This window comes from Lissotriton helveticus, chromosome 2_2 (assembly GCF_964261635.1).
Source record: "Lissotriton helveticus chromosome 2_2, aLisHel1.1, whole genome shotgun sequence".
In the NCBI taxonomy this organism is placed as follows: Eukaryota; Metazoa; Chordata; class Amphibia; order Caudata; family Salamandridae; genus Lissotriton; species Lissotriton helveticus.
Window position 1 is genome coordinate 289,512,939 of NC_136060.1, and position 988,682 is coordinate 290,501,620.

At 45.7% G+C, this 988,682-nt stretch overlaps 3 protein-coding genes and 1 pseudogene across 5 annotated transcripts; 2 read left to right on the plus strand and 2 right to left on the minus strand.

Annotated features, from left to right (window-relative positions):
- The first annotated feature begins 23,954 nt into the window (after positions 1-23,954).
- FAM184B (family with sequence similarity 184 member B) lies at positions 23,955-643,331 on the plus strand. 3 transcript variants are annotated; one of them, XM_078678422.1, is made up of 18 exons: positions 23,955-24,257; positions 120,387-121,157; positions 177,143-177,278; positions 177,363-177,508; positions 196,583-196,789; positions 200,860-200,970; positions 208,482-208,622; positions 209,867-209,943; positions 220,485-220,605; positions 228,643-228,855; positions 228,966-229,119; positions 268,497-268,613; positions 291,349-291,529; positions 369,685-369,831; positions 402,986-403,103; positions 440,418-440,519; positions 590,404-590,606; positions 642,833-643,331. In XM_078678422.1, the coding sequence occupies exons 1-18, from the start codon at positions 24,129-24,131 to the stop codon at positions 642,921-642,923; spliced, it is 3,165 nt and encodes a 1,054-aa protein (XP_078534548.1). In that variant the 5' UTR covers positions 23,955-24,128; the 3' UTR covers positions 642,924-643,331. The 3 variants fall into 3 exon arrangements, with proteins under 3 accessions (XP_078534548.1, XP_078534547.1, XP_078534549.1); XM_078678421.1 differs by having other exon boundaries at positions 23,956-24,257; positions 220,482-220,605; XM_078678423.1 differs by lacking the exon at positions 369,685-369,831 and having other exon boundaries at positions 23,956-24,257; positions 220,482-220,605.
- On the minus strand, positions 238,925-240,312 carry LOC144821413 (Y-box-binding protein 3-like; annotated as a pseudogene).
- Positions 643,332-865,844: 222,513 nt separating the features above from the next.
- On the plus strand, positions 865,845-978,753 carry MED28 (mediator complex subunit 28). Its single transcript, XM_078678424.1, has 4 exons — positions 865,845-866,050; positions 895,105-895,171; positions 954,850-954,962; positions 978,352-978,753. The coding sequence occupies exons 1-4, from the start codon at positions 865,904-865,906 to the stop codon at positions 978,547-978,549; spliced, it is 525 nt and encodes a 174-aa protein (XP_078534550.1). The 5' UTR covers positions 865,845-865,903; the 3' UTR covers positions 978,550-978,753.
- On the minus strand, positions 866,852-872,516 carry LOC144821949 (uncharacterized). Its single transcript, XM_078679092.1, is given in 4 exon segments — positions 866,852-866,875; positions 868,305-868,568; positions 870,455-872,341; positions 872,343-872,516. Coding segments are annotated over 4 exon segments (2,313 nt in total). The 5' UTR covers positions 872,481-872,516.
- Positions 978,754-988,682: the final 9,929 nt, after the last annotated feature.

A 988,682-nucleotide genomic window follows, 5' to 3' on the forward strand; every position in this document is an offset into this window, starting at 1 on the left:
ATGATGTCTTTGCGTGTGGAGGTGAAGGAAGGCAGTCGGATGCTCTGTGTGCGTCCTGTAAGGAAGGAGGTGATCCGCTTGAGGGCGTCTTGCTGTATGCCTATGTTGTGGAATCAGTTCAGGAGGGTGTTGTGGAAGACTGTGTTGAATGCCGCAGAGAGGTCGAGGAGGATCAAAGCCACTGTTTCTTCATGGTCCAGGAGTGTTCTGGTGTTGTATGTGACAGTAATCAGCACAGTCTCAGTGCTGTGTTTGGCACGGAATCCTAATTAAGAGGTGTCCAGTAGGTGGTTTTGTTCCAAGAATTCGGTGAACTGCTGGTGATGGCTTTCTCAAGATCTTTGGACGGGGAGGGGAGCAGAGAGATCAGCCGATAATTGTTTTAATCGTCGTGGTCGGCAGAGGCTTTCGTTAGGAGGGGTATGATGTCTGCGTCTCCGTGAAGGTTGCCGTGGAGATGGAGGTGTTGAGGATGCTGGTGAGTTGAGTACTGATTGGGTTCGTTGTGAGATTGTAGAGGTGGTGGAGGCAGGGATCAGCTGACACCCCAGCGTGGATGGAAGACATAATAGTTGAGGTGGTCAGGGTGTTGAGCGATGATCAGGTGGTGATGTCTTGGCTGGTGTTATTATTATTATTATTGGGATACTTACATAGCGCACAGCTACCTCCAACGGAAGTGTCCCGGCGCGTTTCCCTGAAAGAAGAAAAACTTAAACTGCAGAAAGCAAAGAGACAGAGCTACAGAACAGTTACTACAATCGAAACAGCCAGGTTTTTAAAGCTTTCCTAAAGAAAGGTTCCTTTTCCATCCCTCTGAGTTTTGCAGGCATAGAATTCCACACTCCGGGAGCACGTACCGAGAAGGCCCGGCCACCCATGCGGCTTTTAAAGAATCTGGGAATCTTCAGAAGGTTTTGACTATTTGATCTCAAGGTTCTGGTCTGCAAGTATCTCTGGATCCTGACTCTGAGATACTTAGGACCAGTGTAATGCAGGGCTCTGTGTACCAGTACCATAGATTTAAACAACACTCTTTTCTTCACCGGCAACCAGTGAAGACTCTCCAAATGGCGAGGTATACTGTGTCGTACAGGGATGTTTCTGATAACTCTGTCTGCTGCATTCTGGATAAGCTGAAGTCTAGCGATCAGGTACTCGGGAGCACCAATCAAGAGACTGTTGGCATAATCCAGACGCGAAGTAATAGTGGCATGTACCACCGCTTGACGGCAGAAAGTGTAGAAATCTACGTAACGTTTTAAGTTTCCAGAAACAGCTTAATGATAACTGCGCCACATGGTCCTTTCCTGACATTTCTATGTCCATTTTGAAGCCTAGATTGCGCACTGATATAACAGGTATAGGGGGAGGGTTGAGCGCGGTAGGCCACCACTGAGCCGAGTGCAATGGAAATTTGTTGTTAAAGAAGAGGACCTCCGTTTTTTCAGTATTTAGCCTCAAGCAATTGTCTGACATCCGAGCCACGATGTTTGACATACACTCCTTGAAACAACTCAAATCCCCACCGTCAATTTCCTTAAAGGAAAATAACAGTTGGGTGTCGTCAGCATAGTTGACCAATCTCATCCCACACTTTTCAACTATTGAGGTTAACGGGGTAAGATAAACATTGAAAAGAGTCGGGCTCAGAGAGGAGCCCTGGGGGACTCCACACGATAGCCATTTTGTTGTTGAGGTAAAAGGGTGGAGAGTCACTTGCTGAGAGCTCCCCTCCAAAAAGGTCCGGAATCAGGAGAGAACCGAAACAGAGGCCCCTAGACTTTCTAACCTGTACAGAAGGATCTTGTGGGACACTGTGTCAAATGCTGCGGAGAGGTCTAACAACACAAGCATAGTACAGTGTCCCTGATCCACAGATTCCCGCAGTGTCTCTGAAACTTCCAGCAGTGCAGTTTCAGTACTGAAACCCGTTCTGAAACCTGACTGCGAGTCATGTAACAGATTATTGAATTCTAAAAAGTAAGCAAGCTGCCGCTGCACTTCTTTTTCCAGGATTTTCGCAGGGGCCGAGAGGAGCGAGATGGGTCGATAATTTTTCAAAACCAAAGGGTCTGCGTTTTCTTTTTTTAGAATAGGTCTCACCAAGGCTTTTTTCCAGTCAACAGGGTAGATGCCGGACCCCAGTGACTGGTTCCAGATTAAATTACGAGCTGGATTTTAGTACTGAGGCCATGGTCCTATAGAACCTTGCCGGCAAGGAGTCTTCATGGGACCCAGATTTAACCTGTGTTAGATCAGCCAATGAGCATTGTACATCAAATGGCTTAAAACAGGACCATCTTTGTGCACTACCCACCGTGGGAGAAAGAAAGTCAGCATCTTTAGGTGGAGGAAAAGCAGCATAAATATCTAAAACAAATTCGTGAAAGAAGGTCGCAAGACTATCACACAAGGTTTTTGAGGGAGGAATCATGCTCTTTGATGCCTAGGGATTAGTGAAACTTTCCACTATCCTGAAAATTTCTTTCACGGAATTGTTGGACGCCTTAATCTGATTGGAATAATACTCTTTCATACTGATAAGTTTTCTCCGATGAAACATTCTGAGAGAGTTTCTATAGATGAACTTGGCTTCAGGCGTATAACCCCGTCGCCAGGCTCTCTCCAACTTTTTGCAGGCGCTCTTCAATTTTTGGAGCTCCTCTGTGAACCAAGGGGCAGAGGGGGTTTTTCTAACCGAGGTCCTTATTCCAATAGGGGCCAGCTTATCCAAGATGGCCGCTATAGATGCTTCAAATTTATTAAGATTGAGTAGGGAATCTCCGGTAGGCACAAAAGGGGAATTTTCCCACTCTCTACAGAAGTTGGCAAGGGTGATATTTCTCCAATTTCTGGCCTTTTTTGTAACGGGCAACCCTTCCTTTATCTTAGAGCCCCTGCCGATACTAAAAGCAATCAAAAAATGATCGGACCAGGTTACCTGCTGATTAAAGTCAATTGTTAAGGTCTGATCATTTGAAAAAACGAGATCTAGCATATGGCCACCTATGTGTGTGGCTGCTAGGATCTTCTGATGGAGATTGAGGCCCTTAAGCGTGTCAATAAGTTTTATGACCAGCGGGTCGTCCAATACATCCGCATGCAAATTAAAATCCCCCAAGACAGTAAACGAAGAATATCTGGGTATCAAGCTGCTAATATATTCGTAAATCTCCACTAAATATCTAATCGAAGTAGAGGGGGGTCTATAAATAAGTATGCCTGGCATTATGGGGAAATGAGTACAGGAGATGTTGAAGGCTAAGGCCTCAATGGGGCCCAAGTTCTCCAATTGTTTATAGGAAATTTCCCACTTGTCACGAATTAAAATAGCCAGGCCACCCCCTAGCCTATTATTGGGGCGGTTAACAGCTATTAATCTATATCCCGCCGGTACAGCAAGGGCAATATCCGGCAAGGAGCTATCTCTTAACCAGGTTTCCGTGAGAACCACCATATCCCAGCCTTCATTCTGAATACTGAGCCAGATATCTCCAGAGTGTCTGGGGAGCGACCTACAGTTTACATAACAAGCCCTGATCCGTTCCCCTAGTTCTGGAATATATTGGGGACCCTTTAGGTCTATATCAATATTTTCTTGTACTGGCATAGAACTTTGGCTAAAATCACAGTGTTTGCACTCCCTCCCCCATGTTTCTCCCACCCTCTCCCCTTCCCTAGTTCTATCCGGGTTTACCTTATTAATCTCCCCACATGTAGGGGGACAGAGGGCATAGAGTTCATCTCTAGACCATCTTATTGCAGGTGTAGAAGCAGAACCGGCAGCATGGCTAGCGCTAGCCGCGAAACAGGCGCGGACGGGCGCAGAGCCATCGCTGCGCGCTTGTGTAGCCATGTAAAAATAGGCAGGCTCGTCTGAACACTAGTCCTCTAACCCCCCAAGAGGGTGCCCAAAACGGGGAAGAGGATCTGCAAACCGCCCTGCAAGCAGCGTTCATAGAGCAAATGGCGGCAAGAGTCAAAGGCGAGCAATAAGGCGGCAATATAGGAATAAAATACACAGTTCAAAAACAGTAAAATATTAAGATAAGGTTAAGACTTTAAAATCGGAAAAGCCGAGTTCTGTTACAGCCAGTCTATCTTCAAACAAACAGCGTTTACCACTTCCGGGTTCCGTGTTTACTGTTTGGAAGTTGAATTTGTTGTAGATGTTGGTGATCTTGCTGTGGAAGTAGTCTGAGAGGGTGTCGCAGAGTTCTTGGGAGGGGTGGATGGTGTTCTGTGTGGCTTCGTGTTGGAGAATTCTTTGACTATTTTGAACAGTTCCTTTGTGTGGTTGGCTGCAGAGTTGATGCGGGTGGTGATGGTTGCTTTCTAGGCTTCTTTGATGTGCTGGTGATGGTTGCTCAGGGCTGTTCTGTGAGTAGCTCTGTGGGGGGTTCCTAGTGGCTCATCATCGTTTCACCAGTTGGTGGCAGATGCACTTGGTGGTCCTGAGTTCTGGGGTGTACCAGCTGGCAGGTTTGGGGATCTTATTGGATTTCGTAGGTTTCAGTGGGGTGACTTTTTTGGCGAAGTTCTGAACGGCCTGATTGAGGTATGTTGCGGCCTCATGGTATGGAGGTGGGTTTGTCCTGTTAATGTGTGAATGTCCGTCCTGTAATGGTATTAAATCGCTTCTCGTAATGGCCTTTTTAGGGCTATGATATGCCCTTTCAACTTAGCTAGTTTTTCATCAATAAACCCAGGGCTGTGTTATGCCACTGACACAGTCCTTCAGTGCATGGATCCTGTAATCTCCCCCGGTCTATTTATTTACAGGACAACCACACTTCCCAGGCCTTTTTTTCCCAATTTCCGATCGATAAACGGAGCAATATTTATCTATGAAACCTCTTATTTCTTGGAAAGTCAAACACATTGGTTACGTTAAAGTATCATCACCAAACATCAAGCTTTGACCTGGCTATTTCTAGGACTTTCGCCGGAGAGCTCATATATATCTTTGAGCTTCTCTTATCACTCGCCAACTTGTGAAGGACCTACATATCTACCTCGTTCGAGCCTTGAAAGAAGTTGCGGATGTAATGAAACACATGTCGGTTGTTGGCTCTTTATTTTCACCCAAAGACTGTACTGATTCGCATGTTCAATAATGTTATGATTAATGTATAACCATTGACAATACGTGCACTTTTATATGCTAATGTGTGTGAACTATATAATATATGTCTACTCATGTGCAAAACAGTTTTCCTGTGATTTGAGCTACCTATGTTGTTCACAAGAATGAAGAAAAAAAAATAGATACTATACCCGGAGTGCCGAGGTACAGCTGTCTGAGGGGGTAAGGCAAGGGCCAAAGCAGTCATCTTCGTCCTCTTCTTTTGCAGCATGGCTCTTCAGTCCTTCTTCTTGTCGAGTTGTATCTGGTTTCTAGGTTCAGGGCTGCCTCCTAAATAGTGTGTTTAGGGGGCGTTTTAGGGGTCTTGAGGTAGTAACCAACGGGCTATTGTCCTTAGGGTGCTCACCTCAAGTGGGGGGTGGGCACCATCCCTATCCTTGACTATAGGTTGCCTGCGATCTGCAAGACAGCGGGCACTGAATAGTGGGCTTCACCTCGCCTCCCCCATCTGAGGGGTGGGGTTGGCAGAGGTGCGCACACCTACTGGGCTGTCCTGTTTTTTCCCGTCAGTCTTGGGCGAGACAGGAAGGGGGCCTGCTTCTTATAGCAGGAGAGGCTGGGGTCGCTTTGTAATGGCAGCAAGACCTTTGAAGCTCACCTGCCACAGATGGCTCTTCCTGACCTGGGGGACGTGTGAACGCCTCCACCTAGGAAAAGCTTTGTTTCAGGGCTCAGGGAGCGAAGGCTCCCACCCCAGGGGTCCAGAAACTTGTCTTGTGGTGGTAGGCTGGTGGTCACCAGTCAGAAACCCACCAGAGGCAGGTTTGATTCAGGGGTCCCCTCTAGAAGGGACCCCTGAGTTCAGGGAATAATAAATCTGACACTGGGAACAGTTCATGTTTATTATTCTGAGATGTCTGATACCAAACATCCCAGGATTCTGTAAAGCCATTTATAGTGTTAGGAAACTTGTAAGGACCAGTTTCCAGGCCATATACTCAGGCTGGTTTACTGAGCATTTATAATATCTAAGAATGGCTTTAGATGTTATAGGGGCCTGACAGCTCATGACATAGGCCCTCATGTGAGACATAGGGCACCCTAATTTAAGGGTGACTTACCTAGGCCTCATGCGGGCTGGCAGGGACGTATGCCTTGTCGAGTCTTCACTTTTAATTGCACCAAACACGCAGGCTGCAATGGCAGTGGTGCATGTTTGTGGTGAGAGGTCGCTGAGGATGGCATAATACATGCTGTAGCCCTCAGATTTCCCAGGCTACCATGCCCGTGGTTCCTTAGGTAGGCCAGAGTTGTGCCAATTGTGGAAACAGTGGTAAAGTTTAGGGAAAGAACACAGGCATTGGCAACCTGGTTGGCAGGGACCCAGGGCACACACAGTTAAACTCAACAGGTATCAGGAAAAAAGGTTAGGGACAACCATGCAGAAAGGGCACTTTCGTAATATAGGTTTAGCAGTAAAGCATACAAATTATAGCTATAAAGAACTCTGTAAAGTTCTCTGTAAAATTCAGCATAGATTCCCTTAATAAGAATGTAAGTAAGTAGTAAGTCGTACATTTTATTGTTTGATCAATTAAAACCTTAACAATATGGAAGACATTTAGAAAGTTCACTTTACATCAATAAGAAACTCATAGGGGAGGAGCCAAGATGGCGACCTGAACGGACGTGTGGTCGCTCGGCTCCGCCGGCCCTGAAGACCCGCGCTCCTATCCTGCCTGTAATCCTGGGGTTTCTTTCGCCCGACATGCGCGGGACACGAAGTCGATCCTGACGGTGTCCCTCTGGCCTCTCAGCCCTCCCGGAGTCGCGAGCTCTGGGGAGATCGTTTCTGCCCCGGACCTCCGCCCGCTCCCTGCAGCCTGCCGGACCTCGCAAATCTCAAGGGGAGGCTCTGTTGCTGTGGCTGCCTGTGCTGGGGGAGTGCTTCCGCCCGTCTACAGTCTTGCCTATGCCCTGTGCTCATTGACCTGCCGAGCTCACACGGAGCAGCTCCGGCACGGATATGTGAGGGCTTGCATGGGTTCCTTTGTTTGTGGCCGCCATGATGCCGGTCGGCTTTCTTCCTAGCTGCGCTGATGGCCGGTAAGATCGAGCTGCCCTGACTGCCCGCCGCACCATCGGATGCCCCTCGCTTATGCAGCGCACAGGAGGGGACGTAAAGTGTTGTGGGGCAAACATCCACTTCCCTGTCGGAAACTGTGAACCCCGTTTTCCCCCCCTCCCAGCACTCCGTGGACTGCTGCTAAGATGGCGATGCCTGATCACCAACGGGGTGGAAATGGCGCTGGGACCTCTTCCTGGGGTGGCATGTGTTCATTGGTACGGGGGACCGTGTTTGAGCCCTCCACTGAGATTGGAGAGCCTCGAGTATCACGGCCGGACTGCACCTACAGGGAGGTGTTGAATATCCTGGATGAGGTGCGGTCGGAGATACTGCGTGCCTCGGCGGTGCTGTTTGAGAAACTTGATGCGTTTCTCCCTGCTGTGAGCCGAACGCGAGGGGTTCACTCTCAACAGGACTCAGGTCTGACTTGGTTACAACTTGCCAGCCCCTCGCTACCTCCTGTTGCTACTGTATCACCCGATATAACCGCTACTGGGGCTTCTGCAGACTTGTTGCCGCTCATTCACGCTGCTGTTGCTACAGTGTTTCCCCTTTGTTCTTCGATTGGCTGTCTGCCTCGTGAACCAGCCTGGCTGTGCAGTGCATCGCTAGCTTGTTCTCCTGCCCTTGCCCCTGCTCCCTCCTTGACTGGTTCCATCTCGTCGTTCAGCGACTTTTGCCATTTATGCGCTCTGGGAGTACATTTTGTTGTTGGACTACTATCTGCGGGGGACGACCGGAGTTCCCTCGGCGATGGTGCGCTTTCCTTATCCTCGAGGCGGCCATGTTTCCTCGTCAAGACGGATTGCAGCGGACTGCCAAGATGGTTGGGTGACAAAGTGCCTCCTAGATCGGGCCAAGGCTAGCCGATCCTCTGATTGCATTCCTGTACGGACTGGTGGAGGCCAGGACAGACTTGATATGTGTGTGGTACACAGGGTATTACTTACTATCTTTCCCCAATGAGGATGTCTCGGGTGCAGTTCTCTGGTAATTGATGCTGGGGTGTGGGATGCTTAGTGAGCCGGGGGTGTCCGAGCGTGTACATTTGATGCGGGAGGAGCGGGTTCCTGGTTGTGTCACCGTCTTACCGGGTGGGGATCGGGGCTAGATTGTGATACGTATTGGCTACATGATTTGTATTTACGATGTAGATTGTTTCCCCCCGTCTGTCTCTATTATAGCTAGTGGTTGTTTTGCTCTCCAATTAAGGCATCCTTTGGGTGTTGCGACCTTTGTCATTGACACAAGCTGCATTATACACTGGCTACCCTGATTAATTGCTCGCTATCGCCTCCGCCACGTTTTTCTTTGTTTCCTGTTTGCTGGTCCTGAAACTTATGGTGACGTGGGGGTTATTTGTACAGGGTAGCGTCCATCTTGCTCTCCTCTGTCTGCACTCTCATTACGGCGGCCATTTTGTCCCTTTGTCCTGCCTGGGGAGGGCGTTTGCTGGGCCTCATAGTATAGTGGTCGCTCGCGACCGGATTAGAGATCGTGGTCTTCGGGGCTTCACTCTGGTTGTCCTGGCTGTTCTGTTTCTGACTGTGCCACCTCTCTGGTGAATGTAGAGGTCGTAGCTCCCCATATCTGTTCTGCTACTGTTGTTCATCCTGGTGAATTCGCACGTGGGGTGGAACTGGGTTTATCCTATTACCGCCCATATGGACGGGGTGATCATTTCAGTACTGACTCGGGGTCCGGGGCACATCTGTTTCAATATTTCATTTGCTGGTGTATTTTTCGATTTTATTGCTTCAATTGGGGCAGGGGGCTATACATGGCTGGGGGACCGTGAGTTTGTTAATATTAGGGCTCCTCCTCCCTCGTTTCCCTTTCCTTTTCGGGAGTGATAGACTGGCTTGTTCTTCTCTTCCTCCCGATGCTTCAAGTGTGATGGTTTTCTTTTCTTATCTTTTCTTCTTTCTTTTCTATTCTTCCTCTGTATTTCGGGTTTCTTTACTGGGCGACAGGCACTTTGCCGGGGGGGGGGTAGGCCGTAGCCTCCGGATTGTTGTAGGGTGGGGGGGTAGGTTTAATTTCTCTTTTAGTTTCTATGGGCCTTATTTTTCTAATTTCTGCGCTTTCTTGTTCTGGTTTCAGTTCTGGGTCTGCCCTGAAGGTTAGTAGGTAGTGGGTGGCGCTGAGGGTAGTGCGTAACTGTGGACTGCAACTCCTATTGTTGGGTGTGTTACTGCCATCTCGACGTGGTGTTCTTCATATTGTTGTTCTAATTAATGCTGCCTGCTCATGTTTGTGTACTTACTGTCTGGACTCAGTTCTCCTTGATTTCATTCTTCATTGTTATATTTCTTTATAATTTTAAAATTTAACCTTCAATTCTCCTTTTCCTTGGCGACATGACTCCATTTTGTGTCACGGCTACTAATTGTTGCTATCATACCTGATGCCGTTGTGGAATAACGTTGCTCGCACCTGTGCTTAAAGTTTTGTGGCCGGCCTGATGGTTGTAGGCCCGTATTTGTTCCTTTTTGTGCACAATAAAGGTTTTATAAAAAAAAAAAAAAAAAAAAAGAAACTCATAAAATATCATACATGGTTAATTAAAATTATTAGTCGAGATTCTTGTCCATTTGCACTGCCAGAGTTCCAACCCTGTTACCAATCTGGATGTTTTCCTTTTTTTCAAACCTTATCACCTTCGGAGTCGCTTTTTTTTTAAATCAGTCTTAAGGGCCTGGTCAAAGACTTTAAGGAATTTAATCAATTTACAGTTAAATTGTGGGTCAGATGGGTTTAGGCCCGCTATTATTGCAACTCTGCAGAACCTGATGCCTCTGGCGTTAAAAGTTTGTCTAAGTAAGGTGGCTCGTGCATTGTAGAGTTTTTTGCATATACAGATTTTATGGATAAAATCCTCTTTATGATAACCAAAGAGTCAACATGATTTTGGCCCTGTGTGCACCCAGGTAGGCTGATCCGCTGTTAACGGTAACTTTCCAAAAGGTATTGCCATTAATTGTGTCTTCAGGTAAATTGAGAATGTCGTATTCAAGTAAGGAACTGGTGCAAGTAACTTATAATTATTAATCACCATCCAAGCGTGCAACCGTAACCTGAAGAAATTTTTATAGGACAGTAATGAGTGAATTTTTGCAGTTTTGTTTATTGCTTGTTTGAAGGACTGGTATGGCAGATTTTGTTCCACAACTCGGTTGTACAGGTTATTAACAAGGATGTGTAAAGATATTGATTGTATGGTGATTTTCTGGCCTCGTCTACTTCAGAATTCAAGACGAAACTGTGCCGGAGAAGCTGACCGTTGTATCTGGAAAACGTTTTAATAAGTAGAGACTATTAGTTGGTTTAAAAGCTCTGAGTCTTTGCCATGAAAAGCGGTATTGGTGTACGTTAGTGTTGGAAGGATTTTCGCCGCCATCACAGCTAGCAGAGGTTTATATGATGGACCATTCAGCTTTTTTGCCAGTTGACTGAGTGTAAATGTGAGAGCACTGGTTATCTGTGTCATGTATGTTTTTTGCTCTAAATGATGTTATGTATTGTCTATATAGAGTCCCAAGTATTTATAGCTTTTTACTTCCTCTAACTTGTTGCCATTGAGCCAGATGTTCCGATTGCTTCTCCGGTGATTGCCAATCAACATTGTTTTGGTTTTTGATATGTTTATTTCTAATTTGTTAGTTGAGATATAGTCTGACATTTCATTTAAAACTCTTTGAAGACCGATCTTAGTTAGACTCATTAACACCACATCATCGGCGTACGAAAGATGTGCGAGTAATAGCTTACCTTTTTTGCGGCGGATTTGAATTAATACAATCTATTAGTAAAATTAATAAAATCAATCTGCAAGATCAGACATGAACAAATTGAAAAGGTGTGGGGTCAATACGCAACCTTGTTTGAGGCTTTTAGTCGTAATCAGCTTTCTTGATAGTCTGGTGCCATCTCCTATCTTGATTCTAATCCATGTATTGGAGTAGAATTGCAATATGACTTGTAGTAACCTCTCTGGGACGTTCCAGGCTCGCAGTTGTTTCCAAAGGAGGTGACGGTCTACACTATCAAACGCTGGCTTTAGGTCTATAAAGCAGAGGTGTAGTTGTTGTTTGCTCCGTTTGCTGAGTGTTAGAGCTAAGATGTTCGAAATCGTCCCTATACCTTGCCTGAAAACGTGTTTGGTTAACTGGAATAAGATTGAGATGGTTTGACCATTCCTTCAGGTCTTCCAAAATAAGTGAGGCATGATATTTGGCTTCGACATCTAAAAGGGCGATTAGCCTGTATTCCGATGGATTTGCTCTATTTCCTCCTTTAAAAATAGGTGTCAATATCGAGCCTTGCGAATTAGGTGGAATGCAATTTAGCTGCTCTATTTCTTTAAATAGCTTGAATAAATGCTCGCTCCAGAAGGATGGATCATTCTTAAAGATGGCTTTTGGGATGCCATTAGGTCCTGGAACACTGTCTCCTCTAAATTTCTGAATTATGCGTATAACTCCATCAGCTGACATGGAGGACTGGTTTGTCTTTGCATTGGGGGAACTGCTGCCATTTTTACCCTGCAATTTGATTTTTTTCTCCATTGACTTAGCGCCAGAGTCCTTTTTTACTATTATGTAGCTCGTACTGACCTCGCCTGAGTTGCTTGTATCACTGACCCCTTGTGTGGTGATTTCCGATATGTTTTTTTCCTCCACTAATTTCTGGGTGTTCAATGCTGGCTTGTCAGGAATGACGATTTCTGTGAACTTTGTAGTTAGAAATTTAGCCCACTCGTGTTTTTGTATGTTTGATGTATGTATGTTTGTATGTATGTATGTATGTTTGATGATAGCATGTTCACTGGCCTATGCAATTTATTTATTATTTCCCAGAATGTATTTGAGTTGGTTTTCTTAGCACTACAAAGTAATTCAGCCCAAAATTTATCATTGTTGATTCTCTTTTCTTCCCATAATTTTTTTTATACGTTTTCCTCAGCTGACGTGCATTGTCCCAGGCTGCTTGGTCGAGGAATGTTATTTTTAGCCTCCTAATGGCTTTTTTGAGTTCGCATTTCAAGGCTCTCAGCCCTATCATTGTTTTTGGTTAATTTCGTTTTTTGATTTTTTTTTATAACAGTTTTATTACAGAAAAAACAGCAGCAGCAAAGACAGTACTCAAGCAGTTTAGCAGTTGATACATACATTCAAGTACGAGTAAAGTGTGCATCATCTTTCACAAGCATCATCAATTACATCATACAATATAATGGTCAGTATAGAGGGTTGCATTTGTGTCCACTAGTCTGAGAGTCACCTCTTCTGCACATGTTTTGTCGTCACTGGGAATTATGTTGTCACGTCTGTGTCCGCTCCCTCCAGAATTGTGTTTCTCTCTCGTCTCAGTTCCACCGTGGGGGAGATGCAAATATCCCCCCTATATTTATTCCAACGCCCCCACTTTTGATCCCATTTTTCAGGGCAGCCAATACCTTTATACACAGTTTTCTCCACTACCATAGCATGGTCCATGTCCTTAGCCCAATCCCGCAACCGTGGTAAAGAATCCACCCCCCACTTCTGGGCAATATTTCTCTTTGCTATGCTCCATCCCACGGCGGCCCATGATTGTTCGGTTTGGGTGAGGTCAGTTGCCTCCCGGATGTTAAGGAGGCATAGGCGGGGAGTTGGATGTATGGATTTATCACAAGATCTAGTCATTTGTCAGGCAACGTCTACCCAGTAGCGCTGTATGTGGGGGCATTCCCATATAATGTGTATGAAAGTACCTAATTGATTGCAGTGTCGAAGACAGTTTATGTCTGGTCTCCTGCCCAGTCTAAATAGCAGCTTAGCATCAAAATATACACAGATTAGGCGGAGTTGCATTGGGATGGCCACTTCGCGGGGGAAGCTAGCATATCAAGCCAGTCCTCATCAGTGATAGTACCCAAACCCGTCTCCCAATTGGCACGCAATTTCAGCATTGGATCGGGCTGGTTGTTGATGAGCTTCTTGTATGTTAGGGAGACAGCTTCGCTGTCCATTGGGTCCAGCAACACCCTGTCCTCCAAGGGAGAGGATTCTTTGAGGGAGGTGTCTGTAGGAAGGGCGCAGTCTGTTGCATGGCTAATCTGGAGATACCGGAAGTGTTCTGAAGGTGCCAGCTGATATTTAAGTTGTGTGAGAAGTTGGCCTGATATGTGATGTCCACTATTCTAGTGGGCACCCTGTATCAGTCCAAACAACCCTTATGGTGCTGGTTGTAAAGTCAACCTTATAGACCAGCTATCCTAGTGTTAGCATGGACAAAGCAGTCTTAGGCTAAACTCAAGAGGGCATGTGAAGCCAGCTGTTTTACCATATGCAATCCCTTTAATACCAAATGAAAGGACACCACACAGGTTGTATATCAAAATATATATGTATTTATTTCTAACACAATCCTCTGAACTCTTTATGAGGTCAGAGGCACCAGCACATAACAAGATTCTTAATTAAAAATATATTAAGTTGCTCAAAATATGGTAATGCCCTAAGGGCACTTCGAACCATATACTAAAATAGTGGTATTAGAACCACGTCACGAACAAAGGACAGGCCTAGGGCCTGGAGAATCGCTGGGGCTACGCTGTACTGCCAAAGGATAGGGAGCAGGAGGCCAACGGGATGCGCGTGCAGTGTCTTTACACGCATGCAAGTTACCATAGAGTTAGAATGGGAACCAAAGAAATGGAAATTAGTTCTTTTAGGACACTTCCGGATGGACTAGGGAAAAGCTATTTCAAACTAGGACACTAGGATAGTCAATACCCACAGGAGTACCGAAATACTCGCGTTACCTCACCCACAGGAAGCGGGTGCATAGGTGTCAAAGTGTGTCGGGTTTCGTCGCTGATTCCTATGGAGCCTTGGAGAAAGATGCTGCAGGCGACCAAGAGAGAAGTGTCCGGTTGGATCCAAGGGCGGATCGAGGATGAAGAGTACCTGAAAGCAGAGGGGACAGAGTCTGGGTCACTAGCCAGTGACCAGGATGGAACCAGAAAGGAACCAGGCGATGTCGCGAAGCAATCAGGTGATTTAGTGAAGCTTGTCTCTGCAGCCACGTGGACCAGGAGGTGTTGACGACGACCAGGCGCTGGATACGGACTGTCCCACGAAGGCTCTCGCTGTCGGCGGTGTCGGCTTCAGGATTGGAGTCAACAAGCCTTGGCAAAGGCAACCCACGCAGGAATCGGAGATGGCTTCTTAATCAGACCAGCAAGGTCTGATGGGCTGCTCCTTTTCAGGGGAGCAAGGGCCAGTCTGGAGCAACCAGACCAGCGTTGTAAATCAAAGGTTTTGTCGTCACAGAGACCACTAGTCACCGGGCAAGTGACCGGACAGACGTGTCAAGCAGGAAAATGCAGAAGGGCCCCACGCAGAACTCGTGGAGGGTGGAGGGCTGATCTTTGGTGCAGTTGGTGCTCGGGGCTGGGGCTTCTCAATCCCCAATGCACAACTTCGAGGGTGCCTCAGAAGTTGCACGGAAAGCAATTCGCTTACTTTCCAAGATGGCCGGTCCCCTGTCTCTCGTTGCCTCCACGGGTCTCAGCTCTGCTGTGACTTTGGATCGGGCTGTTGGAAGTCTGGAAGTCCGGGTCTTGTCAGGCTCTGTCCTCGGGCTCCGGCAGGAGCGTCGACAAAGCAAACCGCTGATCGCTTCATGGTGCCTGCTTGTGCAGGGTGGTCACTCCTTGACCACAAGGGAGATTCTTCAGTCGTCTTCTTGCAAAGTAGATCGTCAAAGGTTCAGATTTTTGTATCAGAGTTTCAGTCAGGATAAATCTAAAGTCTTGGGACTCAGCTCCTACCTATATACCAAATTTAGGGGCTGGATTACCTGCTAGGTCCCTCCTATGGGTGGGACCCAGGAAGGGGGTGGTTACACCCCTTTCCCTTTGTCCAGTTTCGCGCCAGAGCTGGGGCTGGAGTGCCCCAGCACCGGTTTGAACTGGACTATGCATGGGACACCTTGTGTGCCCCAGGCAGTGTCTCATTTCATTCAGCCCTCCCTGCCCCAATACACTACGGCCTGTCTGGGGTGGTGCTAGCAAGACAGGAAACCTATTGTCCAAACCTCCCTCGCTGGAAGGACTTCCAGCAGCAGGAGGTCAGACTTGTGTCTGTGGCAGCAGCATCCATTTTGTGATGCTGAGGCTCTGTTTAACTTTAACCGTGATTAGTAGGAACAACATGTCTTCTCCCTCTAGAAGGGTGGAATGCTACCCCCGTCGCCAGAACTGGCGAGGGGGTAGTATTCCAAAGCGTATGACACCTTACACGACATGTTTTGATAAAGCCAAACCAAAGTTAGCATTTAACCGCGAGGTTCATAATGCACTTAAGAGTATATGGTATGGCTATATCCTAGAACAGCTATAAGGACATGGTTCCGAAAGCTGCAGACAGGCCCAGCTCATGCTAGAGCACCATCTCACATAAAACCAAGCACTCTGCCTTCAGGATTGTTCCCCGATATATAATTTATCAGATAAAACTCTGACAAGCGCAGAGATGAGTATCTTGGAAAAAGGTTTAACTTTCGTTCCAGCCAAACACACAAATTTTGTGAAATTAAAGACTGAAGCAATCGAATTTTGCCGAAAAATCAAGCTTAAAACATTTTTTGCCAATACAACATTTGATCAACCAATGGAAACAACAGGTCTAAGGAGGAAATCAACCTTTTGTCCTCCTTCAAATAAAATCCCAAAAGAGGTAATTACCTTTGAGAAAACTATACTCTCTGCCATCACAAACATGGAAAAGAAAAAGAAATGGGTAAAATATATTATTTCTAAACCTGAAAGAGATGCTCTCGAAAGCCTCAAGAATGACCCCACCGTTGTGATCAAACAGGCAGACAAGGGGGATCAATATTCATTTGGGACACTGGTAAATACATCACCGAAGTAATGAAACAACTAAATGACGAAAGTTGCTACAGAAAAGTCCAAAAAGATCCAACGACAGAACTAAAAAATCAACTAAATGCAATCTTGGAAAAAGGACATACAGATGGACTACTTGGAAAAAGAGAATTTGAATATCTCCAATGTAAACACCCGAGGATTCCACTGTTTTATATCCTTCCAAAAATCCACAAGGATGAATCAGCCCCACCCGGAAGACCGATAGTGTCGGGCTGTGAATCATTACTTGAGCCTATTTCTAAATTTGGGGATTATTTCTTGAAACCGTTCCTCCCCCAAGTTAAATCCTACTTACGGGACACCACAGATTTTATCAATAAGCTTGAATCGATTGATTTTAATGAAAATTCACATTATCTAGTTTCACTAGATGTGATTTCATTATATACCCAAATACCGCAAACTGAAGGCCTAGAGGTGATCGCAACATTTCTGGAAAGCAGAGACAGACCGGTTAGAATACCAACAGATTTTATCATGGAATTGGCATCATTTGCCTTGAGAAAAAACTACTTTAACTTTAATGGAGAATTTTTCTTCCAAACGGGAGGAGTAGCAATGGGCTGCCCCTTTGCCCCGGAATTGGCTATATTATTTATGTCCAAATATGAAGACAAGTTCATATACCAAGACAATCCTTATGCACAATTTATTTCACACTGGAGTCGTTACATAGACGACGTCTTCTTCGTCTGGACAGGGGGAGAAGATGAACTATTACAGTTTCATGATTGGATTAACAACCGCACTCATGAAATTAAATTCAGCCTCAATTTCTCTAAGCAAAAAATGGCATTTCTAGATGTAGAGGTCTATCCATCAGACGGAAAACTGGTGACAACATTATATAAAAAACAGACCGACCGGAACAAAGTGCTCCATTTTGGAAGCAATCACCCCGTAAATCTAAAAGAAAATCTGCCATTTGGACAGTATTTGAGAATCAAAAGGAATTGTCATTTCAGAGATGAATATGAGATTCATGCCAATCGTTTGACAGAAAATCTGCTAGAACGGGGATACCCTAAAAAACTCCTGAGGCGCTCTGTGAAGAGAGCGTGGTGGACGCCTAGAGAGAAACTGCTAAAGAAAAAAGAAAAAACTCCACTGGAAAGAGTTGTTTGTGTTTCAACTTACTGCCCCAACTCCAATCTTTTGAAGAAAGTGATGAATCAAAATTGGCATCTCGTCCAAAATCTGGATGACCCACTGAAAAACAAACCTTTATTTGCTTTTAAAAAAGATCAGAGCATCGCGAACCATCTGGTCCGTGCAGCTATCCCCAAAAAGAAACACGCGTCAGTAAGATCTATGTTGGGCTTACCTCCAGTCCACGGCCACCACAAATGTGGCACCTGTGTGTGCTGTCCCACTACGGAAGAAGGAACAATATTCAAGCACAAACAAACCTTTTGGAAACACGAAGCTTTCACAAACTGTAAATCACGTTACGTGATATATGGGATTAGATGCCGTGCAACATGGTATATATCGGCAAAACAAATCAAGAAGTAAGAAGACGAATTACCCAGCATAAATCACAAATCAAAAACAATGTACAGACAGCACCTTTAGTCAATCACTGGAAAACAAAAAAACACACAGAATCTGACATTAAATGGACAATAATTTCGAAAATCGAACAAGATCCTCGTGGAGGAGATATGGAAGAAAAACTTGCAAGAAGAGAAGCCATGCTGATTATAAAATTCAATACAGCAGTTGATGGCCTCAACGAAATTTCTGAATTATACAGGCTGTCTTAGCTACTCCAATAAGAAGAAAGTGTCCCTGGTTTTATTACAACATCTCACACTTAATAATGCAACTATACAGTGCACGATAAACAATCAACAACTTTAAATGCAGCAGGAACGGGGCCCCAGTTCCGCTGTAACAGTTCTTTAAATGGTACTAATCACGTAGATTTTTGATAAAATCATTTCGGCATAGAGCATGTATAGACGGACGGGAGGAATAACGTAGGAACTACAATTCCCAGGCGAGAAGGAATCAAGGAAGCGTCGCCGCGTATTGACGTCAGAAACGTCTGGAACATCAAAATACCGGAAATCCGTGAACGCAAACTATAGCGTGACAATCGGAAAGTAGAGGACGCGAACGCCGAAGCAAATGGTAAGTGAAACCTCGGTTTCCTACTGATTTGATTTAAAAACGGCAGCGCTACCACAGCAGGACATGAGACACTAAGAACTCGTTCTATCTCCTCAGATACAAAGCTCGAAATACTGAAGTAAAAGACATACAGCAAAGGCGTGTAAAAGAATATAATAATCTCGATGCGCAACAAGTAAGTCCTCTCAATGAATTTCCTATAACGACCTGAACAATGAAAACAACTGTAACTGATGCCCCTTTCACTCTTTTGACACTCTAGGATCAAAACATAATACATTCCACCACAGGAAGTAAAAACCAACCTATAGTGTAAGTATGAGAAAGGAATAATTGGTTGTCTAGCGACGTGTAGAGTACCCAGGGCTCGACAAATCCACTCGCCCGCTCGCATTTGCGAGGGAGAATTGATGAGGACGAGCTATTTTTAGGTCATACTCGCCCTTTCTGGCGAGTAGGAAGACAAACTAACTTTTTTCCTCTGTCTTTGAAAACGGAGCAAAAGTGACAAGATAACCAGATTTAAAGGTATTTTTATTGCTCACAAAGGGAATAAGCAATAAAGATGCCTTTAAATCTCATTAACTTGTCACTTTTGCTCCGTTTTCAGAGACGGAGGTCAAGTAAGTTGCAGTTGGGTCGAGTGGATTTTCCAAGGTACTAGACCTGCAGGACTAGTACTATTTTTTGGATTTTTCGAGCCCTGCAGTACCTATATAAGAAAGTTGTCGTAATCTGGTTGTGAGTTAAGACTGGCAAACTTAGGTTATTTTCCTTTTGATTATTTCAGAGCCCCTTTCCCTCGATTGACATAAGGCAGAGGTCAGAGATACCCGCTTTCAGACACATGCGTTAACAGCACACTCCCAGCAGTCAAATTAAAACACCCTCCCTGTCTTTTTCAGATATGTGGTCCTGATGAGAACACCCCCTAATAAGGGTGTTCGAAACGCGTAGACCAGCCCGTCATGCAGCCTTAGGAACTTTTACAAAGTGTTAAACGCTCTAAAATCAAAAGTTATCCCAAGGTTGCCTCCAAGTTTAAAGCATATTTCTTTGTATAAATGATGAAAAATGTATATTGTGTAAATAGGATGTGTGTGAGACTCTAGTGAGTCTGGATGAATGTTTGTTTGGAAGGTGTGCAAGGATAGAATAAATGTTTATTTTTGATTGCTGTAATTTTTGTAGATTGTATTGAAGGAGTAAATAACAAGAAATGTATATAAATGTGGTGATGTCATGAAAATAATGAAAATGTGTTTTTGAAAAACAAAAAACAAAAATATAAAGATTTATATCAGACAGAAAAAGAAGTCTTGCAAATATGGTGTTTTGTTTCATTATGTTAGTTTAGTCATCCCTGAGTAAAATTGCAGTACTGGTAACTGTTTTGTGATATAGCTTCAGGATTGTTAAGGCCTGCCATAGGAGTGACTTATAGGTGTATATGTGTCTAGATATAAGGTTAGATATAGGTATACTATATCTAAACAAGGGGTGATTACACGACCTTGCCCCAGCTGAGTGATCAGCCAGTTGTGTCAGTTTGGATGGCCAGCCAGGGGTGGCAAAAGATATGGTGCATCCCCTGGTAGGCCTTGTATGCACCTATGCCCTGGGTACCAGGTCCATCATCCCCTTTTGTATCGCTTTGTTCGCCCTAAGTGTGGCAGGGTATGCTCAGACATGAGTCCCTTGTTCACTTGGCCACTGGATTCAAGATAGCCTGGCTGATGAGGATTATGAATCCGAAACCGGTCTCAGGATGCTTGTTTCCGGTCCAGGGAAGACATGGCTTGGCAGTTCGGGCTGGACTGTTCCCATGAGGCACAGGGTCAGACTGATTTGCATATAGCCATGTCTGAACTGGGGTGGCTGAGTGAACTAAAGAATGGTGATGGATTAAACCCAGATCAGTTGACTGGGGGTGAGTGTTTGATTTGTTCAAACGCTCCGTCCATCATCCCCTTTTGTATCGCTTTGTTCGCCCTAAGTGTGGCAGGGTATGCTCAGACGTGAGTCCCTTGTTCACTTGGCCACTGGATTCAAGATAGCCTGGCTGATGAGGATTATGAATCCGAAACCGGTCCCAGGATGCTTGTTTCCGGTCCAGGGAAGACATGGCTTGGCAGTTCGGGCTGGACTGTTCCCATGAGGCACAGGGTCAGACTGATTTGCATATAGCCATGTCTGAACTGGGGTGGCTGAGTGAACTAAAGAATGGTGATGGATTAAACCCAGATCAGTTGACTGGGGGTGAGTGTTTGATTTGTTCAAACGCTCCGTCCATCATCCCCTTTTGTATCGCTCAATAGCATCGCACCCACATCTGTAAGTGTCATGCGTTGGAGGCCCGGTGGGGCATACACTGAAATAACATTAGGAATTCTGCCCTCCCAAATGCCAGTACAAGCTGAATAGCTGCCCTGTGGATCAGTCCACGTGTCTTGTATCATGTAGGGACAAGCCTTACGAAGAGGATTATCACCCCCATGGACCCTGACGAAAAACCAGTGTGTGTGACCATACAATAACTCTTCCTATCCAGGGCCTTGCAGGAGTTACCTATTAGGTGGGAACAAGACCATATCTAGCCCCTGACGGTGAATATATGGTAACACTATTCCCCGCTTAATTTAGTCTCCTAACCCATTAAGGTTCCATGTCATGAGTCTAAGTCTTAGACCTCTCGCCATAAGAGTCTGATAGTAGTTTGCTGGAGTTCACACAGTGTACCTGGTGAGTGAGACCGTCAGCGACGATCCCCCATGCCACTACGATTATGATCAAACTCCCTGTGGCTTCATGGGGTGTGAAATCAACGAGCTGAGCGTGAATACTGATCAGAATGCACAGATATAAGATGCAATTGTTAACAAAGCTGTAAATGTGTAAGTAGGTGCTTCGTCCTGCTGCAAAGTGTCTTCCAATAGCTGCTCCCAACCAACGTGAACTCAAGAACCACAAACTCCCTCCCTCCATGCCTCCATGCTCAGCGGGAATAAAATCGCCAGCCACCCCCAACATGCCGTGTGCCTGTCGCCCACCCATGAACAATTTCAGGGAACGCGGGTAACCCCACTCCCGGTATGCATAAGGTTATATGGCATTTCATCGCTCCCCGGCCCTATACAACCCTAAAACATTGAGTTACACACACAGATGCCCATATCGACCCTCGAGAAGTGCCCTGCAGCATCCACCTCACCAATAACAGTGTAATAACAGTTTTGTTTTTTTGATTGTTAGTCTGGTGTTGTTTACTCGGCAAGATCCACAAGTGGATCCCCAACGAAACAAGAAGAACGGTCACCCAGGCCCTCGTCAGCAGCAGGTTGGACTACGGAAACGCCCTCAACGCAGGAGCCTCAGCCAAACTCCTGAAATGACATCAACGCATTCAGAACGCCTCGGCTCGCCTGATATTCAACATCCATCGCTGCAGCCACATCACACCCCACCTGAGGACCTGCACTGGCTTTGCGTCAACAAGAGGATAACCTTCAAGCTCCTCACCCACGCACACAAGGCACTCCACAACACCGGACCAGTGTACCTCAACAGAAGACTAAGCTTCTACACCCCCACCCACCAGCTTCGCTCCGCCAACCTCGCCCTCGTCACAGTCCCCTGCATCCGAAGAGCAACCTCCGGCGGCAGATTATGCTCCCACCTTGCCGCCAAGACATGGAACACCCCCACCATCCACCTACGGCAGACCCAAGACCTGCTTTTTGAGCAGTAGCATCATTCTTCCCACCCCATTGACCGTGACCCTCACGGTTAAGTAGTGCGTATTACAAATGCTATGATTGATTGATTGAATGTTGTAAGATCCGAAGTGCATTTTACCCAAGCTTGTATTTTGTTTGGGGCCTCAAATTCACTATCCATTATCAACCTTTTTAATTAAGTCTGGAGTGCTTCTATCGTTTCGTTTGACCATTTTAAGCGTTTTAGGTCAGTTGTGTAGCTGCTTCCTTCTATTGTAAGGTTTGCCTGATGTTTGGCTAGTTTTAAGCTGAAATGTATATGCTGGTAAGTATGGTCACTCCTGGTTGTGTACTCTATGTAAAAATGAGAGAGTAATGGCATCAATGCTAATGAGATGGCTGTATAGTCCAGTTTTGATTGTGTCTTTCCTCCATGGAATGTGTGTTTTGGTGGGAAGTCATCCGTTGTTCTACCGTTTATTACTCTCAATCCTAGAAACTCTAGAGCATTTACCAGACGTTGAACTACGGGGTCCGGAAATGATCTCTTTAGCTGGTATTGTAGTGGAACACTCCAGTGTATATTGTCAGCTACTAGCTTCTCATCTTCGTCCGGGGTGTATATTAAATAAGAATTAAAGTCCCATGTCAGTATCATAAGAATGGGAAATGGGGGTTCCGGGGTACAGAGAAAAGTGTGTCCTTTTATAGGACTTTGAACAATGATGTTCATACATTACGACTCAAATACATGGTTCTCAGGCTATGTACCAACGGGGAACAAGCAAGAAGAAACATTGTATGCCAGATTACATTTGAAGATCATGCCATAGTACTATAACACTGGATTTTCAGTCTCATGATTTATTCAAAAGCATTATAGTTGATACATTTTACAATGATAGCCTGGGACCTTTGGGATGTCCTTGTTTATGTAGAATGTGGTGAGAAGTATCTGGGAACGGATTCACTGTTTATTAGTGTAAAGATTGCGTTTCTTTATCTAGAACAAAAACAACAGCATGCTTGTGTGTTTCGACATCATTTCAAGATGGACAGAGTGAACACAGTCTATGTTAGAGTAAGCTGACTTTCTAATGTATTTAGAGTAAACAGAAGAAATAAACAGCTCTCACAGCAGCGTCGGGGTGGGTACTGCGGGCACTGGGTAGGCGTCGCTTGAGATTTTGCTTTGGTCCATGTGGAAGCGGAGAAGGGAAGGGGCCGGGAAGGTCTGGAATGGGCACCAACTCTTACTGTACACTTATTGTAATTAAGTAATCATTTATGGGGTTTGTATTCACTTAACTCATGCCACTCGTGCAGCAAGGTACGTTGGCCCAGCAGATGGTGTGCACGCACCGTCTTAAATAATGGGACAAAACATAAACAAATAATCCTATGAACCGTCCCATCGAAACTCGAATTTTTGCTTTTTAAGACGTAACTTCTTCAAGATTTGGGTTGGCAATTTTGTAATATTGTCGTCGGGTGCACGAGGTGTCAAATATAAGATATCACTAATTTCAGAGAAAGTTATAAGTCCTTGAGGTTATTTACTACCTGTTAAAATAAATCACGTCTTTTCCTTTGACATGGGCACCCAGCGCCAAACTCCATAACTCCCGAAGAAAAATGTATTGACAGCTTTCGCCAGAGACAGGATATTTACATCGGTGGCAGAGAGCAACTGGGAAACGCGCACAGAAACAGCAGGCCGAATGAGGGTCTTATAATCAGGAATGTGACTCAACAATGCCTTCTTGAAAGCGCCGTGTAACAACGTGCCCCGCATACAGTAATGCGGTGGGTGCTCCCAGGAATTCGCAGCACGCAGGCCATCGGAGGCATATCTTCTGTCAGAGAGCGGACCAAAAAAACACACCACGAAGCCTCGCGCACGCTTCGCCCTGTCCGGGCTGCTTTGATGAAGGGTCTGGAGATCTGCAGCGCCGGAGCGAGGGGCGTCAGACGGCGGCTGCTAAGAGGAGCGAGCCTGTGCGCGAGACCTGCGCCGCCGCCTCCGCTCGCCCGCCACTGGGCGAGAAGCCTTCCAGCAGCTGCCAGCCCGCGGAGGACAGGGCAGGAGCCGGACTGCAAACCACCTCGGAAAATAGAATGGCTTCGGGCAAGGTGCACCCGCCCGCGACCTGCAACGGATCGAAAACCGAGCACCCGGACCCCGCCGAGGAATACGGCCAAGAAATACATACGAAAATGTGCAAAAAGATCGCCCAGCTCACCAAGGTAAGAAGAATGGGGCGGGGTCACCTCTGCGCATTTATAGATTGGACATGAGGAGCGGCAGTGTAGGGTCCGGTCGAAAGGTAAACACTGCATGTGAGCTGTGACTGTGACTGGTGGCACAGGTCGCACCCCCGGACCCTGCACTGCACGAGCCGTACAGGACGCGCCTGTGAAAGAAAGCAGCAATCTGCCTTTGCTGCTGCACCGCACAGGCCCCTCACTCGTCACCCTGCCCACCAAATTCCCTCAGCACTGAGGTCTGCACAGGGTGGTAAATATAGAAACCTCTTCCTCCCCGGAAGCTCTTCCCATCGCCGCGCTGCCTATTGCAACCCTTCGTTTCTTTCATGTGTTCAATCAGGGTTCCTGCATTATTGCACCTCGTATATCAACAGGACAGATATAACTAGTTCGTTTAATTTGTAGTACCTTTGCTGATGAACAAGGAGCATGTATAGAGACTGTCTGAGAACAGTTAACTTTTCAGCGCTATGCATGCAGTGCAGGCTGCAGCAACTGGTCTGCAAAGCAAGTACTGCAAAGATCCTTTCTCCATGTGCAGGACAAGGAGCATAGCATTACAGTCCCCGTTCCTTTCATTGGCTGAATAAACATAACAAGCCCCGCCCCTTGTGTAGAATGCGAGTTGGCTTGCAATATCAGGAGCACAGCAGGCGCAGGCTGGGCTAGGAATACGTTGGGTGCAGCTGCAAACTGCTTGAGATGGAGCAAAAACAGAGCACTCACTCTCTGACCAGCGTAGCTAGCACCGTCTCTACTGATAATGCAGAGTAGCTGCAGGCTTCACAATCAAAAACAGGATTCCGGCCGCCGGCTACTTTAATCTTCATTATTTTATGTCTAAATCTCCCTGGTCACAGCCATTTATAAATTGAGGTGCTGAGGCCTCACCCACAAGACAGGCAAGCCTCCCTTTGTCCTTCATTTTTTCTTATACTTTTGGGAACTTTATAGGTGACCGCTCCCCATCTGGCTACCATCAAGTGTCTTTCTCGTGAAGTGTCAACCTGAAAAATACTAAGCAAGATCACTGTGGTTGTGTAATGTGTTGGAGATTGGGAAGGTGGAAATGCAAGGCCATTACTAAGAAGATTTTGAGTTAAGATGATCACCAGTGAGTGATCTGACCATTCACTCCCCATCCACTTTTCTTACAAAAATCATTACAAATTGAGATAATGAATACTCAAGTAGTCAACAAGATTTGAAACACAGCGAGCACCAGCGATGAGGACATAGCCATAAAAAATGTGGCAACCGCTATGAGTTTATCCCAACAGCTGCTCATGTTGAAGTAAACAGAGCACACAAAAAGCACGCCAAACTGTGCTTTGGAACTGTGCCCAGTAAGTCAGCTTATCTCGGTTGACCTCCTGTTTCAGGGACATGGCAGAGGCGCACCTGCCTCTTTGTACGCAATGGACATACTGAATCAAATCCACTGGCACCAAGATGCATCAGTCAGCGTTTTGCTTCACCTCGAGTTCTCATAGGTTACAAACAGGGAATTACTTTATAAAAAAAGCTATTTGTGCCAAATGACTGGAAGCATTACAGTGAACGTTTACTGTGTGAAGCAGCCTTCTCAAGGAGAAGAGGGATCTGGATAAAAAGCAAGGAGGAGAGTGCCCTGTTCTGAATGGAACACAGAAGAAAATAGAACTTAATCGTAGTCCTTTACTAAGGAGTACCTTGAATACATGATTACATTTGATATCGCACACAAATCATCCCATCTGGTGTGTCTCGGCGCACCATCAGTACAGAAAGGCGAAAACCAAATCTAATACAATGCCGTTTTTAGTGCTTTTCTAAATTTATTATAGGCAGGTCATGTTTTAAAAATATGGTAATTCGTTCTAGAGGGTGGGGCCAAACAGGAGAAGGACCTTCCACCGCATCTAGATCGTCAAATACGAGGGGCTGACATTAACTCACTGAAGCGCAGATTCATAGCAGGATTTGAGCCTCTGACATAGATACCCAGGACCTTTGCCAAGCTGGGCTTTGTTGGTTAAAAGAAGAACAATTGATGGACAGAATGCTGCCAATGTCAAACATTCACCCCAGTACAGAGATCTGGGCATAAATCCATCGTTTTTTGCCCCCCCACGCCTTTCCAGTTCAGACCCAGCTGTATGCAAATCAGCCATGATCACTGTTTCCCTTGGGAGCAGTCCAGCCCGAACAGCCAGGCAGGTCCTCCCTAGATTGGTAACAATTATCCTGGGACTGGTTTGTGGCGTCACCCCTTATCAGCTGGGCTAGCTTGATTCCAGTGGCATGGAGAGCCCTGGACCCAAGTCTGGGCATACCCATCCCACTATGGGTGACAAATGCAAAAAGAGCAATTGATGGACAGAATGCTGCACAATGTCAAACATTCACCCCAGTACAGAGACCTGTGCCTAAATCCATTGTTTTTTTGCTCCCTTTGTCTTTCCAGTTCAGACCCAGCCATATGCAAATCAGTCTTGACCCTGTTCCCCATGGAAACAGTCCAGCCTAAACTGGCAGGCCATATCCTCGCTGGACTGGAAACAAGCATCCTGGGACCGGTTTCGGGGTGTCACCCCTCATCACTCAGGCTAGCTTGACTCTAGTGTCATGGAGATCACAGGCCGGACGTCTGGGCATACCCATCCGACTCGGGGTGACAAATGCAAAAAGAATAATTGATGGACAGAATGCTGTACAATGTCAAACATTCACCCCAGTACAGAGATCTGGGCCTAAATACTTAGTTTTTTTGCCCCGTGCCTTTCCAGTTCAGCCCCAGCTATATGATTTGTTCTGCATTCTGTTCATCATTGTGTGTCTCTTGCTTTATAGGTTAAGCAGCACATTTTGAATTTCATCCTCTTCTTCTCTGGCAACCAGAGAAGAGATTTTAAAAGGGGAGCGGAAGCAAATCATCTGTGTTGCTGTGTTTTGCACGACCTACAGTTCGACAATAATGACTCATTGGCAGAAGCCAATAGCGCTTTGCCCGAATACAGCCAGCTTACAACAAGAGCCTGTATCAAGGTCTTCTTGGCAGATAAGGGAAGAAATGGTAATGCCTCCTTAAGTAAACGTAGCATGTGGAAGCAAGTGTCTGTGGTGGCTAGAATTTGGTCTTTCATTTTAAGTTCCCGATCTATCTTGACACCTCGACTTTTTATTACCTTTCTTGGGATGGGGCCTTGCCTGACTCAGGTGACCACCACTCTGGATACGACATGATTTGGGCCTTCCCCAACAGAATTATCTGTTTTCTCTGGGTTCATCTGGAGGAAGTTGTCTGACATCTCCCTGACAATCACCTTCACACTAGCCGAAAAGCAATACTTTGCTTTGTCGAGATCTTCATCTGAGGACAAGCATAATTGAGTGTCATCCGCATATGATATGCTATCAAACTTATATGCTCTGATGACTTTGGCAATGGGTGTCACATAAAACATGCAGTAGGGTTCTAGCATGACCTTTGAGGGACTCCTTTACCGACCACCTGGGCTTGGCTTTGAAAGCTCCCAGCGAGACACCCTACATTCTATCCATCAAGAGGTCCTGGAACCAAGCCAGTGTAGAGTCGTCAATCCTGACTTCTTGAAGTCTTTGTAGTAACTTAGTATCGGATACTGCATCAAATGCTGTGGCTAAGTCTAAGAGCATGAGCATAGCAGGTGTACCAAAGTCCAGCGAGCACCTAATGATGTCAGTCACTGCCACCAAAGCTGCTTCTCTGCTATGCTTTGCTCCAAAACCTGATTGAGAATGATCCAACATTTTATTACTTCAAGGTAATCAGTCAGTTGTTTTTTTAATGAGGCCTTCAAGCAGCTTGCCCAAACATGGGTGTAATGAGATGGGTCTGTAGTTTGAAAGAATAGAAGGATCTAAATTGCTGTTCTTTTGGATGGGTATGATCTGCACCCTTTTCCAGGCTAAGGGGATTTTTCCTGATACGATAGATAAGTTGAATAATGCGCTTACTGCAGTAGCGATTAGGCTGGCCACAAGAGCGACAATCCTAGGCGAACAGCACTGGATTTTGCCCTTTCAAGCCCATGTTGCACTTGCTCCAGAGTGAGGGTTTTGAAATTATCCATCTTATAACCACTAGAGCGTAGTAGGGGCGTTGATTAAATCTTCAGTGGAGTGGTTTGACTTTTTGTGACATTTTGATAGATCAACTTGATCTTATCTTCAAAGTAATCATCTTTATTGAGAAAGAACTACTTGAGATAGAGTTGCTGCCACGAAAGGGCAACATGTACCCCGTCCTGTATGGGACCCTTCACCGGTCCTGCCTCTTGTTAGCCAGGAACAGCTACATATTCCTTATGTATTCTGTGCTGCTTGTCTGAAGGGACCCCTGACAAGCCTGGAGATTTGTAGCAAGTGTGTGGTCAGGTAGCTAATGGAGCAAAGGGATTGCAGTTTGCTGAGCTAAAGAAGCCCAGGAAGATTGTGTAGGAGGAGGGACACAGCCATTACATCGACCGTGTTGTTACATCGCAATACCATTACAACGCAAGTCGTTACAACGACTTGCTGTAGGGGGTGCTCTAAGCTAAGGAATAGTATAATTTACTATTCCAAAACCTTCCCTACTGTTGCACACACTGGAGTTGGAATAGTAAATTATACTATTCCAACATCCTGCGCCCCCTACAGCAAGTCATTGTAACGACTTGCATTGTAATGGTACTGCGATGTAACAACGTGATCATTGTAACAACCGCATTGTAATCACATGCATTGTAAACGTATGCAATGTACAGGTATATATTCGTAGGAGGATCCTCTGCCAGGATGTTGTAGAACAGTGTTGAAAAATGAGGTCCAAAAGCCTGCTTCGCCAAGCAGTGCTGTATATGAATGATTTTTTTGCATTTTTGGAGTAGTGTACCACTGTGTAGTCATAGTCCTTAGTCTGTTGTTAAAAAGGGAGCTATATCAGAGTTTCTCTGGTTGCAGAAGTGACTACTGCAGCCTACATATGTAATGCTCACTAGGACTCCCGTCGTTCTGGGTGCACTCTAAAAAGGTGTTACGTAATATGTGGGGAGGTAATACAGTCTGATTAATGAGAAAGTATGATGTAACGCGAGAGTGTGTGAGTATATGCTGAGGAATAAAGAAGTGTTTAACTACAGCTCCCATGTGGCATTATTCATCTGCATGCTTCTGGGCTGAGGAAGATGCTGCAACTGACGAGGAGTAGGAGATACACAGCTGCTCTCCCTGAGAGTTTACAACGGTACAGCAAACTGCTCATGCATGCCACGTGTGCCTCAAATTGATGCAAAGCAATCTGCAACTGGGACATGTGGAGTCAAAGCCCTGCTCCAGTCCATACAAGGCCAAAGAAAAAGTGAAGGCCTGTGGAGGAGAACATTCAAAACACCTGCCATAACCGCCGGTGAAGCGGTCGACGGAAACTCTGTGCTATTCCTCGAATACAGAGAAATTGCTCAGACAAAGCAGAAAGATTACAACAGTAACAACCAGGTACGAGAAGCAGTGAATTTACTCACATCAAAAAACATTCTATGACCTCCGATCGAGCATGGTGACTCAAGCTAAAACACAAGGGTTTTACTTGCAGAAGTTGTAGGTGTTGGTGTGTGTTGGACCTGTCATCTTAGAGTGGTTTTCCCCAACTTTGTGCCTTCTTACCTCCACGTTTTACTGTATCTTTTTTCTTGGCATTCGGACTCTGAGCACTTTACCACTGCTGATCAGTTCTAAAGTGCATGTGCTTCTCCCCTAAACATGTAGACATTGATGTATACCTGATTTTCATATTTAGTTTACCTGTAAGTACCTTGTAAAGTGGTACACCATGTGCCCAGGGTCTGTAAACTAAATGCTACTAGTGGGCCTGCAGTGCTGGGTGTGCCACCCACAAAAGTAGCCTTTCAAAACTGTCTCAGGCCTGCCATTGCTCGCTGCCGCCTAGACTTGGCATTTAAAACCATTTGCCAAGCCTTAAACTTCCTAAGTCATCCCTAAGGTAGGCCCTTAGTTATCCTAACGACAGTGTACTGTTAACTAAAAGTCAGGACATGTACTTTTAAGTTTTACATATCTTGGCAGTGACAAATAGTTAAATTAGTTTTTTACTGCTGTGCGGCCTACTTCTTCTATCGGCTACCATTGTGGATTCCTTACAACATATTTGAAGCTATAATTTCTGATTGGAAAGGAGCAGCAACCTCATGTTTAATATCTTCAGAGTAGTGGTAATAAATCATTTTAATGGTAAAGGTGGATTTGACATTATATTTTTTGAAATTACCTTTTAAATAGAGGGCATTTCTCAACCTTTAACTTTGCTCTGTGTGCCAGCAGCCTGTACAATGCAGATCTGGACTGAGTGACAGCTTCAATTTGTGTATTCCCTCTAGATAGCCACAACACAGGAAGGGCTGGATGTGACAGGGGATTCTTCTGCATTCATATGCATACTGATAGCCTTCCTGGTCAGGAAGGGTGAGAGGTGGCTCACACTTACATCTTAATAGGTTGTGTCCTGCCCTCATAGCTGATTTACCCCCTACTGGTAGTCTGGAGCCAGAGCCTGGTTGAAAGGGAACCTTGTGCACTTCAGGGAACTCCTTTGAAGACAACCCCCCTATATCAAAGGTACTTTTGGGAATAAGTTCCAGGGCTATAGGTGATTGCTTACAAAACCGAACGGATTGCTTCAAAAACCGCACAATTGTCACCAGTGCGCTGGTCGTAACCAACGTATTGCCCTTAGACACAGAGGCAGGGCCTACCCAACCACAGCAGTTCCACAGCCTCCGCGGCTCGATGACGGTGCTCTGCGCAACTCAATAACTACACATTGCCTTCACTTCAGTGAAGCTCTACAACGACACAGTGACCCGACAGCGTGGAAAAGACAGCTGCATCGTGCCCTTGATGTCGACGCTTACGCCATCCAAGATACTTTTCATCATACCCTGTGTAGGTTCTGTAGCTGGTCCGCCCTCCATTGCGTTGGGCCTAAACTTTGAATTTCCACTGGTTTCTCACAACCTCAAGTAACCTTTTGACCGCTAGTAATTTCTAAGCACTCTTTTCACATTTAATACAAAAAAAAAATCATAACTCGACTTCTACGTATTGGATTTTTGTTGATTTGGTCTTGTTTTAATCAGACACATATTCTCTATTTTTCTAAACCTATGTGGAGTCTTTTTGTGGTGTTTTCATTGAGGTATTGTAATTTAAGTGTTACACAAATACTTTACACATTGCCTCTTTAGTTAAGCTGACTGCTCTGTTCTAAGCAACCAGAGGGTGAGCAGAGGTTAATTAAGGGTGTGTATCTGTTTTACCCTAACTAGGGGTTTGGTCCCTACTTGGACAGGGTGCAAATGCCTGCGAACTAAAGACCCCATTTGTAATAGTGTGCATGGCGGAAGCTGTCTGAACAGCACATTCTCTCAATGGCGCGAGAAGGCAGTATGAAATACAACGCAGCTGTGCTCCTGAAAATGGCACTGCCTTTCGACACTTCTAAAAAGCAGAACATTGTTTCTAGATGGGCTACGTGGATAGATATGTTCAATGACTTCGTAGATGCGCTAGTGGAACAAGATGACAAAAAGATCATCAACTTTTTGACAAATCTTGCTGGTGATGGAGTGAAGAAAATGCTAAAGGAGGTCTCTTAGACTGATGTAAAATCATACCAAATGGTAAAAGTAGTGTTGTAGGCCAAGTTCAATCCAATGCTGAATGTGGACTATGAAATATACATTTTCAACCAAGCACGACAACAGGCTCGATGAGTGTGTTGAAAGTCTTGATGCACTCATTAAACATTGCAAGTTCTGCTACTTCGCTGACAAAGAAGTCATGCGCCTCAGAGCCTGCCTTTCAGATTTGTTTATAAGTTGCATGCTGAAAGAAATACACAGTTTAGAGAAAACGCTGATGGCTATGATATTGGACGGACGAGCAGACAGACAAGCTGCTGACATGGAAGCAGGAACAGCACACAGTGAATCAGCATTGACTGTGAAACGCAAGGAGAAGCATAATAAAGAAACACAAAAGTTGACATCTTCAAGGAAAACAAAATGATGCCTCCGATGTGGGTTTTTGTTTCCTCATGAAAGTAAATGTCCAGCCATAGGACAGGTCTGCCATGGTTGTGAGAAATAGAATTTTTTTTAACTGTGTACCGAACTAAAGAAAAATAGATTGTGTCACGACTGCAAGACAAGATAGTCTCCAGAAGCATTCTCGCCCCGCCCCTAAAATGAAAAAGCAACATCAGCTTTGGCTAGTAGAAACTAAGCAAGATCAATTACTATACACATTTTTTTTTTAACTGTGTGTCGAACTAAAGAAAAATAGATTGTGTCACGACAGCAAGACAAGATAGTCTCCAGAAGCATTCTCGGCCAGCCCCTAAAATGAAAAAGCAACATCAGCTTTGGCTAGTAGAAACTAAGCAAGATCAATTACTATACAAAGGTTCTTCACCGTCACCATCGATCATGAGCGAAGATGGGTGTTCGCTGATGATGTCTACCAAAGAATGGCAAGCACATGTGGGGTTAGCTACCTATAAAGAACATCACAGCTCAAAGAAAGTTCACCAAACAAAGCGACAAACTTCTTTTGGACACTGTCCCAAAGTCATATTGAAAGGGAATGATCCTCCAATAACTTTCTTTATAGACAGTGGTGTGTCAAATAATGTCATGCCTGTGGAAAAGTTCAACAGCCTATCCCCTTTGCCTCACTTCACTCCATCAGGCACAAAAGTATATACCTAGGCCATTTCTGAGCCAATGCAGAGTCAAAGATCATTCACAGCGACAATGGGACACAAAAAGACATAGGTGCAAGCCACCATTCATGTTCTACAAGGGACTTCTTAGATGGCCTGTTTGCTCAGTTTTGCCACCCCTGCTGACATGGGGTTGATATCCCTCAACTGCAACATCTGTGCTCAATATGAGATCACATTCCTCGTTCTGCTCCATGGCCTGGAAAAACTAAAGAAAACTAAAGTACAGCTTTAGGTCAATGCAGGCATTCACCCTGTAGCTCGGCGGCACTGTAGAATTTCTTTTTATCTACAAGAAGCTGTAGAGAAAGAGTCGGATGCATATGGAATGCTACACAGGCCCAGCCCAATGCCCTGGGTCTCAACCATACTAGTAGCACCAAAGAAAGACAGCAGCAGAGCAGTGTGCATTTGCGTTGATGTGTGCCAAGCAAACAAAGCCATCAAGAGAGAGAGAGAGACACCCTGGTCCACATGATCATGCAATTTAACATAGCCAAAGTGTTTTCCTGTCTCAATCTGAATAAAGGATAGCATCAACTTGAGTCGGTAAGAAAACAGCAGGTACATTACAACCTTTTCGACTCAGGTTGGTTTTTACAAATTAAAGAGATTGAGTTTTTAAGTATGCTGCTAAGATATTTGAGGAGGGTATTCACTGAGTAATCCAACTGGTTTCACATGCTTTCAATTACAGTGATAACATACTAGTTTTAGGAGAACACAGAAAGAACATGATAAAGCCCTTACCCAGTTAGACCAGTTACTCACCGAAGCAGGTCTCACTTTGAACGCCGCAAAGTGTGAATTTCACAAAACCAAACCCAAGTTTTTTGGAAACATATTCTCTGAAGCAGGAATGACTCCAGACCCAAACAAGGTGCAAGCACTGTCTTTCACTTGCCTACCCAAGGATGTTACTATGCTATGATCCTTGCTAGGCATGGCCAGTTATTGCTCAAGATGCAGTGCTACTTTGCTACACTGAGTGCCCCATTGAGAGACCTGAGAAAGTTAAATGTACCATTTCAGTGGTCTCTGGAGTGCGACCAGAGTTTCAAAGACATTAAATATGCAATTGAAAATGCAATTCAAATGGCCTACTTTGACCCCAAGTTACATACTGAAATAATGGTTGATGCAAGCCTGGTAGAGCTAGGGGCATTCCTTGCCAACACAATGGCAATTCGAAATGCTCAGAGACACATTGGGGCCTATGTGATTCGAAGCCTGTCTAAAACAGAACGTGCCTGCTCTCAGCTGGAGAAGGAGAGTCTGGCTGTGGTGTGGGCCTGGGAAAATTTTCATGTATTCATCTACCAAAAATGATTCACTGTCCTCACGACCACCAGATGGTGTTTACAATTTTTGGAAACCCAAAGGCTAAGATGCACCGTCTCATCGAAAGACTGCAAGAGTACAACTAGTAGATCATGCACCAACAAGGGAAGGATCAAAACCTGGCAGATTACTTTTTATGAGTGCCACTGTCTCGTCACAGTTTGACCTCAAAGACAACTGGGATTTTTCTCAACTTTATTATGGGATCCAGCACACCAGTGGCTCTGTATCCGGGACAAATTATTGCTGCCACCAATGCAGATAAAGACATGACCGTAACTTATTACCACTCAATTATGTGGGAGAAGTATCCGGCGCCTTGCCGATGATGTTTAATTCAAAAGGTCAAAAATATACAGGGTGAGTTAGTAGTCACCCAAAAGGTTGTCATATTGTGAGGCTATAGAATCATCATACCTGGAAGCCTAAGACAGAGGGTCATGGAGCTGGCCCATGAAGGACACTGTGGTATCGTAGCCACCCAAAGAGCCTTAAGCGATCGAGTGTGGTTACCTCAGCTAGATGAGCGGGAGCTGAAGGCATGACACATTTGCAGTTGTCTGTCCCCTAAGGTGACACAGCACACAGTGACAATGTCTGACCTTCCTGCCCATGCTTGGCAGAGGATTGCTGTTTACTTTTTTGTTGCATTTTGGAAATGGACACCATATTGTGTTAGTCATAGATGAATATTCACGTTTTCTTTTGGTGGAAGACTTATCTTCGACAACCCATGACAAAGTCATAGAACGGCTTGATGACATCTGTGCAACCTGAGGTGTCCCTGAAATACTCTTGTCTCATAATGGCCTGCCCTATAACAGCAAAGAATTCAAAGAATTTCTTGTGCAACTCAACGACAAACACCAAAAGAGCACATCCCCTCTGACCCCAAGCCACTGGTGTAGTTGTACGATTCATAGGCACCCTCAAGAGATTCATTCAGTTAGTGTCCATGGAGGAAAGCAATCTGAATCAAGCCATGTGACAGGCCCTCCGAGTCAATCGATCAACTCCTCACTCCACAACTGGTGAGAGTTCAGCAACCTTGATATTTGGGAGAACCATCAGAACAAAACAAACTCAATGGAGTCTGGATCGATCAGTGAATACTGACAAGGTTTGGGGCACCAACGCGAAATGGAAAATGAGACTGAAAACGTATGCAGATCAGCGTCGCCCTGCCCAGGATACAGTCTCTTACAAAGGAGACTGGGTACAGGTGAAGCAGAGACAAATATGTAAATATACTTTTTGCTGCTGATCCTTTACAGGTTGTGGTGATCAAAGGACACATGGTGATAACACATCGTCCTGGACAATCTATCACTCGGGATGCGTCAAATTTTAAACACTTACTGCAACACTTGTCAAGTTCTGAAACCATGTGTAAGATGACCCTGCTAGCAGGTCAGGCTGATGCTTCTGGGCCTATGTCATCGTTGTCCGATCAGAGTGACCCTCGATCACCTCGGATCACCAGAGCCAGCAGACAAGTTCGAGCACCTCGCCGACTAATCAAAGAAATTAGATTTTATTGGTGTCTGCCACTTTCATTTAGCAAAGGGAGAGATGTAGCAAATAGATGTTAGATGTACTAGGACCCTTACAGTTCTGGGCAGACTCTAAAGAGGAAATATGTAATATGTGAAGAGGTGTTAGGGTGTGGTTTATGAGAAAGCATGATGTAATGCGCAGTGTGTGAGTGTATGCTGAGGAATAGTGAAGTAATGAACTACAGCTCCTATGTGGCATTATTCATCTGCATGCTCCTGGGGTGGGGAAGACGCTACAACTACTAGACATCCATCACAAGATTGCTGCCGTCTTGGAGTTTAGTGGTACCTGTGATCATTGCATGTGCCCTCAGGTCACCAGCATGTTGGGAACAGGAGAGGGACCACAATTCTCCCTTTACCAGGAGGGTTGGCTCTACTAACCTAGGCCATGAGTTCAGGAGCATGTGACTCACCCCATGTTAAGGATACAAAATGCCCTGGTAACTCTTTCAAACAAGAGACTCTCCCCCAGATTACACTGACAGAAGTTGAGCCCTGGAACACACTACTACTTTCCTGCCCAGATCTTACCCGCTTCGCACATTCAAAACAGTCACATGTAGCTCAACATTCATTTAGTGATAGCATAAGGACTGAAATGCATTGATGATATCAAAGTCACTGGAGGTACGTCCAGCAGTGGCCGGCACAGTTATTTATCTAATTATACCTATTCCGTCATCTGTCGTCTTCCCTACACTCTCATCAAGTCTCACCGCACTTACCTGTGCCAGCCGCTGCTGCTTACATCACTAGAATGATAACTGCAATCAATAGTGGCTCACTCACTTGCTCAACAAATATGAATCCCTTCCTGATCAAATGCCAGCCGCTGCTGCTTACATCACTAGAATGATAACTGCAATCAATAGTGGCTCACTCACTTGCTCAACAAATATGAATCCCTTCCTGATCAAATGCATCGCCTGAGCAAATAATACTAAAACAATGAACCTGTACCAAAAGCACATACCAGATGACATATGCAGGAAGGAGGCCCTCATCCCACAATCACCTGACTACTTTTGATTATAAAGTACTGTATGAACAATACTCATAGGGTTACTTTGTTATTGAGATTACTATTAATGTTATATTTTGTAGTATGCATGAATAGAATGTATTTTACCTATACGCTTTCTGACCCTTTTTACGTGTTTTAGTTTGCGTTGTAACTATTGCCCTTATAAAACCTAAGTAATCTTTGTGGCGAGTTACAATAATTTTTTATTTGGGTTTATGTAAGCTCTGTGTGTCACCATCTGACTACTGGATAGTGCTAGAATAAAGGAGCCAGAGCTGATTGAAAGAAAAATGAGAACATATTTAGTGCTTTAAGGAGAGGAAAGCATTGGTAAATATCCAGGGCCTAATTATGAATTTGGCGGTCCGAGGTCCGCCAAACTCACAGTGGGGTAGCGGTGGTGGTCTGGCCACTGCTGCACCGGCGGTCCGACCGCTGGATTACAACTTGGACAGTCGGACCACCATCGCACCGCCGAGATCCCTGGTTGCAGCGTGGCAGTCTGAGGGGCGCAATATGCTTCCTAGTGCCCTGCGGCACGGGTAGGCATATTACGACTTCCTTCACCACCAACAATCTCATGGAGTTTATCACTCCATAAAGCTGCTGGCAATGAGGAAAGATAAGGGGCCCCACAGGGCTCCCTCTTGGCCATGTGTGAAGGAGTGCATGCAGGGAGACGAATGTTGTACCCCCTCCATGTGCATGCACCCAATTCCTGCATGGCATGGACTTCACATTCTAGGCTGTGCAGCAACGTGAACTGGCAGTCCTGCGTTGGTGCAGTTTAAGGCACAAGCTCATATATAAGCCTGAAACTGCACCGGCGTGGATCCCCCACACCCCCCGTCCACCAGACCACAATAATGCTCGTAATCTGGCAGGCTGGCGACAGCAATGTTTGGCGGTGTGGGAGCGGGGTGGTGGCGTGGCACCCATCTCCCACAACACCAACCTCGTAATCAGGCCCTCCGTGTTCTTCATTCACTACCTTTGATTCAAAATTCTTTAATGTAAAGAATGTTAAAAAGCTCAGATTTCAAGAGCTTATTTAGGCGGAGCTGATTGACTTCTGCTGTGAAGGTGAGGTCTATTAGAACCTAGGACCAAGAATCTCCAGTGATCTGCTTCCTAGTCTGTTATGTCTGTGGATGATAAAAAGTTTTAAAGCTGATGCTCAGCGTCACTGAGAGCCAATTGAGTGCTTTCGAGGCAGGTCTTGCATAGTCACGGCCTTGAACGCGGAGGCAGGATTTGACTGCCTGCTATAGTAGCTTTTGCAGTCTTCAAGCTTTTTTTGTAGTACCGTGCATACCGTGTTACAGCCACATTGACATATTGTCTGCCGATATTAAACTAAAAATATGTCTTAAGCAGAAAATATTTGCTATACTCCTGTTGCAGATTTTAAAACTGCCTTTGACTGGATTGCCGGGCACCATTGTGACACAGATTAAGTATTTGGGATATTCCCTTGTTATTCCTGAGAGCCATTCAGCTTTTGTGTCAAGATACTTGGGTGTGACTTACGTTTTGTTAATAAGTCTGCATTGTCTAAAGGGAGCAGAACTACCACATGATGTAAACAAGAGTATGTTCTGGACACATTTAAATGTTTATGTGGGGGATCAAGGGTAAGCGGTAGATCTTATCCGGTGAAACGTGCGGGTCAGCACACACAAATTCTGCAAACGGCACCATATTGTTAGATAAAGCAAGTGTAGAGTGGGCTTTCAATTTGCTATGTCCATTTGGAACATATTGTAAACAAAAGTCATTGGTGGTTGACGTTGTAAAAGCAAATGACATTTTTAAAAAGCTTTTTATTTTTCACAGCAGCAATGCAGTACAGAAACCATGCATATATTATTGCAGTAAAGTATGACATTACAGTACAAAAAAGCACAATCAACACCTTTAAATCACATATCTGCAGCATAATTATGTTAAGATCTAAGCCCCACTTGTAGGGCACTTTGTCACGCTTGTTACTCCGAGTCAGAATCCCCATCATCTTGTTCGGGTGGCGGGTCACCTATATCCCCCCTGAATTTGTTCCAGGCCCCCCAGATTTTACTCCACTTGTTGGGGCATCCCCGATTAATAAACACCGTTCTCTCAGCCACCATGGCCGCATCCATGTCCCTCCTGCAGGTAGTAAGTGTTGGCGCCTCCACCGCCCCCATTTCTGGGCTGAATTCCGTTTAGTGACCATGATTCCCAGCGTAGCCCAGCTCTGAGCCTGACGGGTTAGGTCATTAGGTTCCCATATATTTAGCAAACAGCTTCTGGGCTCCGGTATTAATTATACTCCCTCCGATTGTGACATTATCCTCATCACCCGTGTCCAGTATTCCTTTATTTTGGGACATTCCCATATGGTGTGGAAAAAGGTACCTTCCTCTCCGCAGCCACGCAGATAGAAAGGGTGTGGTGCTCTGCCTATTCTGTGTAGGGTGTGTCTGGTATAGTACGATCGATGTAAAATTCTGAGCTGCACCAGTCTGAGCCGTGAGGGTATGCCCACCTCCCGTGGAGAAGCCAGCGCTTCCTGCCATTCCGTGTCGTCAAACTCGCCCATATCATGAGACCATTTATCTCGCAGGGATCCTGTTGGGTCCGGCAGATTGTTTATCAGTTTGCGATATGTGAGTGAGGTGGCTTTCTTCTGCATGTATTCTGTAAGCAACCTATCTTCCATGGGGGATGCCTCCGGGACTGCAGTACCGGGCTGCAGTGCTGACATTAAGGCGTGTCTAATCTGAATGTACCGAAACTTCTCCGAAGATGCCAGTTCATATTGCTGTTGGAGGCGCTCAAATGGAATTATTTTGCCATCATGCCACATGTCACCCACCGTAGATATACCAATGTCATCCCAGTTGTCAAAGCCCTCACTGTTTCTAAGTCTACCCAAGCATTTTATGTCCCACAACGGCGTAAGCTGGGTCAGAACTCTGCGCCATCCAGGTTTGGCCTGGGCGGCATGCCAGATGGCCACGGTGTGTCTCAGAGGTCCAATGAGTGTTTGAGTCTGTTTTTTGTCATAAAGGGGGGAAAGCATACCTTTCATACCCAATATTTGACTGTCCGCCTTAAATGCTGGGTCTGACTGCGGGGCATGCAGCCATTGGTGGATTACCTTGAGTTGCGCCGCCCAATAATAAAGTTGAATGTTCGGGAGCTCCATCATACCAGCCGCGCACCAACTTGGATTGCGCGATACGTGCCGGTTTGTTGCCCCATATAAGGCTGGAGACCTGTGCCGCTATTGTCCGAAAGTAATTGGGTGGCACCTGGAACGGCGTATTCTCCAGTACATATAAAAAGCGAGGTAGGGACATCATCTTGAAAAGCGCTGCTCTTCCTAGCAAAGTCAGCGGCAGGGTACCCCAGTGGCGCACATCTCTTTTGAGGCAGTCTAATGGTGGTTACAGATTCCGTTTAAAGAATTCCGCTGAGTCAATAGTAACATATATGCCCAGATATTTAAATGCGCCCTCCGAAATCCGGAGTGGGCACTTCGCGGGAAGCCGCGGCGGGGGGCCATGCAACACATACATTACTGATTTAGACCAGTTTATAGTATATACAGACGCCCTTCCGAAAATCGTACAGATATTAAGAAGGGTCAGAATGGAACGTTTTGGAGAGGACAGATACAGCAACACGTCATCGGCATACAAGGAGACACTGTCCTCCCAGCTATCTGTCCACCTGAGTCCTCGTATCATTGGCTCCCACTGTATCCATGCCGCCAGTGGTTCCAGCACCATAGCAAAGAGCAGCGGTGACAGGGGGCAGCCATGGCATGTGCCGCATGCCAGAGGAAAGTCTTCAGACATGTGGCCATTAGTAGTGACATGAGCCATTGGCTTGGTATATAGCAGCCTTACCCATGCAATGAACTTCGGCCCAAAGCCCAGGTGATGGAGTACTGCGAACAGAAAGGAACATTTAACCATGTCGAATGCCATTTGTGCATCCAATAACAGCACCACCGCCGGCTCTCGCAGACATCCCGCACGAACTCCATGCAGACGTCTCAGATTGAGGGCCGTATTCCTGCCTGGCATAAAAAACCAGACTGGTCTGGATGTATGATTGTCGGTAAATGGGGTGTTAGCCTAGTCGCCAATAGTTTTGCGAGGATCTTAGCCTCTGCATTGAGTAATGATATAGGGCGGTAGGAGGTACATCTATCAGCTGGTTTACCCGGTTTCAGTATAGTCACTATGGTGGCTATGCGCTGATCCAGCGGGAGTTCACCTACTTTTAAGCTGTCAGTCAACATATTTAGCAAATGAGGGGCGATGGTCCCGGCTATTTTCTTGTAAAGTTCGATGGGTATGCCGTTGGGCCCCACGGCTTTACCCGACTGCAGCATCCCGATTGCCGCCTGTAGCTCTTCCACCGTGAGGTCCGCCTCAAGTTCATTCGCTGCCTCAGGGGTTAGCCTAGGCATATCCAGATCTTTCACATAAGTCAGCGCCTCCTCGAGTGTCATGTCAGAGGCTGACGAGTAAACCGTCTGAAAATGGCGTGCCAGTGTGCGCACAATAATTTGCGGGTCAGTCGTAGCCTGTCCCTCCTCTGAACTAAGCTGCTCTATCCATCTGGCACCCCTGCCCATTCTGTCTAGCCAGGCCTGTAATTTTCTGGCTTTTTCACCGACGTCATATATTTGTATATATTCGCCATCCCTGGACACGTGTTTCGGGGTTTTACCCCTCATCAGCAGGGATAGGCCGTGTACTGGGGTTGCCGATGGCTGCCAATATCTGCCAGGTATAGTACCACTCATGCGCGTAGGTGTGGGATCCCAGGCTCGTCAGCCCGCTGCTCAAGGGAGCTTTAAAGTTACAAATGGGGGTGGGGTCGCACACTACTCACACACCGGCGGTGTCGCCCCTAAGGACTCTGGTCAATGTAGTAAAGTGTTCGCGATGCATCATCTTTCGATCTTCTGCTATCTTCGCTGTCTTCGCCATCCCTGGACATGTGTAAAGGTATGCGTTGTAAAAGTATGCGTTGTAACGTCATACATCCAGTCAGTTTCATGCCCACCGTAGATTATGGCAGCGAGACATTTTCTGGCAAACTAAATAAATGGTTTATCTTAGTCCAATGAAATATTTTTAGATTACTTTTCCAGCTAGCTGTAAATCTCAAGTGAGGTTTGAGTTTTATATCATTAATCTAACTCTTGTAACGGATTCTCATTTACTGTGCATCTGGTTTAGCGTGAACCATAACCATTTACATTATCGAACACTTCTTTATTAATTTTAAATAAACAACAAAAAATATACATGTCTATGTAACATAGCATTTAAAGCGACGCCATACTTGTGTAATACAGTTTGAATAAAAGAAACTACCTACTCCCTTAGTGCTATCTGTCTTAAAACATTTTATTATAAATCGTGTTTACACTGGAAACGGTTGTATTGAAAATGATGCAGTGCCATCTGTTCTCTTTAAAAAAAGAACAATTCAAGACCACAATCAGATGCCAGATGTATATGCATTCTGCATCATGGGATGGGTAGAAAGAATTGAAGCATATATTGCATACACATACACTAAGATAAGGCATAAGACAGACAATCATTTGAATAAAAGGGACCTTGTATACTAATGCCTTTGCTGAAATCCCCAACTGGTCCCACACTCACAGGTGGCACGATTGGCACTATGACGACCCAGGACTACCGCCTGCACTTCTTCCGGGCACACTGCACGAGTGCAGGCCCAGCAGATGAAACTGGACTCAAAGACGGTGTTGCCAGCCTGAACACAGCCTACAGAGAGCGAGGGTTTAGGCCCACTGCATAGCTGGATGATCCTGCGTGGACTGATCCACTCCATCTGGAAAATTGAGAACTAAAAACAGAGGCACTTATTTCTGGGGCGATATAACTGCACCTGAACCATATCACTCTAAATCCTTATACTCCATAGAAGGGAGTTCCAGACCCCAGGCGAGAACATAGCCTGGCTTAAGGGAGAAGGGTGCAGTGTATACCCAATAGAGGTGCAGCACTTCTTGATCGTGCCAAGGACTCTAAATTGTATCTTGGTATTATAGTGTCTAGTATTCCATTCTAGTGGGCATTGAAGTACTTCTCCATCCTGAAAGGAAAAGCATTGGGTTGGACATTAATTTAGTGTATTGTTTTGTGATTGGTGCGCTCTGTGCTGGAGTTACCCCACACTTCCTCCCTGATAGGCCTGTGACTGCTCACCGTCACAATCACTGGGAGACAAGTGATGAATGGAATGCAATTGCCCTAGTTTTCAGAGCCATAGTAGGATGGACCCTATGACATGAGAGGCAAAGGCTATTGGTTGCAGTCCAAAAGACCTTTTGAACTGTCTCCCAGGGCACTAGGTGATGTGCTGTATATCCAGCTTAACTTATTCAAAATTTCTTTATATATTAATAAATGGATGGCTTCTCCTTCGTTTGAGAAAATGGCTTTTTATTACCAATGTTTGACTTCACATCAGTTAATTTTCTTACGAAATGCCATGGTCCTTTCTTCAATTACAATCTTTATCTTTCACCATTTCATTCCCAATGCATTTCGGCATATTGTATGCCTTCATCAGGGGAAAATCTGTAAGGTAAATGACGTTTGTTCAAATGTTTGAAAATGATCCCTAGAAGTTTACCTCCACCCTCCCATAAAGCGCTGCGGCACTTACAACTGTACTTTATGTTGTGTCTCGGGCTGTGCAACTGTGTATGTGTTCTGTCCTCTTCATAGTAGTGCTGCCCTCCTTATTGTAATGTGTGTCCTCGTCAATGTCAATCCCTTTGGAGTTATTAAAGTGGCCAGATTGCTATCACGATGTGTGTAACTGATTGGCTCGCGTGTGTGTGCCTACGGGCATGTGAAGGTTAATAAACCGAATGTTGTTTATGGCTATGTGCTCCCTTCAGGTGCTATATCAGGTTACGCCTGGTTCATATCCTTTACGGTGTGTGAAGCGCTTATGAGTCCTACCGTGAAATCGGCATACTGCCGGATTAACTAATTAGTTTGCGTGTGTTTGCCTACAGCGTATTAGCGTTAGGAGGCAAAGGGCCACAATTGTAGTGGTTGCTGCCCAAAAGCCCAAAAGCTCCTTTGCCTTGTGAGAAATGGTGGCAAGCAGTGTGAGATCCTTAAAAAGTCAATTCCACCAAAAAGCTTCAAACACAGCTTGCTCATATTGGGACCTGCACATTACTATGGCAGATGCAAGGTTAGTTTGGGTAAATTAAATTGAGTACGCCTGTCCCTAGATCAGTTGAAGGATCTGCGTTTGTATAGACCATGGAGTGCTCCCAAGAATAAGTACATGCCCTTGTGAGTTTGCTAAACGTCCAGTTAGAGAAACTGGAGGTGAGGGATGAAAAACCGTGGCAGATTCAAGGAAAAATATTACAATAGGAACACGAGTAGGCACTGATGGGTGACAGGGTCGATAACATAAGTATTTGTTATGTTATGTTATGTTATGTTAATAACACTTTTATAGCGCACAGCTGCCCCAGCCAAGGGGCGTCCCGGCGCTTCTGAAAGAGTACCCAAACACAACACAGCCAAAGAGACGCACAGATCTGGAACCTAAGGACTATGAGGGAACAAATACGTTTTAAGAGCCCTCCTGAATTTCAGCAACTCATCAATTTCGCGAATGTAAGACGGAAGAGAGTTCCACAGTTTTGCAGCCTGGACCCGGAAGGAGCGACCTCCCGCTCTACATAATCTGAACCGTGGAACCACAACCAGGTTTTGGCCCAAAGATCTCAAGGGACGCGAGGGCACATAAGGCCTCAGAAGATTATCGAGAATCTGGGGAGAGGCCAGCTTGATGATCTTGAAAGCAAGGCACAAGGTATTAAAATGGATCCTTTGTGCCATAGGCAGCCAGTGAAGAGAGCGGATGGTACTCTCAGCAGAGCAGAACCTCGGTAGCCCCACCAGGGTTCTGGCTGCAGCGTTGCATCCGAGCGATTTCAGCCTGGTTGGCCCCCAGCAGTAGTGAACTGGCATAATCAAGCCTAGATAGAATAGATGCTTGTATAACCAACTGCCTAGTTGAAGCATCAAAGAATCTCAGGATAGGTCTCAGCCCTTGTAGGATGCCAAAACAAGTGGCCGCTACTCTTTCTGTGTGGCCGCAAAAACTGAGGGCAGGATCTAACCAAACCCCCAAGTTTTTGACCTCTGAGACTGGAATAGAAGTTACACCCAGCTCAGGGGGCCACCACATGTCACCCCAGAGATCCGTTCGCTTACCCACTATCAGGACCTCCGTTTTTTAGCGTTGAGCTGGAGACAGTTGGAATTCATCCAGCTAGCTACTGCCAAAAGTCCATCCCGAAATCTGGGGGCGTCAAGGTCGGGGTCCCCACTCAAGGCGACCGCCAGCTGCGTGTCGTCAGCATAGGAGACCATAGTCATACCCCACTGCTTGACGACAGCAGCCAGCGGCCTCACATAAAGATTGAATAATGTGGGGCTCAGTGATGAACCCTGCGGCACACCCAGCTCCAAGGGATAGAATTTGGACGCAAACGGCGGGGTGGCAACCTTGAAGGACCTATCAGCAAGGAAGGAATGGAACCACTCGAGTGCGGTGCCCTCAACACCCGCTTCTCTAAGGCGTTGGAGTAGGATTCCGTGCGAGACCGTGTCAAACGCGGCACTAAGGTCGAGTAAAATCAGTGCCGCAGTCTGACCAGAGTCGAGCACGGAACGAAGATGTTCCGTCATTGAGAGCAAGTCTGTTTCCGTGCTGTGACCAGCACGGAACCCATTCTGGGAAGAATCCAGAATGCACGCCCTCGCCAGATGTTCGGACAGCACCCCTTTCACGTGGGCCTCCACAATTTTGGCGGCCCAGGGAAGGAGAGAGATAGGGCGATAGCTCTCAAATTTAAGAGGGTCCAGAGTCGCCTTTTTGAGAATAGGTGTCACAACAGCCTGTTTCCACTTTACAGGGACATCACCCGAGGCTAGAGAAAGATTGATGAGATGACACACTGGAGGGAGACAGACAGCAGCGGACTCTCTAAACTGGGCAGGCCTCAAGGGATCATCTGGCGAGCCCGATTTAATTTTAAAGGCCAGCTTGTGGAATGTCTCCATCGACAGACTAGGTAGTGAAGACAAAGCTACCCTAGTAGCTAGTGTCAAACTAGAAGGCTCCACTACCTGCTTGACGATAGGAAAAGCACGATAAATAGCTTGGACCTTTTCCTTAAAAAAAGCAGCCAGATTTTCACAGTGATCCACAGAGCAGATTTCTGCCACAGTGGCTTTTTTGGCCGTCAGGTCCTTAAGGACTTTAAAAATTAGCTTAGACGGATTGAGACTATTTCTAAATTCCTGGGAGTAGTAGGCTGCACGAGCTCTACACACCGCTCTGTGATAGGATTTAATTTTAGAGAAATACACAAGTTTTTTATCAGCCTCATAGCATTTCCGCCAGTCCCTTTCTGCCTGTTTGCAAGCTTTTTTTAACAGCGCCAGGGAACTGTCGTACCAGGGGCTGGGTTCTCTGGGACGACATTTAGTCCCGGCAGCGGGGATCAGAGCATCTAAAGCGCGAGAAACCCAATCGCAAAATGCGTCGTACCCAGATTCGACACTAAGATAAGAGCCTAGTGGGTTGACCTCCAAGAGATGATGAAAGTCCTCCAATTTGAGTTTCTTCCAGTGGCGTTTAAACACTACTCTATCCAGGGGCTTAAAAGGATGCTCTTTAGTCGCAAGAAAAATTTTCAGTAAGAAATGATCAGTTCAAGCCACTGGACTGGGCCTGGCTACCTTGGCCCCAGATAAGTTAGTAAAAAAAGGATCAAGAATGTGGCCCCCCACGTGAGTGGGGAAGGTAACCCATTGTTTAAGCTGAAGGGCCTCCAAATCAGCCAGGATACCACTGTATAGCACATTTTCCCCCAGAGGTCTCTTGGCACTGAATAACAGATGCTCATAGTTACCCAACTCAATGGTACTCATTTTATCAACCTCAGATGGATGAAAGGTTGAGTGGACCTGCTGGGATTTGAACCTGTGACCATGAGATCGAACACAGGCCCTTGCAATGGACGCGTTAGTCCACTAAGCCACCAGACCTGGCTCCAGGCTCACTCTGCCCCTTACAATACATTTTTCGCAGGCACTCTCTGGGCCTAATTCAAAAAGGTAAACTTGCACTTTAGTGTACGTTTACGATTGTTTGCTAATCACAATCACAAAGTTATTTACGAGGTGTATCTTTATGGGTGCGGAGTCTCCACACATAAAGTTAGGGCCGCACTCGTAAATTGCTTTGTGAAAAGCAAACAATCAAAGCGTAAACTTCCATGTAAGTTTACCTGAAACAGATCCTCTGTGTTTATACCCCAGATTTGCTTTCCAGTGTTTCTTCAAGGGAATCACTGCCACCGATTTCTAGGGTACTATTATCACTGACTCCGGAAGGTATTCCCTTAGATGGGTTAAGTGTAGCCGAGACCCTGAACTTGCAGTTTACCTCTTCTGAAATCTAAAGCTTAAGCAGTGATGAAAGGAAGTTTGAGAAGGGGAAACTGAGATTAGCTGACCAGTAGCAAGAGGAAAGGAGGAGTGTGAGACAGGAAGAATGGGCTCACGAGGAGAGAAAAGGGGCACCAGAGGAGCAGAAAATTAAAAGGCAGGGAATGGTTTGTGAACTTTGAGTTAAGTTGTAGAGTGAAGGCTATGTATGATCTGCTTAAGGCAGTCTCATATATGAATGGCTTGCTCTTAGAAGTACAGTAGTCGTTTTGAGAATGTATGTGGCTGAGCAGATCAAGTATGAGGGAATGAAGAAAGCTCAGATCAGACGGTTCAGGCTGAAGCCAGCTCAGACATTTAAAGAAAGTAAGAGAGCAATGGTGTTCAGTATGAAATATGCATTAACAATGTGTTGTGTGTTTAGGATGAGGGGTTAAATGGATGCCAGCCAAGGAATTTCATGCCTATGATCATAGTGCAACTTGAGGAGGGCTCTATCCACACTTATGCAATACCTCCCAGACTTGACAGATCAGGATTCACAGAAATTTCTAGTTTTAGTTGATATGTGTTTAGCTAACAGGGTTGACAAAGGATTGATGCACTGTGACTCCAAGTCAGAGGGAGAGAAGAACTCTCAACAGACTGGTTCCAAACCAGACCATAAGGTTGAGGGCACTGCCCAAGTGTCCAAAGAAGGACAAGAGCAGAAAGGGGATTGCGTTCTGAATCAGGAACACAAGGAGAAGGGAGGAAAGGAAGATTCTTCCAAGCCCAGAGTGATTACATGTAGGTGTCACGAGGAAGGGCAATACAAGAGAAACTGTCAGGTGCAAGACCCATAACCAGCTGTACCCATGATAGCGAGTGAGATGAGTGGGTGAAGGGACCCAAGAGGGCCATGAGGGCCATGTTGCACACAAATAAGGGGCAATGCACATTTGGGAATAGAACCCAGATACCCTAAAGGACATACATCCAAATACTTGGGGGTTTGTTTTGGAAGCTAGTATCGGTTAGCAGAAGGGTCTTGCCCTGAGAGATTCAGGAGCTTACAGAACTATGGTTGATTAAAAATCTGCACATTCACTTTGGTGATTGGCAATGTTTGTCGTGCATAAAGGTAAATTTTAGTTTGTTAGAGAATGGCGGTTTGAGGGCACTCTGATTTTGGAGTTACCCCTGAGGAAGGGCATATGCTTCCCAAAATGCATTGGGTCCAACAACTAAATTACGCTATAAGGAGGGGTGAATCCCCAAGTGTTGTTCAGAGAGGCATGGATAGGCTTTTGTTGAATATGGATTACAATATTTGAATCATGTATGGACATAAAGTGATTATGAATTGAGATCTTGAAGCAATAAAATGGATTTAAATGGAGAAGAAACTTATGGAATTAATTTATTAGTGAAATTATCTTTTGTCTGTGCACTCTGTGCTGGGACCTGAGGAGGCTCCATTATCACTTCCACATAATGTGCGCGCATGGATTAAAATAGGGTTTCACACCTCAACAATCTAACATTTCGAACTTGCTACGAACTTTGAGAAATATGGTGTGCATTCTATCACCTTTGAAGTATTCCCTGGTTTAGTACCAGGACCAGGACCTTACATGGCTTGGACCAGAGTACAGGCTTCACCCGAGTCTCAGGAAGAGACTGGAGCAATCCCATATTATCCTGGACCTGGGCAAGGTAGTAAATGGATCAGGACAGACTCTGAGAAGGCACTGGCTATGTTGTCCATCGTCCCTGCTCCAGACGAAGAGGAGGATGAGACACCAGAATTAGACCAGGCGTTGTTGGGGTCTGGGTCACTACCAGAACTGCAGGGAATATTAGCTGCTGGAGGAAATACCCAGAAGAAATTCCACGAGGCTCAAGTTGAGTGCACTATGCATGTTGGACTTCAGAAGGAAGTCCAGGAACAAGGAAGAGGTCGGCAGCCTTAATGTTGGCTGGGACGGTGAACTACTTTACACAGAGCCCGAAACCTGAGCCAGGTGCTAGTGCATATGAATGTCCCGTTGTCTCTGGCCTATGAAGTGTCCTTGGCATAACACTTGGGCATTACACCCAGGATATGTTGGACTATCTATTGTACTGGCCAGTGAAGTGCAGGGTCACAGAGAGATTATGCAAAAAAGGTCTCATTTGCCAGTTAAGTGGTGAGTTTGGAGGTAAGACCAAGCCACCTTTAGTGCCTTTGCCAATTGTAGATGTTATATTTGAGCGGGTGAGAATAGACATTGTGGTTCCATTTGATCTCCCCCTGCACCAGACAGGTATGACCTTGTTTGTGGTGGACACCAGGTATTCAAAGGTGGTACCCCCGAGGACCACAACTTCAAACTTAGTACCTAGGTATCGTCTAGGGATGTTTTTTTATTGACCACAGAACCAACTTTATCTCCTCATACATTAGAGAAATGTAGGGGAAAGTTAATGTGACCTACTACTTCCCCATGGCTTATCAACCACAAACAAACAGGTTTGTGGAAAAGTTCAGTAAGACCCATAAGAGGATGATGGGAACGATGCCCTAGAAATTCAGACGGAAAAGGGAGCTTCCCTGCCATGTCCCTTGTACAGTGACAGTTACTGTTCACAGAAAGGTGTAGTTATTAGGGTTTTCAAACTTCCTCTTGTGAACTGACTACATGGCCCTGTTCCCTTCTTCAGCAGAAGGGTGGTAAGGAAGCTCGAGTCACTTCAGAAGGATGTGATGGACTATGTGATTGGTCTCAGGAAGTTGATGGTGCAATACACAAGCCAGTCAAAGAAAAAACTTCAGGAAAGCCAGGAGCCGATGGAGGAGTTGTATGACCAGAAAATGACACTGGCTTTATACCAGGTTGGTCAGGAGGTGTTAGTGCTGAAGCCCATGTGTCCAGAGCTTTTAAGGATATGTGATGTGGGGAGAGGAGTTGGCCTAACGGCTAGGGCGGTCGACCTCAAATCTGCGGAACTGGGTTCGAGTCTCAGCAATAAAGCTGACCATCCAGTGATTCTGGGCAAATTACTTAATCTCCCGTGCCTAACAAAAATGATTGTGTTTTCATGTAATGCAACTGGTGCTATGTAATGCGCTCTGATACCTGATTCGGGTCAAGTTTGCGCTATATAAAACTCTGCAAAATAACAAAAAAATAAATAAATACAAGTAGTGCAATAGCTTTCTGATATGAGCTACTGGTGGGGACAGGTGCCACAAGAAAACCCTACAGGGTGTTCCACGTGAACCAGTTTAAGCCTTGCCTCTGGAGAGATTACAAAGCAAACATCACATTTATGGTAGAGGAAGCTAATGAAGACAGTGGTCCTCTTCCTGACTTACTGCATAGCAACATGAAGTATGAATATGTGGAAAGGGTACTGCTTGGAGAGGTGTCTACTGAGATAGAAATGTCTATGCTTGATATACAGCTGTGTTACTCTACCCTGAGTGCCCGACGGTGGATTCCATAAGAATCAAGAAAACCGCTTGTCCAAGGCTTAATCATCAGTTGTCTTGACTATGGAAATGTTCTGGTAGCCTCAATTAACGAAGAGCTGGTCACCAGATTCCAAGTTCTGCAGAACATAGTTGGCGCCCAGTCTGAAAGCTCTCCACTGGCTCCCAATTAGGAAACTGATCCGTTTTAAGATCAGCTGTCTGGTACACAAGACCTTGTATAAAAATGGGCCGAGTTACCTGGCCAAAAAACTGAACTGGTATCTCTACCACAGAAATCTTAGGTCTGGAACTAAACATATTTTCACTCCATTCAGGGTGTGTACCGCCAGGCACGTGGCTGATCATTTTCTCATCTAGCCCCCTGCTTTTGGAACGAACTCCCATTGCAGCTCCGCACAATTTCAGATCATAAACAGTTCTGAAAAAAGCTTAAAACCTGGCTATTCAGACAGGCTATCCTCCTCTTTTCAGCTGTTCTATCTTCACCTTCACCAGCATTCGTTACAGCGCTTCGAGAGCCCTCCGGGTGATATGTTCGCTCAATAAAACCCTATGACTATGACTATGACAGTGTGTTGTTTTCCTGATTTCTGTTTTTTAGCCATGCCATTTTGCTAATCTAGCATGCGCACAGAGGTCTAGACCTCGCCCTTAACATGACTAAGTGTTAAACTTGTCTTGTGACCTGGAGTAGCACACCAAGTGTTCCCTCATTGAGTGGCATGAGACTACTGTCCCTATTGCAAGCTTAGCACATAAAGTGGTGGCGGCAGTGTGTTATGTTTTGGGAATCCATAGTTATGTTGAGACCTTTTTATCCGTGTCACTGGAGCAGGGGCCTAAGGACCTCTCATGTAAACCCAAGCAGTGAAGTCCTGAGTGTATTCTGTGCATATTTGCGTATATAGTGAGCGTTGTACATGCATGGTTTGTATGAGTGAGCTAGAGTAGTTAAAGCCTGTATGATCCATTTTGCATATCCGAACCCTGACCTTTGCACAAGATGAGGTGAGATTGTTTTCCCAGACAGCGGAAGTGTATTGCTGACATTCTTGAAACTCAAATGAAGAGATCTAGACAATGAACTAAGGGCTGAGGAGAGAAGGCTCCTTTATAAATTTAATTAGGCCTTTTTATAGCAAGGAGCTACTGGTTGGTCTTCCTGAGTACTTCCATTCGGTAGATAGTAGAAGAGAGGGCTGAGCCTTTCTCTCTGTTTGGCAAAGGTGAACAACCCTTTAGGTGACCCCTGCCCTCTTATCTTTCCTTGATTACTCCTTCCATTGGCCGATGACTGCCAGATTCAGAAACCTCACACCTCTGTGTTCCTTTGTCGCGTGTTCTCCAGGCGCCCATTGTGTTCTGGCTGATGTTTCTAAGGTCTCGTTACTCTTCCACCATTTCCCAGCTCACCGTTGTGTCTTTTCCCTGATTTGGTATGCCTGGTTTCATACGTATTTTCCCTCCGTTCCTGCGCTCAGCTGTCCATCCCATCCCATCCGCCTTACCTGTGTATAGAATTTATACCTGAGCAATATCAGTAGAAAAAAGTCGATTGGATTCGCTCATTTATTAATAATTTATGGGAAAAACTAATTATTCCCATGTTTGGGCATTCATTTACTGCCCGAATAGGCTCACTGTGGTCTAAATGTAGATGAACTTAATCTGTCTGTATTTTAAGCCACCGTTCAGCATATGGTTAAAACATTTTTTTTTTCACATAGCACTATTAGTCACTTTTTGCTTTATGTCTGTATAGAGCCATCGATGTATGCATCTTTACTGGGAAGCTTTCACAATGATGGATGCATCTCTCATCCCCTATTTTTAGGTCGAGCATTCGGGACCTCTTGTATATACCTAAGTATATACTTTAGTATATATACTTTAGTATATACTTATATGTGTATGTACTTTGTGGGCTCTGGAGATCAGCCCCAGGACGTGTCTGCTTCCGCTTAGGGACTTTTTTCTGTTCAACTGTCTTGATAGAAAACGACCAGCATACGTCACTAAAATACCATAATTGCTTTCTGCTGAGGGACTTTCTTTTTTTACATTTTTCTGGCAACTGCCTCTGTTTAACTTTCAGTAAAATACCAGAATCCCTTTAGCATTTCTAGTTTACAGTGTGAAAACACTCAGCCCAAATCCCACGTCATATTTCTTGCAACAGACTAGCCACGTTACTCACGTCGAAGCGCACGGTGCACTAAATCTGTCCAGATATACAAGCAGAGCTAGCAAAGACAGTGGTGGAGACACGATGGCGACAGCAGGTGCTCACGTTACTGCAGCCAAGGAAACTAATCACCTGTCTGCTGGCCTCTGCTCTCAGGCTCCCTCCTAGGTATGCATGCCAGTTTTATAGTCTTCTTTAATTTAGACTTTTGTCTAGACAAGCAGTCGCGTTAGATGCGTTCTTTTAACCATGATACCTCGTGGAACTTCTCCACAAATACCTAGATAATTACAGTGAAACGATAGTTTCTGAGAAACGCTGAATGTTAGAAAAAATATTTTTCTAACATTTTTGTGTGGATCACACATGGTTGTCCCTGCTTCAACAAGAGCAGTTGACAGAACACAACAGTGTTTTCTATGAGCCAAGATCATTTTTGGTTGTGTTTGTATAAAACAAAGCGACAAATAAATGTAGCTGAGTCGGTTGCTACTTTAAAGAACGAAAGGCCACATACAAGAAAGACTGTTCGGTTTATTCACCACATGTTTTATCATTTCAGTCGGTGTTCCTTGATAGCCTGTGTTGTATCTGTTCTGCAAACTATTTCCTTTATCCCATTAAAATGTCAGCGCTCCGGCGTTAAGGCCTCGTTCAAAGGTTGGTATTAAATTTAGATGCAATCCCGAGCTATTCATAAATGTTCTGGTCAAACATGCTTAAACTTTATAAGATAAAAAGAGGCAAACGTTGCAGAATATGGTGCTTTAAATATAGATTTCGCTGGTTTTGTCCCATTTAAAAGTGAAAAACTTGGAACAGAAGGTGATTTCCTCACACAGGCCCCAATTTCAAGATAAAAGTAATAGGGTAAGGTATTTACCACACATGGTAAATACCATTATCACACAACTCGTAATACTGATTGATCCCTGTGGAGACGAGTTTCCACAAGGACCTTTTGCAGTGCACTTACAATACACCACGGTAATGCAATTTACCATGTGAGGTAAATACCTCACCCCAATGCAGTCAACTTGTAGTCGGGGCTATTATGTTGTAAACACCATACTGTGTAACCTGATCTGGTAGAGAGGATCTCTATTTTGTACTACTATATCTGTCGTTTAATGATGCCTAACAGAAATCAGCAGTGAAAATTACTGATAGCATTCCTCGTGCTGCAAGAATTTGTTTGAGTATTTCATGTCGTATTTGTGGACGTTTAATAAAAAATGCCACTTACGGCAATTCGGGTTCTATATGTCCGAAGTACAATTGGACTAGTAAGTTAATTGTGAGCATTTGGATGCCTACACAGGTAAATCACTGGACTTTCTGTACCTCAGCATCATCTGGAAAATTCAGAATGTAACAGAACCAGGAAGCAGTATATACATCTCCTGTATAACAACAATCAGAGAGGTGGATAAAGTTAAAACGTGATGCATGGCAGATAGAGGGCAGATGTGTCCAAATAAGTGCATTCTTGGCTTGAGAGTTGTGTTGGTGGGCCCTTAGTAGGGTATGCTATGCCTATGTTGGTTTTTCTCATCATCTACGTTTGACTAAAAGATTTTAACTTGTTATTTTTTTTACAATCGAGAATTTAAGCCCTGATTTAGATCTTGGCAGGACTCCCGTCATCCCTCTGTGGCTGCAGTTACAAGTACTTCGTCGAGCTGACGGAGTCCCGCCCGCTGTATTTAGATGTGGGCTGGTTGAACCGCTGCCCGCATCAACAGACTGTTTACTGTTGCATAAGCGGTGCACCTCCGGCGGCGCGGCAGACTCCTCTGCTGGCTAACAGTACTCCGTCACCGTCAGACTGACAGGTTTTTGCTGTGTCTATTTAGATTTCCCTCTTGTGGTGGCATTGTCCTAGCAGTATATTCCTGATGTAGTGAGTCCCAGGTGGAGTGGAGACTGGTAAGTACTACTTATTCATTTTTCAGTTAGCATATATGTTGTGTTTGATTACAAAATATATGTAGGTAGTTATACCACATATAGTACATATAGCATAGCACACAAACAACACACATACACTATTGAATGTACAACCACAGCACCACAGCACAACACCCCCAACCACCACAACAAACAAATATTTTTTGAAGTGTCAATACAGGTGTGTTCATTTTACCATGATACGGTGCAATATGAACACCACTGTATTACACATATGAAACAAATTGCATTGTTAAAATACACAAGGCCAAAGCAAATGGTAACCACGATTCATAGTAATACAAGTGAAACAGAAGCTTATCTTAGATCCCGGCGACAACGGAGATGATTAGCACCGTGGTCAAGTAGTAGCAGCAAAGGAAAGACCTGGACAATGGGGTACAAGACGGAAACGGAAAACAGAAAAATTGTAGGTTTCTACCTCATTTCCTTCGTTTCTGGTAACTCAAGGTTGGAGGTATCCCCACCACAGTTTCCTTGATGAAAAGACACATCTACATTGGCCTTGCTGTAATATTGGCTAGGCTCCCTCCGACAGCCGCATTTGCCTATGACGCCGTCGACGTCGGAGGAAAATTCTGGCTGGGAGATGCTGGCACTCAGAAGGACTATCATCCATAGACCTACAAACATCTAAATAGAGCGAACGGGCTGCCAAGTAGTGGGACGGTAAAACTGTTGTAAAAGTTAAGGCGGGACTAGATATGGCAAGATCAAAATCAGGTCCACAGTTTCCTCGACAGAAAGGCACATTGTGAGTGGCCCAGCTGTAATCTTGACTGGACTCCCTCCAACAGCCATTTTTGCCTGTGGTGCTGTCGACGCGGGAGGAAAATTCTGGCGGAGACGGAGGCACTTGGACGGACTATGGTCCAAAGACCCGCCAACATCTAAATAGAGCAGGCAGACCGCCAAGTAGCCAGACGGTGAAACCGCCAGAAAATTGACGGCAGGATTTAGACCTGCCAATATCTAAATCAGGCCCTTAGACAAGTGCACACCTAATGCAAATCAGTATTGAACCTGTTCCTGATAGGAACAATGTATCCCAAACTTTGGTCGTCCCTCTACCCTTCGGCATACTGTTTTTTAGTTGGGAAATTTATGAATCACCTCCCGCCGAATCTCAATGACTAAGCTACGCCCCTGCGTGCAACGTATTTCTGGAATCCTAATTTGGTAACACCGGATCTAAACTCAAAGGGAACTGAACATGGCCCTTACACTGTTGCCATTGTTGATGAGACTGCAGACACACCAAGCTGAAGAGTGTTAATACCTTCTTGGTTGGGCCATGTTTAAATAATGATGGATACGTAGTAGTGTCACCGTATCCATTTGGAATAATGAGCGTTGATGGAACATTCATCATAGCCTTATTAATGAAGTGAGAGTCAGCTCAGAAATTGTAATAATGTAAGTTAAGAGACAGAAGTCCTGATTTAGATATGATGGTAGTGGAAATGCCTTTTAATTTGAAGGAAAATTCTCTGCTTGATTTAGCTCTTCTTTCGAGAATTGGAGGATTTTTAATATAATTCAGCATTAAGTTGGAACTAAGATTCCCAAACGATATTTCTTGAGTAGGTGTCACATTTCTAAAGTAAGCAACACTCACAGAAAACGTTTTTGTGGTGCGGGTGTCTCCCATTGGGACACAATGTTAGATAAGCAAATAATTTACAAACAAATATTAAAAATGGAAAGTGACAAAAGTTGCAAAACAGACTTTAGTATAAAGAAATTATCCAAACACAAATAAAACAGACATAGTTTAAAAAGTAAAGGAGATGAGTCGATCAAAGTATCTATATAACGTAAACTGAACACTTTTAGAAATTGCAAGTTTCAAAAAGTTGTGTTGTAGCAGCAAGTCTCTTATGAAACTCACCTAGGCAGTACATTTTCCGGCAACTGGTGAATAACAAATATTTACGGACTGAGGTTTGCTGATATTGTTTAGACTCAGAGTGATTAAAGGACTTCCCAGAAATGTTTTTTTTTGCCCCTAAATAGGACTTTTAAGCAGCAGTTCTGCTAGGACAACATAGCAGATCACGTTGCTCCAATTATGTCTATTAGAGCCCAATTTTCTTTGCACTGGAAGACTCCCATTCTTCCCAAGCTCTAATATCTGGCTATGAGACTGTTTTGTTCTGGTGGCCTGAAGAGCACCATTAATTCATCTATCATCCATGTGTGTATTCATTTGGTGAAAATGGCCTAAAATATTAGGCAGACCCTTCTGCTGCAGCACTTATGGTCTAGAATACCAACATTTTACTTTTACCTAAAGATTCAACATAGTTTGCTTTTAAGCAGCTCTTTGAGTAAGAATTGTACTTTTGTATTTTTCCTCTGACAGCCACCTGTCCTTTTTTTAAATTTTTTTTAATTCTTTTTATTAACAGCTTAAGAACCATTGGTGGTCATCACATTTGAACAATACAGTTAGTACAGTGCACCGTAAAGACACAGAGTCTACATTTACCATCATTATCAGAGTGACTACTTCGGCTTATGTAAAAACAACTTACAATATTGCCTCCTCGTCTGTTTGCCTGGGTTGAGGGGGCTCACAGATATTGCCCCTGTACTCTTTCCAACTAGACCACACCGCCTCCCACTTCTTAGGGCATCCCCTAGCTATGTACACAGTCTTTTCTTGGAGCATGCACCAGTCCATGTCCTTTATCCACTCACTGATCTTCGGAGGCGCAACTGCCCCCCACAGCCTCGCAATGTTCCGCTTCGTCACTGTTTGCCCCAACGTGACCCATAACCTCCCTTTCGCTGTTAGATCGGTGGGTTCCCACACATTTAATAGGCATCTCTTGGCCTCCAGTCATAGCTTAACCCCCCACACTTCTTGCATGCAACGGAGCACTCGCTTCCAGTAGGTCTGCAACCATGGGCATTCCCACACTATGTGGAGGAAGTTTCCCACCTCCCCGCATCCCCTCCTGCAGAGACTCTCCTCACTGCGTCCCATTAGCTTCAACCTTGTGCATGAGATGTAAGCCCGATGTAGTATCTTGAGCTGGATGAGTCGCAACCTGGACGATATGGCCACCTCCTTATGGGAGGCTAGTGCACTCCTCCACTCCTCCGCGTCAATCTCTAAGCCGTCAGCCTCCCACTTCCATTTTAGGGCCAAGAGCGGGTCTGGAGAGTTGTTTATACGTTTTTTATATGTGAGGGAAATCGCATGCTCCGGAAGGTGACCATCCAGCAGCCTATCCTCCAGAGGGAGGCTTTTAGGAGTGTGGTCCCTCGTGGAATGTTCTTCTGAAGGGAGTGCCTGTAAATGGAAATGTAAATGGAAATGTAAATGGAAATGTAAATGTCATGGTACTTATAGAGCGCACTGTCACCAGACGGTCATCTTGCGGTGTCGCCTATTCGGCTTCCTGGCGCTGATACTCATACCGCTGTGGAACCCCTCTTGGCTTTCCCTGTGAAGTGTCCACTCCTGGGCACCCCCAGGGTGAAGCCAGGCATCCTTAGCGCTGTTGGGGCCGGTGTGGAGGCTAAGCAAGCTATTGCCCAGAGTTGCAGCGTGGGGCCCGTGATTAGAATAGGCACCGAGGCGAGAATTAACAGGTCCGAGGAAATTGAGCCCGAGACCCCGCCGAGGCGGGAATCGAACCCTGGTCCCTGGCCAGAACTCTGCATCAGGGTCTGCCGCTCTAACTGCAGGTATCGAAAATATTCCGTCTGCGCGAGTTCGTGTGTGTTTTGGAGTGAGGCAAAGGACTTGACCCCATCTGAACCCCATAGGTCTCCAACTTGGGAGATACCATTTAGGTCCCAGTTTCGGAACCCCTTGGTGCGGCCCAGATTGCCGAGATTCTCATAGACCCAAAGTGGAGTGGCCAATGTCAGAGTGTTAAACCATCCCAGTTTTCTCTGAACAATGTGCCACAGTTGAACCGAATGCTGAATTGGCCCCGTGAGCATGCATTTACCGGATTTTGAGTAAAACGCCTCCTCAAAGTTCCCACCGGGAAGGAGCCACCTGTCCATGCCATATCCCGGGTCATTGCCGTCACAGTACGTGCCTTGGTTAATGGCCGAGAGGTGTGCAGCCCAGTACTACTTACGGATATCCGGGAGTGCTATCCCCCCGTCGAACCATCCCAGTGTTAATTTCTGTAGGGATATTCTGGGTGTACCGGACCAGAGGAGGTTTCTCTGTGCGGCTTCCACAGCTGCAAAATATGACTGCGGGACCAGGTCGGGGTAGTTTTCTAGGGCGTAGAGGAAACGAGGCAGCGCTGCCATCTGTCTTCTTTTGTTAGTGGGGCGGTTTCCTACTCCACCTACTCATTTATTCTGTCCGGAGGTAAGTCAAACTACTTGACATTTCCTCGTTCCTTCCTCACTTTCATTTCATGTGACTGATTAGCCATTTCACCCTATTTTTTTTACAGAAGTTCGTCCTTTTGCCTACTTTCCAGGAGCTCTTACCTCTAATGCCAGAGTAAGGAACACGTTTTGTATTCGTTATCCTCTCCTCCCATCTTCCTTTTTTTCCTAACTTGACCTCCGATTTATTCTTTCTCACAGTTGGCGCTCCTCCAGCTCTGAGTCCTACACATTCCCCTCCTACTCACTAGGAGCATAAGCAACCCCTAATTTAATTTTTTCTAAATAATTGTATTATTTTCTTTTGTGTGTTTTCCATTATTAACTTAGACTATTATGCTCTACCTCCCATTCTCCTTGTCCTAATGATGACCTCTGGCTGACATGTGGCCGAAACGTCATCAATCACAGACTCTATATAGACTTTAATGTTGCCACCATTTTAAAAATCATCAAAGAAGTCAAGAGTCTTTCAATGTTTTCTTTGTTCTGATGGACATTTCACTTGTCACTTGAGCACCTGTGCACAATTGCAAGCACATTACTTCACGTCACCATTGTTGTTTTTATTTTGAATTTTTTTAAATACATTATTTGGAGCAGAATAGTTTTCCTAGGATTGGTGTATACAATTATCCTCTGTTTTGTGTAGGAAATGGAAAGTATGCTACAAAGAATGAAAAAAAACTTTGAAAATAATGTAGAGAGTTTTTGCATCCACACAATTATTTAACTTCTCACAAATAACACTAGAGTGAGCCATTGTGCTGTACTGTTGTTTTTTTAATGATTGGCATTGGGTGCTTTATCACAAGCCTTTTCTGGGCCTGGGCGCAATAGTCAGCCATGCACCTTCTTGTGAAATTCTAGTGTACAGAAGGGAGCTGTGCAATCATTTGTAGGTCTCGCCTGAGCCAGCGCATGCGCTGCTCTGGCGAGACATTTAATAACTGGGTTTCAAAAGTGCTAGCCAGAGGCCTTTTCCGGCCACCAGCTTGCTGTTACGCGCACAAGTGCACGCGACGTGCACAGCTGCCATCTGGTTTTCTGTAATGGCTCATTAAGCCTTACAGTGCATGCGTGAATCCCCTGCCCCCCCACTCCCTCCTCGTCAGCTTTATTGTTTTCACTTTCGCGCCACGCGTGAATCCCCTGCCCCCTCCCTTCTCCCACTCTCTCCTCGTCAACTTCATTGCTTTCACTTTCGCGCCGCGCGGGCGTGTCACTTTCCCGGAAGGTAGCCGCTGCCGTGCTGTGTGGGTTAAGCATCCTTTGCATTGTTTACACACACGCCGCCGCTGTGCGTGAGCTGCCGGGGGTTCAGAGGACCAGCATGGAAGCAGTGGCAGATGGCAGCGAGCTGCTTCCGCCCAGCTAAGTCTGGAATTCATATCCTTTTTATAGTTTTGAATTTGTGTTTCAATGTTCTCGTAAACCCATGCATTCCATTTGCCTTAGTTACTTTAAAAAAAATGTTTTATTTGAGTCACTTGTACTGAGAGCTCGCAGACTTTCTTGTGCCATGCTGTAGTGTCATTATTCTGTCCTCGTTGCTCTTTTTTCACTCTTCACTCCACACAGTAGAGCACTTGCTGCCTGCCTCATGGAAAACAATACTTTCATCCCACATGAAATTAGGCCCTGACAGCAAAGCACCTGAGGCAGTCCTGTGTGTGCTCGTTATGAGGTTCACCCTCAAGAACACACAACATGCCCCTATTCAGACACAACGCACGAAATGCGCCTATTTGTGCACCACCTGCGAGCTACTTTTATTTGGAAACATGTGAGGCGCCCCTTTTTGGACACTACGAGGAGGAAGTCCTTTTTCAACACAACATGCTCCTTTTTTACCAAAACGTGCCAGGATCTCGAATTCACACAAAATGCACGAGGTACTCCTAGTTGAACAAACATGAGATGCTCCTAACACCCCCCAAACTTAACCCCCGCCCCTCCAAAACAATCCACATGAGGTGTTCCCATTTGTACACACCAACTCAGGTGCTCTTTGGACAAAGATGAGTTTCTGTTTGAACTCCGCGCATGTTGTACTTCTTTTTGAACACAACATGAACACGACTCCTCTATTCACATAGAACCACACACCGTTCTCCTAATTGCACACAGCTCCCCAGGTGCTCCTTTTTAGATACATTTTAACATTTTATGGAGTGTTCTTTTTGTTCACAGGTCATGGTGTGGTGGTGAGCCTCAGCAAGGCCTACCAGTGTAAGGGATTCACCCTTCTCTGCACAGAGTCCTCACACCAATAGGAAGAAGTTGGCACAGAAACTGGAATAGAAAAGACAGTTTATTAAACCTAATGAGGTGGAACTACATTCACACAACACCTTTCGGTAGTGTATGAGGTAGCACACTGACTGGAAGGAGCTTGTTCCTTTTATACCCACACAGGGGCTCAAATGAGGGTGGTACGAGTACAGAATGCTGGTTTCATTACATACAAGGTCATACAGAGAGTTTGCTGGCAACAAGTGGGAGGGGCTGACAGTTAGCTAATTCTGGTGGACACATCCTGACAGTTACAAGTTGGGGACAGCTGTAAGCTCAACTGAGCATGTGCAAAGCAGAAGAGGCTAAATATATCTCGTCTCTAGGCAGATTTCAAGAGCAGTTGACAGGAAGGTAGGACAGAGCACATGGCGAGCACATGGCAAACAAAATGGCTGCCAGAAATACAAAATGGATTCCACACAGCGGACAAGATAGTCTCTAAATACAAGATGTCTTCTGCTAATGCTTAACCTAATCGCTGCTAAATTACAACAATGGTGTACTCATTTTTTAACAAAGCACATGAGGTGCTTCTATTTGGACACAGCTCCTAAGGCGCTTCTATTTGTACACAGATCATGAGGCACCCCTGTTTGCACACAGATGATGAGGCGCCCCCGTTTGCACACAGCTGGTATGGTGCTTTTATTTGCATACAGCTCCTAAGGTGCTCCTATTCAGACACGGCTCATGCAGTGCTTCTATTTGTACAAAGCTCTTGAATTGATTCTATTTGTATACAGCTCCTAAGGTGCACCTATTTGTACACAGCTAGTGAGGTTCCCCTATTTGCACAAGGCTTACGAGGTGCTTCTATTTGTGCACAGCTCCTAAAGTGCTCCTATTTGCACACCACTGATAAGGTGCTTTTATTTGTATACCGCTCTTAAAGTAGTCGTATTTGTACACTGCTGCGGTGGTGCTTCTGTTTGTAAACAGTTGGTGAGGTGCTTCTGGTTGTACATCGCTGGTGAGTTGCTCCTGTTTGTACGCAGCTCCTAAGGTGTTCCTATTTGTACACAGCTGAGAAGACATTGTTCATTGACATTCCTTCAGACTGCACATGTACCTGCCAAACTTGTGGATGAGTATGTAGCTCACTAAGAAGCCTGGTGAATACCTGCAATTACAGAGAATTTACTGACGAGTTTATTTTTTTTTAAACATAGTTTATTGATTTTCTAAACTTACATTCCAACACATATCATGTATCATTTATACACAGTATTCCTATTGTCATTTGAGAATTTACTGACGAGTTGATTAGAGATCAGTTAATTGGAAACACGAACAGCAAAAAAGTACAAGAAAGATTATTGTCAAGAGAAGACCCAGGCCTTGAAAGGTAGTAAAAACTGCTCAAAGCATAGAGCAACATAACAATTGATGGACAGAATGCAGAACAATGTCATATATTCACCCCAGAACAGAGATCCGGGCCTAAATCCATCTATTTTTGCTCACCATGTCATTCCAGTTTGGAACCAGCCATATGCAAATCAGTCTTGACCCTGCGCCCAATGGGAACAGTCCAGCCTGAACTGCCAGGCCAGGTCCTCCCTGGACTGGAAACAAGCATCCTAGGACCGGTTTCGGGCTTTCTGCCCTCATCAGCCAGGATAGCTTGACTCCAGTGGCATGGAGAGCACGGGCATACCCGTCCCACTCGGGTGACAAATGCAAAATAACAATTGATCAACAGAATGCAGAAAAATGTCATACATTTGCGTAGCAAGTCAAGTCAAGTTTAATTTTGTATAGCGCACTACTCACCCAGAGAATCTCAAGGCGCTTGAGGGAGTGGGGGAACTTTACTTATCGAATATCCAAGTTTTAAGTTGTTTTCTGAAGGAGAGGTGGTTCTGTGTAAGGCGGAGGTGGGTGGGGAGAGAATTCCAGGTCTTGGCCGCTAAGTAGGAGAAGGATCTTCCCCCCATGGTGGATCTTTGGATGCGTGGGATTGCGGCGAGGGCTTGATTGGACGATCGTAGTTGGCTGGTGGGGGTGTAAAAGGACAGGCGCGTGTTGAGGTATTCGGGTCCTAGGTTGTAGAGGGCTTTGGAGGAGGCGGAACGTTATTCTCTTGTTGACGGGGAGCCAGTGGAGGTCTTTCAGGTGACCGGAAATGTGAGCTTGGCGGGGGATGTCTAGGATGAGTCTGGCTGAGGCGTTTTGGATGCGTTGGAGTTTTTTCTGTAGTTTGGCTGTGGTTCCGGCGTAAAGGGTGTTTCCGTAGTCCAGACGGCTTGTAACCAATGCATGGGTGATCGTCTTTCTTGTTTCGGTGGGGATCCAACGGAAGATTTTTTTGAGCATACGTAGGATGTTGAAGCATGATGATGAGACTTAATTTTCAAACAACAGTGGTCCCCAAGAATATGTAGAATCAGGTTTTCAAAATAAAACATAGTCCACAATGGGAGCTACATTGGCCACTGTCCAGCCGGACAGGGTATTTTATTTTCTTACAATGGAAAAAATATAACGGAATACGAAAACAGGCACAATCCTGTACCGTGTTGGGAACAAACAGGGAAGGGGAATTTTAGGCAAGAAGGAGCATTATTGGCCACTTGTAATTCAGTAGAGGTTGTAAGTAATGCCAAACAAGTGCTAGACACAGCATAAATCAAACATAGTAGTTGGGCTGTGAAAACACTTCAAACAAGTCGACGTTTCGATCCCGTATGCTCAATAATGTGGGATCATCATCAGGACTAACAATACATACATTTGCTTGCCTGGTATATACATTTTAACACACAACCGCCCATGTGGGTCGGTGGGGTTCAGGGAATAGTTAGTATAGGAATAGACACCTGGATTTAAGTGTCTGCTGTTTAAAATTACAGGTTGTCACATTTGCTCCGCCTCGTTTTCAGTCGGAAAATTGCTTGAGGGGAGAATGGCCTACGAGGTCCAGTGGTGGCTCAAACGAGTCTTGGGAGTGTGGATCCTCCGTGGTGTATGTTATCCCTGGGTGCTCTGCCCGATCGCAGTCACTCAAAACAGGAGACACTTAAATCCAGGTGTCTATTCCTATACTAACTATTCCCTGAACCCCACCGACCCACATGGGCGGTTGTGTGTTAAAATGTATATACTAAATTACAAGTGGCCAATAATGCTCCTTCTTGCCTAAAATTCCCCTTCCCTGTCCCATTGTGGACTATGTTTTATTTTGAAAACCTGATTCTACATATTCTTGGGGACCACTGTTGTTTGAAAATTATAGCTACCCACGGTCCCTGGATAACCGAATGGGTTCCCTTGTTGTTTAAAACAGCATGATGATGAGACGGCGTTGACTTGTCTGGTCATCGAGAGGGAGGAGTCCAGGATGAAGCCCAGGTTACGTGCGTGGTCCGTTGTTATGGGTGCGGTTCCCAGGGCCGGTGGCCACCATGAGTCGTCCCAGGCGGAGGGGGATGATCCTAAGATGAGGACTTCCGTTTTGTCCGAGTTCAGCTTTAAACGGCTGTTCTTCATCCACTCGGCTACTTCTTTCATCCCTTCGTGTAGGTTGGTTTTGGCGGTGTTTGGGTCTTTGGTGAGGGAGAGGATCAGCTGGGTGTCATCTGTGTAGGAGATAATGTTGAGGTTGTGTTGGCGCGCGATGGATGCGAGGGGACTCATGTATACGTTGAAGAGGGTGGGGCTGAGTGAAGAAGCAGCCATTTACATTAAAGAGGTGTGTTTTTCCAGTAAGAGTTAGAGAGTTGATGTGGGTAGTACGAATGTATCTATATGAACGGCAAGGGGTAAACACAAAGAGCTGAGGAACGGACGAATGAGAAAAAGTAGTGAGTGTATATTAAGGGTTTCTAGTGTTTTAGGCGTGGAAGCAAAAAACAACCAAGGATTGCTAAGAGCTGTCCAGCTTGGAGCAGGGTCTGTTTCAGGTGTGTTTAAAGGTATATGTGCAAGAGTGGTATGGAAGACAACAATGTGGTACTTGTTATGGTTATTGTCAGTGTAGGAAATGTGTCTTTTCTGCAGGTTCACCCTAGATTTTTCACCTTTTGCTGGACCCTATATTTGTTCTGGCTGTATAACTCTGCACTGAACCCCTGCTAACCAGGGGTAAAGTGCTTTTGCTCCCCCTTTCAACATCGTGAAATTGGCATACTTCTAATTGGCATATTTAACTTACCTATAATTCCCTAGTCTTTGGTACAAAGTGTACCCAAGACATGTAAATTAAATGTCACTAGTAGACTGGAGCACCCATTGTGCAGCACAAACATGACTGCAGGCCTACAATTTGTATCCTGGCTGTTGCAGTTTCACCTGCAAAGCTGACCTCTCAAAATAACTCCTTTTGTGAGTTCAAAACCTTCCTCATAAATATTTATTACTCACCCCTATTTAGGTCCTATTGCCCATGAGGCAGGGTGCTTGGTATGTAAAACTAGGCATGAAGGAATTTAATGATAAACATGTCCTGGCAGTGAAAAAGCCAAAAAAGCAATTTTCACTGTATCAAAGCTGGCTGTTCCACAAAAACACTGGGTCACATTATTACATTTAATATTCCTAATTTTGGTTAGTTATCAGCTAGAAAAATAATGAAACAGCTGTTTAAATGGCTATTAAACATCAAATTCAAGGAGTTTTGATAACTAGTAAGGAAAGTTTTAGAAAGTTACCTTTTCCTTGCCTAAAGTCTCTGGAGGCCCATTTGCATCTGCTTTCCTACTTCTTCCAGCAATAATTAGCATTGGAATAGGTGTGAGTGGGTGCGAAATGCCTTACAGGAGCAAACAATAGGCTGACTTGAATGGGAAGAGATGATCCCTCTCAACCTGACAGAATATGCAGTGTGTGCTGTGAGCCTCCCTTTTGAAATTATAGATTCAATTCCTGCTTGAATATTAAATACTTGACAAGTCTGCTGGGGCGTTACACATCAAACTTTGGGCACCCCCAAGGAACAAGAACATTCTTGTGAATCCATTGTCTGGTTGCTGGAAAACCCTACTTTGTTCTACCAGACTTCTGTCTCTGAGTTTATTGGGGGTACAGTGACTGTTCCAAAGTAAATTTTAGTGTTAGATGTAGGAAGACACAAGGATCACCACCGTACACTCCCCACACACACCCCCACCCTCAGAACCCACGTTCATTGTGGCCAAAGACATCCGCTATCTTGAAAATGCTATAACTTGGTAGGGTAGGTCCTGGGAACCTTTAATACATTGGTCAGGGCATGCCGTGGAGTAATTTTCGCCCACTAGCTTGTGCCAGACATAAATAATTTGCCATCTCCTGGCACCTATTTCAGAACACTGATGGACCTGTGGTAGATCAGAAAAGAACTGAACCTGCTGATCAAGACTTTGAGGAATGGGCCTGATGTCCCTCTTGTACCAGGGACAAAGAAGTGGACTCCAAGGGGGTCATAAGGCTGACCCCCTGCTCAGGGATACAATAAGCTACAAGAGGCTTTTCCTGCAACTGCCCAGCTGATCAGTATAATCTTGTGGTGGATTGGGACTTAAAGGACTGTAATCAGAAAGTACAATCTTTGATCATCACAAACTTGCAAACTTGGTTGCTATATCTGACCTGCGCTCCGACGAGGCCATTCTCAAAGTGGGCATACGTCTCAGTCTCCTGTGATCATTGGCTTTCATGGGCTGTTTGTGCTTCTTGGTGCTATTTCTCCTTGAAAATTTCAAAAGTGTATATCTCTGGTTACTTTTATTGGATTTTTTAAATTTTGATTTCATTTTGTTTAGCGAATGTTACATGGATTTTTCTTATCCGGTTTGGGATTTTTTATTGTGTTACTTTTCGACTTTAGTACTGTTTTAGCACTGCATTAATACACATTGCTTTATGTTAAGCCTGTCTGCAATGTAACATAGCCACCACTGGGTGGAGCTTAGGTTAATTTAGTGACTTTAATGGTTCATCCTGACATGAGTTGTGATTATTCCTTGAGTATAATAGTCACCCCCCATCCAAAATAATAATATAGTGTCTTACAGTGAGCGTAGAGGAGACAATTCACGATAACGAATGTGTTGGCTATTCAAGGTAGAGTTAATAATGCTCTCTGTTGCTCAATTGGAATCAATGGAGTGGATGTAAGGATTATGGCTGATTTTTGGTCTCCTTATACCTTGATTGGGGTGGAGGAACAGGCAAAGTTACAAGGTCTAACGGAAAACTAAAATCAAGATGTTTGAAAACTATTGAGGTGATTGGCAAATTTGATGCTGAACTCAGCTTCAAGAACCCTGTGACCTGTGGGGTGGAGTATGTGGCCATGGTTCTTGCTTGGGGTGGGGTGAACAAAGGGGATTGACTAGTGTCTTGATCCCAAACATCCAGGGCAATTCTAGTTTGTGACTAGAGTCTAAAGTTTGTGCAATGTTGATAATGCACAAGTAGAGAGCTGTCCAGACGTATTGAACAATACGTTGGGTATGCTTTGCCACAAGATCAGTTAAAAAAACTGTCTGAAACTTGTGCACATAATGTGCGCAAGGAGGTGGTAATTAAAAAGATTGGAAGCTCAGAGTGATTGGCACTGGTGGTGCTGGAATGCAGCTGAAATGGGCAATTATGATATATGGGTGGATCGTCATCCCTTGCCAAATATCTCAACAATTCTGCTATTGGGTCACTAGATAGAACTGCACAAATAATGCTGACAGTTGATATCCCTTATTGCTCATGAAGGGGGTTCCAAATTTAAAAGGATGCTGTTTGGGTTAGCATCAGCATCTTTCAGAGTGCCATGTATACTCTATTGAAACATGTTGATAGAGTTGCATACTTGCAGGAGGATGTGTTTGTATTCAGGGCTACTTGAGCACAGCAGAACACTTGCAAGTGTTTTGAACATTTTGAGGGCTCAAGGCTTCACGCTAAAGAGCGAGAAATGCAAAATTGCTCAAGAAGTAGTTGATTACTTGGGGGATCACATTTCTAGCAAGGTTGTTGAACTGAAAGAGAGCTTAACAATAGCATTTAGGAACTGCTAAATAAGGAACAAGTAAGGCTATTCCTTGGTCTTGCTAAGTTCTGTGCAAAGTTTGTACCTCATTTTGTGGAAAAGACAGCACCACTGAGGCTCTTGAAGAAAAAGAATGAGTGTTTCTGTTGGTTGGATAAATGTAAATCTCCTTTCAAATGTGTGAACCAGAAGGTTGCTGAATCTGCACCCCTAAAAATGTTTGCTACAAGCAAAAAATGGATTTTGGTGACAGATGCCAGTAATGTAGGGTGATACTCTAGGATTGTGAAGTGCGTGAGGAAGTAGTGGCAATTGATTCAATGGCTTTTCGACAGTCACTCATCCTGTCTCTGACCTAGGGGCATTGGTATTCAGGTTGGGATTGAAAAATGGCAATACAGGTTCAGAAGTTCTATTACAAAATGGGATATGTACCTGGAGAAACTTAACTAATGTTTTCTTACGATGAAGCCTATGAACATGATGGAAGGAGAGGGAATAGAAGCTGCTATTGGTGAGAGGATGGAGCATGATACAAAGGGGGGGGGTTCAACTAAATGTGTGTGGTTTTGAATATGACTTTGGAAAAGGAAGAGTAGTTAAAAGGCATAGAAGATCATTAAGTTTTGTCAAAGTTCGTGAAGTAGATTCAAGATTGGTGGCCCAATCAGAAGAAGTTGAGTTCTGAAGATGGTGCTTGCTATAACAAGGCATGGTAGATCACAAAATAGTGGAAGGTGGAATTGTACATAGACATGGTTTGCTAGTTGTATTATCTGGAATGAGTAAGGGGTTGCTGGATTTGCACGAGGGACATGTAGGTGTTAGTGTGATAAAAATAAAGTTACTTGAGTATATTTAGTGGCTGGGGATGAGGAACAGGGTGGAACGCCAAATGAGGGTTGCATTTTTTGTGTAGGCAGTGACAAGTCACAGGTTACCCATCCATTTCTTGTTAAACCCATGCCAGTGTGGTTGTGGAGTAAATTATCATTGGATGTGGGTTTCTGAGTGAAGGGCCAAAGTTTACCATTGTCATGATTCATTATTTCACCAAATGGCCTAAGTTGAGGTTTGTCACGTCTTGTAGAGTAATTGAATTTGTGTCTGGTATTTTTAATCGTGAGTGCATCCCTGATGAAAGAAAATTAATATAATGTTAATATATATTTAAATAAACACACACACACACAAATATATATATATATATATATATATATATATATATATATATATATATATATATATATTCACTGAAAAAAACATAGGTTTCACACCAGTTATAGTTAGGAATTAGCATTTAAAAAACCTATTAAATTCACTGAAAAAAACATAGGTTTTACACCATTTATAGTTAGCTGGAAGTTTTACTCGCATAAAACCATTGAAATTCCCACGTTATAGTTAGTTGGACTCACTATAACTTGCGCGTGCAATGCACTGCTGATGACGTCACATATTACATCACTCATGACATGGTCAGTGACATCACTCATGACATCACTGATGACACCATCCAGTGAATGTGTGTCTTTCTGAAAAATAAATATTAGTGAGTAATGTTTAAATATTTAAATATATGTATTAGTGTTTCACTTTGTGTATAAGTGGCTGCATGGGTTGGTGAGTAGCTACATGTGTATGTATATGGGTTATTAGATGTTTTTTTTAATATCAGTATGAGTGTCTATATGGTTTGGTGAGGGTGTTACTTAGCACATAGATGCATGAATGACTGACTCTCTGTATGTGTTTTGAAGACAGCATATGTGTAGGACTGTATGGGTGGATGAGTGTGTATATGTGTGTGTTAGTGAGTGAATGACTGTCTCACTAGTGTCTTTATCAGTAACTACATATGTTTTAATCTAGTATATGTGAATATTGATGTATATAAGTGAGTATATGTGAGAGTGAGGGATTGTAAGAGTTCCTGTTTAAATAAGTATGTTTTTCTATAAGTGAATATTTAACAGAGTAAATATGTGTATGTTTTCTTAGAAGTAAGGTGGTAGTGTGTGTATAGCTGTATATGCAAATAAATGGATGTTCAATAGTTTATTTGCATGTGTGAGTATGTGTGTGAGTAACTTTTGGGTGCCTGTCGTTGTGTAACAGGATATATAGGTGTATCACTATATATGATGAGTGAGTATATGTATGAGTGACTACACAGAACTGTTGGTGAATGAGTGGATGTGTATATAGATGGTGGAATTACTGAATTGGTTGTTGTAACTGGTATGGGTATCTCCATTTTTTTGAAAATTTTAGTTTCTATTTTTGAATATGTGTTTCAAAGGTTACATTACAGTGAAAGGAGGTCTGTCACTCTGTCACAAGGATGGTGTCATGAGTGATGTCATGAGTGATGTCACTGACCATGTCATGAGTGATGTAATATGTGACGTCATCAGCAGTGCATTTCACGCGCAAGTTATAGTGAGTCCAACTAGCTATAACGTGGGAATTTCAATGGTTTTATGCGAGTAAAACTTCCAGGTAACTATAACTGGTGTAAAACTTATGGTTTTTTCAGTGAATTTAATAGGTTTTTTAAATGCTAATTCCTAACTATAACTGGTGTGAAACCTATGGTTTTTTCAGTGAATTTCAATGGTTTTTTATTAGCAAATCTTTATAGGTATGAAAAGTAATACATTTTAAAACGAATTTTATATTGTATAATTGTATCAATTTATTTTTATTTTATTTTTTTAACTTGGGGCGCGCCCTGGGGCGCGTACCGGGGAGCGTCCCGTTAGCGCTATTCCCGCGAACGAAAACAACATTGTGACGTTTCGCGTAGACGCGTGATGCGTCATATGACGCACAGTGTAATCGCACCCGGAAGCACGCGTGCGCATACGATCGCGGTCCGCACTGGGGCGCGTACCGGGGAGCGTCCCGTTAGCGCTATTCCCGCGAACGAAAACAACATCGTGACGTATCGCGTAGACGCGTGATGCGTCATATGACGCACAGCGTAATCGCAACCGAAAGCACGCGATCGCATACGATCGCAGAATGTTTTGACGCGCTTACGCTACGCACCCGCGGGCGCGCCCCGGAGCACGACTACGGGCGCGCCCCGGGGCGCGTAGCGTAAGCGCGTCGGGTCATGTGACCAGAAAATAACACTTTCTATTGGTGCAGAACAGTTTTGGTTTCCAAATGAGTAAAGCCTGGGTCTTGTGATCTGAAAATAACACTTCTGATTGGTTCAGGACAGTTTTTTCCAAATGAGTAAAGCCTGGGTCTTGTGACCTGACAATAACACTTCTGATTGGTTCAGGACAGTTTTTTTTCCCAAATGATGAAAAACCCCACCTTTCTTCCTTATTCTGACTTTGTCCTTTGACTGAGGAAGACCTGTTTCATCTACAGAGACAATTCTTTTGTACTTTGAAATGGCTACTGTAGCAGCAACAGCTGGAGCATCTGCACCACCATCACCACCACCACCATCATCAAGAGGACCACCACAACAATACATTGGTGGTGAAGAAGAGGAGGAGGAGGAAGAGGAGGAGGAGGAGGGGAGAAGATGGCTGCCTGAACAAAATACCCCATACAAGCCAAAAGAACACATTGTATGGGAGTTTTTTTCACTCCCAGAGGGAAAGAAAAAAGTGAATGCGGCCAAGGTAACTTGCCTAATCTGTGGTGAACAACTCTCAAGGGGCAATCCAGACAAAAAATATTTGGTAATAATACCATGATTAGGCATATGACCCGGAAGCACCCTAACAACTATTCTCGGGCAGAGATCAGGGAACTGGCCAGTCACCTCCCCCAGTGTTCAAGGACCAGCTCCAAAAGAAAGGAACCCGCTCAATCGGGACCAGAAACATCGGAGACGATGCCTTGTATTCAGCAACGATTTGCTGATTTCAGAATCACATGCATTCAATGTGGCAAGCTCATCGCCTATGGTGAAAAGAGCGTAAAGCTCATCGTCCTTGCTGGTGACAATCACAATTGCCCCCAAAAAAAGTAATTTTTTCCGTTTTTTGTTTTTTGCTCCTGTTGAGCCATTTACAATTCCCTGTTTTTTGTTTCTCCCCATAAAAAATAAAAAAAAATATAAAACTGTTTTGAAAAGCCAAAAAAAGTACAAAATGTTCAAAAAAACATTAAAAAATATATAAAACAACAAAAAGAAGAAAAAAAAACAGTTCTTTTTAGAACTACCTTTCATTTATAAAAATAAACCTATATTTTTAATGAATCTCTGTCAATTTTTTTTTCTTAGGGTACGCGTACCGGGGTGCGTCCCCCCAAAAAATAGAAAAAAAAAATGTAATGAAGGAGTTAGCATGAGGGAAGAACACAAAGAGAGTAATGTTAAGAGAAAGAGAGCTACAGGATGAACACAGAGGGATTGTTTATTACATAGTAAAAAACAGAGAATGTGTAATAGGGTGAAAGTGAGAAAAGTAAAATGAATAAGGGAGCGAAAGAAGGGAAGAGAGAGGAAGAAGACTAAAGTAGAGATAGTGGGAGAATGTGAGTGGGTGTTGAAAGTAAAAGGAAGGACAGTAAAGAATGGGGAATGAGGGGTAGTGACTAGTACCAAATTGATTATAATGTAAAGTCAGACTTTAGTATACTGTGCAACTTTTTTATGTTACATAGTAATTTTGCTCATAGATACTTCCTTTCTCCCACTATATTATCTCCAATGTGTATTTGACATCTCTTTTTCATCTCCTGCCTCCATGTTCTTTCTGCTTTCCTGACAGACTATAGTATAGATTCCATATACCACAATAACTTCTGTAACAACATGACTCTGCATTGGTACCTACATGTTGGTACTTAAGTCACCCACACAACACAACAATTCCATTCAGAGCTACCCTACCTCTAAGCACTTTAAGTTATCATTTTACTGTTTCACTGAGTTTCCCCATGTGTGTGGGGGGGGGAGGAGTGTGTGGAGGATGGTGGGGTGTGTCTGTGAGGTGTGAGTGTGTATGTGTCTGGGGGGTGAGGTGTATAGGTGTATGTAGGTGTATGGAGTATGTGGGTGTGGGTGGGGGTGTGGGTGTGTAAGGTGTGTGTGCGGGTGTGTGGGGTGTTTGAGTGTAGGTGGAAATGTGGGTGTGTGAGGTGTGTGTGGGGGGTGTGTGGGTGTGGGGGGTATGTGTGTAAGATATGTGTGTATGTGTGGGATGTGTGGGTGTGTCTGTGAGGTGTGTGTGTATGTGTGGGGGGCGGAGGTGTGTCTGTGGGATGTGTGGGGTGTGTCTGTGAGGTATCTGTGTGTGCGTGTGTGTGTGTGTTGGGGGTTGGTGAGGTGTGTGTATGAGTGTGGGTGTGTGGAATGTGTGTGTGTGGGTGTGGATGTGTAAGGTGTCGCTGTGGGGGTGTGGGGTGTTTAGGTGTGGGTGGAGGTGTGCGTGTGTGAGGTGTGTGTGGGGAGTGTGTGGGTGTGGGGGTGTGGGGTTGTGTGCGTGTGGGTGTGTGTGGGACGTACTTGTAGGTACCTAAAACAGCCACACAACCCAAAAGCTCTTTTGAACCCAAAAGCTGTTTTCAGAGCTACCCTACCTGTAATCACTCAAAATGATTATTTTACACTATTATTTTAACTATTTTTCACCAAAGTACGCTCCCCGGTGCGCGTACCGGGCGCTCCCCCCGCGAAAAACGAACATATATATTTTTTTTTTTTACCCGAGGAACCCTTTTATGGCCCCCACATCAAACCTAGGGGGTCAGGGGGGGTCTACCCTGCCCCCTTTTGGTTATTTCCCCCTTTGTTTTTTGCCACCTCTTTTGTCTCGATCCTACCGAGACACAAGATGGCGGCCGCTGCGGACTGTTTCGAATGTTTACAGACACCCGAGAGCCAATCAGCTTTCCGTGCGCAAGTCGCGTGGCGCGCCCGGAGCGCTCCCCGGTGCGCTCCCCGGTGCGCGTACCGGGGCGCGGCTATAGATATATAAATTTTTTTGAACCTAAATTACTCAAAATCCTCTGGCGCACATATCTTGAGACATAGCAAAGGCACATCGGGCTACCAGTCCCTACAATTTTGCCAAGTTTGGTGAAAATCCATTCAGCCGTTCGAGCTAAAAGTGCGACCGACCGCCCTATGGAAATTAACATGGGGAAAACACGTTCTGGGACCCCCCTTTTATCTCGGCCCCCGCTTGACGAATCCCCCCCAAACTTTCAGGGAAGGAGCGGAGAGCCGCGAGGCATAGTTGCTGAAAAACTCAGGCAGATTCCTCAACAGGCGCCAAAGTTATTCCCAATAGAATGTTGCGATTTCCCTATGGAAATCAATCCTAACTATGGTCGCCAGTAGGTAATATATATATATATATATATATATATATGTATACATATATATATATATATATATATATCCACAACACGAAAAAGCGGCGTGCTTCTGCCGCTTGCACGGCGGGCGCTTGACAGGATCGCCGATCCTTTAAGTAAGTCAAATACTGGTATTATCCTTTGTGAAGAAACCAGAGTCGAGGCCCAACTATATTCTCAGTGCTCAAGGTTTATTTGGCAGAAAGATTCAACAGCCCCAACGCGTTTCGAGGTACGCCTACCTCTTGGTCACGGGTGGAGTAACATCACTTCGCCATTCTTTTAAAGTAAACAACGAGATGCATTCCGTCATGCATCACGTGCACACATAGAAAATGAAGAGATACTACGATTAGGCTACAAAGTAACAATAAATTCGCCTTCACTATAGTTTTTGCTGATTGCATCTTTCTCAACAAAATAAAATAAACAGTATGCATCTTGGCTTTTCAGCTACAGATACAGGCAACTATTTACATCGTGTATCACATTTATCAACATTAACTAATAAATGTCAGAAAATACATAAATGCCTGTTATATATCAGCTTTCTCGAAAATCTCTGCCCAAGTGGGCTTTTAACCTTCCAAGTACTGTTCATAATGTCGAGTTTAAATTCAAATCCTGCCCCAGTGGGCGTGAAGTCCTTCCCCTGAAACAAAAGACGAAACAATCCTATTTTAGCCTGTGTACTCCCATCCATCACTATGCAAATAAATCCACAAGTGCTATTAAAAAATCACATTTCTTTAAAAGTTTTACACATTCTTACAGAGACGCGACAACAAGTAATTAGTTCTTTCAAATTGCACCAGTTACTCATAAAGGTGTACTGCTAGTTCTTCTCCAAGGTTGTGCCCAATCGGTTGGATGGTATTATATTTAATTATATACTTGGATTCTAGTTTTCGTAATTCTAGCCATCTGTTCCCACCTCTCTCTTTATTTTCAACGCAGTCTAGCACCGTAAATGTCAGCAGATTGGGGTTTTGATTGTGTACTGCCGCAAAGTGCCTTGCTACAGGGTATTGGTGGTTCAAGTTTTTTATGGCTCTTAAATGTTCTAATACTCTGAGTTTAGCCTGTTTTGTGGTGCACCCAATGTAAAATTTGTCACATGGACAATGTAATGCATATATAGCATGGTCAGTCGTGCAACTAAGGTGTTTGGTGATCTTGTGTGCCTCTTGATCTTTAGAAATCTTTATTGACTTACAATTTCTGCTGGTCTTGCATGCTTTGCACCGTTTACAAGGAAAAAATCCTTGTATAGCATCTGCTTTGGGACGTTCTCTGATTAATGTAGTGCTCAGGGTGTCCTTCAGTGATTTTGCCTTCATGTAAGTCAATGACGGTGTCTCGTGTATGGCCTCACATAGATCTTTATCCAATTTAAGGATATCCCAAAACTTCCGTAAACTCCGTCTCACTTCCCAGGACTGACTGTCATACCGGGTTATGAATCGGATTTTATCATCCATAGGACGTTCTTTAGGGATCAGAAGTTCTTCTCTCTCTTTTTGATCTACCTTTATTTCTGCCTGTTTGATGATTACATTGGAATATCCCCTTTCACGAAATCTTGCTATCATGAGTTCTTTTTCCTTTTCATAGTGCAGCTCTGTGCTGCAATTTCGTTTGGCCCTGGTCAACTCTCCCAGAGGTATGCTTCTTATAAGTGTAACAGGGTGACAACTTTCAGCGTGTAGGAGACTATTCCCCGCTGTTTTTTTGCGGAATAAGGAGCTTGTTAGAACTCCATCCTTTACCACAAGGTTGACATCCAAAAATTCCAACTGTGTCTTACTCATGTGGCTCGTGAATTTAAGATTAAGACCATTATTATTGATGATCATTTCAAATTCATGAGCTTGTTCACGGGTGCCCTTCCAGACACAGAAGATGTCATCTATATAACGCAGCCAGAGGACGGCGTGGGTACTAAAGTGGGAGATGTTACTCACCACTTGCTCCTCCCACCAGCCCATGAAAAGACCAGCAAAGCTGGGGGCAAAGCAAGTACCCATCGCCGTCCCCCGTATCTGTCTGTACATTTTTTTATCAAATATGAAAAAATTATTTTCAAGACATATCTGCATCATACACAATATCATGTTAGTGTGGCTCCAGTGGGAAATAGACCGTTCCTTTAGAAAGTGTCTGCATGCCTCTAACCCCAAATTTTGGGGAATGCTCGTATACAAACTGACAACATCAAAACTGATCATCCAATAATCAGGATTCCATGTAAAGTTGTTAATTTTTCTGAGGAAGTCAGATGTATCCTTGATATAAGACGGTAGGGACTGGACTAACGGTTGTAAAAAGTGATCGATGTACCTAGAAGTTTTTTCTAGTAAACTACCCACTGAGGAGACAATCGGTCTCCCAGGTGGTTTCCCAAAATCCTTATGTAACTTGGGCAGTAGGTACAGTGCTGGCACCATGGGGTATTTACACAACAGGTATTTATACTCCTCATCTTCAATGATACCACTAACTTTCCATTCAACCAGTTTATCAAAAAACATTTGCTTCATATTGTTATATTCTTGTCTTGTGGTCAAAACATAGTTCTCTTGATCATTAAGTTGCCTGTACCCTTCTTCCAAATACATCTCAACCGGCCACAGTACAACGTTACCACCTTTGTCGCTGTTCCTGATAATTACATCGGTCCAGCTCTCCATCTCTTTCAGTGCTAGGAATTGGTTATTGGTGAGATTGAGTTTAAGTTTAGGTCTTCTTTTTTCAATTTTACGCATTTCATCTAACACCCCTTGTTCAAAACTATCAATGTAGATATTGGCAATGTTAGGTACAAATATCGACTTAGGTCTAAACCCGCTAGCACTACACATATCAACCCTTTCTGATTCCATCAGATTAAGCAGAGGATCTATATTCACATTTTCACAACCTGCTAGTTCTTGAAAGGCCTGTAGTGTTTCTGCATCATTCGGGGTTAACACACTAGGTTTCTTAACAGTATTGTCCTTTTTCAGTCTAATTTTACTCGCAAACCACTTTTTTAATTTAAGCTTGCGAGTAAACTTGAACAAGTCAATACGTGAGTTAGTGAAATTAAATCTTGAGGTGGGACAAAATGACAGACCACGTGATAATACTTGCATCTGAGCAGCCGTTAATGTACGTTTAGAAAGATTTACCACTGTTTTCTTCATCATTTCTTCGCAATCTTTCCTCTGGTGCGCGTTCCCACTGGGCTGGCCACCTCGTGTGAGCTTCCTCCTCTGTTGACCTTGCTTCCTCCTCTGCCGCCTCTTCCACGATTCCTTGGGGGCGTGCCCATCTGGCGACCTTGTACCATTAGAGCAAATTCCTTTAAAATTCGGTCTTTTGGTTGGACCGACTCTAGCTGCTCCGAGGTGTCGCTTTCTTCAGATTCACTTTCACGTATCACCAGGGTTCTTTCAACTTGTACTACCCCAGTTTGATCAGCCCCACCTGGGCTTTTGGTGGCTCGCTTCGATTTCCCTTTCGTGTTGGCAGAGTCTCTTAAGGCATCAAACTTCTTGGCAAAGGTCAAAATCTGACCTTTTTTGTAGTCAACCTCATCACGAATGAATTTCCTTTGCTTTTTTTCTTTTATTTCCTGTTCGGTTTTTTCCAAGCGCTTATTGATTTTGGCCATCTCAGTTGCAAAGTCAGTTTCTGTACATATTTCTTTTAACTTGCTAGTTATACTTTCAATCTCTTCATTCAATTTGCCACATTCCTTTTCTGCGTCTGTTATCAGCATTTTCAGCATATTAATGGAGCAGTTATGATTGTTTTCCATCCAATCATTAATTAGAGCAGGGTCCGGTTTCTGAAAAGTGGGTACAATAAAGATACGTAGTCCACGGGGAATGCGGTTACATTCTATGTACTTTGTGAGAGCTGCCGCATCCCACCACTTTGAAAGTTCACGTTTTAATGCTTTCCCCAGCGCATCCCAGAGTTTTTTACTTTCATCCACTATTATAACAGATGGTGCACTTTCCTTCGCAGTATCTCCCTTGCTGGTCCCAGCATGGGAAAACAATTTCTCTGCCGCGTCTCTCCTCCTGCTGTTTCTCAGCTCCGCCATTCTCACCTATACAGCGTGCCCCCCGGCGTGCCGCTGTGAGCACTGAAAAACTATCCGTCTTGCCTGATGCAGAGCCCCGGCGTGTTCTCCCGGCTACTGCGTCTGCCTGTACTGGATATAACTCACAGGTGGACTCGAGGAGTTTTGAAAAAAATGTCACTCTTTTCTTCCAGCTCCCTTAACCAGTGTCCACAAGCTGCGGTAATGCAACAATCTTACCGCATTTTTTTATGCAATTCCAGTCTTCGGCAAAATAGTTTCAGGTGGGCAGAAGCATTTAAATTTAAACACAACACGAAAAAGCGGCGTGCTTCTGCCGCTTGCACGGCGGGCGCTTGACAGGATCGCCGATCCTTTAAGTAAGTCAAATACTGGTATTATCCTTTGTGAAGAAACCAGAGTCGAGGCCCAACTATATTCTCAGTGCTCAAGGTTTATTTGGCAGAAAGATTCAACAGCCCCAACGCGTTTCGAGGTACGCCTACCTCTTGGTCACGGGTGGAGTAACATCACTTCGCCATTCTTTTAAAGTAAACAACGAGATGCATTCCGTCATGCATCACGTGCACACATAGAAAATGAAGAGATACTACGATTAGGCTACAAAGTAACAATAAATTCGCCTTCACTATAGTTTTTGCTGATTGCATCTTTCTCAACAAAATAAAATAAACAGTATGCATCTTGGCTTTTCAGCTACAGATACAGGCAACTATTTACATCGTGTATCACATTTATCAACATTAACTAATAAATGTCAGAAAATACATAAATGCCTGTTATATATCAGCTTTCTCGAAAATCTCTTTCGAGAAAGCTGATATATAACAGGCATTTATGTATTTTCAAAACTCCTCGAGTCCACCTGTGAGTTATATCCAGTACAGGCAGACGCAGTAGCCGGGAGAACACGCCGGGGCTCTGCATCAGGCAAGACGGATAGTTTTTCAGTGCTCACAGCGGCACGCCGGGGGGCACGCTGTATAGGTGAGAATGGCGGAGCTGAGAAACAGCAGGAGGAGAGACGCGGCAGAGAAATTGTTTTCCCATGCTGGGACCAGCAAGGGAGATACTGCGAAGGAAAGTGCACCATCTGTTATAATAGTGGATGAAAGTAAAAAACTCTGGGATGCGCTGGGGAAAGCATTAAAACGTGAAAGTGGTGGGATGCGGCAGCTCTCACAAAGTACATAGAATGTAACCGCATTCCCCGTGGACTACGTATCTTTATTGTACCCACTTTTCAGAAACCGGACCCTGCTCTAATTAATGATTGGATGGAAAACAATCATAACTGCTCCATTAATATGCTGAAAATGCTGATAACAGACGCAGAAAAGGAATGTGGCAAATTGAATGAAGAGATTGAAAGTATAACTAGCAAGTTAAAAGAAATATGTACAGAAACTGACTTTGCAACTGAGATGGCCAAAATCAATAAGCGCTTGGAAAAAACCGAACAGGAAATAAAAGAAAAAAAGCAAAGGAAATTCATTTGTGATGAGGTTGACTACAAAAAAGGTCAGATTTTGACCTTTGCCAAGAAGTTTGATGCCTTAAGAGACTCTGCCAACACGAAAGGGAAATCGAAGCGAGCCACCAAAAGCCCAGGTGGGGCTGATCAAACTGGGGTAGTACAAGTTGAAAGAACCCTGGTGATACGTGAAAGTGAATCTGAAGAAAGCGACACCTCGGAGCAGCTAGAGTCGGTCCAACCAAAAGACCGAATTTTAAAGGAATTTGCTCTAATGGTACAAGGTCGCCAGATGGGCACGCCCCCAAGGAATCGTTGGAAGAGGCGGCAGAGGAGGAAGCAAGGTCAACAGAGGAGGAAGCTCACACGAGGTGGCCAGCCCAGTGGGAACGCGCACCAGAGGAAAGATTGCGAAGAAATGATGAAGAAAACAGTGGTAAATCTTTCTAAACGTACATTAACGGCTGCTCAGATGCAAGTATTATCACGTGGTCTGTCATTTTGTCCCACCTCAAGATTTAATTTCACTAACTCACGTATTGACTTGTTCAAGTTTACTCGCAAGCTTAAATTAAAAAAGTGGTTTGCGAGTAAAATTAGACTGAAAAAGGACAATACTGTTAAGAAACCTAGTGTGTTAACCCCGAATGATGCAGAAACACTACAGGCCTTTCAAGAACTAGCAGGTTGTGAAAATGTGAATATAGATCCTCTGCTTAATCTGATGGAATCAGAAAGGGTTGATATGTGTAGTGCTAGCGGGTTTAGACCTAAGTCGATATTTGTACCTAACATTGCCAATATCTACATTGATAGTTTTGAACAAGGGGTGTTAGATGAAATGCGTAAAATTGAAAAAAGAAGACCTAAACTTAAACTCAATCTCACCAATAACCAATTCCTAGCACTGAAAGAGATGGAGAGCTGGACCGATGTAATTATCAGGAACAGCGACAAAGGTGGTAACGTTGTACTGTGGCCGGTTGAGATGTATTTGGAAGAAGGGTACAGGCAACTTAATGATCAAGAGAACTATGTTTTGACCACAAGACAAGAATATAACAATATGAAGCAAATGTTTTTTGATAAACTGGTTGAATGGAAAGTTAGTGGTATCATTGAAGATGAGGAGTATAAATACCTGTTGTGTAAATACCCCATGGTGCCAGCACTGTACCTACTGCCCAAGTTACATAAGGATTTTGGGAAACCACCTGGGAGACCGATTGTCTCCTCAGTGGGTAGTTTACTAGAAAAAACTTCTAGGTACATCGATCACTTTTTACAACCGTTAGTCCAGTCCCTACCGTCTTATATCAAGGATACATCTGACTTCCTCAGAAAAATTAACAACTTTACATGGAATCCTGATTATTGGATGATCAGTTTTGATGTTGTCAGTTTGTATACGAGCATTCCCCAAAATTTGGGGTTAGAGGCATGCAGACACTTTCTAAAGGAACGGTCTATTTCCCACTGGAGCCACACTAACATGATATTGTGTATGATGCAGATATGTCTTGAAAATAATTTTTTCATATTTGATAAAAAAATGTACAGACAGATACGGGGGACGGCGATGGGTACTTGCTTTGCCCCCAGCTTTGCTGGTCTTTTCATGGGCTGGTGGGAGGAGCAAGTGGTGAGTAACATCTCCCACTTTAGTACCCACGCCGTCCTCTGGCTGCGTTATATAGATGACATCTTCTGTGTCTGGAAGGGCACCCGTGAACAAGCTCATGAATTTGAAATGATCATCAATAATAATGGTCTTAATCTTAAATTCACGAGCCACATGAGTAAGACACAGTTGGAATTTTTGGATGTCAACCTTGTGGTAAAGGATGGAGTTCTAACAAGCTCCTTATTCCGCAAAAAAACAGCGGGGAATAGTCTCCTACACGCTGAAAGTTGTCACCCTGTTACACTTATAAGAAGCATACCTCTGGGAGAGTTGACCAGGGCCAAACGAAATTGCAGCACAGAGCTGCACTATGAAAAGGAAAAAGAACTCATGATAGCAAGATTTCGTGAAAGGGGATATTCCAATGTAATCATCAAACAGGCAGAAATAAAGGTAGATCAAAAAGAGAGAGAAGAACTTCTGATCCCTAAAGAACGTCCTATGGATGATAAAATCCGATTCATAACCCGGTATGACAGTCAGTCCTGGGAAGTGAGACGGAGTTTACGGAAGTTTTGGGATATCCTTAAATTGGATAAAGATCTATGTGAGGCCATACACGAGACACCGTCATTGACTTACATGAAGGCAAAATCACTGAAGTTTACCCTGAGCACTACATTAATCAGAGAACGTCCCAAAGCAGATGCTATACAAGGATTTTTTCCTTGTAAACGGTGCAAAGCATGCAAGACCAGCAGAAATTGTAAGTCAATAAAGATTTCTAAAGATCAAGAGGCACACAAGATCACCAAACACCTTAGTTGCACGACTGACCATGCTATATATGCATTACATTGTCCATGTGACAAATTTTACATTGGGTGCACCACAAAACAGGCTAAACTCAGAGTATTAGAACATTTAAGAGCCATAAAAAACTTGAACCACCAATACCCTGTAGCAAGGCACTTTGCGGCAGTACACAATCAAAACCCCAATCTGCTGACATTTACGGTGCTAGACTGCGTTGAAAATAAAGAGAGAGGTGGGAACAGATGGCTAGAATTACGAAAACTAGAATCCAAGTATATAATTAAATATAATACCATCCAACCGATTGGGCACAACCTTGGAGAAGAACTAGCAGTACACCTTTATGAGTAACTGGTGCAATTTGAAAGAACTAATTACTTGTTGTCGCGTCTCTGTAAGAATGTGTAAAACTTTTAAAGAAATGTGATTTTTTAATAGCACTTGTGGATTTATTTGCATAGTGATGGATGGGAGTACACAGGCTAAAATAGGATTGTTTCGTCTTTTGTTTCAGGGGAAGGACTTCACGCCCACTGGGGCAGGATTTGAATTTAAACTCGACATTATGAACAGTACTTGGAAGGTTAAAAGCCCACTTGGGCAGAGATTTTCGAGAAAGCTGATATATAACAGGCATTTATGTATTTTTTGACATTTATTAGTTAATGTTGATAAATGTGATACACGATGTAAATAGTTGCCTGTATCTGTAGCTGAAAAGCCAAGATGCATACTGTTTATTTTATTTTGTTGAGAAAGATGCAATCAGCAAAAACTATAGTGAAGGCGAATTTATTGTTACTTTGTAGCCTAATCGTAGTATCTCTTCATTTTCTATGTGTGCACGTGATGCATGACGGAATGCATCTCGTTGTTTACTTTAAAAGAATGGCGAAGTGATGTTACTCCACCCGTGACCAAGAGGTAGGCGTACCTCGAAACGCGTTGGGGCTGTTGAATCTTTCTGCCAAATAAACCTTGAGCACTGAGAATATAGTTGGGCCTCGACTCTGGTTTCTTCACAAAGGATAATACCAGTATTTGACATATATATATATATATATATATATATATATATATATATATATATATATATATATATATATATATATATATACCCAAGACCGTCTACTCCCGCAACTTCCAACCCCACGCAGCGGTGGCGAAGAAGGAGGCACAGACCCCATAGGACGTCAGGCAAGATGTTTTTTTATTATTCAACCTCACACACGACGCGTTTCGAGCACAAAGCCCTTGTTCACGTGTAGTTTCAGTCATATGCCATTGTTACTTTATATCTGAAAAGACCACCCCCTTCACCCTCACAGGTCACATGGCCATAATCATAGAAGACAGACTACATGGCAGTTTACATTGTAGAGCCTCGAGTGCATACATTATTGCATTCCAAAAAACATGCGCATAAAACATATAGATAGATCATAAATATGTGCAGTTTTGAAATAAAAACTGAAGAATATCTTCCTTCTGAATGTATTAATATAATTGGATAAATCCTCTGAATGCATCCAATAGTAGTCATAATTGATCGATAAAATTATCTCATAGGATAAATCCAATATCTGACCATGTGGTAAACTGTATATGTGCAAAAACATTTTTTCCAAAAAAGATCCATTAATCCTTGTGCAAATAGGTGTAAATTGTGCAAAAAGGCAAATGAAAGTGCAATATAAGGCATATGTATAAATAGATCAGATAAAGTACAGTTTTAGTGCAAACATTTAAAAGCTATTATATTGATAACAGTAAAATCTCCTAAAAAGGACAGAATACATTAAAAGACATATAAAAAGCATTTGTTTGTATTAAATTTTTTTTTCATTATACTAAAATCAAATCTTGGGAGAGAGGGAAAGATTTACGGGATTTGATATATTTACAAATACAGTGAAGACTTTTTTGTACAGAATAATATGAATAACGCCATCATATTCATAAAAAGTTATGCATGTCTTCCGTATTATTCAACCCGTTGGGCCATTTACTATCGAACTCTAAAATGATTCTAGTTTCTAGTTGCCTGAGTTGCCGTTCCCTATTGCCTCCTCTTCTAAATTTGGGGATGGCATTGATGACCTAAAAGGAAAGGCAATTTATATCATTTGTATGAGTTCTTTTAAAATGTCGTGCCACAGGGTATGCCGGATCACTGTGAAGAATGGCCCTAATATGCTGTAAAATTCTGACGTGCACCTGCAGCTTCGTGCTACCAATGTAGTTAAGGCTGCAGGTGCACGTCAGAACATACACAGCATATTCGGTATTGTAATTGTAGTTGCCTTGGATAGGAATAGATGTTTCACTAAAAGGGGTGGAATAATGAGTTATGTTGCGGCCAAACTTGCATGCCCTACAGGTCACACATTTTCTGAATCCCTTTGTAGGTTGTAACCATGAGGCTGCCTTTCTTGTTTCTGGAAAAGCCTTATCTAGAGTGGTACCCATAGTTTTCCCCTTTCTGAATGTAATTATGGGGGTTTCCGCCAGTTTATCTCGGAAAACATTATCTGTGAGTACTATTGGCCAATGTTTATTAATGATGGATCTTATTCTACGTTCCTCCTTGCAATAGGTTGTGATCAGTCTGGGGTATCCGTGTTTTTCGATCTTATAGGAGATTCTGTCCCCTCCTCATCAGTATTGTAATTCTCAAGGAGGCTTCTCCTAGGCCTTGTGTTAGCCTTGGTTATAGCATCTCCGATGATTTTATCAGAATACCCTCTAGCTTGTAATCTGTTCACCAGATCAGTCTGAGACCTATTGAAATCAACCTCACTGCTGAATATGAATTTAAGTCTAAGGATTTCTCCATATGGTATGCTAGCAATGAGGAGTTTAGGGTGGGAACTAGTGGTGTGTAGTGTAGTATTACCAGAAGTTGGTTTTCTGTATAGCGTACTTTCTATTTTTTCGTCACTTATGTACAGCCTTACATCTAAGAAATCAATCTGTGTTTTGTGGATATACGAAGTGAATTTCAGATTTAAGGAATTGTTGTTAATTTCTTCTATGAAGCGAAGAGCTTCATTCTCACTCCCTCTCCACAGCAAAAAAACATATGTCACTACATGGGATTCAAAGAGCGCCTGATGGGTGGTCTTGAGGACCTGCTCCTCCCACCAGCCAACATGCAAACATGCATAGCTTGGGGAGAAGCAGGCCCCCATTGCCACACCCCTTACTTGTCTAAAAATGTCAAAAAGAAAAAAAATATTATTCAGGCACCAAGTGATAAGCTCAAGAATCACCTTGTTGTGTACATAGAATTCACTTGACCTGGTATCCCAAAAATGTTTTACAGCTCTCACTCCTTGTATGTGATCTATACTCGTATATAGAGATTCTATATCGAGAGTGATTAAATATAGATCATCTGTCCATGTCAAATCCTCAACTTTCTTGAGGAAATCTCTGGTATCTTTTACATAACTTGGCAAATCTTTTACCAAGTTTTGCGAAAAGAAATATTTGTATTGGCCAACTTTTTCTCCTAAGCTGTTTATCACTGATATAATTGGCCCACCGCAACGGGAAAAAACATTTTTGTGTAATTTAGGGATTAGGTATAACACAGGTCATACCGGGAATTCATTGTACATACACTTGTATTCCTCATTAGAAATAAGGCCTTGTCTTTTCCATTGTGCCAGATGTTTGTGGAGTATTGTTTTAGCTTTCTCATATTCTCTAGTATTAGACTTTGTATAACAGCTTTCCTCATTGAGCTGTCTCTGTGCTTCTAAGATATAATCTTTCTTTGGCCACAGTACCAAATTGTCCCCCTTATCACCAAGTTTTTTCACCAAATTATTATATGCTCTTTTTTTGAAAAACACATTTCCCTGCTTTCTGTTCTTGTTTACAGTGTAGTTTAATTTTTTCAAATCATTGGTGATCATATCGTGAAATATATCGATAGCATCCTTTGGCATGATAGGTACAAAACAAGATTTAGATTTAAAGGGACTGATCCCAGCTCCTTTTTGTATATGATTTATTTTTTTTAATCTTTCTTGAGTGACCATATCAATGTCCACTTGTGATGTTTGCAAATCGGTTTCTTCATTAAGTTCGTGCAACAGAAGTAAATTAGGAATATCTGAGGCTGCCAACATCGGGTTCATTTCTTCATCCTGCCCCACATTTGTATTGTTTTTTTTTCTTTGCAATATTTGAGAGCAAAGAGTTTCTTTAACTTTAATTTTCTGATGTAACAATATACATCAATACTTGTGCGTGCATAATTAAAATCATCTCCTGGACAGAAGTTAAGGCCCAGCGCTAGCAGCTGTTATTCTGCTTTTGTAAGTACCACTGTAGAGAGATTTACAACACTATTATGTTTTAGCACTGTTTTTTCTGTTGCCATTGCAGTTTCTTTTTCATGTTTTTGTTTGCGCCTTTTGCGTTGGTCGCGTTTTCTTTTGGTCCTGCGCTGTCTATTGGCCTCTTTTGTCTGAACCGAAGTGTCTGCAGTCTCTCCTCGACCAAAAAATCAAGCTCTTGTCCCACATTTAATTTTGTTTTTCTTGTATGGGGTTGATCTAATTCCATGCTTGATTCACTACTTAGTGACACTGTTTCCACACTGGAACAATCTTCATTGCCATCTGCATGCACGCTTGCCCCAGCCACATTGCTTTTGATTTTTTCGCTGTATTTTTGTCTCTTTGCTGAATCATACTTGCGTGAAAAAGTAAAAATCTGGCCATTCTCGTAGTCCGCCAAATCACGGGCGAACTTGTTGGCTTTTCTAAATTTCATTTTTTCTTCATGTTTTTTCAGTCTCTCTTGCATGGCCTCTTTTAATTTCCTGATTTGTTCGGATGTTTCCAACTTATCCAATTCGCTGTTAATTTCATCAATTTCTTTAAGTATCTCTAGGCGATCGATATTGACATACTTAATCAGAATGTTGAATAAGCTCACAGAGGCGGCCAATTTGCTCTCCCCCCTTTCGCGCAACATATGCGGGTTGGGTTTATCAAAGCTTGGCGGCAAAAGGATTCGCAACCCCCTTGGCACTCTTCCCATTTTAGCATATTTGGAGAGCGACCTATGCTCCCACCATTTCGTTATTTCCAACTTTCGTTTCTTTTTCAAGTTTTTCAAAAGTGTTTTGGCATCTGTGTCTTTATCATTTCCCGTATTAGGTATATGTGCAGGGTTTCTTGAGGTGCTTGGCAGATTGCCAAACATCTCCTCTGCCGCCATTTCCCTCTCTCTCATCTCTGTTGCAGACGTAGTGGGTTGTTTAAATATTTAAGTCTTTCTGCCCGCAAAACTCAGTTGTTTTCAGCTGCAATAATGCCACGTTCCTGATTCTCCTCTCCTAAGAATTTTATCATGAACTCACTCACCGGTGTCCGACGCTTTCCCTCAAGCCCTCCGACCCGGTTGATCGCGTCCTAGAACCGGTGTTTGTTTTGTCTTAGGTGAAATGTAGGTGGCAGCTACCAATCCTCCGCCACGGATCCTCTTGCACTTCCGGTTAAGGGCTGCCGCCAGCTTGCGAGGAGGGGGTCTGGAACAGAGGTAACCGTCCTCCATAACAATATCCAAGGCAGTCTGCTCCCGCAACTTCCAACAGCACACAGCGGAGGCGAAGAAGGAGGCACAGACCCCACAGGACGTCAGGCAAGATTTTTTTTTATTGTTCAACCTCACACACAACGCGTTTCGAGCACAAAGCCCTTGTTCACGTGTAGTTTTAGTCATACGCCATTGCTATTTTATATCTGATGTGACCACCCCCTTCACCCTCACAGGTCACATGGCTATAATCATGGAAGACAGACTACATGGCAGTTTACATTGTAGAGCCTTGAGTGCATACATTATTGCATTCCAAAAAACGCGCGCATAAACTACATGGATAAATCATAAATATGTGCAAAATTTAGCTAGCTTGTTTTGAAATAAAAACTGACGAATATATCTTCCTTCTGAATGTATATGAAACCGGTCTGCCTTTAATCTCCGAATAAACAGCCATTTGCAATCCCTGCTGTGTCCTTTGTTCTTCTGCCGATGGTGAGAAGTGTTGGAGTTTATATTATGCGCGCTGCCTATGGTGCGCACGAAGGACCCTCTCAGTAAGAAGCGGTCACAGAGACATGGGAACATTTTCTGAAGGTAGTCGAGGCATCGAATCATCTGTGACCCACCATTCTACCTACAAAGCACCAGGAAGCTGCTGTGGTACAGCGGGTCAAGAACGCTTGACGGGACGCTGTCACTGGATTCTGCGCCCCCAATCCAGGTGCTTGTGAGGTTGATGGTTGAGAGAAGGGGACAAAGGGCTTGTGACAATATCAGCTCTCTCCCACACGCACTGGACATCCACACGCTGCATTGTGGGACTGGTAGTCCTTGTCATTGGCGCAGCGTGGAGAAGAATCCAGCGCAGGTGTGCCTCATTCCACTGGGAAAGAGGGGCCGTAACTTAAGAAGTCGAAGTGAGAGAACGCATTGTTTGGACTACTGGCTCTGAAGAAAGCTGTTGCTGAAACCGGTCTGCCTTTAATCTCCGAATAAACAGCCATTTGCAATACCTGCTGTGTCCTTTGTTCTTCTGCCGATGGTGAGAAGTGTTGGAGTTTATATATATATATATATATATATATATATATATATATATTACCTACTGGCGGTCGCCAGTAGGTATATATAGTTAGGATTTTTTCTCTATGGGTTTTTTGAAAATTCTATGTCTAATAACTTTGGCGTTTGTGGACGGAATTGGCTGAAATTTTCAGGAAAATGGCACATTTTGTTTCTGAGCAGCCCTTGAAAATTTGGGGGGGGTTCGTCAAGGGGGGGCCGAGAAAAAAGGGGGGTCCCAAAACGTGTTTTTAACATTGAGTTTTCCATAGGGCGGTTGGCCTCACTTTTAGCCCGAACGGCTGAATGGATTTGCACGAAACTTGGCAAAATTGTAGGGACTGGTAGCCCGATGTGCCTTTTGTAGGTCTCAATATATGTGCTCCAGTGGATTTTGAGAAATTAACGTTTAAAAAAAGATATATATCTGTAACAGCGGACCGGGCAGCGTCCTAGGACGCGTACTTTTCGCGCAACGGAGCTTTGTGAAGCGAAGCTGATTGGTTCTCCGGCGTCTGTCAACATTCCAAACAGTCCGTAGCGGCCGCCATCTTGTCTCTCGGTAGGATCGAGAGACAAGAGGAGGCCAAAGCGAAGGGGCAAATGACCATAAGGGGGAATAGTAGATCCTCGCTGACCCCCTAGGTTTGATGTGGAGGTTTTAAAAGGGCCCCGCGGGGCAAAAAAAAATAATAATAATAATAATCGAACACCTGAATGGATTTGCACGAAACTTGGCAAAATATTAGGGACTGGTAGCCCGATGTGCCTTTGCTAGGTCTCAATATATGTGCTCCAGTGGATTTTGAGAAATTAACGTTCAAAAAAAGATATATATCTGTAACAGCGCTCCGCTTCGCGTACTTTTCGCGTTACGGAGCTTTGCGAAGCTGATTGGTTCTCCGGCGTCTGTCAACATTCCAAACAGTCCGTAGCGGCCGCCATCTTGTCTCTCGGTAGGATTGAGAGACAAGAGGAGGCCAAAGCGAAGGGGGAAATGACCATAAGGGGGCATAGTAGATCCTTCCTGACCTCTTAGGTTTGATGTACCATTTTGCCAAGTTTGGTGTAATTCCGTTCAGCCATTCAGGCTGTAGACGTATGTAAATGTCCTATGGAAAATTGCATGGGGAAAACACATTTGAAAGTGTTGAAATTTAGAACCAATTAAAATGTTACTTTGGTTTTGTATTTGTGTGTGATGAAAGTTAATTGGTTATGTATATATGTCAAATGAGAGGAAACCACAGCCATTTTGTGATACTACTGTCTGAGGTACATTTGTGAGGAATTTTTGGTGGTGAATTTCTGGTGTTTGATTTACACAGTACTAACACTTCTGCTACTTTTAAAAAGGTGAGTTGTTAATTTGTAAGGGGAACTATGTTGTACACTTGAAGATAATTTGAAAAATGTTTTCTGTTATTTATTTGCAGTCCTTCTGTTATACTAAATACTTGATGAAGTTAGTTTTATATTATGTATTACTAAAAACGATAAATGAAAGTGATTATTTTTTTCTGCAATTTACAGCAAGCAATTTCAAAATAAAATGGCTCACAATGAAGAGACCGTGGCAATTTCTTTTGAATTGTCCACTACATTGATTGAAATTGAGAGCACCAATAATGAAATATTGTCACAAGGAGGACATGACTTGTATGATTCCATTAGATTGATTGAAATGGACAGCACCAAGAATGAAATATTGTCACAAGGAGATGACTTGAATGATTCCACTACATTGATTGAAATTGAGAGCACCAATAATGAAATATTGTCACAAGGAGGAGATGGCTTGTATGATTCCATTAGATTGATTGAAATGGACAGGACCAATAATGAAATATTGTCACAAGGAGGAGATGACTTGAATGATTCCACTACATTGATTGAAATTGAGAGCACCAATAATGAAATATTGTCACGAGGAGATGACTTGAATGATTCCACTACATTGATTGAAATGGACAGCACCAATAATGAAATATTGTCAGAAGGAGGAGATGACTTGAATGATTTTTTTGATCAATCTCTTGATGGCGAATTTATCGAGTGTTTGGAGACCATAGAGTTACAAGAATCATCATTGCAGACTTTTAATGAGGAGATTCCAGATGAGATGATTGAAGAGGAAATTACTGATGAGGACATGTTACTAGTTGTTTCAAATTTAGAAAATTTTGAAGAATAAATTTATATTTAGAAATCAAAAATTGTTTGAGACATTATTTATTTTTATTTTTAATTTATGAGGTTGTAGCGAAGTGATTGTAGTATAAAATGAGACTTATAGTATAGAGTGCAACATTTTTATGTTACATGGTAAGTTTACTCATATTTACTTCCCTTCTGCCACTATATTATCTCCAATGTGTATTTGACATGTCTTCTTCATCTCCGGCCTCCTTTCTCTCACTGTGTGTCTCCGATGCATCTTATCGCTGGTATTTTGTGTAATTACAGAAGAGAGTAAAATAAAATAGTTCGGAACGTGAAAAGGGGGCAAAGTAGAGTACTCCTCACCCCCTAGGCCTTTTTAGGCGGTCCCAAAAGGATCAGTTTCTGCTTTCCTGAGAGATTATGGTATGAGTTCCATATACCACAATAACTTGCATTACAACATGCAAGATATCTATCTCCTATTACCAACTTTTGGAGATATTCGCGCTAAGCGCGAATATCTCCAAAAAGTAACACCTGCCCTGAGCAGTTCTTAGCCATGTTATCCAATGGGAGGTGGATAACATGGCTAAGAGTATTAGCTCGGTAATGCATGAATATCGCTGAGTTTTTAGCGATATTCATGCATTGCGGCCGTTTATTATCGCATTTGCGATAAACCTTGATAATAGTAAGGTTTATCTTCGATAATTTCTGACGATGCTTAGTGGTAAAAAATTGGTTGGTAAGCATCGTTAGCGATAAATATCGCTTAACTTTGGTAATATGCCCCAACGTCTGTTAACGTTCGATTCGAAGGAAATGAGGAAGTGTTGAAAAACATTGTCTGCGCCATCTTGCCTTTTTTGAAATGCCACACTTTTGTCGTGCACGGCAGCCATTTTAGATGTCTTGACCAGACCCACTCTCTGCACGCTGTCGATTCGTAGCATGGCTCCTCACCCTCGCAAGCTTCTTCCCCAGGCACTGGTCACCCCCGCTCTCTGTCTTATGCATGGGCAATAAACCTCCCCCCATCTGCGCTGCTCTTCCCTGAGAATCACACTGTGCCCGCCCGACACCTCCCTTTCGCCCTATTCACTACCGCACCCTGTGACACTCCTCTTCCTCTGTGTCCGATTGTCCAGGCTATCAGCTAGCCCTGCAGATGTAGTTTATGGCCCCAGCTGTAAAGAATCACCCCTCTTCAAAGGAGTTATAGTAGATCAAGGCCCACACCCGATGAGATCCGTCACACCACACGTGTTCCTACTATCTGAAAACTATCCTGTATTGTGATTGGGGAGGGGACCGAGCCTGAAGCGGAAGATTCCAGGAATGACTCTTTGTACATCAAAGTTTTTACAATTATGTGTCACATAAAAAATATATAGCACTCCAACAAAGTAGTAGGAATATAAAACTTTAATAACATATAAATATATACAACAAAACAAAAACAGTAAAAACATTTAAACAACGAAGAGACCGTGGCAATTTATTTTGAATTATCCAATAGATTTATTGAAATTGACAGCACCAATAATGAAATATTCTTGTCAGTAGCGGTCTGTTGTGCGAATAGTTCCAAGGCAGCAGAACGCGCTGAAATCTGGATGTCACGAAGGTGATGTCTAGCAAGTTGCCGCCCAGCAAATAACGGCGTGGGGCGCCGCGGGGGTGAGTGAGTCCAGTAGGCACCACAGCTATTCTTACCGGCATTGCAGAATTACTGCTGGGGACAATGCCTGTGCTGGAGCAGGGTCACAGCAGAAACAAAAAGGATTCTGTTGAAGATGTTGTTGGTTTTCAATTTGAAAACAGTTCTGGTGTCAACTGCTATGCTAATGTAGTGGTTAATGTTTTGTTTTCTCTAGAAAATGTAAAAGAGGGGGAGGCAGTCCAAAGTTCCGTTAAAAGGGCAAAGGAAAGGATCGGTGGTTTGAACTATCAGTCAAAAAGGGGAGGGGGTGCAACAATTTTTCCTACCGGGTCACACTGTGCTTTCACCGGAAGTGAGGTCTGCAGGATTCTAGTAATTCAAAGTGAGGCTGGCGCCGACGTCCCGCGGATACAGTTTCGTCACTCCACGGGTGATCATGGCAGTCATTCCCCATCGGGGGTGGGAGACTCCCGCGGCTCCTCTAGAATCTTCATGGTCGTGGAGGACTACGGTGGTGGAGTCAACCAGTGACCGGGCCATTTCTTTATGCTGGGCCCGCTCTTGCCAGGTCGACCGCCATTTTGAGAGTTCGGTAGCTACTGGCGATCGCGGGGTCAAATGAACGGACGGGCTCCACCCTGCCGGGCGAGACGTTGCAGCATGGCCACAGTGGAAGAACTCTTTTCCGGGCGCCTGGACCGCTGAGGGTGCAGCTGGGAAGCCTACACTGGGGAGGCGGGAGAGGCCTGTTCGCACCGTCTCTCCCTCCCAGTGCACCCCACGGCGTCTCGCTTGAGATTTGTTATGGCCGGACCAGGCGATGAGGACGAGGGGGGGGTCGGAGGCATGTGCAAGACATCCCCCCCCAGTGTTGTCGCAGCCATTATAAAAGAAAGAAGTGTCCCGTCCGTCTTCGGGCCGGGCTTCCGGTGGATGTCGGCCGGACGCCCCTGGCTCTGGCCCCATGAACGGGTTTCTTGGTTTATCGGCTGCAGCCGGATTCCGTCGGCCTCGGCCCCCCGACCGTTGGTGGCCGGACCGGAAGAGCATGTGGCGGGACTACCTGCAACTCTCAAGGGCCACCGCGGCCGGACTGGGAGAGAGAGGGGAGGGTCGAGGAGACATTCCCCCCCCCCTGCAACTGTTCAGCGTTGTAAAGGCAATCCCCTGGCCGGGTCCCGTTGGTCTCGGCCTCTCCTCCGGCTACACCCTACGTTAGGATCTCCTGGCCGAGGCGTGGCAGCAGGACCTGCCTTATATGGGCTGCTCCCGGCTGGGCGTAGCCGGAACCCTGCCCCACCTTGGAAGTTTCCAGAGTGGGGGCGGATGTTCTACTGACTTGCATTTTCCCTAGTCTATCGATTTTTTTGGCGTGGCAGGCGGTGGGACAGCGAGGGGTGATTTGGTTTCTCTTACTGTTTTTCTGGTCTCTCACCACTGGCATATTTTAACGTTTTCTTGTTTCTAGGACATTAATAGGTTTTATCATTACGTTATGTTATCGTTTCTTTGTTCGTTGTTTAATAAAAGTTCATGTTCATCAGTGGCCTACTGATTTTCGTTTTCCTATTCTTTTCTTTCCAGGTTGTTTCATGCTAAAGTTTCTGTTAACAGGATACAGTGATCACTTCGTTATTATTGCATATGTCCTTTTCACTAGGGGTGCTCTCTGGTCGGGCCAGATGACGTATGTCTAGTAAATGGTCCGGGTGAAACAGGTGCATCAATCAGTGGGGATAGGCATGATAGATTACAACGGGGGAGAAAGGTCCGCATTACGTACCCTTTCACTACTTGCAAAGATTTTCCTACGTTTATTTGCAAACAGGGAATACCTCCAAAAAGAACTAATTCCCAAACAGTCAATGTTCGGACAATCAATCAATCAATGAGGAATGAAATAGGTACGACGTGTTAAAGGCTTGCGTTACCTACCCTTCACTATCTGCAAAGGGAGAGAGAATATTCCTATTCTTCCTCGTTTGCAGGTAGAGAAGATCCTTAAGAGAATTAACATCGAACAATTCAATGCTCGATTGAAACAATCAACAAGGGGTACTGTGAACACAAATGAACGCCGCTTATGTACATACGCATTGCTATTTTCAACAGGTTGTTCCTAATGTTTCTATTTTAGCGAGGTCAAAAAGAGATCCCATTAGTGGCCTACTGATTTTGCTCGATTCCTTTTGTTTTTTTACACGATTTTTCGCTATCTGCAAAGACTAAACAGAGTATTGCGACTCTGTGCTTGTTTGTAAATAGAGAATGAACCAAAGAGAACAATCAATCAAATGGAGAGAGAAGCAGGCACGACGGATTACAAAGGGGGAAAGGGCTGCGTTAACTACCCTTCACTATCTGCAAAGAGAGAGTACTCCTAATAGAAATGAGGGGTGGGGGGCAGCAATCAAAGCAGATCAGTGTGCATAAACACGAAAAAAAAAATTCTTACCACGTACTTGACATTCGACAGCTTATGATATTTGCTATTAAAAAACCATTGAAATTCACTGAAAAAACCATAGGTTATAGACCATATATAGTTAGGAATTAGCATTTACAAAACCTTGAAAATTCACTGAAAAAACCATAGGTTATAGACCATATATAGTTAGGAATTAGCATTTAAAAAACCTTATTTTACTCACACAAAACCATTGAAATTCCATATATAGTTAGTTGCACTAACTATATATTGCGCACCCGCAATCCACTGCTGATGATGTCACATATTACATCATTCATGACATGGTCAGTGACATCACTGATGACATCACTGATGACATCTCAAATGACATCACTGATGACATCTCATTTGACATCAATGACCACATCACTGATGATATCATTCATGTGACAATACAATGCATCTCCTCACATTTTAATATAACCTCTGTTTCACCCAGTGTTAAAAACAGAGTATAATTTTTGAAACCATTGACACACCAATACTAGTTACTACATACGTACTCACTGATTCCTACGTCTACACACACATTCACTCATTCACCCATACAATCATTCATACATACAATCACTCATGTTTACAACACAATCATATGCACTCATACACCTATACAGACACTCACACTCTGCCACTCATCCATGGAGTTACTCACACACCTAGTCAGTCCTGTAAAGAATCAATCACACTTCCATTTTCTACTCTATACAGTTAAACATAGAGCACCTTACGTTTTCAACCATATACTAACACATACTTACTCTCTTATACAATCATTGATACAAGTACACATTGATCTGTACAGAGTCACACACCTCCCATCCAGCCACACACACACTCAGTCTCCCATGCAAATACTTGGGCAATCAATCAATAACCCATATAGTTACTCATATAGCTACTGATCAACACATGCAGCAGTTTACAGAACAACAGACATAATGATGCACAAATTAAGACAGTTTAGTCACTAACCCATGCACTCAGTGAGACACATTTAATCACTCACTCATACATTCAGTCATGCACCTACTAAATCCTTCGTCCAGACACTTATACATCCACTCATTCTTCAATATGTAAGACATATTTTAACTTTACAGAAACATAGTCACTGGATGTTGTCATCAGTGATGTCACTGACCATGTCATGAATGATGTAATATGTGACATCATCAGCAGTGGATTGCGGGTGCGCAATATATAGTTAGTGCAACTAACTATATATGGAATTTCAATGGTTTTGTGTGAGTAAAATAAGGTTTTTTAAATGCTAATTCCTAACTATATATGGTCTATAACCTATGGTTTTTTCAGTGAATTTTCAAGGTTTTGTAAATGCTAATTCCTAACTATATATGGTCTATAACCTATGGTTTTTTCAGTGAATATATATATATATAGAGAGAGAGAGAGAGAGGGAGAATGTGACATGAATGATGATACATATTTATGCATATTTATTTTACTTTAGATTAATGCTTTATAAATATTTTCAATATAGAACTATAAAAACATCTACTAATTTACACACACACACACATATACATACAAACACACACACACACACATACATATATGCATACATAATACAAAATAGTAAAAGATTAGAGCACCAAAAAAACACACTTGCTAAAAATAATATAAACATAAGAAATTTAAAAATATAAAAACAAACAATAATAAATATAGAAAAATAAAGAAATAATAATGTAAATTCTATTTTTCCAATATTAGAAAAACGATTGGACTCCTGAATGATTTGATATAATATTCCCACTGCAGTTTAAGCATCAGTTGGGAACGTGGTGGACTTCAAAGGGGTTACAGTTACTATTCCCTCTGCTGTCTCGGCAACAGTAGGGAATGTGTTGAATTTCGGAGGGTTGAGGTATACTGTTCTCACTCCAGTCCAAGCAACAGTAGAGAAAGGCTTGGACTTTGGAGGGATTACATTTATTATTCTCACTCCAATCTAAGGATCAGTAGGGAAAGTGTTGGACTTTGGAGGGGATACATTTAATATTCCCACTTCGGTCTAAGCAACAGTAAGGAAAGTGTTAGACTGAACTGGTAATAGTAAATCTAACCCCTCAGAATTCAAAGCAACAGTAGTGAAAGTGTTGGACTTCAGAGGGGTTACATTTACTATTCCCACTCCATTCTAAGCAACTATAGAAAAAGTTGTGGAATATGGAGGAATTAGATTTACTATTCCCATTCCTGTCTAATCAACAGTAGGGAAAGTGTTCGACTTCAAAAGCATTACATATATGAATTACCTATTTAGTAAACAATTTTAAACACAGTAGCGACTGGTGTAAGGGAAATATGGTGCAGCAGTGTGGGAGAATAGCGTGGGGCAGCAGGAGAGGGCTGAAATTATTTTTTTTTATTACCTGCCCGTCTTCTGCTCTCCGTTTTTTTTCTCTGGGCACAGGCTGAAGCTCTCAACTTCTCCTGCGGCCAATCCTGAGGCTCCTCTCACCATGAGAGCAGTGTGGGGATTGGGCGGAGCTGGCTTGTTTTGCACTCCATAGGGAGCTGGGAGCCTTTGCCTGCTGTTCTCTCCACCGAGCAACACAGCACATTAATAAATTACATATAAATATCAATTAATATAACTTATTATATATTTATTTTCTTCCCAACCAACTCACCAAAAACAAATTCAGTATTAAAAAGTACATGTTTATTGTATACATACAATCCCAGCTACCCACAGCTGAAGTGTAATTTAAATAAATTAGTATTAACATTTTTATATAATTAACAATCAAATAATTCATTAACATTTAAAAACAAATTGCTAATAATTTGTTTATTATTTAACTTACCATCCCACACCACTACAAACCCAACAACCACTACTAAAATGTAACTTAGTATTACTAATAATAAAAATTTAATTAAAATTACATTTTAATTTCAAAATACAATATAACACTTAAAACATGTACATAACAAATAATCAACTCAAAATTAATTAAAATACAAAACAAATTAATATGGAAATATATATATTTCTCATTTAAATACATCACAACCTAATCCCTTACAAACCCACTCTAAATTACTAATTACAATAAACAAAATTGCAAAATATACTTTATTAAAAAGAAAATTAATGGAAACTGGTTCTTTATGTGATATATCAAAAAGTTGATATACGGCGTATAGAGCCCAGGGGTTCCCCTATGAGTGGACAGGGGTTTGCTATGGAATCCCAAAGTGCTCTATTAGGGGTAGTGTGGTCAAGCCGCCTTAAGCTTAACAAAAAAGTAGTTCAAGACATTTGCAAATACACACAAGGATTAATAAATGACACACACAACTCCAGAAGGAGATCCGCACTAACTTATAAAAATACCAAGTACCTTTTAATATGTTTAAAGCATCAGAGACAAATCAATCAGGTAAGTACGTTTTTAAATGTATATTCTTTTCACTTTAAAAAGTAAACAATTTCTGAGTTCTGCAATTTTATCCTGTGGAAGGAAGAACAAGTTCTGCAAACAGGTACAGTACATCGATTTACAAGCAATAATCTCCTGATTGATTGGTTGTAGTGGTGGCTTCAGGTGTCCGTTTTTGGCGGTTTCGGAGGCCCCAGAGTCTTCTCTTTCTGGAGAATTTTTAGAACAGGTCCGCTCTTCACAGGAGGTCTTGGGTCGTTTTAGAAGGCAGGCAGTCCTCCCAAGTTTCTCGAGTCACAGCTGCAGGATGAGTTGACTTTGAGGCTGTTTTCAATGAGGGATGCAGACATTCCAGCACGGTAGGTACTAGCAGTGGCATAACAAAGGCCCCCGCGGTACAGGGGGGACCCCTGAGCTCCAGGGGGCCCCCTCAGCATTGTACCCTGGCCTCAGCGCTCCGGAGTTAGTCCGGAGGGGAGCACCTCCATGTACATTGAAGGGGGTCCCCTCAAGTTTTGTTACGCCACTGTGTACTATCTCAGGTGCTTCTTCTTTCTTTTTGGCTTTTGTAGCTCTTTGGTGTCCTCTCTCTTCTTAGGTGATCTAGGTCTGCTTCTCTAGTGCCAGGGACTCCCGTAAATACTGAATTTAAGGGCGTTAGGGGAGTGTAGAGTAGTAGCCAAAGGGCTACTGACCCTTGGTATCACTACACCCCCTACACAATCACTTCCTGTGGGTAGCGGGCATAACCCTGTTACAGAATTCCTAAGTATGCCATTACAAAGATGGCTACTTCTGAAAAACCGTGTTCACCTCACCTCACCTTAGGGGTGGTACTAGCCTGGAGGTGGCATGCCTACCTGACTAGCTAATTTTCCACTTTAAAAAGTAGACAGTTTCTAAGTTCTGCAATGTTATCCTGTAGAAGGAAGAACAAGTTCTGCAAACAGGTACAGTATATTGACTTAACAGGACGAATCGCCTCATTTTTCCGCCTGTCCAGGTGCCAAGGGGGCTCCGGACAGGGGGATTGGCATCCTCTCCTGTGAGGGAAGCCAAATTCGCATTCCAAAGGTGGCAGCTTCTTTGAAGCTCGCCGGCCCAAGGAGGCTAATCAGCAGGTCATCCTGTTGGAGGGGGTGTTTCACCCTCTCCCCAGTCTGGCTTTTGTTCTGGATCTTCTGAATGCAAAGGCTCTCACCCTAGGACAGGGGTCTCCAAACTTCGGCCCGCTGCAAGATTTTATCTGGCCCGCAGACTTTAATACGCCGCTGGTCTCTTTGGCTTTATACTGATTGATTACTATAAGCTTTATTCCTAACTTCAAGAACAGTGGAAATAGCTGGCTGCTTTACCAGTTTTAGCCACAAGATGTCAGAATAGGACAAAGATAGAAAAATAGAAATCTCCCTAGAATAATACACTTTTTGTTTTGCCCTAATTTTATATTCAATATAGAGGGCTTGAGAGGTGCGAGCGACATGTTTGTTGAATTTGCGGGAGCGGAGGTGCAATCCATTTCCAGAAACTGAACGGTAGGTTGGTAATTCCCTTTTAAACTACTGCTGACATTATAGTGCGCTGCCCTATCTTGTATTGGGTCCGGCTGCTTTGGAAAACTTTACTTGTCCCAAAATTGCTCTTAGGTTGCATCTAGAAACTAGGGACCAGATGTAGGTAATAGCACATTACCGAATGGTAAATACAGAATTTTACCGATTCGGTATTTACAATTCGGTAATTGCTATGTAGGCAAATAATTCGGTAAAAATACCGAATCTGTAATATTCGGTAATTACCGATTCGGTAATTAGCAAATCGGTATTTGCCATTGATTCCTATGGTCCTTGAAGCCTATAGGATTCAATAGCAAATACCGATTCGGCAATTTATTTATTTATTTATTTATTATGCATCTTATAACGCGCAAACTAAAACCCGAAGGTGTCAAGGCGCCTAATAAAAAGATCAGAATTTACAAGGGGAACAGGGTGTCACTTTGACACCCTGTTGCACCCCTGTTTCTGGCTTGTGTACCATGTGACACACATACATGCCCTTAGGGCATGTCTCTGTGCCACATGGCACAGGTGTACATGCACAGATGTGCATGTACACTGGAATTCGTTATTTACCATGGAATAGTATTCCATGGTAAATAACGATTTGGTAAGGGCCTGTGGCACTACATCTTGATTTACAGAATCGGTATATTTACCGATTCGGTATTTTACCGATTCTGTAAATGTACCGATTCTGTAAATTTACCGAATCGGTAAATATACCGATTCTGTAAATAAAATGCCCCCTACATGCCAATTCCCAAATACCGGTCGGTAACGGCCGAAATCGGCCGTTACCGACCGGTAATTGGCGACCTACATCTGGGCCTAGGCCTAAAGCTTTTTGGTGACAGTAAGAAGTTTTTAAAGTGGGCAAATGCAGTGAGCCAGCACGAAGGAAGGAAAGAGAAATGCAAATAAGGAACGAACAAAGGAAAGTTAAAAAGAAGCAGGATAGAACATAAGTACAAAACAAAGAATATAAGGACGTTAAGAAGGATGGATGGAAGGGGTAAAAGTGAGGGAGAAGGAAGGAAATACAAAAATACGTTTGGAAAGAAGGATAGCTAGAAGAAAAGTAGGAAGGAATAAAAATAGAATAGAGAAATAAGGAAAAAAGAAAAATTGAATTAAATAATGGAAAGAGAAAATCAAAAACAGATGGAAGGGTGTTGGAAGGAAAGAATAGAAAGGAATATTAATGAATGGAAGGATAATAAAAAGAAGGATAAAAAAAGGGGCGAAGGAAGGACAGGAGGATGGTAAGAAGAAAGGAAGGGACAAAAGAGAATAGGAGAACGACAAGAAGAATGGCAAAAAGGAGTAAAGATTGAAAATATAAAAGAAAATTAAACAGGAATATAAAGGCAGCTAGATGTTGAAAGAAGCACAAATGAAAAGAATGGGCAGAAGGAAAGAATGCATTGAGAATAGAAAAGAAGGAAAGAAAGAAAAATAGATAATAGGAGACCGATGGAGAAAAAAAGGGGAACACCTGGTAAATGTGCCATTTTTTCACCCCTCGAATATTTGTAAAAGATACGATGCGCCCCTCATACAGAAAAGTCTGAAAACCCTTGCCCGAGGAGGTCAGAACAGCATCTCGGGTGGAAGGATGGCTAAATCCAGTCAGCAAGTACACCAGAGGCTGGGAGGTTTTCAGGGGGCACCTCTAAGGTGCCCTCTGGGTGCATGTATTGGTAAATTCCACACTGGCATAAGTGTGGTTTACCACTGCGAGATCTTTGATACCAAACATCCCTATTATCAGTGAAGCTATCATGTAGCTGTGGAACTCGTTTTCACCAGTTTCTATGACATGTTTTAAAATGGCTTCCCTGGTCACTTGCACTGGCAGTAATCGGGCTGACAGGCACAGGGACATATCTGCTCATAGAGGTATGCCCTCACATGTAATATTCAGCACCATGCCTTAAGGCTGTTAGGCCTGCTGTAGTGGAGTTTTAGAAATATTACATGCAATGGTAGGTGACAAGGCACACAAGAATGTGTGACCTGTCATGTTTTCAGTTTTGTCTGCACGAAGGCACGGAGCCTGCAGTGGGAGTCTAGCATGTGCTTGGTTGGGGTTCCTTAGGGTGGCACAATTTGTGCTGCTGCTCTAAAGGACCATCTTTAGTACCTTAGGCCCTAGGTACCAGGGGTACCATTTACTAGATGATTGACAGAGGGTGCTAAAGGTTTTGCCAATTGAGTAAACAATTGTACATTTTTAGGGAAAGAACACTGGTACTGGAGACCTGGTTAGCAGGAACCCTGTACACTTCAGTCAAAGGTGCAGGCAAAAAGTGGGGGGAGGGAGGTGCTGCAACAAGTAATCTGCTTCCTACAAAAATGAATAACAATTGTACCAACAATACACATAATATTAATATATTAATTATTAAAACGTTATATTTTTAACAATTATATGACTATGTTACTGAAAATGATATTTAAACAACGATATTCTTGAAAACAATATTATTTATAAAGAAAAGGTATTCTTGAGAACAGAATTCTTTACCAAGATAATTTTGGCTCACGATATTGTTTTGCGATATTTTTGTTTTCTGATATTTTTAACTCAATATTTTGTCCAAACACCCTGCTGCCGGTTGCCTCACCAGACCGGTGAGGTCTTATAAGAGTGGAGATTATGTTGTGCCCGTAAAACACTATTTGATCATACTACACAACCAGGCAGATAAACAAAAATGCTATGTTGCTGGAGGTGAACTACTCTCTTCGGGATGCACAAACTAGAAAACTTGCTCAGCAAAATCAGGACGTTGGAAGATTATTAATCTCTGGCCGTAGTGGTAGCTCCCAACATTACCAAACAGTGGATTCGTCCTAGGATAGGTAGTCTTTAAACAGTTATAGGAAAAAAAAGAAGTGAACCAAAAGAAAAATATATTACCAATTTTCAAGAGTAAGGATCTCCTTTCAAGTTTTACCGGCACAGTGACAGAACACCGAGAAGTCCTTAGACATAAGGAACAGAAATGTCTACAGAAAATGCTCTCCTTATTAAGGCCCATGAAGAAGAACCCAGAGCCTTGGTGGAAAGCTCCTATTATGCTGTCCTATTTTTCAGGGTTACATGCAGGAAGCCAGTACACATCAGTCAAAGGTGCATGAAATACCAGGCATAAAGTGGGGGGGGGGGCCGGAAGGGGGTTGCAACAAGTATCCAGCTTCCTACAGAAATGAATAACAATTATACTAACAATACACTTAGGATTAATATATTAATTGTTAAAAGTACAACTTGATATTTTGACTGCAGGGTTTGCCAAGCCAATCTCTGTGGGGCACGGAAACCTCCATCCAAACTACATAAACACAGATTATGCTAGTTGTTAGAAATGGGGGTCTCGAGTTAACAATGGTTTGCATCTTTGTCCAAGTAGGCACCCTTCCTAGTCAGGGTAAGGGGGATACACTTCTAAAATAACCCCTGCCCAAGCAGACAGGCTTATCTCAGAGGCAGTGTGTAAATCATTTCTGATCACATATAGTAATACAGTGAAAATACGACAAATGGACACCACACCAGTTTAGAAACATAAATAATCTTTATCGAAACCAAACAAGACCAAAACAACAAAAATCCACAATACAGTAATAAAATTATGACTTTCAAATGGTAGAAATAGTTCAGTTCAAAGCAAATTGCAGATGCGACACTTTTAACACAAAGAACCTTGGATGCGTCATGCACTCAAACAAAAAGGGTCGCAGGGAAGGTGAGGCGTCGGTTCCTTACACTCAGGTAAGTTGATGCGTTCATTCCTTGCTCCAGGGTAGGTAATGCGTCGGTTCCTTACAGCTTCGCGGGGAATGTGATGCATCTGTTCCTTACCGGAGAGGAGGTAATGCTTCGGTTTCTTACTGCGTGAGAATGTGATGTGTCGGTTTCTTACTGCATCCCCCAACGATGCGACAGACTTGGCACCTCGATGCGATGCGACGATCCGTGATGATGCGTGGGTTCTTGCAGCCGCACAACAGGCCTTGCGTCGGACTTCAGAGATCGGTGCACTCGATGCGGCGATTTCTTGAGCCACGGGCAGGAGCTCCGACAATTTCTTCGGCGATGCGTCGAAACAGGTGTGGATGCGTCATGCTTATCGGAGTTGCGTTACTTTTCCCAGCTCCCAGTTGCAAACAATCTTCATAGGTCCAAAGCAACAGCTGGCACCTCTTAGTAGGTCAGAACTACCAGCAGGGAAGTTCAGGGGGGCTGGTGGTGAAGTCTTTGTGTCCCTGAGACTTCAGAACAGGAGGCAAGCTCAGTTTCAAGCCCGTGGAGATCTTCCTCAAGCAGGGGACATAGCAAACAGCTAAATCCTTTCTCCGTTCTTTGGCCGCAGGCAGCCACTGCAGGCCAACTCCAGACAACAAACAACACAGGGGTAGAATTCCTCTTTAGCTTCTCTGGCTCTTCTCCTTGGCAAAGGTTCCTCTTGATTCCCAGAAGTGATCTTTGAAGTCTTTTCTATCCCTGAGGCTTCCAACAGGAGGCAAGCTCTACTTCAAGCCCTTGGAGAAAACTCTGACAGCAGGATGATGACAGCACAGTCCAGTCCTTTCCCTACCCAAGACAGAAGCAACCACTGCAGGCCAACCCCAACAGCACACAGCACAGGGGCAGTACTCCTCCAGCTTTCCCAGTCATTCTTCCTTGCAGGTTTCTTAGTTCAGCAGTGATCTTAAAGTCTGGGGTCTGGGCCCCTCTTTTTGTACAGTAAATCTCTTTGTTCTACACTGCACCCTGCCCGCAGGGGTACCTTGGGCCAACCTTAAGGGTGACTAACATGCAGTAGCGACCCGTGGTGGGAGTGCTGCAGGGCGCTGACGTGGGGTAGGGTGGGGTGGGGGGGTAGGAAAATGCAGAATACGGCCGCACAGAGGTAAGTACACAAACAAATAAATAAAACGAACTTTGTTGCGCGAGCTGCATCGCCTAATGTGATGCAGCGCGCGAAACGGAATTAGTTTTATTTATTTGTTTGTGTACTTACCTCTGTGTGGCCATATTCCGCAGTTTACTACCCCCCTCCCCCGCCCCACGTCAGCACTCACCAGCACTCCCACCATGGGCCGCTACTGCTAACATGTAATAAAAGGGAAGGTTAAGGCCTGGCAAGTGGGTGCACTTGCCAAGTCGACATAGCAGTACTAGACTGCACACAGGCTCCGCAATACCAGGCCTGAGTTACATTTACAGGCTGTTTATGTGGGTGGCGCAATCAGTGCTGCAGGCCCACTAGTAGCATTTGATTTACAGGCCCTATGCACACACAGTGCACTGTACTAGGGAATGGCTAGTAAATCAAATCAGCCAGTTATGGAAACACCAATCCGTACATACAATTTACAGGGAGAGCATATGCACTTTAGCACTGATCAGCAGTGGTGGAGTGTCCAGAGCCATAAAAACAACAAAAACCGGTCAGAAACAGAAGGCCACAAAGCAAAATGTCTGGGGATAAACCCGCTGAAACAGCCAGGTCTAAAAAAAAAAACAGGTCTAACACTAGTACTCAAGCAAAAGAGGACAGAATTGTTCAGAGGTATGTTTACTCAGTAAGGCTGTCTTTAATGAGGCCCAATAGCATTGCGGTTAATGTAGCTATTGCATTTATCATTTCCTTTTCCAATCTTCATTCAGCAGAAGATGCTGATCAAGTTTCAATGAGGGCATCTCTCATTTACACAGTTAATGTTTCTCTTGATCACCTGATAGCATGATGTTTCACTTTCAGGGCAACATTACCTTGATAATTAGTGCTGAATTTGAATGTTGCAGAACAGTTCACATAGTCATATACCCAAGTACCTGTTCCAGCAAAGGGGTGACCCCTTGGTGCAGTCCATTAACCCCCACCAAATTATATTTCTTAGGATGGATACTTCTACTCGCAGACTCCTGTCCTTTAGAATACCCGCAGGAGCCAGACTGGATCTGGAAGATTTAAAACACAATTGCTCCCACTCCAGAAGCCATGCTTGAATTTGTCCCACCCCAAAAGTTACAAATGGAGTTGCATAAAAGTGCCGCCCCTTCACGCTGACGTCAATTTAGTTTTTTCCATTTCTTCATACGCTCATCCAGAGTTTGCTCACACCTTTTTCTCTTTGATTGACAGGATTTTCTGTAACATTTTTCCGAAAACAAGTGCGCTATGTAACATGTTCCTCTAACACCTACAGAAGGGAACATCAAACCTTGTCTGGACTGTCACAAGCAAACGTCTATGATAGACTCGCACAAGGTATGCGTCAATTGTTTATTTTAGGGGGTACGACTTCAAGTTGTGCAAACTGTGCCCTAATGAATCTAAAGGCGTTCCGTAAAGATGAAGCGAACCTGTATGTTGCCGAACTCTGTAAGAAATCACGAAAGTGCTTCTCACGGGCAAGGTTGCATACCTGCTTCCGCTCCTGTTGCAGGTCCTCTTTCTGGTCCAGGTCTTTCAGTAAATCAAAGCAGAAGCACAAGAAGACTATGCAGATTTTGGCCTTATTCCATCACTCTCCTCCAGCAAAGGTGTGAGGACGTCAAAGTGCTCTCTGTCTCACTCTTGGTCCCCCGCCAAGGAGTCGATTCTGCAGCCAATCCTGATTCATCTCATCAGCGTCTTCGCAACAGATTTAGGCCTTTAAGGAGGCCTTGTTGTATATTTTTGGCACACTTCTAGCACCATCTGAGGCACCTTTCCAAGAATTCCGTGCGAGGCTCCACTAGGGCTACAGACACACTCAACTTATCTGCCCAGCTCAATTCAGTGACCTTTACCTGCTTCCGCAACCTGAGGATACTTCGAAAAATCTTTAAGTGGCTACCAGAGAACACCATGAAGACAGTCAGGTAGGTACTCATAACCAGCAAACTGTAAACTGGACTATGGAAGCAACCTCTATGCTGGAATAACCAAGCAGCTCCTAAACAGACTCCAAAATATCCAGAACACACCAGCAAGGCTTGTCCTCAACCTACCCCGCTGCTTCCATAACACACCTCACCTCAGAGAACTATATTGGCTCCAAAACACAAACACACAGATTTCAAACTCCTCAGGCACTTATACAAAGCACTAAACAACATCAGCTCTGTATTCGTAAACCAACGCGTACACTTCCATCAACCCTCCAAAAATCTCCGCTCAGCAGGACGCTAACTTGTACATACCCCGCACACACAGCAGAAGAGCAGGAAGCCACACGTTCATATTCGTGTCTCCTAAAGCCCGGAACGTCCTCCTGTTGTACATCAGAGCCTCCCCATTGCTTCTCGAGTTTCGCAAGAAGCTTAAGACCTGGATTTCTGAATAACTTTCAGATAGTCAATCGCCTACAACCCTGCTGAGAGTCTGGATACCCTCACAGGTGATTAGTGCGCTATACAAATCCACATAACATAACATCCAACAGGTGGTATCTTCATATTGTTCTACAGGGCTATTCCTACCATTACTTTCCAACCTGCCACGTTTTCTGCCTACATCAGAGCGGTTTCTGAGGAGTAACTATCCAGCTTTCTGCAAGAAGTGCATGCTAATTTGGCTAAAAGAGCCGTAGAAACGGTTCAGTCATCATAAATAGGCACTAGCTTTTACTCCTGCTAAATCCTACTGCCAAAGAAGGATGGAGACCTTCGTCCTAATTTAGATCTCTGTCCTCGGAACACATTCCTGTGGAAGGACAACTTTATCATGCTGACATTGGCCCGCGTTATGTCTGTCCTGCATCCAGTTGACAAGACAGTGGTGTTGGACCTGTAGGATACCCATTTTCATGTACCCATACTGCAGATCCACAGATGCTACTTGCATTTCAGGGTAGGCCAGGAATATTTCCAGTTTGCTGTGCTCACCTTCGGCCTCACTAGCGCCCTTCAGGTGTTATATAAAGTGATAAAGTTGTTGCAGCACACCTTTGGAGATCAGAAATTCCAGTTTTCCCCTACCTCAATGAGTGGCTGTTGAAGTCAAGCTTGGCATTGTCAGTTGTAAACCCCATCCAGACTATGGCGAGCCTCTGTACATCGTTGGGGTTCACTATCAACATGCCAATTTTAATGGAGCTGGTCTGGACACAGTGCAGTTTTGGGCCTTCTAACCAACACAGTGAGTTCAAGACATTTGGGCTATATATATATCCCAGTGTTTGAACCACAGTCCTGGGTATCAGTCAGAGCTCTGAGTCTTCTTTGCCTATTGGCCTCCTCCTTCCTGCTCATTGACTATGCCTTGTGGCACACATGCAGACTCTGCAGAGAAACCTGAATTCCCAAAGGGCTCAGCACAAGAAGATCCTGTTGGATTTTATCCAGGTTTTGGAGAGGACTGCAGTAGTTCTGCAGTGGCAGCTGCTTGACTACAGTTGGATCAGCGGCAGACCTCTCTCCCTGCCACACTGAGAACTGACATTGGTGGCAGACGTGTCACTGCTGGGCAGGTGAGTTCATCTGGTGTAGATTAGAGTACTCTTGTCACTGGCAGATAACCGACTCCACATCTCCATGTTGGAGTTGCAGGCCATTCACTTGGCACTGAAAGGCTTCCTACCATCCATCAAAGGGAGGCTTGTTCAGGTTCTCTAGGACAACATCTTCACCTCCATGTGGTATTGCAACAAGAAGGGCTTTGTGGGGTCTTGGGACCTGTGCCTAGAGGCTCATCGTCTCTGGTGCTGGGTGGAGCATCAGTAGAGAGAAAATTTACCCACACCTCCATTCATTTAAGATCGAAAAGACGATCAAGAAAGACCAAATTAATTATGTCTCTCAAGGCAATGACTTTTGCCTATTTTATTTTTGTTTTCATAGAAAAAAGTTCATCGATACTTATTGGGGCCACATCAGAACCACACTATCAATTTCACAGAAAATCGTTTTGATTTGAAAATCATTACAAAACACAATATGTTATATATCATACAAACAATCTCCGCTAAGATTAGTGATAAAATTACACACACATAACACAATACATCAATATTGAAACATTCACGATTATAAACATGTCACAAAAAAGTTGTTAACCATCTATACATTCGAATTCGACTTTTTTTTGGATTTAAATTCGAACAATTTGAAAACAAGTTTCGAACACCCAATAGGTTGCTAGTCCAAATATCTAGGTGTTACGCAATCTAATTATGATTCAAATCTCATAATGCCGACGCGTTTCGAGTTCGGGTTATGTGAATTCCCAACTCTCATCAGGGCAGGATGAATCTTGTCTTCAACAACAATCTCTCTTTGGGGCCAGGAAATGCATCTGGCTTTAAATTATTCTCATACGCGGTGGTTGGAAGGAGTCCTAAGACTCCAGCACCGGAGAAGCTCCGCAGCAGGAGTCAGACTTAATCTGAACAGCGCGTGATTTCGAGTACAGCGACGCAGCGCTTGACATTCAATGGTGCTCCTTTCACGGGCGATTTGTTTGTGAGCCGCAAACAAATCGCCCGTGAAAGGAGCACCATTGAATGTCAAGCGCTGCGTCGCTGTACTCGAAATCACGCGCTGTTCAGATTAAGTCTGACTCCTGCTGCGGAGCTTCTCCGGTGCTGGAGTCTTAAGACTCCTTCCAACCATCGCGTATGAGAATAATTTAAAGCCAGATGCATTTCCTGGCCCCAAAGAGAGATTGTTGTTGAAGACAAGATTCATCCTGCCCTGATGAGAGTTGGGAATTCACATAACCCGAACTCGAAACGCGTCGGCATTATGAGATTTGAATCATAATTAGATTGCGTAACACCTAGATATTTGGACTAGCAACCTATTGGGTGTTAGAAACTTGTTTTCAAATTGTTCGAATTTAAATCCCCAAAAAAAGTCGAATTCGAATGTATAGATGGTTAACAACTTTTTTGTGACATTTTTATAATCGTGAATGTTTCAATATTGATGTATTGTGTTATGTGTGTGTAATTTTATCACTAATCTTAGCGGAGATTGTTTGTATGATATATAACATATTGTGTTTTGTAATGATTTTCAAATCAAAACGATTTTCTGTGAAATTGATAGTGTGGTTCTGATGTGGCCCCAATAAGTATCGATGAACTTTTTTCTATGAAAACAAAAATAAAATAGGCAAAAGTAATTGCCTTGAGAGACATAATTAATTTGGTCTTTCTTGATCGTCTTTTCGATCTTAAATGAATGGAGGTGTGGGTAAATTTTCTCTCTACTGACTTTGGGTCCTACCTCCCTCCTTCCCCTTTTGGACCAAACCCCTCCTATTTTTTGTATATCGGGTGGAGCATCAGGGCGTTTCCCTAGTCATGAACCACGTGGTGGGATCTTTCAACACTAGGGAAGACAAACTCAGCTGCCTGCACCTGGCGTATCACGAATAGTGGTGGCACAAAACGCCTTCCAGTGGTGAGGAGTACCCTGGCTAGATCTTTTCGCCATTGTCAAGGAAGTGCAGTGTGAAACAGTTTGTGCACTGGAGCTTCCAGGAAGGCTCTCTCTAAGAGATGCATTCCGTTTAGAGTGGAGCATGGGACTCCTATATGCCTTTCTAATCTGGCTAAATTGACGGATGTCTTGTTGTTTGTTTTGTCTCTGGCCCAGAAAGAACTTACTGTTGGCACCATTAAAGAATATTTGTCCATCCTTTCTGCCTTTATGCGCTTGTCGGACCAGCCGTCCTAGTTTAAATCACCTGTTCTGCTGAGGTTTATGAAAGGTTTAACATATGTTTCCCTCAAACCCTTTGTAATTCTACAATGGGATCTCAATTTGTTCGTCACTTTTCTCATGTACACTTCCTTCGGGCTGAATCACAGCTGTTGACTACTTCTCCTGACTCTGAAGACTATATTCCTTGTCATTATACCTTCAGCTCGTTGCATGAGTGACCTCCAAGTTTTATTGGCATAGCCGTGTTATATCACATTTTTTCCCAGATAAACTGGTTTTGATGACCAGAGTCGCCTTTGTGCCAAAAGTTGTGCTGCTTTGTTACCTTGGGTAATCCATGACCCTGTAAAACAGGATGTTCCCTTGAGTGTGGATAGATGAAGTGAGCCAAAGGGTCAAGAGAAAATAATTACAAATTACAAATTAAGTCAAGAATTCTTACAATTTATTGAGAATACAAAAAGTATTTTTTTAAAACGAAGAGTGGACCAGAAGGATCCCACTCCACACAACTAAAACCATAAAAAAGTTTTTACATTCAATATTGGCCAGCAAGATTGAAACACAAAAGACAGAAAGGACTGTAAGACATAGAATAATGCAATACTGATTGTATATTCGGACCCGTTTGTAAACACCTAAGCTATGTACACCATAATTTTGTCTATCAGCAAAAGATGTCGAAATCATGAATTATACTTGGTGTAGCGTCGACGCGTTTCGGTGGTATTCCAAAGTTCTATCCACCTTTATCAAGACAATGTTTTGATTTCTGTCAGGGTTCAGGGGTCAATATAATTGCCCTAGAAAAATAAACATACAATAAATTCCGATGCATATCAAGTAATTTATGATCGTTATTATTAACGGTTTTATCTCTTTAGCCTGTAAAACATAAAACATGGCAATACATTTATATAAACCCACTCCAAAATATCATGGTGGTATTGTAACTGATGTTTTTTTCAATACATCATACAAGTAGGTATTATTATTATTATTATTAAAAAAGTTTATAGAGCGCGTAGTCCCCCTGAGGTATCCCAGCGCTGAAAATCCCTACATCTGTGGTTCCGGGGGCGAAAAAAGGGGGGGGGAGGACAACAGATTCAGGAAGAACAAAGGTAGCGTTTAAGGGAACAGGTGAGCTTTCAACCGTTTCCTAAAGCGTAAATAGCTAGGTTCTGTTCTCAAGTCTCGGGGGAGAGCATTCCAGAGGCGAGCGGTGTGGACCGAGAAGCGTCTTCCACCCGAGCGAGCTTTCTTGAATCTAGGAAGGGTGATAAAGGACTCCTTGTCCGATCGAAGAGATCTTGGGGCTTTGTATGGTCTTATAAATTTCCTAAGAATCGGGGGGCCAAGATTCTGCAGTAGTTTATGCGCCAGGCATAAAGCTTTGAATATTACTCGTTCCCTCACTGGAAGCCAGTAAAGGAGCTTCAGTGCAGGTTTGGCTGAGGCTCTGGCAGGGGTATTAGTAAGGATTCGGGCGGCCGCATTTTGGATTCTCTGTAATTTATTCAGAGTTGCTTCGGGCGCGCCCAGGTAGATAGCGTTGCTATAGTCGAGCCTGGAAAGTATAAGGCCTTGGATGAGAAGTCTCTGCGAAGTACGGGGAAGTAGGTGCAGGATCTTTCTCATTGATTTCAGTAGCCCGAAACAAGTACCGGCTACTTTTTTTGCTTGGGTAGTGAGTGAGAGGTCGGTTTCGATCCATACACCCAGGCTTTTTACTTCCTGTTTTGGGTCAGGGGGGGACCCAGACAGGGTGGCCAGATGTTCTGAGGGAGGGTGAGTCCTTTCTGACCCAGCAGGAGAATATCCGTCTTTGAACCATTCAGTTTTAAGGCTGAGCTATTCATCCACCCTTGTATCTGCGTCAAGCAGTTGAATAAGTCCGCAGGTTGTTGGCTAGGGTGGGAAAGGGAGACCACTAATTGAGTGTCATCCGCATAACTGACGATGCTCACTCCGAACAGGGTCACAACCTCCTCCAATGGGGACATGTAGATGTTAAACAATGTGGGGCTCAGGGAGGAGCCCTGAGGCACCCCACATTGGAGGGGTGTTTCGGAGGAGCAGGTGTTGTTCTCCCAAACCTGAAAGGATCGTTGGGCCAGAAAGGAGGAGAGCCAAGATAGAGCCGTGCCCTCCACTCCTACCCTCTTGAGCCGCTTGATCAGAAGGTGGTGGTTGACGGTGTCGAAGGCCGCACTCAGGTCGAGGAGGATCACTGCCACTGATCCCCCTTCGTCTAAGACTGCTCTGGCCTCCTCCACCGCCGCCAGGAGGGCGATGTCGGTGCCCTGCCCTGGGCGAAACCCTGTCTGCGAGTTTTTTAACAGGTTATTAGATTCAAGAAACTGAGAGAGTTTCTTGTTCACCAGTTTCTCTGCAATCTTGCTGGTCCCGGGGAGAAGGGATATTGGTCGATAGTTGGCCAATTCCGCCGGGTCCAAGGAAGGTTTCTTTTAAAAGCGCTTTAACAACTGCCGCTTTCCAACTAAGGGGAACGACTCCTTGTTGTAATGACGCATTTATCAGGTGGGTGAGGGGGGGGATGATGATGGAGGCTACTTCCTTGAGGGTTCGTAGCGGGGCGGGGTCCCTAGGAGATCCGCTTTTGATGACTTTTAGCGTATCCTCAACTTCTTTGATGGTTATTTGCCCCCAGGAGGATAGGCGGGGGGAGATCGGAGTGTCGGGGGGGGTCGTCACTCTCTCCCAGGTTGGTAGAAGGGATGGAGTCGAGGATTTTTTGAATCTTTGTTTGGAAAAAGCTGGCTAGTTGATGACATTTTTCCTGGTCTGCTTTGGGGTCAGGGGGTTGTTCGGGCCGGGATCAGGGACCTTAAAAAGTTCTTTCAGGATGGTGAAAGTTTCTTTGCTAGAGCAAGCGGCCCTTTCAATTCTTTCCTGAAAGAATAGGCTATTTGCCTTGCCAATGGAGGATTGGTATCTTGCTAGGGAGATCAGGTAAGCATCCTTGTTGGAATTGGACTTTTCCTTCCTCCAGGAACGTTCAGCTCTTTTACAGTCCTGCCGTAGCGACTTGAGCTCAGGTGTATACCACGGGGCCGGAGGTATCCGTTTGGTATGTTTAAGGATGGCGGTTTTAGGAAGAAGTGTATCCAGAGAGGATGTGATCCAGGAGTTATACTGTTTATCGGCCGTCGTTGGGTCGGGGGAAAACGTAGGGATCGAGTTAGCGAGGACGGTGGCCCATTCAGATGGTAGGAGTTTGTGCCAACGTCTGTCAGTGACTTTAATTTTCGCGGATTGGTGGATAACAGTAGGAGACTCCCATGAGATGGGGATTAAAAAGTGATCGGTCCATGGCAGTGGCAAAGGAGGCTTGGTGGTAATGTCGACGACATTGGTGAGGACGGGATCTAAAAGGTGTCCCTTCTCGTGGGTGGGCTCCTTATTAACCAATCGCATGTTAAGTGACAGGAGGTCAAGAAGCAGGTCGGAGGCATTCCGGTCGGTGGGATCTGTAAAATGGAGGTTAAGATCACCAACGACAAGAAAGTTGGACACAGAGGAGGCTATTTGAGAAACCATTTCGGTGACCGCACTGGGGAATTTCCCAAGGGGGCCCGGAGGACGATGGATTAGTAATCCCGAAAGGGAGTGCGCCGGGGAGGTTTGGAGGGAAAAATGGCAGCTTTCAGAGTCTGCAATGTTGGCGTCATTAGTTTTACAAGTGAGATGTTGCCGGTAGATTATAGCCAGCCCGCCTCCTCTTCCTCTGGGTCTGTGAAGAGTAAGGATGAGGTAGCCTGGGGGAAGGGCGGTGACGATGTCCGAATCCGAATCCGTACTGTCGAAGAGCCATGTTTCTGTGAGAAACAATACGTCTATGCCTTGATCTTGGATCAGCACATTGATTTCTAGTGCGTGCTTGGGGAGGGAGCGACAGTTGAGGAGACCCAGCTGCAATTGCCAGTTGGCTGCAGTCTGAATGACTGGGTTACAGCGCTTGCAGTTAGAGAAGGGTTTACCTTCTTCGTGAATGTAACAACATCCTTGGTTTTTTTCCGGTCGGAGATTCAGGAGCGCATCTGCTGAGTACGAGAAACGGATGAGGGGTGAATCCGGCAGAGTCCCAGGGCCTGCCTTAGGCGCGCCCGCTGCGCCCGTCCGCTGCGCGTACGTGAGATACACATATTTAAGAAGGCGAAGGGGGCGTGGCCTCGAGCGAGTGGGCGTGGCCACAGGACCGGCTCACTCGCTGCTGGCGGCAAATCTGGGCGATCCCTGTGCAGCAATTAGCTCTGCTGCGTGGGTCCAAAGAGAGGCAGTTCAGCCCAACAACGATCGATCAAGTGAGGGAAGGGAGGGTAAGTGACACAGTATAAAACACACAGGTTTGTAAATCAACAAGTTTTCAGGTTTTAAAAAAGCGCTCCCGGCTGTGCCTCAGGAGTAGAGATCTGACCAGAGCTCGTGAGCTGCTCTGCTTATGAAGGCGAAGGGGGCGTGGCTCACTCGCTGCTGGCGGCAAATCTGGGCGTTCCCTGTGCAGCAATTAGCTCTGCTGCGTGGGTCCAAAGAGAGGCAGTTCAGCCCAACAACGATCGATCAAGTGAGGGAAGGGAGGGTAAGTGACACAGTATAAAACACACAAGTTTGTAAATCAACAAGTTTTCAGGTTTTAAAAAAGCGCTCCCGGCTGTGCCTCAGGAGTGGAGATCTGACCAGAGCTCGTGAGCTGCTCTGCTTATGAAGGCAAAGGGGGCGTGGCCTCGAGCGAGTGGGCGTATGCCTCAGGAGTAGTATACAGTCACTGTTGAACAGATTATGGTTCTTCTTACAAATTTATACCAAGGGAATTAACAGTTATAATACATGTCTTTATGCAGGATCAATTGTTTACCCTACTTTCACAGAGATAGAAAATTCAGTTCGTTAACCATTTATTAGTTTCTTTATATCACTCTCTTTGAGGAAAACCTGTTCTTATTTGAGTGGAAATTAACAAATACTATGCATCATCCAAAAGGATGAAAAGCTGAAAGGCTTTTGAAATATACAAAATTGATACCATGTCTAACCATCTGTAAATTATTTCCTGCCTCTTTCTTCGAAGATAAACTATTATCTTAAGGGTATAGGTTACCAGATTTTATGAGGGAGAAAGACAATGCTTTTAAGAAATGCAACTGGTTTTTTATAGTAGATATCCATATGAGACCGTATACCAGATTAAGAAAGCCGGACAATTTAGTCTATTTTAAAGTGTTTATATAAAGTGAAAGATAAGTTTACCTGGGAGTCCGTGTTGGGAAGATATTTTCAGATTCTATGTTATTCGGTATTTGTGTAGAAATTGTTAAAACCGCAAAACAAGTTGAAGCTGCCTATAGAGTGCTCCTGTGGATCGAAAAAGGATATAGGATAATCATAAGGGGGGGGGGAGAACTGTGCTCTTTTTTAATTAAGAAGATGTAATATCCCAGGCGGTTAGCTAGACATGATTCGTGACAACTGGACCTACCTGATAATATAAGCTTTTGCGCATGGAGTATGGGCTATCCAGAATTGTTATGCTCCATGTTGTTTTGCTTCTTTTCTTTCTAATATTAAAACCCAGAGGCGCCGAAGTCTTGTCCTAGCAGTGTCAGCGTTAGTTTTGCTAAACAGTAGATGAAAGAAAAAGGGGAGATGCAGATATGGCAGATAAGGGCATTGCTTTTAACCTCATGGTGTTACATACTGCCCAAGTGTTGACTTGGCTTACCTATTTATCTGCAAAGGACTGCTCGCTTCTCTGTTTATATATAGCCTTAAGGTAGCAGAACCAGAGGCATACACTTCATGTCCTCCTGTTTAGTGATTCTTTTCCTAGTAAAAAAGTAAGAGGAGAGGTCAGCGGTTGGATCTAACTTTGTCTTATTTGATAAAGTATCCCTCTGGATTCCTATTTGTCTAGTAGCGCTTACCTGGTGTATCACGTAGGACTGCCTGCTTCTCTGGTTCCACGAGAAATGCCAGAGAGAAAGAAGCGGCGTGTTTAAATACTAAGCTCGCATGTGGTTGGTCAAAAATTAAACCAATCAGGTCCATGCTATTGGGAGCCACGAAATTTGCATATCCGGGCTTACCTTGCTTTGTCCTGATTGGCTAGTTCTGTGTTGGTGTAATCCAATGGGTTAGCGGCATCGCTCTATCTGTATCTAGAACCCAAGGGAAGTAAACGTGGCTTTGTATTATCGGCAATGGTGCTGAATAGCAATGTATAATTCACAGAAGAGGAATGTTTGGGTCAACGTCGCCACGTTATTAGTTGTAGACATTTTTTCAAATCCTCGAGTGTAATTAAAATTCAAGAGGATGTTAAGCGAGGGATTAAAATAGTCCCAGTATGCCAATATGGGCAAGAGAGATGACTATTAACTAAATCTATCGTAAGGGTACTGCCGGATGGTGATGTCTTTTTGGTGATATCTAACTATTCTGCGGCTGGTGTCTAGTTTTTTTAAATTAAAGAATGCGTCGAGTTCTTGTGCCAATCTGGAGGATCAGCTGAACCTTAAACTGCCAGTGTTGGTATGATATATTGGTTATTTGTGTTAAGGAAGAAGTGTCTGTTGTTATTGTATGACTCATAAGGGGCTTGTTGTTATCATCTGGGTTGCTCCCAATGTTTTTTGCTCTGCCTCACCCCCCTCAAAAGAGGAGAGAGTTCATCAGCTGGACCCTAAAAGAGCCTGAACTTTTACGTTGATCGCACCAAAAACCATCAGGTGAAAAATCAATTTATGTGGGATTTTCGGGGGCAAAGAAAGGCAAAGCACCGCATAGTCTTCTGCATTAAGGTCTGCTATGTACTGGCCAGGAAGCAGCCTCCAGGACCATTCTCCAGGGGCACAGCTGCTACCACTGCATTTGCACTTGGAGTGTTCTGTATTTCTGTCAGGCCGTGACATGGGCATCAGTGCACATGTTCACACTTCTGCCTTTACAGCCAAACCTGATGATGTGGGAATTTTGGCCATTTGGTCCTGCAAGACTTATTGGTCTTAGTCATTCCACAGACTCAAAACGTGGGGAGGTACTGCTCTCGCATCCATTCTAAAGGAAAGATTCCGTGGTAAGAAGTATCCATTGGAAGGACAAGTTACTTACCTTCAATAACACTCTTTCCGGTGTATAATCTATCTAACCACAGATTCCTCGCTGTACTCCAACCTACCTGTTCTGTGGTATGGTCTCTTTTCCTTCCTAAATCAACCTAAAACGTTCCAATTTAGGAATCTGCACACTGGAGCTTATGATTATTGTTGAGATCCATGTTGATAAGCACAGACAGTCAAGAAAGAAACTGACGGCGCGCAGGGTGGCGCTTATATGCGGATCTGTTCATCACTTCAGGGGCAGTAAGAAGTCAACGCAGAGCCACATGGCGCCTCCTACTGGCATGCTGGAGCAGTGCTGTTTTAAACCGTCAAGATCCCCTCTGGCGCCTGGTGATTTTCTTAAGGTGAAGAATCTGCAGTTAAATCCACTAGAAAGAGAGAAAAGTGTTAATCTTTTTTCTATGCAATGACAATGCAAAATAACAACACATTTCCTTTCCCTATCCATAGTTGGTTTCGCCGCCAGCCTATAAATTAAGCATTTTAGTGTATAGTAAAGCTTTACTATGCCATAGTCACCATAACCAGACTAAAACATACGTGTGTTATAAGAGAAGACAGTCATGCAAAAGATAAAACCATACTACTTCGGGTAGACATTTAAATTATTGATTTAACATTATCTGAGCATCACAAGGACAACAGGAAGGGAAATGTAAAAGATAAATACCTTTTTCCAGGGGTACAGGTTTAAAGAAAAAACGTTTGTCTTAAATTGGATGAACTGCATAGGATACTTTATGATTTGGGCCAACATCACCTTTAGAGCACTAGTACTGTCACAACAAGTTTAATGTAACATAGTGTATTAAGGTTTACCAAAAATGAGAATATCACATTACTACATCCTAAAGTGAACCCTAAGACCAAACAGCTCCCAGGTTAGCAAACTTCCCATATTGAAAATGAAAAACACTAAGGACAAACTGCAAGATTGTATGACACATCACTTAGGAATGATTTGCATGACTGCCTCTCAGCTTTCAAAATAATCCTTGCTCCAGTATGGCTTCCCCATATAGCCTGCTCATGTTAAAACCTCCTTGCACCATTAAGCGGTTGGCCAACTCCTTAGTCGCATAATTGCATGCAGTACTGTGGCCGACTAGGCACTGACAACACCAGCCTCCCAAAACAAAATGGTGGCAATTTTCTTCGAATCATAGGCTCAGCACCCAAGGTGCAATGGTGGAATTCTGTTTAATGGGACTATATGGCAGTCTTTCTTATGTTTCTTCTTTGATTAAAGCTGTGTAGTGGCCTCAGTGTAACAGGTCTGTCAGCTAAATAACATAGATACATATTTAATAGTAATGCGTGTGATAACTAGAGCATATTCCTATGAGAACAGAATCGTTTTAGCAAAAAACAGGATGTTGGTCTCTATACCTATGAAAATAGAATATTGACATACAATGCATAGTACATACCTGCAACAGTTTTTTTCTCTAAGTGATGGGAAACTGTGTTTAAAACTGATTTAATTAAGTGTCGAAAACCAATTACAGAGGATATAACAGTACAAATTTGTTTATTTGACAGGTAATTTACTCATTGAATATGAAGAACGATGAACTTGAGGCCAGTATCCATGCCATCAAAGATTCTCATAAGGACGAGATTGATCACATTGTCACTGAGACAAAGGAAAAGATTAATCAATATAAAATGAAAGAACAAGAAGAATTGGATCTCAAGCAGCGCCTCCAGGCGCTAGAAGAGGCCATGGAGCTACACAAGAAGTTGAGGGAAGAAGCCATCGCCGATTTGGCCTTGTACAAGAAGGAAGTGGAAGAGCGGGATCAAAGAACTGAGATAGAACATGCTGAAAAAATAATTTGCCTTTCTAAGGAGATGTTAGATATGAAGACGGACTTTGAAAAACAACTCCAACTAATGAACCAAGAAGCAGACAACCTCAGGAAAGAATGCACAGCCTATAAAAAAGAGAGCTTGGACAGAAAAGAGAAATTAAACGAACAGCACAGCCTGGAGCTGCAGTCCTTGCTTAGCGAAATGAAAAGCCTTAAGACAGAGAACCAAAAAATAAGCGAAGAATGTGTGCAGAAAACTATGAAATTACAGGCTAACTGTGAAAAAGAGAAAGAAGCATTGAAAAAGGTTCTGCAACAGTCCGTAACAGAGACACTGAAACAGTGGCAACAAAGGGAACTAGAGCAAAGGAAAAGTTTTCAGGCTCAAGAAGCAGCTCTGCAGCAGCAAGTAAAGAAGCTGGAACTTGATATTGAAGCGAAAAGCCAGAAGATTTGTGAATTAAAGAAGCACTCTCATAAAATGAAAGACAGGATACAGGTAAAAGCTATTGATAATACTATTTTGTTTAACTTCATTATAAAATATTCAGCTTGTTAAAGCAATAAAATGTCACTTGCACAGAATTTTAACACCTGTGAATATTTGTGGAATTATATATTTGTTATTTTAGCTAAGAGCAATATCTAATCGATATGGAATATTAGGTTTATTTCACACATTCCAAAATCTGACTGAATGTGTCATCCACTTTTGTTCCTGTAATTGTAATTGTATTTATATTGCACATGCTACCCCTGACGAGGAGGTGAAGCACTTTTCGGCGAGTAGCAAGCTACTTTGGAACCCAGAGGATTAGTGGTGGATTAGTATAGGGAAATACAACATGTTAACTGTGAGTCTGTTAATTTGATTGAATAGAATAAAGGAGGGATGGAGGAGGTAAGAGTCTAGATAGGGTTATTTGGGAGCTCCTGTAAGACAGATGTGGTTTGGGATGAGTCAGGTGTTGCTGACACGTCACTCTTTACAAAGCAAATCTTGGTTACCAGTAATTTTATTTTTTTAATGTGCAAACATTCTTTTTCTCTGATAGTTACAAAAAATGTATATTCAAGCCAGAAGCACACAAGTTACACCTTTCTTTTGTGTGGGAAGTTCCTTTGAGTTGTGCACAATATCATATCTTTAATATTAAATTCATTTTTTTATCATCACCCCATCAAATTCCCTCTCTCTCAGTCCCAATACTGTTTTGTCCCCCTGTCCATAGAGCATGTGCAACAAATTGGGTCTAGACTTCCAAGTACACAGTCTAAGAGAAAACATCTGCCCTAAACATTTATTCCACCTTTCTATAGGATGCATCACCTTAAATTACCTTAGACATGTCATTTCTCTGAATTCGAAAGTCTTGTGCTCAGTCAGATTGCCAGAAATGTGTCACCTCAGTCATTAATCATGTGGTTCAGGTTTAACATGGAAGGCCACTCGCAAGCAATATGAGGATGGAGCCCCCTTTATTAATAAGCTAAAATGCCTTTGGTTAGATCGAGCATTCAAGCCCTCTTGTACATACTGTAGTATATACTTCTCCTGGGCTTAAAGCCATTTTCCCTGCTGTTCATTTGTTTGTTTCAGTGTCCTCTAAACATTCTTGCTTGCTAGTGGTCAGTCCTGACTCTTTGTCCCTCCTTTTTCTCTTTTGTTCCTCCCACAGAGCATGTTTACGCTTTGGTTCTGTATCTGTTTAGGGGACATTTCTTTTCTTGGTTTTCTGCTCCTTTTACGGCATTCCTGAGTTCGGTACCCATAGATGCTTGTTTTGATTCTGCACGCCAGCATAGGAAGGCCCTCCTTCGCACAGCTGTTCCTCTCCTCGGGGGTGACAGTCGCACAAATGAAGTTGAGGCATGCAGCAGCACCTTGGGGGTCTTATACTATGTTTGGGAGACCCCTCCAAGTAACATATTATCAAAATACCATCGGTAGGGGGGTTCGCTGGGCGTGATCTCTTTGTTCTTCGATCTACTGCATCAGCTTACAACCACGCCCCCAAGGCATGCAATACTCTTGAACCTCAAAAGAAGGGTGTTTCACATTGCTGTTGTTCAGGTAATCCAGATTACAGGTGATGATGGACGGAACTGCGGAAGTGTTTTTTTGGATGGAGAAGAGGAGGTGTCATTTTTATCACACTAATAACTCAGCATCTACCAGTGAAGTGTTAATATGAGCTAGACTAGGAGATCCATAACCATGCACTAGCTGAATGGTGAACCCTGGTGGCAGATACTTCTCACTACTAGGGTCACTACATGGCTTTTCTCTTGCTCTTCTGAGTACATATGCATCTGATGTAGCCCCTGTAATATTATTAAACTGAGCTTAGGCTTAGCCATTACTGACTAAACACTGCTAATATGTGGGGGGGACTTTACTTGCATGACTATAAGGTGACACATCATTTCCACTTTTGCCGGAAGTGCCTAGCACCAGGCTGGTGAAAGACTTCTCCACTTAGAGGTATCTGGAGAGGTGCACACATCTACATTAGTAAATACTCATATTACTCTCCCATTGCATTTTGTTTGTACTATAATTGACATGCTTCATATAGCCACACATCTAACTGGGTGGACTACTAGCTTATTTACTACCTGAGCAAGATTTGTGCCAGACCCCTCACCCCATTATATAATGTGATAGCAAACTAACCTACTGACATAAAGGCTACTACTAAACATGCTTAAAGACTGAGTGGTGAGGGATACAATAAAAAAAGCTATAACAAGCTTTTGTTCAGAGAACATGGGATCGGATTGCATAGTACTGTGGGAAACGTTAAAAGTGATACTGGAAGGTATGTGTATTAAAATGGTATGTTGGTCAGGCCAGTAGACAATAGATAATTAACATCACTTCATACAGATTAAAGAAACATGAAAAATGCATGACATTGGAAGCCTCTCAAGACAATGATCTACTGGCACTCAAAGAAAAATATGTTTAGTGCAGGAACTGTTATATGGTCTCTATTATCGAGAATACCAAGGCCATTTATATGCACCGCCCCTAGGAGACATACAAGGCTTCCTGGAGAGAGCAGTTTTGCCATCACTTCCCTCTGCAGTAGTGTGTAGTTAGAGGCCCATTCTCCCCTTTCTAGCATCTAAGCAGGGAAGTCCATGAAGGTATTGATTAGTCTACCATGGCTTTTGGATCTGGCCCTCTCTGTAGGGTCACCCCCAAATATTTTGCCTTCACCCCTCCAGTTTCCTGAAAGCGTTTTTGTTTGTCCTAGGACTCTGCCGACTTTACCACTGATAACCAATGCTAAAGTGCTTGTGCTCAATCCATGAAACATAGTTAAACTGGCTTACATCCTATTGGCACATTTAATTTACTTGTACGTCCCGAGTAAAGTGATAATACATGTGCCCTGGCCTGTGTAAATGAAATGCTGCTAGTGGACCTGCAGCACGTATTGTGCCATCCACTTAAGTAACGCTTTTAAACATGTCTTATGTCTGCCATTGCAACCTGTCTGCAGCTTTAAACTGGCAATTTGACTTGGCTAAATAAACCTTGTGTCAGGCATAACCCCTCCTTTTTAATACATAGAAGTCACCCCTAAGGTAGGCTATAAACACCACATAGAGGAGGATGCAGTGTGTTTGTTAGGTCTCGGCAACGAGAACTATTGTCGCCATGTAAGCTGGCAAGGGAGTACAGAGCGGTGCACGAGCCGACCAGGGTCTGTGGACGCGCACACACGCAGGCAGGCAGGCACACACCAGACAGACACAGACAGACACATGCACGCACACACACACACACACACACACACACACACACACCCTCCCTCTCTGCCCACTCCCTCTCTGCCGCCCCCCCTCTACCCCCACTCACCGGGCTCTTTCCCTCTGCAGCGGGTCAGTCACGGCAGCAGGCAGGCTCGGTGTCTTCTCCGGCGATCTTCAGCTGATGTGCACGCTCACGCTGCGTCTCCTGCGCGCCCACCACGCTGTTTCGCGCCCGTTGATCCTCAGCTTGTGATTACTACTCCTTCTAACCCGGAATCTAAATTACTATTTCTTGGTTCTCTAACTCCACTCTGTTGATTCATAACAAACTGATATTCAGCACATTTCACAGTCTCGCTTTTGCTTCTCATAAATACAATAAGATTATTTTAAGCAATGTCTACCCTTCTTTTGGTTCTGTGCCTATTATGCTTCGGACTATAGAGTTTTAGAAAGTGTGGTGGAAGATTCCATGATATCAGCGGCGTGTACAGTGCAGAGTGAGTGTGCAGAGTGCAGAGTAGTGAGTGCAGAGTAGTGAGTGCAGAGTAGTGAGTGCAGAGTAGTGAGTGCAGAGTAGTGAGTGCAGAGTGAGTGTGCAGAGTGAGTGTGCAGAGTGAGTGTGCAGAGTGAGTGTGCAGAGAGAGTGTGCAGAGAGAGTGTGCAGAGAGAGTGTGCAGAGAGAGTGTGCAGAGAGAGTGAGTACAGAGTAGTGAGTGCAGAGTGAGTGTGCAGAGTAGTGAGTGCAGAGTAGTGAGTGCAGAGTAGTGAGTGCGCAGAGTAGTGAGTGCAGAGTAGTGAGTGCAGAGTAGTGAGTGCAGAGTAGTGAGTGCAGAGTAGTGAGTGCAGAGTAGTGAGTGCAGAGTAGTGAGTGCAGAGTGAGTGTGCAGAGTAGTGAGTGCAGAGTAGTGAGTGCAGAGTAGTGAGTGCAGAGTAGTGAGTGCAGAGGAGTGAGTGCAGAGGAGTGAGTGCAGAGGAGTGAGTGCGCAGAGTAGTGAGTGCGCAGAGTAGTGAGTGCAGAGTAGTGAGTGCAGAGTAGTGAGTGCAGAGTAGTGAGTAGTGAGTGCAGAGTAGTGAGTAGTGAGTGCAGAGTAGTGAGTGCAGAGTAGTGAGTAGTGAGTGCAGAGTAGTGAGTAGTGAGTGCAGAGTAGTGAGTAGTGAGTGCAGAGTAGTGAGTGCAGAGTAGTGATTAGTGAGTGCAGAGTAGTGAGTAGTGAGTGCAGAGTAGTGAGTGCAGAGTAGTGAGTGCAGAGTAGTGAGTGCAGAGTAGTGAGTAGTGAGTGCAGAGTAGTGAGTAGTGAGTGCAGAGTAGTGAGTGCAGAGTAGTGAGTAGTGAGTGCAGAGTAGTGAGTAGTGAGTGCAGAGTAGTGAGTGCAGAGTAGTGAGTGCAGAGTAGTGAGTGCAGAGTAGTGAGTGCAGAGTAGTGAGTAGTGAGTGCAGAGTAGTGAGTGCAGAGTAGTGAGTGCAGAGTAGTGAGTGCAGAGTAGTGAGTAGTGAGTGCAGAGTAGTGAGTAGTGAGTGCAGAGTAGTGAGTGCAGAGTAGTGAGTAGTGAGTGCAGAGTAGTGAGTAGTGAGTGCAGAGTAGTGAGTAGTGAGTGCAGAGTAGTGAGTGCAGAGTAGTGATTAGTGAGTGCAGAGTAGTGAGTAGTGAGTGCAGAGTAGTGAGTGCAGAGTAGTGAGTGCAGAGTAGTGAGTGCAGAGTAGTGAGTAGTGAGTGCAGAGTAGTGAGTAGTGAGTGCAGAGTAGTGAGTAGTGAGTGCAGAGTAGTGAGTAGTGAGTGCAGAGTAGTGAGTGCAGAGTAGTGAGTGCAGAGTAGTGAGTGCAGAGTAGTGAGTAGTGAGTGCAGAGTAGTGAGTGCAGAGTAGTGAGTGCAGAGTAGTGAGTGCAGAGTAGTGAGTAGTGAGTGCAGAGTAGTGAGTAGTGAGTAGTGAGTGCAGAGTAGTGAGTGCAGAGTAGTGAGTAGTGAGTGCAGAGTAGTGAGTAGTGAGTGCAGAGTAGTGAGTGCAGAGTGCAGAGTAGTGAGTGCAGAGTAGTGAGTGCAGAGTAGTGAGTGCAGAGTGCAGAGTAGTGAGTGCAGAGTGCAGAGTAGTGAGTGCAGAGTGCAGTGCAGGTATGTGCAGTGCAGGTGAGTGCAGTGCAGTGCAGGTGAGTGCAGTGCAGGTGAGTGCAGTACAGGTGAGTGCAGTGCAGTGCAGGTGAGTGAAGTGCAGTGCAGGTGAGTGCAGTGCAGGTGAGTGCAGTGCAGGTGAGTGCAGTGCAGTGGAGTGCAGTGCAGGTGAGTGCAGTGCAGGTGAGTGCAGTGCAGGTGAGTGCAGTGCAGTGCAGTGCAGGTGAGTGCAGTGCAGTGCAGGTGAGTGCAGTGCAGTGCAGTGCAGGTGAGTGCAGTGCAGGTGAGTGCAGTGCAGTGCAATGCAGGTGAGTGCAGTGCAGGTGAGTGCAGTGCAGTGCAGGTGAGTGCAGTGCGGTGCAGTGCGGTGCAGTGCAGGTGAGTGCAGGTGAGTGCAGTGCAGGTGAGTGCAGTGCAGTGCAGGTGAGTGCAGTGCAGGTGAGTGCAGTGCAGGTGAGTGCAGTGCAGGTGAGTGCAGTGCAGTGCAGGTGAGTGCAGTGCAGGTGAGTGCAGTGCAGTGCAGGTGAGTGCAGTGCAGTGCACGTGAGTGCAGTGCAGGTGAGTGCAGTGCAGTGCAGGTGAGTGCAGTGCAGTGCAGGTGAGTGCAGTGCAGTGCAGGTGAGTGCAGTGCAGTGCAGGTGAGTGCAGGTGAGTGCAGTGCAGGTGAGTGCAGTGCAGGTGAGTGCAGTGCAGGTGAGTGCAGTGCAGGTGAGTGCAGTGCAGGTGAGTGCAGTGCAGGTGAGTGCAGTGCAGTGCAGGTGAGTGCAGTGCAGTGCAGGTGAGTGCAGTGCAGGTGAGTGCAGTGCAGGTGAGTGGAGTGCAGGTGAGTGCAGTGCAGGTGAGTGCAGTGCAGTGCAGGTGAGTGCAGTGCAGGTGAGTGCAGTGCAGGTGAGTGCAGTGCAGTGCAGGTGAGTGCAGTGCAGGTGAGTGCAGTGCAGTGGAGTGCAGTGCAGGTGAGTGCAGTGCAGGTGAGTGCAGTGCAGGTGAGTGCAGTGCAGGTGAGTGCAGTGCAGTGCAGTGCAGGTGAGTGCAGTGCAGTGCAGTGCAGGTGAGTGCAGTGCAGTGCAGGTGAGTGCAGTGCAGTGCAGGTGAGTGCAGTGCAGTGGAGTACAGTGCAGGTGAGTGCAGTGCAGGTGAGTGCAGTGCAGTGCAGGTGAGTGCAGTGCAGGTGAGTGCAGTGCAGTGCAGGTGAGTGTAGTGCAGTGCAGTTCAGGTGAGTGCAGTGCAGGTGAGTGCAGTGCAGTGCAGGTGAGTGCAGTGCAGGTGAGTGCAGTGCAGTGCAGGTGAGTGCAGTGCAGGTGAGTGCAGTGCAGTGCAGGTGAGTGCAGTGCAGGTGAGTACAGTGCAGGTGAGTGCAGTGCGTGCAGTGCAGGTGAGTGCAGTGCAGTGCAGGTGAGTGCAGTGCAGTGCAGGTGAGTGCAGTGGAGTGCAGGTGAGTGCAGTGCAGGTGAGTGCAGTGCAGTGGAGTGCAGGTGAGTGCAGTGCAGTGCAGGTGAGTGCAGTGCAGTGGCATGCAGGTGAGTGCAGTGCAGGTGAGTGCTGTGCAGTGGCGTGCAGGTGAGTGCAGTGCAGGTGAGTGCAGTGCAGGTGAGTGCAGGTGAGTGCAGTGCAGGTGAGTGCAGTGCAGGTGAGTGCAGTGCAGTGCAGGTGAGTGCAGTGCAGGTGAGTGCAGTGCAGGTGAGTGCAGTGCAGGTGAGTGCAGTGCAGTGCAGGTGAGTGCAGTGCAGGTGAGTGCAGTGCAGTGCATGTGAATGCAGTGCAGTGCAGGTGAGTGCAGGTGAGTGCAGTGCAGTGCAGTGCAGGTGAGTGCAGTGCAGTGCAGGTGAGTGCAGTGCAGTGCAGGTGAGTGCAGTGCAGTGCAGGTGAGTGCAGGTGAGTGCAGTGCAGGTGAGTGCAGTGCAGGTGAGTGCAGTGCAGTGCCGGTGAGTGCAGTGCAGGTGAGTGCAGTTGAGTGCAGTGCAGTGCAGGTGAGTGCAGTGCAGTGCAGGTGAGTGCAGTTGAGTGCAGAGTGGTGTGTATTGACAATGTAAATGACAATGCCATTTATTTATGATTTAAAGAAAAAAAAAAGAAATGTCATGAGCAATGCCAATAGCTCTACCTTTAATGATGCCGAGACCATTGCATTGTAAATGCTTGTTTTTGACTACTGCAAGGCCCACCTTTCCCATGGGATAACATTGGGCTACCTTATTACATTTAATGAAAACAACCTTTGATTGGGAACATGTTGAAATGCCATGTTTGGTCTCCGAAGAATTGTCATTTAAAATCCCCTTTAATGGCAAATTAGCAGTTTTGAAAATGTAACTTTTAGAAAGTTGCCATTTTCTTGTCCTAACCACTTGGTGCCTTCAACCTGTGACCTGGGTCACATGACTAGGTGTAGCTGGCAGTTGACATTTATGTACTCCTCCCAGAAAGTGAGACAAAGGGGACTAGGTGTTGGTAGGATAGGGCATCTTGCCAGGATGGGAGGGGCAGAGCTATTGTCTGCCTCACTTACATTTCAAAGGGGCTGTCTCAAGTACACAAACAAAGAACATGACACCAGTGTTTTGTATCCCTAGACCTATTGGAGCCTGGGCAGGGGAGGAAGGAAATTTGCAGAACCAGATGAAGGGGGAAGTCTACACGTTTTCTCTCTTCAAAGGCCGGCAGGGGAGGTTCCTCCATGTGGGCGGAGGAGAGTCGCCCCACTGCTTTCTTGCAGTGCGTGAAGCAGAAACATAAAATGGTAAAACTACCATTTCATGTTTCTACTTCTCACACTGCAAGAAAGCAGAAGTATTTGGTGGGGCCAGGCGAGTCGGGAGGAGAGGCTTGGGCAATGTTGCGAGTCCTTACTGTGTCGTCGGCTCTGTGGGACCGATCAAACCAGTCATGCACACTCTCCCTTTTCTCCATGTAGGCTGCATGGAGAAAATGTCCTCCCCATAGGCGTCTGGCTGGGCGCCATCCCCACCAATCACAATGCTGCCATTGCAGCTTTGTTATTGTATTAGGGGAAGGGAGGGAGGCTGCCTGATTCCTGTTCAGCAGCAGAGCAGGAAAACAGGACCCGGCCAGGAGCTGCGACAGCGCGGGACCCGGGAAGGTAAGATTCTTTTTAAAATTGTATTTACTCCTCTCCCCTCGCGAACCCCCCACCCGTCCTCCTCTCGCGAGTCATGCCGGCCGCCATTAAAGGCCAGCACCAAGTATAATTATTCGACCCTCAGACCAACTCTTCAGTACGCTCCTTGATCTGTAGAAGAATTCAGAAAGACTGCCATGTACTTAGAGGACTGCCCTCCTGCTACTAGAGGTCTGCCCCGCTGCTTGAGGCCTGCCTTGCTGCTTGAAAGAGAGGGGACCCTCTCCTTGTTCCCAGTAAGATCTGACTGACTCCAAAGGTCAGTTGGCTGACCTCTTGTCCGGAGCTACAGGTACACAACAAGCTCCAGAGGCCTTCCTGCTCAGTTGACCTGGCACAACTGGACCTGCCTGAACGTGCAACTGGATCCCAGGTCCTAAACTATTGGCTGCCACCAGAGTGCATGCCACAGGAAGAAAAGAAGAAATCCTGATGTTTTGGGCGCTTTGCGATCATCAATGGGCTTGTTCGTTCCCAGATTCTGATGTCCCTGATGACCGGCAATGTGAAGCTTTAGTGTGAGGAGTGAATCCAACTCCTCACACTACAGCGACCATCAATGACGACTGACAGCACAACAACTGCACTTCGCGCTACAGCATCGACAGCCCGTAGTTACTGTGAACGCTAAGCTCCAGCAACAACCATCTGCAACGCTAATTAAAATTAGGTAGGCTGTCATAGAGGGTGGTTTTGGGTGGCTGATATGGAAAATGACTTCATGGAAGTCCAGTTCCAAAGGGTTGTGAGATGGATAGTAACTCTGGTAACAGCAAAAACTGTGTGACTAAAGCTCTGACCCTTTTAGTGTTTGGGAAAGAGCTCTGGGTAACCTTGCTGACTAGAAGAAGCCCTCCGACACATTTCACATTTGCTAGATGTAGCCAAGAGATGCTGGGACCGCTGTTTAAAGAAGGAAAAACTGGTGTAGGCTTTTGCTCCAGAGCGGCCTCTGTAGTGCGTTCCCCGATTTTATTTAATTGTGAATGGATCTATCCAGAATCATTGGTCCTCACGGGGGGTTACTCATGTTGGACAACTCTCTGAAGCAGGGAAACATGCATATTGCAGAAATGTAGGCTCAAATACATAATTGCAGCTGGTCATTTCCTAACATTCAACCGATTAACACATGAGATTAATATATAATGGGGCCCAGACGAGGAGGAAGAAGAAGGGTGAATAATTAGTTGAGGTTTACAGGAAGGGTAAACTAGAAGGATGATAGGATCTACACACAGTTAACTTAATTTGCTGTGAACGTATTATGTGATTTCATTGTGTTGAGAAATTACCTGATTTATGCCTTGCGATGTACTGCCACTTTATTATTGATTTAATAAAAACAAATTAAAAAAAATAATATATATATATATATAATGGGACCGTGAAATGTTTGATACTTAGAATTCTCTGCCTGGAAAGATGTTACACAGTATTGGTGGCAGACATGCTCTACATCTCTATCGATACAGAACCATGGATTTACGTTTTCTTACCAGCTTTTTGCCATATATGGTGTTGTAGATGTAGGGAAAGCTTCTTCAGAATCCACTGTGGCCAGTTGGATTACCTTCTGGATAGTTGTACTTCCAACTGCTCGTTCTGAGAGAGTCAGTCTCTTGATTCTAATACTTCTTATTTCATCAAAGTCAAGTCGAGGGCATTTTTCACACGTGTTCCTGGCACAGAGGTATTCAGGATAGGCTAAATTGGTATTTCTTCTGTTCTCTTGTTGAGGAACCCGCCCTAAGGTGACCTTTATCTTCGAGACAGGACAAAGTAAATGACCCAGATCATGTGTGTAGTGAAACCTTACTATAGATGACTTTGCGTCACTGGCTATTATGTGTGTGTCCTTATATTGTATTGTATTGTAATTACATTTATATAGTGCTTAATACCCCTGACGAGGCATCAAATCGCTTTTTCGGCGAGTAGCACGTTACTTCTGAACCCATAAATGATTAGTGGTGAATTAGTATAGTGAAAATATGAAAGTAATTTGAGTGGTGGATATGTTAGTGAGTTATTTGGATTGAGAAGGATAGTGAAGGGATAGAGAAGGGAAAAACGTTAGCATTTATATAGCGCTTGCTACCCTATATATGTATATATGCTCTATGGGGTTAGAAGCTCAAACTGTGCCAGTGATTATTACGAATCTTATTAAGACGAAGTTGAAACTGTTACAACACCCTGCTTCTGTGGCAGTGTTTCAAGGATCACTCTAGCAAGTCTCAACATTTCTGCTTGAGGGCCTGTTTCATTACACAATAGTATTCCAAGTGGGCTAAGGCTTCCTGCTGTCATTTTAGTACTAGTTTGCATTAATGATGTGTTCGATCACAAACAATTTCAACCATTCCTTAAATAATTGAAAAGTTAATACTTTCACAAAAATATCCATATATTTGTTTTAAGTCTGAAGCAGTCCACTTAAAAGATTGCAGAATAATAGGGTGGTTCGGGGATATTTTAATTAATCTCAAAACAAGTTTAAATAGTAAATCCTTCCTTTGGCATCTGATAAGGCTTTCTAGATTTGTCAGATTCTGCTTCTTGAGCTCCACTGCCTGCTTTGATACATCCTTAGTTGTCTGTAATCTGCGAGTTTGCTCCGCCAGGCAGGACTCTATACCCAGGTCATAATATCAAATAAAGGGTGTTGCTCTGTAAGACCGAACAGTCACCTTGAGGTCAGTGTCACTATCTTTCCAGTCGACTGTTATGGTTGGCGGTATGGCTCGAAATATGTCCCAAAGACTTGGTACATTCCCTCTCACACTTCCATCCAGCTGATTTGAAATTCAAAAAATTCAACACAAGGTAAATATTTTTATTAAGTGCAAATCCAATTGTTCTTCCAAGTTCCTACATCTTTATCCAGAGCGTTAAATGAGCGTAAAGGTTCAGCCTGGCGAGTGAAGTGTTCAGGTCCTGTGGTCCTCGTTGCCATGTGTCCGAAGCATGTTGAAACACATGGGTGCAGGTTTATTAACATTCCACACAAGGCTACGCAGAAACCAAAATGCCTGCGCTGCACGAGAGGGCGTAAGCAGGACACACTCATGCCTACTAAGATATGGCACAGTTGCTCTCTTCCTAGTCGCAGGGACACAAGTAGGCTGCCAAGTGCCTCCAGTATATCTATGCACTAAATGGCACAGGCGTGGGCTTGATGTCAAGCATAGGTTTTGTACTGGAAGGCTATCCTATACTCCGACATATTTTAAAAACATTTTCAATTTGTATGTGTGCTGTACAATGTCGCACACGTGCAAACTTTGAAATCTTTTTGGAGAAAAAAAGCTTCACGTTTTTCTCCTTCTTCGTGGCTTATTTAAAAAGGCATATATTTTGGTGCAAATCCTTGTCTACAAATATTAATAGATGAGGCACTTTGCTTCAAAAACCATTGGAGCCCGGTCGGGAGCTCCGTGCTGCTCCACGCAAAAAATGTCCTAATACTCTGTAATTAGCAGGATCCATGCAGGAATCGTGCACACAGACTCATCCGAGTGACAGCATGCTGCAATAAGGGTCACGTATCTCTCTCTACAGAATTTTTCGCTTCCTCTCTCCGTTGCACATCGGGCTGACTGGCTGCCTGATTTGAGGGATTTTCACCCAGACCAACGCCAAACATTGTGAGCAGAGCTGCCGCCTTCCGCCACCTCTGCCTATCTACGCATTACCCTGAGGATCGCGCATAGGGGGGCATGCCAAAAAAAACATTGGACCTACCTGCTCCGTTCGAAAAGTCCGCCACTGCCTGGTCCCAGACTTCAAACGCACGCCGGCCGGTAGGAGGCGGCATCTGAAGCAAACAGGAACTGCCGGAGGGCAGTGCAGAGAATAGCCGTCTTCTTCCGGGGGAAAGGAGGAGGCGACATCGCAGAGAGAAGCGAAAGCGGTGAGAGCAGAGGGAATACAGAAAGACCAGAGCCTTATGCGGGGGTGAAAGGCTGCAAAATCGATTTGAAGGGCCGGGCCAAAGTATCACAGACAGCGGACACAGAGAAGAAGAGCCCCGGGGGTCCTGTAGACCAGTACATGAACCGGGTAAGCCGGGGACAAGGTTGGAAGGTGGAGGGAGGTGTGGGGACAGAAGACGAAGGGAGTAAGGTTGTAAAGCTTGGCCCCCAGACACAAAGCATACAGCAACAGGCTATCTGTTTTAGGTCTGACGAAAAGGAGGGGGAGACAGCTCTTGGGGGGACAGGAAAACCGGCAGAGCCAGGTCTGTCCCCAGATTCTAAGGGGAGATCCACTTACTGCCTAAGAAATAGGCAGTTCTTTAAAACAAACCAGCCTCCAACCACTAAACATCCTGTTGCCCCCCGAAGCACAAAAAGAAAACCCAAGAAACCGCCTAAGGTGCAAGCAAATGCAAATGCAAGAAAAACTCGGGGGGTACAGCAGATGTGCGGGAGGGGAAAGACTGTGCGAAGATCAAAATAACTCCCTCCTTAAGATCTTTCTTTAAATTACAAGAGATTCACAACCAAAATTATCTGGTCCTGAGCAGAAGAGGCTGGGAGGCCCCCCTATCACAGCGCATACTTTACCCAAACCCCCAACAGTCCTAACTATGCTAGCAACGGGGAAAGCAGACGCAATCAGCCAAGCCCAACGCCCAGATCAAATCGAGACTACTACCCCAACCCCAACCTTAACCCAAACTTTAAATCAGACGAAAACATCCACTGATATACTCCTAGAAAAAATGCTAGAAGAAATCAGGTCGAGATCTCAGAAGGAAACCAAAGCAAGATCCAGGAGGCATGTGAGAGTAACAGCAGTAGAGGCAGAAGTGGTCTCACTAAGCAGAAGAGTGGAGTCCAATCAGAAAGAAATTAGAACGCTGAGAGAAACAGGTAATACTATCACCGATAAGCTTGAAACGTTGGAAAACCACTCCAGACGAAGTAACTTCAGAGTCTTAAATGTATCGGAAGGCAGGGAAGGTACAGACATAAAGAAATTCATTGTCTCACTTCTGGAGGAATTCTTTCCATGGAGCAAAGGTATGGTCTAGAAGAAGACATTCAGAGGGTACACAGAGACCCATTTAGAAAAAGTAAGGAAAGGAAAAATCCGAGGAAAATATTGGTAAATTTTCGAACATATTCTCTCAAAGAAAGACTCCTAAGTGAAGCTTTAAAAACTGGATCATATAATAAAGATGACTGGTCCTTCAGGATATGCTCTGATATATCAAAAGCAACACAAGATAGGCAGTGGGAGTTGGGGTAGATAATGCCTGAGTTGAAAGCACTTGGTGCTACAGTCCAGATGAAATTCCCGGCCTCCCTCTGGATCATGTGGAGGAATAAAATGCATAATATCAGGGACCCCAAAGAAGTAGAATCTTTTCTAGAACAGCTACGCGACCGGACGCAGAAATAAACATCACTGGATAATTGCGCCAGAGTATTTTTAGTTTAAAATAACCAAGGCACGGAGCTCAAAGAGGGCTATCAATAAAGCCCAGAGAAGAAAAAGGGAGGTTTCTCCAGGGTAGGGGGGACTTTTTAATTTAACTTGTACACTACGGAAAAAAAAAAAGAGACAGAAAACCATCATGCACGGGAGATGGGAGCAAGTTAGGGAAAAAAAGCAGAAATATGTCCTCATCAACACACAGAGTATAAAAAAGAAGGGGAGCTCAGAGGCCGGCAAAAAGAAAAAAATGAAAAAAGATAAAACACATGTGGAAATAACCTCCTGGAATGTAAACGGATTAAGAACCAAGAGTAGGAGAAGGAGAATACTAGAATACTTAAAAACAATAGACAGCGAAATTATAATCCCCCAGGAAACAAATCTGCTAAAAAAGGAGTGGGAAGACATTATGAAAAAATTACATTGGGTAGATTCGTATATCTGCACAGACCAGGAGTGTGTTGTTAAGGGAGTTGCCATCCTCTTTAAAAAGTCTTTAAAAGTGAAAGTGGAAGCAATAGAAACAGACCCAAAGGGGAGCTGGGCACTGGCCAAAGTGAGGATATGCAACAATGTCCTAACAGTGGTAGGTTATTACGGTCCAAACACGGACGACCCAGTCCCCTTACAAACTCTCTATTCGCAATTGCTCTCAGTGTCGACATCCATTATTCTGGGCGGAGACTTCAATATTATACTCGATTCAAAAAGGTACCGTCTACCCAGTAGAAGACAAACAAGCCTACCAAAAATGAGAGACTGGTTAGGGGTGTACAAGAGGGATCTGTGCTTAGTGGACATTTGGAAAGAAAAGGGTGATAAACAAAACAATTTCACTTTCAAAAATAAAAAACTCGGAATTCAATCAAGAATAGACTTCTTCCTCGTAGATCAAGGGCTAGTCGAAAAAACAGTAAAAGTAGAACATATTCCTGCCCATCTCTCAGATCACTCGGCGGTCCTGATCACCTTGAAAATAAAGGTTGGCATGGAAGGTACAGGATGGACCATGGATCGCACAATCCTCCTAGACCCCCAGATTGCTGAGCAGCTCAAAGAACAGACCGAGTTTTTTTTTGAGGATAATAAGGACGGCCCCCCAATACAGACAACCTGGGATGCATATAAAGCGGTGATTAGGGGGAATATTCTCAGCCTAGCGGCACATAAATCAAAGGGAATAAGAGAAGCGATCCAAAAATTGGAAGATAAGATCATAAATCTCGACCTTCAAATAGCTGCGACAACATCTCCTTCTCGCAAAGAGCAACTGGAGGCAGATAGATCGAGTCAAAAAGAAAGTATAGTAGAAATCTTGGGAAATAAAGCTAGAGAAAAATGGGAAGCTAGCAAACTTGCCCACTACGAATATGGGGAGGGCTGTGGCAAGATGCTTGCATGGAAAGTCAAGACAGCTCAAGCCAGGAACAAAGTCGCTTGTATTGACCCTCGAAACCCAGCTGAGAATGGATCAGAAGAAGCTGTAATAAAACAAGAATTTCTCGCTTTCTTCTCAGATCTCTACGAGGAAGATTGTAAACCCGAAATTAGGAGAAATAAAGCATTTCTTAGGGGCCCTAAACCTTCCAACCATGACACCAGAATTGAGAGAGGAATTAAATACAGAAATTACAACTCAGGAAGTGGAAGAAGTATTAAAAAACCTCAAGAGAGGCAAAGCAGCTGGCCCGGACGCTTTGCCAGCCTAATTCTACGCAAAATTAAGGGAGTCACTGGTTTCTCCTTTAACAACTCTGATGAATAAAATCTTCTTGGAAAGAGGTGACCTCCCAGATTCATGGAACGAAGCCACAATTTCTATCCTACTAAAACAAGGTAAAAGCCCTAAAAAATGCGAATCATACCGCCCAATCTCCATCTTGAACTGTGATTACAAGATCTTTACAGAGATTATGGCTAAGAGACTGGGGAAAATAGCAGGGCTGCTAATAAACAGCAACTAAAAGGGATTCATACCCGGAAGACAAATACAAGATCTAACACAAGAACTGTTTGGCGCCATAGATATAGCCACCTACGAGAAACTTCCTCCATCAATAATTACCATCGACGCAGCCAAAGCGTTTGATAGAGTCAACTGGGTATACCTGAATGAAGTACTGAAGAAATGTAATCTGGGTACAAATATCCTGAATATGGTGGCAAAAATGTATACTTCCCCTAGAGCACAAATCTTAATTAATGGCAACCTCACCACAAACATCCAGATAAAGAGAGGAACGAGGCAGGGATGCCCCCTCTCCCCATTGCTTTTCAATTTCTATATTGAACCAATGGCAGAGTGTCTAAGAAAAGATCCATCAATATCCCCCTTCTCCTTCCAAGACTGGACCAAGAAGATAGCTCTGTATGCAGACGATCTGATGATCTTCACAGATAACCTAAGTAGGTCCCTAACAAAAATAGAAGAGACCCTGAACAGATTTGGGAGAATCTCTGGCTACCAAATCAATCAAGCCAAAACGGAAACTATGAGCTGGAATGATAACACTACCAGCCCCTACAATAAGGATAAGATATCTAGGTATAGACCTGGTTAAAGAATTAGACAAAGTAACACAAATCAACATCCAAAGAATTGAAAAGGAAGTCAAGAAGCTATTGAAAGTGTGGGGAGGTCTACCTCTGACTCTATTAGGCAAATCCAATATAATAAAAATGGTAATTATACCGAAATTTACCTTCACTTTTGGTGCCATCCCTTTGGAGGCATAAGATGTACTTTAAATATCCCCTATTACAGTGATTTAGCCCCAATATGGGACTCCCCAGGCACTACCGAGTGTCTCAAAGATAAACTAGCACTCCCGTTAAAAATAGCAGGAATAACAGAGTGGGGACAACTCCTATCTCGGAACAACATAACGGATTGGGAGACTCTATCTTCAATAACAAATGCCTCCATAGCAACATTTAAATACTACCAGCTCTCAAGTTGGGCGAGATCCCTAAAAGAAGTTAGAGCGGGAAACATAACTCTGGAAAAAGAGATGCTGAAAAAGGACGCTTTAAGTAAAGAAATCTCGTATTGGTACTGGGCCTTGATCCTAGCAGGGGAGGAAGAATTCTAGATAACTGAGAGAGTATGGGGGAAAGATCTGCCGACGCTGGATTTAAAAAACCAATGGCAAGTATCTATGAGCAAATGCTGGACAATTGTAACATCGGCTGCCCTAAAGAGAAACCATTTATTTACTTCTCACAGAGCTTACTGGACCCCGAAAAAGTTGTCAAAATTCACTGGGGCAGCAGTGAAGGCTTGTCCGAAATGTGGACTGGAAAAGGCTGATGACCTCCACATGTTTCGGCAGTGCCCCCTTCTCAAGGGCTTCTGGAATGATGTGGGTAAGACACTAGATGGGGTGCTAGGAAGACATCTAAATGTAAGTATGGACCTAATTATTTTTGGGGTAATGAGTCCAAGTGTCCCAGAAAAACTTACTAAATTACAGGATAATCTACTCTTCTTATTAATATTATTAGCTAGGAGAGAGATCTGTGTGAAATGGGTAAGTCCAGTCTCCCCGATACACAGTGAGTGGCTGACTTCAATATTAAGAATATACAAACTGGATAGAAGAAAAGCATCTAGTAAAAAGTTTAAATGCTGGGAGATCTGGGAAAACTACCAGCTAGGACTAACCTAGACTTTCTTGGAGGATAAACAACATGGGCAATGTCTCAATGGTGGGGCCGGAACAGATCCGTCATGTACAGTCCAATGATTATGTGTGAGCAATGAAAAGTCAGGAGAAGGCCTGCATGAGTAGCCAGAATGGCTAGCTCCCCCTCACTCGCTAAATCCTTCAACAGAGTAATGGAAAGAAGGGGACCCTCCTTTCTTCAAAGCAACACAGGGGTACTGTCCAGATCTGTTCGTTCAGATTACATGACAGTGAAGGTAAAGAATAAAGAGAGAATGGGGCCCCGACAACTCCTTACTAACAATATTGCACAAATGAGGACAAAAAAACCAAAAAAAAACATTGGAGATAACATGGGAATACTGATGTACCAAACTGAACTCAGATAAGACGGACATCCTCATTCTGGGACCATCTCCCTCCGGCTGGGACGACTCCTGGTGGCCCCCTGCACTGGGCTCTACTCCCAAGCCAACATACCACGCAAGTAACCTGGGCTTCATCCTGGACTCCTCCCTCTCGATGACCAGACAAGTTAACACCGTATCGTCATCATGCTTCAACACCCTGCGCATGCTCCGAAATATCTTCCGATGGATCCCCACTGAAACCAGGAAGACGGTCACCCAGGCACTCGTCACCAGCCGGCTGGACTACGGGAACACCCTCTACGCCGGAACCACAACCAAACTGCAAAAAAGACTCCAACGCATCCAGAACGCCTCCGCCCGACTCATCCTGGACATCCCCCGACACAGCCACATCTACGGCCACCTGAGAGACCTGCACTGGCTCCCCGTCAGCAATCAGCAAGAGGATCATGTTCAGACTCCTCACCCACGCACACAAGGCCCTCCACGACCTGGGCCCCAAGTACCTCAACGACCGCCTGACCTTCTACACGCCCACCCGCCAGCTATGGTCGACCAACCACGCCCTCGCCACGGTTCCCCGCATCTGCCGAGCCACCGCCGGTGGAAGATCCTTCTCCTACCTGGCAGCCAAGACATGGAACTCCCTCCCCATCCACCTCCGGCTAACCCAGGACCATCTTTCCTTCAGGAAGCAACTCAAGACCTGGTTCTTTGAGCAGTGACGGCCCCCCGTCCCCCAGCGCCTTGAGACCCTTTCGGGTGAGTAGTGCGCTATACAAATGCCATGATTGATTGATTGATTGATACCACTGTCAGAACGCCCTCTTGATGCAGAGCAACATACATTAGCGAAAATTGCTATTCACATTACTTTTAGACAACATTCAACACAAAAAAAAACTTCTGTTGGAAAGTCAACAGTTTATTAAGACTTTGAGCCAGTTTATGGTACTTTTTATGACTTTGAACTAGCAAAAGCCTTGCTAAATCTGCCCCACGTTCTTTCTGCGTCAATAGCTTCCATATTGTGCTTGTTTCGGTAGCACATATTTTAATATTATTTTTTCTTTTTAATTGAGTTATTAGTAAGGTGTCGTTACACTCATCATTTGAGGTAGTCACTCTACTGGTGCTCCGAATGTACAGGAGTGAGGTTTTCAAAGCCATGCTTTGGACAGGATAACTGCCCCATCAGTCTTTCCTTCCTTTGTTTTTAATAGTATCCTCCTGAACCTTACACTGTGTCTCATTCAGGGGTGTGGCGGTGGACGCAACTTTGCACAACATCCACGGGACCTTCTGTTCTTATAGGTATGGATAAGTCATTCTCTTTACGTGCTTGCGCCGTGGATGGTTACTGCACTTCTGGTTCCACCATCCCTATGCATATCCCTTACAAAGCGTTTTCAGGGTTTGTGTTTATAATGTCAGTTTGAGCAACAATTGAGTGATTTTTTGTTGTTGTTTTTGTCCGCGCCAATTTTCATGTTACTTATTTACTTTATTGATTTTTTGTGTTTGGACACGTTATGAAGAGCAGGCGATTGCTTCCTAGTCCATCTGTATGTAATCGTTTCAGGCTAGCCTTTGCTAAAATGTTTATTCTTTTCTGATCACTTTGCCTGGCGGACTGCACAAGGATTTTTTCCTGCTTGCCACTGCTTTTCTGGTCTGTCTATTGCCATATATTCTCAGTGTGAGGGAACATCCCCATAGTCTATGTGTCGGTTGTCATCCTATTCTCTACATTTGAGCCTGCAGAACCCTGCGGTTCTTTAGGTCTCGCGTCTAGCGAAAGACCTATTGTTGCCGACTTGCCGGGAATGTTGGACAGGGGATGGGCACGTGCTTTCCCTCGGCGATTTCACCTCGTGGGCGCGCTCGCCCAGCCCGGCGCCGTGCACATCTCCTGTTCAACATTCACTGCAAGTCAGCTTCTCGCAATCACGTGCACATACACAGCCACACTAATGCATGCACACACACAGACACACACACACACGCATGCACACACACACGCGCAGGCACGCACACACACACGCAGGCACACAGACACACGCAGCAACACACATACGCGCAGGCACACAAACACACGCGCAGGCACACACACACACGCGCAGGCACGCACACACACACGCAGGCAGGCATACAGACACATGCGCAGGCACACACACACGCGCAGGCATACACACACACACGCGCGCGGAGGGAGGGTGGAGTCTGCATCCATGGATGCACGGGCCCCCGCGGGGCCTCCCTCTCACCTGCTTCCGATAGCCGCTCCTCACCGCTACTGTTGGGGACAGTCATTTCTGGAGCGCCGGGTCCTCGGCTCCCGATGGGTGGGCGGGCGGGGGCTAGGCGGCCAGGGACAGGCTGACAACTTCCAGCCTGCTAACATTCTGCTGCGGGAGCGGCACTGTGGTGTACGGGCGGGGCAGGACGGCGGCTGCGCCGGATTCGTAGCCCCTGGCCTTCGGCCGCCTCCGGGCCTCTGCCCTGCTAGCACGCCATTGGCTCAGCGCCCCTCAGTACTGGCTCATCCCCGCGCTGCTGGTCTCCGTGCAGCTCTCCCTCAGGCCGTCAAAGAACGCAGTATCCCATGGATGGTCTAGCCTCTGGGGCAGTTCTCGCCACTGAGGGGTCACTGTGGCTGCCAGTACCAGGACCCAACCCATGGGAGCCAATGCCAGGCCAAGAACCACAGAGGCCGTCACCATGGGTTGATCACGGCCCTGAATGCTGGGCAAGAGTGGTATTGAAAGGACAAGATCACACATCTCGAGGGAACGAGCCTGAGACCGATTCTGTCCAGTAGGCTCAGGAAAAAATAGTCCTGTGGTCACAGCTTTAACGTAGAGTTGGGTCAGATTCTAGTCACCCACAGCTGAGAGGTTGCTGTGATCGCAACATCTCGTGTGAAAGGGTGGTACCTGTGCCACAGCTCAAAAAATGGTCTAAGGACAACCTGACCACTCCTATTTGGATGACAATGTGTATTTTAAGCCAGGGAGAGGTGTGGCGCAGCGGTCAAAGCGACTGACTCGCGGTTCGGTCCCAGGCGCCGGCGGCAGCTCAGCACGAAGTGACTCTAGGCAACCGCTCACTTAATCTGCTTGACGGCCCCCAGCGCCTTGAAATCCTTAATGGTTAATATGCTCCCGCTTTACAAATATGAATTATTATTAATTCACACTGTTGGGTGATGAAGGCTAGGAACTATCATCAAATTATTGGGGTCACCTCATCACCACTGGACCAGGGAGAAGGAAGGGACAGAGAACGTCTGGCTGAGGGCTCTCCTGGAATGTTGACCTCTGTAATGGGAGTCAGAGAAAGAACGTAGAATACACACGAGTCAACAAAAGCCCATGGAGGGGTGAGGTTTTCCTTGTAGGTCCTTACAGGGGTTTGGTCTCTGCGATGCGATGTCACAGGCGATGCTGTTTCCACAAACCTCAATGAAAGTACACAAAACAGAAGCTTTCTAGCTAGTAGGTACCTGTGCGGATGGATTCACTGATGCAGCTCTGATATTGGGGTTGGGTAATGAGGCGCACAGAGTCTGGCTGAGGCTTGACGTCTGCCTGGTTGGTCCAGGTTGGAATAACCCTCAGTGATGCGACTCTGCGGTGTGATACTTGCTCGACGAGGCTTGGCGAGTCCCTTAGGATGCTGTCTGCTTAGGATGTGTCCTCGGTGTTACACACCTGAGGTTTGGGGCTCGTCTGACAAGGTCATGGGTTGCATGACTCCTCACTGATGGACGTCTGAGGTCTGAGTCTTGCTCGGTGAAGCTCCCTCTCCGAGGACCTACAGAAGGGCTGTCACCGCCCCCAAAGCCCCATTCGGAGTCCGCAGCTCTGAGGGAAGCCGTTCTCTTGTTGAAGGTCGGCGAGAGCCGATGGAAGGCCTGACGTCTGCCTGGCAGGTGCCGGTGGGAATTTGGGCGAGTGGTGAAACCTAATTTCGCAAGGAACTTTGTCTTCCTCCACAGCCGGAAGATGTTCAATTAATACATGTTCTTGGCAATGCGACCTTAGAAGAGGTTCGAGGCTCAGAGAGTTCACACCGGTGATGTTAGGCTGGCAGGCACTGGTCTCAATATGGCCGCTCCAATGCTGCCTTGCAGGTAGGTGGCTGTGCTGTGTTCAAGAGGAGGCCCCTTTATAGCAGGAAGCCGTTGGGGAAATTCCTCTTCACAGGAAAGTCTCGCTACAACTCCCCTCCAGGAAGGCATCACCTAGTAGCACAGTGTAACTCTCTGCCTCAACTCCGGTGATCATTAACACCACCTCTCATTAATCCCTTGCTCAGGCCGTGTCCAGACTTCATAATTAGCAGCTGGCGCTAATGATTAACACGTGTTATACTTTTTGTCACCTCGGCTGAACACCTCCAGCCCATGTAGCAGAGGGCGGGAAGTGGTGCTCATGTAGGAGGTCCAGGACGTCGATAAAGGGCACTGGGGTACGGTGACCCAGCATGGTACCTACCTACAATGTCCGCTGCTCTGAATTTCTGGCGCCCATTTTTTGTGGGCACATGGGGTGGAGGGGGCCAAGTTCGGAGTAACATCATTTTGGAGTATCTAGGCCGCTGAACTAATTATGTCTCTAGGTGTTCGTAATGCCAAGGTGCTGCTATAAATTTAGAACGACGCAGTGCGCACGCGTGCATAAACGTGTGTATTCGAAATTATAGGTCGCATATTAGCATCCCTGCAAGGTCACTGACTTTTTCTTGGATAATCCTCAACTCTCACTGTTTTATTTTGTCATCAGCCCTCGGTGCTACTCCCTTTGCTGCTCCGCCCGTCTGCAAACATTACGTCCCACTTAACATACGTTTCATTCGTCAGGAGCCTTTATTTACGAAAAGACCGATTTTAAACCAGGGTTCACACCTGACACCATCTCGAGCTGTGCTCAGGCTCAAGGAAACACTAACGTCCGACTGTCCGACACTGGTGAGCCCGCTCTAGCTGCACCCGGGCACCCATTGTCGCAGTTGCCCTGGTACTCTGCAGTTAAACTAAGAGCTCAATTAAAACTAGAGCTTACCCAGTCTATTGAGGATGTTTCCATGTGCAATGTATGCAGGGCACAAGTCCTAAAACAAGCATTGGAAATGCAATAGGTCTCAGATTTATTTGAGTTTGAGCTAATGGCATTGTAAATGGCAATGTCTTTTCACCATGTGTTATGGAGTGTATGCATGTGGTGTGTAGTGCAATTATGTGAGTTGGATTTGAATTGTAGCAATGGTGGCATGCTGCGCTTCAGATGAATATGTTTAAAATTAAAGTGTGCCATACTGCGATTGCTACAATAGTTAATTGTGGATGCGTTAACAATTGATGTGTGCACTGATGGCTGGTGGTGTGTGTGCCTGTAGAAATTGTGCACTGACGGCTGGTGGTGTGTGTGCCTGGTGGAAGCGTGCACTGCCGGCTGGTGGTGTGTGTGCCTGGTGAAAGTGTGCACTGACGGCTGGTGGTGTGTGTGTGCCTGGTGAAAGTGTGCACTGATGACTGGTGGTGTGTGTGTGTGTTTGGTGAAAGCGTGCACTGACATCTGGTGGTGTGTGCCTTGTGGAAGCCTGCAGTGATGGCTGGTGGTGTTTGTACCCGGTGAAAGCGTGCACTGACGGCTGGTGGTGTTTGTGCCCGGTGAAAGCGTGCACTGATGGCTGGTGGTGTTTGTGCCCGGTGAAAGCGTGCACTGACGGCTGGTGGTGTGTGTGTGTGGTTGTGTGTGTGGGTGAGTGTGTGGTGGTGAGTGTGTGGTGGTGAGTGTGTGGTGGTGAGTGTGCGGTGGTGAGTGTGCGGTGGTGAGAGTGTGGTGGTGAGAGTGTGGTGTGAGAATGTGTGTGGTGGTGTGGTGTGTGTGTGGTGTGTGTGTGTGTGGTCTTATGTGTGTGGTCTTATGTGTGTGGTCTTATGTGTGTGGTCTTAGGTGTGTGGTCTTAGGTGTGTGGTCTTAGGTGTGTGGTCTTATGTGTGTGGTCTTATGTGTGTGTGTGTGGAGGACTTAGTTTGAGTTTTCGTACCCTGCACACTCACACACTGCTCACCCTACACACTCACACAATGTTCACCCTGCACACTCACACACTGCTCACCCTGCACACTCACACACTGCTCACCCTGCACACTCACACACTGTTCACCCTGCACACTCACACAATGTTCACCCTGCACACTCACACAGTGTTCAACCTGCACACTCTCACAATGTTCACCCTGCACACTCACACACTGCTCACCCTACACACACACACTGCTCACCCTACACGCTCACACACTGTTAACCCTGCATACTCACACACTGCTCACCCTGCACACTCACACACTGCTCACCCTGCACGCTCACACACTGCTCACCCTACACACTCACACACTGCTCACCCTACACACTCACACACTGCTCACTCTACGTAATGCAAAAAGACCTAGCTCTGCCCTTTGGCCTGTGTTGTAATCGTACAGTAGGTTGTGAGTAGTTAGGCTTGATTGTTTGGGGCGTCCCCTCCTTGCTGCTCCCCTCTATCTATCTATCTATCTATCTATCTATCTATCTATCTATCTATCTATCTATCTATATATCGCCCTCCCTCACTCTATCTATCGCCCTCCCTCACTCACTCTTCTATCTATCTATCTATCGCCCTCCCTCACTCTATCTATCGTCCTCCCTCTATCTATCAATTGCCCGCCCTCTATCTATCTATCTATCGAGCTCCCTCTCTCTATCTATCACCCTCCCTCGCTCTATCGCCCTCCCTCACTCTATCTATCGCACTCCCTCCCTCTATCTATCACCCTCCCTCTATCTATCTATCGCCCTCCCTCTATCTATCGCATCACCACAGCATCACTCAGGACCACCACAGCATCACTATGCGCTACCAGAGTATCACTGAACGCCACAGCATTACTCGTCGCCACCACAACATCACTCAGCGCCACCACAGCATCAATCTGTGCAACCATTCAACAACAACTGGTTCAAATATGTTCTCTCAAGGTTTCAAGCTTCATTTCAAATGTCACAAAAAGATGTTAATATTTCACTTCTGTTCTTGTATTTTCGTCACAATAAAATACACTGAACATAATCTTCACAAAAGTTATTTACAAAAGTTGAAGCCATTATGAATTACAATAACTTTATTTAAGTATTAAATATTTTAAAAAATTAAAGCCATTGTTATTTGTAATATCAATACATCTAATTCAAGTAAATACAACACATATTGCATTTCAAATGCTATAGGTGTCACATTTGCAAAAGTTAAAACTATTGGAATTGTAAATGACAACGCTATTAATTTAGCTATTTTCAAAACCAACACATAAATACAAAATTTGTCATTTACACTACCAATAGCTCAAACTTTCCTAATGCGAGACCTATTGCATTGCAAATGCGTGTTTTAGGTTGTATTGTATTTACATTTCTCCTTGTGCAAATTCTTTTCTTGTGGACAGTGAGTCTCAGGTCACTCTGATCCTGTTGACTGCCGTTAACTCGTGCTTATTTGCCTTTGTTTTCATGCTTAGTGACACTTCTCACCTCTTCTGGAACCGGAAATGTCTTGAACACTTTTATATTTATGATATATAAAAATGAAGGAAAGACTGGAAAGGAAATATTTTAATTTATATTTGTTATCTGTGTTATCCATGTAAGTGCATGCTGAGTAACCATCCTTAACAACCGTGCCCCATTGTGCTCAGAGAACCATCACTCGTGGCCTGGGGGTTCTTACTCTAAAGTTCAAGTCTCGCGATGGACCTGTGACTACTTAAAGGCCTGTTGAATCACATGGTGTTTTCAAGCATCCATTAAGTAAGTGAAGAGATAAATAATTGTTCTGCTTCTGCTTTGGCCTCAAGATCAGTTCACTCATAGGTTTCCTGTGCATCTGCTTCTGTGTTTTGCCCTCTGTACTTCACTGGGCATCACTCTTTTTGAACCTTGTTTTTTTTTGGTGCTCCGCACAGGTGGGCCCCCTCCAGGATGGGATAGGTAACGCGGGCAGTCTGGAAATAGCCGAAGGGCCGGTAGCCGAGTTCTAGCTGTGGTCTACTTTTTCAGGCATCCCGGGGGCTGTCTGTGTGGTTAGGATGCCGCCAGCGGCCCAGGGTGCCTGAGTGAACTTTCTAGAAGCAGGTGGGCGCAGGTATCACTCCCTTTCTCTCGCTGGACCGCCCATTTATGTATGCTGATTGAGCAGGAGCCGGGGGCCTGAGCAGAAGTGGTCTCGCTTGCATTCATGTGTGGCTCAGCAGTGTGAACTAATCTGTGGAATTTTTTTATCTAAGTGAAGTTAATAAAACATGCCCCCACCTCCACCCCCTTTCTTTTCATAAAACTTCGATGAAGCAGTGTTTCGCAGAAAGGCAAAATGCAAATGTGGGCCACTTTTTTTAGTGTGCCCGGGCCGATTTTTGATCCCAATCCAACCCTGGGTCCCTCCGAACCCTTCCTGATGAAGAGCTGCTTCCCTGACTGTTTTTGAGCCAACTTATGTTTCCCGATTGTCTTCTTGTTTACCCTCCCGCTTTCATAGTGTTCTGTCCTCCCTGATCCCCTTGGGTTAGAAGTTCATGACGGTATTTTGAGCGGGCTTGCTTTCCGTTTTTTAAAGGTTTTTTTCCTCATTGATGGTGGGGGCCTGATTTAGTGGTCTTCTGTGCTCCCACCATCTCCATTGACAATCAATGCTTCTGTGATCAATAACGTCGCCCTGGTGGGGCTCCTCCACATAATGAGAGGCCTTTGAGAAATAACAGCAGGATAAAGATCAGGCAATACCCCAACAGTTCCCACCCTTACCAGCCCCTCCCTTTTATTCACTCTTTTAGTGTGCGCCAAACGTCCCCCAACCCTGGTAGACACCTACCCCAGAAGACGTCCAATGCATGGGTATGGTCTGACAAAGCCATAAGCCGCAGCAATCGAAGATATTTCGGGCATGTCGGTTAGCTAAGCTCTATGGAAAGCTGTGCTATATATGGGGCCCACAGTTCCTGGAGCTCTGGTTTGTGGGTAGTGGACAAAGTTGTGTTTTCCATACCTAGAATGCCCCATAGTTTATGGAGCCAGTCCTTGTGGGCCAAAACCTTGTCTGTGCCCCAGTGTAAGAGCTATCACTGTAGCACTGCACCAAGTACTAGTCTAGTGTGTCAACTGGATTTCAGGGGAAAGTGCTGGGGGGTTGGGTAGCCCCAGCACTATGTAGGCCGGGAAAAGCAGGAGTTGAGTGACAAGATTCGTGTCTATGTCCATCAGAACTGCATCCCAACAGGGAGTCAGCTTCGGACAAGTCCAAAGCAAGTGGAGGAGTGTGCCCTGTGTGCCACAGTCTATCCAATAGTCTTTACTGCGAGTGGGATTGACTCAGTGCAGCCTGGTGGGTGCGTGGTACCAGTTAACTACCTTGGTAGCAGTTTCCACGCTTGATGTGTAATGGGCAGTGTGGCATGTTCTGAAATAGATATGCCCCCATTCTTTGCGTGGTAGCTGTCTCCCCAGTCCCTTTTCCAACCGTCTCTGGTGCAGAGCCTTCTCCTCAGTGTGTGATTGAATCAGGATGTATAACAGTGATGATACGCTTGTATCTCTCTATGAGGATGAGTGATTTTTCAAAATGGGTAAGTATCCTCTGTGCCTCCCCCTGTACATCAGGGTGAGCAACCCAGTGCCCATTCTGCAGATAATAGAGGCGTTTCTTTTCAGGAATGTCATAGTCTGATTTGAGTTGTTCGAAAGGGATAGGTCCGTCAGTGTCAAAGAAGTGTCCAATGGAACTGCAGCCAGCCTGCTGCCACACTTTGAAGGGCATGGGATGATGGCCTGGCATCCAGATTTCCCACTATGGGCCTGAGCGGCGAGGGGGAAATGGTCAGCCCACTCCTGATGGTTCCTCAGTCCTACACCCCAAGGTAGCTCTGGTGATCATGGAATAGTATAGACCTCCACACTCTGTGATCCACTGCTTCCAAGGGATTTTCTAGAGGTGTTCCCTGGCTACAGTGTGTTCCGTAAACCACCAAGGTTTCTCCGATTTTAGCCAACTCCATTCCATCAGGAAGTGGAGTTGTGCTGCTTGCTAGATCTGTTTGCAATGCATACGCAGGTGTTTGTCGTCCCATACAAAGTGGTTAGGTTCTGCCTGAAAGGTTTTGAGCATGCCCACCAGGGGAGTGAGAGCCTAGAATAAAAATAGGACCCTAGGGAGTATTGTAATTTTTAGTACCGCTATTCTTCCCAGACAGAAAAGGGGGTAATGTCTCCACTGAACGAGATCAGTCTTGATTTGGCGCAGGAGCTTGATAGTTGTAGAGCACCATATAGGGGATTTTAGGATTAATCAGTGCTTCTAGGTATGTTATTGAGGAAGCATCCCATGTGAAAGGGTACTGGCCAACTAGCGTCTCCTGTGCAGGGAAAATGATCGATAAATTGAGTGCCTGTGACTTCTGCTGGTTAATGCAAATACCAGAAACCTTCCCAAACCAGTCCAGTTCGTCCATGAAGCCCGACAGTGACTGTAGAGGGTCTACTAGCGCTACAAGGATGTCATCTGCATAAAGACTGATAGTGTGCATGTCCTTACGAACGGAACCCCTGCAAATCGAGGATCGTCTCTAACTCATTGGATCAGGGGCTCCATGTACAGGGCAAGAAAAAGGGGGGACAGTGGGCAACTCTGGCGAGTCCCTCGGTGTATGTGGAAGGTGGCAGACATTAGCCCATTGATCCGAACATCCACTCTACGTTGCTATAGCTGCTGAGAATCCACTTGCGGAACCTGGTGCCAAAGTCGATGTGGTTTTGGGGGGACTCCAGATAGGACCAATGCACTCTGTCAAAGGCCTTCTCAGCATCTATGGCTAAGAAAATCACCTCTCACTGTGAGCGCTACACCTCAACCATCAGGTGTAGGATTCGTTTAGTATTGTCCCCACATTGGTGGAAAGAAATAAACCCGGACTGGTCTAGATCCACCAGTTCCGACATAAGAGGGCCCAGTCTTTCTGCTAGGTTACCTGTGAAGAGTTTAGCATTTTTTTTAAAGAGATGGGCGAGAAGAGTCACAACTGCGCTTGTCCGGCCCAGGTTTGGGGATAACAGTGATCAAGGCCTTTAGCATGGAGTAGGAAAGATTCCCCTGTCTGAGAAGGAATAAAAAAGTCTAGTGAGGATCAGTGCAAGGATTGGCAGAAGGTTTTTAAAAAAAAGAGCAATGAAGACATCTAGGCTGGGGGACTTGAAGGGTTTTAGGCAGCTATCTCTGATATCACCTACTGAATGCGAATGGGCAAGTCTAATGAGGCAGAATGATGTGGGCTCAGTCGGGAATGTTGGCTCCACCCTCTCCCCCCTGGTGCTTAGCCCGAAGCTAATGGGCGCCCAATCTACCACATTTGCCCCCTGTATAAAAATGAGTTTGAGGTGCAGATTCGCGTACTCTGCCCTGTCGAGGCGACGGAAATTGAATTTTGCTGCCTCGATCTTTCGCCAGACCCTCAATGCCCCCTTCCTCTTAGGAATAGCCTCCATTTCGTGCACCTGACCCTCCAATTCCTTCTGCTTGTTCCTGCGGGGTTGATTGTCAGCAGCTGATGTTGCAAATAGTTCCCTCCTGGCCACCGCCTTCAGTGTTTCCCATGGTGTAGCTATGGAGGTAGGGGCGGTGTCATTGATCTCTAAGAAGGTATGATAGTCTGTGTGAATCTTTGAATTGTAGCCTGCTGGTGTAGTAGACTAACCCATAACCTCCAAGGACTGGCCCACCGCTGGGGTTCATCAACCTTTAAAGTGAGTGTAAGGGCAGAATAGAGAGAAAAAGATCTAGGTTCGATCCCAGTATCCTTGACTACGGCCTGATGTAGGGCTAATGTCCCTAAAAAAATAATCAATTCTAGCATACGTTTTTAGATTAGTAGGTATAGCCCAGTGTCTGCGGATGTGCTGCCCTCCATAGGTCTCCCGTCCCTACCTGCCGTAGCCATCTCACACCTCTCTCAGAAAGGACCCCGGTCTGCTCATATCGTTGGCCAAGCGTTCCCACTTATTGTTCAGCACCAAGTTAAGGCTGCCCTGATTAACAGTGCACGGCAGGGAAAGCGTTGGATAGCCTAGGAGTAAACATTACTATTCCCACTCCAGAGGCTGCAACAGTAGGGAAAGCGTTGCATAGCGTAGGGGTAAAAATTACTATTCCATCTTCAGAGGGTGCAACAGTAGGGAAAGCGTTGGATAGCGTAGGGGTAAAAATTACTATTCCCACTCCAGTGAGTGCAACAGTAGGGAAAGCGTTGGATTGCGTAGGGGTAAAAATTACTATTCCCACTACAGAGGGTGCAATAGGAGGGAAAGCGCGTAGGGGTTACATTGACATACTTATCAATTACATAATTTTGTATACAATTTTTTTTAAAAATATTTATTTACAAAAATATATTACTAAATACCAATTATTTATAATTAATATTTACTTAAATAACAAAAAATTACTTCCCACACTACTCCTCCTTTAACACACAACACACTACACATACAAAAAAAACACAACTAATCTAAATATCAATTAATCAATTAATAACAATTAATATTAATAACTTGATGTAATTATAAATTCACTAATTGACAAATATTAATTACCAATTAATAATTAATGACCAATTAATAATCAATTAACAAGAAATAATTGACAATAAGAATAAACAATATTTATTAATACATTATTTATAATTGATATTATGAAATAATTTAAAAAAACGAATAACCAATTAATTAATTAACGATTAATTAATAGTAAATACCAATAAATAAAGACAATCTCTTTAATTAATTTAATTTAATTGTTTGACACCCTATTCCCCTATACACACAACCCACTACACATAAATAAATCACATAAATAATTTAATTATCAATTAATCACTTAATAAAAAGTAATCACCAATTAATGATTATTTAACAATAACAAAATAAAAAATATTAATACATTAATTCTAATTAATTTAATTAATAAAAAATAATCACCAATTAATAATGAATAAACAATAACAAATAAAAAATATTAATACATTAATTCTATTTAATTTAATTAACTAATTAATACAAATTACCAATTACTAATTAATTAACAATTAATTAATAATCAATAATAATGAAAAAACATAATATTCGAAGATTAGGGATAAGAAGTAACTACATAGGGGAATGATAACAATGTACAATGTATTTAGCCCAGATTTATACAAAAAGCCAAAGCCTATTTGCCCTTAGATCTACTACCCAGATCTAAAAGGAGCTCATCTGCCGCTTGGACTGATCTAATATTCATCATCTTATTGTTATACATGACTTTTAGAGAAGCTGGAAACATCAATTGAGCAGTTGCCCCCAGCTTCCTGAATGCTTCCAATCGTTTCCCGAACTCCCACTGCTTCTCTAATGTAACTCTGGATAAGTCCGACCTAATAAGAAAAGTGAAACCCTTGCCAGGTAGGGACTTTTGCTTCAGAGCTAGGTTTAAGATCTGTCCTTTAAGGGCATATGTGTGAAAATTAACAAGGATCTTGCGTGGTTTGGTCCTCTGTGGGTTATGTCTAAATGGGTCCCTATGGACTCTCTGGATATCGGTTGCCAGCTCGTCCAAAGACTTATCCAAACATAATGTTTCCTTCAACAGATTCACGACATATTTCTTGATATCAGCACCTTCCGATCCTTCCGGAATATTAAGGATGCGGATGTTCCCCCTTCTGGCGTTGTTTTCCAACAATTCCATCCTATCTAACAGGGCCGAGTCCTCCTTCTTAAGGCTATTAATGTCCTCCTCTGCTTTATCTAAGTGGAGGGACATAGCAGCCAATGATTCTTCCAGAACCCCCGTCCTAGATGACAACCCATCGATCTTACTATCAAGGGATTCGCAGTAACTCCTAATTTCCAACTGGATAGCAGTTACTTCTTATCCCTAATCTTAGAATATAAGTAAGTAATACGAAGGGATTGATGATCTGAGAGAAAAGAAAAAAAAAAAAAGGGAAAATAGAAATTTTCCATTAAAACATAAAAATTCCAATATAGGTAAGAAAATATACAATTTATCCATAGAATACACAGCTCAATTTTTTTTTACTTACATTATTATTATTTTTTTTTTCTTCCTCTTTCTTAGGTTCATTCACATTTGGGAGGGAGTGATAGGGAAAACTTCTTACTTATTAAGGTTCACAGGAAGGGTGGGGTAGCGGGAGCCTGAGGTAGGGGTGCCATCAACTGGACTTGATCCGGTTAGATACACCGAGGGTTCTCCATGGGTGGGAGGGGGGAGGCTCCACGGGTTTAGGGTGGGGGAAAAAATATATGTAAAATTCCTCATTTGACGAACTTTAGCAACTATGGTAAGCTTCTGGTGCTTACATATCGAAATGCCACTCTCTTCATCGTATGGGCGGTATTGTGTCGCTTCCGGTATCAAATTAGGATGGTGTGGGATTTGGGATAAGGGCTATGGCTAGATTAAAGATACTGTCTTGGAATGTTAATGGCCTCCGTACTAAGTCTAGGGCCAGAACGCTGTTACAGTATCTTCGAGATTCAGATGCACATGTTATTTAATTACAAGAGACCCATTTGATCCAAGCTGAGATTGATGTTTTGCTGAAGGCGAATAAATGGATCAATTTTGCAATATCAACATCGCAGTCTCTGACCTCTAGAGGAGTTTCTCTCCTGTTTAAGAAGCGACTTAGGGTTAGAGTTTTGGATTCGATGGTGGATCCATTAGGAAGATGGGTTATTGCCTCTTTGTTGATTTTGGGTGCTCAACTGACTATTGTTGGGTACTACGGACCCAATCAAGATGACCCATCATCCTTGGAAGGCATATTCTCGCATCTCTTGTCGTTTCCTGAGCCAGTGATATTTGCTGGTGATTTTAATATTGTCTTAGACCCACTCCTAGACAAATCACATAATAACAGATCCCGGATACCATCTAAATCAAGGTCTTATCTGTTGGATGCTATGAAGCAATATGGCTATGTGGACATTTGGAGGTTAAGAGCAGGGCAACAGCAGGGTATCTCCTTTAGAAATTATAGATATCATCACCAGTCCAGGATTGATTTTATATTAATTAATCAGAGATTGCTAGAGCATGTTAAAGATATCCAATATCTCCCGCAGCATTTATCAGATCATTCTGCAGTCTTGTTGGATCTCACGATCACTTCCTTTACTCCGATTAGGTCTTGGTTATTTGACCGTACCCTCCTATCTGACCCTGAGGATGTTACCTTTCTAAAGACTGAGGTGGCCTTTTTTCTAGAAACAAGCATAGGCTCATCTGGCATGGCAGTAGTATGGGACTCTTTGAAGGCATTCTTGAGAGGCCTTATAACTGGTAAAATGTCCTATAGGAGGCGGGTGTACAGGGAGGCTGTGGCTTCAGTAGAGGCAAATATAGTTAGGACTCAGTTGGACATCGATGCCAGCTCTGCCTCTGCCTCTGTGGAGGTTGATCAAACTCCCTTGCGGGGCAGGCTACTTACTTTAAAGGCTCAACTAGCTTCGATACTCAATCAACGAGTACAAGAAAGGTGGGATGCCAGTAAAATTGCACATTTTGAATATAGGGAGGGAGCTGGGAAGTTACTGGCGTGGAAAGCAAAAACGGATCAAGTCCGTAACAACATAGACTTGATCAAGGTTAATGGGCTCCCTCTTTTGTTAGACGTCGATATTAGGTCAGCCTTTAGGGACTTTTACCAATCCATTTATTTAGAGGACAAGAGGCCTGAATTAGGTAACATCAAGAACTGGCTTAGTAAAATAACCCTCCCGAGTCTCTCAGAAGATCAAAGTGCTATGTTGGAAAGTAGAATCACTGAGGATGAAGTGAGGGAAGCTATTCGGTCTGCTAGGAAGGGGAAGGCATCAGGGCCGGATGGTCTCCCGGCTGAACTATATAAAGTTTTGGAACAGGAGTTTGTCCCCTTTCTAGAAACTTTGTTTAATGAGATCTTACTGAATGGTATGCGACCTCCAGTTTCATGGGATAACGCTTCCATAACAGTAATTTTAAAACCTGGGAAGTCGTCATCTGCTTGTGCCTCATATCGACCTATTTCGATATTAAATGGGGATAATAAGATATTCTCTTCAATCTTGGCTAAGAGATTGGCGCTGGTCGCTCCTTCCATCTTACATAGTGATCAGAAAGCGTTTGTCAAGGGAAGGCAGCTCTATGAGTTAACTTTTGATCTAGTTGGAGCAATAGATCTTGCAGTATTACATTCTCTCCCACTGGCGGTGCTCACGTTGGATGCCGCTAAGGCCTTCGACAGGGTCAATTGGCTATACCTGTCGGAGGCCTTGGCCAAGTTCGGCGTGGGCGAGAAGTTTCGACAGGCCATTTGCCTTCTCTACCAAAATCCTAGTGCCTCTGTCTTGGTCAATGGTGCATTATCGGATTCTTTTACCATCACCAGGGGAACGCGGCAGGGTTGCCCGCTCTCTCCACTCCTGTTTGACTTGTGTGCTGAACCTTTCGCCCAGACTTTGAGGGATAACTTTGACATCAAGATGTTCGCACACAGGGGGTGGGAGAGAAAGGTGGCACTCTATGCCGATGATATTCTCATTTACACCTCTGACCCATCGTCGGCCCTTCCTGAAATATTTAAGTTGGCTTCAGAATTCGGGGAGGTGTCTGGGTATGAAATTAATACACTAAAGACCGAAATGCTGATTTGGAACATCGACCGGAGCTCTTTATGCTGTAGCATTCGGCCGGGTAAAGGACTGAGGTATTTGGGACTGGATATTGTAACCGATTTAGATCAGATCGCTTCTATAAACTTCTCAAAAGTGGCAAAGGAATGCCGTAAGCTGCTTCAATCATGGGCTCATTTGCCACTTTCTTTACTGGGTAGAGTTAACCTTGTCAAAATGTCCATTTTGCCAAAAATTTCATTTTTGTTTAATACTATCCCGCTATATTTTGATACTTCCCTTATTAAAAAACTTCAATCTGTTATTAGTATCTTTATTTGGAACAAACGTCTCCCAAGAATTTCCTGGAAGAAACTCAGGAGACGTAGGGAAAAGGGAGGTCTTGCTGCCCCCGATCTTCAGGCTTACGCCTGGGCTTTTCAGCTATCTCACGCCAGGGTGTTATTAAAAAAACCAGCAGGTTATGGAGTAGGGTCCCTTTATCTAATGTTGCTGAAGGCAGAAGGTGTGGCTCAGTCCGGATTTCTTTTTAAATTTGGGGATCCCAAGTTCTTTAAAAAAGTAAAACTAAAAATTTTGCGAGGTATGGCTAGAACTTGGGCCCAGATAGTTAAGGCAATCAAATGAGGCTATTATGGCAGTAGAACACCTCTTTGGGACCTCCCAGTTGGCCCTTCCTGGCAAGATGACGCCCTTGCAATACCAATAAGAGAGGCAGGATTGGAGGTCTGGGGCGAATTATTCCATGAAGGCAATCTGCTCCCCTGGGACAGTTTAAGCAATAGAATTGGCTCGAATTTCTCCAGGCTTAAATACTTGCAAATTTCCAGCTGGTTTCGTGCATATATTCTGCTCAGAATCAGCGGAGAAATAAACCCCCTTTGGGAGCATATAGTTATCTTGTAACACTATTAGTTGATAAACCTCCAATTAAAAAGGAGATCTCAGTCTGGTATAATTTAATTCTGGAAGAAATAGACGGTGAATTCATACTGCCGGATACACTTTGGTCCCCGTTTCTGCTCAACGTTAACTTGCAAGACCTTTGGAGCACGTCATGTAGAATGATGTGGGACATTGTGAAACCTGCATGGCTTCGTAGGAACCATCTATTTACCATTCATCGAGCTTACTATTCACCACTTAGGTTGTCAAAATTTTCATCTGGAAGTACAGTGGCTTGTGCGAGATGTGGGCAATTGTCCGCTTCGGACACTCATATGTTTTTCGACTGCCCTCATCTGTCTCTTTTTTGGAAATGATATAAGCAGCTGTCTTTCTGCATCGGTTGGCTCCAATATTGCCCTGAGTCTTGTATCAGTAATTTTTGGTCTTGTGGAAGGAGTTCCCCCTTCTGAGAGGAAGTTCATTTTTCACTCTATTTTGCTTGCTAGGAGGGAGATATGCAAGAAATGGAAATACCCTTCTCCCCCCTACTATCACTGACTGGTATAATGCCACCTTGCAGGTCTCTAAATTGGACATGGCCATAGCATGTAACCCAGAGAAAACATCCTTCTGGCGTTTGTTGAGATGGGATCATTGAGTATCTGTTTTTTTTTTTTTTTCCCCAGGTCCAATGATTAAGCCACTAAGCCCAGAAATATGGCAAAGCTGTATATAAATGCTTACACCAACATTCTGGCTGTACTACGGTTACCTCTGTATGGCTCTTATCCCGGTGATCGTTGTGGTTGAGGCTTAGTTGCTGAGGGACTAGGTTCAGGTTCCACTATTGTCCACTATTGTCCCCTCCAGTTGATGTAACTGTGGCAGCACAAAGCTTTTTAAACTCAACAGATTGCTTGTTTAGAACGTGGGTGGCAAATGAGGACAAAAAAAACCAAAATCATAATATTTAATTAATTATAATTAAATTACTTCTCACTCTATTCCCCTATAAAACCTCAACCCGCTCTGATACTAAAGCGCAAAATGTAAACAAAATTACTAATTTCTAAACATTTATTTTAAAATGTATAAAAATACATTAAAAAACATGTTCAACAAACAAACATATAAAATACATATTAAAATACATAACACTAAACAAAATTTCGATATTAGTAACATCGATATATTTGATATCAATATTACTTACTTCGATATTAAAAACATCGATATTACTTACCTTAAAGTCGATATTCTGTCCATCGATATTATTGCACGTCGATATTCTGTACCATCGAAATTAAAACATCGATATTATTGTATGTCGATATTTTAATTTCGATATTTTGGCTAATCACCCCTAAGATGGGGGTCATTGTACTCTGCCTTCAATGCCCTGGAACAGATGCCCCAAATCCCCACACCATGCCGCAGGTGGCCAGGAAAGCATGCCGCATCATCATCTAGAGTCACTGCTCCGGCGCCAGATGGGGCCCACATTTAGCTGCTGTCAGGACGGTCTATGTCTTCTGCCAAGCTATCAATTACTGCTTGTCTCTCCAGGGCTGTAGTCTTGGGACACAGGTGGAGGCCACAGGCGACCCCTGACCCAATGCCATTGGAACAATCGTCTCTCCCAAGATATGCAAGCCTGTGGGAGAGCATCCTCCTGGACATTCAGGAGTTGGCAGGCTCCTGGTTTGATTATGAGTTGGTGTAAGGCATCATCCCAGCAGAAGCTGAAGCAAAATGGGTGACCCCAGCTATATGAGACTACTTTACTTCTGAGGAACTCTGTAACTGGACGAAAAGATCTGAGTTTACTGAAGCATCACAGCCGAAAGGTCTTGGTACAGTGCTAGCTGGTGACCTCAGAACTGTGTGGGGCGGGCAGCTCTTTCCTTGCGGAGAGTCGTTTCTTTCAGCTGGAAGTCATGTAAATTTGCAAGAATGTCTGGCAGGCTACTCCCACTGGCGCCAGTGCACCCAACTCTATGTACCCTGCCCAACTGTATGCTAGTATTTTCCTAGGGCTCCAGTATGTGAAGGAAGAGGGCCCTCGCATAGGCTGTTACATCCAAACCCTCTGCCCTGTCTGTGACCCCGCGGATGAGGGTATTATCCCTACAGGAATGATTCTCTAGGTCCTTGTCGTGCGCCTGTAATGTCGCCTACTGCTCTTGCAGCTGCAGGACTTCTTGTTGCATATGTTCGACTTCCACACCCTGCAACGTCTCATTGTCTTCGATCACGGAGACCCTATTGCCCACCTCTGCCAGGTCAGGCTTGACATCTTTGAGGTCCTGGTGAAGTTTGCATTTCACAGAGTGGATGCTCTCCCATAATGGAGCAAACATCACCTCAATAAATGTTCTCATTAGTGGCGCCTCCTCGGCTTTGTCGTTTGGGACTGCTGATGGCTGCTGTGGTCATGAGCCAGGGCCCTGGAGGTACACTTAATCAAGTCTTACACTGAACGGTCTTTCTCCCCATGCTGCTGCCATGCCAATGGGCCAGTCCCAGGGCCCCATATGTGAGGATCAGGCTGTGGTAGTGCTGAACATAGTTGCGGGCCACCAAAGCAAACTGTTAATGCCCCGCAATGCATATCCTGTAATTCCAGTGGGACCCCGCCTCTGCAGCACCAGCAGGCAGGGGAGACTAAGTGCCAGCTGGGTTCTTATTTTAGGGCACCTCTCAGGACAAGTCCCCGCCCAGGCAGCAGTGGAGCCAGTCCATGGCACTCTCACCAAAATGCTGTTTCTGTCGAATAGAGTCCTTTTTTTTGCTATTTACTCACTTTTAGGGAGTTTCCCCATGTTTGTGGTGTCCCTTTTTATGTTTTCAGTTGTTTGCAGGACCAGGCCCCATCAAGCACTCAGGCGTCTTTATTACTTTAGCCTAGTTGTTCTGAGGTTGGAGTTGCGTCTCTTTGTATTGGGCATCATTGTTGGTTCTCTCTATACTTCCATTCCCTTACAGTCTATGAACATTATCTTTTGTAATTACATTATCTTTTGTTTTTTGTTTTCTCTCTCTGGTGTTATTTTTTTCTTGCATTTGTGCCTAGCCATCAGCTTTTTGGTCATATGCTTTTTTCTTGGGACTGTGTAGCTATCACATGACAGCTTCACCTTTACAGGTGTTTTTCCTGGTGCCCAATGCTCTGTTTGTAGGTCCCTTTTGCTTTCCCAATTGGTAGGTATGCAATGCTTCTTTCGGGATTTAAGGGGTGTTACTCCCTTTCTGGGGATACTACAATGGGAGTACCCTTCATTTTTCAAGCCTTCAGGTTCTCTCCAGTATAGTGCACAGAGGGTTTTTCTGTCTTGGCCTAGTTCCCTATAAAGTTCTGGGTTGCTATCATCAAACAATGCCATCTCTTGTTTCTCTCTACTTTTCAGATTTGTTTTTAGGCTGGTCTTACTCTCCGATTTTACTTCATTACGAGCAAAGTGAGTTCATGCTTTGTGTAATTGTGTGGCTTCCGTTGCTATTGTTCTCTAGTTGGGTTGGTCCGGAGCTACTTGGGTACATATTCCTTGTGTTAGAACTGGGATGAGGAAGAAGGATGAGGAGGCAATGCTCCAGTCACTTGCTGGCAACCTTCATTACTCCATGTTTTCCTCTTCAGAAGTCCTAAATATCCTCCGTCCCTGCTTCTGTACTGTTCCCTATCACAGAGATTAGAATGTATCAAGAAGAGAGTTGTGCATTGATGTCTTTCGTTTTATAGCAGCAGGATGTGGACAAACCAAACATTGGTGCGCACTTAACAAAAATATTTAGGCAATCTTGTCTTATGGTTGAGATGATGTAAATTGGCTAAGAACGGTAGTGTACTGTATACTTACCCCTTGCCTTACCCGAGGGCCCCCATATTGCCCAAGTTTGAAGGTGGCTTCCTGCAAAGACCACTGGCAAGGGGGAAAATGTCTACCAGCCCCTTTCACCTTGCCCCATGGGAAATAAGTCACAGAGGTAGATTGGTAGCTGACCCTTCCATCAGTGCACCTCAGCAAGTTGCATCACCAATCAACCCAAGAAAAGACAATGACTGATAGAAAAGTCATTATGTTACTTTATACTACTTATTGTAATTAATATTTCATTGATGTGTGTATGCATACCATATCCAAAGACCAAATTGTTTGGGCTGAAAAACCTGGTTGGGAAATAAACTAATCACACAACCAGATTAGTTGTCAATTGGACCTTTATGATAAGAGATATATATTTTTATTTTTTTATTTTTATAAACTTTTATTGCCATTCAAAAAGTACATGCACTTCTCTGGCACAGTAAATAAAGACATCTTGCATTACATCATCGTCAGTTTGTCTCACATAATGAACATTTACATCATTAACACTGTGGAGGCTAATCAGCCCATTGGTGACACTTTACTTTACTTTACTTTGTGCATTTATTGAGCGCAAGCGAATCATCCCCGAGGGGATCTCTCGGTGCTAAGGGGAAGATATATAGGGCGGGACCGCCTAAAACAACCATGCCTTTAAATGTTTCTTGAACCGAGGTAGCTTGCTGCAGGCCCTGATGTTTACTGGCCAGTGTCTAGGCGCCAGGTGACAGAAGGCTCTACCACCCCTTCTTACTCTCTGTATTTTCTGAGTACACAGAAGGTTGGCATTACTAGATCTTAATTGCTGTGCCGGTTGACACCACCAGTTTATTCATGAGGTACACAGGTCCTTTCCCCTGTAGTAATTTAAAAGCCACACAGAGCATCTTAAAGATAGCTCGTTTCCTCACCGGGAGCCAGTGTAACTGGTTCAACAGGGGGGCCAATGGAGTCTGTGCCGGCTTCTTTAAGGCAAGGCGGGCTGCAGTGTTCTGCACTACCTGTAGACGCGTTAGTAGGTACTCCCGGGCACCCACCAACAGCGAGTTACCGTAGTCCAGTCGACTCACCAAGAGTGACTGGATAAGGGTTTTCCTCACTGCCAAAGGGATCCAGGGAACAATTTTCCTGAGCATCCTCATTGTGCCGAAGCACGTGCCGGACACCATCTTGACCTGTTCCTCCATAGATAGTTCATCATCAATCCTAACACCCAAATTCTTAGCCCAACTCCTGGGTGACGGGGGCTCACCCAACTCGGGTGGCCACCAATCAGGGGACCAGATTGTCTCAGCCTTTCCGAAAAGCAGAATTTCGGTTTTTGAGGAATTAAGTTGTAGGAAATTCCTCTTCATCCAGGCGGCAATACTGGACATGCAGCTTCTAAATTTCCATTGGGTTGACATAATGTCTTCCTCAATGGGGACGATTAGCTGCATATCGTCCGCATAGGAGATGGTCTCAAACCCATGGCCTCTGATGATATCAGCCATGGGTGTCACATAGGCATTGAACAAAGTCGGGCTCAGTACTGAGCCCTGCGGGACACCCTTATCCATCCCTATTGTCTGTGATACGAATGTCCCCAACTGGATACTCTGAGTGCGTCCCAATAAAAAGGTCTGGATCCACTCGAGAGCTTTACCCCTCACCCCAATCCCCCTCAATCTGTCTAGCATCAGCCGATGTGAGATGGTGTCAAATGCTGCTGACAGATCGAGTAGGACGAGGATCACTGGACTCCCTCCGTCTAGTGTCATCCTAATGGTATGCGTTACTTCCAGTAGTGCAGCTTCAGGGCTGTGAGATGCACGGAATACAGACTGAGAGGGATCCAGGAGGTGATTTTGTTCCAAATAATAGGACAGTTGTTGGTTCACTAGGGTCTCCAGGACCTTTGCACTACAGGGGAGGAGCAAATAGGCCTGTAGTTCTGCAGCTCAGACGGATCAGCCGTCACCTTCTTTAAGAGTGGCTTGACCCGCGCTCTTTTCCACTCATTTGGAAATATGGCTGTCTCCAGCGAGATGTTATACATTTTAGAGAGTGCGTCTGCTATGATCGACTATTGACATCCCTGCCGGTGGTACAGGGTCAGATGGCGAAATCCGACTTTACACGACTTAGCAGGGCTACTACTTGCTCACTAGTTATAGCGGCAAAGGAGTCCAACCTGCAGGAGGAACCCTCTTCCAGCAGGGGTTCCTTAGGAGCGTCTCCCTCTCCTTGTTCCACCCTAACCGTCTCAAAGGACTGAAAAATCAGGTCAATCTTGTTAGTAAAGTGCCTGGCTAGGTCCTCACATAGTTCCTGTGTGTGGGGGGGTGTCGTGTTGTTCACCTTCGGGTTTGTAAATTCCTTCAGTATCCTATAGAGTTCCATGGAAGAACTTTTGGCCCCGCTAATGCGTGCACCCAGGTGTGTCCTTCTTGCTGTGTTGCAGCTATTTAGGTAGTCTCTATGTGATTTCCGGTATAGCAATTCATCTTGCTCCCTCTTTGACTTCCTCCATCTCCTCTCCAGAGCTCTGCTCTTAGACTTTTCCTTCCTAAGAGTGTCCGAGTACCAGTGGGCCGGAGCTGCCCTCTTCTGGGTACTGACCCTTTTCAGTGGAGCTATTGTGTCTAAGGCTACATGAATTGCTCCCTCCAATTTTTCCCCGGCCACATTAGGGTCCACATCCAAATTAAGCAGGGGATCCTCATAAGCTTGGCCAAAGGCGGAGGCGGTTACTCTCAACCAAGGTCTCCGAAGTCTCCTCTGAGCTTGTCCACGCTGTACTGGATGGGTAGACAGCACTGAGAAACTCAGTGCCATATGGTCAGTCCAACCAAGTACCTGCGGTGTCTCAGTAGCCAGATCCGATATGTTGGAAAAGATGGCATCCAAAGTGTGGCCTGCACTGTGGGTGGGGCCGATAGTTCTCAAATATAGCCCAAGAGATTCCATTATAGCAATCAAGCTGACTGAGTCCGAATTGGAGGGTATCTCTAAATGATGTTTAAAATCCCCTAACAATAGAAACTTTTTAGCATTCATAACATGGGGTGCCAGACTATCTAGTAGTGAGATGCCAAACTCCTTGTTACTGCCCCCAGGCGGGTGGTATACCAATGCTCCTGTCCACTCTATGGCCAAGTTGCACTCTACTCTAAAAATAAGGAGCTCCATAACGACCGAGAAGATTCTATCCATCGTCCTAATGTATTAAGGGAGCCGCGTGGCGATACCTAATCCTCCTCCTCGTCTCCCAGGCCTATCCAATCTGCTGACTGCATAGTCGTCCAGGAAGGCTACTGCTAGGATGGGTGTGTGAGTATAAAAGGGGGAGGCCCTTAAAACTCAGGACCTGGGTCCGTGGGTCAGTACATAAGAGGTTGGTCTGAGTTTTCAAATATAATATACATAAACAATTCAAAATAGAGCCACGGTCACCATTAGATTTGAAACCAGTCAAAAGAATATCAAATTATTCATTTCATTCATCATGGCATTTTATTCATTTATAGCCAAGGTTATGAATAGCGATTTAAAGTAGATACATGTAATTGTAACATCATTACATTTAATATTCGAAATAGGTGCTCTCTGTGAAAAGGGAAGGGTAAGTGAATGAGTGAAGGGGACAGGGTAAAGGTGTTGTGACATAATTTTTACATCCAGATTAAAATGAAAAACCTCTACAGTCAAATTAATGGGCAAAGGTTCCCAATTTCACATCACACATAGATAATGAGAATACATCTCTTATTTGGATCCTATGGTGTGTCAAGAAAAGAGGCGTATTTCTACGTTTCGACCCCTGATACGCAAGAAGGGCAATTCACAGCCTCATGTTGGGGTCTTCATCAGGAAGAGAATGGAGAGCCTATAAGGTAATATGAATAAACAAATCAGAATTTTTTGGAGGGTGAGCAGGCGTGGTGACGTTATTCATGGTAGTGATGTGGATGGTTACCTACATCAGCAAACGGTCATCGTATGTACCGTCCGCAGGGGGGCTTCCAAAAGCTCCGATGGATACTGAAATACAATAAAATAGGTGCCATCAGGGCCCTGAACTGTGCTAGATTAAGGAATAACCGGGGGTAGCGAGTAACAGGACTTACTTTACGTGCTGGTAGTCACACAGCCAATGGGCACAGGTAGGTCTGTCCTCGAAAGATATATTTATCTGTGGAGAGAGGGGAGGCTGCATTTAACATACTTTGCCGTCTGGGTCGGTAAGGGTTAAAGAATGTGGCCGATTGCGGTTAAGGAGCAATTTTCTCACGTTTTTACCTTACAGGAGTGAGCTCAACGTCGCCCTGTTGCTCCATCGGCGTACTGTATCAAAATGCGATCGCGGTGCCGGTTTATTTTACTGTAACGAAAAGGGGAACTATATTTAGTATCCTCATGTACATTGGACAGACACAGCAAAAAGCCAAGAATCGCATTTTCCAGCATTGTAGCCGGATTCGCTGCACCACTCCAGGGGCCCCTTTGGTAGAGCATTTCACCGAAAAAACTCAGAAGGGTCTCCCACGTGTAAGTCATTCTATTCGCCACGGGATCCTGCTGTGGGGGTGGCAGCATTCCCTGACGGCTGGCGGCGTTCTGGCACGGATGGGCGCAGACGGGCTTGCCTCTGGCGCGCCCGCTGCGCGACCGCCCGGGAGCCGAAATTTATGGCAGTGACGTGTTGGCGAGATTAACAACTAGACCGCCGAGCGCTTGCTCAATTCTGGCAGGAAAGCGAAGAAAGTCTATTCTCTCCACTCAAACAATCACCTAAAGTGATTGCGGTGGACCGGAGAGTGTCCTGGATAACCCCGCAAAGTTAAAAAACACACAATAATACAGTATGCGATGCAGGTTAAATTACAAGCGTTGCAGTTAAAAAAACAATTTAAGTTTTGGTGCTTAAGTGCTGCCCCCAAAACATTCCTCCATGAGCGCGCCCGCCCGGGAGCCGAACTTTATGGCAGTGGCGTGTTGGCGAGATTAACAACTAGACCGCCGACCGCCTGCTCAATTTTGGCAGGAAAAGCGAAGAAAGACTACTCTCTCCACTCAAACAATCACCTAAAGTGGGGAAACGTCTGGCGCTGTGGGATAAGGAATGTTTTAATTTTATAGTCCAACACCTTCCCTACTGTTACGGGGACTGGTGTTGGAATATAAAATTAAAAAATTCCGAAATCCGCGCCCTCCAACGCAAGTCGTTGTAACGACTTGCGTTGTAAAACCTGCGATGTCAAGTACCGCGATCTAAAAGATCGCCTTGTACTGACATACATCCCCTAAAGTGATTGCGGTGGACCGGAGAGTGTCCTGGATAGCCCCGCAAAGTAAAAAAACACACAATGATACAGTATGCGATGCAGGTTAAATTACAAGCGTAGCAGTTAAAAAAACAATTTAGGTTTCGGTGCTTAAGTGCTGCCCCCAATACCTTCCTCCATACGTTTATAGACTTACAACTCAATTGAATAAAGAGAGATTCCTATCAAAATAAAACCCGCCTGCTAATCCCATGTGGTGGCCTCTATAGTCTACACTGGGCGTGATTATCTTATCAGGGGACTTCTGCCAAAGGTCTGTTGCCGTGTATCATGTCTGGCGTCGAGTTTGCACCCTTACTAGGGCTATCTATGCCAGATGTGGCTGTTGATTTTGTGGTCATGTAGCTTTGATAGAGCCCCCAAATGTTTTTGGGCCGGCTCCGAGGTGTGAGTAATCCACTATAAAGTTCTGTCTGTGTATTGCAGTATACCATATCTCTGGACCAACACGCCATTGTGGGAGTCGAGCTGCGGGCCCAGTTAGTCCCTACTCTGCACCTAGCTAGTAGTAACCCTATATCCACTAAACGTCTCACTGACTTTGGCAAGTTTTTAGACTATCCTATCAACGCTAACAGGGGGTCTGGGGCCAATGTCATGGATGTAACGTCTCCCAGAGCTTTAAATATCAGTTCCCAGAAATGTGCAATTCCTGGACACAGCCAGGCTAAGTGAAAAAACCCTGCCTGACTCACTCTACAGCGTTCGCATTCAGCTGTTTCCAGCAGTCTGTATCTATGCAGTCGTTTCGGGGTGTAGTAGACCCTGTTTAGGAATTTAAAGTGTATTAATCTGTGACGCCCATTTAAGGGGATTCACTTCGTGTTTTCACAGCAGTATTTCCACATATCATTGTCTAGGGCCTCCCCCAAGTCTGCCTGCCATTCTAATCTGGCTTTGGTGTATTGATTTTTCCAGTAGTCTTGCATGATTTTGTATATACTGGACACTATTTTAACAGTTGTGTCTGACTTTATTATCTATATGAGAGCAGTCACGTCAGGCGGCTCTGCTAGGTCGTTTCCGAGCATGTCTTTCAGTGCAATTCTCATCCAATGATAATGGATTCTTGTGAGCATTGTGCTCTGCTATTCTCCCATTTAGACATCTGTCCACTCTCTTACTGTGCCATCCAGAAACATATCCCCTATTGTTTTAATGTTCACAGATTCTAGCGCCTGAGTAACTCCTTTTTCACCGCATAGCGGTAACCAGTGGCACCATGCTAATGGCGTCAGTGGGGAGTACAGTATGGCTCCCGCCTGTAGTTTAAGTAGATGCTGCCAGGCATGTGCCACTGCATTTAGGAAGTCTACTACCCTATGGGTAGGGGGTTGGAACAGGAGAGCTGGCAATGGGACAGAGCGACTACCATCTTTTCAATTTGTATATGGGGTGGCCCTGGAATCTCGTGTATACAGTAGTGGGCGTGAGAACTTTGTGCTGCCCTGTAGTACAAGTCTGAGTCTGGAGCGCCTAGGCCGCCCATACTGTAAGGTAGTGTAGGTACGTTACAGCGGACCCTTGCATGCTTTCCAGCCCATGCCTAATTAACTAGTAGTGATGTGATTGGTTTAATAAAAGATTTCGGGAGGACCATTGGGATATTTGTTAACAAGAACAGGAATCGAGGTAGTATGACCATCTTCATGAGTGGCACTCACCCCGCAAGTGATAAGGGCAGACAATTACATCGTACTATGTCTTCTTCTAGCTTACTTACTGCCCTCCCATAGTTTTCCTGAAAGACCACTTCCGAGTCAGTATGTATCTTCACTCCCAAGTATCGAACTGGCTCGGTTGTCCATTGTAAGGGGTATTCAGGTTCAAAGGGCTGTGCTGCTGGGGTGAGCAGGAATATAATGGATTTAGGCCAATTAACCTTAAGTCCCGACAGCTCTCAATATTTGACCACCTCCTGGAGTACAGGCAACAGGTTTTTCTTCTGGATCCCTAATATATAGTAGCCTATCATATGCATACGTAGATATGATCAAATTATAACCCGGAAAGCGAATTCCTTTCTGACTATGATATACGCACAGAGCGCAGGCTAGTGGCTCAGCGACCAAAATATGTAATAACGGCGATAGTGGGCATTCCTGAATGGTGCCTCTAGATATCTTGATGGGGGCAGTGACCTGGTCCCCAAGTCTGATTCTAGCTGTGGGTGAGTTATATACGACTCCTATAATCTGTAAGAACATTTCACCCAGTCCCATCAGTAGCAGCACTTGCTTCATAAATGCCCATTCCACTGAATAAAATGTTTTTACCATATCCAAAAAGACTGTTACCTCTTTTGTTTCCTGCCTCGTGTGTTGTATAGCCACAAATACTGTTATCAAATTGTATGTCAGGTTACGCCCCGGGACAAAGCCGGCTTGTTCTGGCGCTTCCAGCTTCGGGATCAATGGAGCCAATCGGTTTGCTAATATTTTGCTATATATTTTAGTATCTACATTAACAAGGAGAGCGGGTGGTATGAGGAGCACTCAGCTGGGGTTTTTTCAGGTTTCAATATGGTCACTATCAGGGCTTCCCTCATCAAGGGGGGCATCCGTCCGTCTTAACTCATTTCCTCAAATAGAGTTATTAAATGCGATGTTAGTTGGTCCGTAAACTCTTTGTAGAAAGAGACAGTCAACCCATCTATACCTGGAGCACTCCTTGTCCTCATGCCCGCTAACGCTGTCTTAATTTTGTCTGCATCTAGTGGTCTCATTAGATATTTGCTGTATGCGTCCGTTAACCATGGTAGCTTAATATACTCCAGGTAGTCCTGGATTTCTGAGTCGCCTGCTACTGCCTTAGTACTGTATAGCATTGAGTAATATTGTCTAAATCTATTGACTATCCCAGTCGGGTCTGTGAGCATCTCTCCTTCCTCCGAGTGTATTTCTGTCACTCCTGTCCTTTCTCTTCTGTTCTTTAATAGAGAGGCAAGAACCGTGCCTGGTCTTTCTCCCTCGCCATAAATACGGGCAATAGCATATTTCCCTAAGTGTTTGACTTCTGCATCTGCCGTGTCATGGTAGTCCTGTAACACTAGTTCGAGTTCCTCCTCAGCACTGCTATCTGCTGTGAGATCGCATTCTAGCCCTTTCAGTCAGACTTCAAAGTCTGCTAGCCGCTTTCTGAGTGCACAAAGGACCCCTGAGTATTTGGCCAAAGCAGTCCCTCGTATGTACACCTTAAATGTTCAACGATGATCTTAAGAAATCGAAGAAACTCTGTCGCTCCCTCGAGAAGGCCTGGAAAAAAGACCCAAACACCAGCACCAGGGACGCCTTCAAAAACGCCACCCGCATACACCGCCAACTAATCCGGTCTGCCAAGAAAGCCGCATTCAAAGACCGACTAGATAACAACGCCCACAACAGCAAGTAATTATTCAACATCGTCAAAGAATTTACCAACCCATCAGCCAACTCCAACGACATCACCCCCTCCCAAGCCCTCTGCGACTCCCTAGCTTCCTTCTTCCACAACAAAATCGCAGACATCCACAACAGCTTCGACAACCGACCCGGAGACCAACCCACCCAACCTTCTGCAGGACCTTCACCCCCGTGAACATCCTTAACGACTGGAACCCAATCTCCACTGAGGACACCATCCGCCTGATGAACTCCATCCACTCAGGATCCCCAACTGACCCATGCCCTCACCACATCTTCAACAAAGCAGACTCCATCATAGCACCACACCTCCGAGATGTCATCAACTGCTCCCTCAACTCCGCCACCTTCCCGGAAGGCTGGAAACACGCCGAACTCAGCGCCCTTCTGAAAAAACCCACAGCTGACCCCACAGAACTCAAAAACTACCGCCCCATCTCGCTTCTTCCATTCCCGGCCAAAGTCATCGAGAAAGCTGTCAACAACCAGCTCGCCACCTTCCTCGAAACCAACAAATCCCTCGACTCCTCACAGTCCGGCTTCCGAGCCAAACACAGCACTGAGACCGCACTTATCGCAGCAACAGACGACATTCGAACTCTACTGGACAATGGAGACACAGTCGCCCTCATCCTCCTCGACCTCTCCGCTGCCTTCGACACAGTCTGTCATAGCACCCTTCTACAGCGCCTCAGAAACGTCGGAATCCAAGGAAAAGCACTGGAATGGATCACCTCGTTCCTCACCGGAAGAACCCAGAGTCCGCCATTCAAGTCAGAGGCCTCTGAAGTCATCTGCGGCGTGCCACAAGGATCATCTCTCAGCCCCACCCACTTCAACGTATACATGAGCCCCCTTGCGGCCATCGCTCGCCAACATAATCTCAACATCATCTCCTACGCTGACGACACTCAACTGATCCTCTCACTCACCAAAGACCCTAACACCGCCAAAACCAACTTACACGAAGGAATGAAAGAAGTAGCCGAGTGGATGAAGCACAGCCGTCTGAAACTGAACTCAGACAAAACAGAAGTCCTCATCTTAGGCACCTCCCCCTCTGCCTGGGATAACTCTTGGTGGCCAGAGGCCCTTGGAAAAGCACCCATCCCGACGGACCACGCACGGAACCTGGGCGTCATCCTAGACTCCTCACTCTCGATGACCAGACAAGTCAACGCCGTTTCATCATCTTGCTTCAACATTCTTCGCATGCTCAAAAAAACATTCCGCTGGATCCCCACCGAAACTAGAAAAACGGTCACCCACGCACTGGTCACGAGCCGCCTGGACTACGGAAACACCCTATACGCCGGTACCACCGCAAAACTCCAGAAAAAACTCCAACGCATCCAGAACGCTTCAGCCAGGCTCATACTAGACATCCCGCGTAAAGAACACATCTCTGGTCACCTGAAAAACCTTCACTGGCTCCCCGTAAATAAGAGGATTACTTTCCGCCTCCTAACCCACGCACACAAAGCACTCTACGAACTTGGACCCGAATGCCTCAACACACGACTGTCCTTCTACACCCCCTCCCGTCAGCTTCGATCCTCCAAACAAGCCCTTGCCACTGTACCTCGCATCAACAAAACCACCATGGGAGGTAGATCCTTCTCCTACCTGGCAGCTAAAACCTGGAACTCACTTCCCACTCACCTTCGCCTTACTCAGAACCACCTAGCATTCAGAAAGCAACTTAAAACTTGGATATTCGACAAGTAATTCCCCACCTTTCCTCAAGCGCCTTGAGACCCTATGGGTATGTAGCGCGCTATATAAATCTCTTGACTTGACTTGACTGACTTGACTAAATGTGACCCATACTGTCGTAAATGTATCTACCGAGCCTATGTTTGTGTCAAAGAAACAGTCTATGTCTTCCGCTATTTCTGTCTTAAAGACTGTGTCAAGCAGCGAGTAAGGTGGGAACCTCCAGGTAAAAAGATGAATTCTCTTTAGTGGGCAATCTACAACTAGTTGTATTGGTGAATGGTCTGAGAAAGTACGTGGGTGGATCTCAGAAGCTCGGTTCCAGCTGTATAGCTCCCTTGAGGAGAGCCAATAATCAATTCTGGTGTGTAAGTCATGATATGCTGAGTAATGGATGTACCCCCCCCATGCAATCGCGCTCTCCATACATCACATAAATCTAACTGTACTGTTGCGTTTAGGATAACTCTGGCAGCAGCTGAGGGACGTCGAGCCGGGCCTCCTGATCTGTCATGGCTCGGGTCCATCTCACAGTTAAAATCTCCCCCTCCAAAGCTCAGATTGGGCCCTATATACGCTCATTCTATCCACCAGGTCGAGATAGAACCGTGGGTTATCATAATTTGGCCCGTATATATTCACTATAACTAAGTCCAGCCCCTTCCCATGGCACCTAGAAATGACAAATCTGCCCTCCGGATCGGTATCCAGCGCTTCCAGTGTCATCACCGATTTTGGGCTCACCCATGTTATAACTCCCCGATGCATGTGAAGTGAATCCTGCTGTGTGTATTTTGTCCTGTAAACACCTGTTTGTCAGCATTTTACTGTTAGTAGGCAGATGCGACTCCTGCAGGAGCGCGATATCTATCCCATGTCGATTGAGATAAGTAAATACTTTCCGCAGTTTCCTATAGTCGTTGAGACCACGAACATTCTATGCTAACCTTTTCACAGTACTGGAATGGAACTGCATTATTATTAGTATGGTTCATCAAACTAGCGTTATTTGCAAGATGTGTATTAACATCAAGCTCTCCATGCATGTTTTAAGCCATCTTACAATAAAGTCTGCCAATATATTGAAACTCTGGACCCTCCCACCCTCCAACGCTGTGCTCACCCCAACTTTGCACAGTTGAGTTCCCCTCCCCTTTTCCAAGTATACATTAATTGGATCACATACATCTATGTCCATGAATAAGCCGTTCTGGCATTCCGCCGTGTTGTGTGTCACACTCGTGGGTGGATGTTGCCCTCTCACCCTTAACTAATCTCTTATAGACTAGTCGTCTGCTGTGTGCCATCTCGCTGATCTCGTACATCTGGCTTTCGTATTTAATGTTATGTCTATGGTGTGTCTTTCCTGAGGGGTATGGTTGGTAGGGCTGTAAGGCCGTGCTCTGAGTTCTCTAACGTACCCTCCTTATATTCAGTGAAAACCTGCGCGCTCTACCCTGAGAGGACTCTAAGTTCCCCCAGCTCTGCAGATTGAGAGTCGTGTATATGTTCCCCAACAAAGAAGTCTCAAACCTTAGCAGCCATTGTGCGCAGTGTCCAACTTAATCTTGCTCATCCAGACTTCCTCCATGTTCGCCTTTGCCAGCGTCTGAGTCCTCACTTCTAACATTGTTTTTTGACCAATCTTTGAGGGCTTTCTGAAACAACTTGGGGTCAGTGAATATCCTAGACTTTCCTTGCGTATCCACTCTGAGGTGTGTTGGGTAAAGCATTGCATAGTTCAGGTTCTGTTCCCTCAGCTGCCTCTTCAGGGGCGCAAATTGTTTTCTTGCTTCTTGTACTCGCAGCGGGAAGTCGGGAAATAGTGTGATTGTGGAACCTTCATGCTGGAGACTTTGCTTCTCTCTAGCAACCTTCAGCACTGCGTCTCGGTCCCTATAGTTCAACAATGTGGCTATTATGGGTCGTGTTAGGGCTCCCGGTGGTGGTCTTAGGTCAAGTGATCAATGGGCGCGCTCCACCAAAAACATTGGGGAGAAAGACTCCCAGCCTAGCAGCGACACCAGTAGTTCTTCCACATATATTCCAATGTTTGCCATGCTGGCGGATTCCGGAAGGCCTGTGATTCGTATGTTGCTCCTCTGTGATCGAGCCTCCAAATCTTCTGTCTTATCCAGTAGTGTACACAGCAGCTTCCCCATCTGCCTTTGCTCCGAGTCCATCTCTGTTTGGGCTTCTTCTACTTCCGCCAGCCTCCTCTCCGTCAGGTCGATCAGCTCAGCCTGCTTGTCTAGTCACTCCCTCATACAATCCATCCCGTATGCTAATGAATCTATTATGATATTGATGGTGGTCAGTCTCTTCTGTACGGCTGCTAGCATAGTACGTATATCTTCGTCCGCTGGCTCTGCCATTTCTATTCGTGCCGCCGCTGCTTGGTCTGGTTCCGAGTCTCTCAACCTCTGTCTCTGCTGTTCAAAGTTGATTTTGGGCTGGGTTTTGTCCACCTTGCCCATGTTGGCTGCTTCTTTTCGTGCCTAGAGGCGTGCTCGTCCAGTACGTCTGGACGCACGCTGCCCTTGTGGGCCTCCGGCGTGGTGCCTGTTGCTTTCACTCTGCCGATTACTGCCACGCGGGTTCAGTCGGTGTCTAGCGATTCTGTGGTTTCCACCTCGTGCAGTATACCTTTGCCCCAAGTGCTGCTGCGCTGTGCGTTACGCTTTGCCAGGCAGGCAGTGATATCTCTCTTCTGTCGTGAAGTTCTAGGTGCTAAGTCAGGCGTGTTTCGAGTGTTCTCCTTGCACCCCTTTTATTTCATTGCCATACTGGCGCTTATGAGCCTTCTGATTTAGCTGCGATCTGGGGGTAGGGGTTTTTATACCTTATTGGTCCACCCACAGCATATTTTGTGGTACTTGTGCCTCTCTGATTGCTTGTGGTGTCGTAAAGGCAGGTTCCTGGTGTTGTTATCAGGTGTCCAGGCACCAATGCTGCTTCCTCTGGGCGTCTGGAGCTCAGCGCGGCCTAGGCCATGAAGTTTAGCCGCTTCTTCCTGCATGCGCCATATGCCGCCGGCATCACTCTCTTCCCGCAGCGCGCTCCCTCACCAGGATCGCTGCTTCCTGCGGTAGCAACAGCTCTCACTGCTACAGATCTCGTCCAGGTACAGGCAGGCACACGCAGTTCCCAGTGCTGTTTTAAGCTGCCTCGATGTTCCTGCACGGCTGAAGGTGCGTACCTCCGCCCCGCCAGGCCCGGCTGTGTTTCTCGCGCCTTCTCTGTCTGCTCTCCTGGCTCCTCGGGCCGCGCTGGGTTTGGGAGACTGCGCGCTCTTCTCTTGCAGTCTGCAGCTCTATACCAGCGGTTTCCTTTCCAGCAGTCGCCCACGGGGCTCCCCAGTCCGCGTCCGCTTGTCGCAGGGAGCGCTGCTCGCCTCAGGGCCTCCGCTGCATCAGCAGGCCGGTCCGGGCCTCATCCGCAGCTCCCGGTAGCCGCTCCGCCACTCAATCACGGGGGCAGCGAGCAGCTCTCTCAATAGTGCGTATGATCTTCGCAGCAGCTTCCTTGTCCAGCAGTCTCCCGCAGGACTCTCCAGCCCGTAACCACCCATTGCAGGGAACGCTGCTCACCTCATGGCTTCCGCTGCGTCAGCAGGCCGGAACGGGGCATCCTTCGCAGCAACCGGTAGCTGCTCTCCCACTCAACCACTGAGGTCAGCAAGCAGTTCTCACATAAGAGCATCCGATCCTCTTTCTCAGGGCGTGTTATGCAAACAAATGATGGATGGAATGCTGAATAAATCATACATTCACCCCCAGTCAAGAGATCAGGGTTAAATCCGTCGTTCTTTTGCTCACCATGCCACCCCAGTTTAGACCCAGCCATATGCCAATCAGTCTTGACCCTGTGCCTCATGAGCAAAAGGACGATGGATTTAACCCAGATCTCTTGACTGGGGTTGAATGTATGATTTATTCAGCATTCCGCCCATCATTTGTTTGCATAGCACGTTTCAACCTAAGTGGGATGGGTATACCCAGACATGAGTCCCTTGCTCACTGTGCCACTGGATTCAAGCTAGCCTGGCTGATGAAGGGTAATACCCAGAAACCGGTCCCAGCATGCTTGTTTCCGGTCCAGGGAGGACCTGGCTTGGCAGTTCGGTCTGGACTGTTCTCATGAGGCACAGGGTCAAGACTGATTTGCATATGGCGGGTCTAAACTGGGGTGGCCTGGAGAACAAAAGAACAATGGATTTAACCCAGATCTCTTGACTGGGGGCTCAATGTATGATTTATTCAGGATTCGGTCCATCATTGTTTTCCGTAGCACTTTTCACCCTAAGTGGGATGGGCATACCCAGACATGGGTCCCTTGCTCACTGTGCCACTGGATTCAAGCTAGCTTGGCTGAAGAAGGGCAATACCCAGAAACCAGTCCCAGGATGCTTGTTTCCGGTCCAGGGAGGACCTGGCTTGGCAGTTCGGTCTGGACTGTCCCCATGAGGCACAGGGTCAAGACTGAATTGCATATGGTTGGGTCTAAACTGGGGTGGCATGGTGAGCAAAAGAACAATGAATTTAACCCAGATCTCTTGACTGGGTGCTCAATGTATCATATATTCAGGATTCAGTCCATCATTGGTTTGCGTAGCACATTTCACCCTAAGTGGGATGGGCATACCCAGACATGGGTGCCTTGCTCACTGTGCCACTGGATTCAAGCTTGCCTGGCTGATGAAGGGTAATACCCAGAAACCAGTCCCAGGATGCTTGTTTCCGGTCCAGGGAGGACCTGGCTTGGCAGTTGAATGAATGAATGAATGAAAGGGTTTTTGTATAGCGCAACGTTCACTCCAGGGTGCATCTTGGCGCTTTTTGGACATCAGGAGAAGGATTGACAGAGGAAAGGATCATATTAGCGACAGTATTAGATGATCTGGAGTACCAAAGATCCAAGTTTGGAGAAGCTTCCTAAAAGTGAGTTTGTTGTGGGTGTCCCTTAATTGAGTAGGCAGGGTGTTCCAGGCCTTTGTACCAAGTGCTGCCAAGGATTTGCCTCCCCGGGTTTTCATTTTGAAGTTGGGGATGGTGAGTAAATTTTCTGATGTGGACCGCAAGGTTTGTTTGGTTTTGTAGGGCCTAATTTTGCCTCTCAGGTATTGAGGGCTAGTTTGGTTTATGACTTTATAAGTGATGGTTAGGACTTTGAACAAGATCCTTTTTTTGTGGATTGGCAGCCAGTGGAGAATCTCAAGTGCTTCGGCTGAGGGAGAGCGCTTGGGGAGCCCAAGAACCAGCCTTGCGGCAGAGTTCTGGACTACTTGCAGTCTTTTTACCACCGTCTTTTTTGTTCCTGCATACAGACTGTTGCAGTAGTCCAAGCGTGACAGGACCAGAGCCACTGCCACGGTCTTCCTAGCGTGCAGAGGGAAGACTTAGGGTGAAAAGTGCTACGCAAACCAATGATGGACCGAATCCTGAATAAATCATACATTGAGCCCCCAGTCAAGAGATCTGGGTTAAATCCATCGTTCTTTTGTTCTCCAGGCCACCCCAGTTTAGACCCGCCATATGCAAATCAGTCTTGCCTGGTGCCTCATGGGAACAGTCCAGACCAAACTGCCAAGCCAGGTCCTCGTTAGGTAATGCACTAGAGGATTCCTTTCTCATTGGCATAATATATGAAATACTAAAATGTCTAATTGTAATCCCCCTTCAAAGAATACATCGAAGTGTTGTTTTTTTGTTTTGTTTTATCTTGAAACTGAGTTAGCCCCTACAAGAAATATTGCCTTTTGCTTGTCCTAACTTTAAAAAACTGTGAGTATACCTGATCTCCACATGGATTACTGTTTGCAACTTAAAAAAAATAATAATAAAAACAGCAACGGAATGTCGTTCAAAATTATATGAACGGTTTTACATTTAATAGTTACAAAAGAATTATGAGCCTGTTAATTTCCACTTAACATTCCAGTAAAGCGTGTGATCTTTCTGAAAAGTAAAAAAAAAAAAATACGTTAACCAAAAGGGAAAAATGATCATGTCTGGCTTTTTAACAGGAACTGGAAACACAGCTGAGGGAGTCGAGGCATGATGTCCTGGAGTCAAATGGTGCCTGGAAGAAAACTGAGGAAGAGCTGACTGTGGCAAAGGAGCGACTCATGATGCAAGAACATGAGATACAAAGTAAAACAGGTAGTGAGCTCAACATACATCACATTGAGTAATTCAAAACGCAGATGGCGCTAACATCAGTCTCCACTGTCTTAACTCTTACAGAGCAGGTGAAAACTGTGTTAAACTCACAAAATGAAGCTGCCAGCGAAGTGGTTGATCTGAAGAACCAGATATCTCAGCTGCAGAACGCTTCCACTAAACATAGTCAAGGGAAAAAGGCCACTGAGGACTCACTCATGCTCAAACAGGTACCCTTGGGAGAGCAAGGATAATAACAAGATGTATGCATGGTGGGGAGAGTAATTGCTTCTGAAATAGAAAGTGGAATTAGGATTTAGAAATGAATTATATTTCCCAGTGCAATTTATGTAATTACTATAATACTGCGCTTTTACTTCGAACGTTCTGCAATGTCTTTTACTTTTATTAATCAGATTAAAACCATCAGAATGTCTCACTAAAACAAACCATTGTGCACTGTGCTCCCTACTCCTCAGGTGTTTATCTCATGTTCCCCCAGTACCCATTCTAGGTGTCAATTTTACTTCAATGTACCCTTACTTTGACCCATTCCTTTGACATTTTATTTTCAGTAGGACCTTCACTTGGACCTACCGTGGCTTTGATGGGGTTATGCCTGCAGTAACAACAGTAAATCAGCACTGTCAGAGTAAAAGCATGTCATAGTGAGTGCACCTTGTCAAAGTTATGGTGTGTCAAGGTGCCATTAGTGAAATAAGGGTGTACCAGGGTAAAGTTGTGAATACTTTTGATGCACCCTCTATATTTGGTTAATCAATATTGTGGTTTCCTCCTGTGCTGCATGACGGAATGGCCTTTAGGGTAATCTGGCAGTGGCCAAGGCGCTGGTCTGAAAGGTCAGAATGGGGCAGTTATTTGCCTGTTTGTGGCTTGTTTTATGGTCTATTGGAATGGGATTTACTATTAATTTACCTGATCTTAAAACAAACATTGCCTGCAGCATTCATAAACTCATGTCGTGTTCCGTACCTTCCAAAACACTTATACATTATGTCTTTACAAGTTCAAAACTGCCGCAGTTTGTTACAAGATTAAAATATGGTTCTTGCCCAATTAGGTGTTATCAAGGCAAGGCTTGAGAGTAAATATTAGGTATGCCCTTTCCTGAGTGATTAACCTTTCTACCATCAATAGATCTTTAATAAGTTAGAACTACAAATTGAACAAAACCGGATTAGTATCCAAGAAGTAAGGAAACATACCATGAGTGGCGTCATTCTTCTTAAATTTCCAGCATTCTTATTTAATGTCCAGTTTGGTAAATGACACAGTAAATTCAAGTGTCTCGACCGAAGAACCTAGGCATCTTGGTATTGTGAAAAAATGATTAACCAATGAAAAAAGGATAGATTTCAGAAAGATAATATGTGTCTATTGAAGAGCTTATGGTCTCTATGTGAGGCAAAGCGCCCAGTTTTCGGCAAACACCAGTATTCAACCTTGAACAGCAGGCAAGGTTTGAGCGCTTCTCAGTTATCTAACCTTGCTGAAAACTCTGCTCATTTTTCCATTGCAGTCCTCCTTTCAGTATCAAATTGACCTGTATAAACTATAGCTTTCATTATTTTTATAGAGGATAGCCTCGCTATGCAAAATGCTCTGAAACTCATGAGGATGTCACAAGCCAAACCAAAATTTGTTGTTGCGGCAAACCTCTTCTTTGGTGGTGATACACATATAACTACAAATTTGATTATGGTCCTATTATGTGGACATCCAGAGGAAATCAGCTTTGATGTCATAGATGGGCTGCATTTTCACTTATCCTAGGCGCCACATAGTTTAGTAGTCAGTATCCCTTTATTAACTGGAAGGAAAATGTTATTTTTTTATGTCATGATTTTTCGAGGAGGAATGTTTCCTGTCAGCTCAAGCAAAGGTTACACAGACCTTGTTCTCCATTACTCAACCTCAAAAGAATGTTATTGCAGAATTACCTCTCTCCTGTCATACCTTTGCAGGTGTTTCTGATGGAAAATCACCAAATGAGGTTCCACCACATAAGGAATTTGATTGTGCTATTAATCTGGATCTTGGACCATAATTCATCATGGAAGAATTTACACCTTACCAGTCCAAGGAGACTCAGAAATAAAGAAGAACATCCAAGACAACCTAGCCAGTGGCTTCAGTAGATATTCAGTCTTACCTGTGGAAGCTCTAGTGTTTTTGTCCCTAAACCTGATGATGAACTTATGGACAAGTAAAAAGTCAAGACCGTTTTACAATGAGGAAGAGCTACACCAGCAACCAAGATGGCCGCGTAAGCTCCCGGCTCCGCCGACCTCTGCCAGCAGCTCGAATATCATGCCTTTAATCCTGAACTCACGCCAGACTCCCGTGTTCGTGAAGTTTTTCTGCTTCTAACAGTGCAATCCCGAGTTTTCTACCTTATCGGCTGACGACGATACGCCGTGTTTCCATTCTCGGCCTAACAACATGTGGAAGCCGGGGACTCGATTTCTAGCCTACCCGGGTCGGAATTGATCAACATCGGCCACGAGACCTGGACTGAGCCCGGTCTCCCGAAGTGTGCCGTGAATTGTTGATTTTTGGTGACGACCCTGTTGGCGGACTACACCGTGGACACACCAGCGTGCCACACCGGCTGCAGTGGTCCGGGTCTGGTGCCCGGAGACCTTGCCACCCTCTCGGGGTCGACGGGCTGGGGCCCTTGCCAACGGCGAAGTTGTATACTGCACGACGAGGAGCGCCCACTGCTCGACATCGGATTTGCGTGGTCTGTTACCCCGGAATAGCCGGCCTCCGGGGTTCAAGTCCGGCTCTATCACCTATTGAGAGGGGATGGGGCGGACGGAAGGCGCGCCATTGCTGCAGGCCGTCATGGCCGCCATTGGGGCGCTCCATTCGCACACTATTGCTGTGTTCCGGACACTGATTGTGAAAGTGGACGGTATCCTGGGACCGGAGGATGATTCTTCGTTCAGTTCCCAGCTAGCTACGGTACCAGCGGTGCATTGCACGCCTGAGATCGAAGTCCCCGTGCAGATCCCATATTTAATGAGCCTTGGCGGTTCCCAATTAACAACAAGCCAGCCCGTGCTTATCGCTAGCGTCTCCTGCCCGATTCTGTCTGCAGACGCCTACTACGTCTATAGCCGGTCTTCTGTGCTGTGACAAGTTCCTCAGTGACTGTTGGAGATACTCGCTGTTCTTGGACACCTTTCCTTGTTCGATTGGTGGACTTTGTGAACTTTTATCCTGTTTTCGATCCTGCAGCACCGACATGAACTTTTGTGAACGCTTTGCCTTTTCCATCGAGATGGCGGCTCGAGTGAGAAAGACTCTTATGAAAGACCGTACTGGCCAGGGCTGAACTTGATCGCTTGGGCTTGATACAATAGCTTTATGCAAAGTTGGGGTTGTGCTTATACTGTGACGGGAGTCGGGTGGTTTTTCACTAAACTCCCCCGACTGGTTTGTATATTTTACTGCATATTGGTTTTACTACGTCTCGGGATGGTCGCTATTGACGGCGGGGTACGGGAGACCGGGAGTGTGCTTGCTTTCTCCTCCTCCACTTTATCTTTTTCCCTTCCTTTAGGGTAGTTAGGGTAGTTCTTGGGCGACAGGCACGCTGCTAGTGGGGTTAGGCCGTAGCCATTGCAGGGGTGCAGGGTGGGGGGTTAGGGGAGGGTTTTTTTATTTTACCTTTGTTTTGTTTTTTTCTATGGCCCCTTTGCTTTTTCCTTTTTCCTTTCTACGAGAGGTGGGCTGTTTATTCTCCCGGATCCTTTATTGTCCGGGTGTCCAAACTGGCTTTAATTATCCTGTATTATTGAGGACGGGGTCTCACGGGTGGGATGGTTTTGGATCGTACGATAGACTGTCTATTCCCCTATCTCCAATATACGTAATCGCGATACGCTCTGTGTTTCTTATATTGATATTTTGTCTGTATTACTCCCCCGCCTGTCCCTGCTCCGCATTTTACTGTCTGACACCTGATATTTGTACTGCCTCCTCTTGTCTTACTGTTAAATAAAAAAATATATATATATAAAAAAAAGACCGTTTTACAATGACCTGTATCTAATCCTTCATCCACTGCAAAAGGTGCCATATTGCCTTGAAATGATTTTGACACACAGGCATTACATCCAGTCACATTCTCTACCCTTGGCGTATGTGAGGTTGAGCAACATTACGCAATCTTCGATCGTGAGAGCTGTTGGGTGTTCGAAATGCCTTTTTTCATTGGAAAACGATCATTACCCCAGTCCAAAAAGCTGATCAATAAGTCTATTCTAACTGAACGAGGACATTGATAACGCACCTGCAGAGGAGAGAAAACAAGACACTTGCAAAACATTTTATGAAACGTAACATGTGCACTAATGCCTAGTTACAGTTTAGGCCAACATTAGATTCAAAACAGATTCCAAATGAATATAGTTAACATGAATGATTGCAGAATGAAGCTTTCACGATGAATACTTTTTTTTATAACAGCTAATTATATGCGTGGCTTTGTTTATAAAGTGTTGGGCACTTAAATTACACTGATACCCCGTGGAAACCTGTGCGGGTCACAGCTTACCATGGATACCTCTGAGGATAGAAAATGGGCCTCAGAGTTTTTAGTTCATGTATGTTTGTGAGTATCCTTTCCAGCAAACTTGTCCTATGAGCTAGGGGAACAACCTTGCACTTTGGGAGCCAAAGGTAGCATAGGGGCAACTACAGACGGGGGCTTAATGGTTGAGATTGTCTTTGATCCTTGGTGAGAGTGACTGGGCTGCTTCTACCTGTGAAACTACTTTTTTGTAGTTGAAGAAGGCCTTAGCACGGAGATGGCTGTGACCTGCCTGCAATAAAAACAGTCGACCAGTTACAAGCGATAATTTCTGCTACCTGCTCCTTTGATACATTTACCCTATGCTTGAGGATTGGAACTGTACTTTGAATCAATAAAGGCTGCACTGTTGCAGAGAAATCCCAGAAACCAGACAGAACTGGACATTTTTATATCGACCTGAACAGGAGTTGTGAGGAGCTCTCCTACACCTTGAACCTGTTGACTGCGGTCTGAAGAGCCAGTAGTCTAGAAATTGAAGTTTAAGAACTTTTTTTCTCATGAAAAACAAATAATGCAAGTTCATCACATTCGTGTTTTTAGCCTGCTCTGATTTTTTTGTTAGTATGAAGTTTAAGGCTACTGAGGCTCATTCTCAGCCACCACTTCCAGCCTTACGCTGCTGATAATTTCCCAAAAGTTTCTAAGTTCAAAGCAAAAATTTGCCGGGATGGACCTCCAAGCTGTAGCCCATCAGTTGGCTAAAATGTTGTCTAGATCCCAGCGCCTAAAATAGTTTTTTCACTTTCCCATTACTTACGAAGACAATTTTAGTTTTTGCTACAATTTCTTATCCGTGCGTCCCATTTTCCTAATTTTTGTGATTTTGCACTTAAAAAATGTTTCTCTTTGTACCTAGTGTAGTTCTAAAATGTACATAGCGAACCTCTAGATCGCTATGTCTGTGCCAGTTTTTCTCATTGTTCTTATTTCACTTAGAACTTTTAAGTTGTTACTTTTTTTGAGTAGAAACTTAAATATATATAGTGACTGGTATACTAAATAGTTGTAAATCTGCGTCCGTAGAAGCACTCCTTGAAGGTGCAAATTACTGCTTTTTGAAATTCATACAGATTAGCAGTAGTATGCTTGGAAAGCTGTGCAGGTTTCAGGCTTTCGAGCATACTACTGTCATTCAAACACCTAAAAGGTGATGGGATGAATGCTTGCAAATAGTCTGATTAGTGGCAATTGTTTAGGTATCATTCCACTGTAGACAGAGGTCCGCCTAATGGAAATCAGTTCTGACCCTGTTCCTCATGAAACAAACCATCCCGAGCCTTGGCCATCTCACCCCTCAACCTTGCAGCCCCTGCTTTTTTAGTTGGTAACTTTGAGATTCACACCTACCAACCCCCGAATCTCACTGGCAAAACCCCCCTGGATTTGGGACGCTTAAATCTTAAACAAGGAACAAGAGAGCATGTTTCGTATATTAACCTACTGAGAGTTAAAAACAAATTGGACTCAAGAGATGGTGGCAGATACTTTTTACAGTGGATTAAGAGACAAGCTAATCGATGAACTATTGCTAGCAGCTAACTGATTCACAGATTGTGATGCACTTATAGACCTTACCCTTTAGGCAGAAGCCCAGCTAAAGGCACATAGAATTGAAAAAATAACCTATTTCGAACAAAGGGTTACCTTACAACTTGTGAACCCAATACAGGAAAAACAGACTAATGAAGAGCCTATGCAGGTTCATTTCTGTGGTAGGACTTTTAAGTGTTGAAGAAAGTTCTTGACGAATAAATGAGAAACTTTGTTTAAACTGTGATGACAACACGAATTTGGTCAGAAATGTATTTTCCTGCAGGGAAACTAAACAGGATCTATCTGAAGAGCAACACCTTGCAAGCTTGCCTTATCAAAAAGTGTTTGCTGCTAAAAAGTCATATTTCCATATTTCCTTATTCATCACTACACTCAATAGCCCTCTGCAAAGGAATGCATTGATTGATTGTGGAGCTTCTGATAATTTTATTGACAAAGACTTTTGTGAAACACAACACACATCAGACAACCTTGTGAGAAGCAATATTAGAAAATGATTGCATTCCTATAATGTCAGGAGATGTTCAGTTCAAAACCGAGACACTATTATTGACCATGGAAAATGGAGATGTAAAGCCTGTTACCTGGGATTTGATCTCTTCATATAGTGCTGGTATTAGAGTAACTATTCCAACTCCAAACTTCACCACAATCAAGAAATTGCTGGATTTTCGGGGAAAGTCTAATTTAATATTCTCACTCCAAACGTAATCACATTAGAGAAGGTGTTGGACTTTGAGGGGGTTCGAATTTACTTCTCCAGCTCCAAACTTAACCATTTAGGGAAAGTGTTGGACTTTAAGGTTGCACATTTACTATTCTCACTTCATACCTAACAACGTTAGGGAAAGTGCTATATTTTTTAGATTTCAAAATTAACTACTACCACGAAGTCATAAAAGACATTACGTTAACAAGGTGTAAATTGTATTCATCTTAAAATGAAATTTAGCTGTTGGCTTTTCAGCAAGGATTGCATGGATCATTTTTTCAGTCGCCCCCTTCCGTTACTACATCCTGTCACTGAGCAATATTTCATGTTTATCTTAAACTGCTGTTTTGTGGAGGGGTTGGTGTTCACTGCAACCCCCCGTTCCCTACGTTCCCTAGTAGTTACACTGCTTTCTGTATCCCTTGCATGTGTTTTTTTCTCCATTCATTTTCTTCCTCCATCCTAGTCTCCCTACTCCATGTTTTGTGGGGGGGAGGGGTGGTTGGGGTCACCCCCAACCTCTGTCCTTTCTCCTATTTATACAATTAGTTTATTTTCCTCTTCTATGTTCTTTCTTTTTTTTTAGAGTGGATCCCTTTCTATACTGTTATGTTGTTTCTTAAGCTTTTCCGAATCCTACTCACTCTCTCTACTCTATCTTTGTCTCCTTATGTCTGTTTCCCACTTCAATTGTTTTCCTTAGCTGGGATTTAGTCTGGGGTCTACAATATATATATTTAGGAGCACCATTCTGGCAGTGTCTAGCGGAGCATTCAAGGAAGCAGTCACCTACCTTCAGGTTCAGGTTTTAAAGTCTTTATTTCGATTGTTAAAAGAATCATAAAAGACAATTTTACAAGCAATAATTAATTAACATTTAAATACACATACATTAAAAGGGAATTAAGCATTAAAAATGAATTAAACAGTTTGTAGACAATCCTGAGTTAAGTTCCCTAAGACAAATTTCCCCAAATAAAATGGGATTACAAGTAAATAAATTCATGCTATCCAGATTTAAGCTACTGTTTTGTCCTGAGTATCCACGCCCAACCCAAATATTTGGCAATACACACTGTGATAATTTCCAGTGTGTTAGTTTTTAATACATGGATAGCCTCTTCTGATTTTCTTATGGGCAGTCTCTGAAAGAGTGGTTTTAGCCATTTGGTCCTTGGTGCATGGTATTTGGGGCAAGCAAACAGAAAATGGCCCTCTGTTTCTTTCTGGCCTGGGCACCATTTGCATTGATCCGTGATGCTAGAGGACCAATTTTTCGTGAAGGTATTCAACGGCAAAGTGCCCACCCGAAACTGGTGGAAGAGTTTCCTGTCTAAGGATTTAGAGACCGTATCCCAGTAAAGTTCACGTATGGGGTCCAACTTAAAACAAAGAAACCTACCAGTAAGACTAGTAGAGCAGGAGGCATTTATTCTGTTCAGGCGAAGCGTGGACCAGTACAATTCTTTAAATGCCTGTTTGGTTGGAAAAATACTAACTGCTGGGGAAGACCAAAGGTGCTCTAAGCCCATGTCCGTCAAGATCGATTTGACAGTTCGGAACCAGGGAATTTTTTCCGATCCACTGATTGCCCTTACTTCTACTACCCCGTTTGCAAATAAGGTAAGGTCGGGCGAGGTCCATAGACGCCTCCAGAAGGCAACCAGTCTGAATCTAGCCAGCTCGTTAATTGGAGGGCATCCCAAATCCAAACAAAGGGGGATTGAGGGGGACGACTGTGGCAAACCAACCAAGTTGCGGAGAAACTTACACTGTATTTTAAACAGGCCCTGCAAATCCATATGACCCCACAGATCCGCGCCATATAGAATTGCAGGGTTAATTTTGGCATCGTAGATTTTGAGGGCTGGTGTGACCCGCTTGGTAATAGATTTCCTTTGCTCACTCAGTAAACAGCCGGTAAGTCGTGCAAGTTTAAGATGTTGGGCGTCAACTTGTGTTTTCCATTTCAAGCGACTATCTAGCATAACCCCCAAGTATGTCATGTTCTCAACTTGGTCCAGCTTGACCCCTCCCATACTAACTGTACTCCGGACAGTGCGGTTCTTACTTAAGACCATAAATTTGGTTTTCCCAACATTCACCTTGAGGTCGCTGATGACACAGAACTCCTCAAAGCGGTCCAGGGCCCGCTGTAGGCCGCTGCGTGTTCTGGAGAGGAGTAAGGTGTCATCAGCAAAGATGAGCATTGGGAATCGCTGTCCTGCCAGCATGGGAGCATCAGTTGGGGTCGATTCGAAGAATTTTACAACTTGGTCAATAAACAATAGGAAGAGAGTAGGGGCCAAAACACAGCCCTGGCGGACACCACGGGTGACTGGGAAGAGTTCTGTCACCTGGCCCTGGGCGCCCCATCTTACCCTTGCAAAGTTGTCCTTATGCATTTTAATTATCATGTCAAGCAATTCGGTTGGCATCCCTAGAATCTTCAGGACTCCCCACATTTTCTCCCTCGGTACAAGATCGAATGCGGACTTCAGATCAATGAACGCAGCAAAGATGGTACCGCCGCCAAGCAGCACCACCTTCCAGTAGATCAAACAAAATCTGAACACCTGGTCGATGGTGCTGGTTCCTGATCTGAAGCCCGCCTGCATTGGGGATAGGATGTCCTCCATCTCAATCCATCCTTGGACCCTGCCCAGGACCATGCGAGCGATAAGTTTTTGTATAGAGTCAATAAGACTAATCGGGCGGTAATTACCCGGACTAGACCTATTGCCCTTTTTATAAATCGGCAGGATCTCCGCCCCCTTCCAAGATTTGGGTATGCCTGCGCCTGCAGCAATGGAGTTTGCCACCATGGCAATATATGGTATCCACAGGGCAGGGTTAGCTTTGAAGAGGTCAGCGGGTATAAGATCCATACCTGGCGCTTTCCCTCGCGTGGTACAGTGTAATGCAAGCTCGACCTCACCTTCTGTAAAAGTGATGATCTCGCTTTGGGTAGTGGGGTGGGGAATCTTTCCAATTGTGCTGGATGGCATAGGGTTAACAGCACGGAACTGGGTTGCATAGAAGGTCACCCATTCATTGGGGGGCACATGGTTTGTGGGGATACGACCGTCCGGATCCTTCCCCCACTTAACTATCTCCCAAAATTTGATGGGATTGCTGGACATGGAGGCTACCAACAGGTCGGACCAGTATTTATCCTCCCACTCCCTTTTAGCCTCCCCTTGTGCTTTCCTATAGGATGACCTGGCGGCTTTCACCAAGCTAGCATTCCGAGACTTAACAGCTTTAACTAGGGCAGTATGTGCTTCCCTGCATTTTTTATTGTACCATTTGTGGGGGCGAGTGGGTACCAGGTTATTTCCCTGTCGGCGAGGTTGAGAGAGCAGAATTTTTAGATCCTTAAAACAGCGATTATGGAGATTTAAGATATGGTCAGCTGCTCTGGTTTTGTCCCCCAACTCAGCGTGAGTCAGCATTTCATTAAGAGTAATGTTAACCACACTAGTTATCTTGTTTCTCAATAGCTCGTCCCCCTCAATTTTGGACCATTTTACCCTCTTCCTATCATTTGTTAAGTAGGTGTCCCCCGTCTGTGAGATACCAGGTTCCTCTAATCTTACTAGACCTGGCACCTTTAATTGCAGAGTCAGGGGATTGTGGTCACTTTCAGGGCGGGGAGTTACCTCCATGTCCAGCATCAGAGGCCAATCTGCTACTTTTAGCAGAATGTAATCGATGCGGCTTCTTCTTAGCCCGTTGTCAAAGGTGCAGCTGGCTCCCTGGTCTGATTTAGTTCGGCCATTACAGGCCCTAAAGCCACTATTAAGACAAAAGGCCGTCCAATTTACCGCAGCCTCTGTGGCAGGTACTGATTTTACAGACGTCAGCTCAGGTATGCCCCATACTGTGTCCTCCACGGAGCCCCAACAGTCCCCAGGGTCTAGTAGGGGTTCAAAGCAACAATTTAGGTCCCCAGCAAGCAAGATGACATTGGAACAATCGAGGGCTGCCAGAGCAGATTCTAGTACCTCCAACAATGGTGGCGTGCGGCCACCTGGCAGGCCTCGTGCATATATATTTAACAATATCAGGTCCTGGTGGCCAGTCCTTCCCAATCTAACAATCAGGAGGTCCGGGTTAGGTACACTTATCTCCGTGATACAATAGCCCAGGGATTGTCGCACCCAGATCAGTAACCCCCCGCAGGCTCGCCCTTTGGTATTCCCAGTAGCACTTTGGGTGGCTGCTTTATAAAAATTTACATAACCCTGCTTATAAACTGGGTCCACAGCCCAGGTTTCCTGGAGTAGTATGACATCGTATTTATCCATGAACTCAAGCCAATCACTAGAGTGGACGCGGTTTTTAATCCCAGCAATGTTCCAGGACGCTATGGCAAGAGTTTCCGATGTGGGTACGATAAAAGAGGCCACCACCGCGGAGACTCCAGGCGAATCCTGTCCTGTCCCAGCTTCCAGCCCATTTTCTGACCCCCCCGTGAGGCTATGTTCAACCAACAGCAAAGAGATTCCCCCTTCCCTTAAAGGTGGTGTATTTTTCCCTGATGAAGGTGGGACCCTTTTCCCCTCCTCTACCATGACTGTAAGTTGGATAGGCGCCTGGCCCTGCCTCTTACCACCTACCCCAGGGTCGGCATTTTCTACAGTCACCTACCTTGCCTGAGGAGACCAGCAGCACGAGTGGTACGCAGTGGGAGCAAAAGACCGCGCACACCAGGCACGCCACCGCCGCTCCGGGACTACAGATCCCGGCAGCCTTTGCGGCGGAGGCGCGTTCCCTGACGCGTCACCAACGCGCCAGGAGGGGCTGTTAAAATCAGGAAGCCCTCGGTGAAGCGGGGGGAGCACCATTCTGGCAGTGTCTAGCGGAGCATTCAAGGAAGCAGTCACCTACCTTGCCTGAGGAGACCAGCAGCACGAGTGGTACGCAGTGGGAGCAAAAGACCGCGCACAACAGGCACGCCACCGCCGCTCCGGGACTACAGATCCCGGCAGCCTTTGCGGCGGAGGCGCGTTCCCTGACGCGTCACCAACGCGCCAGGAGGGGCTGTTAAAATCAGGAAGCCCTCGGTGAAGCGGGGGGAGCACCATTCTGGCAGTGTCTAGCGGAGCATTCAAGGAAGCAGTCACCTACCTTGCCTGAGGAGACCAGCAGAACGAGTGGTACGCAGTGGGAGCAAAAGACCGCGCACACCAGGCACGCCACCGCCGCTCCGGGACTACAGATGCCGGCAGCCTTTGCGGCGGAGGCGCGTTCCCTGACGCGTCACCAACGCGCCAGGAGGGGCTGTTAAAATCAGGAAGCCCTCGGTGAAGCGGGGGGAGCACCATTCTGGCAGTGTCTAGCGGAGCATTCAAGGAAGCAGTCACCTACCTTGCCTGAGGAGACCAGCAGCACGAGTGGTACGCAGTGGGAGCAAAAGACCGCGCACACCAGGCACGCCACCGCCGCTCCGGGACTACAGATCCCGGCAGCCTTTGCGGCGGAGGCGCGTTCCCTGACGCGTCACCAACGCGCCAGGAGGGGCTGTTAAAATCAGGAAGCCCTCAGCTACGCGGGACGCGAGTGGGACGCCCGGGGCTAAGCCCGGGGCTAAGCCCGGGCAAAGGGCGGGCCCTCTGAGGCCCTCCGAGGCACGGAAAGGCCAGGAAAGGCTATCTCCCGGAAAACAATCGTGTGGAATTAAGGTACTGTTTCCGGCTTGTTACTTGGCACTTAATATATTACAGATGACACTTATTAACTATTACTTCTTAGCCGGTCTAAACCTATAGTATTTCTTGCTACGATCAGCTATTGACCTGGTCTATCACTAACACTAGTTTTGATTGTGTGACCCTTCAGAGTAAGAGTCTAAAGAATGGGGAAAAAATTGGTACCACCCCCTATTGAGACCGTGAATACTCTTGATTCATATCTTGTCCAAGTGGTGAGCAGTATTAATAGCAAACGAAGGCAATCCTTGGGCCTAAGCCAATCACCTGTGTTGCTTGCTGAAAGCCCACCTACAAGTACTGCAAGTACAGCCATGTCCGATTCCCTGATAGGAAGTGTACAGCATAACCCAGCTGATTCTGACTCTAATCCTTTAGCCAACCACATGGAGGCCACCACTGTCTCTGATTCCGCCATGGATAGAGAAGATCTTATCGATCTATCTGACAATGTCATCACTGAAACAAGCATTCAGATAGAAGCCATAGAAGAGGACCTCCAGCTCCAGCCGCCACCTATTCGTGCTGTTAGAGCATGTAGGAAACAAACAGCAAAACGAGGGGGGAAACAATTGGGAAGGAAGAAGCCTGCCACCCCTCCTTCCAGGCGGTTGGGCAAACATGTAGATTCCGAGGCCGATCTTGAGTCCAAGTGCATTATCGATGATGACCTCTTCAACAGGTTCCAAGATATGATAGATATTAAAATTAAGACCATTATTAAACCTCTGATCGGGAAAGTGGACAAATTAACTGCCGAAGTCAGGAAGCTGGGGGGGGGTTCATAGTAACTTGACTAAGGAGCTAGAGAATTTATCTTCCCTCGTCGCGGATCTAATATCCACGGATGAGGAGGCCCCTTCTACCGATAGTAACTTACAGCCCACTCAACAAGGGTTGTTACCCCTACCCTCACCATTAACATTAACTGTCCTGGATCAGAATGGCGTAACTGGGGACCCTCATACCACCTCCACTGTTGCAACAGTGGTAAGTCATCAAGAGGACAGCCCAGTTCAATTTATCGTGGAAGCCTCACCGGTAGTCTTGGTGCTGGCTAATGTTCCAGCTCTGCCAAAAGACAAAACAGAGTCAAATCACTGTCTTAAAGATAAAGCCATACATTGGCTCTCGAATAATATGTACATGGCGCAAGAAGGGCTTGATAAATTGGCAGGAGACATAGTTTCGACTAGGAGGGTACCCTGGATTGGCAGCAAGCCGAAAAAGTTCCAAGGCGATTGCGTTATTCTAAATTTCACAAACGCCGAGGTCCTTCCTGAAATCTTGAGCAATGTTTTCCCACCTCAGCGGCGCAATGGCTCTATAGTCCCATTAACTCTTAGATTTTTCTATAACGAGCCTCAACCCGCTACCTTACGTAAAACCAATAGGCAGAATAAGTATAGTAACAACAGTAGCTGGGGAGGGGCCATGGGCTTGTGATATGCAAATGACCGGTTCCTGCCTGCAGTACAGCGAGAGTTAGGAAGACCCATTTACTCGCATGAGCAAAATATTCAGCCGGTTCACCCGTATGGGATGGGAACTAACGGGTGGGGGCCTGGTGCACCGGGGTATGATCACAGTGCACGGGGTATCAGGCCAACACGGTGGCAGAGAATGGACCCTTCTTTGATTCATCCAATTACTCCACACCCCCTGTGGAATTTAGCTCATAACGGTCAGGCTCAGTTAGCTACCCCATCTGCTTGGGGCTTTACTACAGGTAATAGGTTTGGCCCCCTATCCGACCTTAATACTTGCGACTGACTTGAACCAGGAATTGACCAAAATAATGTGGGTTCGATCAATTTAAATTCTCGCAGCGATGGTTCAAGTATTGATGATCTCCCTAGTTTTCCTATGCCTAACGTAGCCACTAAGCCCCAACCATCTACTACTCTAGGTCAGCAAACAATCTCATCTGGGGGCGAGACTGGCCTTAATCAGGGTTTGGGTGGAGAGGGCATACAGCGCTGCTGTCAAGCGAAAATTACCGAGGCTTCACTATCGCAAGCAACAGCGGTTGGAGACTCAGAGAGTGGTAGTAAGTTATGGACTAGTAGGGAGTCATGTAAGATTATAAGCTGGAATGTGGCAGGTTTAAACACCAAACGCAAGGACCCTGTATGGTGGAGCTTTATCTCAAAGCACCACATTATTGCCCTACAAGAAACTTGGGACACATCTAGTAATATCTGGTGGGACGGATATACTAGCTTTATAAGACCTGCTGTCCCAAGCAGAACGGGTAGGGCCAGAGGTGGGTTGGCGCTTCTATTCGCCTTGGACTTAAAAGGAAGTTATAGGCAGATTAGGTCCGAATCTGACAATATACTGATTGTCGAAAGGGTCATTAATAAAACCAGTAGGACCTTATATGTTAACTTCTATAACTCTGGGAACAGCGTATATGACGGTCGTAATATTGCCAGTTTGGATAGTATTTTAAATTCAGTCCTACAGAATATCTCTTTTGCATCTGAGTTAATTTTACTAGGTGATTTTAATATACACTTATGCAATTTAGCCTGTAAGGGAAGAGGAGTCAGCGAAGATGATAATGCTGCCCCAGTAGTGCCTCATTTCGAACACTCAGTAGAGGGTCAGGAGCTTGAAGACCTACTTGCAAACTTTAACCTCTATGAACCCAATTTTGGTCTGAGAACGCCAACCTTCACCGGCAGCCACCATGGGTCTGTGATAGATTATATCTTTGTTTCTCTTGGCATCCTAACTCTGACTGCCGCATATAGTACGGTAGCAACCCACTTCAGTGATCATAATCCAGTACTACTTGAAGTGGTGTGGGGCAGCCAGATGGGCGCATCACCATCAATTGTAAAACCAGCCCATTCCTTGAGGACTACAGATCAAGACAGAAGAGTTAAATGGGCGAACGTGATCCCGGAAAATTTCTACAAAAAATGCTTCCCTAAGATCAAAACCCAGGTTGAGCTCTGTCAGAACCCTGACACCCAAGGGAGCCTCATGGTATCAGCCTACGAGGAAATATGTGTCCAGGTTTCTAACGAACTTTTAGCTAAACCCTTTCAGGGAGCTCAGGGTCACAAGCGATGGTTTGATTCTGCATGCTCGAAGGCCCACAGAGATTTGTTGGTGGCTCTAAAAATTGTTCCGAGAGTAAAAGAGGAAATTGCGAGGCTAAGGAAAATTTATAAGTCTGCCGTAAAGAACCGCAAAGAATCCATTAAACGCGAAACATGGGATAACCTCCTCTCGGCGGCGGTGTTGAAGGATAGCAGGAGATTCTGGGAACTTATTAAGCAGCCCCTTTTCTCGGAGGACAGCAATTTACCAATGGATTGTGTGATTACTGAAGAAAAATGGTTGTCTTTCTTCAAAAATTTATATGGGGGTGACACAGTTGATGAGTATATTGACAGGGGTTTATTGCCCAACGGGCCTGTACATCCTATTGTCTTTAACCCCCAAGAAGTAGAAGAGGCACTTGCGGAAACCACTAAACACAAGGCACCTGGCCCCGACGGAGTTCCGGCCGACTTTTTTATGTTTTCACCTAAAATGTGGTCGAGGGTGTTGTCCAACGTGTTTAATGCAGTTAACGGTAATACAGCTCCTGCATCATGGACTACATCTACCATCGTTCCCATTTATAAAAATAAAGGGCAGCGGGATGACCCAGCATTCTACAGGCCCATATCCCTTTTGGACTCAACCGTAAAGATTCTGGGGAGAGTCCTTTTATCAAGATTGAGGGAGAATGTTGAGGGGTGCGGTGGGTTGTGTGAACTGCAATATGGTTTCAGAGAGAGTAAAGGTACAATTGAGCAATGCATTAATTTGTATCTACTCATCTCTAAGTACACGATGGCTAAGGAGGGTTCAGTGTATTTGGCATTTATGGACCTCTCCTCGGCCTTCGACCTCGTTAATAGGTCCAAACTATGGTCGACCCTCCTGGATTTGGGTATCGATGAAGCCCTGGTTATGTTTATGGCCACACTGCACCAGGAGCTTTTTGCAGCCGTTCGAGTTTCCAACAATGGCAGGCGTACCCCTTTATTTAAATCCTTGAAAGGGGTAAGGCAGGGTTGCAACTTGGCCCCCACGCTTTTTACCATCTATATTAACGGCCTGGGGGCTCACCTGCGAGGCCTGGGCACGGACGTCCCACGTGCAGGAGATGCCCACATCCCGGCACTCCTGTACGCGGATGACGCCGTGTTGATCGCCCGCACGGGTATTGGGCTACAGGTTCTTCTTAACTCCTTTGGCTCTTTTATGGAAAATCTGGACCTTAAGGTCAACGCGTCCAAATCGCACACAATGGTTATGGGCCGAGAGCGTACGAAGAGAAGACATAAATCATTCTTCTGTAGTGGGATCCCTGTTTCGGAGGTAACCACATTCCCTTATCTGGGAGTTTTGTTCGACCAAAAAGGCACCTGGGGTCCACAGATAAGTGCAAAGAGGCTGGCAGTCACTAGATCTGCTTCTGTACTTTTGGGTTTTGCTGGCAAGTTGGGGGCCAGGCCCATGCAAGCGATGCTGAAGATCTATAAGAGTAAACCTGTTGCCATTGCCTCATACGGATCTCCTCTGTGGGGGTATGTAAATCTTGACCCCATTCAGAGGGCAGAAAACAGATTCATAAGATCTCTCCTTTCTGTGCCCCAGTCAACCCCAACTTATTCTATCCATAAGGAGGTTGGCTTGCCATATTTGTCGGACTCACTGAGTGTAGCACCTTTGATCATGTGGTTGAAAATGTGGTTAAACGTCGATCTTCCACTGAATCACAAAATTTTGAGGGACGTCCAATCAATGGATAATTATAGTAAAATCCCATGGCTGGCCTATTTAAGTAAATCATTTAAAGACTTGGGTCGCCCAGAACTGTTCCTCTGTCCAGAGAATATTAGGGCTCAGGATATAGCCTTTATAAAAAAGGCATTCAAAGAAGGGAAGGAAGCTTGCCGTGAGGTAGTTGAGCTGCAGAAACCAGCAGTTAGGGCTCACTATCTATTGGTTAGCGTTCTTTATTTGGCACCTTATCTCCGCTTTGTAACAATCCCTTACCATAGGTTTTTATTAACTAAACTTAGGTTCAATCTTATTCATTTTCACCTAGGCTCTTTTAAGGGATGGCAGAAGCCAGAACTAGCCGCCCCTTGCAGTTGCGACAATTTCTCCGTGCAGGATACAATGCACTTTGTCATGTTTTGTAGTCTATATCATGAGCAGAGGAAAAAAATATTTGCTCCCCTTACTTAAAGAAGCAGGGTTCACACAGGTGCGCCCGGCGCTGCTCTATTTACAGCTCATGACTAACCCACGCACAACGTTTAGTCTAGCAAATTTTTTAGTCGCGGCTTCGAGGGCGAAAGCTGTTGGCCAATCTCCGATCTAAAAGATTTTTTATCTTAATGAGATTATGTGTATTGTTTTAAATATAAATGTATCTTTTTTAAATTGTGTAAATAGTATTTATAATGTATACCGAGTATGATGTTTTTTAGATGTTAGGAAACTTAATTATGCTTCTTATGTCATGTTTTAATTGCTTTTGTTTCTTTGTATGACTTTGAATAAGTCGAATAAAGATATTCTGACTGACTGACTGATATATTTCTTCCAAAAACGGTCATTTAGCAGTTAATTTTTTCATATATATCTGTTTATTTCTATTATTTTTACCAAAGTGAATTTATTTTAATTTGCTTTTTCCATTAAGAGTTTTCCATTATGTAAATTCTAAAGAATTTGGGTCTCCTGTTTTACTTTTCTATGCATTTACATACTACACCTGTAAATAACTTGGAAATAAAAACAGAACAAAATGTATCCCTATGAGCTGCCTTTCATTGCAAGTTAGGAGTGCTGGAGAAACACTGTGAAAGCCTATCCGCCAAGATAGCATCACATATGTGGATTACCTCTAAATGATTGCATGTTTCCTGCAATCTTACCTGCACCATCCAGTGTGCTTGAATGGTAGGCAGTTGATTGTGCTTCCTAATTAAAACCGTCCTGTTGCAAGGGGCAGGCATCCACAGCATGGGACAAAGCACTGACTTTCAAAACGAGATGGCTTTTTTGGTTCCAGATTTTGTAACAAAGGAACTGTATGACTTAAGTCTTGTGAATACATTTATTTTGAGTTATCACCATCTAGTGATCTTACTTTCTTCAACAGGAACCATGGCGCTAGACAAAAGACTTCTCCAGGTATAGGCCAAAGTCCCAAAATGCAGTACTGTGATCTTTCAAGGTTTGCGTTTGAGCAGATGTTCCATGCTAAATGAGAGTTCGAATTTTCAGAAGAATGTTTCATATTCCTGTTTTATAGATTTGCTTGAATTATTCGGACTCTCGTCTTGGGTTGTGCGATTTAAATAAATTTGCCATTTCAATACGCTAGCTCCAGACTACCTACAATCATCCTTGAACCTTCTGAGTGGCGGCTGTACACCAGATCACGCCTAGGTGATCATGTTTACAAGGGTAACAGAATATATATTTTTCGTTTGTTTTCTCTCGCCCCATGCATTTAGCCTGCCTCTTGATCTCCTAGCTGCATTTGAAGTTGTTTAGCCAGAGATGCAACTCATGGACGTGACCTGTGTAGCTTCTCCTCCCCGCTCTCTGGGTTGCCTGTAGTAAACAGTTTCGCCCTTGCATTTCTAAATACTTGCATCTCAATGTATTACAGTGTTTGGAAGAACATGCTCTAGAAAAAGAAGAAATGAACCTGCGCCATGAAGAAGAGCTCTGTAAAATCAAACGCCAGTCAGATGAGGAGAAAATGCGTCTGAAGGAACAACTGGTGAAGGGCTTGGAAGAACTAGTGAAGAAACATACAGTAGAGATCAAATCCGTGCAAGCATCCATGGAAGCTGAAAGGAGAAAACTGCAGAAGGTGGGGGTGATATTATGTTACTAGGAAACTGTGCTATACACCTTTATCTATGATATTGTAATTTAATTTACTCTGCGCTATGCGATTGGTGCCCTCAGGGGCCCTCCTCGCCTAGTGGATCGAGACAACTCCCAAAAGTTGTCCCCTGCGAATCATGTGGAAGGAGGTAGTGGGAGAGTAGAGATGGTAAATGGAAGGCGCAAAAGCCATTCATCTGTTGTCCATCAAAGCTCACTGCGCTCCCTGCCAGGATCAGTAAATGATAGAATAAGGCAGGTTGTATGAATAAAGCTCAATATTAATTCTAATAATAATCTTAAATCTGATACTTTGACGCTTTTGTACTATGTGTTCTAGAGGGTCAAATAAACATTAAAAACATGTGCTGTACTGTGATTACTGAACACATGTAATGCGTTTTAAATCCAGCATCAGGGTTTCCAATTCTGGTGCAGTAGAATACCGTCACAGTGAGTTTTTTTTAACCTTTTTTCTCGCAACTATCTCTTTGCAAGATTGAATTCCAGCTCTAATGATTTCCAGAAGGCTGTTTTTACTGTGTTTACTGTCTTTCTGTAAGGTGTTGCATGCCACCTTGTGGTAGCCTCAGTTCTTTGGGTAGGTGAGAATAGGCAGTCCGGCTGGCGGAGAGACAGTCTTGCAGTCTGTGAAATCATATGGTCTGCTCATGTGATACTTCATCCACTGTGCAGAGATGCAGTAGGTAAGGCTTGAGCAATTAATCCTCCCGTATCCACAGAGACCTGGCTTGCTGCAGGCTTGGGAGGTCTTAGGCGTCTGACCAGCAGGACAATACTGTCCTCACCAAATGTAAGTTAAAGATACAAATTAAATTATTAAACAAACATCAAGTAAGCCTTAGGCCCTCATACAAACTGGCCCAGTTCCCTGTGCTCTAAATACACATAAAATAAAATCTGCACTTAGGTGTTTGGAATTTATCATGTACGATAATTATCAGTTATATATTTTGCAGGTAAAGTGGGGCATAGTATGTTAAGTTCGGTTCTGACTGTACCAAAATAAACCGGTACTATCATTTTCAGGGCATTTTGCGTATGCTAAAAATTCAGTAGGTCAAACCTTCAAATATATCCCCTGGATTCGAATTTTTTTACACCCACTATGTACCGAGTGTGATAAAATCAGCATAACTCATTATTGCGATATGAGTGGAGCTTTGAACACTGATTAGTTATTTATGAGCCTGTGATGTCTGCTGCTCTGCAGATAATTGATGTTAAAAACAAAGAGAAAACTGTAACAGTATTTAGGGATGTAAAGCCAACAATAGTAAACAAGATCCAGAAGGAGAAATTATGAGAGAATTTTCTCACACTCACAAAAGGCAGTGGGAGGGCTTCTCGCAAATAAGCGAAACCACTGCATTAGTATTTAGTCAGTACTGACCGTGCTCCTCTTGGGGACAGTCCATCCTGGGTTGCCAGACTGATTTTGACCTTGTTCAATCTCGTCAGTTATGTATAGATTGGATCCTGTGGCACAGTAAACAGGGAACCCAAATCTGAGCACACTATTCGCCAAGTAGGACGTTACAGCAGACACCCAAAAGAGGATGGGGCAATGTTTCCAAAAAGTCTGAACCGCTGGCAATTGCGCGGGTTGGCATTTCAACCCTTCGTTTTTCATCCACTGTTCATTGTAGACAGAGGTCAATCTTATGCAAATCAGTACTTACCAGACTTCTAATTGGAACAGTCCACTCTAGACTGTCTGAATTTTCTGTCTTTGGTGAGAAAAATTGTATACAAAACATACCTTTTGCCTACACTTCCAAATGTGCATAATGTACACATGAGCAGCATACACTATATGTACATATATGTAGTAAATGTGGAAGTCAGCTATATTTTCTGGGTGTATAGATTGTGCTTTCTAAGAATTCATTCTGATTCGTCCCATAAAAAGCTTCATTAGCTGTCTTCCTTGCATTCTGCTAAACAAGATCCAGGCATGCTGAGATTCACGAAAGAGGCTTAACCGTGCCATCATGTTGAATGAAACCATGTATCTTAACTTAGAGACATTAAAACCGAGCCTGAAAACAGTAAGGGCATGATTGCCCGACTTAGATTTTGATGACAATGGAAAATCATCAAATCTCTGAAATAAAATGCTACTTCCATAGGAGAATGCACTGGCTCAGTTTCCTTCTCGGAGATGACCATTTGAATTTTATTATGCATGATTAATTAAAACCGTTGCATACATTAAAACTTGTTTAAAATATCTGTTCATATGTAATTAAAATACTATTGTATTGTCCACATATTTGAATTCCATTACTCGTTAAAAAAGGAGAGATAAGAAGTTAGAGGAGGGCGGATACCACTGTTATTTGACCTCTTCCAGTGTGCCATATAGTCTTTTCCCGGTGGGTCGCAATGTTGTTATTTAGAGGGCCTTGCCCATTGAAGGGATTCTCATCATAGTCATTGCCTTAATTCTTAATTTCCATCGGCAACTCGCGACGCTTTGTTAGGAAAACCCCAACCAAATGGTTGTGATGTAGGTCAGAACAGAGGCCTCCTTTTCCTTTTTTTTTATTTTTGAATCACCTGTTGCGATTTTAGGTTTGGTGAAAATGGGAAGAGATTTTTAGAATGTAGGCTCCGTAAGGGAGTCTTCTCCCACTCGCTCTGGTTAATGAGTGTTACCGTTTGGCAAGGCTTCTGTGGTTGAATGTTCCAAGGGCAACATACGTAGAGATTCCAGTCGCTTGGCTGTTATGTCGAAAAACTTTTTTAGTCGACAATTGAGCTGCACTTTCTCTGAGTTGAAACACAGGAAAGCCGCTTGTCTACGGGTCCTTACTCCCTTCTGGTTGAAGACTGGTTTTAAAAGATTTATTCTTATGTCTCTTAGGTTATTGCAGGTGCAGATAACATGTAGTAAGTCCTCCAGTCCGCAGCCACAGAGGCGACAAGGCTGGTCACCTCCTTTTCTCTCCCAGGGGGGAAGAAACTGATTAATTGCGCCAATCCCCAGGCGAAGTTTTAAGAATGTTTCCTTTGTAGTAGTTTTTATTCAAATTTTCAAATAAGATTGGGGTTTTAAAGCTTTGTACGTATTCAGTACTACCCATCCGTGTGATCGTTTGGATAGCGTATTTTTTTCTTCTACAACTGACAGTTGTCGACATACCTTTGTTACTGTTTTTTTAAATACTGCATGTGACACTGAGATGATCCAGAGGTCTGACAGTCCTAAGTACTTAATTGAGTCCTGCAAGTACTCTCTAGCTGGTGATTTTGCTGGACGGGAGAGCTCAACCCAAATATGGCTGTTCAGGGAACCTTCTGCTGATTCTTTTATTTTATGCCAGCATTTTGCGTATGCTCCCCTTCTTTCGATTGATTGTTTTTGTACTCCAAACTCCAGACGAATTTGGGTCGGGGATGCATACCGTGGGATGTGAAAAATGGATCGATATGCATTAGTTATTGTATTGTCCACTACTGTTGCGTCTTTGCCCTTCATTGCTGAGCTACTGTATGTAATCGTCGGGTGAAGTTTTGCTTGCAGGACTTTTATTAAGGGATCGAGTGTTAGGTCCGGTAGTTGCTTCTTTAGAGGTTTTATGGCCAGATACACCTCTATCCCTTTCCTCCGCACGGATTCAATCTGTAATTTAAATCAGTTGTTTTGATCTAATCTTGAAGATGAGCGTATGGTGAAGGAAATTCTCCAGATTAACCATTTTACTCGAAATTTGGAGGATTTTCTAGTAAGCTCAAACTGTAAATCAGGACAGAGGAGTCTTTTCAGTTTTTAAGGCCACTTTATTGGCACTATAATTATGAATATTTGATTTGTGAGGTTCTTTACAAAATGTTGATAACACAATGATTAAATATGGCATTTTATTTTTCATAATGGCTGTACACTCTCCACTGCACAAGGGTTTTAGGCAGATCAATGCATTAATTAAATGGTTTATGTAATTCAACAAGTTCACAGTTTTCAAACGTGTGTAAAGATTACTGTCTTTTCATCAACTAATGATTTGTATTCTTATTTTAATCTAGGACATTCAATTGCAACTAGAAGAATTCAAGAAACAGTCAGAGAATGAAATACAGCAGCATGAAAAAGAGAGGGAAATGCTCAAAGGGAAACTTAAAGATTCGCTGTTAGAGGTACATATTTGCTTATAGTGATGTATAAAGGGTGTTCTGCTTTTAATGCGTGCTTACCAGTTTTCCTGGACTTTGCATTTACATGTTTTCACTTTTTCCCTGACAGCAGAACTATCCACAGGTCCACCATGGTGAAGGCTGTTCTGGCGGCCATAACACACCAGAAATATCATTAGACAGGCTTGCTCATTTAAAATAGATGGCCGCCACCCTTTCCAGGAATGTCCATTCTGTGAAACAGCACCTTTTAAACTACACTGCAAAAGCCATACAATGCCCCATGCAAAGGGACACAATAAAACGTATCAGAGAGATTTTACATGTGGGTGCAAGAAATATATCCTCACTTTGTGGTTGCATCTCTCGCATCCACATTTGTGAAAGTCATTTCATGAGTCTGCCATGGCAGGTTGACCTCCCACCTCAGAAATGTTTCCCTGGGACGCCTCAAGCTGTGTCAGTGTGGGAGTGTTCCCTCTTCTCTAGCTGTTATTTGGAAATATGACACATTGTCCTCTATAAGTGTGACATAGGTCTCTGTCACTCAGAGATTTTGTTGGGCTGCTCATAAAACTTTATAAGGGGTCCTTTTGGCTTCACTTAGATGATGGTGACTAAGTAATTTCTGAAAAAAACAGATGAAACTTCACCCCTTGGAGAAGGCGGTGATCATGATGGCAGAGCTGGCCCTGGCTCAGACATGTGACATGGAGAACTCTGAACACTTTAGGCCGGCCATTCTACCATTCCCAACGGCATCCTTTCTGTGCTAGACTGCTATGAAAGCCATTAGTCTTTTATTTTCTAAGAAAAAAAACTTGAATATGAAAATATATTTACAAGAGCGCCATGGTTGGTGGTTGTGCCATCTCTCCTTTTTTTACCGATGGAGCTCCTGCCCTGGTGAAGATTTAAATACTGTCACCCCAGTCCTTTTAGAGCCAGGCGACCAAACGTTAATGCTCAAGTTTGATGGAATGCCTCCTTTAAAATGTATATGGGCTCTTTCGCCTCTTAACTTTTTGTATGTGTGTGTTGCCATTCACCAAAATCTTATCATTAGATATATCATTTCTCTAATGCACGACTGGCACATCAGGTATTTTTTATTTGTTAGTATTTCAGTGGTGTCATTTCAGCAAGTTACTAAGTCATGGAAAAATGCGTGAAATGTTTCCTTTCAAGCTTGGTGGGATGGAATTTGATACAACCATAGATTAGATAGGGCTTACGTTCACCCAATCACACTTGCTATTAAACGAGACATATTGTGGTTGCCTATTACTAATTTCCTAAATGCCTCTGCTCAAACCTTACCCTTACATAATCCTTGCAATGAAGAAGTATCCAAACCCCCTTGAATTCAATGGTTATTATCTTTTGTCTAATCTGTTTTATCTTCTGGTTAAAGAATAAGTTAATACTGTAGGAATTATTATAATATAATTGTTATGTTTTAATTATAAGACCAGTCATACCATTTGATATCACCCCCTCTCTCTCCCTTCTCCTTTTCTCACCCCTATATGAAATATTTGTATTATATTATAGTTATATACTGTATTTTTATTTGTTGTACTATCTTTATCTTTACATCACATAAATTCTCTTTTAAAACTTAAAATATTTCAGTGGTGAAGTTTGCGTATATATTGCAGATATCTCAACATTTGAGGTACAGATAGCTAAAACCCTTTTTTCTGCTTGAGGAAGAACGAATTATGGAAAATCTGTAATATTTGATGCATAAGTATATCAATTCTCATAATTACAAATTGCATACTGTGATAACACTTGTTCATTCTGCATAGGTATTGGGGAAATACGGTGCACATCTTCTTACTAACTCCATTTTGAGTCAATCTTGATGTACAGCTGTCTGGAAAGTTTTTTCTACCTGTACGTTTGGTGTATATCATATTCTTGATATAAACAGAAGCCATAACCCAGCGTCCTACTGACATATTGGCAACTTGTCTTAAAGACAGAGGGACATATTTACAAAAACTTTGCTCAGGGCAGCCTTCCAAGTCAAGTTCAAGTTCAAGTTCAAAAAGCTTTATTCGAAGTGTAAAACCAATTCATAAAAGCATACAACAATCACAATTGTTAAAATTCATCATAAGTACACATTACAAAATAAGAAATCAATAATTGGGTTTAATCTAATTGAGTTCTTAGGACTTGACACAGGGTATTCAATAAAAACTTATAAATTAAAATTAATGGTTCGTGAATTAATTCATCAAAAAGGCCACAGTTATTCTTGATATAAACAGAATCCATAACCCAGCGTCCTACTGACATATTGGCAACTTGTCTTAAAGACAGAGGGACATATTTACAAAAACTTTGCTCAGGGCAGGCTTCCAAGTCATTTTGCTGCGCTACCCTATGCCAATTAGAAAGGGCAGGAATGCATCATATTTACAAGATACAATGCATTCCTGTCCTTTCAGCCAGCGCTGTTGCACAATTAATAGCTGTGTGCCAATGCAGGCACCCTTGCACCATGGTTCAAGCATGTCTGTGTTATTGGTATGATTGTTTTTTTGCAGCAAGAGATACATTCCTGCACAAAAACAATCACTAGAGGCGCTTTCCGCAGCACACATGGAAAGAGGAAAAAACAAGGTGAAATGTAAACATTTCCCCTCGTTATGCCTGCTCTAGGAAGGCACAAGGTTTTGGTGCTGCCCCAGGTTTACGAGATATTGCAACTCTGGAGCAGTATCTAAGTCCATGGGTGTGGCGTAGGAACACCCACATCAACATGCATGGAACACCTCTTGGTCGCAGTGTAAGGCAAGGCAGCAACTTGTGCTGCTTTGCCTTACTCCATATCTACTAGCCCATGCAAAGCCATGCAAGGTGGGTTTATGTGGCCTTGTAGATATGGCTAAGCCCTGTGCGCCACCAGACTGTCACAAAAAGTGACGTTCCGTTAGCCTACAGGACTTGTAAATAAGTCCCAAAAGTTTTAATGAGCCAAAATTATTTAATCACATATTAGTTATGCAAAACACACAAAAGCATCATTTATCCATTTTTTAAATAGGAACTACTACTTCTCCACGTATTTGGACCTGAATTTCAGACCAATAAGATCTGCATTCGGTTTACATCTACATTTGAGTGAACATTTGCGAAGTTATGGAATTTACAAGCATTTAAAAGTGTACTTCTGATGCATGGGAATGGTTTCAGTTTTCCTGTAGTATTTCTGAATAACTTTTGTGAATTCTACTTACCTCCATGTTTAGCCATTTCACCGGCATAATTGTATATTCTGTACAATTATGCTTACAAGAATAGTTTCAGTAATTTGCACAACTCTTTATTTTTTTATATGAAGAAAGCTTCCCCTTGATAAAACCTCTGCTCCCTCACCCCCACCAATTGTGGGGACATTCCCAGCCCTTCAGACCCTGAAAGAACATTTACTCCTTCCCTTTTCCAGAGTGCAAAGCGATGTGGAACCAGTTTTTAAACCCGTAAACTGACATGTTACACATGAGAGCAGATGTGCCCCTATGAAATATATCCCCTGTTAGAAATGGGGGTCTCTCGTTGGGAATGGTTAGCACCTTTGCCCAAGTAGAGACCTTTTTTCCTAGTCAGGGTAAGGGGGATACACTTCTAAAATAACCCCTGCTCACCCCCTTAGTAGCTTGGCATGAGCAGACAGGCTTATCTTAGGCATTGTGTAAAGCAGTTGTGCAAACATACAGTAACACAGTGAAAACACTACAAAAAATAAGTAATCCTTGTCTAAACCAAACAAGACCAACTCAACAAAAATCCAATATACAGTTATCAAGATGTGACTTTTGAAAAAGGTAAATACTGTTCTGTCCATAACAAGCTATAGATGCTACACTTTTAAAACAAAGTACCTTGGATGCGTCAAATTCATAAACAAAAACAGCTGCAGGGAAGGTGATGCGTCAGTTCCTTATGCACAGGGAAGGTGATGCGTTGGTACCTTACGCACAGGGAAGTTGATGCGTCGGTTCCTTACTCAAGGAAAGGTGATGCATTGGTTCCTTACTTCGGCCCCGGCTTTGCTGTAGACTTGGTGCATTGGTGCGATCCATGTGGATTTGGAGACGCGTTGGTCCTTGATGGGGCGGCAGCAGCGCTGGGCTGATCTCTCCAGCTGCGGTCCCCCGATGTGCAGGTTCTTGCAGTCCACAGCAGGTCCGGCGTGGGAATCGGTAAGGTGAGCACGAGACTCGGTATGCAGCAATTTCTCCAGCCGCAGGGAGGCGCTGCGTCTGTTTCTTCAGCGCCATGTTGGCGATGCTTGGGAATTCATCCCGCTCTGCGGTGTTGCATCGAAAACTGGTGCAGATGTGTCATGCTTCTTTAGTTGCTTCTCTTTTCCCAGCTTCTAGCAGCAGGAACAACCTCCAGAGGCCACAGGCACAGGTATCTCTTGGCAGGTTAGAACTCAGAGTAAGAAAGTTTAGGGGAGTTGGTGGTTAAGTCTTTGTGTCCCTGAGACTACAGAACAGGAGGCAAGCTCTACTTCAAGCCCTTGGAGTTCTTCTTCAAGCAGGATACACAGCACACAGCAAAGTATTTGTCTTCTCCTTGGCAGAAACAGCCACTCCAGGCCAACCCCAGACAGCACACAGCAAACTTCCTCTTCAGCTTTCCCAGCTTTTCTCCTTGGCAGAGTTTCCTCTTGAGTCCAGATGTATTCTAAAGTTCTGGGCCATGGCCCCAATATTTATATCCCATTTCTCTTTGTTTCCTTGTGGCAGAGAGGCTCTGTGCTCAGTCTAAAACAGTTCTGTCCTCTCTGGTCCAGATTCCTGCCAGGGGTTGGAGACAGCATTGTGTAAAGCAGACCAGGCCCATATAGGTGTAAGGAAATCTTCCCCCCTACTTTAAATGCAGTCCAGGTCTATTCAGCCCAGCCCTGACTCATCCAGGAAAGGCAGGACACAGCTCAACCCCCCAGTGGTTGTCTACAGTGAATACACATTCCCAGCCCCTGTCGCTCCAAAGCCAGACAGTCAATCTACAAACCAGCAGAGGCACACAGGATGGCTAAGCAAAAAAATACCCACTTTCTAAAAGTGGTATTTTCAAACACAATATAAAAATCATCTTTACTGAAAGGTGCATTTTTATATTCTGAATTCAGGTATACTAAACTCCATCTTTCAATCTGGTCCCAATGGAAAGTTATACTTATAAGATGTTATAAATAAACTCCCATTCTATCCTATGGGACAGATAGCCTTTCAATAGTGAAAAACGAAATACACTGTATTTCACTATCAAGACATGTCACACACATCAGTCCATGTCCTACCTTTCACATACATTGCACCCTACCCACAGGGGTACCTAGGGCCTACCTTAAGGGTGACTCACATGCAATAAAAGGGAAGGTGAGGGCTTGGCAAATGGTTGCACTTGCCAGGTGGACATGGCAGTAGAGACTGCGCACAGACACTACAGTGGCAGGTCTGAGACCGCTTTGAAAGGCAGCTTGTGTGGCTGGCACATTCACTGCTGCAGGCCCACTAGAAGCATTTGACTTAAACGCCCTATGTACACACAGTGCACTGTCCTAGAGAATTAGTAGTAAGTCTAACAAGCCAATCATGGAAACACCTATCCATAATAACAATGTACAGAGGGAGCACTTGCACTTTGGCACTGATCAGCAGTGGCAAAGTGCCCAAAGCATCTAGACCAGCAAAACCGAAATTCAGCACACAGCAAGAATACAGGAGGCAGAGGGAAAAAGACAGGGGGAACCATGGCAAGGATTCAAAGTTTAACACCCCCATGTACTGTACTATACATGGGGGTAATGTTGCATTTGAGTAAATTGATTTACAGGTGCAAATTTACCTGATTAAAGTTGCTCATTTTAATCAAGCCACTTGTGCCACTACCTTGAACTTAGTGTGCAAATGGCTTTGGGAAGGAAACCCTTTCTGTAGGTGTGTCATTTTCTGCAGATTCAGAAAAATCTACGCATGGGAGTCGGCATACTGCCCGGCCTACCTCCTTCGCACTTTCACCGTGGTTCGCCACATGCACAATGGAAATCTTCAAAGCACATTAAACTAATTTTATTCATTGTTTTTTTCCCCACCAGGATAGCATTTTCTCTTACAAATTTTAAATGCTCATGCTAAACTTTTATTATAGCCAACTTTATTGCATTAATGGATTGGAAACACCATTTAAAACGTTTGTCAGTAACCATAAAGTTACATTTTTTGTTTTCCTTTCCTTCCAAATGGAATCCTATGTCCCACCCTTGGGACACCATGCGCTCCCCATTCCTAAACTTAGAACTGAGGAGTACTGCTGTCCTAGGTTGTTCCTTCGGAATTCCTGGCCTGATATAGAGTTTGGTAGAAGGGTTACCCAGTCAGACATGCAGTGGATACACTGTCTTCCTTATCACAAGTGCAATGTATACGAAGGCACTTATAATTAAGTGGACGGGATATTCTCTGATATACACTACTTTTTTTGTGACTGAGTAACCCATCTGCCAAACTCTAAATCAGGCCCTAAGTTCCATCTTAGGGTGTAAATGTCGGTAGAACATAATTTTATGAATTGGAATCTAGAGATTATGTTAGATGATGCCTTTTTGTGCAGGAAGGTATGTATTACATATGTTAGAATAAAAATTAGGTTTTTCTATAAGTTAGCATTTGTGGCGCCATTTTGTGTACCGGCGCCAATTTGTATTATGATCTAAACAAATTCTCTGGCATTTCTCTGAAAGGGCCTTCTCTAGGTTATGCTTCTTTGGAACTGAAATTCGTTACACTAATGAATGCACTGTTCTTATTAGCGAATACCTTGCCTCTGGATGTAAGCCCTCTTCCACTTGTCTAGTGGCGGGCACAGGCAGGAATGACCTTGACTGGTAGATAATGTGTGCCCGGCTTCAGAACTGAAATTTACTCCTTTGTAATTTACTGTCCAGCTGTCTTCCTCTGAAAAATTCCATGGTGGGCATGTTTTCATTGATTCTGAAATGTACATAATGTATTGTTATGCTTGATGAATTTACACTCTCTCTGCAGCACTCTTGGCGACTGGGCAGACAGGGCTCCGCTCTGAGCGAACTTTGAATAAACTATTATTGGTTTGTATTCTCTACTGTCTGATCGACTCTTCATTTTGTAGAAGGCAGGGAGGTGATCATGAGTGACCCGAATCGGGCCACGTCCTTCACATGCTTAAAAAAGGGCCATTTGTCTCTTCCACTTGGTAGAAATCGTCCTTGATATTCATTTATGTGGATTGTATATTTCCAGGCAGCATATGGTCTAACATGCTATCCTTTACAGGTGAGAGCAGTGTCAAGTTAATGTTATACAGCAATCAGTGTTGACAGCTGCTCCTGTGATTACTTTCCTCGCTTTCTTGGCTGTTGAAACATAGCCCACCTGTCAGCTCTTGTATTCCCTGCTAGCTGGTGAATGTCTTAATTTCTGTGTCCATTTGGTAATCTGTTGCAGGTTACCAGACTCGAAGAAAATCTCAAACAAAAGCAAAGCACTGCTGGACACAAAGAAATGTCACAGTCACATTCCAAAAAATCCCGAGACAGGCTGCAACAAGATTTGGATCGAGCCCGCTGCAGAATTTTAGAGCTGCAAGTAAGCATCATTTTTGTTCAACTAAAATCTTCCTGTTTTGTGTCACTTATTCCGCTGCCATTCCCAGCATTTAGCTAATATGAATATATAAGGTGTACACACCAAAGGCTCGCAGGACGAATGTGCTACTTACCAGTGGCGGCTCCTCCGCTAAGCTGGAGTAGCGTAACCCCACTATTTCAACTGCAAGCTGAATACACAAAATAAAATAAAGTTCCATCTAACCTGGCTTGCAGTTGAAGCCAGGTGAGGTTACGGCCGGGCAGGGCTCCTGTGACGTCGATGGACGAGGAGTGGTGGCTGCACCTTAAGTGCGCATGAAGGTGTGGCTGGCCATCTCAGGCCAGCCAAACCGTCATGCACACTTTGCATGTTCTCCACAGGCTGTATTGTACAGCCTGGGTGGAAAAGATGCACAGCCTCCCAGTCCCTCTCTGAGCATGAACCACGGCACTCGGACCAACCACAATACTGCTGTAGTGCAGCATCGTGATTGGCTAGGGAATTCTGGGCGGCTGTGTGCTTCCTGCTGTGGAGAAGAGGACGGAGGAGAGGTGGCAGCCGGAAGTCTTCAGATAAGTGCTTTTAATTCTTTTTTCTATCCCCTCCAACCCCCTCCGGTAACAGCCGCTACTGCTACTTACACAAACAGCGATTTGTAAAACACACATTTTTACTATTCACAAAGTAAATTTCGCACTCGTAAAAGGACTTACTCAGACAAAGATTTTTATGTGAATTAATCTACTCCTAGGAGTGGGTGTTTCAAGGCAGGAATATCTTGAACGTTTTTACCCTGACAAACATAACCCTTAATAGACATTATCAAACTTCTCGGACGCATTTCCACCATGAAAGAATTTGGAAATAGAAGCCGGTCAAAGGGCAAAATGAAATGTGTTCCTGTTATGGAAAGGTGAAGGGAACATCCACAAAAGTTTTGGAAGGTGATAGTAAAAATTGGACAGCATGTACAATTGTGCCACGCAGAAGCTCCTCTACATGTGTGAAAAAGCAATTCTCAAAAGTTTTTCAGGACTATGTCCTCAAGTGAATAAGTTGTTGGGCTGCTTCAGATATTCAGAAATGCCAGTGAATATTTACTTTCTAATGTTCATCATACATACCAATATCAGATTACAGTTTATTTTCTTATCTATTTTCTTACTCAAATGCAGCATGCACAATAACGAGAAATATACTGCAGTTAAAAATGTCTCATTAATTTTTGATGTCTCTAAAAGGATCAACTTCAGAGAGAAAGAGAGAAACTCAAGGAACACTTAACATCTACAAGTGCCAGGAAGGAAGAGAAAGCAAGGTAATCCAAGAATAATAATTTCTATGTAGAAGCTCCTTAACCACCTTTGTTTATTCTAGTTGTGGGTGCATTGAAGCTGCATTTAGCATGAGGCATTCTTCCCTTCTTGCGAGAGCGGTTGATACATCCTTGTCAAACTTTCTCTTAGAGACCCAGACATTTTGTCTTAACCTTTGGTGTTTGTATGAACTAGGATGCAGGGCCCATTGTAAGCAAATATAGTACAGGAATGCAGTTTACCCTAACTGGTTCATAAAGGTTCTCGTTAAAAACCTAGGAGTTTGCTTTAAGCTGTTGTAAAAATGTCCACTTGCCGAAGATTTCTGTATCTTGCACAAAACACTGCACTGCCACAGACTGTCCTAGAAAAAACTCAAACACAAGCTCAGACTGCACATAAGGAACCAAATGCCCATTTCTTTATTAGGCATATTCCCCTTCACACAGGCATAGTCTCCTCAGCTATAAGAACGTGTTTTTGCCTTGATTTTATGTGTATTTGTAGCTTTACTTTTATCACTCCTCTCCTTGTTTTCTGTTTTGTTGTAAGTCTCCTCTTTGAGATGGCTAGGGTTTGTCAGCTCCAGGTGGGTTTCCACCAATTTTACTAACCATATCATTTATGGTACCTTGCATAACTGTGTAGTTTTCTTTACTTTTGTTTTCCTTTCGTTCCTCCTTAATACCGCTGGTGTGGGAACCTTCTGTAGAGCGCCCAATATGTCTCGTGGCTGTGCTTCAATCTATATCATTGAATTTTTCATTGTTGGGTAAGAGAGTAGGGACCCCTTTAGGCGTTCTCACAGTTACACTCCAGGTCGTCCATCAGTCTTGTGTTCCCTCTCCATCCTTCCAGTGTTTTGGCTGGTCACTGGCTCCGAAGAGGCATCTGCATCTTCTGTGTACCCTTTGCCTGAAGGAAACGTTTCTCTGAGAGTATATGTGCCCACTTCCTGCCTGACCCTGACATGGCAGTGTCTCTAGCAGTGGGAGCAGGTATACAGATGTTGTGCCGAATCATTCTTGTTGACGGCCTGCTCTGCAGCGCCTAATTAAACAGAGCTGCAGTTGTAGGTGGCATAATGCCCATTGGCTAGGTGGGAAGGGCACACGTATGGAGCTGACTTTGAAATAGTAATATTGCAAGTTGCATCACATTCGGGACAGAATTCTGGCAAATTGATGAGCTGGTCCTTTATCTCTTTTTTATTTCCTTTGCAAAAGGTACATATCTACTACCTGCTCCTGTAAATATAGCATTATAGGAGAATACAGTGTCTGTTTCAGTCAAGCTGCTCTTTAGACCCATAACAAGAACAGATTATTTTATAACATACTCCACTCACTTCCAGTGCCACACCTGGCTTCGTATTGTGCACCTTTCAATTCGGTAGAATTTCTGTTCCCTTGATATTCTACCCATTATGTGACTCTGCACTATTTTCATAATTTATTTCTCCTAGCTGTATCCACCAGTGCATTCATTCTGTGCCTTCTTAATGTTTCTTCACTACTAAAAAGAGGTGCTACCAGGTAATCCACTGGCATAACAAAAGTTGAGGGAGGTCCCCCAGCAAAATACATGGAGGAGCGCCAAACACCCCAGACGTAGTCAAAATCTCTCAGGCCAGTGGCCCGCCACCCTAGCACAGTGCCGGAAGGAGCTCGCTGGAGCTCGGGGGTCTCACCGCACTACAGGGGCTGTCGGGGGCTAATGTTACGCCACTGAGCTCATCATCAAGCGCATTGGATTGGATCCTTATCCTATACCACTGTAATGCAAAGATTTTCCTTTCTCTAATCTAACAAGGCCTGCACTCAATGCATCTGTGTCCCAGAGAAAATATAATTTATATCGGTTACTAAACAATTACATGTAAGTTACAAGGGTATTGTAAGTTACAAAGCAGTTTCATGGTCACATAGATGAAGACTGCAGCAGCATGCCTTTACTAGATTCACAGAACGCTAATATGATTTACCATATACTTTTTATGGTTGTATTGTATTGTAGCACCCAAATACTGCTTCCATCCCTTTGTGTGTTGCTGAAGCACATTCGTGGACTGGTAGCAATCTACACCAGAGTGTTGTATTTATTGTGACCCTATGTGGGCAGCATTTCAGTGTTGTGTGTGAGTGACCGCAGAGGTGTTCTTATCTTGGCTTGGAGCGCAGTGCCTAGCAGTGTGATGAGAGGAAGTATGGGAGATAGGCACACTAATTATAATTATAGTTAGGACAAAAACATTTAGGCACCTGCACGGCAGCGACCCACTCTGAGGGGACAGTCGGGTGCCTTTTGAGTGTACACCAAAAAAATGGAATTTAATTATAATAAAAAAAATGGAATTTAATTATCGAAGGCCCAGTAATACACATGACAACATTGAAAACACAGAGATGCTGTCAGTTGATTAAAATTATACCAAGTGGACAAGAATGGTTGCTGATGACATGAGCAGTAGCGATGCTCCTTTTTATCAATAGCAAAAATTCTGCCCTCTGTTATGTAAATGCACCTCATGAGCAAAGACATAAGTGAAATCAAGGTTGGCAACCTGCACACAAACTTCAGATTTTTTTCAAACGATTTCACCTAGGACGTGTAGGCCGTAGGAGGACAGTATACCCTTCTCCTGCTCTGGAAGGCAAGCAAAGGTAGGCAAGCCCTAGTCGGTCAAGGCTCAGACCATAGTCAGACTGCCACACTGCACATGCAAGGGTGAAAGACGAAGTGATTTATAGGGTGTTGACATGACAGCACAAGAACAAATCAACTCGCCCCATACTGTGATTCTGATTTTACCCCTTTGGGCGAGGCAAATACCTTTTCTTAGATCCCATGGGCCTTTGTGCTTTCTGATTTTATATGAGGATGCATACTACCGCCCTTTTTAGAATGTACTCCCAGACAATTTTCACTTTCATTATCATTATGGAATAAAATATTTCTGGGTAAAAAAGAGACAATATGGTGAAGAAGACGTACTATGCGTCCATTGTTTCGACTAAGACATGAGGGGCAATCCTCTTACACTATTCCGAATGAGCTCAAGGTTAGCAAACGCTCACACACAAGTTATCTCAGTCCATTGCCAGGTCTACACTATAGATGGGAAGAGGAGACTGGTCAGGGATGAGCAACAGGCGATGAGGGGTACCGGGAAGCTTAGGGTGAGTGAAAGGTACGGCATGTGACCTAGTGTCACTTGTACACTCAGGGCCTCATTTATGGGTTTTTTACCATAGAGCAGCACAGCAGGCCTTGCTGCTGAACTGCCCTATAGCAAAAGAAAAGGGTATTCCTGTACTTTTTCCCCTGGGCCGGCGCACAATGGCCTGCCGTGCGCCAACGCAGGCTCCTTTGCACCTTGGTGCAAGGGAGCCTGCTTTCTGGGGATGATTCTTTTTGTGCAGGAAGGGAAACCTTTCTGCACAAAAACAAGCAGAAGAAGCTTTTTCCTCTTTCTATGCGTGCTGCAGAATGCAGCATACATAGAAAGAGGAAAAACAAGGAGAAATAAAGATATTTCTTCTCGTTTTTGGTGCTGACTAGGACTTACAATTTCTCGTAAATCTAGGGCAGTGTCAAAAAGCCATGGATGATGATGGGAACGCCAGCACCAACACACATGCAATACCTCTTTCACACAGTTTTCTGTGTGAAAGGGGCACATATTTATAAGGACATGAAAAGCCACGTAATGTGGCTTTACGTGGCCCTATAAATATGCCAGTGACACATTGCACCACCGGAACGTCAAAAAAGTGACAACCCAGCAGGGCCGGTTATGAGGCCCTGAACATTTCATTAAAAATGAGGGTAAGGAATTAGGGGAGCAAGTCCCTTACACCATAATGGGTAGGGACTATGAAGACAACAGCAAGCACACAAATAAGTCTGTAATTTAAAAAAAAAATGGATGCTCATTTTCCTTCAAGCCGCTGAAACTCAGCAAGGTCCCAATCATTGTGAACCATGCCACTCAGTGTAGATTATGTGGAAGGAATTGGTATTGTGCGCACTTTGCTGTTTAACCCCACTTCAAGTCTATTGGTGCCAGAAACCAGTCTTAGAGTTCTAGAATTAAAAAACTGTTGCTGTGCACACTTTACTTCTTTTCCTAATCCCTTAAATGGTGCTGAAACCGCGATTTTTAAATATGGAGTTAAAACGGTCCCTGAGGACACTTTTATATGTCATATTTAATTCAATAGTGTCAAAACAGGACATAGAGTTAGAAAATTGTTGCTGATGCAATTTGGCGTGTTACATTAATTTCAGGGGTCAATGATGATGCCATGATGTTAGCAATGGTTCTAATTCAAGCACAGAACCCTGTTTGCATCCAAGGGAAAATCGAATTTACGCTATGTTGTTATCACTTAGATGTTACAACAAATATTGCCAACCATTTTGGCCTCAAAATCAAGTGATTGTTAATTTTTTAGGTCTCTTGTGTTTGGACGGGAATGTCCTTGGATGGCTTAGGAGAGTGCTGCTGTGTCCTTAGTTGGTGATATGGCAAGTCACAGTAGAGTCACTGTAGGTTTTTGATTTTCCCTCAGTGATCATGGCAATCACATGTGCTCTACCTTTCACGTGGACTCTGACCCCATAGTGTGTCTGAGTTGTAATGTGCGAGGATGCGACCAGATGTAATGAGGGTGTACCTTGCTCTTGTTCTTGTTGGCATCCGTTTGATGAAAAACGACAGTCAGAGGGATAGAAACTTATTTTATTAGGGCTTCTAAACAGACCCAAATCTTTCCACTACTCTATTTTGTTAGAGTTCCAAGTTGTCTTCCCTCAATTAGATGCTCATTCTCTTTGGATGTTAATTGATAGGACGATGGTTTTATTGTATACCTTGCAGAACTGCACGTTCTTTACACCAGAGTGGCAAGTTTTATTGAAATGTCTACGTTTGCCTTAGAACTACAGGAATCAATGATCCCAGCTTGGGTATTGTTTATGCTAACATTTTTCCCATCTACTATCTTGTATCTTGTCTGTGGCAGACCTCATATTATGTAATATATCTTTATTTATTTACTTGAGTTTTATATAGCGCTGGCTCGACCCGGAGTTATCAGAGCGCTTTACATGAGGAAAGTTACATAGGTTACAAGTACGTCATTCATTTAGGGAACTTTGCCGCAATTGGGTGTTTAATGTATTTGATTCTCCATCTGCTTTTTCTTAGGGAGTTCCGGTGGAATCTGTTCCCTAGTTTACTTTGTCATGGGGTGACTATTTTTATTTATTCTTGGTTTTGTCAGACTTTTTCCTTATCGCTTTTGAAAAAATCGGAGCCCCTTCTTTAGAGAGACTTGGACTCGGCGACGGCTGCTTTCAATAGAAGATGATGGGGCAGTGGGGGGATTGATGGGGGATAATATTTAAAAAAAGGACTTCGGTAATGCTGCAACAGTCCAGCTTCTTGCTCAAGCGCAGTCCAGCTCCCAGACTCCCTGCCCAATTCCGATGCTGTCTCATGCTGTTACCCAGCATGAGATCAGCGCCTGGATTGTTCTGAGCGGGCTGGTTTAACACTCGCTCAGGCACAGAGAGTCTGTGGCTGTTCATCACCTTGCTGTTCAACACAGCTTGGTTGGAGAAATGTAACTGTGCATGTCGGTTTGGCCATCCTAAGACGGCCGGCCAAACCAACATGCTCACTTACAGTGCCCACTACTCCTCCTCCCTGCAACCGTCCCTATAGGATGGTCACAGCCTGCCCTAGAATCTGGCCACTTGGCGTAGCCAGGGAAAAATAAAATGATAATAAATTGTTTTATTATCAATTTATTTTTCATCTACTGGTTTTTAGCAGTGGGGCGACGCTCCTCTGCCATTATGAAGGAGCAGCGGCTGCTCAAACTCCTGTTTATAAGAGGAGTGTTCTACTCTCACTGCCTTTATTATCTTAACTTTGAGCCTGGGGATGCTTTCTACACCCCTCCGTTAAAACAGGCTCCACAGATAAAATTCATAGGCACTGCTACAACTTGAGGCTTTGTTATTTTCCCTCTATTACCCATAAAACAACACCTCCCCCTCCACTCTGGGAATACACACTGCATTACAACCAAAGCCAGCAAGAAGTACACAGTAGAAAGGGTGAGCTTTGCATTTCTAATACTCCTGTGCAAGCACACCTTAACTTGGCAACCTAGGTAGCATCTCCTGTAAAAGGGAGATCTGAACCTTCATTTTGGTAGTTTTAGAAATGGGGGTCTCTTGTTGGCAATGGTTTGCACCTTTGCCCAAGTAGGGACCTTTCTTCCTAGTCAGGATAAGGGGTTAAATTTCTAAAAGAACCCCTGCTCACCCCCTTGGTAGCTTGGCACGAGCAGACAGGCTTATCTTAGAGGCAGTGGGTAAAGCATGTCTGAACACATACAGTAATTCAGTGAAAACACTACAAATGGACACCACACCAGTTTAGAAAAATAAGTAATCTTTATCTAAACCAAACAAGACCAAACGACAAACATCCACAATACAGAAATCCAAACATGACTTTTAAAAGGCAAAAATAGTTCTGTTCAAAGCAAATTGCAGATGCAACACTTTTCACACAAAGTACCTTGGATGTGTTGCGCACACAAACAAAAACTGTCACAGGGAAGGTGATGCGTTGGTTCCTTACGTTAAGGGAATGTGATGCGTCAGTTCCTTACTTCAGGGAAGGTGGTGCATCGGTGCCTTACTGTCACGCAGGGGCAGTGATGGGTCGGTTCCTTACTGAAGGGGAGGTGATGCGTCGGTTTCTTACTGTGCGGGGAGGTGATACATCAGTTTCTTACTGTGACCCCGATAATCTTGCTGGCATGGCACCCATATGCAATGCTTGAGGATCGGGGATGCATTGGTTCTCGATGCAGTGGTGGGCACGGCGCTTGCGTTGGTTACTTCAGCCGTGGTCCCACGATGCGTTGGTTCTTGTACCAGTACAGCAGGGCCTGCATCGGAATCGGTGCGGTGATCTCGGCCTTCGTAGATCGGTGCACTTGATGCGGTATACGGCAATTTCTCGAGCTGCGGGCAGGCGCTGCGGCAATTTCTTCAGCGACGCATCAGAAACAGGTGCGAATGCGTTGTACTTCTCGAAGTTGCGTTACTTTTCCAGCTCCCAGTGGCCAACAGCCTCCAGAGGTCCAAAACAGCAGCAGGCACCTCTTAGCAGGTGAGAACTCCCAGCAAGGAAGTTCAGGGGAGCTGGTGGTGAAGTTTTTGTGTTCCTGAGACTTCAGAACAGGAAGCAAGCTCTATTTCAAGCCCTTGGCGATCTTCTTCAAGTAGGGGACACAGTACACAGCAAAGTCTTAGTCCTTTCCTTGGCAGAAGTAGCCACTGCAAGCCAACCCCAGAAAGCAAACAGCAAAGGGGGCAGTACTCTTCCTCAGTTTCTCCAGCTCTTCTCCTTGGCAAAGGTTTCTCTTGATTCCCAGAATGAGCTAAAAGTCTGGGGTCTAGGCCCCACTTTTTATAGCACAAATTCCTTTGTTCTCTGGTGGCAGAGAAGGTGTTTGCCCAGCCAAAACCAGCTCTGTCCTCTCTGGTGCAGCTTCCCGGCAGGAGGGGGAGACAGCATTGTTTAAGGCAAACCATGCCTATTTAGGTGCAAGGAAATCTCCTCCCCCCTACTCTAAATGCAGACCAGGTCTTTTCAGTCCAGCCTTGACTCATTCAGGAAAGGCAGGACACACATCAACCCCCCGGTGGCTTCCTGAGAGTATTCACATTTTCAGCCCCTGTCATTCCAAAGCCAGACAGCCAATCCACAAACCAACAGAGACACACAGGATAGCTAAGCAAGAAAATAGCCACGTTCTAAAAGTGGAATTTTCAAACACCCAGTATAAAAATCATCTTTCCTAAAAGATGCCTTTTTATATTCTAAGTTCAGGCATAATAAACTCCAGCTTTTGATCTTGCCCCAATGGAAAGTTATATTCATAATATGTTAGGTATAAACTCCCTTTCTATCCTATGGGACAGAAACCCTTTCAATAGTGAAAAACGAAATACACTGTATTTCACTATCAGGGCATCTCACACACCTCAGTACGTGTCCTACCTTTCACATACACTACACCCTGCCCATGGATATACCTTGGGCCTACCCTAGGGGTGGCCCACATGTAATAAAAGGGAAGGTTAGGGGCTTGGAAGTGGGTGCACTTGCCAGGTTGACATTGTAGTACTAGACTGCACACAGACACTGCAGTGGCAGGTCTGAGTTTCATTTACAGGCTATTCATGTGGGTGGCACAATCAGTGCCCACTAGCAGCATTTGATTTACAGGCCCTGGGAACACACATTGCACTGTACTAGGGACTTACCAGTAAATCAGATATGCCAATCATTCAATCACCAATCCATAAATACAATTTACAGGGACAGCATATGCACTTTAGCACTGATCAGCAGTGGTGAAGTGCCCAGACTCATAAAACCAACAAAAACAGATCAGAAATAGGAGGCCCAAAAGCAAAAAGCATAGGGATAAACCAGCTGGAAAAACTAGGTCTAACAGGTAGACTTCTCACCATTTCCATAATTGTAGCCAAAGACATTCAATCGAGAAGTGGCTTGGCTGAACCAGCTGTGTCTGCACAGCTTCTAGAGGCACGTTCTGGCAGAATATCATAAGTGATCCTGCTCTCACTCACAATTAAGTCTTTTATCAAAATAGTGTTAACACACCAGGGACCATATTACACAAGTGCCCCGGGAGCGCAACAACCGTTTGCACCCGCTTTCTATGCACCTGGGGCCCTTTGGTATTACAGAAGGTTCCGCAGATGCTTTAGCGGACCCTTTTGTAATACAGATAGCACTGGCACTTGCAGCACCAGCGCTATTAGAGCGCATGTGCTCATTTGCATTGGGACGGGCGCCATGCAAATGAAGGAATCCCTTTACCTCTGTGCCCACGCTGTATTACCGACGTAGGCACAGAGGCAAACATGCCTTTAGAAGGCACGCTGAAAGTGGGCCACAAATAGGTTGGGCACTTTGAATGTGCCTTCTAAATGCAGCCCTCTAAAGAATAAAAGGGGGTCCCATGGACCCCCCCAGACATTCCCATGCAGGCAGATGCAGTCACTAACTGTACCCACCTGCAAGGGAATCTCTAATCCCTTTTAAAAGTACAGGCAGGTTGCTGCTTGCACAGAGCAACACGGAGCAGCTTTTAAAGTTGCTGGAAAGTGTGCCCAGGGGCCGTATTACACAAGCACCCCTGGGGCGCAACCGGCATTTGTCTTCAGTAACTTCTTCTTGATAGGATGCACTTTCCATGTTTGCACCTGGCGCACCTGCTTTAAGTGTTCCCTATTTGTAATACGGGCCATGCCCCCATGCAAATGAGTGAACGCCCTCTAATGATAGCGCTGGCGCTGTATGTGTGCCAGCGCTATCTGTATTACAAAAGAGGCTGCACAAGCATCTGCAACCTTTTCTGTAATACCAAAGTGCCCAGGGGGTGCACAAGTCAGGAGAAAATGCCCTTTGCGCCCCCGGAGCACATGGGTAATACAGCCCGTGGGCTTATATTTTGTTATGCAGGGTCTGGCAATCTTAGGGACAGAAGCTGTAAGTAGCTTCAGTCTTTCCATTCGGTCTCTCCTGGCACATGCAAATACTTAATTCAGTGCTAAGCCTAATTTTGTGTTTTTCTCTGCAGTGACATTGTCCATAGAATTGCCCGGCAAATTGTGAATATGTGTGGAAATATTCCGCGTGCAATTTCCAGCATGGAATTATGACATAAATATGCAAGCAACATTGATCTCCTCCTAATTGGTCGCATCTGGCTTGTCAGTGTTCTTTCAGCATGAAAATGATCTTGCAGTGCTGAGAAAAAAAAATCTTTTAACTAGTAAAGGAAACAGAAACTGGGCAGTGGATTGTCTGAGTCTCCATGCAGCCCCTAGCAATGACACGTAAGCCTTGAGTTGGCCAAATAGCATGGTGTCTACATGGGATATCAGGTTACTATTGTCTTTGCTAATTATCATGATAAGTGGAAAGTGTGTTGGGAAGGAGACCCTTTTACAAATTAAAAAATGCACAAAATGTTTGAAGGTGAAACAAAATGTCCATGGCTATTATTAATAGTTTGGCCTACTCAGTAGGCTTGATGAATGTAGCCCCTCTGTAAAAGTTTGTAAATGATGAATTGATGTCTACTTGTTTAATTAAAGATATATGTTTTTTGGTACTGCATTTGTGTACAGATTTTAGACATTCACTTGGTGTATATGTGTAACCAATGTATTTGTTTTGCTTGAGGAATAACATATCATTCAACTAGGCAGGTAATGGTCTCTCTTCCCAGTTCTATCAGTGACTTGGTCGAGGCTTTGTAGACCTGAAGGCTGGCTGAGCAAGATACATCTAGCTGCTTGTGGGGTCAGGTTCCTACATGTCATTTATGCTAGGAAGTTGAACCACCTGATGTCTATGAGATCTCTCTGTGCTACTTGAGTAATCTACATCACAACAGTTCTCTTTCTTAAGAAGTGAGTGCAAATGTGCACCGAAAAAGGACGACCAGCAACCCCTACCCCTGGAGAAGAAAGAGATGGACATGAAAGCCTTACAGGAGGACTGGAAGAAACAAAGACATGATTTACAGTCTCAGGTATAGTCACAGTATATGCGCCCCATTGTATTGTCCTGTAGACCCGTCTTAAGGTGTTTGTTGTGAGAATCATCTGACCAGCTGAGTTCTTCCATGCTGATGATTCACCTTCACAAATGTATTTATTTCCACTGATCATTGTGGATTGAAACTTGCTTTTCTCTTGCTCAGAGATTACAAACTCTGGTGCCATTGCTCTGCTTCTTCTTCCTTGGTCTCTTCCTTGTTTCAGGTAGTGCTGCATATGTCACAATACGCCAAGTTCAAACAATATCACAGCTAGAGCGCCTTTTCCTAAGTACTTCCTCTGAGAAAGTGACTTTTTTAGCAGATGCCTGAAAATCCCTAACCTGCTCCGAGTGCAGAAGCAAGGAGCCTTGCCCAATTGGACTTATCAGCAGAACCTGTTCAGTAGTTCGGTGTAATGAGTTGTTCCCATGTGGAAAGTGGAAAGTGGGTGGTCGGTGGTGATGGTCGATGGGATGCTGAGAAGTCCAGTGGGTTAGGGATCAAAGTGGCTGTATATGGTTGCTAACTTGTGAAAGTCGTCTGTGAGGGAGTTGCAGAGTTCTTGTGAGGATGGGATCGAGTTTTCAGTGGCAGACAGGGATGTGAACTCTTTCACGATTGTCAAGAGTTCCTTGGTTTGGTTGGTGCTGGTCTCGATCCGGCATGTAAGTGCATCTTCCTGAAATGCCCAACAGAGTCAGCAGAACAAAGACAGCTCTATTCATGCTATGCAGGCCCTACGCCCTTCAGAGATATCAGCAAGGTGACTATTTAGGCCAGCCACCGACATTCTACACGCTCTATACTTTTTATGCTTCTTAAAGCGATGCACAGTTTAGCCAAGTGGTCCTAAAAATACATTTGCTTAAGTTACAACCTTTTTTCGTCTCCTGTCTTTCCCCTTTTTTATCTCAAAATCTTCCTGCAGGCTGGGAATAGGAGAGAACATAGAGTAGTATTATTTCATTTTCAAATCTTTATTTCGATCGATTGATCATAAAAGATATACAATTTATCTCACATTCATTAAAACCCCAAATTAATTTTTCTAAAAAGCATTAGTAGTTAAATTCAACTTTAAGAACAGTTCTAGTTAATCGAAGGCTAAAAAAGTAATCAGGGCACCCCGCCTCCATTTACCGATCTAGTATGAACATACCACATTGCAGTTAGAAATTTAGCCATGAAAAAACAATCAAAGGGGATAGGTCAGTTTTTAAAATTCTGTATGCGGGTAGTAGTGTTCTGAATCCCAGGTTTTTGAGAACAGGAACAAGCCAGTGTTTTCTGCTTTTTCTATAGGCTCCGCATACGAATACTACATGAACCTCATTCTCCTCAGACTGGGCACATACCGGGCATGTCCCTTTTCCTGACTCGCCTGTCCATGATTTTGTAAAGGACCTAAGGGGGAGAGTCCCGTACCTCCACTGTAGGAATAACTTTCTTGTAAGGGGCGGTGTTATATCATTCAAGACAACTTCCAGATTATAGGAGTCCTTGTTTTTAATAAACTGTGATGTTAAGGATCCCTCCTGAGTGCCCTCCAGCGCCCGTGCAAGCATGTGGTCATAATATGCTCTGGACAGCGTTTTCCTTGAGATTCTGCTACAGGCATTTTCCGGGTCTGACCACAGTTCTGGCATTCTAAGAGTTTCGCAGATCCTCTTGATGTAGATTAGCCAGGGCAGATTAGCTGTATTAGATAGTGAAAGAAATTCCTGGAGCTCGGTTCTATAGATGGTGAGATCTTGGCTACTCCAGAGGCGACGCCAAAAAGTTAATGGTTTGAGGCCGAGCTCCTCAGTAATGGGCCTGATGCCCAGGTCCAGTCTTAGAGGTAGTAATGGCGTGCCTGGCGGGAGAGCTATCAGCTGCCTTAGAAATTTGTTTTCTGTGATTTGGAGGCATTGTAATTGTAAGTGGCCCCAGAGCTCGCCCCCGTAAGTGACTGCCCCCCTTGCTTGGGCTTTGTAAATCTGCAATGCAGAGCCTGGCGGGCGGTAGAATGATTTACTGGCCATTTGTAAGGTGCCCCCCTCCTTCTGGGATAGTTTCATGTTGGCTTTTGTTTGATGTGCCCCCATGTCAAATGTTGATTCAATGTCATCCCCAGGTACTCAAATGTATGCACCCTTTCCAGGCTTGTCGAACCCAGCTTAGGATTGGGGCGATTGGAGGGCAAGGGGTTTAGGATCATAAACTTTGTTTTCTGGGGGTTTACCTCGAGACCCCTTACTACACAAAAGTCCAGAAAGCCATCTAACACTCGCTGGATGCCCATTGGCGATCTGGACAGCAGCAGGGTGTCGTCCACAAACATTATTGCGGGCACCCTGCTGCCGCACAGTTTCGGGGCGTCGATGTTGGCTATCCTTGTCAGGTGCTCGATCACCCCGTTCACAAAGAGGCAGAACCGGGTCGGTGCGAGCACACAGCCCTGCCTCACCCCCCTGTGAACCGGGAATCTTTCAGTTAGATTTCCGTTTCTTCCGCACCTGACGCGAGCGAAATTATTATGATGTAGTTTCATCAGGACTGCCAGAATGTCCTGTGGGACGCCCATCTCTGCCATGACCCTCCACAGTTTTTGTCTGGGGACCAGGTCGAAGGCGGCACGCAAGTCCACGAAAACCGTGTACAGCGTGCCGCCCTCGACCAATGCAGTCCTCCAGTACATGAGATTCAATCTAAATATCTGGTCCACCGTGGAGACCCCCCTCCTGAATCCCGCCTGATACGGGCTCAGGGTGTCCATTTCCTCAAGCCAGTTCTGGAGGCGGTCCAGCATCAGCCTACCGAAACGTTTCTGAGAAACGTCGATAAGGCTGATGGGACGATAGTTGGCTGGAAGCAGAGGGGATCCCTTTTTAAATATTGGGACCACCTCTGCTCTCAGCCAAGTATCGGGGACCTCCATTCCACCCAGAACCGCATTAAACACCAGCATGAGATAGGGAGCCCATATCCCTGGCTCCTGCTTGTATAGATCGCCAGGTACCCCATCGAGGCCAGGAGCTTTACCCAATGCCAGCCCTCCAATAGCTGCCCGAACTTCTTTTTCGGTGAAAGGTTCGGCGGCCAGTGCATTCGGCAGGGTGAAGGGGATGTGTCCCAGAGCCTCGTCCTCAGGTGCATATAGAGTTTCGAAGTGGTTTTGCCATACGCTCGGGGCGATGTTAGGTTCGATTGCCGAGGGAAGGCCTTCCGAACCATGGTTGACTATGCGCCAAAATTTGCGGGAGTCTCTGGTTGCTAATGCACCCGTGAGTTTCTCCCAATAGTCTTGGTCCCATTCCACCTTGGCGTTTACCAGGAGTTTCTTGTATGCCCCTCTCCTGGCATGAATTTCCTCCTTGTTTCGGCCCGCCTTAACGGCGAGCAGAAGGTTTCGTTTGGCGTTTCGGCATGTGGCATTGTACCAGGTCTTTTTGTGTTTACTATTAGCTCTGGGTGTTCCCTTGAAAAAAAGCTCTGATTCCAAAGTATTGATTAGAGCTTCATGTATTTGCCCAAGCTGTTTTCTATTTTCTCCATTGCTGGGTTCATCCCCGAGGGCAAAGGCCTTTTCCAGCACTGGGATTATTTTAGCATAAAGGCTCGGAAACTTATTGCCGCTTATGAGCAAATTTCCCCACTTCACTCTCCTTCGGTTATTCTCAAGGAGTAGCCCTGATTTTGCCCTTTGTTCTTCCCTTCCGATATTAACATTGCCTAACACGGCATATTCTAGCTCCCAAGGCATTATGGTCACTGTCCATTCTATCTATTACCTTAAAATCAATGACTCGTGCCCAGGATGACAATTGGACTAGGACATAGTCCAATCGAGATTCGCTTCCTACCTTGTTATAGGTGCATTTACTTGGATTGTCTGATTTGGTTCGCCCATTGCACGCTCTGAGGCCATAGTTGAGTGTAAGGGCGGTTATCTGTAGGGCAAGGGGTGTCCATGCCCTAGGTGAGGGTGACCCCGGAGCCGGTACCAGCCATCTTGAATCCTCCTCTAAGGAGGGTCCATCAAGTAAGCCAGGCAGTGGCTCGTAGTGGGAGTTCAAGTCCCCTCCAACCAAGTAATGGGACTCCCTTGGCATTTGGCTCAAAAAGGTGGAAAGTTCCTCGATCGTAATAGATTCCCTTGTTGTAGGTACTGGTCTCGAATAAACATTTATTATTACCATTTTAAAGGAATTTGGCCATTCCAACAGGACCGCCAGTATATCGTCCGAGTCCACAGTTAAGGAGCTGGCCTTGCAGCCTAAATGGGAAGCTACCCAAATAGCCAGTCCCCCAGATGGTCGACCTCTGCCACCCCATTTTGCAGGTTTTGAGAATACTGCAAAACCCTGGCAAGTGTACTCCTCTCTGGCCCAGGTTTCATGGAACAGGCAGATATCTTTTAAATTAATGAAGGAGACCCACTCATTGCAGTCCAGTTTGTTAGCCAGGCCGGCGACATTCCATGAGATCAGGGTTAGTGGGGGTGGTATTATGGATCGTTGGAGAGTATTGTTCATCTGATCTAATGCCAAATTTGCCATAGGGTGGTCTGGTGCTTCCCCCTCGCCTGTCTCAGCAATCATATTGCCGTCGGTCCGGGCTTCTGAAGGATCTGCTCGGTGTTGTGGGTATACGGGGTCCATCGGTGTGGGTGGATTTTCCCACGGCAGCATAGTGTGTCTGGGGCTATTGTCTCCCTCCTCACTGACCTCCATGGGCTCTGCTTGGGATTGCTCTATAATATTCATTCTGGATTGTCAATCGACTGTCTCAAGGCTACCGTACCTATTAAAGGTAGGCAGGTAGAGTGGCTGGTAATTGCGGTATAGCCTGGGGACTTCTCTCACTTCTCCCCTCCATCTGCTCCCCCTCCTGTTAGGGAATTCCCAGCCTTCTTCTTCATCATATGCGGATGGAAATTCGTACGCCCTTCCCCATGTTATGCTACAGGTCCCTCCTGCCTCTATTTTTGAACTCCCATTCCCCCCCCCATTTCCTGGTCGTGTCCCCATCTCTGTTCATCAATTGCATATGTGCTTAAGGGATAGAAGAATGACAAGGGAAGGGGCTGAATGATGTTCTCTTGTTCGTGATGGGGCCAGCTACAGATGTATGGGGCTCTCGTGGGATCTCGAAAGCTGACCACAACACAGTCCCCGCCAATCGTTTTCCTCGTGTTGCCTACCCAGGTGAGCCTTCTCACCGTTAGAATATCACTAGTTTTACCAGGCGGCAGAGGTCTATGTTTCGATAGCCAATCAATGACCTTGTTTTTGAGGGAGGGCATCGACTCAGTGGTAGTAGGTTTTAGTTCAGGTACCCCCGCAAGGATTAGTGTGTAGGGGGACGCCTCTGGTGGTAAGTTCACAGTTCTATGTATGTTGTTTTTCCTATTGCCTAGAGGTTGCTGGTCATTCTGTGGATTTTTTGGGGGGTTGGGATTATTATTTTTAGATTGGATAGTTGTATCTGATACAGATGGTGGGGGCGATTGAGTATGAGTTGGCTGGCTAATTGATTTTCCGTTAGGCACGGACTGGGGAGTCTTAATTTCGCTAGGTTTTTGTTTCAAATGTTGCCTAGTCGATGTGCCTTTTTCCTTTATGGTATTTGCAGTTGTTGTTCGCTCCTGGGAATTGTTCGGGATTGATAGTGGCTCCCCTTTAGCTCTCTTTGTTTCTAATTTTTGTCTATCTGCCAGCTGGACTGTGGACTTTTCAATATTGACCAGCCTGGCTTCGATTTTGATCAGGCGGGCTTCTAAGGGACTTAAAAGAGATCTCATAAGTGCGCCTATGTCAGCGAGTGTGATATCCTCAGAGGAAGATTGCAGTGTGATATTATTAAAATTAGATGATTGGTCTAGATGGACAATATCAGTGGCTGCTATCTCTGATCTATCCTCGCATGTGTTTCCCGTGTTGGTGTCCCCCAGCCTTGCTGTATTCCTAGCAGGATTCGGTTTTGGGGTTTTTGCATTTCTCCCTCCCTTGGTTCCCTTGATAGACTCTACTTTCTTCTTTTTTTGGATGGCTCCTTCCTTTGCCCCCCTTATGAAGCTTGGGACATTCTCAACAGTAGGAATTAAAACCGGATCAGGGCAAGGGGTTGGGATTGTGGCTTGTAGTGTTTGGCCCGTTGGAAGGGTCAGCAAACTCATGTCATCAAGGTCGGAATTTGCGATTGAGTGATTGGCCTCCAAAGCCCCATTATTAGAGTCATTGGCCATAGGCCCTCCCTCTGGTGTTTTGGCCAGGGCCAGGGCCAGTGGGCCTATCGATGATCTCCATACCCAATCAATTTCTTGAGAAATTCGTCTTTCAAGCCCTTCAATTTCCTCTATCAGGAGAGATCCCGCTTTAACAAAGTATTTATCAAGTGTCCCTTTAGCTTCTCCTGCCGCAGCCAATGTCGATTTGCTCCTTGTTTCCCTGGTACACATTTTGGATCCCGTGTACTGAAAATGGCAATGTAGGAATCAATCAATCAATCAATCAGTGACACTTATAAAGCGCGCTACCTACCCGAAGGGTCTCAAGGCGCTGGGGGGGGGGGTGCCGCTACTGCTCGAACAGCCAGGTCTTCAGCTTCTTCCTGAAGGAGAGGTGGTCTTGGGTCAGGCGCAGGTCGGTCGGGAGGGAGTTCCAGGTCTTGGCGGCCAGGTAGGAGAAGGACCTTCCTCCTGATGTCGCTCTTCGGATGCGGGGGACGGCGGCGAGGGCGTGGTTGGCTGATCGGAGGTGGCGTTTGGGAGCGTAGAAGTTGACTCGGCTGTTGAGGTAGCTCGGGCCTTGGTCGTGTAGGGCTTTGTGTGCGTGGGTGAGGAGGCGGAACGTGATTCTTTTGTTGACGGGGAGCCAGTGAAGGTCTCTCAGATGTCCGGAGATGTGGCTGGTTCGTGGGAGGTCGAGGATGAGTCTGGCTGAGGCGTTCTGGATCCGCTGGAGTCTCTTCTGGAGCTTGGCGGTGGTCCCGGCGTAGAGGGCGTTGCCGTAGTCCAGCCGGCTGGTGACGAGGGCCTGGGTGACGGTCTTCCTGGTCTCGGTGGGGATCCACCAGAAGATCTTCCGTAGCATGCGTAGGATGTTGAAGCACGCCGAGGAGACGTTGTTGACTTGCCTCCAAAGGGAGTGGCGCGGTCCCGGTCTCTGCCGTCCTCGAACGGCCTCAAACGGCCCGCCCTTTGCCCGGGCTTAGCACCGCGCTTGGCCCCGCGCGCGTCCCGCGTGCGCGGGAGCTACTTCCTGTTTATAGCGGGAGGGGGCGGGAAGAGGACCAGCCGCGAGGAGTGGGTGAGGAAATGAAGTGGTGATTAGAAGGTAGGATTATGCAGCCCAAGAAGTTCGTCGTCCCTCTCTCAGCAGCGAACGCCGAGGTCCCTGTCCGCAGCTCTTTTTAGTCCAGGCGGGAGGGGGCGGGAAGAGGACCAGCTGCGGCGAGTCAAGAGACGCAACGCCCGCTGGTCCTCGCAGTCCCGCAAGGGCGGAGGGCGTCTCCAGCAGCTCCTCTCGTAGGCGGTGGTTCCCCAGTAACGGGGGCCGCGAGGAGTGGGTGAGGAAATGAAGTGGTGATTAGAAGGTAGGATTATGCAGCCCAAGAAGTTCATCGTCCCTCTCTCAGCAGTAGTATTAAGTTACTGTAGAAGTATTGCACCCCGATTAACAAGTTTCTTTCAAAATGGCAGCTTTTCACCTTTACCATTCTTACTCCTTAGCAAGATGTTTACCTTCTGGTTTTCCTAAAGGCTTGTCAAATGTGTCAAATCAATGTGTCTTGCTTAAGAAGTTAGATGAGGAGATCTAGTAATTTAGCCTGTTGGTGTATGATATTACTGGCCATTTACATCCTCAAATGTTGATCTTATTGTGTATGAGAAGAGCAGGTGGAACATTAAAGGGGCAATGGTTGGTCTTGTTTAAAAACTGCCATGTGTTATGGTTACATTTCTGCAGTGTTGTGTTGTTGAGTTTCTTTCCCAGATGTTGTGCAGTGAATACTTACAAGTGTAAATTCCAATTTTATTTGTAGATTGCTCAGTTGAAGCAGGCTTTGGAACAGCAGAGCAGTAGGTCCAAAGAAGCACTGAGGGAATTAACCGTACAGACCAACAAGGAAAAAGAAAAGCTTTTCCAGGATCTCCAAGAAAGCATCAAGCAAAGTCAAACTGTGAAAGTTCAGCTAGAAGCCACTCATCAGCGAGCCCTGAAGAATCTGGAAAAAAGCAAAAGACAGGAAATAAAGGTACATCAGATGGGGCATACCTTTCGGGTTACTTTCTAATGTAGTGGCAATAGTTCAGCTTGTCAGAAAAATAACAGGTTCTCTTTTCTTGTTATTGTTCATCATTGCAGGAGATGGAAGAACGGGCCAAAAAAGAGCGAGCTGAAAGCTTGAGACACCAGAACCAGTCTCACAGACTAGAAATGCAGACACTGGAAGAGAAGGCGAACAACGAACTGCAGGCTGAACGGGATCGTGTACTAAAGCAGCAAACAGCACATTTAGGTATGGATTTTTGTCTTTGATAAGACTTTTAGTTCTCTTTGTGCTTCTTAGGGCGTCATCCTTCATTTTCAAAAACTGGTAACAATAATAGTAGACATGTGGATGACTATTAACTGGGTTTCAAGTACTCATCCATGTCGTTGGCGAATAAATGTTTTCTAATACTGCCTAGGTGATCACTAAAGTATTAAGTGGCTAGAACGTGTGGCATAGGAAATTATTTAGCGCACCTCCGAATAAAACACCATAGAACATGAGGTCCACTTGGGAGATTTTGACAATGCCCCTTGGCTATTTAGGTAGCTCTTTATCTTTGCTGTGCACTGATAAACTTATTGTAGCTGATTCAGTTCTACAGGCCTTTTTTTGTAGAAAAACTCAAGAAAGCTTATTTGGAAACACACATGCAGTCTTCAGCAGCCGAGTCCCCAGTGGCAACTGACCCTTCTCTGTTTAAACCATGTTGATTCCAGAACTCTCAGAAAACATTCAAGAGAAGTGACCTACAAGATGTAATATATTTGTCTGCTCCATTAAAAGACATGTTTATTGTCTGTTGTTGTCAAATGTGGTGAAGCCTCCAGGAAGCTGGAACTACTACCACAATAAGAAAACAAGGCTTGAAAAGTCTTCTTGTTGATAGCAGGGGGAAAATCTTCTGATCGAGAAGTCATCAGTCCGTAAAGGCTGCTTATCATCTCTGCCTTTCTGGGAAGGGTAAACTTCAGTTATCTGTACACTCTTTATAGGAGTACATCAATCACAAGGGAAGTGGATTTCGCAAGTGCGGGTCTGATTCTCCATGTAGCTCCTAGAAATGACATGTTAGCCTTGTGTTTGCCAAATAACTCGGTGTCTACTTGGTATATCAGGTTACTAACAAGGTGTCAATTATCTTTGCTAATTATCATGATGAGTTGACAGTGGGTTGAGAAGGAGACGGCCTATTACTTCCACCTGGATGACCCGACAGACACTAACTCCACAGACCTCCTCGAACCAATGGACAACGCCAGCCTCAAACAATCGTTCACAGACCCATACACAAAGAAGGACACACGCTGTACCCCATCTTCAGTAACAGAATCAGATACAGCCACACCAGGGAACTGACCTGGTCAGACTAATCCATCTTACACTTCACCATCGCCGAACCTACCCGCACCACCCCCAACCATCACAGCGCCTCCTTCCACAGCTGGATGAAGGTCACTCAGTGCCAATGGACCAAAGCCCTCACCATCGTCCAACCCAACGTTACCACAGACCCGAACCAGGCAGTAGAGAACTTCAACACCTGGATCACCAGTGCCGCCGACCAAGTCACACCCACCAAACCTGCCAGAATGCACAGATCCAACAAACGGGCCAGCTGGTACAACCCAGAACTCAGCTCAAATAAACAGATGTAAACAACTGGAAAGAAAGTGGTGAACCAGCTAGATCAACACGAATTGAGCCACCTACAAATCGGCCCTCCACAACTGCCATTAACAGCTCAAAGCCACGAAGATGGATGCACTTACATGCCGGATCGAGACCAGCACCAACCAAACCAAGGAACTCTTGACAATCGTGAAAGAGTTCACATCCCTGTCTGCCACTGAAAACTCGATCCCATCTTCACAAGAACTCTGTAATTCCCTCACAGACGACTTTGACAAGTTAGCAACCATATACAGCCACTTTGATCCCTAACCCACTGGACTTCTCAGCATCCCCTCGACCATCACCACCGACCATCCACTTTCCACATGGGAACAACTCATTACACCGAACACAAATACCCTTATGAGCTCTATCCACTCTGGAGCACCCACCGACCCCTACCCACCCCGACTTTTCACCCTGGTAAGAGATGAGATCAGCCACCAGCTCAACACCATCGTCAACACCTCCATCACCACAGCTGCCTTTCAGGAGAACTGGAAACATGCAAAGGTCTGTCCCCTCCTCAAAAAACCATCAGCAAACCCTAGCGAACTCCAGAACTATCATACCATCTCACTGCTCGTGCTTCCTGGCAAAGTCCTGGAGAAGGCTGTCAACCTCCAACTCACCGAACACTTAGAAAGAAACAACCATGCTGGACCCTTCACAAACAGGATTCAGAGTCAATCATAGCAAAGAAACTGCACTGATCGCAGCAACAGATGACATCTATACCTTTTCGACAGAGGAGAATCAGCCGCCCTGATCCTGCTCAACCTCTCTGCAGCCTTCAACACCGTCTCCCACGGTTCACTCATCACTCGACTATGATAGATCGGCATTACAGACAACACGCTCAAATGGATTGCTTCCTTTCCCACTGGGCGCACCCAGAGAATAAGTCTCCTTCCTTTCACCTCTCAACTGAAGCACACCATCTTCAGCGTACCTGAAGGCTCTTCCCTCAGTCCAACCGTCTTCAACATCTACATTACACCACTTGCGGACATCCTCAGAGCCCATGACATCAACATAGTCTCCTACACTTCTAATCCTCTTGCTTTCAGCACTCTATGCAGGCACCACCACCAAAATCTTGAGGAGACTCTAAACGATCCAGAACGCAGCAGCCAGACTCATCCTCAACCTGCCAAAGTGGACCCACATCACCCCGCACCTGAAGGACCTCCAGAAAATATGTCCATTCAAGCTCCTGACACATGCCTTAAGGTTCAAGGTGAAATTAAGTAGCTATTGACCTCATGTTAGAAGCAGAACATTGGGACGGGATGGGATGCCCACTGAAATCTACGCTGTGATCCCTGTTGAAGATGGACATATGTATATGTTTATGTCCACAGAAATGGATGTACTTTTTACAGGACTTTTGAGTGACCATATCAGCAAACTGAGTGCAGACTGACTACAAACGTTCAGGAGCACTCAACATTTCCTTAGGCCGGCTGTGGTCTAAATTGCTTTTTTACACACTAGGGGTTGTATTACAATACTAAAGGGCATGGTAGTAGCATGTGCAAGGTGCATCCACTTTGTGAACGCGTAGTGCAGACTAAGACAATATTCTGTATGATAAAAAAGTGCTGTCCATAGTCCAGGCACATACTCTTGCCTGTACAGGGGATGAGATCTGTTTGCAGTTGGGTGCAGTATGTGAGAGCTTACAGGGGGATGTTTGAGGGTTTACCCTCAAAGGATGCCCTTAGGGGGCATCTTCTACGTGGTGCAGTCAGTGCACATCCCATTAGCCTGTTTGCCCTGCCCCGCATCCATAATACAAGGTGGCTGCAGGGGCAAAGGTGAACATTTCTCTGAGATTACGTGGATGCACACTTTACAGAGAGATCCCCACGACCATCTACAGTTCCTAATACAGAATTAGGCTATGGTGCAAAAGATGGAAATACATGCCTGTTGCTCCCTGAGGCACTTTGTAATACTGCTCGTGGAGAAGTGTGGCTCAATGGTTAGAGCGGCAGACTCTGATGCAGAGGTCTGGCCCGTGACCAGGGTTCGATTCCCGCCTCGGCGGGTCTTGGGCTCAATTTCCCCGGACCTGATAATTCTCGCCTCGGTGCCTAGTCTAATCATGGGTCCCACTCTGTGACTCTGGGCAATAGCTTGCTTAATCTCCACAACGGCCCCAGCAGCGCTGTGGATGCCTGGCTTCACCTTGAGGGTGCCCAGGAGTGGACATTTCACAGGAAAGCCAGGATGGGTTCCGCAGCGGTATGAATACAGCGCTACGAGGCCTCCGGGTAGAAGTGCGCTATATAAAATACAAACATTTACATTTACATTTACATTTACTGCTCCAGATGCCTTTCTGTGTGTGATCATGGCATATTTCAGTAATGTTCTGTCTCTTTCAGCTTTCTTTTAACCCTTTCGGTCCTCATAACGGAATGGTTCTGTCATGAGCACCAGTGCTCCTGTGCTCATGACGGAACCATTCTGTCATGTGCACAGGCGCACTAAATCCCTCTGCTGCAAACAGCAGGAGGATTTCCTTTTTTCTTCTGGGGCCCCAGGAGGTGGGGAAGAGCTTCCCCAACCTCCTGAGGCCCGTTTCAGGATTTCAGTGTAAAGACGATCTCGTGCATGGCACGCTGTCTTCATTACATTGAAAACGACACTGAAACTTAGTTTTGGTTTTAGTGTTTCAGTGCTCATGGAGCTATCTCAGTCCCCCGAGCACTGAAACACTTGGGAGAGGTATCGTTGGAAAGGGTAGAATGTCCCCTTTCCAATGGTACCCTTCCCTATTGGATCCCTGTTTGGGGATCTCCCCAGGAGGGCGATCCCCAAGCAGGGATCCACCCACTAGCCACCAGGGAGGGGGGAGCGGCCCCTTGGGAAAGGGCCTTTGCTCCCCCCATAAAATATTGCCACAGACAGTCTTTCTGCCCCCCTGGGGGGCAGATGGGGCAGTAGCCCCCAATCTGCCCACCATGGGGAGCAGAAAGCACCCTAGTAGACGCCAGGGATCATTTAGGCCCGGGATGGGGGCTGCCCAGATTGGGCATCCTAATGCACCCCCAGAGAAGGAAAAATACTTTCTGCCCCCCCCAGGAGGCACATGGGGGCAGAAAGCCCACTAGGCACTAGGGATTTGTTTTTATATATATACGTAGGGGTGAGCGCTGCCCAACCCACCTAAAAAAGAAATGCTACAGTATTTCTGCCCTCCCCCCGGGAGGCAGAAGGGGCAATAGCCCCTTATCTGCCCCCTAGGGGGGGGTGGGGGAGCAGAAAGCCAACTAGACACCAGGGATTTTTGTTCCCAAAGTTCGGGGTGGGGCTGCCCAGGACTGGGTATGCCAATGCCCCCCCCCAAAAAAAATGCCACAGTCTTTCTGCCCCCCCAGGAGGCAGATGGGGGCATAAGCCACTGATCTTGCCCCCGAGGGAGGGGGGGACAGAGCCCACTAGGCGTCAGCGATTATGCTGCCATTTTTATATGTAGGGGTGGGGGCTACCCAAAAGGGGCATCCCAATGTCCCCACCCCCCCAAAAAATAGCCACAGTCTTTCTCCCCCCCTTGGGGGCATATCGTGTCAATATCCCCCGATTCCCCCCTCCCCATGGTGGCAGAAAGCCCACTTAGCACTGATTGTTTTTTCGGAATGAGGCTACCTGTGGATTTTGGGTCCTAGTGCAGCTGGCACCCATGGAAACCTAGCAAACCTATACATTTTTTAAAACTAGACACCCAGGGGAATCCAGGATTGGGTAACTTGTGTGGCTCTAACTAGGCTCTGTTAACTAGAATCCCTTGCAAACGTCAAACTTTGTGGGGGGGAAAAACACATTTCCCTCAAATTTCTGTTCTCGAATGTTCTGGAACCTGCACAGATCCACAGACTTCCACCCACCAGGTGCATGCTTTTTTAACAAGATCACCAATTTGCACATGTGCAGGCTTAACCATTTTGATTGAATCAAAAGTAGTTTTCCTTTTGGCTATTTTCCCTCTCTACAACCCTCGAGCATCCTCACATGACACATTAACACACCCCTTCCTCCATCTCATCCATCCACAGATTAAACCATTGTGTGGCCTTCTACCTCTGAACTATGACTTTTTAGTTATAGTGTGTGTAGACAACCTATCCTATAACTAACTAACCTCTCTTGTAAGAATTTATTCCAGTCATGTCAATTGCCCTTTAAAGTACAATCAAACTGTTCTACCATACTGTTAGACCTGGCACCATTGGCATGGGTTTCTCCTGTATTTGTGCCTTTTGTCTCCTGTGTTTTTGCTGTGTGTTGGACTTCGTTTAGCTGGTTTAAACGCTTTGGGCACTTCACTGCTGTCCAGTGCCAAAGTGCAAGTTCTCCCTTTGTAAATTGTCGTTAAGGATTGGTGGTTCCATGATTGGCATATCTGATTTACTAGTCAGACCCTATTACAGTGCACTGTGTGTGTCCAGTGCCTGTAAATCAAATAATGCTAGTGGACTGCAGCACTGATTGTGCCACCCACGTAAGCAGCCTGTAAATGTAAACTCTGGCCTGCCATTGCAGAGCGTTTGTGCAGTCTGGTACTGCCATGTTGACTTGGCAAGCGCACACACTTGCCTGTCCCTAAACCTTCCCCGTGGGCAGGGTGCATTGTATGTGAAAGGTAAGACATGGCCTGATGTGTGTGGCATGTCTTGATAGTGAAATACTGCAAATTTCGTTTTTCACTACTGCAAGGCTACCTGCTCCCATAGGACAGAATGGGGAGTTTGTTTATAATATCTTATAAAAATAACTGCCCCTGGGAACAAGGTAGAAAAATAAAGTTTGATATGCCTGAACTCAGAATGTTAAATGCATTTTTAGTGAGGGTGATTTTTACATTCTGTGTTTGAGAATACCACTTTTAGAAAGTAGTTATTTTCGTGCTTAGCCATCCAGGCTGACTCTGCTTGGTTTGCATATTGCATGTCTGGCTTTGCAGTGTCAGGGGCTGGGGAACTCCAGAGAGGCTGATGAGTCAGGGCTGGGCTGAATAGGCCTGGTCTGCATTTGGAGTGGTGGGAGGAGTAGCACCAGCACCTGAATAGGGATGTGCCTGGCTTCCACAATGAGGTATGTCTGGAGCCTGGCCTCACACTGACAATGGAGGTTGTTGTGCACTTGCAAAGTGCCCCACTGAACTGGTTTTGGTTGGTTACAGACACTCTCTGCCTTCAGAGAACAAAGGATTTTGGGGTATAAAAAGAGTGGCCCAGACCCCAGACTTTTAGATCACTTCTGGGTAATCAAGAGGAACCTTGCCATGAATGCCATCATTAAACCCCTGCTAAAAAAAAACAACTTGGATCCCACAGAACGCAAAAATTATAGGCCTATTGCTTGCCTTCCTTTCCCTGCAAAAATTGTGGAGAAAATAATGAATATTCAATTTCCCAATTCATTGATCATAATAATCTTTTGGATTCCACTCGGGTTTAGGAAGGGTCATGGGACGGAGACAGCCCTCATTAAGGCGGTGGACGAAAATAGGATGATATTAGATCAAGGTGGTGCGGCGGTCCTTGTTCTATTGGATTTGTCCGCGGCCTTTGACACGGTCGATCATTCCATTCTAATCGACCGTGTCTCGCCCATGGGCATAGGACATAAGGCTAAAGTGCTACTAACCTCCTTCCTCGCCAATCGTACTCAATCGGTTAAACTGGGCGAATCCTTTTCACCAACGTTTTCTCTTCCATGTGGGGTGTCACAAGGATCCTCCATCCGTCCAACCTTATTTAATATCTACGTGTCGGACCTGGCCAGGATCATTAAAAAGCTAGGGATGAGAATAACATCATATGCCGACGACACCCAACTGGTGTTGGCAGTACATAATGATGGATTACAAGTGGCAGCCAGCTTTCAGGAGGAAATGTTAGCCATCAGCTCCTGGATGGCACGAAACTGCCTAAGGTTAAACTCGGATAAAACTGAGGTTATGACCTTTGGCAGATTAACCCCTGGCTGGCCCCCTACGTGGTGGCCAACCGAGTTAGGACCTCCACCTCAACCAGTCAATAAAGTCAGAAACCTTGGGGTTATGTTCGATGACAAGCTCTCGTTCACTCACCATGCGAATGCAGTTGTATCCGCTTCCTTTAACACTCTTAGAATGGTAAGGATTTTGCTCCCTTTCCTTCCCCCGAGTGTGGGAAAGACTCTCATGTGTAGGCTGGTTATGGCAAAAATCGATTATTTTAATGGCCTCTTTCTGAATGCTCAGGAGAGAGTCTTAAATAAGCTACAACTAGTGCAAAACGCAGCAGCAAGAATGCTTTCTGGTACGCCTAAATTTAAATCCATTTCCCCAGTTATTCGCCAACTACACTGGCTACCAATCAGAAGCCAAACAAAATGTAAGGCTTTATGTATAACATATAAAGCAATCAATAACTCTGGTCCAGAGTTCCTTAAAAAGGCACTCTGTCCATATATTCCCACCAGAACCCTTCGCTCCTCCTCTGCACGCTGCTTAACCATCCCACGTACAAAGAAATCATCTTGGGGAGACAGAGCATTCATAGTTGCCACCGCCAAATTGTGGAATACTCTTCCACTACATATCAATGCCAGCCCATCCCTCATGACATTCAGGAAGTCGGTAAAAACATGGCTGTTCAACCAGTAAGCACTCCCTTCAATCCTATGTTCCTCTATCTTTCAGCGCCGAGACACCTCCGGGTAGTTGTGCGCTATAAACATTTCATAAATAAATAAATAAATAAATAAGGAGAAGAGCCGGAGAAGCTAAGGACAAATACTGCCCCTGTGCTGTTTGCTGTCTGGGGTTGACCTGCAGTGGCTACTTGCTGCCAAGGAAAGGAGAAAAGGGCTTTGCTGTTTGCTGTGTCCCCTGCTTGAGGAAGATCTCCAAGGGCTTGAAACTGAGCTTGCCTCCTGTTCTGAAGTCTCAGGGACACAAAGACTTCACCACCAGCTCCCCTGAACTTCCTTGCTGGGAGTTTTGATCTGCAAAGAGGTTGCTGATGTTGTTTTGGACCTCTAGAGACTGTTTTCCGCTGGGAGCTGGAAGAATCCACGCATCATCCTCTCTAGTGTTGCCCGACTTGAAATGTAGCACCAACTGATCTCTTCTCCTTTCTTCACATACATTACTAAATGTATATGTGGCTGCTAATTTCCTCAGCACTGTTATGTATTCTTCAACTAACTCATCTTTCCTCTTAACTCTTACCAAAGTACTATCTTTTTAAGAACGTACTTAACCTAGGTAAATAATGTAGATCAATTTGTTTATAGAAATTTCGAATTCATTTAAACCAGTTGCTTCACCTGTGCTTAAATCAGGTAAATCTTCCAAAACGACTTGACCTTCAGCACCAAAACAGTGTAAGATTAACGTAATTTGGGCCACACACACATGAATGATTTCACAAGCATTGGCAATGCCAATAGGTCTTGCTGTAAAGGAATGTTGTATGCTAATGTGAAGCATTACATGGGTATTTGTGCGTAAGCAAAGAACTGCAGAATAATATTGCTGTGGTTTAACAGGTCAAGTGAACGTTGCACTTTCAAGGGACAATTTCTAAGGTTAATGACTGCCCTCCTCACTTCGATGCTGCTGCCAGAGAAAGACAAACACCATAAATGATCTGCTTATCTATAACACTTTAATAGTTTTACAGTGTTATGTGTGTGCCTCTGAAAGTTCAAACTCAGCTAGCTGGATAAGTAAATAAAATGATAACAGCTGCATGGAGGGCTAGCACTGTTTTTTCTGGGGACACACAACTTCTGCCCAATCAAACGTACTTCTGACTCCAGTTTTTGCTCATATAATTTTCTGGCGACAGATGCGCTATAAAGCGAGACCATAAAAACACCTTTCTCCATGTATTTCAACCAAGACACAGGGTGTTATAGTAATATTGGTGATAGTGTTATATTCTGCTTTTTAGTTAGTGACCATCAACAACACGCATACTTAACTGCAAAATCACTAGTAACGCAAAATCTAAAAATGTCAGAGAGACTTGGTTGAAACAGGCAAAAGAACCGAATGGAAAGAATAACGAAATATACAGATTTTGCTTTTGTGAACTGCAAAACGTGACGACGATTTTCCCTAAGTATTGTGAATACCTTACATGTCCTCTAATGATCCTTCCAGGTGTGCGCATCACTGATAAACAATTCTATATCAAAAGTAATCTGTATCCATTATGTTGAACTTGATTCTGCAAAGAACCAGTCGTTGAGTAAAGCTGAAACCGATTAACATGGAAGCGTCTATTTTGGAACACACACAGAGTGTTCAACAAAACACCTCTAGATGGCAGTACATGCGCACAAACGTATCCGTGTTCAATGAGTACATACCGATGTTTAATTTCCCTTTGTTTCCGGTTGAATTTACGACACCTGGATGGATGGTGGAGGTGTCCTGGGGAGCCGGACCTCACTCAGTCTTGCTCTCCCCGCTGGCCACCACTGCAGCAGCAGGGCTCTCCGCTGGTGTGGATTCGGCCACCTTGCCCTCTTTGCCATCTTGGGGTTGAGAGTTCTGCGGGTTGGCGCGGCGCCGATAGTTGTAGGGGCGCCTGTTGTACCCGCGTCAGGTTTGGGGCTGGTGCTGCTGCTGCTGGTCAGAGACTGCAATGTTCTCACCCTGGTTCTCCTTGTTGTCACCGTCCCCTGCCACAGGCGGTGGTCTCGGGCGCGGGGGTCCTCTGCGGTACCGTGGCCTGTAGTTGGGCTGGCGTCCTGGCTGCGGGTTCTGGTTTGGCCCTAATTCGCCACCGCCTTCCTTGATCTTCCCTTCTCCGCCCTGTGCGCCGGAGTGCTGGCCGGGGCCCTGCGGGCGGCGGTTGAAGCCGCGCTGGACGTAATAGGGCGGGAAGCGCCGCTGCCTGAACTGCGGGCGCCGCTGCTGCCCCTGCCCCCGGGGGTTCTCGCCGTCGCCAGCCTGGTGCGGTGGGAGGCCGCCAATGTCACCGGCCCGGAGGGCGCCCCTGTCCAGGGAAGTCGCTACGCTGCCAACCGACGGCCCTACCGCCGAGGCTACTACAACAACCGCTGCCACCGCCCTCCTCCTCTTCCTCCTCCTCCCCGTTTCGAGGAGGTCCGCGGCGGCGGTTGTTGTAGTAGCCTCGGCGGTAGCGCCGTCGGTCGGCAGCGTAGCGGCTTCCCTGGACAGGGGCGCCCTCCGGGCCGGTGACATTGGCGGCCTCAGCTCCCTTCTCTCCGGCGACCACATCAAACTCCACTGTCTCGCCATCTCCTACGCTGCGAAGATACTTCCGGGGATTGTTCTTCTTGATTGCGGTCTGGTGTACAAAGACGTCTTCCTTGGTGTCATTTCGGTTGATAAAGCCGTAGCCGTTTCTCACGTTAAACCATTTGACAGTGCCCAGGACTTTGGTTGCCAGCACTTTCTGGTCCGGGGCGGTGGTGGCTGGCTCAGTGGTGGTGGTGGTGGGGCTGGGGGTCATGTCTTCCTGTGGGGCTGGTGCTGCTGCTGCTGGGGGGGCCGGGCTCTTCTCTCCCACCTCGCTCATGGCTGCTAATGGTTCCGGGGGGCCTGCTTCTCTTGGCTCTGGTTGCTGTGCCCCCTGCGGCTCCTTGGCGCGCCCCTCCCCTTGGCCTGGCACCCTGGTGGTACAGGTGGTACTGGTGCAGGATGGTGGGTGCTGGGGAGGCGGGGGGTGGGAGGCCGTTGATGGTAACCTGAGGGTCTCAGTAGGTTTCTTACTTCGTCCTTGGCTCCTCTTTCGGTCTTTCGGTAAACAGAGGAATGAAACATCCAGCAAATTTGAAAGGAAAAATAAAATCATGATGGCACCAGGAAATGAACCACCAAAGATTTGAAATGCAAAGCTAACATCCGAAGCAAAATTCTAAAAGTGAGGAAGAAACACAACTGCTTTATAATCTGAGTGAAGAAACTCAAAGGGGAATCAACAGCTGACGAGACCGCGGAGAGGCTCATTTGCGTGAACTGGGCAGGGGAAGGCATGAATGAAATAATGTGACACCTACCCACCCGGCGCAAAGAGAAGTGCAAGGTTTGCCACAACCCGTTCCATTTTCACTTTTTTTATTTAATTCAGGGTTTCTTGTAATACCAAATTTTCTACTTAAAAATGCGAGAGGTAAAAGCACACTTTTAGAGAATCAGCTCATCTGGTGCTAAATCCCCAGGTGTGGCCTTTTTTTGTGTAAAAGGGGAAGCTTATTTTTGTAAAATTTTGCGCCGCATCTCCGGGGCTCTGTTTACTGCAAGTTCACCATGGCAACTTTTTTTGTGTAAATGAAAAACGTGAAACTGAAAATGGGTGTAATCTCGTGCAGTCCACTTCGCAAGCAATAAACACCAATTGAACTTAAAAAAAAAAAAAAAAAAGAGTTCATACCGATTTGGAAGCAAACTGTGCGTTTCAGCAATCAAAGCTCGAACGCTCCACGGCCATTAAATATGGGAAACAGTGGCGTCACTAGGGGGGTGCGGGAGGTGCGGACCGCACCGGGTGACACCGTCACATGGGGTGACACCTTGAGCCTCTCGAAGGCTTCGAAGACCTCTGTATTGGAAGTTGTATAATCTATAGTTTTTCTTTTTTTAATACACGCTGTGCAGCAAACAAAACCCCTCCTACAAAAGCCTTTGTTTATTGTGTACATCAGATGTCCTTCCCTGCCGATCTTCCTGTGTAGCTGCAGAGAGGATGGAAAGTGAATCTGAACCCTTCCTCTCCTGAAGCAGAACGAAGCAGTCCCTTCAGCCGCAGCTCCCACAATCCCCCGCGCAGGAGGGACTACCGTACTGTAGGAGAGACAATATCATCTGCGGGGGTAGTGGCAGCAAGGAAGCAATGGAGAAGCAGACAGAGTGGCGGCAGACAGGTAAATAATAAACCGATGAGTAATTCGAGGAAAGAAGGAGAAATTAAAAGCGGTTGTTGTAAAGTGACAGAATGTCTGATGAAATGATCACCCTCTGGTGGAATTAAGGGGAAATACTTTCTATCCTCTATAAAAAAAAAAGGCACAAAAGTACAGTTTTTGTAAACAAAACAACTTGAAAATCGTCGGACGCCACACTACACCACCTACTCCTCCAACACTACCATCCAGTAAACACATTAGGAGAAATCTTTTTCAAAGTCCTTTTATGACATCGCCTGACATCACTCTGACAATGGCCACAACGAAGAAGCCAAGAGCTTCAGGACCTGGGGCTGCATTCTGTAGTCAGCACAGGCCCGGCTCCAGGAATTTTTAATTGGGTGGGCCAAGGACGCATTTGGGTGGGCCACTGCGGACTCGATTTGTCGCATATATGTCTAGGCAGGCCTGCTTCAGGGCCCTCCTTTACCTCTTCTTAGTCTTACAAAGCCCAGTAAAACTCACTCTTTTCCAAATCTCTTTTTAATGTTATCACTCATTTCAAATCTTTATTTCGGCTTTACGCCATAAAAGAACAATTTAAGCATTACAATTCAATAAAAATAATGAGATTCAATTAAAATATTAAACACATTCTATATAACTGTGCAACACATGTTGAAAGACACTTGGAGCATGACAATAAAATCATATGAGACTGGAGGACACCTCAGTAATTCTAGAAGCAAATTCAGTTAAGTGGTGCTATTGGAAGCAAATTCAAGTCCATAATTCAAGTCCATAAATAAAGGAAACTCGGTTACAGCTGATGGCCCATTTTTTTCCTGCGGTAGCAAATAGAAAGTAAAAATCTACTAACACTAAATGTTATCTGTTGCGAAGTGTTTGTAGTTAAAATTCTCAGAGCCTGAGGGCAGGACCTCAAGCCTAATAGTAGGCATATTGGTTTGATCCATCTTTTTCTTTCTTGACCATACAAGGGACAGAAGAAAAGAATATGCTGCTCATTCTCTATTTGATTATCTTTCACAAAATGAGCAAACTTCGTCCAATGCCTCGGAAGATGGATCACGGTTCCTTGCCCAACGAGCCAAAGTTGATTTTATTAAAAGATTACCATATCTGAACTTTAAAAATAATGTTTTGGCAAGTGGAGGCTCTATTTCGTCCATAAAGGTCTCATAAAAGGGTTCATCCTTAAAATTTAGAAATTTTGAAACTAATGAGCCACTAGTTATGGTATTTACAGTCATATTTGCTACATAGGACCAAAAGGCTCTTTTCAGGACTAATTTGGGGTTAGATGGTAACAGCTCAGGGTTCTCCCAAAAATGTTTCAGACCTATGTTATTAAACCAAGTACTAACATGTCTAAGCCATGGGATTTTTTTCTGGCTGTCCAGCGCCATGATCTCTATCAGCCCTTCTCTATATGCTTGAAGTTCAGGGACATGCCACAATCTTACCCAAAGCATAAGCGGTCTAATAAGAACATGATGGTCTGTTCTTTTAAAATTAAGGTCCAATTGCAGAGGTACTAATGGTGTTCCTCTCGGAACCCTTACCAAGCTTCGCATGAAATTATTATCTTGGACGCTGAAGGTCTCCTTGGACCCAGACCCCCATAGTTCTGCACCGTAAAGCACTGATGATTGAACTTTGAATTTAAAAAGTTCCATTACTGGAAACACCGCTTTACTAGTGCTTAAGCTTTGCTCTCTAAGTATTGGTTTGACATTCTGAGCAAATAGCAGTTTGCTTTTTTCCAATTGTGCTTTCCAGGTGAAGTTGGAATCTAGTGTCACCCCTAGATATGAAAAATGAGGAACTGATTCCAACTTTATTCCTTTTAAAGTTAGACAACCCTTGTCTGGTTTGGTTGGGTTTAGGGCCATGTATTTAGTTTTCTTTACATTAATCTCTAGCCCCTTTTGACTACAATAATCGTTAAAAGTATTCAATAAAATCTGCAAGCCATTTTTTGTTTGGGATATCAGAATAGTATCGTCAGCAAATAATAGAGATGCTACCCTTTCGCCGTTCAATTTAGGTGCGTCATTTTTGCATCTTTCTAAGTATGAGGGAATATCGTTCACGAAAATGGAATAAAGCGTGGGGGCCAGGACGCATCCTTGGCGAACTCCACGTTCAATTGGAATTTTTCGTGATAATTCGCCATTTGGACCCCATCTGATTCTTGCAAAGTTCCCTTCATGTAATTTTATAATCTGGGCTACTATATTGTTTGGCATGCCCGCTGCACTCAGCGTTTTCCACAGAAGATCACGTGGCACCAAGTCGAATGCTGCCCTTAAGTCAACAAAGGCAACATATAGATGGGCCTTTTTTATCTTTACGTACTTCCAATAGAGGCAGCAGAATCTAAAGCACTGATCTATAGTGCTGACTTTTGTTCTAAACCCGGCTTGAAATTTGGTAAAAATAAATTTTCATCCAACCAATTACTCACTCGTACTAAGATATGGCGTGAGTAAATTTTCTGAAGGATGTCCATTAAGCTTATTGGGCGATAGTTACAGGGATCCTTCCTGTCTCCTTTTTTATATATTAAAACAATTTCAGCTCCCTTCCAACTTTCAGGAAATTCTAAGCTATATGATAATTTATTGCATAGATAATTGATATAGGGTGCCCATATTTTTGAGTCATGCTTGTAAAGATCCCCAGGGATTTTGTCCAAACCTGGAGCTTTCCCAGTTTTTACTTGGCTTATAGCCAGCTCTGTTTCCCCCAAGGTAAAAACAAGCGGATCTGCTGGAGTTTCGTAACTTACTGTGTCGGATGCTATGTGAGGATCATCATATTTCCTATACAAGTTAGTAAAATGGGTTACCCAAGTTTGCTCATCTAGAAAGGTGTCCTTAACCACCCTTCCTACATTATTCCCATTTGCTACCAACCTCCAAAAAGCTACAGTATCGCGTGATCTTGCGGCTAACAACAATTCGCCCATTTCTATTCCTCCCACGCAATTTTTGATGTCCTTTGGACAGATTTGTAGTTATTTCTAGCTTTTTGTACATCCAATTGCGACTTGGATTTGATCGCAATTAACAGTTCCCTCTTGGACTCTCTACAGGATCTGTCATACCAAGGCTTACTGTGAGACAGATTCTGGGTCTTCTGCTGGGTTTTTTTAGGCATTTTTGTTACCAATGATTTTAATTTAAGAAAGAACTCCTGATGTATAGTCAAAAAGTGGGTTTTTACTTCCTCCTCGGGAGTTAAACTTAAGTATGAAGCAAAGGTCCCAGCAAAAAGTGAGTATATTTCGCTAAGAATATCACTATGATCCAAAATAAATGGCCATTTTAGCGATCTCCTGTTGTTACTAATATGGATCTCATTACTGTCACCAACACCTTCCTCAGATGAGAGTGGTAAAAAAGGATCACTAAATAGTGCAACATCTAAGGTCAAATTTAAGGGAAAATGATCGCTTTCAGCCCTCTCCATTATTTCGAGATCTATAAGATACGACCAAAGGGGGATTGGAACTATCACAAAATCCAAATTACTCTTATAGGTGTTCCTGCTAAAGGTTGGTTTTTTTAAGATGTCAGACGGTAACCGACAGTTACAAGCCCTAAGGAAGTGCTCTGTGCATAGATTGATCAGCTGGAGAGCCAAAGTGGAACATTTGACCGATTTAATATTCCCGAGGAAGGGGATTTTATTTGCCTGATCTTCTTCCTCAAAAATCTCACTTAGGCCCGAAACAGGCTCATAGTTACAATTCAGATCCCCAGCCAAAATAACAAAATCCTCCCTAGGATCCAGCCCTCTCAAAAAACAATCCAGCTTAGAAACAGTTAGAGATTCCTTTGAAGAGGAGGTTGGCCTATTGTAGATATTTATTAGGAATAGTTTATTCCCATTGGAGGTTGTTATTTTTAATACTAGGATATCTACAGAATTCACGTCTATCACCTCAATATTAACCTTTAGATTGATTTTTACCCAAATCAAGAGACCCCCCGACGACCTTCCACTTCTAGAGGGGGTTGCCCCAATACCATAGGTCTTATAGCCTACCCTGTGGGGAGTATCAACTGCCCATGTTTCCTGGAGTAAGCAAAAATCAAAAGATTCTATAAAAGTAGCCCACTCGGGATCCCTCAAATTGCTAGCAACCCCGGCTATATTCCAGCAAACCAGGTTAACCGGCACCCCAAGTACAGAGGGCATGGCAATATTGACCCTTGGCGTCTTATCACCAGTGTGTGTCACCAATTGGGTTGCCGAGGATATTCCCTCAGAAGGTGAGTAGCTTAAAATGCGTGTTGGTTCTACCTGTTCTTCAGGAATATTTATGTTACAAATTACAGTTCTAACCGGAGATCGGGATACTAGAGTTGACAATGAATTATGCTCATTTACAGCTCCCAGAACAGTGGGATTCCTTATGTCTCTTCCCTCATCCCCCCCGTTCGGGAAACTTCAATCGCAGTTATCAAGGCCACTGAAAACATCAAATCGATTTGATGTTTCAAGTGGTGTGAAGGGTTTTAGATGGTCCATCCTTCTGTTTTGAAAACTTTGATTTCTAACTGGAACATAGTTCCATCCCAAGGGGTCTGGGGCTGTCACAGGGCAAGGGGCATAATACGTACTTCTCATACTCTGTTGGATCGGAGGATACTGGACATATTGATTACTCCCAACATTCTGTACAAGAGGGTAATTGGGTGGCTGAGTTTGGGTTATACAGTGTGAAGGGGGATACTGAGATGGAAACACCACTGACCTTGGATAAAAATACGTTAGGGGTCTTGGAATTATAGTGTTATTAGAACTCCCTATCTGCCAGTTCAATATAAAATGTACCGCATTGGGATCCCTGAAATTCACAACCACCACGTCACCATCGATGTCTTTGGTTCTGCCCCCCAACCATTCAAGGCGACGGACATGAACTATTTCCCCATTGATATGATTTGCGATTGGCCTATGCATTCTCAGCCAATGCGTTATCTTATTTTTTAATTGAAAAAAACCCTCCCTCTTATTTTGTTCAAGGACCGGCACACCTGTTAGAACTACCACGTAGGGTACTGCCTCTGGTGGAAGTTCGGGCAACGGAACCCTTTTTGGTTTCCCCCAGGTGTGTCTAGTTTCCCTCGCCTCCCTTGTTGGATTTGTCAAAACTGGATTAGATGTATTACCAATACTTTTAGATGTATTATCACTAGTTTTGTTTGTGACATTACCCAACAGTTGATCAGCAGTTTTTAATTGAAGTGGTCTGGGGGATACATGGTGATGTACAATAGCTGATACTGTATTCCCCATAGATTTAGAGGCAGATATAATTGAGGAAGGGATAGGAACAATACAAGGGGAAGTAGATGGAGGTGGTTGGACTGTAGATGACAAGATTTGTGGTGCGTTGTTAGATGCTTGACTGGCTACATTGATAACACTTTTATGGCCTACAAGATCTTTTTTGACCAATGCATTCTCGATTGTAGACAGTCTACACTCCACTTCCATTAACCTCTCCAAAATAGATGCAGAGTAAGATTTAATCAGGTTCTCGATATCAAGTAGGGACACAGGACCCTTGTTCTCAATATGAACATCATCAATCACACTAGTGTCCATACTGTCCTCCTTATCTGCAGATGTATTAGGTAGGGCTGAGGATGTAGATATGGTGTGGATCCCCTCTAAATCTGATTGTGCAACACAGGGATTCTTAACAACCATAGCCAATTTTTTGCCAAAGTCAGAGCAGCTCAATTTAGGTTGCAACGGATCCCACCTTTTTCGCCGTTTTTTGTTCGGCGGCGGACCATAAATTTTCCCCGTAAGTGGCAATTTTTTGGCCTTATTACGGGCTGCATGCAATTGTGACAGAACATCTCCCTTTGGTGTCGTTAAACTACTTGCGATTGGTGTTACAGGCAGGCCAATCGTGTCCGACCTGGATACGGTATCTGGTGAAAGTACAGCCATATTTACTTCCGGGAGTAGACTATCCAATATAAGAATCGGCTCATTGGCTATTATACCAGTAACAGTGTCAAGAGGTCCAATCACGGGAGTTAAAGGTAGTGAAACAGACCCATTCTTTATGCTTTCCACGGAACGGCGGCGATCTGCCCGCCGCTCCGCCAGGACAATCTCCCTAGCAATATCAGGTGATGATTTCGGAAAGTAATTATCCAAAGTCCCATTAAGCAACAAACCCTGTTTATCCTGCATGGGTTGCTCAATGTTAATGGTGGCCATCTATAGGTAATAGGGAGAAGTTGGCAAAGTAATTGGCGGTGGTGTTACAAAAATTTCAGAAACAGTCAATACCTGCAGACAAATGGATATGCCCAGTCCGGTCTCCTCGGTTCTCGGAGGGTCTCAGAGGGTCCGCGCCTTAGTCCGGGCTTCGTCCCGGGATCCGTCCCGCACACGCGTCCCGCTGACGCGTTATGCTTCCTGGTCTTATGCCGGGGATTAATGAGGGGGCGGAGACGCGGGAAGAGTCGGCAGGTGTGCTGGATGGCTCACGCACAGCCTGGTGGGCCTCGCAGTCCCGTCCTCCTGTAACAGCAGTAGGTCTCTCTCCCGCACGGCTTGTGATATCGGGGCTCCAAACAGCTGGCAGCAACACAACGTCCAGGACTCCAATGCGAGCGGCATTATCACTCACAAAAAGTGTTTTTTCTATGTAATGTTCCTTTGATGGGAAGAGGAGGTCTCTGAGGTGGGAGTATCAGGCAAGTGACACTTCTCGGGCTCCCTCTGTGCGAGTCTTCATTACTACCTCCGCCTGACCACGGACTCTTCAACGCACTCCCTTACAAGCTTGATTAGCCACTATTCCTCTACAGTGCACCTTATCTCACAGATGACCTTGGGCCCGCCCCATGTCAGGCACCATCTCCCGGTAAAAACTTTAGTAAAATCACCTTCATACTTACCTGTTGTGAAAAAAAAAAATCACCTTCATACTTAAAACATTGAATAGAGCAATAAATATAATTAGCACGCACTTTAAAGTATGTTCCACAGTGGCCCTTATGGCGCGACTGCTAATTAAATAAACAAAAACAGAAAGGCCATGACAGCGCTGATGCAAACGTCTTTTTTGGCGCTGCACCAAAAACCTCTTCATAAATACCTTTACTACCACCTTCCAACAGTGTACCTCATCTATCCATGCCCCCCCCTATTGACCTCTTCCTCGGATTCCCTCACTGCCACACGCCACAAGTGCCCCTCATCTCCCCATAGCCCCTCCTATTTATGACCTCCTCCTCCCCCAGTGCCCCTCGTCTCTCTGTAGCCCCTACCCCTCATGACCTCCTCATCAGACTCCCACAATACCACCATCCACCGGTGCCCCTCATCTCTCCCTAGCTCCCCCTCAACCCCATGACCTCCTCTTCGGATTCCCTCACTGCCACCCTCCACCAGCGCCCCTCCTCTCTCTGTAGCCCATCCCCCTCATGACCTCCTCCTCAGACTCCCTCACTACCACCCTCTACCAGTGCCCCTCATCTCTCCCTAGCTTCCCCCTCCACCCCATGACCTCTTCCTCTGATTCCCTCACTGTCATCCTCCAACAGTGCCCCTCATCGCTCCATAGCCCCTCCCACTACCTCCTCCTCGGATTCCCTCACTGGCACCCTCCACCAGCGCCCCTCATGTTTACGTATCCCCTCTCTCATATGCATTTATTTGTTGTATAACGCTGCTCATATCAATGTAGTGTGTGTCAGTACTTTACACCACGCACACACTTACAGAGACAATGAATCATGCAAGTATGTAAATCAGTCTACAGTGAATGTCACATAAGCCAATGAGGATTACAAGGTATAGGTATCATAGGTCATCCATTCTGGTGGGTAGTATATTTTAAGAGGGTTTGGTCTGGGGAAACACAACCTTAGGATTTAAAGAGTATTCCATGGGGGTCAGCTTTACTGATAAAAATGTATATCTGCCCAAACATACTCATTTTAGCAACATTAGAATAATGAAAAGACTAGGGAAGTTCTAACTATATCACAAAACAAAAAAAAGCGAAGTTCTAATTATACCATTCATGTTTGTTTGTAGCTCTTTGGTGGCAGTTCATTGTTCACTGCCTTTTGTTAGGATTGTAACTTCTGAAGTAACACAAGGATCTCTGTGACAAAGGCAGTAACCCACTGAGCTATCCACATAAAATACAGTGTGTCTGCATTTAAAAAAATACTAACAGAAACACGATTGCTCTAAAGCAGGATCATTAATCACCAACTTTATCTGGGCATTTTGTATTGTTTTATTGTTGACCAGCATCGGCTAGGATGAAATGATAAAAACTGTTTAAATGAAGCACATACGAAGTATGTGTCCTGCTGGGCCTGTGCAGATTTTAAAAAGAATTTTTTTTGTAACACATTCTCTTACCTACTCCATTAGTCATACTTTGTGTCACAGCCTTATGTGATAAGCAGCTGCAGGGGTCAGGGGGTGACTAGGAATAAACAGACCACTTTTCCCCTGCGCTGCATAGAAAAAGAAATATCAACGCAGCAGGACAGTGGACAAAGGTTACCGTTGTCAAAGAAAGGATTTGTCCCCTTTCACCATGCAGAGATGAAGGGGTAAAAAAACTAAACAAAGCCTCCTTAACATGTAAATGGTCTTTTAAAGACCTGTTAAGTACTTTGGTGCGGCTGCGATAATCTTAAACTGTCTGTGTGTGTGTGCGCCCGGGAAGCTGTCTCCCCGGGCTGACACACACGACCTGTGCGTTGCACGCCTGCCTTCAAGCCCTCACTGCGAGGGCCAAGGCTCCTGTTTGGGTGGGCCAGGCTCATCTTTGGGTGGGCCGGGCCCACCCGGCCCACCCGCTAGAACCGGGCCTGAGTCAGCACCTGGGCCTAGGTATAGTTGGACTTAGGTGAATGGCCATTGAATGTCGTGGGTGCGGGGAATTCCGAAATCCAGACATGCCAAAACTTACCTCAATGTCGTGCCTACAATCCGATGAGTAAAACATGTTAAACCCTAATTTGTTGAAGCATTTTGGGCCCAGGTCAAGACGCCTCCTAACGCATCAACATAGAATTACAGTCAATTAAGTAAAGAGCCCATTCAATAACTGAGTTCTACATCAGTGGAATAATTAAAGAGTTTTATTACACAAAGTTGAAAGTAAGACAATTCAAAGTCAACGCCACAAAGACTCTCAGTTAATAAGGCAATACGGTTGAATGCAAAATTGAAGTCCCAAGAGAGCAGCAAAATTAAGAGGAAAACGGACAACATCCCCAGTAGAACAAGAAAGTCTCTGGCATACAACCAAAATCAAGAGTTTTTATATATTATTTTTGCCCATGCAATCAACAGAGCTGCAGAAATACTGTGCTGTGATCAAATGTATCATTTCATTAGAAGAGAGAAGGAGAGAACATAATTTCCCATAAACAAAATATTTTATAAAGTAAGAGAACAGAGAATACAAAGCAGGGCTGACTTTCCCACTATACCTCATTTTCGTGAGTAAACTGGGGGGAGGTATACGGTGATCCTTGGGGTAATATGCAATGAGTTTGGGTTCCTGTCTTGCTTCTTTACGACAAAGTTGCTAACAGCTTTTTGTTTTATTTTAACTACTCCAAATCGAAGGAAACAATAAGAACACAGGAATGAGTTCAAAAATACTTCTCTATGGGGTACAAGATAATAGGGGACCACTGGAAGTAATAGTGTTGGATACCATTGGTTCCTCAGGCCCTAAGACACTCTTTTATTCCATTTGCATAGTGAAGCTGTTTACTCCCTTTGGCTCTTGACTGTCCAAGGGTAGCGATTGAGAGTAATCATGAACACCCCCAGAAGACGGTTTGGGACATCGAAATAGTATGCCATAATAGTCACTTTCAAACACAACAACTGGTGGTCAGACCTATGCCCTCTAAAGCACAAGGGGCCTCATTTAAAGAAGTGTGGTATGGAATTAAATCCCCCCCAAAATGCCACTTTGACTCCTCCGCCCCACTCCCCCAATAAACAACTTCTGTTGCATGGATGTCTGAGATTGCAAAGTTTCCTGCAAAGTGATATTGGGATGTGGGCCGCTACAGGCAGGGTGAAAAGAGGAGCCCTCGGGGAACAGGAAATAATAAATGGAGGAGGCGAAGGAATGATGAAGACAGTGACTGGGAGCCATCAGGAGCAGACTCGAGGAAACACAGAATGGGAGTTGGTGGTTATGGGTGGGCTGGTGAGCCATGATGAAAAAAAGGCGAATAAAGCACAGTGGGAGACCGGGCAGGGTGGAGCCGCAGACCAGCGAGAACCTCGGAGCAGGAAGATTGAATGCACAGCAATACCTACAGAGAGTAAAGGGAGATGCCTGTGTGTTAAACATGTTCGAGCAGAGAAAGAGGTGGATGTTGTCAAAGATGGAAGCTGTCATTTGCCTCTGTCTATATTTGTTTGGAGATCCCACCTCAAGCCTAAGAGAGCCATATGTATGAAGCAAATTCACATTCGCAAAGGCCGAAATTCGCAATTAGCAAAATGATATGTATGAAGTAAAATCTGTTGCAAAATAAGGAATCGCAAAATTTGGGATTCCTTATTTTGCAATTGCATTTAAGGAATCGCAAATTTTGCGATTCCTTAAATGCAATGTATGAAGCCAAAAAAATTTGCAAAATGCCCTTAAGGATTCGCAAATTACCACCAACTTCTAGTGGGTAGTAAGTTGCTATTTCCTTGAAAAATGCACATTTCAGCATTTTTCAAAGTGCCATGTGACGCAGATATGTATGTGCGCCACATGTGCACCCATGCATATTTCAGGGGTGCAACCAGGTGTCCTTTGGACACCCCTGCACCCTTGAAATTATTCTCAATTTGCGATTTTCAAATTGCGAATCGCAAAATTGAGAATACCTTTCAAATCATTCCTATGGGCCTCCTGGCCCATAGAAATGAATGGGAAAGTATTCCTTAATTGCGATTCGCAATTTGATAATCGCAATTAAGGAATACTAAGAATTCGCAAAAAAAAGCGAATTTGTACATACATACTAATTTGCGATTCTGAAATAGCGATTTCTTAAAAATCGCTATTTCAGAATCGCAAATCGGTACCTTCATACATATAGCCCTGAATGTCTTGAGGGTCCTGGTGGTGGGCCAACTTATGGAGTGGTTCGCTTTTACGAGCTCAGTTACGCCCTAACTACCTGTTGTGTCCGTGTAATGTGATTTATATTCAGATTTTTCTCTTTCTAGACATTTCTCTTTTAGAAGATAAACTTTTTGTGTTCTAACATTATTTGTTTTATTTCATATGACAAGACAGTGCAGACACGCCACATCATGTTCCCAGCCTTCTGCTGTTGCTGTTTCCTCTTTATTGTGCAGTGCTTGCAGTAACACAAACCGCTTGTTCTCAGAATCAACATTTTCATCTGTTGCGTTCATTACACTGCGTTAACATATCTTTCGTGGTGAATCACAATTCCAAATATATTGACTTTTACTTAGGAGTCCAAGCAGTGAGGGTGCTCTTAACATGCTTGATTGGGAGAAAGATGTGAGCCAAGGAAGAAGGGAAGCGTGCAAACATGCAGACAGGCAAGGGGGACACATTCAGTAGCTATAGACCCGAAGATAGGTCTGGGAAGAAATGACAAGCGACTAGAGCTAAGTATATATGTTTCGAGAGTGACAGTAAAAAGAAACCATCAAAACGTTTCAGAGAGCAAGTTTGCAACATATACACAAAAATAGTAATGCATGCATGCTCGCTTTTTTAACTTTGGAAACTTTTTTTACGCCCTGGCACTTTTAAATCTCATCAGCCACCACTGAGGCACGCGCTGCTGTCCAGCCAATTACAAAGCTAATGAAAGTGGGCATTCAAAATCAGGGCCTCACCAGCACAGTGCAGCAGCCCAGAGCTCAAACCCAACTGAAATGAATTAATAAAAAAATGTACGCAATATCACGGGGCAACATAGCAATGGTGGTTTGCCGGATACGTTTACCTTCTATGAAAGGTGTTGAGTTTCTGGACTTTTTTTCTTCTTTGTGCCATGCCATGCTTTGTGCTAGAGCGTTAATTGGCACTGGCGGACTCAGAGGAGGTCCATCATGGGATAAGTCGTGAGGGGGTGACACCATGAGTTACCGCACTGGATGACACCAACCCTAGTGACGCCACTGATGGGAAAGAACACGGACAAGCGTTTCTCAGCTCTCCCTCATTCCAAAAGCAAAGTGAATAAATCGGTACAATACAACATTGAACAGTCAACAAAACAACCTCACCTAGTTTGTATTTACAGCATTGATTACGTAAAGAAATAAGGGGCCACATAACCCCATAAAAGCATACAACAGGGCATTTTTCTTTTACTCTCGCCTTTCCTCTCAAATATTAGAACACGTTGTGAACACACAAGGTTTCTGCAGTTCCTCTTGCTCTTCTTCTACCATCGAAGCAATATTATTCTGACTGCGTGTGAACCCCTAAAGAGGCGACTCTACAATGAACAAATCCAAACGTCTTCTCCTGTCAGTGAACCAACTTTCTCTAAATTCCTTTAGGGGAAACCTGTTGCAAAGTTCTTATTGTACTGATACGAATGTAACTGGCCATATGTGCCAGAGAATGCACTATGCTGCTTTAATTCGACCCCTATTTTAGACACTGCAAACTCACATAGAATTGGGCCCCATGTGAACAGATTTACATGCTGCCCGTTAAAGGCTCTGATGATGGCTCAACTCCTCACAGTTTCAAGTTGTATGCTCTACAGATGAGCTTGGATATCACAGCCTGAATGAGAATCAAACCTGACATATTCAAGAGTGTAGTATGTTAGATCGACTACCTGGTTACATTAGATAACTGTCCCTGTAACCAAGTGTCACAACAGAGCACTAAGCACGTAGTGCTATTTTGTAAACTCAATCAATCAATCATTTGTAGAGTGCGCTACTCACCTCTGTGAGGGTCTCAGGACGCTAAGGGGGGGCTGGAGGGTGCTGCTACTGCTCGAACAGCCAGGTCTTGAGAGTCTCCTGAAGTTCAGCAGGTTCTGTGTCTGTCACAGCTGGATGGGGAGGGTGTCCCATGTCTTAGAGATGAGGTGGAAGAATGATCTGCCACCTGTGGTCATTCGGTGGATGCGTTGAACGGTGGCGAAGGTGAGGTCAGCGGATCCGAGCTGGCGGTTGGGAGTGTAGAAGGTGAGTCGTTTGTTGAGGTATGTTGGTCCGGGGTCATGGAGTGCTTTGTGAGCGTGGGTGACAAGCTTGAAAGTGATCCTCTTGTTGACAGGGAGCCAGTGCAGTTCTCTCAGGTGGGCAGTGATGTGGGTGTGGCGGGGGATGTTGAGGACGAGGCGTGTGGAGGCGTTCTGTATGCGTTGAAGTCTTTTCTGGAGTTTGGCCATGGTTCCGGCATAGAGAGCGTTGCCGTAGTCCAGCCTGCTGCTGACGAGGGCCTGTGTGACCGCCCTTCTGGTTCCGGTGGGGATCCATATGTAGATCTTGCGAAGCATGCGGAGGATGTTGAAGCAGGAGGAGGAGATGGCGTTGACTTGCTGGGTCATTGATAGTGATGAGTCCAGGATGAACCCCAGGTTGCGTGCGTGCGTGGTCGGTGGGTGTTGGTGCAGCACCTAGCTTGGCCAGCAACCAGGAGTCGACCCAGGCGGAGGGGCTGGAGCAGAGGATGAGGAGCTCCGTCTTGTCTGAATTCAGTTTCAGGTGACTGTTCTTCAACCTTTTGGCGACAGCCTTCATCCCTTCGTGGAAGTTGGTTTTGGAGGTAGCGGGTTCCTTAGTGAGGGAGAGGATCAGCGGGGTGTCGTAGGTGAGGTCAGCGGAGCGGAGCTGGTGGTTGGGAGTGTAGAAGGTGAGTCGTTTGTTGAGGTATATTGGTCCGGGGTCATGGAGTGCTTTGTGAGCGTGGGTGACAAGCTTGAAAGTGATCCTCTTGTTGACAGGGAGCTACTGCAGTTCTCTCAGGTGGGTGGTGATATGGGTGTGGCGGGGGATGTTGAGGACGAGGCGTGTGGAGGCGCTCTGTATGCGTTGAAGTCTTTTCTGGAGTTTGGCCATGGTTCCGGCATAGAGGGCGTTGCCGTAGTCCAGCCTGCTGCTGACGAGGGCCTGTGTGATCGTCCTTCTGGTTCCGGTGGGGATCCATCTGTAGATCTTGCAAAGCATGCGGAGGATGTTGAAGCAGGAGGAGGAGATGGTGTTGACTTGCTGGGTAGTGATGAGTCCAGGATGAACCCCAGGTTGCGTGCGTGCGTGGTCGGTGGGTGTTGGTGCAGCTCCTAGCTTTGCCAGCCACCAGGAGTCGACCCAGGCGGAGGGGCTGGAGCAGAGAATGAGGACCTCCGTCTTGTCCGAGTTCAGTTTCAGGTGACTGTTCTTCATCCTTTTGGCGACAGCCTTCATCCCTTCGTGGAAGTTGGTTTTGGAGGTAGCGGGGTCCTTAGTGAGGGAGAGGATCAGCTGGGTGTCGTCGGCGTATGAGACGATGTTGAGGTCGTGCGATCGGATGATGTTGGCGAGCGGTGTAATGTAGACATTAAAAAGGGTCGGGCTGAGGGATGATCTTTGGGGTACGCCGCAGGTGATCTTGGTGGCTTCGGATCAGAATGGAGGGAGGCAGAATCTCTGGGTTCTGCTGGTGAGGAAGGAGGTGATCCAGTCCTGGGCTTTGTCTCAGATCCCTGCGTTGTGAAGGCGTGTGCGTAGGGTGTGGTGGCAGACGGTGTCGCAGGTAGCCAAGAGGTCTAGGAGGATGAGGGCCGCGGTTTCGCCGTTGTCCAGCAGGGTCCTGATGTCATCGGTGACGTCAATGAGGGCAGTTTTGTTGCTGTGGTTGCTGAGGAATCCGTATTGGGATGAGTACAGGGTATTGTTCTCTTCGTGCAAGCGGGTCAGTTGCTTGTTGACGATCTTCTCGATGACTTTCACCGGGAACAGGAGCAGGGAGATGGGCCGGAAGTTCTTGAGGTCCTTTGGGTCTGCCTTGGGTTTCTTGAGTAGGGCGTTGATCTCGGCATGTTTCCAGCTCTCCGGGAAGGTGGCGCTCTCAAAGGAGCTGTTGAAAATCTTCTGGAGTTGGGGTGCGATGTATATAGAACTAAGGAAAAGCTATACTGTTCCTGTGATAAAGCCTTTAAACTTCAAACAATGCCGCCCGCATATTTGTTTCTGCAAACCTTAACTTCTTTGGATATATGCTGCTCTTTGTCAATTATTTTGTGGGCAGCGATCTTTGTGTGAAAGAAGTTTTAATCATGTACAATTCTGTATATAATAATGGCGTTTTTAGATGGCATATTTTCAATTCATATTTGTATGTCTGTATTTTTCTATTATATAATTGTCTAATGTTTTTTATTGTATGTCATGATTTTTTATATAGTCATTTATGATTGATGTATCTGTTCTTAACATATACATATATATATTAATGCTCTAATTTTTGTTATGCGTTTATGGTTTCATTTGAAATCGAATAAAGCTTACTAATGAATGAATGAATGACTCCTGGCTGACTTTTTTTCTACAAAACAATATTGAACCCATGTAGGAGGATGCAGTTATGTCATGCTGTCACATCATACTTAAAAGAAATTAACAGATGTTTTTATTTCAAATACGGATTTAGCTTTCGAGCGGGGCAGGGGGGGAAGTTGGAGAACAACACACATACACATTCATCCATTTGTACAGTTGTACCTGTGTGGTAAATAAATAAATAATACCCTATTTTTGACTAGACTTATAGCATAACAGATAGCTCAATAAAATAAGAGTCAAGATTCGAGGTAGTAGGAGTTTCTGCAGGTTTATTACAGCATAAGGACAGGATCAGGACAACCTGCATGGGAATAGGACAATAAGGCCCGGCAGCTGCCGGGGCTGGGTCTGGGATGAGCGCGCTAACATTCAATAACAAAACATTGGCTTATATACATAGCGCAAACACATAGCATTACATTGCAGTAGACGTAGCAGTGGGTGGAGCAGAAGGCGTGACGCGTAGCAGTCGCGAGAGATAACAGTAAAAAGAGGTGTAACTGGGAGTATACATAGACATGTGATGCAAACGTAACAGAATATGTCATGAATGGGCGGAAACTTTGGAGGGGGCTACCTAAGGAGCCGGGACCTCTAACCTAATGGTGCGAAAACTGGCAATGACGTGTTACTAGGAGAAGCTGGGGGCTATGAACTCTGTGCTAGGAGCAGAGACTAGAGTCTGAAGGGTCGGAGCGACATGTACCTAGACCCTATCTGGTATCTGATGTTTAGGGAACATGTTGATATAAACTAGAAGTAATGAGGGGAAAAGCTAACTTGATTCTAAGACTGGACCATGCATTATTCTACATGTAGTGCGTGATGAAGAATATTAAATGACCATTAAATACAGTATTTCTCTAACATGGAGACGAGAAGGCTAGACAATGACGGAAACTATTGATGCAGTTCAGTAGCTTAGGAATGCAGAAGAGGAGGACTGAACTGATAACTGGAACTATAACATACTTTTGGCAGACTCAGAGGCAGAACCAAGCTGCACTGGGCACTGTGAGGCAGGAAGTAAGTGAAGGGTCGAGGATACAGGTGGGGGCTGTATCGCTCCTCAGCGAGGCTTTCAGGAGACAGGAGCTGAATCCAGGATCCGGGCCCTTTTGAGGCCTGGAAACGGGGACTTTATAATGGAATAACGTGCACACTGAGAAACGTGGCAACATTACTTTACATAGGCCTAATATTCGTAGTATTCACGAGGACTGGAAACTAACATACTAGAGGTGGACACAACTGGAATTGCGTCATTAATCAGGCATGGGGGATAACATATGCATATTGGTCATGCACACATAACATATGATGGATGAAGCGTAGGGACACAGAACATGGCAAAATTTACTTTTCCACATTCCCTCCTTGTCACTACGTTTCCATCAGGAAACATCAATTTTCATGATACCATCTATCATTTCATACAGTACCATTTGCTCGTCTCGAATTGTCTTGGAACGGGATTTAGAACGGGGCTTGGGACTAGGAATACAAGAGGTAGCACACATGCTGCAAATCGCAGGGCCACATTGTATACAGAGGCAGCAGCTAAATATGATCGCTACTGCAATACCTAGAAAGGACAGGACTTTCCATCCCCATGCGGAAATTACATTCCAGAACCAACCGGACCATGTCCAGGTGCCTGGATCTTGGTGTAACAGATGGGCAATCTTATGGAGTCTGGTTATAGCTGAATAAACAGACGGCGCGTTATTTGGAATGAAAATGCAACAACTGGATCCGAGGACTCTACAGGCCCCGCCCCTATCGGCCAGTATGACGTCAAGGACGAGACGATTCTGGAGCACAACAATTCTCATAAAGGATTGCTCTTCGGTTAAGTTACCTAGAGCAGAGGCAGTCTCATCTACTACTGCTTCAAGGGTTCTTGTTAACCTACGGATTAGCTTACTGTTTACAACTGTGCCTAAATAAGGGAACACACCTTTATCAATATCAATGAATTGCTCTGCAGCAGTTTCAGTATAATCGACAATCGGGAGATTTCTCTTGTGTCTGGTATGTACTAGGAAGGAATTCCTATGATAGTCAGGTGGGGCTAGGAAAACAGGTGGCAGTAGGAAGGCAATGTAACAGGTTCCCTCCCAATCGAGGGGCAGACGGACATATGCGGTTTGACCACAAATAAAATAAGAATGACGTGAAGCTTTGAAAATAGATTTCCCACTGTCACTATACTTGATAACAGTAGTACATTCACTATGACCTATGTGTACAGAACCATAACTACGGACACATAATTCGCCTTTGACTGGTAGTACTGAAATAGCAGGTAAGTCTGGAGTAGTATCAGACTGAACATTCAGGACCATGAAATTCGACGAATAATTACCTAAATTATATACTTCATTTTCTAGATCTAAACCTGTTCTGTGGGGGAGACCTTGCTTGTCTGGAAAACATGTACTGTTAAGAAAAGACATATCTGTTGAGGATGACGTTAACGTGGACCATGCTCCACACGAACCATTGTGTGAGAATGGATAAGGAAAAAGTGGCAGAACTCCTTTCGGTGTCTGGAAAGGGGGGAGTCGACCACACACCCAACAATTAGTGGCATTGCTGGTCTGGTGTGAATAATGTAACATACGGATAAATGTGTTGTTGCGCATAGCGAGGCGGTATGAATATTCGTGAGGAGGCAGATCACTAAACGTGTGCTCTACTGTAGCATTAGCAGACATATTTGCATGAGGAACTGGAAAACACAGGAAAAGTGCGTAGCTGGTGCAGGAAATCATTATGCTGAGAAATAATATGAAACTCAGAAAAACGATACATTGAAGTGAACTTCGACTGACTCTCTCACTATGGGGGTCTATTTTATACATGTCAGAAACAATTTAACCGTTTCACCTAGGGGAGGACTTATACAATCAAACTGACTGACTTATTTTACTAGACCTTAATTTGAGCTTATACTCCTGTTGCGGAGTTTTCTCTAACAAGGGAGGGGTTGTAATAATGTCTTGTGCGGGACAGTCCTTAAGAGCAATATTTTGGCAGTCTTTCGAATCCTGGAAAATGTTTTTAGACGCTGGTTTCAATCCTTTGAAAAGTTTTACATGAGAAAGGTGGACCCACCCCTTCCTGCCTTCCAACTTGACGGCAGTTCGGGTGGTCAAGAGGACCTGACGTGGCTCCTTCCAACGTGGTTCCAGCGGACTTGATCTGTCAAAATTTCTGATCATCACAAGGGAGCCTGGAACGATCTCGTGCGGTGCCACCTCGGTATTGTCTGGAAATGCGGCGGCAACCTGTGAACGACATGAGTTGAGGGCAGACATCAAGGAAGCTAGGTAATCTGTCAGCATATTACATGAAACATCGGTAATACTTCGGGGTCTAGGAGTACCCCACATGTTAGGGGGGCGGCCGAATACGACCTCGTACGGGGACAGACCTGATCTGGAATGTGCGACCATGCGCATATAAAACAAAGCGACTGGCAGAGCTATTAACCAGTCCACACCTTTGTCCTTACAGACTTTTGCAATGCGGATTTTCAGAGTCTGATTATGCCTTTCGACTAGTCCAGCTGCTTCAGGATGGCGTACACAATGAAACTTCCACTGGTACCCTAACAACAGGGAAACGTGCTTCATTAACTCTGAGGAGAATGGCTGACCGTTATCAGAATATACGACTCTAGGGAGTCCGTATCTAGGGAAAAATTCACGAACCAACTGCTTGGCAGTGGTCGCGGCTGTGTAATCTGGGACTGGATATGCTTCTGTCCACCTGGACAAAGCGCATACTACTACAAGGACATACTTGAAACCTCGACATCGCTCCATCTGAATATAATCCATCTGGAGGACCTCAAAAGGGTGGTCAGGGGGCTGGAAACCACCTTGTTCCACCGGGACACTTTTACCTGGATTAAACTGACAACATATCATACAGGTACGGACTTTCTGCTTGGCTGCAGCTCGTAAATGCTTGTTGAACCAAATGTTCTGGATACTGTCTAACATAGCTTTTTCTCCTAAATGTGCTGGACTATGTGCGGTATTGATAATGACTTGAACCATAGAATCGGGGAGAAACCATGTGGCTCTACCCTTCGTTAACCATCCTTGATCTGTCTGGACCCCTCCTTGTTCAGACCATTTCTTGATTTCATCGGGGGTAGCATGTAACTGTATATCTATGACATCTTGTGTAGGGTCCTTAACTGTCATGCATGTAATCGGATCTGGAGTATGTGTCAGATTAACTGGAATGTCTGGAGTCTGTGCTGTAAGCTTGGCTGTGCGGTCTGCTAGATCATTACCTTGGGAAATAATGTCAGTGACTTTCGTATGTGCTTTGCATTTCATGATAGCAATAGATGTCGGTAAATGTATGGCATCTAACAGGGCTTGAATAAGGAGACCATGCTGAATCTTGGTTCCATGAGAAGTCATGAAACCTCTCTCCTGCCAGAGCACTCCGAAGTCGTGTACAACTCCGAATGCGTAACGTGAATCTGTGTAAACATTAACTTTCAGGTTCTTGGCATGTATACAGGCTTGTGTCAGAGCGACTAGCTCTGCTGCTTGAGCGGACAGGGTGTCAATACGGTGTGTCTTGATAACTTCAGTGTCAGTAGTCACTGCATACGCGGCGACTAGTTCTCCTGTACTAGTTCTCATACATGAACCATCTACATAAAGTGTCAGGTCGGGATCTGATAACGGAATATCTGTCAGGTCTTGTCTTGGCTTTGTCGTAATGTTAACTACTTCCACACAGTCATGTGGGTCTGGATTTGAATTAACTGATGGTAACAGTGTAGCGGGATTCAGAACGTTGCAGCGTCTGATTTCTATGTGTGGCTGGAACAGTGTCAATTCATAACCTGTTAAACGTGCAATTGTCAAGTGCTGAGTTTGTGTTCGGTTTAAAAGAACTTCTACTGAATGTGGAACTTGTACTGTCAGGGAGTGTCCTAAAACTATGGAATCACTTTGTCTGATAGCTAGTGCTGTGGCTGCAACTGACTTGAGGCACGCAGGCAACGCCTGGGCGACTGGATCTAATGTGCTCGAAAAATAAGCACAGGGCTTGTATTGTCCTGCTTGATCTTGTGTGAGAACAGATAATGCTGTACCTTCCCGTTCAGTAACGAAAAGTGTAAAAGGCTTACTGTAGTTCGGTGTAGCTAGAACTGGAGCTTGACATAGGGCTTTCTTTAACTCGTTAAAACTAAGTGTATGGTCAGATGTCCAAGGGAGGACAGTCGATACGGCTGCCTCCTGTGTCGTTAACTGTATCAGTGGCTTGGCTAGAAATGCATACTGGGGAATCCATTGTCTACAATAAGAAGTAAGGCCGATAAAGGCACGTACCTCCTTCTGGGTTCTGGGCTGGGGAAGACTCGCTATTAACTGGATACGGTCTGGTGTCAACTGCCTACCCCTCTTGGACAGCAAGTGTCCTAAGTATACCACTTGCTGGACACAGAATTGAAGCTTCGAAGGTGACACCTTGTGCCCCATCTCGGCTAGAAAATACAGAACTGTAAGCGACGCTCGCTCGCAAGCACGTTCAGAACGGGCTGTGATCAGTAGATCATCGACATACTGGAGCAGGGCAGTGTCAGTTGGCATGTGAATGTTGTCTAGTTGTCTCTTGAGTGCTTGACTGTAAATACTAGGACTTTCTGTGAAACCTTGAGGAGCGCGTGTGAACATATAGCTCCTTCCATTTAAACAGAATCCGAAAAGAAACTGGCTGTCTGGATGAATTGGAACACTGAAAAATGCATTCTTAAGGTCTATGACAGTGAAGAACATGGCTTCGGAATCAATGGCTGTTAACAGGGAAGAAATATCTGGGACAACTGGGTACTGAGGAATAATACATTTATTAAGCTCTCGTAAATCAATCACTAATCGATATACTGGGGGTGCATTCGGATCAGTACGTTTCATGACTGGAATGATCGGAGAATTACATACATTGGAGTCAGTTTCTACAACTACTCCTTGAGCCATGAGCTCGTCAATAATTTTGGATAAGGCTGCTACAGCCTCAAGTGGCAATCTGTACTGCCTGATTCGTGGTAACACTACACCTGGTTTGAGAGTCACACGATGGGGTGTGATTTGCATGTAACCTACGTCAGTTGGACCTTGCGCCCATAAATGCTGTGGAACATTAGACAATCTTGAATCAAAATCTCGTAACACATAGTGACCCTTAAAGTCACGTAGGAACAGACGTATTCCCTCTGGGGAACAGCAAATAACTGCACCTAACTCTTTCAGTGTCTTAATACCTAATAGATTTTCTGGACATGACTTAGTAAGTAACAGATCAGTAGTACGGGACAATGGACCTACTTCTAGAGTAACTGGCTTAGATATTTCATTAACTATTGGCTTTCCTGAAAATCCAAGGGAAACATTTCTTGAGCCTGAGAGCGGAGCCCCTGGAACTTCGGCGTGACTTATTGTGGTCCTACTTGCCCCTGTATCGATCAAAAACTTTCTGTCTTTCCCTAATACTTGACTGTGAACATAGGGACCTTCTTGGTCTACAGGTATCTCGATGAGAGGCAAGCCTACCTCCCTCTCTAGGCTGTTTCATGAATATGACTGATACTCTGGATACTCGGACTGTGCATACTGGTACATCTGTGATGTAACATGCTGTGTTGCAGCAATGGGCTGCGGTACTGTAACTGTCTGTGGTGCATTCTGTGACTGAGGAGTCTGTGAAACTTGTTCTTGTCTCGGCGGACGTGGTCTTTCTTTAGTCTTACCAGTAGCTATGTTGTGTTTCAGAACTGCACACTCGTTTATAAAATGACCTGGCTGTTTACAATAATTGCAGTTCCCTTTAACGGGAGCTGCAGGATGACTGGCTTGATTGGCTTGATTTGGACCCCTCTTCTGACTGTCTTGAGGAACAGATTGTGCAACTAGCACTTTCATTTTCGTGTCTTTCATACGTTTTCTCTCGTGTTCTTGCTCTTCCCTGATTCTATTCTGGTGGTACTGGAGCATCTGGAGCATCTGGGACGGAGTATTAGCTTGCCAGGTGCTTTCGACTTTCAAAACTCGATTTTTAATTTGTGGACTTGAATTCTCGACTAATTTGGTGACGAAAAGATGAGGGTATGACTCACTACTTGTCTTGAGACCACTGTTGATACTGAAACATTTTTCAAATCTAGAATAAAAATCACTAATATCCTCGTCTTGTTTCTGTTTACAGGCTGAGATTGCATCCCAGTCTTCTTTCCTAGTTGTCAATAATCTGGGTAAAACTTGAATCAATAATTCTGGTAATTCTTTACATTTATCTCCAAGACCGGTACCTGGTACTCGTGCCTTGTCTTCAGCTTCTAGAGCTGCCCAATCGATCTTTTTCTCTCCCACCTCCCATTCTTTTTCCTTTAACTTTTCATACACCCCTGCGGGTAACAGGACCTTTAACATTTTAATGATATCTGGGTAAGTGTATTCTCCCATACGGAGCATGTCCTTTAATTCTCTATGGAACCCTGCTGGATCTTTGTCATGACAGGGAATTAATTTCTTCATTTCAAGAAGTTCCATCTTTGAAATCGGAGTGTATACAAACACTCGTTGCATTACGCCACCCGCCCCTTGGACTGGGTGGACTTCTCGTAACGGATTCTGTCTGTCTATGTAGAATGATTTACTTTCTGGGGGTGAGACATGAACAAAATGCGGGTTCAGGAACGTTCTATACTTGTGACGCTGTTCTAGAATGACACTTATTAAATCGGTACCTAGACCTCTCCATCTATACTGGAGTAACTCGTTCAGGATATCGTGCAACGGGCCTGGATCAGAATGTTGACCCTCATACAGAGTAATGAGGTGCTGGATCATATACATACCCACCAGTCGTTGCTCGGCTGGGGGCAGTTTCAGAAACATTTGTGCCACTATTTCGTCTGGAAAAGTGGTAGAATCAGTAATCCATCGGACTGCTGATCGGGCTAGTTCTTGTTCATGCATAGTACTTAGTTCACTGTAACCGACTCGTGATTTCAGAATGTGATCGGTAGCTTGAAATACTTGTTCTAGGGAACTTTGTTCTGGTGCTGGATGATGAAAAACAGACTTGGGTTCTAGACGTAAATGGCGATCTGGAAACCTGGATTTTCCTACATACGCTATTCTGGCGGGATTCTCGTTCTCTTCCTCTTCAGGATCAGAGATACTTTCTTTCTCGCTTACTTGTGCTGCTTTACGCTGTTCGTGTAACCTTATTATTTCTTTACGAATCTTCTTGTACATACTCTCCATGGCACTGACGGTCTTGTGCTTACCCTCGGCTATATTATCACTCCACCTTGTCAGGATTCTCATTTCGGCGGGATCTTTAGACGGGTAATCTTGTTCTCTTATTAAACAATTGATCAGGAACTTTAATATCATGAGCTGAATCTCGGCTTTCCTTTGAGACATAATTTCGCCAATACTTTCTGGATCATCCCCTGTACGGATGAAACGATATATTCTGTCTAGATCTTCTTTCATATTCGGTAAGGTGACTAGATACTCGGTCACCCTCCTTACACGTACGGAATATAAAACCATATTATACTCGCCTGGGACTGCGTCATAGACACATTCGTTAAGGGCTTGTCTGATTTCTGTGACAGACTTATTACTTTTAGGAGTACGCTGTGATGCTTGAGCATGTAATTCGAGTGCTGATAAACGCTTGTGTGGCGGCGGGGTTTGAGGAAGACCTCCCCCTGCGGCCCCTAGACTAGAATCGTCGACTGAGGCTCTACGTCCTGGCAGAGTGGGAAATGGAACTGTAGGCTGGACCGGGGGTACCGTAACAGGTACTCCGGTGTCTGGAGGAGCATGAATTACCTGGTTTACAGGGACTGGCGGAGCGCGGACAGGATTTGCATATTCGGGGACTGTGTCGTCCAGATAGGACGAAATAAAAATATCAGCTGCGGTCGGTTTGTGACGTAGCTTGGTCGGAATTAATGGTGGCGGGAAATTACTGGATGCCTCTGGGGTCGCTTTTGGCACTCCTTCGGCAAGAAGAGGATACATACCCTTAATAAGGGCATGCCTCTGTCTGTCTGACTGTTCGGCTTTGACTTGTTCACCTATCTCGATTAATTCTCTTTCTTGGGCTCGTTCTTGGGATTCTCTACTTAACTCTGACTTTCTGACTTCCTTTTCCGTTCTTTTATGAGCTTCCTTGCGCCATAACTCGATGGCATCTTTCTGTGACTGTCTGGCTTTCTTTTTCCATAATGCTTCTTCTACTCGCATGATACATTCGGCATCCCATGTACCCGATACGGGCCATCTATACTTTTCTTCTAACTGTTTGGTATACTCTACCCATAAATCTAGATACATTATGGCGCTTATGCCATGTTTCTGATACATAAAATGACCTGGACTGTCCCTAGGCGGGACAGGAACTGCTTCCTCTAACAGACCCTTTCTAGTTTTTAACTGACGTAACTTGGAAAATATAGGCATGACTGAACTGTAATCTGGACAAAATACAATACACAATAAAAACACGAAATCACATCACACTCATACCACCACATTAAAATACATGAAGAACATTTATAAATAACAGTTCGAACAGAATATTACCTGGAATACTGAGAACAGAAATAGAACAGGTTTTCTCGAGAACGGAACAGACTAGAGTTACTGGATGCACTGCTGTAACAGTACGGAACATACCGGTCCCATAAAGGAACGCATCAAGACCCGTATCCACCTAGGTGAACACTTCGTTTGTGAGTCTGGGTACCACCAACCCACGGACCAGGAGTCAATTTAGATTGGTCCTGTCTAGATACTACCCCAGCAATGGTACTCACCGGGCAGCACGGAACGGAAGGCCTCGGACGGGACTGGACTACGACGGACTTCGGACTTCGGACTTCAGTTACGGGTGGGCCTCCGGATACCTCGGACCTTGGACTCTCGGCTTGGGCTCTGGTCGGGACTCGCCGCGTTCCTCCACCGTCTCGTTTGGATGCTGGACCGCCTCCTCCGTCTCCTCCGTGGGCCTGAGGGATACTTGGAGCAGAAATATCTGCCAGTGCACGGTATGGTTCCGTCACGACTGCAGAGGGTCAGGGGGTCGGCGTGGCTTCACCGACGCGTGGGGAAAGGGCAAGTCCCTATTCGGGCGCCATTATGTGGTAAATAAATAAATAATACCCTATTTTTGACTAGACTTATAGCATAACAGATAGCTCAATAAAATAAGAGTCAAGATTCGAGGTAGTAGGAGTTTCTGCAGGTTTATTACAGCATAAGGACAGGATCAGGACAACCTGCATGGGAATAGGACAATAAGGCCCGGCAGCTGCCGGGGCTGGGTCTGGGATGAGCGCGCTAACATTCAATAACAAAACATTGACTTATATACATAGCGCAAACACATAGCATTACATTGCAGTAGACGTAGCAGTGGGTGGAGCAGAAGGCGTGACGCGTAGCAGTCGCGAGAGATAACAGTAAAAAGAGGTGTAACTGGGAGTATACATAGACATGTGATGCAAACGTAACAGAATATGTCATGAATGGGCGGAAACTTTGGAGGGGGCTACCTAAGGAGCCGGGACCTCTAACCTAATGGTGCGAAAACTGGCAATGACGTGTTACTAGGAGAAGCTGGGGGCTATGAACTCTGTGCTAGGAGCAGAGACTAGAGTCTGAAGGGTCGGAGCGACATGTACCTAGACCCTATCTGGTATCTGATGTTTAGGGAACATGTTGATATAAACTAGAAGTCATGAGGGGAAAAGCTAACTTGATTCTAAGACTGGACCATGCATTATTCTACATGTAGTGCGTGATGAAGAATATTAAATGACCATTAAATACAGTATTTCTCTAACATGGAGACGAGAAGGCTAGACAATGACGGAAACTATTGATGCAGTTCAGTAGCTTAGGAATGCAGAAGAGGAGGACTGAACTGATAACTGGAACTATAACATACTTTTGGCAGACTCAGAGGCAGAACCAAGCTGCACTGGGCACTGTGAGGCAGGAAGTAAGTGAAGGGTCGAGGATACAGGTGGGGGCTGTATCGCTCCTCAGCGAGGCTTTCAGGAGACAGGAGCTGAATCCAGGATCCGGGCCCTTTTGAGGCCTGGAAACGGGGACTTTATAATGGAATAACGTGCACACTGAGAAACGTGGCAACATTACTTTACATAGGCCTAATATTCGTAGTATTCACGAGGACTGGAAACTAACATACTAGAGGTGGACACAACTGGAATTGCGTCATTAATCAGGCATGGGGGATAACATATGCATATTGGTCATGCACACATAACATATGATGGATGAAGCGTAGGGACACAGAACATGGCAAAATTTACTTTTCCACACCTGGACGTAAGTACTCACAGTAACCGACCTTTTCCCTTTCCTTTTTGTTTGCAGATTCCCTTCGGGCAGAGCTATCAGAGCATCAGATTTCCTGTAGCAACCAAAGAAAGCAAATTGAGGAGCTGCTGAATGAGCTGAAACATCTGAAGGGACTGAGGAAACATCAGGCAAGTTTCTTATCTGCAACACCTGCTACAAAACTGTAGCGTGTATATTACCCATAATGTGCTAAAACACTTCTTCCTCAATACCTTTATGCTGTCCATCTTGCTCAGTCAGCCCTTTGTGCTATTATCCTCTTTTATGGTCAACTGGTTTTACTTTCATTTACTTTCATTAACCACCAGGTGGCAGTAAAGCACCACTCAACGCCTGACACCGACCAGCGCTTTAAAATGATGTCTCTCATTACAACGTTGGTCGGGATGGAGGAGCTATCGAAGACAATGTGAAAAGTGTGAAAAGACTGCCTTACAGACACTTATTATACCTTTCTTCCTCTATTACCGACAACCTAATACAAGCCAGTCCCTATAACGTCTTCGTACCCTAAATAATAATTTCACTTTGGCCTAGTGCCCTCCCCTCTTCACGACCGACGATGCTTACTTCAGCCTACCGGTGCAGCTTAAAATAACTAGGGGTGGGCGTAGTTCGCGAAGTAGCGCTACGCCTAGCTACGCGAAGTGCACTTCGCACTACGCGAGCTACGCGTAGCACTTCACAAACTGCAAAGTAGCATGTTCGCACTGTGCAAGATGTCGTTTTCAATGATTGCACAGTGCGGACAAGCATCCGGCACTGTGCAATCATTGAAAATGGCATCTTGCACAGTGCGAGCTGTACTTTTCTGCCGCTTGAGTAGATTTTTACTCGAGCTGCAGCTTTCTCAACGCAGACTGGTAGTTTCTCATCACGAGCATGCGCGGCCACTCGCAATGAGAAACCTGACCTCCCCGCTTTGAGAATTCCGCCAGGAGGTTTATTTTCCAAGCTCACGATCGCGAACAAGGAAAAAGTCTTGCGAGGATGTCATTTTGCTTTCTCGCGGTCACCAACTTGACGTTGAGGACCGCGAGAAAGCAAAAAATGACCGCTACGCTACGCTACTCTACGCTACGCATGTTTGCACTGTGCTACATGCAGTTAGCGTAGTGCCAAGTTGCGCAAACTTCACAAACTACGCAAGCGTAGCGTAGTTCTTTGCCCAGGGTTAAAAATAACCCCTACCAGTCTTTAAGCTCGCTGTAACCTGAATACGGTGAACAGTGTCTAAAGAAAGGGGCACAGCCATCATGAAAGTGAAACAACCATATGAGGCACATTCACCCCCCCAAAAAAAAGGTTCCGTAACGCAGTCCCCTTTAAAAAGTTAAAGCGAACTGTGTTGACAAAATAAAGAAGCATTGACGATTTAGTTAAAGCAGACTTCGCCTGCAAATTAAATAAATAACGGAGCGCAGCTGCTATAGTTGAAGCTGACAATGCTTGCAAATTAAATAGAGAAGGGCGGCCGCTATAGTTAAAGAGGACCGCGCTTGCAAATTAAAATTGAATAAATAAAGAAGCACGGTTGATATAGTTAAAGCAGACCGCACTGGCAAATTAAATAAATAAAGAAGCGCAGCCGCTATACCTAATGCAGAACGGCTTCCATTTGTAAAAAAAATACAAAAGTGTGCGGCTTGCTGGGTTCTAGCGAAGCATGTCGTTTGTCAAATTGGGGAAAATCATTAAAGAAAATAGTGTTCACCGATTAGATAAAGCAGACCGTCTAACAACACAAGTAAAAAGTCTAGTCCTTATGGGAGGTTACAAGTGCAGATGAGGCAGTACCAAGGAGGGACTAATAAGCCTATTTATAAATCAAAAGCAACGATTTAGAAAGACAATAACAAGAGCCAGTTCGAAAAGATGGGCAGAATATGAGCAGAGCTTCAAGTCCACACCCGAATACAGCATGCCTCACAGAGCAGCACATGCGCTGCCCAGGCTCGACCTAAAAAAAGTTTCGAAAAGATAGTGGATGTGCTATCCAGCTGGGACCTAAAAAATTGCCGGCCGCAAGTGCTCAAGGCCAGTTATGCATCACTAAACTAGGGTCCGTGTTGTCCTTTATCTGAGCATACGGCCCAGAGCCCAAGGACATTACATCAATTGGCAATACATTAATTGGCAGCGATTGTGTCAATATTGACAATTGAAAATCAGTGTGTAGAGGGGATTTAAATCTTGTTGTGTCAGACTGCTTTTTTATATAAAAAGCACAATTTCCTTTGAGTTTTTTCTGTCAACTATAAATAGTCCTATCTAGCATAACTTCATATAAAACTGTTTGTAACTGGACAACTGGAATTTCTAGCATAGCAATAAAACGAAAAGTATAGGCACTTATAAACTACACAGCGAGCTGGCAGCTGCGGCCGGAAGCGCTACAGTCCTTTGACTCTTGGTGAGGTTGATCAAAGCTGACCTCAGGGGGAGAGCTTGTTAATAAAATAAGCAAATACCATTCGGTGTGCCGCATCCTTTGTCCAAAAGAATTAAAAAATCGGACCTGGACCCGGTCCCTATGCAGAGCACCGGCTGTGGAGCGCCCTATGAGCAAAGGGTCACTTTGGAGAAGAAGATATATATATATACATTTAACGCGGCAGAATAGACGATATTACCGGATGTTGTCACGATACTCCTTGTCTTTCAAGAACTGGTCGGTTGAAAGCAGCGGTCTCCTCAAAATTCTTTCTGACAGCCAGTTTATCTTCAAGGCTTTTGGAGTAAATATCGCAGCTCGGAAACGGCCTTTTCTTCTCAAAATTCGCAGTGAACCTACTTAGACCTTAGAGAGCCTGGGAGTGGGAAGTCATTTCGCCGTCCCAGTGATGAAAGCACAAGTGGCAGAGGGTGTAATTTGGGAATTCCTGTTGTTAGCCTCGGGCACATTTATCACGGCGCCTCCAGATGGCACCCACCAGGCAGTTGCAAGCACCGTTTTTGCTCGCTGTCACACACTGGCCTTCGGGTGCCTTCCAGGTTGCAACTGCAGGCTGCAAACAATAAATAAGCAAATACTCAAACAGATATATAAGTAGATAAATACTACTATATTAACCAGCACACTGCTGTTATTACTAATACAAATCTGAAATAAACCTACTTTTTCAAAACCACGAGAAAAGTGCAACACCATTTACAGCCTCCCTTTACTTCCTCATTAAAGGATGTGTTTATTTCTAGGTTGCTGGCTTGCATTGGTCACAGTCGTGGTTTGTTATGTTCTTGCTTCTTGTGTCGCCTTGAAGCAAAATGTATCACTTCTTATTAATTCAGTTAGAAAAGGTTACATTTAATGTGTTCACGTTCATTTTTATGTGGTTGCAGAAAGTCAAAATTTGGTAAACAATAGTTTACCACGAATCCTTTTTCCCGCAGGGAATTACAACGCAGTCGTTCCAACGCATACCATTACTCCGCAAGTCGGAACAACGACTTGCGGAGGGGGAGAAGGTGTTGGATTTAAAATCCAACACCTTCCCTACTGTTGCACATACTGGAGTTGGAATAGTAAATTATACTATTCCAACATCCAGCGCCCCTCTCTCCCCCGAGCAAGTAATTGCTACGATTTGCGTTGTAACGACCACATTGTAATTCCCTGTGGGGAACAAGCATGTGGAAAGAAATGGCATATCCCTATTTTTTTACTGCTAATGGGGAGTGTTTTTTCCATGTGAATTTTGTTTCTGTTATGTACTGCATTTTAATAAACAGTTTTTGTAAATAAATGAATTAGCATAACACCTGAATGACATTTTTCGAGCTGAATATTGTAAACAAGTGTGACCTCTAGAGCTGGGTGAAACAAGGTCTATCTGCCTAGCGGAAGAGCGGCAGATTGATGATCCATTCCTGTTGAGGCAATCGGGCCTACAAGAGGGACAATGGAGATGCCAAAGAGCCATGGCTCTGAGGCATGGAAGGAAATTGGACCCTATGCTGGTGTTTGAACTGTAAAATACATCAAATAATCAGGTTTCAGTGGGCCCTGACGGCCTCTGGGCCCCTAAGGCCTCTTGGTTCCGGTTGTATGCCATCCGCTGCACCAATGGAAGCTATGCCCCTGAAGATGGAGGAAAAGAATTTAAGAAGAAGGTTCTGAGCCTGTTTTGAAGGTTTTACATCTTAGAAAACTAAATGATATTTTTTTTTTGGAATGGATGTGCGAAGTTGCGTAGTTCTTTCTCAAACCTCACGTAATCCTTGCAAATACCAGGCTTACTACCCGTAGGTGGTAACGTTATCTGCACGTGTGTTATCACAAACGAATCAGGACTTTAGAACCTCTTTAAAGTTCTTTCAAGCAACAAAGATCACCAACAATCACAAGTAACTCAGTGAGAACACTGTGGCAAGTAAACAATAGCACTCCTTCTCACTGACACTGAAATCATTACACTATCACCTGGTCCGCACCCGGACTACTGTTGGGACGCTCTTTCTCTCCCACCAAATGCATGCGTTGGAGACCCAAAACTCTTCAGCAAAACACACAACACTCCTCTCATGTTCTGTGCTCATGTGGCAGAGCCCTGTTTCTGACCGCGTTGCATCCCAACAAAAATGGAAACAAATGCGTTGCCGTTCTAGAAACCTGGCTGTTTAAAGTACTAGGCCATCTACAAAACATGCTAATTTCCAAACCCTCCTCACTTTCACCAGAAAGAACTTAGCGGTAATTGATGTTGGAGGGCTGCACCTTATAAGTCACTAAAATGATCTGGCAATGGACGAGCAAATTATAGGGCACGGTTGACTAAAATATGCAGCAAGGAAAAGACGAATCATGCAGAATATGCAGCACATTCAGTGCTCTTTTCATTTTGTAATGCATTAATACTCCCCAGTGAAATGTTTCTACCAAGCTACTAGCAACAATTTAACACCTAAAAACAGCATTCACCAGCTGAAAAGTGAATCGATAATCTTTGAAAATTATTTGCCATTGCATTGAACCTTGTGTGGCATCCTTTTAGTAATTTTGATTCGTCTGAGTGAGAAAGCATTATTGGCCTTTCTTGAAATTTGCGAATTTTGCAGCAGACAGTGGTTTAGGTGGCAAGTTTGGTAAATCCATAACCATGCAGAAAATATCACAGCCTCAGAAAAACATAATTCCACCCTTTCCACTTATAAATGCCTTCATTTTCAAACTGGAATCCTGATATAGGATGCATATTCTTGGGTATCAATAACACTTACAATTTATGCATGAGCCAAGTAAAACTTCAGCTTGTGGAGTGTGCAACATGAACAGCTAACATTGATGTGGCGTAACTTAGCAGGCAGGATACAGGGTAGTTTGCAGTCCTCCCGCTCCGGTTTGTGCCTCTGTGGCACCATCTGAGAAACAAGGAAAACAAGAAATACGCATTCTGTAACTGCCAGTTATAGCCTAGAAACAGACCCCTCTCTGCCCCCTCCCTCTCCCCACTGAATGCTCATTGTGGATACCGGCTATCTCGCTCTCCTGTTGGCGGAGGAAAGCAGCAGCAGGGGTCTCCCCAGTTCCCCACGTCACTGAGCTGAAAACTACTCCAGTTGAAAAGTGCAGATACGTACTCTTTAAGAATGCTATTCTTTTGCTGGGAAGTGCTGGTACTAAAGTCATGCACTTTTGTTGAAGTGCTTTACTCTCCTAATAAAATGATTACAGCCCTGGGGAGAAAGTCGGTAGCATTCCACTTTGAGTGTTGCACTCTTGCTGAGATGTGCAGACACCTTCCCTTTAAAAGTTCTGTTCTTCTGCTTATAAGTCCTGCTACATTCCGCCTAAAACTTTGCGCTTCCGTTGTTGAAGATGGTGCATACAAGGACTGGAAGATAGAAATAGGAGGGACAGCATTCGATTTGTTGCTATTCCTGAGAAAATGGAGGTAGATGGGGTGATCGCGTTCCTTACTCACTTCATGCTAGAATTTACAAAACTAACCTTTAACATGTCTTTGGAGTGCCAGAGAACGGACATATCCTGATAAGGGATCATAAGATAAACTCAGCAGAGGAAACAATTGACTGTTTCTTGTATCATGAACAAAAACACCAGGTTGGAGAGGAGGAGCTTCGCGAGCATCCGAGATGACCGCGTGAGCACAGAGCTCCCGAGACCCTCGCCGCCCTTCGCATATATCCTGGAAAATATCCTGATTTCGATTATGGGCCTTTGAAGACTAACCTTGGCTGACACTTCCATTCTTCCAAAAATTAAATGTTGACTTTGGGAACCGCAGCTGCATCGATTTGAACTTTTCGGCCCGCCCGAGGAAGAGACCCGGGGCTATGTTGGTTAGGAAGTCGTGAAGTAGTTGAACAACAACGGCTAGAGGGGTTCTATTTCTGGCAGCCCCTCTTTCTACTTTCGGTTTCGCTTGCGGAGTTTGGGCCTTAGCTGATCGAGAGGCGGGTCGATACACCCCGGATCCGACTTGGCTCTGCTTCCCCCTTGTGCCTACGTCTGCAAGTGTCTCGTGTCGAACTGAGTCGGCATTTACGCCACTTTGTCACACTTTTGGAATCTGTGGCCTCGTTTCCTTCGGCCATTTTCACCAGGTCTCGAGGGCCCCTCCGGGGCACTTTTTCCAACATGGCCACCGTACCCGACACTGAGAAGCGGAAAACCAAGGCGCCTCTCCGGGGGGGACCGACTCAGACCAACGTTATGGACCGTTACACTCAGCCTAAGGGGTCCCCGAGTGGTACCAGCCGCACCCCTGCAGATCAAACGGTTGACCCGGCTGTTCCTTCTGGAGTGTCCCTTCAAGATGTTATGAGTGCCATCGCCAGCATGAAGGCCTCCATGAGTCAGCAATATGATGCCCTTGCTCTAAAGATTGACACAGTGGCCGTCGATATCACTTTGATCAGAGCCGACCTGGCGAAGACCAATGAAAGGGTCAAATCGTTGGATTTAAAGACCTCTAGCCTTACTACTGATGTCTCAGACAAACAGACCGAAGTCGGTAATCTGCGCTCTTCCAACGACCTTATGGCTCGTCGACTCGAGGATTTCGAAAATAGGTCCAGACGCAATAAGGTGCGCATTATTGGTGTCCCTGAGACCCCCGGAAACTCTGCAACTGATCTCCTTGTGGAGGACCTTGTTTTGAACCATCTTGCCCCCACTGGACTCAGCACATTTTTTGCTGTTGAACGAGCCCACCGTGTTCCGGGCGGGAAGCCTAAGACGGGTGCCCCACCGAGACCCATCATTGCTAGGCTTTTTCACTTCAGGGACAGAGATGCTATCCTACAGGCATCGCGAATGGGTGGCCCCGTCAAGTTTGACAATGCCTCAGTGCACTTCTATCCGGACTTTACCCAGCTTGTTCAGAGGCAGAGGATGGGGTTTCAGGGAGTGAAGCGACGATTGCGAGATCTGGGCCTCAAATATGCCATGCTGTTCCCGACGAGGCTTCGTGTCGAATACGAGGACCGGACATTTTTCTTCGACCGCCCAGAAAATGTCGGTGACTGGCTGGACTCTTGGCCCAAAAGGGATGATCGAACTGGGCACCCCGGTGGCGCCGAGGGTGGGGTGCTGGACCAAGAGTGACACTGTGGTTCCCGTTGTCTGAACACTTCAATTGTCTCGCAGCTGAGTTTTATGATTCTCGCCTTACAATGTTTTCTTGGTGATTGACCCGAGGGTGGCGGGGGGGGAAGGGGACTCTTTCCTCCTCTGGGTGTCTTTGTGTAGATTAGTTTAAATGTCAGGGGACAGGCACACTGCAAGTTGGGGTGGCTTTTGAGTCGTACGCAGGGGTGCAGGGTGGGGGGTGTTGTAACGGGTACCAGTTGGGGGGTGGTGGGGGGGTGTTTGTGTGTTCACTGTTTTTTACAAGGCAATGTATTGTTTTTTCTTTTGACTCGATCTTGTTGTCCGGTGTGGGATGGACTCTACATCTCTCGGGATGGGGGGTAGTGGGTTGCGGCTCTTGTCTTGGAATGTCAATGGACTGGGAGATAAGATAAAGCGGAGGGTTGTGCTGCAGTTCCTGCGACGTCTTTCCCCTGATGTCATGCTTTTGCAAGAAACACATTTAATTGGAAATGTGTGTCACGCCATGAATAGACGAGGATATCGTCTCGTGGCACACTCCGGGTTCACCTCTGGTTCTAGGGGTGTGGGTGTTCTCATTCGGTCCTCTCTCCCTTTGGAGATAGACGAGGTAATCCTCGATGATAGAGGGCGCTATGCCGCTCTTACTGGAAGGTGGGAGGGGGAGACACTCTCTCTGATCTCAGTATACGTTCCCCCGGGTCTGCAGGCTTCCACCTTCGCTGACATCGGGCGGTTGATGTTGGGACTCCCGGACGGTCTCCTGATCATGGGTGGTGACTTTAATTCGGTTATCTCCGGCACTTTAGATCGCCACCCCCCCAGGGATTTAGCTCAGTCCCAGTCATGGCTGAGTGGGTTTTTGGACACCTTTGGTCTGATAGACTGTTGGAGACTGATGCATCCTGTTCAGTCACAGTATACTTTTTACTCCGGGGCCCATGGGAGTCTTTCCAGGCTTGATTACGTGTTGATGCCAGCAGCCCTATCCTCCTCGATTAGAGAAATCAGACACCTTCCCCGGGGCATTTCGGACCATTCCCCCCTGTGGCTTTGCATGGAAACTCGGGTGGGTAGTGAGGGACGAGTGGCTCCCATAAATCCCTGGTATTTCCGGAATCCCAAAATCGGTTCTGAGCTGATAAAATCCACCGACCATTATTTTCTTGAAAATGTGGGGTCTGTGTCCTCATCAGTGTCATTGTGGGAGGCTTTCAAAACTGTTATACGTGGCCGCTCTTTGTCGCTAATTGCTGGTGCTAAGAAAGCTATATGTGAGGAATTGGTTCGTCTTGAGACAGACATAGCTGCTCTGGAGAGTGACCTTGAGGTGGGTGTTACTCGCACTAAACTCCATTCCCTCAATCTGAAACAGATGGATTATAGGGCCCTGGTTACTGATGCTGCCAAAGTAATAAACAGGGAGCAACAGGGCAGACTGTATGATGTGGGAGACAAGGCTGGTAAATTGATTGCATGGCTTGACAAGAAAGAAAGAGCGAATCGGGTTGTCCCTGTGATCGTGAGGCCGGATGGAAGGAGTGTGACTGACCCAGCTGTGATTGTAGAATGCTTTGTTGATCATTTCCGAGGGGTTTATTCTTCGGTCTGTGGCAGGGATGAGGAGGACTCCCGTTTGTTACTGCGGGACATTGCACTGCCCTGCCTGTCCAAAGCTGATAGAGACCTTGTGGATGCACCACTTTCTGCTGACGAGGTTGCTGTTGCCATTCGTTCTCTTCGTCCTGGTAAGGCTATGGGTCCCAACGGACTGCCTGTCGAACTGTACAAATTGTGACCTGACAAAATGGCGCCCTATCTTAGGGATATGTTCCTGGAGTCGTTGGACTCTGGGTCCCTCCCTCGTGATCAGCGGCTTGCTACAATCGTTGTCATCCATAAGGAGGGGAAGCCGCGGGACTGTTGCGCTTCCTATAGACCCATTTCGCTCTTGAATGCTGAACCCAAAATTTTAGCCAAATTGTTAGCTAATCGGTTGATCAGGGTCATCGGCGACTTGATCCACCCGGATCAATCCGGTTTCATCCCGCATCGCAATACTGCGCTTAATCTCCGGCGTTTACACGGCGTACTTGCGAGGGCGGAGTCTCTCAGAGAGCCAGACATTTTGGCTTCCTTAGACGCCACCATGGCCTTTGATACAATCGAATGGCCATACCTCTGGGCGGCTCTTACGAAATTCGGATTCGGCCCTGTATTTATTGAATGGGTGAAACTTTTATATGAGAAGCCCTTGGCTCAGGTTGTAGTTAACGGCAGAGCGTCTATTTCTTTTACCCTTGGGCGAGGCACGCGGCAGGGCTGCCCGTTGTCTCCCCTGCTTTTTGCCCTCGCTCTGGAGACGCTGGCTGCCTGGCTTCGTTGGGAGCCTTCTATAAAAGGTATCCGGTGGACACCTGATTTGGAGGATCGCATTTCGCTGTACGCGGATGATATTCTGTTGTACCTAACGTCCCCTCAAAAATCTCTCAACGTCCTTTTTGATGTTCTTACTTCTTTTGGCAAGAACTCAGGTCTCATCATCAATTGGAAGAAATCCTGTGTCTATGTACTTTCGGGGGGTCTCCCTTCACTGCCTCATCGATTCCCTATTCAGATTTCGGAGACGGGTTTTAAATATTTAGGGATTTACATATCCCTGGACCCCGCTGTCCGTTACGACCGCAATCTGCTCCCTCCACTTCAGAGGCTGAAACTTGATGTAGCACGATGGCGTCGGCTACCACTGTCGCCGCTTGGGCGAGCCGCCCTTTTCAAAATGAGGTCCCTGCCGCGCTTTTTGTACGCGCTCCAGAACTCCTTTGACGTCATTCCTTCTAGTTATTTTCGTGAAGTGGAACATCTGCAGGGACGGTTGATTTGGGATGGGCGTGCACGCATTGCCCTCTCTAAGCTCACGCTCCCTTGGTATGATGGAGGCATAGCGCTTCCGGATATCAAGCGTTATTATTGGGCCTCCCAGCTGAGTGCGATTAACCATGCGACTTACGCGCCCGGTTTTAACCCGGCATTTGAGCTGGATAAACTTTTGCTGCCGGGTGGGGACTACAACAGAGCTCTTTATTCTAAGGTGATTGGCAGGAAGCTGACTGGTCCCACTAAGATTGCTGTGCGAGTTTGGCACGATGCAAATGCGGCTTTGGGATGGAGGGACAGGCTGACCTGAGCAACTCCGTTGTACGCCTCTGAAAGTTTGGGATGTTTGTGGAAAACGAAAGGCTTTGATAAATGGGACATGCTTGGCATTAGCAGGGTGGGAGACCTTTGGTCCAGGGGGACCGTTATGGACTTTGAAGCCTTGAGGACAGAGTATGAGCTTGATGACAAGGAATTCTTCAGATATGTACAGGTCCGGCATGCTTTGAGTTCGGTTTTTGCCGCGGGCACTGATATCCCCGAATCTTCTCCCCTCGAGGATCGTATACTGGATGGTCACATGCCTGACAGTACGATCTCACTAATATATAAAAAGTTGATCAATAACCGGGCCGATATGCTTGTACGTCTCAGGGAGGTCTGGGTTGGAGACGGCTTGGAGCTGGATGACGAGGATTGGCAGTCTGCCTTGTCCTCTCCCAAGGAGGTGGCTATACCTGCCCGTCTTCGGCTTGTCCAGCTTAAGATCCTACACCGTGTATATGTCACTGGTCCGCGTTTGATTGAGATGGGCTTTTCTCAGGATGGGTTGTGTAAGCGTGGATGTGGTGTGACTGGTACCTTCATCCATATTATATGGGAATGTCCGGTGGTGACTGCGTTTTGGGCCCGCGTTCATACAGTTATGGAAAGGGTCACTGGGGTGCCCTTACTGCCTGAGGCCAGGCGTTGCCTGTTGAATGTGTGGGAACCGAATGACTATAATGCTGCACAGACCCAATGGGCGACTCTGGGGAACATTATAGCCAAGAGAGACATCGCACAGCTGTGGGGTTCCCAGCGGTCACCCAGGGTGTCGGTATGGAAGGAAAATATGGATTGGTGCATGTTTAGAGAGAAGACAGTTTATTTGGCTAGGGGTAGACCTAGAAAATGGAGCAAGGTCTGGTCCCTATCGAGGGAGCATATGTACTCCCCCTCATGATTTAAATTCGGATGTTCCCCTGTCCCCCTGAGTGACATTCCATGTACTTGATTTCAAATATGATTACTGTATTGCTTCACTGCTGACCTCTCCCGCCTCTTGTTATAATTGTTTGATTCCTAATGACTCACATGGAGATCCATGCCGTAGGACACATGATTGTAAATATGATTACTATTGCCTTGTTTTGTGTTGTTGTTTTATAAAAAAAAAAAATAAAAAAAAATAAATAAATAAAAAAAAAAAAAAACACCAGGTTGTACGCGCAGCCATCAAACAGGCCATTCCTAAAAAAGTGAACAAATAACGCATTGATGCATATCACACAGGATTTCTTGTTCGAAACCATCTGAATCTGAATAATTTTCTGGCCCTCCTACAACGATTGAGAAACTGGGACATCCATTTCGGACTAAGTGAACTGCCAACTATGATGATCACAATCAATGAAAAATCAAAGGAATTTGACAAACCAGGACTCCTTAGAAAGATTCATTGGTTCCCTCAATTCTTTAGCCATGGGCACCTCTCAGGCCGGTTAGCCATGCCTGTCTTCTTAAGCCCCTGTTGAACAATCACTTATTGATCCACATCTAGAAGAGAGGGACATATTGGAAGAAGTCACACACCATTGGATATCAACCAGACCCTAAAGCCAAATCAAGATAACCTCCCAGGTACTCATAGTACAGGCTGCAGCTGGCCCTTTCACTACCACTATTATCCGCAAGAGGGGCAGCTGGTGCACTGTGAGTACTATATGGCTGAACTGAAGCTGATTTTTATGTTTCGGAATTCTTCTGCTTTGTTATTTTCTCGGGTTTTGCAGTTATGTTGTCATTGGAAGTGGACACGCAGAGGGAGTTAATCCATTGGAGTGCCCAAAAAATTCTTAATATGGCCTTTATACACCTTTTCTTACTCATCAGCCATGCAACAAGTTGAGGATTCGGGACAGAGGGACTGAGTGTTGCCTTATAGCCTGGGGATATGTCACAACCTGCCTGAGACATAAGCAGTCAGGGCTCTGCACCACTGTACCAGAGTTTTCTTTTCTCAAGGCCCATGATAATATGTAACAGATGGGTTTGCTAACTTCACGGCCCAGCACCAACCTGGTAAAGTAGTTTTGGTGTGTGGACTGTTTAGAGCTGCTGATTGGATCGTTTGTTATTCTTCTATGTTCCCCCTTTCCTTACCCTCATTTCCGAACTCCAGCTTCTTACCCTAAGAGATAGCATACATGACTCTGCGTCCACACATTTTTACTCACCTTATCGCGCTATCTGCTGTACACTCACTCATCTGCCACCTCTGTACGGGAATAGGTTACACATTGGTATGCTCCCATGCACGTGCGATTAGACCCAGTACTTTCACTTGGCCAAAAATGCCCTATTTCCAAAACAATAACCCTAGAATCTTAAAGGTCTCATAATCAATTGAGTTTGTGGTCTTAAGGTCTATCTATGACAACAGCGCAGTCTAAAACTTTCTTAATCCTTTCATTGAACGAAATTGGCCTAACTCACTTTATTAAAAGAAAGAAGGTATTCACTGCTCTGGGGACTAGACATCCAGATACAGGTCTACTTCAGGGAATGTATATCTCTCCTGAAGAATGTGCTAAGTTGAAACGTGACTGGATGTTTAGGGTGCATCAGCATCCGAAATGATGACGGGGCAGATCCAATGGCCACTTTGTGTCAGTTAAACTCAAACTACAAGACCTAACACTTGTATTGGGCTCTGTCGATGCCCCTGTCGGTGATAAAGGTGACTTTCTATGTGGATCCCCAATGAATCCAGGAAAACGGTCACCCATGCTCTCGTCAGCAGCAGACTCAACGAGGGCAATGCACTCTACGCCGGCACCACCCAGAAACTACCCCAAAAACCTGGAGACTGTTCAGAATGCCTCCACCAGACTCATTTTAAACATCCCATGCCGCAACCACATCAACGGCCACTTGAGAGACCTTCACTGGCAACCTGTCAACAAGAGAATCGCCTTCAAGCTTGTCACTCCCTGCCTCTGTACCTCAGGCAATCACCATAGCTGTCGCAATTCAGGAAACTCCTCAAGACCTGGCTCTTCTACTGATCTGCAGTCTCAGCTCGCCCACCACCCAGCGGCTTGAGATCCTCAAAAGTGATTAGTCACCCTTTACAAGATTCTGATTGATTGATTGATTGATTGGCATATTCATGGTCCTTCATGCCATAGGGAAGACAGAGGTTGTGCTGGTGAATAATTAGGATCTATTCCTAGACCCTTTTTAAATAGCTCATTGTGGGAAGGGTTGTTGGTTGATTAAGGTGTGAGCCCTGGTCAAGCAACAGCCACAATCCCATGCAATGTGAACCACAAAAAGTCACTAAATTAATCTGTGCTCAACGCTGGGTAGCTTGGCACAAAAAGCAGTCAGGCTTAACTTAGATGCAATTGCAAAATATTTGTGCAGCACACAAACAGTAATAAAATGAAAATACAGCACAAGGAAAATCCAACACCAAATTAGAATAATATTCAATTTTAATAAATTATTTGACACCAGCACGAAAATAATCTAATCAGTAGAACGAGCGTTATTATTTTTTTAGTTTTCAGTAAAAACTAGCACCTAAAAGATCAAAGCACCAAACGTGGACATCTAGTCACACACAACCAAGTCAAAGTCAAATAATATGGTCAACCACGATGCAGTGCGGTTCGGATACAAGATGTGGATTGGCCCGTCAGCGCTTACCTTCGGACTTAGAAGACATTTTGAGAAAATGTGTTCTGAGAAAGTAACGTTCAGCTGGGCAAGTGTTCAGGAGGTGTCCGAAAAGGGAATGTTGTCATCAGGAAGCCTTGGGTCGAAGCTGCGATCAAGATCTTTGCGTTCAGACTTTTTTGGAAGCCAATATCTGCAGCGGGATGAGGCACAGGGCTGTAGCTAAAGACAATTCCACTAGGCCGGATACCCCAGCTGATCAGAATTTGCGGCTACGGAGCAGTTTTCGGCTAAATATGATCTAAGTCCTCAGATTTGGGAATTGATGATCTGGGCACCTTTAGCACCACAACCAAGGTTCCAGGACTGGCGGGACACCACTTCGGGTTCAGGAATCACGCAGGGTGTGGGTTCAAGATGGTGGGAGCCTTTTGTGTCTCTGTGGCTCTGAGCAGGGCCAGCAACCTAGCCCTTAAAGTCGCCCTGCTAGTCCTGGGATCAGGTGAAGATGCGGGACTTAACATCAGGACTCGCATCTGAGGGTACAAGGTAGGCTCTAGGCTGCAAAAGCAGTCCATCAAGGTACAGCATAGCAGTCTTGCAGAGTGCATAGCAGCAGACAGTCCTTTCAGAATCATTCCGCATTTCCAGGAGGGAACTAAAGAGTGGGTCTGAAGGTCCTGTTTTTATATTCTGGTGCCCTTACTCTGGAAGGCGGTAGAAGCTTCTAGAAAGGTTCTTTGAAGTGCATAGAATTTCCTGCTTTCCTGCCCTGGCTCCTAGCTGGCAGCAGTGACAGTGTGGAGGTGTTAGGTCCTTTGTGTGAAGGCAGAGCACACCCTATTCAGTTGCAAGTGGGGCTGTCATCAGCTCCTCTTCCCATCCTGCCAGCAGATGGCCTATTCAGGCACACTTAATACCTCTAATGTGTGACTGTCTTGGAGGAATTCACAAAGTCTAACTATCATATACTCCTAGTCATGTGACCCAAGACTGAAGGCACAAAGGTCTAAGGACAAGAAAATGCCAACTTTCTAAAAGTGGTATTGTCAAAATTGTAATTACAGCTCTGACCTTGCCATTAAAGAGGATTTTTATTACAATTTTATAGATACCAAACATGAACTGGAAACTTGATCCTAATAAAATGTTAGCTCTTATTAACTGTAATAGGCCAGCATAGTGTTATCCTATGGGACAGGTAGGCTTCATAGAAGTGATAAATGAATTAAGGAGTTTTTCACTACAAGGACATGTAAAACTTAAATGCACGTGTCCAAACTTTTAAGTGCAATGCACCCTTTCCTATGGACTACTTAGGCCCTACCTTAGGGGTGACATATGCATTAAGAGGGAGTTCATGGCTTGGCAAGGGAGTTATATTGCCAGGTCGAATTGGCAGTTTAAAACTGCAATCAGGATGCAATAGCAGGCCCGGTACACGTTTTAAAGGCCTACTTCAGTAGGTGACACAATAAGTGCTGCAGGTCCACTAGTAGCATTTAATTTACAGGCCCTGGGTATATGGTATACCACTCTAAAAGGTACTTACAAATAAATTAAGTATGCCAGTCGGGTTAAGACAATCAAACTAAGTTTAGGGGAGTGAGCACAAGCACTAGGCAGACTGGATGCATGACGATTCAGGACAGGCACTCCGTACAAAATGTAATAATTTATATGAAATGAAGGCTTGATTAATTTGGCCCAGATACTTTCTGCAGCTAGGAAAGCCTATTTGAGAGGGAAATTAATTAGGGATGCAGCATGAGCTGAAAAGATGAGTAAGACGTCCCAGTTTCATTTGAAGGGTTAGGTTTCCAGACTATACAGGTAGTATAATATGGCACTGCACTCATTTATTTTAAGATCAGCACTTAAGGCGACATATGATGTTAAAGATGACCTACATACATCTAAAGTAGAATTAGGGCCTGATTACGGGTTTGGCGGTCATCCACCGTCCACTGTAGGACCGACAAACCTGTGGTGTGACCACCCACCAGATCAAGAGTTAAATTCTGGTCTGGCGGGCGGTGTTTCAACGGTCTGACTGCGGCTGTCTGCAAGGCTCATAGAAGAGACTATAATGCAGACCACCACAGTCAGACCGCTGTGTGCACCTTCTTGTACGGCGTGTCATACTTGCCACACCGTGCAGGAAGTGGGGGTCCAAATACAAAGGGGCACTACATGTGCCTTCGGCATGCACCCCCCTGGACCAAATCTGTCAGGGGGCCTGTTGCGGTCCCTTTATTGCCTTTCTCCCACCCTTATCATTGCGGGATCACCCCCTTGAAAAGGGTGACGAAAATGAAACTCATAATATTATCTGTGGTGCCAGCAGTGGCACCGCCAGCATATTACAGCCGGTTGCAGACCGCTGGCCCTGCAGGATACTTGATCCCGGCAGTGCTGGCGGTATCGTGGCAGCCCTGCTGTGTGATGGTGGTCGGAGGTTGGACCACCATCCCAGGTTCGGCGGTCCTATGGACTGCCGAACTCTTAATAAAGCCCTTAGTCTTAAATACTGACTAACCTGATAGCAATCACTAATGGATTTCCTGTTGTAAGGTAAATTCCAAAGATGACCATAGGTAGTCAGGAGGTATAGTTCATGTAGAAGGTTTATTGGTTGGTTCAGTAGTATGTTACAGGTTTCATAGAGGCCTTAAGGAGGTCCCACCAGGAGCAGCATGGTTGCTGCTCAGCCCACTGGTTTATCCCATCCTCATCGCCAAAATGCTGTAAGGTAAATTCCAAAGATGACCAGAGGTAGCCAGGAGGTATATTTCATGTAGAAGGTTTATTGGCTGGTCCAGTAGTATTTTACAGGTTTCATAGAGGTCTTAAGGAGGTCCCACCAGGAGCAGCATGGTTGCTGCTCAGCCCTCTCTCTAACTGTCACACTGCACACACAAGCAGGCACACCCAACATTTCACTCTCTTTCTCATCAGGCATTCTAACATTCCACGCAGTCATCACATTCATTCTGGCTGAGCAGCTAAGGAGGAGATGCACTTGTAAACCTCAAGGTATAACATTTGCCTTCTTTTTCCACAACCTATAACTGATCACACCGAAATGACAGAGGTAAAAGCGGGGTTGATCTCAACTGCCACATCCCAAACCCCTGGCAAAAGAGAGGCTGTATGCAAAAAGATTGAGGACAAAAGTATCGGTGACTAAAATATTAAGACCTTATTAAGGACAAGCATATTGCGATGATAAGTTTATATGCAGGTTCACTTATATATGGTCACCCTTTTAGTGGAGTTTATGTGCAGGTACGGACAATGCGCATGTTTTTGTTTTCAGCATTTGTAAATTGATGGATGTCAGATTAGCCTTACTGTAATCAAAGGGGCCATCTTATAGCCCTGTCTGCCATACTACTGATAACTGTCTAATGCCACTGTGGAAGAGGGTATAATAATTATAATAAAAAAGGGAATGACCCAAAATGTCCAAGGGACCGGGTGTCAGCAAATGTGAAAAATTAAGAATCCCTTGGATTGCTAAATATCACAATCATTCATACATACTTCATTCAAACTTTCCTAATATTCCCATACACCAATGCAATGGTTAACTTCTAAGTTAAATTCACGGAACATATTGTCAGTATTGATCTATGTGATTCTGAGTTTAAAGATGAAGATTCCCATGAATTAACATGCCGATGTGTTAAATGTTACACTACGGGTCTTTAGTCTCTTCTCTGGTTTCATATACTGTGTAAAAAAATGTTTGTGTTAATTTAGCATTCGGATTGATTTTAATGTTTTTAACTGATATATGATATTAATAAATTTACACTTTGTGATAACAGCAATTTCAGGTCCTCTTATGGTTGAAAGGTGTTTTGTATTGCTAACCATTGCAGAAGGAACTGTGGAAGAGGGTGCCATCAGTTGCGTCTCATAAAGTTGCTGTCATGAGCAGTAAGCTTTTTAGGTCTCGGCAACGAGAACTATTGTCACCGAGTAAGCTCGCAAGGGAGTACAGAGCGGTGCACGAGCCGACCAGGGGCTGTGGACGCGCACCTTCAAAGGCAGGCAGGCAGGCACACACCAGACACACACAGACAGACACACGCACGCACACACACACACACACACCCTCCCTCTCTGCCCACTCCCTCTCTGCCGCCCCCCCCCCTCTACCCCCACTCACCGGGCTCTTTCCCTCTGCAGCGGGTCAGTCACGGCAGCAGGCAGGCTCGGTGTCTTCTTCGGCGATCTTCAGCTGATGTGCACGCTCACGCTGCGTCTCCTGCGCGCCCACCACGCTGTTTCGCGCCCGTTGATCCTCAGCTTGTGATTACTACTCCTTCTAACCCGGATTCTAAATTACTATTTCTTGGTTCTCTAACTCCACTCTGTTGATTCGTAACAAACTGATATTCAGCACATTTCACAGTCTCGCTTTTGCTTCTCATAAATACAATAAGATTATTTTAAGCAATGTCTACCCTTCTTTTGGTTCTGTGCCTATTATGCTTCGGACTATAGAGTTTTAGAAAGTGTGGTGGAAGATTCCATGATATCAGTGGTGTGCACAGTGCAAAGTGAGTGTGCAGAGTACAGAGTAGTGAGTGCAGAGTAGTGAGTGCAGAGTAGTGAGTGCAGTGTAGTGAGTGCAGAGTAGTGAGTGCAGAGTAGTGAGTGCAGAGTAGTGAGTGCAGAGTGTGAGTGCAGAGTGTGAGTGCAGAGTAGTGAGTGCAGAGTAGTGAGTGCAGAGTGAGTGGGCAGAGAGAGTGTGCAGAGTAGTGAGTGCAGAGTGAGTGTGCTGAGTAGTGAGTGCAGAGGAGTGAGTGCAGAGGAGTGAGTGCGCAGAGTAGTGAGTGCGCAGAGTAGTGAGTGCGCAGAGTAGTGAGTGCGCAGAGTAGTGGGTGCAGAGTAGTGAGTGCTGAGTAGTGAGTAGTGAGTGCAGAGTAGTGAGTAGTGAGTGCAGAGTAGTGAGTGCAGAGTAGTGAGTGCAGAGTAGTGAGTGCGCAGAGTAGTGAGTGCAGAGTAGTGAGTGCAGAGTAGTGAGTGCAGAGTAGTGAGTGCAGAGTAGTGAGTAGTGAGTGCAGAGTAGTGAGTAGTGAGTGCAGAGTAGTGAGTAGTGAGTGCAGAGTGCAGAGTAGTGAGTGCAGAGTAGTGAGTGCAGAGTAGTGAGTGCAGAGTAGTGAGTGCAGAGTAGTGAGTGCAGAGTAGTGAGTGCAGAGTGCAGAGTAGTGAGTGCAGAGTAGTGAGTAGTGAGTGCAGAGTAGTGAGTAGTGAGTAGTGAGTAGTGAGTGCAGAGTAGTGAGTAGTGAGTGCAGAGTAGTGAGTAGTGAGTGCAGAGTAGTGAGTGCAGAGTAGTGAGTAGTGAGTGCAGAGTGCAGAGTAGTGAGTGCAGAGTAGTGAGTGCAGAGTAGTGAGTGCAGAGTAGTGAGTGCAGAGTAGTGAGTGCAGAGTGCAGAGTAGTGAGTGCAGAGTAGTGAGTGCAGAGTGCAGAGTAGTGAGTGCAGAGTAGTGAGTGCAGAGTAGTGAGTGCAGAGTAGTGAGTGCAGAGTGCAGTGCAGGTATGTGCAGTGCAGTGCAGGTGAGTGCAGTGCAGTGCAGGTGAGTGCAGTGCAGTGCAGGTGAGTGCAGTGCAGGTGAGTGCAGTGCAGGTGAGTCCAATGCAGTGCAGGTGAGTGCAGTGCAGTGCAGGTGAGTGCAGTGCAGGTGAGTGCAGTGCAGGTGAGTGCAGTGCAGGTGAGTCCGATGCAGTGCAGGTGAGTGCAGTGCAGTGCAGGTGAGTGCAGTGCAGGTGAGTGCAGTGGAGTGCAGTGCAGTGCAGGTCAGAGCAGTGCAGTGCAGGTGAGTGCAGTGCAGGTGAGTGCAGTGCAGTGCAGGTGAGTGCAGTGCAGTGCAGTGGAGTGCAGGCGAGTGCAGTGCAGGTGAGTGCAGTGCAGTGGTGTGCATGCGAGTGCAGTGCAGGTGAGTGCAGTGCAGTGCAGTGGAGTGCAGGTGAGTGCAGTGCAGGTGAGTGCAGTGCAGGTGAGTGCAGTGCAGGTCAGTGCAGGTGAGTGCAGTGCAGGTGAGTGCAGTGCAGGTGAGTGCAGTGCAGGTGAGTGCAGTGCAGTGCCGGTGAGTGCAGTGCAGGTGAGTGCAGTGCAGTGCAGGTGAGTGCAGTGCAGTGCAGGTGAGTGCAGTGCAGGTGAGTGCAGTGTAGGTGAGTGCAGTGTAGGTGAGTGCAGTGCAGGTGAGTGCAGTGCAGGTGTGTGCAGTGCAGGTGAGTGCAGTGCAGGTGAGTGCAGTGCAGGTGAGTGCAGTGCAGTGCAGGTGAGTGTAGTGCAGTGCAGGTGAGTGCAGTGCAGGTGAGTGCAGTGCAGTGCAGGGGAGTGCAGTGCAGGTGAGTGCAGTGCAGGTGAGTGCAGTGCAGGTGAGTGCAGTGCAGGTGAGTGCAGTGCGTGCAGTGCAGGTGAGTGCAGTGCAGGTGAGTGCAGTGCGTGCAGTGCAGGTGAGTGCAGTGCAGTGCAGGTGAGTGCAGTGCAGGTGAGTGCAGTGCAGTGCTGTGCAGGTGAGTGCAGTGCAGTGCAGGTGAGTGCAGTGCAGGTGAGTGCAGTGCAGTGCAGTGCAGGTGAGTGCAGTGCAGGTGAGTGCAGTGCAGGCGAGTGCAGTGCAGGTGAGTGCAGTGCAGTGCAGGTGAGTGCAGTGCAGTGCAAGTGAGTGCAGTGCAGGTGCAGTGCAGTGCAGGTGAGTGCAGTGCAGTGCAGGTGAGTGCAGTGCAGGTGAGTGCAGTGCAGTGCAGTGCAGGTGAGTGCAGTGCAGGTGAGTGCAGTGCAGGTGAGTGCAGTGCAGTGCAGGTGAGTGCAGTGCAGGTGAGTGCAGGGCAGGGCAGTGCAGTGCAGGGCAGGGCAGTGCAGGTGAGTGCAGTGCAGGTGAGTGCAGTGCAGGTGAGTGCAGTGCAGTGCAGGTGAGTGCAGGTGAGTGCAGTGCAGGTGAGTGCAGTGCAGGTGAGTGCAGTGCAGGTGAGTGCAGTGCAGGTGAGTGCAGTTGAGTGCAGTGCAGTGCAGGTGAGTGCAGTTGAGTGCAGTGCAGGTGAGTGCAGTGCAGTGCTGGTGAGTGCAGTGCAGTGCAGGTGAGTGCAGTGCAGGTGAGTGCAGTGCAGGTGAGTGCAGTGCAGTGCAGATGAGTGCAGTGCAGTGCAGGTGAGTGCAGTGCAGTGCAGGTGAGTGCAGTGCAGGTGAGTGCAGTGCAGGTGAGTGCAGTGCAGTTGAGTGCAGTGCAGGTGAGTGCAGTTGAGTGCAGTGCAGTGCAGGTGAGTGCAGTTGAGTGCAGTGCAGTGCAGGTGAGTGCAGTTGAGTGCAGTGCAGGTGAGTGCAGTGCAGTGCTGGTGAGTGCAGTGCAGTGCAGGTGAGTGCAGTGCAGTGCAGGTGAGTGCAGTGCAGGTGAGTGCAGTGCAGGTGAGTGCAGTGCAGGTGAGTGCAGTGCAGGTCAGTGCAGTGCAGGTGAGTGCAGTGCAGTGCAGGTGAGTGCAGTGCAGGTGAGTGCAGTGCAGTGCAGGTGAGTGCAGTGCAGGCGAGTGCAGTGCGTGCAGTGCAGGTGAGTGCAGTGCAGTGCAAGTGAGTGCAGTGCAGGTCAGTGCAGTGCAGTGCAGTGCAGGTGAGTGCAGTGCAGTGCAGTGCAGGTGAGTGCAGTGCAGGTGAGTGCAGGTGAGTGCAGTGCAGTGCAGGTGAGTGCAGTGCAGGTGAGTGCAGTGCAGTGCAGGTGAGTGCAGTGCAGGTGAGTGCAGTGCAGGTGAGTGCAGTGCAGGTGAGTGCAGTGCAGGTGAGTCCAGTGCAGGTGAGTCCAGTGCAGGTGAGTGCAGTGCAGGTGAGTGCAGTGCAGTGCAGGTGAGTGCAGTGCAGGTGAGTGCAGTGCAGGTGAGTGCAGTGCAGGTGAGTGCAGTGCAGTGCAGGTGAGTGCAGTGCAGGTGAGTGCAGTGAAGGTGAGTGCAGTGCAGTGCAGGTGAGTGCAGTGCAGGTGAGTGCAGTGCAGGTGAGTGCAGTTGAGTGCAGTGCAGTGCAGGTGAGTGCAGTTGAGTGCAGTGCAGGTGAGTGCAGTGCTGGTGAGTGCAGTTGAGTGCAGTGCAGGTGAGTGCAGTTGAGTGCAGAGTGGTGTGTATTGACAATGTAAATGACAATGCCATTTATTTATGATTTAAAGAAAAAAAAATGTCATGAGCAATGCCAATAGCTCTACCTTTAATGATGCCGAGACCATTGCATTGTAAATGCTTGTTTTGTTTGGTGTCACGTTTAAAATCTTTGGGTGATCGAGCCCCAGATAGTTGACCGATCCTATGGAAAGGACAGTGTGTATCTTCTTAACTGTTGAAACGTTACAGCCAATCACACTGGTGTATCTCTGGTGTCTCATTGACTTATAGTATTGTCGGTTGCATTTGGATGCAATGTTATTCTAGTTATATTTTGTAGACAGTAATGATAAAATGTGTTTTTTCTTAGGAAGAAAGCAACCAAGGCCAGACAATATCACTTCTTGATGAACTGAATAATTGCCAGAATGAAATTTCTGTACTCAAAAAGGAGAATTCGCTCCTTAAAAATTCAGCAGAACTGCTTAGTGCAGAGATAGAAATACAGAAGCAAGAGGCTGCAAAATTTCACGAAAAGGAAGAGCGCCACAGAAGGTTTGCTTTCATTTACTACTGCCTGCACGCCTGAATCGAGGATGTAAAATGATTTTTATTATAAGTGAAAATTCACCACCATCTTCTATTGAAGGTCGAGGACCACAATTTATATACTTTTAAGGCCTACTGTGTGTGCTTGCAGAAGTAGTTAGTACTGCTTAAGTCAGTTTGTTACATGTGCTCATACTAGTTTGTCTCTTATACCTAGATGTTCCCTTCTGTTGCAGTTGCAGTGTTTTTTATTTTTTCTCAAGCATGTAGTGACTATAAATGGTCTTATTTATAGAAGAAATGTGAAAGAGATTAATCCGCTGATACGTATAAATAAAACATAAGATTATAGTATATTTATAATATTACATACATCATAGTAAATAAGATTATTTACAAGTCATTGGAAAGGTCTGGAAGTCTCTAATGCTTATTGAGCAGAGTTGAGAAGATAGGGGCTGAAGCAGGGGAAGGTGGCACAGAGGAGAATAATAATTCCAGCACTGGGAGGGAGTAGTCGGAGATTGGAAGCAAAGGGTTAAGGTGAAATAGCAATGAGATGTTACAGGGGAGACTAATAAGGTGCTTACATAGGGTCGAGACAATGAGGGGATACAATGGTCCTGCCAGAGGGTCAAGGCGAAGTGGGTGAATATTTCAACAATTGTCTCTGGAGTTCCTGCCACTTTAAACATATATATTTCCAACTCCGCTAATTTCTATGTATCTACATGTCCTACAACCGCTTTTAAAGCCACTTCATATGCTACCTCACGATCACATGGGTCTCTTGAATTATAACAACTGCAGTATGTCTCCTACTTAAATATGACCATGTTTTGCTTCTTGACAATCTAATTGATGACCTTGACATTTGGTGAAATTAGAAGACACATTATAAGATGGAAGCATGCTTCTCCCAATCCATCCCTTTCTCATCTTTATCATTGGAGAGTCAAGACCCACTGCGAAGTAAAAGAAAATTGTGAATGGTAAACCTGCAACCGCATGTAAAAATATTTGCATGGTAAACATTCAAGGTCAGAATAGGAAGCTATCATTTAGTGTTATCTTTCTTTCACTTTGTGCCAATACGTCGGCACCATTTGAATAATTTATTTATTTTCTTTCACATATGTTTGTTAGCTGTAAACGGCCTTTTCCCTCCATCAGGCAAACTGCCAATTTTTTGCCCATTTTGAGTTACTTTTTTGTGTGACTTCCTCAATTCAGTGAATGAGGTATCTCTTCCTTAATTGGTTTGTTATGCCCTCTTTTATAATTCAGCGGTACACTTGATTTTAAATGTATTAATGTACATCACAAACTTCCATTTACTCCCCCCTCTTGCTCCAGGCGTGATCCATTTGCTGTCAATTACCCTTATCTCCTTCTTTATTCCTATCCTATAACTTCATCCTGAGCGATTCACGTTTGGTATTTGCCTGACGGACCTATTTTCTTTACATTAATGTAGATGTTTGTGAAAGTTTTAAATCATTGTCCATCACCAAACTTTAGATGCAAGTGTCTTTTGGGTGAAGAATCAGTGTCCTGTCCATTGAGATAATATATATTTATTCTGCATACCTGAGCAGACATTGAAAATAGACCTTTAAATATGATGACAGGTGCTGTGCTTGAAAAAAAAAGAGTCCCTCCCCCTCTCCCTACGGAGCACATGGTATATACTTGCACAAAATAACATTTGTTTTTAAACCGTCTGATAACAGATTGGTATGTTAGTGATTGCAGATATTGTAAAATCTCAAACCTTATATATTGTACGATATGGTATGATTTCCAAGAAGATTTGCAGTGGTTTGAGATTCAATTTCTATTGGTGGCAAAGCAAATAATTATGAGGCATGTGCATGATGGTCACACATGATTAAAGTGCTTTTACAATAAGATTTTGAGAACAGTTGATCTCTTGGTTGTCCTTGCTATATTCAGAAGTCATCTCCCCAACCTGGCCATTCTACAGGAACTCAAGACAGAGGACCTTGTCCCGGCTCATCCTAGCACTGACCTTTGATTGCTAGAACATTTTTTTAAACCCAATTTAGCTCATGTGGGACAACAGTGGCGTAAATCCCTGTGACTTCCGGCAGATTATGTACTGTTTTGTAATCTACCCACAAATGTTTGAGGTAATTGAGCAATTTGGTATGGCTTCGGGCAGTGGCTCTTATCCTTTTGACTTCTGTGGACCCCCATTTAATCATTACTAGCATTTGGGGGACCTCCACTGAATCAATATTGGAATCTGGGGATCCTCAGTGAGTCATTACTGAAAGCCGGTGACCTCGGCCTAAGCATTTTCGATGATTTGAACTGAAAACAAATACAAAAATATTCAGACACAAACATTCATGAAACAAATAGACACATGATGAAATATTCTATGTAATTCACAAACAAATATAAAAAAAATGAAAATCGCAATTTCAATGGGAAGGTTCGGAATTTTCTAAATCAATTTGAGGCCATCCATTGTCCTGCCATATTCTGTTTGATGCATTTGCAGTGCTCCAACGAATCAATCGGTGGGTGCTAACTTAATTTTTAATCTACATTTTCAAATTCCTGCACATTTACAGAACGTTTTAAAAATGTCTACTTCACATTTTGCTTTTTTATTTATATACACTTTATTAATCTGTTAAAAATATTTTCTTTACTAAGCAGTCACAGTCCCCCAGTGGTCCCCTGATCACAGGTTAAGAAACATGGCCTATGTCTTCCCCCTTAACTGGTCTAAATCAGTTTTGTAGTCCGTTCCCTGCAAATATGTATTCAAATTTATTGATGTCTGTTGAGATGTGCTTTAGCATGTTTCAGAAACCTAGGCATTTAGACATAATTACACCATTATTAATAATCTTGAGCTGCTTGTTTTGGTTCTGATTCCGGATATCTTCGTTGGATCAGATTATGGTTGCTAAAATTATTTTGATCCCGAGAGCGCTACATGTTTTGCAGTGAGTGCCTAAGTGGAGTCTGGCAGCTTGTACAGCTGGATTCATCACTTGTGTATCTACAGTTCTTTGTTTGAATTGTTATTTCTTATTTTAGATTCCCTTAAAACCCGATGAATTAACAGTTACCAACTTTAGAACTTTTTAAAGCGTATCACAGTTGGAATACATCGTCCCATGGCTATCAGACAACGCTATCAGAAAAGGCAAGGCCAAGCCAAGAGCGTAGGAGTTTTTGGTAGTCCACCAGCCTCTGTTTTCTAACCCTACTTTCTATACCATTTTAAAGGGTAGATTCCTTACCCACACATCTATATACAGCACCCTTTATGGGCCAACATGACCAGATATCCTCAGCATCATTCTATGTATAGATCTCAGTTTGTCTTGTAGAGCAACAGATACTGCGTAGTCCAGGCTCCTGAGGAACTAATACTGTGGGTCATCTAGTCATTTGATTCTAAAGGCAGATGTATAATCTAGATAATTTACTGAGGTTATTTGATGTCTGTAAGAGGAACAAACACCTAATTTCTTGACTTATCACAGTATCTCAGCTTGAGTTACAAAAGAATGTCCCGCCTTTTTTAGGAACTAGGAGGCACATGCATCAACCAAAATACTGGTCGCAAACAGGCCGATTTGCAGAATCGGCCCCTTTGCGACCGGTATTTTGGCATTTGGGATGCGTCAACCCAAATGCAAATTCGCTAAATAGGTAATCGCAAAATTTGCGATGAACTAAATTGTGCATGCATTTAGGGAATCGCCAACTGCGATTCCTTATTTGGGATGCAACAAGCCTTTCCTAAATGCGACTTCACATTTAGGAAATGCTAATTACCATCAACCACAAGTTGATCGTAATTTGCAAAACTTTGACAAAAGCACAAAAGTGAATTTTTTAAAGTGCAATGTGGCGCACACACATGGCCTTGGCTCATGTGTGTGCGCCACATGTGCACACATGCCAATTTCTGGGGTGCATCAGAGTGGCCTTTTGGCCCCCTTGCACCCTTGAAATTGCATGCGCAATTTGCTAGTTCCTATTTGGTACTCGCAAATTGTGCATACAATTCCCATTCATTACTATGGGCCTCTAAGCCCATAGGAATGAATAGGAAGCTATTCCTTAATTGCAAATCACAATTTGCTATTCACAATTAAGGAATATGTAGGAATCGCTAATATTTTTGTGAAACCTACATGCATAGGCAATTGCGATTCCATAATTGCGATTCCTTAATAATCGCAATTAAGAAATCACAATTGCCTATCTAGGGGCATGTGCCCCTAGAAATGCACCTACTAAGTGCGCATTACTGAGTCTGGGTGAAGTGGGTATATCCATCATCAAATTGTGTAAGGTGTGTGCCTGTAGGAAAGGGCCCCTTTGTGACATGGTCACCCCCACTTTTTGCGTGGTATTTAATGCAATTGTGACTGGAAGTGCACTGGGTTCCTGCTATCCAGGTCCCCCGTGCCAGGTCCCTTTCCCAAAACTGTCCAATTGTTTCCACAACTGGCAATACCTTTGGCACGGCCGTAAGTTCCTAGTAAATGGTACCCCCGTTACCGAGGGCATGGGTGCCAAAGAGGGTACCTAAGGGTTGCAGCATGTATTGTGCCACCCTAAGGGACCCGCTACCTAACTCATGTATGCTGCAGGCCTTGATGCAGACAAAAGCGAAAACAAAACATTCCACACAGCCCTGTGTGCCATGCCTACAGACACTAGAAACAACTGGGGTTGGCTCTAATCAGTAAGTCTGAGCCTAGTAATCAGAACAACAGAGCAAGGGTGCCAATACTGATAGTCTATTTTAAGACACTAATTCTCTACCAAAAGAAGACTCCTGATCAAAATTGGGAAATGCTATTCAATAGCTATTTTTATTTTACAAAAAAGTTTTTATGCAAGTATATTTATTTTGACTTTCAAATTTATACTGTCAGTGCACAATACAATTTATATACAGAATGAAAAATGAAAAGTGAGGACACAAAACAGGGCAATAAAAATCACCAGGCATTCATGGGTCAATCATATCACAGTCATACAAAAACATTCATACATGCTATAATACTCAAAACTGCATATAGGATAAACCAATAGGCTGAGTGCTAGGTCTGCTGGATTAATCAAGGAAATTTTACAGAAATCATCAAATACATTCATGTATTTTCGATTAAATCCACTCAGTTTTGAAACCTTTTTAGGTTTAAAGTATTTTATTCAGCACAACATACTAGGACAAACACACAACCCAAAAGCGTCATAATAAGGCAGACAAAGCCCCATCTCCAGCGAAGAATTGGCAGGTGTAGTTCGCATGGGCTAGTCCATCACGGTGATACATGGTGTGCGCCCTCGTAGCATGAAATGACGTGTTATAGCAAACCCCCCCAAAACTCCCAACATCCCAACTCCCCGTAACCAGCCCCCCTACCCCTCACCCCCCGTCCAGTGCACATCCCCTAGCCAAAGTGTACATCAAAGTTACATCCTACAGGGAAAATGAGCCCCTCAACAATTCACTGGGCAGGCGCTACCGGGCTCGTGAGCCGCAAAAGGCGGAGCTACTTGGGACAGGTAAGCTCCTTAAATTTCGTGAGCAATAAGGAATGAAATGGTTGCCAAAGCTCATGAAATTGCTATATATCAAGTCAAGTCAAAAAGCTTTATTTCGATAAAATTTCATTATCATAAAAGCAAGTTTAAAAAGAATTGATAGTTGATAAAATTAGTAAAACATATCCAGTTAATAAGAACAAATGTAACATTTGCTAAAATTAATATAGTTTAAGAAAGAATTAAACAAAGTTTTTAAGCTTTCTGGCTCGAATAGCCCAAGCCCAGAATAGAAATTTGGCTAGGGCACAGACATAGGGTACATGACTGTCCGAAACAAGTATCCTAATTGCCACATCGTGGCTCCTGGTTCCCAGTTGCCGGCACAGATTCTTCAGCCAAACCCTTCTTGGATTGGCATATTCGCTACAGACAAATAGGAAGTGGGCCAATGTCTCTGGATGGGCTAGGCATGAAGGACACAGGTCGGTTTTGTAAGGACAGGAATTCCATGTTTTAGTAAAAGTGTTCAATGGCAAGGTACCCGTTCTGAATTTAAAATACAAAGACCGGGCAAACGGTTTCCCGATTATATCTAAATAGGGTTCTCGCATGGGAATGTCTTTAAACTTCAGGAAATCCTCAGTAAGCCTGCCAATGGATGTGCTAGAATGCCTTTGGGAACAGATCCAATCCCGATAAAGATTTTTAAGTACTTGTTTTGGTGGAGAAGATCTACTTGACCAAAAGTCCAAAAGGCCCAAGTTCAACAGTAAAGATTTCATGTCTGTTAACCATTTGACTCTGGCCCAATGTGGTGACGCCATTATTTCCTCCAGGCCTCTGGCGTAGGCACTAAGTTCCTCTACCCGCCAAATGCGGGCCCATAACAAAAGAGGGCGAAATTTCGCAATTTCGCCAATCTGGGTACAGCCAAAGTCCATAAATAAAGGTAAAAGTGGGGTACTTTGAGGGAGGGACATTATTTGTCTGCAGAAATTATTCTCAGATTTTTGAAGAGCTACTGAAGATGCAAAGCCCCAGAGTTCGGCTCCGTAGAGTGCAGAGCTGACACCCTTGGCGGCATAGATCTCTAGGACTGTTCCTATTGGTTTCAACGAACTGGAACGTTGCTCCCTCAATAGGGCACCTGTGATCCTTTTATGATTTAGCAGCATCTTGTCTAAATGAGGAGTCCAATCCATTTTGTCTGAAATGCGTATCCCTAAGTAGTCAAATACTTTCACCCTTTCCAGGGTCTCAGTGTTTAAGATAGGGGGACGCACTTGCTGTTTGGGGGGGTTAAGAACAAGGTATTTTGTTTTATTGGTGTTTATAACCAGGCCCCGATCAGTACAAAAGGATTGGAAATTATCCAAGAGTTTCTGTAGTCCCATAGGTGTTTTGGAGATTAGGAGCGTGTCGTCCGCAAAGAGAAGGGTCGGTACACGAACCCCCGCCAGGGATGGTTCGTCAGATGGAAATTTCAGTAAATGCTCAACCACCCCATTGATGTACAAGGAGAAAAGGGTGGGAGCCAGAACACATCCCTGGCGGACCCCTCTCTCAACCGGAATACAGCCCGTTTTCTCCCCTCCAGAACCCCACCTGATTTGGGCAAAGCTGTCCTGATGGAGCCTAACTAGTAGGGATAGTAGATACTGTGGAAGCCCCATATTGGCCAGGACCCTCCATAGCAAGTCCCGGGGGACAAGGTCAAAGGCAGTCTTTAGGTCGATAAAGGCGAGATAAAGACTGCCCTTGCCTATCACTACCACCTTCCAGTAGATCATCATAAGCCTAAAGGCCTGCTCTATCGTACCAGTGCCTACTCTAAAACCGGCCTGGAAGTCGGTAAGTATTTTATTTTCATCTACCCAGTTAAGTATCCTGAGTAGAATAACTTTACCAACAACTTTTTGGCTTACATCTAGCAAGCTGATCGGCCTATAATTGGACGGGTCATCCCTTGGGCCTTTCTTATGGATGGGAACTACCTCTGCCCCCTTCCATGACGCAGGAATGGGGGCACCCCTACAAATGGCTAGAAGGAGGGAGTGGATTGATTTGCCCCAAGTGGTAACATCAGATTTTAACAGGTCCCCCGGGATGCCATCAGGTCCTGCAGCTTTCTGTGGAATGATGGAATTAATAGCATATTCTACTTCCTTCTGTGTGAATTCAGGATCACTGGGGAGAAGAATATAATTAATATAAGGGGAGGATTGGGCAGACCCTCTCCCGTTCAAATCATTATGGCAGGAATAAAGTTTAGCAAAATGGGCCTCCCATACCTGCCCCGAAATATTGCAGGTTATAAGATCGGAATCCGGTCTATTTCGTGCCCTTATGGCGTCCCAAAAGGATTTGGAGTCTTTTTTCAAACTGGCTTCCTTAAGGGTTAGCCAGTAAGCATCCTCCCACTCCCTTTTAGCAACCTGCAAGGCCTTTTTATGGTCTCTTCTAGCAATTTGGATTAGTGGAGGGGACTTCCCTTTAACTGCCTCTATTAGGCGGGATTTGGCCTTCCTGCACGTTGCCGAATACCAATCGTGTTTGCCTTTAGCTTTTGGTAAAGAATTTTGTTTCCCTGGGGGCAATTGGAACCAAAAAAGGTCCCCTATGATTTTTACAGCAGTTTCAAATGTAGCGGTGGCCATGTCTGCTGCTATAGTTAGGTCAATCGAGCCAATTTCGGCTTGCATGACCTTAGCCACTTCATCTATTGCTGATAGTTTATCGACATTACACATGATCTTACTCCACTTTAGGCGCCTGCCACAAGTGGCAACAGTAGTCCCCTGTTGGCGGCTCAAAGGGACTGGCGATACTTCGGTGGGCCAAGGATTTTTTAAAGATAGAGAGAGTGGGTTGTGGTCGCTCTCTATGGTATTGGTGATAACCATGTCGTCAACATGGCTCCAGAGGCCCCTGTCCAGCAGAATATAGTCGATCCGTGTGCATTGACCAACTCTGTTAAATGTCGGAGCACCCTGCAGGTCCGATCGAGTGCGACCGTTGGCAGCTCTTAAGCCAAACTCCAATGTGAGTGCATTTAGGTGGATTGCACTGCGAGTCCAGCGTTTGATGGGGGGGATAGAGAGGGTAGGAATACCCCATCTACTGTCCTCCTCTCCTAGGTCTGATACTCCTTCTAGGGGAAGTGGTTCATATGTACAATTAAAATCCCCTGCTACTAAGATATGCCCAGGTCCACTCTGCTCTCCTAGCTGTGCCTCGAGCTCCAGCATTGTAGGTGAAATACACCCGTTTTTGGTTCCCCTAATATATACATTATAGAGGTCAAGAATCATGCTTCCCCGTAAGCCCAATAGTGAGACACCAAGAATATCCGGGGTTCTTGGCTTCTTGGTGATTATCCTACAATTTAGGAGGATACTTATCCAAATAATAAGCCCCCCCGATGGCCGCCCCTTCCCTACCTTGGATTTTACTGCTGGAGTAAAAATAGTGACAAACCCCACCCGATGTAATGGTTCAATGGCCCATGTCTCTTGAAATATACAAATTGTATGGGCATCGACCAAGGCATTCCACTCTGGGAGGCCTAACTTCCTTGAAATCCCGGCAAGGTTCCAACTAAGGATCTTTATCTTGCCCTGTGCTGGGTTTCCATCTTGGATCACAGTGCCTTGGTGGTTACATAGATCACCGCTGTCCCTAGTTGATATGGGTGATAGCACCTCTAAGTTAATAGGGAAAGATGTCTCCGGCACAGGATCCTTCATACTGATGTTAACACTAGGGAGGTTAGCATCTAATCCTCCCTTAGGGAAAAGTCAATCAACCTCATCCAGAACACAGAACCTATTTGGGTGGGCAAACTGTGTATAGGAAGGGTTGGAAGACAGAGATGGAGACGGATCCTGCCATGGCTGTTGCCATTGCTGATTAGTAAATAGTGGCTGAGGAGGTTGTTGCCACTGCTGAGTGGGTTGGAAAAGAGGAGGAGGTAAGGGGTGGAAGGGTTGTTGCCACTGAAAACCAGCATGATGTGGGACAAAAGATGGAAAATTGGGCGGTTGTTGCCAATGGTTAGAGGCATATTGAGGGGGACATGCAGGCCCTTGATTACTTGGTCGGTGGAAGTTGGGTCTTGTCGAGTTGGGGAGGAAGTAAGATAGGGGGAGTGGTTTAATCTGGGTGGCTGGGCCGCTGTTAGGGGCACTACAAATAAAAGTCGCAGCCCCCACATCCCTAAAGTTGACAGCAGCTGCTTCTGTGTGCTTTTGTTTTGCTGAGACTTCCCTCGTCTACTCATTGCCTGTTGCCTGTTGCTCCGGGAAGCCAAGGAGACAGGCTGCTGCATATCTTCACGTCGGAGGCTGCTTGACAGGGGCTGGGACTGCGAGACCCAGGGTTCAGCGCGTGGAGACCTGAGCGCACCTGGAGTCTCTTCCCGCCCCTGCTCCGCCTCAGTTGGTTGCCTGCTTCATTCTGATTGGCTACTAGCACTATTACAGCTCGCGGCCCCCGCTTCGCGGGCGCCGCTCGCAGCTGCTTCTGTGTGCTTTTGTTTTGCTGAGACTTCCCTCGTCTACTCATTGCCTGTTGCCTGTTGCTCCGGGAAGCCAAGGAGACAGGCTGCTGCATATCTTCACGTCGGAGGCTGCTTGACAGGGGCTGGGACTGCGAGACCCAGGGTTCAGCGCGTGGAGACCTGAGCGCACCTGGAGTCTCTTCCCGCCCCTGCTACGCCTCAGTTGGTTGCCTGCTTCATTCTGATTGGCTACTAGCACTATTACAGCTCGCGGCCCCCGCTTCGCGGGCGCCGCTCGCAGCTGCTTCTGTGTGCTTTTGTTTTGCTGAGACTTCCCTCGTCTACTCATTGCCTGTTGCCTGTTGCTCCGGGAAGCCAAGGAGACAGGCTGCTGCATATCTTCACGTCGGAGGCTGCTTGACAGGGGCTGGGACTGCGAGACCCAGGGTTCAGCGCGTGGAGACCTGAGCGCACCTGGAGTCTCTTCCCGCCCCTGCTCCGCCTCAGTTGGTTGCCTGCTTCATTCTGATTGGCTACTAGCACTATTACAGCTCGCGGCCCCCGCTTCGCGGGCGCCGCTCGCAGCTGCTTCTGTGTGCTTTTGTTTTGCTGAGACTTCCCTCGTCTACTCATTGCCTGTTGCCTGTTGCTCCGGGAAGCCAAGGAGACAGGCTGCTGCATATCTTCACGTCGGAGGCTGCTTGACAGGGGCTGGGACTGCGAGACCCAGGGTTCAGCGCGTGGAGACCTGAGCGCACCTGGAGTCTCTTCCCGCCCCTGCTCCGCCTCAGTTGGTTGCCTGCTTCATTCTGATTGGCTACTAGCACTATTACAGCTCGCGGCCCCCGCTTCGCGGGCGCCGCTCGCAGCTGCTTCTGTGTGCTTTTGTTTTGCTGAGACTTCCCTCGTCTACTCATTGCCTGTTGCCTGTTGCTCCGGGAAGCCAAGGAGACAGGCTGCTGCATATCTTCACGTCGGAGGCTGCTTGACAGGGGCTGGGACTGCGAGACCCAGGGTTCAAGGCGTGGAGACCTGAGCGCACCTGGAGTCTCTTCCCGCCCCTGCTCCGCCTCAGTTGGTTGCCTGCTTCATTCTGATTGGCTACTAGCACTATTACAGCTCGCGGCCCCCGCTTCGCGGGCGCCGCTCGCAGCTGCTTCTGTGTGCTTTTGTTTTGCTGAGACTTCCCTCGTCTACTCATTGCCTGTTGCCTGTTGCTCCGGGAAGCCAAGGAGACAGGCTGCTGCATATCTTCACGTCGGAGGCTGCTTGACAGGGGCTGGGACTGCGAGACCCAGGGTTCAGCGCGTGGAGACCTGAGCGCACCTGGAGTCTCTTCCCGCCCCTGCTCCGCCTCAGTTGGTTGCCTGCTTCATTCTGATTGGCTACTAGCACTATTACAGCTCGCGGCCCCCGCTTCGCGGGCGCCGCTCGCAGCTGCTTCTGTGTGCTTTTGTTTTGCTGAGACTTCCCTCGTCTACTCATTGCCTGTTGCCTGTTGCTCCGGGAAGCCAAGGAGACAGGCTGCTGCATATCTTCACGTCGGAGGCTGCTTGACAGGGGCTGGGACTGCGAGACCCAGGGTTCAGCGCGTGGAGACCTGAGCGCACCTGGAGTCTCTTCCCGCCCCTGCTCCGCCTCAGTTGGTTGCCTGCTTCATTCTGATTGGCTACTAGCACTATTACAGCTCGCGGCCCCCGCTTCGCGGGCGCCGCTCGCAGCTGCTTCTGTGTGCTTTTGTTTTGCTGAGACTTCCCTCGTCTACTCATTGCCTGTTGCCTGTTGCTCCGGGAAGCCAAGGAGACAGGCTGCTGCATATCTTCACGTCGGAGGCTGCTTGACAGGGGCTGGGACTGCGAGACCCAGGGTTCAGCGCGTGGAGACCTGAGCGCACCTGGAGTCTCTTCCCGCCCCCTGCTCCTCCTATTTATGACACACCCTCCACGCTAAGCGGGACGCGTGCGGGACGCCGGGCGAAGCCCGGGCAAAGGGCGGGCCGTCTGTGGCCGTCCGGGGACGACCGAGGACGGGACGGGCCACTCCACTAACACCGGCTCACGTAAAGTAAGGTTTACCTATACCCGATCAAATCACCAAAGTTCGTCCTGCCTACTAATTACACGAGAAATTAAGCTTGAAAATAACACCACTCGTGTGAAAGGAAATGGGGCTTAAAAAATTACGTTCACGGACCATTTTCATGAAACGTATGGGCACAGAGGATGCTGTACGGAAAACAAAAGATACATCGGTCAAACAAGGTCGCATACTGCGGACCCCTGCCATCAGTGAATATTTTTCTGGACTCTCAACTAAGGAAGACACTGACAAAATTATCATAGATCCAGAAGCTGCAGATATCTTCGAAGTACCTGTAGGGCCTGAAACTCATTTTGAAATAACACCTGGACCCAACTTGAATCTTCATCTCAGTAATGTGGTCCCTGACATTAAGCAAAAATCTATCAATTCCTTCAATAAATCAGAACTCCGTGATCAAGAAGAGTTTCATCTTGTATCGTCTACTCCTAAAAATAATACTGGAAATAAATGTCAATTACAAGAACTCTGGGCTAATAAATCAAATATATCAGAAAAACCATCAGAGCCCAAAATATCTAATAGTTTTCCTCAGTTACTAAACCCATCGGAACCTCTCCCACTTGAATCATCTGTTGACCCATTTAATATAAAAACTAACTATTCAGCCAACATTGTTACACCTATGTCAAAAGCCCTTTTTACACTGCAAGAGATACTTGAGTCAGTGCTCTCCTTTTTGGGAAACATATTAGAAAACTCGGACCAAACCTTGGACGTTCAAATTGGGATCCTTAAGCATCTAGTGGAGGAAAAAAAGAGAAGAAAAACATCTGAAATGAAAAACAAACATCCGGAATACAATAATGATTTGCTAAAGAATAATAATATAAGGAATTGTAACATTGAAAAGGAGACACAAAAACATGATTGTGGTACTCAGACATTAAATGCAACAAAACGAAAAAAAGGAAAGTCGGAAAATCAACTTGAAACATCAATAATCTCTTTAAAAAAATTATTCATGGAAAAACCTCCAAGTAAAAAGGAATATCCAATTTTCAAAAAAACGATCAAATCTAAAAGATTAAACAACGATCTTTTGATTGAAAATACTCAAGAAATTAATCTCAATAGTACGTCTGAGAATAAAAAAGGCGGGAAATCCTGTAGTGAGATAGAATTTGAGCAAGTACAAAGAAAAAAAAAGAGGAGAAAGCCATTAAGACGTTTCCATAAAAGAAACAATCGCAAGTTGAGATTTCAAAAGTCCACATTAGTCAATGAAATACAAGAAGTACAAGAAACTGAACCTGAAAAATCAGGATTGATGGAGAATACGGAAACCAGTAATAAAAAAAAGGAAGAGAAATTGCAGCCACTAGACCCGGTTGCAAAAGAATTTTATCCATACAACCTCTTTGAAAAATTAGTACACCATGACATTTGTGAAAGAAACTATGAAGGAAAATACAATTATGGAGCAGAAACACGATACTTCAAAACAATACAACTTGAAGAACTTTTTCCAACGGACTTGGTACCGCTCAACAGAAGTAGGGTCGTTAATCTCCTCCACTATATGAAGCCATTAGAAAGTTTAACTAGCAGTGAAATCGATCTAGTAACTTTCCCGCAAAGAGATAATACAAAAAAAGCTATAGTATCGTTTTGGTCATATGTTATCCCTGAGATCATACTCAAAGAAAAAGAGACATTGCATAAACATGGGTATGACGTTATCCCAGTCATGAACCTTAAGGAAGATAGAAACCATACAGGGTACGATGAGCAAATACGATCAATTTCTAATTCCCAATATGAAAATCAGTTTAGACACACTGATTTGGCAGGAGAGTCGATTTCAGGAACTAATCACACTGGGAAAGACTTTCTACAAATAAAAATAAAAGTGGAAAATGGAGAAAGGGCAGTATGGCACCATGACTCTAAGGGAAGAGATTTTAGTGAAAGTATAAAGTCCTGGTCACGGGTATCAGGGAACTGTAACAGTAAGAGATTCTCTACAAGTCTTGGGCAATTTGTTTAACAACGGCCTAAAAATAACATCGTGGAATATGGCGGGGGAAGATTCGATCAAACTAAAGGAGGCCATAAGTAATCATCCAGACATCTTGTTGCTACAAGAAACCTGGGCAACTGACTCATTTTCTCTGAAAAACTATTATGTCTATGTCACCCCTGCCATACCCACAAATCGGGGCCATGCAAAAGGTGGTTTGGCCACTCTACTGTCAGAGGAATATTTGTGGGGCCAAGAAGTTATTCAAACTAAATCATACCACCTGCAATGTATAAAGGTCACATTAAAAATACATAATATGGCAACCGAAAAGGCAATCTTGCTCTTCAACGTATATGCCCCTCCTGGTCAGAATGAAGATCTAACGTTTGTGGAGATAATGGAAACTATTGCGCAGATAGTAGAGGACCAATTACATGTTCCATACATAATAGCAGGTGACTTGAATGGCAAAATTTCTAATCTTGAAATTAGAAAATGGGCTGAATTATATAAAGAGGAATCTGTTGAATTTTCAGCCCCTCAATTCCCTAAAGGTTCGAAATCCGATAAAAGAGGAAAAATACTATTATCAATATTGCCAACTTTAAATGGTGCAATCTTGAATGGCAATTTGGAAGGCGATATCCCTGCATCTTTCACTAGACGGGGTCATGGAAGTCCATCCATTATAGACTACATCATCTGTAGTATGAATCTACTGGAGACTGTTACCCACCTACAAGTAAAGCTAAGTCAAGAGAGCGACCTTCCGCTGATGAATTTAACTACGGAATGGAACCCTCAAACTGCACTTGATCGGCAGTTAATTTTTCATAAAAGTTCTGTCTTGATAAATGGAGATCAGAGAAGAATTTTCTGGAGCTCTAAAATTCTGGACAGAATATCGACATTGATTGAGCACACTGATCTCCTAACAACTACTTTGTCGGAGGATCCAATAGAGAATTTTGAACACTTGATTAATGAGCTTAGGAATTTTCTATTGGACAAATTACATCATGCTCCCTCAGGAGTCAACAGGTGGAAAAATCAAAATTTCAATAAAAACAACCAAAATTCCATTACGAAGAAAAATCTGAACAAACTCATTCGTGTCCATTATATGAATGCCTCTATATCTACTGAGAAAGAAATTAATAAACTAAAAAACAAACTCAGGAGAGAGAAGCTAAGAAATAAAAAAGATATTCAAGACCGCAATTGGATTGACATTCAAGTAGCAGCAAAAGACTCTAATCAACGCAAATATTGGTCCCTCATAGCAAAATTAACAGGGACGAAAAAGAAACTTCAACCAATACCTGTCCCCCCAAAGGAGTGGGAAACTTATCTCACTGATTTGTACAAAGTAAACCTGACTATAGCAGACGGGAAAAATTGGGAAAAAAGTAAAAGTAAAGCTAAAGTCGACTTACAATCTCTTAGAGTTACGGCTATTTCAGTGGAAAGGACAATCAAAAAAGCAAGAAAAACAGGTGCCTCTGGCCCAGATCAGATCCCTATAAAGATTTATCAAACAAATCCAAGGGAATGGGGTAAATCGCTATCTGATCTATTTAATTTTATCCTCAAGATCGGACAAATACCTAAATCCTGGCAGGGGAGTACGATTATCCCAATATATAAAAAGGGGAGCAAGACAACTGCCGGAAACTATAGACAAATTGCGCTAATGGACGCTGCGGGTAAAATCTTTGCAGCAGAAGTACTACAAAGACTAAAGGACTAGGCTTTTTCACTGGACAAAATTCCAATGTTTCAAGCTGGCTTTAGGCCAAAACATTCGGTTACAGATAACATTGCTGTTATCCAAACAATATTAGATAAATATGTAACAGAAAAATCACAGTCGGTATACGCAGTGTTCATTGATTACTCGACTGCGTTCGACCGTGTCGATCGACCAACCTTATGGCATAAACTCAGGGAACTTGGAATTTCAGAACAACTACTGCAAACCATCGTGAATCTCCATACCAATACCTGGTGTCAGGTACAAATGGGGGGAGAAAAGGGCCTAACAAAAAGGATACAAACAGCCAATGGTCTAAAGCAGGGGTGCTTACTGGCACCATTATTATTTTCCTTATATCTCAGCGACCTGCCTGAACGGTTACAGCAGGGCCTATGTTTATCACCTAAAATTGCTAAGCAAAGCATACAAGTACTAATGTATGCTGACGACATAGTAATGCTTGACTTAACCCCTTTCGGTTTACAAAACTCTCTGGATATACTCCACGCATATTCAAAATCAAACTTTTTAACCCCGAATTTAAGCAAAACACAAATTGTGGTTTTTTCAAAGAAGAAACTTAGAAACAAATACAGTTGGAATTTAGGTGGAAGAAAAGTAGAAGTAGTGAACGAGTATCCGTATCTTGGCAGGATACTATCAAAGAACATCTCTAATGCAAAACATATTGAAAATCTAATGAGGAAATCTGATGTTCACACTGAGGCCCTTTTAAGACTCTACCGTTCCACTGGAAGTCGGCACTTCTCTTCTCTAATTAAAATTTATAAAGTAAAAATTCCACCTGTACTATCATATGCAACAGAGTATATCCCGATAAAACAGTGGACCTATATGGACCGCAAAGAGGGGAAAATCTTAAGAAAAATAATGAAGGTCTCTGATTCTGTACCTGTTCAGGCATTACGTTTGGAGTTCTCGATTACAAGTTCTTTCGCCACAGCAGTAGCTAATGTAATCAGGTGGAGCTACAATCTACTCAAAGCAAAGGAGGGCACATTAAGACACCTACTGAAAAAGGAAGTCTTCAATAGTGAAACAAGAAACCAGACCTTCTTAAACAATATGAAAATTATATTCCAAATGGCAGAAATCACCACGGATATTCTATGCAGTTGGTCAGCAGCTCAATTGAAACTGTTTCTAAGATGTTACACCCCGAAACTAAGCTATAAATTAGACTATGACCACTGCAAAAAACTGAAAACATATAAATCCTTCGTGGACTCTTTGGAATATAAGCAAATCCAACCATACATCAGGTATTCCCTGACCTATGGTGTAAGGAGGACAATCACTATGTTAAGACTGGGTATCCTACCAGTATCAACTTACACAGCAAGGTGGTCGCCAGGAAGATCACTCCTATGCCCCCTGTGTGAAGGGGGAGATCAAGATATTGAGCACTTGCTGTTTGCGTGTCCCAACATAAATGTAACTACTGCACGCATTAGATATCTTGCCCCGATCTATCAAACTTGTAGAATTGTCAAAGTGAGTGAACTATTGCAGTTATGTAAATATCCGTCAAATGAATTTGTTTGCCATAACTTCTTTAAGTTTTTAAAATCTTTTTTACCATTGTATTGATTATATGCGAAATTTATCTTTTCTCTTTTTGTAAATTGTATATTTGTGGTCCTCTATAGAGTACCAATACAAATAAAATCTTTTTGACTTTTGACAGTAATTACATCCCCTGATATTGTTTTCTTACTCCTACCCACCCAATCGCCTCTACGCACAGTAAGAATTTCCCCACTCATACTACTGGGTAATGGTCTATGTATTTGAAGCCACTGGGCACATTTATTTCTAAGCTCTACATAAGTCTCTCTAACTCCTTCCTTCAGTGGGGGGACAGCAGTCAGCACAACCACAAAAGGGGAAACTTCTGGTGGCAGACTAATAGACTTAAAACGAGTCTGCCTTGGCTTAGGGGCTTCAGAATTATTAGTAGCATGGGGGGCTGGGATATTCGTGGGTTTCCCTTTAGGGTCCGAGACTTGGGAAGTGATAGATTTTAATCCAGCAGCTGGTTGCTGGGCGGATAAAGAGTTGCTCACTGCTTTTGGTGGTGGTTGAGCAAGATTTTTCACAGAGTGGAGATGATGTGTTGCTGATTGTTCTTTAGATGGCGGAAGGTTTTTCGCTTCGTCGGCTGTAGACTTGGTGACCTTAGTTGGTGGTTGGGGATTAGGTGGTGATTCTCTATACCCTTGTTGCTGATTAGACCCAGACTCATTGATCTTATTGGGCCATTTAGTATTAATGAGAGATGTTAATCTGTCCAGTTTAGAGATCAAGGGTTTGATTTGGGCCACTATTGTAGTTTCAAGGTCATGCTTGAGGTCCGTGACCATATTTTCGACCCAGCATGGAATGCCAGGCGTTGTGTGTGGAATGGGTGTCACCAAATTATGGTTGCTAGCTTTAGTTTTGGTCTTCTCTTTAGATTTAGACTTAGACTCCTTGGTTTTGGGCTTAGCTACTACTTTTGAAGGAATAAAAGTAACCCTTCCCCTGGGGTCACTGGGCACATAAGCGGTCGACTTGGCAGTTAACCCATCCAGACCCGGCTCCGTCTCTCCAGGTGTCCGACAGGCTTCTAGGTCTGGGGTCGCCTCCAGATCCACAAAGGACGGGTCCGACTCTGAGCAGGTAACCGACAAGTCGACGGCACTCGGTACTGTAACAGTGCCCATAGTGGTTAAGGGCAAGGGCGAGGAGCAATTGTTCGAAGCTTGCTGAGAGGGTGAATGCGCATTTACAAGGGAGCCCAAGGAAGAGCGCTTGGCCTCCATGAGGTCGAGAGAGACTCTTTTCTCTAGGAGTACAATGCTCTTGTCAATTGTCTCTGTTACCCGTGAGATAAAGAGGTCAATGGGGCCAGTCACTTGAGCTACCTCTGCAGCTTTTTTGGTGCAGCTTCTTGTTTTGTGTCGCATGGTTGTCGCTAGTGATGAACAAACTATACCAAGTGTCAGATGGCTATGGCCTCAAGGAAGGCTGAGTAGCAACGGCCTACCTGGTTGATGGTCTCAGGGCAATGAGACAGGGATTCAGGGCCTGGGCCGTCCTCTGCCGTCCTTGAACGGCCTTAAACGGCCCGCTCTTTGCCCGGTCTTCGCCCCGGTGGCCGCCCCGCGCGCGTCCCGCGTGCGCGTTAGAGCTGCACAAAGTTTATAGGAGGAGCAGGTGAGGTGGAAGGGGCGGGAAGAGGACCAGCTGCGGCCGATCAGCGCCGCGCTGCACGCTGGTCCTCGCAGTCCCGCCTCGAGGAGAAGGGTTGATATTCACTCTCTGAAGTCGCGTTGGTGCTCCTGTGCACTCCGCAGTGGCCTTGGGCAGATTGGTCAAACAAAGAGTCTTGCCTTCGAGCGGCGCCCGCGAAGCGGGGGCCGCGAGGCGTGGAGGTTTTTTGCAGGCGCTGGAAACAGGGATGAAAGGCTGAGCAACAGGCAGGCAGCACTCACGACGTCCCAAAGGCAGAACCCACACTCCTGACACACCGCTTGATCTTTATCGGTGGAAGGGGCGGGAAGAGGACCAGCTGCGGCCGATCAGCGCCGCGCTGCACGCTGGTCCTCGCAGTCCCGCCTCGAGGAGAAGGGTTGATATTCACTCTCTGAAGTCGCGTTGGTGCTCCTGTGCACTCCGCAGTGGCCTTGGGCAGATTGGTCAAACAAAGAGTCTTGCCTTCGAGCGGCGCCCGCGAAGCGGGGGCCGCGAGGCGTGGAGGTTTTTTGCAGGCGCTGGAAACAGGGATGAAAGGCTGAGCAACAGGCAGGCAGCACTCACGACGTCCCAAAGGCAGAACCCACACTCCTGACACACCGCTTGATCTTTATCGGTGGAAGGGGCGGGAAGAGGACCAGCTGCGGCCGATCAGCGCCGCGCTGCACGCTGGTCCTCGCAGTCCCGCCTCGAGGAGAAGGGTTGATATTCACTCTCTGAAGTCGCGTTGGTGCTCCTGTGCACTCCGCAGTGGCCTTGGGCAGATTGGTCAAACAAAGAGTCTTGCCTTCGAGCGGCGCCCGCGAAGCGGGGGCCGCGAGGCGTGGAGGTTTTTTGCAGGCGCTGGAAACAGGGATGAAAGGCTGAGCAACAGGCAGGCAGCACTCACGACGTTCCAAAGGCAGAACCCACACTCCTGACACACCGCTTGATCTTTATCGGTGGAAGGGGCGGGAAGAGGACCAGCTGCGGCCGATCAGCGCCGCGCTGCACGCTGGTCCTCGCAGTCCCGCCTCGAGGAGAAGGGTTGATATTCACTCTCTGAAGTCGCGTTGGTGCTCCTGTGCACTCCGCAGTGGCCTTGGGCAGATTGGTCAAACAAAGAGTCTTGCCTTCGAGCGGCGCCCGCGAAGCGGGGGCCGCGAGGCGTGGAGGTTTTTTGCAGGCGCTGGAAACAGGGATGAAAGGCTGAGCAACAGGCAGGCAGCACTCACGACGTCCCAAAGGCAGAACCCACACTCCTGACACACCGCTTGATCTTTATCGGTGGAAGGGGCGGGAAGAGGACCAGCTGCGGCCGATCAGCGCCGCGCTGCACGCTGGTCCTCGCAGTCCCGCCTCGAGGAGAAGGGTTGATATTCACTCTCTGAAGTCGCGTTGGTGCTCCTGTGCACTCCGCAGTGGCCTTGGGCAGATTGGTCAAACAAAGAGTCTTGCCTTCGAGCGGCGCCCGCGAAGCGGGGGCCGCGAGGCGTGGAGGTTTTTTGCAGGCGCTGGAAACAGGGATGAAAGGCTGAGCAACAGGCAGGCAGCACTCACGACGTCCCAAAGGCAGAACCCACACTCCTGACACACCGCTTGATCTTTATCGGTGGAAGGGGCGGGAAGAGGACCAGCTGCGGCCGATCAGCGCCGCGCTGCACGCTGGTCCTCGCAGTCCCGCCTCGAGGAGAAGGGTTGATATTCACTCTCTGAAGTCGCGTTGGTGCTCCTGTGCACTCCGCAGTGGCCTTGGGCAGATTGGTCAAACAAAGAGTCTTGCCTTCGAGCGGCGCCCGCGAAGCGGGGGCCGCGAGGCGTGGAGGTTTTTTGCAGGCGCTGGAAACAGGGATGAAAGGCTGAGCAACAGGCAGGCAGCACTCACGACGTCCCAAAGGCAGAACCCCGCCACTGTGAGCGATAATTTCTCCATGCCCAATACATGCCATAGCCTATGGAGCCAACCTGCGATGGAGGGTGTCGTGGCGGTGTGCCAGTGTATCAGGATGTTTTGAACTGCCGACCCCAGTGCTATAGCTATCTGCCTGCCTCTACGGGATCTGAGGGGGTACATCAGTCCATTCGGGAGCCCCAGCAGGGTGTAAGCGGGAAAGCGCGGTAATTCAATGCCAAAATGAGAGTCAATTTCATCTAGCACTTCCTTCCAATAGGGGTCCAGTAATGGGCAGTCCCATAGAATGTGTGTGAGTGTACCCCGGTGTCCGCACCCTCGCCAACATGTGTCCTCCTTGCTGCGATCAAACTCGTGAACCCGCTCTGGTGTGTAGTACCAATAGGTGGAGATCTTGGTGAATGTGTCAGTGAGACCCATATGGTACGCCGAGTGCCTCGCTCTTTAGGATATGTGCTCCCAGTCCTTAGGGCTCAGTGTCCTTCCCAGCTCCCGTTCCCAGCGTTCTCTCCCGGGGTGATAAAGGTGCGTCGAGGGCGGTTGCAGTAGCTTATAGAGATCCGTGATCAATTTTGAGTCCGACGTCCGTGACATCAACCACTTTTCGTATCGAAGGAAAAACCTGTCGGCCGTCCCTCTCACCTGCGGCTGAAGGGCCCAATGGCGAGCTTGCATATAGCGGTGTCTCTCGGTCTCCGGGAGTGAGAACTCCTGGCGAAACTGTGGGAAGGGGACGACCCCTTCAGGACCATACAAGTGACACAGAGCACTACACCCCGCTTGTCTCCAACTTGCGAACGCTCCCCTCTCCATTCCCGGGGTAAAATCTGGATTGTCCACCAACGGGGTGAGCGGCGACGGGAACGTGGTGAGGCCATACGTAATGTTAGTGGCATCCCACACCCGTAGGGGCACTCTTGTGATAAAGGAGGCGTATAAGTTCTTAGGCCGGTGAGATCGGTGCAGAAATGGGATTTCTTGCAAGGGTCTCCCCGCCACCGCCTGGTCCTGGAAGAGCCAGTGTTTATCGGACTCCCACCAACTCCACTCCACAAGGTAACGCAACTGCGCTGCTTGGAAGTACTTTTGGAAGTCAGGTATTCCCAAACCTCCCGCCTCAGGGGCCAGGAGCGAGAGGGCTCTGCGCATTCTGGGCTTCTTCCCCTGCCAGACAAAGCGCGAGACGTCCGCCTGTAGTTGCGGAATCCACCCGACCGGCGGTTGGAGTGGTAGGGCCCGAAACAAGTAAAGCACCTGGGGCAGGACCGTCATTTTGATGGCGGCTATCCTGCCCACCCAGGAGAAGGTGCCGCGGTTCCACCGGCACAATTCCTCCCTAACCTTGGCACCCAGGGCCAAGTAGTTGGCCGACACCATAGCCGGTAGAGTGGGAGCAATCTGGATCCCCAGATAGGGTACCGCCCCTGACGACCAAAGCATGGGGAACCGGTGTTGCAAATAAGTCCGAGTAGTCGGTTCGAGGGAAATATCTAAAGCCACCGACTTTCCCATGTTCATCTTGAACCCCGCGACTGCGCCAAAGGAGTCCAGCTCCTCTATGCAGGCCGGCAGGGCCGTCCGGGGCTTGTCAATCGAGAAGATGACATCGTCAGCATAAAGGCTTATAGCATGTGTGAAACCCCCCATCTTTACTCCTGTCACAGCCTGATTATCGCGTACTTGCTGGGCGAACGGCTCCATGTAGAGAGCAAAGAGCAGGGGCGAGAGTGGGCATCCCTGCCTAGTACCTCGTTCGATGTCAAAGGCCTCAGAGGTATACCCATTAACGCGAACCACTGCGGTCGGCCGCTTGTAGCAGTTAAAAATCATGGAGCGGAACTTATCGCCTATGCCTGCCTTCACCAGAACTCGTTCCAGATAAGGCCAGTGCACCCGGTCAAACGCCTTTTCCGCGTCAACCGCCAGCATCATTCGTTCTCCCGGTATCCGGGAGGCCTTCTCCAGCAGGTGGACAATCGGTTTCGTATTGTCAACCGTCTGCCTCCCCGGGACAAAACCAGCCTGGTCAGGATCCATGAGACCGGGCAAGTGAGGGGCCAATCGTGCGGCCAGGATCCCCGTGTACAACTTCAAATCAATATTCAGAAGAGATATCGGCCGGTAAGAACCACAATGTCTCGGGTCCTTCCCAGGCTTAGGGATGACTGTGACCGAAGCGCGTAGAAGATCAGGCGGAATGGCTCCCGGTTTCGCAAATGAGTTGAAGAGGCGAGTAAGGACAGGGGCCAGTGTCTTGCAAAACGTTTTGTAGTAGAGCGCGGTGTAGCCATCCGGACCTGGCGCTTTGCCATGCTTAAGCCTGGCAATGGCAGAGATCACCTCCTCTATCCTGATGTCTCGATCTAAGTATTCCGCTTGCAGGGGCGCCAGGGAGGGCAGGGTGACCGAATCCAAGTAGGCTGACATGGCCGTTGCATCCAGTGGCTCACAAGTATAAAGATCCGCGTAAAACCTGCGGAAGATGGCTGCAATGTGAGCGTCCTCCGTCTTCACCGCCCACGCCGGGCCAGAGATCTCCTTCATAAGTTGGCTCTGGCGTGTTACCCGGTGCCTGTTAGCCAGCAATTTGCCACAACGGTCCCCCCCTGTGTAAAAGGTATGGCGCAGCCGGAGTGCAGCATACTCCGCCCTATCCAGGTCCAGGGCTGCCAGGAGCTTTCTCGCTTCCTTGAGCTGCCGCCAAATCCTGGGGGCTCCTGTCCTACGATGTATCTGCTCAAGCTCGCGAACCCTATCCGTGAGTTCAGCCCTCTTGGCCTGTCGTTCCTTATTGTCGGCAGAGGAGATCGCCTGAAATTCTCCTCGGAGGACTGCTTTCAGGGCCGCCCACTGCGTGGCCCAGCTAGTGTCGGAGTTGTAATTATGGGTCAGATATTCCCGGATCGCGCCCTCGACGCGGACCACCACCTCCTTCCTATGCAGCAATGTGTCGCGGAGGCGCCATGTCCTGGGAGGGAGGACCGTCGGAGGCAAACACAACGTGGCCTCGACCGGGGCATGATCTGATAGAGATAGCACCCCTATTTCCGACCCCGAGGCCAGCGCCTGCACCGAAGACGTGACCAAAAGGTGGTCTAGCCTCGCGTACGTCTTAAGTGCGTGGGAATAGTATGAATAGTGCCTGTCAGTAGGGTGCAGACGTCGCCAGAGATCAAGGAGGTCCACTTCTGCTAACAGAGCCTTACAGTCGGTGGAGAATTCCCCGACCTGCGGGGAGCGCTGCGCCGACCTGTCCATTGTTGAATCAAAGACCATGTTAAAATCTCCCCCGAGGATGATATGTCTGTCCTGCGAGGCAGTAATGTCCTCGACCGCTGACTGCAGGAAACGATCCTGCCGTTCATTAGGGCTATACAGGGACCCGATCGTAAAAGTAAGGCCCCCAATCTTGAACCGGTATGCCAACAGTCTACCTTTCTGTTCTGCAAACTTGTGGAGGATTTCCCCCTTGAAGTGTCTTGCCACCAGTATCGCCACCCCGGCCGTTTTAGTGGTGCAAGAGGAAAAGAACTGTGACGGGAATTTATGAGAGCGCAGCCTATGTGTGTCCTGTGGCAGTAGATGTGTCTCCTGGAGTAGACATATGTCCGCTCGGGTATTCTCCAGGAGAGAAAGCACTGCCCGTCGCTTAACAGGGTTGTTCAAACCCCGGACATTCAGGGTCACGACCGTACAATTGTCAGGGGGCATACGAAAGGATGTGATGGAAGGCATGAGGACCCCGCACTCGTAGGGCGGAGTCTGCAAGGGTCCTGCACTCTGCTAGAGGCAGCAGAGCAAAGAATAAAGTGTAGGTGTGTGTGCAGCATCCCCATCTGGGTAAACTAAGATGTATGCAGAATGCCAGAATGCCTAGGAGCCGCACCGTGCACTGGACGACCCACCCCAACCCCCAGGTCCCCCTCCCCTCCCAATCCTACCCAACTCCCCGTCCCCCCCGCCCTTCCGCCCTCCGCCCCAACTCCCCAACTGTCCCCAGCCCCGACCCGCAACTGGGGCTGTCCCAACTTCCCCACCCCCGCCCTCATGGTTCCCCAAACGACCCCAAGAACCCATTGTCCCAGTCCGGTCCTCAGCGGACAAGCCTGTGGAAAGTCACAAAAGTGGACGTCCGGCCACTACGCACCCACCCGCCTCCCTCCCTCCCCCGGACCCCCAAACCTGCATTACAGTTGGAGCGATGTCGATCTTCCCCCGGAGTTCTTTCAAGCCGTTAACGCAACGTCACTAGCCGCAGTGTCTGTGGCCGCTCCTCGCACTGCGCTGTCCATGTCCGCTCGGATAGTAGGCGAGTCCGGTCGTGTCGAGGAAGTCGAAGACCGCCGATCAGGGACCGGCTGCCAGCCGTCTCTAGTGATGCGTCGACGGCGCGGGGTGGGTGCCCCGTCGTCCGTCGCAGTGATTCCCAGCACTCCGCAAGTATCCTGAAGGGAACGTAGCTGATGCAAAGTCCCATTCCAACGGAAGATGAGGCGGAAGGGATTGCCCCACGAATACTGAGTGCCATGTTCCCGTAGGAAGTCAGTTGCTACTTTGAAGGCCTTGCGTTTCTGCAATGTAGTCGCCGATAGATCCTGATAAAGAGCCACCCGATGACCCCTAAATTCCAGGGATGGCCGCTTCCGTGCCTCGCGGAGGATCCTTTCCTTCAGAGGATATTCCGGCAGGAAGGCTAGGATATCGGGAGGAAGCGCCGACGACCGGCGCTGTAGGCCCACTCTATGTGCTCTGTCGATCCGGATGGGGAAGTCCGCCGATTCTCCCAACACCTCTCTGAACAGATCCCTCAGGTATCCAGCCACGTCCTCCCCCTCCTCTCTGGAAGGAACTCCCCGGACCCGGATGTTGTTTCTCCGGGACCGGTTCTCAAGGTCCTCGGCATGGGCCTGAAGGTCAAGATGCTGGTCCCGCAGCCGTACCACCTCCTGCTGCAACTGTGTGATCTCCTCGTCCCTGGCGTGGCCAGCCTCCTCCACGGTGTTCACCCTCTCACCGAGGCCATCGACCTCCCTCCTTATTTCTCGAACTTCTCCAGCCACCTCCTGCTTCAAAGTCTGAAAATCCTCCCGCAGAGAGCTGAAAAGGGACTCCAGAAAGGATCTGGTGACCGGTGGCTCCCCTCCGCTCGCCCCCTGGGAGCTGCTCGGCTGGCCCAGAGATTGCTGTCCCCGATCCTGCCTCACCGTGCTCCTGCTCAACATGTCCGGCAGAGTACGCTCTCCCCTTTTGGTCCCCTTGTTGTTGGCCATTCTGCACGTGGGAGCGCACTCTTGGGTGGTCCGTGGCGCCGCTGGACAATGCGATCACTCGCCCCACATCTAAGGCACCAACAGACCGGTCCGTACCGCTCCCCGGGACACCCAGCCACGTGTTCAGCGGCCTGCTCCCCACCAAGTTCCGGCCGTGTCCTTTGCTGGTTCAAGAGCCGCAGGGTCCGCAGGCACGTGGAGCACAAGAAATGTCAGCCTCAGCACGGGACGGCCCCCGGTCCCGGAGCACTCCCTCCACTACGATGCTCTCCCCTTCATCTGGCGCGATCCCCAGGAGGCTCCTTGGTAGCTCAAGCCGAGCGCAATCAGTGCGTTCCTACCTCTGGTGGTGATCGCGAAAGGGGGGGCGATCCCCGCCCCACTTCCCCAGCCAAACTCCGAAATTGCAGGCCGCAGCCGCGACGTCGCGTAAGTTTCCATGCCGGTAGGCGTCTAGGTTCACAGTTGCCCAACCGGGCCGCACACTCCGCCGCCCGGGCCACGGACGATCAGGGGGGCAGAGCTGCAATCCCCTCTCGGTTCCACCAGCAGCCTCCGACGGTCGAGGGCGTCTCCAAGCCTCCCCGGCCTCCCGGGCACCCACTGAGCAGGGCACTCGTCTCCAATACTTCCCTCCCTGCGATGCAGGTCGCCTCTGAATCAGGCCCCACTTCCCGGGACCCGCCAGATCTCCAGGCCAGGCCCGAGCAATCCACCTCCACACTCGGTACAGTCACGCAGGGGGGCCAGTGCGGTCTTCACTGCGTATGTGACCCGCTTCCGCACCCCCCCTAAGTCCTGGAAAGCACTCGCCAAGCAGGCCGCTCTAAATTAGGGCTCCCAGGCCCAATGACGTGGGACGCCAACACGGCGGGCAGGATCAGGTCCAGTGGAAGGGTGCAGAATGCGACTGTCCGTGTGAGCTCAGGAGGTTCGTCCGCTCCAAACCTTCCTCGGGGCGAGGCCAGGGGCACAGGCCGCAGCCGCGGCGTCGCGTGATTCTGCCCTTTCAGCGGCGGCCCAGTATGCAGCTGACTCCCGAAGGCCTTCTCCTCCCCGCCGGGGCCACTCGCTCCCACCGGGATGAAAGTCGACTCCTCCCCAGCACCTCCAGTGGAGCGAGGCAGATCGGGGGTTTCTCCCAGCGCCGCCTGGGTCCGGCGCGTGGGCCGCGACCCCGGCCCAATGTAACGCCCGGTCCCGGGCCCGCACCCCTTGCACCTCGGCACCTCCGTTTCCAGGGATCAGCCGGTCGGGCCCCTCGGGGACATCCGCGGGATCGGGGACGTGCTACTCCCGTCTCCGGGCAAGCGCCACAAATGCAGGACACCCACTAGGCTCAGCCACCGCCGCGGGGCAAGCTTGACTCCACCACCGGCCCGCGTCCAAGGCCGCCTCCGCACCCGACACTGCTCCCGAAGCTCTCCAATCGCGGCCCCAAGCTTCCGTATCTCTCGAGACCGAGACACAGGGGTCCCCCTCACCCTCCGCTGCCGATTGGTAGCAACGTGGGGGGAGATCAGCGAAGTTTCAGCGGCTTAGGGGCCCAGGCTCAGAGGAGATCACGGTGAATGCGACCACTCACTCCGCCATCTTGGCCACGCCCCGTGAAACCTTTTTAAACAAAAGTGTGGTTGTGTAATTACTATTGTTAGACCTGTCTGGCCTTTTGCGTAGCACTCCTACTAATTATTTATTTTGTCCCCTTTTTGCCCCTCATATCCTTTTTATCTTTTTGTGTTCACTGGATTTTTATGGTGTTGTCCTGGGGGATAGATGCTCTTTCGCCCTCATAGTTTTTTTTACCTGAGGCCTAGTTACCCCTTTTCTGACTAGAAAGGTTGGGCCATGTAAAATGGTGGCTAGTAACTGTCACAACTGCCAACTCAGGGACTGGGCCAATAGGATAGAATAGGAGGCATCCAGAACCTTCTGGCTAGTTCTGGACCTTGGGAGCTAAGGGTATAAATAGAACACCCGTAGGGCGACCATTTTGTCTTGTCAGTGAGGAGCAGCTGGAGTATAGGCTAAGGGTCTGGAAGGGGTAGGGCCTTCATAGGGTGGACTACTTTTCAAGGGTTGCCCCCTTACAGGGATCACCACCCCCACTCCTGTAGACCTGACCCAGTTAGTTCTGTCCTGCTGACCCTGGACAGGGAGACACCTCAAATTGGGTGTAGGGACTGTCCCCCAGCTAGCGGTGAAGCTTAGGGGATCCCAGCTGAGGAGGGCGAGAAGGGAGAAGCCAACCCCCCCCTTCCCCTTGTCCAGTATGAAGAGTTAGATCGATATTTGCAGGAGATAGAGGTCTGGGGCCCAAGAGCGTGAGACTTTACCCCTGACCCACTCCTCCTCTGTGTCGGTAGTGCCATTGGCTGACTATGTAAAATCTGGACCTTTCACCCGCATTAGGAAGTGCAGCAGGAGTTTACCCCTTCTCACCTGTGGAGCCCGAAGTAAGGAGAGTCGGGGCTTCGGTGGGTGTTCCGATAGACCTAAATCCATTGTGGACGGGCCAGGCGCTGCCGTGAAAGTGAAGTGGAGCGGAGCATAGGGCTGATCGAGACTGTGGCAGCGCGCTTCTGCGCAGACTCTCGGCGGCGATCACTTTCCTGTCAGGAGGGGCCTAGGACCAAGCAGGCCCAGAGGTGAGCCACTCCTAGTGCCGACGAGTGGAGCAGCCTCTGCTTCAGGGCCGCTACTCTCCCGCGCCTGCGCAGTAGCGCCGCGGGTGAGAGGATCGTCAGAGGCGGCCGGAGGCGGGAACGGAGTCAAGCGCTGAGGTTAGACCTAGCACGACCTCACTTCAGGGCCGACGCGAGTACAAACTTTGAACAGGCCCCGAGGCAAGAGCTGCTGGGGACCGAAGGAGGCCCCTGAAGAGAGTTGAACCCTGGGGCTGGAGCTGGGAACTGAGAAAGGCTCTAACAGCCGTCCCAAGTAAGGAGGAAAGGGGGAACTGTTGCGTGTCTAGGCTTTCCTTCAATTCGCCTAGCCAGTGACTAGAGACACCGATAATCGGTGCAGGAGATCGGTTCTGGCATCTAAAGGAATTCTTTTGCAGAACCATAATGAGGCCGAGATAGGGTGTGGCTCTTCAGTCTAACTGGGAAACTGACTCCTGGTTGTGGGTTGCCTGTGTCAGAAAACCCAACCGGGGATGCATGTCAGAGAATCTCTCTGTACGAAGTTGAAGTGCTAAGAGGCTACAGAACTGAAGGGATCAACTGGGGAAAATTTCTGTTCATACCGTGCAACTGCCTGTTTAGAATGCCTAGGATTTCTTAGGGAATTGAAAAGCTTAACTTGCTTAATCTACTGCTCACTCAGTATTTACTGTGTATTACTGTTAATATTCTGGTGGGTAAAGAAGTGTGCAGTTCAGATGACAGTTGATGGAGGAAGTAAAAACATATCTGTGTAATGTGATTTCAACTGCATAAAATAAGAGGAGTATAAGGAGAAATGATAGAGTAAGAAAGATAAAAGTGAACCTAATATATTTTTATAAATCAGTCCATATTTTTCCAAAAAAAAGAATATTGGTGTAGTGTCATTTTTTTGTGTGGACGTGCATTAAATTACTACAGGGTGGTGTGCAACCTTTACACTTGTGCTTCTAGGAATAGATGGTCTTACCCTAGGCCAGGCTACCCTAGGTGACCTGACAACTCTAGGTCCAACATATTGGTGTCTAGCGGTGGGATGTGAACTGTGGTTGCGACTACTCTGCAGTAACTAAGTGTAATCCACTGACCTACACCAGGAGTTTTCTCCTGGCGGATTTCCTAATTACTACTTTTGCTTTTTTCCAAATTTATTCCTGGTGGTGGGGTGGAGGTAGATTCAGGTTGCCCTTGTAACACTATTCTTTTTGTGTGCTTGTCCTTGAATTGCCTTTAGCAAAATGGAATTTGCACTGGAAGAACTGGACACTTATTCTGTGGCCCAGCTAAAAGACGTCTGTCAACAAATGGGAGTGTTCTTTAAGCGTGGTGCCAAGAAGGGGGAACTCCAGACCAGTTTTAGGGCTTGGGTGGAAGCGCGCAGAGAAGGGAAGGAGGAGGATGAGGGGATAGACCGGGACACGGTCATAGAGGTAGAGGGATTATTCCATCCTGAGATGGGAAACCTACTTCCAGGACCAATGACCTACTCAAGGGGGGGCAGTAGTGTCTCCGGAGGAAGCTTGACCGAAGCTGAACTAACAGACAGGAGGGAAAAAAGGAAGCTGAAGTGGGAGTTAGCCAGGTTAGAACAGGGGAGGGAGGAACAGAGGATGACTCATGAGCTTAGACTAAAAGAGCTAGAACTCAAGGCTCTACAGTTAGGACTCGCCAACTCTCCAAATGGTGGCAGCGAAATCAACGAACCAACCAGGGAGTCCAGGCCCTACCTGCCTAAGGATATAGTTGCCAGCTATAGTCAGGGGGATGACATAGCCAAGTGGCTGGCTGCCTATGACGTCTCCTTAAGAGCCCATGGGATCCAGGAGAAACACTGGGGGGGTGGGTTGTACAAGTACATGCCTCCTACTGGTCGGGACACCTTGTTAGCCTTAGAACCGAAGGAGCAGACCAACTACCCCACCATGAAGTTAGCATTGATTAGAAAGTTTGGGCTAACCCCGGAAAAGTATCGCCAAAAGTTCAGGGGGAGCCACAAGTTAAGCACCCAGAACTGGGTGGATTTCCTGGATTATGCGAGGAAGGCATTGGAGGGCTGGGTACAGGGCAGTGAGGTGAAGGATTATGAGGGGTTGTATGATCTTTTTCTTAAAGAGCATCTACTCGAGAAATGTTTTCCCGAGCTGCGCCAGCACCTGGTGGACAGCCAGCTGACCAACCCCCGGAAGCTTGCAGAGGAGGCGGACATTTGGGCAAGTACCCGGGTGTCCTCAAAGGGGACTGGAGGGGATTCCCAAAAGGCCGGACAGGGCGGCCCTCAGAAGAAGGAGGGGGGAGATAAAAAGCGGGAGTTCTCTAAAGGTCCCCAAAACAGTTACCAGGGAAAGGGAACAGGTTTCACCCCTAAGGCTAACCCGCCCAGAAACCCTCATCCTGGCCAAAGCCAGTAGCCAAGGGTTGTCCACTGCTTCGAGTGTGGTGGTGTTGGACATTATAAGGGAGATGTCAGATGCCCAAAGAGACCACCCCCTCCCACCGGAGGCAAAGCCCTGGGAGTAGCTAGTGTAGCGCTCGGGGAGGAGTTGCCCTTAGATAAGGGGGGTGAGTGGGCGGGTGTCACCTTAGTGTCCCTGGGAGAACGGGAGATGGTTCATAAGATTCAGGTGCCCCCAAATACTACCAAGTATGGGCAGTGGATCACCATCAATGGCCAGAGAGGGGAGGCTCTGAGAGATACAGGAGCCAGTATGACTATGGTGAGAAGTCATCTGGTGTCTCCAGAGCAGGTGATTCCCAATGTACTCCACCCCGCCGCGATGGCTGACGGCAGAATGGGCCACTACCCTGTGGCCGAGGTTCCCTTTGAGTGGAAAGGGGTTGCAGGTTCACTTCGAGTTGCCGTAAGCCCTGCCGTGCCAGTTGATTGTCTGCTGGGGAATGACATGGAGCACAATGCTTGGAGAGAGGTGGAATACCGGACGCATTCAGAGATGCTAGGTACACCTGACTGGGCCTGTGTAAGCACAAGGTCTGCGACTGCCCGGAGAGGGAGTTTGCCTGGGTTGGAGCCTGGAACAATGGCCCAACCCGCTGCCAAAAAGGGACAGACCTGAAGACAGGAGAAGCCTGCTTCGGCTTCCACACGCCATGTGACAGATCGGCCACCTGCGGTAGTGGACCAGGAGTCTGTGGAGGGGAAAGTAGTTTCTATGGAGGACCTGCCCATCCCTACTGAGTGGCATGTGGAGGGAGGGCCTACCAGAGAAGAGTTCTGTAAGGGCCAGAAGGAGTGCCCTACCCTTGAGGGACTGAGGCGACAGGCTGAAGCCCAGGCAGCACGGGACGTTGCGGGACACTACCACATTTACTGGGAGTACGGACTCCTCTACAGTGAACCCAAGGTGCCCTTACCTGGTTCATCAAGGGCCTTGGTAGTCCCGCAACGGTACCGAGCCTTTCTGCTGGAATTGGCTCATGAAATTCCCTTGGCAGGACACTTAGGTCAGGACAAGACCTTTGCTCGGCTTGTCCCCCACTTTTACTGGCCTCAGATGAAAGTGGCGTCTAACACCTACTGTCGGACGTGTGTAACCTGCCAAGCCAGTGGGAAAACAGGGGTGAAGCTGAAAGCTCCCCTGGAACCACTTCCTGTCGTTAGCACCCCCTTTGAAAGGGTGGGCATCGACATTGTGGGGCCATTGGATCCACCGACAACAGCTGGTCACAGGTTTATCCTGGTTCTGGTGGATCATGCCACCCGGTACCCAGAGGCAATTCCTCTGAGGACTGTCACTGCACCTGTGGTGGCTAGGGCCCTGATGGGGATCTTTACCCGAGTGGGTTTCCCCAAAGAAGTTGTGTCCGAAAGGGGGACCAACTTTATGTCAGCGTACATGCGGGCAATGTGGAAGGAGTGTGGAGTGACCTACCGGTTCACCACTCCCTATCACCCCCAGTCAAATGGACTGGTAGAAAGGTTCAACAAGACCTTGAAGGGCATGATCAGAAGTCTGCCTGAAAGCCTGCGGAGGAAATGGGACGTCCTCCTACCCTGTTTGCTATTTTCCTACAGGGAAGTGCCACAGAAGGGAGTGGGCTTCAGCCCCTTTGAGCTTCTGTATGGGCACCCTGTACGTGGTCCTCTCAGCCTGGTGAAGGATGGATGGGAAAAGTCTCCCAGGAAACCCCCCCAGGATGTGGTGAGCTACATGCTGGCCTTCAAGAGCCAAATGGCGAAGTTGTGGAAGCAAGCTTCTGACAACTTGGAGGCCAGCCAAGCAGTAATGAAGGAGTGGTATGACCACAACGCTCACCCGGTGGAGTTGGAGCCTGGCCAGAAAGTGTGGGTGATGGAGCCTGGAGAGCTAAGTGCCCTCCAGGATCGCTGGACAGGCCCCTTTGAGGTGTTAGAAAAGAAGGGTAAGGCCACCTACCTGGTGGACCTTAAGACCCCTCGACAGCCCCTACGGGTGCTACATGCTAACCGACTCAAACCCCACCATGAGAGGCCCGAGGTCATCTTAATGACGGTGACTGATGGAGGAGAGGAAGCGGAAAGCGAACAGCGAACCTCTCCCAGACTTGTTCTCGTCTCAGGAAAAGGATGGGTCGGTGGAGGGAGTGATTCTCTCCCCATCCATAACTCCTGAACAGCGGGAGGACTGCCGCCTGATACTGGAGCAGTACTCTACGTTGTTCTCCCTTGTCCCGGGAAGGACCCACCTGTGTACCCATGATGTGGACACAGGAGACAGCCCACCAGTGAAGTCAAAGACCTACCGGCTGTCAGACAAGGTGAAGGCTAGCATCCATGGAGAGGTTACCAAGATGCTGGAGCTAGGAGTTATAGAACCTTCCAGCAGCCCCTGGTCCAGTCGGGTGGTTCTAGTGCCAAAAGCAGCTCCACCAGGCACCACTCCAGAACTGAGGTTCTGTGTGCATTACCGGGGACTGAACTCAGTTACCAAAACTGATGCTCATCCGATCCCTAGGGCGGATGAATTAATTGACCGGCTGGAAGCTGCCCAATATCTAAGTACCTTTGACCTCACTTCGGGGTACTGGCCGATCTCCCTGACAGATGGAGCAAAGGAAAGGTCAGGCTTCTCCACGCCTGAGGGACACTTCCAATTTTGTATGATGCCCTTTGGGCTCAAGAACGCCCCTGCCACATTTCAGCGTCTGGTGAACCAGGTCCTCTCCGGAATGGAGGGTTTCTCCGCTGCCTACCTGGATGACATTGCTGTCTTCAGCAGCAGTTGGGAGGACCATTTGCAACATTTGCAAGCAGTTCTCCAGGCCCTGAAACAAGCTGGCTTGACAATCAAGGCCAGCAAATGTCAGATTGGGCAGGGGTCGGTTGTGTACCTTGGACACTTGGTGGGTAGGGGAACAGTGCAGCCCCTCCAGGCAAAGATTGAGGCAATCATGGCCTGGGAACCCCCCAAGACCCAGACTGAGGTCCGAGCTTTCCTGGGCCTCACAGGTTACTACCGTCGCTTTGTGAAGGGGTATGGCACTATTGTAGCGCCCCTCACAGAGCTTACCTCAAAGAAACAACCTCGACGGGTGGTTTGGACAGAGGCTTGTCAGCAAGCCTTTGAAAAATTGAAGCAGGCAATGTGTGCAGCACCGGTCCTGAGGGCCCCAGACTTCTATAAGGAGTTCATTGTCCAGACAGATGCATCAGAACATGGCTTTGGGGCAGTGTTATCGCAACTTAATGAAGAGGGTCTGGATCAGCCTGTAGTTTTCCTATCCAGGAGGCTGCTTCCCCGGGAACAGAAGTGGAGTGCAATTGAGAGGGAAGCTTTTGCGGTGGTGTGGGCTCTGAAGAAGTTGCGGCCATACCTGTTTGGCTCGCACTTCCTGGTTCAGACTGACCACCGACCCCATCGTTGGCTGATGCAAATGAAGGGGGAAAACCCCAAGTTGTTGAGATGGTCCAGCTCCCTACAGGGAATGGACTTTCGGGTGGAACATCGGCCTGGGGTGGACCACGCCAATGCAGACGGTCTCTCTAGGTATTTCCGCCTTAGTGATGAGGACTCCCAAGGGGTTGGGTAGCTCTCCCCACTTTCAGCTGGGGGGGACGCGTGTTAGACCTGTCTGGCCTTTTGCGTAGCCCTCCTACTAATTATTTATTTTGTCCCCTTTTTGCCCCTCATATCCTTTTTATCTTTTTGTGTTCACTGGATTTTTATGGGGTTGTCCTGGGGGATAGATGCTCTTTCGCCCTCATAGTTTTTTTACCTGAGGCCTAGTTACCCCTTTTCTGACTAGAAAGGTTGGGCCATGTAAAATGGTGGCTAGTAACTATCACAACTGCCAACTCAGGGACTGGGCCCATAGGATAGAATAGGAAGCATCCAGAACCTTCTGGCTAGTTCTGGACCTTGGGAGCTAAGGGTATAAATAGAACACCTGTAGGGCGACCATTTTGTCTTGTCAGTGAGGAGCAGCTGGAGTATAGGCTAAGGGTCTGGAAGGGGTAGGGCCTTCATAGGGTGGACTACTTTTCAAGGGTTGCCCCCTTACAGGGATCACTACCCCCACTCCTGTAGACCTGACCCAGTTAGTTCTGTCCTGCTGACCCTGGACAGGGAGACACCTCAAATTGGGTGTAGGGACTGTCCCCCAGCTAGCGGTGAAGCTTAGGGGATCCCAGCTGAGGAGGGCGAGAAGGGAGAAGCCAACCCCCCCCTCTTCCCCTTGTCCAGTATGAAGAGTTAGATCGATATTTGCAGGAGATAGAGGTCTGGGGCCCAAGAGCGTGAGACTTTACCCCTAACCCACTCCTCCTCTGTGTCGGTGGTGCCATTGGCTGACTATGTAAAATCGGGACCTTTCACCCGCATTAGGAAGTGCAGCAGGAGTTTACCCCTTCTCACCTGTGCAGCCCGAAGTAAGGAGAGTCGGGGCTTCGGTGGGTGTTCCGATAGACCTAAATCCATTGTGGACGGGCCAGGCGCTGCCGTGAAGGTGAAGTGGAGCGGAGCATAGGGCTGATCGAGACTGTGGCAGCGCGCTTCTGCGCAGACTCTCGGCGGCGATCACTTTCCTGTCAGGAGGGGCCTAGAACCAAGCAGGCCCAGAGGTGAGCCACTCCCAGTGCCGACGAGTGGAGCAGCCTCCGCTTCAGGGCCGCTACTCTCCCGCGCCTGCGCAGTAGCGCCGCCGGTGAGAGGATCGTCAGAGGCGGCCGGAGGCGGGAACGGAGTCAAGCGCTGAGGTTAGACCTAGCGCGACCTCACTTCAGGGCCGACGCGAGTACAAACTTTGAACAGGCCCCGAGGCAAGAGCTGCTGGGGACCGAAGGAGACCCCTGAAGAGAGTTGAACCCTGGGGCTGGAGCTGGGAACTGAGAAAGGCCCTAACAGCCGTCCCAAGTAAGGAGGAAAGGGGGAACTGTTGCGTTTCTAGGCTTTCCTTCAATTCGCCTAGCCAGTGACTAGAGACACCGATAATCGGTGCAGGAGATCGGTTCTGGCATCTAAAGGAATTCTTTTGCAGAACTATAATGAGGCCGAGATAGGGTGTGGCTCTTCAGTCTAACTGGGAAACTGACTCCTGGTTGTGGGTGGCCTGTGTCAGAAAACCCAACCGGGGATGCATGTCAGAGAATCTCTCTGTACGAAGTTGAAGTGCTAAGAGGCTACAGAACTGAAGGGATCAACTGGGGAAAATTTCTGTTCATACCGTGCAACTGCCTGTTTAGAATGCCTAGGATTTCTTAGGGAATTGAAAAGCTTAACTTGCTTAATCTACTGCTCACTCAGTATTTACTGTGTATTACTGTTAATATTCTGGTGGGTAAAGAAGTGTGCAGTTCAGATGACAGTTGATGAAGGAAGTAAAAACATATCTGTGTAATGTGATTTCAACTGCATAAAATAAGAGGAGTATAAGGAGAAATGATAGAGTAAGAAAGATAAAAGTGAACCTAATATATTTTTATAAATCAGTCCATATTTTTCCCCCCAAAAAATATTGGTGTAGTGTCATTTTTTTTGTGTGGACGTGCATTAAATTACTACAGGGTGGTGTGCAACCTTTACACTTGTTCTTCTAGGAATTGATGGTCTTACCCTAGGCCAGGCTACCCTAGGTGACCTGACAACTCTAGGTCCAACAACTATCAACTAGTGTAGAGAAAAATTAAACACTAGGACAACACGAACAGGGCAGACACTAGAGGAAAGAAGGGGCCTACGCGTTTCGAATCCCTATGGTTCAAGCAGGGATTCTCCTCAGGGCCAAATACACTCTGGAAAAGAAAGAAAAGGCAAATGTACTCGATTTTTTTCAAAACAGAACACTCAAGGGCCCTACAACACTCAGTATCACCTCTGCTTTCCTAAAAAAGAATATATCCGGTGGAACAAGTCAAAGAGGATGGAAGTCACCTGTTAGCATAAATCAGACAAGACACAAAAAGAGAAACAAGAATTGTGTGTAAGCTTCTATTATTATACTAAATATGAAGGGGCGGAATGAATTACTTGAAAAGTACCTCTGAATTCTATATTGGCGCGTCCTGAAACATGAGAGGAACTGAACGTGGCTGACCTATAATGCAATATATTTCGTTAGTCTCCAGTTGATGAAGCCATTCGGTTTTTAAAAAAAAAGTGTTTGGGAAGGGTGTCTTACCAGAGGGCTCTGGCGCCACGTCTTGTACCGGAAACCTTGTTGTTTAGCGAATGCGGTCACTTTGTGTGCAGCGTATTAATCATGACCTTTACAAAGAAGAATTGAGAATTCGTTAGTGGCAAGTCTGACGGGCTAATCAGTGTCAGTTACCACTGTTTTAAGCTAATCGGGGCCTACTGGGGCGGCGAGCCAATTTGTTCTCATTTATATCTTGAAGCGCTCGGGTCGGCACTGCACGTTGCTGACCTACAATGCAATAAACTTCGTTAGTTTCAAGAGGATGTCGCGGGCAGGCTTCAGTTTTGAAGGCGTCAAGGAAGGTATCTTACCGAAGGGCTCTGGAGCAGCGTCTTTTACCGGAGCCTTGTTGCTTTGCAGATGCGGTCACTCTCTGTACAGGGGATTAGTCATTACCTCTACAAAGAAGGATTAAAAGATACATGAGTGGCTGGTCTAATCGGCTATTACGTGTCAGTTCCCACTGTTTTCAACTAATCGGGGCTTACCGGAGCGGTGTGTTAATTTCTTCTCGTCTGTATCCTGAGGCGTTCGAAATGCCAATAATCTTAAAAAAATTATTGGTCAAAATTGGCACTTAATAAAAAACTTGGACGAAAGTTTATATGCGCCACCCCTGTTTGCTTTCAAGAAAGAGAACAGCATTGCAAATCTTGTAGTAAGAGCAGCAATTAAAAAAGAAGAACAACCGTCGCTTAGACGAATGATGGGATTAGCTCCAATACAAGGACATCACAAGTGCGGAACGTGTTTGTGCTGCGACCTGACTATAGAGGGATCATTATTCCAACATCAGGGTATCTCATGGAAACATGAGAAATTCAGCAACTGTAAGTCAAAATTTGTAGTATATGGTGTTCTATGCCCATGTGGACTCCTATACATTGGGAAGACAAACCAAGAAGTCCGTCAGAGAATTTCCCAACACAAATCAAGAATAAAAAATAAAGTTGAAACTGCACCACTGGTTAATTATTGGATTCGACTCAAGCATCAAATAGATGACCTCAAATGGACCGTCATCTCTCGTGTTGAAAAAGATCCACTAGGTGGCGATTTGGACCAAAAACGGGAAGCATATCTAATTGTGAAGTTCGATACGGCGGTAAGGGGCCTTAATGAATTATCAGAAATATATAAGCTTTAAGATTGGACCAAGGTTCCAATTCTGTAAACCATAGACGCCTGTTTAATATCTAGCATTGACTAAAATATTCCCACATCAGCTTCTAAATACGTTTTCCGATTTTTTTTCGTGGCAGTATAACTTTTTCAGTTCCTCCGACTCTTTTGCACTGCGTCAAATCTCTGTTGTGCACCAAGCGCATGTGCAACGAATTAGTGTCTCACTTTAAATGAAGGACCTGTCCCACAACTGATACGCTCCGCGCATGCGCGAAGGATCACTGCCGATTCGAACGCCTCAGGATACAGACAAGAAGAAATTAACTCGCCGCTCCGGTAAGCCCCGATTAGTTGAAAACAGTGGGAACTGACACGTAATAGCCGATTAGACTTGCCACTCATGAATCTTTTAATACTTCTTTGTAGAGGTGATGACTAATCCCCTGTACAGAGAGTGACCGCATCCGCAAAGCAACAAGGCTCCGGTAAAAGACGCTGCTCCAGAGCCCTTCGGTAAGATACCTTCCTTGACGCCTTCAAAACCGAAGCCTGCCCGCGCCATCCTCTTGAAACTAACAAAGTTTATTGCGTTGTAGGTCAGCAACGTGCAGTGCCGACCCGAACGCTTCAAGATATAAATGAGAAAAAATTGACTCGCCGCCCCGGTAAGCCCCGATTAGCTTAAACAGTGGTAACTGACACGGATTAGCCCGTCAGACTCGCCACTAACGAATTCTCAATTCTTCTTTGTAAAGGTCATGATTAATACGCTGCACACAAAGTGACCGCATTCGCTAAACAACAAGGTTTCCGGTACAAGACGTGGCGCCAGAGCCCTCTGGTAAGACACCCTTCCCAAACACTTTTTTTTTAAAAAACGAAACCGAATGGCTTTATCAACTGGAGACTAACGAAATATATTGCATTATAGGTCAGCCACGTTCAGTTCCTCTCACGTTTCAGGACGCGCCAATATAGAATTCAGAGGTACTTTTCAAGTAATTCATTCCGCCCCTTCATATTTAGTATAATAATAGAAGCCTACACAAAATTCTTGTTTCTCTTTTTGTGTCTTGTCTGATTTATGCTAACAGGTGACTTCCATCCTCTTTGACTTGTTCCACCGGATATATTCTTTTTTAGGTAAGCAGAGGTGATACTGAGTGTTGTAGCGCCCTTGAGTGTTCTGTTTTGAAAAAAATCGAGTACATTTGCCTTTTCTTTCTTTTCCAGAGTGTATTTGGCCCTGAGGAGAATCCCTGCTTGAACCATAGGGATTCGAAACACGTAGGCCCCTTTTTTCCTCTAGTGTCTGCCCTCTTCGGGTTGTCCTAGTGTTTAATTTTTCTCTACACTAGTTGATAGTAATTACACAACCACACTTTTGTTTAAAAAGGTTTCACAACTGAGTGGATTTAATCGAAAATACATGAATGTATTTGATGATTTCTTTAAAATTTCCTTGATTAATCCAGCAGACCTAGCACTCAGCCTATTGGTTTATCCTATATGCAATTTTGAGTATTATAACATATATGAATGTTTTTGTATGACTGTGATATGATTGACCCATGAATGCCTGGTGATTTTTATTACCCTGTTTTGTGTCCTCACTTTTCATTTTTCATTCTGTATATAAATTGCATTGTGCACTGACAGTATAAAGTTGAAAGCCAAAATAAATATACTTGCATAAAAACTTTTTTTGTAAAATAAAAATAGCTATTGAATAGCATTTCCCAATTTAGATCAGGAGTCTTCTTTTGGTAGGGGAATTAGTGTCTTAAAATAGACTTTCAGTAATGGCACCCTTGCTCTGTTGTTCTGATGCCTACAGACACAGCATATATGTAAGTCACCCCCACAGCAGGCTTTACAGCCCTAAGGCAGGGTTCACTGTATTGCATGTGTGGACATACTTGCTTGTTCAGAAATGCCCTGTGCTGGTCAGTTCAGTTACAGTTATAGGAAACAAGGGAACCAGAAGGTAGTACACTAGGGACCTTGGGCATTTAGCTTATTACAAAAAAACAGTGGACCCTAGTAGTTTGGGTGATCAGGGTAAGAATAGACACAAACTGGAATAGTATTTATGTCCTTTGTCCAGCCGGACAGGAATTTATTTGGCGATGCACACAATCAGAAAGTGATGTCAAGGGGGCACAGTGTAGAAGGTGGGTGAGAGTGTTGGTAGAGTCAGTCTACAGACACTCTCACCCACCTTCTACACTGGCTTAACAACAACAGTGGAGGGTTGAAATACACGCTCTCCATTAGTAAAGACTCAATACCATTCCTTGATCTGGAAATTAAGCACACAGATGGCCGTCTGACCACTAGTCTCCATCGTAAACCCACTGAGCGTAATACTCTGTTAACTTACAACAGCCATCATCCCCGTGCCCTGAGAGACTCCCTCCCTTACTCCCAGTTCCTACGTATCCGAAGGAATTGTTACTTTAAGGAAGATTATTTTATTGAGGCTAAAATTCTCAGTGATGAACTCAGAAACAGAGGGTACCCGAAACAATTGGTACGCCACTCTCTTAAAAGAGCTTGGTACTGCCACCGTGACGTCTTGTTATAACCCAAGCCCAAAAAGAACCAAGACAGACTCATATGTGTGACTACCTTCTCACCAGCTTCAAACTCTATAAGGAAAAGCATACTGAAACACTGGCCAGTACTGAATGCAGGGGAACTACAATTAGAACGCCCAATGTTTGCTTTCAAACGGGCCAAAAATATCAAAGATCATCTGGTACGAGCATCCCTCCCACAACCTACATCCAAAGTTACGCTAAATGATGAATGGGGACTACCCACACTTACTGGCCACATGAAATGTGGCAACTGTGTAGCCTGTGATTCAACTATTGAAGGTAAAACCTTCTCATTCAGCTCAATCAAGTTTGAAAGAAAACATTTTACCAATTGTAATTCATCAAATGTGGTGTATGCGATCTTTTGCCCATGCATGAAAATATATATAGGTCATACCACTCAGAAAATAAAGCTTCGCATTGGGCTACACCGGAGCAGAATAAAATGCAACACGGAAAACGCCCCCTTGGTGGAACATTTTGTGGAAAAGGCACACAATGAAAGAGACTTGACTTGGACAATTATTACTCAGATCAAACCACCACCTGTGTGGTGCAGATGTGTCACAACTACTTTCAAGGAGGAGCTTCATTGGATACTAAGGACCAACAGTATATGTATGGGCCTCAACCGCCTTGAGGATTGGACAACCCTCCTCTAACTGAAGGTGCAAACATCCCCACGATATGCCTGGTTAAAAATCACTGTGTCAAAGAAAAATTACTGTGCCAAAGAAATGTTCTGTCTCTGTCCTTGGATAGAAAATATTTTCTCAAATGTGATCATCTGTTTCTCCTCTTGATATTTTGAATGTACATTGTTTTTAAGTCTTGATTTTCACTTATATCACCACCACTACCACTTCACCACCTTTCATTCTCCACTCCAAGATGGCCACCATGTCCTAGTTAACCTTTGAACCGCTTAGCTAAGCGTTAGTCCTTCCTTTATTGTTATTTTTAATCGCATGCCCCATGCTATCTCATTCTCCACTCCAAGATGGCCACCACGTACTAATTGCATGACTGCCATTCCAATATGGCCACCACACAGTCAGCGCTAGTCCCTTCTTTATTTTTCCAGACCACATGTCTTTTTAGCCGGCTCCTATAGAACAGCCCTACAGCGATCCCCGCCAGAGATGCCGCGTCCTGCGATTCTGCAACTGGCACAACTGTAAGTACACTCCCTCTAACCCGCTTAACCTTACCCCAGCCCCGGTAAACAGACATAATATCGATTCCAAAATATCGACCGGACATAATATCGATGTAAAAATATAGACTAGACAAAATATCGACCAGACATAATATAGACTACAAAAATATCGAGTTATATCGATATTAATAGCCAAAATATCGAATCAAAAATATAGACTAGACATAATATCGACTAGATAGAATATAGACAAAAAAAAAATCGAAAATAAGGTACGTTTTTAATAATTTGTAATAATTGTGTAATATAAATCTGTAGCGGGTTGTGGGTTTATAGGGGAATAGGGTGGGAAGTAATTTAAATATAATTAATTAATTATGTAAATGAATAATAATTGTTAATTAATTATGAATTGGTAATTAATTAAAATATATTTGGTAATTAATAATAAGTGATTAATTGATAAATAATTAATTTTTAGTAAATTATTTTCTGTAGCGGGTTGTGGGTTTATAGGGGAATAGGATGGGAAGTAATTTAATTATAATTAATTAATTATGCAAATTAATAATAATTTTTTAATAATAATTAATTGGTAATTAATTAAAATATAATTGGTAATTAATAATAATTGATTAATTGATAAATAATTCATTTTTAGTAAATAATTTTCTGTAGTGGGTTTTGGGTTTATAGGGGAATAGGGTGGGAAGTAATTTAATTATAATTAATTAATTATGGAAATTTATAATAATTGTTAAATAATTATTAATTGGTAATTAATTAAAATATAATTGGTAATTAATTATAAATATTTAATTGATAAATAATTAATATTTAGTAAATTATTTTCTGTAGTGGGTTGTGAGTTTTTTAGGGGATAGGGTGGGAAGTAATGTAATAATAATTAATTAATTATGTAAATTAATTAAAATTGTTAATTAATTAATAATTGTCCATTAAATACAATTTAATTGGTAAATAAAAGTAATTGGTATAGGAAATTAAATTTACTTGGTAATAATATTTATATTATTTATATTTATTTATGAAGTTTTTACTTTTTCTACTGTTGCACTCACTGGAGTGTAAATAGTAATTTTTACCCCTACGCTATCCAACGCTTTCCCTACTGTTGCACTCTTTGAAGTGGGAATAGTAATTTTTACCCCTACGCTATCCAACGCTTTCCCTACTGTTGCACCCACTGGAGTGGGAATAGTAATTTTAACCCCTACGCTATCCAACGCTTTCCCTACTGTTGCACCCACTGTAGTGGGAATAGTAATCTTTACCCCTACGCTATCCAGCGCTTTCCCTACTGTTGCACCCACTGGAGTGGGAATAGTAATTGTAACCCCTATGCTCTCCAGCGCTTTCCCTACTGTACACCCACTGGAGTGGGAATAGTAATTTTAACCCCTACGCTATCCAGCGCTTACTCTACTGTTGCACCCACTGGAGTGGGGATAGTAATTTTAACCCCTACGCTATCCAGCGCTTTCCCTACTGTTGCACCCACTGGAGTGGGAATAGTAATTTTTACCCCTACGCTATCCAGCGCTTTTCCTACTGTTGCACCCACTGGAGTGGGAATAGTAATTTTAACCCCTACGCTATCCAGCGCTTTCCCTACTGTTGCACCCACTGGAGTGGGAATAGTAATTTTAACCCCTACGCTATCCAGCGCTTTCCCTACTGTTGCACCCACTGGAGTGGGAATAGTAATTTTAACCCCTACGCTATCCAACGCTTTCCCTACTGTTGCACCCACTGGAGTGGGAATATTAATTTTTACCCCTAGGCTATCCAGCGCTTTCCCTACTGTTGCACCCACTGGAGTGGGAATAGTAATTTTTACCCCTACGCTATCCAACGCTTTCCCTACTGTTGCTCCCACTGGAGTGGGAATAGTAATTGTTACCCCTATGCTATCCAACGCTTTCCCTACTGTTGCACTCTTTGGAGTTGGAATAGTAATTTTTACCCCTACGCTATCCAGCGCTTTCCCTACTGTTGCACCCACTGGAGTGGGAATAGTAATTTTAACCCCTACGCTATCCAGCCCTTTCCCTACTGTTGCACCCACTGGAGTGGGAATAGTAATTTTAATCCCTACGCTATCCAACGCTTTCCCTACTGTTGTACCCACTGGAGTGGGAATAGTAATGTTTACCCCTATGCTATCCAGCGCTTTCCCTACTGTTGCACCCACTGCAGTGGGAATAGTAATTTTTACCCCTACGCTATCCAACGCTTTCCCTACTGTTGCACCCACTGGAGTGGGAATAGTAATTTTTACCCCTATGCTATCCAACGCTTTCCCTACTGTTGCACCCACTGGAGTGGGAATAGTAAATTTTACCCCTACGCTATCCAATGCTTTTGCTACTGTTTAACTCACTAGAGTTGTTAAAATAAATGTTAACCATATGCTACGGTAAAAATATTATATATGTTTATTTAATAATATGTTTTTATATATATATATATATATATTATTTTTGTTATACATTTTTTTTAATTTACATTAATTATTTATTAATATTACATTTATTTAATAATGTTAACTAAGTTTATATTAAATATATTTATTATTATATTAGTTTTAACTTAATTTAAAGACATTTAAAAAAACGATATTTTGACAGTCGATATTTTTGAGTCGATATTTTAGTACTTACCTGTTTGAAGATAGCCAGTCGATATTTTGTCCCTCGATATTTTATCCTCGATATTATTGTATCTCGCTATTTTTGTGGTCGATATAATGTCAGTGATCCCTCAGCCCCACTGTCACACATTTTTGACTGAGCCCATGCTTCCTTTCCCCAGCGAGCCGTGTTCTGGACGGTCTAATTGACTCAAAAGCGGGATAATTGGAAATACACGCTATCATTGGTAACTATTCTAGGCTCATTTTTCTAACGTTCAATTTACCGTGACTGCACAATACTTATCCAGGCCTCCTTCTCCATAGGTCCAAATCGATCCACTTCTCTCGACCTGTACTACTTCCCCGCCTGAGGATCTGTCTTGGTAATACCCTTCTCCTCTATTATCACTGCGCCGTTTACACAAACTTGCTCACTGTAGAGATAATTGTCCACGCCTTAAGGACTAGCCTTGATATTAACTTTCTCCCCGAATGCCACCGCGCCGTTCACACAATACTGCTCACTGTATAGACAATTGTACACCTGGTTAGGATCTGCTGTGATAATACCTTCATATGTCACCATGCCGGTTACATAAAACTGCTCCCTGTATAGACAACCCTGTATCCAACACTGTTTAGTCATCCTTAATGCACCAGTCACTCTGGACCCTCTCACTTCTATTCTGGATACTGTCTCGTACTGCGCCATATGCAACATTTTGTTTTTTTAATCGCCCCTTCTCTGAACTGGTTCCCATTTGGAACTCGGGCTTTTTAATTCCAACACCATTTCGCACTGCGCCGTCACTTCTCCTTCCTTTTTCGCCGTCTGCGCCGAACTCACTGCACCGATGTTTAAGTGCACAGTTTGACATCGTTGCTCCAGCACTAAGCATGCTGTCAAAGAACGGTCCTTGATGTGCGAATAGTAAAATGCACCACTGTGTGTTTTTTGTTTTAAACATGCCTGGCCACGTAATTACATTGTGTTTTTTTCCCTTTTCTCCCTCATTTTTTCCCACTAACGTCATTTGTATGTAGCATGAAAGGCAATTGTTTATAATTCCAAGACAAACATGATTTATATATTTGTCCTGAAGATGATGCCATTTATCTTGTTTTTCAGCATCGAATCGTCGTCGACACAATAGGATCATATGCACTGAATATGCTTGTGAATACTATGTACAATGGTCACTCAAACTACAATCAAATCTGTTCACTGATTATAAGTATACAGACCGATTTGCTCGTTCTTGACTATACTTGTTGTTTTGTCTTGTTCACTGTGGGTAACGGGCTGTGCCCCCTTGACATTACTTTCTGATTGTGTGCATCGCCAAATAAATTCCTGTCCGGCTGGACAAAGGACATAAATACTATTCCAGTTTGTGTCTATTCTTACCCTGATCCCCCAAACTACTAGGGTCCACTGTTTTTTGGACAGTTCAGTTACAGCCATTAAAAGTCACCAGGGAAGCCATTTTAAGTACATTATTATTATTAATATTAGGAAGCTTATAAAGCGCAATGGTTACTCCAACCGGAGTGCCCCCGCGCTAGGACGAAATCGATCCCAGCAACCCTCCCAAGCTGCCCGCCAACAAACGCGGACATCCACACCAGATGGCACCTTACTACTTTGGCCCTCCCGGTGGGTGACGGAAGAGCCAGGTTTTCAATTTTTGCGGCAAAGAGACTCTGACTCAGCTGTCCTCAAATCCACTGGGAGCTCATTCCATGCCTTAGCTGCCAAGAAACCAAAGGATCTTCCACCTATCTGCGCCTTCCGCACCCTGGGCACAACCAGACTAGCACTGCCCAATGAACTCAGATTGCGAGCAGGCTGATGGACTGTCAGGAGAGGCCGTAGAAAGCGCACCCCTCTTCCCCCAAGGATCCTGTAACTCAGACATAAGGCCTTAAAGGTAACTGTGGCCCGGATAGGGAGCCAATGCAGTTCCTTCAAAGCTTCTCCCACCAAAGCCCTCCTTGGGACATTCAGAATAAGCCGGGTTGTGGCATTATGGACCTTCTGCAAGATGTTAAGATTTTTTGCAGTCACCCCTAGATACCAGACATTGCAATAATCAAGGCGAGACATGACCAACGCCTGTACAATAGTTCTTTTAGCAGCCAGGGGGACAAGGTCCAAGATCTTACGTAGCATCTTCAAAATGTCAAAACAAGTCCCAGCCACACACGATATATGCGAGGAGGCGAGATTTTCGTCGAACCACACTCCCAAATTTTTCACCTTGGCTTTGGGCACTGGACTGGTTCCCAGTGCTTCAGGCCACCAATGCTGCGACCAGAGAGAGGGCTGTTTTCCAACCACCATCACCTCTGTCTTTCCTGCATTTAACTGGAGACAACATAGTCTCATCCAGTGCATAAGTTCCCCCAGGCAGGTTCTAAAATTGGCAGCCCTTCCAGATACCTTCTGTTCCAGGGTCACGACTAGCTGAGTGTCATCAGCATATGACACCAGCTGAATTCCATGCTTCAGAACAATATCTGCAAGTGGGCGCATATAAATATTGAACAAGGTTGGACTGAGAGCCGAACCCTGCGACACACCCTGGTTTAAAGGACAGACTCTGGAGCTGAAAGAATGTTGCAGGACCTGAAAGGATCTATTTTCCAGAAAATTCTTCAACCAAATCCACGTGACACCTCCGACCCCGACTTCCCGTAACCTCTCAAGTAGGAGGCCGTGAGACACTGTGTCGAACGCGGCGCTTAGGTCCAGCAGAATCAAGTCCGTGGTCTGACCTTCATCAGCCGCAGCCCTCAACACTTCGTTTGCCAGTAGGAGAGCGGACTCCGTACTGTGCATAGGCCTAAAGCCTGACTGGGTATCGTGAAGAACCCCCCTCTCTTCCAAAAACTTCGAGAGATAGTCATTCAGAAGTTTCTCTGCAATTTTAGCTACATAGGGAAGTAGAGAAATGGGTCTTAAATTTTCAGGAAGAGCGGGGTCCAATGAGGGTTTCTTCAGCAGAGGGACCACCATTGCATGTTTCCAGTTGCTGGGCACCTGCCCCGTGCTAAAGGACAGGTTCAATAGCGAGATGAAAACAGGAGCAATAATTTTCTTTCCTAGTTGCAGAAATTTTGGAGGGACCAGATCCAGAGGTGACCCAGATTTCACCACCTCCATCAGCCTGAGAACATCGTCATCCACCAGAGGACAGAGGGCAAAGTTATCCTCAGACCATGGAGTCTCCAAACCAGGCGTGTGGGCGTGTCTCCTACTACTTTGTTATGTTATGTTATGTTATGTTATGTTATGTTAAAACGGGTCTTTTATAGCGCACGGCTACTCCTAGGAGTGTCCCGGCGCTTTAACAAAAACCCGAGAAAAGAGACCGGGGCAAATGCAGGGCAAGAAACAAAGGAAATTACTGGGTAAAAAGCCATGTCTTCAGCTCCTTCCTGTAACCTTTAGCCATGCTTTTAGATTGGTAACCTGTAACCTTTAGCCATGCTTTTAGATTGATTTGTTTAGTTGGATCATCATCCAAAAATTAAATATCTCCACACAATGAATTGTAATGAAATGAACGATTACTGGAAATGAACTAATGTACACCACATTACATATATGTAGATTGTTCATCACATATATATAGGAGATAATCATGACTGCTTTTTAAATGATAATTGAATAACAAAAAATAAAAATATATATTTTTGTACCATGCATCTTGTTTAGATACATTCCTCATTTTTTGATGTCAGTTCGTGTCCACTTATGAATCTTGTTCCTAATTATTTGTCCTTTCAATTGATTCAGCTCCTTCCTAAAAACCAGTAAATTACTGATTACTGACTTTCTGGAAAGGTGGCATAAATCTTAGCAATCTTATTGGTAAAATAGTCGGCAACCCTATTGCAATAGTCCATAGAGGCAGGTAGCGCAGCTGTCACCCATTCCAGAGAGGATAGTTGTTTAACTACCTGAAAGATGGTCTTCATGGAGTCTTTTGCTAGTTCAATTTGCCCAGTGTAATATTCCCTGCGCACTCTCCTGATCTGGCGATGGTAAAGCTTCAAAGCCTCTAGATATTTCTGTCCATTCTCATTCCTATAGCTCTTCCTCCATTGGAGCTCAAGGTGCTTACAGCTGGATTTCATTTGCGCCAAGTCTCCAGAAAACCCCTTCGCAGAGGCAGAAGTACGCCCACTTTTACATTGTTTTAGCTCTATCAGGGAGTCCACAGCCACCACCATCCAACTAGATATTAAATTGTCAGCACTCTGGATATTGTCCCCAACCTCAGGAGGTCCGCCCGCCAGTGCTTCTTCAAAGGCATCCTGAGTTAATGCCGCCAATTTCCGGACTAATGTCGGTTTGGAGCAGCTACCCTGGAGGGCCTGACCTGGCACCAATAAACTAAAAGGCAGTAAGTAGTGGTCTGACCAGGCAACAGGAACTGGCAGTGCAGCAACTGTCCCTGCACAGTTAGTGAAAATGTTGTCTAATGTATGACATTTGTTATATGTGGAAGTATGGACCAGTTGGATCAGGCCCAAGGCCTGAAGGCCTGCTAAAAACTCAGCCGTTTCTTTAGAGCTTTCTTTTTCCAAATGCAAATTAAAATCCCCTAATAGGAGACAGTTCGAGTAGCAGAGGACATGTGGAGGAAGTGTTTCCAAAATTTCATGAATAAAAGGCTCTCCCCGGACCAAGGGAGTCTATAAATAAGTAGGCCAGACACAGATCTAGAGCTAGTGATATTTCAGACAAAAACAGCAGCTTTGCAGCTAAAAATCACGAGTTCCTCCAAATTAAGCTGAAGATCTCTCCTGAAAATAGTAGCAATGCCGCCCCCTTCTGGCCAGCCCTTGTCCAAACTCAGAGTCACATAGCCATCAGTTATGGCCTCCAAAATATCAGGGGCGGACGTCTCGTTAAGCCAGGTTTCAACCAAGAGTAGTATTGCTGGTTCATGGTCAATAAGAAGATCGCGGATTTCTATCCTATGTTTACTGAGCGATCTACATTTCAAAGTGAGACAATATAGAGGGGTGCAGGTTGTTCTTGGCACTTCCCTTTTACCTCTTGCTTCTGCGTGAGGTGTTATACGGAAGTCACAATGCTCACAGTCACTTTGCCCACCCAGCGCCCGCAGGGAGTGTAAGCAGACAATATCCCCTACTCGTCTGAAGGCCAGCAATTCCTCCGCAGTAAACACTTTCCTGACCTTCATGGGAGAGGCAGGGGTCCTGGCCCCTAGCGCCGTCCAGGCTCTGACAGGCGCAGACAGACTTGCCTTAGGCGCGCCAGCCGCACGCCCGCTGCGCACTTCCCCTGCGCGCCTGCTTGAGCATGCGTTTTAATAGCGAGAGCACTGGGAGCACTAGACCGCTCCACCCGCGCCAAGCTCAGCCCCGTAAGTGAGAAATGCGAAGGCAGCCAAATGTGGTACAGCGCAACGCCCTCTGCTACAATTGTCATATGAAGTGGCGGAACAGGGCAGAAGTACCTACTGAAGAGAGCAACCACCCACTGTTGACTTCTCTCCCCTTCCCCGCCAGTTGCACAAAAAGCAGGTAAAAACCAGAGACAACTGCACAATTTAAAATAATAAAAACAGTACGGCGTCACTTATGAAACCAACTGAAGTACAGTGAAAAAGTAGGTGAAGTGACAGCAACAGAAGCCGCATTAACGTAGCGGTAGCGAGGGCAGTTCAGGACTCATAATATGTCCCATGTGCTGAAACCAAAAAATGTTTTGTATCGAACATCTTGTATTAATGAACCCACACTGATTCCAGTGACAGATTTAATAATACATGCACCCAGAGGGCACCTTGAAGGTGCCCCCTAAAAACATGCCAACTACTAGTGTGGTGGATGACTGGTCTTGACCAGGCTGTCGCCTAAGACGAGTTTCTGACCCCCAGGCTTGAGGGCCAATGCTCCTGCGCATTCGCGACACATGCGCATTATGGTACATGAGGCTTGCGGGGTGCCGCGTCCCACGCGACGGCATATACGTGCTGGGGCACGCTGGGTGCGCGACTCCTGCAAAAAAAATGTATGTTCTAAAATGATATGTGTGTGTCTTTAATATACATATTAGGGGAAGAGATTATCTAAGATATTCATAAAATAATATATTTGTACTTATAATGAACTTATATTATTTTTAAATATATTTTCGCAAAGTTGCACAGGTGCGTGCTTCATGAGCGCAGAGTGCACGGATCCCATGTGACCTAAAAAAAAAAAAGATTTAATTGGTTCATTACATTTCCCACTGTAACTATTGCAGGACCCCCCCCCCCCATTTTAATCATTCTTGTTGGAGCATCTTTAGAGACATCTCTTTTCCTATAAGAACCTTTTTTGCTTGTTTTATTTTGTGTTTTTCTAAAAATATGGCATCTGGACAGCAGCAGCAGCAGGAGGAAGTATCTTCTGAAGAAGAATTCTTGCAGGAGGCACCACGTCCACAGAGGCCGGAATCTGTCATGTGGAAATTCTTCACTTTTCCACCTGGAGAGAAGAAAGTAATTGCGAGAAAGGTGACGTGCAAAATTTGTGACCGAGACCTGTCAAGAGGCAGTGAAAAAAAAACCTCTTGTGGCACTGCTTCTATGTACAAGCATCTCCGTATCACACATCCTCTCAATCTTGCTTGGGAGGAAATGAGGCGAGCTGCTTTGAACCCCTCACCTGCTGTGGCAAGTCCACCAAGCAGCCACTCAGTTGTGGGGTTCCTCAGGGCTCTGCCCTGAGCCTCACACTCTTTAATGCCAACATGAGGCCTTTAGCGGAGATAGTCTATCCCTTTGGCGTGCGTATTGTCACCTATGCTGACAACATTCAGTTGGTGGTCTCATTGGACCACACTGAGAGGTCGTCCAGTACACTGGGCCCCTGTCTAGAGGCAGTGGCCAAATGGATGGAATCCTCCTGCCTCAGATTAAATGGGGAGAAGACAGAGATCATGCTACTGGGCAACCCTGCCCGACCACTCTGGTTTCCATCTGGCCCACGTGTCTAGGTCCTCCTTCCCCCCCAAACCGCAGATAAAGAGCCTGGGAGTTTGGCTCGACAAATCGATAGACTTCACTTTCCAGGCCACTAAAACTGCATCCACCTGTTTTGGGCTAATGAGAATGCTCCGGAAAGTGCTCCCTTTACTTCCGTTCCAGGCGAGGAGAGTCATGGTTCAGGCCTTGATACTCTCCCGCCTGGACTACGGCAATGCTCTGTATCTAGGAGCCCCGGTGGCAGCGATCAATAAACTCCAGGTCACTCAAAACTGTGTGGCCCAACTACTTTTTAACATTCCACGCTGGCAGTCGGCCAAACAGGCCCTAAAGAAGCTACATTGGCTCCCTGTGGCTGCAAGGGTACACTTCAAGGCTATGTGCCTGTCGTGATCGCAAGCGGCGCAAGAACATGCAAAACGCCACTAACCTGAAACGGATGACCAGCGGAGACGATGGCAGCAGATAGTTCCCCTAACTCCCCCTGACACACTTCCCTGCAATGAATAAACTCACTGCTTGAACCTGTGCCAAAGGGAAAAAAGGGAGAGGGAAAAGGAAAAGGAGGGTGGCGGAACTCTCTGTACTTCCAGCCGGGTCTGGTCAGATGCACAGCTAGATCGTGGTGGCACTGGATATACTGCAGAACAGGACGACAAGGAATATGAACATAAAATACTATTCTTTCAATTGTTGGCCCTTCCGCCCCGTATATCCCCCTGACTCACCAGAACAGACAACAGCGAAAGAAGCGGCTCTCAATCTAGAGTTCAAGTTCGAGGCAACAGTCAAAAGGAAAACAATCGTAACTCAGTAAGACTCAAAAGAAAATGACCCAGCCTGCAGACTCAGAAAGCCCAAATAAGTACTGGGAAGTAACAGAAATGAGTCTACCAATTGCAGCATTGGAGACAAGAGGCAAGGTTCTGGGTTCGAGCACTGATACAAACAAACAAAAATAAACAGTGCGGTATTAATAGCAGAGTTTTTCTTCTGCCGAAGAATTCCACCTTGAAAAAATCATATAGTTTCACAAAGGCTTAACAGGAATTAACGAAGGAGGTGAGCCCACTCTCCTTCTGGTACTTGCAATTTTCCGGAACACAGGATTTCCTCAGGAAGAGCAAAAAGAAGCCAAAAACGCCGATGGATGTCCACTGACCTCCCAGGCTCTTGATCGGCGCTGGGATCACACAGCATAATCTGACCTCGCAGGATCTTGATCAGCGCTGGGATGACACGGCATTTTCTCTGACCTCGCAGGCTCTTGATCGGCGCTGGAACGACTTCGTGGGAACTAACGAGAATACCATCCAACATAGACGGCGAGAATCCTGATTGTCAAGCACCTTCCCCATGTTGGGGAGGAGCTTAAATACGGAACACTGATCTCCCTGCACGCATGCGCCCCGTTGCCTTCTGGGACACGTAGTGTTTCCAACCTTTTCTCTTGTAGGTGAAAGGAATCAATGCACAACGTATATTCCGCAAGCTGGTGATCGTGACAGTACCCACTCTCGAGGACCGCCGACCCGGCGGGCGACCAGGCCTACCCGGATGCTCCTCATGAAAACGAGCAACCAAGTCAGGGCAATGGAGATGGTCCACGGGTTCCCATGTTCTGTCCTCAGGACCAAACCCTTCCCAGTCCACTAAGTACTGAAGCCTGCCTCGCACCATGAGAGAGTCCAAAACCGCCCTGACCACGAATTCTTCCTGACCGTCCACCTCCACCGCCGGAGGCTTCTCCTGCAGCCTCATGCCCGGCGGACAGGGTTGAAGCAGGGATACATGAAACACAGGGTGTATCTTCCATGACACTGGCAGGGACAGCCTCATTGCGACAGGGTTGATAACTTCACTGATACCATACGGCCCTACATACTTAGGCTTAAGTTTGCTAACCCCTTTGAGGTGTAGGTTACGAGTGGAGAGCCACACTTTGTCCCCGGATGTATGACATTACAACGCATGCTTTTACATCGCATGCCTTTACAACGCTGTTTTTACAACGCATGCCTTTACAACGCATAGTGCTTTTGGGTGCTGGATAGTGAATAGTTTAATTTACTATTCCAACTCCAGTCCCCATGGATAGTAGGGAAGGTGTTGGATAGTAAATTAAACCTATTCCCTATCCTAGAGCGCCCCCCAGCGCAATGCGTTGTAATGGTTTGCATTGTAAAAGTTGCATCGTAAAGGCACTGCGTGGTAAAAGTTGCGTTGTAAAGGATGTTCCCCTTTGTCCCCCACCTTATACTCGGGTTCAGGGGTTCTTTTCCTATCAGCAAAGTGCTTCTGGGAAGTCTGTGCAGAAATTAAGCTACGCTGTGCATCCAACATGATAGCTCGGAACGCTAGGAACCAGGGATTCAGCAGGCCACTCAAAAGGAAGGATGTTCGGATGGAATCCATAGAGGCAAAAAAAAGGTGAACACCCCAGGGTGGTATGAACAGCGTTATTATAGGCGAATTCCGCCAACCACAAAAGAGTAGTCCATTCAGTGGTATTCTGTAAGGTAAAACAACGGAGGTATTGTTCGAGTGTTTGATAGAGGCGTTCTGTCTTACCATCCGTTTGCGGATGGTAGCTGGATGAGAGCCGTGCATCAATTTGTAGGATTGCGCAAAGAGCCTTCCAAAAACGTGATGTAAACTGTGTACCTCTATCCGTTATCAAAACGCTAGGTAAACCATGGGCTCTTACAATATGCTGCAGGAATATTTTGGCCAACTCGGAGGAGGAAGGTAGGCCAGGCAATGATATGAAATGCCCCATTTTCGTAAGATGATCGACTACCACCAATACGACTGTCTGCTGTGCACAAGGAGGCATTTCCACTATAAAATCCATAGACAAAGTATGCCACGGCCGAGGAGGTATGGGTAATATGCGAAGTAATCCCGATGGTTTGGTATGTACTGTTTTACCTTGTGCACAAATCGCACAGGACTTCACATACTCCTTCACGTCTGCACGTATTGTTGGCCACCAAAATGAACGTTCCGCGTTTGCAGTGGTCTTATAGATGCCCATATGCCCGCTCAGCACGGAATCATGAGCCCATCTAAGTACTTGTTGCTGTAAATCCTTCTGCGGCACGTACAATGCATGGAAATGATAAGCCAGATCTTCTTTCTCGCATCGATTTTCTGGTTCTTCCTGAATCCAGGACTGAACGTCCATGTCGGATAAGGCGATTTTCACATCTTCAAGAAAATCTAGCGAGGTGATCAACGCTACAGACTTCCCCTTATGCCCCATTTCTGTGAGAATGAGAGGTGATTCGGGTGGTACGATTCTTTCTTCCTCTTCTCCCAGCCGGGAGAGGGCGTCTGCTTTTCCGTTGCGGGATCCAGGACGATATCTGATCACGAAGTCAAAATCAGAAAAGAAGAGGGTCCACCTCAGTTGCCGGGGAGTCAAGGCCTTCGCTGTTTTTAGGAACAGTAAGTTCCTATGATCAGAATATATCTCCACTGTGTGCAGGGCCCCTAGAAGATAGTGTCGCCACTCCTCACAAGCTCTCTTTATGGCGAGCAATTCTTTGTCGCTTATGGTATAGTTAACCTCACAGGGAGTGAGCTTCCTGGAATAGTAGGCTACCGGGTGCAGCTGCCCGGTTGTGGGATGACGTTGTGACAATATCCCTCCAAGGGCATACTGAGAAGCATCGGTTTCAAGGATGAAAGGTAATTTAGGGTCCGGATGTCTTAGTATGGGAGCCCGAGTAAACCTCTCCTTCAGGTGTTGAAAAGACCATTCGGCTTCTTCCCCCCATTGGAAAGGAGTGTTCTTCCGTAAGAGAGCAGTGATGGGATGAATGATTTTTGAAAAGTCTTGGATAAATCGACGATAATAATTGGCGAATCCAAGGAAGTTTTGCACAGATTTGACGTTCTGTGGAGTTTTCCAGGTGATGATTGCATTCACCTTACTCATGTCCATTCGAAAACCCTGGGCGTTGATAACGTAACCCAAAAAGGCAACTTCCTGGACATGAAAGAGACATTTCTCCAACTTGGCATAAAAAGAGTGTTGTTGTAACTTTCCCAGCACGTTCTTTACATGGGTGATGTGTTCCGGCAGTGTCGTTGAATATATCAATATGTCATCGATGTAGACAACACAAAATGTCTCCAAACAACCCCTCAGCACCTCGTCCATGAAGAACTGGAAGGGGGCGGGGGCGTTACAGAGACCAAATGGCATCACCCGGTATTCAAAGAGGCCGAATTTGGTCCTGAACGCCGTCTTCCATTCATCACCTTTTTGTACTCGCACTAGATGGTAAGCTCCACGTAGATCGAGCTTCGTGAAGTAACAAGCACCTTTTAGTTGGTCCGGCAATACTGGAATCAAAGGAAGAGGGTAACGATTTTTTATGGTGGCTTTGTTTATTGCCCTGTAGTCAATGCATGTCCTCAACTCGTCGCAATCCTTTTTCGGAATAAAGAAGAGGGGAGAGGATGCAGGGGAAGTAGAGTGTCTGATGAATCCTGTGGCTAAATTGTCTTCGATGTAGGTCTTTAAGTATTGTGTCTCCTTCTCAGTCAATGCATATACCCTACTACAAGGGAAGTCTGCTCCTGGTATCAAATCGATGCGGCAGTCATATACCCTATGGGGGGGTAGCTGGGTGGCTTGTTGTTTACTGAACAGTGCCTGATATTCCTGGTACTCTGTGGGTATGACTGTGGCGCAGCAGAAATGGTCCGAAGTGCAAGCATTCGCTAGGTACGTAGCGGGTGACGGTTCCATAGTTGTTGACAAGGACATGTTGTTGTGGCAATGTTCTCTGCAATACTCCGAGTTCATTTTCACGGTGGGGGAGGACCAACTAACCAAGGGATCATGTAAAGTAAGCCAAGGCATTCCCAAGATAAGGCGGAACTGGGGTGCATCGATTAAGTCAAATTGAATGTGTTCTTGGTGTTCCTTGACATATTTCATCAACAATGGACGTGTGTGATACACTACAGGTCCTGAAGACAGAACTGACCCATCCACAGCCTTTACGGTTTCAGGTGTCTTCTTCTTGTCACACGGTATTCCCATTCGCCTGGCAAAGTCCTGGTCGATGTAATTTCCTGTGGCCCCTGAGTCCAGGAGGGCGTCGACCTGTAGGTTATCATGGGACGTGACCCAGAGACCAACACCGATATTCATGTGAGCGACTGCAGGATGAAGAGTGTTAGCAAGAACAGGGGAGACCAATTTACCGGGGCGTTCCAAAGCAGAGATCTCCTTCTGATTCGGAACTGCTAGTTTTCCGACGGTTCTTCGGTGGTCATTGTGGCCTGTCAGCGAGGGAAGGAGGATTTCCCTGGAACGTGATTACGGGCTCGGCATTCTTTAATGAAATGTCCCCCTTTACCGCAATATAAACAGAGCTTAAGCCTTCGCCTTTTTTCCTTCTCTTCCATGGTAAGGGGTCCCCGTATACCGCCGATCTGCATCGGTTCAGGCCCTTCTGGAGTTTTAGGGGTCGCTTCCATTCCTGTTCGCACTCTAGGATAGAAGAATCTGTTTTCCCCTTTGTTTCGATCCCCTCTTCTTTCTAATAATCGATGGTCCAGCTGCACTGTCAAGTCTATGAGCTCTTCACAGGTAGAAGGCAGTTGGACCACTTGAGCGAGCACATCCTTTAGCTCCCCTCGTAGTCCCTGATAGAATATGGAGATCCTTTTCTCGGTAGGCCAATCTGTTTCCACTATCAAGCGATTGAAATTGGTGATATAAGACAACAGGTCTTGAGATCCTTGTCGCAAGGTTAACAATTCACGATCAAGTGTCATCATGTGGTACTTCCTGTCAAACAATTTTCTCAATTCTAGACAAAAGTTGGGGAAATGGTGCAATACAAGATCATTTCTTTCTAGTAAAGGGATAGGTGAAAGGAATCAATGCACAACGTATATTCCGCAAGCTGGTGATCGCGACAGTGCCTTGTTCATAAAGCCATTCATCGAACAGGCCCAGCTATAATGCACCCCCAAGCCATTCCCTACCTTCCCCCTAGAGCTCTTCGCTCCAGCTCGCTGCATTTAGCTACCACGACCAAAATAAATAAAGCTCGCTGGGGCGGCCGCTCATTCTCGCACATTGCTGCGAGAACATGGCACTCCCTTCCTCTTGCCCTTAGAGAGAACAACAACCGGATGGCATTCATAAGAGCTTTAAAAACTCACTTGTTCAGAAGAGCGTGTTAACCAGCCCAGTATATCACCTTGGAATTCAGTTAAAGCGCTGCGAGGCCTCCGGGTAGTCCATGCGCGATACAAATATAATTTTTCATTTCATTTTCATTTTATTTCATTTCATTTCATATGGAGCGTCCTCTGGAACACCTGCAATGGACATTAGGCCAGAATTTGCCTTTCTCGAGCAACATTAGCGTTAATGTAATTTCCTCCTGAGGCGGAAGCCAGGAGGCTGTGTTGTTTTGTTTATTTTAATTTACAGCTTGCCTTATTTGCATTTTAATATTCTTGCACTACCTTTACCTGATAATCGGCATCATTTTAACTATTGTAACGCTGACTGCTTATAGGCTGATAGCAGCGCCACTACCGTTCCATCTGGTCCACAGCTGATTGAAAGCGTGGTACCCTTTGATTCATTCCTGTGCCCCTCGGATACCCGGACTTGCATCAGCCGACTCAGGGCTGAGACAGCGGTGTCCCGGGCAGGTCGTCCCGGCCCCATCTTTGTGTGGGGAAGCGTCACCACGCACCCTGACGGAAACTATAAAAGGGAGGGGCATGTCTCCGCGACCAGGACGCGGCCATGGCTATACATCCGGCCGAGTCTGCTATACTCTCCTCACTCAGGTATGACAGGAGCACTCTCCTTAATTTAAGGCCACAAAACTGTGGTTTCTTTCAAAACATCCCCTCTGACCTTACTACTCGCACTTTCCCGTGCATTCCCTGTAAACCTGACCAGGCAGATAGCACTTCTGTGACTCTCATCTCTCCTCAAACTACCTTTCAATGCCCTCTATCCTGTCGTAAAAATACTACCATCAAGGCAGGTCTTATTAACTGCCGCTCTCTTATTAAACACTCGTTGGACATAGCTCAATCCCTCTCGGATAATAATTGGGACATTCTTTTTTTAACAGAGACTTGGTTAGGGGACGAAACAAATCCCGCCTTGTCTGTGGCTATCCCACCTGAGTATCACATTCTTTGTGCTAATAGACAAACTCCTACACATGGTGGAGGTGTTGCCATTGTTTATAGATCCTCTTGGACTGTCTCCTCCTTTCCTTATACACAAATAGAAGCCATAGAAGCTCTCCCTTTTTGCATTCAACTTGCTGCTAATTCTACTTTCACAGGTCTACTAGTTTACCGCCCCCCAAATCTAAAACCGCCTTCCTCCCGGACTTCCTGGATTATGTTCTCCAGGCTAGCTCTCGTTATGCTAATTTCACCTTACTTGGTGATTTTAATCTCCATGTGGAAGACGTATTCGATCCAATGGAGTAGTGTGGCTCACTGGTTAGAGGCAGTAGACCCGAGAGCAGAAGTCGGCCCGGGACCAGGGTTCGATTCCCGACGCGGCAGGGTCGTGGACCAGGGTCAGCGGACTCGATAATTCTCGCTTCGGTGCTTACTCTAATCAGGGGTTCCACTCGGCAACTCTGGGCATTAGCTTGCCTCATCTCCACAACGGCCCCACCAATTCCGGGGATGCCTGGCTCCACCTTGGGGACTCCCAGCAGGGACCAACCCACAGGGAAAGCCAGGACGGGTTCCCCAGAGTTATACAGCGCCGGGACGCCCCGTTGCTGGGGCAGCTGTGCGCTTTACAAGTATACTACATTTACATTTACATTTACATTTACATTCATTTTCTTAACACGCTCTCTGCTGGTGGATTAAATCTTTTGATCTCTTGTCCCACGCATAAAGCGGGTCATACCCTTGACCTTATATGTTCTAATCATACCGGTCTTATCACTGAGGATCCTTATCCCGTGATTTGGTCCGACCACTATCTTATTCCCTTTTCTATTTTGTTACCCCAGCAAGTAAGACCTCAGGTTTTAGCTAAAACTATGGGACGTAACTGGAGTAAGATCACTCCAGAAAGCCTAAGAGTGCAATTGGCATCGTCGACCCCCAGGGAGGCCACCGACCTAGATTCTAGGCTGATTAATTTTAATGGCTGGATCACCTCGGCTATAGATTCAATTGCCCCAATCAGGCCGATTGAAACATACCGCTCTGTCCCCTCTTAAAATGTAAGTCTGCCTGTAAATATCTGGAGAGACGCTGGAGACTAACATACTCCACAGATAGTAAATTGGAATACAAATCTGCTCTGAAAAATTATAGGAAAAAGATCTTAGATCACAAAAGAGCTCATTTAGAGGAGAAAATTAACAATGCCCAAGGCTCTGCTAGGGAAATTTTTAATACTGTCAGATCCTGCACCAATCCCTCAGCCCTCACACGACAGTCCCAGGTATCACAATCACTTTGCAACCGTTGATCGGACTTTTTTGAGGAAAAAATAGCCATCCTTTACGATTCTTTTCCCTGCAAAAATCACAATGACACTGCTGATAACCTCATAGTCCATCCACAATCCCGCCCTGTTCCCTCTCAGATTTTCTCAGAGTTCGCTAAGACCCCCTTGATCATTCACTTGCTGAACTTTCTAGCTGCAGATCTGGTTCGCCAACTGACCCCTGGCCGGCCAAACAATATAATGCCCTTGCCCCAATACTCAATCCAGCCTTGAATAGTATTTGGAATGACTCATTGAGTACTGGCGTCTTTCCGGACTCGTGGAAACACGCGCGTATTATCCCTATCCTGAAAAAGGCTGACGCTGATCCAAATGAGCCAGCCAACTACAGGCCCATTTCTTTGTTGCCTGCACCCGCCAAGGTACTAGAAAAACTGGTACAACAGCAGCTGGCGAACTTCTTGGAAGTTCAAGGGTCACTCCATAATTCACAACATGGATTTAGACAGGGCCACAGTACGGAATCGGCTCTGATTGAGATGGCGGACGCTGTTCAATGGAAATTAGATACAGGGGCGAGGGCGGTGTTGGTGCTGCTGGATTTATCAGCAGCATTCGACACCGTCTCTCACTCTGTTCTCCTCAACCGTCTCCACTCGATAGGTATCCAAGGCCAGGCCTTGAAATGGGTGTCATCCTTCTTGTCCAATCGCACCCAGGCAATGTTTACTCCCCCTTTCACGTCAGACAGCCGTCCGCTCAAGTATGGAGTCCCTCAGGGCTCTTCCTTGAGTCCCCTTCTTTTTATGGTTTATTTTTCCCCCCTGGCCGAGCTAATCGCCCAGTTGGGAATTAAAGCCACCTCATACGCGGATGACATCCAACTGCTTTTCTCATATGAAGTCATCTCAGACTCTACATTTGACCCATTAAAAGACTGCTTGCGTCAAGTCGCATGTTGGATGGATAACAACTGTCTCCGACTTAATGCGGGAAAGACAGAGGTCCTTTTTTCCACCAATCATCCCCTCTGGATTCCAACCTGTGGTGGCCACATGATTTAAGCCCACCCCCAAAGAATCTGTAAAGAATCTCGGAGTCAGGAGGGACTCTGCTCTCTCTTTTCACACTCAAGTCCAAACGGTATCTGCCGCTTGTTTTTCTAAAATAAGGATGGTTAAAAAACTCATTAACTTCCTAACCAGTAATACAAGGAAAACAATAGTCCAAGCATTAATCACATCGCACTTGGATTATGCCAATGGCCTGTATGCTGGACTTGCCGCAGGCCTCTGCCATCGGCTTCAAATCGTACAGAATGCCGCAGTCCGACTAGTGTGCGGGATTTCTCTTCGAGAACACATTTCCCCTCATCGCCGCTCTCTCCATTGGCTTCCAATACAGAAACGGGCTGAATTTAAGGCACTTATACTGGCTCATAGGGCAATTAAAGGGAAGGGCTCTGCATATCTCTCTACTTGCCTCCGCCCCTACAAAAATATCAGATTTCTGCGATCAGGCTCCAAAAACCTCCTTACTATCCCGAGATTTAAAAAGATGCGATCAGGAGGAAAAACCTTCCAAATCTGCTCTGCATCCCTTTGGAATAAACTGCCGCAGTCTATTCGCTCAATTCAGGAAGAACTCCCCTTTCGTAGGGCTTTGAAAACCCACCTCTTTTGCTAAATCCTTATGTAGTTAGAATTATTTCATCCGCTGGAGCGCCGAGACACCCCGTTGGGGTAGCTGCGCGCTATAAAAAAAAAAGTGTAAGAAACATATGCTTTAGTGAGTAGTCGGTAGATGCAGTTAGTGCTGCGCAAGGCAACCATCGTTATTACATTTTTTTTGTTTGTTTTTGGAATGACAAGTATTTCCAAAAGTTTCCTGTTTAATTCGTTCTTATTTTTGTATATTTTTTTAAAAAAACACCAAAAAGATATACAAAATTGAAAAAAGAAAAAAAAAAAGTTCTTATCAGAACTACCTTATATGGTTAAAGAAAGAACTATAATTGCAAGGTAATGTGTGAAAGATTGGTTGAATATATGTATACAGCATGATTGACTGAAAGTATGCATTAGTAGTGTATGGTGAATTGATAGGTGAAGATTAATGAGGAAGTACTGCAGCGTGACACTGCAAACTCTTTAGCTGCACTGCACTGTGGCACTTCCGAAGCACAGGGATGTGACATATGTACATGAATATGTTGCAATTTTGTGCTTCCCTCTGCACTGCTGCACAAACTGCAGCCATCCGGTGACACAGGCACCCTTGCACCATGGTGCAAGGATGTCTGTGTCGTGCGGAGATTGTTTTTGTGCAGGGAGGGACTCCTTCCTGCACAAAAACAATCAGTAAAGGCATATTCCTCTTTTAATGTATGCTGTGGAATGCAGCATGCATTGAAAGAGGAAAAAATGAGGAGAAATTAAAACAATTCTCCTCATTGCACCTTGCTACATCAACTCTAGGATGTCGCTAGGATTTACGATTTCTCACAAATCTGGAGATGTGTCTTGTTCTATGGGTGTTGCGTGGGAACACCCACAGCAACACCGATGGAACACCCCATCAATGCAAAGTTCTGTGTATGAAGGGGTCGTATTTACAAGGAGAGGAAAAACCACGCAGGGTGGCTTTTCCTCTCCTTGTAAATATGAAGGAGTGCCTGGCGCCATTACTACGTTACAAAAAGTGACGTACAGGTGGCGCAGGGTGCTTGTAAATCTGCCCCATAAGTGCTTAGGTATTGGCAGACTGATACAATTAGAACATAGTGCTGGATGGGTGATTGAAGAATTGCATGAGACTGACAGGAGGTATTCTACACTGCATGGGTACTACTTCAGTATTTAATGGAGTGGACCAAAAGTATGTATCTGCTTAGAGAATTGTGGGGATTATGCACAGAATATTTTATTCGTACTTGTGTTGGTGCCTAGGTATCTTTATAAGAATACCACTAGTAACTGGAATGATTGATGACAGTGTGCAAACAGAGTCAACACTTAACTTATAAGTGCATTACGTGTTGGTGGAGTGATAGGCTAAGTAGATAGTGGTAGATAAGTGATTAAAGAAGTGCATGGGACAGACTGGACGATTCCTACACTGCATGAGTACTAACTGGGTATTTAGAAGAGTGTATCAATAGTATGTAGCTAGTTATAGGTCTGCTTGGATAGTGCACACAATATTATAGCTGTACTTGTGTTAGTAGCTAGGCCATTCCATAAGTTCATGACTATTAACTAGAATAATTACAGTATTACAAACAGAGTGTATAGGTATTGGTGGAGTAATAGGATACGTAGATAGTGCTGGATGGGTGATTGGAGAAATGCATGGGACAGACAGGAGGATTCCTACACTGCATAGGTACTAACTGGGTATTTAGAAGAGTGTGTCAATATTATGTAGCTGGTTAGAGGTGTTCATGCATAGTGTACAAAATTTTTTACCTGCACTTGTGTAAGTGACTACGCCATTCCTCAAGTATACGACTAATAACTGGTGTAATTTCAGAGGTGCAAAGAAAGTGCGTGCTGATTTTATAAGTGCTTAGGTATTGGTGGAGTGATAGGATACGTAGATAGTGCTGGATGGGTGAATGGAGAAGTGCATGGAACAAACAGAAGGATTCATAGACTGCATAGTTACTAACTGGGTACTTAGAAGAGCTTACAATAGTATGTAGCTGGTTAGAGGTCTGCATCCATAGTGTACAAAATATTGTACCTGCACTTGTGTTAGTGGCTAGGCCATTCCTTACGTATATGACTAATAACTGGAGTCATTTCAGTGCTGCAAAGAGAGTGCATACTAAATGTATTAGTGCTTAGGTATTGGCAGAGTGATAGGATACGTAGATAGTGCTGGATGGTTGAATGGAGAGGTGCATGGGACAGACAGAAGGATTCCTAGACTGCATAGGTACTGAGTATTTAAAAGACTTAGGGCCATATGTATGAAGAAGTAGATTTGCGAATCTGAATTTGCGATTTTTACCGAATTGCAAAATCTGAATCGCAAATCGCCATGTATCAACACAATCTCAAATATTTAGCGATTCGTTCATAATCGCTAAATATTTGCGTGAAAGCCAATAGCGATTCCTTAACCTCGAAAAATCGCAAAACAGCGAGTTTGCATCGAGAAAATCGCTATTTTGCGATTTTATATCGGGAAAAATCGCTAAATTGCGATTTTCTGGAAACATCCAATCGCAATCCTGATGCTTTTTGATGACATCACCATCCAGGAAGTGACTGATTACCCATGGGGCAACAGCATTTATTGTGAGAGAGTGTGAGAGTGTTGTTTGCTATTCCGGAGCCATGGCTGAAAGTGGGAATAAGGATGTGCCTGCAACCCAGCAGGAGAAGCAAGAAGGGGAAGCAGCCAGGAAGAGAAAGCTGAAGTTCTCTGAGGCAGAACTTGAAACCCTCATCACAGAGATGGTGCCAAACCATGACATTTTATTTGGGAGGAGCTCACACAAGGTGCCTGAAGCAAGAAAGAGATGCATCTGGGAAGGCATACAAGCTAAAGTAAATGCCCTTGGAGTAACACACAGGAGTGTTGAAGTTTTGTGCAAGCGCTGGTACGACCTGCGCCAGCGCTCTAAAGAAAAATTGGCTGCCAGGCTGGAGCAGTCCCAGCTCACCGGTGGGGGAACCTCCAATGTCTCTGATTCAACACCGCTTGAAGAACTGGTAGAGGGCACACTGCCTCCACAGAGCGTTGCGGGCGTGTCCGTGCTAGACAGCTCAGACCAACCAGCTGCAAGACCAGGTAAGAAGCATGCCTTCCCCCCCTAAACCACCCCCAGCAACCCCATGCAGCGACCTAGGGATAAGGGGAACCACATGTCACGCTAGAGCAAGTACACAGGCAGTCACAGCAATGCATTGTGGGAGATGTAGTCACAATAGTCAGTAATGTTGGAAGTAGCATCCATCTCATGCAATTTTCACATGTGCAGGTCAGGAAAGGTGAATGACAGAAGTAAAGTAAGGGAAAACTGTGAAATATTTTATTTCCACATCATATGACAGCAAATAAAATTAATGTGTGCTGTTCTATCCACAGCACCTGCAACTAAAAAGGCCACAGGCAGTGCAAGTGACACCGGACCCCAAGCCTCTGGAGAAGCTAGCCAGGGCCAGGACACAGATGGGGAGGACAGTCCTTTCATTCCACCACAGGGGCACAGAAGGAGGATCGTGAGGCCATTGAGAATCATGGAGGAAGAGGATGAGGACAACAATGAGATAGTGCAGTCTGATGCACCAGTTTCCCAGCAGCAGGAGTCAAGACCACAGGTCACAGGCAGGCGTAGACCCCGCATGGGCTTCAGCTCCATTGAGCATCATGATGAATCTGTTTTTGCTGGGCTGGAAATGCATATGCTCCAAGTACACCGCCTACAAGCAAAGCATATGAAGCCAATTCAGCGAGAGATTAGGGCAGGGGACAGGGGAATGCGCGAAGAAATCAGGGGTGCTGTGCAGGAGCTAACTGCCGAGTTGCGTGCAGAACGCGCAGCCAGGCGCAAAGAGATGGCCCGCATGGACCACTACACGCGCGCAATAAACCGGCTGGCCTCATCTACCAATATGCTGGCAAGGCGTACCATAGAGACCCAGCGTGAGTTCTCTCGCGGCATTCAGGATATCGCCACTGTTGTAGTGCAGTCCACTTCTGCCCTGGATGAACTGCGTGCCCTGCGTACCGCTGGTCCAGGAGTGCTGACCCCCAGTGAGGAGGACTCCCAGTCAGTGCGGAGCTCCAACACCCCACCACCCACTGTTGAGAGGCGCCGTAGTGGCAGGAGCAACAGGCCTGCCACACACCAATAGGATCTGCTGTCAAATGACAATTACTTACAGGGGAAAAATAGGGCCATCAACAGTGTTGACTTTGCTGTCATTACACTCAAATAGTTGCACTGTGATTTCAACATGTGCATTGCATTGGGAGTGTTTAATTTTGAATATTTGGATGTGTGACATTGTTGCTATAGCAAATAAAACACATTAGCAAAGATTTAAGTTTTCATTGTCTTATTATTACTCACCTAGAAGTAGTTGCGCATGATCTCATCACGCCTCTGTCGCCCAGCTGCAGCAACAGCTACGCCAGCTTCCATGTGTACAGGTCCAGGTCCCTCCACGTCGGAGGATTCTGAGTCACTCAACTCCATTGGTGTCCCTTTCCTGGTTGCGATGTTGTGCAGCATGGAACAAGCTACAACAATTTTGCAGCACGTTTCAGGGCTGTATTGGAGAGCTCCTCCACTTTTATGGATGCATCTGAATCTGCTCTTCAATATGCCAAAGGTTCTCTCGATGGCGCCTCTTGTTGAAATGTGTGCCCGGTTGTAGCGCCACTCCCCAGCAGTGGCAGGATTTAGGTAGGGTGTCAGGATGAAATCCCGGACTGCATAAGCACTGTCCCCTGTGGGTGGAAATGATAACGGTCAGTCACTGTAATGCACATGGTAGTTAGTGGAAATGTGGCCTATGTTTGTGTGCTTTTACCTAGTAGGTATCCCTCTCCAAAGTCACCTCTTGAGAGTCTACGGTATAGCCCACTGTGACGGAAGATAAATGCGTCATGTGTGCTTCCCGGATACTTAGCCACTATGTCTGTGATGATGTTTTTGGCATCACACACCATCTGTATGTTAAGTGAGTGGTAGCATTTCCTGTTCCTGAAAACATACTCTACGTTTGAGGGGGGTGAAATGGCAACATGTGTCCCATCTATACATCCTATGACGTGGGGGAATTGGGCAATGTTGGAAAAGTCCTGCTTGGTCTGTGCTAGTTCCTGTGGGGTGCTGGGGAAGTGTATGTGGTGTTGCATCCTATGTGTCATGGCGTCGAGGAACGCATGGAAGAAGTGCGACAGGGCACTTTGTGACACCCCTCCTGCTGTGGCTATGACCCCCTGAAAACTACAGGCCAGCAGGTGTAGTGAACACAGGACCTGGATGTGTGTGGGTATGGCTTGTGTCCTGCGGGTGGGGTGTTCTAGGTAGGGTCTGAGTTCCTCTATTAAATCAAGTATGCTCTCTTCCTCCAGTCTGTAATGGGTGTAGATGTCCTCCTCAGTGCGCTGGAAGATGGTGGTGCGCAAACGGAATATCCTCTCCTGCCGTCTCCTCCTCTGCGCCACAGCTCTCAGTCTTCGCCTCCTCACTATCATGTAGAGCCCAGACATTGTGGAAAAGAGTGTGTTGCCTTCTGGGCTTCATTTTATACTTTGCACCTGGTTACCACCTGCTCCCACTTGATGGTAATTGCGATTCCTTAAAATGCGATTTTCATTGAATCGCTATTTGCGAATGGTTGATACATATCATTGCGAATTCTTAATTGCGATTTCCAGATTAGCGAATTTCGCTAACCGGTTTAAGCGCAAATTTGGAATTCGCTATGGAATTCGCTGTTTAGCACTATCGTAAAGTTTGGAACTCGCTAAATAGCGATTCCTTGTTTTGCGTGCATTTTCGCCTTCATACATTGGGATTAGCGATTTTTCTGTCGCAAATGCAATTTTTACCGATTCGTAGCGTTTGCGACAGAAAAATAGCTTCATACATATGGCCCTGTATCAATGCTATGTAGCTGATTAGAGGTCTGCATGCATAGTGCACAGAATATTGTAGCTGTGCTAGTTTTACTGTCTAGGTCATTCCTTAGGTACATGACTAGTAACTAGAATAATGTCAGTGCTGCAAAGAGAGTACATGTTGAATTTATAAGTGCTTAGGTATTGCAGAGTAATAGGATACGTAGATAGTGCTGGATGAGTGATTGGAGAAGTGCATGGGACAGACAGGAGGATTCCTATGTTGCAAGGGTAGTACTTTACTAAGTAGCTGGTTAGAGGTTTATATATATAGTGCACAGCTGAATGTAGTTGTGCATTAATAGTGTTTGGATTACTTAATCTTACCTTGACAGTAGTACATATCGAAAAATGCTAAACATTTTTTTCAGTTATTAGAAGTGCTTAGGTATTGGTGGAGTAATATGATAAGTAGCTGTCAGGATCGTCAGTAGCCCAAGAATATATACATTAGCCACTAACCTTGTACTTGCGACCAGCGGAGACGATGTCTGAAGATAGGCCCCCCAATTCCTCCTAGACACGACCCCCAACAAAGGAGTCAGTACACCCTCTGCGTAGACTCGTGCCCCGGGAAAAAGGGAAGTGGATAAAATAAACAACTAGCTGTAGTTTCTGTAGTACCCTCAAGGTCTGGTCAAAAGAACTGCTAGGTACCAGGAAGGACCTCCACACTGTATAAGTGGATGACAAAGTAAAAGATATAACAGCTATTCTCTTCTGAACATCTATAACTAAGCACCCAACGTTTTTCTCATCCCTTACCAGAAAGTCATACAGCCAGACAAGGTATTTCCTGTCCCTTGTGTCCCAAAAACTAAAATATAAAAATAACAAGGGAATAGCAATCCAACTCAAATAGTTCTGTAGTTGGTACGGTGTATACCAAAAAATGCGCAGTCTGTACTTGCTGCTTGACAATATATATAGTCACAATGTCACCACTAGATTAAACACACCCAGGAAGTGTCTTTATCCAAGTGCGATAGCGTTGTTTAAAAAGGCACAACGCTAATATCCAAGAACCATTCTTTTGGTGATTGTGAGCACCGGAACGATAACCAAATCAACTGGAGCAACAGTGTTCCACTCCGAGTGAGAATCGTACACGGGAACTGCTGCCAAAGGTCACCAACTGAATTCCGTAAACAAGGCAGCTCCCCCTTAATTATTGCTAGAAAGGAAATCACACAGAGCGCTTCTTAACATCAGACGCGTTCGAGAGCAATAACCTTCTCACTCCGCCAAATGGGATGTGAACGCGAAACAGCGCGTTTACATTACACCGCGGCTATCAGTTCTAAACTAAACACAGGTGCCAGACGAACGCGGAGGAGGCGAGCCCGCACTCCTTCCTCTGTAAAACCTGGTTTGAGATTCCGGCTCAGAAACGAACAAATGTCCAGAACAACAAGGCTTCAATCTTCAATCTTCAAGCTGAAATCCGGCGGGGAACACCATCCGCCATTCCCACAGAAACAGGTTGATTGGCAAGCACCTCCCCTTCGTAAAGGAAGTGCTTTTGTAAGTTCCGCCCTGAGCCTCCGGGTGACATATCCCTAGGCATGCTGGTCAAAGTAGTTTTCCAGTAGTTTACCCTCATCTTATGTCGAACAGGAGAACAACTGTAACTATGACAATGGTAAGGTTGTAACCCCCTGGACATCGAAATCGCTACAGTAGCTAGTGCTGGATGGATGATTGGAGAAATGCATGGGACAGACAGGAGGATTCCTACGCTGCATTTAGAAGAGCGTATCAATAGTATGTCGCTGGTTAAAGGTCTGCATGCATAGTGTACAATATATTGTACCTGCACTTGTATTAGTGGCTAGGCCATTCTTTAAGTATATGACTAATAACTGCAGTAATTTCAGTGCTGCAAAGAGAGTGCATGCTCAATTTATAAGTGCTTAGGTATTAGTGAAGTGATAGGATACGTAGATAGTGCTGGATGGAGAATGGAGAACTGCATGGCACAGACAGAAGGATTCCAACACTGCATAGGTATTAACTGGGTATTTAGAAGAGCGTATTAATAGTATGTAGCTTGTTAGAGATCTGCATGCATAGTGTACAAAACATTGTACCTGTGCTTGGGTTAATGGCTAGGCCATTCCTTAAGTATATGACTAATAACTGGAGTAATTTCAGTGCTGCAAAGAGAGTGCATGCTAAATGTATAAGTGCTTAGGTATTGGCAGAGAGATAGGATACATACATAGTGCTGAATGGGTGAATGGACAAGTGCATGGGACAGACAGAAGGATTCCTAGACTGCATAGGTACTAACTGAGTATTTAAAAGATTGTATCAATGCTATATAGCTGATTAGAGGTCTGCATGCATAGTGCACAGAATATTGTAGCTGTACTAGTATTGGCGTGTCTATGGTTTCGAGAATGGTAGTCTGTATTTTAGGGTGTGAGGAGGTGCATCAGATGATCACGTGGATGATGTAATCAGTGATGTCATTTGAGATGTCATCAGTGATGTCATGAGTGATGTCACTGACCATGTCATGAGTAATGTAATATGTGACATCATCAGCAGTGCATTGCGGGGGCACAAGTTATAGTTAGCACAACTAACTATCATGGCCGAATTTCTCTTGTTTTGAACGAGTGAAATGTCCCACTAACTATAACGTCCATGAAACCTGTGGTTTTTTCATTGAATTTCTGAGCTTTTTTAAATGCTAATTTCTAACTATAATGTCTGAAACTTGTGTTTTTTTCAGTGAATTTTATATATATGTATTTAGTCTCCTCTCACTCTTACAAGGAAGGAATCAGCAATCAGGTTGTAGTTTGGAAGTGTTTAATCTGCAAAGGACGTGATCCACGTGTTTCGGCTCGTCCGAACCTTGATAACGATACAAGACGTCATTGTAGCATCCTTATTTAAATGTGCAAATGCCTCTAGTTGCCAACATTAACAAAGGACTACATATTACTTTAATACAAAAAGCTGGCGGCCATATTGGCCTGGTCACGATATAAAAATTCAGGAATTGATACAATAAAGAAAAGAAAACAATTGTTAATATGCACACAATATCATTTCAGCATATCTTGCCCTGTGACCGCCATACCTGTATGTTCGTCAACGTGACTTATTCATAATAAACATACTTAGGATTGCAAACATCAACATAAACAATGGAATACACATTACTTTAAAGTGAAAGGCTATCAACCATATTAATCTGGGCATGTTGCGTATTATAATGGTTCTTACACGAAAGAAAAGAAAAAAGGGGTGTTAATATACACACACTATCCTCAAATAAAGATCAAGCGATTATAGTTCCATTCCATTCACAGCTCATTTGAGATGTCATGAGTGATGTAACTGACCATGTCATGAATGATGTAATGTCTGAGGTCATTAGCAGTAAATTGCGGGGACCTAATTTATAGTTAGCTCAGGTAACTATATCTGCAGAATTTCACTGGTTGTGTATGAGTGAAATCTGACTCTAACTATACCGTCCCTGTAATCTTTGTTTTTTTCAGCAAATGTCTAGTTTTTTTTTAACATTAAGTAAGATGCATATCACAATTGATGGTGGGGGGTTGGAAGCAGGGCCTGGCATTGTGCTGCCCCCACCCAAGCTTGCTGCTCCTGCCTTCCCTCCTCCTAGCCATCCATTGTCCAAGTCCATGTCCCTGCTCCCTTATTACAGCCCTGTGTGGCCGTTGTTCTGCCACTGGGCTTCCTGCCTTCTCTGAACAGGTTGCTTGCTTCCACATCCATCTCCTCCCTATCCTCTGTTGTCTGAATCCATGGACTAGCCTCCTCCCTCCTGCCATGCATGGTCTGATTTGCTGCCACTGCCCTCCATTTAGCATGATTTACCAGTCCACTCCTCCTGCCCTCCATTGCCCAATTCTATGCTTAGCCTCTGTGCTTAGCTTGTTGCCCCTATTCTCCTTCCCCCTGCCCTCCGATGTCTGTGTGCATGCCCCTCCTCCATCCTTTTTGCCCACCATGTTCCATGGACCTGCCTTTCCTATCTACTCTGAGTGTTCTGTTGAGCTGCCACTCCCCTCCCACCTGCCTGGCATTGTCAGATGACTGTAACCTGTCCCTGCTCCTCCACCCTGCCTGTCCACATTCCAGGCCCCTATCCCCTTCCTTCTGTCCTCCATGGTCCATTTTACTGCCACATCCTTCTTGCTGCTCCTGCCCTGCCCCCTTGCCCCTAGCCCTCTGTTTCCATGTGCGGAGCCCTATTCCCTCCCTCCTGGCTTGTCTATTCCATTGTAATGCCCCTGATCCGTCCCTCCTGCCTTTATGGTCCGTTATGCTGCAGCTTTCTCTCCTGTCTGTCCATTATGGTCAGCTAGCTACCACGGTCTCTTTCCCCTCTGTTCTCTGTTATCCATGTGCATGGCCCTGTCCCCTCCCTATTGCTTTCTATGGATTTATTGTGCTGCACTCCCGTCCCGCATACCCTGTGTGGTGTATTGTGCTGCTGCAAACCCTGATGCCTGCCCTGTAGGGTCAGTTTGGTGCACCTCTCCATGTCCCTCTTGTCCTCTGTTATCCGAGTCCATGACCCTACCCCAATTCCTCCTGCCTTCCATAATCCAATCTACCATACTTGCTAACATTTTTAACTTGGTAAGAACGAGATTTTGAAAAAAAACTGGGATATTGATTTTCCCCTTTGACTTACATTGACAAAGAGGAGATTGTAGACAGGAGACAGATCAAATAAAGCCCATTTGGGCTTAAAATCATTGGACGTTTCCTGGCTGAATCGGGTCTGTTGGCATGTATGGTTGTACTACCACTGCCTCTTCCTTCTGCCCACAATGGTCTATTATATTGCCACAGCCTCTCTTGCCAGTCCTGTATTGTTGGTTTGTTGCCCCTGTCCCCCTTTCCATTGCCCTCCATAGTCTGTTGTGCTGCCACTGCCCTTGCTGCCTGCCCAGTGTGGTCAAATTATTGCCTCTGCACCCTCCTACCTGCCATCAATTTTCAGAGTCCGTGCCCCTGGCCTCTGCTGCTCAACAATATCCTAATGAACAACTGGATTGCAAACATTCTATATTTATTACAAAAGTGTGGAATGCCTGACGTCATCTTGATGTAATCAAAACTGTAATACCTAGAGAATTTTTTTTAGAAATTACATATATGAGAGGGTCTTATTTGCATCAAAATTATAGTTAGTGCTCTAAAAAACTAAAATGAGAACATATTTTCTGAGTTTTCAAACAGCGACAAAGCACTTTTAAATTATTTGTTATCGTTATGTTTTTTTATCCAGTTGACCACATGATTACATTTTGCACTTAGGGGAAAGGATGTGGTGTTACTTCCAGAGCTGCAGACTTTGCAACTGGGGAACCAGGTTGGAGTTTCTGCTTCAGGTCGACATTCTGTGATTCTGGTCAAATCCCTTAATCTCCCCATGTCTACAACCAAATGAATTTGTTTTTGTGTGATGTAATTATTGCTCATGTAAAGCACTCCAATACCTGACAAGTCTGCACTATATAAAACTGCAAAAACACAAAAAAATAAGTGTTTTGCCCACTTCTGTCATTGGGCTACATGTGGGCTACATCTGGGTGATATTTGTGCTACATTTGGGCTCTTTTGTCTCGGGTGGCCATCTTGGGAGATTTATTTGTTATGAAGTTTCCTAATGTCCTAATTGACTGCAGTCTCCTCAGTAGGAAATGCTTTCAGTTTTTTACTTTGATTCCATCAAGAAGGTATTCAGATATGTCAAACATTTGCCATAAATTCTGAATGTTAGCACTCCTGTTGCTCATTAGATCACTGTAGTAAAGTTATTGCTCACCACGGAAGTCTGCTGCTGGTATTAAAAGTGCATGTTTCAGCCAGCATGTCAGAATTTTTTAATGAAATAGAAGAGGATTTGAGAAGTCACTCAAAATTTGCCCTCATTTTTCTTTCTTCAGCACTAATCATAATTTCTAGGGCAAAATGAACCCCCTCATTGTGTTCCTTTTTAAATTAAATGTTCTAAGTGTTACCTGTTTATTCCAATCAAGATGGCTTCAGGTGTGCAATACGTTTGTCATAAGTAGGACAGTAAGCACTCTAGTTGTTCTTAAGAACACTCTGGGACATTCTGTCATTGGGCTATACGTGGGCTACATCTGGATGATATTTGTGCTACATTTGGGCTCTTTTGTCTCTGGTGGCCATCTTGGGAGACTTATTTGTTATGAAGTTTCCTAATTTCTTCATTTACTGTAGTCTCCTCAGTAGGAAATACTTTCAGTTTTTTACTTTGGTTCCATCAAGAAAGCATTCAGATGAGTCACACATTTGCCATAAATTCTGAATGTTAGCACTCTGGTTGCTCCTTAGATCACTGTAGTAAAGCTACTGCTCACCAGGGAAGGCTGCTGCTGGTATTCAAAGTGCATGTTTCAGTCTGCATGTCAGAATATTTTAATGAAATAGAAGAGGTTTTGAGAAGTCAAAATGTGCCCTAATTCTTCTTTCTGCAGCACTAATCATAATTTCTATGGCAAAATGAACCCCCTAATTTTGTTCCTTTTCAAATTAAATGTTTTAAGAGTTACCACTTTATTACAATCAAGATGGCTTCAGGTGTGCAATACGTTTGTCATAAGTATGACTGTTAGCGCTCTAGTTGTTCTTTAGAACATTCTGGGAAGCTGCAGTAGAACACAAATTAATCAACTGACAATCTCTGCCCTTGTTGGATGTACATGTTTTACTGAGAATGTCAGACTTCATTCTCACATGACTGAGAAAGATAATGTGAATTTACAGAAAATATGCTCTCAATATGGCTTATATACCCTTCCAAACCTCTGTGGGAAAAGCATGAGAAAATAGTTTTCTCTCAAACTAGATTCATGATATCCCAGCAGAAGGCTTTTTCACATGGTAAAATCACCTTAGAACACACCACAATTCCTAAAATGAGTATGGTACCATCAACAAATGATTTATAATGTAACTAAAGTCTTCAAACCTTCTATTAACTGCAATGCTGTTTAATGAGGTGCTATCATGTATATTGGTCCTAAGATGGCTGCCAACACTTCTTGGATGAAGTGCTGACAGCCAATCAGATCTCACGATGAGATGTGTGGTTAGGCTCCGCCCAGATATATATATTTCTTTTTCCATTAATATTTTAAAAACTACTGAACGGATTTACACCATTTAACAAAAAGGGCTCTTTCTCTACCAAGGGCTACCTTTTTGCCAAATTTGGTGTAATTCCGTTCAGCAGTTCGGGCTGTAGCTGTGTCTAAAGTTTCCCATGGAAAATTGCATGGGAAAAACATGTTTTGGGACCTCCCCTTTTTTCTCGACCCCCCTTGACGAATCACCCCGAAACTTTCAAGATAGAAGCTGACCGGAGCGGGCCATAAGTTTTCAAAATTTTGCGAAGATTTGTCAATCGGTGCCAATGTTATTGGGAATAGAATGTTGCGATTTTCCTATGGTAACTAGGTCCTAACTATAACTACCTACTGGCGACCGCCAGTAGGTAGTAGTGAAAGCACCCCAGGGATACTTTCACTTGTCTACTTCGCATACACAAATACCTTGAGTGTCTCCTGCTCCTAAGGGCTGCCACGATCAGCCATCCTTTATTGGCCCTCTTTCCATTGCATCCATTGCTCATTGATTTATAATGTCAGGGGGTCCATGGGTTGTACTGTATGTTGGCCTAATCACCAGGCTCACAGCAGTTGGGGACACTGTGATCACCACGGTTGGGTGGAATTTTCTCCCGGAATGACTCTCCTCTAGGATACTTATCTCTAGGTCTCACTGAGGGTCTGACAACAACATCTTTAGAGGCGGCTTGGGTGGGGGGACAAAAATACCAAAATAGCTCCCACTATTTCAGGCCTGTGTCGATGTGTCAGTGTTCACTCCTCCACATGGCCATCGCCACTACACAGTCATTCTTTGTTTGAGTCCTCTCTTCAACAGGGGGCTGCAAGAGTTTTGCCTCTGAAAACTTCCCCCCTCTAGTCTTCTGCACATCTCAGTTAGGGCCCCTCTCTTCTGGGGTAAACCTTTTTCTTTTATTTGCCATCTCTGTGGAGCGCCACCTAGGGAGCTCCACCCAGTCATCGTACCCCCTCATGACTCCACCAACATTAAATCAGAACCCTGGGGTGACTCTGAAAATGCAGGCCGACTTCATGGGAGGCACACCCCTCAGCCACAGTCATGGGCAGCACCAATGGCGCTCCTCTCTCAGTAGGCCCCACTGGGTACTCGCAGGCCCATAGTCAGTCGGTGCTTTTCCTCCACCATGCTAAAGGGCAGGAAAACTTTGGTATTTGTTCCAGAAATGCTTACAGGTCTGCCTTGAGGGCATGTACCCAGCACCTGTCACCCACTGCTCTGTCCCCTCTGCTAGGTCTGAGGTGCATACCGCTCATCATGTCGCAAAATTCAGCAGCATAGTCCTCGCATGAACCTCCGCCAACAGCCGGAGCCGCTTACATCTAATGCCCTATCACACATGTAGACTTATAGCTGAGGCCTCCAAAAATTTACTGGAGGCAGCAATCACTCTAATGGTTTTCATTCAGAGCTCCATTCCGCGGATGATGCCTGATTATTTGTTAAGGAGAGCAAGCACATTCAATATGTGTCCTTCCTCCAACTTTGACAGCCAGCCATGCCCCCTATGTCCTCCCCTTTTTAAAATCAAAATATATGTAACACACTTACCCTAAACCTAAAACAACTTTTTACCCTAAACCCTAATAAACCATGTACACCTAGCCTATTTCAGCCTTTACCATCTCATATTTGATTATACCTCCACTTATCCAGCCCCTGGGCCCTAAAACCATCCTGTGTGCTTCAGTGGGAGTTTACAAATGTACATATAAGTTATTTTTTGAGGGTATATACTATATATATAAACCATCGCTTTTAAATCCAAATTAAAATGAATTTGATCTATTTCCTAATCCGAAATTATAGATCTGGAGAAATGATAAAGAGAAATTATTTATCCAAATGAAACCGTGCACACCCATTTATAACTGTGAAAATGCTTACGTGTATATGTACTGAAAGCATGTATAGGTACATCTTATCCAGGAGTACTCGTGACATTTTTTGAGAATTCTAGGCATATTATAAATTAATTCAATACGTAGGAGCAAAGCCACAGATGTAATTCTTTTTAATTGGATCCTTTGTTAGTGTTTATGTATAGTGCCCACCATTTCAAAGTCCAGCATTAAAAAATGCAAGCGTTGACCAAAAGACTCAGTATTAAGTAAAAAACAAACATCGATGAATGACTAGTGGCGTGAGTTAATATGTGTTAATTGCATTTTAAATGCGTACTGGAATGTAAACTTGATTTACGAAGTAGGGTACTCATGTTTTGATTACTTTCTGTCCATAACTATCATCTACAATAGCCCTAACAAATGATGTTAAACAATATTTATTTTCTACGGAGTTTTTCTAGAGGGCTGTGCGTCGCCTTGGTCACATTATGAAAATTCAATAGGAGTCAATATGGAATATGGAATAGTTCTGTTCTCTAGATTTTTCTGTAAAGAAAGTAGCTGGGCTCTGCTCTCAGGCTTGACTTCCGAGCATTCCCCAGATGAGGAACCAACACCCTGAGTCACTTATAGGTGTGTTGTCTAATTAACATTGCCATTGCCAAATGCAGGATCCTGTTGGGCGTGTAATGGGGCCTTCTTGTAGGTATTAATGCACTTGTGAACAGAGTAGAGGACTTTGCACTTGTTTCTTGTGGTCACATGCAGAGATTGTAGCAATTTTAGGACTGACTTTATAAAGAGGTTAAACATATTGTAGCAGTTTTTACAAACGTTTGATATTTTTCGTTTTATTGAAAGGTTACTCGAGGAAGATCTCAAAACGAAGCAAAAAATTGAATTGGAATCTTTGCGACATGATCACCGGAAGGAAATGCAAACCATGGTGTCCGAGTTCAGTAGTTCTCAAGCACATCTTCAAGCAAAGATAGTCTCCTTAGAAAATGAGTAAGTAATGCTAGTTTAACCTCATCTAAATACACATTAAAATTATGGACTACTCGTATCGACACATAAGGAAACTTCTTTTGCCAAAATGGTACCCCTTAAAACTATCAAAGCTACATAAAGTCAAACATTTAAAAAATGAAATAGTAACTGCCTAACACTTCATGAAACAAAATCACTTCAAATTTAGAATCTGAAAATCTTTATTGTTTCAGGTAACACTAGCCAGCGCAATTCTTCCAGCAATTTCTTTAGTAGAATCTTAGCAGGGATAGGCAGGGTAAAGTTTGATTGCGCAAGAGACCTGCACCCCACTAAGCCCTGACGTGCCTCTTCTTCCCCTTGATCATACACACCTGTCGAGGGCGCATACAAAATTTCTTTCCTGCTTGGCAGAACGTCACCTTCAACCAGTGGGTGTTGGATTTGATCTAACATGGTTATTGCCTGGAGCACATTTCCACGTCCCCCACTATTACACCTCGCAAACACAGACTCTCCCCAGAACACAAAAGTCTACTCAGGGAAGAGGTCCAAGCACTCCTTCTCAAAGACTCATTAAACCCGTCCCTCACCATCAACAGGGCACAGGAGTATAGTGGGGGGTCTCCCTTTAAAGGAGGGTTTTCCTCACCCATCAGAGGTGGCATGCTTCATCACTGGGAATCCTCTTCGCACCATGAAGCCCAGTCATGGTGTGGGCTACGACCCCCTCTCTGCGAGGGACGAGCTCAGGGATGTTTTAGTTCTCAGAGGGGTTATTACTAAAGCCCAACGTGAGAAAGCAAGGTGTAGTGAGAGGTGCAGTGCTAGTAGTGGAGTGGGTTAAAACTAACTACAAGGTTTACCACATTGCTATATTCTGGCTGCCTAATGCTAAGATTAAAAACAACAAAAGGAAGGAAGTACAAATAGAACCATTAGATCAAATTGTACTGAATTAGATCGAGATGTTTCGGTCTTTGACCTAGAGAGTCTCAGCCTTCTTCCGGATCTCATATCAGCTACTGCTGTGTGGGTGGTGTCCAAACCATGAACCAAATAGAAAACAAAGTTGACAGTAACGGAAAGTTTGTCTATTTTCATGAAATTATAGTATAATAAGAGAGCTTCAGGATCTCATATGGCATTGACCGATGGCTATATTTGAAGGTGAAAGAGCATTTAAAGAAGCTGCGCTAAGCAGATAATAATCTAACCAAACCAGAGTGGGGGGAAGATGTAATGGCCCATAACTGGTGTATAATGAAGAACCAAATATTAGTTACAAAATACAATATAATGTTATGTTATGTTATGTTATGTTATATTTCTTTTTGTATAGCGCGCGGCGACTCAAAAAGAGTATCCCGGCGCTTTAACAGCGAGACCTACGGCAGAATAACATAACACGGCAATAAAACAGAGAAAAAAATACAATAAAAAAGGGAAAGAAAGGCCTATAGAGTAAACAGCCAAGTCTTTAGACCCTTCCTAAAAGCCAACAGGCTGGTAGCGCCCCGGAGTGTCAGTGGCAAAGAGTTCCACAGCTGAGGAGCCCGCAGTCCAAAGGAGCGACCTCCGATACGAGCTCTTTCCACGCGAGGCACCACAGCCAGGAACTGTGACTCCGATCTGAGCGCCCGGGCTGGATGGTAAAAGGACAGTCTCCTTTGGAGGTACTTTGCGCCTCCAGAGTGAAGGGCCTTATAGGCCAAAGTTAACGTCTTGAAAATAATACGCTTGCGGATAGGCAGCCAGTGTAGGGCCTGCAAGAGGCCCGCCACACTTGCTCGCCTATTTAAGCCATAGATGGCTTTTGCCGCAGCGTTCTGCGTCACCTGGAGGCGCTGTAGCAGATACTCCGGCAGGCCCAGGTAGAGGACGTTGGCATAGTCCAGCCTGGACCCGATCAGAGCCTGCACAGTCAGTTTCCGGTGTTCTTCCGACAAAAGGGGCAGAAACTTCCTTAGTACCTTAAGGAGACCGAAACAAGTGCCCGTCACTCCCAGAATCTGGGCTCTCATCGTCAAGCCCTTGTCCATCTTGACCCCCAGATTCTTGGCAACTAAAGATGGGGAGGAAGGTGGAAACATGTTGATAGGCCACCAGCCATGCCAGTCAGGGTCCGACGCACACCCAAAGAAGAGCACCTCAGACTTCTCAGAATTGCACTTGAGGCCATTCAAATGAAACCATCTGAAAACAGCCCCAAGGCAATCCCGGATGCTCTCCCCGTTAAAATCTCCTCCCCTCTCGCAGGAGAAGAGGAGCTGTGTGTCGTCGGCATAGGACACGATCCGGGCCCCAAAAGACTCCGCCAGTGCCGCCAAAGGGGTCATAAAGATGTTAAAAAGGGTAGGGCTCAAAATAGAGCCCTGAGGGACCCCAACACCCAGTGGCGGCATCACAGCAGAGTCCGGGGGGGCCCAGACCGTTTGTCGGCGGTCGGCTAGAAATGATGAGAACCAGCTGAACACCGTCCCCCTGAGGCCTATCTCGTGAAGTCTAGAGAGAAGGCGATCATGGGGGACGGTGTCAAAAGCCGCCGACAAGTCCAACATGACCAGCATGGCCTTGCCTCGCGAGTCCAGAACTCCTTTGATGTCTTCCGACACCTCCAGGAGTGCTGTCTCAGTGCTGAGATTAGGGCGGAAGCCCGATTGGGAGGCATGCAAAAGCTCATGCGATTCCAAGAAATTGGAGAGCACCGTATGAATGTGCTTCTCCAAAATTTTCATCAGGGCAGGCAAGAGAGAGATTGGTCTATAATTGACCAACGCCTCGGGATTGAGCCCCGGCTTCTTCAGCAGGGGGATCACCATAGCCTGTTTCCACACTGGTGGGACCAGACCCTGGCTTAGTGATAGATTTAAAAGAGGGTTGACCAGAGGATTTAGAACTTCCGCCATTCTAGATAAAAACTTCGCCGGGCAGGGATCCAGGGGCGAACCAGATTTAAGCGCGCCCATGAGTCCTAACGACGCAGCGGCTGGAAGAAGGGGGAAGACTGCCAGCGATGGGCCTGGTGAGACTGCCAGATGCGGGTTCTCCTCTATGCAGGTTACACCAGCAGGCACCGCCAGATGGAAAGAGTCCTGGATAAGCTTTATCTTGCCAGTAAAAACCTTAGCAAGATCCGCGGCCCAGGACTTTAGAGGCATATCGTGGGAGACATTCGAGCGAGGAGCTGTAAATTCTCTCATAATGGAAAAGATTTCCTTGCAGGAGTTAGAGGCAGCCTCTATTCTCCCAGCAAGGTAAACCCTTTTCCCAAGACGAATGTCCCGCTGATATGCTTTAACCGCCGTCTTGTAAAGCAGTTTTGCCTCAGGATCATATTGGGCACGCCAGACTCTTTCCGCCACCCTGCAAGACTGTCGGGCGGTCGCCAGTGCCGCCGTGAACCACGGGGCCGAAACCCGTTTCGATGTCGAACGGGGGGCCATCACTGGGGCAAAATCGTTAAGTCTGTCCAGTAACCAGCCCTGCAGCACTTCCAAGTTCTTCTCAAGGTCCCCTGTAAAGGGGCACGGGTGATCTAGCGCCGCCTGCGCGAGCATTGCCGGAGTTACAGAATGATAAGCCCGGTGGGCGCGACGCTGTTGCAGAGAGCCAGTGTTGACAAGTCTCATAGTGCCTTTGACCAGAAATTTGGCCAGCCTATGGTCCGACCAGAGCACCGGAATTATCTCCTTAACCTCAAGAGGGGAGGTCGAAAAAACCTGATCCAGGGTATGCCCCTTCACATGGGTGGGTCCCACAAGAAACGGAGTCAGGCCCAAGGGGGCGGTGGCCTCCAAGAATTTGATGGTATCCGAATCTGATGGGTCATCCATGTGGAAGTTGAAGTCTCCAGCGACAATACACTGATCTGCTTTCAGAACCAGCCCTGATAGGACGGACTCAAAATCTTCAAAGAAGGTACCCGAAGGGCCAGGTGGTCTATAAACCAACAGACCCTTGAAGGATTGGTGAGGTGCCAAGGTGATGGAAAAGGCCAGGGACTCAGAGCCACGGATGTCGTCAACCGGCAGAATGGAACAAGCCACACTTTCCTGCACCACCAAGGCCACTCCTCCGCCCCTGCCCTTGAGTCTGTCCTGCCTATAGATGTTGTAGCCAGAAGGAATAGCAGCTGCCACATCAGGGTTGGAGAATTCCCCCAACCATGTCTCAGTTAACATGAGACAGAGGGGCTTTTCCAGGTCTAAGAGGTCATGGATATCCTGCGCATGCCTAGCCAGAGATCTGGTGTTAAGCAGCATGCAGGGATGGCCAACATGCTCGATCAGTTTGTTAGGGGAAAGGAACACGGTACAACTCGGGCGCCAACCGCATCCAGGGCAACAACACTTACCCCTAAACCGACCGGGGAAAACGGTACGGCATTCCCCCAGAGGAGGTGGGGAAGGGCGAAGTGAGCGCAGCTCACGTGGTGTATAACGGAGCAAGGAAGGCCCAGGAACGGAGACGGACGATGGTGGAGCCCAGCCTGCCGCCCCGCCCGCTTCCGGGACGCAGACGGGCGCAGACGGGCTGGACTCTGGCGTGACTCCGGCGGTGATCCGGCGCATCCGCTGCGCGTGACCGCTGCGCGTAAGCATGACTCCCTAATAAGCAGTCCGTCGCCTGCGCCACTAGACCGCACCGCCCGCGCCCCTCACCCAATATGGCCGCCACAGAAGCACTGGGCTCCTACAGCCAGCCCACAGGAGACCGGGACCCGCAAAACGCTTATAGGAAGTTGGTGCAGGCAAATATCCTTTCCTGCGAGTTGTGAGATCCCTTGTTAGAGTGAGTAATCACCATGGAGTAAATCCAATTTGCAACAGTGGGGGCCCTTCACAAAGGAAGCATTATAGTTAAAGACGATTTGAGCATGTGTGGAAACCATAGCGATTCCCGCACAGAAGCGTTAAGTACCCCAGGGCACCGGGGGAGATGTAATCACTCAGATAAAATCAGCTGAGTAGCACAGAAAGTAATACTACGGAGATACCCCTGGAGCCACATATCGCAGTGTCGGGGATGAAGCACCGTAAGGTTGGGGTGGTGGAAATACCCATTGCGGAAGAGAATTGCCAAATATGGAATTGAAAATGATAATAAAACAAAAATACCCGATTAACACTTGTGAAACATACGTAAGATATTGTGTGTAGTCCAACCCGCATAGGAATGTGGCAAGACATACGTGAGTTATTGTGTGTCGTGGGGACTGGACATAGACTGGAGGCAAACAAGTCCAGACCATGAGTGTGGTCATAGAAAACAATCAATTAAAACTTACCACTGAGATCAGGGTGGAAAGCATCTGCGCACTGCTGGGAGGACAGGAAAATTGGTGTACACTGTAACCTGCTTGCCTTGAATACTGCGGATAGAAAGCTGTGTCATCGCTATTTCCAGAAAATGAGGCAATGTAATTCAAGCCCCGTAATCAAAGGGACTGTTAGCGATACGCCTCACAAGGACGACCACTCACCTGTGCAAAGATGTAACTGCAAATGAATCAGAGGAATATCTATCTGATTATAGATTAATGAGAAAGGGTGGGTGATGGTACTGGCGGAAGGACTCAAACTTAGCGAAGCTGCGAACGAATGTCAGCAATATCGTTGTCAATATAGTTCATTGAAAATCCTAAAAAGGTCTTTATGACTGCTCATTGAAAACTCAATGTAACTGTCTTTTAACAAGGCTACAACGGGAATAAATAGTAAATGTATCTGATATGCATAGGTGTATCGCAAGATTGATGGGGCAGTATTTACAAATGACTTTTCAGGGTGTGCAATCGGCAAGCAGTAATGAGGGCTTATGATCAGGATCTGTAGTGAATCTGTAGTGAATGCATGCAGACATAAGACATAAGACATAGTATGGTTCAGTGATGCACTTCCGTAAGCAATGTTATACACTAATGTGAGTGTCGATGTACATTTATCCAGAGACAAGAAGGTATCGATGTAAAACAGTCCAGGGCCATGTACGTAAGGTACATAATGCAAGTGATAGTCAAGGTATGTCATCATTGAGTCCATTTTCCATTGTCCCCATTCTAAACACCCACCTCTGTTCAGCCTTTAATAAAATTCTGTTGAGGTTTGGTGTGGACGTGTCACATTAGGTTTACCAAGGGCAGTCCAACTTAGTGCATTTGCACTGTGGTTTTTCTCCAAGAAATGTCTCATTAATTTATTAGTTTGTTTCTTTCACCTGATGGTGCTTTTGTGTTCCAGCATCCTGATTTTGACTTTCCGCGTGGTCATGCCCTCGCAGGTCTCTAAAATCTCCTCAGGCCCCCTTTGTGTGTATACACAGGAATATAATCACTGTACTTTCTGATCCCCCAAAAAGAAGGTTCCCTCTGACCAATTCTGGACTGCAGGCCGCTAAATGAATATATCCTTTGAAAGCATTTTCACATGGATACTGTTCAGGATGTCATCCCACTGCTACAACAAAGGGTCTTCATGGCCGCTCTCGACCTGAAGGACGCTTATTTCCACATTTCAATCCACCTGGTACATTGCAGTTATCTCAGGCGTTTAGTCAGTGGAAAGCATTTGCAGTTAAAGGTGTTCAATTCAGAGTCATCACAGCATCTTGGGGGTTCACCAAGTGCCTTGTGTGGTGGCAGCTCATTTGTGCAGACAGTGTGTCCATCTCTTCCCTTATCTGGACGACTGGCTCATCAAGAGTGCCACCTGTGGAAAACTGCTTCAAGCAAACACATCATGATAAACCTCCTTCACCTGCTAGGATTTACAATTAACGCTACAAAATCCCACCACCAACATCAACCTTCTTGAATCGGGGTACTAAATTAGCTGAATTCTATGGGTGGGGAAAGATGTTATTAGCTACAACTCCATTCAGTATTTTTCAGAGTACTATAGCCCACAATTGAGAATCTTCCCGGAAGAGATCAATAAGTACTAAATTCAGACCTGGTGCTTTGTACGTTTTCATACCGGTCAATTTCCTTTCTACTTCCGGTATTAAAACATTGAGTGTGACATAGTTTTCACACTGTTCCTCACTCAATGTTGGTAGATCGCATACACCATTACTATCATCCTTATATAGGTCACTGAAGTATTTCCCCCATACTTTCGGACCTATTTGTACTCTTGCTTGGTTACAGTACTTCTCTGTAGATCGGTAACAATTTCTCAGAACCTTTTGGTGTCATTGCAGAAGTGCTTTCTCTCACCTCTGCCCACAGTGCATTCTGTGCTGCCAGTTTCTTTGTTTTTAGCAAATGTTTGTACTTTTGCCTACAGGTTTGGAAGATCAGTTCACTATGTATATTATGATGGCACTGTGTTAAAGCCTGCAAAGCATTCCACTTCATATTATAGCATTTGGTGTCATACCAACTACAGCAATTGTGACGGTTTGGCTCAACCTTTTTGGGTAGTATTGTCTGTGACCTTAGCAATTCCAGTTTTTTTTAATAATTAATAAAGGGGGTGCGGCCATTCGTCCAACCTAACTGTTGGTTTATAAGGAATGATGAGAAGCACTCCCCTTTATTATTCACTTTTGGTAGACGAATAACTGGCTTGGGATAGATAAATCGTAATCTTCCACCATTACCTCTTTGATGGCAATGTTGTCTGATAGATGTGTATTGAAATCTCCACATACCAGTTTTAGGTGCTTATCTCATCTGCCCTTCATTAGTGCAGCTGTCATATTCCTCTACGATGAGTTTAACATATTCAGCAAAATTTCCCCACACCGCTCGTACTTCAGGTGACTACCCAGGTGGTATATATACATTCAGAATATCAACAACAGGGACTTCTTTGCTAACATTAGTGAGCCTCATATGCAGCACATTAGGTGAGAGATATTTTTACCCAATTGTTTTTCGCCTGCTGAATGCCCCTTTTTGCAGGTTTACTGATTTCCATTTCCTTAAACCAGTTTACACTGTTTTATGACAGGGCCCATGTTTCCTAGAAACTGCATGCCACATAGTTATTCATGAACTTTAACCAATACCCATCTTCCGATTTGCCAGTCAACCCAGCAATCTTCCATGCTAAAATGTCTTAAAACCCTCATTGGCACAACTTGTCTCTTTTTCCTGGGTCCTTTGCGCTGCCTGGCAATTGTTGGTGGCTTGATGATCAGTCAGTCTGATCATTGGTTGTTCTTCTGCTCTACCTACTAGGGTTGCAGCTAGCCATGTCCACTCTTCAGCTCCGGGCTTGCCTCTCACTTTTCCAGTATCAAGTAATTTATTTGTCCTTGAGTGATTGTTTCCGATGATGCAAAGATTGTCAAAACTAATCTCATTGGTACCCAAACAGTTGCTTATTTTGATGCTCCACAATGGGCAAGAGTCACTTGATTTCAGCAACTTAGCAACTTCCCTCAGTGGCCAATTGCACAGTGGTGAATCATTATCCTAGTTATTTGTTGGTGACATGAAAGGTCATCTACTATCATGTGGAATTTATCCTGATAGTTTACAACTAACTTACTTGTTTGCTGTTGCAAACTCCACTTACGTTGTTTTAAATTTACTTGACCTACACATACCGAATTGATTGACCAGAGTTTCTCTTTTTATGTCTTGTGATGCCTCTTCCCTTAACTCTGGCACTGTATAGAAAAGAGCTATTTCACTGGATCTATTCCAGGGGGTTATGGAACCTGCATCTGAAAATTGGTCAATTAATTCCAGGGAACAGGTATCTGTGCTTGGATCACTTGTCCCCATCTTCCCCACACTAGATTCGCTGGTTGTATTGTTAATCTTAACTTCTTTTCCTGCCATGAAAAAGTGGGAGGCTAATAGTTTTAGCGATTGCATTGCCCCAGCCATACACAAGAGCCCAGAGCGCAGCTTCTTCATCAGCGACGTCTATTCTTCTACCTCTTATTTCTGGCAGTTTCTGCTGAAGGCGTGGATCCGGATCGGCACCAGTTGACCTCATTACACCTCCACTGGCACCTCTTCCTCCGGCACCATTACCGCATTTGACGCCAGTCGGCACCCCAGCTGGTGTCGACCCTCGCCTCCATACTGATGTGGACCTGGAGCCAGACCGGCGTCACCCGATACCAGACCCGGTGCCAAGAGAGGTTTTTGTGCTCCTGTTCACTCCTGGGGTCCCTTTTCAGCCAGATTGGCACCCAGAGGATGAGCAGGAGGGCTGGGAGGGGTCAGGTGACCCTTTCGCTGATCAGATGGGATCTGAGCAGGACTGGAAAGAGGAACTGGGGGATGCCAGTGGTCTTGACACCTCCCCTGACTTTGGCATGTTTTCTCCTCCTTCCGTGGCTACGGAGGAGGGAGCGCCATACTCAGTGGTGTTGCGTAGGGTGGCCGAGGGTCTGAACATCGAACTTCCTACGGTGGGGGTCGGGACTAACCTCCTGACAGAGGTGCTTCAACTGGCTGCAAGCTCTTCGGGCCCGTGCTGCAGTTTAATGAGGCCCGCACTGATGTCCTTTTGGGCACATGGTCCAGGTCCAACAAGGGGGCTCCCGTGGACAGGATGATCGCCCGACGTCACCCCCCGGCTCCGGACGACCCAACTTTTCTCTCCCAACACCCCACCCCGGAGAGCTTGGTGGTTCAAGCCTCCACTTCCAAGAGCGCTTTCCCAATCGCTCCACCGGAAAGGGAATCTAAGAATCTGGACCATCTGGGAAGGAAGATTTTTCTCTTCTGCCAGCTTAGGGCTGCTGTCAGTAAACAGCACATGTCTCTTGGGCCATCACTACGTGTGGGATACGGTTGCCCAAGTGCTGCATCAGTGTCCGGAGGAGGCCCGGACAGTGCTCTCTCAGGCTATCGCCACCGGGAAGGTTGCAGCAAAATTTGCCATCCGTTGTGGGCTGGACACCGCCGACTCTCTGGGCAGGACCATTTCAACCTCAGTAGCGCTTTGTCGCTATGCCTGGATGAGATCGCCTGGCTTTTCGTCCAGAACACCTTGAAGGACATGCCCTTTGATGGCTGTCGCCTTTTTGGCGACAAAGCAGACAACGCTCTAGAGCGTTTCAAGGACTTGCGGTCAATGGTCAAGTCCTTGGGCCACTCCACCCGTCCGGCGCAGTTTGCTTTTCGCCCCTTTCGTGGCTACGGAAGGGGTGCCCCAGTACGTCCCACCCATAGCCACAGGCCGCCGCAAGTTACCCAACCTTCGTGCGTCCAGGGATGTGGGAACAACCGTCGTGGTTCCGTGGGCCAGTGGACAGGCCAGTCCACCAGCCCCCCCCCCCCTCTGCAGCAGCCTCCAAACCTTCCTAGTCCGACATTTCAGGCCCCTCAAACATCAGTGGGAGGCAGGATTCGCCATCACCTCCTCCACTGGCGCACCATCACGTTGGACAAGTGGGTTGTGCAGACAGTCCGAAGGGGCTACTCCCTCCCCTTCAAGGCTACCCCTCCAGCTATGCTACCTCAATACCACTACATGACGGAGGATCACTTGGCACTTCTCCAGCTGGAAGTTACGGCTCTTTTGGCCGAGGGAGCCATCAAGCTTGTTCATATCCCAGAAGTAGATCATGGTTGCTAGTCCCACTACTTTCTGGTCCCCAAGAAGGACAAGGGCCAGCGCCCTATCTTGGATCTCAGGAACGTCAACTGCTGACGCTTGCTCAGGTCTTGTCTGCCCCCGACCCGGAAGACTGAATGGTAGGGCTGGACTTGCAGGACGCTTATTTCCACATCCCCGTCCTGCCGGCCCACCAGCGTTACCTGCGGTCCACTGTAGGCCATGAGCACTTTCAGTTTACTGTGCTTCCCTTTGGACGTACCAGCACCCCTCCGGTGTTCATGAAACTGATGGCGGTGGTCGCAGCTCATCTGCGCAGATCAGGGGTTTCAGTCTTCCCCTATCTCGACGACTGGCTGTTGAAGACGGGATCGTCCCAGGCAGTCATCTTCCACCTCCAGACTACGGCCAACCTCCTGCATTCACTGGGGTTCTCTATCAATGTGCCGTAGTCACACCTGATTCCCCCTCAGAAGCTTCTCTTCATTGGAGCGGGTCTGGACACCACACGGTTTCGGGTCCATCCTCCCCAACAGTGAGTCCGGGAGTTCCAGGCTATGATTCCGATCTCTCAGCCTCTTTCCCGGGTTACAGTCAGATTGACCCTGAGGCCTCCTGCATCCTGTTGGTCGATCATGCCAGGTGGCATATGCGGGCTCTGCAGTGGGACCTGAAGTTCCAGTGGGCGCAGCATCAGGGGAATCTGTCCAATTGCGTCCAGACCTCGGGGGGCACTGCACGACAATTGCTGTGAAGGCTCACGAACCAGGATTGGGTCAACGGCAGATCCCTCTCCCTTCCCCAACCAGAACACACAGTGGGGACAGACGCGTCCCTTCTGGGATGTGGCGGCCACATGGGAGAGGCAGAGATCAGAGGCCTCTGGTCTCCGGCGCAGTCCGAGCTCCACATCAACCTTGTGGAGATTCTGGCGATTCATCTTGCACTAAAAGCATTCCTTTCCTCTGTCCGGGGACAAGTAGTGCAGGTGTTCACCGACAACACCACCGCCATGTGGTACTGCAACAAACAGGGTGGGTTGGGGACGTGGACCCTATGTCAGGAGGCTCTCCGTTTCTGGACATGGCTGGAACATCAGGGCATATCCCTGGTGGACAAACTCAGCCACAGGTGCATGATGGATCACGAATGGCGTCTTCACTCAGAGGTGGTGCAAGTTCTCTTTCATCAGTGGGGAGAGCCTTGGTTAGATCTATTCGCCCCTGAAGAGAATGCGCAATGTCAGCAATTCTGCGTGTTAGAATTTCCAAGGCAGCACTCGCTCAGCGACGCTTTTCGGTGCGAGTGGAGTCGCAGTCTGCTGTACACCTTTCCACCTATACCACTTCTGCCCAGAGTGCTGAAGAAGATCAGGCGCGACCAGGCCCAAGTCATTCTTGTGGCTCCGGATTGGGCAGAGTCTGGTATCACAAGCTGCTCAACATGGCCATTGATCCTCTGATTCGATTGCCTCTTCGGGAGGATCTTCTGTCGCAGCAGCAGGGGACGGTCCTCCACCCGGACCTGTCCATCCTCTACCTCCTTGCATGGAGATTGAGCGGCGACAGTAGACATCATTTGACCTGCCTCCCAAAGTCTGTGATGTAATCTTGGCAGCCAGGCGTCCCTCCACTAAGACGGTATACGCCTGTCGGCGGAACAAATTTGTGGCATGGTGCACAGCAAATGCTGTGGATCCCCTCTCTGCTCCTCTTTCTGAGGTCCTCTTGTTCCTCCTTTCTATGGCCCAGCAGTGCTGTGCTCTGGGCACTTCAAGGGCTATCTCTCTGCCATTTCTGCCTTCCTTCGGCTTCCATATCAGCCTTCTCTTTTCAAGTCCCCAGTTGTAAATCGGTTTCTGAAAGGCATAACTCACCTCTTTCCTCCTATTCCTTTCGTTATGCCTCAGTGGGACTTGAATCTCATTTTAACCTATTTAATGTGCGCTCCCTTTGAGCCGCTTCACAACTGTCCTTTAAGTCTTCTCAACATGAGCCCGAGGCAAACTGTTTTTAAGTTGTGCCGCCTTTCCCCAAAGTATTTTATGCTTGATAGCATTACCCTTTGAATCTCTGAATCCATTCAGTCGCCAGTAGCATAAGTTTTCATAAAAAGACTGGACACAATGATACGAATCATACACTATAAGTGTGAGGAGTTCACAATCCATATTTTCTAGTGCCAGAATCAATCCTTTCAGTGTAGCCAGTTGTGCAGTGCAATCCCCTAAGGACTGTGTGAAGGTTTTTTGAGGATGGAACTTTCCATCCATCATGACACCATGTATCATGGTGCATGACGCTGAGTATTGGTGCTTGTCTGTAGCAGGCTGGGCTGAACCATCAGAGTATATGATACGTTTGTATTGATCAAAAGGCAAAATGTTGCTGGGCTTGGGGTATTCATGTTGATACTGGAGAAATTCTTGGGTTTGTCAAGTAGGGTCAAAAACATAGTCTACGTCAGTGGCAGTCAAAGTAGTGGTCCATTGTTTCCATCTAGGATGTAAGGCTTTTGTGTTATAAACGCTGGCTTTTGTGACAGCCTCTAGGTCTGGAGTGTTTCCCCTGAGCCAGTGGTCTTTCCTTAATGACAGCCATCTGAACAGCAGTTAGTATTTCTTCTTTCGATGCAAAACACATTTCTGCATTGGAATATAGATTCAATTTATATCCAATCGGCACTGTGTGACCTTCATTGAATGCGACATATGTGAAACCAATGGCACCTGCATTAATATGGATGACCCAATTTGTTTTTTTGACACGTGTGTAAATGTCTTAATGCAAGCATGTCAGTCTGTAGTGCTCTGAGTATTTGTGTATGTTCTGATGTCCAATGTGTGTTGTAAAAATCAGGGCGAATGTAATAGTCCTAGAGTTTATTTTATGCCTGATGCATGATCTGGTATGTAAGTTCCTCCAAAGTTAAAGAATCCTAACAAGGATTGAAATCTTTTCAGTGTGTTTGGTGGTTGCAGGAAAGCACATTTCTCTAGGAAATGTGGCGCCAGGCTTTTACTCTCGTTTGATAACTCGTATCCCAAACGCAGAAACGCAGTTTTTTTATTTTTTGTAATAAAATTTTTAGCCATGTTCAGAAAATCCCTATACAGGGGCAGATTCTGATCGGAAAGCATACTGAACGACTCGGTCCGCAATGCCTACCGGAGGACTTGGATAGGGAGAGTCCGACCGAATGAGTACGATGCATTTGAATGTATCCGGATACGATTCGGTCGGGCTCCGATTGACTACAATGGGAGCCTGTGTTCACATGCTCGCATTGACAAAAGGGGGTTGGGGATAATCGTGCACCATGTGGCAGGCACTCCTTGGTGCCTGCCACACTGTGCATAGTTGGGTAAAGGGGACCCATGGGCACCCCCAGGATCCCTATTCGGAAGGACCCCGGGTGAAGGGGCCCCCAAAGACTGCTTCTGGAAGCCTTATTGATCCGGGCAAACCGAATCGGAAAGGCTGTCTGATTCGTTCATCATACTTGCGCGCTTGGAAAACCTACTCCATAGAGATGTACAAATAGGCTTCGGAGGGCTCTATCTGTCCGAATGCCTTCCGGAAGCGATTCAGTCAGCTCTAAGGCTATCCAGGCATCGTACTTGGTTGGTCGGAACTGTGAACGATTCAGTCGTAAACAAGGGCTCCGGATCAGTTTAGGCAAACCTGAACCCGATTCGGAGCCCTTCTGACCGAGATCGGAATCGATCCTACAATGTGATCTACTCTGGCTAAGTGTGTATTTAACTCATCATCATTAGATATATGTCATCCACATAGGACAATTTTTCTACATCAGTATTTTGTAGAATTTATGATACTCAGGCCGCAAACAGTCCTGGACTATTCTTATACCCTTGAGGGAGTCTACAAAAGCGACGTGTAGAGCTGAGCATAGAAAATGCTGTCAGATTTCTGCTTTCAGGTGCTGTTTTGGCAGAAAAGACTGTTGGAGATATCTAATGTTATTTTTTATTTTTTACAGACAGTGTTGTTCATTAGAGCCATACTGTGAATTTTGTATTGCAAATGTATGTGTATGACTGTTTAAATGTCTCTAATCTAAGACTGTGTGCTAGGAATTATGGGAGTTTTATATAGCGCAAACTAGACCTGAGAAATCGGGTATAAGAGCGCGTTACATAGCACCAGTTTCGTTACACAAAGACACATTCATTTTTCTTAGGCATGGGGAGATGAAGTGATTTGCCCAGAATCACAGGATGTTGAGCGTCATATCCGAGACTCAAGCCCAGTTCCCCAGCTTCGACGTTGACCGCTCTAGCCGTAAGACTACATCCTCTCCCCAGAGAGGATTGGTACAGGAAATAAGGGAGTATTCATAGGAGATACACAGGGTTCTACTATTCCCTGAAAGTCTGTGAGGGGATTCCTTCTGGATGATTGCATCAAAAACAAATCAGTTTGAAGCAGTGTTTCCCCACACAGGACACCACTATAAACAAAGGATGCTCCCCATATGCTTGGCACTTGGAATGATTCCCATCATAGACAGCTGTGTCTCTTGGGGAACAGGTTTTACTGCAATATATACCATAGCAGGGAGCACCATCACTTCAATTAGCCTTCACTGTTGTTTCAGATCTTTCCAACATCTCCCAGTACTGAAACACATGTCCAAGTCTGGGGTGGCTTGGAAGGAGGCCGCTATCTTGAAACCTGGCAAGCTTCAGTCAGGTGGGGGTTAATTTTCAACTTGTTCCAGGCAATTTTACACCTGTTCTGGATAATATTGCATATGCAATGACATTTACACCAATGATCATTTCACAAATGATATTTGCACCAATTAATCAATACAAACATGACATTTATTACAAGTCAATCTGCAAATGGTGCAAATCTGTTGCCCATCTGTACTGCACCACTGCAAAATTGTTCAGAACTGGTGCTGTGATTCGGTCCATGGTTCTCTCCACAACTACTCTATCACTACTCCTGCCAATTCAGCTTCTCTTATCTATTACAATTAGATCCCTCTCTTCCTCTTCTAAAGGGTGTTTTCCCAGTTTGGCTTGTGTGTTAATTAGCACACGCTTAATGGTGACACATTGCAATATATACCATAGCAGGGAGCACCATCTCCCTGTTAGTACGTTAGCCATGGGATGTGCTAACTATTCCATCTTGGGCGATCTGAACCTACATTTTGATATTCCAACCAACCCGACGGTATGCAGTCTTCTTGCTGACTTAGAGGCTCTCCAGCTCTCCCAGCAGGTATCTCAGCCCACCCATGTAGGGGGACATATTTTGGACCCCTTCTTCACCAACTTGGTTGAGACTAAGGTTATGTCCATCTCCCCTCTAGGGTGGACAGATCATTTTCTGGTGATCATCCAATGCCCTCTGCCTGAGACCCCCCCACTCCTTTGGTTAGAAGGGTCTCTAGGCGGCATTGGAATAAACTTAGGTTGGATGACCTACATCGTCTCCTAGCGGTAGAGCCGCTGGGCGCATTGAATGATGTGGAAATGGGCTATGATCACTTTTGCACTTGGATTTCCAAGGCATTGGACTCTCTGATTCCCATTGTTTCAAGTAAAGTCAGCACCAGAGAGTTGAGTCCCTGGTATGATAGTGCACGACGTGCCTTGAAGGGTACTTGTAGACGGGCGGAAAGAGCATGGCGGAAGTCTTATGGGGCTGATTTGAAAGCCGCATATGTTGCCTCCGTCAAGATCTACCACCGGGCCATTTGTCGAGCCCGTACGGCATTCTACGCCGCTGAATTTCGTAACAGCTTAAACCCGTCCAAGACCATATTCAAGGCCGTGAAAGATCTCTTGGCGAAGAGGACTTCCCCTGTGGCTGTGGGGTCTATCTCCCACTGTGAGTCCCTGGCCTCTTTCTTCTTGGGAAAGGTCCAGGCTATCTACCGGGCCTTCCCTAGTACGGGGACTGACCTGGGAGTCCTGGATGGGGCTTTAAGTCACCTAACCCTGCATTCTTTTCCCCCACTACTTCTGGAGGGGTTTAACAAACTTGCTTCGCAGGTTAAATCTGGCTCTCCGTTGGATCCAGTAAGACCCGCTCTTTTCAGAGAACGGGCCTTTTTGGGACGCTCTGTAGTATGTTCCCTAGTTAATCTCTCACTGGACTCAGGTGTGGTTCCAACTAAATGGAAGCAGGCGGTGGTTTCTCCAATCATCAAGAAGCCTATGTTGGACCCCTCGAAACCTGAAAGTTACCGCCCCATTTCATTGTTACCCTGGCCGGCGAAGATAGCGGAGGCCCATGTCAACCTGGCCCTGTCAGAACATCTTGTCCGGACTAATGTCCTGGACCCCACGCAGAATGGTTTCCGTGGTGGGCACAGCACGGAAACTACCCTCCTTGTGATGGTAGAGCATCTACGAGCGGTGTTGGATGCTGGTCAGACGGCGGCGCTGGTACTATTAGACCTCAGCGCCGCCTTTGACACGGTCTCCCACAGCATTCTATTGCACCGGCTAGAGGAGATCGGCGTTGGGGGTCAGGCGTTGCAGTGGTTCCGCTCCTTTCTCGACAATCGTTCTTTCTGTGTGGCCATCCCTCCCTTCAAGTCCAAATTCCAGCCGCTGACCATGGGGGTTCCGCAGGGATCCTCGCTGAGTCCCACGTTATTCAATCTGTACGTGAGACCGCTGGCTGAGGTCGCTAGGCAGTGGGGCCTGACTTTGGTCTCATATGCCGACAACACTCAGCTGGCGGTTACTCTCAGCGGTGGCCAGCTGGTTGACGGCGAACTGTCTCCAGCTTAATGCCACCAAGACAGAGATTATGATTGTCGGTAAGAGAGTGGAACTATGGGGTGACCAATGGTGGCCGTCAGAGTTGGGACCGACTCCGACTCCAGTGTCGGAACTAAAAAATCTGGGAGTTTGGTTGGATGCTGGTCTCACTTTCGTCGGCCATACCAAAAAAACAGCAGCTTGCTGTTTTGGCCTCCTTCGGGGTTTAAGACCTGTCCTTAAATTTTTCGATGCCCCAACCAGGCAGCTGGTGATTCAGGCCACTGTCATCTCTCGCCTGGATTACGCCAGCTCCCTCCTGGTGGGGGCCAATCTGGCAGAAATTACCCGCCTACAACGGGTACAAAATGCTGCGGCTAGAGCGATAGTCGGCCTGCCCAGATTCTGCCCTGTTTCAAATGTTCTTCGCTCCTTGCATTGGCTTCCAGTGAGGAAGCGAATCCATTTTAAGGTCCTTTGTTTGACCTTTAAAATTTTGAAGGGAATAGGTCCCCAGATCATGTCTAACTTCCGGTCTTTTTATGTTCCCACACGCGCTCTGCGTTCCCAGGGCCAGGCTCTCGCCGTGGTCCCTAGATTCAGGCTATGTCGTGCTGGTGGACGTTCTTTCGGTGTTAAAGCTGCAACCTTCTGGAATTCCCTCCCGGTTGAAATTCGCCTGCTGGAGGATCTTATGCTCTTTCGGAAAGCCATTAAAACATTCTTGTTTTAGTTATTCTTTTTAGCTGTTTGCTCTGTTCTGTTCCCTGTTATGCTATGTCTTACCTTGCAATTGCGCCAGGACGCTCCTTCGCTGGAGCAGCTGTGCGCACAACAAATACCGATAACATAACATAACATAACATGCCCTGGAGATCAGAACTCTTCTGCTCGATTCCAACAGAGATTTGGCTTCTATCATGGAACTTGGCTTAAAGAGGACTCTGCTCCAGATATTAACTTAGCTGCTCCCTCAATCTATCATATAAGTATCATACAAGTAAAATAACCATTTAGGATGTTTGGTGTTGCAGTTATTTATACACTGTCTCTTGTCTTCCAGTGGGCATTAGAGCAACTGCTCAATACTGACTTTTTGCTTCGTACTCTCTCCCCTACCTCCAACTGGTCAACTAAAGTCCTGTTAGTTTATAGACAACTGGGTCCCACGAAAATGTTTATCTCCTCTCTACAATATTTTCTTCACGTCGCCCATTTGGACACAATGTTGTTGTTCTTGGTGACTTTAGTCTTTATGATGATGACAGGAATGATAAGACTGTTAGAATTACTCAATGATTTCACCAGTTTTAATCTCTTTCAATTAGTTCTGGGGCCATATATTTGGATGGATCCATACTCATTCTAGCATGGTGCAATCTCTCTTTATTAGAGAGCACTTGTCTTCACTGTTCATACAGTAAGTCTTACCAAAGCTAGTGCCATTCGAACAACAAAACTACTGTACCATCCATGTTTCACGCGCAATGTCTCCAAACTAGTCTCTCAGCTTGACATGAAGTGCCCTATTCTACATAAATATTTAAATGCCTCTTTTGCTCTATTTAATGATTGGGTTACCTCATCCTTAGTCCCTTGATATCTGTCGCCTCCTTTGGTCCCTTGGAACACTGAACAACTTTCCCTAAAAAGAAGGTGTAAAAATGATTAAAGACTTTGACACCGCAGAATATAAACAATCGTACGAACTTGAACTAAAAGGCTACAAAAAGTGAATCCACACTGCTCAGACAAGGTACTATCACGAACACATCTCTACCACTAAGAAGCCTGTCAAAGAAATCTTTACGATTTTCAATTCCTTAGTTCATCTTGAAGCAAGTTCTACATCGGCGGTCACTACACAAAAACTTTTCTCTGATTTATCAGATGTTTTTCAGAAGAAGGTCTTTCATTTTCCAAGCTTTTTCTGTGCTTAAAATCGCACATCTGATCCATTCAGTCAACATATTATCATGTCTGAGCTCACTCATTTCCTGTGCCTCATCTCTTGATCCTTGTCCAGACAAGGTTATGAAAGTGTGTGCTTCCTCTGTGGTCCCAGTTATAAGATGAGTCTGCAATGCTTACATGTCTCCTGGCAAGATTCCTGTTCTGTCGAAAGCAGCTCTTATTTTTCCACTATTAAAAAAACCTCACTTGATCCTACAGTGCTGCCCAGTTATCACCCAATATCTTTACTACCTATAATGGCTAACATTACGGAAGACTGCACTTATACACAATTGTAAAAACACATAGGGGCCTATTTACAATCTCACTGCGCCGACGGTGCATCACATTTATTCACATACTAGCCGCACACTGGGCTTCTCCATATTTACAAGGCCATGTAAAGTCACTCTGTGTGACTTTTCATGGCCTTGTAATATATGTTTCCCTTTCACGCATAACTCTGGGTGAAAGGGGCGTTCCATGGGTGTTGCTGTGGGTGTTCCCACGCAACATCCATGGAATTTAACGCATTCCTAGATTTACACCATTCTTCAAACCAGGGAATGCGTCAGAATCCTACGGTTCCCCAGGGGGAGGCATAAGGAGGTGCAACGAGGAGAAATACTTTTATTTCTCCACGTTATTTCCTCTTTCTAAACTGTTGAATTCTGCAGCATGCATAGAAAGAGGAAAATACCTTTAATTATTGTGCAGGCACCCTTGCAAATGACGCAAGGGTGTCTGCGCTGGTGCATGGCTGCTGTTTGTGCTCCAGTGCAAGGGTAGAAGGGCAGGAATGCGTCATATCTTGTAGATATGGCGTATTCCTTCCCTTTTATATCTGAAAGAGACACGTTAGTGATAGATTAGGTGGCGTTTTTCGGCTCCGCATCCGTCGCTGGTGTCGTAGTTGCCGAGATGACCTCACGGAGACTACTTAGGCACCACCCATGCGCACTGACATCATTTCTTTCTTTTTCCGCGCCAGCAAGCGCAGATCAGGATTGAGCACGTACCTGAGTCACTTTTTGACTACTCTTTTGAGACTTTTTGTCTCCCCCCCCCTTGCTCTCCTGGTGCACGTAGGGATGCCTGGATTTAAGTCCTGCGGGGCCTGCCATAGCAATATGTTGGTGGTGTACCCCCACAATGTTTGCCTCTACTGCCTGGAGACTGATCACAAATCCCAGGCCTGCCGGGATTGTCGAGCCATGGCCCGAAGGCCTTGAGGGAGCTGCGCTGGAAACTGCTGGAGGCCTGGTATTCGTCCCACCGCCGCTCCGGATCCAGGGACCGTTCCCGGGACTGCACGCGGGGCCATAATCGTCTTCGCCCTCGGATTTCGGTAAGCTTGTCCGGTAAGCTCCCTGTCCAAACGTTATATAACATTTTTCTCCTCTTCTTATGTGCCTGCTAGATCCCTTTGTCCCAGCTCATTACACTTAGTAAATACATCTAAATTCACCAAGCTGTACACAGGTGGGCGAGCTTTCTTTGTATTGACTACTCCTGCCTGGAAATATCTTCCACCTGCCATTCACCAGAACCCAATCTCTTGAATTTCTGCAAGAAGTTAAAGACCCATGTATTTTTGCTTTCAGCAGTGCACCTCTTTCACTCTCTAGCATCAGGCCACTCTATGGGTATTTGCTTGTTGTATACATTCAAAATCAAATCACAATGCAGAACACGTATGTTGTGGAAAACAGAAAATACCTCCGACGTTGTGTACTCACACACCAGGTCTGTCTGTCCCTCTTCCATTTCTAGTTCTGAAAACTGCTCTGCACTGTTGTGACAGGACATAGCCATACAGAGTAAAAGACCGAAAACTGCAAAGAATGCTAACCCTTCTCCCAGGATAATGCTAGCAGGGCTAGATCCGGACTTGAAGTTAATTCTTTCTGGCCTGCACCATTATCATCATTTCAAAGTTATTTTTGTATGCATATGAGTTATGTTTCAAATGCCAGCGGTGACTCGGTGGCCTAACTCAGGCCGTCCTCCCTGGATGCTATCATACCCTATTCCTAAGGTAGCCAGTGGGGAATCAGTCATTAGGTTTCGCCTACCTAGTACACCTTGCAGTTAACGGGGGCTTGATTTAAATGGTGCAGCAGGTGTAGGAGCACTGGGACCCAATGCTCTGAGGATTCTACTAAACACAGAATATTGCAAAACTTTACTAATAAATAGACAGTCACAAGTGCGGTTATCTAGCAGGCACTAGGGTCGTAATTACAATGGTGCAGCAGGTGCAGTGATACCGGGACCAAAAGTACTAGGCACACCACTAAACACCTAATTTAGCTATATTTTACTACTAAACAGGCAGTCACAAGTGCAGTTACCTTGCATGCACTAGGGTCATGATTTCAATAGTGCAGCAGGTGTAGTGGCACTGGGACTTATAACAAATGCTTTGCAGAAAATACAGTATTTGTTACAACATACAAACTTAAAAGTGCATAGCACAATAATTGAAAATGTTGTAGTGTACTGTTTAAATAAAGAAAAATTGGAAACCATATGTATCATGAAGTCAATGACAATGCAAGTACAAATATTTACTATATGCTCATTATTCTTTCAGAGTTTATGTTCATGTTTAAGTTTTTTCTGAGTAATAAAAAAATGTGCAGTGCAAAATAAAAATAAAAACTTCATAAAAGTAATCTGTAATTAAAAAAACGTGCCCATCTTAATTAAATAATAATCTCACTTTCACTGTGTTTCTTTCACTTATATTGCACAAATGCTCATTTGAAAAATTGAAAGTTAATGTTCATTTGTTTATCTTAACAATGGACAGTAACCAAACAACACCTTTTCTTTTTTTGTCATAGTTTATTACATTTTTCCCAATAACAAATACAGGGTACAATCACAATGTGTGCTATTACCAGATACAGTTTCAAACTCAGTGGCAATTGTCCCATTTGCTTATTAAACTCTGTTTTATCCCTGAACCATATGTCAAAAAACAATTCCGTTCGGGCATGTACCACACAATCAAATCCACACCTGCAGTCATCCAAATGATTTACAGTCTAAACCCAGATAATATTCACAGTGTCATATGAAATAACCATTAGAAAACTTTAATTAAAAACAATATTTTCTTTCATTTACTTTTTTTTAATTTTGTGCAAAAAGCTTTACATACATAAAAAATAACCCACTCTACATGAGTTTAAGCGACCACAATATCCTGACATAAAATTCTAATATTCATCATAGTAACAATATAGAATAACAATTAAAGCTCATAAGAAATGTTAAAGTAAAAAAAACAGCTAGATATAAAGCAGAAAGATTTAGGTGTGCAAGAAGTAAAGACAAAAGAGGGTAAGCAAATTAAAAAAAAGAATGTGTGGTACATGCCCAAAGGGAATTGTTTTTGACATATAGTCTTATTTAGCCCTGTCCCTTTGTGGCGAGGGGTTGTTCTCTATATGGTTTCATATCTCTGAACTACCCCCTCCCTTACCCCCCACCCCCCTTTATTCCAACGAATAATGAACCAAAAAATTAAGTGTAAAATAAAACCAGGTACTCAATCGGGGGTCATGAGCTGAGTAATATTGTGAACGTTTGCACAGAAGGGGGGGAGGGTGCTCTGAGGCCACTGGGCCTCCCGGGGTATACCAGGAGTGTCATGAGTGACTATTCAAAATTGGAAGAGGTGCAACGCTCGTGTTCTTGATGGACCGATTATTAGAAGTAATCCCTTCATGAGATAATTAGTTATGGACACCCATGCATATTCAAAGTTTTTAAAATCGTCTCTGAAAATCTCGCTCATCCATGCCATAGTGATTGCTTGCCATAGAGGGGCGTGCCACTGAGTCCAGATTGGAGCCTCGAGTTTCTTCTAGGCAGCCGCGACTGTAATCTTTGCTGCCCCTAAGCATAACCATAGAATGCCTTTATCTGCCTTTGTTTGGTTTTTCAGGGAGTCTGATCTAAGTCCCTGTAGAGCAAAGTCTAGTGTGTCTGGTATTGGATACCCCGGGATTTCTTTAATTTGAGCTAGAATTTCTGACCAGACCAGGCAAATGGACTGCCAGCTCCACCATATGTGACAGAAGTTGCCAAATAGCCCACAACCCCTCCAGCACAGGTCTGATGTATTTGGAAAGCATTTTTTCAGTTTCATAGGATATAAGTATCAGTTATATAGTATTTTGTAGTGTGCCTCTCGGAGGCTTATTGAGTGATTGTGTTTCTGAATGTACCTCCAGAGTATGTGCCAGTCTCCCTCTGAGATGCTGTGGTCCAGGGTCCATTCCCAAAAGGCAACATGACAGGGTGGTTGTGAGGGTAGTGTGCGTAGTAGCACATCGTACAGAAAGGAGATAATGCCCTTAATGCCTTTGGACTTCTTCATGAAGCTCTCTAGTGGGGTGAGCTCTCTGGTAGTTGCCTCTCTAGTGTCTGGTTGTAGTGCCCAGTGTCGTAATTGTTGGTAGTGAAAAAACTCCTCCTTCGTAAGATTGAAATCTCACCGGCAGTGCTCAAAGGTGAGTATGTCTGTATTATGGAAGAGATGCGACAGAATCAGACAGCCTCCCTCGCCCCAGGCATCAAATGGTCCGAGTGCAGTCCCGGGGGTACGCAGAGTTGTAATGAATCGTAGTAAAGTGGGAGGGTTAGGTCGTCCAAGTTGTCTTCTAGAGGACTTCATCCCACACCCTCAGGACAGTTCTTATTGGTGTGCTAAGGTAAGCGTTGGGAGGGCGATCAGCTTTTAGTTTCCACAATATGTCCCAGATGACTCTTCCCGTTATTGCCCTGTCCATATGTAGCCAGTGCTTGTCTGACTCCCTCTGGGACCACTCTATGATGACCTAAGTTGTGCCGCCTTGTAATATAAATTAAAGTCTGGGAGACCCAGCCCACCCTCTGATATGGGGCGCTGGAGTAGTTTGAATGGGAAGCTAGCCCTCCTGTTTTGCCAAATAAATGCATTGAGGGTAAACTTGAGTATCTTCAAATAACCGGTCTCAAGTTCAATGAGCAGGCTTTAGAACAGGTGAAGGAATCTAGGCAGCACTACCATTTTGATTGCATGGATTCTGCCTAGCCTGGACAGGTATAGTGGTACCCATCTCTTTAAATCAGAATTCAGTGTTTCCAATAGGGGTGGATAATTAGCCTGGAATAATTGTGAGAGCTTGGGAGTCAAGTGAATGCCGAGATAGGTTATGCCTTTCATAGCCCATTGGTTGGGTGTTATGTGGATGAGAGTTTCCATCTCTCCCTCTAAGAGGGTTAAGTTTAGAAGGAAGGACTTTGATAAGTTTATACGGAAGCCCGCCACACCCCTCAAATAGCCTCAGTTCGGTTTGCAAGGCGTTCAGTGAGTTTTGTGGATCTGTCTTAAGAAGCAGGATATTGTCTGCAAATAGTGATACTTTGTCTTCTTCTGCCCCAAAAGTTATCCCATTGACCACTTGATTGGCTGTTATTGCTGCTGCTAGGGGTTCAATGCTCAGAGCAAAGAGAAGGAGTGAAAGTGGGCATCCCTGTCTTGTGCCTCTTTCCAGTCAAAAAGGTTCTGCACTTTCACCATTTACCAAGACACTCAAGCTGGGCGAAGCATAATTTGCTTGGATCATTGTGATATAAAAGCCCAATTTACGTGGCCAAACGCTTAAATTCTTTTTTTATGTGGTTGCTTTCTCTATGAGATGGAGGACTCTTCTTACATTGTCGTGGGTCTGTCGCCCCTTAATGAAACCCAATTGGTTTGGGTGAATTAACTCAGTCATTAGTCTTCCAGACGGGAGGCCAGTATCTTTGTGTTTAACTTGGCGTCCAGGTTGAGGGGGGCTATGGGGTGGTAGGGGGTAAATAGAGTCGGATCTTTCCCTGCTTTGGGGATAACTGTAGTAAGTCCTTCGCTCATTGACGTTGTGACCTTCCCTATTTTGGCAATGTGGTAATACAGTGCAGTCAGGTGCAGTATCAATTGCACACTGAATATTTTGTAAAAGCGTGCCGTCAGCCCGTCTGGGTCTGCGGATTTAAAACGTTTTAGAGAGCCAATGGCTAGCCTTACCTCCTCCTCACTTATGGGTTCCTTCAGCCTTTCATTTTGTTCGGGAGGTAATTTTGGCAGATCTATTTTGTCGAGGTATTCTGATTGGGATTGTGGGTCTGTGGGCTCAGCTGTGTAACAAAATGTGTAAAATTTTCCAAAGATGTCCGCCTTTCGGTGTTCTGACTTTTCTAGGTCGCCTGTGGGGCTGTGTATGTGGCCAATGTACTCTTTTTCCCTTTTTACTCTGAGTTGACACGCCAAATTCACACCCACCTCGTTGCCCTGTGTGTATGATACTTGATTTAGTTGTAAAAGTTTCAACTCGGCCCTGTTAGCATTGATTGTGTTTAGTTTTGCCTTGGCTGCAGTTACTTTGCGCTGAAGGCTTAGGATGGGAGCTGTTTTGTGCGCCTGCTTGAGAGTGTGAAGCTCTGTTTCTAGGGATCGGCGATCAGTAGTCCGCTGTCTATATATTTCTGCCTTTGCTGCAATACAGTGACCCCTCAGTACTGCTTTTAAGGCGTCCCAATTGTTAGAGGGTGTCGTCTCTTGGGGGTCATTCAATCGAAAGAATTCTCTTATGGTATTGCGGAGGTCGTCTCTCTCTAGTCTGTCCCGCAGTAGCGCCTGGGGAGAGAACCAGTGTGTATATTTTGGGGTGGGGGTCTCTCCATTCAAGAGAAGTGGCCTCCGGTGTGTGGTCTGAAATGATGATAGGATGAATGATTGCGGTGCGAACTACGCTTGCTACTGTCGGGCTCATAAAATATAGTCTAGTCTTGAGTATGTGCGATGTATGTTTGAAGAAAATGTGTAGTCCCTATCCGTTGGGTGAGTCTCTCTCCAGATGTCCACTAAGCCTAGTTCCTGTATTGTGTGTTTCACCGCCTTCAGGAAGCTACTTGTTTGGGCTCCATGGGGTGTGCGCTATCCATCCTCGAGTGCCTCGTGAGATTGAAATTCCCCATGATGAGTATCTCCCCTTCGGCAAAGCCTCCCAACAGTATCAGTGCCTTTGTTATGAAGGCCAGCTGGTTAGAATTTGGGGCTTAGATCGCTGCCATTGTGCACATTTTCCCCCTTAAGCAGCCCTTCACCATTACTGCTCTTCCCTTGTTATCTGTCTGGTACCCTTCAGGTTGAAATTTCAGTGTTGACTGGAACAGCAGTGCAACCCAATTGTGCTTGGTGGGACTGGATTATTGATATATAATGGGGTAGTTTTGTATGTCTTAATCTATGGTCCTCTGTGCTTCTTGTAAGCGGACTATATTGTATTGACCATCTAATAAATATTTCCAAACATTATGGAGTTTGGCCGGAGCGTTCAACCCTCTTACATTCCATGCTAAGGCCTGGACTAACATTTCCCCAAATGGGGCTGAACCCCGCCTGTTCTGATCCTATGGTTCTTTCTCATCATGATCCCCCGAACCTGGTCCACCTGATCATGTGGCATGGGAGGTCCGTGGTGCCTTCCTGTAATTGTCATGTATTTTAGTTGCTTATGGGTGTCTGAGCATCGTGGATTGTCGGACTGGCAAACACTTTGTGCACCATATCTCGCTTCCCGGCACTGACAGGTCTTGGGGATTGAAAAATGTCTGAGCACCTATTAGTCGACTTTTCATTGTTTCCGCTGCTGTTTGGGTGGTCTCTGGGTGAGCCAAGTAGAACTGTCTTCGCTTCTCCCCGATCTCGTTCTCGACATTTCCTAACCTGTTTCTTGTCCACTCGCCGGTGTCTCCAAACCTAAAATTGTCCTGGCTTCACTAGCTCTTTGCAGTGAAGACTTTTATTGTGGTAGTCAAAGGCCAATCCAATGGGAAATGTCCATCCATAACGTATGTTTTCCAGGCACAGCTTATCTGTAACTGGACGGAACTGTTGCCTGCGCGCCAGCGTCGCTGGTGCAATGTCTTGGAATAGTGTGGAGTAGGCACCTTGGAAGGCCACTTTGTTGACTTTCGTTGCTGCTTGTCGGATGGCATCTTTCATTTTAAAGGAGTTTAGCTTGGCTCGTATGTCCAGTGGCCGTTGGTTGACTCCTGTTGGTGGCTTCCCCACTCTGTGCACTCAATCTATCTTCATTTTAGCTGAACTGAGGCCCAGGGTTTCGCTGAACAGGCCCACTATAAATGTTTCTAAGTCAGGCCCTTCCACACCTTCTTCTAGATTTCGGATTCAGATGTTATCCTTTCTGGACCTCTTTTTCCAAGTATTCAGTTTTGATTATGGCTGCTTGCAATTGCATCTTGAGAGTTTGGGTCGAGTTCTTCAGCTGGTTGGAATCCTGCTCAATTTCCTGCACTTTGGTTTCCAGATCTACCAGCCTGCTCCCACCCGAATCTACGTCCTGCCTCAAGGCTATCAATTGTTCATTGAGATCAGTTTTAAGAGTGTCCAGAGAAGTGAACAGATCTGTTTTCAGCTCTTCCCAGAGTTCCTTTTTAATGTCGCGTAAGGAGGCTAGGAAGTCTTCTTTTGTGAGCCCCATGGTGTTGTCTCCTCTTGTTGATTGGGGGTTACTATTAACTTCTGTAGGGCCAAAGTAGTTGGATACTCTATTGTTTTGTTCTTTCTTTGGCGGCATAGGGAAAGACTCTGCCCTCCCCGCCGATGTCAGGGAGGGGCTCTGCTTGTAGGCCCTTATCAGTATCTGTTTTGGGAGAAGTTTGGATGGGGGTGCTCGTTGTTATACTCCAGCTCTTTTCAGGGTAATTAGGTCCTGTTTACGGGCTTCAGCGTTATAGTTTGGCAGTGTTGGGTCTCTCCTGTGACTCTTGAGTGATTACCTTGCAGTGGGGAGACATAGACCGGTTAAACAGGATTCTTGAGACATTCGGCAGGCCTCCATCTTATGGTCAGGCAACAGTGCTCATTTTGGGATTTCTCTCCTCATCATGGCTGGCAAATCCCACTCTAGCACCAGCAAAATATGTGAACCCCCCTGCGGCCCGGTCATCATTTGTAGTTTTCTACAGCTCTGTTTGTTTTATACGTGCCTATCGCGTACTCGCGGTCCCGTCTGTGGATTTCTGCCTTCGTCATCAGTGTTTGAGCCTGACTCTTGGGAGAAGCTATGCGCCCGCCCCACTTGGCGGGCAGCGCACTAAGCCCGCTTGGACTCACTGGCCCCACCCGCCGGAGTTACGGAGTCCTCGGATGCTCCATCCTTTCCTACGGTAGGTGACTTGCTGTGGTCGCGTGGAGCTTTCTAGTGCAGGCGCACGCTTCGAGGCGAGTGGTGTCATATTTCCTCCCCCTTTTAGCAATGGGGATAAGTCTGTGTTGGTCCGTTATTTCACATCACTGCAGTTAGTTGTCTCTTCGCCAGGGCCCGTCCTCCACATTCCCGTAGGCCCCGGCCGCAACCATGCACATCGCGGTGCTGTTCGGTCTTGAGGATGGCAGGAGATATTAAGTGTGACACCCGGTGTTCTGTCCTTCCCTTATTATGGAGGTTTGGAAGTTGCTAGCGGCAGTTTCCCTGCTTTTTATGTCTCACTTAAGCCAACGCATTCGCTGCTTTGCGAGACATTTAGTAAGTGGGTTTTTAAAGTGCTACCACCCACTTTTGCTAGCCTCTTGCTTGCGGTTACACGTGCGTGCACGCGCGCAGCTGCCATCTGGATTTCTGTTATGGCTCAATAAGCCTTACAGCGCACAAGTCACTTTTACTATCCCCTCCCTTCTCCCCCTCCCTCCTTGTTAACTTTCAGTTTCGCTTGTTGTTCAGTCTCCCTGTCCTTCCCCCTCACACCCACTACCCTCTTATCTCTTGTACTTTCCATTCTTCTCTCGCTGTCCCACCTCCGTAGCTCGCGCTTTTCATCCCCTCTCTGACTCACTTACGACAGGCTCATGCGTCTCCCCGGCCTTCCCCCTCACACACACTACTCTCTTATCTCTTGTACTTTCCATTCTTCTCTCGCTGTCTCGCCTCCGTAGCTCGCACTTTCCATCCCCTCTTCCTCTCACATCCGACAGGCCCGTGCGCCGGGACCGGAAGCCTCTTCCTTGTACTCCCAGGTTTCTCTTCCTTCCTACCCTGTTTGACCATAGTAATTCTATCCGCAGTTTCTAAAATCATTTTCTCGCTTTTTCAATTCTCATTCTTTTGCCCTCTGTCTTTAATGCAGTTGACCATTAATTGCCTCGGAGACGCAATTTCCTGCGCTCACAGCGGGGCTCCGTCACCCACCTGCACATGTTCCTCCCGCCCCCTCTCATTGGGATCCGGTAGTGGTGCACTGTGCGCAGAAAATGAGCATTATGCACACGCTGTGCGCATCCCCTCATGAGTGAATGGCTGCATCGGGGGCCTCGGGGAGCAGCTGGGCGAGCTCCGAAGGACTGAGGTAACAAGTTAACTATGGGGGAACGAGGGACATCTTAAGGATTTTGGGGGCCCTGGGCCACACATATTATAGGGGACCCTGTTCTGAACAGCTTTACATTTTGAATACCATTTCAGTACTTATATGTACACTTTGGACAAGTCACTAACAGTGCACAGTCACACTGGTCCAAATTTTAAATGTGTTTTCTATATTATAACACAGCAGCAGCTCATTATTATTACTGATAATAATCTTTGTGACACCCTCCCTCATATGTGAGGCCCTGATTTGATCTAAAAGAAGCTTTTTCATGGATATTGCATGAAATATCAACACAACATTTCTCTGCAAAATGCCTGAAATAGGCTCTCACAGACCTCTCACATTGAAAATAAATTAAAGGAAAAAGGTATTTAAAATAATCTGTTTAAGAACTATTCACGGTCATCAGAGCAAGACTCAGGGCTTTAAGTGGGATAAAAAACTGGGGAGGTCTCTGAGAGGGGCGGGTCAATGTAATTAAGGGCATGGCTTAAAAACAGGCATGCTAAAAATCTGTGCTTAGCATAGTGTGCCACACGACTTGTATTTGGCTGTTTCTGTCTTTGCATCCAGATATTTGATACAACAAGTAACATCATACCTACAACACGTCAGGGCTATTGGCTTTGTCAAGTGGTAGTTGCATAAGAGAAATAAGCAGCATCTATGGCTTGTATATAATGAAAAAGCTTCCACTTAAAGCCCAGGTAACACCACCACAATGTTGCTGCTCCTGAGTTTCGAGAAGGGAAATCCAGAGAGTAAATTACTCTCTTTAAAGTATTCCCCTACAACGCTCACCTGGCCTGGCGTTATGGAGTAACTTCTCCTCTAGTGAGAAGTGAGCACTTGCACATCGATGTGCCTGCAGTCCAGAAACAAGCATTGGCATAGCCAATAGGTCTCGCCTTTGGGACCTTATAAGTGTTTAGTCATCTAGCACAATATCCTTGCTGCAACAACATCAAGTGTTGCATGGTTAAACATTTATAAGGTCCCAAAGGCGAGATCTATTGGCTATGCCAATTCTTGTTCTTCTGGTGACAATGGAGCCAATGCAGATCACGTCCATTCGGCCATCTTGGCTGTCCATGCCCCAAACAACACCTTTTCATCTAGTTTTCATAATCGTATTTTTTTTATTTGCAAAAACAGTGCTTACACTGTACTTGTATGTTTTTTCATCCACTCATAACCTATTCTCCCCGAAGCTGCACCACTTGCAAGTCTACTTATCTGGGCAAAGTTTTTTTATCCATGTCCGACACCATTTATCTAATCTCCCCACTTTATAATACCACTAGTAACAGCACACTATATTTCCATTTTGTACATAAACAAGTCATAACATTAACAGACTTTCTGTAACGTATATTGTACAACTACTCAGCAAGCTACAACTTACAACAAAAAAAGCTTATTCTTAATCACATAGGCGAAACCTTATATATTTACTAATCCTTGTTTTAGCTCTTGGCACTGTTTCCAGGTGCTCCTAGAGACCACAGGGACTGCACCTCCCAGTGCAGGTTCAGTACTGAGTACCCAGACCTGCTCTGGGCTCTGCAAGAGGGAGGGTCCTTTAATCAGTGAGGACCCTAAGCAATTTAATGATACCTACAATGTTCATTACTGAGGTAAATACGAAGGAAACTGTGTGCAGTTCCCTTACCACAGCTTGTGTCTGATGACCATGCGTTTTTTTCACTGCGGTGGATTTTTCAGCTACTTATAACTCAAAATCAGGTTGCTCCATGTCAGTTATATGACAAATAAATATATTTGAGAAGAGTTAATCATGAGCCAGTTGGTATTTAAGATGAATTCACTTGAACAAGTGCAATGATATATAACCAGTAGATTATAATTCCTATTTGTAAAGCGCTTCTGAGCTGAGCTACCGCCAGCGACAGGGATCGAACTGTGAACCCCGTACTGCGGAATAAGTCGCTCTGTCCGCTGCACCACACCTTTCCGTAAATTGTTTGCAGTGCTTTTTTAGTCACTCTGTTGTATGTTTGCCATTGTGCTATATTTTCTTTCAAAGTGAATGGACAAGAGCAACATCTGTTGGCCCCGTTCCTAAATGTAGCAGCAACAAAAATAAATACTGCAACGGAAATTATGACATTTGCATCATAAGATTATCGTTATGCAACCTTTACGTATACAAAAGATTGTTTGTATGGGGATCGAAATTCAAAGTTTGCCAACATTTATCGGAGTGCCTAAACAAAAAGGCAAAATATGCAATACTATAGTCATGAGTTAAAGAGGGGATCTGACGGGTGGAAGGAATAGAAGAAGGATGGTTACCGGGGTATCCAGGATATAGTAGCGTTGGGCCACAATTGTTAGCGGGATAGAACGTTGATATCTGGGAAATGACTGAAGAGTGAAGTATCATGCAAATTAGTAAACAAGTGACATTGGGGGAAGACATGGAATCTAATTGATGTGTTTTTTATTCATAGAAAACCCCTGACGAAGGGCTAGAGAATGGGCCCGAAATGCATTGGGTAATTTAAGAACAATGGGGCATATTACCAACCAATAGAGATAATTTTTGTCTCTAACTTGTTTAGAGACAAAAATTATCGCCGCACATCGGCGATTTTTATCGCAGATAAACCTTGCTATTAGCAAGGTTTATCGCAAATGCGATAAAAAACGGCCGCAATGCATGAATATCGCTGAAAAGTCAGCGATATTCATGCATTATCGAGCAAATGCTCTTAGCCATGTTATCCACCTCCCATTGGTTAACATGGCTAAGAACTGCTCAGGGCAGGTGATAGCTTTTGGAGATATTCGCGCTTAGCGCGAATATCTCCAAAAGTTGGTAATAGGACATAGCGATGTTAGCGACTGTTTCCAGTCGCTAACATCTTGGCACGCCCACTTTGCATGTCATTAGTGATAAATATCACTGACATGCAAAGCGGGGCCCAAGATGGTCGCTATCTCCTATTAGCTGTCGCTAACTGGTGTTAGCGACAGCTTGGTAATAGGGAGATAATTTTATCTCCGCTTTCTTGGCTTTTAAAGCCAAAAAAGCGGAGATAAACCTCCTTGATAATATGCCCCAATGATCGTGGATTAACTTCATGTACACAGTCGTGGTGCAGGATAAGGCCCGGATGGTCATTTCTGTAACTTCAAGAGTTGCGTGAACACATGAACGTTTCTCTAGTGACATGTGATAATAACGAACATGATGAAAAGTTGGATTACGTTGGAGAGAAAAAAGAGGAAAATAAATATAAATAAGAAATAAAGAACCTGTGGTATTTGTTACATACAACCAACAATTTGTTGTGCATCCGTAGTGGGGTGGAGGTCCACTCCATCTTTTTGTGTTATATTTGTATGACACAGCAGTTCAATATTCTTTGTCTCTACATAGGGAAGTTGCTATAAGGGCTGCATGCTACACTGCTGTAGTTGAATGTAAATATTGTGCTTTCCAGCTGTAATGAATGCATATACTTTTGACTCCATACAGAATTAAGGAAATGGAAGAGAAGCCACGAAAGCGGGAGGCCAGACCAGAAGACCTGCAGCTCATTGGTCGCTTGCAGGAGAAATTAAGTGAGCGCGATCAAGTTATCAAACGGCTCACGGTAAGCGCTTCCTTGTTGACGTAAATGTTATTAATTTAGTGCATAAATAGGGTTTACAATTTAGTCGGCAGGTAAAGAGTTGATCACATTTCTTCGCATTTATTATCTACTTTGATGTACCCTCAAACATTATTAGATTCAACAAAGTAGTACATTTTGGGCCAGATGTAGGTCGGTCGGTAACGGCCGAAAATCGGTATTTTCGGCCGTTACCGACCGGTATTGCAGAAATGACATGTAGGGGCATGTGTTACTGAATCGGTAAATATACCGATCGGTAAATTTACCGATCGGTATTTTTACCGATTCTGTAAATTTGAGATGTAGGTGGGACTCTTCAGAGTCTCACAAGCCTTACAGAATCGGTATTTTACCATCAAATAAATTTGATGGTAAAATACCGATTCCGGTGTGCATGCACATGTATGCATGCACATGTGTGCATGCACACCTATGCCATATGACAGGCAGACCTGCCCTTAGGGCAGGTATGCCTGCCACATGGCACCCGAGCCTCTTTTGGGGGTGCCAGAGGGTGTCAAAGTGACACCCCCTGCACCCTTGTGAAATTCGGTATTTACCGATTCGGTAAATACCGAATCGGTAATGCCCATTCATTCCTATGGGCTTCAAAGCCCATAGGAATGAATGGGCATTACCGGTCGGTATTTACCGAATCGGTAAATACAGATTTTTACCGATTCGGTAAAAAAACATCTGGATTGTCCTACATGTCCCCCCTTCATATTTACCGATTCTTAATTACCGAATCGGTAAAATTCGGTAATTAAGATTCGGTAAATACATCCTACCTACATCTGGCCCTTTATGCTTTATGTGGGTTTCCCAGAGTATTTTCTAAATATTTTCAGAAGGTCACCTCCAAATATTTTGTCTTCACCAATCCTGATTTGCTGAATTCGTTTTTGTTGGCTTTAGCACTCTGTGAACTTCACCACTGCTAACCAGTGATAAAGGGTTTGTGCTCGGTCCTTAAAACTTGATAAAATTGGCCTATACCCAATTGGCACATTTAATTTACTTTAAGTCCCTCGTGTATGGTACTACATATACCTATGGCCTGTAAATTAAAGGCTAATAGTGGGCAGCAGCACTCATTGTGCCACCCACTGAAGTAGCCATTTAAAACATCTCAGGCCTATCACTGCAGCCTATGCGTGCAGTCTTAAAACAGCCATGTCAACCTGGCAAAATTTACTTTTTGCCAGGCGTAAAACTTCCTTTTTTATAATACTTATAAGTCACCCAATGTTTGCTCATAGAGCAGGGTGCATTGTACTTAATAAGTAAGACATCTGTGTTTTAAGTTTTAAGTCGTAGTGGAAAAACTCATAAAGTCGTTTTTCACTGTTGCTAGGCCTATCACTCTCAATGCCTAATACTGGGTTACCTTATTATATTAAATAAGTGATGACTTTAGATTGGGAGCTGGTAGATATGCGATGTTTAATACTGAAATGAATTCTAATTTGAAACCCTCTTTAATGGTGAAGTTGGATTTTAAGTTACATTTCTGAAATACCACTTTTATTAAGTTGGCATTTCCTTGTCCTGACCATTTGTCCCTTCTGACAGTGTCCTTGCTCACATGACTGTGAATAGCTCTGATGTTAGGGGTTTGTGTATTCCTCCTAGACAGTGCCACAAAGGGAACAAGGTGTGGCCGGGAAGGGCCATCCTGCTGGGATGGCTGGTGGTAGAGCTGCGTCCTGCCCCACTTACACTTCAAAGGGCTTGCCTCCAGTGCACACAAAGGACCCTTACCCCAGACTTTTGTCACCCCAGTCTTCTTGGAGCCTTGACAAAAGAATGGGAGAACTTTCCAAATATAGTTGTAGGGGTGAGACAGGGTGGCCCCCCCACACAAGGGCTGGCAAAAGGTATAATTATTGGACTTCCAGATCCTCTCTTCAGTACGCTCCTGGACCTGTGGACAAGGGTCAGTTGGCTGACCTGTCTAAGCTATAGGAACACATCAAGCTCCAGAGGCCTCCGTGCAACTGCCCAGCTAATCTGCGGCACTGTACCTGCGACTGGACTCGCCTGAGCCCTGCAGGCCTCTGCTGGAGTGAGTTGCTGATCCTCAGGAGGTGCATCCACAGGTCATGATCCCTTGGCTGGCATGAATTGAGTTGATCCTGAGAAACGTGGTGTGATGCAGACGTTTTAGTCTACTTGTGATTGCAAACGGGCCCTTTCACGCTGAGACTCTGATGCCTGTGATGACTGCCCGCCATTGCGAAGCTCCAAGGATCCCGACTCTTTGTGCTACAGCAGCCGCTAGGGACAACCGGCAACATGAGATCTGTCCTTTGCACTACAGTAATAACAGCTCGATGTGACCACCAGCATGAAGATCCAGCGACGCCCATACTTGTTGCCTAACTGGCTCTTCGCACTACAGCGACAAGTCTGTCACCCGGCCTGCTCTTCATGTGATAGCGATGATCATCCACGATGCTGCGCCAGCTTCTTGCGGTCTCCTCCATTATGAACAGAACTCATCGCACTGGACTTTGAGAAGCTAACTTTTTCAGCAGGACTACCCTTGTCCCACACTTCATTTCAGTTGGCCTAAACTTGTGACTTTCTCCTGGTCTAGCATGACCAGATGACCTAAACCTTTGAAATTCAATATCTCTGGTTCTACTGATTTGATTTTGGTTGTTTTGATATCATGTTATTTATTAAAATTGACTCTATTTTTCAAAATTCGATTGGGGATTTTTCTCGAGTTATGTTTTCACTTTATTACTGTTTGTGTGTGGTATAAATACTTTACACTTTGCTTCTAATTCCTGCTTTTCTGCCAAGCTTCCAGAGGGGCCAGGACCAGATAATCTAGTGACTTTTGTGATTCACCCTGACAACGATTATGATTTTTGCCTGAGAGGGGCTTCCATCCCCCTCAACCAATAACACAATTTCTTACAGGTATCCTTTGCCTGGTGATTAACTTGAATACTGTCATAAATTAGAATTTTGGGGCTGTTAAGGCAATGCATGGTTCTGGTGGCGGATGTATGTTGAAACGCTATACATCCTAAACCAAAATATGATAAACGTTTAGGTCAGTTTTTATTTTCTCATGTTTGACCTGCTACAAAAGACTTTCTGTAATATTGAATCCTAAAATCCCATAACCACCTCATGTGGCTATCCTTCCCTGAAACTTAAAAACAACCATATTACCACTCAACACTAATGCTCCCTGAGCCCCAAAAGCCCCTAACTTTAGCTTAGTACTTCCGATATCTAAATACTGAAAACCTCTTCAAAGTCCCTCTCCCCTTCCTCTCCTCACAGTATATCCCCTGCCTACTTTAACAGCAGGATGCCTCCTTGCCAATGCTCCAAGCACACTTACCATTGCCATGTAAGGCACCTAATTTTTCGATTTTCTTTTAGCCACAACTTTTTTATTCTATTTTTTCAAAATACATTTTTAACTCAATTTTTTTAGCCTACTTTTTCCTACAACAATTTTACTGCAAATCTCTCACAGTGGTGCCGTGCAGACTTTTTGCCAGGAGGCTTTAACAGTCCCCTCGCCACACTTGGGTGAGTGCAGTCCTGGCATGCACCTTGCCTTTTGGGAACGCATAACAGCTTCAAGTTACTGGTAAATAAGACAGTGAAAAGGCTGTCAGTCGTAGAGGACAAAGAAACGCTCAGGGAAAGGGCCCATGGATGGTGCGTGCTGCAGAGTTATACGAGATCCCTCCCGCAAAACTATCTAGGGGTCGGTTTCAATAGGAAAACAAAGGAAAAATATTTACGGTCCCGAATGGGTATCCTTCCAGTCTTGACGCACCTTCCACCATGGAAGCGATTATCGGAATCAACTAAGTGCTGTCTATGCGGGAAAGCAGAAGAGAGAATCATTCATCTACTATGCACCTGTCGAGAATTGGATCCTGAACGACAACTGCTTCTGAAATCTATCTTTAACAAAAGGAGGATAAGATCCTGCTGACAAGCAGTGAAGGCATGCCTTGGAGGAGGAGATATACAGCTGGTAAAGCCAGTGCGTAAAATTCATGGGGATGGCAGAGGAAAACATGAAGATATCTGGCGCATAATAAGCAGCTTTTCGAACGAAGGCTCGCCATTACCCCCTCATGGGTCCTCCCCGTCCCAGTCCTAACAACGTGAGGCAGTCCTGCCTCCACCCAGCCAATCACAACGCCAGTATTTCCTTAGTACATAAGCCCCGCCCACCTACCGCCATGCCTGTTTTTTTTCTGCTCCGACGGCTGTCGGAACGCTGGTGCTCCCGGTTCCGGTCCCTGGATCCTGTTTCCTTTGGTGGCGGTTCCGTGAGTTTTTCTTGTGTGTTTCCTGATTATGTTGTGTTTCTTGTAAATGCTCGGCTCGGCCGCTCCGGTTTCCGGTCGGCCGGGCTCCTGTTCTGGGGTCAGGTACGCTCCCCGGTCATGTGCAGGGCTGGGGCGGGGAGTTTTGGTGGTGTCCTGGCCTCGGGTCGTTCCGGCGCTGCTGCACTATCGCAGCGTCCGGCCCCCGCGGCCATTCTCTTTTGACCTGTGGCTGTGGGTGGAGACATCAGGGCTGCCCTCTTTTATTTTCATTCTTCAAACTCACCTTTGCGTGATTGGTTGATTGGGGGCAGTATTTATTGGAGGTTGCTGGGCACTTCCGTTTGTTGTGGTGATTTCCTGTTTGGTTGCTTCTGGGATTTTGTCACCATGAGTGAGGGGGCTTCTTCTCCTGTGCCGGCTAAGGCTGTTTCCAAGCAGCATAATGTTCAGGATCTACAGGAGGACGACGTCTTGCAGATTTCTAAAGCTGATTTGCGTGACTTGATTGATTCTGCGGTCCAGTCTGCGCTGCTTGAGCCTGCGGCTAAGCGGGCTAAGGATGATGAGGATGAACTGGACAATTCCCCTAAGGGAAAGTACATCCAGGGCAAGGTTTTTTCGGACTTGCTGGTGCATATTCGAGAGATGCTTGGGTTTGACCCTAAAACCCTGTCTGAAGATGGGTTTTACGCACAGTATAGTTCCTCTGTGGTGGATGACCTCCCCTTCCATGATGTCCTGAAGGATATCCTCACAAAAGAGTGGCTGGAGGTGGATAAGCAGGGTATTCCGCGATTCCTGGGGAAGCGATATCGCCTGGCGGACTTTGATTCCCAGTTTCCTGCGATTCCGAAGGTTAATTCTCTTTTGTCTTCTATGGCTTCCTCCTCTTCCTCTTTATCTTCGGAGGAGGCTTCCCTGTCTGACCCGGTGGAGCGTAAGGTGGAATCTGCACTCAAGCGTTCTTACGCCGCTTCTCACTTTGGGGTGCGTGCTAGCACTTATGTGGCTTATGCGTCACAGGTCCTGCTCAAGGATTTCGAGAGGCTGTTTGACTGTCTTCAGGATCATGGGGGCCCTACTCCTGTGTTGGCTCAAATGGAGGTTTTGGCGCAATTCCTGTCAGATGTCACTTTTGATTCCTTGTGGGCTTTCTCCTCGGCTGCTGGAGCGGCGGTGGCTGGGAGGAGGTCTCTGTGGACAAAGCCATGGCGTCTTGATGCTGCTCATTTATTTATTTTTTATTTATTGTTTGCTATTTTTAAAGCGCGCAAATACCCATACAGGTGTCTCGGCGCTGGTGATCACAGAACTCCCTACACTTTGACGGAATGGTTAGGCAGAAGAAAAAAGCCATGTCTTGAGGCTTTTTCGGAATTTAAGGAGCGTGGGGGCGGTTTTGATATGGAGTGGGAGGGTGTTCCACAATTTAGCAGTGGCTGTAGTGAAACACCTGTCTCCCCAAGTGGCCTTTTTTGTCCGAGGGACATACAGCATGAAAGCTGTAGAGGATCGAAGGGTTCTGCGTTGCTCCAATGGACGAAGAGCTTCTTTTAGGAACTTAGGCCCTGAGTTGTTAAGGGTCTTGTAGGCTATGCAAAGAGCCTTAAATTTTATTCGGCTCCTGATTGGGAGCCAATGGAGCTCTTTGATGTGATGGGAGACAGATGTGAATTTGGAAATAGAAAGTAAGGTTCTGGCCGCCGCGTTTTGCACAGTCTGGAGTTTGTTGAGGACTCCTTCCTGAGCATTAAGAAACAGAGAGTTACAATAATCCGTTCTTGAAAACACTAAAGTACTGATGAGTGTTTTGCCGGCTGACTGTGGTAGGTAAGGGAGGAGTTTCTTGATTTTTTTGAGGGTGTAGAAGGCAGATGATACAACGGCATTGGCGTGATGGTGGAAAGTCAGTTTATTATCAAAGGTGACCCCCAGGTTGCGGACCTTAACCACCGGTTGGGGGGGAGATCCCAACTCCGGTGGCCACCATTGTGGGGACCATGTTGGTCTCAAGCTCCCGAATGTCATCACCTCCGTTTTATCGGAGTTAAGTTTGAGGCAGTTTGATGACATCCAGGAGCCTATTGCCTTCATTCCCTCCTGGAAGTTGGCTGCCACGCTAGCTCCATTATTGTACACCGATAGTACTAGTTGCGTGTCGTCGGCGTTCGTGGTAAGGGCAATACCATAGGATTTTATCACCCTCGCTAAGTCCGATACATAGATATTAAAAAGCGTCGGACTTAGCGAGGAGCCCTGTGGAACGCCGCAGGGAAGTGAAAAGGTCTGGGAGGTGAAGTTACCCATTTTGACAGTCTGTGGACGATTGGCGAGGAACGAAGCAATCAGATCTTTAGCTGTTCCTCCTATTCCCAGAGCTGCGACACGGTCGATCAGGGTGATATGATCGACCGTGTCAAATGCAGCGGAGAGATCTAGGAGTATCAAGACGGCCGATCCTCCCTTGTCCATGGTTGTTCTGATTTCGTCTGCGGCTTTCAATAGTGCTGTCTCTGTCCCGTGTCCCTGCCTAAAACCGAACTGTGTGTCATCGAGCAAATTGTTGTTGTTGATGAATTTTGATAGTTGCATGTTCATGGACTTTTCAAAAATCTTTGCTGGAAATGGGAGACAGGCGATGGGTCTATAGCTTGCTGGGATAAGAGGGTCTAGCGTTGGTTTTTTCAGCAATGGCTTTATGATCGCCTCTTTCCAGACTGAGGGATATATACCTGTTGCGAACATAGCATTGCATATGGTGGACAACGGAGGGGAAATTGCTTCCGGAGTGCGGTTGAGAATGGAAGGGGGACATGGGTCAAGAGGGGAGCCGGATTTAGTGCTGGCTACCAGACGTTGAATGTGATCCTGGTCCACGGAGTTGAAAGATAATAAGGTTGGCTGAGTGCTCATAAGAAGAGGACTCGAAGATGGTAGGGGGGCCGAGTGAGAGAAAGTCTGGAAGATGGAGCTGACTTTTTCCTCAAAGAAGCTGGCCAAGGCATCTGCCAGTGATTGAGAGCCTTCTAAGGGCGGCATAGGGGGGTTGGATAGAGTATTAACTACCCTGAATAGTTCTCCTGACGAGTTCTTTGCCTGATTGATTTGAGTGATAAAATAATGGCTTTTCTCAGTGGTTATCGCTCTTTTATAGATGGAGAGGGCATTTTTATAGTTGGATTTGTCTGTAGGGCTGTAGTTGCGACGCCATTGTCTTTCGAGGTTCCTGCAGTATTGTTTCTGCATGCGTAGGGCCTCAGTGAACCATGGGGCTGAAGGTATTTTTCTGTTCCGATTTGATGATTTAAGTGGGGCTAGCTTGTCGCAGGCCGTATCTAGGCTTGTCAGGTAGTTTGAGGATGCTTTAGTGGGGTCATGCTCATTGGGGGTATGATTATCCTGCATCATCTCTGCTAATTGGGTTATGTTAATGTTTTTCCAGTCTCTGTATGTTGAACGAGCTGGTGCAGTGAAGCTCGGTTTAGTGGAGTTTGTTTGCACTGTGAAACAAATAGCTGAGTGGTCTGTCCAGATTAGTGGAATTATTTGGGTGATATTTAGAAGAGGACTGTTAGTAAATATACCGTCCAATGTGTGACCTGCCTGATGAGTAGGGGAGTTGATAAGTTGCATTAGGCCTGCAGCTGAAAGGTCTGCAAGAAGCTGCGTGGTATCGTGGTTATTTGAAGTCTCAAGGTGAAAATTGAAGTCACCTAGTAGCGTAAAATGAGGGGCGTCGGCAACTGCTTCAATTATACTACCTATGTTTGCTAAAAACTTGGCTCTTGACCCTGGAGGGCGATAAATCAGCATTCCCTTGAAGGATGATTTTGCTGATAGGCCTAGAGTAAAGATGAGAGACTCATATTCTGGGCATGTATATGGTTTAGTCGTGAGTTTGAAGCGGCTTTTGTAAATTATGGCGATGCCGCCACCTCTTTTTATTGGTCTGTCTAATCTACAAACATTGTAGTTGATTGGAGTGGCTTCTGCAAAGTCGGGTCCTGAGGCGTCATCGCCCCATGTCTCGGTGACGAACAGTAGGTCCAGATTGTGCGCGTCGATCAGATCAGCGATTTCTATTTTGTGCTTGGGGAGGGATCTGGCATTTATTAACGCTGCTTGAATTAATGGTAGGTTATTTGTTGAAGGTTTCTCGGTGCATTTGTTGCAAGTAGGACATAAGAGTGGGCCTAGGATGTGATTAGAGTAGCTTAAGTGCGGGGGTGTATGTGGTTGGACCGCTAGATGCCTCAGTTTTAGTAGTTCGTCGGTGGAATAGGTTAATCTCACCGTGTAAGTAGAAGGCCGTGGTGCTGGAGTTACAGGGGGGGTGGCCGTTGGCCCGTCCTCGGCGCGGACGAGCGCAGACGAGCTTGCCTTATGCGCGCCTTCGGCGCGCATTCGTCGCGCCCGCTGCGCTCGTCCGCTGCGCTTCCGATTGCAGCACATGTTTATGGTTACGAGGATGGCATAGGAAGTGGGTGTGGTCGCGGTCTGCTGCAAGTATAATTCAAATCAGGTGGGAATTAGCAGTTCTAAAAGCAAGTAATACAATTTTAAAAAGTGCGTGCTAACTCCCGGCTTTCCGCCTCAGGAGTGGAGTTCTTTGAACGCGCGTTCGTAGTCAGCGCGCGCTCAAGTAGTGCTAATGGGCGTGGTTATGCAAGTGGGCGTGTCCGCTGCTGGGAGGCGGCGTTGCCCTGGCAACAGTATGCCGTGTCAGCCCTGGATCGGCTGAGCGGTCTGCTGCAAGTATATTTCAAATCAGGTGGGAATTAGCAGTTCTAAAAGCAAGTAATACAATTTTAAAAAGTGCGTGCTAACTCCCGGCTTTCCGCCTCAGGAGTGGAGTTCTTTGAACGCGCGTTCGTAGTCAGCGCGCGCTCAAGTAGTGCTAGTGGGCGTGGTCACGCAAGTGGGCGTGTCCGCTGCTGGGAGGCGGCGTTGCCCTGGCAACAGTATGCCGTGTCAGCCCTGGATCGGCTGAGCGGTCTGCTGCAAGTATAATTCAAATCAGGTGGGAATTAGCAGTTCTAAAAGCAAGTAATACAATTTTAAAAAGTGCGTGCTAACTCCCGGCTTTCCGCCTCAGGAGTGGAGTTCTTTGAAGTCTTTGGTCCATAAACTGCCTTTTGAGGGTCCTCGTCTCTTTGGGGATGCCTTGAATTCGATGGTGCAGCGCTTTGCGGAGGAGAAGAAGTTGTTGAAGCCTTTTCAGCCTGCTCCTAAGAAAAGGTATTTTTTCCAGAAGCAGGGGTTTCAGGGGGTTTTGTCCTCTCAGCCCTTTCGTGGTCGGGCCCGTGGTCGGGGGGCCGCGTTCCATTATAAATCCCGGCCTCAGCAGCAACAGCAGCAGCAGCTGCCACAGCCTCCCTCTGGTGCTGGACAAAAGTGACTATGCCGCTGTGGGGGCTCGTCTCCATTTGTTTCTGGACCGTTGGTCAGCTCTGATCTCCGATCAATGGGTCTTGGATATCATCAGGTGGGGTTACCGGATTCCCTTCCAAGGCCCTCCCCCTCTGGATTGTGTTCTGGTTACCCCATTGTCAAGAGACCCCGTGCGGCGGTCTGCCATGTTGTCCGGCGTCGCCATGTTGTTCCAGAAAGGGGCGGGGGTGCCGGTTCCAGTGGAGGAAGTGGGCCTGGGGTTCTATTCCCGTCTGTTTCTGGTTCCAAAGCCCGATGGTTCCTTCCGCCCCATTTTGAATCTCCGTTCCCTGAACAAGTTGGTGAGGTTGGATCATTTTCGCATGGTCACGTTGCAGTCCGTCATTCCCCTCATCCAGGAGGGAGATTTTTTGGCTTCCCTGGACTTGGAGGACGCCTATTTTCACATTCTGGTCCATCCTGCCAGTCAGCGGTTCCTGAGGTTTGTGGTCCAGGGGATGCATTACCAGTTTCGGGTTCTGCCGTTCGGCCTCTCCACTGCTCCCAGGACTTTAACCAAGGTATTGGCTCCTGCTGTGGGGGTTTTGCAACATCAGGGTTTCTCCGTGTTTCCCTATATTGATGATTGTTTGGTCTCTGCTTCCTCTTTCCCTCGATTCAAAAAGGGGGGCGGTGATGGTCAGAGTATCTGAATTAAGCAGAACACTCCTACCCAGTCAAAAGATCAGGGCTTGATCCATCACCGTTTTTTAGCTCACTGCACCATCCCAGTTCAGAACCTGGCTACATGCAAATTAGTCTGACCCTGGCCCAGTGCATCATGGGAACAGGGCAGACCAAACTACCAAGTCAATTCTTTACTGGAAAGGAAACAAGCTTCCGGGGACCGGTTTCTGGCATTACAGCCGTCTTCGGCCCGGCTTGCTTGAATCCTGATGGTGCAGTGAGCAAGGGACTCACATCTGAGCATACCCTTCCACACTTGTGGTGGCTAAAACGATTCAAAAAGGGGGGTGGTGATCGACAGAGTATCTGAATTAAGCAGAACACTCCCACCCAGTCAAAAGATCAGGGCTTGATCCATCACCGTTTTTTAGCTCACTGCACCATCCCAGTTCAGAACCTGGCTACATGCAAATTAGTCTGACCCTGGCCCAGTGCATCATGGGAACAGGGCAGACCAAACTACCAAGCCAATTCTTTACTGGAAAGGAAACAAGCTTCCGGGGACCGGTTTCTGGCATTACAGCCGTCTTCGGCCCGGCTTGCTTGAATACTGATGGTGCAGTGAGCAAGGGACTCACATCTGAGCATACCCTTCCACACTTGTGGTGGCTAAAACGATTCAAAAAGGGGGTGGTGATGGACAGAGTATCTGAATTAAGCAGAACACTCCCACCCAGTCAAAAGATCAGGGCTTGATCCATCACCGTTTTTTTAGCTCACTGCACCATCCCAGTTCAGAACCTGGCTACATGCAAATTAGTCTGACCCTGGCCCAGTGCATCATGGGAACAGGGCAGACCGAACTACCAAGCCAATTCTTTACTGGAAAGGAAACAAGCTTCCGGGGACCGGTTTCTGGCATTACAGCCGTCTTCGGCCCGGCTTGCTTGAATCCTGATGGTGCAGTGAGCAAGGGACTCACATCTGAGCATACCCTTCCACACTTGTGGTGGCTAAAACGATTCAAAAAGGGGGGTGGTGATGGACAGAGTATCTGAATTAAGCAGAACACTCCCACCCAGTCAAAAGATCAGGGCTTGATCCATCCCCGTTTTTTAGCTCACTGCACCATCCCAGTTCAGAACCTGGCTACATGCAAATTAGTCTGACCCTGGCCCAGTGCATCATGGGAACAGGGCAGACCAAACTACCAAGCCAATTCTTTACTGGAAAGGAAACAAGCTTCCGGGGACCGGTTTCTGGCATTACAGCCGTCTTTGGCCCGGCTTGCTTGAATCCTGATGGTGCAGTGAGCAAGGGACTCACATCTGAGCATACCCTTCCACACTTTCCCTCAGGCTCTTCTGGCGGTGGAGGCTACGTTGTCCCTGTTCCGGGAGCTGGGGTTCAAGGTGAATTTGGCCAAGTCTCATCTGGATCCTGTTCAGAGACTTCAGTTCATCGGGGGTCTGTTCGACACCCCTCTGGGGGCGGTGTTTCTCCCTCCTGTTCGGATCCTTTCCTTACAGACTCTGCTGCGGGATCTGTTGAGTCGTCCCTCTGCCCCTGCTCGTGTTTGGTTGCGGGTCCAGGGGGTGACTCATCTGTTGGCTCGGTGGGACCCCTCCCGGGCGGATTACGAGACTCTGATTCCTCTCTCTCCTGCTCTGGTTCGGGACTTGGATTGGTGGCTTTGCACTCCCAACCTGGAGAAGGGGATGCGGTTTTGTCTTCCTCCTTCCCTTTTGTTGACGACGGATGCCAGTCTCTGGGGTTGGGGGGCCTCTTTGGGGTCCTTGGAAGCCAAGGGTCGGTGGTCTTGGGGGGACAGCACCCGTTCCTCGAACTGGCGGGAGTTGGCGGCTGTCTGGGAGGCGGTGCAGTTCTTTCGGGTTCCTCTCCTTGGGGCGAATCTGTTGGTTCGTACCGACAACCAGGTGGCTCGTTGTTACTTGACCCGATCAGGGGGGACCAGGTGCGTGTCTCTGAACATGTTGGCCTCCATGATTTGTGCTTGGGCGGAATCTCATCTGTTGGCCTTGAGGGCGGTGTACATTCCGGGACGGTTGAATTTTCATGCGGACGCTTTGAGCCGCGACCTTCCATCTTCTGTTCTGTACCATCTCTCTCTTCCTCTGTTCCTGTCCCTTTGCCTTCGGTTCGGGACTCCTTGGATCGATCTTTTTGCGTCCCCTCACAACTCTCTCCTGCCCCGGTTTTGTTCGGAGGTGCTGTGTCCTCAGGCTTGGGCGGTGGATGCTCTTTCGATTCCCTGGCCTTCGGGCCTTCTGTATGCATTCCCTCCCATTCCCCTCCTCCCGAGGGTGCTGCAGAAGATTCGGATGGAGAAGGTTTCGGTCCTGTTGATTGCTCCTTTCTGGCCTCGCCGCATTTGGTTTCCTCTCCTGCTGAAGCTGGCGAAGGGTCAGTTTGTCCGGCTTCCTTTGTGTCCATCTCCTCTTCAGTTTCCACTCCTGTCTCTGCCTTGTCTTCGTCGTTTGCAGCTGACGGCTTGGCTCTTGAGCGGTTGACTTTGGAGTCTTTGGGTTGTTCATCGGTGGTGGCTCGTGACATCCAGTTGTCTCGCCGCCCTTCGACCCTTAAGTGCTATGTGCGCCATTGGGGTTCTTTTGTTTCTTGGTGTTCTTCTCATGGGGTGGATCCTGTACTGGGGGTTCCTACTTCTGTGTTGGAGTTTCTCCGGGATGGTTTTTTGAAAGGCCTTTCCCCTTCCACGTTGTCTGCTCAGTGGGCGGCGGTTCGTGCTTGTCGGGGTCCTGGGGCCTCCTTGGAGGGTGTTGCTCCTTTGGTTAGTCGGCTTCTTCGGAGCTTTCGGCTTCGTCGGCCGGTTTCTCCTGTTTTCATTCCTTCTTGGGATTTGCCTACTGTTTTGCGTGGTCTGCAGTTGCCCCCTTTTGAGCCTTTGATGGAGGCGGATTTGTTGTGGCTGTCCGCTAAGGTGGCTTTCCTGTTGGCCATTACCTCCGCTCGCAGGTTGGGTGAGTTGGGTGCCTTACTCGTTTCGTTTCCCTATTTGCAGTTCCTCCCGGATCGGGTTGTTTTGCGGCTTGATCCGGCTTTTCTGCCTAAGGTTTCTTCGAGTTTTCATTCGCAGCAGAAGGTGATTCTTCCTGATTTGCCTGCTGAGGGGGATTCCCTTGTTCCCCCTTCTTTGGATGTTCGCAGGGCTCTCCAGATTTACGTCCAACGTTCTCTGGGGTTCCGGAGTTCTCCTGCCCTATTTGTCTCCTGTGGGGGTGTGGCTAAGGGGAAGAAGGTTTCCACTTCCACGATCAGTCGGTGGGTCCGTTTGGCGGTCTGTCAATCTTACAAATCTTTGGATTTGCCTCCTCCGTCTCATGTACAGGGTCGGTCGACGCGTTCTGTGTCTGCTTCCTGGGCTGAGGCGGCGGGGGTCTCTATCCAGGGGATTTGTAGGGCGGCCACCTGGCAGTCTCATCACACATTTGTGCGACGTTATCGGCTTGATGTTTTACATGCCTCTGCTGACAGTTTTTCTGTTGGCGTATTGAACGCTGTTGTTCATTGATCTTTTATTGATTAAAGTTTTGTACTCTGCATGGATCCCTGGTGTCCTGCGTGTTTTCTTTATTGGTTCTCTGTTTGTGAGTTCCTCACGTTGTTAGGACTGGGACGGGGAGGACCCATGAGGGGGTAATGTCTTATTACTTACCGGTAATCCTCATTACCCCGATTAGGGTCCTCCCCGTCCCAGTCCTCTTCCCTCCCACCCTCCCGCTGTGTTTGTGTCGGAGTCTTGTTGATAACAGGCAGGCGGGGCTTATGTACTAAGGAAATACTGGCGTTGTGATTGGCTGGGTGGAGGCAGGACTGCCTCACGTTGTTAGGACTTGGACGGGGAGGACCCTAATCGGGGTAATGAGGATTACCGGTAAGAAATAAGACATTTCCCGGAACCGGCCCCCTCTAACAGAAAACGCACTACTCAAAAAGTTGCGTTTAATGCATGGTAGTCTTCCTTATTAATAGATCAAAAAAACAACTTCCCATCAAGTACTGGGCATCAGGCACTTTATGGAACTTCGGTACTTATTCCACCATAACTCCAACGACGAGGCAGACACATCAAGTCAAAACTTTTTAATAAAAAAATAAAATAAAAATCGTTTTAGTTATTTTAGAATATATGCAATCCAATGGTAACTTTTTCTTCACACACAATGCACTAGGCATTTTACGAGACTGTTAAAACCAGGAAATCAAGGACTGCTTAATGCATATTGAATGAACAGATATTTCGCAGAAGTACTACACAAATTAATTAGAATGGAATACGTTGCGTGGATAACATAAATTGTACCATAACCTTTTACTGTTGGAAACTAATCACAATGAAACTGTAGTTTTATTTTTATGAATTATGTTGTTGAGCGAACATTGTAAAGGTTTTAATTAACTTATACAATAAATAAATTACTTACTTACCTGCCTCTCGCGGCATCTGGATTCTTCAACCTTGAACAATGAACAAAAAAAACAATGAGATAAAGTGCACCCAGAAGAGAGTAATTTTGTATTGGTTAAGAATATCTCCAGAATGGCCATCCATCATTTTTTATTTTTCGTGCAGTCTGATGTCGTAGGACCATCAGAGCCTTACCCCTCCTTAAAATAGGATTTCTAGCTTGGGAGAGAGTACCTCTCAGTGAATGTTATTGCAAAATGTCTGCGGTGACACACTTGAAGCAATTTATGGGTTGTCATTTGTCTCAATGTTGTACCTTATTTGAGCATCTCTTTAGTAAACAGTAAGTAGAACATGTCAGTGGATTCTGGAGAATGTGGAGTAGTTAGAGGGCTAGGCTGTATAGAAAGGAAGGAGTTGACTGCATCGAACAATTTATTGCTAAAGTTTGTTACCATAGGATGTTTTTATGCCCAATTATTGTACTATGTTTATTTAATCGAGGAGTGGATCAGTTGCGTATATTTATGTATTTATCTACTCTGGCGTGACCTTCTTTGAGTATTTCTTGCTCCTTCTACAGCTCTAAGTGTTTGCTTTGATTTGCTTCAAGAGTTTAAGTTGTAAGATTTACCAGGGAAACTTTTATTTGCATTTTTGGGATCTTTGTGTAAGTAACCTCGTAGCATTCAGTATCAAAGGCTTCCACCAGTTCTAATGTAGAAAATAGGGCAGAATGAGAATCTTAGCTGGTGAGGGCTCATTAGGCCACTAACATTTTGGGAAAGCAAGCATCACAACCTTAGGTTAGTACAGGTTAGTGTTGATATTAAGGATGGATACAAATATGGATGGAGGTATCCAAAATAAGCATACTCTATTCACCCTCCACAGGAAGAGAAAATGACAAGCTAACGCTGCAGAGCATGATCGCAGGAGTACCGCCTGCCCGTTTATTCTGTCTGTTTTACAGCTTGATGTTGTGTCCATTAGGAACCAAGATAGGTATTAAGAAACACTAATTGGCAGACGGATCAATGTATTTGGATAGAACACAAGCAGCTCTTGTTTTCGGCGCTTGTGTGTTTTGAGCTTTTTTAATACAAAGTGTGTATGTTAATGTGGGTTAATTTTTATGAAATTTCACATAATTATACGCAAAAGCAAATTACACAAATTCCCACACCTCTATCTTTAACACATTCATAAAGAGTTAAAGAAATAGCAGATGTACCAATTGTCTGGCAAACAAATTTTTTTTGGTGCAGGGCCGGGCTTTAAACCAGCTCTGGAGCCTACTGAATACCAGGGGCCACATTTATGAGGCCTTGCGTCAGTTTTGCGCTTCCGATGCGTCACTTTTTGTGACGCATCGGCGGCGTAAAACATGCCTCCTGTTGCACACTACTTCCAAAGTGACGCATCTAAGCAGATGCATCACTTTGTAAACCCCTGCGCTACATTATACCTGCGTTAGGTATAATGTATGCAGAGGGGGCGTTCCCCCACAAAAAGCCTCGTAATAGTGACGCAGTGAAATCCATGAGATTTCACTGCGTCACTTTTAGGACGCTGTTGCGTCAAAAACTTGCGCCTGCCTCACAGCAGGCGTAAGACTGACGCAAGCCCTTTCACATGGGGCTTTCCCCATGTGAAAGGACGCATTGCTGGAGTTGCGTCAATTTTGTGACACACCCCAGCTATGCGTCACTTTTGCGCTTACAGATACGTCAGAAATACTGACGTATCTGTAACTCCTTGCGACATGATGCGTCATACTGTAAATATGACGCATCATTGGTGTCGCAAGGAGGACGCAGTGAAAAGTGACGCATCGCTGTTTTCACGCAGCGATGCGTCACTTTTCATAAATGAGGCCTCAGGACTCCCGCTCTCACCGCTGTGACATCAGCCAAGACTGATTAATCCCTGTAATATTAAGAAAGATACTAGAGGTTGGAATTCCATTTTTAAAAAGGAATTCAGAGCCAGCGAGCACCATAGTAACTGGTCGATGCTTAAACGCTGCCCCAGCTAGCCAAACAAGCTATATGCTTTCACACACCTCTCTTACTGGCTATATCCACTAATGTGGTGGTAACTGCTAAGGTATCACACTTTGTTGACAGAAGTGGTTGTAAAATGAAGTCTTCATGAGAAAGATGCATCAAAGTCACAGAGGGTGGCAACAAAATATGCATAAGTATCTTAATATTAAACTTAACTCAGGGAATTTTCTCTGAGAAAGTAGATCTTCTTGGCTGACGTTATTGCCTGCCAGACTGCACATCTTCCTGTCATGTTTTAAACATTTCTGTCCTGCCTATCATCATTGGACACACCTCTGTCATATCTGTTGTAAGAACTTGTGGTATTATTTGATGGGGTCAAGTACTCACCTCAAGCAATAACCATAACCCTTGTCAGGGTGAACCCTCAAAGTTACTAAATTACCATGAGGTGAACCCCCGGTAGCTGTGGCACAGAGCAAACAGACTTACCGTAGAGGCAGTGGTTTAAATATCTATGCATCACCAAAACAATTAAGAAAATCACAAAAACTCACAAAAGGAAACTAAAGTTATGTTTTTCTAATCAACAAATATTATGTGCTACTCACTGTCATCTAGTTTGTTTTTTAAATTTTTTTTTTATTTGTTTTTATTGCAGAATTATAGACAATCTTCAAGGTCAAACGACCAGTCATCCTCTCACAACTCGAGGCCCCATATTGTGGTAAAATAGTACATGGCCATTCAGCCCACATCCCGGAGGCTGGGCGGCGCCCCAACAATTTCCATCAGGTTGTTCCTCCCATTGGCCGTGAGGACATCCGGTCAACAGCACAATCATGTATCTGCTTTTATTGCCTAACAAAACTCCCCCCCCCCCTCCCCGCCGCCGACTCTTCCGGCACTTCACGTAAGGCTACGCCTGGGTCCCCAGTATCCACCCCGTCAGGTCTACACTGGTTCTCTATTATAGCTGTCGTCCGATTGCATCTAATATCATCCATTCCCCACCTACCCCTCTGTGTCTCCCTACCACCGACTGCTGGTGATCTGGTGGGTTCCCCTGTTATGGATGCCCCCTTTGATGTGTCTGCAGTGTCCCAGTATCTATCCCCCCCCCCCACCCTCCCCTGCTGCCATTGATGTGAGTGGTATTTGTGGGTCCCAAAAAGATGTCAAATTGCTCATCGGGGTCAAGCTTCGGCCTTCCTAGCCTCATGGAACCGCCCCGCCCAGGCTTCCCTCCTCTTCATCCCTGGTCAAATAGTCGTTCAGGTCCTGCACAATCATTTCCCACGCTCTCGCAAGCTCTAGGCTCTTCTCATTACCGGTCCGCGTAGCCTGCCGCATTCTAATCACACTCTCACATTGGGACCATTTTCGCAGCTCATTCGACCATCTACGAACAGACGGGCCCTCCCTGGACTTCCAGTGCCAGGTAATCTCCCTTTGCGCTAGAATAAGTCCTAGGTCAATAAACTTGCTCGTATTTTTGGTCTTCGCTGTGTGTGGGAACCATAGCAATATGCACGCAGCCATATCAAAGTCCACCGCCCTTTCCGTGACCGCATTCAAGAGCTCTCCCACCTCCGCCCAGTATGTCCCCAACCGCGGGCAATCCCACAGCATGTGGTCTAACTCGACTGCAGGCACTAAGCATCTCGGACACGCTGCATTCTGCACCTGAAAGTGCCGTCTGATTTTCCCTGGTGTCAGGTATGCTCTATGCAATATGAAGAAATGTACCTGTTGGAAGCGGGTGTTCCTACAACCCTTCCATGTCCTCTTCCAAATATGGCCCCAAACCGGATCCGGTATGGGCTTACCTATGCTGTCCTCCCATTTTCCCTTCAGCTCGGCCAACGGTGCAAGACCCTCGTTCAGCATTCTCGAATGGAGGCAGGTCACCGCCTTTACCGTACCCGCAGCCATCACGACGTACTGGCAGGCCATAGTCGTATCTGGTTCGCCCAGTCCCCCCTGCCAGTGTTTTTGTATCGCCGTTGTCACTGCGGCATGCAAGAGGTAGCTCCCATCCGCAAGCCCAAACTGGTCCTGCAGCACCCGATAGGGAACCAATACCCCGTCAGCATAGAGATCTCCCACCATCTGCAATCCCAGGTCTTCCCATTCCGCCAACGGAGACCAATCTCCTCCATGAGGCAGTGCCGTCAGCATTCCTATGGGGATCTCCAGAGCGTATGGGCGGGCAGATCCCGCTCTCCTCAGGCTCCTAAGCCAACACGACCTGAGGGTTTTCTCTTCAATCGTGAGATCGCCCAATCGCAGCTTCTGCTGCATCACAATGTAGGACAGGATGTGCCGCTGAATACCTTTCCCCCGTCCCTCGTTCGGGCCCCTGAATTCCCTCGCGACGTTCTGCGTCAAGATCTGGAGCTGTGCCGCTAGGTAGTACAGCTCAAAATCGGGGACCGCCATCCCCCCCTCAAGCTTGGGTCTATGCAAAGTCTGCAGCGCCACTCTGCGTCTTCCGTGGCCCCAAAGGAAGGCAACTACCATCGATCGCAACTCTCTGAAAATCCTCAGAGGGATCCATACCGGTAAGGTGCGGAAATAATAAAGCAACCGCGGCAGTGCCACCATTTTCAGCAGCGCTACCCTGCCCTGCACCGACAAGGGGAGAGAGGCCCAGAAAGTCATACAGCCCCGCAACCCCCTTATGCAACGGCCTATGTTTCCCTCCAGTAGGTCAGCAACCTCATGATAAACCCGGACCCCCAGGTAGGTGAAACAGGAGCCCTCCCAGATCACATCTATTGTCAGAGGGGGATACGACACGTTCCCCTTCAGCGGGAAAATGCAGGTTTTACTCCAGTTCACCCTAAGGCCCGACAACCTGCCAAACCGGGAGAGCATTTCCGTCGCCCCATCGAGGGCGCCTTCCGTGTCCTCCAAGTAGAGCAGCAGATCATCCGCATACAGCGAGATGTGATGGATTCCCTCATTGCTCCATACTCCTGGGTACAGTACTCCAGTCCGCGCCTGCGCCGCCAATGGTTCCATCGCCAAAGCGAACAGGAGAGGGGACAGCGAGCAGCCCTGCCTCGTCCCTCTGCGCACCGGATACGCGGGCGAGATTGCCTGTCCCAGTCTGACCCTGGCCGTTGCATCAGCATAGAGGAGCCTCGTCCAGCGGCCAAAGCCCTCCCCCAGGCCAAACTTCTCCAGGACCTTATCAAGATATAGCCATTCTAGGCTATCAAAGGCTTTCTCTATATCCACTGATAACACTGCGGGTCTATTGTCCAGGGCTTGGGCGGCATCCAGTATACGGATCAGGCGGCGGATATTGAGGGACGTATTCCTGGTGGGGATGAACCCCGCTTGGTCCTCATGGACCAATGTGGTCATGTGTGGCAGCAATCTAGTCGCCAGAATACGGCTTAAGATCTTGTAATCAACTGTCAGCATGGACAGGGGCCTATATGAAGCCACTTCTGTGGCATCCTTCCCTGGTTTCAACAACGGCACCACTAAGGCTTCCCTCATTGAGTGGGGGAGGCGTCCCAAGGTCTGGGCTTCTGAATAAACCACCAAGAGTATTGGAGCCAAAATATCTATGAATTTCGCATAAAATTCCACCGGTAGGCCGTCCACCCTCGGCGTCTTATTCCTAGCCATCTGTTTAATGGCCACCCGAATTTCCGACAGAGTTATCGGGCCGCCCAAATCCTTCGCAGTCTCATCATCTAACGTCGGGAGCCGAGCAGCCTCCAGGTATTCATCTATCCTAGCTCCATCTCCCCCCAACTGGCTCTCATACAGAGTCGTATAGTAGGATTGGAAGTGATTCAAGACCGCAGACTGGGTATAGACCACTTCCCCTGTCCTCGTTTTAATGCTCATGATCGGGTTGCCTTTAGGTTCTGGGTTGGCAAGTTTGGCAAGTAGCGTGCCCACCTTATCCCTCTCCCCGTGCACTTTGGTAAGATACAACTTGTAATCATAGCATCTCAGTCTTTCCGTTTCCTTTGCCACTACTTCTTTCGCCTCCAGCAGCCTGTCCTGTAATTCCGGTCGCTCTGGCCTGCGCCGCTCTAGGTCCCGTAGCGCACTTTCTGCTTTTTCCAGATCTGCCACTACCGTCGTTCTGACAGTCGAAAATCTACCCATACATACTCCTCTCACCACCACCTTCATCGCATCCCATTCCACCGATCTCGCGGTGGTCGTACCCTCATTCACCTCAAAATACTGCTCGATGCCCTGCTGGACCGAGGAGGTTAACACTGGATCCTCTAATGTGTCAGGGCGCAACCTCCATGTCGGTACTGCAGATCTCACCCGCTGCCATCGTACTGTCATCATTAAGGGGTTGTGGTCAGAGACTGTCATCTAGTTGCACTTTACTGGTACTGAGGCGCAAGTTAAGGCCAACTGTTATGGAGTGCATCTCAGATACAAAAACCAGGATTAGCCCTGGTTGAATGTTTTCTTTCAGACTTATGGCATGATTTAGATATCAGCAGACAGGTTACTCCATCACAACGGGGACGGATATCCTGTCCGCCAAAATCTAAATCTATTAATATCCTATGGGATTTAGATTTCGGCAGATGGGATATCTGTCCGCGTTGTGACAGAGTAACCCATACGCCGCTATCTAAATCAGGCCCTTAGGGGCTGATTCACAAAACTAATCTGAGACAAAATCCTAAACTTACTACTTTTGGTATTCACAGAAGGCATTTAGTAGTAGTAAAGTTAGGATTTTGTCTTAAGTTAAACTTAAGTTAAACTTAAGTTTGTCTTAAGTTTTGGTTTTAAGACAAAATCGTAATTTAAGACAAAATCCAAATTTATGACAAAATCCTAATTTCCTCGTTGTTGGGTAGACACTGGACAACATCTTGGTTAAGTTGTTGGTTTTAGGAGGGACAGCTCCAAACAGAAAAAATTTGAATTTTGCTCCCAAAGAAGGTCCCTCACCGGCCAGATACTTTTGGTGCCTTTGCCGGATGAAGAGTTCTACCTTCTGAGTCTGAGTTAGCCACGTTTTTTGGAGCTTGCTTCTTCCAGCTTGGCAAAGTTGTACGGTGAATCTGGAAAGGGTTCCACGAGGCTGGTTACCTTCTCTGTGAGGTCCAATTGAATTGGATTTTCTGCTGAGCACAAGAAGCAGAGCAAGTCCAGTATTTTAGGCTCATTTGAGGTCACACACAACAGGTCTAGTTGTCTTCTGTGATGCCACAGGTCCAGAAAATGTTCAAAGGTGAGTACTGTGGGTGCCACATTGATGTCTGGCACCAGCCTGTTGGAGGGAATAAATCATGGCCCTGGCCAAGCAGTAACCGCAGGTGTATGATGTTACAACGCATACTTTTACAACGCAACATCCTTTACAACGCATTCCATTACAACTCATGCCATTACAACGAATTGGCTTAAACTACCTATACAACGCATTCCATTACAACGCATAATACCTTTACAACGCATACCAGTACAACGCATACCATTTCATTGCATATATGGTAAGAATTGGATAGTATAGGGGTACAAATTACTATTCTAACTCCAGGGGGTGGCACAGTAGTGTAAGTGTTGGATAGTGTATGGGTAAAAATTACTATTCTAACTCCAGGGGGTGCAACAGTAGGGTAAGTGTTGGATAATGTAGGGGTAAAAATTACTATTCTAACTCCAGGGGGTGCAACAGTAGGGTAAGTTTTGGAAAGTGTAAGGGTACTATGGGTTGTGATGGTATGCGTTGTAATGGTATGCGTTGTAATGACTGCGTTGTAATGACATGCGTTGTAATGTAATGCGTTGTAGTGTCATGCGATGTAATGGTTGCGTTGTAATGGCATGCGATGTAATGGATCTTGCGTTGTAAAAGTTTTGTTGTAATGGTAGTGCATTGTAAAAGTTGCGTTGTAAAGGTTGTTTCCCGTAACCGCAATCTTAGTCCGGGTAAGGCACAGGTACACCCTGAATTAACCTGTGCTCACCCTCTGGAAGCTTGGCACATAGCATTCAGGCTTCACTTTAGAAGCAATGTGTAAAGTATTTACGCAACACTTCACACTGTAAAACTGTGAAAACACCACACAAAAAGATTTCACAAGTTAGAAAAATAGATCTTAATTTCATAAATAAAACGAGCAAAACTACACAAATCCAATTAGTAGAACCATAGTTATGAATTTTTAAAGAATAAACTGTAAAATAGTGCTTTAAAGCATACATCGCCATCCGGAGATATCTGGTCGCACTGAACCAGGTCCAATCCAAATGTTCAAGCTGACCTCAATGGAGTGTGGGTCGAATACAATCCCTGAGTTCGAGGCATGTGGGCTGCTGAATTCATATCTATGATTCAGAAAAGGGGGTGGTGATGAACAGAGTGCCTGAATTAAGCAGACCACTCTTACCCAGTCCAAAGATCAGGGCTTGATCCATCACCGTTTTTTAGCTCACTGCACCATCCCAGCTCAGAACTTGGCTATATGCAAATTAGTCTGTTCCTGTCCCAGTGCATGATGGGAACAGGGCAAACCAAACTACCAAGCCAATTCTTGTACTGGGAAGGAAACAAGCTTCCTGATCTTTGGACTGGGTAAGAGTGGTCTGCTTAATTCAGACACTCTGTTCATCACCACCCCCTTTTCTGTATCGTTTTTGGCCACTATAGGTGTGGCAGGGTATACTCAGACATGAGTCCCTTTCTCACTGCTCCATCAGGATTCAAGCAAGCCGGGCCGAAGAGGCTGAAATGCCAGAAACCGGTCCCCGGTAGCTTGTCTCCTTTCTGGTGAAGAATTGGCTTGGTAGTTTGGTCTGCCCTGTTCCCATGATGCACCGGGCCAGGGACAGACTAATTTGCATATAGCCAGGTTCTGAGCTGGGATGGGGCAGTGAGATAAATAACGGTGATGGATCAAGCCCTGATCTTTGGACTGGGTAAGAGTGGTCTGCTTAATTCAGACACTCTGTTCATCACCACCCCCTTTTCTGTATCGTTTTTGGCCACTATAGGTGTGGCAGGGTATACTCAGACATGAGTCCCTTTCTCACTGCTCCATCAGGATTCAAGCAAGCCGGGCCGAAGAGGCTGAAATGCCAGAAACCGGTCCCCGGTAGCTTGTCTCCTTTCTGGTGAAGAATTGGCTTGGTAGTTTGGTCTGCCCTGTTCCCATGATGCACTGGGCCAGGGACAGACTAATTTGCATATAGCCAGGTTCTGAGCTGGGATGGGGCAGTGAGATAAATAACGGTGATGGATCAAGCCCTGATCTTTGGACTGGGTAAGAGTGGTCTGCTTAATTCAGACACTCTGTTCATCACCACCCCCTTTTCTGTATCGTTTTTGGCCACTATAGGTGTGGCAGGGTATACTCAGACATGAGTCCCTTTCTCACTGCTCCATCAGGATTCAAGCAAGCCGGGCCGAAGAGGCTGAAATGCCAGAAACCGGTCCCCGGTAGCTTGTCTCCTTTCTGGTGAAGAATTGGCTTGGTAGTTTGGTCTGCCCTGTTCCCATGATGCACTGGGCCAGGGACAGACTAATTTGCATATAGCCAGGTTCTGAGCTGGGATGGGGCAGTGAGATAAATAACGGTGATGGATCAAGCCCTGATCTTTGGACTGGGTAAGAGTGGTCTGCTTAATTCAGACACTCTGTTCATCACCACCCCCTTTTCTGTATCATTTTTGGCCACTATAGGTGTGGCAGGGTATACTCAGACATGAGTCCCTTTCTCACTGCTCCATCAGGATTCAAGCAAGCCGGGCCGAAGAGGCTGAAATGCCAGAAACCGGTCCCCGGTAGCTTGTCTCCTTTCTGGTGAAGAATTGGCTTGGTAGTTTGGTCTGCCCTGTTCCCATGATGCACTGGGCCAGGGACAGACTAATTTGCATATAGCCAGGTTCTGAGCTGGGATGGGGCAGTGAGATAAATAACGGTGATGGATCAAGCACTGATCTTTGGACTGGGTAAGAGTGGTCTGCTTAATTCAGACACTCTGTTCATCACCACCCCCTTTTCTGTATCGTTTTTGGCCACTATAGGTGTGGCAGGGTATACTCAGACATGAGTCCCTTTCTCACTGCTCCATCAGGATTCAAGCAAGCCGGGCCGAAGAGGCTGAAATGCCAGAAACCGGTCCCCGGTAGCTTGTCTCCTTTCTGGTGAAGAATTGGCTTGGTAGTTTGGTCTGCCCTGTTCCCATGATGCACTGGGCCAGGGACAGACTAATTTGCATATAGCCAGGTTCTGAGCTGGGATGGGGCAGTAAGATAAATAACGGTGATGGATCAAGCCCTGATCTTTGGACTGGGTAAGAGTGGTCTGCTTAATTCAGACACTCTGTTCATCACCACCCCCTTTTCTGTATAGTTTTTGGCCACTATAGGTGTGGCAGGGTATACTCAGACATGAGTCCCTTACTCACTGCTCCATCAGGATTCAAGCAAGCCGGGCCGAAGAGGCTGAAATGCCAGAAACCGGTCCCCGGTAGCTTGTCTCCTTTCTGGTGAAGAATTGGCTTGGTAGTTTGGTCTGCCCTGTTCCCATGATGCACTGGGCCAGGGACAGACTAATTTGCATATAGCCAGGTTCTGAGCTGGGATGGGGCAGTGAGATAAATAACGGTGATGGATCAAGCCCTGATCTTTGGACTGGGTAAGAGTGGTCTGCTTAATTCAGACACTCTGTTCATCACCACCCCCTTTTCTGTATCGTTTTTGGCCACTATAGGTGTGGCAGGGTATACTCAGACATGAGTCCCTTTCTCACTGCTCCATCAGGATTCAAGCAAGCCGGGCCGAAGAGGCTGAAATGCCAGAAACCGGTCCCCGGTAGCTTGTCTCCTTTCTGGTGAAGAATTGGCTTGGTAGTTTGGTCTGCCCTGTTCCCATGATGCACTGGGCCAGGGACAGACTAATTTGCATATAGCCAGGTTCTGAGCTGGGATGGGGCAGTGAGATAAATAACGGTGATGGATCAAGCCCTGATCTTTGGACTGGGTAAGAGTGGTCTGCTTAATTCAGACACTCTGTTCATCACCACCCCCTTTTCTGTATCGTTTTTGGCCACTATAGGTGTGGCAGGGTATACTCAGACATGAGTCCCTTACTCACTGCTCCATCAGGATTCAAGCAAGCCGGGCCGAAGAGGCTGAAATGCCAGAAACCGGTCCCCGGTAGCTTGTCTCCTTTCTGGTGAAGAATTGGCTTGGTAGTTTGGTCTGCCCTGTTCCCATGATGCACTGGGCCAGGGACAGACTAATTTGCATATAGCCAGGTTCTGAGCTGGGATGGGGCAGTGAGATAAATAACAGTGATGGATCAAGCCCTGATCTTTGGACTGGGTAAGAGTGGTCTGCTTAATTCAGACACTCTGTTCATCACCACCCCCTTTTCTGTATCGTTTTTGGCCACTATAGGTGTGGCAGGGTATACTCAGACATGAGTCCCTTTCTCACTGCTCCATCAGGATTCAAGCAAGCCGGGCCGAAGAGGCTGAAATGCCAGAAACCGGTCCCCGGTAGCTTGTCTCCTTTCTGGTGAAGAATTGGCTTGGTAGTTTGGTCTGCCCTGTTCCCATGATGCACTGGGCCAGGGACAGACTAATTTGCATATAGCCAGGTTCTGAGCTGGGATGGGGCAGTGAGATAAATAACGGTGATGGATCAAGCCCTGATCTTTGGACTGGGTAAGAGTGGTCTGCTTAATTCAGACACTCTGTTCATCACCACCCCCTTTTCTGAATTCATATCTATAGCATAGATCGCCGCCTAGTGTTGGGTCCGGATGATTGCACATTGTTGTCCTGGAAGAGTCTTCGAAGTATCACAAGATAGGTGGCTCCTCCCCTGGACTACAGTGCGCATGGGCATCGACTCAATCCTCAGATTGTTTTTTTCCGCCATTGGGTTCGGATGTAATTTCGTTATCTCCAGTTCGAAATCAACATAGACTTTTCGAGGCCAGAAGGCCTTTTTCGAACCGTCGGTATTGTTTGCGTTCGGTCCTCGGTTCAGTTCCAACTCTGTTCGAGTCGGATATCCAGGGAGTCGTGTGACTCTTCGGTGATCGAGGCCCAGTCGACGCAGCAAGACTTTCGATGGCATGGAACGGAGTCCGTTCAAGAACTGTCCCATGTGTGGATCGAAGTATCCCCACATTGACGTCCATCCAGTGTGCAACAAGTGCCTGTCGCCGGACCACGACGAGGCCAGCTGTATGGCCTGTTCCAGGTTTCGTTCGAAGAAAATGATTCCGCTTCGGCGCGTGGCGCGCCTCGAGGCTCGGCCCCGGCACCGGTGGACATCTTCGACGACGAAGAAGCAGACGGACAACAGGTTCAGATGCAGATTTCACCTCCAACGGTGGACATCGAATACGACTACGAAGCGGATGTCGAAGGCCAAGACGTAGAAGTCGTCGACGAGGTAGGAGACGACGATGAGGCCTATGGGGCCATGGAAGATAGCTCGGAGGAAGAGCTATGCCCCGTTCGAACAATTACAAAGGCTCAGGTCGAGGGATCGCCACACGGCCTTACCCAAGACCTTATATCAGAAACCACGGCCCTGCCTTCCGGCCCGGCCACGGACACTTCGGCAGAGCCGCCATTGTCGAAAACGAAACCGAAACTGAAACCATTGGTGCCGACAAAACCAAAAATGGTCGAGGCGCCATCGAAACCGAAGACGTCTGCTCCCCCATCGACGCCATCGTCTTCCGAGGTGTCGGGGCAATCGAAGCCGAAGAAAGCTGTCGACACGGTCAAGGTGCCGAAAGTGGTCAAGGTCGTCGAGCCGAAAACAAAAAAGGCCGTTGACTTGGAGTCAAGCAAGGCCGTCGAGCCGAAGTCCAAAAAGGCCGTCGAGCCGAAGTCAGGCAAGGGCGTCGAGCCGAAGACCGGGACCCCGACGTCAGTAGTCAAGGCCGCCGATCCGAGACCGTCGGCGTCGACGTCTGCGGCCAAGGACACAGATTGTAGCGCCCCTAAGGAGGATGCTCCTACGCCTCGATCAGAGAAGCCAAAGTCATCGACGCTCGGGTCTTCCGCTGGGGGTGGACCGAGGTCAACTGTCGGGTCGACGAAACCGGCCGCTTCCTTTACGAAGCAGGTCTCGGACTCCCTCAAGCGAATTAGGGACAAAGCTTCAGCGTCGGAACCGAAAATACCTTCCGCCCCGAAGCAAGCTGTCCCGACGCCAAAGACTTCGACGCCGATCCTCTTCACGTTGCCGCCGAAGGTGGCGCCGAAGGCCTTCGCACCACGCTCGGTGCCCAAGGACTCTGTGGTGTCGAAGCCGACTCACCCGGCTGGGAGTTTGAAGCATCTGCCACCCTTACTAGAAGAGCAGTCAGAGCATTTCATCGATGCCGACACCGGGAAGCTTACGCTTTATAAAAGGAAAATCACGGCATCGCAGCCTTTGGAGTCATACACCATTCCTCTAAAGCGCAAAAGGCCTGCTCCAGAATCACCGGTCTTGGTCGAACCTATAGTTCCTCAGACTCCAAGAATTGCAACACCCTCACCCACTTACTCTGATGGAGAGGATGCAGGGGATCAGGACGAGGAATTCAATTTTCATGCCACCACAGAGCCTGATGAACACCAGGACTTATGGGTAGGGGCAGGGGACCAAGGGGATCAGCACACCGTCCATGACCCTCAGGTGTACAACGTCAAGACCTCTCCCACTGAGGATTCTGCGGCATTTAATGCCTTAATTGAGAGGGCAGCTAAAAACCACGACGTGGAAATGCATGCTGACGCTGTGGAGGTGGACTTCCTCTTTGACACTTTCTCAACTGCTGAAAAGACTGTAAAGACTCTTCCTATGCGGAAGGGGGTCCTTAAGCATGCTGCGGACATTTTTAAGGAACTCACTCGGTCAAGGGTATTCAACCCTAGAATTGAGAAAAAATACAGACCGGCACCTGGCGATCCTACCTACATCAAGGGCCAGTTGCCATTGGACTCTTTGGTGGTTTCTAATGCCCGCAAAAGGGCGAATTCGCAGACCACCGGTGAAGCTCCTCCCCCAGACAAAGAATCTAAAGTGCTGGAGGCATCGGGAAAGAGAGTAGCAGCTCAGACGGCCAATATCTGGCGTATCTCTAACACGCAGGCCCTCTTGGCTAGATACGACAGGGCACACTACGACACACCAGAGACCCTGTTGCAGCATCTACCAGATCAATATAAAGAGGCTGGGGAGATGCTTATCCAGGAAGGGAAGCTCATCTCGAACGCTTCCATCAAATGTGCACTAGATGTTGCGGACACTGCTGCCAGGGCGATTAACACCAGTGTGATGCTGAGACGTCAGGCATGGCTTAGGATCTCCGGGTTTAAGCCGGAAATACAAACTACCATCCTTAACCAGCCGGTAAACCCTGACAGATTATTTGGTCCTGAGGTGGATACCACCCTGGAAAAAATAAAGAAAGATACCGAGACTGCCAAGTCCATGGGGGCACTCCAGTCCCAGCAGTTTCGGGGGAGCACTTTTCGTCGCTCAGGCAATAGAGGTGTTTCCAGGGGCCAAATGTCACAGCAAACACAATTCAACAAAGGTGAGGCGCAATCCTCTTACACGAAGCAGAGTAGAGGAGGATACCGCGGCAACAGCACCAAGGGCAGAGGCAGGTGCAACAACAACTCCTGTTCCTCCGCCACCAACAAACAGTGACTCCCTGTCACTGCCCCCCGACCATCCAACACCTGTCGGGGGGAGACTCCAGCAGTTCCTGCCAGTCTGGAACTCCATCACCACAGACAGGTGGGTCAGGAAACTTATCCAATTCGGCTATTGTTTGGAGCTAACATCCACTCCACCCAACATACCACCAAGACACCGTCCTATGTCCACAGAGCATTTGCACTTATTGCAGCAGGAGGTTCTTGTCAAAGCAAAAAGGCGCAATAGAGCTCGTGCCAGTGGAGGAAGAAGGCACAGGGGTGTAGTCCCTGTACTTCTTAATCCCAAAGAAGGACGGTCCCTCAGACCTATTCTGGACCTAAGGCCCCTAAACCAGTAAATTCTCTCAGAACACTTCCACATGCTAACACTGCAGCAGCAGGGAGACTTCCTCGCAACCTTGGATCTCAAGGATGCTTACTTTCACATCCCACTCCATCCATCCCACAGGAAATACCTCAGGTTCACCATTCAGAATCGGCATTACCAATTCAAGGTCCTTCCTTTCGGGGTGACCACAGCCCCCAGAGTGTTCACGAAATGTCTGGTGACTGTGGCGGCGCACCTCAGGAGACAAAACATCCATGTCTATCCTTATCTGGACGACTAGCTGGTTCAGGCAAAGTCAGCCCAGCAGTGCGCCGCCGATATGTCCCACACCATTCACCTTCTTCACGGTCTGGGCTTCTCACTGAACTACCCGAAGTCGCACCTTCAGCCAGCCCATGTGCGGCAGTATCTGGGCGCGACGATAGATACTCTGGCAGCCACGGCTCAGCCAAATTCAGTGAGGATCGACAACATCCAGTCGCATCCAGTCGCTAATCCAAAAGTTCAGACTGCAACACTCACTTCCAGCGAGAGTGTTCATGCAGTTGATAGGCATGATGGCCTCCTGCATCTTCATAGTCCCTCACGCAAGGTTGCATATGCGTCAGCTCCAAGAATGCTTGGCACATCAGTGGACTCAGGCTCAAGGACAGTTGAATGACCTAGTGTTGGTGACCGGTCGGGCATACAAGTCTCTGCATTGGTGGACTCCACACAACCTTTGCAAGGGCCGACCGTTCCAAGAGCCTGTGCCACAGATTATCCTGACGACGGACGCATCTCTCCAGGGATGGGGTGCTCATGTGCTCCATTACACGGTGCAGGGACTATAGACGACGCAGCAAAAGAAGATGCACATCAACTACCTAGAACTGATGGCAATCTTCATGGCACTCAAGTCCTTCAAAGTACATCTGTACAACAAAGTCGTGTTGATCCGGACGGACAACATGACGGCCATGTACTACATCCAAAAGCAGGGAGGTACACACTCTCCACAGTTGTCTCATCTGGCTCAGAGCATGTGGAAGTGGGCCATTCAGAGGAACATCTTCCTCATGGCGGAACACCTCCCGGGCAAGGACAATCAGATGGCGGATCTGCTCAGCAGGTACAGCCACCAGATGCACGAGTGGGAGTTACATCCATCAGTACTCCACCCGTACTTCCAGCGGTGGGGTCATCCGGAGATACACCTGTTTGCCACAAGGGAAAACGCAAAAGGCCAAAGCTTTGCCGCCAGGTTCCCTCGACCACAGTCGCAGGTCAATGCGATATGGATGAACTGGTCAGGCAGATTTGCGTACGCTTTTCCCCCAGCACCTCTCATACCGCTGGTGACACTCATCCTGGTTGCTCCAACGTGGGCACGCCAACCATGGTACACCACGTTTCTAGAACTCTCCGTGGTACCGCATCAAAGGCTGCGCCTCACATCCAGGCTCTTGACGCAGAACCATGGCGACATTCAGCACCCAGATCCGCAACAGCTCAATCTGGCGATCTGGCTCCTAAGGGTCTTAGAATTTGGCTACCTTGATTTGCCTCCTGAATGCATGGACATCATCCGGGAGGCAAGAAAGCCCACTACCAGAGCTTGCTATGCAGCGAAATGGAAGCGGTTTGTCATTTACTGTACAGAACACAACATCAACCCGCTAGATGCATCCATTCCTAATATCATCTGCTATTTGTTACATCTTTACAAATGCAATCTGGCATATGCTTCCACACTTATCCGCCATAGCGGCTTATCTCCAGAACAGGCAGCATCTCTCTGTTTTCAGGGTGCCTGCCATCAAAGCCTTCCTAGAAGGGCTGAAGTGGGTCATCCCTCCCAGGACCCCGCCAGCTCCTGTGTGGAACCTCAACGTGGTCCTCACCAGGTTGATGGGCCCACCTTTTGAGCCTCTCCATTCCTGTGAGATTCAGTTCTTAACATGGAAAGTGGCTTTTCTCATTGCCATTACATCTCTACGACGTGTTAGTGAGCTACAGGCGTTCACTGTACAAGAGCCATTTATTCAAATTCATTCCAATGGGTGGTGCTGCGCACTAACCCTAAATTCCTACCTAAGGTGGTTTCGCAGTTTCATGTCAATCAAACCATCGAACTGCCCGCATTCTTTCAGAACCATGAGACAGTGGCAGAAAGAATGCTACACACTCTTGATGTCAAAAGAGCGTTGATGTACTACATCGATAGGACCAAGGACTTTAGAAAGACACAACAGCTCTTTGTTGCCTTCTCAGCCCAGCACAAAGGCAACCCCATTTCCAAAGCAGGGATCGCCAGGTGGATCGTTAAGTGTATTCAGATCTGCTATCACAAGGCTAAGCGCACTTTAACGGTCCCCCCCAGAGCCCACTCCACCCGCAAGTTGGGGGCCTCCATGGCGTTCCTGGGTAATATTCCTTTGGAGGATATTTGTAGAGCAGCCACATGGTCTACACCACATACATTTACTAAACATTACTGTGTAGATGTGCACTCCAAACAGCAGGCAGCTGTAGGACAGGCTGTTCTTAAAACACTTTTTCAGACTTCTGCAGCTGGCACAGGCGGCCGCCGTTAATGGAGGGACTGCTATGTATTCTATGCTATAGATATGAATTCAGCAGCCCACATGCCTCGAACTGAATATGCTACTTACCAGTATGCATCTGTTCTTGGCATGTAGGGCTGCTGACATTCATATCGCCCGCCCTCCTCCCCGGCGCCTGTAGCGGCTGCAGACTTTCTTGCATTTACTCTTAGGCATGGCCATCGCTTACACTATTACACTCCATCTTTGCCACAATGGCTAAAAACAATCTGAGGATGGAGTCGATGTCCATGCGCACTGTAGTCCAGGGGAGGAGCCACCTATCTCGTGATACTTCGAAGACTCTTCCAGGACAACAATGTGCAATCATCCGGACCCAACACTAGGCGGCGATCTATGCTATAGATATGAATGTCAGCAGCCCTACATGCCAAAAACAGATGCATACTGGTAAGTAGCATATTCATTAGCCCCGCTGAAGGTTTAACTTCTCGAGTTTTGTGGTTCGCAGGGACGAAGTTCGCTGGGAGCAAGGAGAGCTTTGCTGGTGATGGGCGGCATGGCGTGAAGAGCAAGCCAGGCGTCGCATACGAACAGGCTGTAGCCTTCAGGTGGTGATCCATGCCAGCGGACGGTATTTGCTGTACAGAGCGACAAACTTGTGGTGGCTGGCGCTGATTCTCTGTGCAATCGGTGCAGTTATGGAGCTAACAGGCCCGTTCGTGAAGAGCTCAAAAGCTTGACTTTAAGAGCTTGAGAACCACACCAAGGGTCCGGGGTCCTGAGAGGTGCCTCTTGGGAGTCAGCAACCCATGAAAGACGGGTCCAGGAGCAGTGGGAGCCTGTTATGTCTCAGCCCTTCCACCAGCACAACAGTCCTTCTTCCTGGCAAGAGTATCCACAGATCCAGAGCTGTAACAAAATTGTGTTGTCAGAGGTCTAGTATTTATACCCAGTTGTGCTTTTGAAGTAGGGGAGACTTCAAAGGCATGCCAGGAGGGTATGCAACCCTTTGCGTGGGGATAGGACACAGCCTATTCAGATGTAAGTGAGGCTGGGTCCAGCTCCTTCCCCCACATCTTGCCACGATGTCCCATCAGGTTACACCTAAGCTCCCTTTCTAGGGAGAATGCAAAAAGTCCAACTGTCATCCACCTCAGACATGTGATCAGAGACAGGCAGCAGACACCAAATAGCTAAATTAAGGGAATGCTAACTTTCTAAAAGGGGCTTTTTCAGAATTGTAAATCAAAATCCGACATCACCATAAGTTAGGACTTTGAATCAGGATTCCAGGGACACCAGACTCAGGTGTTTTATCTCTTCCCAAATAATAATTGCACTTATTAAATGTAATAAGGTAATCCCAATGTTATCGTATGGGAGAGATAGGCCTTGCAGTAGTGACACACAACTTTGGGAGTTTCTCAATACCACAACATGTAAAACTTAAACGCACATGTCCTGCCTTTTAAATACATTGCACCCTGTCCTCTGGGTTGTCCAGGGCCTACCTTAGGGGTGACATATATTCAAAAGGTTGGGGCCTGGCAAAAGGGTTATTTTGCCAGATCAACATGACAATGTAAACCCCGAGACATGGTTAAGGGGCTACTTAAATGGGTGGCACAATCAATGCTGCAGGCCCGTTAGTGCAAAAACAACAGTTGAGGGACAGAATGCAGAACAATGGCATACATTCACCCCAGTACAGAGATCTGGGCCTAAATCCATCTTTTTTTTGCTCACCATGCCATTCCAGTTTGAACCTAGCCATATGCAAATCAGTCTTGACCCTGTGCCCCATGGGAACAGTCCGGCCCGAACTGCCAAGCCAGGTCCTCCCTGGACTGGAAACAAGCATCCTATGACTGGTTTCAGTCTTTCAGCCCTCATCATCCAGGATAGCTTGATTCCAGTGGAATGGAGAGCCCAGGCCTCACGTCTGAGCATAGCCGTCCCACTCGGGGTGACAAATGCAAAAACAACAGTTGATGGACAGAATGCAGAACAATGTCATACATTCACCCCAGTACAGAGATCTGGAAACTCCACCGTTAGTAGCATTTAATTTATAGGCCCTGGGCACATATGGTACTTGAGACTTATAAGTAAATTAAATATCCCATTGGGTATGAGCCAATATTACCATCTTTGGAGGAGAGAGTATATGCATTTTAGCACTGGTTAACAGTGGTAGAGTGTCCAGAGTCCTAAGGCTAACAAAAACGAGGTCAGAAAGAGTGGAGGTGGAAGGCAAACATTTTGGAGGTGACCTTGCAGAGAGGGCCGTTTTCCAAAAGTACACTATGCCGTAATTTGCTGAATAAAAGTTCTCTACAGAACCTTACTATTTTAAATAGGTCTTCCAGGTGACTTTGCCAGTCTCTGAGTTACTCATCTAAGGTAAATGGAAAGTCCTGCTCCATCAATTCTAGCTTTGGACTCACCAAATCAGTATGTGTTACTACTTTCAGTGTGTTAGATAGGATCTCAAAATGTCTTCTCAAAGTTTCAACACATATTTTGAACCGTGACGAGACAGTACTCATTGTGAGCTCCAAATACCTAAGGTCTAATCTTGCAGTAGGTTCTCAAACATTTAGCATGAGTAGCTACTAAAAGAGATTTCAGTTTTGCTAGTTGAATCTCGCCTTTTCCTCTCAATAATGTTTTTATAATTTAATCTAGCACTCACCAAATTCTTATGCTCCTCAGATTTAACTATAGAAATCATCCTGTGTTGGCATTGCTGCACTTTTTTACATATTTTTGTAACTGTTTAGAGAAATAAAAACTTTTATAATATTTTCATATTCCCTAAGCATAAGGTCTGAATCTGGTATTTCAGTTGTAGAATAATGGTAAGTATGTCTAAAGTATTGGTTAAAATTCCTCCTATCCTTAGTAGACCCTCGAATCGTGTTGCTGCACCCAGGGGTGGCTCCTCCATTTGAGCAGAGGAGTGTCACACCACTAAAATGCCTCCAAAAATGCCCCCGAGATGAAAAATAAAATGGTAATGAAGGTGGGGCCGGGGTGGGGGGAATTCGGCAGATGACCACGAGGGAAAATGTAAAAAAAGAATTCATTTTCCCTCGTCATCTGAGGAACCCACCCCGCTCGTACCTGCACAGGCCGTGGCTGCTCGGGAGTGCCGAGAGAGGCCGCTACCCCCAATCCTGCCACTTCTTTCATGCTGATTAACAGCATGAGAGCAGCGCCAGGATTGGTTAAGTAGGTTAACTGGGGCCCTGGACATGAAAGCATGAAAGAAGAGGACTGGAGCAAGGACAATGTGACTTTTTATTTATTTTGCTTTTTTTTAAATTTTATTTTACACACCTGCCGCCTTACACTGTCATTGTTGCCAGCCATCACTGGCTGCATCAGTTCTTACCTTTTAACTGAGAACCTTAAAATTATTTTAGATTGTTAAATTATGAACCAGTGTTTAAAATGAGTCTTAACACAATCCATCCTACTAGTCTTTTGGTGAGGATTACAGGTTAGATGCACAGTGAATCTGATAGAAAATCTACCACCTATAACATTTACATCATAATTCAAAAGTAAAGTGGTAATTTTGCTCTTCAAATCTCATCTCTCTGGATGTGTTGACAAATCTCATGTTGAATTACCAGAAGTATTCTTCATCATTTGATAGCCCTAGCCCTAAGGTGTGTCATCATCAAGCGCAATGATAATTCAAGCTTATAATTATGCTCACTTTCCAGTTTGTTCATTTTAATAGTTTGGAAATGTTGTGTTCTAAGCTCAAGGCAATTGTAACTGTGTCTGTCAGCTTTGGAGATGCTAATTAAAAACATCTGAACCCACTGAAATCAAATTCTCAATATTCAAATATCCAGTGAAATTCCATCAATATATTTCGCTTTTTAGCATATCTTTGTGGGGCAGCCTCTTCCTCTCTTTGTGGCCGTAATAAGTAATATTATATATCCCTATTTAAGTGCAATCTTCCATAACCAATTTTCCTGAAAATAAATTCGAGTTAGGTGCCGGCTCCTAGCCGGAAACAGGGACAGGAGTTAGCGCGTGCATCATTCTCAGCGGATCACTAACTGTGTACCCCTCCCCCCCCAGTCCTAGTGTAACATAAGCATCCGTGGTGCGGGGGAGCCCCTGAGCTTCAGGGGGTCCCCTGAGCAAAAGTGGTAAGTGGTGGGCTGGGGAGGCAGGCCCCCTCTGTGTACTTGCGGGGGGCGGGCTTCCAGTTTCGTTACGCCACAGCCCCCAAGGTGTTTATTGCTCACAGCATGATAGAAGCGAGAGACAAGGGGACTGGAGTTTCTTAAGTCCTGAAACTCAGGTTTTTTGTGGACCTCTTCTATTTTACACCGGAATCCCCGCGCCTACTTAGCTACAATTGGGAGAAATGGCATCAGGTGCAACATCTGGTGGACTGTATGTCTCCCACAAGTAATAGTAACAGGATCAATAGTGTGGTGCTCACTAGAGGAGGTAGAAAAGAGGCCACGGCTGGCTGGAGGAAAACAATCTATGTATACCAAAATTTCATTTTTTTATGTCTTCTTTAACTTGGTTCTTTTCTTGAATTCTTTCATCATATTTATTGTCTGAAGTTGTATGACTTGTTTTCTTTATGCTCATCCACTTCACAAAAAGTATTCTATGTACACTTTGCGGTGCATAACATATTCTCTTCTCCAGTGCTATTCTTCTAAGATCTCTAAATAGGACACTTCTTTTTGTATTGGTTTGGGTCTTTTGAAAATGTCTCATTTTTATATTAAACTCAGTCCCTTGATATTAATACAAATAAAATATCTAAAATATATTTACTTTTTTGAAAGACAATATTGATCAAACTGGTAATAAATGTGACTCAACCTCAACTGTTTGTGTTTTTAGGAGGAACGAAAACTTCAGCATACAGTTCCAAGTGGTGAAGCACACCGCAACCGATCTTATTCTTTCAACCCTAACCAGGGAAACCTGACTCCAACCATGAAGGTAGGCCATCACTCTCCAAAACGATTTGTCTGTTCAACTCAAATCAGTTCCTAACTATGAATCACTAACTATCAATTTCTATCTTTGTGAATACCAAGTTGTCCGAATAGAAACAAAAGGTATCTACTATGATAGTTCAATTTTATACCACCACAAGTTCGTGCAGATGCAAGGCAGAAATGGCACCAGACTAATTTATAAAAACGTATTCCCCGCTTATATGAAGGTCTTCTGTGTCTAAATGCTGGAGTTGATGGGGAAGGACAGTTTCATCGATACAGCCAGCCCATTAAACCAATAAGTGACATCACTCCACATTAGAGTTTGTGCAGTGCGGACTGTCACCTGGATCATGTAGACCGTAACAGTACACATGTAAGAATTCTCCTGGAGGCCATGCTGTGAATGTTAATTTGCATCTCTCCATGCGTGTTGGTTTTGGAATTGTCTGAATTTCGGCCAGTTGAGATCTTCAACAAAATCTCTATCTGAGCCCAAATCAGTGGGAACATTGACAATATCTCAGGTAAACATTGCCTGAGTTAAATCTCTTATTTACAGGTTTTATGTCGACATAAATAAGGCTTACTTTGATTCATGTAATCCATTGCATGCCATTCTTACTCTGGTGATTTACGTGTGTCTTCATCAGCATAGATTGGAGATGTTTATCATTGTTATGTGACAGTAAAGAAATGCCTTTATGAAGTTTAGGAAAAAACTCTTGCATCTGTATGAAAGATAATGAACTTTTGAGATTGAGATGTGTTTACTAGTCAAGTGTGGTGTGTTACACAGCAGATAGCTACAATGGGTACAACTTGAAAATTCAAATGGAAATAGTATTATGCTATTCTTCATAGGAACATGTGATATGACATCAGCTAGTGTACAATGGGCATCTTTGTCATCTTGGAACTGGTAGTGGTGATTGTTACTGCCAGAATCTGAGTGTGCTAACTGGTTACCGGCAGTTATGAATGTTCCACAGGTAAATGGCAATGGTGTCTGGTTAATGTAACAGAGGATGATCAGCGACGTGTATCAGAAGGACTTGGGAGGGGTTTCCTTGCCACCTTTCAGGTATTACATGGATGAACATTGAGTATGTTAGATTAGTGGAAGGGAAGGGCTTAGAACAGTGATCACTGCCCCCAGCTTTTATCCTAACTATGCCCACCAGGAAACCCCTATGTCTGTGACTGGCATGAGAGGGCAGCTGGGGGAATAGTGGTAGAGGCTACAATGCCCCTTCTAGTTTTACTTCTGTCAACCCAACGAGAACCCCAAGGTAAGAGTTTGTACATAGATCTCAAATAACTCAGCTGGCTTACAAGCCTTCCTCATCATGCCCACAGCCCTAGCACAATGTGGCTTGGATCAGAAGAAACAGGAAGGGATGGGGAGAGACATCACTGCGTCCATCTATTTATCCTGCTTTTCCGCCTTCTGACCAGCACAGGTGGTCCAAGGGAGGCTATAGGTTTCCTACTGTGTTACAAGATTGTTTGCAGAGTGTGAAACAGAGGGCTAGCGTATATATAGTGTCCATAAGATTACTGAGGTTGGTGATTACTGGCAGTTTGAAACCAAAAACCTCTATGCATATCAAATATACCCACATCAAACAAACCCAGGGAAATAAGTATGTGCATCCCAGAGTTCAGCTAACATTTTTCTGAAATGGTGAGGCCTAACAGAAAAATCTGGTTCATGGAAATTTGATAGAAGAATATGCAGGATTGAATTTCAGCATTTTCTCTTGGCTACCGTTCAGTGGAAATGTGGCCTCGCTAGCGGATGTATGACACTACAACGCATGCTTTTACCACGCATGCTGTTATGACGCAGTTTTTACAACCCATGCTGTTACAACGCATAGCGCTTTGGGGTGCTGGATAGTGAATAGTTTAATTTACTATTCCAACTCAAGTCCCTGTAGATAGTAGGGAAGGTGTTGGATAGTAAATTAAATCTATTCCCTATCCTAGAGCGCCCCCCCATCGCAATGCGTTGTAATGACATGCGTTGTAATGGTTGCGTCGTAAAGGCACTGCGTGGTAAAAGTTGCGTTGTAAAGGTTGTTTCCCCTCGCTAGCCATGGATGCATTCTTTAAGATGTGCAGAAAATGTAAGGTCAATTTTGTTTCTACAAGGTCACAACACATATATGCAACTATGCATGTCATATATAGTACCAATTGGAAAATACAAAGGAATATGTGATTCGCCCTGTACCGCTGGTGGCAACTGGAACCTTCAGCGGATTTCTATTACTTATGACTTGTTAGAGTGATTAAGAATGTGTCTAACGTGTGGAGTTTGTATTAAAAACTTTGGGTTGTCAAGTATAAATAACTTTATTTGTACTCTTTGGATGTACACTATTACCTTTCATATCTAATCTGTTCTACGACTCGGTATAAACCAGTAGTTCTTCAGGATCATCATTTTGGTCATTATTTGTTTTTGCCAAGGCAAATGTAATCTATGGGGAATTTTGTGAATATCAATCTCTCTGTCAGAAAATAGGAGCAAGGAAAGTCTATCACACATTATTAGATTTCATAGGATGTGCTGATGTGCTGATGTTGAAAATGTATGATTAGTGAGGTTTTCCTTTGGTACAGGGGTTAATATCTGCAAAGAAAGAAGCTTTTCTGGTAAACTTTTTCTGAAAATGTTGGCAGGTTTAGTGTCCTTGGGAGGCACATTTAAAATCATCACTCTTCTCTGACCCCTTTGTGGACTGGTCTTTGCCACAGCCATGCTTCTGTGGGATGGAAGATGGAGGAAAATATCCTTTTTCTGAACATTTTTAAAACTGCCATACACTGCACATCCTTTTGACCAATAGTTCATGGAAAGTGAGTACTTCTACTCACTCATAGATTCTTAAGTGTGAGCAGTTGTTGAAAAATATTATATTTTTCGCTAAGGTTCAGGGGTTGATGTATGTTATGAGCGACAAGTAAAACATATCAGCAGTTCTGCTCAACTTTCTTTTTAAAATGCGTGCATACAGTGCATCCATTACAGAGTCTGTGAACCACCCAAACCTATTGAAAATCTATATATTCTTGGTACCCTTAAATTAGAAAAGACCAGGAAATAACTTTATGGTTTGGCCTTTGACAAGGCCATGCTTCTGTGTAAGAGAGACTGACTGGAAGTATCATTTGTTGGGAACATTGGAAACCTTTTTATTTTCTTCGTATTTTTGACACAGTCTTATGGCCAGCTAAGTAAAGTGAGCTGTTCTGCCACCTACCAGTCGATGTGGAAAATAAATGTTTTTTGATATGTATCTCTTTGTCCAGAAGTGATCTGATGCCTCCTGACAGTTGAGCCATACCAACTTTTCTACTTCACCTGCTTTGTGAAAACGGCAGTTTGAACTGCATCTGGTTTAGCGTGTGAACTTAATGCACATCGCACATGGATAGTATATCTACCATTAGGAGACACAAGGAAACACATATGCAAATTGTCATTTGTCACAGGCATGCTTATGTGTGAGGGAGGCTGAAGTGAAATGTCATGTTTTGGAGGTTATGTAAAGATTTGGGAAACGTGTTTTGCACAATGCTTACAAGGTGACCAATCAGAGTGAGACTGTTCTTGCCCCAATTGTTACTTTTCTTAGGATATAGATGGTGAAAATACAAACATGACTTCAATGTTTGCCTATAGCGCAGGAGTTGATATCCACTATTAAGCTCCATACCAGTACTTCCACTTGGACTTCACTGTGTACAAATCAAACCGAATGCAAACTTTCGATATGCGTCATATCGTCCACTATAGAGATCCAGAAAATCCCGTATGTGAGTTGTTCTTTGTTCCTGCAAAGCAGCGGCTGAAGTAAAACATATTTTAGGATATTGATGAAAACAGGCAATCTTTGCTCCTAACCAGCCAGTCGAAGGAGGCAATAGATATGTACAATGTTCAAATTTTTAACATATTTCATTTTGATATGTGCCATTAATGTGTCCAGAGATAAAAAGGGAAATGATATTCCATGAAAACCATTTAGATTTTTGCATTTTGCCAGCTATTCTGTTACTGTGAGGCAGGTCTTCTTATCTTGCTAGATTGCTTATGGTGTGAAGTAAAGGAAAGTACATTGAGGTGTTAAGTTTCCTTATGGTCCAACCATAGATATCTGGGATCCAAGGACAGAAGCCACAAACCATGCTGAAGAAAAAATGTCTTCTATTTATGAACAAGTGCACAAAGTTTAAATGACTGCATATTCTATGTGATTTCTAAGCCAGGCAATTAATCGGGATGAGAGAGATCAGCCAGCCACTGAGATTACTTGTGGAGTGCGGATGATAAATATACATCATTTTGGTATGCTTCCGTACCATTCAGGGGTTGGCATCGCCAACAAATAAGAGAGTACCCAAAATAGCATTTATGCTTGAAAAATCGTACATCACGTCTATGTTTGAGTTTGTGTGTGTGAGCACCCCAACCCCATTGAGAACAAATGCTTCTCTCGTAGGGGATATCCATTTATAGTCATAAGCGATGAATAGTCCCGCCCATGTGCGGGGTCCCCGGAGCAGGGGTTATATATATATATATATATATATATATATATATATATATATATATATATATACAGCCCCTTCTCACAATTCAACCGAGCGCATCTGGCAGCTGCAGCACACGAGGGGACACAGCGAGGGCCGACTTCATTTCTACGGCGCCATGACCCACCCGACTCACCTGGAGCCTGCACTGCACAGATTGGACTTCCACTCCTCCACACCACCAGCCCGGGATACCATGATGGGGCATGCTGGGAATTGGAGTTCGTCGACAATGCACACGGACTCTAATTGGTGCGCAGACTGCGTTAGGAGGAGGGACTTTAGTGCCAGCAATTATTTTAAACAGGATGAGAGTAGAAGGGATGTGTTCTTAACAGCTGACGGCGCTGAAGAAGGCACAACCGCCGAAATGCATTCGCCAGAGCTGGGACGTTAATGAAATAAAGCTGTGTCCACAAGAGAAGACGCCACGCGACTGAGCCGGCTTGATCTACTATTTCAAATTCGTGTTATATTGGGCTATCTGACCCAAGTTTTTGTACTTGATGACATTGAAGAAACTGCCATTTACCAAAGAGAAGAATAATTTTTTTAAATAACACTGTCTCCAAACTGGATGGAAGATTATATCTCTTGCAGTATGAAGATGAGTTCACTTTATTTGCCCTGAAGAAGTCCGTGGAGGACGAAACGCGTTGGCTACACGTGTGAAGAATCAAATAAATATTGAACTCCCAAAAAGCTTCTCAAGACTCTGCTACTGAATTGATTTTGCATTCTTTTGATTTATAAACTAAAATTGTGATTACATAGATTCTTACTATACTATTTTGTGTGCTGGATCAATTTTGAAAAAGTTGTATGTTAGAACAAAAAAGTTTTCTGTTCTGGGAGATCTAGGGAAAAGAATCTCCGATCCGTGGCACCATATAAAAACGAGGCAATATATAGGATAGGTGCAATTGTGCTTAGAACCCCTTTTGCCATTGTTCTGCTCTCAAAGCTGTGTCCAACCTGCTTTCCCCTCACGGCCTCTGTTCTTTTTCTTTGAAAAGGATTCTTGCTATATTTTCTGAGCTTGCCAGCAGCTCAGTTCTGATGGCCATGCAGCACCAAGCGACACGAAGTTTAACTGGCATACCGCTGCTTGCAGCTTTTTCACAACCAGGGAACTGGTATCTTCGTTGACCGCCATGATCGTCCGGAAGAGAATGAGAGGACAGAGGTATTTGACTTCGAGAGGGTGTTTTGTCTCGCATTTGACAGCCCCTTCTCACAATTCAACCGAGCGCATCTGGCAGCTGCAGCACACGAGGGGACACAGCGAGGGCCGACTTCATTTCTACGGCGCCATGACCCACCCGACTCACCTGGAGCCTGCACTGCACAGATTGGACTTCCACTCCGCCACACCACCAGCTCGGGATACCATGATGGGGCATGCTGGGAATTGGAGTTCGTCGACAATGCACACGGACTCTAATTGGTGCGCAGACTGCGTTAGGAGGAGGGACTTTAGTGCCGGCAATTATTTTAAACAGGATGAGAGTAGAAGGGATGTGTTCTTAACAGCTGACGGCGCTGAAGAAGGCACAACCGCCGAAATGCATTCGCCAGAGCTGGGACGTTAATGAAATAAAGCTGTGTCCAACCTGCTTTCCCCTCACGGCCTCTGTTCTTTTTCTTTGAAAAGGATTCTTGCTATATATATATATATATATATATATATATATATATATATATATATACATATTTATATCAAAGGAAAGATTCACTTCACCACGGAAATAACCGGAGGGACACATACAGGGAGCCACGAAGAAAGCACTTTATTGCAGCACCGGAGGCATGACACGTTTCGGGAAGAGTCCCTTTATCAAATGCCAAACACCGACTGCTGCCACCTGTAGCTTATCTGTGATCCATCTTGCTGCCATTGGTGGAAGCCCAGCTGAGCCAAATGATTTCCTGAACGCCTGGACGCTGCCTCGTTGAAGACTTTGTTTCCCAGCACACACCATCTTGGCTGCCAGGTAAGTGTTTTCATTTAGGCTCATTGAAACCCCAAATGGAGTGCTGGTAATCTGACTAAGCTTGTGTAAGTGCAGTTTAAAATGAATTCAGCAATATTCAAAGTCCATAGCGGTCTGGAGACACAGCTGCAATGATGCCGGTCCCTCCGTGAAGTCACGGACTGCGTTTGCAGCAACACCGAAATGTTCCTTGGTTGCGGGGGCTAGAGCTGTTCCAATACCTTGGATCACACAAAAAGCTGCAGAGCAAATACCCTTGAGCTCCGGCCACAAAGCGAGACGGGTCCCCCAATCACGTCCAAGGTATGGCGCGAAAATATCAAAGGAAAGATTCACTTCACCATGGAAAGAACCAGAGGGAAACAAGCAGGGAGCCACGAAGAAAGCACTTTATTAAAGCACCGGAGGCATAACGCGTGTATATATATATATATATATATATATATATATTACCTACTGGCGGTCGCCAGTAGGTATATATAGTTAGGATTTTTTCCCTATGGGATTTTTGAAAATCCTATGTCTAATAACTTTGGCGTTTGTGGACGGAATTGGCTGAAATTTTCAGGAAAATGGCACATTTTGTTTCTGAGCAGCCCCTGAAAATTTTGGGGGGGTTCGTCAAGGGGGGGCCGAGAAAAAAGGGGGGTCCCAAAACGCGTTTTTCCCATGTTAATTTCCATAGGGCGGTTGGCCTCACTTTTAGCCCGAACGGCTGAATGGATTTGCACGAAACTTGGCAAAATTGTAGGGACTGGTAGCCCGATGTGCCTTTTGTAGGTCTCAATATATGTGCTCCAGTGGATTTTGAGAAATTAACGTTTAAAAAAAGATATATATCTGTAACAGCGGACCTGGCAGCGTCCCAGGACGCGTACTTTTCGCGCAACGGAGCTTTGTGAAGCGAAGCTGATTGGTTCTCCGGCGTCTGTCAACATTCCAAAAAGTCCGTAGCGGCCGCCATCTTGTCTCTCGGTAGGATCGAGAGACAAGAGGAGGTCAAAACAAAGGGGGAAATAACTATAAGGGGGCATAGTAGATCCTCGCTGACCCCCTAGGTTTGATGTGGAGGTTTTAAAAGGGCCCCGCGGGGCAAAAAAAAATAATAATAATAATAATCGAACGGCTGAATGGATTTGCACGAAACTTGGCAAAATATTAGGGACTGGTAGCCCGATGTGCCTTTGCTAGGTCTCAATATATGTGCTCCAGTGGATTTTGAGAAATTAACGTTCAAAAAAAGATATATATCTGTAACAGCGCTTCGCTTCGCGTAACGGAGGTTTGCGAAGCTGATTGGTCATTCTGTCACTGGGCTATAGTTGGGCTACATCTGGCTGATATTTGGGCTACATTTGTTTTTTTGTGTGTCTGGCGGCCATCTTTGGGCTACATTGGGCTACATTTGGGCTCCAACATATATATAGGCCAATGTAGCCCAATATATATTTTTCAAAGTTAATTTTCGTAAAAACCACTGGAGCATATATCTTGAGACATAGCAAAGGCACATCGGGCTACCAGTCCCTACAATTTTGCCAAGTTTCGTGGAAATCCATTCAGCCGTTCGAGCTAAAAGTGAGTCCAACCGCCCTATGGAAATGAAGGAAATGAATGGGTAATTTGTAATTAGCAAATAGCTCATCGCAAACTAGGAATGGTAAAGAATCGCTATTTATTCCTTAAAGTTCGCTATTTAGGAAATGCAAAAAACTTTGATGATACATATGGCGGTTCATCTCTAACAAGATAAGAAGCATAGGGATACATTTATGATGACTGGCGCATCACCAGGGATGTGTTAGTCATTCTGTGCCGCTGTTCCGTCACCTATGGTGTGCTGCATTTACAATGCGGCGCATCATGGGGCAAAAACAGCACAGATGCGTGATGTATCTGTGCCGTAAAGGTGGCGCATTGCTGGAGTTGTATCGCAAGTGTGATGAAGCTCCAGCAAGGGTCGGGGGTGCCCCTGTCGCAGGGTTTCTGTTCTCACACAGAACTGTGGACAGAGGATTGGAACCTCGGCGAATTAGGGTGTCCCAAAACTCACGTTAGTAATCAAAAACTCCTTAGCAAGCTAGGTACAGTGTCACATTGGATATAACAAACTCTCAATGTTTAGACAATCCAGAATATGAACTTATAGTACCTCAGGATACGTGGAACTCATGAACAGTCGGTCGTTATATATTTCTTAGAAACCAGAACATGGAGTTAAGAAGAACACATGTGTATTTGAAATGTTTATTTACTAATTCCGTCTTCTCAGGCGTAGTATCTTAGATAATACAAGTACACATATTATCAGTAGCAAAATTACCAGCATAGTTACTAGTACATAAAAAGCGAATGGTGATAGTATGTTAACATGCTGTAAATGAATAAGAGTTAGCAACACTTATAAGCAGCCGCGGGCCGTGGAGGGAGTTACGGTGGGGCAGGGAGGCGGGGAGGGGGAGGGGCAAGGTAGAGAGGGCTCCACCCTGCTTCTCCCCCTCCCCGCCTCCCTGCCTCACCGTAACTCCCTCCACGGCCCGCGGCTGCTTATATCTCACCCTCCCTAATACACATATTATATTATTTGCTAAGAAGGTCTCTTTGTGTTGGTTTAGGGCGTGCCCATACTTTAGTGTCTTAGATTTGAAGGAATCACATCAGCATACACCAGCTCTCTCTTCATGTGAACCGCATCAACTGTTGTGTATGTGTGTTCGGCAAAGCAATATAAAACCCGCCTCATGCCCAGAATTGGCAGAAGTTGCACTTATGTTATGAGTATGAAGTCGTGGAGATCACACCTCATAACAATTCTGTATCGTGTTGTTCTTGAAACTTTAGCACTCGCTGTACAGATATAGTTTAACAAGCAAAGCAGATAGTAGAGCAATAACATATTATTCTCATGTAAACCACGATGAACTACTAGGTGGAAAGCTAAAGCAACAACTAAGTGTCGTGTGCAGAAGTTGCAAAAAAGGAAAAATGGCGTTTAAACCGGTAATGAGCCCATGCTAACTTAACACGGTGTAAAGATATCCAGGACCTAGATGACACCTCCCCATGATCCGGAAACGAACTGAATAAGATAATAGAAGTGCCATCTCATGAGAGCAGATTGCAAGTTTATATGTGGACGGTCCGCAAGGTAAAGCATTAAAAACTAGGAAAATTTAATGCTAAAGAAAAATAAAACAGCCAAGTACTTTATCGAGTCTTAAGCCAATAGGCAAGGTAAATAATAAAAACTTGACAAATAAGTCAATGAATTGTCAATGAAATGCTAGTACTCAGCATATCAAACATGAAAAAGGTCTATGACATAACTGTGTATGCAAAATAAGCTGCAACAGCCTCCAATAGGAAGTCACCGTCTTCATCCGAAAACAGTTCAGCCATCCAATTTAAAAGCGGAAAAGAACATACGTGCTCTCCCAGCACCGGATCCTCTATCACCATCAGAGGACAGCTCGGTGGGTTTTCAAGAAAGCTCTGTTCCAAGAAAGACTGTGCTGCCGCCAGTAAATTCCAGGGACCAAGTAGTCCATGCCACAGCCATAATCCTTTCGCCAGGACAAACCAACTCGTGAGTAATGATAGGAGTCATCAGCTGATTAAAGTCGACGTCAGGAGAAACCGGTCCGCAGAGACACAAATTAATGGCCCAATCGAAATCACAGGTCAGGCAGTGAAATACAGGCTGGACACAGGTGAAGTAGGAGAATCGAAAAGATAATCCATATGCCGTGCTTAATATCGCCAACGGCATTGTGCCATAATATTCTAGCATGCGATTGCGGAACAGTGTCAGCAGCTGCAGGGTGGGAGGTTGCATAGGAGGGACATCCATATTTAAAAATGTAAAAAAGCACAAGAGCGTCCGCTGGTAATGCAAGTAAAAATGCCAATCCACGAACCAGAGTGGAGAAAATAGAATGAAAGGAAGCAGGGATGACTCCAAAGATTTTCTCAAATGAAGTCACGAGACCACTGGTAACAACTTTAAAAAAGTGCGCCAGGGCCTTTGTGGAGGATGCGTTAAAGATAGTCCGAACCATCTTGCTGAAATTGAAAGGCAAATCTGAATTGAAAAGGGTGTGCACCTCTGTACGGGTGTTCGCTATGTGAAGCACGAAAGTTTCACGGGCCGAACTCAAGGCCACCTCTCTCTGAGACAAAAGAGCTCTTATTCTTGCCATGCCGTTGAAATCTGTCCCAAGGTTGGTATTTGTGGCCAGATTGAAAACTCCCTATGTTCATGTGTGGGAGGAAATAGAACATTTCTGCAGCAAATAACCCGTTCACTTACTGTTACGATAAAAGGAATACTTTTAATTAACTCAGAACAATCTTCATTATTGAGCATCAAATAACTACCATTTTCCAACAACTTGAACGTGGGGATGATAGCAGGAACTGGCGTGCCTTGCAACACGCAAGCCATATTTGGTCGGTGTTTGTTGCATGAACCGTGTAACTGTATGTGCCTACACATTAGTGAATGATCTGGCGTCTCAGTGCATTCCTCTCCATTCAGATAAACTTCTTGATCATCTTTGAAACATCTGTATGTGTATGGAAGCGACCAGACCTCATGAAGAAAAGCACTACCTAAAGGTTCATAACGACCTATTGGTATATATTTCATACAATTTGAAAACTTATATAAAGCAAAAGGCAGCGTTATTAAACCGTGGATAAGGCACGTTGCCAAAAAACCCGCAATCCTCTGCTGATGATGTCACTGAGCATGTCATGAATGATGTAATATGTGACATCATCAGCAGTGGATTACGGGTAATAGTATCTCTAGTTTACTCCCCTATAGCTGTCTTTCTTTTAACATAAGTGTCTGTTTCCTTCCCTTATACTACATTTTACAGCTACAGATATTAGCTGTTAAAAAACCAATGAAATTCACTGAAAAAACCATAGGTTATAGACCATATATAGTTAGGAATTAGCATTTACAAAACCTTGAAAATTCACTGAAAAAACCATAGGTTATAGACCATATATAGTTAGGAATTAGCATTTAGAAAACCTTATTTTACTCACACAAAACCATTGAAATTCCATATATAGTTAGTTGCACTAACTATATATCGCGCACCCGCAATCCACTGCTGATGATGTCACATATTACATCATTCATGACATGGTCAGTGACATCACTGATGACATCACTGATGACATCTCAAATGACATCACTGATGACATCACTGATGACATCTCAAATGACATCACTGATGACATCATGACACACCAATACCAGTTACTACATAAGCACTCACTGATTCCTACGTCTACACACACATTCACTCATTCACCCATACAATCACTCATACATACAGTCACTTATTATTACAACACTATCATATGCACTCATACACCTATGCAGACAGTCACACACTGCCACTCATCCATGGAGTTACTCACACACCAAGCCAGTCCTGTAAAGAATCAATCACACTTCCATTTCTTCATCTATACAGTTAAACACAGAACACCATACTTCAGTGACATCACTGATGACATCACTAATGACATCTGAAATGACATCACTGATGACATCATGACACACCAATACCAGTTACTACATACACACCCACTGATTCGTACGTCTACACACACATTCATTCATTCACCCATACAATTACTCATACATACAGTCACTTATTATTAGAACACTATCATATGCACTCATACACCTAGTCAGTCCTGTGAAGAATCAATCACACTTCGATTTCCTCATCTATAGTTAAACACAGAACACCATACTTTTCACACATATACTAACACATACTTACTCTCTTATACAATCACTGATACAAGTACACATTGATATGCACAGAGTCACACACCTCCCAGCCAGCCACACACACACTCAGTCTTCCATACATCCAGTCATTCTTCAATATGTAAAACGTATTTAAACTTTACAAAAACACACAGACACTAGATGATGTCATCAGTGATGTCATTTGAGATGTCATCAGTGATGTCATCAGTGATGTCACTGACCATGTCATGAATGATGTAATATGTGACATCATCAGCAGTGGATTGCGGGTGCGCGATATATAGTTAGTGCAACTAACTATATATGGAATTTCAATGGTTTTGTGTGAGTAAAATAAGGTTTTCTAAATGCTAATTCCTAACTATATATGGTCTATAACCTATGGTTTTTTCAGTGAATTTTCAAGGTTTTGTAAATGCTAATTCCTAACTATATATGGTCTATAACCTATGGTTTTTTCAGTGAATATATATATATATATATATACATATATATATACACATCTCTTCTTAAGGTAGAATTTTCACTTTTTTTCAGGAAGGCCTGCAAATACACTTAGAAAGATAGAGACAGATTTGCTGCCTATTTACCTATTATTATTAGTCGGATTTGTATTGCGCATGGCTGCACCAGCGACGGGGTGTCCCAGCGACACCAAAGACCGGAGACATGAGCCCAGGAGTAAAACTGCGGTGTTAAACAGAGAGAACAGGGAAAAGCCAAGTCTTTATGGCTTTTCGACAAGACAAGTGATTCTAAATTGCTCTAATGGGAGTAGGGAGCGAGTTCCAGAGTTTTGCCGCCAAACAGCAAAACGAACGACCACCAGCTCTGGCTTTCCGGACTTGAGGAATACAGACCAACGCTTGGTCAGCGGATCTCAAAGGGCACCGTGGCACATAAAACTCTAACAAGTTGGACAACCCCAAAGGTGCCCGGAGAGTCAAGATCTAGTGCGACACGCAAAGAGCCTTAAACTCAATGCGCTTTTCAAAAGGCAACCAATGAAGTTTAGGGAGTACATGAGTAACTGAGCAAGATTTCAGAAGTGCCACTAGAATACGAGTCGCTGCATTCTGTATCCTCTGCAAGCGCTTAATGCTGGCCTTATTAGCGCCCAAGTAGAGGGAATTACCATAGTCCAGTCTGGACAGAATTGACGCCTGGACAATGTTTTGTCACACCTTGGGAGGGAAAAAACCCAGCAACGGTTTCAAGCCTCGCAAAAGCCCGAAACAAACCCCGGCCACAGCTTTAGATTGAGTGTCGAAAGTCAGGCTGTTATCGAACTACACGCCCAGGTTCTTCACAGCCTCCTTGGGCAGGTAGGCGGGTTCAAGAGGATACGGCCAACACTGCTCGGACCATAACTCCCGATCCTTCCCAAACAATAGGATCTCTGACTTAGTAGCGTTCAACTGTAAGCGGTTTACCACCATCCAGTCAGAGACGACTAAAGGGTCCTCTTTAAACTTGTCCAATTTGATACAGCATTTCTTGGAGAAGGCGATCACCAATTGGGTGTCGTCGGCATATGACACCAATGACAACCCCCTACCTTTTGCTACCGCAGCCAGGGGTCTAACATAGATGTTGAACAATAAAGAGCTCAGCACTGAGCCCAGCAGCACCCCCCTGATGCAGAGCGAACTCCTGTGAATGAAAAGGTGGCACAGAGACTTGGAAAGACCTCCCCTCCAAGAAAGACCGAATCCTGTCTAAGGCCGCATCACTGATACCGATTTCCTGGAGGCATTTTAAAAGTATCGCGTAGGAAACGGTATCAAACGCGGCACTTAAGTCCAAAAGGACCAAGGCCGCTGAGTCACCAACATCCAAGCTACCCCGGGTGGCTTCCGTCACTACTAGCAAAGCGGACTTGGTGCTGTGATGCTCTTGAAAACCGTGCTGTGACGGGTCCAGGATGACATTCTGCTTGATAAACTTGGACAGATTGGAATTGACGTGCGATTCCACCAGCTTCACCAAAAAAGGCAGCTGGGAAATAGGATGATAATTGCCTGGCTCAGCATGATCCAGGGAAGGTTTTGTTAGCAGTGGAATAACTTTAGCGTGTTTCCACGCCCCAGGTACGGATGCTGAGGACAGAGACAGGTGAACCAGGTTGATATTCAAGGGAGAGATAAAAGAGTGGAACTGATGAAAATGTGTAGGTGTCAAAGGGTCAGCCGTCGAGCCCGATTTGATTTTTCAAACAAAGGGACTCGAATTCCATGGGTGACAGGGGAGGAAAAGATTACAGGCTGTTTCCCACTGTAGGGACAATAACCCCCGGTACCTCCACCTCAGTAGGCAGGGCCACCATAGGCAGACCAAGGTATATCTTCTCTACTTTATTCACAAAGTACAGCGCTAGCTCATTACACTGGTGGTTCGAGGAGATAGGGGAAGACCCAGAAGCGCCCGCGCTCTTCATACCCTTAAGCAGGGAGAAGATCGTCTTAGCGGGGTTAGTTCTAGCCAGGATTTTATTGGCCACGTACTCCGCTCGTGCTCTCCGAATAAGCTTATGGTACTGCTTAACGGCCGCCCGATATTCAATCTTTGCTGTCGCGTCATACAGGCATCTCCAGACACGCTCAAGCTGCTTGCAGCCCTTTTTGGCTATGGTTAACGAATCATTGAACCAAGGGTTGGATGGCCCATGACTCTTCCCCCCCAGTTTAGCCGGGATGCAGCTGTCCAAGCCTAGCGTCAGCCATTCGTAAAAATGCGAGTTTGCCAGCTCCACGTCCTAGGCTACAATGGCCAGATTCTTCACTTTGAAGAGAAAAAAGTGTCCAGAATAAAGTAATTTTAAGATAATTTTAGTGCAAGACAGTATAAATATCCCTCACAAACCCCTTTTTATTATAGAGATGAAGGCAGCAGGATAAAGTAGTCTCATAGGCTGCAATTATATGTCTAAAAAAGTGCTGTATGTCGTTACAACAAATTCCGTTGCAACGCATGCCTTTACAACGCATGCGTTACAACAGAATGCTTTTTGTTCGCATAACCTTTTGCACGAAAATTCCTTTACCACGCATAGATTTACACAGATGTTCGTTGTAAATGTATGCATGTTAAAGGCATACTCGTGCTAAAGGTTATATCCCCCCAATCCTTCTTATTTTTACCCCTGCCCTTAACCCTCAATCTTTTTAATTTTTATTAATTTTAAATTCCCATTACCTCTCCATGTCGTCTCTGAGTCCTGTTCTTCATCTTCCCTTTTTGATGTCGGATGTCGTAAAGAGGAAGCGGAAGTTTCTTTCTGTTTCCTCTCTAACGACGCTGATTCCCTCCACTTCACTTCAAATCAGGTGTGTTTTTTTCTTTTGGTGTGGGGGGGGGGGGAGACCACCCCAGCCCCCCTTTTTAGTCCCTCGCTTTTTGTTTAATTTTTGGGGGGAGACCCCCCAAGCCCACTTTTTCAAATTTTCGCCTTAACCATACATGCCTTTACTACGTATTTCGTAGTAAAGGTATGCGTGGTAAAGGCTTTCGTGGTAACCACGCATGCGTGGTAAAGGTTTGCGTGGAAACGGCCACGTTGCAGTGGCCGTTTCCCCTAAAAAAGTCACTGTGCCTTTAAGAATCCAGATACGGCCCGTATCCCATCATTCACAGCAGGTGGCAGTTACTTCAGTTCCTATTGTCAGACTCCTGCTGACAGGACCCTAGAACATTGAGCTCAACCAAATTTGTTTTTTTTTTTCAAAATTCTTAACGGAATTTGAATGTAAACAGTTCTGCTCAACTTTTTTTTATCTCTCCCTGACAGGAATTACAGAGAATTTGACAGAAAAATGCCATGTCTTTTTGAAAGTGCCCTGCCTGTGGGAGAAATGAGGCCAAGACAGATCCACATGGTTTGAGTATACTATATGCCTTACAGAAGGCCACATTCCTGAGTCTTGCCAGCATTACAGGAACTCTTCTAGGTATACCCTGAGAGACCATGAGAAGATTTGCCTTCATGGAACAGAGGAAGGCTACAATCTCAGTCTGTAGGTGGGACCTCAGGGCATGTAGAGGGTCAGACCTCTACCAGGTCTCTGTTTCCAACCTCTAGTAGACATGCCAAGAAGAAAACAGCGCTAAAACGTAATTGGTCCCGGTCGACGTCAAGGACCTGTTCGCCGTCTATTCAATGCACGATGTTGAGCAAGCGCCGAAGATCAGCATCGAGGCCAGGTCTATCGAGGTCATCCATTGCTTTGTCGACCCGCAGGCCCCTTTCGATGTTGTGGTGTCCATTGAGGTCGCCGTCGAGAACTCTTTTAAAGTCGTCAAGGCTACAGGTGGCTAGGAAATAGAGAAGGCTCATTTACCCCTCACCAGACTTGCAGTATTCGAGAACGTTTTCTCCATCTTCTGTTCTTCATCCAGCTTCTCCACCACCTTCTCCTCCTTTGCCACCACCACGATCTCTTCCACCACAGGTACCAGTGACACCATAGAGATCACGATCTAAATTGCGCCACCATTCTAGGCACCATCATCGTAGCTGACAACATAATTCAGCTTTTTCTAGACGCTCTCATCATCGTCGTCATCATCACTCACACTGTTGGGCAAGATCATCCACGTCTACTGGACTTATTTACCAACAATGTCTGACTGTCCACCTCCACGTATTTCACTGGTGTATGATTTCACCACATTCCAAGAAGTCCTTGTGAGAAAAGCGATGAGGCTTAATTTTCCTTTGTCGATTCCAACACCAATGACATCGATAATTTTCGAGACCCTGCAACAGAGATCAGTAACTAGACCCATGTTAGCGCTGGTGCCAGATTTCTTTAACCGGCTATGGAGCTTTGGAGCTTTTTATAACAACAGCCTTTTTTTTTGATCAAATGTCTCTTTATTGAGTTCCACAAAGCAATACCATACATACAGTAAACGAGAAGAACAAAGCTGCAGCACCCCCCCCCCCGGATGCAACGCACATTCGAACCTGCCACCTGTGAAACGAGGGGTTGCCAGGAGTCCATGCATGCTCGTATGGTGTTAGACAAACCTCGTCTTGACCTTTGGAACTCCTTTCCACCCAACCCCCCCCGGAACCCCACCCATCCCAACATTCCCCAACCGTGCTCGACCCTCGTCCCCACCAACCCTCCCCCCGCCCTTCCCACTCGGTGTGTTCCATGTAGCGCCCAGAGGTGTCCATACGGGGTGCAGCCTAACCCTTGCGGCCTCCTTTGGTTTTCTCGTCGCGGAATCCCTCCGCCAGTTTCAGAACCCTGAGATACTTCGGGCATGTGAGTTCCGTGAATTCTTGGGAGAGCAGGGAGATGAGTGGCTGCCACACCTCTCTAAATGATTCCGATGTCTGTGTTAATGAGGCCTGTATCCTCTCCATCCCCATGATGTACCACAGTCTATATAACCACCCCGTGTGAGTGGGTTTCCTTGTAGTTCCCCAGAGCGACAGGATGTGTTGGTTCGCCGCCCCCATAGCCAACCCCATCTGTTTACCCCTAATGGATTTGAGCGGGAACGTCAATCTGTTGGGGAGCCCCAGTATCGCATAAGCAGGGAAGCGAGGAATGTCGGTGTCAAAGTGGGTGTCGATGTCCTTAAGCACTGCCTCCCAAAATTCCCGCACCGCGGTACACTCCCTTAGAATGTGTATCATGGTTCCCGTCTGTCCACACCCTCTCCAGCAATTGGGGTCTTTGCTCGGGTTCCCGCGGTGCAGTCGTTCCGGGGTTAAGTGCCAATAATAGGCGATCTTCACCGCCTCCTCTTTGCTAGCCGTGTTTCTAGCCGTGTGGTGAGCCCGGTAATATATGTCCTGCCATTCCCTGTCAGAGAGGGCGCGCCCCAGCTCCCTCTCCCACCTCTTCTGTCCGGCAGACCTCTCCGTGGGGGGAGGCGGGGACAGCATGAGGTATAGTTCCGTAATGGACCGTGAGTCCGATGTTTTGGTCATAATCCACCTCTCAAATGGGGTGAGTGGGCGGCTGGCCAGAGGCGCCACGTCCGCGTGGGTCAGCCAATGCCGAAGTTGGAAGTACTGGTAGCGGAGCGGCTTGTCAAGTGTGTAGTCCGCCGTCACTATGTCCCACGTCAGAAAGCCCTCTGTATCAAACAGGTGGCCCGCAGAGCGGCACTCAGATTGTCGCCATTGGGGGAACGAGCCTGGAGACCTGCCTGGGGGAAACGCCGGGTTATCTAACAGGGGCGTCATGGGGGAGGGGAAAGTCGTCAGGCCCCTCGGAACCGCGGTTGCGTCCCACACCTGTAGGAGAGTTTTGGTAATAGGGGATTTCTTGAGGTACGCTGGTCTATCCGGTCGTGCCAAAAAGGGGACCTTCCATAGGGGCAGGCCCGCCATGGCCCTGTCCTGAAATAACCAGTGCTTTTCTGAAGACGGCCTAGACCACTCCAGCAGGTATCTGAGCTGCGCCGCCTGAAAATAGCGCCGCAAGTCTGGGACGCCCAGGCCCCCCTCTGCCGTAACCCTCGTGACCAAGTCGCGTCTCATCCTGGACCTCTTGTTAGCCCACACATATTGGTTTAGGACGTCTTGCAGTTTCTTCAGCATCCCCAATGGGGGAGTGACCGGGATGGTCTGGAATAGGTACAGGATCTTGGGCAGAAGGGACATTTTGATGGCGGCCACTCGTCCCAGCCACGAAAGCGGCTGCTGTTTCCACCGTGCGATGTCGCCCTGGGCACGGGACAGGAGCTTGGTGTAGTTAAGTTCGACCGTCTGGGCAGTCGCTGGCGTCAAGTCTATCCCCAGGTACTGTATTGTGGTGCTTACCTCCAGACCCCCTATGTGCAGCGACTCTCTGTTAGCCGGCCGGGTGTTGCTACCCAGCGGGAGGACCACGGACTTTTGTACATTCATTTTGAAGCCCGACACCGCTCCAAACGCCTCCATTTCCGCCAGGAAGGCCAGTAAAGCGACCCTCGGACTATCCACCGCCACAAGAATGTCGTCCGCGTATAGGCTCATCGTTTGTTCCACCCCCCCAAACTTGATCCCCGTGATGGAGCGATTGTCCCGAACTCGCTGGGCAAAGGGCTCAATGTAGAGAGCGAACAGGAGCGGCGAGAGTGGGCAGCCCTGCCGCGTGCCCCGCTGAATGTCGAAGGGCTTAGAGCTCACCCCATTGACTTTGATCATCGCCCTCGGTGACGTATAACAGCCCGCCACCCATGAGCGGAAACGGGGGCCCACCCCGAATTTTGTCAGCGTATGGTCCAAGAAACTCCATTCCACCCTGTCGAACGCTTTCTCGGCGTCAACCGACAGCAGTGCTGCATCAGAGGCATTGAAGTTAGCCTTGTCTATGACATGCATGATGCGTTTAGTGTTGTCCGCGCACTGCCGGGAGGGGACGAAGCCCGCCTGGTCCGGTTCGATGATGCCTGGCAGGCAAGGGCCCAGACGGGAGGCCAGGACGCCCGTGAAGAGCCTGAGGTGGAGATTGAGGAGCGATATCGGCCGATATGCTGCACATCGCGAGTGGTCCTTGCCCGGCTTCGGCAGGACTATGACTTCGGCCTCCAGCATCTCCTTTGGGATCGAGCCCGGGCCCCCAAACAAGTTAAAAAGTTTCGTGAGGACCGGCGCCAAGAGAGGGCAAAAGGCCTTGTAAAAGCCCGCGGAGAAGCCGTCTGGGTCCGGGGCCTTCAGGGGTTTCAGTCGGGCTATGGCCGCTATAACCTCCTCCAGGCGGATAGGGGCATCTAACGCCTTGGCGTTCGTGTCGTTGAGAGCCGTGACATCCACGGTCTCCAGGTAGGCCCTCCCCTCCTCCCCCCTCAGGTCCGGGTCAGCAGCATAAAGCTTAGCGTAGAAGGCCCGAAACGCCTCCGCGATGCGGTCGTCTTCTCGAACCTCCTCGCCCCCGTCTCCGCGTATAACGGGGATTTGGGAGCAAACAGTCTTGGCCTTAAGCTTACTAGCCAACAAGCGGCCAGTCCTGTCCCCCCCCACATAGTACGTGTGGCGGAGACGGAGCGCCGCATATTCCGCCCTGTCCAGGTCCAGACCCGCCAGTTGTGCCCTGGCAGCTTTCAATTTGCGCCATATCCGGGGCGCGCCTGTCCGGCAGTGAACCCGCTCTAGCTCTAACACCTGCGTCTCCAGCTCCTGGCTCCAGTCCATGCGCTCCTTGTTGTCTGCCGCCGCAATCGCTATGATGTCGCCCCTAACGACCGCCTTGAGTGCCCCCCACAGTGTCGCCTGGGCTACCTCTCCCGTGTCGTTCAGTTCCAGGTATCCGGCGATGGTTCGTGACAGACGCTGTACCACCCCCTCGCGGGAGAGCAGGCTTTCCCGGAGTCGCCACTTGCCCCTATGTGGAGGCGTGCGCGGGACTGTCAGTTGAAGGACCACCGCCTCGTGGTCTGAAAGCGCTGCAGGTGTGATGTCAATGTCTTGAATCATGGGGATCATTTCTGTGGAGCCCAGAAAGTGGTCTATCCTAGCATAGGTGTGGTGCACATGCGAGTAAAAAGGGTATCCCGGGGCGGTATGATGCCTCTCCCGCCAGACGTCGACCAGCCCCCTGTCTCTCAGCAACTGCCTCCCCGACTCCGAAAGTGCCCCTGTGTCCCCGAACCTCTTCCCGGATCCTATCCACTTCGTTGTCCATGACCAAGTTTATGTCCCCTCCCACCAGAACAAGCCTCATATCTCCCAACAGCGCTTCGGACAGCGCCCCCTTCAAAAAGGCCTCCTGTTTAGTGTTAGGTGCGTAGATAGAGCCCAGTGTGAAGGAAGATGTGCCTATATGGATCGTGTGCGCCAGGAGTCTGCCTCTAATCTCGGCTACCTTGTCCCCCACCCGTCCCCTAAAATGCTTGGCCACTAGAATAGCCACTCCTGCTTTTTTCTCTGTAGTCGTGGAATAGAATTGGTGGGGAAAGGCTCTCGCTTTCATGCGGTGCCAATCTTTTGCTAAGAGGTGTGTCTCCTGTAATACACAAAGTTCCGCCCCGGATCTTTCGAGGAACGAAAGAACAGCCCTCCTTTTGATAGGGTTGTTAAGCCCCTTTACATTAAGGGAGAGGATACGGATGCTGTCAACTGTCATGAGTGTGTGAGCGCCCCGCATGCCTTAGTGTGGGCCCTGAGCCACCTCCCCTTAGGACGCCTGGCCAAAGTCCGTATTGAACACACCGAGTTCCCCCCCCCTACCCCTGCCCTGGCCCCAACTCCCCCCCAACAGTCGCCCCCCTCCCCCCTCCACCCCCCAACTGGTGAACATAGTCCCAGGCCAATCATTTGAAAGTCTAGGCCCGTGGTAAATGAGTCAAAGTAAGGGTGTGTGGCAATGGCGGCTCTCGGCCCCCCGACCCGTCCCGACCAGGAGTCAAACTTAGCTGATGTCGATCGTCGCTGCAGTCATCTCACGAGTCGGCACCAGTGTCTTTGGATACCACTTGGATCGCCGCTGCCTGTTCCTGGGCTACTGTGTCGGGAGTAGGCTTAAGTGACTTTTTCTGCTGCTTGCCCCGTCGCACTTTCTGCCAGCCGTCCCCCGTCATCCGAGGGGAGCCAGATGCAGTCCCCGAAGGCCGTCCCTCTCCCACGTCGTCCCGTTGCGGTTCCCCATATGGGATGTCTATGACTGCGCAGGTGTCCCGTAGGGAGCGCAGTTGGTGCAGGGTGCCGTTCCACTTGAAAATGAGACAGAAAGGGTGCCCCCAGGTGTAGGGCACCCCCTCCTTGCGTAGGAAAGTTGTGGCAGCCCTAAATGACCTCCGCTTCTGCAGGGTAATCGTCGACAGGTCCTGGAAAAGTTCCACATTGTGGTCCTGGAAACGAAGGGGCTGTTTGAGACGTGCCGCCTTCAGTATGCGCTCCTTAAGGGGATAGTCCGGCAGGAAGGCCAAGATATCCGGGGGGGGGCCCTGTGTCCGCCGGGCCAAGCCCACTCGGTGGGCCCTGTCGATGCGGATCTCAAAGTTATCATCTTGGCCCAGTACCATCCGGAAGAGCGCTTGTAGGTACCCAGCCACGTCCTCGCCCTCCGCTTTGGGTGGCACGTTCCGGACTCGAATGTTATTTCGTCTGGAGCTGTTCTCCAAGTCCTCCGTGTGGGCCTGGAGGTCTGTCTGTTGGTCGTGGAGTCGGACAATCTCCTGCCGGAGGAATTCTATTTCTTCGCTCCTGGCTTGGCCCGAAAGCTCGTTGGCGGCCACTCTCTCCCCCAGATCGTCGACATCGCGCCTGAGTTCTTTGTATTCCCCGGTCATTTCCTGCCGGAAGGTCTGGATGTCCTCCTTAAGGGAGGTGAAGAGGGCCTCCGTGAAAGCCTTGGTCGCCGGGGCCTCGCCTTCTGTGTGGTCCTTCCCCCCGGGGGGAGGTACCGGGGCCGGCTTGTCTGGTGTTTTGTCGCCCTTGGAGGAACCCTTGACCAGCATGTCAGATATGTTGCGATTCCCTTTGCGGTTGTTGGACGCCATAATGTTCCCGGTCCCTGTTGGGGCCGCAGCCGAGCCGTATTCCCCTGCTGGGCCGCAGACTTCTTCGGCGTGTCTGGGCCGGTGAGTGGATGGGCAGCCTTTGTACACTCAGCGCCTCTGGTCCTCTCCGTGGTTGCCGCTGTATTCTCCGTGCCTCGGCCGGGGGCCCTCGCGATGCAGCCCCCTCTGACGTGTATCGCTGGCTATGGCGCCCGCGGCCACCCCCAGGAGCCCGCTGGATCTCTCTGGCCTCCACCTCCCAAGGCCTCCGTCCCTGCGACGCACAGCCTCCCCTGGGCTGTCCTTGAGGCCCCGCTGTGGCCCGGCTTATCCTCTCGTGCGTCCCGGTCAGGTCTCCGTGCCTCACTTCCCAGGCAGCAGGGCCCCCTGCGCCTCCAGCCAGGCCAATAATACCACACCCTGCCTAGTCTCAGGTCCCGGGCGGCCCAGCCCGCGGCCCCCTCACTTTCTTCTTCTTCGGGGAGCTTCTGTCCCCCTGACAACCCCACCAGAGCGCCCGGGCCCCACCTCCTGCCGGTCCTTACAGCCCTCCACCCGGGCCAAGGTAGTTCATATGTGCGGTGGGGGGGAGGGGGGTTGGGGGTCCACTCCCCCGGCCCTGCTCCAGCTCTCCTGCAGGCCGCTGCTCTGGTCTCCGGTGCTCCTCACCTGGCAGCTCGCTAGTCGCTCGGGCCGACCAAGAGACCAGGCCGCGCCCGCCGCGACTAGGCCCAAGCTGGGGCCTCGAGTAGTGTTAGGAAGCCGGCGGGCCCGGCACACTGCAATCCGCCGCGGGTCCGCCCGGCTCTTCTTTAGCCGCAGCCGAGGCCTGCCCTCTGGCCTCCGCAATCGCTGCCTTTGTCCCCGATCCCTCCTCTCCGGGGTCAGGAGCGCCGCGGGAGTCCTCCCCGGGGCCCCGTGTACACAGGCCCCGGCTCTATCTTCGCGCCATTTTGCCGCGGCGGACCGCCTCTGCTCCGCGGCGCCTCCCGCCTTCACCGGGCGCCGTACCCGGCCCCTGCAGCACTGCGGTGATTGCCGACCCTCTCCGCTGACGGTGGCTGGCTCGGTAGGCGCGACGGTCCGCGAAATTCTCTGTCGGGGGAACGGGTGTCGGGAGCCACCGCGGATCACGTCCTACCGAACCGCCATCTTAGCCACACCCCCCACAACAGCCTTTTTTAAGACAACAACTGCCAGGCTCCCCAAAAATATCATCCTCCAGAGCATTATCCAGCTTTCCTCCGCACAGATCCTACACCACTTTCTATGATCATTGTGGCAGCAAAGAAACAACATGCCACTACTCCTTCTCCTATGGTAACTTCTTACTAGGAAAGCCAGAAGTGGGACTCTGTGGGCCAGAAGATGTGTGAAACGGCAGCAACTACCATTAAAACAGGTAGCTCTACTGCCTTAGTAGGCAGATTCGACAGGTTCTGCCTGTGTTCTGAAGCGAAACAAGCCTCGTAGCCTGAAGCTCAACAGTAAGGTTAGTCAGAATCCCAGTTGTGGTCTGCACCACGTTTTCCACTATTCTCGACAGACGTCTATACTACGACTATTAAAAATTGGTTCCCAAAATGGGGTAAGACCTTTGGCAAAATCCTCAAACTGTTGTAAGGAGGTGTCAGTCTGATCAGTGCTATCAGTATCAAAACTCCTAATACTTCGGTTGGATTCTATCTCTCTTTTAACTAGTTGATGTGTCTTATGATAATCAGATCGGGCAATATAAACTGGGGGGTACAAGAATACAAGAATGAGAGGTAACACCGTCCTGCCCATCCCCGGGGAAGTCATAAACCAATTTGTTGAACATCTACCTATGGACAAAAGGGAAGACTTCATGGAGATCCTAAACAAGGGTTTAATGCTCTTGAATCAAGTGATCAGTGCTGCAGCAGACTCCTCTCAATTAGCTGCTAATGAATACTGCCACAGAGTAGCTCTAAGATGACACTCATGGCTATTCCTTTTATCCCTAAAACCAGAGTCACAACATAGAATTTTGAATCTGCCTTTTTCTGGAACAACTCTTTTCAGGGCCCATGCTGATGAAGAGATGGCAAGAATGACGGCAGAAATGGAAACTCTCAAAGCAGTCAGCCTAGAGAGACCCAGGGAGCAGAGAAAATGTTTCCGGCCATACCAATGCTGTTTCTCTTCCCAGAGAGGCCAGTTCTCTCAATGGTATCAGGGCCGCAAGGAAAGCAGTGCAAAGCAACAGCACGGCGTCCCTATCAATTTTACCAATGATTCAGCCTAGAGGGAGGTGTACCCAACAGTCTACCCATGGGTAGCAAGCAGCCTTCTGGGTCGAAGCCTTGAATTATTACTTTTCCCTGTTCTGTTCATTTCTACGGTTGGGGGAAGCATACAACATTACTTGGCTGAGTGGCAAAACATAACGCAAAACGCCTGGGTGCTGAATATTGTTCGCAATGGATATTGTCTTCTGTTCATCAGTCCTACACCGACCATACCTCCAAAGCCATCCAACTACCAACTCCCAAGGTTACGAGCAGAGGTCAACATCCTTTTTCAGAAATTGGCGGTGGAACCGGTGCCTCTCCAACAGTGAGGAACAGGCATTTATCCCAGGTACTTTCTTGTCAAGAAGAAAGACAGAAACAAATTCAGACCCATTCTCGGCCTTAAAATAGCCAACAAGTGGATCCAGCTAGAAAAGTTCTGGATGCTGGTATTAAAACCAAATTTATCCCCAATTGCACCAGGGGGATTGGCTCTGCTCTATCGACCTACAAGATGCATACTTTCTCATTCCCATCGCCAAAAGCAAGTTCTTGAGGTTTGTGGTGGGTCATGATCATTACCAATACCAAGTCCTTCCCTTTGGTCTGAAGTCAGCACCCGGATCATTGTCCAAGTGCATGGCAGTGGTGGCTGCCCATCTCCGGAGATACAGGATATCCGTCTACCCATACCTCGACAACTGGCTAATCAAGGTGTCCACATCTCAAGAAGCGCAGCTTCATTACAACTGGACTTGCTCTCTCCTACAGAGGCTGGACCTTCAGATCAATCACAGCAAGTTCATCTCTACCCCAGTTCAAACCTTACATTATCTGGAAGCCTCCATCAACACTGTAAGCCCAAAAGTCTTTTGGAGGAGAAATGCTTATCGATCCTCCTGAAATGTTAGGCTCTCATGAAAGCTTCCCACCCAACAGTAAGGACAGTATATTTTCCTTCTCGTATCGATGGCTTCCTGCATCTTTTTCACACTGAATGCTCGTCTCCACATGAGGCCTCTACAGGAATGTCTCGAAGACCAGTGGGACCAACTGACAGGCAACTGAGAAGACAGGATACAACTTTCCTTTCATGCAAAGCTGTCCCTCAAATTGTGGTATTCTCCAACCAATCTCCTCCAAGGCACTCCCTTTTATCAGGATTTCCCCCCTCAAACCATAGTCACAGATGCTTCATGGCTGGGTTGGGGAGCCAACATGGATCACCTCCAGATCCAAAGAAAGTGATTGTAGAAGGAATCAACGTACCATATCAATCTCCTCGAGCTTCGTGCTGTCCATCTGGCAATCAAAGCCTTTTACCTGTTATTCACCTCCCGCTCCCTGCTTGTTCAGACGGATAACACTACAACCATGGTCTACCTCAACAAGCAGGGAGGGACAAGTTCCAGGCTCCTGTCTCACAAGTCCCAGACTATCTGGAAATGGCTTCTAGCCAGGGGACTTTTTATCACAGCTACGCCCCTGTCAGGTGTCCAAAATGAACAATAATACTCACTCACCAGACTCCTGCAATAAAACCACGAGTGGGCTCACAATTTTCAACGATGGGGAACTCCGGCAATCGACAGCAAATGCCAAAGCTTTGCATCACAGTTCTTCCAGACAGGGACTCGGCGGAACGCCATATAGATTGACAAGTCCGGCAGATTTCTCTATGGTTTTCTGTCGATTCCCCTGATCCCGGCAGTTCTCATCAAGTTAGCGCAGTCCTTGATGAAGAGGATCTTCATAGCTTCGGAGTGGTCACATCATTGGTGGTTTACAGACCTCCTTCACCGGTCTATCCGTTCACATCTGAGGATGCCATGCAGACCAGACGTGCTGATAAAATTCGGAGGCCAGATAGTTCAACCCAATCTCTCCTCTTTAAATTTGCAGCATGGCTCCTGAGTTAGTGCAATATGGACATAGAAATTTGTCTCGGGACTGCATGGAGGTCCTTAAAGAAGATATGCGGCTTCTTCACGTTTCGCATATGTCTTCAAATGGATTCTGCATATGGTGTTCATCCAAGAACAAGGACCCACTTACCAGGAAGATGTTATTCTTCCATACTTACTCCATTTGCAAAATCAGGTTTACAATTTTCTTCAATTAAAGTTCACATGGCAGCTCTGACTGCCTACAGGAAATGTCCTTCACAAACCTCTTTTTTCAGAATCCCACACTGAAGGAACCAAATATTATACTAACGGACCATACTCACCAATAGTCTATATACCTTATTCATAAATAAGAATTCAGTCGGCAATGGAGAAGGTTCAATCGTTTATTCAGCAAATACAAGCCCTGACAGGGGAGCCTCAGTCTACACGACCCTCAGAGGTGTGCAGAGGAGACTGACTACATCTCAATGGTACAAAGCATATATACGTTTCACACACCCCACAATGTCACCTTACTAGGAAAGATACAACTTGTCAGTGAGCCAGCAGGAAGACCCATATAAGGTACAATTGATTGCTAGTAGCTGGTCCTAAGCTATTCCGGGGGCAGGTCAGTAAGGCGCCTCCCTTTCTATCTATAGCTCGGGGAGTGAAGGAACGGGTCTGCTAGAATGTGCGCATCCCACAAGAAGGGCAGGTGTGACCTTGGGTTTCCCTGAGCTACACACTAGTAAGTGGAGCAGACAGCTAAGCCAGCCATCGTGGTTTCGTGCAGAAAGCTTAATCACGTGGTTTCAGGGAAACCGTACTTGCACACAGGGAAACGAAACAAGATAGCTCCGGTCATATCAATAGATTTCAGCGATACAAAAGTGAATCATTTCTTACTACAATAATATAACAAAATGATACAATGCTAACTGTCAGGTGCCCCACAAGTCTTACCTTTGCTTGTGACGCAATTCCGCAGAGACGACAAGAGCACCCGTCCCTGTTCTCACCTGACCCTCGTGGAAGGCAATACCCAGCAGGGATGAGATGGACGCAGGGATGGGAGCCAGGGTGTAGGGTTAAAGGGTAGCGTGGAGCTGGTGGGGCGTCCCGGTGTCAACTGGAAACCAAGAAAGAGATAGATCAGAAAATGAGTCAGACCCGAAAAGGAACCACCCCCCACATACACACACAGACCTTGTAACCCTCTGAGGACTCACCAATGCTCCGGGTGGACGGAAGGTCCCCCAACGGGTTCAGCTCTAGATATGAATAGCGCAGGTAAGGCGCTCCTGCGCGTTATATCCAAGTCCAAACAAAAAGAAGGCGCTCCTGCGCGTTTCACCCAAGCTAAAACAAAAAGAGAGCGCTCCTGCGCGGGTAGCTGACAACTGTAAGTAGTCACTCAACCTGTGGCATCCCCTATAAGGAACCCAATCCTGTTGGCTGAGCTGTTTCCCATTTAGCGCTCCTGCGCGGTGGGAAACTGAAAAGTACAAACACAAAACAATACTCAAGTCCAAAAAACACCCTCAAGGCGCTCCTGCGCGTCAAGGGTTACAGTAACAAAAACAGGCACTTTCCTGGATCCCCCAGGAGAAGGAACAAGCAAGCGCTCCTGAGAGGCGCAGACGTGAGGCAGAGTTGCGCTCCAGCGCGGCTTGACTCCGTGGTGGCAGACGAGTCTCAGGAAGCGCTCTTACTCGTGTGGCTGACGTGACAGCCGAGCAGCGCTCCAGCGCTCCAGCGCGGCTCGTCTCTGTACAAGGCAGGCAGGTCTCAGCAAGCGGGATCCCCAGCAAGGAATCCGAAGCACCGAGCCGGCGGGAAACGCGATGTTTAAGCTTTTCCCCCGGAAGTGCTTCTGTGCTCCCAGGCCGCTGCCCGGGACTAGACAGGGGACTCTACTTCCGGCCGGAAGTGAGTATTCCGGCTTCCGTGTGTGTATGCGGGGATGGCCGGCAGCGGCATCGCCGCGAACCGTGACACTAACATGCGATTATATGGTTATATTGTATATATTAGGCCAATAATATGCATTTATCGAATTTATATCCCATCAGACGGCCCTTTTGGCCTACTATAGCCAATAAAACTAGATTCATTCTACAAATACTATCTCATCGATCTGCATAGGATCTGAAACCTCCTTCTGAATCATCTGTTTTTCGACTTTGGCCTGACGAGAAAAGTTCAAAGCAGATGTTATCCTGGCTGCACAGAAAGAACAGCAAGCCGGGCCACAATGGAGACACAGGCAGCAAGTAAATATGACTCCAAAGGCTCCAGCAAGCACCATGAATATTTTCCAACCCCAGGTAGCTAAGAGACCCCAGAACCATCCACTAAGGGACCAAGTACCATTGTCGACATGGGCTTCACTAGCTGAATTGCTAGATGTATGGTTGGGGCTGAATCAGGAATGAAAACACAACAAGAGCTGCCGATCACGCGGCAAGCTCCTCCCCTATCGGCGAGGATGATGTCAAGAACCATTCGATTCTGAAGCGAAACAAGCCTCGTAGCCTGAAGCTCAACAGTAAGGTTAGTCAGAATCCCAGTTGTGATCTGCACCACGTTTTCCACTATTCTCGACAGACGTCTTATACTACGACTATTAAAAATTGGTCCCCAAAATGGGGTATGACCTTTGGCAAAATCCTCAAACTGTTGTAAGGAGGTGTCAGTCTGATCAGTGCTATCAGTATCAAAACTCCTAATACTTCGGTTAGATTCTATCTCTCTTTTAACTAGTTGATGTGTCTTATGGTAATCAGATGGGGCAATATAAACTGGGGGGTACAAGAATACATGAATAAGAGGTAACACCGTCCTGCCCATCCCCGGGGAAGCCATGTATATGCGTTTTCCCCACATACAAAATATACATTAGGGGGAGTGATCACGGGGGGAGTGCTATATGTCTGCAGGATGTAGGTATAATTACACTTACTGCTCCCTACCTTAACGTGACCTCGCCCCTGGATGCAAAAAGGGGAAGTAGTGTTTATAATGGGAATTGGCAAGGCTTTGTCATTTGTGACGTTCCGTTCTTTGAAATGTTGAAAATACATGGTAGAGTTGAAAAGCTCAAAATCCTGCATTTCCTCTTGTAACCAAGTAGCATTTTTATATTCAGGATATACATTCATACAAGCATTTGGATCCAAAGACCCCTCTCCTCCATTTCCTTCGGCATCAAATCCTTGGTGCTGCTCTATGTACTTCAGAATGGCCTCATAATCTTTTTCGGTATATATTTTAGGGTTAGATACATAATGGGAATTCATCAGTGACAATAATTGGAACCAGGCTTCACAGCTAGCTAAGTGGGACAAGGGTAAGGAAATAAACAATTCATGGTGATGCATTACTGACGGGAGTAACCCACAAACCCAACAATTCGTTCTATTGGTCGTACTATGGGTCTGATGCAACATATCAATAAAGAATTTTTTTGCGTATGTTTCTCTGTGCCAAGCCTTATGTGGAGGTAAGGAATAAAAGAGGTGTTCCTCTGGAGCAGGGGTAGTTCCTAGCAGTTTTTGTACAGGGGGCTGAAATTCTAAATACACACGTCAAAATTACTGTGATTATGACAATAAAAGCAACGAATGCCACCTTCACTCTGGTAGGCCATCCGGAAAATGATTGCATGTTATCAATGTACCGTCGAGGGGCAAGTGGTCGTTCATCCTCCATTACAAATCGAGCAAAAGGAAATAAGCTCTCTATAAGTCCAAAATTTAACTCGGTCCCTCTCTAAAAGTCCAAATCTAATCTTTGTATTCACAAAGCACACACACCACCAGAGGGTTTCTTCTTCCCACTAAGGGATCTTCTCCCTGTGTCCGTTTAGAGCCTCACAGGTAGACTCCTATCGTTCATCAAAAAGAAACAATTTTTATATCCCAGTAGTACGACCGCGGCCCTTAACTCAGTCTTTCTTTCTGAACAGAGCTATTTAGCACAATGTTCCAAGCTCTCAACTGGTTCAGTCCAGTGTCTCGCTCAGTACCCCAGTAATTATATCCGATGTTCCTCAACTCAAGTCTTCGTCTAGCTCCTACCTTTGGAAGCTGGGGTACAGCGCTGTTTTCGGAGCCGCAGGTCGTATTTACAACGACCAGGTCGCTGCTGGTCAGAAAACAATTCTGCTGCAAGGGCATCCGATACATTCGGAACCTGTGATGCCCTGGAAACAACAGCCTCCGCTGGTCGAGCTGTCGCCCTTTCAACGGTGGGCAACACCTCACTTGGCTGCCCTTTTTCCTGGGCGTCTGAAAAGGGCACAAAGCTTTGAATCAGCTCTCATTCCTGGCTCGGAATTCCTTTGTGGTTTTGTAAATCAAAGGGCAAAGGCAGCGGCAGGCGTTTCAGATGGCTGATGTGAATCCAATGCTTTCTTCCATGCACCTTCACTGTCGTCCTCGTTGCCAAGATGATTAGGTAGAGGTCCGACCACCTTGGCTCCAAACTCGATTTCCGTTGGTAATTCTTCATCAGGACCCACTGGCCCGGGTCCAGACGATGTTTAGGACCCTCCGGTAGTAGCTGCAATGTGTCCGATACCTGTTGATGAATAGAACGCAGATCTTTAGTCAAGGCATACAAGTAGTCTGTCATCAAAGGGTAATCAATATCCCTAAAGGATCATGGTCTGGGGACTCCCCACACATTGGCGGGGCGGCCAAAGATCACTTCATAGGGTGACAAACCGGTTCTGGTGTGAGTAGTCGTCCTTAGGGACAGCAATGCTAATGGGAGTGCATCGGGCCACTTCAATCCAGTACTTGCACAGATCTTAGCCATTTTCAATTTAAAAGTGCCATTATACTTTTCAACCAGACCAGCCGACTGGGGATGTCTGGCGGCATGAAACTTTTGTTTTATCTGCAAGCCATCACAGACACTTTGAACTAGCAAAGCATTAAAATGAGGCCCATTGTCGGACCAGATAATCCGAGGTAAACAATACCGGGGGAAATATTCTTTAATCAGGCTTTGGCAGTTGCAACTGCAGTAGCTTCTTTGGTGGGGTAGGCTTCAACCCATTTACTAAAAGCACAGACCACCACCAATACTTATTTCAAATTATTCACTCTGTCCATTTGAATGTAATCAATTTGTATTACATCGAAAGGCAGAGATGGTGGTGCAAAGTTCCCGCTCAAAACAGATTCTCTACCCCAGGATCGTGACGTAAACACACAGGGCAATATTTTACTATATGTGCTGCAGTCTTGGGAATGTTTGGGTTGTTCCATACCGGGTCCAACACGGCACAAATACCTTGCGCACCTATGTGGGCTGGACCATGGGCCATAGTCACTACAGCATATACCAATGCATTAGGAAGTAACCATCGCTGTTTCTCAGATCGATCTATCCAACATTCATTTTTGTCTAATTTTCCTACTTCCTGTTCCCATCTCTGTACTTCATCTATAGTTGCATCCTTCTGTAGTTCTCTCACGCTTTCAATAGTATTATCAAACAAGGATGTTTATGCCACCCACCGGGTCGAAGTGCTAAGAAACATGGGAGTCATTCTAGTTTGAGCTGTTTCTTTCGCTAACGAATCAGCAAAAGCATTTCCCTTTCCAGTAGAATCAATGACTTTCTTATGGGCGCTGCACTTAATGATGGCCACTTTCTCTGGTAGTGTCAAAGCAAATAACAATCGATCAATTAAAGGACCATGTTGAATTTTCTGGCCATGTGTGGTAAAGAAACCCCTCTCCCTCCACAGCCTCCCAAAGCTATGGGCCACGCCAAAGGCGTACTGACTGTCTGTAAACATATTCACCCTCAGCCCTTCGCTCAACTCGCATGCTCTTAACAGGGCTATCAGTTCAGCTGCCTGAGCAGAGTGATGAGAAATCCTTGCGGTTTCCACCACCGTCTTTAATGTCGTGACAGCAAATGCAGCTGTCGCAGTACCATCTGGTAACTTAAAACAAGAACCATCTACATACAGCTCTCCTTGGGGTTCTAGTAAAGGAGTGTCAGTAAGATCTACGCGCCCTTTTGTTTCCTCCTCAGTTCTAAATATACAATCATGGACATCGTCCTTTCCATCATTCGAAGGGAGAGGCAATAATGTGGCTGGATTCAAAGTAGCACATCTTTTAATTGTGATATGGGGTGCAAACAAGGTTTACTCATACCCCGTTAATCGAGCACTCGTAAGGTGCTGAGTCTTGGTTCTATTCAAAAGAATATCCACAGCATGCGGTACCATGACTGTGAGGTCCGCGTTCAGGACTATTCCTTCCGATTGTCGGATGGCCACCGCTACTGCAGCAGTGGCCCTTAGACAACTCGGGAGGGCTCATGCAACAATATCCAGGACTGATGAAAAGTATGCACAGGGTCTTTGCTTTCCACCAAAACCCTGTGTTAACACTGAAAGCAAACAACCGTCCACCTCGTGCACATAAAGTGAAAAAGGCTTCCGGTAATCCGGAGTACCCAAGACAGGTGCAGAACAAAGAGCAGACTTTAAAGAATCAAAGGCTTCTTGACATTCATCCGTCCAGGGTAGGGGTTCAAGCACATCTTTGGTAGTCAAGTACAACAAGGGTTTAGGGAGGAGTGAATAGTTAGGGATCCACTGGCGACAGTAAGAGGTTATGCCAAGAAAAGCACAAACATCACGTTGAGTACGAGGTACAGACATGTTAGTTATCACAGATATTCGTTCTGGAGTCAGTCGTCTCCCCGCTTTCGACAGTAATGCTCTTGAATCAAGTGATCAGTGCTGCAGCAGACTCCTCTCAATTAGCTGCTCATGAATACTGCCACAGAGTAGCTCTAAGATGACACTCATGGCTATTCCTTTTATCCCTAAAACCAGAGTCACAACACAGAATTTTGAATCTGCCTTTTTCTAGAACAACTCTTTTCAGGGCCCATGCTGATGAAGAGAAGGCAAGAATGACGGCAGAAATGGAAACTCTCAAAGCAGTCAGCCTAGAGAGACCCAGGGAGCAGAGAAAATGTTTCCGGCCATAACAATGCTGTTTCTCTTCCCAGAGAGGCCAGTTCTCTCAATGGTATCAGGGCCGCAAGGAAAGCAGTGCAAAGCAACAGCACGGCGTCCCTATCAATTTTACCAATGATTCAGCCTAGAGGGAGGTGTACCCAACAGTCTACCCATGGGTAGCAAGCAGCCTTCTGGGTCGAAGCCTTGAATTATTACTTTTCCCTGTTCTGTTCATTTCTACGGTTGGGGGAAGCATACAACATTACTTGGCTGAGTGGCAAAACATAACGCAAAACGCCTGGGTGCTGAATATTGTTCGCAATGGATATTGTCTTCTGTTCATCAGTCCTCCTCCGACCATACCTCCAAAGCCATCCAACTACCAACTCCCAAGGTTACGAGCAGAGGTCAACATCCTTTTTCAGAAATTGGCGGTGGAACCGGTGCCTCTCCAACAGTGAGGAACAGGCATTTATCCCAGGTACTTTCTTGTCAAGAAGAAAGACAGAAACAAATTCAGACCCATTCTCGGCCTTAAAATAGCCAACAAGTGGATCCAGCTAGAAAAGTTCTGGATGCTGGTATTAAAACCAAATTTATCCCCAATTGCACCAGGGGGATTGGCTCTGCTCTATCGACCTACAAGATGCATACTTTCTCATTCCCATCGCCAAAAGCAAGTTCTTGAGGTTTGTGGTGGGTCAGGATCATTACCAATACCAAGTCCTTCCCTTTGGTCTGAAGTCAGCACCCAGATCATTGTCCAAGTGCATGGCAGTGGTGGCTGCCCATCTCCGGAGATACAGGATATCCGTCTACCCATACCTAGACAACTGGCTAATCAAGGTGTCCCCATCTCAAGAAGCGCAGCTTCATTACAACTGGACTTGCTCTCTCCTACAGAGGCTGGACCTTCAGATCAATCACAGCAAGTTCATCTCTACCCCAGTTCAAACCTTACATTATCTGGAAGCCTCCATCAACACTGTAAGCCCAAAAGTCTTTTGGAGGAGAAATGCTTATCGATCCTCCTGAAATGTTAGGCTCTCATGAAAGCTTCCCACCCAACAGTAAGGACAGTATATTTTCCTTCTTGTATCGATGGCTTCCTGCATCTTTTTCACACTGAATGCTCGTCTCCACATGAGGCCTCTACAGGAATGTCTCGAAGACCAGTGGGACCAACTGACAGGCAACTGAGAAGACAGGATACAACTTTCCTTTCATGCAAAGCTGTCCCTCAAATTGTGGTATTCTCCAACCAATCTCCTCCAAGGCACTCCCTTTTATCAGGATTTCCCCCCTCAAACCATAGTCACAGATGCTTCATGGCTGGGTTGGGGAGCCAACATGGATCACCTTCAGATCCAAAGAAAGTGATTGTAGAAGGAATCAACGTACCATATCAATCTCCTCGAGCTTCGTGCTGTCCATCTGGCAATCAAAGCCTTTTACCTGTTGTTCACCTCCCGCTCCCTGCTTGTTCAGACGGATAACACTACAACCATGGTCTACCTCAACAAGCAGGGAGGGACAAGTTCCAGGCTCCTGTCTCACAAGTCCCAGACTATCTGGAAATGGCTTCTAGCCAGGGGACTTTTTATCACAGCTACGCCCCTGTCAGGTGTCCAAAATGAACAATAATACTCACTCACCAGACTCCTGCAATAAAACCACGAGTGGGTTCACAATTTTCAGCGATGGGGAACTCCGGCAATCGACAGCAAATGCCAAAGCTTTGCATCACAGTTCTTCCAGACAGGGACTCGGCGGAACGCCATATAGATTGACAAGTCCGGCAGATTTCTCTATGGTTTTCTGTCGATTCCCCTGATCCCGGCAGTTCTCATCAAGTTAGCGCAGTCCTTGATGAAGAGGATCTTCATAGCTTCGGAGTGGTCACATCATTGGTGGTTTACAGACCTCCTTCACCGGTCTATCCGTTCACATCTGAGGATGCCATGCAGACCAGACGTGCTGATAAAATTCGGAGGCCAGATAGTTCAACCCAATCTCTCCTCTTTAAATTTGCAGCATGGCTCCTGAGTTAGTGCAATATGGACATAGAAATTTGTCTCGGGACTGCATGGAGGTCCTTAAAGAAGATATGCGGCTTCTTCACGTTTCGCATATGTCTTCAAATGGATTCTGCATATGGTGTTCATCCAAGAACAAGGACCCACTTACCAGGAAGATGTTATTCTTCCATACTTACTCCATTTGCAAAATCAGGTTTACAATTTTCTTCAATTAAAGTTCACATGGCAGCTCTGACTGCCTACAGGAAATGTCCTTCACAAACCTCTTTTTTCAGAATCCCACACTGAAGGAACCAAATATTATACTAACGGACCATACTCACCAATAGTCTATATACCTTATTCATAAATAAGAATTCAGTCGGCAATGGAGAAGGTTCAATCGTTTATTCAGCAAATACAAGCCCTCACAGGGGAGCCTCAGTCTACACGACCCTCGACGGTGTGCAGAGGAGACTGACAACATCTCAATGGTACAAAGCATATATACGTTTCACACACCCCACAATGTCACCTTACTAGGAAAGATACAACTTGTCAGTGAGCCAGCAGGAAGACCCATATAAGGTACAATTGATTGCTAGTAGCTGGTCCTAAGCTATTCTCGGGGCAGGTCAGTAAGGCGCCTCCCTTGCTCAGATTGATCTATCCAACATTCATTTTTGTCTACTTTTCCTACTTCCTGTTCCCATCTCTGTACTTCATCTATAGTTGCATCCTTCTGTAGTTCTCTCACGCTTTCAATAGTATTATCAAACAAGGATGTTTATGCCACCCACCGGGTCGAAGTGCTAAGAAACATGGGAGTCATTCTAGTTTGAGCTGTTTCTTTCGCTACCGAATCAGCAAAAGCATTTCCCTTTCCAGTAGAATCAATGACTTTCTTATGGGCGCTGCACTTAATGATGGCCACTTTCTCTGGTAGTGTCAAAGCAAATAACAATCGATCAATTAAAGGACCATGTTGAATTTTCTGGCCATGTGTGGTAAAGAAACCGCTCTCCCTCCACAGCCTCCCAAAGCTATGGGCCACGCCAAAGGCGTACTGGCTGTCTGTAAAAATATTCACCCTCAGCCCTTCGCTCAACTCGCATGCTCTTAACAGGGCTATCAGTTCAGCTGCCTGAGCAGAGTGATGAGAAATCCTTGCGGTTTCCACCACCGTCTTTAATGTCGTGACAGCAAATGCAGCTGTCGCAGTACCATCTGGTAACTTAAAACAAGAACCATCTACATACAGCTCTCCTTGGGGTTCTAGTAAAGGGGTGTCAGTAAGATCTACGCGCCCTTTTGTTTCCTCCTCAGTTCTAAATATACAATCATGGACATCGTCCTTTCCATCATTCGAAGGGAGAGGCAATAATGTGGCTGGATTCAAAAGTAGCACATCTTTTAATTGTGATATGGGGTGCAAACAAGGTTAACTCATACCCCGTTAATCGAGCACTTGTAAGGTGCTGAGTCTTGGTTCTATTCAAAAGAATATCCACAGCATGCGGTACCATGACTGTGAGGTCCGTGTTCAGGACTATTCCTTCCGATTGTCGGATGGCCACCGCTACTGCAGCAGTGGCCCTTAAACAACTCGGGAGGCCTCATGCAACACTATCCAGGACTGATGAAAAGTATGCACAGGGTCTTTGCTTTCCACCAAAACCCTGTGTTAACACTGAAAGCAAACAACCGTCCACCTCGTGCACATAAAGTGAAAAAGGCTTCCGGTAATCCGGAGTACCCAAGACAGGTGCAGAACAAAGAGCAGACTTTAAAGAATCAAAGGCTTCTTGACATTCATCCGTCCAAGGTAGGGGTTCAAGCACATCTTTGGTAGTCAAGTACAACAAGGGTTTAGAGAGGAGTGAATAGTTAGGGATCCACTGGCGACAGTAAGAGGTTATGCCAAGAAAAGCACGAACATCACGTTGAGTACGAGGTACAGACATGTTAGTTATCACAGATATTCGTTCTGGAGTCAATCGTCTCCCCGCTTTCGACAGTAAGTGGCCAAGGTAGGCCACTTCCTGTCGACAATATTGAAATTTAGAAAGGGACACTTTGTTTCCTTTAATAGCAAAATGTGTCAACAATTTAACCGTGGCTTCCCTACAGCCTTCCTCTGTATCGGAGGCTACCAAAATATCATCCACATACTGGATGATCGTATTTCCTGCTGGCAAGATTAATTCATCAAGAACTGCTTTCAAGGCTTGGCTATATATGCTAGGACTCTCTGTATAGCCTTGAGGTGCGCGTTTAAATCTAAAGCTTCGGCCAGCTAATGAGAATCCAAAGATATGTCTACTATCAGGGTGAATTGGGATGCTAAAGAAAGCAGTCTTTAGATCAATTACTGAAAAGTATTTAGCCGTAGGGGGAATCATTGTTAAAATTGCAGTAATATCTGGTACCACTGGGTATTGTGGGACCACTATTTTGTTGATCTCCGGGAGGTCAATTACAAAACGATATGTATTCTTATAATCCGGGGCACCATCAATCGGTGTCTTCTTCAAAATCGGTAAAATCGGACTGTTACAAACGTTAGCAGCTGTCTCTTCTACTACTCCCCTTTGAATGAGGTCATGAATAATGTGCAACAAGGCCTGTTCAACTTCTGGTGAAATTTTATACTGAGGAATGCGGGGCAGCTGGGCATTAGGTTTCAAGGTTATTGACACGGGAGCTATTCTTAACAGACCGACATCAGTGTCCCCTGTAGCCCACAGTGTCTGGGGAATTGTAGAGAACTCAGGGGGGAGGTTCTCATTTTTAGCAAAATATTGGGCTTCTTTTAAGGGTGGTTTTTGCATAGTCAAGTAGACACCATAAGGGGAACAATAAATCAGTGCATTTAACTTTTTCAAAATGTCCAAACCCAAAAGATTTTCACCACAATTTGAAGTTAAAAGAAAAGGCGTATGCATGGAAATGGGGAATATAGTAAAAGGCAGGGGTTTCGAAACGGGGCTTACCACCGGCATTCTAGAGAATCCTACTGATAAGTTATTTTGGCCAGACAGAGCAGCCCCTGGGACCAGTGTATGGGCAACTGAGCTATTCATTGCCCCAGTATCCACTAACATTTTTCCTGATGTTCCCAACAGTTCCCCTTTTACATAAGGTCCCTCCTGGTCAACTGGTACTGTAATATGGCCCCCGCTATGTCCATGGCTGTCTCATGCATAATCCTGTCCGTCATACCCATCATCCCTATAAGTCTCGTTGTAGTACTGTCTGTTCTGGGGATCGTCAAAATAATTCTTTCGAGAACCCTCATGTTGCATTTCCGCTCTTCGCATACTATTTCGGTCGATATTGCCTCGACCCCTTCCCCGTCCTCTGTTAGGACCATTCCTTGCTAACAACAGAGGGCAATCCACCCTCCAGTGTCCTTCCTGTTTACAATAGGAACATTGACGTATGCCAATGTTCGGGGGACCTCCTCTACCTCGTCCCGCTACTGCACCCGTCTGAAACGAGCCACGCACTCCCCGTCCTGCACTTTGTCCTCTACTGACTTGCTGCAACAGTACTCTAGTTTTCAAGTCCTTAGTCTTCTTTTCTGACTTTTCTTTGCTTTCATTTTCTCGATGTTCATAATATTGTGCCATGTTGAGAATTACGGACGGAGCAGCCGTAGTCCATGTGCTCTCAGCCGTTTGGAGACGAGACATAACTTCTGGGAGCAAATTTGTAACAAACCTGTTCACAAGCAACCGTACCCCACCTTCTGTGGATAGATCCTGTCCACTAAAATCTATGAAGACCTTTTCAAATCTAGTAAAGAAATCTGACACACTTTCATCTTTCTTCTGTTTGCAGGCTGTTAATTTGTCCAAATCACCTTTTCTAGGAGGGAGGAGAGTCTTCATATATGTAATAATTTTATCTGGTACTGTTAATACTTCGTCTCTAGGTTCCTCTCCAGACTTTCGCCCCTCATCCCAATTTTTTAATTCGGGAACATGGTCTGTGTTATGTATCTGTCTCTAGATGTCTACCGGGATCAAGAGACCAAAAAATAACTCAATATCAGGTATTGTCATGATAGCAGAATTGGCGGCCTTAGCTAATTCCATATAGTGGGCAGTAGGATTTTTACGGGGGTCGGGGAGCTGAGGTTTTAGAGTAAGGACCTCGCTTCATTTCCAAGGGGTGTAAACCCATTGTTCCAGAAGCCTAGCGTCCACACGAGCCCTAGTTACTACATTATTAGCATCCCTTACTTCAGGTACTTCGGGATAGAAGAGGGGATACAACTCTCTCATGGGGTGCTGTGCTCCCCAATCGGCACACTTCCGGTGCATTCACTCCCGATCATGCAAAAGAGTTGCTACATTGTGATATACCTCATCAGCCTGTAATTGGAATTTATGAGCTTGATCCCTTATATCACGCAGTATTTGAGGAGGGAGTCCCTCCTTAAAACACTGTTCCCATAGTGAAATTAGTCTGATCGCCATGCTCTCTAAATCCAGCTGTTGTGCAACTGGTTCAAAATCTTTCATGGTACTCCAAATGTCTTCCAAGGTGTAGATAGCGTTCCACATACACTGGGATGCCTGAACTACTATGGCCCTCCTTTCTTCCGTACCCAACAGCGACCGAGTATAGACTCGCTGATCACTCAAGTCAGATCTAGGTCGCTTGGGCGTGGTATCCAGGCAAACCGTATATCGGGGATCTATAGCAGTCTGAGTCGGAGGGTAGAGAAATACAGGGTGCGAAGGGGAGGGGACAGCCGCGTCCGGCTGTAAGGATATCAAGGGTGAGGTAGTCTGTCGAAGAGTGGGAGGGGGAAGCAAGGCACTCCGTACTGATCCATCAGCAGGGGCCGTGGCGACCGTTCCTGCCGGTGCTCCAATGGCCGATGCTTCTCCCAGTTGGTCAGTTCGTACCAAAGGCACGGCTGGGTATAAGCCCTGTGGAGCATAAGGGGGAGGTGGTCGGGCTTCCAATAAGTCTTCCAACTCGTCTCCAGTATCTGGTCGAGCCACATAACTTTTGTCTGTTTCTAAACAGAACTGCCTATCCATCTGTACAATGTTCTCTTCCACCTTCCCTTTATCGTAAGCTAGGTCCTTCTGTGTGACTGTCTGTCCTGATTTGAGCTTTCCCAACTTCTCTTCTCTAATCCGTCGTCGTTTTGCCTCCTTTAACCATAGGTTCAAGGAATCAAACATCGATTGGCGGCTTTTCTTCATAAACAATTTATTTTGTATGTAATTAAATTTTTTCTCATATAATGACCCCGTTAGAGGCCATTGCAAATCAGAATTATCTTTCGTATACTTATGCCAAAGCGTATTAAATAAAATTGGTTTCAGACCATGTTTGACATACATATCAAAACTTGGACTGCCTTCGTGAGGGGCAGGCTGTCTTTCTTCGAGCCGTGTGCCTCGCCGACAGCAGCACCCAAAACATATTTTACTAAAACAAGGCATTATAATAATCACAAATTCTATTCACAAACTTCAAAACCCATTCACATTCGGATGCGTCCTTCTCATCACTCACTCTCTCGTATTCTTCCAATCGTCACAATAAAGTGCCGCAAAACAGTGCAAGGCAATGACTCCTCTGTATTTGTTCTATGCAAATGACGTCTTCAAAAACGAACAGAGCCCGTCGACTCTTGTTCGGGGAATCGATTCAAAAGAATTCCGGACCACCAAAATTCAACAACAGAAAGAAACAGTCTCTAGACTGTTCTGAGATCACCTGGTAGGCGAACCACGAACCCTCTTACAGGCCGTCCCATGGTCCTGTTCTGGTTGGGCCGGGCGTCTGGGCATGTAGCTCCAGAACCCTAGCTTACCCAGTTGCTCCCAGGGCTTTCCCGAAGAGGATTCGGCCGAGCGAGTAACTTCGTACACCGCTAAGGCACCAGATGTGGTCTCAAGTTTTCACCAAACAAGTCCGTGAGGTATCTACCCGCACAGCCACTTCGCTGTAACGTCAGACCCCCAAATTCCCTTGTGGTCCGGCTTCCCCGGCCACCATCAAAAGCAGTTAACCGCTACCAAGGAAACACTTCATCCAAGTGTTCCTCATCCAATTCAATCAAAAGTCACTCACCTGGTGCACTCAGGTCGATTGCGAATTCTCCACTGCCGACACCTAAACAGACCGGTACAGTCTGTTCTTCTCTCGGGTTAAGCCCGTAGGACTCCGGCGTAGGGTCTTCAGCAGCTGGGAGGGATACTGGGCTCGAGAGTGGAGTTGCTTGTTTTTGTACCACAAACGGGTGTTTCAAATCAGGATCCTCTTTCCGTCCACCCACTCGGCCAGAACTCCTCCTTGTCCCTTCACTCCTGCTTACAGGAGGGGACGACCCTATCGCGGAGTCCCGGCGGAAGTGCCAACTGAAGGAACCAAATATTATACTAACGGACCATACTCACCAATAGTCCATATACCTTATTCACAAATAAGAATTCAGTCGGCAATGGAGAAGGTTCAATCGTTTATTTAGCAAATACAAGCCCTGACAGGGGAGCCTCAGTCTACAAGACCCTCAGAGGTGCGCAGAGGAGACTGACTACATCTCAATGGTACAAAGCATATATACGTTTCACACACCCCACAATGTCACCTTACTAGGAAAGATACAACTTGTCAGTGAGCCAGCAGGAAGACCCATATAAGGTACAATTGATTGCTAGTAGCTGGTCCTAAGCTATTCCGGGGGCAGGTCAGTAAGGCGCCTCCCTTTCTATCTGTAGCTCGGGGAGTGAAGGAACGGGGTCTGCTAGAATGTGCGCATCCCACAAGAAGGGCAGGTGTGACCATGGGTTTCCCTGAGCTACACATTAGCAAGTGGAGCAGACAGCTAAGCCAGCCATCGTGGTTTCGTGCAGAAAGCTTAATCACGTGGTTTCAGGGAAACCGTACTTGCACACAGGGAAACGAAACAAGATGGCTCCGGTCATATCAATAGGTTTCAGTGATACAAAAGTGAATCATTTCTTACTACAATAATATAACAAAATCATACAATGCTAACGTGCGATTATATGGTTATATTGTATATATTAGGCCAATAATATGCATTTATCGAATTTATATTCCATCATGTCAACAAGGATTTCCTAGAGGACTTGAAGAAAGTTTTTCCTCCCATCAGACGTTCTTCTCCTCCATGGGAGCTTAATGTAGCTCTTTCATGCCTTATGTAGGATCCATATGAACCCATTCACAATGCATCTCTCAAGCACTTGTTTCGGAAAAATGCTTTCCTTGTGGCGATAACATTGGTCCTCAGGGTTAGTGAGATCCAAACTCTCTGTTCTCATGAACCATATACTGTGTTCCATTTGAGCAAAGTGTTATGAAAACTCACCCAAAGTTCCTCCCTAAAGTGGTATCAGACTTCCAAATCAACCTATCTGCCTACATTCTGCTAGAATCCCTCTTCTCCAGCGGAAAGAACCCTTCATTCCCTGGATGTAATAGGAGTTCTAAAATGTTATTGAGATAAACAATGGCCATCTTCCAAACAAATCAAATATTTATCAATTATGTCCTGGTCCGTACAGGGTTAAGCTACTTCCAAACAATCAGTTTCGCAATGGATAAGATTTTGCATTTTATTATGCTACCAAAAATCTAATAAGAGTCTTCCAGCTAAACCTAAGGCACACTCCACTAGGGGGAAGGCAGCTACAACTGCTTTAATGTGCAATATTCCCATTCAAGAAATCTGTGAAGCAGCTATCTGCAAATCAGTTCATACATTCACCAAACACTAATGCCTAGATTCTGATGCAAGAGCAGATGCTCAAGTAGGGCAGGCTTCCCGCAGAAATCTCTTTGCTTGGCTTATCTGCAATAACCTGGACTACTCCACCGCGTTATCTGGGGATGAGCTTGCAACTCTATTCAGCGCTTATGACTATAAATGGAAATCCCCTACGAGAGAAGGAATTGTTTCCTACCTGTAACTCCTTTTTTCTCGTAGGGGTGGACTGAACAGAGGAATTTCCTTATTCCATTTCTCTTCATGTAAGCCATCAAAAATAACCGAAGTAACTGTCACCTGATTAGCATGATGGGATACTGGTGGTATCCGGATTCTTAAAGGCACAGTGATGTCATTTGAGATGTCATCAGTGATGTCATCAGTGATGTCACTGACCATGTCATGAATGATGTAATATGTGACATCATCAGCAGTGGATTGCGGGTGCGCGATATATAGTTAGTACAACTAACTATATATGGAATTTCAATGGTTTTGTGTGAGTAAAATAAGGTTTTTTAAATGCTAATTCCTAACTATATATGGTCTATAACCTATGGTTTTTTCAGTGAATTTTCAAGGTTTTGTAAATGCTAATTCCTAACTATATATGGTCTATAACCTATGGTTTTTTCAGTGAATTTCATTGGTTTTTTAAAAGCTAATATCTACAGAAGTAAAATGTATTCTTCTTTAAATCCAAAAATATATTTTATATGTTTATTAATAATTTTTTTTAAATATTTTTTTGGTTTCGCTCCCGGTCCGCTAACCGGGAAGCTTCCAGTTAGCTCAATTCGATTCCGCGATCCCGTCCGCGAACCGGTAACAAATCAACATAGTGACGGTATTGCGTTGCCGCGTAATGCGTCTTATGACGTACTGCGTTAGCGCACCCGGAAGTGCCCCGGGGCGCGGACCGAGGCGCGAAACGCAACTCCCCGGAAGCGATCCGCGGCGCGAAAGCGCGACGTATCGCGTTGCCGCGAAATGCGTCTTGTGACGTACTGCGTTAGCGCACCCGGAAGTGTCCCTGGGCGCGGACCGAGGCGTGAAGCGCAGCGAACCGGAAGCTAACCGGGGAGCGTTCCGCAGCGCGTAACATGAAAGTTAGAGTCATGTGACTTGTTAATAAAGCTTTTCATTGGTTCATTTCACTTTTAGTTTCATAATTATGGAAGGCTAGGTCAGGTGACCTAAAAATAACACTTTTCATTGGTTGAGAAGTATTGTTTTTTCCAAATGATGAAAACCCCTCCTTCTTTCCTCACTCTGACTTTCATCATTGTGAGAGGAAGACCTTTATTAATACTTGAGAAATGACTTCAGTACTTGCTTCAGCTGGTGCACCCCCACCACCACCTCCACTTCCTCATGGGAAGAGAGGACCACCTCCCCAGGTGATCACCAACACAGAGGAGGAAGAGGAAGAACTAGAGGAAGAGGAGAGAGAAGAACCACAGTTCTTGGAAGAGGGGCCCTGGGTTTCCCATAGGAAAGCCAGTTTCATCTGGCAGTTTTATTCAATCCCTCCAGGGCAAAAGAAAGTGAATGCGAGGTATGTCACCTGCCTCATCTGCAAAGAGAAATTATCAAGAGGGACTGATAAAAAGTATAGCTATGGGAACTATACCATGCATAGGCACATGACCAGGAAGCATCCACTTAATTACAGCCGGGCGGAAATACGGGATATGGAACAAAACCCAACAGCAACTCCTGTGGCCAGGTCAACATCGTCAATATCATTGACACCAGCAGAGGCACGGGAAACTGTGCCAAACATCCAAGAGAATTTTGGGCACATGAAACATACTTGTATGCACTGTGGTGCGTTGATATCATGTGGTAACATGAGTATTAATGCCATCAACCTGGCTTATGACAATCATAATTGCCCTAACCGCCCCCAGTAATTTTTTTTTGCTCCTGTTGAGCCCTTTTCAACGCCTGTTTTTTGTTGTCCCCCCCCCCCCAAAAAAACCAAAAAAAATATAAAATCGTTCAAAAAATACAAAAAAAACAAAAAATGTTCAAAAAATACAAAAAAAATATAAAACAACAAAAATATAAAAAAAAAAGTTCTTTTCAGAACTACCTTCCCTTTCCAAAAAAATTGCTAGAATGTTTAGCACTCTGGCAAGCTCTATTTCTTTTGGTTCGCTTCCGGTTTAGCTTCCCGGTACGCGTACCGGGAGCTAACCAAAAAAAAAACTTTTTTAAAAAAAAGAGTAAGTATAAGGAAAGTAAACAGAGAGTGATGTTTCAAGAAAGACAGCTATAGGGAGTAAAGAAGAGATACTATTTAATAGATCTATTTACCAAAGAACAGACAGAAGATGGTATAATTGTGAAAAACAAAATAGATAACGAAGTGAAAGAAAAACAAGCATTGGCATAGCCAATAGGTATCGACTTTTGGACCTTCTAAGTCTTTAGTTATGCAGCATAATATCCTTGGTGCAGCAACATCAACTGTTGCATGGCTAAACACGTATAAGGTCCCAAAGGCGAGACCTATTGTCTATGCCAATGCTTGTTTCTTAAGTAGAATTGCAATACGTATGGCTCTTCCATGTAAAAAAATCTTATCTTGTGCTCTAAAGATTGCTAAAGTCTCGACAGAGAACAGGCTAGATTGTAAGTAGGGTAAATTGCGCTTGGTGATCTGTTTGAGGGAGCGTCTGCTTTGCCTGGTGTCTTTGGAGAGCAATTTTGATTGTTATACTGGACAATATAGCCCTAATGTAAATAACATAGGGGCATATTATCAACATAGGCAATAAAATTTTTGCAGCTTTTATCGGCAGAAATGTGTCGCTAAAGCTGCTTTTGCGGCAGAAAACTGCCGCTAAAGCCGCTTTTGCACCAGTTTTCTGCCAATAAAAAGAGCAATAATTTTATTGGCTGCATTCATAATATGCCCCTTAGTGTGCTTCAACTACACAGAGAAAGCATTATGAACAAATAGTGATACAGTGATCAGTCAAAGACACTAAGAGTAATAGAGACGGAGTGAGTGAACAAGAGTGAGGAACTATGAGAAGAGAGGGACTGAGAAAAAAAGTGGAAGGAGTTGAGTAAGTAGGTAATAGAGAAAGGAATGAGGGAAGTAGCAAAGGCAGGAAACTGAGGATTAAAGAAATGAAGCAGTGGAACTAATAGTAGTTCAATGTGATAGAAATGTAACGAAAAGAGTACAAAATACTTACCTTATAATTGTCGTTAAATTCCTCACTTTTTATTTTTATACTTTCAATCTGTGAAAGAGAGAACAAACATTTGAAAAATATAAAAACATGTATTAAAAAATTACAAAAGACAAGGGCAAAGATTGAAGGACAAACAGTTTTTCAATAACTTTGACACTTACAGAAGCTACACAGTCCTAAAGATATACATTTTAAACTAACACTATCTTGATGCAGATGAAGTGAGGCCTATCTTAAAACATGGTGCATCTTTTGCATTGCTGTTGTCTCAGAAAAGTGTCGCAAGACACTAAAATTTAAAATAATTGCTTCAGGATGCCAATAAGATGTCTACTATCCAGAGTTTTGTTTCAGGTGAGGCCTACTCAGGGTTGCAGATGAAATTTCGAGTTGTTGAAGAGAATAGAGGACATAATACATGTGAAGGTCTACCAATGAAGTGAGTCATGTCCACTGCAATCTTCAACAAAGTCCAAACCTCCTATGTTTCCCTGGACAGACCTAAACATGATCTGCACAATGTGATTCGTAATGATAGGAAACACACATGATGTAATTGAAATACATGCAATTTATTTTGCTCATTTCACAATCACGTCACTTGTGTTTCCTTTGCTTATTTATCTCATTGTGCAGATGTAGTCTAGCATATCAAAGAATACGCAGAAGTGCAGCACTGCATGCAACAACTTTGACACTTACAGAAGCCTCACCTTCTCCATGCCTCCTACACAGTTCTACATATACATCATAAATGCAAACAGTACAGAATTAATTATACATCTTAAATGGTTTATTTTTGCTGTTCTCAGAATGTATCAAAATTCACTAAAAACAGTGACTTGAAGGTATTCATCATGTAACAGCGGGGAAAAAAAAACACAATCAAAATGATTGTGTTTAAAAAACCCATACAACATCAGAAATTAAAATTCAGAACTCCTTAAAGTTAACTTACTTTCCATGACGTCCAAGGATGTCCTATGAACAGCTTACACTCTTTTGTGCTGTTATTACTTTCAGCCCGCCACTTTCTGAAAGAAAACCTCCATCGTTTTTAAAAACACGTTACATGCAATAAATGACTTCTTGCTCTGTACCACTATTTTCCACAAGGCCAAATCTAGTCAGAGATATTTATAACTCTTGGATTTCTTGTAAGCCAATCCCATCATTTGGCATTTCCGCAACTTTCACAATTAAAATGTTGAAGATCATTTTCACAATCCTGGAATAGTAATATCTTCCCCTTCTTGCTCAGTCATGTTCTACATTTCCTATGACACTGATACTGCTTAATATGAAGCAGACTTACACTACCTCTATGAGTAGTACAATTATTTAATTCTCTACATCACTTTTAATCTCAAAGCAATGTAAAACAGTAGACAGCATTGCAGACTTACATTCCCTCTACTCCATGTTTTGATTGGCTGCTTCAATTAGCTTATGAAAAGAAACAGTTTTTCTGAACTCATTCAAAGTGCACATATATCTCCATGATGTCCAATCCTATGATTAGAAGTTATGTCTCTGAACTACACTTATCCTCAAGGCCAAATTGTGTAGGAGCCATTAGAACTTCTTGAAATTCCACAGAGCACATCCCGAGATTATTTCCCTAAAATTTTGGTTTTAAAAACACCAGGTAAGAGTTTTTAAGGTCATACGGCAATTTTTTTTTGAAAATTAAAACAGAATCATTGCAGAATGACCAGCCATTTCTAGACTTTAAATAAGCTGTGTAATGTCCTGATGATATTGAAGGGCCGTCATGATATATAATTGCTGTAGTTACAAAAGTCCTTCCTGATATTGACAACTGCGAAGCTACAAATTTTTTTATTAAAGTTGTCAATTTTGTTCCATCAGGCCTACATCGTTGGAACATTAAAATGACGTACTGGCCATATGTTCGTATAAATAATGTGGACATCATTTCAGATTTACATTGGCTACACTCCATGTTGTGATTAGCAGCTTTTACTAGCTTATTAAAGGAGACTGATTTACTGTCTGGCAAAGTTAAATATATAAATCTTTCTGAGTCTACACTAGTAGTACTTGATACCATACAGTTCTCGCAGTCATGCTGCCATTGATAAGAAAGCCCAAACAGCTGATCTACATCTACACCTTCAGCATGTAATACATCAAGCATATACATTAAAAACTCCTGACAATCTTGCTGAATATTTTGAGAGAATTGTGTTTGGCCTGAACATCTATCTAACAGATTTCTAATTTCAGACACACTTTCTATGTTTCTTCTATCAGTGGTACATTTCTCTAACACAGAATTTAACAAACTGCAAAATCTTTGATCAGAATTGACCACAATCTCTTCTTTTACATTTTTTAGAGAAAACAAAACATTAATTACTACATTAGCATAGCAGTTGACACCAGAACTGTTTTCAAACTGAAAACCAACAACATCTTCAACAGAATCCTCTTTGTTTCTGCTTGTAATTTTAGGTTCATCGACTTTTCGTCTTTTTGCTACAACCTCCCCAGTATTGGTCACATTTCTTCGTTTCCGGCCTACCACACGTTTCTCAAACAAAGGATACTGAGGCAAATGTGGCGCATACTCTCTTCTTAACCTATTGTATTCCTTAACACAATCTAGATCCGCACAAATGTTTGTGACATCACACTCAATCAAGTACAATCCCGATAAAGTTCTAACTCGTGACAATGCCACGTATGCCATACCCTCCTTGAACACAGAACTGCCAATATTCACCAATGCACAGTCTACACTTAAACCTTGCGATTTATGGATTGTCACCGCATATGCCAAGCAAACAGGAAACTGCTTACGGCGAACATATAAGTCTTTCACAAGCAAAAATCTAGCAGAGCAACGACCAATTAGCTGTACTTCCTCAATGCCATCAAATTTAATTTTTAAAAATTCAATTCCATCTCTATTTCTGTATTTTACAAAATCAACAACATTACCCATTGACCCATTTACCAGACCTCTTTCAACATGTAAATTCCTTCTTAAAATTATACGGCAGTTCAAGCACACATTCAGAGTCTTTTCAAAACCTGCAGTTTTAGATATAGTCTTCTCTAATGAATCCAATTTTGTTTTCAGATTCTCAGACAAAATAATTGTTGATCCCATATGCTCTACTCTGTCAATAGCTTCCAGTTTCACAATCTCTTGCTTTTCTAAATTCAACATTTTGTTGTTGAATTTGGCACATTCTGCAAGAGTTGGCATCAAACATATTCCAGATTTCTTATCAGTAATTTTCTGAAAAATATTCTCAGGCACAACATCTTGTTCTGGATACAAATTTGACAGTAATCGTGCATGTAAAGCTTCTTTCCCATGCTCGGTCACTTTTCCAATTCTAACATCTTGTAGAATAGTCTTGTAAACTTCATCCTTCGCCTGACGCATATTTTCATGCAGTTCAGCATAATTGAAGTTTAACCATATATTGACGTTGCCAATGCTGCCTAGGCACTTCCTAGTATCTTCATGCGTGAGCATTTTGAACACAGGTTGCCCTTTCACTGGTGTCAGCTGTAGAACATCTCCGAAAACAATGATGTGTTTGCCACCAAATAACACATCATACTCTGTTTTGAGAACTTCTTGCATCCTCAAATGCACAAAGGCAAGCATGACATTGGAAACCATGCTTACTTCGTCAATGATAAGAAGTTTCATTTTCCTCAAGATTCTTGAAACTTCAAAACAAGCATCTCCAGATAGCTTGTGATATTCTAATTTGTTGTCATGCTCCACTGGCAGCATCAGTAAACGATGTAAAGTAATCCCTTTAATATTATGTGCTGCCAGTCCAGTTGGAGCAGTGACAACACAAGACAGCGATGACTCTGTCCTTTCCTGCAAATAGCATGAAATTGCTTTAATGAGGAAACTTTTTCCAGTTCCCGCTTCTCCACTCACGTACAGTCGGACAGGCTTCAACGACGTACATGAGCACTCTTTCTTATCATGACTTAATCCATGATCAATTTGCATGGTAACTTCGTCATATATTTTCCTCAGCTCAACGTTGAGTTGCCTTTCCAACTCTTCTAAGTTAACCGCATCCTCTTGAGCATGTGCCATGGCTCTTTCCACTTCATTCATAGCAGTGGCAGCTTCATTTTCAATAAGAGGTCCTCCTAGTGGATCCTGACTCAATGAAGCAGAACTCTGACTGTCCTGAGAACTGTCTCTGGCAATCTCGGCTGCAATCGTTGCTTCCTGCTCAATTTCCGCATTCAACATTTCTACATATTTGGGAAAAGCAGGACATTCTATGGTCTCCTTGGCGGCATTGAAAGAGTCTTCGTAACAGAGGAAATCTCCAAGCAGTTCCTCTTCTGCACGCCAAGGCTTGAAAAGTTGCAAAAGTGCTAAATAGAAAAACTCCTTTTTTTCAGGAGATTCGCCACTCAATTTTCGATGGTTTATCAAGTGGCATTTTCTTTGCTTGACCAGACATCCCTCACTTCCTATTACAGCATACACTCCTTTCTCAGTATCTTCTTTGATGTTCCTCTTGAACATGTAATTTTGCAGAACCTCATACAGACAAACATTCTCTAGGTGACTGCTTCGATTTGGATAATATGTATCCAACATGTTTGTCTTCAAAATGTCGGTACTGTTTGGCTCCTTTTCCGCCAAATACTCAATTTCCCGCACAGGTTTGAGAACTCGATTACGCGTTGCAGCAAGACCAAGACTCGCCCAAACGATACTCCTGGACTTGGCATAGAGACTTGCTGAAGACAACCGGTCAGAACATTCGTACGCTCCGATTTCTCGATGCGACAACATCTTCAGACTGAAACTGTACAACTTCTTGCTGAGGCTCTTTTCATGGGAAATGTCCTCCCACATATCCTTCAATTCTGTCTTCTCTTTTTTGGTGATGTAAGACGTCACATACCGAGCCACAGCCATACAGTTATCAGCCACAAACTGTATATCCATGTTAGCATTCCACATGGACAAAATCACCGGGTTGTAGTCGTTGATGTACTTGGACTCTTCGTTCCTCTTCAAATTGTATGTGTTTTTAGGTGATTTCTTCATCACATTGTGTCGCAGCGAAGACATCAAACTGTTTACTCTTCCTTTAGAAATCACCGGTCGTGGAAAGCCGAAACGACATTTGGTGTAGAACTTGTCTTTGTTTCGGAATTTACGTCGGCAGTACTTTCCACATCGATGGCTTTGGAAACGCAGAACTTTTTCTCTTAGGCTTTTCTTCTCCTTTGCGTTTGGAACAGCACACGTAGAATACTGTTGGATGAAACTCATCACTGAGTCTTCTGGATCCGTTCCAAATTTAGGTGCATCCTTGATCCACAGCAACATATGTATATGAGGAGCACCTCTTGCTTGGTACTCCTTTCTCCAGAAGAAATCCAACACCTCTCCAAGAGGTGGATTCTTCTTATTCATGATGAAAGACATCATAGCTTCAAATCTATGATTGAAGTACCTACATACATTGACTGGATCCAAAGAGCACAGTTCTCCGGGTGTCTTGAATTCGATGTTTTCTACGTTAGCATTTGCCTCTCGTAGAAATTCAAGTAAGTCTTCCCAGCCATACTCGGCACAGCTCAGAGTGAGAAACCATGTGGGAGTACCTAAGTTCCTCAGCATACATTTTAAATCACCATGACGACGGTACCAGTACTCATTAGTACCACGCTGACACGCCATGAGATTAATCAGGTGAGAATCCAAAATACTATCTTGGACATTCACTTTATCCATAAAGTCACTTGCAGAGATGTTTTGCATGTGTATACCACTTTTCAAGATGTGGTTCACTGCATATGACAGTCCAGACAGATCGCTTTCAAACAGGAGATGAAACAAATAGGGAATGCATTGTCGAAACCTAGCATCTCCTGCATACAATCGCAAAGTCCGGTATTCAGAAGCAGGAATTTGATGAGGTCGCTCATCATATCTTCCTCCCTGACCTGTTGGAAAAAGCTGTGGGAAACACCGAGCTTCCAAACTTTCCTCCCAAACACTAATGGGACTCCCTTTGGCTTGTTTCATTTGAAACAACTCAATAGCATTCCCCATGACTTCCTTCGAATACAAAGGATGAACACTATAATGTTCATATATTTCCTCACTAGTAGAGGGTTCTACTTTCTCAATTTGACCAGCACACAAATCGCTATCCTCTTCCTCACTTACTTCCTCTTCTGCAACATATACATTCTTATAGTATTTATTATTTTTTTTCAAATACAATGTTGCCTTTTTAACTTTCCTAACATCTACTAAATCTTGCCATATTTTCTTATTCTTTGTCGGAACCCCATTAACTAAGATAACCAGAGGTTCCTCTTCCACTTTTTCTACTCCAATTGTGTTAATGTTTTTCTTGAAATCTAGAGGCAAATAAACAACTCTTCCCTTTAATCCTCTCTGTAAATCTGATGGAGGCAATTTCCCTGTCTTTGGCTCCATTCTTACAATAGCCTGAAAGGGATGGATACTTTGAATCAAAATAGATTCATAAGTATTTAAGTCCTTCAATTCAGAAGGAATCTCAACCAATTCCAGATTATTATGAACTGCTCTAGCAGGCATCTGGTTTTGTTTTAATTTGTTACAACAATAAGTACACACACGTTGATCCAATCCCAAATCAAAACAATTTTCTACCATCAAGTATGTTGCAAAATCCTTTCATTCACTATTATTTTCCCTTTCACTTTTTGCATATAAATCCACTAACTTAGTCTGATTCTTATAATAAGTGCGTCTACAACACACACAAGTGAAATTAGGCCTCTCACTTGATTTCATGTCAAACGTCGCAATTTCCCTCTGGAAATTATCTGTACTGGAAACATGTACACTATCTTCCAAATGACCCTCTACTTCTTGCTCAATTTCAACATTCTCCTCTTTACTTCCAAAGTAACAAAACTCAATTTCTTCACATATATTCTTCACATCTATTTCAGAACCATGCAAAAGAGCAGCGCATAATTGTTTCAGCATAATTGCTGGACTCTTAGCATAATACAACAGTCTAACTAACTTCCTCACTTTGTTATGATGCACTGCTAGCATCCTGAAGTGATGAAAAACACTCTGGCATACTCTCCTGGAAAGACAAGCCAGTGAATGACCATGCAAACCTGTCACTTCTCTTACTCTGCGAGGATCTAATTCTTGCAACAACCTCATTTTCTGCTTCAAACTTTTTTTGTTAAATGACCGTACAAAATCACAAAGCAAATTGATGGAATCCTGTCGCACACTGCAAATACTACTACACTTCCAGGTGTACACAGGACCCTTAGCACGTCTTCCTAAAACCTCATTACCTAACAACTCTTCTGCCTCTGTTGTCACAAGTTTTTCTTTTTCAACTGGACAACCATCTTTCACTTCATAAGCACGACCACTGATGTCAACTGCATGCACCAAATCATTATCCTGGAAATAACTCTCTTCATTAAAAAATGCCTCACAGCTTGAACTATGTATCCATTCTCCAGAAAAAACTTCACAAAAATTACTACGATTAACTATTCTCTTCCATCTACTATTTCTTTTGAAATCAAAAATTGCCTTGTTTAGCTTCCTAATTCTATTGATTATCAAAATAAATAACTTACGTTTAATTTCAAATGCCTGATCAATAACTTTCTCAACTTTTTTTTTTCTCTTATAAAAAACTAGTTTCTGTTGACCTTTCTTAATATTTTTTAACAAATTGCCAATTATCCTGTTACGGAACATTCGTTTACGAATCTCCCTAAACTGTTGTTTCCTTCTACTATCATGCACAGATTTATCTCTTGCTCTAGCAGTAACATTTTCATTTGTCCTTTTCTTTCCATTTGATTTACTTCTCGTGTTATGGATTGAAACATTTTCTGTAGTAATATTTTTTTTATTACAAATATTTCTTATGAAATATTTAGAGCTCTTACCCGGTGCTTTCTTCGTGGCTTGAGAAATCTTTTTGTTAGAGGACTGCTGCGTTTTTTTTTTCTCCTGCTGTCTTTGACGTTTTGCAGCCTTTATCTGTCTTAGTACTGTAGGCATATTGAAATCTTGAAATGATCTGCAGTTGAATCTGAGGAAAAATATAATAAAAAATGTTAATAAACATTATTATCAAACAGTAAATCAGTAATAGTGATCAAAAACATAACACACTACTTGACATTTTAATTTGAAGATTTTTTAGTCATTGCCATTTTTACAATACAGAAATACCAGAAAAGAAATGACATTTATATTTATGTTACCTATGCTATTTTATATGTGAATCTGATCTAATTTTATGAGCATATTTTAATATTTTATTGAAGACACTACACATAACCTGTTTTTGAAGGTGTCTTTATTTTTAAATTAAACGGTTTACCTTTTTACTTTTTATTGATTATAAATTTTAAAAATAAATGTTTATAATTCCAAAGGCTCAAGCAGGTCAGCTTCCCATCCTATATCATATAATTCGGACAAATCTGCATCCTCATCACGCTCTTCTTCATCCTCAGGATTTAAATCATCCAAGGGATCAACATCCACTGATGTTTCAATTACGAGTTCAATGATGAGGTCAAAATCAACTGATTGCTGATTGTCGCTCATGTTGATGTTGTCTTTATCTTTAAAGAAAGATAACAACAATGAGATGTTGCAGAGTAAGAAACAAATCTCAGAGATTATAATAGTAAAATTGTTTAACAAGATTAACATTTTGCAGCTATTATTTAGCCATGTCCAGCAATGCTGAGCAGGTGAAGCCTATGTCTAATTTTTCACTGAACAGGACTCATCTCTTCTTAACCTTGGATAAGCCTCAACGACTCTGTGTCCCCTGCACATACTCAAATGTTAAAGTGCAGATTTATATTAAATGGCACATCCCCAGGCATGCACCAGTTAGTGTGCACCACTGCTTTACCACCCATGGTGTGCCGCATTTACAATCAGATAGGAGAAAGCTGCGTCAAAACCCTGCGCCTGATTGAAGCTGGCATAGGTCTTGACGCAGCATTGTGCAGATGGGACACCCCTGAGCCTTGCTGGAGCTGCATCGCACTTGCGATACAACTCCAGCAATGCACCACCTTTACGGCACAGATGCGTCACGCATCTGTGCCGTTTTTGCCCCATGCTGCGCCACATTGTAAATGCAGCACAACATGGGTGGCGGAACAGTGGCGCAGGATGACTGTCACATCCCTGGTGATGCGCCAGTCATCATAAATCTATCCCTAAGCTTCTTATCTTGTTACAGATGAACTGCCATATGTATCATCAAAATATTTTACATTTTCTAAATAGCGAATTTTAAGGAATAAATAGCGATTCTTTACCATTCCTAATTTGCGATGAGCAAATTGCTAATTGCAAGTTACCCATTCATTTCCATGGCCTAGGAGGCTAATATGAATGAAGGTTTAATTTGCGATTAGCAATTTGCTCATCACAAAGTAGGAATTTTTCCAAGGGTGCAGGGGTGTCTCAAGAACACCTGCTGCACCCCTGAAAAACAAATTTAGGGGCATATGGCACACATACATGCCTTAAGGGCATGTGTTGGCGTCATATGGCACCTTTTCTTTTTTTGAAAAAAAGCTTTTTGAAAAGAATTCACAAATTACCACTAATTTACCACAATAGTTTCCAAATCCTTAATGTCATTTTTTACATAGTTTTTGTTTGATACATTGCATTTAAGTAGTCACAAAATTTACAAATGCTTCAGTGCAATCGCAAAATAAGGAATAGCAAATTTTGCTACTCCTTATTTTGCATCAAAGTTGTTTGATACATACCATTTGTCTAATTAACATTCGCAAAGGCCGAAATTCATAGAATTTTGATCTTTGCAAATGCTAATTAGCTTGATACATATGGCCCCAAGTGAGGCCTGTCTTGCGACATGGTGCATCTTTTGCATTACTGCTGATTGGGTTTTATGTGGTACGTTTTTTTTTTACACTATGACATATCTGCCTAAATGCATCAATTTTTAATGTTGTCACCTCATAGCAAATATTATGCACCACCGCTGCATCATAAAAGTGACGCACAGTGGCAGAAAAAAGGCATACACCTATCATAAATCTATCCCTAGCATTTTAAATGATTAATCCAGGATGACAATAAAGTGTGTCCTATCCAGAGGTTTGTTTAAGGTGAGGCCTACTCAGGATTGCAGATTAAAGTTACGCTTGATGAAGAATACAGAGGAGATAATACATATAAAGGACTACCAATGAAGTAAGTAATGTGCACTTTATTGCGCCAGTCATCATAAATGTATCCCTAAGCTTCTTATCTTGTTACAGATGAACCACCATATGTATCATCAAACTATTTTGCATTTCCTAAATAGCAAATTTTAAGGAATAAATAACAATTCTTTACTATTCCTAATTTGCAATGAGCAAATTGCTAATTGCAAATTACCCATTCATTTCCATAGGCTAGGAGGCTCATAGGAATTAATGTTGCAATTTGTGATTAGCAATTAGCTCATCACAAAATAGGATTTTTTTCAAGCGTGCAGGGGTATCTCAAGAACACCCTGCTGCACCCCTGAAAAAGAAATTTGGGAGCACATGGCACACCTACATGCCCTAATGGCATGTATGGGCGTCATATGGGACCTTTTTTTTTTTTTTTAAAAAATGCTTTTTGAAAAGAATTCGCAAATTACCACAAACTAGAAGTTGGTGGTAGTTTCCAAATCCTTAATATCATTTTTTACATATTTTTTTTTTTGATACATTGCATTTAAGGAATCACAAATTTTGAATTATTGACATTTTAAGTAATTTCCACATGTGCAGTGTTTTCAAAATATAATTTGAAAATCGTTTTTGGGGAAAAGTAATGGTTTGCAAATTTATGACAAGAACATAATGGTGTATGCTTCTCTATAAGGCATTTCAGTATCTCTAATGTCATTTTTCCCATATTACATTATAAGACCTTTCCCCATGAAGCACATTCCTTGTAAATATGCTCCCACCTGTGCATTGCAAATTTAGATTTTGACTGTTTCAGACACATAGCCATGTTGAAAGTGACCCAAAAAAAATTGCAAACGTTTTAAAATAACACATTCATGTGTCTTAAGGACATTTTAAGTCATTTCCCCATGGACAATGTTTTCTAAGTGGCACAAAAGAGGTATACACCTATCATAAATCTGTCCCTAGCATTTTAAATGATTAATTCAGGATGACAATAAGATGTGGCCTATCCAGAGGTTTGTTTAAGGTGAGGCCTACTCAGGATTGCAGATTAAAGTTACGCTTGATGAAGAATACAGAAGAGATAATTTATTGTAAAGGCCTACCAATGAAGTAAGTGATTTCTACTTCATTGCGCCAGTCATCATAAATGTATCCGTAAGCTTCTTATCTTGTTAGACATCAACCGCCATATGTATCATATAACTATTTTGCATTTCCAAAAAAGCGAATTTTAAGGAATAAATAGCGATTCTTTACCATTCCAAATTTGCTTTGAGAAAATTGCTAATTGCAAATTACCCATTCATTTCCATGGGCTAGGAGGCTCATATAAATGAAGGTGCAATTTGCGATTAACAATTTGCTCATCACAAATTAGGAATTTATTCCAAAGGTGCAGGGGTGTCTCAAGAACACCCTGCTGCAACCCTGACAAAGAAATTTGGGGGCATATGGCGCACATACATTTTAACAACATTCCTTTACCTCAACAACGATTTTCAAATCATAACTTCAAAACACTACACATGGGAAAATTACTTAAATTGTCCTTAAGACACATAAAAGCGTTTTTTGATTGGCTTTCCTGCATGGTAGGGTCACTTTTAACATGGCTATGTAACACAAACATTCAAAATCAAAATTTTCCATGCACAGGTGGGAGCATATTTACAAGCAATTTGCGCCACAAAGAAAGGTCTTACATTAAAATGGGAAAAATAACATCAGGGACAGTCAATTGCCTTATAAAGAACCATACACCATTATGTCCTTCTCATGAATTTAAAAACAATTCCTTTTTCCCAAAAACGATTTTCAAATCATAATTTCAAAACACTGCACATGAGAAAATGACTTAAAATGTCATTGAAACACATGAAAGCGTTTTTTGATTGGCTTTCCTGCATGGTTGGGTCACTTTTATCATGGCTATGTAACACAAACATTCAAAATTAAAATTTTCATGCACATGTAAGAGCATATTTACAAGCAATTTGCGCCACAGAGAAAGGTCTTACACTAAAATGAGAAAAATAACATCAGGAACAGTCAATTGCCTTATAAAGAACCATACACCATTATGTCCTTGTCATGATTTTATAAACAATTCCTTTTCCCCAAAAACGATTTTAAAATCATAATTTCTAAACACTGCACATGGGAAAATGACTTAAAATGTCATTAAAACACATGAAAGCGTTTTTTGATTGCTTTCGCAGCATGGTTTAGTCACTTTTAACATGGCTATTTAACACAAACATTCAAAATCTAAATTTTCCATGCACATGTGAGAGCATATTTACAAGCAATTTGCGCCACAGAGAAAGGTCTTACACTAAAATGAGAAAAATAACATCAGGGACAGTCAATTGCCTTATAAAGAACCATACACCATTATATCCCTGTCATGAATTTAAAAACAATTCCTTTTCCACAAAAACGATTTTCAAATCATAATTTCTAAACACTGCACATCAGAAAATGACTTAAAATGTCATTAAAACACATGAAATCATTTTTTGATTGGCTTTCCAGCATGGTTGCGTCACTTTTAACATGGCTATGTAGCACAAACATTCAAAATCAAAATTTTCCATGCACATGTGAGAGCATATTTACAAGCAATTTGCGCCACATAAATCATAATTTTCTCATTAAAGCACACTATTCTCTATCTAAAGTAAAGAAATATTTTCTCACCTTAGCAAATACTTTGAGTTTGAAAACAGTCTCAGAAACACACCAATTTGTCTTCAGCAGAGCAAAAGGTATGCACTCCAGAGTCTGCAGCTATCAAAAGCACAGAAATGCTGTAATTCTTCACACATATTTCTCATGTCACCCAATCAAAACTCTTCCCTCATTTTTTTTCAAATGAAAACCCTTCCCCCTCTGCCCTTTCTGCCTATTTTCCATAGCAACCACCTCTTGGAGAAACTCTGGTGTTTGCAAGTTCACACAACAATGTTGCAATTGAACTCTGAACTCTCAGTGCACCTGCATATCCAGTGCTTTCTTTCATTTAATGATTTTTTATTGACCACTCAAAATACATCTTTCAAACAACACATCTGTACACCCTAACTTTCTGTTTTCATCAATCAAAATCCACCAATCACTGTTACTGCTTCATAAACACAGAAACTCCACAGTTTTTTTCATTTCAAACTCTCATTTTTTCAACTGCCATTTCATTGCCACACTTCATCTGACTGCAGGAGAACCTTCTCTCACCATGTTTTCTGTCTGGATTGTTGGTCATAGTTATATTCACTGGGCTCAAAGGTACGTTGAAAGCAGGAATTTACCTAACCTCAATTTACAAGATGTGGAAATTAAGTGGTTTGGCCACAGAGGATTAAAATGTCACCAATTGATACCATTGGTGAAAACCTTTATGCATTTGCCAAAACCTGACCTGTTAATTGTGCACTGTGGAGGTAATGACTTGGGCACTTTGACTGGTGTAGGTCTGGAAATGCTTTTAAAGGACACCTTTGAGCAATTAATGGCACTTTTTCCTCAGACTGCCTTGGTATATTCAAATATATGCCAAAGACAGAAATGGAGGTGGTCAAACCAATTTTGTCCACAAATTGAGAAGTCGAGGAAGCATGTAAACAAATCTGTTTCAGCTTACATGAGAGACCATGGAATGGGCTCCCTGTACAACAATAACTTGCGTTACTACATGCAAGATATCTACAGAGGAGATGGAGTTCACTTCTCAGATGAGGGCAACAGAATTTTCACTCTGAATTTAAAAATGTGCATTGGTACCTACTTATAAGTACCTAAATGTACCATAAACCCAAAAGCTCTTCTCAGAGCTACCCTACATCTGATCACTCACAATTATTATTTAACTCTAACATTTTTCACTAATTTTCAACAAAGTACGCTCCCGGGGGCGCTACCCGGTACGCGAACCGGGAGCTAACCTCGCGAAATTTTTAAAAAAAATGTTTTTTTTTCGCACATATAAACCTCCTCAGCCACCCTCAGAAAACCTAGGGGGTCAAGATAAGTCTACCGTGCCCCCTTCTACCCATTCTGAACATTATTTGCCCTCCATCTTGTATCTTAATTCGACCGAAACACAAAATGGTGGACTCCCGGAACGCTTAAGGTACGCGAACCGGGGCGCTCAACGGTTCGCGTACCGGGTCGCTCCCTGGGAAGCGCACCATCAAAAAAGGTGGGAAAGTAGTTCACAGAAAAGCCACTTGAGACAATTTCACCAAATATAGATTAGCTCATACTACATACCAATCCCTACCATTTTCACAAATTTGATTGGAATTCCATTTAGCCATTTAGCCTGTAGACCTCTCTAAATACCGTGAGGTAAATTACTTCACAAAACACATCTGAAATGTTGGAATTGACAACCAATTAAAATGTTACTTTCATTTTCTACTTTTTTTATCTGACATTTGATTGGTTATGTACCCGAATATATATAAAGGAAGAGAAGGAAACACAGCCATTTTGACTACTACTTCCTGGTGTACATTTCAATAGGATTTTCATTAATAACTTCAACTTCTTTTTAAAGGTAAGTTGTTATTTTTAAAACTGAAGTATATTGTGCACTTTAAGTTAATATGGCAAACTTTTTCTGTTAGTTATATACTATCCCTCTGTAGTACTTATAAATTTAGATACACTTTTTTATATTCCTACTTCCACTCTGATACTATACACTGCCCAAAGATAAATTCTCTGTTAAAAACTACCTATCTAAAATTAATCCCAACAGTGCCCTACCTCTACTAATATATATTTTTTTTATGCAAATTTCAGGGAAAATGGAAAGTGAACAAAACATTTCATTTGAAATTGTCCTTCCAGAGTCCAACACAGAAATCATTGATCCAAATGAGATTGAATTTATGGATGAAACTTGGGACCAAGAACTACTGCAATGTGTACAAGCAGTAGATAACCTCCTTGCAAATGAGGACATTTTACAACCTCAGAGACTACAATCTATATTCCATGATTATTATGAAATTTCTGACAATGAAATGTTAGAAAGTTTAATAAATTATGAAACACAATAAAAAAAGCTTAAAAAATTAAAAAAAATAAAAAATAATCAACAAAACCAACAATCAATTAACATACAGCATTTGAAAAGTCTATCATTTATTTTTCATTGTGGTACGCTCCCCAGAACGCTTCCCGGTTCGCGTACCGGGCGCTAACCAGGAAAAAAAACAAAAAAAATTTTTTTTTTTTTTTGCTTCGCGGGGCCCCTTTAAAACCTCCACATTAAACCTAGGGGGTCAGCGAGGATCTACTATGCCCCCTTATAGTTATTTCCCCCTTTGTTTTGGCCTCCTCTTGTCTCTCGATCCTACCGAGAGACAAGATGGCGGCCGCTCCGGACTGTTTAGAATGTTGACAGACACCGGAAAGCCAATCAGCTTCGCTACGCGAAGTTCCGATACGCTTAAGGTCCGCGAACCGGGGCGCTGCCTGGTCCGCGCTTACAGATATATATCTTTTTTTAAACGTTAATTTCTCAAAATCCACTGGAGCACATATATTGAGACCTACAAAAGGCACATCGGGCTACCAGTCCCTACAATTTTGCCAAGTTTCGTGCAAATCCATTCAGCCGTTCGGGCTAAAAGTGAGGCTAACCGCCCTATGGAAAACTCAATGTTAAAAACACGTTTTGGGACCCCCCTTTTTTCTCGGCCCCCCCTGGACGAACCCCCCCCAAATTTTCAGGGGCTGCTCAGAAACAAAATGTTCCATTTTCCTGAAAATTTCAGCCAATTCCGTCCACAAACGCCAAAGTTATTAGACATAGAATTTTCAAAAATCCCATAGGGAAAAAATCCTAACTATATATACCTACTGGCGACCGCCAGTAGGTAATATATATATATATATATATATATATATATCCAACTTTGTTCCTCAGATGCCATCGACATATATCATGAAAGGGTAGCAGAAGACATCAAACAACTCTACCATAAGCTTAATCACAAACCAAAGAGATCCAGCTACAACAATACACAATATGTCAAGCTGATGACCAAATTAAACAAAAACACGGAGGTCATTATAAAACCTGCAGATAAAGGCAGAAATATAGTCCTTTGGCCAAAGGAAGACTACCTCAGAGAAGCCCACCGGCAACTATCAGACACAGCATGCTACAAACTAACAAACAATAAGGAATACAAGGCAGCTATTGAGACGCTTAGAAAACATCTCCATCAAAGCAAACAAGATGGCATGATTTCAAAAGATGAATTAGATTTTTTGTGGAGTGAATACCCAACCATACCCTCCATATACTATGTCCCAAAGACACATAAAGACACAAGTCCAATTCCGGGCAGTCCAATAATATCGGCTATCAACAATGCAGGTGAACATCTATCACAATATGTTGATTTCTACTTACAAGATCTAGTAAAGGAATTGCCGACGTACGTTAAGGACACTGGTGCTTTTTTGAACAAGATTAAAAATATCCAATGGGAAGAAAACATGAAACTGATAACATTGGACATAGAATCACTATATACATGCATTAGTCATGATGTGGGACTTACAGCAACCAAACACTTCCATAACAATAAACCGTTGGAGAGTTATGAACACAACAAAACGATAATCAACAGTATTGAATGGTGCCTAAATTACAATTACTTTATGTTTGGGACTCAAATGTACAAACAACAGAGGAGGGTGGCGATGGGATCATGCTTCTCCCCCAGCTATGCCTGTTGGATAGTTGGCTGGTGGGAGGAGACCCTAAAGAAAAAACATCAAGAACAATACGAAATGCATGTCAGGTTGTGGCTGAGATTTATTGATGATGTTTTTATTGTCTGGCATGGTAATTTATACAGTGCTAAAAATGTTGTTATTGATCTTAATGACAACCAGGTCAACCTCAAATTCACTTCACATATAAGTGACAAGGAGGTAGAATTCTTAGATGTCAAGGTTTACGTAGACAATGAAACAATCAAAACCACCCTACATAGAAAAGCCACAGCAGGCAACTCCACACTGCACGCAACCAGTGCCCACCCAAAGCATCTAATAGAAAGCATCCCCTACGCTGAGCTTCTAAGAATAAAACGCATATGCAGCACAACTGAACAACAAGAAATCTGCATGAGGGAGGCACTAGAAAGGTTTTGCAGGAGAGGCTATACTACATCTACTCTCAACAAAGCTCTCAATAAGGTCACAACAAGAACTAGAGAATCCCTACTAGATCCCCCACCTGTTAACAGTGACTCTGACAATGAAACCGACGAGGATGAAGAAGTTAGTAGTACACCCAGACTCATCCTCACATTCAACAACCAGCATCGCCAAATGTGATCAATCATCAACAAAAATTGGCCGATTGTTCTGTCAGATGCAGTCATGGCCCCTGAAGTGCCCAATATTCCAACTATTACATACCGTAGAGGCACTTCGATGAGGTCTCAGATAGTGCGCAGTAACCCTGAAAACATCAAAACCAGTAAAAGTACCGGGTTACAGCGTAGAGAGGGTGTCTACAAAAGCACATCGTGTAGGGCCTGCAAATTTGGTGATACTACTACTAAATACAAAAGCCCCTTCAGTCCACATGAATCCAAAATGCAAGGGTATTTTAACTGCAAAAACGAGTTTGCCGTGTATGTCCTGACATGCACTTGTGGCCGCAGATACGTAGGCAGCACCAAACTACAAGTGCATGTCAGGATACTCCAACACCTCCGGGCAACAACGATACGGCTTACCCGGTGGCCAGACATTTTAAAGCTGTTCACAACAACGATCTGAAACACTTGGAATACTTTGTTATTGCGGCTGTCCCTGAATATCCTAGGGGAGGCAACCGTGAAAAATCACTTAGACAACTGGAATCCAAGTTTATTTTAGAACTAGACAGCAAACACCCTAAAGGATTGAACAACATGGAGGACCTACACAATTTTCTCTAGAATACAGTACCTTCTGCCTAAAACTCAACTGCACAAATGTTTAGACTATCTATCAATGCATCCAAACTGAAATCTTACTGTTTTCTCTAGCCCCCCCAAATAACCTGTTTTTTAATGATTTTAATATATACATTGCATTTTTAATGTATATATCTTTTAACACATGCTTTTTCCCCTCTCAAGTCCTTTTGCACATTTAGTAATTTTGCACATTCACATTGCACTATTTCTTGAAACTCAATAGGCAGCTACTATAAACATTATGCCTGACATACTTATCTGCACATTTGCACAGTCCAACATTGCCAGATTGCACTTTTGGTTAGAACGTTATCCACATCGATAGCGACTCAGGGAAATTCATATTTAGGAATTGATTGCGCAATGCTGTAAATCATCTATAAGTACTGTAATTATCGCATATTTTAATATTTATGATTGACATAATAATCAGTATTTATACAGATATTAATGCCTATATTTATATTTATTGTAGTGCTTTTATATTCGTGTCTATATTTATACATGAATATAATATATAAATGCTATAATTGCAATATGATACATTTCTAGGTACTTCTATTTAACAGTATAAACTTGCATTAAAGCAGATGAATTTTAATGAACAATACCATATGCAACAATTCATGTAAATGTATTTAGACAATATGGATAATGCGATACCTTGCCAGCAGATTTAATAGCAAATGCATTCAAGCCATTGAATATTTCTTTCATGTTTAATTGTCACGTGATGGGGGTGGAAGCATCACACAAAAAACAGAATATAAAAATGGAAAACGGACTGCGTTTCCGCTAAGTGATCAAGAATACATCGTTATTCGAAACGCGTCTGACCGTGAGCTGTTAATAAATCAAGACCTGCTCCTACCACAAATCTTTGGTGTCTGTGTCCCGTTTCTCCAAGCATTTCCCTCTGGTCTTTGTTTGAGATACTGGAAATCATCGTTGGATATATATATATATATATATACACGAGTATACGTGAACAAGGATATTCGTTACCCGAAATGCGTCATGCCGAGTGAGAGGAGGGATAATAAACCTACCTGAGAAGCTCTACATTGCCTGGTGGTCCGTTATTTCTGTGTTGCCGTCCTGGAGAAACAGAAAGTATCTGTATATATATATATATATATCGTCACAATGTGATCCAGCAGATCTTGAGAGCGCTCACCAGTGTGTGCTCAGCCCAGGGGTCGGATCCTGACCCAATAATCACTTTTTTCATACAAAAGGAACGGCACAACCAGATAGTTTTTTGAAGCCTTTTAATCAGCGCTTCACCCCACCTGGTGGGGTGAAGCGCTGATTAAAAGGCTTCAAAAAACTATCTGGTTGTGCCGCTTCTTTTGTATGAAAAAAATATATATATATTTATCTGCTAGATGGGTTAAGCAATCCCTTGCTGGTGCCCCCGCGGACATATCTCCTGGCAATGTTGGAGGAGGTGTGATTGGGGATATGGGAGACGTGGCCGCTGGCTGGAGGAAGAACTCGGAGCATGCAATTTTGACCCCATTACCGGATGACGACAAGAACAGTGCATTCTGGAACTTGGAGGCGCCATTTGTGCAAGGCGCGCCAGAACTAAGTCAGGTGTTGGAACATACTCACCTGGGGGGCAGCAGCTCATTAGTTAAGAGAGAGGGCGGGATATTTAAATCGAGCTGTGACGCCCTGCTCTCACACAAACACGCAAGCGGCGCTGACGAGGCGGGATGCCGAAATGCATACGCCGCAAGAACGTTGTGCCTGTTCACCTCTGCAAGAGTGGCTAAATAAAGTCTCCCTATCTAATCCTCAAGTGGGTCTCGCTTCTTTCGTGTGGAGAAGGTGTTGGACATATATATATATATATATATATACATATATATATATATATATAGATAGATAGATAGATAGATAGATAGATAGATAGATAGATAGATAGATAGATAGATAGATAGATAGATAGATAGATAGATAGATAGATATATTAACTACTGGCGGTTGCCAGTAGGTAGTTATAGTTAGGACCTATTTTCCATAGGAAATCCGCAACATTCTATTTGGAATAACTTTGGCGCCGATTGACGAATCTTCGTGAAATTTTGAAAACTGGCTTGGGGCTCCAGTCCGCTCCTATCCTGAAAGTTTGGGGGTGGTTTGTCAAGCAGGGGTGAGAAAAAAATTGGGGTCCCACAATGCGTTTTCCCCATGCAATTTTCCATAGGAACCTTTAGCGGCAGCTACAGCCCGAACTGCTGAACGGAATTACACCAAATTTGGCAAAGAGGTAGTCCTTGGTTCAGACTCGTGCCTTTTTGTTAAATGGTGTAAATCTGTTCAGTAGTTGCTGAGAGAATCAAAAGTAAAATCACATATATATCTATGGGCGCGGTGGATCCGCGCACCCTGTGTGCACCCTGCGCGCACCCTCCCGATCACGAGCTGCATGCTAGTTGGCGGTCAACCCTCCAAACCAGGATGTAAAATCACATGTATATCTATGGGCGCGGTGGATCCGCGCACCCTGCGTGCACCCTGCGCGCACCCTCCCGATCACGAGCTGCATGCTAGTTGGCTGTCAAAACTCCAAACCAGGATGTGTTGGCAGCCATTTTGTGGCTCGGTAGAACCAAGGCACAAGAAATCAGTGCAACAAGTGCGCAAAATGTAAAAAGCGGGCAGGGTAGAAACCCTAGACCTGCTTACGGGGTTCCACCAGGAACGTTAAACGTCAAAATCCGTGCAGGGTGCGCGGATCCTGACGTGAAGAAAAAAAAAACGACCTACGGGCTCCCGCGCTTTTTTAATAATTAGCCCCCGGGGTGGCCAAATCCCGGGGCAAAAATATTTAATGTAATGGGGGGCCTAAAGGAGCCCCCCAGTCCCGGGGACCACCACAACTCGGGGCTTTTATAAAAAATGTGTGGGGGCATCATAGCCCTCCACAGCCACGGGGACCGCCACCCCCTGGGGATACAAAATAGATGGGTGGGGGACTCAAAGGCCCCCCCCCAACTCTGGGGATCGCCACCCCGGGTCTTCACTAGTAAACGGGTGGGGGGGCTCAAAGGCCCCCCAAGCCCCGGGAACCACCACCCCCGGGGCTTTGTACATTGTGGGAGGGGGCCGTGCGGCCCCCTTCCTGGAGCCCTCGCGGGCCCTGGGGTCCGCCACCCCCCAGGGCCGGCTCCTGCAGAGTCCCGGGGTGCCCACCCCCAGGACACTGCTGTTTGCCATGCCAGGGTGGGAGCCTCATGGCCCCCGCCCTGTCATATCAAACTGTGGTTTGGATTTTGAAAGATAGAGCAGGTTTCCCTGCTCTCTCTTTCAGAATGCAAATCCGATTGCTTTTCCACACTGGGAGCTGCATGTCATGCCAGGGTCGTCGGATCATTGAACTGCAGTGCTTAATTTGTGCCGGTGCTTGCCGATAATTAGTACCGGCCCTTATTTCCCAGGGCCGGGTCTACATGTGATATCAGCTCACTAAGGTCACACTGTCTCTCGGCGAAGAGCTGATATCGCATGTAAATCCATTCCTGCCTGGGTTCAGTGTTGCCTGATTGGGATTGGGGCGTAAGATATTTTCATTTGGAGGCACATGGATGGCACCCACCCACTGCCAGAAACTGAGCGGCGGAAGTCTCTGCCTCAGCATAACAGCAATAATAGTAGCTACCAATGACTGATTGAAAATAGATTTTAAGCCCACCCCGTTCCTCCTTGAATTGTCAAGTGTTGCCTCCCGAGTTGGACCAATGCAGAGCAGTGTACCCACATTTCACTCCCCCATTCAGTAGCACCAACCATTCTCTTCTCGGCAGTCTCTGAAGCCTCAGTGGTCCTAGGCAGTGCCGTATTTGTTCTGTAATCACACGGGCAGTACTAATAAAATCTCGCCTGCGTAGGCGAGATTTTATGATTTTAGGTGACTTCACCTTGCGGGCTTTAAGCCCTGCCCCTCTTTTCCATTGGCTGGCGTCACCGTTTAGGGTAAATGGTGGCCAGCCATTGCAAAAGAGCGTCCTGTGACGTACACTTTTCTCTTTGTAGTCTGTCCCACTTGGACGGACTTCCCCGACTTACTGCTGGCGTAAAAGGTTTGTTATCTTCTAAAAACCTAAAAACATGAGTTGGACTCCAGTGGAAGCAGAGAAGGAAACCTGCAAGACAAAAATGAAACATAAGTATGTGTGCTATGTGGAAGAGGTAAAGAAAGCTAGTTCAGATGAAAGGACCAAAGCGAAAATGGAAGAGAGGGGGAGTGGGTGGAAGGAATAAGGTGAGGGAGAGTCAAAATAAGAGAGTGAGGAGGAGACAGAGCATCGGCCTATTGCACGCAACCCATAGTGTTTACCCTTCGTCACCCGTTTGTCTAGGACGCAGCGGTCTGCGAGAAAGAGTGTGGTTTAGGAAGTCTTTAAAATTAAATACATGAAGCCAGAGATTATGGGCCATATTATGAAGGAAGGGCTATAACATTATTGCCTCTTTAGCGGCAGGAAACTGCCGCTAAAGCAGCGATAAAGGATTGATAAATATGCCCTTGTGAATTCCCTTAGAAGCTCAGGTTTTGGTGTGAACCTGGGATTCTATGGGAATTCACAAGGGCATATTATCAACCCCTTATCGTCGCTTTAGCGGCAGTTTCCTGTCGCTAAAGTGGTGAGAATATTATCGCCGTTCTTTGATAATATATTCCTACATTATTAGCTACGGGAAAATTGCTTGCATGCACCTGTGCACCCCAACCCCTTCCCCCGCACTGAGCTCAATTGTAGGTCTTGCACACCAAAGCTTTACTGCTCACCTGCCACCACTGGTGTGTCCCACGACGTGTTGGTGCAAGCTCGGAGTCCGGGGTACGTTTGTTTGGTAGACCAGGTCTTCACAATGGAACAGTGTCTTGATATTGCCATGAAAGGTGTTAGATTGCTCAGGGATTCATTGCGGGGAGAGCTCCCGCTCAGCCCGTCTTGAGCCAGTCAATGGAATTTCTGTAAAGAGAGAAATAATTTTAGGGTAGAAACGTCTGTAGGTAAATTAAGGTTTATTTCAAGCTTGATAGAAAATAGGAGTTGAGTGTATCCTTCGTTTTTGAAGTACGATCAACAAACTGTTAGTGGTAATCGTGGTTCAAGAAGGAGTTGGAGTGCATGTGAATACACAAGGTTAAATAATAATATGTTATGGCAAGGTTTACATACGAAGGAATAGAGCGCATGCTAGAACCATAATGTTCACGTGTAATGCAGTGGCGAGAGCCTGTGTGTATGTACACTTACTAAGGAGCTCACTGCAGTGTCCTAAAGGCCAACGCCCCGTGTCTGTAGGGCAGCGCTGCCCGTTGGCTCAGGTCTACAGTATGGTCCAGCAGGTCCTTAAAATGAGACCGATGTGACTGAATGAGGTCAAAGATCCCACCATTACGGACGGCAACATCACTTTTTCGCACGTGCGCACTCAGGGTGATGCACCCCACTCCTCCCACAGAACCGCCCTCAACAGGTGTCTGTAGGGCAGCGCTGCCCGTAGGCCCAGGCCTACCTTATGGTAAAGCTGGTCTTTAAAATGAGACAGAGATGTGACTGAATGAGGTCAAAGATCACATCATAACACATGGCAATGTCGCTTATTCGCACTTGCGTAGTCTGGCTGATGCATCCCACCCCTCTCGCAGCACCCCGCTGAAGAGGTGTCTGTAGGGCAGCGCTGCCTGCTGGCTCAGGCCTACCTTATGGTACAGCTGGTCTTTAAACTACTGCCTTCAATCTGCACTGCGGACAGCAGTGTTCATAACTTGAATTCAGCTTTGGTTCAACACTACGGACAGCATTGAATTCAGCCTTGATTTAAAATTGGTCTTTAAAATAGTGCACCCTCAAGTTTAGTGATCTGAAAGATAGTATAGAATTAGTAATTGCAGAGTACATACAAATGCATACGCATAATTTTCTGTTTCGCCTCTGCGCACCCATGCTGCTGCACCCCATCAACTCCCACTGCAAGGAGGTGTCTGTTCTCTCTTTTGCTCCCTGGGTGCTGTACCCCATCCACTCCCACTGCCCAGCGGTGACTTCCCATTCTTGCGCACCCAGACTGCTGCACCCAATCCACTCCCACTGCTCGAAGGTCAGTGCCCGTTCATTCGCACCCAGACTGCTGCACCCAATCCACTCCCACTGCCCGGAGGTGAGTTCCCATTCCTGCGTACCCAGACTGCTGCACCCCATCCACTCCTACTGCCCGGAGGTGACTTTCTCGCAGTCTGGCTTCCGGGCCAACCACAGCACCGAGACCGCCCTGATCGCAGCTACCGATGACATCCGAGCCCTGCTCGACAACAGAGAAACAGCGGCCCTCATCCTCCTGGACCTCTCCGCGGCCTTCGACACTGTCTGCCACCGTACCCTAGTACAGCGCCTCAGCAACGTCGGAATCCAGGAGAAGGCACTGGAGTGGATCACCTCCTTCCTCGCCGGAAGGACACAGAGAGTCCGCCTCCCCCCGTTCAGATCGGAGGCCACCGAAGTCATCTGCGGCGTTCCTCAAGGCTCCTCGCTCAGCCCAACACTCTTCAACGTCTACATGAGCCCCCTCGCAGCCATCGCACGCCAGCACAACCTGAACATCATCTCCTACGCCGACGACACCCAGCTGATCCTCTCCCTCACTAACGACCCCGCCACCGCCAGAGCCAACCTGCACGAAGGGATGACAGACGTAGCCAAATGGATGTCGAACAGCCGCCTGAAACTGAACTCGGACAAGACGGAAGTCCTCATCCTGCGATCCCCTCCCTCCGCCTGGGACGACTCCTGGTGGCCCCCCGCCCTGGGCAGCGCACCCAAACCAACAGACCACGCACGCAACCTGGGCTTCATCCTGGACTCCTCCCTCTCCATGACCAGACAAGTCAACGTCGTCTCCTCGTCGTGCTTCAACATCCTGCGCATGCTACGTAAGATCTTCCGATGGATCCCCACTGAGACCAGGAAGACGGTCACCCAGGCCCTCGTCACCAGCCGTCTGGACTACGGCAACTCCCTCTACGCCGGAACCACCGCCAAACTCCAGAAGAGACTCCAGCGGATCCAGAACACCTCAGCACGACTCATCCTGGACATCCCCCGCCGCAGCCACATCTCCGGACACCTGAGAGACCTGCACTGGCTCCCGGTCAACAAGAGAATCACCTTCCGGCTCCTCACCCACGCACACAAAGCCCTACACAACCAAGGACCAGGATACCTCAACAGCCGCCTCAACTTCTACGCTCCCAAACGCCAGCTTCGATCGACCAGCCACGCCCTCGCCGCCGTTCCCCGCATCCGAAGAGCCACCACAGGAGGACGGTCCTTCTCCTACCTGGCCGCCAAGACTTGGAACTCCCTTCCGACCCACCTCCGCCTGACCCAGGACCACCTCGCCTTCAGGAAGCAGCTCAAGACCTGGCTGTTCGAGCAGTAGCGGACCCCCTCCCCCCAGCGCCTTGAGACCCTCCGGGTGAGTAGTGCGCTATATAAATGCTCTGATTGATTGATTGATTCATTGACTGTCCATTCCTGCGCACCCACAGTGCTGCACCCCATCCACTCCCACTGCCTAAAGGTGTTTGCCTATGCACTCAGGCTGCTGCACACTATCCACTCCCACCGCCCAGAGGTGACTTCTCGCTGCTGCGGAAAGAAGCTTCTCTCCTCACCTTGCGCACCGTCGTATGTCAAATAGGGTCCACCACGTGCCGAAGCAACGTTTTCAGGCATTATCAGGATGACCACGCATCATCACAGGTTCTACAGTCGTTGAGCTTTGGTGGTGTTGGGGGGGGGGGACGCCAATTCGTGAAACACAGCCTGTTAGATAAAAAGCAAGTTAAGGTTGTGCGTCATGCGTTCATCAAAGTAGAGAGGAAGAGAGAAAGAGTGAGAGAGTGACACTGAAGAGAACCTTCGCAGCTCACCTTCTGTCACTGGTGTGTCTCCCAGCACGTGCAGGGACATAGTGCACCCTAAAGCTCCACATCTGAAAGATAGTAGAGAATTAGTATTTGTAGGAAAGTCCAGTATGCAGGAATGAAAAGACAGAGACGGTAATTCTCTTGATGTGGATTGATCCTCAGAACACGTCTTGTATGCAGCAAGTATAAAGCAAGAATGACTGAACCCCCGTTAATTTCAACATCCCAACCTTCTCACATTTAAAACATAACACTCCCAAAAGTGACGTAAGGCAGCCACGAGCTGTGAGAGGAATGTCACGCTCGTGTCTGCATGATTCGATGCTCCCAACACACCTTACGTCCTTAAAAACAAGCATTTGCAATGCAATAGGTCTTCCAATTTTTAAAGTTTGAGCTATTGGCATTGCTAAATAATGCAAGACCAATAGCTCAAACTTTAATAATTCTAGACCTATTGCATTGCAAATGCTTGTTCTATGAAAGAGTTCAACTGAAAGTGATATTGCAAAAACCATTATCTAGGACACAGATTCTTTAACAGAAATAACACAAAGGAAGATATTACGACTGGTAATTGCCACTATCTTAATCTGGACTATAATAACACCACCCTCTCACACCCCCCCACTCCCACCCTCCATTAAAAACACAACCACCTGCACGGTCCCAACTATTTTAATGGGCTTCGATTTACCAACAATTACTAAAATATTCTATTGTTTGTAACTAGTTACTGGCCTCGAATCTGAGTGAGATGCTTGTTAAACGTAGTATTCTCATGTTCATTCATACCTGCCCTGCCAAGTGAGGACTAGAATACTTTACGTCCCCATCGCTCCCCCACATCCTCCCAAGGCGATCGGTGCCTTATGACTCAGATGCATTACCTGTGATATTAGGCACTTAAACGTTCATGTGACCAGCGGTAGGCAGCACTGCTACTTAGCCACCCTGGTGCGAGTATCCTGGGCACCTCGCTCTGAATTATTGCATGCTTGCTCTACCTGTGTCCCAGTACGAACCAATGCACTCAAACCCGATTCCCCCAAGTGAGTCAAAGTTATAATCTATAAATGATTTCTGTGCACACAGAGGAACAAGCACCCTGGGATATCTGTGCAGTGCTAAATGCACAATAGGGTACCTCCTTGCTGCGCTCATCACTCACATCCTTCATGCCTTGCAAGAACCCATTAACACCTCTTCTAGTTTAAACGTGTAGAAGAGTAACCTGCCTGCCCCGGAACTGCAATATGCTCGCTTGTTGGGGGCCAGCATTGGAAAAGGGTACCCTACACAGAGGAGGAGATCCCTCCTGCGCTATCAGGAAGGCTTGGGTGTGGGAGGCGGTGCCGGGGCCACTCTGACCCACGACATCAGCTCTAACAGTACGGAAATGCTTGCACTGTCCATAAGGACACCTCATGCCTCACCCGAGGGCTGAGCGTCCCTCACCTATGTCCCCGATGATAATATATTTGAAAAGGTACGTGTAAGCCATAGTACCGCCGCCCACTGGCTGGGACTGCGGAACGCTTTCCTTGTGTCTGCCTCAGGGCAGGGGGGTCGTGATCCTTACTTCAATCTCTACGCGCAGATACGGGGGAGGGGCCAGGCCAGTCCCGAGCAGTGGTGGAACCAGTGGTGGGTGTGCACTACAGAGGCGTGGGTGGGAGGGACCGCAGCAGCGAGGCGAACGTGGGGTGCTGCGCGTGCTAGCCGGGAAACAGCCATTACAACCCCGTCATAACCACGCATGACAGTCGCATCAAAGCCATTGCCACGCATGCCTTTATCACGCATGCTTTTACTATGAGTATGCATTTATTATGCATCATAAAGGCATAAGCGTGGTAATGGCTTTGTGGTGTCGGTCACATGCGGTTATGACCGCGTTGAAATGGCAGTGGATTAAGTGATTTAAAATAGTGTAAGGGGATTAGTGTGACAAAGTCACAAGTCAAAGTTGGAGGCCAACAATAAAAGGGGGTGTGTGGCAGAAAAATAGGCTTGACGAACTTGAAGCTAATGAGAGTATCGAGGTCTTGGAAACGAGGCTGCGCATGCGTAGACACAAAAAATGGTGAAGAAAAAACCCGGAAACTAAGGGTAGCGGAGGTGTGGCCATGACACGGAGGAGAGCACCAGGAACTGCGGGGTATGTCACTGTGACGGATAAGTGGTAGGAGAATCACCATGAGAGTAGTGTACGGGTGACAGAGTGCATGATTGCTGCATAAACTGAAATGTTGGCACGGAGAAGAAAAGCTGCCCTGAGTGAAAGTTAGTAACCATGAAGTGGTATGCATGGTTAGTGTAAGCATAGTAATGGAAGTTTGAAAGTGTCCGGATGCATGTGTGATGAAATGGTAGGCGTGGTAATGGGATGCTTGGTAGTGAGTCATGCATGGTAGTGGATGCGTGGTAAAGGCATGCGTGATGAACGCGTGCGTTGTTATATCATACATTTGTGCTAGCCACCGTCGGGAATGGGCGTTACAAAGGCGGGACATGCGCCCGCCCTTGCCCAATCGCGTGATTTTTTTTTTTTAAAACACGTGATAGCCAATGCCTGACGGCGAAAGCTGATCACACGCACAAGCGTGTGGTCAGCTTTAAAAACCCCATACAAAATGGCTCTCGCTGTGCGAGTAGTGCTGTGCACTGCAACGCAGGCGTGAACCCTAAATAAGCAGAGGAAGGAAAGGTTGTCAAAATAGGATGGTACATTAAAGGATACAAATTATGAAAAAATAAATACTCAACTACTTTGCTACAGATGTGGGACCGACAGACATTTGGCCAACTCTAAAAACTGTCCTGCTATTGGAAAAAAAAATCTAAATGCAATATGACAGGGTATATATGACTGCGTACGCCTAAATCGCTGCGTCGCCTTTCTGTATCCAGGCTGCTGCACCCCATCCACTCCCGCCGCCCAGAGGTATCTGCCTGCCTCTGCACACCCAGGCCTCACTGCTCACCTTTTCGCAGACAGGGCACCCTCCACATCATGTAGCCCCGCTCTGCAACCAAGAAGTCTCACATTTGGTGCTGAGTCTTGATATCTCCATGGCAAAGGACATACTCGTGCACCCATCATCATCGCAGGATGCTCACCCGCTCAGTCCTTCCGGTGCTACTAACTCAGTGACCACTGAGGCCACGCACGTGGCGGTAGGCCCGCCTGTTGCATGGCTCAGGCCTACACTGCGGTCGAACAGGGCTCACAATACATGAGGTGTCCGGACCACCGGGACGGGTCATCACCGCAGGCTGCATACCCGCTCAGCACTTACAATGCCCCTACCTCAGTGGTCCGAAATTCACCGTTCCGTGGCTGTGTGCCTGTGCGGGCCGCAGTGCAGCCACTTCGAGTAACTCTAAAATGGCATCGAGCACATGTGCCCGGTCTTTTTTACTGGGAGGGTCATGTGTCCCGTGACGCCTGGGCTGTATGGGTGTGGTGTGTGGTGTATACCAGCAGTGAGGGAGTGGCTGTGGCGTACTGACAACTAGACCTGTGACCTGCAGATCACTACAATGAAAATCTGGCCCATGCAGCGTTGTTGTCCTTTCCTGTAAGCGTAAGCGGGCTGGCGTGGCATATGCTAGTACTGCGTGTGGCTGTGAAGAATGACTCCGGAGCTATAGGCGTGGCTCCGTCGTGAGGTATATGAGGAATCCTTGACCCTACATTAATCCATAGTTCCACACATGAAAGATGGTGGACATGACGCATTCCTGTGGATATAAATGTTTATTGCACATTCACTGGAGTGTTGTAGCTGTAGCAATACAGAGCCGTAGAAAGTTCAGGTTGCAGTTTTTGACACATGGAGGGCAGTTAATTAGAGCGAAGCTCGTGGTCGGAGTTAAACTGCGGCAACATATGTACTTATGTGGTCCGTCGGCTAGACTGCTGAACTTGGTGCTGGAAACCAGGGTTCGAGCCTCGGGTCGCGTCCACATCCTGTGATTGTGGGCAAATCATGTAATCTCCGCGTGCCTGAATGTGTAATGTAAATACAGTGCTCATGTAAAGCGGTGCCATACTTTTGGATCGAGTTTGCGCTATATAAATAGGCAACAACAAGAAAAACTCCGGCAATCCCCACTCACTTATAAATGTACTATACACTTTGCTTGCAGTACTCTAATGGTCCAGTCTCTATGTTCGTACTTGTAGAATGAGCGAGAAAAAGTTACATAACCAAAGTTTTTCTTACTGCAAGAGGTAACATGGTTGCATACGCTGTCAACTGCACAATGTAATGTGGTAGGGCCCAGGGGCAGCATCTTGCAAACATAATGAACACACGGACACAGATAGATAGTTGAACTGGGTACGCGCACGTGCACTTGACTCCTTTTTATTACTAGGGTCACATGTCCAGTGATGTCTGTGCTGGCTGCATGTGGGGTGAGTGTAAGCCAGCCCTCCGGGAATAGTTGGTGATGGTAATAAGTACAACAGTAATCATCTGATCATACACAGAGATTCAATCATAAAGGGTCTATGACACGTGCTGCAGTAAGGTAGGGACACTACATGTGAAATAATACACAAAAGATTCTATTGTAAAGGGTCCATGACTTGTGGTGCACTGAGGTAGGGGCAGCAGATCTGAAATCATACACAAACAATTCTATCATAAAGGGTCTATGAGTTGTGGTGCACTGAGGTACGGGCATCAGAAGCATTCACTCAGTACCCAAGTACTTATGCATTGAGCCAGGCCTTAGCACATGGACTGCTTCAAACGCCTATCCACTATGCATGCAATCCTCTAACCACCTACACACTTGTCTTTCACACCTTCAATTCCCTAGTCAGTATACATGCACTTCCAGCAAACACACTGACACTCCCCTTACACTCCTGTACTGAACCTTTCAGCACCATGTACTAATCCATTCACTGCACCAAATCCCAACCACTTATAAATTCACCCAGGCACTCTACTTGCAGTACTCAAATCATTCAGTCAGTACCCAAGTACTTATCCAGTGACCCTGACAAAAAAACAATATTTCAGTTTCAATATTTTAAAAAACATTTTTATTTCCATTTTATTAAAAATATATAATGTAATTTACAAAATGAAATATGTACAAATAAACAGTTAAAAACTGTAGAAAGTCAGTATGAAATACATATAACTATTATTACATTTAAAAATTATCATTTAAAAAACCTTTGAAATTCACTGAAAAAACCATAGGTTTCAAACATGTTATAGTTAGGAATTATCATTTAAAAAAACTTAGAAATTCACTGAAAAAACCATAGGTTTCAGGGCTGTTCTAGTTAGCTGGACATTTTAATCATACAAAACCATTGAAATTCCTCTGTTATAGTTAGTTCTACTAACTATAACTCGCAGGCCCACAATCCACTGCTGATGATGTCACATATTACATCAGTCATGACATGGTCAGTGACATCACTGATGACATCTCAAATGACATCACTGATGACATCACTGATGACATCATCAGCGTGACAATCAGATACAACTCATCATACACTAGTATAAGCTTTCATCACTCACTGTAAAATACAGAGTACCATATTTGAAACCATTGACACACCAATACAAGTTTCTAAAAACTCACTCCGTGATTGCTAGATCTACACAGATATCTAATCACTTACCTATAGATTTAGTCATACATGCTGACAAAGATTAACACAACATTATCAAATATACTTATACACCTATATCGACATTACACAACAGAACACATCCTATTCACTTATGCAGTCATTCTACTCACTTATGCAAACAATTGATCATACTTACATTTAGTAAGTTACACACTTATACAAACACCACTTCATGTATTCATATAGATAGTAACTCATACTTAGTGTCTTATACAATCACTATTACAAGTATACAGTTATCCATACAGTCACTCATACAATCACTGAGTCTTATGTATACTTATTTATATACAACAACTGTCACATACACTGCCTTTCATTTTTCTACTTTGTTGGACATGTACCATTGAGAGATATATTTGCTCATCACCACACCCATAAAGACATTCACTCACCCAAACAACTTTTTCCACATGCAGTCTTAACCTCATATACCTACTGAATCAACTATTCACACATCTTTAGACAGTCACACACCCCCCACCCAGCCACACACACATTCACTCTCCCATTCAAATACTCAGTTAACTAATCAATAACTAATATGGACTTTCACGTAGCTAGTATCCAACTGATGCAGCAGTTTACACAACAACAGACAGAGTGATATAGATATTCACACAGTGTAATCACTATCCCATATATTTAGTGAGACACTTTAAGTTAGTCACTTAAACAGTCAATCACACTGCTGCTACATCCTCCATCCAGACATGGTGGATTAGTGTAGCTCACTGGTTAGAGGCGGCAGACCCGGGAGTAGAAGTCGACCCGGGACCAGGGTTCAATTCCCGACGCGGCAGGGTCGTGGGCTTGGGTCAGCGGACTCGATAATTCTCGCTTCGGTGCTTACTCTAATCAGGAGTTCCACTCAGCAACTCTGGGCATTAGCTTGCCTAATCTCCACAACGGCCCCATCAATTCCGGGGATGCCTGGCTCCACCTTGGGGACTCCCAGCAGGGACCATCCCACAGGGAAAGCCAGGACAGGTTCCCCAGAGTTATACAGCGCCAGGAAACCTACGGACGGGTAGCAGTGCGCTTTACAAGCTCAAATACATTCACATTCACATTCACACTTATGCATCCACTCATTCTTCAATGCAGATTGCTATATATATAATACATATTTAAATATCAAAGCAAACCACATTCACTGGATGATGTCATCAGTGATGTCATTTGAGAAGTCATCAGTGATGTCACTGACCATGTCATGAATGATGTAATATGTGACATCATCAGCAGGGGATTGTGGGCACGTGAGTTATAGTTAGTAGAACTAACTATAACAGAGGAATTTCAATGGTTTTGTACAAGTGAAATGTTCAGCTAACTATAACAGCCCTGAAACCTATGGTTTTTTCAGTGATATATATATATATTCACTGAAAAAACCATAGGTTATAGACCATATATAGTTAGGAATTAGCATTTACAAAACCTTGAAAATTCACTGAAAAAACCATAGGTTATAGACCATATATAGTTAGGAATTAGCATTTACAAAACCTTATTTAACTCACACAAAACCATTGAAATTCGCATATATAGTTAGTTGTACTAACTATATATCACGCACCCGCAATCCACTGCTGATCATGTCACATATTACAACATTCATGACATGGTCAGTAACTAAACTGTCTTAATTTGTGCATCATTGTGTCTGTTGTTCTGTAATCTGCTGCATGTGTTGATCATTAGCTATATGAGTACCTATATGGGTTATTGATTGGTTGCCCAAGTATTTGTATGGGAGACTGAGTGTGTGTTAGTACATATTGGCAGAAAACTGCCGCTAAAGCCGCTTTTGCGGCAGAAAACTGCAGCTAAAGCCGCTTTTGCGGCAGTTTTCTGCCAATAAAAGCAGCGATAATTTTATGTGCTTGAACTACAGGGAGAAAGCATAATGAACAAGTAGTGAAAGAGTGATCAGTCAGAGACAGTGAGAGTAATAGAACAGGAGTGAGGAACTATGAGAACAGAGGGACTGAGAAAAGGAGTGGAAGGAGTAGAGTAAGTAAGTAATAGAGAAAGGAATGAGGGAAATAGCAAAAGCAGGAAACTGAGGGTTAAAGAAATGAAGCAGTGGAACTAATAGAAGTTAAATGTGATAGAAATGTAACGAAAAGAGTACAAAACATTTACCTTATAATTGTCGTTAACTTAGTCACTTGTTATTTTTATACTTTCAATCTGTGAAAGAACAAAAATTTGAAAAATATTAAAACATGTATTTAAAAATTAGAAAAGACAAGGGAAAAGATTGACAATCATCCAATTTTACAAAGAAATAAAGTTAGAGATAAACATGCAGAAAAAAAAGAGAAAGAAACGGTGATAGACAGTCAGACACAAAAATAAATTGAAATAGAGTAAATTACTAAGAGAAAAAAAAGAAGTTACTTTCAGTGACAGAAAAGAAGGATAGAAGAGAAAACTAAATTGAAGTTGTGTAAGCTACTAAAAGAAAGTGAGTAAGGTAAACTATATAAGGAAAGGGTGAATAAGGAAAAGAGAGTGAGGGAGAGAGGAGACAGAGGAAGTGAAGGAAAGAGTGTCAGATACAGACTGAGTGAGGCATCTACACAATGTGATTCATAATGTTAGGAAACACAGGTAATGTAATTGAAAAACTTTCATTTTTTTTTGCTCATTCCACAATCACATCACCTGTGTTTCCTTTGCTTAGGTATCTGATTGTGCAGATGTAGTCTAGCATATGAAAGACTACGCAGAAGGTGAGCACTGTATGCAACAACTTTGACACTTACAGAAGCCTCTGCTTCTCCATGCCCCCTACACAGTCCTAAATATATACATTTTAAACTGACGGTATCTTGTTGCAGATGAAGTGAGGCCTATCTTGCAACATGGTGCATCTTTTGCACTGCTGCTGTGTCACAAAAGTGACGCAACGGCGGCGCAAAAGAGGCGCACGGCCATCATAAAACTGCCCCTAACATTTTAAATGTTTGTTTCAGGATGCCGATAAGGTGTGGCCTATCCAGATATTTGTTTGAGGTGAGGCCTACTCAGAGTTACAGATTAAATTTAGGCTTGTTGAAGAGTACAGAGGAGATAATACATGTGCAGGCCTACCAACGAAGTGAGTCATGTCCACTGCACTCTTGAACAAAGGCCAGACCTCCTTTGTCTCCCTGGACAGGCCTAAACCTCATCTGCACAATGTGATTCGTAATGTTAGGAAACACAGGTGATATAATTGAAAAACGTGCAAATATTTTTGCTCATTTAACAATCACATCACCTGTATTTCCTCAGCTTAGGTATCTCATTGTACTGATGTAGTCTAGCATATCCAAGAGTACGCAGAAGGTGAGGACTGTATGCAACAGAGCAATGTACATTACTCACCTCCCTTGACACTTACAGAAGCCTCAGTTTCTCCATGCCTCCTACACAGTTCTAAATGTATATCATAAATACAAAAAGTACAGAATTAATTATACATGTTAAATGGTTTATTTTTGCTGTTCTCAGAATATATCAGATTTCACTAAAAACAGTGACTTGAAGGTATTCATCATATAACAGCGGGGAAAAAAACCCACAATCAAAATGATTGTGTTTAAAAAACCCATATAACATAACCAATCAGAAATCAGAACTCCTCAAAAGTAACTTACTTTCCATGACGTCGAAGGATGTCCTATGAACAGCTTATACTCTGTTGTGCTGTTATTATTTTCAGCCCGCCACTTTCTGAAAGAAAAGCTCCATCGTTTTGACAAATATGTTACATACAATAAATGACTTCTCGCTCTCTACCGCACTTCTCCTCATGGCCAAATCGTGTAAGAGCCATTTATAACTCTTGGAATTCTTCTAAGCAAATCCCGTCATTTTCTTTTTCCGCAACTTTCAGAAAGAAAACGTTCAAGATCACTTTCACAATCCTGTACTAGTAATATCTCACCCTTCTTGCTCACTCATGTTCCACATTTCCTATGACACTGATACTGCTTACTATGAAGCAGACTTACACTACCTCTATGACTACTACAATTATTTAATTCTCTACATTACTTTTAATCACAAAGCAATTTAAAACAGTACATAAAATTATATCAACTCCTAGAATCATTATAGGCCAGTTACCTACCCTAAATTCTTTCTTCTGAAAACAGAAAGTAAGAATATTTTTAAATAAAAAGGCAACATTGTTTCATAGTGAAATGTGAATTATTTCCGGAACATCAGCTTTTTTTACATTTTGAATAAGATGTGTAATAAGTGGATGTTGTCAAAGGACCATCATGTCATATAATAGCTGCAGTTAGAAATGTTCTTCCTAAAATGAACGACTGTGTAGCCACAACATTTGTAATTAAAGTTGAAAACTTACTTTCATCAGGTTTATATAGTTGGAATTTTAAAATGACATTATAACCAAAAGTTTGTTCAAAATATGTCGACAGCATTGCAGACTTACATTACCTCTACTCCATGTTTTGATTGGCTGCTTGAATTAGCTTATTAAAAGAAACAGTTTTTCTGAACTCATTCAAAGTGCAGTTATTTTTCCATGACGTCAAGTGTTATGGTAAGAACACCGTTTGCTTTGGGGAATACTCTGTTGTCCTTTAACTAATCCGTGCCCACCACTTTCTGTAAGAAAACCTTCTTTTTTTTCAGGAACTACTTAAAACTCAAAAATAACTTTTTACTCTGTACTACACTTATCCTCAAGGCCAAATAGTGTAGGAGCCATTAGAACCTCTTGAAATTCCTCAGAGCAAATCCCGAGATTCTTTCCCTAAAATTTTGGTTGTAAAAACACCAGGTAAGAATTTTTAAGGTCAAAAGGCAATTTTTTTTTTAAAGTTAAAACAGAATCATTGCAGAATGACCAGCCGTTTCTAGACTTCAAATAAGCTGTGTAATGTCCTGATGTTGTTGAAGGACTGTCATGATATATAATTGCTGCAGTTGCAAAAGTCCTTCCTGATATTGACAACTGCGAAGCCACAACATTTTTAATTAAAGTTGTCAATTTTGTTCCATCAGGCCTACATCGTTGGAACATTAAAATGACATACTGGCCATATGTTCGTATAAATAATGTGGACAACATTTCAGACTTACATTGGCTACACTCCATGTTGTGATCGGCAGCTTTTACTAGCTTATTAAAGGACACTGATTTACTGTCTGGCAAAGTTAAATATATAAATCTTTCTGAGTCTACACTAGTAGTACTTGATACCCTACAGTTCTCGCAGTCATGCTGCCATTGATAAGAAAGGCCAAACAGGTGATCTACATCTACACCTTCATCTTGCAATACATCAAGTATATACATTAAAAACTCCTGACAATCTTGCTGAATATTTTGAGAGAATTGCGTTTGACCTGAACATTTGTCTAACAGATTTCGAATTTCAGACACACTTTCTATTTTTGTTCTATCAGTGCTACATTTCTCTAACACAGAATTGAACAGACTGCAAAATCTTTGATCCGAATTGAGCACAATCTCTTCTTTTAAAGTTTCTAGAGAAAAGACAACATTAACCACAACATTAGCATAGCAGTTGACACCAGAACTATTTTCAAATTGAAAACCAACAACATCTTCAACAGAATCCATTTTTTTTCTGCTTATAATTTTGGGTTCATCGACTTTTCGTCTTTTTGCTACAACCTCCCTACTATCAGTCACATTTCTTCGTTTCCGGCCTACCACCCGTTTCTCAAACAAAGGATATTGAGGCAAATGTGGCGCATACTCTCTTCTTAACCTATTGTATTCCTTAACACAATCTAGATCCGCACAAATGTTTGTGACATCACACTCAATCAAGTACAATCCCGATTAAAGTTCTGACTCGTGGCAATGCCACATATGCCATACCTTCCTTGAACACAGAACTGCCAATATTCACCAATGCACTGTCTACACTTAAACCTTGCGATTTATGGATTGTCACCGCATATGCCAAGTAAACAGGAAACTGCTTACGGCGAACATATAAGTCTTTTACAAGCAAAAACCTAGCAGAGCAACGACCAATTAGCTGTACTTCCTCAATGCCATCAAATTTAATTTTTAAAAATTCAATTCCATCTCTATTTCTGTATTTCTCAAAATCAACAACATTACCCATTGATCCATTTACCAGACCTCTTTCAACATGTAAATTCCTTCTTAAAATTATACGGCAATTTAAGCACACATTCAGAGTCTTTTCAAAACCAGCAGTTTTAGATATAGTCTTCTCTAATGAATCCAATTTTGATTTCAAATTCTCAGACAAAATAATTGTTGCTCCCATATGCTCTATTCTGTCAATAGCTTCCAGTTTCACAATCTCTTGGTTTTCTAAATTCAACATTTTGTTGTTGAAGATGGCACATTCTGCAAGAGTTGGCATCAAACATATTCCAGATTTCTTCTCAGTAATTTTCCGAAAAATATTCTCAGGCACAACGTCTTCTTCTGGATACAAATTTGATAGTAATCGTGCATGTAAAGCTTCTTTCCCATGCTCGGTCACTTTTCCGATTCTAACATCTTGTAGAATATTCTTATGATCTTCATCCTTCGCTTGACGCATATTTTCACGCAGTTCAGCATAATTGAAGTTTAACCATATATTAACGTTACCAGTGCTCCCTAGGCACTTCCTGGTATCTTCATGCGTGAGCATTTTGAACACAGGTTGTCCTTTCACTGGTGTCAGCTGCAGAAGATCACCGAAAACAATGATGTGTTTGCCACCAAATAACACATCATACTCTGTTTTGAGAACTTCTTGCATTCTCAAATGCACAAAGGCAAGCATGACATTTGAAACCATGCTTACTTTGTCAATGATAAGAAGTTTCATTTTCCTCAAGACTCTTGAAACTTCACAACAAGCATCTCCAGATAACTTGTGGTATTGTAATTTGTTATCATGCTCCACTGGCAGCATCAGTAGACGATGCAAAGCAATACCTTTAATGTTATGTGCTGCCAGTCCAGTTGGAGCGGTGACAACACAAGGCAGCGATGACTCAGTCCTTTTCTGCAAATAACATGAAATTGCTTTAATGAGGAAACTTTTTCCAGTTCCCGCTTCTCCACTCACGTACAGTCGGACAGGCTTCAACGACGTACATGAGCACTCTTTCTTCTCATGACTTAATCCATGATCTATTTGGTTGGTAACTTCGTCATATATTTTCCTCTGCTCAACGTTGAGTTGTCTTTCCAAGTCTTCTAAGTTAACCGCATCCTCCTGAGCATGTGCCATGGCTCTTTCCACTACAATCATGGCAGTGGCAGCTTCATTTTCGATAACTGGTCCTCCTAGGGGATCCTGACTCAATGAAACAGAACTCTGACTGTCCTGAGAACTGTCTCTAGCAATCTCGTCTGCAATCGTTGCTTCCTGCTCGATTTCCGCATTCAACATTTCTAGATATTTGGGAAAAACAGGACATTCTATGGTCTCCTTGGCGGCATTGAAAGAATCTTCGTAACAGACGAAATCTCCAAGCAGTTCCTCTTCTGCACGCCAAGGCTTGAAAAGTTGCAAAAGTGCTAAATAGAAAAACTCTTTTCTTTCAGGAGATTCGCCACTCAATTTTCGATGGTTTACCAAGTGGCATTTTCTTTGCTTGACCAGACATCCCTCACTTCCAATTACAGCATACACTCCTTTATCAATATCTTCTTTGATGTTCCTCTTGAATATGTAATTTTGTAGAACCTCATACAGACAAACATTCTCGAGGTGACTGCTTCTATTTGGATAATATGTATCCAACATGTTGGTCTTCAAAATATCTGTACTGTTTGGCTTCTTTTCCGCCAAATACTCAATTTCCCGTACAGGTTTCAGAACTCGATTACGCGTTGCAGCAAGACCAAGACTCGCCCAAATGATACTCCTGGATTTGGCATAGAGACTTGCTGAAGACAACCGGTCAGAACATTCGTAAGCTCCGATTTCTCGATGCAACAACATCTTCAGACTGAAACTGTACAACTTCTTACTGAGGCTCTTTTCATGGGAAATGTCCTCCCACATATCCTTCAATTTTGTCTTTTCTTTTTTGGTGATGTAAGATGTCACATACCGAGCCACAGCCATACAGTTATCAGCCACAAACTGTATATCCATGTTAGCATTCCACATGGACAAAATCACTGGGTTGTAGTCGTTGATGTACTTGGACTCTTCGTTCCTTTTCAAATTGTTGGTATTTTTGGGTGATTTCTTCATCACATTATGTCGCAGCGAAGACATCAAACTGTTCACTCTTCCTTTAGAAATCACCGGTCGTGGAAAAGCGAAACGACATTTTGTGTAGAACTTGTCCTTGTTTCTGAAGTTACGACGACAGTACTTTCCACAACGATGGCTTTGGAAGCGTAAAACTTGTTCTCTTTTAGGCTTTTGTCTTCCTTTGCCTTTGGAACAGCACATGTAGAATACTGTTCTATGAAACTCATCACTAAGTCATCCGGATCTGTTCCAAATTTCGGTGCATCTTTGATCCACAGCAGCATATGTATATGAGGAGCACCTCTTGCTTGGTACTCCTTTCTCCAGAAGAAATCCAACACCTCTCCAAGAGGTGGATTTTTCTTGTTCATGATGAAAGACATCATAGCTTCAAATCTATGATTGAAGTACCTGCGTACATTCACTGGATCCAAAGAGCACAGTTCTCCGGGTGTCTTGAATTCGATATTTTCAATGTTTCCATTTGCCTCTCGTAGAAATTCAAGTAAGTCTTCCCAGCCATACTCTGCACAGCTGAGAGTGAGGAACCATGTGGGAGTTCCTAAGTTCCTCAGCATACATTTTAAATCACCATGACGACGGTACCAGTACTCATTAGTACCACGCTGGCACGCCATGAGATTAATCAGGTGAGAATCCAAAATACTGTCTTGCACATTGACTTTATCCATAAAGTCCCTTGCCGAGATATTTTGCATCTGTACACCACTTTTCAAGATGTGGTTCACTGCATATGACAGTCCAGACAGATCGCTTTCAAACAGTAGATGAAACAAATAGGGAATGCATTGACGAAACCTAGGATCTTCTGCATACAATCGTAAAGTCCGGTATTCAGAAGCAGGAATTTGATCAGGTCGCTCATCATATCTTCCTCCTTGACCTGTTGGAAATAGCTGTGGGAAACACCGAGCTTCCAAGCTTTCCTCCCAAACACTAATGGGACTTCCTTTGGCTTGTTTCATTTGAAACAACTCAATAGCATTCCCCATGACTTCCTTGGAATGCAAAGGATGAACACTATAATGTTCATATATTTCTTCATTTTTAGAGGCTTCTACTTTCTCAATTTGACCAGCACACAAATCGCTATGCTCTTCTTCACTTACTTCCTCTTCTGCAACATATACATTCTTGTAGTATTTATTGTTTTTCTTCAAATACAATGTTGCCTTTTTGACTTACCTAACATCCACTAAATCTTGCCAGATTTTCTTACTCTTTGTCGGAACCCCATTAACTAAGATAACCAGAGGTTCCTCTTCCACTTTCTCTACTCCAATTGTATTAATGTTTTTCTTCAAATCTAAAGGCAAATAAACAACTCTTCCCTTTAATCCTCTCTGTAAATCTGATGGAGGCAATTTCCCTGTCTTTGGCTCCATTCGTACAATAGCCTGAAAGGGATGGACACTTTGAATCAAAATAGATTCATAAGTATTTAAATCCTTCAATTCAGAAGGAATCTCAACCAATTCCAGATTATCCTGAACCGCTCTAGCAGGCATCTGGTTTTGATTTAATTTGTTACAACAATAAGTACACACACGTTGATCCGATCTCAAATCAAAACAATTTTCTACTATCAAGTATGTTGCAAAATCCTTCCATTCACTATTATTTTCCCTTTCACTTTTTGCATATAAATCCACTAACTTAGTCTGATTCTTATAATAAGTGCGTCGACAACACACACAAGTGAAATTAGGCCTCTCACTTGATTTCACCTGAAACGTGGCAATTTCCTTCTGAAAATTATCTGTACTGGAAACCTGTACACTCTCTTCCACATTACCTTCTTCTTCTGGGTCAATTTCAAAATTCTTCTCTTTACTTGCAAAGTAACAAAACTCAATTTCTTCACAAATATTCTTCACATCTACTTCAGAACCATGCAAAAGAGCAGTGCATAATTGTTTAAGCATAATTGCTGGACTCTTAGCACAATACAACATTCTAACTAATTTCCTCACTTTATTATGATGCACTGCTAGCATCCTGAAATGATGAAAAACACTCTGGCATACTCTCGTGGAAAGACAAGCCAGTGAATGACCATGCAAACCTGTCACTTCTCTCACTCTGCAAGGATCTAATTCTTGCAACAACTTCATTTTCTGTTTTAAAGTTTTCTTATTAAATGTCCGTACAAAATCACAAAGCAAATTGATGGAATCCTGTCGCACACTGCAAATACTACTACACTTCCAGGTGTACACTGGTCCCTTAGGACGTCTTCCTAAAACCTCATTACCTAACACCTCTTCTGCCTCTGTTGACACAAGTTTTTCTTTTTCAACCGGACAACCATCTTTCACCTCATATGCTCGACCACTGGTGTCAACTGCATGCACCAAATCATTATCCTGGAAATAACTCTCCTCATTAAAAAATGCCTCACAACTTGAACTATACATCCATTCTCCTGAAAAAACTTCACAAAAATTACTACGATTTACTGTTCTCTTCCATCTACTATTTGTTTTGAAATCATAAATTACCTTGTTTAGTTTCCTAATTCTATTGATTATCAAAATAAATAACTTTCGCTTAATTTCGAATGCCTGATCAATAATTTTCTCAATGTTTCTCTTTCTCTTATAAAAAGCCACTTTTTGTTGACATTTCTTAACATTTTTTTAACAAATTGCCAATTATCCTGTTGCGAAACATTCGTCTACGAATGTCCCTAAACTGATTTTTCCTTCTACTACCATGCACAGAGTTATCTCCTGCTCTAGCAGTAACATTTTTGATTGGCCTTTCCTTTCCGTTTAAATTGGCTCTCTTTTTCTGGACTAAAACATGTTCTGTACTGATATTTTTTTTTCTGCAAATATTTCTTATGAATGATTTTGTTGTCTTACCCGGAGGTTTCTTGGTGACTTGACGACTTTTTATTGTAGAGGACTGCTGCAAGCATGTAGTAAGCTGCTGTCTTTGACATTTTGTAGCCTTTCGGCTTCTTTGCTTCGATGGCATACTGTATTTTTTAAATGATCTGCAGTTGAATCTGTGGTAAAATATAATAAAAAATGTTATTAACCACTATTACCAAACAGTAAATCAATAACAGTCGTCAAAAAATTAACACACTACTTGTCAATTTTACATACAATAATTTTTAGTGCACTGGCAAATTTAGTACTCACAAATAGTAACAAAGAAATAGAATGCTTCTACATTTGACCTTTGCTCTTTTATATGTGAATCTGAACTAATTTTTATCAGCATATTTCCCTATTTTATTAAAGACACTTCACACAAGCTGTTTTTGAAGATGTGTTTAATTTTAAATGAAACGGTTAACATGGTTACTTTTCATTTCCAGTAACTTTTAAAAATAACTGTTTATAGTTCCATAGGCTCGAGCAGGTCAGCTTCCCACCCTATGTCATACAATTCTGACAAATCGGCATCCTCACCATGTTCCTCATCATCCTCAGGATTTAAATCATCCAAGGGATCTACTTCCACTGATGTTTCAATCACAATTTCAATGATAATATCGAGATCAACAGATTGCTCATTATCACTCATGCTTGATGTTGTCGTTATCTTTAAAGAAAGAGAACAACAATGAGATGTTGCAGAGTAAGAGACAAATCTCAGAGACTATAATTGTAAAATTGTTTAACAAGAGTAACATTTTGCAGATATTATTTAACCATGTCCAGCGATGCTGAGGAGGTGAGGCCTATGTCCAATTTTTCAGTGAACAGGACTCATCTCTTCTTAACCTTGGATAAGCCTCACCAACACTGTGTCCCCTGCTAATACTTAAATTTAAAGGAGAAGATTTATGTTAACTGGCGCATCCCCAGGGATGCACCAGTTAACGTGCGCCACTGCTCTGCCACCCATGATGTGCCGCATTTACAATGCAGACAACCATTGAGCAAAAACAGAACAGATGCGTCACGCATCTGTTCCACAAAAACGGCGCATTGCAGGAATCACGTCGTAAGCGCGACATATCTACTGCAATGCACAGGGGCAAGCCACACATTGCATGGTGCATCACTCCTTATGCCTGTTTCAAACTGGCGTAAGGATTTGATTCAGCAATTGCATAAATGTGACTCAGTGAAATCTTCTTAATTTTACTGTGTTAGTTTTACAGGGCTTTCATGCAAATGACTGCCCACCCTACAACAAAACGCTCACATGAAATCTGACGCAGGTTTCATGTGGCACAGGACTTTACAGCATGACACATCTGCCTAGATGCATCAAGTTGTAAATATGTCGCAACATAGCAAATCTTTGCACCGCCGCTGCGTCACAAAAGTGACGCACAGCGGCGCAAGAGAGGCACACGGCTATCATAAATCTGTCCCTAACATTTTAAATGATTGATTCAGGATGACGATAAGGTGTGGCCTATCCAGAGGTTTGTTTGAGGTGAGGCCTACTCAGGGTTGCAGATGAAATTTAGGCTTGTTGAAGAGTACAGAGGAGATAATACATGTGCAGGCCTACCAATGAAGTGAATCATGTCCACTGCACTCTTGAACAAAGGTCAGACCTCTTCTGTGTCCGTGGACAGGCCTAAACCTCATCTACACAATGTGATTCGTAATGTTAGGAAACACAGGTGATGTAATTGAAAAATTTGGAATTTATTTTCCTCATTTCACAATCACATCACCTGTGTTTCCTTTGCTTAGGTATATCATTGTGCAGATGGAGTCTAGCATATCAAAGAGTACGCAGAAGTTGAGCACTGTATGCAACAATTTTGACATTTACAGAAGATTCAGCTTCTCCATGCCCCCTACACAGTCCTAAATGTTTACAGTTTAAACTGACGGTATCTTGTTGGAGATGAAGTAAGGCCTATCTTGCAACATGGTGCATCTTTTGCATCACTGCTGCATCACAAAAGTGACGCAACAGCGGCGCAAAAGAGCCGCACGGCCATCATAAATCTGCCCCTAACATTTTAAATGATTGATTCAGGATGACGATAAGGTGTGGACTATCCAGAGGTTTGTTTGAGGTGAGGCCTACTCAGGGTTGCAGATGAAATTTAGGCTTGTTGAAGAGTACAGAGGAGATAATACATGTGCAGGCCTACCAATGAAGTGAGTCATGTCCACTTCACTCTTGAACAAAGGCCAGACCTCTTCTGTCTCCCTGGACAGGCCTAAACCTCAACTGCACAATGTGAGCTTGTGCAGTCTTTGGTGTGAGCTTGTGCAGTCTTTGGTTGCCTGGAGCCCCGCTGTGGATTTGGACCTGCGTGGGGAGAGACTTGGAGCAGCAGGAGGACGGGACTGCGAGGTCCGGCAGGCTGTGCGTGACCCACCGAGCACACCTGCCGCCTCTTCCCGTGTCTCCGCCCTCTGCCCTGTGCCTGCGTTTTAAAACTCCTCGCGGCCCCCGCTCCGCGGGAGCCGCTCGTTCAGGAGTTAGTGAGCTTGTGCAGTCTTTGGTTGCCTGGAGCCCCGCTGTGGATTTGGACCTGCGTGGGGAGAGACTTGGAGCAGCAGGAGGACGGGACTGCGAGGTCCGGCAGGCTGTGTGCGACCCACCGAGCACACCTGCCGCCTCTTCCCGTGTCTCCGCCCTCTGCCCTGTGCCTGCGTTTTAAAACTCCTCGTGGCCCCCGCTCCGCGGGTGCCGCTCGTTCAGGAGTTAGTGAGCTTGTGCAGTCTTTGGTTGCCTGGAGCCCCGCTGTGGATTTGGACCTGCGTGGGGAGAGACTTGGAGCAGCAGGAGGACGGGACTGCGAGGTCCGGCAGGCTGTGCGTGACCCACCGAGCACACCTGCCGCCTCTTCCCGTGTCTCCGCCCTCTGCCCTGTGCCTGCGTTTTAAAACTCCTCGTGGCCCCCGCTCCGCGGGTGCCGCTCGTTCAGGAGTTAGTGAGCTTGTGCAGTCTTTGGTTGCCTGGAGCCCCGCTGTGGATTTGGACCTGCGTGGGGAGAGACTTGGAGCAGCAGGAGGACGGGACTGCGAGGTCCGGCAGGCTGTGCGTGACCCACCGAGCACACCTGCCGCCTCTTCCCGTGTCTCCGCCCTCTGCCCTGTGCCTGCGTTTTAAAACTCCTCGCGGCCCCCGCTCCGCGGGAGCCGCTCGTTCAGGAGTTAGTGAGCTTGTGCAGTCTTTGGTTGCCTGGAGCCCCGCTGTGGATTTGGACCTGCGTGGGGAGAGACTTGGAGCAGCAGGAGGACGGGACTGCGAGGTCCGGCAGGCTGTGCGTGACCCACCGAGCACACCTGCCGCCTCTTCCCGTGTCTCCGCCCTCTGCCCTGTGCCTGCGTTTTAAAACTCCTCGCGGCCCCCGCTCCGCGGGTGCCGCTCGTTCAGGAGTTAGTGAGCTTGTGCAGTCTTTGGTTGCCTGGAGCCCCGCTGTGGATTTGGACCTGCGTGGGGAGAGACTTGGAGCAGCAGGAGGACGGGACTGCGAGGTCCGGCAGGCTGTGCGTGACCCACCGAGCACACCTGCCGCCTCTTCCCGTGTCTCCGCCCCCTCCTTTCTCAGAATACTTAAGATCCGGTGCATGCACGCGTTAGCGGGACGCGTGTGCGGGACATATCCCGGGACAAAGCCCGGACTAAGGGCGGACCCTCTGAGACCCTCAGAGACACGAGGAGACCGGTCCGGCCATACTTCTTTGTTTCCAGGTACTGACTGTTTTTATATCTAATTTTCTATTATCACCACCAACTGTCACACCAACCGACCCCTCTTATTTATATATGGCAACTGTTAATGTTGAGCTGCATGTGCAGGACAAACAGGGTTTGCTGCTTAATGGGACCTTGGACAGTTATTTCTCCAAATCATCGCCTGATATTGCTAGGGAGATTGTGCTGGCGGAGCGGCGGGCAGACCGCCGCCGCTCAGTGGAAAGTATGAAGAATGGGTCTACTTTATCATCCTTATCTCCCGTGATCGGACCTCCTGCCAATGCTGCTGGGACACTAGTAAACGAGTCGATCCCTCTACTAGATAGTATACTCCCGGATGTAAATACGGCTGTTCTTTCACCTGAAACCGTATCTAGAGCGGATATGATTGACCTGTCCGCATCATCGATTGGAAGTAGCCTAACGACATTAAAGGGAGACGCCTTGTCACAATTGCATGCAGCCCGAATTAAGGCAAAAAAATTACCATCTACGGGGCAAATTTATGGCCCCCCGCCGAACAAAAAGCGACGGAAAAGGAGGGATCCGTTGCAACCCAAATTGAGTTGCTCTGACTTTGGTAAAAAATTGTCCACAGTTGTCAAGAATCCCTGTGTTGCTCAATCTGACTCTGAGGGGATTCATATCATTTCTGCATCCCCAGTCCTACTGAATATGTCTGCAGACAAAGAGGTCAATATGGAGACTAGTGCGAGAGATGATGTTCACACCGAGAATAAGGGTCCTGTGTCCCTACAGGACATTGAGAACTTCATCAGATCATACTCTGCATCTATCTTGGAGAGGTTAATGGAGGTGGAGTGTAGATTGTCAAAAATTGAGAATGCATTGCCTAAAAAAGATCTTGTAGGCCATAAAGGTTTTAATTATGCAGACAGTCAAGCATTTAATTGTGCACCACAAGTTTTGTCATCTGTTGTTCAATCTCCTCCCCCTATTTTACCTCATATTGTTCCTACCCCTCCCTCAATTTTATCTGTACCGAAAACCTTGGGGAACACAGTAACAGCTATTGCTCAGCACCATGTTGCCTCCAGACCATCTCAAGAAAAAACTGGTGACCAAATGCTGGGCATCATTGCTAGTAAAACCTGTGTTAAAACACCTAAAAGTTCTGGCAACATAACTAATTCAGCTTTGACAGACTTAACAAGGGAGGTGAGGGAAACTAGACGCACCTGGGGGAAACCAAAAAGGGTTCCTTTGCCTGAACTTCCACCAGAGGCATTACCCTATGTGGTAGTCCTAACAGGTGTGCCGGCCCTTGAACAAAATAAGAGGGAGGGCTTTTTCCAACTAAAAAACAAGATAACGCACTGGTTGAGAACACACATCTATTGCAAATCATATCAATGGGGATATAGTTCATGTTCGACGCCTTGAATGGTTGGGGGGCAGAACTAAAGATATCGAAGGTGACGTAGTGGTCGTTAATTTCAGGGATCCAAACGCGGTCCATTATATACTGAATTGGCAGATGGGCAGCTCTAATAGTACTATAATCCCAAGACCTCTAACGTACTTTTATCCAAGGTCAGTGGTGTTTCCATCTCAGTTTCCCCCTATACAGGGATCAACTCAAACTCAGCCACTTAATTATTCAATTGTACAGAATGTTGGGAGTAGTCAATATGCTCAGTACCCCCCGATTTATCAGGGTACGAGAAATATGCCTTGTGCCCCTTGCCCTGTAACAGTCCCAGACCCCTGGGGATGGAACTCTGTCCCAGTTAGACATCAAAACTTTCATAACTTTCAAGACAGAAGGATGGACCATCTAAAACCCTTCACGCCTCTTGAAACGTCAAATCGTTTTGATATTTTCAGTGGCCTTGATAGTTGCGATTGAAGTTTTTTGAGGGGGGGGATGAGGGAGGGGACACAGGGAACCACACTGATATAGGGGTTGTAACTGAGAGTAATCTATTGCCAACTGTTCTATCTCGACCTTTGGGAAAAAACGCAATATGCAACGATAATATCCCTGAAGAACAGGTAGAACCTACTCGTACTTTAAGACATTTACCTTCTGAGGGAACATCCTCGGGAATCCAACAAGTGGCATATACTGGTGTTGAGATGCCAAGGGTTAATACCGTTATGTCTTCTGAACTGGGGACTTCGGTTAAACTTGTCAGTTGGAATGTAGCTGGGGTTGCTGGCAAATTGAGGGATCCTGACTGGGCTGCATATATGGAATCCTTTGATTTTTGCTTACTTCAGGAAACCTGGGCAGTTGACACTCCCCATAGGGTGGGCTACAAGACTTTTGGTATTGGAGCAATCCCATCCAGAAGTGGTAGGCCGTCCGGGGGTCTTCTGATCTGGACAAAGATCAATCTAAGGGTTAATATTGAGGTGATAGACACTAATTCTGTAGATATCCTAGCATTAAAAATAACAACCTCCAATGGGAATAAATTATTCCTAATGAATATCTATAATAGGCCGACACCGTCAACAAAGGAATCTCCGACTGTCCTTAAGTTGGATTGCTTTTTGAGGGGGTTGGATCCTGGGGAGGATTTTGTCATCTTGGCTGGAGATCTGAATTGTAACTATGAACCTGTGTTGGGCATAAGTGAGATTTTCGAGGAGGAAGATCAGGCAAATAAAATCCCACTCCTCGGGAGCAGCAAATCGGTGAAATGTTCCATTCTGGCTCTTCAACTGAACAAATTATGTACAGAGCATCACCTTAGGGCCTGTAACGGTCGGTTACCGTCTGACACCATAAAAAAACCAACCTTTAGTAGGAATACATATGGGAGCAACTTGGATTTTGTAATAGTCTCAATCCCTCTTTGGTTGTATCTCATAGATCTTGAAATAATGGAGAGGGCAGAAAGTGATCACTTTCCACTAAATTTGTCACTAAATGCTGCATTATTTAGCGATCCTTCTCCAACACCCTCCCTTGATGGGAGTGTTGGGGATGGTAATGACATTCATATTAGTAACAATAGGAGAACGCTAAAATGGCCATTTATTTTGGATCATGGTGATATCTTGAGCGAAATATACTCACTTTTTGCAGGGACTTTTGCTACATATCTAAGTTTAACTCCCGAGGAGGAAGCAATAACTCCTTTTCTGACTATACACCAGGAGTTTTTTCAAAAAATAAAACTACTGGTAACTAAAATGCCTAAAAAACCCCAGCAGAAGACTCAGAACCTGTCTCACAGCAAGCCTTGGTATGACAGATCCTGTAGAGAGTCTAAGAGGGAACTGTTAATTGCTATTAAATCCAAGTCCCAACAGGATGTCAAAAAAGCTAGAAGTAACTACAAAACTGCCCAAAGGACATCAAAAATTGCGTGGGAGGAAGAAAAGTGGGCGGAGTTGCTGTCAGCTGCAAGATCACATGACACTGTAGTCTTCTGGAAGCTGATAGCAAATGGGAACAAGGTAGGAAGGGTGGTTAAAGACACTTTCCTAGACGAGGAAACCTGGGTAACCCATTTTACCAATTTGTACAGGAAATATGACGACCCTTATACAGCATCCACTGCAGTAAGTCCTGAATTCCCGGTAGACCCGTTGGTCTTTACCTTGGGGGAAACAGAGCTGGCCATAAGCCAAGTAAAAACTGGGAAAGCCCCAGGTTTGGACAAAATCCCCGGGGATCTTTACAAGCATGACTTGAAAATATGGGCACCATATATCAATTATCTATGCAACAAATTATCTCAAACCTTAGAATTTCCTGAAAGTTGGAAAGGAGCTGAAATTGTTTTAATTTTTAAAAAAGGAGACAGGAAGGATCCCTGTAATTATCGTCCAATAAGCTTAATGGACATCCTTCAGAAAATCTACTCACGCCATATTTTATTACGAGTGAGTAACTGGTTGGATGAAAATTCATTTTTGTCTAAATTTCAAGCCGGGTTCAGAACTAAAGTCAGCACTATAGATCAATGCTTTAGATTCTGCTGCCTCTACTGGAAGTACGTAATGATAAAGAAGGCCCACTTATATGTTGCCTTTGTTGATTTAAGGGCAGCATTCGATCTGGTGCCACGTGATCTTCTGTGGAAGACGCTGAGTGCAGCGGGTATGCCAAACAATATAGTAGCTCAAATTATAAAATTACATCATGGGAACTTTGCGAGAATTAGATGGGGACAAAATGGCGAATTATCACGGAAAATTCCTATCGAACGTGGAGTTCGCCAGGGATGCGTTTTGGCCCCCACTCTCTTTTCTATTTTCGTGAACGATATTCCCTCTTACTTAGACAAATGTAAAAATGACGCACCTAAATTGAATGGCGAAAGGGTAGCATCTCTATTGTTTGCTGATGATACCATTCTGATATCCCAAACAAAAAACGGCTTGCAGATTTTACTGAATACTTTTAACGATTACTGTTGTCAAAAGGGGCTAGAGATTAATGTAAAGAAAACAAAATATATGGCCCTTAATCCAACCAAACCAGACAAGGGTTGCCTAACTTTAAAAGGGATAAAGTTGGAATCAGTGCCTCACTTTTCTTACTTAGGGGTGACGCTTGACTGCAACTTTACCTGGAAAGCACAATTGGAAAAAAGCAAATTGTTATTTGCTCAGAAAGTTAAACCAATACTCAGAGAGCAAAGCTTAAGTACCAGTAAAGCGGTGCGTCCCGTTATGGAACTCTTTAAATTTAAGGTTCAATCATCAGTGCTATATGGTGCTGAACTATGGGGGCCGGGCTCCAAGGAGACCTTTAGTATTCACGATAACAACTTTATGCGAAGCTTGGTTAGGGTTCCGAGAGGAACCCCATTAGTACCTCTGCAATTGGACCTTGACCTTAAAAGAACAGACCATCACGTTCTTATTAGACCGCTTATGCTCTGGGTAAGATTGTGGCACGTTTCTGAGCTTCAAGCATACAGAGAAGGGCTGATAGAGATCATGGGGTTGGATAGTAACAAAAAAATCCCATGGCTTACACATGTTAGGACTTGGCTTAACCTTATAGGCCTGAAACATTTTTGGGAGCATCCCGAGCTGTTACCATCTAATCCCAAATTAGTCCTGAAAAAAGCATTTTGGTACTATGTAGCAAACATGACTGTAAATGTTAGTACTAGTGGTTCTTTAGTTTCAAAATTTTTACGTTTTAAGGACGAACCCTTTTATGAGTCCTTCATGGACGAAATAGAGCCCCCACTTGCCAAGACACTATTTCTAAAGTTTAGATATGGAAATCTCTTATTAAAATCAACTTTGGCACGTTGGGCAAGGAACCGTGATCCATCGGCTGAGGTATTGGATGAAGCCTGCTCATTTTGTGAAAACGACCAAATTGAGAATGAGCAGCACATTCTTTTCTTCTGTCCTATCTACGCCCACGAAAGGAAAAGATGGATTAAACCGATATGCCTTCTATTAGGCTTGAGGTCCTGCAATCAGGCTCTGAGAATTTTGACTACTAACACTTCACAACAGATAATATTTAGTGTCAGTAGATTTCTACTTTCTATTTGCTACCGTAGGAAAAAAATGGGCCTTCAGCTGTGAACCGAATTTCTATTAATTTGGTTTTAATTTATGGAATTGAATTTGTTCATTTTTAGCTTTATTAACACTGCAACCATTGAATTTGCTTATCGAATTATTGAGGTGTCCTCCTGTCTCATATCGTTTTTACTGTCATGCTCCAAGTACTTTCCAACATGTGTTGCACAGTTATATAGAATGTATTTTATCTTTTTAGAGACCGTCATTTATTTTTACTAAAATGTAATGTTTAAACTGTTCTTTTATGGCGTAATGCCGAAATAAAGATTTGAAATTGAATTGATTCATAATGTTAGGAAACACAGGTGATGTAATTGAAAAATGTGGAATTTCTTTTCCTCATTTCACAATCACATCACCTGTGTTTCCTATGCTTAGGTATCTCATTGTGCAGATGGAAACTAACATATCAAAGACTACGCAGAAGTTGAGCACTGTATGCAACAATTTTGACATTTACTGAAGATTCAGCTTCTCCATGCCCCCTACACAGTCCTAAATGTTTACAGTTTAAACTGACGGTATCTTGTTGGAGATGAAGTGAGGCCTGTCTTGCAACATGGTGCATCTTTTGCATCACTGCTGCATCACAAAAGTGATGCAACAGCGGCACAAAAGAGGCGCACGGCCATCATAAATCTGCCCCTAACATTTTAAATGATTGATTCAGGATGACGATAAGGTGTGGCCTATCCAGAGGTTTGTTTGAGGTGAGGCCTACTCAGGGTTGCAGATGAAATTTAGGCTTGTTGAAGAGTACAGAGGAGATAATACATGTGCAGGCCTACCAATGAAGTGAGTCATGTCCACTGCACTCTTGAACAAAGGCCAGACCTCCTCTATCTCCCTGGACAGGCCTAAACCTCATCTGCACAATGTGATTCGTAATGTTAGGAAACACAGGTGATGTAATTGAAAAACGTGCAAATATTTATGCTCAATTCACAATCACATCACCTGTGTTTCCTCAGCTTAGTTATCTCATTGAGCAGATTTAGTCTAGCATATCCAAGAGTACGCAGGGGATGAGGACTGTATGCAACAGAGCAATGTACATTACTCACCTCCTTACTGAAGCCTCAGTTTAATATTTCTCAGTTCAATATTTATTTAAAGAAGCAGACACCAATATGACCTTCTCATAAATGTGAAAAGCGTTTAAAAAAAAAAAAAAAACGATTTTCTAGTCATAATTTGAAAACACAACACAGGTCCTATGTAGAAGCACACCCTATCAGTACTTAAATTAGCCAAGCACACATGGGGGCGTATTTACAAGGACCTTGCACCACGGGGAAATAACTTAAATTAAAATGGGGAAAATAACATCAAAGGGACTCAAAGGCCTTTTAAATATGCCCCAAGCAGCCTATGAAACTCTAGCAGTACATATCAAGAAACTTAAATGACTTCAATAAACGTTTTTAAACACATCAAGTAAAGCAGTTATTCAACTACATTCAAGGGGAAGTGACTTAAAATGCCCTAACACACATGAAAGCGTATTTTGAAGGCCCTTGCACCATTTTTCCATCACTTTTAACATGGCTATGTAACTCAAAGAAACAAAATCTAAATTTGCCAAGCACACATGGGGGCGTATTTACAAGGACCTTGCACCACGGGGAAATGACTTAAATTAAAATGGGGAAAATAACATCAAAGGGACTCAAAGGCCTTGTAAATATGCTCCAAGCAGCCTATGAAACTTTAGCAGTACATATCAAGAAACTTAAATTACTTCAATAAACGTTTTTAAACACATGAAGTAAAGCAGTTATTCAACTACATTCAAGGGGAAGTGACTTAAAATGCCCTAACACACATGAAAGCGTATTTTGAAGGCCCTTGCACCATTTTTCCATCACTTTTAACATGGCTATGTAATTCAAAGAAACAAAATCTAAATTTGCCACGCACACATGGGGGCGTATTTACAAGGACCTTGCACCACGGGGAAATGACTTAAATTAAAATCGGGAAAATAACATCAAAGGGACTCAAAGGCCTTGTAAATATGCCCCAAGCAGCCTATGAAACTCTAGCAGTACATATCAAGAAACTTAAATGACTTCAATAAACGTTTTTAAACACATCAAGTAAAGCAGTTATTCAACTACATTCAAAGGGAAGTGACTTAAAATGCCCTAACACACATGAAAGCGTATTTTGAAGGCCCTTGCACCATTTTTCCATCACTTTTAACATGGCTATGTAACTCAAAGAAACAAAATCTAAATTTGCCAAGCACACATGGGGACGTATTTACAAAGACCTTGCACCACGGGGAAATGTCTTAAATTAAAATGGGAAAAATAACATCAAAGGGACTCAAAGGCCTTGTAAATATGCCCCAAAGCAACCTATGAAACAAAGCAACATTTTAAATACACAACTTTCTTCATATTTTCTCCCTAAAGCATACTATTCTCTATCTACATTAAATGAATCTTTTCTCACCTTAGCAAATACTTTTTGAGTTTCAAAACAGTCTCAGACACACACAAATTTGTCTTCAGCAGAGCAAAAGGTATGCACTCCAGAGGCTGCAACCAACAATGGCACAGAAATGCTGTAATTCATCACACATATCTCTCATGTCACCCAATCAAAACTCTTCCCTCACTTTTTTCAAATCAACACCCTTCCCCCTTCTGCCCTTTCTGCCTTTTTTCCATAGCAACCACCTCCTGAAAGACCTCTCATGTTTGCAAGTTCACACAACAATGTTTCATTTGAACTCTGAACTCTCAGTACACCTGCGTATCCAGTGCAATCTTTCATAAAATGATTTTTTTCTTGACCATCAAATTACATCTTTCAAAGAACTCATCCATGCACCCTAACTTTCTGTTTTCAGCAATCAAAATCCACCAATCACTGCTACTGATTAATTACCACAGAAACTCCACATTTTTTTTCATTACATACTCCTACTGTTCCAACTGCCAGTTCATTCCCACACTTCATCTGACTGCAGCAGAACCTCCTCTCACCATGTTTTCTGTCTGGATTATTGGACATAGTTACATCCACTGGGCTCAAAGGTATGCTGATAACAGAAATTTACACAACCTCAATTTACAAAATGTGGAAATCAACTGGATTGGCCACAGAGGATTAAGATGTCACCAATTGATACCATTGGTGAAAACCTTTTTGCATTTGCCAAAACCTGACCTGTTAATTGTGCACTGTGGAGGAAATGACTTGGGCACTTTGACTGGGGTAGGTCTGGAAATGCTTTTAAAAGACACCTTTGACCAATTGATGGCACTTTTTCCTCAAACTGCCTTGGTATATTCAAATATATGCCAAAGACAGAAATGGAGGTGGTCCAACCAATTTTGTCCACAAATTGAGAAATCGAGGAAGCATGTAAATAAGTCTGTTTCAGCTTACATGAGAGACCATGGAATGGGCTCCATCTACAACAATAACTTGCGTTACTACATGCAAGATATCTACAGAGCAGATGGAGTTCACTTCTCAGATGAAGGGAACAGAATTTTCATCCTGAATTTAAGACTGTGCATTGGTACCTACTTGTAGGTACCTAAATCAGCCACAGGACCCAAAAGCTCTTTTCAGAGCTACCCTACATCTGATCACTCACAATTATTATTTTACTCTAACTTTTTTCACTAATTTTCACCAAAGTACGCTCCCCGGAGCGCTACCCGGTACGCGCACCAGACGCTAACCGTGCGGAAAATTTGAAAAAAAATGTTTTTTTCCGCACATATGGGCCTCCTCAGCCACCCTCAGAAAACCTAGGGGGTCAGGATACGTCTACCGTGCCCCCTTCTACCCATTCTCAACATTATTTGCCCTCCATCTTGTAACTCAATTCTACCGAAACACAAAATGGAGGACTCCCGTAACGCTGCCGGTTCGCGTACCGGGGCGCGCACCGGGAAGCGCTCGCTCAAAAAAGGTGGGAAAGTAATATACAGAAAAACCACTGGAGACACTTTCACCAAATATAGATTAGCTCATACTACATACCAATCCCTACCATTTTCACAAATTTGGTTGGAATTCCATTTAGCCATTTAGCCTGTAGACCTCTCTAAATACCCTGAGGTAAATTACTTCACAAAACACATCTGAATTGTTGGAATTGACAACCAATTAAAATGTTACTTTCATTTTCTACTTTTTTTACCTGACATTTGATTGGTTATGTACCTGAATATATATAAAGAAAGAGAGAGAAACACAGCCATTTTGACTACTACTTCCTGAAGTACATTGCAAGAGCATTTTCACTGACAACTTAAACTTGTTTTTAAAAGGTAAGATGTTATTTTGTAAATTTGAAAGGAGAACTATGTCATGCACTTTAAATTAATTTGGGAAAACATTTTTAGATAGTTATATACTGTCCCTCTGTAAGAGTTAGACATTGAGAAAGGCTTGTTTATTATAATTATGGATTGATTTAGGTTTCTGTGGTATAATTATGAATTTACTTAGGCTTCTTCACAGGCACTTTTTAATAGTACTACTTCACGCCTGAAACCATACAGTGCCCATAGATTACTTCTCTGTTATAAACTCACAAGTACCTGTCTGAACTTAAACCCAACAGTGCCCTATCTCTACTGATATATTTATTTTTTATGCAAATTACAGCAAGAAAATGGAAGGAGAGCAGAATATTTCCTTCAAAATTGTTCTGGAGAACAACACAGAAAAAGATATTGAGGACAATTATGACTCAGATTTCATGGATGAATCACGGGACCATGAATTAGTTCAATGTGTAAATGCAGTAGATTCGCTGATTGAAAATGAGGACATTTCCGACAATGTGTTGTTAAATGTTCTGTTAAATTTGGAAAAAGAATCACAAAAATAAATTTATATTTAATAAAAAAAAGCAACAAAAAAAACAACAAAATGAACAATCAATAAACATACAATATTTAAAAAGTCTATCATTCTTTTTTCCTTATAGTACGCTCCCCAGACCGCTTCCCGGTGCGCGTACCGGGCGCTCCCCACGCAAAAAAAACTAATTTAAAAAAAAAAAAAAAATCCCCCGCGGGGCCCTTTTAAAGCCTCCACATCAAACCTAGGGGGTCAGGGAGGATCTGCTATGCCCCCTTATGGTCATTTACCCCTTTGTTTTGGCCTCCTCTTGTCTCTCGATCCTACCGAGAGACAAGATGGCGGCCGCTCCGGACTGTTTAGAATGTTGACAGACACCGGAGAGCCAATCAGCTTCGCTTCGCGAAGTTCCGTTACGCGTCAGGTACGCGAACCGGGGCGCTGCCCGGAGCGCGCTTACAGATATATATATTTTTTTGAACGTTAATTTCTCAAAATCCACTGGAGCACATATATTGAGACCTAGCAAAGGCACATCGGGCTACCAGTCCCTACAATTTTGCCAAGTTTCGTGGAAATCCATTCAGCCGTTCGAGCTAAAAGTGAGTCCAACCGCCCTATGGAAAATTGCATGGGAAAAACACGTTTTGGGACCCCCCTTTTTTCTCGGCCCCCCCTTGACGAAACCCCCCCCAAATTTTCAGGGGCTGCTCAGAAACAAAATGTTCAATTTTCATGAACATTTCAGCCAATTCCGTCCTCAAACGCCAAAGTTATTCAACATAGAATTTTCAAAAATCCCATAGAGAAAAAATCCTAACTATATATACCTACTGGCGACCGCCAGTAGGTAATATATATATATATTATATATATATATTCTGATTTGCCTCATTAACGCCAGGTACACGCCAAAGATCTCCAGAACACGGACCAGTTTAGTGCTCAAACTTTTATTTAAAGCAGAGTATGCAGCATGACGTGTATATATATATATATATATATATTTATATATATATTTATATATATATATATATATATATATATATTACCAGGTAGTTATAGTTAGGACCTATTTTCCATAGGAAACCCGCAACATTCTATTTGGAATGACTTTGGCGCCGGTTGACGAATCTTCGCGAAATTTTTAAACTTGGTGGGGCGTTCAGGTCCGCTCCTATCCTGAAAGTCTTGGGGTGATTCGTCAAGCGGGGGCTGAGAAAAAAGGGGGGTCCCAAAACTTGTTTTCCCCTTGCAATTTTCCATAGGTACCGTTCATCGCGGTTACAGCCCGAACGGATTGAGACCAAATTTGGCAAAGTTGTAGTCCTCGGTTCCGACTCATGCCTTTTGCTTATATGGTTTAAATTTGTTCAGTAGTTCCTGAGAAAATGACAATTAAAAGTACATATATATCTATGGCCTCGGTTGATGCGTGTATCTTGTGCGGACTATAAGCGCACCGTCCCGATCACGCGCTGAATGCTGATTGGCTATCAAGTGGTTGTCAACATTTGAAACCAGGAAGTGTTGGCAGCCATTTTGTGCCTCAGTAGAAGCGAGGAACAAGTGTTCAAAATGTATAACGTGGGCAGGTAAGAAATATTTTGTCCCTCTAGACATGCTGTGGGATCCCACAAGGACCCCTAGGGACCCCCAAAACTTTTTTTTTTAAACAGATAAACGTGCGCTGGGTGCTCCTGCCTCAAGAAATGCCTCGCCCGAAATACTGGCGCCTTCGGTGACTGGGCACCGCTGAAAACAACAGGTTATGCGGTGAGGTGGTTCTGGCACACACATCATCTTTTGCTATGAGGTCGCCCCCAACCCCGTGGTGATGTCTGATTTTATTCACATCCTTGCTGCCAGGTATTTGCCTTTGCCCCAGTGTCATCCTTTGATTTCAAAGTCCGACTCAGCTAAAAAACTGTTTGGTGACTTTTACCTACTATCAGCAACTGGCTAATGTGTGGCATTATGGGACTGGTAGTTCCGAGGGGTGTTGCACTAGCTCGAAATTTAACATCGATTTCTTTACACAGTCGATGTAGGAACATGTGACCCCGTAAGGTTAACCAGTATTATCTTATCTTGGCACAAAAATGTATGGCCGTGTGGCCGGCAATCGTATCAACTATTGCAATTATGTGCAGCTGAGGGCAAAGGACGCAATGAACGGAAGTAACATTATCAGCTCTTGGGAGCCTGCTGGGACTTAGAGGCCTGATATTCTGGACTGTTAATTCCGGTCAAAAAAAGCAGCACGGATCTTCTTATACATTTTAAGTTTACAGACTTTACAGGATTATAGTTTGGCTGCTGATTTTATTTGACTATAACATTCCCACTGTGACGTAACCCTTTGCATAAGTGTTATTCAATCTGTCTGCTCCATTATGACAGTTTACCAGTCATGTGCACATATTTCGTGATTTCATCATTCAGTTATGTTGGACCTGGTATGTATCAGACCTTTAGCTGTATTGCACAGTTACACACACATGCATTTGTTGGGCTATGGGACAATTGGTTATACCAGAATGTGTTTTCTATTTCCATAGCTAGGTCCAGTGGGATGGGCTATATAACGTTCTTAATTAATGGCGCCAAACTAGATTGAGAAAGGCCTCTGTGTAGGCTGAAACGTTTCTTGTACCTGGGATTGGGGGCGACATGATTGAATAAAGTGATGCCGTTTCCTGAAGCCACCTGTGCCTTCTTCCGTGGAGTTCTTCTTTGTGGGAGCTGGATGTTCTGTATATATATATATATATATATATATATATATATATATATATATATATATATTACCTACTGGCGGTCGCCAGTAGGTATATATAGTTAGGATTTTTTCTCTATGGGATTTTTGAAAATTCTATGTCTAATAACTTTGGCGTTTGTGGACGGAATTGGCTGAAATTTTCAGGAAAATGGCACATTTTGTTTCTGAGCAGCCCTTGAAAATTTGGGGGGCACAACGTCCAGATTTCTGGCGTGGGGCGTCGCGGGGGGTGGGTCATCAGTAGCAAACTGTTGTGCGAATAGTTCCAAGGCAGCAGAACGATGGCACCAAGGTGATGTCCAGTAAGTTGCCGCACTGGTTTTGGTATCCTACAATGCTGCTCCGAATAACGGCGTGGGGCGCCCCGGGCGAGGCGGCGTGAACGGGCCTCTCCAGGTGGAGTCTCGTCTGTTGTAGTGGGGCGCCCCTTTACCGTTTCAGTTGCCATTCCGTCCGCTTTTGGTCCACTGTGTCAAAAGCCGCAATTTAGCTGAGTTGCGCCCACTCTTGCGGTGCAGCGATAGGCGGCTGCCACAGGACTCTCAAAATGGCGGCAGGCTCTTTCCTTTTTGGGCCTGGTCCACTGAAATGGCCCTGGGACACCTTGGAAATCGGACGCTTGTCTGCTAGGTCTTGGACCCCATTCTCGAAAGCGTCCCCTCCGCCTTGAGGATTCATCAAAAGTTTTGGGGGCCCCCGACTCCTGCAGGCTTCTGGTGGGGAGCGGCTGCCATGATTGCTCGCGGAATGACCACGACGGAGCCACGAGATGGTGGTGCTCTCATGCTGACGCCAGCTTCAGTCTGAAACATCCAGAAACAAGGTGGGGCTTTCATCGTTTGGGAAAAAAAAAAAGTTTTCATCCAATGAAAAGTGTTGTTTTTAGGTCATATGATCAAGCCTTCCATCATTAGGAAACCAAAAGTAAAATGAACCAATGAAAAGTTTTATAAACAAGTCACATGACCTGTTATGCGGCATAGGGTATAAAATGCGGAGAAAATACGTTGGCACGAGGGTCAGTAGCGGACCGATGTGCGAATAGGCCGAAGGCAACACAACGCGCCAAGATCCGGATGGCACCGAGGTGGTGTCCAGCAAGTTGCAGCACTGGTGTGGCCATCCTACAATGCTGAAAGTCGGCGTGGGGCGCCCCGTTGGCCTGTGAGTTCGCGTCAGTAGCGGACCGATGTGCGAATAGGCCGAAGGCAGCACAACGCGCCAAGATCCGGATGGCACCGAGGTGGTGTCTAGTAAGTTGCCGCACTGGTGTGGCCATCCTACAATGTTGAAAGTCGGCGTGGGGCGCCCCGTTGGCCTGTGAGATGGCGTCAGTAGCGGACCGATGTGCGAATGGGGCCAAAGGCAGTGCAACAATATTTTCTGAATAGAAGACACCACAAGGCGCTGAGATGCCAAGATCCGGATGGTACCGAGGTGGTGTCTAGCAAGTTGTGGCACTGGTGTGGCCATCCTACAATGGTAAAATTCGGCCTGGGGCGCCCTGTTGGCCTGTGAGATGGTGTCAGTAGCGGACCGATGTGCGAATGGGGCCAAAGGCAGCGCAACAATATTTTCTGTATGGAAGATACCACTAGGCGTTGAGATGCCAAGATCCGGACGGCACCGAGGTGATGTCTAGCAAGTTGCTGTACTGGTGTGGTCATCCGACAATGCTGAAACTCGGCGTGGGGCGCCCCATTAGCCTGTGAGATGGCGTCAGTAGCGGACCGATGTGCGAATGGGGCAAAGGCAGCGCAAGAATATTTTCTGAAGAGAAGACACCACAAGGCGCTGAGATTCGGTTACCACCGAGGTGATGTCTAGCAAGTTGCCGCACTGGTGTGGCCATCCTACAATACTGCTCCGAATAACGGCGTGGGGTGCCCGAAGGGGGGGGGGGGGAGGCGGCGTGAACGGGCCTTCCTAGGTGGAGGCTCGTCTGCTGTAGTGGGGCGCCCCTTTACCGTTTCAGTTGCCATTCAGCTGAGTTTCGGCTGCTCTTGATGCTACAGCGACAGGCGGCTGCAACAGGACTCTCAAAATGGCGGCCTGTTCTTTGGATTTGGGCCTGGTCCACTAAAATGGCCCTGGGACACCTTAGAACTCGGACGCTCAATTTTTTTTTCCTTTCCTGTACATGCAAAAAAAGGTAAATGCCCGGTACGTTACACGCTTCATCTGCCACGATGAACTCTCCAGAGGAACCGAAAAAAAATATAGTTATGGTAACTATACCATGCATCGTCATATGGAGAGGTGGCACCAATTAATTATAGTGCTGCATAAAAGAGAGATTTTGAGGAGAACCCCTGACCTGCCAGTACATTCATCAAAGAAGTGGCACTGACAGCATCAGAGGCAAGGGAAACGGTCCCAAATATTTAGAAGAACTTTGGAAAGATTAAAATGACATGTTTAGATTGTGGCAAATTAATTTCATGTGGACAGATGAGTGTTACTCTAATAAATACAGCATATGAACATCATCATAGTCGATGGTTGGTAGAGACATTTTGACTATATCCTGGACCTGCCCGTCCTCGCCCAAAATGGCGCCGGAATAAATGGGACTCGTAACTCCTTGTTGTGTACTGGTTGCAGAACCTTGAAATCACGAGATACGTATGCAGTTTTGAAGCACATGGCGGGCGGGGACGAGAATTGATTGAATATTTCGACATCCCTATTGATATTAAGTTCTGATGTGTTATTGATTACTGTACTATTGAAAGTTCGAATTAACGTCACCCATGGTACTTGCCCGCAAATGTATATCTAGATAATTTTATTGTAACTGGCCCTGTCGTATTTTAATTATAAAATGTACGTCCACCAATTCCGCAACTGTTAGACACCTTAGTTCTTGCAACCTAATGGCCCGCCCGTTACGTTCCTCTACAGTGTAAATGTCTACTCATCATATACGATTACAGTTTGCTCCGTGGCCGGCCCACGTGGTTATAGGCTCGTATTTGTATAATGAAATTTTCACAATAAAGGTTTTTAAAAGAAAACATGGTAGTAGTATATACATTGGTAAAGTTTTTAATAATAGTCACTGTTTTAGAATCATTAAAAGGCAAGTGAAATAAAGCAGACCAATTACATGAAGGGTAAAAGGTATAATACGCAGGAACGCAGTAAAGATAAATGGTCAAGGGCTGTTGTGTTTTCTACTCCTGCAACATAAAGTGATCGATAAGAATCTCATATTCAGGCGTATCGGCGACTAAGACAGCAGGTCGACCCTCTTTTGCTCAACGGCTCCGTCATGGGACGAAGAAACGCTCTTTTTCTCGAAAAAAGAATATATTTTACTTGCAGGACAGTTGTAAATTTTCCGGGAAAGTACATTAGCCTGGAACATTATAACATATATTTAAGAAAAAATAATGTTCGGAAGTAATAAAAAGCGTAATTTTTAGGTCATATGACCAAGCCTTTCATCATTAGAATAAGAAAAGTAAAATGAACCAATGAAAAGTTTTATTAACAAGTCACATGACTTGTTATGCTTACGTTACGCGCTGCGCGTCGCGCCCCGGATGACTTCCGGATGCGCTATTGCGGCGCGTCATATGACGCATTACGCGACAACGCAGGTCCAGAATATAGTCAAAATGTCTCCACCAACCAGCGGTCGGAACACAACCCCTTTCAGCAGGCTAAATAGTTCTGTTAAATGACAACAGAAGGGACAGGCAACAAGAATCATCAGTCAAAGAGGGGAGGGCTAGTTCTTCTCTACCGGGTTACATTGGGGCGCTACCGGAACTGATCGAATTGGTAGTCTACAGTGTTTCTGGATGTTTCAGACTGAAGCTGGGGTTAGCATGAGAGCACCACCATTTCGTAGCTCCGTCGTGGCCATTCCGCAACCAATCATGGCAGCCGCTCTTTATCGTTATTTTGGGCGGGGTGGGTGGCGGAGCCGAGCTGTTTTGCAGCCATCATTGTGTGGAGTTCAGTTCATCTCACTAGTTTCGTATTTGTCATGAGGGGTTGTTCCTAATGTTTCTATTTTAGCGAGGTCAAAAAGAGATCCCATTAGTGGCCTACTGATTTTGCTCGATTCCTTTTCTTTTTTTTTACACGATTTTTCGTTATCTGCAAAGACTAAACAGAGTATTGCGACTCTGTGTTTGTTTGTAAATAGAGAATGAACCAAAGAGAACCAATTCTAAAACAGTAAATGCTTGGATAACAATCAATCAAATGGAGAGAGAAGCAGGCACGACGTATTACAACGGGGGCAAAGGCCTGCGTTAACTACCTTTCACTATCTGCAAAGAGAGAGTACTCCTAATAGAAATGAGGGGGGGGGGGGCACCATTCAAAGCAGATCAGTGTGCATAAACACGAAAATGTTTTCACTTACCACGTACTTGACATTCGACAGCTTATGATATTTGCTATTAAAAAACCATTGAAATTCACTGAAAAAAACCATAGGTTATAGACCATATATAGTTAGGAATTAGCATTTACAAAACCTTGAAAATTCACTGAAAAAACCATAGGTTATACACTATATATAGTTAGGAATTAGCATTTACAAAACCTTGAAAATTCACTGAAAAAACCATAGGTTATAGACCATATATAGTTAGGAATTAGCATTTAAAAAACCTTATTTTACTCACACAAAACCATTGAAATTCCATATATGGTTAGTTGCACTAACTATATATCGCGCACCCGCAATCCACTGCTGATGATGTCACATATTACATCATTCATGACATGGTCAGTGACATCACTGATGACATCACTGATGACATCTCAAATGACATCACTGATGACATCTCATTTGACATCAATGACCATATCACTGATGATAACATTCATGTGACAATACAATGCATCTCCTCACATTTTAATATAACCTTTGTTACACCCAGTGTTAAATACAGAGTATAATTTTTTAAACCATTCACACACCAATACTAGTTACTACATACGCAGTCACTGATTCCTACGTCTACACACACATTCACTTATTCACCCATACAATCATTCATACATACAATCACTCATCTTTACAACACTATCATATGCACTCATACACCTATACAGATACTCACACTCTGCCACTCATCCATGGAGTTACTCACACACCTAGTCACTCCTGTAAAGAATCAATCACACTTCCATTTTTTAATCTATACAGTTAAACATAGAGCACCTTACATTTTCAAACATATACTAACACATACTTACTCTCTTATACAATCATTGATACAAGTACACATTGATCTGCACAGAGTCACACACCTCCCAGCCAGCCACACACACACTCAGTCTCCCATACAAATACTTGAGCAATCAATCAATAACCCATATAGTTACTCATATAGCTACTGATCAACACATGCAGCAGTTTACAGAACAACAGACATAATGATGCACAAATTAAGACAGTTTAGTCACTAACCCATGCACTCAGTGAGACACATTTAATCACTCACTCATACAGTCAGTCACGCACCTACTAAATCCTTCATCCAGACACTTCTACATCTACTCATTCTTCAATATGTAAAACATATTTAAACTTTACAGAAACACACAGTCACTGGATGATGTCATCAGTGATGTCATCAGTGATGTCATTTGAGATGTCATCAGTGATGTCATCAGTGATGTCACTGACCATGTCATGAATGATGTAATATGTGACATCATCAGCAGTGGATTGCGGGTGCGCGATATATAGTTAGTGCAACTAACTATATATGGAATTTCAATGGTTTTGTGTGAGTAAAATAAGGTTTTTTAAATGCTAATTCCTAACTATATATGGTCTATAACCTATGGTTTTTTCAGTGAATATATATATATATATATATATTACCAGGTAGTTATAGTTAGGACCTATTTTCCATAGGAAACCCGCAACATTCTGTTTGGAATGACTTTGGCGCCGGTTGACGAATCTTCACGAAATTTTCAAACTTGGTGGGGCGTTCAGGTCCGCTCCTATCCTGAAAGTCTTGGGGTGATTCGTCAAGCGGGGGCTGAGAAAAAAGGGGGGTCCCAAAACTTGTTTTCCCCATGCAATTTTACATAGGTACCGTTCATCGTGGTTACAGCCCGAACGGATTTACACCAAATTTGGCAAAGTTGTGGTCCTCGGTTCCGACTCATGCCTTTTGCTTATATGGTGTAAATTTGTTCAGTAGTTCCTGAGAAAATGACAATTAAAAGTACATATATATCTATGGCCTCGGTGGATGCGCGTATCTTGCGCGGACTATAAGCGCACCGTCCCGATCACGCGCTGAATGCTGATTGGCTGTGTTAGACCTGTCTGCTTCTGAGAGTCCCCTCACACTATGATTTATTTTGTTCCCCCGTGCCTCCTAAAATTTGTCGCTTTTTCTTTGTCTACCAGGACCTTTTTGTGTGTTGTCCCATGGGGCTAGATGCTCTCTGATGCCCAGTTGCTCACCAAGTTCCTGGCACCTATGTACAAGGCGCCTGACGGAACCAGTGGCATAACCAACCGGGGTTGTCAACCCTAAAATGGTGGACACCATTGTCCCCTATGAGAGTGACTCCCATTGGAGCCCCTCTGACCTCTGACCCTTTGAAGGTTTTGGCACACTTTGTGTAACCTGCAAACCTGACAGGAATCCCCTCAGGAGTTACAAGTACACAAAATGGCTGCCTTAGGAAGCCCAGTACGGTGGCTCCTAATGACCAAAAAGATACCTTGAAAGGGCCATGTCATTGATATAGCCAGGGAAGGTTCTAGAACCTTCTGGCTCGTGCTGGCATCCTAGGGCACGGGCTATAAAAGGCCCAGTCCCTGGCGGCCATAAAAAAGAGAATGATCAAAGAACACCAGAAGAAGAGGACTTGACCCCAGATTGACACCTGCCCTATTAACCCCCTGAGGCAGCTGATAGCGCAGGCAGAAGAGCAGCAGAGGTTGCTGGCGTGGACCCTGACTGGCGTTCCAGTCAGAAGTGTGAGCAGTGACCTCTAGCCTTCAGCGCCTGGTCAGCGAGTGCCCAATTGCCCCTCAGAGACTTTGGCCATAGTTAGAGCCTCCCTGCCCCCCAGTGGTGAGATCGCAACTGCAACTCTTAAAAGTGCCACCTTCAACTTAAGTGCCTCCTGGCGGGCGTTCGGACGTCTCCGAATCCACCGCCGTCAACGTGCTGTTTGTGGATAGAAGGTGAGGTGCTGCGCTGGGGTGGGGAAAGGCTGGCCTTCATTTGGGCGAGATTACTGTCTCTGCCCTGCCCGAGTGACTTGGGAGCTGGTGTGTGGGCGGGAACCCACCCCGTGAGTGAGCTCGGAGGGAGGATCGCGGAGCCCCTAGAACCCCCCTTTGCCCTTGGGAGAAGTGCCATACTGACTGGAGCGCTTACCGGCGCCGCCGAAGTGAGGTGGGCCGTCTCTACCCCTGAAGTTGCCGCGTTGTTGTGGAACTGTGATGCGGTCTCATTTTGAACTGTGCGCGCAGGTGTTTTGGCCCCTCCGGCAGCCCGTTCGACGGTCCCAAGACTCGTTAACTGGAGCCGCCTTCGGAAACTCCGCCTGCGCTGACAGAAGCGCACAGACTCCTCCGGCAGCAGTAGCATTGAACCGGCTGGCCGCGGAGTGTAATTGCCGTAGTCATTGTATGCCTTTATCTTCCAGATATACGCGCAATGAGTTGTGAGTGCAACTAAGGGATTATCACGCGTATCTTGTGCCAGAGAGCCCGAACCCGTGAACACTTCAAAAACTGTAAGAGCACGCATTCCGCATTGAATGACAAACGTAATGTGTTTACCCTGAAAGTGATTAATTGGTGGCAGCGATACCAGAATGACCCTGTGATATTTATGTGAAACGATCAGTATCTAACCTGCTAGGAAACTGTCCAGTCATTGCTGATATTTATTCCAGTCATTGCTGATATTTATTCCAGTCATTGCTGATATTTATTCAAGTCATTGCTGATATTTATTCCAGTCGTTGCTGATATTTATTCCAGTCATTGCTGATATTTATTCCAGTCATTGCTGATATTTATTCTAATGTATTGAATCCTGATATTTATCCAGTATATTTATTTATTAGAGTCCAACTATTTATTCCTGAGAAACCAGTACACAGCTAATCAAACCCATGTAAGAAATGTGAATGTGATTACCTAAGTGAACTTCCTTCAAACCCAGAGAACTTTTACATAAACGAAACGTATTTTTCTATAACAGTGGTGTGGTGTCCTTCTTTTTGTGTGGTGTGCAGGGAGTTATTATTTGGTCATAGCCGGCTTAACACAACAGCCTTCTACCGCCTTGTCACTCAAGCCAAGCTACCCCCCTTTGTGCTGGGCTTGCCTATCGCAGGTCCAACATAAAATTGGTGCTCAGCGGGTGGGATTGCGAGCCGTGCTTGTTTTGAACCACATAATAATTCAGTGTGCATCACAGGTACACACCCGGAGTTTTCTCCTAGCGGCCCTCAAATTCAACGTTTTGCTTTTTCCAAATTCTTTCCTGGAGGTGGGTGGAAGTGACCCTCAAAGTTCTTATCCTGGTCACCTACTTCGGGGTGGTGGTCCACACTTTTCACTGACAAGATGGAATTCGAAATGTCAGAGCTGGAGACCTATACTGTGGCCCAGCTCAAGGATTTCTGTCAGGAGAGGGGAGTGTTTGTCAGGCGAGGGGCCAAAAGAGAGGAGCTCCGTACTAGTCTGCGAGCATGGGTGGAAGCACACACGGAGGGAACGGTGGAAGAGGAGGAATCGGACAGAGGTACTGTCATTGATAGGACTGCGGAATGTCCCCCAGGGGTGGGTGAGATGTCAATCAGCCCCATGGCAACCTCGCGGGAGGGCAGCAGTGTGTCATCGAGAGGGTTGTCAGAAACCGAGTTAGCTGACAGGAGAGAGGAAAGACTGTTAATGTGGGAAATAGCAAAAATGGAGTTGGAAGAACGGAGGGAGGGGAGGAGGTTGGAACATGAGTCCAAGCTGGAGATGGAAAGGAAAAGGATGGAACACGAGTTCAAGCTACGAGAACTCGAGTTCCAGGCCTCTAACATCACTCCGAAGGGTGTCGAGTCAAAGGAATTTGCCAGGGAGCCCAGGCCCCATTTACCCAAGGACGTAGTTGCCAGTTATACCGCTGGAGACGACATAGCCAATTGGCTGGCAGCCTATGAGGTCTCCTTAAGAGCCCATGGGATCCATGAGAAGCATTGGGGTGGTGGATTATACTGGTACATGCCTCCGACAGGTAGGGATGCCCTATTGGCCCTAGACCAGGAGGAACAGGTTAATTACCCCGCCATGAAGGTGGCGCTCATCAGGAAGTTTGGGTTGACCCCGAGAAATACCGGCAAAGGTTTAGGGTCAGCCACAAGCTGAGCTCACAAAATTGGGTTGACTTCCTGGATTTTGCCAAGAAAGCCCTGGAAGGGTGGGTCCAAGGTAGTGAGGTGGAGGACTATCAAGGGTTGTATGACTTAATCCTCAAGGAGCATCTACTCGAGAAATGTCTTCCCGAGCTGAGGCAACACCTGGTAGACAGCAAACTTACTTGCCCCCGTAAGCTTGCTGAGGAGGCGGACATTTGGGCGAGTACCCGAGTGTCCACGAAGGGGACTGGAGGAGATTCTCAGAAGTCCGGACAGGGCGCTCCCCAGAGGAAAGAGGGGGGAGATAATAAGAAAGAGTTCTCCAAAGGTTCCCAAAATAACTTCAAGGGGAAAAACACCTTTTCCAACTCTAAGGCTAACCCGCAGAAGAACCCTAACCCTGGCCAGAGTCAGCAGCCAAGGGTTGTCCATTGCTTTGAGTGCGGTGGTATTGGACATTACAAAGGAGACCCGAAATGCCCAAAGAGATCACCCCCTCCCACTGGAGGAAAGGCCCCGGGAGTCGCTAGTGTAGCGCTCGGGGAGGAGATGTCCTTAAGTAAGGGAAGGGAGTAGGCGGGAGTCACTTTAGTGTCCCTGGGTGATCGGGAGATGGTTCCAAAGATCCAGGTGCCCGCGAATACTACCAAGTATGGGCAGTGGATCACCATCAATGGCCATAGAGGGGAAGCTCTGAGAGATATAGTAGCCAGTATGACTATGGTAAGGAGTCATCTGGTGTCCTCGGAGCAGGTGATGCCAGGCGTACTTCATCCAGCCGCAATGGCTGACGGCAGAATGGGTCACTATCCTGTGGCCGAGGTTCCCTTTGAGTGGGGAGGGGTTGCAGGTCCACTTCGAGTCGCCGTAAGCCCCGCCGTGCCAGTCGATTGTTTGCTGGGCAATGATATGGAGTACAATGCTTGGAAGGAGGTGGAATACCGGACTCATTCTGAGATGCTGGGTACACCTGATTGGGCCTGTGTGAGTACCAGGTCGGCGACTGCTCGAGAGGAGAAGTCGCAGGGGTCGGAGTCTGGAACAATGGCCCGCCCCGTAGCTGCTGATGAGGGAGCATGTCGAGGACAGGAGGAGCCTGCCTCGACGTCCGTGCCCCGTGAGGCGGATAGGCCACCTGCGGAGGTGGACCTGGAGTCCACGGAGGAGGACATGGTTCCGTTGGAGAACTTACCTATCCCCGCTGATTGGCGAGTGGCGGGAGGTCCGTCCAGGGAGGAACTGAGCAAGGGACAAAGGGAATGTCCCTCCCTCGAGGGTCTGAGGCAACAGGCTGAAGCCCAAGCAGCGGGTAACGAGTCTGGGAACTATCATGTTTACTGGGAGGATGGCCTTCTCTACAGTGAACCCAGGGCGCCAGTGCACGGATTGTCACGGGCCCTGGTAGTCCCACAGTGTTACCGAGCCTTCCTGTTAGAGTTGGCTCATGAGATTCCCTTGGCAGGACACTTGGGTCAGGACAAGACCTTTGCCAGGCTTGTCCCCCACTTTTATTGGCCTTGAATGAGGGTGGCGTCCGACGCATACTGTCGGTCGTGTGTGTCATGCCAAGCCAGTGGGAAAACAGGGATGAAGCTGAAAGCTCCCCTGGAACCACTTCCCATCGTTGGCACCCCCTTTGAAAGGGTGGGCATCGACATTGCTGGGCCCCTAGATCCACCGACAACCTCCGGTCACAGGTTTATCCTGGTACTGGTGGATCATGCCACAAGGTATCCAGAGGCAATTCCTCTGAGAACCATCACTGCACCGGTGGTGGCAAAGGCCCTGATGGGGATCTTTACCCGAGTGGGTTTCCCCAAGGAAGTTGTGTCTGATAGGGGGACCAACTTCATGTCAGCATACATGCGGGCAATGTGGAAGGAGTGTGGAGTGACCTACCGGTTCACCACTCCTTTTCACCCACAGGCCAATGGCCTTGTGGAAAGATTCAACAAGACGTTGAAGGGTATGATCAGAAGTTTACCCGAAAGCCTGCGGAGGAAATGGGACGTCCTCCTATCCTGTTTACTTTTTTCTTACAGGGAAGTGCCGCAGAAGGGAGTGGGCTTCAGCCCCTTCGAGCTTTTGTACGGGCACCCTGTACGTGGACCTCTCAGCCTGGTGAGGGACTCCTGGGAAAAGTCTCCCCGGAAAGTTCCCCAGGATGTGGTGAGCTACATGCTGGCCTTCCGGAGCCAAATGGCTAAGTTGTGGAAGCAAGCTTCTGACAACTTGGAAGCCAGCCAGGCAGTGATGAAAGCGTGGTACGACCACAACGCTCACCCAGTGGAGCTGGAGCCTGGACAGAAGGTGAGGGTGATGGAGCCGGGAGAGCTGAGCGCTCTTCAGGACCGTTGGACAGGCCCCTATGAGGTATTGGAAAAGATGGGCAAGTCTACCTACCTGGTGGACGTCAAGACCCCACGGCATCCCCATAGGGTGCTGCATGCCAATCGCCTCAAGCCCCACTATGAGAGGCCCGAAGTCATGTTAATCATGGTGACTGATGGATCGGAGGAAGAGGACACTGAGCCTCTCCCCGACCTGTTTGCGTCTCAAGAGAAGGATGGGTCAGTGGGGAAAGTGAAACTCTCACCATCCCTAACTCTGGAGCAGCAGGAGGAATGTCGCCAGGTCTTGGGGTCACCGGTGACAGCCCACCTGTGAAGTCTAAGTCTTACCGGCTGTCGGACAAGGTGAAGGCCAGCATCCGAAGCGAAGTAGCTAAGATGCTGGAGCTCGGAGTCATTGAACCTTCGAATAGCCCTTGGTCTAGCCCGGTGGTTTTAGTTCCCAAAGCTGCACCACCTGGCACCACGCCAGAATTGCGATTCTGCGTGGACTATCGAGGACTCAATTCGGTCACGAAGACCGATGCTCATCCGATCCCTCGGGCGGATGAACTAATTGACCGGTTGGGAGCTGCCCAATATCTGAGTACCATTGACCTCACAGCAGGGTACTGGCAGATTCCCATGACTGATGGAGCAAAGGAAAGGTCAGCCTTCTCCACACCTGATGGACACTGCCAGTTCTGTGTGATGCCCTTTGGGCTCAAGAACGCTCCTGCAACATTCCAGCGACTGGTGAACACGATCCTCACTGGGAAGGAATCCTTCTCTGCTGCTTACCTGGACGACATTGCCGTCTTCAGTAGCAGGTGGGAGGATCACTTGCAGCACCTGCAAGACGTTCTCCAGGCCCTGGAACAAGCTGGTCTGACGATCAAGGCCAGCAAGTGTCAGATTGGGCAGGGGTCGGTGGTGTACTTAGGTCACTTGGTGGGCCGGGGAACGGTGCAACCCCTTCAGGCAAAGATTGAGGCAATCGTGGCCTGGGAACCCCCCAAGACCCAGACTGAGGTCCGAGCCTTCCTGGGCCTCACAGGTTACTACAGACGGTTCGTGAAGGGGTATGGCACTATCGTGGCTCCCCTTACTGAACTCACGGCCAAGAAGCAACCCTGGAGAGTCATCTGGACCGAGGCTTGCCAACGAGCCTTCGACACCCTGAAACAAGCATTGTGCAACGCTCCAATTTTGAAGGCTCCAGATTTCTCAAAGGAATTCATTGTCCAGACAGACGCATCCGACATTGGCATTGGGGCGGTGCTATCGCAACTCAATGAAGAGGGTCTGGATCAACCCGTGGTCTTCCTGTCACGGAGACTACTTCCCCGGGAACAGAGATGGAGTACCATTGAGCGGGAAGCCTTTGCGGTGGTCTGGGCACTGAAGAAGCTGCGACCATACCTGTTTGGTTCGCACTTCCTGGTTCAGACAGACCACCGACCCCTTCGTTGGCTCATGCAGATGAAGGGGGAAAACCCAAAACTGTTGAGGTGGTCTATCTCCCTACAGGGAATGGACTTTCGGGTGGAACATTGGCCCGGAGCTGACCACGCCAATGCAGACGGTCTCTCCAGGTATTTCCGCCTTAGTGTTAGCTCTCCCCACTTTCAGCTGGGGGGGACGCGTGTTAGACCTGTCTGCTTCTGAGAGTCCCCTCACACTATGATTTATTTTGTTCCCCCGTGCCTCCTAAAATTTGTCGCTTTTTCTTTGTCTACCAGTACCTTTTTGTGTGTTGTCCCATGGGGCTAGATGCTCTTTGATGCCCAGTTGCTCACCAAGTTCCTGGCACCTATGTACAAGTGTAGCGGTTCTCCGGGGTGTGGGAGCCGGTAGCGTGCACTCAGTGAAGTTCAGACTATGTAGTACCTGCAGCTCGCCACTAGAGGGAGCCTGGCGGTTGCGGAACTACAATCCCCAGAAGCCCCGTAGCCGAGGAGGCGAAAGTATGGCAACAAAAGCCTTCCGCGGTCAACGGCTCAGGGCTTGTCAATCAGGACTGTGAGAGTGTTCGGACGTAGCCTTGTTTGTTTCCTGCACTTCGGATTTGGTACTTAGTCTTCCCCACGCAGCGGGAGCTGCTACTTTGATGTTACGTTTCCAGAAACGCGAGTCCCCGCAGGCAGTAAGACGGGTGGCCTCGCGTTGTGTTTGAGTGGCGTTTTTGAGACCCGCGCAGGAACGCGTTGTCGTCTCCGTCACTGTGTACTTTTCCTTGGGATCTTTTTGTGTTCCTGGCGTGCCGGTACCGGTACGCACTTATCCAGACTCCTTGCTGATTTTGTTTTTCCTTTTTTGCCTTCCTTGCTGATTTTGCCTACCTGGGAGACTCCTGTTGATTTATGTTGTATTTTCTCCGACAATCTGAAAACCGCCGAGGAGGCGGGTACCTGTACCCCGGATTCTAATGTTCGTGAGTGGCTGCAAATTGAAGGGATAAGACACGCCTGTTCAACACCACAGTTAGTACTCGCCACAGTTGTTCATATGTATGACTATTCCAACTGTAGAGGGCTGGGCGTCTAATTGTTCGTTCTTGTTCTTCCCTCACCTGCAGAATCCCATCGCGGGTGCTACCAGACTGGCGAGGGAGTGGGTAGACGGCATTCTACGTCCTTTCGGAAGCCCCACAGAACATCCTTTTGTTATTTTCTCCACTTCCCTTTTCCCCGGGGGGCACAACGTACATAGCTGTGTTTTTCTTCACACTGTGTGTGGTGCGTCCTGGAGAGGAGGGGGGATATTAGTCTCTTCATCGCTCCTGCTGACATCTCTCAGAGGTTAGTGGTTTCTTGCCATTGACGTCGTGACAACAAGGCGCCTGACGGAACCAGTGGCATAACCAACTGGGGTTGTCAACCCTAAAATGGTGGACACCATTGTCCCCTATGAGAGTGACTCCCATTGGAGCCCCTCTGACCTCTGACCCTTTGAAGGTTTTGCCGCACTTTGTGTAACCTGCAAACCTGACAGGAATCCCCTCAGGAGTTACAAGTACACAAAATGGCTGCCTTAGGAAGCCCAGTACGGTGGCTCCTAATGACCAAAAAGATACCTTGAAAGGGCCATGTCATTGATATAGCCAGGGAAGGTTCTAGAACCTTCTGGCTCGTGCTAGCATCCTAGGGCACGGGCTATAAAAGGCCCAGTCGATGGCGGCCATAAAAAAACAGAATGATCAAAGAACACCAGAAGAAGAGGACTTGACCCCAGATTGACACCTGCCCTGTTAACCCCCTGAGGCAGCTGATAGCGCAGGCAGAAGAGCAGCAGAGGTTGCTGGCGTGGACCCTGACTGGCGTTCCAGTCAGAAGCGTGAGCAGTGACCTCTAGCCTTCAGCGCCTGGTCAGCGAGTGCCCAATTGCCCCTCAGAGACTTTGGCCATAGTTAGAGCCTCCCCGCCCCCCAGTGGTGAGATCGCAACTGCAACTCTTAAAAGTGCCACCTTCAACTTAAGTGCCTCCTGGCGGGCGTTCGGACGTCTCCGAACCCACCGCCGTCGACGCGCTGTTTGTGGATAGAAGGTGAGGTGCTGCGCTGGGGCAGGGAAAGGCTGGCCTTCATTTGGGCGAGATTACTGTCTCTGCCCTGCCCGAGTGACTTGGGAGCTGGTGTGTGGGCGGGAACCCCCCCCCGTGAGTGAGCTCGGAGGGAGGATCGCGGAGCCCCTGGAACCCCCCTTCGCCCTTGGGAGAAGTGCCATACTGACTGGAGCGCTTACCGGCGCCGCCAAAGTGAGGTGGGCCGTCTCTACCCCTGAAGTTGCCGCGTTGTTGTGGAACTGTGATGCGGTCTCATTTTCAACTGTGCGCGCAGGTGTTTTGGCCCCTCCGGCAGCCCGTTAGACGGTCCCAAGACTCGTGAACTGGAGCCGCCTTCGGAAACCCCGCCTGCGCTGACAGAAGCGCACAGACTCCTCCGGCAGCAGTAGCATTGAACCGGCTGGCCGCGGAGTGTAATTGCCTTAGTCATTTTATGCCTTTATCTTCCAGATATACGCGCAATGAGTTGTGAGTGCAACTAAGGGATTATCACGCGTATCTTGTGCCAGAGAGCCCGAACCCGTGAACACTTCAAAAACTGTAAGAGCACGCATTCCGCATTGAATGACAAACGTAATGTGTTTACCCTGAAAGTGATTAATTGGTGGCAGCGATACCAGAATGACCTGTGATATTTATGTGAAACGATCAGTATCTAACCTGCTAGGAAACTGTCCAGTCATTGCTGATATTTATTCCAGTCATTGCTGATATTTATTCCAGTCATTGCTGATATTTATTCCAGTCATTGCTGATATTTATTCCAGTCATTGCTGATATTTATTCTAATGTATTGAATCCTGATATTTATCCAGTATATTTATTTATTAGAGTCCAACTATTTATTCCTGAGAAACCAGTACACAGCTAATGAAACCCATGTAAGAAATGTGAATGTGATTACCTAAGTGAACTTCCTTCAAACCCAGAGAACTTTTACATAAACGAAACGTATTTTTCTATAACAGTGGTGTGGTGTCCTTTTTTTTTTGTGGTGTGCAGGGAGTTATTATTTGGTCATAGCCGGCTTAACACAACAGCCTTCTACCGCCTTGTCACTCAAGCCAAGCTACCCCCCTTTGTGCTGGGCTTGCCTATCGCAGGTCCAACAGGCTGTCAAGTGGTTGTCAACATTTGAAACCAGGAAGTGTTGCCAGCCATTTTGTGCCTCAGTAGAAGCGAGGATCTAGAAATTAGTGGAACAAGTGTTCAAAATGTATAACGTGGGCAGGTAAGAAATATTTTGTCCCTCTAGACATGCTGAGGGATCCCACAAGGACCCCTAGGGACCCCAAAATGTTTTTTTTTTTAAACAGATAAACGTGCGCTGGGTGCATGGATCCTCCGTAAAAAAAATAAAAACGAAGCACGGGCTCCTGTGCTTGTTTAAAAATTAGCTATCTGGGAAAGCAAATCCTGTGGTCTAAAATATTGCATTTGAAGCGGGGGCAGAGAAAAAAGGGGGGTCCCAAAACGTGTTTTCCCCATCCAATTTTCCATAGGAACCGTTCATTGCGACTACAGCCCTAACGGCTGAACGGAATTACACCAAATTTGGCAAAGAGGTAGTCCTCGGTTCAGACTCGTACCTTTTGCTTAAATGGTGTAAATTCTTTCAGTAGTTTCTGAGGAAATTACAAGTAAAAGTACATATATATCTATGGCTTCGGTGGATGCGCGCATCTTGTGCGAACTATAAGCGCACCGTCCCGATCACGCTCTGAATGCTAATTGGCTCTCAAGTGGTTGTTAACATTTGAAACCAGAAAGTGTTGGCAGCCATTTTGTGCGTTGGTAGAAGCGAGGTTGAAGAAGTCAGTAGAAAATATAATAAAAATATTGGCGGGGGCTCGCTGGAGCCTCCGCAGTCCCGAGGCTTCCGTTATGTTGAGAGGGGGGTACAGTAGGCTGTGGAAATAGGTACCGGGGGTATTTGTTAAAAAAATATTAGCGGGAGTTCGCTGGGGCCCCCACAGACCTGGGGCTTCAATCATGTTGGGAGGGGGGTGCAGTAGGCTGTGGAAATTATATCAGAAAAACAACAATGCGGCGTATTGCGGCTTTTCGTTAATATAATGTTTATAAGGCAGTGTTCACTTTTTTTACGGATAGAGTCACTTTGTTACAGGAAATTTATTAATATGTGGGAGGGCGTGTTCTGTATGTGTGTGTGTAACAAATGTAACATTTATTTGGCTGAGGTGTTCCAACATTAAGCTTAATGTTCATTGGGTGCGAACCGTCGAAAGAAGAAGTGTTTTCTGCAATTCACTTCGGATCCGGAGAGTAGCAAGGACCTCTAATTGGCTTACATGTTATAAGGAGGACCTTCCTGAGCTTTCTGTTGGTTGGTTGCGAACTATTGAAAGTAGAAGTGTTGCCAGCCATTCACTTCCTCTCCGCGAAGTAGGACGGACATCTGATTGGCTGACGTACTCTAAGGAGGAGTTTCTACAGCTTAATGTTGATTGGTTGTGAACTATTGAAAGTAGAAGTGTTGGCAGACATTCACTTCCGCTCTGTGGAGTAGGAGGGACATCTGATTTGCTGACGTGTTCCAAAGAGGACTTTCCCAAGCTTAATGTTGATTGGCTGTAAACCGTTGAAAGTAGAAGTGTTGTCAGCAATTCCTTCTCTCTTTGCGGAGTATTAGGGACATTTCATTGGGTTACGTGTTCCAAGCGGGACCTTACGAAGCTTCATTTTAATTGGCAGTGAAGCATTAAAAGTAGAAGTGTTAGCAGTCATTCCTTCCTCCTCTGCGGAACAACGTGGACATTTTATTGGCTAAAGTGTTTCGAGCACAAGTTTGCTCCTTATTGGGTGGGAACGATTCACTGTTGTCAGTCATTTTGTGATGCACTTCCAAAGGAGTATGGGAAAAGAAAGTAGTAGAGGGGAAGGTAGGAACACTATTAACTCTGTACAGTGGTCAAAAGGTGGTGGACAGGAGTTGTGAAGGTAAAAATTGTTGTTATATGTTTTAAGGGCCATTTATATAATTTTCGTGGGGTGTACAAATCACGACAAAAAAATGACAGTGTCTTGCGGTGTTTTTTTTATCAAGTTTGCGGGTGGGATACTTCCCAGGAGCACTATTTACTTATAATGTGGTGTTTACTTTTCTGATGGGGAGGTGTGGCTGCGCAGCAAAAATTTCAGTCTAGGTTTGAAACAGTTTTTATTTAGCAATTACAAATAAACTTTCTTCAGAAAGTGACGCTGTATATATGAAAGGGGTGACAAATAAAAATGGAATTTCATAAAATATCAGTTAAGCGTGGCCATACCCTCCTTATTTCTGCTATAGTTTGTAAAAGTGTTGCCCCATATTCTTGATAATGTAAGAGGGCATCAATTACTTTTAGATAGAGTAGAATAGAAGTGCTACAACAAACACTCCCGCACTACATTATCTGAGGTCAGGAGAACAAGTAAAACGCAGTTAAATACAAGTGTCTTCATATTACATAGAAATGCATGCATTATTATTTTTCAAATTGTATTTTGTAGAATTCAGGAACGTTCTATCCTAGTGCTTAGAGGTCGCAAACTGTTCCGCTAACAAATCACATACTCACTTAAGAATATATAGGATAGTACTATTATAATATACAGTACTGGTCCTATATATTCTATAGGGAGAAGGTGAATAGGAACCGCAACTGAGAAGAATAGAAATTAGAAAATAACATTCAGAAATGTAGGGTTTATCAAATATTTAAAGCAACAAAGCATGTACGAAAGCTATATATTTTTATTCAGCAATTTCGTAAAATATGCTCACTGAAAAAAATATCTGATCAAGTACCTTCTAATGTTTCGTAAGCTGTATTACAGATGGCGCCGAAAAATCTCCTATTCCTCTTCTGTAACAATAGGACAATCTATTACAATATAACGAATGATACCATTGTTACAGTAAAAAGAAAAGGAAAATAAAGTTATCTATAGAACAGAAGATCCATAACGAAATACTTTCGAGCGGTAATTATTTTCTGAGTTTCTTTTCTCCGGGACGTCGAAAAGTATGATTTTCTTGGCGACGGGTCATAAACTCCTCTGAGATCATTATGAGTGAGAAAATTGTAATATACATATCCACAGTGTATGATCAAAAGGGGGGAACAGACTAAAAACCAGAAGCTGGTGACGTTGCTTATGTATCTTTACTCTTTGTGCCGACGGCTCATGAACTCCACTGAGATCAGCATAACTGTTAATATTATCATATACATATTAACAGTATATGATCCCTAGGGGAAAACACACTAACAACTGGAAGGTGGTGACGTTGATTGTAAATGTATCGGGTTTGCGCTGACGGATCACCAACACCTCTGAAGCGAAGTACAGTGTCAATATAATAATATAAAAGTCACAATGTATAAGCTGAAAGGAGCCAGAAAAGGAGCAATGTTTGTTGTAATCTATCTGTTTCTGAAAACAAGCTGCTGACGTTACAAAGAAAAAGGGAAAAACATGCAATAACACTTTTTTTCTAGATATAAATGTTTAAATATTGACAAATAGCCAAAAATTATAACTATCTACTATGCCATAATGGAACAACTTACAACTCCGGAATATGTTTTGTTGACGCAAAACAAGAATCCAATGCTAAAAAAGGGAACCTGCATCACAGATTGGCGACGCAGAAATAACTCGCAAAATCTAATCACACACTTAGGGGCCTATTATAATTGCGGTTTTCCCGCATCCTCCCGGCCGGCGAAAGCCACCGCCGGCCCGGAGGATGCGGGAAACCGCCGCAGAGCCTAGAAAGACCCACCGCCATATTAGGATGGCTGGTGGGTCTAGCATTCAGTCCGCAGCTTTTCCGCCGCGGTCGCCTTCCGACCGCGGCAGAAAAGCTTTAACATGGCTGGCGGTGTCTATCAGACACCAAATAACACACTACATAGAAGAGGGTCCGAGGGCTAGTTTAACGACTCCATACTAAATACGTGCCCCCAACAATAACCTAATTTACACAAAAGAAGTATCTAGGAGTCAAACATAAACTCTAATCACAAACAACTACTGACGTGACACAAAAGAGGGGGTGTAAGCTAAATTAATACTATATCACCATATTCACGTGAGGCACATACCCAAGGTGAGAATTTTCCCATCAGTTGTCTATCTGTTCCGCCACTGTTACATCATATGGGTTCTCCTTACCCAGGAGTTAGTGCAAGCACAGTCACACAAATAGCAAGAAAGGACTGTGAGAGTAAGAAGACCCTTGCTTTTTTACCAGTGAACGGTATTAATGTAGTATGACAACTTAAAAAAGCAGTGCAAGTGAGTGATTAGTGAGGAGATAAAATTAGGTGAGACTGAGTAGAAGTAGAACCTTTAATGTTTTCTCTCAGCTCCCCAATCCTAAAAACAATAGTGAAGTGACAGATTTAACAGAATATCTGCTCAGCGAGTGGTCGACATGTTTCTGCATAAAAGGAAAATTGCCTATGCATTCATCAGGACCTAGTTGTTGCTACTGCTGTAAAAATAGTGAGAATAAAAAGGAATCATATCACCTGATTGTCAGGTTCAGATGCTCCACCACAGTCTACAAAATATAATCACGACTTCTATCAGACACCGCCAGCCATATTAGGATGGTGTAAAATGTATGCTTTTCCGCGGCTGCTTTTCCGCCGTGGAAAAGCATACGGACCTTCACTTCGGGGCCCATTGCGGGCCCCATGGGTGAAGGGGGGCTGAGGGGTGCACATGGGGGGTACCTATGGTACCCCCCTGCATTTGCGTGAACAAAGCAGCAGGCACCGCGCGGTGCCTGCCGCTTTGTGCACGCAAATGCCGTGCATGCATTTTTAACATTACGGCGGGTGCAGCTTGAAGCTGCCCCCCCCGCAATGTTAAAGATAGAGGATGTGACCGCCACCCTGGCGGTCACATCCTAATCTGCACGGAGGGAACGCCACAGCCCATACGGACGTTCCCTCCTACTCTGGGTCGCGGACGGACTCAAGTCCGTCCGCGATCCTAATCTACCCCTAGGTGTGGTTTATATCGTTTTTGGTTGTTTAGTAGTCTATGGAAGGAAGATGCTGCTCCGACTATTTAGATGTCATGTCTTACAGTTTACACGTGCTCACGTTTTAACTGTTTTGCTTGTGCACGTGTTGGGAAAAGTTACAAACTGTGAAGCTGTAAAGGTTTCGATTTCCATAGTAACACGTATAAGGTCCTTATTATATGTTGAAGAGTTTAAAAAGTGTTACCCGGTAAACTGTGTCCTTTGCATTCTCATGATTAAAAACATCTAAAGAGAAGAAAAAAAAAATATTGTTTACAATAGAAGAAAAAAAGCGTGCTAATATTTGTCATCATTATGCTGTTAAATTAAAAAAATGCCAGCATTTGTAAAGCTACCCCCGGAATGGTGTCCCGGCGCTTGGGGCATTGGGAAGATTAACCACATGGGTGCGGCGGTTATTTTTGCGCTGTACGGCTTTTTTCTAAAAGCCGCGTTACATGACGAGCTGAGCTAGTCATGAGCATGCGAACGGCGCAACTCATGACGAGCTCAGCTCGTCATGAGCACGGAAGTGGTTAAGCAAGGTCTTACCTACAGTGAGATAGTGGTGGGCTAAGATGCTGATGTACTTTGGAATCGAACTGTGAACGCTGCTGCTCGAAGTCAGGTATTATAGTTGCTGCACCATACTTTTACCCCACTTATATGTTAATTACTGCTAATTAAGTTGAAAACAATCTTAAATTATAATTAGGGCTCCTTGTTTTATGTTTTTACTGATTGATTTTTACAGATAAATACAGACAGAAAAGTATTTATTTTCCTCTCTGTATTTATTTTAAAGTGTGGATAAATACGGAAATTGGGTTATATTTTGAGCGATTGTAAATGCTGTCAATGATGAGTACTAGGCCAATAGGTCTGTCATTCTAAAAGTAAAAGGGTAAAAACAATAAAAGACTTTTAGTAAAGAGCCTTAAAGAGCAATATATATGCTCGTATAAAAAAACTTGCACATTTTAATATAAAGGTTGTGTATAGTTTTTTTCTTCTATCAAAAGGGAGGGAAGAGGATTCGAAGTCCATTCAGTTCCCCTAGTTCGATACTGAATTAATCAAAAATTGGAATGGACACTAGTGTCTACTTAACCATGGACCAGGAGCAGAGTCAGCACAGGGACTGAAAGCCGGTCCACGTGGCAAAGACCGCGTCTAGCGACTCTTCACTCCTGCTGACGCTTTCAAGAAAACCTATCAAGGTGACAAAATAAGAAACGCTATATTAGCTAAATAGGACCCAACACAAGTTGTGTGAGTACCTTTTTTGTTTGTTGTTTGTTCTTATTTTCCTGACGAAAGCTCTTCAGACCCGGCTGGGCCAAAAGAGCTGAAACATGTTGACGCATCCATATATACATAGATATATGGTAATCTAGTTACTCGATTACATTCATATATCGAATTTTTTAATACAGTGTCAACCTTTTTCATTAAAATCTTTTTGGTGACACACTGTTTTTAAATAAAACCCTCATTTCTTTTTCCTATTATTTCTGGACACTTCTACCTGAACCAGAGGTAGCCTCGGGTGAGGCAGGCATACCGCACGTTATTTGACAACCCTATGACTATGCCATGACACCTGACGGGGCGGAAAAAAGATATACCGCATCGATTGAACCAGGTTGTCTATGAGGGTTGTCAAAGCTTAACCAATGGTTAAGTAGACACAGGTTGTGTATAGTTTATCATAAGTGAAAACGGTCAGTCTTTCAGCCATAAGTGCATATTTATCAGTAAAATAAATGTGGAAATATACTAATTTCAGATTCATTTTTTTACAAAACCCGAAATATATATGGGTAAACACAGATACAATTATTTAAAAAAATATGGATAAATACAGATGGAAATGTCCCAAAAATAAATACCATAAAACCAGGAGGTATAATTATAAGTTATAAAACACTACTGTTAAGTTTGTTTTTACTATAAAAAGTATACACTTGTTTTTAAAATTTACTAAAAAAACACTATAGGTTATAGGAAGATTGTAGTTAGGTACTGACATTTAAAAAACCTTTGAAATTCACAGAAAAACCATAGGTTTCAGGCAGGTTATAGTTAGGAATTATCATTTTAACCCGACGTCACGGTGGGCGAGTGCGTCGGACGGCCGGGAGCTGTCCGAACTGCGCACGCGGGGGAATTCCGCCCGCATTCAAAGGGTTAAAAGACCCAAGAAATTCACTGAAAAAACCATAGGTTTCAGGGGTTTTATAATTAGCTGGACATTTCACTCATACAAAACCATTGAAATTCCTCCGTTATAGTTAGTTGTACTAACTGTAACTCTTGCGCCCGCAATCCACTGGTGATTGCGGGCGCGAGAGTTACAGTTAGTACAACTAACTATGAATTTCAATGGTTTTGTATGAGTGAAATGTCCAGCTAACTATAACACCCCTGAAAACTATATTCATATATACATATACAACTACTCGCACGTTGACAGGTCTATTCAGTGCTTATGACTATAATGGAAATACCCCTACAAGAGAAAGGAAGTTACAGGCAAGAAACAATTCCATACATTGTATCCCCCACAAGACCCAAGAGAATCAACATATTTGACCACCATCCATATCAAAATGTTTTTGCTGTAGGGATACACTAGAAATACCTACTTCTTTCACTTCCCTAAACAATAAAAACAATTTACAATATCTTCAAGCTGTATTGCACAAACAATCAGGACAAGTGAAATATGCTTCCCAACAATAGAATGTTGTGTATACAATTGGGAAATGTATTGGTTAATTTACTGAATCACAGAAATATCACAAGTGCCTGTGACAATCCCTGCAAAGACATACACATATTTATTATTGCCAGACACCGGGCGTTCAGGACAATATTTTCTTGTTTAGCATCCTAAAATGAATAACTGTTTGAAAAATGCAAACAAATGTTCAGCAAATTTCTGAAAAAATAGGAAAATCTTCAAATTTTATTTCAGCTTGTTAACAGATATTCATGTGGAATACGCACTTAGTTCTGAATGTAATGGAGCAGAATTAAAAGAGGTTTAATGCATACATGGGGAAATATGATTGAACAACTTAATAGCGATATTTTTAATCATCTGGGCCAGAGCGTTGAGCATTACCGAACATATTATAACCTTTGACCAAGGTTGGAGGCCCTGCTAGCTGCAGCTTTCTCGGCCTAGCGACCCATTAAAAGTTTAGCTTCATTGTATGTCCATCTTTAAAAAATCCATATCCTTCCATGAAAATATTTTGTTGATATAGTTTGCTTTCTCAGCCTCGTGGTGTAAACTATGTGCCTGATTATGTGTTGAAGGGCTATGTATTGCCCCTAATAAATAATACCAAGGGGTACGTTATTTATCCGGTGCAATAAACACACCGATTATGAGTTTTTGGGGAATAATGTGGATTTTGATATTTACTGCACGAAAATCTGCAAGATATGGTTATTATCAGTTGTTTTCCCCTGTTTAATTTCGGCAGGTTTGACCTGCTAAAATTCATTGAGGGTTGAGTTATTTAACGCATTTGGTAAATATTGGATGTGTTAAATAGCTACACAATTGTAATTCCTATCCTAGTGTAAGCAGGGGTTGGCATGGGTTGGCATATTATGAGCATCTCGTAATCAGGCCCATAGCGTTGCAGGCCTCAGTTCACAGTGGCTTAGATCGTACATAGGTTTAATATATAAATGAAGCCTTTCACTACACTGGTTGTCAAATAGGATGTACCTGGTTGTATGAATGAGACATTTGTAATGTAATGTAATGTAATGATGTCTTGTAAAGCGCATGAATCACCCCACATGGGGTATCTCCGTGCTGTAGACCGCTGGGGAACCCGTCCTGGCTTTCCCTGTGAGATGGTCCCTACTGGGTATCTCCAAGGTGAAACCAGGCATCCCCGGCGTATGTGGGGGGCCGTTGTGGAGATGAGGCAAGCTAATGCCCAGAGTTGCCGAGTGTGATCCCTGGTTAGAGTAGGCACCGAGGCGAGAATTATCGAGTCCGCTTACCCTGGTCCACGACCCTGCCGCGTCGGGAATTGAACCCTGGTCCCGGGCCGTCCTCTGCTTCCGGGTCTGCTGCCTCTAACCAGTGAGCCACACCACTGTCTATTGTGGCACAGCAAGGAAGCACAGGTGAGCAAAAGTTTAATGATGGAATAAAATGTTCCTACAACCAGCGCAGAAGCCTGACAAGGATACTGACTCAAAAATAACCTGAATTAAGGACGTGATAAAAGGACTCCATAAACCTTGTCAGCAACTTCTCCTCTCAAGATCTGCCAGTCAATGACCACAATGGATTCTCGTTGAAGACAGCATTACCAGAGAACACAGGTTTTATGTTTGAAGTCGATAATGAGACCCTGTGACGTTGATGAAATACATACTTGTCTAGTGGTAGACTCAGCACGTGAAAAGAGGGCTGTGCAGGATAGGATCTTTAGGGACCTCACAGGGACGCCAGAAAGGGACCTTGTTGTGATGGCTTCAAGACTGGGGCCACACCAACTGTCCTCTCCCCATTCCTTTATGGTGTCCATTAATTGGGATGCTGTCTCTTTGTGCTAATGACATGTGGTCCTCGGGCTAACAAGTACCTTACATTCATTTGTTCACTTGGCCCATAAATGGATAATTTCCCATCTTAAGGACTGTAAATGTGTCCACGCTACTTTGATGCTATACTGGTGCATCTAAGGGAGGCACAACTGCACCAGTTCATAGTCAGAAGGTGCTGATCACTGTAGGTGAAAATCATATAGGGAAAGCACCAACAACACACTAGATTATAGACAGCTCAATTCATCTAATAGAACTGTGATCATATAGTGATCAGTGTTGAATCAGATTGTGCAACAGAAACATCAACGTCAGAGAAAGTTCCAACCTCGAGCAAAGTGCCATGTTCTTTATGCATCCCTAAGGCAAGACAGTACGTCAATGTATTGTACAACTTTGTTGTCACAGTTTGCAGTAAAACATGACCCTTGCTGAGGCATTAACTACTCTGCACACTACTGAAAAGTCTAAAGCATGAGCAACTCAGCAGCAGATTTTTCTTTGGGTTAAGAACTTGGGGTGTAGCCTGTCCAATACAGAGGCAATAACCCTTTTATTAGTAGTAACACAGCATCAATGTTGTTTTACTGGGTCATTGAAGGCAGTGTCTCACCCTGTGACAGTTTACCTTATGCTGTAAAGTGTTATTGTACAGTAGTGTACACCAGGATATGCATCTGACACCTCCACCCAAGAGCTCCTCGAGCCCAGTGCATAACACCTTAGCTGACTGCACTCCCATGCGGTGAGCATGCACTAGCATTATAGGTGCTCTAGTTTTGACCTGTAAAGACAGTATGCTATCTATCAGCCTGAAAGTAGAAAACATACCAGAAGGTAACAGTTCCTGCCGAATTTTCATTGCACTTATTGCTATGGGTTGTACAGATACAACAGAGTTAGTAAGGGGACTTGTTCTTACTTGTCTTCGCATTATACAGGTCTATTCTGAGGACGTTTGTGGCCTTTGCATTATGGCAGTTACTTTTTAGTTTAAGAAGAATTGTATTGATGCAAGAGAAAAGAGCAGTCAATTATCAATATATCATAGCTACTATATAATTGTTAGCAAAAAATTGTACAATAAACATAAGGGGTATAAGAAATCTAAACAGAAACAGCAGATAGAAAAAATGATAAGAAAAATATATACATTTACATAGGATATTACTCATGGAGGTTTAGTGTACCCTTTGGTTTCACGTTTTTGTCCTGATGAAGACCCCGGTGTAAGGTGCCAACCACGCCTACAGCTGTAGTTTTGGGGTCGAAACGTCGACGGCTACTTTTTTATACATCAGTTTGACGCCACCCCTAATTTGGATATTGAATACCAGCGTCATACACATGATTTTTGATGAACATTTGAAATTATTCATTCCCTTTTGGCTCAGGGCTCTGAAGCCAATGTATTTTGTATATTAATCGTGAAATATCTTGTTGTCACATTAACTATCCCTTTGCACAATCTTTTTCTTTCATCACGTCATTTTTTCTTCTTTTTCCATTGGGCACTATGATGAGTGTTTTGCCATTACTGTTTTCTAACGGATTGTGGATTTAGCTCATTGTGATTGACTAGCAATGTGCTCTGGAGAAAATATATATGTTTTATGCTATTGTGATTAAACATGATGTGTTTATTACGGTTCACTGGGACCCCTTTTTGTATACTACTTGACACCCCGGTCCCTAGTGACTTTGTTGGGTAAACCCCCCTACATTTACTACTACTTACTACCCTAGTCTATAGCTATAGCAAACCCCATACCACCAAGCACAATAGGAAAGAGTGGAAGTATCTTTCCATGCGCTGGTAATTTATTGAAAGGCAACTGCAAGGAGCAGGTCAATGATATGGAAGTTTTGAGGATGTGAATTCCAATCATCAGAAAGACTATGTATTGTATTGCGTATTTGTATAGCGCGAACTGTCACCCAAAGGGTATCCTGGCGCTTTGACTTATCCTAACCAACGCAAAACACAGCACTACACTGCCCTGGGGAATAGATGGAACTTCAAGCCTTTCTTAATTGAGGAAAATTCCCCCGTGCTCCTTAGAGTCACCCGAAGAGAATTCCAAAGTTTGGCCGCAGTGTATCCAAAGGAACAGCCTCCCATCCGTATCCTCCGGATCTTAGGGACTGTGACCAGATATGCCGATGAAGATCGCAGGGGTCTGGAGGTCGAGTACCAGGAAAAAAGCTCTTGTAGCGGGACAGGCCCCTGATCATGGAGGGCCCTAAACACTATACTCAACGCTGTAAAACAAATGCGCTGGTGGACAGGTAACCAGTGGAGGTCCTTAAGCGCAAGGGATGAAGAAGCCGAATGCAGTCGAGAAAGGGCCAGTTTAGCTGCCATATTCTGGATGCTCTGCAATTTTCCGATCAAAATACCAGGGGCACCCAGGAGCAGGGCGTTGCAGTAGTCGAGCCTACTGAGAATAATACTACGCACTACTTCTGGTCTAGCTTGAGCCGTAAGCATAGGGAGAATCTTACGTAGAATGCGGAGCAGCATCATACATGTAGCAACAGTTTTGTTCACAAAAACATTCAGCTGCAAATTTGGTCCAAACATAACGCCCAAAATACGAGCGGAATCTGCTGCCGCAACTGTACCCTGGAAAGCAGTGGGCCAAAAATCTGCCGGCAAAGGCCGAGGAATGCGATCCATAGAAGAGTGCAACACCTCAGTTTTTGAGCCATTAAACTGAGAGTGTTGATGTGCAGCCAGTTCGCAGTGGCTGTCATGCAACGGTGAAAGGTCTCCTGGGACACAGCCTCTCTACCTTCCAAGGAAAAAATAAGCTGTGTATCGTCGGCATAGTTAATAACCGAGATACCAAATGATTTAATCAGCTTAGCTAAGGGGCGGAGGTAGAGATTAAATAGAATGGGACTGATGGCCGACACCTGAAGTACCCCTTGCCCCACTCTTTTTGTGCCAGATCTAAAAGGTGGTAGAGCCACTACTTGATGTCAATCCTGAAGATAGGAGACCAGCCAGTCTCTAGCCAGACCAGCCACCCCGGCTTCCTCCAATCTGCTGATGAGAATGGCGTGGCTGTCGACACGCGAACGAAGATCATCCAGGATAACCACTAGCGCAGATTCGGTGCATGGGCAGGCCTGAAACTGAACTGGGCCACGTCCAGCCATGTGTTAATTTCCAAAAGGCTGGACAGATGTTTAGTGACCCACCTTTCCAGAATCTTGATAGGAAATGGAAGCAGCGAGATTGGCCCGTAGTTCCCCAAACAAGAGGGGTCCAATGTTGCCTTCTTCAGGAGGGGAGAGACCACGGCAAGTTTCCAGCTATCTGGAATCGTAGCAGTGCTGAGGGATTGGCAGCAGATGGAAAACAGAGGCGAAAAGAGTTCCTCTTGAAACACCTTCCACAATCTATGGGGCAGCGGGTCCATAGGAGGTCCGGAGGACACACCGTTTGCCAATTGGCAGAACTCCTCATAGAGGGGGAGGGGAAAACTGTCAAGCCGTGCCTGTTCCATCACAACCTCGGGGGTCCCAGAGATGGACAAAGGGGCCATACCCATCTGGAACTGGGGGCAGGGGGAAGCTAAATCAGAGAGCCCACTCAAGATGGTGGCAATCTTGTCCTCAAAGGCCGCTGCCACGGAGTCGCATAGGGACTGAGAGGCCGGAATGCAATTAGCCACACTGGCCTATGGCAGTTACAAAACCAGAAAAAGGGAATGCCAAGTGATCGCGTAACTAGAAAGCAAATATCTTAAGCTTGGTATTAGTTTCAGCTCAGGCAGTTGCAGTACAGGAGCGGGGACAAGACAAAAGCCAAGGAGATGTGTTTAGCATATTATGATAATGAATGACTGTTTGCTTGTTAACCACAGAACTGAGAGCTCTTAGTGTAAAGGTAGGCCACGCAGATCATGTCATCTCGCTCTGCTCTGCTGACATGTTGGTTTATTTGAGTCGCTACAAGTGGGCATCCATGTAATCTATAGTTCAGCATTAAGCTGCCTTTCGCATGCGTCACTGAGCTCTTCCAGTGTATAGCAGCTGTCTTTCAATTGCAGAAAACAGCTTTCTACAGTAGGTAATCTCAGGAATGTATTTAATCCTGTCCTCGCTCCTTTACAAATTCTACAACAGGCATTTTGTTATTGTGCTTGCTTTAATCTGGGAAATGGCACAGAGGCAGGAGCTAATGCGTCAGTACAATAGGGACAATGATTTAGAATGTCATAGTTGACCCGTTTAATAACAAACAAAATGCACCAGATTTTGAAGAAATTGAAAAACCTCTGTGAGTTTGTGTGCATTGCATATGGGGCATGAAAGTGAGATGCTGCGTTAACAGCAGTGCCTGTGCACTCCTGCCTTAGCAAAGGATGACCACCAGGGGGCTATTGCTTACGAGCTAGAGACAAAATGGCATAGCGGTAGAAGCGTTCTGGTAAGGAGACACCTTGTGGTATACCTTGTGCCACTTCTTCATACTTGTTAGCATTGCCTTCTTCTCTGTCTATATCATATTGGAATGCTGACATGTCATAGTAAATATGTAAATGTAAATGTGGGATACTTGTAAAGCGCACTGTTACTCTACCCGAGTGTCCTGGCGCTGTAGACCGCTGGGGAACCCGTCCTGGTTTTCCCTGTGAGATGGTCCCTTTCCGGGTATCTCCAGGGTGAAACCAGGCATCCCCGGCGTCTGTGGGGGGCCGTTGTAGAGATGAGGCAAGCTTAATGCCCAGAGTTGCCGAGTGTGTTCCCTGGTTAGAGTAGGCACCGAGGCGAGAATTATCGAGTCCGTTGACCCTGGTCCAAGAGCCTGCCACGTCGGGAATTGAACCCTGGTCCCGGGCCGTTCTCTGCTTACAGGTCTGCCGCCCCTAACCAGTGAGCCACACCTCTCCACTAGTAGCCTGCATGTAATAGCTTGGACTTGAAGTTGAGTGTCAGTTGACACTTCAGCCATTCCTTTTGAATGGGATCTTTTTTTATGAATAAACCTGCAACTTCAACCCAGCGTGTCTAAACAGTATTCTTCAAAAATACTACACTGGCCTAGTAGGCAGACCTTGAGAAGATCTCAACACAGCGATATGGTAGTCATCAATAAATGCGCAAACTGAGACATCTAGACTGTGGACCTGTTGCGAGTTTCTACAACCATTATAGTTAATGAGGAGGTTTGATTATTACTTTGTTTCTACAAAAGTAAGATTTGTACTGTCTTTGTCTCTCTTTCGCGCTAGTTGATAGAAGGCACTTGTGTCAATTTGGATATACATCGACTCTGAGGCGATTTATGGGAACTGTTGCAAGTGTCAGGGTTATGATTTGCCAATTCTCGGTTGTGAATTTAATATAGGGTTGATTATGCCCTTCCAACCAAGGTCGTTTGTTTACGGTTAAACGCAACTTACAGCTCGAGCTCCTACCTGCCGGTAGATTTCGCTGGTGCATTACTTCGGAGCATTCGATTTCAGCTCTGTTCCCAGTGATTCAATTTCTACGAGCTCTTGTTCGACTCTGGCATTCATCAATCGTGACGTTCATCATTACGCTACTGACACGCAGCGTTCCTGAGGCTTCTATGTTCAGCTATTCATCACGCATTGTCTGTTTCCTGGCAGCGGTTGCGTCGTCACAGTCCGTAGCAACGAGTCTTCACGGAAGGTTCTGTTTGTTTTCCTATCTTTGAATTACGCGCTAATGCGCACAGCTATTCAGCGCATATTATTCATTGTATAATTTTCATCTATTTCTTTGCGCTGACAAACACAGCAATCTTCTGTTTAAGTGTGTCATATTTGCCTGATCTGACAAGCACAGCTTATTCCTGCTATTTACAATTACGCATGGCATATTTGCTTGCGCTGACATGCACAGCTTATTCCTGCTATTTACAGTTACGCACTAATGCGAACAGCTTTCGCCCAAGCATTCATTTGATTGGTTCCTTACAGTTTTATTGGAAGGTCAAATAAGTAAGCGGTCACCTGTTCATCTACATTTGTTTGCGCTGATGCGCACAGCTTTCCATCACACTAATATTCATTTGTTTGGATTGCACTGACACGCACAGTATTGTTTGTTTTGCGTGTCATATTTAAGCGCTGATACGCACAGCTATTTATTACACAGATATTGGAAGGCCAAATGATTTATTGCTCACCTGTCCAGTTACCTTTTCTTGCGCTGACACGCACAGCTTAATTTTGTTTTGGTGTGTCAATTTATTTTGGAGAAATTCGGCATACACTTATTAAGCACAGCTAATTTGATGGTCTTTTAGTGTGTGTCAAAACAATTGTAAGAAATGTAATATTATATTGTATGGTGATTTACACACTTTCTTATTTGAATTTCGTAATTCTCACAATTCTTATAGTCATAATTGATTTAGTGTTGCATGTTTAATTTCTCTTCAAACAGTATTGTATTTATTTAAAAATAGAATATGCTAAATGTTACAGCAGCAAAACATTTTTTGTCCAGCCCTGGAGAACCACCTATAAAATGGCAAAAGTGGAAGAATGTATTTGAAAGATATGCAAGAGTTTGTGGATCTTCTCTCAGCTCTTGAGAGGAAAAGTTCTTTAGTATTGAATTGTCTAGGCTCAGAGGGTCAAGGTGTATTTGACCATCTTCCGGATTTATCTCCAGTGGAAGCAAGAGATTTAAATTATTATTAAATCTGGATTTAAAAACTTAACAAGCACTATTTGCCAAAGATTAGTACCATCTCAGAGAGGTACCATTTTGCTAAAAGAACTCAGAGGAATGAAGAGTCTGTAGAAGGGTTTGTGACTGATTTAAGAAAACTTGCTTCCTCCTGCAAGTTTGAGAACTTAACTGAGGAACGCATCCGCTACCAATTTATGTTTGGCTACAACATAGAGAAAGTAAGAGAAGAACTTTGGTTGCGAGATGAGCCAAATTTGGATGAGGTTCTTCCTGTTGCAAAAAACATTGAGCATTCTATAAAGTGTGTAGGTGTAATAAAAAAAGAATGTGACAAGGATGTCATGATACAAGTTGTTAGAGATAAAAATCAAATCGTAAGGGATAAAAATCCAAAGTGGATTGAAAATTAAAAGAGTAAACCTGTCATCAACAAAGAATTACCTAAAGGGCGAGCTGTAGAATATAAATGTTTTAGATTTGGTAGAGTTGGTCATCTCGCCATTGATAAAAGATGTACTGCATTGTGTCAAACCTGTAGTAAGTGTAAAAAGAAAGGTCATTTTTCTATAGCATGCAGGAATAGATCAGAGCCTAGAGTTAAAAGGGTTGAAGTGTTTGAAATTGATAGTCCTGAAGTAATTTCTGACGACTTTGAATGTGTACAAATTGTGATACAAGTTCAGAAATCAGTTGGTAAAAAGTCCTGTCCCTTCGATAATATTACTGTTGAAGTGGAAACCACACGTGTTTTATTTGACTCTTGGGCAAAAATCACAATGGTTTCTAATGAATTCTCTCTGTCAAAATTAAAGGACAAGATTGTTCCCATGAAACCAGGCATAACACCATTAGCTTATGGGGGTGCACCAATGAAGGAATGAATGAATGAATCACCATTTCTAAAGCGCATGGTTACCCGGAGGTGTCTCACTGCTAGCAGCGGTGCAATCACAGACTCCGGGCAGAGTTAAGGAAACAAGTAGGTTTTTATGTGTCTTCAAAAGATAAGATAGTTTGGCTCAAGGCGGATGTGGAGGGGGAGGCGGTTCCATAGTTTGGCAGCATTATACGAAAAAAGACGCCCTCCACTTCATGTTTTTCGGATTTTTGGTATTGTGGCCAGTTGTTTGTTGTACGACCTCAAGGCCCTATTAGGACGGTAGGGCACAATGATGGAACGAATAATGGGCGATCCCTTGCCTGATAGTGCTTTATGTGCGATGCGCAAAGCCTTAAACTGGATCCTCTCCTGAATAGGAAGCCAGTGTAAAGTAGCAAGGGGTGGCCTAGCCGATAGGCGATTAGAAATGTTCAGGAGAAGGCGTGCTGTGCAGTTTGGCACGATCTGTAGTATTTTGATGGTAAAGGATGGGGCTCCTAAATAGAGTGCACTGGCATAGTCAAGCCGTGAAAGAATCAGCGCTTGAACCAACAGTCTTCTGGCGGGGAAGGGCAGCAGAGAAAAGATTTTATGTATCATCCTCAAAATCCCAAAACAGCTAGCTGCCGCCTTCCTTGCTTGCACCTTGAAGTCAAGATTGCGGTCCAGCCAAACACCTAAGCTCTTAATCTGTTCATATGGGGAAGGAACTAGACCAAGAAAACTGGCCAACATGAACCTATGTTCAGAGTGGCAGAGTTACCAAGGAGCATCAACTCCATCTTTGCTCAATTGAGTTTAAGATTTGAGCTTTCCATCCAAATTGATACCTTTTCAAGGCATAAGGCTAAACCAGGCCCTGTACTAAGTAGCTGGTTGAAAGAGACAACCAGCTAAGTATCATCGGCATAGGTAACAATCTGTACTCCAAAAGGTAGTACTACTTCTGCCAGGAAACTCATATATATATTAAATAGAGTAGGGCTGAGGGAAGATCCCTGAGGATCCCCACATCTAAGAGGCATTCATTTTGAGATGATTTCATTTTCAAAGATTTCAAAGGATCTGTCCTCCAAAAAGGATTGCAACCACTTCAGCGCTGTCCCGGCTACTCCCACATTCCTGAGTCTTTGAATCAGCAGTTGATGGTTAACTGTATCGAAGGCTGCGCTGATATCTAAGAGAATGATAGCAGCACAGCCTCCACCATCTAAGATTTTCCTTGATTCCTCTATGACTGCCAAAAGAGCATTCTCTGTACCCCGCTGCTTACTCTCCAGAAAAGCAGAGAGAGAGCAGAATTCACATGCTTCTCTGCTATTTGGCTGATACCAGGCAAAAATGAAATGGGGAGGTAATTCGCTAACACCTCAGGGTCCAAATTAGATCAATCTACATGGTTATTTTATTGGACTAATCGAATATAAAAACAGACTTGTGTCAGGGAAAATCTATGTATGCAAAAAGGGTGATAGCATCATCAGTTGGCTTCATCAGGGTGACGTGGGTGTGTTCCTTCATCCTAATTCTGATCCTCCTATTCAGTTTAAGGATAGAGTGTGTACAGTGGAGACATTTGTGAACAATGACTTCTTGAAAGATCTTAAAAATCTTAAATTATTTCCTGAGGTCTTCAAACATGAATTCAGGAGTTATCAACATAAAATTTAACTAAAGAATGATGCTGTTCCAGTATGTTCCAGTATGTTGTAAGGTAAGAAATTTACCTCTTTCAGTCAAAGACGATATGAGAAAAGAGATTGCCAAACTTAAGAGTTGCAGTATAATGGAAGAGGTTGAGTGTACAGAATGGTTGGCCCCAGTAGTAGCTGCCAGGAAGCCCAATGGAGATTTGTGCCTTTGCATCGACTTACGGCAATTAAATGAATGTGTGATTGTGGATAGATATCCCCTTCCAAATATTACTGAGGTGTTGGTTCTTCTAGGTGGAGCCAAGGTTTTTAGTACTATCGATATTACATTGGCGTACCATCAGATTGAATTAGAAGAGTGGTGTAGGGACTATACAGCATTTATAACACCTTTTGGTACTTTTAGGTTCATTTGAATGCCTTTTGGCTTAGTTCCAGCTTCATCTGTATTCCAACGTGCTATGGAGAATGTTGTTAAAGAACTTGTTGGGGTTTGTATTTATCAAGATGACATTCTCCTTTTTGGCAATAATGTGGATGAATATGATGCTCGGTTAAGACATGTTTTAAAAAAATTGTTTAGATCTAACTCGATAAATCATCTCGGGACAACATAACAGGCGATGGAGTTAAGCCCAAGAGTGATCTGGTTGAAACTATCAATAATATAAGCTCTCCTACCAACAAAGATGAATTAATAACATTCTTGGGCATGGTGGAGTACTATGCTAAATTTGTTAAGAATTTTGCCAATCTAACTACAAATATGAGGTGTCTACTACGGAAGGGAGTGAATTTTGTTTGGACTAGGCTGTGTGAGAAGGAATTTACTTACATTAAAGAAAGTTTGAGTCTTGCTCCTTCTCTTCAGAGCTTTGACCCCAAAATCAAGCCTATTTTCACTACCAATGCCAGTCAAAAAAGTTTGGTTGCATTTCTTCAACAGAATAGTCCCTCTGGTATGCAAACCATTATGTTTGTGTCTCGCAGCTTAAGAGATGCTGAAACCCGCTATTCAGTGGTGGAAAGAGAATCTCTTGCAGTATTCAAGGCTATCAAGAAGTTAAAGAAATTTTTGTGGGGAGTCGAGTTTGAAGTTCGGACGGATCATAAACCTCTAGTTGAGATCTTTAACAAGAAAGGTATTGATTTAATTTCTAGTAGAATCACTAAATGGGTCATTGGGTTGCAAGAGTATCGTTTTTCACTGAGGTACATTCCTGGCATTGATAATGGTGTTGCTGATGTGCTTTCGTGACTTATTCCCAAAGAAACTCTGGTAGAAGATGAGATGGATGTGGATAATGAATGGGTGTGTGTTAGACAACAGCATCATCTCTGAAGAAAGATGGCGTGAGGAGTTGGCTACACTTAATGAAGTAATATCTTTTATACATAAAGGTTGGTCTGGTGTTAAGGCTGGATCTGACTTCATAAAACCCTTTTGGCTTCTACGTGGTGAATTATCTGTTGAGAATGGGTTGTTATTTCGAAGCACAAGGTTGATTCCACCTAGTAATCTCAGAAGGGAATTGGTGGACTTGGCTCATGTAACTCATGGGGGCATTACAAAGACCAAGGAAAGATTGCACATGTCATATTGGTGGCCTGGAATGGACAAGCTGGGGGAGCGCATGGTGCGAGATTGCATTCCTTGTACCATGTGTGATAGATCTACATGTCTCCAGGTGCAACCCATGATTGTAAGAAGACGTCTTTCACTTCCTTGGCAAGTCATGGCGTTGGACATTTTAGGTCTGGTGCACAGTGGTGGTTTACAAATGTTTGTGTTGGTCATTGTTGATATTTGTTCTAGATGGCCTGAGGTTTTCTTAACTTTTTTTTTAAAACAGATTTTTATTAACTTTTCTTCAGTCATCTTACAATCATACAGTTCAATTTGGACCATCACTGTAATAGGCCTATCTTCAGAATGCAAATCAACGGTACTCAAAATCCAGTATCTCTACCTGACTCCCCCTCCCGCCTCCCCCTCTACCCCCACGCCCCCTTGTCAGTGTACCCTCCTCTGTTCCCCCATTGAAATGGCATAAACCCCTTGCGCTCCGGTACCCAACTCCCTTCCGAGGGTATGTGCGACCACCTCCAAATCGGGAATCCAGTGGCCCCAACTAAATGTACAGGCGTGCTCCATGCCTCCATGCCAGGTTCGCCTCTCCTCTCAGCCTAAAAAGCAGTAACCGTCCCTTGGGGTGAGGTTCTAGGTTCTAGTTGGCTCCATCTCCAGTGTGTTCCCCAGTATCCCCCACCCTAGTCGCTAGTCCCTGACTCGCTGGCGCATTCCCCCCATCCCCTTCATCTGCCTCTGCTGTAGACTGAAGTTCTACTACCAACGCGCCCCACACCCTGGCCGCGTCTAGCGCCTTGTCATTGGAGGTGCGTCTGGCTAATTGTAGTCTGAGCGTCCGTTCGCTACTCGCCCATTGTTGGAAACTCCCTCGCCATCTCAGGAAGCTGGGTCCCACTCTTGACTTCCAGTGCATGGTGAGCTCCCTTTTGGCCATAATCAACCCCAGATCGAAAAATGTACTTGTGATTTTTGTGGCGGTGTGTGTGGGAACCAAAGTAAAAGGCAAGTCCCCATTCCTACTTCAATCTGACGCTCTGTTACCCTGTTCAGACATGCGACGACATCGGTCCAATATGTACCCAGCCCCGCTCAAGACCAAAACATATGACCAAAATCAGCACCCTCCGTATTACATCGGGGACACATTGAGTGAGTACACCCAAAAACTTGTTGAATTTTGACCGGCGTCAGATAAGCCCTGTGTAGCGTGAAATATTGAACCAATTGAAACCGGACATTGCGCGTGCCCTTCCAGTGCCATCGGGTTCAGTCGCCAAGTGGGGACCGCCTGCCGCTGTCGCGACCAGAGGACCGTGATCAAGCAAGGGTTATGATCCGAGGTGGTTCTCGCCAGATATTCGCTGTGATGTGTAAGTTCCTGGGCTCCAGGTGTGCAAAGAACAGTGTCGAGGCGCACATGAAGGTCGTGGGGTGCGGAATAGAACGAATAATCCCTATCTGCGGGATGGTGTGTCCACCAGGCGTCTATGAGGCCACATTCCTCCTGCCAATCCCGCCGCGCCTTAGCTACTCTGCGCACCACTGATTGTGCCAGCGGAGGATGAGATTGGTCTAACTCCACGTCCACCACCGAATTGAAGTCCCCCCCATGCACACTGTGCCCACCAATAAGGACGCCAACCTCCCTGAGAGTCTCGAGAAGAACGCAGCCTGATCGGAATTCGGAACATAAACACTGTAAAGCGTAACATCTCGGCCGTCCAGTCGTCCCAACACAGCCACAAACCTTCCTTCCGAGTCTATCACAGTAGTCATGGGCTGAAAGGGAACCCCAGCGCGCACCCAGATCAAGGTCCCCCTGGCATAAGCAGAATAAGTGGTATAAAAGAGTTGCCCCCTCCATCTCCGCTGCAGCGCCTGCCCTTCTACCTGTCTGAGGTTTTCTTTACATCCATGATTGACTCGGCACATGTCATTAAGTGTCTCGAAGAATTATTTTTCAGGAAAGGTATGCCTGAAACTATTTTACAGACAATGGGGTACAACTGTTTTCAAAAGAGATGGAGGATTTTCTATCTGCGAGAGGTATAATTCACAAAACATGTTCTCTTTATCATCCCGAATCAAATGGAATGGGGAATAAGAGATTCAATAAAGTGCTTAAAGAGACAATTGTTTTAGCAAAGTCATTGTCACTAGAATGGAAAGGAGAAGTGCTTAAGAAAGTTGAAGAGTATAGGATGACTCCCCATGGTACTACTGGTAAAACTCCTTTTCTGTTGTTTCGTGGTAGAGTGCCTAATACTTGTCTTGAACATACATGGGTCAATAAATATGAACTATCCAGGGGCAAAGAATATGTTTGTGTTGGAAGCAATGTGCAATAGAAGGAAGAGTTAAAAGCTGCTGAACGTAAAATTACTTTGACACTGGAAAGACTGTGAAGGAAGTGGTGGTGAAAGTTGGAGTTTGGGTCATGATCAAACACTCTGGTCTCATTGGCTGTTCTTCTAAGTTCATGAAACCTCTTAAGGTCATTAAAGTTGTTTGTAATGCCGTTAAGACGCAAGCCCATCGCATTTGGAATCTTAACAGAGGCAAATTTGATACTCATGAACATTCTTTGTTGAAAATGGATGAAAACACCAGCGTAGCGGAAAATGTTAGACGATCATCCAGGATGGTCAAGCGCCGTGGATACCTTGATGATTATGTATGATTTGTTTTGGTGCTTATATTATGAAAGGATGAAATGAAATGAAAAATTACACTTGTATAGCGCGTAACTACCCGGAGGCCTCGCAGCGCTTTAGACTGATTACTGTGGCGGGCTACCGGGTAAGTCAACACGCTTTTGCAAACAAATCAGTTTTTAGAGCTTTCCTGAATGACATTCGGTTGTTATTCTCTCTCAGGGCTAGAGGGAGGGAATTCCAGAGCCTCGCAGCCGTGTGGGAAAAGGAGCGGCCGCCCCATCGAGCTTTATTGATTTTGATTGTGGTTGCCAAATGCAGTGTACCCGAGCGGAGAGCTCTAGATGGTGCGTAAGGCACCACTAAAGGAAACAGAACGGCCGGGCCAGTTTGGTGGAAAGATTTGTGCAAAATGCACATGGCCTTAAACTGCACTCTGGCAGCCACTGGGAGCCAATGGAGTTCTTTTAGTGCATTCCTCGCTGACTGCCAGCGAGGAATGTTGAACAGTAGTCGGGCGGCGCAGTTTTGCGTGACTTGGAGCCTATTGGTCACTGCCGCCGGGTCTCCTAAATATAGGGCATTTCCATAATCCAGGCGGGAGAGTATCAGGGCCTGCACCATGACCCTTCTCGCCTGGAATGGAAGCAAAGGGAGCACTTTGCGGAGCATGTTCATTAGCCCAACACATATGGAGGCGGTTTTAGTGGCTTGGACCGAGAAGTCCAGCGCTTTATCAAGCCAGGTTCCCAGGCTCTTTATCTGAGGTTTGGGGGGAGGGGGTGTGCCGAGACATGTGGGCCAGATGGAGGCCAGGGTGGTCAAGGAGGGGTTGCCCAATAACATAATCTCGGTCTTCTCCTCATTGAGTTTGAGGTGGGAAGATTGCATCCACTTAGCAACAGTCTCTAGACAAGGGCCCAGGGTGTTAGACGACCCCTCGGTGTGGTCCAAGGAGACCACCAATTGGGTGTCATCGGCGTAGGTGACAATACGCACACCAAAAGGGTGGACTATCTTCTCTAGAGGTTTCATATAAACATTAAAAAGGGTGGGGCTTAGGGGGGAGCCCTGGGGGACCCCACAGCTAAGTGGATGCTTGGAAGATACTACCTCGCCCTCAAACACCTGGAAGAATCGCTCGTCCAGGAAGGAGGTCAGCCATGCCAGGGCCGCGCCCGACACACCCATGCCCTTCAAACGATGTAATAGTGTGCCATTGGTTAACTGTGTCGAACGCGGCACTGAGGTCGAGAAGTATGATGGCTGTTTTTCCTCCCCGGTCCAGTATAGCTCTCGCTGCTTCCGTCACTGCCAAAAGGGCAGTTTCAGTGCAGTGCTGAGGGCGGAACCCTGTCTGAGAGACACGTAGCAGATTATTAGATTCTAAATAATCTACTAAGATATTGTTGACGTGCCTCTCCAGCAGTTTGCTCATCCAAGGACGCAGAGAGATGGGGCGAAAATTGGTCAAGTTGTTCTGGTCCAGGTTCGGCTTTTTCAGCAGAGCCCTGACCATCGCACACTTCCAAGGAGCTGGAACGGAGTTGGAGGTGATAGAGGCATTGAGGACATCCAAGATGAACGGGCGGATGGTATCAATAACCTTAACTAGAGTCTGTGGGGGAGCCGGGTCATTAGGAGATCCCGAGGTGACTTTAGGGATCAATCTGTCTAATGTGCTGGAGTCAAAAAATGGAAGAATGTGCAGTGAACAGGAAATGGGCAGGTCAGAATCTGTTGTGGAGGTGAAACCCGTATCGTCACTGCCTGTAGAAAATAGGGAGTAAATGGCCTGAATCTTCTGAGAGAAGAAAGTGGCTAAGTTGTTACAACGGGCCTGTGCGCCGTCCGATGACAGAAGTTCCGAGGGAGGGGAAATTAGGGATTTCGCTATTCTAAAGATTTCCTTGGGGGAGTTCGCAGCGAGATTGATTTTGGTTCCGTAGAACTCGACTTGTGCAGATTTTACTTCATTTTTGTAGAGCTTTATTGCGGCTCTATACTCTGTTTTCTTCGATTGAGAACGTTCTTTTCTCCAGGCTCTCTCCGATTTGCGGCAGGCTTGTTTCAAAATTCTAAGGGCGGGAGAATACCAGGGAGCGACTTTAGATCTTTTTATCACTTGCAAAGAACCCTTCGGGAGAACTTGATCAAGGGTGCTAGAGATCCAATTGTCAAAATTGACAGCGGCTGTGTTGAGATTAATCGTCTTCCGAGGTGGCTGTTCGATAAGGGCCTGTTCCCATTTGGGGAGCGGAAGAGAGCCCCATTTCCTGCCCCAATGTTTATTGTGGATTTGTGAGGTGGGAGGAGTGCTTATGGACCATGCATGTAAAAGGTATTAAAAAATGGTCGGTCCAGGGCAGTGGTATAGGTACCTCAACCATTAGACTGTCTAGGTTACTATAGACGAGATCTAAGAGGTGTCCCTTAGTATGTGTCGAATGAAAGCCTTTTTGGGACAGGTCAATGGCCTGGAGGTTTGAACGGAGGCTATTGGCTGCTGCATCAAGCGAATCATCTAAGTGCAGATTTAGGTCACCCAGCAAAGTAAAATTTGCCGAGGTGAGCACTAGATTAGCAGCTATGTGTAATATATTATTTGCTAAAGTTTGTATATAGTTAATGAAGGAAGGGAGGAGTGTGGTATACCTTGCGCCACTTCTTCATACTTGTTAGCATTGCCTTCTTCTCTGTCTATGTCATATTGGAATGCTGACATGTCATAGTAGCCTGCGTGTAATTGCTTGGACTTGAAGTTGAGTGTCAGTTGATACTTCAGCCTTTCCTGTTGGATGGGATCTTTCTTTATGAATAAACCTGCAACTTCAACCCAGCGTGTCTCGAGAATTCTTCAAACTTGCTGGTGGAAGATCATATTGCATTACTCAACTCGAGCAGAGTTGCTGATAACTACGTTTTGGGGACAAATTAACATTGAGGATTAGCTTCAATAGTAACCTTTTGTTTGAGAAGAAGTTCTGATTTCTATTTATGATGGTGACGACTTATTTTATGACAAATAAATGTAGGGTGAGTACCAAGACCCCCCCTTAATAGTACAGTTGTCATTCAGATTCGGGCACAAACTGTAGTTTGCACCTCAACTGAAATAACATGTACTGTTGGAAAACGTCACCTACACAGGAATAACATAGCGCAGGGGCTGTAGTAAAAGGCCTGGAACGGGACTACACATCTGTTGGAGTTGCTGCGCAAAAACAGATTAAAAAAGGTATGTGCAAATTGGAAAATGCTGCTAATACTGTTGCAATTCCGCACCAGAATTACCTTACTGTTGAGATAAGTGATTCCTGGTGTGGACTTCCAGTTGTTGTTTCCTGCAGTATTCATAATGAGGGCTTAAAATGGGAACCAAAAGAGTGAGGATTTTAGGAGCCTGCCTGTGAACTGCATGTTCTCAGTCAAAGCCTCTGCACATTATATTTACCTCTCCTGTAGAGCATAACGTTAAAAAAAAGTTTAATGGTGTTTTAGGGAACCTAGTAATATTTATTGCTCATTTAAGTACTTGTTATGCTGAGTCAGGTAAGATTATTTCCTTGTCCACCTTTTTTTTAGGAATGCTTTAATAATCTCTGCTCTTCTTTATGACAGAAAAAGAAAATGGACGAAGCACCTATCCGAGTTGTCAGTGTTCCAAACTTGGTATCTTACGAAAAGAGTTTAGCCAACTGTGAAGTCATTCAGAAAAAAAACATCCGACAAATAGTGAAATCGCCCAGCTTAGACCCAAGCCCAAGCCGTGGACGCCCTTGTGAACAGCCGTTGAAGCCTATCGACTCCAGGCCTATAACCAGGTATACAGTCAGACATCGCAGTGTTACTCAGCCACATACAATGCAGATATCTCAATTGTTCTTTCACTTATTAGCCAAATTGCATTTTTATCTGCATGCATCTAGTTTAGTTGTAAACTATGTCTATATCACGGTACTGCCATCTAGTCTGGTGTCTTTCATGATTTCACCTGTAGGCTCACCTACAAACCTTCCTGATATATTTCCACTCTGCTCTTAAGCCCATTCTAACCTCACTCCGACTCCATACTGTTTCCACACTAATGCTTCACCATCTTCTCACTTTTGCTTATCTACTTCTCTTAAGCAGCCACCTGTATTTTTTCCCAAACACCGCTTATTGTCAAATCGTCCTTCTAGCCCATCAGGATTCTCCTACTTTGGCTGTCTAGTGACACCTCCCAAGAACTGGTTTGCTGCCCATAATCATTTTATGGTATGGTTGACAGTGTAGCTGTCGTCAGAAAATTATGTGAGCATCACTAGAGAGGGGCTTTGTCTCCTCCCTCATTTTGGGAGCCGGGGGTACATGTTTTGATTGGAGAGAAGTTGTATGCTTCCACACAAAAAGGTTTTTCCTCCAGGCAGCTATGATGATTTTGTTCATTTATGTAGATGCCTATGCTTGAACTTTGAGGAATGCAAAAAGAACAATTGTTGGACAGAATGCAGAACAATGTCATACATTCACCCCAGTACAGAGATCTGGGCCTTAATCCATCGTTTTTTGCTCCCCATGCCATTCCAGTTTGAACCCAGCCATATGCAAATCAGTCTTGACCCTGCACCCAATGGGAACAAAAACAGTACAGCCCGAACTGGAAACAAGCATCCTAGGACCGGTTTCTAGGTTTCACCCTCATCAGCCAGGATAGCTTGACTCCAGTGAATTGACGGGCTCTCACATGACAATGGAATTTTATTAAAGTGTCTTAGATAACAAGATAGTTTATGTCGTTTTTCTCTGGCAGCAACACAGATGCGAGAAGGGCAGTAATTACCCAACATGATGTTTAGTTCTGGCTTGACAGTGCTACTTTCACCTGACCTTTTAACCTCCTATTATTCTACAGTACTTTGCTTCCACACAAATAGATATCTATTCCCGTGCTTTTTATTTGTAAATGTCTCACATTACCAATCAACATACTTTTTAAGCCAGACCTTTTAGCAATGCCAATGCTTGTCTACTCAGCTTGTTCTCTTACTTCTAGTTTTCCACTCTACCATCCAATGTACTAAATCTTCTACTGGGTTGTGGCCACTCTACTCTCAATCCTTTGCCATTTAACACCCATTAATTGATTCTTGTGTCACTCTTGCCTCCACCCTATTCCTTTGTCCTTACAATTGACTGTTATCCAGTTATCTTTGAAAACATCCCCACTTCTGTCTTCTCTCACTACTTCTTTTACACCTGCCATTGCTGCACTTCCATCTCCTACTGTTTTTTGCTCACCTCACCAGTTCTCCCTCCGGCATTCCGTTCTCTTTAGCTGAGCCACATATGCTTTGATTTGCAGTCGTACCTGACTCTTCGCACTGACTCTTTCCTATCATGTTTTCTCCACGTATGTTTTATTTTACAACATTTTTCTGTAATAGCCGCAGAGGCATGATATAGGAAGGTGAGCAATGAAGACGAGTGCAGTACAGGTTTGAGGAATATCAGAGAGGGAATTAAATCACTTGTGGGAAAAACATAATGGAGAAGGATAAAATGTTCCACCATCATACAGTGGATCTTTGTTTTGAGGGAAATCCGTCTAGCTACTCCTGGATAGCATGAAGCAGTAGAGGGACAATGGAAAGCTAATCATGAAACGATGTGTTTTGTAACTGCTGCAGAGACATCACGTTGAATGAAAAGAGTTGCAGCATTCCTGGGAGAAATGTCAAGGATGAGGGAAAGAGGTTTAACATCCATGAGACAGAAGTGATGGAAATAAGAAAGATGCACAGATGCTTCTTGTTGAGAAGTGATCGAGGAGGGACAGAGTTGGAGTATTGCTTGGATTACTTAAGGGAAGACAAAGCACCTTTATGGAGGAACAAAGCCTGCAAATAAAGAGAGTGACAGTGGCACCATGGAAAGGGGTAGCCATGAAAGAAAAACAAAACAATGTGGCCACCTGGGATGGACTTGAGGGAAGATATACAGCACGCACAGACATGAGAGAAGAGGGGATAAAGGAAGCTCCTGTGGGAAGTAAATGAAGGTGTAAAGTTGGAACTAGTCATCTGAGTCATATGAGACAGCAGGGAAGGATTTGCAGCTAATACAAATGTGTGACGAGGAAGAGTTCTGCCTGCAGCCGTGGTGCAAGTGAAAGAGGAGACGCAGCTACCCACAGGGAATAGAAGGGAATTCAATCAATTAACAATTGTTAAGCGTACAGCTGTTTTAGCAGATGCGGCCGGTGCTCTAAGCAGACACAGAGATCCTATCGCATTATCTAAGTGCCAAAGCTGCATCAAGCAGCCAGGCTTTTAGTTTTTTTTTTTAAATAGTCAATGACTCAGACCAGCGCAGTTTAGGTGGCAGACCGTTACATAGCTTGGCTGAATTTTTTTTTTATTTTTTTTTGTAAAACCTTTATTGATGTAACAGTATACACCGCTATTCAGCCGAACATCCCGAGGGCACGGCAGCACGTAAGAACATAATATTATGGTATACATCGATCACATTCCGGATGAGTGAGGTTTAATTTTATGTTAAGCAGGATGACACTAAGAACGCAATAAGCTCCAATATAACACAAAGGAATATGGGGACCAGGTGCCGAACCACAAGCCATAGCTACAAAGTGGGCGGGCCAAATAAGAAGTCCTGCAGGATCAAGACGATAACAAGGAAGGCATAGGTGCCGCGTCAAAAAGTCAGGATATACAGGCATACAATTACTATGAGTACCGGCGAGTCGCCCGCCCAGGTCTACCCACAATGCAAAAACAGCTCAGACACAAATTACGACAAAGCAATGAAGACTCAAAAATCAATACAATAAACCGATCCCCAATACAGAAAAAGGGAAAAGTAAAAGGAAAACCAAAAAAGTGAAGAAAAAGGCCATAGAAACAAAGAAGGGAGAAATAAAACCCCTCCCCCAACCCCCCACCCTGCACCTCTGCAAATGGCTACGGCCTACCCCCCATAGCAGCGTGCCTGTCGCCCAGTACCTAAACCCGAAATATAGAAGAAAGAAGAAATATGGAAAGGAGAAAAAGTAGAAAGAAAGAACCCCACTCGGTGAGGGAAATCGGAGGAGGGCAGATGTCTACGGACTCCCGGTCTCCTTCCCCCATTGTAGCCAACCCCGCCCCGGACTTCGTCAGGTCAATAAAACAATCCCGGTAAACACAGTGTCACAATAAGAGACCCAAATAAAATCTCAACCCTGGCCCCTACGATCAAATTCACTGAAGTCGTCAATTAAGAAAAACCCTTTCCACAAAGGACCGCAAAAGTCTGCCGAACAGGCGTATACAGATGAGAAAAGAACGGCAGGTCCCAATGTAGATGGCTGGTACCAATGTTGCTCCTCCCTGCCTCCGAAGCCAGGCTGCACCCCATCCGCCATCTTGAAAGAACGACAGGGGAGGAGAGTCGACATGGTCCGAAACAGCAACCTACAGAAAATAGAAGGTTCCAAAATGGGGACGACATGTAAATGTTCCGAGGGGTACACAATCGGGGGTTCCAACGGTTCCATATGGCGATCAGGCACAACACTGTCAGGTAGATACACTACAATAGGGGTAAACCCTGCTTCCAGCGCCGGGTCAAAACATGTCTCCGAAACGTCTATTGAAAGGCGGGCTGGCTGCCGGGTCGCGGGCGTCGAGTCAGGATCCAGTCTCAGGCCTGTGAGTCCATCCAATGCAGACAACAAACTGCTAGTCCGGACATCAATAGCCCCCTTAAGTGCCATGAGTGCATCCAGCACCGTTCGCAGTGACGGGCCAATGCGAGCCTGCTCCGCTAGACGCCTTTCGTTCTCCAACATGATGGTCTCCACGGAGAGGAGCCCTCCCCGGGGCAAAATTAGGCGGAGCAGGAGTAAGCCATGAGGGTCTGATGGTTAGCGAGCTGTAACACGCAGCAGGGCATCGACCCGGGGGATTCGGCGATGTAAGTGCCGGACCCCCGGTCAGGGACCCCCGAGACACAGAACCATGCGTCACTCGTCACCTCACCTATGCAGGGCACCAGGCAGCTGATGTTAGCAGAGCAAACAAAAAAAAAAATTCCGAGTGTCACGGAGACCGGACCCAAACACATTCAGCAGTCCGTTGTTATGCAACTCGGACCCGGCAGAGCCAGCACTCGAGACCCCGGCTTCCCTGGTGGGTCAGGCCTCAATGGGACCATCGACGTATCTCCGCTCCACAAAGGCGGAGAAACTCCGGGATTGCACCACTGGAATGCGGATCGGATCGCACACACGAATCCGGTGCGGGCAAGCAGGATGGGCAACAGGATAATAAAACGAAGGCCGGAGGGCAGCGGAGCCGGGAGACTATGCGGCCATCTCGGTTGGTGTCGTAGCTCCTCCCCCCTTGGCTGAATTTTTTTGATATTTATGGATATTTGTAAAGCGCGAACTTTCGCTCCGAAAGGAGCATCTTGGCGCTGAGCATGCGTGTAAGAGATACATGGTGAAAATCTAGATAGCTGCCAGTACAGAGGTGTCTGATTGTTGATACACCCATGTCTTCAAGAGTTTCCTGAAGAGACTCTCCTTTTCAATTAGTCTGAGGTTAACGGGCAAGTTGTTCCACGCCCTTGCTGCCAGGACGGTGAAAGTTTTCCCACCCCTAGTTTTATACTTGAACCTCGGGATCGTGATGAGATTGGTACCTGAGGATCTCAGACATCTTGTGGGGTTGTAGTACGAAAAACGATTAACAAGGTAGTGGGGCCCAGTATTTTTCGTGGATTTAAACACGGTCAGTAAAAGTTTGAAAAGGATTCTTTTATGGAGTGGCAGCCAGTGGAGGGAGTTTAGTGCTGCTGAGGCTGATGACCTTCTAGGGAGTTTCAGTACCAATCTGGCAGCCGCGTGTTGTATACTTTGTAACTTCCTAAGAGTGGACTTCTTCACACCAGCCATTAAACCATTGCAGTAGTCGAGTCGGGAGAGTATTAAAGCTACCGCGACCGATTTTCTAGCTGCAATGGGGAGGAATTCGAAGAATTTCTTTAGGGATTTAATAAGTCCGAAGCAGCGCCCAGCAGTGATCCTGACGTGGTCATCGAAAGAGAGGGATGAATCAAATTGCACGCCTAGGTTCCGAGCGGAAGCCACTGCACTGGGTGGGGCCTCTGATCCTTTGGGTCACCATTCTTTCGGGCAAAAAGATAGATCCTTACCCAGTGGTATAATTTCGGTCTTCGCACTGTTGCACCTCAAGTGGTTTTTGTTCAACCACTGGAATACATCAGTGAGACAGTTCCGAAATCGCAAGTCTGCGTCCGTACACTTTTTATCGATGGTGACGACAAGTTGGGTGTCGTCGGCGTATGACGTGACGAGGATCCCATGAGACTCTATCACAGCGAGGAGGGGAGCCATATAGATGTTAAAGAAAAGTGGGCTTAGTATGGACCCCTGAGGAACTCCTGATGTAATGGGTTTTTCGCTGGATAGGTAGGGACCCAATGACACAGTTTGGGACCTGTTAGACAGGATAGATTTTACCCATGTCAACACTGTGTCTGTCACACCAATCTCTCGCATTCTATTAATCAGAATGACATGAGAGATAGTGTCGAACGCTGCTGTTAGGTCAAGCAGGATGAGGACGGCTTGCCTTCCCTCATCCTGCAGGAACTTGATGGAATTGGATAGTTCTATCAAAGCTGTTTCGGTGGAGTGGCCGGAGCGAAACCCCGACTGTTGAGGATGCAGGAGGTTGTGAGTTTCTACAAATGTTTTTAACTCTCCGTGCACTAGCTGTTCCGTGATTTTACCTAGAACAGGTAGTAGTGAAATAGGGCGCATGTTGGTAAGATCAGTTGGAGATTTGTTCTGCTTCTTCATCAGGGGCTTTACAATAGCCTTTTTCCAGTTGCTAGGCACTATCCCTGAAAGAAGAGATTCATTGATGATGGCATTGATGCTGGGATTCACTACCTCAATTAGATGGTGTAAGATGCTAGGAGGACAGGAGTTAGTTGGGGCTCCTGATTTGCAGGCCAGAATTGCACTGCGTGTTAGCTGGAGGGAAACAGGTTTAAAGCTGCAGAGAGGGTGATAGTTATCAGTTACCTCATGAAGAGTGATCGAGGGGGGGGGGGGGGTCTCTCTGAATATTAACAATTTTATCCACAAAGAAATCTGCGATTTGATTACACAGAATTTCGGACGGTGGGATTTCGGGCATGAGAGTTTTGGGGTGGGTAAAAGACTTGACTATTGAGAAGACAGTTTTTTGTTTTTGATGAGCTTCATCTATAGCCTTAGTAAAATAATCCTTTTTAGCCGCTTTTATACTGGAGAGGTATATTTTCCTCTGCTGAACATAGAGTGTTCTTGAGGCCTCATCATAAATTTTTCTCCACTTCCTTTCCAGTATTCGGCAAAGGAGATGGCTGTCGGTTAAAGTCTGAGTGAACCAGGGTGCATTTAGCTTTCTTTTGTGGCATTTCGCATGGTGGCCATTGGGGTCGGAATTTTCCGAGACGATTTGGTCCATCCAGGCATGGAAATTGCGGGAATCCACTTCAACATCCCCAACTAGTTTGGGGGCCTGGTCTAGAGGTTGGGCAGCCAGCTTAATACGGTCAGTCACTTTTCTCCAGTTGACTGTGAAGGAGGGGTAGGAACGCTTAATGCTGGATAAGGCGTGGGCTTGTATCCTGATGTCAAATGGAATGAGACAATGATCAGTCCAAATTTGAGAAATCGGAGGGGACATGGTCATGGTTGTAAGATTAGAACAAATGCCATCAAGAGTATGGCCTGCACGATGGGTAGGAGCGGTAACAAGTTGGGATAGTCCGAAAATGTTTAACGAGTGTTGGAAGCAGATGGTGTGGGGATCGGCACACGATTCTAAATGTATATTCATATCCCCTAATAAAGTAAAGTTGGGATAATGTAGCATAAGTGCCCCGAGAACATCATCTAAGGAGTCCAGGAAAGAAGTGGCATTGCCAGGAGGGCGGTATATCAGTCCCCCCGAGAAGGAGGTAGAGGCATTAATTTTAATCGAGAAGCCTATGCCCTCGCTTCCTTTAAGGTGGCCTAAGTCAAATGTGTGGCAAAGGAAGATTTTCTTAATAGCAAGTGCTACCCCACCCCCACGCCCAACGGGTCTGTCCCGCCTGAAGATGGTGAAGTCTGAAGGGAGGGCAGTTGCCAGATCAGGATTAGATGAATCATTAAGCCAAGTTTCAGTAATAAAAAGAGCATCCAAATCGTGACATAATATTAAATCATGTATATCTTGGCAGGGGCAGGATAAGGACCTGGCATTAATGAGACCTCCTTTAAAATTATTAGGATTACCCTTTGGTGGGGACGACGTTTCATGTGCTTCAAAAGCTGTCACAGGGGGCATCCATTTGCAATGTGGGCATGAGAAGGGGCCCCAGAGGAGATCGATAGTGGGGCAGCCCTTACAATGATCACCCGTTTCAGAGCGTAATGCAAGTAAATCATTGCTGTCATACCTGATGATAGGAGGTTTATGGGCAGCATGCCCTGTGCCCGGCGCCGTCCTGGCGCGGACGGGCCCATCCGGCGCGCCCGCTGCGCCAGCTGGCCGGCCTACACATGATATAGGGAGAAAAGAGGGTGGGAGGACGGCGCGACTAGAGCGCTCTCCCCGCCTCACTAAAGATGGCGCCCACCGCCGCCGAGTGTCGGCTAAAAAGTGGCTGGGCCGAGTGAGGGAGATCAATAGATGGTCAGAGTGTCAGTGTGCCTGAAACTTCATTCCCGTTATTTCTAAAAAGCCCCCAGGATAAAAGCGAAACAGTTATTAAAAAAACGCTCCAAGTGCAAATCACAATTAATAAAACAGGTAGCAAGGTTGACACCACGTTAAAATCACATGCAGCTCGCAGCCCCAGTTCCCCTCACCAGGGAGAGCTTCTGTAAGGCACCGAGCGCGATATAAGGATCGGTTAAATAATCTAAGAGGGCGGGAGGACGGCGCGACTAGAGCGCTCTCCCCGCCTCACTAAAGATGGCGCCCACCGCCGCCGAGTGTCGGCTAAAAAGCGGCTGGGACGAGTGAGGGAGATCAATAGATGGTCAGAGTGTCAGTGTGCCTGAAACTTCATTCCCGTTATTTCTAAAAAGCCCCCAGGATAAAAGCGAAACAGTTATTAAAAAAACGCTCCAAGTGCAAATCACAATTAATAAAACAGGTAGCAAGGTTGACACCACGTTAAAATCACATGCAGCTCGCAGCCCCAGTCCCCTCACCAGGGAGAGCTTCTGTAAGGCACCGAGCGCGATATAAGGATCGGTTAAATAATCTAAGAGGGCGGGAGGACGGCGCGACTAGAGCGCTCTCCCCGCCTCACTAAAGATGGCGCCCACCGCCGCCGAGTGTCGGCTAAAAAGCGGCTGGGCCGAGTGAGGGAGATCAATAGATGGTCAGAGTGTCAGTGTGCCTGAAACTTCATTCCCGTTATTTCTAAAAAGCCCCAGGGATAAAAGCGAAACAGTTATTAAAAAAACGCTCCAAGTGCAAATCACAATTAATAAAACAGGTAGCAAGGTTGACACCACGTTAAAATCACATGCAGCTCAACGGACAATTATCTTCACCTTTACTAATTTCTAGGGGTACCCGTCAAGGATGTCCCTGCTCTCCTTTACTTTTTGCTTTTTACATTGATCCCTTAATTACTCGTTTTTTTTCGGAAACCTATATTAAACCCATACATCTAGCCAATACTAACTACCGAGTCCTTGCTTATGCCGATGACATCGTGATCACTACTGCAGATGTCCAAACAGCCTTACCCATTATTGATCAGATTGCTAAACAGTTCGGGTTCTTCTCGGGCTACAAACTTAATTTGGAAAAGACTCAAGTTTTGTGCTCCGGAGAAAACCCACCAGCTAATATCCCCACTACTTTAGAAGTTACTTATTTAGGAATTAAAATTTCGCTACCTATAGAAAAGATTCCAGAGCGTAACTTAAACCCTATTATCACCCAAATTAACACTTTATTACAGCGTCTTGATCTTCTACGGTTGTCCCTTAAAAATGCTGGTTTTACCGAAGGTTTTATACTTATTTCGCCCAATTCCTCTGGATTTCCAACTACATTCCTTCAGAAGTTTAGAAAGAACCACATTTCGCTTCCTTTGGGGCTATAAACGCCATAGAAAAGCTGCAAAAAAAAATGATTCTTAGTAAGGAATGTGGTGGTTGGAACGTACCGTATTTTCTTTTTTATTATTTTTCTGCTGTCCTACAATACATTGGTCCTCTCATTTTGGATGAAAGAATTGAACTTGCAGAATGCCAGACCCCATCAATTTACCAAATGATTTTGGGCGAGAAAGTTAAGGGTAGTTTTTTTTAGAATAGTAGAACCCAGTTATCACAAAAAAACTAAATATAAGACTTTGAAATCTGCTTTTGGAGTCTGGCAGAAAATTCAAAAACATATTAAATTAGCGAAATTAAATTTCTACACTCCTCTTATATCAATGGAGCTATTTCCAGAAGTTTTTTATGATCTAACTATGTATAGGTGGCAGCAGAAAGGAATAAAGCACCTGGGTGATTTATTTTGTAATGGGCAAATGATTTCGTTTCAGGATTTAATGACCAATTTTTCTGTGGGAAGAAATGATTTTTTTAAATACCTACAACTTCGTAGCTTCTTACAGGGCCATCTCGCTATTCCACCGATTAAAAATTCTTTATTAGAGCTTTTACAAAGAAAACCTCGGATAGGTGCTATATATTCAAGCCTAATGCAGGAATTTGGTGATGATTTAGGTCAATGTCAGACTAAATGGGCCAACAGTCTAGGCATAGTAGATGTTGATATTTTATTGTCAATAAGAATGGCTGCAGAATGTCTTATAACTGGGATGATGAAATCTCAACACTTCATGTGTATTCACAACCTTTATTATACTCCTAAAAAAGTAGTTAAATGGAGTACGTCGGCAGGTACGAATTGTAGCCGATGTGGATTGTATGCAGCTGATGAATTGCATATGTTTTTTTTCTGTCCTAAATTATCATCGCTGTTTCAACAAATTGAAACTTTTTTGTCTATTATTTTGAAATGTAATATAAAGGTAACTATTGAATTAGTATTGCTTGGTATAGATCACACTACTACTCGGCCTAGACCAATCTCTTATTTTCTTTTTCTATGTATGGCCGCAATTAGATCTTGTATCACCAAAGAATGGATTAGTCAGGATCCCCCCACGTTCTTTATGTGGAAGGAAAAATTACTTTTTATGTTTAATATGGAATCTGCTATCTATAAGCTCAAGGGGGTAAAAAAAAGAATCATGGGGGAAAAAATATGGGCACCAATTGCCGAGTGGATTTGATTTAATTTTATGTACTCTATAGTTGCTATTCTAATCTGTTTTCTGCTAAAATCTTGTCATATAACTTGCTCTTCTTTTCTCTTTTTTGATGACATTCTGCTTTTTTTTCCTTGTGTTTTTTGTGTGTTGTTTATTATAATGCTTTGCTGTATTTCCTTGCAATAAAACAATAAAACTTTAAAAAAAAAAAAAAAAATCACATGCAGCTCGCAGCCCCAGTTCCCCTCACCAGGGAGAGCTTCTGTAAGGCCTGTAAGAACTGTGAATGAGCTTCCTCCCAGACCTCGCCTTTTCAGTAAATATATATATATTCACTGAAGAAACAAAAAAGGTTACAGGGGCATTATAGTTAGGAAATAGAATAAAAAAATAATAATTAGAAATTCACTTGAAAAAACAAAGGTTACAGGGACGTTATAGTTGGGCTCAGGTTTCACCCGTACAAAACCAGTGAAATTCAACAATTCTAGTTAGCTGACTTAACTATAACTCAAGCCCCCACAATCACCTTCAGCCACGCCACCGGACTCCACTGGACCGACCACAGCTGCATCCACTTCAGCTTCAAAAGATCCAGAACCCACCACCACCCGCAACAGGGACCTCACAGGAATTGGAGCAAGATCACCGCAGACCAGCTCACCACCTCCCTCAGCCAGAGCCCACCCGCCAACACAACGGACCCCAACGAAGCAGCCCGCAACTTCACACAGTGGCTGACCGCCTGCGCCGACGACCTCGCGCCTCTAAAGAACCCTCCCAGCAGACCCAGAAGCAAGAAGGCATCCTGGTTCACCGACGACCTCAAGGACTCCAAGAAGACCTGCCGCACCCTCGAGAAAGCCTGGCTCCTCGACTGGACCACCAACAACATGACCGCCCTCAAACACGCTACCCGCAAGCACCACCAGCTCATCCGCACCACCAAGAAGAAATCCCTGAAGGAACGACTGGGCAACAACGCCCACGACAGCAAAGAGCTCTTCTCTATCGTCAAGGAGTTCTCCAACCCCAGCACCTGCACCAACGACATCACTCCGTCACAAGACCTCTGCGACTCCCTCGCCTCGTTCTTCCACCGCAAGATCGCCGACATCCACAACAGCTTCGGCGCCCCACCCACGCACCCAACCGTCGAACCAACGCCCCCCACCGCCACCCTTCACACCTGGACCACGGTGACCACCGAAGACACAGCCCGCACGATGAACACCATCCACTCCGGATCACCAACCGACCCCTGCCCACACCACGTCTTCAACAAGGCCGACTCCACCATCGCACCCCAATTCCGGAACATCATCAACGCCTCCTTCAACACCGCCACCTTCCCGGAGAGCTGGATGCACGCCGAGATTAGCGCCCTCCTGAAGAAACCTACAGCGGACCCCACCGATCTCAAAAACTTCCGCCCCATCTCGCTCCTCCCTTTTCCTACTAAAGTCATCGAGAAGATCGTCAACAGACAGCTGACCGCCTTCCTCGAGACGAACGGATCCCTCGACCCCTCGCAGTCCGGCTTCAGAGCCAACCACAGCACCGAGACCGCCCTCATTGCAGCCACCGACGACATCCGGACCCTGCTCGACAAGGGGGAAACAGTGGCCCTCATCCTCCTGGACCTCTCCGCTGCGTTCGACATGGTCTGCCACCGCACCCTAGTCCAGCGCCTCAGCAACACAGACACCAGTCTTTTGTCCCTTTCTTTAATCATGTCATCCAATCTCAAGTGAGTAACATCAGCAATTAATTATGGGACTGGTAGTGGCGCTTTGGTTCTCCTCCAAAATTTGAACGCGCTGTTTGTGAGTGCGCCCTGCACCTTGGGTGAACTGTGGACAACAATATATGCGGCCGACCCGGCCGAGGGTGCACCGCCGCGGACAGTTTGGCGGTTCCGCTGCTGGTCCTTGGATCGGCGCTTGGGGACAATCTGGCGTTATTTTGAAAGGAGGAGTAACAGGAAAGGCTCACTTTGATTGTTAATTTATTTTCCTGAATGTGCGCCACCAGCCCACTGGGGTATTATTTTGAACAGACTACCAGTCCCATAATTCATTGCTGATGTTACTCACTTGAGATTGGATGCATGATTAAAGAAAGGGACAAAAGACTGGTGTCTGTGTGGTTGGCGTCCATTTGGGAGCAGAAAAGCCTTTGATAAAGGGAGGATTCCTGAAACGCGTCAGGCTCTGCTGATGCAAGTGGCGCTTTGGTTCTCCTCCAAAAGTTGAATGCGCTGTGTGTGAGTGCGCCCTGCACCTTGGGTGAACTGTGGACAACAATATATGCGGCCGACCCGGCCGAGAGTGCACCGCCGCGGACAGTTTGGCGGTTCCGCTGCTGGTCCTTGGATCGGCGCTTGGGGACAATCTGGCGTTATTTTAAAAGGAGTAGTAACAGGAAAGGCTCACTTTGATTGTTAATTTATTTTCCTGAATGTGCGCCACCAGCCCACTGGGGTATTATTTTGAACAGACTACCAGTCCCATAATTCATTGCTGATGTTACTCACTTGAGATTGGATGACATGATTAAAGAAAGGGACAAAAGACTGGTGTCTGTGTGGTTGGCGTCCATTTGGGAGCAGAAAAGCCTTTGATAAAGGGAGGATTCCTGAAACGGGTCAGGCTCTGCTGATGCAAGTGGCGCTTTGGTTCTCCTCCAAAATTTGAACGTGCTGTTTGCGAGTGCGCCCTGCACCTTGGGTGAACTGTGGACAACAATATATGCGGCCGACCCGGCCGAGGCTGCACCGCCGCGGACAGTTTGGCGGTTCCGCTGCTGGTCCTTGGATCGGCGCTTGGGGACAATCTGGCGTTATTTTGAAAGGAGGAGTAACAGGAAAGGCTCACTTTGATTGTTAATTTATTTTCCTGAATGTGCGCCACCAGCCCACTGGGGTATTATTTTGAACAGACTACCAGTCCCATAATTCATTGCTGATGTTACTCACTTGAGATTGGATGACATGATTAAAGAAAGGGACAAAAGACTGGTGTCTGTGTGGTTGGCGTCCATTTGGGAGCAGAAAAGCCTTTGATAAAGGGAGGATTCCTGAAACGCGTCAGGCTCTGCTGATGCAAGTGGCGCTTTGGTTCTCCTCCAAAATTTGAACGCGCTGTTTGTGAGTGCGCCCTGCACCTTGGGTGAACTGTGGACAACAATATATATATATATATATATATATATATATATATATTACCTACTGGCGGTCGCCAGTAGGTATATATAGTTAGGATTCTTTTGAATAGGGATTTCTGAAAATTCTATGTTGAATAACTTTGGCGTTGATGGACGGAATTGGCTAAAATTTGCAGGAAAATGGCACATTTTGTTTCTGAGCGTCGCTTGAAAGTTTAGGGGCGTTTCGTCAAGCGGGGGCCGAGAAAAAAGGGGGGTCCCAAAACGTGTTTTTAACATTGAGATTTCCATAGGGCGGTTGGATTCACTTTTAGCTCGAATGGCTGAATGGATTTCTATGAAACTTGGCAAAATTGTAGAGACTGTTTGCCCGATGTGCCTTTGCTAGGTCTCAAGATATGTGCTCCAGTGGATTTTGATAAATTAACGTTCAAAAAAATATATATATCTGTGACAGCGTCCCGGTTAGCGCCCCGGTCCGCGTACCTGACGCGTAACGGAACTTTGCGAGGAGAAGCGGATTGGCTCTCCGATGACTGTCAACATTCTAAACAGTCCGGTGCGGCCGCCATCTTGTCTCTCGGTAGGATCGAGAGACAAGAGGTGGAAATTAACGAAGGGGGAAATGAATAAAAGAGGGCAAGGTAGACCCCTCCTGACCCCCTAGGATTGATGTGGGGCCTATTGAAGGGCCCCGCGGGGCAAAAAAAAAAAAAAAAATGTTTTCGATTTTTCCCGGTGGAATCGCTACCCGGTACGCGAACCGGGTAGCTTACCGGTAGCGTAACGGGAGTCTGCCATCTTGCGTTACGGTCTAATTTGGACACAAGATGGATGCTAAACAATGCTGGGATTGTGTAAAAGGGGGCAAGGGAGACATATCCTGACCCCCTAGGTTTTGTGAGGGTGGATGAGGAGACCCATATATGTCCCAAAAAAAAGAATTTCAAATTTTTGCGCGGTTAGCGTCCGGTGCGCGAACCGGGTAGCGCTCCGGAAAGCGTAAATCGGGAAAATTAGTAAAAAAAAGTTACATTTTAAATTTATTTAGAGTGATCATAGTTAGGGTAGCTCTGAAAAGAGCTTTTGGGTCTGTGGTAGATTTAGGTACTTATAAGTAGGTACCAATACATAGTCTTAAATTCAGGATGAAAATTCTGTTCCCCTCATCTGAGAAGTGCACTCCATCTCCTCTGTAGATATCTTGCATGTAGTAACGCAAGTTATTTGTGTAGATGGAGCCCATTCCATGGTCTCTCATGTAAGCTGACCAGACTTATTTACATGCTTCCTCGATTTCTCAATTTGTGGACAAAATTGCTTGGACCACCTCCATTTCTGTCTTTGGCATATATTTGAATATACCAAGGCAGTTTGAGGAAAAAGTGCCATCAATTGTTCAAAGGTGTCCTTTAAAAGCATTTCCAGACCTACCCCAGTCAAAGTGCCCAAATCATTTCCTCCACAGTGCACAATTAACAGGTCAGGGTGTGGCAAATGCAAAAAGGTTTTCACCAATGGTATCAATTGGTGACATCTCAATCCTCTGTGGCCAATCCAGTTGATTTCCACATTTTGTAAATTGAGGTTGTGTAAATTTCTGTTATCAGCATACCTTTGAGCCCAGTGGATGTAACTATGTCCAATAATCCAGACAGAAAACATGGTGAGAGGAGGTTCTGCTGCAGTCAGATGAAGTGTGGGAATGAAATGGCAGTTGAAACAGTAGGAGTTTGTAATGAAAAAAACTGTGGAGTTTCAGTGCTAATGATTCAGTAGCAGTGATTGGTGGATTTTTATTACTGAAAACAGAAAGTTAGGGTGCATGGATGAGTTTTTTGAAAGATGAAATTTGAATGGTTAAGAAAAAATCATTTTAAGAAACAATGCACTGGATACGCAGGTGTACTGAGAGTTCAGAGTTCAATTGAAACATTGTTGTGTGAACTTGTAAACATGAGAGGTCTTTCAGGAGGTAGTTGCTATGGAAAAAAGGCAGAAAGGGTAGAGGGGGGAAGGGTGTTGATTTGAAAAAAGTGAGGGAAGAGTTTTGATTGGGTGACATGAGAGATATGTGTGATGAATTACAGCATTTCTGTGCCTTTCTTGGTTGCAGCCTCTGGAGTGCATACCCTTTGCTCTGCTAAAGAAAAATTGGTGTGTGTCTGAGACTGTTTTGAAACTCAAAAAGTATTTGCTAAGGTGAGAAAAGATTCATTTAATTTAGATAGAGACTAGTATGCTTAAGGGAAAAAATTAGGAAGAAATTTGTGTATTTAAAATGTTGCTTTGTGTCAAGTGTTTTAGAAATAGATTTTGTTTCTTTCAGAAATTGTAATTGGAGATAATGTGAAGTATTAGTACTGACAGGGTGTGCTTGTACATTGGAGCTGTGCTGTGTTTTCAAATTATGACTTGAAAATCATTTTTGAGGAAAAGGAATGCTTTTTAAATTTATGACAAGGAAATAATGGTGTCTGCTTCTTTAAACAAATATTTCACTTGCCCCATGATTTAGGGAGAATAATTTGCTTACTTGATGTGTTTAAAAACGTTTCTTGAAGACATTTAGGTTTCTTGATATGTACTGCTAGAGTTTCATAGCCAGCATGGGGCATATTTAGAAGGACTTTGAGCCACTTTCACGTTATTTTCCCCATATTAAAAGTGACGTGCAAGTGGTGCAAGGGCCTTGTAAATACACTCTCATGTTTGAGTCACTTTCATGTTATTTTCCCTATGTTAAAAGTGACGCAAAAGTGGTGCAAGGGCCTTGTAAAATATGCCCTCATGTGTGTTAGGGCATTTTAAGTCACTTCACCATGAATCTGGGTGAATAATTTGCTTACTTGATGTGTTTAAGAACGTTTCTTGAAATCATTTAGGTTTCTTGATTTGTACTGCTAGAGTTTCATAGCCTGCTTGGGGCATATTTACAAGGCCTTTGAGTCACTTTGACGTCATTTTCCCCATGTTAATAGTGACGCAAAAGTGGTGCAAGGGCCTTGTAAATACGCCCCATGTGTGTTAGGGCATTTTAAGTCACTTACCCCATGATTTAGGGAGAATAATTTGCTTACTTGATGTGTTTAAAAACGTTTCTTGAAGTCATTTAGGTTTCTTGATATGTACTGCTAGAGTTTCATAGCCAGCATGGGCCATATGTACAAGGCCTTTGAGCCACGTTCACGTTATTTTCACCATGTTAAAAGTGACGCAAAAGTGGTGCAAGGGCCTTGTAAATACGCCCCCATGTGTGTTAGGGCATTTTAAGTCACTTACCCCATAATTTAGGGAGAATAATTTGCTTACTTGATGTGTTTAAAAATGTTTCTTGAAGTCATTTAGGTTTCTTGATATGTACTGCTAGAGTTTCATAGCCAGCATGGGCCATATTTACAAGGCCTTTGAGCCACGTTCACGTTATTTTCCCCATGTTAAAAGTGACGCAAAAGTGGTGCAAGGGCCTTGTAAAATATGCCCTCATGTGTGTTAGGGCATTTAAAGTCACTTCACCATGAATCTGGGTGAATAATGTGCTTACTTGATGTGTTTAAGAACGTTTCTTGAAGTCATTTAGGTTTCTTGATATGTACTGCTAGAGTTTCATAGCCTGCTTAGGGCATATTTACAAGGCCTTTGAGTCACTTTGACGTCATTTTCCCCATGTTAATAGTGACGCAAAAGTGGTGCTAGGGCCTTGTAAATACGCCCCCATATGTGTTAGGTCATTTTAAGTCACTTACCCCATGATTTAGGGAGAATAATTTGCTTATTTGATGTGTTTAAAAACGTTTCTTGAAGTCATTTAGGTTACTTGATATGTACTGCTAGAGTTTCATAGTCAGCATGGGCCATATTTACAAGGCCTTTGCGCCACGTTCACGTTATTTTCCCCATGTTAAAAGTGACGCAAAAGTGGTGCAAGGGCCTTGTAAATACGCCCTCATACCTCAACTAGTGTGTTAATTGTTTGCCTACTGTTATTGGTTTACTGTTTGGAAATAGTGGTTAATACCTTTTTTTTACAAATATTTACCACAGATTCAACTGAAGATCTTTTGAAAAATTCAAAAATGCCCTCAAGGCAAAGAAAAATAAAAGAAGCAGAGCGACTTACACCCCGCCTTGGTAAACCTTTGCAGCAGTCCTCTACAATAAAAACTTGTCAAGTCACCAGAAAAACTCCGGGTAAGACAACAAAATCTTTTTTAAGAAACATTTGCAGACGAAAAAGTATCAGTACAGAACATGTTTTAGTCCAGAAGAAGAGAGCCAATTTAAATGGGAAGGAAAGGCCACTCAAAAATGTTACTGCTAGAGCAGGAGATAACTCTGTGCATGGTAGTAGAAGGAAAAATCTGTTTAGGGACATTCGTAGACGAATGTTCCGCAACAGGATAATTGGCAATTTGTTAAAAAATATTAAGAAAGGTCAACAGAAAGTGGCTTTTTATAAAAAATGTAGAGAAAACTATTGATCAGGCTTTCGAAATTAAGCGAAAGTTATTTATTTTGATAATCAATAGAATTAGGAAACTAATCAAGGCAATTTATGATTTCAAATCAAATAGTAGATGGAAGAGAACAGTTAATCGTAGTAATTTTTGTGAAGTTTTTTCAGGAGAATGGATGCATAGTTCAAGTTGTGAGGCATTTTTTAATGAGGAGAGTTATTTCCAGGATAATGATTTGGTGCATGCAGTTGACACCAGTGGTCGAGCATATGAGGTGAAAGATGGTTGTCCGGTTGAAAAAGAAAAACTTGTGTCAACAGAGGCAGAAGAGGTGGTAGGTAATGAAGTTTTAGGAAGACGTCCTAAGGGACCAGTGTACACCTGGAAGTGTAGTAGTATTTGCAGTGTGCGACGGGATTCCATCAATTTGCTTTGTGATTTTGTACGGACATTTAATAAGAAAAGTTTAAAACAGAAAATGAAGTTGTTGCAAGAATTAGATCCTTGCAGAGTGAGAGAAGTGACAGGTTTGCATGGTCATTCACTGGCTTGTCTTTCCAGGAGAGTATGCCAGAGTGTTTTTCATCATTTCAGGATGCTAGCAGTGCATCATAATAAAGTGAGGAAATTAGTTAGAATGTTGTATTATGCTAAGAGTCCAGCAATTATGCTTAAACAATTATGCTCTGCTCTTTTGCGTGGTTCTGAAGTAGATGTGAAGAATATTTGTGAAGAAATTGAGTTTTGTTACTTTACTAGTAAAGAGAACATTGTTGAAATTGACCCAGTAGAAGAAGGTAATGTGGAAGAGAGTGTACAGATTTCCAGTACAGATAAGTTTCTCAAGGAAATTTCCACGTTTACGGTGAAATCAAGTGAGAGGCCTAATTTCACTTGTGTGTGTTGTCGACTGACTTATTATAAGAATCAGACTAAGTTAGTGGATTTATATGCAAAAAGTGAAATGGAAAACAATAGTGAATGGAAGGATTTTGCAACATACTTGATGGTAGAAAATTGTTTTGATTTGGGATCAGATCAACGTATGTGTACTTATTGTTTTAACAAATTAAATCAAAACCTGATGCCTGCTAGAGCAGTTCATAATAATCTGGAATTGGTTGACATTCCTTCTGAAATGAAGGATTTAAATACTTATGAATCTATTTTGATTCAAAGTGTCCATCCTTTTCAGGCTATTGTTAGAATGGAGCCTAAGACAGGGAAATTGCCTCCTTCGGATTTACAGAGAGGATTAAAGGGAAGAGTTGTTTATTTACCTCTAGATTTGAAGAAAAATATTGATACAATTGGTGTAGACAAAGTGGAAGAGGAACCTCTGGTTATCCTAGTTAATGGGGTTCCGACAAAGAGTAAGAAAATCTGGCAAGATTTAGTGGATGTTAGGAAAGTCAAAAAGGCAACGTTGTATTTGATGAAAAACAATGAGTATTACAAGAATGTATGTGTTGCAGAAGACGAACTAAGTGAAGAAGAGGACAGCGATTTGTGTGCTGGACAAATAGAGAAAGTAGATGCCTCTAAAAATGAAGAAATATATGAACATTATAGTGTTCATCCTTTGCATTCTAAAGAAGTCATGGGGGATGCTATTGAGTTGTTTCAAATGAAACAAGCCAAAGGAAGTCCCATTAGTGTTTGGGAGGAAAGTTTGGAAGCTCGTTTTTTCCCACAGTTATTTCCAACAGGTCGAGGAGGAAGATATGATGAGCGACCTGATCAAATTCCTGCTTCTGAATACCGGACTTTACGATAGTATGCAGAAGATCCTAGGTTTCGTCAATGCATTCCCTATTTGTTTCATCTACTGTATGAAAGTGATCTGTCTGGACTGTCTTATGCAGTGAACCACATCCTGAAAAGTGGTGTACAGCTGCAAAATATCTCGGCAAGGGACTTTATGGATAAAGTCAATGTGCAAGACAGTATTTTGGATTCTCACCTGATTAGACTCATGGCATGTCAGCGTGGTACTAATGAGTATTGGTACCGTCGACATGGTGACTTAAAATGTATGCTGAGGAACTTAGGAACTCCCACATGGTTCCTCACTCTCAGCTGTGCCGAGTATGGCTGGGAAGACTTACTTGAATTTCTACGAGAGGCAAATGGAAACATTGAAAATATCGAATTCAAGACCCCCGGAGAACTGTGCTCTTTGGATCCAGTCAATGTATGCAGGTACTTCAATCATAGATTTGAAGCTATGATGTCTTTCATTACGAACAAGAAAAATCCACCTCTTGGAGAGGTGTTGGATTTCTTCTGGAGAAAGGAGTATCAAGCAAGAGGTGCTCCTCATATACATATGCTGCTATGGATCAAAGATGCACCCAAATTTGGAACAGATCCGGATGACTTAGTGATGAGTTTCATAGAACAGTATTCTACATGTGCTGTTCCAAACACAAACGAAGACAAAAGTTTAAGAGAACAAGTTTTACGTTTTCAAAACCATCGTTGTGGAAAGTACTGTCGTCGTAAATTCAGAAACAAGAATAAGTTCTATACAAAATGTCGTTTTGGTTTTCCACGATCGGTGATATCTAAAGGAAGAGTGAACAATTTGATGTCTTCGCTGCGACATAATGTGATGAGGAAATCACCCAAAAATACATACAATTTAAAAAGAACCGAAGAGTCCAAGTACATCAACGACTACAACCCAGTGATTTTGTCCATGTGGAATGCTAACATGGATATACAGTTTGTGGCTGACAACTGTATGGCTGTGGCTCGGTATGTGACGTCTTATATCACAAAAAAAGAAAAGACAGAACTAAAGGATATGTGGGATGACATTTCACATGAAAAGAGCCTCAGTAAGAAGTTGTACAGTTTCAGTCTAAAGATGTTGTCGCATCGAGAAATCGGAGCATACGAATGTTCTGATCGGTTATCTTCAGCAAGTCTCTATGCCAAATCTAGGAGTATAATTTGGGTGAGTCTTGGACTTGCTGCAACACGTAATCGAGTTCTGAAACCTGTACAGGAGATTGAGTATTTGGCGGAGAAGGAGCCAAACAGTACAGATATTTTGAAGACCAACATGTTGGATACATATTATTCAAATAGAAGCAGTCACCTCGAGAATCTTTGTCTGTATGAGGTTCTACAAAATTACATATTCAAGAGGAACATCAAAGAAGATATTGATAAAGGAGTGTATGCTGTAATTGGAAGTGAGGGATGTCTGGTCAAGCAAAGAAAATGGCAATTGGTAAATCATCGAAAATTGAGTTGCGAATCTCCTGAAAGAAAAGAGTTTTTCTATTTAGCTCTTTTGCAACTTTTCAAGCCTTAGCGTGCAGAAGAGGAACTGCTTGGAGATTTCCTCTGTTATGAAGATTCTTTCAATGCAGCCAAGGAGACCATAGAATGTCCTGTTTTTCTAAAATATCTAGAAATGTTGAATGCAGAAATCGAGCAGGAAGCAGCAATTGCAGCCGAGATTGCTAGGGATAGTTCTCAGGACAGTCAGAGTTCCACTTCATTGAGTCAGGATCCACTAGGAGGACCAGTTATCGAAAATGAAGCTGCCACTGCCATGATTGAAGTGTAAAGAGCCATGGCACATGCTCAGGAGGATGCGGTTAACTTAGAAGATTTGGAAAGACAACTCAACGTTGAGCAGAGGAAAATATATGACGAAGTTACCAACCAAATTGATCATGGATTAAGTCATGAGAAGAAAGAGTGCTCATGTACGTCGTTGAAGCCTGTCCGACTGTACGTGAGTGGAGAAGCAGGAACTGGAAAAAGTTTCCCCATTAAAGCAATTTCATGTTATTTGCAGAAAAGGACTGAGTCATCGCTGTCTTGTGTTGTCACCGCTCCAACTGGACTGGCAGCACATAACATTAAAGGTATTACTTTGCATCGTCTACTGATGCTGCCAGTGGTGCATGATAACAAATTACAATACCACAAGTTATCTGGAGATGCTTGTTGTGAAGTTTCAAGAGTCTTGAGGAAAATGAAACTTCTTATTATTGACGAAGTAAGCATGGTTTCCAATGCCATGCTTCTTTTGTGCATTTGAGAATGCAAGAAGTTCTTAAAACAGAGTATGATGTGTTATTTGGTGGCAAACACATCATTGTTTTCGGTGATCTTCTGCAGCTGACACCAGTGCAAGGACAACCAGTGTTTAAACTACTTACACATGAAGATACCAGGAAGTGCCTAGGGAGCATTGGCAACGTTAATATATGGTTAAACTTCAATTATGCTGAACTGCGTGAAAATATGCGTCAAGCGAAGGATGAAGATTATAAGAATATTCTACAAGATGTTAGAATCGGAAAAGTGACCGAGCATGGGAAAGAAGCTTTACATGCACGATTACTGTCAAATTTGTATCCAGAAGAAGACGTTCTGCCAGAGAATATTTTTCGGAAAATTACTGAGAAGAAATCTGGAATATGTTTGATGCCAACTCTTGCAGAATGTGCCATCTTCAACAACAAAATGTTGAATTTAGAAAACCAAGAGATTGTGAAACTGGAAGCTATTGACAGAATAGAGCATATGGGAGCAACAATTATTTTGTCTGAGAATTTGAAATCTAAATTGGATTCATTAGAGAAGACTATATCTAAAACAGCTGGTTTTGAAAAGACTCTGAATGTGTGCTTAAATTGACGTATCATTTTGAGAAGGAATTTACATGTTGAAAGAGGTCTGGTAAATGGATCAATGGGTAATGTTGTTGATTTTGAGAAATACAGAAATAGAGATGGAATTGAATTTTTAAAAATTAAATTTGATGGCATTGAGGAAGTACAGCTAATTGGTCGTTGCTCTGCTAGGTTTTTGCATGTAAAAGACTTATATGTTCGCCGTAAGCAGTTTCCTGTTTGCTTGGCATATGCGGTGACAATCCATAAATCGCAAGGTTTAAGTGTAGACAGTGCATTGGTGAATATTGGCAGTTCTGTGTTCAAGGAGGGTATGGCATATGTGGCATTGTCACGAGTCAGAACTTTATCGGGATTGTACTTGATTGAGTGTGATGTCACAAACATTTGTGCGGATCTAGATTGTGTTAAGGAATACAATAGGTTAAGAAGAGAGTATGCGCCACATTTGCCTCAATATCCTTTGTTTGAGAAACGTGTTGTAGGCCGGAAACGAAGAAATATGACCAATAGTAGGGAGGTTGTAGCAAAAAGACGAAAAGTCGATGAACCCGAAATTATAAGCAGAAAGAAAATGGATTCTGTTGAAGATGTTGTTGGTTTTCAATTTGAAAATAGTTCTGGTGTCAACTGCTATGCTAATGTAGTGGTTAATGTTGTCTTTTCTCTAGAAACTTTAAAAGAACAGATTGTGATCAATTCGGATCAAAGTTTTTGCTGTTTGTTGAGTTCTGTGTTAGAGAAATGTAGCACTGATAGAACAAAAATAGAAAGTGTGTCTGAAATTCGAAATCTGTTAGACAAATGTTCAGGTCAAACGCAATTCTCTCAAAATATTCAGCAAGATTGTCAGGAGTTTTTAATGTATATGCTTGATGTATTGCAAGATGAAGGTGTAGATGTAGATCATCTGTTTGGCCTTTCTTATCAATGGCAACATGACTGCGAGAACTGTAGGGTATCAAGTACTACTAGTGTAGACTCAGAAAGATTTATATATTTAACTTTGCCAGACAGTAAATCAGTGTCCTTTAATAAGCTAGTAAAAGCAGCCGATCAAAACATGGAGTGTAGCCAATGTAAGTCTGCAATGCTGTCCACATTATTTATACGAAGATATGGCCAGTATGTCATTTTAATGTTCCAACGATGTAGGCCTGATGGAACAAAATTGACAACTTTAATAAAAAATTTTGTGGCTTCGCAGTTGTCAATATCAGGAAGGACTTTTGTAACTGCAGCAATTATATATCATGACGGTCCTTCAACAACATCAGGACATTACACAGCTTATTTGAAGTCTGGAAACGGCTGGTCATTCTGCAATGATTCTGTTTTAACTTTCAAAAAAAGATTGCCTTTTGACCTTAAAAATTCTTACCTGGTGTTTTTACAACCAAAATTTTAGGGAAGGAATCTCGGGATTTGCTCTGAGGAATTTCAAGAGGTTCTAATGGCTCCTACACTATTTGGCCTTGAGGATAAGTGTAGTACAGAGTGAAAAGTTATTTTTGAGTTTTAAGTAGTTCCTGAAAAAAAAGAAGGTTTTCTTACAGAAAGTGGTGGGCATGGATTAGTTAAAGGACAACAGAGTATTTCCCAAAGCAAACGGTGTTCTTACCATAACACTTGACGTCATGGAAAAATAACTGCACTTTGAATGATTTCAGAAAAACTGTTTCTTTTAATAAGCTAATTCAAGCAGCCAATCAAAACATGGAGTAGAGGTAATGTAAGTCTGCAATGCTGTCCACATTATTTGTACAAACTTTTGGTTATAATGTCATTTTAAAATTCCAACTATATAAACCTGATGAAAGTAAGTTTTCAACTTTAATTACAAATGGTGTGGCTACACAGTCGTTGATTTTAGGAAGAACATTTGTAACTGCAGCTATTATATGACATGATGGTCCTTTGACAACATCCGCTTATTACACAGCTTATTTAAAATGTAAAAAAAGCTGGTGTTTCGGAAATGATTCCCATTTGACTATGAAACAATGTTGTCTTTTGACTTAAAATATTCTTACTTTGTGTTTTCAGAAGAGAGAATTTAGGGTAGGTAACTGGCCTATAATGATTCTAGGAGTTGATATAATTTTATGTACTGTTTTAAATTGCTTTGTGATTAACAGTGATCAAGAGAATTAAATAATTGTAGTAGTCATAGAGGTAGTGTAAGTGTGCCTCATAGTAAGCAGTATCAGTGTCATAGGAAATGTGGAACATGAGTGAGCAAGAAGGGTGAGATATTACTAGTACAGGATTGTGAAAGTGATCTTGGACGTTTTCTTTCTGAAAGTTGTGGAAAAAGAAAATGACGGGATTTGCTTAGAAGAATTCCAAGAGTTATAAATGGCTCTTACACTATTTGGCCTTGAGGAGAAGTGCGGTAGAGAGCGAGAAGTCATTTATTGTATGTAACATATTTGTCAAAACGATGGAGCTTTTTTTTCAGAAAGTGGCGGGCAGAAAATAATAACAGCACAACAGAGTATAAGCTGTTCATAGGACATCCTTCGACGTCATGGAAAGTAAGTTACTTTTGAGGATTTCTGATTTCTGATTGGTTATGTTATATGCGTTTTTTAAACACAATCATTTTGATTGTGTTTTTTTTTTCCCCGCTGTTATATGATGAATACCTTCAACTCACTGTTTTTAGTGACATTTGATATATTCTGAGAACAGCAAAAATAAACCATTTAACATGTATAATTAATTCTGTACTTTGTATTGTGAATTTTAATTTGTACTCGTCTTGTCTCATACTCACTCGTCTTTTACTACCTTCTATCAATCCTCTTTACATACTCACATTGCCTTTTGTTTTATTCTCTTTCACCCTTGTTCTCTAACTCCACTTATCTTTCAACCTTTGTTTCCCTATTCCAACTCTGCTTTTTTCTTTTCTCCCTTGCACCTTTTTCCAGCTTTTAGACCCTCTGCTTCGCTTGTCTTTTCCATCTTTCCTCCCTTTGTTTTCTAAATTAAATATTTTTGGGTTCTCCTTTTTTGGTGCAATCAGTTAGTATAACTCACCCTCACTCATTTATCTTTCTTTGTTGCCTCACTCAGTCTGTATCTGACACTCTTTCCTTCACTTCCTCTGTCTCCTCTCTCCCTCACTCTCTTTTCCTTATTCACCCTTTCCTTATATAGTTTACCTTACTCACTTTCTTTTATTAGCTTACACAACTTCAATTTAGTTTTCTCTTCTATCCTTCTTTTCTGTCACTGAAAGTATCTTTCTTTTTTTCTCTTAGTAATTTACTCTATTACAATTTCTTTTTGTCTCTGTCTGTCTATCACCGTTTCTTTCTCTTTCTTTCTGCATGTTTATCTCTAACTTTATTTCTTTGTAAAATTGGATGATTTTCAATCTTTTCCCTTGTCTTTTCTAATTTTTAAATACATGTTTTAATATTTTTCAAATTTTTGTTCTTTCTTTCACAGATTGAAAGTATAAAAATAACAAGTGACTAAGTTAACGACAATTATAAGGTAAGTGTTTTGTACTCTTTCCGTTACATCTCTATCACATTTAACTTCTATTAGTTCCACTGCTTCATTTCTTTAACCCTCAGTTTCCTGCCTTTGCTACTTCCCTCATTCCTTTTTCTATTACTTACTTACTCTACTCCTTCCACTCCTTTTCTCAGTCCCTCTGTTCTCATAGTTCCTCACTCCTGTTCACTCACTCCGTCTCTATTACTCTCACTGTCTCTGAGTCATCACTCTTTCACTACGTGTTCATTATGCTTTCTCCCTGTAGTTCAAGCACACTATGTTATTTACATTTCTTTGCTGTTTCAATTATTCCTTTTCTGTCACTTCTTCTTTTCTGCTTTCTGTTTTTTCTCTCTGTTATTCCACATGTTTTAACCTTAGTCACTGTCATACATCTTGTTTTATTCCTATTTACTTTCGCTCACTGTTTTCTTAACACTTTCCCTCAGGGTTGTTCTTTTAGTCAGGTTCTATCCCTACCTCTCATTCCACATCCTTTACTGTTTTTCTTCTTAATTTGAACATTCACTCACATTCTCTAAGAAACTTGTTTATTATTCTTCTACTCTCCTTTTTTTCTTTCACTTCCTTATCTATTTTGTTTTTCTCAATTATACCCTCTTACATCTTTTCTTTGGTAAATAGATCTATTAAACAGTATCTCTGTGTTACTCCCTCTAGCTGTCTTTCTTTTAACATTACTCTCTGTTTCCTTCCCTTATACTCACTCTTCCTTTTTAAAAAAAAAAAATGTTATGTTTCGCTTCCGGTTCGCGTACCGGTGCGCGAACCGGGAAGCGAATCAAAAGAAATAGAGGTTGCCAGAGTGCTAAACATTCTAGCAATTTTTTATAAATGGGAGGTAGTTCTGAAAAGAACTTTTTTTTTATTGTTTTTGTTGTTTTATATTTTTTTTATTATTTTTCTGAACATTTTTTTTACTTTTTTTGTATTTTTTGAACGGTTTTATATTTTTTTTGTTTTTTTGGGGGGGAAACGAAAATCATTCATTATAAAGGGCTCAACAGGAGCAACAAAAAAAAAGATAATTTACTTTCTGGGGCGTTTTGTACATTTATGATTTTCAAAAGCTCTGTTGATTAGATTTATGCTTCTCTCCCCATAGCAAATTAATTTGCCGCAAAAAATGCAGACTTGCTTCAGGTCCCCGAAGTTCATCTGGATGTTTGGGACCGTCTCCCTCGCCTCTGGTCCCGTCACTGCCTGTTCAGTTGATGTACTGGCCACAGGAGGGGGGTTTTCCTGCAGGTCCCGTACCTGCGCAGCACTATAATTTATAGGGTGCCACCTCTTCATGTGACGATGCATGGTGTAATTCCCAAAGCTGTACTTTTTATCAGTCCCTCTGGACAGAACTTTGTCACAGATCAGACATGTGACGTAGCGGGCATTTACTTTTTTTTGGCCCCGGGGAAATGTGTAGAATTGCCAGATATAATTATCCATCACATGGGACCTCCTTGGCTCTTCAGGCAAAAACTGCCTCCTCTCTTGCTCCTCTTCCTCTTCTTCCTCTTCTTCCTCCTCTTGATTAAGGATGACCTGAGGAGGTGGTCCATCCTTTTTTGGTGGTGGTGGTGGTGGTGGATTGGCTCCAGCAGCTGCAGCTACAACACTTGCCATTTTAGAAAACATGGAAAGTAGGTCTTCCTCTCACAAAGATGAAAGCCAGAGTGAGGAAAAAAGTTGGGGCTTTCATCATTTGTGAAAAAAAAATGTAATGAACCAATGAAAAGTGTTATTTTCACGTCACATGACCTGTTACGCTTACGTTACGCGTCCCGTTCCGCGCCCGGTTCGCTTCCGGGGTGTTGCGTTTCACGCCTCGGGACGCGGACCGAAGCGCTTCCGGGTGCGCTAACGCGGTGCATCATAAGACGCATTACGCGGCAACGCGATACGTCGCGCTTACGCGACGCGTCACGATGTTGTGTTCGATCGCGGGAGTTGCGCTAACGGAACGTTTCCCGGTGCGCGGATCGGGTCGCGGCACCAAATTGAGCTAACGGGAAGCTACCCAGTGCGCGGACCGGTAGCGAAACAAAAAAAATAATTAAAAAAAAATTAAAGACATAAAAAAATTAAATTAGATACATATAAAATATATTTTTCCTTTAAAAGAAGAAAATATTTTACACCATTTGATATTTGCTATTAAAAAACCATTGAAATTCACTGAAAAAACCATAGGTTATAGACTATATATAGTTAGGAATTAGCATTTACAAAACCTAGAAAATTCACTGCAAAAAACATAGGTTATAGACCATATATAGTTAGGAATTAGCATTATCAAAACCTTATTTTACTCACACAAAACCATTGAAATTCGCATATATAGTTAGTTGCACTAACTATATATCGCGCACCCGCAATCCACTGCTGATGATGTCACATATTACATCATTCATGACATGGTCAGTGACATCACTGATGACATCACTGATGACATCTCAAATGACATCACTGATGACATCACTGATGACATCTCTTTTGACATCAATGATCACATCACTGATGATATCATTCATGTGATAATACAATGCATCTCCTCACACTCTAATATAACCTCTGTTACACCCAGTGTTAAATACAGAGTATAATTTTTGAAACCATTGACACACCAATACTAGTTACTACATACGCACTCACTGATCCCTACGTCTACACACACATTCACTCATTCACCCATACAATCATTCATACATACAATCACTCATCTTTACAACACTATCATATGCACTCATACACCTATACAGACACTCACACTCTGCCACTCATCCATGGAGTTACTCACACACCTAGTCAGTCCTGTAAAGAATCAATCACACTTACATTTTCTCATCTATACAGTTAAACATAGAACACCTTACATTTTCAAACATATACTAACACATGCTTACTCTCTTACACAATCACTGATACAAGTACACATTGATCTGCACAGAGTCACACACCTCTCAGCCAGCCACACACACACTCAGTCTCCCATACAAATACTTGGGCAACCAATCAATAACCCATATAGCCACTCATATAGCTACTGATCAACACATGCAGCAGCTTGCACAACAACAGACATACTGATGCACACTTTCAGACAGTTTAGTCACTAACCCATGCATTCAGTAAGACACATTTAATCACTCACTCATACAGTCAATCACGCACCTACTAAAACCTTCATTCAGACACTTATACATCCACTCATTCTTCAATATATAAAACATATTTAAACTTTACAGAAACACACAGTCACTGGATGATGTCATCAGTGATGTCATTTGAGATGTCATTAGTGATGTCATCAGTGATGTCACTGACCATGTCATGAATGATGTAATATGTGACATCATCAGCAGTGGATTGCGGGTGCGCGATATATAGTTAGTGCAACTAACTATATATGCGAATTTCAATGGTTTTGTGTGAGTAAAATAAGGTTTTGATAATGCTAATTCCTAACTATATATGGTCTATAACCTATGTTTTTTTCAGTGAATATATATATATATAAAAATAGTGATTATATATATATGCACACACACACACATATTACCTACTGGCGGTCGCCAGTAGGTAGTTATAGTTAGGACCTATTTTCCATAGGAAATGCGGAACATTCTATTTGCCGTAACTTTGGCGTCGGTTGACGAATCTTCACGAAATTTTCAAAACTCGTGGGCCGCTCCGCGGGTGATTCGTCAAGCGCGGGCTGAGAAAAAAGGGGGGTCCCAAAACGTGTTTTCCCCATGCAATTTTTGATAGGACCCTTTAATCGCAGCTACAGCCCGAACTGTTGAACGGAATTACACCACATTTGGCAAAGAGGTAGTCCTTTGTTCACACTCGTGCCTTTTGGTTAAATGGTGTAAATTTGTTCAGTAGTTTTTTAGATATTAAAGGAAAATAATACATATATTTTCTGGGCGCAGCCTAATGACACATCTCATCATGAGATCTGATGGGCTGTCAGCACTTCACCAAGAAGTGTTGGCAGCCATCTTGGGACCAATATACATAATAGTACCTCATTAAAAAGAATTGCAGTTAATATAAGGTTTTAAGACTTTAGTTACATTATAAATCATTTGTTGATGGTACCATACTCATTTTAGGATTTGTGGTGTGTTCTAAGGTGATTTTACCATGTGAAAAAGCCTTCTGCTGGGATATCATGAATCATGTTTGAGAGGAAACTATTTTCTCATGCTTTTCCCACAGAGGTTTGGAAGGTTATTGTTGTAAAGTAAACTCCAAACGCAGTAAAAGATAAGTACTTGTCTTTATTCTGTCACCCACTCTCCAAGACTGCCAGATGGCAGTCAACATTCTAAGGTAGACTTCAGTGGAGCATACCATCAGGAAGGGGCAGGGGGGAGAGCAGGAATGTACCACAGTAAATATACATAAGGTGTGGGTAGATTAAAACACATCTCCCAATGCACCATTATACATATACATTTTAATATAAGCAGATTACAACACACCTCCCTTCGATACAGAAGGAACAGAAGAACAGAAGAAGGGAAAGAAGGAAGGAAAGTAGGAAGAAAGGAACGAATGAAAAGAGAGAAAGGGTACAGGTGGAAGGAAAGGGGAAAAACAAAGAGCATCCCTGGCAGGATGCCGGTAAGGGTAGAAAAAGTAGGGATAGACGACAGATGCAACAAGTAATACCATGTTAAAGCTAACAGTGAACACGCAAAAACAATATGAATGCATCTTGAATATAATCCCTAGAAGACACAAAGCTAAATACATACTGTTTGAAGAAAAGAACGTTCCTAAACTCCTGAATGCAGGCAATATCTTGTCATAGTTATCCTCAGTTGTACCTATGTCCAGGCTTGCACTACTGACGGGTTATACTGTTGGGTGAAACTCCAACGTATTTTAGCAGAGATTACTAGGCTGGACTTACTGCAGGATTCTTTTAAAGGGAAAAGAGTGTACATATTGCCCATGTTCCCTGACGGAAGAATGACTACTCGCCGACCTCGCAACAGCGGGTTAGGCCTTCATCTTTACCACGCCCCCTCAAGTGTATGGGCTCCCCAGCATAGCTACTTAGCGATACCTTGTGTTTATAAACATTAAAATTGGAACAACTAAGTAGATCGTACATCATACGTAGTTCCACTCTACTGCTGGGATTGTGGGTACGCCTTGCAGGCTGGTCCCTGGAGAACGTGGACGGGGCAGCTATAAGGGAAGGAAGGAAAGAAAGGAACCCCTTTATCTTAAATGGAAGGGGCAAATGTACAAAAGCTAGAGGTGCGGAGCACCCAGAGGCAGGGGTCCCTATCACTCTAACCCCGAAGGAAAGAGGGGGGGGGGGTGGGAGGGTGAAAATCACTACCCAGGGTGGAGCTAACTAAAAGTGGCCCACCCAATTACTCTGAGAACAAGGAGAACAAAACTGGCTGTATAAGAATCACTGGGTACAATGCACCTTCAATAGGAATCCGGATGTCACTCGTTGTACGATCTCACTGCAACCTAGAACTGTGATGTACTGAAAGGTCACCACAACCCACATAGGTGTAAAATGTCACAAACTGTACGGTATTACAGCATAATAGAACAGTACTGTACCAAAGGCTTCGGATGGGATGTATGATGTTACAACGCATACTTTTACCACGCATACCATTACAACGCGGTTTTTACCACGCATACCATTACAACGCATATCGCTTTGGGGTGCTGGATAGTGAATAGTTTAATTTACTATTCCAACTCCAGTCCCCGTGGACACTAGGGAAGGTTATTGGATAGTAAATTAACATATTCCCTATCCTAGAGCGCCCCCCAGTGCAATGCGTTGTAATGGTATGCGTGGTAAAAACCGCGTTGTAATGGTAGTGCGTGGTAAAAAATGCGTGGTAAAGGTTGTATACCCTTCGGATGTCACAAGTTGTACGATATCACTGCAATGAGGGAGACTTTCCTATACTCAGATGTGAAAAAGTCAAATGGCAGGGCAATGTATAGGATAACTTTACTATGGTCTTTACTTTAAGGTATATAAACGCACCTAGGTGAGAAGGAACAATGTGCACTGATGGTCTATACGAGTCTTAAAGCAACATAACAAGAGGGTAGGTTAGACTGGGATGTGTCAAGGAAAGGGAAATAACTCAGGATGCAGGAGCAATTCAGTAAAGATAACACCTGTTAAATGACTTAAAGTTGAATGCCTATATGTCCAATTGATAATCTTGTATGAAAGACTAATACCATCGTAGTAAAAAGATACAACATGAAATGGTGTGTGAATCACCGTGAATGATGCCGTGACTCACTGGCGAGGGTCAAAGTTCAATGGAGGATTATTATATGTTAAACAAGCACTAGCAAACATAGAGAAGGTGTGTGTATGCCTCGTGAGGCACACACAGAAAAAAATTAGAATAGCAAATGTCCCGACTGAAAAAAATATACGTGGGCAATAGGTGTAGCTTCCCAAAAGGGATGTAGCAGTGAGAGAGGAACTTCGGACGTTGGAACACAATTACAGCAGTCTTACTTGTGTCCTAGAAAACGATGGCTTGTAGAGGTGGACAGCTCTGCTCCGCAGCCAATCGATAAATCCCAGGAACGCTTCTCTGCAGGCTGAAGACTTGGAGGGACGTCCTGTGAGGGGAGCGCTCACTGAAGAGAATGTCGGTACCACGGTAGCGCGGGAAACCCAACAGACTGCTTGATTTAGGCAACTGTCCCCAGGAAGAGGCGATCACAGTATGACAGAGCTGCTGACAGGGACCGGAAGGTAGGACCGGTTCTGAAGCGGCTGGAGCGCCGGGAAACTGACGAGTAGTGCACTGAAGAGACTTGACAAGCACCGCTCTGACGACTGGAACCCTTGTTGATTGATGAGCTGTCCCCTGGAGGAATTGACGATCACTGCTGGAGCACTGGGAACTTGATAAGGGGCACGCTGATGAGAACCGATGACAAGAAACTCTGACGTTTGACGACAGCACCCTGTGAGGAAATGACGAGCGGCGTACCGCACCAAGGATTGCAATGAGCCGTGCTGAGGGAACAGATAACGTTGTCCAAAGAGTCACTCTGAGGCACTATTGACAACGTCAACATATTTATTATTATTTCTTTGTGGTAAATCACGCAGCCACAGATGTACACACACTTCCTTTGGCTCTTGAGTAACGGAAAGTAGATTCCCACGTTCTCACCATAGCCCTCACCATCCGCCTGAATTGGCTCGTTTATCACCGAATTACTAATCACCCTGGACAATTCACGGCGTTGTAAGCAGTGAGGACCAGCCGGAGGTTGCGATGGACAAGGCACTAAGGCACAGCAGTGGCAGCACACAGGAGCTGACGTCTGGAGCAGGGTATGCCTCAGGTACGGGAACGGCACCCGATACCGCACTATGGATTTCTCCTTGATAGCTCCACCATGCGATACGGAGTCATCAAAGGACCACACAATGCAAAGCTATACCAGCACCGGACAGAGACTCACTCTTCACACCACAGGGCTGCTGCTCACTATTCACGCCAACTAAGTTTAATCAGGCCAAGCTGCACTGCGGGCACAGATGCGGGACTGTTCACTCTCCACTTCGGACTCTGAATTTTAAGCAGCAGGTCATGCGACTTACGGACAAAAGTAGGGCACTACCAATGCTGTTCCAGACAGGAGGACGACACTGGGCATCAATATGCCAACTCACTCCCTGAGGCAAAGTCGAGTAGTAATCCACGCTTTCACCATCGCCTGAATTAGCACGTTTTTCACGGAAGAACTTTTCACCAATGACTGTACATCTGTCACTTCTTCCACGCCAGAATGAATTCTTCTTCACAGTTTCACCATGAACTCGCAGAAAATGGAGAGAGCACTGAAAGGGGAAGTGACAGCTTGGCCCCCTGCGCCAGGTTCTTCACCTCGTCGCCAGTGTTGTAAAGTAAACTCCAAACGCAGTAAAAGATAAGTACTTGTCTTTATTCTGTCACCCACTCTCCAAGACTGCCAGATGGCAGTCAACATTCTAAGGTAGACTTCAGTGGAGCATACCATCAGGAAGGGGCAGGGGGGAGAGCAGGAATGTACCACAGTAAAAATACATAAGGTGTGGGTAGATTAAAACACTTCTCCCAATGCACCATTATACATATGCATTTTAATATAAGCAGATTACAACAGTTATCTATAAGCTAAACTGAGAGCATATTTTCTGTAAATTCACATTATCTTTCTCAGTCATGTGAGAATGAAGTCTGACATTCTCAGTAAAACATGTACATCAAACAAGGGCAGAGACTGTCAGTTGATTCCTTTGTGTTCTACTGCAGCTTCCCAGAGTGTTCTAAAGAACAACTAGAATGCTCACAGCCTTATGACTTATGACAAAAGTATAGCACACCTGAAGCCATCTTGATTGGAATAAAGTGGTAACTCTTAAAACATTTAATTTAAAAAGGAACAAAATGAGGGGGTTCATTTTGCCATAGAAAGTATGATTAGTGCTGCAGAAAGAAAAATTAGGGCACATTTTGAGTGACTTCTCAAATCCTCTTCTATTTCATTAAAAAAACTCTGACATTCAGACTGAAACATGTACTTTTAATACCAGCAGCAGACTTCCCTGGTGAGCAGTAGCTTCACTTCAGTGATCTAATGAGCAACTAGAGTGAATGCCCTCTTGATGGAACCAAAGTAAACAAGCATTGAAAATGCAATAGGTCTCGCCCTCGTTTAAGTTAAAGCAATTCTTTTTGTAATTAGGTGGCTTTTTAGCTTTACTTTTATTAGTGTTTTTCAAACTTTCATGAACATAACATGCATATGTATGCATATATGTATATGTGTGCATTTATATTTGTATTATTATAGATATGTTTATATATGTATGTATATATATATACTCATACATATATATAAATGAATATATATTCATATATATATATATGTGCATATGTGCGCGTGTAGAGAGAGGTAGAGAGGCTAGAGGTGTAGAGGTAGAGGTGTAGAGGTAGAGTTAGAGAGGTAGAGAGTGGGAGTGGGTAATATAGAGTAGAGAGTGAGTAGTAGAGAGAGTAGCAGAGAGTGAGTAGTAGAGAGCGAGTAGTAGAGAGTGAGTAGAGTGAGTAGTAGAGTGAGTAGTAGAGAGTAGTAGAGAGTGAGTAGTAGAGAGTGAGTAGTAGAGTGAGTAGTAGAGCGTGAGTAGTAGAGAGTGAGTAGCAGAGAGAGAGAAGTAGAGAGTGAGTAGTAGAGAGAGTAGTAGATAGTCATAGAGAGTGAGTAGAAGAGTGAGTAGTCTAGTGAGTAGTAGTGAGTAGTAGAGAATGAGTAGTAGAGAGAGTAGAGAGTGATTAGTTGAGTGAGTAGTAGAGAGTGAGTAGTAGAGAGTAGTAGAGAGTGAGTAGAGAGAGAGAGTAGTAGAGTGAGTAGTAGAGAGTGAGTAGTAGAGAGAGAGTAGTAGGGAGTAGTAGAGAGTAGTGAAGTGAGTAGTAGAGAGTGAGTAGTAGAGAGAGTAGTAGAGTAGTAGAGAGTGAGTAGTAGAGAGTAGTAGAGAGCATGTAGTAGAGAGTGAGTAGTGGAGAGTGAGTAGTAGAGAGTAGTAGAGAGTGAGTAGTAGAGAGTGAGTAGTCGAAAGTGAGTAGTAGAAAGTGAATAATAGAGAGTGAGTAGTAGAGAGAGAGTGGTAGAGGTTGAGTAGAGTGAGTAGTAGAGAGTGAGTGGTAGAGGGTAGTAGAGAGTAGTAGAGTGAGTAGTAGAGAGTGAGTAGTAGAGAGTAGTCGAAAGTGAGTAGTAGAGAGTAGCCAGGCAGTGTCAGTCAGTGCCAGTCAGTCAGTCAGTGTCAGTCAACCAGTGTCAGTCAGTCAGGGTCAGTGAGTCAGTGTCAGTCAGTCAGTCAGTGTCAGTAAGTCCATCAGTATCAGTCAGTCAGTCAGTGTCAGTTAGAGAGAGCAGCTCTGCTGACCTGGTTCTCTGGCTCTAAAGCAGAGAGTAGTAGACAGTGAGTAGTAGAGAGTAGTAGAGTAGTAGAGAGTAGCCAGGCAGTGTCAGTCAGTCAGTCAGTGTCAGTCAATCAGTGTCAGTCAGTCAGTGTCAGTCAACCAGTGTCAGTCAGTCAGGGTCAGTGAGTCAGTGTCAGTCAGTCAGTCAGTGTCAGTCAGTCCATCAGTATCAGTCAGTCAGTCAGTGTCAGCTAGAGAGAGCAGCTCTGCTGACCTGGTTCTCTGGCTCTAAAGCAGCTCTGCTGACCTGGTTCTCTGGCTCTAAAGCAGCTCTGCTGACCTGGTTCTCTCCTTCAGTCAGTGTCAGTAAGTCAGTGTCAGTCAATCAGTGTCAATCAGTCAGTCAGTGTCAGTCAGTCAGTGTCAGTTAGAACATCTCTGCTGACCTGGTTCTCTGGCTCTAAAGCAGCTCTGCTGACCTAGTACTTAGGCTATAGAGCAGCTCTGCTGATCTGATTCTCTGGCTCTACAACAGATCTGCTGACCTGGTTATATGGCTCTAGAGCAGCTCTGCTGACCTGGTTCTTTGGCTCTAGAGCAGCTCTGCTGACCTGGTTCTCTGGCTCTAAAGCAGCTCTGCTGACCCGGTTCTATGGCTCTAAAGCAGTTCTGCTGACATGGTTCTCTGGCTCTAGAGCAGCTCTGCTGACCTGGTTCTCTCCCGTAGAGCAGCTCTGCTGACCTGGTTCTCTCCCTCTAATGCAGCTCTACTGACCTGGTTTCTCTGGCTCTACAACAGATCTGCTGACCTGGTTCTATGGCTCTAGAGCGGCTCTGCTGACCTGGTTCTTTGGCTCTAGAGCAGCTCTGCTGACCTGGTTCTCTGACTCTAAAGTAGCTCTGCTGATCTGGTTCTATGGCTCTAAAGCAGCTCTGCTGACTAGGTTCGCTGGCTCTAGAGTAGCTCTGCTGACCTGGTTCTCTGGCTCTAGAGCTGCTCTGCTGGCCTGGTTCTCTGGCTCTAAAGCAGCTCTGCTGACTAGGTTCTCTGGCTCTAGAGTAGCTCTGCTGACCTGGTTCTCTGGCTCTAGAGCTGCTCTGCTGGCCTGGTTCTCTGGCTCTACAGCAGCTCTGCTGACCTGGTTCTCTCCCTCTAAAGCAGCTCAGCTGACCTGGTTTGTCTGCTCTACAGCAGCTCTGCTGGCCTGGTTCTCTGGCTGCAGAGTAGCTCTGCTGGCCTAGTTCTTAGGCTCTAGAGTAGCTCTGCTGACCTGGTTCTCTGGCTCTACAACAGCTCTGCTGACCTGGTTCTCTGGCTCTAAAGCAGCTCTGCTGACCCAGTTTTATGGCTGTACAGCAGTTCTGCTGACCTGGTTCTCTGGCTCTAGAACAGCTCTGCTGACCTGGTCCCTTGGCTCTAAAGCAGCTCTGCTGACCTGGTTCTCTCCGTCTAAAGCAGCTCTGCTGACCTGGTTCGATGGCTCTAAAGCAGCTCTGCTGACCTGGTTCTCTGGCTCTGGCGCAGCTCTGATGACCTGGTTCTCTGGCTCTAAAGCAGCTCTGCTGACCTGGTTCTCTCCCTCTAAATCAGCTATGCTGACCTGGTTCTCTGCCTCTCGATCAGCTCTGCTGACCTGGTTCTCTCCCTCTAAAGCAGCTCTGCTGACCTGGTTCTATGGCTCTAAAGCAGCTCTGCTGACCTGGTTCTCTGGCTCTAGCGCAGCTCTGATGACCTGGTTCTCTGGCTCTAAAGCAGCTCTGCTGACCTGGTGCTCTCCCTCTAAATCAGCTATGCTGACCTGGTTCTCTGGCTCTAAAGCAGCTGTACTGACCTGGTTCTCTCCCTCTAAAGCAGCCCTGTTGACCTGGTTTTCTGCCTCTAGAGCAGCTCTGCTGACCTGGTTCTCTGGCTCTAGAGCAGCTCTGCTGACCTGGTTCTCTGGCTCTAAAGCAGCTCTGCCAACCTGGTTCTCTCCCTCTAAAGAGCTCTGCTGACCTGGTTCTCTGTCTCTAAAGCAGTTCTGCTGACCTGGTTCTCTCCCTCTAAAGCAGCTCTGCTGACCTGGTTTCTCTGGCTCTACAGCAGCTCTGCTGACCTGGTTCTTGACCTCTAGAGCAGCTCTGCTGACCCTGGCTCTAGAGCAGCTCTGCTGACCTGGGTCTCTGGTTCTAGAGCAGCTCTGTTGGCCTGCTTCTTAGGCTCTAGAGCAGCTCTGCTGACCTGGTTCTCTGGCTCTATAAGTGCTTATAAAGTATCCTGCTGTCAACTACTAGCACTCTAAGAACCCAGTCACTGCCTATGCACTTGCAGAATGACTCAGGCATTGAGACAAGCAGTGGTACAGTCAAATGTGCCCAACATATGCGGTCCCTTAACCCCTTGCAGACTACTGAGTCACTCCTGCAAAAGTCCAGGTAATAGTCATGTGTGTCTGGAATCACACTGTGAGTCTGTGTCCAATCCTACAATCATCCTGACAGAAGTGTGTCCTTATCTAATCCCTCTGCTGAAACATAAGTCCTTATAAACTTATCCTGCTGTCAACTACTAGCACTCTAGGAACCTATTCACTGTCTATGCGCTTGCAGAATGACTCAGGCATTGAGACAAGCAGTGATACAGTCGAATGTGCACAATATATGCGGTCCCTTAACTCCATGCAGTCTACTGAGTCAGTCCTGCAAAAGTCCAGGTAATAGTCATGCTTGTCTGGAATCACACTGTGTCTATGTCCACTCCTACAATCATCCTGACAGAAGCATGTCCTTATCTAATCACTCTGCTGAAACATAAGTCCTTATAAACTTATCCTGATGTCAACTACTAGCACTCTAGGAACCTTTTCACTATCTATGCACTTGCAGAATGACACAGGCATTGAGACAAGCAGTGGTACAGTCAAATGTGCACAATATATGCGGTCCCTTAACCCCTTGCAGTCTACTGAGTCACTCCTGCAAAAGTCCAGGTAATAGTCATGCTTGTCTGGAATCACACTGTGAGTCTGTATCCACTCCTGCAATCATCCTGACAGGAGTATGTCCTTATCTAAGCACTCTGCTGAAACATAAGTCCTTATAAACTTATCCTGCTGTCAACTACTAGCACTCTAGGAACCTATTTACTGTCTATGCACTTGCAGAATGAATCAGGCATTGAGACAAGCTGTGTTACAGTCAAATGTGCACAATGTATGCTGTCCCTTAAACCCTTGCAGACTACTGAGTCAGTCCTGCAAAAGTCCAGGTAATAGTCATGCTTGTCTGGAATCACACTGTGAGTCTGTGTCCACTCCTACAATTATCCTGACAGATGCATGTCCTTATCTAATCACTCTGCTGAAACATAAGCGCTTATAAACTTATCCTGATGTCAACTACTACCACTCTAGAAACCCAGTCACTGTCTAAGCACTTGCAGAATGACTCAGGCATTGAGACAAGTAGTGGTGAGTCAAATGTGCACAATGTATGCGGTCCCTTAACCCATTGCAGACTACTGAGTCAGTCCTGCAAAAGTCCAGGTAATAGTCATGCTTGTCTGGAATCACACTGTGAGTCTGTGTCCACTCCTGCAATCATCCTGACAGAAGCATGTCCTTATCTAATCATTCTGCTGAAACATAAGCACCCCTAAACTTATGCTGCTGTCAACTACTAGCACTCTAGGAACCCAGTCACTATCTATGCACTTGCAGAATGACTCAGGCATTGAGACAGTACCTAAGCACTTATAAATTAACTGAGCACTCTGCAGGACTGTCATCATTCTAGTAACTAGAGATGTTCTTATAGAATGACCTAGCCACCAACACAAGTACACGTACAATATTCTGTGCATAATCCCTACAAACCTCTAAGCAGATACATACTATTGGTACACTCCACTAAATACTGATGTAGTACTCAGGCAGCCTAGGATACCTCCTGTCAGTCTCATGCAGTTCGTCAATCAGCCATCCAGCACTATGTTCTTATTGTATCACTCTGCCAATACCCAAGCACTTACTGGGCAGATTTACAAGCCCCCTGTGCCACCAGTACGTCACTTTTTGTAACATAGTGATGGCGCTGGGGACTCCTCCATATTTACAAGGAGAGGAAAAGCCACCCAGCGTGGCTTTTCCTCTCCTTGAAAATACGATCCATTCAAACGCAGCACTTTGCGTTGAAGGGGCGTTCCATGGGTGTTGCTGTGTCTGTTCCTACACAACACCCATGGAATAACACATCTCAAGACTTATGACAAATTGTAAATCTGTAGATACGTGTGAATGGTGCGCCACCCTAGAGGTTGTGTAGCGAGGCATAACAAGGAGAAATGTTTTAATTTCTCCTTGTTTTTCCTCTTTCAATGCTTACTGAATTCCACAGCACACATTAAATGAGGAAAATGCCTTTAGTGATTGTTTTTGTGCAGGAAGTAGTCCCTTCCTGCACAAAAACAATCTCCCCACGACACAGATATCCTTGCACCATGGTGCAAGGGTGCCTGCGTCACTGCATGGCTGCAGTTTGTGTGCTAGTGCAGAGGGGGCACAAAGTTGCGATATATTCATGTAAATATGTCACATCCCTATGCTTTATAAGTGCCACAGCGCGGTGCAGCTAAAGGGCTTGCAGTGTCACGCTGCAGCACTTCCTCATAGATCTGCCCCTATAAATTCACCATACAGTACTAATGCATTCTTTCAGTCAATCATGCTCTACACATACATTCAACAAAACTTTCAGACATTACCATGCAATTATAGTTCTTTTTTTAAACCAGATAAGGTAGTTCTGAACTTTTTTTTCCTTCTGTTTTTTGTTTTCTATTTTTTTTGTAGTTTTTTAACAATTTTGTACTTTTTTTGGTATTTTTTAAAAATTGAACAAAAAAGGAACTAAGTAAACAGTTAGCATTTGGAATTCAACATCATTCCAAAAACAAAAAAATAAAAAAAATTGTATTTGTGGTTCCTTTGAGCTGCACAAATATCGTCCACTGACTGTTCACCATAACAGATGATGGTTTTGCACTTAGTGCAGTGCTGCTGCAGAAAAGCAAATTCTGTCCGAATGTCTACTGGTGGTGCTGAAGTGGAGGTGCTAGCAATGCCTGGTGGTGAATTCTTTAGTGCACGCCTCATTTCTTCTCGTGCCAGATTCCTCGGGTGAATGGTCCGCAGATGTTTATACATACTCGCTGTTCCACAGGAGTATTTCTTGTCACTGCCTTGCGACAGGGACCCTGTCACACAGCAAGCATGTGACTTTTCTTGCGTTGACCTTTTTTTCTCCGGCAGGAAAGGTGAAAAATGTCCATAACACTGATTCAGGCCTCTGCTTGGGTGGATCTTCCTCCAAGATATCTTCATCTGAAGAATGATGAGGAGCTTGTGAACCAGATGCCATTTCTCCAATGCAATTTTTTAAAAACACCAAAAAAAATCCAAAACCAGCTCTGGAAGAAGAAGAGATGTCTCTCATCAACTGCTCAAAACAGAATAATTAAAATGGGTGGGGTCCTTCAATAGTTACAGTGGGAAATGTTATGAACCAATCAAATCTTTTTTTTGAGGTCACATGGGATCCGCAGACTGTGCTCACGAAGCGCGCAGCTGACGCGACTTCGCGAAAATATATTTAAAAATAATATGTTTATTACAAATAGAAATATATTATTTTTATGAATACCTTAGATAATCTTTAGTCCTAATATATTCATTAAAGACAAGTACATGTCAGTTTAGAACATAAAAGAATTCACGGGAGTCGCCCACCCTGTGCGCCCCCGTACGTATATGTCAGGTGGGGCCCACCACCGCGCAAGCGTCGCGTACCGTAATACGCATGTGTCTCGAATGCACGGGAGCAGGAGTCACGGACTGGTCGCATACCGGTCACGCACACCGTGTAACATTGTATGTATATGACGTAACTGAAAGAAAACACGCACTCATCCGTCACCATACGCGGCTCCTTCACGACTTTTCCAAAATGGCAACAGGAATATGCGGACCCACTGCGGTAGGTACGCTTTGGGTGCGCAACTCCCCAAAAATTTTGAAAAGAAAATTATATCAATATATTAAAATACAAAAAAAATGTAAAATGATTTTCTTTTTTTGTGCAATTTTCAGAAAAATATATAATGTTGTTTAATAAATAAAATATTTATTAAAAAACTGTAGAAATTCAGTACAAAAAAATAGGTATAACTACTATTGCACTTGAAAAATAGCATTTAAAAAACCTTTGAAATTCATTGAAAAAACCATATGCTTCAGAGACGTTACAGTTAGAAATTAGCATTTAAAAAACCTTTGAAATTCACTGAAAAAAACATAAGTTTCAGAGACGTTATAGTTAGGAATTAGCATTTAAAAAACCTTTGAAATTCACTGAAAAAAACCATAGGTTTCATGAGTGTTATAGTTAGCTGGGCATTTCACTCGTACAAGACCATAGAAATTCCTCCGTTATAGTTAGTTGTGCTAACTATAACTCGCTCGCCCACAATGTACTGCTGATGATGTCACATATTACATCATTCATGACATTGTCAGTGACATCACTGATGACATCTCAAATGACATCACTGATGACATCACTGATGACATCATCCAGTGAAGGTGGTTTTGTTTGAAATGTAAATATCTATATATATATATATATATATATATATATATATATATATACCAATCTGTATTGAAGATTGAGTGGATATATGACTGTCTGCATGGAGGATTTAGTAGCTGTCTGACCGTTTGTTTAAGTGAGTAATTAATTGTGTCTCACTAAATATATGGGTTAGTAACCAAACTATGTGAATGTGTGTATCAATGTCTCTGTTGTTGTATAACCTGCTGCATCAATTGGTCACTAACTACATGGGTGTCTATATTAGTTATTGATTAGTTGCCTGAGTATGTGTAAGGGAGACTGAGTGTATCTGTGGATGGGTGGGGGAGTTGTAACTCTGTCAATAGATGTGTGAGTGATTCATTGTCTAGGCATATGAGCACCATTACCTCTAGGCGGCGCGCGCGCGCACACCTCCCCCCAAGTCAGCGCGCACCACGTAGCGTGGAGCGCGCACACAGGACGTCGCTTGAGAGTCGCACCGCTCGCCGCTTTTAAAACGCGAGCGGAGCGAACATGAGCACTTTTCCAGTGGTGGCGGTGGAGCGGGCGTGAGGATTGCAGTTAAGGAGGCGGGGGCTGGTGGGGATTATGGCGCTTGCGGCTGTGTGGGAGCGGGGCAGACTGTGGCCTTTTGTTTAAATATTGCTGTTAATCGGAGCCCCTGCACAGGCTCCGATTAACAGCAATACTTAAACAAAATTCCAGAGTCTTCCCCGCGCTTTACTAACAAAAGCGTAGACACTTTCCAAACACAGCGTGTGCTCCGATTAACAGCAATATTTAAACAAAAGGCCACAGCCGCTGGGGAACGAGCGGAACAGAAGGCAAGAGGGCATAAAGCGGCACAAAAAACGAGTGGGACACAGATAGAGGACAGAAAGGCACAAAAAAACGAGAGGGACACAGACAGAGGACAGAAAGGCACAAAAAAACGAGTGGGACACAGACAGAGGACAGAAAGGCACAACAAAACGAGTGGGGCACAGACAGAGGACAGAAAGGCACAAAAAACGAGTGGGACACAGAAAGAGGACATAAAGGCACAAAAAACGAGAGGGACAGAGGGCAGAAAGGCACAAAAAACGAGTGGGACAGAGGACATAAAGGCACAAAAAACAAGTGGGACAGAGGACATAAAGGCACAAAAAACGATTGGGACAGAGGGCAGAAAGACTGGGACAGAGGGCAGAAAGGCACAAAAAACGAGTGGGACAGAGAGCATAAAAGCACAAAAAATGAGTGGCACAGAGGGCAGAAGGGTACAAAAACGTGTGAAACAGAGGGCAAAAGTGCACAAAAACTAGTGGAACACAGGGCAGAAGGGCACAAAAAATGAGGGGAAAACAAAGTGGAACAGATGGCTTCAAAGGCACAAAAAACGAGTGGCACAGAGGGCAGAAGGGCACAAAAACGAGTGAAACAGAGGGCAGAAGGGCACAAAAACTAGTGGAACAGAGGGCAGAAGGGCACAAAAAACGAGGGGAAAACAAAGTGGAACAGAGGGCTTCAAAGGCACAAAAAACGAGTGGCACAGAGGGCAGAAGGGCACAAAAACGAATGGAACAGAGGGCAGAAGGGCACAAAAACGAGTGGGACAGAGGGCAGAAAGGCACAAAAAAACGAGTGGAACAGATGGCAGAAGGGCACAGAAAACGAGGGGGAAACAAAGTGGAACAGAGGGCTGAAAGGCACAAAAAACGAGTGGCACAGAGGGCAGAAGGGCACAAAAACGAGTGAAACAGAGGGCAGAAGGGCACAAAAACTAGTGGAACAGAGGGAAGAAGGGCACAAAAAACGAGGGGAAAACAAAGTGGAACAGAGGGCTTCAAAGGCACAAAAAACGAGTGGCACAGAGGGCAGAAGGGCACAAAAAAGAGTGGAACAGAGGGCAGAAGGGCACAAAAAACGAGTGGAACAGATGGCAGGAGGGCACAGAAAACAAGTGGCACAGATGGCAGACGGTCACAAAAAACTAATGGCATAGAGGCAGAATAGAGAAATATAGGGACAGCTAAGAACAGAAGGCAGAACGGGCAGAGAGGCCCGGGTGCAGTGAGGGAAACAGAAGGGAAAACTGGGCAGAGACACGGGCAGCGAGGAGTACAGAAGGAAAGACCGTGCAGAGAGAGCACGGGGAAAGCGAGGGGAACAGACGGAAGAAAACGGGGCATGGACCACGTACAGGCAGCGGGGAAGACAGACAACAGCAGTCAGAGACACAACAATGAAAATACAGACAATACAATAAATTTGCAAACTGCCCTTAAGACCCTTATTGTGGCTCTGTATGTGTGAAAATGCATCATCTTTTCCCTTTTCCCTTTTGATCGTTAGAAGTAAATTTACTGAGAAAAACAAGGGTACCGCTAACTGGTTAAAACAAAAACCTGGTTTTAAAAAATTTACTAAATGTAAGGCATGCCAACATGGCATGGACAGGACCGACTTTAATTCATTTTTAACAAAACTGTTACCATCAGAGGTTTTATGACCTGCAAGAGCAACTTTGTTGTGTATCTGTTACAATGTTCATGCCCAAAGTTATATATAGGTAGTACCACTCTACCTGTCCATCAACGAATCCTTCAACACAGGCGAGCGATTGTCAATCAAGACAGAACGTATCCGATTGCGAGGCAGTTTGAGTCCCATCATCAAAGCAATCCTGCGAGCCTGCAATATACCTGTATGGCAGAAGTCCCCAAGAGAAAGAGAGGGGGGGACAGGGAAAGGGAACTCCGGAAGTTAGAGACATATTTTATTCTGGAATTTATTTGCAAGGAACCGCATGGGCTCATGTCTGTCTTGAAAAATACAAAGAATATGATGAAGAGTTGAGATTAGGAGAATCTGCACCCGTAACCATGAATTGATTATGTTTTTAAGTAAGGAAACATTTTCTTTTAACAGTGATAGTATTTTTTGATATATGTAAGAATTGGACCAATGTTACTAAGACAGTTCTTGCAATCTAGTAATTATTATGCATCTATACTTTATGATGAAAATTATTTTGCACTGAAATGAAACGGAACTTAAAAAGTGTAAAGAATGGAAATGTTTACTTAGGGGAAAAAAAGGTATCTAGTTTACATAAGGACTTGCACTTTATTTATGTACTGTATTTGAAATTGTTTACATTGAAATGAGTGAAATGTTTACATTGAGAAATTATCATTGTTTACATAAACACAAGCACTTTTTTATGTGGCAAAGGTGATTTAAGATGTCTGTGAATCCTTTCTTAATTGACATGAATTTATTATCGGTATTTAGACTGAGGAAAATGTTATCGATTTGTTTTTTCGTTTCATAATGAACTGTTCTTTGAATTTTAAATAATGAAGGATGCATTTTATGAAATAGTATTGCTGCACTGGCACCTTGAATTTTGTAAGAACCAATAATGAATGGAAACAGGCACTTGCCGCCTTATTCGCAAAATATCCGAAGATTGTGAACTCTCCAAAGCACTTGCACTTTATTTATAGAATGGACAGGCACTGCAATTTGTGTCTATTCTAAAGTATAAAATTGAGGAAGTAATATTCCCAATTAATATATAGGGTTAAGGATTTTAATTAATTCTAACCAGATTAGTGCAAAGAGAAGTACTATAAATTAAGTTTGGTTGTGGTAAAAAAGTATTGTGATTGCTGTGAAGTAACACATTTAAATATGGCCGCCACACTCCATGAGATTGTGATTCACTTGTAAACACTGTGTCCATTGTCGATTTCCACTATCACTGAAATGTATTTTAACGTGAAAAAAATGGTGGTCAAACATCGTGAACAAGGGAGCTTGACTCCCGAAACTCGTTGATGTGAGCTTGTTATTTTTATAAATAAACTGAGGACTTTTAATCCTACCTTGGAGTGCCGGATGGTTGTCTGTTTCCCCTTTGATAATCTTATATTCAATATATATATATATATATATATATATATATATATATATATATATATATATATATATATATTGATATTGATATTGATATATATATATATTGATATACATATATATCAATATTGTTTTTACCACACAATGCATTTGTTGTTCGATTGAGTGGGGATATATTAGTTGTTACTGTTTTAATAACGTATAAAAACTTTACAAAAGTGTCTAGATTTAGGGGAAAGTGTTTTTATTCTTTTGTATTTTTTAAAAAAACATTACAGAGTACCATATTACTATCTCAAACCTATTTAGGTAGTACTGCGGTATCTATGGAAAAACAGATAGGACAAACAACACTGTACAATACGCCACTTAACTCAAGTAGCACTTTACAACATGCCAATGTACACTACGCTAATGCACTGTCCTCCACTGCACTCTACACCACTACACTCTACAACTTCACTCTAGGCCTCTGCACTGCACACCACTGCACTGTGCAGCGCTCTGCACCATTGCTCTCTACTCTAGGCCACCGCATTCTACATCTCTCCACTCTACTCTGCAACATTCTGCTCTAGGCCACTGCACTCTTAAGTGATTCCACTGTACACCATGCCGCTCCACACCACGCCACTCTATCCCACTCCACTTAGCACAATGCCACTCTAATGTACGCCGCTCTACTCTACTCTACTGTACTCTACGCCACTGTACTCCACTCCATTGTACGCCAATCCCCTCTATGTCACTCCACACCACTTCATTCCACTCTACTCTATTCTACTCTACTCTAAGCTACTCTATGTCACTGTACTCTATGCCATTCCAAGCTACTCATCATTGTACGCCACTTTACACCACTGTATGCCACTCTACACCATGCCACTGCACTCTCTCTATGCCACTCCAAGGAACTCTTCTTTGCTCTACTCTATGCCACTGTATTCCACCGTATGCTACTGAACTCTACACCACATCCCTGTACTCTGACCCACTGCACACTATGCCACTATATTCTACGCCACTCTGCGTGACCCCACTTCACTCTATGCCACTGTACGCCTCTCTACTCTACACCACTGTATTGTACGCCACTCTGCACCACTCAACTCCACTCCTCTCTACTCTATTTTACTCTTGCCACACTGTACTCTACTCTGCACCACTCTACTCTAACCCATTTCCTCTCTACGCCAATCTACTGTACGCCACTCTACTCCACTGTGCTCTTCCTCACTTCACTCTTTCCCATTTCACTCTACGCCACTCTACTCTACGCCACCCTAACCTACCTCTCCACACACTACTCCACTTCACTCTACATCACTCTACTGTATGCCACTCTACTCCACGCACGGTACTCTATGCCACTGTACTGTACGCCACTCAAAGCCACTGTACTCCACTCCATTCGGTGCCACTCTATTCCACTGCACTGTACAACACTGCTCTCTAATCTGCACCACTGCACACCACACCACTCAACTGTATGCCACTCTAGTGTAACCCACTTAGCTGTATCTCGCTTTACTCTTCTCTGCACAACTTGTCACTATACTCTACTCTGCACCACTCCACTGTATGCAGCTACCGTCTATGCCACTCTACTGTACACCACTCTACCCCACTACACAACTTCATTGTACCTCATTTCACTCTACTCTACTCCACTCTATTGTATGCCACTATACTCTTCGCCACTCTACTCTACCCCACATCACTCTAACCTACCTCACTCTACTGTCTACTGTATGCCACTCTACTGTACGCCACAATACTGTACCCCACTTCCCTGTAGACCAGTTGACTCTACCCACTTCACCATAGCTGCCAAGGTTTCAGATTGCTATGTGTGACATTTTTATCATTTCACTGCAATTATGTGTGACATTTAAATGACTATGAGTGACACGTTCTCACGATCAAAATCAAGCAACGGAGATGAGCAAACAAATAAATATCAGAAATTACACCCATTGGAGCAACGAGACAGTCCAAGAAGACTTTAAAACTGCAGCAAAGCACCAGCAATGGCAGGGCACTTAGATGGGAATGTGTGAGGCGATCTGCTTCTAAGCACCTCATGCCACTGACCCCCAGGACTTCCAGCCCTCCCTGAGTTCTGGGGCACGCCGTCCGCACTATCATTCCTTTCACACTCCTAAGAGGACACGCATGCTGTAGGCACAGAGAGCAGGTGCAGCTCGTGCTTTTGGTGTAAATGTGCGAGGGGTTCTGCTTCTAAGCACGTCATGGCACTGACCCCTGGCATCTCCAGCCCTTCCTGAGTTCGGAGGCGCTCCCTCTGTCCTATTATGCCTCTCACACTCTTAAGGGCACACCGAGGCTAGACACACATATAGAACTCATGTAGGGTCATGCTACATGTGTGAATGTGTGTGCCGCTCTGCCTCTTAAATACACCACTGCCAACCGGGAACTCTAGCCCTCCTTGTGTTCTGAGGCGCTATCTCTGCCATAGTGTGCTGCAGGCATAGAGAGCACGTGACAGATGAGCGGCCTAAATTTCAAATTAAGAGATGAGCTGTCTACAATTCAAATTAAGAGATGAGCTGACTAAATTTAAAATTAAGAGATGAGCTGACTAAATTTAAAATTAAGAGTGCTGACTTGTGGACTATGCCACACACAGGCTTCTGATTTGGCAAGAAGTAGTACTACGGCACTGAGGCATACATGTCAATGACAGCCGGTAGCATTATTAAACAAATTAGCCCCCGGCGCTCCGCTCACGGACACCAAAAATAATTATATCACTGGCGTAGCCCAAGTAAAACAATTTAGTAAATGCTGTGTGGCTTATGTCACGAGGATGCAGGCTCTCTCCACTCCGGGACTCCAAAAAGTACTGTATAACTTACACTGCAGCCATATTACTTTAACAATATAGAAAGTGAGCCTGGGGCACCAGTTGAGACTTGTGTAAATGCTGAGCTGAATTACGCTCATTTCCATGCTCCTGAGTGATGGCTCGAGTGTGGGTCACGTGACGTGAGAATGGCGCAGTGTGAGGAAGTTTCTAAAAAGAGATCTCTAAAGATCCTCGGGCATGGCAGGAGTAGAGCCTGAGGAGGAGGGGTTGGGGGGGTTTACCGTGTCGCCTGAGGGAACAGCATGTTTTGTGCTCACCGTGTCGGTGTTCACAGGGCGGGCCAGAGATGAGTGACATCTCGAGTCCGGACTCTGAAGCCCTGTGTCTTTTCAAGGCAACAGGTGGGATCGGGTGGGCAAGCACTGGCATGAGAGAGACTGTCTCGTAAGCAGCCTGCACTTTCAGATTGCCCCGCCGCTTCCTGTTCCTCCGGACGTGACGGCACTCTACTGCCGCACATCCGAATTTAATCCCGGCCCCCTGGTGTCAACTGCAGTATTCTACTCAGAGGGCAGCTCGGCCCCCCTGCAGTGTATGATGATGAGTCTGACTCGGAGTAGCCGCGCGCCGCGCACTGGCGCCGCAATTGTGCATTCTTGGCAGGCAGCCTCTCCTGGCATAGAGTGCAGAGAGAGAAACAGTTTAGGAAGACGAAGTAGGCGCACCTCGAAACAGCAGAGAGAGCCCGGGCACAGCCTGGCGCCGCTGGTGGCAAAATGCGTGACAATGCATTTCAGTGCGGTGATGCGGATCACCGCACTGAAATGCGTGAGCGTCACACCTGTTGCGTGACGCTTGGCAGGACTGCTTCACTCTACACCACTCTACTGTACCCCACTTCACTGTACTCTATTTCAGGCACCACCACTCTACTGTATGCCACACTACTCTACTGCACTTCACTCTGCCACAATTCATTTTACTCCACTATACTCAAACTCACTTAAGTGTCTCCCATTTCACTTTAGCCACTTCACTGTACGCCACTCTACTCTATGCCACTATACTCTACCCTACTTCACTCCATGCCACTCTTCTCTCAATCAGTCTACTCTGCCCTGCTTCATTCTGCCAAATTTCAATCTACCCCAATTTACTCTAAGCCACCCTACTCCCGTCTACTCTACCTCACTTCACTCTATGCTACACTGCTCTATGCTACTCTACTCTACCCCACTTAACTGTATGCCACTTCACTCTACACCACTGTACTCAATGCCACTCTTCTGTTTGCCACTCAGCTCCACTCAACGCCACTCCACACCACTTTGCTCCACTGCACTGTATGCTACTGTACTGTACACCACTCTTTCTAGTCTGCACAACTCTATGCTATTACACTGTTCACCACTCTACTTTACACACCTGCACTCTACACTACTGCACTTTGCGCAACTCTACTCTGCAACACTGTTCTGTATGCCACTGCACTCTGTGCCTTTGCACTCTACTCTACGTCACTGCACTCTATGCCACTCTACTCTACTTTACACCACTCTACCCTAGGCCACTGTATTCTGCATCACTGTGCTGTACACCGCTGTACTCTATGCCACGGCACTTTACGGCACTCTACTCTAGTCTGCACCACTCCACTACACTGGATTATACCCAGTGCACTATACGCCTCACTGCAGCACTATACTGTATGCTACGGCACTCTACATAACTGTACTCAATGCCACGGTCTTCTACACCACTCTGTTCTATACTACTTTACTATACGCCACTCTCCTCCACTCTTCTGCATTCTACTCTACTCCACTCGACTCAATGCCACTGAACTCTACGCCCCTCCACAAGAAAGTATTGAGAAGTACCGCAGTATTATTCAAGTGCAAAAAAAGTATTTATATATCAATGAATTTATACCAAAATAAACAATTTTATGATTAGAAACCAATGTTTTCAAACAATACCAATATAGAAATTCAATTAAAAACCAAAGGCTGAAGATAAATTATAGTTAGGAAATCTTATTTATTATTTGTTTAGAAAACCAACTTAAATACACAAACCTTACAAAGGAGAGAGTTTTACTTTGTATTGTGTAATGCCACAACCAAAACCTTCTGCAACTCACGCACCTTCGTACAGACTGTTGTAAACTCACTAGACTACTGAGTTGACGTCTTTAGGGCTGCAGTAACTTTAGAAGTGTAGTCTGTGTATCTTCCTAAACCCATCCTTGAATTTTCCTTAGCTTCTCCCATTTAGTAGCAAGTATTCATCACAAAAAGCTCCTGGCAAACCATTGTTACTCTGTGAGGTAAAGATATTACCCCTGGCCGGTTTTCGGGGCTGGTTTTAGCAGCCACCTCAGCATGAGGGAAGTGTGATTCTGAGCTGTGTTCTCTGCAGCATCACAGTGAATGTTGTCAAAGGAATTTCTTGAAAACAACAGATGCAAACATCCTTCTTACGCCCCTGAAAAGTTGTTCACAGTATCAATATAAGGTCCTTTCTATTAATAGTTTTAACATGTACCATCTGTTGTTTTTCTTCACTTTCCAGGCCTCCAGTTAATGTTGTTGCTAAGCCTAGTGAAGACCAGGCACAAGAAACAAAGCGTCCTGAATGGTTTACGAAATACTTTTCATTCTAAGAATGATCGCTTCTGTACCTGCTTGGATGATGAAACATAAGAAAAATTTATGTTTGGAAGCTCTAAATGTTTCTCGATTGAAAAAGGACGTGTTCTTTAAATGAAATAATTAAATTATATGCCTTTTATAAAGGCAAAGCGGTCCTAATTTTTGCACTTCTACAGCCTTGGTATGCTACATTTGTATCTCAGGAATATATTTTAATCAGAATATCATGTGACGAATGAAAGTGAAGAATTCATTTAAGCAACACAGCAGTTATAGTTTGCAGTATCCTTTCATGTAATAATTTCTTTTGCTGAACAATATAATCATTGCACAGAACTGTGCTAATGTGGAATGTGTTTCGAGTTCATCTGATGCTGTAGCTAAAATTGCTTTACTGATGGATATTGTAATAAAATTGTTTAAAGGACTGAATTCCATTAATATTCTTGTACTTTAATTTCAAATTAATTGGCTGTTGGAGATTAGAAAGTACAGTTACTTGATGAATTATTTCTGTGATCTCTGTGGAAGCTTCTCTGGGCAAGACTGAGTGGATGTTACCTTACTGAGGTGCAAATAATTTCACAGGCCACAAATGATACAAATTATTCAAAGGACAACCACAGAAGAAAACTTCCTTTGATAATTGTTAAAGAAATGTTTTCCCCTAATTCCCAATTTTTGACCCCCCCCCCCTCCAGAGGGCTGCCGTCAGGATACACATTGACAGTGTGCCACCCTTTTTATGGCGCCTCCTAAGGGCAAGTATGCCTCTGCACTCGCGTTTGTAACACAGTGCGGGTGCAGAGGTAAAGTAATTCCCTCATTTGCATCGGGACACATCCCCAAGCAAATGAGGGAATGCCCTCTGAAGACAGCACTGGCACACATGTAGAAGGGGCCGCACAAGCATCTGCGCCCTCTTCTGTATTCCATAGTGCCTCCAGGGAGCGAAGATCTGGTCACACATCTGTTCCGCCCCTGGGGCACTATGTCATAGATGCATCAATGTAAAATCCGCTCGCAAAGGGGCAGATTCTCAGAATCTACCCCTTTGCGACCGGTATTTTTGCATTTGGGATGCATCATCCCAAATGCAAAAATCGCAAATTAAGAAATCGCAAAATTGCGATTACTTGCATTTAAGGAATCTCAAATTGAGACTCCTTAAATGCAATGCATTAAAGTTTAAAAAATAGCGATTTTGCTAATAGGGATCGCAAATTACCATGAAGTTGAACTTCATGGTAATTTGCAAAAACTTTGAAAAATGCACTAAAGTGCATTTTTCAAAGTTTCATGGTGCACACACACATGCCCTAAGGGCATGTGTGTGCGCAACATATGCGCACAGATCAATTTCAGGGGTGCAACAGGGTGTCCTTTGGACACCCCTGCATTCTCAATTTGCGATTCGCTAATTGCGATTCGCAAATTGAGAATGTCTTCCAATTCATTCCTATGGGCCTCTAGGCCCATAGGAATGAATGGGGAGATATTCCTTAATTGCGACTCGCAATTAAGGAATTTTAGGAAATCGCTATTTTGTAAGTGATTTCTTCATGCATTGCATTTTGCTATTCCTTAATAGCGAATCGTTATTTTTCGCTATTAAGGAATTGCAAAATGGGTTCTTGATGCATCTGAGGTATGTGTAATACGGCCCATGTTATCTGTTTTTACTGGTGGAGAGTAGGCCACTTACAGGAGTGTGGATGCTGGCAAGTGGTTATCATGAGAAAGGGACCATAGGTGCTTTCAGGGCAGGATCAAGTCAGCCCCTCCAGCTCCAAAAGCAGCCCTTTCCGTTGCACTCCTTTGGGAAATGACACAATTATTGAGTACTCAGCTCAAACCCGAAGGGCAGTTGCTGACATAATGGATGCCTAAATACTAGAGATCTCTCCTGTAGTTTTCATTGACACTGAGGTGTTTAAACAGAATATCGGGAACACATATATCATGGAACAAAATATTGTGTCAAGAATATTGAGGACTAAAATATCCTGAAGGTAAGTTACTATAGGTAAGCAAAGTTTTTTCTATATATAACTCCACATCTACGTACCTTGACGATATATTAATGTGTACTCTTTTCTCTTTCCCTCTCTCTGTCAGATATTGCACCTGAATTGGATATGAATTGCTGCAGGCATGGTTTTTTATACCCCAGAGTTTTAATGGATTGACAATGTTAGGTCAGAAACCAAGTAAAAAATGGGGGGCATATTATCAAGGACCGGTGTTAAAATGATCGCAGTTTTATCGGCAGGAAACTGCCGACAAAACGGCGATAATGGGCTTGATAATACGCCCTAATTCCCATAGAAGCCCATGTTAACATCAGAACATGGGCTTCTATGGGAATTAACAAGGGCGTATTATCAAGCCCATTATCGCCGTTTTATCAGCAGTTTCCTGCCACACACATAGAAGGAGCCGCACAAGCATCTGCGCCCTCTTCTGTAATTCCATAGTGCCTCCAGGGTGCGAAGATCTGGTGCACACATCTGTTCCGCCCCTGGGGCACTATGGCATAGATGCATCAAGGTAAAATCCGCTCGCAAAGGGGCAGATTCTCAGAATCTACCCCTTTGCGACCGGTATTTTTGCATTTGGGATGCATCATCCCAAATGCAAAAATCGCAAATTAAGAAATCGCAAAATTGCGATTACTTGCATTTAAGGAATCTCAAATTGTGAAGTGGCAAGCCTAGACGGGGAGGAAGGAAGGCCGCATGTGAATCTATGAAAGTTATCAATACTGGAGAACCACATTGTACAGGTAAGTAACGGGTTTTTTCTCCAGTATTGAATCTTTCATAGATTCACATGCTTGTATCAGAGTAGTTAGCAGTGTTCTTTGTTAAATCATTGCGACTAGGCAAAGACCTTCGTATGCACAGAGAATGAAACATAGCATTTAGGAAACATATATAAACATATATATCTATAAGCATCACTAAATCCAGATACATAACTAGAAACATGTGAAACCATGAAATCAAATGAACAAAGTAAAACAGGTAAAAGATATAAATAACCTGTACCTCAAGTTAACAAATGTCTCAGGACCGCTTGCCGCACTGCTGCATCCGTTTTCCATCCTGAATCCAGGCAATAATCCTTGGTGAACGTATGCACGTTAGACCATGTTGCCGGTCTACATATGTCTGTAAGCGATACTCCAGCAAAGAGGGCAGTAGAGGCTGCCATCTTCCTTGTGGAGTGTGCAGAGACCTTTGCAGACAGGGGTTTTCCAGCTTTATTATGGAAGAAGACAATTGCAAAAGAGACCCAACGTGGGAGACTGTTTCTGGAAAGGGCTTGACCTTTCCTTGGAGAAGCAAAAGACACAAAGAGTTGGTCCGATTTCCTGAAAGTCTTTGTTCTATGGATGTAGAATTTGATACAACGTTTTACATCCAAAGAATGCAACGCTCTTTCGGCAGAAGTTGTAGGATTTCCAAAGTGTGTTAAGAGCACGACCGGCTCATTTAAGTGAAAAGACATTGGAACCTTTGGTATAATGTCAGGGTTTGTTCTCAACACTACCTTGTCCTGGTTGAATTGTAGAAAAAGTGCAGCCTCCGTGAAAGCCTGAATCTCACTGATTCTTCTAGCCGGAGCGAGGGCCAGTAAGAGAGCCGTTTTCCATGAAACGTATTTTCAATCAGCTTTGTGGATCGGCACAAAAGGCGATTTCATCAATTGAGATAGGACTGTGTTTAATTCTTATGGAACTGCTGGACGTTTCAGTGGTGGAAATACTCTGAAAAGGCCCTTCATAAACTCTTTAATAATTCGCAGTGACCACAGCGAACGTTCAACTGCCTTTCTGCGAAACCTAGAAATTGCAGCTAGGTGTACCTTGACAGATGAATGAGCCAACTTTGACTTTGCTAAATGCAGTAGGTATGGCAAAATTTGCTCTGGGGTCGAGAGTAAAGGATGCATGTCCTTTTCCCCTCACCAGTAGCAAAATCTTTTCCATTTTGCAGCGTATACCCTATTAGTGGAAGAAGCTCTGACCGCTAAAGGATGGAGTTGCAATCTGGAGCGATGTCTAGATTTGTAAATTCATAGTTGTGAGGTTCCAAGCTGATAAACTCAGAGATTTTAGCTGAGGATTAACAATCTGGCAGTTGTCCATGGACAGCAGGTTTGGCCATGGTTGAAAGAGAATGTGTGGAGAGATGGTGCGCAGGAGAAGCTCTGGGAACCAAAACTGTCTCGGCCATGCCGGACCAATGAGAATTAGATGACATGGTTTTTTCTTCATTTTGTTCAGATGAGGGGAAATGGCAGGAAAACATATGCAAACATTCCTGTCCACTGCATCTGCAGAGTGATTTCTCAAGAGTTGGCCTGAGGAAACCTGCTGGCGAACTTTTCTTGTTGCTCACTCTCGCAAAGATATCCAGATTTGGAGTGCCCCATAGCCTGAAAACTTGCCACAGCTGCTTCCAATCTAATTCCTATATGTGACATTGTGCATTGGTTCTGATCAAAGAATACGCCCACTCATTGTCCACACATGGGACATGCTCTATCTGCAACGTTATCTTGTGCTAGACTAATCATCTCCAAATTTCTTGGGCTTGGTCCGATAATGTGAGAGACCTGGTGCCCCCTTGTTTGGCTAGATTGAACATCGTTGTGGTGTTGTCTGTTCTCACCAGAACAGAGGAGCCATGGATTCTCGAAAGGAACGCCTGAAGACCTAGATAAACAGTCTTCAGCTCCAAGAGAATGATGTGTAATTGCTTTTCTTGAATGGACCATTTTCCGTGGATTTGCAACTCCTGAAGATGTGCTCCCCAACCATCCGTTGAGGCATTCGTGGTCATTATATAACGGCTGTGCCACCTGGAACAATAGGCCTGGAGAGATAGTGCAGTCCTTTTCCCACCACGACAGTGCCTGTTTCATTGCCTGAGAAATAAGGATGATGTCTTTGTAGGAGCCCTGCGCCTGAATCCACAGTTTGTCTAACTGCTCCTGAAGAGGCCTCATTTGGAGCTGACAATTTGGAATTACTGAACTTCGTGATGACCGCATCCCCAGTAAAGATTTGAACATTCTTACAGAAGTGGACTCTCTTGTGCGCAGGAGGGATGCTAAGAGCATTATTCTTTGCTTGCGTTCTGGAGTGGGAAACACCGTCATCAATCTGGTGTCCAGTACTGCTCCGAGAAAAATAGGTTTCTGACTTGGAATCAGGCATGACTTCTCCTCGTTGAGTTGCAAGCCTAGAGATGTGTACTGTCTTTGACAAGCCTGTGTAGACTCTCTTGCCGAGTGGAACGAATGCCCTTTCACCAGCCAGTCGTCCAGTCAGGGATAAACCAGATGGCCCTGCCTCCTCAGAAATGCTGCCACCGTAGCCATACATTTTGTGAAGACCCTGGGAGCTGAGCGAAGGTTGAAGGGCAGAACCTTGAACTGGTAGTGATCCCCAGCCACCTCGCACCTCAGGAATTGGCGATGTTTTGCCTGAAAAGGAATGTGGAAGTATGCGTCGAGGAGATCGAGGGACGCTAAAAAATCTCCCCTGTTCAACAACAGGAGAATGTCCTGCATGAACAACATTCTGAATTATTGTTTTCTGATGTATTTGTTCAGCTGTCTAAGGTCCATGACCTGTCTCCATTTCCCACACGTTTTCTTTATGAGGAAGAAATTGGAGAAAAAAAATGTCCTCGTTGACTGAGAGGAACTTTTTCTATTGCCCTGTTTTGCAGCAAGGTCGAGATTACCTGCTTTAGTATAGGAAGATGGTGATGTATTTTGCTTGAGGGCTGATTCCGAGGAGGCTTGTGAACAAATTCCAGGCTGTGGCCCAAACGGATGATGTCTAGTACCCATTTGTCCTTTGTAATGGCTTGCCATTGACTCAGAAAAGGAGAAAGATGATGGGACTGCAGAGGCTGAAGTCGAGATGACTGCAGAGGCTGAAGTCGAGATGAGGTGGCTGGTGGAAGTGAAACGTAACTGTCGTCTAGATGGGTCTTTCAATTTTCCTTATGCCAAAGACTTACATCTAGCTGGGTGTTGGCTGTATGAGACACTGGAAGTCCGAAAATGCTGCTGCTGTTGCTGTCCTCCATATTGTGGTCTGTACGATTGTTGGGAATACTGCTGAAATCTGCAGGACTGATAGGACGATCTTTGCTGGAACTGACCTCGTCCTCCTCCCCCCAGAAGAGGACTGATAACGTCTTAGTTGCAACGTGCCCAAAGAATGTGCCGGCTCAGTATCCTTTTTGATACCTCGAGTTTCTTCGTCAATGTGTTTCCCAAACAGGTTTTCCCCGTCGAAGGGCATGTCTAACACTTTTAATTGTACTTCAGTCACTTTCATCTAAAGAATTCTAAGCTTTGGTTCAATAATTTCTTCTAGAGGTACCAACATTGTATTAAGACTGCACTGTAAAGCAAGAGCAATCTAAAATAATCTTTGTTGTATGGAAGCTATCTCTAGCAAGATATACCAAATATTCTGCGATCCCTCTTTTGTTCAGTCACAAATGCTGAGCAAGAATGCTTGCCATATTTTCCTTACAACAGTGGGCATCATTTACAATATTTTGTCGCACAACAGACCAGCAAGCCTTCCTGCTACACTGCAGTGAATTTTTAAAAAAGGGCAGGAATGCGCGATATTGTCAAGATTCAGTGCATTCCTGTTGTTCTCCTCTCAACTGACATAGAAACCGCAGCTGTGCGCCAACACAGACATCCTTGCATCATGTTGCAAGGGTGCGCGCGTTGCGTTGCTGATTGTTTTTGTGCAGGAAGGGACACCTTCCTATACATAAACGATCATTAATGGCATTTTCCTCTTTCGATGCGTGCTGCAGAAAATAAAAGTAATAATCATCATTGCACAACTCCTACTCCTAGGATTCTGATCTATTCCCAGCATAGTAAATCTGGTAATTTGTCAGGTACCACAGATGTTGTGTGGGAACACCTATAGCAACACCCATGGACACCCCTTTTAAGCAAAGTAATGCTTGAAAGGAGCCCATATTTACAAGGTCATGAAAAGTCACGCTTGGTGACTTTACATTGCGCTGCTGGTGTGTCAAAAAAAGACACACACCAGCGGTGCAATTGGCTTTTAAATGAGGCCCTGCGTATGTGATGTAATATTCTGTCAAGTCTGGCCTGATTCAGAAGTCAGTGGGATTGAGAGTCTACACTTTGGAAATAAATATATGTACACTAATGTGGTTACAATTATGAGTTGCACAGCATAAAGGTGCGATGAATTTCTACCAGGAGAAACTGTTTTCCAGAGTTAAATCTGTGCACAGACGTGCAATTATGGGTTTTTTCGGGGTCCCACAGTATTGGATTTATTTTTTGCAAATTCCGAACAAGGATTATTTGTACATGGACTTTCCTTGTGGTGATTTAAGCTAGTAATACCACTCTGAAAAATTGCACATGAGAGAACATGCCTGTCTTCAGGAAATTACATTTCATGGCCTGTTCATAAACTGCCTTTTATAGTAGGTTTAGAAATATTACAGATGTACTACTCACATACAACAAAATGCTATTCACCAAACCACCTGCAAGAGGTCTCCACCTCCGCCTCTTATCTTTTCTGTGTGGAGATCTCCACTGCGACTGTAGAAGTCTCTGGACACGTATGTATAGTTTTTTGTAGTAAATGTGGGAGGGGCAGAAGGGTAGAGGCTGGAAGATGAGAAGAGCATATGGCTACATTGGTAGGGTTTAGGAGAAACATGTAATAATCTACAGAAACTAAGCCCATTCCTAGTCACAACCTGCACTTCTAAAACTGATACAGCCAAAAAGGTCCCAAAACTATTGTAAGACCAGAAGTATGTCCAGCACTGCATGTGATGAACCATTAGTACTGCAACTCCCTCACATAGAAAATAATGGAAGAATGGACTTAAAAAAGAACCCTATACGAAATAATGTCAAAATAAACTAATGTATTGAGACTTTAAAAAAATACATAGAAATATATTTTAATGTTAAAAAAAGACCAATAAAAAAAATCATTTTTTTGTCAAATATTTTAATAAACATATTGACATTTAAAAATAAAGGTAACTATTGTTATTAAATAATTAAATTAATGTTAATTATTACACAGCTTTTAATATACTATAAATATAAGCATTTTACCTTAGGTGTTTTTTTTTTTTAAATAGATCTTACAAATAAATTCAATTATATTTACATAAACTAAATTTTTAATTCACATTTAAATGAATAGCTCTGTATAATTGTACTTTGTTCTACACTTAAAATAAATGTATAAAATTAATTTACATAAATATTTAATACCAAAATATTGTTACTATTTTTTTAAAGTTTTATAAACTTTTTAAATTCTCCCTATACTTCACCATGGGGAGATCTACCTGTAAAAAGTTATTAGTAGCAACTTTACACTTCTAAAGTGGGGATGGAGACAAGTAAGCCTACACTTTGATGCATAGTTACACTCAGAAATGGTGAATAGTCCAAAGTAGTAAACTTACTACAAAATGCAAGTGTTTTAATTTACTCATATGTAAATTTACCTTTGTGAATTTGCCCCATAAAGTTTAGTTTACATATTTATGAAGTGTGATATGAGTGCATTCACTGGGGTAGTTGTGAGGAACGAGAGGTTTTAAGTTTCATGAAAATATACTTATTAATTCTGAAGTTAGACTAGGCCAAAGACAAGGCACCAGTATAGAAAAAGCTTTCTCCTGGTAGGAGGATGTATGCAGTTGCACTTGTAAATTTGCTGGTGCAGAGGCAAGAGATGCCGTTTGAAGAATATTTCATAATGGGGCCATGTCCATGCAGACATGTTCCACTAAACACCATGTTTTGAGATTGATTCTGTTATGAATGTGTAGTTCATGAAATATTGGATTAGCTTTAGTAAAAACAAGTTCCCAACACTACTAATCTTAATGCTTGCTTTTGCATTGTTTGAAGGCTTTTTAGACAATATTTGGATATATTGAAGTTCAGTCAATTACAGTAATCCTCTCTGGATTCTACTATTGCCACTGCCGCTGATCTTCTGCTTCTGCTGCGAGTATGGGAAAAAATGTTCTGAGTTTAAGCATGTACAGTGTGCAGGAGGAAACAACGGCTGGGCCTCAGGTGCTCATTTTGAGCCTGGCATCTTGTTTGATACTCAGGATTTTTAAAATTAGACCAAGGGGCTCATTACGATGCTATGCGGAAAGCCTCTGCCGGACACCGACTCGGCATCGATACCGACTGACTTGCGGTATGATTATGATGCGACTGACCACTGTTCGGTCGGAGTCCCATTGTTCCCTATGGGAGCTCATGTATCGCCCAACAAGAGGTCATAAAACAGGCTCCTATGGGGAAATGGGGTGTTTATGAAAAACCCTGCACCCTGTCGCAGGCACCCTATGGTGCCTGCCACACAGCACAGGGTTTTACAGGGGGGGTCCCTTAGGTACCCCTTCAACCATCAACCGTAGGCCACGAGGCCAAGGGGGCCCTGCCAGGTCCCCCAAAGCCACTTTCCTACAGCCTTTCTTTGTCTGGCAGGCTGACGCGGAAAGGCTGTTGGAAATTGACATTGTAATCCAGAGGGTGGAAACTCTGTCCATAGGGAGTGTATGGTGCGGTTCCAATCAACACGAATACTCCGTGAGCCGCTCAGAAACAATTCAGAATGACTGCGTGGTTATACAATCTGACCACAAACATTGTAGCCAGACGGTCGAAATGTAAACCGAATGAGTCAGTCGGAAGGGATCAGATGCGGTCAAGGAGATTCCAACTGTCAGGCGGGAGGCTTTCTGCCTGACATCGTAATGAGCCCCCTAAGTGTGGAAGGATGAGGGCGAAAGTGTAGAAGTCCAAACATAGTGGCCTTTTTCCATTAATATATGTGTTTCCATCATGATTTTCAGTGTGTCATTAATATAATTCTTCCCATTGCATCCACGATCTTTTAAGTATCAGGCTTGGTATTTATTGGTCACCTTAAGGGAAAATATTAATTGGGCGTCATCTGTGTATGTGTAGAAATTACATCCAGAGTATCAAATTGCGCAAGAGGTAGAATATAGCCATTAAACATATAGTGGAAATAATGTATCCCTTGGACCACTGCTGTTTAGGGGATATGAAGGGGATATAAAATTGTAAAAAAAACACTCTGAGACCTAAGCCTAGAAATCGATATATCACGGTAAACAGTTATGAAATCTTCTACACACTTGGGATCAAATGAGATCTGTCAGAGCTAGGAAGTACTGATCCCAAGAAGAATTACAATTCACCATTAAGTACGACTGGCTATGTCTTAGTGAGAGGATAAAAGGAAAGATCCTGAAGGACAAGGGTTCCTATCAGGGGGAGATATCCTTCAGGACAAGAACCCTCACTCACCATTTGGTGACATGTTTCATTGTTTGGGTTCCCTCCTCACACCGAGGTGTGAGCTACGGCTCCCCTAGGAGAGAAGCTGAGGTGTTTTCTTTGAGAATGAGCGTGAAAAGAGGGTGAGTGAGGGGCAGAGTGCACAAAAGTGTGAAAGGTGTGAAATAAAAATGTGTCTGTGTCCACTGAAAATCTATTAAGTGGTCACAGCGACATGTTAAAATGCAAGACAGGTAGGGAGTCAACAGATATATCCTAGTGCATTAGGTCAATACCCTAGTACATTAGGTCAACATGTTTCTGCCACCAGGCATTTGTCAGGCCCTAAATATCCAGTCACTCTCCAATAAGGTGATAAAAGTGGAATTATGCAAGCCACCACTGGAACTGCATGACCCGATGTTCAACGTTCCTCTTCTTTTCAGAGGGAACGTGAAACTGTTGAGAAAAGGTCATGTTAATGTTATCAGACCTCTTTAACGTCATTACAGACCATAAAACACTTGTGCTTCATATATACATACGTATTGGTGCTTACCTATTGTGCAAAAAAGTCACATGCACTCTCCATGCTCTTGGACCATCTTGTGCCCAGCTGGAAGTGCACAGAACATACATTTAATAAGAATCAGGTATATATCTACCTTTGTATACAACAGATATGGCAACTAGTGCAGTCCGTAACAAGGGATCAATCAAGAGGTATCAGCACGGCCATGAGGTTAGGTTAGGCTATGCAGATATAATAGCGTAGACGCCCTCTTTACAAAGCCCCATTCCGTAAGTCCTCTGTATAGCATACTAGATCTACAGTGTCCCAGGAAACGTGCTACATGTCAATCAACCCTTAAGGACCTCACCTCACGGAAACTCACGGCCCATCCACAGAGAGGAGTGTGTGGGTGTGCCTCAACACCCTTCTCTGGTACAAGGACCAATGTAAGTGGTCCCAGTACAGGTGTCGCATATCGGAGAAAACGGTAGGAGGGGTGCCTGAAGTAGCTAAATAGCTCTGTGTCTACACAGTACCAGTGGTGCCACGCTGTCACCAGGTGGGGAGTAACACCCTGTGTGGCGAACCAGAAGAACAAAAGTGCAAATCCTCTGTAGGACTAGAACAAAATGCAAGGAGGAAATAACCTTCACCAGGTAGGTCGCCCCCTCTCCGCCTTTGTGTCCCTCCCCCAGTTGCCGCTGCTGAGGCCCTCCACCACCCGCAGGCTGCCACCTGCGCCTCATCCCTGGTGGCCAGTGGTAGGCCGTAGGGTTGTTCATCTTCCGCTTTATTGTTTTTTTGTATTGCCTGTATTTCATTGTTGTGTATGTGACAGCTGTTGGTCTGTCTTCCCCCGCTGCCTGTTTGTGGTCCGTGCCCGTTTTCCTCCCTCTGTTCCTCTCGCTGTCCCCGTGTCTCTCAGCCCGGTTTTTCCTTGTCTACCCCTCGCTGCCCCGTGTCTCTGCCCGGTTATTCCTTCTCTACCCTTGCTGCCCCTGTGTCTCTGCCCGGTTTTTCCCTCTCTACCCGTCGCTGCCCCCGTGTCTCTGCCCGGTTTTTCCTTCTTGCCCCTTGCTGCCCCCGTGTCTCTCAGCCCGGTTTTCCCTTCTGTTCCCCTTGCTGCCCCGTGCCTCTCTGCCCGTTTTTGCCTTCTGTTTCTCAGCTGGTCCTGTATTCTTGTGCCCTTTTTGCCTTCCGTGCCACTCGTTTTTCTGTGTATTTCTGTGCCCTCTTGCCTTCTGTGACACTCATTTTTCCTGTATTTCTGTGCCCTTTTTTGCCTTCTGTGCCACTCGTTTTCCCTGTATTTCTGTGCCCTCTTGCCTTCTGTGACACTCGTTTTTCCTGTATTTCTGTGCCCTTTTTGCCTTCTGTGCCACTCATTTTGCAACGTATTTCTGTGCCCTCTTGCCTTCTGTGACACTCGTTGTCTTTTGTTTTTTGTGCCCTCCTCACGCAAACACGCCGCCGAGCTCTGGGACCTGCACAAGACAACGTCCCCGGACGTCGCCTTCCTTACAAAGACCTGGTTGAACGACTCCTCCGCACCCGACATCGCCATAGTCATCCCGGATGGCTACAAGATCACCCGCAGAGACCGCACCGACTGAGTCGGAGGAGGAATCGCCATCGTCCACAAGAACAGCATCTGGGTCTCTAATAGCACTGATGACGCGCTCAGCACCGCCAAACACATGCACTTCCAGATCCACACAGACCCTAACTCCACCCTCAGAGGCACCCTCGTCTACCGACCCCCAGGACCCCGTCCCCAGTTCAGCGACTCCATCGCCATCTTCATCAGCATGCACGCCCTGACCTCCACCGACTACATCCTCCTCGGAGACCTGAACTTTCACCTTGAGAACAACAACGACAACAACTCCACAACCCTTATCGATTACCTCGCCAACCTCGAACTGAAGCAACTCGTCACAATGCCCACCCACCTCGCCGGCTGCACGCTCAACCCCGTCTTCTCCTCAAGTCCGCACGTCTCCATCAGCCACACTAACAAACTCCTCTGGACCGACCACCGCTGCATCCACTTCACCTTCCAGAAACCCACCACACTCCACCGCACCCAACAGATCCCCTGCCGCTGCTGGAGCAAAATCACAGAAGACCAACTACATGCAAACCTCGCTCTCGGCCCACCCACCGAACCCTCCAACACCTACAATGCTGCCCACAGCCTCAGATGGTAGACCCTCGGCCCGTTGAAGAAACCCCCCCACAGAGACATCAGCAAGAGGGCCAGCTGGTTCACCTCAGAACTCCTTACCTCCAAGCAAGCCTCCACAAGGACTCCATCCGCAACCACCACCACCTCATCAGGGCAGCCAAGAGGACCTCCTTCAAAGACCGCACACAATAGCAAGGAGCTCTTTAACATCATGAAGGAACTCTCCAACCCCAGCTCCAACACCAACGGCATCCCACCATCGCAAGCCCTGTGCGACTTCCCCGCCACCTTCTTCCACCACAAGATAGCAGACATCCACGACAGCTTCAACACCCAGACAGCACCAACAGACAAGTACACAACAGACCCTCGACCACGACCCCCTGCTAGGCTGGGCCAGCATCAGCCGCGGACGGTAGTGGGAGTACCGGTTGGGCGGTGACGTGGGGAGGGGGAGGGGCAGGGTGGGGGGTAGTAATGTATGGATTACGGACTTTAAAAGGTAAGTAAACATAAAAATAAATACAACAAATTTCATTGCACACACTGCATCAATCACATTTGGTGATGCAGTGTGTGCAACAAAATTTGTTTTATTTATTTTTATGTTTACTTACCAGAGAGCTGGAAACACGCCGAGATCAACGCCCTACTCAAAAAACCTAATGCAGGGGGAGGGGCGTGGCCTGCAGCCGACTAAAATGGCCGCAGCCTAGAAGAGCTCCGCGGGAGGCGCAGATACCCCTGACGATCCGATATAAAATCCGGATAATTATCCTGCCTTGAGGGCAACTGAATAGAGCAAGGACAACGGGAAATCGAACCATCTCATTCTCGGGCGTGTGCGGCCATCGGAAGGCCGGGGCGATCCTGTGAGGAGCCTGCCCGCGCAACTGCAGCCGAGGACTCACCTACGCTGTGGGCTTGGAGGAAGCAAGCGACTGGCGGCCTGGTGGGAGCGTCGGACCGGGCCGACTGTTGGCGGTGGCGTCTGTGCTCAGCGCCCATCAAGAGCTGCACCGGCTCCCCCTGGGCCCCCCCCCGCCCCCGCTCGTATCAATATTCTGCTGAGGGACGTCCGAGGTGCTGACTCCCATGCGGTCCGCAGCGCGGCCCGCCCCGAGATACCTGTAAGGGGGGGCAGCCGATCACCCAACTGCTGCTGTGACCAACGGTGAGCCGGCGCATATCCGAGGGTGAGAGAGGCTGCATTCGGGAGCGGACCGCTGGCAAGGGGAGCAACAAACGGAGGAGAAAGGGAGAAAACGCCAGCCTGGTGGAGGAAAGGCCCAGGGGGCCCTGTGTGGATTTGACTCTCCTAACAATTCTAAGCCCTATCCCCAGGCACTCCATCTCAGGACAGTACAGCTCACTTTGGTCTCGTGGGGCAGGCATTGGCTTTCATTTGAGCCTGGGGCAAGCAGTAACTTTCGGGGCAGCATTGGGCCACTAAAAGGGACAGAGAAGCAAGAAAAGACAAAACATAGGGGGTGCAGAGACTTAGCCCCCCCCCCCCCCCGGTGGGACCTGACCAAATCTGCTCCAGGCGCCCATGACTCACTGCAATCTTTGCACAGAATTTTACTTCTAAGTACCCCCTAACTGTCCATAAATCCTGAGTGGCAGACGGCAACCCCCTGACTGGCCACTGAAGACCACGTACTTCTTGTGGGAAAACCGACAAGCAGCGCGTGGATGAAAGCGATCCCGCGGCAGGCGGCGGCGATTACCGACTGGTGCAAGGGTCTCCGTATCAAAATGGGGGGCAGGGGCCCACGCACAACCACTCAAAGGCAAACTAGACAAATACGCCTATGCCAAGGACTTTCCTCCTCTACCGGACTGCAAAGGACCGCAGGACACTGTCCCGGAAGGAGAAGGGGCAAACAAAATGGCGCTAGACAAGATTATGGCTGCTCTTACTAATGTGCAGACAACGGTGGGCACTATCTCCACTGACGTATCCTTCCTACGGGCTGACTCAGAAAATGACTGCAAGGGTCACGGAGGTGGAACAAGTCACAAAAACGCTCTCCCCTGGACACAGCCACTTTGGTTAAAAAAGTTAGCCACTTGGAGGCTGAAAACAAAATCATGGCGGCAAAGCTTGACGATGAGGCTGGAGAGCTGGGTGCCGCCTGGTACGCTGTGCGCCTAGAAAGGGCCCACAGGGTGCCAGGCGGAAAACCCGTCTGGGGCGCCCCCGAGACCTGTCGTGGCCCGAATTTTTTATTTCAGCAACAGGGATGTTATATTGCATACGGCGAGAGTGGCCCCACCGATTCGCATTCTGAACTCAGTGATTTCCTTCTTTCCGGACTACATTGCTGCAGTTACGAAACATCGCAGAAGCTGCCTTGAGGTTAAAAAGGAACTCGGGAACAGGGAACTTCCTTACTCCATGGTGTTTCCTGCGAAGCTGCGAGTGGTGGCGGATGGCAAGACTTGGTTTTTCGAAACACTGGAAGAGGCCCATGACTGGCTTGAGGGGTGCAGACGTGTAGATGGATCCAGACGATCCGAGAGGCGCCAGCAGCAGCCACGAATGGAAGAGGACCCCAAGGAACATAGACAGGAGCAGGATGATGACAACGCGCAAAGGTCGGAGGTTGAAGAGTGAGAAAGGGAATTTGGCACACGTGTAATTGGCCTAACTTTATAAGGCATGTTTGTGGCTTGACCATAGAGAAGTATGGGACACGCCGCCAGTTGTTCCCTTATTGCCGTGACCGTCTTACCCTGAATAAGGGGTGGGCTGGGGCCTGAGGCGATAGGACTTGCCGCTTTTGCCACAACGCGATTCAGGTGTTAATTGGTCTTCAAGGAGGGGGTGGACTGCGACTTTCACGGACTCTTCACCCCAGAATCGCAGGTACTGTTATTGGGATTGGGTATTGAGCGCTCTGCAATGTTAGGGTGGCAGGTAGTTTTAAATCCGTCTAGCAGGGAGGCAAGGAGGTGGGAGGAGGGAAGGGAAATGTTACTCTGGTTATGTTTTTTTATGTTTGCGCACACCACACAGGCACTCACAAATAGCCCTGTTCCGGGCCCAGGTCAGCAACGGCATGATCCAGGTACATCCGTCATACAAATTTCACCCTCAAATAGTATTGACCATGCATGACCCGTAGACAGCTGACTGATGGCAATCCCACAATAAGCAGGTAGCTCCCCTATCGTTAATTACGAGGAACGCCCACGGCTTAGTCGACAAAATTAAAAGTTGTCTGGTCCTGCAATGTCTTAAAAAATGTTCCCAGACGGTAGCACTACTGCAGGAAACACATCTCACTGGTAGCGCCTGAAGGGCACTGGATCGATGGGGGTTCAAGATGGTGGCCCATTCGGAGTTCTCCTTGGGTTCTAGAGGCGCAGGTATCCTAGTTCGCAAACAATCACCACCTAATACTTAGAACAAAGACAGACACTAGTGGCCGCTTTGCGGCTATTGTGGGTGAATGGGAAGGGCATCCTATATAGTTTCTGTTTACATTCCCCCAGCCCTACATGCAGTCACACTCCCCGCCTCAGTGACTTCCTGCTTGATCTCCCGGAAGGGGAACTGCTGATCGGGGTGACTTTAATGCCACGGTGGATGGGACCTTGGACCGGCATCCTGCAAGGGGACAACCGTGGGGGGTGGGGGGTGAATGGGGGAGTCACGTTTAGGGAGCTTCATAGAAGCGTTGGGGCTCACTGACATATGGCGGCACCTACATCCCTCGGCGGGACAGTTCACTTTTCATTCCGGGGCTCACAATAGTTTATCCAGAATAGACTACTTCCTTGCATCCCGAGATAGCCTGAGGCATGTGGAACACATAGTTATCAGGCCCAGAGGCATTTATGACCACTCCCCGATACTCTTAACATAAACATATCCTCATAGGGTACGACATTGACTGTTTCTCATATTTCCTGGTTACATGCGGGTCCTCAAGATTATGAAAGCCATGGTCACCACAACACAACACTACTTCCAAGACAATGTCTCATCGGTCCATTCCCCAGCACCCTTTGGGAGGCCTATAAGACCGTGGCTTCCATTGCAGGTCATAGATGAGAAAAACAACAGGAACTCAATACCATAGAATCAGAATTGCAAAGCGCCGAAACCCGGCACTCCCGTAACCCAACCCCTGACACTGCCCACTGCTTGCTACTCAAACAACAGCAATGTACGGAATATCTCAAGGAGATGACAAAACTAAAACTCACGGCTACGCGACATAAGATATATGAGTCCGGTGATAAAGCCAGGAAACTTTTGGCGTGGCTTGATAAAAAGGAGCGTGACAAGAAAGGGATAGTGCTGCTTAGAATGGGAGATGACTCGATACTGACTAACCTGCGTGCAATAGTAAGCATGAGGGCGCAACACTTTCAACAAGTTTACGCTTCGCTGTCGAAGATGTCCGTAGAAGAGGCGCTGACCTCTATCAAAGATATTCCAATGCCCAAACTCACACCGGAGATGGCCCTTGAGCTGGAGGCAGACCTTACGGTCGACGAGCTACAGGTGGCGATTGGGTCCTTACAATCCGGGAAGGCGGTAGGGCCTAATGGCATACCTGTAGAACTTTATAAAAGAATGGCGGGGACGGTCGCCCCGCACCTGCTCAACATGTATCGTGACAGTCTACAAACAGGCGAGCTCCCGCTGGATCAGCGACTGGCCACTGTGGTGACGATCCTAAAACCAGGGAAACCCCCGGAGGAGTGTACCTCCTATCGCCCCATATCCTTAATTAATGCAGATGCCAAAATATTGGCAAAACTCCAGGCAATTAGACTGCACCCGATCCTCACAACCCTGATACACCCGGACCAGTCTGGGTTCATGCCAAACAGAAATACAGCGCTGAACCTGAGGCCTCTGCACGGAGTGATAGCCCGTATACCGTATCTCCAAGAGCCAGCTGTCTCATTATATGCAGACGATGTATTATTATACCTGGCCTCCCCTAGACGGTCTATTTTGGTACTACTAAATATTTTTAACCTCTTTGGTCGGGCATCGGGATACACCATAAATTGGTCCAAATCCGTACTGTTCGTCCTCCAAGGCCCACCACCTCAACTTCCACGGGGCTGCCCGCTACAGATTGCGGCGGAAGCCTTTAAATATCTGGGCATTTATATCACCGCGGATCCGGGCGAATTTGAAAGGAAAAATCTCATGTCCCCCCTGGAGCGTTTGAAAAGGGATGTGACCCATTGGAGCGAGCTGCCATTGACGCTGCTGGGGAAAGCTGCGCTTTTCAAAATGATGGCGCTCCCTAGATTCCTGTATGTACTCGAAAATACCCCTTTTCCAGTGCCACCTGCCTACTTCAGGAAGATAATTTACAACAAGGGGTGGTGATGGACAGAGTCTCTGAATTAAGCAGAGTACTCTCACCCAGTCAAGAGATCAGGGCTAGATCCAACACCGTTTTTTAGCTCATTGCACCATCCCAGTTTCAGAACCTGGCTGTATGCAAATTAGTCTGTCCCTGGCCCAGTGCATCATGGGAACAGGGCAGACCAGACTACAAAAGCCAATTCTTACACTGGGAAGGAAATCAAGCTTCCGGGTACCGGTTTCTGCCATTTCAGGCGTCTTCGGCCCGGCTTGCTTGAATCCTGATGGTGCAATGAGCAAGGGACTCACATCTGAGTATACCCTTCCACGCTTAGGGTGGACAAAATAATTTACAACAAGGGGTGGTGATGGACAGAGTCTCTGAATTAAGCAGAGTACTCTCACCCAGTCAAGAGATCAGGGCTAGATCCAACACCGTTTTTTAGCACATTGCACCATCCCAGTTTCAGAACCTGTCTGTATGCAAATTAGTCTGTCCCTGGCCCAGTGCATCATGGGAACAGGGCAGACCAGACTACAAAAGCCAATTCTTACACTGGGAAGGAAATCAAGCTTCCGGGGACCGGTTTCTGCCATTTCAGGCGTCTTCGGCCCGGCTTGCTTGAATCCTGATGGTGCAATGAGCAAGGGACTCACATCTGAGTATACCCTTCCACGCTTAGGGTGGACAAAATAATTTACAACAAGGGGTGGTGATGGACAGAGTCTCTGAATTAAGCAGAGTACTCTCACCCAGTCAAGAGATCAGGGCTAGATCCAACACCGTTTTTTAGCTCATTGCACCATCCCAGTTTCAGAACCTGGCTGTATGCAAATTAGTCTGTCCCTGGCCCAGTGCATCATGGGAACAGGGCAGACCAGACTACAAAAGCCAATTCTTACACTGGGAAGGAAATCAAGCTTCCGGGGACCGGTTTCTGCCATTTCAGGCGTCTTCGGCCCGGCTTGCTTGAATCCTGATGGTGCAATGAGCAAGGGACTCACATCTGAGTATACCCTTCCACGCTTAGGGTGGACAAAATAATTTACAACAAGGGGTGGTGATGGACAGAGTCTCTGAATTAAGCAGAGTACTCTCACCCAGTCAAGAGATCAGGGCTAGATCCAACACCGTTTTTTAGCTCATTGCACCATCCCAGTTTCAGAACCTGGCTGTATGCAAATTAGTCTGTCCCTGGCCCAGTGCATCATGGGAACAGGGCAGACCAGACTACAAAAGCCAATTCTTACACTGGGAAGGAAATCAAGCTTCCGGGGACCGGTTTCTGCCATTTCAGGCGTCTTTGGCCCGGCTTGCTTGAATCCTGATGGTGCAATGAGCAAGGGACTCACATCTGAGTATACCCTTCCACGCTTAGGGTGGACAAAATAATTTACAACAAGGGGTGGTGATGGACAGAGTCTCTGAATTAAGCAGAGTACTCTCACCCAGTCAAGAGATCAGGGCTAGATCCAACACCGTTTTTTAGCTCATTGCACCATCCCAGTTTCAGAACCTGGCTGTATGCAAATTAGTCTGTCCCTGGCCCAGTGCATCATGGGAACAGGGCAGACCAGACTACAAAAGCCAATTCTTACACTGGGAAGGAAATCAAGCTTTCGGGGACCGGTTTCTGCCATTTCAGGCGTCTTCGGCACGGCTTGCTTGAATCCTGATGGTGCATCACCACCCCCCTTTTTGAAATTATTTTGGCCACCATGAGTGTGGAAGGGTATGCTCAGACATGAGTCCTTTGCTCACTGCACCATCAGGATTCAAGCAAGCCGGGCCGAAGACGGCTGTAATGCCGGAAACCGGTCCCCGGAAGCTTGTTTCCTTTCCAGTGAAGAATTGGCTTGGTAGTTTGGTCTACCCTGTTCCCATGACACTGGGCCAGGGACAGACTAATTTGCATATAGCCAGGTTCTGAATTGGGATGGTGCAGTGAGCTAAAAAACGGTGATGGATCAAGCCCTGATCTGTTGACTGGGTAGGAGTGTTCTGATTTACTCAGATACTCTGTCCATCACCACCCCCCTTTTTGAAATTATTTTGGCCACCATTAGCGTGGAAGGGTATGCTCAGACATGAGTCCCTTGCTCACTGCACCATCAGGATTCAAGCAAGCCGGGCCGAAGACGGCTGTAATGCCAGAAACCGGTCCCCGGAAGCTTGTTTCCTTTCCAGTGAAGAATTGGCTTGGTAGTTTGGTCTACCCTGTTCCCATGATGCACTGGGCCAGGGACAGACTAATTTGCATATAGCCAGGTTCTGAATTGGGATGGTGCAGTGAGCTAAAAAACGGTGATGGATCAAGCCCTGATCTGTTGACTGGGTAGGAGTGTTCTGATTTACTCAGATACTCTGTCCATCACCACCCCCCTTTTTGAAATTATTTTGGCCACCAGTAGTGTGGAAGGGTATGCTCAGACATGAGTCCCTTGCTCACTGCACCATCAGGATTCAAGCAAGCCGGGCCGAAGACGGCTGTAATGCCAGAAACCGGTCCCCGGAAGCTTGTTTCCTTTCCAGTGAAGAATTGGCTTGGTAGTTTGGTCTACCCTGTTCCCATGATGCACTGGGCCAGGGACAGACTAATTTGCATATAGCCAGGTTCTGAATTGGGATGGTGCAGTGAGCTAAAAAACGGTGATGGATCAAGCCCTGATCTGTTGACTGGGTAGGAGTGTTCTGATTTACTCAGATACTCTGTCCATCACCACCCCCCTTTTTGAAATTATTTTGGCCACCATTAGTGTGGAAGGGTATGCTCAGACATGAGTCCCTTGCTCACTGCACCATCAGGATTCAAGCAAGCCGGGCCGAAGACGGCTGTAATGCCAGAAACCGGTCCCCGGAAGCTTGTTTCCTTTCCAGTGAAGAATTGGCTTGGTAGTTTGGTCTACCCTGTTCCCATGATGCACTGGGCCAGGGACAGACTAATTTGCATATAGCCAGGTTCTGAATTGGGATGGTGCAGTGAGCTAAAAAACGGTGATGGATCAAGCCCTGATCTGTTGACTGGGTAGGAGTGTTCTGATTTACTCAGATACTCTGTCCATCACCACCCCCCTTTTTGAAATTATTTTGGCCACCAGTAGTGTGGAAGGGTATGCTCAGACATGAGTCCCTTGCTCACTGCACCATCAGGATTCAAGCAAGCCGGGCCGAAGACGGCTGTAATGCCAGAAACCGGTCCCCTGAGCTTGTTTCCTTTCCAGTGAAGAATTGGCTTGATAGTTTGGTCTACCCTGTTCCCATGATGCACTGGGCCAGGGACAGACTAATTTGCATATAGCCAGGTTCTGAATTGGGATGGTGCAGTGAGCTAAAAAACGGTGATGGATCAAGCCCTGATCTGTTGACTGGGTAGGAGTGTTCTGATTTACTCAGATACTCTGTCCATCACCACCCCCCTTTTTGAAATTATTTTGGCCACCATTAGTGTGGAAGGGTATGCTCAGACATGAGTCCCTTGCTCACTGCACCATCAGGATTCAAGCAAGCCGGGCCGAAGACGGCTGTAATGCCAGAAACCGGTCCCCGGAAGCTTGTTTCCTTTCCAGTGAAGAATTGGCTTGGTAGTTTGGTCTACCCTGTTCCCATGATGCACTGGGCCAGGGACAGACTAATTTGCATATAGCCAGGTTCTGAATTGGGATGGTGCAGTGAGCTAAAAAACGGTGATGGATCAAGCCCTGATCTGTTGACTGGGTAGGAGTGTTCTGATTTACTCAGATACTCTGTCCATCACCACCCCCCTTTTTGAAAATATTTTGGCCACCATGAGTGTGGAAGGGTATGCTCAGACATGAGTCCCTTGCTCACTGCACCATCAGGATTCAAGCAAGCCGGGCCGAAGACGGCTGTAATGTCAGAAACCGGTCCCCGGAAGCTTGTTTCCTTTCCAGTGAAGAATTGGCTTGGTAGTTTGGTCTACCCTGTTCCCATGATGCACTGGGCCAGGGACAGACTAATTTGCATATAGCCAGGTTCTGAATTGGGATGGTGCAGTGAGCTAAAAAACGGTGATGGATCAAGCCCTGATCTGTTGACTGGGTAGGAGTGTTCTGATTTACTCAGATACTCTGTCCATCACCACCCCCCTTTTTGAAATTATTTTGGCCACCATGAGTGTGGAAGGGTATGCTCAGACATGAGTCCCTTGCTCACTGCACCATCAGGATTCAAGCAAGCCGGGCCGAAGACGGCTGTAATGCCAGAAACCGGTCCCCGGAAGCTTGTTTCCTTTCCAGTGAAGAATTGGCTTGGTAGTTTGGTCTACCCTGTTCCCATGATGCACTGGGCCAGGGACAGACTAATTTGCATATAGCCAGGTTCTGAATTGGGATGGTGCAGTGAGCTAAAAAACGGTGATGGATCAAGCCCTGATCTGTTGACTGGGTAGGAGTGTTCTGATTTACTCAGATACTCTGTCCATCACCACCCCCCTTTTTGAAATTACTTCAGGAAGATAGCGGCTCAGGTCTCCGGGTTGTTATGGGGGAATAAACCTGCACGCATAGCACAACGCATATTGGTAATGGGGTGGTATGATGGCGGCATTGCACTCCCAGACATACGGTTATACTACTGGGCGGCCCAGTTGAAGGTAATTAACCAATGGATACACGCTCCACAGATGGACCCCGCGTTCAAGACAGATAGGCACGGACTGGGGGTTGAGGGCCTGATGTCTGCACTTTATAACAAAAAACGAGCCTCAGCTATTATCAGTTCCACAACACAGACGGTCACCATATGGGATGAGGCGCACACCAAATTAGGATGGAGGGGAACAATAACCCAACTTACCCCACTGTGGGACACACAACAACTGGGCAGTCTTAAGAATTGCAAGGGGTTTGCTAAGTGGGACGCAATTCGTATCTCCACGGTGGGTGACCTGTAGCACAAAGGGGAGGTGATTACATTTGAGCATCTCCAATCGCAGTATGACATGGCGCCCTCTGAAATCTTCAGATACATGCAGATAAAACACGGGCTGCGTGCGGACCTACCATCCGGCACTGAGGTCCCAGAGACCACCCCCCTAGAGGACAGGCTGCTGACGGATTGCATGCATAAGCGGGCGACCTCCCTTACCTACCGGAAATTAGTAAATAATATTCCTGACCCACACGTAGCACTCAGAGACAGATGGTCCTTGGACGTGGGCGAATTCGAGGATTCCGAGTGGCAGGAGGCGCTGGCGTCCCCGCGGGAAGTGGGAATACCCTCGAGACTCAAGCTTGTACAGCTCAAAATCCTACACAGAGTATACTACACTAGGCATACAATTCATAAAATAGGGAAGATATCGTACCCATATTGCCTGCGACGCTGTGGGGAGGAGGGCACGTTCTATCATACCGTGTGGCAATGTCCAAAGATCATGGAATACTGGATGAAAGTCATGAGGACCATATCGCAGGCGGTTGAGGCGTCATTAACACCAGAGCCCAGGAGATGTTTACTAAATGTGTGGGAGGCGAATGATCTCACTCGCCAGGCACAGGTGTGGGTCACACTAGGTATAATATTACCGAAGCGCAATATTGCACAAAAATGGGGAGCGGAAGAACCCCCAACACTCACTGCGTGGTGCGGGGATTTCGATGCGGCTACGGTAACCGAGAAGACAGTGTTTATCAACCGGGGGTGTCATCAAAAGTGGGGCAGGATCTGGGGGGCATGGAATAAATTTAGGGGATACATCTGTGAACCTCCATGGGTACGGGTGGAGAGGGATTCTGATGATGGAAGTGACGGGGTGTTGTGATTTCAATAACTGGAATACTGCCACGTGGACTGAGCTATGTGAAATTAATATGCAGATTGCTAAGAACCTACTGTTGTCTGGATTTAGTACTTATACTTACTGTGCCTTGACTATATTTACAATAAAAAGAATTACAAAAATAAAAAACCTAAGGCAGACCCAAGAGACCTCAAGAACTTCCGGCCCATCTCTCTGCTCCCCTTCCCGGCCAAGGTCATCGAGAAAATCTTCAACAGACAGCTAGCCCGATACCTCGAAGAAAACAATCCTGGACTCTTCCCAGTCAGGGTTCCGCAGCAACCACAGCACCGAGACTGCCCTCATCGCTGCCACCGACGACATCAGGACCCTGCTGGACAACGGTGAGATTGCAGCACTCATCCTCCTAGACCTCTCCGCCGCCTTCGACACCGTCTGCCACCGCACTGTACGGGCACGCCTCCACGCCGCAGTGATCCGAGACAAGGCTCTGGAATGGACCACCTCCTTCCTCTCCGGCAGAACCCAGAGGGTCCGAATCCCCCCATTCCGTTCCAAAGCCTCCGAGATCATCTGTGGCGTACCCCCGGGATCCTACCTCAGCCCGACACTGTTCAACATTTACATGGCCCCGCTCGCACACGTCGCCCGACAGCACGACCTCAACATAATCTCCTACGGCGACGACACTCAACTAATCCTCTCCCTCACCAAGGACCCCATCACCGCCAAAGCCAACCTCCATGAAGGAATGAAGGCCGTCACCGACTGGATGAAGTTCAGCGGTCTGAAGCTGAACTCGGACAAGATGGAGGTCCTTATCCTCGGCTCCTACCCTTCAGCCTGGGACGACTCCTGGTGGTCGACGGCACTGGGGGCAGCCCCGACCCCCACCGACCACGCACGTAACCTGGGAATCATCCTCGACTCAACGCTCTCAATGCCCAAGCAAGTCAACGCCGTCTCCTCCTCCTGCTTCAACACCCTCCGCATTCTCCGCAAGATCTACAGATGGATCCGGACAGATACAAGAAAGACAGTCACCCAGGCCCTCGTCGGCAGCAGACTCGACTACGGAAACGCCCTCTACACGGGAGCCCCGACCAAGCTCATCAAACGACTACAACGCTTCCAAAACGCCTCGGCAGGACTGATCCTCAACGTACCACGACACGGCCACATCACCCCCCACTTGAGAAACCTGCACTGGCTCCCCATCAACAAGAGGATATCCTTCCAGCTCCTCATCCACGCACACAAAGCACTCTACAAGACCGGCCCAGCCTACCTCAGTAGACTGCTCTCCTTCCACATCCCCAACCGCCAGCTATGCTCCGCCGACCTCTCACTCGCCACCCTCCCGCGCATCCGAAGAACAACCACCGGTGGGAGATCCTTCTCCCACCTCGCCGCCAAGACATGGAACACCCTCCCACTGAGCCTACGACAGACCCAATACCTGCTGACCTTCAGGAGGATACTCAAGATCTGGCTGTTCGATCAGTAGCGCACCCCCCCCCACTTCCCCAGCGCCTTGAGACCCTCGCGGGTATGTAGTGCCCTTTACAAATGATTGATTGATCAAGCATCGAGGACCCTGGACGGCGGTCCTGCTTTGACTGCAATCAGCTATCATATGTGGTGCTTGCTAGAAGAGGTGAGACACAATGTCAGTGCTCATTCCCTGCTGGAGGCTGAAAAAACGGGGGGAGGAGGGGCGCTCACGAAATGAAGGGTGTCCGTGTCACCCGCGAGTCTGTGGGGGGCGGAATGAGACACACAGTCGGTGCTCATCCCCGCTTCAAGCTGAAACGGGGGAAAAGAGAGGTAGGGCTCTCCCAAAATGGAGCATACTCATGCCCCCGCGAGTGTGTGTGGGCGGGGGACGGCAGTGAGTATGGCTGCATGCATTATGGTGTGTGTGTGTTGTCTCTTGAGATTTGTGAGTTTTCCCCAGTCATCTGCATGACTCAGCAAGGCCACGGGGTTTGTCTTCAAAATTCTGGCTGTCTGTAAGATTGATTGGATCATGTCATCATTGAATAAGAGTCTTGCTGCATCTGCCATGTCTGAGAAGGGTAGTTAGATGGTTTTAGACTTGAAACAAGTGTCAATCTGATCACTATTAACTCAATCCTCAGCCAGGTGGCTGCGCTTAGATCATCTACTCACTTGGGATCAAATGGGATCTGTCAGAGCCAGGAAGTACTGATCCCTAGAAGAATTACAATTCACAATTAAGTACGACTGTCTAAGTCTGTTTCAAAATAAGCTTTATTCGATTTTGTCAAGGAAAATCATAAAAGCGTACAAGTACAATTTATGCACAAGAATTAAAAGACAATTTTTTTTTTTTTTTTTTTTTTAAACTCGCTTGAGCAAAGTTACGAAATAGTTAAAACATTTCTCTAAAATTTAAAATCTACGAGCAATCATTGGACAAAGGGCCTCGTATTCCACTGGTCAATATTGACGTGTACTACTTAACACATTGAATTTCTAAATTTCATCACTGAATTCAAAAAGCAAGAAACAGCAAAGATAACATCCACATCTTCTAAAAGCAATAATTTCAAATATGCAGATTTACATGTTCTTGTCCCCCAGCGCTTAAGTAGGGGTAGAAGGAATAGTTTCCTGGGGCTAGTATACAGATTACAAAAGAACATGATGTGAATATTGCTTTGTGTTGAATGGTCGTCACATGGACATATTAATTTCAGCGAGGTCCAATCATTCTGTTTCGGTAGAGTGACCATGCGGAAGAAAATCCCTAGGCGCAGCCTAGTCAGAAGCATGCGAGGATAGGGTGCTATTTCGATCCCAAGATAAGATTGTAAGCCTTCAGTAGGGGTAATTTGCTGATAACTTAGGATTGTACCTTTAAGTTTCTCTATGTCCCATCTTGCACTTTCCAGGTGTGTAATTAGTGATTTTTTAAGGGCCGGCCTAGTCATGCTTTGTAAAGTCTCTGGGTCATCGTAAAATTCAGGGTGTCCAATGTTAGAAAACATCGTTTGTACATGTCGCAGCCATTTGACTTTTGCTGCACCATCAAGAACCATGCAGTCTTTAATGAGGTTTCTATTCAATTTACACTCCTCTGTAGTCCAAATCTTGTGCCAAAGCAAACAGGGTGATATTTTTATGATGTCGCTAAGGTATTTAACACCAGTCTCAATGTGAGTCATAAAAGTCGACGTAGTTTTTGACACGCCCAGTAGGTGACAAATGAAAATGTTCTCACAAGTTTGTAAAGAGGACACATTCTCAAAGCCCCAGAGACCTGCGCCATATGTAGCCGTGGCTATGCACTTTGCCCGGTAGATCTGTATCATTTCTCGAATGGGTTTACCCCCAATTTTGCCTGCAAAGGTTCGTAGAGCCCCTATGGCACGACTGAAAGCGAGTTTCCTGGCTGACACTGCATGTTTCCACCTTCCCCACCTATCAAACACAATGCCCAGGTAGCAAAATGTGTCTGTTATGGCAATCTTTTGCTGGTCCAGAAATATTGAGCATGGGGGTCTATTGGTCTTTTGGGAGCAGGACATGGAGAAAGTTTTCGAAATGTTCACCTTCAAGTTTCTTTTACCCATATAAGATGAGAATTCGTTTACTGCTCTCTGCAAGCCTACTTTTGTCCTTGACATGATTGCCGCGTCGTCGGTGTATAAAAGAATGGGTACGGGCCTACCATTGACAGCCGGATAATCGCTTGACAGAGTTAATAGACTCTCAGCAATAGAATTTATATAAAATGTAAAAAGCAAGGGCAGAAGTATGCAGCCTTGCCTCACTCCTCTATTTATGGCAAATTTTTGTGAACATTCCCCCTGAGTCCCAAACCTTACTCTAGCCCCTGCGTCTCTGTATAATTCCTTAATGAATGTGAGAATAGTTGAATCCACCCCAATGTCCTCCAACGTCGACCAGAGCAGCACGTGGTCCACGCAGTCGAATGCGGAGCTGAGGTCGACAAAGGTTACAAATAGGTCCCCTTTTTTAGCCTGCGTGTACTTAGAGACTAATAGGGACAAATTTAGACATTGCTCAAGTGTCCCTAGTCCCTTTCGGAACCCATATTGGAACTCCGAGATAACCTTTTTCTCTTCTTCCCAGTGTTGTATATTCTTGAGAAGTATCCTTCCTGCGACTTTCATAAGTCCGTCCAATAGCGATATTGGACGGTAACAAGCAGGGTCGTCCCTATTCCCTTTTTTAAATATGGGGACTACAATCGCGTCCGACCAGGTGGTAATGAACCCGCATTTATTTCCCATATTCAATACGTTTGTAAGCAAAGGAACCCAAAAATGCGGCTCTGATTTATAAACATCCACTGGGGTGTAATCAGGGCCGGGGGCTTTGCCTGAGGCACTTTCCCTAAGGGCATCTTCAACTTCTAAGGTAGTAAATACCAGTTCAATCGGGTAAGGGGGTGCTGGGGAGACAGTTAGCCGATTATCCTGTGTTATACTATCTGCAGATGAAACCGCCCTACATGGGTTCGGGGCGTTCCCCTGGGTATTATTAGAATAAAGGTTACCGTAATGTTCTGCCCAGAGCTCACCCGTTATAGCTACTTCCACTGAGTTATCTCTATCTCTTAAATTATAGACAGATCTTATAACTTTCCAAAAGGCATTGCTATCCTTGTTCCTAGCGGCTTCCCCCAAAGCTTCCCAGGCCTCCTTCTTCAGTGTCGCCCTCCGCTGTTTGATAGCCAGCTTATATTCTTGTCTCGCCTGACGGATTTGGACCCTATTTTTTGGGTCAGCGGACAGAGCTTTCTTTAAATTTTTCAATGTAAATGTACATCTAGAGTCAAACCACCCACGGGTATGCCTCCCATTATCCTTATAGTTCCTAGTAAGTGCATTTTTTATGTGACGCTGTATGTTAGAAAATGCAGCCATAATGCTCTTTGGATCAGTATCTTCCTCTAAGCAGGCAAGAATGTCCGTGGAACAAGAGGATAGGAGGTTTTGAAAGAAGGATGTTGGGTTCATTTTCTCCCATTTAATTACATACCCGTTAGTCTTAGTTAGGGTAACCTCATATGGGTATGAAACCCTGCTAAGTTCATTTGCTTTGTCCACCTGCAGTTTTACCCCGAAGGTGATGGGGTAATGATCGCTCATAGGGTCATCCCCAATTTCCCAGTAGGTTATAAAATCAGGATGAGTTGGTGATATCAACGCAAAATCAATTGTGGTTTTACAACCTCTTCCATTATACGTTGGGGCAAAGGGAACCGGGGGAGAGCTTGCCTGGTTGATAAAAGTGAGGTCAAAGGTAAATATAACGTTTTTAAGGAGAGACCCCATGTTGGTGTGGGAGAAGTGCAAGGGACCATCCTCCCCGAGATCTGACAGGCCGCACAAACCTAGCTCACAAGACGGGCAGATGGTACAATTGAAGTCACCCACCCACAACATTACATGATCCCCTGTACCTTGTTCTCTCAGTTTGTGGATATGATGCATCATAATGTTCATATTTGATTCCACTTCACTAATTGGCAAGTTATTATAGAAGTTCACAAGAACCACCCTTTGCGAAGTGCCCCATTTAAATGATATAATTTGGAAATACTGACTGGAGTGGAAATTGCAAACTTTTACATCCCCTACATTCGAGATGTATGTGCACAAGCCCCCTTTGTTGCGACCCTGGGCTGATGGCACAGCAGGAGAGTGAAAGGTTCGATAGCCCAACAAGTGGGCTTCCTCTGTAAGCCAAGTTTCTTGAAGACACAGGATGCCATACTTCTGCACAATCTCCAGCCAAGGTTTGTGGGTGATTTTACTACCAAGGCCTGCTACATTCCAGGAAAGAAGAGAGTGCATTGGGTTTCTATGTCCCTGTGGATGAGGCCCTCCATTCCCCTTTATGCCTTTCAGATCTTGCGAGTGTGCAGGCTCTACCTGTCGTGTAACCTGGGCAGTGAGATAGTGCTGTTCAGGGGGGGTTTAAGTCTAGCCCAATGTGACCTGGAACTTGGGATCTAGGCATTGATTTTTCACTCGAGTCAGTCTCCATTGGGGGATTATGGGCATTGGTAAGGATTAGAGCAACACTCATTCCCAGTCAATCCACCTGATCCAGACACTCAAACCTATTCATAGTGGGCGCTCCTTCCCACCAGTTGTTAATGGGTTGCCAACCATCCCCGTGTCCTTTCCATCTGCGATTGTGAACTATTGACCAAGCCCCAGGTGGCTCGACAACCTGTTTTGGAGGATAGAAAAAAGTAAGGGGTCTGATGACAATGGATTGATCAATATCACCTGAACCCCATGAACTGATATATTGGGCTGTGTGGGGGTCTGCAAATGAAACCACTATGCAGTCGCCAGGGATGGATTTATGTGTAGGACCCACCCATGGCACTCTCCTAACCATTAGAACCCTACTCCTAAGAGCGTTAGGAAGCTGCCTATTGACATTAAGCCAGTGAATCACCTTATTCTTTAGGGACCACTGGGTCTCCATGGAATGTGGGTCAAGTGCTGGTACACCAGCCAGTACAACGACATAGGGTCCGGCGTCAGGAGGGAGATCAATATAACCCCCACGAAAGTTCTGGCGACCATGGTGCTGATTGGCTATGCGTGCAGTAGGTGGCATGTTAATCTTATTGGGCTTGTGGGCAACCTTAGGGACTGGTTTGGGTAAAGTCACGTTCTCAGGGCCTTTTGTCACTGGTATTGAGAGTTTTGGTATGAAGGGATCTAGAACATTTGGCTTAGACCGGGGTTTGGGTATTGGGGTAGGTTTAGGTAGGGGTGGAGGCAAGACAAGGGGCACCATTGCAGGGGCAGGGGGACTAACGTCAGTCACTGGAGCCGGATGGATACCATCATCACCATCCTGGGGAGTACCTTCAGCAATACGAGGAAAACTTGCTTCCAGTTGCTTTAGGCTAAAAGTGGCCAGGGAGACTAAGGTCTTATCCATCTCTGAGAGATTGTTCTCGATACGTGAAAGTCTGAGTTCCAAAGGCGACAGTAACTGTTTTAATGTGACCCAAACTGTTTTAAGAAAATCTTCGTCATCACTCCCCTTGTCTCTGTCCCTCCCTGGCTCACTTTGCCCTCCCTCTATAAGTTTCTCGTCGTGTGTGGAAAAAGGCCCTAAAGTAGGGTCAGGGACTACGTTAAGATTGCTGTGTTCATTGCCCCCCCCTATTAGGTGGCTATCCAAATTTGGCGCTTCTATGATCTCCCCCGTGGTGGGTAGTGTTCGCCTATTATTAAAGAACTGCAACCTTGCGATTTTAGCTTTCTTGCGAGCGTAGGCAGACCTCGCGTAGCTTTTGTTTTTTAGAATTGGCCCATCTTTATTTTTATTTTTCGCTGCGGGGGGAGGAGCGTCGGGTTTGTCAGGCAAAATAATGGCAGTGGGCACGATTCCCTCGGGAGTTTTAGGGGGCACAGCAGTTGGAATGGGTATAGGCTCTAGTGGTAGAGAAAGGGGAACATGGTGAACATCAGCATGAATTAACAGTGAGGGTGGGCAAGAAGCATGTTGTGGTGATACAGCAGACGCAATTTTCCCCAGAGAAGATTTTTTGGAATGGGCAAAGGTCTGTGAAAGCCTACGTGCCGCGTCAAGCTCTAATGACACCCTCTTCTGCATTTTAGTGATTTCAACGTCAATTGCCAAGTTAGTCTTCACAATAAAATCATCCAATGTCCCGCTGGGCTTACTCAGCCCCATGGCAGTTTTACTGCGACTACCCCGAGTGTTCATAATAAGTATGAATCACAGTACCAACAATGTACTTAATGATAACAGTAGGCAGGCCAGCAAACACGAACCAAGGAGGGTGGGCCAGGCCAGTCCTCTTTGTCCTCGAACGGCCTCAAACGGCCCGCTCTTAGCCCGGTCTTTGCCCCGGGCTGCGTCCCGCGCTGCGGGAGTATCAATCCTAAATATAGTGGACGTAGAGGGCGTTGGGCGGGCCAACAGGGAGAGCGGACCGGAAGCTCTCAGCCGGTCACGCAGGGACTCCTGGGCAATGGAGTCCCTGCAACGCTCGCAGCCCTGCTGCAACCGCTTACCCACGTCCTGCGCAGTTCCTCCTCCCTGCAGCAGCCAGAATCCAGCCCCACACACAGGCGGCGAGGTTCCTTAGGGCAAGGTGAAGTGTCCGTGAAGAAAGCGCCTCCAGGTAAAAGCGCTGTAAAAACAATTTGGTATCCCAAGGAAGGAGTGGGTTCAGGGGTTTAAGAAGCCTCCAGCGGGCGGTGGGCGGGCCAACAGGGAGAGCGGACCGGAAGCTCTCAGCCGGTCACGCAGGGACTCCTGGGCAATGGAGTCCCTGCAACGCTCGCAGCCCTGCTGCAACCGCTTACCCACGTCCTGCGCAGTTCCTCCTCCCTGCAGCAGCCAGAATCCAGCCCCACACACAGGCGGCGAGGTTCCTTAGGGCAAGGTGAAGTGTCCGTGAAGAAAGCGCCTCCAGGTAAAAGCGTAATGAGAGTCTAGCGCTGTTTGGTGAGTACCACGGCACCTGTCACAAGATCACTGCGAAACACTTGATTACTGCAGCTATTAGAGCACTGCTCTGACTTCACTGGTACCAGCAGCGGACAGGAAAGGGTCCAGACTGGGCATGTCATAAGGGGCGTGTCTTGCCGAGTCTAAGTCTTAGTGAGAGGAATAAGGAAAAATACTGAAGGGCGAGTGTTCTTATCGGGGGGATATCCCTCAGCACAAAAACCCTCACTCGCCATTAGGTGACATGCTTCATTATTTGGGTTCCCTCCTCACACTGCGGTGTGGGCTACGACTCCCCTAGGGGAGGAGCTTAGGTGTTTTCTCTGAGGATGAGCCTGAAAAGAGGGTGAGTGAGGGACAGAGTGCATAAAAGTGTGATATAAAAATGTCTGTCTGAGTCCACTGAAAATGTATTAAGTGGTCACAGCGACCTGGTAAAAATGCAAGTCAGGTAGTGATTCACCAGATATACCCTAGTACATGAAGTCAACATGTTTCTGCCACATGCATTCATCAGGCCCTAAATATCCAGTCACTCTGCAAAAAGGTGATAAAAGCGAAATTATACAAGCCACTACTCGAACTGTGTGACCCGATGTTCAACGTCCCTCTTCTTTACAGAGGGGAATGTGAAACTGTTGAGAAAAGGTCATGTTAATGTTGTGAGACCTCTTTAACATCATTACAGACCATAAAACACCCATGCTTAATGCTTCTGTTGTATACATAGGTAGATATATACCTGATTCTTATTACACTTATGTTGTGTGCACTTACAGCTGGGCACCACAAGATGGTCCAAGACCATGGAGAGTGCACATGACTTTTGTGCACAATAGGTAAGCACCAATACATATGTATGTATGAAGCACATGAGTTTTATGGTCTGTAATGATGTTAAAGAGGTCTGATTACATTAACATGACTTTTTCTCAACAGTTTCCGGTTCACCTCTGAAAAGAAGAGGGACGTTGAACATCGGGCCACGTAGTTCCAGTGGTGGCTTGCATAATTCCACTTTTGTCACCTTTTTGCAGAGTGACTGGATATTTAGGCCTGGCAAATGCCTGGTAGCAGATACATGTTGACCTAATGTACTAGCTTATATCTGTTGAATCCCTACCCGTCTTGCATTTTAACCATGTCGATGTGACCACTTAATACATTTTCAGTGGACTCGGACAGACATTTTTTATATCACACCTTTCACACTTTTATGCACTCTGCCCCTCACTCACCCTCGTTTCACGCTCATCCTCAGAGAAAACACCTCAGCTCCTCCCCTGGGGGAATCCTAGCCCACACTTCGGTGTGAAGGGGGAACCCAAATAATGAAGCATGTCACCAATGGCGAGTGAGGGTTCTTGTCATGAGGGATATCTCCCCCTGATAGGAACACTTGTCCTTCAATATCTTACCTGTTTTCCTCTCACCAAGACTTAGGCAGTCGTACTTAATGGTGAATTGTAAACATTTATGAAATGCTTCTGATAAATCAAATGAATTAAGGCACTTTATTTTTGCAGTGGGCAGCTATGGGAGGTCATCAAGAACTGACACCAGGGTGGGTTCAATACTTCTGTTTGGGCAGAAGCTCACTTGTGAGTCATCAAATGAAATATGTTCATCAAGAAAGATTGATAATGCTTAGCTTATCAACTCTCTAGGAGTCGTGGTATAGCTTGTAGAAGTGTAATGGGTTTGTTGTCTGGATTCAAATTGGGATTTAGGATATGCTTGATAATTCCCTGTTTTGGTCTGTCTTGGAATATGCCAGAACTAAAGGAGCAAACGTAAAGATGAACTTTCTAAATTTAGGTTTTTTCATATACAGAATTTTAAAATACAGGAAATATGAAGTGCCAGATTTACAAGCCCCTTGCGCCACTTTTGCGTCACTTTTAACATGGGAAAAGTGACGCAAAAGTGTCATTGTAAAAGTGCAGATGGTCTGTCTCACTTGAGAGCGATACCATTTCAGAAAGCCGACTGTTCTCTTCTTTCCCTTCCTCTCCCCTCCTCCCCCCACATTCCCTGCCGAACTTGTTATTGTCCCTAAGAATGTTGAGGCGACGATGCCTCAGTGAATAGCTAGTTGTTCATTAGGAATGCAGCGTTTGACGACTTATTTTATCCCGCATGAGAAAATAAAGAGTTCAATGCGCACATACCTGGCTCCTTTTCTTTGTACGTTGTAACACCGTTTTGGCGATGAGTGACGGGATCGAAATTCCTGTGTGCTGAGCCTTCTCCTGTTCCTGATGGTCTTGTGTGGAAACCTTGTGGTGAATTCTGGGTCACAACTTGTGTGCTATCCATTGGAGTCAATCTGTGCACATTCCTAGCCTCCAGTGTACTGTCGTCGGTTGAATGGTGATCGGTGCACACTTCCTGCCAGAACACTGAGGGGCCGCCTTGCTGCCTTCGACCTCCTGAATGCTCGTTTTATTACACCGATCCAGCCAATCCACTCTGCTCCCTTTTGAGACACAACATTTAGTCAATGCCCCTTGGAAGTTGTAGCGTCCAGCTACAAATAACCACAGACACCGTTGCTTATACTCAAGACCTTTATTCTATGCTTCTTACTCACACGCTGTCCCTACTCTAACTGGCCCTTCCTGTCCTGTCCCCACCTCTTCCCCTCTGCCCACCTAGCTCCGCCCACCCCAGCTACTGGACTGCTAACTTTGTTACATCTCCCCTTTTCTTAATAAAGTAACAAATGAAATAGAGATTAGTCCATCTCTGCGATCAGTCTTTTGGGAGGTCGCACGTGACGGCGGGGTCTCGCTGGTGTGGACACAGCGACTTCAGTTGAGGGTTCCTCTACAGATGGATGTCCTGTGTCGGGTGCGACAGATTCAGGGTTGTCCCAGCTTTCAGGTGTAGGGACCGCAGTTGTACTTTCACGGACTTCAGGGGAGCACTTCTTGAAGTGGGAAGCGTTGCGGGTGACTCTCCGTGTTTCTGATTCCGCTGTCACCATAGTGCCCTTTTGTTGGGTAATTGTCAGAGGCTCATCCTTGAAACGACAATCAGTCTTTTGGCGTTGTTCCTGTCTGACAACGACTCTGTCGCCTTCCCTCAAGGAGGGGGACCGGGCTCTTCGTTTGTAGTCCGCATACTCTTTCATTTTGTCTTTGCGGTGCCGATCTGTTATGGCCATTTCTCTGTGTTGTTGATCCGACAGAGGCTTTCTCAGTGCGCCGTCCCATGTGGGGATCCGATTCCTCATTGTCCTCCCGAGCATGAGAGTCGCAGGGCATTGGCCCGTTGTGGAGTGGGGAGTGGTCCTGTAGGCACTAAGGACCTCGTTCAGTGCTGACTGAAGATCTTTCTTCTCGGCCGTGGCTTGCTGGAATGTTCTCTTAATGGTGGACATGAATCTTTCCACAGTGCCGTTGGCCTGGGGCCAGAGTGGCGTGACTTTGCGATGTTGAAAGTCCATGTGTTTCGCGAAGTCGCTAAATTCATGACTATTGAATGGGGGCCCGTTGTCCGTCTTGTCCGACTTGGGGTGTCCCTGGGGACACCCCAAGTCGCGAAGACTTCTTCAAGTACCTTGAGGGTGCAAGCGGCACTGGTGGATGATATGAACTGGGCCACTGGGAACCTGGAGTATTCATCCAGGATGACGACTACATACTTCCCGGATTGCAGGGGGCCATAAAAGTCCATGGCAACTTCTTGCCATACCCCATCGGGCAATGGGGTCATCTGTAGAGGTGCAGGTGGGTTACTGTGGCTGGTCAGTTGACATGGGTGGCAGTCTTTCAACGTGTCTTCAACCATCTGGTCGAGGGCTGGGAACCAGACACGTTCTCTCAGTGCTCTTTTGGTGGAGACGACTCCTCGATGGCCTTCGTGGGCCAAGTCGATTACTCCTTGTCTCAGTGTCGCTGGTATAACTAGTCTGTGATCTCTGAGGAGGAGGTTGTCACCGGTTACAGAGAGTTCGTCGGAGACATGTCGGAAGGCTTGGAGTTCTTTCTTGACAGCAGGGCTTTCCTCTTCCTCCTGTGGGTGGTACCTCCATCTGTTGGTTCGGGTACGCTTTATCACTGCTTGTAGGATGTTGTCTTGATTGGTCGCTTCCCGAATGGCGTGCATGGGGATGGCTGGTGGACGAGCATGATTAGCCACAAAGTGAATGTATTCTTCTGCAATGGAGGGCGCAGTCTCTGATGAGTCTCGGGGGTGGCGGGACATATAGTCAGCTGGATTCTCATCCTTCCCCGGTTTGTGAATGATCGAGAACGTGTACTCTTGCAGCCGCAAGCCCCATCTTTCGATCCTGGGGGGCATCTTGCACTTGGGATTCCCATAGATCGTGACAAGTGCCTGATGGTCGGTTATGAGTGTGAAGTGTTTCCCGTATATGAAGATGTGGAAGTGTTCGCACGCCCACATGACGGCCAGGCTCTCCTTCTCCGGTTGGGAGTATCGTTTCTCAGGGTCCGTCAGGCTCCGACTGGCATAGGCGATGATCCTCCTCTGATCCGACTCATGGTCGTACTGTGCCAGGAGGGCCCCTAAGCCCACAGGGCTTGCGTCCACAGTGATTTCCGTTTTCCTCTTGGGATTGAAATAGGAGAGGCACTTGGCTGATTCCACGGCGCGTTTGATGTCCTTGAAGGCACGCTCACACTCCGGGGTCCACACAAATTGCGCACCAGCTTTCGTGAGGAGCCTCAGTGGGTGACTTACGGTGGCGTAATCACGAATGTAGCGGGCGCAGTAGCTTGCCATCCCAAGAAAGGAACGCAGGTCGTTGACGTCCGCCGGACTCTTGGTGTTGTTGAGCGTGGCGATCTTGTCCGGGTCTGGTTTCATGCCACTCGCCGAGAAGATGTGTCCGAAGAATTTCAGGGTCGACTGATGAAATTCGCATTTGTCCTTGTTGAGGGTTAACCCAGCTTCCATCAGAGCGAGGCAGACACGATCGAGGGCGGTGTCATGCTCCTGCGTGTCCGAACCGTAGACCAAGATATCATCGCTGTAATTAAGGGCGTTAGGGATGTGGTGGATGACGAGACGTATGGCCTCCTGGAAGATCTCGGCGGCTGATGAAACGCCAAAACTGAGACGTTTGTAGTGGAATAGACCAAGATGGGTGGCAAACGTCGTGATGGGGCGAGAGCTGTCGTCCAGCTCGAGCTGATGGTAGCCCTTGTTCAGGTCCAGTTTAGAGAACACGGTTGCCCCGTTGAGCGCCGTGATCATGTCGCTCAGGAGTGGGCCTGGGTGTCTCTCCCTCTCAATAGCCGTGTTCGGCAGACGCATGTCCACACAGAGACGGACTTTGTTTTGGGACCCTTTCTTGGGGACGATAACCACCGGGGACACCCAGGGAGTGGGGCCCGCAGTGCGCTCAATGATGTCGGCGTCCAGAAGTTCCTGCAGTTCACATTCAACTGCGGATTGCAAGTGAAATGGCACTCTTCGCGGGTGTTGAGCCACTGGTTTGATTTGCTCGTTGATATGCAGATGGATTTGACGGCCTTTCAGTTTTCCCAAAATAATTTACAACAAGGAGTGGTGATGGACAGAGTCTCTGAATTAAGCAGAGTACTCTCACCCAGTCAAGAGATCAGGGCTAGATCCAACACCGTTTTTTAGCTCATTGCACCATCCCAGTTTCAGAACCTGGCTGTATGCAAATTAGTCTGTCCCTGGCCCAGTGCATCATGGGAACAGGGCAGACCAGACTACAAAAGCCAATTCTTACACTGGGAAGGAAACAAGCTTCCGGGGACCGGTTTCTGCCAAACCTCGGAAGAGGGAAGGGAATTTTCCAGCGCAGTCCGAAATGTCATGGACGTTGAAGAGGATGTGCACCAACTGAAGACGTTCAGCCGTGGGGAGGCTCAGCAGACAGTCAGCCTCAGGTCCTTTAATTACATGGATAACTGCTGGGGTGGAGAGCTTGCCATGCGTGAGGGTGGTGTCAAACTTGCCCAAGCATTGGAGAGGTTTCTTCGCCATCCAGGTGTAGACGCGGACGGGCGCGAAATGCAAACGTGGTTTGGGGTCCATTCGGTCATGTTCGGCAACTGATATGTAGTTGAGCGATGCTCCGCTGTCCATCATGAACTTGGCGGCATGGTTGCCCACTTTGATGTTGAGGCGTGGATAACGTTTGAACTGATCATGGTCAGCAAAGTTGACATATTCGGTGGTGTATGACGAATGCCTGGATGAGGATGATCTTGAGTCTCTTGACGGAGAACGACGATCCCACCTGGAGCATCGAGAGTCGTGGCTGGAGTGTGAGGACGTGGGAGATCTAGGAGGCTCTTCTTGAACCGCTCTGATGTGATGACGCTTGGCCTCCGATCGTGGGGGCCGCTGCGACCCATCCTGTCTGTCACTGTCGTTGCGTTTTTCTTTGTGGTAATCCCCACACATGGCCTCAAAGTGGTTGGACCGTCCACATTTTCTGCACCGTTGGCCCATGGCAGGGCAGGAGTCGATGTGAGGGTAGTCGTATCCACACCTGAAGCATCGCCTCGTGCGTTCAGGTCGGCGATCTCTCCTTTCAGATACTTTCCTCCGGTAGTTCGGGCGTCGCCTGGGCGAGTACTTGGAGCGCCGCGATCTGTCTCGCGGGTGACGTCTTCCACTGTCGCGCCGATTCTGTCGTCCCTGCCGTCTTTCAGTGACACGGTTGGCGTGTTCACGGCTGGTACTGGGTCCTGTTTCAATTTCTGCCGCGTTTTCTTCAGCTTGATCGTACAGTCGGGAGTTCTCTTCGATCTCTGCTAGTTCCTGTGGTTTTCTTAGTAGCCGCCGTCTCAGCGATTCCGAGTGACACCCAGTGATTATTTGAGATTTGATGGCTGCATCCGGCGAGAAGTTGGTAAAGTCACAATGTTGGGACTGCCGCCGCAGTCGATGTATGAAGGAGCTCAGTGGTTCTTCCTTTCCCTGGCGCTGCTGGTGGAACTTGTGTCTCTCATAGTCGACATTTCTCTTATGCAGAAAACGGTTATTTAGAACGGTTCTTACTTTATCATAGGTGTCACCATCTGTGGCTGGGATCTCTCGTACGATCTTGCTTATTTCACGCCCCCCTAGATTGCGAAGGGCTATGATCTTGTCTTTGTCTGGTTCAATTTTGGACCCCTCAATGTAGTCCTCAAAGTCCTCTAGCCATTCTTGCCATTTCAGGCCCATGCTGCTTCCTGTTGTGACTGACAGTGGCTCCGGGGCTCGCAGGTGGGTGCCTCCCTTGACTTCCTTGTGTGCGGGAGGGTTGGACATCTTGGCGGTGGGTTTTGGCGCCCGCGTCTGCTTCTTGCGTCAGTGACTGGTGTATGTTTCCAAGGTTTGTCTTTTGTCCTCTTGTAGCTATCAATGCTTGTTTGTTTACGCTTGGTCTTTTGCCAGTGCTTGTTTTGCTTTCTATCACCAATGCTTGTTTCCTTCTGCTTAATGCCTGACTTCAAGATGATACAAGAAAGTGAGCGACCCAGCTTACCCTTGAGGGCTTGGGTAGTTTAATGAAAAGGTAAGAGTGCCTTCAAGGGAATTCGTTTTGAACAGTTTCTTAGTTGATAGTCTGATTTGTGGAGAATCAACAAATTATCCTCTTGGAAAATAAATTCAGCTTAATATAATAGAACTTTAGACAAACATGACTACATATAGACCAAACAAACGCACAAACCAGGTGTATAGAAAATAGAAGTTTATAAAACAATTTAAAAGTGACTCATATGATATACAGGAAACAAAAAATAGGACTGGTGGTTGATACTAAATTTATGTACAAACAACTCAGCAGAACCTATGAACGCCTATCCCAAAGGTATACTGAAAAAACAAACAGGATAAGGCGGAAGTCGACGTTTCGGTCTCCTACAAGCTACTTTGCGAGACCATCTTCAGGACTGATGATATTTTCAATCTGTATATTAAAATGTAATCTGAAACAGAAATATTTTCGATTACAAATCTTTACTGATTATTCTAAGTCATCACACCTTGGTATATGCAGACATAAACAACGTATGGACACCTATTTCTAAAACACATGTTTACAAAAAACATATTTACAAAAAACACACATATATTTACAACCTATTTGATCTACAAACGGAGTTTGTTTGTTTCTATCAATTTTGACAGTTTAAATCCAAACAATGCTAACTGATCGCATTTACACAATATGTTAGCTCATGCTATTCATTCTGTTATATAACTATGTTGTCACTATGGCGAACATTTGATGAAGAAAGCATGTCTAATTCGTGCACTTTTCACAGATAAGGGATTATGCTGCATCTAGCGGCCACAATGATGTTTCAAACCGTCAGCAAGAGAGGTGACAATCGCCCTAAGCTCAACCACCCTTAGTAGTGGAAAAAAGTGACTTACAGCAATAATTGTGTCTATAGCGTGTGAGTTTCAGCAGAGACACGTCGCGTTGTGTGACTCAAACTATAGGTACTTCCGGATGTTTACTGATCCACATCGATCTACATAGATATAGAAATACCTAATTATTAATATGCTGGGGATCTCTGTCGGTGCATATTAAACCAAATAACAAGTTGAGTTACCTTAATTTTTGGATTAGTGACGCGGGGGTGTAATTCCGCTCACAGTTGTGGCCAGAGTTGAACAGCGACTATGCCAAAAGCAATCTGTATAATGATACAGAAAAACAAATGTAGGTACGGTAATTGCGACTAGCCCGCAATGCGTTAGAAATTTACCACGCTTACCTAAAAACGAGGGCGGTTATGTTAATTATTTCCGCAAGACCTCAACCGGGTATTTGGTATGAAGGTAACACTAGCCAGTGTTGGTCCGCAGTTAAGCCCAAAACACTCTGTATAGTAATACAGAAACCTGGTCAGTCAAGGGCATGGCATTGGGAATGAACCACAACAATAATCAAGATTTAGGCGCTTACCAAAGAAAAGGGCTGTAGTATCTGCGGAGCACAAGTTTACACGGTATTTTCAAATCGGCTCGAACAGAAACTAGAAGGCAAGGCTCAGTATTAAAAGTGAAATTAAGTTGGATCTTAAATAACAGAGGTCGCTCTCATTTATGCGCTTAGCTTACCAGTTATCTTTGTTGCGAACGTCACAGTGCGGGGGTCTTGGCTATCAAATAGGCATAAACACCTCCTGCCGATAACGCGGTGTTTATAAATGGTCGTTTGGAAATCGAAATGGGACTGTGTTTGTGAGCGCCATCTTTGAGTGGGTTCGGTAACTGTGAGGCGGCCACAGTAAAATACCAGTCTCCTACTTTCAACCTTAACAGGGCACCTTACTCTATTTTGGCCGAAATGAAACATCATCATGGCATAGATTATATTTTATGGCATCTCCTATGTAAAAAACATACAGTTTGCAATTTTTTCATTTATAAACTATCCAACTTCCAAAATGGAAACATCATCATGACACAGATTGCAATAGATGCATCTTCATCTCATACTATAAATGCATTTAAGAACCAGACATCTATAAAGATTCATAGCGTTTCAGTCCTTAATTCTTTAAACAGTTGTAAGGACCTTACTTAAAGTCCACACGCTTGTCAAAGAGATCTTATTAAGTTACACAGCATTTGCAGGTTAAAGACAGACAGTTCCAGTAAAGCTGTTATTATAAAATTGCCAGTACAACTACTCAAACCAGCATTTGCTATATATGTACATTTACAGTTGGGTACAAGAGATGGCAATTGGTAACAACGAGAATTACAGTTTCCTGAATCACCAGGTCCTTATGTTAGACATGCCAACGCATGCCATTCAGTGGCAGAGTTGAGTCCTCTACTGACGGTATCTGTCAAACAGATGAGTTTACCTTCCCTCAAAGACAGAACCTTATCGACATTATTTTGTCTTTTATTGGGTTTAATAACCTCCAACACCCACCAGGTCATTTCTGTTTCTTTATGACCAGCTTGTAGGTAATGTTCAACGAGAGGCGCATTCTCCTTTTTGCACCTAATTCTCGATTGGTGCTGGAGAATACGTTTTTTGATGGGTTGGATTGTTTTACCCAGATAGTGCAACAGGCAAGGGCATTGAATACAGTATACAACGTTAGCTGTATTACAGTTTGAAAAAGTTTTTGACTGAAAGGCTACACCATTAATTTTGCAGTTCTTAACAGTTTTAGTAGTGGCACACGCCACACAATTGTTACACTTATGATGGCCGACAAGTGGAACAATTTGCCTCATGTTATCTACTGTATCAGTCAATGCGGTGTTATCATAAGCATGTATTAGCCTGTCCCTAAGGTTTGTTCCTCTTTTAAAAGCAAAAAGAGGCTTAGTTTCTAATTCAGGTACAGATTGGAGCAGGCTCCAGTGTTTGTTCACTATCTTCTTAATTGCATTCGAATGCGTCCCAAAAGTGGTGACGCATACGATGTTAGACTTATTCTGGCGTTTGTTTACAGTTAGTAGGGCCTCTCGGTCATTGTACCAGGCCCTCTTCATTGCTCTACGCAACAATCTAGAGGGATAGCCACGGGACTGCAATTTTTCTTTTAATTTCCTCGCTTCACAAAAATAATCATCCTTAAAGGTGCAATTTCTTCGCAATCGAAGAAATTGCCCGAATGGCAAACCATCTTTTAATGCTTGTGGATGATGGCTGGTATAGCGAAGGAGAGTGTTCCTTGCTGTCTTCTTGGTGTATAAAGTGGTATATAATTGATTGTTTGTGTCTATTTTGATCGTGATGTCTAAAAAAGGCATCTCGCTGGAGTTCTGTTCCATGGTAAATTGTAAATTGGCGTTTCTAGAGTTGAGCCAAAGATGAAATTCATTCAACTGTTCAGACGTCCCATGCCATACCATACCATGAGAACGTCGTCAATATAACGAAGCCACTTTCGAATATTAGTAGAGAAAGGGTTGTTGGGATGCCAGATGTGTTCATCCTCAAAACATGCCACGTAAATATTCGCAATATCTGGGGCAAAAATGGCCCCCATGGCTACTCCTTTCTGTTGCTGAAAGAAGGAATTTTCAAACATGAAAAAATTTTCACAAAGTGGTATTCTTACACATTCCACAATAAAGGACGTGGGTACTGCATGTGGTCTTGGTCTTGATTCCAAAAACGTCGTAAGGATATTAAGAGCTTCAGTTTGAGGGATATTAGTATATAAACTCTCTATATCCATAGAGACTAATATGTCAACCGAGCAATCAAAATCAAATTTTTCAATCTCATTGATGACTGCAGTCGTGTCCCTAATGTAGGAAGTTCGATCAACAGCAATAGGTGTCACATTTGCAAAAGTTATAACTATTGGCATTGTAAATGACAAAGCTATTAATTTTGCTATTTTCAAAAACAAAACATAAATAAAAAAATTGTCATTTACAATACCAATAGCTCAAACTTTCCTAATGCGAGACCTATTGCATTGCAAATGCTTGTTTAAATTGCTTCTGCTTAATGCCTGACTTCAAGATGGCCGCCTGTATTCTGCACAGGGAGGATGTCCTAGAGGTCGCCTGACTCAAAGATGGCCGCCGCCCCTGAAATCCCAGCTTGCATGGGACTATCACTTTGCTCATTCAGACCCCGGCCTGCTCACTCAGGACTCACCGGCCGCCGGTCCCAGGAACATCAGCACTTCTCCCGGTCTCCGCGCTGATCCACAGGTGAGGTAGAAGCGAGTTCCCGCTTCGCGGCGCTAGGGGCCGCTTCCGTGCAGCCACAGCGTGTCAAAATACACGCATCAGGCGGGAGATGTTCCGGATGCTCCGGTTCCACCGCGCTCGACAGCGCCTGCCGCCAAATCCTCTGGGGGCGATGTCCTTCACTCGCGGCACTCTTTTCCGCTTCTTGGGCGCTGGGCAGAGTCGGGGTGAGCTCCCGACCTCTGTTCTGACTGCGTGTGCCGGGATGCGTGCATTCGGCAATGTCGCGTTTTGGCGCGAAATGCTCCGACTTCTCGAGCGCTCCAACGCTCGTTACTGCGGCTCCCTTTCTTCTCCCTCGAGGCCTCTAAAGGGACAGGGTCACCGGCTGCCAGCTTCTCTCCGCGGCAGCTCCGTACAGCGGCGGTTTCTTCTTCTTGGCGCCGCCTTCCTTCAGCAGCGGAGCTCGTTCCTCGACACTGCGGGACAGGGGGTCGGACGGAGGGTCTCACGAGGTGCTGTGGCTTGTGGGGTCTTGCTCATCCCACCCTCGTCGCCAGTTGTAGCGTCCAGCTACAAATAACCACAGACACCGTTGCTTATACTCAAGACCTTTATTCTATGCTTCTTACTCACACGCTGTCCCTACTCTAACTGCCCCTTCCTGTCCTGTCCCCACCTCTTCCCCTCTGCCCACCTAGCTCCGCCCACCCCAGCTACTGGACTGCTAACTTCGTTACAGAAGTTATCAGCAGTGTGGTTACGAGGTTGTTGCACAGGATCCTCTGCCTCAATTTTGATGACTAGAATTCTCAAACTTTACCCGCCTTTGAAACCTCGTTCTGTATAAAGCCATTTTGGCTCCTTTGAGGGTATTGTTGTGTGTCTAATGCTGATCGATAGTAGAAATCGTGACTGCTTTTACCATTTTTGTCGCCAACAGTAAAGCAGTTATCAATAACAATGGTTAGTCATTTGTACCACATATTGTTTATATACTTATCCTGACTCTCTCAATCTTTAATTCCTTGTTATACATTCTGAAATACAAGTGAACCACCCCAAAGATATCAGAAATGTAAAGGGGAACCACCTCTCCTATAGTCGAAATCGAAGGAAGAATTTAAAATTACATTATTGCGATGGATGCCACCACAAAAATGACAGTTGATAGAAGCAAGGGAATCCTTCCACACTGTCTAAGTTCAGAAGGTCAAGGAATATTTAGGAATTTACCTAAAGCAAAACCACCAAAAGGAGAAAATGATAATGAAGAGGCCCTTGTACGATCAGAAAACTATTTCAAACTCACCATCAGCATCAAACTGGAAAGATATCAGTGCAATAAGTGCATTCAAGAAAGGCTATAACGTAACCCACGTCTGGATGAAGCCGCCAACTCGGCCAAAGCAATAGAGAATTTTTTGCCCTGGGTGAAGAAGGTTACTGGCGAGAGATCGCAAAAGAAAAATGTAAAAGTTTGTGCAGAGAGTAAACCGGCAAAAGCAGATAGCTAGAAAAACAAAAGAATAGAAATGAAGGTCAGCTCTTGTTGCTGTGGAAGAATCTTCCATATATCATCATTTAAGGAATGCCCTGCTCTTAATAGGAACTGCAACCTGTGTGGTAAAAAAGCCAGTTTCTAAAGTGTGGGGAAAATAAACGACTTACTAACTCACACGTCGCACGAGTGTCAGAGGAAAAAATCCTACCATGTTTGCTAAAGGATGAACAATAAAATGAAACGAGCAACGTGGGACCTAAAGTCAATGCAGTGGGTAATAATGAGCATAACAAGTTAGATAAACCCTTTATGCATACACTTGAAGAAATGGGTAAGGAACTTATGAAGGCAGACTTTGGGTCTTCCTATATCATTATAAGCAAGAAAGAATTTGAGAGGTTTTCCATTCATCTGATACACATAAATGGAACCAGATATCAAGGCTGTGTCATTTGATGGAAGAATTATTGATTTTACAGGATACTTAATTGTGCAAACCAATTTAAAGGTGGAACAGCAGTGATAAAAAATCTACGTGACAAACAAGAGTGTGTTTGTGCTTGAATGAAAGGATCAGCGATGATTGAAAATTGTTGTGAACCCATCCCTGCCAGATACGGAACTTTCTGTGGCGGCCTTAGGCATGTGCAAGCTGTGCACCTGCACAGGGCCACCAAATCCCAGGGGTCTCCACGCAATATATATCCTTAATATAATAATCCTCTGGGGATGGATACATATTTGCGTGGCGGCCCCTGGAAGGGATTTGGTGGACTCCGGCTCTGTTCTACTTCCTAACACCCTGACCCCCCCCTCCTGAGCTCCGGGGGGCTCCGCCCCACCCGGACCACCTCTCCCGAGGCCCCCTACCTACGCTCCCTGCCCAGGGCCGCCATGAGCCTAGAGCCGCCCCTGTGAGCACGTTGTATCCCAAGGTGTTCAATAGTGGACAAGGGAAACAGAGGGAATTTGTTCATTTCATTAAGCTCAAGCAAGCTGTTACACTGGTAAGGGAGAAGCTAAGAGGGGTACTCGTGTATGCTTGGAAAGAATACAATGCGTTTGGAAAACTTACAATGTGACAACATTTCTGAGGAAACTGAATCCTCTGAATGGGTATACCCTCTAATGCTGACCAAGAAAAGCAACGATGGATTACATGTATGTGTCTATTTAAGAGCCCCGAATGACTCAATGATAATAGACACACACCCCTTGCCTAAAATAAATGATATGACCATACTTATCGATGTAGCATCCATTTTTACTACACTTGGCCTCCTTCAAGAATACTACCAAATACCATTGGTAGAAGAGTCAAAACACTTAACTATTTTTATAACTCCATTCAGATTATTCAGACATAAAAAGAAACCATTTAGACTTGCGTCAGAGCCTGAGATCTTCAAGGGAATTATGGGAGACATGCATCTAGCCTTTTTCTGTTCCCAAAGCGGCCGATTCGTAAAATTGGCTGGTTTGGGAATGGAAAAAGGCCTTTTCAGATGCATGTACATTATGTCATTCACAATTCAGGTAATCGGAATATTTTGAGATTACCTAAATTGTGAATGCATTTAGGGGATCACAATTTGTGAATCCTTATTTACCGATGCATGTATCCTTTCCTAAATGTGAAATGCTAATTACTATCAACTTGAAGTTGATGGTAATTTGTGCATGCTTTGAAAAATGCATTTTTCAAAGTGCCATGTAGTGCACACATGACTTTAGGGCATGTGTGTGCTTCACAGGTGCACACTTACCTTTTTTTGAGGGGTGCATCAGGGTGGCCTTAGGCCCCCGGGCACCCTTGGATTTGCATTCACAATTTGCGATTACCAATTTGCTAATCGCAATTTGAGAATGCATTACCATTTATTCCTATGGGCCTGTAGGCCCATAGGAATGAATAGAGTCACATTAGCTAATAGCGATTCGCAATTTCCAAATCGCTATTAGCTAATGTTGAGGAATCGCAAATTTTATTACGATTCCCACATGCATAGGCATTTGCGATTACCAAATAGCAATTCCTTAAAAATCGCTAATTGGTAATCGCAAATGAGGAATTTGATGCATGTGCCCCTATGTTCTATATATTCAAGGACTTAGAAAATAAGGTTAAGTGTTTCCAAGATTACATTTTAGTTTTACCAATAATAATAAAGAGCAACTAGAAGTGTTTAATAAGGTCTACGATAGTTTGGAAACCAAAGGATTAGTTCTGACACCAGAAAAATGCAGATTGTTTAAAGAGCACAGTGACTATTTAGGGCACACCATCTTGGCTAATGGGGTGGTTCCCAAGGAATCACTTGTATGAACAGTCAGAGAAACACCATCGCCAGATGACAAAGACAACGTGTTGTCTTTTATGGACCGGTGTGAATACTACTCAAACTTCTTCACTTTGGAAATTACTAACTCCAAAATGTTGGTCCCCCCCCCCCCCCCGGGTTCTGTAAGCCCCCCTTTGGGGGCTTAATAGTTGAGGAAAATGGACTTCCCAGGCAGGCCCGTGGGGAGAGGATGTGGCCGGGGATTAATCATCTTTGGCTCCCTCAGCTCCAGAAAGGTAGAGGGTACCAACCCAAGGCAGCACCCTGAACCCACGGTATGGTTGTGACAGTCAGTACGAATCATCAAAAAAGTTTCCCCTTTGGGTGAACTTACACAATAGTCAACACTTATATCCACATCATTCCATACACCATTAGTTAGAGCAGCAAATCAGGAGCAAAATGATAATGACAATAATGCTAAACTATTAAAAAGTGTACGATTTATTACAATACTTATTAAAAAACATAATATACAATGTTATATCCCTAAAAATCAAATACAATTATGCACACAATATTACATCCAGTGGGAAAAATAATAAGGAAAATGATTCCAATTAAAATGAGATGAATACATTAGCCAAAGAATTTAATCACACTCCAAATCCTATGCTAATATTGTAATTGGAGTAGTTGTATTCCAAAGACTTAATGTGTCACAGCTCAGAAGCATCAACGCGTTTCGGTTTGGCACTTGTTTTTAAAGCCAACACCTTCTTCAGGATTAAAAATTCAACTCCCACAACTCATATACAATATCTTCAGGCGGGTCAGACCGAGACCTCAGACCTTCACACTTGTCCACGATACCACATAATGGTTATCTATTTGTGATTTGAGGATCCTATAGATTAGGCATAAATTTAAAAACAAAGTGTTGAAAAGGTATCTTTCCCAGTTGCCTGAGAGTTTCTCCCGTTAATGTGTAGCCAGATACGCTACAGATAGTCATTCATCGACATCAGCAATGCTCGTCGTTATTTTTAAAAAGAAACACACAAAGGCCGGTTGCCGTCCCCATGTACAGCTAGACTGCCTGCAGTCTGCTTCTTATACGAGGATCATTTACAACAAGGGGTGGTGATGGACAGAGTCTCTGAATTAAGCAGAGTACTCTCACCCAGTCAAGAGATCAGGGCTAGATCCAACACCGTTTTTTAGCTCATTGCACCATCCCAGTTTCAGAACCTGGCTGTATGCAAATTAGTCTGTCCCTGGCCCAGTGCATCATGGGAACAGGGCAGACCAGACTACAAAAGCCAATTCTTACACTGGGAAGGAAACAAGCTTCCGGGGACCGGTTTCTGGCATTTCAGCCGTCTTCGGCCCGGCTTGCTTGAATCCTGATGGTGCAATGAGCAAGGGACTCACATCTGAGCATACCCTTCCACGCTTAGGGTGGACAAAATTATTTACAACAAGGGGTGGTGATGGACAGAGTCTCTGAATTAAGCAGAGTACTCTCACCCAGTCAAGAGATCAGGGCTAGATCCAACACCGTTTTTTAGCTCATTGCACCATCCCAGTTTCAGAACCTGGCTGTATGCAAATTAGTCTGTCCCTGGCCCAGTGCATCATGGGAACAGGGCAGACCAGACTACAAAAGCCAATTCTTACACTGGGAAGGAAACAAGCTTCCGGGGACCGGTTTCTGGCATTTCAGCCGTCTTCGGCCCGGCTTGCTTGAATCCTGATGGTGCAATGAGCAAGGGACTCACATCTGAGCATACCCTTCCACGCTTAGGGTGGACAAAATTATTTACAACAAGGGGTGGTGATGGACAGAGTCTCTGAATTAAGCAGAGTACTCTCACCCAGTCAAGAGATCAGGGCTAGATCCAACACCGTTTTTTAGCTCATTGCACCATCCCAGTTTCAGAACCTGGCTGTATGCAAATTAGTCTGTCCCTGGCCCAGTGCATCATGGGAACAGGGCAGACCAGACTACAAAAGCCAATTCTTACACTGGGAAGGAAACAAGCTTCCGGGGACCGGTTTCTGGCATTTCAGCCGTCTTCGGCCCGGCTTGCTTGAATCCTGATGGTGCAATGAGCAAGGGACTCACATCTGAGCATACCCTTCCACGCTTAGGGTGGACAAAATTATTTACAACAAGGGGTGGTGATGGACAGAGTCTCTGAATTAAGCAGAGTACTCTCACCCAGTCAAGAGATCAGGGCTAGATCCAACACCGTTTTTTAGCTCATTGCACCATCCCAGTTTCAGAACCTGGCTGTATGCAAATTAGTCTGTCCCTGGCCCAGTGCATCATGGGAACAGGGCAGACCAGACTACAAAAGCCAATTCTTACACTGGGAAGGAAACAAGCTTCCGGGGACCGGTTTCTGGCATTTCAGCCGTCTTCGGCCCGGCTTGCTTGAATCCTGATGGTGCAATGAGCAAGGGACTCACATCTGAGCATACCCTTCCACGCTTAGGGTGGACAAAATTATTTACAACAAGGGGTGGTGATGGACAGAGTCTCTGAATTAAGCAGAGTACTCTCACCCAGTCAAGAGATCAGGGCTAGATCCAACACCGTTTTTTAGCTCATTGCACCATCCCAGTTTCAGAACCTGGCTGTATGCAAATTAGTCTGTCCCTGGCCCAGTGCATCATGGGAACAGGGCAGACCAGACTACAAAAGCCAATTCTTACACTGGGAAGGAAACAAGCTTCCGGGGACCGGTTTCTGGCATTTCAGCCGTCTTCGGCCCGGCTTGCTTGAATCCTGATGGTGCAATGAGCAAGGGACTCACATCTGAGCATACCCTTCCACGCTTAGGGTGGACAAAATTATTTACAACAAGGGGTGGTGATGGACAGAGTCTCTGAATTAAGCAGAGTACTCTCACCCAGTCAAGAGATCAGGGCTAGATCCAACACCGTTTTTTAGCTCATTGCACCATCCCAGTTTCAGAACCTGGCTGTATGCAAATTAGTCTGTCCCTGGCCCAGTGCATCATGGGAACAGGGCAGACCAGACTACAAAAGCCAATTCTTACACTGGGAAGGAAACAAGCTTCCGGGGACCGGTTTCTGGCATTTCAGCCGTCTTCGGCCCGGCTTGCTTGAATCCTGATGGTGCAATGAGCAAGGGACTCACATCTGAGCATACCCTTCCACGCTTAGGGTGGACAAAATTATTTACAACAAGGGGTGGTGATGGACAGAGTCTCTGAATTAAGCAGAGTACTCTCACCCAGTCAAGAGATCAGGGCTAGATCCAACACCGTTTTTTAGCTCATTGCACCATCCCAGTTTCAGAACCTGGCTGTATGCAAATTAGTCTGTCCCTGGCCCAGTGCATCATGGGAACAGGGCAGACCAGACTACAAAAGCCAATTCTTACACTGGGAAGGAAACAAGCTTCCGGGGACCGGTTTCTGGCATTTCAGCCGTCTTCGGCCCGGCTTGCTTGAATCCTGATGGTGCAATGAGCAAGGGACTCACATCTGAGCATACCCTTCCACGCTTAGGGTGGACAAAATTATTTACAACAAGGGGTGGTGATGGACAGAGTCTCTGAATTAAGCAGAGTACTCTCACCCAGTCAAGAGATCAGGGCTAGATCCAACACCGTTTTTTAGCTCATTGCACCATCCCAGTTTCAGAACCTGGCTGTATGCAAATTAGTCTGTCCCTGGCCCAGTGCATCATGGGAACAGGGCAGACCAGACTACAAAAGCCAATTCTTACACTGGGAAGGAAACAAGCTTCCGGGGACCGGTTTCTGGCATTTCAGCCGTCTTCGGCCCGGCTTGCTTGAATCCTGATGGTGCAATGAGCAAGGGACTCACATCTGAGCATACCCTTCCACGCTTAGGGTGGACAAAATTATTTACAACAAGGGGTGGTGATGGACAGAGTCTCTGAATTAAGCAGAGTACTCTCACCCAGTCAAGAGATCAGGGCTAGATCCAACACCGTTTTTTAGCTCATTGCACCATCCCAGTTTCAGAACCTGGCTGTATGCAAATTAGTCTGTCCCTGGCCCAGTGCATCATGGGAACAGGGCAGACCAGACTACAAAAGCCAATTCTTACACTGGGAAGGAAACAAGCTTCCGGGGACCGGTTTCTGGCATTTCAGCCGTCTTCGGCCCGGCTTGCTTGAATCCTGATGGTGCAATGAGCAAGGGACTCACATCTGAGCATACCCTTCCACGCTTAGGGTGGACAAAATTATTTACAACAAGGGGTGGTGATGGACAGAGTCTCTGAATTAAGCAGAGTACTCTCACCCAGTCAAGAGATCAGGGCTAGATCCAACACCGTTTTTTAGCTCATTGCACCATCCCAGTTTCAGAACCTGGCTGTATGCAAATTAGTCTGTCCCTGGCCCAGTGCATCATGGGAACAGGGCAGACCAGACTACAAAAGCCAATTCTTACACTGGGAAGGAAACAAGCTTCCGGGGACCGGTTTCTGGCATTTCAGCCGTCTTCGGCCCGGCTTGCTTGAATCCTGATGGTGCAATGAGCAAGGGACTCACATCTGAGCATACCCTTCCACGCTTAGGGTGGACAAAATTATTTACAACAAGGGGTGGTGATGGACGGAAGCTTGTTTCCTTCCCAGTGTAAGAATTGGCTTTTGTAGTCTGGTCTGCGCTGTTCCCATGATGCACTGGGCCAGGGACAGACTAATTTGCATACAGCCGGGTTCTGAAACTGGGATGGTGCAATGAGCTAAAAAACGGTGTTGGATCTAGCCCTGATCTCTTGACTGGGTGAGAGTATTCTGCTTAATTCAGAGACTCTGTCCCTCACCACCCCTTTTTGTAAATATTTTTGTCCACCCTAAGCGTGGAAGGGCATACTCAGACATGAGTCCCTTGCTCATTGCACCATCAGGATTCAAGCAAGCCGGGCCGAAGACGGCTGTAATGCCAGAAACCGGTCCCCGGAAGCTTGTTTCCTTCCCAGTGTAAGAATTGGCTTTTGTAGTCTGGTCTGCCCTGTTCCCATGATGCACTGGGCCAGGGACAGACTAATTTGCATACAGCCGGGTTCTGAAACTGGGATGGTGCAATGAGCTAAAAAACGGTGTTGGATCTAGCCCTGATCTCTTGACTGGGTGAGAGTATTCTGCTTAATTCAGAGACTCTGTCCCTCACCACCCCTTTTTGTAAATATTTTTGTCCACCCTAAGCGTGGAAGGGCATACTCAGACATGAGTCCCTTGCTCATTGCACCATCAGGATTCAAGCAAGCCGGGCCGAAGACGGCTGTAATGCCAGAAACCGGTCCCCGGAAGCTTGTTTCCTTCCCAGTGTAAGAATTGGCTTTTGTAGTCTGGTCTGCCCTGTTCCCATGATGCACTGGGCCAGGGACAGACTAATTTGCATACAGCCGGGTTCTGAAACTGGGATGGTGCAATGAGCTAAAAAACGGTGTTGGATCTAGCCCTGATCTCTTGACTGGGTGAGAGTATTCTGCTTAATTCAGAGACTCTGTCCCTCACCACCCCTTTTTGTAAATATTTTTGTCCACCCTAAGCGTGGAAGGGCATACTCAGACATGAGTCCCTTGCTCATTGCACCATCAGGATTCAAGCAAGCCGGGCCGAAGACGGCTGTAATGCCAGAAACCGGTCCCCGGAAGCTTGTTTCCTTCCCAGTGTAAGAATTGGCTTTTGTAGTCTGGTCTGCCCTGTTCCCATGATGCACTGGGCCAGGGACAGACTAATTTGCATACAGCCGGGTTCTGAAACTGGGATGGTGCAATGAGCTAAAAAACGGTGTTGGATCTAGCCCTGATCTCTTGACTGGGTGAGAGTATTCTGCTTAATTCAGAGACTCTGTCCCTCACCACCCCTTTTTGTAAATATTTTTGTCCACCCTAAGCGTGGAAGGGCATACTCAGACATGAGTCCCTTGCTCATTGCACCATCAGGATTCAAGCAAGCCGGGCCGAAGACGGCTGTAATGCCAGAAACCGGTCCCCGGAAGCTTGTTTCCTTCCCAGTGTAAGAATTGGCTTTTGTAGTCTGGTCTGCCCTGTTCCCATGATGCACTGGGCCAGGGACAGACTAATTTGCATACAGCCGGGTTCTGAAACTGGGATGGTGCAATGAGCTAAAAAACGGTGTTGGATCTAGCCCTGATCTCTTGACTGGGTGAGAGTATTCTGCTTAATTCAGAGACTCTGTCTCTCACCACCCCTTTTTGTAAATATTTTTGTCCACCCTAAGCGTGGAAGGGCATACTCAGACATGAGTCCCTTGCTCATTGCACCATCAGGATTCAAGCAAGCCGGGCCGAAGACGGCTGTAATGCCAGAAACCGGTCCCCGGAAGCTTGTTTCCTTCCCAGTGTAAGAATTGGCTTTTGTAGTCTGGTCTGCCCTGTTCCCATGATGCACTGGGCCAGGGACAGACTAATTTGCATACAGCCGGGTTCTGAAACTGGGATGGTGCAATGAGCTAAAAAACGGTGTTGGATCTAGCCCTGATCTCTTGACTGGGTGAGAGTATTCTGCTTAATTCAGAGACTCTGTCCCTCACCACCCCTTTTTGTAAATATTTTTGTCCACCCTAAGCGTGGAAGGGCATACTCAGACATGAGTCCCTTGCTCATTGCACCATCAGGATTCAAGCAAGCCGGGCCGAAGACGGCTGTAATGCCAGAAACCGGTCCCCGGAAGCTTGTTTCCTTCCCAGTGTAAGAATTGGCTTTTGTAGTCTGGTCTGCCCTGTTCCCATGATGCACTGGGCCAGGGACAGACTAATTTGCATACAGCCGGGTTCTGAAACTGGGATGGTGCAATGAGCTAAAAAACGGTGTTGGATCTAGCCCTGATCTCTTGACTGGGTGAGAGTATTCTGCTTAATTCAGAGACTCTGTCCCTCACCACCCCTTTTTGTAAATATCTTATACGAGGATCGGCACAACACGGGTCCTGGGCTTCTCACCGTCAAACTCTCAGGCAACTGGGAAAGATACCTTTTCATCACTTCGTTTTTAAATTTATGCCTAATCTATAGGATCCTCAAATCACAAATAGATAACCATTATGTGATATCGTGGACAAGTGTGAAGGTCTGAGGTCTTGGTCTGACCCACCTGAAGATATTGTATATGAGTTGTGGGAATTGAATTTTTAATCCTGAAGAAGGTGTTGGCTTTATAAACAAGTGCCAAACCGAAACGCGTCGATGCTTCTGAGCTGTGACACATTAAGTCTTTGGAATACAACAACTCCAATTACAATAGTAGCATAGGATTTGGAGTGCGATTAAATTCTTTGGCTAATGTATTTATCTCATTTTAATTGGAATCATTTTCCTTATTATTTTTCCCACTGGATGTAATATTGTGTGTATAATTGCATTTGATTTTTAGGGCTATAACATTGTATATTATGTTTTTAAATATATATTGTAATAAATCACACACTTTTTAATAGTTTAGCATTATTGTCATTATCATTTTGCTCCTGATTTGCTGCTCTAACTATTGGTGTATGGAATGATGTGGATATAAGTGTTGACTATTGTGTAAGTTCACCCAAAGGGGAAACTTTTTTGACAATTTGTCCTCTGGTACCCTACCCCTTTGGATTTTGGGTCCGTCTCTTTTGTTAGAGACATTGTGACAGTCAGTACCCAAGGCAGGATGGCTGCGGGCCGGAAGAGGATTCTCTTGCCCCCCTACTGGGTTTGGGGTAAAGAGTGGAGACCAGCCCAGCATGAAGCCCCACCCAAAGGGCGCTGAGCTGGAACACAAGCCTGGGAGAGCTCTGAGAAGCCCTCAGCAGATGTCTGGGCCTGGTCTCAAATGTCCAGCACCACCCAGTAGGTACTGTCGGCATTCCCAGCGCAAGGTTTACCATTCTCCTAAGAATGAGCGGGGCTTGGCAAAGTGGAAGTGTTAGGCCCGAGGAGCACTCTACCTCCTTCTCCGACGAGGAGCAAGGCCTTGGTTGCGCCCTCATTCAGAGCTCCGGCAGGACCCAGGCTCCATGCGCCGGCCCTCCCAGCAACCAAGCGCACATTGGGGGTAAATGGGCTCCGCAGTCACGGACAGTGTGGCCTGGCTGTGATAGGTTCAGACCAGATTCTGGTCAATCTGGCATCGTTGTGCCTATATGGCTACTGTAGGTTGCTTGGTTGGAAGCACCTCATCGTGGCCTCGGGCAGGGCTTCTGAGTTGTAGAGTGGAAAGGACGGGGCTCTGCAGGGTCAAGGAGCCGGCAGGCCTGAGTCTGCAAGCCCACCGAGGCCCTGGGTTCCCTTCCCCGGCCCACAGTGTCGTAAAGGGGATGCTGCCCATGTGTGGCTAGGTTCCTATGATCTGAACGGGGCCCTGGGGCCCCCACTGGACACAGGCTGGGCGCCTCCGTTCGTGGCTCTGCCCTCTAACCTGCTGAGTCGCAAAGGGCACAGGACAGGGGTCCCACTGGCCAGGGGAGGCTTCCCTTGGCTGGGTTCAGAAACACGGAATGGGAGGTCCTGGGGTGGCAGCCCCCGTCCTGCGGACTGTCACATGTCCAAATGCCTGGGATGGGGTCCTGTGGGCCCAGGGAGGCTTCTCCTCCGTGGCCAGGTTCAGAAGCGCCAGACGGGCCCTGGAGCAGACGCTCCCGTCCTGGGCTCCGTCCTCTACTGGCCTCGAAAATTCATAAAAATGTAACTAGACCTGCAGGTCGAGGAACTTGTAATGGTATATTGCTTAAAAAAATATTCCATAGTTAGAAGACGTTAAAGATGAAAAGGGAGACTTAAATGGAAGGGTTTTTTTCAACTCAATTTCAACATTTATTTTATCTTAACTGTTATGGGAAAACCTTGACCGATCCACACATATAACCCCTAGCTGAATTGAGAATGTTGTCTACTTTTCAGAATTGTATATCTTTCTGGGGATCCGCCATGGATTTCACACCCAATTCTACCACTTACTGGAAGGAGGTTTAACACACAGAAAATGTGGAAAAATATGCTACGTCCAAGTAAAATGCTGAAACTGTGTTGAAAAATGTGTTGTTCTGATTCAAGTCTGGCTGTTCTTGAAAGCTGGGAAGATGGAAATTTTAGCACCACAAACCCAGAAGCTTTCTTCTGCACCAGCTGTTTCCCCAAAACACCCAAATTTAGCTGTATTTTGATTTATTTATCTGTCCCATTTTGGGGAATCCACAAACCCTGTGTACCTTTAGAATTCCCAGAATGTTGGAAAAAAAGGATGCAAATTTGGCAGCGATACCTTATGTGGACAAAACGTTATGGGGGCCTAAGCGTGAACAACCCCAAATAGCCATAAAAAGGCTTAGCATAGGGTAGGGAAAAAGTCAGCAGCAAAGGGGTTAACGAGCTTTACCCATGCAGAAATAAAACAAACAACATATTATTTTGTTGTCTCCCTCCCGTTAATATAATAACCCTAGGGACACACCAAATTTTACTCATGGATTGCACACGTCTATGCAGAGAAATCTTGGAGAATATGCATGTAGTGCGAAAAAACCCTAATTTTTGTTCTCTGTTGAAGTAGGGAAGCAATGCTTTGTATCTATTCAGAAAGCTTGTATATGATGCAAAACACTGCTGAAATTGGTTAAGACGATCAAAACACATGTACCATAAATGGGGTTGTAGGCAGGTGGGACAGCACCACCTCACCCCTCAACTGAGCTTTCTGGCCCATCCAAGGCCCATTTGCAGTATTTCATGTTTGTTTAAAACTTACGCACTCTACCTAATCGTTCTACTTGTATCAGAACAGGCAATGATCTGGGCTGCATACATTTCTTCAGTAGATAAGTGTAAACCCGGGGTATCCTTTTCCACTCTCACTAAAACAAGACAGATTGCAAGGTCCAATCAAAAGGTAATTAAGAGTTAAAGACAATGAAATTACTGAAACAAGCTGAAAATAATTTTGTTTCCCACAAAAGCAAATAAATATGTGCTATCAGGGCACATATCTTAACCTCTTGGCTGCTAGGTCTGCCCCTCCCCCCCTTCTCCCCAGTGCTGAGCCCTTTTTTGGCTATTTGAGGTAGTGCGCAGTATTGGTCTATAACTTTTTTTCCATATTAGGTTTTTACACCAAATATGTGTCCTTTTTCCTAAAATCCTGGGAATTCTGAAGGTAACCAGGGTTTGTGGATTCCCCTGAAGGGGACCAAGAAAATAGGCAAAACATAGCAAAATGTGTCGTTTTTTTTAGAAAAATAGGGGAAAAAGTGCTCCAGATAAAAGGAGCAACAACAAGAGGTTTGCTGTACTAAAGTCACCACCTTCCCAACTTTCAAGAAAATGCAGAGCTGAATCAAAAAATCTAATTTTGTATTACAGTTTTGGCATTTTTCAAAGAAGTAGCCAATTTTTCCTAACTTTTGTGCTCTCAACCCACTTCTATTTGTGGTAGATACCTAATTGAAACCCATGTGTGATCCTGGAAAGCTATAGATTTCGAAAAGTAGACAAAATTTCAAAATAACCAAGTGGTCATATGTCTAGATCCCTCAACGTTTTCTCAAGGAAAATAACTGTTGAAATAAAGAAATATTGAAAATGAGTAGGAAAGAATGGCCATTTGTTATGACATTTTCATATGTAACTTGTTGTCATGATGGCTATTTACAAAAACAATATCCTATTACATCCGTTAGTCCCTTCTCGTTGCAGGGATATGTAGGGTTTGTAGATTCTCCAAGAAACTAAGGCACCCAAAGTCAACAACTGAGCTGCACCGTACAAAGGTTTTTCATTGAGTACTGAGTGTAGACTAATTCATATGGTGAAATAGGTAGAGTGGGCCAGATGAAGTCTAATCACCTACACCTGCAGTCAATTGACACCACCTGCAAGACCTGCAATACAAACTATATAAAAGCAGCACACAAACAAGGCCAAAGTTTGTCCACATAGAGTTCCTGCATGCCTGCTCTGTGCCTCACTTAAAAAATGCTACACCAGCACTACTATGGGACTCATGATTGCAAAACGTAATATTGCCCGGAGGTGGGGGGCAACGGAACCACCATCCCTAGTTTTGTGGGAAAGAGATATGGACTGGTGCATGATTGTAGAGGTGGAGGTCTACAAAAACAGAGGATGCCCTTGGAAATGGGAGCGGGTATGGGGGAAATGGAACGCGGACAGAGGCAATCTATGTAACCCCCCTTTGCTCGTGGTGATTTTCGAGGTGGGTCGACAGTCATTGGGGAGGTTCGCGTTGAGTAAATGTGAATTGTTGTACTGTCTGAGCTTATCTGTAGATTTAACAATTGCAATCAAGTGCTATGTACCAGCTGTTTGTAGCTATAATCAATAAACCAGAGAAGGAAGAAAATGTATACTGAGGAGGAGACCACCATGATCTTGGATTTTATTGTGAGGCACCACAAACGCCTCCATGCTTTACCCCTTACAGCACCAGTGGCACAGAGAAGGCAGTACTATGGCAGCATTTAGCCACTGCAGTCACAGCATTGGGGGACGTTCTCCTCACTGTCAATGACATAAAGAAGAAGTGGCAGGATGAGAAGAGGCATGTGAAGAAGTATGCCAGGATTGAGGTGGCCAGAGTTCTCCCTGGTATACAAACCAGACCCCTACTCCAACTCACCCCACCGGAAGAGGATGTCCCCCAAACCATATACCCCCACATGCTCCATGGGCTGCCTGTGAGTGATGTCCACAATGTGGTGCCAGGTAAATGTGATGACAAGAACATTAATATGAAATGTCTGTCTTCATTGCACCACAATTGTGAATATGGTAGTTGTCCCAAATATGTGTAAAAAGCATAGTGAGTCACTGCAAGTCCTATGATCCTTTGTGATGGAATTGGCAAATTCCATTCCCACTACCAGCCCCACTACCACTGGCAAAAAGCAATAGACAAAGTGCCCTTCTACTTAGCCAGCTTCTGCCAGGGCAGTTAAGAGCGGTGGGGCAGGAATTGACAAAAAATGGAATAGGGGGGGAGGAAAAGAATCAAATCTACTTACCTTGCGCTCGCCGTATAGTAGAGCCCAAAGTAAGTGGTTTCCATTCTTTTATAATTTTATTTTCCCTATTCCGTCATCTGTCGAATTCCCACCCCCTTACTACCATGCCCCCCACACCGACTCACTGCCCCACTGCTCCAACCTGCACTGGCTGTAGCTGCACTTAGCATTACTGTTAGCATGTAGATGCAGTGAGGACATTTCTGACAAGTTGCACATGTACGTTTTTGGTTTGCTGACTTTTCTCTGTTCTCGTCAATTGACACATTCAGCCAGAGCACAGTCATCCACTGTAGCAGAGGTCCCTGCATCTGCTGGGAGGAAACAGCATCATCCACAACAATCCATACCACCATCAAAAACTGGTAAGTTAAAGTGGTGAGGAAAGGGTCTAAAAGCCTACATTGTTAGCAGACAGCACATGGACATATTAAATGTATTCCATCAACAGTGCCATAACTGTGAACTGAACTCTGAAATCAAGTGCATCACATGTGGCAACTGAAATGTTAACTATTAGCACATATATTTTTGTAGGCCCAAAGATGTCGTCCAGGATTCCAATACCCACAGTGACATCTGCTACAAGGTTGGCTGTGACATCTGGCCAGGAACCACACACTGGGCAGATGCGGGACCTTGGTAAGTAAACCCAAGAATGATGTACCTGGATGCTCATGCTTATAAAATGTGGATTTAATGTCCGCAATATGCAGTATGTGTTCAACATCACTGTTGTCCCTCATCTCAAATGCCCAGATATGGCATTTTAGAGCATACCATATCACATCATGATGGCTAATGAAAGAATGACACTAAATATATGACGTGAGTGCAGTATGTACTAATAGACTATATTGTGTCATATGAAGTGGGGTAGCCACAACTGGATTGTATGAAAACTCTCAAGGAAAATCCCAGGGCACAAAATGTATGGAAATTGATGTGGATGAGGGTCGCACTGATGCCTGTTAGGTTGTGTTGTTTTGGGAGGGATGTATGGCCTGCTAAGGTGAATGTTGAGGAAGTGAGATATATATATCTGGTGACTGAACTGCAAAATGCAAATCCAGAGTAGGAGGCAACCATCCAAACTTCTACACTTTACCACAATATGTGATCCTAGTGAAACGTTGAATTCAGTTGCATCCTCTTCAACCATATTCTCATATATAAGTGACAGGATAATATGTGAGGTTAGGATGTGTTCTGTACAAGACATCATCCATTGACAGCTAAGCACTACCATGATGTCGTACATCTATAATGGGAACAGAGGTCACACAAAGATTGAACATAACAAATCTGTGATCTCCCAGTCCTAAATGGGTGTTGTGACTTCTTGGGGAGGGAAGGACAATGTACCACAAAATTTACCTGACTATTGGACATCTCACATGTTAACTCTCAAATGCAATTATATGATCTGCTGTGCAAATGTGAAACTGGTGTGCATGATGATGTACACTCCTTTGGATTTGTCAACAGACCACATCATACTCATGAGGCAAGATGGGCCTAACAATGAAGGTGTAAACAAAGGTAGGTAGAGGCATTCACCATAATTATCCCCTTCCTTCAAATATCAGTTACCTTCTCATACACATGTGTCTATTAATGTGATATCTCGTTTATTTCCGTGCTGTGTGGAGGTAACAGCTGGCAACTACAGCGGGTGACTAGGGGCCCACATAAAAGGTTCAGGAGGTAAAGAAGCGGCACACTGGCCAGAAATAGCATATCAATGGTCTATGACAATGACATGTACATGTTAACTCATTGATATTATTAGCCTGTTTACTTGAATATGGACATGTATGCTGGCAGGATACCATCAGTGCTACAGACAACACCATCCCAGGGATACAAGACATCCTGGCTGCAGCAGTGAAACCCACTCGTATATGTCCATCAGGTAAGACTGCAATAACGTATTTCCCCATTATGGATTTCAAAATCATTCCAAAGCTCCAAATCCCCTCTGCATAGCATCTGTAGTTGGTATGTAAAAAGTTATATACACACTATTTCAATGTTGTGCGTGTCACGTGTTCCTGTTAGCATATTAGTCATGCAGACCAATAAGTATGGTGTCACTACCTTCTCAAGCTGCTGGATTGGGACCACATCTTCAGATAAACCTATAAGGAGCCAGGTTTAGCAGTTGACATCAGGGGAGATCGCAAAGTAACACAGAGCTGTGGATGGAGCTGGTGAGTTTGCTGGTGCATTGTACATCTCCATTCAATACCTCAGTGCTATGGTGTGAGCTGTCAAGTGCAGGTGTACCCAAACCAGGTCACGTGCATCATCCGTTGATGCAAAGTAAAGTAGAATCAATCCTTGTGTTGCACCACATCATATAATAGGTCAATTACGTATCCTGTTGCAACCTCTGTCTTCCAGGTGATGAGGATGATGAGGACAATGGACCTTCCATCAGTGGGGGGCGACGGACAATGGAAGGGGAGAACCCACCACTCTTGCAAGCAGCCATTTCAGCTGCCAGTACTGCGCAAAAGGAGGAGGAGGAGGAAGTACCAGAGGAGGCTAATGAACTGGAGGATGACGGAGACTATATGGCCATTCTCACAGAGGATGCGGAGTCAAATGCCCTGACCAGAACATTGGTACACTGCCCAAAATGTGTAAGGCCACCCCCCTCCGCCCAGCAAAGTGCTTATGATCCAAAGCCCATGATTGCCTGTCCTCAGCATAGCACTAACCAGCCACAGCTCTCACACACCCCAACACAGACGTGGGCGAGTGGAGCCATGTAGATATCGAACAGCATAGGGCTAGAGAGAATCCTTGCGGGACACCGCAGATGATCTCGGTGGTCTTGGAGCGGAAGGGTGGGAAGCGGACGCTCTGTGTTCTGCCGGAGAGGAAGGATGTGGTCCAGGTCAGGGCCTCCTCTTGGATTCCGGTGTCATGGAGGCACGCTGTTAGGGTGCGGTGGTAGACCGTGTCAAAGAGGTCCAGGAGGTTGAGGGTGGCTGTTTCTTCTTTGTCCATTAGGGTCCTGATGTCGTCAGTGGCGGCGATGAGGGCGGTTTCGGTGCTGTGGTTGCTGCAGAAGCCTGACTTGGATGGGTCCAGGATGTCAGGAATTGAGGCAGCGGAAGCGCCTACTTCGTGCAACCTATTTTGGAACTACAACACCCAGAAGGCCTTCTGGGGGAGGAGCCTGCCTACATCAATCACGTGGCAACACTGAAATGTAAATGTAAATTGATACTTGTATAGCGCACTACTCACCCGCAAGGGTCTCAAGGCGCTTGTACGAATACCGCTGTGGCACCCATCCTGGCTTTCCCTGTGAGGTGTCCACTCCTGGGCACTCCCAAGATGGAGGCCAGGCATCCTTAGCGTTGTGGGGGCCGTTGTGGAGATTAAGCAAGCTATTGCCCAGAGTTGCAGAGTGGGACTCCATGATTGGAATAGGCACCGAGGCGAGAATTATCAGGTCCGTGGAATTTTGAGGCCAAGACCCGCCGAGGCGAGGAATTGAACCCTGGTCCCGGGCTAGACCTCTGCATCAGGGTCCGCCGCTCTAACCATTGAGCCACACTTCTCCTTCAACTGAAGTATTGTACGTGATTCTTGATGCTACCGGCGTATCCGAGGCAGCCAGGTTCCTTGGTTGTCCCGAGTCCCTATTCTGGATAATTTGCGAAGGCTCGGCTGAGCCGTGGATTTTCTGCGTCTCACTCTCTGTGAGGACGCCACCTGTATTCGCCCGCTCGCGGCTGCGGCGGGCTAGCTTGAAGTTCCGCTCGGCTGAGCGCAAATCATCGTGAGTCCTCGCGTCTCACTTTCTGTGAGGACGCGACTTGTGCCACCTTATTTGCCCGCTCACGGCTGCGGCGGGCTGTTCCTGAGGTTCTGCTCGGCTGAGCGCAAACATTTTCCTTTGCTTCGCCCGCTCGCGGCTGCGGCGGGCTATTCCTGGATCCTGCGCCCCGTAGTGTGGGCTCTTACCTGTTTTTTCCTATTCCTCTTTTTCCCTCGAGACTGTGATTATCCACCCATCCTGGTTTTCGCCTTGCCTGGAGATCTAATGAAGTGCTGACTTCGGATAGGGTAGTGTTTCATTTATTTTCCTTATCAAGTACTTTGTGCTTTCAGTTGTTGCTCTAGAGACTGTACTCTTTGGAAGGAGACCCTAAACATTGCTACACCCATTAAGAGAAAGGATTCAGTGCACTAGGTATTTAGGATCACGAACTTTGTTTTCTCTACAAGACCTATTTTTGTTCTATTTTTGTTGTGGGACTACTCGGGGAGTGGATGTAAGTATGAGTGTAAGAGGCATCCTTATGTTCATGTACGCTGAGTATTGAGGTCTGGTATTGATGAATGGGTCTTGTGTTTTCAGGAGGTGTGATTTCTTTATCCATGAGAGAGGAATCTTATTGGAGCATTTTTTTCGGAACTACCCTTTGGGGAGAATCCTATCAGGTATTAGTTGGAATCAAGTGAGACCATACTGAGAGTAGTTAGGATTACTGTACGTTATTAATGTTATGCTTTTTTGTTGCAGGTAATCCCTTTCCACCGCTGACCCTTCCCTTCCTTCCCTCACATGATCGCCTCTATGCTCTGTGTACTGTTGTTAGTCAGAGTTTAAGGATGTCAGGAGGTGGACCCCCTTGAGCATCACCCTGATCCCGAGGAAACTGGAGTACGTGACAGAACGTGACACAGGATGTTGTTGTCTTCGAGGTATCGGGTTAGTTGTCTGTTGACAATTTTCTCTATGACTTTCGCTGGGAACGAGAGCAGGGAGATGGACCGGAAGTTCTTGAGGTCTTTGGGGTCCGCCTTGGGTTTCTTCAGTAAGGCGTTGATCTCGGCGTGCTTCCAGCTTTCCGGAAAGGTTGCTGTCTCGAAGGAGCGGTTGATCATTTTCCGGAGATGGGGGGGGGGGGGCGATGGCTGTGCTGGAGTTGTTGAAAATGTGATGTGGGCATGGGTCAGATGGGGATCTGGAGTGGATGGAGTTCATGGTCTTAATGGTGTCTTCGTCGCTGACGTTGGACCAGGCGGTCAGGCAGATCATGCGCATGGTGATCGCAGGGTTGGTGGGCTCGGCAGTACAATGCATCCCAGGCATTCTCTCCACCATCTGAAGTGCGTACCACCCCTAGTGCGGTGCAGGTATTCCCTAAGCAACAATCTCCTGTCCACAGACTACCACCTACCACCTCCCACCCTCCCCATGCTGGTGTACCTGAAGGTCGTATCCATTGCCGTCCCATGGAGAGGGGGCAGAGGGGGCTAGCAAATGGCCAGTGGGAGGAGGAGTTATTCCAACAGCAGGCTCGTGTGAGGCAGGGCATTCGTGCCATAGGGGTTACTTCGTCAGACATGTCCGAGGTACTGCAGAACATGTGCCAAATCCCTCAGGTGGTGGACAGACAGACCCAGTTGTTGGACAGAATGGATAGACTTTGGCAAGACATGTCCAAGAAGATGAATGAAATTATATCCATCCATAGGGAAGAGAGGGCAATACACCATGCCTTGGCCATGAAGATGATGGAGGGTATGCTGAAAATCATCCAAAGTATCACTTAAATGTCAATGCAGGGAAGGGAGCCATCACATCTACCTGTAGCACATCACATCCACACACCTGTCCCACAAACTGCACAGGCTTGCTGCAAGAGTTCACAACGACCAACACCCCCTGTCCAGGCACTCCCCCATCTGCACATCCACCACCACCCCCTGTTTAGGCACTTCCCACAACTGTACAGACACAATCCGTCCCTGTACAGGCCCTTCCCCCTGTACAGGCAGATGCACCACACCAACCTGCACCTCAGCAACAACACAAACGCACTTACTCAGTGTGATTATCACCACCAAATTTGTGATAAATGCCCTCACAAGTCAAGACTAAGTTGCATATTATGTACGGATGGCCAATTGTTTACCATTGTAGAGGCCTCGAGATGTGAGGATGAATGTGTGTGAGTGACACATGTACAAGTGTAACCCCATCAGGGCAGAGGAAATAACTACTCCTGAGGTATATGTCCATACTTTGAACACAACATTTACAATGAAGTTAAGATAGAGAAAGTTTGATTCTAAATATAAGTTTATGTAAATGATACGGATGGAGAAAAAAAAGAAGCAAAAATCAGTCCGTTTAGAAGGGATAACGGAAAGCAAATAACGTTCTTTGAACAGAATGGACTAGGGGACTCGGAGGGGGTTGTGCACCATAAATAAAACACAACAGGAAGTGTTTGAGAACCAGTCTGCATGAAGGTGCAAAGTAAATGTCCAAAAGAAAGCCATAGCCCAACAAGTCATCTGTTTTACTGGTCATCCTCAATCTCAACAGTGTTCAGGACCAGGCACCACACAGGGTTGGAACATATGAGGAGTACAGGGGGGAACATTGGGGGTGGTTTGGGAGGGACATTTGGCAAGGACAGACAACATGGCTGCACCCAAGGAAGTGACACTGGCAGTGAGAGTGGCTATCGAGCTTAGAAGTTCCTCTCGCAACATAAGCACCTCATCACAGAGCTGTTGTATGATGCAAGAGGACATGTCTAGCAGACCCTCACATGCCCCCATCAATTCCTGGGATACAGCGACAGGAATCTCTATTTAGGGAGGGGTTTGGGTTGGACATGAAGAGTGTGGTGTTTAGGGGTCAGAGCCTATGTTAGGGTCTTCCTGGCAGCCACTTGGAGGGATACTAGTAGCAGGGGGTGCAGATTGGAGGCCCCTAGAGTCAGGGAGGGGCTGATGGCAGGCCCAGGTTGTGGTGTGACCTGCCCCGGGGACACCTCGCCAAATGAAAGGTGTGAATTGTCAGGGGGAGCGTTGATCTTCTCGCCACCCCCGGCCAGAGGTGTTCAGTTCTTCACCCCCCCTATAATATCCTCAGCCTCCACCTGGTCTGTGGCACTTGAGGTGTTGTCTTACTCTGTCAGGTTGGGCACATTTCCCCTGCCTTCTGATTTTTAAGGTCCCTCCTCCTCCTCTTTGGTTGTGGAGAGAGGTCATGGCTGCTGGTGCCCCAACAATGTCCTGCTCTGGCCCGGGTCCTGGTCCTCTTGGCCAACTGGGCACACTGAAATGGAAGACCAATCATAATGTATTGGTTGTACACATTAGAACGATACACATATCTACATGAAGCAAGTGCAGACTTTATTCTTCTCTGATCGCACTATACAAATATAAGTGACTTGGGGCCAGATGTAGGTAGGCTTTTACCGGTCGGCAACGGCCGAAATCGGCCGTTACCGACCGGTAATAGCCTTTTCCTATGTAGGTGTCATATTTACCGATTCGGTAACTAACAAATCGGTATTTACCGAATCATCATTTACCGATTCGGTAGTTACCGAATCGGTAAATGAGATGTAGGAAGCACTTTAAAGAGTGCTTTTGTGCTTTAAGGATTCGTTATTTACCACCAACTATTGGTTGGTGGTAAATAAGGAATTCCTGTATAAATGCAAATATGTGCATTTACACCTGTGCCATGTGACAGACATACATGCCCTTAGGGCATGCATGTGTGCCACATGTGCACACAAGCACTAATCAGGGGTGCAGCAGGGTGTCAAAGTGACACCCTGCCACCCTTGACTTTTTCCCAATTTTCCCGAGTCGGTAATTACCAATTCGGTAAATACCGAATCTTACTGATTCTGTATTTGTTACCGAATTATTATCTACATTGCAATTACCGATTCGAAAATACCAAATCGGTAAAATTCGGTATTTTCGAATCGGTAATTTACAATTACCTACATCTAGCCCTGGGAGCCTAAAGTATGAGTACATTAACTGTAATATCCTGATTTCACTCACACATTGACATCCTACTTGAATTTTGATGGCTTTTACTTCTGTACTGACCTACCCTCACCTTTTGCATGCTTATAAACTGTGTTTCCTGTCATTGCTACATAGGCATCTTCCAATTCCAGTCTACAAAAGGAGATCGGAGACAGTCTGATGGTATTGGAATGATCCTGTGATATGGGTTCTCTGCACTCTTACACTTTCTAACAAATGGCATCTGCTGTGTAGCAATGTATGAGACAACACAAATGCAGACTTGTGTGTACTTATTAAAATAGGAGCTGGGATATTAGCTTTGTTAAGTGGTGAGTCTAACATTATAATATTCCCTCACAACAGAAGACAATCTAGTGCCACATTTTGCCTTCAAAGATTGCTCAGGTAGTGCCGTACCCTCGTGAACAGTTGTGGCGAGTCGTTACAGCTACCTTGACTGGACAAATGACAAACGAGCTACTGTTGGAAAGATGTGTGTATGTGGACCCCCTTAGAGAAGTTGGTATTGCAAGGTTCTCAAAGTCTGTCTTAACTCCATGGCACATGATGATATGTCTTAATCAGAACCCAGGCTCACAAAAGGCAATACAGCTTACAGCACCCTAAGGCCTCTCATCCACACACTGGACAGTGTCTGTACCATTCCTCACCCAATGCACAGAACAGTAATAAGGCCCTTGGTTCACTGGTAATGGTGCTGCCAGTGCAATTTTATATTCAAGTGCACGTGTGTGTGTCACAGCCACCGCTCCCAGAATACACTCGGCTCAGTGCATTCTAAGTGCTACAGTGAGCCTTTGGCTTTATAATGACTGCATTATGTCAAACAGAGAACCCAGTAGCTGTACACCTGATAACTCTTTTGTGTCAGGAAAAAAAAGTTTTTCTTGTATAATCCTCACCCACCAGGATTACCCCTTGGTGGGCATGCTTCATCATAAGGTCCATCCCAATCTGCTGCAGATCGGGCGTGCTGCGCCATACGAGGGAGCACTTATTGGTCTTGATTTGATAATAAAGAAGGTGTTTATAAAATGGGGAGTGGATGATAGTGCCGTGTTATGGTGTAGTTTAGAAATGCCTGGCTTGTAGGTATATGTATTTTATTTCTGCCTCTAGTTGGTATGATTAAAAAATAGGGGGTAATTAGGAAGAGGAGGTTATAATGTACCTACGATCCTATGGGTAAACATGTTTTGAGCCGTGCCCCTATGGCTCTTCTTTAGGGCCACGGGAAACTAATTCCTTGGTACCTCTCCTGTATGTTTTTCACAGAAAACATGCTATTTGCCTGCCATGGCACATTGTAAAAAATACATACCTATACCAAGATGCGTTCCCCGGGGCAAAGTCCACAGTAGGTGTACACAGCGAGGGTTTGTCTAGATGCGAGTGTGACAACAGGCCACCCACTCCCCGGAGGAACCATGATGCACGAGTAATGCATGCTAAGTAAAGAAAAATACCATTTATATTTTATATTTTTCACAATGTGGCATGGCATGCAAACAGCGTTCGTTAGGCGGCCCAACATTCTGGCTTCGCGTGAGCAAGGCGTCCTGTTCTCTCATCACATCCTAATCAGCTAATCCGAACAGCTGTTTTCCTCTTGGAATTCTGGTCTCCACCATAACTCGCATTGTCGTATGTTCTTGGAATGACACATATCTAATATTAAAATGTATTAAAAAAATATATTGAACGTTTAATGAGATTTATTGTCTATATGTTTTTATACATATTGTTTTGAATCACATGGCTCCTTAGCAACTGTGAGCTTTTTTCTATTTATGGTTAGAGACTCTGCCTGACTAATATATCAGGCAAGTTATTTCTTTGTTCAGTTATTGTTTCCTGGAGGTGCTTGCAGGGTTGGAGCAACATGAGCAGACTATGCCCTGAAGTCTGTAGAGTCTGGCTTTGAGTGGACCTGATGCCCTGCGATCCCTCTGGAGCAAGGGTAGATCTTTGGAGGCCTCCTATCTTGGCACCACCCCTCTCCCTCGGGCCATTCACTGACTTGGAAGGCTCAGTGATCATAAGACTCAAGTCCCGAGCTCGTCATTGCGCTGCAGTAGGATAACCAAGGTTTTCCCAGGTCCAAGATTTGATCATTTTTCACAGTAATGGAAGTATCACGGAGGGGCGCAGAATGCCCAGCAGGCGGCGCTCACCAACAGAGAGAACACTGAACCCCAGGTGCTACAGGAAAGAGACTAAATACGGGCTAAAAAACAGATGCCAGCCCTGTGGGGCCGTTCCCTGACCCCGGAAAGATCAGCCGGGACAGATGGCCCCAAAAAGAAAGAACTGCACTGTCTGAGCAAATCTGAGATGTCTGGTCATCATGGACTGAGGCTTCTAAGTTTACTGGCACCCACATGAGCGGGGAACTGTAGGGTTTTAAGGACTTGCCATCCTAGGCGCTAGATGAGTATTTGTTCCCGTCACCAAGGGTGACTTTGTTCATAGCTGAGAGGGAGGCCTCCATTGTATCGAAGCCTTTCGGAGAAATCTGGGGGTGCTGTTGGAACTGCTGCATGCCAGGAAGGAAATGTCGAGCTTGGGCATGAGGCCTGAGGAAATGGAGTCCTATTGGTCTGGTGATTGGAGTACGTCCCCTTAGACATTGGCTGCGGGACGTGGGTGCATTGGGAGCATACTCTTCACACCGATATATATTTTATTCTTGTTGGTTTTTTTTCTTTCACCGCCCCCTCATCAGACCACCCTGCCCCTGGGCAGTGGCCAGCCAACCCTTTCCTGGGGAGTCAGCTAGCAGAGTGGGGCCTAGTTTTCTCTGAGGTGTTTTGGCAAGCCTGGCTATTCTGTGTTCCCATGGACTCATCATTGATACCTGGACTTGGTGTGGATATCTGATCGACATGGTCCACAATAACCCTGAGTTCCTAGAAATAAGTATAACATTTGAAGCCCCTACTATTGTTTGTGTTTTTTTCTGTTCTAGAAAAGGGGAAAGGGGTGTTGCTGTTTGTCTTCGCTATCATTGCTATGCTACCGGGGTTAGGCCGTTGTTATTATTTATTGTTTCCTGTCTTCCTCTATTGAGGGGGGCCTACTTTACTGTGGATTTTGGTTTTGTGAATGCGAGAAGGCACTACATGCTGGGGTTGTTGAACTGGCCCCTGTTGCACTGGGTTCCCTATCTGTGGCTAGTGCTGCCACAAGTTCGCCCAATTGTTAGACTCCTGCTGTGGCTGTGAGGCAACCGTTGAACTTCCCTGCGGCTGAGTGTAGGGTTTGTTCTGATTACCCCGTGCTTGGTTGTGAGGAGGGATGTTAGAGAAGGTTTGTGGTGGCTGGCCTTGGTTCACTGTCCTCTGCTGCTTCTGTAGCTTCTGACCCCACCTGTGGAAATAGTAGCACTCTCCAGGGTCTGGTTGCAACCAGCCCTCCTGGCCTCCACTACCATAATTTGGTCATGTTTCTGGATTGCCTGTCTGGTACCCTCTTAAGTTTTGCAGCCATCGCTGCCCCCTCGAGGGCAGTGTTTTTCAACTCGTGTTCAACAAGTTTTGCTGTGTCTCTTTAGGCCTGCTCCTGTATCTCTATATCCTTCTTTTGCTTCTTTTTGTGGTAGGAGAGTATGTGAGCTTGTATGTCCTGCCAGCTATGCTGCCCAGCCTGCTTTGTATCTCGGTGGGTAACCTTTTCGTAAGAATATTGTCGAAAAATAGGACTTCTGGGTTCGTATCAGTCAATGGCTGTCCAGGTTTTGTCCCGATCTCTCTTTCATTCTATGCAGGAAATCCTTTCTACTTTCCTCTGGCTTCATGGTTTCTGCCATAAGCCCTCCTACATCTGGGCGGCCAGGGAATAATTCCCTAAGGGCAGTCCAGATCTGGTGGAGGTGAGTATTCAATGTGGCCCTGTCATGCTGGCATGTTATCGTGATTGCTGGAATGCAAGCTTGGGCAAACACCGTGTTCATCTGTTCCCTAATTGCACTGCTTAGCAGACTCTTAATATCTCCTATCACTAGTATAACACCTGCGGTGTTCTTCTCGAAGCATGTGATATACTACCCTGCTCAATCCAGCAATGACAGTGACTTGATTCTCAATCCCTCTTCATCCAGCTGGCACATATACAATCCCGGCCGCGCCCTTCTGTAGCAACGGGCATGCGCTCACACTAGGTGACCCTATGGGCCGACCCACAACATAATGTTCCCATCTCCCAAGGCATCACTGCATGTAGAGGAAATCCCACTTAGGGTTTCCTCCATCCTGTCTGATGCAGTCCTATGCTACTTGCCATGTCCTCTGGCTCAAACAATCCTTCCCTTGGCCGAGGCTTGTCATAGTGGTCCCTCTCCTCAGTATAATTGGCTAAAAGGTCACAAAAATGGTGCACAAAGATCTTGCCTTTCTTCTTAACTATCTTGTCCCCTGGGGTTTGCCTATCTTTGTTGTGCACCCGTGAGGAGCGATGCATATCCACGTCGTTGCTCCCCTTGTGTGCGCACACTGGTGCCATCTTGTTTTTTCTGCGTCACGGGTGAGTATGTACCAGGCTACCCTGTTCCTTTATCTCTTGGTCAGCCCCTGACCCTATGCCTGAACGATGTGGCTCTGAGCCTGCTAAGAGCCTTTCATCGACCTCTGACTCTTCCATGTGGGGCATCCTGTACCTGGCTTTACTTCCCCCATAAGGAGAGAATGCTGCCTGGTAGCTTTGCTCTAATTCCCTGTTCCGTGCCCTTTCTCTCTCTAGCCTCCATTTGTGCCTCTCTACCTTGGGCCGTCTAGCCTGTTCCCTTTGCTCAGAGCTGCGTGCTGCCTTAGTTAGCACTGCTTCACCCTCAGATTCAGTTTCCACACTCTCCTCGGCTCCATGGGTAAACCCGGTGGCCCCACACTCGCTGACTGGGACTTGGGGGAATGGGCCTCCCTTCATCTCCTGAGCTCGCTGTGCCACTGTGGAGGACTGCCACAAATTTCCCTGACACACTTTTGCACCTGCCTGACCAAGTGGGAATGCGTATTTTACCCACCTTTGAGGTGTGGTGTGTCGAGTGTGGTGGATGGGGAGTCAAGCTTTTGGGGACTTTGCCTAGAAATTAGGGTTGTGCTTGAGGAGTCTGGGCTTGCTTACTTTTAGATTTCTCGGGCTTGAACCTGACTGATCTTCTTCCGGTGGGGGGGTTCCTTGGCTCCTGCTACTATTGGGTTAGAATATCCTAATGCAGGGTGAGCGGTGCAAGCAAGTCCATCCCTGCATATGGTGGGGGGAGGTGCAGATGCCTTGCTTGCTATTGGTATCATGGGGTTATCGGGTTGAACCTCTGCAAAGATGGCCTACAATTCTAACACTGCCTCCCTCTTGTCTCTTTTCTGACCTGTATTTTTGTTTTTTATATGTGTTTTAGTGTACTCAATTTTGTTCATGTCAAATGTTCCCTCCTTAGGCCAGGAAAATGTGTGTGTCTTTGTGTGTAAATGCCACTCTTGGCAAAAATGATGAGTCTTTTTTTACATGTTTGGGGAATCTAGTCTCCATGGGCTTTAGGGGAGAATCTATTACAATTTTAGTAATTTGGATAGTACAATTCAATTGACGTTGAAGTGACCTAATTTGGTGTATCAAATAATTGGGGCAATTCATATGTGGTGCACTCTTACAAATTACGTACTATGAGCTGAGTGCTTACACTTTTTACATCAACACAGTTCGAACGAGCATTTCAATAACACAAGATATGACTGCATGTGCAGTATTGTAACACAGGGTGAATATGCAATATATTAAAATAAAACGTACACAAGTTTGAAAGAGTGTTAATCTCATTTCATTGTAGGGGTGCATCATAATCACATGTTGAGCGCACCCGGTTTATTGTATTAACGTGAAGTGTTAGAATTGTGAAATGTATTAAAATGAATACGTAGCGTATTTTAGGCCACTGACAAGTAGCACGGAGAATCAACGCAGAAAATAAATGTAATTAGCCGAAAACATTAACATGCAGAACTCTGACGATTATACATGAATTAGGTGTGCTATTAATCATGCTAGTATCATAAGTCTGTATTAGTTGAACTTGCATTAATATTATGTGAACTGTAAAGCCTTCATGATGCATTCTTGTGTTACCTAAAATTCGTAGGCCTGTAATGTAAGTCTCTGAAAACTCTTGTTTTAGAATTAACAGTTGGATTTCATGTGTGCTGCGGAAGACGTTCCTTCTCACATTTTGTGTTGCAGGTGAAGAAGTGCTCTTGTTAGATAGAATAATGTCTTTCTTTTATTAGCTAGGCAAGGAGAGAAGAAATTACAATTGTGTGGCTTGAGTCGATAAAGGAAAGTCGTTGTGTTTCACACAGGAGAAGGCCTAAGAACCAAGGACAAATTGTAGCAAGGAAGGTACATCGTCAACATCATGGGAAAATACCTTCAGGACATTACCCAGAGTGGATGGCGTGATTCGAAGTGCACCATGGGAGTGCTACCTGTGAATAACTGGTTGTTGGAATTAGGGATAGTGCCTCATTTCTTTCTTGCCACTAGGGAGAGAGAATTGTAGAACAAGCTCATTCTTGTGCTGGTAGCTTTATGCTACTTGACCCATTGATCATGGACAGACTTCTTAGGAAAACTCCATGGGCTGACACCTTTTAATCTTCTGAAATGCTTAAATAGGGATGTCACCTTAGTGTTAGAGTAGGGATAGATTTAATGCTTTTTACTCACCAACCATCAATGCAGGGAAATTTGGACTGATGCTTCCTGATTTTGTGTTTTTTACTTCTTGAATTAATTGTGCTTTTTATGCTGCACTGCCTAAATTGGATGTGCTGGTTTGGCTTCTTGCTAATACCTTTGTATTTCTATAACCTCGTGTTGCGATGTCTTCATGTCCAATTATTTTTGGCTTTGCAATACATGAACTAACCTATTGTTGTTGCCTGTGAACTATTATGTATCTAAAAGGATTACTGGACAATTGATTGTTTCTTAACAATTTTTCTCCGCTTTACACTTTCATGCTGCAAAAGGGAACCATGAATGTGACTCTAGAACAGGTCTAGAACTTATGGGCCCGGCCCTTTCAACTTCAAATTGTCACATAATACAGTTTTCAAAGATAATCAATGCTACATCAGCACATGCAATAATACATATCAATAACTGTCGGCAAAACAAATAACTTTGTCAAAAAACGTAGTTGTTCATTGCAATTTATCCTCAAGCAAGATAAGACTAGCGTGTAACATGTTCCTAAGTAAGCTGGATAGTCTGCTACAATCTGCTCCTAGACAAAGGTGGTAATCATAGACACTGTTTTAGTAATAACTCTGAAATCACCGGCCCCTCTTGGCCACACACAAGTTATGCCCAGTTTCCTGGGTCCATGTTTTCCCTAAAGTCTGAATTACACCCTTTGTAATACCCAGGGGTCAAGTGTACACTCTGTGTCACGTCAAGAGGTCCAAGCGACCTGCACCTTCAACACTCCTTTCATTTACTAACTGTGTTAGGAAACCTGAGTAGCACTGAGAAAGCCTTGAGCTAAAAAGCTATGAGGGATAGCTGTATTACAAAAATAGACTCCTGGGAGCTATAAAGAGCTATATAAATATTCACCTTTTCTAGCGTGCTGACTCGAAAAAAGATTACTTCCACAGGATCGCGTCCAAGGCTGCCCTGTGTTTGAAACAGTTGGGACATATAAAATAGGAAATATGTCAGAACCCGTCAGTGGCAGGGCGTTCAGGTAATCTTTTTACGCTTCTCCCTAGTTTGTCACACGCAAAATGCTTATAGACTATGTTAGGTTCAGATGTAGTCTCTTATCCTCTGTGACGGCTGCTTCAGGATGGACCTCTACCTCGGGTTCAGCAGAACTTCCAATCAATTGCGATGTCTGCCCACCTTTCTCGTTGCACAACATGAATCTGTCTGGGCAGGGTCACATTCCTTCAGCTGCTGTCAGATATGAGGTCCCAATCCTCCTAGGGTGGCTTGCCAAAATGTTACTTAAGTTAGAATTACCTTGAAAAAACAGAAGACTAGAGCTGTGACAAAACCTGAAGAGTTTGTTTAATTAAATAGTTTGGCCCGGACAACAGGCATTGTTCTGAGAACTGTCTCAATTCCCATTTGCAACGAGTATCCTTACTGCCACAGATAAATCTGGTACTGAGTTTTTAGAATTAATCTACCACTTACACCAGTTGGTTTTAGCACCTCCAGAAATGTTAGCTTCAAAGCACAAATACCTATCAAAGTATCTGAATATTGAAACTAAGACTTCTGAAGTTGAGCCATAAAGCTGCGTCAAGGCACCAACCACTTTAAGGTCCATTGATACACCATGCACGCACAATACACAAGACTTTCATACTCCCCGCCACGGGCTTTATCCAACAGATCAGTGCACTTACATCAACATACCACTGCCATTAAAGGGCCCATCACAGTCATAAGCCACAGAATAGAATCCCCGTTTATCCTCCACTAAGAACATTACCAAATGCATGCCTAGTGAACCTTTACTAATGGCTCCTAAGACAGCCACATGAAGATCAGGAAGACATGTCATACATGGGTCTTTAGCCCACTCACTGTGGTAAATCCAACACCTTCCAGTTTGTGGATGAATGTTGGAGGTGTCTGAGTATGACTCTGAGGCTCCATTCCTCGAACTGAGTGAGCATAAATACATTAGAAACTAAGGCAAACATGCTGTTGAAGAATACTGCTGAAGTTCCCTAAAGAGAACGTCACAAACTATGAATAACTGTAGTTTTGTGACACACAGGCTAGTCCGTCGGAACATAGCATATATCCCATCCACCGTTATGTGCAGTGTTGCGACTTTAAGGCACTTGTCATACAGCAAACGGAACATCTACTAAGTTCTGACGGAGGATGAACATGGCAAGAAGGACAAGCATGATAGCCATACGTGTAGCGTTTGGCGCAGAGTTCTCTATAATGGTATGCATTTTTGGTAAAACTTACTATCACCCAAGAGGCTGTCACCAATGCAAGAGCAGTCACGGGTGATCCATGGTATGACCTAGTTGAAGAGCCAAGAGTTCAGCTTTGCACAGAATGCACTATTTTGAGATATGGCGCATATATGTAGAGGCAGGTCATTCCGCCCTTTTGGAGCCAATTAGCAGAAGTCTATTCTCATTGCTCTGGTGCTGCCTATGCTGAGCAAAGGTGTCTGGAAGGTTCCTGAAAATTAAGGCGGTATTAAGGTATGCTGGACCAGAGCTGTGTAAGACTCTGAATGTGTGTTTCAGGAGTTGGAAAACAGCTGTGGATTGGGAGTCACTGAAGCTGTTTCAGGTGCCGTGTGTGTGCGTGTTGGGATGTTGAGGGAGGAGGCTGTCTGCTGCGTTATGTATGGTTTTAAGTCATTTGCTTAGTTGAGTGAGAGAGTAATTCAGTGTTGGGGTGAGTGCTACAGCAATGAGTTTGAATCCATAGGTGAAGATGAAGTGATGGCATGTGCATCGATACTAAATTTACTATCTGCCTTCTACCTTTGCAATATCCCTGTGAAAGCACACCTACTCCGAGCTTTTTTTTACCCATTCATATCTGTGTCCTCATCATAGTTCTGACTCCTGACTAATCCTGTATACTTGCCAAGTGAACCTATATTAACACCTTCTGTGCCTAGCTACTTAAAGCTCAAGAAAATATGTCTTTCACGCACCTTTAGTGCACTCACTGTGCTAAAGCCAACTACTTACAGTTTGTGTATGCAAGTTTGGGGTGTTCGAGTAAGCCTTTTGAAGCCTCATTCCTCTAACTGAGTGAGCATATCTACCATTGAAACAAAAGCAAACATGCTGGGGTACACAGACTAAGTAATAAGCCAAACAAATGTCCTGTGGGACTCATTCACCAACACTAGTACTTTTGCTTTGAAAGTGTGAAAACTCAATAACTAGCTTGCATCATAGCCAATGTTATTGAAAAAGGGTACATGACACAATATATTGCATTATGATTGTTTTCACATCTTGAGTATAAGGAAAATATACATTTCCTAATATATCCAAATTAGTACAGATGACTCAGTGCTCAGTCAGTGAACCAGTATTTACACAACAACATAGAGCAAGACACTGAACAGATCCCAAGGTTACATATGTTTTATATAAAACAAACATAAGCGGATATCCTGTCTGTTCATATACGGTTTCTCCTGGCAAAACATAACAAGTTTTGAAAGCAACTTTGGGAGGGGCTTTTGACGATTCAATCTGTAATTAGTCTTCGGGTCTCATCAGAACAAAGGTTTTTTGGCTAAACTTCCCTAGAAACCGTGGAATCTTGGGACCTACAAAAATGCATCCTGTAAGCAATGCATGCAAGAATACTTCAAGACAGAGTCCACAGTGTATACTGGGCTGCTCCGTTAGTCAGACAGTTCTGTTGGGGGAACCAATTATTCAGGAGAAAGTGGACACACCTACAAATACAAGAGTTTTCTTAGACAAAGCCAACAATGCAGAACGGGCCGCTCAGTTCCTTAGACGGTCGCGTAGAGGTAAATGGATTACTCAGGAAGTCCATTTGCATTGTGTCATGCCGCCACACGGGGGGTCCCAAAACGTGTAATACCCATGCAATTTCCCATAGGGATTTTAGACACAACTACAGCCCAACCGTTGAACAAAATTACACCAAATTTGTCCGAAAGCCAAATCTTGGTCCAGAAAGATCTTTTTTTGTGATCTGTTGTAAATCCGTTCAGTAGTTTTTAAGTAATTAAAAAAATGGTTTATATATATCTAGGGATGCGGAGGGTCCGTTGATCCGACAGATCTAAAACAGATCTAAATGGCTGCCACCACTTAAACCAGGAAGTGGTGGCAAGCATCTTGGGACTCGGCCCCAATTCCAAGAAGAATATAAAAACAAAACACAAGGGGGCAGGATAGGAATACCCAGAACCCCTAGGCATAGTCGAGGGTCCTTTTTGGCCCTCATTGGTGCCGGTCAATGGCCAAAAGATGAATCGGGGAGGGTGTGCTTGTGCCGGCCATTGGCAAACACATGCACCAAAGGGATTAACAGTGGTTTTCATTTCCTTTCTTCCTGTTGTGGGGCCATTCCTAACTTGCAGCACAAGATAAAGACTAAATTAAACACAAAATGAATACAAAGAATGTTGCATCCTGACCAATGGGTTAAATAAAGAACATTCCATGCTATGGATCTTTCTGCATAATTCTCATGATAAGAGTGTGTGTGCAGATGGGCATATTTACCAGCATTGCTCCTCCTGCAGGAATGAGGTATAGCCTTGAAGATACTGGTTTGAATCCCAGCATGGACCCGTCAGCATGTCAGTTTTATGAGACTTATAAAATCAGTATCACTGAGCTTAGTAATGGGTATATTAGCTTATTATTTTGCAACAAAGTGGCAAAATATAGGAAGCACTACATAAAAATGTTAATATATATTTGAAAACACAGCGAGCCTGATTTAGAGTTAAGCAGACAGATCGTCTTTCCTCTGTCATGATGGAATTGATACGCCCGTCAGGCCGGTGGGTAACAGTGTGCTGTATTTAGGTTTTTGGCTGATGGACTGGCGTTTGTCATGACAGACAAAGAACTATTGGCTTCAGTCCTCCATCGCCGGTTCCTCATCAGACAGCCCTTTGTCAATGTTGGTATAGTAGACATTCTTCTGCCATATTTAAAGTTGTCTCTTGCAAAGGACAGCAATGGTGGACGTGGTTTCAGACAGCAGATGCGTCCATCAATGTTGAAGGATGCGTCCTTCAACATACATCTACTCAAAATGAACTCAACATCTGCAGCTACTGCTACAAAAGACACACCTCAGTCCACACATACCAGTTACCCATGACAACATACGGGGTAACTGGTAACATAAGAGATCCTGTGTGACAATATCCAAACATGGCTGGTCAAACTAAATCCAGACACTCAGAAAATGAGAAAAGGGCTTTTTCCAGACTCGATCAGATCCCAAACTAGGAACCGCCACCGATGGGACCCTAACTGCCTTTCATTAAGAAAAGAGCATAATGTCCTAAAAAACTCTCAAGGTAAGGGACTACTCTTGAAAACTAGGAGTAACCCCTGTATCCTAAAAAAGAGATCAGGAGAATTTGTTTATGGTCTAAACAAAAGCCAAAGACTCAAGAGGGTGCAAGTATGGCTGAAACATGTTGACCAGTTTCATTGCCTTTTTAGGTCTCGCCTAGTGTTGCAGCACGAATGTGCTGCCATCGTTTTGCGAGGCATGCTGTATACACTTAGTGTGGAAACTCCATTTAAGCTCCGCCCACTCTCCACCCATGTTTTGGATTCGCTTAAATTGTAAATGCTGCCTTCTGATTGGTTTTTAGCTTGTTAGTCTCTCCTCCTGACGGCCATGTTCAGATTTGTATTCTTCCAGGGCTATCAGCCCCTTTACTTTAAAAACAATTTTGTTGCTGTGACTCACCCCCTTCCCTTTCACGAGACATGACTTCAGGGCCACCTGCACCCACCCCACACTCCCGTTCCTGCCTTTTTGCCCGTCCGCACTCCAGTTTTAAATGCAATAGGACTAGCGTGAATGCAAGTTCTAGTGCATTGCAAAGGCTTGTTTTTAAAGTAGTCCCTCCAAATGTCAGCAGCAGTTGCCTGTTTGTGGGTGGCAGCGTGCGTCACTTCCGCCTCGCTCGAGCCTCCCTGGAGCCCAAACCTTCCTTTCAATAAACATTTTCCAGCAGCTGCTCTTGTAAACATTTTATATGCGCGATGCCGTACATAGTATGCATGCGCGCCAAAAGTCGGGGGAAAACAGGAAGTGTTGTCCTACTATGTGCTGTGTTCATATTGAGTGCGCAGCTTTCGCTTTCAATGCTGCCTGGACACTCTTGCCATTCACGCTCGTTAATCGCTATGTTGGGGCGGCATGCTGCGGGACACAGGCACTGGTTGCTCCTCCTAGCAGTGCTGGGGCTCTGGAGGGGGGGCTACTGGTGCTCATATAAGGGGCGGTGGCAGGGACTCAATCGCCGATGCACCTGGCTCAGGAATCGACATATTTTGCAAGCTGTGGATTTCAATGACAGCCACGCCCAAAACCGCGAACTCAAGCACTGCAGATAACAAGCCCGGAGGACGGGGTATGACATCCCATAGAATGCAAGGAGGACGGCAGGTAAAGCGTGGAGGTGCCTTCTGAACAAGGGCTGTTCGGCATGTGCACTACAGTGTATTAATTAACTTGTGTTTTGCAAGAGCCAGCCAGCACGTGATGTGGACTGCAGCTCAAGACTAGTCCGTGGGAACGAATTACCTTACTAAGATGGCCCCAAGCATAACACCCACCGGAAGCCAGCTGAGTAGTTCCTTTCCAGGTAGTATATTCACCAGCGAAGGCTGAGAGGCACAGTTCAAAGGGATGTGTCTGTATTTTCAGGCATTTATCTATATACTATTCAGAAATGTTTGTAAAGCATATTACGGCCCCTCAAAATGAGTGGATTTGTAAATAATATCTCAGTGCCATCTCTTGTTACCAGATTTGCAGTTCTATTTAAATGCACGTATAATGGGCTTGTGCTTCTTTTTGTCTGATCAGAGTCTAAAAAGATAGATATTCATTCTAGTCTGTTCTTTATGTTTATTGTTCTATGCTTGGCATTCATGGAAGCATCCTTTAGGATTCCATGTTCCATGTGTTTGTAACGTTGTTGAGAGTGTACCTTCAAACATGATTATGTTTGAAGATGCATCTCTCGTGGTGCGGTTTTCCAGTTAAAATCACAGCTGTTGGATTGCCATTCAGCAGTTGGACTTACTGGAGAACAGCAGCACTCCCGTGTTATTCTGAATTGAAGATTAAATCTTTTACTTGGAATATCTCCTGTTTTTGCCTTCTTCTTCATTTGGATTACAAGTTCCAAATTTTTTTTTTTTTTTTTTGAAGACCTTTATTTGCATCAATAGGATAAACATGCGTGGGCCTACAACCAATCCGGCCGGCCACAAGTCAAAGATGATCAAAAGTCAAAATAAGTGACACAAGGCCAGCTGGCAGGCAGGCAAACATATTTAAACAATACCAAGAATGGGAAAAGCGACATTAACGGCCCAATATCAGGATCAATGAGGTCCACTTTATAATAAGGGGACAAGGCTCTAGGCAGACTCATAAATACGGGAAAAACCAGTAAACAGGAATACACCCATGCCAGAACGGGAAGAGGGGGGGGAGGAGGATGTAAAGACACGAGTCGATCGTAGCACAAAACAAACGCAAAATATAGTGGATCAGCATACAAGTACTACCAGCATCTCATGCCCCCCACCCAATAACACGATAACAAAGGCAAGGGGAGCGGATAGACTGTACGAACGGAACCTATTTTTCTCCATACGAGCCTGGGAAAAAGGGGGGGGAGAGAGGGGGGGGAAGGGGAGGGGGGAGGGAAAGGGGAAAAAATAGGGGGGGAAACAGAGGGGAGGAAACCAAAAAGGGCAAGAACAGGGGAAAGGAAAGAAGGAGGAACAAAGGAAAAATTTAAAAGGAGAAACACAATCGTGCAAGAAGGGCGCCACCCCTGCCAGGCATCCCGCGGCTAATAGTACAGAAGAAAGTGGAGAGCTGGCGAGGAGAAGGGTATGGCAGTCACGACGGAGCATCGAAACTGATAAAAGTGGCATAGCAACAGACCCCAACCCACTCATGCCAGAGAAGCGAGGACAGAAGCGGCACCACTATAAAGGGATAGAAAAGGGCCATAGAACCAAAAGAAAACATCTGAAAGACCCCGCCCACCCGTCCCACCCCGCACCCCTGCAGAAGGCTACGGCCTACCCTCCAAACAGCGTGCCTGTCGCCCTAATCCGAAACCCGAAATATAGTAAAGAAAGAAAGTAGTAGAAGGAGACAAAAAGAGGAGGAAAGGGAGTATGAAACAAAAATAAAATGTGAGGGAGGAGCCAGAGGATATGAGCAAACACATTCGGCGGCGGCCCTCCCCCGACCAACAAATGAATAAGTATCAAATCAGTACTGCACCTTCACATACAGCAAAAACCGGCAGGGAGGGGGAGGAGGGGGAATTTTTAACGTTTCACAGTGTCGGGAATACAAGCATCAGTGCAACGGGCAGGTAAACCAGCAAACTATCATGTTGTGCAATTTACCCCCAACCCTTCCTAACCACGAAACCAACCCAATAAAGGATAATATGGAGCGGACCACCCAGCACAGAAGAATCGTAATGTTGACCAGCGTTACGGCAGTGATGTAGGTTAGGGAGAGCCACCATACGGAGGGAATACAAAAAGTCAATAAAGCAAGTCAATTGTAGCAGCAACGACAGGGCAGGCAAAAGCAAGCCGGAGTCCAGGTGAGCAGTTCGACAATACAAGGGTACCCCTCCAGGACAAAAGTTCGAATCCATCGAAGCGGGAGCAAACAGCGGCCCACCATAATTCCCAGTTGTCCGGGAAGGAGCGGATCTCCGCGTCGCGTGGAAATCCTCGAAGTCCGGGCGGTGAGAAAGCAGAGGCTCGAAAGCCACCGGCCCATCAAGCGGCCGAAGAACAACAGCAGCAACTCCTGACGAAGCAGAGGGGGGCGAAGCAACGGAGGCATCAGGACGATAGGGGCGCATGAAAGAGCGGCGACCCAAAATGGCGGCGGGCCGCATGGGGTCGGTAGAAGCACCGGGGGCCAAGACAGCGTACAAGGACATCAAGGCGTCCAGGACATCTCCGGGCGTGGGCGCTCAAGTACACACCCAGGCCTCCGCACAATCCGGCCAGCAATAAGCATCGGTGCAGAGCGGATCACCCCCCACGTTGTTGGTAGCCATCTTGTGAGTTTCGCCGCCCCACACTCCACCGTGGGCCCCCGAACAGTTCCCAAATGTAGGACTTTACAGACCTTCGGAGGCTCCCAACAACGGCCTCACCGGCACAGAACGGGCAGGAGCTCGATGGGGGGGGGGCCCCTTCCGAACAGTGGCAGGCCCCACAGGCGAGAGCCAGGCGCGGGGTCCAGGGCTGCCGGACAGGACAAAGGCGAAGGGACCCCTTCACACATTCAGCCCCACACACATCTCGTCCCCCTCCAGCCGCACGGTCCATAAATCGGGCCGGTTCAGGATCTCCGGGGCATGCACACAGCGGTTCCCATCAGTGGTTCACTCTCGCGGCCGGGGCCAGCAATCTCCGCACCGCCGGTCGGGTCCCACAGGCGAGGTCCCGGTCTCGAGCGCCCGGAGGCCCCAATCTCACCAAGGGCACAGCTGCGGACCCACAGCACGCAGGAGCCTCCGGACCAGACGGTGAGTAAGAGTGGGTCTTTAAATTCCAAAATCTGTAGTGAAGTATCGTCGCAGTACAGGATATATTGCAGGATAGTCGAGGTTGGCCGGAGGGCCGACGGAGCCGAGCTAAAAGGCGGCCATTACGCTCTCGAGCTAGGCTCCTCCCCAAGTTACAAATTTTGATACTTTACATTTGGCAACGGGATTTATTAAAAATTTCAGCATTTCACCAACCTCTTACAACTTCTACAATAAAGGATTCGACTTACTAGAGGTTTAAAATTGTTTCTGCTGCCCAGCTTTATCTTTCAACGTTAAAGGATTCTTCACATTCTTCAACGAGCTGAATATGAGCAGGATTTCTGAAGTTAAAGGATTGCAGGTATTTTCATGAATTCTTCAGATTGAAGAGCTACGATATTTGAGAGTGCGAGCGCAATACGTGATGACGTCATCACGCAACGTCGGGAGCCATATTGGAAGCATTTGAAGATATTTAAAAGGTTTGCACTCCAGTCTTTGTGCAATTCACCAGCACGCACGCATCACTGTTTATTTCAATAAAACGTAAGGCTTTACACACGCTGCGCATATCTTTTAACAGCGCTCACGCAGCATTCGAGATTTGAAGTTTGTAACAGAAGGATTTTAAAACCTGCTCTCATCGCGAGCTTAAAAAATATACATTCGGCATCTAGTTCAATGGTATGTACTTTGAGTATTTAAACTTGAGATATTTGAAGGAGCACAAGGAATATCTATTTACAAAAATATATATATATTTATTTAACAATTCAAAGGAAAATATATTTTATTATATTTTACATTTCAATTTGAATATATATATTTAACATGGCAAACAATCAACAAATTGTACATTTAAACCACTTTCTTCCTGTAAATGGCAAACCTGTTGAACAATGGAAGATATGGTTTCGCAGCTTTGGTAATCATTTGGTTGCCATTGACGCAGAGGAATATTCTGCTAAAAGAAAATTGGCTTTACTCTATAAACATCTAGGAAGTGCTGGCCACAGATTTTTGATAACTTGCCAACAACAATACCTCCACCTGGGAGTGGAGAAGGATGGAACGTTTATACTGATGCTATTCAAAGACTAAACATAACAATTTTAGAGCAACCAAATGTCATGCTTGAACGTTTCAACTTTAAAAAAGAAAACAAAATCCTGAAGAAACTGTAGAAGATTTTATTTCAGTTCTTAGAAACATGTCAGAATGTAATTTTTGAGCTTTTTTAGACATGTATATTAGGGATCAATTTGTGTATGGATGTTATCATAAAAAAATACAGGAGCGTTTTTTGAGCTGCAGAGATCCCACTCTATCTGAGGTTATTGATATGGCAAAGAGCATCGAGAGAAGCATTATTTCATCAAAGTGTATTGCAAATAAAAATGATTTACAGGTTAATTTGGTTCAAAATGAAATGTTTGTTAATGCTGTGTCTTTTAAAAATAGATTTAGCAAACATTTACAAAGGAAATCTACCACTTTTTGTTTCAGATGTAGTTCTAGATCACATCTTAGTAATAGCCCAATTTGCATTGCTTTGGAAAAAAAATGTACAAATTGTCACAAAATAGGGCATTTTAGCACTGTTTGTAGAGGTAAACGCACTGTTCATGTTAGTTTAATTGCAGCACACAAACTTGGTGATCAAGATATTAATGTTTCATCCCTTGATGTTGCTCCACTTGAATCATCATTACATAATCTCAATATTAATACCATAGAGTTATCCTCAAATAAGCTTGAAAAAAGGGACATTTTAGCTATTGATTCTTGTGAAAGTATTTCTGTCAATGAACGTGCAATAGAACCAACATGCATAGTTTTGATTGATGATAAAACAGTTGATATGATGGCTGACTCAGGTGCTCCAGTCACCATCATTTCTGACAGCCTGTTTGATAATATATGGTCTTCTTCCACTACTCTTTCTAAAGTTGACATTATTCCTAAAGCGTATGGGGGAAAAGACATAGACATGCTTGGATTTTTCATGTCAAATATTTCTTCTCTCGGTAAGAACACTTAGACCAAAGTATATGTGGCAAAAAAAGGTAAAAACATATTAGGCTGGCAGGCTCTTGCAAAAATGGGTTTGAAACTTGTTCCTACTTCAAAGAATCCTGTGCAAGTTAATGATTTTGAAATATCGTCAATTTCTGACGATAACAATTCATTGGTTAATGACATTATTAAGCAATTCCTAGAACATCTAAATAAACCTAAACCAGGTGCCATACCTGTCACACATAAACTAAGATCTACTCCCCTTAGTCCAAGAAACGATCTTAAGAAGTTATTGGACAAAATGGTTTCAGAAAATATAATTGAATCTACTGATTCTTCACAATGGGTTAGTCCTATTGTAATCAGAAAAAAAAAAAACCAGCATTCGCCTCTGTGCGGATCTTCGCTCCCTCAATCAAAACATCCTCATTGATTGTCACCCTCTTCCTAAAATTCAAGATCTTTTAACTGGTATTGATGGTTCAACATTTTTCACCTTGCTTGACTTGCGCAGTGCATATCACCAGATTCCTCTTTCTTCTCAATCTACAAGCTTGGCAACCTTCATTACCCCTTTTGGAGCCTATAAATATATATATATATATATATATTTTTTAATTCTTTTTATTGTTGCATCAAAAAGCATCATTATTGCAGAAAATCAGCAGTCGGCAGGGCGTCAACATTCCGCCTCTGTCCGTAAGTGTCGCAACTTTTGTTCCATAAGTATCAGAGTAAAATGCAAGGTATCAACGAGAACATAATAAAACATCCCCCAAAGCAGCAGCATACACTCCCAACCCCCCTACACCCCCTCAGACCCACCCTACCTCCCCCTTGAAAGGCCTCCTCTCTCTCTCTCACATAGTCTAGTCAGTCAGCATTCGTGTGGCCCTTGCGAGAATTTCAGGCAAATCTACTGCGTAATAAAACCCTCCTGTCCTTCAACACTTCTCCATATCGGCTTCACTCCAGACCATGGTATTGTCTCCATTTTGCCCACACTCTCCGGAACTTCTTAGGGCACCCTCTAGCTTTGTACGTTACTCTCTCTGCGGCCATATACAAGTCCAGGCCCCTCCTCCACTCCTCTATATCTGGTGTTTCGGCCGCCCCCCAGTATTTTGCAATATCCCTCTTTACCACCACCAATGCAAGGACCAAGAAGATTAGCAGAGGGCGTGCCAAGTCCACCTCAGTTGTCATACCTAGCAGGGCCAGCCTAGGGTCGCGCGTTAGAGCCACTCCCAGAACCTCACTCAGCTCCGCGAATATGTGATCCCAATATGTTTGTATGGCGTCGCATGCCCATAGCGTGTGGAAAAAATCACCACTCTGGTGGCGACACCTAAGGCACGTCGAATCTGGTATCCTTCCCATTTTAAGAAGCCGCACTTTATCAAAATAGGTTCTGTGGAGCACGTTCATTTGGATTAGGCGTAGCCTCGATTTAATCGCCACCTCACGGGGGTGCATGAAGACCATCTCCCAATACAGATCTTCCATACCTCCCACGTCTGCCTCCCACTTACTCCGTAATCCTTGCAAGTCGCCTAACATGTTGTTAGTAAGTGTTTTATATCTGAGGGATACCGCCCGTCCCAATATCTGCTCCTGAAGCAACCTACCCTCCAGTGGAGTGTACTCTGGAATATCTGTGAGTGTGATGTTTTGCGCCCTCCATGCATGTCTCAACTGTGCATATTTGTAGAACTGAGTGTTGTGCAGACCAAATTCATTCTTGAGCATCTGGAAGGACTTCAGTTCCCCTCTTGCAATCACATCACCAATTGTTGAGATACCTATATCGTCCCACCTCCCGAAGCCACGCAATTTACTGAGTTCCCCCAGCCATTTACAGTGCCATAACGGCGTCTGCCGGGTGGGCCTCTTGTCCCATCCCATTCGCACCGTGGCCTTTTTCCATGCTGTTAATGTGATCACTGTGGCCGGTAGAAGCGACGGCCCCATCGTCCCTCCGTATAGATAGTATAATAGGTTTTTGGTGGACAACTTAGCCCTCTCTAGAGCGTATGTGGGGTGATCCGATGCCGCATGCAACCACTCATTAATCGTTGCAAGGTGTTCCGCCCAGTAATACGCCTCCAGGTTAGGAAGGGAGATCCCTCCACTATATTGGTGACGCTGCAGCGTTGTAAAGCCACCCTCGGCTGTTTCCCTAACCACAGGAAGGCCCTAAGGTCCGCATGGATTTTATTCATCGTTTTTGCTGGCAGTGGATAATACTCGTTCTGTAGCGCATACAGAAACTTCGGTAGGAGAATCATTTTGTATATCGCCGCTCGTCCCAGTAGGGTGAGCGGGAGCTGTCGCCATCTGTTCATCTCTGTCGAGGCACAGTCCATGACTCGGGCAATATTCCTGCTGAAGGATAATCCCCTGTCTAGAGCGATGAATATTCCCAGATATTGAAAGCCTTCCTTGGTATGTATGAGTTGCCCCGGTAGGCATTCCCCCCCCGCTCCAGACCTTGCGGGTCGTAGAGGACTGATTTGTGCCAGTTCACGGTATGGCCTGCCCTAGCGCCATAGCCATCTAGCTCCTTGAACAATTCCGGGATCGTTGTGTCTGGCTCGGTTACAAACAATAACACGTCGTCGGCGTATAGGGATATTTTCTCCTGCGCCGAGTCGATATCGCCCCGCGAGAAACCCCTAATCCCATGATTGTTTCTGACCTTGATCGCTAGAATTTCAATAGTGAGTGTGAATAAAAGGGGGGATAGCGGGCAGCCCTGGCGGGTGCCCCTGCCGATTAGAAATTCGCGGGATAACCGTCCGTTAACCCGAACACGCGCCCTCGGTGCCGAGTACAGGAGCCGGACCCATGTCTGGTACTTAGGGCCGAACCCATACCTCTGTAGCGACGCCATAAGGAAAGGCCAGTGCACCGCGTCGAAGGCCTTCTCCGCATCTAGGGAGAGGAACCAGTGGGGCTCACTTCTTCCCTTGACCTCCTGTAGCCAGTTATGCGTGCGACGGAGGTTCAACTTGGTCGCCCTGTCCGGGAGGAATCCTGACTGGTCCATATGTATGAGGTCCGTTATTACCGACCGCAGTCTTTTAGCTAAAATGGTGGCTAGGATCTTGGTCTCCATGTTGAGGTGGGAGATGGGGCGGTAGGAGGCACATTCGTCCTTCGGTTTGCCCTCCTTTATAAATCGGGACAATATTGGCCAAGGCGAGGTCTGGCGGAAAGCTCTCCGTCTGGCACGCCTCCAAGAACAGGGTTTTTAGATGACGCTGCAGTAGATCCGCAGCCCGTTTGAAAAACTCAGCTGGAAAGCCATTCGGCCCAGGGGTCTTCCCTGGTTTCAGCGAGGCTATGGCATCAGATATTTCCTCAAGAGTCACCTCCGCCTCTAGAGCCGCGCTAGCCTCGGGGGACAGAGTCGGTATCTCCATGTCCCCCATATACTGCAGCGCGTCCTCCTCCGTACCCAAGTCCCTGGCTCTATAGAAGCTTTCAGGTTCAGGTTTTAATGTCTTTATTTCGATGATAAAATCATAAAAGACAGTTTTGACAAAACATTTAAAAACAGTTTCAAAATCTCCACATTTTACGAAATCTTATAAAAAGTAGTTGTGTCTAAGTGTTAACAACAAATATACAGTAGATCTACAATCCACAGTTAAAAAGTTATTAAACCATTGTTAAAGAGAAACAAGACATTAAATATGACAAATCTTAAAAAAAAAATTAGATTAGCATTTGCTACCGAGCACTATACAGTTTACACATTTTTTTAATCATGTGGCAATTAAATTCCTTCTAGCTCTGATTGCCCATGCCCAACCTAAATATTTGGCCAAGCATATCACGGTAAAATCAGATGTGTTTGTTTTTAAAGCCCATATTGCGTCCGAGGATTTTTTACAATGCATGCGTTTGAAGATGGGTTTTAGCCATTTTGAACGAGGTTCTCTATATTGAGGACAGGCGAACAAGAAATGGCCCTCGGTTTCCTTGCATCCGGGGCAACGACTGCAAAGATTAGTAGAGTTATTGCCCCAAGATGAAGTAAAGGAATTAAGGGGTAATGAGCCCACCCGAAATTGATGGTACAATTTTTTGTCCATTGGCCTGGAGATAAGATCCCAGTATGTCTCACGGGCCGGATCCAATTTAAAGCTTAAAAAACGCCCCGTCAGATTTTCAGAACTAGAGGCGTGTACCAGAGAAAGGCGAGTTGAGGCCCAAAATAAACCCTTAAATTCCTTTTTCGAGGGGAAGTTGTTAGTGCCTGGCGCGACCCACAGATGACTCAGGCCCATGTCACACAAGCTCTTTTTCACCGAGCGAAGCCAGGGGATTCGCTCAGAACCCCCAATAGCCTTCACCTCGGTTAGCTCCTTTGCAAAAAGGGCCAAATCCTCCGAGGTCCATAAGCGCCTCCAAGTGGACACTACTCTGTATCTTGCCATGTCCGTTATTGGAAGGCAACCCATGTCATGGCAAAGAGGGATCTGTGGAGTTGATTGGGGCAGCCCCACCAGGTTGCGAAGAAACCTACACTGAATTCTGTACAAGCTCGAGAGGTCCATGAAGCCCCATAACTCTGCTCCATAGAGTGTCGCAGCATTAATTTTAACGTCATAGATTTGTAAGGCGGGGGCAACCCTTTTGGTGATGGATTTTTTTTGCTCACGCAAGAGACAACCGGTCAGTTGGGCCAGTTTTAACTGTTGGGTCTCTATTTGTGGTTTCCAGGACAATCGGCAATCCAGAGTGACCCCCAGGTACGTCATCATGTCAACTTGTTCCAGGTTAACCCTGTTTAGTTGTACACTACTGCGTATTGGTTTTTTCCTGGAGAAAACCATAAACTTAGTTTTCCCCACATTTATCTGGAGGTCATTTTGGTTGCAATATTCCTCAAAGTGATTTAAAGCCCTCTGTAAACCACCCCTCGTCTTTGATAAGAGGAGGGTGTCGTCAGCAAAGATCAACATTGGGAATTTAGTCCCCGCCAGGGACGGTGCATCAGTGTTGATAGAACCAAAGAATTTCACTACCTGATCTATAAAGAGTAGGAATAGGGTGGGAGCGAGAACGCACCCCTGGCGGACTCCTCGTGAAACTGGAAATGAGTCCGTGAATTGCCCTTGTGCCCCCCATCTTACCCTAGCAAAGTTGTCTTCGTGTAATCTAATGATCATTTCCACTAATTCCCGCGGCATTCCCAGGTCCCTTAATACCTGCCATAACTTTCCCCTCGGCACCAAATCAAATGCTGATTTCAGATCTATGAAAGCAGCGAAGATGGTGCCACCGCCAAGTGTGACTACCTTCCAAAAGATCATACAGAACCTCAAGACCTGGTCAATGGTACTTGTACCAGATCTAAAGCCCGCCTGTAATGGGGACAGTATTCCTTTGAGTTCCATCCACCCATGAACCCTCGCCAAGATCATACGAGCAAAAACTTTCTGGAAGCAGTCAATTAGGCTAATCGGGCGATAGTTCCCTGGGTTAGATCTATCTCCCTTTTTATGTATGGGGAGGATCTCCGCCCCCTTCCATGTCTTAGGGATGCGGGCACCTCTCGCTATGGTGTTAGCTATGCTTGTTAAATAGGGTACCCAAAGGCCTATATTGGCTTTGAATAGGTCTACTGGGATTTGATCCAACCCAGGTGCTTTCCCCCTCTTTGTTAACCCTAATGCAAGCTCCGTTTCTGCTTCAGTAAAAGACATGGTCGTATTGCCAGAGGGTATTGCCGGCAGCAGGGTCGATCTGGACATGGGGTCAACAACTACTGGGCAGAATTGGGTGGAATAATGTTTTATCCAGTCTTCCGGGGAAACATGGTTGGACGGAGTACGGAACTCACCATCCTTTCCACATTTAACAATATCCCAGAATTTAATCTGGTTATTAGATTTACTAGCGTCCAGAAGGTCTGCCCAAAAAACATCTTCCCATTCCTTCTTTGCCTCCCATTGAACTCTTTTATACCTTTGCCTGGCAACTTTTACTGCGCTCAAGTCTCTAGATTTAACTTTCTCTATAAGATAGCTATGGGCCTCTCTGCACTCTCTGTTGTACCATTTAGCTCTTGGTGCATTCAGGTGCCCAGTGTTAGACTTACATGGTTTTGATAGGATAATTTTAAGCTCGGAGAAACATTTATCATGTATGCCCATCATTTTATCAAGTTCGCCCTGCCCCCTCTCAACAACAACAGACCTCAGATTATTTAGAGCATTCGTCACCACGTTTTCAATGTTGGCCTGTATCGTTACATCATTTGATATAATTGACCATTTCAGTCTCCTCCGGTCATTTGATATGGTTACAACCCCAAGCCCCCTCGGATCTGGTTCCCCTAATCTTATCAGGTCATACATTTTGAATTTCAGGGACAAGGGGTTATGGTCACTTTCTGGGCGCATTACAATTTCCATATCATCAATTACGCTCCAATATTCTATTTTTATAAATATGTAATCAATACGACTCTTCCTCACACCATTGTCAAAAGTGGGGTTGGCTCCAATGTCTGATTTGGTGCGACCGTTCACGGCCCTTAATCCCCAAGTGAGGCAAAAAGCTGTCCAATTCAGAGCAGCCTCCGTTGCTTTGACTGGAATTTTATTGGAAAGTTCAGGGATTTTCCACGTGGCATCTTCTTCAAACCCCCAATTATCCTCCGGCAGATACAATGGCTCAATTGTGCAGTTGATGTCACCTGCTAACATAATAAATGTGCCTTTATTCCAGCCCGTTAGTAAAGTGTCTAGGGCACCTATCAACTTGGGGCATCGTCCGCCAGGGAGACCTCTAGAATATATGTTGATAATGAGCATATCCTGCCCCCCTGCTTTGCTCAACCTTATAGCCAGTATATCAGGGTTATCCACATACAATTCAGAAACTGAAAAACACCAGGCCTGTTTTACCCATATGGTTAGTCCTCCTGACGCACGCCCTTTTATACCTTTAATTGCTGGTTTAAAAAAGTTTATAAATCCAGCCATGTAAAAAGGAGCTGTAGCCCAAGTTTCCTGCAAAAGCACAACCTCGTATTTGCCTATAAACTCCAACCAGTCCTCAGATACCAAGCGGGTCTTGGCTCCAGCAACATTCCAAGACACCATATGTGAAGTTAATAAATCTATCTCTGCATGGTTGTTGCTGACAGAGAGAGGGGATTGGAGACTCGGTAGGCAGGCATCTGTTAATCTGATTACGTCTATGTTGGAATTGGCAGCATTTACCCCCCCAAGCCCCCTCTGCATTCTGATTTTATTATGGGGCAAGGACAGCAGTTCCTTTGCTGGATCTGAGGTAGGGGTGAATGAAATGTGCACACCTTCACCTTCCACTATAGCTAAGTTTGGTGACTGGGTCGGTGCACATAGTCAGTCAACCCATTCTAGGTCTGACAGTGCCTCAAAATGGTTATAGAGGGGAGGGTAAAATGGAGAGTGGTGAGTTGTGGGCTCTCGGTGCCTCCCCCCTTTGACTTTCCATTGGATTGGGCCCATAGGATTATTTGAAACTGTGTGGGGGTAGAAGTAACCACGGTGTAGGGTCTGGACATCACCCAAGCGAGCAAATCTAGGTTTCCTTTGGATTCTATCCACTACCCAGGGGTCTCTGAATGAAATTAAAATACAGTCCCCTTCCAGATCTTTTTCGCCCTTCCCTACCCAATCCACTCTCCTTACATAGAGGACTTCGGTAGGGGATGACGGGGGGAGTGGGCGATGTTTGTTCAACCAGAATAAGACCTTATTCCGCAAGTCCCCTTGAGATTCTTTAGTACCCTCTCTTAGGGGGGCCACTCCTGTTAGTACGATGGTATATTGTGACGCTTCCGGAGGTAGGTTAACCCTAGGGGGATGTCGTGTATTTCTATTATATGTCCTCTTGTTTCTGTCTGGATAAGGGGTTTTACTGTCCCTACCCATTGTAGGTGTATGTGCTGGGGTGTTATTTGGTTGATTTGATACACCATTCGCTAGATGTTTTTTCCCCTGAGCATTATTAGCTGCCACTAGATGTTTAGCCTTGGGTGTATCTTTAGTATGGACTCGGCTCACAGTAGTCGATGTGGCAGATGTTGTATTTGCCCCTGTTAATGGTTTCTTATTTATATTAGTAGTTGGTGTCCCTGCGGGGATGGTTGTAGTCATCCCCCCTTTTTGGTTAGCTCCCCCTGTGGGATTAGGGCCCCTTGACTTGATGTCGGAGGCTGTTAAATTTTGCAAGAAGTCCATATTAATATTAACCGCTGCTTCCAGGACATCTATTTTAGCGGACATAATCTTGGTACTTTCTAAGACCGGAAGCAATAGGGTTTTAAACATTGCTTCCATCTTTGCCAGCAAGACGTCGTCACTGCTAAGACATGTTGGACAAGGGTTAGAAGACCCGGAATGGGCCAATGATGGACAGTACACTATTGGGGGTGCTTGGGTAGTCTGGGGGTGAGAGGAACTGTTAACATGATCTATTTTGAGTTGTTTTTGTACCTTGTCTTCCTGTGGGCTTGAAACATGTTTTCTTTTTCGTGAAACCTGGTTGGTGATTGATGATAGCTGAACGGGAGTACTGGGTACAGTGGGAACGTTTGATTGTGAGGTTCCAGGCGAACTACACTTGTCGTCCTCAATAAATTGGCTATCCACCTCTATACTAGTCAGGTTATTATCGGAGTTCAGTTCCATGATTTCATTAGTCGTGGGTGTTCTGGCTTCGACCCCATCCACATGGACTATTACATTGGAGTCTGATGTAGAAATACAATTAAATGCTGCATTAGTTAGGGGGCTTTTAACACGGGCCAAGGCACCTATTGAGGAGCGTTTCCCAGTGACTAAGTCCAGGGACAATCTGTGCTCAACCAGTTCAATTTCTTTTTCTAATATTCCTGAGGCTCTAGTGATAAAGGCATCTAGGGGGCCTGAAACAACACCCTCTGAGGTTTTGATATGCACTAGACGCTGTTTGCCAGATCTTAGGGCCATAATTAGGGGCTGGTGTTAGGGCCTCAAGATGTTAATACGTGTGGTATTATGTATGGCAAAATATAAGGATATGAAATGAACCAGGACTCTAGGCCCAACCCAACCTCGTCCGACGCCGGACGGCCATAGACGGTCCCGCCCTTGTCCCGGGCTTCTTCCGGCGCCCTCCCGCGCGCTCCCGCGCAGCGGGGATGATGCTTCCCTTTTATTGCTGTGAGATTGGTCGCGAGGGGCGGAGCCGGCAGGGAGAGCAGCCCAGGTGGACACGGGCGCGCGGGGACTCCTGGAGCTTGGAGTCCACCGCTTTCACGCTCGCAGCCCTGCCGGTCGCAGAAGGACAAAACCCCTCCCAAAGTGCAAATGACCGCTACTAGCCGCGAAGCGGGACCCGCGAAGCGGGTCCGGCAAGGCGTAGCGGCAGAAGCGGCAGAAGCGGCAGAAGCAGGCAGGCAACGACAGGCTCCCTCAGCACCCTCCTCGGTGCTATGCTCCGCTGGTCCGTCGATATGTGGCAAATAATGGCAAGGAATCCACTGGTTGCAGGGCAGGACGCCGCTTTAGCCTTCCGGGTGGGGGCGGAGCCGGCAGGGAGAGCAGCCCAGGTGGACACGGGCGCGCGGGGACTCCTGGAGCTTGGAGTCCACCGCTTTGACGCTCGCAGCCCTGCCGGTCGCAGAAGGACAAAACCCCTCCCAAAGTGCAAATGACCGCTACTAGCCGCGAAGCGGGACCCGCGAAGCGGGTCCGGCAAGGCGTAGCGGCAGAAGCGGCAGAAGCAGGCAGGCAACGACAGGCTCCCTCAGCACCCTCCTCGGTGCTATGCTCCGCTGGTCCGTCGATATGTGGCAAATAATGGCAAGGAATCCACTGGTTGCAGGGCAGGACGCCGCTTTAGCCTTCCGGGTGGGGGCGGAGCCGGCAGGGAGAGCAGCCCAGGTGGACACGGGCGTGCGGGGACTCCTGGAGCTTGGAGTCCACCGCTTTCACGCTCGCAGCCCTGCCGGTCGCAGAAGGACAAAACCCCTCCAAAGTGCAAATGACCGCTACTAGCCGCGAAGCGGCAGAAGCGGCAGAAGCAGGCAGGCAACGACAGGCTCCCTCAGCACCCTCCTCGGTGCTATGCTCCGCTGGTCCGTCGATATGTGGCAAATAATGGCAAGGAATCCACTGGTTGCAGGGCAGGACGCCGCTTTAGCCTTCCGGGTGGGGGCGGAGCCGGCAGGGAGAGCAGCCCAGGTGGACACGGGCGCGCGGGGACTCCTGGAGCTTGGAGTCCACCGCTTTCACGCTCGCAGCCCTGCCGGTCGCAGAAGGACAAAACCCCTCCCAAAGTGCAAATGACCGCTACTAGCCGCGAAGCGGGACCCGCGAAGCGGGTCCGGCAAGGCGTAGCGGCAGAAGCGGCAGAAGCAGGCAGGCAACGACAGGCTCCCTCAGCACCCTCCTCGGTGCTATGCTCCGCTGGTCCGTCGATATGTGGCAAATAATGGCAAGGAATCCACTGGTTGCAGGGCAGGACGCCGCTTTAGCCTTCCGGGTGGGGGCGGAGCCGGCAGGGAGAGCAGCCCAGGTGGACACGGGCGTGCGGGGACTCCTGGAGCTTGGAGTCCACCGCTTTCACGCTCGCAGCCCTGCCGGTCGCAGAAGGACAAAACCCCTCCAAAGTGCAAATGACCGCTACTAGCCGCGAAGCGGCAGAAGCGGCAGAAGCAGGCAGGCAACGACAGGCTCCCTCAGCACCCTCCTCGGTGCTATGCTCCGCTGGTCCGTCGATATGTGGCAAATAATGGCAAGGAATCCACTGGTTGCAGGGCAGGACGCCGCTTTAGCCTTCCGGGTGGGGGCGGAGCCGGCAGGGAGAGCAGCCCAGGTGGACACGGGCGCGCGGGGACTCCTGGAGCTTGGAGTCCACCGCTTTCACGCTCGCAGCCCTGCCGGTCGCAGAAGGACAAAACCCCTCCCAAAGTGCAAATGACCGCTACTAGCCGCGAAGCGGGACCCGCGAAGCGGGTCCGGCAAGGCGTAGCGGCAGAAGCGGCAGAAGCAGGCAGGCAACGACAGGCTCCCTCAGCACCCTCCTCGGTGCTATGCTGCGCTGGTCCGTCGATATGTGGCAAATAATGGCAAGGAATCCACTGGTTGCAGGGCAGGACGCCGCTTTAGCCTTCCGGGTGGGGGCGGAGCCGGCAGGGAGAGCAGCCCAGGTGGACACGGGCGCGCGGGGACTCCTGGAGCTTGGAGTCCACCGCTTTCACGCTCGCAGCCCTGCCGGTCGCAGAAGGACAAACCCCTCCCAAAGTGCAAATGACCGCTACTAGCCGCGAGCGGGTCCGGCAAGGCGTAGCGGCAGAAGCGGCAGAAGCAGGCAGGCAACGACAGGCTCCCTCAGCACCCTCCTCGGTGCTATGCTCCGCTGGTCCGTCGATATGTGGCAAATAATGGCAAGGAATCCATATGTATGAGGTCCGTTATTACCGACCGCAGTCTTTTAGCTAAAATGGTGGCTAGGATCTTGGTCTCCATGTTGAGGTGGGAGATGGGGCGGTAGGAGGCACATTCGTCCTTCGGTTTGCCCTCCTTTATAAATCGGGACAATATTGGCCAAGGCGAGGTCTGGCGGCAAGCTCTCCGTCTGGCACGCCTCCAAGAACAGGGTTTTTAGATGACGCTGCAGTAGATCCGCAGCCCGTTTGAAAAACTCAGCTGGAAAGCCATTCGGCCCAGGGGTCTTCCCTGGTTTCAGCGAGGCTATGGCATCAGATATTTCCTCAAGAGTCACCTCCGCCTCTAGAGCCGCGCTAGCCTCGGGGGACAGAGTCGGTATCTCCATGTCCCCCATATACTGCAGCGCGTCCTCCTCCGTACCCAAGTCCCTGGCTCTATAGAAGCTTTCATAGTAGGCCGCAAAGGCGTCCGCTATAGCCTCGTCTGTGTGTACTTGTCTGCCGTCGGTCAATGTGATCCGATCCACCCACCTCGCCGCCCTTTCCTTGCGTCCAAGCCATGCTAGGAGTCTGCCGGACTTGTCACCCACGTCGTACAACCGGTGCAGGGTTGCCAATGCCTGAGTACGCGCCTCATCTGTGACCAGCTCCCTGAGCTGTCTTTGCTCATCCAATAGTTTTCGCAGGAGTACCTCCTCCTTCTGTCTCTGATAGTCCGTCTCCAGGGCTAGGATAGACGTCTCCATACTAGCTACCTCAGCCTGTTGCATTCGCCGCCTCTCTCCCAACCTGCTCTGTATTCGGTCCCTCAGGACCGGCTTCATCGCCTCCCAGAAGGTGATCCCTGAATCTACCGTACCCTTATTTTCGGCCACATAAACCTTAATGTCAGCTCTGATGCCCCGTCGTATTTCCAGTGTTTGGAGGTCCCATGCCGCTAGGCGCCATTCTGTCTTCCTCTCTCCTCCTCCCCTCCCCAACTGTGCATACAACGGAGAGTGATCTGACAGTCCTCTCGCTTTGTATTCCGCCCTGTCACTCGATGTAAGGTTTTGCCTGAACATGAATATATAATCTAGTCTTGAAAAGACCCTGTGAGCCCCGGAGTAGTAGGAGTATGCCTCTTGGGTGGGGTGGAGCCATCTCCAGACATCAGTGAGTCCAATGGCATCCATCTGCCGTGCTAAGGCCGTGCATGTCCCCTGAGTACGTAGTGTCCCTGACCGGTCTCTTGCTTCGCACATAACATCGTTAAAATCCCCTCCCACTATTTGTATCGTATCTGCTGTATCCATGAGTATGGTGGTGATCCCTTTGAGGGTGCATGCCTGTAGCTTTGGGGGGGCATATACCGAGATAATCGTGTATCTACGCCTCTTCCAGGTCCCTTGTATGCCTGCGTAGGTCCCCTGTGTGTCCAGCCAGGTACGGGTGACAGTGAATGGTGCAGTTTTCTTTACGAGGATCGCCACCCCCCTGGAGTCTGTAGTGTACCCAGCATGGGCTAGCACAGCATAACGGCCTCTAGCTATAAACGTGCACTTATTGCCGTGAAGGTGAGTTTCCTGTAAAAGAATGATATCTGGCGTCACCCTCTTGAGGTAGGCGTTCACTAAGCCCCTCTTGATCTTTGACCCTAACCCATTCACATTCCACGTTAAGACGGTGACCCCCGTGTCACCCACTTGCAGGGCGTCTAGTGTACCCGCCATCGTGTAGTACGACAGTTATTCCAGGTGGGTCTCTGTAGTGGAAGTGTTACAAAGCGTGGCACGGTGTGATGCTGCTGCTCCTCAACTGTCCCTCCCCTCCTCCCCTCCTCCCCTCAACCCTCCAGAACCCCAACTTGAGAGAATTCGAAAACCTTCCCCCCCTCCAGCCCCCTCCCCACCTCCCTCCGCTTCCAGTCGCATCCCAACATGGGACCAAACTATCCACGGGAGAAGGCCTGTCGCCCTCCCACATTGCCCACCCATCACAAACCAAAGAACTGTATAAGCAACCCGAACAACATTTAAGGGCGTGTCAACTTGCGTGCTCCCATTGGCCGAACGGCGATCTCACTAGTCCCTGAGCCTCATCGGTCATGAGTGCGAGTCCTGTGTGTCCATAGTGGGCCCCTGGCCCGACGAGTCCTGCTCTAGGTTGTGAATTTCTTTGACCAACGGGTGAACTGAGTCTCCAACGCCATCGTCCTCCTCACCACCAGAGGCGCGTCCCTCTGACTCATCCCCCTCTTCTCCCTCTGAGCGGATACCATTTCGTAAGCAGCTGAACCTGGAGCCCGCAACCGAGCCGTGTCCCGGCGATGTCGATCTGCCTCGCCTCCTGCCACTGGTGCCGCGGGTTTGGTAAGGCGTTGCCGGCGTTTGTTTCCTCATCCTCCCGGGTTTCCTTCGCTGCGGTTTGGGAAGCTCCCAACGTGGCCCCTCCCGCACTGACCTGTCCATTGCTTCCCGTCCGGCTGCCTCTCTGCTATCTGGACGTTCTTCGAGCCATTGCCACGCATCCTCCGGATGCGAGAAGAAAATAGACTTGTCCTTATAGATCACCTTGAGTTTTGCAGGAAAAAGGAGCATGTATGTAATGTTCATGGATCTCAGTTTTGCCTTTACAGAATCAAAGGAGCGGCGCTGTTTCGATACTTCCTGACTGTAATCCGGGAAGATCATTATAGTTGTATTCTCCATCCGGATCTCTCCCAACTTCCTGGCTTCCTGTAGGATTAGATCCCTGTCAGCATAGTTCAAGAATCGCGCTATAACTGGTCGCGGCCTTGCGCCCTCCGGCGGTTTGGCTAGGAGAGCCCTGTGTGCCCTCTCAATAATGAAGCACGTGGAGAACTGCGCAGCCGGAAAAGCAGTCGTCAGCCAGGCGTGGAGGAAGGAGGCCATGTCCCTCCCCTCAATTCCTTCCCTAAAACCCACAAAGCGAAGGTTGTTGCGCCTCGATCTATTTTCCGCATCGTCCACCTTCCATTGTAGGTGACGGTGCGAGGCCTGCAGCTCCGCCATGTCTTTCTTCAGGGCCGTGATCGAAGCATCGTGTTCAGTAACTCTCGTTTCGGCTTCTGCCACCCTGTCAGTCAGGTTCCGAAAGTCCTGTCGCATCAGTGTTATTTCGGAGCCCACCTCTCCAATCTTTACCTCCAGTGCCGCCCGGGATTCCTGAATGTCACTCCTTGATGCCTGGATGGCTGCCAGTAGCATCGCAGTTTCGGACAGCGGACCGGACATCGCCCGCTGCTGCTCCGCGGCATGTTTTGGCGCCGCAAAGTTGTCCATGGGGCCCTTCTTCGTGGGTTTAGGCACCGGGTCTCTCTTCCCCATGACTGTCTTCACCCCGGGAAGAATCCCGCTCTGGGTTACTCGCCAGCAACTTCCGATACTCCCAAAGCGTGGGTTAGGCCAACCCGGTGGTGATAGTTACAATCCGTTTCGCAGCACCCAGAGCCGCAGTTTTGTGGAAAGGGATGTCCCTCGTGTCCACCTCCCAGCAGGGTACACCTCGTGCCCCCCCCAGTAATGCGACCTCACACCCTGATCTCCACACCGTCGGAGCCTTGGCGGATGTCCCCCCGTGCTCCGCCGCGATTTCCCCACGTAATCACTGGCTTCCCCGGGACTCCAGCATTTGATCGTCCCACTGTTCCTGCGGGCGTCACCCAGGGCGAGGCCTGTGTGCCAGGAATGTTCCGTCATCAGATGGGCACGGGAGGGAGGGCAAGGCCGGCAGCGCCAGAGGGCGAAGGCTGCGGCCTTCCCCCGCCGTATCACACTGATGCTGTGAGGCTCACCCGGCGAACTCCATGTGCCCTTACTAGATCTGGGCGGCTGTGTGCGTTCCGGGCACCCACGCTGTTCTGTCCCCGGCGGTTACTATCTCCGCCTGCGGGCCACACTCTCACTCCTCCACTGCCCGCCTCCTCCGTCTCCTCTCCTCACCGTTGCCCGGAGGTGTCAGCAAAGTGTATCATCCGCTCGTCCCTGCGGAGAGGACAGTCCGGGCACCGCGCCGATACAGGGGGGCCGGGCCTCAGCAGTAACTCGCTCACTCTTCGAGCCTCCCCAAGCACCGCCACTCCAGATGGCACTGCGGGCCCGGTAGTATCACCACTCGCTGGGGTTTCCTGGTTCTGGCTGAGCGGGTCCCCCGGGCACAGTCGCCGCATCCAGTGCAGCTCACCATTGGTAGCGTGCCGGGGGGAGCCGGCGCAATGCGGGCAAGGCCTGAGCACTACCGCACAGTGTTTCTTCAGTGCGCCCCCGGCATTCCAGCACGTCCCCCCGCACTGACCGTCTCTGTTGCCGCCTCGCAGGTGCAGCCTCCCCAGGCTATCGTGAGCACCTCTGCAGCCTCTGGTTCGCGGTCCCAGGTGTTCACCGCTTCTGGCTACAGGCGACACCACCGCTACTCCGGTCCTCTGCACCGCCGTTTCCCCGTCCCACCGCAGTGCGGAGGCGGCCGTCAATCGCCACCTCCACCGATCACCGGGCGTAGAGTCCACCGGCCGCCATCTTGGTAAAGGCGGCCGGGCTGCTGTGTAGTCTCCGGACCCCCTCCGGGTACCTCAATCGCGGTCGCCCTGTATCATCGGGTGTGCCCGAGCAAGGCAGTGTCTCAGTGCTCGGATTCCTGGTTCTGCAAGGGCCGCGGATTCGTCCTTCTGCGCCTCCGCCTCAGCAGTGGGTCGCGGTCGCCATCTTGACCCACAGGGTGCTGCAGAGTCGGCTGCTGCTCTTCCAACTTTCGGGCAGTTCCAGCTCGGGTCCGCAGTCTCGGAGTATTCCCCAGCTCTCAGGAAGTCTTGGGGTTGTGTGGATTAAGTTCGTGGTACTCGGGGTTATCTGTATCGTCGGATTTTAGTGCCGTTCGGCCGGAGCTCCGGCAATGCACGTCCTAGTCGGCCATGCTGTTGGGCACGCCCCTCGAGCCTATAAATATTTAAGGTTACCATTCGGGTTAGCCTCAGCGGCCAGTGTTTTAAAAAAAATTTATGGATTCTTTACTCAAAAACATCAAATGTGTGCAGGCTTATCAAGACGATGTTTTAATTTTCTCGAAAACTAAGCATGAACATGTTAAAACACTTAAGGCAGTTCTCTCACGCTTTAGAGATGCAGGAATTAGCCTAGGGCAAGACAAATGCAAGTTTTTCAAGTCAGAAGTATATTACTAGGTCACTCCATTTCTTCAAAAGGTATCAAGCCAAAATGTACACTTACTCAGGCCATCTCAAATGTTCAAGTACCTATGGATAAGGATGCCTTAAAATCTTTTTTGGGTATGACTGAATATTATTCCAGGTTCATTCAGGGTTACTCACAAATTGTTCAGCCCTTACGTGACCTTCTAAAGAAAAATGTGAAATTTGTATGGTCTACTGATTTGGATAATTATTTCAATCTAATCAAGAAATCAATCCTTGATTCGCCAGCTTTGTCTTCTTTTACTCCTGGTGTAAAATGCACTATTTCTGTGGACGCAAGTCAATTGGGTTTGGGTGCTGTTTTATGTCAATGGTTTGGTACAAAAGAAAAAACTACAGGTTTTGCATCAAGATCTCTCTCTTCTGCTGAGAAGAATTATAGTACCATTGAGAGGGAGGCACTGGCATGCTCATGGGCTGTCGAAAAATGTAAGAGTTACATGTGGGGTTCACATTTCATTTTGTTGCGTGATCACAAACCACTACTACATTTACTCAACGGTAATGGGACAGGGAAAGCCTTGGCAAAATTGGTACGCATACTTTCCAGGCTACATGAGTTCAATTTCACTATTCATCACATTTCAGGTGGGCTCAACGTCAGAGCAGACTGTCTGTCTAGACTTCCCTTAAAAGAAAATTCTACTGACACAAAATGTGATGAAGTTGTGTGTGTTGTAGCATCAATTAATGATTCTATGTCTGTTTTTCCTTTCTTGTCTCAATCTAATTTGCTTAAAATATATGAGAATGATCAGATTTTACAAGCAGTCAGAAACATGATTATTTCTCGGTGGCCAAAAGAGCGTTCATTACCTGCTTCACTAAAATCATATGCCCAGGTCCCAGAAGATCTTTCTATTGTTAACAATGTTTTAATGCGTGGGGATCAATGTATTTTTCCTTTTTCAATTCCCATTAGGTTTGTTGAATCTGCACATGAAGGACATCTAGGTAAAGGAGCTACCTCAAGGAAACTTAAAGAACACTTTTGGTGGCCTGCTTTAGATAAGGGTGTCACTCTCTGGGTAGATCAATGAGATACTTGTTTACTCTCGGATAAACATTGGAAGATCAACAAACCACCTCTTCATTCTGTACCTGTACCTGAAGAAGCATGGTTCAAGATTGCAATTGATTTTGCAGGCCCATTTGAACTCCTTTCAAACAGTGAATGTTATATCCTTGCACTCATTGACTATCATTCAAGTCAAAAGATCTTTATTCGGAATAAAAAACATCCATAAAAGTACAAACAAAAAACATATCAAAAGCATTCAATTCAATAATGACAATTGGAGAATAATACAAGAAAGAACGAGCACAATCGAATCAAAATCGAATCAAAATCTATTACAATAATAATAATTTCACAACTATACCAAATTTGTCCTTCCCCAATAATAGAATTAAAAGAAATTGTTAAAAAACACAATTTTAAAACCTTTCTTAAAAAAAGACAGACATCACATTATTATAATATTATCTAATTACACATAAATACTAAGGATAAAAATGGTAAATTTAAAAAATTTCTTTATCATAAAAGTGCAGAATAGAAAGTGCAGTGTGCTATGGTTAAACATCAATATTAAGGGTGGCTCTCGATCTAACAGCAGCTTTGAGAAAACAGCTCATCCTAAAAATAACTTCGTCTGATCCCAATACCAGAAAAGACCGGAGTGCCAATTTAAAATTAGTCAGTTCATTTTTCTTGCAATAGGGCATTAAATAATGTACAGTAAATTTTTTATAAAAACCACAGAAGAACAGGAAATGCATGAGACTTTGTTTCATGTAAGGGTTACAGGGGCAATTTAAAGTTTCAAGATGTTTATTATATCCCAGAGGGAAGTTCAGTAAATTAACTATACTCCCCTCTCGGAAACGAAACAATAAACCCCTTACCCATCTACCAAGATGCAAACGCAAATATCTGTACGGTAGGCCAGGTTTTTTAATGTGTGGTTCAGAATAGGCCATATATTTTACAACCGAGCATTTGATCTGATTCTTTCTGTCCCGCTCTTCACTATATAAATCATACAATGCCCTTAAGATAATGGTCTTATGGGAGCGATTTATTAGGTGCGGTGATGTGAACAAGGAAGCCAAACCCACGCTTGCGAGGCACTCTTTTACTGATTTCAGCCATGGAATATGGTGTCCCCTGTCGCATTTTAGACAATCCAAAATAATGTCACGGGTCAATGTAGCAGCCGTATTGTTCCATAACTTTATCCAGAACAATGCTGGTCTTGATCTCACAAAATCCTCTATGTAGGCAATATTTAATTCATTATGACATACATAGGTTGGAGAACAGATGACCCCCCCCAATACCTTACGACAGAATCTATTTTCTTCTGTTTGAATGGAGGAACACTTAGTGTAGCCCCAAACCTCAGCGCCGTAAGTGCCGGTTGGCATGCATTGGGTTTGGTATATCTTCACCAGGGGGGTTATCACATCAGCTTGGGTGGGCTGCCTCAAAGAGGTTACACAATTGATGGCCTTGCCCAGCTTATTCCTGGCATAAGAAACATGGGCATGCCACGTACCACTATTTGAGAATAAGAGCCCTAAATAGGGAAAAGTGTTGGTACTTTTTAAAACATTTGACCCTGAAATAATCTGGGGAATTTTGTGACTTTTTGGCCCACAGCTCATAATCAGTGATTTTTTAAAATTGGTTGTTAAGCCTAAATCGGCCATAAAAAGGACAAACCCTGAAATTAAAATACGCAGTGCCTTCGGAGTACGGCCCATCAGGACCGCATCATCTGCGTAAAGAAGGGTGGGTATTGGGGCTCCGTTAATGTAGGGCACATCACTAGTTAGGGTGCTCAAAGTGCCGCTTAGTTTATTAATATACAAAATAAAAAGGAGAGGGGCCAGCACACACCCTTGTCTCACCCCCCTACCAATATTAATATCGTTGGAAACTTCACCCATTTGATTCACACGTACACAGGCTTTAAGATCACGGTGTAAAAAAGCTAAAAAATGTACCAGATGGTCATCCAAACCATATTCGAGAAGGGTAGACCAAAGCCGGGAGCGATTAACAAAATCAAAAGCCGAGCTCAGATCCATAAAACCAAAATATAAAGGGGATTTCTTTGCAATGTTATATTTTCCCATGATCAAATTCAGATTCAAGCATTGTTCCACCGTTCCGACACTACTGCGGAACCCAAACTGGCTAGGATGTAGGATGTTGTTCTCATCTGTCCATGTTCTTATCCTTTTAAATAAGATCCGTCCCAAAACTTTTAAGGTGTTATCTATTAAAGAAATTGGGCGATAACACCCAGGATCCAGCCTATCGCCCTTTTTAAAAATGGGAACAATAATGCTACGTGACCATGTTTCCGGAATCTCTCCTTCAGTTAAATTATTGAAAACATTGCATAGCAAAGGAGCCCAAAACTCTAGTTCACATTTTAATTGGTCTATGGAGAGCCCATCAGATCCGGGTGCTTTGTTCCCGGCGCTTTCTAAAATTGCATCAAAAACCTCAAGCGTGGAAATAGACATTGGGTGTGGAGGGGGTAGCAACAAAGGAGTATTATCTGGTGTTGCGTAACTTTTACCAAAGTGCGCAACCCAGATCGGGCCGGTGATGTTACAGTTAATTTCCGTCAAATTTGAGCCGATAGATCTTATTTCCTTTACCTCCTTCCAAAACCCAGTGGTATCTTTTAGGTCAGCAGATCGTGCCAGGGAATCCCAGTGGGTTTTCAATAAATCGTTTGATCTGGTACGTAAAGCGAGCTTATACTCTGCTCTAAGCAGCCTTACCCACAGTGTGTCCCTTGGTTCAGCTTTTAGGGCAGCTCTAAGCATCCTATTCGCTTTTGAGCATGGGGCATCGAACCACCTAGGCCTTTCCTCAGCCTTACTAGAGGCTGGTCTAGAAATTTCACCTTTAATTACGTTGCAGAGTTCAGAAAACGCTTTAACCACATTTATCCCTTGGTCCTCTGTGGTAAGACAATCTTTAATCAAAGATGGATATTTCTTACATACTTCAGCCAGGATTCCCTTATTGTCTGCACCCTTCCAGATTACCCTCAACTTGTCTGTCGAGACTTCCAGACCCCTTGCGCCTATTTCGCGTTTTGGACACTTACCCTTCGGTATTGATAAATGGATGGCAATTGGGTAATGATCGCTGTAAATTTCACACACTACTTCTGCCCTTATTAATGCCTTTGCAATGGCATGGGAAACAAAAACATAATCAATCGTCGTGCCACCCCCATGACCAATAAAGGTGGGGAATGGGGATGCATGGTTTTCCATACCTGCATACTCCATGCAATTAACAAGTTCATTAGAAGAGAGAAAATCTAACAGTTCTATACCTCTTTTACATGGGGGATTTCTTGAATGTACATGTGCGTTAAAATCTCCCCCTAAACATATGCCATCAAATTTTCCATACACTTGTCCATCCATGATTACATTAATAAAATCAAATAAGGAAGTAAAATTAGGATTAGGTTGGGACAGAAAATCATTGTTATAGAAATTGATTAAACACAGTTTTATCCTCTGGGTATACGAAAGTGCCATGAAACTAGGACAATTTGTTTGTAGTTCGTCAATTTTCACTTCAGCAGTAATTTTTATCCAAATGGACAATCCACCACTTGGGCGACCAACCAGAGGGGCCAAAGCAGTCCTATTATGGCAACTATACCCCTCAAACAATAAGTCCTCAACACACCAAGTTTCTTGGAACATCATTATGTCATAACAATTGACGCAATCCCTCCATGAAGGAATTCCCATTTTGGACTTCAGGCCCGCAATGTTCCAACTAAGAATTGTTAGATTATTATTTTTATTATTCCTCAAACATGCACCCTGGTTGGTGCTTGGGGCGGTTTTAGGTATAACAACGCTTTGTTGAACGCTTAATAAACTAGATGGAGAAATCTCCAATGTTAGCAGGGTCCCCTCTAGGGGTGATTCCTCTGACTGTGCTGCCTCAGAACACACAAGAAGTGGTTTAGTGGTTTCAGTGGGCAGTCAGTCCAAAGAGTCCAGATCCTGGAATATTCCAAACCTATTCTGTAACGGAAAAACTGGTGGCGGTTGCATCAACTTGTTGGGAGGACGGTAGAAATATTTTAAGGGAAGTGGGGTCACCACAGTAGACGGGCCATAGCGGCCAGGATTAATGTTCAGCAGATATTTCGCTGTACCCGGATTTCTAAAATTAATTACAATGCAGTCCCCATTGATGGTTTTATAAAGAGGACCGACCCAGGTTACTCGCCTTGTGGTTATGATTTCTTTTGCTATATCATAACCCACCCCCTTATGCTTTGTTAGCCAATCTATACACTTGTTGTGAAGTTGAACCCATGATTCTCCTTGACCTTCCTTAAGCGGTGGGATTCCAGCCAGAACTAGAACATAAGGACAAGCCTCAGGTGGAAGATGTAGGGCCGGGCCTTGATGTTTGATAGGCCTATTGTCCTCATGCATATTCTTTTTGTCGTGCTGGTTGTGATTAACAGGACCCTTCTGGGCTAAGGTGGTCTGCTTCGCTACATTACTCTTTCGAATAGAATTAGTTAATGGTCCGCTTGCATCGTTAGCGGGAACAGAGGATTTAGTCGAAGCAACATATCCATGTGTAGGGTTACATGGGGGTAAGGGGGTGTTGGTTTGACAAGCAGACGAGTTGCTGCCTGTGGTGCCCTTATTTTTAGATGCCTTTGGTGTATCTGACTGTATTGGATTAATTACAGCTTGTTGTTCCACTGTCCTTGTATTGCCATGGTCACCTGAAATAAGGACATGGGTAGTAGTTTCAAGGTCTTTTAGCAATCGTTCTACTCTCATTTTGTCCAAGTTTGCTATACCTTTTCTCTTAGCATCCTCGTTTTTAATTATGTTCTCCAATTTGTCAAGTCTTTTAAAAATATTATTAAATTGTTTGATCATTTGACCTTCCAAATTTTTAAAAATTGTATCGACAACAGTCTCAATAAGGTTCCCCTCTGACTTGGAATAATGACTGGATTTGTCAATTCCGTGGAGGGGCTCAGTCTGGGTGGAGATAGATATATTATTTGACACCTCGTTATTTATAACGACCATATCACCCAGATGCAGTTGATCCTGTATGGGTACTGTATGCTGGACCAACTTTTGTCTCTTCCCCTTGTTCCACATACTTTGTGGGGTTGGTTGGTTAACAGTCCTTAGTGGCTGCTTCCGTTTGTTGTAGGTTATTTTTGCAGGGCCCCTCTTTCTCTTGGCTGCAACTTTATCAGTTACCTTATTTCCGGCCTCTGTCGGTGTTTTTACTGAGGCATGGCCAGGGGTCACTTCTGGTGCTATATATGTTACAGTGTCATCATCGTCTAGGACAATTGGTACTTCTGTATCGGGATGTGAGGATTTTACAACAATTATTTCAGGAGTTATATGGGTATTGCCATTACCATTGAGACTGGCAGTGGCATGTAATAAATTAATACTCGTCGGGCCCATTGAAAATCTCCTTTCAGTCTCAACTATCTCGTTGAACGCAGTATCTATTAATGTCTCAAACGATGTTAGCAGTATTACAGGGGACTCTGCGTCCTGAATCAGGATATCAACATTATCACTTGTGGCGGTGCAATCGGCCATTATGGACAGCTTATTAGGTAACTAACCTTATTGACAATGTTGGTGGGGTGGCCCGCCCGACCACTGTTGACCTCTGAGGGCCTCAGAGGGCCCGCCCTTTGCCCGGGCTTCGCCCCGGGCGTCCCGCTCGCGTCCCGCTCTGCCGGGGTTGCTGCGCTTTATGCTCCCCGTTGGCGCTCTCTGTGCGCAAGCCGCGTCGCTCTGACGCGCCGCCGCGAGGCCTGCCGGGATTTGTGGTCTCCCGGAGCGGCGGCGCGGAGTCCGGTACCTCTGGACTCTTGGCGGTGGCGGCGGTGTCTCCTGCGGCTCTCAATCACCCCCAATGTGACTCTCGGCGGTGGCGGCAAGGGTGAGTAGGTTTCCCCCCGCTCTGCCGGGGTTGCTGCGCTTTATGCTCCCCGTTGGCGCTCTCTGTGCGCAAGCCGCGTCGCTCTGACGCGCCGCCGCGAGGCCTGCCGGGATTTGTGGTCTCCCGGAGCGGCGGCGCGGAGTCCGGTACCTCTGGACTCTTGGCGGTGGCGGCGGTGTCTCCTGCGGCTCTCAATCACCCCCAATGTGACTCTCGGCGGTGGCGGCAAGGGTGAGTAGGTTTCCCCCCGCTCTGCCGGGGTTGCTGCGCTTTATGCTCCCCGTTGGCGCTCTCTGTGCGCAAGCCGCGTCGCTCTGACGCGCCGCCGCGAGGCCTGCCGGGATTTGTGGTCTCCCGGAGCGGCGGCGCGGAGTCCGGTACCTCTGGACTCTTGGCGGTGGCGGCGGTGTCTCCTGCGGCTCTCAATCACCCCCAATGTGACTCTCGGCGGTGGCGGCAAGGGTGAGTAGGTTTCATTCAAAATGGCTTGACTTTGATTTTTGTGATTCGCCTAGTTCATTTGCTGTCATAAAATTCCTTAATAGAGTTTTTCAATCAGAAGGATCTCCAAAGGAAATTGTCACAGACAATGGGTCACATTTCTGTTCAACGACCATGCAAGATTATTTAAAAAAATCTCATGATATAGATATTAAATATCTCAAAGTAGCTCTCTATTTACCATCTTCCAATGGTCTTTGGCATGCAATTTCCCTGTTGAGTTCTTTTTGAGAAACAAAATGTAGTCAAACTTAGTCACACCTTACTCTACGACAGGGATTTCTCCCTTCAGACTTCTTAAAAAGAGAAATCCTAATGGAATTATTTGCCCAAATTGGATAAAGGTTCTAAAGAAAGATAATTCATCTTGTGTGGCTTGTCAAGACAAACTCATTCTTAAGAAAAATTTATTGATCAAACAGAATGTTCCCCAAAAATATTTTGGCGCATCTTCTACGTCAATCATGAAGGATTTTCAAATTGGTTATTGGGTGCTATTTAAAAATCCTAATAAGTTAGAAAAGGGGCTCTCAAAATTTTCTTTGCCCATTCAAGTTGTCAAAACTTCTAAAGGTTCACTTTTCCTGGAAAAAAGGGTGGTGGAGTAAGAGAGCAGTTGTCAAAATTTCAAATGAACAAGCTAAGAGAATACTTATGTACAAGACTATGTCAAATGACAATGATTGTTCACATTTCCCTTTAGGTTCTGCATTTGACAACGCTTCAATCCCTGTGTTACATTCTTCTTCTTGTTTCATCTATTTCTTCACAAGCTTCACCTGTGAGTCAACCGATTATATCTTCACCAAACACAAATTGTGAATCACATAAACCTTATCGCAAGTGTTCAATCCCTGTAAGGTTCAAAGATTATTATATGTCTTAACAATACTTTTGATTTTTTAGCCTTTATTTAATTTTATAGGAAGAGAGATGATGTAAAGAGGTTTATTTACCTTTTATTCATTCTAGTCTGTTCTTTTTGTTTATTGTTCTATGCTTGGCATTCATGGAAGCATCCTTTAGGATTCCATGTTCCATGTGTTTGTAACGTTGTTGAGAGTGTATCTTCAAACATGATTATGTTTGAAGATGCATCTCTCGTGGTGCAGTTTTCCAGTGAAAATCACAGTTGTTGGATTGCCATTCAGCAGTTGGACTTACTGGAGAACAGCAGCACTCCCATGTTATTCTGAATTGAATTGATACTTTACATTTGGCAACGGGATTTATTGAAAATTTCAGCATTTCGCCAACCTCTTACAACTTCTACAATTAAGAATTCGACTTATTAGAGGTTTAAAATTGTTTCTGCTGCCCAGCTTTATCTTTCAACGTTAAAGGATTCTTCACATTCTTCAACGAGCCGAATACGAGCAGGATTTCGGAAGTTAAAGGATTTCAGGTATTTTCATGAATTCTTCAGATTGAAGAGCTACGATATTTGAGAGTGCGAGCGCAATACGTGATGACGTCATCACGCAACGTCGGGAGCCATATTGGAAGCATTTGAAGATATTTAAAAGGTTTGCACTCCAGTCTTTGTGCAATTCACCAGCACGCACGTATCACTGTTTATTTCAATAAAACAGAAGGATTTACACACGCTGCGCATATCTTTTAACAGCGCTCACGCAGCATTCGAGATTTGAAGTTTGTAACAGAAGGATTTTAAAATCTGCCCTCATCGCGAGCTTAAAAAATATACATTCGGCATCTACTTCAATGGTATGTACTTTAAGTATTTAAAATTGAGATATTTGAAGGAGCACAAGGAATATCTATTTTAAAAAAATATATATATATTTATTTGACAATTCAAAGGAAAATATATTTTATCTAATTTACATTTCAATTTGAATATATATATTTAACATGGCAAACAATCAACAAATTGTTCATTTAAACCACTTTCTTCCTGTAAATGGCAAACCTGTTGAACCATGGATGATATGGTTTCGCAGCTTTGGTAATCATTTGGTTGCCATTGACGCAGAGGAATATTCTGCTAAAAGAAAATTGGCTTTACTCTATAAACATCTAGGAAGTGCTGGCCACAGATTTTTGATAACTTGCCAACAACAATACCTCCACCTGGGAGTGGAGAAGGATGGAACGTTTATACTGATGCTATTCAAAGACTAAACAAAATAATTTTAGAGCAACCAAATGTCATGCTTGAACGTTTCAACTTTAAAAAAAGAAAACAAAATCCTGATGAAACTGTAGAAGATCTTAGTTCAGTTCTTAGAAACATGTCAGAATGTAATTGTGGAGCTTTTTTAGACATGTATATTAGGGATCAATTTGTGTATGGATGTTATCATAAAAAAATACAGGAGGGGGCATGGTCAAGATAGCGACGGAGTAGGACGTGTGCTAGTGTCCCTTCGGCGCCACGCTAGTCTCAGCTTTGAGTAGCATCCTCCTGGGGCACCGTTTCCACGCGCGGCAGTGTCACCTGCGGTCGCGCTGCCACGGACGTCCTGCCGGTGGCCTTGGTTTTTGTTCCCGGTGCCTGGGAAGCGAAGATCGGAGACGCGGCCTTCCCGCAGGCCCGCAACCGAGGCGAACCCTGGACAAGCTCTGGGGACGGTGGAGCCTACGCCTGCACCCGCTGCTGTGCCCGTACGGACCCCGACTGGGGCTTGGAGGGAGCGGTCACCAGAATTGTGGCAGCTGTGGGGAGGCCGCCTACAGGAGGAGTGACCACTGCTCCGGCGGCTGAGCGGGAGCGGAGTGGTGAGCTACGGGAGACAGGGGCTTTGAAGACTATCCGGAGCGGAAGGTGGCCTGGCTGAGTGCGGTTGCTCCTCGCTGGCTATGTCCGCCGCTGCCCTGCCGGCTGTGAAGACCCGCCCTGGGGCGCTGGATCGCTCTCTGGGGCACTGATTTCAGGCTGGGATCTGGAGTCGCTCTGGGGCCTTTGCTATCTGGCCCGGAGACAGATCTCCCCGAGACCCTGAAACTTTGAGGCCTACCTGGGAGTCGGGAGCCTGTTGAAGGCTGGCTGCCACTTGGAGAACCTTCGCAGTGCTGACTCTTGCCGCCCGGGCCCCCCCCTGGACTGTGCTGCCTGGTCGCGTGGTGGCGGACGCGGCGTGGGGCCCTAAATACAACGGCGATCTTGCGGCCTGCCTGCCGGGGTGATTCACTAAGCCCTGTTCCCCGGGGGGGTGTGGATTGCACTGGTGTGTGGTGGTCGGGGAGCCTGCTGCCCGGCTCCCCTGGACTGAGGCTTGAGAGTCATTGGCGCCCACTGCTGCCTGCCTTTGGGGGTGGCCCTGCCCCGGGGGGCTGACTGGAGACCGCTTGAGGGGTTTTCGGCAGTGGGTTTGGCGCCTCGGTCGTGCCCTGTGGAGCGGCGGAGACGGCCTCCGGCGTGCTAGGCCTGCCCCTGGTGAAGTGCACGGCCACGCGCAGTGGTTGGACCCCGGTTGCCTCCTGGACTAGTTGCGCAGTGCCTGTTGAGAGAACTCGTTGAGGGGTGCCGCCTGGCTTGGAGTGCTGCGCGGGATCGGCTTCTGGTGGAGCCCTGGAGCTGGTGCCCGGTGGAGGAATCTGCAGGGGGCCTCGCGCCTGGACAGGCACGGATCAATCTAGTGGTGAGACCTGAGCACTGGAGGAGGCTGGACGAAGTGTGGTGTGGCGCGCTTCAAGGGGCGGGCACTACGACGAGCCTTCGGGGTCCTACTGGATTTCTGGAGAGTAGATCTGAAGGGTAGTGCGGCCGCGCTGACCTGACCCCCTGGATACATGGTTACTACCGGAGTGGAATAGGGGAAAGTCGGCCCTGCATGGTGTGGATTGTCCGAGAGGGGTGCACCATACCTGACGCCTTGGCTGGAGCTTGCCCACAGATCTTGGCATGATGGCTAACAGGCCCCGTAAGGAAAAACCAGGCAAAGAGGGCGTCCCGAAGGGGTCGCAGTTGGCGGCGTCACCGGGTACCAGTGCTTCCCCCAGGCAGAACGATGAAGATGTGCCCGCTACCAAGGCCTTTATGTTGGAGCTCTTCTCTGCCATCAAGGAGGACACCTCGGAGCTCCGCTCCCAACTCGCTTCGGATCTCAGAGAGGTGAGGAGAGATGTGGATGGCATTGGCGAGCGGGTGGCAACGCTGGAGGAGCATGATCTAGGGCTGGCGGGGGATGTGCACCAGCTCCAGCAGGACGTGCTTAGGCTCACAGAGCAGAATCTGGACCTCCAGGCCCATGCGGAGGACTTAGAGAACGGGTCACGCCAAAACAATATCCGTATTCGTGCTGTGCCCTGGGACGGTGAGGCGGGAGACCTGCAGGGCTATGTGGAAGCCCTCTTCTTGCAGATTCTGGGAGAAGCCGACGTTAGCGAGATCCGGATGGACAGAGTCCATAGAGTGGGGCTGCCGAGAGGTGCGAGTGCTCCGCCTCCTGACATCTTGGTATGTGTGCACGACTTTCAGCTTAAGGAGCGCATTCTTCGGAAGGCGAGGGGTATTACCGCCTTGCAGTTTCGGGATCATCACCCCCAACTCTTCCAAGATCTGGCGGCGTCCAGTCTGCAGAAGAGGCACGACTTTAAACCGGTGACGACCTTCCTGCGTGACCGCAATGTGGCGTATTCCTGGGGCCATCCCTTCCGCCTCATCTTCAGATGGCAGAATAGATTGGTCCAGCTTCGGTCCCTGCAGGCTGCCAAGGACCTTCTTGGAATGGACGAAGATGCCCCTTCTCCGAGTGCCGGGCGTTCGCCGGCACGACGCAGGTGGCGCTTTTCCTCCTGGCAAAGGGTGGGGCTGTCCACAGTGCAGAACAGGCTGGACCCTGCGGCTAGCCTGCAGGAGAGAAGTGGGGCAGTGGCCTCTGTGGTGAGCGTGACTACGGCACCACCGCAGGACAGCTCGTCTGCTGCTTGACTCCGGAGGGAAGATTGATCGGCGTCGGAGGGACTCCCCTCCACCCCCTTCACTCAGGTACCGAGGGTAAATATGTACTTTTTGGGAAGACGCCCCGGTCCGGTGAGCGTATGGGGCACTAACTGTTACATCAGTCCCTGCTCCCTGAGGGTCCTAACGACAGCCCTCACTGTGGAACTATTTCGTTTTCTGATTTTTTCTGTTTGTTTTCTTTTTGGGGCTTTTCAGTTACGGGTCGGGAAGGTACTCCTGTTGAGGCTCCCGCGTCCTGGGGCTGGGGGGTGGAGGGGGGGATCGACTGGGGGGTTTCCTTTTCTCCTTGTTGCCGCTCACTGTTCTACTGGTTCTAGAGCAGAACTCACTCTTCTTGGGGGGAGGAGGGGTTCACGGGGGGTTGTTGGGGGTATTGGGAGGGCTGGGATTGGGGTGGGAGGTGGTGGTGACCGGGCTATGAGGTTCAATGCAACTTTTAGTCTATGGAATGCTGTATGTATGTACTCTGCTTGTTCTGACCTGGGCCCGGTGGCTCTATGTGCTGGGTGGCCCCTTGGGGTCCCTTACTGGGGGGTGCTGACGCAGACTATCCTGGGGCGGCTCCGGGTGGAGGGGGCGGAGGGATCCTTTGACATTGTGCATGTAGCGAGGGGGGAGTCACTATCTTGTAATGCCTCCTAGTATTGGCATGTGGAATGTGAAGGGCTTGAACTCTCCGCAAAAGCGCCAAAAGGTTTGGAAGTATCTGAATGATAACCAGCTCGATGTGGTGGGTCTCCAGGAGACTCACCTGGCACGCAGAGATGAGCTCCGCCTCAAACATAAGAATTTCCCCCTTATTTACAGATCATCTGCTTCCACAAAACACAGGGGAGTGGCCCTTCTCTTCCGTTCATCCCTTCATTTTCAGCCTATGGGGGTGCTCAGCGATAAGAATGGCAGTTGGTTGATGGTTAAGGGTCTGGTGTGTGGTAGATTGTGCACTTTTGTGGTGCTGTATGCCCCAAATGCAGGACAAAATGGGTTTCTCCAAGGCCTGCTGCGGAGAGTGGAAGATTTTGTTGCAGGAGTCCTGTTCCTGATGGGGGACTTCAATCTGGTGTGGAATAGGGAAATGGATAGCTCTCATCATCAGAGGTCTACTACTGGCTTGTTCTCCTCTGAGACCCAGCGGCTGCTAGGTGATTTGGGGTTGGTCGATAGCTGGTGCTCCATGCACCCACAATCTCGGGATTACACCTTCTTTTCCCATTTCCACTACTCATATTCACATCTGGACCACATTTTCTTGAGTCAAGCCCTCAGAGGAGATGTCCGCGACTCCAGTATATTCCCGCTCTCTGTTTCTGATCACAGCTTGCTGGTGCTCGGGCTACAATGGTCTGCACAGGGTGTCGGGCAACGCAAGTGGTACTTTCCGGCCTCACTTGTACGGGATGAACCCTCGTGCAGAGAGCTACGGAAGGCCATCCGGGACTTTTTTACACTCAATCCCGTGTCTAACACGTCAATTTTCACCACCTGGGATGCCTTTAAGGCATCCCTGAGGGGCACCTGTTTGGCCCTCAATGCTCACCTCAACAAGTTGCGGTGGAAAGAACGTGAGGAGCTCGAGGAGGAACTCGCTGCTTTAGAACAAGCACATAAACTGAACCCTTCCAGATTGACCCTTCGCCCACTGACTGCAGTAAGGGGGAAGCTTAGGGCCCATTACAACAACAGAGCGGAGTTTACCCTGCTTCGGCTACGGCACCTCTCCTACTCCCAGGGGAACAAGGTGGGGAGGCACCTGGCTCGGCTGCTTCGGGATAAGAGGGAAAAGGACTACATAGGAGTTATCCGGGATGCGACAGGGACTCTGCAGCATCGGGATGAGACCAAAGCTCATCCATTTGGTTGCTTCTATGCCGCACTTTATGCAGGGGAGGCCTTAGACTCTAGGGCCCAGCGGGATTATTTAGGAGATCTTCCCTTGCCTCAAGTCTCTAAGGAATGGAACGAATTACTGACTGCCCCTGTCACCAGGGCGGAAGTGCTAGATGGCATCAAAGCGTTGAAACTCCATAAGGCTCCTGGGCCAGATGGCTATACCGCTCTTTTCTATAAGATCAGAGCGAATTACAATAGCCCCCGCTCTAGAGTAGCAGTAAATGGCCACTTATCAGAGTTTTTTTCGCACTCCCAGGGCACCAGACAGGGCTGCCCTCTCTCCCCCCTGCTTTTCGCTTTAAGTATTGAACCATTGGCACTGGCGGTGCGGGAGCATGAGGAGATACGAGGTCTCCCCTTTTCTGGGGAACAACACAGAATTACACTTTTTGCCGATGCCGTTCTGTTGTCTGTTATGGATCCGGCTCACTCTCTCCCACACATCCAAGGGGTGCTACTGCGCTTTAAGGAAGTGGCCGGTTTCAAGGTGAATTACGATAAATCGTATGTTCTCAATCTAACACTTTCCTCGGCGGGCGGAAGTGGACAGAGTACGGCCACTTACGCCACTGCCATGGGCCTCCCACTCCATCCTGTACCTAGGGGTCCGGCTGACACCCTCGATAGGGAAATTATACTCTGCAAATTTGCCCCAGTTGCTGGCGCAAACTCGTGCGGACTTGGACCGCTGGAAACCAAAGTATATCTCGTGGCTGGGCAGAATTCACGCGCTAAAAATGGTCCTCCTGCCCAAGTTTTTATATCTTTTCCAGGCACTCCCTATACCGATGGATGTGGACTTCTTCCGGTGCCTCAAGACCCAGATGCTTCGCTTTATCTGGCAAGGGGGTCGGGCGCGGTTCTCCTTTGCTACTCTGCGTCGGCCGCGGAAGGAGGGACGAGTGGGCCTCCCCGAAATGCACTTATACTACAAAGCCGCGCAGCTACGAGTTTTGGGTGAGTAGTCCCAGCAATTCTCGGAAAAACATTGGCTGCATATGGACAGGAGTGTAGCGGGGAGATCAATCTGGGATCTGGCGTGGAAGCCTAAGAAGGACAGGCCCAAGAACGCGTACATCAGTACCTCCACCGGCACCACCCTGAAGGTTTGGGACACAGTGTCTAGTGATGAACGCTGGACTACGTTCCCATCCCCCTTTACGCCAATACACTTTAACCCGGCCTTCCCGCCGGCGTTGCATGAAGGCCCTTTCGAGGTATGGAGGGAGGGAGGCTGTAGGGCTCTCACGCACCTATTTCATGGCTATACCCCGCTTACCTTTGTCAACTGCATGCGGGACTACGGAGTCCCTGCATCTGAGAGATTCCGCCACCTCCAAGTACTCCACTGGGCCACGACGCCATTGGTTAATGAAGCGGCCACAAGGCCCCCCTCTCCCTTTGAGGTCTTCATCTTGCGGACCACTGCCATGAGGGGCGTTATCTCCTTTCTTTATAACCTGCTGCTTACTTCCGCCGTATCACCTCGCCCCAGGTATATGGGACACTGGGAGGAACTCCTCGGACGAGATATTTCTGAAGGTGAGTGGTCGTGCCTGTGGCGGGATATCACGGCACATAACCATTCGGTGGCTTTGAGTGAGGCCCATCCCAAAACTCTCATGGACTGGTATCTGCACCCGGCCAAATTACATCGCATCTTCCCGTCTACGTCGGACAGATGCTGGAGGGGATGTGGTTTGCTCAGAGATTTCCGTCATATCTGGTGGGACTGCCCGATCATCCGCCCATACTGGGAAGAAATCCTATCCCACATCAAAGAGATTCTTGGTTACCCAATAGCTGATTCAATGGCCCATGTATTGCTGGGTCTTCGAGACCCAGCTCTCGAACACCAGACCCGGGCGGACAAAAAGATCTTATGGCTGTGTGTCGGGGCCGCCAAACTTACTCTGGCAGCGGCCTGGAAAAAACCAGAGGCCCCAGCACTGTCCCGGTGGCATGCGAAGTTGTGGCAACTGCTAAGCGTGGAACGGGTAGCAGACATCTTCTTGGGCGATTTTAAGAACTTTATGTTCCGCTGGGGACCCCTGGTCCGCTTCCTCTCAAACGGTTTACCCTCTGCAGTGTGCCCGTCTACGGTGCGGGCTCTCCATCTATTTCAGGTTTGAATGTGGAATCAGGTTGAATGAATGATTGTACGCTATCACCACCACCTGCGGGGGTGGGAAGGGTGGGGGGGGTACGTTTTTTGTTGGTTCGTTTCTTGCGGCACCCTCGATGATACATGAGGCAGACAAGAGACCTGTACAGCAGGCGGTGTGTATGGGTTCTGCTATTCCGGCCTCACGGAGCGTCCCACCCATCGAGATCTTGAACTGTGACCAGCGTTGTCTTGCACTTCACTGTGCTATTGCCTCATTGAACTGCCTTTTGGACTGAATGGTGACCGCTCTTTAGAACTCATCACCCTTGCTTTTTGCCTCTACTTATGCCCCCTGTGTGGGAAGTTGTGCGGGATTGTCGCTTTTCTTCTTTCTGCTTTCTCTAATAAAACAAATAAAGATTAAAAAAAAAAAATACAGGAGCGTATTTCGAGCTGCAGAGATCCCACTCTATCTGAGGTTATTGATATGGCAAAGAGCATCGAGAGAAGCATTATTTCATCAAAATGTATTGCAAATAAAAATGATTTACATGTTAATTTGGTTCAAAATGAAATGTTTGTTAATGCTGTGTCTTTTAAAAATAGATTTAGCAAACCTTTACAAAGGAAATCTACCACTTTCTGTTTCAGATGTAGTTCTAGATCACATCTTAGTAATAGCCCAATTTGCATTGCTTTGGGAAAGAAATGTACAAATTGTCACAAAATAGGGCATTTTAGCACTGTTTCTAGAGGTAAACGCACTGTTCATGTTAGTTTAATTGCAACACACAAACTTGGTGATCAAGATATTAATGTTTCATCCCTTGATGTTGCTCCACTTGAATCATCATTACAGAATCTCAATATTAATACCATAGAGTTATCCTCAAATAACCTTGAAAAAAGGGAAATTTCAGCTATTGATTCTTGTGAAAGTTTTTCTGACAATGAACGTGCAATAGAACCAACATGCAAAGTTTTGATTGGTGATAAAACAGTTGATATGATGGCTGACTCCGGTGCTCCAGTCACCATAATTTCTGACAGCCTGTTTGATAATATATGGTCTTCTTCCACTACTCTCTCTAATGTTAACATTATTCCTAAAGCGTATGGGGGAAAAGACATATACATGCTTGGTTTTTTCCTGTCAAATATTTCTTGTCTTGGTAAGAACACTTATACCAAAGTATATGTGGCAAAAAAGGTAAAAACATAGTAGGCTGGCAGGATCTTGCAAAAATGTGTTTGAAACTTGTTCCTACTTCAAAGAATCCTGTGCAAGTTAATGATTTTGAAATATTGTCAATTTCTGTCGATAACAATTTATTGGTTAATGACATTATTAAGCAATTCCCAGAGGTTTTCAATACAAAGATAGGTAAAATAAAAATTTTGAACATCTAATTAAACTTAAACCAGGTGCCATACCTGTCACGCATGAACTAAGATCTACTCCCCTTAGTGTAAGAGACGATCTTAAGAAGTTATTGGACAAAATGGTTTCAGAAAATATAATTGAATCTACTGATTCTTCACAATGGGTTAGTCCTATTGTAATCGTAAAAAAAACAAATTCCAGCATTCGCCTCTGTGCGGATCTTCGCTCCCTCAATCAAAACATCCTCATTGATTGTCACCCTCTTCCCAACATTCAAGATCTTTTAACTAGCATTGATGGTTCAACATTTTTCACCTTGCTTGACTTGCGCAGTGCATATCACCAGATTCCCCTTTCTTCTCAATCTACAAGCTTGACAACCTTCATTACCCCTTTTGGACCCTATAAATATTTAAGGTTACCATTCGGCTTAGCCTCAGCGGCCAGTGTTTTTCAAAAATGTATGGATTCTTTACTCAAAAACATCAAATGTGTGCAGACTTATCAAGTCAATGTTTTAATTTTCTCGAAAACTAAACATGAACATGTTAAAACACTTAAGGAAGTTCTCTCACGCTTTAGAGATGCAGGAATTACCCTAGGGCAAGACAAATGCAAGTTTTTCAAGTCAGAAGTATATTACTTAGGTCACTCCATTTCTTCAAATGGTATCAAGCCAAAATGTTCACTTACTCAGGCCATCTCAAATGTTCAAGTACCTATGGATAAGGATGCCTTAAAATCTTTTTTGGGTATGACTGAATATTATTCCAGGTTTATTCAGGGTTACTCACAAATTGTTCAGCCCTTACGTGACCTTCTAAAGAAAAATGTGAAGTTTGTATGGTCTACTGATTTGGATAATTATTTCAATCTAATCAAGAAATCAATCCTTGATTCGCCAGCTTTGTCTTCTTTCACTCCTGGTGTAAACTGCACTATTTCTGTGGACGCAAGTCAATTGGGTTTGGGTGCTGTTTTATGTCAATGGTTTGGTACAAAAGAAAAAACAACAGGTTTTACATCAAGATCTCTCTCTTCTGCTGAGTAGAATTATATTACCATTGAGAGGGAGGCACTCGCATGCTCATGGGCTGTCGAAAAATGTAAGAGTTACATGTGGGGTTCACATTTCATTTTGTTGCGTGATCACAAACCGCTACTACATTTACTCAACGGTAATGGGACAGGGAAAGCCTCGGCAAAGTTGGTACGCATACGCATACTTTCCAGGCTACATGAGTTTAATTTCACTATTCATCACATTTCAGGTGGGCTCAACGTCAGACTGTCTGTCTAGACTTCCCTTAAAAGAAAATTCTACTGACACAAAATGTGATGAAGTTGAGTGTGTTGTAGCATCAATTAATGTTCTATGTCTGTTATTCCTTTTTTGTCTCAATCTAGTTGACTTAAAGCATATGAGAATGATCAGATTTTACAAGCAGTCAGAAACATGATTATTTCTGGGTGGCCAAAAGAGCGTTCATTACCTGCTTCACTAAAATCATATGCCCAGGTCTCAGAAGATCTTTCTATTGTTAACAATGTTTTAATGCGTGGGGATCAATGTATTCCTCCTTTTTCAATACCCATGAAGTTGGTTGAATCTGGATATGAAGGACATCTAGGTATAGGAACTACCTCAAGGAAACTTAAAGAACACTTTTGGTGGCCTCAATGTGATACTTGTTTACTCTCGGATAAACATTGGAAGATCTACAAACCACCTCTTCATTCTGTACCTGTACCTGAAGAAGCATGGTTCAAGATTGCAATTGATTTCGCAGGCCCATTTGAACTCCTTTCAAACAGTGAACGTTATATCATTGCACTCATTGACAATCATTCAAAATGGGTTGCCTTTGATTTTTGTGATTCGCCTAGTTCATTTGCTGTCATAAAATTCCTTAATAGAGTTTTTCAATCAGAAGGATCTCCAAAGGAAATTGTCACAGACAATGGGTCACATTTCTGTTCAACGACCATGCAAGATTATTTTAAAACTCATGATATTAAATATCTCAAAGTAGCTCTCTATTCAACATCTTCCAACGGTCTCATTGAAAGAATTAACATATTTATAAAAGAAGGTATTCAATCAGCTTTGGCATGCAATCTCCCTGTTGAGTTGTTTTTGAGAAAAAAAATGTGGTCATACTTAGCCACACCACACTCTACGACAGGGATTTCTCCCTTCACACTTCTTAAAAAGAGAAATCCTAATGGAATTATTTGCCCAAATTGGATAAAGGTTCTAAAGAAAGATAATTCATCTTGTGTGGCTTGCAAAGACAAACTCATTCTTAAGAAAAATTTATTGATCAAACAGAATGTTCCCCAAAAATATTTTGGCGCATCTTCTGCGTCAATCATGAAGGATTTTCAAATTGGTGATTGGGTGCTATTTAAAAATCCTAATAAGGTAGAAAAGGGGCTCTCAAAATTTTCTTTGTCCATTTAAGTTGTCAAAACTTCTAAAGGTTCGCTTTTCCTGGAAAAAAAGGGTGTTGGAGTAAGAGAGCAGTTGTCAAAATTTCAAATGAACAAGCTAAGAGAATACTTATGTACAAGACTACGTCAAGTGACTATGATTGTTCACATTTCCCTTTAGGTTCTGCATTTGACAACGCTTCAATCCCTGTGTTACCTTCTTCTTCTTCTTCATCTATTTCTTCACAAGCTTCACCTGTGAGTCAACCGATTATATCTTCAGCAAAGACTAATTGTGAATCACATAAATCTTATCGCAATTGTTAAATCCCTGTAAGGTTCAAAGATTATTATATGTCTTAACAATACTTTTCATTTTTTAGCATTTATTTCATTTTATGGGAAGAGAGATGACGTAAAGAGGTTTATTTACCTTTTATTCATTCTAGTCTGTTCTTTATGTTTATTGTTCTATGCTTGGCATTCATGGAAGCATCCTTTAGGATTCCATGTTCCATGTGTATGTAACGTTATTGAGAGTGTACCTTCAAACATGATTATGTTTGAAGATGCATCTATATGTTTGAAGATGCATCTCTTGTGGTGTGGTTTTCCAGTTGAAATCACAGCTGTTGGATTGCCATTCAGCAGTTGGACTTACTGGAGAACAGCAGCACTCCCGTGTTATGCTGAATTGAACATTAAATCTTTTACTTGGAATATCTCCTATTTTTGCCTTCTTCTTCATTTGGATTACAAATTACAAATGTTGATACTTTACAGGCAGTTGCAGGTGGAGCGGCGAGGTCAAGGTGTGTGCGTGTGCCCCAGCCCTGACATGCACGCATCATTCTCCAGCACGGCCCCCTGTGAACATGACAATGTAAATTCTCTAAAGAACCAAATGTCACGAAAAGTCATGCCAAAAATGAATGCTGCTCATTTAGAAACAGGACAGGCTGCACCATTTGTGGCAGTTGGTGCAGTAAAGACTATCACTAGTCTTATTGGGCCAAAGCAGATTATATAGAGCTAATTCCATACATGTATCGGAAGCAGTGCATTTATCAAATTAATCACACAGTGGTGTAACGAGAAGGCCTGCTGGTTTGAGTGTTAAGCATCAGTGGCAGAGGCACATGGTAGGAATCGGTCCAGATGGTTAGTAGAAAAACCTCAGATAACAGGAGCCTGATCATTTCAGTAGACTTTGCAGAGCAGTTGGCAGCTTAAATCTCGACGGTTATTATCTATGATCCTTGATCTGCGTTACTGAAAATGCAGCCTCTGCTGATATGGAGCCAGCTTCCTGCTGGTTTTCCATGCTTTAGCCGCCTCAGTTGGACATGGATGGGCCCATGTGCAAATAGGTGAATCCCGCCTCCCCGGTGAAAGTTCGATTAGAACTTAGAGGCCTTGGTATGGAGTACTGAATGAACATTACACAGGAGATGGAGGGGTGTCATTAGAAATTGCACGTCAGCACATGCAGTGGCAAAGAGCCTGTGTCCCCATCCAAATACAATCTGGTTACCCTTGTTAGCACTTTGACAGTATATTAGCAGCTGCACTACCAGTGTTTGAGCAGGGACACATAGTCTTGTGTCTAGATGGACCCGAATGGTCCCAGGTGAATGGGCGCTGCCTCAGGCTTTACTCTTGTATAGAATCTTTGGGGCAATCAAAGTTTTTTATCGGGCACCCACGCGCAAGGAAGGAGTGGCAGGTGAACAGCAACTCCTTGTCTGTTCTACACACTCTTCAGCATAAGTGTGGGCTGTGCCAGTTAGTTTGGGATCTGAACGCTATACTTAATCTAAGCAAATCCTACTGTTTTTCTCCATTAATGTGGAAACTATAGCCATGTGCCACATTTGATAATGTTGCACCTGTGGTTTTGCTATGTAAATGGCCACTGTGTACAATGGACCAGAAGTCATCAGCACTTTAAGCTGAGACATAGGACATTACTTCCAGCTAGGATCACTGTCATACAACTAGGCTGCTCAATGTAAAGATGTTTACTAGGTAAGTAAACCATTTTCCTCACCTACACAGCTCCCGCATTTTTGACGGGACACATTTTATGGAAAAATGATCTGTTACTGTAGGTCTGCTTGGAGACCTTATGTCACTTATCTTGACCCTGAATATAGGCCCTTGGATCTGAAAACTACTTGAGACCTCGGTGCGGTAGCCGGTATGCACGAATCTTTGTGATTGCATAATTCGGTTGAAGTGAAAACAGTAAACACCAGCGTGGGCTTATTTTGGCTTGCAGCCAGTAGAAAACAAGCATTTACAATGCAATGGTTTCGCCTTTGGAAAAGTTAGAGCTATTGGCATTGGGCCATATGTACGAACACATTTTCCAATAGACACAGAATGGGTAAAACCCTTTGATACATCTGGCCCCTTGTTTCCAAACTGCTTGGTCCGTTAGCACTTATTCGAATTATATGCAACCTGCTGGTCCCAAAACGGGTCCAGCCTTTCTATGTGCAGAGGAGTGGTGGCTAGTTTAAAATGCGCTACGTTTAAGTATTAGCATTGTGTCACACCAACAGGCTGAAGTATTACCTAGCACAATGCTACTCGACCTTGGAATAAAGAGAGTCTGTCTAGACGGATCTTAACCTGCGGCTTACTGACTGCAAACAAATCGTACAGCAGCACGTACCTGCCACGGACTTAGATGATTGTCTGGAGTTAGGGAATCGTAGCACCTGTTACTTAGCACTACAAATCCAGGTAGCAGGGGCAAGCTACCTATTTAATCAGATATGTTTATGTGCTATTTATTACATTACCAGTGTTGATTGGAGTGGTAAGAAAGGAAGGGGAGACTTTGCAAGTCTCTTGTGCCATGATGACCATTAATCAACTATGGCACAAATAAAACGCACCACACTGCATCTATGGGTTATGCTGTGTAACTTTTTACCGTATGAAAAACGTAGAACATTGGAGTTTAATCAGTAAACAATAAGCTAAATACAAAAGGAGAAATGTTAATCTTTAAAGTTACTGCCACAAGCAAACTGAGGCAGTAAGCAGTCTTCCTCATTATTCCTGTACTTCGGCAATTTCCTCGATTCAAAGATCAGATTCAATTATTAACTGGTGAAAGTACGTTTACTAGTACATTTTTCACAAGTAGCATAGTCTACTGAGCCACATTTATTTTGACTTGCACGGCGTATATATAAATACACAATCTATTATGATGAAGGCTGTATCAAGATAAGTATTGAACGCAGACATCAGGAACACGTTTCAGTCAAAGAAATAAAAGGGTAAAAGTTCTCTCAAACGTGCCGCTGAGACTTGCTCGGAATTTGCGAAAGCCCATGTTGACATCCTCGGAGCCTCTCAAGGTTGATTACTTTATTTATGTTGGGTAGCAGGATTTACTGAATATTTAAGATATTAGCAATGTGACTAAGAAAACAGAGGTGCCCCTGCAGTGCTAGCTCTGAGCATACCCCGAAACCTCAAAGCTACAACACGCTGTTTACTCAGCTCTAACAAAAGCTTGGTGTGGGTCACATATATGGCATTCCGACTCCAAGCTACACTGGCCTCTTAAGAACTATTAGAAGATAGACAGTTCACAGCTTCTATGGGGCTGGTTGGGGTGGTGTAAGTCATGCATTAAAAATAAAGTCACCGATCTGGAGGACTATGGCGTGTTGTTCTAACCCAGAAAGTTTATTCCCGAAGAAGCAGTGTTCATCATAACAGTTTGGAATACATATATTGTGGCCCTTTTCCACTTAACACTTCTGCCAACAAGCCTTAGAACCATATTAAATAAGAGTGAAGCAGGAAGGTGGAAAAGTGCCCAGCTCACGCAGTGATAAAGTGTTAGAATCTCCTTAGGTGCCGAAAGCTATCTCTGTGGTCACCTCTTTCACACTTATGAACTAAATAATCGCATAAGTCGAAAGATGTCTTCTAAAACTGCTAAAACAATGCTACTGGTGACGGTAATATTCTGCTCAATTAAATAGTTAATTCACTTATTGCCCCACTATTTTTCTGAATCAGAGTCTATTGTACGTTTGTATATTCTATGCAGTGACCGATTTCAGAACTAAGTAGTAACGGGTAACATGTGCTCCTTTATATTTTCAATCAATCAAATGTTTATCATGAGAGCAAAATCCGATTTCAAAGTCCAACATAATGTCACATTCTCATATAAACAACCGTGCTAAGTACAGAAACGATACAAAACAAATGCCCAACCTAGTCAAACGATTATAACAGACTGAAAGAACAGTTTTAAGGGAAAACGCTCCTTTTGTTTTCTCCTGACAGCGGTTTAAGTTTCGTTTCCCGGGTTCCCTGCAAAGAGGTCAATCTCCAATAGGAAACAAATGCGTGTATCCAAAGAACGTACAGTGCTCCAGATAATTACCCTTTCGAAATTGTTGCATTAAGGGCATCACACGGTTGTGTCGTTAAATATAGAAAATAGGCGGTGCACTAAGACATTAACATATTTCAGGCATGAATGTAAGAAAATGTGTGTACAATATTAGGCCGTGCCAAAGGTGCCACGAGTATCCTCAAATGTCTTTGCTGTAGAACATAAGAGCAATTTACATCTGATAAATGTATTCAGAATGCACAGAGAAACCATAGTCCAAAGGCAGGACTGGTCACTCACTGAGTTTGTCATTTTCAATAGCAGTCCAAAGAAATTCCATTCAAGCCAAAGTGCTGAATGCATCGTTTCTTTTACAATCAGGGCCAGGTCGTGCCTCGCAGCAATAACCGGGCATCACCTTCATACCTTCACCGACTGTCTTCTGGCGGGCAGGGCTCTCCTCCTCACACGGGAGCCTTGCTCCCTGCAGCACTCCTCCGGCGGTCGCTTTGGGGCCGCGGGCGGGGTTCCTCTCCTCCTGGGCTCTCCTAGATGCAGCAGGGCTCCCTCGCATCACGGGAGCCCTGCAAACCGGCCGCCATGCTTCTTCTTTCTTCCCCCCGGGCTGCGGGGGCGGGCACTTCCGGCCGGCCGCGCTGGGATTGGCCGGCCGGCCAACCACTTCCGGGTCGCTGCGGGCAGCGCAGCGGCCCTTCTCCTTAGGTAGGCAGGCGGGGGCTGATTTTTACGGGCAAATGCCGGGTGGGCACCGGCTCTAGATAACCATCAATCGGGGCGGGAGTGGACAGGGACGGCGGGAGGGGGCGGGAGTGGACACGGACGGCGGGAGGGGGCGGGAGTGGACACGGACGGCGGGAGGGGGCGGGAGAGGACACGGACGGCGGGAGGGGGCGGGAGAGGACACGGACGGCGGGAAACGTGCACAGGACAGCGAGGGGGGGGCGGAAATGGACAGCGCATCAGTGAAAGGGGAGGGAACGGGAAAAAACGTAACTCCGCCCTGGGAAAAAATCTCGGGAACGCCCCCGAATCTGGTCCGGCCTTGACGGACAGATCTCTGTTCCAATGGCTAGCCTCCATTTATGGAGCTAGCCAATGGGACAGGGGGGCGTATTCCATTCTCCTTACTGGAAATCAAGAGATTTCTCTGGAGGCGGAGCTAAGAGCTCCGCCCTCCAGCAAAACCTAAACAGCCCGAATAGGCTCTGTAAGAAGTATCTCTGCGACCCGTTCTGTATGAAGTATCAACCGAATGATGCAATCACAAAGATACGTGAGTACCGGCTACTGCACTGGAGGTCTCACGTAGTTTTCATATCCAGTCCACCCAGGTTTCGAGACATTACAGAATTACAATTTCTACTTGCTTCCTTTTATCATAAGGGAAGTACTGATGCTAAAACCTCATTTTTTGAGAAGAATATATGGGGCGTTTTTTCACTATCAGTAAGCCTTGAAAAAGTCGTCAATACGCCTAAACACATGTCGGCTGTGTGCGTGATTGTCTGGCCTGCGTGTGAACAGTATTCTGGCTGTCAACATTTTATAAATATAGACTTTATATACAATTGTGGTGCTTTGAAATGTTTTAAATTAAATAAAAATTGAATCCGCAATATTGACCGATCACAAATACTTTATTGTGTAGTGCACTGGATTGTTCAATATATTCAGGAATAAGATAAACAACGACCCACAGCCAGTCCACATGCACGGAGTATTTTCTGCCAGCATGTGGGAACATTTCAGGATTTTTTCTGTCCAGAACAGCCATAGTTTTACATAGTTGTCCCTGTCAAACTTCAGAATGTGAAGTAAGGCAGTAGTCTTTCGATACACCAGCTGTTCGGGGTAAATTAAAAGAAAAGGGACAACAGAGCCTTTTTTATTACCGTTTAGGGAGCCCTACATCGTGAAAATGATATTTCCCTCAAACTGCAAACATCCTTTTTTGAGCCCCATTAAAGCCGTTTAGACAGAATGTGGTGTTGAAAAGCTGCTCGTAACACCTTGCAGTCACTACACAGCACTATCCTCTTTCAGATGTTAGTCATTCATACATAGAGTTAGGCAGTTGATTGCTCAGTGTGCAAAGCCTACTCCAGTTAATGTACTTGCTTAACAAAATATCCTCCTAAGTTGACAAACAGAAAGTTCCTGTCATCAGGTAGTTGCCATAAAAGAGATTGACATCACACAGAAGGTGCTAGACACTCGGCAGCTACCTTTCAAATAAAAAGCTCCAATTCATTATTGCGCCTTATGTAATGTTTAATAATTTGTATTGGCGTGCTCTTCCGTCTTGTACTTGAAGCCCTTCCTTAGAACAAAATTATGATTATGCCCCCTTATGTCAAAGTATCATGCCCCCTTAGATGTGCATTTATAGGTGCATACAAACATTTACTCTGTCTTTTTCTTTTTGCGTTTAATCTTCCATTTCAGTTGCAATGTTAACAGAAGTTAGCATCACTCAATTCCGTTTTCTTTATTTACTGCCGGCAGAATTTGGCTACAGTAAAATCTGCAAAATCTAACCAGGTGACCTTAAACCCTAGTAAACTGCATTTCCAGCCATATTTGCTTTCCTTATATATCTATTGGGAAGATGGCTTAGGGAGTTAAGGCACATGTTGCGAAATATTTAGGATCCAGTAATTCTCAGGGGATATTAACAGCAAAATAGCTCGGGAGGTTGATTCACAAAGATCTGTGTGTCAATAGCTGATCACAGGTTCAAATGTTCATGACGCATCTTGGATTAATCTGTTTTCAATGGAACACTGCAGGTAAGGTTACCACCTCAGAACAGGTAATTAGATGCTGTGGACATCACATCATCACAGTCTCCAGTCCTGAGTTTCATCTATAGGTTATTGATTTTAGATGTACTCATTAGTAAAATGGAAACGAAACACGACAACAACATCCAGAATGCATTAGTTTATCACACAAAACATTAGGGCTCGAAATAGTGTTTATGACCTGGAGTAATAGGGACACTCGACCTGCAGGCCACCTGTTAGTCACATATTAGAATCCTAATATAATGGAGTTTTTGAACGTGAGAGCTTTTCATAACCTGCAGATCTCAGGTTTCTGTTCTGAGTCTCACTCCATTGAAGTATGCACCTGTTTATTGCATGCATCGAATGAGTAAGTTATAAGTTCAAATCCTTTCTGGTCTAACCAAACTTTGTCTTTAGAGGTTGATAAAATAAGTCATTAAATTCAGAAGTATCTTACACCGATTATTGATTTGAAAAAGTTCACTTTGCATTCGGTGCTATATGAATGGTTGTTATTGGTATACTGTCGGCATAAGGGTTCTCTGCATGACTTGAAAAAAATGCATTATTTTGTTTCTTGTCTTATGCGTTTCTTATAGTAACCTCAACAACCATTAACTCACTAGAGGCACTCTTTTGTTTTCGGTTTTGCCAACATGTCGGAGGGACACTTGTACCTCCATTCAAGTGAGAATGATTACTGCCCCTCTCAGTTCAGGCTACATGCTGGCTCAGGGTAGTGGCAGTGATATTAGAGCCCGGGGACACAGGCCTTTCCAGCTGTATCCCTGTAGGTGGGCATCCTCTTGGCTCTAGGTGAATGGCGATGTCTTTAAGCACTATGGGTGCTGCTCAAAATGGTGGTCTCCTTTGTGTCGAGCTGGTGATATCCATCTCTCAAATGCCAAACTGCATTAACACCCTTTCTGTCATCTTTTCTCAAACGTTTTCTTTGGCAACAGAATTACCAGAAGGCAGTCACCTTTCACACCTGGGGTAGTTTGCTTCTGCTGACAGGAATTGGTGGTTCTAGCTTTATAATCATTAGAATTGGCTTCCTACCCTGGCCTAATATCACCGGATAAAGTAGTGATTACCACCTACCATAAAGAATCAGAGTCGGGTAAGTCCTAGTTGGACCACTGGCTTCTCTGGGAGCCTAAAACTGTAAGGCACCCCAGGACCCCCAAACTAGTATGTATGTATTGTATGTATGTATTGCGATTTATATAGCGCACATATCACCCGAAGGCATCAAGTCGCTTGCCTTGGGAACCCGTCCTGGTATTCCCCTGTGAGATAACCCCGGCAGGGTATCCACAAGGTGAAAGCCAGGCATCCCGCCGCGAGGGGCCGTAGTGGAGATTAAGCAAGCTATTGCCCAGAGTCGCAGAGTGTGAACCCGTGAGTCGAGTAGGCACCGGAACGAGAATTATCGAGTCTGTGGAATTTTTGAGCCCAAGACCCGCCGAGGCGGGGAATTGAACCCTGGTCCAGGACCGATCTCAGCTTCCGGGTCTGTCGCCTCTAACCCCTGAGCCACACTTCTCCTGTCTCAATAGTCCATCTGGTCCTGGCTGGAGCAAGGACTACCATTTGGGCCCTCAACAGACTCCAGTGCTTTAAAATGTTGCACTGTGTCTCTTACCAGATATTGTTGACTGAGCACCAAGTCACCAAGACATTACCACTAGGAACTGTGGAAGAACCATAGACTTTGCTGGGTGGCAGCTTAAGTACTAGTTTGCAAGTGTTGTTCAATATACCTATTATAATGGGTGACTCCTTTTATTATAGTTAGGGTGCACTTTTTGTGGTGACCTTGTATTCCATCCTTGCACCAGGACTGTTGTGTGGTCCAGAGACCCAGCATCAGTATGCTTTGCTCACTTTGTAAATCCTTTAGAGTTTGCTCCAGTTAACAACAGGAGACGTTGACGCTTTAGAAGATTCTAAAATCAACCTTAACCTTGCATCATAGGATACCACCGGCCATGTAACCTTTCTGCATTACAAGTAACACGAGTTTTGCTTTAGGCCCAGATCACATTAATAAACGCGCTAATATCGAGATATATTTATAGTCACAGAGAATTATTAAATTATCAAACTCAACTTTTCAGTGTCAAAGTTCTCCTCCCGACTTTATTTACTCTCCCCATTGGTGTACAATTGTACTTTATATTAGCAGCCAAACTCCTGCATGATGTAGAATTTATGAGGGGGCTGCCTCTGATTATTTGACAGAGCGCTTACACAGTGATTCATTCATAACCAAGGAGATCTATTTAACCTTGCCTTCATCGCAAGTATATCTTTGAATAAATTGTGTGGAGAGGCACTTTTAAGCACGTTTTTATGGAAAGGACCCTATGAATGTCTCGTACACAAGAGACAAGTCCTCCTGGTGGAGGATAGACCCAAAGATGTCACTTCCTGTAATTAATACATCAGTGGAAGACATACCACTGTCCGAACATTACTGTTGAAGGTCCTACTAGAAAACCAGGTGGGGTCCTCACCGTCATATTGTACTCTTACAATCCCCTTAATTTGGAGTTGTGTTTCAAAGGAAGCTGAGTGAAACACCTAAAAGGTTCTCCCTCCCTCAATTATTTTTAACACAAACAATAATAGTCAAATTGACATCTGAATATGAAAGAGCAATTTTTGTTGGTCATAAAAAAAATATATAAAATATGGTAGCCATCCAAAACACCAGCATGGGAGAAGGATACATCAGCGAGTACAAACACTTGTCTAAACACAACATTAGGTAATTCAGGTCTGACAAGAACAAATGTATGAGGCATGTTGGAAATTGAAATACTTGTTCCAATAAAAGCTATTTTAGGAATTCTTTACAACAAGGGGTGGTGATGGACAGAGTCTCTGAATTAAGCAGAGTACTCTCACCCAGTCAAGAGATCAGGGCTGGATCCAACACCGTTTTTTAGCTCATTGCACCATCCCAGTTTCAGAACCTGGCTGTATGCAAATTAGTCTGTCCCTGGCCCAGTGCATCATGGGAACAGGGCAGACCAGACTACAAAAGCCAATTCTTACACTGGGAAGGAAACAAGCTTCCGGGGACCGGTTTCTGCCATTTCAGGCGTCTTCGGCCCGGCTTGCTTGAATCCTGATGGTGCAATGAGCAAGGGACTCACATCTGAGTATACCCTTCCACGCTTAGGGTGGACAAAATTATTTACAACAAGGGGTGGTGATGGACAGAGTCTCTGAATTAAGCAGAGTACTCTCACCCAGTCAAGAGATCAGGGCTGGATCCAACACCGTTTGTTAGCTCATTGCACCATCCCAGTTTCAGAACCTGGCTGTATGCAAATTAGTCTGTCCCTGGCCCAGTGCATCATGGGAACAGGGCAGACCAGACTACAAAAGCCAATTCTTACACTGGGAAGGAAACAAGCTTCCGGGGACCGGTTTCTGCCATTTCAGGCGTCTTCGGCCCGGCTTGCTTGAATCCTGATGGTGCAATGAGCAAGGGACTCACATCTGAGTATACCCTTCCACGCTTAGGGTGGACAAAATTATTTACAACAAGGGGTGGTGATGGACAGAGTCTCTGAATTAAGCAGAGTACTCTCACCCAGTCAAGAGATCAGGGCTGGATCCAACACCGTTTTTTAGCTCATTGCACCATCCCAGTTTCAGAACCTGGCTGTATGCAAATTAGTCTGTCCCTGGCCCAGTGCATCATGGGAACAGGGCAGACCAGACTACAAAAGCCAATTCTTACACTGGGAAGGAAACAAGCTTCCGGGGACCGGTTTCTGCCATTTCAGGCGTCTTCGGCCCGGCTTGCTTGAATCCTGATGGTGCAATGAGCAAGGGACTCACATCTGAGTATACCCTTCCACGCTTAGGGTGGACAAAAATTATTTACAACAAGGGGTGGTGATGGACAGAGTCTCTGAATTAAGCAGAGTACTCTCACCCAGTCAAGAGATCAGGGCTGGATCCAACACCGTTTTTTAGCTCATTGCACCATCCCAGTTTCAGAACCTGGCTGTATGCAAATTAGTCTGTCCCTGGCCCAGTGCATCATGGGAACAGGGCAGACCAGACTACAAAAGCCAATTCTTACACTGGGAAGGAAACAAGCTTCCGGGGACCGGTTTCTGCCATTTCAGGCGTCTTCGGCCTGGCTTGCTTGAATCCTGATGGTGCAATGAGCAAGGGACTCACATCTGAGTATACCCTTCCACGCTTAGGGTGGACAAAATTATTTACAACAAGGGGTGGTGATGGACAGAGTCTCTGAATTAAGCAGAGTACTCTCACCCAGTCAAGAGATCAGGGCTGGATCCAACACCGTTTTTTAGCTCATTGCACCATCCCAGTTTCAGAACCTGGCTGTATGCAAATTAGTCTGTCCCTGGCCCAGTGCATCATGGGAACAGGGCAGACCAGACTACAAAAGCCAATTCTTACACTGGGAAGGAAACAAGCTTCCGGGGACCGGTTTCTGCCATTTCAGGCGTCTTCGGCCCGGCTTGTTTGAATCCTGATGGTGCAATGAGCAAGGGACTCACATCTGAGTATACCCTTCCACGCTTAGGGTGGACAAAATTATTTACAACAATGCCAGAAACCGGTCCCCGGTAGCTTGTTTCCTTTCCAGTGTAAGAATTGGCTTTGTAGTTTGGTTTGCCCTGTTCCCATCATGCACTGGGACAGGAACAGACTAATTTGCATACAGCCAGGTTCTGAAACTGGGATGATGCAGTGAGCTAAAAAACGGTGTTGGATCTAGCCCTGATCTCTTGACTGGGTGAGAGTTTTCTGCTTAATTCAGAGACTCTGTCCATCACCACCCCTTGTTGTTAATTATTTTGTCCACCCTAAGCGTGGAAGGGTATGCTCAGACATGAGTCCCTTGCTCACTGCACCATCAGGATTCAAGCAAGCCGGGCCGAAGAGGCTGAAATGCCAGAAACCGGTCCCCGGTAGCTTGTTTCCTTTCCAGTGTAAGAATTGGCTTTGTAGTTTGGTTTGCCCTGTTCCCATCATGCACTGGGACAGGAACAGACTAATTTGCATACAGCCAGGTTCTGAAACTGGGATGATGCAGTGAGCTAAAAAACGGTGTTGGATCTAGCCCTGATCTCTTGACTGGGTGAGAGTTTTCTGCTTAATTCAGAGACTCTGTCCATCACCACCCCTTGTTGTTAATTATTTTGTCCACCCTAAGCATGGAAGGGTATGCTCAGACATGAGTCCCTTGCTCACTGCACCATCAGGATTCAAGCAAGCCGGGCCGAAGAGGCTGAAATGCCAGAAACCGGTCCCCGGTAGCTTGTTTCCTTTCCAGTGTAAGAATTGGCTTTGTAGTTTGGTTTGCCCTGTTCCCATCATGCACTGGGACAGGAACAGACTAATTTGCATACAGCCAGGTTCTGAAACTGGGATGATGCAGTGTGCTAAAAAACGGTGTTGGATCTAGCCCTGATCTCTTGACTGGGTGAGAGTTTTCTGCTTAATTCAGAGACTCTGTCCATCACCACCCCTTGTTGTTAATTATTTTGTCCACCCTAAGCGTGGAAGGGTATGCTCAGACATGAGTCCCTTGCTCACTGCACCATCAGGATTCAAGCAAGCCGGGCCGAAGAGGCTGAAATGCCAGAAACCGGTCCCCGGTAGCTTGTTTCCTTTCCAGTGTAAGAATTGGCTTTGTAGTTTGGTTTGCCCTGTTCCCATCATGCACTGGGACAGGAACAGACTAATTTGCATACAGCCAGGTTCTGAAACTGGGATGATGCAGTGAGCTAAAAAACGGTGTTGGATCTAGCCCTGATCTCTTGACTGGGTGAGAGTTTTCTGCTTAATTCAGAGACTCTGTCCATCACCACCCCTTGTTGTTAATTATTTTAGGAATTCAGCATCTCGAAGATCTTCAGTCAGTGTTTCTAATCAGTGACAACCTACCCCCTAAATACAGGAGAAGCCCAAATGGTAGTCTTCATCAATACATTTGACTGCCCTCCTGTTCTGCACAGACAATATGCTCAGACAGAAGAAAAGGTACATCAAATTTCCACAGACGGATAACAGCTGATTACATCAGGTCCAAGTTCAAAGCTTTAAGACACACACCACACGAATCAGGTACATACCTTTCATGAAACTCATGTGCACTAGCATCACTCCATGATCAGAAGGAAGTGAACTGCAAGCCAAATCAACATTCTACCAATGGTCAGGTAACTTGCACTGCATCGCTATCAAAAACCAATATCTGTGCAATCGTCTAAAGTGTTCACCAATGAAATGCTAGAAAGCCAGCAGATGAAAACATGATATGACCTTGGAAGAATTAAGATTAAATCATGAGTATTAGGCTAACACTGTCCTCAAATGTGTTGATTATTCCAACATTTTCACAAGGCATCCTCAACTGCTGTCTAAATTCAAATACAACATACATCTCAATAGTACATTTAAAACACAAAACAAATCTCATTATGAAAGTAGATTTTTTGTTGGTATGTACAATTGTCAAAGCTATATCCATATTCCTGGTTACCAAATGACACATTCATTTAAGTCAAAGATGTTTTCAATGACTTCATAGCTGAGGCCAGGGCCTTCATTCTCATTACTGTAATTTTGCTGGTGCATTTCACAATCACCCTGGTGTTGCCACAGTTAATCCTGAATGAATGGTATTTTCCTCTGCAGATCAATGTTGTGAAGCATACAACAAAGCACCCAAATCTTTCAGACTTTGCAAGGAGAGTAGAGTATTGCCCCTCAGGTCTTGTAGTGGGACTTGAACCGGGTATTCAGGAGCCCAAAGATCTGCCAACCAGGACCCCTCTTCACACATGGGCCTCATTGAAGCGTACTCCCTGACATTGTTGGGTTCCTTAAAGGACTTAATAGGCAGGTATGACTCAAATATCCTGGGTTCTTTGCAAAACATAATCACTGTTAGACATGACCTGACTTGATGTGGTCTTTCCCATACGTTTTGCCTTCTACCTTCCTGTTTGCTGACATTCATTTTGTTAGCTGTAGGACTCTGTGCACCTTACCACTGCTAACCAGTGCTAAAGTGCTTGTGCTGTCTCCTCTAAACATGGTAAAATTGGCTTACCCCCAACAGCCACATTTAAATGTACTCATATGTCCCTAGTGAACTGGTACTACATCTAACGAGGGCGAGTAAATGTAATGCTGCTCATGAGCCTGTTATGTTTGGTCTCTAATGAATTGTCATTTAAAATCCTCTTTAATGCTAAAGTCGGATTTTAAGCCACAATTCTGAAAATGCCACTTCTAGAAAGTTGCCTTTTTCTTTTCCTAACCCTTTGGTACCTGCAGCCTGCATCCAGGGTCACATTACTGATGTAGTTGGTGGTTGGCCTTTGTGTATTTTTCCTAGAAAGTGGGAGAAAGGAGACTGGGTGTTCGCAGGATGAGCAATCTTGCCAGGATCGGAGGGGCGGAGCTGTTCCCTGCCCCAATTTAATTTCAAAGGGGCTCCCTCCATGCACACTCCCAAAGAACTTGGCAGCCTATTGTCCTCCTGGCCCATTGTAGCCTAGCCAGAGGAAGGAAGCTAAAGAGCCAGATGCTGGGGGGTGGTCTACAAGGTACTCCTACTTAAAAGCTGGTACCAAGTATAAATACTGGACCCTGAGACCAACTGTTCAGCTCCAGGATCTGTGGACATTACAGAAGAATGACTGCCCTGCTGCCAGAGGACTACCATCTTCTCTGAGAAGGAAGAGTGGACCTGTTCTCTTCATCCCAGGCTAATCTGAGTGACTCCAAGGGTCAGTTGGCTTACCTCCTGTTTTGACCTACAGGGACACAACAAGCTCCAGAGGCCTCCCTGCAATTGCTCAGCTGACCTGCTACATCTGGACCTGATGGAGCCCTCCTGGCCCCTGCTATAGTAAGTCCCTGATCCCCAAGAGGTGCGACCCCAGGTCCTGGACCTTTGGCTGGCATCAAAGTGCACACACTCCTTTGAAGAAAAAGGAGATATCCTGAATTCTTGAGATCTTCGCGACCGCAAACAGAGCAGGTTTGTACCGAAATATTGGTACCCATGATGAACCCCAACATGAATCTCCGGTGGAATTGACTCTTTACGGTACAGTGACCACCAGTGGCGACAGACAACGCGAGGTCAGAACTTTGTGCAGCAGCAGCGACAGCCCATGGTGACCGCCAAAGTGAAGCTCCAGCAACAACTGTAAGTTACACCCGGCACAATCTTCGTGCTTCAGCAACAACCATCCATTGTGTCCGGCCTGCTCTTCGCTCTACAGGGACGACCACGCGCTACACTCTCCCTACTCCTCGCAGACTAATTCACTGAGAACTGGACTCTGTGCACCGAAAGGTAACTTTTTCAGCAGGACAACTTGTCCTTGTATCTGGCTACATCACGATCGGCCTGAACTTGTGTCTTTCCCCGTTCTAGCACAACCAGATGACTGCGAGTGACATGTAATCACATGGTCCCAACCGCGGAGACCACACTTGAGCAGATGTTAGACCTTCTAACTCTCTCAGAGACGCACAAGATTAAGGTACCAAGGGCCATATGTATCAAAATTGTAAATTGCAATTACCTAATTGCGATTTTCTGAGAATCACAAACAGGTAATCGCAATTTCCAATGTATGAAACTCCAAGAGTTTTATATAAACCGAGTCCTAGGGAGTCGCAAGTCGACCTATCTCATTAATATTAATGCGGTCAATCGCAATATACGACCCCCTATGAATCTCTAAAATCACAGGGATAGTGGTCAGCTGAGGTCAGCAGACCACCATGTCCGTGATTGCTTTTAAATTTTTTTCAAATGCAGCTCGTTTTACTAAAAGGAAAATGGGTTGCATTTAAAAAAAAAGAAGAAATAATAATTCTTTTCATTTTTTAAGAGCAGGCACTGGTCCATGGGACCCCTACCTGCTCTTAAAAAACGTTTTTACAATTCTAGGCATCTCGGAAAAACTCACATTTCCCCTCAAATCCTGCAACGGCAAGCAAATGGGTGTAGCCCAAGGGGTGGCATAACAGAATATACTGTCATTCTGGGGCTCAGTTAGGGCACCTACGATACAGGTGTGGCTCACAGGTTATTGTATGTGCTCGGTATGGAGTGTATCTCTTCCTCTCTCTCTCTCTCTCTTTCTCTCTCTCGAGAGAGGGGAGGCCTCTTTCGCAGACTTGTGGCGCCCCTTCATCGCGTTGCTGTACTCTGAATTTCGCAAGCTCACCTGCCCTAGGTATATGAGGCTGTTGCGCCTCTCTGCACTATCACAAGATCTCACCAAATCTCAGACCCACTGATTTCCTCCGTGTCATGCTGAGTTGCCTCCTTGGTGCCAATAGGGGCAGAGGGGAGGGGGGAGAGGTGGGATAAGGGGGATGGGGGGCAGGGATGTTTTTTCTTGGTTGTTCCTGATGCACTATGAAGCGTTACGACTGCTTATGGCCCACAAACTGGGCAATATTGCTTGATGCATCATGTTTTGTTCTTCTTGTCTTTCAAAGCAAAAAAAATATTTCAACCTAAAAAACGTTTTTGCAACCATTCCCAAAGGGGTAGGGGTCCGTGGGGACCTCTTCCCATTTGTGAACGGGTTACCACCTACTTAAAGTACTTGGTAAAATGCGAATGTTTTGCAACTGCATTCACAGTCACAAAACATTCATACATGCCATTAGGATTCACTATTTGGAAGGGATGCTTTAAACAGGCCCCTTCCAATTACCGTTACAGGTTACCGAATCGCTAAATTTGTTTTGATACATGTAAAAAGCATTCTTTGTGTTCGCAAACGGACCGATTCTGTGAATCGGCCCTTTTGCAAACGCAAATTTGGTTGATACATGTGGCCCTAAACTCCTTAGATCACGCACGGCCCCCAGGGGAAAGGAGGTTGGGATAAAATAAGAAAAGAGAGGCCTGCAGTATTGGATCTGCTCATCGGCTGTGCGATACTTTATAACGGAATTTGTCACATCTGAGACTTTCTGAGTTTGTAAGGTAGATGTGCACTGGAGCAGAACCTATCGTTTTGCAATGACACAGTTCACTGGAAATAACAAGAGGAGGCAGTTACCATCAGTACACTAATAGGTCTCTACATACAATGACCATGTATTAATTTCAGTGACATACACTTACATGTTTCATCAGCACGGCATAAAAGCAGAATAACCAAAATCACAGACTGAAATGTGTCACTCCCAGGGATAAACTCGGACACAGGTTGGAGTAACTTGCACTGTTATGTTATGTTAAAATAGATTTCTAAAGCGCACAGCTACTCAGAAGAGTGTCCCGGTGCTTAAAAGACAGAAAGAACCTAAGAGCAAGGGGGAAACGGAGGAGGAAAACAGGAGAAAAGGAACCAGGGAGGACCGTGAAAGTTATAGTGTCTGATGAAACAGCCAGATTTACAATCCCAAGGATAAACTCGGAACACTTGTTGGAGTTACTTGCAGTCCCAAGGATACACTCAGAACACATTTTGGAGTAACTTGACCTCCCAAGGATGAACTTGACCTCCCAATGATTAACTCAGAACACAGATTGGATTTACATTAACTCCCAAAGATACACTCAGAACACAGGCTGTAGTTACTTGCACTCCCAAGGATTAACTTAGAACAGAGGTTAGAGTTACTTGCACTCCCATGAATAAACTCAGAACACAGGTTGGGGTACATGAGTAATACATATATCAAAAACTCTGAAATCCTTTCTCTTGGCACTACAGTTCATCAGAGAAACCCGGAGCTAAAGTCTTTAATCCTTGTGCAGTAACAGTTCTAGTGCCAATGCTGCACACAAGAAGTGATGTGGTAAATCACAGAGAGGACATGGAGGAAAGGTGTACAGTCTTGGAAAAGTCTGATACTCGGTCCTGCTTACTACTAGGAGAATTAGTGCGCACTAATCCGATATCAAGTACTTAGCCTAGTACTTCCACTTGACTGAAGTTCAAAAATCTCAAGACTGACTCAGAGAGTTGCGGGGGTCCAGAGTAGCTGTGCAGGAGGGAGAGAGGAGGAAGACATCAAGGGAGCTGGAGCCACAGGAACCACCGGTTCAGTAGGACTTAAAGGAAGGGCAAGTGCAACGTGACGATTGGAATCAAATGTATCGTTTTTGCTTGAACGTGGAAAATGGAAAACAACACCAAGGGCCAGTAACAACGGGTGTAAGGCATTCTATTGGTTCACAGGATTCTAGGTGAAGCTTGCAGAGATTCAATGGAAAACCACCCCAAGGCCTCAGTAACAGCGGGTGCAAGGCTTGCCATTGGCTCACAGTATTCTGAGGAAAGCTTGCAGGGACTCAAGCGTAATGGATCACGGGTGCTGGGGTAGCATCAGTCATGAGGATGCTGGAGGAACATCAGTCTTGAGATTCCTGGGGGAACATCAGCTATGAGGGTGCTGGAGGAGCATCAGCGATGAGTGTGCTGGGGGAGCATCAGTCATGAGGGTGCTGGGGGAGCATCAGTCATGAGGATGCTGGGAAAACATCAGTCATGCAGGTGCTTGGGAAGCATCAGTCATGATATCATCGAAAGCGATAAAGCGCCACAGAGGTAATACAACATAAGCACTGCGTGCTGAATCACTACACCGAGGGTGCAAGAGGGGTCATCACAGAGAGGGAACAGGAGGGGATTGTGACAGAGAGGGGGTTGTGAAAGGTAGTAGCACTTTGTGCTTTTGGCGCTATACTTACCAAAACCTTTAAAATTGTAGATCTCTGGTTCTACTGATTGGATTTTTGTCATTTTGGTCTCATTGTATTCCTTACATTTTACTCTAGTTCTCTAGATTAGTGGGGATTTTTCAATTGTGTTTTCATTTTATTACTGTTTCTGTGCTTCATAAATACCTAACACATTGCCTCTAAGGTAAGCCTGACTGTTTTTGTGCCCAGTTACAAGATTTTTAAGCACTGGTTAATTTAGTGACTTTTTGTGGTTTACCCTCACAAGGATGAACACCTCCTTCCTTAACCAATAACCCAATTTCTCACAATCACAAAATTAAATGCTAATGAACTGAAGTTTGGCTGGCCAAATCATAACAGTTAAAATGGCATAACCATGATGACTGAGACTTACTATGAAGCCAGGTCCTCTGTAACAAATGGTTATCCTGTCTGCCATATTATAACTGCAGAGTATCTGCCAAAGTTATGACAGAGTATCACATCCAAAAAATATAAAGGCCCAGAGTCAAATATATATATTCATTTTGTAACAAAGAAATGTTACTATTATGTATATACAACCCAATAAGATAGCATGGTAATTAATGCCATCACACAAAATTGAATGACAAACGTTTAACATCATTGACAATAATCCCATATTAGACCATTGTATGTTAAGTTAATAGTCACATAATATTCCACTTTTAAACTGTGCGATGTTTGCCACCCCATTACAATATGGTGCACCATCGCAAGATGTGTGAGCCACCAGGGGGTCTAAAGGCGTGGGAGCATCCACTGTAGAAAATGGTGAGAGGATCATATGGTGTTGGACATGTCTCATTGGCCTTAACCAGGGCTTGAAATATCATAAAAATTTTAGTAGACCTGGAGGTCTGGTAACTTAAATAATCTACTCGAAATAACTGTAATGTACTTAACCCATGAACGGGTCTCAAATTGTGTGAACCTAAGCAAATGTTTTGTCTCATGGAGCCGCCTTTTTCTTCAGTAGCACATAAGAAGCACCTTCAAATTTGCAATTTCCCAATTTCTGCTGTACTAGAAAACTCTTTATATTTACTAAACATTTGCTCCTTGTATAATAACAATCAAGCCCAAAAACTCACTTTTCACGAATCTATTACTAAAACATGATGTGATAGTGCGCTGCCATTTACAAATAGCACATTTTCTATTGAAATGGCCACACAACTTTCCCACTACCATGTAGTTTTACTGACAAACTTGTACAGCGCATAAACAATGTTTGGAAATAAGGTTTCAGAAAAAATATTAAAAATTTGCACATCATCAAGTAATGTGTTGGGAACTTGGCCATGGAGCCGATGGAGACGGTCGCATGAGTTTGGAGCTCCACACCGACCCCACGATTATCCTGAGCAGGGTGCTGCTCCGCCGCTGCTAAGCATCAGGATTCGACTTCCAAGGGCTCTGGACTCTGCCGACTGTGCAGCGACACCGTACCAGGCAGGATCCGAGCGGCGACGGCCGCGAGAGAAGTCGAGACCGGTCCGCCTTATTCAAGATGGCGACAGCTACGGTGATGTGAAGCCAGTATCAGAGGTGGCATATCGCTGAACTTCTTGCCCTGTGTCCCGAAGCTCCGGAGGGTCGGATAAAAGCTTGCCTGTGGTGCCGGGGGAGCGTGCGGGGTGCCGAGAAAACCAGAGCCGCTGAATCGTCCCTGCTGGGAGAGGACCGTTGGGTGAAGCAGCTCTCCGCCATCTTGTTGTATGGCAAGGAGGAAGACGCAGCAGCTTGAGGAAAAATGGTGTTCCTTCCTCGGGTGCTGGCTGGAGTGTGAACCTTCTCAGAGGGGATCTGCTCTTCTTCGTAACTATTCCTGCGATGTTATCTATCGCCCTGAGAGGGACGTGGTGGGATCGGGGGACAATCCGATCTCCCTGGGAGGAAACGGGAAATGCTGCGCCCGCGCCTAGTGCCCTGGAGGACTCGCGGAGTTTGAGCGTAACGGAGTTTGCAGCTTAGACGCAAACTGCAATCTAGCTGAGACACAGCAGGAAGTTGTGAGACGGTCTGCATCCCGCAAAATGGTGGGTGCGGTGCTCTGGCAACTGCGTGGCCCTTTGTAGTGCTAATAGTGGAAAGGTGCCATCCAGTCTGTATTCCAGAGGCGCTAACGGGCACAGAAGTCTTTGGCCTTTTCATACTGCGGAGACCCCGCTACCTGGGTGGTCGCATTATCACATTGCCAAGGGGCTGGGGTGGGTGCTGAAGCTCATAGGGGCTTCCCCCCTGTACAGGCCTAACGGAGAGTCGACATTGCAGCAGTGATTATCTTCAAGGATTGGTGAGACTCCCAGGTCTGATCCGACTAGTCGACGCCAGCTGCTAGATTGAGTGCACCAGGTCCTGGCTATGATCTCATTGGGCGATGACCTAAAACACCTAGAATCTCATTGCGGATGGGGGAAACAGTGGGCTGGTCTGCTCCTTGCAACCACGGACAGACAGTGACCCTTAACAACGCAGAGGCAGATGCGGATGCCTGGGGGAGATCCCTTTACCTGCTTTAGGAACCCAGAAGGCCGCAGCATTACAAGGGGAGTGAGGAGCCACTATCGGAATCTGAGCGGGGGGACGGACTTTTGACTGTGGTGGCTATCGCTCTTATTGCCTACCTGTCAGTACCGCAATAGCTTGAGGTGGCGGTGCGGGTACCCGGCGAAGCCAAGATCCCAATCCTGTAGGTTTGAGGGGAGGATAGGGCGATGCTGAACATTTGCTAGAAGTGGCAGCACCTGTTTGCCCAGTCCCATTGATGACCCCCCCCCCGTTGCGGACCCTAAGTGACCACATTTCAGCACTCCACAAGCAGGCGTTGGAAGTGTGAGACGACCCTGAGTGGGAGTGGGGACTGACTCACCTCTCTGTGGTTCTGAGAATATAGGGAAACCACAAGGAAAGCAAGGAGGAGCCCTTTCGGAGCCTGAGGACTTGCTGCCGGACAGTGGGAAGCAAGGTTCCTCTGAACAACTACCCGAGGCAATGATGCAGCTACGAGTGGACCACAACAGACACAAGGAATGCCCTTCATCAAGATATTGCAAACATCGTGGCTGGCCTGGGGCTTCTTAGAGCAGAACATTCTAAGCTGGCTGACCGTGTGAAGCAAACGGAAGGGACTAGAGACTCTGGAACCAGCTCAAAAGACGCTGGCGGCACAAGTGGGGGACATCACGCACAGGCTCCAGACCTTGGAGCGAGAGCTGAAGATGCAGAAGGCTGCAACCGCAGAAATAGGATTGCCGGAAGGGGTGGAAGGGGCTGACATGATTGCATATCTAGAAAACTGGCTGCGGACAGAGGTAGCGCCGGAGGTCCTGACCCAATTTTACACCTTGGAAAGAGCGCATATGGTTCCTGACCGTCCGCTGGCACCGGGCAGGCCTCCTAGACCTGTGGTGGCTCGCCTGCTTCATTCTAAGGACAGGGATCTTTTATTGCAAAAAGCTCGCTCTTCAGGCTCCTACATGGTGGATAACGGCAAGGTTTCCATGTTTCCAGATTATACCCTTGAAGTACAACGCCGCCGGGCCTCTTTTATGGCGGTGAAGAAGGCGCTGCACGAGGAGGGCCTACAATACTCTATGATATTCCCTGCGAGCCTGAGGTTAGCCCTGGATGGGAGGACCCACTTCTGTGAGAACCCAGAGGAGGCGTGGGAGTGGCTGGAATCATATCGGGCTGGTACTGGAGAGGTGGGGCGCCGCAGGGACTCCACCGCTGAAGGTCCACGGCCTCGTCGGTCGAAGCAAATGTGGTAGCACCGCACTGGCCAGGGGGGACCGTCAGCGTCACAGACGGAGATGGAAAGGACGGCCTCTTTGCAGGCAGTATCGGAACTGTTCAAGGAACATCGAAAGCAGACACGGATTCAGAGAAAGGGTCGCTGGATACAGATTCTGATGGGACTGGAACAGTATTGCAATGCCCCATGTGACGCCAGGGACAGCTGACGAGATAGCTTGAAAGTGTTCCCTTTTGCATCCCTCCATTGATAATTGCATTTTTGGCTGAAGGCCCTTTTATTTCGTCCCCTTTCTTGGTACCAGTTCTATAATTGGCCAGGAGGTCAGGCGCTGTTTGAAGGTATGTAACATGATTTGGGTGGCAGGATGCGACGGCTCTTTCAGATCTGTGAGCCCTCAGTTGGGAGGCTCACTTGATGTTTGGGGTATGGCAAAGCATGCGGCTCGTTTTATTGATCTGCTTTTTTGTTTGGCTCGAGGCCGCCCTCCCTGTTGGTTGATCCTCTGTAGCTACTAGAGGATAATGTTAGCTTTTAGTTTGGGAACTAGCATTTTAGTACCTGTTCTCGTGGGTATGGGGTGTTGGGGAGATTGGTGGGTTTGTCTTGGGGTAGGTAGGGTTCCCGGTGTGTCTATCTGGAAAGGTTATGTGCTGATGCGCTTACAATTGCGCCATGGGGAGCTTACTTGAATTGAAGTTAATTTCCTGGAATGTTAGAGGGATACACACGATGACACGCAGCCATAAGGTACATGCTTATTTAGTACGTAGAGGGGTCCAAATTGCCTTCCTCCCAGAAACGCATATTACTCGCACTGAAGGCTCAGCCCTGCAATGCAGATGAAAGGGGCAGGTCTACTGTACAACTTATTCGGCCTTTGCGCGGGGGAAGTTGATTTGGATTAGAGCAGGGGTCCCCTTTCAATTTACACAGCAATTTGTTATGTTATGTTATGTTAATTTCGATTTATATAGCGCCAAATCACCGACAGGTCTCTTAGCGCTTGCTTTGGGAACCCGTCCTGGCTTTCCCTGCGAGATTACCCCTACTGGGCATCCCCAAGGTGAAGACCATGCATCCCGCCGCGGGGGGGCCGTAGTGGAGATTAAGCAAGCTATTGCCCAGAGCTGCAGAGTGTGAACCCATGATTCGAGTAGGCACCGAGGCGAGAATTATCGAGTCCGTGGACATTTGGGCTCAAGACCCCAGAGGGGAGGTTTGTGGTGACCGTGGGCCATCTTAATGGGAGAGAGGTAACCTTGTGCAGTATATATGCACCCAATATGGAGCAACCAACCTTTATTAATCATTTATCTGGGAAGCTGGCCCCTTATCTTACTGGCCCCGTGGTTATGGGGGGCGATTTTAATTCCATATATGATGTATGCTTGGATCACTCTCATCCCCCACTCCCTGAGGCACCCATTCATAGGATCTCCAAAGCCCGGCGGGATTGGCATGCTAGATGGGGGCTAGTGGATACTTGGCGGGTGCAACACCCAAGGGACCGCAATTATTCATTCTTCTCTGCGCTGCATGAGCTGCATGTGCGATTAGATGCATTTTTATGTTCTACGGACTTACATGTCATAGTTAACCACAGCGAATATCTTGCCAGGACATTGTCAGATCATAATCCTTTGTTGTTGCGCCTCCATTGGTCTCAAGATCGACCAGTGATCCCAACTTGGAGACTACGCCCAGAAACCCTAGAAGACCAAGTGCGGAGGTTGAGGAAGGAATCATCCAATATTTTATTGAAAACGAGGGTACGGTTTTGTCAACAGCAGTAGAGTGGGATGCTTTTAATGTGGTGGTACGAGGGCTCTGTATAGCTAAAATGGTGGGCGTGCGGAACACTTTGCTGCAGGACATAGCTGCGGCGGAGTAGCGCTTGCGTACGGCGGAGAGGTCTTGGCCTGAGAATCCCGAGGAGCAACCGGAGGTATCTGACGCTAGAGAGGCAGTAGCAGTGCAAGTCGAAAGATTGTGTTGCTTTGATCACAAGAAATATCTAACACGTGCACACGCAGAGGGCGAGAAAGCGGGCACATTGCTGGCCTGGCTAGCTAATCCTGCTCATCTAGGCACGATTATACTGGAAGTGGATGGCCCGTCTGGAGATCGGGTTTATACCCAATGGGGAATTAATGATCAGTTTTCAGAATATTCTGCGGGATTATATAGGAGTAAGATAAGTCTGGATGAAGACGCCATAGGAAATTTCTTAGCAGACACGAGATTGCTGCAACTGGATAAGCCACAGGTGGATTTATTAGGGCAGGAAATAACGGTAGGGGAAATTCGGGGTGCAATCAAGCGCACGGCCCGTAATAAAACTCCGGGCACGGACGGGCTACCGATAGAATTTTATTCCACTTACATTGAGTTATTGGCCCCTAAATTGATGTCGGTTTATAATGAGCCTAAAAAAGCAGGAACAAAACGGCATATCATCCCCTGTCCGTGCTCACAACAGATTATAAAATTTTGAGCAGTATACTTGCATCGCACCTAATTCCGCATATGGCACACCTGGTTCACAGAGACCAGGCAGGCTTTATCCCGACCCGGAATACTGCCATCAATGTTAGGTGCCTCCTTCGTATTATGGAGGCAGATACTTATTCCTCAGTATCCGCTGCTGTGTTATCTACTGACATTGAAAAGGCGTTTGAAAGCCTGGAATGGCCTTATCTGTTCCATGTTATGCGTAGTTTCGGACTTGGAGACGCCTTCGTGGCGTGGACCGAACTATTGTATAAAACAGCTACGGCTCGGGTGCGTATGGGGGCTCTGATCTCCTCCTCCTGGGAAGTGGGTTGCGGGACCCGACAGGGGTGCCCACTCTCACCTTACTGTTTGCGCTGGCCATAGAGCCATTAGAGGGGCAGGCTAGGCTGGGTCGGAGATATGCCGGTCTTGAAGTGTATGGTGTTGAGCAGTATATATCGCTCTATGCAGATGATTTACTTATGTTCCTGGCTGATACAGTGGAGGCACTTGAGGGGTGTAGGAACTGCTTCGCGAGTTTGGGGGGCTCTCGGGCCTCAGAGTGAATTGGGCAAAGATGTGGCTTTTCCCAGTGACATCGGTGAGCGGCGGACCGTCCAATAATAATGGGATTAAATGGGAGTATAGGTGCTTGCGCTATCTTGGCACTAACATTTATCATTCGCCCGCTGATATGCTGGAGGGTAATGTGGGCAGGGCTATTCGAAACCTCCGGGGCAACATGGCGTTTTGGGGCACACTCCCCCTCTCAGTAGCTGGGAGGGTTGTACTGCTTAAGATGGTGGCGCTCCCTCGGTTGCTGTATTACTTTAGGACACTCCCAGTTTCAGACTTTGATTGTGGGATTTATTTGGGCATCTGGCAGGAGGAGGGTTGCGCTTAAGACACTGATGCACCTGAAAATTGATGGCGGACTAGCCAATCCTGATTTTGAGGCATATTATTTGGCGGCTCAGCTTCAGTGGCTCACCCAAGCGGTGACATTGGAATTTCGGGGCCCGGATGAGCAGGACACCATGGGGATATCGAGGTCAGTACTTTCCTCTATTATTCTCCAACAGGCGTTGAGTCTCGGGACACTCCCCAGCGAGGTTCGGACATTCAGATTGTGCTGGAACCGGAGCAAGCACAGAGCCATGATTGACCGGCCATATGCCCCGGAGATACCACTAGCGATGTGCATGGGCCTCCCACAAGGAGGGGATTGGTCTGCCCTGGCTGATTGGGTAGCTATGGGGCTACAGATGTTGGGGGATTTGTACGAATATGGTGCCCTCCTTCCATTTCAGACCTTGCAAGATAGGTATGATCTCCCTCGTGGCCATTTCTTGCTTCATTCGGCTCTCGTCTCGGCTAAACAGTGCCGTTGGCGAGAAGGGTTGTTGGAGCCGCGGACGTCCATGGCGTGTCAATATGTAGTGATGGCGGTGGGATCCTTTAAGGCAGTCACGTGCCTCTATAGGTGTATGACTGGGGAGGGGTTATCCCTGTTGCGGGAACTGCAACGGAAGTGGGAAATGGACCTAGGTAAGGAGATTACTGAGAAACTGTGGGCTCAGATTGTCAAGAGGGCCTGGAAAAGCACCAGAAACACCCATTTACAATTGATCCACTTCTTTATACAACATAGAGCATATCTCAACCCTGCCAGGATTAATAAATACTTTAACATAGACACTGCGAAATGCCCACGTTGTAACCTAGAGGGGGCAGAGTTTAAACAAATGATGTGGGATTGTCCACAATTGGGGACTTTTGGGAGGATATAGTATTTTGTTTTTAACACACTTTATTGAAGACCATGTTACATCACATCATGAGAAAAGTATTCTACAGAAATAGTCATTTTGTTTTACTTGTACCAAAATTACAGAACACGTATCATACATAGGGTCTATGCCAATCGTTCCTTGTGACATAAGATTCAAGGGTCTCACTCTCCTTTGACATTGTTGCTAAGACAACAGTAGGTATGCAATGTAAATCGAGTCAATACAAAGTTGTGCATATTTACAATTAACCAAAGGAACTAGTTCAAAACCTTTCCCCTCCCACCCTAACCTTCCCATCCTGTCTCCTGGTCAGCCCCACGTTAACTTTCACATTAATCGAAGAGGTTCTTATAGATGTATCATTCCAGGAATGCGGTTTATGTAACAAGGCCATTATTTGTTCGGGTCTCAGGGCCTAGAGGTTAAGTGTCACATGTTAGCCTCGCATGCTATGGGGTCAGGGCAACCTGTGGGGGAGACAAATCAAGCGTTTCCAACTCAATTATCATAGCCTCCCATTCCATTGAAATGGGCTGCTTCCTCAGCCCTCTGTCTACCTCCCTACGAAGAGCTGCACCCTCCGCCCTTCCCCATTAAACCAAGTCAGTTTGCCAGGTGGAGATCGCCGGACATCTGGGAGACTTCCACCTCATTGTAAGAGCTCTTATCGGCAAGATGAGTGTCAAATCTAAAAACTTTAACCGCACCTTCTGTACCCGTGATCGTCTACGGAGGCCTAGAAGGCAATTCAGGGCTTCACCTGGGACCGGGAGTTGTGTCACCACATTTGGCGCATGGTGGACTCTTCCCCAGTAGTCTCGTAAGCAAGGGCAGGACCATAGCATATGGATAAAATCCGCCTCTTCTCCTCTACAGTGGGGGCAACAATGGGAGGAGTCCGGGAACATGTGATGTATTCTATGAGGGGTAAGGTATGATCTATGAAGGACCATCTCTGGGTAAATTTTAATTTCGCATTATGCGATACTTTCCTGGGGTGTTCCAGCATACATTTTCACGCTTTGTCTGTAATCTCCATGCTAGAGTCCTCGGCCCTGTGTGCTCTAAGAGAAGTTAAGTGTAATCGCTGCATGTGCCCGAACTCCGATGTATAACCATCGCACCAAATGTCCCCAGGACCCATGTAGTATAAGAGGTTAACCAAGTTATGTTGTGGGGGTTCATTTCTTTGTGGAGCCCACGTGGTTCGAACATAATGTGCCACAGTAGCATGTAATAAGTATAGGCATGGTGGAGCACCCGTGGCCTGTACAAAGGAGTCATGATCTAGCATGGTGCCGTCGCCAAAGAACGCACCTACGTCCTCTACTACACTGTCAGTCCAGTCCTGTATTTTGGCCTTCATCAGTCTTCCCTGTGGTGTATGGATACCTAAAATGGGAATGTTCATGGCGTACGGGACCGCTGTAGCTGTAAATAATAGGGCCTTCTTCCAACAGTGTAGGGCAATCTTCAGTAGGGGAGGGCAGTCTAGAGGAATCTTAGCCTTCGGCAATAGTAAAGAATGTAGCTCGACCCGGTCTAACCTCTGTGGTGTGAACCCAATCTCCTGTAGGTTTCTACCTGCAGTCCAGTAGGATAACCATTGGAGCTGGCTTGCATAGTAGTAACTTCTAAAGTCAGGAACTCCCAGGCCCCCGTTGTGCGCCTCCAGTTGGAACTTCCGGAGACTTATTCGTCTATGGCCAGTACCCCAAATGAGATTCACAATATAGTGTTCAATGTGTTAAAAATGGATAGTGGGAGAATCACAGGCAGATTCACGAAATAGTATAGTAAATGAGGCAACATCACCATTTTGGAGATGGCAACTCGTCCCATCACCGGTAGTGGTAGAGAGGACCAGTACCCTACACTAGCACGGATGCCTGTTATCGCCCGGAGGATGTAACCCTCAATTTGATCCATTTGCATCCTATAGACTTGAATGCCTAAGTATTTAAAGGTGGTAGGAATTACCAGTAAGGTGTAAGTGCCAAATTGCAGGTGGGTTGTATGTGGTGTCTCCTGAAAGAAGTAGCTTGTCGATTTCTCAGGGTTTATGGCCAGGCCGGACAGGAGTTCAAAAGTGGCAAATATATTAGGGATAGGGGCATTATCAGCCCTCAGGTCCCGTAAGTATAAGAGTATGTCATCCGCATAGATGGAAATTAGATGGTGTATCCCATCAATGGGAATGCCAAGCCGGGTCGCTGTGTTTCGGAGAGCTATAGCTAAAGGTTCCAGCGCGAGCACAAACAATAGGGGGGACAATGGGCATCCCTGCCTTATGCCTCTGTGAACTGTATATTGGTCTGATAAGTGGTGACCCGTGCGATCTCTGGCCGTAGGGAATGTATATAATAGGCGGACCCATTTGAGATATGTGTCTGGGAATCCAAACCGTCTCAATGCCGCAAACATGACATCCCGAGAGGGAGTCAAATGCCTGCCAAAGGTCTAGTGCTATACACCCTGCGTGTTGATAAGCATGTGGGGTGGCTTTCATTACGTAATGTAGCCGTCGGGTGTTTAGGGAGGTTCTGCGATTTGGTAGGAAGCCGCACTGGTCACCGTGAATAAGCGTTTTAAGGTATGGTTGTATGCGATTAGCAAGGGCCTTACTGAGAATTTTATATTCAGTGGATAACGGGCAGTGGGGTCTATAATTAGACATCTCTAGGCTATCTCGTCCTGGTTTGGGTATGGATGTGACTAATGCTTGCATGGTGGAATCTGGCAGGCGGCCAACCTCAAAGGCAACCCTGTACACAGTCTCCAGCACTAGTACTAAGGACTCAGAGTAAGTATGGTAAAACTCTACAGGGAGTCCATCAATCCAAGCTGTCTTGTTACGATTTAAACCCTTAATTGCAGCACAGATTTTCTGTTGAGTTATGGGGCCATCTATGTCTTTTTGGGCATCGTCAGGCAGTATTGGGAAGGGGAGATCCTGTAGAAACTCTGTGATGGAGTAACCTGCAACTGGATCAGGGGGTGCATAGAGTGATGCAAGGTGATCGTGAAAGGCTGTACTTATTTCGTTTTGTGTGTGGACTATGTGTCCTGCTGGTGTACGGATTCTAGATATAATTGGCGGGTCTGGTCTGTCACTGACCGTGCGGGCAAGCAGTGCACCGGATCTATCTGCTTCTGTGTGTTTTCGTTGGAGAAATGCCCTGTGGTCTATTGTCCGCAGTGTTTCTAGCGTTTCAGCGTGGTCAATGTGAGCATATTGTAATGCTTCACCTTTGTTTGTATCAGACACTGCCTCCCTCTCTAGTATATCCAACCTATGTTCAATGTCCTTGGTGGCGTTGGTGTGTTTCCTGCCTAGTCCCCACTAATTGTCCGATCGTCGCGCCCCTTACCACCACTTTCAGGGCATCCCATTCAATCAGATTGGAGGAGGCTGTGTTCCAGTTCTCAGCCAGGTAATTAGTAATAGTGTTGGACAGGGTTGTGCGGAAGGGAGCATCTTCAAGTAGTTGTGGGTGTAATTTCCAAGTAGGAACTGGGGTGGGCAACATGCCCCAGCTGAGTGTGACCTCTAGGGGGTTATGGTCTGAGAGGTTTTTGCGAGATATGTGGAGTGACGGATCTTAGTGATGATGGATCTTGAGCATACGAACCTATCAACTCTGGTATGGAGACTGTGTACTGAAGAATAGAAAGAATATTCCTTGTGAGTGGGATAAAGGCATCGCCACATGTCAGAGACTGTCCAGCCTGTCGCCCAGGTCGTGAATTGCTCAGCCAGTTTACTTGCATTTGTACCATGTAGGGGTGGATGCGATCTATCGAGGGCAGGGTCAGTATAGCATTCCAATCCTCTCCCAATATCCAGGGGAAACTATCCCAGTCCGCTAGTACTGTACCCAGCCTACTCAAAAATAGGTCTTGTTCATAATTAGGGGTGTGGACGCTGCTGAGGACCACCAGGGAGCCATCAAGGGTGCCTTTCACTAGAATGTACCGGCCCTGGTCATCTACCCGGCGCTCTAGCATGAGAAATGGGACCCAGAGGCGTATCCAAATGGTCGCCCCCCCTAGTGAAAGCAGAATAGCTAGTAGAATACATATGTCCCCTCCATTTTTTGCGCATCTTCTGCGTTTCAGACTCAATTAAAAGGGATTCCTGAAGGAATGCTATTTGTGTGTTATGTCGGAGGAGATATGCATGAATACGGTGTCTTTTGTGGATGGCTCCCAATCCCTGTACATTCCATGTAATTAGGTTGTATGAACCTATGGTGTTAGCATTCCCAGGCATGTTTCTATGTTTAGTGTGGAGCTCCCGCATATGTGGAGCCGGTAAAGCTGGCCTGACCAGGCGTCCACTTTCCCCAAAACCCTAACAAAACTTGGCACAGCGCCAAAACTGCGCAGGGCCCAACAGTGGTGTACAAGTAGTACATAACAGATAACAGTGCATACGCTAACAGGGAGGTAGCTAACCTCAGATCTGATCATGGTCACAGAAGAGTCTGTAACTCGGGGGCTATTCGGAGCTCCATCCCGGGGGAGTGTGTGATCAGGTGTGTCGGGACAGTGTTATCATCATAAAAGCATTGTGGAGCCCTCCCAAAATAGCATAGACCCCGGAAGTACAAGGGTGCAATATTTATATCAATAACACATACAACTGGAGCCCTGTACGTCACAAGTCTGAGCATGTTAAATTATCAGTGTTCATGCAAATCATCACAAGCAAAAGGATACAACAGTCTCTCAGACACAGAGTCCGTGTCAGCTGCAGGGGCCATCATCGCTGTAAGGATCTCAGGCATCTTTGACTCGCCGTCTGTGTTCAATTCTCAATTATGTCATCAGCCGCCCTAGGTGTGATTGTGGGGAATAGAGTTATGCTGTGTACGGAGTCCGAATGAAGAGTACTGAATCAGTAGAAATTTTGTTCGAGCCATCGTGGAATGCAGTAGCCGTTCAAACGTTCCTTCTTGGTCTAGCCATTGTTGTTCTCACGATGGGCCAGCACCTCCTTTACCTAGGTGTGGATTCTGGGACCAATGAGAGGTCCATTTCGGGAGTTTGTCTGAGTCCTGTGAAGAGAAGTCTGGGCGGCTGATTTGGCCTGACCCAATGCAGATCACGTCCATCCATTCTTCGGCATCTGCTGGGCTTTCAAAAAAGTGGGTCTTTTTATCATGAATAATTTTCAGCCGGGCAGGGTATAAGATTGCTACTGCCTGGTAGGATGATCTCTGTCTCTGTACCAGGACGGTGTAATCAGGGTACAATGATATACGATGATTCTCGAACTGGATTGGTGCCTTTTCCCTTGCCTTCTGTAGTAAGACGTCACGGTCTCTATAATTGAGGATTTTCACGATCAGTGGGCGGGGAGGCGCGCCAGGTCTTGGTTGCCCTGTTGGGATTCAATGGGCCTGTTCCATACAAAAGTACAGAGACAGCCCCTCAGATGCCACGTGGTCTCTGAACCATGTCTCCATAAAGTCTACTGCCTTACTTCCTTCGCAGCGTTCCGGCAGGCCAATGACACGTATATTATTGCGCCTGTTACTGCCTTCCGCGTCCTCCACCTATTCCATAAGCGTTGTCATCTGCTGCTGTAGTTGTTGTAAGGTGGACGAATGTTCCGTAATACTGGTGTGGTAAATAAATAATTAATTACCGGATCTATTTTTCAGAATAATCAATAAACGGGTAGCTCAATAAATAAGAGTCAAGAATCGAGGTAGCTGGAGTTTACAGGCTTTAATCAGGCATAAAGGACAGGAACAGGACAGCCTGTACGGGAATAGGATGGCAGCTGCCGGGGGCAGGATCTGGAATGGCTAGAGCAACTTTAATAACAGTGCATAACATATATATACTAAAACAATTGCATTACATTCAATACAGTAGGCGTAGCAGTAGGCGGGGTTCGTAGCAGTCGCGAAAGATAAGGCATAAAGTGGGTGTAACAAGAGGCGTGTACAGGGCGTATACATAGACATGTGATGCAAACGTAACAGAATATGTCACAAATGGGGCGGAAACATGGAGGGGGCTACCTGAGGAGCCGGGACCTTTAACCTAGTGGTGCGCGCAAACTGGCAATGACGTGTTACTAGGAGGAACTGGGGGCTATGACTTCTGCACTAGAAGAGGAGACTAAAGTCTGCGGAGTCAGAGCGACATGTACCTAAAACCTATCTAGTATCTGGTGTTTAGAGAACATGTTGATAGAATCCAAAAGTTATCAGGGTAAAGGCTAACAGACTCTAAGACTGGTGCATGCATTATTCTACATGTAGTGCGGGTGCGAGGAATATTCTATGAACATTAATACAGTATTTCTCTTACAGGGAGACATAAAGGCTAGACTATGACGGAAACTATTGATGCGATTCAGTAGCTTAGGAATGCAGGGAAGGAGGGCTGGACTGATAACTAGAAACATAACATACTCTTGGCAGACTGGGAGGCAGAGCCAGGCCGAGCCGGGCACTGTGAGGCAGGAAGTAAGTGAAGGGTCAGGGATACAGGTGGGGGCTGTATCGCTCCTCGGAGAGGGTTCAGGAGACAGGAGCTGAATCTGGTGTCCGGGCCCATTTGAGGCCTAGAAACGGGGACTTTTACTGAATTAACGTGCACACTGTGGAACGTGGCAACATAGGTTTACATAGGCCTAATACTCGTAGCTTTCATGAGAACTGGAAACTGGCATACTAGAGTTGGACACAACTGTAATTGCGTCTTTAATCGATCAGAGAGGAATACATATGCATATTAATCATGCACGTATAGCATAGGATGAGGAACACGTAGGGACACAGAACATGGCAAAATTTACTTTTCCACATTCCCTCCTTGTCACTACGTTTCCATCAGGAAACATCAATATTCATGATACCATCTATCATTTCATATAGCATCATTTGCTCGTCTTGAATTGGCTTGGAACGGGACTTAGGACTAGGACTTGGAATACAGGATGTAGCACAAATGCCGCAAATCGCAGGGCCACATTGTATACAGAGGCAGCAACTGAATATAATCATTACTGCTATACCTAGGAATGACAATACTTTCCATCCCCAGGCAGATATAATACTCCAGAGCCAACCGGACCATGTCCAAGTGCCTGGATTCTGGTGTATCTGATGGGCAATTTTATGAAGTCTGGTTATAGCTGAATAAACAGACGGCGCGTTATTAGGAATGAAAATGCAGCAACTAGATCCGATGACTCTACACGCTCCTCCTCTATCGGCCAGTATGACGTCAAGAACGAGACGATTTTGGAGCACGACAAATCTCATAGCAGATTGCTCTTCGGTTAAGTTACCTAGAGCAGAAGTAGTCTCATTCACTACTGCTTCAAGGGTTCTCGTTAGCCTACGGATTAACTTACTATTCTGGATAGGTCCTATAAAGAAGAAGAAACCTTTATTGAAGTCTTGATATTGTTCTAGAGTAGTTTCAGTTTGATCGACAATCGGGGACTCGATCTCCCTTCTATGTCTAATGTGTACTAGATGTGTGTTTCTATGATAATCAGATGGGGCTAGAAAAACTGGTGGCAGTAGGAAGGCAATATAACATGTTCCATCCCAATCGAGGGGCAGACGAACATATGAGGTCTGACCACAAACAAAATAAGAATGACGTGAGGCTTTGAAAATAGATTTCCCACTGTCACTATACTCGACAATAGTAGTACAATCACTGTGTCCTACATGTGCGGAACCATTCTTTCTGACACATAATTCGCCTTTGACTGGTAGTACTGAAATAGCAGGTAGATCTGGAGTAGTATCAGAATGAACATTCAGGACCATAAAATTCGAAGAATAATTACCTAAATCATATACTTCATTTTCTAGATCTAACCCTGTTCTATGGGAGAGACCTTGCTTGTCTGGAAAACATGTACTATTCAGAAGGGACATATCAGTTGAGGATGACGTTAACGTGGACCATGCTCCACACGAACCATTATGTGAAAATGGATAAGGAAAGAGTGGCAGAACTCCCTTCGGTGTCTGGAAAGGGGGGAGCCGACCACACACCCAACAATTAGTGGCATTGCTGGTCTGGTGTGAATAGTGTAACATTCTAATAAACGTGTTATTTCGCATAGCAAGACGATAGGATAGCTCGTGAGGAGGCAGATCACTAAATGTGTGCTCTACTGTAGCATTAGAATACTTATTTACATGAGAAATTGGAAAACATAAATGTAATGCATAACTTGTGCAGGTAACCATAAGACTTAGAAACAATAAGAAACTTAGAATAACGATACATCTTATAGAGTTTTGACTAACTCTCTCACTGTGGGGGTCTATCTCATACATGTCAGAAACCTGTCTAACCGTTTCACCCGAGAGGGACTTAGACAATTAAACTGGCTGACTTATTTTACTAGACCGGAGTTTCTTTTTATACTCCTGCTGCGGAGTTTCCTCTAACAGGGGAACTTTCGATTCAGAGTCTGTTTTTAGGCAGTCCTTAGAAATGTTCTTGACAAATGTTTTTATACGCAATCCATGGAATTTCTTGATGTGGGACAGATGTACCTACCCCTTGCGGCCTTCCAACTTCACGGCCGTGCGGGTGGTCAGAAGAACTAGTCGTGGCTCCTTCCAACGAGGCTCCAGTGGACTTGAACGATCAAAGTTCCTGACAAGTACAAGGTTTCCTGGAACGATTTCATGCGGTTTAACCTCGGTGTTGTCTGGAAATACGGCGGCAACCTGTGAACGACAAGAGTGTAGGGCAGACATCAAGGAAGCTAGGTAATCTGTCAGCATATTACTGGAAACATCTGTAATACTTCGGGGTCTAGGTGTACCCCACATGTTTGGGGGGCGGCCGAATACGACCTCATACGGGGACAGACCTGATCTGGAATGTGTAACCATGCGCATATAAAATAAAGCAACTGGCAGGGCTACTAGCCAGTCTACACCTTTCTCTTTACAAACTTTGGCAAGTCGGATTTTTAATGTCTGATTATGTCTCTCTACGAGACCGGCTGCTTCAGGATGGCGTACACAATGGAACTTCCACTGGTACCCCAACAGAAGGGAAACATGTTTCATTAACTCAGATGAGAATGGCTGGCCGTTGTCTGAATACACGACCCTAGGGAGTCCATAGCGAGGAAAGAATTCACGAACCAACTGCTTGGCAGTGGTCGCAGCTGTGTAATCTGGAACTGGATATGCTTCTGTCCATCTGGACAAAGCGCATACAACTACGAGGACATACTTGAAACCTCGACATCGCTCCATCTGAATGTAATCCATCTGGAGGACTTCAAAAGGGTGGTCAGGAGGTTGGAATCCACCTTGTTCCACCGGGACACTTTTACCTGGATTGAACTGACAACATATCATACAGGTACGGACTTTCTGCTTGGCTGCAGCTCGTAAATGCTTGTTGAACCAAAGGTTCTGGATACTGTCTAACATAGCTTTTTCTCCTAAATGTGCAGGACTATGTGCGGTATTGATAATGACTTGAACCTTGGAGTCGGGGAGAAACCATGTGGCTTTTCCCTTCGTCACCCATCCCTGATCTGTCTGGACCCCTCCTTGTTCGGACCATTTCTTGATCTCGTCGGGAGTAGCATGTAACTGTATGTCTATGACATCTTGTGTAGGGTCCTTAACTGTCATACATGTAGTCGGATCTGGAGTGTGTGTCAGTGTCGTGTTAACTGGAATGTCTGGTGTCTGAGCTGTAAGCTTGGCTGTTCGATCTGCTAGATCGTTACCTTGGGAAATGATGTCAGTAACTTTCGTATGTGCCTTGCACTTCATGATAGCGATAGCTGTCGGTAAATGTATTGCATCTAACAGAGCTTGAATGAGGAGACCATGCTGAATCTTGGTTCCATGAGAAGTCATAAAACCTCTCTCTTGCCAGAGCACTCCAAAGTCGTGTACGACTCCGAATGCATAACGTGAATCTGTATATATGTTTACTTTCAGGTTCTTGGCACGTATGCAGGCTTGGGTCAGAGCGACTAGCTCTGCTGCTTGAGCAGACAAGGTGTCAATACGGTGTGTCTCTATAACTTCAGTTTCAGTAGTCACTGCATACGCGGCTACTAGTTCTCCTGTACTTGTTCTCATACATGAACCATCCACATAAAGTGTCAGGTCGGGATCAGGTAATGCAATGTCTGTCAGGTCTTGTCTTGGCTTTGTCATGGTGTTAACAACTTCCACACAGTCATGTGTGGCAGGATTTGAAGTAACTGACGGTAACAGTGTAGCAGGGTTCAGAACGTTGCAGCGTCTGATTTCTATGTGTGGCTGGAACAGTGTCAGTTCATAACCTGTTAAACGTGCAATTGTCAAGTGCTGAGTCTGAGTTCGGTTTAAAAGAACTTCCACGGAATGTGGAACTTGTACTGTCATGGAGTGTCCTAACACTATGGAATCACTTTGTCTGATAGCTAGTGCTGTGGCTGCAACTGACTTGAGGCACGCAGGCAAAGCCTGGGCTACTGGATCTAATGTGCTCGAAAAATAAGCACAGGGCTTGTACTGTCCTGCTTGATCTTGTGTGAGAACAGATAATGCAGTACCATCACGTTCTGTGACAAAAAGTGTAAAAGGCTTACTGTAGTTCGGTGTTGCTAGAACAGGTGCTTGGCATAAGGCTTTCTTTAATTCATTAAAAACAAGTGTATGTTCAGATGTCCAAGGGAGGACAGTCGATACGGCTGCCTCCTGTGTCGTTAACTGTATCAGTGGCTTGGCTAGAAATGCATACTGAGGAATCCATTGTCTGCAATAAGAAGTGAGGCCGATAAAAGCTCGTACCTCCTTCTGTGTCTTGGGCTGTGGAAGACTCGCTATTAACTGGATACGGTCTGGTGTCAACTGCCTACCCCACTTGGACAGTAAGTGGCCTAAGTAGATCACTTGCTGGACACAGAATTGAAGCTTCGAAGGGGACACCTTGTGCCCCTGCTCGGCCAGAAAATACAGGACTGTAAGTGATGCTCGCTCGCAGTCACGTTCAGAACGGGCTGTGATCAGTAGATCATCGACATACTGGAGCAGGGCAGTGTCAGTTGGCATGTGAATATTGTCTAGTTGTCTCTTGAGTGCTTGACTGTAAATACTAGGACTTTCTGTGAAACCTTGAGGAGCTCGTGTGAATTTATAGCTCCTTCCATTTAAACAGAAACCGAAAAGGTACTGGCTGTCTGGATGAATGGGAACACTGAAAAATGCATTCTTGAGGTCTATGACAGTAAAGAACGTGGCTTCAGAATCAATGGCTGTTAATAGGGAAGAAATATCTGGAACTACTGGGTACTGGGGAATAATACATTTATTAAGTTCTCGAAGGTCAATCACTAATCGATATACTGGAGGTGCATTTGGATCAGTACGTTTCATGACTGGAATGATAGGAGAATTACATACATTGGAGTCAGTTTCTACAACCACCCCTTGAACAATAAGCTCGTCAATAATTTTGGATAAGGCTGCTACAGCCTCAGGTGGCAATTTGTACTGTCTGATTCGTGGCAAAACTATACCTTGCTTGAGAGTCACACGAGGGGGTGTGATTTGCATAAAACCTACATCAGTTGGACCTTGTGCCCATAGATGCTGTGGGACATTCAGTAATCTTGGATCAAAATCACGTAATACATAGTGACCTTTAAAGTCTCTTAAAAACAATCGGACTCCTTCTGGGGAGCAGCATATAACTGCACCTAATTCTTTCAATGTTTTAATGCCTAACAAATTTTCTGGACATGATTTCGTAAGTAACAAATCAGTAGTTCGGGACAATGGACCAACTTCCAGAGAAACTGGTTTTGAAATTTCGTTTACTATTGGCTTTCCTGAAAATCCAAGGGAAACATTTCTAGAGCCTGAGAGCGGAGCCCCTGGAACCTCGTCATGACTGATGGTAGTCCTACTTGCCCCTGTATCAATCAGAAACTTTCTGTCTTTCCCTAATACTTGACTGTGTACATAGGGACCCTCTTGATCTACAGGTATCTCGATGAGAGGCAAGCCTACCTCCCTCTCTAGGCTGTTTCATGAATACTGCTGGTACTCTGGATACTCGGACTGTGCATACTGGTACATCTGCTGTGTAACATGCTGTGTTGCAGCTATAGGCTGCGGTACTGTAACTGTCTGTTGTGCATTCTGTGGTGACTGAGAAGTCTGTGAAACTTGTTCTTGTCTAGGCGGACGTGGTCTTTCTTTAGTCTTACCAGTAGCTATGTTGTGTTTCAGAACTGCACACTCGTTTATAAAATGACCTGGCTGTTTACAGTAATTGCAGGTCCCTTTAACAGGAACTGCAGGATGACTGGCTTGATTCGTACCCCTCTTCTGACTGTCTTGAGGAACAGATTGTGCAACTAATACTTTCATTTTCGTGTCTTTCATACGTCTCCTTTCATGATCTTGCTCTTCCCTGATTCTGTTCTGGTGGTACTGGAGCATCTGTAACATTTGGGACGGGGTATTAGCTTGCCAGGTACTTTCGACTTTCAAAACTCGATTTTTAACTTGTGGACTTGAATTCTCGACTAGTTTAGTAACAAAAAGATGAGGGTATGACTCGCTACTCGTCTTCAAACCACTGTTAATAATAAAACATTTTTCAAATCTAGAATAAAAATCACTAGTGTCTTCATCCTGTTTCTGTTTACAGGCTGAGATTGCATCCCAGTCTTCCTTTTTCGTGGCTAGTAATCTTGGCAAAACTTGTATCAATAACTCGGGCAATTCTTTACATTTGTCCCCAAGACCGGTACCTGGTACTCGTATATTATCTTCAGCTTCTAGAGCTGTCCAATCAATCTTTTTCTCTCCCACCTCCCATTCTTTTTCCTTGAGTTTTTCATATACCCCTGCGGGCAACAGAACTTTTAACATTTTAATGATATCAGGATACGTGTATTCTCCCATACGGAGCATGTCCTTTAATTCACGGTGGAACCCTGCTGGATCTTTATCATGACAGGGAATTAACTTTTTCATCTCTAAGAGTTCCATCTTTGTAATCGGGGTGTAAACAAATACTCGTTGCATTTCACCACCCGCTGTCCTAACTGGGTGTACTTCTCGTAACGGATGCTGTCTATCTATATATAATAGTTTATTTTCTGGAGGTGAGACATGAACAAAATGCGGATTCAGAAACGTTCTATATTTGTGGCGCTGTTCTAGAATGACACTAATTAAATCGGTACCTAGGCCTCTCCATCTATACTGGAGTAACTCGTTCAGAACATCATGTAACGGACCTGGATCAGAATGTTGTCCCTCATACAGTGTAATGAGGTGCTGGATCATATACATACCCACCAGTCGCTGCTCGGCTGGGGGCAGTTTCAGAAACATTTGTGCCACTATTTCGTCTGGAAAAGTGGTAGAATCAGTAGCCCATCGGACTGCTGATCGGGCTAATTCTTGTTCATGCATAGTACTAAGTTCACTATAACCTATTCGTGATTTCAGGATTTTATCTGTAGCCTGGAATACTTGTTCTAGAGAACACTGTTCTGGTACTAGAGAAGGAACAGTTTTCATGTAGTCTAGACGTGAATGTTGGTCGAAAAGTCTAGTTCTACCTACATACGCTATTCTAGTGGGATTCTCATCGTCTACCTCTTCAGTAGAAGAGTCATTTTCTTTCTCGGTTGCTTGTGTTGCTTCTCGTTTCTCGTGTAACTTTATTATTTCTTTACGGATTTTCTTGTACATACTCTCTATACTAGCTAGTGTCTTGTGTCTTCCCTCGGCTATATGGTCACTCCACCTGGTCAGAACTTTCATTTCCTCTGAATCTTTTCCTGGATAATCTTGTTCTCTTATTAAACAATTAATTAAAAACTTTAAAATCATGAGCTGAATCTCGACTTTTCTTTGGACCATGGTGTCGCCAATACTTTCTGGATCTCTTCCTGTACGGATGAAATGATATATTCTGTCTAGATAACTTTTCATATTCGGTAGGGTGTCCAAATACTCGGTCACCCGTCTTACACGCAATGAATACAAGACCATGTCATCATCGCCTGGGACTGGATCATAACGGCATTCGGTAAGTGCTCGCTTGATATCTGCAACGGACTGATGCTTGGGTGTACGCTGTAACGCTAGCTCATGTAGCGTCATACGTCTGTGTTGAGGCGGGGTACGAGGAGAACCTCCCCCCGCGGCTCCTAAACTAGAATCATCGACGGGTACTGTACGGGCTGGCAGAGTGACTGATGTAGCGGGTACTTGTACTGTGGGCTGGACCGGGGGTACCGTAACAGGTGCTGTAACGGGTGCCCCGGTGGCTGGAGGAACAGGAATTACATTATTTGCTGGAGCTGGCGGAACAGGATTTGCATATTCTGGGACTGTGTCGTCCAAGTAGGACGAGAGAAAAATATCAGCTGCGGTCGGTTTGTGACGTAGCTTAGTCGGAACTAGTGGTAGCGGAAAATTACTGGATGCCTCCGGGGCTGCTTTTGGCAAGCCCTCGGCAAGAAGAGGATACATACCCTTAATAAGGGCATTCCTCTGTCTGTCTGACTGTTCGGCTTTGACTCGTTCACCTATTTCGATTAATTCCCTTTCTTGGGCTCTTTCTGAGGATTCTCTACTTAATTCTGCTTTTCTGAATTCTTTTTCGGTTCTTTTATGAGATTCTTTGCGCCATAACTCGATGGCATCTTTCTGGGACTGTCTGGATTTCTTTTTCCATAATGCTTCTTCTACTCGCATGATGCACTCGGCATCCCATGTGCCTGATACAGGCCATCTATATTTCTCTTCGAGATGTCTGGTATAATCAGACCATAAATCTAGATATATTATGGCACTTAAGCCATGCTTATGATACATAAAATGACCTGGACTGTCCCTAGGCGGGACAGGGACTGCTTCCTCGAGCAGCCCTTTTCTAGTTATTAACTGACGTAACTTAGAGAACAGAGGCATGACTTAGACTGGAATCTAGACACAGTACAATACACGATGAACACAATAATAACTTGAAAACAGATCACTCATACCACGACATTGAAAACACATGAAATAACATTTAAAATAACAGTTCGAACAGAATACTACCTGGAATACTGAGAACAGAGACACAAGAATTTCTCGAGAACTGAACTTACTAGAATTACTAGATGCACTGCTGAAACAGTACGAAACATACCGGTCTCATAAAGAGACACGTCAGGACCCGCATCCACCTAGGTGGACACTTCGTGTTGGATTTGCGTACCCAAACCCACGGACCAGAGACAAATTAATTGACCCTGTCTAGATACTACCCCAGCAACGGTACTCACCGGGCAGCAAGAACGGAAGGCCTCGGACTGGACTGGACTGCTACGACGACGGACTACGAACTTCGGACTTCAGTTACAGGTGGGCCTCCGGATACCTCGGACCTTGAACTCTCGGCTTGGGCTCTGGTCGGGACTCGCCGCGTTCCTCCACCGCCTCGTCTGGATGCTGGACCGCAACCTCCGTCTCCTCCGTGGACCTGAGGGATACTTGAAGCAGAAATATCTGCCGGTGCGCAGGATGGTTCCGTCACGGCTGCAGAGGGTCAGGGGGCTTGCGTGGCTTCGCCGGCGCGTGGGGAAAGGGCAAGTCCCTATTCGGGCGCCATTATGTGGTAAATAAATAATTAATTACCGGATCTATTTTTCAGAATAATCAATAAACGGGTAGCTCAATAAATAAGAGTCAAGATTCGAGGTAGCTGGAGTTTACAGGCTTTAATCAGGCATAAAGGACAGGAACAGGACAGCCTGTACGGGAATAGGATGGCAGCTGCCGGGGGCAGGATCTGGAATGGCTAGAGCAACTTTAATAACAGTGCATAACATATATATACTAAAACAATTGCATTACATTCAATACAGTAGGCGTAGCAGTAGGCGGGGTTTGTAGCAGTCGCGAAAGATAAGGCATAAAGTGGGTGTAACAAGAGGCGTGTACAGGGCGTATACATAGACATGTGATGCAAACGTAACAGAATATGTCACAAATGGGGCGGAAACATGGAGGGGGCTACCTGAGGAGCCGGGACCTTTAACCTAGTGGTGCGCGCAAACTGGCAATGACGTGTTACTAGGAGGAACTGGGGGCTATGACTTCTGCACTAGAAGAGGAGACTAAAGTCTGCGGAGTCAGAGCGACATGTACCTAAAACCTATCTAGTATCTGGTGTTTAGAGAACATGTTGATAGAATCCAAAAGTTATCAGGGTAAAGGCTAACAGACTCTAAGACTGGTGCATGCATTATTCTACATGTAGTGCGGGTGCGAGGAATATTCTATGAACATTAATACAGTATTTCTCTTACAGGGAGACATAAAGGCTAGACTATGACGGAAACTATTGATGCGATTCAGTAGCTTAGGAATGCAGGGAAGGAGGGCTGGACTGATAACTAGAAACATAACATACTCTTGGCAGACTGGGAGGCAGAGCCAGGCCGAGCCGGGCACTGTGAGGCAGGAAGTAAGTGAAGGGTCAGGGATACAGGTGGGGGCTGTATCGCTCCTCGGAGAGGGTTCAGGAGACAGGAGCTGAATCTGGTGTCCGGGCCCATTTGAGGCCTAGAAACGGGGACTTTTACTGAATTAACGTGCACACTGTGGAACGTGGCAACATAGGTTTACATAGGCCTAATACTCGTAGCTTTCATGAGAACTGGAAACTGGCATACTAGAGTTGGACACAACTGTAATTGCGTCTTTAATCGATCAGAGAGGAATACATATGCATATTAATCATGCACGTATAGCATAGGATGGGGAACACGTAGGGACACAGAACATGGCAAAATTTACTTTTCCACACTGGGGGTGAGATCCTCGATAGATTGGCCGTGATCCTTGACTGTATCAGCCAGCTTTCTGTGGTCTGCTCTTAGTAGTGTTAGTCCGGTGGTGAGGGTACCCATCTGCAGTTCCATCACCGTTCTAGAGTCCCGGATCTCCTTGAGAATGAGGTCCAGTTTATCAGGTAGTCCCTCTGTATGCCCAGTAGATATTGTCCCAGGCGAGGAGGGCCGGTGTGTGATCTGTCATAACAGGAGAGGGGTCAAGTCCCTGTAGTCCCTCCAGCGTCCTCGCCCGTACCCTGCCCATGATGCAAAGTGTCACCAGGCTCTGTGCTATGCTATCTCCACGGCGCAGCCCAGGAGGATGTCAGCAGCGTCTCGGATAATGATATGGTGCCGCTTCGTTGCCTCTCAGTGTTTGTCTGCTGTGTAAATCCAGGTGAAGTCAAGGGGCCCAGCTAAAATGGACAGTGGTGTCCCAAGGTCTAGAAATGTGACCTCCGACCCGTGCCCACCAGCGCGGTCTTCTCTACACGGTAGTTGCTTTGCACAGCACTGTGGGGTCCCACTGTACCTGCTGCACTGACCGTGCTATCCTGTCTCTTGGAGAGTAAACGCAATCTGTCGTAGAAGAACGCGTCCTATGTTGCTGTATCTCAGTAAGAGGTAGTGCTGTAAGTGCCAGAGGTCCTGAGTAGGAAAAGTTCTGTATCGTGAGTGAAACAGTGAGGAGGAGTGCCAGCATTGGTCCTAAATGTGCGGCAGGGACTTGGGGTCACCCCGGGGGTATTAGATGGTCATGTATATCCTCCCAGATCCAGTCAGCCCGTGGTCATTAGAGGGTATATCCAGGTATACCTCCTTGTGCAAGAGGCTCAGAGACATATTAGAAGAAGGAACCTGGGACCATGTCATTTCACTATGCACTTCTCCAGTCTCCAGTAGGGCAGTTAGGTAGTTTGCCACTTCTTTCAAGTTGTATGCCCCCCACCCCTCGGGGACGGCCCGGTCTGTAGGCCGCTGGTTCTTTCCTCACAGTCTTCCTGTAGACACCTGTGACATGCCCGGTTCTTGGTGGCGTGAAAAGCACAAGGAAGACAGGACAGGACCCAATCTCGGGGATTCCACCTTTTTCAGCCCCGGATCAGAGCTGTCATCCAGCACGCCGGAGCGTTCGCGCTGCGTTTAGGCCCGTGTCCAGCTGCAGCTCCCGGCCTCCCTGTAACCAATGCCACAATTAGGCCCGCCTCCTTTCCGATTGCTCCGCACGGGCTCCCAGGCCCCCCACAAGGCCCAGATCCAGGGGGTAGAGGGCGTGGATTGGCGCGGGACCCTGCGGCTCCTCCACTCACCGCACTGATCCCCGTTGACCCCCTCTTGTCCGACGATGCTCCGCACCTGCCGGTCGGCTCCTGGCGGTCCCCTCGTCAGGCCGTCTGCTCTGCTGTGGCGGCTCATCAGGGAGATTTGTCGATGTATCCATCCCTTGAAGGCAGGTACGGAGCTGATGGGGCACTGTCGGTTGATGGCAAAAAAGGGGGGCTCCCGGACTCCCGAGCCAAGGGGAAAGTCCTGGGCGGGATCCCGCTCAGATGTCAGTGGCGCGCGCGGGCCCCCGCTTCACGCCAAGCCCCGGCCTCAGCTTGTGTCTAGTGGTTGCTAGGCCCCAGCCCGCAGCAGCAGCATGGGGTCGTCTTCAGAGTCGGGAAAAGTACTCAGCCGTGTCAGGGGGCTCCAGAGTTCCTACATGTATGTTCCCGAATTATTGATGTCCCTGGGACAGCACAGGATAAGTTTGTTACCCCGGGGAAGGGCCCGAAGCTCTACCAAGCTGCGACCGCCATTTTAGAGGGCCAGCCACGCCCTTGGGAGGACATAGTAGCGCTACTGTGTGTAGTCCCAGAACGACAACTTACACCTGAAGCGGGCACTTGCTTACTTCATTGGTTACAGCACACGCCCAGAACAAAGGTAACAAGCACATTTCTGGACCTGGGGTTATTATTGGCCAAGAGGGATATCACAGCGCATTGGAAGGCCGCACGGGGCCCCAGTGTATCGAGATTGAAAATAGAATTAATTAAATGGGCCCCATGCGAAAGCATACTTAGGTTTCAATTAGCCAGGCGCACACAGGGAGATATGGCCATGGAAACTGCAAGGGCCTGAGAAGCGCTAGTGGTTACACTGCAGGCACCGGAGAGAGATTTGGGTGTCAGCTCGACAGCGGGTACGCTCATGGTTTCCCCTTAGAGTTCTGGGTATGCTGATTGACTCCTTGCACGCATTGTGTTGGCTCTGATGTTCTTGATCGGGGGAATTGTGATCTTCACTGGCTTTAATATACTACTGTTATATATAGATAACCCAAGAGTTGCATGACCTCTTTGAGCTTTTTTTAAGCTTTGTAACGTAAGACAAACCGGGGTTGGGGGAGGGTGGGTGAGGGGTTTGCATTTTCTTTTATTGGATGCTTCATTGTGGCAGGAGGACCTGCCGGACATTAATCTGTAATGAACCATGCCACCACTGCATATTAGATGCTCTGAAGATGTATATTGATGTATTTTAAAAGTTTGATTTATGATCCATTTATTAGCAGTGAAGAATGTAAGAAGGCCACTGCTGTAGGACACTTAAAGCTATTGAAGCCATTGTGACTCCTTGACATAGACCCTAAATGGTATTTTGTTGCAAAATCTAATTTAAAAAAAAATGTAAATGAAACAAAAAATTCATCAAGTAATGTGTTCTCATCTGTTTTGATCCTATAAAAATATTTGTTTTCACCACAGAATTACAAAAATGTGTCGTCATAACTAGTGAAATATATTTGAAATGTTTAAACAGTTCACTTTTTAGCTATTTCAGTGTTGTACTGGAAAACAATCCTGAAATCTTACTGCCTTTCATTTCACATGCTTTGCAAAGTGCGATTGTCACACAGTTCACTTTACGAAATCCTCTAACTTCAGTCACAGAAAAAAATGTAAATGTAGGAAGACAAACTAACTTTTGACCTCTGCCTCTGTAAGCGGAGCCAATGTGACAAGATAACAAGATTTAAAGGCATCTGTGGATAGACAGGAGCCGGCATACAGGATGGATAGACTGGCCATGGAGTGAGGAGTCATGAGGCACTCCTCGACCAAAGGAAGAGAGAAAAGGGGCTGCCGCAGCATACACAGGTGGTGAACACGGCATGGGAGGCCACAGGATTTCTGGGGTGGAAGGGGTGACTCACAAACATGACAACCCTGTGGGACGGTGATCTGCTCTCTGAGGTGGGGGGACTACAGGCTGGGAGATATTGGGATTCGAGCATTTGGGAGATGTATGGTGCCACAAGGCCTACATTACACTTGCCTGCCTGAGCCAGGAGTTTGAGCTGAATGGAACAGAAAGATAAAACTGTCTTAGGTTGGGACATAAACTGACTCAGCATATAAGGGAGGGTGAACAACTACCGGAGGCCTCCCTCCTAGATGATCGTCTACTAACTGAGTAGCTCCCAGAGAAGGCAATTTCCACGATCTATTGCAAACTGTTGAATTACTCACCAGACACGTTGGTCGCATTATGGCAAACATGGGCAGGAGACCTTGGGAGCCTGGATGATGAGGATTGGCAAGAGTCTATACAGTGCCCAAGGGAAGTGGCAATATAGGCGAGGTTAGGACTGGTTCAGCTACAGATCCTTCATCGCTCTTACTACTCCAGGCCCTGGTTAGCTAAAATTGGGAAGTCATCCACATCTTTGTGTTTGAGGGTGTGAGAAGTTGGCCTGATATATGATGTTCACTAGTTCTAGTGATCACCTTGTATCAGTCCTAACAACCCTTATGGTGATTGGTTGTAAGTCAACCATATAGACCAGCTATCCTAATGGTAGCATGGACAAAGCAATCTTAGGCTAAACTCTTTTGGCATGTGAAGCCAGCTGTTTTACCACATATAACCCCTTGAATACCAGATGATAGGACACCACACAGGTTGTTATGAAAAATAAACAGTATATTTATTAATAACAAACACCTCTGAACTCTTTATGAGATCAGAGGGCTAAGCACATGACAATCTCTTAGGAAAAATACGATAAGTTGCACAAATTACAATGGTGCCCTAGGGGCACGACAAACCATATACTAAGTAAATGGTATAAGGAAATCAATAGAAGGAATGGAGCTGTCCAGAGGCTGTTGGTTCGCTGGGACTACACTATCCTAACCTCAGGTACGTAATAGGAGGCCCACGAGACGCGTGTGCAGAGTGTGAACTCACACGTGAAATGCGGAACAAAGTCAATGGACAGTACAGTTTACGAAAAAGGTAAGTATGGACAGTCTTTACTATCTAGGACTAAAACGACTGGAAATCTGGACACTAGGAGAGTTATTCTACCCTTGAGCACCGAAATGCTCTTGTTACCTCACCCACGGGCTGCGGGTGCAAAGGTGTCAAAGTGTGTCAGGTTTCCGCGTCGAAGTCAATGGAGCCTTGAAGAAAGATGCTGCAGGCGACCAGGAGGAAGATGTCCGGCGTGATCCACGGGTGGATCGAGGAAGAAGAGGACCTGAAAGCAGAGGGGACAGTGTTCAAAGTCACTAGCCAGTGACCGGTGTGGAACCAAGAAGGAACCAGGTGCTGTCGTCGCGGTCAGGTGAAGAGTGGACGCTTGTTTCTGCAGTCACGTGGACCAGGAGGTGTCTTCGATGACCAGGATGGAGGCACGAGCTGTCCCACACAGGCTCTCGCTGTCGGCAGCGTCAGATCCGGATTTGGAGTCAACAGGCCTTGGCAAAGACAACCCACGCGGTGAGTGGAAACGGCGTCTGGAGTGGATCAGGAGGGTCCGGGGGGCTCCTCTTTTGGAAGGGAGCAAGGGCCAGTCTGGAGCAACCAGACCAGCAGTGAAGAGTTCAAGGATCGTTGTCTAGGAGGCCACTAGCCAGCCGGCAAGTGACTAGACAATGCGTCGAGCAGCAATCAAGAAAAAGGGCCCCACGCAGATCTCATGGATGCTGGGGGGCTGGTCTTCGGTGCAGGAGCTGCTCGGTGCTGGGGCTTCTCAATCTCCAAAGCACTTTCTCGAGGATGCCTCTGAAGTCGTGCTGGAAGCGAAGTGCAGTTTCTTCAAGATGGACGGTCCCACGTGTCTCGTCGCACCCACGGATCTCAGCTGTGCTGCAGATGTAGGTTGAGGTCGGAGAGGTCTAGAAATCCGGATCTCGTCGGGCTCTGAAGTCTGGTTCCGGCAGGAAGGACAACAAAGTAAACCGCTAGGACGCTTGATGGTGCCTGCAGTTGCAGGTTGGACACTCCTTGCCCACAAGGGAGATTCTTCAGTCTCCTGGGGAGCAGAACGTCGAAGTCCAGAGGTTCTTCTTTGTAGAGTTGTTCAGGATAATCTAATTTGGAATGGGACCAGCTCCTACCTTTATTCTTTCTACTAAAGGGGACTGTACTGTGACTAGGTCCCTCCCATGGGTGGGACCAGGAAGGGGGTGGTTACACCCCCTATCCTTTGTTCGGTTTCGCGCCAGAGCTGGGGCTGGAGTGCCCCAGCAACTGGTTTGAACCGGTGTATGCACAGGGCACCTTGTGTGCCCCAGGCATGTCCCATTCCTTTTAGGCCTGTCCTACCTAATACACAAAATCCTGTCTGGGGTGATGCTAGCACCTCCCAAGGCAGGAAACCCTATGTCCAGGCCTCCCTCGCTGGAAGGTCTCCCAGCAGCAGGAGGTCAGACTTGTGTCTGTGGTGGCAGCATCCATTTTGTGATGCTAAGGCTCGAGTTAACTTTAACCTGGGTTCACAGTTACATACATGTTGTGTCCCTCTAAAAGGGTGGAATGCTACCCCTCTCAGCAGAATTGGCAAGGGGGTAGTATTCCAATTCGTATGACACCTTACTCGACATGTTTTGATAATGCTATACCAAAGTTAGCATTCAAGCGTGAGGATTATAATGCACTTAAGAGAATATGGTATAGCGTTATCATGGAACAGCTATTAGGACTTGTTTCCGCAAGCTGCAGACGGGCTCAGCTCATGCCAGAGCACCATCTCACATAATTCCAAGCACTCTGCCTTCAGGATTGATAATTTACAACAAGGGGTGGTGATGGACAGAGTCTCTGAATTAAGCAGAATACTCTCACCCAGTCAAGAGATCAGGGCTAGATCCAACACCGTTTTTTAGCTCATTGCACCATCCCTGTTTCAGAACCTGGCTGTATGCAAATTAGTCTGTCCCTGGCCCAGTGCATCATGGGAACAGGGCAGACCAGACTACAAAAGCCAATTCTTACACTGGGAAGGAAACAAGCTTCCGGGGACCGGTTTCTGGCATTCCAGCTGTCTTCGGCCCGGCTTGCTTGAATCCTGATGGTGCAATGAGCAAGGGACTCACATCTGAGTATACCCTTCCACGCTTAGGGTGGACAAAATTATTTACAACAAGGGGTGGTGATGGACAGAGTCTCTGAATTAAGCAGAATACTCTCACCCAGTCAAGAGATCAGGGCTAGATCCAACACCGTTTTTTAGCTCATTGCACCATCCCAGTTTCAGAACCTGGCTGTATGCAAATTAGTCTGTCCCTGGCCCAGTGCATCATGGGAACAGGGCAGACCAGACTACAAAAGCCAATTCTTACACTGGGAAGGAAACAAGCTTCCGGGGACCGGTTTCTGGCATTCCAGCCGTCTTCGGCCCGGCTTGCTTGAATCCTGATGGTGCAATGAGCAAGGGACTCACATCTGAGTATACCCTTCCACGCTTAGGGTGGACAAAATTATTTACAACAAGGGGTGGTGATGGACAGAGTCTCTGAATTAAGCAGAATACTCTCACCCAGTCAAGAGATCAGGGCTAGATCCAACACCGTTTTTTAGCTCATTGCACCATCCCAGTTTCAGAACCTGGCTGTATGCAAATTAGTCTGTCCCTGGCCCAGTGCATCATGGGAACAGGGCAGACCAGACTACAAAAGCCAACTCTTACACTGGGAAGGAAACAAGCTTCCGGGGACCAGTTTCTGGCATTCCAGCCGTCTTCGGCCCGGCTTGCTTGAATCCTGATGGTGCAATGAGAAAGGGACTCACATCTGAGTATACCCTTCCACGCTTAGGGTGGACAAAATTATTTACAACAAGGGGTGGTGATGGACAGAGTCTCTGAATTAAGCAGAATACTCTCACCCAGTCAAGAGATCAGGGCTAGATCCAACACCGTTTTTTAGCTCATTGCACCATCCCAGTTTCAGAACCTGGCTGTATGCAAATTAGTCTGTCCCTGGCCCAGTGCATCATGGAAACAGGGCAGACCAGACTACAAAAGCCAATTCTTACACTAGGAAGGAAACAAGCTTCCGGGGACCGGTTTCTGGCATTCCAGCCGTCTTCGGCCCGGCTTGCTTGAATCCTGATGGTGCAATGAGCAAGGGACTCACATCTGAGTATACCCTTCCACGCTTAGGGTGGACAAAATTATTTACAACAAGGGGTGGTGATGGACAGAGTCTCTGAATTAAGCAGAATACTCTCACCAAGTCAAGAGATCAGGGCTAGATCCAACACCGTTTTTTAGCTCATTGCACCATCCCAGTTTCAGAACCTGGCTGTATGCAAATTAGTCTGTCCCTGGCCCAGTGCATCATGGGAACAGGGCAGACCAGACTACAAAAGCCAATTCTTACACTGGGAAGGAAACAAGCTTCCGGGGACCGGTTTCTGGCATTCCAGCCGTCTTCGGCCCGGCTTGCTTGAATCCTGATGGTGCAATGAGCAAGGGACTCACATCTGAGTATACCCTTCCACGCTTAGGGTGGACAAAATTATTTACAACAAGGGGTGGTGATGGACAGAGTCTCTGAATTAAGCAGAATACTCTCACCCAGTCAAGAGATCAGGGCTAGATCCAACACCGTTTTTTAGCTCATTGCACCATCCCAGTTTCAGAACCTGGCTGTATGCAAATTAGTCTGTCCCTGGCCCAGTGCATCATGGGAACAGGGCAGACCAGACTACAAAAGCCAATTCTTACACTGGGAAGGAAACAAGCTTCCGGGGACCGGTTTCTGGCATTCCAGCCGTCTTCGGCCCGGCTTGCTTGAATCCTGATGGTGCAATGAGCAAGGGACTCACATCTGAGTATACCCTTCCACGCTTAGGGTGGACAAAATTATTTACAACAAGGGGTGGTGATGGACAGAGTCTCTGAATTAAGCAGAATACTCTCACCCAGTCAAGAGATCAGGGCTAGATCCAACACCGTTTTTTAGCTCATTGCACCATCCCAGTTTCAGAACCTGGCTGTATGCAAATTAGTCTGTCCCTGGCCCAGTGCATCATGGGAACAGGGCAGACCAGACTACAAAAGCCAATTCTTACACTGGGAAGGAAACAAGCTTCCGGGGACCGGTTTCTGGCATTCCAGCCGTCTTCGGCCCGGCTTGCTTGAATCCTGATGGTGCAATGAGCAAGGGACTCACATCTGAGTATACCCTTCCACGCTTAGGGTGGACAAAATTATTTACAACAAGGGGTGGTGATGGACAGAGTCTCTGAATTAAGCAGAATACTCTCACCCAGTCAAGAGATCAGGGCTAGATCCAACACCGTTTTTTAGCTCATTGCACCATCCCAGTTTCAGAACCTGGCTGTATGCAAATTAGTCTGTCCCTGGCCCAGTGCATCATGGGAACAGGGCAGACCAGACTACAAAAGCCAATTCTTACACTGGGAAGGAAACAAGCTTCCGGGGACCGGTTTCTGGCATTCCAGCCGTCTTCGGCCCGGCTTGCTTGAATCCTGATGGTGCAATGAGCAAGGGACTCACATCTGAGTATACCCTTCCACGCTTAGGGTGGACAAAATTATTTACAACAAGGGGTGGTGATGGACAGAGTCTCTGAATTAAGCAGAATACTCTCACCCAGTCAAGAGATCAGGGCTAGATCCAACACCGTTTTGTAGCTCATTGCACCATCCCAGTTTCAGAACCTGGCTGTATGCAAATTAGTCTGTCCCTGGCCCAGTGCATCATGGGAACAGGGCAGACCGTTCAGGATTGATAAGGCCTGCCATAGGAGTGACTGATAGGAGTATATGTGTCCATTTTGGGGTTAGATATAGGTATACTATATCTACAGCAAAGGGTGATTACACCACCTTGCCCCAGCTGTCTTACCAGCCAGTTGTGTCTGTTTAGATGGCCAGTCAGGGGTGGCATAATACATGCTTCAGCCCCTGGTAGGGCTTGGGTTAACCTCTGCCCTGGGTACCTAAGGTACACTGTACAGGGGCTGATAAGGTGTCCCAATACCAATTGGTAAATGCACCTAAAGTACATGGTTGTCAATTTAGAGAGAGAACAGCTAGGCTGTGGGTCTGATTAGCAGGCTCACAGCCAGGGAAAGTCGTAAACCAGTGAAGCAAAAAGCAAAAATCTGGGGTGACCATAGGATTGCAGACCCTACTCTCCTACAGAGGGAATGTGGAAAAGAGAGATCCTTTTTTTTATATTCTCTTGGGGTGCTCTGCGATACGGGTTTATTGGAATCAGTTCACTCGTGGCTGGCCTTAGCGGCCGGGGTGACAAAGAGGAATGTGGCGCGGACTTGGAGATCCGCCGCCCCACCCTAGAATTGAGGACTTGGAAAAAGATTAGACTGGTATATGAGAGCAGAAAAACAATATACCAGAGCAGGGGTTGTCTGAAGAAGTGGGAGAAGTTTTGGGCAGCATGCCAGTCTTACAGGGGGTTCTGGTGAGTTGTGTTGAGCAGTGGTATAACCTGCTTGGGAGTGGTGGGGTGGGATGGGGGGGGGTGGGTGGAGAGAAATATCCAATATTACTGCTGGTAGTAAAAGTGCCCGGGCGGAACAGCCGGTTTAAGTGATTGAAGCATAACTTCTTGTCATTTCAATGTTATGTATGTGCAACATGATTTGTGTGCAATGATGTAAATCCTTCTGTGATTAGTAAGTTTACAATAAAAGGAATACATAAAAAAAAAGATTTAAAGGCATCTTTATTGCTTATTCACTTTGTGAGCAGGAAGAACACCTGTTGTCAGCTTGCCAGAATGGGCGAATGGACCCTAGCTCGTCCTGATTAAATCTGTCTCGCCATAGTTAGTGGGCGAGTAGATTAACCAACTGGGAAAGACTTTCCAGCAGAAAAGCGGGGTGCAGAGCTTGCTGACTCCTATGATGTGGAGCATTCTTGCTGGTGACATGTACCAGGTGACATGTCACGGGCTATCAATTCTCCAGGAAACACATCTGAAATGTAAAGAAGAAAGGAAGTGAGGCCATGCTGTTGCAGGGATTCTGCACATATACAGAACTATGTGCAGGAAACCAGGAACTCAGTGTGTAGTGGTGTACCAAAAACCCACCTTAGTGCCCGGAACCCCAATCCGACTACCTATAGTGTCTCATTCGTTCTCCTAACCACAGCAAAGCTACCAATGATTAGACATTCTAGAACATGTAACTCAGATCCTCCCAGTAATCGTGGGAGCAAGAACGTTCTTTCGCTCACTCACTCATACTTGTCCACAACGTGAATAATCAAAGACACTGTATAGTTTAAAATGTTTATTTTAACTAACATGCTCAATAGCACAGTATACGAGCCAATACTAGCTGTGTGCATACTATAGGACCACATGTAAATGCAGTCACAGCCTCGCCTCCACACTTGAACCCCCACCTCCACATGAGCATAGAAATGAGCTTACTTGTAAACAGCAGCCAGAATAAATGTACATTGACAATTGATGCAAATATCTACATTAAGCAAAATACACACACGCTTTGGTAAGTAAAATTAAATATGTACATTTAAATGTGCTGTTAGTGACTAATGCTCACAAAATTTGAAGTGGATCAATACAAATTCTTATTTTTCTTGTATGGATGTTTCCAATTTGCTTCTGAGTGTATCACTAAGTGTGACCTCTGCATTAAGCACAGATCTTTGGTGCGAATCACTGACAGAATTTCAACATCAAAAATATTGACGTAAAAAATATCGGAGCCGGAATCTCGATGTCAAGAACATCGAAGTCCTATCTACACCATGGTAAGTACAAAAATATTGGAAAAAAATATTGTTGTCAAAAATATTGTTTTTTGTAAAATGTTTAAAAATAATGTAAAATAAAATAAACAATGCATATATTTAACATAAACATAGTTAAAAATATGTTTAAAATTATAAGTAATACATATAATGTAAAAAAAATAAGCATATACATATAAAATATAATATATATACTTACTTAATAAAATGTACCATTAATTATTATAATAACTTATAAATTGTTTAAAAAACATTTTATAAATTATAAAAACATACATACACATACAGCAATTATATAAATAAAAATATCTAAACTATATATAACAAATATATATATTGTTTTTATAAATTATACACTACATTAACTAAAACAGTAAATATTGGATAGCGTAGGGGTAAAAATACTATTCCCACTCCAGAGTGTGCAAAAGTAGGGAAAGTGTTGGGTAGCGTAGGGGTTAAAATTACTATTCCAACTCAGGAGTGAGCAACAGTAAGGAAAGTGTTGGATAACGTAGGGGTTCAAATTATTTAATAAAAATTAAAATACATATTTTTTTAATAATAATAATGTAATTATTAAATAACAATAAATTAATTAACACAAATTAATTATCAAATAATAATGAAATAAAAAATAATTAATTTTCAAAACCAAAAAACAATAATTATTAAAAAATATTTAGCAATTAATCATTAACAATACATTATTGATCAATACCAATATATTATAATTATTCAAATTTAATTACCAATTATTAATTAATTAAAAATAAATTAATTTCCTCAAAAAATATAAATTATAAAAAGTTATCACCAATTAATAATTAATTAATAATACATTAATTATCAATACTCAACTATAAAAAAACTTTTTAAATACAATTAAATTACTTCCCACCCTATTGCCCTATAACCTCCCAACACATTTCAATAATAAATTATTACACCTAATATAATGACCAATTAATCAACAAATAAAAATTAATTACCAATAAATAAAAATGTATTACCAATTAATAATTATTTTACATAAAATGTATTATCAATACCAATAAATAAAAATAAATAATTACTTAATTACAATTAAATTACTTCCCACCCTATCCCCCTATAAACCCACAACCCACTACAGAACTAAAATGCAAAATGTATTTAAAAATAATTACTAATTCCTAAAAAGTATTAATTCCTGTACTATAATTAAATTGCTTCCCAACCTATTCCCCTATAAACCTACAACTAAAACGCATTATTTAGTCAAAACAAATATTACTAACTTCTAAAAATGTAATACATATATTCTAAAACTAGTACAATATTTAACAAAAAACTAAAAACACAAACATAAAATACATAATACAATACATAACACTAATATTAATATCGATATTAGTAACATCTATATTTTTGCTATCGATATTACTAACTTCGATATTAACAAAAACAATATTTCTTACCTTCAGATCGATATTCTGGTTGTTGATATTCTTGATTTTGATATTGTGTCCCTACGATATTTCCAACGCGATATTCTTGTAGGGTGAAATAAAAAACTCGATATTTAGACTGTTTACCCTTCGGTGCATGTTTTGTAAGTCACAGTGCGGGAGCTTTCCGTGGTGGGGTGGGGAGAGCAGGAGTTGATGCAGTTCAAAGATTTGCGAAATCTATTTGCATGCAGTGTCTCCTACACAAAGCACAAAGATGTGTTTGTAGAGGTTGAAGCTTGCTTTATGAGGTGGGGGTGGGGGCAGTTCAATCATCTGACCATTACTGATCCAGGCAAAAACAACAGGTGATGGACAGAATGCAGAACATTGTCATACATTCACCCGAGTACAGAGATCTGGGCCTAAATCCATCATTTTTTTGCACTCCACACCACCCCAGGTCAGATATGGCCATATGCAAATCAGCCTTGATCCTGTGCCTCATGGGAACAGTCCAGCCCGAACTGCCAAGCCATGTCTTTCCTGGACCGGAATCAAGCATCCAAGGACCGGTTTCTGGCTATCAGCCGTCATCAGCCTGGATAGCTTGACTCCAGTGGTGTGGAGAGCATGGGACTCACGTCTGAGCATACCCATCCCACTCGGGGCGACAAAGGCAAAAACAGCAGGTGATGGACAGAATGCAGAACATTGTCATACATTCACCCCAGTACAGAGATCTGGGCCTAAATCCATCTTTTTTTGCACTCCACACCACCCCAGGTCAGACAGGGCCATATGCAAATCAGCCTTGACCCTGTGCCTCATGGGAACAGTCCAGCCCGAAATGCCAAGCCATGTCTTTCCTGGACCGGAATCAAGCATCCAAGGACCCGTTTCTGGCTATCAGCCGTCATCAGCCTGGCTAGCTTGACTCCAGTGGTGTGGAGAGCATAGGACTCACGTCTGAGCATACCCATCCCACTCGGGGCGACAAAGGCAAAAACAACAGGTGATGGACAGAATGCAGAACATTGTCATACATTCACCCCAGTACAGAGATCTGGGCCTAAATCCATCGTTTTTTTGCACTCCACACCACCCCAGGTCAGACATGGCCATATGCAAATCAGCCTTGACCCTGTGCCTCATGGGAACAGTCCAGCCCGAACTGCCAAGCCATGTCTTTCCTGGACCGGAATCAAGCATCCAAGGACCGGTTTCTGGCTATCAGCCGTCATCAGCCTGGATAGCTTGACTCCAGTGGTGTGGAGAGCATGGGACTCACGTCTGAGCATACCCATCCCACTCGGGGCGACAAAGGCAAAAACAGCAGGTGATGGACAGAATGCAGAACATTGTCATACATTCACCCCAGTACAGAGATCTGGGCCTAAATCCATCTTTTTTTGCACTCCACACCACCCCAGGTCAGACAGGGCCATATGCAAATCAGCCTTGACCCTGTGCCTCATGGGAACAGTCCAGCCCGAACTGCCAAGCCATGTCTTTCCTGGACCGGAATCAAGCATCCAAGGACCGGTTACAGGCTATCAGCCGTCATCAGCCTGGATAGCTTGACTCCAGTGGTGTGGAGAGCATAGGACTCACGTCTGAGCATACCCATCCCACTCGGGGCGACAAAGGCAAAAACAACAGGTGATGGACAGAATGCAGAACATTGTCATACATTCACCCCAGTACAGAGATCTGGGCCTAAATCCATCGTTTTTTTGCACTCCACACCACCCCAGGTCAGACATGGCCATATGCAAATCAGCCTTGACCCTGTGCCTCATGGGAACAGTCCAGCCCGAACTGCCAAGCCATGTCTTTCCTGGACCGGAATCAAGCATCCAAGGACCGGTTTCTGGCTATCAGCCGTCATCAGCCTGGATAGCTTGACTCCAGTGGTGTGGAGAGCATAGGACTCACGTCTGAGCATACCCATCCCACTCGGGGCGACAAAGGCAAAAACAACAGGTGATGGACAGAATGCAGAACATTGTCATACATTCACCCCAGTACAGAGATCTGGGCCTAAATCCATCTTTTTTTGCACTCCACACCACCCCAGGTCAGACAGGGCCATATGCAAATCAGCCTTGACCCTGTGCCTCATGGGAACAGTCCAGCCCGAAATGCCAAGCCATGTCTTTCCTGGACCGGAATCAAGCATCCAAGGACCCGTTTCTGGCTATCAGCCGTCATCAGCCTGGCTAGCTTGACTCCAGTGGTGTGGAGAGCATGGGACTCACGTCTGAGCATACCCATCCCACTCGGGGCGACAAAGGCAAAAACAACAGGTGATGGACAGAATGCAGAACATTGTCATACATTCACCCCAGGACAGAGATCTGGGCCTAAATCCATCGTTTTTTTTGCACTCACACCACCCCAGGTCAGACATGGCCATATGCAAATCAGCCTTGACCCTGTGCCTCATGGGAACAGTCCAGCCCGAACTGCCAAGCCATGTCTTTCCTGGACCGGAATCAAGCATCCAAGGACCGGTTACAGGCTATCAGCCGTCATCAGCCTGGATAGCTTGACTCCAGTGGTGTGGAGAGCATAGGACTCACGTCTGAGCATACCCATCCCACTCGGGGCGACAAAGGCAAAAACAACAGGTGATGGACAGAATGCAGAACATTGTCATACATTCACCCCAGTACAGAGATCTGGGCCTAAATCCATTGTTTTTTTGCACTCCACACCACCCCAGGTTAGATACGGCCATATGCAAATCAGCCTTGACCCTGTGCCTCATGGGAACAGTCCAGCCCGAACTGCCAAGCCATGTCTTTCCTCGACCGGAATCAAGCATCCAAGGACAGGTTTCTGGCTATCAGCCGTCATCAGCCTGGATAGCTTGACTCCAGTGGTGTGGAGAGCATGGGACTCACGTCTGAGCATACCCATCCCACTCAGGCGACAAAGGCAAAAACAACAGGTGATGGACAGAATGCAGAACATTGTCATACATTCACCCCAGTACAGAGATCTCGGCCTAAATCCATCGCTTTTTTGCACTCCACACCACCCCAGGTCAGACATGGCCATATGCAAATCAGCCTGACCCGGTGCCTCATGGGAACAGTCCAGCCCGAACTGCCAAGCCATGTCTTTCCTGGACTGCAATCAAGCATCCATGGACTGGTTTCTGGCTATCAGCCGTCATCAGCCTGGATAGCTTGACTCCAGTGGTGTGGAGAGCATGGGACTCACGTCTGAGCATACCCATCCCACTCGGGGCGACAAAGGCAAAAACAACAGGTGATGGACAGAATGCAGAACATTGTCATACATTCACCCCAGTACAGAGATCTGGGGCTAAATCCATTGTTTTTTTGCACTCCACACCACCCCAGGTCAGACTTGGCCATATGCAAATCAGCCTTGACCCTGTGCCTCATGGGAACAGTCCAGCCCAAACTGCCAAGCCATGTCTTTCCTTGAACGGAATCAAGCATCCAAGACCAGTTTCTGGCTATCAGCCGTCATCAGCCTGGATAGCTTGACTCCAGTGGTGTGGAGAGCATGGGACTCACGTCTGAGCATACCCATCCCACTCGGGGCGACAAAGGCAAAAACAACAGGTGATGGACAGAATGCAGAACATTGTCATACATTCACCCCAGTACAGAGATCTGGGCCTAAATCCATTGTTTTTTTGCACTCCACACCACCCCAGGTTAGACATGGCCATATGCAAATCAGCCTTGACCCTGTGCCTCATGGGAACAGTCCCAGCCCGAACTGTTAAGCCATGTCTTTCCTGGACCGGAATCAAGCATCCAAGGACCGGTTTCTGGCTATTAGCCGTCATCAGCCTGGATAGCTTGACTCCAGTGGTGTGGAGAGCATGGGACTCACGTCTGAGCATACCCATCCCACTCGGGGCGACAAAGGCAAAAACAACAGGTGATGGACAGAATGCAGAACATTGTCATACATTCACCCCAGTACAGAGATCTGGGCCTAAATCCATCGTTTTTTTGCACTCCACACCATCTCAGGTCAGACATGGCCATATGCAAATCAGCCTTGACCCTGTGCCTCATGGGAACAGTCCAGCCCGAACTGCCAAGCCATGTCTTTCCTGGACCGGAATCAAGCATCCAAGGACTGGTTTCTGGCTATCAGCCGTCATCAGCCTGGATAGCTTGACTCCAGTGGTGTGGAGAGCATGGGACTCACGTCTGAGCATACCCATCCCACTCGGGGCGACAAAGGCAAAAACAGCAGGTGATGGACAGAATGCAGAACATTGTCATACATTCACCCCAGTACAGAGATCTGGGCCTAAATCCATCTTTTTTTGCACTCCACACCACCCCAGGTCAGACAGGGCCATATGCAAATCAGACTTGACCCTGTGCCTCATGGGAACAGTCCAGCCCGAACTGCCAAGCCATGTCTTTCCTGGACCGGAATCAAGCATCCAAGGACCGGTTTCTGGCTATCAGCCGTCATCAGCCTGGCTAGCTTGACTCCAGTGGTGTGGAGAGCATGGGACTCACGTCTGAGCATACCCATCCCACTCGGGGCGACAAAGGCAAAAACAACAGTTGATGGACAGAATGCAGAACATTGTCATACATTCACCCCAGTACAGAGATCTGGGCCTAAATCCATTGTTTTTTTGCACTCCACACCACCCCAGGTTAGATACGGCCATATGCAAATCAGCCTTGACCCTGTGCCTCATGGGAACAGTCCAGCCCGAACTGCCAAGCCATGTCTTTCCTGGACCGGAATCAAGCATCCAAGGACAGGTTTCTGGCTATCAGCCGTCATCAGCCTGGATAGCTTGACTCCAGTGGTGTGGAGAGCATAGGACTCACGTCTGAGCATACCCATCCCACTCGGGGCGACAAAGGCAAAAACAACAGGTGATGGACAGAATGCAGAACATTGTCATACATTCACCCCAGTACAGAGATCTGGGCCTAAATCCATCTTTTTTTGCACTCCACACCACCCCAGGTCAGACATGGCCATATGCAAATCAGCCTGACCCGGTGCCTCATGGGAACAGTCCAGCCCGAACTGCCAAGCCATGTCTTTCCTGGACCGCAATCAAGCATCCATGGACTGGTTTCTGGCTATCAGCCGTCATCAGCCTGGATAGCTTGACTCCAGTGGTGTGGAGAGCATAGGACTCACGTCTGAGCATACCCATCCCACTCGGGGCGACAAAGGCAAAAACAACAGGTGATGGACAGAATGCAGAACATTGTCATACATTCACCCCAGTACAGAGATCTGGGCCTAAATCCATTGTTTTTTTGCACTCCACACCACCCCAGGTTAGATACGGCCATATGCAAATCAGCCTTGACCCTGTGCCTCATGGGAACAGTCCAGCCCGAACTGCCAAGCCATGTCTTTCCTGGACCGGAATCAAGCATCCAAGGACAGGTTTCTGGCTATCAGCCGTCATCAGCCTGGATAGCTTGACTCCAGTGGTGTGGAGAGCATGGGACTCACGTCTGAGCATACCCATCCCACTCAGGCGACAAAGGCAAAAACAACAGGTGATGGACAGAATGCAGAACATTGTCATACATTCACCCCAGTACAGAGATCTCGGCCTAAATCCATCGCTTTTTTGCACTCCACACCACCCCAGGTCAGACATGGCCATATGCAAATCAGCCTGACCCGGTGCCTCATGGGAACAGTCCAGCCCGAACTGCCAAGCCATGTCTTTCCTGGACCGCAATCAAGCATCCATGGACTGGTTTCTGGCTATCAGCCGTCATCAGCCTGGATAGCTTGACTCCAGTGGTGTGGAGAGCATGGGACTCACGTCTGAGCATACCCATCCCACTCGGGGCGACAAAGGCAAAAACAACAGGTGATGGACAGAATGCAGAACATTGTCATACATTCACCCCAGTACAGAGATCTGGGGCTAAATCCATTGTTTTTTTGCACTCCACACCACCCCAGGTCAGACTTGGCCATATGCAAATCAGCCTTGACCCTGTGCCTCATGGGAACAGTCCAGCCCAAACTGCCAAGCCATGTCTTTCCTTGAACGGAATCAAGCATCCAAGACCAGTTTCTGGCTATCAGCCGTCATCAGCCTGGATAGCTTGACTCCAGTGGTGTGGAGAGCATGGGACTCACGTCTGAGCATACCCATCCCACTCGGGGCGACAAAGGCAAAAACAACAGGTGATGGACAGAATGCAGAACATTGTCATACATTCACCCCAGTACAGAGATCTGGGCCTAAATCCATTGTTTTTTTGCACTCCACACCACCCCAGGTTAGACATGGCCATATGCAAATCAGCCTTGACCCTGTGCCTCATGGGAACAGTCCCAGCCCGAACTGTTAAGCCATGTCTTTCCTGGACCGGAATCAAGCATCCAAGGACCGGTTTCTGGCTATTAGCCGTCATCAGCCTGGATAGCTTGACTCCAGTGGTGTGGAGAGCATGGGACTCACGTCTGAGCATACCCATCCCACTCGGGGCGACAAAGGCAAAAACAACAGGTGATGGACAGAATGCAGAACATTGTCATACATTCACCCCAGTACAGAGATCTGGGCCTAAATCCATCGTTTTTTTGCACTCCACACCACCTCAGGTCAGACATGGCCATATGCAAATCAGCCTTGACCCTGTGCCTCATGGGAACAGTCCAGCCCGAACTGCCAAGCCATGTCTTTCCTGGACCGGAATCAAGCATCCAAGGACTGGTTTCTGGCTATCAGCCGTCATCAGCCTGGATAGCTTGACTCCAGTGGTGTGGAGAGCATGGGACTCACGTCTGAGCATACCCATCCCACTCGGGGCGACAAAGGCAAAAACAGCAGGTGATGGACAGAATGCAGAACATTGTCATACATTCACCCCAGTACAGAGATCTGGGCCTAAATCCATCTTTTTTTGCACTCCACACCACCCCAGGTCAGACAGGGCCATATGCAAATCAGACTTGACCCTGTGCCTCATGGGAACAGTCCAGCCCGAACTGCCAAGCCATGTCTTTCCTGGACCGGAATCAAGCATCCAAGGACCGGTTTCTGGCTATCAGCCGTCATCAGCCTGGCTAGCTTGACTCCAGTGGTGTGGAGAGCATGGGACTCACGTCTGAGCATACCCATCCCACTCGGGGCGACAAAGGCAAAAACAACAGGTGATGGACAGAATGCAGAACATTGTCATACATTCACCCCAGTACAGAGATCTGGGCCTAAATCCATTGTTTTTTTGCACTCCACACCACCCCAGGTTAGATACGGCCATATGCAAATCGGCCTTGACCCTGTGCCTCATGGGAACAGTCCAGCCCGAACTGCCAAGCCATGTCTTTCCTGGACCGGAATCAAGCATCCAAGGACAGGTTTCTGGCTATCAGCCGTCATCAGCCTGGATAGCTTGACTCCAGTGGTGTGGAGAGCATGGGACTCACGTCTGAGCATACCCATCCCACTCAGGCGACAAAGGCAAAAACAACAGGTGATGGACAGAATGCAGAACATTGTCATACATTCACCCCAGTACAGAGATCTCGGCCTAAATCCATCGCTTTTTTGCACTCCACACCACCCCAGGTCAGACATGGCCATATGCAAATCAGCCTGACCCGGTGCCTCATGGGAACAGTCCAGCCCGAACTGCCAAGCCATGTCTTTCCTGGACCGCAATCAAGCATCCATGGACTGGTTTCTGGCTATCAGCCGTCATCAGCCTGGATAGCTTGACTCCAGTGGTGTGGAGAGCATAGGACTCACGTCTGAGCATACCCATCCCACTCGGGGCGACAAAGGCAAAAACAACAGGTGATGGACAGAATGCAGAACATTGTCATACATTCACCCCAGTACAGAGATCTGGGCCTAAATCCATTGTTTTTTTGCACTCCACACCACCCCAGGTTAGACATGGCCATATGCAAATCAGCCTTGACCCTGTGCCTCATGGGAACAGTCCCAGCCCGAACTGTTAAGCCATGTCTTTCCTGGACCGGAATCAAGCATCCAAGGACCGGTTTCTGGCTATTAGCCGTCATCAGCCTGGATAGCTTGACTCCAGTGGTGTGGAGAGCATGGGACTCACGTCTGAGCATACCCATCCCACTCGGGGCGACAAAGGCAAAAACAACAGGTGATGGACAGAATGCAGAACATTGTCATACATTCACCCCAGTACAGAGATCTGGGCCTAAATCCATCGTTTTTTTGCACTCCACACCACCTCAGGTCAGACATGGCCATATGCAAATCAGCCTTGACCCTGTGCCTCATGGGAACAGTCCAGCCCGAACTGCCAAGCCATGTCTTTCCTGGACCGGAATCAAGCATCCAAGGACTGGTTTCTGGCTATCAGCCGTCATCAGCCTGGATAGCTTGACTCCAGTGGTGTGGAGAGCATGGGACTCACGTCTGAGCATACCCATCCCACTCGGGGCGACAAAGGCAAAAACAGCAGGTGATGGACAGAATGCAGAACATTGTCATACATTCACCCCAGTACAGAGATCTGGGCCTAAATCCATCTTTTTTTGCACTCCACACCACCCCAGGTCAGACAGGGCCATATGCAAATCAGACTTGACCCTGTGCCTCATGGGAACAGTCCAGCCCGAACTGCCAAGCCATGTCTTTCCTGGACCGGAATCAAGCATCCAAGGACCGGTTTCTGGCTATCAGCCGTCATCAGCCTGGCTAGCTTGACTCCAGTGGTGTGGAGAGCATGGGACTCACGTCTGAGCATACCCATCCCACTCGGGGCGACAAAGGCAAAAACAACAGGTGATGGACAGAATGCAGAACATTGTCATACATTCACCCCAGTACAGAGATCTGGGCCTAAATCCATTGTTTTTTTGCACTCCACACCACCCCAGGTTAGATACGGCCATATGCAAATCAGCCTTGACCCTGTGCCTCATGGGAACAGTCCAGCCCGAACTGCCAAGCCATGTCTTTCCTGGACCGGAATCAAGCATCCAAGGACAGGTTTCTGGCTATCAGCCGTCATCAGCCTGGATAGCTTGACTCCAGTGGTGTGGAGAGCATGGGACTCACGTCTGAGCATACCCATCCCACTCAGGCGACAAAGGCAAAAACAACAGGTGATGGACAGAATGCAGAACATTGTCATACATTCACCCCAGTACAGAGATCTCGGCCTAAATCCATCGCTTTTTTGCACTCCACACCACCCCAGGTCAGACATGGCCATATGCAAATCAGCCTGACCCGGTGCCTCATGGGAACAGTCCAGCCCGAACTGCCAAGCCATGTCTTTCCTGGACCGCAATCAAGCATCCATGGACTGGTTTCTGGCTATCAGCCGTCATCAGCCTGGATAGCTTGACTCCAGTGGTGTGGAGAGCATGGGACTCACGTCTGAGCATACCCATCCCACTCGGGGCGACAAAGGCAAAAACAACAGGTGATGGACAGAATGCAGAACATTGTCATACATTCACCCCAGTACAGAGATCTGGGGCTAAATCCATTGTTTTTTTGCACTCCACACCACCCCAGGTCAGACTTGGCCATATGCAAATCAGCCTTGACCCTGTGCCTCATGGGAACAGTCCAGCCCAAACTGCCAAGCCATGTCTTTCCTTGAACGGAATCAAGCATCCAAGACCAGTTTCTGGCTATCAGCCGTCATCAGCCTGGATAGCTTGACTCCAGTGGTGTGGAGAGCATGGGACTCACGTCTGAGCATACCCATCCCACTCGGGGCGACAAAGGCAAAAACAACAGGTGATGGACAGAATGCAGAACATTGTCATACATTCACCCCAGTACAGAGATCTGGGCCTAAATCCATTGTTTTTTTGCACTCCACACCACCCCAGGTTAGACATGGCCATATGCAAATCAGCCTTGACCCTGTGCCTCATGGGAACAGTCCCAGCCCGAACTGTTAAGCCATGTCTTTCCTGGACCGGAATCAAGCATCCAAGGACCGGTTTCTGGCTATTAGCCGTCATCAGCCTGGATAGCTTGACTCCAGTGGTGTGGAGAGCATGGGACTCACGTCTGAGCATACCCATCCCACTCGGGGCGACAAAGGCAAAAACAACAGGTGATGGACAGAATGCAGAACATTGTCATACATTCACCCCAGTACAGAGATCTGGGCCTAAATCCATCGTTATTTCGCACTCCACACCACCTCAGGTCAGACATGGCCATATGCAAATCAGCCTTGACCCTGTGCCTCATGGGAACAGTCCAGCCCGAACTGCCAAGCCATGTCTTTCCTGGACCGGAATCAAGCATCCAAGGACTGGTTTCTGGCTATCAGCCGTCATCAGCCTGGATAGCTTGACTCCAGTGGTGTGGAGAGCATGGGACTCACGTCTGAGCATACCCATCCCACTCGGGGCGACAAAGGCAAAAACAGCAGGTGATGGACAGAATGCAGAACATTGTCATACATTCACCCCAGTACAGAGATCTGGGCCTAAATCCATCTTTTTTTGCACTCCACACCACCCCAGGTCAGACAGGGCCATATGCAAATCAGACTTGACCCTGTGCCTCATGGGAACAGTCCAGCCCGAACTGCCAAGCCATGTCTTTCCTGGACCGGAATCAAGCATCCAAGGACCGGTTTCTGGCTATCAGCCGTCATCAGCCTGGCTAGCTTGACTCCAGTGGTGTGGAGAGCATGGGACTCACGTCTGAGCATACCCATCCCACTCGGGGCGACAAAGGCAAAAACAACAGGTGATGGACAGAATGCAGAACATTGTCATACATGCACCCCAGTACAGAGATCTGGGCCTAAATCCATCGTTTTTTTTGCACTCCACACCACTCCAGGTCAGACATGGCCATATGCAAATCAGCCTTGACCCTGTGCCTCATGGGAACAGTCCAGCCCGAACTGCCAAGCCATGTCTTTCCTGGACCGGAATCAAGCATCCAAGGACCGGTTTCTGGCTATCAGCCGTCATCAGCCTGGATAGCTTGACTCCAGTGGTGTGGAGAGCATGGGACTCACGTCTGAGCATACCCATCCCACTCTGGGCGACAAAGGCAAAAACAACAGGTGATGGACAGAATGCAGAACATTGTCATACATTCACCCCAGTACAGAGATCTGGGCCTAAATCCATCGTTTTTCTGCACTGCACACCACCCCAGGTTAGATATGGCCATATGCAAATCAGCCTTGACCCTGTGCCTCATGGGAACAGTCCAGCCCGAACTGCCAAGCCATGTCTTTCCTGGACCGGAATCAAGCATCCAAGGACCGGTTTCTGGCTATTAGCCGTCATCAGCCTGGATAGCTTGACTCCAGTGGTGTGGAGAGCATGGGACTCACGTCTGAGCATACCCATCCCACTCGGGCGACAAAGGCAAAAACAACAGGTGATGGACAGAATGCAGAACATTGTCATACATTCACCCCAGTACAGAGATCTGGGGCTAAATCCATCGTTTTTTTGCACTCCACACCACCCCAGGTCAGACATGGCCATATGCAAATCAGCCTGACCCGGTGCCTCATGGGAACAGTCCAGCCCGAACTGCCAAGCCATGTCTTTCCTGGACCGGAATCAAGCATCCATGGACTGGTTTCTGGCTATCAGCCGTCATCAGCCTGGATAGCTTGACTCCAGTGGTGTGGAGAGCATGGGACTCACGTCTGAGCATACCCATCCCACTCGGGGCGACAAAGGCAAAAACAACATGTGATGGACAGAATGCAGAACATTGTCATACATTCACCCCAGTACAGAGATCTGAGGCTAAATCCATTGTTTTTTTGCACTCCACACCACCCCAGGTCAGACTTGGCCATATGCAAATCAGCCTTGACCCTGTGCCTCATGGGAACAGTCCAGCCCAAACTGCCAAGCCATGTCTTTCCTGGACAAGAATCAAGCATCCAAGGACCGGTTACAGGCTATCAGCCGTCATCAGCCTGGATAGCTTGACTCCAGTGGTGTGGAGAGCATGGGACTCACGTCTGAGCATACCCATCCCACTCGGGGCGACAAAGGCAAAAACAACAGGTGATGGACAGAATACAGAACATTGTCATACATTCACCCCAGTACAGAGATCTGGGCCTAAATCCATCTTTTTTTGCACTCCACACCACCCCAGGTCAGACATGGCCATATGCAAATCAGCCTTGACCCTGTGCCTCATGGGAACAGTCCAGCCCGAACTGCCAAGCCATGTCTTTCCTGGACCGGAATCAAGCATCCAAGGACCGGTTTCTGGCTATCAGCCGTCATCAGCCTGGATAACTTGACTCCAGTGGTGTGGAGAGCATGGGACTCACGTCTGAGCATACCCATCCCACTCGGGGCGACAAAGGCAAAAACAACAGGTGATGGACAGAATGCAGAACATTGTCATACATTCACCCCAGTACAGAGATCTGGGCCTAAATCCATCGTTTTTTTGCACTCCACACCACCCCAGGTTAGATATGGCCATATGCAAATCAGCCTTGACCCTGTGCCTCATGGGAACAGTCCAGCCCGAACTGCCAAGCCATGTCTTTCCTGGACCGGAATCAAGTATCCAAGGACCGGTTTCTGGCTATTAGCCGTCATCAGCCTGGATAGCTTGACTCCAGTGGTGTGGAGAGCATGGGACTCACGTCTGAGCATACCCATCCCACTCAGGCGACAAAGGAAAAAACAACAGGTGATGGACAGAATGCAGAACATTGTCATACATTCACCCCAGTACAGAGATCTGGGCCTAAATCCATCGTTTTTTTGCACCCCACACCACCCCAGGTCAGACATGGCCATATGCAAATCAGCCTGACCCGGTGCCTCATGGGAACAGTCCAGCCCGAACTGCCAAGCCATGTCTTTCCTGGACCTGAATCAAGTATCCATGGACTGGTTTCTGGCTATCAGCCGTCATCAGCCTGGATAGCTTGACTCCAGTGGTGTGGAGAGCATGGGACTCACGTCTGAGCATACCCATCCCACTCGGGGCGACAAAGCAAAAACAACAGGTGATGGACAGAATGCAGAACATTGTCATACATTCACCCCAGTACAGAGATCTGGGGCTAAATCCATTGTTTTTTTGCACTCCACACCACCCCAGGTCAGACTTGGCCATATGCAAATCAGCCTTGACCCTGTGCCTCATGGGAACAGTCCAGCCCGAACTGCCAAGCCATGTCTTTCCTTGACCGGAATCAAGCATCCAAGACCGGTTTCTGGCTATCAGCCGTCATCAGCCTGGATAGCTTGACTCCAGTGGTGTGGAGAGCATGGGACTCACATCTGAGCATACCCATCCCACTCGGGGAGACAAAGGCAAAAACAACAGGTGATGGACAGAATGCAGAACATTGTCATACATTCACCCCAGTACAGAGATCTGGGCCTAAATCCATCGTTTTTTTGCACTCCACACCACCCCAGGTTAGACATGGCCATATGCAAATCAGCCTTGACCCTGTGCCTCATGGGAACAGTCCAGCCCGAACTGCCAAGCCATGTCTTTTCTGGACCGGAATCAAGCATCCAAGGACCGGTTTCTGGCTATTAGCCGTCATCAGCCTGGATAGCTTGACTCCAGTGGTGTGGAGAGCATGGGACTCACGTCTGAGCATACCCATCCCACTCGGGGCGACAAAGGCAAAAACAACAGGTGATGGACAGAATGCAGAACATTGTCATACATTCACCCCAGTACAGAGATCTGGGCCTAAATCCATCGTTTTTTTGCACTCCACACCACCCCAGGTCAGACATGGCCATATGCAAATCAGCCTTGACCCTGTGCCTCATGGGAACAGTCCAGCCTGAACTGCCAAGCCAATTCTTTCCTGGACCGGAATAAAGCATCCAAGGACCGGTTTCTGGCTATCAGCCGTCATCAGCCTGGATAGCTTGACTCCAGTGGTGTGGAGAGCATGGGACTCAAGTCTGAGCATACCCATCCCACTCGGGGCGACAAAGGCAAAAACAGCAGGTGATGGACAGAATGCAGAACATTGTCATACATTCACCCCAGTACAGAGATCTGGGCCTAAATCCATCTTTTTTTGCACTCCACACCACCCCAGGTCAGACAGGGCCATATGCAAATCAGCCTTGACCCTGGTCCTCCTGGGAACAGTCCAGCCCGAACTGCCAAGCCATGTCTTTCCTGGACCGGAATCAAGCATCCAAGGACCGGTTTCTGGCTATCAGTAGTCATCAGCCTGGCTAGCTTGACTCCAGTGGTGTGGAGAGCATGGGACTCACGTCTGAGCATACCCATCCCACTCGGGGCGACAAAGGCAAAAACTACAGGTGATGGACAGAATGCAGAACATTGTCATACATTCACCCCAGTACAGAGATCTGGGCCTAAATCCATCGTTTTTTTGCACTCCACACCACTCCAGGTCAGACATGGCCATATGCAAATCAGCCTTGACCCTGTGCCTCATGGGAACAGTCCAGCCCGAACTGCCAAGCCATGTCTTTCCTGGACCGGAATCAAGCATCCAAGGACCGGTTTCTGGCTATCAGCCGTCATCAGCCTGGATAGCTTGACTCCAGTGGTGTGGATAGCATGGGACTCACGTCTGAGCATACCCATCCCACTCTGGGCGACAAAGGCAAAAACAACAGGTGATGGACAGAATGCAGAACATTGTCATACATTCACCCCAGAACAGAGATCTGGGCCTAAATCCATTGTTTTTTGCACTCCACACCACCCCAGGTCAGACATGGCCATATGCAAATCAGCCTTGACCCTGTGCCTCATGGGAACAGTCCAGCCCGAACTGCCAAGCCATGTCTTTCCTGGACCGGAATCAAGCATCCAAGGACCGGTTACAGGCTATCAGCCGTCATCAGCCTGGATAGCTTGACTCCAGTGGTGTGGAGAGCATAGGACTCACGTCTGAGCATACCCATCCCAATCGGGGCGACAAAGGCAAAAACAACAGGTGATGGACAGAATGCAGAACATTGTCATACATTCACCCCAGTACAGAGAATCGGGGCCTAAATCCATTGTTTTTTTGCACTCCACACCACCCCAGGTCAGACATGGCCACATGCAAATCAGCCTTGACCCTGTGCCTCATGGGAACAGTCCAGCCCGAACTGCCAAGCAATGTCTTTCGTGGACCGGAATTAAGCATCCAAGGACCGGTTTCTGGCTATCAGCCGTCATCAGCCTGGATAGCTTGACTCCAGTGGTGTGGAGAGCATGGGACTCACGTCTGAGCATATCCATCCCACTCTGGGCGACAAAGGCAAAAACAGCAGGTGATGGACAGAATGAAGAACATTGTCATACATTTACCCCAGTACAGAGATCTGGGCCTAAATCCATCGTTTTTTTGCACTCCACACCACCCCAGGTCAGACATGGCCATATGCAATTCAGCCTTGACCCTGTGCCTCATGGGAACAGTCCAGCCCGAACTGCCAAGCCATATCTTTCCTGGACCGGAATCAAGCATCCAAGGACCAGTTTCTGGCTATCAGCCGTCATCAGCCTGGATAGCTTGACTCCAGTGGTGTGGAGAGCATGGGACTCAAGTCTGAGCATACCCATCCCACTCGGGGCGACAAAGGCAAAAACAACAGGTGATGGACAGAATGCAGAACATTGTCATACATTCACCCCAGTACAGAGATCTGGGCCTAAATCCATCGTTTGTTGCACTCCACACCACCCCAGGTCAGACATGGCCATATGCAAATCAGCCTTGACCCTGTGCCTCATGGGAACAGTCCAGCCCAAACTGCCAAGCCATGTCTTTCCTGGACCGGAATCAAGCATCCAAGGACCGGTTACAGGCTATCAGCCGTCATCAGCCTGGATAGCTTGACTCCAGTGGTGTGGAGAGCATGGGACTCACGTCTGAGCATACCCATCCCACTCGGGGCGACAAAGGCAAAAACAACAGGTGATGGACAGAATGCAGAACATTGTCATACATTCACCCCAGTACAGAGATCTGGGCCTAAATCCATCTTTTTTTGCACTCCACACCACCCCAGGTCAGACATGGCCATATGCAAATCAGCCTTGACCCTGAGCCTCATGGGAACAGTCCAGCCCGAACTGCCAAGCCATGTCTTTCCTTGACTGGAATCAAGCATCCAAGACCGGTTTCTGGCTATCAGCCGTCATCAGCCTGGATAGTTTGACTCCAGTGGTGTGGAGAGCATGGGACTCACGTCTGAGCATACCCATCCCACTCGGGGCGACAAAGGCAAAAACAACAGGTGATGGACAGAATGCAGAACATTGTCATACATTCACCCCAGTACAGAGATCTGGGCCTAAATCCATCGTTTTTTTGCACTCCACACCAACCCAGGTTAGATATGGCCATATGCAAATCAGCCTTGACCCTGTGCCTCATGGGAACAGTCCAGCCCGAACTGCCAAGCCATGTCTTTCCTGGACCGGAATCAAGCATCCATGGACTGGTTTCTGGCTATCAGCCGTCATCAGCCTGGATAGCTTGACTCCAGTGGTGTGGAGAGCATGGGACTCACGTCTGAGCATACCCATCCCACTCGGGGCGACAAAGGCAAAAACAACAGGTGATGGACAGAATGCAGAACATTGTCATACATTCACCCCAGTACAGAGATCTGGGGCTAAATCCATTGTTTTTTTGCACTCCACACCACCTCAGGTCAGACTTGGCCATATGCAAATCAGCCTTGACCCTGTGCCTCATGGGAACAGTCCAGCCCAAACTGCCAAGCCATGTCTTTCCTGGACCGGAATCAAGCATCCAAGGACCGGTTACAGGCTATCAGCCGTCATCAGCCTGGATAGCTTGACTCCAGTGGTGTGGAGAGCATGGGACTCACGTCTGAGCATACCCATCCCACTCGAGACGACAAAGGCAAAAACAACAGGTGATGGACAGAATGCAGAACATTGTCATACATTCACCCCAGTACAGAGATCTGAGCCTAAATCCATCTTTTTTTGCACTCCACACCACCCCAGGTCAGACATGGCCATATGCAAATCAGCCTTGACCCTGTGCCTCATGGGAACAGTCCAGCCCGAACTGCCAAGCCATGTCTTTCCTGGACCGGAATCAAGCATCCAAGGACCGGTTTCTGGCTATCAGCCGTCATCAGCCTGGATAGCTTGACTCCAGTGGTGTGGAGAGCATGGGACTCACGTCTGAGCATACCCATCCCACTCGGGGCGACAAAGGCAAAAACAACAGGTGACGGACAGAATGCAGAACATTGTCATACATTCACCCCAGTACAGAGATCTGGGCCTAAATCCATCGTTTTTTTGCACTCCACACCACCCCAGGTTAGATATGGCCATATGCAAATCAGCCTTGACCCTGTGCCTCATGGGAACAGTCCAGCCCGAACTGCCAAGCCATGTCTTTCCTGGACCGGAATCAAGCATCCAAGGACCGGTTTCTGGCTATTAGCCGTCATCAGCCTGGATAGCTTGACTCCAGTGGTGTGGAGAGCATGGGACTCACGTCTGAGCATACCCATCCCACTCGGGGCGACAAAGGCAAAAACAACAGGTGATGGACAGAATGCAGAACATTGTCATACATTCACCCCAGTACAGAGATCTGGGCCTAAATCCATCGTTTTTTTGCACTCCACACCAACCCAGGTTAGATATGGCCATATGCAAATCAGCCTTGACCCTGTGCCTCACGGGAACAGTCCAGCCCGAACTGCCAAGCCATGTCTTTCCTGGACCGGAATCAAGCATCCAAGGACCGGTTTCTGGCTATTAGCCGTCATCAGCCTGGATAGATTGACTCCAGTGGTGTGGAGAGCATGGGACTCACGTCTGAGCATACCCATCCCACTCGGGCGACAAAGGCAAAAACAACAGGTGATGGACAGAATGCAGAACATTGTCATACATTCACCCCAGTACAGAGATCTGGGCCTAAATCCATCGTTTTTTGCACTCCACACCACCCCAGGTCAGACATGGCCAAATGCAAATCAGCCTGACCCGGTGCCTCATGGGAACAGTCCAGCCCGAACTGCCAAGCCATGTCTTTCCTGGACCGGAATCAAGCATCCATGGACTGGTTTCTGGATATCAGCCGTCATCAGCCTGGATAGCTTGACTCCAGTGGTGTGGAGAGCATGGGACTCACGTCTGAGCATACCCATCCCACTCGGGGCGACAAAGGCAAAAACAACAGGTGATGGACAGAATGCAGAACATTGTCATACATTCACCCAGTACAGAGATCTGGGGCTAAATCCATTGTTTTTTTGCACTCCACACCACCCCCGGTCAGACTTGGCCATATGCAAATCAGCCTTGACCCTGTGCCTCATGGGAACAGTCCAGCCCGAACTGCCAAGCCATGTCTTTCCTTGACCGGAATCAAGCATCCAAGACCGGTTTCTGGCTATCAGCCGTCATCAGCCTGGATAGCTTGACTCCAGTGGTGTGGAGAGCATGGGACTCACGTCTGAGCATAGCCATCCCACTCGGGGCGACAAAGGCAAAAACAACAGGTGATGGACAGAATGCAGAACATTGTCATACATTCACCCCAGTACAGAGATCTGGGCCTAAATCCATCGTTTTTTTGCACTCCACACCACCCCAGGTTAGACATGGCCATATGCAAATCAGCCTTGACCCTGTGCCTCATGGGAACAGTCCAGCCCGAACTGCCAAGCCATGTCTTTCCTGGACCGGAATCAAGCATCCAAGGACCGGTTTCTGGCTATTAGCCGTCATCAGCCTGGATAGCTTGACTCCAGTGGTGTGGAGAGCATGGGACTCACGTCTGAGCATACCCATCCCACTCGGGGCGACAAAGGCAAAAACAACAGGTGATGGACAGAATGCAGAACATTGTCATACATTCACCCCAGTACAGAGATCTGGGCCTAAATCCATCGTTTTTTTGCACTCCACACCACCCCAGGTCAGACTTGGCCATATGCAAATCAGCCTTGACCCTGTGCCTTATGGGAACAGTCCAGCCCGAACTGCCAAGCCATGTCTTTCCTTGACCGAAATCAAGCATCCAAGACCTGTTTCTGGCTATCAGCCGTCATCAGCCTGGATAGCTTGACTCCAGTGGTGTGGAGAGCATGGGACTTCCGTCTGAGCATACCCATCCCACTCGGTGTGACAAAGGCAAGTCCTCGGAAGCTTGTTTCCGGTCCAGGGAAGGCATGGCTTGGCATTTCGGGCTGGACTGTTCCCATGAGGCACAGGGTCAGACTGATTTGCATATAGCCATGTCTGAACTGGGGTGGCAGAGTGGGCTAAAGAACGGTGATGGATTAAACCCAGATCTTGGGCGAATGGACCCTAGCTCGTCCTGATTAAATCTGTCTCGCCATAGTTAGTGGGCGAGTAGATTAACCAACTGGGAAAGACTTTCCAGCAGAAAAGCGGGGTGCAGAGCTTGCTGACTCCTATGATGTGGAGCATTCTTGCTGGTGACATGTACCAGGTGACATGTCACGGGCTATCAATTCTCCAGGAAACACATCTGAAATATAAAGAAGAAATGAAATGAGGCCATGCTGTTGCAGGGATTCTGCACATATACAGAACTATGTGCAGGAAACCAGGAACTCAGTGTGTAGTGGTGTACCAAAAACCCACCTTAGTGCCCGGAACCCCAATCCGACTACCTATAGTGTCTCATTCGTTCTCCGAACCACAGCAAAGCTACCAATGATTAGACATTCTAGAACATGTAACTCAGATACTCCCAGTAATCGTGGGAGCAAGAACGCTCTTTCGCTCACTCACTCATACTTGTCCACAACGTGAATAATCAAAGACACTGTATAGTTTAAAATGTTTATTTTAACTAACATGCTCAATAGCACTGTATACGAGCCAATACTAGCTGTGTGCATACTATAAGACCACATATAAATGCAGTCACAGCCTCGCCTCCACACTTGAGCCCCCACCTCCACATGAGCATAGAAATGAGCTTACTTGTAAACAGCAGCCAGAATAAATGTACATTGACAATTGAGGCAAATATCTACATTAAGCAAAATACACACACGCTTTGGTAAGTAAAATTAAATATGTACATTTAAATGTGCTGTTAGTGACTAATGCTCACAAAATTTGAAGTGGATCAATACAAATTCTTATTTTTCTTGTATGGATGTTTCCAATTTGCTTCTGAGTGTATCACTAAGTGTGACCTCTGCATTAAGCACAGATCTTTGGTGCGAATCACTGACAGAATTTCAACATCAAAAATATTGACGTAAAAAATATCGGAGCCGGAATCTCGATGTCAAGAACATCGAAGTCCTATCTACACCATGGTAAGTACGTAATATTGGAAAAAAATATTGTTGTCAAAAATATTGTTTTTTGTAAAATGTTTAAAAATAATGTAAAATAAAATAAACAATGCATATATTTAACATAAACATAGTTAAAAATATGTTTAAAATTATAAGTAATACATATAATGTAAAAAAAATAAGCATATACATATAAAATATAATATATATACTTACTTAATAAAATGTACAATTAATTATTATAATAACTTATAAATTGTTTAAAAAACATTTTATAAATTATAAAAACATACATACACATACAGCAATTATATAAATAAAAATATCTAAACTATATATAACAAATATATATATTTTTTTATAAATTATACACTACATTAACTAAAACAGTAAATATTGGATAGCGTAGGGGTAAAAATACTATTCCCACTCCAGAGTGTGCAAAAGTAGGGAAAGTGTTGGATAGCGTAGGGGTAAAAATTAGTATTCCAACTCAGGGGGTGCAACAGTAGGGAAAGTGTTGGGTAGCGTAGGGGTTAAAATTACTATTCCAACTCAGGAGTGAGCAACAGTAAGGAAAGTGTTGGATAACGTAGGGGTTCAAATTATTTACTAAAAATTAAAATACATATTTTTTTAATAATAATAATGTAATTATTAAATAACAATAAATTAATTAACACAAATTAATTATCAAATAATAATGAAATAAAAAATAATTAATTTTCAAAACTAAAAAACAATAATTATTAAAAAATATTTAGCAATTAATCATTAACAATACATTATTGATCAATACCAATACATTATAATTATTCAAATTTAATTACCAATTATTAATTAATTAAAAATAAATTAATTTCCTCAAAAAATATAAATTATAAAAAGTTATCACCAATTAATAATTAATTAATAATACATTAATTATCAATACTCAACTATAAAAAAACTTTTTAAATACAATTAAATTACTTCCCACCCTATTGCCCTATAACCTCCCAACACATTTCAATAATAAATTATTACACCTAATATAATGACCAATTAATCAACAAATAAAAATTAATTACCAATAAATAAAAATGTATTACCAATTAATAATTATTTAACATAAAATGTATTATCAATACCAATAAATAAAAATAAATAATTACTTAATTACAATTAAATTACTTCCCACCCTATCCCCCTATAAACCCACAACCCACTACAGAACTAAAATGCAAAATGTATTTAAAAATAATTACTAATTCCTAAAAAATATTAATTCCTGTACTATAAGTAAATTGCTTCCCAACCTATTGCCCTATAAACCTACAACTAAAACGCATTATTTAGTCAAAACAAATATTACTAACTTCTAAAAATGTAATACATATATTCTAAAACTAGTACAATATTTAACAAAAAACTAAAAACACAAACATAAAATACATAATACAATACATAACACTAATATTAATATCGATATTAGTAACATCTATATTTTTGCTATCGATATTACTAACTTCGATATTAACAAAAACAATATTTCTTACCTTCAGATCGATATTCTGGTTGTTGATATTCTTGATTTTGATATTGTGTCCCTACGATATTTCCAACGCGATATTCTTGTAGGGTGAAATAAAAAACTCGATATTTAGACTGTTTACCCTTTGGTGCATGTTTTGTAAGTCACAGTGCGGGAGCTTTCAGTGGTGGGGTGGGGAGAGCAGGAGTTGATGCAGTTCAAAGATTTGCGAAATCTATTTGCATGCAGTGTCTCCTACACAAAGCACAAAGATGTGTTTGTAGAGGTTGAAGCTTGCTTTACCCATGAGGTGGGGGTGGGGGCAGTTCAATCATCTGACCATTACTGATCCAGGCAAAAACAACAGGTGATGGACAGAATGCAGAACATTGTCATACATTCACCCCAGTACAGAGATCTGGGGCTAAATCCATTGTTTTTTTGCACTCCACACCACCCCAGGTCAGACTTGGCCATATGCAAATCAGCCTTGACCCTGTGCCTCATGGGAACAGTCCAGCCCAAACTGCCAAGCCATGCCTTTCCTGGACCGGAATCAAGCATCCAAGGACCGGTTACAGGCTATCAGCCGTCATCAGCCTGGATAGCTTGACTCCAGTGGTGTGGAGAGCATGGGACTCACGTCTGAGCATACCCATCCCACTCGGGGCGACAAAGGCAAAAACAACAGGTGACGGACAGAATGCAGAACATTGTCATACATTCACCCCAGTACAGAGATCTGGGCCTAAATCCATCGTTTTTTTGCACTCCACACCACCCCAGGTTAGATATGGCCATATGCAAATCAGCCTTGACCCTGTGCCTCATGGGAACAGTCCAGCCCGAACTGCCAAGCCATGTCTTTCCTGGACCGGAATCAAGCATCCAAGGACCGGTTTCTGGCTATTAGCCGTCATCAGCCTGGATAGCTTGACTCCAGTGGTGTGGAGAGCATGGGACTCACGTCTGAGCATACCCATCCCACTCGGGGCGACAAAGGCAAAAACAACAGGTGATGGACAGAATGCAGAACATTGTCATACATTCACCCCAGTACAGAGATCTGGGCCTAAATCCATCGTTTTTTTGCACTCCACACCAACCCAGGTTAGATATGGCCATATGCAAATCAGCCTTGACCCTGTGCCTCACGGGAACAGTCCAGCCCGAACTGCCAAGCCATGTCTTTCCTGGACCGGAATCAAGCATCCAAGGACCGGTTTCTGGCTATTAGCCGTCATCAGCCTGGATAGATTGACTCCAGTGGTGTGGAGAGCATGGGACTCACGTCTGAGCATACCCATCCCACTCGGGCGACAAAGGCAAAAACAACAGGTGATGGACAGAATGCAGAACATTGTCATACATTCACCCCAGTACAGAGATCTGGGCCTAAATCCATCGTTTTTTGCACTCCACACCACCCCAGGTCAGACATGGCCAAATGCAAATCAGCCTGACCCGGTGCCTCATGGGAACAGTCCAGCCCGAACTGCCAAGCCATGTCTTTCCTGGACCGGAATCAAGCATCCATGGACTGGTTTCTGGATATCAGCCGTCATCAGCCTGGATAGCTTGACTCCAGTGGTGTGGAGAGCATGGGACTCACGTCTGAGCATACCCATCCCACTCGGGGCGACAAAGGCAAAAACAACAGGTGATGGACAGAATGCAGAACATTGTCATACATTCACCCAGTACAGAGATCTGGGGCTAAATCCATTGTTTTTTTGCACTCCACACCACCCCCGGTCAGACTTGGCCATATGCAAATCAGCCTTGACCCTGTGCCTCATGGGAACAGTCCAGCCCGAACTGCCAAGCCATGTCTTTCCTTGACCGGAATCAAGCATCCAAGACCGGTTTCTGGCTATCAGCCGTCATCAGCCTGGATAGCTTGACTCCAGTGGTGTGGAGAGCATGGGACTCACGTCTGAGCATAGCCATCCCACTCGGGGCGACAAAGGCAAAAACAACAGGTGATGGACAGAATGCAGAACATTGTCATACATTCACCCCAGTACAGAGATCTGGGCCTAAATCCATCGTTTTTTTGCACTCCACACCACCCCAGGTTAGACATGGCCATATGCAAATCAGCCTTGACCCTGTGCCTCATGGGAACAGTCCAGCCCGAACTGCCAAGCCATGTCTTTCCTGGACCGGAATCAAGCATCCAAGGACCGGTTTCTGGCTATTAGCCGTCATCAGCCTGGATAGCTTGACTCCAGTGGTGTGGAGAGCATGGGACTCACGTCTGAGCATACCCATCCCACTCGGGGCGACAAAGGCAAAAACAACAGGTGATGGACAGAATGCAGAACATTGTCATACATTCACCCCAGTACAGAGATCTGGGCCTAAATCCATCGTTTTTTTGCACTCCACACCACCCCAGGTCAGACTTGGCCATATGCAAATCAGCCTTGACCCTGTGCCTTATGGGAACAGTCCAGCCCGAACTGCCAAGCCATGTCTTTCCTTGACCGAAATCAAGCATCCAAGACCTGTTTCTGGCTATCAGCCGTCATCAGCCTGGATAGCTTGACTCCAGTGGTGTGGAGAGCATGGGACTTCCGTCTGAGCATACCCATCCCACTCGGTGTGACAAAGGCAAGTCCTCGGAAGCTTGTTTCCGGTCCAGGGAAGGCATGGCTTGGCATTTCGGGCTGGACTGTTCCCATGAGGCACAGGGTCAGACTGATTTGCATATAGCCATGTCTGAACTGGGGTGGCAGAGTGGGCTAAAGAACGGTGATGGATTAAACCCAGATCTTGGGCGAATGGACCCTAGCTCGTCCTGATTAAATCTGTCTCGCCATAGTTAGTGGGCGAGTAGATTAACCAACTGGGAAAGACTTTCCAGCAGAAAAGCGGGGTGCAGAGCTTGCTGACTCCTATGATGTGGAGCATTCTTGCTGGTGACATGTACCAGGTGACATGTCACGGGCTATCAATTCTCCAGGAAACACATCTGAAATATAAAGAAGAAATGAAATGAGGCCATGCTGTTGCAGGGATTCTGCACATATACAGAACTATGTGCAGGAAACCAGGAACTCAGTGTGTAGTGGTGTACCAAAAACCCACCTTAGTGCCCGGAACCCCAATCCGACTACCTATAGTGTCTCATTCGTTCTCCGAACCACAGCAAAGCTACCAATGATTAGACATTCTAGAACATGTAACTCAGATACTCCCAGTAATCGTGGGAGCAAGAACGCTCTTTCGCTCACTCACTCATACTTGTCCACAACGTGAATAATCAAAGACACTGTATAGTTTAAAATGTTTATTTTAACTAACATGCTCAATAGCACTGTATACGAGCCAATACTAGCTGTGTGCATACTATAAGACCACATATAAATGCAGTCACAGCCTCGCCTCCACACTTGAGCCCCCACCTCCACATGAGCATAGAAATGAGCTTACTTGTAAACAGCAGCCAGAATAAATGTACATTGACAATTGAGGCAAATATCTACATTAAGCAAAATACACACACGCTTTGGTAAGTAAAATTAAATATGTACATTTAAATGTGCTGTTAGTGACTAATGCTCACAAAATTTGAAGTGGATCAATACAAATTCTTATTTTTCTTGTATGGATGTTTCCAATTTGCTTCTGAGTGTATCACTAAGTGTGACCTCTGCATTAAGCACAGATCTTTGGTGCGAATCACTGACAGAATTTCAACATCAAAAATATTGACGTAAAAAATATCGGAGCCGGAATCTCGATGTCAAGAACATCGAAGTCCTATCTACACCATGGTAAGTACGTAATATTGGAAAAAAATATTGTTGTCAAAAATATTGTTTTTTGTAAAATGTTTAAAAATAATGTAAAATAAAATAAACAATGCATATATTTAACATAAACATAGTTAAAAATATGTTTAAAATTATAAGTAATACATATAATGTAAAAAAAATAAGCATATACATATAAAATATAATATATATACTTACTTAATAAAATGTACAATTAATTATTATAATAACTTATAAATTGTTTAAAAAACATTTTATAAATTATAAAAACATACATACACATACAGCAATTATATAAATAAAAATATCTAAACTATATATAACAAATATATATATTTTTTTATAAATTATACACTACATTAACTAAAACAGTAAATATTGGATAGCGTAGGGGTAAAAATACTATTCCCACTCCAGAGTGTGCAAAAGTAGGGAAAGTGTTGGATAGCGTAGGGGTAAAAATTAGTATTCAAACTCAGGGGGTGCAACAGTAGGGAAAGTGTTGGGTAGCGTAGGGGTTAAAATTACTATTCCAACTCAGGAGTGAGCAACAGTAAGGAAAGTGTTGGATAACGTAGGGGTTCAAATTATTTACTAAAAATTAAAATACATATTTTTTTAATAATAATAATGTAATTATTAAATAACAATAAATTAATTAACACAAATTAATTATCAAATAATAATGAAATAAAAAATAATTAATTTTCAAAACTAAAAAACAATAATTATTAAAAAATATTTAGCAATTAATCATTAACAATACATTATTGATCAATACCAATACATTATAATTATTCAAATTTAATTACCAATTATTAATTAATTAAAAATAAATTAATTTCCTCAAAAAATATAAATTATAAAAAGTTATCACCAATTAATAATTAATTAATAATACATTAATTATCAATACTCAACTATAAAAAAACTTTTTAAATACAATTAAATTACTTCCCACCCTATTGCCCTATAACCTCCCAACACATTTCAATAATAAATTATTACACCTAATATAATGACCAATTAATCAACAAATAAAAATTAATTACCAATAAATAAAAATGTATTACCAATTAATAATTATTTAACATAAAATGTATTATCAATACCAATAAATAAAAATAAATAATTACTTAATTACAATTAAATTACTTCCCACCCTATCCCCCTATAAACCCACAACCCACTACAGAACTAAAATGCAAAATGTATTTAAAAATAATTACTAATTCCTAAAAAATATTAATTCCTGTACTATAAGTAAATTGCTTCCCAACCTATTGCCCTATAAACCTACAACTAAAACGCATTATTTAGTCAAAACAAATATTACTAACTTCTAAAAATGTAATACATATATTCTAAAACTAGTACAATATTTAACAAAAAACTAAAAACACAAACATAAAATACATAATACAATACATAACACTAATATTAATATCGATATTAGTAACATCTATATTTTTGCTATCGATATTACTAACTTCGATATTAACAAAAACAATATTTCTTACCTTCAGATCGATATTCTGGTTGTTGATATTCTTGATTTTGATATTGTGTCCCTACGATATTTCCAACGCGATATTCTTGTAGGGTGAAATAAAAAACTCGATATTTAGACTGTTTACCCTTTGGTGCATGTTTTGTAAGTCACAGTGCGGGAGCTTTCAGTGGTGGGGTGGGGAGAGCAGGAGTTGATGCAGTTCAAAGATTTGCGAAATCTATTTGCATGCAGTGTCTCCTACACAAAGCACAAAGATGTGTTTGTAGAGGTTGAAGCTTGCTTTACCCATGAGGTGGGGGTGGGGGCAGTTCAATCATCTGACCATTACTGATCCAGGCAAAAACAACAGGTGATGGACAGAATGCAGAACATTGTCATACATTCACCCCAGTACAGAGATCTGGGGCTAAATCCATTGTTTTTTTGCACTCCACACCACCCCAGGTCAGACTTGGCCATATGCAAATCAGCCTTGACCCTGTGCCTCATGGGAACAGTCCAGCCCAAACTGCCAAGCCATGCCTTTCCTGGACCGGAATCAAGCATCCAAGGACCGGTTACAGGCTATCAGCCGTCATCAGCCTGGATAGCTTGACTCCAGTGGTGTGGAGAGCATGGGACTCACGTCTGAGCATACCCATCCCACTCGGGGCGACAAAGGCAAAAACAACAGGTGATGGACAGAATGCAGAACATTGTCATACATTCACCCCAGTACAGAGATCTGGGCCTAAATCCATCTTTTTTTGCACTCCACACCACCCCAGGTCAGACATGGCCATATGCAAATCAGCCTTGACCCTGTGCCTCATGGGAACAGTCCAGCCCGAACTGCCAAGCCATGTCTTTCCTGGACCGGAATCAAGCATCCAAGGACCGGTTTCTGGCTATCAGCCGTCATCAGCCTGGATAGCTTGACTCCAGTGGTGTGGAGAGCATGGGACTCACGTCTGAGCATACCCATCCCACTCGGGGCGACAAAGGCAAAAACAACAGGTGATGGACAGAATGCAGAACATTGTCATACATTCACCCCAGTACAGAGATCTGGGCCTAAATCCATCGTTTTTTTGCACTCCACACCACCCCAGGTTAGATATGGCCATATGCAAATCAGCCTTGACCCTGTGCCTCATGGGAACAGTCCAGCCCGAACTGCCAAGCCATGTCTTTCCTGGACCGGAATCAAGCATCCAAGGACCGGTTTCTGGCTATTAGCCGTCATCAGCCTGGATAGCTTGACTCCAGTGGTGTGGAGAGCATGGGACTCACGTCTGAGCATACCCATCCCACTCGGGCGACAAAGGCAAAAACAACAGGTGATGGACAGAATGCAGAACATTGTCATACATTCACTCCAGTACAGAGATCTGGGCCTAAATCCATCGTTTTTTTGCACTCCACACCACCCCAGGTTAGACATGGCCATATGCAAATTATTCCGACCCGGTGCCTCATGGGAACAGTCCAGCCCGAACTGCCAAGCCATGTCTTTCCTGGACCGGAATCAAGCATCCATGGACTGGTTTCTGGCTATCAGCCGTCATCAGCCTGGATAGCTTGACTCCAGTGGTGTGGAGAGCATGGGACTCACGTCTGAGCATACCCATCCCACTCGGGGCGACAAAGGCAAAAACAACAGGTGATGGACAGAATGCAGAACATTGTCATACATTCACCCAAGTACAGAGATCTGGGGATAAATCCATTGTTTTTTTGCACTCCACACCACCCCAGGTCAGACTTGGCCATATGCAAATCAGCCTTGACCCTGTGCCTCATGGGAACAGTCCAGCCCGAACTGCCAAGCCATGTCTTTCCTTGACCGGAATCAAGCATCCAAGACCGGTTTCTGGCTATCAGCCGACATCAGCCTGGATAGCTTGACTCCAGTGGTGTGGAGAGCATGGGACTCACGTCTGAGCATACCCATCCCACTCGGGGCGACAAAGGCAAAAACAACAGGTGATGGACAGAATGCAGAACATTGTCATACATTCACCCCAGTACAGAGATCTGGGCCTAAATCCATCGTTTTTTTGCACTCCACACCACCCCAGGTTAGACATGGCCATATGCAAATCAGCCTTGACCCTGTGACTCGTGGGAACAGTCCAGCCCGAACTGCCAAGCCATGTCTTTCCTGGACCGGAATCAAGCATCCAAGGACTGGTTTCTGGCTATTAGCCGTCATCAGCCTGGATAGCTTGACTCCAGTGGTGTGGAGAGCATGGGACTCACGTCTGAGCATACCCATCCCACTCGGGCGAGAAAGGCAAAAACAACAGGTGATGGACAGAATGCAGAACATTGTCATACATTCACCCCAGTACAGAGATCTGGGCCTAAATCCATCGTTTTTTTGCACTCCACACCACCCCAGGTCAGACATGGCCATATGCAAATCAGCCTTGACCCGGGGCCTCATGGGAACAGTCCAGCCCGAACTGCTAAGCCATGTCTTTCCTGGACCGGAATCAAGCATCCATGGACTGGTTTCTGGCTATCAGTCGTCATCAGCCTGGATAGCTTGACTCCAGTGGTGTGGAGAGCATGGGACTCACGTCTGAGCATACCCATCCCACTCGGGGCGACAAAGGCAAAAACAACAGGTGATGGACAGAATGCAGAACATTGTCATACATTCACCCCAGTACAGAGATCTGGGGCTAAATCCATTGTTTTTTTGCACTCCACACCACCCCAGGTCAGACTTGGCCATATGCAAATCAGCCTTGACCCTGTGCCTCATGGGAACAGTCCAGCCCGAACTGCCAAGCCATGTCTTTCCTTGACCGGAATCAAGCATCCAAGACCGGTTTCTGGCTATCAGCCGTCATCAGCCTGGATAGCTTGACTCCAGTGGTGTGGAGAGCATGGGACTCACGTCTGAGCATACCCATCCCACTCGGTGTGACAAAGGCAAGTCCTCGGAAGCTTGTTTCCGGTCCAGGGAAGGCATGGCTTGGCATTTCGGGTGGACTGTTCCCATGAGGCACAGGGTCAGACTGATTTGCATATAGCCATGTCTGAACTGGGGTGGCAGAGTGGGCTAAAGAACGGTGATGGATTAAACCCAGATCTTTTGACTGGGTGTGAGTGTTTGATTGGTTCAGATGCTCCGTTCATTACCACCCCCTTTTGTCAAAGCAGGTTTTATTAAATTTTGAGCAACAGAAAGAAAAAGATCATGCGACAGTCCCGCACAACATCCCACACAGGGGGCAGCTAAGTAAGGCATGCAATACACGACACCCAGTCCAAGTGAGGTAACAGGTACCTAGGCCGTAAGAGGGCCGAGGCCAACAGAGTGCTTGGAAGCATAGCGGGGGCCAGGTCTCTTTCAGGTGAACAACTGGAACTCGGTCACGGGAGGAGCAGTGACAAAGCAGTCGCAAGTGTCAATGGATTCGGTAAGCCCGCATTCCGTGATGGCGGAATGCCGTCACATTAACCTGTCAGGCTGTCACAAGAACAAAACCAAAAGAACCCCCCCAACCCCTCAACCCTCCCCCCTCCCCTAGTGGTGGTAGCTATGGTCGCACAAAAGTATTCATTCGAGGGACTGACATTCACACTTGAAATAGATGGAGAGATCGCACGCTAGGTGGACAGACGGCAGAGGGAAGGCCCTTGGATAGAAAGCGGACCAGAGGGCCCCATCGGAATGTGAAGTTCTTAAAATCATCCCTGAAGATATCAGCCATCCTCTCCATACTCAACAATTTCCACAGCCTAGCATGCCACAACGAAACTGCGGGGGCTTCCTTCTTTTTCCATGCCGCGGCCAGAGTGAGCTTGGCCGCCCCTACACATAACCACAGTATCTTTGTGTCCGCTTTGGTCTGGAGAGTGAGATCCAGATCTCGAAGACCCAATAAAATATGAGCCATCGAGTCCGAGACCGGGTAACTCAACATTTCCTTAATATGGGACAGGATCTCGTTCCAGTAGGGACGGATAACAGGGCAGTCCCACCAGATGTGACGAAAGTCACCCAATAGGCCGCATCCTCTCCAACACCTATCGGAGGAACCAGGAAATATCTGTCCCAATTTGGCCGGGTAAAGGTACCAGTCCATCATTGTTTTGAGGCGAGCCTCACGGAGCTCCACTGAATGGTTGTGCTTAGCTATATCAACCCACAGTCAGGACCACTCCTCATCGGGTATCTCCCAGTCGAGCAGCTCTTCCCACATGCCCATGTAGCGGGGCCGGGGGGCCCTGGTCGTTGCAAGCAGTAGGTTATAGATGAACGAGATAACACCCCGCATGGTAGATGTTCTAGGGAGGAAGGCCTCAAAGGAAGTGAGCGGCCTAGTAGCCACGTCTCTAACCGTAGGGGAGAGCGCCCAGTGGAGGAGCTGGGCATGGCGGTATCGCTCAGCCGGCTGGACGCCGTAATCCCGCATACAATTATGAAAGGTAAGTGGCTCCGAACCGTGGAACAAATGAGTGAGTGCTAGGCAGCCCCCTTCCCTCCAGGCGTCAAAGGAACCCTCAAGCGCCACTGGTGGGAAGGCAGGATTAAAGTGTATCGGCGTGTAGGGGGAAGGGAACGACGTCCAGCGTTCGTCATGAGAGACAGAGTCCCAAACCTTCAGGGTAGAGCTAGTGGGGGTACTAATGTAAGCGTTTTTGGGTCTATCGCTTTTAGGTTTCCAGACTAAGTCCCAGATCAATCTACCCGCAACACTCCGGTCCATGTGGAGCCAATATTTCTCCGACATAGGTTGAGTCCATTCCACCAATACCGAAGTTGCGCCGCCTTGTAATACAACTGCATATCAGGTAGACCTACCCCTCCATCCTTTCTCGGGCGTCGCAACGTAGCAAAGGAGAATCGCGCCCGCCCTCCTTGCCAGATGAAGCGAAACATCAATGTTTTAAGGTGCCTGAAGAAGTCCCCTTCAAGTACAATGTGGAGTGCCTGGAAGAGGTATCTTGGGAAGGAGAGACATTTTAATCGCATGGATTCTCCCCAACCAAGATATAAACATCGGTTTCCAGCGGGCTAGGTCAGTCTGGATTTTCGTCAGCAACGGGGGAAAGTTAGCAGAGTAAAGCCGCTCGAGCGTAGGCGTTAAGTGAATCCCCAGGTATTGTATGGAGGAGCGGGACCAGGGCAGGGGCGTGAGCGGCTGGAGGCGAGCCACCTCAGCAGGCGGGAGCGTAAGGTTAAGGACGTACGATTTGTCCTAGTTGACCTTGAAGCCCACCACCATTTCAAAGCGCGACAGGGCCTCCTGGACATGCGGAAGGGAAAGCGCGGGATCTGAAAGAGAGAGAAGGACGTCGTCGGCAAACAAGGTGATCTTGTGCTGCTCCCCCGTGAAGGGGAGTCCCCGAATATTCGGGTCCTCCCGCATTTCCAGAGCTAGCGGCTCAATACTCAGAGCAAAAAGGAGGGGGGACAGGGGGCAACCCTGTGTAGTACCCCGGGAATGCGAAAAGAAGGCAGAGAGGTGACCGTCACTCTAGACCGGGGGTTGCTATAATTCGCTCTAAGTATCGTCAGGAATTTAGCTGAGAAGCCAAACGCCGACAGGGTCCGAAACAAGAACCCTCAGTCCACCCGATCAAAGACCATCTCGGCATTGAGGCCCACTAGGACCGCCGGGATTTTGAACTTGTTGGCCATCTCGTTCAGGTGAATCACCCTTCTGGTGTTGTCGTGGGTCTGGCGTCCCTTAATAAAGCCAGATTGGTCGGGGTGAATGAGGGCCGGCATCAAGTCGTTGAGCCTCTGTGCAATGATGGAGGAGTAGAGCTTAGCATCCAGGTTAAGGAGGGCTATTGGTCTATACGAGGAGCATTTCAACAGGTCTTTCCCCGGTTTGGGAATGACCGATATGATAGCTTCAGCCATTGAGCCAGAAGTTATCCCCTCCTCTGCCATGGTGTTAAACAGGCGGATCAAAAAATCACTGAGATCAGCTGCAAAGGTCTTATAAAAGAACGTTGTATACCCATCCGCTCCCGGAGCCTTATGGGGTTTCAGGGCCTTGATGGCATCCAGCACCTCTTCCCTGGTGAAAGGGCAGTGAGGAGCTCGTTCCACGCCGCTGACACCTGGGGGAGCGGGAGCGCACTCAGGTAGTTCCTTTGTGCGTCGCCATCCAGGGACTCTCCTTTATAGAGAGCCGCGTAAAAGTCACCAAAGAGGCCAGCCTTGGTCCCATCCTGGTGAATCAGGGTTCCCGCCACGTCCCGGATGCCTCCGACATATTCCCTCTCTCGCTTATCACGAAGCTGCCGGGCCAGGTGTGTCCCAACCTTGTTCCCTTGCGAATAGGAGAGACTTCGTAGTTTCAGTAGCGTATACTCTGCTCTATTATTGTAGTGGGCCCGAAGCTTCCCCCTGATGGCCGTAAGTTGTCTCAGTGTTTGCCTGGAGGGATTCCGTTTGTGTTCTTGTTCAAGTTCAAGGAGCTCTCCCCCCAATTCCTCCCTGTCCTTCCTGCGCAGCCGGTTGAGGGCAGCGTTAAGGGCTAAGCAGGTGCCGCGGATAGACGCCTTAAAGGCGTCCCAGGTGGTAAAGATGGATGTGTCCCCGGTGTCATTAAGGACGAAATATTCGCTAACCGCCTTCCGTAATTCCTTACAAGAGGGTTCATCCCGGACTAGGGAGGCCGGAAAGTACCATTTGCGTCGTGTATTGTCCTCCCCTTCCCAAGACAGGCAGATAGCAAGCAAGCTATGATCAGAGACCGATAGAGGAAATATCTTGGCCTCTTGTAGGGACCCCTGTAGAGATTAACTAAGACAAATATGGTCTAGGCGGGAATATGAGCGATGAACGTGGGAAAAAAAGGTGTAATCCCTAGATTGTGGGTAAAGAAAGCGCCACCCGTTTATAAGCCCCATGTCCTCTATCGTCTGTTGCGTCTCAGCGGAGAATAGGCTCGCCTCGGATCTCTGATGGTGAGAGCAATCGAGGTCCCTGTGCCAAACCAAGTTAAAGTCTCCCATCACAATCAAAGGGCCCTCGACAAAGTCCATTACAGTACGTAGGAGCCCTTGAATAAACCCGTTTTAGCCCGCGTTGGGGGCATAGAGGACCAGAAATGTACAAAGTCGTCCATGCAGCACACCGTTAACTGCAAGTCAATGCCCCTCCTTATCGCTACTAACTCCCAGGGGTTGGAAATGCAGGACCGAACGGAACATAAGTGACAACCGCTCTGTGTTTAGTGGTCGCCGAGGATCTATAAATAAGGGAAACTGTTTGTGTTTGAGGCGGGACTCGTCCGCCCTGGTCAGGTGAGTCTCCTGAAGGCCCACAACATCCAACTGATGGTCAATTATATATTTCCAGACCATCTGGCGTTTCTGGGGGGAGTTCAAGCCTTTCACATTCCACGTTCCAAAAGTGAGCGGCATCATGGAGCATATAACCGGCCTTGCTCAATACGTGGACTCACGCCAGTCGACTCATACTCAACCCGACCGAACCGACCCAACACACTCCCCACCCCCTAGCAGGGTAGGCCACCCAGATCAGTGCACTCCCCGGGCCGTCATCCCACCCTTCATAAGCAACCACCACCTCTAACTCTCCTCCCAGGCCCCCCAGCTCTCCACACTCCTCGCACAGCAACCAGCAAGCATCCCCCGCAGACCCATCCCAGCTACCACCACTACCCTCCCATCCCCACCCTCCCGCTCCCCCCCACACCCTCCTCCCCCACCCACCCCAACCTCCCAGAAAAGTAAAATAACAAACAGGAAAGAACAGAAGGACTGATAGTCCCATGAAGAGGGCGACTGTGGGAGCCCTCAGAGAACGGGGGTAGTGGCAACAGTCAATGTCCCCCCAGTTCTCCAGACCGGGGTGTCTTCCCAGAAAGTACATAAACACCCACGGTACCTGAAGGGGAGGTGTCCCTCCAACGCCAACCAATCCTCTTCCCTAGGCTCAGGCCGCCGATGAGCTATCCTGCGAGGACGCCACCGTCACCATTGCCACAGAGGCAACCGCTGCATCTCTCTCCTGAAGGCTAACAGCGAGATCAGGTCTCCCCGGTGCAGCAGACCGCCCCACTCTTTGCCAGGATGGGGAGCGCCGTCTCCGTCTCGACAGGGAGCTCCCACCTCTCGGGGAAGGAGCAGTGTTCTCAAGGCCCAGGAGGTCCTTGGCTGCCTGTAAGGATCTGAGTTGAACCAGCCTGTTTTGCCATCTTAAAATAAGGCGAAAGGGATGTCCCCAAGAGTATGCTACATTCTGATCGCGTAGGAAGGCCGTCACTGGTCGAAATTCACGTCTCTTCTGAAGCGTTGAGGCCGCCAGATCCTGGAACAGCTGGGGACGATGGTCCCGAAATTGCAATGAAGTAATCCCTCGAGGTTTCCGAAGTATAAGTTCCTTCAGTTGGAAGTCGTGGATGCAGACCAGGATATCTGGGGGTGGAGCCCCCGCTTCCCTCGGCAGGCCAACTCTATGGACCCTGTCCATTCTGATTTCTCAGAGGTCATCCTCTCCGAGGATCTGTAGGAAGAGGGCCTCTACATAGCCCCGCAGGTCTCCAGCTTCACAGTTCCAGGGCACGGCCCGGATGCGGATGTTATTCCGGCTGGACCTGTTCTTTAAGTCTTCCGCGTGAGCCTGGAGGTCCAAATTCTGCTCCGTGAGCCTGAGCACATCCTGCTGGAGTTGATGGACATCGCCAGCCAGACCCAAGTCGTGTTCCTCCAGAGTGGCCACCCGTTCTCCTATACTATCCACATCCCTCCTCACCTCGCGGAGATCTGAAGCGAGCTGGGAGCGGAGCTCCGAGATGTCCTCTTTTATGGCAGAGAAAAGCTCCAACATGAAGGCCTTGGTTGCGGGCGCCTCATCGTCCCTCCGTCCGGGCGAGGCGCCGGCAGCATCGTCGGCTGGGCTCCCCTCAGTGGGCCATCTTTGCCTGGCTTGTCCTTTCGGGTCTGTTAGCCATCGCGCCGTCTCCGTTAAATGCACACCAGTCAGAGCGTCAGGGCAATTCTCTCCAAACGCTGGACGGCTAAGTCGCGCAGGGTAGGTATCGTGTGGCTCCCTCTCCTCTGCAGCCGTGGAGCAAGGGCTGAGCCGGCCGAAAGCAACCACTCTAGGTTCCGTCCCTCCCCGGGGACCTTCAATCATGCCACGGTCAATCCAGTACCAGGCCAAGCCACCCCAAGCACACGCCGCCTCCAGCTAGCAGCGCTCCACCACCTCGGGTCCCAACTCACAATCGGCCGTCTCCCGTAGTCTGCACTGTCTCAGCTAGATCCTGGGCCACTTTCATGGGACGCCGCCGCGCTAAGCTGCTCCGGACCTCAGCACTGCCAGGCTAGGTCCCCCCACGACTGCTTCACCACAGCACCACACGTGGGTCCCAGGGAACGCGCCGGTCGGAGTGAGACCACAGGGTCGGGGGCCCCCCTCAGCAAACAGCCGCTTCGTTCTCCCGGGTCCGGCCCCTTCCAGTCGCCGCATGCAGCTAGGACACCGATGCTCCGCGTCCGCCGCTCGGAGGCCTCCTCTCCCAGGCCCGCAGGGCGTCGTCACCCCCAGCGCCTCCACAGGTCAAGGCAGCGGCGAAGCGCAGCCCCAGGGCCCGACACGGCACCCCACAAGCGACAACGGCCGGAGCTGGGCAGGCCGCGCCACCGCCGTATCGCTCCCGGAGCTTTCAAACAGGGTCCCCCGAAGAGGCGGAGCCGCTCACAGGTCCTGGGCAAGTTGGTCGAGCTCCCCCACAGTGAGGCGTCTCCCCCGCCAAAGCAGCTCACAGTCCGAAGGAGGTTGGGGAGCGCGGCAGCACCCCTGGCCGTCTCCGGTAGGCCGCCGATCCCCAGCCTTTCCTGCCAACCTCTGAAGCGGCTCCCGGCGCGACCCGGGCCACCCCGCAGCGTCGCCAGCAAACGTCGAGAGGAAGCGGTGCGGCAAAGCAGCTACTCCGCCAGAGGGTCCAGGGGCCACACCGCTGCAGGGCTCTCCGCAGGCGTCTGCTCCACTCCCAGTAGCGCTCGACTCTCGACCACTCCTCTCAGCCCAGGCCCCGGATCTCCAGGCCACGCCACGCCGCAGACCTCGCGGCACGTCACTGCAGCCACAGCGCTCCGGAGGGTCAAACCACGCCGCCGGACCCTGCCCCACCGCCTCAGGGCACACAGCGGCCAGGTAGGGCGGCAAAGTCGAGCCTCCCAGGGGCTAAAACAAGGCTAAGAAAGTGGCGGCGCCGGAGGGACTCTGCAACACGTCCTACTCCGCCGCCATCTACCACCCCCTTTTGTACCATTACTGATCCAGGAGCACACGCCGTAAGCATTCTGTCAGCTGCTCCCTCTGTCGTTGTCTTTCTCTCTGCCTGCAAGTGTCTTGGTCTGTGGGTGATAGTCTCTCTCTGTTGCGTCCTGGTCTTTCTGCTTCACTTCCTCCCGCTCTTTCTACACACTTCTTTCGCCTATTTCGTTCTATTTATGTCTGTCTTAACTCTCTTAAATACCTTACTCGCTTTCTCTCTTCCTCTATGGTTGCTTGACTATGCTGACTTTAGTCTCACCAGCTAGTCTTTCCGCTCATGCAGTTGTCAACACCAGTTCATTCTTTTAGCTATCTACCTGCCAATCAATCTCTTATTCTCCAATAGAAAGAAACCAAATAAGTCAATCAATTACTGAAATTCTTTAACATGTATAATGGATACAGCCTGTACACATTTGGCTATTTTTGGAGTACAGTCTCTGGCACACTGGCTACCATCTTACACATGAGGCCTCTAAAGAGTGCGAATGTTGGTGGTGTACTGAACATCGAGGTAGGTACGCATGCACGCACATACAGACATGCATACATACATACAAGTAAAACATAACCAGCTACCCACACATTTAGCAGACACACACACCAGGCCCTGGGTCTCTTGGCACACCCACAAGCTGTCCTTATTTCTCATCAATCACAACTTCCTTCTGTTTGTATATTTCTGCTGTGCTCAAAGGAGAGCTTGGTGTTAGGCAGAGCTTCTAATCACATGAAAGCTGTTTTTTTAAAACACCTGAAACAAGCCCTTTGCTCACATACAGAAGTGGCTGAAATGGAAGTGGAAAGTGTTTCTACAACTACATTGGGCATTAGCGCATAATGCAACGTGTTCTCTCTCTGTAGGGCATGTGAATGCAGTGTGGCAGTGCAGGTGCTGCCTCTATATCAGCAATCCTTATTGTATGAGACCCGAGAAAATAGATGTCTGTCCCACTATTTTTCATGACTAACCCAGCTCTAATACTCATCTGTGTTGTATTTCATTTGGGTCATTTTCCTACGAGGTTTGTGCTTGAGTTTTTTTTCTGAACAAAAACATATTTGTTTACGAAAGAGCAGAGCATGGTGCACAAAACAGAGAGATAACAGATTTCCGCACTCTACACAGATTGTTCACACTTGTGCGTATGTGTGTAACAGTAGAGGGGCTTGGTGACTCATTGTCAGTGAAATTGCTTAAGTGAGGCCTCCTCGAGCCCCTGCACTCTAGAGTGTTGGTGTTCGAGGCCCCCCTCCACCTGCAGGTTATACCTGCGCCTTATCCCTGGTGGTCCGTGGACCTGTCTCCTTCGCTCGCTCCACTTTTCCTCTCCTACTTTGTTTAACTCATTTTTCACCCTCATTTTTATCTCTCCCTTTTGCTCTCCTATCTCTTTCCTCCACTTTTCTGTTTTATTCCACTCTTTTTGCCAGTTTTTCCCCGCCGCTGCCACCCCCACGGCCCCTCCCCCCAGCACGACCAGCGTGACTGGCCCAAGCCAGTTCCCCTCCCCACTCCCGCCTCCCAGCTGTCCAGCCCTCTTCGACCCCTACTTAATGGCAGCCGCTGCGGGGACAGGCGAGCAAGATTACTGACTCCGAGCCCCTGCACTATCGAGTGTTGTTGTTCGAGGCTCTCCTCCACCCGCAGGTTATACCTGTGCCTCATCCCTGGTGGTCCTGTGGACCTGTATCTCCTCCTCTTGCTCCGCTTATCCCCTCCTGCTCCATGTTACTTGTTTTTCACCCTCATTTTTATCTCTCCCTTTTGCTCTCCTTCTATCTCTTTTCATGCACTTTGCTGTTTTATTCCACTCGTTCCCACTTTTTTCGCCCATTTCCCCCCGCTGCCCGTGTCCCCTCTCCCCCAGCACGACCAGCGTGACCGGCCCAAGCCAGTTCCCCTTCCCGCCTCTCAGCTGTCCAGTCCTTCCCGACCCCTACTTAATGTTGGCCGCTGCGTGGCCGCACAGCGGATGTACGCAGGAGGGGGCTCACCGCTGGCGTGTCAAAGACAAGGAGGAACTCCAAATCCACAGAAGCCCACAGCTTCAAAGCCGCCACCAACACCCACCACCAGCTCATCAGAAACACGAGGAAAACCGCAATTGAAGACAGAATCTCCACACAAGCACACAACAGCAAAGAACTCTTCAACATCATCAACAAGTTCGCCCAACCCACCAGCGAGTCGACTGATATTCCTTCCTCTCAAGACCTCTGCAACAAACTCAGCACCTTTTTCCAACACAAAATCAAGAACATCTACAACAACTTCGACGAAGACAACCAACACACTGACAACTTCGACAAAGACAACTAACACACTGAACCCCCACCAGCCACCCACGACATCCTGAAGGCAACGATTGACAGCTGGCCAGCCCTCACACCAAAGACACACTGAAAATGATGAAGTCAATCCACTCCGGGGCCCCCACGGACCCCTGCCCCCACCACATCTTCAACAGAGCCGCTGACACCATCGCACCCATGCTTCGCCACACCATCAACCGCTCCCTGGCGAACACCTCCTTCCCTGATGACTGAAAACACGCAGAGATCAACCCCCTCCTGAAGAAGCCCTCGGCGGACCCCACCAACCTCAAAAACTACAGACCCATCTCACTGCTCCCGTTCCCAGAGAAAGTTATAGAGAAAGCCATCAAAAGTCAACTTGCCACCTTCATCGAAGAGCACAACATCCTCAATCCGTCCCAATCCAGCTTCAGCAAAAACCACAGCACAGAAACGTCACTCCTTGCCGCAACAGACGACATCCGCTCCCTACTGGACAAAGGAGAAACAGTAGCCCTCATCCTCCTTGACCTCTCAGCGGCCTTCGACGCGGTATCCCATTGCACCCTAATACGCAGACTCTACAACGCAGGGATCCAGGATAAGGCCCTTGCCTGGATCTACACTTTCCTCTCCGGCAGAACGCAACGGGTCAGACTCCCCCATTTCCTCTTGGACACTACACCAACCACCTGCGGAGTCCCCCAGGGGTCCTCCCTCAGTCCAACGCTCTTCAAAGTCTACATGGCCCCGCTCGCCCCCATCGTCAGAACCTAAGGACTCAACATTGTTTGATATGCAGACGACACCCAACTCATCCTTTCCCTATCCAACAAAGCCAACGCAGCCAAACACAGCATCCAAGATGGCATGGGAGCTGTCGCCAAATGGATGAAAAGCAGCTGCCTACAACGCAACACCGACAAACCAAAGTACTAACCATGGGCGGACACCCGACGCCTGGAACGATACCTGGTGGCCCCCCGCCCTCGAAAGCCCACCCAGGCCCATAGACCACGTACGCAACCTTGGAATCATCCTAGACTCCGAGCTTAAAATGGACTGCCAGATCAACTCCGTCGCATCCCCCTGCTTCCACACCCTCCGCCTCCTATGTAAGACCTTCAAATGAATCCACCTTGAGCACAGAAAAACCGACATCCACGCCCTCGTCATCAGCAGATGCGACTACGGCAACGCACTCTATGCCAGAATAAACCAAAACCTCACCGCAAGCTACAAAACATCCAGAACGCCTCCGCAAGACTGGTCCTCAACATACCAAGACACTGCCACATCTCCCAGCACTTGCGCACACTCCACTGGCTCCCCATTGAGGCTAGAATCACCTTCAAGATCCTCACCCACGCGCACAAAGCCCTCCACAACACAGGACCAGCATACTTCAACAGCCGACTCAACTTCCACACACCCCAAAGAATCCTACGATTAGCCCAGCTCCCCTACGTCGTGTTTTCCCGCACCAGAAAGACCAAATCGGAGGCCTCTCCTTCTCCTTCTTTGCGACCAGGGCCTAGAGCACCCTACCTGCTCCACCTCGGACAGACTACATCACTCCCCATCTTCGCGAGAAACCTCAAAACGTGGCTCTTCGACAGACCCCCTCCTTGAGGGACAGGAACCTGCAACTCCCCTCCTCCCCAGTGCCTTGAGACCCTTACAGGTGAGTAGTCGCGCTTAACAAACATGATTGATGTAAATGTTTACTTTTACCGAAAATTGTCAGTGTATTACCACTGTTCTTGAAAACAAAACGTAAGCAATTGGGTCACCACCTCAACTCCTGTGCAGCACCACAATCAGTGTACCAGCATAGACCCACCTGAGCACCAGCACAGCCCTACCCCATCTGCAATTTAGCATCAGTGCAGTAGCACCTCAGCACAGCACCAACTCATGATCACTTAGGATCAAATAAGCACCAGTGCAGCACCACCACCTCAGCATAACTCAGCACCATAGCAGCACTCAGCATCACCTCAGTACCACTCAGCATCAACTAAGCATCACCTCTGCACCAGCACGCCACCACCTCAGACTGTCCTCAGATCTGGCCTAGTATCCATCCACTGCTCAATTGTAATTTAGATACTATATCCCAACCTCCAACCTCAAGTTGTTTATGCCCCCATAACAAACAAAAAACTTTAACAACAAGCATTAGAACAAGCAGGAAGAAGTTACCAGCATTGCAAGGACAAAAAAACTAGAAGATGTTTTTTATGTTAATTCTTTTTCTAATAGGCTCGTTCAGTTGTACACAATGTCTTCTTCGTTATCTATAAGGTAATAAAAATGCTTATGACACTTTTTTATTATAATTTTTCAACATACTGCACAGAAGCCATACTGCTCTACAACATAATTTAAAGCCAATAGCTCTGGATAAACACTTATAAGATCCCAAAGGCGAGACCTATTGGCTATGCCAATGCTTATTCTTCAAGGAAACTGGAAGCCTCCCGTCTGAATAGGGTCTATTGGCACAGTAAATTGGCAAGTGTGACAGAGAAGCGACCACACAGGGACAGGGAATAGGGCCAATGCTTGTTCTGCTGTTTGTCTAACCCTAAACCACACAGCTGCGTGCGCGCCTCAGAAGGGATGGGCCTGGGCTACGGTGACCACGTGTCCAGGATTTGTAAGGATGGTCCCGGCAGATTTCAAGAAATGTTGCTCATGTATCCGGTTTTTGAAGGGGGTCAACTGAAAACGGCGGGCGTTGCTGTAATGTATGGGTCGGTGCCCAAGAAGGATCACCAAAGAGGCAGGAGGTTGTAGGAAGCGTTATTATTTATTTATTCACATGAGCGGGAGAGCGCTGGGCTTCCGACGTACTCCGATGCACATATACAGTTCGCGCATGCGCTGTCGCCGCCAAGGTGGCGGCCGAGCGCGCTACGTCATCCCGTTGCGCGCATAAACTGGAGCGTGACTCTACAGTTGATTTTTTATATTTTACAAAGCAGGGATAGTTAGCAGTTGTTTCAAGAAAGCAATTTAATTAACAGGCAAGCTACTGGGTTTAAAAATTGCTTTTTATGTATGTTCTTACTGTTTGTTCTGTAATTCTCTTCTGAGGAGCACTGTCATTCTGTGCGCTCGCTTGAAGTAAATTTGTAATCCTTCTTCTATTTTTGTGAAATGGCCCGGTTTTTGGCTTTAACATTCTGGCCACCCTAGCCTGGGCCAGCTGGCTCATGCCAAAAACGTCCTTCTCTACTGGTCATTCTTAGAGGATATCGGTTGAAACTGTAGTGAGTTACAGATTGAAAACTAAATCATCTTTTTTAACTACCAAACTTTAATGGGAATTTTTTCAGCTGGGGGATTATGCCTTCAACAGCATGGCCATTTAACTAAATTAACAGGACTGGTAATGAGCACAAAATACACTGAAGAATGCAATACGATTTCAACCCAAAGCCAACGTCATTTTTCTCACACGCGATATCATTACACGTCGTAGACAATACCCAACACGACACATTCACTGATTAACTGTAAAAGTAACCGATTAAATAATTTGCAATAACGGCTTCTCTGAGTTGCCTCAAGGGGGATAACCCTCGCCAGAGAACTTTTGACTCCACTTTCCTACATTCTCGCTCTGAACGGAAATGGAATGATCGCAAATCAGAACAAAAAGCGACGTACCAGCGTGCTCGACACGTGACGCTGTGTCAGTGCTGGGGGCGGGGAAGACAGGCTCTAAGTAAAAACTAGCCACGCCTCTAATATAGACAAAACATGGCGGCTTCTCTGAGCGGAATGTTTACTGCTCAGGGAACCGGTGTACCACCGGGAGGTCTACCTCCTGCGGGGCTAATGTCCACGCCGCCTGGCCCCAGAAACGCAGGAAATACTCTCGTAGACGAACTGGAGGCGTCTTTCGAGGTAAGGGAAACCATGCTGTCTTGTGTGTGTGTGTTTTTTTAAAGCTGTACCGGTGTTTTTTTTTTTTTTTAAAGCTGTACAGGTGTTGCATTGCGTGTTCGCTTGCTTGCCTGAAACTTGACGTTGCACAGGCTCGCCTTGAAGTCTAAGCAAGTCACCAGTGGGATTCAGGGCTGCTGAAGTTCTGATTCCTTGTTACTGCGTCTTTGGTGGATCGAATACTGACACCTATTAATATCTCCCAGTATTCATTTATTTATGAGCATACATGCCAACATTTCAGGAAAGCAAAGTGGGTGTATTAAAAAAAAAAAATTCGTGAGAATGGGTCCTTGAATCGGGTTACTGGCATGTATGTGCTTTGGAAGTGTGCCGCTGTAGGATTGGACATTTGAAACGTAAATGCACGTTTTTTTCTTTCCTTTCAGAAGCATGAAGCATAATGGCAGGCAGAGAGAGGGTGATGCAAGTGTTGTACACTGGCCTGGCAGGTTGTTGGCAGTGCATGCACACCCACCGCCCTGTGACAGCCCGGGCTGAAACAGCGCCCCCGCCCCGCCCCAGTACTTCGCAGGTCTTTAAAAGACGATTCCCTTGTTAATGACGCTTTGTTGGTTTTTCACCCCTTCGAGAGCCCCCTGCATCGCCACTCTTTGCTGGAAGAATTAGCACTTTACACAATACCTAGCCCTGTCAGCTGAAACCCCCAAGGAATCGGGTTTTTGCTTGTAGGAATCGGGAGGCGGGAGACTACGCATGAACCGGGAGGGTTGGCATGTCTGTTTATCAGGCGTATGTTAATTAGTTGGAACGGGCATCATAATTCTTTACAAGAGAATAAGAATACTTGATAACGCATAAAAATAACATGTAAATATTAAGATGCCAGTCGTACGGTATGTAGATGTAAGTTTATCTATCAACAACCGCAGGGCACGGATCGGTTCCTATTCCACCTCCAACGCCAGCCAACTGACATTCTCCCGTGTCTCTACCCTTCGTACTTGCATTATTTACTTTGCAACCTAACCCATCTTCCTTCTTTACAACACACACAATAACATCTACAAACAAGCATTGGCATAGCCAATAGGTCTCGCCTTTGGGACCTTATAAGTGTTTAGTTATCCAGCACAATATCTATCAAGTGTTGCATGGCTAAACACTTATAAGCAGACCCCCCAGGATATAGTGGCATGGATTAGCAAATTTAGCGGCACAAAAATGGAAATTTGGCGGCATTTTATTTGGCGTTTTTTCCTACAACAAACACAGATATCTGTGTGTGTTGGTCCCTGGTGTGTCTGTGGTTTGTGTGTGTTAGTCTCTGGTGTGTTTGTGGTCTGTGTGTGTTGGTCCCTGGTGTGTTTGTGGTCTGTGTGTGTTGGTCTGTAGTGCGTTGACGCCTGTGCCGCCGGGCACTGATGTTTTCCTCTTGTCCTTGAACTATCTGAAGCTGCTGCTGTCTGCGGACACTGAAGTCCCCCCTTGGGCCCGGGCAGTGCACGTCTCCAGACAAGGGCCCGTCTGGGAGACAGGAGAGTGAGGGAAGCCCCCAGAAGGGCTGGGGCAGAGTCGGGCTTCCGGCAGGGACGGATCCCCTGGTCTGTGCAGCTGCATTAAATATTCCTGTAATTACAGACACTGCTTTCTTTGAAAGAGCCATCAGTTTATTTTTTAAAGTTTTATATAGCGCTGGCTAGACCCAGAGGTATCAGAGCGCTTTACATGAGCATCAGATCATAGTTACAGGTTACATAGTTACAAAGGTTACACAATTCTTAGAGCATGGCAACATAGTTACTTGTAAGGTCGAGATGAACAATAAGCACAAATACGTAAGGGTAAAAGAAGGCAAGGTGAGAGATTCAGGGGAGGGGGGTTGGAGTAGGGGAAGTAGACAGATAATGTAGGCGGGAAAGAGGAGGGGAGGGTGAGAGACAGCATGGGGAGAGGAGGGGGAAGGGTGACGGGGACACAGACCGGTAGACGAGTCAAGGCAATGTCCAAAGTCCAGTAAGCTGTGATCCCTGGGGAAGGGGTATGTCTTCCCTATCTCTATTGCGAGAGGCTCCCTTTACGCAGTGGACTCTCTCAGAGGGGTCTCTGAGACTCCAAGGCCTACATACTGGATCCTTCCCCAAAAAGGGGAGAGGGAGTGCTTTGGCAAGGGGTGTCATACCATACCTCAAGTGTGAGTGGCTCCCTTGGCGCAGTGGACTCACTCAGCAGGTTCGCTGAGACTCCAGAGTACCATCATTCGGTGTTGCACCATTAGTCTATGGCAAATTGATGCCATCAATGTGAAGACTTCTTCACTGGCACAGTCCCTCCAGACCATGTTAAGCAAGTTGTTAATCTGCTGCTTTGTGTCCAGTTTCTTGAGGCACTCTTCTGTGATGTACTGAATGGATATTTTCCCATCACCTGTTGTATTTGACATCCGGCCAATGGCTTCCTCTTCATCTTCAGAATCACTTCCTTCTCGTGAGTTTGTATTAGATGCTGAAACTGGTAACTGTGACAGAAAAGTCTGCAGCACCCTCAAATACACAAGTAAACCTTCCTCTGAAAGAGTTTCTAAATATGTTTCCCCAACTCTTAAAACAAAATAAGAAAGCCAGGGTGCTTTATCCCTTTTTCTTGAAAGCTGGCTTTCAGACGTTAGAAGTGCATTCAGAAAGAATTCATTATTATTATTATAATTGCATTTGTTGAGCGCGCAGCTACCCGAAGGTTTCCCGGCGCTGTAGCAAACGGAAGATGGGAAGAAAAACATGGGCAAGGCAGTTACATGTTAAAAAGCCAGGTCTTAATACCTTTGCGGAATGCCATATAACAGACTTCCGAGCGCAGGGATTGGGGCATGGAGTTCCATAAAGAGGGGGCCTGAAAGGCGAACGAACGTCCGCCCATCTTGGCTCGCTTCACACGTGGAATTTGAAACTTATTTTGGGTGGACGATCTTAAAGTGCGAGATGGAACATAGTGCTGGACCAAGGAAGATAGATATTTCGGGGCCTGATCCATTTTAATACGGTGCATGATACAAAGAGCTTTGAATTTTATACGGCTCTCTATTCGTAGCCAATGCAGTTTGTGCAGATGGGTAGTGGCCGATGATCTAGCAGGTAGGTTACATATCAAGCGCACAGCCATATTCTGAACAACCTGAAGTTTCTTTAGTACCTCCTTACAGGCGCCCAGAAGTAGTACATTCCCGTAGTCCATCCGAGAGATAACAAGGGCTTGGACCACGGTTCTCAGGGTATCCACTGGGAGCATCCATGTGATTTTTCTAAGCCACCTGATGATGGTAGTACAGGTGGCAGAGACCTTTACCACATGTTGCTTCAATGACAACTGGTTGTCAAGCAGAACCCCGAGATTACGGGCAGAGTCTGAGGGGGTAGGTAAAGGGCCCATCTGAAGAGGCCAATGTTGCGGGCCCCACAAAGGTGCATTGGGACCGAATAGGAGCAGCTCCGTTTTGTCCCCATTGAGCTTTAATTTATGTCTCTGCATCCAATTGGCAATCTGTTCCAAACCGGTCTGCAAAGAGGAGGAAGGCGAATGATTCTTGGTGGAAAGAGAGTAGACGATTTGAGTATCGTCCGCGTAAGAATATATTGTGAGACCCGCTTGCTCTGCCAAGAAAGCAAGCGGTCTCACATAGAGATTAAAGAAGAGGGGACTAAGAATAGACCCTTGGGGAACACCGTGAGGGGAAGAGTAGATAGAAGAAACAGAGGTAGCAGAAAAGACCTGGAAAGTGCGATTAGAAAGGAAACTAGCAATCCAGGCCAGGGCAGGGCCAACAATCCCCACGGATTGCAAGGTGGACAATAAGATGGAATGGGAGACGGTGTCAAATGCGGCACTCAAGTCAAGTAAAATGAGTGCCACAGTCTCCCCATTGTCCACCTGTCTCCTGATGGTCTCAGACACGCCAAGAAGCGTAGTCTCCGTGGAGAAACCAGCCCTGAACCCAGACTGAGAGCAGTGAAGAAGGTGAGAAGATTCAACATAAGAGGTGAGAGAAGAATTCACGTGTTTTTCAAGAATTTTAGAATAACAGGAAAGGAGAGAGATAGGACGAAAGTTAGAGAGGATATTAGAATCCGCATTGGCCTTCTTTAGCAATGGAACCACCATTGCATGTTTCCATTCGCTGGGAACTGAAGCCTCCTCCAGTGAGGCATTCAACATATCTAGAATGATCTGAAGCAGATTTGGGTCCAGGGAGGCCATTATTTGAGGGGGCAGCGGGTCGGTGGGGGAACCCGATTTAATTTCCTGTAAATATTTCTGGAGAAGCGGAAGAGATATCGGTTCCCAAAAGTGAATAGGTGGAGTAGTATGAGTTCCATCATCAGCAGCAGCAAAACGGGGAGTGGAAAATACGGGCTCAAGAATAGTAGGAGCATTGGGAGTGGCATCAAGGATAGCATAGATCTTATCAATTTTGTCCAAGAAGAATTTAGCCAAAGCGTTGCATTGGGAAGAGTCCAAAGAAGGGTCTTTAGGTGCAGAGGACATGCCAGAAAGATCTTTTACTAGTTTAAACAGAGCCTTAGGTCTATTTTGGGCCTTGAGTATGATGCTATTAGCATGATTGGCTCTGGCAGTGTCACAAGCAGTGTGGTAAGTCCGGAGGGCAGCCTTGTAATTTGCTTTCTTAAGTGTGCAATAGTCCGAACGCCATAAGCGCTCCAGTTTCTTGCAACGGGACTTTTCCAAACGCAAAGAGTCATTAAACCAGGGGGCTGGTGGATGATGGAACTGTGACTTATTCCTCTGAGTGGGGAGACATAAATCTAAGGCTGTGTTTAGCCAGGAATTGACTGCAGAAACATCCTTGGTAGAGATGATGAGAGATGTTGGTTTTGAATTATCAAGGCAAGAGTTAAGTTTGTCTATATTCAAACGTTTCCAGGTTCTACTAGCTTTATGAGGGGGAAGTGTAGAGGAATTATTATGAGCTGGTATTCTAATTGAAAAGTTAACAGTAAAATGATCGGACCAAATGACAGGGGAGGAAGAGTGGTGGGTAATACAGTTGAGATTTGAGATGATGGGATCCAATAAATTCCCGGCTTTATGGGTGGGGCCGGAATTGTGTAGGTGGAGGTCAAGGGCAGCTAAGTCCTGAAGTAGGCGCATACCAATGGGACAAGATGTGAGATTAAAATGAATATTTAAGTCACCCACAACTAAGAAATTAGTGGCTTGTAAAATAAGAGGGGCAATCAGCTCGGGGAAGGAAGAGGCCCATGAATTAGCCGAGCCCGGGGGTCGGTAAATCAGGGTTCCAGACAAAGTAAAATGCGGGGTAAGGGAAAGTTTAAAAAAGCCAGCCTCGCAATTAGGGAAATCTAAATCCTCCCATTTACAGGAAAACTCTCTTTTAAAAATTATCGCTATGCCTCCTCCCTCTTTGAGCACACGATTTCTCCCCACATAGGTGTAATTATTGGGGAGAGCCATAGCAATGTCAGGACCAGAGCAATTGCTAAGCCATGTTTCTGTTAGAAACATTGCGGCTGGGAAGGCAATCTGTATATCAGCCAGCGCTGGAATGATGAAATTGAATATCTGATCGGTGAAAGGTGCAGCCAGGAACTCCTCTGTAAAGGCAGTGAAGATCTGAATCCTTGAGCCCTCTGGACAAGAACGGTATGAAAAGTGCAGTGGTTTTAAAACATTCTCAAGAAGGATCTTTGCAGTAGGAACTCGAGAAACATCAGTGTATTCAATGCTTGACGGAAGTTTGCAATTTATTAACAAGTAAAAAGACCTGTAGTATCCTTTCTTTATCATGTAGTGCAAAATGTGTTCAACTATTGATGCTACGTAGTTGGCATCCTGCAACTTAGGCAAATATTTACTCTCAGATACAAATACCTCAATCATTCTCAGTGGAAGTGCAACATTCAAACTGTCTTCATTGCAGTGTTGCAACAATCTGCAACACAGCCCCAGCAACCTCTTTATATGAAATAGACATTTCATATATAGTCTGTCGGGACCAGTCAGCTGCTTTACAAACTGAGCGATCTGTTTCATTAAATGTTGACCTATCCACATCAAACGTTTAGAATCCTCCTTTTGCCTATAAAAAAACTGAAGTTGCCGTACTAAAAGAGTCAGGCTAGTTTCATGGGTAATGGACACATTTCCCTCTGATTGTGTCAAAGCAGCACAGCGATCAAATTCACTTCTCTGAATGGAATATTGATGTTTTCTGTCCTTGTAACCTCGTACAAAGGACTGAATAATTATTGCATTTTTATAATCTTCGTTTTTTTTCCTCTCTTTTACATCTTTCTTCCTGAGTCCGATGCAGAAGAGATGACTTTTCTTCCTTTCTACTTGCACCGCCAAGTGACACCTTGGGTCTCGTCTTGAAATCTCCTTCAAAGCTAAACATCTTTATTATTTATCCCATCTAGAGATGCGGCTCCAAACCCGACGCAGCATGGATACCATTCGCACGTGTCGCCAGTGTCTCCAACTGGCTTTGTGTCTGGTTGCTGGCTGACTTAGACAAGAACCATCCCCCCCCCCCCCCCCGCTCCCCCCCGGACAGGTCGGATGCTCTCCTTGGAGCGTTACAACGCGGCTCTCTCTCCCCTCGATCGTACGATCAGCAGAGAGCACCCCTGGAGGGTCCCACAGAGCGGCCCCTCCCCAGGCTTCCCATGGAGGCTGCCACTGCTTCCAGAGGCCTGAGACTGACCAGATTGCTCTTTCCATCCCCCCCCGCCCCCACCCCTCCGCAGACTGGCCCCTTCCCCTTGAAAGGGGTATGGATGTCTCGATTTCGCAGGCACTTTCGTAAAAATCCCGCCATTTTTACAGAAGTGCCGATTTTGCGGCAAACTGCGAAATCGCGATATCCTGGAGGGTCTGTATAAGGTCCCAAAAGCGAGACCTATTGGCTATGCCAATGCTTGTTTATGTATACTATGTTAATAAACAACTGTTGTTGTGCTTATCTGTACGTTAGACAGACAGCATCACCATATGGCAGACAGTCCTAATCGCCAGTGTTTATAATTAAGTGCCTGTGCTAAGCAACAGAAACCTCTGGGTCAAATTAAGTACTCAAGCCCCACACATTTTAAATGTCTAACTGTTGCTCAGACACACACTTTCAAAAACAATGCCGAGTTCATGGCATCCAATAGTTGAAAGCTCATGGCTTCATATGTTTTATTTTTGACCATTTATTTTAAAACATTTGAGTCAGAACAATTCTTCCGCAAGCTTTCATGTGATAGCCGGTGTCACGCTGCTGTAAGAGGCCTGTTGATAAATAAGTGAGAGGTGTGCAACAAGAGCACTGAAAGGACTCAACCCCATCACTGCCTTTGGGTTGAAAGGGTCATCTGTTTCTGAAATTCACTTTGACCCAGTGAAAAAAAATAATAGTGGTCCATTGAATAGTGCCCGGTGAGTGTCTGTTTCTCGCCAGATGATGTACAGAATGACAACAGAGCAAAGTCATTCATCCTTGCTGGACGCATAGGATGAGCTAACAAATCAGAGAAAACGCTCTGAAATGAAGTTACAAGCTTAACTGGCGTATTTCCCTGCGGAATCTGCTCGGTCCCTCCCCTGTTGAGGTCGAACACAATGAACAGTAGATACATTGGGTTTAAATGCGGCTTATTGTGCCCATAAGATTTCCACATTCTATGCAATCAATCTACTACCACCGTCGCAGAACAGAAGTCGATCACAGTAGCTTAAAAATAGTGTTGATTATCTTGGATTTAAACAGTTATTTTATTTTTATTTTTTTAAAGGGGGCTTACGTGATTTAGAATGAATTAACTTTAATAAAAATACCCCTCTCGATTAAGGCGCAAGCCTCATGATTTTTGAAAGCAATAAAATGCTTTATTCTCGTTTTCTTCCAGAACAGACTTACTGCACTGCCGTGAAAGTTGATGGGCAAATTACATTCCACTGATTTTTTTAAATTTTTTTTTTTTTTATCTCCCTCTCAACTTTGTCATCATGTAAGATTGTATTTAAACGTGCCATGTTGATAGTGACATTTCAAAAGTAAATAGTCAATCTGCGTATGAGGCATTAACATGGATTCAAATGTGAATCTGTTCCTGACTTCGGCTGTAGCATATACATATTCCATATTACTAGTGGACTCGCATCTTCTAGAGTGGTTGACCGAAGCACTTCTGGTTCCTAAAACTACAATTATAGTGAACATTGAATAGGATAATTAGTCGGGGTGAGACTGAAGGCAGACTTTCAAAAACGACCACGAGGACAATGTATGTTTTAAAACAATTTCTCTCCTGGGATCAGGGACACGCGAGCACCTAAAACATCGCCAACAAGGCTGCTGCCCCTGCCTCCTTCCGCTTTTAGGCTTTAGCCGTACTCCACGTTAGGATTGCGCTTTTACAATGACAAATAATGGCTCATGATGAATGTCTTTCAAAACCAGTAATTAAGTTTGAGCGCGGGCCAAGCTCCTGATGGCGCCTGCCAGGAGGCATGTGACTGAGGCTCAGAGCCAACCCCGCGAAAATTGAGGAAAGGGCTGTGGGTGAAGGTTATTTCCATGGCGACCGAGTATTTTACCCCCAGACACAGCCACGCAGCAGGGTTAAAGTTTTGTGAAAGCAGCAGCTATTGCAAAACAAGAAAAGCCAAAACAGAAATTAAAACCAAGGACAGCATACTAAACCTGGCGCGCTTCTCTTTGTCCTGTTTCCATGCTTGTGCTGTCTCTGCCTTCACTGTGAATTGGCCCGTGTTGCAAACTTGAAAAGCATTGTATGCGCGCGCATATGTTGTGGACAGGTTAGGCAAAATAAAGTGCGTACTCCCCCAGCCAATCACAGCACAAAACAAGCATTTATAAATGCAATCGGACTCATGTTTATGGAAGACCTATTACATTGTAAATAAAAGTGCATGCCTAGAAGGAGGTAGGAATAGGAGTGGGAGGGAGGGTGGTGTTGGGCAGAGAAGCCACTGACTACAGGAGGTAACTGGGAGAGGCAGGGGCACAAAAATGTTTTGAAAGTAAAGGGGCTGATAGCTATGGAAGGAGAAAAATGACGACATGGCAGCCAGGAGGTGGGATTCAGTTGCCGAAAACCAATCAGATTGCAGCATTTAGGATTTCAGCCAAATCACAAAGATAGGTGGAAAGTGGGCGGAGCTTCCCCCACTATACTGTATACAGCATCTCTCGCAGAGACAGCGCATGCGCTGCCTAGACGAAACCTAAAAAGAATAAATAAAGAAAAATTGGACACACTAACAGCTGTATTAATGCATGCACAACATGTGAACCTGCAATCATTAATTACAAAAGCACATACAATATGTGCGATAATTATCTTGCATAAATGAATTCCATATCAGTTCAGTGCATGCATCTTGTAAATGGCATTTAATACTATTTCAAAACATAATCCCACAATTTACTGGGTAATCTAGTTACCCTAGGCGAAGGATTTCGCCTTACCATATCTTCTTCACATCACACGGACTTTGCACACTCTCTTGCTTGGGGAGGGCAAGTGGATGACAGTGCTTGCACCTTATCCAGGTCCGGAGTAATTCTCTATCATAGAATATATGCCCAAAGGGCTTACATTTGGCCTTGCTGCAATCAGAGTGAAACCTGCATCAGCAGGTAACTGGCACACTTGTATTAGAGCCTTATCGTGCTCCTTTTGTGTCTTTCCAAATACCAGTATTGCATCACTGTTATTGAAAGCATGTGTAACAGGTTGAATTACTTGGCAAATAACATCCTGCAATATCGCCGTGGCTTAAGATACTCTAAAACTCAGTCTTTTGTATCTGAACAAACCAACAATAATCAAAAAAGTGGGGAGGAGACTTTTGCTCTTTTCAGCTGCAGGATCATGTCTGCAATTTGAGGGTAGTAGAATCCAAGCTTTGTCGCCGGGTTATCCCGATTTTTAAAAAAAACAAAACATTTTTTTGGGTGCTGTTCAACACACTGCCACACTGTCCAGAGAGGCGAGGTGAGTAGTGGTTTGAGGTTGCGGCTGCAAAGGAAGCAAGCGCAGCACGGGGGAGACTCCCCGCCTCACCTGCCATCTGCCACCGGAAAAATACTCACGGACACTGCTGCTGCCCTGATTTTGCCGGCAATATCATAAGACTGGACAGATGCTTATACTGCAGCCAGGAGTATGCCGCAAGTCGATGTAACTGACTGACTGACTGACCAGTCATCCGGTGGGCGTTTGGCGTTTGGCGAGCGCGGCTGCCATTAGCAGGCGGCCGGTAAGTGAGAGTCCCTGGCTAAACCGCTGAGGCGACCCAACTAGGTCTGGAGTAGCTTGCGGTCCCGCCTTGTGAACCCCACTCTGCTGTTTTCACAGCCCCGCAATCATTACCTAATTGCTGTTAAACTTTTACAAAATTCCCAAAACTTTGATTTTTGAACTTTGAAAACTTAGGAAACTTGGACCCACTTGTGGATGACCACTCCCTTAGATTAGAAAGCACAGGGAAAAAAGCGAACCCCTAAGAGGCAACAGGGAGCAGTGAACCGGGTTTCTTCACTATCATTATCATCATTTCCGCTGAAAAACTGCTCAAAGGCTCCCAGCAAAAGCTAAAAGTGAAAGCTGAAATTAACATACATTAACAGACACCAAATGTATCCAAGAAAACAAAAATCACTAAAAAAAGAGAAGACATGCACGGTTTATTGCTGGAGGCAGTTCTTTCCAGCTCAAGTACAGCCTACAAGTCATCTGCCAAAATCCAAATATAAGACCGAAAGAGCAGTAGAACAATAGAGCAAAGGTGAAATGAAAAAGTAAGGGGGTCATTACAACCCAGCAAAGGAAAAGGATAAGGTATCGGCAAGAAGGGGAAAAAGCCGCAGTAAGGGCATCAGAAATGGGCTCAGGAAAAAACAGAGCTGCCCAGGCCCATGACCAAGGGCACGGCCAATCACATGGGAAACGGAGACATCCAAAGAGGTTTAGGAAAGACTCCCTCAGACAGGAGCAACAACAGGATTCAGTTATAGCCCTGAATGTCACAAATGAGGAGAGATCTCCCAGCAAAGTTTCTGCTATGAAGAAAGCAAGGTTGGTCCATAGCAAAAGGAAAGAGGGTTACAAGATAACAGACTTCCTAACCGCCAAAGGGTTAATAAACAAGGGAAGTTCAAAAAGTGCGCCGCCACAGATGGAAAACGAGTCCAAAGGTGGACTTTTAGCAAAACAGCCGACTGACCAGGAAAACGGAACAGAAGGTGCACCCTTAATAAAACAGCAGTCTGACCAGGAAAATGGAATGGACTTACAACTAGCAAGTGAAGCAGTAGCCAGAAAGGATGGACAAAGCCAGGAAGGAACTGCGGACGTCTCAATTCAGAAGTGCGCAGTCAGCACGCACATAGCAACAAACTCAGTAAGGAAAATAACAACAGAAGCAGTAATTCACAATCAAATCTTTGATGAAACTCTCTTTTCCTTCGATCTTAGCAACTGGGATAAGCAGGGGCAGAGAGTCTGTCTATTCCAGCAACAAGAATCAACAAATTCACCTGCCAAAGGATAAGTGCTTGACCACAAACCATCGGAACTGTCGGAAACAACCTCTCCTTCACACACAAAGAGGATACGAAATTGTAACAATCAACGGACGTCATCAGTTAAAGAAGAGGTTATGTCAACTCTGTCATTCCAAGCAGTAGGGACAGACGTGTGTAAGGTAGAAAGCCCTCCAACTTTAAAACATCTCACATCAGCTAGGGGACCAATTCCTAGAACCAAGGAATCATCTCTCCCCAATCAAATATACTCACTTAACAAACGTGGAAGATCAAGCGCCACCCAGCACCTTGAGCATCCTTTTGTCAACATTGGAGTGCATTTCAACAGCAATTTCTCATCAAGCAGACAAGCACGATCTCCAAGTGGATCTACTAAACATAATGACAACATACATAGTAGGTATCGATAAGAAGCCACAGACACTCAACGGCCTGATCACGAGAGCTCAACAGCATAACTATACATAGCAAGTGAACTGCAAGTGCACAACAAGTGGAAATCCGGAAATACTAACAACAATCCTGACGGCTATATTGACGGAAGTGAGAGCTCAAGCTACCAGGCTTTCTAAAAGAGAAGAAGACTGGGCAGTGGAGGATTTGCCCTGGATAACAACAGGACTGCCACAAAAAGATACAAACTACACTCAAATAACCCAAACGTCCAGTTTGGAAATAATTGTTTTGACAGAAACAAATGAAAGCAACTTTGAGGGAAAATATATTAACCCCAAAACAAACTGAACCAAGGACAGGAAAAAAACAGAAATAGCAGAGGACAAGCTCATGCTCTCAAAAAAAGAAGAGAGGCAAAGAAAAGCACGGAACAAAGGGAAAGCAGTCCAAAAAAACAAAATAAGGCATTATTCACGCAACATAAGAATGTCGGGTCACCAACTTAAAAAAATTAAATAAAACCAGAATCTAAAACCCCACAAATAAGCACCCAAGGAACCAATCCCACAGGAAATGAGGGAACAACCAGTTTACTCTCCAAAAGTGATATAGAATACGGATCGATGTTAGCTGCAGGAGAACAAAAGAAATTACCCAATAGGCAAACCCCCATGGCTCATAAGTGTCTGGAATCCTCCAACATTCGAAAGGAAGGTAATACTAAATCAGAGGGATATGTCCAAATGGGATCAGGGATTTGGGAAATTACTAAAGAGGAAGCTAGAAATAGATGTCCCCTCCCCGTTTGAAGGCGAGGACACACCACTGATGCAGGAGCCATGCACAAACACGTCAAGTGTCAATGCTTCAAACAAAGTAGTGTTACTCCCAAATTACATCTCAAGAGGTAACTTTGACACTTCAAATTGAGGCACAATTATAAAACTGGTAAAGGAAGTGCGGGAAATAACATATATCAATTCTTCCAATTTGTTATTGATTGAATTCAAACCGCATCAATCTATGATTAAGAGAGAGGTAACAGTAACAGCTTGGTCTTCACCGGAAATTGCAGAGCATATGATATTGAATTACAAAAGATGGAGGCCCCACGTTACCCTGGTCCTCTTCTCCCCAAAAAGGAAAGTGAGGGATGCCTACTGAGAGGTGCCATAGGTGCAGCAACAAACAGACCGCTTTTCAATCAATCAATCAATCAAGGCATTTATAAAGCGCACTACTCACCCGGAGGGTCTCAAGGCGCTTGGGGAGGGGGGGTCCGCTACTGCTCGAACAGCCAGGTCTTGAGCTTCTTCCTGAAGGAGAGGTGGTCTTGGGTCAGGCGCAGGACGGTCGGGAGGGAGTTCCAGGTCTTGGCGGCCAGGTAGGAGAAGGACCTTCCTCCTGTTGTCGGTCTTCGGATGCGGGGGACGGCGGCGAGGGCGTGACTGGTAGATCGGAGATGGCGTTTGGGAGCGTAGAAGTTGAGGCGGTTGTTGAGGTAACAGTGAAGGTCTCTCAGGTGTCCGGAGATGTGGCTGCGTCGGGGGATGTCGAGGACGAGTCTGGCTGAGGCGTTCTGGATCCGCTGGAGTCTCTTCTGGAGCTTGGCGGTGGTTCCGGCGTAGAGGGCGTTGCCGTAGTCCAGTCGGCTGGTGACGAGGGCCTGGGTGACCGTCTTCCTGGTCTCGATGGGGATCCACCGGAAGAAGCTTTTGAGAATTTAATAATCAAAAGACCCCTAATAATTGACCCATTCGGAAGGAGTATAGATGAATTTAACACGACCAAACGGGTGTCTAAAGAAAATAGGAAGGGGTAACCGAAACATCGTGCCAACTCGCAATCCTGACGAGCTAAAGCCCCACAAGAAATTCAAAAGTTCTCTAATATCTGCTCTTGGAACACTCACAGCCTAAAGAATCTGATAGGAAACCCTGGTGTATTGGAATTCCTGCAAGCGTATGACATCATCTAAGCCCAGGAAACTTGGAGCACAACTCCCTACAATATTCTAGGTTTCACCGGTCATCGTGAACCAGCAATAAAATCAGCAAAATATGGACACCCGCAGGGCGGTTTGTCCTCATATTTTTCAACCAAATTAGACTGGTCATTCGAAAACTCCCCATAGGGCCGCATTGGGTTCATGTATCCAAGTTGGAAGAGTGTAAGAATGATGGGACTCTAACAATACTAATATTACTAAACGTCTACATTCACACAAGTGATGAGACAAAAGACGAGCATATGAACCTGTTTAAAATAATAAAATCACTACAAAGGCTATATTGTCGGGCATAATTCATCATCTCAGTTGACTTTAATTTAAATTTATGTAATATCCCAGGGAACCTGAACAAAAAGGGAATCAATTTTAGACGATCATTTGAAACACTAGGATTGACAAATCTTAATGAAAACACAAACGAGGATTCACCAGCAGCAATGACCTTTTTAAGCCGGACCAAAAGTTCAACCATCGACCATACCTAAGTGAGTGGAACTGGAGCACGACAGACGCAAAAATTCCAAATAGAGAGCGATCACATGGCCCAAATTTTGCAATTGGAGCAATTTACTGCCAAGCTGACAGCAACTAAAAATCTACTCTCCACACCACATGCCTACAATTTAAAAAGATTGAAATGGTGAGGAACAGGGATTGAGTAGGTAATGGCTGAAGTATATCGCAAAGCAGGGACGAGTGAATGAAGTTTAGAGGAATCCGGAAGTTCAGAGCCACCTCAAGACGGGAAGGGCGAGAGATTAATAGCTTGGGAAAATCTAACGGGAGCCCTAATGGAAAACTTCGTGGACAACAAGAGGCAATATCCCTCTAAGCATCACAGGAAGCCCATTTGGACAAGCAGTCACCATCCCTGGTTCAGTCATGAACTACGTAAGCAGAAAAGCCTAATAGCGTGCAAAATAAGAGCTGTCTCCAACCAGTTAAAAATGGGGGTAAAAAACCCAACGGAAGACCGCTTAAAAAATTAAGAAAGCAATACAAGAAAAACTGTCAAACGGCTAAAACCAGATACCGCGTTGCAATATGGAATAATTGTCTTGTGGTAAGCAAACAACGGAATGGAAAACACTTCTGTATCAGATAAATTCACTGAAACTTGGGAAAAATAGACATCAAAACGGAGGAGTAAATGAGGATACATGGGTAGCACACATAATGAGTATGTATAAAGAACCAAAGGTCAGACCAACACCAGTCAGTCAAATAGCAAAACAGGACAGCAGGAGGAGCACAGAACAAAAAAACAGAGATTCTCCCTGGGGTCATCAACTTGAATAACAAACATATCGCCCTACACACAGAAACTCCGATGAATTAACGGAAATAAATCAAATAATAAAGATTATAAAGCAACTAAATTTAGAGGGTGCGCCAGGCCCCAATGGAATCCCCAATGCCCTTTTCAGGGGAGATGCTTTATATTGGGCCCATTACTTTACTCCACTCTTCAACGAGCTGTTCATTACAAATGGAATCCCAGAATCATGGAGGGGAAGTATCATCCAGCCAATTTTTAAAGGGGGAAACTCAATAAAGCAGATAAACTACAGATTGATTGCTTTAATTGACTTTGAAGAAAAGTTAAATGCCAGCTGCTTGCTACCACAATTGAAAAAATGGTCAGACAATTACAATTGCATCCCAAGATCTCAAACAGGGTTTCGGGCCAGAGCAGGCACCTTAACAAACCCAACGGCACTAACATTGATAGCTGAAAAAGCCAAACTTAAGAAAGCCCGCTTGTTCGCCTGTTTTGTTGACCATAAGCAAGCTTTCGATAGCGTGCCCCATAAACGTCTTTGGAAAAAACTGGACAGGTGGGTCATCAATACAAAGTTATTAAACGCTATCAGAGAACTATATTCGTGCACATGGAGTCTAGTAAAGTTAGGGGATGGCCGGTGGAGAACTAAGAAAATATACACCCAAAATGGTCTGAAACAGGGGTGCGTCTTAGCCCCAACTATTTTCAATCTGTATATATCTGATCTTAAAGACGCTCTCCTGGAAATCAATAGTCATCCTCAATCGATAGTTAATGAGGAAATCAGGTGACTTCAGTACGCCGATGATCTAGTACTACTAAGTCAAACTCCAATCGGCTTACAACGAGGAATGAGTTCCTTAGCCAAATATTTGACAGCACAAGGGCTTGAATTGAATTTACTAAAAACAAAAGTTGTACGGCTGGTGGATGCCAAACACAAGAAATTCATATGGCATATAGAGGGAAAACATTTGAAGCTGTCGAATCCTATAAATATCTGGGATTCATGGTAGAACAAAAATTGAGCTAAAAATCACAGCTCACATCAATGAGATCAAAAACTCAAAACCTGATATATGGGTTTAACGTATTAAAAAATAAATTAAGCTGTCCATCATACGGTAAACTATTAACTGTCATGCAGGCACAGTTAATGCCAACAGTAACTTATGGCACTGAAATAATGAAAGGATGAGATATCCTTGCCTTGAACAAAATACAAACAAAAGTCTATACGGTCTTTCTTATCAAACAATGTGTATCGCCAGCCCAGGTGTGGCTAGAGTTTGGCTTACTAAATCAGGAATTTCTGAGCAAAGGCGCCTTCATTAAATTATGTTGGAGGTTGCGTGCTTCTGAAAGCGGGACCATAGACCAACTATGCTGGAAAGAATGTAAAAATGTAAATGTAAATGTCAAGGTATTTGTAGAGCGCACTGCCACCAAGCGGTTTCCTGGCGCTATTACTCATACCGCTGTGGAACCCTTCCTGGCTTTCCTTGTGAAGTGTCTATTCCTGGGCACCGATACATAAACAAGGAGAATCCTACTACCAGTGTGCACCACTGTGATGGGGAACACTCAGTGTTGTGTAAAATACCCCTCACACACCAACAGGCCCCTTGGTGTCATGCTTCATCATCGGGGTCTTCGCACCCCGCTACAGGGATGCGGCACGCTACGACCTGCGACTACGCGGGAGCGTTGACAAGTAATGACTATGTGTGGTGTGTGTTGAGTGCACGTGAGGGGATTAATGTGAGTGAAGGGTGTGGTGAAAATTAAAAAGTACCTGGCTAGTGGGTGTAGTGAAAAAAAAACTTTATTCATACCCCTAGCTGGTGCTGTTAAAAGGTGTGCAAAAGACGAGGTTCAGAGTCTTAATTAGGGACTAGACCTCTGGTGTGCGTCGACATGTTTCGGAACTGGTGTTCCTTCTTCAGGACGGGGCACAACTTCCCAACCCTACTCACGTATTTCTAATAAAAAGGGTAATTCTACTTATTAAAAAGTGATGATGATCTCACGGAGGCTATCAATGTGCCTACAGCGGTATCTTCGGTTCATGCAATTGCATGCCCTGAAAAAAAGAAAAAATTCACCTTTAGTTTGGTTGTCAAATGGGACTGGCTCAGACAGGTGCAATCACCTGGAGCCCCAAACAGTCAAATTGACCTGTAAAGAAAGGGGGACATACAAAACACACAACATAAAAGACACACTAGAAGGTTTTTTGTATATGTTTTTCATTTGGACATACTCATTGTCACTGTTGTGAATTGCGTCATGAGCATATCCAGAAACATCAGGGTAGGTAGGTGGATCCACAATCTGTGAGGGTAAAGAAGTGGTTTCAGTACTATTGCTCCTATTACTCACTGTTGGACTCCACACTAGATCTGGATTACAGGGAGTTGTTCTTGTGTTTCATATGCATACTCATAAAATCCGCCTAAATTGGCCTCCTTCTACCACCCTGTGCTGCTCCGCCGTAAATGCGAAAGGACGCACCATGGTGGTATATATTGGGGATTAAGGCGGTCTCTCATTCGTTAATTAGCGGAAATCGGATGATGGCCTAAAAAGGTATATCCGTATGCCCGCCTATCATGTCCCTTTGTGCGTTATCCATGGGGCATGTGTCCTTTCGTTATTGGTTTATTGCCGGGTTTCTCAGAAGACCAAATAAGGAGTGTCCGCTCGCCTGCCTATTGCATGCCTAGACTGCAGTTGGTGTCGATCACAGCCCCACTGCGCATGTCTCGTTGTTGAGAAGGTTTCAGGATTAGACGCGCATGCGCTAGGCTGCCCTTGGTTTTTTGGTAACAAACGCATGCGCGAAAGGCGTCACACTGGTCGTGTAGTGATGAGGAAATGCTCTCGTTTTTCACCATATCGCATGCCTCGTTGTTGAGAAAGTTTCAGGATTAGACGCGCATGCGCTATGGTGCCCTTGGTTTTCTGGTAACAAGCGCATGCGCGAAAAGCGTCACACTGGTCGTATAGTGATGAGGAAATACTCTCGTTTTTCACCATATCGGGAGGCTGTTTTTACCCCCATTCTTGGGCATCCAATGTTTTCTAAAAGGTGCGCGCATGCGGGTTGCATGTTTTTTAAGCCCTGGTGTTTTAGTCACCCGCGCACGTGCAGATGTGTCATTCGCACTGATCTCGTGCGGGGCATCTGGATGGATGTTGCTTTTTATATATTTACTGTGTGGCATGGTGGAAAAACATGGAATACACAGGGGCATGTGCCAAAGGGTATTAATATTAATGCTGTGTGCGTATTTTTTACCATGACTATATACACCATACCCAGAGCAGAAGACAATATCATGATTAAGTTGGTTCTTATTTCCCTCAACCTACCCCAATTGTGGAATGGAAAGATGTTAAACTATGTTCCAGTAATCTGGCTCCACGGAATGTCATCATTAAGTCCTGTGACATGAGTTCCCAAACGAAACACCCACCGTTGTTCTTTCTGGAACAGGCCTGTGTCAGATGGTAGACGTTCGATGACCGTCCAGCGTAAATCATTGATACAGTGCTGAAATTCCCAAAAATGTGACGCCATCTTGGTGGTAGTTTTTTTACAGCGTATGTTGCTTTTATGTTCGCCTATCCTTACTTTGACAGGTCGGGTGGTCATGCCTATATATTCCAGACTGCATGGGCACGTTATCATGTATACCACGTTCTTTGTGTTACAGTTAGAGAACTGGCGCTGTTCCCATGATGTGCCATTCCTAAAGGTTAGGTTTTTACTTTTTTGCGTTTGATGACAGCAACTGCAATCGCCGCAGGGGAAATGTCCTTGGACCCCAGTCACATTCTGTCTTCCTGTGGTATTCAGTCGTGGTCTGGTATGTACAAGCATGTCTTTGATGTTTTTGCCCCTGCGGTGTGCAAGCATTGGTTTTTCGAAACACAGGTCTCCACAGTTCAGTATTCCCCAGTGTTTGTTTATGACTTTTGATACCTGGTTTGATATGGACGTATATGTAGTTACGCAAATTGGTCTTTTGTTAGATCCCTTATCTTTAGGATTGTCTTCAAGGAGTGCTTCCCTGTGATTGTTCCTTGCGCGCTTCATTGCTTTTATAATGGTTTTGGCAGGGTATTGTCTCTGTATCAGTTTGGTTTTCAAATCTTTTGCCCGTTTGTTGAATTGGTGCAGTTCTGTGCAGTTTCTTCGGAGTCGCAGGAACTGACCATATGGTAGATTCTCCCTAAGGTGTCTGGGATGGAAACTGTCGTATCGTAACAAACAGTTTCTGGAGGTGGGTTTGAAGTGGGTGGTACTTTTCAGCCTTCCTTCCTTCCTCCGTGTATATATTCAAATCCAAGAAGACCATTGATGTGTTGGAGACAGTACTGGTGAATTTAAGGTACTCATTTTGGTTGTTGAGCCAGGTTACAAAGCTGGTGGCACTATTTGTATCCCCATTCCATATGATGAAAATATCATCTATGTACCGTTTCCAGGTGTCAATCTGGGAACGGTATGGGTTATCTTCATGTAGGATCTTATGCTGTTCCAAGTGGTGGACGTATAGTCCAGCTAGACTTGGGGCGAAAGTGCTACCCATACTTGTTCCATGGGTCTGTAGGTATAGGGTATCCTTGTACTTGAAAAAATTGTCTTTCAAAGCCATGGCGATGCATTCTAGGACAAGATTTCTTGGTGTCTGGTATTTCCATGCATTACTGTAGAGGACTTCCTCTATGATCTGTAGTGTCTCTTCATGAGGCAAGCTCGTATATAAGCTCTCCACATCAAGGCTGAGCAGGAGCTGTGTGGATGGATCAAAATCCTTTTGTTCCAGTAGCTGTAATACCGCTTTGGTGTCTTTCAAATACGTATTTGTGGATTGTACCATTGGTCTGAGGAAAGCGTCCGAGAATTTTGACAAGGGCTCCAAAATTGACCCGATCCCGGAAACAATTGGTCTGCCCGGTGGACTTTCGATGTTCTTGTGTATCTTCGGGATACAGTAGAAGTATGGTATTTTTGGAGTAGGCTGTTGAAGGAAATCCGCTTCCTTTTTGCTGAGCCAGTCATGGGCTAGGCCTTCCTCTACCATACCGCCGATCCGGATCCGAAGTCCTTCCGTTGGGTCTCTTTCCAACATTTTGTAGTTCCGTTCATCAGATAGTAAACGTAGGCACTCCTTATCATATGCCTCTGAGGTTTGCAATACTATTGCTCCCCCTTTGTCTGCTGGTTTTATAACGAGCTCATTGTTAGTTGACAGTTCTCTGAGGGCTTGTTGTTCATCACCACTTGTGTTAAAGAAGACGTTGCTCCCTTTTGTATTCAGTTGGTTGACCTCCGTAGTTACTGCCTTTTCAAAGGTTAGGATTTCCACGGGAATTGTGGAATCTGGTGGGGTGAAGGTAGATTTCAACTTCAATCCTGTGTCTGTTTTGTCTTCTGGTAAGGGTTTGTCTTTGAAAAAGGCCTGTAGTTTTAGTTTCCTGAAAAAGTCCTGTAACTCTTTATTGAGTTTGAAGATGTCTGGTTTTTGGGTTGGTACAAAACCCAAGCCTTTGTTTAAAACAGTCTTCTGTGTTGCTGTTAAGGTCATGGGTGTGAGATTCACAACTAAGTCCCTCTCTTGCTGGTTGACGGCTGGTTGGGAAGCGATCCCGTCATGCTCCTGGTTGTCCGGGCGTTGGGCTGTTCCTGATCTTCCCAAACGACTGTGTTGCCTTTCCGGTTCCTGCCTCGTGTGTTCTGGCGTGCCCCTAAAAAAGGTTGTTGTGGCCCTCCATATTGCTGTTGTTGGCCATAGTAACCATCACTGTATTCTTGATTCCATACTGGTCCAAACTGAAAGGGGTTGAATTGTGGTGGGCCCATAAATTGTGGAAATTGATTTTGTGGTTGGTACCCACGCCATCCCCTTTGTCTAGGGAACTGCTGTCTCCTTTGTCTCCAACCTCCTCTGCGTTGTCTGTTACCTCGATTTCCACTTGAATTGGAACCTGAGGACCCATTGTCAGAAGTGTCGCTATCCGCGTCGCTATAGGTGTTTTTGGAGACATAATCCACCTTTGTATATGGATATGCATTTTCGGGGGTGAATTTTGCCACATCCTTGGTTAGTTTATTGGTTTTACTCTGTTTCAGAGTGAACTCAAAGTCAGTCATTTGTTGGTTTAGTTCCTCGAGTCTAGTTTTCAACTCCTCTGGTGGAATATATGTTTTCAGTTGGACCTCTATTTTGTTGATTTCAATGTTCAATTCATGCGTAATCCTGGTAGCTGTCTTAATTATGAGAACCAACCAATCTCTTGAACAGTGCCAAGAGATCAATGACCACTCTTTCTTAAAAATTAGATCGTCTTGGAAGATGAGTGGTTCATTTTTGACAATTAGGCCAGGTGGTGCCATTTTGTTACGAAGGTACTGAGTCATGAACAGTCCGTGTAAGGCTGCTTTGATTTGGTTACGTCTGAGGTTCAGCAATTCATTCCAATCATTTGTTTGCGGGCCTGTTTCTTGGTTGCATAGGCCTTCGAAAAGGTTGGTATCCGATAGGATCCTGTCAATTTCGTCCTCTGCAAAAGTGAGGCCGTGTTCGTCTTCCATTTCAGATGAACCGCTGGCTTCTTTAATTATACCTAAATGTGTGTCCCTATGTGTGTGTCAAAATATGTCTGGAGAGAATAACTCCCGCAGCTGCGCGCTGCCTTAAGACTAGATTACCAACGAAGGGAGGTAGAGAAAAAAGATAGGATTCCTTCTCCACGGGCACTGATACATAAACAAGGAGAATCCTACTACCAGTGTGCACCACTGTGATGGGGAACACTCAGTGTTGTGTAAAATACCCCTCACACACCAACAGGCCCCTTGGTGTCATGCTTCATCATCGGGGTCTTCGCACCCCGCTAAAGGGATGCGGCACGCTACGACCTGCGACTACGCGGGAGCGTTGACAAGTAATGACTATGTGTGGTGTGTGGTGTGTGTTGAGTGCACGTGAGGGGATTAATGTGAGTGAAGGGTGTGGTGAAAATTAAAAAGTACCTGGCTAGTGGGTGTAGTGAAAAAAAAACTTTATTCATACCCCTAGCTGGTGCTGTTAAAAGGTGTGCAAAAGACGAGGTTCAGAAAATCTTGTCCTAGAATGCATCGCCATGGCTTTGAAAGACAATTTTTTCAAGTACAAGGATACCCTATACCTACAGACCCATGGAACAAGTATGGGTAGCACTTTCGCCCCAAGTCTAGCTGGACTATACGTCCACCACTTGGAACAGCATAAGATCCTACATGAAGATAACCCATACCGTTCCCAGATTGACACCTGGAAACGGTACATAGATGATATTTTCATCATATGGAATGGGGATACAAATAGTGCCACCAGCTTTGTAACCTGGCTCAACAACCAAAATGAGTACCTTAAATTCACCAGTACTGTCTCCAACACATCAATGGTCTTCTTGGATTTGAATATATACACGGAGGAAGGAAGGCTGAAAAGTACCACCCACTTCAAACCCACCTCCAGAAACTGTTTGTTACGATACGACAGTTTCCATCCCAGACACCTTAGGGAGAATCTACCATATGGTCAGTTCCTGCGACTCCGAAGAAACTGCACAGAACTGCACCAATTCAACAAACGGGCAAAAGATTTGAAAACCAAACTGATACAGAGACAATACCCTGCCAAAACCATTATAAAAGCAATGAAGCGCGCAAGGAACAATCACAGGGAAGCACTCCTTGAAGACAATCCTAAAGATAAGGGATCTAACAAAAGACCAATTTGCGTAACTACATATACGTCCATATCAAACCAGGTATCAAAAGTCATAAACAAACACTGGGGAATACTGAACTGTGGAGACCTGTGTTTCGAAAAACCAATGCTTGCACACCGCAGGGGCAAAAACATCAAAGACATGCTTGTACATACCAGACCACGACTGAATACCACAGGAAGACAGAATGTGACTGGGGTCCAAGGACATTTCCCCTGCGGCGATTGCAGTTGCTGTCATCAAACGCAAAAAAGTAAAAACCTAACCTTTAGGAATGGCACATCATGGGAACAGCGCCAGTTCTCTAACTGTAACACAAAGAACGTGGTATACATGATAACGTGCCCATGCAGTCTGGAATATATAGGCATGACCACCCGACCTGTCAAAGTAAGGATAGGCAAACATAAAAGCAACATACGCTGTAAAAAAACTACCACCAAGATGGCGTCACATTTTTTGGAATTTCAGCACTGTATCAATGATTTACGCTGGACGGTCATCGAACGTCTACCATCTGACACAGGCCTGTTCCAGAAAGAACAACGGTGGGTGTTTCGTTTGGGAACTCATGTCACAGGACTTAATGATGACATTCCGTGGAGCCAGATTACTGGAACATAGTTTAACATCTTTCCATTCCACAATTGGGGTAGGTTGAGGGAAATAAGAACCAACTTAATCATGATATTGTCTTCTGCTCTGGGTATGGTGTATATAGTCATGGTAAAAAATACGCACACAGCATTAATATTAATACCCTTTGGCACATGCCCCTGTGTATTCCATGTTTTTCCACCATGCCACACAGTAAATATATAGAAAGCAACATCCATCCAGATGCCCCGCACGAGATCAGTGCGAATGACACATCTGCACGTGCGCGGGTGACTAAAACACCAGGGCTTAAAAAACATGCAACCCGCATGCGCGCACCTTTTAGAAAACATTGGATGCCCAAGAATGGGGGTAAAAACAGCCTCCCGATATGGTGAAAAACGAGAGTATTTCCTCATCACTATACGACCAGTGTGACGCTTTTCGCGCATGCGCTTGTTACCAGAAAACCAAGGGCACCATAGCGCATGCGCGTCTAATCCTGAAACTTTCTCAACAACGAGGCATGCGATATGGTGAAAAACGAGAGCATTTCCTCATCACTACACGACCAGTGTGACGCCTTTCGCGCATGCGCTTGTTACCAAAAAACCAAGGGCAGCCTAGCGCATGCGCGTCTAATCCTGAAACCTTCTCAACAACGAGACATGCGCAGTGGGGCTGTGATCGACACCAACTGCAGTCTAGGCATGCAATAGGCAGGCGAGCGGACACTCCTTATTTGGTCTTCTGAGAAACCCGGCAATAAACCAATAACGAAAGGACACATGCCCCATGGATAACGCACAAAGGGACATGATAGGCGGGCATACGGATATACCTTTTTAGGCCATCATCCGATTTCCGCTAATTAACGAATGAGAGACCGCCTTAATCCCCAATATATACCACCATGGTGCGTCCTTTCGCATTTACGGCGGAGCAGCACAGGGTGGTAGAAGGAGGCCAATTTAGGCGGATTTTGTGAGTATGCATATGAAACACAAGAACAACTCCCTGTAATCCAGATCTAGTGTGGAGTCCAACAGAGTAATAGGAGCAATAGTACTGAAACCACTTCTTTACCCTCACAGATTGTGGATCCACCTACCTACCCTGATGTTTCTGGATATGCTCTTGACGCAATTCACAACAGTGACAATGAGTATGTCCAAATGAAAAACATATACAAAAAACCTTCTAGTGTGTCTTTTATGTTGTGTGTTTTGTATGTCCCCCTTTCTTTACAGGTCAATTTGACTGTTTGGGGCTCCAGGTGATTGCACCTGTCTGAGCCAGTCCCATTTGACAACCAAACTAAAGGTGAATTTTTTCTTTTTTTCAGGGCATGCAATTGCATGAACCGAAGATACCGCTGTAGGCACATTGATAGCCTCCGTGAGATCATTATCACTTTTTAATAAGTAGAATTACCCTTTTTATTAGAAATACGTGAGTAGGGTTGGGAAGTTGTGCCCCGTCCTGAAGAAGGAACACCAGTTCCGAAACATGTCGACGCACACCAGAGGTCTAGTCCCTAATTAAGACTCTGAACCTCGTCTTTTGCACACCTTTTAACAGCACCAGCTAGGGGTATGAATAAAGTTTTTTTTTCACTACACCCACTAGCCAGGTACTTTTTAATTTTCACCACACCCTTCACTCACATTAATCCCCTCACGTGCACTCAACACACACCACACATAGTCATTACTTGTCAACGCTCCCGCGTAGTCGCAGGTCGTAGCGTGCCGCATCCCTGTAGCGGGGTGCGAAGACCCCGATGATGAAGCATGACACCAAGGGGCCTGTTGGTGTGTGAGGGGTATTTTACACAACACTGAGTGTTCCCCATCACAGTGGTGCACACTGGTAGTAGGATTCTCCTTGTTTATGTATCAGTGCCCGTGGAGAAGGAATCCTATCTTTTTTCTCTACCTCCCTTCGTTGGTAATCTATTCCTGGGCACCCCCAGGGTGAAGCCAGGCATCCTAGTGCTGTTGGGGCCGGTGTGGAGGTTAAGCAAGCTATTGCCCAGAGTTGCAGCGTGGGGCCCATGATTAGAATAGGCACCGAGGCGAGAATTGTCAGGTCCGAGGAAATTAAGCCCAAGACACGCCGAGGCGGGAATTGAACCCTGGTCCCAGGCCAGACCTCTGCATCAGGGTCTGCCGCTCTAACCATTGAGCCACACTCCTCCACTGAAAGAAATCGGCAGACAAAAAAAAAAAGAAAATGGAAGGATCCTGGGAAAGTTATTTAAACCAGGTGATAGAGGACCTGTCTGCACAAGACATTTGGAATCTACGCATAGGGAAAAATGCTTTCAACAAACTAATCAACACTACAATAAAACACTTGACTCACTAAATGGATGAGAAGACCTTACTGCAAAGACTGCATGCCTGGACGGTTATCAGCTCATATGGGAAAAGGAAGCCTCATGAATATTTATCAGCTTATTTCTCACCTACCCTAAAACATCAATTTATGAGGCTGCGTCTTGGCATGTGGGAAACAAAAGACTCAATCCCAACATTGAAGGATAAAAGTGAAAATCAAGACTGCAGACTATACGGATACAAATCTGAATCTATTCAACATATTTTTTTTGTGTAAGCCCAAAGTTATTAAAAGAACGGAAGTCACTAAGAAAAGCACTACTGAATAGTACGATTATATGATTGTGCAGAGAAGCTGTAATTACCTGGCTCGGCGGGCCTCAATCCCCCTAGTATGCAGGGGGGTGAAACTTTTAAATGTGTACTTAAAGGAAATTGGTTGAAACTCTGTGGAGATCGAAATACACTTTTAAAAATACTATTGGACAACTAAAAAAAGTTCGAGCAGTAAAATGCCTTATTATATATAGGTTGTCACAAAAACATGAACTTCCCAAATCTCCATTTTAAACGAAATTTTAAATAATTGTTGCACAGAAGTATTTTGTAGATCAACCTTGTAAAAATTCTACTAATGATTTTATATGTGTATGCAGTAGTACTATTTAAAATGTCTGCAATTTGGGCACTATGTTGCTTTTCTCTCTCAATTGCGATGGTGGCCTGGTGCATAACCACACAAATGCACACAACACCTCCACTGTCCTTCTGCAGCACCACAACTATAGCCGAGACCCACGGCATCGGACCAGTAGAGTGCTCAATGATGTCATGCTTCAACAGTATTTCCAGTTCTTTCTCAACTTCCTCTTGTAAATAAAAACTGACTCTATGGTACTGTTGTGCAACCGGGCAAATGTCCTCCTTAATATGTAGTTGCACTTTCATTTTCTTGAGCATCCAAAAACGACGGGGAACTGGCTCACAATTCCAAACTGCGCGCAGAGGTTGTAGTTGAGAAATATTAGTCCCATGTCGGCAGCATTGGCAAAGCTAAGTTGGCATGCACTCAATGCAGTTCCCTGAAAAATATGAATCTGCGCTTGCACTGGCCTTGTTTTGTGGCTCATGGTTGCTGTAAATAACCCAGGACCACAGTAACTGTTAGAAGCAACCCACGTGTGCACGTTTGTGTTTGATGGTGCCAGGTGTGACACAGGAGATAAGCTGTTAAACCTCTCTACTGGCATGATATTAATTGATGCACCACTGTGTATAAAGAAGGTGATGAGGCAACACTGTACCTTTAATTTAATATTGGGACAGTGTCCTAATGAATTTGTCACTCTGTTTGGTGCTTCTCTTTTGACTTTTCATTTACTTTTCATGCAGCTAATCCTTAATGTTCATGTTGATCTTTGGTGGATATCATTAACGCACAGCGTTCTTCTTCACTATCGCTTGATAATAATGTTGCGGAAGCTTTATATGACAAACTTGATGATGATCAGTTAAAAGTGACATGACTGGTGAAGTAAGGAAGTGCAGGACCATGGTCCCGGGGCAGCCTCCGGATCCTGAATAATCTACAAATATTTAAAGATGTGTTTCTGCTTGGCAAGAATTCATTCTGCTAAAAATGTACCAGCCGTTGGATCAGGGGATGTAGGATTTCCGCCAGAATCTTGTTAAAAACCTTGCAATCTGTATTGGGTGTTGTTAGTGGTCTGTACGAAGAGATTTTGAATATGCCTACCTGGTTTAGGAATGGATAGTAGTGTGACATCGCAAAGCGACCGGAGAAGATGGCCAGATAGAATTCAATTCAAGGCCGTCCGGGCCTGGATTTTTGTTAGCTGAAAGCTGAAGGTCGTGATAGGGAAGTACTATGTGGCATTCCATGTCCTTGTTAGCTACTGCAAGGGCAGGTACCAGATTTTGGTGGGGGCTGTTTTCGTGCTATATTCTGGGAAGAAATACCGCTCTTTAAGGGGCTGAGAAGGTTTTGAATGTTAAGTTGAACCATAAGGTAGAAAAACTTTCTTTTCAAGAATCTTGCATGAGTTGGCCATGTCGGTTATTGGCCTGCAGTTTTTGTAATCCCCGAGTCGAATAGGGCTTTTTCGAACAAGCATGTGGCCTGACATTATTTAGGCTATGTGGACAATTTCCTTTTATAACACAAACACTGTGATGAGTGGCAGTGATGATAAGGTCTTAAGTTGCTGCACAGTGTTTAAAGTGTGACTTAAGGAAAGCAGTAAGTTACTGACTTTAAGCGTGATGGGCAGTATCTTATGTGGAGCTCACTATTGGTCCGTGCTGTTCGGACGACAAAAGAATGGAAGCTGCCAATAATGCACGTATCGGACACCATGCGAGCCACTGAAACGATGAGGATTACGGGGAAGTCCGTAACTAGAGTCAAGAGCAGGAGTCCAGAATAAGTGCTGGAATAGCACTTTTTGTTGGGTACAGTCTATCGCCCGCTTTCCTTTTGGCACATTTATGCACACCAACTCCTAAAAACTCCAGTTAAAGAAACATTCTTGAAATGTTGAGGAGCAGTACCACCTTACTTTGAAGCTTGCACATTGTCTGGTGGGATCATGCACAATTGGCAGTGTGTATATTTATCAGATCAATAGACTACTTTGAAATGTATATTTGTCAATTATTTCGAATTTCAGCTGTAGAATGAAGTGCTGGTTTACCTAGTAAAGCCTTTTGTCGTTTGCTTTCCAGCTGGATAAAAACCTTATGAGTCCTAATTACAGCGCCAAGAAACTTCGGCATTTGGTCCACTTTATCAGTAATAACCATAGACGATAGGTGAATCACAACTGTTAACTAACTGGTCTGTGATCTACATCTGATTGACATGTGTGTCTAACGCATTTTCTCTTTGGAAAGTTATTACTGCCTTTATGGAATATTTTCAAAGTATTTCATTGTAGAAGACAGACTGGAGAAAGCTTTGCTGAATTAATATATTGTTGTGTATTTGCACACTGACTGCATTTATTTTTATTGTTTTTGTAGGCATGCTTTGCGTCACTTGTGAGCCAGGACTACGTGAATGGTACTGATCAGGAGGAAATCAGGACTGGTGAGCGATGTTGTTTGTTACATAACATTTCTAAACAAAATAAACTACTAACCGCTCTTCAACAAAATGTACTTTGTCTTTAGATGGCATTTAGGGCCAGAAGTAGGTCGGCAAATACCGGTCGGTAACGGCCGATTTCGGCCGTTACCAGCCGGTATTTGCTAATGGAGATGTAGGGGCCTTAACATATACAGAATCGGTATATTTACCGATTCGGTAAATTTACAGATTCTGTAAAATACCGAATCGGTAAAGTTACCGAATCGGTGAATACAGATGTAGGTGGCACTGAAAACAGTGCCACAGGTCATTACCGATTCGTTATTTACCATGTAATACTATTGCATGGTACATAACGAATTCTAGTGTAAATGCACATCCCTAAGGGCATGTATGTGTGTGTCACATGGCACACAAGCCACAAACAGGGGTGCAACAGGGTGTCAAAGTGACACCCTGTCCCCCTTGGTAATTCGGTAATTTTACCGATTCTGGAATTACCGAATCGGTATTTGCCATTGAATCCTATGGGCTTCAAGGCCCATAGGAATCAATGACAAATACCGATTCTGTAATTACAGAATCGGTAAATCCTACCGATTCAGTATTTTTTACCGAGAAATTACCTACGTTAGATTTACCGATTCATGAATACCGAATCGGTAAAATTCGGTATTTATGAATCGGTAAATCTAATTTACCTACATCGGGCCCTTAATGTTCCTATTAGCTTAAATTATTTTCAGAATTAATACCTGTTAAATACTTAGCTGTGCGTTGGTTGGCAACTATTAATTAATGAAAGAAGCCTGCTCCTATTTTTTTTTTCAGGTCTGCCATAGAGGCAACTTTATCGGCAACCTCTTGTCATCTAAAAAGTGACTTTGTATTCTAGTAATAGAACACTTGCAAAGGAGCTTTAAGATGCTCGTCTTCAGCTGTTTGTCAGTTTTTTTATTACTTTACATTTTTTATTAATTACACAACCAGAAAGGAAACGTGTATGCGATGAATATCAAAAATGAAGTATAAAATACCCCAATTATGCGATTGCACAATAGACCTAATTTCTGTATTATAACCATTTACATGGTCCGTAAAACATTGATCAGTTATTACGTGGACAGTAAAACATTGATCAGTCCAGTAAAGATGCGTTCAGGAAGCCAGCAACCTGCAAACTGGTAACACTGAGAATGGAAAAGAAGTATAGACACTCTCCAAAGACCCTGCCTGCATACGAGGTAATGCAACAACTGACTCTATCATAGTGCCCCCATGCATAAAAAGGGCCAGTGTACCAGCACCATCGGGCCAGCTCTTGAAGAGGAGAGCAAAAGGATTGAAATGGTGGGTCGAAAGTTTGAGAGCTGAGCTGTAACATAATGTTGCATCCCCAAATCCATTTCCCTGCTGAAGAGGCTTGCTCACCAGCACTGGAAAGAGGTGGGAGAGTTGCTAAAACGCCTGCCAGAACAGTACCAAAGGAAAGCGCACTCGCTCATAAGAAGGCAAGACTATAGCCAACATGTGCATAAAATCTGCACTAAATGCTGCAGACACGGCAAGCAGGAAGGTGATGAAGGGAACGACACTAAGAAGACCTGCCTTGCTGCTGCTGTCAGTTTTTAAAATGAGGTCCAGACAAACATAATCAACATTCCCATAAACAAAGAGCAGCTCTGTCGCTGTGCGATGAACAACACACTGAAGCAATTAAAAAAGGACAATTACACAGCTAAGTCCATTGGGGCCAGGAGAGTGTCTTCTTCCACAAGAAGACCCATAGGAAGAGGTGACTGTCTAGAATTCTATCTTCCAGGGAACAGGCCTCCGGAGGATCAGAACCCCTAGGCGGCAGAGATTGGAGTGAGTGTGTGACCTGGGCATAACGGAAATACTCTGTGTCTGCGAGCTCATATTCGCTCTGAAGCGTACTGAAGGACTTGACCCCCTCTCTTCCCCAGATCTCCTTAATCGCCGAGATACTGATTAGATTCCACCTATCAAAGCCCTTCATTTTCCACAGATCACCTAGCTGCTCCGAGTCCCAAAGAGTGGTGGCCGAAGTCAATTTATGTTTCCACCCCAGTGAGTTGGTGGTGCTGTGCCAAATTTGAACAGAATGTTTAGTGGGGCCCACTAACAAAAATCTTTTAGGTCGGGAGTACAAAGCTCTGCTGTAGGTGCCCCCGGGAGGAGCCACCTATCCATAGCATTGTATGGGTCGTCCACACGACCATACGTACAATAGTTGATGGCCGCCAATTGAGAGGCTCAATAATATTTCTTGATATCTGGGAGGCTGATGCCTCTGTTGTACCAATTTAGCGTTAGTTTGTTGAAGGCAATTCGGGGTCTGCCCTCCCACCATAAGTCCCTCTGTAGGCATTCGATTTTCTTAAAATAGTGAGCTGTAACTAGATCCAAGGTGTTTTGAAGGGCATAGAGGAATCGTGGTAAGGCCATCATTTTGAACAGGGTGGCCTACCCAGGAGTGAAATAGGGAGTGTCTTCCAACTAGCAATGTCGCTCTTGAGTCTCTGAAGAGGGGGAAGTCGATTTTGGGCATAACGGACCGAGGGGTCAAGTGAGATACAAAAATTCCCAGATATTTAAATCCGGCAGTGTTAATTTGTATTGGACAGCCCAGGGGCGGAACAGGGGGGGTCCCCGCTCAGTACAAATAGTAGGGACTTTCCCCAATTGATGGAGAGGCCAGAGAATCTGCCTAATATTGTGAGGATGTCTTGTACTACCGTCAGCGATTTCTTAGGAGAGTAGTATGTCGTCTGCGTATAAAGATATGCGGTCCTCCCATCCGGGGGACCACTGAAGCCCCCTGTTCATCGGATCCCAACGGATCCAAATAGCATAGGGTTCTAAGGCGAAGGAGAAAAGGAGTGGTTTACCACCACTTGAGCCAGTGGGTCGGAATTCTAAAGGCGCACCCAGTGAATATAGTTTGGGCCAAACCCTAACTTCGCTAAGACTGCCCATAAGTAGGCCCACTCAATTGGAACGAAGGCCATGGTCTCGTCCAGTGACACGATCACAGCTGGTTCTCGTAGGGTGTGGGCTCTGGCCACCACCCTGTGAACTCTGCGCAAGTTGAGTGCAGTATTTCTATGGGGCATAAAACCAGACTGATCCGTATGCACTAGGCCACTGATCACCTTCACCAGGCAGTCAGCTAGTAATTTGGCTAATATCTTAGGTTCTGCGTTTAGAAGAGAGATGGGCCTAAACGAGGCACAGTTTTAGCGTTCCCTTCCTTATGGATCATGACAATCATAGCTATTCTCTGCTGCCAGGGGTGTATTCCCGCTTCCCTAGCCTCCTCAAACATAGCTTTCAGATAGGGGGCAAGTTTGTCCGGCTTAAGTTTGTAAAGATCAAAGGGGAGTCCGCCCGGGCCCAGAGCCTTTCCGGAATTTAAAGAGCGAATTCCTTGCGCAATCTCATCAGCCGTGAGCGGGTTGTCCATAAAGTCTTGATCTTCCAGGGAGAGAGAGGGGAGCTTAATATCCCGTAACCAGTCCTGAGAGTCTGCGTCTGTGTGGGAGTTTACTGACGTGCAGACTGTTTGAAAATGGCCAGCAAACTTATCCACTATTTTCTGGGGTTCCGTGATCGAGATGCCACCCTCCACTACAAGCTCTTGGACCAGCCGGCTTGCCCATTCCTTTCTGTCGAGCCACGCTATGAGCTTTCCGGCCTTATCTCCCAAATCATAAAGTCTGCGCTGCTGTCCCCTGCTAAGGTCCTTGGCCTTATCGGAGTCCAAAGATCTGTAGTCATGCTGCTTCAGGTTCAGCAGGTGGAGCTTCTCCGGTGTCACCCCAAATTCCAAAGCAGCCTGTAAATATCCGCCTCAAGCTCGAGCACTTCCTTCTGCTTGTCTTTTTTTGGAGCCTGATATCCACGATAGTGCCTGTCCCCAAATCACCTTCTTAAACGCTGCCCATAAGGTCTTGGATGATTACACTGACCCCACATTGTCAGTGAAGTATTCGTCAATGGTCTTGATAAAGTCTGTACGGATCTTTGGGTTACATAGGTACCAAGGGTTAATGGGAGCCAACCTTCCCACCGTGCCCAGGCTTATGAGTAGATGGACCCAGAGGGGCGAGTGATCGGACATACTCCTAGCTAAGTGTTTGATTTCATTTATATAGGTGACTTGTGCGGCGGGAACGAGACAATAGTCTGAACGGGAAAGACTATGGTGTGCCACAGAGTGAAGGGTATGCTGTATCTGGTCCGGATTGTATACTCTCCATCCATCAACCAGCCACATTGCCTCAAAGTCAGGAAAACACCGAGCCGATGGTCTCACCCCCTCGGGGGTGATAACTATCCAATGTACCTGAGACCACAGCATTAAAGTCACCCCCTATTACTAAGAGTCCCTCCGGAATAGCGATTAGGATCGCACCCAAGTTAGCGATCGTTGTGACTTGTAAGCCCGGAGGGACATAGACAGACCTGAGGGTAAGATCCCGGCCCTCACACATCCAGGAGATACCAACGTATCTGCCTCGATCATCCACCCACGTGGAATTCACCGCTAGTATGCACTACCATTTTTATCAGACACACTGCATATGCCGTCCACCACAGAGTTGTGTTCCAGAGGACTATTTATTCATTGTGCAAAAAGAAATCCATGCTCTTTTGAGCAAGGGCACCATAAAGAGGGCCCTGGCATTGCAAATAGAGACTGGTTATTATTTCCTAGTGCTGAAGAGGGCCTTCATCTTATTTTAGCCCTCTGTTTGTTCCTGAAGGACAAATTCAGGATGCTCACATTTGCTCAGGCTCTGTCATCCATGGATCCAGGAGAGTGAATCGTAGTGCTGGACCTGTAGGATGACTATTTTCACATTCCCGACCTACAGTCACATTCGTTACTTGCGTTTCAAGGTGGTCCATGGCTATTTTCTGTGTTCCATGCTTTTTCTGCCTTACCAGTGCTCCAAAGGTGTTTACAAAAGTGATGGTAGTCTCATCACATCTTTGGAGGTTATGGATCCCAATCTAACACTGTCTCGATGACTTGCTGTTGAAGGCGGCCTTGGCACAGTCAGTTGTAGACCACATCCAGAGGATGGACAACCACTTAACATCTTTGGGGTTCACAATCAACATACTGATGACACACCTAACCTCTTCACAGAAGCTCCTGTCATCAGAGCCATCCTGGATATGGTATGATATTAAGCCTCCTGTCAGGACATTCAGGCTAATAGCCTGATGTTTCAGCCGCAGTCCTGGGTCTCTAAGGGAGAGATTTCTTGGCCTCCTGCAATCTGCTTAACTACTACACCAGATGGCACAAGCGGGCTCTGCTGTTGGACCTGAATTCTTAGTGAGCTCAGCACCAAGTGATTCTGTCCAGGTTTTGCAGGAGACTGCAAAAAAACCTGCTTTTGCGGCTGCTAAACCGCAGTTGGGCCAGCAGCAAATCCCCCTCCCTTTGCCCCACCGACAAATTACTGTAGTTATGGACTCATCGATGTTAGGTTCGAGATATCATCAGGGAGGGATGGAGATCAGAAGATTCTGGTCTCTGGCAGAGACCCACCTCCACATCTGTTTATTAGAGTTACAGCAGCTGCGGGCCGTGGAGGGAGTTACGGTGGGGCAGTGAGGCGGGGAGGGGGAGGGGCGGGGTGGAGGGTGCTAAAAACAGGCATATGGATCATTGTAAATGTAAATGTAAATGTAGTTGAGCTTATATAGCGCACAGCTACCCGCAGTGGGTTTCCCGGCGCTTGCTTAGGGAACCCTTCCTGGTATTCCCCTGTGAGATAGCAGGGTATCCACAAGGTGAAAGTCAGGCATCCCGCCGCGAGGGGCCGTTGTGGAGATTAAGCAAGCTATTGCGCAGAGTGTGAACCCGTGAGTCGAGGAGGCACCGGGGCGAGAATTATCGAGTCCGTGGAATTTTTAGCCCAAGACCCGCCGAGGCGGGGAATTGAACCCTGGTCCAGGACCGATCTCAGCTTCCGGGTCTGCTGCCTCTAACCCCTGAGCCACACTTCTCCATTGCAGGTAGGTACACAATTTAATTAATAAAACGAAATTTGTAGTGCGCACTGCATGGCAAAAAGCAATGCTGTGCGCGCTACGAATTTCGTTTTATTAATTAAATTGTGTACTTACCTGCAATGATCCATATGCCTGTTTTTATCACCCTCCACCCCGCCCCTCCCCCTCCCCGCCTCCCTGCCCCACCGTAACTCCCTCCACGGCCCGCGGCTGAGTTACAGGTCATTCACTTGATGTTGAAGGCCCTTTCTAGCAGTCATCAGAGAAAGGCTGATTCGGGTTCTCGTGAACACCACCACCATATGGTACTCCTGGACAACACCACCGCCATGTAAGGTGTAATGCAACAATCAGGATGGTTTTCTGGTCCCTGCATGTCTGGAACTGGCTAAGTCGGTAGAGTATTTTCTTGGTAGTGAACTCCTGGCAGGATCATTAAATGTTATGGCAGACTAAGTACTCTGAGGTGTTGCAGAATGCCTTCAAGGAAAAGGAAGACGCTGGTTCAATTTAATTGCCACCACAATGAACATGCAGTGTCAACACTTTTGCATGCTGGGGTACCCAAAAAGCCTCTTTTAGAGACTCTCCGGCACAGAGTACTGATTAAGATCAGGAACTACTGGGCCCAAGTTATCCTAGGGGCTCCAGATTGGGCCTAGAGAGTGTGGTATCCAGAACCTCCGGAAATGTTCTGTCCTCCAATCTGGCTGCCACTTGGGGGAAGACCTATGGTCGCAGCAACAGGGCAGGGTCTTGCACACTGGTCCGTGCAATCTACACCTCCGTGCGTGGAGATCAAGCGGCAACATTTGACTGTTTTCATTTTCCTCCTGTATTAGTGGATGTCATCCTAGAGGCCAGGCATCCATCTACCAAAACTGTTGATGCTGGACTCTGGGTTAGATTTGTAGCTTAGTGCAGGTTAAGTACTGGCAAAGTTGTCAGAAGTTTAGCTTTTTGTGCTTTCTTTAGTCTAACAGGGACTTGCCGTGGGCACTGTCAATGGTTATTTGCTAACCCTTTCAGCTTTTTTGTGTTTATGGCACCAACACTTTTATGTGAAGGGCTGGTTACTGTTTCTGTTTCTCCCCCAATACGTTTGTGATGCTGTATTTGGTACTCCCCTTCTTATGTGTCGCAATTGATCCAATGCACAACTATCCTTTGTGCCCGTGGGCTCTCAAAATGGTCTAGCAATAGCTTCAGCTCATCACATTAGTGAGCCACATGGTCTGTTCATTCATTCACCCTCTGTACACTGCGTGTTTTCACAGTCAAAGGAGGCGGCATTTCTGGCAAAGTAATTTTTATGTCGGACAATCCATCACACTTCTGGCATTTTGTTCCCCTCGCCCTTCAAAGGAGTAGGAGAGATTCAATAGTCTGGCCCTCAAGATCTGACTTTTTAAACCGAAGTGACCAAAGATTGTCAGGCGGATGATTTGTGGAATTTTCTGGGGTGAAGTTTAAGACAGCGGGGCAGAAACGGACCATAGAGGTGAATAGTACTTTGTATTAAAATCTGTTATGCATTGGGCAAGAAGCAGGCCCTTGAGGGTCTGGGGGCTCATTCCACAACAGCCATAGGTGCCACCACTGCCTTGGCATGTGAGTGCCTTTTCCGGACATCTCATCAGGCCACGCTGTGGTCGTCCGCCTGCACGTTCATGGACCACTACTGCCTTGATAGTCCAGTGGGTAGGGCACTTTGTCTGTTTTAGTTTGAGCCGTTCCACGCACCAATGGAAGTTAATGCTTTGGTATCCGTTCACAAGGTAAGAAATCTACAATTAGTGTATCTACAAGAACAAGTTCGAAAAACATGTTCTAATGACTTCTCTAACCACAGAATCCTTCCACCTTCCTGTTCTGTGGAATTCACGCTTTTGTAGCCACTTGTAAAAGGACCCCAATTTAAAGATCTGACAAATCATTAAGCTATGTGCCCAGCGCCATGGACAGAATCACGAAAGAAATCTATTTCCGAGGCAGGAATTGTGGATATGTATGGTGACCGTGTCACTTTTGGGCCATGATGGAGTAAGGATGGAGCCGCATGACGCAACCTGCTGGCACACCGGAGCAATGCTGGGAAAAATCTTCTAATTCAGTCTGGCATTAGGGGTGTTCACAAGTTGGGGAATTTGCGGTTAGAGGGGTGTATTAAGCCAGAAAAAAAACATTGCTGAAAGTAAGTAACTTGTTCATTCTGGTGTTCTCTCCGAAAGTCATGGTTTAGTTTATTACATGTGATTTCATTCCACCTGCATAGGTTGAATTGGAGAGCTCTATGATTCTTCCATTTTCATTTTAGGAAGTGCTGCATATGTCCGATAAACTCTCTCTACTCCCACCATTAATAACACTTGCAATTTGGCAATGCCAATACTAACATTTTAAGTTATTTGCGAAAGAGCAATTCATTAAGTCAAACTTTATGGTACAATAAGATTGATCCTAGTTTTCTACTGGCCAAGATAAAAATCTAAGGGCATTAATTGGAATGGTCAATTTATTGATGAGGATTCCTTGTTCCCCTTTCCTAGGTTAAAGGCCCTATAGAATATGCCAGGTTATTTTCGTTGCTACTATGTTAAGCTAGTCGCAACTGTTTGTTGTGTGGGTGTGTAGAGTGCGACCAGTCATCGGTTAGGGTATCTAGACACGGAGTAGGAGTGAACAAGAGCCCAATTACATGCTGTCTGTGTGGTCCTTTATGGGTAGTTGTGTTGTGGGAGGTTGTTCAATACTTTGACTGCTACGTAGGGGTAACTAAGGCCTCGAGTTCTGCTTCTGTGGATGAGAAGGCTGTGTGCAAGTGAGAATGTTGCTGAGCGCAGTTGTCTGGTGGGTTTGTGAAAGTATAGGCGGTGATTGCGATATGTGGTTCCTGTGTTGCCCAGTGTTTGAATGCATGGGTGAGAAGTTTTAATTGGCAGCGTTTCTGGATGGAGAGACAGTGGTGCTCTCTGAGGAGCAGTGTGGCGTGGGTACGGCATGGGAGGGAGAGGAAGAGTCTGGCAGCAGTGCTCTGGAGTCTGTGGAGAAGGTGGATTGAGATTCCTGCGCAGAGTGTCTTGCCATAGTCCAACCAACTTGTGATGAGGGCTTGAGTGATGATGTGTCTGGAGTTCAGGGGGAGGCACTTGAAGATCCTCCACTTCATATGTAGGATGTGGAAGCAGGAAGAGGTGACAGCGTTGACCTGGGATGCCATGGTAAGGTTGTCCAGGATGAGTCCTAGGTTTATGGTGTGGTCCATGGATGTCGGTATGGGACCTAGCTCTGTGGACCACCAGGAGATGTCCCAGGGAGAGCTCTTGTTCATGAATATCAGCACTTCTGTTTTGTTAGTGTGGAGCTTCAGGCAGTTCTTCCTCATCCAGTTCTCTACGCTGATCACACAGGTGGTCAAGTTTCTCCTGGTGGTAGCAGTGTCATTAGTCTGGAATAAGGATGAGCTGCATGTCGTTGCTGCAGTGCGCTCCAGTTGGTCCGGTGTTCATCCATGGTTCGTCCATTGTGGTCAGCTGGTCAGTAAGATCTGCTGGATATAAAACTTACTGTAGATCTTCAATATTTTGCTGTGAAAGAAGTCGGAGAGGCAGTCCAGAGTTTTTGCGATGGGGTGATGATGTTGGTTTGAGGTAGCTGAATTTGTAAATTCTTTACGATACTTTCTTTGCAGTTGTTGAGGTGGTTCCCAGCGCCACAGCTCTTTTTCTTGGTTTACCTCAGTTGGTGTTGATAATGTCAGAGTGTGGCCTTGTAGGTGGTTCTAGCAGTGGTTTCTAGTCTGATTCTCCATTTTCTCTCCAGTTGCTTGCAGTAGAGTTTCTATTTCTCGAGGATGTCTGTGCATCAGGTGGTATGCCTGTTGGTTCATCTTTATTTGGTGTTTTTGAGGAGTGCAAGGGTATTGCCGCAGACTGAGATCCCGTACTTGAATTTTCTTATGTCGCTGTTTGTTGTTGCTTGTGTCTGATTGGTAGGTATTGAGGTTGCAGAGAGAGTCCGATTCTGTACACTTTGAGCCAGCTGCGTACAGGTGCGCTGGGTCTTTATAGTGGGGTGTCCTGGGGTGCTGGTGCATTTAAGTGAACAATGCAGTTGCCCGTCCATATGAGTGGCGTGACTTGGTTGAATTTGATATTTTCATTGGAGGTAATATGGGATCCATTGTTTGTCCAGCATTATATTCTGGGTGATGAACGAGATGGGTGAGTCTAATTTACTCCAGGCTTTATAGTAGGTTAGTGGAGTTGGGAAGTGTGGTGTCGTCTGGTTGGAAATTAAGGTCGGTCAGAAATAATATGAAGTCCTTGGAGCCAGTGGAGAGGGAGGGGTGATGAGATCAACTTCAGCAAACGAATCACTGGTCAGTGGTCCAGGACACAGGTATGCAAGGGTTCCTTTGATCGTGATTCTCCTGTTTTTTTTGCAACTAGAAGTACATGTGTTCTATGAAGGAGGTGTTTGGATCTGTGAACCTGGTGCACTTGAAGACGTACTTGTGGATTATGGAAGTCCTCCGCCTATCTTGTGGAGTCGGTCTTGGTGATCGTTCTTGTACTTCGTGGGGGATGGAGATGCTGGGTTGAGCCAGGTTTTGGTGTGGAAGAGGAGGAATGGGGTGTTCGATGAGATCCCATACATTGGTGTGGTGTGTTTGCAGAGTGAGTGTGTGTTGAGAAGCATGCATGCGAGTTGTAGTGTGGGTGCTATGCGTGGTTGGTGATTTAAGAGTGTGTAGAGGCAGGGGAAGTGGCAGTGAGTGGAGGTTGAATTTCCTATCATGGTGTGAGGTGCCGCTCCGCAGCAGCGGTTTTGGCAGTGTCTGGGGTTGAGCAGGCAGAGTGCTCGACCAAGGACGTACCGACTGCAGCCACCAGCTGCGGTTGGCGGTCTTATCGGGGTTTGAGGCCCTAGACGCTGTCCAGGTACGTAAGGAGTCCAGCACTGTGGCCACCATTTAGTAGGTCATGAGAGGGGGAGGAGCGTAATGGGCAGTGGCTAGGGGCTGGAAAAGGCAGGAAGAGGAGGTGGGAATGGTGCTGGAGAGAACGTTAAGAGAAAGATGAGGCAGGAGAAGGCATGAGGGAGCGCCCAAGGGAAGTACAGTCTGCGGTGGGAGCAGAAAAAGGGCAGAATGGAGTAAAACCAGTGACTGAAAGGTGGCAAGAAAGGAGGAAAATAGAGAGGCGGCTGCAAGGAAAAATGCTAAATATAGTACAAAGGCGTCAAAAAAGGATACCAATAGAGTGAAAAAGTGGCAATGGCAAATTCAAAGCCGAGCAAGAGAGTGAAAGACAGTGAAAGTGGAGTAGGCATGTGAGTGTGTGTGAAATGGTCAGAAAACAGTACACATAGGCCAAAGCTGGGTGAGGAATGTAAGACGGAAACCAGTAGAAAACGGTAGATCAGTGGGAAAGAGAGAGAGAGAGACTAGTACCAGAGGAGAGAGTGGAAGGATGGGGGAGGGGGCAGCAGGGTCATGGAGCCAGGTCGACATGGCTTTGACTGGTCAGGGCTCCAGTCCAGGTACCTGTGAGATGGACCTAGTGGGAAAAATGATTGGAAAAAAATATATAACTTTTTTAGTACCTTGTGTTTACGTTATTGAAGAAATATTCACACCCTCCAAAGGCTTCTTTGCTTTATAATCAATTAATGCATTCAAAAACATTTGAAGAAAAGACTAACAATGAATCTTAATGGGAAAATGATTTTAATACAGTTCAAACATGAGATTCTATGTGTTGAAGAATGTATTCGATATGTCGTGCAGCCAACAAAACAGACAACTGTATCTGACTCTTTTACATAGTTGCTTAGTAAACATTGTTGGTCATGCTCTTGTGTTTAAAGCAGACTTGTAACTCATGATTTATAAGTGCCACTTTGTATATCAGTTTTGGGTTCGAGTTTAGAGTGAAGTAATGAGGTATGAAAACTACTGTTAATGTTTCATTCCAAAATATTTTCTTGCATAGCTTTGTCTCTGATTGGAGGCTACTTCCAATAAAGCATAGATCAGTACATTTAGTATTACAGATTGCATTCCAACAAATTGGAAGGACACCCCAAAACCTTCTTCTAAAGCATGGTGGAATAGAGTGTGCTAAATTCATACTGTCTATTTGGACAATTTCATAGTTTAGGATCGAAGCCCATTACCAGGCACACACACCACCAGCTGTCAGTGCACCCTTCCCCCAGGCACACACACCACCAGTCGTCCGTGCACGTTTCCACCAGGCACACACACACACACCACCATCCGTCAGTGCACTCTTCCACCAGGCACACACACCACCAGCCATCAGTGCACTCTTCCACCAGGCACACACCACCAGCCGTCCGTGCACGCTTCCACCAGGCACACACACCACCATCCGTCAGTGCATGATTCCAACAGGCACACACACCACCAGCCATCAGTGCACGCTTCCACCAGGCACACACACACACACCACCAACCGTCAGTGCATGCTTCCACTGGGCACACACACCACCAGCCGTCAGTGCACACTTTCACCAGGCACACGCACACTACCAGCTGTCACACTCTACTAGACGTCGGTGCATGCTTCCACCAGGCACACACCACCAGCCGTCCACGCACGCTTTTACCAGCCACACACACCACCAGCCGTCAGTGCACGCTTCCACCGGGCACACACACCACCAGCCGTCCGTGCACGCTTCCACCGGGCACACACACCACCAGCCGTCCGTGCACGCTTCCACCGGGCACACACACCACCAGCCGTCAGTGCACGCTTCCACCGGGCACACACACCACCAGCCGTCAGTGCACGCTTCCACCGGGCACACACACCACCAGCCGTCAGTGCACGCTTCCACCGGGCACACACACCACCAGCTGTCGGTGCACGCTTCCACCAGGCATATACACCACCATCATGCAGTGCACGCTTCCACCAGGCACACACACCACCAGCATGCAGTGTACGCTTCCACCAGGCACACACACCACCAGCTGTCAGTGCACGGTTCCACCAGGCACACACACTACCAGCTGTCACACACCACCAGCCTTCAGTGCATGCTTCCACCAGGCACACACCACCAGCCATCAGTGCACGCTTTCACCAAGCACACACACCACCAGCCGTCGGTGCACACTTCCACCAGGCACACACACCACCTACTGTCAGTGCACGCTTCCACCAGGCACACACACTGCCAGCTGTCACACACCACCAGCCATCTGTGCATGCTTCCACCAGGCACACACCACCAGCCGTCAGTGCATGCTTTCACCAGGGACACACACCACCAGCCGTCAGTGCACGCTTTCACCAGGGACACACACCACCAGCCGTCAGTGCACACTTCCACCAGGCACACACACCACCAGCTGTCTGTGCACGCTTCCACCAGGCACACACACCACCAGCTGTCTGTGCACGCTTCCACCAGGCACACACACCACCAGCGGTCTGTGCAAGCTTCCACCAGGCACACACAACACCAGCCAGCAGTGCATTTTTCCACCGGGCACACACACCACCAGCCGTCAGTGCACGCTTTTACCGGGCACACACACCACCAGCCGTCAGTGCACGCTTTTACCGGGCACACACACCACCAGCCGTCGGTGCACGCTTTTACCGGGCACACACACCACCAGCCGTCAGTGCACGCTTTTACCGGGCACACACACCACCAGCCGTCAGTGCACGCTTTTACCGGGCACACACACCACCAGCCATCAGTGCACGCTTCCACCGGGCACACACACCACCAGCCGTCCGTGCACGCTTCCACCGGGCACACACACCACCAGCCGTCCGTGCACGCTTCCACCGGGCACACACACCACCAGCCGTCAGTGCACGCTTCCACCGGGCACACACACCACCAGCTGTCAGTGCATGCTTCCACCGGGCACACACACCACCAGCCGTCAGTGCACGCTTCCACCGGGCACACACACCACCAGCTGTCGGTGCACGCTTCCATCAGGCATATACACCACCATCATGCAGTGCACGCTTCCACCAGGCACACACACCACCAGCATGCAGTGTACGCTTCCACCAGGCACACACACCACCAGCTGTCAGTGCACGGTTCCACCAGGCACACACACTACCAGCTGTCACACACCACCAGCCTTCAGTGCATGCTTCCACCAGGCACACACCACCAGCCATCAGTGCACGCTTTCACCAAGCACACACACCACCAGCCGTCGGTGCACACTTCCACCAGGCACACACACCACCTACTGTCAGTGCACGCTTCCACCAGGCACACACACTGCCAGCTGTCACACACCACCAGCCATCTGTGCATGCTTCCACCAGGCACACACCACCAGCCGTCAGTGCATGCTTTCACCAGGGACACACACCACCAGCCGTCAGTGCACGCTTTCACCAGGGACACACACCACCAGCCGTCAGTGCACACTTCCACCAGGCACACACACCACCAGCTGTCTGTGCACGCTTCCACCAGGCACACACACCACCAGCTGTCTGTGCACGCTTCCACCAGGCACACACACCACCAGCGGTCTGTGCAAGCTTCCACCAGGCACACACAACACCAGCCAGCAGTGCATTTTTCCACCGGGCACACACACCACCAGCCGTCAGTGCACGCTTTTACCGGGCACACACACCACCAGCCGTCAGTGCACGCTTTTACCGGGCACACACACCACCAGCCGTCGGTGCACGCTTTTACCGGGCACACACACCACCAGCCGTCAGTGCACGCTTTTACCGGGCACACACACCACCAGCCGTGAGTGCACGCTTTTACCGGGCACACACACCACCAGCCATCAGTGCACGCTTCCACCGGGCACACACACCACCAGCCATCAGTGCACGCTTCCAGCGGGCACACACACCACCAGCCATCCGTGCATTTTTCCACCGGGCGCACACACCACCAGCCGTCCGTGCATTTTTCCACCGGGCGCACATACCACCAGTCATCAGTGCGCGCTTTCACCGGGCACACCCACCACCAGCCGTCAGTGCACGCTTTCACCGGACACACACACCACCAGCTGTCAGTGCAGCAGGCAGGTTGTTCTCAGAGTTTCTTTGTAAATTTGTGTTCAAAACCTGGGAGGGAGTGGGTCGAGTTTCCTTAAACCATGCTGAGTATGCGTGTGCAGTGCATGAACTCCTGTGTGAGTCATGCTGCCTGGGGCTCACTCACTCCACACTTTTAAATTGTGCCTGCACCCGGCTTTTTCTCCTTTGCAAAGTTTGGCGCGTGCGCACAGCTAAGCAGCCCCCACACCCCCGGGAATGACTGCTTCCTACAACCAGAATGGAAACATCATTCAGAGCAATGAAAACAATTTCATTTGATGCAAAGAACTGTTAACAAAAACCATGTCCAGCTATTGTAGATCTGGCAACTTAAACAAGACGGCAACAAAAAACAAACGAGCAATGGCATAGCCAATAGGTCTCGCTTTTTAGATCCTATAAGTATTTAGTTATGCAGCAGAATATATCCTTGGTGCAACAACACCAACTGTTGCGTGGCTAAACACTAATTAAGGTCCCAAATGCAAGATCTATTGGCTATGCCAATGCTTGTTTGCTGTAGGTAATGGCTAGCTTACCATGGGTTGATTACCATGGGTTTTACTATGCCTGTATTATTGCAATATCCCATACTATGTTTGTGTATAAATAAATGCTAGCAAGATTACAGTTGAAACGTGCCATTTTTGCTTCTGTGTTGCTAAATATGTGGGAATAGACACAACCTCCTCTCTCCCCCCTCTTCCCATTCCCCGAGACCCAGTGTCCTGAAATTAAAAAAGAAATGAGGCATAAGGGGACAGGGGGTACCCTGCTAGTCACACAATAATAAATATAGTAAGCACTTTTACAATGCAATGCTTATACCCTTTCATATTACATCACTTAAATGTATAACGCGTATAACATCTCAATTTACATAATTTGTCAGAACACTGCATGGTGCAGTGGCGTTATAGATCACGTGGTGTGGCTAGCGATTTGACAACATTATGTACGGCGGTACACAATGTGTAGTAATTTGAAGGTGTAATGCATAAATTGTTCATTTAAGGTAGAAATATACTTAAGGTTTTCTAATGTTGTGTAGATTTGTTTATATAGAAAGAATAAATAATGTTTCCCTAACTAATCTTCAACATTTTTTTAAATAAAATTGAATTTGTGTTTAAAAAAAAAAAGTTTCTAATTGTGGCTTGTGGAGTACAGTGCATTACTGTGTCAAAGTGAAGTAAAGTGGCATGGAGGGAGTTGCTTACAGTTGAATTGTACAGAGTAGAATGTCACAAAGTGGCATACAATGTTGTAGAGTGGATGAGTGGAAAGTCTTTGGGGCATGTCATATAGTATAGTGGCATGTCGTTGCGTAGGGTACAGTGGGGTGGGGTAGTGTTTTGTAGAGTGTCATGGAGTGCAGTGGCGTGGAGTAACGTGATCGTGTTGTGGAGGGGTTTAGATTAGAGTGGCGTAGACTGAAGTGGAATGTCGTATAGAGGAGTGGGGTGGAATGGAATTACATCTTAAAATGGGGTGGCGTGATTTGGAGTGGACTGTCGTGGAGTGGGGCATTATAGACTGGAATAACTTGGATGGATTGGAGTAGAGTATTGTTTAAACAGACTTAACAGGAAAATGGCTCAACAGATTTAGATTAAATAAGTCTAATTTAGATTGTGGCTTGTAAATGGTACTTTTTTTGGTAGGAGTTGTAAATTGTGTTAACAGTTTTAAAAGTTATGGGGCTCGATTCATTAAGGTAAACTTACATTGTGTAGGTTTACGATTGTTTGCTATTCTCAAACGTATGTTAAGAATAGTATCTTTACGACTGCAGAGTCTCTGCATATAAAATTATAGGACAGTCCTATCTTTTTATGTGCGGAGGCTCTGCAGTTGTAAAGATACTACTAGTTGAATACCTTTGTGAATAGCAAACAGTCGTAAACCTGCACAAAATTGTAAGTTTACTATTGTAAATCCGGCCCAGAAGGCACAAAACCTTCATGATGTATTGGTCCGTGGGGATAGCGCAGTGATTTTGTGGTAAACCTTGGTGGATGCCAATGACAAAGCATTATATGATTGGCTAATGACTGCCCTTCCAAAACTAAAACCCAGCCATATTGTTTAGACCACACTTTGGCTCTTTTCTGACTTTTAAGTGTAAATTTAATGTCCTACTGTTTTTAGAAGTGTTTTAGAAGTGATGAGTCAGTTTATATAAGTGTGTAAAGGTAAGTGTAAAACATCCAACATCAGGGTATAGGAAAGTTTTCTTTATTTAAAGCAGCACAGTACGATGGGTCTGCATGAAAGCAGGCCCACAGGAAACTACATTTCACAATGGCATTCCAGAACAACCCTTGAAACCATGGAATTATGGCTACAGATTGAAGGTAAACAAATACAATATAAGATGGCATATATAACACAATTTCCCCCTTAAATAAACCAAACAAAATGAACACGTGAAACTAAACCTATATATATTAAACTTAGACCAACATATATAAATGAAAACCTTTCAATAAGATTCCCACCTAGGTGGAAGCAACAAAGACCCCCTGCAATATATATCCAAAACCTACATACCTTCCTTTATACCTCCTGCACTTGACAACTCTCCTCACATTCGACACACTACCATCCTGAGTGACCAAACAGTGTTTATAAACTTTCATCACTTCAAGTGCTCAACCAAACTTGAAACCTCCTTTCACAGTAAAACCAGGTTTGAGAATGCTCGACCATTCTTCCACTACAAACGTGGGTACTCTCAATCTCCATTTCTCATCAGACCTCACTTTCATCTTCTCCTGCTTTTCTTTTACGTTCTCGGCCTCACTTCCACGAACAGCAGAGTTCGCTTTTAGCATCTTCTTTATCCACCAAGGACATAGTTTGGAACTGGGATCCCTACCCTTCAATAACCTGAAAGGACCCACTTCAGTGACAGAATGAGGAGTAATATGATATACCATGGTCTTTCTCGAAGTGTACTTTTTCACTCCCCTCTTGAACTGCGTGCCACTTCTGTACCGTCTTTGAGGATGCCATTTAACGCACTCAACCTGACCTTTCTCATGTGGTTCATAGAAGGATGTAGTGACATGCCTGATGCCATACTTAGACAGGAACTCATCCATCTCCTGTGACTTAAGTTGCACTCCATTATATGTAACCAGCACTTCTGGACACCCTTCACGAACAAACCTTCTCTAAATGACATGGCATGCTCAACACACTTGACCTCCGGCCTCTTCGAATGATAGTAGTCATAACCAAACAAATCTGGCTTGCTGGGGTAACCCATTAAACAGAAAATATCAAATGCCACTTTTCCCATGGTGAATTTGGCCAAGACACAGGTTTGAGCGGAGCAGGGTGTGTTTTAAGCGTTCTGTCACTATTCACACACACTGTACATTCCCTCAGCATTCTGCTCCTCGATACAGGGCCACCAAAAATTTGCCCTGATAAGCCTCTTCTTAGATGACATTCATTGGTGCCCCTCCTGTGCCAACCTCAAAATGTTCTCTTGCATGGCACCCAGAAGAATACAATTTCTTCCATTAGTGGTTAAATCGCCCGTATTTCCAACTCGCCTGAAACTTTAAAGAAAGGCTGCACCTACGAGCTGAAACCTTTATCCTTGGGCCAACCTTCCACCAAATATTTCTTAAGCTGCCGCACATCATCACCAGTTTCTCCTCCCCATGCCTCCTTGACAACCCTTTAAATTACTCACCCACAAAATCGCTTTCTGTTGCAACCATTTACAGCTTATTGTGCTCTTCACTCCTTCCATCCGGACATGGCAATCTGGAAAGCTAATCAGCCATAACGTTGAATTTTCCAGGCACATACCCATCACTGAAGTTGTGTTCCTGCAGTCTAGAAGCAAGTTTTTTGCTTTGCGTGCAGTGGCATCCCATTCTCCCCCTGGTAACAAAATATTTACCGAAGGTTTATGGTCAGTCCTAAAAACCAAACTACTATCCCACATATAGTTCAGAAATGCTCCACGGCCCACACACAAACTAGCAGTTCTTTTTCTATGACTGCATACCTTCTCTGTTTCATTTAGCTTTCTGGAAGCAAATGCCACACACCATTCATCCTTACCACTCTTTTGACCCAGAACTCCTCCAATACCAAATAAACTGGCGTCTACTGTAACAATGCAAACTTTAAGGCAAAAACGTTTTCATGTAGAAGCTTGTGCAATATCCTCCTTGATAAGTTGGACATCTGTCTGTTGCTTTTCTGTCCAAATCAGCTCTGTTCCTCGTAAGCACTGAGAGGTTCCATTTTAGTTGCAACCCCCCATATAAATTTGCTGTAATACGCGCACAGCCCTGTAAAAGATAACAACTTCTCCTTGTCAGGGGCGGGAGCTTTTACAGTGGCATCAACCAAGGCTTTTTTAGGCATCAGACCACTGCATTCCAAATGCCTGCAAACATCCCCCACATACTCTGCCTTATTCCTAGAGAAGATAAGAATATTGTCCTGAAAATATTATACGAACTTGTCCAAATCTCTGAAAATACAGTTCATAGATCTTTAAAAAACTTATGCTGCAGGGGCCAGGCCTAAACTTATTCTGATAAATTGAAAAAGGCCTTGTGAAGTAAGTAATGAAGTAAACTGCTATGACTCCTCTGTTGACTCAACCTGGTGGTATGCAGAACAAAGATCTAATGTAGAAAACACTTTGACTCCTTCCAGCATGCAACCTCATTGATATTTAGCAGCGGATGACCGTGACCTCCACCAGGTTGGATTTAAGAGCCCTCAAGTCCCCACACAACTTAAGATTTTTGTCAGTCTTGTAGGCCCGAACAAAGGGGAACACCCACTCCGAAGATTCAACTTCTTCAATTATTCCATTCTTTACCATTTCAACCAACATGTTCTTCAATTCTTCCCTAACATTCGCTGGAACACCTCTTAAATTCTGCTTCTTGCGATTTGCTTTTACTTTCACTTTGATTTTATAACTAAACCCTTTTAACTTCCCCAGCTTTTCAACAAAACCTTTGGGTAACCGTTGGACCACCCCTTCCTTGTCCATCTGGTTCCCAACCACCAAAACAGCTTTGCTGCTTATCGGTTTGAGAATAATACCCCACTTCGACACCAAAACATACATTCTTTGTGGCAATATACAACTAATCATATGCAGATCGGCCCTTAAATTCAACATCCACCACTTCATACCCCACAATATCTATTCTCGACCCATTAAACTTTCAGCAATGATATCCGATTCCTTAAGAGAATCCAAGCACATTTTGTCACCAAACCTCTGCAAACAATATTCCTTAGTAATGATGGTTCAATTTGATTCAGAATGTCCATCAACTCCAATTCCTCATCAAAATGTGAACCACACACACATAGGTCTCATACCTCCCTGCTTCTGAAAAACCTCACCAGTGCCCTTAATGGAGAATACATTTTCCACACTGCCTTCACCATCTTCATGGAAACGCCCTCATCGCTAACACATAAATACTTTCCCTTTTACATTAGTGCATGGCTACTGTTCCTGAAATCCCTACACACTCTTGCAAAATGTCTCACATTTGCTACATTCTTTACCTGCAGCAGGATATTTTGAAGCTACATTCTTTACCTGCAGCAGGATATTTTGAAGATAACGCTATATGGCTAGTGCTACCACACCTAAAACAATGAAAATTCCTGTCACTACTTCTAGAAATTTAAAGTACTCCGTGGGAACAGCCATCACCAATAGTTTGACTTGCTTCACGGACACCTCCGGCAAGGACGGTTTATCTGACCTACCCCCTCTCCCCCCTACCCCTTACCATCAGAATTCACACTATACACACTTTCAGTCTTAGTACCTTTGTTCAATTTCATCCACAATTCTGACTGTTCCAACGCTGTATCCGTGCTAATAGCCAATTGAAAGTTAGGATCACCTCACCTAAAACCCACAACTGTTCCTGAACTTTTTTGCTCTTAACATGCACAATGATCTTGTCTCATCATTTCGTCAGTGATGGATATAATGTTGCAGTTAGTAGAAAGAGCTCGAAGACCAGTAAGAAATGCATCAAAACTTTCGCCTTCCTCTTGTGCACAGGTAAAAAACTTGAACCAGTTTTGCGCAACACTAGACGTAGGCTTGAACTGATGTTCCATCCTCAACATGACCGCCTCCATCCATAGGTATTAGCCTCCTGACAACCACTTTACTTTCTGAACCTAAAAAATGCAGTAGAATGTTCTTATTTTCCATATCCTTTCTTTTCCCATCAATGGCTTTAAGATACGTTACAAACTCTTACATTCCACCTTACCCACGGAATAGGTGGTTCACCCTTCTTCTGTAAACTTGGGAGGGTCAAACTGCCTGTTACTGATATGTTAAATCCAATCCCACTCCAGATAAATATAAATAATTCACAATAGATATATCTTCACTTCCTCAATTACAAAAATACTGAAGAAATATCCAAAGAGCTGGGAAAAATTGCAAACACAAAGTGAATTTGATCAGAATGCCACGGTAGCTCCAGAGTTGTCACAACCATGCAATACCTAGTCCTGTTATTTCCTTTCTACGTGTGAAAGAAAAATCAGCAAGATCAATGGTCCCAAAACCAATGTCACCCCCCATTTCTTGCCAACAAACTACAGTACTGCAGGGCACACACTTGTGTAATGGGGTAAAATGAGGCAGCACTAAAAAGGCAGCACGTAAGCAGTGTGCAGTACCGCTCACCCACCAGACTTGTACTTATGTGCCTTGTCTTGTGTGTCTTGCCACACCACCTGACGCTCTCCACAGCGTTCTGTAGAGTGAGCCGGCACAACACTGACAAATCGAGGCAGCTGTGCTTTTCGCGCAGCGCAGTACGCTGTTGAGGAAGCAGGTAGAACGCTGACTAAGTGAAACTGCATCAAGTCTGTTCCGCGTGGTGCTGTCAGCCGACAACCACCCTGCAAGTACCTAAAAATGCGTGGTCGACACAGGAATCACTTTCAAAAAGTCCAGATGACCCTTATTGATTTACAGGGACTTACTTTAATATTCTCAAGTGCTCTGTCTGTGGTAGAGTGTTGAGCATTTGTTGTACACACAGAGTCAATAAATGAGACACACACTCAAAAAGAAATGAGAGACTAAAAACACAGATTTTTATATATTTTTGGACACCAAGATCATCTGAATCTGGTAAGTATTTTCGAGGATAGGGTAGCTGCAAAAAGAAAGGCTGCAAGTTGGGACTTGGATACAAGTCCAGCAGAACCCAAATGAGGGTTCTGCTATTGAGGGTTTCTGTAGCAAGGGGACCCAGTCGGTTTACTTGAACCCAGGCTGTGGGACTTGGGTGCAGTGGTGTTTTGTCCGGAGTGTCACTTGCGTTTGAGGCTCCGTTTATTTGTTGTGATCTGGAGAAGGAACAAAAACAATACAGCAGGGCCACTATCGGTGTTGGCCTCATTGGTCCTGATGTCCTTCGTCTGCAGGTCTGCTTTGGTGTCAGTGTTGTCTCGGCTGGACGCACAACAAGTCTTGATTGCTGCAAAGGCTTCAGTACCCTGAGTATTGGTGCAGGGAGGCTATGGAGGGTCTGGCGCCTCGAGACTTAAAACAATGGGGCTGAACTCCTGGATTCATGACTTCTTCCTGGTGAGATGATCCCTCGGTTGACCCAATAGGTAGCAAAACGGAGTACCGGGCAAGTGTGGTCTGTGCTTGCAGATGCAGGTGGATGACGACTCCATGCCAAGGGAGATGCTGCGAGCTTGGCAAAGTACTGGACAGTCCTCCAAACACGTAGGAGGATGCACAGCTTTTGGATAAACCAGGCTGGTGCAATTGTTGAAGTTCCAGCAGTAAGGCTGGGTTTGGTGCCAAGTACAGCGTAAGTCCTCAGTTCGCAAGGTAACTGCTCTTCTTTGCCTTTCTTCTGTTCCCAGGTAGACAAATCTGATCCCCTCGTGGCAGGGGACCCCTAGATGATGAATTAAGGGGAGTGTAGGGCTACCTACCCCTTGGGGTGTCTACATCCCCTAGATGACCTCTTCCTGTGGAGATTGGGCTTAATCCTGAGCCAGAGTTCCTAGTTTTACCAAATCCAAGAGGGTGAAACCTCTTCTCGGCTGTCACCTTCAGGTGGCCCACCTTAATGGTGTGCCTAGCCTGAAAGTGCAAAAATTGGTCCCAGGATGCTTGTTTCCGGTCCAGTAGAATGTGGCTTGGCAGTTCGGGCTGGACTGTTTCCATGAGGCACAGGGTCCAGACTGATTTGCATATGGCTGGGTCTAAACTGGGGTGGCATGGTGAGCAAAAGAACAATGGATTTAACCCAGATCTTTTGACTGGGGTTAATGTTTAATTTGCTCTGCATTCTGTCCATCTGTGTGTCATTTGCTTTCTCGCACTAAGTGCGCCTGGTATGCCCAGACGTGGGTCCTGGGTTCACTGTGCCACTGGATTCAAGCTAGCCTGGCTGATGAGGGGTGATGCCCCAAAACCGGTCCCAGGATGCTTGTTTCCGGTCCCATGAGGCACAGTATAAGGACGATTTGCATATGGCTGGTCTAAACTGGACTGGCATGGTGAGCAAAAGAACAATGGCTGTAACTCAGATCTTGTGACTGGGGTGAATGTTTGATTTGCTCTGCATTCTGTCCATCATCTTGCTTCCTTAGCCTGAAAGTGCAGCACGCCTACTGACTATCTAGTTTCCACCTTCCTGCTCGGGTGCCAAATGGGCCCCAAGGCAGGGGTCGCATTCCTCATTTCTAGGCGTAAGCCAAGGTTGCATGTCAAAGGCAGTAGAGGCTTTCAAGCCTATGGCCTTGATAAGCAAAATTACTAGCCATCCGGATGGAGGAGATGTGAACACCTTCCTCCAGAGCAGGCATTGTTGCTTGCCTCTGACAGCATGGGCTCTCGCCTACAGGGGGTCATAAACTTGACTGTGGTGGCAGGCTGGACGATACCAGTTAGCCAACACATTGGAGGACTACTAGGTTTTCACGGGGCACTTCTTATGGTGCCCTCTGAGTGCATTTCACAATAAATCTGATACTGGCATCAGTATAGATTTGAGACCAGCTGTTTGAAACCAAACACCATTATTTTCAGTGATGCCATTATGTATCTGGGTAACTCGTTTTGATGAGTACCAATTACATATAATTAAGATGGCTTGCCTGATTACTTGTAATATCTGGTAATCAAACTAGACATCACAGGCGCATATCTGCTCATGTAGAGGTGCCCTCACACATAATAAAAATGCATCTTGCATATATTATATGCAGTGTAGATGGGCATGGCACGCAGGGAACGTGCCATGTCATGTTTTAAAAAATGGTTTAAACCATTTCACAAAGCCTGCAATGGCAGTCTGCATGCAGTTTGTGTGGGGTCCCTTAGGGTGGCATAATACATGCTGCAGCCCTTAGGGACTTGTACCCATGCCCTAGGTACCAGGGGTACCATTTACTAGGGACATACAGAGGTGCTAAAGTCCTTGCCAATTGGGTTACAATTAGACATTACCTTGTTTTGGGGAAAGAGCACTGGTACTAGGGCCTGATTAGTAGAGACCTAGTTCACTTCCAGTCAAAAAACATCAGTAATGGTGCGCAAAAAGTAGGGGTGACCATGTCGAACAGGGCACTTTCCTACACACCCCTCTCCCCCAAATAAAAGGTGAGACTAAACTTTCCCAAGAGATTCTTCATTTTCTAAGTGGAAGAACCTGGAAAGGCCATCTTTGTTGGCATGGTTAGTCCCAGGTATATGTTCCACTGTGAAGTCCATTCACTGTAGAGCAGGCGTCTTCAGACTGGGCGGCTGGCCCTCCCCAGGGAGGCCTTTGGTTATTGCTGGGGGGGGTGCCAGACTCTGGCCAAAAGAAGCACTATGTTAATAGTGCATTGTTTTAAGTGGGGAAAAAATGAGCACCGGAAAGCTGCTCTGCAATGAGCCATCACTAACTTGTTTTACAATTTATATCCTAGCTGCGGGTATGTGTCAAAAGGGAAGGGACTCCAAATATTCTCCAAAACCTCAACACCCATGTCTGATGATCACACTATGGATACTTTTACACTTTAGGCCTGGCTGACCAAAAGAGTATGTTTGGCAATCGTGTATTTGATTGGATTTTTAAAAGGGTAATAAAAATGTAACTGCAATTTAAAAAAAAATTCTTGACATATTTATACATTGGCACTTTAAAGGAATATTTGTGAAAAATTCTGAGGGGGGCCGAAGATTTTTTTTGCTCCCATTGGAGGGGCGTGTGATTAAAATGGATTAAAATGTTTGAAGACCACTGCTGTATAGACCATTTCGACAACGTGCGGTTTTCACCTTTCATTTGTAACAGTCATCTGAGAGGCCTCTGGTCAGTTTGTACAAGGAAGTGAGTACCAAACATGTATGGTCTCAGCTTCTTCAGGGACCGAACCACAGCAAAAACTTCCTTCTCAATGGTTTCCGAAGGAGTAACCTCCTGCTAATAAAAGCAACAGTCCTGGACATCATCGTTGGTCGGTGATAAAGACTGCTCCTATCCCATGCTCAGAGGCATCGGTCTGTACAATGAACTGCCTTGTGAAATCGGGAGCTTTTAGAATGGGTACTCCTTCAGAGTGTCAAAAGCCTTTTCACAGCTCATTGTCCAGTTTACTTTCTTGGGTTGCTTCTTTGAGGTCAGTTATGTGAGTGGTGCCACAATGGATGATACCTCTTCACAAAACTCCTGTAGTACCCAGTCAAGCCAAGGAATGCCTCGACTTGGGTCTCAGCTGTTGGAGCCACACAGTCCACAATAGCTTGGATTTTGGGCTGCAAAGGCTGAATTTGGGCTCCACCTACAAGGTGGCCCACGTATACAAGAAAGCCCTGCCTTATCAGGCACTTGCTTTCCTTGATAGTGAGACATGCACTCTGCAGAGCTTCAAAGACTATGCCAAGTTGGAGAAGGGGATCCATCCAAGTGGAGCTATAGACCGCAATATCATCAAGATTTGCTGCACTAAAATGCACCAGCACAGCCAGGACTTTTTTCACCAGCCACTTGAAAGTTTCAGGGGCATTCCTTGGTCCAAATGGCATTACAGTAAACTGGTGATGTCCATCTGGGGTGGAGGATGTTGATTTTCCTTTGGCTCCTAGGATGAGGCCAATTTGCCAGTACCCTGATGTGAGAACAAAGGTACTGAGAGACGTTGCTGCACCCAGCCTATCAATTAGTGCATCAACTCTTGGAATTGGGTGTACATTTGTCTTAGTGACAGCATTGAGACCTCTATGATCCACACAAAAACCTCAGCTCTGCTTTACCCCCATTGGAATGAGGTTTGGAGACTAAGACCACTGGGCTGGGTTCAATCCATCCTAACTCCAGCATCTTGCTGACTTCTGCTCAGATGCTTTCTTTCCCTTGATCAGACCTGCCTTAAAATTTGATTTTAAAAAAACTTGAATTTGTCAAGCGGCACATAAATTGCAGGGCCCCTGAGCACCAGAGGCTACTGCACACATCAAATATACATTAAATTGCATTAAATTGACTTTGACGAGCAACAAACAAATCCCCGTATAATGACCCCCTCCACACTCTTCTCCTCCCCTCCCCCCCCCCCGACCCCAAATCGCGTCCATGTCACACACAGTCATCCACTGCTCCATTGTACACCCATAAAACCACAGTCCCTCCAGGCATGTCTCCATATCCTGTGGCGGGTCCAGGTCCAGCCCCCGGTAATCCGCCCACCTGTGCCATATCTTGTAGTGTTTGTGCGGGCCTCCCCTGGCCAAAAAGATAGGTTGTTCGAGCCCCATACAGAAGTCCAGCCCGTTTTTCCATGTGGCTACAGACGGAGCCCTAGGTGCCTTCCAGGCCCTAGCAATGTCTCTTTTCGCAAGTATAAGACCCAATAGCAGGAGGTGTCGCTTGTACCGATTAGCCCCCACTCCCTCCATGATGTGTAGTAGGGCCAGACGCGGTGTGTAGGGGAGCTCCCAACCCAAAACCTCCGACAAGCATGTGTACACTCCCCTCCAGAATCTATGTAGGGAGAGGCAGTCCCAAACCGTATGAAGAAGTGTACCCTCCTCCCGCTGGCAGAGAAGGCACTCGGGTAATGCGATCAAGCCCGCCTTCCACAGGCGCTTCCTGGTGAAGTACACCCTGTGCAGATATTTAAACTGCACTAACCGAAAGCGTGTTGCTATTGCCGCCCCTCGCGGGCTCGCAAGAGCCTCCGTCCAGTCCTCTTGCTCCAGGTCGCCAACGTCCACCTCCCATGCACATCTGAGCCCCTGCAGGTCAGGGGAGCAGTGGATGACCAACGTTTGATAGATGCGGGAGATCTTGCGATCTAGAAGCTCCCCCATGAAGACCTTCGACACAATGGGGCTAAAATCAGGGAGTGACTCCAGGCCTTCCAAACTGGGGGCCAGGGCATGCCTAACCTGTAGGCATGGATAGAATTGGGCTCGTGGCATACCATAGTCTTCCTGCAGGTCTTGAAAGGACTTGAGGGTCAGATCCTTCACAACATCTCCCAGAACCGAGACACCTATCGCGTCCCACCTCCGGAAGCCCTGCAGAGCTGCTAGTTGAGGCAGGCGTCCATTGCCCAGAGAGGGGTGTCACGTGTTAATGTATTCCACCACCCCATCCTACGCTGTGCCTGCCTCCAGATGGAGAATATAAGCCACGTGGCCGGTGGCAGGGGTCTCCGAAGCGGCGCAGAGTACAGTAGGGTGTGAATGGAATAGCGCCCCTTGAGCTGCCGCTCAACCGCATATGCCGGGTCCTCCCTGTCCCCATACCACCACTCATTGAGGACCAGCAGATGCAAAGCCTGATGGTATAAGAGAACATCCGATGTGGCCAGGCCTCTAGAATAGGTAGATAGGAAGCATGTGCTCAGTGCTAACCTTACTTTGTTGCACAGTTGCACAAAAAACTTTTTAAAAAATTCACTGGGAAATCCATTTGGTCCCAGGGCTTTCCCAGGATTCAGCTCCCCCAAGGCTGTACACAATTCCTCATCCGTCAGCGGCCTGTCCAATTGCTCCATCACCTCATCCGATACGGCTTTAGGTGGGAGGTCCTCTATAAATTTGGCTATGACCTCACCCGTGAGACACTCCCTTGGTGCGTAAAGATCCTCGTAGTACGCTGCGAAGCTCTCCGCCACAGCCAGAGGCTCAATAAGTGGCACCCCCGTGTGACCCAGGACTCTCTGCAGGACCTGCGAATTGAACGCACCGTGGCACAAGCGATGCAGCATCTTACTGGATTTGTCCCCCCATTGGTAAACCCTACTTCTCGTTGCCAGCCAAGCCTGACGGGCCTAATCCATCATTAAGGCCGCAAGAGATTGCTGAGCTATAAGAAGTTGCCGTCGCACCGGACCGCCATCCGCCTCCCCGGCTCCAGCGTTCCAGCGCCTCCAAGGCCGCCTCCCACCTCACCAACTCCGCCCTACGCTCCTTACGCCCTGTCGCGCTCCAAAATGTATCCACTCCTCGGATCGTGGGTTAAAGTTAATACGCTATCCTCACACCCATTCTCTGCAACCCTCTGTGCCAGCATTTAGCCTGTAGTTTGAGCTCCTGAGGATCATTTTGGGATGGCCTATGCACCCTGAGGCCCACCTGCAATTAACGGACGCTGCATTGTTGAAAGAGAAATTCTATGTCATCCTGAGCTCAATATGAAGGCCAGAATTTGTGAGTTCATGTCTCTAATACAAGCCCCAGAGATCCATAAGGGGAGTGCATTAAAATAATACAGCAGGCGGGTGGAGCGATACCATTTTAAGGAGTGCAATTCTGCCAGCCACCGAGAGCGGCATGCTTCGCCAGAAATCCATGGATACCCTCATCCCTCGCAGGGCTCACTATGTTGCCTTCATAAATATCAGTCAGTCAATCCATCACTTATAAAGCGCACTACTTACCCGTGAGGATCCCAAGGCGCTGAGGGGAAGGGGTGCCGCTACTGCTCGAAGAGCCAGGTCTAGAGTCTTCTGAAGGTGAGCAGCTCTTGGTTCTGCGGCAGTTGGGTCGGGAGGGTGTTCCAAATTTTGGTGGTTCGGAAGGAGAAGGATCTGCCACCGGAGGTCGTTTGTTGGATGCTGGGGACGGTGGCGAGGGCGAGGCTGGCGGAGCGGAGTTGGGGGTGTAGAAACTGAGTCTGCTGTTCAGGTAGGCTGGGCTGGTGTTGTGGAGTGCTTTGTGTGCGTGGGTGAGGAGCTTGAAGGTGATCCTCTTGTTGACGGAGAGCCAGTGCACGTTTCTTAGGTGGGCTGTGATGTGGCTGCGATGAGGGATGTTGAGGATCAGACGGGCTGAGGCGTTTTGAATGCGTTGCAGTCGTCGTAGGTGTTTGGCCTGGATTCCTGCATAGAGTGCATTGCCGTAGTCCAACCTGCTGCTGACGCGGGCTTGGTTCACCGTTCTTCTGGTTTCGGTCGGGATCCACTTGTAGATCCTGCAGAGCATGCGGAGGGTGTTGTAGCAGGACGAGGAGATGGCGTTGACCTGTTTTGACATGGAGAGTGAGGAGTCGAGGGTGAATCCTAGGTTGCGTGCATGGTCCTTGGGTGTTGGTGCTGTTCCCTGTGTGGTCGGCCACCAGGAGTCGTCCCAGGCAGAGGGGTTGGGGCCAAGGATGAGTACCTCCGTCTTGTCCGAGTTCAGTTTCAAACGGCTGCTTCTCATCCATTCTGCGACGGCCTTCATTCCCTCGTGGAGGTTGGTGTTGGCGGTGTGCAGGTCCTTGGTGAGGGAGAGGATGAGCTGGGTGTCGGCGTAGGAGATGATGTTCAGGTGATGCTGGCGGGCCACTTGTGCGAGGGGGGGCCATGTAGACGTTGAACAGGGTCGGGCTGAGGCCTGGGGTACGCTGCAGATTATGTCGGTGCCCTCGGATCGGAAGAGTGGGAGGCGGACTCTCTGGGTTCTGCCAGAGAGGAAGGACGTGGTCCAGTCCAGAGCCTTTTCCTGGATTCCGGCTTTTTGGAGGCGTGTCCTTAGTGTGCGGTGGCAGACCGTGTCGAAGGCGGCTGACCGGTCCAGGAGGATGAAGGCTGATGTTTCGCCTTTGTCTAGTTGACGCCTGATGTCATCTGTGGCGGCGATGAGGGCTGTCTCGGTGCTGTGGTTTCGTCTGAATCCGTACTGGGACGGGTCTAAGATGTTGTTGTCCTTGAGGTGGCGGGCTAGTTGCATGTTGGCAATTTTCTCGATGACCTTTGCCGGGAAGAGGAGCAGGGAGATGGGCCGGAAGTTCTTGGGGTCCTCCTTGGGCTTCTTGAGGAGGGCATTGATTTCTGCGTGTTTCCAGCTTTCCGGGAATGTCGCTGTCTCGAAGGTGATGTTGATGATCTTCCGTAGTTGGGGTGCGATGGTTATGTCTGTTTCGTTGAATATGTGGTGTGGGCAGGGTCTGACGGTGATCCTGAGTGGATGGAGTTTATGACCTTGCGTGTCTCGTCATCGTTGACGTTGGACCAGGAGGTCAGACGGACGGCACTGGTGGTGTTCACAGGGGTGGTGGAGTCTGGCGTATTCGGGGCGGTCGTGGTTTGAAGCTGAGAGTTTTGTGGAGGGTTTTGGAGTATACAGGAAGATTGGCGCCTGAGCTTGTAGCGGTATGTGTAAACAGAATGGTCAAATTAGAATGGTGCTACACGGTCAGAGGAGACCCCAAACCTCTGTGAGTGGTGGCAAGGGCCCACCCAATAGCTTAAATGAAAGTCCTGTGCACACGTTGGGATGAGAAATAAATAGTGGTTATTCAAGAGCAAATGGCAATTAGTATTCAATGAGACAAGGTGTATGGGTTCAAAAAATGCAATGTATTAGGCCTTCCGTTTCACATCAAAGAAGCTACCAGGAGAAGGCACTGGAATGGATCACCTCGTTCCTCGCCGGAAGGACACAGAGAGTGCGCCTCCCCCCGTTCACATCAGAAGCCACCGAAGTCATCTGCGGCGTTCCTCAAGGCTCCTCGCTCAGCCCAACCCTCTTCAACGTCTACATGAGCCCCCTCGCAGCCATCGCACGCCAACACAACCTCAACATAATCTCCTACGCCGACGACACCCAGCTGATCCTCTCCCTCACCAACGACCCCGCCACCGCCAGAGCCAACCTACACGAAGGGATGAAAGACGTAGCCAAGTGGATGATGACCAGCCGCCTGAAACTGAACTCAGACAAGACGGAAGTTCTCAACCTGGGATCCTCACCCTCCGCCTGGGACGACTCCTGGTGGCCCCCCGCCCTAGGCAGCGCACCCAAACCAACAGACCACGCACGCAACCTGGGCTTCATCCTGGACTCCTCCCTCTCCATGACCAGACAAGTCAACGCCGTCTCCTCGTCATGCTTCAACATCCTGCGCATGCTACGTAAGATCTTCCGATGGATCCCCACCTAGACCAGGAAGACGGTCACCCAGGCCCTCGTCACCAGCCGCCTGGACTACGGCAACTCCCTCTACGCCGGAACCCCCGCCAAACTCCAGAAGAGACTCCAGCGGATCCAGAACGCCTCAGCACGACTCATCCTGGACATCTCCCGTCGCAGCCACATCTCCGGACACCTGAAAGATCTGCACTGGCTACCGGTTAACAAGAGAATCACCTTCCGTCTCCTCACCCACGCACACAAGGCCCTACACAACCAAGGCCCAGGATACCTCAACAGCCGCCTCAACTTCTACGCTCCCGCACGCCAACTTCGCTCGACCGGCCACGCCCTGGCCGCCGTCCCCCGCATCCGAAGAGCGACAACAGGAGGAAGGTCCTTCTCCTACCTGGCCGCCAAGACCTGGAACTCCCTCCCGAACCACCTCCGACTGACCCAGGACCACCTCGCCTTCAGGAAACAGCTCAAGACCTGGCTGTTCGAACAGTAGCGGACCTCCCCTCCCCCAGCGCCTTGAGACCCACCGGGTGAGTAGTGCGCTTTATAAATGCTGTGATTGATTGATTTGAGTATGAAGTCCCGATCTCTATAGTGTAGGAGCAGCGCAATCATTGGTCACGCGGGAACCCCTAGCGACGTAGGTCTGGTCAGGATACTATGTGCTCTCTCAAGGGCAAAGAAAGCAGAGGGGCCCTAGGGGGGGTCACGCTGGTGGTCAACCATTGTTCTAGGTATTGTACGGCATTTGCTCCTTCAATTTTCTCTGGGAGGCCTATGACCCGTATGTTACTGCGGCAGGAGCGGTTTTCGGCATCTTCCGCTCTCCAGTGCCTGCACTTTGAATTCCATGGCCATAGTTGGAGAGATATCTGCTAATGCACGTTCGTTGCTGGTCACCTTCTCAGTTAGCTTTCTATGCTCATCTTTCAGCAAACTGAGAAGAGTGCCAATGGCATCAATTTTGAGTTCCAGGGCGCCTCTGGAGGCCATGATAGCGAGAAGTATAAATCTTGGAGCATGGGTGTAGTGTCTGTCCCGTTGGCACAGTTGTTTCCGATGTCACTGGGGCAGTTGTCGGGCTAATCCAGGTCTTTCCATTTGGATGGCTTGCCCATTGTTTCTGACGGTTCGGCTTCGGGTGAGTGCACTGGTATGTATCCGCCACGTTGTGCTTTGTTCTCTGTTCCTGTGAATGTTTCTCAGGGACGAGTCATGTCTAGTGCCCTAGCGGCTATGCGTTTGGTAGTGGCGGTCCGCCTATAGGCGGCTCGGGATACTAGGTGCCTCGGGCGGGATTTTCTCTCGTTGGAAGTGCGATGTTGTCCGCTGCCACAGCTAGTTCAGCTTACAGGCTCTTCCTCAGGGCTGCTCCTGCAGGTGCAGATCAGCTATGGAGCCTTGGCAGTCAGCTGCAGCTTTCACCGCATAGGGGGCACCTCACAGCCATGCAGTGGGTAACAACACCTCTAGGCCGTAGTCACTTTTCCCTCTCAAAGTCATGATCCAGTGGGTTCGGAGTTCCACCTCCTCTGGGGCAGCAGCCGTGTAGGTGCTGTGCTCCTCCATGCAGGGTAATTTGGCCCATCTGTGTGGGCTTGTCTCTGTTTCTGCGTGGGGGAGCCCTCACGTCGAGCCCCACTGCAGTGTCTTTCTTGGACTTTATTCCTGCTTCTGTAGACCGTGTGGAGTTCAGCAGCGACTCATCAAGGGCGGTGTCGGGTCAGCTCTGCCCTTACGCCTGGTCCCTTTGCGAAATGGAGGCCTTCATTCTCTGTCCCGCTGGCCCAGGGCCCCTGACCCAGTGCGGCTCCGCAGCCGATGCTTCCCACTCCAGCGCAGATCTACCTCCTCTCGAGACTCCGATCTGGAGTGGTCAGTCCCCCTTGGATGTGGTCGGCACAGGCCTTCAACTCCTATGCTCCTCCAACATCGTGCGGTGATTTCTATCCATCGCCCCTCATTTGTTAGCCCGCTGGGAACAACGGCGGCCTCTCTGCTCCTGGCCTGGGGTTCCCTGTTCTCCCTCTCCAGGGCTGAAGTCAAGCAAGTCCCCAGTTCATCTGCATAGGCCTGGGAGGCCCTATTTTCTCCTCCTGCACAGCTATGTGGAGCCGGGGCAGTATTAATCCAGTGCCGCGGCGTACAGCAAGGCCCACCCCACCTCTCAGCCAGGCCTCCTCTTGGTTTAGCAGTGGCTCAGCCTCTAGCCTCTTTTTGCGACGGAGGCCTCCCCTTCCTGTGTTGCAATAGGTCGGGGCTCTTCAGGCGTCGCCCCGCAACCCGCTCTCCACGCTCCTACCTTCTTGTAGGGTCTGCATTGCTGCGATCTGGCCTCGATCCTCGCCCTCCCTCGGGTCTGCACGCAAAGTTCATCGGGCGTCTTTGGCCCCAGTGCGCGTCCTTAGCAGTCGGTCGTCCGCCTCTCACTGAGGACAGGGCAGATGCAGGTCAGCAACCGTCTTGGCCCAGATCACCACAGCCGGGGCTGCCACCAGGTTGACGGTGATCCTCTCCGCCACTCTCATCCTTCTCTGGGCCAAGGGCAGTGCGGGTAATCTCTCCTGGCGGCTGTCCTAGTTTCGGCGCCATGCTGCTTTGCTGGGTTGGCTCAGTTTCGGGGCTCAGCTCTCTTCCTGCTCCGGACCGAAGTTGGTCCGGGCAATTTCTCCTAATGGTGATCACAGCCTATGTGTTGTGCTGTTCTGGCGGATCGGTTCAGCTCTGGGTCATACAACCATAGCTGGCCCCCTTACTGCTCAGGCATCTCCTTTCAGGCGCAGCTAATTCATCCGGGCTCCGCCATCTTGGGTCTTGGCTGATTCTCGAGTCAGCTTTTCAGGATTAGTTCAGGTCCATATGGAGGGGTAAGCACCTTGTGGTCGTGTGTGCCCTCCCCAGCAATGTTCAGCCCCTAATTAGAGCTCCCACACACGTGGGGGGGTCGGGATGCTGCTGGAACGGACAGCTGCGAGGAGCTCCGAAATTAGCTGCTCACTCTATTGGTGTTAGGCCACCCCCCCCCCCATACCACCCCTCCCTTCCCACCTCCCCTTGCCCTCCAGCAGTCCGTTTGCTGTTGAGCAATCAGGGTATCTGACAAGTCCTCTCCCTCCATAGACTCCTATTTAAGGTTGTTTGAGGGAAGGTTAGATATATGTTCACTCTCTTCTTCCTGATCCTCATCCGTGACCATCAATGGTCACATCAGCCCTGTCATGAAAACGTTTTAGGCAGTTTACATGGAGGACCCAGTGGGGACCCCTGCAAGTATCTAGGTCCACCAGGTAGGTGCTTTTTGCTTTTCTTTCTAGGATAGGGTAGGGACCACTCAATTTGTCCTGGAGGGGCCCTAGGTGCCACAGGCTCCAAATCCCATACTATCTGCCCTGGCTGAAACTCATCTAGTAAAGCCTTTTGGTCAAACCAAGGTCTCCGGGAGCTCCTGGCTTGCCTCAGTGTTCGTGTTCCCTTTCTCCATGTTCTAAGCCATCCTGCCATCATAATCCACAATATCACGTTTTGGCTCTTGGAGAGGCTCCTCCCAGCCTTCCCTCACTAGACTTCGTGCTCCCCTAACAAGTTAGCCAAACAGCTCAAAGGGTCTTAAGCCCACTCTATCTGAGGCACCCATCTGTAGGCGAAAAGCAGGCATGGCAAAAGGGGCATCCCATATCATTCTGAGTTTCAGGGAGTCCCATGATCATACTTTTCATGGTGTTGTTGAATCTGTGAAACAGATCATTGGTTTGTGGGTGATATGGAGATGGTGTACTTGTAAGTCACACCACATTCATTCCACAATGCATTTGGGTAAACCTACATGAAGTTACTACCTCTGTCTGAAACCACCTCCTTATGAAAACTGACTCTAGTAAGAATACTTAAGAGGGCTCTGGCAACGGCAGGAGCAGTGACCGTTCTAAATTAATTACTTCAGGATACCTAGTGGCATGATCCACTACCACTGGTATAAATCTTTTTCCTGATGTTGTTTGAGAGTCAAGGAGACCAACAATGTCAATACCTACCCTTTCATAGGGAACCCCAACCACTGGTAATGGCATTTAGGGGCCCTTTGGTTTGTTACCTGTCTTGCCACTCACTTGGCAGGCAACACCAGAGTTGCAAACAAAACTCCTTCATCTTCTGAGACCTGTTTCGCCAGTAGAAGTGGGTGACTAACCTACTCCAAGTCTTAATGTGGCCAAGGGGGAAGTCTTCTCTTGAGTGTCCCCTTGGACTTAGGAGCTCCGCCGTGAAGGCCCAAGTTCCTGAGTTTCAGTTTCCTGAAGGACTGACCGGTCTTTTCCCTGAGGAGAGGGTACCTGAGAGTGCCTCCCCTCCATAGCTGGCTCCCCAGCCTTCTTGCCTTTTCTCTTGGAGGTTTGGGCATTATTCCAGGCTCCAATACCTCTTTTTCACCCTGGGGTTTGCTTTGTGCTCTTGTTTTCACACGCATCCATTCAGGTATTCTTAGCAAGGTTGCATGGGTTCTCCTCTCTACCTCAGCCCATGCAGAGGTCTCTGGATCATTACCTAGCAGACCACCTACTGGAATTGTAGAGGACATGACCACAGTCTTTTGGCCAGTAACCCTTCTCCCTTTCAAGTTCGCCATAGCTATGGGATGAACGTTGGCAATGTTATCAGCATTGATAACTTGATGGGTCTGTCCAGTTAAGTACTGTTCTGGGGATATCAGTTTTTCAGTCACCATGGTGGCACTTGCTCCTGTACCCCACACTGCTTCTACTTCAGCCCCATTGATATGTGGCTTTTATCCTTATTTCTCCATGGATTTGGTACCAGACAGCAGGGTAGCCATATCTGCCACTCCCTCTGAGATTAAAGTAGCTTCAGTGTGCTCTCTAGTCGGGGTACACCAGGGATTCCATCTGGAGATTCGCAACTTTTTGGGTACTGGGCTTGTGGTAATCCTTTTGTGGCAGGAAGTGTTCCCATTTCGGGGTTCATTCTATTTACAGAGAATACACCAAGCCTTCCAGGTATCCCGGTTTTTATCCTGGTACCTACACTTTGTTTGGGATGTGTCTGGACCCACCCTCCTGAACAGGTTCTTGGGGACCTGGAGTAGGCTCCTTGGATATTTTCCCATTGTGTCCCACACCTTTTACCTTGGGGAGGAACAGTAACCCCTTTCTTTTGGTCACCCTCACCTTGGGTCTTTCTGGACACCCTTGTTTTGACCCAAAGGTCAGCATTCATCCCCAATTCCTGAGGGAAGACCAACCCCCAAGTCCACCAAGTACTGATGTAGTCTTTCAGAAGTACAATTACTTAACAGATGTTCCTTCATTATCAAATTATAGAGTTCATCATAGTCTTGCACCTTACTGCCTTTTAACCAGCTACCTAGTGTTTTGATTGAGAAGTCAACAAAATCTACCTAGGACTGACTCAAGGTTTTGTGAGTATCCCTGAACTTGATTCTGTACTCTTAATAATAATAATAACAACAATAATACTAATACAGACCCTTGTAAAGTGCGACAGCCACCTCAGAGTTGTCCCGGCGCTAAAGCAATCATTAGTGCATCGATGGACAACCAAAAAGCCACGCCCCAGGCCCATTATTCTGTCCAAAAGAGACAAGTCTTAACCAGTGGGGAGTCCATTTTTCTCAATCCGGGTATCCTTCATGAAGTCATAAGACTCTGCATCTTCCTCATTAAGTGTCAGGAGTCTATCCCTGCACTTTCCCTAGAATAGTTCCCACAGTAGAAAGCCCCAATGTCTCTATTGTAACTTTCTAATTTTCAAGCCCTCTCAAAGGCTGTAAACCACTTTGTGATTTTATCACCCTCAACATATTTGTGGACAGTCCCTTTGGGAATTATGGGATCAAACGTTTCCACTCTATTTTGTTGCTGCCACAACACATGGGTGCTAGACCCCTCTCACCTCACTCTTTCTATAGCCAGGATTTTGGCTTCAAGGGCTGCTCTGGCTCGTCTCTCAAGTAATACTTCCTCTTCCACTAGTTTTTCCTGTCCTGAGTTGTCTGGCCTACCCCCATTAGGGTATGGCACTCCGGGTAGAGTTTTAGGGTAGATTTGAGGGGGCATCTCATCACCTTCTCTAGTTAGGTTAGGGGGACAATCTCCTAGAGTACGGTCTCCACTTTCAGGGTCACTGTCAACTTCCCCAGAGGAAACATGACCCCTTGCTGCCTGGGCTGCATCACACTCTGCAAGGGCCTACTGGAGAGTTACTGTTGTAGGGTTTTAGCCCTTTCTGATTTTGTTGGCTGTACAGAGGTTCCTTAACTGCTTCATACTAAGATGAAGACAAGAGGTCCGGTTGAGTTCCTGGACTACCTCTTCTGTGCCACACATTTTTAGTACAGTTGGGACCTTTTTAGAAAATTGACAATAATTCGAAAAGACTTATTAGGGCCTAAATGGCTAGTACACCTTTTACATTTCTAATACAATTTTCGAAGGGGACATATCCAGTAGCCGGGACAGACTGGGGGAGTGAGCCACGCACAGCAGGTCTACGTACTCCACCTCCCTGGCTCCTCCGATCCTTTCCCACCAGCCGTCGGCGCCCGGAGGCGCTCAAATCCAGCGGCGGCCTGCCTCATCGTGGGATGCGCCCTGGCAAAGCCTGGGCCAAGGACAGGCCTGTCTGCACCCGTCAGCAGCTGAAGGAGGCTGGGCCGGGCCATATCTCTTGGTTCCGTCACTGGAGGTACTAGCTAAGTAAAAGTAAGGAGGAAGGAAGGGGGTTGGACAGGTGAGGGGCCAATTGTTATCACTACCAAATCCTCCTGTGTATACGCACTAAAGCGAGATGGGGAGAAAGAAACCTGTGCCTACTCCTAAGTGTCCTGACAACACATTAGATGGCTTCCTGCAGAAGGCCGTAGGGGCCCTAAACAAGGAAATTGAACTGGCTGAACGCAGGCTCTCGCTGGGTCCATCACCTCCCCTCCCACCCTAGAATATGTGCCCTGCCCAGCCCAGCCCGACCCCCTGACCACTACAGAGGACATTAACCAAATATTATCCCTTTCCCCCCATACTGCACGAAAAGATCAAGAAGACCCACCAACTGTACTTTCCCCCACCTGCATTGTTTTGGGCCAGGGTTCTACGGGTGGAGACTCATGAGGCAGACGAACTGTAACATCAACAATTATGGAGGACCACAATGTGGTGGGGGGAAAAAGGAAGCATATTGACCTGACTGTAACCGGGACAGATCTACGGTCCTTGGGCAATAAGCCAAGAACCAAGAGAACAAAGCAAAACCCCCCTTATTAAGGGGGAAAATACCAAGGTGGAGCAGGGCCTGCAAAGACAACGACATTGCCCGATGTGGATTTGATGTCAGCCCTATTAGGTAAAATAGTGTCAGATTCCCTGGTACTCATTTTCTCCCGGCTGGCCTGAATAGAAGAGCTGCTGTGTCAATTGTTGTCGTCACAGGGGAGCCTAGTGAGTCAAAGTGGTCTTAATGAAAGAGGGTTGATGGATAACGGGCCGACTGAGCGGGGTGGAAAGGCCTCCCTTGGAGTTTTTTTTGTTTTTGTTGCAGAGTTTTATATAGCGCGAACTAGACCCGAACCGAATCAGGTATCGGAGCGCTTTACATATTTTCCAGTTACGTTACATGAGGACACACTTTCATTTTAGGCACGGGGAGATTAAGTGATTTGCCCAGAATCACAGGAGATTTTGGCGTCGTTACAGAGACTCGAACCCAGATCCCCAGGTCCGAGGTCGAGCGCCCTAGCCGTTGGGCCAATAATGGGAGGATAGCCACAGAAGGACCTTTAGACAGAGGAGTAGAGGTCAACATTACAGATTCAAACCTGGATGGGAATAGGCGCACAGAGCCTGAAATAAGGCCACAAACCCAGGCAAGTGGAGAGGAGAGGAGCGTTACTAGTAAACACAGGGCTCAAAAGGTACCCAATCCCCTGAGTGTTGAAAGAGATTTTAGAGTGATTACAGACGGCAAGATAGGGGCTTTGATTCACCCAGGCAGGACAAATATATTATATTATATCTCCTTCTAGAATGCACTCCCTATACTTTGGTCCTGACAGGGTTCCCACATGTACCATCTGGTCACCTTGAAAGCTGTCAGAGCATCATTAATAAATCTGCCTACTGGTGCACCAGTAAAATCCAGTCCCAGGCAATCTGGCGCAACCTTATTATAATGGCAAGAAGGGTAAGCTGGGTTGGGAAAACGCAAAAAGATAGAGGGAGATTGTGTGGTCCTGAACTTTAACGATGAAAGATGGGTGGATTTTGCCCTATGTCACTTTAGAGACTCCCCCATGGAGCACATACATGCCTGCCCACTAGGCTTCTTGTATCCGCCTTATCAAGGGGGAATTAGGCCCCGCCTGCACCCCTATAGTAGAAACCCCTTAGTTCTCTGATTGGTCCCATCCCAATCGTTTTGAAGCATTGTCAGGCTTGTCTGAAATTGACTGAGTACCCCTGGCTCCGCTCAGCTCAAGCATGATGTCAAGGGCAGGGGGGGTAATCAAAGACCACTTTTTGCCAGGGGTTAGAAAAGAAGGAAATAGAGTGGGAACCAATTATTTGGACTACCATATATCCAATTCAGCCAGTACTTTTCCCACCATCGAGGCGTTTGAGTTTGTGGACACATCGTCTGGCCATGTTCATTAATGACTTTATTTTTAAGGCGTGTTCATTAATGACTTTATTTTCTTTACAAACAGAATGGCCAAATGGAAAAATACAATAAGCAACTCACTAAAAATTCAGGAATCAAAGAATATTCCCTATGGAACTAAGTTACTGATCACGCCATCTAGAAAACTGCGAGCAACATTAAATATTACATGCTATAAAAATGGCACAGTGCTCATTCAAGCTGCCAACAGTGATCTGGAACGCTTTGAAAGATTCTTCTCTATATTAAAAAATCAGGTCATCAGCAGTTCCACGTCCAGAAAACCTAATCCACATACGAACCCTCAAGCAATGGTCCCTCTTGGGAACCCACCTGATACGATGGAAATAGGCAGGGAAAGTGCATTACAACAGTCTAGTCAAGTTAGTTCGTCTGGTAGTACTAACACCAATGAAGAACCTCAACCTTTATACCAGGTAACTATTAATTCGCAGCCTAATACAATTGGTAGCGAAGGTAGACTAGCTATCTTAAACCCTAGGATCGAGCCCCAAATATCTTCCCAGGAAGATGATGTCTCTAATGATAGTGAAACTAGATCCACCATGACTCTAGAAACTCAACAGTCAGTTACTACCTTAGCATTAAATGACACGTTACCTAACGAGGAGCCCCAACAATCGTATCCCCTTGAGTCTTGCTCTCATCCTAGCCTGAACAGTGATCTTGACCTTCAAATGGGAATGGTCAGACGGGTGGATAGATCGCTAGTAGATCTTGGTAGAGGAAGTGACACGCAGGGTGACTTTACAGGGAGTGGCGGACCCGTTTCCAGGCTTAAAAATACACAGACACTTACTGCAGAGACAATCAAAACTTGCCATCCGATAAGAACACCCACACAACAACTTTCTAGTATACCCCACAGTTCGATAAGAACACCCACACAACAACTTTCTAGTATACCCCACAGTTCGGACGTCGGAATAACAAGACCACATCTCATAAATGGGGATGTTATAAATTTCAACACGCAAACCTGCAAGACTTACAAAGCTATGCTATCTGCTATTAAAGATATGAAAAATCTGCTGTGCCTATCAGAAAAATGGATTGCCAGAATGGAGGTCCTTCAAGTTACCTCGAGGGAAACACAAGTTAAACACAGATCCACCCCCATGGCGGTATCAAACAGAATTCACCGTCCACGATCCCAACTCAACTATTTGTCAAATAGTGAACTTGTATCCATTTTATCGTCCTATGAACCTTCTCCCACTGTTCATAATGGGACAGGAGAAAACCATATCCAATCAATCAAAACAATCACAACGAATGGGGACAGAACCTATCAGTCCAAAGTAAGAGGGCTTAATGCCAACAACCTTAAAAATGTGCCGTTAGTACCGGAAGTGTCTGTCTCGGCTAGGACCAATGATCAGAAACACATGCGGTGTATACTACTAAATTGTCGCTCAGCAAATAAACATGCGGCTGATATAGCCGACATCATTCTTAGCCATGAAGCAGACGTTACCATCTTGACTGAAACTTGGTTATCAGACACATCTTCGCCCTGTTTAGACATGTTAGTCCCACCGAACTACCAAATCATGAGACAGGACAGAAAGGAAGGTAGGGGTGGAGGTATCGCTTGTATTTACAGATCAGACATCTCCATCATAAAAATTCATGCTGACCCATTAGAATCTTGTGAATATATGGGCATGTCCCTTAGAACAGCTGATAACCAAAACTATATACTCCATGCACTCTACCACCCTCCAGGTACAAAGACCAAATTCTTAGACCAGCTAATAGAAATCATGACCACCAACTCTAATCTGCAGTCTAACGATATCTTCTTAGGAGACTTTAATATGCATTGGGAAGATCAGACAGATAGTCATATCTCAATCCTTAAAACCTTCCTGGTAGAGCAATCGTTAGTCCAAGGATGCCTTCTTCCCACCCATTCTAAAGGATCCATTTTAGACTGGATTATAGCTAAAGAGAAAGCGATAGAGAACATTGTAATCACACCATGTGATTGGTCAGATCACCATATAATCACTTTCGAAATTCCCTTCAAAAAAATCAAATCATCTGCACAAATGGTTAAACCAAAAAAATGGATCAGGGACACTCGAGGAATTAATATGGAAAATATAACCGCACGCTGTACATTAGATTTGCAAGCTCCCAAATGCATGGTTGACGTCAATGATCTCACTCTACACTATAACAAATCTATGTCAACTATTCTTGAGGACATAGCCCCATTAAAACTGAAAAGGATCACTGACAAGGTCAAAAACCCGTGGTTCAATGATGCCCTTAATGAAGAAAGAAGATCAATGAGACTATCAGAACGCAAATGGAGACAGCACCCATCCTCGCCCCACTTATCCCTTCTGAGACAATCAAGAAAAGCTTACAATAAAAGCATTATCAAATCAAAAAAAGAATTTTTCAGGAAAGAACTGGATAATGCTGTAAACAGACCCAGGAAACTTTTTGATCTACTCAAAGAACAATCTAACAAATCAGCTAAAGTAGCACCATCTATTACTACAAAAAGTCTAAATAGTGAAGATTTCTCAGTCTTCTTTACAAATAAAGCTAACGATTTGGAGAGGGAACTAAAAAAAGCAGCCGAAGACTTGGAAAGTAGGAAGGATATGGATGACGGAAAACTGGTTCAACAAGAATTAACGAAACCTAAAAACAATGCAAGATGGTCAGGTTTTAAAGCGGTCAGTGAATTAGACATTGCAAAGATCATGTCGACCACTAAACCTAACAACCATTATAACGATCCCCTACCAGCAAAATGTTGGTCCACCTTTAACCACCTGTTAATCCCAGTTTGGACGAAGATCATAAATGCCTCACTATCACAAGGACAAATCCCGGCCTGCCTTAAAACAGGACAAGTCACTCCTCTGTTAAAAAAACCAACAGAGAACCCCTCTGTGCCAAACAATTTCAGACCTGTAACTAACATTCCCATGTTAGCCAAAGTATTGGAAAAATGTGTCCCACAACAATTGAGTCTACACATTTCCGAATTCAACCTGCTAAATGTTTGCCAATCGGGCTTCCGTCCAAACCACAGCACAGAAACCGCAATTTTGCACATAGTAGATGACGCATTGCTGGCTCTTGACCACAATGAAACCTGCCTCTTAATCTTACTGGACCTGTCGTCGGCGTTCGACACGGTGAACCATGCCAAAATCCTAGATAGATTAAAAAACCGAATGGGCCTAGAGGGTACAGTACTCAACTGGTTCAGCTCCTTTCTTGAGAACAGATCCCAAAAATTCATTGTCAACCAAACCCTTTCTGGCCCGACCAATAATACAATCGGAGTTCCACAGGGATCAACACTTTCGCCAGCGCTCTTTAATCTATACGTTGAACCACTCACGGAAATATTACAAAAAGCAAATATTGCTTTCCACATGTATGCAGATGATACTCAGTTGTACATCAAGGTTGTATCAACAGAAGAGATAAAGACAATGAACCATGCACTATCAAGAACCCTCCAATGGTTAACCAAGAATCATCTGAAACTAAACCCTCAGAAAACTGAATTCCTACTTATTTCACCGCAGAAAAGCAAATTAAAAACAACAGAATGGATCAACCTTATCACTGCTCTAAATTGTACTCCAAAGATTGTCGACTCTACCAAATCACTGGGAATTACTCTAGATAAAAACCTGAACATGTCAACACATATCAATACTATGGCAAAAAACGCCAGATTCCATTTAAGTTACTTGCGAAAACTTAAACCCTTCCTGAACAAAACAGACCTTAAAACTGCAGTTCAAGCACTGGTCATTTCAAGGATTGAATATGGATGCACTACCCTGGCAGGGCTCCCCAAAATCACAACGGCCCCATTGAAAGCCTGTCTTAATGCAGCCACAAGGCTGATTGTGGGTTCCAAAAAATTCGACCATATCTCCCCTCACTTGAAAATGCTAAACTGGTTGCCTTTCGAAGCAAGAATTCATTTCAAGTTGGCATGCATCACCCATAATGCAATCCATCACAATACTCCAGGTTACCTGGCTCAAAAACTTACTCTTTCCGGAGTTAACCGACCCTCTAGGAGCAAAACAGACTTACTTCTGAAACCGGCTCGCTTCCGCAAGAAAAAGACTTATGACCGAGCATTCTCAGGAGCAGCACCAAGAATTTGGAATGCACTCCCACCAAACATTAGAAGAATCACATCCATCGCAACCTTCAAAAAGGAAGCAAAATCATTCTATATGAGCAAATTTCTCCCATAGGACTGATTGGACGACAGCTTGTCTATAATTTGATCACTTATATATAAATTGCTCACTTGCATTCAGTGCTCCGCTATCCAATGTTGGTACAAAGATGATCCTGTTATTTAGATGTGCCTTGGTCACTCAAATATTGACTGTATATATGTTGATATGCTATACTGAAGTGTGATTCTGTAATGACTGGTTTTGTCCTCGTATGTTCTGGTTTTTCCACTAATGTACGCTTTTGATGATACGCTACTGTAAAGCGCTCTGATACCCTACACTGGGTCATGTTCGCGCTATAGAAAACATTAAATAAATAAATAAATAAAAATTTAACACCGTATAAGCCAGGGATGCAGGGTCAAGGCTCTAACTCCATGATTGTCAGGCATAGAGAGGACTTGGGTATAAGGCCGTCCAAAATTCGCCCTTTCCGAATCCTCTCTTGGAACATCGCAGGCATTCGTTCTAAGTTAGAAGATGAAACATGGTTAAAGTACATAAATGGTTTTGATATCATCTGTATACAGGAAACATGGTCCAAGGAGAATATTGAACTAGATGGCTTTTGTTCCCTAAATGTCCATGCGGTTTCCTCCACAGCAGGGAGAGCAAAAGGAGGATTAGCGATTGATCTCCCTTAAATATGGGTCGAGGCGTTTGAGTTTGTGGACACATCGTCTGGCCATTTAACACCGTATAAGCCAGGGATGCAGGGTCAAGGCTCTAACTCCATGATTGTCAGGCATAGAGAGGACTTGGGTATAAGGCCGTCCAAAATTCGCCCTTTCCGAATCCTCTCTTGGAACATCGCAGGCATTCGTTCTAAGTTAGAAGATGAAACATGGTTAAAGTACATAAATGGTTTTGATATCATCTGTATACAGGAAACATGGTCCAAGGAGAATATTGAACTAGATGGCTTTTGTTCCCTAAATGTCCATGCGGTTTCCTCCACAGCAGGGAGAGCAAAAGGAGGATTAGCGATTGATCTCCCTTAAATATGGGTCAATTAAAGCGAAGTCCGTCATAGACTCACCCTGGTATCAATTGATTTTGATTTGTAATCTGTTCAAGTCAAGACTCTTTTAAATGTCTTTGACTCAAATATTTGTGATATTATTGTAAATCTTAAAGAGGAAATGGATAAGTGGCAGCCCTTGTGTATCTATTGGGTGGGAGATTTTAATTGTTCCACATGTCGGCATAGCACAGATAAAGTATGCGGATTAATGGTTACTGAGGGTCAACTCTGATGCACTTTATACACCCCCCCCATAGGGAGACACCCTTAACGACATTATCCTAGTGAATTACTTTTTATGGACACCTTAGGTAGTAACACACTAATCAAACATCCCACCTACATGGGCAGAGGGATTGAAAGTGTCCTAGACTTAATGCTTATATCCAGAAACTAAGGGGCTAGAGTTGGGGGTGAAAGAACATCCAATAGCCCCTGGTCCAGTCCTGTGGTTCTGATACCAAAAGCTATCACACAAGGCACCACACTGTAGTGTAGTTCCTATATTCCCAATAGGCTCTGCGCATTGGAATAATATATCCTATAGATTTGACGTAGGACTGAGGTCGACTAGGTCGCTATCGAATATATTAGACTTAATTGTGAGTGCCAGCTAGCTCCGAGGTCACTAGAAACTTTCTCTAATTCACAAGAAGGGATTTAGTTTCTGACAACCGCATAAACATGACAACTTTGTTTCCCCCGGATAAAACCTATCTTCAGAGTCATGGAAACAATAGATAGATATTTTATTCAGTTATTTGTGCATGCGTAGTTTAATCAGAGCTGTAGCAGGATGCGTCGGGCAAGTAGATAGTCGAACTGCTCCAAACCACTGTGTGTTTGCTTGGACAAGTGTGGGCATATTTATACCTTGAAGGTGCCGAGATTGACGTAAAGGTGGACATAATAACGTCAGCAAAGAGTCTCAGTTCTTTGAAAACTCCATGAGTTCTTGGACAAGTTAGTATTCAAGCAAGGGGAAGTCCCTAGCTGCTGAAGCAGAGATTTCCAAGAAATCGTTGTGGATTTTTGGAACTAGTGGGAGTAGCCCTGCCGTATTTGGACTGCATGAGCTATGTCTAAATATTGTTATGATTTCTATGCCTATATAAAGATATGATGATTTATACCTATATAAGGGCATGAATTGGGAAATTACACTAGGGTCCTAAAATGCTATACAACACCCATTCCACTTTACTATGATCAACATTACTAAGTTCAAGCACTAAAACATATTCTAAAGCATGTGTTTACAATCTCACCCAAAAATACATAAAATGCATTTGAAATGGTTGTACACGAAAATGAGCATTTGTACAGTATGTATTTACAGCAATGATTTCATTTTAAGCATATAGAATGATATTGGCAATGGTAACTAAATGAATCCTGAACCTTACATTTATGAAATGGCTCTTAGTTACAGAAGAAAAAGTCGAGACCATCCCATAGCAGAATATATAAACTGTTTTGGTTTGCTGATAAGGTCAATATTGTTTCTAGGAAGTATTCAAAGAATTCTTGTTCTCTAAGAATAGTTCTACTTTAAGCAGATTACTTTGTGCCGAAAAAAGTTTAATTTTGGAAAAAAATCAAATTGTAGAAAAATAGAGTTCCGAAGCTAGAAGTTTTTGTTTTGAAAAGTGAAGGTCGAATTCAGAGTTCAGAGAACGCAGTGTGCTAATTTCAAAAGTTCTTCTCGGTGTCAGAAGAAAACATTAAATCGTCTAGGCTGGCAAAGAAATAGTCTACCACAGTAGATGAAAGTTGAAACACTTCATTAAGTAGATCAATTGTACACAGATGAGAAGCATCGCTGTCAGCGACAGTCGCATTAACAATGTTCGCAGTCGATAGTACCTGTGTGCCTGTTGGTCCGCGTACCTCACTTTCAGCTGGAATTGCCGGTGAGATCTCTATGAATGCCATCATCAGGATTGGTAGCTGTTGGGGCAACACAATACACGAGCCGTTATCGGACCCAGTAAGGCATCAACATCCGTTGGCATTGCTGATGGAAGTGTTAGACAGATATCCAACACGCATTCATCTCCACAAAGCAGGCATCGTAGAACAGGTAACATGCAATCTTGACAGATTGGTCTGAATGACCGGAACCACGTGGTATTCAGATCTCTCAAACGAGCCAAGCATCTGCGTTATGCGTTCACGATACTGCATTGCCAGAAGAGCGTTTTCCATGGTAATCTGGGTATCGCTGGTGACCGGACTTGCCATAACAGAGCAGGAGGAATACAAATAGTATCCCTGCTACGAGTCCCAAGGCGAGTGGCAGGCCGCCGAACACAGAGTGCACGAAGTTAGGAAAAATTCCTAGGACTGTTTCAAAGGGTCCCGAAAAAATCGTCTTAAAAACATTTACAATACCACTGGTATCAGACCGGTTTAAGATACGACCTAACATTTCTGAAAAATTTATGGGGCAGTTTGTTGATAATAATGCATGTATCTCCGCAGTGGACGTTGCAACTTGTAGATCATTCGTCTCTGTGGACGAGGTCAGTGGCACAGTTTTTTGTAAAAGAATGGCTTTCATTCTGCTTAAAGTATCAATTCGTATAGAAGAGATGTTCAGTGAAGGCCATAGTGGCGACTCCCCGTCTATCTTAGTTTTTGGAAACAATACTTGCATACAACAGGTGACCCTGGCTGACACACTAACGAGATAGGCTGTTCCTGGCATCATTCCACAACAGCTGTGATCATTCAGCATTATGTAGCTCCCATCGGAAAGCTGCCTAAAAATTGGATCTATCACTGCTGCCGGGGAACCCTGCAGGTGGCATGATAAGATGGTCGAAGAACCATCGCCGGCTCCATGTAAATTAATACCCTGACATAGAAGTGTACCGCTTAATGTGGTTTTGCAATTTTTACCACTAAGAAATACCTCCTTTTCCCCACTCCAACATTTGTGTGTGTGTATGGTAAATCCCAGGTCGACTTTGTGTATTCTTTACCCAACCTTTCATACAGGCCTGCTGGTATATGGTTCAAGCAATACTGAAACTGGAAAATCGTCACTGGTATCGTGATGGTGCCATGATTTATCCATTCAACGGCTGGTTTCTCAGAAACAGGTAATGGTAATCTCTCCAGTTTTTCTATGCTCAGCACCGTATAGTCTGCTCCCATCTGTGCCAAAGAGATTTGTTTATCTGTAAGATTAAATCCAGTAAACAATGACGTAGTGTTGATTAGACGCCAAGACACAAAGCCTTAACGAAGGTTTTGAAACGTCCAGCCTAGCAGCATTATAGAACGGAATTGTCTCTCGGCCATGTTTTAACATTAGTCCTGTCCCATTATGTCTATGGCAGAGTATACAATGCTGTCCAACGAATAAATTCTGGACGACAGAGTTATTAACCCATCGTCAACTACAGAGAGATCTTTCTCCAAATTAATACAATCAAATTCTCGTATTCGTTCTGCAGTTTGCATTTGTGTGACTTTCCATGCTTCATTATAAGCAGTGTATATACTGGCCTATATGAAATGTTTGACGTGGTTTGCGAGGTCCCATTAAGAATTGTCTCAAATCAATGCCATCTTTAAGTAAAGTTAAGTGTTGTTTTATATCTGGGAGTGTAGATTTTTGTAGCCACTCAAGGCACAGTTTTCCTACACTGTAAGTTGTTGTTATCCCTGGATGTTGTCGCTGGACATATCTTGGATCTGGCCTAGTTACTGTAAACCCATGTGTCTTGTTCAGGAATCTATCTTGACAGTTATTCGTGTCTGTGGGCCGGATTAACCATTTTTTCCATTCAGGATTAGTTCAGTTTTGTTGTAAAATATAATTTACGTCTACCTCCTCATCTGTAGTTCTATTACTAACAGGTGTGGGCTTTGGTATGGACGGTTTGTTTAAATCTTTTATCATAGCCAGGCCAAGACAAGATGTCTGTTGAACAGTTTTTTTCATTTAAGAACATTATTTGTTCTGGGATGATGCATGCTCTAAAAACAAATGCTTCTAAACCTTGTACCTGCCAGTCTTTTGTGCCCCAGACAGTTTTTGTCTCGATGTTCTCTTTCCAAAAGTCAAAGCCTAATGTGGACAATTGAGCATAAAAGGCTGCAGAATTGCTTAGTACTAGTTAACATACTTTTCATGCCTGTCTTATTAAACATTTTTAAAGTAAAAAGTTTCTGTATTTGTGACATTAAAACCTGAGAAGTATGGAAATTTTTCATAAAATGTTATTGAGATACCTTTTGGTGGAGTTGGACAATGTTCTCATTGATTATAAGTTAAAACATTTCTAGGGTTTGCAGATTTGTGCAAATAATGGTGACAAATTAATAAAACAATACATTTCTTCATAATTTGATGAACCATATTCATGTTTTGCAAATTTCCCTGACATTTCCAAGTCTGCCATCATGTTATTAACAGTTTCAAAGTCCCAATCATCAGAAAATGTACTCTGTGAAACAAAATCAATCAAGGAAACCTTAAATTGGTGTGGAATCTTCAGCAGCTCGACCGGACCATGAATGTCCTAATCAGTTCTGTCCCATTCTATACCACCAGGTAGGGGAATGGCTGTGATGTTCACTGATGACAGGTCTCTTTGTTCACGATGAGATGATTTGTGTAGTTTCAGGAGCAAGTTGATGTTCTTACTTGCTGTGTCCATTTTACTATCTTTTTCCATCAGCTTTCCCAAACTTAAAACAAGAATGAGCCAAAGTAGCAGAAAAAGTACACCTAACACAATCCAAAATTCAACCCATGGTGAAACCAGATATGTATTTGCAAGCTGGTGAAAAAGTTCTGTTACTTGGTCTTTGAAAGTTTTATTTGCTGGCGTTGTTTCGGTTTCACTGGGATCCTCAGAAAATGTATCAAAGTTGATGAAATATCCAAAGGCAGTTCTGTCAATAGTTGCTATTGCATCCGGATTATTTGAAATCGCTAGAGCTGTTTGTTCCCTTGACATGTTAGTACAGTCAGATGCTACATCATTGTAGACTGGAGTTTCTTGACAAACTGTTATTTGGGTTTCAAGAGGCACAAGTTCCATGGCTTTGTTGCACAGTCCTTCTTTTCTTACTGCAGATTCCTCAAAGGTGATGAGTCTCTCCGTTTGAACCTCTTGGATGGTAGCAAGATTCAGTCGTCTGCTACATCTTTGGAGTCCACTGGGCCTACTACTTATTATCGTCCACATGATGGGGTTTTACTAGGTCAATTGATACAGACCGGTTCTCCTTTCTTCCAGCAAGGGTCGGCAGTAAAACTGTTCTTGGTCCGTGGACTGCTAGTACAGGTACTAGTTTGCTGTCATAAGGCCCAAATTCCTTCTTATCCGCTATTTTTTCCTTGACCAGATCCCCAATCTTTGGAATCCAGACAGGTCTTGCTGGGACTGGTGGTTTTTCTTTTGTGGTCGTTGGCTTTTGTATGGTGTTGCTAAGACTTCTTCTTGTTTCATTTAAGTACTGTAAAACAGCCAAACGATCTTTGATATCAAAGGGTTTTTGTTCTACCACTGAAGTATGACGATCGAGGTCTTCAACCATCATTCTAGTACCAAAAAGGATTTCATATGGAGTGATTCCGCCCAGAGAATTTCTTGGCAGATTAAGACTACGTTGGACACTTATTAGATGTTTGACCCACCCGTCACACGAGCCTAATACCCTTGCTGTTATAGATTGCTTTATGTCACGGTTTTTTCATTCCACAACCGCATTTCCCTCAGGATGGAATGTACTAGAGTACCGCAATGCAATGCCCAAGCTGGCCATTGCATCTTTGTAAGCTCGAGAGCTAAACGCAGGACCCTGGTCAGAATGTAGCGTGCCGATTGCGTATGTGCCGATAAAGACTCGCAAATCTTTTAAAACAGTTCGGGCTTCAGCCGAGCGCTGAGGCCACATCCAAATGAATCTTGAGCATGAATCCACTGCGACCATAATATATTTATAGTTGCCATCCCTTTGTAAGGGACCACAGTGGTCCAGGTAAACACATGCAAGTGATTTATCTGAAATTAAAAGGGGCGTCTGCACCGTGCGTTTCACTGTTGAAACTTTCATTTTCTGGTAGATTTCACATTCCTAAACATAGTTTCGGGTCTGTTTCCTCATGCGCAGCCTCCAGTATCGTTGTTTTAATAATGACACTGCGGCTGAAACGCCTGCGTGTGCAGAAGCAAGTCCTTCATGTGCTGCTAAGATTAGTCCCAATCTGTGTTCCATGTTTGGAATTACTCTATCCCCCACTCCAGGGATTCGAGCAAAAGGAAGATTATTTGCATCAGTTATATATGAGTACTTGAGTGGAAAGCCTTTTGGAAGTGGTTTACCATTGTCTTTCATTGAAGCAATGACAGCTTGCATAATTTCGCTGTCTATTTTTGTTTTTGAACGAGTGAAGCTGCTTTCACGGCTTCATCAGCCAATGAATTCCCTTCAACGTGAACGCCATCACGTTGATGACTCAGTGTATGGATCACGTGAGTCTTTTGTACTTCTTTCTGTAATAGAACTACTTGTTCCCAAAGCATTTTATGCTTGATTGTGCCACCTTTTGCGTCTTTAAAACCATTTTAACCCATTTCTGCAAATATGAATTGTAAGACTGGAAGCAGTAATATGAATCTCACACTGAGTGTGGGGAATTCGCGATCTGTACTTTCAAGCACCATCTTGAAAGCCTGTAGTTCAGCTCGCTGAGCTGTACAGTCTCCGAGAGATTGGGTTTTTGTGACCATACGTCTGAATTTACCATCGCGCCAGCGACCTTTAACAATCGCGGACGCAGGACTATAAGCTCGTTTTCCCCAAATTGCGGGTTGTGCTGATCCGTCTGTATAAATTATACATCCGTAATGTTCTAGAGGCAGAATTTCAGTTGGCAGAGGACATTCTTGTTCGTATTGGAGAAATTCTTGTGTCTTCAAGTACAGGTCAAAAACGGATTTAACGTTTGTCGCAGCAAGAGAATTAACCAATTGTATCCATCTTGGATGTGAAGATTTAGCATTAGGAATGCTTGCTTTTGTTACTGACTTTAAGGCAGGTACAGGCGTAACGACTTTTATGTGCTTTCCCTGCGCGAGGGCTCTCTTTTGCTACCGCAGTTTAAACAGCTGTCAGATTTTTTTTTTGGTTGAACTGAATTTCATTTCAGCCTGTGTGTACAAGTGTAATTTATAAGGTATTGGTACTTTTTCACCTACATTAAAGGTTAGGTACGTGAATCCGCATCTCCCTGGGATGATTCGGATTACAAGGTTTCGTTCATTTACGCATGTCTGTAAATGGGTTGTTGCTAAAATGTCTGTTTGCACTGAACGCAAAATTTCTGTGTGTTTTTGAGTCCAATTAGTAGGTTTAAAGTCAGGTTTGATTAATTCGTAGAGGTTTAACCCTTTCTGCTTAATTTAGAATGTAAGTTCTTCAGAAATTCAGGAATCCTAGAACTGACTGTAAGTTTTTCAGCGTTCCTGGAGGTTGGAGCTGCGCACATTTTTCTAAAATGTTTGCTGCCAGGCTTTTGCCTTTACATGAAAGTTCGTATCCCAAGAATAGGACGTTGAGGTGGGCAATTCTTGATATTTTTTTTTAAAGTTGAATTTGTACCCTTCAGAGGGGAATCCAAGTATTATGGTGTTCACCCTGGTCAAGTGCCTGTCCAAGTCTTCATCTGTAAGATAGATGTCATAGACATAAGATAATGCTTCATCATCATACGTTTGTAGTAACTCTGTTACTCTGGCTGACCCAGGACTGTTCTTGAATCCCTGTGGGAGACGACAAAAGTGTCGGGCCCCATTATCGAGAAAGCGGTCAAATATCTGCTTTCAGGTGCAATGTTTCGACAGAGGAAAGCGTTTGAAATGTTGTTTTATATTTTTGGAGCACACTGTTATTCATCAGTGTTGCACTGTGTGCATTTTGTACTGCAAAGGTTTTGCAACAAGAATTTAAATGACTGTAGTCTAAAACTAGACGACATGTATTGTCTGGTTTGGAGACAGGAAACAAAGGATTGTTCATGGACTAGGTGCATGTTTCAATCACCTTTTGGTATTCAAGTTGATCTAGGATCTTCCTGACCTGCTTTTTAGATTCTTGTTTAACTGGATACTGTTTCTGAGCAGTTGGTTGATTTTTTTAACTAGATATTATGGTGAGGAGAATCCACATCCCATCCCACATGATTTTTATATAATGCTGGAACGTGGGTCACATCGTATTTTCTGGCATAGGTGTTTTTTTATGGAGAGGAATATGATTTGAGAGGGCTGGCATAATGATTTCTTCGCCATGTGGGCACTCCCTGAAAAATTCAGGTGGGCAGTCTTTTTCAACCAGAAGAATGTCATAACCCTTAGATAGTTTTTCCCAAAAGAGTGCTTTTATTTTCCTAGTTATGTACCCTCTATTTGGAGTGTTACTTCATATAACTTATGTGGTACACTAACCCCGGTATCTGCAGTTTCAACCTGAATGCATTCATTCAGGTCCACTGTCTCCAGATGATCCTTCAGGATCTTGCGAGCTATGGTAACCTCTGCTGCGCTGTCCAGCATTGTCTGGGCCCACTCCCCGTTCTTGAGTTGTGTCCTCAAGATCCTCGGCATGCCTGATTTTAAGACTTGCTACCTTCTTTTTGGTAAATTGAGTTTTCTTATTTTTCGGAACGTTTTGATCGTCTTTGGAATTCATGGGTTCTTCTTTGTGTTCTGATCGTCCTCTTCTTTCGGATTTCTGCGAGGAAGTCTGAAAGGTACGAGAAGAACGTGTATCAGTATCTTGAAATCTATCAGGTTTTCTTAAATGATCCTTATTTCTCAGGTTACACCTTTTTTCAGAGGCCTTCTTTTGAGGAGACCTTCCTCTGGATTGGGGACGCTTCTCTTTAGGAAGTGTCTCTCTAGTATTTTCCCACTTCTTTTTAGGAGTAGCGAGTCTGTTTATGATAAAATCTTTTTCAGGATTTTCTGTCAGGTCGGATTTTACTGGTTTCCTTCCCAAACTATCTCTACCTAGTTCTTCATAGGCTTTTTCTATTATTCTAGCCAGTTCGTATGGTTGCTCAGTTACATCAAGTTTTTAGTTTTTGTCGGATTGCCACTGATGCTGCTTTACCTTTAATATTCGCTAATATTATAGCTGAGACCTGTTTGAAATCCTTCAGTAATTTCATACCGAGATTTAAAGCAGGCTCTGCCCCGTATTCATTATGAATCTGTCTCAGGACGTCTGGTATTACCGCCATGGACGGAACACCATGTGTTTTGGTGTAGATTGCAGCAAAGACTGTACCCCAAGTGTCACAGTCCTCCAGGTGTGGTACAATCCCCATTGGTAAATAGATTGTTAGAATCCTGTGTTTCTCATGAGGTGTGCTATCGGGAAATACTGCCTTGATCCGAGTAATTTTTTGAGCTAACCAGAATGGAATTTGTTCCCTTTTTGTGGGTAATTTGCCAATGACTGATTGTATGGTCTGTGGTGTAATTTTGTTAGTGTTCCCATGATGAAGGGTTTGTTGTGGAATTCTGATAGCTGGTTGGACTGTTAGTGTCCGTATGACACATTGTACCAATTGTACCAATTTTGATTAATTGTTTTAGACCTTTGTTCTATGGCAGGATGTGGTGTATAGAAGGCTTCTACCAGCCATGTTGCTCCTGGTCTTCCTAGTGTACTGAGCCTGGTAATTTGATTTTGATGTTGTAGGGCGCCTTTAAACCAGAGCTTGATGCTCTTGGTAAGTTAGTGGAATTTCAATGTCCTCGAAAGGAACGTATTCTGCTGGATGTTCCTCTACCTTATAGAAGTGGAGCACATGTGTTGTTGGATTTGCTTGTGGAAAGATTATCCATGAATAGAATACCTCTGTCTGCCGATATTCATGTGCCTCTATGACAAAAATTACCCTACCACCTCTTGCTGATAGGCCATTTTCTATGAGCTTTATAGCTATTGTTTTCCGGGATGATTATAGCATCCACATAGTCTTGTCGGATACCTGTAACGTCTAAATCCGGTTGGTCTGCATTTATTGCAGTTCCACTGGTTCTTGTAGGTCTACTGGTCTCGGAGTCGCTATCCGACATTTTGTTGAAAGTCTTGCAGAGCAAGTTTCAAGGAAATAAGGATAAGGTGCACAATATTTTGCAACACTGTATCCTTCAGCGTTGAACAAACCAAAGACGAATAAATAGGAATTTTCGTCCTACTCAGTAATGGTGGATATTTTATTCTTTAACCCACTCCAGACGTCTATTGGAGTATTGTATGGGAAAAAGGGGTCTCTGTGAAAACCACGACTGAGTTACTCTAGTATCTAGCGTTAAATTAGTGCCTTACCAAACGTTGGGCGCCATGTAGTGTAGTGTTTATATTCCCAATAGGCTCTGCGCATTGGAATAATATATCCTATAGATATGACGTAGGACTTGTGTCTACTAGGGCTCTATCAAATATATTAGACTTAATTGTGAGTGCTAGCTAGCTCAGAGGTCACTAGAAACTTTCTCGAGTTCACAAGAAGGGATTTAGTTTCTGAGAACCGCATAAACATGACAACTTTGTTTCCCCAAGATAAAACTGATCTTCAGAGTCGTGGAAACAATAGATAGATATTTTACTCAGTCACTCGTGCATGCTTCGTTTAATCAGAGGTGCAGAGAAATAGATAGACTGGCGTTTTCAATAAAAGAGTATTTATTGAACAGTCTTCTTTCTCATGCAGAAGAAATGAACTGCTATAACCATAATACTGGTTGCAAAGTATAATGCGTACAGTAAGGAGAGTATTATGAAATAATACTGTAAAAGCATGGTATGGTTCCTAGACCATGGATAAATACATACATAACTAACAAAGGCTAAAAAGTACTCCACTTGTGCTTCTAAAATACGCCTACCCCAATGTACCTAACCTAAGTCTAGTACGAGGGAAGAAGTAAGTGAGGTGTAGCATAAATTTAGTATTCTTTCCCAAGAATCTATCCAAGATTTCTCTTAGGGTCTAATCAGCTCAGTACCTTGGTTTAGAATGAAGGAGGTCTGGTATCACTCAGTCTCTGGACTCGATTTCCCAACAACCCGCAAGGGTAGCTTGGAAACCCTGGAGCTGGATTTCTCAGCAGGAGAAAAGACAGCGTCTCTCTCAGTGGGTCTGCTGAAGGGTCGGCTTCCTTCAGCACTTGCTGTAGCAGGATGCGTCGGGCAAGTAGATAGTCGAACTGCTCCAAACCACCGTGTGTTTGCTTGGGCAAGTGTGGGCATATTTATACCTTGAAGGTGCCGAGATTGACGTAAAGGTGGACATAATAACGTCATCAAAGATTCTCAGTTCTTTGAAAACTCCATGAGTTCTTGGACAAGTCCGTATTCAAGCAAGGGGTAGTCCCTAGCTGCTGAAGAAAAGAGTTTTCCAAGAAATCGTTGTGGATTTTCGGAACTAGTGGAAATAGCCCTGCCGTATTTGGACTGCATGAGCTGTGTCTAAATATTGTTATGATTTCTATGCCTGTATAAGGATATGGTGATTTATACCTATATAAGGGGATGAATCGGGAAAATTACACTAGGGTCCTAAAATGCTATACAACTGCCAGATGTTAATTTTGGGTGTGTTGTCGTACCATGGTATGTTACATATTTAACTTAAAATAAAGCATAATAAACTTAAGGTCCACACACTTTAAGAGTTTCCTAACTTAAGCTTGGATTTGAAGTCAAGATTGCGGATGGAAGGTGTGTACGCCTTTATTACTTAATTATGAATGGTGAGAAACTCCTCATTCTGTTCTAGACTCAGGAATCCTAAATAATGTTTACATTTTGACACAGAATATGTACATTTTATATATGCAAGCCTATTTGTGATTCCAATTCAAAGACTGTAGGTTGTGTCAATTTCAGTGTTTAAATGCCAAAATGAGATTTTCTTCATCCACATTATGGTAATGCACCAACAAATGCATGGGGCACATTATGCTCTTACTAATCCAGCACAGATGAACTTTTACAACTTGGAAAGTCTCAACACCGTTCTGCAGCACTCTACAAATATCTGAACCCAGAGTTCTTTATGAAGTGTCATAAACAATAAACAGTACTGCCAGTGTTTGGGGACCAGGTGTACTTTGGGAAGATAACATCTTTCTTTGTGATCTATGCCTATTTGATGGCTACTTCAACAGACCTTAATGTAATATTTTTTTATTAAACAACCCACTTAGAAAGAATTTGGGGGCTAGTCTATCATTTTCCAATTCACAAGTGCAGAAGCCATTGACTTTCAATCACAGAGATGAGCTTGACAGGAAGAGATAGAGGGGAACTGTGGGGTGAAGGCAGATGCAGGACTTTAGAGGATGGCTGTGCATGTAGAGGGCAACGGGGCAGGTGTAAGGTGGCAGTGGGATTGTGAGTAGAGGATGGAGTGTGCGGAGTATAGCTGGGTTATTTATTATGTACATGGTTAAGCCTTTTAATTGAGTGTTTTTTAGTTGTTTCAAAGTTTGTATTTCCCAGAAAAGAGGTCGAACTGTGAATTGTTTCCTGTTATTTATGGTGGTGTTCTAGTTAGCGACTATTTCGTTTTCCTGAACAAATAAAGTTTAGTCTTTCTTTCATTGCTGGTAAAAGAAATAGGCTTTTAACTTAGCAGTGCTGATCACAGACAATTAATCAGCATGCCTTTCAAGTTCACCATTGCAAGCTCACTCATCCTTGATGCAAACATCTACCAATGAATTCTCCCCAGTGTGTGAAAATAAACATTGCAAATGCAGGACTCTGTCATCAAAAAGTTACTGTCTCACATTGCACTACATTTTCCTCATTTATACCCGTCTTGCTAAACCTACCTTTCAGGGTTAATGTACTACAAACCATTTTAGAATGGTTAGTTTTAATGTCATTACAATGCTTTTTGAATTTAAAACTTGATTTATAATAATGCATATTATGGCATAAGACATTTTAAATATTAGCACATTTATCCTCCACAGAATCACAAATTTCTCCCAACATTGAATGACATAGCTGCAGTGTCGGGCAAACAATGAATGCTAAATAGATCATGGTCAAATGCTGTAAATCTTTCTAAAGAGTGCAAACTGCAATTAATCAATTGTGCAATAAAAAAAATACATAACCAGTAATGTGTAATATGGTCTAATATATTGCCATTTCCTAGTACAGATGACAACAACCATTTGCTCTTGTAAATATAATTGGCATCCCTTGATGGCATTATAAGCCCACATTACTGAGTTGGTCTGTCTATTTTCTCTTCAAGGAGCTTGGAGCCATTCCTTTTCTTCCATTGGTCTTGTGTATTTCACATCGTTTCTTCCACCAACTATGCCATGGGGCACTAGGTCAGCCCACTTCAGCCATTAGCTATCTTCACTGGGAGTGACAGAATTCTGCATTTTCACAAGGAGGACATTTGAACATATAGTTCTTCTCTTCAGTGCCAGGGTTTGCCATATGTGACCAAGATAGAAAGATGGATGGATGGATAGATAGATAGATGGATCTCTCAGTAGCGCCCACAACAATAATGTTTTATAAACAAAGTAAGCATCGACAAAGCAAAAAGGCTGCCAGCCAATACCAGACCTATTGGATTTGCCAATGCTTTTTTTGTTTTATAATTTTCTGGAAATGTAACATGAAATGAGGAAGAATATTTAGGAGGAAAAATATACACTAAAAAGTTGCAGTAACAAGTTATAACTGCATATCCTTGTACTGCACAAAATGCACATATTGCATCAGACTTGTAATGTATTTGTTACATTGTAGGCCATGTGCTCAATTAGAGCATGCAAAGCTTTTATAATTTTTGAGTGGACTTTAAAAAAAACAACGATTTTTTTAATGAAATGTTCGATTGTGGATTTCTTCCCAGTGAAATGTGTGTAGGTGGATATTTTTGATCCTCATAAAAAGGCTGTAAAGTTCAAATCCTACATTGATTGGCATTTTTATTATAATGTCCATAACTTGAAGATGAAGATTATAAAGATACAGAAACAAAATGGTACACCTTCATCCTAATGCAACAATGATCAATAAAATGAGTTGGATGAAATGTAACGACATCAAAATATAAATATTTTTCTTTGCAGGTGTTGATCAGTGTATTCAGAAATTTTTGGATGTTGCAAGACAGACTGAATGTTTTTTCTTACAAAAAAGATTGCAGCTGTCTGTCCAGAAACCTGAGCAAGTTATTAAAGAGGTATGTTATGGGATGAAAGAATTATGCTGTGTAAATCTTTTCTGTAGATTTGAGGGTATGCAAAGGTATGCAAGTTCCTACTGTTTGAATATGCCCACCTTCAACCATGTTACTTTCATGGTTCTTGGTAAGAATCAATTGACATTGGGTCGCTAAATGTAATTCTTCTACCCCAAAATCTATTCTAGTTGGGCATTCTTAAAATGTGTTTGATCCTGCAAGTTGTGGGCTAGAAATAAGTATGCTGGTTTTCATAATGTCATGGAGGGATTGAAGAAAATATTAAACCTGGGTAATCCTTGCCGCTTTTCACTGCTTATAATAACAATTTTGGACATTTCCAATTGTAAATGTTTTACTTGATTGTTTTTGGCATTGCTGGTGCTATTTAACTTCTCTTTGCTTCCCCATTTCTGACGAGGTTGGCAGCAAGAACATTTTATTATATGTATTATTTGGATGGAAATATTGCATTGAAAAAGGAGCCACAATTTTTTTCCATCAATTTCTATCAAAAACTTCCAAATGTAATCTTCATAAAAACCCATGCAGTATGAGCATTTGTCTAATGCAGGATACTGTAGACAATAGGAAGATTTTCATCAACAGAACTTCTTCAAAGTTTTAATAGCGCCTCTGGCCTGGTTGCCCCCTAGCTCCTCAGCGCTCCTGCTCCAGGGACCCTTGCAGTGCCACCTCCTCTCCGACGCCGTGAGCGGCGCCCCAGCCGCCGCAGGGCCGCCCGCTGAAACCGATCCCGCTTTCCCGCCGCCTCCTGCCTAAGGACCCGCCCCCTCGCCAGTCCATTGGTGGACGCGACCCCGCCTCCCAGCTGACCCGCCCTCCCGGCTCCCCTCTTATGACGCCCCCTCAGCGACCGCGCAGCGGACGCGCGCAGCGGGAGCACCGATTGAGCGCCAAAGGTGCGCCGAAGGTGCGCCAAAGGTAAGCCCGTCTACGCCCGTCCGCGCCTGGACCGCGCCCAGCGCCAGGACCCCTGGCCCCCGCAGACCCCAGCCCACCCGCCGGACGTACGACGCCGCCACCCTCTACGCACTCAACGCCGGCCGAACCCCTGGATGCTACCGAGCCACCCCGAGACGCACCCACGGACCCTTCATCTGCCAGTCCTGCAAGTTCTCCTGCATCCGGACCTGCACTGCACCAGCATCCACCAAGCAGAGCACCAGCAGCACCCACCTGAAGTGCATCCTGCTCAACACCCGCTCCGTCCACAGACACGCCGTCGAGCTCTGGAACCTGCTCGACACCACAGCCCCAGACGTCGCCTTCCTCACGGAAACCTGGATGAACGCCTCCTCAGCGCCCGACATCGCCATCGCCATCCCGGACGGCTACAAAATCATCCGGAGGGACCGCGGCAACCAGACAGGAGGAGGCATCGCCATCATCCACAGGAACACCATCCGCATCACGACCAACACCGATGACACCATCGCACCCGCCGAACACCTGCACTTCCAGATCCACGTCAACCCCAAGACCACCCTCAGAGGCACCCTCATCTACAGACCCCCGGGACCACGCACACAATTCAGCGAGGACATCGCCGACTTCATCAGCCCGCTCGCCCTCCCCTCAGCCGACTACATCCTCCTCGGGGACCTCCACTTCCACCTGGAGAACAACAACGACCGCAACACCACCACCCTGCTGGACAACCTCGCAAACCTGGGACTCAAGCAGCTGGTGACCACCCCCACCCACTACGCCGGACACACACTCGACCCGATCTTCTCTTCCAGCAAGGACATCGCCTTCAGCCACGCCTCGGGACTCCCATGGACGGACCACAGCTGCGTCCACTTCAGCTTCAGAAGGACCACGCTCCACCATCACCAGCAACAGGCTGCCCGCAGAAGCTGGAACAAGATCACTGCAGACCAGCTCACCACGTCCTTGAGCAAGAACCCTCCCACCAGCACAACGAACACCAGTCAAGCAGCCACCAACCTCACGAAATGGATCAGCGACTGCGCAGACGAACTCGCCCCGCTGAAGACCCCGCCGAGCCGACCCGGCAGCAAGAAAGCCCCATGGTTTAACGACGAACTCAAGAGCTCCAAGAAGAACTGCAGAGCACTCGAGAAAACCTGGCGCACTGACCCAACACCGGACAACATGACTGCCCTCAAGCTCGCCACCCGAAAACACCACCAGCTGATCCGCGCCACCAAGAAAACTGCATTCAAGGAACGGATGGACAACAACGCACACAACAGCAAGGAACTCTTCAACATCGTGATAGAGCTCTCCAACCCCAACGCCGGAAACAACAACATCACCCCTTCGCAAGACCTCTGCAAATCCCTCGCCTCCTACTTCCACAACAAGATCGCGGACATACACATCAGCTTCAGCACTCAACCGACGCACGCCACGACCGAACCACCGCCCCCCACCACCACCCTCCGCGCCTGGACCCCGATCAGCACTGAAGACACCATCCGCACGATGAACTCCATCCACTCCGGATCTCCGACAGACCCCTGCCCGCACCACGTCTTCAACAAGGCCGACACTGTCATCGCACCCCACCTGCGGGACATCATCAACACCTCCTTCGACATCGCCACCTTCCCGAAGAGCTGGAAGCACGCCGAACTCAGCGCTCTACTCAAGAAACCATCAGCAGACCCTACCGACCTCAAGAATTACCGCCCCATCTCGCTGCTCCCGTTTCCGGCCAAAGTCATCGAGAAGACCGTCAACAAGCAACTGGCCGCCTTCCTCGAGACGAACGGCTCCCTCGACCTCTCGCAGTCTGGCTTCCGAGCCAACCACAGCACCGAGACCGCCCTGATCGCAGCCACAGACGACATCCGAGCCCTGCTCGACAAGGGAGAAACAGCGGCCCTCATCCTCCTGGACCTCTCCGCGGCCTTCGACACTGTCTGCCACCGCACCCTAGTACAGCGCCTCAGCAACGTCGGAATCCAGGAGAAGGCACTGGAGTGGATCACCTCCTTCCTCACCGGAAGGACACAAAGAGTCCGCCTCCCCCCGTTCAGATCGGAGGCCACCGAAGTCATCTGCGGCGTCCCTCAAGGCTCCTCGCTCAGCCCAACTCTCTTCAACGTCTACATGAGCCCCCTCGCAGCCATCGCACGCCAGCACAACCTTAACATCATCTCCTACGCCGACGAAACCCAGCTGATCCTCTCCCTAACCAACGACCCCGCCACCGCCAGAACCAACCTGCACGAAGGGATGACAGAAGTAGCCAAATGGATGTCGAACAGCCGCCTGAAACTGAACTCAGACAAGACGGAAGTCCTCATCCTGGGATCCTCACCCTCCGCCTGGGACGACTCCTGGTGGCCCCCCGCCCTGGGCAGCGCACCCAAACCAACTGACCACGCACGCAACCTGGGCTTAATCCTGGACTCCTCCCTCTCCATGACCAGACAAGTCAACGCCGTCTCCTCGTCGTGCTTCCACATCCTGCGAATGCTACGCAAGATCTTCCAATGGATCCCCACCGAGACCAGGAAGACGGTCACCCAGGCCCTCGTCACCAGCCGTCTGGACTACGGCAACTCCCTCTACGCCGGAACCACCGCCAAACTCCAGAAGAGACTCCAGCGGATCCAGAACACCTCAGCACGACTCATCCTGGACATCCCCCGCCGCAGCCACATCTCCGGACACCTGAGAGACCTGCACTGGCTCCCGGTCAACAAGAGAATCACCTTCCGGCTCCTCACCCACGCACACAAAGCCTTACACAACCAAGGACCAGGATACCTCAACAGCCGCCTCAACTTCTACGCTCCCACGCGCCAGCTTCGATCGACCAGCCACGCCCTCGCCGCCGTCCCCCCGCATCCGAAGAGCCACCACAGGAGGAAGGTCCTTCACCTACCTGGCCGCCAAGACTTGGAACTCCCTTCCGACCCACCTCCGCCTGACCCAGGACCACCTCGCCTTCAGGAAGCAGCTCAAGACCTGGCTATTCGAGCAGTAGCGGACCCCCCCCCCCAGCGCCTTGAGACCCTCCGGGTGAGTAGTGCGCTATACAAATGCCCAGATAGATAGATAGATAGAATAAGTGATCAGTTTCTTACAGAATTCCCAAAAAGTAGGTCCAGTGCACAAGGTAACTACCAATAATGTATTTCTTTTTTTATTGTATTTACTAACTTTTGTGCAGTGTGGACAAGAGTCGGGGTGACTAAACACTTTACATAGAGCTATTGTTTCTCGTACATAAAATGTCAACACAAAATTATGAAATATCAAGAGTGCAAATGGGAACAAGTGACATATTAAAAGAATATGCATGCTATGTAAATTGTGGGGCTCTTGGGGGAAAGTAAATCTGTGATTACAGGTACGCACAGAGCTTGCAATACAAAAGGTGGCGTAAACATTGAATTCAGACTCTATTTCCTTCAAAATGTGTATTTTAAACTATTTCTATGGTTTAAGGCATTCTATTTCTATAAGAGAAAATGTAAAGTTTTAGACATGCTGGCAGCACATAGATCCACTTTCTAGGGTTTTTGTTATACCTAGAATATGGAATGTATCCGATAAAGGTGATAATCGAGCGGACTCATTTGTTTTCAGGGTGGTTTGTCCTCTTGCTAAGCTAATTAGGTCTCGCCTGACCCAGCGCATGCGCTGCTCCGCGAGACATTTAGTAAGTGGGTTTTGAAAGTGCGACCACAGGGTTTTGCTGGCCTCAAGCTTGTGGTTAAGGGCGCAGCCACCATCTGTCTTTCCTCCATCACGGGTCATTAAGTGCAACGCGATCTCGATCACTTTCACATTCGCGGCCGCAATTGCAATTTTATAAATGTTTATTATTGAGTTTTAAAGGTTGGTTTTAATATAGCAGATTACTTAGTGAACGTGTTTGAAGTGTTTCTGCTCCGACCATTAAAGTTACACCATTTGTCTAGTGTATTTCATGTTGTAAGTGATTTTAATGCCATTTATTCGTGTATTGTCTTCATTCATCATACTCAGTGTTCCTATCATAAAAATTGTAGTGGATTCGGATATGTGACAATAGTGGCAGATTTTAAAATGTTCACAAATACATATATAAAAGGAGGGATATATCCATAAATGACGTGTGTTTCATGTCACTTTCCATGTAGGTCTGTAGATTTTACACATTCCACAAAACGTCACTTTAAGCATGATTAAAAAGGGTTAATGCACGTCTAATTGATTCTCAAGTTTTGTATGATCCGCCGTTGAAATAATGAAGCTCCTGCGTGCAGTCCTATGGCTGTCGAGTCTTAATAATTTGAAGCAGCCCTTTAATGAGCGAATGTGCAGCTCGAGATGACCCGCAGTTCAGCGCTGAGTCCTGCCTCTTGCTTTGTGCGCTTGAACGCAAGTTAACATAATTTTACAAAATAATGCTTTTCCTCAGGAGCGTTGCGCGAGCTGTTAATCGCGCAACCCCAATGGGCGCAGCTTTTCGTGTGCTGCAAGTCCCGACCGATTCGGCTCAGCCTTTAATAAGAAAGCGCTAGGGGACAAACCATGGCATGATGAAAGCGCTGATAGCTCTTGTGTTTTTCGACTCCACATCATGTCTTCTCATTTCGGTCTGCAGTGAAATCCTCCACTGCCATGCATTCTGACCTCATCGGTGGGGCAGTTTTACAAACAGACAAGACACATCAGTTGTGCACGCCAATAATATAGATTCTAAAGCCACTGAGTTTCCCGTCAGTTTGAACCTCAGTCATGAAGTGAATTGCACTGAGGCTTGGTGGTTTCGTTGATAGATGAAAGGCAGTGGACACACAAAACTAGAATGGATTCTGTATTGTCATTGGTCACAAGGGTTGCGCATTGTCACCGCCAGAGTGTACGATTAGTCTTAGGTGTTGGTTACAGTGCAAACCTGGAAATGAAAGTTTATCCACTAGCCACAGAACCATCAATCAGCTTTCTTTGTGTAACCTGTGGGTAGAGATGAGACAGATGCCGTGAGCCCCATACTAGAGAAGGAGGACATGTTGGACAAGTAACAGGTAGTTTGTTAGTTGAATGTAAAACATAATGTTCTCTTCATTGTCTTCTTTCCTCCCGTCCCTCCATTTCTTGCATCTATGCTGCAGATGAGCACATCTCATTTTTTCCTGTTTTCACTAATTTGAGAGGATCAGCCCTGTCTGTATGTCCTTCGAAATCAGAAGTACTTGCACACAGTTCACCCCAATTCTTGTCGAAACCAAAAGACATGATCTAACCAGGGTCCTCAGCCCAGTCTTTCAATTATTTTTTTAACATTATTTCTATATATTTTGCCATCTGGCCACTTATTGGTTTTAGGTGACTTTTATCCCCCACTCTTGCCTCAGATTCAACAAATTGCTGGTGTACTGTACCCCTCATCACCAGTTGTTCAAATTTGCTTCAACCAAGCTTTCGATTCAGACTAATTCGTTGTCTTATCAACCATTATACCTCATTATTTTTCCACATATCATGAAATCTGCAATTTTTTGTTCCTCCTTTTGCCTTCCACCCATTTCCATTGCCTTCAACCCTTCACTGATTGTGCATTTCCATTTTACTCTGCATTGTTGACGACATGCCACACTATCTTACATTTTATTGTCTTGCTTTGTTTTGCCATTTCACCTCCTTTCATTTATGTAATTTTATTTCCACCACAAAACATACTAATTCCAGCAAATAATTAAGCACTCCTATCACCAGTAAAATGATATGATTAAAAAAACTGAAATCAACATCTATTCATCAGCTGCATATTACACATTTAAGGAAACATTTAATTATGTCCAAAAGTGAAGTGCAAGTCGCCTGGAAGCAATTAAAAGTAAGATTTTCCCTTTACTGAAGCAAGTAACCTCAAGTGAGGGAATTTCTCTGCTTTTTAGATCCAATGCTCTCAAGACGATACTACTTTTTGAGCCATGTGTCTAGCCTACCTAGATGGATTGCCCTACAGGCTGGCCTCTGAAATCATGCGGCAAAGGAGGACCAAATTATGCGGCAGGGCTGACTACATTTTGTGTCCAGATAAGCATTGGCATAGCCAATAGGTCTCGCCTTTGGGACCTTATACGTTTTTAGCCATGCAATAGTTGATGTTGTTGCACCAAAGATATTGTGCGGCATAACTAAATAGTTATAAGGTCCCAAAAGCGAGACCTATTGGCTATGCCAATGCTTGTTTAAACATAGGTATCTGTGAGTGTTATCATAATGGGAGCTTTGCCATGAATATCACAGACTGAGTTGTGTCAGTTTGCAGCACCCGCTTTAGCTAAGAGAGCCAACAGCAGAGTGACCTTAACAGGTTGCTGTTTGTGTTCCAGAACTGCATTAAGGCGATGGAAAATAACAACTTTGCTATCTCAGAACGACTCCACAGGTATGCAGTATCTCTGGTGGAGGGTGTTAGGACTAAAGGTTTCAATAACCACTCTAGAATTCTTTTTATTATTCTTATTATCCATAGCTTTCTCCGCTGCCTTACTGTTCATATTCTGTGTGATTTCATATTGTATGCACTAGGCTAGGATTTTTAAACAAATGTTTTAAAATATGCATCCTTTTTCTTATTGCTGTTTTGTTGAATTTGTTATTCATTTACGAAAGGGTTGGGAGTTTCATGGTTGTCTCTAAATGTTATCTTATAGACTTCAAAGACAATCTACATTGCTCCTACTTTCTACTCAACCTTGCCCAGTGGGTTGTGTATGAGTTGCAGTCTAGCTGATTTCTGGTTGGAGGTTGGCACATTTGTTTAGTGCCAGTGGTCAGAAAGCCAAGTCCTGTGACTCTAGCGAAGGTTACCCCTTGAAGAACATATTACAAGGTATCTAAATTAGAGGAAGTGTGTGTGTGTGTGTGTGTGTTTTTGTGTGGCTGCTATCTCGACTCATTTTGACTGCGCTTGGGGCTCCCGAATAACACCTCCCTCCCATGATCATGTGGTCCTTGATTGCCTTCTGTTGACTGCTGTTTGGAATTCTTCTCCTCTGAGCCAGCACCGATTTAGTTAATTCATCCCTGTTAGTGGTCTGCCGCACGTCACCGGGTAACGCCGTCCGTCTACGATTCACTCCGTGACACCTACCCACACTGTATTGAAATTTTGTAACCTGGTCCTGATGATGGTCTAAAATTGCATAAAGGCCGAAATGCCTTCGACTCTCACAGCGTAATTTACGGAGCCCTGAGTGTGATTGCCCAGAAGAATTTGTACATAAAATGTATTAACTGTACAGGCATCACATTCTATCTCACTGTATATATAACCCTGTTTGCGACCCCTATCCTGCTGTACATACCCCCCACGTGTCACTTTCGCCCTTCACCTCATAAGCACTTTTGCACGTTATCACATGTTACATGACATTTAATGTAATACAGTGCATTTTGTATATCGATTCATTTGTTTTTGTGTTGAACATATAATTTACTTGAATATATGTGGAAAGCATTTTTTTTATTTTAAACAGTCTCACTCCGCTTCTTTTTGTTTCCCTACGCCCCATCACAGCAAATTAATTTGCTCTTTAACTATTCGCCTTTCAAACAATACCCATCAAGTTTGTTATTAATAGGAAGGGAAAGGCTAGTACTGGTTCTTACCGACAGCAACACTGCCAATTAGTACTGCAAAAAGTAGGGCAGAGTGTGGTCCTGTGTCTTTTGCCAAGAGTTGGTACGTCTCTGAACATGGCTCGAGCATCCTGGCATCTCCTTGATCAAGACAGACCTGGCGGGATCTTTATACGACAGGGCAGATAAGCTCAGTCGGCAAAGTCTGTCAGATCACAAGTGGCATGCCCACCTCAAGGTGGGGGCAGTGTATCTTCCAACAGTGGGGAGAAGCCTTTCTGGATCTTTCTGCCACAGGGGCAGAAGCACAAAAAACCTTGAACCCACCACTTGACTCTCCCATCTGTGAGTCTTTCCCTACCAAGTTGTACCACTCCAATCCTGGATCCTTGGAAGTGGGCCTGAAGGTGCTAAGCCAGCCCATTTGTAGTTTCAGTAGAACCAAAGCATCTCCTGCTGCGCAGCTCAGCCCCAAGCAGAACCGACACATCACCTTTGCCACATAGATTTTCCCGACACAAGAACTTGCATCACCGCCCTCAGCCTTCCAGGAACTGCTGCTGCGCATCGCATCCTTGATGCAGGCCGTAGTATTGTAAGCTCCTCATCGACTGCATCCTTCACACACGACTCTGTTATCTCTTCATAACTAGGATTAAGGTACTGAGTTGAGCAGGCGTACGAGGGTCCCTGTAGCTGGCCGGCACTCGACCTGAACTTGTGTCCCAGTCCGGGGCGACCAGATTACCACAGTTGACACTTTGAGCTTTTTGGTGCTATTTGCACTTAAATCTTTAAACTTTAAACAAACTTTGTGTTGCGTTCTCACTTTATTACTGTTTGAAATGCTGCATTAATACTTTACACATATCCTCTAAGTTAAGTCTGACAGCTCTGTGTCAAGCTACCAGAGGGTTGAGCACAGGTTAATTCAGGGTTTGCTTGTGCCTCACCCTGACAAGAATTGTGGTTCATTTTGAGTTTGGGTTCACGCTCACCCCCTCAAGCAGAAACCCAATTTCTTACACTGACCATTTCAGCCTTTTTGCGTTTGCGAGATCAACCTCCTTCTTTGACACCTGCTGTGATGCATTTTCTGAAAGGTTTGACACATAACCTTTCAACCTGTTTGTGATACCACAGTGGTATTTTAATTTCCTCATGTTACAGCCCCCTTCAAGCCGATGTAGACTGCTCGTTGCATCTTCTGACTCCAAAACGGTCTTCCTCATTGCAATTACTTCAGCGTCTGAGTGACCTCCAGGCTCTCTCAGTGCAGCATACCTATAAAACCATTTTCCCCGGACAAGCTAATGCTGAGGGCCAGAGGGGCCTTTTGCCACAAGTCGTGATTCCTTTTCACATTCACCCTCCCAAAGTTCTTTTCTATGCCTTATCCTTCGAAAGAGGAGAGACTCCGTGGACTGGACCCCCAAAAGAGTCAAGCTTTTACATCGAAAGCACCAAAGACCATTGGATAAACACTAAGCTTTTTGTAGGGTTCTCTGGGGCAAAGAAAGGTAAGGTGGTGCAGTAGTTGGCTCTATTAAGGTTGATAGTCCTCTGGATTAGTATCTTTCCTATTCTATGTTGCACACGTATAGCGCATGGCTACCCGGTGGCCTTCTAGCGCGGTCAGTGCGAGACTTCTATTCCTTCAGAGGAGGCTGTACTGAAATAGCCAGGTTTTAAGTAGTTTGTGGAACGGAAGGTCCTGCATGGCTGCTCTCCGGAGGAGAGGGAGGAAGTTCCACAGATTCGCAACATTAAACTGAAAGGGCTGTCATCCCCATCTAGATCGCCTGATAGAGGAGCATTTATCAAAGAAAGCCCTTGAAGAGCAAAGGGTTAACTCAGGGACATAAGGAGAGATCAGTGAACAGGTGAACAGAGGACCGATATTCAAAAAGGCCCAGTGGGCAATGCAGAGTGCTTTAAACTTCATGCGTTCCGTTACAGTGAGCCAAAGAAGAGATTTGAGACTATGCCGAGCTTAGTGATGTTTAGGGACATAGTAGAGAATGCGAGCAGCTGCATTTTGCAGTACTTGCAGTTTACTTAGGGTCATTTTGGGGGCCTCTAGGTAGAGGGAATCCCAGTAGTCCAGGCTAGAAAGTATGATGACCTGAACCTCTAGCTGCCTGGAGAGTGGTGGAAGCAAAAGAAAGATTTTCCTGAGCATCCTAAGATTGCAAAAGCACAATGCTGCAAGTTGTGTTGCTTGAGCCTCCAGATTTAGAGAGGAGTCCAGCCATAACCCCAGACTTTTTATGGCCGGTTTGGGAAGAGGTGCAGGTCCCAGGCAGTTAAACCAAACCAAATCCGCAATTCATCCAGGAGGCACCCTTCTCAAGGGAGGGTCCTAGGGTGCCAGTGTGAGGGCTTGTGGTTCTCAGTGAGAGGAAAGACCAATTGGGTGTCATCTGCATAAGTCGCATTTGAGATCTAGAAGGATTGGACAACCTCTGCCAATGGCCTCATATATAAGGTAAAAAGTGTAAGGCTCTGCGAGGAGCCCTGTGGAACACTGCATTTAAGCAGGGAGAAGACTGAGGTACAACCACCTTCAAATATTTGAAAAGATCTGTCCTCCAGAAAGGATTTGAGCCATGCAAGAGCAAGACCCAAGATTCCAGCGCTATTCAGTCACTTATTAAGGATGTCATGGTTGAGTATTAAATGCTACACTGATATCGAGGAGGATGATAGCTACCATCTCTCCACAATCCAGCCATTCTTGGACAGAAGGGCAGTCTCTGTGCCATGGTGCAGACAAAATCTGGTTTGAGTGTTCTGAAGAATTTCATGGTTTTCTAGGAAATCAACTAGTCTGGAGTTGATGTGCTACTCCAAGAGCTTACTACTCCTAGCCAGGAGAAGAGAAATGGGTCTCTAGTTTCCAAAGTCAATGCAATCTTAATTGGCTTTTTTCAGCAGAGCCTTCGCCACGGCCTGTTTCAATGTTGAAGGAACAATCCCTGTGCTCAACGAAAAGTTTAGTAAATCTAGCAGGGTAGGAAGAGTTTCCTCTGCCACCTTCCCTAAAATGCAGGGAGGGGCCGGGTCCATGGGGGAGCCTGATTTGACTGTGGCTAAGATGCCCTGGAGGTTATCTAGCCTGAGGGTTGGAAATGCTATAAGAGAATATAGGGGGGTGAGTATTGGTTGATCCTCCTAGGTCAAAACTTCCTTGAGGGGAGAAAGTAATCTACTCTGATACCTTTTCGTTGGCTGTTACCGGGTCTGAGCCCAGGGTAGGTGTGGTGTTTGTAAAGACCTGTGACTAGGCTTCAGTGGAAAGTTTGGACAAGGGCCGATCTTTATATGTATGTGAATCAAAAAAGCATGGTCATTTGTCAAAGTAAAACGGAGTTTGATGAAATATTATTTTAAATAAAACTCCATAAGCTTTTGTCAATAATTTAGACATCAAATGTAAAGTCAGACAGCAACAAACCAACCAGTTATTCGTATTCACCAATTAATGTAATTGTATTCTAGGCCAAGTATTTCTTTTTTGGGGCTGACAACAATTTTTATGTAAGTGTTATTGGTCATGTCCAAGTCTGTGTCCCACACTGGGATAATATTTCTCCCCACAATTAAATCTCTACATCCTATAATCAGTTCCTAATTTGGTGGAGGAAGAGTTCCTGGGCAGTGTTTGGGGCATATAATTTTAGTTGTACCAGAAGGTTGCATTATAATTGTAGGTCAGTTTTTTTTTGTTTCACAATTCTTCATTCAGGTATTGCACATCAGAAAAAACAGAATGGTACAGAAAAACAGAATGGGAACCATGGTTCAGCGTATGATGCAATGCTTCGGTAATCCAAACCCAGGATTTCTGTGGGTGCTATAGGAACACAGCAGGGCATAGTTGAACAGAGACACCTCAGCCTGAAATAGACAACAGGGAACAGGCTAGATGGGATGATGAGGTGGAGGGCAGACGATTAAACGGGCGGAATGGGCCTGGGGAGGCGGGGGGAGAGGGGAGAAATGATAGAAGAAGAAGATAGGGGATAGGATGGTGATGGTGGGGGAGGATGAGCAAGGGAAGAGAGGAGGGACAGGAAAGAGGGTAGGGGGTAAACAAGGGGAGGATGAAGGGGGAGAGAGCATGTGGTTGGCGAGGAGTCCAGGGACCATTCAATGGTGATTCCTACTTCCCAAGACTGCTGACATAGGGGACCAAGATGAATGAGAGGAGTCTTGACCTACACTCCTCCTATATAGTCTTTAAGTAGGATTGCCACCCTTCAGTTTTCGTTGGGGCAAAGGCCCAAAATTGGTCAGGGGAGGATTGTTACCTCATAAGAAATTGGTCACACTGGAGAAAGTGGGTTTTTATAAAGAAAGACTGCATTGTGGTCAAGGTTAGCAATATAACTCAAGGAATTAACCCCTTTACCGTAAGGGAGGTATTATTTAAACTTGTTTCAGTTACTTGCCTGTGCTTAGAACCTTGCTCTTTATTTTCATATTCTGCGATTTCTTTAAAGTGATCTCAACTGTACTTTTGCCCACTCCCATTCCTCCCTTGGTAAACAATTTGTGTGTATAAAATGGCCAACAGGGCTTAACCAGTCATTCTCATTTAACCTTGGCTAGTCAAAAAAAATGTTGATGCTGGGAGAGTGCAAGTTTCACAGTGGTAGGGCAACGGTTAGCCTAGCCAGAGGTGACTTAAGGCCACATACATTTACTGAGAATAATTTTTTGTGCAGCTTGTTCCCCTGTCCGCCCTCAACACCGCTCTATATCTAATGTTTGATTGGAATGGTTTGTTTTAGCAATAGTCCCCCCCATCTCTTTTTATTTTGGGAGAAGTCTGAGGCTCCCCCCTCAATTTGTTTAGGTACCGGCTCCAGACTGCATTGCAGTCTGTTGTCTTTTGCTCTGGCCCTGTTGTGAACTGTTTGCCATGTAGGCCATTGTTCGCCATTGTTCATGACAAATCAGGAGAGATCCAACTCTGCTCTTCGCTTCTGCTACACCTTTACTTTAAGGAGCTAATTTGCCTCTGTGAGTGAGCATAGGGCTTTCTGTTAGTCATTCCAGTGAAATAAGAGGCGAACCAGGTGACCCCATTCATATTGGATCTTCTTCCCTATGAGAAAACCTGTTATTGAAAAAATCTTTGAGCTTAGAAAAGGTCTTGAACTGCTATCTTGATGGCTTTGTTTTCCTCCCTTTTGTGGTCATCCCTTGTTCTTCAGTTATGGCAGCTTTGTTTTTTCTAAATCTTCATGTGTAGATTGTAGTTCTGTGTTTTGTTCCTATAGGGTTATGATTCTGCTCCAGAGGTGCTCCTGGTTGTTAGTTCACTGATTTGAAATGCGTTCCAGGTCGTCCACCCTTTCTCCTAGTGCTGTGATATTATATTTTAGTTCCTGAATACAAATTTTCAGGTCTGATTTGATGGATCCTATTTTAGGCTGTATTTCATGCAGGAAACCTTCCAGATGTTCAATGACAGTGCTTTTTTGGGTGCGGAGAGAGGGGTAGACAGGGCTTGTCCTTCTCTTCTCGAAAGGCCTGCTGATCCTTTTTTGTCAGCTTTCACTCTTTGTATGAGGTTTGACACTGCTACTGTGTGCTCTCTTTGTGATCCCTCTGGAACCATACTGACTGCTGTTTCTGATGGGTACTTCTAACCACAGATTCCTCACCTTGTGAATACACTCCAGACTGGATCTGGAGAATTTTTTTAAGTAATTCTCTCATACGAGGGTAGGTGGCATAGTGTGGCTCTGTTTTGACTCCGTCCCACCCCGGAAATGACACCGAGCGATATATAGCCACCAGCCCTAAGTGCTGTTAGTTGCATTTCCCTGCTCCTTCATTCGTCAATCCGAAGCTGGCTCCCTCATTTTTTGTCATTGACAGGAATATATATGTTATACAGTGTTCCCTCAAAACTACAGGATTAAAAGGCTATGTCACAGATGTCTGTTTCAGACCTTCATTTCCCCAAGAATGTCTGAATTGATCTCCCAACTTGAAGTCTTCCTGTAACTGCACCAGGATTAACTCCTAGGCTGTACATGACCACGAGGCCAAGCCCCATGTTGCTGAACATCGTCAAAAGGCACACAAGACCGGTCTTGCTCTAAGTTAAGGACACTATCTTGCTTTCAAGACTGGTCTAAAGAAAGACCTCATTCCATGTCTTCAGGTAGTTTGAAATCCAGGAAAAAAAACACAAGACTTCAAAATGTGGACATCTGGGTGCCTCCTGGCTCCCCACTGTGAAACTGATTCCTTCCCAGCTTGTCCCGATCAAACCCAAATTTCTGTGTCACTACGCAACAGTTTGAAGTCTTTAAAGAGGTCCACAGAGTCTATGCCTCTTGACCCCCGCTATGGAGCCAGCTTTGACTTTGGGGCAGCCGTCCCCTACTTCCCCTTCCCCCCCCACGACTTCAAACACCGCAAAAGAGCCTCACTGGTTCTCCGCGCTTGATGCCGGAGGAAGCGTTGATTGTCCTTTTGGACTCTGAAGCAAATTCTCCACGACATTGGTCCAAGTCCATGTCCAAGCCGAACTTGGGCACAACCAATTCAACCCCTTGGTATTTACATGCCATGCTACCTTTGCCTAGACAAATCCTGGTTTCAGATACAGAGCACCATGATGAAGAGTGGATAGTACTGACAAAACTGCAGACACATGCCCAAACCCGCCCCGCGCCTGCCTCGACGGAACTGGAGTAAGGTCACTACGGATCACCTGAACTCCATGCTCCTCCAAAACCCCCCCCAAGGCCACCACCGACACCAACCCCACAGCCAGGGAATTCCACCACTTGGTCACCTCCTGCGATGACAAGCTGGACCCCCTCTGACAGACTGCCAAACAACGTCCACCCAAGGCCGCCTGGTTCACCACCGAACTCCAAGAAGCCAGACGTGCCTGCAGGCGTCTTGAAAAAACTTGGCGGAACCAGAAGACCACTGAAGCACTGAACAACCACAAGATCGCCATGAAGGACTACCTCCAGTGTATAAGGGACACCAAAAGAATTGTCATCAGTGATAAGGTCAAGACAAACTTAGCCAACACAAAGGAGCTAATAAACGTCATTCAGCATTTCCCCAACCCCTCCTGCGCAGCCACTGACATCGCACCCTCCCAGGAACTCTGCGACCAACTCAGCTCCTACTTCCACCTGAAGATCAAAGCCCTGTACGACCACTTCAGCGAGCCGACAGCACCACACCACCCACCACCGCAGAGAAACTGACCATCACCTCCTGGGACACTGTGTACGTCGAGCTGATCACCTCACCCATGAAAAAGTCTCACTCAGGAGCTCCAACGGACCCTTGCACCCGCACATCTTCTACAGGGCCGCCACTGCCATCGCTCCCGTACTAGGCCAGACTGCTCACTCATGTCCGGCACCTGCCCCGATGACTGGAAACGCGCAGAGGTGAAACTCCTCCTCAGGAGACCAACGGCCGATCCTACCGATCTGAAGAACTACCGTCCTATCTCTCTCCTCCCCTTCACAGCGAAAGTTACCGAAAGACTCATGAACGCCCAGCTCACCGCCTTCATCGAGGAAAAATGCATTCTGGACTCCTCCAAGCTCGGCTTCCGCAGCAACCACAGCATCGAGACCATCCTCCTCGGAAGGGTAACCCTTGTCGTGTGACACGTCAAAAAATCCTCACCGCTACGTATAAAAAAAAACTCGATCCAATGCGTACATATCCATCCATAAAGTTCCAAAGTTCAAATTAAGTCGACTCGTATTCCATTCGTAAAATTCCAATTTAAGATCGTCACCACTGGTGTATGTGGTACGGAATCCTGTGGCACAATCGCCCTCGTTCTACTGGCGTCCAAAAACCCGGTGACTGATTGCAGTTGATGGAATGGACTCCATGCAAATTCTGTCCCGGGTGTCGTGCTAAATTTCCGAGCACCGACTTGCACGAAGTGTGCAATCTCTGTCTATCCCCGGAACACAACAAACAAAACTGCGACATGTGCTGATCGTTTCGATCTAAGAAAACGCTCCGTGACCGTCTGGCTCGATGCCATGGAATGCACCCACAAAGCGGCTCTGCACCAGACATCTTCGGTGACGATTCCAACTAAGAAGAATCTCGTGCAGAAGGAGCCGAAGAAGAGCTGGAACACATCTCCGAGTCCGAAGCCGACATGGAAGAATAAGATCATATGACACCGGGTCAGCTTACCATGAGTACAGACAACCCTGTGCCCCAAAACTTTTTGAAGAAAAAGGCTCCGGTCCTTTCTCTGCCCTTGGGCCAAGGTCGGCATTGAGAAAAAGTTTCACAATCTCCCCGCCCATTCGGCCTGGCACAAAAGACAACTTAAAGCCTTTCGGCTCAGGTTTGAGTCGGCCTCATGCTGATACTGAACCAAAACCTTCGCCATTGAAATCGAAGCACGTCATTGTGGCCATTCCCACGCTACCGAAGAGTAAATCTTCGGAGCCAAAAGCTTCGGAGCCAAAACTTTCGACACCGAAAGCTACAGCGCCCAGAGGGAAAACTACTGCAGGTGCAACATCAAAACGAGGTTCTATGGATGGAACAAATGCGGATCCGAAACAAAAAGAATTGGTTATATATCCAGATACTGGACATATTCATATGAAACTGCCAAAGAAAAGGAAAATGGGGTTACAAGAGGACTACCACATTCATTTAAAACGCAAGGTTGTGGATACTAACCCTTCTAGTCCCATTACATCTCCTTCACCCATTGACCCAAATTTGCTCATCATACCCACAAATTCCCCACAACCTCAATCATCTATTCAACAAGATGAAGGGGATGGGGGATGAAGATAGGCCACAGGACATTAATGACCCCTTGGAGGACTATAATACAGATCAGATCATGGACAATGATTCAGATCTATACCCTTCCAAACCCCCACCACAACATAGGGTATATAGAGCCACTTAATAGGGCTGCTCAATACCATGGGGCGGAATTACACAAAGAGGCTCTTGAAGAGGATTTTTCATTTGAGACCTTTAGTTCCTCTCCGAGATCAACACAGACACTACCTAAGCTTAAGGGAATGCTTAAACGTACGGAGGACATTTTTAAAGACTATGCGGGCAAAAATTATCACGCCCAGAATTGAGAAAAATATAAGCCAGCACCAACTGACCACACTTGCATCAAGAGTCAACTTCCGTTAGACTCCCTTGTAGTCTCCAACGCTCGCAAAAGAGCAAACTCACAAACTACAGGAGATGCCCGGCCTCCTGATAAGGAGTCGAAATTAATTGATGCCTCGGGCAAAAGAATAGCAGCCCAAGCCCTGGCGAATTGCAAATGCGCAAGCTCTCTTATGATGAGCTAGAAAAGTTAATGCAGTTTACCCGACTAAACCAAAGCCAATGACCTAATTCAGGAAGGAAATGTAATTCTCAATACTTCTGTTAGGTGCGCCTTAGACACAGCAGCCCGCGCAGTCAACACCAGTGTATTGCTACGCCGACATGCTTGGCTCAGAATTTCGGGGATCAAACCCGATGTCCAAGCCTCTATTGTGAACCAACCCTTTGATAAAGAACACCTCTTCGGTCCTACAGTGGACACTTCTCTCGAGAAAATGAAAAAACACGCAGAGGTCGCAAAATCCATGGGTGCTTTGCAACTCCCTTCTAGTCAAGGATCCTTTCATCGCTCCTTTTACAGGGGTGGCTCCAAAACCACTTCATCAGATTATCCCTCCTCCTCTTACAAGCGCAATAATCAATCGACCTCGTCAAGAGGTTACTTTAGGGGAGGATTTAGAGGGAACAACGGCAAGGGAAGAGGCAGAGAAAACTTAACACGCACTTCCCCTGCAAACACTAAACCGTGACTTCCCTCCTCTACCCCGATCATTCCACTCCTGTAGGGGGATGTTTCTCAATTTCTACCCGTCTGGAATACAATCACCTCAGACAGATGGGTTCTACAAATTATCCAATATGGTTGTTGCCTGGAACTTACAGACACTCCCCCAAACATTCTTCCAAACTCACACACAATGTCACAAGAACATCTCAGCCTTCTCAAATACGTTGTCTCTCTGTTACAAAACAGAGCTATAGAACTAGTCCCGTAACGATATCCATGGGCTGTGTACACTCCCTGTACTTCTTAATTCCCAAAAAAGGCTGTTCTCTCAGGCATATACTAGACCTCCAAGACCTCAATCTATTCATCCAATTGGGTCACTTTCATATGGTAACCCTCCCAACAAGTACTCCCCCCCCCCCCCCCCCTCTTCAGAAAGGCGACTTTCTGTCCACTTTGGATTTAAAGGACGCCTACTTCCACATCCCCAATACACCCCACTCACTGCAAATATCTCAGATTTGTGGTAGTGGGGCAACATTACCAATTCAAAGTACTCTCATTCGGAGTCGCTACTTCTGCCAGGGTTTTCACCAAATGCCTGGCAGTAGCCGCAGCTCCTCTACAAAGACAACACATACACGTCTTCCCATACTTAGACGACTGGCTCATAAAGGCCAGCTAGCAAGCATATTGACTACAACATACTCACACAACAGTGCATCTGCTCCACGATCTTTGATTCACAGTAAATCTTTCCATGTCCCCTTTTCTTCAGTTGATGGGCATTAGGACAAAACGTCATCACACAAACCAACCTCTTTAAATCAGGTTTTAATTTCTTTTCCAACAAAGTTTCACGAGGCACTCACCATTCTCTTCGCAGTGCATGCTTGAGTAGTTTCTTTGGGTAGCCTCTCTCAAGCAAACGTTCAAATAGTGTATTCGCATGAATGAAATATTCGTTCTCAAAAGAACAATTCAGTATAATTCTAAGGAATTGCCCAAAGGGCAAATTCTGCTTTAAACTTTTGGGGTGATTACTGGTGTAATGGAGCGCTTTGTTCCTGTCGGTTGGTTTACGGAACAGTGTCGTTGCTAGACCTCCCTCAGAGGTATACACTTGGACATCCAAAAAGGTAATCCGTTTATTCGAGGAGGTGAAACTGAACTTAATGTCGCTAGTTCTGGAGTTCAACCGTATGCAAAACTCATTCAACTGTTCCTGTGAACCTGACCAGATGAGAAAAACCATCGATGTAACCCATATAATTTGTGTTGCAATCGATGAAAGGATTGTTATTGTATACAAATTTGTCTTCGTACAGGCACATGAATAAAACCGCCAACTCCGGAGCAAAGTGACAGCCCATGGCCAAATCGTTGAGATCATCATGATGATTATGTAAAATATACAATCTAGGGAAATTATTGTATTTAGTATTGTTTGGTTGTTGACATTGGGATTACTGCGGCCTATGTTGTGGGTCATCCAACAGTGAGTTTGACCCATACTGGGTCTTTTGGATGAATGGTGTGTGAGTATGTGTGATGATTTTTTGTCTTGGCCGAATTTGTGAAAGGTGTGTTGTGTTGGTATGTATAGAGTGGGAAGGTTTGAATGAATTGTATTTACTGTATATAGTCTGTTTGGAGTGTATTCTATGAATTTATACGCACAAATTATTTTTTGCAAATTGAATGAATGCAAAAAAGTGGAATAAACCGTTTATTGGTGCAATTAAAAAAGCTGATCGTTATGTTTTATTCATAAGGTCTAGTGAGAAGGATATTGTGAGTGTAGCTCAGTACTGACATTTGTTCTTTTCTTTAGTATGCAGGATACGGCACATTGGTTAAGAGAACTCATTACAATTTAATGCTGATAAGATCGACGTCCTTTACTAAGCAGAAGGGATGTTTCCCCCGCCACTTCCCATCAATTTTTGGCCCCTACCCACAGCCACTCCACCCTCACCCTCTGAGACAGTGCATAACTTAGGAGTTAAGTTCAATGATAGACTGGACCTAGAAACACAAGTAAATAAAACAGTGGGGAGCTGCTTCTCCTTTATTAGAGCCCTTCGTAAGATTCTCCCGTTACAACCAGCCCAGGCCTGAGCGCTGATAGTAAGAAGCACCATCTTGAGCAGGCTAGATTATAGTAATGCCTTGCTGCTGGAGTCCCCAAGATGTTTGATGGAGAGACTCCAGAGGATCCAAACGATGGCAGCTAAGTTAGCTTTGAGAAGGCCACAACGCTCATCTGCCTCCCAGACTGTCGGAGCTGCATTGGATTCCTGTATTGAGTACAATTTAAGTTGCTTTGCATAGTGTTTAAGGCTCTGCATGGGGCTGGACCTAAAACCAATGCAGAACACTTTTGCTTGGTATGCTCCTGCCCGGAGCCTCCGCTCTTCCCCGCCAAATTGGTGAAAGTGCCAAGTTTTAAAAACACAAAATCAGGAGGTAGGGCCTTTAGCACCGCAGCTGTGCGACTCTGGAACAATCTTCCACCTGAGATGAGACAGCTGGAAGATCTTCAGTTTAGGAAAAGGCTGAAGACATGGCTCTATCCTAGAGCATGATTTCACTCGGTTAGATACCCCACTTACCATGACCTCAGTCGGGCACACGTATGATAGCGCCAGGATACCCGTAGGGTGATAATGCGCTTTATAAGTGACGATAACAATAACAATTCCATATCCAAAATGCCCCAAGATGAGCCGTTTTAGTAGGTCTTATGACCTAGTTGGCAATTGTCCTTGTTCAGTGACTTTCTGAGATTTGCAATCTGAGATCAGCATTTTGTCTGCCTTTCAACTGAACATCGCACTAAGAGTTCATGATAGGCCCTGCCAGAGTGTGAGAACTTACTTTCTTTTCAGAGGATACACTTTGACTCTTACTTAGGCAAGTTGATAATCAATGCCCAGTCTATCCCTGCTTGACTTGTGAATCCTCCAGTCATTTGTAACAATCGCCTTGATGTGGTATTTTCTATAGCCCAAACGTTGTCTTGTGTACTTCCATCTCAGAGAGTATGATCTTGAAGCAGGCATAGTAGAGCTTTAGTCAACCATTGTGTTTCCAGGAAGCTTTTGTTGCATGACACGCATAACAAAACGGTTTCAGTTTCCAGCCAGGTGCTAGTGTCGCTTAATATTCTGCAGTCTCAAATCTTCTGGAGGACATTATTTTAAGTTTTAATTGCTGCAATTTCAGTGACTACATACTGTGCTCAGTATATCTTGAAATGGCTGGGGACAATCAGACTTTTAGCCTCTGGATGCTGAAAGACAGGTCTATAATATCAACCACGTGGCGCTTTCTAGGCTTGAAGTCTACTTCCTCTCATTAGACTGAAAGTTGTCAAAAGCCAACACCACTGCAGTGTTTGATCAAAAAAAGTAGGTGGTGAATTTTATTTTGCTCTCTGCACAACCTGGTGATTCAGAGGTGGGACTATCCTTTGATTCAACAAATTGTTCTCTCAGTATCCAACCTGGTTTAGGAGAAGATAAACATTTAAGCTAACTTCCTTAGGAGGTCGCATGATACACCAGACAAGTAGGTTTTCAGTAGGGATGTTCTTTAGGCTGAAGCTAGAGCATATTTAACGCAAAAATGTTTGCTACTAGAACAACACTTCGTTATGTGTTTACATCTCACCTGAGATTGGAAGTAAATCATTGACAGCTGAATTGTTCCCTGAGATTTCTTTCTAGGCTTCTCTAATTTATCAGAAACTTTTTTAAAATTCCCTCCAACTGCACGTCCGTTCTAGTGGCCATGTTCTGGGCACTCCATAAATTAAGTAACTGTTCACTAAGATCCCCTTTCTCTTTTTCTGTGAGGTCCACCATTACATACATTTGCAGAATTAGACAGCCTGGTTCAGGAAAGGCTTGTTTCTACTTCCATTTCTGTGTATTTTAAGAAAATGGAGTGATCCTGTATGCAGCTTGAAAGGATTCCACCAGGTGGTAATAGCAATTAAAATAGAAACCCTTTCTCTCTCTCTCTGGACTGAACGTGAAACTAGTGTCCCTTTTTAGTTTTCGTGCACCAGACATCACAAGATGTCTATATGCAAAATACCTATTGTCAGCTTACTGTTTAGCCCTGCACATTGCTTACCATTGGTTGGCTTTATCACTTTCATTTATTGGTTGGCTTCCTCTAATTGTGTTTTCCCGTCACCTGGATCATGGCTTAATTACTTGCGCCCTTCCACTTCTTACGTTTCAGGTGCTACTTGTTTTCTTTTTTGTTAAAAAAACTCCATCAAAGTACTTGTTTACCAGCTTTCCAGTGTATTTCTCTTCCCTTTGTGTTGCTCTCTCACACCCGGGTGCTTCTCCATGTTGCCACGTCTTTTCTTTGCTGTATCGCTAGTATGCTACTTCCCCTCAAGCTCCACCTTCATGTTTATGGTCTGTGTGCTTCTCTTTCCAAATCCTTGCCTTCCATGCGCTTCACATTTTTCTCTCTCTCCCATGTTGTGTACTTCTCCCTCGCCCTCTGTGTTGCTTCTACTCCCCCGCCCCACCCTTCATGTTGCTTGCCCACCCGCTGGAATACTTGAATCAGTAAATAAAAACGACCACATCTGCACATGCATACAACATGACATGGCCTCTTTATAGTGATTTTTGTCCCCCTTTTTAGCCAGGCTGCATAGCATGGCTAAAAAAACAATGTCAAAGGCAATAGGTCCCAAAGGCGAGACCTATAGTGCCTTTGCCAATACTTGTTTTCCCAACTTCGCTCTAAAGTCTTTTTTGGTTAAAGATATGAACATGTTCTCATGTCATACTAATTTTAACTTTGTTGAAAAAGCTATTTTCCTTAATTTACTTAAATAAAAATGTTTCCTGTTTTTACTACTCTGTTCTGGGTAAAGTAGATGCAATTCTGGAATAATAAATTAATCGGTCTTTCATTTTGTTGTAGGATGTATCAGAACTAAGAAATGAATTGCTCCGTAAAGAAACATTGATTCAGAAACACCTGACAAAACTTCGAAACTGGCAGCAGGTCCTAGAAGATATCAATGTGCAACACAAAAAGCCACCTGAAATGCCCCAAGGACCTTTGGCATATCTAGAACAAGCCTCTGCTAATATTCCAGCTCCTTTGAAACAAACATGATCTTTCCTAATACCTGCATTAAGCTTTCGTATGTTAAGGAAGCACTAAAAGAATACTTCTTTTCTTATTCACTTTGTGAATTCCTCCATAGTAAATTTTGAATTCAGTTGCAATTTGTATATTTTAAATGTTATATATTACTAGTGTTGTGGATTTTGTTACAAAAATAGTTTGTATTTGTAAATAAAATTTTGTATTGATGAACATGAGTATCTCCCTGTGTTTTTGTTTCTTATCAGATTAGTGTTTTCACTAAATCTGGACTTAAGGCAGGGGGCTAAGCTTTACAGTTTCTCTTCTATAACTAAAACATAATAGCATTTTGAGTGTCCAACTCCAATTTACACTTCGCTATTAACATGTGGAAAGGGGTGATCAGATATAGAAAAATGGTATGGCACTTTATTTCCAATGGTTATTGAAAACCGTGAAAAGCAAACCGAGCAGAAAAAAAAATCCTGCAATAGAATCCTTTAAAAGAAAGACATTACTCTTTCCATCAAAGCAAAAAGGAGGGGTAAGATAACAGAAATAAAAAAAAATTATAAGGGGGAGGGCAGGGTGAAAAAGAGGAAGGAGGAGGCTTCTGCACTGTGTACCTAACAAGGGTTAAGGCTGTACATTGAATTGGCGAAGAAAGCCTCGGTGCCATGCCAGGTTCATACAAAAGAGTGGTGTGGGCCCACCACTAATGAAGAAGTGAAATAATGAACACTCAAGTATGCCTATGTAGAAACTTATACGTGTATTTATCACCAAAAATTACTGCTAACGAACTTAGGGAGAATTAAGCGTATATCTCAAACCTAGAACAATAAAAGGAGAAACAGGACCCCAGTTAAAGGGGTTGGGAAGGGAAGATGTAGTCAGAATATCTTGAGGAGGGGGGTTTGGGCCTCCTAGGGGGAGGAAGTGGAACATCCCTCTACGTCTTCGATGTAGTCGGAGATGCCGTTTGGGGACCCCTAGAGAACGGCTCAAGAGAATCGTCAAAAAGCTCATAGGCGAGGAGGGACCAATCTGAGGGGACCAGCTTGGAGAAATGTTGAATTAATGGTCGCCAGGTGCAGGAGAATTTGGTGTCAATGTGATTAATGTGGGCGGAGAGTAGCTCAATAGCTAAGACCTGCCACAGGTGGAAAAACTACACAAAGGAGGGGGTCAGATTTTTTCCGAAATAAGGCTGTAGACTTTCAAGCGGCACGTAGCATCTGCAATATTAAGCACCAGTCCAAATGAGTCATGGCAGTCAAAGTTGAGGGTCTGATGCCTAGCAGAGCTACCTTAAGAGAATAAGGAATAGGGAATCCCACTGTGTCCTTGATATGGCTAAGGATTTCTTTCCAAAATATCGTTAAGCTGGGACAAGACCACCATATGTGGATAAAGGCACCTCCAGCAGGTTGGGAGAAAGTTTGGTATCATCTGCTGTATGTGGGCTGGGTAAAGTACAATTGTGTCATTAACTTATCTGCCGCTTTATGATGAGGGATGCTTGGGTAAGCTTTCAGGATGGCCTTCCATAGACGATCTCAACATTCCGAGAGAACTTCTTCACCATGCTCCTTTGAGATTGATATGTGTGGGGCTGAAGCCCTTCAGAATTCTGTAGGACTTTATAAGTACAGGAGATTAGGCCCCTCAAGCCCTCAAAGTTGCGAACTAAGGTCTCAAAAGCAGTGAGCTGTCTAGTTGCTCCTTGTGGATAAGCAGGAGAGAGTAACTGACGGACTTGATAATATTGCATCAGAAACCCTTCAGTAAGATGAAAGGACTTTTTACACTGGTCAAACGTGAGAAATGTGTCACCCTGAAATAAATCTCGTATAATACGACATTCACAGTCTGTCCGTGCACGGCTGTAAAGCAGGGGGGGGGGAAATGGGGTTACGTGCTATGGGTGTGTTAAGAGAGGGGAATGAGGTCAGGCCTCGAGGTATAGCCAATTGATCCCATATTTCTAGGACCGTTTTTGTAGGAGTGGCTATGTACTCACTACCGGGGCAGGCCCCCAGGGGAGCCAAGCTAGGTCCCATAGGGGTCTACATGCCACTGCCTGGTCCATGTGGAACCAGTGCTTTTCAGTCTTCCGGACTACCCATTCAGGAATATAGCAAAGATGGCACACCCCACCCCCAGTCTCATGGCAACATCAATATTTTATTAGGAAAGCATGGGCAGGACTTACCCCAAATTAATCTAGTAAAGTCACCTTGAAGAGACAGGATGTCGCTTTGTGGAATTGGGGTAGGAAGGGATTGAAATAAATATAGAATCTTTGGAAGAAGTGACATTTTGACGGTGTTAATGCGTCCTAGCCAGGAGAGGGTAAGCCCCTGCCATCTGCATAGTTCTTCCCGGATGGCGCCTCTGTAGCGAGGCCAGTTAGCTGAAGTCCAGGAGGAGAGCGAGGGTGTCTAGTCCAACCCCAGATAACGTAACGTCTTGTCAGACCATTTTAAGGGGATCAATTTCTGTTGGTTTTGTATTTCCGCGCCTGGAAGTGTGAGATTGAGGGCATGAGATTTGGCTAGGTTGATCTTATACCCTGAAGCCTCCTCAAACTCTCGCAAGAGCGTAGATAGTGCTGGGACAGAGGACGACTGGGTGGTTGGAGATAGGAGGTTGGAGATAGAAGGAGGTGAACCGCAAAGAGAAACTATGTTCAGATCTTACCATGCGGATGCCCAAGATGGTGGGCGCGTGGCGAATCGCGAATGCCAGAGGCTCAACCACGAAGGCAAATAAGAGGGGATAGCGGGTATCCTTGCCTAGTGCCACGATGGATCGGAATGGGGGGCAGTAAGGCAAATGCATGTGGTATGTTGCTTGTATGGAGCCATTAGTCTAGATATCGTGGCGGGCCCATCCCTACCCTACACAGGACCTCCCTGAGGAAGAGCAAGTCCACCCAATCAAACGCTTTCTCAGTGTCTAGAGATACCAGGCGGTAGGAATATTTCTATACTGGTCTCTTTCAATAAGGTGGGCTACCCAGCAAATATCTGCCACCTAGCGGTGGTGAATAAACCCTACTTGGTCCGGGTCTATACCTGGGAGATGGGGCTCCAAGCAGTTTGCGAGAATCTTATAGATCTTCGCATCTGTATTTAGGAAGGGCGATAGGACGGTAAGAGGCAGGGAGGGAAGGGTCCTTTCCTGGCTGAAGGACAAGGACTATTTCCAGCTTCCGACATAGTTGGAGTGAGACCTGTAATGTCTGTTAAGCTATTAAAAAGGTGAAGAAGATGATCTTGAAGCTGTGGGGAGAAGGCGCGATAAAAGTCCACAGGGAGGCCGTCCGGACCAGGCATCTTGCCCGTTGGGAGCTGTTTCTGGGCTTTTGCTATTTCTTTCTGTGAAATGTTTTTTTCCGGCAGCTTCATGTGATAGGAACTGATAGAACCCCAAGGGCAGCAGTCGAGAAAGTCCTTAATTGCCACAAGGCAGCAGAGTTCATGTGCGTATAAGTCTTTGTAAAGATTTAACATGGTTAAGCTCTTGTCAAGCTCTGAGATGGCCCAAGTGCCATCAGGGCGCCGAAGTTTGGAAATATTTGCTCTCATAGTTTGGGCCCGTAGACTATGCGCTAGGCATGCCCCAACTTTGTCACTCCCTGTATATAATTTTTGTTTAAGGGCAAGTAAGAGCTGTTCCGCCTTGTTAGTGCGGTGTAAGTGTAGTTGACCTGCAGTTCAGCAAGAAGCCGTTTATTGTGGAGAGATGGCTGTTAGTGGTCCTTCCTTTCTAAGCTTTTGATGTAGGCCAAGAGGGAGGACTCTACCAGGCGTGCTTCACAGGATCTGGCTATCGCTATAGGTATATAACTCCACGGTTGGTGGCCTTAAAAGCGTCCCATCTGACAGTTTCAGATGTATCAACTGTGTTGCTTGTAATAAAAAAAAGCCTCAATCTCCTTTCGAATATCCGCAAGGACAACAGGATCCCAAAGGACGCGAGGAGGAAGCCTTCACCCGGGCTGGGTGCTGATCAGGGGAGTGGGAAGATGTAATGATGAGATATGGGCATGATCTGATAGGGATATGTCAGATAGCAGCAGCTAGTGAATGCAATAGGGGCAAGGAGAGGAAATAGTAATCAATTCGTGAATATGAGTGATGTATGTGAAAAAAGAACGAGAAATCTTCGGAGTCAGGATGCATGTATCTCCAGGCGTCTTATAGTCCCAAATCAGAGATAGCGTTTTTGAGAGCTGCAGACATAGCACCAGTGCTTTGGTATGTCTGTGTAGTGCAATCCCACTGCAGATCCCATTCCAGATTAAAGTCCCCCCCTTCCCCAAAAATAGTTGCTATTGTAACCGGTTTTAAGAGAGCAGTTAATTGTGAGCGTAGAAATGCATCTTGGTTTTGATTAGGAACATAGATATTTACAAGGATCAGGGGCTGCGCGTCCCAATGTATTTGTAATTTTAGATACCTCCCGTCTTTGTCTTTCGTAACATTGGAGGCATTCCCCACTCGTCCCGCTTTAAGTAGTATAGCCACACCAGCAATTTTCGTAGAGGAGCAGGCACAGTGTTGGGTAGGATACTTCGGATTGGGACGAGTGTCAGAGGGAAGAAGGTGGGTCTCCTGAAGAAATATCACGACAGGGTTGTGAGGGAGGAGATATCACCAGATCTGGCGTCTCTTATTAGGAGAGTTGAGACCCTTAACATTAAGTGAGATGAATTTTAAAGAGGTGGTCATAATCGGTTTGAGAAGGTGTTTCGCGCAGCAAGCCCTGCAGGAATGACGGCAGAATGCCAACCTCCCACCTTAGCGTATTACAAGGCACAATAAATTAAGGCCTAGGCAAGGCTGATGGAGAAGCCAAGTATCCTCCAAAGACATCCAGAGTTCCAGAGCTAAAGATATCCTACCCCTCCAACAGCAGCACATTGCAAAATTCCTGACGGGTAAACCGGGAAGGGAGAAAGGTAATAAACCCAATGGGGATGGCCAACGAGGCCAGACCGGGACAAAGTCTACCAGGAACAGCCCATTGTCCAGAGGACGGGCCATTCTGAAGAAGTCACTCTCTAAAGGGACCCTGTGAACAAGGGTGCTTGGCAGTCGCAAGTGAAGTCGTAGGTCTCCGCTTCCGGCACCCTGGTATGGTGTGGGGCATAGAAGTTGTCATCCACCGGGTTGCCTGCGGGAGGGCCAGTGTATTAACAGACAATGAATGATCCAAACGTCCATCCCCACTTTAGCTGTGACCATGGGCCGTTTATTTTCTCGTTAAGAGACCATTTCTCCTCAGAACGAAGGGATGACAAGACCAGTTGTAGAGAAGACTGAGATTCTCACTTGTCAAAAGTCTCTCTTGCATCTTCTTAGAGAAACAGTTAAGTTAAAGACGGATTGATCTCTTCCGTAGATATACACATTATTCTCAAATTCAGACTTCGTGCCAAAACACTCAACGTGGCTTGTTTACATTTTGAAAAAGTATGCCTCTCCAGCAGTACACTGTCTGTATATTGTTTGTACATCCTTTCTTTGGCTTCCAAATTTACATTCCAAGGCACATCCTCTTCAGAAAGAACTGGAACCATAGGCAAGTTATCAAAAACCCTCTGTTCTGTAATGCTAAGATGGTTAAACAAAAGTGCAACCTTCCTAACAAGCGAATACTCATCAGCATCAATGGCTGTAATATATTTCTCAAAAATGCGCAACCACTAAGATGGGGGAGATCAAGGGCAGGCTGTTAGCATACACCTTTTTAGTGGGGGGCCAGCACTTCACAATAGTCTCCCTCTACGCCCCAAACTCGGGACAGGAAGCCTTTTTAAAAGGCGCCATCTCCGAATCACTTTACTCCTCTACTTCCTTACTGCTTATTGGGGGGGACCTCAATCTAGTGATGGACACAAATATGGACAGGTCGGGACACCGCTATGGGGATACCGGCGCCATTATGGCCGCCGGTAAGGAATGGCTACATGAGAGAGGCCTGGTAGGTCTATGGAGGGCTACACATCCCAACACACCGCACTTCACCTTTTACTCCCACATACGCCAGGTTGGATCACTACTTGGGTTCCTCTGAACTACTTGCCACCCTCAGGGATGTGAGCATTGTACCAGCGGCCTTGTCTGATCACGACGCGGTTGAGTTGACACTCCAGGTCCCAAAATCCGCCTGCCCCCCTGGATCGTGGCGGTTGCGCGAAACCCTCTTACAACGACCGGACGTCGCCAAGCAGTTTCATGCGTGTCTCACTGAGTACCTGGCTAATAATGATACCCCGAGACATCGGTGTTGGACCTTTGCGGGGCCTTGAAAGCGGTGGCCCGCGGCGAACTTATTGCGATTGCAGCAGCAGAGACCAAGGTCCGCAAAGCAAAGAGGGATGAAATCACTGCTCAGGTCTCTGAATTGGAGAGGGTTCATAGCCGCACCGGTGCTCCGCGGATCTGGAAACAGCTGAAAGCCGCCAGGGCTCAGTTAGCTAGCCTAGATACAGATAGGGCGGAATTCGCCGCTCTTCGCCTCCGTCATACCTATTACGTTAGGGGGAACAAAACTGGCCGCTTGCTTGCTAGCGCCCTGAAGGCGAAAACCCAACGTTCCAAAATCTCCAGCCTCACAGATGACTGGTTTAGATATCACTGGGGAGACCCAGGTCGCAGAGGCTTTCCGTACCTTCTACGCCTCTTTATATAAAGCCAACTCTGTATCGTCGGAGGACGTTGACGCCTATTTGGAATCGGCGGAATCACGGAGCTGTCTCAGGCCAACGTGGACGCCCTAGAGGCCCCTATCCGCCTGGATGAGGTGCTCGCTGCTATCTCCCGCCTTCGCCTCTCAAATACCTGGGGCCTGACTGCTTCTCGGCCGGATTTTACAAAACCTTCAGCCAGCTTTTGGCTGCTGTCCACACCTGGCTTTTCAATTCCTTCGAGGGCCCGAGCTTCATCCCCCCAGATATGCTTGCAGCCGAGATAGTGGTGCTACCTAAGCCGGGTAAGAAACCCACACACTGCTCTGCGTTCCGCCCTATATCTTTACTTAATCTGGACCTGAAACTCTTTACGGGTGTCCTAGTGGTGCGTCTTGGTCCATGTTTGCCCGGGATCTTGGAACCCGACCAATCGGGCTTCGTTCCGATTCGCCACTGCAGCGATAACACCAAGCGGATACTCCATTTGATTGACAAGGCTCACTTCCAAAACTCGGACTCTGCACTGCTGGCTGTTGACGCTGAGAAAGCGTTCGACCGAGTCGACTGGACCTACCTGCAACGAGTCCTACGGCGCTTTCGGTTAGGGGACAGCTTCCAGTCCTGGATCGCGAGCTGCTACCACCGTCCTCAGTCTCTGGTCCGCCTAGGTGGCCTACGTTCGGGCCCTTTTGAGATCCAGTGTGGCACGAGGCAGGGGTGCCCCCTCTCGCATCTCCTGTTCGCCCTGTACGTAGAGTCCCTCGCGCAAAAGATTCACGCAACCCTGCTATCCATGGCATTACCTTTGGCCGGGAGCCTCATGTAATCAGCCTTTACGTCGACTATATCATAGCCGCTCTGGATCGTCCGGACTGCTCTGTTCCCGCCTACCTGGCAGAGTTAGACTCTTTTGGAGCTGTCTCCAGCTTCAAAATCAACAGGGGGCAATCCCTCATACTGCCACTGGGCAAAAATGCTCAACCACGGGCAGATACACCCGCCTACGGGGGTGGTTTATTGTCGACCGCACAACTCCCGTACTTGAGCGTTACTCTTACCTCGTCCATAGAGTCGACGGTAGCTCTCAACTATGCAGCCCTCACCTCCCAAATTCGAACCGACCTCGTGCGTTGGTCTAAACAACCCCTTTCGCTGCTAGGACGTGTTGCGGGATTGAAGATGTCGGCTCTGCCCAAAATTCTGTACATTTTTCAGACCCTCCCGGTGCTCCCTCCGGCTGGCACCATCGCACGTCTACAAGCCGCCTTCCACCATTTTAACTGGGAAGGTAAGCGAGCATGCTTACATAAGCGACTAGCATACAGGAACGCGGACGAAGGGGGCCTTGGGATCCCCCAACCTTTTTGCAGTACTTCCAGGCCTCACAACTCCGATACCTGGTGGAGTGGTACAGGCCGGAATCAGGGTAGCGATGGTTATTTCAAGACAGGGCGATGGCTATTTCAAGACAGGGCGATGGCCCAGACATCCCTCTGGAAAATCCCATTCCTTCCTCGGCAGCATCGGCCACGCTACCTCTTGCGATTCCCCCATCACTCGCACCGTCATGCAGGTCTGGAACGCGGTCGCGGTCAGGAAGGGGTTGACAACCTTCCCCTCCCCACTTACCCCTCTCTTGGACAACCCGGAGTTTCCACCAGGTACTGTCCCTCATGCATTTCCGCAATGGGGCGGTATCAGCTGCCTCTGCGCCGTCCACCTTTTTGTCCTACAGGGATTTCTACCCCTCGCGGACATAATATAGGGCTATGACGTCGTCTCCCCCCACTTATTTCAGTACTTCCAACTTCGGCATTGGCTCACGCACCCAGACATCACCCCCCTAGTTGGTAGACCTATGACTGACTTTGAGAAGTGGCTGGTGACAAAAGACTCGGATAGGCATCTTATCTCAGACCTCTACAAAATGCTCACGCCCCCAGCCATCTCGGGCAGGACAGCGGGCCAGAAACGTTGGGAGGCGGAACTGGGGAGGGCTCTATCACCCAAGGAATGGAGTTATGTATATTATAGAGCCTCTCACACCACAGGTAGGGAAGCAGCGACAAAATTGGCCATGTACTGGCATCTCACCCCGGTCTGGCTCAACAAGGGCAACCAGACGCGTAGCGCGCTGTGCTGGAGGGGTTGCGGGGAAAAGGGCACCTTCACTCACCTCCTCTGGGAATACTGTGACATCCAGGACTATTGGAAGGCGGTCCTGGATGACATTGATTCCACCTTTTGATACTGAAATCCCTAGATTCCCAGCTTACACCATTTTAGGCCTACCTAACGCACTCACCTTTCCCCTAAAGTCCCCCAGGGGTCGTCAGATGGGGATCGCCATGCAAGCTGCAACACAACATGTTCTGTCCCTCTGGGGCTCGACTACCAGGCCCACTCACACGGGATGGTTGCACAAAATCTGGTTCACCTTGGGGATGGAACGTATCCAAGCTCACACATTCCACGACTGCATATCGGAAGGTCTGGCTCCCGCTGCTTTCCCTCCTGTCCAAAGAATTTAACGAGATCACATGCCCCAGGTACCTTCGCTTACTGCGACTCACAGAGCCCACACATGATCCTTCAGGATCCCATGGATAACTGCGATACTTATTCTGCGAATGCTTCAGTGATTGTTTCACGAGTCCGGCACACTGGGTGGGGTGGGAAGGGTGGGGGTGGAGGGGGGCTGGGAATGGGGAGGGAGCTCTGGTCTTTGTTCTTACAATTTTGTTACCTCACTACACTTGACTTTTTGCAGCCTTGGCTCTATACCTCTGTTATGGCAATTGAACCTAGCATGCTATTTGCTTTGTAGAGAAGACGTCCTTATCTGTATCGACTTCCTTCTATGCCCGATACATTTCTTTCGTACTGTAGTGCCTACTGTTGCTCTTAAACTCAATAAAACAAATTTGAAATAAAAAATGCGCAACCATTCCCTCCACTTAATCTCAGGAATCGCTAGCATTTGCAAGCAAGGAGGAGGTTGTACCGCACCTTGAACCATTGGCATGACAATACAAGACTCCTATTGAAAGTCTCTCCTGTATAGCAGGAAGTCCACCAATTGTAATTTCTATGCGGGCCCAATGCCCACTTTTCCCCCAAAGAATCCACACAAATTACCTCAAGTTGTTGTGTAAGATGCAACGTGACGAAAAGAAAAACTGAATAAGGCAAAAGCCCGAAGGAAAATGTCACCCGCTGCAATTTCAGTAGACGAGAGGAAAGCAGCACACCCAATATGGCCCTCACCCAATGTTGTGCGTAAACATCATGACACTCCAGACGTCTAGGGAGAAGACGCAGCATAGAAGAAGTAGGACGCAAACGGATCCCTGCACTTGTGGAGAAAACAGCAGTGTCGCCACAGTAAAGTCCAGCTCATGAAGACTTCTCGGATACGAGCGAAAGATGGATTCTGAGCGTTGGTAGTGAAAGATGC

Bases quoted from the DNA above. Each gene is read 5' to 3' on its own strand.
- MED28 (XM_078678424.1), top strand. From the start codon at position 865,904: ATGGCGGCTTCTCTGAGCGGAATGTTTACTGCTCAGGGAACCGGTGTA. The intron at 866,051-895,104 runs GTAAGGGAAACC...TTGTTTTTGTAG, and splicing joins AACTGGAGGCGTCTTTCGAG to GCATGCTTTGCGTCACTTGT. The intron at 895,172-954,849 runs GTGAGCGATGTT...TTTTCTTTGCAG, and splicing joins TCAGGAGGAAATCAGGACTG to GTGTTGATCAGTGTATTCAG.
- FAM184B (XM_078678421.1), top strand. From the start codon at position 24,129: ATGGCTTCGGGCAAGGTGCACCCGCCCGCGACCTGCAACGGATCGAAA. The intron at 209,944-220,481 runs GTAATCCAAGAA...CTCTTTCTTAAG, and splicing joins AGGAAGGAAGAGAAAGCAAG to AAGTGAGTGCAAATGTGCAC. The intron at 229,120-268,496 runs GTATGGATTTTT...TTTTGTTTGCAG, and splicing joins GCAGCAAACAGCACATTTAG to ATTCCCTTCGGGCAGAGCTA.